Raw genomic sequence first — 999,527 nt, forward strand, 5'->3', positions numbered from 1 at the left:
ACACCTAATAACAAAGCCACCGAATACATAAAGCAAAAACTGACAGAAGTAGAGGGAAATTTTGACAAACTCACTATCATAGTGGGAGAGTTCAACAAGCCTTTAGGTTAAGACGACAAATAATTACTAAATGTGTAGATGATTTGAACCATCAAGTTTATAAGGAACCATGAAACTTGAAGAACACATTCCTCCCATTAGAAAATGAAGCAAGTCTCATGAAATTTAAAGCAAGTCTCAACAAATTTCAAAAACTAGTATCACTCAAACTTTGTTGCCTGACCACAACACAGAAAGTTTAAAAGTCTAAAAAGTGTTTTAAGAAATATAAAAACAAGAACGTAGTTTTTCATGTTTTGAAATTTAAGCAATAAATGTACCTATTTATGCAATAACTTTAAATAATAGATTTTAAAATAAAATACAATGGAAATTATAAAATACTTCAAACTGTGTGATTAAAAAACATTGCATATCAAAACTTGTGAGAAGCCAGTAAGAGAGTCCTTTAAAGGACATTAACAGCTTTAAACACTTGTGCCAAAAGAAGAGAGGCTGAAAATCTGACATGACCGACAAATGCAATCAAATTTAACAGCTGGTAAAATAGAAAAACAAGGCTCTCAAAAGTTAAGAGATTTTACAAAAACACACATTAGTGAACTAGGGCAAAAAGTTGATTCTTTGAATAAAATAAAGCAACCTCTGATGAGGCTGATAAAGAAAGAATATGAAAGGTAGAAAATGATATATATCTACAGATAGCTAAAAAAAAGATTAAAATTAGATACACGAACACTAAGAACCAACATATACCACGTATTTGAAATTTTAAACGAAATTAATAAATTCCTAGAAAAATATGTATACAACTTGGCTGGGCGTGGTGGCTTACGCCTATAATCCTAGCACTTTGGGAGGCTGAGGTAGGTGGATCATCTAAGATCAGGAGTTAGAGACCAGCCTGGTGAACCTGGTGAAACCCCATCTCTTCTAAAAATACAAAAATTAGCCAGGCATGGTGGCGCATGCCTGTAAGTAGAGTAAAATTTCTGGATCACTTTAAGATTAAACAGATAATGCCAGTTTTCTTCCATGGGAGGCTGAGGCAGGAGAATCACTGGAAACCAGGAGACAGAGGCTGCAGTGAGCCGAGACTGTGCCACTGCATTCTAGCCTGGGCGACAGAGAAAGACTACAGGAAAAAAAAAGAAAGAAAGAAAAAAAAAAAAAATCTGCAAAACTCATGTAAGAATAACTACAAAGCCAGAATAGTAATGCTGTTTAAAGACCCTAAATAAGTAGTTCAAAATCTTCCCACTGGAAAAACAAAAAATCAAGCCCATATGATTTTGCAGGGCTACTTTGAAGAATCAAGTACTTCCTGAAAATTAGAAAAGAAGGAAATCTCCCAGACTCATTCTAACAAAATGAGACAAGGACAATCTGAAAAAGAGTAAAGTCACAGGCCATCTTATTAATGATTACAGATAAAAAGTTCTGAACAAAATGTTGACATACCAAATTCAGTAGGACTTACAAAAACACAGCAGTATCAAGCTTGGATTATCCTCTGGATGCACAGGTAGTTTAACACAGGGGTGCCCAGGCCATAGACTGGTACCAGTCTTGGTCTGTTAAGGACCCAGCCGTACAGCAGGAGGTGAGCTGTGGACCAGCGAGCATTATCACCTGAGTTTCCCTCCTGTCAGATCAGCAGCAGCATTATTCTCATAAGAGCATGAACGTTAGTGTGAACTGCAAATGCAAGGGATCTAGGTTGCTGCTCCTTATGAGAATCTAATGCCTGATGATCTGAGGTGGAAAAGTTTCATTCCGAAACATTCCTCCCTGCCCTCCCCACCCACCCCATCTGTGGAAAACTTGTCCTCCACAAAACCTGTCCCCAGTGCCAAAAAGGTTGGGGACTATCGATTTAACATATTAAAATCAATGACTATATTTACCACGTACACAAATTAAATGGGAGGCTGGGCACAGTGGCTCATGCCTGTAATCCTAGCACTTTGGGAGGCCAAGATAGGCAAATTGCTTGAGTTCGGGAGTTCAAGACCAGCCTGGGCAACATGGCAAAAACCTGTCTCTACAAAAAATACTAAAATTAGCCAGGCACAGGGGCACATGCCTATAGTCCCAGCTACTTGAGAGGCTGAGTCCAGGAGGTAGAGGCTGCAGTGAGCTAAGATCACGCCATTGCACTCCAGTCTAGGTAACGGAGCAAGGCTCTGTCTCAAAAAAAAAAAAAATTAAAGGAAAATAAATTGATAAAATTCAACACCCATTCATGATTAAAGAACAAAAAACACTGTTAGCGAACTAAGACTAAAGGAAATTTTCTTAACCTCATAAATGTTACCCACCAGAACCCTACAGCAAACATCTTTCTTATTGTAAAATATTAAAAGAATTCTCTTTTAAATTAGGAGAAAAGACGTGCATCATCTGTGCTAACATTTAAAATAATACCTGCAAAGAAAAGTTTAGAAAAAAAGTGGGGAGCGGTATAAGCAAAAGAAAGAAAGAAAAAGCAAGAGCAAGAGAAAGGAAGGAAGGGAGAGGAGGGGAGGTGATGGGAGGGGAGGGAAAGGAAAGGGAGGAGAGGGCAGGACAGGGGAGGGTAGGGAAGGGGAGGGCAGGGAAGGGAAGGGAAGGGAAGGGAAGGATCAGAACTGTATAGCCTAGCAGAGAGGCAGCAAAGCTCTTGGTGGGCACGGAGCTTGGAAATCAACTGCCTGGGTTTAAGTCCTGCCTTCTGCATTCAGATGATAATTTGTGATTTTGGGCAAGTGATTTAATCTCTTCGTGGTTAATTTCTTTGTGAGTAAAATGGAGATGAAAAATGAACCTGCTTAAAAGGGCTGTTGTGATAAATATTTAGCGTTCTGAACAGTGCCTAGCACAGCATGCTATATGGAATCATTTGTTTAGAAATAATAATAACATAAATTATATTGACAAATTAACAAGTTTTGTTAGGTGGTTGAATATAAGATCAATCTACAAAATCTATTGCATCAACTATATACGAGCAAAAGACCAGAACATATAAATTAGAAAAGAGATACCATTTACAATAGCAATAAGATGTATAAGGAAACTAGGAATATATTTAACATAGGTATATGAATTCTTAGTGGAGGTTTTAAAATTTTTTATTGAAAGACATTAAAGACAATCTAAATAAAAATAATGCTAATATATGATCTATAAAGATATCTGCCCAAAGTAATATATGCATTTTCAATCAAAATCACAATAGGGTTAATGAAAATGTGATGCTAAAAGTTAAATGGTAAAGCAAAGTCTCAAGATAGCCAAAATTCTCCTAAAGAAGGCCAGGCACAGTGGTTTATGCCTGTAATCCCAGCATTTGGGGAGGCCAAAGAAAGAGGATTGCTTGAGCCCAGGAGTTCAAGACCAACGTGGGCAACACAGTGGGACTTAGTAAAAAATTAAAAAATCAGCCAGGCATTGTGGTGTATGCCTGTAGTCCCAGCTACTTGGGAGGCTGAGGTGGGAGGATCACTTGAGCCAGGGAGGTTGAGGCTACAGTGAGCCATGATCATACCACTGCATGCCAACCTGGGCAACAGAGTGAAACCCTGTCTCAAAAAATAAAATTCTCCTGAAGAAGAACAGTAAGGAGCACTAGTTATTAAACAGGAGGTTACTGGCTCAGGAATAAAGAAATTAAACAATGGACCAAATTACAGACCCTAAAAATAAACCTATCCATTTATAGAAACCCTATATAAGACTCACATTGGATTTTCTTATTTTTTTTAAATTACACTTTAAGTTCTAGGGTACATGTGCACAACGTGCAGGTTTGTTACACAAGTATACATGTGCCATGTTGGTGTACTGCACCCATTAACTCATTTACGTTAGGTATATCTCCTAATACTATCCTTCCCTGCTACCCCCACCCCACAACAGGCCCCGGTGTGTGATGTTCCCCACCCTGTGTCCAAGTGTTCTCATTAGAACAGTAGATTTTCAGTAAATAAAGCTGGGAAAACTGGTTATCCATATGGAAAATGAAATTAGATTCCTATGTTATACCATCATAAAAATCAATCCCATGTATATTATTAATTTAAATATGAAAAGCAAAGCATTTGTACTTTAAAAAGAACATCAGAAGAATATCTTTCTGATCTTGGGGTTGAGAGGGACTTCTTACACCAGACACAAATAGTGCTGACCATAAAAGAATAATTAATACATTTGACTACATTAAAATTAATGTCCTGTTAATCATAAGACACTATAAAGATAAAAAATAATTATACTCTGAGAGAAGATATGTTCAGCACTTATAATCACAAATGAATTAAGAGTCAAGATAGAAGACCCTTCCATTGAATCGACAAGAAAAGATAAACACAATAATAGAAATCTTGGCAATAGGCATAAAGAGGCATTTCACAGATTAGGAAACATAAATTATGAATAAATACACATACACATTCATTATTTAATTGCAAGCAGGAAAGTGCAACAGTGTTAATGAAAATGTGACTCTAAGGGTTACATGATAAAGCAAAAGCCTAAGATAGCTAAAATTCTCCAAAAGAAGGCCAGACTCAGTGGCTGATGCCTGTAATCCCAACATTGGGGAGGCTGAGGCAAGAGGACTGTATGAGCCCAGGAGTTCAAGAACAATCTGGGCAACATAGTGGGGCCATGAGATGTGAACTTGTACCTATCAGGTCAAACATTAAGAAGTCTGACAATATCAAGTGTTGGGGCCTGGGTGTGGTGGCTCATGCCTGTAATCCTAGTGCTTTGGGAGACTGAGGCAGGAAGATCACTTGAGGCTAGGAGTTCAAGACCAGCCTGGGAAAGGCCCCTACTCCACAATTTTTTCTTTTTAACTGGGCTGAGTATGGTGTCATGTGCCTGTAGTTCCAGCTACTTGGGAGGCTGAGGTGGCCAGATCACTTGAGCTCAGGAGTTTGAGGTTACAGTGAGCTATGATCCCACCACTGCACTCCAGCCTGGGTGATGTGAGACCCCGACTCAAAAAATATCAAGTGTCAAGTGTTGGTGAACGTATGAAGAATATTAATCAGGGTTCTCCAAAGAAACAGAACCAATAGGATCTAGCTAGCATATGTATATATTATTTTTTATATAAAGATATATATATATATGAAGAGATGTATTATAAAAAATTGGTTCAAGTGATTATGGAGGCTGAGAAGCCCCACAATCTGCCATCTGCAAGCTAGAGACTTAGGAAAGTCAGTGGTATAGCTCCAGCCTGAGTCCAAAGGCCTTAAAATGAGGAAAGCTGACAGTGTAAATTCAAGTCTGGGCCTAAAAGCTTGAGAACCCGGACAGCCAATGGTGTAAGTTCAGTGTGAGAGCTGAAGAAGATTGATGTCACAGCTCAATCAGTCAGGAAGAATCAGTAAATTCTCCCTTCCTCCACCTTTTTGTTCTATTCACATCCTGAGTGAACTGGATGATGCCTATACAATGAATTGGCTGATGGGGAGGGCAATCTGCTTTATTCAGCCTGCCAATTCAAATGCTAGTATCATCCAGAAACACACTCATAGACACACCCAGAAATAATATTTAAACAAATATCTGGGTAACCCATGGCCAGTCAAGTTGATACATATAACTAACCAATAGGACCAGTAGTCCTACTAGGCAGTAGGACTCTTGCAGAGTGCTACGAGGAGCATAAATTGGTACAATTCAACTAGAACACAAACTGGTTCCATATTCTAAGTCTGAACAAGTATGTAACTTGCAATAAGTTTTTCAATCTCAGGAATATATCTTGAAGAAATTCTGGCAAATAGGTGACAAGCGACATACCCTAAAGTGGAATATTCATGGCAGCATTGTTCACAAAAGCAAAAACGTGGAAAAAATAAAAATGATCACTAACATAATAGATAAATTAACTGTGATATAACCAACATTGCAAGATGTTATTTGGCAGTGAAAAGGAATAGAGTACAGCTATATGAGTTACAGATTTTAAATAAATGAATTGCTGAAGATATCATTTTTATAAAGTTAAAAGACAAGCAAAATTAAACCATATATTCTTTACAAATACATACATTTGATAAAGCAGTTTTAATAGTAAAGAAGTAATTCACACAAATTCAGGAGAGTGGTTAGGTTTGGATGTACAAGGAAACAAGATCTGGAAAGAATTCATAGAGAGCCTCTACAGATAGTGATTTCATTAGTCTTCTCATGCCTATGGTTTCTAACTATATATGTTAGAATATTTAGAATATGTATAACATGTATAGGATCTGTTAGAATATATTTTTTCTATTATCAAATAATGCATAATAAAACATTTAGAACAATGATAGAAATGACATATTTCAAAGATAGAAAGATAAAACATGGGCCGGGTGTGGTGGCTCACACCTGTAATCCCAGCACTTTGGGAGGCCGAGGTGGGCGGATCACGAGGTCAAGAGATCAAGAGCATCCTGGCCAACATGGTGAAACTCCGTCCCTACTAAAAATACAAAAATTAGCTGGGCGTGGTGGTGCGTGCCTGTAGTCCTAGCTACTTGGCAGGCTGAGGCAGGAGAATCGCTTGAACCTGGGAGGCGGAGGTTGCAGTGAGCTGAAATTGCGTCTCTGCACTTCAGCATGGGGACAGAGTGAGACTTTGTCTCAAAAAAAAAAAAAGAAAGATAAAACATGGTGATTTATCGCATTGATATGAGATGGAGCTAAAACAAAAAAGAATGAATGCTTTCAACATACCTGCTTATGGAGTGACATTGACAAATATGAAAGATTGAAAGGAAGATGATTAGTAGGGAGAATGAATTTGATTTAGGATGTGTTGTATTAGAGTTGATTCTGGATCTTCTGGAGTATGTAAAATTTATCTAGAAATATAACTAGCTTGAGAGGTCTCTGTTTTGACAGAAAATTAGTGCCGCAGTTCGAGATTAGCCTGGCCAACATGGTGAAACCCCATCTCTACTAAAAATACAAAAATTACCCGGGCATGATGGTGTGCACTCGTAATCCCATCTACTCAGGAGGCTGAGGCACGAGAATTGCTTGAACCCGGGAGGCAGAGGTTGCAGTGAGCTGAGATTGTGCCACTGCACTACAGCCTGGGCAACAGAGTGTGACTCTGTCTCAAAAAAAAAAAGAAAACGAAAAAGAAAAATGAAGATTAGTGCCACCATGACAGTATACATTGATAAAAGAAAGTTCAGATGAATATGAGGACCTATGCCCAAATTTAGGGGCTCATAAACTACAAATGGAATCAATGAAGGAAGAAGGGAAAAAATAATCAGCCTATGCAAACTCCAGGGTGATATAATGTCACAGAACCAAAGAGAGGATGTAGTTGAAGAACCAGAAGACTGCTGTAGGGTCAAACACTTTTGAGAGGGGTAGGAGAATTGAATTTGATATAGATTTTTCATTTGGCAAAATGGAAGAGAAGCAGCAAAACTCAGAAGCATACAACACAAGTTAAAAGAGTCATGATAAATTGATGTAAATGTTCAGATTTTACAGTTGGTTATTTATAAAGTCAAGTGTATTATGTAACAAATCCACCTAATTTATCACCATGGTCCAAACAAGGCATCTAACTAAGGAAGTATGTTTTCCAAGCCATGCATTTTTAAATTAGAATTGCCTTCACGAGCAGCAATGTATTCACCATCATCACATTCCTAGAATATTTCTATTATCCCCAGACATCATCTATGAGTTATATCATAGAGCATCTTTTTATCTCTGTCACCTGACCCAACTCTAAAGCTCATTCTACATAATTCAGATTTACCTCTGCAATTGGGTGTCTATATTCACTATATTACTTGACATCAATTTTTGAATGACTATAATATGTTGTCTTTCTTCCATGAGAGCATATAATGCTATCCTACAAGCTTATAAAAATAATGTCTTTATTTCACGTTTTTAAGGACTGGTATATAGTACAAAGGACACAATAAATATTTTTAGCTGATTTCTATTTCATATCCATGCTATTGCCCCCTCTGATGGAGTTTTGTCAGCTTTCCACCAGCCACACCCCTTAATTCTTTCAGAACTCCAGTGTTGCCTGAGATTTCCAGGTTTAATCAGAACAGTAGCCTATTCATTTGTCCACATGCTTCCTACTTTCCAATCACTTAGTGCAGTTTTGTCACATTTGTGTTAATCCAACTTCTCCTTTATTGAGCATGCTTCTCCAGGAAATATTGCCATCATCACTCCCCACTAACTCTAGAAGGTCACTCCACACACCATCAGAACATGTTGACTGACTAACGCTGCTGAATACCTACAAAAAGAATAATTTTTCAATTCACTAACTTTTTGACTCAGTATAATGAAAGACATTAATTTGAAACATCGACAATTGCAATTGCCTCTAGTAAACTTTAATAACAATGCATTTATCAAAGTGTGATTCAATCACCTTGGGGAGAAAGCAAGCAGGAAATGAAGTTGAAACAAGTAAGTACCCTTCAGAGAAAACAAGCACTTATTGACAGCTGACTAATTGAAGAGAAAGAGGGCATTCTTTTTTCAGGAACACAGGAGACAAAGATAAACAAAAGACTGTCTCAGAGACAGGAAAAACATAGTTCAGGAGGGAAGTGAAAAAGAGATCACTAGTCCTTACCTCTTTCAAAAAGGATGATTAGTAGAAAATATTTTGTCATTGTTTAAGAACAAAAATAAAAGTTTATCCTAGGACATAAAAACAAACACAAAAGATTGTATATTCCAGGATCATCATTTTCCTTCTTTGCATAATTTTTAGCGGTTGTTCCAAGGATTGTAATATATATCCTTAATATTTCAGACTACTTAGAGTTAATATTGAATCAATTCATTTAAAATGTAGAAATTTTGCAAGGTATGAGTTCATTTACTCACCTTTTCATCCTTTTTGCTATAGTTGCCAAATGCATTACATTTATACACATTATAAATCCCATGATGCAATGTTATCATTTTCAGTGCTCTTTATTTTTTGCTCCTGGACCTGATTTTCCATCTGGTTGTATTTCTCTTCAACCTGAAGAACTTCTTTGGTATTTCTTGTAGTACGTGTCCACTGGCTACATATACTTTTAGTTTTCTTTATCTGGAAATGTATTTTACTTCACCATCATTCTTTTAGAATTATTTTCACTGGATATAGAATTTAATGTAGTTTTCGGTTTTGTTTCATTCTTTAAAGGTGCTGTTTCACTGTCTTCTGGTCTCCATTATTTCTCTGATGAGAAGACATCAGCCATTCAAATCACAATTCCCTTTATATGTAATGTGTCATTTTACTCTGACAGCTTTCAAAATATCTTTAGTTTTCTGCAATTGCTGACAATGTGCCAGTTGTGTGCAACGAAATTCTGACATTACCTAGAGTTAGGTCAAATTTCACAAGTTAAGGGTACAGTTTTCCATAAGAGCTCCCTTATTTTGTTACAGGTAGATAGGCATGAGCAGGGCAGGTGAGGGCTCTTCCCTAGCCACTAGGAATGTCAGGTGATGGTTCAGCAATTATCACATTGACTCTCTAAAAGCGATACATTGGTAGCCAGTGCAAGGGAGAGGCCATTTCCTGATGTTCCATAGCTACTCCACTGAAGTATTCACTGAATATAGATGCCAGAGAGAAGGAACTTCCTGGGCATGCACATTAAGGTTTGCTGAGCTTCTTGTTATTTTATTTTTTTTTAAGACAGGGTTTACTCTGTTGCCAGGTGGGACCGCAGTGGCATAATCAGAGCTCACTGTAGCCTCGAACTCCTGGACTCAAGCAATCCTCCTGCCATAGACTTCCAAGTAGCTGGGCGTACAGGCGTGCACCACTACACCTAATTATTTTTAAATTTTTGTAGAAACAGGGTCTTGCTTTGTTGCTCAGGCTTGTCGCAAACCCCCATTGTGTCTTGGAAGTAACTAACTTGTTTTGTCTTTTACTTAGGTGGAAGAGACTTGCCTTGTCTCAGATAAGACTTTGGACTTGGACTTGTGAGTTAATGAGAGAATGAGTTAAGACTTTGGGGGACTGTTGGGAAGGCACGATTGTGTTCCAAAAGTGAGAAGGACATGAGATTTGGGAGGGGCCAGGGACAGAATGAGATTTGGAAGGGGCTGGGGCAGAATAATATGGTCCGGTCCTGTGTCCCCAAGTAAATCTCATGTTGAATTATAGTCCTCAGTGTTGAAGGAGGGGCCTCGTGGGAGATAACTGGATCATGGGGGCAGACTTCTCCCTTACTGTTCCTGTAATAGTGAGTGAATTCTCATGAGAGCTGGTTGTTTAAGGTGTGTAGCACTTCCTCCTTTGCTCGTGCTCTCTCCTGCTCCACCATGTGAAGATTTGTCTGTTTCCCTTCACCTTCCACCATGATTGTAAGTTTCCTGAGACCTCCGCAGCCATGCTTTCTATACAGCCTATGGAACTATAAGTCAATTAAATCGCTTTTATTCCTAACTTACCCGGTTTCAGGTAGTTCTTTACAGCAACGTGAAAATGGACTAATACAGGAAGGAAATTCTGGGGAGCACAGTTGCAGCTGAATTGGAACGGTACAAAATTGCCACAGTCCTGATCTTTACTAAACATACCATGATAAAAAAGAGAGTGAGTAACCCTGACGCCACCATGGACCTATTTAAAAAGATACGAAGTGAGGTTTCAGGAATTTAAGACCTACAGAATGTAACAGGACAAAATAATTCAATAAACTCAATTTTCTGGTTCTGACCACTTAACAACTCCACCTGAAATTCTCAGACATTATGACTAGTACTAGCACGGCAGTTTTCTTTTCTTTTTTTTTTTTTTGGTGGGGCGAGGTGACTACTGTTTTTAATAAAATGCTAGGCTGGATGGCTTTGACTCTGGTAGTTCCTATGTGACTTTGTAAATAAAATGGGCAAGATTGCTCAATTTTATGTCTTAATTCTGCTATAGCCTTTTATATTTAGCCTCATAGTAATGTTCTCTAAGTAACCTTTGTTTGCTTTCTGTTTTAATACTTTAATATCTTGGAAGGGATATGAAATTGATGTAATTATTGGTTTTTCTCCTGTGTGAACTGTAAGTTAATTTCCATACATTGTTTTAATGTCGCTTTCTTTTAACAAAAGAGTTGAGCTTCAAGTCAGTGACAAGTAAATATAGAACATAAAATTTTAAAAAATAACAAAAAGAGTTCATCAGCTAATAAGACACCTTTTTTCTTTGTTAAAAGATAAAACTATATTTCGTCTATGAAAGAATTTTCTGTCAGAAATCTTACATGGCAAGATTGACAACAATAATATTTTTTCTAAGATGAAAAACATTTTCAAATGAGAGATGAACTCCTTAATAAAGACACAATCAGTCTTGTCAGGGAGAGGATTTACACAGTAAATAAAGAGAAGTTCAAATGTGATATTAATGGCACACAAGAGAGCAGTTCTCATAGTCCAAGATCAGTCCTCAGACATTTACGTGAAGAATTATTATTTCCTTTACATTTTGGAAGCAAAAAGTATAGAAGAGGTAGGAATAAATATCAGTTATTATAATAGAAACGTTATAAAGAGAAAAAAATTCATACTAACATCTTCTCCAGCTCGCCTATACTAAATTATTAACTAAAAAGAGAAATGACGAGTTTCAGATCATGCAGAGAAGCAAGAAAGTACAGAAAATAATGTATCACATTCAATTTCAGCCTCTAATTTCCTATTTCCCCTAAAAGGAAGTATCTCAGGATACTGAATTACAAGTTCTAGCTAACACATCAAGATGAAGCAGATGCTTTATACCAAGTAAGGTGCCAGACCCAAACTCAAATTTTTAAAGGAAATAATCACAGAATTCTTAGACTTCTTACGTTTTCCACTCCCAATGAGAATGGAATAGAGGGTGCCTGATCTCTTTCTTCATGCTCATTAGGATGCGCTGGGACCTCCACCAAGTCTACTGATACTGCTTATAACGGCATTCTGATTCATATCCAGGGAAATCAAGAGATGGAGAAATTGGTCCACCAACCACTTTGGTGGTAAAGGAGGAGAGTTTCCTTTGTGATTGGCCCGCACTCCTAAATTTGCCCAAGTAAAATCTACATGAGTGTTTCCCATGACTTGGAGGTGGATTGCGTATGAGGTGAGTTCACCTAGGATTCAGTCCAATAGTGCTACTGAAAGAGATCAAGTGGGCCCTATTCACAAGGATGAAATCTAGGTGTATGCTGGATTGCTGGAGGTAGTAAGAGTGGAGAGATTCTAAAGGCACCACTCAAATAGAGACCTGTTCACTAGGGAACCAGAGGCGAGAGACTTCAATGATGGAACTTAAGTGCCCACAAAAGCACTATGAGAGAGTTAGCCCTAAATATCTGCCAGTTCCAGGAACTCAAATCTGGCCCACCAAAGACAAGTTAAAGTAAGCATTTCCATATTACCTTTCTCTTCTTCCCTCCAATGCTCCAAATCTAGAGTGCCCTGAAGCTATGGTAAACTGGCATCTAAAATCAGCACTAGCTGAAGAAACGACGTAACTTTAAATTGAGAATTTCAATTATTATACAGAAACCAACACTCTAATTTCTGAATCTAGACAGTGTTTTGGGCCTTAAAAGGTCCTTAGGACTGCTCATTATCTAAATGTAAGCAGAAAATCTTGGAACTCAAATTCAATGATAGGTAAAACCTTCCACCACTGAAAAGATTTAAGACATAATGAGAGACCAAAAAAAAGAAAAGTTTTATTAGGATTTATGCTTAGGGGTTCTTCAATGTAAAAGTAATATAAAAATCACCTTCACATAAACCTTCTAGCAACTCCATCCTATCAGGCTCCCTAGAGAAAACAACTTGTTCTTTACTCTCTCTAAATAAGGACTTACCCTCTCCTTTGTTCATCAGAAACCTTATTGACATTTTGTTAGACCTCAGTGGTGATTGGGAGGTGATGCTTAGGTATAGGCATTTGTATAGGAATACATGCTTGGTGGCCTTTTCCTCCCCAACATTTGTTACATACTGAGGTTTTGGTCTATTTTTTTTTCTTACCAAGAATTAGACTTAAAATTTATATAAAATCAAAAGTTACAGGGATTATACTATCTTTTGATATCTTCATTTTTTCTCCTTTGTTAGCATTTAGGGCATACCCCATCACTCCAATTGCCTCACAAGTAGACATTTCCCAGTCAAATAAGATATGGCCTAAGGAAATGGCACATAAGTATAATTTTAGTGAAATAACAGAAACAAAGTTCTAGTGGGTTGAAGACTAAATGGGAAATACAGAAATGGATATAAGAAATGAATACCAAAATTTCTGGAAGCTCCACAGTAACCAAATGAGGAATTCAGTGCTGTTGCAAGAACTAGATTGAATGAAAAAAATAAAGTTAAAGGCCAAATATAATTATTACAGACCTAATTTTTAAAAATTATGACTCTTTTAAGCACTTATGATGCTTAAAAAATATTTTTAAAATCTGTATTTTTATGTTCTATGTAACTCACATAAAATGAGTTCTCATTAAACTTCATTTTTACTTATACAACCATGTCTTCCAATAAGTATATGTTCTATACCTTCTCAGAGTATACTCTCTGTTCTGTGTTGTATGTAGAATATACAATGGGAATAATTGTGCTCAATTACTATTCTGTCCAAAGCTGTAGTTTTCTGTCCAACGCTGTAGTTTACCATGTCTAGAGTGATAGTCTATAATACATGCATAGGACAATGACTAACATATTCTTACAATATCTTCTTTGAAGGGGAATATTTTGATTAATTTATGATGTGGTAGTAATAAATACTTAAAATAACACATGAACACACTAATATAAGCACTGATTTCATTATTTTATTTTATTTATTTATTTAAAGACAGAGTCTCACTCTGTCACCCAGACTGGAGTGCATTGGCATCATCATGGCTTGCTGCAACCTCAACCTCTTGGGCTCAGGTGATCTTCCCATCGCAGCCTCACAGGTAGCTTAGACTACAAGTGTGTGCCACTATGCCCAGCTAATTTGTTGTGATTTTTGTAGGGTTTTGCCATGTTGCCCAGGCTGGTCTCAAACTCCTGGACTCGAGAGATCCACCTGCTTGGCCTCCCAACGTGCTGGGATTACAGCTGTGAGCCATGATGCCTGGCTTTTGTTTCTTATTCATAATATCTAAGAATTCTAATTTGCTGTCAATGGTTATTGCTTTATGAAATCTCAGTAACAAGAAGCAAAGAAAATGAGTTTGGTAAATGAGAATTCTCAATACATTACCAACTTTTCTGCTCAGAAGTCCTCTTGTTTGAACAAACGGGAAGCATTATCATGAAAGTCTCTTCTGATGATAATTCCACTGTCATTCTAACATCTATCAATGATTGAAATAAAGTATAAAAAATGAGAGTAACCGATGACTAATAAGATAGTAGAAGACCCTTAAAATATTTTTATTCCTGTAGTACAGGTGGTTGACAATGGGGGTCTTAAAAAAATGATTCTACTAATTCTCAAGATTTCTAGAAATGCTTCTTAAGAAGTAACCTTTACGTTATATCCTTCAAATTAAAAGCAAAGTGCCTTAAGAACGAAGCAAAATCGTGTTCCATAGGAATAAGTTTCCTCCACTCACCTGTATGAATACAGGTATCAGAAAGATTAAAATTTGCTTCTTTCTGTCATTGACACAACTACTCTGCTTATTCTTGCTTAGTTATTTCAGTACCCATGACAGTGTTCCAGCACATAGCTGAGTATGTGGGACAAATTAAGAACACAGAAATTACTATATTAATGAATGAATAAATGAATGAAAAGTTGAAGTGTAAGTTCCTAGGAAGAAAGGCAATAAGATAAATCCACTTTTTTTTCCCTCACATAGGCCTTGTTTGAAGACAATAATTACATGGCCTGAGGCCCTCTCTTTGACAATACTTCATTGTTACTTAAAGAGGTCTTACCTAGTATGTAAACTTCATTTGTCTGATCCATTTAACCTCATAATTTGGGAGATACAATGGTTCTCAGAATTGTAATATTTTGATGGCATGAAACAGTATTTGATACATCTGAAGGATTATAAGGCTAATGAGTAAGAATAACTATGCTGCACTTCAGGTGGTTTGTATGATATAGGAGTTAGCAATCTAGTTCTTGTCTTTTGTTTGAATAAGTTAACAAATATTCCTACAGTATCTACTGAGTACAAGGCCTGAGCCAGATGGACCCTGTTAAGGACTCCTGAACAAGCAGAACCAAAAGCATGATAGAAAAAAGGTAGAAATCTAAGAGCAATTGAGATGGTGACACAAGATCAATTGAAATATTCTTGGCCGGGTACGGTGGCTCAAGCCTGTAATCCCAGCACTTTGGCAGGCCGAGACTGGCGGATCATGAGGTCAGGAGATCGAGACCATCCTAGCTAACACGGTGAAACCCCATCTCTACTAAAAAATACAAAAAAACTAGCCAGGAGAGGTGGCGGGCGCCTGTAGTCCTAACTACTCCGGAGGCTGAGGCAGGAGAATGGCGTAAACCCGGGAGGCGGAGCTTGCCGTGAGCCGAGATTCGCCCATTGCACTCCAGCCTGGGAGACAGAGCGAGACTCCGTCTCAAAAAAAAAAAAAAAAAAAAAAGAAATATTCTGCAAAGCCGAGAATGAAGTTAGACACTTTTCATTTTAGTCTGCTGACAAAATTAAGCAATATAACGTCACAAAATATTAGATTTGTTAATTATATATTTGTCTATTTTATGCTTAAGTGTATCTACACTAAACGTTAGATTAAATGCAACGTGGTGTTAGTATTAGACCGTAAAGTCATAGCTGAAAAACCAGTGAAAGCAAATAAAGTCTATAGTTTAGTTAATAATATTCTAGCAATATTAACTTTTCTTCGTTTTGAAAAATGGTTATAAAAGACGCTAACATTCGGGCAAACTGGATAAAGGTTACATGGGATCCCTTTTGGCTATTTTGTAACTTTTCTGTAAATTAAAAATTTCTTCAAAATAAAATTATTTAAAACTCTAATTAGAACAACTCTATATTAAACTTTTTTTCGTAACCCTCATTACTTTGTATTAAAATAGTTTTAAAACCAAATTGTGAGTCATGTCAGTGGCTTATTTGGGACTTTATTCAAGACTCTTTAATGCCACTGACTTTAATGGTTTGCCCATATATCAAACTGAGCAACCCTGAGAAGACATCCTTTCCTCGTCATGGCAGAAGTACTAGTATTTTCCCACAATGACTTCTGCCTTAGGTCTGAATAGTGTCCTAAACATTTTGCCTCATGTTCATTTTAGCTGCACATTTTAAAGGCAACAGTTTCTAGTTACACAATGTTTCTTTTACTATCTGGTAATGAGATTTATCATAAATACTTCAGGCTCTGACCACATTTTGTCAGAGATAAATATTATGCTTTCTTCTTTGTTTACAGTACACAATGATCCTCATCATTTTGAGATATTTCTATATTAATCTCTCTTTTTTTTAGTTGCTGTGATCATTTCTCCATGTATATGTTACATGAAAGAAAAGTATTTGAGATTGTGTTCACTAACAAGAAATAGGCATTGGAAAATAAGTACATTGGGCTCAACACTATTCTGACACAATAGGAAGACCTAGTAAGATAGTAATCTTAATGGCAGCAAATGTTATTAACATTAAATTAAAAACATCTACACAGCAACAACCTAATGTTCTGATTAATGAGAGGTATGAACACTGATGGAAATCAGTATCTGTTGCTGGTGTTACTATTCAATGTTAATACACAGAGGGAAAATACAACTATTGCAGGTTAAATGATAACTACAGCTTTTCTGATTGGTGATTGTAAGCAGGAGGTCCAGTAGCAGCAAAGTAATCAAGACAGGGGTTTTCATATCATATCTTTCCAAATAATCACTGTCCTAAGTGAGGGGTGGAAGACACTGTCACATTGAGGTATTGTAGCAGGACGAACTGCAGGCAAAACTTCTCAGACACCAAGATGTAGAAGGAAGGGCTTTATTCAGCTGGGAGCATCAGCAAGCTACTGCCTTAAAATCCGAGCTCCCCAAGTGCACCATTTCTGTCCCTTTTAAGGGCTCACAACACTAAATATTTCATATGAAAGGGTTGTGATTGATTAAGCAATTTAGGGGATACTGAAAGGGGTTTCATGCACTGGTAGAGAGAAACAGAACAGGGCAGGGAGTTTCACAGTGTTCTTCTATACAATGTCAGGAACATCAGTTTCTAAGTCATAAGTTGATTTTTAACTACTGGGTTTAGGCCAGGCAGACCCAGGCCTGGGGCTGGGCTGCCTGTCTTTGGTTTTACTTCATTGTTTGTTTTTTAAAACAGGTACTGAGTATAAAACAATACAAGAGGGTCTCTTTCTTTCCTCAGTATTAGTTTTCACGGTGCTATGAAGAACTGTGCAGACTGGGTAATGTATAAAGGAAAGAGGCTTAATTGACTCACAGTTCCATATGGCTGGGGAGGCCTTAGAAAACTTACAATCATGGGGGAAGGGGAAGCAGAAACAAGCACCTTTTTCCCCATGGCAGCAGAAGAGAGAACAAAGGAGTGACTTCCAAACACTTATAAAACCATCAGCTCTTGTGTGAACTCCCTATCAGGAGAGCAGCATGGAAGAAACCGCCCCCCATGATCCAATCACTTCCCTACCTCCACGGTGGAGGTTACAAATTAAGATGAGATTTGGGTGGGGACACAGAGCCATATCATATCAGGATGTGAAAGGATTCTAGAAATTACTCGTTTTGGTTGTTAAGAATTATACAGCTAGCAGCCTTGTGCAGGGCCGTTTACTTCAGCTGCATACGTTTTTTCGCTGCATGAGGGGCTAGGGAGAGCTACTCTCTTCCGGTCCTGAAAAATAATCAAGACAGTGAGGGGTTTTCACATCGTGTCTTAGTTCTCACAAAGGCACGCTTCAAATGACGGATAAAAACCCGTCTTCCCGACTCCAAGAAGCTTCTTTCTCTTACTGCACAGGAGTCCTTTTACAGAACTCAGATCCTGACATTATTTTCAATAAAATTTTGTGCCGCCGCAAGTTTTAAATTTATTGTCTCCTGGAAGCTTTGGCTGAAGACTACTCAGCTCGTCACTGAACTAATGGCCTTTGGGGGTTCTTTTTCCTCAGTTGAGTTTCTGTGTCTTTTACGCGTTTGGTTTTATGGTCCGTTGGAGGTTTTTTCACGCTGAGGGTGAAGATTCTTAGTTTCTTCAATTAGCATAAAAGCTGCTCCAAGGCCGCTGGGTCTTCAGTTCCATTCTATTCAAAATGTTAATTCCTGAGGCACGCAACCTGCGCCCTACTGTCCTTTGTCCCACCGCTTCTCGAGATTATCTTCGTGTTTTAAGAGAGAGAACGCCTTCCCGCCACACCCGTGGGCTGCACCGCACAGCGCATGCGGCTGTTCGCTCTGGAGAGCATCACAAAACGCACGCGACAGTCCGCCGGCGTGGGCGGAGGAGAAACGCGTCGGCGCCCGGCGGTGACGTCAAAAGGCCGCGCTGTACTTCGGCTTGTGCGGCTTCGGCAAGAAGGTTTCCTGGCCTGTTGCAGCCATGGTCCATTGCGGTTACGTGTTGTTCAGAAAGGTCCGTGCGGGTCCCCTCAACCTGGTCCCCTTAGCGCTGACGGCTGTAGTTCTCCCTTGCTCACCTGTCTCTCCACTACTTTCTTTGTGGCGGCCTCTTGCTTGCTTGGTTTTCCCATAAACTTCTCCGCCCCTCCTGTAGTCGCGCTTTGCCAGTAAGCGGTGATAATGGTGTGTGTACCTGGCGTGGTTAGGACGGTTGTTTGGGGGCAGGGTTTGAAGTTCTTTAGAGACATCGTGTGCACGTGGCATGAGGAACTGGGATACCTGCCTGCTGTGGCCCAAATGTTGTGGTTTTTTCTTCCTTTAAGTAATGTCTACAGTGTGTTTTTATATATTTCTCCTTGAGTGTACTGTTTGTTTTTCTAATGGATTTTTATGAAGACACGAGAGCGTTTAATTGATGTGCCTTCTTGCAGAACATTTAGGTCGATTTTTGTGTAGTGTCGGTCTTAAGAATCGTTTCCATAAAAATTTACAACAGCTTTGAATTAAAAAAAAAAACCAAAACTTACCTACTAGTAATGTTTTGTGAAACGTTGCCTGCGTCATGTTTTGGCCATTACTTTATTTCTAACGACCGGAGTAAAAATGCTCCTTTTAAAATAAGGCTCCTAAGCCCCTGAATCTGATTTATCTAGAGCAGGAAAAAAGTGTTACATATTTAATGGAACTGTAGAAACTCTCCTCGAGTATATCAGAATGGTCAATATTTCAACTTTTTTGAAAAAAAAAAAAATCCCAGATGTTTTTGGTAATTGCTATCCTAAATGACTAGAGATGTGGATTATGAATTTAAGAAATTGCTTCGTAAGTTATTTTAACAGCCTAAGAAGTTAATACATAAGTCCTTTACCTACAAGAAATTCTTGAGTCAGTGAAGGAAGCAGGTAAACACTAAATGCAGCGTAAGATTTATAAAGGTGTAAGATAGAGATTTAATCAAATTGCTGGGAGAGCCAGCAAAGTCAGAGAATTGATTAGAGGAATTTAGAAAGACATTAGTAAATATGACATTTAGGTGGATTTATGATAGGAAAAAGGAATGACATTCTAAGTAGAGGAAAAGCGTGAGCAGAATGGCATGTATTTCATGTAGTACAGAGCAAAGAGGAAGAGGGAAGGGTTGAGCAAAAGAAAAGGATACAGGAAGGAGCTAGGCATGGTAGGTGAGCCTGCTGTTCTAGCTGTTTGGGAGGCTGAGGTGGGAGGATCCCATAAGGCCAGGAGTTCAAGACCAGTCTGGGCAACATAGCAAGACCCTATCTTTAAAATAGTTGGGTTGGTGGTGTGGTACCTGTAGTCCCATCCATTCCGGAGGCTGAAGTGGGGGAATTGCTTGACCCCAGGGGTTTGAGGCTGCAGTGAGCTATGACAGTGCCACAGCACTCCAGCCCAAGCAACAGAACCAGATCCTGTTTCAAAAAAAAAAAAAAAGATAACCCGAAGGGTATTTTAGTAGCTTTGGATATACAGTTGACCCTTCAAGAACATGGGGGTTAGAGGTGCCCCCCCCAGTTGAAAATCTTCATATAACTTTCAACTCCCCCCAAAAACAACTACTAATAATCTTTTGGCTGGAAGCCTTACTGATAACATAAGCAGTTAGTTGACACATATAGGTTATATATATAGTATATACTGTATTCTTACAATAAAGCTAGAGAAAAGAAATTGTTACTAAGAAAGTCATAAGGAAGGGAAAATATATTTACTGTTCATTAAGTGGAAGTGAATTGTAAAGGTCTTCATCCTTATAGTCTTCATGTTCAGTAGACTGAGGAGGAAGAGGGGGAGTTGGTCTTGCTATATTGGGTGGCAGAGGCAGAAGACGTGGAGGTGGAGGAGGTGGAAGGGGAGGCAAGAGAGGCAGACACACTATGTATAACTTTATGGAAGTACATCGCAATTTCTGTCATGCTTTTGCTTTTCTCTTTCCCCCCCAAAAATGTTTCTATAGGGACCAGTACCTCTTCCACCATTTGCTTTAGTTTCAGTGCCTGTTTCACAGACGGATCCACGTCATGAAAGAAGTCAAAAGCAGTCCTGAATAATAGGAGCCCTCCTGCCAGATTGTCTAATGTTAGTTTTTCTGATAGTTTATTCTGTGTTTTCTTCCTTGTTATCTGGTACTGGATCTGAAGCACTCATCAAGCTGTCTTCTTTTAATTCCTCTGGTTTGTTATCTGTTAGCTCTTGAGTTTCTTCAAGATCCATGTCGTGAAGTCCTTTACCCACTCTCCTGCCGTTTTTGGCATATCCACAGTCTCTTTCATGATTTCCTTAATTGACTCTGTTGTAAATCCTGTGACGTTACAACACAACACCTAGACGAAGTTTTCCCCAGCACGAACTTACTGTTTTGGGCTTATGGCTTTCATGGCTTTTTCAATAACAATGACATTTTCAATGATGTAATACTTCCAGACTTTCCTGAAGTTTTCTCTGTCGGTGTTCTTTTCCATAGCTGACAATCCTTTCCGTAGAATATCATGTTTAACGAGCCTTAAAGGTCCTTGCGACCCCCTGATCTAGAGGCTGATTTAGAGACATTGTGTTTGGGGGCAAGGACACCACTTCGGTGCCTTTGGTGTTGAACTCATGGGGTTCTGGGTAGCAGGGAGGGGAGGCACTGAGAACTTTGTAAGTCAGTCTCGTATTGGGAAGGTACTTCCTGACTTCAGGGAGAAAGCATCCATGGAACCAATCCAGAGAAAAGGTTTTTTGTTTTTTGTTTTTTTTGTTTTTTTTTTTGAGACGGAGTCTCACGCTGTTGCCCAGGCTGGAGTGCAGTGGCGCGATCTCGGCTCACTGCAAGCTCCGCTTCCCGGGTTCCCGCCATTCTCCTGCCTCAGCCTCCTGAGTAGCTGGGACTACAGGCGCCCGCCACCGCGCCCGGCTAATTTTTTGTATTTTTTTAGTAGAGACGGGGTTTCACTGTGGTCTCGATCTCCTGACCTTGTGATCCGCCCGCCTCGGCCTCCCAAAGTGCTGGGATTACAGGCTTGAGCCACCGCGCCCGGCCCAGAGAAAAGGTTTTTTGTTCTCTAGGCCTTCTTGTCCAACAAAGACTGGCAGCTGATGTTTATCTTTCCCTTTCGAGATTGAGGGGTTAGCAGCTTCATAGATAAGGACAGTCCTGATTATAAACACAACTGCATTTGCACAATACAATAGGGTTAGCCTGTCCCTTCCTGGGTTAAATCCTGGTGCTCACTGCTCTTCCTTACTAATGTCTTTTGTAGCATGTTTTCCAGAATAGGGTACTTTTGTCAGCATTAACAACCTGATTTGGGAGATGCTCTTTCTCAGTGATTTTCTCAATGGCGTCTGGGAACTCATCTGCTGCCTCTTGGTTGGCAGAACCTGCTTCTCCTGTTATCTTGATATTTCTAAAGCCAAAGCCAAACCGATTTCTTCTTTTTTTTTTTTTAAATTGTACTTCAAGTTCTAGGGTACATGTACACAACGTGCAGGTTTGTTATATAGGTATACATGTGCCATGTTGGTTTGCTGCTCCCATTAACTTGTCATTTACATTGGGTATTTCTCCTAATGCTATCTCTCCCACAGCCCCCCACCCCATGACAGGCCCTAGTGGGTGATGTTCCCCTCCCTGTGTCCAAGCGTTCTCATTGTTCAGTTCCCACCTATGAGTGAGAACATGTGGTGTTTGGTTTCTGTCCTTGTGTTAGTTTGCTCAGAATGATGGTTTCCAGCTGCATCTATGCCCCTGCAAAGGACATGAACTCATCCTTCCTTATGGCCACATAGTATTCCATGGTGTATATGTGCCACATTTTCTTAATCCAGTCTGTTGTTGATGGATTGGTTCCAAGTCTTTGCTATCATGAATAGTGTCACAATAAACATACATGTGCTTGTGTCTTTATAATGGCATGATTTATAATCCTTTGGGTATATACCCAGTAATGAGATTGCTGGGTCAAATGGTGTTTCTAGTTCTAGATCCTTGAGTAATTCCCACACTGTCTTCCACAGTCAAACGTCTTTCGAAAATTATCAAATCATCCTTTGCTGGCAATTATTTAGCTTTAGATCCTTCACATTCCTTTTGCTTTTAAATTGTCATATAGTAACTTTACTTTTTCTTGAACTGTATTAGTCTATGTTTTTAAAATAGCAATCCTGCATCTGCATAAAAGTTGCATATTCAATACAAGATAAAAAGTTAATTTACAAAAAGTGCAAGGTTTTCACACCTCTTGGCACAGCTGCAGCAGTGGGTTATGAAGTTTTTTTCTTTTTTACATTGATTTTTATTCTGGATTCATTTATCTTGAAATAGCAGGCCATCGCAGCTACAGATTTTAATCTGTGGTATGTATCAAGCAATTCGTCTTGTTATTGTAATGTCATGACTTGACTTCTTGGGAGCACTGCCAGCATCACTAGTGGCACTTTGTATGGGTTCCATGGTGTTGTTCGAGGTTTACAGTGTAACACTGAACAGGATGAAAAATGCAAGAGAACTGTGAGAGATCACTTTTTACTGACTTACAAAATTTACTGGCAAGATGAACTGCCCATGGAGAGATGAGTAGTATCACATGGCCTTTTTGGTGGCAATTTGGGACACTTGAGCTCACTGAGATAGCTACAGGAGGTAACTACGAAATTATTACAGTATTCCAGGATGTACTACAGTTAATTTTGTGCAGTTATGATTTAATACTGCATTTTTACATTTGCTGACATTTCTCTTGACTGCAAATGCTGCCATGTAAGGTCTGCAAGTGTGTGTGTAAGTTGTGATAAATTTTAATTTTTTTTTTTTTTTTCAGACGGACTCTCGCTCTGTCGCCCAGGCTGGAGCGCAGTGGCCGGATCTCAGCTCACTGCAAGCTCCACCTCCCAGGTTTACGCCATTCTCCTGCCTCAGCCTCCCGAGTAACTGGGACTACAGGCGCCCACCACCTCGCCCGGCTAGTTTTTTGTATTTTTTAGTAGAGACGGGGTTTCACCGTGTTAACCAGGATGGTCTCGATCTCCTGACCTCTTGATCTGCCCGTCTCGGCCTCCCAAAGTGCTGGGATTACAGGCTTGAGCCACCGCGCCCGGCCAATTTTAACTTTTTATAATAGATGTGTGGCCAGGTGCAGTAGCTCATGCCTATAATTCCAACACTTTGGGAGGCCAAGGCAAGAGGATTGTTTGTGGCCAGGAGTTTGAGACCAGCCTGGGCAACACAGCAAGACCCTATCTCTCGTTTTTTTAAAAATTAAAATAGGTATGTGTATATTTTATGGAAGTAAATGACAAAATAGATTAGTATCTGTGTATATTTTTTGCACTCATGACACAACTTTTCTTAACTTTTTTCAGGATTTCCCATCTATGTGGTTTGCAAGTTTTTTCAAATTGTTGCAAAGCTCAAAATTTTCTAATGTATTTATTGAAAAAAATCTGTGTATAAGTGGACACACACAGTTCAAACCAGTGTTGTTCAAGGGTCAACTGTAGTACTAAGAATTTTTTGCTTTATTTTGTAAGCATTTTTTTAAATGCATGGTTTTTGAGTAAAGGAGAAACGTGATTTGAGATCAGATCAATTTCAGAAAAATACTTCGGGCAACAAATTGGAGAATGCAATAAGGAAAAAATGATTAGACACTGAAAGGAGCTCATGTGGTGCAGGTACTAGGGCAGTGGTACTGGAGAGAAGAGAGTAGGGCTTTGGGACAAGAAACAGGTGTATTCTGAAAGACTTCCATTTGTGTAGTCTCAATAGATAAACCATAGTTCCATTATTTGAGAGAACATTGGAGGAACAGATTTTACCTGGCGAAGAGTTTGGTGGTGTTATGTTAACATTTATTTTTGAGGTGGCTATTATTTATTCAACTGATATGTAAGAACAAGTTACATATTAGGGGATTTCACATATAAATTAGATACACATTCTGCTCACATTGCTTTATCCTATTAAAAGATTTCATCCTGATGGAAATGTCTGACAGATTGGACATAGAAAATATCTCACCTAGGTGATGGTTATTGGTACAAGCAGAAATTACCCAGGGGAGAAAGTGTAGAATGAAAACAGGGCCAAGTCAGAAACCCTCAGGATGGGTGGGACAATAGTTGATAACTGAAAAAACTAAAAGGGACTTAAGAGAAATAATCAAATGGGAAAGGGGGTCAGATCAGAGATGTGGAGGTGAGCTAAGAAGATGTTACAGAATTGGCATATAAAAAGCTATTAACGATTTTTTAAAAAGAAGTTTTGGTGGAAGAAAGAACTAGAAAGCGGTTCCAAGTTGATACGCTTGGTATACAAATGTTTTTTCTCTTTTTTTTTAAGTATGGAAATTTCATCGATAACCTAAGACTCTTCACCAAGGGAGGATCCGGTGGAATGGGTTATCCTCGTTTAGGTGGAGAAGGTGGAAAAGGTGGTGACGTCTGGGTTGTAGCCCGGAACAGAATGACTTTAAAACAACTTAAAGACAAGTATCCTCAGAAACGGTTTGTGGCTGGAGTAGGAGCAAACAGCAAGTAAGTAATTACTGAGTGACTTAAAATTTAGAAAATCAAACCCTTCTGGAAATTTTTTTTTAAGTTATAAAATAAAAACTTAATTGTTCATTTGAAGTAAATTATTTCCTGTATTTATAACTGAGCAAAAGCCTAAAATGTCTCAACTCATAAAAGACTGATACTAAAGAATATTTCAGAGTTTTAAAACTTTTTGTCCGTTTCTTTTCCCAATGTCTATATGTATTCTTTTTGCACTTTCCCTGTTGAAACCGAAAATTATCTGAGTTCCCACTGTTTTTTTCTAAAATTATCTTTGACAACCTTTAAGAAAACTTTCTCAGTCTTAACCATGCTACTCCACCCCACTACCATTAGAAGGCAAGATAGCCACTGTTAACCTTTTCTTGACTTTTCTAAGACTTTCTGTGTGTTTACACAAATGCAATTATGTGCATAAAATTTTAGAATACAAAAATGAGAGTACAATATTTTACAATCTGCTATTTTTCCTTTTTTTCCCATGTCAAAATTATTCAGAATACCTGCGTAATAACTAACAATTTATTTTGTCGTTTGTCTATTTAGGTTATTGTTGATTTTTTTTTTTTCCGATTATACCTATAGTACAGCATCCTGTGTAGATACTATTTTACACGTTTGTTCAATTATTATTTTGATAAATTCCCAGAAGTAGAATTACTAAAACGTTTGTACTAATTTTTTCTTTTATGAGCAGTTTAAGAGTAGCTAGATTTGCCTTCTTTAATGTAAGTACTTTCCTTCGAGGTTAGTTTTTTAGAAGCTTTGCTATTTGGTGGATTTTTTGTTTTTTTATAGATTCATTTTTTCTTTTTTTTTTTTTTGAGACAGAGTCTCATTCTGTTGCCTAGGCTCAGTGTAGTAGGCACTATCACAGCTCACTGCAGCCTCTACCTTTCAGGCTCAAGTGATCCTCCCACCTCTGCCTCCCAAGTAGCTGAGACTATAGGTGTGTGCCACCATGCCCAACTAATTTTTAAATTTTCTTTTTTTTTTTTTTTTAATAGAAATGGGGTTGTGCTTGGTGTTCAGGCTGGTTTTGACCTCCTGGACTCGAGATCCTCCTGCCTCAGCCTCCCAAAGTGCTGAGATTATAGGCGTGAGCCACCATGCCTGGCTTTTTCTACCTTATTTGTATTGTAGCAATAATCTCTTCATTTCATGGTTGCAATATTTTAGTTTCAGGTTAAAATGACCTTTGGTGGTTAGCTTAGTGACTTAAATCATTACTCAGTGCCATTTTAGTGGGATATAATGTCTAAAATGCAAAGAAATAATTAGGGATAATTTTAGTTTTTTTAAACCTTGTGTTTGACCATTTAACATCTGCATTAACCAGAGAATTGATTGCTACTGTTCTTTGTAACCATTGTGTGTGTGTGTGTGTGTACATACACAAGCATACATATATATATGTATACTTTTTTTGGTAGAGTTAGTGCACTGAAAGGCTCCAAAGGAGAAGACTGTGAAATCCCTGTGCCTGTGGGTATTTCAGTAACTGATGAAAACGGTAAAATTATAGGTGAGTGTACTATAACTTCGAAGGTTGTAAAAATGTGCACATTTTCTAAAATTAAACAATGGAATAGCTGCTCTTGAGTTTCAGAAGTTTTTTAACTAACAATTTTAGTTACTATATAAGAGAGCATTTTTAAAACTTACAAAAGTTAAAATGACTACTAGATTTAAGATTGTTTTAAAGATGTTAGAGTTCTTGCTTGGTCTTAAAATATATAACTAGGCTCTTTTCAATTGCTTACTGAAGTGTTTTTCTGGGGTCAAACTTTCAATAGATTTGTAAAATTGGAATTTCCTGGACTGTTTTTCTGAAAGAACAACATTCCCTTAATGATTCTACTTATTATAGATTTGTAATTGAGAATTTCCTGGCATGTATTTTTGAAAGTAAAATATTACATTAGTGATTCCACTTACTAATCTATAGATTTGTAATTTTGAATTTCCTTGCCTGTATTTCTGAAAGAAATAGATTACATTAGTGATTTCACTTATTGATCTTTAATGTAAATATTTCTCTCTCTCTTTTTAAGGAGAACTCAATAAGGAGAATGACAGAATTTTGGTAGCTGAAGGAGGTCTTGGTGGTAAATTACTTACAAATTTCTTACCATTGAAAGGCCAGAGACGAATAATTCACCTTGATCTAAAAGTTATAGCTGATGTAGGCCTAGTAGGGTAAGTATCATTCATTTTTTATTATTATACTTTCAGAGAGATAGTTCTTAAATAGGAAATAAACGTAAATGGTAATTTGGGGCCATAATTATTTCAAATTTATGGAATTTGGTTGTTGTGTATGTACTAGAAAAATATGCTGCTAAATACTGTTTTCAAATTACCAACATAGAGTTTCATAGTTATTGCTTATTTGTAAAATTAAGACCAGAGCAATTGAATAGATCAGTGGGAATGTTAGAGAATGCGTAAAGAAAAATCAATCAAATGCAATAGTATAAGAAGGTTAAATAATGTTACCGGATATTAAAGAATAATAAATCCAAACAAACCATATTATTATTAAAAGTATATAGAAGGAAATAAAAAGGGAAAAATGATTGACATAACTCTTTTGGGTCTTTTTTTTTTTTGATACAGAGTCTCACTCTGTCACCCAGGCTAGAGTGCAGTGGCGTGATATCGGCTCACTGCAAGCGTGGCCTCCTGGGTTCACGCCATTCTCCTGCCTCAGCCTTCGGAGTAGCTGGGACTACAGGCACCCGCCACCATGCCTGGCTATTTTTTTTTTGTATTTTTAGTAGAGACGCGGTTTCACCATGTTGGCCAGGATGGTCTCGATCTCCTGACCTCGTGATCCGCCTGCCTCGGCCTCCCAAAGTGCTGGGATTACAGGCGTGAGCCACCGCGCCCGGCCTCTTTTGGGTCTTTATAATAGAGACATTAAAGTATCATTAGTCAAATGGCTAAAGACCAATACAGACAATCTCAATCCTCAGACTTATGCACTGTTGCTGCCAAATTGAATCCTGCTATGACTGTTTGTATATCCTTCTTGCCTCTGCTTAGTATCTATCTAGTCCCAGTACTATAGACCTCAGAAGAGTGTCCTCTTCCACCAGCCTCCATTCTTTCATGAAATAATGCTGTTTAGCTGTGGAGTTGCAGTGTGGCTACTACACTGGAAGGGGATAGATAGCAGGATACAGAATACACAAAGGGGCTGGGTGCGGTGGCTCACTCCTGTAATCCGACCACTTTGGGATGCCAAGGTGGGCAGATCACGAGGTCAGGAGATCAAGACCATCCTGGCTAACCCAGTGAAATCCCGTCTCTAGCTGGGCGTGGTGGCGGGCGCCTGTAGTCCCAGCTACTCAGGAGGCTGAGGCAGGAGAGTGGCGTGAACCCTGGAGGCAGAACTTGCAGTGAGCCGAGATCGTGCCACTGCACTCCAGCCTGGGCGACAGAGCGAGACTCCGTCTCAGAAAAAACAAAAAAACAAAAAACAAAGGAAGAGAAAAACTTAATTTGCATTTGCTCTCTCTCCCCCATCCCGCCTCCCTCCTGCCCTCCCCCTCCGGCCCTATCACAGTATTACACAGTTACTCAGATGGAAAGTTTAAGAGCAAGATAAGGAAAACTGCCTTGTTACTGTCCTACTTCAAATTCCTAGTTCTATTTTTTGCTTCCCCGTAGCTTCTTTCTAAGTTCTTTTCATCTTCCTCTTCAGGCATCTTACTGCTTCTTTACCAGACTCTTAAGTCTGAATCCCTCGCCTTTTGCCCTGCCTGACCAGCCACTAGAGCTTACCGCCATTGGTTTAGGGTTCACAGAGGCCCCGTTCCTGCTAAAATTATAACAAGAAAGATGTGATCCTGGCTTTCCATTCACATTTATTTTTTTTCAATAAAGCACAGTTATGAGAGTTATTAGATAGAAGTTCTGTAATCCTCTATATTTTCAGGAACGTTATGGGCTTAATAGGGTTTTGTGGGCAAGCCTGGCAGTCCAGCGAATCACAGTTGCATTTGGCATGAAAATGGGTTTCAAGTTCTGAAGAGAAAACTTTACAGTCTAAGAAGAGCCTAGCACGGCTTAGTCATAAAAGTGGAGTGGCATGGAGGACTCAGCTTAGACTATTTAGGTTAGGATCTCAAATCCTCTGGAGGCTGGCCAGCTGGTCTTGGGTAAATTATACAGCCTCTCTAAGCCTTTGTTTTCTCTTCTTTTTTTCCTTTTCTTTTCTCTCGTTCTTCCTTCACTGTAGTTTTTTTTTTTTTCTTTTTTCCACCACGTCATTTGTTTTCTCATCTTTAATAGTGTATCGAGATAGGTCTTTCCTTAAAACGTTGGTGGGTAAGATAATACATTTACAGCAGAAGACATGGTTTGCATTTTTGTATGTTCAATGAATTGTAGCTGCTGTCTTCATCATAATTATATTGCCAACTTACTGGAATACTGCATATAGTGATATACAAAGCTTTTCAGAAGTAGGTTTGAAATTTGTCAGTAATTAAAGCATCAGGATTCTTAAGCATATGAAAAGAGAATGGGGGGAAAAGATTTTTAAATGGAATGTTTAACATGTTTTCTAGTGTTTTTAAATTAGGCAACTATTCTTGAAGAGTTACTACTATGAATACTGGCATAAGTAGATATCCTTTTAGCTGGTTTTGGAAATGGACTGAATGAATTCATAGAAGAAAGTTATTGTACAACTAACAGATTTGTGCTGCTGTTGTCAAATCTGATCTTTGCATAGGCTGCATTTTAGCCTCTAAAATTTTCACTGGGTATTTTTCAAGAAAAATGTCAAGTATCTGTTCTTCAATCATTAGCATCATCTTTCTATTCATACTTTGATCTTCTTGGAAATAGTTGCTTGCATTATGTGTTCAATCATTATGAAAATATGAGGATGCTGGAAACCAGCAAGTCCAGCTAGTAATAATTGTGGATAAAAATGGCTGCAATTTGCTTTTCAAAAGCTCTAAGAACCTGGATAAAACAGGGTATTAAAAAAACATATGATCCAAGAGAAACAAGTCATTAAGAAACCTCACATAATTTTATTTTAAATTCATTACAGAAAGATTTTTTTTTAATGAGGGAAAGTGTTGAAATACTTTCAGCTTATAATTTTATAGAATTCTAAATTAATATTTGCAGAATATTCCACCATTATTCCAAGTGAAAGTTTGGCAGAGTTTTTGAAATACCTTCTTCAAATTTGAATTAAGAACTCTGTGAAGGCAGGAATCATTTTGTCTCATTGCTTAGTATGTTGCCTGATACAAAGTCAGTGCTCAATAAATATTTGTTGGATAAATTTAATGAAAATATATGAATGAGATTTAGGAATGAATGTTTTAATTAACCCCCATTCCTAGTACTGTCTTTCATACATGGTGGGCCTTTCTTGAGGGAAATTTAGCAGTATAATCAAAAGCCTTTAAAATGAGCTTATATTTTATCCAGTATTTCTTCATGTAGACATTTATTCCAAGAAAGAAGTCAAAGATGTGTGCAAAGAGAAGTCCTAGCCAGAAAAATCAGGCAAGAGAAAAAAAGGGCATTCAAATAGGAAAGAAGGAAGTCAAACTATCTGTTTGCCAACCATATGATCTTATACCTTGAAAACCCTAGAGACTCCTTCAAAAGACTCCTAGATTTGATAAATGAATTCAGTAAACTCTCAGGTTACCAAATCAGTATACACAAATCAATAGCACTGCTATACACCACCAACAACCAAGCTGAGAATTAAATCAAGAACTCAATCCCTTTTACAACAGCTACAAAAAATAAAATACCTAAGAATATACCTAACCAAGGTCATGAAAGATCTCTACAAGGAGAACTGCAGGCACTGCTGAAAGAAATCGTAGATGACGCAGACAAATGGAAATACATCCCATGTTCATGGATTGGAAGAATCAGTACTGTGAAAATGACCATACTGCCCAGAGAATCTACAGATTCAATGCAATTTCTGTTAAAATACCAGTATTATTTTTCACAGTATTAGAAAAAACCCTAAAATTCATATGGAATCAAAAAAGCCCGAATAGCCAAAGCAATCCTAAGCAAAATGAACAAATCTAGAGGAATCATATTACCTGACTTCAAATTATATTACAACGTTATAGTAACCAAAACAGCATGGTATTAGTATAGAATTAGGTACATAGACCAATGGAAGAGAATAGAGAACCCAGAAATAAAGCCGAATACTTAAGACCAACTGATCGTTAACAAAGCACACAAAAACATAAACTGGGGAAAGGATACCCTATTCAAAAAATGATGCTGGGAAAATTGGATATCCAAATGTAGAATAATGAAACTGGATTCATCTCTCTCATTATATACAAAAATTAACTCAAGATAAATTAGGTTTTAGTCTAAGACCTGAAACTATAAAAATTCTAGAAACGTAGGAAAAACCCTTCTGGACATTGGCCTAGACAAAGAATTTGTGACTAAGTTCTCAAACCAAATGCAACATAAATAAATAAATGGGACCTAATTAAAGTAAAAATTCTCTGCACAGCAAAAGAAAGAATCAACAGAATAAACAGCCTACAGAATGGGAGAAAATATTTGCAAACTATGCATCTAACAGAGGACTAATATACAGAGTCTACAAGGAACTTAAATCAGCAAGGAAAAAACAATTCCATTAAAAAGTGGACGAATGATATGGGCATTTCTCAAAAGAAGGTAGGCATACAAATGGCCAAGAAGCATATAAGAAAATGTTCAGCATCACTAATACTCAGGGAAATGCATACTAAAACTACAGTGATTTACCAACTTAGCCAGAATGGTCATTATGGAAAAGTCAAAAAACAATAGGTGTTGACATAGATGTGGTGAAAAGAGAACTCTTATACCTTTTTTTTTTTTTTTAATTTTTTTTTTTATTACACTTTAAGTTCTAGGGTATGCACAACATGCAGGTTTGTTGCATAGGTATACATGTGCCATGTTGGTTTGCTGCACCCATCAACTTGTCATTTACATTACGTATTTCTCCTAATGCTATCCCTCCCCCAGACCCCCACACCCTCACAGGCCCCGTTGTGTGGTGTTCCCCACCCTCTGTCTATATGTTCATTGTTCAGCTCCCACTTATGAGTGACAACATGCAATGTTTGATTTTCTATCCTTGTGGTAGTTTACTGAGAATGATGGTTTCCAGCTGCATCCATGTCCCTGCAAAGGACATGAACTCATCCTTTTTTATGGCTGCATAGCATTCCATGGTATATATGTGCCATATTTTCTTAATTCAGTCTATCATTGATGGACATTTGGGTTGGTTCCAAGTCTTTGCTATCGTGAATAGTGCCACAATAAACATACGCGGGCATATGTCTTTTTTTTTTTTTTTTTTTTTTTTTTTTTTTTTTTTTTTTTTTTTGAGACGGAGTCTTGCTCTGTAGCCCGGGCTGGAGTGCAGTGGCCAGATCTCAGCTCACTGCAAGCTCCGCCTCCCGGGTTTACGCCATTCTCCTGCCTCAGCCTCCGGAGTAGCTGGGACTACAGGCGCCCGCCACCTCGCCTGGCTAGTTTTTTGTATTTTTAGTAGAGACGGGGTTTCACCGTGTTAGCCAGGATGGTCTCGATCTCCTGACCTCGTGATCCGCCCGTCTCGGCCTCCCAAAGTGCTGGGATTACAGGCTTGAGCCACCGCGCCCGGCCGGGCATATGTCTTTATAATGGCATGATTTATAATCCTTTGGATGTATACCCAGTAATGGGATTGCTGGGTCAAGTGATGTTTCTAGTTTTAGATCCTTGAGGAATTGCCACACTGTCTTCCACAATGGTTGAACTAATTTATACTCCCACCAACAGTGTAAAAGCGGTCCCATTCTCCACATCCTCTCCAGCATCTGTTGTTTCCTGACTTTTTAATGATTGCCATTCTAACTGGCATGAAATGGTATCTCATTGTGGTTTTGATTTGCATTTTTCTGATGACCAGTGATGATGAGCATTTTTTCGTATGTCTGTTGGCTGCATGAATGTCTTCTTTTCAGAAGTATCTGTTCATATCCTTTGCCCACTTTTTGATGGGGTTGTTTTTTTCTTGTAAATTTGTTTAAGTTCTTTGTAGATTCTGGATATTAGCCCTTTGTCAGATGGGTAGATTGCAAAAATTTTCTCCCATTCTGTAGGTTGCCTCTTCACTCTGATGATAGTTTCTTATGCTGTGCAGAAGCTCTTTAGTTTAATTAGATTTCATTTGTTAATTTTGGCTTTTGTTGCCCTTCTTTTGGTGTTTTAGTCATGAAGTCATTGCCCATGCCTATGTCCTGAATGGTATTGCCTAGGTTTTCTTCCAGGGTTTTTATGGTTTTAGGTCTTACATTTAAGTCTTTAATCCATCTTGAGTTAGTTTTTGTATGACGTGTAAGGAAGGGATCCAGTTTCAGCTTTTTACATATTGCTAGCCAGTTTTCCCAGCACCATTTATTAAATAGGGAACCCTTTCCCCATTGCTTGTTTTTGTCAGGTTTGTCAAAGATCAGATGGTTGTAGATGTGTGGGGGTATTTCTGAGGCCTCTGTTCTGTTCCATTGGTCTATATTATCTGTTTTGGTATCAGTACCATGCTGTTTTGGTTACTGTAGCCTTGTAGTATAGTTTGAAGTCAGGTAGCATCATGCCTCTAACTTTGTTCTTTTTGCTTAGGATTGTCTTAGCAATGCAGGTTCTTTTTTGGTTCCATATGAACTTTAAAGTAGTTTTTTCCAATTCTGTGAAGAAAGCCAGTGGTAGCTTGATGGGGATGGCGTTGAATCTATAAATTACCTTGGGCAGTATGGCCATTTTCACGATATTGATTCTTCCTCTTCATGAGCATGGAATGTTCTTCCATTTGTTTGTGTCCTCTTTTATTTTATTGAGCAGTGGTTTGTAGTTCTCCTTGAAGAGGTCCTTCACATTCCTTGTAAGTTGGATTCCTAGGTATTTTATTATCTTTGTAGTAATTGCAAATGGGCGTTCACTCATGATTTGGCTCTCTGTGTGTCTGTTATTGGTGTATAGGAATGTTTGTGATTTTTGCACATTGATTTTGTATCCTGAGACTTTGCTGAAGTTGCTTATCAGCTTAAGGTGATTTTGGGCTGAGATGATGGGGTTTTCTAAATATACAGTCATGTCATCTGCAAACAGGACAATTTGACTTCCTCTTTTCCTAATTGAATACCCTTTATTTCTTTCTCTTGCCTGACTGCCCTGGCCAGAATTTCCAACACTGTGTTGAATAGGAGTGGTGAGAGAGGGCATCCTTGTCTTATGCTGGTTTTCAAAGAGAATGCTTCCAGTTTTTGCCTGTTCAGTATGAGATTGGCTGTGGGTTAGTCATAAATAACTCTTATTATTTTGAGATACATTCTGTTGATACCTAGTTTCTTGAGAGTTTTTAGCATGAAGGGGTGTTGAATTTTGTCAAAGGCCTTTTCTGCATCTATTCAGATAATCATGTGGTTTTTGTCTTTGCTTCTGTTTATGTGATGGATTAGGTTTATTGATTTGTGTGTGTTGAACCAGCCTTGCATCCCAGGGATGAAGCCAGCTTAATTGTAGTGAATATGCTCTTTGAAGTGCTGCTGGATTCGGTTTTGCCAGTATTTTATTGAGGATTTTCGCATCGATGTTCGTCAGGATTATTGGCCTAAAATTCTTTCTCTTTTTTTTTTTTTCTTTTTGTATCTCTTCCAGGCTTTGGTATCAGGATGATGCTAGCCTCATAGAATGAGTTAGGGAGGATTCCCTCTTTTTCTATTGATTGGAATCATTTCAGAAGGAATGGTACCAGCTCCTCTTTGTACCTCTGATAGATTTGACTGTGAATCCGCCTGGTCCTGGATTTTTTTTGGTTGGTAGGCTATTAGTTATTGCCTCAATTTCAGAGCCTGTTACTGGTCTATTCAGAGATTCAACTTCTTCCTGGTTTAATCTTGGGAGGGTGTATGTGTCCAGGAATTTATCCATTTCTTGTAGATTTTTTAGTTTATTTGCGTAGAATTATTTATAGTATTCTCTGATGGTAGTTTGTATTTTTGTGGAATCAGTAGTGATATCCCCTTTATCATTTTTTATTGCATCTATTTGATTCTTTTCTCATCTCTTCTTTATTAGTCTTGCTAGTGGTCTATCTGTGTTGCTGATTTAAAAAAAAAAAAAAACAGCTCCTTGATTCAATTTTTTTAAGGGTATTTTGTGTCTCTGTCTCTATCAATTCTGCTCTGATCTTAGTTATTTCTTGCGTTCTGCTAGCTTTTGAATTTGTTTGTTCTTGCTTCTCTAGTTCTTTTAATTGTGATGTTAGGGTGTCAATTTTAGATCCTACCTGCTTTCTCTTGTGGGCATTTAGTGCTATAATTTCCCTCTACACACTATTTTAAATGTGTCCCAGAGATTCTGATACATTATATCTGTGTTCTCATTGGTTTCAAAGAACATCCGTGTTTCTGCCTTCATTTCATTATTTACACAGGAGTCATTCAGGAGCAGGTTGTTCGGTTTCCATGTAGTTGTATGGTTTTGAGTGAGTCTCTTAATCCTGAGTTCTAATTTGATTGCACTGGTCTGAGAGACAGTTTCTTGTGTTTTCTGTTGCTTTGCATTTGCTGAGGAGTGTTTTACTTCTCATTATGTGGTCAATTTTAGAATAAGTGCAGTGTGCTGAGAAGAATGTATATTCTTTTTTTTTCTTTTTTTTTTTTTTTGAGACAGAGTCTCGCTCTGTCACCCAGGCTGGAGTGCAGTGGCGTGATCGCGGCTCACTGCAAGCTCCGCATCCCAGGTTCACACCATTCTGCTGCCTCAGCCTCCCGAGCAGCTGGGACTACAGGTGCCCGCCACCATGCCTGGCAAATTTTTTGTATTTTTAGTAGAGACGGGGTTTCACTGTGTTAACCAGGATGGTCTCGATCTCCTGACCTCGTGATCCGCTCACCTCGGCCTCCCAAAGTGCTGGGATTACAGACCTGAGCCACCGCACCCTGCCAAAGAATGTATATTCTGTTGATTTGTGGTAGAGAGTTCTGTAGATGTCTGTTAGGTCCAATTTGTCCAGAGCTGAGTTCAAGTCCTTGATATCCTTGTTACCCTTCTGTCTCATTGATATAATATTGACAGTGGGGTGTTAACGTCTCCCATTATTATTGTGTGGGAGTCTAAGTCTCTTTGTAGCTGTCTAAGGACTTACTTTATGAATCTGGGTGCTGTTGTATTGGGTGCATACATATTTAGGATAGTTAGCTCTTCTTGTTGAATTGATCCTTTTACCATTATGTAATGGCCTTCTTTGTCTCTTTTGATCTTTATTCGTTTAAAGTCTGCTTTATCAGAGACCGGGAATGCAACCCCTGCTTTTTTTGTTTTTGCTTTCCATTTGCTTGGTAGATCTTCCTCCATCCCTTTATTTTGAGCCTATGTGTGTCTTTAAACATGAGATGGGTCTCCTGAATACAGCACACCAATAGGTCTTGACTCTTTATCCAATTTGCCAGTCTGTGTCTTTTAATTTGGGCATTTAGCCCATTTACATTTAAGGTTAATATTGTTATGTGTGAATTTGATCTTGCCATTATGATATTAACTGGTTATTTTGCCCGTTAATTGATGCAATTTCTTTGTAGCGTCAATGGTGTGTACATTTTGGTATGTTTTTGCAGTGTCTGGTACCGGTTGTTCCTTTCCATGTTTACTGCTTCCTTCAGGAACTCTTGCAAGGCAGGCCTGGTGGTGACAAAATCTCTCAGCATTTGCTTGTCTGTAAAGGATTTTATTTCTCCTTCACTTATGAAGCTTAGTGTGGCTGGATAGGAAATTCTGGGTTGAAAATTCTTTTCTTTAAGAATATTGAATATCGGCCCCCACTCTCTTCTGGCTTGTAGGGTTTCTGCTGAGAGATCCACTGTTAGTCTGATGGGCTTCCCTTTGTCGGTAACCCAACCTTTCTCTCTGGCTGCCCTTAACATTTTTTCCTTCATTTCAAACTTGGTGAATCTGACAATTGTGTGTCTTGGGGTTGCTCTTCTCAAGGAGTATCTTTGTGGTGTTCTCTGTATTTCCTGAATGTGAATGTTGGCCTGTCTTGCTAGGTTGGGGAATTTCTCTTCGATAATATCCTGCAGAGTGTTTTCTCACTTGAATCCATTCTCGCACTTTCAGGTACCGAACACCAATCAGACGTAGATTTGGTCTTTTCACATAGTCCCATATTTCTTGGAGGCTTTGTTTGTTTCTTTTACTTTTTTTGGTCTAATCTTGTCTTCTCACTTTATTTCATTAATTTGATCTTCGATCACTGATATCCTTTCTTCTACTTAATCGAATCGGCTATTGAAGCTTGTGCATGCATCACGAAGTTCTCGTGTTGTGGTTTTCAACTCCATCAGGTCATTTAAGTTCTTCTCTACACTGTTTATTCTAGTTTGCCATTCATCTAACCTTTTTTCAAGGTTTTTAGCTTCTTTGCGATGGGTTAGAACATTCTCCCTTAGCTCAGTGAAGTTTGTTATTACCGACCTTCCGAAGCCTACTTCTGTCAATTCATCAAACTCATTCTCCGTCCTGTTCTGTGCCCTTGCTAGCGATCAGCTGCAGTCCTTTGGAGGAGAAGAGGCTTTCTGGTGTTTGGAATTTTCAGCTTTTCTGCTCTGGTTTCCCCCACATCTTTGTGTTTTTATCTACCTTTGGTCTTTGATGTTGGTGACCTACAGATGGGGTTTTGGTGTGGATGTGCTTTTTGTTGATGTTGATGTTGATGCTAATCCTTTCTGTTTGTTAGTTTTCTTTCTAACAGTTGGGCTTCTTAGCTGCAGGTCTGTTGGAGTTTGCTAGAGGTCCACTCCAGACCCCATTTGCCTGGGAATCACCAGTGGAGGCTGCAGAACAACCAATATTGCTGCCTGATTCTTCCTTTGGAGGCTTCATCCTAGAGGGGCACCCACTTGTATGAGGTGTCTGTTGGCCCCTACTGGGAGGTATCTCCCAGTCAGGCTTCACGGGTGTCAGGGACCCACTTAAGGAGGCAGTCTGTCCTTTCTTAGAGCTTGAACGCCATGCTGGGAGAACCACTGCTCTCTTCAGAGCTCTCAGACTAGGACGTTTAGGTCTGCCAAAGCTGTCTGCTGCTTTTTGTTCTGATATGCCCTGCCCAGAGAGGTTGTCTCTAGAGAGGCAGTAGGCCTTGCTGAGCTATGGTGGGCTCCACCCAGTTTTAGCTTCCAGGCCTCTTTGTTTACACTGTGAGCACAAAACCTCCTACTCAAGCCTCAGCAATTGCGGATACCCCTCCACCTGCCAAACTGCAGCTCATGGCAGGTCAGTCTTAGACTGCTGCGCTAGCAGTGAGCAAGGCTCCACTGGCTTGGGACCCGCTGAGCCAGGCACAGGAGGGTATTTCCTGGTCTGCCGGTTGCGAAGACTGGGGAAAAGCGCAGTATTTAGGCAGGAGTGTACGATTCCTCCAGTACAGACTGTCACGACTTCTCTTGGTTAGGAAAGGGAAATCCCCCAACCCCTTGCACATCCCGGGTGAGGCGACGCCCCACCCTGCTTCGGTTCGGCCTCCGTGCACTGCACCCACTGTCCCACCAGTCTCAATGAGATGAACCAGGTACCTCAGTTGGAAATACAGAAATCACCCATCTTCTGCGTCAGTCTCGCTGGGAGCTGCAGACTGGAGCTGTTCCTGTTTGGCCATCTTGTAACTTAACTTTTACGCTCATAAAGTCATATGGAGTGGTATAATGGACATTGGAGACTTGGAGAGAGGGAGGATAGGAGACTCAATGGGAGGGAGGATAGAAGGGCAGTGAGGGATGCAAAATTACCTATTGCGTACAGTATACACTGCTTGGGTGATGGGTACACTAAAATTCACTGGTGAGTGAGAATGTAAATTAGTACAACCTATATGGAAAACAGTATGGAGATTTCTCAAAGAACTGAAAGTAGAAATATCATTTCATCCAGCAATCCCATTACAGGATATCTACCCAAAGGAGAAGAAGTCATTATATCAAAAAGATACCTGCACACGTGTTTATCACAGTATCATTCAGAATTGCAAAGACATGGAGTCAACCTGAGTGCCCATCAACCAGTGAATGAAGAAAATTGATTGTGTGTGTGTGTGTGTATCTAGATATACACACACCATAGAATACTACTCAGCCATAAGAAAGAATGAGGATATCTTCCTAAGGAAGTAACTCAGGAATGGAAAACCAAGTGCCACATATTGTAACTTATAAGTGGGAGCTAAGCTGTGGGTACACAGAGGCATTCTGAGTGATATAATGGACATTGGAGACTTAGAGGCAGGGAGGATAGGAGGACTGTGAGGGATGAAAAACTACCTATTAGGTACAATGTACATTACTTGGGTGATGCGTACACTAAAATCCCAACTTTGCCAGTACACAATCTGTCCATGTAACAACAACAAAAAAATCACTTTTACCCGTAAAGCTATTGAAATAACAACATTAAAAGAAATAGGCCGGGTTCAGTGGCTTATGCCTGTAATCCCAGCACTTTGGGAGGCCGAGGCGGGCAGATCATGAGGTCAGGAGATTGAGACCATCCTGGCTAACATGGTGAAACCCCGTCTCTACTAAAAATACAAAAAAAAATTAGCCAGGCATGGTGGTGGGCGCCTGTAGTCCCAGCTACTCGGGAGGCTGAGGCAGGAGAATGGCGGGAACCCGGGAGGCGGAGCTTGCAGTAAGCTGAGATGACGCCACTGCACTCCAGCCTGGGCAACAGAGCGAGATTCCGTCTCAAAAGAAAAAAGAAAAAAAAAAGATATGAACCATTAAGCCATGAAAAGATGAAAAAAAGTTGCAAAGGTTTAAACATAGTCATTGCATTGTTTAAAGTTGTTTAGAAAAAAAGCAAATAATACACACTTGTTTGCATAAAGAAAAAGGTGTCTATGAGTTCCACCACCCAGAAATGACTATTAACAGTGTCTACCTGTATACGTATTTTTTACAGTGTTATTTAGAGTGAAAAATTGTAGACAACGTAAATGTCTGTCAATAGGAAATTAGTTAAGTAAATTACACTTCACCACTGAAAAGTGTTCACCTTATATTATTCAGTTTAGAGAGTAGGCCAACCAACTATAAAGTAGTTTTCCCCTGCTTCCTTCAAAAAAATATTAAAACTTGAACATGGTGAAGACTCTGTAATAACTGCAAAGTTTTTACAGAAAATACAGGGAAAAAGAGCATGTTAAGTGTCCATGTAGGTGCCAGTAGAAAAATGAAGACTTCGGAAAAGAAACTCTAGGACAAATGACCCAGTTTCTTTAAAAATAAAATTGCAGATGGGAAACAAGATGGAAGGGGGAGCTTGAAAAGAGATTTGAGACACATCAGGTATTTGTAACGTACAGACCTTATTTGGGTTTCTATTCAAATCAAATTTTGAGAAGTGTATTGCCAATGTATTAATATTTGTTGAAGCTGGGTGATAGCTAAATGGAATTCATTACACCTCTCTACTTTTGTATATATATGTTTGAAAATTTCTGTAAAAATTTATTTTTAAAGCAGTTTACAAAACAGTTTAATATTTTGTCAGTGTTTAGCTGGAGATAGTAAGTTGCAGGTGTTTTTCTTTTTTTTCTTTAATTTCTTTCTGTTTTTCTATGACTTCCAACAGGTTTTTATTTTTAAATCATAATTAGAATAATTATTATACACTTTCAGTACTGAAACATCTTCAGTGTCCAGCATGAATTTATCTTTACCTTTTTTGTAAGTGTATGTTCTCAAGTTTTTCAAGATTATTTATAATACATTTATATTCTACTTTTAATCCCAAATATATTCAAGAAGACTACTTGAATTGTTAGGAATTCAGAGATAATAATATTGACATTTGTGTATAATTTTATATTCTTGTTTCAGATTCCCAAATGCTGGAAAATCCTCTTTGCTAAGTTGTGTTTCTCATGCAAAACCTGCAATCGCAGATTACGCATGTAAGTATAATTTGATTGTATATTTTAATGAGTGGAGGTAAACTTTTAAAGACTAATACTTCTCTGAGAATGAATAAAATGACAACTCTGAGGGTATCCTTAGTTGGAAAACTTTTGGCAGATAGAGTGCTGTTGCACAGGCCAAAGTGCAGTTGCATGATCATGGCTCATTGCAGCCCAGGCTAAAGCCATCCCCCTGCCCCAGCCTCCCATGTAGCTGGGACTACAGGTGTGTGCCCCCATGCTTAGCTAATTTTGTATGTGTGTGTGTGGTGGGGGGGGGGCAGGGCAGGGACAGGGGTTTCCTTATGTTGCCCAGGCTGGTGTTGAACTCCTGGGCTGAAGTGATCTCCCACCTTGGCCTTCTAAATTGCTGGGATTATAGGCGTGAGCCATCCTCCCCAGCCATATTTTCCATTGATCTTTGAAACCTCTGTACCCCTCAGCAAAGTTTCTTAAACAGGTTAGACACTTTATTGCATTTATTTTTCTGTTGCATAGTAGTTTATTTGGTTTAGTTAGGATTTTATGAACCACTTACCCTTTATCAGGCACTGTGATAAGTACCAGGAAGACTGCGTTGAGTACTTCCATTCATTTAGCAGATACTTATTTTTAGGAGCCATATTAGGTTCTGGGATTACAAAGACTGATAAACAGAAACAGCTCCTATTTTGACTTTTATTGAGTTTGTAGACTAGTGGAGTAAGGCATATATATCACTGATAAATATAAGGGAATATAAAAGGATACTATGAAAGAGTGTAGATGACTGCTTTAGGCTTCCTTAAGGATGTGTGATTTTGGACTGATACATGAGGAATAATTACGAGTTAATTAGTAAAATAGAGTGGAGGGTGAAGGATCTTTAATCAGAGGAAATAGATTTGTGTGTCTAGAGAACATGAAGTAAGGGAAAGAATCGAGATGAGCCTAGAGGTGTAAGAGAGCATATCACATAGACCGTTTAGGCTGTATTTGATTTTTGTATCTTAAGAGCAATTGGAAGCATTTAAGCAAGGGATAAAATGCTTAAGTTTGCTCCTCACAGAGATCTCCGCCTATAATATAGAAAATGGATTGGCGTGGGACATGAAGGGGTCTGAGAAAACCAGTTAGTAGGCTCTTGTGGTAGCTAAATGAGATATAAAAGAAGCTTTGGTAATGATAAACAAAAGTAATGAGTATGATAAGATCTCTGCCATCATTAAAAGGATAGAGAATGCCATTAACTTGGAAAATAAAATCAAGCCGTTCTAAAATTAGACTGACGAAGTAGAGTGAAGTTTGGGCTAATTGCTATGAATCACAAGGCCAATATTTGTTATAATATGTAGGACTTGAGAAGGGAAAGCTTTTAGTCATAGGAAAGAGGCTAGTGTGGGATTGATGAGGCTTAAGGATAACAATGAGAAGGAACTAGAGGATAACTGAATGAGAAGGAACTAGAAAAATTTCACCCACAGATCCAGTGATAGAAACCTAATATCTGACCCTCCTGAACATCTATCACACACCTTAAAGTGCAATAGAAGAACGTTGAGGTTCAGTAATTACATTAGGCCTATGCAGATTATAAAAATCTGTATTTGTCTTTTTCCAAATACTATTTATTTATTTGTTTGTTTGTTTATTTTAGAGACAGGGTCTAGCTCTGTCACCCAGGCAGGAGTACAGTGGCATGATCATCATACCTCACTGCAACTTTGAACTCCTGGGCTCAAGCAGTCCTCCCACCTCAGCCTCTGGAGTAGCTAGGACTACAGGTGCACTGCCATGTCTGCCTAATTTTAAATTTTTTGTAGAAACAGGGTCTCACTATGCTGCCCAGGCTCATCTTGAACTCCTAGCTTCAAATGATCCTCCTGCCTTGACTTCCCAAAGCATTGAGATTACAGACATGAGCCACAACACTTGGCCCTCCAAGTACATGTTAAATAGCAAAGATAATAATAGTTTCCATTTTAGCAAATTAGAGCAAAATCTGAATTGAAGTATTGTTTATTCCACGCATAATGCCAAGACAGTTTTGAGAGTACCAGCCCTAAAATAAATTCTACTCTTAATTTATTGCTGTGTTTTCTTTTAGTTACAACATTAAAGCCTGAACTTGGAAAGATTATGTACCGTGATTTCAAACAGGTAGGTGTTTTTAAATTAAAACACTATATTAGAAGTCAGAGTACTTGGTTTTGGTACTTACTTGGATTTTATAGTATTTGCCTGTTTCTGTGGTGTTAGGGGAGAAAAGGTAACAAGATTTTGTTTATAAGTCAAACTGGTCAGATTAATTCTGAGCACTATCATAATAAAATATTTAATTTCTTCTTGCAAAGGTTAGGTCCAGTTTATCCCTACAACATTATGTCTTCTTGGTCTTGGTTTCTTCTTATTGCAAGTCTTCCTTTTACTACTATATTGGATTATTTTTCTTCATTTTTTAAAAATACTCTCTAAAGTTCGTGGTAATAATTTTATTCCAACTTTCTTTTTTTGAAAAAAAAGTTTTAATGGAGTTTTGGTCTCAACCAGCTATTAAAATTCATTTTTCCTTCATAAGTAACAACTGTGGATCTTCTGCATAATTAGAATAAAATTAAAAAAAGGAAAGTAACAATATTTAAAATATAATGTACAATCTGGTAGGTATGCTCCTTGGCATTTACCCTTGTACATTGAAAAGTTATGCACACACAGAAGTCTGCACATGGATGCTTATAGCAGCGTTATTTATAATTACCAAACCTTGGCCAAGATATCTTTCAGTAGGTGAATGGGTAAATAAACTGTGGTATATATTTAGACAGTGGATTATTATTCAACTCTATAAAGAACTGGGGTGTCAAGCCTCAAAAAGATCTAGGAGAACCTTAAATGCATACTAACTGAGAGAAGCCAATCTGAAAAGACTGTATGATTCCAACTATATGACATTCTGGATAAGGCAAAGCTGTGGAGACAGTAAAATCAATGACTGCCAGGGTTAGGGAGGAAGGAGAGATGAATACGCAGAGTACGGAGAACTTTTAGGATATACTATAAAGTATGATACGTATAGTAAAGTATGATACTGTATAATATTACAGCAACAGAATGTTGCTGTAATGGTAGACACAGTATACGTTTGTTAAAATCCATAGAATGTATAGCATCAAGAATCAAACAATGTAAAGTATAGACTTTGGGTGCTAACGATGCATCAAGATAGGTTCATATAGTTTTATGACGTAATTTAAAGAAACATTAAAAAATTATATGCTGTTGTAATAGTGATATAACGTTAAAATATAAAACTTCAGTTATAGAATGTTAAATGTAAGTAAAATTGTATTAAATATAGGATAATATGAATAGAGAGAACAATATTTAGAGGAAAAGAGAACATCGTTTATACCTAATTTTTAAGAGAAATCAGTAGAGGAAATTTCAGGACATGAGACTTCTGTTATGCATGCTGCTTTGTCAGCTTCCTTTAAAACCCTGAATTCTTTATCTACACTGGGCAGGGGATGTCGAGTACTGCCTCTCATTCTTGATTGCACTTCAGAATTATCTGGGTGGTCTAAGAACAGCAATGATAAGTGATGCTTAGGCCCCAGAGATTTGAAACTAAATCTCTTGGGGGTAGGGCCTGGGCATTTGTAGCTTCTAAGAGTTCCCTACATGATTATGATGCCCAGTGAGGTTTGAAAAGCACAAGTGTGGCCGGGCGTGGTGGCTCACACCTGTAATCCCAGCACTTTGGGAGGCTGAGGTGGGCAGATCACGAGGTCAGGAGATCGAGAGCATCCTGGCTAACATGGTGAAACCCCATCTCTACTAAAAATACAAAAATACAAAAATATAAAAAAAAAAAAATCAGCCGGGTATGGTGGCAAGTGCCTGTAGTCCCAGCTACTCCAGAGGCTAAGGCAGGAGAATGGCATGAACCCGGGAGATGGAGCTTGCAGTGAACTGAGATTGAACCACTACACTCCAGCCTGGGCGACAGAGCGAGACTCTCTCTCAAAAAAAAAAAAAAAAAGAAAAAAAAAAACCCCGCAAATGTAGAATGATGGTTAATAATTATTATTCCCTCTAAAAGGAGTCTAGGAAACTGTATTCTTCTATTAAGTTGGTGCAAAAGTAACTGTGGTTTTGGCTATTAAAAGTAATGGCCAAAAGTAGAAGAAAGTAGGAGAGCCACAACTACAACTCGGGTTTGTCGAATACTGTTTCACCTGACTGATCTTACCTGAATACTGGAACAAGATGAGATGATGACTAGGTGACAAGGAAGCATGCTCAGGTGAATGAACTTCTAGATGATAGAGCTCTGCTCCTCATGTAATGCCATGAGATTTGCTTAAGTAAAAACAATAATGACCTACAAAAATGTGAAGCATTAACAAACATGGCACTACAAAGAACAGGTGAGGAGAATCACACCTCTATTAATATAGTAAAGTCTGTTAAAAGTAATGCCAAAACCACAGTTACTTTTACACCAACCTAATACTTGGTGAGAATGGTTGATCATCCTGCTAGTATAATATGAACAGAAAAGGAACAATGGTGCCAGATCATTACAAATTGAATTTAAAATGCAGAGCTGTACCTGGTAAATGTCTGCTGAATTAATATCTTTGTAAACTTGTATGAATTCAGAGTGTAAAGGTTGAAATTCTATGAAAAGTTCATATTGGACAATACCATTTAGGACATTATAAATAAATTTTAAACTAGGGATTAGTGTGGTGGCTCACGCCTGTAATCCCAGCACTTTGGGAGGCTAAGGTGAGAGGATCACTTGAGGATAGGAGTTTGAGAGCAGCCTGTGCGAGATAGCGAGACCCTGTTTCTACAAAAATTTTTTTTGTTAACTGGGCATGGCGGTGCACACCTGGCATCTTAGCTGCTTGGGAGACTGAGGTGGGAACATGGCTTGAGCCCAGGAGCTCGAGGCTACAGTGAGTTATGGTCACACCACTGCACTCCAACCTGGGTGACAGCAAGATCCTGTCTCTAAAATAATAATAAATAAATGTTAAACTAATCTGTAAAATTCCTCGATTATTAGATTGATAGTAAATATGGGACTCTAATATCTGATAACAAGATTTTAATTCTTAATACTGTACATTAATTTTGCTTTTATAGTATCTTGACTTTTCAAAGATTTAGTGGTAATCATAAGTTAGGAACTGTTTATATTTGAAATATCTTGAGAATTTTTGGATGTAATTGAACTTGTGGTTTTCATACATTTTCCTTTTTCATTAACCATATAACTTTGTATTAGATATCAGTAGCTGATCTTCCGGGTTTAATAGAAGGAGCACATATGAACAAAGGAATGGGCCACAAATTCCTCAAGCATATAGAAAGAACTAGACAACTACTTTTTGTTGTAAGTCATATGCATACTAATGTGGTGATGTTCAAATAAATTGAAAACCAATGAATTTAGTTTTTCTAAGAATTTTTTTATAAATAAGAAAGTGGTAGCATATGTTACTCCACTAAGTCTTTTATAATACGGGGATGGAAGTGACATTGTTTACTATATCATATGTAAGTTTGGCCATACTTGCCAACATGTATTTCCTTAAGATTTCCAACATACTACTGTATTATATAGTATTATAGTATCTCTTTCATTCTTCATTGATGGTGCTAGAGTTATATATGAGATTGTCTTTATTCATACAAACTGTCTTATCCTAGTTTTTTATTAATGACTAATTTTATCAGCATAATTAAAGTTATCTTAACATCTCTGTTTCCGTTACTTATTTTGAATTACTAAATAACAAGTAGAGTACAGAGAAATTGTTTTTAGCTTGAGAGAGTAAAACATTTTAAAATATAGAAATGTATAGCTATTCTTATGTTAAAGGCTGTCTCTTTCCTTCTCTTTAGGTTGATATTTCTGGATTTCAGCTTTCTTCTCACACTCAATACAGAACTGCTTTTGAAACCATAATACTGCTTACAAAAGTAGGTTTTCTGTTTTACTGTGTTCTGTATTTGGTCAAATATGTAGGAATATAAGACTATATGAAATAACATAATTACAGTCTATACATACTCTGCCTTTAAAGCTTTGATGTCAGTTAAAGAATTACTTAAACTTGTTGTCTCCAGTTCCTCTACATTTGTTTACTCCTCAAACTACTGCAATGGACAAAATACTCCTGGGTTTCCAAATCCCTATTACATACTTTCCCAGACTTTTATCTTGCTTCAGCTTTGGCACGTTGTCTAATTCTTCTTGTTTCTCATTCTTAGTTTTGTGACCTGTAATCTTGTGGTTCTATTTCTACTCTTAACAGTATTTCTCAGTCTACTTTTTAGGCTCTTTTTTTTCCTCATCCTTTAAGTAACATTATTCAAAGTTCTGTCCTAACCTTATTTTGCAATCTTACCCACTCTCATTGCTTTAGTTACGATTAATAATACTGATAACTGCCAGATCTGTAGCTGATACCTAGATCTTTTCATTGTTCTTTTTTTTATTTGAAACAGTCTTGCTTTGTCTGCCAGGCTGGAGTGCAGTGGTATGATCTCAGCTCTTTCTGTCTCCCGGGCTCAAGTGATTCTCCTGCCTCAGCCTCCCAAGTAGCTGGGATTACAAGCGTGTGCCACCACGCCTGGCTAATTTTTGTATTTTTAGTAGAGACGGGGTTTCACCGTGTTGGCCAGGCTGGTCTCGAACTCCTGACCTCAGGTAATCCACTTGCCTCAGCCTCCCAAAGTGCTGGGATTACAGGTGTGGGCCGCCGCACCCAGCTTTTGTTGTTCTTTATACCAGATGCCCATTGGACATCTTCTTTGTTTGGATGTCCCATTAGTCACTTAAACTTAATATGGATAAAAGTAAACTTTTAAAAAACTTTTCAGCCATCCCCATAACTTAGTGAATGTATGAGCTATGTGATACACTGATTCTTCTCACCACCTACACAAGTGCTGTCAGTTTTTAATCCTAAATCTCTCTGAAATCCATCCTCTTGTCTTCATCTACACTGTTACAATCATCAGTCCTTCTTACTGGAATATTGAATCTGGTCATGTCCAGTCTCCCTGTGTCCTGCCTTGCTTCTCTCTAGTCCATTTTTTATATGGCAGCTAGAGTGATCTTTGTAAAAGCACCAAGCTGATGCTGATGTTCCCTGCCTAAAACACTTTGATGGACCCCCATAGCTGTTAGGTTAAAGTCTAACCTGAGCATGATTTATGAAATCTGCAAATTTGGGCCCCTGCCTAGCAGTCCTCCATAACCCTGTCCCCTGGATGCTATATTTCAGCCATGTGATTTCTCTCATGGCTGACAACATGATGTTGCTTACCTCCAGGACTTTATAGATCCTATTTGATTTGCCACTTCTTGTCTATAATGATTAATACTGCTGTGAACATTTGTGTGCAGGTTTTTGTATAGACGTGTTTTCATTTCTCTTGGATATATACTTAGGAATGGAATTGCTGGATCAGATGGTAATTATTTGTTTAACATTTTGAGGAACTGCCAAACTATTCCGAATTGGTAGCACCATTGTGCCATTTTACAGGCCCACCATCAATGTATGAGAGTTCCAATTTTTCCACATAAATGTCAACACTTGTTATTGTCTGTCGTTTTTACTTTAGTCATCCTAGTGGGAGTGCAGTGGTATTTTGTTATAGTTCTTATTTGCATTTCTTTTAAGATTACTGATGCTAAGAATGTTTTTATGTGCTTATTAGCCATTTTTGTGTCTTTGGAGAAAAGTCTGTTCAGATTCTGTGTGCATTACTATTTGTATTATTTGTCTTTTAATTGTTGAGTTGTAAGCATGTTTTATATTTTTGGAGATAAGTCCCTTCTTTTTTTTTTTTTTTTTTTTTTTTTTTTTTTTTTTTTTTTTTGGATGTCGCCTGGGCTGGAGTGCAGTGGCACGATCTTGGCTCGGTGCAACCTCCGCCTCCTGAGTTCAAGTGATTCTGCAGCCTCAGCCTCCTGAGTAGCTGGGATTACAAGCACGTGCCACCATACCTGTCTAATTTTTTATTTTTAGTAGAAACAGGGTTTCACCATGTTGGCCAGGGTGGTCTTGAACTCCGGACCTCAGGTGATCTGCCACCTCGGCTTCCCAAAGTGCTGGGATTGCAGATGTGAGCCACCATGCCTGGCTGGAAATAAGATACATAATTTGAAAATATTTTCTCCCCTTCTGTGACTTGTCTTTTCACTTTTTCAGTGTATTTTTTGTGTCTTCTTTGTGGCAAAAAACATTTATTTATTTAATTTTCCAGTTTTATTAAAGTGTAATTGACATAAATTGTGTGTACTTAAAGTGTACAATTGATATTTGGATATATGTGTACATCGTGAAATGATTAAATCAAGCTAATTAACACGATTCATCATCTTACATTTTTGTGTGTGTGCTGAGAACATTTAAAATGTGTTTTAGCAATTTTCAAATATATAATACATTAACTATAGTCATCATACTGTACAATAGATATCCAGAGCTTATTCATCCTATTTAACTGAATCTTTGTTCCATTTGACCAACACCCCTCCATCCTTCCTCCCCCAAACACCTTGGCAACCACCATTTTCTCTGCTACTATGAATTCAACCTTTTAAGATTCCACGTATAAGTGGGATTATGCAGTTTATTTGTTTTTCTGTGCTTGGCTTATTTCACTTAGCATAGTGTTCTCCAGGTTCATCCATGTTGTTGTAAATGACAAGTTTCTTTTTTTAAGGCTGAAGAGTATTCAGTTGTGTGTGTGTATATCACATTTTCATTATTCATCCATTGATGGACACTGAGGTTGATTCCATGTCTTGGCTATTATGAATAATGCTTCAGTAAAAATGGGAGTGCAGAGATCTGTTTGACATACTGATTTTATTTCCTTTGGATATATATCCAGAAGTGGGATTGCTGGATCATTTGGTAGTTCTATTTTTAATTTTTTGAGAAATCTTTATACTGCTTTTTATAATGGCTGTACTAATTTACATTCCCACCCAACAGTGTTCAAGCGTTCTTCTTTCTCTATATCCTTGATAACACTTGTTTTCTTTTGTCTTTTTGATAATAGCCATCCTTCCAAATGTGAGGAGCTATCTCATTGTGGTTTTCCTTTTCATTCCCTAATGATCCGTGATGTTGAACATTTTTTCATACACATATTCACATATTGGTCATTTTTATGTTGTTGAGAAATGTCAATTCAGGTTCATTATCCATTTTTAAATCAGGTTTCTATTACCCAAAGTGATCTGCGGATTCAGCACAATCTGTATCAAAATTCTAATGACATTTTTCACAGAAATAGAAAACAAATCTTAAAATTTGTATGGAACCACAAAAGACCCTGAATAGCCAAAGCAATCTTGAGCAAAAAGAACAAAGCTGGAAGCTTCACATTACCTAATTTCAAAACCTACTACAAAGCTATAGTAATCAAAACAGCGTGTTACTGGCATAACAATAGACACATAAACCTATGGAACAGAATCCAGAGCTCAGAATTAAATCCATGCATTTACAGTTAATTTTCAACAAAGGAACCTAGAACACACAGTAAGAAAAGGGCAGTTTTCTTCTTCAATAAGTGATATTGAGAAAACTGAATTTCCACATGCAGAAAAGTGAAATTAGACCCTTATTTCACACCATGTGAAAAATCAGTTCAAAGTTGATTAAAGACATAAACTCAAAGCCTGAAACCATAAAACCACTAGAAGAAAACAGAGAAGTTCCATGACATTTGTCTGAGCAATTATTTTTTTTAATGTGACCTCAAAGCATAGGCAACAAGAAGAAAAATAGACAAGTAGGATTGCATCAAACTAAAAAGCTTCTGCACAGCAAAAGGAATAATCAGCAGAGTGAAGAGGCAACCAAGGGAATGGGAGAAAATACCTGTAAATCATATAACTGATAAGTGGTTGCTATCCAAAACATAAGGAAGCAAAACAACTCTCAATAGCAAGAAAACAACCCAAAATTTTTAATTTTGATGAAATTCCATTTGTTTCATTCTTTTCTTTCCTTTTTTTAAATTAAACTAAAGTTTTTTGTAGAGATGGGGTCTTACTAAGTTGTCAAGGCTTGTCTTGAACTCCTGGGCCCAAGTGATGCTCCTACCTCAGACTCCTAAAGTGCTGAGATTACAGGCATGAGCCACCATGCCCAGCCTTATTTATTTATTTATTTTTATTACAAACGGCCTCATTCTGTCATGTAGGCTAGAGTGCAGGCATGATCCTAGCTCACTGCAGCCTCAAACTCCTGGTTGGTAGCCTTAAGCAGGCTTCCGCCTTTTATCTACTCTTTTACTTGTGCTTTTCATGTTATATCTAAGAAACGGTTGTTTAATCCAAGGCGACAGAGATTTATTCCTAAGTACATTTACTTTTTCCAAGAATACTACAGGTATAACATTCAGTGATCATTACTGACTTCTGAATTTTATCTGTGTGAAGTCCAGATACCCATATTTGACTCCAGACACAAAATTACAACTGTCACTAGGATATCATTTAAGCTAAAACACACTAACACTTGATCTAACTAGAATCATTTTTTGAAATTCTTCCTTTTGTTTTCTGTTGTTGGGATTTATTGCATTTCAGTGACGTGAATGGGCTTTAGATCACCTAGGTCATTAATTACCAAATAAGTAGTTTATACAGAAACCAATACTAAAATTATTGGGTTTTCTCTTTTGATTTAAAGGAGTTGGAATTGTACAAAGAGGAACTTCAGACAAAACCTGCACTCTTGGCAGTTAATAAAATGGACTTGCCAGATGCCCAAAGTAAGTTCCATGAATTGATGAACCAGCTCCAGAATCCTAAAGGTAAGCCTATTTATTCATTTAATTCTAATTTAAAGAATAATTACAATGTACAGAGAATGCTGTTATAATCAGTGGAAAAGAAAACTGACAGTTTCTGCTCTTAAAAGTCATGTTTGAAGAAAGAATGTACAAAACATATAAATAACATTGTAACATAATTATCAAATTCTAGAATGTTCGATATGGACAGTAAATTAAAGGAGACAAAAGAAAGATTAATTTGAACTAAAAAGGTAGGCTTCATGAAGAATAAAACTTAACTTGGGCCCATAAAGCGTATGTGGGATTTGAATAAAAGGAGGACAAAGTCAGCATCTACCCTGTGAAGTCTTTCATTTTCATTAACATACTTCACAAGCTCTTCATTCCCCTAGTACTATACATCATAAAATTAAAAACAGAACTAAGAAGTTCTAAAGAAGTATGTTTCTTGGCAAAACTAACTCTATAGATAGTTTCTGAAGAGGATGAGTCTTCTGAAAAGAACTGCATTTTTCCTGTGTATGTGTGACACAGAAAAATAGAAGCTGTGACTCCAAAATGATTTGTCTGGAATTTACTTCTTGTACTATATGTAAAGTAACTTAAAGGGATTCTCCACAGTTTTGAATATTGACATTTTCAGAACACCTTGTATCCTATGGCAATGATGATTTCATTCAGAGTCTAGTAAAGAACCTCATGCACAAATGAGGAAAAATAGGGTGTATGGTATGTGGCTAACATGTTTTTCAGTAATATGTCTCTTTTTATTCTTGGTAACAATTGTGGGAAAATAGATTATAGTGTGCTAAGACTGTCAAACGGCACCAGAAGGTCCTTTCCTCTCAAAAATCTTTCCACTGTGTAATTTACATGTTGGAGCTGTCCTTGAGTTAATAAATTACTCATGGGATATAAATAATCCCTAATAGTAAATAGTCTTCATTCCTAATGACATTTGCTTTATAAGGTCATTAGTTCTGTTTGCTAGTTGATCTTGCAGAGAAGGGAATTTTCAGAGGAAGTACCAAAAGCGGGGGTGACTCAGGAGTCCATAGTTGTTCTGATCTATTGTGAAATAAAATATAGGCCCTTTAGTGATAATCCTGACTTAGCCTCTCTGGACTTTCTTGGGGACCTTTGAATCTCAGAAAGCAAGCTCCATGTTGTCTTTTCCACCAATCTGTTTCAGTTCAGCCTTTCTAGTTCATATCAGTTAATCCATCCAATCAGTATGCCATCTCCCCAGCCAATCAGTATGCCATGGTGACAGGGTAAAGGTAAAAGTAATATAACAGTTGTTAGCCCATGTGGGGTGATAGATTGGACTCATCTGAAATTACCTTCCCTTGAATTCTCTATAATACCTCTTCAGTTTTTGAATGGATCCTAGCATCATTGATGATAAACCTATACTTTCAGGAAGTTAAAGGTCTCCAGTGTCCTGAGGCCAAGTAGAATGTCTCAAATTATAAATGATGTTACTATTTTTACAGAAAATGTCTTTCAGAGAATCAGTGCTGCCTTGCCTTATTTAACCCCCTACACAAAATTTATTACTTCCTTAAGTAAGTCGTTTTTGTGATTCATCTTCTATTCATACTTAGTTTGGTTTAAAATATATTCATCTAACAAGTATATTTTGTGCCAAGAACCTTACCATAATCAATAGTAAAATCCAAAGCTCTGAGAACTTTAATTAGAGAAAAAAGGGGGAAAAAGGCATGAAAAATGCTAAGTTTTTGGTTCCCTGCTTCACAAATCAAACCAAAGTTTTAACTAGCTTTCAAAAACAATGAAAATCTGCTTAGTTTATGTTCTTTCTTTTAGATTTTCTGCATTTATTTGGAAAAAACATGACTCCAGAGAGGACTGTAGAGTTCCAACATATCATCCCCATATCTGCAGTTACTGGAGAAGGTATCGAAGAATTAAAGAACTGTATAAGAAAGTCACTGGATGAACAGGCCAACCAGGAAAATGATGCGCATCATAAGAAACAATTGCTTAATTTGTGGATTTCTGATACAGTGTCTTCTAGTGAGCTACCATCAAAGCATGCTGTTACTACTTCCAACATGGATATAATTTAAATATATTAAAAATGGTATTAATGGAATAGTTACTTAATGCTTAAAAACAAGGAAATCCTTTCATCTGTGATAACCTGGAGGACATGTTAAGTAAAATAAGCAAGGCTTAGAAAGACAAATACTGCATAATCTCACTTACATGTGGAATCTTAAAAAGTTGAACTCATAGAAGGAGAGAACAGAATTTGGTTATCAAGGGCTGGTGGGGCAGTGGAGGATTGAGGAGATGGTCAAAATATGCAAAATTTCGGTTAGACAAGGAAACTGAGTTCAAGAGATCTATTGTACAGCTTGGTGACTGTAACAACAATGCATTTTGAAACTTACTGTGAGTACATGTTAAGTGGTTTTTCCAAAAAGCACATAAGGTAATGCACATTAATTGGCTGTATTGAGCCATTCCACAATGTATAGATATTTCAAACATGTTACACATGATAAATCCATAGTTTTTCTATGTCATTTTTTAAAATTATATTTAAATTTTTTATTTTGAAAGCTTTTTCACAGATCTTTTTTTTAGTATTATTACCTTCTGATATATGTGTCATTGTTCAAGAACCATACCTTTTAAAGTTATCATTTTGTAATTAAGTACATCAACAGTAAAAAGTAACTAGTGGCCAGGCATGGTGGCTCACGCCTGTAAACCCAGCACTTTCGGAGGCCGAGGAGGGCAGATCACTTGAGGTCAGGAGTTCAAGACCAGCTTGGCCAACATGGCTAAACCCTGTCTCTACTAAAAATATGAAAAATTACCCAGGCGTAGTGGCACATGCCTGTTGTAGTCCTAGCTAGTCTAGAGGCTGAGGCGAGAGAATCGATTGAATGCAGGAGGTGCAGGATACAGTGAGCCCGAAATCGTGCCACTACTCCAGCCTGGGTGACAGAGCTAGACTCCATCTCATAAAAAAAAGAGCTAAAAAATTACATTTTACAAGTTTATGGCCAGCCTACCTATAATAACATTCTCTGATATTCCTTTACTTAGGATGTCCCTATTGAGATCATTTTTTAAATTTATGTAGAAGGATTCTGTAGATTATTATTAGAATGAACAATTCAGTTTTTTTTTGTTTTTGAGCCTGTCTTGTACCTGGTTGCACTAAATATATAATAGTTATCTTTTGTGGAGACCTTAAAACCCTAAATTTGAACACGTGTTCAATGATAATAAAGATATAACAGAAACTAACAGATAGGTGTTTGTGATTTGAGCTTTTGGAAAATTTTCTTTTCTTGAGTATAATATTTTTTCCTGAATTGGAGGAGGCCGATCTATATGTTTTGTTTTTCTTTTGTCCTAGTCTGTTTCACTTTCTTTTGTCCTAATCTATTTAATTTCCCACTTTGTTATTTTAGTAAAGAGAGAATAAATAGAAAGTGCAGGCCAGCCATGGTAGTTTGGGCCAGACATAGTGATACATGCCTGTAATCCTAGCACTTTGGGAGGCCAAGGTGGAAGTATTGCTTGAGCCCAGGAGTTCATGCCTGAGCAACATAGCGAGACCCTGGCTTTCTATAAAACAGAATGCAAACTTTAATATTATCGACAATCAATATAAGAGATTGCAATTTCTGAATTTCTACCTGTTTCACAAATACAAATTGGACATTTTCCTTTTAAATGAGTTTTATTATAAAATGTACATATTGATTGTAAAAACAAAAAATTCAAATAGTACAAAAGCATATAAGTAAATGATAAAAGCTCCCTTCTTTGTGCATTAGGCCCCTCAGTTCTTCCCAGGGAAAATGATTGTTAATAGTTTACGTTCTTGCAGAAATTTTTTATGCATAAATTTGTACCCCAAAAATTAATTATATAAATTTTTTCCAACTTAATTTTTTTTTACAAAATAGTAACAAGTTAATGAGCTTTAAAAAAATTGTACTTCAGGCCAGGCATGGTGGGTTCATACCTGTAATCCCAGCACTTTGGGAGGCTGAGGCAGGAAGACCACTTGAGATCAGGAGTTCAAGACCAGCCTGGCCAACATGGCAAAAACCCATCTCTACTAAAATACAAAAATCAGCTGGGCATGGTGGTGCATGCCTGTAATCCCAGCTACTTGGGAGGCTGAGGCAGGAGAATCACTTGAACCCAGGAGGCGGAGGTTGCAGTGAGCTGAGATCGCGCCATTGCACTCCAGCCTGGAGGACAAGAGGGAGACTTCTGAAAACAAACAAGAAAGTACTTCAAAAATTATTCTTCAATGCTGTTTTTAAATTAGAAATTATTTTGGAATTTAATGTTGCATACAGCCTGAGATAGGGCTATTCATCCTCTTGTAAAGTATTAAAGAAAAATAATGCATTGTTCTCAGCTTAAATTTATTTCTGATTTGACAACATGAGTGACATTTTCCCAGTATTATTTCACTTATATTTGTTTTATTTTCTGTTCCTGACTCCTACCTCCCATTCCAGTCCCCAGACTGTCTTTTGTATTTCTTTTTTCTTCATTGCTCACGTATTTATTGTCTCTCCTGTACCAGGCACTGTCCAAGGTGCTGTATGTAACATGTTGACGAGAACAGACAGGACCTACTGCCCTTGTATATCTTGCATTTGATAACAGAAACTGCAGGGGATTGGAATAGCCTCTTTCCTTAACAAGAAAAGAATAAGAGTGAGGAAAAACGTTTGGAATTTATAGTGATCACAGTGACCAAGTTTTGTATTGGATATGTTTTACATTTGTAACTTCAGTGCTATTTTTTTTAAGCTCCATTATTTTCTAAATGTAAACAAGTAGGAATATAAGGATAGTTTCATCAGGTGAATGTGTGGCAAAGGTTAGTAGATGTGTGTTCAGCATTATTTGCCCTGTCAGTGCCCAGGGTGCCACTCCATGACTAACAAACATTTTATTATGTGACTCACTTAAGATGTTCAATTCGTTAGTATTTTCTGGTCACTGAAAGTGTACTCTATGTACCTTTTTTTGACCTTTGATTTTTATTCTGATGGAGAAAATCAGATTCCTTTTTTATATTATAAAAAATAATTTTGAAACATAAGGACTTATTTTGAAGTAAGTCTTTTAACATTATCTCAGATGCATTTTATTTTGTCCTTAAGTAAGACTTTCATTTTTACGTTTCAAAATGCAATTTTCAAAATACGTACTTTTTTGAAACACTTATTATATTACTGAATAACCAGAGTATTAAATTCAATGTATAGCAAATTTTTACAAAGTCTCAGTAGTTCTTGCAGAGCTTTCTATAATATCAGATTTATTTACCATCATGAAATAGAAGTTTATACAGTATTAAGTATATTGTACTATGAAGTTGGACCTGTGCACTGAAAAATTCCAAAATACCTATTATATTGTGCTTTTTGTGATATATATTCGTATTATTTATTATAGCAAGATGAACTTTTTTAAAAATGGTAAACATGTATTAGTTACATAATCAGGAAAAAAGTCATCTTTTATAATGAGAAAAATTACGTCAAGGATATTTCGTTTCAAGTTTTGTCCAATTAGTTTTCTTGTAAAGTTATGTGTTTTCTTTTATCTCAGTGCTTATTTGCTCTGCAAGGATGGAGGTTAGAGATTCTTTTCAGTAGTGAAAGCTACAGACTTTTCTTGCCGAAAAATGTACATAAACACATAAAATATTGTCCAAGCAGTTTCACAGTGTTTGCAAAGTTCAGATTGAAAACCCAGTTTTACAAATCCCATCTAGAAATTTGCAGTGTCATTAAGGTATATTAAAAACAATTTTTCAAAGCAGTAGCATACGTGCACTTTAAAATTGTAGCTTAATAAAAATTAGCAATAATATAACTTGTGTAAACCTACACAAAAGATATCTTATTGCAAAAATATGGCAACATTTTGCTTAAAGACCAAATAGTGAATCGAATTTAATGCATATCTTTAAATCCTTAACAGTATCTCAAATTTGGTTTAAATCTGTCTCTCCGTACAGAATAGAAAGTGAAACAAATCCAGAAATCTTGTTTGAGTACATGCTCTGTGCTAGTAATCATATCTAAAGTGGTAATGTTACCATATGCTGAGTACTGTGCCGAGTAAATCACATATTTTAACTTATTTAAACACTGCCCTGTATTGCCTGCTAGCCATGTAATTTTTTTAAAGTTTGGTGGTGAATACATGAGTTGTTTTTTAAACTCTTTTGGGAGCCTAAAAAATTTGAATTTTATTTTATTTTATTTTATTTATTTATTATTTTTTTTTTATTTTGGAGATGGAGTCTCGCTCTGTTGCCAGGCTGGAGTGCAGTGACATTATCTTGGCTCACTGCAGCCTCCCACTCCCTGGTTCAAGCAATTCTCCTGCCTCAGCCTCCCAAGTAGCTGGGATTACAGGCATGCACCACCATGCCCAGCTCATTTTTGTATTTTTAGTAGAGACGGGGTTTCACCATGTTGGCTAGGATGGGAAAATTTTTTTAAAGACATTTATTTAGAAAAAGTCTATGCCTTACAAAGTTTATAACTCAAGAATTAATGAAATAAACAGTGGACAAAAAGTGTTGGCAGACAACATGTATAATTTTAATTGCAAAGTTAAGCAGTGAAAAATAAACGTTTTTTTTTTTTTTTTTTTTTTTTTTTGAGACGGAGTCTCGCTCTGTCGCCCAGGCTGGAGTGCAGTGGCCGCATCTCAGCTCACTGCAAGCTCCGCCTCCCGGGTCTACGCCATTCTCCTGCCTCAGCCTCCCGAGTAGCTGGGACTACAGGCGCCTGCCACCTCACCCGGCTAGTTTTTTTTTTTGTATTTTTTAGTAGAGACGGGGTTTCACCGTATTAGCCAGGCTGGTCTCGATCTCCTGACCTTGTGATCCGCCCGTCTCGGCCTCCCAAAGTGCTGGGATTACAGGCTTGAGCCACCGCGCCCGGCCGTATTTTTTTCTTAAAGAGATTTCATATCTGTTTTATTTGTTTAGTTTTATTTTTTATTCTTTTTAAAGACAGGTTCTCTCTCTGGAGTGTGGTGGCATGATTGTAGCTCTCTGCAGCCTCAATCTCCTGGGCTCAAGTTATCCTCCTGCTTCATCCTCCCAAGTAGCTGGGACTACAGGTGTGTGCCACCATTCCTGGCTAATTTTTAAAAATTATTTTGTAGAGACAGGGTCTTACAATATTTCCCAGAGTGGTCTTGAACTCCCTGCCTCATGGAATCATCCTGCTTCAGCCTCTGAAAGTGCTAGGATTATAGGCATGAGCCATTTATGCCCAGCCAGTTTTCTTTTTTCTAATTGGAGCTTGGCAAGTAGAGGGAAAGATACTAGGGAAATAGCTTTAGTTTTGAGTAGGTGTCAGTAGCTAACTGAAGAAAAAGCAAAATGAAATAGGTAGTAGAAATGAGAAAGGGAGAGAGGGAAGAAGAAAAAAATATGGATGTTGGAAAGTTGTTGTATGTCTCTCTGGATAGCTCAGAAGTATCAGGTGTGGTTATTGCCTCAGTTGGCTTTTGTAAGCATTAAAAAGCCAGGGGCGATTTCAACTACCATTTCTGACCATCATCAACCACAAATTTTAGGCAATTTGTTAGAATTGTTTAAAAATGTTGTTAATAGTTGTTGGGTACCTGGAAGACTTCAGAGAAAGTAATCACTTTTGTATATATTATTAATTGTATATAATAGAAATTAAATTCTTTGGGATGTACAGATAAGATACCAAGCTATGTGAAGCATAGCTGTTACCCAAGTCATGTCCCTTTGAAATACTTGGAATTTGAAGAACAGGACAAGCAGCTTATGTTATAACTAATTTGTGAGCAATATATGGCAAGATAGTCTTTTCCTATTTTCTAAATTCTGAGTGCGTTGAAAGTTGAAAGCAAAAGACAAAAGCTTCCTTTGTTCATGGCCCATATTCCAGTATATTTTTCTGAAACTGCCAATATCTTCTGATTAGTACTTTCATTTTTTTATTTGGTTACCAAACACTATTGTTGGTATTATTTCTATATAAAAGGTTTTAAGAAAACTGTAGTATGATTTTCTTAAGAAAAAAGACATGATTGTAAGCTAAAATATGCCTTCAGTTTTGTGTGCTACAAATTGAGGGAGATTGAGAATATTTTAAATCAAGGGCATACATTGAGTAAAAGCTTATGACTTTGGATGGATTTGAAACATGATTAAATGACACAGTACATAAAAGTCCTGAGTCAAGTGAATTCTAATGGGAGAAATAAAGACTATATAAAAATTGAACCTCTGTTTTGAAAACAAATCTTTCCAGGAAGTGGTAGTGGGGTCAAGAGAAATTGTTAGAACAATAAAATGAGCACACATGACCTTCCTTTCCTATAAAAATATGAACCAGAAAACTCCCTCATGATTTCCTCATGTTACTTAGAATAGTGTGTATTTCAGAACTTTTCCATTTAATATTTTTGGATCACAGTTGTCTTTAAGTAACTGAAACTGAGGATGGGGGGAAGGGATGCTTAAAACCTTAGATAGTACCAAACCCTATATATATTATGTTTTTTTCTATCTATATACAGCTATGATAAAGTTCATAAATTAGGCATAGTAAGAGATTAATAATGTTAAATTGGACCAATTATAACAATATATTGTAATAAAAGCTATGTTAAATATGGTCTCCCTCTCAAAATACCTTTACTGTACTGATTATGTGAGATGATAAAATGCCTACATGATAAGATCATGTGAGGTGAATGACATAGGCATTGTAACGTACCTGGTATTAGGCTACTGCTGACCTTCTGCCAATACCTCAGGAGAATATTTTGCTTGGGGTGATCCTGGATCATCGAGCCATGATGTCAGGATCAGATGATATCTATCCATGGTGAATGGGAGAGTAGCATATACAGTGTGGATACACTGGACGAAGAGATGATTCACTGCCTGGCAGGATGGAATGAGATTTCCTCATGTTATTTAGAATAGTATTTCTGAACTTTTCCATTTAATATTTTTGGGCCACAGTTGACTGTAAGTAACAAACTGAGGATGGGGGAGAAGGAAGGACTACAGTAAATACAAGTTTATAATACCTCATCAAAAACTCAACAAAAAATTTCTATTTAAAACTGAAAAAAATTAGTGGTGATGGTAGGAGCAGGTGGTAGGCATGGTAAGAGACAAAGATTTAAAGCACCTTAAGGCAGTTATGGGCAAAAGCCTTTATTCTATTAATTGGCCAATTCTTCTGTAAATCCTCTTCACTCTCTTCCTCCTTCTCCCTCTTCACTAAGTAGCTTTATTCAAGAATCTTAGAAGTAGATGTGCTATCCAATTTGATGGTGCACTACAAATTTCTAACAGTTTGTAAAGTGACATCTCACTGTTTAATTTACTCAGAACCTTCTTCCCTTCCTTTATTACTTTGCTAGGGCTGCTGTAACAAAGTATAGCACACTAGGTGGCTTAAACAATGAAATTTATTATCTCACATTTCTTGAGCCTGGAAGTCCAAGCTCAAGGTGTTGGCAGAGCTGGTTGCATCTGAAGGCCATGAGAGAGAATCTGGCTCATGCCTCTAGCCTAGCTTCTGGTGATTTGGGGCCGGTTTTTGGCATTTCTTGTCTTGTAGAAGCATCATTCCAATCTCTGCCTTTATCTATACATGGCGTTCTCTTTGTGTGTGTGGTTGTCACCAAATTTACCCTTTTTATAAGGACATCAGTCAGATTACGGCCCACCCTAATGACATCATTTTAACTTGATTACCTCTATAAAGACATTATCTCCAAATAAGGTTGGATTCTGAGGCAATGTTGATTAGGACTTCAACATACAATTTTTGAGGGATACATAAAACTTAACACTTCCCTATTTGATGTGGTTTGAATGCTCCCTCCAAATCTCATGTTGAAATGTGATTCCCAGTGTTGGAGGTGGGCCCTGGTGGGAGGTGATTGGATCATGGGGGCAAATCCTTCATGAATTAAGGTTTAGCACTATCCCCTTGGTGATGAGTGAGTTCTTGCTCAGTTTACATGAGATCTGGTTGTTTAAAAGAATCCGGGACCTCCCCCTTCTATCTCTTCTTCCCACTCTCACCATGCGACATACTTGCTCCCCATCACCTTCCAGCATGATTGTAAGCTTCCCGAGGTCTCACCAGAAGCAGATGCCAGCACTGTGCTTCATATAAAGCCTGCAGAAGCCCAGCCTCAGATTTTTTATAGTAATTCAAAAACAAACTGTTTTCCCCTTTTCACTTCTCAACTAGCAGTGATAATATACTTTGCAATTACATTTTCCAATTTTGCAATTAATAGGTTTTTTTTTTAATTTGACAGGCTTTTTTAAAAAAAAGTATAAGGGGAGTAATTTTTATTAATCTGTATTTGTTGAATTACAGTCATGGACTTGGAAATGCTCTGGTGAGATATGACTAACAGAAAGGGAACAGTATCTGCAAGTTAGTTTACATTTTGGAGTTTATGAATTGTATAAAGCTTAGAAAAGACAAATATTCAGAGAAGGGTGAATGTACGTAAGATCTGGGTTAAAAAAATAGTGTAAGGCCATTCCAAGTTCAGGAATACCTGACATGAGCATTTAGAGTAAATCTTAGAGACGGAAATCTAAAATAAGGAGATGGGCCTGAGTTTATAGAGTTCTGAGCAATGACAGCAACCTTTTAGGAAGTCCACCACTTAATACTTCTTGATTTGGGGCATATTAATTACTCTGTATCTCAGTTTCTCTGCTGGTAATGTGGGGTTGTTGGAATTAAATAATCTGTGAAAAAGAGCCCACTGCTTAGTATGTAATAGGGTTTTCTGTTTTAAATTTAAAATAATAGGCTGGACGCGATGGCTCACACCTACAACTGCAGCACTTTGGGAGGCCAAGGTGGGCAGATCACTTGAGGTCAGGAGTTTGAGACCAGCCTGGCCAACATGGTAAAATCTTATCTCTACTAAAAATACAAAAATTAGCCAGGCATGGTGGCACACACCTGTAATCCCGGCTACTCAGGAGACTGAGGCAGGAGAATCGCTTGAACCCAGGAGGCGAAGGTTGCTGTGAGCCAAGTTTGCGCCACTAAACTCCAGCCTGGGTGACAGAGCAAGTCTGTCTCAAAAAAACAAAACAAAAATGTTGAATAATAATAAATTACTGGATTTTCTATTATTTTAAATTCACCATTACCTATGGAAATTGTTGCACCTATCTTGATCTAAGGAGGTGAGGCCTTGAATAAAATTGTGGTAATTATTTGTAGTGAATAAAGGGCAAGTGGATATTTCAAAGGAAGAATCAAAAGAAATGTTTCCTCAGTAACTGACCCTAATGAGTTGGAGATATGTGAGCTCTCTGACCAAGAATTAAAAGTAGTAAAGAGATTCAGGGAACTCCAAGATAACACAGAAAAGCAATTCAGAAACTTATTAGATAAATGTAACAAATATTTAAATGTTAAACAAATCTTGGAACTGAGAAATACATTTGCTAAACTGAAAAATTCAGCAGAGTGGATCAAGCAGAATAATCAGAGAACTCGGACCATTTGAAAATACACAGAGGAGAAAAAAGAAAAGAGTGAAAGTCATTGAAGATCACCTTTTGGGAGTAAAGATATCTGAGGGGAAAAAATCACCTAGAAGATATAGAAAATTACCTCCAAAGACCAAATCTAAGAATTATTGGTGTTCCAGAGGGAGTTGAGCAAGAGCAGGGGTAGAAAACTTATTCGAATAAATAATAACAAAACTTGAGAAAGAGATAAATATCCAGGTACTGGAAGGTTAGGGAACACCAAACAGATTCAGTGCAAAAAAGATTACCACAAGGCATGTAATAATCAAACTCTCAAAGGTCAGGGACAAAGAGAATCCTAAAAGCATCAAAATAAGCAAATAACATAAAGGAGTTCCAGTTCATCTGGCAACAGACTTCTCAACAGAAACCATATAGGCCAGGAGGGGTGCAATGACATTTTCAAAGTGCTGAATGAAAAAAAAAACCTGTCATCCAAGTATACTGGAACCAGAAGTAATCCTTCAAATATAAAGGAGAGATATGTCCTTTCCCAGACTACCACCAAATCCATCTTACAAGAAATGCTGAAGGAAGTTCTGCAATCTGCAAGAAAAAAAACACTAACCATGCAGAAAAAAACCCTAATACATTTGAAGATATAAAATCCACTGGTAAAATTAAGTACACAGACAAATCCAGAATATGCTAGTATTGTAATTTTGGTGGGCAGTTTATTTATAACTCTAGTATAAAGCCCAAAAGTCAACTCTATCAAAAACAGTAATAGCTACAGCAACCTGTTAAGAGGTAGGCAATAAAAAATAGGTAAATTGAGATAACTAAAAGTCAAAATATGTGGGACATGGAGTTAAAGTATACAAGTTTTGTGGGGTTTTTTTCCACTTTTTTTGTGATCTAAGTTGTCATCTTAAAATAACATTTTTTTGTAAACCTCATGGTAATCTTACACAACAGTCTGTAATAGATTTATTAAAAATGAAAAGCAACTAATTAAAACATACAATGAGAAAAAATCATTAACCCATAAAGGAAGACAGGAAGAAAGAGAGGACTTACAAAACAACCATAAAACAAGCAAAAAAATGGCAGTACTTATCAAATAACAACTCTGAATGTAAACAGATTCAGTTTTCCAGTGAAAAGGCATAGAATGGCTGAATGGATATGAAACAAAGTATATTCTGCCACTTCACCTATGAGGATGCACATGGTGAAAGTGATGGGGTGGAAAAAGATATTCCATGTAGCTGGAAACCAAAAAAGAACAGGAGTAGCTATACTTAGATCAGATAAAATTGACTACAAATCAAAGACTGAAAAGAGACAAAGAAGGTCACTATATAATGATAAACAGACCAATTCAGAAAGAGGATATAACATTACAAATATCTCTGCATCCAACACCGGAGGTCCCAAACATATAAAGCAAACATTAATAGATCTAAAGGGAGAAATGGACAATAATATGGTAATAGTAGGGTACTGGAACTCCCTGTGCTCAGTAATGAACAGATCATCCAGAGAGAGAATCAACGAAGAAGCATTGGAGTGAAACTGAAAATTAGGCCGAAAAATGTATCTGATGAAGCAATATTGGTTGCTCTGGAGCCTCCAGAACTGAAAAAGAGCTGCAAGTGTGTGCTGCTATGAACATCTTTCCAGAGCCTTTTCTGCACAGCTGGTATTGGCATCATACCAAAAGCAGTGTTTATCAAACTAGAGATTAAAAATCAAAATTCATTTTTGCGATAATGACAAATGCCCTGGACCTAACACACATGCACTCGTGTGAGACAAGGCCCATAGGTATCCTCACCTTCCCTCTCCCACCTCTAGTTAATTTTGAATAATTGTGTATTGTCAGAAAAGTGATCAGTATTAGTTTTTGTTTTGTTGTCCCAAAAAAATTTTTTATTTTTTAATTTTTTGTTTAAAAGCAAGGCATGCTGTGTTGACTGTATAACAGACTAATTTGAATTGTTAAAACTGCTCCCTGGTTCTATTCTGGAGAGTAATCTGGGACATTTTAGTGAGTTTTTCCCCCTCTTTTTTGGGAGGGGGAGTATGGGAGGGGTTTGATTTTTAGTCTTGTTTATTTAAATTAACCAATGGATAGCCCTTAAGGGGAGGAGGACAGATTGATTCCACATTTCCACTTCTTAGATCTCATTTAGAAAACATGTTCTCAATCTAGTGCCCTTAGGAAGAAGTATAGTAAATGCTTCATTTAATAAAGTGCTACTTTTTGAAAGTTTCTCTCTACCCTTGAATAGATCCAGTATTTGATGATACTCATGAAAGTGTGTGGAACCTGTCTTGTCCCTCCTCTTTTCTAGTATGCACTATATATGTGACTGTGACTTTCAAAGACATTTGTTTGCCATTTCCTGATTTGGGGGGAAATTAATTCCTAACTTTTTTCATTAATAAATGAAGAAAAGTATTGCACCTTTGAAATACACTAACTGGATTGAATATGTAATTTTTTTTTTGAGATGGAGTCTCGCTCTGTCACCAGGTTGGAGTGCAGTGGCACCATCTTGGCTCACTGCAACCTCCACCTCCCGGGTTCAAGCAATTCTCCTGCCTCAGCCTCCCCAGTAGCTGGGACTACAGGTGCATGCCACCACACCTGGCTAATTTTTGTATTTTTAGTAGAGATGGGGTTGCACCATGTTGGCCAGGATGGTCTCAATCTCTTGACCTCATGATCCGCCTGCCTCGGCCTCCCAGAATATGTAATTTAAAATAAATTTTTCTGTCAGTCATTGTCTTATATCCTTAGCATAGATTTGCAACTCAGTAATATATTTTATTCCTAGAATGAAGGTGGAGACCTGGTATGTACAGAAAATATGAGAGGTGGTGCTAGAAGACGTCTATGGAATGATCCACATCCTTTCAAGTTATGAGACTGAAGGCCTAATCCATTAAGAAGCTGGGGGTGAGGTGAGGGTGAGGAGAACACTTAACAACATTGGGAATAGTCAGGGAATCCCCTTATTTCTGTTTCGCATATGAGGAACCCTAGAGCAGCCAGATGAGGCTCTCTAGTTTAATAAAATCATGGAAAGAGTCTTAAGAAGGCTCTTCTTAAGTGTTAATAGGGATTTATCAGCTTATTTTTGTTTCAGTTCCCAATTTCTAAAAATGTTTAGGTAATCTTTTCCTTTCCCCAATCCTAATTCTTATAGATTTGTTAGTGTTGAACCAATGATTTCTCATGTCTCAACTCTTTATATATGCATTCTTTCCAGATGTATTACATTTAAAAAGCCCTATGCATACACACATACACACACACCAGACTGAACCATGAAGAAATAGAAAGCCTCAATAAACCAATAATGAGTAAAAAAAAAAAAAGTCTCCCATCAATAAATAAAAAATAAGCCCAGGACCTGATCACTGCTGAATTCTACTCAGCATTTCAAGAACTAACGCCAGTTCTACTCAAACTGTTCAAAAAGATTGAAGAGGAGAGAAAACATCCAAACCCATTTATGAAGCCAGAATTCCCCTGATACCAAAACCAGACAAGGACAGAATGAAACAAGAAAACTATATAGGCCACTATCACTATATAGGCCAATATCACTAATGAACATACATGTAAAAATTCTCAACAAATTTTGAGATACTGGCAAACCAAATTCAACAATATGTTAAAGGCTGGGTTCAGTGATTCATGCCAGTAATCCCAGCACTTTGGGAGGCTGAAGCAGGAAGACCACTTGAGGTCAGGAGTTCAAGACCAGCCTGGCCAACTTGGCGAAAACCCATCTCTACTAAAATACAAAAATCAGCTGGGCATGGTGGTTCATCCCTATAATCCCAGCTACTTGGGAGGCTGAGGCAGGAGAATCGCTTAAACCCGGGAGGTGGAGGTTGCAGTGAGCCAAGATCACGCCATTGCACTCTAGCCTGGGTGACAGAGCAAAACTCTTTCTCAAAACAAAACATTATAAAGATCACTCACCATAATCAAGTGGGATTCATTACAGGGATGCAAGGATGGTTCAATACATGCAAATCAATAAATGTGATACACCACATTTACAGAACCAAGAACAAAAACCATATGATTATTTAAATAGATACTAAACAAGCACTTGATAAAATTCACATCCCCTTTTGATTAAAAAAAAAAAAAAACCTCATCAAATTGGGTATAGAAGGAACATACCTCAAAATAATAAAGGCCATGTATGACAAACCCATAGCTAACATCATACTGAACAGGGAGATACCGAAGGCCTTTCCTCTAAGATCTAGAACATGACAAGGATTCCCACTTTCACCACTTTTATTCTATATAGTACTGGAAGTCCTAGCCAGTACAATTACACAAAGGAAGGAAAGAGCATCTAAATTGGAAAAGAAGAAGTTGAATTAGCCTTGTTTACAGATGATATGATGTTTTACTTAGAAAAATCCACCAAAAAACTATTAGAACTAATAAACAAATTTAGTAAAGATGCAATATACAAAGTTAACATACAAAAATCAGTAGCATGTATATATGCCAAAAGCAAATGATTGAAAAAGAAATGAAGAATGGAATTTTATTTATAATAGCTCCAAAGAATATAAAACACCTAGCAATTAATTTAACTGAAGATGTGAAAGATCCATACAAGGAAAACTATAAAACACTGATGAAAGAAACTGAAGAGGACACACAAAAAAATTGGAAAGATATTCCATGTTCATGGATTGAAAAATTAATATTGTGAACATGAGACTAACCACTGCTATTGACAGATTCAGTGCAATCCCTATCAAAATACTAGTGGCATTTTTCACAGAAATTTAAAAAAATTCTGAAATTTATATGAAACCACAAAAGACCCTGAATAGCCAAAGCAATCCTGAGCAAAAAGACCACAGCTGGAGACATCACACTACCTGACTTCAAAATTTACTATAAAGGCATAGTAACCAAAACAGCATGGTACTGGCTTAAAAAACAGACACAGAGGCCAATGGAACAGAATCAAGAACCCAGATATAAACCCACGCATTTACAGCCAATTCATCTTTGACAAAGGCACCAAGAACATATAATGGGGAAAGGACAGTCTTTTCAATAAATGATGCCGGAAAATTGGATATTCATATGTTGAAGAATGAAACTAGACCTGTATCTCTCACAATATACAAAAATCAAATATAAATGGATTAAAGACTTAAACCTAAAACGTGAAACTATGAAACTACTAGAAGAAAACATTGGAGAAACCCTCCAGGACATTGGTCTTGGACACAAGGATTTTTTGTGTAAGACCTTAAAAGCACAATCAATGAAAGCAAAAATAAATAGGATTATATCAAGCTAAAATGCTCTGCACAGCAAGGGAAACAATCAACAAAGTGAAGAGACAACCCACAGAGTGGGAGAAAATATTTGCGATCTACCCATCTGACAAGGGATTAATAACAAGAACATATAAGGAGCTCAAACAACAGCAAACACACATACACACACACACAAATAACCTGATTAAAATATGGGCAAAAGATCTGAATAATTTCTCAAAAGAAGACATGCAAATGGCCAACAGGTATACGAAAAAATGCTGAACATCACTACTCATTAGAGAAATGCAAATCAAAACTACAATATCTCTTCCCAGTTAAAATGACTTTTATCTAAAAGGCAATAATAGATGCTGGCAAGGATGAGGCAAAAGGGAAACTCTTGTACATTGTTGATGGGGATACAAATTAGTACAGCCACTATGGAGAATAGTATAGAGTTTCCAAAAAAGCTAAAAATAGTACTACCATATGATCCAGCAGTTTCACTACTGGGTGTATATCCAAAAGAAAGGAAATCAATATATTGGAAAAACATCAATACACTTATGTGTATTGTAGCACTATTCACAATGGTCAAAATATGAAATCAACCTAAATGCCCATCAGTGGATGAATGGATAAGGAAAATGTGCTATATTTACACAATGGAACATTATTCAACTATTACAAAAGAATGAAATCCTCATTTGCAGCAACATGGATGGAACTAGAAGCCATTATGTGAAATAAGCCAAGCACAGAAAGACAAATAACACATGTTTTCACTCATGCGGGACATAAAAAAAAAATCTCATGAAAATAGAGAGTAGGCTGGTGGTCACCAGAGACCGGGAAGGGTAGGATGGAAGAGGGGTTTGAAAAGAAGTTGATTGGTGGGTACAAATATATGGTTTGATAGAAGAACTGAAAGCTAATGTTAGATCAGTATGGTGACTATAGTTTACAGTAATGTGTTGTATATCTCAAAATAGCTAGAAGAGAATTCAAATGGTTCTAGCATAAAGACAAATATTTAAGGTGATGAATATCCCAAGTACACTGATTTGATCTTTACAAATTATATGAATATATTATATGATCATATCTACTTCTAAACACTATGTACATCTATCACACATCAGTAAAAAAGGAAAAAAAAAAAAAAAGCCCTGCTGACATCCTGATTTTAGCCCAGTGTCAGACTTTTGACCTCCAGAATTGTAAGATAATAAATTTATTGTGTTTTAAGCCTTTCAGTTTGTGATAATTTGTCACAGCAGCAATAGAAAGCTAACGCAGTGACCAAATGGGAATATCTGTAGAATTTTGGTGGTGAATGGTACACGGCAGTGAATTTAAGATTTGACTTTCTCCTTAAAGAATCTCTAATGAGAAAAACAGGAAAGACAGGATTGTTAATTGCAGATCTAAATTCTTATCTAAAGTATTTTTGAGAATTATATTCCAATTATTTAACTACTGAACTCCAACAGGGTATTTAAGTATTCTGTTCCATCTTTGCTATGCCAGAGGCAGGCATTTTAGACCCCAGCTTGAACAGTAAGTCTAGGAATAGGGTTGTCTTTCCTTCCTTTTTGTGCTGTGATTTTTTAAATTATTGTAATCAATTGTCTGTACCTCCCAGCTCAAGTCCTCTAATCAGGCAGCATTCATCAGTGATTGGGAAATAAGTTATAAAATGATTTTGTACATAGTTATTTGATTCAATTCAGCTTTATAGATGAGAGAACTGAAGTTCAGAGGAAATAAGTGATTATCCTTTGTCACATTGCTATTATCCATCTGCTATTGCCAGAGCTGGCCTGGAGCCCAGAAATCTTTTCACCACCCAGTGCTATCTTTCTTCCTCATTATTGCATTTCCCGGTCTGGCTTTGGGATTGGATTGCTTCTGGCCTTAGATAACCTTATCTATCCTCTAAAGCAGTATCACACATAAGAAGGAGGTAGCAGTGGAGTGATAGTAGCCTCTCTACCCTCCCTTTTAAAAAAGTCTCTGACAAATAGTCTCATTGTTACTAGAGCAACACAAAATGGAAATGCTAATAGCAAACATATAGTCATTATGTGTCAGACACTGTTGTAGCCATCTCTATAGTAATTCATTTAATCCTCATCACAATTTTCTGATGTAGATATACTGTTACAGATGAGACCTTGAGGCACAAAGGGGTTACCTCACTTGCCCAAGGTTATACTTACTTGGGATGGGTGCCATCCTTTTGTATAAACTATGATACTTTTTCTCCTTTTTATTTTGAAAAATTTCTAAGATACAGAGAATTTGAAGGAATAGTACAAGAAACACCCATAAACTTATTCTTCATGAATCAATTATACACTTTGCCACATTTTATATCCATTTGTGTGTGTGTGTGTGTGTGAGATCATTTCGAAGTAGTAGGCATCACAACACTTCAGCCTCTTTTATCTTTTAAAAACTCAGATCATTGCTATTTAGGACTTTGGAATCCTTTAGTTTAATTCAAATATTCATTCACTAATGCAGGACTTCACATTCGAGAGAAGCCAACAGAGAAAGGGACAGGACAGTAGAAATTGTGTGGGAGAGTAAAATTAGTTCAAATATCTAATAGCTAGCTATATATTCCGTACTTTAGCTATATTAGGTCCCTCAATTTTCAAGACAACAGTATGATGTGGGTGATCTTATCTCCATTTTAACAGATAACCTCCAGACATAGAGAGATAACTTGCCCAGGGCCACCCAATCAATACACAGCAAAGCCCCATACAAATCTGGGCTGTTTGGTTCTAGACTTTGAGCTCTTTTCTACTTTGTGCCTAGATAAACCTTTGAGAGGAAAAAAAAAATCCAGATTTAAGAATTTTTGCTAACCTTCTTATGGGCAAGTCACCTTCACTGGGGAATATTTACTTAGGTACCCACCTCAAAACTACTTTTAGTTTTGTTTCGTTTGGCCTTTTTTTTTCTTTAACCGATAACCCAATTCTAGACAGAACATAAGGTGCAAGAGAAATCCGGGGAGGTGGAGGGGGAAAAAGGGAAAGGCAGGAGGTGGTCGCAGGATGTTGCCTGCGGCTGGCGGCCCAGTGGATTCTGGGAATTGTAGTCCCAGCCATCCAGGGCATTACTGTTCAGGGCCACGGGAGAACCTGACTGCGCTCCCAGAAGCCTCCGGTGTGCCTCTCTGGGAACGCACTTCCTGGGACGCTGAGAGGCAGACGCTCCAAGAGGCTCCTCAGTGTGGGCGAGTAAAATGCCCTGCGTGTGAGAAGCAGGTAGGTGTGGTCAAGATGTTCCGATTTCTGGGTCTTTTGCATAAGTAACTGAGGATTTTATGTAAAATAGCTAAATCCAGGGGAATCGAGAGCATTGGAAAACGCTGACCACATCTGTGGATGTGAAAATGAGTAGGTATTTGATAAGGCTTTAAAAAATTATTTTGTACACAGGAGTATGGAAATGTCGAGGTGTGTTGCCGGAACCGCCAAGGGCTGGGAGCTTTGCTGGCGCGGGTTTGTGGGGGAGCCCAAGCTGCTATTTTTGAATAACCAGCTGATGCTGGTTGTGTAATGATGACCTGCTTGCGGTTCAAACCCACTCAGTGTTGCAGGGATGGGCTAGCTCTGAGAGCGTTAACAGTCGCTGTTGCGGTCTCTCTCCATTGGCTGTAAATAGTAGGGCATTTTTTTCTTTCTGCCAGGTCTGCGTCTACTAAGCACAGGGCTCTTCGAAAAGAGGGAGGCGGAGGGGGGCGGAGGGGGGCGGAGGGGGGCGGAGGGGGGCGGAGGGGGATGCGGATTGCCCTGGGAGCTTGTTTTGCTTTTCTGTAAGTTCTATGTTCCCGGCCTTGTGAGGGGCCCATAGCCACGGGAAAGGTCAGACTTGGTGACCTCACTTAAAATGATTGCCCAAGGAGTCTATGTGTGTTATTAATTGTAAAGCGATTTCCTCTGACTTTGGAGTGAGGAATTATGCTTGATATCAACTCAAGAAACACATTTGGGGTGGGGGAGGGGTTGGGACTGGACCCCACGGGACTGGACTGAAATCTCCGAGCAGCCAGTTGTAGAGAGCATTCTACATAATGATCATAATAGGGCTAGTGATGAACGCCTCAATCCAGGAAACTCTCAGGCGCACATAATAATGAGTTTCCATTCTCATCTTACCTGTTTGAGATAAATGGTATTTGAAGAGGAAGTGACTAATGTTTAAAGTAGATATATAGAAGCATCTTCAAATGGCAGGTTGAGCCATTGGTGGAACTATTTTTTTTAAGCATTCTAGTTGCAAATTTCAGGATGCAGAATTCAGATCAATTTTGTCTGGTCTTGTTGTCAGTGTCCTTTTTTAAAATTTAAAAGAAAATTTCTTTTGCTTCCAAGACAACTGCACAATCTTCCCCACCTTATCCTTTCACCGTAGTCATGAAAATGATCTAAAGCATTCATTAAATATCAATCATATATTCCCAAGACAGCAAAGTGTTTTTCATCCCCATTTCTCCTATATTCTCAAGTCACAAAATGAGTTAATTTTTTCCTTCTATTTCTATGTATTTTTCTATATTCTATATATTTCTCATATATAATGCATGAATTAAGGAATAAACAGCCTTTTAATTTTTATTTTTGTATTATTTGAGACAGATCATTGCTGTCATCCAGGCTGGAGTGCAGTGGCATGATCATGACTCACTGTGGCCTCAAACTCCTGGGCTCAAGTGATCCTCCCAGGTCAGCCTCCCAAGAAGCTGGGACAACAGGTGTGCACCATCACACCTGGCTAATTATTATTATTATTATTTATTTTATTTTTTATTTTTTTGAGCCAGAGTCTCCCTCTGTCGCCCATGCTGGAGTGCAGTGGTGCAATCTCGGCTCACTGTAACCTCCGCCTCCCAGGTTCAAGCAGTTCTTGTGCCTTAGCCTCCCAAGTAACTGGGACTATAGGCATGAGCCACCATGCCCAGCTAATTTTTGTATTTTTAGGACAGATGGGGTTTTGCCATGTTGGCCAGGCTGGTCTTGAACTCCGGCTCAAGTGATCATCCTGCCTCAGCTTCCGAAAGTGTTGGAATTACGGGTGTAAGCCGCTGCACCCCTGCTCAACTGCCTTTTTAAAAAATTTACTATCTGCCCTTTTTAGTATAACATTTCATTGGTTTTAGGTGATTACTAATCATTTCTTCTAATTCATGGGAATTCAAGCAGAGCTTTTAGAGAAGTACTGTGTTAATTTGAAGTATTTTTCCTATTTCTTTAGGCTCAGATTATTGCTACTGTGTATTCAGATCTGCATGTTTATCTTCTAAGCTGAATAAAGTTGTTTTGGAACTGTCGGGTACCTCAAAGGGTAAGTACGTCCTTTAATTATATCTTATTTCCCTCCCTCCTGCTACCATGTCTGCCAACAATGACTCTTTTTTTTCCTCTTGTTCAACAAAATAAATGTATAGGACAGACTTCTCTTGTGAGTGCAATGATTGATGACTTACAGTTTCTCAGAAAACCCAAATTATAGGTAGAAGGAACTCTCAATGTTACCATCAAGAATTAAGTTAGGGCTGAGCATGGTGGCTCAGCCCTGTAATCCCAGCACTTTAAGAGGCTGAGGTGGAAGGATCCCTTGAGCCTGGGAGTTTGAGACCATCCTGGGCAACATAACGAGATCCTGTTTGTATGAGAAAATTTTAAAAAATACCTCACACCAGTTAGAATGGCAATCATAAAAAAGTCAGGAAACAACAGATGCTGGAGAGGATGTGGAGAAATAGGAACACTTTTACACTGTTGGTGGGATTGTAAACTAGTTCAACCATTATGGAAAACAGTATGGCGATTCCTCAAGGATCTAGAACTAGAAGTACCATATGACCCAGCCATACCATTACTGGGTATATACCCAAAGGATTATAAATCATGCTGCTATAAAGACACATGCACACGTATGTTCATTGCAGCACTATTCACAATAGCAAAGACTTGGAATCATCCCAAATGTCCATCAGTGACAGACTGGATTAAGAAAATGTGGCACATATACACCATGGAATACTATGCAGCCATAAAAAAGGATGAGTTTGGGTCCTTTGTAGGGACATGGATGCAGATGGAAACCATCATTCTCAGCAAGCTATCACAAGAACAGAAAACCAAACACCGCATGTTCTCACTCATAGGTGGGAACTGAACAATGAGATCACTTGGACTCGGGAACGGGAACATCACACACTGGGGCCTATTATGGGGAGGGGGGAGAGGGGAGGGATTGCATTAGGAGTTATACCTGAGGTAAATGATGAATTGATGGGTGCTAACGAGTTGATGGGTGCAGCACACCAACATGGCACAAGTATACATATGTAACAAACCTGCACGTTATGCACATGTACCCTAGAACTTAAAGTATAATAATAATTAAAAAAAAAAAAATTAGCCAGGTGTGGTTGCACATGCCTATAGCCCCAGCTACTCTGGAAGCTGAGGTGGGAGGATTGCTTGAGCCTGGGTGGTCGAGGCTGCAGTGAGCCCTGATTGCACCACTGCACTCCAGCCTGGGTAAGAAAGCAAGACCCTGTCTCAAAAAAGTAGAAGCCAGCTGCTATTAGACATATGTACTCTTGTAACTCTCTTGTAACTATAACTCAGAATTGTGCCTGGAAAAAATAGTGCAGGGTCTATGAGATCTGTGACTTCCTAAAGCTCTCAGCCACTGTTCCTGCTCCAGCCTTCTTTAAATTCTATTCAAAACCACAGAAAATATATACTTTGAAAATAATTTTATTTGAAATTATGTCTTTGATAACATTTAATTGTGTACCAAATTTTATCTTCTTTTCTGAAAGTCATGGTGGAACAGAGGGTCAAATGACAAATCTGAAGTGGTTATTTGAAATAGAGTCTATATTTGATTTAGTCAGTGTCTCCAAAGAGAATGTTCTGTCCTTATTATATGACTATAACCTATAACCATCTGTGGTCATTTGCTGAGGGTCCAGAAGAAAAGTATGTTTCTAGTTGAAAAAAGTAAATAAGCCTGCTAATAATCATTACTGACTTACATTTCTGACCGTATTCTGGTTTACAAAGGACTTTGCTATTCATGATTTTACTACTTTGTGGTATACTTTACAGATGAAAAATTTGAGGTTCAGAGGACATAAGTGACTTGTCCAGTTTGTAAATGATAGGTTCTGAGTGGTATTCAGGTCTTTGGTCTCCTGGACAACAATACCAAGCAGCTTCCTAGATGGAAACAACAAACACACTTAGGTGTATGTACGATGTAGCTCAAAGCTGTCATCCAGCTAGTACTCATGACTGCTTGTCAGATTTGTTAAAGTGTTCTTAGCCTGGCACATTTTCCACAGTCCCTAATTAGGGATTTTCACATGGCAAAAAGATGTTTTTTTCTCCATTAAAAAATATATATATTGTTTAGCTTTACTAAATATTAATTTGATATATTAACCACTCTTAAGAGAAGTATGTCTAATTCATGACATACCTGTTAAGTTGAAAACAGAAGAATCAACACCGGAACAATGGACTTTTTGTTTTTGAAATGGAGTCTCGGGGTTTCATCATATTGGCCAGGCTGGTCTGGAACTCCTGAGCTTGTGATCTGCCTGCCTCGGCCTCCTAAAGTTCTGGGATTACAGGCACGAGCCACCGTGCCCGGCCAGGAATAATTGACTTTCAAAGCATTGTTGAAGTTAGCCAGCGTTGCTAAACCTAGATATGTATTCCTAGAAGCATAGTCTGCATGTAGGTACCTAAGGATGGCCTCGTCTTTGCTAAGCACAGGTTTCTGGGGGAAGAAAATGAATGTTGTTTTGTAAAATGGGAGAGTCTTTTGGCCAAAAAGGAGAAGGCAGGGGCACAGTCTAGAAGCAGTCTGGATGTATCAGAATGCAGGGTGGTGTGAATTGTCCCAAATGAAGCGAATGGAACTGAGACTAAATTTCTGTGTGTATTCTGACTAGAGTTATACAGAACCTCCATTTGTTTGCTCATTCATTCAGAAAATAATTGAGTGCCTTTTATGTGCCAGTATAGGACACAGTGAACAAAACAAAGGGATCTCTGTCCTGGAATTCACAGTCTGATGGGAAAGAAAACAACACTGAGCAAGGAATTATAAGAACGATCACTGCTACAGAAGAAAAAGTGCAAAAATGCTACCACAGCATATAACCAGGGGTGGGGGGAGGTTTAGGGCAAGCCTCCCTGGATACTAGAAGAATGAGTAAATATTAGCCAAGCAAATAATAGGTTGGAATTAAGAAAGTTCTAGGAGAAAGACCATGAGGGAAGGCCCTTAACGGAATTAGAAAGCGAAAAATTTGGGAAGTTAAAAGAAAGGTGGTGTGGCTGCATAGACTGTAGTGTGTAGGGTGGAAGAGTGGCACATAAGAAGGTTGAGAATTTGGTAGGAATCAGGTGGTGTAAGCTATGGGGAGGATTGGAAACTTTAGAGACTTTATTCTGTGGGAAATGGGAACTTATTGAATGGTAAGAAATGGAATGGCGGATGAGGTTTGCATTTGAAAAAAATTATTGTGGATTAAAACTAAATGACACAGGACAAGAGTAGTCTTTTTACCCTTGCAAGTATGAACAAATCCTAATCTGGAAGTCAGCATTATCTTTGTTTTAAAACATCAAACGTATTCTTTCCCCAAACTATCCTATAAAATTTTACTTTAGGCATGCTGGCTTACTTTTGTAATCCTAGCCCTTTGAAAGGCTGAGGTTGGGGGATTGCTTGAGCCCAAGAAGTCAAGACCAGCCTGGGCAACATAGCAAGACCCCATCTCTACAGAAAACCTAAAAGTTAGCCTGGCATGGTGGCATGCACCTGTAATCCCAGCTACTCAGGAGGCTGAGGCAGGAGGATTACTTGAGCCCAGGATCTCAGCTCACTGAAATCTAGTGAGCTGTGATCATGCCCTGCACTCCAGCTTGGGTGATAGAGTAAGACCCTGTCTTAAAATAAATTACTTTCTCTTTCTCGTTGGATATATAACTTATCAAACCATAAGCATGTGAAATTAAGAACAGGGCATAAAAGCGAAGTAGCCAAAAGAAGCTACAAGGAGCTAGACATTAATTCCAGCATCAGGCCAAAATTTAGCTTAAGAATTAAGCTAAAGGTTAATAGTACTTCCCTTCTGAAAAAGTGCCATGGTATCCTTGTTGACTCTGTATAGATAGCCCTTTGTCCATCCCTGAGATCTGAGCTAAAAATGCTTCATCAAAGGCAATTTCAGAGAACCAATATAATATTTGTATTGATTTGATTCAGATTACAGTTAAAAGCACTTCATACTGAAATATATATTGCCCCACCTCTCTTCATTAATGTCATTTGATAGTCTATAGGCTAAGAATTATAGGAATTTATTTTTCTTAATAATTAATTTTCTTTTTTTTTTTGTAGAGATTGGGTCTTGCTATGTTGCCCAAGCTGGTCTCAAACTCCTGGGCTCAAGCTATCCTCCCACCTTAGCCTCCCCAAGTGCTGGGATTACAGGCATGAGCCACAGCACCTGGCCTGGAATTTATTAATAATAGAGTTATACATCCTGATCTTGTTTCTCACTCCATTTACATTTCAGGAATCAGTGTTACAGGGCAGTTTGATTGGAGAAATCTCAATTACATTGAAATTCCAATTATTTCTATACTACTTCTGTTTTTTGTTGCTGTTTGTTTGTTTTGAGACAGAGTCTCGTGCTCTGTCGCCCAGGCTGGAGTGCAGTGGTGTGATCTAGGCTCACTGCAACCGCTACCTCCCGGGTTCAAGCGATTCTCCTGCCTCAGCCTCTTGAGTAGCTGGGATTATAGGCACGTGCCACCATGCCTGGCTAGTTTTTGTGTTTTTATTAGAGACGGGGTTTTACCATGTTGACCAGGCTGGTCTCAAACTCCTGACCTTAAGTAACCTGCCCGCCTTGGCCTCCCAAAGTGCTGGGATTACAGGCATGAGCCAATTCGCCCAGGCAGTATACTGCTTCTGAAAGCAAGAAGGAATTGTGATTGCATTAGGACTTTGAGTGGGTTATCTGAAGACTTCTGAAGCTTGAGAGAAACAGAGGGAACCTTTTTCTTATGTCTTCACAACTTTAATCAAATCCTTATTCTCCTTCATTTCTCAGTCTTTAACTCCTGGCTGATAAATTTTTATGAATAGGTACCTTATTCACTTTGCTTAACACCTAACAATAATCACTTGATATGTAGTAATTATACAGTTGATTCACCACCAGCACTTTAAGTTTACATAAAACAGCTGTTTCTTTCCACAAGCCTGTCTGTAGACACATTGGGGGCAAGGTTCAGGTCTCAGTGGTCTTGGTATTTTTCCAGGGCCTAAGTTTACATAAAACAACTGTTTTTTTCCACAAGTCTGTCTATAGACACATTGGGAGCAAGGTCCAGGTCTCAGTGGTCTTGGTGTTTTTCCAGGGCCTAACAGAGTGTTTTGTGTATGCTAGACACTCAGCACGATGTAAGTACTTGTTGAATAAATGATTGCTTCTTACTAATAACTACTTCCTTATACAGTTCTTCATTACCAGTGGCCCACCTTTGTGAGTTACTGGGGTCTTTGTACAGAGCCCACTACTCGTTTATTCAAATAATCCTAGAATCACTTGTGTGCCAGGCACACAAGTTGTATGGGGGAGATAGGTGAATAAGCAAAGACCACCAGAGAGCTGTATCCTAGAGTTTGGCATCTCTAGTAGCTTTTTCCAGTGCAAACATTCTCAAATCTGTACTAGTTTCCATTGCTGTACTGAGGTGTTTGGTTGCCACAATTAAGCAAGACAACTTTTTCCCAGTTTGCATGGAAAAAAATACTGTAATTTGTCTCTCCCTTTCATAAAATTTTCTTAAACAATTGCTACTTCTAATAATATTGACAGAAGGTAACATAATAAATAGTAAACTAATACTAATGGAAAAACTTAGAACTAACCATGTTTAACTTGAGAGCTTTAAAAATGGTTACTTGTGGTTAAACTCTGATTTTATATTGTACATTTATATATGCTTTGTATATATTTGAATATATATGTATGTATACATAGGCATTTTTTTGGTTAGTAAAATTATTCTGGCTGGGCGCAGTTGCTCATACCTATAATCCCAGGTTGTCATTTCAGCACTTTTGGAGGCCAAGGCAGGAAGATTGCTTGAGGCCAGGAGTTAGAGACCAGCCTGGCCAACATGGTGAAACCAGTTCTCTAAAAGAAAGAAAAAAAGAACGGGAAGAAGAATTGGCGGGGGTGGAAGGAGGGAGGAGGGCTGGTTCACACCTGTAATCTCAGTACTTTGGGAGGCTGACGCTGGTGGATTGCTTGAGCACAGTTTGAGACCAGCCTAGGCAACATGACAAAACCCTGCCTCTACAAAAAAACAAAAAACAAAAATTAACATAGTGACATGTGCCTATGGTCCCAGCTACTCAGGAGGCTGAGGTCGGAGGATCGCTTGAGCCTGGGGGGTCAAGGCTGCAGTGAGCCATGATTGTGTCACTGCACTCTAGCCTGGGCAACAGGGTAAGACTTGTTTCAAAAAAAAAAAAAAAGAAGAAAAAAAAGAAAAAAATATTCCTGTATTATATGACTAGATTAAATATGCAAATAACATTGTTTTCTAAAGAACATTGTGCCCTTCCACTGGAATTCATGAGAATCACATTCTAAGCCAGCTTCCTAGCATTTTGGTCATAATTGTCTTTCTGATCCTAAAAACTTAGAAACAAAACTTCACCATCCCAGCAGATAATATTTGATTCTGCAAAGGATGATGGAACTGTATACAGAAATAAAAATTATTCTCAACCTTGCCCCTTCATCATGCTCTGACCAAAAAAAGTAAACCTTATTGAAGTAGTCTGCTCTATTTCCTCATAGTAGATATTATAGAAGGCAGAGAAAAAACATTTGAGTCCTGCTTCGAGAGTGAATATCAGACCCTTGAGGAAATTAAAGCTGAATATAATGCAAGCTTTTCATAGTTTGTCATATACAGAAAAAGAACATGGCCTTTTAATTTGTAATGAAAGTCCTGGTGACTGTTTTTCTTATAATAGCATTAATAGAAATAGGTTGTCATTACTTGAAAAACGTTTGCATTCATCTTATATGAACAGTAGTAGTAATAACCAACAAGTGCTGTAGATTTCCCTGAAAAGCACTTGGGTCATCTTGAATCAACAAGGAAGTAATTAAGCAGAATAATTTCAGGTACCAATGTTCTCATCTTTTCATTTGACTGACTCATTGGAGATGAGCTCATTTACTTTTTATAATTTCCTCGTGTGCCTAGTACATAGGAATGAGATCAGTTTGATTTTTCTTATTTAACATTCATTCAATGAATGTTCTTTGAACTGCTCTGATGTGCTTGGCATCACATCAGATGCCAAGTGATGAGCTGGGTCACTGAACGCTAAGAAGTAGTTAACACTTGGCGTAGCATTTATTATGTCCTAGACATGTTTTAAGCACTCAACATTATATTATCTCATTGAACCCATGGAACAACCCTGCGAGGTTGGCACTGTTATTCTTTCCATTTCACAGATGAAGAAAATGAGGCACAGGGAAGTTCTGAATCTGGCCCAAGGTCAGTGAGCTAGTAAGTGAGGAGATGGGGATTAGAATTCAAGCAGCCTTGCTAAGAGTTGACTCTCAACCATTCCCCTGTTCTGTACTGCTTCTTTCCCTACACCTTTGCCTTTTATGAGCCACCTTCACCCCTGCTCCATGAGCATTTGAGGCTGAATTTGTGGTGTTTGTAGCTAACTGATGATTGATGAGTGCGCCCTTGCTATATGAGTGCCTGACATATACAGAGTGCTTGATATATGTGTTTTGAAAGAACGATTATTGACAAACAAGAAGATTGAAGGTGTAATTGTAAGAGATTTTAACATTATCTTGGTTGTTTTTTAATTCTGAAGAAAAATACTGATGACTAAAGATTTTAGTTGCTCCATTACCCAGTCAGTAATAACCAAATGTGTGTGTACCTGTGCTCTGAGGTCACACACACCTGCATGTATATACATTTGTATTGTACGGAGAGGAAACGGGAGAGACTTTCCCTCTTTGCATTGACATTTCATCATTAAATGTTTTGCCAGTTGGCACCACCCTTCCTGCTCTGTTCTGCTATTGTCCCCTCACGATTTATCCTCTTGTGTGTCACCCCCTAGTCTGACTGACAGCACTCCACAAGCTTGCCTGCCATGGGCTGTCGGGATGTCCACGCAGCCACAGTCCTTTCCTTCCTATGTGGAATCGCCTCAGTAGCAGGCCTCTTTGCAGGGACTCTGCTTCCCAACTGGAGAAAATTACGATTGATCACATTCAACAGAAACGAGAAGAACCTGACTGTTTACACAGGCCTGTGGGTGAAATGTGCCCGGTATGACGGGAGCAGTGACTGCCTGATGTACGACACTACTTGGTACTCATCAGTTGACCAGCTGGACCTGCGTGTCCTCCAGTTTGCCCTACCCCTCAGCATGTTGATCGCCATGGGTGCCCTGCTGCTCTGCCTGATTGGAATGTGCAACACTGCCTTCAGGTCCTCGGTGCCCAACATCAAACTGGCCAAGTGTCTGGTCAATAGTGCAGGTTGCCACCTGGTGGCTGGGCTGCTATTTTTCCTGGCAGGTACTGTGAGCCTGTCCCCATCTATCTGGGTCATCTTTTATAACATCCATCTGAACAAGAAGTTTGAGCCAGTCTTTTCATTTGACTATGCAGTGTATGTCACTATTGCTAGTGCTGGGGGCCTGTTTATGACTTCCCTTATACTGTTTATTTGGTATTGTACATGCAAATCTTTGCCTTCTCCTTTCTGGCAACCACTGTACTCCCATCCACCCAGTATGCATACTTACTCACAGCCCTATTCAGCACGCTCTCGCCTCTCTGCCATTGAAATTGACATTCCAGTAGTTTCACACACCACTTAATGGGGAAATAGTTAATTGTTAAAGAAAACTTCTTGTAGCCTCACATTCCCCTTGTGCAAGGAGCTCTTTTGGACCTATATACATTTTCCTTTGTTTTTGACCAATCAATGAAGCCAAATTTGTATGTCCTGGTAGAATGAAGTGCTGCTAGTTTTTATGAGAAGTACATTATATTAAATGTGAATTTTTTTATTTTGCTTCTTATACTGGAAGGAATTTTAGCCTTCATATTGATATCTAATTAATTATTTAAGTGGAAGAGGCCTGCATCACAATTGAGGTAATTTAGAGCAACATGTTAAAGAATCATGGTTAGCAGAAGCTGTTGCATACAATCTTCATGAATATTTCAGTGTGTATTTTTCTTTTTCTATAATACCTTTAACTGCAAAGAAAAGGCAGTTTCAAATATAAGAAATTTATTTCAGGTAAGGGTAATATTTTAATAGTAGTCAATAATCTAGCTTAAGGCTGTAACTCTTCTCTCTCGGGGCTAATTGTATGAATAGGTGTCAGTATATTGAAGATTACTTTCTTTTGTGACTTTCTTCTACCTCATGCCAGTGTTTAAAAGTAAAATGTATTTTAAATGATGTTAGACTAAGACCACCATTCTAAATATCACCTACTTATGAATAACATATAATACTTTTTAACATTAATGATTCCATAAATTGTGTTATTGGGATTAGAATGTGCTTTATGACAGGTTAGTGTTTCCTCTGAGGCAGAAAACCCTTTTTTGGAGATATCATCCATCAAGCAGTACTCATGCCCGTATACAATCTCTTAGTGGCTAAGAGAAGTAAATAAAAGGGCCATAATCATTTGTTTTCTTTCAGACATAATTTAGTAGGGGACAAGAAGTCTGTTCTTCAGTGACTACAATAGAGATTTACTCTGGTGACTGCCTTTTGAGTTATGGGTGATGTAAGGTATGGCTTTACCATAACCTTGATTCATTCACCCTTGATTCATTTCCCACCCCTGTCACTGATTATTTCCTTGAGCATATATCTCTGCCTAACACTTTAGTAGGTGCTATAGAGGATATATGAAAAGTATGAGATCTGGTCCCATCCAGTAAGACATTTTAATAGAGAAGATCAAAATGTTACCTGATGGTTGGGGAATAGTCTGACTTCATTGGCAGTTGGCCTTAACTTCTTAATCATTGATCCAGGAATATTTCAACCAGAGGCACAACTTTCTGGCAGACAGACAAATTGTACACCACCAACAATATCCTGGACCTTGAAATTCTGTTTACTTCAGTCCATTGTATCCTTAAGGCACCTGTGCTAGCCTAGATTTTGTAATAGCATTGATTTATGAGAATGGGCAAAAGTGGTAGAGAAATTGTTCCCTCTCCACTTCTGAAAGTATGATGATGTATTAAGGATGGAGGAGTTATTTTTGATGAAGTAACAGTTAGATGAAAACCATGTTAAAACTGAGATGAACACTTAGAAATTCAGGGATATTGGGTCTTTAGCCTTATGAATTTGAGCTGCTTATTTAATTAGTGTAATTTGCTACATATTAGTACTATATTCATAAGGATTTTTTATTAACCATTACAGATTTTACAAACAGCTAGTTATATGGTAAACAGATTATTATGCCTTTTTGCAATTCTGAATATGATTCTAGTATTTGTGTAGATGTATTTGGTACTTTTTCCCCTAATTCCAACACTAGTTTATATATATATAGCAAATAAATCTAGTTGTATACATTTTTAAATGCTGTCAGTAGAAAGCACACAAGGTTATGATTTTTTAAATTACTAGCTTCTGATTTCTTTCACTTCTGATCCTTTTCATTTTTCTTAGCTGTAGCTGAGTCTTGATCATTTTAAGACAACGATGAGTAGAATTTTGAGATTAATATTAATTTTCCCTTTTTGTTAATTTCAGTCCCCTCTCACTATGCTTTTGTCCAGAATGATCAAGAATTCTACCATCCCTTGGGTCGTTGTGTATAAACAATGTTAAATAAAGGTAGACTCAGTCATTAACATATTAGACAGTTTTTTTAGTCCATGAGATTGTAAATATAAACGTTAACTTTCCTATAAGAATCTTTTGGCTTTGTATTCTATAGCCTCAAATTGGTATTTATTATGGATTCACTAGACAAACAGCTGTTTCCTTATTGTCTTTTTTCTTTAGTGTTTCTGATTTGCTATCAGTAGCTATTTTTAAAGCCATCAAAGGAAAATAATTATTTACAGTTTTTGAAGTCACTTTTGAGCCCTCATCAAGCTCTCATTGTGATGGGAGGGATACCTTTTTGTTGTTAAAAGCCTATTAATGTTAAAGGCCTTTTATGGAAACCAACTTGGAAAACCACCTTAAATGTGGATGTATCAGATTTGGTTTATCCAGCCATGGGAGAGAAAACCTAAGTTTACTTTACTTGTACATACACACTACAATGGATAGTATGTTTGCTGTAAACTACAATGTAAAACCTCAATAAAAGTGCACTGTACTTCTTGATGTTTATTAAAAGATGTATTTTTACAAGTTTCTGCTTCTGTTTTTTTCCTCAGTGTTTTAAGGTGAAATATTTTGAGAAATGTTTCTCAGATGTATGTAAATTGAAAAAGACATTTCCATTTAAAGCCCTAAAATGTATGAACTCGAAGGCCGGGTGCAGTGGCTCACGCCTGTAATCCCAGCACTTTTGGAGGCCAAGGCAGGCGGATCACTTGAGGTCAGACACTTGAGATCATCCTGGCCAACGTGGTAAAACGCTGTCTCTACTAAAAATACAAAAAATTAGCCAGGCATGGTGGTGTGCGCCTGTAATCCCAGCTACTCAAGTGGCTGAGGCACGAAAATTGCTTGAACATGGGAGATGAAGGTTGCAGTGAGTTGAGATCATGCCACTGCATTCCAGCCTGGTGACAGGGAGTTTGTTTCAGAAAAGGAACTAGAAAGGAATTGGAAAACATGGAACTATTATTCCACAAGTGCCAAGACACTGTATCCATTTCTAAGAGTAGTCCGAGTGGTCCTGTGGTCCTAATAGTTCACTGGGCTTTTTTTTTTTTTTTTCTTCTTTTCTTTCTTTTTTTTTTAAGCAGTCCGCAAAGAAACAATTTGTGGGCCAGACTGCCTCATCAGTGGAGTTTTCTCAGCCTATGATCTTAGAGACTGGGAGTTCAGTTCTCAAACAGTTAAGTAGAGGGAACTTTCCATACTCATCAAAGCTCGAGGTTACCAGGAGAAGTGACAGTCATGTCACCTCAACATTTCTGAAACCTGTGATGAACGTATAGTTTTGGATTACACCTGTGTTGGGGCAGTTCTTACATACACTTCTCACTGAAACCTGTGGCTCTATTGGTTAGATGGCCGAGCCATATGTTGCACTGGAAATCAGAAGCTACTTCAAGCTGGGTTACACTAAAGCACAACAGTCCAGAGTGGACTTATTCTGCCAAGAAGTGAGGAAATGCTCAAAGAATTGTGGGAGCTTATCAAATTTCACAGGCTCCAGATTGAAGGTGCTCCCATTGGCCAAATCTGGGACAATCTGAATATCAAAATAAATGATAGTAATGGGTTATAACTAATTGAATAAAATACAAATCCACATGTCCATGCTGATATAAATATGGAAGAAAGAAAAGTTCTTTCTTATAGTAAAATACCAAATAAGAAGTAGAGAAAAAAATGAGAAAAACATCAATGGGGTTAAAACTAATTGACTGAATTTTGTATGAGAGGCAAGATATTTACTTAGTCTCAAAGTACAAAATGGCTTATTAATTCAGAGAGTAAAATAACTTCATAGTGGATAAACTTGGCAACCTTAGCTGAGTGATCAAGTTTGTCGCCAATAATAAGAAAAAGCAACAACATGCACTTCCTTATATGATGCAAGGAGAAGGCCACCATATTTCTGAGGTCTTGCCTGAGTCTAATCTTGAAACATGCAGCTCACTGGTCCCATTTTTGCTTTTCGTTTCCTTCTCTATCCTGATCTCGTATCTCTTCATTTTTAGAAAAATGCATAAAAATGTAGTCCTATCTCCAAAATATTTTATAAAATAAACTATTTTAGGAGAGATTTTTTTAAAGAATTTGTCGGATCATCTGTCCTGAAAAACCAAAAAGTCCCTGCAGAAGAGTTGTACATCAAAGTCACAGAAATACAGGACTGGATGGGAACTTAATTAGCTGTTCCATTTCTGTTGGTTAGCAGTGTCTTCAATCTGAAAGCATATTCACGTTACCCCACACACACTAGAGGACCCTTTCCAGGAGAGGCTCATTCACCTTGTACCTGCTGGGTGGCTCATTACCCCTCCAGCCCAGCCAGCTTCTGTGTCAGTGCCATAGCATGCAAGAAAGCCCTTTAAACCTCACTGCAGGACTGTGGGACTTGGGGAGAAAAAGCACATCTATATCCTGCCTAGTGTTCATATCCAAGTCTGCTATTAAAGGGAGATTTAGGTCGGTTTGTTGTATTTTGTTTCAAAATAGGCCAACTTTTCGGACTGTTCTATAGAAAATTGTATTCAGCAAAATTTGGGGAAGATAGCAAGATGGGGGATGAGAAGAAAAGACAAGAACCTTTTTCTTATATGAAAAACCCAGTGTGACTGGACCTCTTAGCAAAAGTCTAGTAATCATGATTTTGGGGTGGTCTTATTAACCAAAATCCTCTTTAGAAAGATGGAATATGTGCTCATATCTCCAGGATTTTGCTTTATAGAAAAAAAGGCACCGCTTCTCATTAAGAGAAAAGACATTATTGATACTTTACATTATATAATACCTAGTGGCCTTGTTCCCAAGGTTCACTCTCAAATTGTTGAAAGTGAATCTAGTAAATAAATCTAGGTAACTCACTTAAATTTTTAAGTAACTTTTGCCTTTCTCTCCATGCCCCCTTTCTTGACCTCACTTTCAAAAGATAATCTTGTGGTGTGGAAGATCCAGGTGGCAGTTTAGCACCAGGAGGCTGCTGCAGGGAACCCCCAGGCCCTGGTAGCCCTTCTCTGGGGTGAGCCCATCTTCACCTTTGCTGGCCATGTGGATGAGGGCGGAGACTCAACTGGTCCCTTGTGTTCCAGAACTGCTAACCTGCTTCTCCTGCTGCTTCTGCTTTAAGAGCTCAAAGGTATTAGTGGAGTGCTGGAGCCAAGTGGTACTGGCCCCCAAGAACCAGTGTGTACATCTCTTCCCAATCCCCCAACCTGTGACATCATATTGGTTGCTTGGAATTGGTCAGGGTGAAAGTACTTATGCTCTAGAAATTGTTAAATGCTACAAGTTAGGGCTTTGCTTTGCCTTTTCCTGAGAGCTGACTGTTAAACATTTACTGGCACACCACTGCTTAGGCAAGACACGTTTGCTGAGATTCAGGTTAGCTAATGAGGAAATGAGAAATCATAGGAATGCTGAGAGTTGTAAAACTTTATCTGTGATAAAGGGGCTATCTGAATAGCCTCTTAACAGGTCTCTCTGTCTCCAATATTGCTCTCCTACCCTACCACAAATTTATCCTATACACAAGGCTGCAGAACGATCCTAATAATATGCAACTGAGGCCAGGCGCAGTGACTCATGCCTGTAATCCCAGCACTTTGGGAGGCTGAGGCAGGTGGATCATCTAAGGTCAGGATTTCAAGACCAGCCTAGCCAACATGGCAAAACCCTGTCTCTACTAAAAAATACAAAACCAGGTGTGATGGCATGTGCCAGTAGTCCCAGCTACTCAGGAGGCAGAGGGCAGGAGAATCGCCTGAACCCGGGAGGCAGAGGTTGCAGTGAGCTGAGATCGCACCACTGCACTCCAGCCTGAGCGACAGAGCAAGCCCATTTCAAAAAAGAAAAAAAAATGCAACTGATACCTAGTTTCTCCCATACTTAAAATAAAATTTGGCAGCTATATCTTAGAACAGTCTAAGCACAGAGACATGTGTTGTCTAGGAGAAGAATTTTTTCACTGTGCCCAGAGATGATAAGACTGTTGGTGATTATTGACACTAACAATATCTCACAAGACAAACGTGTAAAAAAAAGTGAATTTAATAATAAATAACGGGAAATATCCCTTTTCTGTGACTAAATTGGTCACATTCCTTATTCAAGGAATATCTGTTTCCTATATTATTCCAAGAATATCTGTTTTCTCTTTTATTCATTATTATAGAAAGAGTGGCATGATGAATGTGGTAGCTAGCCTCCAAGATGGACCCAGTGCTCTTACTTCCTGATATTCATACCCTGTGTATTTTCTTCTCCCATTGAGCAGGCTGTGTTACCAGTAGGATTTTGCAGAAATTATGGTGTGTGACTTCTGAGGTTACAGATCATAAAAGACATAGCTTCTGTTTTGTTCTCTCTTGGATCACTTACTCTGGGGTAAACCAGCCACAATGTTGTGAGGACACACACAGCTGTAGGATTAACATAGGAAGAGCTGAGGCCTTCTGCCAACAATCTGTACCAATTTGCCACCCATGTAAGAAAGCCATTTTGGAAGTGAATTTCCCTAACCCCAACCAAACCTTTAGATAACTGCAACCCTGGCCAATGTCTTGAATGCAACCAGAGTGACAGACTGAAAACCAGCATCACTCAGCTAAGCCCTCCCACCTTCTTGACCCACACAAATTGGATGAAACAATTCTTATTGTTGTTTTAAGCTGCTAATTTTGGGGGAGGTTGTTATGCAGCAGTAGATAACTAATGCAAAGAGCATAGAGCAGTTGCAGGGGATCAATCCTGAGGAGTATTTATGCTATAAGTACTGTGAGCTTTCCTTGCTGCATATCAGAAAAGCTCTTTCTCATGATCTCAGATTCCCTTGGAAGGTGCTGACTATTGCTATAATGTGGTGAAACAACTTAATCTGAAGGTAGGGAGAAGGGAAGATCTGAGCTTAGATTGGGAGCAGAGTTCTTCCTAATTTTGGTTAGGTATGAATGGCTGCTATTGTTACCAAAGCAATAAACTGAACACTGGTCATACCTGAGGTTTGGAATAGAAGATAAACACATTTGCAATCAAATCAATCTGATACACATAGTGGTTATGTTGTCATATGGTTAGTAGGAACGAATAAACCAATTCTATAAAAAATACATCATCTGTTAGTTTTTATCCAACTAGCCAGTTGTATCTAGGGCCAACCCTTTAAGAAGATACAACTGGTAGTTTCTCAGCTGGGAGCGGAAATAGCTGATTCCAAGATTTTAGGCAGTTGAATTGAAGTGATGCCTCCCTCCAGTAGCAGCAGAACACTACAGCTTATTCCTCCTGCTATAGCACTGCAGGGTAACCAGAGTTAACAATAATTTTATTGTATATTTTCAAATAGTGAGGAGAGGATTTTGAATCTTCCCAACCCAAAGAAATGATAAATGTTTGAGGTGATAGATATGCTAATTGCCCTGATTTGATCATTACACATTGTACACATGTTCAAAATATCCCACTGTATCCCATAAATATGCACAATTATTATATGTCAATTAAAATAATAATAATAAATAGCAAGATAAAAGCCCATAGCAGTGGTTGTGAGATAAGGGTTGGGAGAAGGAAGCTGAATTGTACTGACATTTCAGTATAGTGAATTTAATCTGATTGTTTTCCCAACATTTGGCTGAATCTGATGGCTTTAGACTTTTCAAAGGAAGCAGCCTAAGGACAGTTGAGTTCCTTGGTTGGGAATAAAAGAAGTTCATGGAAGAAAATGTGACTGAAGTGAAGGAATGGATACCTCTTGCCCTTCTGCTGTTTTCAGGCTGCTTCTCTCCCCTCTCAGCCTGTACAACTTGTCAGGCACTAAGGTTGAGAAAGCCATAAAATGCTAGTGAAATACGGAGAGACTGTTACGTTTTCCCCCACAATGCCAATGGACTTAAGCTAGCTTTGGCAGGGAACAGAGCAGGAATTAAGGAAATCCCAACACCTTGTGGCAAATGAGAATTATCTAGTTCGGCTCCAAACGAAATTCTGTGCCCTTAGGAGTGATATTGTGAAAGAATGATGAACAAAAAATCAGTTTATTCACAGAACAAAAGCATATCAGTGTTAAAGAAATAAAGGAATTAATTTTTTTTTTTTGAGACGGAGTCTCCTTCTGTCCCCCAGGCTGGAGTGCAGTGCACAATCTCGGCTCACTGCAAGCTCCGCCTCCCGGGTTCACGCCATTCTCCTGCCCCAGCCTTCCGAGTAGCTGGGACTACAGGCACCCGCCACCCACGCCCGGCTAATTTTTTTGTTTTGTTTTGTTTTGTTTTGTTTTGTTTTGTTTTTTTAGTAGAGAAGGGGTTTCACCATGTTAGCCAGGATGGTCTTGATCTCTTGACCTCGTGATCCGCCCACCTCGGCCTCCCAAAATGCTGGGATTACAGGCGTGAGCCACTGCGCCCGGCCAGGAATTAAAATTTTAAAGATGTTTCAGAAAGAAAAAAATGGCCAAAAAAAAAAAAAAAAAATTGTCTTATCCTGATTTTTTACTTAAAATCCCTGCCGTTGTCAGTCACCTATCAAGAGACTGGCAGCCTGTCTTTCTATGTTTATGTGTTTGTTTTGTTTCTGCAGATGCCTCTGAAATCTTTGTTAGAGGCAAAGGCACTCAGACTGCCAAGAGAAATTAGCAATGTTTCCACTGTGGCATAGACACAGATCACACCAAGGGCAAATAGAATCATTCCCCTGCATACAGCCCCAACTCCTGCAGGATCTGTGCTTTTGGCTGGTATGGTGACATGAGGGCAGGGTCGGCTTCATGGGCATGTGGCCTGTGCAGTCACAGAGAACCCAGCACTCAGAAGGGCTCTGCTCTTGTTTTAATATTCTGTGGTGGGTTTCTTGAAATTCTTAATTTTTGAACAAGTGATCCTGCATTTTCATTTTTCAGTGGGCTCCACAAATTATGTAGCTCATCCTGTGTCAGTGTGCTCTGGGGAAGGCAACACACCAGCTTTGGAGGTAGGCAGGCTTGGAATTCCATCTAAACTGCCTCTTACTACACAATGGGAAAATTATCCTCTGAACTTCAGATTTTCATCTGCAATTAGGACAATGCCGTCTACCTCTTGGTGTTATTGTGAGGATTAGACACTGTTGTGAAGGAATGCAGGTAAAGTGTCTAGAACAGTACACCTGGCTTCACTGCAATTATTCATAAAAGCCAAGTCTGTATATTGAATCCCAGTTGATGTTAGTGCTGGTCATAAAAATAAGAAAAATATGTTTTCTTTAGAAAAGCAGCTCTCTCTTTTACATCTTACAGGAAGCTGTGGACTTACATTGCCACAGCTATCACTGTTGCCAGGATTCTCATGGCTTCTTATTGCAGTTGCAGCCAAAGTAGAGACCAAGAAAATTAACAATCCTCTTAAATATTAGCTGCTTCTTGTAAGATAGTTGTTTTTCATGATTCCATATCAGAAACAAGTAAGTCAATGAATTTTCCCAATTCTTTTAAGAAGATATTAATGTGACTAAAATACACAATTTAAAATACATGATGCCCTTTCTGACAGCCTGGAGAAAAGGATGTTTCCACTGTTCCCACTGTCAAAGCAGCGGGTCTATTCCAGCCCCCAAATAGCTGCAGTCAGAGAAACTTACTTCCTTGTTTATTACTTCCAAAGGTAGAGTGATATTGGAGCACCAATTTACCAAACCCAAACTCTAAGTACTACCTTGATGGGCTGAAGTAGTCCCTATTGTGGGGAGAGGATAGGGAGCTAAGAAGGCCCTGACATTACACAGGGTTGAGATGATGTACCTCAAAACCAATGCCCATGACACCGTGTCTAAATATAGCCTATTCTTGTTATTCATTGTCATTCATTGTCGTTATTTTCTGTAAAGTAGCTATACATACTGAATAAGCAAGCACTGAACCATTGTTCTTAGAGGAGATTCAGGGTTAAGTCACAATCTTTGGTCACAACATTTTCATCAGTTGGACCAGTACATAATCTTGTTTTATGAGTGTTTCTGTTTAAAGATGCTTTATTTAATGTATATTCTTGAGTCATTATTATTGAACTCATAACCAATGGCACTATAACTCATGCCTGAAGGAAGCTTATGTAATACACACATTTTCCCTGTAAGGCACGTCACAGTCTTCTCCTGCTTAGGAACACTAAGACGGCACTTCCAAACTGTGCTTGGGGGCCATTTTAAACAAAATCACCAACCAAAAGTACAAAAACATGAAAAATGTGGCACTTGTTTTTGGTATGAGAGCTGAAGTGAAGACAGAGTATCACCATCTTAGGCCTCAACTGGGAACATGCACATCAGGCCATTCAAGTTTTCTGTGGCTCTGCACATGTCCAAGAGTGGCCGTGAAAGTACAGTGAGTATTGATTTGGGAGCTACGAATACATTTTAGTGAGTAGGTAAATTTGCAAATGTGGAATGCACACATAGTGAAGATTAATTGTACATGGAAGTGTACATGGTGGAGGAAGTGATTCTACTACCTTAGTAGACTTGAAGAGAAAACACATCTGTTGGTTGAGAGATGCACATACATGTGACATCGGGCAGTATCTCTCACATCATTTTCAAGTAGGATGCAGCAGAGATCACATGAAGTCAGAAGAACTGAGATTTCTGTGGTTTCAGGTCTTTGTCTTACTAGCTGGGCAACTTTGAGTAGGTGTCTGAAAACTTCGTTTCTCGGTTTCCACAACTGTCAGTTGAGAACAATAATCATCTTCTTTCAAAGTGTGATTGTGAGGGTGCAGTGGGTTTTTCTTTAAGTTCTGGCTTACTGTGACCTAATTTAGGGGCTAGGATTGAAGATGGTGAATCAGGTGTCATATTGTGTTTTAGAATATTCCTTTGTATATGGTTTGTCTCCCCAGAAAGAAAAGCAGGTGCCAAGTCCATACTAATATTTGGATTAGGGTAATGAGTACGTTTTCATTCAAAATGCATTATGAATCCAAGGGAATAGAATATAACAATAAGCATTTTCTGGTTAAACTGGCCATGCTAATTAAGATAAAGTAATTGAATCAATAGTTTTAAGGCCTACACCAACTTCTAGGATTTTAAGAGCAAAATAGGAATGAGAATTAACAACTTCTGATATGATAGCCTCAAAGGAAGAGCCCAACAAAAAGTTGGCTCCACTGTGTTGGACAGCAGTTGGGGTAGGTGGAAGAGACACATTAAAAAGAACCAACCCTCATCCCAGCCTGGAACTACTGCACTGTTCTTCCATCATGTTGAAGACACACCCCAACCTTTCAATTCTAGGACAGGAAATATGAAATGTACACATGTGAGTCATGGGCCAGGAAGAACCTTTATATTTCATCAGTTACCCTCCGTGTCCACCCTATGGAGATGTATGCCAGAGCTGTAAGTGTTCTGCTCCCAGGTCAGGGATCGGGGAGAGGACACTGGGCACTTATGCCATTCTATCTTTTTAGATAAAAATTTGTCCAAAACTCAATAGTCAGACTTACTTTCCTCATCTTGAAATTCCTAAGGCTAAAGACTATGTAATTTAGTTCATTAAGATAGACTAGAAAAAAATTTTATGTCAACACAAAAATAATTCTTCATGAAAAAATAAAATAACATATAAACCTGCTTTAAAAATTGTAGAATTCTCCATGGACAGAAAATATTAGGAATTGACTGGTATCTATAAATAACATACATATATACTCAGTGGAATACTATTCAGCCACAAAAAGGATGAAGTGTCTTTTGCAGCAATGTTGATGGAACTGGAGGTCATTATCTTAAGTGAAACAAGTCAGACACAGAAAGTTAAATCCCACATGTTCTCACTTACAAGTGGGAGCTAAATAATGTGTATACATGGATATAGAATGTGGAATAGTAGACAATAGAGACTTAGAAGGGTGGGGGAGTGGAAGGGGGTTGAATGGTGAGAAATTACTTAATGGGTACAATATACATCATTTGGGTGGTGGATACCCTAAAAGCCCTGACTTTACCACTGCAACATCTATCTGTGTAACGAAATTACACTTGTACCTCATAAATTCATACGAATAAAAAAATAAACACTGTTATACATGTTACTCTGTTCATACAATTTCTTTCAAATGGAAGATGTCTAAAAAACAGCTGTGTCTTCAAGTTTGGTATTCCACATCATCATTTGCCAAGATGAGGACTTTTCCACCCTGTTCATTGTCATTATTTTATTTTATCTCGATATAAAACTAAGTTAATGAGCAACTGCTGCTAAATGTTATCACCTAACACTATTGATTCACTTTCCTGTTTAATCTATATCACCTACTTTTTTCTTTAAAAAACTTATTTTATGGCCAAATATTTATTTAGCCCTACGTCTACATGCAATTCTTATATTTAGAACTTCTTAATCAGAAACTAAATGTGGATTTGGTTTGAATGCTTGCTTTAATGACTAGTTTATTATGAGTACAGGAGCAAATAAGTGATATCTGTTTCCTCATATGTTTGTGATGATTTGTTTTACATCAACATAAAGTATGCAACTCTATATGAGAGCATTGGGAAGTATCTGTGATGATATGAATTTTGATAAGCTGAATGTTATCTAGAGCCTTAGGTTTTCTCATGTTTTTACATTTCTCAGTAGTAAGGTCACACTGAGTTTTGTCATATTTAGCTTGAGGGACACCAGAGGGGACACCAGAGCCCAGGCTAAAGCCACCTCTTCCTAGTGCACTGTCACCCACCCTGTCCCTTTTCATGGGCATCTGTCTTATATTTTATTCACCGTGGGCCTCGTTCTTGTTTAAAACCCAACGAATCTTTAAAACGATTCAGCAGTAGTACTTGAGGGGGTCACTCCACCCAGATATATTTTACAGTTTAAAATTCCACTCCTATAGGGATGGTTGAAGCCAAAGTTTTTTTAAAGCTATATAAAAATGTAAAAAAAAATGCCACTTCTAAAGATTGGAAACTTTAACCTCCCCACGATGAATCTGCAGTGGTGGAATTTCAGGTGACAAACATGTTAGAGGTGAGACTTTCTGAAACCTGAGTTCCCCCTGAAAGCCCCCAGATCACACCATATGAACCTACCCAATTTTAGCATTTTTAAGAGCCTCATGCAAGCATATGAAAACTCACTTAAGATTTCTTTATGATATCTAAAAGACATTTTGAAGATCATTTTGTGATGTGGCAAACTGTTCTTGTTTTAGAGTTGTGCTGGGTGGCGTGTATAAGCACCAATTATTTTAAAGTGAAGGACTACACAACAAAAGTTCTTTCCAGTTTCCCAATTTGATTTATACACCTGGCTATAGCTTTATTTCTGTGGAACTATCATGACATCTAGTGGCTAACCTAAGTAAGGCCAAAGAATGTTTTCATATGCTATTTTCCTTAGCTAAATTCACTTAAATATGAGAACTTGCTATTCAAATACTGTAATAAATATCCTTGTACATATATTTTTATATACTTAATTATATGAGATAAAGATGGAGAAGTAGAGTTTCTGAGTGAAAGGATATGTGTACTTCGAATGCTGATACTGCCAATTCACCCTCCCAAGAAGGTTGCACCAGTTGGAACTTCTGTAATATTTCTTCTCATCATCCCAATGATGAGTATTATCAAATATGTTAATTTTTGTTTTAGTTTTTATTTCTTAATGAATGAGAAAGCTTATCTTTTTATGGCTCCCACACTCCCCAACCTCTGCTCTGCCATTTTTCTCCTTCTTTCTTTCTTTGTTTTTTATTTTCTTTGGCCATTTGTATTTATTTATCAGTAAAGTGCCAACATACATATTCATCCCATTTTTTAAAGATTTACTGGTCATAAGCATCTTTTTTGTTTGTAAAAGGGTTTTGCATATTGAAGAAATTTACTGTCATTTGCATTGAAAATATTTTTCTTAGTTTGCTTTGTGATTATTTTTTGCTTTGTAAAGATTTTAATGTTTATGCAGTCAGGTATATCAGGATTTTACTTTTTTGTTGTTGTTGAGACAGAGCCTCACTCAGCTGCTCAGGCTGGAGTGCAGTGGCATGATAATAGCTTACTGCAGCCTCAATCTCCCAGGCTTAATCGATCCTCCAACCTCAGCCTCCCAAGTAGCTGGGACTACAGGTGTGTGCCACCACACCCAGCTATTTTTTTTTTTTTTTAAATTTTTAGTAGTGATAAGATCTCACTATGATATCCAGGCTGGTCTCGAATTCCTGGGCGCAAGTAATCCTCCTGCCTCCAAATTGCTGGAATTACAGGTGTGAGCCACTGTGTCCAGTGGTATTTTCCTTTATAGTTTTAGTTTCATGTCATATTTAAAATGTCCATCTCCTCTGATATGGTTTCGCTGTGTCCTCACCCAAAACTCACCTTGAATTGTAATAATCTCCACGTGGCTAGGACAGAACCAGGTGAGATAATTGAATCATGGGGGTGGTTTCTCCCATACTGTTCTCATGGTCATGAATAAGTCTCATGAGATCTGATGGTTGCTGTCTTGCCTACTGCCATATAAGACGTGACTTTGCTCTTCCTTCACCTTCTGCCATGATTGTGAGGCCTCCCCAGCCATGTGAACTGTGAGTCCAGTAAACCTCTTTACTTTGTAAATTACCCAGTCTCGAGTATGTCTTTATTAGCAGCATCAGAAGGGACTAATACATCCTCTCCCAGACACAAAAATTAAAAATAATGTATGTTTATTTATGTAACATAATCATGTATGTTATTTAGTTTTAGTTTTTACATTTAAGTCTTTCATCTATCTATTAATAGGATTTTAGTGAAATAGGGTAGGCAGGGATTTGACTTTATTCTTACCCTAGCAATGTAAAGGAGATTGGTAAATATAAGTATAGCTATTAAAAACATTGAGTGTAGGTATCTGTACTGACGAGAAAAGATGTCAAAAATATGCAAAGGATAAGAAGACATTAGGAAAATGGCCGATAGGAGACAGAACTAACATGCAGCTACCACTTGAATGGAAAAAGCAGGTGTGGAGACTCATATTGTGAACTTTTGCTCCAAGACCCACTGCAGGAACATACCAGGAAAACAAAGAATTCACAGACCCTTTGAAAGAAGCGACTTTGGCTGGGCACGGTGGCTCACACCTGTAATCCCAGCACTTTGGGAGGCTGAGGTGGACGGATCACAAGGTCAGGAGTTTGAGACCAGCCTGGCCAACATGGTGAAACCCTGTCTCCACTAAAGATACAACAAATTCGCCAGGTGTGGTGGCACATGCCTGTAATCCCAGCTACTAGGGAGGCTGAGGCAGGAGAATCACTTGAACCTGGGAGGCAGAGGTAGCAGTGAGCTGAGATTGCATCATTGCACTCCAGCCTGAGCGACAAGAAAGGGAGGAAGAAAAGGAAGGGAGGGAGGGAGGGAGGGAGGGAGGGAGGAAGGAAGGAAGGAAGGAAGGAAGGAAGGAAGGAAGGAAGGAAGGAAGGAAGGAGCTTGCCGCTGCAAACTCTGCAAGATAACTGAAAATGGTAAGTTCCCAAAATGTGAGAGGGGAAAACTCTGCCTCTGAATATACATCCCCACTGGGGAACCTGAATATCCAGATCATGGGAGGATTTAACCTTACCTAGAGCTGAAAGAGCTTTAGGGAGCTGAGTGAAATATAAAAGTAGAAGCAGCAGCGAGAAGAGCCCTGTAGGTACTTCTGGTCCCCAGCTTTATCTCACGGGGTCCTTGGGGAAGGCAGCTAGCAGAACTGGGGACGGGTCACAGGATGAAGGAAGCTTTTAGCTGAACTTTGTAATAATTTCGAATGAGCACAAATTTTCCTAAGCAGAATCCAGGGGTACAGACGGGAAGTACAGATACAAACACAGGAGGCACAACCAAAGGAATAGGCAGGCAGGGAGGGCAAGGCCTGAGAGCCCTGCTTGCTTTCTCAGCAGGGAGGCTTGTAGCCTTGGGGCAAGATCTCAGCCCTGCTCGCTAACTGCCTGGATATAAATTCAGTGCTGTTGGCCAGGCACAATGGGAGTAAGATTAGCCTTGCTGGCTGTGTGGAGGTTGGGTGAAGTCTGTCACTACCGACTTTTTCTCACTTCCTTGGCTACCTGTATAACACAGCAGAGGCAGCTATAATCTCTCTGAGAACATAACTCCATTGTCCTGAAAACCACCCTTCTATCCCCTACAGTGGCTGCAGCAAGCCTCGCCCAAGAAGATCCTAAGCTCAGACCTGGCTAACTCTGCCCCAACCTGATGGTATTTCTTTACTGACCCTGCTAGCTGAAGACAAAAGACATAAACTGGTGGGAGCTCTATTGCCTTGCTCATGGCCTGAGAAACCGGAGTACTTATCCTAGGCAATGTAGGGGAAGCTTGTATCCACCTCCTACTACTGCAACTGGTGCTGTCTTGAAAGAGCCACCTCCTGGCTGGAGGCCAACCAACTCAAGCCACTACAACTCATAACAGAACAACCCCACTCCAAAGAAGGAGAAAACAACAGCTAATTCCACCACGTGCAACACCCTGGCTAACCGGAAGTCCTGAGTCTGTCCACATGACAACTTCACTGCTAGCATAACAAGCATTTGAGAAAGCCAGCACACTACACATATCTACAACCAAGGACTCTCACAGAGTCTACTTTACTCCCCTGCCACCTCCACTGGAGCAAGTATGCATGGCTAGGAGACCTGAAGACAGATCACATCACAGGACTCTTTGCTGACAACCCTAGCACCAACCTGGAGCCCGGTAGCCCTCCTGGGGGGTTAGACCCAGAAGAGCAATAACAATAACTGCAGTCCAGCTCTTTGGAAGCCCCATTCCTAGGGGACTGGGGAGAGCTTCACATCGAGGGATCACCCTCTAGGACAAAAGAATCTGAACAGAAGCCCTTGAGCTCTAGATCTTTCTACTGAAACTGTCTACCCAAATAAGAAGGAACCAGAAAAGTAATTCTGGTAGTATGACAAAACAAGGTTCTATAACACCCCCAAAAGATCACACTAGCTCTCCAGCAATGGATTCAAGGCAAGAAGAAATCTCCGAATTACAGGATAAGGAATTTAGAAGGTTTATTATTAAGCTACTCAAGGAGGTACCAGAGAAAGGTGAAAACCAACTTAAACAAATTAAAAAAAAATACAGAATATGGATGAGAAAGTCTCCAGAGAAATAGATATCATAAAGAAAAGACAATCACAACTTTTAGATATGAAAGACATACTTAGAGAAATTCAAAATACCCTGGAAAGTTTCAACACTAGGATCAAACAAGTAGAAGAAAGGACTTCAGCACTTAAAGACAAGGCATTTGAGTTAACCCAATCTGACAAAGATAAAGAAAAATAATTTTAAAAATGAACACAGCCTCCAAGAAATTTGGGATTATGTTAAATGACCTAACCTAGGGATAATTGGCATTCCTGAGGAAGAAGAGAAATCTAAAGTTTGGAAAACTTATTTAAGGGAATAATTGAGAATAATAGAGATCTAGACATCCACATGCAAGAAGCACAAAGAACACCTGGGAAATTCATCGCAAAAAGATCATCACTTAGGCACAGAGTCATCAGGTTATCTAAAGTCAAAGGAAAGAATCTTAAGAGCTATAAGGCAAAAATATCAGGTAACCTATAAAGGAAAACCTTTCAGATTAACAGCAGATTTCTCAGCAGAAACCCTACAAGTCAGAAGGAATTGGGATCCTATCTTTAGCCTCCTTAAACAAAATAATTATCAGCCAAGAATTTTGTATTGAGTAAAAGTAAGCTTCATAAATGAAGGAGAGATAAGTCTTTTTCAGACAAATCCTGGGGGAATTCACCACTACCAAGCCAGCAGTAAAGGAAATGCTAAAAGGAGTTCTAAATATTGAAACAAAACCTCAAAATACACCCAAAATAAACTGTTACAAGATCCTTAGGGTGTCACTTCACCAGCCAGAAACCTCTGTGGCTGGTGGTGCTTCTGCTTGAGTTTTGCTCATGCCTTTTTGGCTCAGCAGGCTGCAATCAGCTCACGCTACTGGCTCAGATCCCAAGCCTCCCAAGGGCGAGCCAGGCATGGAGCAGGGAGGAGTGTGTGAGTGAATGAGCACAGGTTCCAGCCACTGCCCACAACCAGGTGCACTGGCTGCTGTAGTGGGGTGAACAGCTTCAGGTGCTGGCACAGACACTGGCTCCATGTGAGGCTGTGGCTGGACCAGATGTACTGCAAGTGGCATCTGCTCTGGGCGCCAGTATCTAGACAAGGGGAACACAGTGGGACCTGAAACCTCGGAGACGCCAAAAACCACAGAGCTCCAAAGAGGGTGTTACAGCATGTCACAACCCTGACTTAAGAAGCCCTGAGGTCTGGGCTCCCAGAAGGGCTGCATTTCTTCTCTCCTTCTTGTTATGCACAGCATAGTGAGCAGGGAGATGTTTTGCGGGGGCATGCTTCAGCCTATTTGTGTTACAGCTCTTTCAGTCCTACCATCTCCCTCTAGCCCATGACTCCTCGACTGGCCCAGGCCTGCTGCTGCTTCCCATTGTGTGGGGCGCCACCTGGCGTTGGCAGAGAGTGGGAGGGCTATAGTGTTACAGCAGCTCTGGCTCAGGGAATGCAGAAGGGTTGCCACTCTTCATTCCCATAATTCAGGAGCATGTCACTGCCTGCAGCTCATTGAGCCAGGCAGGAATGTGTTACCGCTCCTTTCACTTCTACTGTTTGGCAGGTCCTGAGTTCTTGTCTCATATCCAGGAAGAATTAGGTTACATGGACTACTGGAAGGTGAGCAAGGCAGAGAGGAGCTTTATTGAGCAACAAAACAGCTCTCAGGAGACCCAAAGTTGGTAGCTCCTATTCACAGGCAGATTGTCTCAACCAGTGTTTGAGTCTGGTTGAGTCTGGGGTTTTTATCTGCTCAGAATGGAGGAAGTGCATGCTGATTGGTCCATGTGCAGCCATGGGCAGGCCATCTTATTGGCTGAAGGGTATCAATGAAGTTCTCACTCTGGGTCATGAACTCCACCCAGAACTGGCAGCCTAACCCCCAGGCTTCAGACTGTCCCTAACTTAAGGATGGGGTTTCACTAGCGACCTGCCCCTTCTCACCTAGGAAACTGTCTACATCTTGCCACCATTAACATACCACCCACAGCACTCAGGCTGTCTATGCCCAGGGGTGCCTGCAGGCCTGCGCCAAGCTTCCCTCAGCCCCCTGACCTTCCTTCTATGCTCTTTAGCACCCAAAGTTTGGACAGGGCCAAGGTAGCAGGGGGCTGGCATGTCAGCACCACCCTGAGTGCACACATACCTGGCGGGGTTGCAACAGTACCTGGGTTTGTCTGCAACTTTGCTCCACACCAGGATTGGCACCGTCTGTGGGGAGAGGCTAGGGAGTGGGATCAGGCACTTCTGAGCCTGCAGAGGCAGGGGCTTCCCAGGCCCCTGAGAATGCAATGATGCCTAGGTCTGGAGCCGTGGCTGGATGGATACAGCTGCACCCAGGAGCATGGGCTCTAATCTTGCCAACTCAGTAAGGTGCAGGGCTCCTGCTGGGATCACCTGTTCCTGGTTCCCACCAGCTCTGCAGAGTGTGCAGCCCTGGCCATACCTCCCCCACTGCAGCTGGTGTCCTCGCAGTGGCCACTCCAGATAGGCTGCCACCACCATCAGAACTCCCTTAAAGCATAAATCTCACAGGGCCTATAAAACAATAACACAATGATAAAACAAACAAACAAACAAGATGTTCAGGCAACAGCTAGCACGATGAATAGAACATTACCTCACATCTCAATACTAACATTTAAGGTAAATGGCCTAAATGCTCCACTTAAAAGATTCAGAATGGCAGAATGGATAAAAATTCACCAACCAAGCATCTGCTTTCTTCAAGAAACCTGCCTAACAAATAAGGACACACATAAACTTAAGGTTAAAAAGGTGGAAAAAGATATTTCATGCAAATGGAAACCAAAAATGAGCAGGAGAAGCTATTTTTATATCAGACAAAACACACTTTAAAGCAACAACAGTTAAAAAAAGGCAAAGAGGGACATTATATAAAGATAAAAGGATCAGTCCAACAGGAAAATATCACAATCTTAAATATATATGCTCCTAACACTGGAGCTCCCACATTTATAAAACAATTACTACTAGACTTAAGAAATAAGACAGATAGCAACATAATAATGGTGGGGGACTTCAGTACTCCACTGACAACACTAGACAGGTCATCAAGACAGAAAGTCAACAAAGAAACAGTGAACTTAAACTACAAATGGACTTAACAGATATTTACAGAACATTCTACCCAACAACTGCAGAATATACATTCTTTTCATCAGCACAGGGAACATTCTCCAAGATTGTCCATGTGATAGGCAACAAAACAAGTCTCATTAAATTTAAGAAAATCAAAATTATATCAACTACTCTCTGAGAACACAGTGGAATGAAATAGATTAACTCCAAAAGGGACCCTCAAAACTATGTAAATACATGGAAATTAAATAATATGCTCCTGAATAATCTTTGGGTCAACAATGAAATCAAAAGGGAAATTTAAAAATTATTCGAACTGAACGATAATAGTGACACAACCTATCAATACCTCTGGGATACAGCAAAAGTGGTGCTAAGAGGAAAGTTCATAGCATTAAATGCCTACATCAAAAAGTCTGAAAGAGCACAAATATACAATCTAAGCTCACACTTCAAGGAACTAGAGAAATGAGAACAAACCAAACCCAAACCCACAGAAGAAAGGAAATAACAAGATCAGAGCAGAACTAAATGAAATTGAAACAAACAAACAAACAAAAAAAACAAAATACAAAAGATAAATGAAACAAAAAGCTAGCTCTTTGAAAAGATAAACAAAATAAGGCCGCGTACGGTGGCTCATGCCTATAATCCCAGCACTTTGAGAGGCTGAGGTGGGCGGATCACAAGGTCAGGAGATCGAGACCATCCTGGCTAACATGGTGAAACCCTATCTCTACTAAAAATACAAAAAATTAGCCAGGTGTGGTGACAGGCACCTGTAGTCCCAGCTACTCTGGAGGCTGGGGCAGGAGAATGGTGTGAACCTGGGAGGTAGAACTTGCAGCGAGCTGAGATTGCACCACTGCACTCCAGCCTGGGCGACAGAGTGAGACTCCTTCTCAAAACAAAAAAAAAAAAAAAAAAAAAAAAAAAAAAAAAAGGAAAGAAAAGATAAACAAAATAAATCGACCATTAGCAAGATTAGTCAAGAAAAGAATAGAGAAGATCCACATAAGCTCAAGTAGAAATGAAATGGGAGATATTACTACCAATACCACAGAAATACAAAAGATCATTCAAGGCTATGAACACCTTTATATATATAACAAACTAGAAACCCCAGAGGAGATGGATAAATTTCTGGAAATATACAGCCTTTCTAGATTAAATGAGGAAGAAATAGAAAGTCTGAATAGACCAATAACATTTAGCAAGACTGAAGCAGTAACAAAAAATTGCCAACAAAAAAGTTCAGGACCAGATGGATTCACAGCTGAATTATATTAGACATTCAAAGAAGAATTGGCACCAATTTTACTAAAAGTATTTGAAAAGATAGAGAAACAGGGTATCCTCCCTAAATCATTCTATGAAGCCAGTATCACCCTAATACCAAAACCAGGAAAGAACATAACAAAAAAGAAAACTAGATACCAATATTCCTGATGAACATGATGCAAAAATCCTCAATAAAATACTAGCTAACTGAATCCACAGAATGTCAAAAAAATAATACGCCATGATCAAATGGGTTTCATACCAGGGAAGCAGGGTTGGTTTAACATATGCAAGTCAATAAATGTGATACACCACATTAACAGAATTAATATCAGAAATCATATAATCATCTCAATAGATGCAGAAAAAGCATTTGACAAAATCCAGCATCGCTTTATGATTAAAACTCAACAAAATTAGCATAGAAGAGACATACGTTAAGGTAATAAAGGCCATCTATGACAAACCCACAGCTAACCTTATGCTGAATAAGGAAAGGTTGAAAGCATTCCCCCTGAAAACTGGAAGAACACAAGGATGTCCACCTTCACACTTCTATTCAACATATTACTGGAAGTCCTAGTCAGAGCAATCAGAAAAGAGAAAGAAGGGCATCCAAATCGGTAGGGAGGTAGTCATATTGTTGCTGTTTGCCAATGATATGATCATATTACTAGAAAACCCTAAAGACTCATCCAAAAAGCTCCTAAATATGATAAATTAATTCAGGAAAGTTTCAGGATACAAAATCAATGTACACAAATCAGTAGCACTGCTATACACCAACAGCAACCAAGCTGAGGATCAAATCAAGAACTCAATCCCTTTTACAATAGCTGCAAAAAATATATAAAATACTTATGAATCTACCTAACCAAGGAGTTGAAAGACCTCTACAAGGAAAACTACAAAATGCTGCCGACAGAAGTCATTGACAAAACAAATGGAAACCCACCCCATGCTCATGGATAGATAGAATCAATACTGCCAAAAGCATTCTATAAATTCAATGCAATTCCCATCAAAATACCTTCATCATTCTTCACAGAACTAGAAAAAAATACTAAAATTTAGATGCAACCAAAAAAAGAGTCCACATAGCCAAAGCAAGAATAAGCAAAAAGAAAAAATCTGGAGAGATTCCATTACCCAATTTCAAACTATACTACAAGGCTATAATTACCAAACCAGCATGGTGCTGGTATAAAAATAAGCACGTAGACCAATGGAATAGAGTAAATAACTCAGAAATAAAGCTGAATACTTACAGCCAACTGATCTTTGACAAAGCAAACGAAACCATAAAATGGGAAAAGGACACCCTATTCAACAAATGGTGCTGGGATAATTGGCAAGCCACATGTAAAAGAATGAAATGATCCTCATTTCTCATCTTATACAAAAACCAACTCAAGATAAATCAAATACTTAAATCTAAGACCCAAAACTCTAAAAATTCTAGAAGATAACATCGAAAAAACTCTTCTAGATATTGGCTAACACTTCTACACAGCAAAAGAAATAATAAGCTAAGTAAATAGACAGCCCACAGAGTGGAAAAGAATCTTCACAAATTTTGCATTTCACAAAGGACTAATATCCAGAATCTATAAGGAACTCAAACAACTTGGCAAGAAAAAAACAAATAATCCCATCAAAAAGTGGGCTAAGGACATGAATAGATAATTCTCAAAAGAAGATACACAAATGGCCAACAAACATGAAAAAATGCTCAACATCACTAATCATCAGGGAAATGCAAATCAAAACCACAATGCAATACACCCTTACTCCTGCAAGAATGGCCATAATTTAAAAAAATCAAAAAATAATACATGTTGGCATGGATGTGGTGAAAAGGGAAAATTTTTACACTACTGGTGGGAATGTAAACTAATATAACTGCTATGGAAAACAGCGTGAAGATTCCTAAAAGAACTAAAAGTAGAACGATTATTTGATCCAGCAATCTCACTACTGGATATCTACCCAGAGGAAAAGAAGTTATTATAAGAAAAAGACTCTTGTACTCACGTTTATAGCAGCACAACTCACAACTGCAAAAATACAGAACCAGCCTAAATGCCCATGAATCAATGAGTGGATAAAGAAAATGTGGTATGTATACAACATGGAACACTACTCAGCCATAAAAAGGAATGAAATAATGGTATTCACAGCAACCTTGATGGAGTTGGAGATCATTATTCTAAGTAAAGTAATTCAGGAATGGAAAACCAAACATCATATGTTCTCCCTTATAAGTGGGAGCTAAGCTATGAAGACACAAAGGCATAAGAATGATATAATGGACTCTGGGGACTCAAGGGAAAGGGTGAAAGTGGGGTGAGGGATAAAAGAATACACATGGGTACAGTGTACACTGCTTGGGTGATGGGTGCATCAATATCTCAGAAATCGCCACTAACAAACTTATCCATGTAACCAAACACCACCTGTTCCCCAAAAACTATTGAAATGGTTTTAAAAAATAGAAAAAATAAGCTTAGATGAAAAAAATATTCAAAGAGTAGAACAATACTGAGAATATAATTCCATGTACGTAGAAAAACTATTTCTCTGCAAAGGCACAGAAAATATCTGAAAGGACACACACACACACCCACACACACACAAATGCTTGTGCACACACAATTATTAACAGTGGGTACTTTTAGGGAATTCATATAGGATACTGGCAAGATAAGCAGAATTTTACTTTTACCTCTATAGAGATACGGTTCTCTACTATTTGAATGTATTACCGCAAACACACATTTCTTCTTCTGTTATAAAAATTATTTAAAAAATAATATTTAATATCATGGGAAGATATTTAATATCTATAGTAAACTGAAAGATCAAGGTATAAAACAATAAGTAAAATACGATCTTGTTTTAGAAAAAAATATTGTTTTTTGAGATGGAGTTTCACTCTTGTCACCCAGGCTGGAGTGCAGTGGCGTAATCTTGGCCCACTACAACCTCTGACTCCTGGGTTCAAGCGATTCTTCTGCCTCAGACTTCCCAGTAACTGGAATTACAGGTGCCCACAGCCATACCAGACTAATTTTTGGTATTTTTAGTAGAGATGGGGTTTTGCCATGTTGAGCAGGCTGGTCTCGAACTGTTGACCTCAGGGGATTCACCCACCTTTACCTCCCAAAGTGCTGGGATTACAGGCGTGAGCCACCATGCCAGCCTAGAAAATACTTATGCAAAGAAGTAAGATTGGGTGGGTATACACCAAAATGTGAACAATTATCTCAGAGTGTGTATTAGTCTGTTCTCATGCTGCTAATAGAGACATACTCGAGACTGGGTAATTTATAAAGGAGAGAGGTTTAATGGACTCATATTTCTACATGGCTGGGGAGGCCTCACAATCATGGCAGAGATGAAGGAAGAGCAGAGGGACATCTTACATGACAGCAGGCAAGAGAGTTTGTGCAGGGGAACTCCCATTTATAAAACCATCAGATCTTGTGAGACTTATTCACTACTATGAGAACAGTATGGGGGAAACCATCCCCATGATTCAATTATCTGCACCTGGGCCTGCCCTTGACACGTGGGGATTATTACAATTCAAGGTGACATTTGAATGAGGACACAGCCAAACCATATCAAAGTGGATGAATTTGGATGATTTTTATTGTTTTCTTTTGCACTAATCTTGATTTTCTAAACACTTTTTATCCTTTAAGAGTTTGATTCATCAGGCATTTCTTACAAAATGATATACTTAATTAGTACTCTTGAAAAGATAGATCTCTGATTCATGGAACCAGAAGATAATTGGATACAAAACTATCTGATGTGAAAGTTATTTCTTCCACCAAATTTCAGTCATGTAAGATCTCTTAATTTTTGGATTTATTCTCTATACATGGCGGACTTCATCTATATTTTATGTGGAATAAGTAGCAAATACTTCTGAGCTTCTTCAAAATGAAGTGGAAAATAAAATATAAAATGAGTGAAGAAATCAGAAAAAGAAAATATGACAGAAGGAGAGAGAAAATGAAATCACAAGATGAACTCTACCCCTTAAGGGCCAGCACTTTTTTTTGAGGGTGATCTAGTCATGCATCACTTAATGGCAGGGATACGTTCTGAGAAATGCATCCTTAAGCAATTTTGTTACTGTGCGAACATCATGGAGTGTACCTACACAAACCTAGCTGGTGTAGCCTACTACCCACCTAGGCTAGATGGTATAGCCTATTGCTCCTAGACTAGAAACCTGTACAGCATGTTACAATACTAAATGCCACAGGCAATTGTAATACGACAGTAAGTATTTGTGTATCTAAATATATCCAAACATAGAAAAGGTACAGAAAAAATATAAAAAATAAAAAATGGTACACCTCTATAGGACACTTACCATGAATGGAGCTTGCACAACTGGAAGTTGCTCTGGGTGAATCAGTGAGTGGGTGGTAAGTGAGTGTGAGGGCCTCACACATTATCATACACTATCATAGACTTTATAAATGCTGTACACTTAGGCTACACTAAATTTATAAGAATAAATTTTATTTCTTCAATAATAATCTTAGCCTACTGTAACTTTTTTACTTTAAACATTTAAAATTTTTCTTTTTGACTCTTTTGTAATAACACCTACCAAATTGTATAAAATATTTTCTTTCCTTTTCTATAAGCGCTTTTCTTTTCTCTTTTTTTACTTTTTCATTTTATTTTATTATTATTTTTCTTTTTATTATACTTTAAGTTCTAGGGTACATGTGCACAACGTGCAGGTTTGTTACATATGTATACATGTGCTATGTTAGTGTGCTGCACCCATTAACTCTTCATTTACATTAGGTATATCTCCTAATGCTATCCCTCCCCCCTCCCCCCACCCCACAACAGGCCCCTGTGTGTGATGTTCCCCTTCCTGTGTCCAAGTGTTCTCGTTATTCAATTCCCATCTGTGATTGAGTACATGCAGTGTTTGGTTTTCTGTTCTTGCAATAGTTTGCTGAGAATGATGGTTTCCAGCTGCATCCACGTCCCTACAAAGGACATGAACTTATCCTTTTTTATGGCTGCATAGTATTCCATGGTGTGTATGTGCCACATTTTCTTAATCGAGTCTGTCATTGATGGACATTTGGGTTGGTTCCAAGTCTTTGCTATTGTGAATAGTGCTGCCATAAACATACGTGTGCATGTGTCTTTATAGCAGCATGATTTATAATCCTCTGGGTATATACCCAGTAATGGGATGGCTGGGTCAAATGGTATTTCTAGTTCTAGATCCTTGAGGAATTGCCACACTGTCTTCCACAATGGTAGAACTAATTGACACTCCCACCAACAGTGTAAAAGTGTTCCTATTTCTCCACATCCTCCCCAGTACCTCTGGTTTCCTGACTTTTTAATGATTGCCATTCTAACTGGTGTGAGATGGTATCTCATTGTGGTTTTGATTTGCATTTCTCTGATGGCCAGTGATGATGAGCAGTTTTTCATGTGTCTGTTGGCTGCATAAATGTCTTCTTTTGAGAACTGTCTGTTCATATCCTTTGCCCACTTTTTAATGGGGTTGTTTGTTTTTTTCTTGTATATTTGTTTGAGTTCTTTGTAGATTCTGGATATTAGCCCTTTGTCATTTGGGTAGATTGCAAAAATTTTCTCCCATTCTGTAGGTTGCCTGTTCACTCTGATGGTAGTTTCTTTTGCTGTGCAGAAGCTCTTTAGTTTAATTAGATTCCATTTGTCTATTTTGGCCTTTGTTGCCATTGCTTTCGGTGTTTTAGACACGAAGTCCTTGCCCATGCCTATGTCCTGAATGGTATTACCTAGGTTTTCTTCTAGGGTTTTTATGGTATTAGGTCTAACATTTAAGTCTCTAATCCATCTTGAATTAATTTTTGTATAAGGTGTAAGGAAGGGATCCAGTTTCAGCTTTCTACTTATGGCTAGCCAGTTTTCCCATCACCATTTATTAAATAGGGAATCCTTTCCCCATTTCTTGTTTTTCTCAGGTTTGTCAAAGATCAGATGGTTGTAGATGTGTGGTGTTATTTCTGAGGGCTCTGTTCTGTTTCATTGGTCTATATTTCTGTTTTGGTACCAGTACCATGCTGCTTTTATTACTCTACCCTTGTAGTATAGTTTGAAGTCAGGTAGCGTGATGCCTCCAGCTTTGTTCTTTAGGCTTAGGATTGTCTTGGCAATGCAGGCTCTTTTTTGGTTCCATATGAACGTTAAAGTAGTTTTTTCCAATTCTGTGAAGAAACTCATTGGTAGCTTGATGGGGATGGCATTGAATCTATAAATTACCTTGGGCACTATGGCCATTTTCATGATATTGATTCTTCCTATCAATGTTCTTCCATTTGCTTTTGTCCTCTTTTTTTTCATTGAGCAGTGGTTTGTAGTTCTCTTTGAAGAGGTCTTTTACATCCCTTGTAAGTTGGATTCCTAGGTATTTTATTCTCTTTGAAGCAATTATGAATGGGAGTTCACTCATGATTTGGCTCTCTGTTATTGGTGTATAAGAATGCTAGTGACTTTTGCACATTGATTTTTATCCTGAGACTATGCTGAAGTTGCTTATCAGCTTAAGGAGACTTTGGGCTGAGACGATGGGGTTTTCTAAATATGCAATCATGTCATCTGCAAACAGGGACAATTTGACTTCCTGTTTTCCTAATTGAATACCCTTTATTTCTTTCTCTTGCCTGACTGCCCTGGCCAGAACTTCCAACACTATGTTGAATAGGAGTGGTGAGAGAGGGCATCCCTGTCTTGTGCCAGTTTTCAAGGGGAATGCTTTCAGTTTTTGCCCTTCAGTATGATATTGGCTGTGGGTTTGTCATAAATAGCTCTTATTATTTTGAGATATGTTCCATCAATACCGAATTTATTGAGAGTTTTTATCATGAAGGGCTGTTGAATTTTGTCAAAGGCCTTTTCTGCATCTATTGAGATAATCATGTGGTTTTTGTCTTCGGTTCTGTTTATATGCTGGATTATGTTTATTGATTTGTGTATGTTGAACCAGCCTTGCATCCCAGGGATGAAGCCCTCTTGATCATAGTGGATAAGCTTTTTGATGTTTGCCAGTATTTTATTGAGGATTTTTGCATCGATGTTCATCAGGGATATTGGTCTAAAATTCTGTTTTTTTGTGTGTGTCTCTGCCAGTCTTTGGTATCAGGATGATGTTGGCCTCATAAAATGAGTTAGGGAGGATTCCCTCTTTTTCTATTGATTGGAATAATTTCAGAAGCAATGGTACCAGCTCCTCCTTGTACCTCTGGTAGAATTTGGCTGTGAATCTGTCTTGTCCTGGACTTTTTTTGGTTGGTAGGCTATTAATTATTGCCTCAATTTCAGAGCCTGTTATTGGTCTATTCAGGGATTCAACTTCTTCCTGGTTTAGTCTTGGAAGAGTGTATGTGTCCAGGAATATATCCATTTCTTCTGGGTTTTCTAGTTTATTTGCGTAGAGGTGTTTATAGTATTCTCTGATGATAGTTTGTATTTCTGTGGGATCGGTGGTGATATCCCCTTTATCATTTTTTATTGCATCTATTTGATTCTTCTCTCTTTTCTTCTCTTTTATTCGTCTTGCTAGTGGTCTATCAATTTTGTTGATCTTTTCGAAAAACCAGCTCCTGGATTCAATGATTTTTTGAAGGGCTTTTTGTGTCTCTATCTCCTTCAGTTCTGCTCTGATCTTACTTATTTCTTGCCTTCTGCTAGCTTTTGAATGTATTTGCTCTTGCTTCTCCAGTTCTTTTAATTGTGATGTTAGGGTGTCAATTTTAGATCTTTCCTGCTTTCTCTTGTAGGCATTTAGTGCTATAAATTTCCTTCTACACACTGCTTTAAATGTGTCCCAGAGATTCTGGTATGTTGTATCTTTGTTCTCATTGGTTTCAAACAGCATCTTTATTTCTGCCTTCTTTTCGTTATGTACCCAGTAGTCATTCAGAAGCAGGTTGTTCAGTATCCATGTATTTGAGCGGTTTTGATTGAGTTTCTTAATCCCGTGTTCTAGTTTGATTGCACTGTGGTCTGAGAGACAGTTTGTTATAATTTCTGATCTTTTACATTTGCTGAGGAGTGCTTTACTTCCAACTATGTGATCAATTTTGGAATAAGTGCAATGTGGTGCTGAGAAGAATACATATTCTGTTGATTTGGGGTGGAGAGTTCTGTAGATGTCTATTAGGTCTGCTTGGTGCAGAGCTGAGTTCAATTCCTGGATATCCTTGTTAACTTTCTGTCTCGTTGATCTGTCTAATGTTGACAGTGGGGTATTAAAGTCTCCCATTATTATTGTATGGGAATCTAAGTCTCTTTGTAAGTCTCTAAGGACTTGCTTTATGAATCTGGGTGCTCCTATATTGGGTGCATATATATTTAGGATAGTTAGCTCTTGTTGTTGAATTAATCCCTTTCCTATTATGTAGTGGCCTTCTTTGTCTCTTTTGATCTTTGTTGGTTTAAAGTCTGTTTTATCAGAGACTAGGATTGCAACTCCTGCCTTTTTTTGTTTTCCATTTGCTTGGTAGATCTTCCTCCATCCCTTTATTTTGAGCCTATGTGTGTCTGTATGTGAGGTGGGTCTCCTGGATACAGCAAATTGATGGGTCTTGACTCCTTATCCAATTTGCCAGTCTGTGTCTTTTAATTGGAGCATTTAGCCCATTTACATTTAAGGTTAACATTGTTATGTGTGAATTTGATCCTGTCATTATAAAGTTAGCTGGTTATTTTGCTCGTTAGTTGATGCAGTTTCTTCCTAGCATCGATGGTCTTTACATTTTGGCATGTTTTTGCAGTGGCTGGTACCGGTTGTTCCTTTCCATGTTTACTGCTTCCTTCAGGAATTCTTGCAAGGCAGGCCTGGTGGTGACAAAATCTCCCAGCATTTGCTTGTCTGTAAAGGATTTTATTTCTCCTTCACTTAAGAAACTTAGTTTGGCTGGATATGAAATTTTGGGTTGAAAATTCTTTTCTTTAAGAATGTTGAATATGGCCCCCACTCTCTTCTGGCTTGTAGACTTTCTGCCGAGAGATCTGCTGTTAGTCTGATGGACTTCCCTTTGTGGGAAACCCGACCTTTCTCTCTGGCTGCCCTTAACATTTTTTCCTTCATTTCAACTTTGGTGAATCTGACAATTATGTGTCTTGGAGTTGCTCTTCTCGAGGAGTATCTTTGTGGCGTTCTCTGTATTTCCTGAATTTGAATGTTGGTCTGCCTTGCTAGGTTGGGGAACTTCTCCTGGATAATATCCTGCATAGTGTTTTCCAATTTGGTTACATTTCCCCCCTCACTTTCAGGTACACCAATCAGACGTAGATTTGGTTTTTCACATAGTCCCATATTTCTTGGAGGCTTTGTTCATTTCTTTTTACTCTTTTTTCTCTAAACTTCTCTTCTCGCTTCATTTCATTCATTTAATCTTCAATCACTGATACCCTTTCTTCCAGTTGATTGAGTCAGTTACTGAAGCTTGTGCATTTGTCATGTAGTTCTCGTGTCATGGTTTTCATCTCTATCAGGTCATTTAAGGACTTCTCTCCATTGGTTATTCTAGTTAGCTGTTCGTCAAATCTTTTTTCAAGGTTTTTAGTTTCTTTGCGCTGGGTTTGTAATTCCTCCTTTAGCTCAGAGAAGTTTGATTGTCTGAAATCTTCTTCTCTCAACTTGTAAAGTCATTGTCCGTCCTGCTTTGTTCTGTTGCTGGCGAGAAGCTGTGTTCCTTCAGAGGGGGAGAGGTGCTCTGATTTTTAGAATTTCCAGCTTTTCTGTACTGCTTTTTCCCCATCTTTGTGGTTTTATCTACCTTTGGTCTTTGATGATGGTGACGTACAGATGGCGTTTTGGTGTGGATGTCCTTTCTGTTTGTTATTTTTCCTTCTAACAGTCAGGACCCTCAGCTGCAGGTCTGTTGGAGTTTGCTCGAGGTCCACTCCAGACCCTGTTTGCCTGGGTATCAGCAGCAGAGGCTGCAGAAGAGTGAATATTGCTGAACAGCAAATGTTGCTATCTGATCGTTCCTCTGGAAGCTTCGTCTCAGAGGTGTACCCAGCCATATGAGGTGTAAGGTATCAGTCTGCCCCTAGTGGGGGATGTCTCCCAGTTAGGCTACTAGGGGGTCAGGGACCCACTTGAACAGACAGTCTGTCCATTCTCAGATCTCAAACTCTGTGCTGGGAAAACTACTACTCTCTTCAAAGCTGCCAGACAGGGACATTTACATCTGCAGAGGTTCCTGTTGCCTTTTGTTTGGCTATGCCCTGTCCCCAGAGATGGAGTCTACAAAGGCAGGCAGGCCTCCTTGAGCTGCAGTGGACTCCACCCTGTTCGAGCTTCCTGGCTGCTTTGTTTACCTATGTAAGCCTCAGCAATGATGGGCACCCCTCCCCCAGCCTCGCTTCTGCCTTGCAGTTAGATCTCAGAATGCTGTGCTAGCAATGAGGGAGGCTCTGTGGGCGTGGGTCCCTCCAAGCCAGGTGTGGGATATAATCTCCTGGTGTGCCGTTTGCTGAGACCCTTGGTAAAGCGCAGTATTGGAGTGGGAGTGACCCAATTTTCCAGGTGTTGTGTGTCACAGTTTCCCTTGGCTAGGAAAGGGAATTCCCTTCCCACTTGCGCTTCCCAGGTGAGGCGATGCCTCGCCCTGCTTTGGCTCTCTCTCATTGAGCTGCACCCACTGTCCAACACACCCCAGTGAGATGAACTCAGTACCTCAGTTGGAAATGCAGAAATCACCCGTCTTCTGTGTCACTCACGCTGGGAGCTGGAGGCTGGAGCTGTTCCTATTCGGTCATCTTGGTGCAGAGGCCCCCACCCTTTTTTTTTTTTAATAATTTTTTTTAACTTTTTAAAAGTTTTTGTAAAAAATAGGACACAAACACATACATTAGCCTAGGCATACACAGGGTCAAAAGCATCAACATCACTACCTTCAACTTCTACATCTTGTCCCACTGGAAGGTCTTCAGGGGCAATAACAGGCATGGAGTGGTCATGTCCGATGATAACAATGCCTTCTTCTGGAATGCCCCCTCAAGACCCTGCCTAAGGCTGGTTTATAGTTAACTTTTTAATATACATGAATAGAATGACTACACTCTAAAATAGCAATAAAAAGCAGAGTACAGTAAATACATAAATCAGTAACATGGTTGTTTATTATCATTATCAAGTATTACATTGTATTTCGTCTGTTTTCACACTGGTACAAAGAACTACCTGAGGCTGGGCACAGCAGCTCACGCCTGTAATCCCAGCACTTTAGGGGGCTGAGGCAGGCAGATCATGAGGTCAAGAGATAGAGACCATCCTGGTCAACATGGTGAAACCCTGTCTCTACTAAAAACACAAAAATTAGCCAGGCATGGTGCTGTGAACCTGTAGTCCCAGCTCCTCAGGAGGCTGAGGCAAGAGAATCGCTTGAACCCAGGAGGTGGTGGTTGCAGTGAGCCGAGATCATGCCATTGCACTCCAGCCTGGTGAAAAAGTGAGACTCTATCTCAAAACAAAAAACAAAAAACAAAAAAAGAACTACCTGAGACTAGGTAATTTATAAAGAAAAGAGGTTTAATTGACTCACAGCTCTGCAGGAAGCAGGTTTGGAGGCCTCAAGAAACTTACAGTCCAGTGGAAGGAGAAAGGAAAGCAAGCACATCTTAGCATGGGAAAGCAGGAGAGAGAACAAGAGAGCAAAAGGGGAAGTGCTACACCCTTTTAAACCATCAGATTTTGTGAGAACTCACTCACTATCATAAGAACAGCAAAGGGGAAATCTGCCTCTGTGATTCAATCGCATCCCACCAGACCTCTCTCTGACATGTGGGGATTACAATTCCACATCAGATTTGAGTAGGGACACAGAGCCAAACTATATCATACATAGTATACAGAATTGTATGTGTGTTAGTTGTATATGACTGGCAGCCAATAGGTTTAGGTACACCAGCATTACCACAAATACTTAAGTCATGTGTTGTGCTACAATATTACAAAGTCTAGGACATCACCAGGTTATAGGAATTTTTCAGTGTCATTATAATCTTACGGGTCCACTGTTGTACACATGGTCTGTTATTGACTGAAACATTATGTATTGCATTACTGTACTAACTCCTCTAAGCAACCCCCTAACTCTTACCCAACCCCAAAAGAGAGCAGAGCTGGGGAGGGTCAAACTGTCCTGAGACAGAGGCCAGAGAGAAATTACTCCAGTGCATGAGCTATATGCAGACAGTAACAACAATGACAGCAACAGCTCCTGAGGCTTCCTATGGGTCAAATTCTATGCTAAATCATGATTTTATTCAAATAAACAATTTTATTTAATCTTCACAAGAACCCCATTCTTAGTAGGGAACATTTATTCCTCCTAAATTCCACAAGGTGGGGAACATCACACACCAGGGCCTGTTGTGGGATGGGGAGTGAGGGAGGGATAGCATTAGTAGAAATACCTAATGTAAATGACGAGTTAATGGGTGCAGCAAACCAACATGGCCCATGTATACATATGTAACAAGCCAGCACGTTGTGCATATGTACCCTAGTACTTAAAGTATAATAAATAAACAAACAAACAAACAAGAGATGGGGTCTTGCTATGTTGCCTAGGCTGGTCTCCAACTTCTGAACTCAAGTGATCCTCCCACCTCAGTCTCCCGAGTAACTGAGGACTATGGATGCAAGCCACCATGCCCACCTTCATGTGTTATAAAAAGTGTAAGACAATATCCCATTGTGGCTTTAATTTGCATTTCTGTGATGATTAGTGATGCTGAGCATTATTTTCATATAGCTATTGGCCATTTGTATGCCTTCTTTTGAGAGCTGTCTATTTAGATTCTTTGCTCATTTGGTAATAGGGTTGTTTTCTTGCTATTGAGTTCCTTATATATTCTGGATATTTACTTCTCATTAGATGTATGGTTTGCAAATATTTTCTCCCATTTTGTAGTTTGTGTCTTCACTCTGTCAATTGTTTCCTTTGCTGTGCAAAAGTTTTTAGTTTGATAAAATCACATTTGTCTATTTTTGCTTTTGTTGTCTGTGCTTTGGGGTCATATAAAAAAAATCCATCCCCCAGACCAATGTCGTGAAACTTTCCTCCTATATTTTCTTCTAGTAGTTTTACAGTTTCAGGCCTTATGTTTAAGTCTTTAATCTATTTTGAATTGATTTTTACATATGGTGTAATGTAAGAGTCTAATTTCATATTTATGCATGTGGATATCCAATTTTTTCATTATCATCTATTGAAGGAACTGTCCTTTCTCCATTGTGTGTTATTGGTACCTTTGTTGAAAATCAACTAACTGTAAAATGCCTGGGTTTATTTCTGGGCTTTCTATATTGTTCCATTGATCTGTGTGTCTGTTTTATGCCAGTTAAAATTGTTTTGGTTACTATAGCTTTGTAGTATATTTTGAAGTCAGGTAGTGTGATGCCTTAAACTCTGTTCTTTTTGTTTAAGATTACTTTGGTTATTTAGGGTCTTCAAGAGTTCCACGCAAATTTTAGGATTGTTTTTTCTATTTCTGTGAAAAATGTCATTGAAATTTTGATAGGTATGCATTTAATCTGTAGATTGCTTTGAGTAATATGGACAGGTTAACAATATTAATTCTTCCAATGTGTGAACATGGGATATCTTTCCATTTATTTGTGTCTTCTTTATTTTTTTCCATCAATGTTTATAGTTTCAGTGTACAAGTCTTTCACTTCTTGGTTAAATTTATTTTTAACTTTTTAAATTTTTTGTAGCTATTGTGAATGGGATTTTAAAAACTTCTTTTTCAGCTAGTTCATTGTTAGTATATGGAAATGCTACTAATTTTTGTATGTTATTTTTCTTTCCTACAACTTTGTTGAATTTCTGTATTAGTTTTAACAGTTTTTTGGTAGAGTTTTTATTTTTTAAAATATATTATAATATTATGTTTTCTTCAAACAGAGAGACATATTTTCACTACTTCTTTTCTAATTTGAATGCCTTTTACTTCTTGCTCTTGTCTAATTGCTCTGGCTACAAGTTCCAGTACTATGTTGAATAGATGTGGCAAGAATGGGCATCTTTGTCTTGTTCCTGATCTTGGAGAAAGTGCTTTCAACTTTTCATTGTTGAGTTTGATGTTAGCCATGGTTTTGTCATATATGGCCTTTGTTGTGTTGAGGCACATTCCTTCCATACTTAATTTGTTGAGAGTTTTTAATATGAAAGAATTTTGAATTTTGTCAAATGCTTTTTCTCCATCTATTGAAATGATCATATGGTTTTGTCTTTCATTCTGTTAATGTTGTGTATCATATTTATAGATTTGCATATGTTGAGCCATCCTTGCATACCAGGAATAACTCCCACTTGATCATGGCGAATGATTCTTCTAATGTGCTGCTGAATTCGGCCTGCTAGTATTTTGTTGAGGGTTTTTGATTCTATGTTCATCAGGAATATTGGCCTATAATTTTCTTTTTTTTGTAGTGTCCTTGTCTGACTTTGGTTTCAGGATAATTCTGGGCTCATAAAATGAGTTTGGAATTATTCACTCTTCTTCAATTTTTTGGAAGAATTTGAGAAAGATTGCTATTACCTCTTCTTTAAATGTTTGGTAGACTATGAAGTGAAGCCATCAGGTCCTGAGCTTTTCTTTGATGGGAGATTTTTGACTACTGATTCAGTCACCTTACACATTATTGGTTTGTTCAGATTTTCTGTTTCTTCATAATTCAATCAGGGTAGGTTTTATGTTTCTGGAATATATCCATTTATTCTACATCATTCTATTTCTGGCATATAATTGTTTATAGTAGTCTTTTATAATCCTTTGTATTTCTGTGATATCAGTTATAATGTCTCCTCTCTCATTTCTGATATTTATGAGTCCTTTTTCCAAAGTCTAGCTAAAGGTTTGGTGATTTTGGCTATTTTTTCAAAAGTTTTCTTGATCTTTTCTATTGTTTTTCTAGTGTCTATTTTGTTTATTTCTGCTCCAATCTTTATTATTTCTTTCTTTCTACTTAATTTCTTTTTTTTTTCTAGTTCCTTGAGGTATAATATTGGGCTGTTTATTTGAGATCTTCTTTTTTGATGTAGGCATTTATTGCTACAAACTTTCCTCTTAGAACTGTTTTTGCTTCATGACATAAGTTTTGGTATGTTGTGTGTCCTTTTTCATTTGTCTCAAGATATATTTTGGTTTCCCTTTTAATTTCATCTTTAAACCATTAGTTGCTCAGGAGCATGTTGTTTAATCTCTGTTTTTGTGAAAGTTTCAAATTTCTCCTGCAATTCATTTCTAGTTTCATAGTATTTGGGTTGGAAAAGATACTTGATATGACTTCAATCTTCTTACATTTGTTAAGTCTTGTTTTGTGACCTAACATATGATCTATCCTGGATTATGTTCCATACGCACCTCAGAAGAATGTGCATTTTGCTGCTGTTTGAATGGAATGTTCTGTTTATGTCTATTAGGTCCATTTGGTCTAAAGTGTTGTTTAAGTCATGTTTCCTTATTTTTTTCCATCTGGATGATCTGTCCACTGTTAAAAGTGGGTTATTGAAGTCCGCTCCTATTATTGTATTATTGCCTATCTCTCCTTTTATAACTATTAATATTTGCTTTCCATATTTAGGTGCTTGGATGTCTCTTGCTGTCTTCCTTTGTGATTAGGTGATTTTTCTCTATGGTATGCTTTGATTCCTTTTGTTGTTGTTGTTGTTGCTGCTGTTGTTGTTGTTGTTGAGACAGGGTTTCGCTTTGTCACCCAGGTTGGAGTGCAGTGGCATGATCTTGGCTCACTGAAACCTCTGCCTCCCAGGTTCAACCAATTCTCCTGCCTCAGCCTCCCGAGTAGCTGGGATTACAGGTGTGCACCACCATGCCTGGATAACTTTTGTATTTTTAGTAGAGATGGGGTTTTACCATGTTGGCCAGGCTGATCTTGCACTCCTGACCTCAAGTGATCTACCTGCCTCGGCCTCCCAAAGTGCTGAGATTACAGGCATGAGCCACCATGCCCGGCCTGATTCCTTGCTTTTTGTCTTTTATGTATCTTCTATAGGGTTTTACTTTATTGTTACCATGATGCTTACATAAAATATTTTATAGTTTTAACAGTCTATTTTAAGCTGATAATTTAACTTTGATTGCCTACAGAAACTATATTTTTACCCCACATCATCCACATTTTATGTTTTTAATGTCACAATGTACATCTTTTTATATTTGTATCCCTTAAGAAATAATTATAGACATTATTATTTTTTAGTAGTTTTGTCTGTTAACCTTCATCTCCTGTGAAGGTATTTTTGTGCATGGGTAGTTATTCAAATTGATGTTTCTGTGGATGGACAAGCACTAGAAAGTCCTATTCTGCCATGTTGCTGATGTCACTTGCTCAATATTTTTTATTATTATTAGCTCAGTTATATTATTTTCTTCATCTAAAAACATATGAATTCGAAACTTTGTATTTGTTGTTGCTTTTTAAAGAATGGTTGAACTATCCTTGATTTCATTCCACTTGTTCTTGCAAAATCACATAAACATGAATTCCAGTGTATGCATGTGAATGCATGTACACATGCATTTGGTAAAGGGAGGAGAGGAGGGCCTAACATTTATTAAACATTACATGCCAGACACCTTGCCAGTATTGTTTATTTTTATTAGTGGAAAAAGCTACAGAGACTATTTCTGAAAATGTTTTTGAGGCTAGATATGAAAATTTTCAACAGCACTACAAACAATTCTGCTGAAAGAAAGAGCCATCCTCCTGAGGAATTCAAGACTGACTTAAGTCTGGATTTAGATTTAACTTTAAATTCTCTGCTAAAGACATGACCTTCAATTTTTTTTCCAAGAAATGTTTTTGACAGCCTGTAAAACAAATTCGACTCACATGAGACTGTAAATCGAGTTAGGATATAAAAATCACATATGTTACTTTCTGGCTCCCTAGAAGTTTGACAGCAGAGTTTAGGTTGCAACAAGCTTCAAGATACCCGAGAAGACCTTTCATTTCAAGGTCTGAAATGATTAAATGATTAAAATTGCTCTTTAATAATTAAACATACCATCTGTATAAGGCAGAGGGTGACCTTTCACCCACGGTCTCTCAGGCTGTTCTAGAATTTCTGCAGTTGGCACATATGGTATCAGAAATCCATTGCTATTCTTCCTTTGAAATATTAGAAGAGCGGACTTAGAGCAGCTGTTTTTGTGCTGCCAGATTTCATTGAAATGTGGATTTTAAAAGCCCTTGGCTTGTCATTTTGAGTTAGCTTACCTTAATCACAAATCTCACCATAATGTAATTCAAGTGATGCCTGAAACTCAATATAGCAGAACATTTGCTGAACAATGCACTTAGCAATAATAACCAAGCAAAATGTATATTTTTCACTGAAATATCCTTTTCATGTTATTTGTGCCCTCGAAAATGTCTAATAGATTATAAATACTCCTTTTTCCAAAACAACAAAATACCAAGGAAACAATCTTGAGTCATCATGCTCTCTTTCCCCAAGTTGGAAATATATAAGGGAATACGACATTTGGAGATTTGCTAGACTATCTGCTTTAGGATTTCAAGATTGATAGGACTACTAAAAAATTGATGCAACCCTGTCATTAAGCCAACTGTAGTAATTAGACTGCAGTTGATGAGTACACTTGTATGTTTGTCTTAAATGTCATATCAGACAACTCCACAGTTTAGTGATTGACAGTTATAATGGTCAGAACAAAGGAATACCAGTCACCATAAACATAATTTCTCTGTGTTTGGGGGAAGGAGGTATAGACCTAGCTGTAACAGTACTTGCTAATTAACCTGTAGTATACTGGAGACTTTTAATGTGCCTTCCTTCAACAGGCTGTTTGTTTATTAAAGTTCAACTGTTGGACTACATTCAAGGGCTTTCAGTGTTGACTTTAGTACTTCTTTTGGAGATAAACATAATTCCTCACTTTCGTTTAAAGACTCCTAAGAACTTTTAATGCTGAAAGCAAAGATAAGTGAGCTATTCTTATTCTTAAAATATACTTCAAATTTTATTTTTAAAAGGCAAACTGTGGGGATTTTTCTCTTATTATTTAAATTTGTTTCTCATATAAACATATAGTCAGGAATCAGGAAAAATGATCTTGTTTGCTTTATTGTTGTATTTATTGTATTCAGGATTGGAATTTAATGTATTGAATTTTAGATGGAATTCATTGGGCATAAGGCATAACATAAAATAAAGTACAGTTGCCATTTTTTCCTCCAGCAAAATTTTAAGTCATGGAGATAAATAATGAGTATTCATTTATTTATTAAAAAATATGTATTTATTAGTTCCTCTTAAATACATTCTTTTTTGTGTTGGAATACTTACCACCATGGATGAGACATTTAAGAACTCAATCTATACATAAAATAGAAGAGAGGGCAATTCATTTTGTGAAGGCAAGTTATGCTAATTATTCACTAGCTGCCATGATTTTGTCATGTCCCCCAAAGTTCATGTGTTGAAAATTTAATTCCCAATGCAACAATGTTGAGAGGTGGGACCTTTAAGTGGTGATTAGGCCACGAGGGGTCTGCCCTCATGAATGGATTAATGCCATTATCTAGGGAGTGGTTAGTTATCATGGGAGTAGGTTCCTAATAAAAAGGATGAGTTTGGTTCCCCTTCCTCTCTCACATGTGTGCTTTCTTCTCCTTCTGCCTTCTACCATGGGATGATACAGCAAGAAGGCCCTTAACCTTGGACTTTCTAGCCCCCAGAACTGTGAGCCAAATAAATTTCTGTTCATTATAAATTACCCAGCCTCAGGTATTTCTCTACAGCAGTACAAAACAGACCAAGACACTGGCTAACCCTCCAAATTCATTCTCCATCCTTCTCTGCCCTACACTGACCTACAGATTGTATTATCTGAGTTTCTTTATTCCTCTGACTTTGGGAGAATAGATAGTAGGAGAAGAGAAAGATTTAGATATTTATTCCCTCTACTCACTCAGCCAAACTATGTTTCCTTTACCTTATGAGCACAGTTTCTATTGGGCAATTCTTCAGTTCTCTCTGATTTCAGCCCCTCCACTCCCTGCTCTGTCTCTTCAGTTGCAGGGATGGTAATAGCTTCTCTTCGTTGTTAGTCGCTGGGTGCTTCACCATCTTTGGTTATTGTTACTCTTGACACCCCTCTGTATTTAGTCCCTTCATTGAATTATCTTCAATTTAACCTTCCTGCTGGACTGCTTACTGTCACAGACAGGAATATGGAAGGTAAAGGAAAAGAATACAGGGATTTCTTTACCTTCAAATTTTCGGCACGGAGACCGTGATAGATCTGAACAAAGCTACTATCCAGATTAAAAACATGCAATTTCTGTTGCTGCCAACAGATGGCATTAGTAGTCATACTTGGTTATTTGGGGCCATGAAGTGTTCTGTTCTTGACTCTGTTAGCTGCTGTTCTCTATTTTTAAAAAATGTTTTACAAATATTAACTCCATCCACACCTGATAAATGCAAAACAGTAAGAGTATTGGTAAAAACTATTTTAGCAGGCATACATTTGTTTATGATAAAGCCAAGAATAGAGATTATTCAAAACAGATGGAAAATAGAAAGAAAAGAACAAAGTTCGCATATGCACAAGGAATGAACTTTTGAAAACAGGGATAATTTTAAAGGGACAGAAAAATGTTGTGTCTAATTGTTATGGACTGAATTTTTTTCCTCCCAAAATTCATTTATTGATGGCCTAACCCCTAATGTGGCTATATTTGGAGATAGGGCTTTGAGGAGTTAATTAAGGTTAAATGAAGTCACAAGAATGGGGCCCTAACCCAATAGGACTGGTGTCCTTATGGGAAGAGGAAAAGACAACGGAAGTGTATGTGCACAGAAGAAAGACGACGTGAGGACCCAGCAAAATGGTGGCCCTCTGTGAGCCAAGGAGAGAATCCTCAGGAGAAACCAACCCTGCCAGCAATTTGATCTTGGACTTTTAGTCTCCAGAGAAGTAAATTTGTGAAAAATAAATTTCTGTTATTGAAGCCACCCAATCTGTTGGATTTTGTTATGGCACCCCTAGCAGACTAATACACAAACCCGTGGACAATAATCCCCAAGAGACTAAGTGGCAAAAGCAATGAGAAACATAGTGTTTGCATGTGTGGCTAAAGGCTCAGTATTAATATCAAATGCCCATTAGCATTAGGAGAGGGCTAGGAACTTGTTCCAAAACTGAAAATGCCAAATGACCCTGTGGCTTCTCCCATAGGTGACTGGATGGTTATTGATGCTATGAATCCAATTAGGAAAACTGAAGAAAGAACGAATTTGATGGGGGAAAATGAGTCTGACTTTGGGCACACTGAGTTTGAGGTGTCTTAAGGACATTCAAGTAGAGACATCTGAAAGAACTTGGAATATTAGACTAGGACTAAGGTGATAAATGATTTGGGGATAAAAATTCAATTAACACATATGATTGGGTTTTAGTTTTAGTTTTAGTTTTTTTGAGACAGGGTCCCACTCTGTCACACAGTCTGGAGTGCAGTGTTGTGGTCTCGGCTCACTGTAACCTCGGCCTCCCGGGCTCAAGCAATCCTCTCTCCTCAGCCCCCCAAGTAGTTGGGATTACGGGCACCCACCATCATGCCTGGCTACTTTTTATGTATTTTTTGTAGAGATGGGGTTTTGCCATGTTGCCCAGGCTGGTCTTGAACTCCTGGACTCAAGTGACCCGCCTGCCTTGGCCTCCCAAAGTGCTGGGTTTACAGGCATGAGCCACAGTGCCTGACCTAAAACATATGTATTGAGCACTTACTGTGTGCTAGGCACGGTCTAATGCTTAGGTTACATCAGTGAACAAAAGAGGCAAAAACCCATATCTCATGGAGCTGAAGTTCTGGACAGGAGAAAGAAAAAAACAAAAAGCAATAACATAATGAGTACATTATACAGTATTTAGGAGGCAATTCAATGTCTTAGGGCAACACAGCATGCCAAGGGAATTGGAGATGCTGGTGTGAGGAGGTGCAGGTTGCAATATTCTCTAAGGTCATTCAGGTTAGGTCTCATTGAGAAGATGGCATTTGAACAAAGACTTGAAGGTGAAGGAGGTAGCCAAGGGGCCATCTGAAAAAAGTGTGGTCCAGGAGAGGGAATAACCGCTGAAAAGGCCCTAGGGTGACAGCATGCCTGGTGTATCAGAGAGACAGCAAAGATTCCAGCAAGGTTGTAGACTAATGAAAGAAGAGAAGAGTAATAGATGATGACAGAGCTACAAGGTGGAGGAAGTATCAGGTCACGCAGGCTAGGTCTTTTGTAAGGAGTTTGGGTATTACTCTGAGTGATATGGAAGCTTCCAAATAGAGTTGTTACCTGGTCCTTCATTTTAAAATAATTACTGGCTGCAGTATTACCAATAAGCAGTGAGAAGAAGGAAGGTCAAGGGTGGGAGCAAGGAGACCAGTTGGGGCACAATTGCAGTAACAGAAGAGGAGGTAGAAGTTTGCTAATTTGAAGGTAGAGGTGATTTACTAATGAACTATATGTGGAGTTTCAGAGAATTAAAGGAATCAAGGATGACTTCAAGAGTTTTGGATTGAGAAACAAGAAGGATAAGAAAATGGATTGAAGAAAAGATCATAACTTTCGAATGTATTGAAATGTTTGTTGCCATCTATTTGCATATGTTGAATAGGCATTCTGATATGTTTGACTGGATATGAGGAGTGAGGTTCAAGCTAAAAATATAAATTTGGGAGTGAGCAGCACGTGGATGGTATTTACAGCCATGCTATTGATTGAGATTACCAAGATAATGAATGTACTTAGAAAAGAAAATCAAGAATTCAGTCGAGTTCACACCAATAGTAACAGTTCTTGGAGAAAAGGAGCATCCAAAAAACAAGACTGAGTAGGAGCAACCAGAGAGGTAGGAGGGAATTTAAGAGAGCATGGTGAACTGGAAGCCAAGTGAAAAAGATACCAAGGAAGATGGTATGACAAATTGCACCAGATGGTGTTAATAAGTCAAGGAAGATGATGACTGAGATTTGATCTCCATGTGCTACACTGAGGTTAGCACATGGAGGTCTTTAATGTCCTTGACAAGAGCCATTTTGTTTTTTGTGTATCCATTGTATGTTTTTTGGTTTGAGGTTACCATGAGGCTTGCAAATCCTATCTCATAACCCTTTATTTTAACCTGATAACAACTTTACATTATTTGAGTAAATAAACAAGCAAAACGAACACTGATAAAAACTCTACACCTTAACTTCCCCTGCTTTTTAACTTTTTGTTGTTTCTTTTATATCTTATTGTACTGACTATATCTTGAAGTGTTGTAGTTTTTTTTTTTTTTTTTTTTTTTTTATTGTTTCATCATTTAGTCTTCCTACTTGGTTGGGATAAGAGTAGTTTACAAACCACAGTTACAGTGTTATGATATTCTGTGTTTTTCTGTGTTCTTACTTTTACCAGTGAGTTTTGTATCTTCAGGTGATGATTTATTGCTTATTAATGCCTTTCTTTCTGATTGAAGTACTACTCCCTTTAGCATTTCTTGTAGTACAGGTCTGGTATTGATGAAATCCCTCAGCTTTTGTTTGTATTAGAAAGTCTTTATTTCTCCTTCATGTTTGAAGGATACTTTCACCGTATATACTATTCTAGGATAAAAGGTTATTTTCCTTTAGTACTTTAAATATGTCGGCCAGGCGCAATGCCTCACGCCTGTAATCCCAGCACTTTGGGAGGCTGAGGCAGGCGGATCACGAGGTCAGGAGATCGAGACCATCCTGGCTAACACGGTGAAACCCTGTCTCTACTAAAAAAAAAAAAATACAGAAAAAAATTAGCCGGGCATAGTGGCGGGTGCCTGTAGTCCCAGCTACTCGGGAGGCTGAGGCAGGAGAATGGCGTGAACCCAGGAGGAGGAGCTTGCAGTGAGCAGAGTTCACGCCACTGCACTCTGGCCTGGGCAACAGAGCGAGACTCCATCTTAAATAAATAAATAAATAAATAAATAAATAAATAAATAAGTCATGCCAATCTCTCCTGGCCTGTAAGGTTTCCACTGAAAAAGTTTTGACTTAGAAAAGTCTGTTGCCAAGTGTATTAGAGCTCCATTGTAGGTCATTTGTTTCTTTTCCTTTGCTGCTTTTAGGATCCTTTGTTTATCCAAGAGCCATTTTGGTGGAGTGTGGGGTTAAAGTCTGATTGGAGAGGGTTTAAGCGACAGATGGAGCCAGGTGTGGTGGCTCATGCCTGTAATTCCAGAACTCTGGGAAGCCGAGGTGGGTGGATCACTTGAGGTCAGGAGTTTGAGACCAACCTGGTCAACATGGTAAAACCCCATCTCCATTAAAAATACAAAAATTAACTGGGCATGGTGGCACACACCTGTAGTTCCAGCTACTCAGGAAGCTGAGGCAGGAGAATCACTTGAACTTGGAAGGTGGAGGTTGCAGTGAACCAAGATCCACCACTGCAGTCCAGCTGGGTGACAGAGCGTGACTCCGTCTCAAACAAACAAACAAAAAAAGAGAGAGAGAGAAAGAGACAATTGGATGAGCACTGAAGTAAATAATCAAGAATTCTCTTGAAAAATTTTCTGCCAGGGGGAACAATGAAGTGATTGCTAGTTAAGGAAGTGGCATTAGGACAAGGTATATGAGTGTTTTTAAAGACAGGATTAACAACAGCATATTGACATATTGTGGGGAATGATCCTATAGAGACTGAAAAATGAGGGATGCAGAAGAGCAAGAAGAAAGTTGCTGGAGCAGTATTGTTGGGAAGATGAGTAGGGTGAGATCTAGTGCCCTCAGGCAGTGTGTAGGGAACACTCTCTCTGTGTTTTTCCTCTACTCACGGCACTCATCAACAATCATCAACACAGAAGAAGATTTTGTGACCAAATATGTGGGGCTTTATTCTCCACACACCAAGCAGTGGACACCAGCTCAGTGTCCTCTAATTCAGTTCGGACACTATCTACCCAGAGACAATGTCAGATCCTACAGGTTGAGGGCCCAGTCCCCAAGACTACCCTACCCCCCTCCACCACATACCAGTTGCAAGTATGGGCCTTTGGAACTTCTGACCAACCAGTTTCAAGGTTTTTGTTTTTGTTTTGATTTTTGTTGAGACCGAGTCTTCCTCTGTTGCCCAGGCTAGAGAGCAGTGGCATGCTCTTGGCTCTGTAACCTCCACCTCCTGGGTTCAAGCAATTCTCCGGCCTCAGCCTCCTGGGTAGCTGGGACTACAGGCAGGCACCACCATGCCTCGCTAATTTTTGTTTGTTTGTTTTTTTGTATTTTTAGTAGAGATGGGGTTTCACCATGTTGGCCAGGCTGGTCTCACACTCCTGACCTCAAGTGATCCACCTGCCTTAGCCTCCCAAAGTGCTGGGATTATAGGCGTGTGCCACTATGCCTGACCTCAAGTTGGAGTACTCATAACCCCCTCCTTGGGTTCAATTAATTTGCTAGAGTGGCTCACAAAACTCTGGGAAACACTTACTTACATTTACTGGTTTATTATAAAGGATATTATGAGGGATACAGATGAAGAGACACATACATAGGACAAGGTATGGGGGAAGGGGCATGGAGATTCCATGCCCTCCCTGGTGCACCACCCTCCAGGAACCTCCACATGTTCAGTTATCTGGAAGCTCACTGTACCCTTTCCTCTTGAGTTTTTATGGAAGCTTCATGATGTCAGCATTCCTTCTCCCAGGATATAGGGTCAGACCCTCTCATGGGAGGGTCTTAAGACCCACAATCAGAAAGTCAGGGAAGCATTGGAGTCCTGCCTTGAAGCAGGAGAAGGTCGGAGTCCCACCCATGAGGCCTCACACACCCAACATTATCACAAAAGACTGTAACAAGGGCAATGGGAGTTAGGAACCAGGAATTGTAGATGAAAACCAATATATAACATGACACCACAGGCAGGTTTGGCTTTGAAATGGAGTATGAAGGAAAGCAGAAATGTGAGTGCAAACATGGGTAAATATTGAGGTGGAGGCTGGGGAAATTTCCTTCTGGCTGGTTTCATTTTTTCTGAGGAAGCATAAACAGGTCATCAGCTAAGAGTGGTTTGGAAGTGTGACAAGTGGCACTTGTTATGTTGGGGGGTGTGTGAGATTGCTGATTCCAAGTTGGCCAGAGTTGGGGCTACCTTCCTTCTCTGGGCAGGATGGTACTTTTGATGAGGCAATGAAACCTCAGTCACAAGGCACTAAGACACTGAGGCCAGCTCAAGGGTTTCAGGCATCATGGGTTGTGATGTCACTTTCTCAACCCTCTGCCTAAGGTGGGATGTTGCAACTCCCTGAATGGATTCAGGAACCCAGAGCTGGTGAGATACACATTTGGGCCAGGGGAGGAAGCAGTAGGCATACCAAGGTGATGCTCTGATGGAGGGGATGTCCTGATATTTTTTTTTTCTTTTTTTTTCTTTTTTTTTTTTTTTATTATACTTTAAGTTCTAGGGTACATGTGCATAACGTGCAGGTTTGTTACATATGTATACTTGTGCCATGTTGGTGTGCTGCACCCATCAACCTGTCAGCACCCATCAACTCGTCATTTACATCAGGTATAACTCCCAATGCAATCCCTCCCCCCACTCCCCATAATAGGCCCTGTGTATGATGTGCCCCTTCTGGAGTCCAAGTGATCTCATTGTTCAGTTCCCACCTATGAGTGAGAACATGCAGTGTTTGGTTTTCTGTTCTTGCGATAGTTTGCTGAGAATGATGGTTTCCAGCTGCATCTATATCCCTACAAAGGACATGAACTCCTCCTTTTTTATGGCTGCATAGTATTCCATGGTGTATATGTGCCCACATTTTCTTAATCCAGTCTGTCACTGATGGACATTTGGGTTGATTCCAAGTCTTTGCTATTGTGAATAGTGCCGCAATGAACATACGTGTGCATGTGTCTTTATAGCAGCATGATTTATAATCCTTTGGGTATACCCAGTAATGGGATGTCTGGGTCCTATGGTACTTCTAGTTCTAGATCCTTGAGGAATTGTCATACTGTTTTCCATAATGGTTGAACTAGTTTACAATCCCACCAACAGTGTAAAAGTGTTCCTATTTCTCCACATTCTCTCCAGCACCTGTTGTTTCCTTTTTAATGATTGCCATTCTAACTGGTGTGAGACGGTATCTCATGGTGGTTTTGATTTGCATTTCTCTGATGGCCAGTGATGACGGGCATTTTTTTATGTGTCTTTTGGCTGTATGAATGTCTTCTTTTGAGAAAGGTTTGTTCATACCCTTAGCCCACTTTTTGATGGGGTTGTTTTTTTCTTGTAAATTTGTTTGAGTTCTTCGTAGGTTCTGGATATTAGCTCTTTGTCAGATGAGTAGATTGCACAAATTTTCTCCCATTCTGTAGGTTGCCTGTTCACTCTGATGGTAGTTTCTTTTGCTGTGCAGAAGCTCTGTAGTTTAATTAGATCCCATTTGTCAATTTTGGCTTTTGTTGTCATTGCTTTTGGTGTTTTAGACATGAAGTCCTTGCCCATGCCTATGTCCTGAATGGTATTACCTAGGTTTTCTTCTAGGGTTTTTATGGTATTAGGTCTAACATTTAAGTCTCTAATACTTCTTGAATTAATTTTCATATAAGGAGTAAGGAAAAGATCCAGTTTCAGCTTTCTACTTATGGCTAACCAATTTTCCCATCACCATTTATTAAATAGGGAATCCTTTCCCCATTTCTTGTTTTTCTCAGGTTTGTCAAAGACCAGATGATTGTAGATGTGTTATTTCTGAGGGCTCTGTTCAGTTCCATTGGTCTATATCTCTGTTTTGGTACCAGTACCATGCTGCTTTTGTTACTCTACCCTTGTAGTATAGTTTGAAGTCAGGTAGCGTGATGCCTCCAGCTTTGTTCTTTAGGCTTAGGATTGTCTTGGCAATGCAGGCTCTTTTCTGGTTCCATATGAACTTTAAAGTAGTTTTTTCCAATTCTGTGAAGAAACTCATTGGTAGCTTGATGGGGATGGCATTGAATCTATAAATTACCTTGGGCACTATGGCCATTTTCATGATATTGATTCTTCCTATCCATGAGCATGGAATGTTCTTCCATTTGTTTGTGTCCTCTTTTATTTCACTGAGCAGTGGTTTGTAGTTCTCTTTGAAGAGGTCCTTTACATCCCTTGTAAGTTGGATTCCTAGGTATTTTATTCTCTTTGAAGCCATTGTGGAAAGTTCATTCATGATTTGGCTCTCTGTTTGTCTGTTACTGGTATATAAGAATGCTTGTGATTTTTGCACATTAATTTTGTATCCTGAGACTTTGCTGAAGTTGCTTATCAGCTTAAGGAGATTTTGGGCTGAGATGATGGGGTTTTCTAAATATACAATCATGTCATCTGCAAACAGGGATAATTTGACTTCTTCTTTTCCTAACTGAATACCCTTGATTTCTTTCTCTTGCCTGATTGCCCTAGCCAGAACTTCCAACACTATGTTGAATAGGAGTGGTGAGAGAGGGCATCCCTGTCTTGTGCCAGTTTTCAAAGGGAATGCTTCCAGTTTTTGCCCATTCAGTATGATATTGGCTGTGGGTTTGTCATAAATAGCTCTTATTACTTTGAGATACGTTCCATCAATACTGAATTTATTGAGCGTTTTTAGCATGAAGGCTGTTGAATTTTGTCAAAGGCCTTTTCTGCATCTATTGAGTTAATCATGTGGTTTTTGTCTTCGGTTCTGTTTATATGCTGGATTACGTTTCTTGATTTGCATATGTTGAACCAGCCTTGTATCCCAGGGATGAAGCCCTCTTGATTGTGGTGGATAAGCTTTTTGATGTGCTGCTGGATTCAGTTTGCTAGTATTTTATTGAGGATTTTTGCATCGATGTTCATCAGGGATTGGTCTAAAATTATCTTTTTTTGTTGTGTCTCTGCCAAGCCTTGGTATCAGGATGATGATGGCCTCATAAAATGAGTTAGGGAGGATTCCCTCTTTTTCTATTGATTGGAATAATTTCAGAAGCAACGGTACCAGCTCCTCCTTGTAACTCTGGTAGATTTCAGCTGTGAATCCATCTGGTCCTGGACTTTTTTTGGTTGGTAGGCTATTAATTATTGCCTCAATTTCAGAGCCTGCTATTGGTCTATTCAGGGATTCAACTTCTTCCTGGTTTAGTCTTGGGAGAGTGTAAGTGTCCAGGAAATTATCCATTTTTTCTAGATTTTCTAGTTTATTTGCATAGAGATGTTTATAGTATTCTCTGATGGTAGTTTGTATTTCTGTGGGGTTGGTGGTGATATCCTCTTTATCATTTTTTATTGCATCTTTTTGATTCTTCTCTCTTTTCTTCTTTATTAGTCTTGCTAGCAGTCTATCAATTTTGTTGATCTTTTCAAAAAACCTACTCCTGGATTCATTGATTTTTTGGAGGGTTTTTTGTGTCTCTATCTCCTTCAGTTCTGCTCTGATCTTAGTTATTTCTTGCCTTCTGCTAGCTTTTGAATGTATTTGCTCTTGCTTCTCTAGTTCTTTTAACTGTGATGTTAGAGTGTCAATTTTAGAGCTTTCCAGCTTTCTCTTGTGGGCATTTAGTGCTATAAATTTCCCACTACACACTGCTTTAAATGTGTCCCAGAGATTCTGGTAAGTTGTATCTTTGTTCTCATTGGTTTCAAAGAGTATCTTTATTTCTGCCTTCATTTCGTTATGTACCCAGTAGTCATTCAGGACCAGGTTATTCAGTTTCCATGTAGTTGAGCGGTTTTGATTGAGTTTCTTAGTCCTGAGTTCTAGTTTGATTGCACTGTGGTCTGAGAGGCAGTTTGTTATAATTTCTGTTCTTGTACATTTGCTGAGGAGTGCTTTACTTCCAATTATGTGGTCAATTTTGGAACAAGTGCGATGTGGTGCTGAGAAGAATGTATATTTTGTTGATTTGGGGTGGAGAGTTCTGTAGATGTCTACTAGGTCCACTTGGTGCAGAGTTGAGTTCAATTCCTGGATATCCTTGTTAACTTTCTGTCTCGTTGATCTGTCTAATGTTGACAGTGGGGTGTTGAAGTCTCCCATTATTATTGTATGGGAGTCTAAGTCTCTTTGTAAGTCTCTAATGTCTTGCTTTATGAATCTGGGTGCTCCTGTATTGGGTGCATATATATTTAGGATAGTTAGCTCTTCCTATTGAATTGATCCCTTCACCATTATGTAGTGGCCTTCTTTATCTCTTCTGATCTTTGATGGTTTCAAGTCTGTTTTATCAGAGACTAGAATTGCAACCCCTGCTTTTTTTGTTCTCCATTTGCTTGGTAGATCTTCCTCCATCCCTTTATTTTGAGCCTATGTGTGTCTCTGCATGTGAGATGGGTCTCCTGAATACAGCAAAGTGATGGGTCTTGACTCTTTATCCAGTTTGCCAGTCTGTGTCTTTTAATTGGAGCATTTAGTCCATTTACATTTAAGGTTAATATGGTTATGTGTGAACTTGATCCTGTCATTATGATATTAACTGGTTATTTTGCTCGTTAGTTGATGCAGTTTCTTCCTAGCATTGATGGTCTTTACATTTTGGCATGTTTTTGCAATGGCTGGTACCGGTTGTTCCTTTCCATGTTGAGTGCTTCCTTCAGGGTCTCTTGTAAGGCAGGCCCGGTGGTGACAAAATCTCTAAGCATTTGCTTATCTGTAAAGGATTTTATTTCTCCTTCACTTATGAAACTTAGTTTGGCTGCATATGAAATTCTGGGTTGAAAATTCTTTTCTTTAAGAATGTTGAATATTGGCGCCCACTGTCTTCTGGCTTATAGAGTTTCTGCTGAGAGATCTGCTGTTAGTCTGATCAGCTTCCCTTTGTGGGAAACCTGACCTTTCTCTCTGGCTTCCCTTAACATTTTTTCCTTCATTTCAAGTTTGGTGAATCTGACAATTATGTGTCTTGGAGTTGCTCTTCTCGAGGAGTATCTTTGTGGCGTTCTCTGTATTTCCTGAATTTGAATGTTGGCCTGCCTTACCAGGTTGGGGAAGTTCTCCTGGATGATATCCTGAAGAGTGTTTTCCAACTTGGTTCCATTTTCCCCCTCACTTTCAGGCATAGACGTAGATTTGGTCTTTTCACATAATCCCATACTTCTTGAAGGCTTTCTTTTTCCTCTTTTTTCTTTAGACTTCTCTTCTCGCTTCATTTCATTCATTTGATCCTCAATCGCTGATACTCTTTCTTCCAGTTGATCGAGATGGTTACTGAAGCTTGTGCATTTGTCACCTATTTCTCGTGTCATGGTTTTTATCTCTGTCAGTTCGTTTATGGCCTTCTCTGCATTGATTATTCTAGTTATCCATTCTTCCATTCTTTTTTCAAGATTTTTAGTTTCTTTGCGCTGGGTACATAATCCCTCTTTTAGCTCTGAGAAGTTTGATGGACTGAAGCCTTCTTCTCTCAACTCGTCAAAGTCATTCTCCGTCCAGCTTTGATCAGTTGCTGGCGATGAGCTGCGTTCATTTAGAGGGGGAGATGCGCTCTTATTTTTTGAATTTCCAGCTTTTCTGCCCTGCTTTTTCCCCATCTTTGTGATTTTAACTGCCTTTGGTCTTTGATGATGGTGACGTACTGATGGGGTTTTGTGTCCTTCCTGTTTGTTAGTTTTCCTTCTAACAGTCAGGACTCTCAGCTGTAGGTCTGTTGGAGATTGCTTGAGGTCCACTCCAGACCCTGTTTGCCTGGGTATCAGCAGCAGAGACTGCAGAAGATAGAATATTGCTGAACAGCAAGTGTACCTGTCTGATTCTCCCTTTGGAAGCTTTGTCTCAGGGGTATACCCCACCGTGTGAGGTGTGGAGTGTTGGTCTGCCCCTAGTGGGGGATGTCTACCAGTTAGGCTACTCATGGGTCAGGGACCCACTTGAGCAGGCAGTCTGTCCGTTCTCAGATCTCACCCTCCATGTTGGGAGATCCACTGCTCTCTTCAAAGCTGTCAGACAGAGTCATTTGCATCTGCAGAGGTTTCTGCTGCTTTTTTTTGTTTGTTTGTTTAGCTGTGCCCTGTCCCCAGAGGTGGAATCTACAGAGACAGGCAGGCCTCCTTGAGCTGCTGTGGGCTCCACCCAGTTCGAGCTTCCCAGCAGCTTTGTTTACCCACTTAAGCCTCAGCAATGGCAGGCGCCCCTCCCCCAGCCTTGCTGCTGCCTTGCTGTTAGATCGCAGACTGCTGTGCTAGCAATGAGGGAGGCTCCGTGGGCATGGGACCCTCCTGGCCAGGTGTGGGATATAATCTCTAGGTGTGCCGTTTGCTAAGACCCTTGGTAAAGTGCAGTATTGGGGTGGGAGTTACCCGATTTTCCAGGTGTTGTGTGTCTCAGTTCCCCTGGCTATGAAAAGCGATTCCCTTCCCGCTTGCGCTTCCCAAGTGAGGCGATGCCTCGCCCTGCTTCAGTTCTCGCTGGTCGGGCTGCAGCAGCTGACCAGCACTGATTGTCCCACACTCCCTAGTGAGATGAACCTGGTACCTCAGTTGAAAATGCAGAAATCACCCGTCTTCTGTGTTGCTCATGCTAGGAGCGATCTTTTCTACTATTCTACTCTAGAAATTAAGGATCTCTGGTAGCAGACAATAATCACAATTTTCTGTTCTTAATTTAGGACAATGTCAGAAAACTTTCCATATATCTATATCGATATTATTTTATTTTATTTTATTTTATGTTTTGAGAAGGAGTTTCGCTGTTGTTGCCCAAGCAACAAGATTTTGCAATGGCACAATCTCAACTCACCGCAACCTCTACCTCCCAGGTTCAAGTGATTCTCCTGCCTCAGCCTCCAGAGTAGCTGGGATTACAGGCATGCGCTACCATGCCTGGCTAATTTTGCATTTTTAGTAGAGACAGGGTTTCTCCGTGTTGGTCAGACTTGTCTCAAACTCCCAACTTCAGGTGATCCACTCGCCTCAACCTTCCAAAGTGCTGGGATTACAGGCATAAGCCACCGTGCCTGGTTCCCTTATATTTTAGATAGATAGATAGATAGATAGATAGATAGATAGATAGATAATGTTTGTATATTTTGCAAATGTGTGTATGTGTGTGTTTGTATATATAAATACAAAACATACATATGTGGAAATGTACTTGTAGATAGGAGAAGCAAGAGAGCAAACATGATTTATGAACAAAAGGAGCTTTATACATGGGATTTGTAGACTCACATTGTCCCCTTCCTCATTGCGGATATTGAGATCAACTCCAGGAAAGGGCATGAGAACCTTCCTTAAGAACAATAATTGCAAATCTGTTACCATCATCTTTCCTGCCTATCAGGAGTCTTTATATGTTACTGTCAAGGGATGCTCAAGAGACAGAAACCATAACTCAAACTGGCTTAAGCAAAAGGTGAATTTATTGACTTGGATAGTGGTAATGGAACAACCTGACTCCAGGCACAATCTGATCCAGTGTCCAGATGGATCACCAGAACCTGTTTCTTTTTCTGAAGCAACTCCATTTTCATGCTGGCTCTCTCCTTATGAAGTGGAGTTTTCTAATAAGCAGTTGCCAAGACAGGATTAGATATGGTTATGGTTTGGGTCTCCATGTATCAATGCAACTCAGGCCCTGTATCCAGTAATTTTTAAAATGTTAGGTATTCCACTTTTCCTAGTGTACAGACCCCTTAGTAAGTGGTGGTAATTTCCTTTGGGGAAGCACTGGGAGAATTATAATATATATTTCTAGCAATGTTGCAGAGTCCCTTCTAGGAACCTGGCCACCTCTTCATTCAATGGGTCTGGATCTGAAAATTAACTAAAGTTTGGGAAGTGAGTGATGTGGTTTGGCTGTATCCCCACCTAAATCTCATCTTGACTTGTAGCTCCCATAATCCCCACATGTTGTGGGAGGGACCCAGTGGGAGGTAATTAAATCGTGTGGTGGTTATCCCAATGCTGCTGTTCTCATGATATTGAGTAAGTTATCACAAGATCTGATGATTTTATAAAGGGCTTTTCCTTCTTTGCTCAGCATTTCTTCCTGCTGCCATGTGAAGAAGAACATATTTGCTTCCGCTTCTGCCATGACTGGAAGTTTCCTGAGGCTTCCTCAGCCATATGGAACTGTGAGTCAATTAAACCACTTTCCTTTATAAATTACCCATTCTCAGATATGTCCTTATAGCAGGGTGAGAATGGACTAATATAGTAAATTGGTACCGGGTAGTGACGTACTCCTGTAAAGATACCTGAAAATGTGAAAGTGACTTTGGAACTAGGTAACAGGCAGAGGTTGGAACAGTTTGGAGGCTTAGAAGAAGAGAGGAAGATGTTGGAAAGTTTGGAACTTCCTAGAGACTCGTTGAATGCCTTTGACCAAAATGCTGATAGTCATATGGACAATGGAGTCCAGGCTGAGGTGGTCTCAGATGGAGATGAGGAACTTGTTGGGAACTGGCATAAAGGTGACTCTTGCTATGTTTTAGCAAAGAAACTCTTGGCATTTTGCCCCTGCCCTAGAGATCTGTGGAATTTTAACTTGAGAGAAATAATTTAGAGTATCCAGTAGATGAAATTTCTAAGCAGCAAAGCATTCAAGAGGTGTCTTTGGTGCTGTTAAATGCATTCAGTTTTATGTATTCACAAAGATATGGTTTGGAATTGAAACATATGTATAAAAGGGAAGCAGAGCATGAAAGTTCAAAATATTTGCAGCCTGACAATGTGATAGAAAAGAAAAACCCGTGTTCATTCGGAGGAGAAATTCAAGCTGGCTGCAGAAATTTGCATAAGTAATGAGGAGCCAAATGTTGATCACCAAGATGATGGGGGGAAATGTCTCCACAACATATCAGATGTCTTCATGGCAGCCCCTCCCATCACAGGCCCAGAGGCCTAGGAGGAAAAAGTGGCTTTGTTGGCTAGGCCTGGGGTCTTGCTGCTTTGTGCAGTCTAGAGGCATAGTGCCTGCATCCCAGCTGTGGCTAAAAGGGGCCAACATAGAGCTCAGGCTGTTGCTTCAGAGGGTGCAAGCCCCAAGCCTTGGCAGCTCCCACATAGTGTTGGGCCTGTGGGTGCACAGAAATCAAGAATTCAGGGTTGGAACCTCAGCCTAGATGTCAGAGGATGTATGGTAATCCCTGGATGAGCAGGCAGAAGTTTGCACAGGGGTGGACCCCTCATAGTGAACCTCTGCTAGGCCAGTGCAGAAGGGAAATGTGCAGTCAGAGCCCCCACACAGAGTCCCCACTAGGGCACTGCCTAGTGGAGCTGCAAGAAGAGGGTGGCCATCTTCCAGACCCCAGAATGGTAGCTCCACCAACAATTTGCATCATGCACCTGGAATAGCTGCAGACACTCAACACCAACCCATGAAGGCAACCAAGAAGGGGGCTGTACCCTGCAAAGCCACAGGGGTGGAGCTGCCCAAGGCTGTGGGAGCCCACCTCTTGCATCAGCATGATCTGGTTGTGAGACATACAGTCAAAGGAGATCATTTGGTGCTTTAAGATTTGACTGCCCTGCTGGATTTCAGACTTGCATGGGCCTGTAGCCCCTTCATTTTGGCTAATTTCTCCCATTTGGAACTGGTGTATTTACCCAGTATCCATATTCCCATTGTATCTAAGAAGTAACTAACTTTCTTTTGATTTTACAGGCTCATAGACAAAAGTGACTTGGCTTGTCTCAGATGAGACTTTGGACTTGGACTTTTGAGTTAATGCTGAAATGAGTTAAGACTTTGGGTGACAGTTGGGAAGGGATAAATGTGTTTTGAAATGTGAGGACATGAGGTTTGGAAGGGTTCAGGGGCAGAATGATATGCTTTGGCTGTGTCCCACCCAAATCTCATCTTGAATTGTTGTTCTCATAATCCCCACATGTCATGGGAGGGACCTGGTGGGAGGTGATTGAATCATGGGGCTGGTTACCCCCATGCTGCTGTTCTTGTGATAGTGAGTGAGTTCTCATGAGATCTGATGGTTTTATAGGGGCTTTTCCCTCTTAGTTTGGCACTTCTCCTTCCTGCCACCATGTGAAGCAGGATGTGTTTGCTTTCCCTTCTGCCATGATTGTAAGTTTCCTGAGGCCTCCCCATCCATGCTGAACTGTAAATCAATTAAACCTTTCCTTTATAAATTACCGAGTCTTATATATGTCCTTATAGCAGTGTGAGAATGGACTAATACAGTGAGCAAGGGATCATGACTGTTTATCAGGGTCATTGTCATCAGCTTCCTACTCCTCCATCATTGCCCTTTTCTGGTTGTGGATGTTAAACATCTCCCTTGCTGGCTACTCCCCTGTTTTGCCCCTAGAGGTGCCATGGTCTCTTAACCATCTCTATACCTTGCTGTAGGCCAGGCTTCCATTGACCACCCCTCTGATCTTGGTGGTTGTGAGATTCTGGCTTCTTTCATTTACGTGCCATGACCTGATCACTATTACTTTGGAGGCCCCAGTATTCCCATTGGATATTAACAATTGCAGCTCTGTGACTGCCTCTATTGTCAGTCTTGGCCTGCAGAAGAAAGCTACTGAACTTCTCAGTGATGCAAGTGCCCTTCTTACCAGCACATTCCTGATTTCCTTGGTGAATGGTGTTTCCTCTGAACTCTCCCCTGGAACATAGTTATCTTGTAATTTTTCTGACCTCACATAATATAGCCACTCCAGCAAGCCTACTTCTCCTTCTCAGCCTTTTTATTCCTTCCTCTTCCTCCTGCCTAGGCAACTCAGGCATTTCCACTTTGCTCAGTGTTGGATCACTTTCTTAGGCTTCTAAAAGCCATTCTAACAATGAGTTAGCACTGTCCCCTGGGTATTACCAGGCCATTAAATTTCATGTCCTACAAAAGTACTTCCAAGTCAAAGAAACCTTGCTTGTTCAGTTTCATATTCTAGCCCCCTGTTCAAACACCCTCAAAATTCAGTATTGATGGCCCTCATTGGCTAGTTTATACCTTGGAATATAATTTCTTTCCTCCCTTATTAGGCTCAGCATGTCCCCCACTGGATTTAACCCTAGTTATTGGCCTAGCAGCCAAGAGAAGAGGTAGGGGTTCTCCTGAGAGGACACCTATTAAGATACACTTACTGCGTTTTCCAGCAGAAGGGTTGGCCACTCCTGCAAGTTCTTAGATTCCTGGAGGATCTGCAGAGTCAACCTTAGCAGTATCTATCCATTCACCAAGGCCATCAGGAATGTGCTGGTAAAAAGGGCACCAACATCATTAAAAAATTCAGCAGCTCCCCTCTGCAAGCCAAAACTGACAGTAGAGGCAGTCACAGAGCTGAACTCATTAACATCCATGGGGATAGTGGGGTTCTTAAAGTAATAGAGTAATAATGTTTCACCACAGAAGCTGTTTCAGGATTCCGTTTTCCCAACTCAAGCTCTTACCTTTAGCATACAGACCTGCCTGGCTGGTATAATCTAAGTGCCTCTGGAGCTCTGTAACTATCATATCCTCAATCTGCTGCTAGCTTTCTCCATTCTTCCACTACTGGAGATAAGGGCTGCTAAAGATACCTTCTAGCTTTCATACTTAACCTTTAACTGCCAATCAAAGGCATGTGGTTTATGATTGTCCCTCTGCAAGGCATCAGTACTACTCTGTAACCAACCAACTCTGTTGTCCTTGCAGGCACTGTCCCGCTATATCTTTCAAATGCTTCAATTATTACACTAACCAGGGGATTCCCAATTACTAGTTTGTTTTCCTAGGTAGAAAACCTTTCATCACCATGAAGTCTTTAACAATGCAGCTGCCATCTCTTCCTAGGAGTTATCCATACTCCACATACTGCTCAATATGGTATCTTCTTTGTCCATCGGAGAGTAAGTAAACACATCTCAAAATTTTATCTTACCACTGGTTCTGTCAGAACACTCAGTAGCATTTGTATTAGCTCAAGTCCTTCAAGATCTGCTAAGATGGGATTAGAAGTCCAAGAGTTTTACTTGGGAAACAAAAAAAATAAAGGGGAGGCCAGGCACAGTAGCTCATGCCTGTAATCCCAGCACTTTGGGAGGCCGAGGTGGGCTGATCACCTGAGGTCAGGAGTTTGAGACCAGCCTGACCAACATGGAGAAACCCCGTCTCTACTAAAAAAAAAAATACAGAATTAGCCAGGTGTTGGGGCACATGCCTGTAATCCCAGCTATTCAGGAGGCTGGGAGAGGAGAATTGCTTGAACCCAGGAGGTGGAGGTTGCCGTGAGCTGAGATCATGCCATTGCACTCCAGCCTGGGCAGCAAGAGAGAGCAAAACTCCATCTTAAAAAAAAAGAAAGTAAAAAATAAGAGGGAAGGAGCTAGTACAGGTGAGAACCTTCAAACAGCAATGCAGGTCTGACACTGGTGAAGAAGAGAGAGGAAAAGAGGAAGGAGAATTTGGTTGGTAGAGTTTCAAAGTGCAGCACAGTTCTAAGAAAATTTCAACTACCTTGATGGGGAATTTTCCAGCCAAGATCTCCCACTAAAAGTATCCCATATTAGTATCCCTTCTATGTTTAGTCTTGGCTGAAAGTAGCTTGTAGGAAGCATGACCTTGGGATAAATATGGTGGATACATCTGAGGGACAGCAGCTGAGTCCATCAGTCACTTTTACTTTGATATGGGCATTTTTATGGCCATATTTCACATAGTCTTTTTCTTTTTATCATTATTATCATTGTCAGACAGGGTCTTGTTCTGTTGCCTAGGCTGGGGTGTAGTGGTGCAATCTCCGTTCACTGCAACTTCTGTCTCCTGGGCTCAAGTGATCCTTGTACCTCAGCCTCATGAGTAGCTGGGACTCTAGGTGCACACCACCATGCTGGCTAACTTTTTGTATTTTTTTTTTGTAGAGACAGGGTTTCACAATGTTGTTCAGGCTGGTCTTGAACTCCTGGATTCAAGCAATCTACCTGCTTCAGCCTCCCAAAGTGCTAGGATTACAGGCATAAGCCAACATGCCTGGTTCCCACATAGACTTATGAGGGCTTTTAGCAGTTACACAGAATAAGTCCTTCCAAGTTTGAATCCAGAGGAAGACAGGCATCTTTATCCTAGCATTCCTAGCAAAAGCTCTGAGATTGAGTTGGATTAGACCAGCCTAGGTCATGTGCCCACTCCTGAGCCCACTCCTGAGCCCACTCCTGAGCCAGCATGGTGGCCAGGGAAGTTTTATGACCTGCTTTGCTCAGATGTAGTTTTCATGTCCTGCTTCCAAGGTAGGAGTTGGAACTCCACCCACACTGTGAGAACTGAGAGGCAGTGAGGGGCAGGTCTCCAAGAAGCAATATGCACATAGAATATATGTATTTTTCATTTTAATGGCTGCTGCAGTGATGCTTTCTAAAGACACTGTAACAATTTACAGTTCCACCAAAAAGTATAATAGTACTTTTTCCCCCACAACTTCACCAATGATATCTTAGTTTTCTTTATAAATGCTTGCCTACCTGATGTTTACATTATTAGTTTTAATTTATAATTTCCTAGTTCCTAGTACTAGTGTTGCTAAACAATTTTTTTCATGTATTCATTGGCTACTTGGATTTACTTTTCTGTCAATGGATTCTCCACATCTCTTGTCCATTTTCCTATTGTTTATCTTTTGTCCTTTTTTTGGTCAGTTTATAAAAGCACTTTTTTTATGTTATAGCTAATAACCCTCTGTCTGTCAGCTGCATTGCAAATGGGTAAAGAAAAAGTAGCCTGGAACTCTGCACATCTTCTCCTCCTCCATCTTTATTGTCCATACTTGACCCATAGTCCTCAGGATGCAGTCGAGATCAATATGCCAGGAATACTATGGGAAAACTCCATCTTTTTTTTTTCTAATTTTTTAAAATAATTTTTTTAGAGACAAGGTCTTGCTCTGCTGCCTAGACTGGAGTGTGCTGATGCAATCATAGCTCACTGCAGCCTCGAACGTCTTGGCTCAAGCGATCTTCCCACCTCATTTTTTTTTTTTTTTTTTTTTTAGACGGAGTCTGGCTCTGTGGCCCAGGCTGGAGGTGCAGTGGCCAGATCTCAGCTCACTGCAAGCTCCGCCTCCCGAGTTTACGCCATTCTCCTGCCTCAGCCTCCCGAGTAGCTGGGACTACAGGCGCCCACCACCTCGCCCGGCTAGTTTTTTGTATTTTTTAGTAGAGGCGGGGTTTCACCGTGTTAGCCAGGATGATCTCGATCTCCTGACCTTGTGATCCGCCCGTCTCGGCCTCCCAAAGTGCTGGGATTACAGGCTTCAGCCACCGCGCCCAGCCCCCACCTCATCATTTTTGAAAAACAGAATGAGATAATTCCTGGTCAAGGACAAGTTTTCATCACCCACCTCTACCCCTCCCCCGCCACACACACTGGGGCAAGATTGCTCAAATTTCAGTCATTCTGGAACCACTTCCCCAAGTTTTGCCATATCCTTTAAGTTGTGTACTATTTATATTTATGAAAATTGTCCTTTTTTGCATAGATTCATTTTAAAAGCGTATATTGTTGCTATTACATCATTGTAACTACTGGTTATATTTTTCCAATACGCATTAAAATAAATTCATAACTATGAAAATAAAAGACATTTATGTACTACCCAAACATAACCTTCAGGAAACTGCATTAGAGCACGTCAAGAGGATCACCAGGCTAGTCAAGGACAAGACCAAGGCTTTACAGAGCTGTGAGTTTCACGGCCTCACCACTCATTGATCGCACAACCACTCCCATGGAATGCGGTGGGTGGTAGGTTCATTTACATCAGAGAAAAGCCAGCATGGAAGAGTGCAACCGCTGTACACATATTCATGTAGTGGAAATTAGAATCAAGGTCTCCAAAAAACAACAATGTAGTAGGGAAAAGTGTTGATTTGGGGGAAATAGACCTCAGTCAAGTCCAATGGACTGACTGTACATGGTATTCAGGGCCCAGGAAGCTGGACTCAGTGCCGACCAGGATTGCACTATGAACATTCCACATTCTGGCTAGAACATTAGGGATTCTAAGGTTCTGCTGATTATGCTGGCATCCAGGGCTTACAAGTGGCAGCCTAAGGACCCGGGGCTGTGGTAGGTCACAGTCCCTGAGTGGGTCTCAGTGTCCAACACTGTAGCTGGTGCCTGCCAGGTTCCCAGTGGCTGGGGTCACCAGGTCTGAAGAGAGATGTGCTGGCTGCGGGCATGGGGCCAGATCCTCCTGCCAGTTTTTCTCTCCCTCTTTCTTATCCAATTGCTTATCAGCTTCTCAGAGAATGGTTTTTTCCACAGCCCCAGGAACAATCAGAAACCAAGAGATAAGACTGAAGAGGGTGAGTGATCCGGAGTCCTGAGGCGGGTGCCCCATATGCTCCAGCGTAGTTTTTCCTTTTAATTGTGCCATCCTGGTGAACTGGAATTTTCATCTCAAAAGTTGTCATTTGGTGTTGGTGGGAAGACATTTTAAAGGCTCTAGGTGGTTTTGGTGAAACTCGGTTAAATTGGAGTCAGATTAATTTGGTTTATCTGAAATATGAAAGGTGGATTCAAACAGTTTTAAATTTGAGGAAAAGCATAGTTTCTCCCTCATCATTTTTTGCATGACCTATGGCATATAAGCTTTTTGTTGTGATTAAATCGTTGGGTTTTGTTCTAATCAAACCCACTCAATGGTCATAGTTCCTTTTTCTTAAGTTTTTAAAGATAGTTAATAAAATGCTTTATTTGTTCTTTTTCATAAAAAAAAATTACTTCAGTTTGGAGGCATCTCTTGGTTTCCCTTCCCAATTGAAAAAAAATTGAAATGTTAAAAGTCATGCTGAGTTAAATTCATGAACCTGGAAATAAGGTTTTTAGTATCCTAAATTGGAACTGTATAGACAAAATAAGAGACAGAATTTGAATTACTTGGAAAGTGCCCTGTAAAGCCGAGATTGCCATTTTTACAAAGACTATGAGACAGAATAATTACTGCTGTCTGGTTTCCAGAGTAGAAAAGAATGTTAGTATCTGTAAGTAAATCAGTCTTCCTTACTAAAACCAAACCCACAGTTCTCAGCGTTGCACTGAAATAAGAATCTCCTTTGAGGGGGTAGGGTTGGGGGGATGCTGAATTAAAATACCTAGCTTGTTTTCTTTGGTTTCATCTTTCCCACAGATTTCTCTTTTTTAACCTCTTGGTCACCCCTATACATACTCTAAGAGAAATAGTGTTCCAGTGCCATCCTGGCCCCTTCTCCCAACAAACAGCACCTAAAAGCATAGGCCCAAACATAGAAACAAATTATTCATTTTGTTCCCTTGCAAACTTGGACTCATACTGGAAATTTTTCACAAGACTTTATCAAAATACTGATGAAGAACAAAAAAAAAAAATAAAAATAAAAAAAAGCAAACAAATAAAATAAATAAAAAATCACAGATAAAGATAATCTCCAAAGATGGAAGTTTCTGTTGCTAGCTAACTCACTTTTAGGGCTGGCCAGCTGGAGTTCATGTTTCTAAGGAAACAGCTTGCCTGCCAAGGGCCTCCCCTGAATGCTTGCATCTTAGTCTTGGGCCAGTTCCCCTTAGTGCTTGCATTTAATCTTCCCATCTAACAAGGATATGGTTTCTTAGACATCATGACACTTTTCACTTCCAAAACTGAGAAGGGGCTTCTAAGTCTTCACGAGATCCTCATCTATGTCCCAGATTACGCCCTGAGTGACAGGCAACAGACAGGACTTTGTGAAGGATCGCACATCAAGTGAGACCTCCCGCTAAGCAGGTTGTTTTGATCCCCAGGGCTTCTAACTCTGATGTTCATTTACATTTGAGAGCTTAGTAATCAATATTTCAAGAAAGTATAGTAAGCACTTGATGGAACTTTAGGTTAATCTTCTAGAATCTAATGAATGGATGAAAAAATGTACTGAAACCTAGAGAATTTTATTCACTAGAAGTAACCAGACAACAAAGGGTCATAGTGCAAAAAATAAGTGGCAACTAAGGAAAGAACTGGAAGATTCTGGATCAGAACAGAATAGCACAGCATGGCAAGACTCCAAATGTTACCACCCTCTCTTAGAGGTAACTAATGAGTTACTATAATACAAGAACTTTTATTGATTCTCCCAAATCTGGAGAGAAACAAGTTGAGTGGGTATCCTATTCTTTATCTTATTCTGAAGATGAGAAGAGGAAATGGCTACTGAAGAGAAATAAGTGGAATGAGGACCTGAGAGAGAGGGCCTGACTCTCTGATGGAAACTCAGGTTCCTGAGTTACAAGCTGGATTTGAGGGCAGATCTAGAGTCCAAAGAAACCCCTTCATGGAAACGGGAAAAACCTCTGATAAGCTTTAGCAAACCTTGACATTGAAAAATGACAAACCTCAAAAAAGAGAGCACAGTCAGACATTCTAACAAAGCCTGGCACAGCCTCATTTGCGTTCTCCCCCCTGTCTAATGCTGAAAACAGTGGGGTGAATAGAACATAAAATGCCATAAAACTGTAGGTTCTTGAAAAAAATCTCAAGGATCGTGGTAAGGTGGTTAAGATCTCACCTACACTATATCAGAACAAATGGAAGGTCTGAACAGAGCTATGCAATCATTAGTAGAATGAAAACAATAGAGCAACTGTGTAAATCCTGCACAGCAAAATAAAGAAACAAAGGACTATATGATAGCATGCAAACACACACACACACACACACACACACACACACACACCCCCCAAATAATCTACCCTAGAAGAGAACACAACTCAAGAAACATGAAAATTTCCCACAAGTGCTTTGAGCTAGAGAACAATCAAACAAGAAATATTCAGTGAAACAAGCCTGGAAGTCAATAGCAAGATATCAGAATGAAATTAAAAGGCAGATACCTCCAAGGAAATAAACTGAAGGTCAAATAATTTGAATATAAAGCAAGGCTTCTGAGTTTTCTCTCTTCATTTGTTTATTTCTGCTAATGGTGAACACACCAAGAATATCTGTCACATACTCTAAGCTTACTGTAGTGGTCTCTGGTAGCTGCCTCATTCCTCTGTCCTCTAGCCTAGGGGGTGCTGTTATCTGGGAGGAGGTGGGACTTTGCTTTCTTTCCCCTGGCAAACTTCTCAGCCTCTTTCATCACCTGCATACCCAACCTCGATACTAAGTTCCCAGTGTTACGTATACACAAAGTGATTTCTGTTTTCCTGGTTGGATCCTAACTTCATATAGCCATCTTTAAGACAAAAAGCGCTTTCAGATTTTGACCAGCAAGCAGGTATTAGGAGGATTAGAGCATTGACACAAGGTTTAAATGCTGATAGGGAACCAGGAGAGAAACCTGGTATACCACTTCTGGCTGAGGTAAAGGAAGGGTGAGATAATAAAAATGTCATATGGGTTGAAGGGGAATCTGAAAACATTAGGAACTTGTGACTCACTTTCTAGAGTTTACTCTGAATCCACTGGTCTCACAGATAACATGAGGCTAACATGGCTCCCAAACAGTAGGTAATAGTAGCAGGAAGAAGTATCTTAGCAAATGGACTCAAGGACTGCATGTCAGAATCCCTTGGACATAAGAATTTTGTAGGGAAAAGAGTAGAGAGCCCTAAAATTCCCAATATAGTGGGTGGGGTACAGGCAAGGCAGTTCTTGCAAGAGCTGGCAAAATTGAAGAGGGAAAGGTCTTTCCCAGAGAATACTGGACCTCATGTCTAGAAACCACAGCAGGACCACAGCAGGACCACAGATACTAGACATGACACTCCCTAAGAAGTGGACAGGTGAGATTCACACAGTGAGGCTAGTAAGGAAAGAGGAGGGGACTCAGTCCAGTCACACCGTAGTACCCGGGCAACACATAGCCTTTGCTCCCAGAAAAGTATAGCATCCCCAAGGTAAAGGGGGAAGGAGCAAACCCTACATTTAGCTAAACGTTTATTCAAAGGAGGATGAATTAATTGACTGAGATTGCAAGTTTATGGTTTTCTGCCACTAGCAGAAATGGGGGATTTGACATTATGCTGAATTGTGATGTAAAACTGAATTCTGATATTGATAGGCCTAGATCAAATTCTACCTCTTCTATGATGCCTTCCTTTAGTCCACCTAATCTGAATGAATAGTTGCTCCTATACTTAGCTGTGCCTCTCTGACAGTACTTGTTTCACCAGAGAGGCAGAAGAACACAGTTATCACAGGCAGCAGCTCACACTGGCTGGACTCTCCTCCCAGCTCTGTTGCTTACTAGGCCCATGCTTTCTGTGTCACAATTTCCTTATCAGTAAAATAAGAATAAAATAGTATCTTCCGTAAATTGTTGTTGTGAGGATCAAATGAGTTAATCTATGTTATGCACTCAGAACGTTTTCTAGTACATGGTAAGTTTTCAATAAACATTATGCAGTCATGTGTTGCTTAATGACAGAGGTGTATCCTGAGAAATGCATAGTTTAGGCAATTTCATCATTGTGTGAATGTCATAGAGTGTACTTACACAAACCTCGATAGTATAGTCTACTGTACACCTAGGCTAGATTAGCCTATTGCTCTTAGGGTACAAACCTATACAGCATGTTACTATGCTGAATACTGCAGGAAATTGTAACACAATGGTAAGTATTTGTGTATCTAAACTTACCTAAACATAGAAATGGAATAGTAAAAATATACAGTATTATAATCTGAAGGGATCACCGTCCTATATGCAGTCTGTTGACCAAGATAATGTTATGCAACACATGACTAGATACAGAGATAGAGACATATATTATGACAGTGCTGGAAAACAAGATGAGAGCTGGAAAATGTTAAGAATCCCTGAGAAACAGAAAGCAATTGAGATCAGACTAATGGAGAAAGCCACAGCCTAAAACACACATAAGAGAAGACTAATGTAAGAGTGGTTTCTGGGGTTGCTCCAAGTTCAGCAGCAGTGAATACAAAGAGCACGAGGGAGTTGTGCAGCAGCTTCCTGGGAACTGATCTTAAAGCACTATAGCTGGTTGCCTCTCCACCTTCTCAACTGTCTCAAGAAGCAGGCAGCAGAGGCAGCAGAGGCAACTGCTCCAGGTTAACAATGAATGTGAATTATTGGCCTGGAAAGGCAGGAAAAGATATACTACCAACACACTGAACTTGGCAGCATGTCCCAATCCTCGCCAACACCACAGAGGTGGAAATAGCCTATATACATACACCTAACTCCTAACTTGATTGTGCTAACACAATCAAGAATCATGAAACCCCATAAAGGAAAGAACCAATTTATTAAAACACATTTAATAGAGGGGAAAAAACACCTTGGAATTAGAAACTTCTCCTACAGAAAATGGCAAGGACTAACAAGATTCCAAAGGAAATGACTAAGCTAGCAAGTAGATTGGCTTGCCACAACTCCATAGGCGCTAAAAGTAGACAGTGAGACTCAATGGATCAGTGCCAGACGGTTTATTACTCATAGCACAGCCAACAGCAGGAACGTCAGTATGGCAGCACCAAATCTCCTGCCCCCGAGTCCCATAGAGCAATGCAGTGTATCCAGATTGTGCTTACGAATGCAGCCAGTTGCACTGGAGCTAAGGAACCCAGGACTAAGAGCTTATGAACTTTTATGGCAAGCAGTAAAAAATCTAGTCCCTGGGGAGTAATCGTGACTATAGTCACACTGTGGTTGCCTTGACCTATTTAATTGACTATGTTACCAGATACAGAATAAGTGCAGGGTCAGAGGATAATTAGGCCAAGAAGTTTGGCACACTTAGCTAGGAAATCCAGAGATGCTCAGGGTTTAGGATGGATGCCTCTCTCAGCACTATGATTAGTATTCTCATGGAGATATCCATGAACAGGCTATTCTGGAAAAGATTACGAATCTTGGAAATTAAAAATATAATAAACACAAACGTAGTTGAAGAGTGAATTAGCAAGCTCAATAATTGAGCCATGGAATTCTTACAGAATGCAGTACAAAAGAACAAGAGATAACCTGTAGAAAAAAGAGACAAGAGTTCATGCCAACATTAATGTAATAGGAGTTTCAGGAGGAGAGGAATGGAAGAGAGGAACTAAAGAAAAATATCCAAAAAAAATCTTTGGCCGGGGCATGGTGGCTCATGCCTATAATCCCAGCACTTTGGGGGGCCAAGGCGGGCGGATCACGAGGTCAGGAGATGGCCAACATGACGAGACCCTGTCTCTACTAAAAATATAAAAATGAGCCAGGTGTGGTGGCACACACTTGTAGTCCCAGCTACTTGGGAGGCCGAGGCAGAAGAATCGCTTGAACCCAGGAGGTGGAGGTTGCAGTGAGCCGAGATCACGCTACTGTACTCCAGCCTGGTGACAGAATGAGACTCTGTCAAAAAAATAAAATAAAATAAAGAAGAAGAAGAAAAAATATCTTTAAAGTTTTGAAAAAAATGGCGTTGAAACTAGAACATATTAACAGACTAAGCCAGCTGTGCTCTAGAAGGTATACAAAATAAAAACATTTGGACACTTGAAGAGTCAAAGAGTTTATCATTCACAGACATCTGAAAAGAATACTCAAGAATATAATCCAGCAAAATGAAAAATGAATCCAAGGGGAAAATGTGGGATTCAAGAAAGAGTAGTAAGCAAAGAAACTAGTAAAATGAAGAGTTAATTCTAAATAATTTATTGTAAGTCAACAGCAATTTAAATATGTCTAATAATCATTAATAACTTTAATAGTAGTTAAAATTCCATTTGATTTCTGAAATCCATATGATACAGAAATCATATGGAAGTTTAACTGCTATTAAGTAGTTAAATTATTTAATTGGGAAGTGGTATGGTGAGAAAGAGAAGAGTAAAAATATATTAGGATCTTTGTCTAGGTTGAGAATGTAGATCCTGATTAAATGATGATAGAAAGATGCATATAAAATACCTCCCCAAATTTTTAAAATAACAGCTCAGGAATAGAAATAGAATGTGTATTTTGAAGCCACTAGAGAAAATAAAGGAATAAAGAATAAATTGATAGAATAGGATAGACCTTACAAATGCTACTGAAAAAGAAAGCAAGTGTAGCAATATTATATAAAACTGAATTCAAGTAAAAGAAATCATTAAGTCGGCTGGGCGCGGTGGCTCAAGCCTGTAATCCCAGCACTTTGGGAGGCCGAGACGGGTGGATCACAAGGTCAGGAGATCGAGACCATCCTGGCTAACACGGTGAAACCCCGTCTCTACTAAAAAATAGAAAAAACTAGCCGGGTGAGGTGGTGGGTGCCTGTAGTCCCAGCTACTCGGGAGGCTGAGGCAGGAGAATGGTGGGAACCCGGGAGGCGGAGCTTGCAGTGAGCCGAGATCATCGCGCCACTGCACTCCAGCCTGGGCGACAGAGCGAGACTCCGTCTCAAAAAAAAAAAAAAAAAAAAAAAAAAAATCATTAAGTCAAAGAAAAAGTGATATTCCATATTGACATGTAGTACAGCACACCAAGATGACATATGACAAACCTTTATTCACCTAACAGCATAGTTTTAAAATAGATGTAACAGGTAAATAAAATATAAGAAGAAATGTAATATATAAAATCTTATTATTTTACATATACTCCCCATTGTTTTTTTCTCTTAGATGTTCTTGAAAAATTTTCCCTTGCAGATAAACTTTATTTTTGTATTATTAATGTATTGCAATGCCAATAAAAAATTTTGTTTTGATATTTGGCATAATATATTTTGATGCCAGGTATGTCTAGGCATTTGAAATTATGATTCTTCATGGGAGAAGAGGATCACGGATGGAACTTTATGGAACAGCAACATTTCAGACATTGATAGGAGTGGAACCGGTCAAAGAAACTGAAAAAGAAAGGCCAGTGATGTTCTAAGAGAACTAGGAGAAATGATACAGAAATCATGAAAAATGTAATCAAGAGCGAAGAAGTAACCAGATAGAAAACATATATGCAAACATCAGGCCTTTAGGGTGAAAGAATCTGGTACCTGATAATGCCATGGAGATAGCTAGAACCTTGTTCTTTAGGACTAGAACAGAAGAAAGAACCTACTGATTCACGTAACACATAGGTCAGCTGTACCCTCATTAGTTTTCCAATAAGGGCAAAAATGAATATTAAAGAGATGGCTGGTTAGTTATACAAATGCTCAATCTAAACCTCAACCATGGAGGTTGAGCAGGCCATTTACTGACATAGTGTGTTGAGGAGGGAACTTCATCTCTTCGCTCTTCGCCAAAACTCATTTCCCATCTAATCAGGAGAAAAGCATCAGACAAATCCTAGTTGAGGGGCATTCTACAAAATATCTGAAAGGAGTGAGGATAGTAGTCCTCAAAACTGTCAATGTCATGAGAAACAAGGCAAGAGTGAGACATTGTCACAGACCAGAGGAGATATGATGACTAAAGGCAATGTGGTATTCTGGATGGGATCTTGGAAAAGAAAAACGACATTAGTGTAAAGACTGGTGAAATCCTGATAAAACCTGGAGTTTAGTTAAAAGTCAAGTGCCAATGTTAGTTTCTTGGTTTCGATTAATGTACCATGGTAGTGTAAGGTATTAACAATAGGAGGGCCAGCGCAGTGGCTCACGCCTGTAATCCTAGCACTTTGGGAGGCCGAGGCTGGCGGATCACAGGTCAGGAGATCAAGACCATCCTGGCTAACCCGGTGAAACCCTGTCTCTACTAAAAATTAGCCGGGCGTGGTGGTGGGTGCCTGTAGTACTAGCTACTCGGGAGGCTGAGTCAGGAGAATGGCGTGAATCTGGGAGGTAGAGCTTGCAGTGAGTGGAGATCATGCCACTGCACTCCAGCCTGGGCAACAGAGTGACTCCGTCTCAAAAAAAAAAAAAAAAAACAAAATTTGGAAAACTGGATGAAAGGTATACAGAAACTCCCTGTAGAATCTTCACAGTTTTTCTGTAAATCTGAAATTATTCCAAAATAAAAACTTTCGTTTACAAAAAAGCTGTGGGAAACACGTAGAGCTCTGAGAACAGTGGCCAAGTCATGAGTCCTCTGTTTCCCTGCTTCTGCCTCCTGAAAGGAGCCTGAGGCCAGCTGTCCTTCACATAGCTAAGGCAGCAGAATCTTTACCATTCACCTTGCCTTTTCTTTCACTCAACTTTCCCATGGGTATTTCAAGGACACTTTTGGCTAGGAGGAAGTAACATTCAATAGGACTTAATTTGAAAACTGAACTGTAAAATTTTTTCCCCAGCCAAATCAGATCTGCATCCAATCAAACAATTTGAAATTAAATAGAAAGGTCTGACCTTTCCCACAGAGCCTGTGAACTCTGCCCCCAAAATAATAGAGAGAGCAACTTTATTGTTGCTGTATCACAAAACAATTAGTACATTAATTCCAGACCCTTTCTTTAAGGAGATGTTGCAGTAATAAAATGAGGCATTGAAATGCTTTTTTCCAAATTCATAGTTTTTATTCTAGAACTTTCAAATGTAAATCGTACTGTTTGTTTTTCCATAAAACTAGAGGAATGAAAATCCTCATTTGGGAGAAGTTTTTAAAGCTTTGTGGCAAAAAAAGATGGGGAATTAATTTTTTTTTAACTATTTAAAGGGTTAGTTAAGTAGGAATATCTTGGCAATACCATCCTGAATAACACTTGGTATTTTAAAATACAATGGACTTGCCAATTTGTTTTTCCTTACAGTGTTTTGGGGGTTGTTTTTCAGAACTTGGCTCATCAAAGTTGGATGATGCCATTTCATGTGTTTCCAAGAAATAGGAGAAAAGACTTAAGATTAAGAGGATTTATACAGTACCAGTGGGGGTCTAAATACATTAAAATAATGAAGTAAAATGCTGGGGTATGGATGAATATGGCTTAAAACAGGAATGACTAAGTGAAATGCACTTTTACGTAAAACTGAGCAATAAAAAGGATTTGTATTAATTTTGGACTTAATTTTTTTTTTCTTGTAGAATGTGCTGTAAAGAAGAGTTGTCAATTGTGCACAAAAGATAAGAAAGTAAGTTAACTTTCTTATGAGGAAATTGTTCTGGGAACGTTATAAAGTCACAATTTACAGTTGTCATTTAAAAGATATGCTAAACTTTGTTTTACACAATTTTTTAATAACAGGAATAACTCATAACAGTTATTAAGATCTATTTATGTATTTCAAACCATTCTTTGAGGATCTAGAAATAAACAATGGAGATAATTAAGTACAAACATGTACTTCCTTCTGGGAAATTATACTTCAAAAAGAAAAGAATTATTTGCTTGAAAAAATTGTACTGAAATTTTGGAATAATTTTTGCAAGTAAAGGAAAAGATATATCTTTTGAGATGTGGTGACAATTTCCTTCCCACTTCTCTTTCCTAAAGACTAGAAAGAATGACATACCATTCCTTAACCACGAAGTAGCTAGATTCCTCTTCTTTGATGATTAAATGTCTGAAATCATTGCTCTTCACTTCAGATTTGGAAGAAAGCAGAAATGCTATAAGTTATGAGGGAAATGACCACTTTGTGTCACAGACAGGTTTGCAGCAAGCTGGATAAAAACCACTGTAGTCTAACTTGTGTTGGATAACTGACAACATCAAAAACAGAAGCTTGAAGTCACTACTTAGAAAAGGGCACACTCTAGTAGTTGCCGTCTCTCATAGCGATCTGGATACACACCCTCTGCCCTGTCTTATCTTCCCCTAAGAAGATAAACATCTATCACTCATCTACTTTAATGAGGACCTGGGCTTCTGGCTCATGGCATTCTCCACCCAGTTTGTACTACCATTGCCTTACATGCTTTCCACAGCCAGCGATGACCCAGACATACTCTGTCTCAGTGTCCTGCCTTCCTCAACCCTGTGTAGTAAGACATCACTTCTGTGGCATCTCTGAACCCTGCACAATCTACACTGGCTTTTACATTCTCACTCCCTTATACTGTACCTACTCTTTAGCCTCAACAAGACAAGAACATCCTCCAGTCCCTTAACGCTCTTCTTTTCCCTTCAGTTTATTGGCCCTCTCCAATGGACTTCCTTCCCTCCTGTGAATTCTCATGGCTGTTCACCTGAATGCAATATTCTTCCCGTTTTTGTTGTTAAATGTTTTATAATGGAAAATTTCATATATACCAATAAAGAAAAGAAAGCAATATAATAAAGCTTTATACCCCAAAGAACCATCTTGACCAACTTTTTTCAATGTATGCTCTTCCCCGCTAAATGTATTATTTTGAAGCAAATGATGATATGGATACCATATCATTTTGCTTAAAAATATTTAAGCATATATTTCTAATTGATATTTTACTTTAAACGTTACAAGTTCATCCATGATCATACCTAAAAGTTAACAATATAATCTTAATATCATCAGGCACACAGAAAATAATAAATTTGTCTTGTTGAGTCATTTTTGTTTGTTTGTTTGAATCACATTTGTACATTGCAATTGGCTGATATATACCTTAAGTATCTTTTAATCTATATGTTCCTTCTCCCTTTTTATTTTCTTTTTTGCAACTTATTTGTTGGAGAAACTAGATTGTCCTATTTGGTTTCTCATAGTCTGGATTTTGCTGATCACATCCCAAAAGGATTTGGATTAATTTTGGACTGAATTCGAAAAGGATTTGGACTAATTTTGGACTTTTATCATGTTCGTCTTTTCCCTGTTCTTTTGCTCTTATAAACTGATAATTAGATATAAAGGCTTTATCAGATTCTGTTTAAATTTTGGTAGGAATGCTTCATGCTGAGAGGCCCTTCATTAGGAGGTAGATAAGATTTATTGTCTAGCATTTGATGATATTAGCAACCAACAATGATCCTTGCCTAGATCAATTATTTCCCTAGGAGTTGTAAAAACTACTTCTACTTTAATGGCTTTGCTCTCTTTTTTTTAAATTTTAAATTTTATTTTTTTATGAGTACATAGTAGGTGTACTTATTTATGGGGAACATGAGATGTTTTGATACAGTCATACAATGCGTACACCCTCTTAGTTTTAACGGCATATACCCTCATATTTTTAATGGCACTGGACCCACATTCCACAGCTCCAGTTGGTCCTCTGGTTTATATTTTCGTTTGTTATGCATCACTAGCTGATTGCTGCTTGAACATATTTCATCAACATCTGGATGAATAAAGCTACAAAGTCACAATTTCTGGTCTCACCTGAGCCCAAATACCACCTATCACTTGCTTTTGGTTAGGGATATTGCCTAAAATTTCCCACAGCAGCAATTCCCCCATCCCATCAATATCAACAGATGCATTAATCTCCAATTTTATGGGAAAAATTGAGGCCTTAGGTATAAACTTCATTCCCTGACTGATAACATTGCTGTCATTTTTCCCATCATTACCTGTTCTTATCCCTCCTTTTAGAGGAAGAATACCTTCTGCACTTCCCCTATACCTCTCTTTTGGATTTGAACATGTACATTTTTGAATTGTAACTCATATCATTTAAATTGTTTTTATGTTCACCTTCCCCTTGTTCTCAGCTCCTTAAGGACACAATTCATGTTTTATTCATCTTTGTATCTCTAACACCTCACACATTTCCCACACATGGCAAGCATTCAATAACTATTGAATTAACTCTTGAGCCATTCAAAGAAGGGTAAATTAATTCAGTATACTCTACAGTGTAACACGGTAGAGAATTTTTAAAATTTTTCTAAATATCATTCATTATGGAAATACTGGGAATATGTGAATTTGAGTGTAATTTTAAAAATATTTCCTGTACCTCATAGGAATGAACTAAGAGATAATTCCACATGTTCAACACAGAATTAGGAGGATGAACAGATGTCTTAGTTGGTATATTGTGCTACTTTATGTCCACTTCTCCATGGACCTGGAGAATATATATATACCAACTCCTTTTCATTTCCCAAAATATTCCAATTTGTATGATAAATGACATGCTTATTCTTCTTAACTGTAAGGCAATCTTCCTTAGATTCTATCTGAAACATTTCCTGATGATTTCATAGTATAGGACTAGCCTTCCTAGAGTTAGAAAACATTCTTACCAAAAACCCATCCATAAAAATCACTTTTACAACCCCCCGATACACACACAACTCATAAACATAGCATATGAAAAACATATTATATTTTTGTTGATATTTTATATTAGAAATAAAATTTCAAAAATCAGGCTAATTAAAAAAGGTGAAGCATCTTGTAATCTGTCCTTTTATTGCTATTCAGAGTCATTATGCATCCCTGTTGAATGCTTGGAACGAAAGTTCTCAATCATGGTGTCACAATGGTGAGACTTGTCATAAGTACATTTTTTTTTTTTTTTTTGCTTTTTGCTAATGAGCATCATAAGATTGTGGCCAACTGACTTAAATAAAATCAGAGTAGATTCTAAGTTTTCTCCATAATCACATCTTTCTCACTAATTGTGACCTGATATGGATGGTTGGTTGAGACAAAAAGGAGTCAAGTTATAGTAAGCCCAGTGGGATTTTTGAATCTCCCACAGCCTCACAGTTCATAGGAAAGGACCGTTACTCACATGCTTGTAAAATGCATTTATAAATGTTGTACCTTACAACTCACAAAGAGATGCCCACTTTGATATTTATTTTTCTGAAAAATTGTGTGTGTGTGTTTGTGTGTGTGTGTGGTAGGGCATGGAGTCGAGGAGAGTGGACAAGGTGATGGATCCGAATTTGGATATGCCAGTAAACATGTGGACATCACCTGTTGGGAGTCCTTCAGTTGGAAAAAATATATGGACTACCAGTATCATGGATTATTTCCCATGGCAACTATTCCCAGCCCTTTACCACTGTTGGCATGATCCTCCTTTCAGGGTTTGACTTTCCTTGAGAATTTTAAGACCATCTGGCAGGTTCAAGTTTCCTCATTTTTCACCAGAACCAATTCAATATCTTTTCTCTTACATTAACTTTCCCCTTGAGAAATCTGTTCTCATTTCTGAGGTGAATTCCTTAGTCCTCACCTCTATCTATGTGTCATACTCAGAAACGCATGCACATTCACAAACTCAAAGCCTTTCTCATTTCCTTGTTCCCTCTATGACAAATCCAGCCTATTTCTGTGCAGTGGCTTCCTTCTGAGTTCTGATAAAATGGAAAAAACAAACAAAACCAAATCTTCTCTTTGTTTCTTTCTAGAAGCTGAAGTACTTATTCTGTGCTTATTCTACCATTGCTTCCGTATCACACAGTGTGATTTAATCCTTAGCAACCTGATTTAGAGGTTACAAAAGACTCAATAACTAAATGCAACAACCTTTCAAATTAATCACTCATTCTTTTTGGAAACTTGCTCCTTCCTTGGCAATCTTGGCTTTATACAGGCCCTATTTCTTCCCTCACCATTTTGTTTCCTTTACCAATTCCTCTTCTTCATTTTCCTAAAGGAGTTCATTCCTTCATCTCCTAAATGAGCGCATTTCTTCACACTGTGTCCTCACCCTTGTGCCATGTCTTTCACAGTCCTGGTCTCTGCCACAACCTGCGTATAAAGAAATCTCAAATTCACATCCTTAAATCTAACGATCACCAACAGTGATGCTCACAGCTGCTTGATTGCCATTTCTTTCTGGATAGTTTTTTTTTTTTTTAAATCACATCATGGTCAAAATTTCTTTAACTTAGTTTATAATTTTGCCTTCCCCAAAGAAGCTCATGTTCTTTACTTGTTTATTTCTGGTACCATTATCCCATAATTTTAGAAATCATTGGCTTTTTTTTTTCTTTATTTTCCCCCATCTGCTCTCCATTCTTTTCTTTCACCTGGAACAATCCTGGATTTTCTACACACCCCATTCCCCAACCACTGGTATAATATTAAGCCATTTGCTTTATACAATCTTAAATCACTAAATATTATTATGTACCTTCCCACTTTCTGCATGTTTTAATTTTAATGATATTGTTATTAAAATAGCAATTGCGATGTCCATATAGGCTTAATAAACCAGCTCTACCCTAAAATGAGTACTATAATTTTGCCATGAGAACATAATAACCATCACTCTAAAGCCTTTTAGCTGGCTCCTCAGTTGTCACACTCCAAAGAGGCTGATGGCTTCATATTTACACGGGTTATTTTCCTTAGCTATAAGAGAAAAATCATGTAATTTACCTTAAATTATACATTACCAATTTAGGAATGTTGACTATATTATAGTGTTCTTGGGGGCAATGTGAAGTTCTGGTCTTTGATAACTTTCTAGATTAAGTTAAGGTATTAGTCACATATTTTTGTGGTAAGGGACAGCAGCCAAACTCAAACTAATTTAATAAAAAGGGGAATTCATTGGCTCACAATATTGGGAAGACCAGGTGTGGCCTTGCCTTCTTGCACAACTGAACCAAAAGATGTCCTTCTCATTTTCCTCTTTTCTTCCATCTCTCAGCTCTGCCTCCCTCTGGGAATTGACTTTATTTTCTCTTGTGGTAAATGGACATTCTGCATACAGCTGGGCAAGGGGCTGGCTGCCAGCAGATCTAACCCAACGTCTGTAACTCAAAGAGTTGTAACTTAAAGAAGATTCTGATTGGCCCTATTGGGGTTTTATGTCTGGTCCAGCATTTGTTACTAGGCTACTGCCTGGGTCAAAAGACCACTCCAATAGTAGGAATAGGGTAAGGGAAAATGATTGGCAGCCCCCGGATCACACAGGGTTTGGGGAAGAGGTCCTCAGTAGAAGAGGGTGTGATTACCAGAAAAAGAAGAATGGGGACACAAAGTAGCAGAGAGATTTTTAAAATAAAAGACCTCAGTCTGTTATTTTTCCCCCTTGACCTTTCAGGACAGATATATTCTATTTTCTCCATCCCCATATTTTTAAAAATGCTCCTGGCAAAATAATACAACTAAATCTCAACTGCAATTGGACTTACCCAAGGTCACTATCAGCTACTGCCCCCAGTTCTAAGTCTGAAATCTCTGAGACATGTGCATTACTCTTGACTGTGTTTGAATACAGCTCCACCCACTCCTTCAAGTTAGCTATATAATCAGTTAAACCAACTCCCAAAGACTCACTATTCAACAGAAGAGAGAAAGTAGGATGACAACAGTAAACACTCCTATTTAGAAGGAGGATAGTGGCCAATAGTCCTATAATATGTTCCAAGTCTGTAATACATTGTTGAATTTCCCTGGCTGCACAGTGAGTTGTTGGTCACCAGTCTAGCTGCTATCGAAGGAGTCCACTTTCCATTATTCTCTGAGCTCCAACCAGAGAGAGACATAGGGGAGATTGTCTCTTCCGGGGATTGCACTTCTTTAGGAGCTTGCTTGCGGTGGACTTGGTTACTGGAGCCTGGGAATCAGCTTAGCACTTAAGTGTGCATAGCTCTTAGCTGTAGGTTCAGGTTTTTTTCTGGCAATTCATTTCCCTTAAAACCCTACTAGATCTTGGACTTGATTCCTAGAGACTCTGAATACTAATAACCAAGGCCAGAAGTCTCTGTGGGCTGTAATCTTTGAATCTAGACCTTATCTTTGCAGTTCCAGTCTTTTGGCAACCGTCCAGGAGGACAAGACTCATTCAGTGAAAGTGGCTTCAATCTTAGATTTGACTGAATGGCTTGATTTAACCTTTAGTCTTGTCCAGCATGAAACAAAAGCTGGCCTGTGATACACCCTTGGTATTCAGGCAGTGTCTAAGGGGTGGTTCTTTACTTTGGAGTGAATCATTACCTCTGCTGGTCCCAGGATGTACAGCAAGAAGTGATCGGACAGTGTCTGGGTTCAATCTTACAGAATTGGTTACCAGCACGGAACCATGCTACTTAGGTTAGAACCCAGGCTCCCCTATTTACTAGGTATGCCATCTTATGTAAGTCATTTAACTTCTCTGCGCCTTCTTGTTCTCATCTATAAAGTGGACATAATAGTAGCTAGATCACCGGGTTGTCATCAGTATGAAGTGAGTGGATATATACAAAGGACTTAGAATGTAGTACCTGTCACATGGTAGGCCCTATGTAAGTGACAGCCGTTTTTACCGTTTTGTCTTTTTTTTTTTTTCACTTTTCCAGGTTATTCTGGTTTTACCTCCCATAATATTTTTCACCTTTATGCCTTGCTTAAGGGACTTAGAATTCCATTTTCCTATTTCTGCGTGATTATCTGAGCACCAGTGAGCAGTGTGGGGAGAGGGGTGAGGTAAGGCTTGTTGACAGCACCGCCAGGGCCACATGTAACAGAGGAGCAATCCCAAAGGAAAGAGTCGGGGATGCAGGCAAGAGGAATGGAAAGAGTGATAGAGACATTTTAAAAACCATTTACCGCAGTTCTTATTACTACTTTGTGAAATAATATCTTTGGTTTTGTTTCCTAAATGTAGAGTCTGAGAAAGGGGTTCAAGTGCATGTGATTTTTGAGTGACTGCTCTTCAGCAAAAATCCTATAGAGTGAGAGACTCAGGGAAGATAAGGGGAAGAGCGAAGAAAAGATGAGGTCTTGGCTAAAGCTCACTCTTGGCCTGAATCATGGGCAGCCCTTGGGCAAAAAAAGTCACAAGGTAGAGTTGTCCCTGACTTGAGGCAAGGATGCCCACTGTTTGGAACCCTATGTCAGTCAGTCACTGGCCTGGGGAAATAGTAACCTCATGGGTTAGGTGGTCCCCATCGTCATCCAAGAAAAGGAGAAGCTGTGAGCCATTGGGAGCCAAAACTTTGCAGCTGAGGTTTGGATGCATGGGTCTGACAAAAGAGATCTCAAGAAGTTACCAAAGGCATCTACTACAAATAATAATAATAATAATAATAATGACTATTATTTATTGAATACTTATTGAATTAGTACTAAAAACTTCCTGGGATTGTGGTTCTTATACTTGGACACCACTTTTATTTTTCTCTTTCCAAATATAGTGTATTTGGTGTAGTGAAGAAAAAACATGCAAAAAATATTGTTTTCCATATTTCGGGTGTAAATTCAGTTCTATATATTGGTTAAACTGTGCAGGTGAGTTGTCCTTATTTAAATTTTTATATTCTTTATTTCCATTGACTTTCAAATGCTAGTAATTTGCTACATTTGAAGGATTATAAATTATTACATTTGCTTTACATATTAAAATATAGCAAGTCCAAACCACCATGGCACATGTATACCTATGTAATAAACCTGCACGTTCTGCACATGTATCCCAGAACTTTAAGTAAAATAAAAATAAAAATATAGCAAGTCCAGGGATGTTCATTGGTCTTTCCTCCTGATATAGGCTTATTGGTTGTTTGCAGCAAAGTATTCATTCAAATTAAGTGAACATTCATTTTGATTGGAGGATGCTTTGCCATACTAGTAGCTGAATACTTTAAATTTCCATTTCTAAAATCTCCAGTGTATGATATCCATAACCCACTTAAAGGATGTTTATATTCTTATGTCATTTTAGAAATTCCAGGATTTTTAAAATAAGCTAGTCCTGGTCTGAGGATATGTTGTATCTAGAAACATTGCTATAACTTATATTTTTTCAGCTAATGTATTCTACACTGAGAATTGCTTAACTAGTTAATTGATTAACTAGGAGTGAACAAATATTAATCATCAAAGAATCTTTAAGTTATACTGAAATGTTGGACTTTCGGTATGTTATACAATACTTACCAAGGCAGGAAAACGTACCAGCACCATTTAAGAAGTTTTCTTAAAGAATGGAAACAAAAAGCTTTCTAGGTAAATCCTAGCTATGTGAAAAAATCCAGTCTAGAACAACCAGTTGTCTTCTTTTTCCTTCACTGAAGTAAAAAGATATAAATTTTGCCCTCAGATCTCTGTTTCTTTCAGGTACTATTAGGTATATTTAAATCACACATGTTTTTGCCTTATAAAGAAGTTACACTTTGTGTAACTGGTATGAACACAAACTCTAGTCTCCTATTTCATGTTTGCCCTTCTAGTTTCATTTTATAACACACCAAGCTAATAAACTACATTGTTCTTACTGAGGTAAGAAAAAAAAGTTTACAAGGGGTAGAAATCTGATTTCTCAGCAAGCATTGATTGTCTCTTTGGTAATGGACTGCTGAAATTCAAACAATAAACCATTCCCTGCTATCTAGATGTATCTTTAGAGATATAACAGCCTGAGGGATTTGTTGTTTTATCTATTAAGATAGTACCAGAAATGAGTTTAGAGGTAAAATAAAGAAAAATTAAGCCAGTAGCCTAATAGTTCACCAATTTAAAAATAAGTAAATCAAATGTTACCTCCTTTAGCAACCCAGATTATTTTTAAATGTTAGTGATTGTTGTATTAATGGTAGTTTTATTGGAATATGTAATGTATGTTATTGTATCATTACTTTCAATAATCATTTATTAAAGAATCACATTGCATGATATTAGAAAAGATGAAAATAGCAGAAATTGCTGATGTTTTGTTAACTTAAAATGTATTTCTTTTTATACATTTCAGTTGACATGTTTGGAATCATGATGCTTCTACTCATTGCAATACTAATTACAGGATTCATTTGGTACTGCTGCGCCTATCTCTTTTACCTGCAGGAGTATGCTCATTTTATTCTTATTAAGAATGCACTTTGGGGTAATATCATTGAAGAGAATACTAAGCTAGTCATCAGGAAGTGTTTTGCCTTTTTTATGTAATAAAAATAATACATTCACATGGTAAGGAAAAAAAGTCCAAAAAGTACGGAATTGTAAAATAAAATAAAAAAAAAGTTTTACTTTCTCATCCCCCACCCCACCTCTAACACTGTCTTCCCAGAAGCAATCCTTTTAGTATGGTTCTATTTGTAGTTCTTCTGTAGTTACCTCCATATGTTTGATTTGGATGGTTATGTTTTCTTTTCATGATTTATTGATTTTAGATGTTATTTATTGACCCCCAATCATTAAAGCAGAAAAATTTATCTTACACTATACACATTTTTTTTTTTTTTTGCTATTAGTAGTTATTATCATTGTGTTATTTTTGGGTTGTTACTATCTTTTTCATTATTTTTAGCTATTAGATCTTAAGATTACTAATATTTCTCCTGTTGACTTTGAGTAATCAATTTAATTCTTTGTTTCTATATCTCAATCCTTCTCCTGTTAAAGATAAGAAAATTTGGATCCCTATACTTCCTTCCATTTATCCTCTCTTCCCTCTTATCTCCTAAATTCTATAAGCTTTCTCATTAATTTGACCTTGTCAAATGTGTAATATTTACATTCCGTTCTGTGGCTATAATTATATCTTGAAATGCTTACTCTATAATTTGAGTCTAAAATTTGTTAACTACTAAAAAGGATAACACATATTTATACATGATTGTATAAATAGTGTTTAATAAACAACCAAAGTGGAGTAAGAAATATAATTCTATGCCACTAACCTATATTGCTTGAAAAAGAATTATCAAGTGCCAAGATCAAATAGATTCTCTTTTCTTACTCTTTATTTCACAAAATCATGCTACATTTTAGCTTACTTCATGTTACTTAATTGTGACTTTCCTATACAGCTTTTGCACTTTCTAGAGTTTTAAATTATCTTCATTATTTCTCGTTAACAAAAACACATGTATCTTTATTCTCATCACTGTGATCATTCATCTTTGTATTTGCTAAAATACATTCATTTTCTTCTTATAAATATTCTTCTTAAAGTCTTCTGACTTCCTGCTTTAACATGCAAAAATTAGTTTCTTTTTACTGCTGTACTGAATTAGGAGAATTTGGGGGGTCCCATATCTTCTTCTTTTTAGGGTTTATTTTTTCCTTTTGGTGGAGTACCTCCTCAAGTAAATTTTTCAAAGGGAGTTCACAGAAGGTTTGGAGAGTATTTGCATAGTCCATTACATATCAACAAATTAGTTTTTTCTCCTTCATCCCAATATGATATTATTTTCTTTCTTCAGATTATACCCTTTTTATAAGAAGGAACTGTAGACAAGATAGACAGGACCCAAAAATAAGATAAATGCACATTTATAGGTCAATCTGGAAGTAAAATGTGCTTATAAAAAGATAAGGTAAGTCAACATAGTGCTTGCAGAAAAAAAAAAAAAAAAGAAAAGGTAAGCGTTGGCCAATGTTCCATTTGCTCGTTTAGGACCTCAACTTGGTCAAGAACTTTGTATTTTTCTGGCTTAGAGATGGTGTTTTCCTTATTAACATACAAAGACAAGGTAGGATAGAATGGAAGGTATTCCTTATTTTTCCCCTGTGAAACAAGCATACACATATACACATACAAATCAGAAAGAAGAACCAATAGGGCACATTACATATGTGGCAAGGGTCTGTTTTATAATTTTTTAAATATATATTTTCTTCTTAGGATCCTGGCTCCTTGTAAGTGTCATCACTTTTTTATATAGTATTTATGAGTAAAGTGGCAAATTCTGCCCATAAGAGTAGGGGCCTGAGCAAATATCCATCACTGAAGCTTCTTTTATCCACATTTTAAATGAAAAACCCTGAAGCCTCTCTGCAAATATGGTCCAACAACTGTACTCAGTTCAGGTTTAACTCTGCTGTATATCCACCATCTCTTCTTTCTGAATTTCTTCAAGAGATCTTCTAGACCTTGTTAATTCAATGAGTTCTGTATTCTGTAGAGGAATTTATCTTCTTAAGGACTTACTGCACTTCATAAACCAAAGATCCTGGTTAGGTTTTAGAAACATGACTCTTTTTAAATATATCCTAGAATGACCAATGAAATATCAAAATACTTATAGGTACATTTGATCTAATATTATTATTCAGCAGTTATGCTTATAAAAATTAAAGCACTTTAAAAAGTTCCAAATGTTAGAGAATACAAGTGTTTCACTGTCCATGTACTTGATGCCTCCTTCATTGTCATCTATTCTTTTAGCAAATATTTATTGAGTATTTATTATCTACTAAACAATGTCATTGTCATAGGGATATAACAATAAGCAAGAAAGATCAGGCGGGGCGTGCTGGCTCACATCTGTAATCCCAGCACTTTGAGAGACCAAGGTGGGCGGATCACCTGAGGTCAGGAATTTGAGACCAGCCTGGCCAACATGGTGAAACCCCATCTCTACTAAAAATACAAAACTTAGCTGGGCATGATGGCATGCACCTGTGGTCCCAGCTACTCAGGAGGCCGAGGCAGGAGAATCGCTTGAATTCGGGAGGCAGAGGTTGCAGTGAGCTGAGATCATATACCACTGCACTCCAGCCTAAGTGACATAGTGAGACTCCATCTACGAAAAAAAAGAAAAAAAAAAAGAAATATCAAACCCTTGCCTTCATGGAGCTTATAACTAAGGGGACACAGACAAGTAAACAAGCAATTGTTAATTCTATTGCTAGTTTATGGATATTTTAAATGATATTCCATTTATTTTAATTGCTTTTCTTAATTAAATGTTTTAATTCTCCTGGTGGAGGGATAAAAGCAGAATTTAATAAAGCAATGATAGAATATTGCATAAGACCAGGTGCAGTGGCTCACGCCTGCAATCCTAACACTTTGGGAGGCCGAGGTGGGTGGATCACTTGAGGCCAGGGGTTCAAGACCAGCCTGGCCAACATGGTAAAACCCTGTCTCTACTAAAAATACAAAAATTAGCTGGGTGTGGTGGTGAGTGTCTGTAATCCCAGCTACTCACGTGGCTGAGGCACAAGAATTGCTTGAACCCAGGAGGTGGAGGTTGCAGTGAGCTGAGATCGTGCCACTGTACTTCCAGCCTGGGTGATAGAGCAAGACTCTGTCTCAAAAATAATTAAAAAATAAAAAAAGGAGTCTAATGAAAAAAATAGTTCCAACTATAACTTTTACTGTTCTGAAAATAAGCCTAATTCTAAATTCACCATCATTTTGAACAGAAATCGTGTCTATTTTTATGGAAGACGAGAAACAGTTCCTGTTCCCAACTGCAGTGCTACTGGCAAGTGTTTTCATTTTTTGATGGAGCGTCCCAGACTCCTTCAGTAACAGCTTGTTCCCTTGTTCCAAACATCAAAATTAAAGTATGAGTGGGGGCCAGGTACAGTGACTGACACCTGTAATCTCAATGCTTTGAAAGGCCAAGGTGGGAGGATTTGCTTGAGGCTAGAAATTCGAGGTTATGATGAACACCTTGCATTGCATACATATTGCACCATTGCATTCCAGCTTGGGCTCAGAGGAAGACCCTGTCTCTGAAAACAACAACAAAAAAAATCAAAGTATGGTAGGACTCATAACAACAGATTTCATTTTTCCCATTTCCATGATACATTTTGGTAACCTCAATAGCTAGACCGGGATTGGTAAAATCACAATATTGACAGAGAAGGGCTAAAATTTTCCAGCCCAGCTGGGGATATTCATAGCTTCCCCTGCTACCCCAACTCCCACTCCACAAAAGCAACCCAACAAAAGATGACCTTTATCTTCAGGAATTCTTGCAGGCTTTCCCAGATTAATTCACTTCATCTTACCTAGTTCCTTGGCTAGCCTACTATCCACTCTCCTCAACTCGATTCCAAACTTTCCCTCACTTACAAAGCTTTCCCTTATCCAGGACTCAAATCTCAGCTTCCTTTGGCTGATCACCCACAGTTCCTGGGCAGGCACTCCCAATCCTCTACCCAGGTCTGGATCCTGAAAGCCCAACTGGAGTCAAAATCATGATTCCCCTGTTCACTTAATTGGACTACAAAAAAAAATTTTACATCATAATAATATATGACTGAGGAAAGAGTACTGCATAGTCCTTTATAATTACTATTAAAAAATAACTTTGCGGGGTGGGGGGTCTCCAGATTATTTTAGTGCTTTGGGCTGCAGGGGCATAATAATAGGAAATGTAGAAAAACCTGGGACCCATACTTTTAGGTTGCAAAATCTGGATGGGAAGCAGGGTAAACCTTTTAGGGTAAGAATGAAATGGCAAACACATACACACTCCTTTGTCAACTCCTAGACCTTGTTATGTAGAAATTGTTTGGTTGATAACGGGATCATGAAATGTTTCAAAAAGCTATTTTAGGACAGGAGCCAAAGTGTAGGGTAAATGCTGCTTCTTCTGAAGGTTGAAATTAAACCAGGGGGCTGCAGAGAATAATGCTGCATTTCAATTTTTCCCCATCCATTTTAAATTCCACAGCACATTGACCCAGGGAAAACACTGAAAAGAGCACAAGATTAGGTATTTATTTAGTTTAGGTAGACACAGTTATCTTTTCACAGATTGAGAACTGTCAGATTCATTGTAGGGAATAAAGTGTAGTCAAATTCACAAGGCAGGATGATTTTTTACCCATGAGATAGCCCAGTGGGAATGCCTACATTAAAGGCTTGAGTAAGCAAAACAGGGTTCTAAAAAGAAATTGAGAAGAAGATGAAAAAGTGGGAGACTGTGGTGTCATAGACATCAAGAGAAAGAGGTCTGAAGATGGAGGGAGAGAGATTCATGAGTGTCCTCTGGACTTACACATTAGGAGATGATTGGTAATATATTTGCATATGGTAGTTTTCAGAGTATTTATGCAAGACATAGAATAAGCAGGCTTCTGACTGTGGAATAGGAAAATATGGAGCCTATAAAATGTTATGTACACTGCGATACTCCTCACCTGTGAAGACAGTTATTTTTCAGGATTGGTGGTAATAGTGCCCTTCTTGGTCCACACTTCTTTCCTAGAAAATGAATTCAGAAGATGGTTTGCTGGTATTAGGGATTCATTAAGCATTCATTAAGCATCCACAGCTTTTCGGTAACTGGAGACAACTAGTCTTGTGGTCACCATCAAACATCTGATCTTTCCCTTTTTGTCAATTACAAGTGGATAGTACCTTAAGTCACTTGAGCCCTAAATATTAAAATAGCAACAATATTAAAATCTCAGAAATCTTTTTATTATTCATGAATGTTTCATGTTTAACATTTTAAAAATTACGTAAGTTTTTATTTACTTTTCCTAGAAAGAATTTGAAAAGATAAATTTATTTTCTCTTATAGTATATGCTGAATAGATAATTGAAAATAGATCTTCCAGAAAGAGCAGAAGGAAGTTTCTTCAATGGTAAGGTTTCAAATTATATTGCATGAATTTTCTGCATGCCATTTTCTCCCTTCTATTAAACAACTTTCAGGAATATCATTAGAATTATTAAGAAAGAGAATGGGAATCAAATCTGCAAAATGTAGGCAGATTTTCAGTGCCCGAAACATGAAGTAGAAGGCAGCAGAAGGCCAGGCACAGTGGCTGATCTCTGTAATCCCAGCACTCTGGGAGGCGGAGGAGGGAGGATCTCTTGAGGCCAGGAGTTCGAGACTAGCCAGGACAATATAGCGAGATTCCATGTCTACAGAAAAATTTAAAAGTAAGCCAGTGTGGTGCCTCACACCTGTAGTCCTAACTACTTGGTAGACCAAGGTGAGATCATTTAAGCTAACTTCAAGACCAGCCTGGGCAATACAGCAAGACCCCATCACTACAAAAAATAAAAAAAAATTAGCTGGGCATGGTTGCATGTGTCTGTAGTCCCAGCTCCCCAGGAGGCTGAGGTGGGAGGATTGCTTGAGCTCAAGAGTTGGAGGTTGTAGTGAGTTATGATTGCGTCGCTGCATTTCAGCCTGGGTGACAAAGAGACCCCCATCAACCCCTCCCCGCCCAACCCCTGCTATGAAAAGGGAAGGCAGCAGAAAGTGGAGATATAACAGGTCAGACTGCCTTTGTTGAAATCTGGTCTTTCCGTTTACTAAGTATGCCACGTTAGACAACTAACTTAATCTGTTTGTGCCTTAGTTCCTAATTTGTTAATATTACCTAAAAACAGTGACTAAATTACTGTTTTGGTAACTTTGAGGACAAAATGAGATTTTATAGCTCAAATTTCTAGAACTACCCTGACACTCAGTAAGTCCTTAATAAGCGTCAATTGTTACTACTGTAATCACAGAATCTCAACACTGAAGGCACCTAAAGTTCATCCTACCCAACACCGCTTCCAGTGCTGGAATCCTCTTATCAACATCTATGTCATGTCAAATGATGGACAGCTAGGGACTATCCTTTGGATTACAACATAGTTACAAATTTGGCTTTGTGTGTGTATGTATGTGTGTGCACATTTGCCTTTCAGCAAGGTTAAACATACAGGCATACTTTCATTGCCACCTCCTACTTCCATCTGCACAGAAAGGACGTCCCTAGCTAGAGGCACATTCCATAATTCTATGGCTTTTGAAGGAGTCAGTGCAGGTTAATAGGAGAGAGAGGGAAGAGAATGCAAGTCCTTCCAGAAGCCTACAGAGCCTCCTGGAGAATCTCTAGGGAAGAGACAATATGTATCAGTTTTAAAGTTTAGTAGAGTGACCATGTATCTTCCAAACTGGGCCCATTTTAAGAGTGAAAGGGCCACTGTTAAGAATTATGCTAGGAGAGCAGGTGAAAACCAAGGCTGCCCTGGGCAAACAACAGCAAGAAATGATGGTTAACACCCAATGTTGCAAGGGAAATGTGCACATTTATTTGTTGTTGTTGGGATTGGGCATTTATACAAACTTTTTATAAGACAGTCTCTCAGTATCTATTAAAATTTGGGGTTGGGGGGAGTACTCTTTGACCTGGTAATTCCATTATTAGAGGTTTTCCCCACTGACATAAATGATCCTTTTAGTGTGATGCTGAATTCAGTTTGCTGGTATTTTGTGAAGAATTTTGCACTTGTATTCATTAGGGATATTAGCCCACAATTTTCTTTTCTCATAGTGTCTTTGTCTGGCTTGGGTTTCAGGATAGTACTGGCCCCATTAAATGCATTGAGAAGGATTCCCTTTTCAATTTTTCAGAAGAGTTGAGAAGGATTGGTATTAGTTATTTAAATGGTAGAATTCAGCAGTGAAGCCATGAGATTGTGGGGTTTTCTTTTATGGGAGACCATTTATTACTGATTCAATCTTGTTACTCATTATTTGTCTGTTCAGATTTTCTATTTCTTAATAATTCAATCTAGGTGTGTTGTATTTGTCTAGGAATGTATTCATTTCTTCTAGGCTATCCCATTTGTTGGTGTATGATTCTTCATAGTATCTCGTAATCTTTCATATTTCTGTGGTATCAGTTGTAATGTCTTGTCTTTCATTTCTGATTTTATTTAAGTCTCTCTCTTCTTTTGTAGTTTATCTAAAGGGCTGGCCATTTTGTTTATCTTTTCAAAACACCAACCATCAGTTTTGTTAATTTTTTAATTTTAATTTTAATTTTTTAACTATTCTTACTATAATAGTATAATTTTCAGTTTTGTTGATTCTTTCTATTGTTTTTCTAGTGTCTATCTTATTTCTGCCCTTATCTTTATTATTTCCTTCCTTTTATTAACTTTGGGCATAGTTTGTTCTTTTTCTAGTTCTTTGATGTGTAACGTAAGGTTATTAATTTGAGATCTTTCTTTTTTTATGTAAGCATGATTGTTATTAACTTCCCTCTAAGAATTACTTTTGCTGCATCCCATAAATTTTGGTATGTTGTGTTTTTATTTTCATTTGTCTCAATATACTTTTTGCTTTCCATTTGTTGTTGTTGTTGTTGTTGTTGTTGTTTTTGACACCTTGGTTATTCAGAGAATGTTGTTTAATTTCCATGTTTTGTGAATTTTCCAAATTTCTTCTTGTTAATTGATTTCTAGTTTCATACCATCATGGTGAGAAAAGATACTTGATATGATTTAAATCTTCTTACATTTGTAAAAACTTGTTTTGTGGCCTAACATATGGTCTATCTTAGATAGTGTTCCATGTGTGCTGAAGAAGAATGTCAGTCAGGTGCAGTGGCTCATATCTGTAATCCCAATACTTTGTGATGTCAAGGCAGGAGGATTGCTTAAGGCCAGGAGTTTGAAACCAGCCTGGTCAACAGAGCAAGATCTCATCTCTACAAAATAAAAGTTAAAAAGTTAGCTAGCCTACTAGGAAGGGTGAGGCAGGAGGATCCCTTGAGCCCAAGAGGTTGAGGTTGCAGTGAGCCATGATCCTACTGCTGTACTGTAGCCTAAGTGACAGAGCAAGACCCTGTTAAAAAAAAGAAGAGGAAAAAGAAGAAAGAAGAAGAAGAAGAAAAAAGGAGAAGAAGGAGGAGGAGGAGGAGGAGGAGGAGGAGGAGAAGAAGAAGAAGAAGAAGAAGAAGAAGAAGAAGAAGGAGGAGGAGGAGGAGGAGGAGGAGGAGGAGGAGGAGGAGGAGGAGGAAGAAGAAGAAGAAGAAGAAGAATTCTGCTGCCACTGAATAGAACCCTATGGATATGTCTGTTATGTCCATTTGTCCAAAGTGTAGTTCAAGTCTTATGTCTCCTTGTTGATTTTTTTGTCTAGATGTTATGTCCATTGTTGACAGTGGGTTATTGAAGTCCCCTAGTATTACTGCATTATTGCCTATCTCTTCCTTCAGATCTATTAATATTTACTTTATATATTTAGGTGCTCCAATGTTGAGTGCATGTATATTTATAATTGTTATATCCTCTTGATGAATGAACCCCTTTATTACTATATTAGAACCATAAAATAGTAGCAGTAGGTTCTTACCTATCAATAATCATCTTGAATATAAATAGGCTAAATTCTCCAATGAATAAAAAGGGGCTGCATGGATTAAAAAATAAGACCCAACTATATACTGCCTGTAGGAGACTCTCTTCATCATTTTTAAGGACACACATAAACTGAAAGTGAAGAGATGGAAGAAGATACTCCATACAAATGGAAACCAAAATAGAGCAGGGGTAGCTATATTCATATCAAACAAAATAGACTTTAAGTCCAAAACTATAAAAAGAGACAAAGAATGTCATTATATAATGAAAACTACACCAATACAGTTTATTGTGAAAGCCTTTTTTACACCAGTGATATAAGATGATACTTTTTTCATAAATTTCCATTCACATTTGAGTATATTTTTGTGCATCTGTTCACTGCTATTGGTCTATCCAGATAATAGTTTCCTAATACCATAATGTTTTAATTATGGAGGATATATAAGCTATTTTAATATCTGGTAATGGTATTTAACTTCTCTCCACCTCATATTACTCTTTCTGTTTCCTTTTTAAATTTTTAAAAAAAATTTCATTTCTTTGAGACAGGGTCTCGCTCTGTCAGCCAGGCTGGGGTGCAGTGGCATGATCATGGCTCACTGTAGCCTCTACCTCCTGGGCTCAATTGATCCTCTGGCCTAAGCCTCTCAAGCAGCCAAGCCTACAGATGTTCACTACCATGCCTGGCTAATTTTTGTGATTTTTGTAGAGATGGGATTTCACTATTTTGCCCAGGCTGGTCTCGAACCCCTGGGCTCAAGCAATCCACTCACCTCAGCCTTCCAAAGTGCTGGGATTACAGGCATGAGCCACTGCACATGACCCTTTTTAACAATTTTTAAGTTTAAGCAGAATAAAGATGAGTTATTTATTTTAACTTGTGCCAATGCTAGGAATTTCACAAAATTAAACATTTAGCTGTGGAAAAGATAATGAGTCTAGAGCTTGCAGAGGTGCTGCATGCAATGGAAATTCATGGATTTACTATAGTTTTGTTTGCTTTGTTTCATCTTAGTTTCCTTTCTCCTCTTTCTTTCTCTGTTAATTTTTTCTCTTCTTATGTGTCCTTGTTTTCCAACTTTTGTACCAGAACATTTCATTTTGAATCAAGATGCTATTGTATGGGGACAGTGTAACTGCAGAACAGCATTCACTCTACAGTTGGCCATATAATAATCATATAAAGACTTTTAAATGCATAATGTAAAAAGGTACAATTTTAAATGCTTTTTGATCAGTGTTCTTTTTTAAATTTTATTATTTTTATTTTTATTTTTTTGAGACAGAGTCTTGCTCTGTTGCCAGAGCCACTGTGCCTGGCCAGTGTTCTTTTAAAAATAAAACTGTAAAACATTAAAAACAGTTAGTCCTCACTGGGTTCAGTAGCTCAGGCCTATAATCCCAGCACTTTGGAAGGCCAAGGGGGGCAGATCACTTGAGATCAGGAGTTCAAGACTAGCCTGGGCAACATGGTGAAACCCCATCTCTACTAAAAGTCAAAAAATTAGCCAGACTTGGTGGCGTGCGCCTGTAGTCCCAGCTACTCAGAGGCTGAGGTGGGAGGATCACCTGACCTGGGGAGTTCAAGCTAAGATTGTGCCTCTGCACTCTAGCCTGGGCGACAGAGGGAGACTCTGTCTCAAAAACAAACAAGCAAAACAAACAATTCATCCTGATAATCCAAAACTACCTTCTATAAGGGAATACTTTGAAAGGTTAAAATATTACTGCCTGTGTGTTGACCTTTATGGTGTCAATTCCTATGTTGCCTTTATTGTTAACAGATGAAATATAAGACATTGCACATTGACTGTATTTCAAATTGAAAGCTTGAGATAACCTTATTACTATTGTGCATTTATCTAATTTTAGGATGGATGGATAGATAAATGAAGAGATAGATAGACATAGGCATACATATATGTATATAAGACAGTACAAAAAAAAAGTGTGAAAGACTGGAAATACTTTTTCTTCACAAAAAATCATTAGGAAGCCAAAGAGCTCTAATATCATTATAATAAAGACTGTTTAATAGAAAAAAAAAATAAGGCATTGAAACACACTAGCACAAATTATAAATTTAAATAATAGATGGTTAACTCTATTGTGAGAAAAGGAATTGATTTGGGAACGTGAGGAAAGAAGACAGTGAGGAGGAAGGAATAAAGAGCTAGAAAGACTGGGATTGGGGGAGAATGGGATGAGAGAAAGAATTTGAAGAGAACAGCTGTCTTAAGTTGGGAACCCTGAGGACTAGGCTCCAAGGCAGAGACTTGCCTGCAGGAGTTAATTGGGGAATTCCTTCAGGAGTAACACATGTAAGGGACAGAGAGAAGCAGACTTGGGTAGAAGGAACAGTTAAAGTATCATGTAGTCACAAGGGAGGCCTCAGTCAATCTTATGGGGCACTCTGGAACTGGGATCACCTTTTAGAGTTGTCCCAAATTATGGCCCAATATCAACCAACATTAGATGTGGGATGTCCTCCAAAAGGAGATTTAACCTCAAGTGAGGTGGCTGGCTGCACTGGCTAGGGCAATTCCCAAAGAGGGCATTCACCACAACCTCTGTCATTGATTTAGGGGAATATTGAGAGTAATGATTCTGGGAAGATAGGGTGTTGAAATGTTCATTTATTCATTAAGAGCATACTCCTCCTTTACCTCATTAGCATTTTCTTTAGACCCTAAGTAAACACTTAAATTTATTTCAATTATGTATTTTCATTGTTTTTGAATTGACTTTACTTTGGATTGACCCAAAGCAGAGACGGGCCACATATGACCACTTTTAAATTCAGGTTAAGTGAATTTTGGAATGAAATTAACTGTGATAGTAACTGAAAAAGGAAAGATATATAAACATAATATTTACTAGAAAAAGGAGATACAGGCAGGGTTGGTTCCAGAATGCCACAATAAAGCAAATATCACAATAAAACAAGTCACACATTTTTTTTTCCAGTGCATATAAAAATTTTGTTTACACTATACTCTAGTCTATTAAGTGTACAATAGTATTATGTCTAAAAAACAATGTACTTACCTTTATTAAAATACATGGCTAGACATAGTAGTTTACACCTGTAATCCCAGAACTTTTGGAAGTGAGGCAGAAGGGTCACTTGAGGCCAGGAGTTTGAGACCAGCCTGTGCAACATAGCGAGACCTCATTTCTACAGAAACATTTAAAAAATTAGCCAGACATGGTGGTGTGCACCTGTGGTACTTGCTACTTGGGAGGCCAGGGTGAGAGGATCACTTGAGTCCAGGAGTTTGAGGCTGCATGAGCTCTGATCCTCCACAGCACTACAGCCTGGGTATCAGAGTGAGACCTTGTCTCAAGAAACCCCCACAAAACTTTATTGTTAAAAACTGCTAACAATCATCTGAACATTCAGAAAGTCACAACATTTTTTCTAGTGAGGGTCTTCCCTTGGTCTTGATGGTTGCTGCCTGATCAGGGTGGTGGTTGCTGAAGTTTGGGTTTGCTGTGGCAATGAGGTTTGCCACATGATTCATTCTTCCTTTCATGAAAGATTTCTTTGCAGTGTGTGATGCCGTTTGATAGCATTTTACCCACAGTAAAACTTCTTTCAAGATTGTAATCAATTCAAACCATGATATTGGTTTATCAGTTACATTTATGTAATATTCTAAACCCTTTGTAGTCATTTCAACAATGTTCACGGCATCTTCACCAGAAGTAGATTACATTTCAAGAAACTACTTTCTTTGCTCATCCGTAACAAGCTCCTCATCCATTCAAGTTTTATCATGTGATTGCAGCAATTCTATCACATCTTCAGGCTCCACTTTAAATTCTAATATCTTGCTATTTCCACAACATCTGCAGTGACTTCTTCCACTGAAGTCCTTCTCTCCAAGTGATCCTCCCACCTCAAATGATCCTCAAGTGATCCTCCCACCACAGCTTCCCAAGTAGCTGGGATTACAGGCATGTGCCACCACATCAGTCTTCACAGAAGTCTTGAACCTTTTCAAAGTCATCCATTAGAGTTGGAATAAACTTCTTCCAAACTCCTATTAATGTTGACATTTTGACATCCTCCCATGAATCATGAATGTTTTTAATGGCATCTATAATGGTGGATTCTTTCCAGAAGGTTTTCAATTAATTTTACCCAGATCCATCAGAGGAATCACTATTTATGACAACTATAACCTTAAGAAATGTGTTTCTTAAATAAGACTTGAAAGTGAAAATGACTTCTTCATCCATGGGCTGCAGAATGGATGTTGTCTTAGCAGACATGAAAACATTATTAATCTCTGTGTACATCTCCATCAGAACTCTTGAGTGACCAGGCACATTGTCAATGAGCATTAACATTTTGAAAGGAATCTTTTTTCTGAGTAGTAAGTCTCAACAGTGGGCTTAATATATTCAGTAAGCCATTCTATAAACAGATGTGCTGTCATCTAGGCTTTGGCATTCCATTTACAGAGTGCGGGCAAGTAGATTTAGCATAATTCTTAAGTGTCCTTAGATTTTTGGAATAGCAAGTGAGCATTGGCTTCAACGTAAAGTCACCAGTTCCATTAACCCCTAACAAGAAAATCAGCCTGTCCTTTTGAAGTTTTGAAGCCAGGCATTGACTTTTTCCTCTCTGGCCATGAAAGTCCTGGATGGCATCTCTTTCCAACAGAAGGGTGATTTGTCTATATTGGGAATCTATTTTTTAGTGTAGCCACCTTCACCAATGATCTTAGGTAGATCTTCTGGATAACTTGCTATGGCTTCTACATTAGCACTTGCTGCTTCACCTTGCCCTTTTATGTTATGGAGATGGCTTCTTTCCTTCAACTGCATGAACCAGTCTCTGCTAGATTCCAACGTTTCTTCTGCACCTTCCTTGCCTCTCTCAGGCTTCATAGAATTAAAGAGAGTTAGGGCCTTGCTCTGTATTAGACTTTGACTTAATGGAATTTTGTGGCTGGTTTGATCTTCCATCCAAACTATTAAAACTTTTTTCATATCAGCAATAAGGCTGTTTTTCTCTTTCATCATTTTTGGGTTCACTGGAGTAGCAGTTTTAATTTCCTTCAAGGATTTTTTCCTTTGCATGTACAATTTGGCTGTTTGGCACCAGAGACCCAGTTTTCAGCCTCTCTTTGCTTTTGGCATGCCTTCCTCACTAAGTTTAATCATTTCTCACTTTTGATTGAAAGTGAGAGATGTGCAACTCTTCCTTTCACTTGAACACTTAGAGGTCATTGTCAGATTATTAACTGGCCTCATTTCAATGTTGTTGTGTCTCACTGAACAGGGAGGCCTGAGAAGAGAAAGATGGGGGAACAGCCAGTCAGTGCAGCAGTCAGAACACATACAACATGTAGTGATTAAGTCCACTGTCTCCTATGGGTGTGGCACCCCCATGACAATTACAATAGTAACATCAAAGATCACCATCATGGATCATCATAACAGATATAATAAGAATGAACAACTTTGAAATATCGTGAGGATTACCGAAATGTGATACAGAGACACAAAGTGAGCACATACTATTGGAAAAATGGTGCCAACACATTTGCCTGACACCAAGCTGCCATAAACCTTAAATTTGTAAAAAGCACAGTATTTGTGAGGTACGTTAAAATGAAGTGCAATAAAACAAGATAGGCCTGCCTATAATTGAAAAATGGGATGGTTTGGTGAAGTAGAAAAAAAGCACATCTGCTGGGCACAGTGGCTCACACCTGTAATACCAACACTTTGGGAGGCTGAGGCAGGTGGATCACGAGGTCAGGAGTTCAAGAGCAACTGGCTAAGATGGTGAAACCCTATCTCTACTAAAAATACAAAATAGTTAGCTAGGCGTGGTGGCCGGCACCTGTAATCTCTGCTATTTAGGAGGCTGAGGCAGATAATTGCTTGAACCTGGGAACTGGAGGTTGCAGTGAGCCCAGATCGCACCACTGCACTCCAGCCCGGGCAACAGAATGAGACTCCATCTCGGGGGGCGGGGGGCAGGGAGAAGCACGTCTAATGGGACAGAGTGGGATAGAGTAGAAGGTTATATCAGAGAGTATAATTTTCACCTAGAACAGTAAGAGATAACTTTAAATCAAGGATTGGCAAATTTTCTTTATAAAGGTCCAGGTAGTAAGTATTTTAGGCTTTTGGGGCCTTATCATACCTGTTACAACAACTTTGCTGTTGTGGTGTGAAAACAGCTTTAGACCATATATAAATGAATGTATGTGGCTGTGTTTTGATGAAGTTTTATTTACAAAAACATGCAGAGAGCCAGATTTGGTCTGGGAGTCACAGTTTGTGGACCTGTTAGTTTAGATAATCAGAAAGATCACTGAATGACTTGGAAGGGTCTACCTAACTTGTTTCACTGACTTGCAACAGATTTTCAAAAGATATCAAATAAAACAGCCAAAAGAAGATATAAAGGGAAAGCTAGAATAAAGTAGCCCTATGAAACCCACAACCCCATCACTTTTGTCTGATGGCTGATTATGTGTGCAGTCTTCTTTTTCATGATTTATCAATCTTGTCATGCTTGACATTTATATTCTTACTTCAGAAATACTCAGGGTTGGTTGGTTGGTTGGTAGAAGCAACAATTAATCCAACCAACATAAGCCACACCAATAAACCCCAACTGGTTTTGCCAAACACATCACAAGACTTGGCTAATCTCATGCTAGCAGCAACCCAAAAGGAATAGATTTGACTTCTGAAACACATGTGGCAGGGAGAGGGGTCTCTCCAGTTAATTTGTGTGTTTTTGACAAATCTTTTACACTCTATACTTCATTATGCACCTATTCAATAAGAACACATTTGATAGTTTTCTAGTTTTGAAATCTATGTGATAACTTCTAACCACATTTGAAAAGGGTATTCAATGCCTTTTCAGAAAAAGGCAATAATATTTTCTACATCCAACTTGCTGCCCAGCCAAATCCACAAAGAGGGATGTTAGTAGGGAAGCTTTTGTTGGACTGCAGGTGAGATTAAATGATTCTTAACCATCATGATTGTACAACCAATAGGAATTTACTCTGACATTTTGTTTACTTTTACAATCTGGATGCCCAAATAATTAAAAAGGTAGAATTAAAGAGAAGACTTTATGTCTGTTGGCTGTCTTTTGGTAAACATATGCTGTTAAATTACGTATTAGGCAGGCCAGAGCCTAATGAGTAAATTGTGACTGAAAATCATAGACAAAGACTTAACCTACTGTTTCCTTCTAGTAGGGAAGAGTGTCAGTTAAGAGTGAGTATGAGTGGCAGAATGACAATAGCTTTGTTAACCAGACTGTAGATTAGATGATTGTTGCCTGAAATGTCAGTTCCTGGTTGGCTGTAAGAAAATGCCTGTTTCTCATTTCACTCACCAGCTTTTCTCCCTTCATTTAAATGGTAATTACACACTTATAACGCACTGCAAGTATCTGTAGTTTTACTGAGTCCTCTGGGAGCTCTAGAAACCCTAGCACTTTCATAATGAGGGATACTTTTTTGGAGTTATTTTTTTGCTTGGGAAGATTTTGGTTCTATTACATTTTTTTCTATTTTCACTTGCACTTTTTTTTCACTGAAAGCCAATAAATTTTTTTCCAATTAAATAGGGAGCACTGGTAAAATGGAATAATGACATTCAAGTCATGTAATTTTCAATTATATTTGTATCGTAAGTATTTTAATTACCTTGGTAGTTACTGCATACATGCCAGTTTGGTATTGAGTGCTATTTTCTCATAAATAAGTCAGATTAATTTCCATTAATTCTTCCCCCATTTTTTCCCCTTTAAAAACTGTATTTTTAAGCTGGGCATGGAGACTCACACCTGTGATCCCAGCACTTTGGGAGGCCGATGAGGGAGGATTACTTGAGCTCAGAGGTTCAAAACCAGTCTGAGCAACATAATGAGACCCTGTCTCTACTAAAAATTTTTTTTAACTAGCCGGATGTGGTAGCATGCCCTATAGTCCTAGCTACTGGGGAGGCTGAGGCAGAAGGATGGCTTGAGCCAGAGAGATGAAGGCTGCAGTGAGCTATGATTATGCCACTGCACTCTAGCCTCAGTGACAGAGTGAGACCCTGTCTCGAAAAAAAATTATTTTCTTATTTTATTTTAAAATCTGATGGGTAATTCTAATCCTTCATCTTTCCTTTTTCCTTCTGCTTTGTGTGCATTGCATTAAGTTCAAGATTCATTTTGGTATTCTGTTTCAGTAACTACTTATTTCTCTTGGTGTGGTGTTTTATCCTGATTTTCTAGAAGTTTCAGTCAAAACTTAATGGTCTGGTGAAATTAACAATGATCAGTACTAAATATGGATCCCTCGATATATTCCTGACCTATTGTTTGTATAAACAATTTTTATTCTTTCAATATCAAGATCACTTTGATGTAAAACTTCATCAAATTCTTAGGAGGACCAGCACTTTTTTTTTTTTTTTTTTTTTTTGCGAAGTTAGTTATAATAATTAGGCAGTCCATGTATAAAGACAAAAGGTGATCAAAATACAGTATAGGGATAACTTTTTTTCTGTAAGAGTATGTAGTGATGATTTCTGTGAAAAGCTATCTAAATAAAATAAAACCACATAAATGAAACCCTGATAATAGTAAAGGCAATACATTTTTCTCAAGGGACTTCTAAAATGTGACAAGAGCATTTTTGAGGAGTAGGGGTGGAGTGGGCAGGAGGCTTCTGGAGTTAGGCTCAAAGTTGCATCTGGAGTTTACTAGCTGTAAAACCTAAGGTAAATTGTTTAATGTCTCTGAGACTTGATTTCCTCGTCTGGAATATAGGAAAAATAATAACTGTTTTTCAAGGAAGCTTAGGAATAATTTAGGAAAAACTCCTAGAATATAATACATAATCACTAAATGGTGACTCTTGGCTCTTGGGCAAGGGAAGGAGCCAGGTAAGATAGGGCCATGAAGTAGAAGGAGCTCAATCTCAGGGCCAGAAATATCTTGGATTCTCATCTCTGCCCCAACAGTTTTTCACTGTTTAACACTAAGCAAATTATTTAAATTACTTAAGTATTCCTGTATAAAAGGAAACAATGCTACAAAAGTTCTGTGAGATGTAATTTTAAATACTATGTATAAAGCACTTTTTATAGTACCTGACACATAGTAGATGCTCAATAAATGGTTATATTATCACCTATTATGGGCCTATTATGTCACTGTAATTCTAGAGGCACTGTGAGAACATAAAGAGGAACTTTACAGGGTACCATAAGGCACTTGAGATCTTTCAAGGAAGACAAGCCCTTCAGATAAGTATACGTTTAGATACTATAAAGTATCCGACTGGGCGCAATAGCTCACACCTGTAATCCCAGTACTGTAGGAGGCTGAGGCAGGTGGATAGCCTGAGCTCAGGAGTTCAAGATCAGCCTGGACAACATGGTGAAACCCTGTCTCTATCAAAAAATAAAAAAAAATAAAATAAATTAGCCAGGCATGGTGGTGGCACATGCCTGTAGTCCCAGTGACTCGGGAGGCTGAGGTGGGACGACTGCTTCAGCACAAGAAGCAGAGATTGCAGTGAGCTGAGATTGTGCCACTGCCTCCAGTCTGGGCAACTGTGAAAACTTGTCTCAAAAAAAAAAAAAAAAAAAAGAAGAAAAGAAAAAATATTTCTACAGTAAGTTCCATGTTAGGCACCTAAGAGTTGAGTTAAAACCTAAAGAACTCATGTAGTACATGGAGATCAAGTAAGGCTTATTGGAGGTATCATGGTCTCCCAGCTGAGCCTCAGGAATGGACATTTATCAACGGGCAGATTGGAGCTGCTAGGGGAGGAAATTTTCAGGGAGGACATTTTCAGGGGAGGAAGCAGAATAAACGATAGACATGCAGGTGAAAAAGCACAGATTATACCTGAGCAATAGTAAATAAATTCTACTATTTCCTCACAGTATAAGGAACAGGTAAGGTGAGAACATAACAGCTGACACTTATTGGGCATTTATAATATTCTGGGCACCGTTCTAAGGACTTTACATGTGTTAACTCATTGAAACCTTACAACAATCCCTTGAGGTAAATCCTAATATTAGCCATACTTTAAGACAAGGAAACTAAGCCTTTATATTGCCTTTATGTGAGATAGACAATGGTGCCATTGACTTTGAGCCTGTAGAAGCCCTGGGCTGAAACGTAGTGTGGTGAATGGTATGTAGACTATGCTTCCACACTCACTCGTCCCTCAGCCAGACTTGTGCCGGGACCCTCAGCCTAGACAGGTGTGCGCAGTGGCCCTGCTCAACGTCGCACAGGTGAGGTTAGCAATCTGACTTCAGAGGCTGAGCTTTCAATCATGACACTTGGGCCTTATTTGTGGGGAACCTTGAAATCTCCACATAGGGATGTGGACTTTATTTTAAAGGTGACATGGAAATATAGCCTTTATTTTGAAGGAATGTGAAGCCTTTTGTTTGTTTGTTTTTGTTTTTGTTTGTTTTTTTGTTTGTTTGTTTTTTTGTTTGTTTGTTTTTGGAGGGGCGGACAAGAGCATAATCACATTTTTAAGGAAACATACCTTGATGGTGTTATTGAGGGGATGGGGAGGTGGGTTGGGTGAGTGATTTAAAGAAGGAAAGATTCAGGCAGGAAAACCAGTCAGGAGGAAAGCTAGGCATTAAAGTGAGCACAGATGAAAGCCCAAACAAGGGTGGTAACACTGAAAACTGGGAAGAAGTGACAGACTTGAATGACATTCAAGTTAGAATTGGCAAGTCCTAGTGATCATTTAGAAGTAGAGAGTGAAAAAGAGTACCTGGAAGAGACCCCAAAGTCTCCACTGTGGGTGGCTGGAAGATAGGGATGCTATTAATATAAAGGAGGAAAACAGGAGGAAGGGCAAGAAAGTTTTGGCAAGAAGGATGAAGTCTGCATGTTGAATTTGTAGTGATAGCAAGACATGTATGTAGTAACTCCAACCAGAAGTTGGAATTGTGATTCTGGAGCTGGGGATATTTGGGCTGGAGACCTAGTGAGGAAACAGTCTGCAAACATGAAGCCAGGGGTGTGGTTGAGAGTGACTTTGGAGTGGACCCTTCAAGATAGCCTTAATATAAAGTGTGGATAGAAGTTGTGATTTCCCCCAAGAAGCTGGAGGTGGGGACTCACAGGGCAAGTGGGCTAGGACACACAGTGCTGAGGTGCCATATAAGGGTGGTCAGGAGCACCAAATGCAAGTGCAAACAAACGTTGTTCATATGCATAACCTATTAACATTTGTAAAGTATAGTAATGCTTTTAAAATCTTAGGATGTTTCAAGGTACTAAGAAGCACTTTACTAAATAATAGGTCCTATGGTAGCTGAAAATAGATGGTAGCTTTTCAAAGTGCCTTGAATTGCAGGATGCATTTTATATACTACGAGAAGAATCATATACCATAAATGTTTTCTTTTACAAGATGGTGGCTACCTGGAACATCATGTGGAGACGTCATCTGAGCAATGAATGCCCAGGCTCAGTGGGAAGGAGCACTGGGATCTGTAGGAATATCTGTCCTGGGTGGAAGGGTGGGGACCACTGTGCCTAAATTGACTTTCCCTCAATTAAATGCTTTCCAAGGTACTGTTAAAATTAAATTTCTATGATTGTCAGTGCCTCGTTTATCACACATATTTACATATTATCTGAAAAGGAAAAACAAAAGAAAAAAGTGCAAATTAACTCCTTATAATTTTGTGGTAGCACAGCTCTGCAGTAGCCTAGATTTATAAAATGCTAAATGTCAGGCTCTCTAGAGTGAATGAATGAAAAAAAATGATGTACCTTCAATAGGATAAATAAGGGAGAATCATGCATACACCTTTAACTCAGCCCTTTCCTAATACGAGCTTTATTTGTGTGTGTGTGTGCGCGCACGTGCATGCATGCGTGTGTGTCTGTCTGTGTCTGTGTGTGTGTCTTTAGTTGTTTGGGACTTTGGATAAATATTCTAATGGAAGTATGGTAGGAATGTGTGAAGAAAATTGAAGGTAATTGCTTCTTAATGAAAGAGGAAAAAACGTTATTTAAGTTTCTCCAGTTCAAGAACTTTTATTATAGAAAGCCACAGGCAGGCAATGTAAAAAAGCAAATGCTGTGTGGAATTATTCACCAAGGAGATGGTAACCGTATCAATAAAGTTTTGGAGGAAACTTTCCACTGTTCTATGTAAATAACTGTGTAGCAGCTTTTGTTTTATGGGTACTCATTATCATAGAAATTTATTGTTTTTAGTCTTGAAAAATGTGGTGCTTAAAAACTTGGAAAATACCACTGTAATTAAACATCTATTGGAGTTAACTTTGGAATACCATAATTTTGTTTTGCAGACATTGGAGCTGTAATCTTTTGTATTTCTTCTATTCACTCTGTTGTGAGTACTTACACCAGTTATCATCTCTGTGACAATACAAGCCCCTTGAGGGCAAGGACACTATTTTTTTTTTTTTAATCACTGTGCCATTGGCACCACCTGGTATAGTGTCTGGCCTCTCTTTAGTCTCCTCTAACTTTTCTTCTTCTTGTCCACTGACATTTTCAAGAGTCAACTTTCATAACCCCTCTTATGAAAGTGTAAGATATAGTGCCTGCCATCAAAAAGCTTAAAATCTAGTTGCTGAGAGGATAGCCACCAGAAACAGATAAAAAAGAAGTATTACTAATAACTTAGATAACAGATATTCTGTAATTTTCACAGTAATTTTTAAATCTTGATTGCATCTTCATTCCTTTTTCAGTCACGGCTAAATTCCTTAGTGATATAGGAAAGGACATTCACAATTTGGGCTCAAGAGATAGGACAATGGATAATGACCCTGCCATTACTATTTTCTGTGCAGTTAATATCTCTTTTTTCTGTACGGTTGGTCTCACCATTTTCTTTCTGATGAGAGGCTCTTGCACCAATTCTAGGTATTTATTTATAATGTAGTTAAAACTCTCAACTTTTTTTCAAAGCTTATTTCCACTGCCATCTCCAAACAATTTTTGCTGGCTTTCCTTAAGCAAATGTTGTCTCTTTCCTCTTAAATTTCCAGCTCACTTTATTTTTCCCTCTCTCCTCATACTCATCTTAAGAGGGAAATTGTGTTTTACTCAATAGAGTATAGAATCCCAGCTCTATCGCTTACTGTTTGTGATATCTTGGGCATATTATTAACCTCTCTATATCTCGGTTTCTTCATCTGTAAAATAGGGATTAAAAATAATTGGTTGTTAACATGGTTGTGGTGATACAGTGAGATAACATATTGCTACGGATCACTGTGCTCCTTCCACTCAGCCTGGGCATCGTTCAGAATACTTCTCTATATGATACTTTGCACACAATAAACACTCAGTAAACAGCAGCTGCAATAGCAGCAGCACCTTATAGTTCTTAACATACGGTCGTTATACATGTTGACTTGAATGGTAATGATAACATTGAGTAACTGATAAGATTATTTTTCTCTGGATCAGATAAGAATAAAGGGACTCAGAAAAAGATAACTCCAAGTAGAATGGAGTTGATTAAATAAACATTTATTGAGCTTTTGCCTTGTGCCAGGCATTGGGAATATAAGTTGTACAACACAGGCAATGCTCTCTGCCCTTGTGGAGCTTATATTCCCAGGTAGATACAAAAAAAAAAAAAAGTGAAGCGCAAAGCCAATAATTTAAAATTGTAGCACTACTGGGAAGAAAAGAAGGGACTAAAATTAGGGGAAATAAGGGTGGAGAATGTACTTGTGATAAATAGGAAAGTCCTATGTATTGAAGGAGTAGGGTTTCAGCAAAGACAAAAATAGAATAAGGAGTCAGCTAGAAATCGAGTGGGAGAAGATATGAACTGGGTGGAGACTCTAAGCTGAGACAGAGCTTGGGGTGTTAGAGAAACTGGAAGTTCTTTGTGGCTATAGAAATATGCAGGGATAAGATTATGTCAGGATTTATTGGCCATTTTAAAGAGTTGGGGTTGCAATAGACTGACTGAGAGGTGTGATGTTCAGCTGAGCTTAAGATTATAAAAATGTAGAGAAATATTTGGAAGTAGACATTTGAGATGGAAGAGCAAAGACATGGGGTTGTGACTAATAATGGTGTCAAGGAAGACAAGAAATTGTTGAAGTGGAGGAGTTGTACTGGGGAATAAGAGAAACAGTTGTCTTTTGGACGATATTATTCTACAGAACAGCTGCTGCTTTACAGTAACAGACTTTGACAGAACTTTTTTCTTAGCAGATGAAAAGTTGAACTGATGTGGTGACCTTTTGGAATAGATGGTTTCTTTACTGCCAAGTTGAACCCTTTCTGGGAATATTTGTGCTGAGTGAGCTTTCTAACCTTAGTGCAGGGTGAGTCAAAGAGATCCTTCATGAACATTCCCTTTCATGTTGGCAGAAGGAAATAACTCATTTATGTTAGTTTGGGTAATTGAAGAAGCTTTTCATTTCCAGTTAACTCTGGTGTATGTGACTAATTTAAGTTGATAATCATTACCCATGTACAGCTTTTCAAGGGATGAATCAGGAGTTGGAAAACATTGCATTTCTCTAAAAATTGGTGTAATGGCCTTGAACTTAAGCTTTCTAGTCTGAATGTGAAACTTGAGAGTTAGCATTGTATTATATTTCCAATAATGAATGTGTCTTTTTTCTTTCAGGCTTCCTTCAGGATTTTAAGCATCCTTACAGCCTCTTTGAGAATGATTGAACTTCCAAATTTCCTAGTCAAAATTTTAAATTCTATTAAACATTTTTTTGAGTATTTCGTTACTTTTACATTATGACTTGCACAGTAATTTGAAATCATAAGGGTTGAAAAATATCTTCAAATAAGATTTTACAGTTAAAATTTTTTTGACTTTTCAAATATTCTTCCTAGCTCATTTCACAATCTTCAAATGTAGATTCTCTTTGAACATAAAATGGTATAAATATAGAATGTTCAGGCATCTGACATATAAATTTACATATGGTTTGAAGATTGGAGGTACACCCTGTAATAGTGTCTGACATTGTTATTTTCTCATCAGTGTTACCAGACAGTAAATAAATACTTCAATTCTGCCGGGGGAGGTGGCTCACACCTGTAATCCCAGCACTTTGGGAGGCTGAGGTGGGCAGATCAGATGGTCAGGAGTTTGAAACCAGCCTGGCCAACATTGTGAAACCCCGTCTCTACTAAAAATATAAAAATTAGCTGGGCGTGGTGGCACATGCGTGTAATCCCAGCTACTCGGGAAGCTGAGGCAGGAGAATTGCTTAAACCTGGAAGGCGGAGGTTGCAGTGAGCCAAGACTGTACCACTGCACTCCAGCCTGGGTGACAGAGCAAGACTCCATCTCGGAAAAAAAAAAATCAGTTCTAATTTTGTTTACATGTATTATTACACAAAATGGTCCACTATTCAAAAGCCTCCCATTTGAGATGATGATTGATATTATTAGAATGTTTTGATGAAATCTTGATTGAATTGATAATACGTTTTTAAAATATATAGATGTTTTTATTTTCCAAATAAAAGAAATAAAGACTCTTTACAATTTAAGGAGAATATTAGATAATTTTTTAAATAGGCCAGGCATGGTGGCTCACGCCTGTAATCTCAGCAGTTTGGGAGACTGAGGCAGGCAGATCAATTGAGGTCAGGAGTCCAAGACCAGCCTGGCCAACATGGTGAAACTCCATCTCTACTAAAAACTACAAAAATTAGCCAGGTGTGATAGTGGGTACCTGTAGTCCCAGCTACCTGGGAGGCTGAGGCAGGAGAATCGCTTGAACTCGGGAAGTGGAGGTTGCAGTGAGCCAAGATCCCACTGCTGCACTCCAGCCTGGGTGACAGAGCAAGACTCCGTCTCAAAGAAAGAAACAAAAAATAAAAATAAAATAAAATTATGCCAGACTTGTTTCAATATCAATAGTTCTTCATTAAAATTCAGTAATGTTCTGATGTATTCATTAATAATTGTTTCACCAACTTCTTTTTCATAACTTCCACCTGTTAGGGAAAATTTGGAAGAAGAAAATTTAAAAGTATATTTTATATTTTTGCTATTTGCAGTACTTTAATATAAAATAAACATGGCTTCAGGTGATCTTGAGCATACAGGGCACGTGATATTAAAAATTGAAAGAAAAAAAGTGATCCACTTTCATAGTGGTGGTGAATGAAGCTGGATTTTATATATATTAAAAGTATTCCTTAAAGATATCAAGGCTGGAATTGCTTGAGCTAGGAAAAACTAAATTTTTCTAAGTTTGTAACTCCAGCAAGACAGATCTTACATTGGATCAAAGATTGATTTCTCTACTAGACAGAAATTTTGACTTTGGTTAAGGAGCTGAAATAGCAATGTGGAAATAAGTGATCTCTTTTGTTCCACCAGAATCTCAGAACTTCCTCTGTCTTTGCCCCCATTAAGTAAGGCCATCTAGACAACTAAGTTTGTTTCTCCTGTCTCAAGTTTCCCCTTGGTTGTTTCCGGGAGTTTGTCCTCACTTAAGAGTGGATGCTGAACCTCACTGTGAATGGAGGATGTCTTATAGTACTATCAGTTTGCCTTTATGGTTATCTTGGTGATAGTCTTTTTCAGTAGCATTCCTGGGGGTTATGCACGCTGGGTAAATCCAGTCTGTCTCATTCTTCAGTTGGAAATACGGTTCTGGCACTAAGATATGGTGAACAGACAGATGGAGGCCGCAACATTCAAACTTTATTAAACTTGCCACAGGTTAGAGCTTTAATCTCCTAATTCTAGATAAAGGTGGGATGCTAATATGTAGAAAAATTAGGAAGAATAACTGGAGGTTGTACTTATTTTGACTATTCATAAGATTACCAGCCAGGCATGGTGGCTCACACCTGTAATCTCAGCACTTTGGGAGGCCCAGGTGGGAGGATTGCTTGAGGCCAGTAGTTTAAGACCAACCTGGGCAACAAAGTGAGGCCCCTTAAAATATATATACCAAAAAAAAAAAAAAAGGTCGTTGCCAGATTTAAGTATATCTTATTTTTTATTAGAGTGATTAATATCTCAAAAGCATGTTAACTTTTAGAATATTAAAAGTATATCTAGTTTTTCTTAATTCCCTATTTGTAGATATTTTCACATACTTTTAAATATCTCATTAATTCATGGTTTTGGGGAGAGTTTCATTTTTTTTCTCTTTTCACTGTAGGAAATTCTGATTTGGTTTCTTGGCTCAAAACAATTCAGATAGACTGTGTTATCCTCTGTAGAATATCATGTCACCCTCAGTAAATCATGAAAAAAAATCGTCCTTCAATTCCACAACCTGAGTATGGCCTTTAATTTCTAATCATCTGAAAAATGCATAATCATCTTTAAGTAAAATAAACGAAAAACATTAAGCCACAGTAAGAACTTTTTCCATTACAATAGAAGTTTTTAAATTAATTTCTTCATGACTGGCTCTAATGAATTCCTTTTAGAATCTACCACAATTCTATTTACAAAAATTATTTAGTTTTTCCAGTTTTTAAATATTATTTTATATAGCCGTATTTAGTAATTATTGATACATCCTAATTACAAAATGCACAATACTATATCCAAATGATTAAATTTTGGATTTTTTGTGGTGTTAAATGAAATTATTAATAACTTTTTTTGTGTGTTTTGGGTGTCTTTTATCACCTATCAATCAGTGAATCTAAGAAAGTAAAGTGCAAATCAGCTGACTGCCTTTGAAGAAAAATAATTTGAGATGAGAATAAGTTGATAGTGTAGTAATAAGGTCTAGTGATAGCTTTCCCAGGAGATAACTTATGCAAAAATGATGGAGGTCTGCCCATCATTGCATATAGAATGCTGACATTCTTGACTTTAATAGGAAAGCGTTTATCTTTTGCACCTGCTCCAGTATATGAATAGCTGTCATGTACTTTAACAAAAGAGAGGAAAAACTGTCACTATGATTTAAGAAATATGCATTGGCGTAAGAAGAAGTAAAATATTTTGAGCAGCTAGAATTTATTTTTCTTGCTCTATTATGCCTCATTTCTACAATGAATTATTTAAGCTTTGTTTAACCATATTAGTATTTTCCTATTGAGTTCATCAGTATGACTTCATCATTATAGAAAGGTCCTTGAATTATTAAAGAGTGCCTGTGTGCATGTTTTAGGAGTAAAAGGTTAGTACATTTATGATTTCTGAGTTTTCAGTGATATGCAACAAAACGAAGCATCTGGCTAAAATGTAAATGCCATCTTTGGGAGTATTACATCATAAAGACATAAAATTTAAAGTTAATAACATTAAAATTTATTCCTAAAATTTCACTAATTAAAATAAAACAACCAAAATAATAGAATAAAATGCATTTTGAAATTGGTATTAAAAAACAAAAGTTTATTACAGGTTTTTAGATTCTCGATATGTTGACCATGGAGCCGAGCCTTTTATAAATGTGTTAAAAACATTGAAATGCTACTGCATTTTCACATTTTTATTTCTAAATATTACCACTTTTCTGGGTAAAATTATGAAGGAAGCCTGTTAGATCTTTTTCACATTTATGTTTTCCCAGCAGGTGTTTCCCTCCATGGCATTTTACATGCTGATTTTTCTTCTGCTTCCTTTCAGTTTTAATTTTCATTTTAAAAATATGCAGGAGATTTTATGATTATATACACCCAAACCCATGCATGGGGTTTATACATGTATAAAGTATAGCTGTAATTTAATTTGGCTCATCTTTTAACATACTAAAATGAAGTACCAAAAGTAATTTTTCCCCTTGAGAGTGTTCACTATTGGACATTATTCACTTATTTTGGCATTGATAATATTATTTAAAATGTCTTTGGACCTCTTCCTTTGCAATATCCTTAACAATCTACAGAACATTTAAAAGATGTACATCTTCATGGTGGCAGTTCATCATTCTGTAAGGAAGACTGAGAAATGGAAACAAAGAATTTGTTTTTGAAATAGCAGAAAGGCATTGAGAGCCATATGTGATGAACAGGTAATTGATTGTTTTAGAGCACCCAGTTTTGGTGAAAGTCAGAGCTAGGCTATAAAGAACTAGTTGTGTGTATGGGAGAGGAAAAATGAAAATGCTGCAAGGAAAAGGAGGGGACAAACTGACTATGATAACAATTTAAAAGGAAAAATCTGAAATGGCTTCAGCAGTTGTTCAAAAAACATAGGGCTTTCCATGGTGACTATTTTGAAAGCATAGCAAACATTTGGAAGTACTGGCAACCCATGAAGCACTGCCATTTTGTGATTTTCATTTATACTTCTGAGTCCATTATATCCATATTAGGATTTAAAGTGAACAGCATATAAATTAAAGCTGACTCTGATGAATTCTTCCTAAGGCCCTTCTATCTACCTAGCAACAGTCTGGCCAAAAACCTTACTTCCCACCAGGTACCATTCTTTTTGGTTCTTACCAGGGAGACACTTCTTAGCTTTGTTGAGTTACTGGAAACTCTTCAGTTGCATAAATAATGCTGAATCAAGAAAATCCAGAAAAGGTGAACTTTGGACAGAGGGAACAAAGTAAATTTAAAAAAGAGAAAGGAGCCTAATTTCAGAGATAGTCACCATTCTAACCAGAATTTTGGGTGGTGTTTACACCCAAGCTACCATCTGGTGAGGGATCAAAAATGACCTATTTAATAACAGCTGCTAGCATGTCTTACCTCAGGTGATTGAGTGATATATTTGGAATAGAAGATTGAGTTTTAGATTTAGGAGACCTTACTTCAACATAGTGTCCTTAGTTCAACTTTGACATTGTTATTGGTGATCGTGACAAGTTACTTCAAGAAAATGGTGGTTTTCTCATTTTTTAAATGAATCATTTGAGATAGACAGATACTAGCACGTTTATTTTATAGATAAGAAAATTTTAAAACAAGGCAAAATAAACTGCCCAAGATTATATGATTTTCAGAGTGGAAATAGGATTTCCAGACACAGCTTTTGTCTCATAAGAAGCTGCTTCTTTGTGAGATAGCAGCTCAACCTTTTCCTTTGAATATGTATAAAATCATTCAATAATTGGTTGTTGTGCCAAAAAAGACTTCCCTGTCAGTGAAACTGAATAGTTTTGGAGAAAAAATGCTTTCTCAACTACACACCCATCAACCAGAGGAACCCATGCTTGGTTTTAAAGTTAAGGATAGGTCTACTTTTTATTACCCTTTTGTTTGGTTCAAATACTTCCAGTGATTTCCAGCTCAAATGTTTACTTTGTTCATCACCATAAAAAAATCCCAAAACACATAGATTATATTAAGGACAGTCTTCTAGTCATCTAGAAATCAAATACTGAAACCCTAGGGAATCTGGTTCCATTCTTAGGCTTTATGTCCCATGTTGAATCCTAACAACAGTTGAAAGCCTACTGTGTGCAAAACATTATAGGTTGTTGATAATAATTGCAATAGCAACATTGCATGTAAAAATATTACGAAACCTCAGTGGACATCATGCACTATGGATACATATTCTACTAGAAGGAAGGATGTTTTCATATTCTCTTGCATAGACTTGCTGCTCTAGCCTATAGACAGAGATTATTTCATCTTAAAAGATAATTAAAACAGAAAAAAATTAATGGAATGTTTACAAACATCTGCAATTGCCAATATGGTTTTTTGTTTTATTTTACTTTTTTTGGCCACAGGAGAGCAGAGGAAAAAACTTATCGTTCAAAAATGCTTAGTCGAGTGTCGTTGATTCTCTAAAATTTCTTCTCAAAGATGCCTGGCAAAATATCTCCAAAAGAGCTTTTAGCATTCTATAATCATGCATTCTGATTTGTTGCACTAAGGCAAAAAAGAAAATCTAGAATGACTTAGATGGTAGAACAATTTACAATATTTTATAAAATTGAGCCATATTAAGTACAGTGTTACAAGATGGTTACTATATTGTACTATTTAGTAAATACTTTCTGATATCTTATAGTATATACCATTTGGTTTAAAGATAAGTATATTTTGAATATATTAATTATAAACATAGCATTTTGCTAACTATTAAAATGTTGACCCTCAGATCCTTAGTCAAGATATAACTTTTACCATATTTTTCCTTTGAGGATAAAAGAACAAACTTACATTATTATTATTAGCTTATGTAATAAAAAGAATAAAATTTTATGTAACTTTATATTAACAAGGCATTGTCACATTATAATTCAATGAGTTAGGCTTTTTTCTTTCTCCATATCCTTCTTCCTTCACCTCCTTCATTCTTCTTTGGGTAACCATATGCCCCAAGTTGCATAAGAATGTCTCAATTTATGCCTGTTGTCGTAGTGTAATTCAAAATACAACATCCTCAAGTAAACATGTGAAAACATATGTACCATCGTTAGTCATCAGTAAAATGCAAAATAAAACCAAGTTCAGATACTCACTAGAATGGCTAAAATTTATAAAACTGTCCATACCAGTTGTTGACAAAGATGTAGAGAAACTTTAATTTCACCCATTTCTGTAAAGAACCTAAAATCGTGCAACCACTTTGCAAAATCGACAGTTTCTCAAAAACTTAAATACAGCTACCAGTGGTAACTCAGCCATTCTACTCCTAGATATTTACATAAGAAAAATGATTACATATGTCCATACCAAAACTTTTCCATGAATGTTTATAGAAGCTTTATTTATAATAACCCAGAACTGGAAGTCCAAATGTACATCACCAGGAGAATGGATAAACAAATTATAGTATATCTATACAAAGGAATACTACTCAGAAATAAATAGGACCAAACTATTGATACACATGACATGTAAGAATCTCTAATTGTGTGAAAGAAGTCAAATGAAAAAGGACATAGTGTATAATTCTGTTTGTATAAAATTCTAGATAAGGCAAACTATAGTGACAGAAACCAGATCAGTGGTTGCCTGGAGATAGGAAGTAGGGAATGAAAGGAGGGATTACAAATAGGCACAAGGGATGGTGAATATGTTTATCATCTTGACTGTGGCAACAGTTTCACGGGTGTATGTCAGAACTCATCAAACTGTGTGACTTAAATTTGCAGTTTATTGTATGTTGTTTATGTCTCATTCAGGCTGTTAAAATAGCACCACCTTTCGCTTTCAAAAGTATCTCAGTTTAAATGTTGGTAGAAGTCTATTTCTTGATCTAAATGCTGGTTCAATAGATTTTTAAATCTGGGTGTTAATTTCATCGTTTACTCGATTTGCAAACATCCACTTAAAATATGTGCACTTTTCTATACATATATTAACTTCAACTCAACTTTCTCCTCCAAAAAGTCTAAAAGATTCCCTGAGGGGGATATGCAGAAAATGTCCCAACTACACAATAAATTACAGGGAGACCCTATTGTTTTTCATTTTCAACTTCAGAAACAAGAAAACTAAGATGTAGAAATGACTTTCAAAAAGCCACAAAAATAGGAAATATGTCAGTGGAGACTTCAACTAGGGAATTTTTTGCTTAAAAACCAGTGTACTTTCCTGTGTTTCTTAGGTCAGTGAAAGAACTGGCCTATCTTTAATAAAGGTTTGTTATGTTAAAAACCAATCATCCTTCTGTAATCCCAGCACTTTAGGAGGCCAAGGCGGGTGGATCACTTGAGGCCAGGAGTTCAAGACTGGCCTGGCCAACATGGCAAAACCCCATCTCTACTAAAAATACAAAAAATTAGTTGGGGCATGGTGGCACATACCTGTAATCCCAGCTACTTGGGTGGCTGAGTCATGAGAATCACTTCAACCCTGGAGGCAGAGGTTGCAGTGAGCTGAGATCGCACCACTGTACTCCAGCCTGGATGACAGAATGAGACTCTACCTTAAAAAAAAAAAATCCTTATTCCTTATGATCACCTCTGTACATTCATATAATTCCTGACGATTCACATCACATTCCTTCTGCGTTAAAGAATAACATTGATTTCCATAATTACAGCACGTTTTGGGACACAAAGCAACTGATCCTTGTCAGTTATCGCAATGGTGGAGATACGGTCTTTGGGATAAGGAACTATAATAGGAAGTGTTTTATGGAAACAAAAGACTTCCCACTAATGGAGAGAATATAATTCTGACCGTAGAATAAAATGACCAGTAGGAGGAAATGATACATTCATTGGTATTTTGAGATACGGTGAACACAAAGAAAAACCCATGCGTCAATGGAGAGTTTTATGTATTTTGGTGGCAATACTTGGCAGAAAATCTTTTCTCTGTGGAAGATCATTGATTACCATAATAAAAAGAAAGACACAAATGAGCTTTTGATATTAAATAGTAATTTTATTTAGAAATAGACATAAAACAATGAATTGATTTTAAAGTAATAAGGCTCAAATAATTCCCACCCCAAATATTAAGTTGTATTATTAGGGTTCTTTGCATGCAGTGAACCTTCAAAGCAGTGTAGACTAATTCCAGTTCATGGCCAGTTTAGCGTAAGGAGAGGGAGGGAGAGGGTAATAAGGCAGGCAGGGAAGAAAAAGAAAACGATAGCCACAGTAGAGCAAGAGACAGCTGAGTAATGCTCTGCAGGTTTCTGAAATGTTATTCCCAGTGATCTTCAGCTGTTGCTTAAGGCTTTGGGCCCCTTATACAATGTAGAAGGTTCTTTTGGTTGGCTACCCAATATCTATTTCTTTACACACAGGTGCTAAAATGCCCCTGATTTTGTTTAAGTAGCTACCCTTCTCCATGTGGCCATATATTTGAGGGAGACTGGCCTGATTCTCAGTAGATAAATCCTAATTGTTCTATGGCACTCTCACTTTACTTCCAGTCACTGTTCTAGACAGGACACATAACTCAATTCTGACCATCCAGAAATGAGAAATCTGCTGGAAGCTTCTAGAAAACGTTCTCCCACTCTTAAGATACAAGGAAGACACCTTCCTCTTCCTCAGCTGGACATTATTGTGTCTGAATGTGATTTCCAGATTTGCTGTAGTTACTTTCTGATCATGAGATAAGTGAGTCTATGGGAAAAGCTGATATGTTAAGGACAGAACTGAAAACTATGTCCTTGATGATGTCATTGAACCACAAAATTCTCTAATTCTAGAGTTGCTAGTAGACAACCAAGTAACCTTGAAGGACTGTTGTGAGCCTACATTTCCTATGAAATGAGAAGGATAAATTATTTCCTTGATCCGTCTAAGACCCTTCAGCTCTATCATCATTCCATGGTTCTCACAATGTACAAACCATTTCACTGAAGTTACTGAATACTTCTTGTTGGCGAAAATATATAATCCAGAGAACGCAAACATCAGTGAGCTCTTAACATGAATTTGTCAGTGTAATTTCTGGGAATATGAGTTTTAAAAGTTGCCTGAGGCCATGCTGTTAAAAGATTTCTAGGCATTCTAAATATCACAAGCTAATATGTGCTTACTGTTCATATAGTGTGAAAAATAATTGGTAAGAAGCTGGAGTAAGTGCTGAGCTGCAGAGTCTAGGCTGGAACTCTCAATGTTCTTGTTATATTTATTACAATATAAAAGAAGAGATGGGCTACTCCAGGTAAGCTCACCTCACTCATTTTTCTTTGGGCCATTATGCCTTCATATTGAGGTATTTTATAAGTTAGTGATTTTCACACTACTCTGACTTTATGATTTTGAAGTTTCAGATTAAATGAGATGAAATGAATTTATTCTTTGTGCCAGGAGCTAATAGGGACTATTCTCTTTTGCTTTCAGTGGTGTTGCTGCTACTACCTAACTGTTACCTTATATCCAGTGTTTTAAAATCATTTTATCTTGGTCCGGTTTTGTTGGTGGTGTTTCAGAATTGCTGAACTTTTCAATAGTTTACTGACATTTGTTTTCAAAGCCAATAAAGGAGGGGGCTGGTTCTTGCATCAAGTGGGATTTTAAGCTAAATGATCTCCAAGGCCTCATCCCACTGTTGAGAATTCCTCAGAAGTAAACATTTTCCTCAGTGGATTATTTATTTATTTATTTATTGAGATGGCGTTTCCCTCTTGTCACCCAGGCTGGGGTGCAGTGACGCGATCTTGGCTCACTACAACCTCCATCTCCCGAGTTCAAGTGATTCTCCGGCCTCAGCCTCCCAAATACCTGGGATCACAGGTGCCCGCTACCATGCCTGGATAATTTTTGTATTTTTAGTAGAGACAGGGTTTCACCATATTGGCCAGGCTGATCTCGAACTCCTGACCTCAGGTGATCCACCTGTCTCAGCCTCCCAAACTGCTGGGATTACAGGCATGAGTCACCACATCTGAACTTTTTTTTTTTCTATTTAATAAAATAACTATTAATGTTTCAAAATTATTGATAGAAAAGGAAGTGGTTTTTTAGTCTATCTCTAAAGCCAGGCTTATGTGTAGGCAGAATAGGAAGCAATGATTTTCAGGTGTCCTGAGGTTCAGGTTCTTCATTAACCCAGCTTCTGTGTTTGAGGTGCCCATATAAGGTAGTTAATAACCCTCTGAGATAGAATTCTCCTCTATGAAGAAGAGAAAAGATGGACAACAATGCTCTCCAAATATTCTTCCAGGTTCAAATTTCTATTAATAAGATATAAATTGGGAAATTTGTAAAGGCCATTTCACTTTCTTCCATAAAAATATAATGTTTGGTGAGTCCCTATAATATACAAAGTACTATGCTTCTATTTCACACAAAATTTAAAAGTTATAGCCAGAAAGCTAATAGAAGTGTAAACATCATGCAGAAAACATGGACAAACAAAAGCAAGTGGTAGGCTGGATGTGTTGGCTTATACCTGTAATCCCAGAGCTTTGGGAGGCCAAGGCAGGAGGATCTCCTGAGGCCAGGAGTAGGCTGCAGTGAGCCACAAGTGCCACAGCACTCCAGCCTCCAACGGTGACAGAGCAAGACCCTGTCTCTAAAAAAACAACAAAAAAAAAGCAAGTGATATAGTGGATCTATATAATGGAGGTAAATTGAATGCTCTTGACTATTAATAAAAGTCACTTGTTTACAGAGGGCTTATAATTTTATGAATTATGGTAGAGCAAATGTAAACATGATTTGGAAATCTTTAACAAAACTAATAATACTCTCACCTAATGCAGTTTGAAAAGTGTATAAACTCTATTTTGATCATAATGTTTCTAACATGGCAAACATGACAGTCAAGAGTCTGGCTCTTCTCCAAACACAGAGTCTGCTCTTTGGAAGTAATGTTAGGGAAAGCCAGTGCCTATTTTCATTCTTTTGCCTTTGTCTTTTCTATGGATGCCCCGTAGCCACACACACAATTCCACTCCTATTTCTGTCTAGTCTTAAGTTCCTCAGCCTATCTGCAAGCTTTTCAGATTTAACACATCATTCATGGCTTGAATCACCCAGACTCTTCTCTTGAGTCTCTAATTCTGGCAAACCTGGAATCTCTGGTATGTCTTGGGTACGTGGGCACTCCTGAGCTATAATGTTCTTTCTCCTCTTCTTCTCTTCCCCTAGTTGGCATGTCTATGCATACAGTGTCTGCCTCAGTTGCCCCATCTGTAGTCTCATTTTCCTAACTAATAATAATGTCTCTCCTCCTGGGATCAACCAGGTCCTTCCAGGCCATTCCATAAAACAAAACATCAATACCATAGAGCTGAATACCGGACAAAATTGATTGGCACTATGCCTGGCCATCGAGCTTAAAAATCCACTCCTCTTCCTCCCAGCAGCAGTCCCAACTTATGTTTGGGATCTTCCCCCAATTTTAGTCTGGGTAGGCTAGGTGGACCTCCATCCTTGTTATAGTTTGGATCTGTGTCTCCACCAAATCTCCTGTTAAATTGTAATCTCCAGTGCTGGAGGTGGGGCCTGGTAAGAAGTGATGAAGCCATAGGGACAGGTTCCCATGAATAGTTTAGTACCATCCTCTTGGTACTGTTCTTGTGATAGTGGGTGAGTTCTTGTGAGATCTGGTTGTTTAAAAGTGTGTGGTACCTGCCATTTCTCTCTCTCCCTCCTGTTACAGCCATCTGAAGTGCTGGCTTTTTGTTTGCCTTCTGCCATGATTTAAGTTCTCTGAGGTCTCCCCAGAAGCTGAGAAAATGCTGCCATGTTTCCTGCACAGCCTGTGGAACCATGAGCCAATTAAACCTCTTTTCTTTATAAATTACCCAGTCTCAGGTATTTATAGCAGTGTAAGAACAAAGTAATACAATCCTAAACCCTAGGGGATAAAATTTGGGACTCAAAATATTCTTATTCCCATAGTGATTGGTTCAGAAGTGGGAATGTGACCTTAAATTATCCCATCAGAGAAAATGTTAAGACTTCTCCTGGGAGTTCTGGAGTAGTTGCTCCCTCTTCTTTGGTTAAATTTGAACCTGGAAAGTTCAAAGGTAAGCTCAGCTTTAGGTGTGACTTATGTGGAAACTCATATGATGTACAAAATTAACTTTTGGTTAAATTTGTAACCAAGCAGTTTTGACCCTGACACTGCAGGTCACATAGCAAGTGAAGAAATGGAGGCCCTATATTCTAAACATAGAACTATATGCCTACAAATGTGAAAATTATAAATTCAAGCATAATGTTAAAAACAACTGTTCTTTTCTCCTAGTGTATTGCGTGGACACAATACACTTTCGTAATGACCTGGAAGGTCAGGTTCAAGTTCTTAGAATCCTTAGATTTCAGCTCTGGAACATGGCTGGATGGAATGATCACATATTCTTCTCACACATTGTCCCATCTCCTTCTCACTCTTGCCTCAATTCTGCACAACAAGAGGACTCATAATCATTTGTGAAAGCCTAGCCTGGTCATTCAAATTCCGTCTACACTCTCTGCAAACAACTAACACCTGCACCCAAAGGTATACACATTGACAGTTTGGCTCATCCTCAAAAGGATGAACTTGAGGAAGAGACCTACACCTACTCCAAGTCAAGAACTAGCTTGTAGATTTGGGGCAGGGAATCCTTGTGTCCATGATATCCAGAGTATGGTCTAAAAGGATGTGAGAAGGTTCCAGGAGCATATGTCCCATTGGCCCCAGAGGCTGTTTTGTCCCATGGGGAGGGACTGACCTGGAGAAGAGCTCTCTATAATGCAGAGTCTAGGGGAGGGGCCTTTTTGCCTGGATTTAAAGATGTTACATAGCTTCAGGCAACCATCTCAATTGTGAGGGTAGAATCTATGTTAGAATAAATCCAAGATAATAGAGGACGACCAAGGCAAACCAAGAAATGGTGAGAACTGGGTTATGGTTACATCATATGAGTTTCCACATAAGCCACACCTAAAGCTGAGCTTACCCTTGAACTTTCCAGTTATATAAGCTAATTCATTTGGTTTTTGTTCAAGCCCATTTAGGGTAAGGCTTCTGTCATTTGCAGGCTGAAAGAATATGTCTGATAGGTTTCTCATGGTGTTGTGTGAATGACTCATGTCTGGGCTGCTCTGCTTCCTGAAACAGTGGGGTTGCCCTTAATCCCTGCAAGTGAGAGAGTTGTCCTAATTCCCTTCCCTATTCCCTGGTGTGGAGGAGGTTGTACGTCTGGTGCTAAGTCTATTCTTTGTCAGACCCATTTTGCCTAAGTATCAGTCTGCCTCATAGCTGCACCCTCCTAGTTTACAGGGTGAAGAAACTATCAACTGCCAAAAAATAAGCCACTTAGAAAAGTACAGTCATCCATAGGTATCCATGGAGAAACTGATTCCAGGACGCCCCTCAGATACCAAAATCCTCGGATACTCAAGACCTTGATATAAGATGATGTATTTCCACATGACCTACATATATCCGAAATATCCTCCCATATACTTTTTTTTTTCTTTTTTTGAGATGGAGTCTCACTCTGTCACCAGGTTGGAGTGCAGTGGCGTGATCTCGGTTCACTGCAACCTCTGCCTCCCAGGTTCAAGCAATTTTTCTGCCTCAGCCTCTCAAGTAGCTGGGACTACAGGTGTGTACCACCATACCCAGCTAATTTTTGTATTTTTAGTAGAGACGGGATTTCACCATGTTGGCCAGGATGGTCTCGATCTCTTGACCTCATGATCTGCCCGCCTTGGCTTCCCAAAGTGCTGGGATTATAGTGAGCCACCACGCTCAGCCCCTCCCATATACTTTAAACCATTTCTAGATTACCTATAATACCCAATACAATGTAGATGCTATATAAATAGTTGTTATTCTATATTGTTTTATAAATACATATTGTTTTTTATTATTGTATTGTAATTTTTTTTCCTAAATTTTTTTTTTTTTTGAGACAGAGTCTCACACTGTCGCCTAGGCTGGAGTGCAGTGGCCTGATCTCAGCTCACTGCAACCTCGGCCTCCTGGCTTCAAGCGATTCTCCTGCCTCAGCAAGTAGCTGGGATTACAGGCACCTGCTACCATGCCCAGCTAATTTTTTTGTATTTTTAGTATAGACGGGGTTTCACTATGTTGGCCAAGCTGGTCTCAAACTCCTGACCTCGTGATCCTCCCGCCTTGGCCTCCCAAAGTGCTGGGATTACAGGCATGAGAAACTGCGCCCGGCCCCAAATATTTTTTATCTGTGGCTGGTTGAATCCACAGACACCCAAGCATTCACAAAACCAACTGTAATGCTATGCTGAGCCGATTTAAAATATGCAACAATGGGATAAACCACAAAGAAAAGACTTCCACAACTCAGTGAATTCTATCATCTTGGAAGCATCAATTCTTTATCACCAGATTCTTCAGTAAAGGCAGTTCAAACATGGCTTTACTGTGAAGGAAATAGATATTCCTACTTTGAAAACTGGTTCTTATGTTCCTTTGCAGGTTGCCTTCAAAATTTAAGAAGATGTATATGTGTGTATAAACAATTTTGTTTCTTATTCCCCATCTTGAATGACTGCAGTTTTAGTGCCAGTTAATAAAGGTTCAGTTTTGAATTCTGGCCCCCTAGCAGAGACCCTAAAACCTAGAAATTAACTTCCTGAGGTCCATAGAACACTACTTTATAATAAAGGGGGAAACAAAATACATCACCAATTTCAATTGGTATATCACCATTTTCCCCATGAAATCATACCCTTATGAAATGTGTGGCTTTTTAATCAAAAAAGTGTTGAGGATGAAAAGTTATACATGTGGATTTTTCTTTTTTTTTTTTTTGAGATGGAATCTCGCTCTGTCACCCAGGCTGGAGTGCAGTGGCGTGATCTCGGCTCACTGCAAGCTCCACCTCCTGGGTTCACACCATTCTCCTGCCTCAGCCTCCTGAGTAGCTGGGACTACAGGCACCCGCCACAACGCCTGGCTAATTTTTTGTGTTTTTAGTGGACATGGGGTTTCACCGTGTTAGCCAGGATGGTCTCAATCTCCTGACCTCATGATCCGCCTGCCTCAGCCTCCCAAAGTGCTGGGATTACAGGCATGAGCCACCATGCCCAGCCTACATGTGGATTTTTTTTTTTTTTTAATGAAAATTATGGCCAGGCACAGTGGCTCACGCCTGTAATCCCAACACTTTTGGAGACTGAGTGGGGAGGATTGCTTGAGCTCAGGAGTTGGAGATCAACCTGAGCAACATAGCAAGACCTCATCAGTACAAAACATCAAAATAATTAGCTGGGCCTAGTAGTGGCTGATGTCCCAGCTATTCAGTAGGCTGAGGTGGGAGGATCACTTGAGTGCAGGAAGTCGAGGCTGCAGTGAGCCCTGATTACACCACTGCACTCCAGCCTGGGTGACAGACTAAGACACTGTCTCAAAGATAAGTAAATACAATAAAATGAAATGAAAATCATAATATAAATGTTCAGAGTATTAGCCCAAGGAAGACATCTCCAGTTCTCTAATAAATGACTTCCCCAGCTCCTGTAGATGGTGAGTATGTCTGCTCTGTTTATACGACATGCCCTGACACCACTCCTTTTACCTTTGGCCACAGAGGGGAAGAGAGAAAGTGGGGGTGAGGGGACAGGAATAAAGCTGATGAACAAAGGAACAGAAATGAGAGATTAAGAGGACCCAGAAAGACACACACAAAGTAGGGGTGGTGGGCAAGGATGTTGACTGCTTTCCAGTTCCTGGTGCCAACCTCTCTCTTGAGGGCCACTGCCCATTGATTTGGAAAGAGACTCACCATGGCTTTTCAATAAATTACAGAGTTTTTTTTTCTGTTTCCATGAAAATGGAAATTCTTAAGTAAAACACATACTTTCAAAAAGTTTATCTTCTAACTTGCGTACAGTCATGGATTTTTAGCTCACTAAACTTTAAAGAAAACCTTAAGAGTGACTCTTTTTGGTCTGGGCATATCCTGAAATTCTGTGATTACTGCCACTTGAGCAAGAATTTTCTCTTCTGCTACATAAGAAAGTTGTATTTAAAGCAGTCATTTTACTAGCAGTCAATGTAAGTGGTGCAATTTGCAATGTTCTTGGGATTTTAAAGTACAGATTTCCCCTGAAATCCTCAGCAATAATTAGGTTTTGAATCAATTGCTGAAGTCCTTAATGACTCAAATCATCAGCACATTTGAAAATTTTGAACTTTACCTCTTGGTTTCAGTGGTCTCTATTTACTCTATATTTAAATGATTCTAGCAGGCATTGATGTTTGTCCTCAAGTAAAAGAAAAGAAATATTTTCTATCTGCCTGATTTTTTCTAACCTTGATTAATTTTCCAGGTCAGTCTTTTTTTTTTATTAAAAAGAAATAACATCCATAAAAACCTCTCTGCCATTTATATATTTGTATTAGTTTGCTAGGGCTACCATAACAAAGGACCATGTACTGTAGTGATTTAAAACACAGAAATTTATTTTCTCACAATTCTGGAGGCTGAAAGCCTGAAAACAAGGTGTGATCAGGTTTGGTTTCTTGTGAAGCCTCTCTTCTTGGCTCGTAGATGGCCATCTTCTCCCTGTGTCTTCACCTGGTCTCCCCTCTGTGCCTGTCTGTGTCCAAATGTCCTCCTACCAGGACACCGGTCATACTGGATTAGGGCCCACCTTAGTGACCTCGTTTAACCTTAATTAGCTCTTTAAAGACTCTGTCTCCAAATACAGTCACATTTTGAGATACTGGGAGTTGGGACTTCAGCATATGAATTTTGAGGGGCCACAATGCAGCCCATAACAACATTCAAGCAATATTTTGAGTGCCTAATAGGAGCTGTTCTAAAGACTGAGAACAACTATGCAATAAAAAGGTCCTCTCACTCACCTTCATAAAGATTCAAATCTTGAAGAGTATATTTTATTTAGAATGCTGTTTAAGCCTCTGTGACAGAGACCACAGAGTAGAATAGGTGGAAGCTTCATTCCCACATGAGAGTCCCAAGGTAGACAGCCCAGGCCTGCAGGACAGCTGTGCCAGCCCACGACCGGCTTCCTTTCTGGGCCCAGGATAGCTTCTCTGGCTCTCACCATCTCCTCCACATCACAACCAGCAGGAAGGAGGAAAGGAAAATGCCCGTTCCTTTTAAGGGCATGGCCTGGAAGTCCCACCTATTATTTCTGTTCACATCACTTTGGTCAAAAGAGAGTCATACACGTACAGCTGGCTGCCAGGAAGACTGAAAAATGTAGTATTTAGCTAAGTAGTCATGGGCCTAGATAAATCAAAATTTACTATAGATAAAAGGGCAAATGGATATTAGTGGACAATTAGTGGGGACAGAGACCATAACAGGCAATGTTTCTATTTGCTATATAGTAAGTGAGACAGAGTAGACTATTTTCAGAAGCACCATAGCTGGAGTAGAAAAAGCGATGGAAAAAGATGGAGATGTACAGAAAAATGGAAACCAGAGACCAGAGAGAGAGCAAGTAAGAAAGGAGCTGCCTTATTCCCTAAAGCTTTTTAAATCCTGATCCTAATCCCTCATGTTATGGCAGTACTTTTTTATTGCTTTTAAAAAATCTTAAATTGTTTATAAAGTCAGATTTCAATTTCTTTTTAAAGTGACTTTTCTATTTACAATGCCCCCTTGCCTGCAAAGCAAGTACTTGGTTTCAACCAACAGTTCAGAAAACTGGGTCCTACTGCTTATTCTTATGGAAAAATAATTGCCATAATTGCAACTGGGAAAGAAGTCAGCTCCACAGTTGCTTAATAGTATACATTGATATTTTAACTGTGTAACCACAAAAGAAGGAATGTATGAAAAAAGGAAATGATGTGTAAAAGATGCTGAAAGTTATTAATAGGGTTTGCCAAACCTGTTAATCTCTTATATTTTTGTGTAAAATGTACTTTTAGAGAAATAGTGTTCATAGAAGAGGCTGTACACATATTAGAAATTGCTACCACAAGGACTGCACAGTTTTCTAGCAATAAGGTTTTCCTACATAGTGTAATAAATACATGCAAAGCATTCCAGTCAAAAGTATTGATCTACTAGTGGTTATGAAAGCCATAAAGCTGAGATAAACTCATAAAAGTTTAAAAGGGAGCTTTTCTAAAGACTGGAAATTCATTTATTTTATATATTTCCTAGATAAATTTCTAAATGATGGTTCATAAAATATTGTAGTTTTTTAAAAAAAGATATTCCAAAATTAGTTCAGTCTGCAATCAATGAACCAGTGAAAATTCACCTGAAACTGCTACAAATTAGACTTACAAATGTTTGGACCACCCAACATTCATTCCCTCTTCTTAACAGTATCCCAGTTTCCTTTGGGAAAGTACTTCTTCCGCTTGGAAATACTCTTGGTAAAATGGTGAATTCAGGTGCCTTCATTTCTGCTATGGATGAGAACGAGGCCTCTGGAGGCTCCTTCCACCAGAACCTTCCACTCAACAACCAGATGGAGCTAGAGGGCTGGCACCTGGTGTAAGCTAGCTCAATTTAAAGTTCACTCCTGGGAATTTAAATCTTAAATAATGTGAAAAAGAACCTTACATCGGTAGCATTTACTCATTCCAGAACTGGTACTCTGCTTGTTGAGTATATGCCTAAGTCTCCAGAGATTTGCATAAATTCCACCAGTTCCTATATAATTCCATTTTCCTTAGATTCAGCAGATTTGGTTTCCATTGTTTTCAATCCTCAAGCCCTAACTGTTCCACCTTCTATCTACTCATTTATAAACTGACCAAATTACAACTAAAAATAAATAAGTAAAATAAACAACAAAACCGAACAACCTTACAACAGATTAAGAAATTTCGGCAGGAACTGCCAACAAGGAAAAAGATGGACAGGCTGGGCGTGGTGGCTCACGCCTGTAATCCCAGCACTTTGGGAGGCCGAGGTGGGCGGATCATGAGGTCAGGAGATTGAGACCATCCTGGCTAACACGGTGAAACCCTGTCTCTACTAAAAATACAAAAAATTATCCAGGCGTGGTGGTGGGCACCTGTAGTCCCAGCTACTCAGGAGGCTGAGGCAGGAGAATGGCATGAACCCGGGAGGTGGAGCTTGCAGTGAGCCAAGATCGCGCCACTGCACGCCAGCCTGGATGACAGAGCGAGACTCTGTCTCAAAAAAAAAAAAAAAAAAAAGACAAAAGATGGACAAAAAGGTGGAAGTCTGAATAAAGTTGCTACAAAGTTTTCTCGAATTTTTCAAAAATCTTAATAAATATGGTAATCATATGGTAATTGTTCCCAATAGAAAAGATAAAGGAAAATATCAAAAGTATCACAGGTCTGGGTGCAATGGATCATGCCTGTAATCCCAGCATTTTGTGAGGCTGAGGCAGGCAGATTGCTTGAGCTCAGAAGTTTGAGACCAGCCTGGGCAACATAGCGAAACCCCGCCTCTACAAACAATACAAAAATTAGCAGTGTGTGGTAGCACACACCTGTAGTCCCAGCTACTCGGGTGGCTGAGGCAGGAGGATCACTTGGTCCTGGGATGTGGAGGTTGCAGTGAGCTGAGATTGCACCATTGCACTCCAGCCTGGGCAACAGAAGGAGAACCTTTCTTAAAACAAAAACCAAAAAATGTATCATACACACAAAAAAGTTCAGCTTCATTAGTAATAAAATAAATATAAATTAAAACTTGATATAAACTTTTCCACCATAAAATTGAAAGTGGTTTACAATGTAAATACTGTTGAGAGGGTATATTGTAATCTGGCAATATGTGATAAGAACCATCAAAATACTCATATTGATGTATTAGTCAGAAAACAAGGACTACTATAAAGATTATAGAATAAAAGATGAGTTGTATGAATAGACCTTACACAATTGTGGGAAAAGCTGGGGAAGTGAAAGCCTAGATAAGGGCAAGTTTGAGAATCAGAAAAAGAATCATTAACCAATCCTCAGCAACTGGGGTGGGAGGAGAACCAGTGTTTAAGGAAACAATCTGAGATATTGGCATGGACAGTGAGGGGATTTGTAGGGGGTCTTTGGGAATCCATTGCCTCTGGAGATCTGCAGCCAGGCATCTGGTGGCAGGTCTGGGGCCACTGTCCATCAGCAGGGCCAGGAATAGGAAGAAGGGCTAGCCACCAAGAGAAGAGCAAGGACTACCCGGAACTTTTCGTGTACTCACAACAAAGACCTTCAAAGAGAAAAGGAAGCCGCTGCCTAACTTCCACTGTTCAAACCACACATGAGTTCCTCCTTTGGCCAACTCTGCCTCCTAGCCTGTAGGGAAAGAAATTCTGGGAAATTCCAGACCCAACCAAACTGACAATAGTACAATCCAGTACTCATATATTTTTGACCCTGTCGCTCCATTCCACGTCTAGGAATGGATTATAATGAGGCGGGAAATGTCATCAAATATTAAATAAAATACAACTATGGCTGTCATAGTTAAAACAGGCAAGGGTCAGGCACGGTGGCTCATGCCTGTAATCCCAGCACTTTGGGAGGCTGAGGTGGGTGGATCACCTGAGGTCAGGAGTTCGAGACCAGCCTGGCCAACATGGTGAAACCTTGCCTCTACTAAAAATCAGCCAGGCATAGTGGTGCGTGCCTGCAATCCCAGCTACTCAGGAGGTTGAGGCAGGAGAATCGCTTGAACCTGGGAGGCAGAGGATGCAGTAAGCCAAGATCGCACCACTGCACTCCAGCCTGGGCAACCAGAGCAAAACAACAACAACAACAAAACAAAACAAAACAAAACAAAACAAAAAACCACGCTAAAGTGGAAATAAGTTGATAGCTCCACAACAGGGGAAAGGTGAAACAGGCTAGGGTAAGACACAAACAAGACTTTTCCTTTTACCTGAATAAGAAGAGAGAGAAAAAAATGAAGACTTTTTGCATGTTCATTAAAAAAATTACTTTGAATGACTTTTAATGATATGGTTATGTCTTCATAATATAGAATATAAAAAGGGTAAGTATACACAAAATTCTACCTACATTAGAATTACAATTTTGGAAACATAGTCATAGATTTTGTTTTCTTTTTACATTTCCTTACACTTTTTACACTTCTTCCATTCCCAAAGTCATCATTTAAAAACCCGAATCTTTTAAAAATGTGCATCCTTTGGCTAAAATCCCAACGAGGCTTTTCACTGCACCTAGAATAAAGTGCAAATCCTTCCCACTGTCTGCAAGGCCCCTCATGGTCCTGCCTGTGTTGGCTGCTCTAACTGCATCTCAGATAGCTCTTTGCTTGGCTCATTGAGCTCCAGCCCCACTGGACTTTGGTAGGTTCCTAGCATAGGCTAAGGTCTCTCCTATTGTAAGGATTTGGCAGTCATTGTTAGTCAGTTGAGATGCTGTTCCCCAGATCTCTTTTTTCAGATCTGAGTTCAAGCGTTACCTCCTCAAAGAGATCTTTCTCTGAAGACCCCATCTAATGTGTCTCTGTTCCCCACCCCACCCAGCAGTCTTTCTCCCTCTTATTGCCCTGTTCATCTTGTCTTCATTAACTAAAATTATGCTTTTCCTTAGCAATGGCCCTCACTAGGAAGTAGGGTCCACTACTCAGAGGAGGGACCTTATCTGTCTTATTTATTATTGTACCCCTGTGACTCCAACAAAGTCACCAAAGCTCTCTATGCTGCTGAATGAATGGATTAATGGATGAATTAATTTTTTTGAATTTTTTACAATGAAAAAGTTTCCTTTTATAAGGAAAAAATATTTGGAAGGGATATGTTGCTTGAAGGGCAATCTTGTGTCAGGAGGGATTTTCACATGTTATGTAACTTAAGCTTTCTTGGTTGTCTTATCTAGTGATTACCCAGGCCTATTTTTGCTGCTCTGTTCCTCTTGCAAGATCTAGCTAGCAGTCTCCCTTCTACAGAAGGGTAAGGAATTAAATGTTTGTAAAAGCATGGGAATCTGGAAAGCATTCTCCCCTATGGTATGAATCATGTAATTCATAACAGTTAGTAGGCAAAGTGAGTTTTGCCCACAAATCATGATGACACTGTAAAATTTCCAGAGATCATGAATTCAAACCCTATTTTATGACCACACCTGCCTCCCTTTCTAGCTCAGCGCACCAGGCACTCTCAACACCTCTGGTCTGCGACCCCAGTCCCCCCATTGACAATTCTGCTCTCTTCACGTTGCTTGGCTTCTCCTGTTTTCATGTCATTCTATTATGGCCAATGCGTCAGCTGCTCTTCCTCGTTAATCCTAAACTCCTAAAGTTACTTATTTCTCTGTCCTTCAGAACCTCCTCTCTGAGAAAAATCTCAGCTAAGGAGAAATGCAACTGCCTATCTTCTCCACGTCTGTGCCTTGGTTTTGAGCTGTCTTGGGAGCAGCAAAATTATATCTGCTTTTGCTTTAGAAGAACTTATAATGTTCCAATCTTTGGATGCCCTTTAAATAGGCAAGTCTCAGTGAAGTCAGGTTACAGTGCCTGAATAGCTTTACCCTCCTGATCCAACAGCACATACACACAAGGATGGAAGATAGTACTGGATATGTGAGTACTTGTTAAGCCCCTCCCTTCACTGCAGTGGGCAAGTGGTCGTCCAGGCAGTGATTAGCTCACTTGGTGGACAGCCAACAACAAAACAGTACCACCTACCCACTGTACTAGCTAGGTCTCCCTCCAGTCTGGGGAAGCTGTCTCATTCTTTTGGGGGTAGGGAGAAATTTTATGTACAGGAAATAAAAGCATCAAAGTGGAGTTTTCATTAGGTTTTAGTCAGAAGGTAGAATAAACAGGTGGACCTATTTCTGAAAATTTTATTTTGGGAATTTTCATACGATAATCTTTTCCACAATAACCAATGAAAAACTTCTAGTGCTTTCCTGTGGTTGATGGGTTTTATTTCTTTGGCAAACATGAACTCTAGTGAGGGCAGCTAAATAGAAAACCTTATGCAAGGAACTTAGCATCCTGGCCTATTTTGTGCTAACCTAATTTTCTGTGAACTTTGTAGCAAATGAAGCTCTCTGTGTGACAGGTTCCTTTTTTAGATTCCAAAACCAGCAGCTACGTTGTTAAATTTTATGGTTCCATGAATTTTGGAATCAGCCTCAGCAATTTTTCATGCTTTCCATGCCCCCCTAAGGGAAAGTGGGCAGCCATTAGAAAGTAGCCATGGAAAACTTCCTTTTACCCATTAACTAAGTGCTTCTGGAGAAAAAAAATCACCCTGTGGAGCAGATTTCTTTCACTACAAACTTATGGATACTCACTTCACCTGGGCCCACAACACTCCCTGTCAGTCATCCTCTGTTTCCCAACTCACCTCTTTCTCTTCTCAACAATAATTTTTCAAACCTTCCCTATTATTTTCACACCCCTTGCCACTTTTCCACTATCAAAACTCCAGTTGCTTTAATTCTCTATTCACTCTTAGAAAGACTGTCTTTGCATAAAAAATAGAAGCCATCTGAGGCCGGGCGCAGTGGCTCAAGCCTGTAATCCCAGCACTTTGGGAGGCCGAGACGGGCGGATCACAAGGTCAGGAGATCGAGACCATCCTGGCTAACACGGTGAAACCCCGTCTCTACTAAAAAATACAAAAAAACTAGCCAGGCGAGGTGGCGGGCGCCTGTAGTCCCAGCTACTCGGGAGGCTGAGGCAGGAGAATGGCGTAAACCCGGGAGGCGGAGCTTGCAGTGAGCTGAGATCCGGTCACTGCACTCCAGCCTGGGTGACAGAGCGAGACTCCGTCTCAAAAAAAAAAAAAAAAAAAAAAAAAAAAAAAAGAAAGAAAAAAAAAGAAAAGAAAAGAAAATAGAAGCCATCTGAAAGGTATTCCTTCCATTCCTACCACAATTACACACAGCTACTCTAATCCAGACCCAACTCTTCCCCCTTTCTTTCTATTACCATAGAGGTCTCCCTGTTCTGTTTAAAGCTTACCTCTCTGTGGTAGGCACCTGGAAGATGATGGTTCCCAGCGTTCCCCACTTCTTAGTTCTTCATGCCCTTGTGTAATCCCCTCCTCTTGAAGAAGGTTGGACATGGTGACTTGCTCTTAATAAATAGAATACAGAAAAGTGATAGAATGTCACTTCCAAAGTTAGGTTACCAAAAGATTGTGACTCCTGTCTTGGGCATCCTCTAGGTCTCTCTCACTCTCTCATGCACCCTGGAAGAAGCTAGCTCTATTGTGAGTTGTCCTATAGAGAGTTTCGTGTGCCACGGGAGGCATCTGGCTGACAGCCAGCAAGGAACTACCCAACAGTCTGTGAGGCATTGAATGCTGACAACAACCATGTGAGCAAACTCAGAGGCAGGTCCTCCCACTATGTGAGTCTCGACAGATTAGACCGCAACCCAAGCAAGTAGCCTGATGGCAACCTCTTGAGAGCCCTTGAGCCAGATGCACCCAGTGAAACTAAACCCTGGTTTCTAACCCATGAGAACTGTTGAGAATAATAAATGTTTGCTGTTTCATGCAGCTACATTTTTGTGTAATTTCTAGCAATACATAAATAATACAACCTTCATCTATCCTCTGTATCCTTCTCACCTGCTTCTCTCTTTCCCACATCTTCAAATCTTCTCTGTACCCATTCCTTCTAATTAGTAGTTAAACATGGGGGTCAGGGGCAATCTATCTAAAAGAAGGAAATCTTCAATTCTAATTCCTCTTTTAGCTACTGCTACTTTTCTCCCCACCTCTTTAGAGCCAAACTTAAGTTATCCACATTTACTGTCTCCATTTCCCTTCCATTAGAATGACCTATAGGGCTTGTTAAGCCACAGATTTCTGGGCTTCTCCTTCAGAGTTTTTAATACAGAATTTTTCAAGTGAGGTCTGAGAATTTGCATTCCAAACCATGGCCTGAGAATTTGCATTCTAACCTGTTTCCAGATGGTACTGGCTCTGCTGGTCTGTTGATCACACTTTGAGAATTGCTGCTCTGCACTTGTTAGAAATGTAGCCTCTCAGGTCTCATATGAGTTCTACCAAATTAGAATCTACATTTTAACAAAATCATCAGGTTATTTGGATGAACACTAGAGTTCGAGAAGCACTCAGATGGCCTTATGTGTCATTCAATTCCAAATTCATTCCATGAAAACAGCTTTTATGCTATAGCTGTCATTCACCTTTTACCTTTCAAACTGGTTTAAAACAAAAGAGCTAAATCATGTATGTGCCCCTACTCTTTGTCTCATCGACTGATCCTTCTCTGGATTGGAATTTTCTTCTTGAATACACATAAAGTCTAACAACAAATACACGGTGCTTTAGATAAGACAAACTACAATGCTACATCTAAACTAAAAGTGGTTTGTATTCTGCCTGCCAAGTTTTTCAATTTGTTCTTTAGGCTTTTCATAGGGTGCCTTTTTGAGGTTATTGCCCCCTACCTTTTCAATTTTACTCCAAGCTGAAACACAGCCTCTCATTTTCCTAAAGCAGGACCTGGTTATAACTTTACCAAAGACTTGGGGTTCATGGAATGGAAACACATGCAAAAAAAGCAGCCAGTGGATATGAGTGCTTCACGGGTTCATAAGCCACACTTTTCCCAAGGATGTTCGGACCTCTCTATTTCTTGATGTGTTGCTAAGATGCAGCTTACCTGCCTTGCTCTTGACCTCTGCCTTCTACCTCGTGTTATGCCTTCTTCCAAACTCCTGCCTACCCAGAACACAAACCCCTATCTCATCTGAGTACCAGACTGGGAAAAATCTAGTTTTCCCTCCTTGCCCCAGTCTGAAGCCTACCCCAGCCAACAATGTATCATCATTTGCAGTTTAATTCCTTGGAGTCCTTAAAACACTCCAATCTACAAGAGATTTTGGCTTTATCTTTGTATAGTTTAAAAAGTTCACTAGGCTGGGCGCAGTGGCTTATGCCTGTAATCCCAGCACTTTGGGAGACTGAAGCGGACAGCTAATGAAGTCAGGAGTTCGAGACCAGCCTGGCCAACATGGTGAAACCCCGTCTCTACTAAAAATACAAAAAATTAGCTGGGCATGGTGGTGCGTGCCTGTAAACCCAGCTACTCAGGAAGCTGAGGCAGAAGAATCGCTTGAACCCGGGAGGCAGAGGTTGCAGTGAGTCAAGATTGCACCATTGCGCTCCAGCCTGGGTGACAGAGCAAGACTCTGTCTCGAAAAAAAAAAAAAAAAAAAAAAAAGAGTTCACTAAAAGTTTCCAGTTACCACCCTTTCACCCCTCAAAAAAGATTTATCTGACTTCAAAGGCACTTAGTCAAAGAGATAAATGCTTCAAGATTTCAAAAAAGTTAGAATTCTACTGCAGGATCCAGCAATTACACTTCTGGGTATAGCCATATAAATTGAAATCAATTTGCTGAAGAGATAGCTGCACTACTATGTTCACTGCAGTATATTCACAGTAGCCAAGATATAGAATCAACCTGTGTCCATCAATGGATGAATGGATTAAAAATGTAGTGTGTATGTGTACATATATATGTGTGTGTGTATATACACTTTATATATGTATAGATGCTCTCTTTCTCTCTCTCTCTACACACACACACACACACACACACACACACACACACAAATGGGTTACAATTCAGCCATAAAGAAGAAGGAAATTCTGTCATTTGTGACAACATGGATGAATCTGGAGACATTGTGCTAAATGAAATAAGCCAGGCACAGAAAGATAAATACCACATCATCTCACTTATATGTGGAATCTAAAAAAAGCCTGACTCATAGAAATAGAGAGTAGAGTGGTAGCTACCAGAGGCTGGAGTGGGCAGGGTTTGTGGGGGGCTGGGGAGAGAGGGAATGAAGAGTTCTTGATCAAAGGGTACAAAGTTTCAGTTAGAGAGGAGAAATACGTTTTTGAGATCTATTGAACTGAAGAGTGACTACAGTCAATAATAATGTATTATATATTTCAAAATAGGTAAGAGAATACATTTCAAAGGACTCACCACAAAAATAATGATTGAGGTAATGGATATGTTAGTTAGCTAGACTTAATGATTCCACATTGTATACATATATTAAAACATTGCATTGTGCCCCATAAATATATACAATTATGATTTTTCAGTTAAAATAATAATACTAATTATTATTATTATTCAAAAATAATTCTACTACAGATAGAGCACTTTTTCCATATAAATTAGTTTTATTAGCTCATTCAGGCAATAGATCTTGCTGTCAGAAGTTCATACATGTGATGGCTGTATTTAAAAACAATACTAACAGTTACTTGTGTATGTTTTCTGTATGGGTACAAAGAATTATTCAGGCACATCAAGTATAATTTTTAACTCCTGATTTCTTTTTGTCAGCAATCTTTCAAAAATCTTCTGTTTCTTGACATAAGTTTGGTGAATTAAACTGGAACAAATTCATTTAATTAGATGGTGCTGGAACAACTAGATGGTCATATGAGAAAAAAATGAACCTCTGAAATTTACACCTCAAACATGCACAAAAAATAATTTGACATGGATTATAGGCCTAAACATAAAACTGTAAAGCTTCTAGAATAAATCGTAGACAAACATCTTTGCAACCTTGGGGTAGGCAAAGATTTCTTAAGGAAAATACAGCAAGCACTAACACTCCCCTCCCAGCCACACACACACACATTAGTAAAATAGACGTCATCAAAATTTAAAACTTTCAAAAGACACAGTTAAAAGAAGGAAGATGAGCCACAGGCTGCAAGAGTATGTTTGCAAGACACATATCTGACCAAATACTTGCACACGGAATATATAAGTAATATGTACAACTTAATGATGTTTTAATAAACACAATTTTAAAAATAGGCAAAAGATTTGAACAGACACCTCACAAAAAAAGATACATAAATGGCCAATAAGCATTTGAAAAATACTCAATGTTAAATTCTCATAAAAACACAGTTTTAAGCCACAATGAGTGGGTTTTAACCCACAAAACCCACTAGAATGGCTAAAACTAAGGAGAATAAAACTCCAAGTTTTCATGTTACTTCTCATATATTGAACTATAAAATAATTTAGCTACCCTGGAAAATTATTTGGCAGTTTCTTGTAAAGTTAAACATTCACTTACCACCCAATTGTGGAATTCAGAAATTCCACTCCTAAGTATATACCCGAGTCAAATGAAATGATGACTACACAAAGATCTACATGCAAATATTCACAGCAGCTTTATTCCTAATAGCCACCACTGGAACCAGCCCAGGTATCCATCACCAGGATAATGGATAAACAAACTGCAATATAGTCATACAATGGAATGCAGCTGAGCAATAAAAAGGAACTAACTACTGATATACCCAACAAGGATAAATCTCAGAAGCATTGTGCTGCGTGAAAGAAGTTGGATTCAAAACACTACATGTGTGATTTTTACTGCATACATGAACTTCATGTCAGAAGTTCAAGAACAAGTAATCCAGGATTTAAAAAGGTACAACACACCCAAATACAGGAGGATAGTTGATATAACCAACAGAGATGTCAATTGTCACCTTGTTTATGATGGTAGAGAAGGGGATATGATAGTCTGCACAGCACATGCTCATAAACTCCCAAAGTATGGTGTGAATTTGGCCAGACAAATTATACTGCAGCACAGTGAAACGGCCCACTGAAAATGTCTTCAGCACTTCACTCCTTGCCACCCAATTCTATGAATTCATCACCACCCAACTCAGATGTCATTTCCTCCATGAAGTTTTTATTCTCTCTTATAGCTAACACAGTTTTAAATTATTTTCTGAACTACTGAAGCACTTTTATTCTTCCAAACTCTAGTTCTCATGATACAATGGCTGAAAATATATTTGCAGCTTCTTTTCTGAAATATCATATATTTTTTATAGTGTGAGCCACACAGGGTTAGGCACACAGAAGGTATTTGAATGCCTAAATAAATATTTGAATTTCAAAAATGTTTAATCTCATATAATGTGGATCTCCTTCCCCTGAACTCAGAGCATACACATGATAAGATAAATAATTTAAATTTTTTGAAATAAATCTTGCCTTGGCCAAGATAAATAATTTAAATTTTTCCAAATAGATCTTGCCTTGGCCAAAAAGAATAATTGGAAAAGTTGGATAATACCCTAACTTTTTTTAAAAAAACTATACTTTAAGTTCTAGGGTACATGTTCACAATGTGCAGGTTTGTTACATAGGTATACATGTGCCATGTTGGTTTGCTGCACCCATCAACTCATCATTTACATTAGGTATTTCTCCTAATGCTATCCTTCCCCCAGTACCCCACCCCTTGACATGCCCCAGCATGTGATGTTCTCTGCCCTGTGTCCATGTGTTCTCATTATTCAACTCCCACCTATGAGTGAGAACATGTGGTGTTTGGTTTTCTGTCCTTGTGATAGTGTGCTGAGAAAGATGGTTTCCAGCTTCATCCATGTCCCTGAAAAGGATATGAACTCATCCTTTTTTATGGCTGCATAGTGTTCCATGGTGTATATGTGTCACATTTTCTTAATCCAGTCTATCATTGATGGACATTTGGGTTGATTCCAAGTCTTCGCTATTGTGAATAATGCTGCAATAGACATGCGTGTGCATGTGTCTTTATAGTAGCATGATTTATAGTCCTTTGAGTATATACCCAGTAATGGGATCGCTGGGTCAAGGATTTCTAGTTCTAGATCCTTGAGGAATCGCCACACTGTCTTCCACAATAACTGAACTAATTTACACTCCCACCAACAGTGTAAAAGTGTTCCTACTTCTCCACATCCTCTCCAGCATCTGTTGTTTCCTGACTTTTTAATGATTGCCATTCTAACTGGCATGAGATGGTATCTCATTGTGGCTTTAATTTACATTTCTCTGATGACCAGTGATGATGAGTATTTTTTCATATGTCTGTTGCCTGCATAAATGTCATCTTTTGAGAAGTATCTGTTCATATCCTTTGCCCACTTTTTGATGGGGTTGTTTTTTTCTTGTAAATTTGTTTAAGTTCTTTGTAGATTCTGGATATTAGCCTTTCTCAGATGGATAGATTGCAAGAATTTTCTCCCATTCTGTAGGTTGCCTGTTCGCTCTGATGATAATTTCTTTTGCTGTGCAGAAGCTGTTTAGTTTAATTAGATCCCATTTGTCTATTTTGGCTTTTGTTGCCATTGCTTTTAGTGTTATAGTCACGAAATCTTTGCCCATGCCTATGTCCTGAATGGTATTGCCTAGATTTTCTTCTAGAGTTTTTATGGTGTTAGGTCTTACATTTAAGTCTTTAATCCATCTTGAGTTAAATTTTGTGTATGGTGTAAGGAAGGGATGCAGTTTCAACTTTCTATATATGGCCAGCCAGTTTTCCCAGCACCATTTATTAAATAGGGAATCCTTTCCCCACTTCTTGTTTTTGTCAGGTTTGTCAAAAATCAAATGGTTGTAGATGTGTGGTGTTATTTCTCAGGCCTTTGTTCTATTCCATTACTCTATATATCTGTTTTGGTACCAGTACCATGCTGTTTTTGTTACTGTAGGCTTGTAGTATAGTTTGAAGTCAGGTAATGTGATGCCTCCAGCTTTGCTCTTTTTGCTTAGGATTGTCTTGGCTATGTGGGCTCTTTTTTGGTTCTATATGAACTTTAAAGTAGTTTTTTTCCAATTCTGTGAAGAAAGTCAGTAGTAGCATGATGGGGATAGCATTGAATCTATAAATTACCTTGGGCAGTATGGCCATTTTCACAATTTGATTCTTCCTATCCATGAGCATGGAATGTTCTTCCATTGGTTTGTGTCCCCTTTAATTTCATTGAGCAATGGTTTGTAGTTCTCCTTGAAAAGGTCCTTCACATCCCTTGTAAGTTGGATTCCTAGGCATTTTATTTTCTTTGTAGTAATTGTGAATGGGCGTTCACTCATGATTTGGATCTCAGTTTGCCTATTATTGATGTATAGGAATGCTTGTGATTTTTGCACATTGATTTTGTATCCTGAGACTTTGCTGAAGTTGCTTATCAGCTTAAGGAGATTTTGGGCTGAGATGGTGGGGTTTTCTAAATATACAATCATGTCATCTGCAAACAGAGACAATTTGACTTCCTCTTTTCCTAATTGAATACACTTTATTTCTTTCTCTTGCCTGATTGCCCTAGCCAGAACTTCCAAGAGTACATTGAATAGGAGTGGTGAGAGAGGGCATCCTTGTCTTGTGCTGGTTTTCAAAGGGAATGTTTCCAGTTTTTGCCCATTCAGTATGATATTGGCTGTGGGTTTGTCATCAACAGCTCTTATTATTTTGAAATATGTTCCATCAATACCTAGTTTCTTGAGAGTTTTTAGCATGAAGTGCTGTTGAATTTTGTCAAAGGCCTTTTCTGCATCTATTGAGATAATCATGTGGTTTTTGTCGTTGCTTCTGTTTATGTGATGTATTATGTTTATTAATTTGCATATGTTGAACCAGCCTTGCATCCCAGGGATGACGCCAACTTGATTGTGGTGGATAAGCTTTTTGATGTGCTGCTGGATTCAGTTTGCCAATATTGTATTGAAGATTTTCACATTGATTTCATCAGGGATATTGGCCTAAAGTCCTCTTTTTTTGTTGTGTCTCTGCAGGCTTTGGTATCAGGATGACGCTGGCCTCATAAAATGAGTTAGGGAGGATACCCTCTTTTTCTATTAACTGGAATCGTTTCAAAAGGAATAATACCAGCTCTTCTGTGTACCTCTGGTAGAATTCGGCTGTGAATCCGTCTGGTCCTGAACTTTTGTTTGTTTGTTTGTTTGGTAGGCTGTTAATTATTGCCTCAATTTCATAACCTGTTATTGGTCTATTGAGAGATTCAACTTCTTCCTGATTTAGTGTTGTGAGGGTGTGTGTCCAGGAATTTATCCATTTCTTCTAGATTTTCTAGTTTATTTGCATAGAGGTGTTTATAGTATTCTCTGATGGTAGTTTGTATTTCTGTGGGATCAGTGGTGATATCCCCTTTATCATTTTTTATTGTGTGTATTAGATTCTTCTCTCTTTTCTTCTTTATTAGTCTTGCTAGCGGTCTATCTATTTTGTGGATCTTTTCAAAAAACGAGCTCCTGGATTCATGGATTTTTTTTCAAGGGTTTTTTGTATCTCTATCCCCTTCAGGTCTGCTCTGATCTTAGTTGTTTCTTGCCTTCTGCTAGCCTTTGAATTTGTTTGCTCTTGTTTCTCTAGTTCTTTTAATTGTGGTGTTAGGGTGTTGATTTTAGATCTTTTCTGCGTTCTCTTGTGGGCATTTAGTGCTATAAATTTCCATCTACATACTGCTTTAAATGTGTCCCAGAGATTCTGATACATTGTGTCTTTGTTCTCATTGGTTTCAAAGAACATCTTTATTTCTTCCTTCATTTCATTATTTACCCAGTAGTCATTCAAGAACAAGTTGTTCAGTTTTCATATAGTTGTGCGATTTTGAGTGAGTTTATGAATCCTGAGTTCTAATTTGATTGCACTGTGGTCTGAGAGACAGTTTCTTGTGATTTCTGTTCTTTCATATTTGCTCAGGAGTATTTTACTTCCAATTATGTGGTCAATTTTACAATAAGTGCAATGTGGTGCTGAGAATGTATATTCTGTTGATTTGAGGTATAGGGTTCTTTAGATGTCTATTAGGTATGCTTGGTCCAGAGCTGACTTCAAGTCCTGGATATCCTTATTAACCTTCTGTCTCATTGATCTGTCTAATATTGACAGTGGGGTGTTAAGTCTCCCATTTTTATTGTGTGGGATTCTAAGTCTCATTGTAGGTCTCTAAGTACTTGCTTTATGAATCTGGGGGCTCCTGTACTGGGTGCATATATATTTAGGATAGTTAGCTCTTCCTGTTGAATAGACTCTTTTACCATTATGTAATGGTCTTCTTTGTCTCTTTTGATCTTTGTTGGTTTAAAGTCTGTTTTATCAGAGACTAGGATTGGAACCCCTGCATTTTTTTTTTCATTTGCTTAGTAGATCTTCCTCCATCCCTTGATTTTGAGCCTATGTGAGTCTTTGCACATGGGATGGCTCTCCTGAATACAGCACACCTGTAGGTCTTTACTCTTTATCCAATTTGCCAGTCTGTGTCTCTTAATTGGGGCATTTAGCCCATTTACATGTAAGGTTAATATTGTTATGTTTGAATTTAATCCTGTCATTACAATGTTAGCTGGTTATTTTGCCCATTAATTGATGTAGTTTCTTCATAGCATCAATGGTCTTTACAATGGGTATGTTTTCGCAGTACCTGGTACCAGTGGTTCCTTTCCATGTTTAGTTCTTCCTTCAGGAGCTCTTGTAAGGCAGGCCTGGCGGTGATAAAATCTCTCAGCATTTGCTTGTCTCTAAAGGATTTTATTTCTTCTTCACTTATGAAGCTTAGTTTGGCTGGATATGAGATTCTGGGTTGAAAATCCTTTTCTTTAAGAATGTTGAATATTGGCCCCCACTCTCTTCTGGCTTGTAGTGTTTCTGCAATGAGATCTGCTGTTAGCTGATGGGCTTTCCTTTGTGGGTTACCCGACCTTTCTCTCTGGCTGCCCTTAACATTTTTTCTTTCATTTCAACCTTGGTAAATCTGACAATTATGTGTCTTGGGGTTACTCTTCTTGAGGAGAATCTTTGTGGTATTCTCTGTATTTCCTGGATTTTTTTTTTATTATACTTTAAGTTCTAGGGTACATGTGCACAATGTGCAGGTTTGTTACATATGTATACATGTGCCATGATGATGTGCTGCACCCATTAACTCATCATCTACATTAGGTATATCTCCTAATGCTATCCCTCCCCGCTTGTATTTCCTGAATTTGAATGTTGGCCTACCTTGCTAGGTTAGGGAAGTTCTCCTGGATAATATCCTGAAGCATGTTTTCTAACTTGGTTCCATTCTTCCCGTCACTTTCCAGAACACCTATCAAACCTATATTTGGTCTTTTCACATAGTCCCACAATTCTTGGAGACTTTGTTCGTTTCTTTTCACTCTTTTTTCTCTAATCTTGTCTTCTCCCTTTATTTCATTAATTTGATCTTCAATCACTGATATTCTTTCTTCCACTTGATCGAATTGGCTATTGAAACTTGTGTATGCATCATGAATTTCTTGTGCTGTGGTTTTCAGTTCCATCAGATCATTTAAGATCTTCTCTACACTGTTTATTCTAGTTAGCCATTTGTCTAACCTTTTTTCAAGGTTCTTAGCTTCCCTGAAATGGATTAGAACATGCTCCTTTAGTTCGGAGAGGTTTGTTATTACCGACCTTCTGAAGCCTACTTCTGTCAAGTCATCAAACTCATTCTCCATCCAGTTTTGTTCCCTTGCTGGTGAGGAGCTGTGATCCTTTGGAGGAGAAGAGGAGCTATGGTTTTTGGAATTTTCTGCTTTTCTGCTCTGGTTTCTCCCCATCTTTGTGTTTTTATCTACCTTTGGTCTTTGATGTTCGTGACCTACAGATGGGGTTTTGATGTGGATGTCCTTTGTGTTGATGCTGATGCTATTCCTTTCTGTTTGTTAGTTTTCCTTCTAACAGGCCCCTTGGCTGTAGGTCTGTTGGAGTTTGCTGGAGGTCCACTCCAGACCCTGTTTGCCTGGGCATCACCAGCAGAGGTTGCAGAACAGTAAATACTGCTGCCTGATCCTTCCTGTGGAAGCTTCGTCCCAGAGGGGTGCCCGTCTGTTTGAGTGTCTGTTGGCTCTTACTGGGAGGTATCTCCCTGTCAGGCTACATGGGGGTTAGGGACCCGCTTGAGGAGGCAGTCTGTCCATTCTCAGAGCTTGAACACCGTGCTGAGAGAACCACTGCTCTCTTCAGAGCTATCAGACAGGGAAGTTTAAGTCTGCAGAAACTGTTTATTGCCTTTTGTTCTGCTATGCCCTAACCCCAGAGGTGGAATCTAGGGAGGCAGTAGGCCTTGCTTAAACTGTGGTGTGTTCTGCCCATTTTGAGCTTCCTGACAACTTTGTTTACACTGAGCTATTCAAGCTTCAGCAATGGCAGATGCCCCTCCCCATGTCATGCTGCAGCATCACAGGTTGATCTCAGATTACTGCGCTAGCAGTGAGCAAGGCTCCATGGGTGTGGGACCTGCTGAACCAGGCAAGGGAGGGTATTTTCTGGTCTGCCAGTTGGTAAGACCATGGGAAAAGTGCAGTATTTAGTCAGAAGTGTACTGTTTCTTCAGGTACAGTCTGTCTCAGATTCCCTTGGCTGGGAAAGGGAAATCCCCCGACCCCTTGCACTTCCTGGGTGAGTTGATGCTCTGCCCTGCTTCAGCTCATCCTCCATGGGCTGCACCTACTATCCAACCAGTCCCAGTGAGATGAACCAGGTACCTCCGTTGGAAATGCAGAAATCACCCATCTTCTGTGTCAGTCTCACTGAGAGCTGCAGACTGGAGCTGTTCCTATTTGGCCATCTTGGAAACGACCGATAATACCCTAACTTTTAACCTTTTATGGTTAAAAAATATTGTTCTCATAATCAAGTCATTTTATACATGACAACCAATATACCAGAGAAAGTTTGACAAAATAAAACAAAAGATTTTACTATCAAATCTTTACCATTTTACTATCAAAAGATCAAGAGACTGGTTTGATGAAAGGTATCTATTTTCAACAGGTCTCTCTATCTTTGAAGGAAAGTTAAAAAAGACAGTTCTATATTTCAAATTATTTGGAGTAGTGACAAACATTTCATACTTTTATTGAAAAGGTTAATTACATGGTTTAGTGTGATGTAAGAGCTTTTAATACATACTAGGGACAAACATTTAAAAAGTATATTTTAGAGGCCAGGCATGGTGGCTCATGCCTGTAATCCCAGCACTTTGGGAGGCTGAGGCAGGCGGATCATGAGGTCAGGAGATCGAGACCATCCTGGCTAACACGGTGAAACCCCGTCTCTACTAAAAATACAAAAAATTAGCTGGGCGTGGTGGCGGGCACCTGTAGTCGCAGCAACTCAGGAGGCTGAGGCAGGAGAATGGCGTGAACCCAGGAGGCAGAGCTTGCAGTGAGCCAAGATGGCGCCAGTGAGCCTGGGCGACAGAGTGAGACTTCATCTCAAAAAAAAAAAAAAAAAAAAAAAAAAAAAGAAAAAAGTATATTTTAATTTTCAGGTGTGTTTAGTTGTTACATTCTGTACTTTATTACTGAGGCTCTCATCAATTAGTTCTGTACTATAATGACATTAATAGAAATAATGTTCATAACTGATGATTCATTACACTGGAGGTACAAACCCTCTTGCATGAATTAATTGTTTTTCCCTGTTTTGAATATTAGCCAATGTCCATTCTTATTAAATGAATGTATCTCAAGGCCCTACCAAATAAGTACATATAAAAAGTAGGAAAAAATATGATATTAAACAATCTACAATACCTTAAACATAATACACATCAGACATAAGGTAGGTAGTTACAGATTTTACCAAATTAAAAACCACCAGAGGGCAGCTCAATACAATAGTGATGAAATACTTAAAACAGTATGGTAGGTATAGTATTTTGAAGTAATTATACGTTAGGTATTATAGAGGACAGAGAGTGAAAAGAGACACATTTAATAAAATACTTAAAATACTTATATTTGTATTAATACATGTTTTTTAGTTGGCCTTCAAATGTAAATACATATTTTAATTTTGCCTCTTTTTTTTTTTTTTTTTTTTTTTTTTTTTTTTTTGGCAGCAGCAAAATTGGCCAGGAGGCAAGCAACCTGGCTAATATTAAATTTTATTTTATTTTATTTTAAGTTATTGTAGAGAGAGGGTCTTGCTATGTTGACCAGGTTGGCCTTGAACTCCTGGCCTCAAGCGATCCTCCTGCTTCTGCCTCCTGAAGTGCTAGGATTACAGGCACAAGCCACCATGCCCAGCCACAGTATTAAATTTTTTAAAATGTGATCTTGGATCCTTAGAGACTATTATGAATACCTCTATACACACAGACTAGAAAATCTAGAGGAAATGGACACATTCCTGGAAACACATAACCTCCTAAGATTGAATTAGGGAGAAACTGAAACACTGACCAGACCAATATCAAGTTCCAATACTGAATTAGCAATAAAAACCTATGAAACAAAAAAGCCCCACACCAGATGGATTCACAGCTAAATTCGACTGGTCATATGAAGAAGAGCTGGTGCCAATTCTACTGAAACTATTCCCAAAAATTGAGGAGAAGGAACTCCCCCCTGACTCATTCTATGAAGGCAGCATCACCCTAAACCAAAACTTGGAAAAGACACAATAAAGAAAGAAAACTATAGGCCCATATCCCTGATGAACATAGACACAAAATCTTCAACAAAATACTAGCAAACTGAATCCAGTAGCACATCAAAAGTTAATTACTTCACTATGATCAAGTAGGCATTCCTGATATTCAAGGTTGGTTCAACATTCACAAATCAATAAATGTGATTCACCACATAAACAGAACTAAAGACAAAAACCAGGCTGGGTACAGTGGCTCACGCCTGTAATCCCAGCCTTTGGGAGGCCGAGGTGGGCAGATTGCCTGAGCTCAGGAGTTTGAGACCAGCCTGGGCAATATGGCAAAACTCTATCTCTACTGAATTTTTTTAAAAAGCCAGGCATGATGGTTAGTGCCTGTGGTCCCAGCTACTTGGGAGGCTGACGTGGGAGGATCATTTGAACCTGGAAGGCAGAGGTTGTGGTGAGCCAATATTACACCATTGCCCTCCAGCCTGGGTGCAAGATCCTGTCCCCCAAAAAAAAGGAAAAAGAAAAAACCATATGATTATCTCAATAGACATGGAAAAAGCTTTTGATAAATCCTATATCCCCTCATTATAAAAGAAAAAATACCCCAAAAAACTAGGGATCAAAGAAACATACCATCTATGACAAACTCACAGCCAATATTCTATTGGATGGGCAAAAGCTGGAAGCATTCCCCTTGTGAACTGGAACAAGACAAGGCTGCCCTCTCACCACTCCTATTTAACATAGTGCTGAAAGTCCTAGCCAGAGCAATCAGGCAAGAGAAAGAAATAAAAGGTATCCAAATAGGAAAAGAAGAACTCATATTAACTCTCTTCACTGACAATATAATTCTGTACCTAGAAAATCCTAAAGATTCCACCAAAATGCTCCTAGAACTGATAAATGACTTCAGTAAAGTTCCAGGATACAAAATCAACATACAAAAATCAGTAGAATTTCTATACATCAATAATGTTCAAGCTAAGCTCCAAATCAAGAATGCAATCCCATTTACAAGAGCCACACACACAAAATAAAATACCTAGGAATACATCTAACAAGGACGTGAAAGATCTCTTCAAAGAGAACTACAAAACATTGTTGAAGGAAATCATAGATGACACAAACTAATGGAAAAACATTCCATGCTCATGGATTGGAAGAATCAGTATCATGAAAATGGCCATACTGCCCAAAGCAATCTATAGGTTCAATGCTATTCCTATCAAACTACAAATGTCATTTTTCATAGAATTAGAAAAAACTATTCTTAAATTCACGTGAACCAAAAAAGAGCTTGAATATCTAAAGCAATCTTAAGGGAAAGAAACAAAGCCAGTGGCATCACACTACCCAACTTTAAATTATGCTATAAAGCTACAATAACCAAAACATAATGACACTGGTATAAAAACAGACACACAGACCAGTGGAACAAAATAGAAAATCCAGAGATAAAGCCACACACCTACAACCACCTGATCTTTGACAAAGTCAACAAAAATAAACAATGGGGAAAGAATCCCCCTGTTCAATATATGGTGCTGGGATTGCTGGCTAGCCATATGACGAAAAACGAAACTGGACCCTTACCTTTCACTATATTATAAAAAATAACTCAAGATGGATTAAAGATTTAATTGTAAGACCTCAAACTATAGGAATCCTAGGAGAAAGCCTAGGAAATACCATCCTGGACATTGACCTTGGGAAATAATTTATGACCAAGTTCTTAAAAGCAATTGCAACAAAAATTGATAAGTGGGACTTAATTAAACTAAAGAGCTTCTGCACAGAAAAATAGAAAAACAAACCAACAATCATCAGAGTAAAAAGACAACCTACAGAGTGGGAGAAAATATTTGCAAACTATGCATTTGACAAAAGCCTAATATCCATAATCATAATGTGTAAGGAACTTACACAATTCAACAAGCGAAAAACAAATAACCCCATTAAAAAGTGGGCAAAAGATATGAATAGACACTTCTCAAAAGAAGATATACAAGCAGCCAACAAACATATGAAAAAATGCCCAACATTTTTCATCAGCATTAATCATCAGCAAAACGCAAATCAAAATGCAAATCAAAACCACAACAATCAGAATGGCTGTTATTAAAAAGTCAAAAAACAACAAATGCTTGCAAGGCTGTGGAGAAAGGGGAATGCTTATACACTGTTGGTGGGAATGTAAATTATTTCAGCCACTGTGGAAAGCAGTTTGGAGATTTCTCGAAGAACTTAAAACAGAACTACCATTCAACCCATTACTGAGTCTATATCCAAAGGAAAATAAATCATTCTACCAGATAGGCACATGCATTCTTATGTTCATTGCAGCATTATTACAGTAGCAAGACAAGGAATCAATCTAGATGCCCATCAGTGATGGAATGGATAAAGAAAATGTGTTGCATATACACATGGAATATTATACAGCCGTAAAAAGAATGAAATCATGTCCTCTGCAGCAACATGGATGCAGCTGGAAGCCATTATCCTAAGCAAATTAATTCCAGAACAGAAAACCAAATATTGCATGTTCTCACTTATAAGTTGGAGCTAAACACTGGGTACACATGGATGCAAAGATGGTAGCAGTAGACACTGGGGACTACTAGAGGTGGGAGGGAAGGGACAAGGATTCAAAGACTATTGGATACTAAGCTCACTATCTGGGTGGTGGGATCAATCATACCACAAACCTCAGCATCACACAATATAGCCATGTAACAAACCTGCACATGTGTCACCTGAATCTAAAATAAAATTTGATATTATTAAAAAGTAAAAATGTGATCTTGGATTTTCCCTAATTTGTGGTGGTCAGTGCTCCTCTTGTGAGAAGAAATTAGCAGCACTAACTTGTTTCTAATTTAGTGAAATACAAATAAAAATTAGAATGATAATGATAATCCTTTTTAAAGTACTTTTCAAAATGCACAATAACTTGATTTATTTGTTCATTTGTTCTTTGTCCCTTTTTCTAGTTTGAAAGCTCCGTGAGGTCAAGAGCATTTACTTCAGGGAGCTTGCCAAACACCATAACTAGAGTTGACTTTCAATAAGTATTTGTTAACTCCATTAAGTAATTAACTGTAAATTCTTAAGGGAGTAACGCTTCTAGAGATTATTCTGTGTTTTCACGTAGTCAGCAGTAATACCTTCCATGGACCCATCCATCTATCTACTCACCCACCCATCCATCTACCCATCCATCTCTTCAGCCAGCCATCAACCCGTTCATACTTTAGATCACCGCTCCTTCCATCCCTAAAGGCCTAACACCTAAGGACAATCTTTAGAAAGGGATCTTTTCTTATTGGTAATTAAAAAGAAAGTTCTTCATGAAGGAATTCCCAATTCAAAGACTTTCCTTCCAGATCATATAAAGTTGCTTGAATAGGTTTCACAACAATAATGGCCCAATTTTCAAAATATGAACAGTCTTCCTCATCTCCTCTCCTTGGCCACTTCAATGGTGAAAGAGTACATTAGGGTTCATTATGCTCCATTTCCCTCCCTAAAGCCCTGGTTTTTGGTTAGAAACTACTTTTTGACAAAGTAAAAGACGAAGTCCTTCCTCTTCCACAAAATTTACATTATTTGTCTTGTAATATGACCAGAGGTTTTGAAGAAAATTCATTGCCATTCCTGTAACTTCTTAATTGTAAGTATGACCCCTAAGATTTTCTACCTATCATGATCTCATTCATAAGCCCCACGGCTTCAACTATCACTTTTATATTGAAGCCTCTGTGTTAGACTGTTTTCACTTTGTATAGCAGAATACCTGAGACTGGGTAATTTACAAAGAACAGGGATTTATTTCTTAAAGTTCTAGAGATTGTGAAGTTCAAGATCAAGGGGCTGGCATCTGTTGAAGGCCTTCTTGCTGTGTCATCTGGCAGAGGGCAGAAGGGCAAAAGAACACATACATGCCAGAGAAGAAGGGGGCTGAACTCGGTTTTTAAATCAGGATCCCAATCCTGAGATAACAAATTCAAAAAAGAAAAACAAAGAAGGAGAGAGTGAGTGGAGAGGAAGGGAGGTAAAAAACAAAACAAAACAAAAACAAGTTCACTCCAATGACATCGATCCATTTATGAGGGCAGAGCCCTCATTACCTAATGACCTCTTTAAGATCTCATCTCTCAACAACGTTGGATTGGGGATTAGGTTTACAGCACATGAACTTGAGAGGACACATTCAAACCACAGCACCTGCCAAATATGTACCTTGACCCCTGACTGCTTCCCCAAACTTCAGAGTTTTGTACCCACCTGGATGACCCACAGCCACCATCCATACACAGTGGGAGGGCAAGGAAAGGAAAGAAGATGTAAGAGAAAGAAGAAAGAGAGGAGAGAGAAAAGAGAGATTGGCTGTTTTGTAGATTACTCCCCACCTTCCCTTCTGAGAACAGACTTCCAGAGAGTTTTCAGTATCTGTCAACAGCAGGGTCATGGGGCCCTTCCATCCAGAATTCCGGGAGGAGAATGCCATGTAGAGCCTCAAGACAGCATGGGGCAGTCTAGGTATAGTTTTATTGTCTCATTTTTAGGCAGAAACAGAGGCTGGAGAAGATACCCCACTCTCCAGTACCTCAAAGTCTGCATGAGGCAGAGAGAAGATACAAAAGTTCCATATCCTGGGGATTGGGGCTGCCAAGGATTGAGTCAGTGGTTTGCCAGGAGTCACTGAGGTGGTTGGGGGAGAGTCATCTAGACCTGAGGGCTCCATGGCAGAGGAAGATCAATCCCCACTAGGAGGGCTGAGGTGAGGCAAGTCAAGGGCATGGTGGAGTGATGGGGCAGGAAGAGGGATCAGGGATGGGGACAGATAGGACAACCACAGGGCTTTAACCATGTGTGCCAAGACAAGTGACCAAGAGTCACTTTCCAGACCCTCAAAGAGCACATGCAGTGAAGGTGGGCCAACAAGCCCTCCTCACCTGGGGTCAGTAGGAGCCCCAAGCAAGGACCAGGGGCCAAAGCCCCACAACCAATGGTGTTCTAAAAACTACTCCCTCCTCAGACATCCCAAGAAGTGAGGGAAGGGATGAAATTTTGAGAAATGAGGACAGAGTTCAAACTTTGAAATCATAAAATAGTAAGCCAACTCTGACTGAATATTCATGAAAAGGAGCTCAATTTTATGCTGAAAGTAACTAAGCTAGCTGTAATTGGCATAATTATTTTCACTGTCAAAAATGGGATCTCATAGAAATTGAGCTCAGTTTAGCATAATTAAGTAATATTTCTATAGTTTGGATCTATGACTCTCAAATGATTGGCACCTACACAAAATTTTACTTCAAGATTTCTTACCAAGAAATAAATTTTATAAAAGTTTTCTCTTTTCTCTTTTCTATACATAACACCAAATTTTTATAACTTTGAGATAATATTTAATACTGTTCTCTAGTCAATTTTTTTTCACTTAGCCAAAAGTTGTGAAGATTTTCCTAAGTAACCAAATGTTCTTCCTCAATATCATTTTTAATAACAGAATGGTAATTGATCACATGGCTGTTTCATAAGTTAATTAATTTATCCTTTTTTTGTTTTAACTATATTTAGATTGTTTCCTATTTTCTGCTATATGAATAGCAATGAGATAATGAACAACCTATACGTATATATCTTCCAGGGCTCTTAAGATAATTTCTTTTTCTTTGTTTTCTTTTTTGAGACAGAGTCTCGCTCTGTTGCCCAGGCTGGAGTGCAGTGGCACGATCTCCGCTCACTGCAAGCTCCACCTCCCGGGTTCCCGCCATTCTCCTGCCTCAGCCTCCTGAGTAGCTGGGACTACAGGTGCCCACACCACACCCAGCTAATTTTTTGTATTTTTAGTAGAGATGGGGTTTCACCGTGTTAGCCAGGATGGTCTCCATCTCCTGACCTTGTGATCTGCCCACCTCAGCCTCCCAAAGTGCTGGGATTACAGGCATGAGCCACCGTGCCTGGCCAAGATAATTTATTTAGAGTAAGTTCCTTGAAATGGAGTTTCTGGACCAAACAGTATACATATTCTTAAAGTTTTGATACATGTGACCAAATTGGCCTTGACAGATGTTATGCTACTTAAAATTCCAACTGAGTGCCTCTTTTCTTACCTCCTCAGCAACAATGGGTATTAGAAGAGTGTTTAATTCTCTTTAAAAAAAAAATCTTTTTGGGCTGGGCGCATTGGTTCATGCCAATCCCAGCATATTGGGAGGCCGAGAGAGGTGGACCATTTGAGGTCAGGAGTTGGAGAACAGCCTGGCCAACATGATGAAACCCTGTGTCTATTAAAAATACAAAAAAGTTAGCTGGGCGTGGTGGCACATGCGGCTGTAATCCCAGCTACTCGGGAGGCCGAGACAAGAGAATTGCTTGAACTCGAGAGGTGGAGGTTGCAGTGAGCACCACTGCACTCCCCTGCGTGGCACAGCAAGACTCTGTCTCAAAAAGAGGAAAAAGAAAAAAAGAAAAAATCTTTTTGATTAAAAATTATCTTGTTGGCTGGGCACGGTGGCTCACACCTATAATCCCAGCACTTTCGGTGGTAGAGGCAGGAGGATCGCTTGAACCAAAGAAGGCTGCAGTGAGCTATGATCACACCACTGCATTCTAGCCTGGGTGACAGAGTGAGACCCTGTCTCAGAAAAAAAAAAAAATTATCTTGTTTTAGTTTGTAATTATTTGACTATAGGGAAGTGAGACACTTCTTATTGATGGGTAAATCTCTCTCTCCACCAAGAATATCAATGCTTTACTGCCAGTATTTTTCCCCCCTTGGTATTTTAACAGGTATTGAGCTTCTCTGTGAAGAAGGTAAAGTGACATGGAGGTGTGAAAATGTCAGTGATGACAAAAGCATTAGGGATGTGTGTATGTGTGTGTGTATGTGTGTGTGTGCCCAAATGATTTATGTTTGGAAGAAGTGGTTAATGGACAATGTCCTGTTACCATCTTTAACTTTGTGCAAAGTAAAAAAATTCCTTTTTATTCCTCAAAAGATTAAACATAGTTTAGAATAGGCAAATCCATAAAGGCAGAAAGTAGACTGGGGTTGCTAAAGGTTGTGGGAAGGAGGGAATGGGGAGTGACTGCTAATGGGTATAGGGTTTCATTTTTGGCATGATGAAAATGTTCTGGAATTAGACAGTGGTAATGATTGCACAACTTTGTGAATGTACTAGAAAACCACTAAATTATACACTTTAAAAGGGTGAATTTTATGGTATGTGAATTATATCTCAATAAACCCACTATTTAGAAAAGTCAATGTGCTTATTTTTCAAATACACAGATGATATTTCCCTTTGAATAAAAAGGACAAGATGTTTTAAATTATTTTCTCAAGGCAGGAAGAATAGAGGACTCTAGCCTTACTGATCCAATACTAATTCAAGGCTAATGGGCACAGAGTTTGTATTTGGGGTGCTGAAAATTTTCTGGAATGCGATGATGATGATGGTTGTGTAGCCTTGTGACTATACTGAACTCCAGTAAAGTGTACACTTTAAAATGATGAATTTTATGGTATATGAATGGTTAAATCTCAGCTTTTAAAAAGTGAAATAAAAAGTTAGGTACAGATGCTCCTCAGCTTATGATGAGGTTATATCCCAATAAACCCATCAAAAGTTGAAAATATCCTGTCAAAAATGCATATAATACCCCAATAAACCCATTGTAAAGTCATAAAATTATTAAGTCAAGCCATCATTAAGTCAGGGGCTGTCTGTATATTTACATAAAATTTGTATACATGAATGTTCATAACAGCATTATTTATAATAGACTCCAGACAACCCAAATGTCTATCAACTGATGAAAGAATAAGGTGTGAGATACTCATACAATGGAAAATTGCTCGGCAGTAAAAAGGAATGAAATACTGATACATGCTACGACAAGGATGAACCTTGAAAACATGCTAAGAGAAAGAAATATAATGGCCCAAAAGACTACGTTATATTACACCATTTATGTGAAATGTCTAGAATAGTCAAATTTGTAGAGATAGAAAGTAAATTAAACAGCTTTATTGAGCTTTGGGTTGCTCTGGGTGAAGAGAAAAATGGGGAATGACTATTTGGTAGGGGCTCCTTTTAGAGGTGATGAAAATGTTCTCAAGTTCAGCAGTGATGATAATTCACCTTGTAAATATAATAAAAATCATTGAATTGTCCACTTTATTTATTTATTTATTTAGACAGAGTCTTTCTCTGTTGCCCAGGCTGGAGTGCAGTGGCATAATCTCAGCTCACGTAACCTCCACCTCCCAGGTTCAAGTGGTTCTCCTGCTTCAGCCCTCCTTGTGAGTGGCTGGAATTACAGTTATGTGCCACCATGCCTGGCTAATTTTTGTATTTTTATTAAAGACAAGGTTTCCCCATGTTGACCAAGTGGGTCTTGAACTCCTGACCTCAGGTGATCTGCCTGCCTTGGCCTCTCAGAGTGCTGGGATTACAGGTGTGAGCCACTGCACCCAGCCAAATTGTCCTCTTTAAATGGGTGAATTATATGGTATGTGAATTACTTCTCAATAAAGCTGTTTAAAAATGAAAAAAATTACTGACAAATAGTTAAAAAATGTTGAGACACAGGTTGAAGAGAGACAAATGGATGGTGGAAGATGGCCTCTGCTAATATGATGTAAAAAAAAAAATCCTTGATCTTTGAGGAATTGCCACACTGTCTTCCACAATGATCTAGAACCAGAAATACCATTTGATCCTGCAATCCCATTACTGGGTATATATCCAAAGGAATATAAATCTTTCTATTATAAAGACACATGTGTGCCTATGTTCACTGCAGCACTATGCACAATGGCAAAGACATGGAATCAACCCAATGCCCATCAATGATAGACTGTATAAAGAAAATGTGGTACATATACACCACGGAATATTATACAGCCAAAAAGGAATGAGATCATGTCCTTTACAGGGGCATGGATGGAGCTGGAAGCCATTGTCCTCAGCAAACTAACACAGGAATAGAAAACCAAACACTGCATGTTCCCACTTATAAGTGGGAGCTGAACAATGAGAACACATGGACACAGGGAGGGGAACGACACACACTGGGGCCTGTCAGTGGGGTGGCAGGACAGAGAGCATCAGGATCAATAGCTAATGCATGTGGGGCTTAATACCTAGGTGATGGGTTGACAGGTGCAGCAAACCACCATGACACACGTTTACCTGTGTAATAAACCTGTACGTCCTGCACATGTAGCCCAGAACTTAAAACAAAATTAAATTAAATTTACAAAAAGAAAAAAAAAGCCCTCTTTTTTCTTCCCAAGCTTTTCTCAATTATAGCCAGCATTTACCTATTTCTTGAATCTATAATGATTCCTTTAACACTTTTCTAGATCTTGAGTTATTTGTTCAAATTATTTGTCTCCTCTCCAAGACTCATTGTTCTGTACTTGTACACATTGCAAATACTATGCTTACTTGCAGAGTTTATGAAATTGCATGCATTTTTTGCTCAATGTTACAATGTATTATGTTACAATGAAGAGTTTAATGCCATCTTTAAATGCTTACTTTTGCCTTGTACCCTTTTAAAAATATAAAAGTGCTAGATTAAGCATTCATGCCAGTTACCACAATTGTTGATTCTGCCAGAAGAGCATTCACCAGTAGGCACTGGTTCTTGTTACCTAACTCCTTCCCTGTGAAAATTATGTCTCCCTAGTAACTAGGTTGTTTTGGCCATTTTTTTGATTTTAACAGCCCTGGGAGTGGAATCTTGTCAAATGTTTTAAATTATAGCACTTCCGAATTCATTCAACAAACATTTATTGACTACCTACTATTGGCCAGATACTGTTTTGTTGTTTTTTTAAATCAACGTTAAAGAACTCTAGCTGGTTAATTGAGCATGATTTTTCTCTTAAAGATACCAGTAACAGCAATTCAAAGATGTGAATGGGATTAATTCAGGGAGGGCTGTTGCTTCTGACAGATAAGTCAGTCTACCTGTTGTTGAATGACATGCAGAAAAGAACTTTGGTAAGAAGAAAGTGATTTGAGTAAATTTTTTTTGAATTTATAGAATGTTTTTGTTTTTCAGTATTTAAATGACATTTGATATTAAATCCTTACAAGAACGTTGGGAGTCGGGCTGGGCAACCCTTTCCCCATGATTCTTCTGTGTATGAGGACATGGAAGTCAGGGAGGTTAGCTGATGTGCTTGCTCAGAGGTGCACAGGAACCCAGAAAGTCCATCTTATTTCATCTTACCCTCTAGGTAAAACATCTAGGATCAAACAAGACTGATAATACAGTCTCCTAACCTTTCCCAAACTATTTTAATCAAACTTGATTCTAATGTGAAGTTGTCTTTAATAAGGAAAGAATCCCACTTAGCTATTCGCTCAGCGAGGTCTGGGATTCTTTCTAATCTCTATATGTCAGCATATAATTTGAGCAAGGTTAAAAAGAAAACTAAACCTTTCCTCAATATCTGGAGATGGTGGAGTCTGTCTATTTGTCTGTAAGAGATAAAAAGGTAAAGTGTACCCCTCTTTTGGTGAGGAAAGTTCAGAAACAACTGTGTTTTGTTTATGAAAACTTCGGAATACTTATCTTTGGCTAAATATCAAATATAAAAAATCCATAAAAAGTTATCCTATGATAATTTTTGCTGGCCTCACGTTATGGCCCATGCCTATAATCCCAGAACTTTAGGAGGCTGAGGCAGGAGGATCACTTGAGGTCAGGAGTTCGAGATCAGCCTGGCCAACATGGTGAAATCCCATCTTTGCTAAAAATACAAAAATTAGCTGGACATAGTGGCATGCTCCTGTAATCCCAGATATTTGGGAAGGTGAGGCAAGAGAATCGCTTGAACCCAGGAGGCAAAGATTACAGTGAGCTGTGATTGCATTACCATATTCCAGCCTGGGCGACAGAGCAATACTGTCTCAAAAAAAAAAATTGATAATTTTTGTAAAATTATACATAGTAAAAATAAAAGGATCAGATTTTCCATCTGTTGCAAAAATTTTATAGCCTTAAATATTGTGCAAATGCATGGTGGCTCATGCCTGTAATCCCAGCACTTTGGGAGGCCGAGGCAGGTGGATCACCTGAGGTCAGGAGTTTGAGACCAGCCTGGTCAACGTGACAAAACTCTGTCTCTACTAAAAATATAAAAATTAGCCAGGCATGGTGGCAGGCACCTGTAATCCCAGCTACTTGGGAGGCTGAGGCAGGAGAATCACCTGAACCCCGGAGGCAGAGGTTGCAGTGATCTGACATCATGCTACTGCACTCCAGCCTGGGCTACAAGAGTGAGACTCCATCTCAAAAACAAAAACAAAAACAAATTAATTAACAAATGTATATTGCCCAAATGTGTATAAATGCTGTATTTGGAGTCATTTTCATAATAATTTCTCATTTTTATTGAGTACTCATTGTTTTCCGAGAACTATTAGAAATTTTAAGTATTAACTTATTTAATCTCACACACTGTGAGGTGAACTCCATATAACATAACATAACATAACATAACATAACATAACATAACATAACGTAACATAACATAATGTGGTATGACATGGTATGATGTGACATAACATACCCCCATCTTATAGATTAGGAAACTGAGGCACAGAGTGAATTAGTTTCTTTTTTTGTTTTGTTTTGTTTTTTTGAGATGGAGTCTTACTCTGTTGCCCAGGATGGAGTGCAATGGTGCGATCTCAGCTCACTGCAACCTCCACCTCCTGGGTTCAAGTGATTCTCCTGCCTCAGCCTCCCGAGTAGCTGGGATTACAGATGCCCGCCACCATGCCCAGCTAATTTTTGTATTTTTAGTAGAGACAGGGTTTCGCCAGGTTGGCCAGGCTGGTCTTGAACTCCTAACCTCAGATGATGCACCCGCCTCACTCTCCCAAAGTGCTGGGATTACAGGCGTGAGTCACCATGCCTGGCTGAGAATCAGTTTCTTGATCAAAGTGTTTTTTAAGGAATAAGGGCAAGATTTGAACCCATGCATTTAAGCACTATCCTCTTCTATCTTAGGTTAATGCTCTTGTGCTAAGCAAGGTTCCATCTGAGTCCCTTCAGAATTCATAGGTTGAAATCCCAACCTCCAAGGTGATGGTATTAGGAGGTGAGGCCTTTGAGAAGTGATTAGGTCATGAGGGTGGAGCCCTAGCGTATGGCATTAGTGCCCTTATAAAAGAGACCTTAGAAAACTCACTTACCCCTTCCACCATATGAGGTCACAGCAAGAAGACAGCTGTCTGCAAACCAGAAGAGGTCCCTCACCACACAACAGGGTCTCACTCCATTGCCCAAGCTGGGTGCAGTGGTGTGATCTCGGCTTACTGCAGCCTCAACCTCCCTGGGTTCAGGTGATCCTCCCACCTCAGCCTCCCAAGTAGCTGGAACCACAGGCACATACCACCATGCCCAGCTAATTTTTGTATTTTTTGTAGAGATGTGTTTTCACCAGGTTGCTCAGGCTGGTCTCAAACTCCTGGTCTCAAGTGATCCTTCCGCCTCAGCCTCCCAAAGTGCTGGGATTACAGGCATGAGCCATGTGCCTGGCCGGATCTGCTGGTATCTTAATCTTGGACTTCACAGCCTCTAGAACTGTGAGAAACAGATGCCTGTAGTTTTAGCCACCCAGTCTATGGTATTGTTATAGCAGCCCAAATAGACTAAGACATGTTCTTAGTTCAGATACCAGCAGCTCTCCCACATTTATCAAAAGCAAGTAGTGAGTTCACCAACACTAGGGCCTTGGGCAAAGTTTGAAGTCTTTATTTAACATCTTTCCATTTCCCTGTACATATCTGTCATCCCCTTCTTTTGTCTCTGTCCACCATTTTCCCTCCTCTCATGGGCTGTGGCTCTGGTGTCTGGGGCTCCTAAGGCCTATCATGGAACTCCATCCAGGGCAGCCCTTCTGTCTAACTGACCTGTTCCTTCTTTTTTCCAAATCTAAACTGCCTCCACTGTGCCCCAGCTATTCTGAGATAAGCTCAGTCGTATTTTATGTCTAAATAGAAACCTGTTGATTAGGCTAGAGCACAAAATCTGGCCAGGATTTGAGGGTGACTGAGAACAATGACTTCTAAGGTAGCTTGCCTTTTGCCTGATTCCAACCCAGCAAACAATGTAGGGAATAGACAAGACATCAAGAATGCAAAGGAGTGGCCATGACTATCCATTACCTTCCCAGTTCCCTATGTAGTGAAATTCAGTGGAACTTCCTAACTACAGTGAAACAATGCTAGGTTAGAAGAGCTGGAGATGTGGGTTCACTGCCTTTAGTATGCACAGTAGAGAAAGGAGGCACATCATAACCTGTCAGGGAATGCCTGCTTCTCCACAGTTACTTAACACTATGTTCTTATGTTCTTAGTTTTTGGGTCCACAGAGGAATTTACCATAAAGCTAATAACATTTCAGCTTCAGGACTCCTCACTTCCCCAGGCCTTTTTGAGTGGTGGCAGTTGCTTGGAGTTGTAAGTTATTCCAGGTGAGGAGGGGAAGCCAGCAGGCAATTAGAAAACAGAACTGTATAGGCATTTCTGTTAAATTTCCTGGAGTCCTCAGAAGAAAGAGACTTACTGATTTCTTTTCTCATTCTAAATTAACAATCAGTTTCATGCCTAATTTATATTTGTGGTTTAATTTATTTATGTATTTATTTTTTTGAAGTGGCTCGTAACTGCATATGCACCAGGCCCCACTCCTGAGGTCCACCTGCCCCTTATTATCCTAGCTGGATTACAAAGGAATATAATTTGTTGGAAAAAGATTTGGGGGCTAGCAGTCTGTGCTGCATATTCTGTTTGCCCCTCCAGACCTACTTTCCACCCTTCTCTCCCTGGTCTGTAGCCCAGGTGGTTACTCTCTTTGGATGCTTCCCTGGCTCCCTTGCTATCACTTGGAGTCCATCAGTGAGATCATCTGCAGGGGATGGGAGGACTGGAGAAGAGTGTTGATTTCTCTGACAATGGATTGGCAGCAGGGTGGGCCTCATGTGTATGCAAACTGTGGAGTCAGTAGGACCCCATTCTTAAGAAGGGCCCTGTACTTGGTTTAATGCTTTTCTTTCACTGTCTTAAAATTCTTAATTTTATTTTTTTAAAAAAATTTCAACTGTTATTTTAGATTTAGGGGGTACACATACAGGTTCATTATAAGGGTATATTGCGTGATGCTGAGGTATGTCATTTTATCTTTGAATGTGTGTTTTGTAAGTGAAATCAAAGGGAAAGTGGAGCATATATGTGAACAGAGGGGTTACATGCAATATATGTGTCTGCAATTTCCAGTTGCTCTGCTTGAATATAGTATTTACGGCGTCCCCATGATCATAGAATTCCTATGTACCCATACACTACATATAGGAATTCAGGGAGACTCAAAGCAAGTACAAGGTACAACTGACAAAACCCCGAGATGTCATGCTTTCTATTTCAACCACAACTTGCTTAAAATTCAGACAAAAGGCAATGCAATTTGAGAAACACATACAACCAAGGAGCCTCATCATATCATTTCTTACTCATGTTACTTCTGTTACTTCCTAACCACTTACACTAAAAATGATGTCATAGAAGGAAAGGGGAAGACAGGGCAAGCCATAGTTCCTTTTCCTTTCAGTCCTTCCTTCCTCATCCGTAAGCTGAAAGTAGAGTATTGGAATACTGTATGAGTATAAGAAAGTGAAATGAAACACTCAAGTTAGTTTTGTGCAGTATTTCCACTGTTCCAGTAGGAACAAAATATGTATATATGTACAAACTATGAAATATAAGTGTATAATTTTCATGATTCTTTATGAGAGTTAAATGCCCTTATAATGGCATTTAAAATTGGCATTGCACAAGATAAATGGTAAAATTCAGGCTAATAATATAAATTGTAATGTTTTCTCTTTTTAAAAAATTTTTTTCCGCCAGCAGTTTCAATGTTTTCTTTATTTAGAATAGTGTTAGATACAAAATTTTAGAAACATGACAAGTTGAGGAACGAGAAAGAGACTGCAGAAGGAAAGCAAAACTTTATACTTTAGTACCTTTACCACACTTTTTTCTTGCTTTTTTTCAACTTGCACTGGGCTGCTCAAATTATGTAGTGGGCTTTGGTTAATAGTGACACTGTCTTCCACCGAAGTCCACAATTCCTGATGGGTGGCCCTGTCCTGCAACTACAGGTCTCCCTGGGCTCCAGGGATTGCCCCTTTTTCCTTTGTTCTTCAAGCCTACTCCTGGTAGCACTCCATACTGTGCTACCCTGAGGGTAGGTGGGGCATGGGGGGCGTCACCAGAGAAGGGAAGTAGATTTCACCTTCCCCTGTTATTTTCCTTTAACCTCTGTCCACATTTGTGTAAGTCATTCTTTCTTTAGTCTTTCTTTTATACTCTTCTGTTTGTTTGTATATATTTTATTATGGACAATTTCAAACATAAATAGAGAATAGTATAACGGACGTCCACGTACCCAGTATCTAGCTTCAACAATAATTCTTTTACCCCTTTGGAGTGTGCCATTTGCTTCCTGCTGGGATCTTGGCTGATAGAAGGCCTTCTTATGCGTTTTGGCTATTCATCATACCCCCATCTTCAACAGGGAGCAGCAACTTGACAGCTTGTTTCTAAAAAGAAATTAATGAACATTGACCCACAGATTAAAATGGCAGAAGTAGCCTTAAACATATTCCCTGCCTGGTCAGTGAAGCTTGGTTCCCTAACTTCCTCCTGGGCATCTAAGCTCATCTCAAACTATGCTTTGTTTTGTATACAAAGCTACAAAAAGAGGGATGCTTGGTACCCTCTAAAGTAAGTGAATCACATTAATCAACAGCATTTATTCCCACCAATTGATAAATGCTTTATCTTTTCACTTGTAGGAGAAAAGGAAACATGTAGGAAGAATTATTTTTTGTGTGTGAGGAGGTCCTCTTCGTGAGAGGAATGATCACATGGTCATAGATCAGCAACATATTTGTCTTCCTCAATTTCATGAAAATAATTTTGTCATTGATGAGATTTGCTAGTAAAGCAGAAAGGTCATATCTACAAGGATAGATTCACTTTTAGTATGAGACCCTCACCACTTGTCTCATCAAAAATAAGCATTTCGGGTTTAGTCTTTTTCCTAGTAAACATAATAAAAGTAATATACTATTCTATAAATAGGCATTTGGAATTAGTCTCTTTTTCATCATATCCCATCAAGGATACCACAGAATTGTCCAAATCAATAGGAAAATAGAGAAGGAAGGGGTTGGGGAAAGAACTAATATTTTTTTATTTGAGACAGAGTCTTGCTTTGTCACCCAGGCTGGAGTGCAGTGGCCCGATCTTGGCTCACTGCAACCTCCATCTCCTGGGTTGAAGCAAGTCGCCTGCCTCAGCCTCCTGAGTAGCTGGAATTACAGGCATGCACCACCACGCCTGGCTAATTTTTTTGTATTTTTAGTAGAGACAGGGTTTCACCATATTGGCCAGGCTGGTCTCAAACTCCTGACTTTGTGATCCTCCCACCTTGGCCTCCCAAAGTGCTGGGATTACAGGCATGAGCCACCTTGCTTGGCCAGAACTAATATTTATTGAATGCCTTTTTTGTGTTATAAATATTTATTGTCAATTTAATCCTCACAGTAATCCTAGGAGGTAGACGTTATTATTCCTGCATTATAGAGGAAGAAGGTGAAGCTCAAGGAGGTTAAATTGCTCCAAAGTCTACAGCTACATGATAATTACAACAACCACTATTTATGTTTTGCAGAGCTTGACCTTATGCAAAGCACTTTAGATACATTAGGAAATTTTATCCTCCGTAGTAAATCACATTATGTCCATAATACAGATGAGGTGAGTGAAGCATCTTGTCCAGGGGCACGTAGATATTAACTGGCAGTGTCAGAATTCTGAGTCAATTCTGTCTGACTCAAATCCTTGCTATTCTCACTTCCCTCTACTGGTTCCCAAGGGAGATGAGTACAATTTCTGTTACAATTTCTTTTTCCGTCTTGAACTTCTCTTCCCTTTTGCCAATGTTCATTCAATCATTCTGATCTTTCTCTTTGATAAAGGACACAAAAGCAAATGTGAGTAGACAGCTCCTTTGTCATCATATTACATTGTACAGTCAATGTCAACAGTGGGCCTGTTCTTTCTTTGATTGTTTTCTTGTCTAATGTTTAATTTTCTCTGTTCATTGTCTCCAGATATTTTCACACTTGCAGTCCTAAAATATCTTAAAAAGTAGCTTAAAAAGTCCTTAAAAAGGACTAAAGAAGTCCTTAAAATATCTCAAAAAGTAATATGCTCTTCACTATATTTTAAAATTGATGTATAAAATTTTTATCATGGGTAAAAGAGTTGTATATACATACACATAATAATTTCTGATATAACTAAAGACATTTAAAAAATAAATGGTCACATTATTAGTTGATATCTGTACAGTTGATATCTGTACAGTTGATATCTGAGATCTAAATAGTATAGCAATTTGGTGCCTTATCCTGCTCTCCAATTTATTTTTTATTGTATATATTTATGGTATATAGCATGATGTTTGCACATACATATATCCAGTGAAATGATTACTACAGTCAAACAAATTAACATATCCATCACCTTCCATAGTTACCTTTCGCGTGTGTCTGTTTGTTTGTATGTGTGTTGTGTGCCTGATAGGAGCACCTAAATTCAACTCTTAACAAATTCTCAGTGTATAATATTAAGTATAGCCCTCAGGCTATCCATTATATACTTTTAAAATATACATCATAAAGTTCTTTACCTGCAGGACATTTCTTTTGTTTATTTACTCGTTGGAATTATATTTCCATTCCACTTCCTATTATTTTTTCTACTTTAAAGAATTTCATAAGTACATACTTCTCTACAACAAAAATATGTAAAAAAATGGAAATAATTTAAAATTTCCTGTGACTATTCAATTCTGTTAGAAAATTCTACATGATTTCTTAAAACAACATAAATATATTACAAATATTGATTGGTAATTACTAAACATAAAATGTAAGACTGCATTGGAATTGCAGTTCTTACTGAGATGGGTAGTATTTTCCCCCCATATACCCATGGTAAATATACCAGGAATAGCATCAGTGCTATGATTTGGTTGCTATAGGTGCTGAGAAGCTTTTCAACTAAATAAGTAAATGGGAATGAGAGTTTCATTATGGCAATGGGGCTCAGTTCTTTGAATTCTTCTTCAGTTACATACCAAAAATTACATGGTAATCTGTCATCAAGATGGTTTTTAGTGATCTCTCCTCTGTGGACTTGATTAGATGTCTTTCACTTTGGTGAAAAGCAGATAATTAGAATCCATCTAACTTGCAACAGGATTAATTATCCCATTACTGCAATCATTTTTTCCCCTTTCTTGAGTGTTCTAGAGGTTTTTGCACCTGAGAAAATGCATTCGTAGGCTTGGGATGAGTGTGAGGTATGCCTTTCTATATTAACAAGTGATAAAAGCAAGATGATTGGGCAGGGGAGATAGGAAAGGAGAACAGCCCGATGACTTGACCACAGGACAAGCTTATCAGAAAACATATTCCTTTGAAACAATCCATGCCCACTTACCCCTTAGGAAGACTCTACATACCTTCCCTCCGCTGCCTGAAGACTGCTGATCTGTAGGCTTCACTCACTTGGTGCTATAGCACCTTGGCACTGTAGATAAATGTTGAGGCTGATCTCCTACATTGTCCTGTGGAATGACATTTTTTCTACTCCCATTTTTAGCACATATTTTCTTAAACTTTCAACTCTTTCAAAAGCTTCTTTAGTTAGCCTTGTGTGGTGATGTGTGCCTATAGTCCCAGCTACGATGGAAGCTGAGGCAGGAATGATCACTTGAGTCCAGGAGGTCGAGGCTACAGTAAGCCATGATAATGTTACTGCACTCCAGCCTGGGTAACAGAGTGAGACCCTGTCTCAAGAAATCAAGTAAAATAAAATAAAATAAAATAAAATAAAAATAAAGTTTCTTTGGGGCACTGTAAATAAAACAGCAACATTTGTGCACAGATGTTTTATAATCCTGGCCAATTCATTTTAAAAAAGAAATAAAAAGAGAAAGAAATAAGGAGAGAAAGGATGAAGAAGAAAGAAAAAGAAAGACCATAAGGAGTAAAGAAAGAAAGAAAGAAAGATCACAAATACTCTTGAAGATAGAGAGGAGATTTTAAGTTACAAAAGGCTGATTCTGTATGGAGGGGCTGCACATGGTATATCAGGCATGTGGGGATTCAGTTTTCTCTTTCCACGCGTATACAGACATTGACTGGTTACCTCTGTTTCTTGCTTCCCTCAGCAAGAGTACCCCCCAGCTCATTCCCAATTATCTGACTTTTGTGACTGAGCCCATGTCAGCTCCATGAACAAGACCTGATTGTTAACCTAGGCCAATCAGTATATCCCATACTCCTGGCTATAGGAATTGATTGGTTCAATTAAGCAAATAGTCCAGTCGCAGAGATTATGCTTATGCTTCTGTGGAGAAAGCAAGCATACAAGCATTAAATATATCCGTTATTGGCAGAGACGTTTTCTTTGCCGCTGGACATGAATGTGGAGATACAGCACCAGAAGCCTCTGGTAGCCATCTTGCAACCATAAAGGCAAAAGTGTCTTAAATTTTTTTTTGTTTTAAATTTGTGTGGGTACATAGTAGGTGTATATATTTATAGGATACTTGAGATGTTTTGATATAGGCATACAATGTGAAACAAGCATATCGTGGAGAATGGGGTATGCATCCTTTCAAGCATTTATCCTTTTAGTTACAAATAGTCCAATTACATTATCTAAGTGATCCAACGCTATTGGTTTCTACTACGATTTTTTTTTTTTCCATCTTGAGCTTCTCAGCATTCCTGGCAGGACCAAGAAAGAAAGAAACTGCATGCCAGTCATGGTCATTTGACCAAATCAACCTCTATCTGATCCAGATAAGTCCCCAAATACTCTGTTATGTGAACCAATGAAATTTCCTTATTGTTTTTCAGTTTTAATGGGATTTCAGTGACTTGCAGAAAGAATGATAAATTATGTAAAAAGTAATAATATAGTCACTCACTGTAATCAGAATATCTCTGCATTTAGTTTTACTCTTTTTTTTTTTCTGCACATATTGGGATTCACAGACACATGTTTTGAAGAAAGCATACCATTGCTTAAAAACAATGAAAAGTCACAGATCTAAAAAGAAAACAGAAAAGAAAAGCTATAGACCTAGATCTTGATTCATGTCAGGAAAGATACTGGTGTTTATGGGGGTCAATATACAGCACCCTTCTTTTCTCTACCTCATCTCCAAAGCCACTGAGATCTAGATCAAAATGTGAGTATTCTTCTGATGGAGCTGCTGTAGTCATGGTGAGCTTCCTAATACTTCAGACCTAGCTGGACTTTCTCACCCAGCCACAGGCAGCACTGAGCCAGCACAGGCCTGTTCTTGGGAAACTAATGATAAGGGTGCATAAACAAATGAAGACTCCATAGACAGGCTGACTTTTAAGAGAAGAGAGAAAGGAGGGGCATGGCTACAGTACCAGTGTCTTATCTCAGCCAGTATGTCAATCCTCTTACCCAGAATGAGATAAGAATAGGCAGGCGCTGAGAGTCAAGAAAGCAAATGTACAAAAATATGTAAAGAGAATTGTGGCAAATACTAGAAAGGAAACAAACAAGGCCTTGTGAGAAAATAACTGGGCAGGGCTGTTTTAAAAGAGGTAGCCCGGCAAGGCTCTATGAGAGGACATTTAAACTGAAGCCCGAAGGATGAAAAGGAAACTGTCATTCAAATGGGGGAGGATATTAGAGACAGGAGAGCATTCCAGGTTGAAAGATCTGGCAGATACAAAGTCCCCAGGGTGAGGATGAGTATAGGTTGGTGGTGCACAAGGTGAAGGCTTTAGGCAAGGCTGAACCATGCCTTAAGTGGGGATCAGGTGTTTGGATTTTGTTCCAAGTGCAATGGAGAGTTGTTGAACCATCAAACAGGAGAGTGACATAAACTGATACATGGTTTCAAAAGATACCTTTGGCTGTTCTGAAAATGAGCTGGGCAGGTTTCAGAGCAGAGAGGGAGGTCAGTTGGGAGAATATTGTAGTAGCCCAGATAAGAGATAGTGGTCTAAAGCAGTGGCAGTGGACATACACAGAGGGTAATGGGTCTGAGACATAATTTGGAGCTAGGCTAGACACAGTTTGCTGATGGATTAAATACAGTTGACTAATGAGTGCCTAAATTTTTTTCCTAGAGCAAAAACATATACTATTTCCTCCCTCCCTTCCTTTCTTCCTTTATTCTTTCTGCAAATAAAATATACAGGAGGCCATTGGTTTGGACTAAACTCCTGTACTAAACCCAGCAGACCAAACCAAATGGAGTTCCTCATGCTGAAGTTCCAAGCCACCAAGCTGAAATTAAGCTGTTTATCTGAACTTCAGAGAAATCAGGGGAAAGAGAGATAATAGCCAAATTCCCAAACAGGCCAGTTTTAGCCAGCATGATAAAGAAGTCACTCCTGCTTTAACCTTTACAAAGAAAGTAACTTTGAAATGACCAATCCACTTTTTGTTCTCAGTTTCTGTTTCTTCAGCCTATAAAGTCAATCTCTTCTGCTCAGCTCCTCGGAATACTGATTCTATTTTGTAGGGATTGCCTGATTCTGGAATCACAAATAAAAGCCAATTAGATCTTTAAACTAAACTTGTGATTTTGTTTTTGACCCTTCCTTCTTTCCTCTTTTTCTTCTTTCTTTCTCTTCCTCTTTTATTCTTCTTTGCCTTATTCTTTTTTTTTTATATAAGAAGAGTACATCAATATTTCATGTACAGACACGTTAAGTTTGAGATATATAGTTGAGATTCAACTATAAGGATAAGAGATTCTGGAGTTTAAAGGAGATGTTTAGTTTGGATATATATATTTGGGAATTATCAGCAATTACATGGCATTTAAAGCCACAGGAATAATTGAGAGCATCTAGGGAGAGGGTAAACAAACAGAAGAGGTTCAAGTAATCAGAAGATCCCCAACATTTTGAAGTCTACTAGAAGCAAAGGAGCTAGAAAGGAAATTGAAAATGCATAGCCAGTTGGGTAGATGGAAAACTAGAATATAGCCTCATGGAAGTCAAGGGAAGAGCACTTTAAAGCAGGGGGTGGCCAATTGCATCATATGCACAACAAGAACACTGTAAAATGAAGACAGAAAGATCTCTTGCATTTTGTCCCATGGAAGTCTTAGGTTGCCCTTAACAAGAACAATTTCAGTAGGGGAAAGAAAGATATTCATAAAGAGTTGAGGAATGAATGGGACGGGGAAAGGACGGTCTCATCAACAAATACTTTTAGGATATTTTGATATCCATTGCAGAAGAAAAAAATTAGACCCTTATCTCACACCATATGCAAAAATCAACTCAAAATGGATTGAAGATTAAACATAAGACCTGAAAATGTAAGACTGCTAGAAGAAAACGTAGGGAGTTAGCTCCATGACATTGGTTTGGGCAATTACTTTTTGGATATGACCCCCAAAGTACAAGCAACAAAAGTGAAAATGAACAAATGGGATTACATCAAACTAAAAACCTTTTGCACAGCAAAGGAATCAACAGCATGAAAAGACAACCTATGTAATGGGAGAAAATATTTTCAAACCATACATCAGCTAAGGGGTTAATATTCAAAATACATAAGGAACTCAAAAACTTATTAGAAAGAAAAAAAACCCTCTATTTAAAAAATGGGCAAAGGACCTGAATAGGCATTTCTCAAAAGAGGACATACAAATGGTCAACAGGTATATAGGGGAAAAAAAGCTCAACATCACTAATCATTAGAGAAATGCAAATGAAAACCACAGTAACATATGACCTCACAACTATTAGAATAGCTATTATAAAAACAACAAACGATAACAAGTGTTGGCGAGGATGTGGAGAAAAGAGAACCCTAGCACACTGTTTGTGGGAATGTAAATTAGCACAGCCATTATGGAAAACAGCATGGACGTTCCTCTTAAAAATAAAACTGTCGGCCGGGCGCGGTGGCTCAAGCCTGTAATCCTAGCACTTTGGGAGGCCGAGAAGGGCGGATCACGAGGTCAGGAGATAGAGACCATCCCGGCTAACACGGTGAAACCCCGTCTCTACTAAAAAAAAAATACAAAAAACTAGCCAGGCGAGGTGGCGGGCGCCTGTAGTCCCAGCTACTCGGGAGGCTGAGGCAGGAGAATAGCGTAAACCCGGGAGGCGGAGCTTGCAGTGAGCTGAGATCCCGCCACTGTGCTCCAGCCTGGGCGACAGAGCGAGACTCCGTCTCAAAATAAATAAATAAATAAATAAATAAATAAATAAATAAATAAATAAAACTGCCATATGACCCAGCAATTCCTTCTGGGTACATATACAAAGGAAATGAAATCAGTATGTAGAAGAGATATCTGCATTCTCATGATCACTGCAGCACTATTCACAATAGCCAAGATATGGAATCAACCTGTGTTCATCAATGAATGAATGGATAAAATAAATGTGGTATATATACACAATGAAAAACTATTCGGCCTTAATAAAGAAGGAAATCCTCTCATTTATGACAACATGGATGAACCTGGAGAACATTATGTTAAGTACAGTAAGACAGGCACAGAGAGGAACGCCGTATGACCTCACTCATGTATAGAATCTGAAAATTTCAACTTATGGAAGCAGAGAGTAGAATGGTGGTTACCGAGGGTTGGGGAGGGAGAGAGGTTGGGGAGCTGTTGATCAAAGGACACAAAACCTGAGTTATATACGAAGAATAAGTTAAAGAGATCTATTGTATAGTATGGTGACTACAGTTAATAACAATGTACTGCATACTCGAACGTTGCTAAGAGTAGATTGTAAGTACTCTCACCACAAAAAAAGTGAGATAATGCATGTTAATTTACTTTATTTAGCCATTCCACAAAATATACATATTTCAAAACATCATGCTGTACACTAAAATTTTTAAAAAATCGTTAAAGCACCCAAAAGTCTATAAAATAAAAATAAATAAACAATAATTTAAATGAAGAATAACAATGAATGGGAGGTGAAGAAATGGAAACAGAACTCTAGAAAACTTTTTTTGATAGATTTTACTGTGAAGGGGGAGTAGAAAAGCTGTAAATAGAAGGAAATGCTGGGCCAAAGGAGGTGTTTGTGTGTTTGTTTGTTTGTTTAAAGATGGGAGATTCTACGGCTGTCTGTTCGCTGATGGATCTAGTAAGGTGGGATGTAGTGACATGCAGGAGAGAAAAGGGTAAAGCAAAGCAGTGAGGTCTTGGAGGAGAAGGGAGGAAATAGTCCAAAGCACGAAGATTGAGACTGAAAATTGAGAGTGAAGGCTGTCCTTCACCTAACTGGAGAGAAAAAGAAGGTAGAAGCAGAAATGAGGCTGGGCATGGTGGCTCATGCCTGTAATCCCAGCACTTTGGGAGGCTCAGACAGGAGGATAACTTGAGGCTAGGAGTTCAAGACCAGCCTGGGCAACATTAACAAGACCGCATCTCTACAAACAAATTAAAAATTAGCCGGGCATAGCTGAGTAGCTGGAGCTACAGGCATGCACCATCTGTGTGCCACCTGGTCTACAGATGGCGCACACCTATAGTCCCAGCTATTTAAGAGACTGAGGCAGGAGGATCACTGCAGTTTGAGACCGCGGTGAGCCATGATCGCATCACTGCACTCCAGCCTGGGCCACAGAGCGAGCCCCGTCTCAAAAAAATAAAAAGAAGGCCAGGCACGGTGACTCATGCCTGTAATCCCAGCACTTTGAGAGGCCAAGGCGGGCAGATCACCTGAGGTCAGGAGTTTGAGAACAGCCTGGCCAACATGGTGAAACCCCATCTCTACTAAAATACAAAAATTAGCTGAGTGTGGTGGTGTGTGCTTGTAATCCCAGCTACTCAGGAGGCTGAGGCAGGAGAACTGCTTGAACTGGGAGGCAGGGGTTGCAGTGAGATGAGATCACGCCACTGCACTCCAGCCTGGGCGACAGAGTAAGACTTCGTCTCCAAAAAATAAAATAAAATAAAATAAAATAAAATAAAATAAAATAAAATAAAATAAAATGAACCAGACATGAGCAGGCAAAGAAGATGAGTGAGGTTCCATCTGATTTTCTATTTTCTTACTGCTACCCAAGGCCTAGGATAGAGTAATATAGCTATATCACCCTCAATAATTACAGTGTCTTATAATTATATTTTAAATGCTGCCATGTGTAAATCAAAATATGACTTAATTGGTAATGTTATAAAACTTTCCATAGGTATAAATTTACAAAGAATAACAACTTTCTTGGTTAGAGCATGTGTGTGATTTTTTCAATATAAGTACAGTCTAATTGACCACATTTAGAATTAAGTATGAGAACCAAGAGTATTCTATGATTATGATTATAGATATAATTACTGACAGTTGAGATTTGCTTGCTTGAGTAGACCAGATAATTAAGCTATCATGTTAAATAGGCCTAGGATCAAACCTATACAGAGCTGAGGGCTTTGCAAAGAGAAAAATTTCCATGGCTGGAGAACTGCATTCTTAACCTGGGCCAGGTATTTCAAAAATATGCTGTTTTGGTCATGAGGGAACACAGGGAGGGAGGAGAGTGGGTGGGGACAGAAATGTTACAGATGACTTTGTGCAAACTCATCACCACTGTGGGAAAAATAACACAAAACCACGACCCAGTCAGTAACATTATCTTAGGCCTATAGAGAACTGGCACACTTTTTGGCTGACTGTCATCCTCAATAATTTATCTTGTAGTTACACCATGTGTTTCCTTAAGAAAACTCAAAGAGCCCTATACAAGTTATTTCATTGTCTCTGTAAGATTCTGAAGCTAAAAGCAGAAGGGAAGTTGTCTAGACCAATGCTAGTCAATAGAAATATTACTCAAGCCACACATGTAATTTAACATGTTCTAGAAGTTACTTTTTTTGTTTTTTTTGAGACAGTTTCCCTCTGCTGTCCAGGCTGAAGTGCACTGATGTAATCATGGCTCACTGTAGCCTTGACCTCTTGGGCTCAAGCAATCCTTCCCACCTCTGCCTCCCAAAGTGGTGGGACTACAGGCGTGTGCCATCATGCCCGGCTAATTTTTGTATTTTTTGTATAGACAGAGTCTCACCATGTTGCTCTGGCTGGTCCCAAACTCTGGACTTAAGTGATCCTCCTGCTTGGCCTCCCAAAGTGTTGGAGTTACGGACATGAGCCACCATACGCTGCCTTAAAAGCTACATTTTTTAAGACATAAAAAGCAACAGATGAAATTAAGATGAATACTATATTTAATTTAACTCACCACATCTAAACTATTATCATTTCACCGTAATGAATATAAACAATTGTTCATGAAATCTGTTACATTCTTTTGTTTGTACTAAGTCTTTGGGTTTATTTTTTTTTCAGCTTTTATTTTTAGATTTAGGGGGTACAGTACTAAGTACTTGGAAATCTAGTGTGCATTTTACACTTCCAGCAAACCTCAATTCAGACAGGCCACATTTCACATGCTCAGTAGCCACATGACAGCACAATTCTAGAGAATAAAAGAAAGGGTGACGGTCACAAAACCTGAAGTCTGGGCTCTATTGCAAGCTAACATACTGTGAGTCACAGTTTGTCACTGGCCTGCTTAAAATCCTCCATGGATTTCCTGTCACACCTATCACAATAGCTAACATCTTACCTGTAAGGCTGCACATGGAACAGCCCCTGCCTTCCTTACTGATTTCGTAGCCTGCTAATTTCCCCCTCATTCTGTCCCCATCCTAGGCCTTCTGCTTTGCTGAGTCCAGTTCATTCCTGTGTCAGGTTGGTGGCGCTTCCTCCTTCTTCAGCCTCAAATACATCTTCTCGTGGCTCAAACTGTGACTTAATTCATTCTTTTTGCTGAAAAGTCATCTTATAAAGCCTTGCCTATGATCAGAAATAGCTCCTTCGCTAGCCACTCTCCAGCTACTTACCCTGCTTTCTTAATGTTTAATTAATTAACTTTTGAGATGAATGCTTGCTCTGTCTCATAGGCTGGAGTGCAGTGGCGTGATTACAGCTCACTGCAACCTCTGCCTCCCAGGTTCAAGCAATTCTCCTGACTCAGCTTCCTGAGTAGCTGGGACTACAGGCACATATCACCATGCCTGGCTAATTTTTGTATTTTTAGTAGAGATGAGGTTTCATCTTGTTGGCAAGGCTGATCTCGAACTCCTGACCTCAAGTGATCTGCCCTCCTTGGCCTCCCAAAGTGCTTGGATTATAGGCATGAGCCACTATATACATATATATATAAACATATATATATACATATATATATAAACATATATATACACACACATATATATATATATATATATATATATATATATATATATATATATATATTTAATTTGAGACAGGATCTTACTCTGTCGCCCAGGCCAGAGTGCAGTGGTAGGATCACAGCTCATTACAGCCTCAACCTACCGTGCGCAAGAGATCCTTCTGTCCCTGACCCCAGTAAATGGGACTACAGGCATGTGCCACCATGACTGGCTAATTTTTAATTTTTTGTAGAGACAAGGTCTTGCTATATTGCCCAGGTGGGTCTTGAACTCTTGGGCTCCAGCCATCTTCCTGCCTTGGCTGCCAAAGTGCTATGATTACAGGCATGAGCCACGGCTCCTAGCCTGAATTTTTTTTTGTTTGTTTACTATCATCTCCTCCACTGGAAAGTAAGTTTTATGAGGTCAGGGGCTTTGGTTTGGTTTATACACTGTTAGATTACCAGCACCTGGCACACAGTAGGCTTGCTGAATGGATGAGTCATTTTGGGCAGGTCATTTGGAGGGTGCAGTACAACATTTAGGAGCTTGCACTCTGAAGTGAGACTCCTTGAGTTTGTACTGTAGCCTGTCTGCTGACTAGCTCTGTTCCTTTCAGTAACTGCTTAACCTCTTGCAACCTCAGGTTCTTCATCTGAAAAATTGGGATGTTAATAATATCTACTTCATAGAGATGATGTTATTTTGAGGATTAAATAAGATAAACTAGGTCAGGTACTTAATACAGTATCTAGCTCATAATAAACTTGAGAAAAATTGCTATTATCTATTAAACAGAGATGAAAATGAATGCTTCTGCTTAGACATACTTCACCTACTCCAGTGCTCCATAGCCTTGGCTCTGGTCAAGGTTCCTAACAGATGTTCCTCGATGTGATCCATCCCTATCTCAGTTACCCTTTTGGCACCACTGGGTAGATTGAACGTTCTCCTCCCTGATTCCCACAGTACACAGACTTTCCTACTACTTTTCTGCCTGCCTCTGCTCATCCCCCTTTGCAGGCTCCTCATCCTCTTCCCTTTTTATATTTGTTCAGGCTCTGCCTTTGACACTGATTATTCTTTTCTTTTTCTTCAATTTTTCAATTCCATTAGTATACACATAACACAAAATTTACTATGTTTAAGTATATACAATTCAGCGGTATTAAATATTCATAATGTTGGGCAATCATCACCACCATCCATCTTTTTTTTTTTTTTTTTTTGAGACGGAGTCCTGCTCTGTCGCCCAGGCTGGAGTGCAGTGGCCGGATCTCAGCTCACTGCAAGCTCCACCTCCCGGTTTTACGCCATTCTCCTGCCTCAGCCTCCCGAGTAGCTGGGACTACAGGCGCCCGCCACCTTGCCCGGCGGGTTTTTGTGTGTGTGTGTATTTTTTTGTATTTTTTAGTAGAGACGGGGTTTCACCGTGTTAGCCAGGATGGTCTCTATCTCCTGACCTCGCGATCCACCCGTCTCGGCCTCCCAAAGTGCTGGAATTACAGGCTTGAGCCACCGCGCCCGGCCACCACCATCCATCTTAATGACTCTTCTTCTTTTATAAAACTGAAACTCTGTGCCCATTAAACAATAACTCCCCATTTCCTCCTTGCTTCAACCCCTGGCAAGTACCATCCTACTGTCTGTGTCTATGATTTTGACTACTCTTAAATACCTCATGTAAGTGGAATCATACAATATTTGTCTTTTTGTAATTGGCTTATTTTTCAATTAGCATAATGTAAAGGTTCATCCATGTTGTAACATGTGTCAGAATTTCCTTCCTTTTTAAGGTTGAGTAATATCCCATTGTGTGTCTACATCACACTTTGCTTAACCATTTATCTGTCAATAGGTACTTGAACTACTTCCACATTTTAGCCATTGTGAATAATGCTGTTATAAACGTGGGTGTGCAAATATGTCTTTGAGACCCTATTTTCAATTCTTTTGGGCATATACCTAGCCACTGATTACTCTTTATACCTTCTACCTGAACAATCTCATCCACCCCCAGGCCTTCAATTGCTATTTCTTTTCTTTCTGCTTTTTTTTTTTTTTTTTTTGGAGGGGGATGGATCTTGCTCTGTTGCCCAGGCTGGAGTGCAGTGGCATGATCTCAGCTCACTGCAATCTCTGCCTCCTGGGTTCAAGCTATTCTCCTGCCTCAGCCTGCTGAGTAGCTGGGATTACAGGTATGTGCCACCATGCCTGCCTAATTTTTGTATTTTTAGTAGAGACAGGGTTTCACCATGTTGGCCAGGCTGGTCTCAAACTCCTGACCTCAGGTGATCTGCCCGCCTTGGCGTCCCTAAGTGCTGGAATTACAGGCATGAGCCACTGCGCCTGGCCTTCAATTGCCACTTCTATGCTGATAATTCTAAATCTACATCTCTAGTCCAGCTTTCCTGTGCTCCAGGCCCATGCCTGTGATGCCCTGACAGCCATTCTGCTTGTATATCCAATATTGAAATTATTCTATTTCCTCCAAACCTTCTCCCCTTCAGTATTTCTTGTCTAAATGAATGGCATCTCCATGCACCCATTGTCCAAACCAGAAAATGTAGTACTAATCTGTAGTCCTCCCTCTCCAATCCCACAATCCAATCAACCTCAAAGTACTCACACATCTACTTCTACATACTCCTATAGTCATACCTGAATTCAGGTCAATATCACTTCCTGTGTACCTTCCAGGGTACTGGTAACTAATAGCTTCCTAGAGACACCTCTGTATCCATTCTTTCCTCCCTCAAATTCTTTTCCATAAAGTAACTAGAATAATTTTAATAAAATGAAAATCTGATATCATTATCGGATGCTCAGAGCCTCATTGCTTAGAGCTTCAAGGTGATGGGTAGCTCTCCCTTGCCTTTAGGACAAAGTCAATGTTTTTAGTCATTTAATAGTTAGTTATACATATTTTAAGTTTTATACCCACACCTATTACAAACAAACAAAACAGTGGCCCGACAACATACCCTCTCCCATATCACTGTCCACGATTTCTTATGGTTCAGTTCCCTAGGGGCAACCACTTCCAGCTATTCTACCCAATTCCTTTGAAATTATCTCTATATCTCTAAATAACGTATTTAAAGGGCTATTAAAGTTTTCTCTCAGTAACTTCTAACTTTAGAAGTGAAGATTTAATTTCACCAAACCCTATAGGTACCCATACACATGTACACCTTCCATTCCTTTTCTTCCCAACATGATCATGATTTAATAATATTGCATTCAGTATTTGCACTGATAGGACTTTCTACATATTTATTTCTGTATATTTTATTTATATCTGAGCCATATACTATGCTATGGAGCACTCTTCTTTTCTTGTACTGCTTTTCGTTTTTTTTCTGGAGTTAATAACCCTCTTTTTCCTCCCCTGTAACTTCATTTTTGTGATGAAGATGCTGATTCCATTTTTGTTGTTTGACTGTTGATAGCTTTCTTCTTTTATCTTTTCTTTCCTTGTTTTTTTGAGACAAGGTCTCACTCTGTTGCCTAGGCTGGAGTGCAGTGGTGTGAAGACAGCTCACTGCAGCCTCAACCTCCTGGGCTCAAGCAATTCTCCTTGACCACAGGTGCCTGTCATGACACCAGGCTTGCTTTGTTTACTTATTTGTTTGTTTGTTTGTTTGTTTATTTATTTATGAGAAGAGGTCTTGGCCATGTTGCCCAGGCTGGTCTTGAACTCTTGGGCTCAAGTGATTCTCCTGCCTTGGCTTCCCAAAATATTGGGATTATACATATGAGCTACTATGCCTGGCCTGTTGACAGTTTTCAATTACTACCCCTTTTTCCTGTCTCCTCTACATCTCTGGGAATCAAGATTAAAAAAAACCTGTGTAGGCCCTTGCCTTTGAAATCCAATGAGAATGTAAAATGACACTCTGGCCCATTATAGGAGAATTTTCTTCCGTGCTAAGTCTACCCTTAAACCACAATAAAATCCCCAAACCACTTCCAGCCCTTTGCGCATCTTCTTTCCCTGTTAGGAATCCCCAATTACTGTACTAAATCTAGTTTATTCATATTCACTGGTAAGTGCATTGTGTCGTCCGTCTGGACACCTAAATAAATTTCTGGGTGGGCAATCATGCCCATCTCTGTGCAGACTGATCAAAACAGCTTTCAGCTTTCCATGTTCTTATTAACATGTCTCCAAACTGTCCCCATCTCCAGTTTTGTAAATCTTCCCTCAACATGCTTTAAAAATTTTTTTAATTAAAATTCAGTCTTAAAGTTTTCTTTTTTGTCAACCTATCTTCACATTGATCAATGTGATTTAAAAACCAGTTGTTCTTTCAGTGTAATTTTCTTGATGAACTTTCTCCTAGAGTCTTCTGCCCTGCTCCAGTCCACCAGATTGGTTGACGTGCATCCATCTGCACTGTGGTCTTAGGTTCTCCCTCCATCATCATCCTGCCCTTCTTCATGTATTGGAACCCTGTTACATGGATTCCATTTCCCCTTTTCTTGTTCTGGTTGAACAAATCTTCTGATGGCTTACTGAGAAGTGAAACTGGGAGGTGGCATTTTTGACCTTTCATATCTGAAAGCATTTATTCTCTGCTCTCCCACCCAATTAGTAATTTGGCTGAAAATAGAATTCTAGAGTAGAAATCACTCTCTTCTACTATTTTCTAGTATCCAGCGTTTCTGTTGAGAAGTCCAAAACCATTCTGATACTGGATTCTTTTTAGAATCCTGATTTTGGTTTCTGAAAGTTTTTCAAATAGTCTCTTGGTTCACAGGATTATGCAATTTCACAATGAAGTGTCTCAGTGTAGATTTATTTTCATTTGCTGTCTTGAGAACTTGATAGACCCTTTCAATTTGGCAAGTCGTTTTCCTTTATTAAAATAAATTTTCTTGAATTATTTCTTTGATAATTTCCTCTCTTCTATTTTCTTTGTTCTTGCTTTCTGTAAACTCCCATTATTCAGATATTGAACTTCCTGAACTAGTCTATACTTTCTCATCTTTTTTTCTCCAATTTCCTTCTCTTTATCTTTTTGTTTTACCTGATGGGGAATTTCATCACCTTTAAATTTTAAAACTTTACCTGAAATTTTCTTTTATCTTATTTTTTATTTTTATTTTTTTTGAATGACTGAGTCTCACTATGTTACTGAGGCTAGAGTGCAGTGGTGTGATCACAGCTCACTGAAGCCTCAACCTCCAGGGCTCAAGCTATTCTACCGCCTCAGTCTCCTGAGTAGCTGGGACTACTGGTGCACACCACCACACTTAGTTAATTTTAAAACAATTATTATTTGTGGAGACAAGGTCTTGCTATGTTACCCAAGCTGGTCTCGAACTGCCGGACTCAGTTATTTTCCTGCTTTGGCCTCCCAAAGTGCTTGGATTCCAGGTGTTTGCCACTGTGCCCAGCCTATAAAATTTCCTTTTAAACTATGATATTTTTAATATCCAGCAATTTATTTTTGGCCTTTGACTGTTACTTTTTAACAAAATTTGTAGTACCCAATTCTTGTTTAATGGCTGTAATATGTTACAATATTTCACTATCTTTTTTTGAAGATATTACTTTTTTTTCTTCTTCATAGTCTTTATTTCTTCCTAGCTGTTTTTCTATTAGTTTGTTTTGGCCTCTACTTTTCTTATTATATTCTATCAACTATTTGGAGATCCTTGGCTGCCTGCCCATATCTGGGAGAAAAGCACTTAAAAGTTTTTGGAAAGCCTGATTTATATGGTTCAGCCTGTCAACTGTGGTTTTCACTGCAGGATAATCTGTTGGCCAGAACTACGTGAAGGAAGTGAGGAAAGATGGCTAGGGTCCTTGACATTCAGTTATAAATTTTCAGTAGGTTGCTTCTCAGCCTTGCCAATGGCTGGCTTAGGAATCAACTTTCTTGGGACTGACAACTATAATTTTTCCAGTTTCCAAAATTGTGTTGCTGCTTTTTCCTCTTCCATTACCTGTGTGCTTATGGACTTATGCTTTTAAAAATTTCATTCGTCACAGTTTTGGTGAGTTTTCAGGAGGAACAGAAACTACCTTGAATGTTGTCTGCCATTTCTAATAGGAATTAAAGCATACATACCTTTTACTGTGTAAGTATTAAAGTGTCTCCCTTTTGGCCCTTGCCAAATTTGCCAACCTCATCTGATGTCGTTGTATACTCCAACTGCCTTTCAGATTCTTGAACCCGCTGTGTTCTGCCTTTGCCATCTGGCCTCCACAAATGTTGATCCCTCTGTAAAGAACTTCTGCTTGTTGGGTGACTACCTCTTTGGATCCTTCAGATCTCAGTTTAGGTGTGATTGCTCAGAGAGGATGTGTCTCACCCTCAAATTATGGTGAAATGTCCCTGCTGTGGCATTCAGTCTTTTCTCTATTTTAAAATGGGTCACGTTTTATTGTAAATGGTGGTTTTAACATCATTTTTGTTCACTAGTCTGTAAGCTTTGTGCAGGCAGGGATTATGACCATGCTCCATCTCATCCACTGCAGTATAACCAAATCTTAGCACAGTACCTGAGACATAGTAGGTGCTCAATATGTGTTTGATCAATAAACAAATGAAGACAAGTAAGATTACTTTTTTACAATAAGGAAATACAGTACTGAAAATGGATCCTCCCAGTGCTTTCTGGTTAACTACATCATCTGTCCCTCTTTTCTTGGTTTGTAATTAAAAGGTGGCTGGCTCATGCCTGTAATCCCAGCACTTTGGGAGGCCGAGGCGGGCGGATCACGAGGTCAGGAAATCGAGACCACCCTGGCTAACACGGTGAAACCCCATCTCTACTAAAAATACAAAAAATTAGCTGGGCGTGGTGGCGGGCGCCTGTAGTCCCAGCTACTCAGGAGGCTGAGGCAGGAGAATGGCGTGAACCTGGAAGGCAGAGCTTGCAGTGAGCCAAGATTGCGCCACTGCACTCCGGCCTGGGTGACAGAGCGAGACTCCTTCTCAAAAAAAATAAAATGAATAAAATAAAATAAAATAAAAACCAAATATACTTGATTAGGAGCCCCAAAATTGGGGAAATGAGATAACAACTCCTTAAATTTGTAGGTAGTAGGGCCAGGATAATTGTCCATCCCTAATTTACAGTCAAGGAAGCAGAGGATTGGTAATACTACACAGATTATGAGAGAAGATTCTAGAACTAAGAATTAATATCTTCTGCTTCTAGCCCTGCTTTTTCACCGTTCGAAACACACCTAGGATGTTTATCTCTCCAACTTGTCCTTCATGTTCTGTAGGTGCCTCCATGTTATCCTCTCTATCTGACTTTCATCAAATAACTACCATCATGTTGCTATTCCAGGAAGTGAATCATTGGTTCTCACTTGATGGGGGCAGTGCAATAATCATCTTAGAGTCTTTTTCAATCTACACATGGCTCTTCCTTCTCCTGCCTTTCTGGTCCCTGCCTAGAATGTCCTAGAGCAGTCCTTTAAATGTGTACCCTAATAACTTTGGTATGACTGTCTTCATAGGTAAGGAATGTTGGTTTAAATATTAATTATGACTAAGTTGTATTTTATTAATGCTACCGACATTAGTACTTTTCTTTTCTCAGATGTGGAGGTGGTGGTATAATGTGAATCAAATACCAGCTTCAGAACTTTTTAAATTTATCTTTTAATTTTTAGTTTTTACTCACAACATGGCTGCTTACTTATAGACAGCTTTAGAACTTGATTGACCTGCTGACCTGCCACTCACCAGCTGAGTTGGTTTGTTCCATTTTACCTTTTTATTTTGAAAATTTAAAAACCTAGAGAAAGTTAAAAAAAATGCAATGGAAACTGTATATTCCTCACCTACATTCACCAATTTTTATCATTTTTGTCACTACCCTCTCCCGTGTGTGTGTACATATGCATATATACATATGGAGATAGATCTATATGTATGCATATGTTGCTATTAAATCATTTGAACATAATTTTTGTTGTTGAGCCATTTAAAAATAATTTGTATATATCATGACATTTTATCCATAAATACCTGTCACACCTAAGAAAATTAACTTGAATCCAACATCAAATACACTGTCAATATTTTAATTTCTAATCTTCTCAAATGTATTTTACAGCTGTGTGTTATGAAATACTGTGCGGTTTCACATTATTTTTTAATCCAGGAGTCAGATAAAGTTTGTGCATTACTTGTGGTTGCTATGTCTCTTTAATATAGAACAATACCCTTGCCTTGTTTTGCTTTGTTTTTCATGAACAAACATGAATATTGATACCCTTTCAAAAGCCCTGATCAATAATCTTCTAGAAGTTCCCACATTCTGGACCTGTGTGATTGTTGAACATTTTTGGCAAGAGTACAACATAGGTGGTGTGGGTACCTCTTGTTGCCTTACATTAGGAAGCACATGGCATTCAGGATGTCCCCTATTGGTGAGTCTATGTTTGATCACTTGGGCAAGGGTGTAACAGCCAACCAATCCATTGTGAATGTAATCTGTAGAGGGTTACATTGTAGAGGATTATTACTGCTATGGTTTGGATGTTTATGTTCCCCCTAAATTCATACATTGAAATCTAACCTCCAATGTGATAATATCAAGAGGTGGGGACTTTTGCAGGTGATTAGATCATGAGAGTGGGGCCCTCATGAATGGGATTAGTGCCTTGATGAAAGAGGCCCCAGGAAGCTTGTTTGGCCCCTTCTACCATGTGAGAACAAAGCAAGAAGGCACCATCTATGAGAAATGGGTCGTTACCAGACACTGGATCTGCTTACACCTTGATTTGGACTTCCCAGCCTCCAGAACTGTGAGAAATAAACATTTGTTGTTTATAAAACATACAGTTTATGGTATTTTTGCTAAAGCAGCTCAGATAGACTAAGAAAATTACCATGTGGGTATTCTTTTTTTTTTTTTTTTTTTTTGAGACAGGGTCTTCCTCTGTTGCCCAGGCTTGAGTACAGTGGCACAATCGTGGCTCACTGCAACCTCTGTCTCTGGGGTTCAAGCAATTCTCCTGCCTCAGTCTCCCAAGTAGCTGAGAATACAAGCATACACCACCATATCCAGCTCATTTTTGTATTTTTGGTAGAGACAGGGTTTCACCATGTTGGCCAGGCTGGTCTCGAACTCCTGACCTCAAATGATCCCACCCACCTCAGCCTCCCAAGGTGCTGGGATTACAGGCATGAGCCACCATGCCTGGCTGATATTCTTTACTCAACAAAAATATATCCAGTGATTTATTTGCCTCAATCAATTATTACATCGGGGTTGCAAAATCGTGACTTTCTAATTCTGCTGTAACTTTGACACTTACTCAGCTGAGTAGTGTTTCTCATTTTTTATTTTTCAGAGAAAGGGTCTCACTCTATTGCCCAGACTGGAGTGTAGTGGTGTGATCACAGCTCATGTAGCCTCAACGTGCTGGACTAAAGCCATCCTCCCACCTCAGGCTCAGGAACAGCTGGGACTACAGGTGCATGCCACCACACCTGGCTAATTTTTAAATTTTTTTGTACAGATGGGGTCTCCCTATGTTGCCCAGGGCTGGTCTCGAATTCCTGGGCTCAAGCAATCCTCCTGCCTAGGCCTCCCAAAGTGCTGAGATTACAGGTGTGAGCCACTGTGCCTGGTCAGCTGTGTAGTTTTAGGAAATTAATTTTATTTCAGGCCGGGCGTGGAGGCTCATGCCTGTAATCCCAGCACTTTGGGAGGCTGAAGTGGGTGGACTGCTTGAGGTCAGGAGTCTTAGACCAGCCTGACCAACATGGTGAAATCCGTCTCTACTAAAAAATACCAAAAATTAGGCGGGTGGTGGCGGGCGCCTGTAATCCCAGCTACTGGGGAGGCTGAGGCAGGAGAATCGCTTGAATCCAGGGTGGAGGTTGCAGTGAGCTGAGATCCCGCCACTGCACTCCAGCCTGGGTGACAAAGTGAGAATCTGTCTCAAAAAAAAAAAAAATTAATTTGATTTCAATGAATGTTAGTTTTTTCACCTGTAAAACAGGATAATAAAAGACAACTCATAGGGTGATGGTGAAAGTGGAAGCAATGTCTTCAACTGCCTAGTATGTAGCAATGACTCCACAAATGATAGTTTAAAAATGTTTATTTAGATCACTTACAAACACCAATTAGAGAGGAACCCTTTTTCCAAAGTCAGTTGTACATCTTTCAATACCACACTTTTTAATTTCTTTCCTATAACGTAGGAAAAAGCAAAATACAGTGTTGTAATTTAAAAGTTTGGATGTATTTATTAACCTGAGTATGGCCACTTTCTTAAACTCTCTTTGCTTCAGAATAGTTCCTTTTTATACAATAAGGACAATCGTGATTATACCCAAAGTATATCAAAAGAAAAAGAAGTGACTACCATCATGCGATAAAAATGCTTTATAAAAGGAAACTTTTTGGCAAACAAGTGTGTGTCAATCTAGAACTGGAACCTGTGTAATGATCTTGGGCATACTTTTGGCATTTCTAGGCCCATTTTCTTGTGTAACCTCGTGATAATAATAATGCCTCTTGGGGTAGTATAAGATAAAATGAGATCATTAATTCATAGCCTATTATAAAACCATAAGTTATGATAGTAACATTTTATAATTACAAATATTGAATTATTTTAGCTAGAGAATGTCATATGTGCAATGATGCTATCAATATGACTTCTATAGATACTTTTTCTTTTTGGTTTGTAAGTGCTTGATTAGAATAGACATGTGAATGCAGATGAACTGTCAAAAGGCCTGGGAGGAAAGACTAGGATGTTTTTGATAGAAAAGGTGCATTTCTGAACTTAATTGCCCTTAACAGGACTTGTCTGGACCACACAAAAGCCATAAAGTTTTAGTTCACTAAGTTATTAATTTCTGTCCACTTTCACATCCATGTCCAGGGTTCAATTACAGGGCTGGTCTCGGAAGTTTCGTTTTGATGGATACAACATGATACATTGAAATTGATGCCATTCATGGGGACCTATAGTTAATGGCACATCTGTAACACAAATACAAGTAATACCAAAAATCATTATTAAGTGAACTGTATCTTAGAAATGGTGGTAGATGTCTTCTCATATAAACGTCTATAGTACAAGTTATGTAACAATAAAAAACATGAATGATATGCAATATAATATTTAAGCATGGTTTAATGGGAGAGGGGAACTTACCAGTTTTTATTGCATGCTTTGACCCTGGTAGTTTTCCTTCTTCAAACCTATTCTGAGCTAATTTATGTTTAACATCATTTAGATGTTTTTACAACTTCTTTGTCCTTATAGTCATTGGCAAGTAGATCAATTTACTTATGTCCCTCGGTCTCTTGAGATGTAGGATGAAAAAATGCACAATTACCTATAAAATAAACAAATGTAGGTCTCATTCTTGAACAAGCCTAGAGGTTTTGTGTCAGCAGACAGTGATTTCTGTAAACCTGAAAAGGATCTGAATTAGGAAGGAGTAGGCAATGGATGGGTGATGGAACAAGGAGGAGAGATGAAGGAAGTCTTCATTGACCTGAGTTGTGAATACGCTGGTTTCTGGAACCTTCCATTTTACTCCCATTTCTGATTTCAATTTGCTCTTTGTCAAAGAAAAAAAAAAAGGAATCCTTAAGTTTGGATACTAGTCAATAGTTGGAACATAAGAGTTGGTGACAAGAGTTTTAGAGTCAATGTGCCAATTTCACTGATAAGTCACTGAGAACTTTGTACAAGTCATTTAACCTTGTGTTACTTCAGTTCCTGATGTGTTCAAAAAGGATACTTTTGATCTTAAAACTAGTTAAATAGGTTGACTATTTAGAGTTCTAAGAGGATATTTATTTATGTAAATGTCTACCACTTTAATAATTACACTCTGGCAGTATGTCTTAATCTTTATCTATGCTTTGGCTAAATTTTAAAACTTTACATTATAAACATATCTTTTTTAAACTTCATTTTCCAACTCTATTCTTCACGTCCTTGGTATCCTTGTTTCATGGATTTCTTTTCTCTCAGAATATTTTAAAAACTGTTTCAGATCAATAAGTCTGCTTTTGCTGGTATTTTGGATTCTAATCAAATCTTTTATATTTTATCTTACTTGAATTAGGATTCTTTCCCTTATAATCTACTGACAGCATATTAGCCTGATATTTTTCTTGTATGGAAAATATCTACATTTTATTTTACAGTAAAAGCATAATGTATATGTAATGTGACTAGAAATGATGTATCTTAAATTTCACATAACTTTTGTCAATGAATCCTTGTCTATCTTATTTGTGTATGACTTACTCTTCATGTATATATATATATATCTATAGTATATAAGATGGAAGAGGGAAAATTTCATCATTATATTTTATTTATCTATTAGAGATAGCGTCTTGCTGTGTTGCCCAGGCTTGTCTTAAACTCCTGGGCTCAAGAGATCCTCCCACTTTAGCCACCTGAGTAGCTGGGACTGTAGGTATGGGCCATTGCTTGTGGCTCACCATTAAATTTAGAATTAGAATTTTGCAGCTATGAATGGACCTAGAGGTTATCTAGTTCAAGCCCCTCATTTTAAATATAAGAAAATGGGTAAATCACTTACTTGTCTAAGGCTACAAAGCACTTAGTGATAGACAGTAGGGACTAGAACTCATCAGTCCTGGGTCCCCAGCCACTGTTGTTACTACTGAACTCCTAATACACTTGTATCCTTTAATTGGTGAATTTGGTTAAGGTCAACACATGTTGGGTTCAGCCTCTAGATAAGCTTATCTCTTTGTACTTGAACACTGCACCTTTAATTCAGGCCATCCAAAACTATAACCTTGTAAATCAGAAGCTGAGATGGAGAACTGGCACAGATCCATTCTCCTACTGAAAAAACATATGCTCCACAGATGCTGGATAGTCATCTTTGTTTCCAAGGACAACACATCACTTCTCAGTGATAACAATCCATTCTATATTTATTTGACAAACATTAATTTACATTCTGTATGCAACAGGCACTATGTGTTTCATATCTTAGGGTCCCTGAACTTACACTGTTAAGATGAAGGCAAATGTGAAACAAATAATAGAAAGAGTTGAATCTATAAGTATACATATCTTAAAAGTATGAAATTAAAAATGTCCTTCTTTGCATTGCAGTTTCTTGCAAAATTTGCCCTTTTAAAACATAATCACGAAAGGGAGCAAGATGAGCATATAATGAAAAGTTGGTTACTCATAATTGCCAAGCTTTATTTGGCCCATGCTTAACAGGTGTTTCTCCTGCCAGGTATACTGTTGTAACTACAGGAAGTTGTTCTGGAGTTGGGAGAGCTGAAGTTTCGAAGTGGGGTAGGGAAAAGGAATATATTCATTATGTTTATATTAGTATTTTTATTACTATAAAAGTAAAGCATTCTTGGATAAAACATTCAAACTATACTTAAAGGTATAAATTGCAAAGGGAAAAGTTATCTCTATTCTGGATATACAATCAACAGTTTTCTGTTCTTTTTTCCAGGAATATTCTATGCATATAGAAACACATAGATGTGTATATGTTTTTTCCACAAATGGTTTAAAATACTAAACATGCTTTTCCCCACACTTAGCCTTTACATATTCACACATCAGTACACACTGATCTTATTTAAGAAAATTGGTGCATACTTTTGTATGCTTTTACCATAATTTAAGAAGAAGCTGACTACTTTTTTAAAGTCAGAAATACTGGAAAGGGGACGGGCATGGTGCTGCACGCCTGTAATCCCAGAACTTTGGGAGGTCAAGGCGGGCGGGTTGCTTGATCTCAGGAGTTGGAGACCAGTTTGGGTAACATGATGAAACCCCTTTTCTACAAAAAACACAAAAATTAGCCAGGCATGGTGGTCCGCACCCGTAGTCCCAGCTATTTGGGAGGCTGAGGTCGGAGGATGGCTTGAGCCCAGGAGCGGGTTGCAGTGAGCCAAAATCGCGCCACCGCACTCCAGCCTGGGCGACAGACCCTGTCTCGAAAAAATTAAAAAAAAAAATACTGGGAAGGTAAAAAAATATATATTTAACATATTATATATTTGAAACAGCCATTGTCACAGTGGATAACAGTCACAGGTGTATAATAGTGAAAGTTCGTTAAATTAATCTTTCTTCGTATTTGTTGACTCGTACAACCTATTAGTGTTTTGATTGGTTGAATTTGTCTTTTCATTCATAACTGCTGAAAACTTTCTACCTAACTAACCTGAGGAAGTGGTAAAAGTCAAACTTTTTTCCGGTATGAGGCCACCCTTGGTGCTGTCTGTAATTATCTAGATATGGCAGCCAGGATCCAACAGCTTTGCGTTTCAACTCATATGGACTTTCCTGGCGAATTCCTTGCCCCCCTCTGCTCCCCACTTAGCTTGACTTCCTGTCTTTTATCATCCGCAATCTATCAAGATCCTACAATGTGCTCAGTGTAGGGCAGAACAAATCACTGTTTTACCTCACAATTTAAGGAAGGCAGAGGGCTAGTTTTTAAGATAAAAAATCTTTTAACAAAATATAAACTCCCCAATTTCCTTCAAACCAAACAGCATTGTCACACCCTCACAAGCTCTTATTACACAGCCAGATGATTCAAGATTACTAACGTTTCTATTCATAAGGAGTTTGCTGGCCCCAAATCAACACAATCAAGCCCTCCCCCACCTTCCTTCTCTCTCCCCTGAGAGACTGACGTTTGGAACTCACGCCACACCAGGTTTTTTCAGAATGAAGACGATGTGTGCTGCTGCTGGAACTCTTTGTCCTGGGATTTTATAAACACCTCCCCCACTCCTTTTTAAAGTTCTGTTTTTGAGGTGGGGAAAAAGAAGTCGGAATCTGTTTAGCCTCTAAATCTCCCAATTCAGAAATATATTCTAAGAATTTAATAGAAAAAGACCAAGGGCTGTATCTGCTATTTACTGCAGAACCGGGTATTCCTATCAGAAATCTCCTACATGTGTCACCAAGATCAGAGACAAGGAGGGAAACAGCATGATCCCTGCCTTCTGGAGGGTTACAGTTGAAGCTTCCGCTGCTTCTGCACTTGACCTCAAAACAAACAAAAAACCCACCGCAAACAACAACAAAAAAATCTGGGCCCACCTTTCCCCTTGGATCTTCCACTTGACAGCTTTCTCGGCCAAAAATAAGGCACCCTACATCTGAATGCATCCCTAAGGCCTTACCGCACCCAGTCCAGGAGGCAGTCCTTGCAGCTGCCCTCCACCCAACTCCGCTCTTTTTCACACGCGCTCGTGGAAGGAGAAAACCACTTAAACAACTGGACTCGGCCCGTTTCCTTTCGGTAGCCTCCCCATAGCCCAAGACGCTGTGCCCAGACGCTGCCCGCTCCCACCCCGGCCCCTTCGTGATCCTCCGGCGCGCGGGCGGGGCGGGGGAGGAGCGCGGGGGCGGCCGGGAGGGGGCGCGGCCGGGACGGGGCGCCGCCGGGGTGCGAGGCAGACGCAGAGGGCCGCGGAGGACGCGGGAGGCTAGCAGGGAGCGGAGGTCGTGCTAGGTTCCCGCGCCCGGGGGCCTTCGTCGAGGGAGAGGCGTGGCGGCGGCAGCAGGAGGACTGCAGGAGCGGTGGGGCTGGCGGTTCCGCGCCGCGGCTCCTTCTGCCCAGCGCCCGCAACTCTGGGCTCAGAACTTCTCCTGCCGGCCCACTCGCCCTCGCCCCGCGCACTGGGCGCCAGGCGACTCCCGCACCTTGTCCCCGGCCCGCCCCCGCCTCCTCCTTCGGCCACACCACTCCCCCTGCCGGCCGCGCTTCTCTCCGTTACAAAGGAGGGAAAATGAGCCGGGCGGCGGCGGCGCGGCGCGGGGCCACCACGGCGGCGGCGAGCGCGGCCGCCCCCGGCACCACGTAAACCGCCCCCGCCCGCCCAGCCGCGGCCCAGGCCGGAGCGGAGCCTGCTGCCCGCCGCCTGCTTGCTGCTCGCCTCCCTAGCCCTGCGCGTCGCCTCCCGGCCGGCCGAGGAGGTGGAAGAGGAGGAGGCGCCGCTTTCCCCGCGGCGCGCGCCCTCGCCGTTGTCTGAGCTGTGGTCTGGACCAGTTTAGGGAAGTTGCCGGGGCCCGGCGTCGCCCAGATGTGCGACCTCATTGAGCCGCAGCCAGCCGAGAAGATCGGCAAGATGAAGAAGTTGCGGAGAACTTTGTCGGAGAGTTTCAGCCGCATTGGTGAGTAGCGCGCTGCCCCCGGCACCCCCAGCGCCCGGTCCCCTCGGCCCGCGCCCTGGCACCAGCCATGCAGCTGCCAGCGGGGCTGGCGTGGGGTGCGTTGCGAGCGGGGGTCGAGGGCACAGTGCTAGGGACCCCGGGGAGGGCGAGGACGCAAAGGAAAGAGACCCCTCTCCCTCAGGATCTGGGGGTTCATTTGTAGTCTCTCTCAAGCCTACAATATGGGTTCCCCCCTCCTCCGCCACTAGTGCTCGCCCTTTCGCGCGCGTGGGGGACGGACGAGGGAACCCCTCGGCTCCCACCGCGCCAGGGGTTGCGCGGCTGCTTGGGCCACTTGTTATTTTTTGCGCACAGACTTTGATATTGGGCGTTTAGTCAGTAATTTAGCTTTGGAAATTGGTGAAACGTTAGACTGTGCCCTGGTATTGTTTAACATATTCAACCTGAAGGGAAGTGGGACAGTTACCTTGGGACCTATTGTTCGGTACTTCGGGTCCTGGAAAGCGAGATTTGGGTGTTCAGTCTCGAGGTCTCAGAATCTTCCCGCGACTGGAGAGAAATGCGCGCTGTGGAGTTGTCTGGACATTTAGGAATGTCTCCGGAACTTGTTCCATTTACTAGAGCTCATGGGCTATTGTCTTTAAACCAACCAACCAACTGACCAACAGTGTTTAGGACAGTGAGGAATAAATGCATGTCACAGGTTGTAATAGGGTGACAGCAGTGTCACGTGGAATGGGTTTGTTAGATTTTGAGTATGGGGCATAGAAAACCCCTTTTAACCTGAAGAGGTAGCTGCCCCCCCCCCCCCCCCCCCCCCCCCACTGTCACAACTTTCACTGATACACGTAACTACCCGGAGCAAGAGAATGCTATAGCCACAAAAAATAATCCCTGCGAGTCCCTAGGAAGCTGCCTAGTCTTTGTTTCACTTGTTTAAAATGTCGTCCATGTTAACAAAGGTGTTAATGGAAATTAAGCATAAAGGTACTTAGTTCCTTAAAATAAAACCCTGGGATGCACATGAGTGTTACAGATATTCTTCCACCCATTCATTGTGAGATATACAAACTTTCTTCAAGTGAGAGAGTGCAATGGATCGAAATGTAGCCAAGTGTTTTTTGTTTTTTGTTTTTTTTTGGTCTTTCAACTTAAAATTTTGTGTTGGTATGCAAAATATTTCCCAAGATGACTGTAAAGTTATGGTATGAAACCAATCTTTAGTTTTATTTATTGCATGTATTGGATATTAATTTCACTCTTCAGAGTTGGAGATACATATGGAGAGTCCCTGCATTCATATGAAGTTTGAAGCCAAGAAGAGTGTGAGAGAGGGAAATGTTGAGTCGTGTGCATTATTAACGAGGATGTTTCAGCCCTGACCCAAACCTTCACAGACGCGGGTTCTGGAGTCCATTAAGCCCTGTTTTAAAACACATTAACTATATGTTTACTAATGCTAATGATTCTGTTGGAGCCCCTCCAGTTTTGTGTTAAATAATTCATTGCAATTGAGTCTCAGTAAGAAACCAAGGACATTAATATAAAAGTTCCTTATGTTTAAATAATTTCAAGGTTTTGATCGACAATCAGTAAAATTTGGATTAAGTACAATACTGGCAAATGGGGGTATTATAGTTAATTGGATTTTCTAGCTTACTGAGATTTAGTGATGTGAAACTCCTTTTGAATCCAACTCTTGTTAAAATGTCTTCTAAGATCTGGTGGATTTTATATCCTCCCTTTAGGACACAGAATACAGTGCAGTGAGCACAGCTGATTATTTCTTGTATTGATGGAAGGTATGATTCTGAATTGCAGATCTCATTGTGGAATACTGTAAAAGTAGATACTGAAGTGATTATAGTTGTATATCAAGCCAAGGACATTCATTAAAAGTAGCATTACAGAAACAAAATCTGTATTTTCTTATTTTCTTGGTGTTTTATATTGTATTTGCAAAATTAAAACCAGTGGACTCATTCTGATTATCTAAGGATTTTTAAGGTGCTAGAGGTGGTTGAGTTGAGGGCTTACTGTGGGATTATATAGTGCATGAGTTAAGAATGTGGGCTGTGTGTCACACAGACTGGGTGTTTCCGGTGTTGCCATGCCTAGCCGAGGTCCCTCAACTTCTCTCAGCTTCAGTTTTTCATGTATAACTCAGTTTTGTTGTTGGCTTTAGTGAAATAATGCATACCATGTCCTGTGTGGCACATTAAATAAAGACTCAGTAAACGTTCAGGATATATTATGATTGTTTTTGTTATTATTAGGGATTCCATCATACTGACTTAACTGATCTTATAGATAGAAAGCAAGAGAAGAGGGAAGTGGCCATTGACTTTGTAGTGTAGCCAGCCTTAAAACAGCATGTGGTTTTGAGTTAGGCAGGCCTGGATTTGAACTTGGTTTTCCCTGCTTGCTCTGTGCCTTTGGCAGCCAGTGGAATTTCTCTAAAATCCAGAGTCCTCATCTGTAAATATTCTTAGAAGTTGAATATATGTGAAGACTAAAACGGATAAAATACATGAAAAATCTAGTGCAGTATCTATCACAAGGTGAAGGTCATACCGTAGGCTGTCGTTATTCCTTCCAATTTCTGTTTATACCCCATCATCCTCCTTTCTTCACTGGTACTTCAAGAGGAGATCAAAGAGCGAATGGTTTATTCTTGTTGAATAATCCACACTGCAACATACTCATTCTCCTTAACCAATCTAAGATGGCTTTTGAAATAGACATACTGACTTCATTTTGCTGCTTTAGTATGATCCAAAAGTGTAGCTTGTTGTATGGTGAAATGTACAATATTATTGTTTAGCTGAAAGAAATTATTAATCAGTCATTTATTGAAAATGAGGAAATGTTTGAAAGTATCTGATATCCGATCAGTGTTTATCATTAATAATAATAATTCTGAATACATAAAGCAATGCTAATGTTTAATTTGTTTACACATCAGAGATCATGCTGAGTTTGTCACTGTCCACCCCAAATACAGCTGATCTGAGATTACTATATTATAAAACACATTGGCTTTCAAGCCATAGCACTCTAATTTACGATATCTGCCAGGGAATGACTATGATATAGTTATGGTTCTTTTATAAGATGGGTGTAATTGAATTTTAAAGGCACCCATCAATTTCGGTAGTATTTATGGTTTTCTACTAAATAGTGTCAATATGGTCACCTATTTAGGAATTACTACAGTTGTCTCACACTTTTTTTTTTTTTTTAATTTAGGGTAACAAAGACAAATGGGAACTTAATTATTGAATAGTTTAAGTATATTAAAGTTCATTTCCTCTTTTCTTTCTTGTTTCTTTTTTATTTTTGAATGTTAGCCTAGAAGAAGAAAGGCTTTATGTAATACCCGGTTTATGATTAAGGTCAAACTGACATTTTTTCGTACTTATTTGAATACATTTCTTCATACTTATTTGGACTATCTCCTAGAGAAAGGAAGTTTATACTCTGCGATATTTGAGATGAACCCCGTGTATACTATTTCTTTAAAGGATATGGTTTGTGAGGGAACTAAATAAAAAGAAGAGGCTGTGATTACACTGAACTTTGGGGTTTGTTACCTTGTGCTGTAAGTGTGTAATTCTAGAGTCCAGTTGTCATTTGATGAATTCATTATGTCAGAAAAGAGAAATGTAAGGTTAAATGTTCAGACACAAAATTTAACTATAGTACCATATTTTCCCCAATGCAACTTCAAAATATTTTAATTTGAAAACTACAAAATAGAATTTATATCTATGATCTTTTAAGAGAGAACCAATGTATCATTTTCATACACCAAAACTTAAGTGTGTCTCAAAAGATACTCTCCTTTTGCCATTGAGGTAGGGCTCATTAATTCAACAAATAATTACTGAGTAACTCCTTTCCACTGTAGACATTGTTCTGACAGTCAGATTGGCTGACCAATGTGGCTGATCGCTGTCCTCAAGGATTTTAAGGGAAAACAGGCCAATGAATAGGCATTTACAATACAAAGTAACAAATTCTGCCATGAAGATTAGCAAAATTTGCTGTTGGAGAACACAGGAGGAGCGCCACTTTCATCTAAGTGAAATCATGAGAAGCTTTCTAGAGGAAGCAATGTGTGAGCAGAAGACTGAATAGAATATCTGCTGATCTGAAATATTTTGATATGCCCCTTGGCTATTCCAGAATTGTGTAATATGCCTGTTACTCCATGAAATCCTTCAAGATAATTGTGGATTTACATTTACATGAATGACTACGGCCATCAGGGAATGTAATCAATAATGAGATGTTGTATTCTTGTTTGGGTCAGAATTTACTTATCAGTGACCTGATGAATATCTGGCAAACACATCTTAAGTTGGTGTTTATTGTCACTGTTAACTGCTGTTCAGGACAAGGACTCAGTATTTAGAAGAAACCGTGTAAGGTGTGAATGTAGCAGCGAATGACTTCAGTGAAGTAATGGTGTTCTCTGGTAACCTTGAGCTTGAGAGTATTGTGCAGATGAGAGAATCTGGCTTCCTATTCTTTATGTCATAGCAAATACACTTGCAGTTTCTTCTGTTTTCTCCTCTTGGTACCTCCAGACCCCGCCTCTTTGTCCAGAATGTTGGAGAATTGTCAGGACTAGGAGATAAGAAGGAAATAGTCCAGTCTCACTGTTCAAGACAGTTTAGTTTTCTGCTGTCTTCATTTCTCAACTTGAGGGTCTTCATTCCATATTTACATTTCCCTAAGGGATAGTATCTTGTTTTTTGGCAGCAGAGGAACAGGGTCTCACTCTGTCGCCCAGACTGGAGTGCAGTGGCGCAATCTTGGCTCACTGCAACCTCTGCCTCCCAGGCTCATGTGATTCTCCCACCTCAGCCTCCCGAATAGCTGGAACCACAGGGCACCACCTCAATGCCTGGCTCATTTTATGTATGTATGTATGTATGTGTGTATGTATGTATTTGGTATTGTCTTTGTAGAGACGGGGTTTCCCCCTGTTGCCCAGGCTGATCTCAAACTCCTGAGCTCAGGCGATCCATCCGCCTCAGCCTTCCAAAGTGCTGGGATTACAGGCGTGAGCCACTGCACCTGGTGGGGTAGTATCAACTGAAGTTAAAAAGAACCACTGGATGCTTTGCTTAAGAAAACACATGGCTAAATTTCCAGAACTTTTATAAGGTCCAAAATAAAGACAGTATATTTAAAAGTTTGTGCCGTGAATTACAAGTTTACTGCTGTAGCTTTGCATCTTGCATGGCAACCACATAGTGCGTGTGTTCCATTAATCTTTGTTAAATGAGCTAGGTATGAGGCTGTATGGTAATTTGCTTATGTTGGACTTTGTATGTGAAATCAATGGGCTATTAATTTCTTATTCCAAAGAATTTTGTTTTTCAGATGGAGCAACTTGTCTATATTTAGAATTACATTACTAATGTTTTGTAAAGGACTCATTAGTCAAGTATGTTAATTAAAGGACACGCCTTGGGTTGAGGGAGTAGACAGTATAGTAATATTGTTGACTGGTATTTATACAGAGCCTTGTAGCTTAGAAGTTAAATTCTAGTGAAAACGCAGTCATTAGAAGTTAGCTGGGATCTTAACATGGTTCTTTCAAAACAGATTATTTTAGATTTAATGTAGGTTATTTTAGATTTAATGTAGGTTAAGTTAAATACATAATTAAAACATGTGCAGGTAATTGAATGCAAGATAAGCCATTCACAACAAAGGACTGTCTTTTTATTTTCCATTCACTTTCAGAAGAAATGGTTATCCAATAAAGAAAGATTAGTTTATTAGGCAAAAGGGAAAAATAAGAAACTTTTAGAAACGTTTTATTTCCCTCAGCCTACCTGCATCCATCCCTTAATTCACCACAGTCACATTCTTGAAAACACAAATATATGAAACAGAGAAAATAACCTTTTCATGAGTGTTAGAGTATGTATCCTAAGCTTTTCTATGATAGCTTCAGTTTAGGCACATTACTTTTCTCAGAGCTTAATTGCCAGAATAATTTGCTTTTCATTGCTTTTGTCAGAACAAAGCTTTCCAAGTAATAGCTACCCAAGTGCTTCTATCCAGACTAAATCAGGTTTAAAGCAGCAAACACCTATGCACAGTTCTGTAAATTTGAAACATTTCTCCAGCTAGTAAGATAAATTAGCTATTTAATGCATTCTTCTTAATATGAAACATTCTAAGTAATTGTAAAATGTAAGGAACTAGATGTTTGCCAACTGTAGGTGAAATTCTTCTCTTTCTATGTTGGGTGAAAAAATTCCAGTTCTAAAGCTATGGACAGTCATACTTATATGATAGTGGTCCCACAAGATTATAATACTGTATTTTTACTGTACATTTTTCTATGTTTAGATACACAAATACTTGCCATTGTGTTACAGTTGCCTACAGTTTTCAGTACAGTAACATGCTGTATAGGTTTGTAGCCTAGGAGTAATAGGCTATACCATATAGCCTAGGTATGTAGTAGGTGATACCATCTAGGTTTGTATAAGTACACTCTGTGACATTTGCACAATGAAATTGCCTAACGGTGCATTTCTCAGAATGTATCCCAGTTGTTAAGTGACACATGACCATATTTAAAATAAATCTGAAGTATTTGCTGGTTCCTATAAAATATTCTGAATGTATTTTCATTTGAAATACTTTGTTATGAAATTTATCATGTTGAAATGTTTAAATTATGTCTCTCACTCTGCAATGCTTATTTTAACAGGCTTAGTCTTTCATCAACATACCTACTCTTTACTCAGTATGAAAGTGTCATTCAGGGCTCTATGCAAAGTAGGTGTCATCCTAACAATTGGTGATATCTTCTCAAAACCCAGGAGTTTAAGGGGAAATTTCTTCAAGATTACTTTGTGATTCTTTTATACTTTCATTAAAACATGTTCCAACTAAAGAAGACATAGGGAGCAGTTATGTGTGCTTCTTTCTTAGATCTGGGAGGATAGTTCTATTTGTGTATTTATGAAAAATATTTCAAAAAGATTCATGCTGTGCAGTTCTCTCTCTTTGATTTGCAGTTTTCGTATTTGTATCATAACATTGTTATTCAGGTTCGGGTACAATTTACTTTCTGAAATGAAAACACCATACTGCCTTGTTTTTTTTTTTCTGTTTTCTATAACTTAGTCTCTTTGGAATTTTTCATAATAACTGTTTCCTTTTCCTTCTTATTTTATAGCTTTGAAGAAAGATGACACCACCTTTGATGAGGTAGGTTACATTTCTTCATCTAATGTTAGTACCAGGTAGTCAGTAGGTGCCAACTTTGTACTTAGAAACAGAAAAAAATGCCTTTAAAACACACACACAAGATGACATCTGTTTATTTCATTGCATTATGATATTTTCAAATTTTAAAATAATCGTTCAAATGAGTTTTGGTAGCAAGTAACAAATATGTCTTTTTCAATTAATAAACTAATTAGAAGACACATGCAGGCCTTTGTGTTGTTGCCTTCTTGCTGGTGGTAGTGCTTTAGACATGCAGCGTGATGTATGTGCTTAAGGCAAGTCTGGAACTGTTGGTAAGTTGGGCACCATGGCTCATTGCAGACCTCAGCTGAATCAGGGTGTGATGTGTTGTTGATGCCATATATTGTCTGTCAGTCTCCCAAAGGAGAAGGTGACTTTTCATGTTCTGGTTTTCCTATTCTTTGTATATCAGATCTGTCTTGATCTATTTGCCACAAAGCAGTATAAAATACTGTTCAAGTAAGGCAGAGAGTTCATGTGTAATTAATAGCATCCTGAATGTGATTTTAAAATTGCAATCATTCCTGAATTTTTGTAGTAAAAGTGGGAATCACTAGAGAAATAATGAATGTTTACAAAATGTTTTCACAGTGCTAAAGAGTGAAGTGTTTTGTTGTAACCATCGTGAGCCACACTCATTGATCTGTGTTGTAAACTGGGCCACATGTATATATAGATTGTGTTTTTTTGTTTGTTTGTTTGTTTTTTTGAGATGGAGTCTTGCTCTGTTGACCAGGCTGGAGTGTAGTGGCATGATTCCGGCTCTCTGCAAGCTCCGCCTCCTGGGTTCACGCCGTTTTCCTGCCTCAGCCTCCCGAGTAACTGAGACTACAGGTGCCCACCACCACACCCGGCTAATTTTTTGTATTTTTAGTAGAGGCGGTGTTTCACCATGATAACCAGGATAGTCTCGATCTCCTGACCTTGTGATCCACCCGCCTTGGCCTCTCAAAGTGCTGGGATTACAGGTGTGAGCCACTGCACCCGGCCTACATTGTGTTTTTATATAGGAACATGGGTGTTATCTATACAGTGTGCTTACTCTAAGGCCTGATGAAAGCATAAATTAGTTTGGTTTGGTGGTTTGTTTTAATAGTTACATATTCCATGAAATATGCTACCTGGCTTCCTTCTGCTGCAGTACTTCAGTGAGGAAAGGGCATTTGTGCTCATGGAAAGTCCCCTTGGCCATGTGGCTGGCTGTGGTGCATGGCAGGTCTGCTCAGGGAGAACCTGCTCCAGGCTGGGATTTCTGGATGGGGCCAGCGTCATTTGGCTGATACGGTCTGCTGCTTCATCTGCTGCACCTGTTCTCTTTTTCCTGGGCTGAGCTTTACAAACCTGTGTGTCCCTGGACTCTGAAGCAACTTTCCCTGCCAATGTTCCTGTGACATCCTCTACAAAACTTAATTCTTGTAGACTTGAAGCAATAGAGGAGTCTTTTCTTCTCCCTTCCTAGTGTGCAATAGTGGAGTTTTCCTCTAAACCTGTATTTCTGGAATTTCTGTAGTGTTGTTATTGAGATGTTTTTCAGGAGAGTGTTTTCTTTCTTTTCGGGAGAAATCAATATGAGAATATTTGGCACCATTTTTCTCTTTGTAAAGAAAGTTTCCCCTCTAATTATGGCGATAATTTAAGCTTACATAAAAAAGAGAGAAATAAGGAAAAGGAGAAAGAAAAAAATCTCATAAATCCTGTTACCCCGATACAACAACTGTTGAATGTTCTTGCTGCTTTCCCCGTGTTTTGAAAAAGCAGCCCATTATTATATCCTGCTTTTTTCTTTGGTACAATAACATTATATTTTCCCATGTTTTTACAAACTCTTCCTAATAATCATTAGGAATTTTGAAAACCTTTTTTCTTGCTTAAACACTATTGTTAGTGATTAGCTTTAAAAAACACCTGAGGCTGGTAACTGCTCCCTCTCTCTGTTATTCTGAAACCTCTGCATAGTCAAAGGTTTGGAGTTTGTAACTTGGGTCAAAATCATCCTTAGGTTTTGCAAAGTGGTTTCCTTCCTCTGCCGAAAGAGATTGGTAACTATCACAAATCAGTAAATCACAGAATGCTCGACTTGGAAGATCCATTGGAAATAATAATTTTCCCACTCCATCATTTCACAGATAAAGAAATTGAGATCCAGAAGGGGCAGGTAATTTCCAGCTAATGAAGGAAAGACTCAAGGCCAGAAAAGCTTGGGAGATAGTAGTAATGAAGCCATGCTGGGGTATAATTCCTAATTCAACTATCCCCTGTTTGGGCGTTTGACTTATTCATTTCATATCCTTTGTAAAATAGAGATAATAATAGTATCTTCCCTTTAAGGTAGTTGAGAGAATGAAATAAGCTAACGCACATAAAGGTTTCAGAATAATGGCTCACAAAAAGGGAATATCTCATAATTGGTGTTATCTTCATTGCCTTCATGATGATCATCATCAATGCTCTCACTCTGACATCCACCTTCTGTAGTTGGAAGGGCTACAGAGTAGATGGAAGGATTAAAAATGAAGAATTACAGCTATGAGGAAAGTTAATTTCAGATATTCCTCTTAACATTTCACATAAAGCTTCATGTGATGACTTGCATATTAAAACTGAGAAAGTATTATCTAAAGCCCACTGTTGTTTAGATTCCACATGGGGATGATTGCATTCAAGTTTTTAATCCCTGGGTGTGTTGCACATAGTTAACATTCAGTAAGTATCTATTGAATGCGAGTAAATATCTATTGTAGAGGAGTAGAGAGAGTGATGAATTAGGTGTCAGGTAGTGTGGATTCTCATCTGCCACTTTCTAGTTATTTGGGCAGGTCGTTTAACTTACCCTGGCCTCGACATTCTCATTTGTAAAATCAGTTGAACTGTGATCTTCAGGTTGCCTCTTAGCTCTAAATGTAGGATTCTAAATAATGTAACAACCAACATAAGATTACAACTTCTTTTTCATGTTTTCATGTCAGACAGGTAATGTGCTGACCTTGTAATAAGGTTTGAGGGAGGCACGTCTTACACATGAGGTGAAACCCTAGTCATCACGCTTATGAACTATACAAAAGGATCAAAATGACAACTTTATCACATCAGAAAAAAGCACTGAAACTCTGGTTGTGTACATAGGAACTGAGTTTTCTGAGATCATATTCAGATTATAATGGTAGAAATTTTCTTGAACGCTTATTTTTCTCTTTCTCTTTCTCTCTCCTGGAGCTGAGGGACTCTACAGTACATTGGAATCAATTCAGATTTGAGTCTTAAAACTTTGAGGGTTGGGTCAGCTTCTTAGGTATGCAATAAGGTGTGGCAACTCTCCTTATTCAGTATTTATGAGCTGGAAGGCTCCTTATCTTAAGGAGTGGCCTCTTCCAGAGAGTGCCTGAGCAGGAGTTTGGTAGCAACTCCCTGATTCATGTAGAGGATGCTTCTAGAGTGTGTGTCAAATGTTTGACCTTGAACACAGGAGAAAAAGAAATACAGACTTACTTAATCATACACTGAAATGCCCAAACCAGACTGGAATTATATTCAGGAACTATGCTTGTTGTAAACTGGGCTGTGTTTGTGTGCGCATGCGTGTGCTTGTGCGTGTGTTTATATTGAACAGTTTGGAATTATTGAAGCCTTCAGGTATTTACAATAAGCAAACAATAGGGAATTTTGCTGAAGCCGGTCATAGTTGGAGACGGGACATTCTATGAATGATCATTTTGTTTTTCATTTCATTATTTGGTCCCTGACTACAATATTAGTCATTTAATGTTCTGTGGGCTAAATCTGCACGTTTTACTTGGATGGACTAATCATTTCTAAAGACATCCCAAGTAAAATTTTATTAGTTTCAGTCCTTTTCCCCTCCCAACTTCTCGATGTTTGGAAGGGTTTGGCATAGTACTTGGCCATAATGAAGGGGCTAAATAATTATTGGAGAAACACATGGTTAAGCTAGATTGAAGATGAAAGAAGATTGGTATTTTGTGTCATAGTTTTTAGTGGACGTGATGTTTCCGGTGACATTGTGATGAGAGTCTTGGGTAAAGCATCAACTTCATATCTGTGAAATGACTGCAGAACTTTCCAAATGTCTTTTTACCTTTTGTCTCCAATAAATGCCCAGACCATGTCCCTAAGTGGCCCCATTTTTCCTGAAGTGATGAACAATAACTACACTATGACTTCTGGTGAATTTTTGAATTTTATTTTTGATTTAATGATTTATTTTAGAATATTAATGATACCTAATATATGAAAGGTCAGAAAATACAGATAATCTCCACCAGTGTAAAATTACCACACATAAAACCTTTTGAACTTTGGAGACAAAAGCTCTAATTAAGTGTATATGTATGTGTATGGAAATAGTTGGAAATGGTGATAGCTACAGCAATTCATGAATTGTTCTCATGGGTAGATTAAAAGGTTAACTCATGCGGTTCTGCTTTATCCCTCTGTTTTTTAGCTTTGATGATTTCCAGAACAAAGTATTGACTCTGCCTGGCTCTTTGGTGAGAAATACAAAATTTTTAGCAATTGGAATAAACCTTTGAAATGCAGAGAGTTTCATATATTTATGGCATATAATCCAGATAATTAAGCACTTAGTTTGTTTTATAAAAATGGGTGATCATGTATGAGTTTTCTCATTCTTCTCTGCTTTGGTCAGTTATTTTATGTTTGTGAGGTAGAAGGCTGCCAGCACTTATTTTGTCATTTTCCAGCTATTTTAGTTTTTCAAATCCTAGGAAAATGTGTACAAAGCATATAAAATTTAAAAAAGTTCTACATCTGGTCTGTGAGTGCCCCAAGCACATTTTTATAGGGTTTCTTGCTTACTTTACATTTAATATAACGATTCTGTTAGTTAGAGACTGTGTATATTGATCTTAGCTTCTAGTCCATGTCCCTCTTTGTTATTTTATATAAAGGTATAATACCAGAGCTAATAAAGGTGGTAGTTCTTATTATTACTATTATTATTTTTTGAGACATGGTGTCCCTTGGTCATCCAGGTTGGAGTACAGTGGTGCCATCATGGCTCACTGCAGCCTCCACCTCCAAGGCCCAGCCTATCCTCCCACCTCAGCCTTCTAAGTAGCTGGGACCACAGGCATATGCCACCACCTGGCTAATTTTTTAGTTTTTGTAGAGATGGAGTCTCACCATGTTGTTCATGCTGGTCTCGAAGGCCTGGTCTCAGGTAATCCTCCCATGTCAGCCTCCTAGTGTTGGGATTACAGTTGTGAGCCACCACATCCAGCCATGCATTGATTTTTATGAGAACCAGAATCGAGGGATGATATGGTTTGGATCGTGTCCCTGCCAAATCTCATGTTGGAGGTGGGGCCTGGTGGGAGGTGATTGGATCATGGGGGTGGATCCTTCATGAATGGTTTAGAACCATCCCCTTGGTGCTGTTCTGGTGATAGTGAGGGAATTCTTGTGAGACCTGCTTGTTTAAAAGTGTGTAGCACCTCCCCCTTTGCTCTCTTGCTCTTGGCTTCTGCCATGTAAGAAGCTGGCTCTGCCTTTGCCTACTGCCATGATTGGAAGCTTCCTGAGGCCTCCTTGGAAGCAGAAGTCACTAGGATTCCTGTACATCCTGCATGTCTGAGCCAATTCAACCTCATTTCTTTATAAATTACCTGGTCTTGGGTATTTCTTCATAGCAATGTGAAAATGGACTAGTATAAGTGGTTAGATACAAATATGATTTGTGGATATTTCTGGTCATTCTTTTCCATTTATTGAGCATGGTGGAAGCTGGTTCACTCTTTTCTCTACCCTGTTACCGTCAGGGGATGTCTCAGTGTCCATAAGGATGATGTATACTCTGTAATACAACATTCTAGCATTCCTGCCTTTCTCATATCATACCTGCTTTACCCTTATTTGGTTTCTGCAGGAGCTGCGTCTTACTGGGACTGTCCTAGGTTTAAAATATTAAATCCCACTAACAATCTTTCCTGTTTAGCTCTTTTACTGCTGATGTATTCCCTGTATCTCTTCTTTGCTGGCTTCCAGTTTCTAGATGATCCCTTCTCTGCCTATCCCATCCCATTCTCATAGTCCACAACCCATCCTCCCCCTTTAGTTCCTTTCCTGTTCACTCAGGGCACATCACTGTCTTGCCAGTATCCTTAATGGCCTTACCCCTTTGTACTTCATTTGTAATATATGCTGCCAGCCCTTGATTTTGACCTGGCATCTTTTCCTGTCTTACCTAGTGGCTGCCAAGAGCTGCTTGAGGAAATCACTCTGTAAATAAATTTATCATTTCCATCCTTAGCTGGAACGTCAGGCAACTGTGGACCATCTTGCATTTGTGTCCTTATGCCACTGACTTGTTTCCTGCTGAACTCTTTTCACTCACCCTAAGCCTTCTTGCAACCCTCCTCCACCCTTTCTTCTTTTAGTAGAAGGCTTTCTCTCTGTTAGTTTCCTAGGGCTACCCTAGCAAAGTACCACAAACTGGGTGACTTAAATAACAGAATTTTTATTGTCTCACAGTTCTGGGGACCAGAAGTCTGACATTAAATGGTAGCAGAGTTGGTTCTTTCAGAGGACTGTTAGAGAAGGATCCATTCGAGGCCTCTCCCCTTAGCTCTAGATGACCACCGTCTCTCTGTGTCTTTTTACATTGTTTTCCCTTAATGCATCTCTGTCTATCTAAATTTCCCTTTTTACAAGGATATAAGTCATATTAGATTAGGGGCTCACCCTACTTCAGTATGACCTCCTCTTAATTTAATTACATCTGTACGAACCCCTTTTCAAAATAAGATCACTTTAGAAGGTACTGGGGATTAAGACTTTGACATGAATTTTTGGTGGACACAATTCAACTTGTAACACCCTCCAACTTCTAAGAGCCCTTAATACCATTAGGTGTTCACTCTGTTAACACCCTGCCCATTCATGTACCCTTATTTGCTCCAGTCTTACTTCCTTTTTTCTCCGTCGATCTCAGGGTTTTGTCCTTTGTTTTGTTCCAGGCTAGTTCTTCCTCCTGTCCTCTCAATTCCTTTCCCTCCTTTCTACTCCAGAAGCTTACATAATTGATTATTGTCTTTCTTTACTATGTTTTCTTCCCTCTCCTTTTAATAGATACTTTCACCGTAGGCTCTGAACATGCTTAAGTCTTCCCCATCTCATCCATAACTTCAGCCTTCTGTCCTCTGTGATCAGTTGTCATGCTCTGGTTGAGTGGTTGGTGTACACTTGACGTCAGTGTAGCTGACTCAGCTTTCTATTCTAACCTCCACATCCAGATGTCCAGCTGCCCGCTAGAGGTTTCTGCCTCTGTGTCTCACAGTCACCTCGATCTTAGCACATATTATTAATTCTTGTATTTCCCCAAACATGCACCTTCTCGTTCCTCTCTCTGCTGTTGACTCTACCAGCCACATGATTTTCCAAGCTAAAAACTTGATGCTATCCTAACCTTTTCTCCAACCCCACATCCAGGTGTTGGCTTGGTTTTTGTTCCTTGCTGTCATATCCATTCCCACTGCTGATGTGCACATTCAGCCTCATCATCTGTTCCTGGACAGGGAGTAGTTGTATAACTGACTTCCCTGCCTACGACTTGCCTCCCACTCCAACAGAATGATGGGTCTGAAATACAAATTTGCTCTTCCCCTGCTTACTACTTTAAAAGGTGCAGGTTTAACTCCGAACTCCTGGCTTATCTTTCAAGGCCTTTCACGATCTATCTCTTTCCTACCTTTTGACTCTTATCAAACAGTTATCTTTATTTATTTATTTATTTCTTTATTTCTTTATTGAGATGGAGTCTCACTCTGTCACCCAGGCTGGAGTGCAATGGCGCGACCTTGGCTTACTGCAACCTCCACCTCCAGGGTTCAAGTGATTCTCCTGCCTCAGCCTCCCAAGTGGCTGGGATTACAGACGCCCGCCACAACGCCCAGCTAACTTTTGTATTTTTAGTAGAGACGGGGTTTCACCAGGTTGGCCAGGTTGGTCCCGAACTCCAGACCTCAGATGATCCACCCATCTCGGCCTCCCAAAGTGCTGGAATTACAGACATGAGCCACCGCACCCAGCTTCAAACAGTTATCTTTTATTTTTGTGACTTCATTATCATTGCAGCTGCTGCCATCTCAACTCAGAACCTTTTCACTTTTACCTACTTTAGTTCAATAAACTCTTCATTGGTATCACTGCTCCATCTTATTCCTCCACTCAGCCTTCCTGAAATATCTTTCTTGTCATAGTACTCACCTATTCAAAGATTCATATATCAAGTGATGTTTATTTTATGTCATGCTGGATGTGGTCTCAGCCTGACTCTTGATCTAGTTCAGCCTCACAGGCATTTATGGGTTGACCGTCTCTCAGCATCTTACAGGGCTGGGCCTGGGTAGAGATTCAATCTCACTCTCTCTTGTCATAAGATTTTATAGACCAGGTGCGGTGGCTCATGCCTGTAATCCCAGCACTATGGGAGGCTGAGACAGGTGGATCACTTGAGGTCAGGAGTTCGAGACCAGCCTGGCCAACACGCTGAAACCCTGTCTCTACCAAAAATATAAAAATTAGCCAGGTGTGGTGGTGGGCACCTGTAATCCCGGCTACTCAGGAGGCTGAGGCAGGAGAATCGCTTGAACCCTGGAGGCGGAAGTTGCAGTGAGCTGAGATTGCACCACTGCAGTCCAGTCTGGGGGATAGAGTGAGACTCCATCTCCAAAAAAAAGAAAAAAAAGATTTTATATTACTTTCTGTCCTGTTTTATTTTCACTATGGTCATGTCTGCCAGTCCTAGATGCTATGAAACTATTCTATGCAAGAGGTCTAAAAGTTAGACTGTTCTTTAATTATGCCAGTAATCCAGGAAGTCATTATATTTCAAATTCAACCTTTTAGATAGCTGAAAAAGAACATCACTACCTCCTTAATTCTCTCATTGGAAATTTAGTTTTAATTTTCTGATGCTTAAAACTTTCTGTGCTTCAGTTTTTTCCTTTTTATAAGTGTTTGATCATATTTACCATCTCCCTAATGATGGTAGACATAATTATCGTAATTAGGTCTAGTCCCAGACAGTGGCTCAAATGTCTGGTTAGTACTGTAAAGATTCAGAGAGGAAGTACATGTCTGTCACAAAGTGTAAGATGTATGACATTTGGGAGAATTAGTCACATTCAATTTGTAATTCTCAAAAGGCAGAATGTTACAGAAATGGAAAACATGAGTAGTGTCCTCTTTCCGTCGTGAGCACCCTGCATCCTGGTGGCAGGCTGTATAGCCTGTAGGAAGTCTCTGCTGTAAGGAGTGGTTAGTGTTCCCTGTTGGGCAGTGCTCTGATTTGCATGTTTGAATTCATTTGTTGAAAGCTGACCTTTGGGCCAGGCCTGGTGGCAATCCCAGCACCTTGGGAGAGATCACTTGAGGTCAGGAGTTTGAGACCAGCCTGGTCAACATAGTGAAACCCTGTGTCTACTAAAAATACAAAAATTAGCCGGGCGTGGTGGCGGGTGCCCGTAGTCCCAGCTACTTGGGAGGCTGAGGCAGGAGAATTGCTTGAACCTGGGAGGCAGAGGTTGCAGTGAGCTGAGATTGTGCCACTGGACACCAGCCTGGGTGACAGAGCAGGACTCTGTCTCAAAAAAAAAAAAAAAAGAAGATGACGATGACCCTGACCTTTGACGTAGGAAGTCTTTCTGTACAGCCTAACTACTGTATTTTCTTCAACAAATGCAAAATGGGCTCAGCTGCAGTACACTATGCCTATTTTCCTTCTGACTGGAATTTGAGCCATTAATTTAGAAATCTTTATATTGCTGGGTTGTGATTGAGATGGCTTCTCCTATTCAGAACCATAGCAATCATTGAAATCAGTGAGGCCAAGGTGGGTCAGAGTTTTCTCAGGACTGGATCATAGATTCCAGTCCTGAGTGTTTGAGACAAATTTTTTATAGTCCCAAACACTTTTTTTTTTTTTTTTTTTTTTGAGGTGGAGTTTCGCTCTTGTTGCCCAAGCTGGAGTGCAGTGGTGTGATCTTGGGTCACTGCAACCTCTGCTTCCTGGGTTCAAGTGATTCTCCTGCCTCAGCCTCCCAAGTAGCTGGGATTGCAGGCATGCGCCACCCGCCTTGCTAATTTTGTATTTTTCGTAGAGACAGTGTTTCACCATGTTGGTCAGGCTGGTCTCAAACTCCTGACCTCAAGTGATCCACCCGCCTTGGCTTCCCAAAGTGCTGGAATTACAGGCATAAGCCACCGTCCCCAGCCTAGTTCCAAACACTCTTAACTCTTATTATTCTTGCTGTCATGAAATTTATAAAAGGCATAATTACAAGATATTGGAACCAGCAGTTTGCTTTCAGTTTTGCAAGCTCAATTTCTTCAGGACTCATCAGTGTCTTAAAGGAGCTCTTTCATCATTTTAAGGGAGTGATTGAAGTAATATTTACTTTTCCCTTTTGAATCTATTGTATTTTCAGTATGTAAAGTTCTGGTTATTTTTCCAATTTACTATTTATTTTTTAAGTTTTCCTTCTTTCTTAGTAACTTTTAGTTTTCTTAAATTTCTTTTTAAAATCCATTTTTTTAAAAAATAATAAAAGAGATGGCATCTCGTTATATTGCCCAGGCTGGTCTTGAGCTCCTGGGCTCAAGCGGTCCACCAGTTTCAGCCTCTCAAAATGCTAGAATTACAAACATGAGCCACCCTACCTGGCTGTCTTTTAGTTTTATTTTATTAACTCTTTTGAAATGAACTGTCCTTTCTTTTAGGCGTATGAGCCTGGGAATTTTCTTAAAATTAATTAATTAATTTTGCCTTGGTAACTTTATTGTGACCTGAGTGTTGCATGAGCATCCTAAACTTAGGCTGGGGATATGGAAAATTATTTTACAGTGGTTTTAGGAAAAAGCCAGGTATTAGCAAAATATTATAGGATTATGAAATCATCTGCAAGTATGGCATGTCTTATAGTGTAACATTATATGATTAATTTTTTAATACGGAAATTAATGGTTTTCTTGCTTTTCAATAGCTACTCTAAATTCTATGATACTGATGAATCTTATGTGTATAAGGAATGTGTTGAAAAAAAAAATTTAAGGTTTTTATGACCCATATAGTCATAATACAGTAGAAAAAAAGTTTTCAATCTGTGCTTTTATACCTAGATGAAAATGCATCAGGCAAGTACTTATTTGACCTTTCACTGATTAAAACTACCTTTCTCCAGTCTTGCAAGTTATACTTTGAAAGACATTTGGAATTGCATAGAGAACCCAGGGAGTCCTGGATTCTACAATTCTGTGTGCTCTTTTGTGTTTTCTCAGTCTCTGGCTACCCTCATGTAAGATGTCTATAATGAAGTGTGGTATTTAGAATAAAACTATGATGTTTTTCAGAGTTTGGGAATTATTCTAGTCTAGCAGATCTTGAACATGTTATAATTCTGTGTTCTGATCAGCTGAAATATTGAAGTACGTAAATACTTTTCTTTAAAAAATGAGTATATTGAAGTCAGTCTTTCAATTATGTTTTGATGTATTTTTTTTTAGTGGGAAAGAAGGGGACTGTGTTGCAGTTAGGAATTTGACTTATTTCAGATTTGCCCATGGGATTGTGCCAAATATGAAATTATAACCTATGACATATCTCTTGGATAACTTAGTTGTCTTGGATTATTAGTTTTTCTATTTTAACGGTTTTTCAAAAAAGGAGATTGCACCCATTCTATAAAGCAGTGATGGGCTGTGGTAGAGGTGGAGGGTGAGAGTTTTCTAAGTGCTCCTTAAAGATTTTGGTGCAGGCCTCTTCACTTCCCCTATCAAAATATTCACACACCTTGAAAATTTTGCTGCTGTAGTTAGCAAGGGTTATTCTTGGGGGTGTGTCATATCCCTCAAATGAGTTCAGAGTTTGAGAGCCTTTCTTTTAAAATACCTGTTGCTGAATTATTAGGAGTTGAAGATGGATATTGCTACAATAATATGCAATCTTATTTTTTTTGGAACAGCTCTTGGTTTTAGATAATGCTTTCTGATTTTTGATTCAGAAAATATAGTCATCTTAGTCCTATAATTGTGTATTTATTAATATCAAATTCATAATCCAGAAATTTTAGCCTAAAGAAAAACTAAAGCAGTGATACAGAAATCTCCAACAAAGAAACCGGTAAGTAAGCATTATTCTACAACAGAGAAAAATGAGTGAGAATAACTTATGGTTACTTTTGATTTGAATGAAAACATTTTTTTATTAATTAAAACATACAGGTAAAGAAGAGATATGTTAGTTACAGTTTTTCAGGACATGAATTACAAATTCTTTTGTGTCATAGGTGCTCGTTTATTTTAAATCTTCAGCTATATAGCTCTCTTTGTATTGTCTTCAAGTGAATATGATGGAGAATGTCCTGCAGTGCTTGTTTCTCTTCTCTTAAAAGGCAGACAATTTAATCTTACAAATGAGCATCCTTGGGTCATTACATATTGGGGTTCAGGTGTGGAAAAGGCTTGGTAACATATGGCTTGTCCCCAGATGCCCTAATTGAGTTCAAAACTTTCCCCAAGAGGTTTGCATTACTTTATCTAAATGATGTGTTACATGTGCAACACAAAAGGTGTTTTAGTCATGAAAGGAAAAAAAAAATGTGTACTTGCAAGATACAATGCAAATTGTGCAGTGTGCATTGCACTAATTTCTATATAGTTATTAGAAGATAAAAAAGATTAAAAACCCGTAAAAGTGACATTAATTGGATGACCACAGTTTTGGATGACTCACTTTGATGATCTTCAGCATTCCCTTTAGTTCCCTTATATCATCATCATACATATATGTATGTATGATGATGAGATATATATATACACGTGTGTGTGTGTGCGCGTGTATATCTATACACACATTTTCCTCCGTTTTGATTATTTTTTTTCAGGCAAGATGGTTAGGCATATTAAACTCAACGGTGGACTTTTTTCAGCTTCAAAACCTTACCTCTTCTCACAATTATGTGTTTCATTGAGTAATATTTGCTATTAAGAAAAGTAATTATGTTCATGGCAGAACATGTATAAAATAAGAATTGCTATTTTACAGTGAAACAGCCATTGTATGTAGTGTATGCTCTCAGTTTTGTAAGATTGTAAGTATCCTCTGCGTGGGGAAAACATTTGAAAAAAAGGAAATGCAACAAATGGATAATGGGGAAATTGGGGTTTATTGAAATTGTGACTTGCTCAGAGTCCCTCAGCTAGAAGGTGGTTTAATCTAGTATTCTAACGTAGTCTCTCTGCATCCAAAGTGTATGTGTGTAACTGGGCTGCCTCCCAGGAGAAGGGAGAAAAGGGCGAAATAACATCTAGGTACTACTACTACTGGCGCAGCATATAGTTGGGAAAACAAAGTTCTCACAAAGAAACAACTGATTTTGGTAGTAATTCTAGCAGATGAATGGTTTTTCCTAAAAAAGGCCTAACAGTAAGTGAACCTTAAAGATTCCTGCTGTAGATCTATGTCATTTTTGAACCGAGTTACACGCATTTTACAGAGAGGAAACTGAGACCCGGGGAGATTAAATCATTGTTACTAAATAATGTTGCATGGTTGATTTGTTGTTGTGAAATCAAGGGGGTTTCTCTGCTGAATTACTCTTTACGTTTTAGATTTCAGTTTCAAGGTTACATTAAAACTAAGCTTGTATTGCCATTTTTATGTGGATTTAGGTGGGGAGTGGGTGGTGGATTGTTTGGTGAGATGTAAACTTGATCCTTCTGGTAGTAATTTGTGTAGTAAAAATTTCCTGCTAAACGTGAGGGGTCTGTAGTCCATGAAGATTATGGAAGGTTAACTGTTGGTTGAGGTACCATGGACCACCTTGTGATAGGCAGACTGGTTTGAGCTGGAAGGCATGATGAGAAAACTGCTGTGTTTTTACTAGCATGTTCCAAAAAAAGTGTCAGAACGTCTTTCAATGGGTGTAAATTGCCTTCATTGAAAGAGGCAAATGGTTAATATTGAACAGAAAATGTCAGATAATAAATTCATTCATTTTCTTTGAGTCCTGAATATATACACTTGGATTATTAGCTTGTACATGTGAAGCCACTCTAGCTTCATTTTTAATTCATATTATGACAGCTAAAATATTTGTGAAGATTAAAAGTATAGAGGAAACAGGTTTTTAATATTTACATCTTAGAAAGATGAAGACTTTAGGTGGGTATAGGGAGAAACACTCAATACTTTGGATTCGTTTTAATTGGTAGGGTGAGTGCTAAGAAAAGGGATAGACCAATTTTTTTCTTTCTTTCTCTCCTTTTCCTTTACATAAACATAAAATGCTTCCAATTCACTGGATTTTCTTCTGTGCTTCCAGTATCATTGCATTTTCTTCTTTCCCTTTTCTTTGTTCTTTCTGAAAATACCTTGCTTTTGGTGGTTTAGTTGCCAGCCACTGGGTTCCACCTTGCCCTGAACCCTCTCATGACCCAGGCTCTGGGTCCAGTGAATGACCTTTTGGTTGCCTTTGCCATCTTTGTACCAGACATAATACTTTTCTGATGCGCGACTGGTGCAGGCAAGGGAAGAAGAGTGGGGAAGTCTCAGGCAGGAGTTAAGAGGTGTTATATAATGATTGGCCGTGTTCTGCTATTAGAGCACAGAATTATGGCTCCTAAAAAAAGACTTGGCCTTTCTGATGCTCCCCACTGCATTTAATGGACTAGTTCTGCCAGTATTTACATTGCTTGATTTACTTTATCTTCCCTTTTTACCATCAGTTGAGTTGGAAAGATTTGAGGACACATACAGAAAGAGTGATTTAAGATCCTTTCTGATCCCATTTGGACTCAGAAGTAGGAGAATTTGTGTCTTATTGTGTCTTTTTCTTTTGCTTTTTGATGAGAAGGAGCAGGGAAGTAAAAATCTCAAGAGAGCAGAATCAGTTTTCTGGTCACCAACCTCATTAAGTTAATATTTACTTTTAAAATGAATGTATTTGCCAGCCCTTCCCACTGTTTGTTTGGGAAGCGTTTAACATACATTTGAGAGCCTCTAACTAGTTTCTACCTCCATTGGGTATTTCACCTCTCAGACTGGTGGTAGTGAGTGTGACGTGTGGATCCCAGTTGGAACATCTATTTCTGTCACTTCAATATTACATTTATGTTGAGGGTAAAGGAAGGGAAAGAAATAAAGCTAAGGCAATTTCTCCCTGTTTTTCTGTGTCTACTGCACACTGTTGATTGAATGATATTTAACATCTCTAGTGCTTTTAAACCCATTTCAAATAACACAGTTGACACATATGCAGGGGTTTCAGGAAACTGGACATTTAAATAAAAGATGCAGCCTGAAAACTCAAAGATTACATTTGAAAATCTCTTTCCAGTATTCCATAAAATGATTTTAACAGTTTTTTTGTCTCTTGATACCTGTAACTTTCTAGATGAAAGCTGTTATTTTTCTTTAGGCCTCAGATGAGTATTTCTTCACTATTAAAAATTTTAATGAACATAAAATACTGATTACTTTAACTTCTCTAAATATTTAATAACCACGGTCTTCAGGTACATTGTGTAGTAATTTCTGTTGGTTTTTTAAAGCTTGCCGTGTGAGAGATTTGACCATTATGTTTAGTTATTTGAAGGCTGTTCTGGGGAATGTAAAAATTGATACTGAAGGAAAAAAAGAACTGGGTGCGGTGGCTCACACCTGTAATCCCAGCATTTTGGGAGGACGAGGTGGGTGCATTGCTTGAGGCCGGGAGTTTGAGATCAGCCTGGCCAACATGGTGGAACCCTGTCTCTACTAAAAATACAAACATTAGCCAGTGTGGGGGCCCAAGCCCGTAGTCCCAGCTACTTGGGAGGCTGAAGCAGGAGAATTGCTTGAACCCGGGAGACAGAGGTTGCAGTGAGCAGAGATTGTGACACTGCACTCCAGCCTGGGTGACAGAGCAAGACTTTTGAAACAACAACAACAAAAACAGAGAGGAGTATGACTATTCATGATCTAGTTGACATCCCCTTGCTGTTATAAGTATGTATATTAAATGTTTCTGTAATGTATATCCTACAGGATGATGTATCAGTGTGTAGTATTTTTGTCTAGTTGGCAGCCTGAGAAATATCTGTGAACTTTGAGTGGGACATCTGCCACTTCAAGGATCAGCAAGGCACAGACAAGCCACAGGAATTATTAACTCAACAAATTATTACCTTATCAAATTAATTATCTAATTTACTCCGTTGACTAGGCTGGGTATTTTTCTTTGAGTTTTCTTTTCTTTTTGGTGGATCGATTGATTGGCACTGGCATGTCAGGGGCAGTGACAATGCTGTTTCTAGCTGAAACTCTGTGCTCTCCAGACTGCAGTGAGTGACGCTTCTCCGCCTGAACAACCTCAGAATCTGGGTGCGGGTGGAAAGTGCAAGAGCGCTGGAATCTCCTCCACCCATCTTCCAGCTTGTCACCACGTCCACATTAGTAATCTGTGTGAGGCTGCCTAGTAGTCTCCTTTTTCTTATCTGTACAACAGAGGTAACCATCTCTGCCTGGCAAAATCATAAAAACTAATAAGATAATGCTTGTAATTCCTGTAAAGGGTCTTGGCACAGAGCAGGCACCACTGTTTCATAGAGCTGGGCTGTGCCCCGCAAAGCATTGGCACATGCAGCGTGGTACTGCACGTGACATTTGGGCCATCCTCCACACAAGTCCTCACATCTGTGGGCACAAGCTGTGGGGCACATGAAGCCTCCTGGCTTTATGATGGGAACACCAGCAATCTAATTTTAGGAACCTCCACATTTTAAAGAGGGGGAAACTGAGTCTGTAAAGTCCAAATTTAGGCTTCCTCCTGTTGTTGCCCCACTTCTGTCCATCACAGTGGCCTTGCCATGACCACATGTTAGTGGATCTGGCAGAAGGGAATGCCCACTGGTGGGATTTGTATGCCAGGTGGTTTTTGTTGGATGGGATTTTGCATCCCACAAGACAGTCAGGGGCTCTGCATATGTGAGCACTACTAACTCATGTTTTAGAATGAAACAGTGTTCACATATGTCACATCTACAGTGTGCATCTGGTCACAGGATTTCCAGAAGGTCTATGATGATTACCCCAGATATAGAGGGAGGGAGAATTTTCCTGTACCTCCTCATTTTTGGGTTGGTGCCTCCCCAGAGGTTCTCCTGATTCTACTTGGTTCCCTTTCTTGTTTGCCAGCTTTTGTAATGGCACGTGTTTATTGTCTGGCAGGGGAAGCCCCTTTGTCTCTACTCCATGTGTCGTGTGTTCATGTGTTCATGTGTTGAGTAACTGGTACATTTTCTCCATTGTAGACACTTATCAAAGTCTTGGGACATGTTGTCTGAGCAGATGTTCACATCCTCAAAATACTCTATTCCCCCTACAAGACTGTGTAAGGTTCCTGAGGGCAGAAACAGCATTTCTACCTCTCTCTAAATCTCATTCATTCAGAACAGTCCTTTGCACCTAGTAGATGCTGAATAAAAGTTGCTTGAGAGAATAAACAGATAATACTTTTGGAGTCTTTTAGGTGAATTTGTTGTCATAATTCAGTCCTCCCTTCCCCTTCCCCTTCCCCTCCCTTTCCCTTTCCCCTCCCCTTCCCCTTCCCATTCCCCTCCCCTTCCTTTCCCCCCTCCCCTCCCCTCCCCTCCCCTTCCCTTCGCCATAGGAATTCACCAACTGTTTATTCATGGGGATGGGATTTATCTTAAATGTTTTTTTCTGTAGGGACCTTATTTAATTTTCCCGGTAATGTTGGCACTATTATTTCTGTTTTTACAGATGGGGAAACGGAAGTTTAGAGAAGTTAAGCAACTAGCACAGGGTCACAGGGCTAGTGAAACTCCAGAAGTGGTGATGACCCAGACAGGGCCCTCATACCAGCTTAAGTAGCAGCTGGAGAGACCTGCTGGATTGTTGGCCTTTTAAAGGGAACATTGAAAGTTTCTTGCATTTGGTGATGATTGGGTTACATTTACTAGAATTGTATAACTTTTAAGTTGCAAATTAATGCTAAAAGTGTATTAGGGTGGCCCTAGGCTGTGGGACTAATTGAGAAATGAAGTACAATGGAAGTGCTGCAAGCAAATGGGTTTTCCTGCTTAGAGTAGGTACTTACTATTAATCCTGCAGCATTTGCTTTAAGGAGTTGGAGTCTTTCTTATCTAATTAAAAAGTACAGGTCAGATGTTGAGTGTTGTCAATAATTTAGCGCCTGCATGTTTTTGTCCCTGTTGTTTGTTTGGAAACTACAATTTGGAATCTTCTGTGCACATTTTAAAAAATAAATGACTGTGTGGTAATATTTTTGCTTAGTAAATGTATGCATTATCATCTTGAGCGTAGGAGTTTTCTGTACTTTTCTTGAAACCTTTGTTAATAGAAAAACTGTCAATCTAGTGCAGTGATCTTTCCCTGAAGTCCTCAGCATTCAATTGGGTATAAAAGTTGTGATCCCAGAGCACATGTTTTGAGGTTAATCCTATTCATATTTTTGGTTTTCTTCTTCATTCCCAAGATATATAAAAATGACGAACATTTGAGATTGCACATTAGTGCATTGGATTTTTATCTGGGGTGGTCCCTTCTCTAAGTGGGTAGTGGGAGTGTGGGAAGGTGAAGCAATACCTACTAACCTTATTCGTGATTTGGGAGCTTGATTATCCTTTTTCCAAACATCCTAAGCAAAGACTGCCCTGACTGTGTTTTTACTGAAAGCTCTTCCTGTCATTCTGGGTAGTTTATGCTTTTTATTTACTTTGTGTAAGGAAATTCCTTCTTTACTGTCCCATCTTATCTTAGATCAAAGTTTCTACCCAGGGACCCTACTTAAAAAGTATTGTCTGAGACTGCATGTGTTTTCTTTCTTTTTTTTAGCACTCTGAGATTTTGCTCCATCTGCACTCTCTGGTTTTCCTTCCTTCTATTTATGGCAATTGTGTAATGAATATTCATAGTTTCCATTATTAATGTAATAGCATGCCATTTGTCAGCTCTCTGGCTTTCTCGTATTTTTTATATATATATATATATATATTTTAAAAATTATTTTTATTTATTTTAAAATTTTTGTTGTCTTTGTCTTCTGTAATCTTTTTTCTTTCTAGAGTTTGTGATCATGTGTTTTTCCTCTAACCCAGACATATGTGTAGGTCTAAAACTGCACAGTGCAGGATGTCAAATGGCTTAAAAGGATTTCTGCTGTGACTGAAAGAGTGGATCTGTGCCCTTCTGAGGGTGTAGGCTGACCACATGAATACCAATAATTAGACATCTTTTATTTTAAGAGATGGGCAGCTGTTTCCTTAGTTGAATTTGGAGATCTTTAGTTATTTTGCTTTCTTTAAAGGGCTTTTCTCTGTATATATGAATCTCTTTGGCAGGGTTGATGGCAGACTGGGAGACTGGCATGGCAATAGTGGGAAAGACAGAAGGGAAAAAAAGCACAACTGAAAAGGAAAACCTAAAGTGTTCTGAATATTAGATTTTAAGGTATTAGGTTTTTTTTTTAAGTTTTCTTTTTCAATTTATTAAAAACTAGAATATGTAAGTATTATGAATATCAGTTTATTTTTCAGTCATTTTAAGGTAAAATTTTCACCATCTCACACTTGATCAGAAAGTCTAGCAATTAACTTTCCCCTTGAGCATCCTGAGCCATCCCTCAGAGATTTGATTAGGATGGCAGTTACAGTGGTGATAATGCCTTCCTGGAGTTTTCAAGCCTTTTATTTAAATCAGTGCTTATTATCTCTCACTGTTGTTTTAAGACACAGCTCCTGAACCTGAAAGTCCAGTGAAGATTTCATCTGGAAGGTTGGGTTACTGGGTGTGTGGGATTAGAGGCACAGGCTGCTGTCTTCCTCTTTGTCATCATCAGAAGCCCTGAAACCCCTTCTCATGCTTGCTAAGATTAGGCAGGAGTGTCACTGCATATTTATAATATATTTTATAGGGCTTCATAGTTTACAAAACAGTTTCATATGGTATTTCAGTGAATTTTTGCAACAAAACAGCCCTGTGAAGGAGTGGACATATAGTTTCATCTGTTTTGTAGAGGTGGAAATTGTACTCAGGGAAGGTAAGTGCTGTTCCCCAGGCCACAGTCTTCTGTTCTCACAGTGGATCTTTGTCTGGGACTCAGGTTTCATGCCCTCTCACCCTCCCCTTATTCTGCTTCTCCTGAAAAGGTCAGGATTTAAGGACATTGCATTCAGCATCAGACTAGGGGAGGTATGTGACCTAGAAACACTAGTGATATGGATTTCAAAAAGGTAGTTATTTATTCTACTTCATAAGATTAATGACAAATAATGAGTCACTTTCTAATTTGTCTATTCAGACAAACGCATTTTGTTCTCTATGTTCTTTCTGTGTTCTAGATTTATGGACCCGAATGCTTAATTTTACATAGCAGTAAAAAACATAAATCCTATTTTGTATTCTTTAGGTGCCTCAAGAGCCAACAGCTCAAACTGTGGAGGCAGTATTGGCAGTTTGGCTAAGAGGAAAGAGAGAGAAGTGGCTAGCAACCATCCCCCTGAGAATAGGAGAAAATGAGATATTTCTGACAGCATTACAAACTGGAGCAGAGGTTTGGTGATAACAGGAAGCTGCTTATGAGAAGGATTTAGCATTAGATATGGATTTGAAACTCTGCCCCACCACTTAGTAGCTTTGTTACCATGAACAGACAGTTGCTTAATCTCCCTGAGCTTCAGCGTCCTCATCTGTGAGTGAAGGCTGTGAGGCAGTCTCATATATTATAAGGCGATAAGTCAGGATGCTGGAACGAGCTGCCCGGTGTCATAAACCTGTAGTCAGTCATAGCCAGGCTCCAGCACGCCTTGGCTGTGTGATACTTAACATCTCCATGCCTCAGCTTCCTCATCTCAAACAGGAGGATTCTAATAATACTTATTAGGATTGATAGGATCACCACAGTTTCCAAACATGTAAAACATTTAAAACAGTGAATGGCTCATAGTAAATTCTCTACTAAAAGTTAATTGTGTCTGGGCACAGTGGCTCATAATCTCAGTGCTTTGGGAGATCGAGGAAGGAGGATTGCTTGAGACAAGCCTGGGCAATACAACAAGACCCCAGTTCTAAAAAATAAAAAAAACCTGGCCAGGCGTGGTGACACACGCCCATTGTCCTAGCTCCTCAGGAGGCTGAGGCAGGAGGATGGTTTGAGTCCAGGAGTGCAAGGCTAAAGTGAGCTGCACTGGCTTCACTGCCCTCCAGCCGGGGCAACATAGGGAGACTCTGTCTCTAAAAGAAGTTATTTTTAAGTGGAATAAGTTAGGGTGGTACTTGCCACATACATTAAGCTTTCAATAGACTAGTTTCTTCCTCCCCTATTTAGATGTTTTGAGGTTAAGCCTAATGAAAGCAATTCAAAAACCACTAAAATACAATTATTTTAATATTTGCATCACATTTAATTAATGTAACTATTGATCTCTTACACCTTGGACATTCATTTTTTAAATGTAGTATTTTAAAATGTAATATTTTTGCACTATTAATCACTTAAAATATTGCGTTATATCATGTCTAGGAAATTCATTATAGGCCTTTCTAAGAGAGAAGGCTTTGTGATAAAAGCCAGCTGCCTAGACATTTCCACCCTCCTCACCCATCCCCCAGCAGGCTACAGAAGCAGCAGGCTGGCAGAGGTCCAGATTTCCTAAGTGATGGGATTGTTCCCGGGGCCAGGAATGAGAGGAATCTGCCTAGATTGGAGATGGCTTTAGCTACTTTGCTTTGCTTCATACTCGTAGTCTTATTCCCAAACTAAATCTGACCCAGCACCATTTTCCATTATTGGAGATGTTTTAACACTGTGTGTGGAGGTCTTGCTATTTAAACAATGATTTCTGAATCCACTTTTTAATCCCATGGGAGCTTTTCTGTTTTTTCTTTGTACTATGGAAGAACTATGAGTTAATTTTAATTTGTAGTTACACCTCTGCAAACCAATACAGTCTTTCTGTGACTTCCACTGGTAGCGCCGTTCTTGATCTGAGGCAACTATTGGGATTGTGGTTTTACTTTCCCATTTACTTAGAAGCGGGAAGGTTTAGTTGTTTAAATGCCTTAGACCAGGAAATTATTGGCTTTTGTCAGTGGAATTTGTTTATCTTTTCCACCCCTACATTCCTAGGCTGTGAGAGAACTGGTCATCACTGTGATTGCTCTTCAGTTTTTATCAGTTCCTCCCCCAGTGCTATTTTTATTAAATACTTGATGTTTCTCTCTTCTTTGGGTATAAATTTAGAGACCCTTAGGCAGACATTTCTGAAAGGGCTCTCTTACTCAGCTGCTGTTAAAATGAAAAGATCAATACTGCCAAGCACCTCTTTTTGTTTGGCTACCTCCAAAATTCATGTTTTCTGCAGTTACTCTCTAGGATTATCTGTAGATTATCTGTAATTTCTATAATTTATAGATTGTAATCTAAACTGAAGATTGGTGCATGTATAATTCTAATGAGCTTCTTGACCAGCACTGTTCAGTAGATACATAATGCAAACTTCATGTCATTAAAATTTTTCTTGTAGTTACGTTAAAAAAGTTAAAGAAGCCGGATGTTGTGGCTCAGCCCTGTAATCCTAGGTCTTTCAGAGGCTAAGGTGGGAGGATGGCTTGAGGCCAGGAGTTGGAGACCAGCCTGGGCAATATAGTGAGACCTCGTCTCTACAAAAAAAAAAAAAAAAGTAAAAGAACCAGATGACTTTACTTTTATTAAAAACAAATTTATCAAAAATATACTTTACTTTTATAAAAAATATAATTTGGACATAAAAATTATTATTGAGATATTTTACTCTTTTTGTATTGCTTTAAAAATCTGCTTGTGTACTTTATTATATATCTCAATTTAGACTAGCCACATTTCAGGGGCTCATTAGCCACATGTGGCTAGTGGCTACTTTATTGGTCAGCACAGATTTTTTTTTTTGACAGGGTTTCCTTTTTTGCCCAGGTTGGTGTGCAGTGGTACAATCACGGCTCACTGTAGCCTCACCCTCCCAAGCTCAAGTGATTTTCCCACCTCAGCCTCCCAAGTAGCTGTGATTACAGGTGCATGCCACCACACCTGGCTAAGTTTTAAACATTTTTTGTAGAGACAGAGGTCTCACTGTGTCTCCCAGGCTGGACTCAAACTCCTGAGCTCAAGCAATCCTCCTGTTTTGGCCTCCCAAAGTGCTGGGATTACAGGTATGAGCCACTGTGCCTGGCTAGCACAGATCTTTACTGTAACTTTTCTTCTTACTATAAAAGGCATTGTGTTGTACTGGCAATTATTTTCCCATCAAAGTGGCCTAGAAAGGAGACATGAATCTGGCCTCATGTCTTTGCTCATAATTAACACATTTCTAGAGAGATTTCCCTTGTTAGAAGAACAAATTGTGGGACTAATGATCTCAAAACGTGAATTCAACTGTAGCACCTAAACAGCAGGCTGCATTATTGACCAATACTGATAAAAATTGCTTTGTCTTATGGCAGGAGTAGCAGTCAGGACAAGACTCAGCATTTAGCAAAATCCATGGAGGCATTCTCCCACATAGGAGCCGTGCAACTCAGTTGTATGCTCCTAAAATCTACTGCAAAGCTGTCAGTGCTTTTTGTTTGTGATTAGCACTTCATTTTTTTTTTCTTCTCAATTATTATTATTTTTTGAGACAGGGTCTTGCTCCACTGGTCCAGAGTACAGTGGTGCAATCATGGCTCACTACAGCCTTGACTCCCAGGCTTCAGTGATCCTCCCACCTTGGCCTCCCGAGTAGTTGGGACCACAGGTGTGTGCCACTATGCCTGGCAATTTTTAATATTTTTGTAGACATGGGGTTCTGCTGTGTTGCCCAGGTTGGTCTTGAACTCCTGGACTCAAGTGATCTACCTGCCTTATCCTCCCAAAGTGTTGGGATTACAAGTGTGAGCCACCGTGCCTGATCAGAAAGATGACTTTTTAGGATTCTAGCTTGTTTGCTTTCCTTCCCACCTGAAGATACTTTTGTTATAGCAGCTTGTCTGCTTTCTGTCTCATTTTTCCCCCCTAATTTTCCCAGAAGTCCTCAATCACTTTCAAGTGTTAAAGGCCATTACTGATTCTTAAATGTATATGGCTATGACTGAATTTTAGCCATTGAGGGTTCATATGATCTATTCTGCCACAGTCCTTCTCAAACTTTAATGTGGATGTGAATCACCTGGGCCAGGCATGGTGGCTCGTGCCTGTAATTCCAGTGACTGGGGAGGTTGAAGTAGGAGGATCAGTAGAGGCCAGGAGTTTGAGACCAGCCTAGGCAACGTAGTGAGATACCCTGTCTCTAAAAAAATATGTATTACAAAAAACAACTTAGACAGGCATGGGATTGCATGCCTGTGGTCCCAATTACTCAGGAGACTCAAGACGGGAGAATCATTTGAATCCAGATGTTTCAGGCTGTAGTGAGTTATGACCACCACCACTGCACTCCAGCCTTGCTGACAGAGTGAGACCCTGACTCTTAAGGAGAAAGAGAGAGAGAGAGGGAGAGAGAGAGAGATTGATTTGATGCAGTAGGTCTGAGATGAGGCCTGAAAGTTTGCATTTTTCACAGACTCTCAGGTCATGTTGATGCCTCTGGTCCAGAGACCACATATAGATCTAGTATATGATAGCAAAATGCTGCTGTCTTATCCCAGCCTGCAGCAAAGACATTTAAAAAAATGTAGTGAGGTTTTCCACCAAGCTAAAAGTACTTTTTTGTTTTATATATTTTTTAAAATTCAGAGATGATTTCATTACTGCCTTCTTGCTACTGCGGTGATTACAAATGCTAGTTATTATTAATATTTTTAAATGACCTTTCATGACAGAATTATACAGCGCTAACCCTACTTACGTCTCCAAGTTAATAAAAGAATTTTAGTAGTTCACAAACTCCTCAAGTCTGATGCCACCCCACTATCTAAATCAGCAGTTTATAGCTTTCCTTCATGACATTTATAGTATTTTGTATTGATATAATTACTTGGACAGTTGTTTAATGTCACTTTCCCCACTGTGCTCTAAGCTCTCGCTCTGTATTTTTAATCACTTTGTCCCTCGTGTCTCAATAGCACTGGGTCTGGTGTCTGTCCGTCCCTATTCAATACTTTTAGGGTGGCTTTATTCAGTGGGTCTCAGTAGGAGTGGTACTGCCCCCTAATGGAGTGTTTTGGAAATTGATGGGAACTAACTGGTTGTCCCAAAGAATGAAGTGTGCTACTGGTGTTTGGTGGGCGGGGATTAAAGGGTGCTAGACATTCTGTAGTGTACACAACAGCTAACTAAGTGAATGCTTATTTGATGCATTTTGCAAAATCTTTGAATGTCCCTGTTGGAGATTCAGTTAATGAAAAACCTATTTGTAATTGACTGAACCAAAAACCTAACTCAGCTGGGTGCAGTGGCTCACACCAGTAATCTCAGGACTTTGGGAGGCCAAGGTGGGTGGATCACTTGAGGCCAGGAGTTGGAGACCTGCTTGGCTAACATGTTGAAACCCCATTTCTATTAAAAATACAAAAATTAGCCAGGCGTGGTGGCGTGCGCCTGTAATCACATCTACTTGGGAGGATGAGGCACAGGAATCACTTAAGCCTGGGAGGCAGAGGTTGCAGTGAGCCAAGATAGCGCTATTGCACTCCAGCCTGGGCAACAGAACGAGACTGTCTCAAAAAAACCCCCCCAAAAAACACCCAAAAACAAAAAACCACACACAGAAACAGAAAAAACAAAACAAAATTCCACTCCATTTAACATTTAAAGACAATTATATGTATGTATGTCCAGTTTTAATATACAGTCATACATCACTAGTGATGGGGGCACATTCTGAGAAATGTGTCATGAGGCAGCTTTGTTGTTGTACAGACATCATAGAGTATATTTATACACACCTAGATGGTATAGCCTGTTGCACACCTAAGCTATATGGTATAGCCGATTGTTCCAGGGCTGCCTATATAGTATGTTACTGTAGGTAGTTGTAACACAATGGTAAATACTTGTGTATCTAAACATAGGAAAGGTACAGCAAAAATATGATTCTGTACTCTTATGGGACCAGAATTATATATGAAGTTTTTGTTGCCTGAAATGTCGTTATGCAACACATGACTGTATTCTGAAATTTTCAGAAATGCAGCTGCTGAGTACTTCAAAAGTTGTACTTTGACTTATTAGCAACATTACAAAGTAACGTCTGCCATTCTGGGAAATCCCATCCGTAGTAGCAGTGATGTTTGTGGTATTTGAATTATTATATATATACCCGCACTAATACACGTTTATAGGAAATATGATGGTTATGTATATATATGTGTGTGTGTGCATACAAATTTAGCCCTTATGCTAATTTATACAATAAAAATTGTTGAGAATATTCAGGTGAACGTTTCTTTTTTAAAATCCAAATTTACCCATTAAAAGTGGTTGCAAGCATCTTACTACATCATTAAATCATTTGGTGGTGTTATCTCTGAGTATTTACATCTTGGGGTGTGTGTGTCTGTGTGTGTGTCTGTGTATCTAAATCACACATATGAAAGACAATAAAAGTTAATCTCTTTTATTTTCTTTTTATATTACATTTTGGACTTTATATTGTTTTTCTTTCTCTGTGTACATACTATCTCTGTAGATTACAAACATTTGCTATCAAAAGGTGGTGCTACTCTGATAGGATTAAGAACACCCCTTTCTCATGGAAACAGCATGGAATCAAGGATTTCTGCCTTCTGGTCTTGGTTTATTTCTCTAAACTGCTCACATAACTTTTCTGAATTTGTTGGTTGATCTGCATTATCACTGATAAGGTAAGTCATGATGTGATAAGTCACAGCAGATGTTTCATGAATGACTAGACATGTGGCAAATCTTACCTGTGGCTCCTCAGAAAGGCAAACTGTCCACCTGACACCCACTGTTCTGCTTCACTTGCATTTTCATTTAGGGAGAGCAGACCACCTTGGAGGAAGTGATTTGGCTAATGATAAGGTATGAAGTAGAGTGGGGAATTGTGGTAGTGGAGGGTAGTATTAATAAGTGAATAAAAGCAGAGTATGTTTTACCTTTCTGGGAAGCAGTTAAGATCCTTAGACTAGGGGCCACACTTGTAAGGATTTTTTTAACAGTTCCATGTTTATCTGTTTCTGAGTGATTAACAATCAAACCCATGAAGACTTATAGGCTGGGGACACTTTTGTGTCTTGTTCAGCAGTTGGCTTGGAGTGGACCACAGAGCTCAAAGGCAAAAGAGTAGTGCACAGTGACACAGTTGGTGCTAAGAAGGGCTCTCGGGGACTGGGTTACCAGGTTTCACAGCAGAAAGTCCCTTCAAGCACATGATTTTAGTCTGCCTAGATCTGGCTAGAATGTTGCTCATTAATTGTAACTAGAAAGATACAGGAAACTCAAGGGTAAATGGCACTGGAAAAAGGTCACTGAAGGTGAATCCATTTAAGATAAAGATCAAGGGGCTAGTGCATGGCTGCCATGTTGCAACAGGACAGTAATGATGACACGGAAGATGTTTCACCCTTCAATGCAGAAGAGAAGACAACTGAATAGACCAAAAATGCTTCTCAGAATAGGGGATTAAAAACAATAGACCAAAAAAAAAAAAAAAATCAGACACTCCCCCCAAAAAAAAAATCGGACACCCAATAGCATAATTTTTCTGTTTGCTCTTTTGAGTCTATGCAGTTATAATCCATCTTCTCTGTGAATTGCTCAGCAGCAGTTTTACTGCCTAGATGGTGACAGTTCTCTTGTTGCCATGTGATTTGGGGGAGTGAAGACTGTCACAGGTAGGCTAATGGTGAGCCTGCATTGGTGGAATCATACTGATGAAGATGACAAGAACCACTGAGTGTCCAGGAAGAGCCATTGGGAGTCCAGGAAGGCATCCCCTCAAGATAACAAAACTGTCTCAGAGGCTGAATCAAGAATCTTTTGGTATTTATTGCCTGTTCAGTGCTGTGGGTGGTAATTGCCTTTAGTGCCCTCTTCTTTTTTGGAGTAAAGTGATTGGCAGTGGTTATCATGGGTGTGGTACTGCAAGATGCCAACCTATATGGTTACATCAGGTGTACAGTGGGCAGTAGAAGGAATTTAACTAGCATGGCTATCTTGTACCCTGGAAAGCAGTTTTTAAGACAAAGCAGTAAAGATAATCTGACTTCCAGACTAGAGAAAATGCTCTTGTATCTTTTATTATATTGGGGAATGAAGACATTTTTGACTCTGAACCTTTTAGTGCCCAGTCCATGTTATAATGAGGAGTATTGGCTCTATTTTTCCACTTAAAAGCTTTACTTGTTTTAAAAAAGGAAAGTTAGTTTTTATATTTTTTATTTTCTTTCCAGTAGTTGGGGCTAGAAAGTATGTTGTCACTAGAAACGTTGTGAAAATTTATCTTACAGGCTGGGCACTGTGACTCACACCTGTAATCCCAGCACTTTGGGAAGCTGAGGTCGGCAGATCATCTGAGGTCAGGAGTTCGAGACCAGCCTGGCCAACATGACAAAACCCCATCTCTACTAAAAATACAAAAATTAGCTGGGTGTGGTGGCGCATGCCTGTGTAGTCTTAGCTACTCGGGAGACTGAGTCAGGAGAATTGCTTGAATCTGGGAGGCGGAGATTGTATTGAGCCGAGATTGTGCTGTTGTACTCCAGCCTGGGCTACAAAGCAAGACTCTGTCTCAAAAAAAAAAAAAAAATTGTTTTACAGTGTACATAGGTATGCACATAGTCATATAATATCAATATGTTCCAAATTAATGAAAATGTGTTCATTTATGTAAGTATGGAGACTTTTGCATTTGGATTCATAGAACATAAGAAGATGTAAGTCTATATCAAAACTCTGTATGTTTATATATTATTTATGTAGACTATTTTCAGAAGTAAATTTTGCTTCCATGGTAAAAGTGAACATTTTGGCTTATGCATAAGTTAGAAATAATTGTTAATTTTTAATATGTACCTCACGGTAAAATTTCTTAGATATATGCAAACAATTAAAACCAAATTTGGGTCAGTGGTGTTAACTAGTTTCCAAAATTTTGTTTATTTTTATTTGTAACAATTCATTTACATAAGGCCCAGTTAATACAAATGGAATCAGCATAGTTTATGTTTAAGGAATACACAGAGATTGCTACTGTTTCATTTATTTTACAGCAAGGATAGGCAAATTTTACTTTGGAACTTCTTACAGGCTGTTCAGTGGTCCTTGAGCTAACAAAATCTATCTGTTATCACTAAAAGAGCATTATTCTTATGTCATAATGACAGTAATCATTTAAATACTTGGCATAATGAATGCGTAAAAGACATTTTATTTTATAAATCTCTTTTTTTCTTGCTATAAAGGGTATATTGTAAATCATGCATTTGTATTAATGGTATTTCTTAAAGCAGTAGATGAAATTGTAAACTAAAGCAATCTATAAACTATTGTAGGCATCCGTAGATTCTGTTGTAGGTACTGTAAACTTTGTTGGAGACTTTAGTCAGCAGATTATGTTGTGAATATATTTGTACTTTGTTAAAATATTTTAAAAGATATTTTGTTTAATTGAATAAGTATCTTTTTTGGACTAGTAGCTATGAAGGTATAAAACTTTGTATAAAACTGCTGTTTATAGAGCAAAAGAAAGCGAAGGTCAAAAATTTATGGTTAATATGCATAGAAAGTTTGATTAGGATTGAGTCTTTAGAAAACAAATGGATAATCATCAAAAGAAAGTTTGTCCCAGTGTTTATTTGCAAGTATGTGCTAATTATTAGGAAAAAACAAATGAATTTAGTAAGTTTTTTTGGGGAATAAGTTTTCTGACAGTTTATATGGTAAAACAACACACTATCCTTTGCATAAGCATAATCATAAAGAGGGTCCATTTTAATTTTTCCAATTTTTTTTTACATTTGATATACATTTTATTCTCTTTTAAAGCATCTATAAAATTGTAGTTTTCTTCTTCTTTGGTTATTAATTATGAAGAGGATCCTGAAAGCCTCATTTTTTGTGGTCTTGTTATTTAAGCAGGTTTCCAGAATTACTTTCATCAGTCTCATGGAATACTGTCTATTTTGCAAGATTTGTAGTTGATTTGTTTGCATTTTAATGCCATTGGTGGTAAGGGCAGGCAGGGAGGACTGTTTAAGTGCTAAGCTGATTTTATAAGTGATTGGTTTCCTAGAGAGTATTTTTGAATTATGACAACTAAGTTTGGGGATAAATACTTAAATAACGAGTCCCCTTATAAATTCTTTGTGTATTTGTTGGTGCCAGGTTGGCAATCAGAATCTTTTCAAGGGCTAAATTGTGTTTATTCTCCACAGTTTCTATCACAGGGTCTTATTCAAGATTAGTTTTTATTAAATGCTTGTTGGATGGAATTGATGACTATTATGAATTTATATTCTTCCATGATTTCATATTTGCAAAGTTTCTCAGAGTCACTCAAGATTGCTATTGTAAAATTTAGTGTAACATCATTTTTTAATGTTATTCTTTATAAGGTAACATTTTAATCTAAAATTTAGATCATTGCCGTTAATTATTTGTTCCAAAGAGAACACTTTGTTCTTTGAAATAGATACTAATTAAAAAAAAACACACTGGCTAGCATCTGTGCAGAGATCTTTCCCTTTAATGTTATGAGCAATTATAAATCAAGACCTAAGAGAGGCCTTGTAAATTATGAATATTCTGAAAACAATGAAGCATCTTCTTCTGCTTCTAACAAAGATAACACTGGAGTTAATGGAAGTGCCATATGCCTAGGGGAAGATGTCATCAAGACAAACATTTAGTTTGTCAAAGTGACATTTAGATGACTGTAAGCAATATTAATCCAGTCATGAGCTCTTGTCAAGCTTAAGTCTGATTTTAAAAGTAATTATTTTAGGCTTATTTATATATCACTGTCTAGTGTAGCAAGTGATTGGAAGCCATCAAACTTTTAGGGTAAAAAGTAGAAAAGAACATAAAATTAATCAGCATTTGGGTGTATTTTTTATCAAGTGCTTAATACAACCCTACTTGGTTATTTGAGTTTGCCTTGACTGCTTTGACCCACCCTATTTCATTATGATTTATTAGAGAATGTAAGCTCCTTTCTCTACATAGGGTACCACTTCTATCCTGTATAGAAAGAGGTGTTAGCAAATGAGACATTATGTAATATAACAAGAATTATGCATAATGAAGGGAGCACAACCATCTCCAAGATCCTCTATAGCAGGAGTCCCAACCCCTGGGCCACCGACTGGTACCATGGCCTGTTAGAAACTGGGCCGCATAGCCGAAGGTGAGCAGTCGGGGAACAAGCATTACTGCCTGAGTTCTGCCTCCTGTCAGACCAGTGGGGGCATTAGATTTTCATAGGATCACAAATACTACTGTGAACTGAGCACGCAGGGGATCTCGGTTACACGCTGTTTATGAGAATCTAATGCCTGGTGATCAGTCACTGTCACACATCCCCAGATGGGACTGTCTAGTTGCAGGAAACAAGCTCAGGGCTCCCACTGATTCTGTATTAACGGTGAGCTGTATAATTATTTTATTACATATTACGATGTAATAATAATAGAAAAAAAGTACACAATAAATGTATTGCAGTTGAATCATCCCAAAACCAATTCCGCCCTTCCAGCCCCCCGTTTGTGGAAAAATTGTCTTCCATGAAACTGGTCCTTGGTGTCAAAAAGGTTGGGGACTGCTGCTCCATAGCAACTGTCTTCCGCCTGGGGAACCTGTACACTTAAGGAAACTTTCCAAGAGGTATGTACACCTCAAAAGTTAGAAGAGAGTTGATTTCCAGATCCTTACCTTGTGATGTATTCTTTCTGAAAATTGATATCCCTTGAAAACACACCCATGGTTTGGGTATCTCCTACCTTTTCTTCTGCTATGTCCTTTACTTTATTTATTTATTTATTTATTTATTTATTTATTTATTTGTGGCAGTCAAAAGCAGTGGGAGTGGAGAAGGAACAAAGAAATCTGTAATTGGTTGTAATCAATTAGTTGTAAACACCACTGCACTCAGACCAGCCTGCCATATCCGTTTCTGTTTTAGAAAAAACCACTCTCCTCCATCTGTAATCTTACCATGGTATATTGACCCAAGCAAGGTTTTCAAAGTCCTGATCATCAAAGGACTAGTTTATAGTTTTGATGTCAGGCAAATCTTCAGACTCTTAACTGTCTCTCACCCTGTTAAACAATTCATTACCAATGAAATTTTTTCCTTGTATTTAATAACTATCATAATAAACATGCTTTTTGTTTAATATTAATAATTATAATTAATCTAGAAGAAAAATATTTAAGCCCAGAGTTTTGTGGTCACAGGAAATCAAAGCCATTTAAAAATTTTGAAGTATGTATGAAATTTTATGTTGCAGAGAAGTATGATAGAGTATTTGTAAGTCAGTAAAAGACTTTAAGCATTAATGTATTTATTTCATTAGGTTGAAATTCGGATGGAGAGGAGGAATGAAATATGATTTCAAGGAGGAAAGCATACAATGTAAATTTTTAAAGTCTTGTTAATGTATGTTTTATATGGATTATGGTGGAAATAAAATATGATCTTTAGGTTTCTCTGGATACATTTAAAAGTATAATATTAAGAAAGTGAAAAGACAAGCCTCTGTGGTTTGATCTCTTTGAGATCATCAGAGTGTTCTAAAATTGATTTTGTGAATGTTTGGCACAACTCTAAAAATACTAAAAACCATTGAAAGCCTCTGTGACTTGTCTTTTCACTTTCTTAATATTATTCTTTTAAATGTATCCAGAGAAATAAAAATTTTACAAATCACATACCTGATAAGGGACTAGTATCCAGAGTATATAAAGAACTCTTACAACTCAATAATAAAAGACAACCCAATTAAAATTCTTGGCAAAGGATCTGAACAGATGTTTCTTCAAAGAGGATATACAAATGGCCAATAAACATATGAAAAGGTGCTGAACTTTATTAGCCATCAGGGAAATTCAAATCAAAATCATGATGAGCTACCACTTCACAGGGAAATTAAAATCAAAACCATGGCGAGCTACCTAGGATGGCCTGAATAAAACAACAACAACAACAACAACAACAACAATAACAGGTAATTGCAAATGTTGGTGAGGATGTGAATAATTGGAACTCTCATACCCTGGGACTGCAAAATGATTCACCTGCTTTGGAAAACAGTCTGTAGTTCCTCAAATAGTTAAACATAGAATTATGACATGATCCAGTAATTCCACTCCTAGGTATATACCAGAGAGAAATGAAAATGTGTGTCAATGCAGAAACTTTTGCACGAAAGGACAGAGCAGCATTATTCATAATAGCCAAAATGTGGGAACAATCCCAGTGTCCATCATCTGATGAATGGATAAAGTGCAGCATATCTGTACAATGAAATGTTATTCATTAATAAAAAGAAATGAAGTACTGATAGATGCTGCAACGTGAGTGAACTTTGATAACATTGTGCTAAATGAAAGAAGCTAGTCACAAAGGAGCACATATTGTATGATTCTGTTTATATGAAATGTCCAAAATAGGTAAATCTATAGAGACAGAAAGTAGATTAATGGCTGCTTAGGGCCGAGGTGGAAGTGGTGGTGGGGAGTAGATAATGGGACAGGGTGGGGGATTGACAGCTATGGCTCTCTTTGAGATCATTAAAGTATTCTAAAATGGATTTTGTTGATGCTTGGTACAACTCTGTAAATATACTGAAAACCATTTGTATTAGTTCATTTTCACACTGCTGATGAAGATATACCCTAGACTGGGCAATTTACAAAAGAAAAAGGTTTAATGGACTTAGAGTTCCACATGGCTGGGGGGGCCTCACAATCATGGTAGAAGGTGAAAGGCACATCTCACATGGTGGCAGACGAGAGAGAGCTTGTGCAGAAAACTCCCATTTTAAAAACCATCACATCTTGTGAGACTTACTGTCACAAGAACAGCAAGGGAAAGACCTGCCTCCCTGATTCAGTCATGTCCCACTGACTCCCTCCCACAACACATGGGAATTATGGGAGCTACAAGATGAGATTTGAGTGGAGATACAGCGCCAAACCATATTACCATTGAATTGTACACTTTAAATGAGTGAATTGTATAGTATGTAAATTATACCTCAAGCTGTTTAAAGAAATAATGTAATAGTTTCATTTTTAAAAGTCTGTGTTTACATATTTCTGTGTATGCCAGAAATGACACACTTTGCATTCTCAAATACATGTGTGATGAACTGTTGCACATATCACCTTAAACATTTTAAAAAATGCAGTCTTAAATTACCAGTTTTAATGGTTGCATAGTATTTCAGTAAGTTGATGTGGGATACTTTGCTCATTTTCCTCCTATATAAGTAATTTCTCAGATTTTGATGTTTTAAATACAAATTTCTATACCTGCTAATTTTCTTCTTTTGCTGCTTTCTTTGGATAAAATTCTGACTGACACTCAGGAAAAATGAATAGATTGCTGAGTTTTTTTTAAATTAAATTTTTGTTTATTGATTTTTTATAGAGACAGGGTTTCGTCTTGTTGGCCAGGCTGATCTCAAACTCCTGGCCTCAAGTGATCTGCCCGCCTTGGCCTCCGAAAGTGCTGGGATTACAGGCATGAGCCACTGTGCCTAGCATGAATTGGGATTGCTGAGATTTCTTACACAGGTATGCCATGTTACTTTTCTGAAGGGTTGAAACAATTTTTATCATTTACATTTTTTTTTTTTTTACTTTTTTGTTAAGTATATAATTTGTTCCATAGTAAACGTTTAAAAGTATATTTCTTTGAGTAAGTACATTATTATAAACCTCCATTTGTTTCCTATTACTGCCTTGAGAGTGATGAAAGTTATTTATTAAATGACCTCGTACTGAATACCCACTCTGTGTCAGAACTTGTGCTAGATACTAGAGACCGGAAATGCAAAGTGAGAAAGGCTTAGTTTTGCAGTCAGAAAAGTTCCACATCTCATGGGGAAAATAATTACAGTAGGTAACATGAAGTCTTCAAGTATAAAAAGGTGTTTGAGGAGGTACCTGGAGGATGTGGCCAGCATAGGAGGGCAGGTGATATGTATGTACAGCTCAAAATATGAGCAGGTCTTTGCCTGGAGGCAAGATGAGAACAAAGAGAGGGCATTCCTAGTGCAGTTACATACACAGCCTCCAAACACCATGATGTGGGCAAGCAGTTCCCACAGGTTCCCTTTGACTGAAGAGTTATCGGCTCTTTTGTGTTTCTAATTTATTCATTAGTACATTTGGTTGTTTTCGATAATATGCTCTGTTCTTTGCATTCCATACACATATTAATAGTAATGTTAAATGTCACTTTTAGGACAAATATTTCCTTTTAGTCTGTCCTTTGACTTTTTAATTTATTTTTCATCATATTTTTACATTCTGGTCACATGGGATTATGATGATTTGTTTTGATATACACCATGTGGAAATTTCTTAATTTATAGCATTATGGATTTAGCTGGTCCAGTAGTAGCAAAACCTTGTTTCTTCAGGTGGTTTTCCTGCTAAGTATGAGAAGAGTTGTAAAATATATGTGGGGCCCTTATTTCTCATGCCCAAGCTCTTTCTGTGTCGAACCCCTTTATGATAGTACAGCGTGGTGTTTACTTGATGGCTGGGTTAGGAAGCCAGATGACAACTTCTCTTTATTTACCATCTTCTCGGGGTAGAATGGCTTCATTCACTTGATCTGAAGAGCCAAGCCAGCAACCCTACTCTGGGCCCCCACAGGTGCTGTGGCAGCAGTAAATTGACAAACCTGTTCACATCTCAACTGCCTCAAATTTTTATTGTTTTAGCAATATAGTAGATAGTAAGGAGTGAAAGGATATAAATCAGATGGAAAGGGAATTGGTATGGACTGAATTGTGTCTCCCTTCAAAATTCATATATTAAAGCCCCAGCCTCCAATGTGACTGTATTTGTGGATAAGGCCTTTATGGAAGCAGTTAAAATTAGATGAGATCATAAGAGTAGGGCCCTGATCTAATTGGGTTAATGTCCTTATGTTGAAGAGATAACAGAGAACTCTCTCTCCCCCTCCACCATGTGAGTATACAGCAAGAAGGCAGACATCTGCAAGCTAGGAAAAGGGTCCTGACCAGGAACCAAACCCTGCTGGACCTTGATCTTGGACTTTCCAGTCCCCAAAACTAAGAAAATCAGTTTCGGTTGTTGAAGTCAACCAGTCCATGATATTTTATTACTGCAGCCTGAGCAGATGAAAACAGACATAATGATAATAATCAAAACAATTATTTATTACCTAACATATATCCATTTTGGATTCCCTTAAAGCCAGGTATGAGTTAAGCATATCTTTATCTCCATTTTCTTGATGGGTAATCTAATCATTAAGTAACTTCCCTCAGGTCTCAGTGCTGGGAAGGTGAGTCTGTGGATCGTAACAGCTCTATGTAATTCATTTATATATTTTAGAGGAAAAGAGACTCAACGGCAACCACAAGTGGAGTGTAAACTCCTGCACAAATACGTTCCCAAACGTTCCCAAACGTATTTGTGCAGGAGTTTGTACTTAGTGGATATGCATTTAATATTCAAGACTCTGTGAAATACTACAGTGAAGAAACCTGTTTAACTTTACTTTCGTGTTTCTCAGAATCCTTCCTAGGGACATCTCTGGTGATACCATGGGTAGCAATGTTTCATGGACATCAGTTTGGGAAGTGCAGCCCAGAGTGGTCATTAGATTCCTGCACTGGCCACGATAGGCCTATTCAATTTAAAACATACTTAAATGTTGATAAGCATGCACGCTTATTACAATTTATTGAACTAAAAATGTAATGAGAATATATGTTACTTCAAGAAATTAAGTTGAATATGGCTTTTCTTTTTGCATGAAGATTAGACAAAACCTTAAGGTAGATGATTATGAATTTTAGACATCTTACCACTAAGAAAATAGGTGCCTCTATAAAAGTAAGCTTTATTATTATTATTATTTTAGTGAGCACCAAATCCGGCAGGCATTTCTGTAGGGCAGAAAGGATAAGAGTTCCAGTCTCATGGAATTTACATTGTACAGAGATGTGGAGATTAAGGGTTACATGTGTTCTTCTCAACATGTTTATATTTGTATATATATTCTTACAAATTATTATAGTTGGAAGGTTTTCTGCACATTCTGGCCTTGGCCAATTGGTATTTTCTTCATAAATACATCTTCAGTTTTTTTCAGGTATTAATATTTTGATTATAGAAACGGACTTTGGGCCTATGCTTGGCTTACAATGTTTCAGTCCACAAATGAATCTTATTTGTAATTGTTAAAGGAATGATTTCTATTTAAGTAAGCCTAAAATGATTTAAAACCTCTAAAGAGACTGGTTAGTTTTATCCTTTGTTTTTTTTTCTGTAACTCAAAAGCAGTTTTAAAAATCTACACATATGCCAGGTTTGATTGAAAACATTTGAGCATCTGAGTGAAGGTGTTGGTGAAGTTGTTTGACATTCTTTTCTTTAATCTAATGATAACATCACTTAAATAATTTATAAGAAAAACCCCGGGTATTTTCCTCCTTTTTTTTTTTTTTAGAGATGGGATCTCACTCTGTCACCAGTGTTTTAAAAGTAGGTCCTACTACATAGTTGATAACACTTAAAATGAATGTTTTTAGACAGCTATAATTTATTTATAGTTAGATGAACCAAACAGCTTTTAACTTCTGTTGCTAAAGCAAGCCCACTTCAAGATACAAAAGATCTTCCATCTTTAGCATATTAGCCAAAAGAGAAAAAGAGAAGAACGTTGAAAGTGTGTTGCCCTACTTCATTTTCCCTTCTGTGTCACACACAGTGAGAATAATTAACAGCCACTTAATAGATTTCTTTTAAGCAGATCACTGATCTGGGAAGTGCTCACTGAGTCTCAGAAAGGGTTTGGTCAGTGGAGAAGAAAATCACAACTGACATTTATGGGTGGAGTCCGTGGGTAGGAGCAGCCAGCTTTTTGACAGCAGTTGTGAGCTCTGGGTAACTCCCACCAGTTAGTGAAATTAATACCAACTTCTTTTTATTTCTTTAACCTTGCCACTGTTTGCCTAAACAGTCAAAGAAAGGCACTAGTTCCATCATATTTCCTGATTCACAAAGCTTAAGGGCAGGCAGGAGGATGTTCATCTTATGGAAGCCTCGGGTTGTTGAGTTAGTGGTTTGCATTAAGAAGGCAAGAGAAAGCTCTTGTTCCTTAATTAGTGAGAGGCATACTGACGGTGTGAAGCAGTTTTTTTTTTTTTTTCCTGCTGGAGGTCATTTTTAATGGTTGAGCATGCTATGTGAGTATTCTAAGCCCAAAACCAGACCCTGGTTCCTTTGATGGACTGCTTACAAATTAGTTGAATAGTAGCTATAACTTATGCCTTTATTTTTTTCTCTTGTTCTTTTCCCCCATTTAGCTTTCCCCCTTACTTAAAAAATTAAAATATAATATATACATATCATACAAAAGAGCATACAATAAGAACTTTTCCTCCTGCTGCCAAGTCCCTGGTTACCCTTTTTAGAGGTAACTACGAACATCATTTTAAAAACTGCTTCCAGACATTTTCTTTGCTTATAGGTCTCTTCTCCACCTTGGGCTCCACACTAGTGGAGCGTATTTTGTTTTTCTTCTTTAACAGTATATGTTGAAGAGTGTTTTATATCAGCACGTATATAGATCCCACTCATTCTGTTTATAGGTTGCGTGCTGTTCATCATATGAATGTACTATATTTACCTGTTTCTAAAAGTTGGTGAACATTTAGGTTGTTTATTGAGTTTTGTTCTTACAAACAGAGATGAATGGATAGTTTTGTTAACAACTAAATATTGAGTCACATATGGTAATATACATTTAAAATTATAATACTGTATATATTGCCAAAATTGCCTGATGAACGGACTCGTACCCTCATCTGAAATGTCTGTTTTTCCACCTTTACCCTTGTTAAGCATTTTCTGAAGCTTGCAATCTGGAACATAAAAATTTGTTTTACTAGTTATTTTCAATTTGCATTACTTTAATTATTAGTGAAGCTGAGCACATTTTCTTTTTATGTTTATAACCCATTTAAATTCTTTTTTTCTTGTGAACTATAGGCTGCTTTCAACACTTAGTTATACCTGATGAGAATTACTGTACAGGTTCGGGAGGACATCCAGAGACTTGTATTGTAGAACTTTCTTAGTGTATTAGGAGCCTTGAAGACGATCTAGTCCCACCTTCTAGTTGGTATAAAAAATATTTTCATAACCTCTGTAACTGGTTCGTTGATTATCTGCTTAAATGCTTTCGATATTAGAACAATCTTAGGGGGCCTGACTTTGCTTGGCTATGCTTGATTTACAATGTTTCAGTCTATAAATGAATCTAATTTCTAATTATTAAAAGAATGATTTCACTTTAAGAACGTTAAAATGATTTAAAATTTCTAAAGAGACTGGTTAGTTTTATCTTTTTTTTTTTTTCCTGTAACTCAAAAGCAGTTTTGAGTGAAGGTGTTGGTAAAGTTGTTTGGCGAGTTAAAACTTCATGGGCAACTAATTCCTCTTTTGGCTTTAGTTGACAGAAATTTCAAGATATGTTAAAAGAGTACTTGAATAGATAGAGAAGACGGGAGCAGCTGAACTCTTTAAATCACTACATTAAGCTGGGCGCAGTAGCTCATGCCTGTAATCCCAATTACTTGGGAGGCTGAGGCTGGATGATCACATGAGCCCAGGAGTTCGAGGCTGCAGTGAGCTATGATTGCACCACTGCACTCCAGCCAGGACAACAGAGTGAGATCCTGTATCTTAAAAACTAGATAATAAATAAATACATGACATTTATGAAGCTAGAAGATTGTTTCAGGCCCAATCAAGGGATCAGGAGCAATGCATGTGTAGTGAATCTTGTTCTTTTGACTAAGAATGAGAGAATTTATAATTAAGGAGGGTGCTTTGAGGGTATGTTAGTTATCTATTGCTGCATAATAACTCCTAAACTTTGTGCTTTAGTGCCTAAACAACAGTAAACATCTGTTCTCTCACAGAGTTTCTGTGGGTTAGCAATTTGGGAGCAACCTAGCTGGGTGGGTTAGGCTCTGGGTGTTTTGGAGGTTGCGGTCAAGATGGTGGTTGGAGCTGCATTCATTTGAAGACTTGACTGGGCCACAAGAGTCTGCTTGCACAGTGCCTCACTCACATGACTGTTGGGAGAAGGTTAAGGAATGAGGTTCCTTGCCTCATGGACCTCTCTGTAGGGCTACCTGAGTGTCTTCACATTCTGGTGGCTGGCATTTTCTAGAGTGAGTAATCCAAGCAAAAGCAAAATGGAAACCCTCATGTCTTTTATGACCTCAGAAATCACACATTGTCATTTCTGCAACATCATATTGCAGGTGCATATCCACACAGGTCAGTCCTATTGGTATGAGAGGGGACTACACAGGAGAGTGAATACTAGGAGGCAAGGATCAGTGGACCCTTTCTTAGAGAATGACAACCTTCTGGCCCCTAGAGATTCAGATCTCACCCACCTGTGAAACAAAACATACTCACTTCTCTCAGGGCCCCTAAACCTCATCCCAGACTGAGGCCAACTCTGTGGAGGAGAATTTGAGGATCTTTAAACAGATTTGGGGAAGCTCGGAATCTATTAAGAATTTTTCTTTGTTGGAAGAAATGGTTGGATTTGGGCAGTGTTATAAAAGCATTTCTTTATGCTCTATCCTATGAAACTTCTGGCCCAAATAAATAGGAGATAGATAGATTTATAATCCTGACAGACGAATGGTATTCTAGTGAAATATTCCAACTTATTTTTATTCAGAAAAGCTTCATAGCATTCGCTAGTTCTCAAATATGAGGGTTAGGTTCTTGGAACACCCATAGTGGAGAGTTCTCAGTTGAGGGACTTGAAACCTAATAGGGAAAATATGGATAGCAAACTGTGCTGGCTATTTAGTTGTGGTTTCAACTTCAATCTCTCCATTTTATACTTTGTTTTGTGAGGCTGGGGTTGGAACTCTATAAATTACGTTTCCCAGATTTGCTGGATTTACAGTTTGTTCCTGGCAGTAGGAGACACTGGTGGAGAACTGAAATGCAGGAGGGAGAAAAGACTTTGCTGTTTTCAGCTCCTGTCACTATTTCTCCTAGGGCCAGCAACAGCTCTAGCCTATAGTTTCTTTCTTTCTTTCTTTTTAAATTATACTTTAAGTTCTAGGGTACATGTGCGCAACGTGCGGGTTTGTTATATAAGTATACATGTGCTATGTTGGTTTGATGCACCCATTAACTCGTCATTTACATTAGGTGTTTCTCCTAATGCTATCCCTCCCCCTGCACCCCACCCCCTGACAGGCCCCGGTGAGTGATATCCCCCGCCCTGTGTCCAGGTGTTCTCATTGTTCAGTTACCACCTATGAGTGAGAACATGCAGTGTGGTTTTTCTGTCCTTGTGATAGTTTGCTGAGAATGATGGTTTCCAGCTTCATCCATGTCCCTGCAAAGGACATGAACTCATCCTTTTTTATGGCTGTGTACTATTCCATGGCATATATGTGCCACATTTTCTTAATCCAGTCTATCATTGATGGGACATTTGGATTGGTTCCAAGTCTTTGCTATTGTGAATAGTGCCACAATAAACATGTGTGCATGTGTCTTTATAGTAGCATGATTTATAATCCTTTGGGTATATACCCAGTAATGAGATCGCTGGATCAAATGGTATTTCTAGTTCTAGATCCTTGAGGAATTGCCACACTGTCTTCCACAATGGTTGAACTAATTTACACTCCCACCAACAGTGTAAAAATGTACCTATTTCTCCACAGCCTCTACAGCACCTGTTGTTTCCTGACGTTTTAATGATCACCATTCTAACTGGCATGAGATAGTATCTCATTGTGATCTTGATTTGCATTTCTCTAATGACCGGTGATGATGAGCATTTTTTCATGTGTCTGTTGACTGCATGAATGTCTTCTTTTGAGAAGTGCCTGTTCATATCCTTCACCCACTTTTTAATGGGGTTGTTTGTTTTTTTCTTGTAAATTTGTTTAAGTTCTTTGTAGATTCTGAATATTAGCCCTTTGTCAAATGGGTAGACTGCAAAATTTTTCTCCCATTGTGTATGTTGCCTTTTCACTCTGATGGTAGTTTCTTTTGTTGTGCAGAAGCTCTTCAGTTTAATTAGATCCCATTTGTCTATTTTGGCTTTTGTTGCTGTTGCTTTTGGTGTTTTAGTCATGAAGTCTTTGCCTATGCCTATGTCCTGAATGGTAGTGCCTAGGTATTCTTCTAGGGCTTTTATGGTTTTCAGTTTAACATTTAAGTCTTTATTCCATCTTGAATTAATTTTTGTATAAGGTGAAAGGAAGGGATTAGTTTCAGCTTTCTACATATGGCTAGCCAGTTTTTCCAAGACCATTTATTAAATTGGGAATCCTTTCCCCACTGCTTATTTTTGTCAGGTGTGTCAAAGATCAAATGGTTGTAGATGTGTGGTGTTATTTCTGAGTGCTCTGTTCTGTTCCATGGGTCTATATATCTGTTTTGGTACTAGTACCATGCTGTTTTTGTTACTGTAGCCTTGTATAGTTTGGAGTTAGGTAGCGTGATGCCTCTAGTTTTGTTCTTTTTGCTTAGGATTGTCTTGGCAATGCGGACTCTTTTTTGGTTCCATGAGAACTTTAAAGTAGTTTTCTCCAATTCTGTGAAGAAAGTCATTGGTAGCTTGATGGGAATGGCATTGAATCTATAAGTTACCTTGGGCAGTATGGCCATTTTCATGATACTGATTCTTCCTATGCATGAGCATGAAATGTTCTTCCATTGGTTTGTTTCCTCTTTTATTTCGTTGAACCGTGGTTTGTAGTTCTCCTTGAAGAGGTCCTTCACATTCTTTGTAAGTTGTATTCCTAGGTATTTTATTGTCTTTGTAGCAATTGTGAATGGAAGTTTACTCATGATTTGTCTAGCCTATAGTTTCTTTAGGAACTCACTGTGCCAACTTTACCATGGCCCCTAACCAGGGTCTAAGTGGCAATTACACTGTGTGCCCCACCGTCCAACCCCAGCTCCACTTAAAGTTCTAGTACCGATCCCTCCTTTGAGCACCCAGATTCTGGTAACTCCACATCTCCCTTTGTGTTTCTTCAGCTCTAAGGTTGGTTGCTGCTTCTAGCAGTTACTAATATTGGGGTTGCCTCTGTCACCTCTTTTTATTTTTTAAAGTCTCTTAACACCTATATAATCAGCTTCCTGTATTAAATTCTTTGAATTTAAAATACATAATATGTGAGGTTTCTGCTTTCCCATTGACTGGAACAGTTATTAAGGTTTCTAGATGTGTCACCCCTCATAATTACAGTGACATGTTTGTAGTTAATTTTTCTTTCTTGACAGGTAACAGTCATACCAAGAGGCCATGGTCTTCTCCATCTGGTCCTTTGTTCAAATGTTTAGTGATTTTTTTTTTCGTTTTTTAATGCTCATAACCATTGACTTCATTTCATGGATCTGGCCTCTTAGAGCAGGCCTCCAGGATCCTAATTCCTTAGTCCGCAGTGGTCCTAGAGATCCAGGTTATCTGGGATGTTGAGTAGTTCTGTTCAATCTATTAACAAAAGTACTTATTCCTATGTATTTTCCAATACAAAGGAGCATACACTGTATAATTTTGGCTCTACCAGTTCCTGCCTGCCTGAGTGCCTGCTGTTTGAGCCTCCTTTACACACTTCCCAGTGGCCTCCATCTACACAGACTCTGCTTACCAGCGGGCACCTGCGGGACCAGCACTTACTTCCTCTCATCTTTCTTTATTTTTCCCAAGACTTTTACTACTGCTCTGTCATCTGCTTTGTTTCCCTTTTCTGTTTCCAAACCCAAATTCCCTCTTTTTCTTATTATCCCCAATTGGAGTGACTGATAGTTTGTGTATATTAAAATTTGAAGCACTTGCTGAGAAGGTATATCTGCTGAATTACTTGAATTTTACATAAGAAGAACCTCCTGCATGAGGAAGCATAATTATATCAACTTATGAATCAAGTGAACATTTTATAGACCAGAGAAAAATAGCTAGTGATTTCATTAATGGTACTTCAGTTCTTCAGGTTAATAAATTCGTTAAGCCTTTCTACTTTTATTAGAGGAGTTACATGTTTCTTTAGTAAACATTTATTGTGTTGCCATGTTTACACAGCTTTATATCAGGTAGGTGCATTGAGGGATAGCAAAGGAGTAAAATTATCCAGCTCTTGCCTGCCTTGAAAGACTTTGCTCTGTACTTGGGATATAGAAAACTTACATTAAATAGTGAAAGGATCAAAATAAGTGTAAGACAATGTTCTAGAAACTGTATTTAAGTGTGTGCTGTGGGGCAGATGATAATGGTACTTCCTGTACACAGGCACTAAGCACTTTATTTATGTTGTCTTCTTTAATCCTCACAACTCTGAAATAGTTACTCTAGTTAGTTGTAATTTGTTAGTGATAAACCTGAGGCTTACAGGTTAAATCATTTGCCCAAAGACACACATCTACAAAGTGACAGAAGTTAGGATTCAAACCTTAGGTTGGCCTGAGTCTAATGATCATAACAGATAGAAGTGAAGGTTGCTTAGAGCTGTGTCTTTGCTTGTTTGCTTGTGTGTTTTCAAGTATGCTAGGTATCTTACATTTGCTCCCCTGGATTTCTTTTCCATCCTGCTTTGTACCCTGGGTGACTGACCTGTGTGGTTACGCCAATGAACACTCTTGCCTTTGGGTTCTAGCCAGGTTTGACCAATGTGAAGAACTCAGGAGATCTGAGGGCAGACTGAGAATGATGTTGGGTGTTTTTAATTTTGGCTCTACCAGCTCCTGCCCCAGTTCCTGCCCCTCAGTACTCCTTGATTAGGTGTACTTATACACTGTACACCTCCCGTTCCTCCAGCCCCACTTAGACTTCTAGAACCAACCCCTCCTTTGAGCACCCAGATTCTGGTAACTCCACAACCCCCCTCTGTTTCTTAAGCTCTGAGGATAGTAGTTGCTTCTAACAGTTACTAATATTGGAATTACCTCTGTGACCCCTTTTAATTTCTTTCAGTCTATTAACAGCTGTATAATCAGATTTATTATTCCCCTAGCTCTTCTCCATTAGATTTCCACCTGCTGGCTCCATTTCTCTGTGTCTCCTTCTATCCTTCCCCACGTTTCCTCCTTTCTCTGGATCCTAGGAAACACTCCTCCACCTTTGCAGCACCGAAAGGGGTAACCATTCCTTGTCATGAACACTAACCCTCACCATGACTTTAAAAGTTGTCCCTTGATCAAATTCCATTTGAATGCATCATGCCCAATTTGAGTGTTGTATGTATTTCCTGCTGAGGCTGATTGGTATGCAGAAATTCTTATAAGGCATGCCTTCCTTTCTTCTTCGCTTTCCCACTCCTGTCCTTTCTCAGTATGTTCAACGTTGAAGATAAGAATTAGCTGAAGCGTGGTCTCTGCCCTGAGGAATTTATAATAAAGGTTAAAATTTGATTAATAATAATGGAAATAAAAACTAGTAATGTACTTGAGAAGCAGAGTGACAGAGAGAATCTAGCAAATGAAGTTAGTTGATTACTTAGTGGAAAATGCTGACAGCAGTTCACAAATCAGTTGCTAATTCTTTCTACTATGTATATTAACTCTGTCCCTTGGCCAGAATTTTGTAAAGTTCTTTTCTTTATTTAGCTTAATAAAACAACATCAAGGAGAGTGTAAAGTCTTTTTAAATGTAAAGTGACTGAAACGTTGCTTTTTAGAACTCATCATTTCATGAAAAAATAAGTTCACCGTAAGAACTCTCCATCAGATAAAATTCCTGATGGATGTCCCAGGATTTAGGATGCATTTGAAGTTTGGGAAGGCCTATCAGTTTTGTAAAAAAATTAATAGGCTTTTTTTGGGTGGGAGGGGGAGCAATTTTCAGTTTACAGGAAAATGGAGCGGAAAGTACAGAGAGTTCCCATGTTACTTCTCACCCTCTATTCCAGTTTCCCTTGTTATTAATATTTTGCATGAATATGGTACATTTATTATAATTCATGAACCAAGATTGACTCACTATTATTAACTAAAGTCCATGGTTTACATTAGGGTTCACTCTGTGTTGTACCATTCTCTGGGTTTTGACAAATGAATGACATATGTTTACCATTACTGTATCATACAGCATAGTTTCACTACCCTAAAAAATTCCCTGTGCTTCACCTGTTATTCATTTCTCCTTCCCTGTCCCGAGCTCTTGCCAACCACTGATCCTTTTACTGTCTCCGTAGTTTTGCCTTTTCCAGATGTTATATGGTTGAAGTCAAATAGTCTGTAGCCTTTTCAAACTGGCTTCTTTAACTTAGCAATATACACTTAAGGTTCCTCTATGTCTTTCCATGGCTTGACAGCTCATTTCATTTTATCACTGAATAGTATTCCATTGTATGGATGTACCGTAGTTTGTTTCTCCTTTTACCTATTGATGTAACATAGTTTGTTTTTCCATTTACCTATCTTGATTGTTTCCAAGTTTTGGCAATTATGAATAAAGCTTCTGTAAGTATTTTGTGCAGGATTTTATTTGGATGTAAATTTTGTACTGGTGCCCCAGGATTTAAGATGCATATGAAGTTCAAGATGGTCTATCGGTTAAAAAAAAAAAGCCTGGAAAAATGTGGTTTCTGAAAAGGGGTTTCTTTAAACTAGTCACAGTTAAGGGCAGATACTGACTTCCTTGCCAGACATACTTAAGCTAGATTAATCACTTAATCACGTACTTAAGTATGATCTGAGAATTAGAGTTGAAATACAAACTGAATATCTAACAGAAATCAAGTGTAAAATTGTTATCTGTTTTATAATTGCACATGAACAATGTAGTCAAACACTTTTATTTCAAATGGAGGGCCTAAACACATTACAAATGCATATCCAGGGTGTGAACACTTCTTTGGGATGTTAATATAGCTCTTACTTCCTTTTGAGTAAGCAGAGAGCCATTCTTTCAAGACTTCCTGTGGCCACCAATATTCTGCCAAGGGGTCTGACATCTTGGGAATTTGCCACCCTTTCATCAGAGACTTTGACTCATGCTGAAACATCCTTCATTTCTAGTGGTCTGTTTCAATCTTCTGGTTCAGTGTTGAGCCAGAACATACAAATTCCCATCTGAAAACCTAACTTCAGGAAAATCACTTGAACTTTTTTGTGTCTCACCGAGTATGAGGCCTGTCTCTGCAGCCTGGGGATGTTATAAAGGTGGATTAGCCCATGTTTTTAAAGCACTTATGGCTCCCATGGGGAAAGCCTTTTGCAACTTCCAGGCATAATTACCGGTGTATTCCAGCTGGAATAAGGCAAACAGAGTGCACTCACTTTAAAGCCAAATGCTCATCCTTTTCTTACAGAGACTCCATTTGACTTCCTCAAATGGGATATATTAATATCTTGAATGTGAAAGCATTTGAGTTACAATTGGGAATGTTTCACTTATTATTCAACATTTCATCGTAAATTTGGACTCATTATTATTTTGATACCTGAAACTAAATACATCATGCATGGTAGCCCAGAATCTTCCTTAACCTAAATTAGAGTGGACTGGTGCTTCTCCTTTTTTCTTTCTTTCTTTTTTTTTTTTTTTTTGAAACAGAATATTGCTCTGTCGCCCAGGCTGGAGTGCAGTAGAGCAATCTTGGCTCACTGCAACCTCTGCCTCCCAGGTTCAAGCGATTCTTCTGCCTCAGCCTCCTGAGTAGCTGGGACTACAGGTGCGTGCCACCATGCCTGGCTAATTTATGTATTTTTAGTAGAAACGGGGTTTCACTATATTGGCCAGGCTGGTCGTGATCTTCTGACCTCGTGATCTGCCTGCCTCGGCCTCCCCAAGTTCTGGGATTACAGGCGTGAGTCACCGTGTCCCACCTTCTCCTTTTTTCTGAAGACTGTAGAGCTTCTTGATCTGCTTGTGCCCACTTAATGGAAGCATTCCAGTCTGCATTATTCTCCATGTAGTTATAGCATCTTGTGTGACAATAAAAATGAGAAACAACTTTATAATTTTTTTGCAATTATTTATAAAAATCATAAAAATGAAGTTTTTTTATAATTGAAAAACAGACACAACTAACAATGGTGGAAAAAACTGGTTTGTTTCATAGAAAATGACTTAGGCTAAAATATGACACATCTTTTGAGATTTATGCCTCCCTTTGCGGACACCAACAAGATCGTGTGAACTGGAAATAGTTGCAGAGAAATATTTAAAAATATTTTCTAAAAAATATAATTTATAGATAAAAAATTGATGTCACAAACATTTGGTTGATTAGAAATTCCTGTTTCTCATTTATGTAACTCCTTCTTCCTTTCATTTTTCAATAATAAGAGACTATCATAGTTTTACATTTTGGAGGTGCAGATGTGATAAGGACTTTGAATACAGTTTGATTTATTTTTGTTTCCTTGCTTGAAACATATTTTGCAAATGTTTTCAGTGGACATTCATCAACTTAGTTCATTCTCCATTTTTTTTTGCCTTGACAGAGCTCTCAATAGCTGATGCTAAATTTATTAAAGTAGATGTAAAAATTTAAAGCTGGATGTAAAATTTAGCATGTGATAATTTTAATATTTTTCGTTTTCTGGCACAGTGTTGGCAGAGATGTTCTAGATCTATATAAATTTATCTTTTGATGTTTTTCTAGATCCGTGCTGTTGAATGTGGTAGGCACTAGACACTTAGGACTTTTAAGCACGTGAAATGTGGCTCATGGGTCTGAGGAACTGAATTTTTACATTTAATGAATTCAAATAACCACATATGGCTACTGGCTACTCTATTGGACAGCACAGCTCAAGCGAGTCATTTGGTTGCCAAAGGCTTAAACTTTATCTTAATGACCTGGCTGACTTAATAACGACAGCAAAAATAAAAATTTCATGGGCATCTGTTTGCTTCATGCTAGGGATATCACAGAATGTTTAATTTTTACTGTATGCAACAACCCTGTAAGCTCCTATTTTACCACGAGGCGACCAAGGCCCAGTGAGCATAAGTAACTTGATCAAGGTCATAGAGCTAGTCCACATTTTTGCTGCTTCTGTTTTGCCATAAGATCTAATTTTGGTTCAAACTGTAGGATCGATTATTATGTTGAATGCCTCTGAATTTAGGTTTGTCTGATGTTTTCTTCTGATTAAGTTGAGGACTCCCAATATTTTCATCACCCTAAAATGAAATCCTGTACCTGCTAGCAGTCGCTGCTCCTCCCACAACCCTGGCAACCACTTACCTACTGTCTGTCTCTAAAGATTTTTCTGTTCCGGAGATTTCACCTAAATGGAATCGCACACTATCTTAGTCTCTTTGGGCTAGTGTAACAAAATATCTTAGACTGGGTGACTTATAAACAACAGAAATTTATTTCTCACAGTCCTGGAGGCTGAAAGTTCAAGATCAGGATGCCAGCATGATTCTGGTGAGGACCCTCTTCTAGGTTGCACACTTACGAAGTCTACTGTATCCTCAGATGGTAGAAGGGATACTCTGATCTCTTCAGCCATTTTTTGAGAGCACTCATCTCATTCATAAGGGCTCCACCCTCATGATCTAATCACCTCCCTAAGGCCCACCTCATAATACCATCATATTGGGGATTAGATTACAACATATGGATTTTGGAGGGAGGAGCATAAATGTTCAGATCTTAGCATCCACTGTATGGTCTTTTGTGACTGTGTTCTTTCATTTAACATGTTTTCAAGATACATCCTTGTTGTAGCATGTATCAGTGCTTTCTTTTTATGGTTTACTAATATTCCATCATATGGATAGGCCACATTTTGCTTATTCATTTGGTTGCTGGAGATAGGGGTTGTTATCACTTTTTCATTACAGTGAATAGTGCTGCTATAAACACCCATGCATAGTTTTTTTTATGGAGAAATAAGGTTTCATTTTGTTTGGGTATATACCTAAGAGTGGAATTGATGTGTCATATGGTAGCTATAATACGTTTTTGCATTTCTGAATCAGGGGTAGTTTCTTTTTGATAAATGAGATTGGTTCTTCATTCTTTCTGGTAGTAGTGAATTCTTTCTGTCTAGTAGTGAATTAGAGTTACAATGGAGTATAGATTTGGATGATAATAATTAAAGAACAATGTGTGTCTGATACTCTCCCTAAATTCTGGGTTAAACATTTAAAAAATGACTAATACTTGTTTTTGGATTTTGGGACATAGTGTTAAAAACATTGGGGAATAAAAGAATGCCTGACAGTCTTTCTTCTTATGTCTTTCTTCATTATTTGTTCTAAAAACCTATACATTGGTTGGTCTTTATATATAAAGTGGCATTCCCAGTATAATCTAGACAATGGGAATCCACAGACTGTTGGTAGAATATTGGTTTAAATAACAGTCTGCACTTTGAGAGTTAAGGGTATCTGGGGGAGAATTCATGAACCCAAAGCAAGACAATAATCCTTGTGAGTTTATAGCATTTTTACAGGCCTCATATTATGTTCAGACCCCAAAGGGTTAGATTATATGCTTCCTGCTGATTTGTCTGCAAGAAACAGCAGAATTTTAAGGCAGTACAGCTTCATTTTGTTCAATAAATAGACATTTCTTGCTGAAATGACAGAAATCTGAAACTACTTTTAAAAAATATACATAGTTTAATAATTCCATGAATGTTGCCAGAAATGATCTTATTAAAATAGGGATATGATGAATTTGGCCCGCAAGAATATTATCCTGAAACAGTACCTTTGGTTAAAAAAGAAAAAAAAATTCTGGTATAAAAATCTTCACTCTTTTGATAGTCTCCTGATTTCCCCTGTTTTGTCAAGCTTATACAAATAATGATATAAGGTAGAAATGAAGGAAAGTGTCCAAGAATGGTACAAAGGGCTGTGGGAAAGTTCCAAGTAATTCAGAAAGAGCTCAGCAGTCTGAGGTTTTTGGAGGGGGTAGAATCCTGGAGCCAGGAAATGTTTCTCTCTCTCTCTCTCTCTCTCTCTCTCTCTCTCTCTCTTTCTCTGTGTGTGCACGTGCGCATGGGTGCAGATTTTTTGGACTGGCTCTGACAGTGAAAGCGCGACCTTATTAATTTGGACTCCACTAATTAGAAAATTATTGTGAAGTGGATAAGGATTGAGCTTAAAGTTAAATAGCATTTCCTGAGAAATTAATTGCATAGATACAAAGTAAATGTTTGACCTATTTTGGAGAAGATAATGGTTTACAGTGCTTCTGTAATGAAGGATCCATGCATAATCATTTTAGTAACAGTTATTGAATGTGTGGAATGTTGAGAAAGAATAGCGTGATGGCTAAGAGCATAGATTGGAGCATCACACCCCCTGGGGTCAAATTTTACTATTTACTAATTCTACTATTTACTAACTCAAATATTGGCTAACTCAAATATCTGTTTACTAACTCAAGTATCTGTTTACTAACTCAGATATTGGTTCTACCATTTACTAACCTGGGCAAGTTACTTAATTTCTCTCAGCCCCAGTTTCTTCCTCTGTAAGATGGGAATAATAATATTGCCTACCTCCTAGCTTTGCTATAAAGATTAAATGTATTAATATAAAAATGCTTAGATCTATACTTGGTACCTGATAAATGCAACATTAAGTGGTAACTATCATTAATGTGTTCCTGGCACCCTGCTAAGTGCAGTGGGAAGATAAAAGAGAATTTCTGGTGTCAAAAATGTGATAGACTAACAGATAAAATAATGTATATTGATATATACATATAATGTCAGTATCATACAGTACAAATAGGTACATATTTTCTGTGTAGTTTGCTGTTTATAAACTGTATTCAATTCAGTGATCTTTCAGAAATCTAGTTTGGATCTCTTCAAATGGTGGAAAAGTAAGCATTTCCTGTAACATGCTCTGTAGCTCTGACTTTTCCATAAGTTCTGAATGACTTTCTCCTGGTTGGATTGGTTTAGTGAAGTGTGACTGTTTGGCCCTCCCGTGGAAATCATATACTGACTACATGTCTCAGGTGAATGGATCCATCAGGAGGGAATGGTCTTGTTTCTTGAATACCTTTTCATGGCCCAACTGCAAAGCAGGGGCTCCTGAGTCAGAGGAGGTAGAAACTGACAAAACCATGGAGTGCAGCCACTGTGTGAGTTGCCTTCAACCATGACTGCTTGGCTTTTAGAGATGGAACAGACATTCGTCATATGGTTATTTCCCAGTGATTCTGAAACCTTTTCTGGCAAAATGTTAAGGCACAAGTGAATTGAGTTCTATGTCTGCCGCAAGAGTCCCTTGGAAATGCTTGAGAGTCTGAAATTTGCCTAATGCTTTTTCTCAAACTGAAATTAAAAGCCAAAACAAACCATCTTTTGCAAAATATCTATTGCTGCTCTTTTTACTAGCTTCATTTCTATTTTAGAAGTGTGTTGAGCAGGGCCACTGAAGTATACAACTCCAAGGGACGCTGTTCATACAGCTTACATAAATTGCACCCTCTGGAATTTTGAGTACATGATCTACACAGCCACACGTGGAGGTCCTTGTGCCAAATTGTTTGTTAGTTATATTCATAGAACCTGTTGTTACAAGTTCTTTGGAATATGTGCTAGTCTTAATGATGAAATTGGGCAGTGACTGGGTAGGGTCTTTAAGTCTACATATTTAGATAACCCGATATTTAACCACATGCCTTCTGTGTCTGGTGGCATTAACCCAAATTCTCACTGTTATCACCAAGATTATTATGACATGCCTTGTCACTGTAGGTCATCTGGTGACTAGTTTAAAGCATTTCTAATCCTTGTGTGCTGGGACCTCACTAAGCATTCTTCACTTTTAAGCCTGGCTTGTGTTATTACAGCCACTGTTGCTAGGACTGATTCTTCTGTTGTCACTTGAAGGTCTAGGAAGTTATAAATGTATTGATGCTTGTGTGCAAGAGGTTGCTCTATCTCATACAGCAAGGCTGGCCTAACTCATGCAGTACCCTACCCATATAGCAAGGGTCTAGAGCAACTGTAACAGCTGCTTAAAGTGGCAGTCAAAGAACTCCCTGCATTACAAAAGGATTAAATATGCTGCATGCTAGAGCTGTGTCTGGCAGGAGTTTCAGAGTCCTTCCAATAAATAAAAACAATTATATTTCAACAAAGGAGTAAGAAAAATTGGCACGTCTCTCCATGAGGTCACTTCACGTTGGAAAAAGCATTTGGCGGGGTGCGGTGGCTCAAGCCTGTAATCCCAGTATTTTGGGAGGCCGAGATGGGTGGATCACGAGGTCAGGAGATCGAGACCATCCTGGCTAACACGGTGAAACCCGGTCTCTACTAAAAAATACAAAAAACCAGCCGGGCGAGGTGGCGGGCGCCTGTAGTCCTAGCTACTCGGGAGTCTGAGGCAGGAGAATAGCATGAACCCGGGAGGCGGAGCTTGCAGTGAGCCGAGATCCGGCCACTGCACTCCAGCCTGGGCATGAGAGCGAGACTCTGCCTCAAAAGAAAAGAAAAGAAAAAAAAAGCATTTGTGTGCTTTGTTTTAAACAATGTTGTCGATACTTTGAGGAACACTTTCACATGTTTGCAACTTAGGAAAACTGGTATACAGCAAGTCCGTCAGTTTAAACCACAGACATTTGGAGCTGAAAGAAATTCTGGTATCATTTGTCATGAGCTCCTTATTTTACAGGTGACAGAGTCTGAGGCCCTGAGAAGCTAAGTAACTTGTGGGAAGTCACAGAGCCTGTGGTTGATAAGAAGTGAACCAGCACCCAGGTTATGCTGTGCCAGTGAAATACAAGTCCTGCTTTGCTCTCTTGGTTTTCTCTCCTGAAGAAAGTGCCCTTGGCAAAATCAGAGAACTACTGGGGATGTCTAAATAATCCATTGCCTTTGGGGTGATTTTCATTTGAATACTTCATTGGCATGGTAGTGGAATAATGCTTATAAAGTAATGCTTATAAAATAATGCTTATATTCCTCTAGTAAGAGGAATAACCTTGGGCAGTTAGTTAACCTCTCTGTGCTTCACTTTTGTCCTTTGTAAAATCACATTTACTTCCTCATAGAAATGCAAGGATGCTATGAGCTCACACTTGTAAAGTACTTGTAACAGTGTTTGGCACAGGGTAGGTGCTATGCACCATGAGCTGTTAGGATTATGAACTGGAAGTTGCCTTTTAATTTTTTATAGCCCGTTTATGCGAGAGGAAATATTTTTAGAAAGGTTTAAACAGTCATCATCTTGCTTGTATTGCTTTTTCTCAAGAGGAACCGAAGTATGAAAAGAGCAGAGACTTTGGTATCAGATAAACATGGGTTTGAATCTGGGCTCTTCCACTTTCTAGCTATGCAACCTTCCACTTTCTAGCTATGCAACCTGATCACCTCACGCCCCTGTTCAGTTTACTCATCTGTAAAGTGGAGACGTGAGCATGTACGTTACTGTGAGGGCTAGGGGAAATGGATGTGGAACCTAGCCGTAGCACACAAGTGCTTTTTTTGTTGTTGTTCCCTTTGCATTGAGTGGAATGTCTACACATACTTTGGGGTGATTGGAACTAGGATGGAAACACACACACACACACACACACACACACACACACACACACACACACACACACACATTCTGTTACCTCCATGTGGGCCACCCCCTTCTTTCTTACCAACTTTGGGAAATCTCTCTCCCTATAAACAATTGCACATCACTTCACTTCCTGTATATTGCTTTGAACTATTTAAAATTGTTTATTACATGTTCACGCTCTCTCTCAGAAATAGAGTGCTTGGGAAAACGTTAAGATATATTTATCTTGGATCACCCTGTCTTTCATACGGAGGGTGTCGTAGGTACTTAGTAAGGAACTGCTGATGTTAATGGATGAGTCTTATCACAGTAAGCAGGGAGAGTGGGGCTCCTGCCAGTGTGTTCACAAACTTCATTCTCCAGTTCTTCCCCTCCATCAGTTTTTAATCTCAGTACCTTTTTGTTAGTAGTTTATGCCTTTGAGCTCTAAGGAGAAATCATTGTTTTCTTGTCTCCATTTTTCTAGTGTGAGAAACTAGAAATATTCCCACGCACTGAATTGTTATTAGCAAAATTTCTGCTGAAATAATTTGGTCATACTCTTCTGTTTAGTGTCTCTCTCAAAATTCATTGCAACCTTCAGCCACCTTTGCTTTTAGTAAAACAAAAACAAATTTTTCTTCCTTTTAATGGTTCAAGAGCTCCTTGATAATGCTTGCATTTTAATAGTACCTTTACTTTGCAAAATAGAAATTGCTTTGCAAAAAATACCGAGTTTCCAGTGAAAATTATTTACGCTATAAATCTGGAAGTAATTATTTTCTAATACATTTTCTGTAACTAAATTTTACACTTCTCACATATTTTACATTTTCCTTAAAAACTTTACAAATTGATTTTTTTTTTTCTGAATGTTGCTTAAAAATCATGTTTTTGCTAATAGTATTTAAAAAGCACTCATTTGGCCAGGTGAGGTGGCTCACACCTGTAATCCCAGCACTTTGGGAGGCTGAGGCGGGTGAATCACTGGTCAGGAGTTTGAGACCAGCTTGGCCAACACAGTGAAACTCTGTCTCTACTAAAAATAATAAAAGAAATTTAGCTGGGCATAGTGGCAGGTGCCTGTAATCCTACCTACTTGGAAGATTGAGGCAGAATTGCTTGAACCCGGGAGGCGGAGGTTGCAGTGAGCCGAGATTGCGTCACTGCACTCCAGCCCAGGGCCAGAGTGAGACTCTGTCTCATAAATAAATAAATAATATAAAAAGTAAAAAGCACTCATTCATTCTTTAATTACTTTGCCCTCTATGGCAGGTACTGTGCTGGGGTCTGTGAATATAGTGGTGAATGATACACAGTTGGTTTTTGCCCTTGAGGAGTTTAGTAGAAAGCAGGAAAAAAAAAGTGCAATAGATAGCAAATAAACCAATTAAAAAGCAAATCCCCAGTAAGGCTGTGAGGGTACAATTTTTAACCTCAGTTGCAGTCCGGGTTATTAATTGAAAGTGCAATAGGAGAAATGACGATAGAGTAGCTTTTAAGTAATAAGGGGAAGTTCTTTCAGATGGTAGCAGATCCTTGAAGCCTTCTGTCCTCTCTAGAAATTCAGGTATCAGGGAAAAAGAAGATTTTGGAAAGGAATTTTCTAGTGTGTGTAATACAGGAGAATTACACATTTAGAAATTTCTGCATTTGCAGCCCATAGTAGCAATAGTTAGAGGAGTGTTAGTATTGCATAAGTGAATTATACCTTGGCTGAAGTTTGAGTAATTACAAATGTAGACTGGGAAGTTGCTTCATTTAGAAAATCAGTTCTGATATAGACACAGGACTTATCCCAATAAAATCATCATGCTTCAGGATGGATGTACATCTATTTTGGGATACCAAAAGGAACTGTAGGTGTGACCATAGCACTCTGTTTAGTCCTTCAGTGGCCTTTTCCACTGCTCTTACATCCAACTCAGTAGCCCAGCAGAGTTCCCTGCCTGGTCCCTGCCTTCTCCTGTAGCCTCATCTTCTGCCAGCCCTCGTCCTGTGATGTACTTTCATTGCCCATGATAGGTGGTTACTCTTGGTTTCCAAGTGCCTAATGGGACCTTATGTCTGCATGCCTGTACTTGCTATTCCTGTTGCCTTGAATACAACGTTGCTTGGTTAACTTCTTGTTTTGTTTCCAGGCCCAGCTCAGATATCTTTTCTTAAGCAAAAACTTTATCTCTAAGACAGTATTTCATAAACGCTGGATCAGAGTTAAGAAATAGATAAAAATTTTATTTATATCAGACTGTGGAAGTGATTCTGATTGTCTGCCAGGGGTGTGACCCTGCGACTTTCCATGAAGTACTTCACAAGTAGGTATGCTGTAGAAATAGGTGGATTCACACCAGTTTCCCAAATGAGACGTACTATAGCCCTTTTTGGATGACTTGTTGCACATGTGGGCATATTAACAGCTTTGAGAGTTAGTGTAGCAAATACTTTAACTTTGATGCAGTGCTTCTCAAATTTATTTGACCGTGGAACACTTTGGTTTGAAGGTATCTGTTAATATTTTGAGAAATGTCTATTGTTTCACAGAACATAGTTTGGGAAAATGTTGCCTAAAAACGTGGTTTTGGTTAAGAAGAGGAGGTATCTTAGGAAGGAATGTCCTGGAAGTAATGGAAACACCAGACAGGTTTTGTTCCTCTTTGAATGGATTCCATACATTGTTTTGGTATTTCACTGTTCACTTCATTTTCAGTGGAGAGTCATTAAAGCCATTGCTGGCCTGATTGTCACATAGTCCAAACACAAGAAATGCACATTTTTTTTTTTTATCGCAATCTCTTTCAATAATTTTTTATTTGAAAATTTTCAAACACATGCAAATGTAGAGAGAAGAGGACAGTGAATCTACATATGCCTATTACCCAGATTCAACACTTAGCAAGTTTTTGCCATATTCTTTCTTTATCATCTAACTTTTTCTTGTTGAACCATTTTGTTTTATTTATTTATTTATTTACTTATTGATTGGTATATGATAGTTGCACATAATAGTTGTACATATTTTGGGGGTACATGTGATGCCAAACTGTTTTAAAGCGTATCCAAGAAATCATGTCATTTCACTCTTCTAGTCATCATTGTGTATCTTTATAAAAAGGGACATTGCCTGGTATTACCTCAATAGTATTTTTGCAGCTACCAAATTATAGCAATTCCTTGGCTAATACCCAGCCCATATTCAAGTTAAAAAATTGATATAGAAATAATATACTGTGAAATTTATTCTTTTAATGTACAGTTGGGCTTTTAGTGTATAGTTGTGCAGCCATCACCACTAATTCCAGAACATTTTTATTATTCTAAAAGGTACCTGTACTCATTAGCAGTCACTCCCCATTTTTTTCTCCCTCCACTAATATAGTTTCTGCATTTGGATTTTGCCTCGTCTGGACACTATATAGTTTTTCTTTACTGGCCTCTTTCATTTAGCTTAATGTTTTCAAAGTTCATCCATGTTGTAGCATGTATCAGTACTTTTTTTGTCTTTTTTGAGATGGAGTCTCACTGTCACCCAGGCTGGAGCGCAGTGGTGCCATCTCAGCTCACTGCAAGCTCCGCCTCCCAGGTTCACACTGTTCTCCTGCCTCCTGAGTAGCTGGGACTACAGGCGCCCGCCACCACGCCTGGTTAATTTTTTGTATTTTTAATAGAGATGGGGTTTCACCGTGTTATGCAGGATGGTCTTGATCTCCTGACCTTGTGATCCGCCTGCCTCAGCCTCCAAAAGTGCTAGGATTACAGGCGTGAGCCACTGCGCACGGCCAGAACTTTCTTTTTATAGCTTTATATTCTATAATTTCTTTTTATAGCTTTATATTCCATGGTACAGATAGGTCACATTTTGTTTATCCATCCATTGGTTGATGGACATCTGGATTTTTTCCACTTTTTGGCTATTATTAATAATATTCTTAGGAAATTCACATACAAATTTTCATGTTGATGTAATAATTTTTCTTAGTGGATTTGCTGGGTCATATAGTAACTATAAATATAACTTTTTGAGAAACTGCACGATCATTTTCCAAAGGATTGCAACATGTTACGTTTCTACCAGCAACTTACAAGGCTTCCAGTTTCTCCTTATCCTTACCAATACCTGTTCTGTTTGATTTTGGCCATCTTAGTGGATGTGAAGTGACATGTCTTTGTGATTTTTATTTGCATTTCCCTACTGACTAGTGATGTTAAGCACTGTTTCATTGGGGTATTAGCTATTTGCATGTCTTCTTTGGAGAAATGTCTATTCAAATCCTTGCTTAGTTTTTAAGTAGGTTATTTGTCTTTTTACTATTGGAGTTGTGAAAGTTCCTTATAAATTCTGGTTGTTAGTCCCATATCAGATAAATGAGGTGCAAATATTTCTCTTTGGGTTGTCTTTTCATTTTCTTAATGTTATACTTTGAAGCACAAAATTGTTAAATTTTGATTATGTCCAATTTGTCTATTTTTTCTTTTGTTTGTATTTTTGGTGTCTCATCTAAATTGTTGTCTAATCTGAGATCAGATAGATTTATCTCTTTATTTTCTTCTGAGAGTTTTATAGTTTTAGGTCTTACCTTTAGGTCTTTATGTTGAGTTAATTTTTTTCTATGGTGTAAGGAAGGACACATTCTTTTTTTTTTTTTTTTTCAACTGGGGCCTTGCTCTGTTGTCCAGGCTGGAGTGCAATGGTGTGATCATGGCTCACTGCAGCCTTGGTCTTCTGGGCCTAAGCAATCTTCATGCCTCAGCCTCCTGAGTAACTGGGACCACAGGTGCGTGCCACCATGCCTGGCTAATTTTTTTTTTTTTTTTTTTACAGTTGTTATTAGAGACAGGGTCTCACTGTGTTGCCCACACTGGACTCAAATGATCCCCCCTCCTTGGCCTCCAAGGCCTCCCATACCTAGGATCACAGGCATGAGCCACTGCCTGGCCTCACACACTTAAAAGTAGAATTTTAGCTTCAGTTTTCAGGGTGATCTAGAAAGATTGCTGTTTTCTCTTTGCCTGCATCCACTTGTGTACCTCATCTGCCATCCCAACTCCTCCTCCTCCATTCTTAACTAATCATGACATAATTTATTAGAATCTGTTTGCGTAGTAGGTAGTAGTGCAGTCAGAGTCTATGAAAGCACAAAGTCTCTATTATAAACATAATTACATTCAATTAAGTAAACAACCAAGTTGTAATGGACATCTGCTGTTTCTGCCTTCTGTGCCCCCTCTATTTTTCTGGAAATGGGACTTGGTTTGCTCTTTGTGAAACTCCCTACCCACAGTTTAGTCTACAGACCGACCTTGCTCAAGGAGTGGGCAAATTGCAGTGATTTGGCCAATGAGGATTGTGTCTCTAGAGCTACAGTGATTGTTTCGGAGATGGACACAGACCCAAAAAGGGTCATGAGAGAGATACCTGTAATTAGTGAGAAAGAAAACTGCTGTGGCCTGGAATGTTGCTGCCTTACCACCAGAAAGTGGTGTCTATTTATAAAACCAACATGAAGAAACGTGAGCCAAGAGATGGAGAGAGACAGATTCTTAACTATCAATTAAACAGCTGGATCTAGCTGTGCCTGAAGCTTAGACTATTTCTGGACCTTTTAGATACATAAGCCTGTACATTCCTTTTTAGGTTTGCAGCTGAAATGGTTGTGACTGTTATACAGATCTAGTGCTTGGAACTGAGGACACAAGATGTAAGAAGATACTTTCTGCTTCCATGGACTTGACAACCTAAAAGTGAGAGAGACAGACATGAATAAATGAATAAATGGCAAATGCAAGAATTGATACAGATTGACAACACAGGGGAAGGAGTGGGTAACTATTGAGGAGGGTTTAAGGAACTGGAAAAGGTCCTCAAAAAAGATAAATTCTGATTTGGGGTTGAAAGATAAATTTGCATTTACTTGGTTTTTCCATAAACAACAAAACTGATTTTTCCACAGTAGCCTGTGGGAGTTATTTTCACTATTTTATAGTAGTTGGATGTGTTGTTACACTTTACCACTGGTATGACCATACCGTGGCACTTTTCTACTAGTTATGCAGAGGCTGTAGGAAGTAAGTGTAGCAGGTTATATAATTTGGGAAGTGGCATTAAGTTTTTTAGAACCTTATTTTATTCAGTGTATTTTCGAATGAGTGTCCAGTATGGTATTGTGCTTTAAGTTGACTTAACTCTATATAGACTTGGGATCATTTAGTTCAATTAATTTATTTCATGGAGAAAGTATTTTAGCCCAGATAGGCTAAAGAATGTGCCCCAAGTCACGTAGGACTGGAACTATAATCTTGGTTTGTTTATCCTTGGTGCAGTCTTTATACAATTTCGTATCTTCTCCTATTTGAGGCTTGTGTTAGACTATTCTTGTATTGCTATAAAGGAATACCTGAGACTGAGTCATTTATAAAGAAAAGAGGTTTAATTGGCTCACGATTTTGCAGGCTGTATGAGCATGATGCCAGCATCTCCTTGTCTTCTGGGGAGGCCTCAGGGAAGTTTTACTAATGGCAGAAGGCAAAGTGGAAGCTGGAGCAGACACGTCACATGGCAGGAGCGGGAACAAGAGAGAGTGATGGGACGTGTTGCATCCTTAAACAGCCAGATCCTGTGAGAACTCACTGTCATGAGGACAGCACCAAAACATAAGGAATCCACCCCATGACCCAAAGACCTCCTCCCACAGGCCCAGCCTCCAACATTGAGTCTTACATTTCAACATGAGATTCGAGTGGGACAGATATCCAAATCGTGTCATTCTACCCTAGCCCTCCCCAAATCTCATATCCTTCTCACATCTCAAAATACAATCATCCCTTCTTAGTAGTCTCCCAAAGTCTTAACTCATTCCAGCATTAACTTTCTTAAGAACAAAAACTGGTGGGCTTTACAGTAAAATTGCTGAGGAAAAAAAATAATAGGAGAGGTTTTTATGTGGATGAGCTCTCTGTTTAGCAGGTTGCCAGCTGGATGTTTTCATCATTGTGAGTTTGGTACCCAGGCTCTCCTGGAATGGCTAGATGCCTCCTGTTTCCCACCCAGATGGTGCTCTCTCTGTCTGTTCAGTCAGGTAAGAAGTTGTGATCCTCATGCGGATTGTCGGCACACCTATTTCCAGCATTCACAATTTCCACCATACTGAATTTGAGATCAAGTAATCCTTAGAAGCCATAGATTCTTCCTAACTCTCAGGAGATGACTTTTTTTTTTTTGGATGTTCATTACTGAGCCAGCATCTCCCCTCTGCAACCTCGATAAGAAGTTTATATAGGTTCACTGTAGCTTGAATAAGGTTATCAGAAGCAATTGAGAAAATGTTAAGAAGTAAACAAATGAAAGAAAAAAAGAAAACAAAAGAAATAAAGAAGAAAGAATTTTTTTTTCCCTAAGGCAAAGCCAATGTTTGGCTCTTTGCAGTGGCACTCAAAATCTTTATATAGGACAGCACAGAAGGGAAATCTGTGTGGCTGTCGAGATGGCTTGTCTTGATGTTTCATTTTGATAGCAAGCTCATATATTTTTATCTTGTATGTTACTTGGGGTGGCTCAATAGGGGGCAATTGGTGGCATTGTGGGAGAAAGGGTAATGCCCTCCACTTTAGCTTGTATATCACCACTAGGCATTTCTTTTTCTCTCTCCTGATGCTCAATGGAATTGTTTCTAATGAATTTTATGACTGTTGTGGTTATGAAACTTGCATAAAAAATAAGCAGTTCCTTCAGCACATTTACTAGATGATATGTAAAAACAGAAACTATATCAATATGGTATAAGCCCACTAAAATTTGCTGTTTAAAACTGAGGATGCCTTAAAAAAGACAACAGTGTTTAAGCCCAGTTACAAATTATTCTGCTCCATTTGGAGTCCAGGAACCATTTGTCAGAACTTCAGGAATTGAGTTTCTGGCCGGTTATCTTCACGGTAGTGAATGTAGTTTATTTGGGAAATGAGTGAAGCAGGAAGAGTAACTTTTGGAGTTACCTGGAGCTAATATGGAAAAGTGACTGGACAGGGGTGAAATCTGAGTAAAGCTAAGAGAGGAGAATATAGAATATGAAGATACTGTATTCTTTTTCTTCGGTAATACCTTTATTGTTATATAATTCATATACCATCTAATTCACCCATTTCAGGTATACAATTCAGCAGTTTTTAGGATATTCACAGTGTTGTACAACCATTACCACAGTTGTAGAATATTTTCATCATTTCAGAAAGAATCCTTATACCCTTTAGCTGTCACCCACTTACATGCCCTCCTTGCCTCCCAGCTGTGAGCAACTACTAACAGCTTTTCTGTTTGGACCTTTTTAAAAAACACATGGAGTCGTACAATTATATATGTGATTTTCATCTCTGGCTTCTTTTACTTAGCATAATATTTACAAAGTTCATTCATGGCCTATGCATCAGCGCTGCTGCTTCTTTTTTTTTTTTTTTTAAATTTGGTCTCACTTTCTTGCCCAGGCTGGAGTGCCATGGTGTGATCATAGCTCACTGTAGCCTCAAACTCCTGGGCTCAAGCGATCCTCCTTCCTCAGCCTCCTGAGTAGCTTGGACTACAGGTGTGTACCACAATATCTGGCTAATTTTTTATTTTTATTTTTGTAGAGATGGGGGTCTTACTATGTTCACCAGGTTGGCCTTGAACTCCTGGGTCATCCACCTGCCTCAGCCTCCCAAAGTGCTGGGATTACAGGCCTGAGTCACCTCACCTGGGTCATATTTTAAAAATACATTTATCTAGTTGATGGGCATTTGGGTTGTTTTTACCTTTTGGCTATTATGACTAATGTAACTATAATCATTTGTATATATGTTTTACTATTACAGAGGAATAGGTCAGTGGGGAAATTATTCTAAGATTCTGGATGCATTTTAGGTTGCCATAATTTAAATGCTGGTTGATTATTTTTTCTTTTAATATAGAACAGTATATTTACTAGCAGGGAGTGGAGAAAAAATGATTTCACTTCAGTTTGTGGAGCTGGAACTTTTCAACTGGTTCCATTCTAAGGAATTATTAAATTAGTTTCCTCTACACTGTCCAAGACAGTTGTTCTCACATTGTTAATAGTTTTCCATGCCTGAGGGATAGGACTTCTCCCTTCAGGCTGTAGGGCTCTATGGCAGTGTTTCTTAAGGGTCAGGGAGGAGCAGTAGTAGAGGAAACAAAGTATATGGATATACTTTGATGTGTTAGGTGCCGTTATAAGGGTACCAAGGATTGGGGAAGGAAGAGAGAGTGATGCTTTCATCCTAGAAGGGTCAGGAAAGGCATCACTTCACAGATGTGGCTACATTCAAAACTGAATGGGAACCTGCATTCCCTCCCTCCCTCCCTCCCTCTGTTGCCCAGGCTGGAGTGCAGTGGCACAATCACAGCCCTCCCAGTGGCACAGTCATGTCTCACTGCAGCCTCAACCCCCTGGGCTCAAGCAGTCCTCCCACCTCAGCTTAAAATTGGTTAAGTCTATTAAGCAGTTTAAAATTGGTTGAATCTATTGCCCAGAGACAAAATAGATGGTGCTTGTTAACAATATTTTTTCTAGGAGTCTTTTGACTTCAGTATGATAAATATTCCAATACACATCATTACCCTAAGAAAAGTTTGTAAGTGAATAATCACAAACCTATGGTTTTATAAATCACAAAAGTATAATTTCATGCCTTATTTGTTGTGCAACACATCCTTACTTTGCTTTCATAGTTACTGCTGATTGTACCATTAAGGTAATGGAGTACTGCGACTGATGCATTTTTAAGTATTCTCACATCCACTGACTTGTATCAAGGTTAAAACTTATTTTTCATAGATATCAAGGACCTAATAAGCTGAGTTAACAACTTGTTTATCACTCCATATATACACACCACTTACAGCTTTTGTAGAGTGTTCAGTTGTGCTGATTGCATTGGGATGAATGTATTATTATGGAAACACTATTTGACATTTGGGAGCTTAACTAAGTTGTCTTGGACTCTGGTTCTATAGTGAGATAGTCTATTGTTCATAAAGAAAGAGACGTCAAATTGCACAGACATTCTGAATGAGTCTTAATGAGTGGGCTGCTTTTAAGGATAAAACACTATTTTTAAGAATATGGTTGTCTATAGCAAGAAAAAAATGTAGCCTTTGAAGTAAAGCCCTGTATTAATTACTGGGATAGGAGTCAGCTAGAGTAGGATCATTAAGGAGAATCTGTATTGTTGAACCTCTAGCTGATGGAGGTGGCTGGGGACCACTTGATGGGATTGTCAGAGTTTAGATGGGAAGTTTCAGCTTCAATAAATCTTATCAGTCTCGAGAGAGGATAGCCATAGCTAAAGACAATCAGTTAGGGAAGGTGGGAACACAAATTCCTCTAGAAGAGTATTAAAATATATACAGATGTAGATGTGTTCATTGTGAGAAGAGAAATGAGCTGTAGACTAACCTCAGTGCTTAATTTGCTTCCATGATTATATTGGAAATGGAAATGTAAAAACAAAACAAACTTAGACTTTTAGATTTAGATGTTTTAGGGGAAGATTCCCTTCTCAGAGGGCTAAAAAAAATCATAAAATGCAAAATTATGGTTGGTGTAAGCATCTTTTTCCAAAACAGTTTGGTCTAGGCAGTTTAAAAAATGGCAAGTGGAAACCACAGTGACACACTTGCCTCCCCCTGCAAACTGGCCACTCCAGACCTCCTGGGACAGGCCAGGACACCACCCCAATGCACCCAGTCTGGCTTAGCCACCAAACAGGCACTTTTCTCACCTCTCCTTCCCTGCCTGGATGGGAACATCACACCCCAAACCGAAGGTGGAGCTCAGCTCTGTCCATCTGGAATATTTTGACATACGGTATAGAATAAGATCTAAATAGTTTTTATTTCCCCAAATCATCAATTTCAGTAGCCCATCTATTGATAATAGTTTTTTTCTTATTATGTGGTATTTGGCCATAGTTAAGACAGAGGGCTGGTTTGCATGGCTTATCAGCAACCTGGATCTCATTAGTGCTGAGATGGCTTAGGATTGGGAATGGTTTTGAGGATAAGAGAGCCTGGAATTTTGCCCACTCAACCTTTCTTTTCCATACATTTAACCTTTCCTATACAGTAGGGATTTTTTTTTCCTTCTTCTAGGCATTATTTTTCATTTATCTGCATATCTATTCTTGTGCCACAACTGTTGTTTTATTTGTTGTAGCCATATTATAACACTCTCTTATACCTGGTATAGTCTGGCCTTTATTCTGCTTTCAAAGTATTTTCATTTGTTTGAATGTTTTGCTTTTAAGATCTGAATATAGGATTTTTTTTCCCTAAATGAATGCTGTCATAGATCATGTAGAGCTTTTTTTTTTTTTGAAATACAAATTTGGTAATTGCTAGCAAAGTATCATCAACAGTTAACTTTGGCTATTTTAAAGTTGATAGCACGGAATGTGCTCTATAACTTTTAAATAACCAGCTAACTCTAACTCTGTAAGGCTTTATAAAACTTTAAAATACCACCTTCTTAAATCTCCTTTAGAAATAGAAACAATTTAATGCATCTATGTAGTAATAATTTGTTCTCTTTTCTGTATATATGCAAACAGATGTACAAATGGGCTGTTTTCTAAGTCAGTTAAGTATTGGCCTCCTTTCCATGATCTTACAGTAATATGATTCAAGGGTTGCAAAAACATGCAAAACTGAGAGAAAACCTTTAATGGCAACTAAAATCTTGCTTCTGCTTATTGATTTCTTTACATTTTGCTTACTTTTACAAGTTATTTCAGATTGCTTATAAAAGTCTATTTTAATAAGACCTAAAACAGTCAAGGCAGGAAAGAAGAAAACTATTATAGAAGAGGAGGGGATGGAGGTACGTTAAGAATGTTTGAGTAGGCAGAGGGCCTTCAAGGTGGAGTTAGCAAACTACAGTTCATGAAGAAGGCAGTCGGGAGACCATCCTAAGAATAGTAATTGTGTAGATTCATTCATTTGTTCAGTAAATATTTATTGAGTACATACTATATGCCCGTAATTCTCGTAAGCCTTGAAAATGCAGTAATGAGCAAATCAGACACAAATCCCTGCTTTCATAGTCATAGGGGTTGCATTTTAGCGGAGATAGTAAGCAAAATGTTTAGTCTAAATAGTATGTTAGATGGTAGTAGTTGCTAAGGAGAACACATTAAAGCAGGAAAAGGAGACAGGAGGTATTGAGGGAGGCTTTACATTCTTGTTGGAGTTGTCAGGAGGGGCCTCCCTGAGAAACCCACTTTGGAAAATGACCAGAAGGCTGTGAGGGAGCTGTAAGGGTGTCAAGGGAACTGTGTACCTGGCAGAAGGAATAGCAAGTGCAAAGAACCTGGTGCACTTATAGGAGGAAGTTGCAGGGGAGGGGTTGGGTGGAGTGAGGGAGGAGAGGGTTGTAGGAGGTGGGTTATGGTTGGCATCTGCAACTCCAGGATCAGTCTTAGATGTTTGTTTTTTTTTTTATTTTTTTGAGCCAGGGTCTCACTCTGTCATCCAGGCTGGAGTGCAGTGGCGTGATCTCGGCTCACTGCGGCCTCAATCTTTTGAGCTCAAGTGATCCTCCCACCTCAGCCTGGGGAGTAGCTGGGATTATAGGTGGATACCACCATACTTGGTTAGTTTTGCTCATTTTTTGTTAAAGATAGGGTCTCACTATGTTGCCCAGGCTCATCTCGGACTCCTGGACTCAAGGGATCTTCCTGCCTCAGCCTCCCAAAATGCTGAAATTACAGGCATGAAGCACTGCACCTGGCTCAGTCCCAGATGTTTCAAGGCTCTTCAGAGAAGAAAGAGCAGGGTCACAGCTAAAACCAAAGAAACTAGCCTTGCCATACTTTCTACATGTTTATTCAGTTGTATATCAAGTTTTTTTTGTTTTGTTTTGTTTTTAATGTATTTGGAGTTTCTGATGGCTTGAAGAATGAAGGGAAGTCATGATGTATGCAAGTTTGCCATGTCTGTTATATTTAACTTTGACATAGACCATTTTGAAATCTTAGCAGATATTTTAGGATATTCTTCAAAATTTGATACATCACTGTTTATTTTGGAAGCAAATAAGAAAAGACTTCCCTAGATCGACTTGGCATTACAAATGCTTAGAAAAATACCCACTCACAGAGTATTGTACTATATAGGCTGGTAAGTTCTGTGGTTCGTAGTCTTGTTTAAGCAATCAGAGTGATAAATCCTGAAATACAATTTTCTGACATTCACCTACCTACCAATTCCCTCCTAAATTTATTGGTTCCTATAAAACTTACTGTGAAACTTGAGCTACTTGTAATAGTTTCATACTAGTTTTTACTTTTTCCAAACAAAGGTGTCTTAAAGTTACGCTGCCAAAGTCTTGTAGTAATTTTCTCACTTTCTTATTGTGTTGCAGGCTGTTAATCTGCTTATTTGAAGAAAATAGAGAGATGTCTGTAAAATGTTGGTTTCAGTTATGTTCTTAAAATCTAACCTGAGAGTGATTTTACTGAGGCCTCTTTTGTGTATTCACTAAAAGAAGAAAACTCCAAATCACTTTGCCTTTTGGAGGTGATGGAGAAGAATACATAATATGTTTTCCTGGAAGCTGTTTTTTTTTCCTTGTGAATAGGAGGAAAGCCTACCAGCTGTGCCTGATGCATTTATAATTAAGCCTCTCTTCTCCGAAGTTGATGTTTTGGTGCCTAAAATGACTTGATTTTTTCCATTTTAGTGACATTTATGAATCTTATCCCTTTGTTTACTGGAAGGGGGAAATGGGAGTAAGTGTTACAATTGTAAGGTTCTCTGTGATTGATGCCTTAGTGCCCTGCTCTAGGGCACGTCGTTTCTTTAGGCTGTCAGGGGAATGGGTTAGGACGATGCCCAGTGGTGCCAGCTGTGTGACTGGCAGGAGCTGGGCCACTGAGTTACCTCTTTGGCAGAGTCAACATTTGGGCCAGAGAGACTGTGACTCAGCAATGAGTGTAAACATTTGTTTAGTTTGAATGATTAGGAGCAGAGCTGGTCTTTGGTTATTAGCTGATTGTAAGAATCAAGTGGAGCAAAGCCACAGCCTTTGTTGAGGAACAGTAGTGTTAGAAGCATACAACATAGGGGCTTTAAGGGAAGCCCTGCTTACGCTCAAAATTTCAAATGAAGCCACAGCGTTGGAGGATGGGCGGTTGGTGGGTTCTCCAAGACTAAGCAGAGGGAACATCAAACGGGGAGAGAGTGGAAGTGCTTTATCTGGCCCCCTTGGCTGATGCTTGGGGTGAAGGCAAAGTGTTTGGTCACTGAGACCCTTCCCAGTCACATCAGCTGGCACATGAGGGAATAAACCTGACCCAAAGCTTTAGTGGAGAAGAAACAGAGGAAAAAATTACAACTTGTATTATGATTTGTTTGTGTTCATCTCTCCCGCTAGACTGTGGATGCCCTGAAGGTGATGTCTGTGCTTATTCATTTTATGTCATCAGTGTTTATTGAAATGAACTGAAAGGTGAGATGAATTCCTCTTTCAAATGTGCCATTTTTTTTCAAGACAGGGATGCGCTCTCTCACCACTCCTGTTCAGTGTACTCTTGGAAGTTCTGGCCAGGGCAATCAGGCAGGAGAAAGAAATAACGGGTATTCAGTTAGGAAAAGAGGAAGTCAAATTGTCCCTATTTGCAGATGACATGATTGTATATTTAGAAAACCCCATCGTCTCAGCCCAGAATCTCCTTAAACTGATAAGCAACTTCAGCAAAGTCTCAGGATACAAAATCAATATGCAAAAAATCACAAGCATTCTTATACACCAATAACAGACAGCCGAATCATGAGTGGACTCCCATTCACAATTGCTTCAAAGAGAATAAAATACCTAGGAATCCAACTTATAAGGGATGTGAAGGACCTCTTCAAGGAGAACTACAAACCACTGCTTAATGAAATAAAAGAGGACACAAACAAATGGAAGAACATTCCATGCTTATGGATAGGAAGAATCAATATTGTGAAAATGACCATACTGCCCAAGGTAATTTATAGATTCAATGCCATCCCCATTAAGCTACCAATGAGTTTCTTCACAGAATTGGAAAAAACAACTTGAAAGTTCATATGGAACCAAAAAAGAGCCCTCATTGCCAAGACAATCCTAAGTCACGCTACCTGACTTCAAACTGTACTACAAGCCTACAGTAACCAAAACAGCATGGTACTGGTACCAAAACAGAGATATAGACCAATGGAACAGAACAGAGTCCTCAGAAATAATGCCACACATCTACAGCCATCTGATCTTTGACAAACCTGAGAAAAACAAGAAACGGGGAAAGGATTCCCTATTTAATAAATGGTGCTGGGAAAATTGGCTAGCCGTATGTAGAAAGCTGAAACTGGATCCCTTCCTTACACCTTATACAAAAATTAATTCAAGATGGATTAGAGACTTAAAAGTTAGACCTAAAACCATAAAAACTCTAGAAGAAAACCTAGGCAATACCATTCAGAACATAGGCATGGGCAAGGACTTCATGTCCAGAACACCAAAAGCAATGGCAACAAAAGCCAAAATAGACAAATGGGACCTAATTAAACTAAAGAGCTTCTGCACAGCAAAAGAAACTACCATCAGAGTGAACAGGCAACCTACAGGATGGGAGAAAATTTTTGCAACCTACTCATCTGATAAAGGGCTAATATCCACAATCTACAAAGAACTTAAAGAAATTTACAAGAAAAAAAACAACCTCATCAAAAAGTGGGCAAAGGATGTGAACAGACACTTCTCAAAAGAAGACATTTATGCAGTCAACAGACACATGAAAAAATGCTCATCATCACTGGTCATCAGAGAAATGCAAATCAAAACCTCAGTGAGATACCATCTCACACCAGTTAGAATGGCAATCATTAAAAAATCAGGAAACAACAGGTGCTAGAGAGGATGTGGAGAAATAGGAACACTTTTACACTGTTGGTGGGAGTGTAAATTAGTTCAACCATTGTGGAAGACAGTGTGGCGATTCCTCAAGGATCTAGAACTAGAAATACCATTTGACCCAGCCATCCCATTACTGGGTATTATAAGGATTATATTAAAAGGATTATAGGTATTAAAAGGATTATAAATCATGCTTCTATAAAGACCCATGCACACGTATGTTTATTGTGGCACTATTCACAATAGCAACGACTTGAAACCAACCCAAATGTCCATCAATGATAGACTGGATTAAGAAAATGTGGCACATATACACCATGGAATACTATGCAGTCATAAAAAAGGATGAGTTCATGTCCTTTATAGGGACATGGATGCAGCTGGAAACCATCATTCTCGGCAAACTATCGCAAGAACAGAAAACCAAACACCTCATGTTCTCACTCATAGGTGGGAATTGAACAATGAGAACTCTTTGACACAGGAAGGGGGACATCACACACCAGGGCCTGTCTTGGGGTGGGGGGAGTGGGGAGGGACAGCATTAGGAGATACACCTAATGTAAATGATGAGTTAATGGTTGCAGCACACCAATGTGGCACATGTATACATATGTAAGAAACCTGCACATTGTGCACATGTGCTCTAGAACTTAAAGTATAATAAAAATAAATAAATGTGCCATTTTTAGCCTCTTCAGGTTAAGGGTAACTTGTTATTCCGGTATGTTGTGAGAAGCCTCGGTGTATAACCTTTTCATTTTTTCAAAAATACAGGGTTTAATGAAGAAGGATTGCAGAAGAGCAGAATGTAGGCTAATCCCCATATAAACTCAGAAATCATAATTGGTTCATTGTTCATTCGTTCATTCATTCATCAGCACTAGCTATTATTTGCTTGGTACTGGGGATGCAAATCATGACATAAAGAGTTCTTTAAGAAGGTGCTCACATAGTTCTGTATTTGAGATAAGAACAAGAAAATAATTATCCACCTAAATTCAGTAACCTACAAAGGAATCATATCAGGAAGAGTTGCAAAGAGAGTTGGAAACAGTTTTGTTTTTGTTTTTGTTTGTTTGTTTTTTTTCGTTTTGAGACAGGGTCTCACTCTGTTGCCTAGGCCGGAGTGCAGTAGCACAAACAAGGCTCACTTCAGCCTCAGTCTCCCAGGCTCAAGCAATCCTCCCACCTCAGCCCCCCAAGTAGTTGGGACTACAGGCACATGCCACCTTGCCCGACTAATTTTTAATCATTTTTCATAGAGAAGAGGTCTTGGTATGTTGCCCAGGCTGGTGACAAATTCCTGGGCTCAAGTAATCCTCCTGTGTCTGCCTCTCAAATGCTAGGATCACAGATATTAGCTACTCTACCCAGCAGAAACAGTTCTTAAATCTAGCTCAGTGATAATATTGTGTGATTGGCTTAAATTGTATTAACTGATTGCAACTTGAATTAACACAGTAATCTGAGTTGCGTGTTCAAATATTTTAAAGCTAGTTACTTAAGTTTTTAAAAATAATTTACCCAAAGTATTTCTATGTGTGTTTGATAGTAATATTAATGACTCATTAGTGTAGGTAATATACTGTCTCTTTAATAGCCTGTAATGAAAATTATCCCTCACCAAATAAATATATATTTTGTCAAGTTGTCTATCGTATATTCCTTCCAAGACCCTCTAGATGCACCAGTCCCCAAAGCAGCTTATTTTAAAAGAGAGTTACAAGTAATAGTACAGAGAAATGGAGAGTCTACTGGTACAATTTTTTTAACCTCTTAAAATATTCTGCACATTGTGAATATGCTGGAAGTGCTCTTAGTGACTCCAGTAGTTTTATTGAATCAAGAGTAGTTTACTTTCTTAGCAAATCGATCAATTTTTGCTGGCATAGTACAGCTATGCTGTATGATTTGTTGTATGTCATTGACTCTGTCATTTTTAAGAATGAATTTAAAAAAATGATCTTTTGCTATATAGATTTATAGTCAGCATAGGCTGTTAAAGAAACTGTCTCAGAGCATGGAGGATGGATGTCTCCAGCTGGAAAATGTGTTGTGGCTCTCGGAGACTGTTGTCTTCATTATTTTTTTCTGGTGCTTTAGAGGTAATTAAAAAGTATTATGTGTAATCAAGTATAAAGTAGTTGTAGTAGTATTCCCTTTTTGTTTATATAGAAATAGAATTTTTGTTTATATATATATATTTAGTTTATATATATTTTTTGTTTGTATGTATATCCCTGTAAAACCTTTATGGTAGTTTGAGGACTAAGTAAGACAATGTCTGCAGTAAGATAGGAGTGTTTTGAAGGATCTGAATTTCTTTATATTGTGAAATATTAGCTCAGCTAATGATATTAGAAGGACATCAGTTTCTATCTGCCTTGGACTTACTGACAACCTCTTTGAGATGGATTTACATTTTGTTGTATCATTAGACATAACTTCTAGTATCTGATTTAAAGTTACTCAGTTTAATTTAATGTTATATTGAGTCTTCAAATATTATTTGCTATAATTAAATTTTTGCATTCATAGCACAATTTGAATAGAAGAGCACCAGTTTTTCATTGATTGGAGATATAAAATATAGCATGAATAATAAATTTAAAATTATGATGTAAAAGAAGCCAGCTGAGACCCTCAGGTCAGACAGAATGAGTTTCTATTTGTCTTGCTCTAAAAAAACTGTGTTGGAAAAATCTATTGGGCGAATTAGTCAGTTTCCCTCTGCAGACTCTTCATAACTTAAGGCAGTGCATTAAGTTGCATGTCTCATTGTCATCACATATCAGATATGCATAATATGTAGCGATTCAGATCAGCTGCAGGAGTGTTTGGGTGCTTTTGTTCCTTTGAGTCTTTTAGAGTGGGAAAGAAGTGGTGGTGCATAAAAGTTAGCTCCAGCTATTATTATTTTATTGACATGTTTCTTCCTAATGGAAACGCCATTGTGATCACAAATTAGAAAACAAAAGAACTCACTTTAAATGGTTTGAAACTTTGTAGGGCAAACCAGATTTTGGCCATACCTAGATGTACTTTAGGACATGGGTATGTTTAAGTTTTCCAAAAACTCTGTTGGAAAACTAAAGTATTTTTTTAATGGATTCTGTGAAGAGACAGATAGTACATTGTGGAGTATATATGTATTTGAAAATATGGATACTTTGATTTATTTTACAAGAGTGCATCAAGGCCAGAGTTTTAATTCTTCTCTTGTCTTATGTTCTTTTATTATTCCCTTTTGGTTTGCATATTTCTGTTTTTTATGAAATACTTTAATTTAGACTTAACTACTTGGGACACATGTTTCAAACTATTATATATCGCCTGGCACCAGATGTTTTTGCTTTTCCCCTATTGTTCGTCTGTTGGAAAACAGGGAGGCTCTTAACTGAGGTTGCCTATAAACTTGATTAAATGTCACTTTCATCCATGTGTACTTTTGGCAAACTGAGAGCTATTCAGGAAGTACTTAGTTCACTTGTTTGAAGCAAATATTTTCATTACAGACTTGGTAGAGGTGACTCCATTTAGGTGTCTTCCAGACACCGTAACTGACCTCCACTTAACAGACTCATGGGATGAACGGGTTCTTTTCATTCTGTCTGAGAACATACTGACTGGTGGTGCTCAGCTGTTCTCTGGGATGCCTATGCACTGCTGCTTGCACTGTCAAGCTGAATATTTATGCCCATTGTACTTGTGTTTGTAATAATATAACAATTAACTGGTGAAATATAAGTGCATAAAAAAGAATGTGGTTGTTTCTATGAAAAAATAAGGTAATTGCATTAAACATATGATACAGGTATGTTACTAAACTTTTTTTCTTTTATTGACTCAAATGTAGGAGAGACAATTCTAAAGACTGCACAGATTTAGAAGACTTCAGCCCTAGTGTCTTTAAATCCTCCCCTTATGAAATCTGATACTGGAATTTGTGATAATGCTTTGGTTATGGTTAATGTGGAAAAAAAATAGCTCAATTCCTGGACCATCTTCAAAGAAAAATTCTTCACTGCACTTCAAAAGATATTTTAGTGAATGTCCATTTGTAAGAATTAACTAAAAATTTTAAGGCGTATTTTATAATTTATTTTTATGATTCACCATTTTAAGTAACATTTTTGCTTTGTCCGTTTGCTAGTGGTATCCACTGCATTAATAGTGGTAGAGTATTACTTCACATTCTTTATTAATTACCTGTATCTATGCACTGAGGTTGTATTTGAGCCTCATTACTTTGTTATTTTCAATAACCTAGTTAGAGGTCCTGAATATTAAAGTTTACCTTTTCACTGTCTAGTAAGAATGTATTCAGAAAACAGTAATAACCTAGAAAAGTCTTTAAGGGAAAATGTATAAATGTCTACAAAAAGACTTGACCTGTTTGTGTAGAAGTAAGCTAAGGACATTTTAAAACTTTTTCTTTGGAAATAATTTAAACTTGAAAACCTGTAAGAAGAACACAGAGAATACTAAAATATCCTTTACCACTAGGTTTGTTATTTTTTATCAATCAGTCAATCATCTATCGGTCTAATGTGTGTGTATGTAGATAGGTAGACATATAATCTCTTTTTTGAACTGTTTGAAAGTAAGTTGCATATAAGATAGTATATATTTCTTAGGGATAAAGATACCACTTACATTATGCAGTGCAGTTATCACCTTCAGTGTGTTTATACCTATTATATACTTATTATCTTTTATATGGTTTGTTTTCCAATTCTGTCAGTTAACCCAATACCACTTTTTGTGGCTTCTTTTCACCTCAGTGCAGAACCAAGTCTAGAATCGTACATTACATTTACTTGTCATATCTTTTCGGTCTCCTTTAATTTGGCATAGTTCTTCAGCCTTCTTCTATATCTATGAATTGACATTTTAAAATATGGGTCTTTTTAAAAAATGGAACGTCCCTCATGTTATGTTTATGTAATGTTTCCTCTTGTTTGGTTTTAGGTTATGTGTTCCCAGCAGGAATGTTACATAACTGACATTGTGCCCTCAGGGTTTCACATCTGGAGGCACATGGTATCCATCTGCTTCTCAGTTTTGATGCTAATTTTGATCATCTAGTCAAGGTGTTAGTCGATTTCTTTATGCTATTTTTTTCCCCTTGCTACTGTGGGCAGTCTGTGAGGAGATATTTTAATTCCATACAGATACCTTGCTTCTCATTAAAATATTTCCCCTAGATTTAGCATTCATTGATTTGTCTTTACTGTGGTGGTTACAAAATGATGACATTTCCCTCCAACTTGACCCTTGGCCTTCTCACGTACAAGATCCCTTTATTTTCTTTCTTTCTTTATTCATTTATTTCTGGTGTGAACTTACAGATTTCCTTTTTCCTGTAATGGTTTATAATTAACTACTGTTTTTAAAGATAATTTTGGTACTCAGATTATTTGAATGGGCAGATAGGAGCCTCTTCAAGTTGCTTCCAATGTCTTTGTGGTATGCCCAACTATTTTAGCACTTTCCTACTTTGTGACAGAATTAGATTTTACAGGCTTTTATTTTATGTCTTTGTGCTCCAGCATTTCCCCATGGACCCTGATTCCTCTCCATGGGGAATGCTATTAGAAACCAAATTCTGGACTGGGCGCAGTGGCTCACACCTGTAATCCCAGCACTTTGGGAGGCCGAGGCGGGCGGATCACCTAAGGTCAGGAGTTTGAGACCAGCCTGACCAACATGGTGAAACCCCATCTCTACTAAAAATACAGAAAATAACTGGGCGTGGTGGCACATGCCTGTAATCCTGGCTACTCGGGAGACGGAGGCAGGAGAATTGCTTGAATCTGGGAGGCAGAGGTTGCAGTGAGTCGAGATTGTGATATTGCACTCCAGCCTGGGCGACAGAGTGAGACTCTGTCTCCAAAAAAAACACAAAAGACCAAATTCTGGTTAGATGTGTTCCTTGGTACTGGGAATCTGCTTTTAGGGCCTTTCAGCAGATAGAGCTAGAAAATGTATGCGTGTGTGTGTGTGTATATATATGCATTCATATATACATTCACATGCGTGTATATGTCTATATGCACATGCATGTACACATATTTTAGAATTGTGTCCACTTATAACCTTAATTTGAATCCATCCCTATAGAGGTTTTTTATTTTTCCCATGGTAAGAACCCTAACTCGCAACAACTTCAATATATTTACTTATTTGCTAAAATCTATAGTATATCTAAAGTAGTTTCAGAATTGTTGTGCTGTAGCACTACAAAATCAAACTTAATAAAAAGAGTTTAGGGTTATTTATAGTTCTCTTCCCATTTTGACCAAGAATATCCTCCAATCAAGAATACTGTGTTCATAAACTTTGCATAAGTTGTTCTTTTATTGTGTATATTTAATGTGTACAACATGATGTTTTTATATACCTATAGATAGTGAGAAATGATTACTACAATCAAACCAGGTAACATACCCATCACTTCACAGTTATCCTCCTTCTTCATGGCAGTGGGCTATATTACACATTTGAAATACAATTTGGATTTGTTTGTTTACTTTCAGTTTTATTCCTTCTTCCCCATCCTTCTTGGTTTAACTTTATTTTTCGAATGTCAATAACATTAACATGCTTCAAAAAGTCAAAACTATTCAAAAATATATACTCAGAGAAGTGTCAGTTCATCTAGTGTCCTGTTCAGCCTGTTCCTACTTCTCTACCCTCCATATAGGAAACCAACTTCAACAGTTTCCTGTTGCAGCCCATACCAAAGGGGAAGGGAATTAAGATCTGCCTTTTGAAGTGAGGCATATCAAAGAATTTGGGTACATAGTTTAAAACCATCACACCATGTTTAAGGTTCTTTCAAACTTATCTATCTGTCCGTCCCATCTATCCATCAATCTATCCATCCGTCCATCCATCCATCTCTCCACCCACCCATGTATCTAGTGCACATATATATGGGTTTCCTTGTTTTTCAGAGCTGATTGTATTGCTAGGGACAGTAATCTTTGCTTTTCATATATATATATATATTCATATTTTCATATGTATAGCAAATAATATTTTTCCAATTTTCTGTCTTTTAAATATATATGTTTTTATGCATATATATATATTTTTTCATTTTTAGGGAATCCTCTATCCTATTATGGTTTCTGGTTTTGGGGTATGTTTATAAAAGTTTTCACCATACTAATATGAGAAAAATATTCACCTATAGTTTCATCTTTTATATTTACATGTTTTAATTACCTGAAATTTATTTTAGTATAAAGATTGAGTAGGGAATTCATCCTTCCTTTTCTTTCACATTGCTTTCCAGCTGTCTCAGTAGCATTTATTGAATAATCCATCTTTTCCCCACTTCTTCAAAGTGTTGACGTTATCATAAATTATTCTTAATATATGCTTGGGCCTGTATCTCAATGATGGTATTATATTATTTGTCTTTTCCTGTGTCAGTACCACCCTCTTTTGTTTACTGAAGCATGATAATGTATTTATCATGCAGTTAGTTTTCCAGTAAACATTAGAATTATTTGTTTCAAAATTTAAAACATTTTCTATTGAGATTTTGATTAGCACAGCATTGAATTTATTTAATTTATTATATTTCTTTAGAGATAGAGTCTTGCTCTGTCACCCAGGCTGGAATGTTAGTGGCACTGTCATAGCTCACTGTAGCCTCAAATTCCTGGACTCAGGTGATCCTCCTGTCTCAGCCTCCCAACTAGCTAGGACTACAAGTGCATGCCACCTTGCCCAGCCAATTATTATTATTATTTTTTTTAGAGATGAGGTCTTGCTTTGTTGCCCAGTCTGCCCTTGAACTCCTGGCTTCAAGTGTGTGAGCCACAATGCCCAGCCAGCATTGAATTTAGAAATTAGGAAGAAGTGATATGTTTAAAATATTCAAGTCTTACTGTTCAAATACAAGTTATCTCTCTAGTTTCCTTCTGTTTCTTATTTACATTTTCTAGTTTTTCTCATATAGGTACTGTGTATTTCTTATTAATATTTATTACCTGATGTTTCATGTTTTTGTTGATATTTTGATTGTACTTTTTATTTAACTCAATTTTCTCTTTTAATATTGGTACATAAGAAAGCTGTCTTATTCTACATATTGATTTTAACAAACAGCATGCATAGTGTGTTTTTGGACAAATTATTTCCTTTAATATTTTCATCTTTAAGATGATATTGTAGCTACTTCATAAGAATTGTTTAATGAGACGATCTTTTAAAGGGATTAGAACATAGTTCTCAACAAATATTAATTCTTATTATGATGAATTTTAGTTTTCTATAAGTTAGTCTACTGAATTTTCTTTTGTTTTCAGTAGTTTTTTGAGTTAATTTCTTTGGTCTCCAAATATCCAATCATTTATCTCTAAATAAATATGTTACCTTCTTTTCCAATTAGGTAAGATTTTACAATGCCTCTCAAAAGGCAGTTTAATTCAGCGAGAAGTCTTGGATCATTACCATTTCAGCTGCTTTTGACTTACTGATCAAAATGTCAGCCATGTTCTAATGAGAATGAATTTGGGGAATTAACTTATGAAAAATGAATTATACAATATAGTTTTATTTATTTCATTGAGAAGCTCCTGGAAGACATGGTCTGTATTATTCCTGATGACCTTGTTGAAAATTGAAGGACACTATTAGTAAAAGAAAAGGACTCTGTCTTATTCCTTACTGTGTCACATTCCCTATCATAAGTACTGGCAAATATTGTCAACTAAATGAATTAACCAGAAAACATAATGTAGAGTACATAAGATGAAATAGGGGTATTTCTGTGATTTTCTAAAAGTAAGATTGGCGGAAAGTGGTTAAGTCCAAATTCCTACCAGTGGCCATTAATCCTGAGATAAAGATTTGTTGGGAGAATCAATGGAATTTTTTTTGTCTTTGATTAAAAGTTTTCATATGTTAAACATTCCAATGTGCTTAAAGTGAATTTTAAGTGAATAATGTGGTTCAATTATATTGTATGACCAAGAGAAGATGAAAACCTCTAACCAAATAGCAGATTGTTTGTGAACTGAAGACCAGAGAGGAATAAAAGACTTAAAAACTTATTCATATGACTGCCTCTAATGTGTGAATACACGATCTAGTTGTGATTGAATTTTTTTTTTAAGCAGCAGCTGTGACTTATGCAACTTAGAAATGTTAACTTTCAACTAGATCAAATCACATCAGAACAGAGGGGTAATTTATTCAAAAAAGGTTTCCCTGTTTTCTAACCCATGATTTGAGTGGGCTGTAAAATGTAAACATTAGAAGTAGGGAGATTTGAGGGATGTGTGGAGTAGCCAAATATGTTCTTTTTTCTTAAACCTAAAAAACCATCCTTAACATGAATCTGTTACATTAACCGACCAGAGTTAAGGGTTTAGGGCTGTTCTAAAAATTAGGCTAAGAAGCAGCTCTGAACTTCTGGACTTTTGGGTTGAGGAAGGCTAATTAAAGCAAGAACTGTGAGAAAAAGCTTTATTTAGAAGGCTATGAAGGGTGAGTAGGGTTTTGGTTTGATAGAAGATGGAAAAGGAAGGCTTTTTGAACAAGGGAAAAAGATTGAAACAGTAGTACTGAAAGGAGAAATAATTAAAGGATATGAGGGTAATAATGGATCTAGATACATATTAATGACTAAATGTCTAATGAGATGGGAAAATGGGGAAGTGATATGCTAGATTTTCAGAGGGTCTTGAAAACAAGGCAGAAAGTTTTCATCTGTGATACTTTGGGTAAGAGTCTCTCTCTTACCCCCCAAGAAGGATTTCATTTATTTAAAACATAGTATTTTACCTTTAAAACCTGTTTACATAGTTTGAAAGACATTTGAAAGAGAAAGACATATTAATCTTGGGAAACAACTTGTAGTATAAAAGCAATTTCTGAGGTACCCTGATAAATAAAATTGTGGAACGGTGGCCTCTTTCTTTTGATGATGATCTAAAGCAAATAGGAACGGTTGCTGCAGCTAAAAGTGTTGATAACTGCAGAAGGACGGAGAAGACAGCCAGTAAATACTCGATTTAAACCGCCAGATTTGACAAGTGAGAAATGTGACTTAGAATTATGATTTCTTTTTTCCTTGGTGTCACCTAAATCAATACGAATAATATTAGAATGACAAAGTATAAGTAAAAGGCTCAGGCTCTAAGGGAGGTATTAGGAGGGAAGTTCAGGAGATCCAGGTTGGACTGTGGTTACCACACCAGTCAGAACACACATTCCTATGACCTGTTCCTGCATCTAATAAATAAAATTATTGTTTCAGAGATTTCCGGTGGACACTCAGTATCTGGTTTTGGTGCCTGAGATCAGTCATAGACCAGTGAATACAGATTTCTAATGGCAGTCAGTATTGACACCTGAGAAAATAAATAAGAAATGGAAATATAAATGGAAAAGCCCATCATCTTATGATCATATCAAAGCAACTTAACTTGATGATTTAATCTTTTTCTCTTAGGTCATAATTAGCCTTTGCTATATGTCACAATTTTAAATTATATTATTCAAAATATCTTGAATAATTTCTGCTTTATAAAATATTGTTTTTTGTTATTTATAGAACAAATGGAAATGACTTAAGTATGCACATTAAAGCACCTAGGCAGTAATTAATGGGCAATGACAGTAAGAGGTGTTAACAAAAAACTGCTGCTAATAGATTATTACAAAAATAAACTAGAAAAGATATTCCATGATATATTGAAAGTTTATTATAGTAATGTAATAAAAGCTGTCATACTTAGTGACCTAGTGGGAGAATGTCCCAAAACAGGGTATTTCTGATATAGCAGGCATTATAATCTCCATTGGTGTAGTCAGTGCTGACTTCAGAGACAGTTTGGAACAGCATTCATATGTAGAAACAATATTTACAATGTGATTATATTACTCTGACCACCCACAAGCCATAATGAATTTTCAGAGTCCCTGCCTTCCCTTTTCTCTCTCCTTTCCTCTCTCCCACCTAGCAAAATAATTGTGCTCTATGAGACATCTGTGAGACCTTGTGTTCAGCGTTGGGTTGCGGTGGTTAGTAAACCAGAGAGAACAGTCCCTGGCCCTCCCACAGTGTTTGCCTTTGTGGAGCTTGAGCTGTACCCTCCACCACTCCTCCACTGTCAGTACCCTCAGTTTTCAGACAAATCAGCAGGCAGTTAGAATACAGTATCCGTACTGCAGTTGTAGTTATCTTGAATTCTGGTGCTCAAGAATAAGCAGATACGGCTGAATGCGGTTGAAGAGGTGAAAAGAGACTTGTGAAGCTTTTTAAAGGGATTTGTGTTTACTTTCAGGAGCCATAGAAGATAATTGTGCTGGTTTTAATGATTAATTTAGCCTATTTTTGATTTTCTTTTTATTTGGTACAGGTTAGATACTAATAATACCTTTATTTTTATCTGTTATCACCAGGGTCCTTTGTTGTTTTATGTGTGGACTGAAGGGCTGTTCAGGGAGGCTGGGTGTGGGTAGGGAACATCTTTAGATTGAGCAAGAATGGCAGAAAATGGAGGAGAAGAATAAAAGAGGAAGGGCATGAATGAATGAAAATGAAGATGTTTAATTGAACTGTGTAGTCTGTGAGCCCTTGGCCTCCTTTGAGGAGAAAAAGACTGAAGGCATTTTTAACATTAGATCTTCTCATACTACCCCAGGGAAAACCATTAGCCCAGACTAGTTTAGCTGCTGACTAGAAATGTGTTCCTTGGGGAAAGGTAAGAAATACATGACGGTTGTGAACAGACTGCTTTTTATATTTAATGTTTATAAAATGAGTTTCCATAATCCTATATTTTTCCATAATTCCAGGGAATTTTGACCTCAAAATAGCATTCGAAAAATTTATGGAACTTAAATACTTTGAAGACATGAAACACATCTAGGTACTTAATAATTGTTTGCTGAATAGGCGAGGAATTTGAAAGTTTCTAATAAATTGCAAATTATTTGGAAATCATTCTTTGATGATATAACAGGAAGGGAAATTATTGGGCTTTGAGAAAAATTTTATAGAATTTCAGGCTTTGTGATTAATGTAAGACACTTATGGAGTCTAACTACTATATTGATACTCAAACTTATATTTTAGTTTTTGTTTACCTTTTTAAAAAGTAAATATTTTCTTCTGGATACTTATGAAACTGCATTAGAAAAATCTGATCATCTGTCCCAGGCATAATTTTTGATAAAGTAGTATACCGTCGAAAATTGAGGGTCCAAGTCTTTAGACTGCAAACCCTATAAAGCAGATCTCAATCTATTTTTAATGCTCTGAAAGGCATATTAGGTGAGTTTGCTTGATGTTTGCTGTCTTAGAAGAGGCAGATTGTGTGACACTTAAGTGTGTGGGTTCTGGAGCCAGGCTGCCTATATTTGAATTCCAGCTTTACTAGGATTCTGTTTGGTGGCCTATCTTTTTAGTGCCCCAGGTTTCACATCTGTAAAGTGGGATTAAAAATAGTACCTGCCTCCCTCAAAGGATTCTGGTACAGATTAAATATGGCAATACCTGTTAAATACTTAGAACTACCCATTTATGGTCAATATTTTACTATTAACTTCTTTCACTATGTCTGTGTAATTTTTGTTTATAAAGTATTATTAAATAAAATACCACAACTTAATTTATTTTGTCTTAGCAGTAAGTTTCTTTGGAAGCACGAACGATTGCATTTATAACAGTATTCAGTATAATAGTGTGGTTTCTCTCATATTGAGCCAGATGGCGTTCTCTAACTACAGAATGAGGAATCCTTTAGTTGTGTGTCATTTTATGAGCCACATTTATAATTACTTTAAAATAAAATTATTCTGGAATTTAAAAATTGATATATGGCAAATGTAGAGAATTTTCCACAGAGTTGTAATAAAATCATTTTTGTATCATGATATATAAGAACAAAAGAAAAAGAATTAAAAAAATTATATTTCTAAGCATTCATTTTGACAGAGATTACTTTAGAAAGTAAGCAAATTAAAGTAAAACAGAACAAACAGGGATAAGTTTAATTAGAAATGTGACCACCATTCCCTTGGTGCTCAGTTCAGACTTAAGTCCTCCATGTATTTTGTATTGTGATTTTTTTTTTCTTTTTTTTTTTTTTTTTTTTTTTTTTTTTGAGACGGAGTCTTGCTCTGCAGCCCAGGCTGGAGTGCAGTGGCCGGATCTCAGCTCACTGCAAGCTCCGCCTCCCGGGTTTACGCTATTCTCCTGCCTCAGCCTCCCGAGTAGCTGGGACTACAGGTGCCCGCCACCTCGCCCGGCTAGTTTTTTGTATTTTTTTAGTAGAGACAGGGTTTCATCATGTTAGCCAGGATGGTCTCGATCTCCTGACCTCGTGATCCGCCCGTCTCGGCCTCCCAAAGTGCTGGGATTACAGGCTTGAGCCACCATGCCCGGCCTGTATTGTGATTTTCTATTTTATTCTTACTCATAGTAATAATTACCTGAAAATATTTTATAAAAATGTTAAAATATACTCCCTGTTTGATCACACAATTTGGTGGTTTATGGAGAGAAATAATTTTATTCACAAATGTTTATTGAACATCTAGTGTGTGTTTATCTCAGTTATGGACCATGAGGGTACAACCGTGGACAAAATAGTCCTGCCCTCCTGGAACTTAGCCGTGAAAGGAGGCAGATAATAAAGACATAGGTAAAATTTGTTTGTATGAGGGTGGTAAGTACTGTGGAAAAAAATAAAGGAAGGGTAAAGGAAAGTTTGTCATTTTAAATAGGATGGTCAGGGAAGACTTCACAGAAAAAGTGACTTGTGTGCGTAGACTTGGAGGCCATGAAGAAGTGTACCATGTGGCTGCACAGGAGAATGGTGTTTCAGGCAGAGAGAATGGCAAGGAGGCTGTTGTGGATGGAGAAGAGTAAGGGGAGAGTAGCAGGAATTTTTCAGAAACATGAGCTACATTGCACAGGGCCTTGTAGGCTGCTGTAAAATTGGCCTTTATTCTGAATGAGGTGAGAAACCACTGGAAGTTTTCAGGCAGAGTGAAGCGACGTGGCTTCCATTTCAAAAAGATGACTATCTCAGCTATGCTGAGAAAAAGACAGTCGGCAGTAGTGTAGCAGGAAACCAGTGAGAGGCACCTACAATAATCTGTAAGATGATTGTAGATCACCACTATCCAACTACGGTGGCTGCACTGGAGACGTTGAGAAATGGTTGGATTTTTAATTCATTTTGAAGGTAGAGCCAGAAGTATTTGCTAACAGATTGGATATCAAATTAGAGTTATCAAGGCATTGGGTCTGAATAATTTGGAGGATGTAATTCCCGTAAGTGAGGTTTGGGAGTGCCATGCAGGAGTTGATTTCGTGATTGTTGTGGGGCGGGAGATAAGCAGTTTTATTTCAGATGAGTGAGTTTGAGAGGAAGGGTGCATTTTCTACATACATAAGTTGTCCTATTACAAGTGTGTGCTATACTTAAAGGTATAAAAAATAAAGAGAAATGAAATATGGTGTGCTCCAATCTGCAAAATATATATATTTTGCATCTGGAATTGTTTTAAAGATACATTTGATTGCAAATATTTGACAACCAGTATTTCTGGCTTTTCTTCTTATGTCATTGGTCCATCGAATGCTTCTTTTTCTGTAAGAAAAGAGCTTATTTTTTTTGTGTTATGTTGGTGTGGTTTTCAGACAGGTATACCCAGACATTCCATTACATTTCTATATTCCAATGACTTATTTTTCAAGTATTACCAACTTTGGATGGCTGTGTGTATATATTTCAAAATGATGCCACAATTGTCCAAATATTTTTGAAATTCTATTTCTGTGTTAATTAAAGATTAAGCTTGTAAGTCACTCAGGAAAATCAGTCTTGTAGAAGCTTTTAATTTTTATATATTGACTTCTATACAGCCCTTGCTTTGACATACTGTACACCGATATCCCTTAAGAGCCCAGAACCATTTACATGCCACGTTTGGTTTTTCAGCTGTCAGCAGACTAATGATGTGGACTAAGAAGAATGCATGAGGGCTCTGCCTGGTGGAGACTATGCTGGCGGGCCATGATGGGGTCTTACTGTTCTCTGCTTCCTGCCCCAGGACTAGGGCAGGAATACATTATATATATAATTTATTTATTTCCAAAGGATAGTTTTAAAGTAAATGACACATATTGTTATATTTGCTAAAATGGGCTATTCTAGTTGGGTGCGGTGGCTCATGCCTGTAATCACAGCACTTTGGGAGGCTGGGGCAGGTGACTTCCACTTTTCATTATATTTTGCATAGAAGTTACTGCATTGTTCTGGTGAGAACGAAAAACAGCTTTAAATTCAGGCCATTTCTTCTATCAAGTAAAAAAAGAAAATTCTCCCCAGAGTAAAGCATTTTGCCAGTAGGGTTCTGTAGCTTGTGGGATGTACTAGGAAAAGGTGCATAAAAATGTGAAGCAGATGAATGAAAGAATTGGTCTTTTATCCTGTGTGTGAAAAGCCTGGTTTCTTTTTCATACTGTTATAGGAAGTACTTCAGAGTTTGTACATATTTGCTGTTTTCCATTTTGAAATGGTTGCTCTGTGTATTCTTCCCAAAGGTTTTTAAAATGAGAATACTTCTGTGGAATGTAAATATTAAGATTGATGTCTAAAGGTCATTTTTAAAATTTAAAACATCTGCTCTCCTTCATACTTAAATATTTATTGAACAGAAGTTGTATAAGCTGATGATGAGTCCTGACCTGGAATAGACCCTAGTTTGTGATACCAACACAGATTTGAATGAAGCTTGCCAAGGTTAGCACCTACTAGGTAAGTTCTCCCAGCTGGGGACAGACATCATCAGAGGTTTCCTCATTTTTCCATAACTTGTGTCTTTATAATGAATAGCTTATGCAGACATCTTTGTTTTTGGCTTTCCCTGTAATACCACGCATGCACGGCTGTGTTGTTGGGAACTTCCAGGAAAAGCTTGTTCAGGTAAATAGACTGGGAGAGCAGAAATTGAACTAATTTGTACAACGAAGTAACTGTGCCGTGTTGCTTCTTTGTCCCTAGATCCAATTCATTGGCCTCAGTGGATTCTGTGCTCCTAAGTCCTAGTGACAGAACATCTACTTAGTCATTGATATTGGGTCTTCTGCCTTTGTTGGAAATGGTTGCTTTGTGTATTTATATTCTTTGTTCATTCATCATAATGATCCTCTTTCTAGATCCTCTCTGATTTGGTATTAATTGTAAACTTGCTGAGCAGAGAAGTTGTTTAAGATGGCTCTAATATGACACCTTGGTCCTTGATTTATTTTTCTTCCTTTTAAAATAGACTTATAGTATAAAGAGGCTAGTGTAAGAAATATCATTGAGGAGGAACAAGTATGTTGTTGGAATTAAGTCATTTGGGTGAGGAGATAAAAGTAGATGTAGGTAGGTCATGTAATTAAAGGGATAGTCCGTGACATGTGGATGTTCAAGAGGTGGGAAGGAAGACTGGACGACTATGATTAGAGTCTGCTTCAGGGTAGAGGGCTTACCTTTTATTATCTTTGTGCCACAGGGCTTGGCACTATGCCTGATGTGTAGGTGTTCATTATATGATTTTGTGAAGCAAAGATGGAATAACTATCAAATAGGATGTTAAGAGTAAGCTCTAAGGTTAAGAGGGAAAAGTAATGATTACGTTATGAATACTAAGGATACAGAGGAAGCGAAGAGGAATAGAAGGCAAATAAGGATTTAAAAAAAACTGGTAAAACATACCCATTTAACTTTAATTGAATGTCATTTGATTACAAATTAAACGTAGTAAACTGACAATATGTATTTGATATTAAACTTCTTTATGCTAGTAAATATTAGGTATTGAAATCAAACCTATTTTTTAACCATAAAAATATAGGACTTTTAATATGCCCCTTGTCTAGACCAACTGAACTTTATTTTACTTTAATTTGAAATTTGCATTGGATAAACTCTGTTATGGTATCTTAATAATCAGATACCAGATTTTTACTGATTAAAATAACTATAATTGAATTTTCTTTTTGAATATTTTACTATTCATTGTAGTATTAACATTTAATAGTGTAAGTTAACTGATACATTGCATGCATAGGGATTTGTGTGCATTAATTAAGGACTGTCATGTAAGTGTTCTTAAACTGAAGAGCTAATTGATTAAAAATTGAAAATATTCAAATGAGAACGTGCTGAGAAAATATTTCATGGGAAAATGGATCAGGTGAAGATTTGTGAGCAGAAACTATGAATGCCTTTTAGGTATGAATGATAAGGGGTTAAATAAGCATTTAAGACTTGTATGCTTATATGTCCTATCTGTGTGTGGATCTGGAACGGCTAAGCTGCTACGACAACTAAGAACAGACATGATTATGTGAGTTATATAATCTTATGTGATCAGAATAATTCTTCCCAAATGAAATTTTGATTGCTGTTTCTCTGCTTATGACACCCTGTTGCCTACAAGATGACACTCAACACAGGCAGGCACACAAGAACCTTCATGATTGCCCTTTGTCTTGCTTTCCGCCTTATCTACACTTCATTTTTCACCTGTGCTCCTTCCTTCTCCTCCACTTTCCCCAGATTTCTTGTAGGGAATTTTCTGTATTCCCTTAAGTATGTTGCAATATTTTCTACCTCATTTATTTGCTCAGGCTGCTCTTTCTGCCTAGAAATCCCCTGACATTACGAGGTCCTTAAAATATAACATGAAAAATATTTAATGGTTTCTTTGGCATCATACCATGTGTATTAAAAGTAATAAACAATTGAAATGTATATTCTCTACCTTGGTAACAATGGGTAAGAGTATAGAAATGATTCATTCATATGTTCATTCAACAAATGTTTACTGAGCGTCGTCTATTTACCAGACACAGTTCTTGACTCTGGAGATTTGAGATTGAGCAAGATAGACAAATCTCTGCCACCAGAGAACTTTTACACAAGTGGGGATGGCAGGTAGAAAATAAACAGATATGACCCGGCTGAATTTTTGAGGAATATAAACAAAAGCAAGGAAAGGGGAAGAAACGGATGGGAAGTAGGTATTGATAAATGTTCAGGGAGGGCATTTCTGAGAAGATGACATGTGAGTGTAGATGTGAAAGAAGGGAGGAAGCAAACTATGGGAATATCTGGAGGAAGAATATTTCAGGAGAAGGGTGCAACAGCCTTGAATATAGAGAGCTTAGTGTTCTTAAGGAAAAGGAAGGAGTTCAGGGTGGCTGGAGTGGAATGAGCAAAGGGTCTAAGGGAGAACGTCAGAGAGGTCGTACCTTGCTGGTCATGGTTGAGATGTAGCAATTTACTCCGAGTCAGAAGCTGTTTGAGGTTTTGAGCAGGATGGTGATAATTTAAAAAACCCTGCCTGTTGTGTAGAATGTAGACTGCATCGGGAGGAAGAATGTGAGAATAGCAGCAGAAAGACCAGTTAGGAGGCTGTTGTCATCATCTAGGTGAGATGTGATGGTCGCCTATACTAGGATAGGAGCAGTGGAGCAGCTGAGTAGTGGGATTTGAATATGTTCTGAAAGGAGAGCCAAGGGAACTAGCTGCTGGAGTGGATATAGGGTAACAGAGTACAATCAAGGTTTCTCAAGTTTTCGACTAGAGAAATTTGAGTGACTTAAAGGTAGGATCATATTGAGATGGGGGAATGTTGGGAAGAGGAGCAGCGTTTTTGAGAGGTTATGGAATGAGGAATTTGATTGGGTTTTGTCCTTTTTTTTTTTTTAAAAAAAAAAACAGAGACGGGCTCTGTTGCCCAGACTGGATTGCAGTGGCACAACCTCGGCTCACTGCAACCTCCGCCTCTCAGGTTCAAGCGATTCTTGTGCCTTAGCCTCCCTAGTAGCTGGGATTACAGGCACGCACCACCATGCCTGGCTAATTTTTGTATTTTGGCCAGGCTGGTCTCAAACTCCTGGCCTCAAGTGATCCCCCACCTCAGCTGTTTTGTACAGCTTAAGTTTAAGATTCCTTTTATATATCCTAAAGGAGTTGTCACGTAAGTATTTGGATATGTGAGTCTGAGGATGAGGGAAAGGTAGGACCTGGAGATACAAAATTGGGAACCCTCAGTTTACTGATGGTACTTAAGCAAGAGGATAGGATAAGAGTCACCTAAAGAGGGAGTATAGGCAGAGATGGCAAGAGGCCCAAGGTCCCCATCCTGGGACACATGCCTTTATAGGTTGGGAAGGGAAGAGTGTCCAGCAAAGGATTCTGAGGAGGCAGAGCCGGTGAAGTAGGAGGAAAACTACGGGGTTATGGTATTTGGAGTCAAAGTGAAGAAAGTGTTTCAGGAAGGAGGAGGTGATCAATTGTGTCACATGCTGCTGAGAGGTTCAGATGAGGTCTGGGAATTGCCCACTGCTATTGCCATTGAGGAGGCTTGCTGACCTTTAGTGGAGTGGAGAGGACAGAAGTATGATTAAAATGAGTTTAAGAATGAATGGACTGAGGAAGTGGAACCAGTTGGGATCCTCTTTTTGAGGAATTTTGGTATGAAGAGGAACAGAGAAATGGAGTTGCAGCTGAGAAGAGTTCCGAATCAAGGGAGATTTAAAGTTGGAGACAACTTTGGGAATAATGACAGTTTTATTCCCCTTTTCTTCTTTGTTAAAAAGGAGACATGCCTTACCTGCGGAAATTCTTAGCTTTAATCTTTACAGTCGCTATAAACATGAGAAAATTGTCATTTAAAGAGATAGCACTTTTTGCATTGTGGTGTTTAAAAAATCTTTATTTTTCTATTTTTTTTTTTTGTAGAGAAGGGGTCTTGCTGTGTTGGCCAGCCTAGTCTTGAACTCCTGGCCTCAAGCAGTTCTCCTGCCTTGGCCTCCCAAAGTGCTGGAATTACAGATGTGAGCTACTGCACTTTGCCTAAAAAATCTTTTTATAAAGCATCAGATTTCAGTGCAGTTACAGTGTGCTTTCTTCCTTTAGCTTTTTGGATGTTACATAGTACCTTTGAATTATATGGAGCTGACCTGCCCCGTGTAAGATTTTCTATAAACCTAGAAGTAATTTCAGAATAAAAATTTTACACAATTATGTGCAATTGGTGAAAGTTCTGTTACTCTAATTCTTTTAGAATATCTAAATAGTATTAAAAGAATCAAACAACTTTTCCAAGTAATTACTTGCACTTAAAAAGAAGTGTTGTGGCTGGGCATGGTGGCTCATGCCTGTAATCCCAGCACTTGGGAGGCCGAGGCAGGCAGATCAGGAGGTCAGGAGATCGAGACCGTCCTGGCTAACATGGTGAAACCCCCGTCTCTACTAAAAGTACAAAAAATTAGCTGGGTGCAGTGGCTGGTGCCTGTAGCTACTCAGGAGGTAGAGGCAGGAGAATGGCGTGAACCCAGGAGGTGGAGCTCGCAGTTAGCCGAGATCACACCACTGCACTCCGGCCTGGGCGATAGAGCAAGACTCCGTCTCAAAAAAAAAAAAAAAAGACGTGTTGCGTGGGTATGCCAATTAAAAAAAAAAGTACTTAAATACTTAAAGAAAATTAGCTGATTCATGGTACTTGATGTTTTACTCGATGTTTGTTCTGATAGGATTAATTCTAGTTAAAATTATATTGTTCTGATGCTACATTTTATATAGTATGGTGATGGGTTTTTCTGAGTGGTATTTAACATGTGGATAGATTCTTTATACATAGATAATATGCATCATGGGTGATTCACCAAATTTTAATAAGAAAACCAATTATCTGTGCATGTTTTGAAAGCTGATGCCTCAGAATTTTATTCCTTCTTTGATCAGATAGAACATTTTGTTTAGTAAAATTTCGGAAGACAAATTCCTGCTTCCTGATTGGCATCAGTTATCTTACAACACCCCCATTTTTTTTGGAAATATATGCCTGCCAACTGTGTATTTGAAGAGGTATTTGCTTGGTTTGGCAAAATTGACTCTTGATGAGTGTTCCCCTCTTCTAGCATTTGCTACTCACTAAATTTTCCTTGTGTGTGCTGATGGTGATAAAATCTCTTGTCATCTTTCTAATCCATTTGGTAAACCTTATCTTTGATATTTCATTATGTAGCCATGGGTTCTCAGTTCTGTCTTGACTCTTACCCTGCAGCTTTGTAGTTACAAGGGGAAATATGACAGTGAGAAAGGAAGAAAATCCACAGAGAGAGAAGAGAGGCTGTGCGCTAAAGTTTCTCATTAAAACTTTTAAATAGCTCCTTCCACCTTTAGTCAAAGGAAATATCAAGAAGTCCTGTGGGGTAACTCCTATGGCTGTTTAAGAAGTGTTTGAATTTTATGGAATAGTGCAAAAGCAAATTGCAATGCCAATAGAAACAGAAATACTGGAGAAGACTCAATAGGAACTGATAAAATTAGGGGGTGACTGAGAAAATGAGCCTGACAGCCCATGGCTGATACAGAAGAAAGTGCCAGACTGATCTGAACCAAGAGAACCAAGACAAGTATAAGCCCTCCTGCAGAAGTACAGGACACAGGATGGGAGTCTGTGGTTCCTAACAGCTTAGTGCCTGATCACACTTAAACACACATTATGCTTATCACTGGATTGCAATAGCCCTTTCTTTACTGAGCACTATTCTAAGTAGTTTGTACATCATTTAGCCCCACAGCAACCCTATTAGGTATAGGAACTATTCTAAGTATTCTCATAAGATTGGTAGCTTGCCCAAGGCCTGGATCAGGAACACAAATGTGTCTGATCCTTGAACTTAACATTCGTCTTCATCTAGCTGTTCTGTATCTGCCTTTATGTTGAAGTTAGTGCCCCAGTGCACCTTTTTATATGGCTTCATCTATGATGTTTTCTTTTTCCTCCTTATCAAACCTGTTTTAACACTTAAGAGTTCTGAGTTAAATAACCTTGGTGGGTGTGGCAGGAAATCTCTGAAACAAAGTGGATCCATGCTACATTGTGATTGCTTGCAATCAGGTGGTCCTGCCAGGGCTGCAATTACTAGGTGCCCTTAGAAGGAACTAGTTATGATGGGGCCAGGCAGAAAGTACCTCTATGTTTTATGTGAGCTGAATTTTCCCTAAATGATTAAGAGAAACAGTGGTTATTGAGGGAATCAGGTGCTTCAGGGGAGGATTGATAAAACTAAGTTAATCTATTAGGTTTTTGTATTGTGATGAGTAAAACTTTACTTTCCCTAAATTACAATAAATATTGGGGAGATGATGAGAGAGGTGTAAAGATGGTCTCCAAGTTCCTGGTGACTAGCTGTTGTAACAGTCCCCAAAGCTATATTTTTCTTAACATAGGTGGGAAAAAAGTTTGGTTGTCTGTGTCCAGGGCAACTAGGAAAAAACACGTCTTTTTTTTTTTTTTTTTTTTTTTTTTTTTTTTTTTTTTTTTTTGAGACGGTGTCTGGCTCTGTTGCCAGGCTGTAGTGCAGTGGTGCAATCTCGGCTCACTGCCACCTCTGACTCCCTGGTTCAAGCGATTCTCCTGCCTTAGCCTCCCGAGTAGCTGGGATTTTAGGCATGCACCACCACACCCAGCTGATTTTTGTATTTTTAGTAGAGACGGGGTTTCATCATGTTGGCCAGGATGATCTCAATCTTTTGACCTCATGGTCCGCCTACCTCAGCCTCCCAAAGTGCTGGGATTACAGGCATGAGCCACTGTGCCTGGCCTGATAAAACACATCTTTGAACCGTATGTTCAAAGTGTACTTGGAGTACTTGGCAGTGTACTTGGAGACCCTGGAGTCCATCCAGATAATCTTCTACCAGAGAGAAGAAAAGAACCCTTATTCATAAAGGTTCAAATTACAGAAATCGTTCAAATCTTCTAGGCTATGCTCCTATGATATTACAAAAGTTCTTTGTTAAATTATCAAATTACATCCATATATAGATAATAACTCTGGTGCTAAGAGTGATCATTGACAGTCTGTGGATATACATGTACCTCCAACCCCCAGCATTTTACTTATTGAATTCTCTGTGACTCTGGTATTCAGAATTTGATTACCTAAAGTGAAAATCTGCCAATTTTGCTTGATCTGTCATTCTGAGGCCTCCTCAACTTGAACTCCCATAGTATGACAATTATTTTCATATTATTTTTATTTGTATAAGTATCTGTGAGAACAGCAGTTGTGTCTCATTCATCTTTATACCTCCTATAGTGATTAATACAAAGCTCAATAAATGGTTGGTAAATGAATAGAACATGGAAAAAATCCCTTAGCAGTAAAATACAGAAAATGTAGTTTACTTTACAATGTCTTATTAGCACTTTCTTTACATATTCCACAAATCCCTAGTGTATTTCTGTGGCTTTTTCCAAAATCCCCTCGATATTACTTCTTTAATTTTTAATAACCCTTTTTCCTTCATGGCCAGAAGCCTTTAAAGGTCAGGATCGGTACAACAAACCACTCTCAGTTTCATATTTTTTTATGACATTTCTTAGCTACTTGTGTGTGGTAGTATGTACTAACAATTTATAGATCGTATCAATAAGGATAGTCAGTTTATTTCCCTTTAGGTACTGTGCCTAAAATTTGAGCATGTGCTACCACAGCAACTTGGATATCTGGTTAAACTAATTGGTCAAAGCATTCAGGCTTCCTGCAGGCTCAGATAACTGATCAGTAGCTAATATTCTATGGCTTTCCCCTAAAAATTATAAGAATAAAAAATTTTAATGATATTCAATTTAGTACAAATTTTTATATAGTTAGGTGTGTAAAGTAGCTTTGTAAAAACCTTGGCTGCTATTAAACCCATCCTTTCCTACCATTATATAAATATCTACCTTATATTTCCCTTTCCTAGAGTTTAAAACAAGACATCTATTAAGTTATTTTCTTTACTTCTGGTGTTAGTGGTTCACAGTAGCTCCGTATCCTTTCTGTACATGTATCCCCATGTGTACTAGCACTCTTGATTATAAGGAGCTGAAAATCAACTTGAAGTGGCTAAAGAAAGAAAGAGATTTATTGGGAGAAGTATTGCAGAATAGAAACAAGAGCTGAGCAACTATGCTTTAGAAAGTCAGGCAACCAGCAGAGCTAGAACCTCAGCGGGTGCTACCTCCATGTTATCAGTGCTGTCTGTCTCTATGCTACCCTCATCTCTAATTTTACTACTTGATGGCTTTAGGATCTGAGTTGAGCTTCTTCACAGGTCGAGAGACACTGCCACTGGCTGCTTCTAAGCGGATGCTTTCTCTGCTTTGCTACCGTCAAGCAAAGGTAGCACAACTGAGGGGAGGGGCACAACTGAGCTCTGGCTGAAAAAGTCCCAGGGAAGGATTACTGTAAGTTGGATTCCTTGTCTGTTCCTGGATAAGGTGCAACCCTCCCTAGACTGCAGTGGATGGCATGGGGTGGAAAAACCATTCCCCAGGAAGGAGAAAAAATGTGCTGGCCATTCCAAACAATTCGATTCTACTTTTTTTTAAGAAACAGGAACCTATACTGTTTTAATAACCACTCAGGGAAAGCATTCCACAAGGAATGGCAAAAAGGATTCAACTAATATTTGGGTGCTGCTGTTGTCATGATGTTACTGAATACAAAAGGGTTGCAGAGTAGGTTAAAGCATTTCAGAGTTGTTAATATCCCTGTGACTTATGCATGTTTGTAAGGAACCTGATTTCACTGTCACCCCAGTGATACTGAACTGTTAAATGATCATATGATGAATCTTCCTTAGCCAAAAAGCCTTTTTGGGTTTTCTTTCTGTTGTTGGAGAGTGATGCACACATGGTTTTGGAATCTGAATTGTATCAGTATTAGCTTGAAAAGGCAAATACTAAAACAATGCCACAGGAAAGTGAGTTAAATTATATAGGGATACACATTTTAATTTCAATTTTTAGTATCTTCAGTTGGTTATCCTTTGCTTGTCCTAAGTATTTGTTGTTGAATGTCCAGCACTGTTAACCGTTCTTTCCCAAGGGCCTGCTTCCTATTTTATTAGGTGTATGTAGAATGAGACAAAAGAAGTATATTACTTAACAAATACTTTTTATTTGAGTATTTTCAAGTACATACTACATAAGTGACAAAGGTTTTCTAGATTTAAAACTGTCAAATGTAATTAAAAATTATTTCTGTATGTTTATTTGACAGGCTCGTTTAAGAGGGTTTTCTTCCTTTTGAGGTTTTCCTGATTTTTCAAACTAAGTGAAATTTTGGAAAGCTGGGACAAAGTCTCTAAAAGCAATAAAGCTCACTTATACCCCTGAACTAGAATTTATTTTTTTTCCTTTTCAGAGTTGATACAAAAACTTAGGTCTAAGTTTTTACAAATGAGACTTAGCTTCTTAAGCAGTTTTTTGATAGTCATGGGATTGTAGCCTCTGTCCTCATGGCATTTTGACATCAGGAAGAGAGAAAATCCTCACATCTTTTCTCAGTGCCATTTGCCTTTCTTCTTGATGCTACCCCAAGGATTTTGTGTCTGCCGTTGAGGTCTTATAATTTAATTCACATTTCTCAGATCATATTAGTGCTATACATTTGGAACTCTGTGATACTGTTATTTCGTGGATGTGGTCATAATAAAATCACTTTTACATCCAGATCTTCTCCATACTCACACTTAAGGCATGACACCACATGAGAACTCCAGTTGTGTTTCTGCTTAGGGTGTAAAAATGAAAAACTGTGCCATGCCCCATGTGAATGCCCATGCATTTTAGATATCACCTGAATAAATAATAAATAATAAATACATAAATGTGCATGTGTATGTATGTATGTAGAAACCATATGTATGGTTGGTATATAGAAAACCAATATCTGTTTAATGCAGATATAATTGGGTTTGTAATTGAACTAATGGGGAAGCAAAAACTGAGGTGCAGACAAATTATCATCCAGGGTAATTGAGGGCATACAACCAGGAAACACAACATGTAGGGAGGAGGAAATTTATTTCATGGAAAGGAGTAGACTGAGCCAGGAGCAGTGGTGCACACCTGTAATCCCAGCTCTTTGGGAGGCCAAGGAGGGTGGATCACTCGAGCCCACGAGTTTGAGACCAACCCGGGAAATATGGCAAAACCCTGTCTCTACAAAAAATACAAAAATTAGTTGGGCATGGTGGCATGCACCTGTGGTTCCAACTACTCGGGAGGCTGAGGTGCTGAGTGGGAGGATCACTTGAAGCTGGGAGGTCCAGGCTGCAGTAACTCATAATCGTGCTGCTGTACTTCAGCTTGGGCAACAGAGTGAGACCCTGTCTCAAAAAGAAAGCAGTGCCCTGAAATCAGATTTTTTTGAAAGCCAGGCAAAAATAAGATTTTTTTTTTTAAATGATAGTCTGCATCTACCAGTTTCTGTTATAGAGTCATAATTGTCAACTTTCCATGCTGCTTCTTGACAACCTTAACAATCTGAAGTTCCCTTGCTATAGCTCTAGCTTTGGATTTTTAATTTCCAACTTAGATGAAGTTCATAACAAAACATTTTTCACCTTCTGCAGTTCATAGGGATCAGCACAGGATTTATCTTTAGCCAAGACATATGATAGCATCCATTGTATGCAAAATTGTATCAGCAATGTAGGGAATGCAGAGATGAAGAAAATATGGCATGTTTGTGTGTTTGTTAGGATTGTTTTGTTTTATTAGTGTTCCTGATGTATAGGTTTTGAATGATCTTCCTCAATATCATTTTCCACATAAGTTCTTTGGTTTTTAGGGTGTAATTTAACAGAATGTAAAGTTTTGCTGGGAACAGATTTATTGGGTTGTGATAGAATCACCTATGTTTACTGATTAAATTAGTTCCTTTTTTCCCCTACAGAATCAAGAAAACACTCAAAGTTGTATAATATTAGGAGGAAAATCTCAACATTGCCATGCAATGTCATGCATGACATATGGATAGGTTTGGTGTTGTGGTTAAGAAATGGCTGTTAAATGTTCAGTTCAGATTCCTCCAGAATTTCACGGTGTTTTGGGAAAGTATTTTAGATAAGTGACATTTCTTCAAATATATGAAATTGTAAGTAATGAATGACAGAAGAGAATTAAGTCATAAAGTTTTTAGGGTTCACAAAAAGGTTGGGGTTTAGGCTTACTAAAAAAAATGAACATTTAAAAATCAATAACATGAAATTTTACTATAAAAATTTACAACATAAAATAGATTCTATTTTAAAAAAGAAAGAAGTTGCTAGGGTTATATGGAATTGTAATCATTTGAAAACCAGCTTATTTTTGGAAAATTTCTATTTCCTTTATTACTTTTGAAAATAAATTTACAGTTTTTTCCTTTCTTTTAGACTTAAATTTTAATGAAACTAATTCATAAAGTAGCTGATTATTATAGTTAGATTCGTATATATAAAGTACTCTTTTCTTCCCTCATATTTAAAATTTTCTTAGTGTTTCTTTTTCTTTGTTCAGTTAAAAAAAAGTGTTTTCCCTTCACAGGCTTTTGGTAGGAAAGAAAAAGAAAAAAAAGATAAAGACAGAATAAAAGTAATTCTCTGTCCCTTTCTTCAATTCTTTTTTCCAGGCTTTAAAAAATTTTTTGTTTGGCCCCACCTGTCCGTCAGACCCTGTTTATGTGAAGATCAGTCCTCTGGCAGCCTCTTGTGTCTGAGATAGCTCCAGGAAGGTTGACATGAAACAAGGGTTTCTGAGTACTGCAGAGCCTGTGGAGTAAGACCTACATGTTTTCCACTCAGGAGAAAGCTCCTGGTTCTGCTTTGAACCCACCTGTTGACTCAAGCCATTCACACACTGTTCCAATAAGCCTGATTATCTAGTTGCCCAATACGGGGATGGCTGAGGAAGCCTGTAGCAAGACTGAGGAGTGTGTGGTGATATTAGAAGGAGAAGCACATGTAGGGTCATAATAAGGCAATTTTGATGGTAAAAAGAGAATGAATCATAAAAATGAAGCAGAAGAACACTTAGGTGTCAGGTTATTGAGATTAGGAGCCAGTTGGCCCTGTATACCCACTGTTAAACCCTGAGGGCTGCCACTGATGTTTATAATTGGCACCATTATCAGTTGAAGATTAGATTGTGTTTATTATAATCTATTTTAAAAGTCAGGGAAGTGCATACTACTTTTTAGAATTTAAAAAAGTCTCATATAAAGGCAGGCATTTCAAGGGATCAATTTTTGTTTACTCACAAAAATGACCTAGTAGATGTTAGTCTTGTTTTTCTCTCTGTCCACTGAGATTGTTTTTACAAGCCTTTTTGTCTCTTCTCTTTGAAGCTATAATTTTTATTTTAAGCTCTACTGTTGTTCTTTTATGGTATAGTTTCAGACACATCTCAATGGCCTCTAATAAAGATATTCTTAACACCATAGATTGTGAATCCTGTATGACATAATGATTAATTTCCTGCAGCTTTGCCCTCTCGCTGCTCTCTTCTGCTTTATAGTCAGACTTGTTGTCTACACGCTTGTTGACACTATTATTGTCCCCTACCCATTCCTCAAGCTCCCCATCCATTTCCACTCTATGTCTGTCCACAGAATTTGTTTGAACTTCCGTCATCAGCAACTCCACTTACTATTTATTTATTCAGCAAGTACTGCGTACTGTCCTAGGGGCTGGGGAAACACAGGAGAACAAATGAGAAGTCCATGCTCTTGAGCAGTTTACATTCTAGTGGGGGAGGAAGACAAACAAAGTAAATTAATGAACAAAAACAGTGTAATGTGATAGGGGAGGGAGGAGCAACAGCAGAGAAAAGCCAGAGAAGGACTCTGAAAAGGCAATACCTGAGGTCCAACTGAATAATGGGAGGGAGTCAGCCAAGGGGTTATCTGGGAAGAACATTCTAGGCAGAGAGAACAGCAAACATAAACATTCCTGAGGAACCAGCTTTGAGGAAAATAAAAATTGTCCATTGTGACCGAATCATAGTTGGATGGGTGCTGTGGTCAGAGCCACGTGGTAGTGGGTGTGTAGGGTGAACAGAAGTCCTTCCTCTCCAGGTCTCAGTCAGTGACTGATCAGCCCAGGGATACAAAAGCCTGGCCCTCTTGTTTCAGGGGAGACTAGTGCTGGGTGTAGTTTTTGTCTGAGGCCACATTCTTCCTTGGCTTTTCCCCTCCCTGTCCTGCCTCCTCATTTCTTTTCACTGAGAGCATGCCCTCAATAAATTGTAAGATCCGAGCCCAGCTCTGTTTCCAGGAAACCCTGACCTAGGCGTATAAGCAAACTTTTGATCTGTCATCTGAGCTCCAGACCCTTAGACAGCTGCCTATGCAACATGTCCACTTGGATGTTCAGAAATACCTAAAACTCAGTATGTAAAAAATTGAATTTATGATAGTTTCCTCTTTTGCTCAAGTTTGTATTCTTCCTGTGTTCACTCGTTTCTTTATGAACCAGCCTTTCACTAGTTATATGAGAGAATTCAGTATAGATTTTCCCTTTCCATTAGACTTCATGTCCAGTCTCTCAGCAGGTAACTTATGGTAAATGCCTCTTACCTCTGTTGTCTTTCCACCCACATTTTCATGGCTTTAGTTCAGGGCCTTGTCTGAAACACTAGCTTAGCTTTCCAAGTGGCCTCTCTGCTTCCCTTCCTTCATCTCTCCAATCCATTTCTACACCATTACCCTGTCGTAAAATGAAAAACCTCATCCAGCTACTGTTCTGCCTCTAGTCTTGTAGGGCCTTTCTATTGGATTAAATGGCAACTTCCTATAGGATAAAATTCCCAACTTTTTAGCATGGCTTACAGGGCCGTTTCTGCCCAGGCATTGAGCCACCTTTCCTCTGAGCCTTCACAATGGTGACCACTGTGGGTACGGCTTGGTTATTTCCTCATACAGCTTCCAGTTTCAGGCTTCATGCTGTTTTCCAAATGTCCTTCTTCTCCTGGATAGTACTGGAAGCTTCAGCTTTAGGTACCTCCTCTGTGAAATCTTTTTTGAGCCACCTAAGGAATATTGTTTATCCTTAATAAAGCACTCTCAAAATACTCATTTCAGTGTATTATAATCACTTGCTTTATTTCTAATCACTCAAGGCATTCATTGAAGGCAGAGAATATGACTCTTCACATTGCTGGGCACATTAACGTGTTTGCTGAATGAATAGATGAAAGAATAAAGGAGAAATGTTATTGTGTTTATTGGTTTTTATACAAGATGTCTTAGTGAACACAAACATTTTACGAATGATAGGGGAAAAGGGGATAGCCTAAGAAGAACTTTTAGCCCTAAAATATGGAGTTGGGAAATTCATTAATTTTTTAATGTTAATTTAATATTTGCTAGATGCCTAGCATTGTATTATGTGGTATTTAAATAAATTTTGAAAAATGCAATTGGTGTGATTTATCAAGGGCCTTAAAATGGAGAAAATGCCAACAATACAAGAGAGTTTTATGAGATGACATATGATTAAATCTTGAATGACTCAATAAGAAGTGCTGTTGGTTCTGAAAAAGGTGTCTTTTTGGGCTGGAGGGATAATCACAAAAATACCTCAGGTTCTTGAAAGACCTGTTGAAGTCTGTTCTGCAGCAATGATGCTCATATAATTCAATAGTTTTCAGGTATTAAGGAGATAGCTTTCTCTTTTGGCTTTGTTGAAGATGAAAGTATGTAATATTTGTGTTTGAACAATAACTTTTTAAAAAGATTTTAAAGCTTTTGTGTTGCAGGAAAACAAAGTTGAATATCTTCATAGTGTCATTCAAAATAATGAAGGTGAAGATGGTTTGCAAGTGGGAGAAAGAAGAGATGATTCATTTAAACCAATTAGGATGTGAAGGGAAAACACTTTGCCTGAGGTTTCTCCTCATCATGGTATACCCCAGTTTGGGGAGCTTTGGGAGTATCAACCGCTTATCATTGACACGGTAGTTACCTCCTCGTGTACTTTAATTTTTTAAATAAGTGAATATTTACAAGGTTAGATTTCATGCCTTTTTTTATTTCTTACCTAAGGTATTTCTCAGTTGTGTTGTTGTATCTTAATCTAATTTATATCCTTTCGTGATTCTGTGTACGGAGAACAGGAACTCCTTTAAAAAAGAATAGATCAACCACTTTCCTGTAGGGGTCGCTGTGAGAGTAGCAGTCTGGCATCCTTCCTTTGCCGCCTAGCACCTTGTGGCATGACTTGGCACAATTTGCCTAAGGATTGTGAGATCTGGCTTGTTTTGGTATTTTATTTTTCAGAGTGGTATGAGCTCTAAGTCCACCAAAAATTCTGCAAGCTCATAACTATGCATTCTTTTACTTTGGTTCTGTGTATGTTGCACCTGTGTTGTTGTTTTTTTTTTTAACCATGTATTTGATGTATGGTTATTTTAGAGTTCTTATTATGCTCCATTTGCATATGACAAATATATACACATAGACACCATTTTAGCAGCTTTTGCAACATGCATGATGGTGGCTGAAACTTGGCCTTCTATAGGATCCCAGATTATTATTTAATGGGGTTGTCACTCAGGACACTTACTGGCTTTCTCCAGTGCTCTTAAAAAAATTGAATTGAGCATGATGAGGTGCATCCCCTTGATTAAATGTTTTTCCTCCTATGCAATCACCATTAGCTGTTTGGCTCCCATTCTGCATTCTTTTGAAGCAGCCCTGCATTGCAAATCAATATCTTTCTGAAAAGGCAGTGTGTTGTGAATTGCCTGGACAGCACATGCACGGATACTTTGGCTGCAATGCTGCTGCAGAGCCCGGTTACTCTGCCTTCCTGGGAACTCCACAGGCAAGTCCATCGTGTTTGGAAAAAAAAAAAATTAGATTTTTTGGAGAAAATAATTGAGCTGTTAAAGCTATTGATAGTGAATGTTAGCATGTCCTTTGACATGTTTCTTCTGAACTGTTTTTGGTCTTATTCCACTGAGATTAGCTTCTCTTAGGAGATTTCTGGGCTTTTTTTTTTTTTTTTTTTTCTTGCTTATGCATCCCCCTCTCTTGGTTGTAGTACGGCCGTACCATTTCAGCTTGCTAGTGCAGAAAGATGTGAATTCAGTTGCTGTTATGAGCCTGGCCTGGTGCAAACACATTGCTAGAGACATGTTAAAGAGTTCCAGGTGAATCAAGCCTGAGGGAGACAACAGCAGAACGGTAAGACAGAGCATGCTTAAAATTATAGCAGGGGTTTTAATTTGGAGCATCTCGGCAAGTCTGAATCCTGACTCAGTCATTTACAACTTAAAAAGGATTCATTTTATGCATGTCATTTTACTCACTTCCTTCTATTTAACTGCCAGAAACATCACAGATTGATAAAGGGGGTATTTAAATTAGGGATCTGACTGGAGGTTACTCATGGGAGAGTCTTTTGAGGCTCCCGAGGCTACTGTTCCTAGTTTGTAAACACCAGTAGCAGAGATAAGATGGGGAAAAGGTTTTACGACTGCTTCTTTGCCATATCTGAGTCTTATTCCTTCTGAAACTAGTCTTTATTTATTATAGCTGAAAGAGATCTTACAGATTGTTTTTGCCTGGCTATGCTTGGCTGAATGCCCTCTGAGTCAAGCAAGTGAAGGACGAGAGACTACTTTTTCCATTTGAGTAAACTGATGTCCATGAATTTAGCTGGATTGGATCTGAGTAGAATAAATATCTCTAATATATTAGGGACCTGGGGCTTCCTCCCTGCTCATCCTACCTCCTTCCCTTTTGGATCACAGAAATGCACCTGCTTTAAGTGTGTGCTGCTGAGCAGAGGTCAGTGTGCTGGTATTTTGCATCATTGCACCTGTAGTGGTTATGCTTTCATGTACAGAAGTGATGATTCTTCATGCAGTTCTGCTTGAAGTGCTGGCTCTGATAGTAGACTATTAGCATTTTGGATGCTAATGGAGAACCCCTGCATTCATGAAGGACCATGGTAGCAGACAGCCTACTCCAATGATGCTTACCTGCTTGTAAAGCAGATAAAATTGAGAGATAGGAATGTAAACCTTGACGTCTTCAGAGACTGAATTTTTGTTTCCTTTGTTAATTGTCACACAGTTGACATATTTGATGTGGTGGGGGTTTGAACTTGAAGGACGTGTTTTAATAGTGTTCGGAGTGAGACTAATAACATTACTTAGCCCTAGTGACTTTATGTGGATTCACCTGTTATTATATACATGCTGAATGTTAAGGATGTCAGCATTTGATTTTTTGCTTTAAAAATATTCCACTTATGTCTAGTTTAATTAACTTAGTCCTTTATGTAAAATGTAAATGTGTAGTTGGTGAATATTAAGAAAATCATCAGGAGCTTGCATGTTGGCTATAAGCCAGTTCTGTATAATTTGTGACATAAGTAAATGTAAGAAAGATCACCTGATTAGTTGATAGGCTAATTGACAGAAATACTGGTAACTGTTGTGGTTCACTGTGAGTGAATTTCTTTAATGGTGCGGTGCTTCTATATTCACTCAACTATTTACTGTTGAGGTTGGACATTGATTTTTGGGAGTGAATATTTGGATTTTCTTCCAAAGATAGATCAAATTTACCTCTCTTTTTTAAAAACTTTTTTTTCTGTTTAGAAGACGTTGCGCCCTGTGTTTACTGTTTCTTTTTCTGAGAATAATGTGTTTTAGCTATTTATATTTTTACTTTTACTTTGTGTGAGTTGTGAGGATTTTTTTTCATCCTGTGACAGAAGGAATTGTAAATTTACAAAAAGTAATTTTTAAAAAGTAGAGCAATAATATGACTGCTTTTACAATCATGTGATATTTCTCTCATTCTGCAAATATTGATTAGCCACCTACTATGTGTAAAACATTGTAAGACCTGCTGTATAAAGGAAGTATGGATGAAACAGTACCTTTTCCTGAAGGAGCTTAGAAATAGTTATATTGGTATTTTCCCCTGGAATATGCCCTATTATGCTTTCTCATGGATAGTCAGTTTGGTGCTTTTTAATCCTCTCCTTTTAAAAAAGCATTTGTTTGTTAAACAAACATTTATGGAATCTATTGTGTAATAGTGGTGAGTAAAACAGATGTGGTCATGGTTCTTATGGAACTTACAGTCTACTACTTTTTTCTTTTTTTCAATTGAGCCGAGGTTCTCACTGTGTTGGCCAGGTTTGTCTTGAGCTCCTGGACTCAAGTGACTCTCCTGCTTTGGCCTTCCAAAGTACTGGGATTACAGGCATTAGCCACTACTGCCAGCTACAGTCTACTTTTAAAAATATTTCAAAGAGAAAATATGTGGCAAGTTTTTTTTTTTTCTTTCATTTTGGTGATTATGAAGGAGATACTGTATGCTTTGATATTTTTTATTGTGGTAAAATATATATAACACAAATCTTGCCATTATTACCATTTTTAAGTTTATATTTCAGTGGCATTAAATATATTCACATTGTTTGCAACCATCACCACTATCCATTTCCAGAACTTTTTCATCAACCCAAACAGAAACCTTACCCTGCTCTCATTAAATAGTAACTACACATTCCCCTTCCCCCTGCCCCTGGTAATCTTATTCTGTTTTCTGTGTCTATGAGTTTGGTATTCTAAGTACCTCATAGTATATTAAATGGAGTTGTATGTATTTTTCCTTTTGTCTCTGCCCTGTTTTACTTAGCATGTTTTCAAGGTTCATCCATGTTGTAGCATGTATCAGAATTTCATTCCTTCTTAATGCATTCCTTGATTTTTATATAGGATAGACAGCAGTTTTTCCTCATCTGATGACATGAATCAAGTTCCTGTATGGACATCATAATAGATACTTTAAATATACTAAAATAGCCTATGGGAAAGGGCAAGGAATAAGGAATAGAAATGCACTGAGAGAAAGAGTTATGGATATATTATATATTATTTTCATATATTTATCTATGGGTGTATTATAATTGAGATGCTAAGATTTTCACATCAATTCTTTGCTGATAGCAGCAATCAGCTGAAATAATTGGAAGCTGGGCCATAGCTTTTGTCATTATTAACGTTTGAATTTCACCCACTGTACTTCCATCTTCTTACTCTATTTTACTTCATAAACAAAGACTGATCATGTTGAGGTCATCTTACAGAGTCAGAGACTCTTAGAGCTGGCAGGTACTTTAGAAATTGTTATTTAATTGGTTCATTATCATTCACTAGCCAGTGTGAGAGGAAAACTCAGTCTCCTGCTGCCCACTGTGGGCCTTCTTTCACTCCCCACCCCATTTTCAGTGGAAACAACCAGAAAACCCCAAGTATCCTCTGAGTTTGACAGAAATCGTAGAGGGTGTAAACTTGATGCTGTATTAAGAAGTTTTCCACTGGATGAGGTAAGCCTAGCTTCATGAATACAGCTTTCTGTTTCTCAGATTTCTTCCTGATACTGCTTCCATAAATCCAGACGGTTTTTCTGAGGGGACCTTTTTTAGAAAGCCAAGTTAAGGCCTCAGTGCTGTTCATTTGTTTTCTATCGACCATTTTGACAGTTCTTAGACTGGGTCAGTCAGCAGTTTATATCCATGCTTTTAACTCACTATCCAGGGGACCCAACCATTTATAGAGGAGGAAGATTCAACATAGCAATATCTAATACCTGAGCCTTCCAGCTAAGCCTGCTCCTTCTTAATGAGTCTTGCTTTCTGTCCCCCTATTTTTCTGTTATGGCCTGACTTTTGTTATGAGACTAATTCAGAATCAGATTAATCAAATATATGTTAAATTTGAGTGGTAGGTTTGTGGGGAGAGAGGGAAGATGGGTCAGAAAACCTTAAACCAGTGAGCAGTTATTTTACACAGCTTTGGAAGTACTTTCTTTTTCTTTCTTTTTCTTTTTTTTCCATCAGGAGAGATAAGAGAGAATGAAGAGAAATTGAGAGAATTGTAGTTAAAGTTGTTTTTTGTTTATTTCTGTCAGGATGTAAGTCCCAGGGGACGTGTATGAAAGCCAACACAGTGGTCAAGAGCTTGAGCTTTGTATTCGGAGTCCTGTAATCAATCCCATCTCCTGTGTTTATTTTCTGTGGCCTTGGACATGTTACTTAATTCATGTGTGCCTCAATTTAACCATCTGCGAAATTGAGATAATATTATTACCTTTCTTATGAGGTTGTTGTGGAGATTAATTGGGAAGCTATTTTAAAGCATTTTTAATAGTAACTTACATAATAAGAGTTCAACAAAAGTTAGCCATCATCATCATTGTCATCTCATCTAGAAATCCTTAATTTCCATCTCTTTTCTATCAGCTGCATTATATCTTGCCCAAGATCCTTCTGTAGTTTGATTATAGAGCATATATAATTATTTCTTAGTGTTACTGAGTTTGAGTGGATAAAAGGAGTATGTAATAGAAAGCTCCAATATCCTATTTATCATCTGGCAGACTTTGGAAGGGTGAATGTTCTTTAGACTTACTTTTCTGCCCAGTTGATAACACGTTTGCCCCAGCAGCTTATTCCTCAGGTAAATGAAATCTTGGTAAAAATACAAAGTTGACAGTGAAATGCTTCTGGAAGCACTGGAGTTTGTTTCCAGGTGACAGACAAACAGCAGGATGTGTGTATCCCACTGGTTTTCTCTATTCACCTTGCATCTCTTAGGCAAGATTTGGTATTGATTTTTCTCAGCTATAGGAAAGGTTTGCAGAACCAGTCTTCATGAAATCAGTTAGGAGTATTACTAATGGGTTACTGTCAAATTTATTATCACTGAGATTTTAGCTCTTTACAATAGATGAATCAATTGTTAAAGCAACATTGAAAGATACTTCCATTTTCTCCTCAAAGGTTCATTGTTCCCAGTGTTTCTCTTCATAAGCTCTGTGTGGTTAGTGACCCATATATGATTCTCTGAAAATGTTAAGAGCTTCGAAAGTCAATTCTATATTGAGTGATGCCCTGTATTTTCCTGAACTCTTTGATGGAGTTTGCAATCTAGATTTATTTTATAAGAAGAAAAACATTAAACTTTTCAACTTTATAACATCACTCTTGACATCAACCACTAAATTATTATCCAAACACTAATAATACATTTATATTTTATTAAAAAGGTGGTTATTGTAGTTTTGGAGATGTATGTTGTATTTATATAGCCATCTGTTTCAGAGTAAGAAGATAGTACACAATTTTATTTGTCCTTTAGAGAAGGAATTTAAAAATATTTATACTCTTTATTTTAAAATGCTGTTCATATGGTTACCAGGGGGAAAGAATTCAGATCCTAAAGGATCAGTCATATCTCCAGTAGTGTTTTCTCTTCAGTTTTCATTTTTTAATGTTACTGCACCTTCTGGATGCTGTATCTTACATGAGGGACAGAATAGTGAGCTACAGATATTTGAAAGGTAGAGACATGAAGGAAGAACTGGCCTGGTTTAGTATAAAGAAGCCAGGGGTGGTTTAGTGAAACTCAAAAGTGAAACCAAACAGAATTCAGAAGGCACTTGAGACTGTCTTTTGCACGGCCTTTGAGACAAGTGAGCTTCTGCAGTCCCTGTGATGTTTAAAAATACCTCTCAAACACTAAGCATATGTGTATAGGTAGAAAGCGTCCTGGACCATATTATTGATTTCAAGTCTATGAATCTGAGATCAGCCTCTTCTGTTTATTAGTAGTTAGTGCTTCTGACATGGTAGACAATTTTAGTTTTTAAATTGGGGTGGTTAACAGTCAGCCCCCTTTGCCAGCTTAGTTCACACTGCTGCATGTTATGGGGTCCTTTGGAAATGCACTCTGGTTTTCCATTCTCAGGTAGAACCCAAGGCAAAACCTAAAAAAGAAAAGCTATGTTTAAACCTGTAAATCCTGTGGGAGAGGGAGGAAAAGTTTTTATTTGAAGGAACAGACCTTTTTTTTTTTTTTTTTTTTTTTCCTAGAATAAGAGCTTTAAGGGAATAGTGTCTTGATGAAGAAACTAATTAGCCATGCAGTGTGAGCCACTTTGTGTAGCTTGATTTTTCTATTTTGTAGAGAATAGGTATTCCATTTCCCCAATGCAGCTATAGGAATTTTGTAGATTGGAAAACGCTGTGCTTTGTGGAATCTCAAAACAAAGTCACCCGCTTGCTGTGCTTGGAGCTTCTCATCTCCTGTGTCCCATTTCTGAGCCCTTTGGCTATAAATGTTTTGGTGAGGGGTGGGGTGAATATAGATATCAATTTTAATATTTCACCTCTTAACACATGTCATTTGGTCATATACTATGAATTCTGCACTCCTGACTCTGACTTTTTTCCATGATGGCATTTTAACCAGCATATAATTGTGGATGTCAACTGGAAGTCAGAAAATGTACATACTTTCTTCTTTCTCTTGTTGACCTTTTTGGAATATTTAATGTTTTTAGTGGAAACAGTGTCTGAAAGACATCTCATCTGGCTTTCCACATAATCAGAATAGGATTTAATCTGGAGCGGGAAATGTTCAGTTATGCCGTTTGGGCCAAAGGTTCCCTCACACGCCGACCCCAAAGGAGGACCTGTTTTAGGATACATGGTACTCTTCACAAATGTAAGTTCCTTTTCAAATTTCTTTTCTGGATCCTGAGGTGACTTCCCTCTAAGTTTTACCTCCAAATCTACCAAATAAACCCTAGTAAGTAGTAAGCAAAGCTAGATTCTGAATTCAATTCTGCTCAGGATAATTTTATAGTAATTGTTTTTATAGATATGATGGCCAGCAGCAAAACAATGTTCCTATATTAGAGACACATACATCTATAAATTTCTATGCAGGAAGTAATGTCATATATGCTGCTATAACCCATGTATATTCTTTCTTCTCTACCTGTCACTCATTCCAATCCCATGGCTATTTAAATTCATAAACATATTGGATGTATATTATTGCAAATTTTATTTCAGAGCTCAAAATATATTGAGTTATCTGATAACTACCATGAACTTTTGCGATGTTTGAGTAAATTTTTATCACTCATTATACACAGAGACTGAAATAAATTTTCCCTCTAAATTTGCCCTCTCTCACAATCACACTCTCTTATTTGACCATAACAACAGAATATATCATTACATGGTTTACAGCACCATGTCTCAAACTTCAAGGTGCACAGAAATCAACCAGGGATCTTGTTAAAATTCAGATTCTGACTCGGTAGAACTGCAATCGGTCTGGGATCCCAGGTGATGCCAGTGCTGCCAGTCTGCAAGCAGCAAGGGGTTAACTTTTCCAGATGAAATTCTGGTCTGCAAAGCTGACTACATTCTGAAAAACTTATACAGACAACTAACAATAGGGCTGGTGATTCTACCCTTGCTATGAGTGTTCATTAAAACTTTAGGTTAAATTTATCATTATGATTTGGACAAAATGAAGAACCTAGAGGTCAGAAAATATAGGCATCTACCTATGTGAGCCTTAAAAAAAACTGTATCTCATCTGAAATGTGTAATTATCACAGAAGAGAAAGCGACTAAATAAAATTATTTTAGCAACATATACCAAAGGTTAAGCTTCTGGAAGGACTACCTAACATTCCATAATAGAATTAGCAAAACGGTTATCAAGCCTATTAATGGCAAGGATTGAAGTCCAGTAAGGGATGTAACAAAACTATAGTCACTGAAGCAGCATAAATGAATGTAGTGTCCTCAAGAGTTCTCCATTCAGTTGTGTCCACTAGCTGATGAATTCAGGATTTAAGTGAAATTAGGTCAGATGCCAAAGAAATCATGTAGTAGAAAAATAAGCATTTTAAAACTAAATTGCAATATTAGACATTGAATTCTGATGAATGGAAACATCTGGTAAAGTGTTTTCATGACTGGAAAACATCTCAACACAGAAGGTACCTTGTTTTTAGTGTAGTTTCTCAGGACTAATTTTTTTTTTAATGACCTATTTTTAGTTAAAGGGGAAAGCTTATAATTAGCAAAACAGTTCATCATTGAGTAAATTTTAACAGAACTATTGCATGCCCAGTCTTTTGTGCTTGGGGAACACTAAAGAAACAGAAGATATGGTTTGTGTGCTCAAGGTGTTTACAGTCTGGTCATGGAAATACAAACACGTGAGAAACAGTGCTCAGCAAAGACAGAGCTCCCCCCACCCACCAAAATAAACCGAACACATGAAAACAAATTCTACAGTAACTTATATAAGAATATATGATAACGTATGTTTCAGTAACAAATTATAAAGTACAATCTAAAAATGATGTAGTTGGTAGTGAGGGCATTTTTGGTTGTGACAGTGACAGTGATATAAGGGCAGGACTAGCATTTAGTAAGAACCATGGTTGCCAGATGTTCTACAATGTGTACTGCTGTGCAAATGCTGCACCCAAATAATTTTCAGCCACAATGCCCAGGATGCCACCACTGAGAAACAGTTTCAGGATGTCAGAGTTAAGTAAAATCTGAAAAGACTGGAGACATCAAGAGAAGTGTATTCATAGTATGTACCTGTCTTTGTCCTTTCTACATCTTAAAATTCTAACAAAGTGGAACACAAAGGAAGCACAAAGAAATGAATTTATGTGTGAGACTTTACTATTTAGTCTATCTAAAATTATTTACCAGCTGCAAACTGCTGCCTAGAGTTCATAGTAGAACATTAGAGCTAAAACTGATCTGTATCATTTTACAGATGAGAAGACTGAGATCTGGGGAGTTTAAGTGGCTTGTTTTGAGGCACTTAGTTCTGACTTCCATGGGCAGTATGCTTGCATGTATGTTAGGTAATGTTCTGAAGGTGATTTTAGGCAAGATCTTGGTTCTCATAAAACAAAGCTGTAAGTAAAACACATTCTTGCATATATCATTCTATATGCCTATATATCTTTGCTCTATGTAGCCACTGTTACTGCCATCTCTGTGTATATGCACATACTGTTAGGAGAAAATAGAGAAGACAGCAAGCAAAGAGAGGAAAGCATACTTTTAGACTTGACAGATTTAAGTTATAGATGAAGGCAGTTATCATTGGTTATGATTCTAGTGGCAATGATTCTAATTCTTCCTACCCCTCTCTTCTACCCAAAACTCTTGCACATCTATCCTTACTAGCTGAAATTACTTTTATAAGGGAGGAAACTTCTTGTTCTGTAATGCTTAAAGTTCAGATAATACTGGGAGACATAGTGCTATGATTTAAGTGCTCAAAAACTTATAAATGACTGATGATTTTTTAATATTGGGAGCAGATTTTAAGTAGGATAAAGCCATCAGGCCCTCCTGGGGTATTGGACAAAGGGAAAAAAACAAATGAAAGAGGTTGTCAAGATTTTTGCTTGTTTCATAGTTTTGCACTGGACCTGTGATGGACATTCCTTTCATGAATATCAAAAGAGCATGACCTAGCTACAGCCTAATGCATGATACATATTTGCTGTGGGTTGACCTGGAGTCTTTTAAACCGATTCTTTTCCAGTGTCTGCCTTCAACTAAGAGTGTGGAGTAGAGCAGTGGAGAAGATCACACTCTGAACCCAGTAAAATGCTTATCACCAGAAAAAGGGTGATTCAAAGGGACAATTTTCAGCCCGAATGAATTCACTTGAAATGAATGCCAAGCTTAACTGAATTAAGTTCTGCGCTTTCAAATCCACTGCTGTGAGTTCAGTAGACAGTTGTCTGGATCTTACATAGCTCTAAGCTAAAATCGTAGGTCAAACTGTGACTTTTGGAGCCTCATACACGGTTTGAATTTCTACTCAGTTTTGAGTTTGCCAGCAAATGAACAAGTTCCTGTTAATAATGAGTAGACCAAATTAATCACTTCAGATGAATATCCATATGTATGGGTGCATCTCAAAGCAAGTTTGAAATTCTAGCTTCTATTTAATTTACTGGAAAAAAAGAAGTTTATTTTGGTATTTGTGATGATTTCTTCCTTTTATCTGTTTTCGAATACCAGGAGACATCCCTGCTTATGTGATTTTTTGTTACTTCAGTTTCTAAATGGAACAAGTAGTATGAAAAAGTACAGTCATGGAGAAAACTATTCTTAGTTCTTATTGATATTTGAATGTCTTGTTTTCACACGATACTGATAGCATAGCTGTCTACTGGAATTTGCCTTGGGCAGAGGTGCCAAAGATGTTTTCTTCTGGCCCCATGATTTGTGAAAACCACTTTTAACCTGTGGAAGTTCCTTATTTTCCACGAGTTAATGAACAAATCTTTACTGTACTCTTCAAGAGGAGATTTTAAGGGAAGGGTACTTTAGGGGGCTATAAAATGAATATAAGACATAGTCCTTGCCCTGTGGAAGAGATAATTAGGTTGTTGACATTAAAGTATCACAAAAAGAATAATTACAGTCTAAGGTATGCAAAAATATTGGAGCAGACTAAATTCACTGAAGTGAATTATTAATAAAGGATTGGTCTGAGTGGGTGGGATTTAATCAACAAGTGCATTTAGGCAAAGGCAATTTTGGAGACAAGTCATGGCTTGGTAGGAGGAAGGTTTTCGGGCTGAGGACACTAAAAGCATGGGTGAAGGACAGTGAAGCTGATGGACAGTGCGTAGAATGTCCGAGGGTCTCCTGTGTCCAGAATGTTCACAGCTCATGGCCTTTGTATTTGGCCAAGTACCCACATCTTTAAGAATATGTGTAGCTAAGAAATGTAATTTTGAAAACCAATTTGTCTCCATTTAAGCATTGATTACTGACCTAATTAAATTCCCTTAATGTCATATACTAATTTAGTGTAACTGATTATTTTGCCATATTCTAGATACTTTTAAACAAAGAAGACATACCTAAATGTAATTATTACAAATTATTAATATATTACTATACTTAACAGTGTAGTTTTAAGTAATCTTATTATTATTTCTCTGTTCTTTTTTATAGCTTTCTGGGGTTATAGATCCACTTATTTAGATTTCTTCCAGGGGGTTCAGTAATAATATTTTTTGTGTCTTTTTGGGATTGTGTAATCTTTACAGGGCCACAAGTAAAAGAATCCCTTCTCAGAACAGCCATGGTTACAGGATCTGAGTTGTTGACTGTTGGGGTCCTGGATGCTTTTTTCAAGTCAGAGATTCACATCTGAGTCACGGGTTGGCAGTCAAGCTGAGTTTTCTTTTTAAGGGTTAAATTTCATATGTGTTATTAAAATTTAACTTACTTAAAAAAATGCTTTCCATACTGGTTCACATAGGTTTTCTTTTTAATCTTGTTTCTCTCCACCAGATGTGTACTTTGTAATACGTTGCTTAGGAAACATCATCTGCCCTTTAGCCTGTTGCATTACATCCACCCACCTGGTCTGCTGTCATTGGAACATGCTGTGTTGCTTTTCTTTCTACACTCATGCTACTTGGACCCTCCCCACAGGCCCTGATCATTCATTCCTGCCCTTGATACAGTTCCTTGCTACTTTTTTTTCTAGCACTTCTTGGCTTACTCAGAGTTCTGTATCTTAAAATCAACCGTATCGTGTTATATTCATTCTTTTATATTATAGCTGCCATTTGGCCTTTATAGTAACTTTTTTCTTTTGAAATCATAATGAACTCATGGTCTTTCAACAGCTCAGCTTGTTCTATTTAACCATACTTTTATTTTTCCTTTTGATGCTCAAATAATCAGTTTGGTCAGTGGGAACCCCTTTCGGCAGATTCCTTTGTCCTTCTAGCATGATCCCTGACATTTTTGAAAGGGTGCTAGTTTTCTGGTAACAGCTGGATGTTTCCTGGCTCTTTCACACTTCCTGCACCGTGAACTGGAATCTATTACTTTCCAAAGAGTTCTTCCTTTCCTTACTGGAGAATTGGAATGTAGGCCAAAATCTGGGCACTAGGGGTGCACATGAAAGTTAGTAGTGGATAAAAGGGCTACTGTTTGGTGGTTGGAGGAATCTATGTTTTTGAGGTTTGGGTTCTCAGTGATTTTTTCCGATTTGACATTCCATACTTCTGTCTCTGAGTTTTTTAATATATGAGGTTTTATCTTTTACTAAGACCTTTTACTGCACTGACCATAAGCATTTTGCTATGGGCAGAAAGATTCTATTTGGGGTAGGAAGCATTTATTCAGATTGCTGACAAGTTAATATAAGCATTCAACTGAAGACATACGCGGGGGAGTAGCACCAGTGTATACTCTGTCTTTAGGAACCCTCTTTCATTGCTAAGACCCAGACTACTCGCTTTTCTCTTCATGCACCCTGGATACTTAAATAATTTTATTCTAAGAACTCTCCTCCCCTCCCTTCTTCTCCCCTCTTACCCCTCTTCCCCCTTCTTCCCTCTTATCCCTCTTCTCCCTCTTATTCCTCTTCCCCCTTCTCCCCTCTTACCCCTCTTCCCCCTTCTCCCCTCTTCCCCCTCTTCCCCCTTTCCCCTTTCCTCTTTTTCTTTCTCTTTCCCTCCCCACCACTCCTTTCCCTTTTCCCTTTTTGAGACAGGGTCTCACTATGTTGCCCAGGCTGGAGTACATGGAGTATAGTGGCACGGACTCTGCAGCTCACTGCAGCTTTGCCCTTCCTGGCTCAAGAGATCTGTCCAACTCAGCCTCCTGAGTAGGTGGGACTGCAGGTGTGCACTACCACACCTGGCTAATTTTTGTATTTGTTTTGTAGAGACAGGGTTTTTGCATGTTGCCCAGGTTGGTCTCGAACTCCTGAGCTCAAATGATCCACCTGCCGCAGCTTCCCAAAGGCTGGGACTACAGGTGTGCATCACCATGCCCAGCCAAGCTGATTGTTTTCTACTTTCATTTTGTCATTTGCTAGTAGTTAGCAAAAATAGTAAACGTGGAATGTTTAAGAATATTTATGGGAAATATTTTAAGTTGAGAACTTTGTTAATTTTTTTTTCTCAAAAAGTAGGAAAAGGCTGCCACTCTTCTGTCTTAATGATAGAATAGAGACGTTGGTTTTCTACAGGTGCATAGTTTTCACTGATTTTTATAATTATCAACTGTGCCATAGTCAGATCCATTAAATGAGAGGCTACCTGACTCAAAATATGTATTGTAAGGCCATTAAGGCATGAAGATGGAGAGAAAGCTGTACTTGCGGTAGATTTCATAACAGTTTCTCTTGCTTAAATTGTATAGGCTCAGAGAGCCATCAAAATTTCTAATTGGAGTTCCTCTCTTTCCTGAAGCCAACAAATGACTTTTTTGCTTTATTGTATTTTCTAGAACTTAAAATACAATATTAAATCAAAGTGATGAAAGTGGATGTTCTTGAATTGTTCCTGTTTTTACGTGAAAAGCATTTAGTTTCTCACCATTAAGTATGATGTTACATGTAATGTTTTGGTAGATGCTCTCTATCAGGTTGAGGAAGTTTTACTCTGTTTTTAGTTGGTTGAGAGTTTTTATCATGAATGGATGCTGAATTTATCAAATGCCTTTTCTGAGTCTATTGAGATGATCATATGAGTTTTAAAATACTGTGCATTAGTTATCTGTTGCTTCATAACAAATTATCCCATAACTTAACATCTTAAAACAACAAACATTTTTTAAAAAATCTTAGTTCCTATGGGTCTCCTGCAGATGCTCCTTAGCTGGCTCAGGGTCTCTTAGGAGATTCCAGTCAAGCAGGAAGCTGGAACTGTGGTTGGCCCTGAAACTTGACTCACAAGGTTGTTTGCAGGCCCTAGTGTTTCTGCACATGTGTCTCTCCACAGGGCTGCCTCATGGCATGGCAGTCGACTTTCCCCAGGTCTAGTGATCTAAGAGGGGAAACTCAAGGCAGAGAGACAGCACCAACATAGAAGAAACATTTTTCTTATAATGTTTTCTGAGAAGTGGTATCCTATGATTTTTGCTATATTATATTTATGGGATACAAGTCAACAAATGCAGCCCACACTCAAGAGCTGGGGATTACATAAAAGTGTGAATACTTAGAAGTGGGTGTTACTGGGAGCCATGTTAGAGACTACCTACCACTGTATGTTAAACTGGTGAATTACACATTTGTGAATGTTAAGCCAACCTTGCATTCGTGGGATTAGTGTGACATTGTCATGGTTTACTATCTTTTTTATATATTATTGCATTCAATTTGTTGAAGATGTACCAGTAATTTTTCGCATCTGTGTTCGTGAGAGAGATTGATCTATAATTTCCTTACAATGTTTTTGTGCGATTTTTGATCTTGGAATGACACTGGCCTTATAAAATGAATTGGGAAATACATCCTCCTCATCTGTATTTTGAAAGGGTTTCCGTACAATTGATGTTATTTCTTCCATTAATGTTTGGTTTAACTTCACCAGTGGTGCCATCTGGCCCTGGCGTTATCTTTGTGGTAATGTTTTTGACCACAGATTCAATTCCTGTCATAGACACAGGCCTATTCAGGTTATCTATTTTTTTTACTGAGTGATCTTTGATTAGTTTTTGTCTTTCAAAGAATTGGTTTCATCTAACTTGCAGAATTTATTGGCATAATGTTGTTTATAATATTTGTAGAAAATCTGTAGTGATGTCACCGCTCTCATTCCTGATAGTAATATTGGCAATGTATATTTTCTACTTTTTCTTCCCCCTGATCTGTATGGCTAAATGTTCAGCATTTAAAAAAAAAAAAAAAATCTCTGAAAACCAGCTTTTGGTTTTATTGATTTTTCTTTATTGTTTTCTGTTCTCTATTTTATTTATATCCACTTTCTTATTTATTATTTCAGTCTTATTTTGTTTTTTATTTGCTTTTTTTCTTTCCTTCTTTTTTTTTTTTTTTGTGTGTGTGTTTTTAGGTGGACGCTGAGGTCATTGCTTTGAGACCTTTCTTCTTTTCTCTAGTCATTTAGTATTACAAATTTTCCTACAGCTAAAGTACTACTTTAGGTGAATCTCACCATTTTCATGTTTTGTGTTACCATTTTTATTTAGTCCGAGATGCTTTCTAATTGCCTTTCTGTATTAATTTAGTCATGAACTATTTTCTGTCATTCTTATCTTTTACTTTCTCTCTCTGTTTTAGGTAATTTGATTTCAATGTGCCCTTACATCTTTTTTTTTCTTTCAAATTTTCTGTGTTTGCAGTTCATTGACTTCTCAGGACCATGTATTTATGATTTAATTGCCTTAGTGTCGTGGGTGGTTTCTTTTCTACTGCCTTCACATCCTTAAGAAGAGCACAAAAATCCTTAAAAATATCGCACACTCCAACATACTTGTAATAATTTTTTACTTTTTAATCATGACTAGAGGACTCTGCCTTGAGTCTTTTAAAAATATCTTCAGCTGTTTTCTCGTATGCTAAAAAGCATGATAATATTCTTCTCATTTGACTTAGTTAGAATTCAGCCTGTGCTTAGTAGTTGAGACATACTTTTAGGGTTGATGTTTAAAAATTAAAAACTTTTGTTTCAAAAACTTGAAATGGTTTATTTTAGTTACATACTTTTCTACTTTTCACACGAGTGTACAAAAAATTGCTAATCTTACCCATTCAATTCCACATGTCTGGAGATATCTGATGTTAATAGTTTGGTGTGTTTTCCTATATACTTTTCATTATGCTCATGCACTCACAGATATCTATATCTATGCATCTGTGTCTGTATTTATATCTGTATCTGTCTACTTCTATCCATATACATAGCTGCATTTATCCCCCACATACAATCATTCTTTACATATTAGCTCTGTGTATCTGTGGGTTCTGTATTCACATACTCAACCAACCACGGATCCAAAGTATGTGTTCAAAAACTTTATATTTTTACCTTAACAATGTGGGCTTTTCATAAATATCTTCTGTTTTTCTGCTTTTGATAGCACATAGGGATGTGGGAACTTTTTATAAGAAGAAAAACATTCTATAAACAATTTTATTTAGAATTATATTTTCTTTAGAGAGAACAATTAAATTAGCTGGCTTTACAGACAAGCCAGAGGCCATCAAATTATCTAATAAGGACAACAAAGTCTCCAGAGTATAGGGAGAATGGCAGGCTTAGAACATAAAGTAAAAAGCAAGGAGCAAAAGTCACAGAGACTAAAATAAAATGAGAGGGTAGGGCAGGCTAGGCAGGAAGAGAATGGGTAAAGAAGGAAGAAGAAGGGAAGGAAGTGGAGGTCTAGTGGAGTAATGTAAACCAAATTTTGAAATGAATGCTTTTCAGTGTTTTTCTTTTACCATGTTATTTCTTTTAATCCATTAGCTTTGAAATAAAGAAACTCCCCGCCGTTGTCCTCAGTTCTTTAATATCTCTAACCATTAGCTCCATTCATTCCAATTGGGAGATGAAATCAAGATGGGGACAGATTTTAAGTATACATATTCATGCCTAAAACTTTTAAACAACATAATGCGCTCTCCTTCTCTAGCCTAGGTTAGCTGCTTATACGATGACCCATCAGTTAGTGTGCATCTGATTTGCCTATTTTTTGTTTTTTAAATTAAGACCAGTTACCCAACCTCTTAATGATTCAGAAATAAACCACTTCCAGTCAGATGGTAAAACATGTGACAGAGTTCAAGAATCATCTTAGGGTACTACTAGCAGCCTGGGCCTTAAGTTTCTCATTTTAGAGGTAGATTTTTTAGTGTAAGCTCTAAGTGAGTATAAACAGAATGATTGTGAGGAATTTTTTGTACTGTAATTTATGCTGATGCAGCTTTTAGAATGTGGGCTTTTTGGGTATTTCCTGAAACTGAAATTGGCATGCTTTCTAGAGTAATATATTGCCATGTTTAGTGATATTAAAGTTGCAGTGAAGAGTTCTGAATTTAATTTCTTCTTTTCTCAGATATGTGTCACAAAGATGTCTACACGGAACTGCCAGGGAATGGACTCAGTGATCAAACCCCTGGACACAATTCCTGAGGATAAAAAAGTCAGAGTTCAGAGGACACAGAGCACTTTTGACCCATTTGAGAAACCAGCTAATCAAGTAAAGAGGGTGCATTCTGAGAACAATGCTTGCATTAACTTTAAGACCTCCTCCACTGGCAAAGAGTCACCTAAAGTTAGGCGGCACTCCAGCCCCAGCTCGGTAAGTGCAATCTTTCTGTTTATCACTGGGTAAACAGAAGGAATAGCCCTCTTACAATAATAGCATGCTGTGCTGGAAGACAGCATGAAACTTTATCAGTGCCTTATTATGCATTCTCTCCCAGGGTGGTTGAATGTTTTGGAAGAGAGAGAGCAAACTATATATGGACTCCTTATTTATAAGCACTGAGCAAGCAAATGAATGAAATGATTCAACTTATTTTTGGAAAAATCATTTTTCCCCCTTAATTGTTTCTAGTTAGAGGAATTTATAATTAAATGTCTTTTGTATTTCAAACCCTTGGAGAGGTTATTGAACTTTACTGTGTAGGCAGTAAGGATAGTTTTGAAATTAGCAAATTCACAAAGAATTTCATTGCAGAATAAATGTCAAAATTTGTTCACTTGTGTTAATCCAATCTTTTTGTGGGGGTAGTCCACCAGTCTTGCTCATGTGACTTCCCTAAAATGACAAATTGAAGTTCTTTTCCGGGACAAAGCCCTGTACTGAATGGAAAATGCTGGAGTAGAAATCTGTGTAGGGTAGATTCAATAGGACCAAAGGAAAGAGAATGTCCAGAAAGAAGTGTTAGAGGGGAACAGACTTTAGATATAACTAGTGATTTACAAGTTAGAAAGGAACACACCAAGAGAGAATGTTCTCTGTTATGTTTCTATTCTCAAATACATTTTTTCCTATTTTTTTGGCTTAAATTAATATACATTATTTACAGTTGTATGATAATATAAATTTTGGTCATAGAGAAACCACAAGTGTGCTATGAGTAAATTTCCTTCCTTACACAACTTTTTGATTTTCTTAGTTGTCATTGTCTGCTTTTCCTTTGTTCAAATTAGCATAATTTTAAACACAATTTGAGGCCTGCAACTATTTGCCAAAACTGTAAAATGCCTCCAAAACAAATCAGATAATCTATCAGTTTTTCTCCCCCACTGAGATTGTCCTGGCAGTTCTTTATAGTCGTAATTTAATATAGATTGGTTAATCTCTAATCCTATAGTCATAAGGCTTCCTCTTCTGAGAATTTTTTCCTCCTTTTTTAATGTTAGATACCCATTCTCTGGGTTACATGTCTTACTTGTTCTTGGTTTATTTCATTGTTTTAAAGTATATCCTCCAGTAGCTTCTTGAGAAAGGGTGATGGGGGATTTGCCATATGACTATGTTTTTATCTGTCATTGATTACTTCGTTAATAATCTGGTCAAGTATATGATTCTAGTTTAGAAAATAATTTTTTCTTAGACTTTTGAATACCTTATTTTATTGTTTTCTAGGTGCCTAGATTGCACTGACATCCCTAGACTATTCTGATTTCCCAATTCATTCTTTATCTGCTTTTTTCTTTGTGGAACTTTCTAGGACTTTCTTTTTATCCCTGGTGTCATCCTTTTTCTTGGTGTTCAATGGGTGTTTTCAGTTTTCAAGTTAATTTCTTTCAGTTTCAACAAGTTTTCTTATATGTTTAATTTTTTTAATCTTCCCTCTTTTTTAAAAGAACGTTTTATTAGATGGATGTTGGCATTATTGGATTGATCTTCTAGTTACCTTACCTTTTCCCTGTTATTTTAAATCTTTTTTTCCTACCTTCTTGGTTTTTTTAACTTTAATTTTTAACCCTTTAATTACATTTTTAATTATACTAACATTTATTTCCACAAACTCTTTCTTATTCTTTGAATGCTCTTTTAAAAATTATCCTGTTTTATTTCAACGAATAACATATCACTTCATATGTTTCTGAGGATACAAAATGTAGCTTGGGAAATTTTCTTTCCTTTTATATATTCTCTGAATTGTTTCTGGATTTCCTTTGAGTTTCTTGTTTCTGTTTATTTGTTTTGGTCTCTGCCTTACCTGTTGAGATTTTTGGTGGGTCTATGTCATGCCTCTTGGAGAGAAACTGTTGGCTCTCAGTTTATGTTATGAGTAATGTACTCAGAAGCTGATTGGAAGCTTTGTGCCTGGGTGGCTGGTCAGTTGGTGGCCTTCAGCATAGGAACTATTGGTGAAAACCTAGTCGTCTTATTTAAGTACTCTCAAATGTTACTATCTCTTGATCTTGTTTTCGTTACTGGGTGTTTCTCCCAAAATGGACTTTCCTAATTTATTTTTTTTAGGACATATAAACCTAGCTGTCACTATTCTGAGATGATCAAGAAGGGACTGAGGACCTTTCAGTTCTCTATGCAGACTTTCTCATGATTTTTTTTTTCATTCAGTATGATTCTTCAATCTGATATCCACTCTGCCTGGTATCCAAGCCCCAGCTGAATTCTCTGATTCAACCTCTTCAGGGAATACAACTCTGGCGGGACTAGGAAGGGATAGAGGGCTGGCCGAGGGAGACTAGGGGCAAAGACCTCCAGCTTAAATTCACTCCAACTAATCATATCATTTGTAGCCCCAATTTGAACTTCAGCTCCAGTTTGTGAGTATTTTGGGGACTCTGAAGTATGAATTGACTTATTTCTTACTGGCTTAAGCCTTGGATCATGTAGGTATCAAGGTTTTTTGTTTGTTTGTTTGTTTGTTTTCACTCATCCTAGGCAATGTGACCTCTCAACTATTTGTGTCCTGTCTTTACATTTTTATTTCTGTCTTGTCTCTAGTGTTTTCTATACTAATTTTGATTGCCCTTATGGGTTTTAATTTTCCTATTGTTTTAGTATGGATTTGTAAGGGGGAGAGATAAATACATGTGTTCAAGTCATCAAGCTTTCTGGAAATTTTCACTGTTTCTCTATTGTATTTTTAAATTTCTTTAGATCCTCTTGGGCTTACCCTTTCCTGGTTCACCCTGGGATAACTTTTTAAAATATATATTAGGGCATTTATATTACTTTGTGTGGTAACTGCATTGCTTTCTTTTTATTTTAGGAATTTTTGCTTCAATTCAATGTGCCCTGGAAAAGTGTCTTTTACCTTATCAAACTGGAAATGGCTTCGTTTTCTCTTTTAGCAGGATACTATAATATCCTATGTTTTTCCTGAGTCCTTTCTATTTGCTACCCTTTTAAAACATTTTTTTTCTTTTTTTTAAATTATACTTTGAGTTCTGGGGTGCATGTGCAGAATGTGTAGGTTTGTTACATAGGTATACATGTGCCATGGTGGACTGCTGCACCCATCAACCTGTCATCTACATTAGGTATTTCTCCTAATGCCATCCCTCCTCTAGTCCCCTACATCCGGACAGGCCCTGGTGTGTGATGTTCCCCTCCCCGTGTCCATGTGTTCTCATTGTTCAACTCCCACTTATGAGTGAGAACATGTCGTGTTTGGTTTTCTGTTCTTCTGTTAGTTTGCTGAGAATGATGGTTTCCAGCTTCATCCATGTCCTTGCAAAGGACATGAACTCGTCCTTTTTTGTGGCTGCATGGTATTCCATGGTGTATATGTGCCACATTTTCTTAATTCAGTCTATCATTGATGGGCATTTGGGTTGGTTCCAAATCTTTGCTATTGTGAACAGTGCCACAGTAAACATATGTGTGCATGTGTCTTTATAGCAGAATGATTTACAATCCTTTGGGTGTATACCCAGTAATGGGATTGCTGGGTCAAATGGTGTTTCTAGTTCTAGATCCTTGAGGAATCGCCACACTGTCTTCCACAATGGTTGAACTAATTTACACCCCCACCAACAGTGTAAAAGTGTACCTATTTCTCCACAGCCTTTCCAGCATCTGTTGTTTCTTGATGTTTTAATGATCGCCATTCTAACTGGCATGAGATGGTATCTCATTGTGGTTTTGATTTGCATTTATCTAATGACCAGTGATGATGAGCTTTTTTTCATATGTTTGTTGGCTACATAATGTCGTCTTTTGAGAATTGTCTGTTCATATCCTTTGCCTATTTTTGATGTTTGTTTTTTTTCTCTTGTAAATTTGTTTAAGTTCTTCATAGATTCTGGATATTAGCCCTTTGTCAGATGGATAGATTATAAAAATTTTCTCCCATTCTGGAGGTTGCCTGTTCGCTCTGATGATAATTTCTTTTGCTGTGCAGAAGCTCTTTAGTTTAATTAGATCCCATTTGTCAATTTTGGCTTTTGTTGCCGTTGCTTTTGGTGTTTTAGTCATGAAGTGTTTGCCCATGCTTATATCCTGAATGGTATTGCCTAGGTTTTCCTCTAGGGTTTTTATGGTTTTAGGTCTTATGTTTAAGTCTATAAGCCATCTTGAGTTAACTTTGTATAAGGTGTAAGGAAAGGATCCAGTTTCAGCTTTCTGCATATGGCTAGCCAGTTTTCCCAACACCACTTATTAAATAGGGAAACCTTTTCCCTTTTCTTGTTTTTGTCAGGTTTGTCAGAGATCAGATGGTTGTAGATGTGTGGTGTTATTTCTCAGGTCTCTGTTCTGTTCATTGGTCTATATATCTGTTTTGGTATCAGTACCATGCTGTTTTGGTTACTGTAGCCTTGTAGTATAGTCTGAAGTCAGGTAGTGTGATGCCTCCAGCTCTGTTCTTTCTGCTTAGGATTGTCTTGGCTATGCAGGCTCCATATGAACTTTAAAGTAGTTTTTTCCAGTTCTGTGAAGAAAGTCAGTGGTAGCTTGATGGGGATAGCATTGAATCTATAAATTACTTTAGGCAGTATGGCCATTTTCACAATATTGATTCTTCGTATCCATGACCATGGAATGTTTTTCCATTTGTTTGTCCTCTTACTTCGTTCAGCAGTGGTTTGTAGTTCTCCTTGAAGAGGTCCTTCATATCCCTTGTAAGTTGTATTCCTAGGTATTTTATTCTCTTAGTAGCAATTGTGAATGGGAATTCACTCATGATTTGGCTCTCTGTTTGTCTGTTACTGGTGTATAGGAATGCTTGTGATTTTTGCACATTGATTTTGTATCCTGAGACTTTGCTGAAGTTGCATATCAGCGTAAGGAGATTTTGGGTGGAGATGATGGTGTTTTCTAAATATACAATCATATCATCTGCAAACAGAGACAATTTGACTTCCTCTTTTCCTAATTGAATATCCCTTATTTCTTTGTCTTGCCTGATTGCCCTGAACTTCCAATTACTATTTTGAATAGGAGTGGTGAGAGAGGGCATCCTTGTCTTATGCTGGTTTTCAAAGGGAATGCTTCCAGTTTTTGCTTATTCAGTATGATATTGGTTGTGGGTTTGTCATAAATAGCTCTTATTATTTTCAGATACGTCCCATCAATACCTAGTTTCTTGAGACTTTTTAGCATGAAAGGCTGTTGAATTTTGTCGAAGGTCTTTTCTGCATCTTTTGAGATAATCATGTGGTTTTTGTCCTTGGTTCTGTTTATGTGATGGATTACATTTATTGATTTCCAGAAGTTGAACTAGCCTTGCATTCCAGGGATGAAGCCGACTTGATTGTGGTGGATAAGCTTTTTGATGTGCTGCTGGATTTGGTTTGCCAGTATTTTATTGAGGATTTTTGAATCAATGTTCATCAGGGATATTGGCCTGAAATTTTCTTTTTTTGTTGTGTCTCTGCCAGGTTTTGGTATCAGGATGATGCTGGCCTCATAAAATGAATTAGGGAGGACTCTCCCTTTTTCTATTGTTTGGAATTGTTTCAGAAGGAATGGTACCAGCTCCCCTTTGTACCTCTGGTAGAATTTGGCTGTGAATCCTTCTGGTCCTGGACTTTTTTTGGTTGGTAGGCTATTAATTATTGCTTCAATTTCAGAACTTATTGATCTATTCAGGGATTCGACTTCTTCCTAGTTTAGTTTTAGGAGAGTGTATGTGTCCAGGAATTTGTCCATTTCTTCTAGATTCTTTAGTTTATTTGTGTAGAGGTATTTATAGTATTCTCTAATGGTAGTTTGTATTTCTGTGGGATTGGTGGTGACATCCCCTTAATAATTTCTTATTGCATCTATTTGATTCTTCTCTCTTTTCTTCTTTATTAATCTGACTAGTGGCCTATCTATTTTGTTGATCTTTCAAAAAACCAGCTCCTGGATTCATTGATGTTTTGAAGAGTTTTTCCTGTCTCTATCTCCTTCAGTTCTGCTCTCATCTTAGTTATTTCTTGTCTTCTGCTAGATTTTGAATTTGTTTGCTCTTGCTTCTCTAGTGCTTTTAATCGTGATGTTAGGGTGTCAATTTTAGATCTTTCCTGCTTTCTCTTGTGGGCATTTAGTGCTATAAATTTCCCTCTACACACTGCTTTAAATGTGTCCCAGAGATTCTGGTATGTTGTGTCTTTGTTTTCATTGGTTTCAAAGAACATCTTTATTTCTGCCTTAATTTCCTTATTTACCCAGTAGTCTTTGAGGAGCAGGTTGTTCCATTTCCATGTACTTATGTGGTTTTGAGTGAGTGTCTTAATCCTGCGTTCTAATTTGATTTCACTGTGGTCTGAGAGACTGTTATGATTTCCATTCTTTTGTGTTTGCTGAGGAGTGTTTTACTTCCAGTTATGTGTAAGTGTGATGTGGTGCTGAGAAGAATGTATACTCTGTTGATTTGAGGTGGAGAGAGTTCTGTAGATGTCTATTAGTTCTGGTTGGTCCAGAGCTGAGTTCAAGTCCTTGATATTTTTGTTAATTTTCTGTCTAATTGATCTGTCTAATATTGACAGTGGGGTGTTAAAGTTTCCAACTATTATTGTTTGGGAGTCTAAGTCTTTGTAGGTCTCTAAGAACTTGCTTTATGAGTCAATGTGCTCCTGTATTGGGTGCATATATGTTTAGGATAGTTAACTCTTCTTGTTGCATTGATCCCTTTACCATTAGTGGTGTCCTTCTTTGTCTCTTTTTATCTTTGCTGGTTTAAAGTCTGTTTTATTGATTGCAACCCTTGCTTTTCTTGCTTTCTGTTTGGTTGGTAAATATTCTTCCATCCCTTTATTTTGAGTGTATGTGTGTCTTTGCATGTGAGATGGATCTCCTTAATACAGCACACCGATGGGTCTTGACTCTTTATCCAGTTTGCCAGTCTGTGTCTTTTAATTGGGACATTTGGCCTGTTTATATTTAAGGTTAATATTGTTAGGTGTGAATTCCGTCCTGTCATTATGATGCTAGCTGGTTATTTTGCCCGTTAGTTGATGCAGTTTCTTCATAGTGTTGATGGTCTTTACAATTTGGTATGTTTTTGCAGTGGCTGGTCCTGCTTGTTCCTTTCCATGTTTAGTGCTTCCTTCAGGAGCTCTTGTAAGGCAGGCCTGGTGGCGACAGTGTCTCTCAGCATTTGCTTGTCTGTAAAGAATTTTATTTCTCCTTCCCTTATGAAGCTTAGTTTGGCTGGATATGAAATTCTGTGTAAAATACTTTCCTTTAAGAATGTTGAATATTGGTGTCCCCTCTCTTCTGGCTTGTAGGGTTTCTGCTGAGAGATCTGCTGTTAGTCTGATGGGCTTCCCTTTGTGGGTAACTCAACCCTTCTCTCTGGCTGCCCTTACATTTTTTCGTTCATTTCAACCTTGGTGAATCTAATGATTATGTGTCTTGGGGTTGCTCTTCTTGAGGAGTATCTTTGTGGTGTTCTCTGTATTTCCTGAATTTGAATGTTGTCCTGCCTTGCTAGGTTGGGGAAGATCTCCTGGATGATATCCTGAAGAGTGTTTTCCAACTTGGTTCCATTCTCCCCGTCACTTTCAGGTACAACAATCAAATGTAGATTTTTGTCTTTTCTCATAGTCCCGTATTTCTTGGAGGCTTTGTTTGTTTCTTTTCACTCTTTTTTCTCCAGTCTTATCTTCTTGCTTTTTTTCATTGAGTTGATCTTTAATGTCTGATATCCTTTCTTCCCTTGATTGATTGAACTATTGATAATTGTGTATGCTTCACGAAGTTCTCGTGCGGTGTTTTTCAGCTCCATCAGGTCATTTATATTCTTCTCTAAACTGGTTATTCTAGTTAGCAATTCGTCTAACCTTTTTTCGAGGTTTTTAGCTTCATTGCATTGGGTTAGAACATGCTCCTTTAGCTCAGAGAAGTTTGTTATTACCCACTTTCTGAAGCCTACTTCTGTCAGTTCGTCAGACTCATTCTCCATCTGGTTTTGTTCCCTTGCTGGCGAGGAGTTGTGATCCTTTGGAGGAGAAGAGGTGTTCTGGTTTTTGTAATTTTAAGCTTTTTTTGTGCTGGTTTCTCCCCATCTTCGTGGATTTATCTACTGTTGGTCTTTATGTTGGTGACCTTTGGGTGGGGTATCTGAGTGGACATCCTTTTTGTTGATGTTGATGCTATTCCTTTCTCTTTGTTAGTTTTCCTTCTAGCAGTCAGATGCCTCTGCTTCAGGTCTGATGGAGTTTGCTGGAGGTCCAATCTAGACCCTGTTTGCTGGGTATCACCAGCTGAGGCTGCACAACAGCAAAGATTGCTGCCTGTTCCTTCCTCTGGAAGCTTCATCTCAGAAGGGCACCCACCAGATGCCAGCCACAGTTATCCTGTATGAGTGTCTGTTGGCCCCCACTGAAAGGTGTCTCCTAGTTAGGATTACATGGGGTTCAGGGACCCACTTGAGGAGGCAGTCTGTCCCTTATCAGAGCTTGAACACCATGCTGGGAGATCCACTGCTCTCTTTAGAGCTGTCAGGCAGGGATGTTTAAGTCTGCTGAAGCTGTGCCCACTGCCACACCGTTCCTTGGTTGCTCTGTCCCAGGGAGATGGGGGTTTTATCTCTAAGTCCCTGACTTGGGGCAGCTGTCTTTCTTTCAGAGATGCCCTGCCCAGAGAGGAGGAATCTAGAGGAGTCTGGCCACAGTGGCCTTCAGCCTGGGCTTACTGAACTGCAGTGGGCTCTGCCCATTTCAACCTTCCCGGCAGCTTTGTTGACACTGTGAGGGTAAAACCACCTACTCAAGCCTCAGCAAAGGTGATGCCCCTCCCCCCACCTAGCTTAAGCTTCCCAGGTCGACTTTAGACTGCTAAGCTGGCAACGAGAATTTCAAGCCAGTGGATCTTAGCTTGCTGGGCACCATGGAGGTGAGACCTGCTCAGCCAGACCACTTGGATCCCTGGCTTCAGCCCCCTTTCCAAGGGAGTGAATGGTTCTGTCTCCCTGGGATTCCAGGTGCCACTGGGGTATGAAAAATAAACTGCTGCAGCTAGCTCGGTGTCTGCCCAAATGGCTGCCCAGTTTTGTTTTGTGCTTGAAACCCAGGGCCCTGGTGGCCTAGGCACTGGAGGGAATCTCCTGGTCTTTCGGTTGTGAACACCATGGTAGAATAACAGTATCTGGGCCAGAGTGCACCGTCCTCCTGGTACAATCTCTCATGGCTTCCCTTGGCTGGGGGAGGGAAATCCCTCGACCCATTGCGCTTCCTGGGTGAGGGATTTCCTACCCGGGTTTGGCTAGCCCTCTGTGGGCTGCACCACCTGTCCAACCAGTCCCAGTGAGATGAACCGGGTACCTAAGTTGGAAATGCCGAAATCACTTGCCTTCTGTGTCATTCTCTCTGGGAGCTGCAGATGGGAGCTGTTCCTATTTGGCCATCTTGCCAGCAAATCCTGTCTGCTGCCTATTTGTTCTCTGCCCTGTTGTGATAAGAAGGGGCACTTTATTATGTTTTTTTGTTTGTTTGTTTGTTTTGGTGGAAAGGTTAATTTCCACTGGATTCTGAATTGGGCAGAAAATGGAGACAGTAACACTTTCTGCATAACGCCATTTTCCATCCCCTGCAGCAGTGTAAAGGATTGATCGGTTAATACCCATGGGAAGCATGGGAAAGCAAGGGAGCCTTATAGACACGGGTGTTACTTTTTTACAGTGCTTAGAGGATGTAACAATGGCTGATAAGCATCAAAGGAAGACCCTCTTTCCTTAAGGGTCACCATGATTTATGTCATACTTTTATCATTTTTTAAAAAAAATATTCGTTATCTTTTATAAGCTCCAAGAGTAGAGCTGAAAAGGAAGGAGAACATGATAAAAGTATGGCATTGCAGCTACTGTTTTAATGAGGAAAGCATTGCTTTTTGGAAATACTGTGTTAGAAACTATTTTAAAATACCGTGCCTTCCCAACTGTATACATCTATATGCTCTTCACATACAGGCCATTATATATTAGAAGCCTTGACGGAAATCAAGGAACCAAGAATGCCTTGACCTCAGTGGCCATCATGCTAATGTAACTGGCTGATTGTTCTTTTTTCTTCAGATAGTGGCACTTTAAAATTCACGCAAAATGTAAAGAATGTGATTTTATTTATAGTGGTATATTTTAAGAGGGTGTTTGACAGGGTTTTTAAATTTGTTTCAGACATATATTCAGTGCCCACTTTTCCTAGGACTAGTCCCTGTGTAGTGTTTAATACTGTCATTGATATGACAAACCTTCCCTCCCCTATTCCTGCCACCTCCCCTAACCCAGCTGTGCTCCTCAGTAGCTGCAATTCTTGGGAGTACTACGGGAGATTTCCTGTCTTGCTGGACCAATTTAGAAGGGATTTCATTGAGTTGTGCTGTCATAAGCTGATCTTAAAGAGGGTATATTTTCAGAAACTCATATTTAGGTTAAGGTCCTCTCTATATTCCACAAATTGCTCCAAATTTACCTCTTTTCATCACCATAAAAATCTATATCCCATGATAGGCAGGCCTAATCTGGGAGATGTGGGAGGAGGGTGCAAACCTGCAAATGAGAGTTTCATTTCAGTTTTTAGATACTTGTTCTTGGGGTGTGGTGGATGTCTCATCTTGGCATTACTTCCTCTTCTGGGGAGTGGAAAATTCCCAGATTAGAACCAAGCCCCATTGACAGGTTGTTACCATGTGTGATGTTTGGATCCATACCTCTGTGCAGCACCTAGATCTATTTTATAACCAAGTTACCTATCAATGATGCATTACCTTAGTGTGGCTGTAATAGGGCTGTCAATGCTGGGTGATAAAGCTTGTTCTGGAGATCAAAGGCAAAATAAAAATTAGCCCAATCAGGTTTGACTTTAAATCCTTATTTAATGGGGCCACGTGGTTCTGATTGAATCCTTCCTCTTTCACCCTCATATCCACTCTCACAGTTACAGTGTAATGTACTGGAGAAGTGATTCTCTATTATGGTTTTCCTCAATTCAAGGGGTACTCAGCAATCTTAAGCAAGGAGTTATGTGTGAGGGTTAAAATCAATTTTCAGTGAAGTCAGTATGAAGCTATGGACATTCTTACTGGATATCATGGTATCATTACAGTGAACACTGAAGTATACTCATGAAGTTTATAAAAATGCAGTTCAGACACCCATGCTTGCTTTTGCGAGTGGGGTTTCAATAGAAGACAGACCGAAGCATGTTTAATATTTCCTCCGTGTGGGTGAGAGTTAGGACTCTGTGGGAATATTCCACCAGTATAATAGTAACAAAGAAAATCATTTTCAATTCTGATCATCTTGGTTTGAATTCCAGTTCTGCCAGTAACTATAAGATTTTAGATGAGTTACTTTATTTTTTCAGTCTGTAAATTATTCATGTTCAAATGGGGATAGAACCAACCTTATGGTGGTATTATAGAGATTAAGTTTATGTAATGCATGTAAAATGATTAGCTTAAGGCCTGGTACGTAATCACTTGATATTAGCTAGTTGTTGTTGTTATTATTATTATACAGACAATGAACTAGAGCTGTCAAGGGTTAAGAACACCTTTATGGCAGAGTGGCAAACATTGTTCAGCTGGAACATTGTGTACACGTTTCATTATCCATGTCAGTGTTCCCCTCCGCTGGCCCAGATAATTGACGGTTCTCTATACTTTTATTCGTTTTTTTTTAAAAAAGTATTGACATCATCTCATTAAATTTCACATCTCTATGCAGTTAGTGTCTGTTAGAAATTGCTGATTAGCCTTGTATTTCCACGTGTCTAAAGTGGTATCTCAAGGCTATACTCTAAGTAGGGAAGTCATAAGCAGAGAAGAGTTGTCCCATAAAGCTGTTTCTCATCCGTCCACACATCTGACATCAAAAAGCCAAAGATAATGTTTAAGGTTGACTACACCTTGGTTTGATCCAGCATCTTTATTTAAATGTGATGATTTAATAAAGTTGCAAGGAAAAAAAGACAAAGGCCTCAACTTTAATTATAAAAATCTCTCCTTCTGAATTATTCTTTTTTTATTCATTTGATAGGAAGAATTTTATCATTGACCTCTTTAAAGATTTGGCATTTGGATTCCTTATTTATATATATAGTAATTATAGACCAGACCATTTCTGCATACTTAATATAGGAGACTCACTTTATAAGACTCTAACTGTCAAAGTGGAGACTGTCTCTTGGATGCATCCTATTCCATAGGCCTATTCTTTTGTAGACTAGGAAAAGTTTTAGATAGGAATTACATGCCTTTGATTCTTCCTATGGAGTCAGCATGATTGATTTGTAAGTTACAGAGTATTTCCACAATGTCTATCTATCAGTTTCACAGGGCAAATAATGTTGGTTGTTTTACCACAAAATATGGGAAAATATTAATTTTCTGCCATTGTAGTGTTAACAGAATATAGAATACAACCACAGCAGTTAATGCATCCAAATCCAGTTAATTAGATAGACTACTTTGTACCACTAGCATCTTCCTTTACTAAATCTTTCTTGTGAATGAATGATTTTCATTAAAAAAATTTTGTTTTCTAATTTCTTCAGTACAGTTTTTTCAAGTAGTAAGTTTAATATGGTCTGTCTTAAAAACAATTACATTAACTCTTTTATACAAAGCTATCTATGTAGGGTGAATATATCATTTCTTGAAAATTATTTGTGCCTTTCCAGAAAGAGAAAATTTTGGCTTCCTATTCTCTTGCCAAGTGGTGACTGTGTCTTATACTTACTTTAAGTAGTCATTAGCAGTTTATCTCCTAATAAGAATAAAAAGGTAATTTTCCGCTGCTACATTTTTAACTTAGATTGGATTCATTCTTAAAGGAGCACAAAAGCAAACACACAGACCTCTCATTCTGATTTTAAATAATTTAGAGTGGAACTGTGAACACAATATTTTCCCCATTGAAGATCATTTTATACTGAAGTTTAATATAGGTTTTTAAATTTCTATTTAAAACTTAGGCTCAGGAGGGTGATGGTAAAGTGTGACATTCACAAGCTGTTTCCTGGTGATGAAAAATGCATGAGAACATAACCCACACAGGACTAGTCAGGCGACTTTGAATGTAATTTTCCATTAAATTTTACTTGATTTAACTCAACACATGGTTTGTATCTTACAAATTTCTTGAAGAAAATAATAGGTGGTCCTAAGGGAATATAATGCTTAAAGAGCTCATCATTGTAATCATAGTTTAAATTACATGGAACCGAGTTAAATTCCTAAAAAATATCTTATACCCTCCCCCCCTTCTTCTCCTCCCTCCATTCCTTTCTATATTATTTTTTGAAATATCTTTGTCCTTCATATATCTATATACACACACATATATATATTTATATTTTATGCTATCTGCATAAATATATATATGGTGGGGGGCAGAGAGAGAGAGAGAGAGTGTGTGTGTGTGTTATGGACTGCATGCTGTTCCCTTAAAATTCCTATGTTGATGTCCCAGCCCCCAGTACCTGAAAATGTAACTGTATTTGAAGGTAAGGTTTTAAAAGAGGTGACTAAATTAAATTTTGGTCATTGGGTGTGACCCTAATATAATATGACTGGTGTCGTTGCAAGAAGTGTAGAGACACCAGGGATCCCGTTAGCCAGAGGGAAGGCCATGTGAGGACACATGAGAAGGTGGCCATCTGCAAGCCAAGGAGAGAGGACTCAGGAGAAACAAACCCTGCCAAAACCTTGATCTTGGACTTCTAGCTTCCAAAACTGTGAAAAAATAAATTTTTGTTGTTGAAGCCACCAAGTATGTGGTGTTTTGTTATGACACCTCTAGCAATCCATACATATGTATAAAATAAACCCTTGTTATTTGATTAGGATTTTTTCTTTAAACACTGTTAATTTGTGTTGCTAGTTTTGTTTTGTCGTACTGAGTGCTAGCAAAATTTGTGCTGCTAGTTTTGTTTTCGCATACTGAATGCTAAAAGGGAGCAGATTACTTAGATGGCTTTACTTTAAGGAAAAATATTTAATTGAAATTCAGTGTATGGTCTTGGGCAAATCGGTGTTTCTGGGAAGTTTTCATTTTTATATATTTGTATTAGAGTAAATGATGCCTACAGTGTTATGTAGCTCTAGGAGCTCTGATTTTGTGAAGGCAGGAATTCTATTTTTGATCTATATTTCATTATAAAATTAGTAATCATGGAGCTTGAGGAGGAATTGACCCCATATTGAATGCTTGGTCAGGAAATGGGTTACTGTTGTGTCCAGCAGTGCAGATTGAGTACTTGACCCTGGAAGCTTTCTTGCAGCACTTACTAATTTTCCAGCAGTTCTCTCAGCATTTGCCACAGTCATTCTTCCATTGAAGGTGCCACTGTCTAGAGATAGGCTGGATTAATAGTTGGGACTCTCAAAGATGAATTTGTTTCTTCTCTTTTTATTGGCATTAATGATGAGTAACAGTAGTTGCCTGATAATACCTCCTCAGTCTACACAGCTTTAGGTAACCTGGTGCTATATACACCTGGATAAATCTGACTTTAGATTTTGCAAAAATCTGTTTAGTTCCACACATAAATTAAGTTCTTTTTCATTACACAGAATGAGGAAACAACCTCATGGAAGTTTATGTGTAGTGGGTTGACTTCAACCATTGAGCCTTTACTCTATTTACAGGTGAATTGGATAGTAGAAAATTTTAATATGTGCTGTTTTCTACAATCTCTGTGGCTTTAATTTTAAGCCCCTAACGTTTGGACATATTTAGAGATATATTTGTTATTGTAAGGATTAACATAATAGGTTCCTATTTTATGGAAGAGATTAGCATCTAAAGCACAAATACTCGTTAATAACCGCCAAATAGTGGAAGTTGGATGGTTTCCTGTCTTGTTCTTGCATTTAAAAGTAATGGATCAAATATTTCACCATTTAATGTGAGGTTTGTTACAGGTTTCTATAAAAATAATATTGAATTTGGAACCTTTCCTTTGTTACTAGATTACATAATTTTATGATTTTATTTCAGATACACAGTATACTGAATTTTAAAAATTATTTTTCAGCATTTTTCTTTTATGTAGGGAAATATATTAGTAAATTTTTTGAGGTTGAATCATTTTTGAATTAATGAGATAAATCTCATTTGGCCATGGTATATTATTCTTGTAGCACATTTGCAGAAATTAATTTTTAAAAATTTTCTTAGAATTTTTGCTCCTATGTTTGTGATACTTGGCCTTTTGTTTAATTAGTTAGTTAATTTTGGTAATAGGGTTTTGCTGGTTAGAAGCATTTTATATTTTTATGCTATCTGCTTCATACAACTTAGTGTATCTGTTTCTTAAATTTTAGTAGAAGTTGCCCTTAGAAGATTATATTTTTAAGATTAACTCTTTAAATTTATTCTGTTTATTGTGTCTTAGTTTTTGTATTTTGCTGAGGTCAATTTGGGTAATTAATTTTTTCTAGAAAGTATGTACTAAATTTTGAATATTTTGGAATAAAGCTGTTCATAGTATTCCAGGTTAATTAACGACAACAAAAACATTCGTTCTTAAACTGAGTTATGTTCTCTTTGTATTTACAGTGTTTATTTAGTTCTCTTTTTAATGAGACTTTCCAGATAATTATCTGTTTTAATGGTCATTACAAATAGCATTTGGTTTTATTAATCATGTTTACAATACTTTTGTCTTATATTTTACAAATATCTTTCATTGTCTTTATTAATCTCATCCTACTGTGTTCTTTGTTGCTTCTTTTCTAGCTGCCATTAAAAGTCTAAATCATACTGCTTTATTGTTTTCTATTATATGCATATATTTAAATTTTCTTTTATGTGTTGATTTGGCTACATGCCATAGGTCTTAAATGGTCATGCTCTCATTGTCATATATTTATGAATTTTAAGTTTTTTTTTTTTAAACCCATGTTGTTAAACTATTCAGCTTTAATTTTTTTATTTCAACAAGATAACATTTGTTGTATATATTTAAGATACATAGATTGAGCATCCTCTATCTGAAATGCTTGGTACAGAGGTATTTGGGCTTTAAGATTTTTTTGGATTCTGGAATATACATGAGATATCTTAGGAAGGGGACCCCAAGTCTAAACATGAAATTCACTCATGTTTCATATGTAGCTTATATGCATAGTCTGAATGTAATTTTATACAATATTTTAAATAATTTTGTGCACCTGTCACATGAGGTCAGGTGTGGAATTTTCCACTTGTGGCATCATGCTGGTGTTCAAAAAGTTTCAGATTTTTGGAACATTTTGGTTTTAAGGTTTTTGGATTAGGGATTCTAATCTATATAGTGTGGTGTTATGGGATACATATAGATAGTAAAATGATTACTGTAGTGAAGCAAATTAACATATCTATCATCTCATATAGTTACCCATTTTTTTTGTTGTGGCAAGAACAGCTAAAATCTACTCATTTAGCAGGAATCCCAAATACAGTATGGTTTTGTTAATTATAGTCTTAATTTCTAATTTAATTGCATTGTGTTCAGAAAAAGCAACTTGAAATGTTTTTGCAGTTTTCAATATTGAGATCATCTTTGTGACTGAATCTATGATCATTTTTTGGTGAATTTTAAATGTGTGCTTGAAAGAATATAAATATATGAATATGTATATTAATTAAGCCATTGTTTCTAATATTTGAGCCCCATAGATCCCTTAATTATTAGTTACTTGCTTGCTCTGTCAATGTGTATGCTTGTCTTTCATTATCACCAACAGTTTCTCACTTTATTGCTACCAACAATTGTTTGATACATTTCAAAACTATGTTATTTGGCCTTTACTAGTTTACTAGTTTATTAGACTTCTTGGTGGATTTTTAACATTCATTTTTTATGGGAGATACTAATTTAATCTATTTATTGTTTTGTAAATTCTGTCTTGTCTGCTATCAATACTACTATTGGTATTATTTTAAAAAATGCTTATTGAGCTATATTTTTCCCTTACTCCTTTATTTTCAGATTTACTCTCGTTAAATCTCTTCTTAATAGCATATTGCTATATTTTCTTTGTTTTTTTAATCGGAGAGCTTTTCCTTTAATAGGGGAAGTTGATTCATTTATGTTTATTGTAATCATTGATATGTTTGGACTTTATTCTTATTTTATAAAATTTATTCTTATTTTATAAAATTCTTGTTTTATAAAACTTTGCATGCTTTCTTACTGAATATGCCTCCTCCTCTAACCTCTCACTCCTTACCCTCTTTCTCTTTCATTGCATTTTTTTTCCCATTCCTCCCTCCCCAATTTGTTTGGGATTTGTACACCTTATTTATATCAATTTACTGATTCCCTTTTAAAGGTTAAGAAACATTCTAAAAGGTATGCATTTGGAGTTTCAATCTGTATCTGCAATATATTCTGATTTATTCAAGAAAGCTCAGTGTGGTTTTATTTCTTCTTTCCTACTCTTCCTTGCCTTGTCCCCCCATCACTCCAGCTACATCTTACATTGAGATAATTTTATATCTAGATTTTTTTCTGTGGGTAGTAAAATTGTTGTGTTTCCATATTTCACTTGAGGGACTGTCTTGAGTATAGTATTAATTATGCAAAATTATTTTTCCTTTTAATTTTGAAAATATTGCTTAACTGTCTTTTTGCAGCTATTACAATCTGTGACAATATGTTTGCTGAATAAATTTTCTATTTAGATGCAACCTCTCCCTGAAGTTTTCTGGGAGAATTCTGTTCAGCCATTGAGCTTATTACTTTTTTAGCCTCTAGGGTTCAAGCAATTCTCCTGCCTCAGCCTCCTCAGTAGCTGGGACTACAGATGTGCACCACCACGCCCAGCTAATTTTTGTATTTTTAGTAGAGATGGGGTTTCACCATGTTGGGCAGGATGGTCTCGATCTCCTGACCTCGTGATCCGCCTTCCTCTGCCTCCCAAAATGCTGGGATTACAGGTGTGAGTCACCGCGCCTGGCCTATTTAAAGTTATCCTTACCTTTGCAACGTCAACCTGCCTTCCAAGGTTTTAGCTTATCTGCCCACTGAATTTTATCCTTCTCTTTTAGGATGTTGATTTTCCTAAAATGATTTGTGATTTTTGGTTGTATATTCATATTTGTACTTGAGAATCACTGTCAGCTTATTTTATTTTCTGTAAATTGTCTCTGCTGATTGTGTGAAAGGGATTACAGCTTGGGGGATGGGGAGACATTGCTTTTTCTCTTGTAGGGTATTGGCTACTTGAGTTCTTGCTCTGCTCAGATACCACACTCTAAGCCGTCTCCTGCGCAGATGCCTCTGCAGCTTGCTTGGGAGGACACTGCAGTCTCAACTGTTTATGTGTTGGTTGGTCTCATGTTCACTTAGAGTTCCTGCTTCTTTTCTTTAATAGTCTTCTACATGGTCAGGCTTTCCCCTGAAGTTTTGATTCTGATTACCTTCTTTCAGAATTCTTCAGAATTTCTGATTAGATATTGGCACTCTGTTTTCTGTTTCTAATTCTGATTTATTATTTTTGAAAAATAACTTTTCCGTCATGATGGGGTATTTTGGGTGGGAAGGAAGTAAGAAATGTATATTCAACTGGCCGCATAAAATCCTAATAAATAGTAGGAGTCAGAATCGTTGCCCACATGTGTGTTTTTTGGTAAGTGGTACAGGAGTATACTCAAAAGTAGTGTTCAAGCCCAACTTCAAGAATACAAGTTCTAAACTTCTGAAGTTGGTTATTTATGAAGTACTACAAATATTAGCCACCTTTTATGAATTATGTATATGTATGTATATATTTATATTGGAATAAATCTCTTTAATAAGATATTTTTCATTCCTTGTGTAATTATCATTTTCTAATATGCTTTGGTATTACCCTTTTATTTAATAGCAACAGTATAATAATAGATCATTTCTTATTGAAATAAAAGGTGAATGCTTCTCCACCACGGAGGACAACACTCCCCTTTTCTTGCTCCATAGTTATTTAAAGTTGAGGTGGGAGTTGAGCACAATAAGAGTGATGAGGTCACTCCCTCTTAGCATGTTTTTTGGTCCTGTTGGGATGTGACCTGTCTTAAGGAAGAGTTATTTGGTGGCAGCTATGCCTTAAGGATTGATTTATGTGTATGTAAGAGAGTTCCATTTGTATTAGTGATAGCTGAGTGATAACATCTTCTGATTATCTGTTTGAATTATCACTAAAAGGTATCAGAGGAGTACCTTTATATGGCTGAATATTATACCATCATGATTTACAACGGGATACACTAAATATTTTTGGCTTTGTCAGCCATGTGATCCATATTGGAACTACAGCTCTGTTGTAGTTTGAAAACCATGAAAAAACATACAAGTGAATGACCACGACTGTGTTTCAGTAAAACTTTATGAACACTAAAATTTAATTTTCATATTATTTTCACATATCATGAAATTTTATTCTTATTTTGCTTTGTTTCCTTCAACCATTAAAAAAGTAAAAACTATTCTAAACTTATGGGATATACAAAAACAGGTAGTGGGCTGGATTTGACCCATGGGCCACAGTTTACCAGCTCATAATTTAGAAGATTTAGAAGATTGTATAATAACATGTAAAGTATTCACAATTTATTGAATAAAAAAGGGAGGGTCAGGTTAAAAAACAGTAGATGTAGTGCAGTTTCATTTATGTAAGAAAGCAGTCATCAGCTTACAGATAGCACTGGAAGAGCAGATATCAAAATATTAACAGTGGTTCCCTGGTTAGATTATGGGAATAATTTCATTCTTCATTGTGTTTATTTGCATTTTTTGAGTTTTGTACCCTGTTTATTATGTTGTTTTGAAAAATAAATATATATGCCAGAAAAAACAGTTATTTAAAAAGTGACAGAGAATCTGTACATTCTCAGCAAAATCATGGTATTTGTTGTTAATTAATTTGATATAATCTGTTTTGCTTACCCTGTGCTTCATTTTTAGCCAACAAGTCCCAAATTTGGAAAAGCTGACTCATATGAAAAGCTGGAAAAACTAGGGGAAGGATCTTATGCTACAGTATACAAAGGGAAAAGCAAGTAAGTTCATTATTTTTGGAATATTTCACATGTGCAGTGTATCACGCCTCTTATTACTAAATAGCATTTTATTTAATTCTTATTTAATATACAATAGATTTTCCTCCCTTAGGGTATCTTTTTTCTTTTGGCAAGTGTGTAAAACTCATTGAAATTGGTGTGCCCTGCTAGTAAACAGTTTTTCAGACTGTTCAATTTATTTTTCTGTTTAACACTCCTCCCCACAACATTGTTTTCTCTTTCTTTCGAAGGAGTTGGAACCGTCTAATGAGAATTCATTTCCAGGTGAATTATGTGATTAATTTTTCATACAGATTTAGTGTTGGGAATAGGAGTATTGATTTGACAGTGCCAAATGTATTGGCCATTCTTGGGATCTTTTTAAATTAAGCTTTTACTTCATCTTCCAGAAGTCTCCTACTTTAAAAAAAAGGCAAACTTTTTCTTTTTCTTTCTGTCTGCTTTGGCATCATGCTGCATATATTTTCATATAGAGAAACAACTCTCGCCTCCTTTTCTTCTTTCTCTCCATTGTTCTCTGGCGGTCAGGGCACAGATTTGGATTCTTAAAAAGCTTGTCCTCATGTGTTTCTGATTGACCTCCTTCCTCTCCCTTATTGATTAAGGACAGAGTTAGTGACATGTAGTTGTAGATAAATTAATGCTATCTCTGCAACAACCACAGAAGTCACAAGCTTTGTTTTAACTTTATAACTCTACCAAATGATGTTGCAAAATAATTTTCTATACTGGCCCTGTTACCTCTTTTTAAAATCTTTATAGAAGATAGGACTTTTTTTTTTTCTGAGACAGCGTTTCGCCCTGTTGCCCAGGCTACAGTGGCCTGATAACGGCTCATTGCATTCTCAACCTCCTGGGCTCAAACAGTCCTCTTGCCTTAGCCTCCTGAGTAACTGGGACTACAAGCATATGCCATCATGTCTGGCTATTTTTTAAAAAATTCTTTTGTAGAAACAGAATTTTCTTGTGTTGCCCAGGCTGGTTTTAAATTCCTGGGCTTAAGTGATCCTCCGACCTCGGACATCCGAAGTGTTGGGATTACAGGCATGAACCACTGCACCCAACCAGATTAGGACATTGTAACTTAAGTAATTAGAAGATGTAGAAGAGAACAATTCTCTGAAGGATCATTCTAAAGACATAGTTGAAAATTTTGATTATGTGCTAATTTAGGTAATCTTAGGATTTTCAGGAGTGTGGTCTTATACCTGTTTGTTCATGTTTCTTAAGTTTAGAAGATGAAATAGTCCTTATCAAGAAAGATATGTAAGGCAAAAATACTGTGAAGTCAAAAGTAGTAGTATTAATTTTGAGAGTTATAAAAAAAAGTTTGCAAAAATTGTGCAGGGAGCCATCTTCATTCCACACCCAGGCAGATTGGAGCACCCGCTTGCCTGGTTCTGCATCCTGAACTGCTCCACCCCCTCTGTCCAGAGATCCTGGTATAGCGGAGCCCTCTTCACTCCATGCCCAGGCAGATCTCCAGGCATTCAAAGCACCTGCTCACTTCACCTGGATTGGCAGCCTGAGTTGCCCCACCCTTCCTTTGCAGACATCCAGGTGCAGGAGGGGCCCTTTCTGCTTCACATCCAGGCAGATCTCCAGGCAGTTAGAGCACCTGCTCACCTGATTCAGCATCCTGAGTCACTCACTGTTTCCTGTGCAGAGACCATGGTGCAGCTGGGCCTTCTGTGCTCCACACCCAGGCAGATCTCCGGGCATTTGGAGCACCAGTTCACCTGGAATGGCAGTCTAAGCTGCCTCACCCTTTCTACACAAAACTCTGGTGTAGCAGGGTCCTCTTTCCTCCATGCCCTGGCAAATCTCCAGGGTTCTGGAGTACTTACGCTCCTGGGTTAGGAATTTAGGCTGCCTCCACTTCCTCTGCATAGGCTTGGGGCTGCGGATGTTTCCCAGCTTCATGCTTAGGCACACCTCTGGGTGCTTGTTGGTTTTCCACTGGATTCTCCAGTGCTGGTGCTTGTTGCCTGTCATCAGGGGATGACCATCTTGCCTCCTGCCCCCCAGGACTGAGAAGGGAAATCAGAACACTGTGGACTCCACAGATCAGCCCATTGCCTAAGGCAACAGAGAGCATCTCCCCATAAATAAGGATCAAGTATATATCCAGCCACGTTGGCTGCAGTAGGTTCTTACCCATAAGTGCCATCCACTGGCTGTGGGTCAAACCGAACAGCCCTATGTAAAAGCTGCTGATAGAAATGCATAGGGCTATAGAAGCAAAGCCAAAAGATCCTACCTAGCATCCTCTGCAGTCACAACACAGAGGGACTGGGGAGAAGGGAAAGGGAAAGGAAAAAAAAAAAACCAAAAAAACCATCAATAATATTACAGAGAAAGAAAGAAAAGGAAAAAATCCAATCTGTACAAAAATAATTACAAAAATTATAGTGCCAGTATCTCCAGATGAGAAGGAACCAGCACAATTCTGTTATTGTGAAAAATCTGAATGTCATGACACCACTGAAGGATCACAGTAACTCTCCAGCAATAATTCATGACCAAAGTGGAAACTCAGAAATGACAGATAAATAATTCAAAGCATGAATTACAAGGAAACTCAGTGAGATCCAAGACATGATTCAAAATCTACACAAAGAAACTTCTAAATCAATCCAGGAAATGAAGAAAGAGTTCTAACATCTTAAAAGGAAATCAGTCAGCATTTGTAGAATTGAAAATCTCACTTAAGGAATTTCAGTACAATTGAGGCCAGACACAGTGACACGCCTGCAATCCCAGCACTTTGGGAGGCCAAGGCGAGCAGATCATCTGAGGTCAGGAGTTTGAAACCAGCCTGGACAACATGATGAAACCCCGTCTCTACTAAAAATATAAAAATTAGCTGGGTGGGGTGGTGCATGCCTATAATCTCAGCTACTGCAGAGGCTGAGGCATGAGAATAGCTTGAACTTGGGAGGCGGAGGTTGCAGTGAGCCGAGATCACGCCACTGCACTCCAGCCTGGGCAACAGAGCAAGACTGTTTCAAAAAAAAAAAAAAGAGAGAAAAGAAAACAGTTGAAAGCTTCAATAGTTTAGACCAAGTGGAAGAAATAATTTCAGAGCTTGAAGACCAATCTTTTTAACTAACCCAGACAAAAATAACCATGTTTTTTAATGAACAAAGTCTTTGAGAAATATGGGATAATGTAAAGTGATCAAACCTACAAATTATTGGCATTCCTGAGTGAGACAGAGAAAAGGTAAACAACCTGGAAAACATATTTGAGGGAATAATCCCAGAAAAATCCCCTAATCTTGCTAGAGAGGTAGATATCCAGATTCAAAAAGTCTGGAGAACATCTGTGAGATACTATGTAAAATGAATATCACCAAGACATACTCATCAGGATATCTTAAGGTCAATGCTGAAGCAAAAATGTTACAGAGAAAAAGGCAAGATCACATATAAAAGGAACACCATTAAGCTGACAGTGGATTTCTCAGCAGAAACCTTACAAGCCAGGAGAGTTTGGGGGCCTGTTTTCAGCATTCTTAAAGAAAAGAAATCTCAGCCAAGAATTTCATATCCCACCAAGCTAAGCCTCATAAGCAAAGGAGAAATAAAATGTTTTCCAGACAAGCAAGCACTAAGGGAATTTCTTACCACTAGATCAGCCTTACAAGAGATCCTTAAGGGTGTTCTAAACATGCAAATATAAGAACAATACCCACTACCACAAAAACACACGTAAGCACATGACCCACAGATTCTGTAAAGCCACCACAAAATAGAAACTGTAATGCAACCAAGTAACAACTTCATGATAGGCTCAAAACACTATATATCAATATTAACTTTGAATATAGACTGACTAAACCTCACACTTTTAAAGGTCACAGAATTGTAAGTTGGATTAAGAAAAACAAACAAGACTTATCTCTCTGCTGCTTTCAAGAGACCCATCTCACGTGGATTACACCAGTAGGCTCAGAGTAAAGGACTGGAGAAAGATCTATCACTCAAATGGAAAACAAACAAGAGCAGGAGTCACTATTTTTATATCAGATAAAAGACTTTAAGCCAACAACAATAAAATAGAAAGAAGGGCGTTACATAATGATAAAGTGTTCAATTCAACAAGAAGACTTAACTGTCCTAAATTTTTATGCATGCAACAATGGAACAACCAAATTCCTGAAACAATTACTTGTAGACCTACAAAAGGACTTAGCCACACAATAATAGTGGGGGCTTCAACAACCCACTGACAGCATTAGACAGATCATCAAGACAGAAAACTAACAAGGAAATTCTGGACTTAAATTCTACCTCTGACCAACTGGACCTAATAGGCATCTACAGAATATGCCACCCCCATTAACCACAGAATATACGTTCTTCTTATTTGCATTTAGGACAGATGACCACATACTCAGTCATAAAGCAAATCTGAATAAATATATAAAAAAAGTGATACCATTGATACTCTTAGACCAGAGTGGAATAAAAATAGGAATCAATACCAAGAAGGTTTCCCCAAACTTCGCAATTACATGGAAATTAAACAACTTGCTCCTGAATGACTTTTGATACAACTAAAGCAGAAGTCAAAAAATTCTTAGACATAAATGAAAACAGAGACAAATCATACCAAAATCTCTGGGATACAGGAAAAGCAGTGTTAAGAGGAAAGTTTACAGCACTAAATGCCTACTTAAAATAGTTAGAAAGATCTTAACTTAACTAACATCACACCTAGAGGAACTAGAAAAACAAGAACAACCTAACCCCAAAACCAGAAGAAGAAAAGACATAACTAAAATCAGTGCAGAACTGACTGGAATTGAGACCTAAAAATATATTAAAAATCGTTGAAACCAAAAGGTGGTTCTTTGAAAGGGTAAAGATCAATAGAACACTAACTAAAGGAAGAGAGAAGATCCAAATTAGCACAATGAGAAATGGCAAAGGTGACATTACAACTGATCCCATGGAAATACAAAAGATTGTCAGAGACTATTAGGAACAACTCTGCGTATACAAAGTAGAAAATCTAGAGGAAATTGATAAATTTCTGGAACACATAACCTCCCAAGATTGAATCAGTAAGAAATGGAAACTCTGAACAGACCAATATCAAGTTCCACAATTGAATTAGTAGTAAAAACCTACCAACCAAAAAAAAGCCCAGGACTAGATTGATTCATAGCCAAGTTCTACCAGAAGTACAGAAAAGAGACCGTATCAATTCTACTGAAACTATTGCAAAAAACTGAGAAAGATGAACGCTGCCCTATCATCGAGGATGATGAAGCCAGCATCATCCTGATATGAACAACTAGACACAGAAATCCTCAACAAAATACCAGCAAACCAAATCCAGCAGCGCATCAAAAAGATAATTCACCACAATCAAGTAGGCTTCATTCCAGAGATGCAAGGTTGGTTCAGAATTCACAAATCAATACATGTGTTTCATCACACAACAGAATTAAGAACAAAAACCATTTGATCATCTCAGTCGATTTGCAAAAAGCCTTTGATAAAATCCAATATCCCTTCATGATAAAGACCCTCAATAAGCTAGGCGCTGAAGGAACATAGCTCAAAATAATAAGAGCCACCTATGACAAACCCACAGCTAGCATCATACTGAACTGATGACAGCTGGAAGCATTCCCCGAGAGAACTGGAAAAAGACAGGGATACCCACTCTCGCCACTCCTATTAAAACATAGTACCAGAAGTCCTAGCCAGAGCAATCAGGCAAGAGAAAGAAATAAAAGGCATCCAAATAAGAAAACAAGTCAAATTATCCATCTTTGCTGACAATATGATTCTATACTTGGGAAACCCTAAAGATTCTGCCAAAAAGCTCCTGGAATTGAAGAATGACTTCAGTACAGTTTCAAGCCTCCTGGTCACATGTAGTACTTAATTTCCTCCAAGTGGAGATGAAAGCCATTGCCTACTGACCTGCTTTAAGAGATGACAGGCTGTCTGGCTTTGCTTGCATTAAGGTGGCTAAGTCAGGCTGAAGAATAACAGCTACATGTCATATTGCAGGACTTGAGAGCTAAGTTTGGAGTGTCCCTATAGTGCTACATAATTTAAATAGCCAACTAATTGTTGGGATCCCTGTTCCAATACTCCTCACCATTCTCCCATAAATGTGTGCATCCCAACTGCTGTCTATAAACATAATCTTTAGCATCCTCCCCAAGAACAGCTCTCATTATCTTGCAGTGAAGCTGTCTGGCATTTGTAGAGATACTTGTGATTTTCAGTTTGTGAGCATTTTACACATATGTGTTGGTTTACAGGTGTCATGTTTGGATTTTACCATAAGCCTCATATTAGTTTGCTAGGGCTTGCAATAACAATGTCCTACAATCTGGGTGGCTTAAACTACACGTATTTTCTCAGTTCTAGAGGCTAGAAGTCTGAAATCAAGGTGTCTGCAGGGTGGGTTCCTTCTGAGGGTTGTTAGGGAGAATCTGTTCCATGCCTCTCTCCTAGCTTCTGGTGGTGTGCTAGCAATCTTGGGCTTTCCTGGCTTCCAGGTGCATCACCCCTGTTGTTGCCTTCTTCTCCACATGGCATTCTTCTAGTGTGTATATGTGTGTGTGGGTGTGTGTGTGTGTCCGTCTGTCTCTGTCTCCAAGTTTTTCCCTTCTGTCAGGACATGAGTTATATTTAAGGTCCACCCTAATGACCTCATTTTGATTGCCTCCATAAAGGCCTCAGTTCAAAAAAAATTGTGTTCTGAGGTGCTGAGGTGCTTGGGGTCAGAACCTCAACATACCTTTCTGAACAGTTCAATCCATAACACTTACTAGTGTCAAACCTCACTAACTTGGCATTTCTTTCATGACAGTGTTGTTCTTTTTCTGCCTGTAATATGTGTCATTCATCCTTTACCTATTGGTTCTTTTTAAAGCAATATAAGCAAAGGATATCTGTTACCCCCATCAAGAGATTTTGTAATTTTTTTTTTTTTTTTTTTTTTTTTTTAGACAGGGCCTCACTCTGTCACCTAGGCTGGAGTCGGGTAGTGCGTGCAATCTTGGCTCACTGCAACCTCTGCCTCCCAGGCTCAGGCGATTCTCCCACCTCAGCCCCTGCAAGTAGCTGGGACTACAGACAGATGCCACCACACCCAGCTAATTTTTGTATTTTTTTTATTGAGATGGGGTTTTGCCATGTTGCCAAGACTGGTCTTGAACTCCTGAGCTAAGGTGATCCACCCACCTCGGCTTCCCAAAATGTTGGGATTACAGACATGAGCAATCATGCCCAGCTGGTGTGTGTTAATTCTTGATTGTGGAGTAGTTGCTATTAGGCATAGTTTAGAAACTTGAAGAGGAATAGAAAGGGTTTTTAATTATTCTTGATTCTTTTGGATGTCTTATCCATGTAGGAACACAGACACTGGGGAGAAGTTAACTGAGATTCCTATATAGGTAGTCTGCTTTGTAATGAGCTTGGCTTCTAACAAATGGCTGGTTGACCCTGTTCATATCATACAAAACTCACAAATATGCCTTTTTTTTTTTTTTTTTTTGAGACCGAGTTTCGCTCTTGTTGCCCAGGCTGGAGTGCAGTGGTGTGACGTTGGCTCACCGCAACCTCTGCCTCCTGCGTTCAAGCGATTCTCCTGCCTCTGCCTCCTGAGTAGCTGAGATTACAGGCATGTGCCACCATGTCTGGCTAATTTTTTTGTATTCTTAATAGAGACAGGATTTCTCCATGTTGGTCAAGCTGGTCTCAAACTCCTGACCTCAGGTGATCCGCCCGCCTGGGCCTCTCAAAGTGCTGGGATTACAGGCGTGAGCCACCGTACCTGGCCACAAATATGCTTTTAAGAAAAAACTTTCAACTTACCACATTCTCATATTTGAGTAGAAAGTTTTTGGTTTTTGATCAGTGTTCTCCAGATTTCTTCTGTCTCTCTATCTCTTTGTCTTTCACTGTTTTTTTGTCTCTCCCTCTCCTTCTTTCTCTCTCTCTGTTTTTATGTTTAGATGGGGGGTGGCAATTATCATTCTGACTGCTAATCTCTCTTCTGGTTTGGTTTTCTGATTATGTTCTCTCTTCTAAATTCCTGTAGCATTTAATATAGGATTAAAAATTATGCATTATGTAATACTTTGAAAAATTAAAATATATGGCATTTTAAAATGTCTTTAATTCAGCACCTTGAAATCATCTTTTTACCTCTCAGTTTACCAAGGACTTCTATATATTCAGGGACATGTTAATATTTTTTGAACTTATTCAACTAATGATGAATATTCATTATATTGTTTATAATTATGCCTTTTTTTTGCTGTCGGTGAAAAAGAGGTGACTCAGATGAGGATTCTGCCCTCGGGAAACTTAATCTTGAAGGGCGATGGTACAAATACATAAGTAATTCTATATAAATGAGGATGTATTAATACTAGATTCAATATAAGCTAGAATGTAGTGAGAAAGGCCCAAGTAACGCAGTGGCTCATGCCTGCAATCCCAGCACTTTGCAAGGGCAAGGCGAGTGGATCATCTGAGGCCAGGAGTTTGAGACCAGGCGGTCCACCATGGTGAAACCCCGTCTGTACTAAAAATACAAAAGTCGGCTTGGTGTGGTGGCATGCACTTACAATCCCAGCTACTCAGAAGGCTGAGGCATGAGAATCACTTGAACCTGGGAGGCAGAGGTTGCAGTGAGTTGAGAACGCGCCATTGCACTCCAGCCTGGGTGACAGAGTGAGACTCTGTCTAAGAAAAAAAAAATGCCCAGGTAAAATGGTGTGGGGTTTCAAAAGGAGTGAAGAGAGATGATGTCGACTCAAGTATTTTAAATGTGTTCTCTCCAGTGGTCACTGATTGAGTTTAGAAGCCACATCTTTGTGTGCTTTCAAATCAAGCCTCCCTCATCACTATGTGTCTTTGTGGAATCCTTGGCACTGTTGCCTTTTGAAGCTTGCTCTTTCTCCCCAAGCAAATATATTGAGATTTTCACTCATTGGTTATCAGACTCTCCACTAAATTTGTTGAACTCTGAGGGTCATAAAGTAAAAGTAAACAGATTCACTTTGATTATTGTGGTAGTTTTGGTTAGACAAAAGTGTTTTGTTTGAGTATTGAAGTGGAATTGGCTTTAAGCAATATAATCTGGGAGGATTGGTGGTTTGCTTATGCATGGGCACCCATGAATACCTGGTTGTTGCCAATAAGAGCTACTACCTCTCACAACCTCAAGACCTAAAGTTGAGACATAGTGGGGCCCATGTTCTCCTCAATGTACTTTGATCTGCTGGTAGATCACACCTGAGTCCCCCAGGTTCTGCACCCTACCTCAAGTAGTGAGTAGGTATGAGTCTTTCCTCTCCCTGGGACAGGGTCCCCTCTTTTCTTTGCTACTGAATCTAGGGGGTATGCGAGTCTGTAGCTGCTTTTGATTTTCTCAGACTTCACATACCATTGAGAGGAAAAACAGCTTGCTCTTTGTTCTGCTTCTAGAACTGGAGTATTCAGACTAAGTTGTCCCACAGATGATCCTGATCTCTGGTCACTTTCTCTATTTATGTTTAGTTCCTGTTGAGGTGAAGATGCCAAAGCCTTACTTTTGCAGGAGCCTGCTAAAGAAAAGCCTTCCCACATTGGTTTGTGCCAGCCATAAATTGTTATCTCAGAGGTCAGTGAGAACAATGAAGGAATTTGCTCACTTTATGTAACATAAGATTTATGTGATTGAAAGTGCCAATCTTCTTTTAGCATTTCATCCTGCCAATTTGTACTGAATAATTGAACTTGAATTAAATGACCTCATAAATTGAGAGACTACACCAAACCAAGACTGAAATATACTAAATACAGTTCAAAGAGCTCTTCAAATCCCCAGGAGAAATAGGGAGAAGAAATGCTATTAATTAAAACAAGCAGAAGTGCAAGAAGAAAGGCAGCAGCAGTTAACCACCTTTTCAGAATATGTGAGATTAAAGATGCAGTTCTTACTGCTTGCACTGAAGATCAACTTCATTGAAACACTATCAGGAGGAGTTTGAAGAATTCTAGAAGTCAGTAATCCCCAGATGGAAAACGCTAGACTCCTGGTTCATTGAAGCTGCCATCTTAAGTATTGACACCTAGACTGTCATGTGGACTTCAGAGTCCTGAGAGGTTAGCTGCCCACAAATGGGAGCTTCCTGCAAAGAGACACTGGTCTGATTACATTTTACAAGCTCTGCTGTAGGATGCTGCCGAGGCCCACTCTGTTTCTCATTAGGTCTGCTCTGACTTCTTTTAGACTTTGGGCTCATGGGCCAAAGCTTATTATTACAACTCACTTCAAAGATCAAGCCTGTAATCACACTGTTGAATCAAGGGTATGAAAATAACATCACAGTATAATACAATCAGTGTTAGTTTTATACTTTAATGAACAAAATACAGCGTTACAATGTATAACAGGAGAAACTGAGGGAAGAAAAGCTAACAGAGTAAATGCAGTTTGCTATGTGGGATTTTCCGATCTGTGTTCCTTTAGATCTGTGTATAGGTGGAAGTTTGAAAAGTAGGGTTCCTATCCTTACCTAGTCCAAGGAGGATAATAGCCCACCCACCAACATCTGCTAATTTTATTTTATTTTTAAACCCTAAAGCCTACTCAAATTGCAGATTCATCCTTGACTTCCTTTAGAAGAAGAATGCAGACGTTAGAGTCTGGTTCATTGGTACAGCTGGTTTCATTTAGCTTGCAGCAGATAAACAAACAGTGCTTAATCTTTTTGATGAAAGTGACAGTGGGGATATTGTTTAAGCAAGAAGATGATTTTAATTATTAGACTAAATTGTACTGGAATAACTTTCCTATTAGACAGTGTTTAAACGTATTGGCTGCTCTTAGCCATGTGTATTATCAGGGTTCTTTGATCATTTGGACAGGAGACCCTCAATACAATCAGTGATATTTGCTGTTAGCATTGTAGTCATGTGTCAGCTATGCCCATCTGGTGGAAATGGAGGCATTCTTTGGAATTTTTTTCTTTAAAGAATTAGTGTAGAAATGTTCAATTACTGAAATAATTGAAAGTCATAATGTGAGGACTCCTGAAACCTCTCTCCCAAAGTGGTTTTTGAGGTGGACTTGGGGAAGGATATGACTGACTGCAGGTTAAAGCATACCCGTGTTCCTGAGGTGCTTTATTGTTACTGTCGTCCTTTTGTTTAAACCAGGACGGTAGGGAAGCAGCATTTCTAGTCTAAACCAGTGGTTCTCAACTAAAGATAATTTTGTTTGCCAGGATATATTTGATGGTGTCTGGAGACATTTTTGGCTTTCACAACTTGAGGAGTGGTGGTGTCACTGGCAAGTAGTGGGTAGAGGCCAGAGATGCGGGGAAATATCCTACGAATGAACAGGACAGTCTTCTGCAACAAAGAATTATTCGGCCCAAAATGACATTAGTGCTGAGATTGAGAAACCCTGGTCTTAACAAGAAATGCTTGGAGGCAGTGTCTATTTAAAATAGTGCATTCCTTTTGAGGTTGTAGTAACTCTGCTGTGTTCTGTGGGCTGAGTGGGCCAGGCAATAGGTGTGTAGTGGTGAACAAAACTGACATAGTGGTGAACAGAACTGACAGTGCCCCAATTTTTATTAAGCATGTTATCCGGTTGGGGAGACAGAAATTAATTAAGTCAGCAGACACATCTGTAATTGTAAATTATGTAAAGGAAAAGAGAGCTGAGGAAGAACTAAGACAGAGAGTAGTGGGTTATGTGTATTTGCATAAGAGAGGGGTATAGGTAGTAAATATATGTTAGATGGATAGAAATGGAAGCCTTGTTGAGGAGAGGACATTTATGCATAGATCTGAAGGAGGAGATGTCACCAAGCAGGTAAAGAGCAGGCACAAGAGTGTTTCATGCCAGGCCCTGAGGTGAGAAAGAGCTTGGTGTGTTTTACACCAAATGAAGGAGCTAATTTTATCTTATTTTAGAGGTGTGGTAGGACCCATAGTTTTCTCATTTTACTGGGATCTGCTGGTGGGTCACACCTGAGTCCCCCCAGGGTTTGGCACCTTCCCTCAAGTTTAGTAGGTATGAATTTTTGCTCTCTCTGGGATAGGGTCCTCTCCTTTCCTTCCTACTGAATCAAGGGGGTATGTGAAAAGTGAGAGAGCACAAAAACAATGAACAGATAAGTTACAAACATGACAGATATTAATATAGGTATATAAAAATCACTTAAAATGTAATTGGTCTAAATACACCAATTAAAAGACAGAGATTGTCAGGATGGATAAAAAAATAAGACCCAACTATATTTTATCTATGAACTATCCTTTAAATATAAAGATGCAGATTAAAAGCAAAAAGATAGGGAAATATATACCATGTTAATGCAAATTAAAAGATAGCTGGAAGGCCGGGTGTGGTGGCTTATCCCTATAATCCCAGCACTTTGGGAGGCTGAGGCGGGCAGATTACTTCAGATCAGGAGTTCGAGACCAGCCTGGGCAACATGGGGAAACCCTGTCTCTAACAAAAAATACAAAAATTAGCCAGCCATGGTGGCGCATGTACCTGTAGTCCCAGATACTCAAGAGGCTGAGGCATGAGAATCGCTTGAACCTGGAGGCAGAGGTTGCAGTGAGCCGAGATCCTGCCCCACCACACTCCAGCCTGGGCAACAGAGTGAGGCACTGTCTTAAAAAATTAACATAGCTGCAGTAGCTGTGTTAATATCAGACAAAGCAAGTACTTCTGATGATTCAGAAGAACATCAAGGTTAAAGAGAGGCATTACATAATGATAAAGAGCTCAGTTCTCCAAGAAGACAACCGACTTTATTGTGTACACACCAAACAACAGAGTGTCAAAATACGTGAGGCAAAAATTGATAGAACCGAAAGGTGAAATGGACAAATCCACTGTGGTGGTTGTGACTTCAACACCACTTTGTCAGTAATTGATAGATCAAGCAGGCAGAAATATCACTAAGGATTAGATGATCTCATCAGTACTGCCAAAATAAACAGAGTGGAAGCTGCCAATATTTCAAGGCCTGGGCCCAAAACTGGCACAGCGCTGCTTTCACCTACTCTTGATCAAGTGTTCAAAGAGACCAGATTCAAGAGTAGGAGACGTAGACCACACCTCTTAATGAGGAGCATCAATGAATCTGGGGGCCATGTTTTAAAATCCCATATAGAGTTTGGTTTTTATTCTAGTCTGAATTAAATCTGTGCTCTCATCTTTGTACAGAGTTCTCTCAGCTATCCTTTCTGAACATGTATTCACTGACTCCTTTATGGGTTAATTTCATTAGATTTTAGATCTCTCCTTGAGAAGAACAAAGACATAGGGTGGGGAACATCACACACTGGGGACTGTTGTGGGGTGGGGGGATGGGGGAGGGATAGCATTAGGAGAAATACCTGATGTAAACCACGAGTTAATGGGTGCAGCAAACCAACAGGGCACATGTATAAATACGTAACAAACCTGCACGTTGTGCACATGTACCCTAGAACTTTGTATGTGTATATATATATACACACATATATGTGTGTGTGTGTATATATATGTGTGTATATATATATAAAAGATTCTGTTTAGTGTAAATGGCTTTGTATAGAGGGGGACCTTCTGTCCTAGTGTACCTGGCACAGTTCTGGTTTATGCTTGTCATTTTTGTGTGATTAATAGTGCTCTTTTTACTCTGAATACTGTCCCATTTGGATGATAAATTATATGATCATATTATATAATGTTTTATTTTTCTGGAAACTTGGTAAAATATTTTGCCCAAAACCAAAATTTGATTAAAGTATGTTATTGTGAGATCCAACTGAGTATTTAGAGGCATTAATGTCAGCGAATCTGTGGGAGCATTTTTGAATAGTTTATGAGTGCTATTGAATCTGTAATGCAGATTTGTGAATTGATTTTAAAAGTTTCATGGGAGGTTAATGAACTTTATGTACAGTTCTTAGATGGCAAGGTATGGCAATTAGACATGATTTTTATGAAATAAGAACTAATCAATCTAAAATTCAAATGACCTACTCAGATCCCTTACTACTCATAATATAAATGTTAGGCTTAGAGTAATTCAAGATAGCTGAAATGCTGGAAATGTGAAAGAATTAACAAGCTGGGGTTTGGGTGAAATTAGGTGCTGTTAGAGCTCAAAGCTAACAGGTTGCAGTGTCAGTGAGTTTTAGTTAAACGCTCCGAGTCTATTTAGCACTGGCTTGTACAAAAGAAGTATACTATACCACTAGTAGGAATTATAACAATGGAGAGATGGCAGATACCTTAAAAATCTAGGACTGCAATTTGCATAGAGTAATCAGTGCAAGATTGTATGGTAGACACTGTTGATGTTGGGGAGGTTATCAGACAGAAAGGAAATTATTTTAAAGATTTCAGGTGTAAGACTTTTTTTTTTATGCTTAATGGTTGATTCTTGAGCAAATATGTTTTCCCTTCCTTCTAGAGTTCTGAGGAAACAGACATAACATTTCCCTGTATAAACAAATTCTTTGAAATTTCAAAAGATAATTCTGTCTCTAGTTCAGAATGGTCTCTTTGGGATTGTTGTGTTTTTAACTCTCTGTTTTCAGGGATTTAAATCAATGATCCTAGAGATTTGCAAGCATTGTCTGAGCTGAGGGAAAATTGTAAACATCAGGCACTTTGGTTAATAGTTGAAAGACCTGTTGTAACCCAACAGAGAATAAGGTAGAAGCCATTCCTAATTGGCCTGATGGATGAGACAGGAGAGTGAATTCTGACGGCTTAGCAGTCAGCATAGGTATTGACAAGACAAGCCCCTGAGGATGCAAAAGAGGAACCAAGGGCTTTTGTTGTGTGTCTGGTCAAACCTCTTAGGAGAAAGAAGAGGGAAATTGAGATATTGAGAAACCAAATAAGTAGTGTTACAAATGAGGCCTATTGGGAATCCTGAAGGAAGGCAAATTCCTAATGAGAAAGCAATGGTCTAGGTTAAACAGTGACTTTTTATTTAAAAAAAAAAAGTTAATTTTTTTTACTGCTTGTTCTTGGGAAGATTTCTCTGCTAAGTGCTGGAGAGTTAAGGGCACCTGGAACTGTGCCCAAAGTAGAGCATAAAGGATTATTAAATTAAAAGAATGTGTATCATCTCAGTGAAATAGAAGGGATGAAATAACAGACCACCAATATTTAGAGCTGGGCAAAGAGAGAAACAAAGAACAGAGGAGAGATTGTCTAGAGAGGTGGCGAGAAAACCAGCAAAGTACCAAGGAAGAAAGAGAGTTTCAAAGAGCATGGACGATAATGGCAAATATTCAGAAAAGTCAAATCAATGAATCCTTAGGAAGATTTTTTTTTTTTTTTAAAGAATGTTAAGGGACTGATGGGGATGGATACTAATTGTTTTGTGTTGAAGAGAGAATCGGGGATGAAAAAGGTAGGGTGAAATACATATAAGCTACTCTTTTTAGCAGTGAGGCAGGGAAAGAAAAGAGAATGAGAAGAAAGGGGAGAAGTGTTTTGTGTTGTTTCAGTTTTAAACTAAATGGGAAATAATCAAGTATGTATATAGACAATGACAAAGGAGTGAGTAGAAAGAGAAAAAGCTATTAAGGAAACACTTGAAGTATATTCTTGACGAAGAAATCTGAGCAGCTCTATTTTCTCTGTCACTTGAACTTTATTTCATTTGCTCCATGTAATTGGTCTTCCTCGTTCTTTTACTGATAATGTGTAGATATGAAATAGCTTTTTATTGTCAGCTTCATCTCATTTAGAATCTAGACCTGTAAGAAAATTATCCTTCTTAAATATCTCTTATTTTTATTCATGTTCTTTTGAAATTCAAATATATCATGGAACTCTCTGTGTAGCACATTTGTTTTTCTTCTTTGCTCCATTTTCTTCATTGATGCTAGTTGTGATTTTTTTTATGACATCTCTTTTTTTTTGTGAATTTTCTTCCTTGATACCACCTCTCTCTTTGTAATTTAGAGTTATGAAATAAAGCTACTATTTATTGAACACTCCATTTTTTTCAACTGTAAAAATAGGGTTAATAGAATTGATTTCATGCAGCTGTGAAGAATATATATAAGCAAATACATTTAATATTTAGAACATTGTCTCACATAAATGTTCAATGAATATCAGCTACTTCTTTTTCATTTCTTATAACAGTCCTAGAAGAGATTTGAGATAATACAATTTCCCTTATTTTACAGGTGAAGAAACTGAGACCCAGAAAGTTTGAGTAATTTGCCTGTAATCACACAGCTAAGTGCCAGGGCCAGAATTCAGATCCAGTTAGTCCAACTTCAGAGCTGAGTTCTTAACTTTTATCATTTTTTGTAAAATTTCAAAATCTGCTTTCTTGAAATCTATTGTTATCCTACCCTTCTGTCATGCCATGACTATGCCAATTGTAAGGTCCAGGGTCAGGTTTGAGCCCCAGCCAAGGTCCGAGGGGAGTGGGTAGATGGGCAGATAGCTGAAAGAACACTCGGCGGGGGCATAGGCAGGTGAATGTGGTTTTATTCAGCATCTCTCCCATCGACAGCTTTTTCACACTGTCCGCCTTTATCTTGGCTGGCTGCTCCAGCTCCACAGCTCCTCTCAGCAGCCAGCTCTGGTGCTCTGGCTGCTCCCACACACCGCCGCACAGCCAGCTCTCTCTTGTCTTCAGCGTCAGCAGCTTGACTCCTTCCCTCTGGGCATGAATGTGAGCCATGTCGAGCCATGCAGTACCCTGGCTCCCCTCTATTCGTCTGCAAGATGGACAACTCTGGTACCTCTTTTTCTCTAGGTGCAAGAGCCAAGCCATGCTCTGCCATGCTGACCCGTGCTGAACTGAGCCCCCAATGCACAGCATCAGCTGGGCAATTATACCTTTAACAGATAGTAATGGCTTAGAGCCAAGTATGAACTTACACAAACAGGTTATTTAACAAGTGGAGTATGTGCCTATGTCCTAAACTCGCTGAGTCATGAAGGTCTGGATGTCTGCCTCAGCCTTTTTCTTGACCAAAGCACGTCCATGTACCTTATACCTTCCTTTTTAATAATTAACTCTAGGGTGTGTAGCCAGTTTCTTAGATAATTCTCTTATTTTCCCTCTGTATCAATGCTGTTTTTTCTCTCTAGTCATTTATTATTAGTATTCTCCACTGTTCTAGGCAATTCCACAGTGACATCATAGCTATTTCCCCCCTTTTTTCACCCAAGTGATTTGTGAGTTTTGATATAGCAGGTGCCTGCATGAAATAGAGCGCTCACTGCTCACCTTCCCTGTCAGATAGGTTTATTTTGGACAAGATTTTCTATTCCTTTGCTGCCTTCTCATGTGGACTTCAGCCCAAGATTTGATGGGATCCATTTCTCTTACTACCTTTTTATTCATTGCCATATAAGCATATGACAAATATAACTTCTGACTCGCCAGCACCTTTCAACACTTTTATCCTTCTCACAAATAACATAGGAACTAATATTATAGTAAGAACTATACCTGAAAAAATAAAAATTTTTCTAATAGGTTTTGGAGTAAATCAGAATCTCAGCCCTCTTGAGCCTCTACCCGAAGTATACCCCAGTTCTTGCTGTGAATGTAGTTGAGTTTTCAAAATTGAGTTAAGAGGAGACATTGATTCTCTGTACCTGTTGTGTCCTTTGAAACTCTTGCCAATTTTTCATTATCTTTGTTCTTATTTTTTAAGTCACTTCCTTGTACATGTGTATTTATGTCGGTGTATTTATATTGTTTACATGTATTTATTCATATAAACTGTCAGATACAACTTTCTTAAATTGTTAATCACTTTTGTGATGATTGATGTGACCTAGACTAACTTACCATTGACCCTCTGTTAAAAAAGGGCTCGTTTAATTAATAAGACCTGGAGAGAACCACTGTATTTAAGGTTATTTCATCCAATAGACGTGGTTTTGTAGAGGATGTTTATAGTTGTAGATTTAATTATTGTAGCTGGCACAGCCAGATCTCTATTTAGAGATAATGTCAGGAGACACTTAATGATCAGCCTGTGTAGTTATGTTTCCCTTTCTACTTTTGAAAAACTTTTCCTGGATTTATATGCATTTGTGCGCATGTGTGTGAATGTGGGTGTGTGTATATTACAAAGAAAGTTCAGAGAGGTAGCAGAGATTATTTTTGAAAGTTGGAGAAAGCAGAGTTGGCAGGATGAATGATGGGCCTGTGTTTACATATCTCATTGTTAATAGCTGCACTGAAAAGTTGGGCGTCTCAGTTTCTCATCTGCCACTTTCTTACTGTACTTCAGAGTTGGAGCCATTCCATTACCTGGAATTAGTGAATTGTCCTCTTTTTTTGAATATCTGGTATAATTTATATTTTCTTTTCTTTTTTTTTTTTTTTGAGAGACAGATTCTCACTCTGTCGTCCAGGCTGGAGCGCAATGGTGCATTCTCAGCTCACCACAAGCTCTGCCTCCTGGGTTCACACCATTCTCCTGCCTCAGCCTCCTGAATAACTGGGACTACAGGCGCCTGCCGCCACGCCCGGCTAATTTTTTGTGTTTTTAGTAGAGACGGGGTTTCACCGTGTTACCGTGTTAGCCAGGATGATCTCGATCTCCTCACCTTATGATCCACCCACCTTGGCCTCCCAAAGTGCTGGGATTACAGGCGTTGAGCCACCGCACCTGGCCAATTTGTATTTTCTTTTTAGTCACTCAAAATTGGTGATTTTTATAGCATACCGATTGGATGCATTATTTGACACTTAAGCAGTTGTGTTCCCTCACTTTCTTAGATTCAAAATCCGTGACTTCAGCTGACTAATCAGTGGTCTGGATTTTTAAAATCATGGTAAAACGAAGACAATAAATGATATGTTTCCTTTAAAAATTTGTGTATTTGAAAACAAAGATAAAAGGAAAGGTAATCCTATGTATTATAAGCAGACTAAGTTGCTTATCTACCATGGACACAGGACATTACTTTTATAGTGTCAATTTTTGATAGTAATTTTTATATAGCTACATTCCAGGCTTTTTTGAACAAAAGAGTTGAAATTAATCTTAAGAGACAAATGGTAGACAGTTACTAATCAGTGATTAAAACCTTTGTTTGCAGGTATTTTACATACAAAAATTTAGATATTTATATTCAATTTACCTAATTTACAGATATGCTACTCTTAAAAAAACTTCTTTTTATAAGCTAATGTATTACACAAGCCAAAGTCCTGTTTATTTTCTGGGCTAGCATTTGTATCTAAGGTGCTGTTATGGAAGGATGACTACTGATTTCCCATCTGTTTCAGTTGGAGAAGAGTCATGCCAGTTGTATTCATTGCTCATTTTGGGTGAAAACTGAGCACATATCTACCTGCTTTTGAATATATGTTGCCCCTGAAACTAGGTACTGTATTCTTCTAACACTCATTTTCAACTTAAGTGAAAAACATATCAGAATGCTTTCTATTAGTGACTGTGAGGACTGACACACACACAAAGGAGAAACATTTAGGAAAGCTGACTTCTGTGATTACTTCCTCTCCTCCCCCTCCCCCTCCCCCTTCCCTCCCCTCCCCTCTCCTCTTTCTTTCTTTCTTTTTTTTTTTTTTGTTTGACTGAGCCCTCACTCTGTCACCTAGGCTGGAATACAGTGGCACGATCTTGGCTCACTGCAACCTCCGCCTCCTGGGTTTAAGCGATTCTCCTGTCTCAGCCTTCCAAGTAGCTGGAATTACAGGCATGTGCCGCCACACCTAGCTAATTTTTGTACTTTTAGTAGAAAAGGTTTTGCTGTGTTGGCCAGGCTGGTCTTGGTCTCCTGATCTCAGGTGATTCATCTGCCTCGGCCTCCCGAAGTGCTGGGATTACAGGCATGAGCCACTGCCCCTGGCCGACTTAGGTGATCGCTTACTTATTTTATAAATGGTCCTATGAACAGAGAAAGCTGATGTAGTTGTTTGCTGTTTTATTCCTTATTTGTGATAGTTGGACTTCATTCACTCCTGAAGTGTTTATTGAAGCCAACTTGTGTGAAAGGCATCTATCCAAGGAAAAGCCATATAAACATGAATTCTCCTCAAAGTGGCCAAATTCTTTTTTCTCACGTAAAAGGAAATTAGATTTTTTTCCTAGATGCTAGATTTGGTAGCTGAGGTTTAACATTACTGAATCGCTTCTTGTTTAAGACCTTGCCAGTTTGCCTTACTTTGTAGCACTAAACCCAGCAAAGCAGATTGCTCTGTAGAAAAGGGATGCTAATGTCCTGTTTGGTGGTGATGAACACACATGTAATTGCTTGTAAAGCCCTGAAAGTAGCTTAGATGTTTTTAAGAAATTATGTATTCAGGTTTTCAAATAAATACAATGAAGATTTGCTACCAGATTTTATAGTATGTATGTATAACTACAGTAGTGAAGTCTTGGTCTTGGAAATTTATTAACTTTTTCGTATATTTATCTTATAAGTACATTAACGTTATAGTCTGTTTTGAGGTTTATATAGTGGACTTACAAACTCAGTTAATTGACTTTTATTGGGTAGGATTAAAATATATTTTTAACTTCTTAAGGTGAACGTTGTTGATTATGTTAGCTTTTACTTCACTGGTTCTTATTTATCTTCATTCAAAGCTCTACTTTAAAAAAATGTAGTAATACAAAGTTGATTAACGTCCAGCAAGATCAACTATCATGTTACTTAACTGGATTAATCTTGCAGTAGACCCAGCATCCACATCCCTCTGGAGTCTGCTGTCTTTCTCCATATCCCTACCGCTTCCTTTGTTTCTGCTCTCCAGGCTTTAAATATGCTTTGCTGTCCCATTTCTGCATCTTTGTTCATGATAGACCCCTTCAGGCTTAAGTGGCTTGTGTCTCCTTTTTACATGCCTACTACCAATCCCATCTGCAAGGTTTAACTCAAGCTCCATCTATACCAGGAAACTTTTCTGACTTCTGACAAGACTATCTCTCTGACCGAACTTTGTCAGGTTCCTCCAGGCCCTCTTCTCAGCTAGGTGTCACCCTTGGCCCCGCATCCTTGACAGGGCTTCACAGACCAGTTTTAGCGAGAGTCTTGCTTAGTCAGTCTAGAGAGAATCCCCTCACCCTGATGTCTGTCTGATCACCCTGCCTGCCCTCAGTAAGAATCATGTTATGTCAGCTTAGCAAGAATTCCTTCTAGCCTGATGTCTCCTGTTAGTAATTTTCCATACACCAATTCCCCAGCCTGCTTCTGGCTATAAGTCCTCACTTGTTCTTTGTATCCTGAGTTGACCCTAATCTTTATTTCCCCATGCAATTGTCTTGACACCTATCACAATAGTCTCTTTTACTATTGAAACAAGGATCAGAATAATTTTTTCTTTAACACTTCTTGCATGATTCAGTTACTGCCTTGCTTGGTATCTCTTTTAGTTCCTCATATATATCAACTTACTCTTCAGTACCTGTTGAAATGTTGCAGCTTCTTCACTCCCAGAGTTTGGCGAGCAGGAGGGAGTATTACAGCTCTTACTCTCACAGTTTGGTGAGTTCTGAGTTCTTGTCTCATGACCAAGAGGAATGAGGTACACAGACACTGGAGAATGAGTAAGTCAGAGTTGAATTTTATTGAGTAACAGAAGGAAAGCTCTCAGCAGCGAGAGGGGACCCAAATGTGGGTTGCTGGCTGCAAGCCTGAGTCCTGGGTTTTTATGGGCTTAGAATGGTCAAATGTGTGTCAGTTGGTTTATGGATAGACTTGGGAAAAGCAACATTCAGAAAGAGGTATGATAGTGTAAAGAACCAATCGGGGGCTGAAGTGAAGGCTTGGCCTGGGACCAGTCAGGGGCTGAAATGAAGGCTTGGCCTGGGACCGATCAGGGGCTGAGTGTACTGAATGAGAATGGAAGTTCTCACTCTGGTCAGTGGACTCTATCTGGAACTGATAGTTTGGTGTTCAGACTTCAAAATGTCCTTTGCTTGAAGGTCGAGTTTTACTGGGAACCCGTTCCTGTCTGCCTAGGAATTTGTCTGCCTCCTGTCGCTATCAACAGTACTGTAAATAGATGCTCAATTAATAAGTTACCTGTGTGATGATTGGAACGTGTTTTGGAACATTCCAATCAGGCTAAGGTTGATGAGACAAGACGAACAAATGGATTTTTGGGATAGAGATTTGTTGTCAGGACATAGGAAGGTCTTCAACTGAACATTTGGGTATAGCCTCTGTACCTGGGTTCATAGAGTAACATCTGCTAGCAGAATTCTCCTGGAGATGATTTGATTGGTTGTCTTGATGATTTGATTGGTTGTCTTCTGTCACTATAAATAGAGCACTCCCACTGGACTGAATTCCAGCCAGGCCATCTCGGAGGTATTGTGCCCCATAGGTTCTGCCTCCATGTGCCTGCGAGGCCTCTACACCACTTTCTCACTCAGTCTTCTGTTGCCTAGCTAGCAAGATTGCTTTCACCAATAAATCAAAATGCAAGAGTCATGAAACATTATGAAAGAAAAGTGTTGGAGTCATTTTCCTTTTGAGGAAAGTGTGACCTTATTGGAACTTGAGGCTTCCTGGGTGATGTGGTTTGGCTGTGTGTTCCCACCCAAATTTAATGTTGAATTGTAATTCCCAGTGTTTGGGGAGGGACCTTGTGGGAGGTGATTGGATCATGTGGGCGGATTTCCCTGTTGCTGTTCTCATGATAGTGAGTGAGTTCTCAGGAGATCTGGTTATTTTGAAAGTGTGTAGCACTTCCCCCTTCGCTCTCTCTTCTTCTTGCTCCACCAAGTGAGGAAAGTGCTTGCTTCCCTTTCGCCCTTCTACCATGATTGTAAGTTTCTTGAGGCCTTCCCAACCATGTTTCCTGAACAGCTTGTGGAACTGTGAGTCAATTAAACCTCTTTTCTTATAAACGACCCAGTTTCAGATGTCTTTATAGCAGTGCAAGAACAGACTAATACACTGGGTTTCTACTTAAGCCCATCCACTAAAAGGATATATTATTAAACCACAGCAAAATAGATGACCAACTATAAAAGTTCTGTAGAATGTTGTTTTTGGGGAAAAAAAAATCTACATCTGAAAAAATCCTGGAAAATATACATACACGTTGAAGAATTTAACTCTGAATAGTGAGATTACTGTTGGTGAAAAATTTTTCTGTACTGACCAAGTATTCTTCCATAAATATGTATCAATCAGTGTTATAATTGAGATAGGACTTATTAATGTCTTTCTAAAATATATTGGTTTATTTTGACGTTTGTAAAGAATGATTAGTTGAAAACCACCAAGAATAATGACACTACTTTCAGATTAAATAATTTCATCATGAGTGTCTTAAAAAAAAAAAACAAAAACAAAACACTGTTATAAGCAGAGTGCCTTTAATGAATGAAGGAGTAATATAAGAGTGTGGGCTACACATGTTTCTTCTGTGGTTCATGCTTTAATTATTGCAACCCCACAGATAACTTAGAAAGTCTGACCACCTAGATCCCAATTGTGAACCTGCCTCTTCTAGTTGTATGACTTACAACAAATTATTTAGCTATCCTGTGTCTCAGTTTCTTTATAAAGTGAAGATAATGATAGTATCCATCACACAGAGGTATTAGAGTGATTAAATGAGACAATGTAAATGAAGTCCTTGGCCCAGGGTCTGCCACGTAGTGGATACTTGAACATCAGTGCTAGTTTTGCTTTTACTTTATTTTTAGAGACAGGGTTTCACTCTGTCACCTATTCTAGAGTGCGGTGGCAAAATTATAGCTCACTACAGCCTTGAACTCTTGGGCTCAAGCAATCCTCCTGCCTCAGCTTCCCAACTAGCTGAAATTAAGGGTGTGAGCCACCTCGCCTGGCTCTATTTTTGAATTAAAGACTATTATCTTGATATTAAATTTGTTGACTGTGTATAAAACCAGTTCATTCCAAATCAGGCTAATTTATACTTCGGCTTGCTTGCTAGGTTTTAGAAGTAACACTGGCATAGGTCTTTTATTTTCTTTTTGTTTTTCCCCCTCTCCTCTCCTCTCCTCTCCTCTCTTTTCTTTTTTTGAGATGGAGTCTCACTCTGTTGCCCAGGTTGGAGTGAAGTGGTATGATGCCAGCTCAATGGAACTTCTGCCTCCTGTGTTCAAATGATTCTCCTGCTGCAGACTTCAGAACAGCTGAAATTACAGACACTTGCCACCAAGCCTGGCTAATTTTTGTATTTTTAGTAGAGATGGGGTTTCACCATCTTAGCCAGGCTGGTCACGAGCTTCTGACTGCAAGTGATCTGCCTGCCTTGGCCTCCCAAAGTGCTGAGTTTACAGGTGTGAGCCACCACGCCTGGCCAGCGTAGGTCTTTCTTATACCAGTTATATATAACTCTTAGAATTTTTTCTTTTTAAAATCTGTTTAGCTCTTCAGTTATATATGAAGTAATATAAAACCTGATCTTCAACATGTGTAGGTAGTTCTTTTTCAACTTTATATTTAATTGAATAACTTTTTAATTTGATAATGGTCTTGCCTGTAAGACAGTCCATTTTAAGTAACACCCTTATTTTTAGAATAAGAGTCCTTTAGATTCAGGTAATCAGTGATGCCACGTAGCATTGTTCTCTAATCCTTTTTTTGTCATAAAAACGTTAAAGTACATAAATTTGGCTTTTCTTGATATTATTTTTAATTTCCTTTTGAATATATTCAACAGTAACATTTCCTATAAGTATGAAAGTAATACATTTTTATTGGGGAAAATAAAAATCACTCATAATCCTCTTGTCTTAATATCTCTCTATTACTTTCACCAGGCTACTGTGAAATTTTCTTTATTTGTTCTCCAAGGGCCTTTGCAGGCAACCAGAAAAAGAAAATACTAGCTTAAAATTGTGTTTATAACTTAAACTGGAGGGGTGTGTGTGTGTGTTTTGGTCTCTATTAGAATGGGTGGGGAAGAGTCTGAACTCTGAATACCCCTGCCTTAATGACTCTTGAGGGCTGTTTTAATTGTTTTCTCCTGCTGTTCTAAGCTTCACTTAATTTCATATGACTATTTTTGGATGCGACATGCAAAATCTCTGGTTAATACTATTTGGCAGTGAATACTTGGGGACTCCTCAGAGCCTCATAGTGGTGAATCAGTGATGTGATTTTTTTTTTGTGCATCTCATTTCACTTCTTTGGAGATGCTTTTTTTCATGAGAGTGGAAACTTGACTTTTCTTGCATGATCCTGGACGTGTATGCCTCTGTTAGAGAAAGGGGGGGCATTTATGACTCTGTTTAAGAAACAGGAACAGAACGCTTTAAACACATCTTTGGACCAGGAGGCTTGAAATGCTGTAAAGTTGAGCATCAGATTTATCTGCTTTTCTTTAATTCTAGCTCATGTAATGATTCACTCTCATCGTGATGGTGTATTTGGCTTTTAAAACAAAATTATGAATGAATGGATTTGACTTTGATTTTTAGATACAGTATGAGATGTAGTATGTAAGAATTAGCAAGAGTGTAATAAGTAATCAAAGATTGAGGACAAGTGATAATATCAAGAAGTATATCCATTTCTTTTCTGCTTTTCTAAGACAGTTTCTGTGGGAAAATAAAAAGCTACTACAGATAAAAATCTACTTGAAATGGCAACTTGACCTCAGAAGGAGAAAATTTGATTTCTCTAGAAATGTAAAATACAGCCTTTTCAAAGACCTCAGTAATGTGTTTCTCCAGACAAGTATTCTTGAAAGTAGGATCAGAGAAAAACGAAAATACCTCTTCCTCCTCCCCCTCCCCCCTCCTCCTCTTCTCCTTTTCCTCCTCTCCTTCTCCTCTTCCTCCTCCACCCTCCTCCTACCTGGTTTCTCCTTCCCCCTTTCTTCCTTCTTCTTCATTTTTGTTATTTGGTGTTGGTTTGCCTTCGCAGAATTCCTTTCTTCATAGTTTTCAGTGTATGTGGGTATTATATGGTACATGTGGGTATTATGTTTATGTATAAACTTACAGAACTAATTAACATAGTAGGTTTCAAATCTCAGTATGTGAGAAAAATCAATCTGAAAAAGTCCTCATAAGGAACTACATTCACTTATTTTTTATGAAACTATCCCATCTCATCAAACACGGCCCTTCTCTAGTAATTTCAAGAGTATATGCAAACAACTACATTTTACCTCTGTGGATGACTTGGGGATTTTTCCTGTGCTTTGCCTCCTTTTGATGTGTTTGCGGTTCTTCCATTCCTGGTCCTTGATAACTTTGCCTTACTTTTCTTTAGAATTTTTCCTTCTTTCATCATTCATTTTGGTACTTTCCTGTCTTCTCTGTTAGCCGGTAATCTCCTCAAGGGCTCTATGCATGTTACTTCTTGCTCCACCTGGAACAGTTCCTTGCATCTAGGAAATATTTCTCTTCAAGGTCCTGAGAAGTATACAACCCACAGCCCTAAAACTCCAGAAGGTTAATGTATTAAAATGGATGATTAAAGTCTCTCAAAATTGAATAATCAAACATCAAAGCAGATAAGCACAAGTCATCTCAATGAGAAGAGTGGAAGAATTAGAAACCGAGTGTGAACTCTGCTTTGAAGTTCACACACACAGGGGTTGTGGGGGTAGAAAGGTCACAGAAGAAGTGCAAGCACTCACCTCCTGACATCATTGTTTCCAAGGAGAGTTCGTTTCAAGCATGAAAGCACAGAACAAATATAGATGTGAATTAAATTGACAAATGTCTTAGGACATTTGACAGTACTTTGGTTCTCTATGGAGTTCTGATTGAAGACTTGAGATTGACTGTTTCACAGAATTTTAAAGAAATTTGGAGTTGAAATTGTTTCATCATTGTCAGTGACCTTTGAGGAACTATGAAAAATTGGAGAGACGTTAGCAGTCTTGAGATGTCCAGACCTTTACAGAAGATAAATCTATTAACCAGAACCAAAGGAAATGGTGTCACATTCCCCTTTCATGCTCTTCTTCTTCCCCCTTCTCTAATGAAAATATTGTTCCGGTGGTTTCTGAACAATTAGAAAGCAAAATAGTGACAAGAAGTTAGTAAAAAAAAAAAAAGTCATACTTAAATAACCTTAATTCCTTGTTTGGATCAGATTTTTAAGCTAGTAGACTTGCAGAACACTGAAGCTATTATATATCTGCTTATTTTTAAAATGTTGCTAAATGTTCCCAGTTATGTTCTGGTAGATAGGAGGATTATAGGCAGTTGAATGATGTGCTGTTGCTGATGGTGGATCTAAAACAGGCTGTTCAGCTATACCTCAGAGTGTAGTACGTTTTCCAGTAAGGTGCCATTTCAGTATTTCTTTTACGTGGTAAGGACTTGACACATTTGTTCACCACTGAGCTTTCAACTATGAGGATACTCAAAATAGTTGAAAAACTTTTGAATGTTTATAATAAAAAGGAGACTTCAGTTTTGGAGAGACCAGGCAAAGGAAGAGAAGCAGTGAGAAGCTGGTGTTGGAACCTGAAGGTTTAACACAATGATTTTCAGTCCTGGTTGCATATTAGAATCACTGCAGGTGTTTTTATAAATACAGATGCTAGGACTCCACCCCACACCAGTTAAATCATGGGCGGGGCTAGGCATTGTTGTTTCAAATTTCCTCAGGTGATTCTGATATGCAGCCAAGGTTGAGGACCTGTACCTTGTCATCTGCACAGCTGCAAAAGCTCAGCCCATTCCTCTACAGGCTTTGCCTAATGCACACAGGGGCGGCTGTGCTGAGCAGCAGCCAAAACAGTAGCCGCTATTCCACTGCTTCCAAGAGACTGCCACGATGGAATCCTCTCTGCCTCACATCACTATGTCATATCCCAGGCGCTACCCAAAGTATAAAACTCCCTGATCATCCACTATCCCTCAGACTGCATCCTCATATTCTTCTTCCTTTTTGTTTTAAACCATCTGAAAGTATCATGTTTCTTAATATATGCCCCATACTGTCCCTTTCCTCCATCCTTTAGGCTCTTTCCATGTGTTCTAGATACAGAACATCATTCTCTGATCAGGAAATTCCTACATATTCTCTACCTCTTTTCAGAGTGTTTACTTCTGCTTTAACAGAAAACTGGCTGTCTCTTGCCAGTCCCCCAAGTAACTCATAAATTTATATGTCTGGCCTAGATTTTTCTATTGAGATTCAGATTCATAAATACCAATGCTTCCTTTATGTCTCCAGTTGGATGTTCCCAGACTAAGATCTTCTTCTCAGACAGAACTCTTGATACTTTTTGTCTAAATCTTTCCTCCTTTAATTTCAATCATTTCAATAAATGATACCTCCATCCACTTAGATGCTAAAATCAGGAAGTTATGGAGTCATCCTTTATAATTTCCCTAATCCAATTCAGTTTCTCCTGACAGCCTGTTTCTTCTGTCTTCAAAATATCATTTTCCTTTTTTTTCCATTGCTCTTACCAGTACCCTGGTAATATTAGCCACCAAGTTTCACCCAGAGCCCCACAACAGCTTTCTGACTGCCCTTCCGTTTCCCACTGTGTGCTCCTTCAGGAATTCTCCACACCATAGTGAGTGAGCTACAGGTACAGAAGTTAATCATGCTGTTACCCTTCTTAAGATCTTTCAGTGTTTTTTGTATCAGTCCTTTATGCAGCCCAGAAGGCCCTTTGTGATCTGGCTACTGTCCTTCTCTCTAGCTCTTCCACCCACAACTCACTAGCTCTATCCTTCCTCCCCAGTTTTTTCTTTCCCTCCCTCCTTCCCTTCTTCATTTTTGTTTAACACATCACATTCTCTCCCTCTGAGCTTTTGTGCAGGTTGTTCCATCTGCCTGGAATGTTCTTGGCTTATTCTTTTATCTTCCTTTTTTCAGCTTAATCCTTTCCTGTGGAATGTAAAAACAGACCCTTCCCTTCCCTTCCCTTCCCTTCCCTTCCCTTCCCTTCCCTTCCCTTTCCCTTTCCCTTTCCCTTTCCCTTTCCCTTTCCCTTCCCTTTCCCTTCCCTTTCCCTCCCTCCCTCCCTCCCTCCCTCCCTTCCTTCCTTCCTTCCTCCCTTCCTTCCTTCCTTCCTTCCTTCCTTCCTTCCTTCCTTCCTTCCTTCCTTCCTTCCTTCCTTCCTTCCTTCCTTCCTTCCTTCCTTCCTTCCTTCCTCCCCTCTCTTTTGCCTCTTATTTTCTCTCTCTCTTCTTTTCTCTCTTTTTTTTTTTTTTTTTTTTTTTTTGAGACGGAGTCTCACTCTGTTGCCCAGGCTGGAGTGCAGTGGCCGGATCTCAGCTCACTGCAAGCTCCGCCTCCCGGGTTCACGCCATTCTCCGGCCTCAGCCTCCCGAGTAGCTGGGACTACAGGCGCCCGCCACCTCGCCCGGCTAGTTTTTTGTATTTCTTAATAGAGACGGGGTTTCACCGTGTTAGCCAGGATGGTTTCGATCTCCTGACCTCGTGATCTGCCCGTCTCGGCCTCCCAAAGTGCTGGGATTACAGGCTTGAGCCACCGCGCCTGGCCTCTTTTCTCTTTTTTAAGAGATGGGAAGCCGGGTGCAGTAGCTCACGCCTGTATGGACTAAAAGATTGACATATAACTGCATTTCACTGCAATGTATAGACTCAATTTTTCTGGATTCAAACAAAGTGTATTTTAATACTGTATAGTTGATGTTAGGGAACCATTTAATTTTTTACATGTTATCATATAGTACTATCATGTGTTTTAAAACACAATGCTTATCTTTCAAAAAATAAAACTAATATAAAATAATATAAGGTCTGGGGCTTCTTTCAGAATAATTTCAGCGAATGAATATAGCACTGAGGTGGGCAGATCACGAGTTCAGTTGTTCGAGACCAGCCTGGCCAACATGGCGAAACCCCATCTCTACAAAGGATACAGAAAATTAGCTGGGCATGGTGGTGCATACCTGTAATCTCAGCTACTCAGGAGGCTAAGGCAGGATAATTGCTTGAACCCAGGAGGCAGAGGTTGCAGTGAGCCGAGATTGCACCATTGCACTCCAGCCTGGGCAAAAGGGTGAGACTCCATCTCAAAAAATAAAAAATAATAAATAAAAAAAATAAAAAGACATGGGCATGCTCTGTTGCCTAGGCTGAAGTGCATGGTACATTCATAGCTCACTATAACCTCGAACTCATGGGCTCTAGTGGTTCCCCCACCTCAGCATCCTAAGTAGCTGGGACTACAGGCATGTGCCACCATGCTCAGCTATTTTTAAAATTTTTGTAGAGAGAAAGGGTCTTGCTGTGTTGCCCAGGCATGTCTTAAACTCCTGGTCAGAAGTGATCTTCCTTCCCCAGCCTCCCTATTTCTTTTATATAGTGTGCTGTGATTTTCTCTTATCACGTTTATACCAATTCATATTGTACTCTTTAAAAAAGAACTTATTATAGAAAATAACTAGTAGAGAGCATAGTCATAATAAAGTTCCATTAAGCCATCACCCATCTTCAAACATTGGCAACTCATGACTGACCATATTTCATCTATATTCATTCGCTGAAATTATTCTGAAAGAAGCCCCAGACCTTATATTATTTTATATTAGTTTTATTTTTTGAAAGATAAGCATTGTGTTTTAAAACACATGATAGTACTATATGATAACATGTAAAAAATTAAATGGTTCCCTAACATCAACTATACAGTATTAAAATACACTTTGTTTGAATCCAGAAAAATTGAGTCTATACATTGCAGTGAATTGCAGTTATATGTCAATCTTTTAGTCCATAGGTTACCCCTACCCTGCCTTTTTTCCCCCTTGAAATTGATTTGTTGAAGAAACAGATTCGTTTCTCCTATAGAACTTTATGAAGTCTGGGTTTTCCGTGTTGTTTCCTAATGGTGTTATTTATAACTTGTTCCCTTTTGCCCTTTAAATAAGTAGGTAGATTTAGACTTGGTCAGAATCTAACTGTCGATAATCTACTAAGTGATTATGGTTAGCAAAATGGTGATATTCAAATTCTGTCTTTCCTTCCTCATTTGTTACATGCAGTATATCTGTAGAGAAACTTCCTAAAATCAACTACAATATTTAATTATACTGAGGTATAGTATATATGAAAGAGTATGAAAGGGAAGGAAAATGCTTGATATATTCTGTATTAAAAGGTTTTAAGTAATGAAATGATTCTATAATGACCTCCAAAATGACCAATTAAGTTTTTTTGTTTCATTTTAAAACTTATAAATTTAGACATACTTTGTATCTTTAAATTGCAGGTATTATTTTACTAATGCACAAATTGTTTCATTTTACAAATGAGAGCCTCCGGAATCTCTTTGACATGCCTCAGTCATTTTTGTACTTAGGTGTTCTGTGTCTGTTTTCTTGGCTAGACTATTGGCTCTAGTCAATAGTATAGGGGACTAGACTGTATTGGGGGGATTTGCCTGTATTGTTTATCCTTTATCCCACACACAGACTCATAGTCTCTCAGTTAACATTTATTGAATAAGGGGTGGGATATTAAAATTTCATTAAGTGAAAGGCTGTCTTATAGAAGAGGACCTAGTTTATTTAGTCTTTGTGGATTCAGATCTTGAATCAGAGTAAAACTCACAGGAAGCATTTTTGTCTCAACTTAGGGAAGAACTAAATAATTTGAATTTTTGTAGAGGAGTTGGGGTTCCATCAAAATCTTTTAGGGACTGCTTTGTTCCAGGCAGTGAGAGTACAAGGATAGACCATCAAGCCAGTGAGCATCTTTTTGTCCCTTTGGGAGCCTGGATGATTACTGAGGTTACTTTTAATTGCAAAGTGATAATGTTGACAGATTTCATTTTTAGAAAGGTGCAAATTTGGGTGGCTCAAAATTGCTGAAATGAACGTAATTTAATTTTTTCCTATGAACATTATATGCTACTCTAATATTATGTTTCTAAGTATTACGAGTTTGTGTATAAAGCATTGATAATGATGAATCATGCTTAGTAGCAATCAATTCTTTTTATAGGTAATAATTGTTGATTGAATATGCCCTTTCCTCATTGCATTAAATCTTTTTGCATTGTTAGTCACATCCTAATAAATAGCCATTCTACTATTGTTTTATTAATCTTTGAATTTTATTCAAAAAGAAATTAATGTGTCCATTTTTGCTTTGCTTGGTTGTATTTTTGAGGTTTTACTGAAGAACTATTTGCCCAACCAATGTCCTGAAGCATTTCCCAATGTTTTCTTTTAGTAGTAAGCTTCCACAAGCAAACAATCAACAAAGTGAAGATACAGCCTATAGAATGGGAGAAAATATTTGCAAACTGTTCAACAGACAAGGGATTAATAACCAGAATACATAAGGAACTCAAATAGCAAACAACAACAACAACAACAACAACAAAAAACCCCCAAAAAATCCCCCCACACTCCTAAAGATTGATTAAAAAATGGGCAAAACATTTGAATAGACATTTCTCAAAAGTAGAGATATGCATGTCCAACAGGTGTATGAAAAAGTGCTCAGCATCATTAAAAATATGAGAAATACAAATCAAAACCACAGTGAGATATCACCTCACTCCAGTTAAAATGGCTTTTATCCGAAAGACAGTCTATAACAAATAGTGATGAGAGTATGGAGAAAGGGGAATGCTTGTATGCTGTTGGTGGGAATGTAAATTAGTCTAGCCACTATAGACAACAGTTTGGAGGATCCTCAAAAAACTAGAACTGCTATATGATCCAGCAATCCCACTCCCAGGTGTATCTATCCAAGAAAGGAAATCAGTATGTTGAAGAGATACCTGCACTTCCATGTTTATTGCAGCACTATTCACAATAGTCAAGGTATTGAATCAGCCTAAGTGTCCATCAGTGGATGAACGGATGAGGAAAATGTGATAGAATATTATTCAGCCATAAAAAAGAATTAGATATGGTCATTTGCTACAACATGGGTGGAACTGGAGAACATTAAGTTGGCAAATAAGCCAAGCGCTAAAGACAAATAGCACATGTTCTCACTCATATATGGGAACTAAAAAATTTTTCTCATGGAGGTAGAGTAGAATGATGGTTACTAGAGGTTGGCAAGGGTAGTGGAGAGATGGAAGATAAAGAGGGGTTGATTAATAGGCACAAAAATATAGTTACATAGAAGGAATAAGACCGTTTGGTAGCACAATAGGATGACTATAGTTAACAATAATTTATTGCATATTTCAGAATAGCTAGAGGAGTGGATTTGGAAAGTTCCCAACAAAAAGAAATGATAAATAATTGAGGTGGTGGATGACTAAGTTACCATAATTTGCTCATTACACATTGTATGCTTATATCAGAATATCACACGTACCCTGTAAATATGTACAACTATAATGTATCCATAAGTTTTTTAAAAAAGAAATTAAGACAAACTAGTTTTAGTCTTCTTCCACTTCTCTCTGTATTACTTTGATATAGATTATGACAAGGTGTAATTACTGACAGTTTACCTTGAAATTCTAATTTATTTTTCTAGAATAAAATATAGTAGTTACCACTTTTGGGATGTTCCTAAAGAGTAAATGTTAAAACAGTATTGAGATGACTTCTTATTCACACCTGAATAGGAATTGAATTTAGATGACAATAACAATGTCATGAATATTTAAGCTTAATTTTTGAAATATGTATGTAATAAATACAGTATAGTGAGCATTTTAACTAGCATATAAAGAGGGAATTAAATGAAACACTATTAGTATAACTTTAAAAATATTTTTAATAATTTTGCCAAAAATCTGTAAATTCTTCTGAAAATATTGTCCTTGCCCTACTCCAGCTTTCTACTGTCCCTGCCTCCGTAGTATCTACATTTCCTTCTATTGCCTCTTGACCAATACGGCAAGGAAACAAGAGCATTGTATCTATCTGTACTTGGTCTTATTTTCCTTTGCAGTTTCTCTTGATACAAAATCATAATGGAAGAGAGAAGCAGAATATATTAAATTTCCCAGAGTATATTAAATTTATTTTGGGTATACTGCTTTAATTTCCTTCATATCCTCTAGACATAATTTCTTCTAGGTGTTAGCACATGGACACTATTTTCAAAGATGACCCAGATAATATTTGTAATTTTATTTTCTTGTGCCAAGTTATTCTATTAATTTGAAGTAACTAATGGAATAGAAGACCTTTAGGCTTTCCTTTGAGAATTTTTTTTCCTTAAGAAAGTTCTCTTTGAGCTTCATAACCAGTTTCTTTTGAAACTGGAAAATGTACTTTGAGCTAAGTGGGAGTTTTCCTTTATTGTTTTTGCAAAACATTAAATGAACAAATGAATGGGTGAGAAAATAAATAGGCTGTTTTCTTTACTGAAAACTTCTATGCAGAGGCCTTTGTTTTTTTTTTTTTTTTTGAGACGGAGTCTCGCTCTGTCGCCCAGGCTGGAGTGCAGTGGCCGGATCTCAGCTCACTGCAAGCTCCGCCTCCCGGGTTCACGCCATTCTCCCGCCTCAGTCTCCCGCGTAGCTGGGACTACAGGCACCCGCCACCTCGCCCGGCTAATTTTTTGTATTTTTTAGTAGAGACAGGGTTTCACTGGGTTAGCCAGGATGGTCTCGATCTCCTGACCTCATGATCCGCCCGTCTCGGCCTCCCAAAGTGCAGGGGCCTTTGAAAACAGTATGCTGAGAATAGATAGGGCTCAAGGACAGTATCTCCAACTGAACTTTTAATGAACTCCCGTAGGCGCCAAGAAGGTGGGTAGATAAGAAAGAATATAGAAACAAGGTACTGAGTAGAAGGTTACATGTGGGAAAAGAAAGTTTGTTTTGCATTGCATTCTTTCTGCTGACGTGAGGTTTATGGAGTATAAATAAAGTGAGGCGAAGGCTCTGAGTGCGGCCGCCATGTTCTCTGTGTGTCTTTGTCTTTGTGTGTGTTCTTTCATTCTCCACCACCCCCGGTGTGGCCCCCAACATTCTAGACCTTGCTTTACTCCCACAAGAAAATTTTATATTTACACGTTTAGGGCACACAGACGTATGGACAAAGTTTCTGAAATTGATGGATTTGGATTTGTGCTTTGTGCTTAGAAACAGTTTGAAAGTTAGATCCCCTTTCAGCCTGGCTCTACCTGGCTACCCAGTGTCCCCATGTCCTGTGCATGGAGATACTCTCCCCACTCCTGCCCAATTCTGTTTTTCTTGGTACAGCACTTTGGAACTCATGCTGCGTGATGGGCAGAATAAAGCAGTGAGTCACGGCTCCTTTGGGCCAAGCTGGGAATGACAGTTACTGGAAAAATAAGAGAATAAGCATAAAGAATCTCTGAAATAAAATGGCTCTCTATACAGCTTAAAGCAACTACAGGCAAATTTGGCAGTAACTGCAGTAGAACATTTTGTGGTAATATTAGCACAATTTAGAGCCCTTTTTTCATCATGTTATTTACCTGAATTAACATCTCCACTGGTAATCAAGCCCTGATTGCCTTCTGTTCATTAGCCTTTGATTTAATTAATAAGACTTGTTGAAGAGGGATCTTCAATGTTTTTCTGTAAACAGCTCTAATTTATTGATTCAATTTGAATTTTGTGATTATTTCAAGTTATTTAAATCGATGTTTGAATTATATGTTTTAAGTTTTCATAAAATAGATTAAATCCTCACAATAATTAGAAGACAAAATGTTTGTTTTGTTTTTCGTACAGTAATATATCTTTTTTGATATCTTTAAAAATTTCCATTTTGTAAATGAGTTAGTAACTTACACTTTCAAATATTTCAGGTCATACCAAACTTTAAAATAAGACTGGGCGCGGTGACTCACAACCTGTAATCCCAGCACTTTAGGAGAGTGAGGCAGTAGGATCACTTGAGCCCAGGAGTTCAAAACTAGCCTGGGCAACATAATGAGACCCTTTCTCTAATTTTTTTTTTATTTTATTTTAATTAGCCTGGTGTGGTGGCATGGCTTTGTAGTCTCAGCTACTCTGGAGGCTGTGGTAGGAGAATCTCTTGAGCCGAGGAGATGGAGGCTGGAGGCTGCAGTGAGCCATAATCATGCCATTGCACTTCGGCCTGGGCAACAGAGTGAGACCCTGTCTCAAAAAAAAAAAAAAAAAAAAAAAGATTTAAAATACACGTGCACAAAAGGTAGACTATTAAAAAATTTCTTAATGTTATTTTTTTCCACAGGTACTTTTTCTAAAAGTGGACCCAGTGACTTAACATTTTTACTAGGCTTTAAAACAGAGATTCAGTAGTTGCTGAGTGTTGAGACATGTAGATAAAAACTAATTAAGAAAGGAGAAAGTCACAATGACTCTTAGGTTAAAGAGCAATTTGATAATCAATATGATTCTTAATGAGAAATCAGTGAAGCAATAGTAGAAAAGATTAGTGGTCTGGGCTCAGATTATTAAAGGTTAGTGAGTGTTTTGAAACATGTCTGCTGGGTGCAAAAACAATTAACAAAGCATTCTACAAATTCTAAAACTTAAAGGAAATAAAAACTTTTCCATATGTAGATGCAGTAAATATAGAGACCACATGTTTTATTTGTAGAAAGAAAATAAACATTTAAAACTAACATGAAAGATGTTGAAAACTTTATAAAATTTTGGTATTTTTGAAATTTTTTGGAAATAATACTTTTAGTAATTTATTCTGGACTTATTTTGCAGGTATGTTGAGGAAAATGTCGGTATACTATTATAACAGCATCAATATTCATCCAGTGAAATATTTTGAGAATCTACTCTGTGCCCTGAAGGTCCTAGATACTGGGCACATATCAGTTGATAAAACAGAAAAGGTCCCCTTCATTTCTGGAACTTATGATGTAGTATATATTTTAAGGAAATTTTAGTTTCAAATGATGTAATACATAAAATCTTAGTGTCGTGAACTGCTGATATGATCATAACTTATTAAAAACAAACACTTGGAGGTTCAATTCATGGAGAATTCAGAATATGAATTCCATGAACCTAGGTCTTGTTTTTTTATGCAGTTATCATAGAAAATCTTTTCAAAGACCCTTTTCACCATGAAAATAATACAAATTAGTCAATGAAGTTACTTAGGGGGAATCCATCTTTAGTTGCACTTAAAAAATGCGTGTTGATTCAATTAAAGGCTGGTGTCCTTTCATTGTGTTACAAGGCAATCATAGTTTCATGCCTGAGAATGTGCTTTAAGTATACAACCTACAGAAGCATGTGGTCCCTATATTCCAGAACTCAGTTCACAATACGTGATCCATACAAGTTAATGCTCTCAAGAGAAATGGAAAGCTTTGCGGGAAAAAGGTTGTGTGTGTTTTATGAGTGAGGGGAAAATATCTGTAAATGAGGGGAAAATTCCAAGCAGTTCCTGGAATCAGTTACTGCCTCCTCAGGGAGCCAGTGATGAGCTCAACTGGGCTGAGAAAAATTCATGCAGAGGTCAGCACTAACTGCATCCCAGCGTCAAGCCCCGCCAAAGTGCTTAGTCCTAAAAGACGAAGTGAAGAGTACCAGGTACAGTCTCCAGCTGAACCCCATGTGCATAGTAATTTTTTTTTGCCTGTACCTAGAGCACAAACAGGATTAGAAAAATCAAGAAAAATATATCCAGGAGAAGAGGTTGCAGAACAGGAAAGCAGCAGGCCTGTCCTCTCTGCTAAAGCAGGAGGAAAAAGAAACAACTCCTAACCTTGAGGAGATGGTATGATGTGGAGCCTTATAATCAGGTCTCCCTATCCCATTACTGTAACCAGTAATAATGTATGTCTGTAATCCACTCAATGAGAAATGCCACTAGGATGGTTCGACTATGATGAATTCCTTGTTCTTTTGGGTTTTATGTCTATGGCAGTTTTTTTTTTTTTTTTTTTTTGAGCAAAAACAGACCAAATAGATGTAGGTTTAAAAAAGAGACATTCAAATTCTTCCAAACTCAGACACTGGATTCTCTGGCCCACATAAGTTCTCCTTTGCTAGTTCTTTAACCTCTAGAGATCTTTGGTAGCCATTTAACTTGCAACAAGAAACCATTTTTGACCTATTAGATTGGCAAAATCAGACACTGAGAACATATAGCATAGGTGAAGGAGGAGAAGCAGATGAGCTCTATTTGCTATAGGAAAGGATACCAAATATTTATATTGGTATCCTCTATGTAGGATGATTCTCCAATATTCATCAAAATTGGAAATTAGAAATGCATGTACCTTTGACCTTGCAATTGTACTTTTAGGAATTTATCTTACAGACATATTTTTACATAGATGTAATTACACATACAAGAATATTTATTGCATCATTGTAGTAGCAAAATTTGGGAACAAGCTACATAGCTATCAATAGAGGACTGGGATTAAATGTAGTATGATATACTCATACATAAGAACACCCTGTGGTTTTCAAAAGCAAAAGGCAGCTTTCTCTGAATTTATGTCACCCAAATATGTTGTTAAGTGACATAAACAATATAGAGTGTACTCTGCATACTACTGTTTGTGTATGTGTGTATATGTATATATATATGTGTGATACATATATATGGAAGTCTATATATCTTGTACCTTTTACATTTTTAATACAGTTGTCTCTCCATATTCGAGGTTTCTGCATCTGGATTCAACCAACTTTGGACTGAAAATGTTTGGGAGAAAAGACAGATAATATAACAATTAAAATTATAAGTGTAAAAAATACAGTATAACAACTATTTACATAGTGTTTATAATGTATTAGGTATTATAAGTAATCTGGAGATGATTTAAAGTGTATGGGTGGTGTACACAGGTTTTATGCAAACACTACAGCATTTTATGTAATAGACTTGCACATCCTCAGATTTGGTATCAGAGGGGATCCTGGAACCAATCCACTGAGGATTATATATGTGCTTTTGTTTTTTCCTATTTTAATTAACAAACAAACCAAATAAAGTATGGTTCTAGGCCCAGTGTAGGTAGAAAATAGAACACTGAAGGAGGGTACTAATATAGATAGTCATATCTTTGATTGATGACAGAATTGACTGAATAAAAAGTTATCTCCATAGCACAATCTTACTTTTAATTGGCGCCAACACATATTTAGAATGTGTCTGGAAGGACCATCTGCTTTGGATAGGTCTTGTGTAATCTTGTAATGGTAAAATATTCATAACTTTTTTGATGACATACTGTAATATAAAACACAACTAGACCAAATATAATTTTAGGACGTTGTAGTAAAAAAGAAAAAAAAAAGGAAAAAATGGGAATGGGTGTTGTTGAGAGAGAGAGAAGAATGTCAAGTTTCTGTCCTTGGGAATTGAATGACCTCAACTAAAGACTGAAAATGAAGACATTTCAGCAGAAGGAACAAAGAGGGAGCTATTGGAGAAACAAAGAAACAGAGTTATTTTTGATTGCATGATTTTTAATTAATCTGAGAATAATTATCAAGTGTGATGATTTGGTTAAATACCAGTTTCATTCTGGAAGGAACACAGTGAATCATAGAAAACTTCAGTTAAATCTTGGCCTGTGCAAGTATGAATATTTAAAATGTGAATATTTATGATGATGATATAGAATTACCAGCCTTATTGAAACTAACCTTGCTTTGGCGGTATAGTTGAGTCACTGACATTTTTAGCATAAAAGCGAATTTATTTAGTTTTATAAATTATAAGGAAGACAATTATAATGAGCACATATATTCATGGATTCACTTATCTTTCATTTCTCACAGGGTAAATGGGAAGTTGGTAGCTCTGAAGGTGATCAGGCTGCAGGAAGAAGAAGGGACACCTTTCACGGCTATCAGGGAAGGTAGGCGCTTTTCCTTGTTGATTTTGCTTTTGTGTTTCTGTGGTCACCATAGCTATTTTAATATTATACACCTCTAAATATGCTGAGTTTTAAAATTACATGATTGTATCTTTCATTAAAATGTGTAAACTGAAGTTTAAAAATCAGCATCTCTTGCAGTCATATCAAATCATGTTAAATGAAACAAGATTATCTGCTGTATGCTCAGATGTGGAATAAAATGCTGTGCATTGATGGTGAAGCTATCTAGGTAATTGAGGAAATTTGTATGTCTGCTATTATTTTTAGAGTTCCTTAGATATTAGTTTAACATTATTCTGTATTGATGATTTTTAAGGAAAGTCCTTAAAAATGGGGATTTGTCATGCCGTCTTACTAGTCATTTGAATTTCTTTTCTTTCTTTGTTTCTATCCTTTACTGTACTTTTATTGGTTTTCCTGATTGGAAAGAAGATAATACAGACATTCTTTATATATTAGGGTCATTTATGTTGTGATATTTTCCTCTAGTCTGTTATTTTCTAAAATTTCTTTTATAATGTAGTTATTTGCTACATATAAGATTTTAATTTTTATGAAATTAAATAGCTCTATCTTTGCTTTGTTACCTGCATAGAAAGGCTTTTATATTCCAATAAAATAAAGTATCTTTTTTTTTTTTTATTAGTGGGAACTTTTCAGTTCAGTTTAATGACTTTTAGGATAAGTAGGTTTACCTCTACTACATTTTTAAAAGTGCAGATTATCTTGACATAGGACTTCAGTTTATTTTTGCATTGAAGGGATCACAGCTATTATTCTCTTCATCCATAACAAGATAAATTGGTGGTTTGCTGCAATAATTTATCAATGTATTGATGAACTAACTGTAGTCTGTCACTGGTTTGGTTTGTTTCCCACAATTATTGATATGATTTATGTGTATCATTTCTGAAAATATTGTTTCTATTTCTACTCTCTCACCTCTTATTCTTCTTTTAATTCAGTTTTAATTTTGTTTCCATCATTGATCTTTAGCAGAAACTGTTCTTATAAAGTTCATCAGTCACTTGCTTCTTGTCAAGTCAAATGTATACCTCTGTCTTATTTTACTCAACCTTTCAGCAGATTGCATGGTTGAAACAGTCTCTTCTGTGACATTAGATTTTCGAAGTAGGCAGATTTTTCTCTTAGGCTGACCCTTTCTCTAAGTTAGGGGGAGTTTCAGGACAGGAAAGGGCCTCTTTTTTTTTTTTTTTCTAATAAGCACCCTGTCCTGAGTGATATTATTTATTTTGTGAATTTAAAGAGCAGCCCTAAGTTGATATCCTACACATGCATCTCTTTAGCTAAGACCTTGTCTTCATCTCCATTTCATATATCCACCTGCCTATTTGGCATCTTCTCTTGAATACAGCAGTATATAAAAAGGATAATACATCACTACCAACTGAGATTCATTTCAGGAATACAAGGCTAGTTTAACCTTTAAAAATCAATCATTGTATAACAGTCATCTCAGACTTAACACATCTGAATGGAACTCATGATCCTCCTACTATAACTGAAACCATGTTCTCCCTGTATTAGTAATAGCAGCATCCAGTGTTCCCTCTACCCAAATCTAGCCATGAACAAGCCCTGTTGATTACCTCTCTAAGTGATACTTGAAATCTGTCCACGTTCTCTTTCTCCGCTGCTACCCCCAGTCCAAGATATCATCAGTTCTTCCTTGGACTTCTGTAAGAGCTTCTTAATTATACACCTTACTTCTCTTGCCTTATTACTATCCCTTCTCTACTCTGTTATCCGTATAATCTTTTTGAAAACTAAAATCATATTATGTCAATCCCCTTATTTAAAATTGTTTCAAGTCCTGTATGACGTATTTTCTTCAAACACGCTACAGTTTCCTGTCTAAGGAATTTTACACATGTTCTTCCCCATGGCTGGAATGCTGCTCCCTGGCTCTTTTTAGATTTAGGGGTCAATTTAAACATCCCATTTCAGAGAGGGTTTCTTTGTCCATTTATCTAAATTAGTGGCTGACCATCATTTTATGCTTCTTTACTCTCCACATCACACCCTATTTTTATTTCCATTATAATTCTTATTGGAATCTGAAATTTTCTTTCCACTCTATAAAGTATATAATCTTAGTGAGGGCGGAGACCTTGTCTGATTGTTCACTGCAGTACCCTCAACATCTAGCATGGTAATCCCTCTACAATAGTAAGTGACTTAAGGAAAATCATTAAGTTAGAATCTATAAACATGACAGATTATTAGATAACAGTTTGTTCCCACAAGGAACCTGCCTTGCAGGTGGGAGGTAGAACATATAAATCATAAGTTGAAGAATAATATATGGTAGTATATTAATGCCAAATTATTTATAAAGGATTGTGAAATCTAAAAGATTGTGAAATTATTTCTAAAAGATTGTGATTTTTAAGGAAATTCTTCTTTTAGTGATGGGAGGTAAAGTGTTAGCTGGGACTTGAATTAGGCATAAGATAGAAAAGCAGTAAAGAGTAGATTGAGGAGAAGTGTTCCAGACAGGTATAGAAAAGGAGCTGAGACCAGAAAGCTCAATGCCTTTGCCAAGTGCAGCAAACAGGAGGAATAGTTAAGATCAGGAGTTCTCAACTGATAGGGTGGGAGGGATGGGTAATTTTTTTTTTTTTTTTTTTTTTTTTTTTTTTTTTTTTTTTTTTTTTTGAGACAGAGTCTCGCTCTGTCGCCCAGGCTGGAGTGCTGTGGCCGGATCTCAGCTCACTGCAAGCTCCGCCTCCCGGGTTCCCGCCATTCTCCTGCCTCAGCCTCCCCAGTAGCTGGAACTACAGGCGCCCGCCACCTCGCCCGGCTAGTTTTTTGTATTTTTTAGTAGAGACGGGGTTTCACCGTGTTAGCCAGGATGGTCTCGATCTCCTGACCTCCTGATCCGCCCGTCTCGGCCTCCCAAAGTGCTGGGATTACAGGCTTGAGCCACCGCGCCCGGCCAGGATGGGTAATTATTGCTCCATAGAAGTGGCTGTTGTCGTCACAATAATTGAACAATGCAACCCGTGTTTAGTGGATGAGAGCTTGGCATTTACGTGAGAAACTCTAATGCAGAGGGAGGCAAACTATGGCTTGGGGCCTCCTGTCTGTTTTGGTAAATAAAGTTTATTTGAACGCAGCACTCCCACTCATTTATGTATTGTCTATGGCTGCTTTCTTAGACAGAGTTGAGTACTTTTGACAAACTGTATGGTCCCCCAAACTTAAAAGTATATGCTATTTGGCCGTTTCAATAAAAGTTTGTCGATCTCTGCTCTAATATAATAAACAATTGTCTCATGTCCCACAGACTTTTTTTAAATGTCCTACTGGGCATTCATGCCGGTGAAAAATCTGTTTATATTTCTAAGCCGAAACCCAACTATTTTGCATATAGACAAAATATGCTCTACACAGATTTAATATATACTAAACTATCCAGGAATACAACTACAGTGTAAAACATGGGAAAATTGTATTTTGTTTTATTTAAAAGTTTACAACTTATTCATACTTTGGAAAAACTCCTTAGTGGTAGTACTGCTTGTGTTATTTAATTCAATAATGCAGTACCCCACAGTTTGCATTTGTAGTGGTTGTGCTTATGTTGATTCTGTACATAGATGTGGGCACCACTCTTCAATGTTTTCCAGTATAGTTGTGTCTACTTACATATTTAAATACTTTGTTTTATTATAAATTAATTTTTATTTTTTGTATTAGTTACATATAGATATAAATTAATATATTTGAAGTTATATTTATATATAAATATTTGAAATTATGTGTGTGTATCTTGTTATATATGAATTCCATTTCATAATAGTAAAGACAAGAAAGATAGTAAAATATTTGTTATATAAAGAGGGTATTGGGTTTGATGGGATTGAAAATGATTGACTGAGGTAGAACAATGGGTTTCTGTTAAGCTGTGGAGGAAGATAAGGTTAAAAGCGCTACTGAATTAATTACACAATAGGCCCTGAATATGAGAGACGAGAGGGACAGGGATTCTGGGCCAACAAGGAAGCAGAAGAAAAATGAAACTGGCCAGCAGGCAGGATTCCTGGTATGCAGGGTGTGCACTAGAATTAATCAACCTAACCTTACTGTTGGTGCTTGGACCAAAGTCTTGGTCCAAGGTGACAAGAAAGTTCTTAATGGTATTGAAGGATCCAGTGTGACAAGCAGGCCCATCAGTGGGAGGTTCAAGGGAAGAAGCCAGTAGGATCACATTGAAGTTGTTGATGATCTACTTATTCACATTGGCTGGGTGTGAGGCAAGCTCCTGAGGCACATTAAAGGTTAGGTTCTGGAAACACAGAGAAGCAGGGCATGCAATGAATCCTTAGCACACTGAGACCTGGCTTTGACTGGCAACATAACTTCATTTTAAGCCTTGAGATGAGCTTAGGAACTGGCCCTCAGTTGCAGTTGTGTTGTAGAATGCAGGGCTGTGTAGGTGGGATCTTGTGCTGTGGGTTAGAGACCCTCTGAAGACTTTTGAGCTGGGCATATTAGGAAGAAAAATCTGATATTTGGATATGATATCGATTAGAAAAAGAAGAAACTGGAAGCTGATAAGTCAGTCATTCAACGTAGTGCAGATTTGAAATTATGGGTTTGTTAGACGTTAACAACAAAAAATAATATTCTATAGAAAGAGATGTCAGAGCTAGATGAAGTATTGATTATAGAATGAGAGGGAAATGTCAATGGTTTTAAGTTTGAATGAGTGAAAAAATGGTGCCAGAGATAGAAATAGTTTGTGATTGCATGGAGAATTGCTTTTAAGACTTTACAGTTTTGAAAGGCTGTTATCCAATGTAATCTTCACATTCTAGTCCTTTGAAAGAATTTTGAATTTTTATTTTGTAGAATTTATATTGTTTATGGAATCTGTATTATAAATATGGAATTAAGGCTCAGAGGGGTTAGATGACTTGTCTAAGGAGCAGGGTCTTGTACCAGCCAAGACCTTGTTAGATTTCAAAACAGGGTCATTACTGACATTTTGGAGTTATCGATTTGGGTTTTAGAGATTTTGGGCTCATGAGGCAACTGTATGAAAATGTCTTGTTGGGAATGCGGGAGTGTAGCTCACAAGAGTTTAGCATAAGTAATATATATGTACCATGGTCGTTAAGAAGTTGAACCAAGTATAACATTTTTGTGGAAGAGAATATTGAGTGAAAATGGAGTCAGTTACAAGGCAAGGTAGAAACTCTCATGGGAAGCTGGAGGTGATTTCTTTTATGTTGTACAGTGATGAAAAACAAAGTCAGAATCAAAACCTACTGATTTGTGTATGTTGATTTTGTATTCTGCAACTTTACTGAATCAATATACACAAATCAGTAGGTTTTGATCCTGACTTTGTTTTTCATCACTGTACAGTAAAAGACAAGCCACCTCAATTAGTTTGCTGGGGCTGCTGAAACAAAGTACCACAGCCTGGGTAGCTTAAACAACAGAAACTTATTGTCTTACAGTCCTGGAAGCTGGAAATCAGAGAGCAAGGTGTCATGGCCCTCCCAGTGAGGGCTATGAGGAAGGCTCTGTGCCAGCCACTCTCCTTAACTTGTAGATGGCAGTCTTCTCCCTGTGTCTTCACATCATTTTTCCTATATATCTGTCTGCATCCAAATTTTCTCTTCTTGTAAGAACAATAATCACATTGGTTTAGGGTCCACTCAGATGACATCATTTCACCTTAATTACCTTTTTGAAGATAAACACAGTCCTATTCTAAGGCACTAAGGGTCAGGACTTCAATATGAATTTTTTGGGGGGACACAGTTCAGCCCATAACAGCACTTAATGGCTTTGGGCCTTAGTAACCCTGTGTATTAATCCATGCTTGCACTGCTGTAAAGAAGTACCTGAGACTGACTAATATCTAAAGAAAAGAGGTTTAATTGGCTCATGGTTCTACAGGCTGTACCAGAAGCACAGCATCTTCTGGAGAGGCCTCAGGAAACTTTCAATCATCCTATAAGGTGAAGGGGAAGCAGACACATCTTACATGCCGAAGCAGGAAGAATATAGAGAGGGAGGAGGGTCTATATACTCTTAAACAACCAGATTTCATGGCAACTCACTGGCTCACTAATGATATGACAACATGAAGGGGCATGGTGTTAAACATGAGAAACCACCCCCAGATCCAATCACCTCCCACCAGGCCCCAGCTCCAATATTGGGGATTACAATTCAACATGAGATTTAGGTGAGGGCACAGAGTCAAACCATGTCACCCTACTTGCAAAAAATAGCAGTTGGATCATGCCATCTCTTAAGAACTACCTTGGCATTTGTGGTTTTGATTTCCCAAGGAATCTTTAAACTCAGAATTTGGAATGTTCTGGAGATCAGGGAATGATAGAAGAATAGTTGAGGCCTTGATCACAAAATGACATTTTATTTTCCATTGAATAAAATATTTTAATGTCTTTTTAATAAAGTCTGACTTCAGGGTGATTTTTTTTTTTTTTTTTTGTAGAGGTAAATGACTCTAAGGCAGAGAAATTAAACTCTGGGTTAGTTTTTGTTACTTGTTTTTTTCTTGTCTTCTCATTCTGCCTTTCATAGTCTTATTTTTCTGCTGTTTATATCTGGAAGCAAAAGCCATCATCATTGCTTAGCTTTCCCCATTTATCCTTCTGGAAGTCCAGACACAATAACTCCTCTGTGTATCTGGTGGTAGAATTTGAAATATTTAGGGTAATGTGGGAGACATTTGGGATATGTTCAGTTTTACATTGGCGAGGAAGCAGCATGGTGTGTTCAACCACACCATGGTGTTCTGAGATAGAACACCTGAATTTGAATTTACCCCTCTTCTGCTGTTTTGATCAATTTCTCATTTACAAAATATCAACAGCAGGAAGATTTCAGAATAAGAAAGCACCATGCACAGTAAAGTAGTTTGTAAGTGGCTACTTGCCACTCACAGGCTTACCTAGAAACTTGGATTTTAAGGCGTAATTTTCACCTCAAGTGGAAATACTTGAAGCAACTCTAATCTAACTTGGATTTATGTCCAAAGATGTACTTTGAATTTTATTTGTCATTGAGTAGAGTGTGTAATGGATTAATTCAAGTTCAGGCACTTTGAAACTCATTTTGTCCTCCATGGCAGCTTGGAGAAATCAAGTCGTAGGGCTCAGGGTCAGCTTTTCTGTTTTACTTTAGAATCATTATATGGCATCATCCTGGTTTATGTGGAACAGATAAAGAGCTGGGAGATACAGGAGAGGTTTGAAAGGGAGTGAGTAAAATGTCTTAGGATATTCCATCTTTCAAACAACTTTTAAGTGTGTATGTTCTTACTCTCTGATACTGTATTCTAGACTTCCACATTTTTTGTTGTCTTAAGATTTTCTTAGACAAGGCATGAGGTAAGCAAGCCAGCTGTCTCCTTTCGTAGATTCTTGAATATGTGATGGTTTTCTTAGGTGAAAATTATGCTTAAAGAGAAATCTAGATACTCTAATAGGGAACAACTTTAAATTAAAATGGTATCAGTATCAATAGACAGTATTCGGTATGTACTTGCACAGCCAGAGCCTAGTCTCACTTAACACTCACAAAACCCTCTAAGGTAGGTACTATCATTATTGCTATTTTGAGGTTAGGAAAGTTAGGAATGGAGAGGTTCAGTCACTCACCTAAGGTTAACGCTAGCATGTGGTAGAGCTAAAAGCTGAAGTTGGCTAGGTGTGGGGGATCACGCCTGTAATCCCAGCACTTTGGGAGGCAGAGGTGGGCGGATCACCTGAGTTCAGCAGTTTGAGACCACCCTGCTCAACGTGGCAAAACCCCGTGTCAACTAAAAATACAAAAAATTAGCAGGGCGTGGTGGCAGGCAACTGTAATCCCAGCTACTTGGGAGGCTGAGGCAGAAGAATTGCTTGAACCCAGGAGGCAGAGGTTGCAGTGAGCCAAGATGGCGCCACTGCACTCCAGGCTGGGCAACAAGAGTGGAACTCCGTCTCAAAAAAAAAAAAAAAAAAAAAAGCTGAACCTGAGCAATCATCCTGCAGAGCCTACACTTAAACATTATTCTCTGATAGATTTTATGTAGAAATTTTGAGTTCGTACTGCGTTTTCATTTCATACAGAGGGTTGTCTTATTGCCATTAAATCAAGGTTAGCAAAAAAGATAGGGATTTTGCGGGGGAACACGGACAAAATTTATTTTTAAAAGTGATAACACATTTTTCAATAAAGAAAGGAAGGCAGCATCCATATAGGACAAGGAAGGGTCAAAAAGAGGAAAGGAACAAATACTTTCAACACAGTGTAACTCAAGGAAAGTAGAAACATGTAGAGGAAAAGGGGACCTCTCATGGTAAACTCTGTAGTATTGAACTTTTTGTTTGAGTACATTCTTTTAATACATGTCTGAGTCTTTCCATGTGCTTTATCTACCTTCTCACTCTTCCTTTCTCCACCCTTCTTTATGTATTTTTTCATTATTCATTCTATTAGAATTCTATGGAAACATTTTAGATTTTTAATAAAAAATGTGGTACTAGGAAGGCAGAGGTGGATATAAACTGAAAAACAGATAAAGGAAAAAAGGCAACTTCTTTTATTTCAAATGTTTGGAATTAGTTAACCTGCTGGTAAAATAAATAATTTTATAGCTTAATTGTAAAATTTGTACTGTATAATTAAAATATTCTAACAGTACAGTAAATGTTATATGAATTATTGATATTTTATAAATTTGTTAAAGTTTTAAAATGGAAAATAATTTCCATTATTTTAATTGAGTCATTAAAAATTTTGGTGTTTGACTGATAATTTGATTCTCTACCTTACATTTTTCTCTTTTATGTTAATAGCCTCTTTATTTATTTTTGTTGTTTTTCGTTAACCATACCATTTTTCCTTGTAACTGTATGGTACAATTGCTTGTGAAGTTTGTATATGAAATCGAGTTATAATTCAATTGATAATTAACTAGTCTAGGTTTCATTTCTTGCTTTTCATGTTTGGGGTATTGTGTTACTTTTCTAGGGCTTCTGTGATAAATTACCACAAATCTGCTGGCTTATTCTCTTGCAGTTCTGGAGAGTAGAAGTTCAAAATCAGGATACTGGCAGGACCATGCTTCTTTTAGAGGTTGTAGGGCAGAAATCCTTACTAGCTTTTTCCTAGCCCCTGGTGGCTTCCTACAATCTTTGGTGTTCTTTGGCTTATAGTTACTCCAATCTCTGCCTCCATCTTCACATGGTCTTCTCTGCCTGTCTCTATGTGTCTTCTTCTCTTCTTATAGGGACATCAGTCGTTGGATTTAGAGCCCACACTAATCCAGTATGGCTTCATCTTAACTTAGCTAATTATGTCTGCAAAGGCCCCATTTGCAAATAAGGCCACCTTCTGAGGTTCTGGGCTGACATAAATTTCTGGGAGACACTATTCAACCTGCTGCCAGTGTTTATTTTTCTCAGTTTCACAGGGAGATTTGTAGGTAAGAATGGACTGGGACCCGCATTGCACCTTTGAAAGCTTAGGAGAAAAATGTACTACATGGTGGTTTTGATAACAGTCTTCTTTGTTTTTTTTACTGAAGTTTGCATGTAATAGACAATGAATGAATATAGATAACTTTCTCCAACGTGATTTGTTTTTGTTTCTCTCTATATAGGCTCTTTTGTTATTGTTATTCATTTATTTGTGTTTTCAAGCAAAATATCATTCTTCATGGATGATTGGATGACTTATGAATGTGGCTTGTGTAAAGATAGATTACATCTGTCAAGTTAGTGAGTATGATTGAGACATTGGTAGTTAGTCTGGGATTGGAAGCATGGAGAACTGACATAATGGAGACCTCCAAAGCTACTGAGTTGCTGTGAAATTATAAAGGTCTACTTCCACATTTCTATACGTTGGCCATTGGGATTTCAGACACATTTACACAAAGACAAAATGTTCCAGGCTGTTCTGTTGGAGTCTTTTTTATCCAGATATGCTTTTTATCCAAGTATATGGACGTGTTTTTTATCTAGATATATCTTTTTTATCCTTGAGTAGATTCCAGGGCTGTCCTCTAAGAGCCTTTTTTGTCCAAATATATAGCTTTGATGATCAAATACAACCTAAATGATAAGTAAATAATCATCTTTGGTTGTAACTGAAATTATCTTGTCAATATTTGCATGCCTAGATACTTCTGACCCCTATCACCTTCCCAGTGGAGAGAGGACATCTGCCAAAAGAGAACTGAGGTCCTCTGTTCCCTCCCTCTTCCCCTCTTCCCTGACCTGGAGTCTCTTGCACTCAGGCCCCTGGAAGTTAGTTAAGAGTGTGGGCACAGATGGGAAGAGAGACTCCTGGGACGTAACCGCCTTCTTTAATAGACTGGAGGGCTGTAGTAGGGAGAGGAAGAACAGACAAACATTTGTTTTCATTTGTGTTTTGTCAATATTGGTGTTTGGAATTGTTCATCCTCTTGTAATGATTTCTAAATTAACAAGTTGATTATAAATGGAATTTTTAGTGAAACATTATGTTAATGCAACATCTGACCCTGTGTAGTAGGTGACAGGTTAAATTAGGTTTCTTCATGGGGCTTAATAACTTTTTTTAAAAACTCAGATATTCTTTGCTCATTCTAGACATTTCTGAATTCAGCTGTTTTATTGGCAAGTGTTTTTTAAGACACTGTTTGTAGCATCATTGTTGGAAGTACATGAATCCTATATAAGCTAATTAGGAATCTAAATCAGACTTTAGAGATTACCTTGTCCAGGGGTTCCTCAGTTGCATCCTGGTGGTCTTCAAGCTGTGTGTTTGGTCTTACAGTAAATTTTAATAAACAGTATTAGTGACCAGAAAGAGGTCCAGGACCTGGTTTCTGAAGCCTGACTGCCTGGATTCCAGTTTGGACTTCATTCCCATCTAAGTGTATGATTTTGAGCAAGTCTTAAACTTGCTGTGTTTCATTTTCCATTTCTTAAAGAGAATGAAAATACTACTAAACTTATAGTCTTGTTGGGATATTATATCCATTAAATATGAACATGAGGCCATAAAATAGAAACAATCAAGGAATAATGAAAAATTCTTCAATATAAAAATACCTTAACAGGTATTAAACTTTCAGAAGAACACTTGGATTGTGAACTCAGAGAAATCTCCCAAAAGGAGATCAAGAAGAGTTATCATCTCTTATGTCTTTGAGAATAAATAATACAGTTATTTGAATTTTCTTCTATATTGTCTCTTTCATTTATTTCTGCTTGTCTGTTTGGTCTCTTTCTTATTGGAAGCATCCTTCAGCTACCTGGATATCTTGTTAATTGTCAGCTCATATTTTAAAGTCAGACTTTAATATGCTGTTTGGGAGCTCTGGGTGCTTGGATAGGGAATGTTGGTTGGCAGGTTTCACTGTAGTGTGATGGGGTGAGTGAACCAGTTTTTTTTTTTTTTTTCTTGCAGTATCTAAGATGTCAGCATTTGGGGGTCTTTTCTTGGAAGGAAGCTTCAGTTTCTACAGAAAAGGATTATTTTATCTCCTGCCTGGAGGATTTCAGTTTGCTGCCTACATTGTGGGGATTGAGTAAGAGATAGGGGTTACAGAGTAGTCTCAACCTTCAACATGCAGATTTTTATTGAATTTACCTATTTTCAGTTCAGATTATGCAGTAAGTGTGAGAGACACTAAAAGACACCCAAGTATCTAAGGCAAAAAATAATGGGCCTCTAAAAAGGCTTTGGCAGTAGGAATAGATAGGAGATATATATGTTTGGAAGGGACTTAAGAGGGACACTTGGTAAGACTTTTTATTTGACTAGACATGGAGCTTGATGGAGGTGGGGTTAGTCAGTGTGACTTCCAGGATTTTGGATTGGGTAATTAGGTAGATAGTGGAACCAGTAATGAGTAACTGTGGTTGGGGACAGGGGAGGGAGGTGGAGTACAAGAAAGACAATGAGTTCAATTAGTGAGTTTGAAGTCTGGCATTCATGTGGCAATTGTGTGACATGGTGGTGCAGTTTAGGTAGCAGGTGTTTGTTGTATCTAAATTGAGAACTTTACAAGTCATATTCGAGTATATGATCTAGTTTAATTTTCTATTCCTTGAGGAAGGTTGATATTATCATCTTCATTTTACTAATCAAGAGGCTGAGGTCTAACGAGATTGTTTTTGTGCAAAGTCACACAAATAATTAAGTGGTGGATATGGAGTTCACCTTGAATCTTCTAACCAGTGCCTGGAGCAGTGCCTGGCACATGATAGGCACTCAGGGTATGTTGAATGACTGAGTGAATGAATGAATAAACTCTCATGTTCTTTCTTTGTATTCTGTTATATGGCCTTACTATTGGGACAGAAACCCATATGATGAAAATTGTACAGAGATTCCTCTCAGGCTGCCCCAAAGCAAAAAGGCGAAATTGAGAAAGCTCCATAAGCAAGGAGCTAGCAATTTTTCAGTCTTGGTGGAGACTGTGCCTCTAGCTGTGTGATCATAAACAATTACTTAACATATTTTGTCTTTAGGTTTTTCATTTTTGAAATGAAGTGGAGACCATATTATTTTCGAGCTTTATAATTAAAATAATATTACCAACATGAATCTTTTACCTGGAAAAAAGATCTATAATTGTATCACTATTATTCTTCATGCATACATGCAGTAATATGATGCACATTTATTGGGTTAAAATATTTTTAAGCCCTCTAATAATCACCCTTTATGTCTGTCACTGAAAAAATTAACATGAATTGCTTGAAGCATTTTTATAATTGACAGGCAAAAATTTTGTAAATGGAAGATAAAAATCCATGAGTCTAGATGATAATTCTAAGTATGCTTATGTAAATTGCCACAATTGTTATTCTAAGTCTGAGTAATCTGATGGGTGTCTGCCAACTGATATCAACAAAAACTTGTCAAGTGTTAAATCATGCGATTAAAAACTATGAAAATCATATGTTTTCTTTTTTCTGTTAATAATTTTAAAGGATAAAGTTTGTTTTTTAAAATCAAGTAACTGAATTCTTGGCTACTTTAAATTTGTAAAAAATTTATATGACATTTTGTCCTATTTTGTCAACTAGAAATATAAATTGAGATATGATACTTTTATATTTAAGACATTTTAGGAGGATTACATAACCAGTTCTAATCTGAATTCATGTATAACTTCTAAAAATCCCATGGACTTTTTCAGTTCCTACTTTGCCAATCTTTAAAAAATACTATCTCATTTGATTTTCACCAAATCTTGTGTTATATGTAGGTTTTAATATATCCAAGTTACAGATGAGGAAATTGAGGTCTAGATACAAATAAAATGTCCTGTGTTACAAAACCTGCCAGTAAATGGCTGTTACGATTTACACTGGGATTTTTTAAGTGAGGTGTTTGTTCAAAGATAATACATTCCTCCATTCAAAATTTCTGGGCTAATGTTAAAAAATGATGAGAATTAATAATGTACTTGTAAACGTCTTGTCATGCTAGTAATTAACATAGCTACTATAAGTTGCTTTAAAAAAATGTAACCCATGACCAAGGGGGTGTATCTAAAGTTCAGTTTGACATCTCAAAATCGTTTAATGTAATACCATGTTAATAGAATAAAGTTTAAAAATCACACTATTATTCCAATAGATGTAAAAAAATGTTTGTTATAAAATCTAACACCTATTTATGTTAAAGGCTTAACAAACTTTGAATAGAAAAGAATTTTCCCAACATACGCACACACAGTCATATTTGTGTATACTATCAATGAACATGTGGAAAACCAAATTTAGAATACAATGCCACTTAAAATCACTTTAAATACTTACAATAAAAAAGAAATACCTAGGGGTAATCTAACAAATCATATTTAGAATTTTTGTACTGAAAATTACAAAATCTTGATGGAAAGAAATAAAGGAAGATTAAAATAAATGAAAAGGGGTACCACGTTTATGGATTGAAGATGCCGTATTGTTAAGATGAAACCTCACCCCACATTTCTCTGTTGATTTAATGTCACACCTGTCAAAATCCTAGCCAGCTTTTTGTAGAAATTGGCCATCTGAGCTACAATTATATTTCATATATTACATTATATGAAAATGTAATGAACTAGAATTGCCAGAACAGGTTTGAAAATGAACAAAGTAGGAAGACTTACACTACGCAATTTCAGAAACTTTGTATAAAGCTACAGAGATCAAGACCGTATGTTATTGTTGTAAAAATAAACATATTGATTCATGGCATAGAATGGAAAGTTCAAAAATGAACCCTGACATTTGTGGGCAGTTGATTTTTAGTAAGTTGCAAGGCAATTCAATGGAGAAATGATAACTTTTTCAATAAGTGATGCTGTGGCAATTGGGTATTTAAATGCAAAAAGATATACACCCTTATGTAATAACATACACAAATGTCAACTCAAAATTGATCCAAGACCTCAGTGTAGGAGATAGAAGTTTAAACTTCTGGAAGGAAATCTGGTAGAACATTTTGTGTCCTTGGATTACACAAATATTTCATAGATATGATAGCAAAAACACAATATATAAATGAAAATCGATAAATTGGAATTGTCCTCTTAAAAAGACACCATTAAAGAAATGAAAAGGCAAGTCACAAATCGGTAGAAAATATTTCCAAACAATATATTGGATAAAGGATTTATATTGAAAATATATAAAGAAGTCCAAAACTCCACGATGAAAGGACCCCCACAATTTTTTTAAATGGGGAATTTATTTGAATAGATATTTGAGCAAAGAAATATATGAATGGCTAAGACCATGCAATGGTTTTCACAGTTGTTAATCATAAACGACATGAAAATTAGAAACCACAGTGAGCTATTACTGCACACCCAATATAACGGTTATAATTGAGGAGAACAACAATACCAAGTGTTGCATATGGAATAACTGGAACCCTTAAATATTGCTGTTGGGAATATCTGCTTATGGTACACCCACTTTGGAAAACAGTTTGGCAGTTTTTAAAAAGTTAAATATTAAATTACCATATGACCCAGTGACTTCACTCCTGGGTATTGTCTACCCAAGAGAAATGAAAACATACTTCCACATGAAGACATTTACCTAAATGTTTCCAGTATTATTAATGCAGAATAGCCAAAATCCAGAAACAAGTTAAGTGTCCATCAACTGTTGAGATGATAAATAAAATATGGTATATTTGTACAGCAGTAAAAAGGAACTAACTACTGATAACATGTTTGAACCTCATAAACACTATGCTAAGTTAAATACGCTTGGTTGTATATACATACGTTTGTATACGAATACGCTTGCTTGTAGTCCCAGCTACTCGGGAGGCTGAGACAGAAGAATTGCTTGAACCCAGGAGGCAGAGGTTGCAGTGAGCTGAGTCGCGCCACTACACTCCAGCCTGGGCAACAAAGCGAGACTCTGTCTCAAAAAAAGAAAAAGAAAAAAAAGAAAAGAAAAGAAAAGAAAAAAGACTGATCTTAATGTAGTATAAATAATAGTTAGGGTCCGAAGAATGTAAAACAAACAAACAAATCTGAGTTATGGCACCGGTTGCAAAACTCTGTATATTAAAAAGCACTGAATTTTATACTTACAGTTGATATATTTTATGGTTTGTAAATTATACCTCAACTACATTTTCTCCTGATTTTATTAAAATATATATTCATAGGTTTAGCTGAAAAAGAAGAAAATTGAAGTATTAACATTAGTGATTTAATATCTTTATTTCTCTTTCTTCCAAATTCTCTAAATATGTGTTGTTTTTATTAACAGAAATAAAACTTTTGTTGACTATAACCTTCTGTAACTGATACCTCCTATTCTCAAATATCTTCAAATTTATTAGTAAAGAAATATGTGTAATTGGTTGAATTATAGGACTATAATTACCGAAGTCTGTTGAAGGGAAAGAGTGAGATAGAAACCATGGGTAAATTAAAAGAGCTTTGAAACTGATGGAAGTGGTGGCCCTTGAGTACTGTTACGATCAGTTGGAAGGAAAGTTTCAGGGGTCTCCTGTTGATGCTATGGAGCCTGTCCTGTCATTACAAAAAACATGAGCCACACTTTACATCAGAGCTTTTTTTTTTTTAAAAAAAATTATCATTGCTGTCGATTTTTGACAAACAATTTTAATCACAAAACACTTGCTTAGCGAGAGAAAATAACCCAATATGAGCAAAAAACCAAAATAAAAACCACATTGTGGCCAGGCGTGGTGGCTCAATCCTGTAATCCCAGCACTTTGGGAGGCTGAGGCAGGCAGATCACTGAGGTTAGGAGTTCGAGACCAGCCTGGCCAACATGGTGAAACCCCATCTCTACTAAAAATACAAAAATTAGCCAGACATGGTGGCACACAATCCCAGCTACTGGGGAGACAGGAGAATTGCTTGAACCTGTGAGGCGGAGGTTGCAGTGAGCCAAGATCGTGCCACTGCACTCCAGCCTGGGTGACAGAGCAAGATTCTGTCTCATAAGAAACAAACAAGCAAAACATATTGAGTAACTTATGCAGCCAAGAAGCTGATTGTAAATGGCAACTGACAAGTTGAACTTTTATGATTCCATAGTGGAGAAGCAGCCAGAGAAGCTACATCTCAGAAGAAGGACTCTCTTGCCTTTTTAAAGTTTTAGTCTTCCCATGCCTTCCTCAGCTCTGCTTTGACCATCCTTTAAGGTCATGTTAGTGCTGCCTCTTCCCTGAAATCTTTCTGGCTTTCACAGAAACAGTCTTTTTCCTTCTGTATACTTTTTGTTTGTTTTTGTTGTTGTTGTTTTGCTTGTGTACACTTACCTTTTAGCACTTACTACATTGTACTTTATGATACAGTCAATTGTGTTCAATTATAAACTATTGCCAACTTCTTAGGGCTTTATGTTCTTAGGGTTGTGGTATGAATCAAGCACTGACTAGTCATATCCCAGCTGTTTCCCTATTGCCATCTAAATGGAACTAACCCAGAGTGCAGTTTGTGTTTCAATAGAATTTAAGCAATAATGAAAAGGGCCATACCAACAAACATATGAAAAAAAAACTCATCATCACTGGTCAATAGATAAATGCAAATCAAAACCGCAATGAGATATCATCTCTCGCCAGTTAGAATAACGATCATTAAAAAGTCAGGAAACAATAGATGCTGATGAGGCTGTGGAGAAATAGGAAAACTTTTACGCTGTTGGTGGGAATGTAAATGAGTTCAACCATTGTGGAAGACAGTATGGCAATTCCTAAAGGACCTAGAACCAGATATACCATTTGACCCAGCAATCCCATTACTGGATATATACCCAAAGGATTATAAATCATTCTACTATAAAGACACATACACACAGATGTTTAGTGTGGCACTATTCACAATAGCAAAGACTTAGAACCAACCCAAATGCCCATCAGTGATAGACTGGATAAAGAAAATGTGGCACATATATACCATGCAATACTATGCAGCCATAAAAAAGAATGAGTTCATGTCCTTTGCAGGGACAAGGATGAAGCTGGAAGCCACCATTCTCAGCAAACTAACACGGGAACAGAAAACCAAACACTGCATGTTCTCGCTGATAACTGGGAGTTGAACAATGAGAACACATGGACACAGGGAGAGGAACTTCACACACTGGGGCCTTTCGGGGGATGCAGGGCAAGGGGAGGGAGAGAATCAGGACAAACACCTAATGTATGTGGGGCTTAAAACCTAGATAACAGGTTGATAGGTGTGGCAAACCACCATGGCACATGTATACCTATGGAACAAACTTGCATGTTCTGCACATGTATCCCAGAACTTAAAAAAAAGAAAAAAGGGCCATAGTGGTTTCTGAATGAAAAGAGTTAGAGATCACTGGTGTGGTCATGGAAGAAATGGGATTTGGACTGAGGCTTCGAACACAGGTAGAATTCCTATAAGCATAAATAAACAGAGGAAGACATAACTGTTAGGGCAGCTGGCTGGAGTAGGACTAGTACTTCCACTCCGCACCACCCAACACCACCACCAGTTTGGCTGGCATAGAGAGAATTAAATCTCTTGCTAGTAGGGTGTGTGGGTTGCTCCTGAAAGTTTTCTAATGAAAACTCTAGCTGCTAAGGTGTTCACTGTTATTCTAACAAAAAGATAATCTGGGTATTGTTCTGTGCAGTGCCAGTTTCTAGGACTTATTTTCTTTTTTTTTTTTTTTTTTGGTGAATTTGTTTTTATTGGAGAACAGGGCACAGGGTGGAAGATGTCAACTTGGGCTATGGTATGTCCCACCTCCCAGAGAATGTCCGTTTGCATTCTGATCTTCCTGGGATGCTTTATGGAACTTTTTCTTCTTCTTGGAGCTGCTCTTGCCAGCTGCCTCTTCAGGCCCACTGCTGATTGGCTCCTCTTTGGAGAATTTCCTCTTTTTCTTGGAGCCACTTCTGTGGCCTGCCTTTTCGGGGTCATTAACTGTTTCCTCCTTGGGTGAAGACTTCTTCCTCTTGGGAAGACTGGTGCTGCCAGCGGTCTCTTCAAGATCACTACTCATCAACTCCTCCTTGGAAAAAGATTTCTTTTTCTTGGGTTTGGAGAAAGAGATAGATGGGTCTTCCATTCCATTCTCCTGAGGAACCTCCTGGGGCTTTTGCTTTTTCTTCTTTTTGGGTTTTTCACTCGTCTCCTCACACTCCTCTGGAGTACTACTGCTGTTTTCTGAAGATGCGAGGGCAAGTGCAGCCAGCCGTTTCTTTTCCTTCTTTAAGCGTTTCTTCTCCTGTTTCTCCAGCTTCGTAGTAATCTCAGCAGCCACTTCCTCTGCCTGAACCATTGCTTCCTTCATGACATCCAGATTCTTTCGTGGTATCTCTCCAGTCTCATAGAAGGACAGTTGCTCTTCAACTTGTTCTCGAAGCTTCTCCCCAAATACACTCGTGGGCACCTCAGAGAAGCAATCGATTCGTGAGGCAGTACTGCATTTGTTTGCCAGGTATCAGGAGATGCGGCCTTTGTTCTTGGCAGCTGCTCGGCCAATGAAGGTGGAGTGGAAAATGAGTCCATATTTTGGTGTGTTACCCCTTGTCTTCAGGGCTCTGGAGACTTGGTCCCTTTGCTGGGCCCTGGGAATCACTCAGACACCAGGACTGGCCATCAAGACTTATTTTCTTTATACTTGTTGTTTGTTACTATTCCTTTTGTTCTTTGGGCATGAGTTTAATTATTGACACTGGATCATTAATGTTGCCAGGGCATTTGAGATGATTGGTCAGGAGACCCAGGGATCTGTAAGAAAACGTCATCCTGGGAAAGAGGAGATAGAACAAGATATTGAAGACTGTCCAGTTCAGGGATATTAGTAAATTCTGAGAAAGATTTGAGTATCTTCAGCGAGGGTGAGTTTGAGGTTGATAGGACTGCATACAGAAACAGGGAAGTCAGAAGTGGCTACAGTTTTAGGTCCAAAGTGACTGAATTCATGTGATATGTACGGAAACTGAGGTGATAACCATTTATCCCAGTAAATCACTGAATCTGAGGATATAAAAGCTGAAAAGAGCATTAGTGATGATGTAATCTGTTCCCACCATTTTACAAGAGAACAACTGAGTCCTAGAGAGAGTAGGTAGTTTGAACTACCAAGATCAGGAGTGAAAGTCGTGTGAGTCATCACTGTAGAGAAGATGTTCAGAGATCTGGCAGTGAATCACTTCTTTAAAATACAGCTCTCACCGCAGATTATATCTGATCTTGGTGTGAAGCGCCAAAAAAAAACCACGTCATTCAGATCTCTATGTATTTTATATTTTCTCCTGACATTTTGGAATATGGTGGAACTCTTCAAAAGACCATCAGATAATTCCTATTTTAATTTTATAAAAGGAAAATTAATAGCATATGTGGGAAAAATGTGCCATATAGTATATTATGGGAAAAGTGTAGAAGTAGAGAGTTAAGGGAAATTTTAGTATGGGTCATTTATATATTTTGGACACGTGCCATTTCAGTCAAGTCCCTGAGTATACCCGTAAGAATCGAATTGATACTCGTACTTTTAAAAACCCTAGCAACTTGAACAGGACCCAAGAAAAACAATTAAAGAAAATAATAAGCCAGAACTTGGCAGTGGTTCTGTTATCTGTGAGCTTGACACTCTTTCCTTTTTGTCCTAAAGTTTCAGACTGGAATGGGCAGGAATCAGCAGCAGGGGTCAGTTTTAATGATGCTAACTTGGTTTCACAAAAGTATTCAGGATTATAAAATTTTCTTAATAGAGACTGAGATTAGTTTTTCTGTAGGGTTTTTTGTTTGTTTGTTTTAAGAATTGATCCAGTTTCTATGATGAACAGTAGATTGGTGGAGCTGACTTATTTAGAATGACCTGTGTAATATTTTTTTAAAGTTCTAAATGCATAGTAGTCACTTAGTAAGTGGTTGTCTCTGTTGTTACTTTCTAAATGCCTTTAATTAAATTGTAAGATTGTAAGCCATTAGGAAGCAGTTCAACATTTCTACTCTCTCAGGGACTTCCAAGGTTTATTTGGATCTGGAGTAGCTCTTCTCCTCTGCCTGTTTTATGTTAACACATTTGGGTTATTCCAGATGGTTCATGGTGGGTAAGAGAACCAATCTCCCACCATCTACCCTTTCTAACCAGCAGACTGTAAACCCACAGAATTGATTATCAGACAGAATCATACCTAAGTCCATCTGACTTGTGAAGCACAGCTCTTAACACTAGGAAGTGCCACTTCCCAGAGGCAGGATTATAGAGGTTAAGACTTAACTCTAAAGTGATTTGCTAGTTGATTGGCCAGAGCTGCAGACCAGTACCCCAACTCCTGCTGCAGATTTCCTTTCTTAGTCAAATGCACACAGTCCTCTCTAGCATAACTGTGAATGTGTTAGAAAACAATCAAAACTTGTCTGGCAGTGATTCACACATAACCAATTAAATCCTGGAAAAATGGATTAACCAGATATTAAACATTTTGCTGTTTCATAGGCAATTAATATAGTGGAACTTATTTACATCACACGTGATGGAAAAATTAGTGCAAAAGAAAATATTTTTAAGTTGTTACCTTATCGGGAGAGCTAAATCAAACTGAAAATGAGAAAACATGAAAGTTCAACTGTCAACCACACACATTTGTTTACGTATGGATGCTTAAATGTTTTCAGAATTGGGGAATCACTGGCAGTTTAGCTACAACTTGAATAACTGTACTTCTAGATACTTCTTATATTCCCAGAAGATTTCTGCCTCACTAATAGCTTATGGAAAATACTTGGCCAATAAGCCCATGCTATTATAATTTCAGATTTACTGAAACTATTAAAAATGAAGTCAAAAATATTCTGAATAAGCAATGAGTGATAGTAAATTTGGTTTATTAGGAATAATTTCCTCTCAACTTTGAAATTTATGTATGTTATGGAAAATTACTGGCATTGAATTTGCAGTGTTTAATAGGAAGTCCTGCCTTCTTTAAGTAAAACATTCATTAATCTGAAATGTTTTCCATAAAACAAAGTCTTAAAACCCACAAAGAGCAAATGACCAATATTTTCTCTGTGTGTGTGTGTGTGTATACATATATGTATATAAAATTTGTTACTGAAACTTTTTATTTGCTGCCATAATATTATACATATTTGCTGTATTTGGAGTAAAAATATGACTTGAGAAATATATGGGCATTTTTTTTTTAGTGATTTGATAAACCCGTGTATTGCTTTTGGGCTTCATAAAGCATCTAGACAAATTCTTTAAGTACAGTGTTATATTGTTGTGGTCTGTGCGTGGAGTTGTTACTGGAAACTTTATGTGTCATTGGAGAGCAATACATAGCCTTTTCTATTTCAGAGATGAAGTATAATACAAAAGCAGATTTGAGATGACAGTCAAGAACTGAAATTTTCAAACCTCTAGACTTTTTGAATGAAGAATGTGTATTTTTCTTTGTTTACAGTGAAGTAACTGACATAATTTGTTATGCATATGTGATCCAGAAGGTATCTAGCAAGTGTTCTTTAATGCTAATATTTCCAGGTTACAGTTCCTTTCTGTTTACATGCACATAAATATGCACATTGACACATTTCTGCAAATGAAATGCCTATTTTAGGTAACTCATGTTTACTAACTGCAATTTGTGTTTTACATTTCCCTTTGGAGATTTTTTTTTAAATTTCATGGAAAGAAACATGTAGAAAATTGTGTTCTTTTTAATTACTGTAGGCCCGATTGAGTTCATGGAATGACCCTAAGCAATTTGTATTCTTTAGAGAAAAGAGAGAAGACATTTCTTGAAGATTTTAAATGGTCATGTAAAAATGCATATATTAATGTAGAAAACCAGTTTTTTGATAGCTTTTAGTTTTGTGAGAAATGTTAACCTTCCTCCAGTAGGAAGAGGAGGATTTGCAGTACTTAACATTTCCTTTTCTCTGAATGGGCAACAGAGTTATCATCTTTTAGACAATTTTGGTAAAATAATTTAATCAGGACTCAATAAGTTAAGAAAGTAACAGTAATTCAAGCCTAGGAATTAATCGTCTGTAGAATTGTTCAAATAAATACTAGAATGTTTTAAAGGTTATCAGTGACCTTTCCAAATTTTTGGTGATCCTTAACATCATTTTGTCATTTGACACCATTTGCTACTACCACTGAACAATTGTCTCTTTCTGTAGTTTCATTATGCCACACGTTCCTGAGGTTTTTGCATCCCCACCACCACTTTTTTGTATTTGAAGTTCCAAGGGTTGCCAGATTAGATTTTGTATGCCCATTTAAATTTGAATTTCATATAAGAAGTTAATAATTTTTTTAGTGTAAGTATGACCCTGGCAGCATTTAACTGGGCATCCTGTATTTTTATTTGCCAAATATGGCATCTTGAAGTCCTTTCTCTTCTCTAAGAAGGTTTTCCCCTCTTTCTGCTTCCTTGGGCATCCCACCAATCCATAATCTTTACCTCCTCATGAGAGTGCATTGATGTGGGTTGGCTCTGTGTCCCCACCCAAATCTCATCTCAAATTGTAATCCCCACGTATCAGAGGAGGGGTCTGGTGGGAGATGATTGGATTATGGAGTGGATTTCTCCCTTGCTCTTCTTGTGATAATGAGTGACTTCTTATGAGAGCTTTTGGTTTAAAAGTGTGACATTTCCCTGCCTTGCTCTGTCTCTTCTGCCACCATGTAAGATATGCCTTGCTTCTCCTTCACCTTCTGCTGTGACTATAAGTTTCCTGAGGCCTCCCCAGCTGTGTGGAACTGTGAGTCAATTAAACTTCTTCTCTTTATAAATTACCCAGTCTAATATAGTTCTTTATAGCAGTGTGAAAACAGACTAGTACATGCATCTAACCTTATGGAACAAGTTGTCACCTCTTTGTGCTGATTTCCAGCCCACATCTCTAACCTTGACTGATTTAGCCCCAAATTTCAGAAAACCTCCTACAACTCTAGTTGCATGTGGTGCTGCTGTCTCCAACTAAACCATGACCAAACCGAACTCTGTTTTGAATGCTCCAGACCAAGTATCCCATTGCCTTCAGGGTTAACATTGTTTTCATTAACTGAAAGATATCAGTTTCTCAGGTTGTCTGTGCCAGGGTCATGTTAGACCCTCCTCACAAGACATCTCTCAACATGTTTGTAGAGTTTTCATCAAAATGGCTACCACTTCAATGTGTGCCTTTTCAGCTTCATTGCTGTTATCCTATTCAGTTATAAAGTAGTGATGGTTCTTGGAATAAGTTTGTTTCTGGGCCCTTCTGATTATATGTCCGTTCTTTCACATTCCTCTACATTCTACTGCTAGATTAGTCTTCTTTCAACACAGTCTCTTAGATCATGTTCCCTGGAAACCTATGCTGCATGCAGGTTTATTGGAGAATGATTCAGGAGACACAGCTGTAAGGAAGTGAGGAAGGCAGGGTTGGGCAGAGAGAGTTGATCCACATGAAGTTGTACCTAAGACCTCAGGTGATCCTACAGAGTGTTCCACAGCTGGGATTAACTTTTAGATTTGACAAAAATTGAGGCCAAGCGCCAGGCCATTATACCACACCATGCTCTCCTGAGTGACCTCTGAGGTCCATTTCAGAGGCCCTCTAATTTCTTTGCTCGTGTGGCTGTCCTTTGCTCTGTAACTGCCCTATGAGTCTCCTCCTCTCTGCCTCCTCAAGGGCCTGGCTATGAGCAACTCACCCCATGAGAGGAGGCAGAAATTGGGGGAGGCTTCCGCAGCTAAGATCTCTTTCCACCAAATGATACAACTGTGAAGTAGCTGAAGAATGGGTCTGTTGGCACCAAAGAGGGTTGTGAGCTGAGCTCCACGATGTTTACCACAATCACTGTCGACATTTCACTTTCCTGCTTAGAGACCTTTGGTGGATTCTCTACACTCCTTTATCAAGGTAAATGTTACTATTAGATTTCAAGGGTCCCTTCATTATCTGACCCCACCTTGCCTTGTCACTGAACCCAATTTCTCCCTATATTCAGTGTCTCCTTCTAGTCTATTAAGGGTTACTCCAACCTGGAAGGTCTGCTCTTTAGCTTCCTTGAGACACCTGTCCACTCATTGTCCATGCTGTACCTTCGTTCAGACCTCAAGCCTTTGCTTCTGCTATCCTTTCTTCTGGAATGTCCCCTCTTCTCTAAGTCTTCTGTTCATCTTTAATCCCCTGTGGGTGAATCAATCCTGCTTATTATTAATACTGTGCAATTCTATTGTTCATTGTATACTAGCGCTTACTTTTTCATTAGCTCCATGTATGCTGTTCTTGTCTTCAGTAGTTATTTTGGAAGGTGAGACTTTTTTTTTTTGGTATTTTTGGCAGCATCTAGCAGAATTTTAGGCTCATAGTAGTGAATCAATGACTATTTTACTCCTTGATTATATTTGTATGTGGCACGTCCAAAATATTAATACTGAGAGTGGTGAGATAAGATGGAGAGAGTTTTCTAGTAAGATTGTATTTGAGCTCAATTGGTGAACTTCCCTGAAAGAATTGCAGAGTTTCATGTGTGTATCGGTTTGTGTGGCTCCTACATGGACAATCTGAAATAAGAGCATGAATTAACAGCTGCTGTTTCCCTCTCCTCTTATCTCAGTTTAGTCTCCCACATCGTGCTGGGACCTTTGCAGACTTGGAGTCTCTACTATGTGATTCCAGCCCACCTTTGGGAGTTCACTTCCTGTCCTGTTGCCCAGTGCTGTGCTCCTCTCCACTCCTTGCCTCCCTTTGCTGCCCAGTAACTCTCTTCCCTTACCTGCAGAGCAGCCTTTGCCCTGGACATTAGTGCTGTGCTCTGACTCTTCTTGGCCAATTCTCCCCTTCAAAACTTAGGTGGATTAATGAATGAACTACATTTACATACAGCAAAACATAATGTTGGCTGAAAAAAGGCAGACACAAAAGAGCACATAATGATTGTTGCTAAAATGGACAAAACTAATATCTGGTGTTATAATCAGGATAGTAGTAACTCGTGGAAGGGGCAGTCTTTAGAAGGGACTATGAAAAGGCTTCTAGGATGCTAGGAATCTTTTATTTCTTGACCAGGTGCAGATTCCATGGATGTGTAATGCTTGCACTGTGTACTTATGATTTGTGCTTCCTTGTATGTGTGTTATACTCTGACAAAAAGTTTTAAAATCATTTCTCGGCTTGGTAAACTGATCACTTTATAAACTCTCCAGTGAACAGGGGCTAGTGTGTACTAATTGGGAGATAATAGAAATAGAGGAATCATAAAGTTGGCCCTCTGTGTCCACCCTTTTTATGGTGATTCTGGGGAGGACTTGGAGGCTGTCAAGCTCATCCAGATGCTTCTGGATATTAGCATACAGTAATTACATTCATGTTCAAAGTCTTACATTTTTCTTCTAATAGAGCCAAGCTACCAGATTATTTTTCTTTATGTCATGTTAATTCCTTCTCCCCAAAGGAGATATCTACTCTTTATCTTCAGAAATAAAGAATAGTTGATTTTGCATTTTGTTAAGTATTCTAAATAGAATGACAATTTCTGTTTTGAGAAGTAATTTCCCATTGAATCTTCAAACTGACTGGGAAAGAAAGATTCAGGTAGAGGTAACAATTCTGATTGTTATTTCTCACTACATCCCTCAATTTGAGGGACAAAGGCTTCCAGCACAGAAAGAAGAAGCCCTGTTGGTTTTTTTTCACTTTGACATGGGTGGTGTAAATTAATGTGATCAAATTGGAAATGTGCAGGAACAGAAGTGCATGCAGCAAGTTGTAGTAGGAGGGAGTAGGTATTTTGGATCAACTAAACCTAGTCTCCAGGCTGGGCGCTGACACTTAGTCAGTGTGTGAACTTAGGTATACTGTCTAACCTTTCCTCAAACAGAGTGGTAACATGCCCTCTCCCTGTGCCAGGTTCTTGTGCAGACTAGACACCCTGAGTATGAAGCTGCAGATTTGGACTGTGATGGTTACTGCCATTGTGACATGGGACTAGAACAGAGAGGACACACATTTTTACATTGTTGTTTTGAATGCACAGTATTTCGATATTCTATATAGATGGCACATAGTAGGCACTTTTCATATGTCTGGGAAGTAAAAATAAATACAAGGAAACAATACCTGCTCTCCAAAAAATAACTCAAAATTTTGGGAAAGAAAACAATTTTAGGGCCATATATTGGCAAGTAGTACAAAATCTTTCATAAATACAAAGGGACTCTGAAGCGAATGAAGATGCTTGTGATGTGAACTTTGTCAGGAAGGGCTAACAGATGTAGGTGTGACTGAAGCTTAATTTTGGAAAATCAGTCATAATGACAATAGACAATGTTGATTCTACATGGTCTACATTCGAGCTGGGCACTTGACTTCCTGCTTTACATGTGTTATATCCTCTAATCCACACAACTACTCTGGGAAGAGTAGCTGCCAGCATGATCTCCATTATAGGTGAGAAAACCAAAGCTTCAGGAGAAGAATGTCACTTACCAAGAGCCACACAGTTAGTGGAATGGGGCAGGTGTCTGTATCCAAAAGACCTTGTAGCCATCTGCATCATCCTAAGAGTGAACATGGTGTTTGTAGGGTATGGTACCAAAGTGGTTTTGGAAACAGTTGCTCTCAGGAAGCTGTGACTCAGTTGGAGAATTAATAATTCTACCTCTGTAGTCTTAAATCTCAGCAGAAGAGTAGCTCACAAATGGTTATATCAAGGAGGGGGAATAATGTGGATGTGGAGTGAGAACTGGTTTTAAGTTGCTGCTACTCATTATGTGTTGTGCAGCCCTGGATAAGTTACTCAACAAAACTGAGCATCTGTTTCCTTAAAATATCCTTAAACAGGGGAGAGAGATAATATACTTTACTATTTTTGCTCTATGGGGCTATTGTAATGATCTGGTGGATTTATGAAATTGTCAAGTGCTGCAAGGCAAGTTATTTTTGTTAATAGTTTAAGTAATAGATGTGGTGATGCTAATACTAATATGATGATATAGCATTATTTTAATAACTTAAAATAATAATAAAAATAGACAATACTCGCTTGGAGTCAGATGGCCACAGGGATTTGAATTGCCTTTTGCTGGCAATATTTCAAATACTTGCTGATGAAGTTGTTGTGGTAGATTCGTAGTTTGTGTCCTTGGCTCAGACAAGCAATTAAATTCTCCTCAGGAAATTATGAAAGGTTGCCTTTGGTTGTACAGCCTATGCTGTTGAAATTTTGGCTTCAGTTCAGGATTCATGGACAAATTAACATCTGAATCACTTGAGACCTTTTCATGAAGAATAGGATTATGCATATAACTAAAGCTTATGTGCATAGCTAAAGTGACTTGAGTTTCACAATGAAGCCGGGAGATGGAGACTGTACTCTCGTACTCTGAGTCACCTGCTGCAGGGCAGCCATCTATGGGGCTGTGATGGTGTTTATATGTAAGTGAGCATCTGACTTGGTTGGAACTTGCTGATTTAATGGAGGATGCCTCCAGTCTAGCAAGTGAGGTTTGTAAAGGGCCCCGTAGGACCCTCCAGGAAAACTTATGTATAAAGGAGAATTATACTCATTTGCAAATCATTTAAGTAAAATGCCCATGAAAATCAGTAATACCATAGTTTGTTTCTAAAAAGTAAACCTGAATACTTTTAGAGGGACTTCAGTGCTAGAAAACATTTATTTCCTACTTAGAGTGGTCATTACCTTTGTCTGCCTTGCTGTGGTATAAGTAATGTAATTGTATATACAAACTGTTATCATAATGGGGATTATTATTAATTTCTTTGTATAACCTTAAAAATATGGCTTATTATACAAATTATACCAAATATAGTTCTTACTAACATGATTTCAGGGTAGTGTGAAGCTGAATTTTAGGGATTTGGGAAATAAATGTGAATTATTTTTATTAAGCTGTTTTGCTAAGATGACTAATTCTGGTTGACAATTTCTGTATCATAGATCTACTTATTATTTAAAACTTTTATTACTCATGTTTTTGAAAAGATTCTTTGAGGATAGATTAAGTGAAAATGACCACACAGAGTAGTGTGGTAGTTGTGTCTTTTTTAGTCAAAAATTTCTAGCAGTTTTAGTTTTAAAGATTTGATTAGTCATCTGGATAGAAATTTCAATAAATTGCGTTTGCAATTATAGCTATCTTAGAAGAATTTCTTCCAGAGAAATTGAGTAAGAATGCCAATTAATTCCAGCTGTTGGAGTGAATTGTATGTAGAATATCTATGAGTTCAACCATCAGTAAACTAGGAGAAAACTCTTAAATGTTATAATTTCACAATCAAAAACCTTTGTAACCATTAGTCCACTCATTAGACTGAATTACTGAATGAAGCATTAGTTTCTTCAGTATTTATTTATTTATTTATTTATTTATTTATTTATTTATATTTATTTTTTTGAGATGGAGTCTCACTCCTGTTACCCAGGCTGGAGTGCAGTGGAGTGATCTTGGCTCATTGCAACCTCCGCCTCCCAGGTTCAAGAAATTCTCCTGCCTCAGCCTTGCGAGTAGATGGGACTACTGGTGCCCACCCCCACTCCTGAGTAATTTTTGTATTTTTATTAGAGACAGGGTTTCACCACATTGGCCAGGCTGGTCTTGATCTCCTGACCTCGTGATTCGCCTGCCTTGGGTTTCCAAAGTGCTGGGATTACAGGCATGAGCCACTGCGCTCGGCCTCTTCAGTTTATTTTTCAAGAGCTCAGTATCCCTGGCACTGTTGGCCATCTCTGTGGAGATACTAGTTCTAGTAGGAAGGCAAGGTTGGGGGAGTTTTTTGTTTTTATAAAAAGGCTTAATTTTTAATTAAAAAAAATTTTAAATTATGTTTTTTCATTACACTTGCATAGTCAGTTATGTGTGTGTGTTTTAATTGACTTTATTTTTTAGAATTGTTTTAGGTTTACAGAGAAATTGAGTAGAAAGTCCAGGGATACCATATACTTCTTTTCCCTGGCACACAGTTCCCTTTATTATTAACATCTTGTATTATTGTGGTACATTCATTACAACTGATGAACAAAATTTATGGATTAATATTATCTAAAGTGCAGAGCTTACATTAGGGTTCACTCTGTTGTATAGTTCTTTGGGTTTTGACAAATGCATAATGTGTGTATCTACCATTACAGTATCATGCAGAATACTTCCATTGCTGCCCAAACCCCCCACCCCAGCTGCCTGTCCCTGTCTTCCACCTATTTACACCCTTCTTATACCCATCCCAATCCCCGTCAACCACTGATGTTTCTGTCTCAATAGTTTTGTCTTTTCTAGAATGTCATACAGTGGAACCATAGACCGTATAGCCTTTTCCTATTGGCTTCTTCCACTCAGCAATTTGCATTTAAATTTCCTGTATGTGTTTTTATGAATTGATATCTTTTTTCTTTTTGTCATGGAATAATATTCTATTGTGTGGATGTACCACAGTTTATTTATTTATTTACCTGTGGAAGGACATCTTGGTTGCTCCCAAGTTTTGCTAATTATGAATAAAGCAGCTATACACATTCATGTGCAGGTTTTTGTGGGAATGTACATTTTCAACTCATTTGAATACTTAATTTCTATTTACCTATCGTTGAGAACAAGTAGACACTGAATATATAGATGAGGGTCAAGAAAAACACACCATTCCTGTGAGAGTAAGAGGTAGTGGAAGATAGAACATGGAGGGTTTAAAGTATGGGTCCTGCAGAAATGCCAACCTGTCTCCTGCCAGGACCATGGGGAGAAACTGGGAGGACATTTTTCTTCTTGGTTACATTTCAGAATAATCTAGAGGAGTACCAATTAAACAGCCTTAATCAGTTCCAATTTTTGAGCTAGTTAGTTCAATTCTCAGAAACACTTTTAAAATACATTTATAAATTTAATATATTTGGTTTTTTAAAAACCTTCAAATGCCTTGATCTAACAACCAGAACTTCTCCATGTAATAGCTTAAATCGCTCTTCTTGTAAACCCAATAAAACAAAGTTTATAAATGTAGTTTCTCTTAAGTATTCTAGTATTAGTGGGAACCTAGTAAAATTCTTTTATGTCTTTCAATTTAAAAATCACAACTGAAAATAAAAGAAATTGAAATTACGTACATAGTCTATTACTATATCAAACTGTCTAAACGTAATACTTTATCAACTAAGTATGAAACCTGTCTAGATGATTACACATTGATTCCTAAACTTAACCTCAGAGGTTTAAATACTGTGCGTTTGCTTTAAAATCATCATGTCTGTATTTAAAACTAAATATTTCCAGAGTCCTTGTCACCCAGAGTGATTTATTGTTCTCATTTCTGGAAGTGGTATTGTTTTATACAGTGGGTTAGGTAACTTACCAGCCAGTGATTTGAGACCTGGTGGAGATCTGCCATGTGGACCCAGCAGTAATCTCTCTCCCAGCCATTGACAGATGCCCGACACCATTTTGTATAGCCAATATCACTATCAGAGGATTCTAAGTCTCTACCTTTAAGCAAATTATTTTATCTCATTTGAATCTGCTTTCTTCTGAATCTGGAGGCACCTAACTTCTTTCAGCTAATCTCTTTAACTTCTCATTGAATTCTCTATTTGTTTAATATTTTTTTCCCTATTGGTTAGGTTACAACTCTTAAAACTTTTGAAATCTAATATTACTGAATTCTCCAGATCTCTCATACCTCTGTCTCTGTAGCTATACTGCTAAGATCTTGCTAATGACAGCTATGTCTAACTGAGTTTCCTATGGAAACACTCATCTGCTTGTTGAATTACTTACTGACAGAACAGTAACCATGAATTATACGTATTAAGGAAAAGTAAAAAAATTATACTCTTTTACAATTCAGATGTTTGAGGTCTCTGTTGACATATTCTATATGAATGTATCCTGTATGTGGCAGAATGAGTTTCAAATACAACTAAAGGCTTTTAACAAAAGTTTCATTATGAAGTACTGTATTAGTCCGGTTTCATACTGCTATAAAGAACTACTGGAGATTGGGCAATTTATAAACAAAGGAGGTTTGATTGACTCACAGATCTGCATGACTAGGGGAGGCCTCAGGAAACTTATAATTATGACAGAAGGGGAAGCAAGGCACATCTTACATGGCAGCAGGAGAGAGAAACAGAGAGTGAAGCGGGAAGTGCTACACTCTTAAACCATCAGCTCTTGTGAGAATTCACTCACTATCATGAGCACAGCATAAGGGAAACTACCCCCATGATCCAGTAACCTCCAGTGACCAGGTCCCTCCAGTGACAATGTAGGTATTACAATCTGAGATGGGATTTGGGTGGGGAGACAGCCAAACCATGTCATTCTGCCCCTGGCCCCTCTCAAATCTCTTGTCTTTCTTGCATTTCAGAACCCATCATGCCTTCCCAACAGTCCCCCAAAGTCTTAACTCATTCCAGTACTAACTCAAAAGTCAAAGTCCAAAGTCCCATCTGACACAAGCAAATCCCTTCTGACTATGAGCCTGTAAAATTGAAAACAACTTAGTTACTTCCAAGATACAATGGGGGTACAGGTGTTGGGTAAATGTTCCCATTCCAACAGGGAGAAATTGGCCAAAACCTAGGGGCTACAGGCCCCATGAAAATCTGAAACTCAGCAGGGCAGTTATTAAATCCTTTTTTTTTTTTTGAGATGGAGTCTCACTCTGTCTCCTAAACTGGAGTGCAGTGGTATGATTTTGGCTCACTGCAACCTCCGCCTTCCAGGTTCAAGCAATTCTCCTGACTCAGCCTCCCAAGTAGCTGGGACTACAGGTGCATGCCACCACAACCAGCTAATTTTTGTATTTTTAGTAGAAATGGGTTTTGCCATGTTGATCAGGCTGGTCTCGAACTCCTGACCTCAGATGATACACCCACCTCGGCCTCCCAAAATGCTGGGATTACAGGCATGAGACACTGTGCCCAGCTAATCATTAAATCTTAAAGCTCCAAAAACAATCACTTTTGACTCCATATCTCACATCCAGGGAACTCTCATGCAAAGGGTGGGCTCCTAAGGCCTTGGGCATTTCTGCCTGTGTGGGTTTGCCAGGTAGAGCCCCCATGGCTGCTTTCATGGGCTGGTGTTGAATGTCTGTGGCTTTTCCAGGCATATTGTGTAAGCTGTTGGTGGATCTACCATTCTGGGGTCTGGAGGACAGTGGCCTTCTTACAGCTCCACTAGGCAGTGCCCTAGTGGTGACTCTGTGTGGGGGCTCCAACCCCACATTTTCCCTCTGCATTGCCCTGGTAGAGTTTCTCCATAAGGACTCCTCCCCTGCAGCAGACTTCTGCCTGGACATTCAGGCATTTCCATACATCGTCTGAAATCTAGGTGGAGGTTTCCAATCCTCAACTCTTGTTGTCTGCATATCCATAAGCCCAACACCACATGGAAGCCTCCGAGGCTTGGGGCTTACACCCTCTGAAGCAAAGGCCCAAGTTGTAACTTGGTACCTTTTAGCCGTGGCTGGAGCTGGAATGGCCAGGATGCAAGGCGCACCATGTCCCAAGGCTGCACGGAGCAGCGGGGCCCTGGGCCTGGCCCATGAAGCCATTTTCCCCTCCTAGGCTTCTGGGCTTGTGATGGGAGGGGCTGCTGCAAAGATCTCTGAAATGCCCTGGACACATTTTCCACATTGTTGTGGCTATTACCATTCGGCTTCTTTTTTCTTATGCTGATCTCTGCAGCTGGCTTGAGTTTCTCCCCAGAAAATGGGTTTTTCTTTTCTACCACATGGTCCGGCTGGAAATTTTCCAAACTTATTTTCTGCCTCCCTCTTAAACGTAAGTTCCAATGTCAGGCCATCTCTTTGTGAATGCATATGACTCTACACTGTTAAGAGCACTCAGGCCATTGCTTTAATGCTTTGCTGCTTAGAAATTTCTTCTGCCAGACACCCTAATTCATCTCTCTCAAATTCAAATTTCCACAGATCTCTAGGGCAGGAGCAAAATAAAACTAATCTTCTTGCTAAAGCATAGCAAGAGTGAGCTTTACTCTAGTTCCCAATAAGTTCCTCATCTCCATCTGAGACGATTTGAACCTGGACTTCATTGTCCATATCACTGACAGCATTTTGGTCAAAACCATTCAATAAGTCTTTAGGAAATTCCTAAATTTCACACAACTCTCTGTCTTCTGAGCCCTCCAAACTGTTTCAGCCTCTGCCCATTACCCAGTTCCAAAGTCACTTCCACATTTTCAAGTATCTTTATAGCAGTACCCCACTCTCAGTACCACTTCTCTATATTAGTTCATTTTCACACTGCTATAAATAACTACCTGAGACTTGGGTATTTGTAAACAAAAGAAGTTTAATTGACTCACAGTTCAGCATGGGTGGGGAGGCCTCAGAAAACATATAATCATTGCAGAAGGTGAAGGGGAAACAAGGCTCATCTTACGTGGTGGGAGGAGAGAGAGAGAATGATAGGGGAGGTGCCTCAGTTTTAACCTGCCAGATCTTGTGAGAACTCAACATTATGAGAGCAGGATGGGGGAACCTCCCCATGATCCAGCCATCTCCCACCAGGACCCTCGCCTTGACACATGGAGATTACAATTTGAGGTGAGATTTGGGTGGGGACACAGAGCCGAACTGTATTAAGTACAATTTTTAGATTAGATTTTTGGGACTGACTTGGCTCTTCAGCCCCTGTATCTAGTCCATCAGTACATTTAATGGCTCCACCTGCAGAATTGATCTGGAATCTGACAGCTTCTTGCCACTTCCTTGGCTGCCATTCTCTCTCACTTGGGCTCTCTTGTTACATTGACACTTGACTTTTTTTTTTTTTTCCCACCCTTTTCCCCATAATATGTCTTCCACATAGCAGTTAGCAGATTGTCATTCTACCACTATCAACACTCCAGTAGCATTAGTCATAATAGACTAATAGGCAGATTCTTTACCTGTATGTTGTAGATCCTGGCTTGTCCTCAAACTCATGTCCCATCAGTATTCTTAGCCACACTGGTCTCCTTGTTTTTCTTTGACCTCATGGCACATGAGGTTCCCCCTCAGAACCTTTGGACTTACTGTGCCTCATCTAGTAACTCTCTGCCCTCTAGTATTATTAGCATGTCCCTCTCCCTTGTCCAATCAGGTCTCTGCTCAAGAGATTACCTCCTCAAGGATGTCTTCAGAGACTACATCTGACCATTTTTTCTGATTTAAACTCCCTCTCCGCTCCTCCACACATCCTACCCTAGTTCCAGTCATTCTATGGCCTCTTCACTGACTATTTTTATTTATAATACTTAAAAATAGCTGGCATTGTTATGTATGTGTATTTGTTTGTTGTTATAAATTTAGTGGTATAACCCCAGCACCTAGAAAAATTATTGGCACCAGTAAGTGTTCAGAAACACTTGCAGGAGTAATCTTCTGTAGGAGTAGAAGGCGTAATCTCCCCACCATTCCTGCTGCTTGTAGCCCTCCCCAGTGATGGAGGGGCCCAAGGGAAAGTTACACATAAGAGAGCCTGATGAGAACACTGTTATTGGACCCACAGCTGATTGACTTAGGCTTCCTAAAGTAGCTTGTCATTTTCAGCATGGAATTTACATTAGACATTGCCAGTTACTTTTTTTGTAAAGCCACTGTACTTACAGTTTACAGTAAAATACCTACTTGTTAAAAGAAGATATGTTTAAAAGGAAAATACCTGAAAATCCCTTACATAAATTTGAAATTTTAAAAGAGCCAATCAGCATGGAAAAAATGAACATATTGTTAAATATTGAAGTATCATTGATAAGTCTTATGGTTGAAAGTGCTATACAGTGCAGGAAACACATTTCCTCTACATTATCTTAAGCATGGGTGTGGGCTGGAGGTCAGGTTTAATACAAACACTTTAGCTTAAGAACATAGGTCATGAAAGGAGCTTATGTAAAAGGCTTTGAAGTTCTTATAGAGGAAGTCACTCAGGGTAGTGGGTTACAATGCCTTGAGTAGGTCAGTGGAGATGAGAAAGTCACATGGCTAGGGCCTTGGTGAATGTTTCTGGGACCATCAGTGGTATCTGCACGATCTCTTCTCATTCTAGTAGCCATTTCCCACATCCAGCCATCACCTTGTCACCCACCATGTCAGCTCTTAGCCCTCGACTCTGTTTGCCATTGTCTTTTCTTCAGAGAATTAGCAGAGTAGTGAGATTGGGTTATTCAGAATCACCAGGTCTGGGCATAGCTTCAGCATTTCCACTTATGGTTTCATGAGCTCATTTTGTTTTAAGTCTCATTCATGTTCTTATAAAGATGGGGATGCTTCCAACTATTAGTTGATTGATATTGAACACCACTTCATTTCTAAAATTTGTGAAACCATTAGTCACACAATGGCTATAATATGAACACCATGTAAGGGCTCTATGATGGTAATTCTACAATGTATTTGCATGTCAGAATCCCTTGGGGAGCATTGGGAGCATTTATAAATGCACACACCAGATATACTGAATCAGAATCTTTGAGGCTGAGGTACAACAACCGCATTTTTAAAGTTTCCTAGGGACTTTGATATGTTTTCCTGTTTGCAGCCACTCATCTGGGGGCACAAGAAAAGTTTTAAGGTGTATTTTCTGTCTTCAAGACTCTTGTGTCTAGTTTGAAAATGAAAATGAAAACAAATGGCCCAGTTAGACAATGCATTGGAGGTGGTTTTCTGTTTGTGTGTTTGATTGGTGTGAATGAAGAGTAGTCTAGATAAGGCAGCATGTGGTTGGTGTCCTTGATTTATTGTTGGATAAAGCACCAGATAGTCTGACTAGTATTACAAGGTTTATTTTAGTGTATCAATCATTAGTATGGCTTCAAAAAATGTATAATGTTAAATAGCCTTTTATGTAGCTGATATCTCCCCTTCTACTTTCAAAGCTGGCAAGATTTTTAAGAAAGGACTTAAAAATAGACCCACCCATTTTGGTCAAATTTGTTTTTAGGGTGAAAATGAACAAACCCCTCATACCTTTTATAAGTTGACTTTCATTTCCTTTCAAATTCCTGTAAGAATGTAAACTTTGGATATTGCATAATAGCTCTAATAATTCTAACAACAATTTAAAACCATTTAGACCAATTTACTCAATTGCCTTGTTAAAAGTCTGTTCTGGCAGTGACTAAAAGACCCCTTGGTGGTGATTAAATAAATTATTAGCTCTTGATGTTTGTCATCATATGGTCTTAGGCTCAAAAGATCAGTGGCTTTCTGAAACTTTATTGTAAGGATATTCAGAAGTAAATGATCTGAAAATAAGATGGAAGCAATTAGAGGAAATTATGTCTCTACTTTGTGTGTCTCATTTAGCATACGTAAAATTACTATATTTTCCCACAAATTACTTTGAAAGATATATTAATCAACAGTGGTAGTAGGTATTATTAGAGAACAAAGCCATGATTATCAAATAAATTTCTTTTATTAAAACAATGGGAATATGTCAGACGTATAGATTGACTTCCTTGAAGAAGAGTGAAAAGCGAGTAAGGCTGGAAGCTGACATGTGGAGACTGAGAGGGGAGTGATCAGATAAAGTAGGGCCTTGTGTATGAAAAGATGGGATTTTATTATGACTGTAATGAGAAGCCACTGGAGTAATTGGGAAGAAATTAGAGATTTTGTTTGTTTGCAGCATAAGTTTTAAAAGAGTACTCTGCATTTGGGCTTTTAGTAGACTGGGAAGAAAGGTGTCAGTAGTTTAAATTAGGTTTATAACCTGGAGATGGGGAAAAGTAAATGGAGACTGGACATTTTTTGATGGTACTGCTAATGGGACTTTCTGCTGGATTGATCGGGGGGTAAGAGGAAATAGGAATCAAGGCCAACTTCTGGGTTTTATTTATTTGGCATTTACTGGAATATATTATTTTGTGGGAATAACAGGTTTGGGGCAGATCTGGGGAAAATCAAGGATTCTTTAAAATGGCTATCCGCCATGCAGTTCATGATGCCTAGTTGGCAGCTGATGTATGAGGCTGGTGCTCAAGGATACACTCAGACTAGAGGGAAAAACTGGAGATTTATCAGTGAACAGATGGTCTTTAAAACCACAGAAATAGATGAGATTATCCATTCAGTGAATGTAGACAGAAAAAAGGGCTTAAGACACAGCCCAGTGTTTACATGTTAGGAGGATGAGGCAGCAGGAATGAGGGTGACTGACAAGGAACAAAGGAAGACAAAGTAAACAAGAGGATAAAGGCATTGAAGAAGGAGAAAATAATCTGTCAGAGGTTTCTGCGAGACAGAAATTGACTAGAAAGAATGAAAGACATGGATGCCAGATTAGAGTAGATTATGGATAAAGTGGGAGATGGTGGAGGAATTTGTAAAGATTGGCATCTTTAGAAAGAGTAACTGAGAATCGTGATTGTTAAGGGTTGGTAAAGGTGGCAGGTGGGGAGTGGAGAACTTGAAGTCAAGGGAGAACTTTATAAGATGGTGCTCTAGGGTATGTTTAAAGGTAATGTTCTAGCAGAAAGAGAGGAAAACTAGCCAGAGAGAACAGATAATTGCTGGAAGGAAGGGGAAGGAGAGATGGTTGAGTTTGCCCTTTATAGGAGCAATGGATGCCAGGCTGTGCATACAAATGCACTTAATATATATAAGTCTCTGTGCAAGACAATGATAATGAAAATCAAAGTGTGTTGTTGATAACGAAGTGCTAGGTAAATATGACATGATCCAATCACTCTGTAATTACTTCTATTACTTCTTGCCTTCCTCACCTCCTTCTGCTGCTCCTCTCTCACTTCCTACCAAGTCACATATAGTAGTACAGTGTATAGTACTACTACAGTACAGTTTGTGGATATATATTAAGTCCTGCATCACTTAATGACAGAGTATATTCTGATAAATGTACCATTAGGTGATTCCATCTTTGTGCAAACATCACAGAGTGCTTATATACAAATCTAGATGGTGCAGCCTTGTACATACCTAGGGTATATGGTATAGCCCATTGCTCCTAGGTTACAAACCTCTACAGCATGTTTCCCTATTGAATATTGTAGGCAATTGTAATACAATGGTAAGTATTTGTATATCTAAATGTAGACAAGGTACAGTGAAAATACAGTATAAGATAAAAATGGTACACCTGTATAGAGCACTTACCATGAATGGAGCTTGCAGGACTAGAAGTTTCATGGGTGAGTCAATGAGTGAGTAGTGAGGGAATATGAAGGCCTACTACACTACTGTAGACTTTATAAGTACTGTATACTTAGGCTACACTAAATTTATTTTAAAAACTTTTTCTTCAATAATAACCTTAGCTTACCATTAATTTTTTAACTTTATAAACTTTGTAATTAGAAACACTTTTAGACTCTTTCATAATAACTCTTAAGTATAAGATGCAGACACATTGCCTAGATGTACAAAAAATATCTTTTTTCTTCATATCCTTATTCTATAAGCTATTTTTAAAATTTCAATTTTTTTTTCTTTTTTACTTTTTAAATGTTTTTCTTAAAAACCAATACACAAACACACACATTAGTCTTGGATACGTAGGGTCGGGATTATCAATATCTCTGTCTTCCACCTTGATGTCTTGTCCCACTGGAAAGACTTCAGGAGGAATAATACACTTGGAGCTGTCATGTCCTATTATAACAAGGCCTTCTTCTAGGATACCTCCCAAAGAACCTGCCTAAGGCTGTTTTACAGTGAACTTTTTTTTTAATAAGTAAAAGGGTTAAAGGCGTACACTAAAATAATGATAAAAATGGTATACATAAACCGGGAACATAGTCATTTATTATCATTATCAAGTGTATTATTCTGTACCTAATTGTCTATGCAACCCTTTTATACAGCTGCCAGTACGGTAGGTTTGTTTGCACCAGCATCACACAAACACAGGAGTAATGCATTGCCCTTCAGTGTTATCATGGCCACGACATTAGTAGGTGCTAGACATTTTTAAACTCCATAATAATCTTATGTGACCATCGTCATATGTACAGTACACCATTGACCAAAATGTCATTATGCAGCATGTAACTGTATATTGTTTCTGTACCTGCTGAACAGCAGGTAGAATGTTCACCTCGTTTGCATCACAGATTCTTTTGAAATACGAGTTAAGCAGCCAGTCTCCTCCTCAGGAAAATACAAAATCATAAAAGCATGTAAATCAAGGGTTTCTTGGACACCTGGCACTTGCTCCAGAGTACGAGTTAGTTTTAGAGTTTAATGGGATAGCTGGCCATTTTCCCTCAGGCCTTTGGACCGTATGGCAATGATTATTCCTGGGCATTGTGATCACGTGCAAAGGTTGTATGAGAGAAAGAATCTTTGCTATGGAGAGTTTGTTAGGCTTGCTACACTTCTGCAAAATATTTTAAATAATATTTTTTTCTTTTTCTTTTTCTTTTCTTTTCTTTTTTTTTTTTTTTTTTTTTGAGATGGAATCTCACTCTGTTACCCAGGCTGGAGTGCAGTGGTGCAATCTTGGCTCACTGCAACCTCCACCTCCCGGTTCAAGCAGTTCTCCTGCCTCAGCCTCCCACGTAGCTGGGACTGCAGGGGCCCACCACCACACCCAGCTAATTAAATGATATTTCCAAGTGAAATAAAATTCTAGACAGCAGAATGATAAGCTTTGTGTATTATAACATGATTTCAGAGTCATTCCATATTACACAGAGAAAGATAGGCCAAACTGTCATTGCCCTCTGCTTTTATAATCAAAGGCTGGAGATATTATCTCTGTGGAGAGAAAGACATGTTGGGCCTAGAGAAGCCTGGCCAGAGTATCAGAGATGGACTTAGAAGGCTGGCAGAGCCTGTTCTTCTTTGTTTTTTTACTACTGGATTCTGCCTTCTTGACTCTGACTTGACCTGGTCAGGGGAAGGTGGGCAGGCAGATTCAGAGGGGTGTATGGGCACCATCTCTGGTGTGAGGGTGTGCCTGGTTTTTGTAGGATGAACCTTAAAGATTCTTACAACATTAGTGTTAGAAGACATATTGAACATCTAGAGTAGTGATTTTCAAGGTTGGGGTGGGTTGCAGATCAGGATCGTGGTGAGGAGGGGAAAAGATGTATTGTTTGGTAAAACATGTGTAGGATGCCTGTTGTTTCCATAATACAAATTACAAAACACATACTGACCAAAGTTCCCTCTGCTGCAATGGGTGTGATGGTGGTCGAGTGTTGCGGGAAGTCAGGGACCCTGAACGGAGGGACCGACTGAAGCTGTGGCAGAAGAACATAAATTGTGAAGATTTCATGTACATTTATTAGTTCACAAAATTAATACTTTTGTAATTTCTTACGCCTGTCTTTACTGCAGTCTCTGAACATAAACTGGGAAGATTTCATGGACATTTATTAGTTTCCAAAATTAATACTTTTATGATTTCCTATGTGTGTCTTTAATCTCTTAATCCTGTTATCTTCATAAGCTGAGGATGTATGTCACCTCAGGACCCTGTGATGATTGCGTTAACTGTACAAATTGTTTGTAAAACATGTGTTTGAACAATATGAAATCAGTGCACCCTGAAAAAGAGCAGAATAACAGCAATTTTCAGGGAACAAGGAAAGATAACCATAAGGTCTGACTGCCTGCAGGGTTGGGCAGAATAGAGCCATATTTTTCTTCTTGCGGGGAGCCTATAAATGGATGTGTGAGTAGGAGAAGTATCACTGAATTCTTTTTCCCAGCAAGGAATATTAATGATTAATACCCTGGGAAAGGAATGCATTGCCAGGGGTAGGTCCATAGACAGCCGCTCTGGGAGTGTCCGATGTGGTTGAGATAAGGGATGAAATATGCCCGGGTCTCCTGCAGTGCCCTCAGGCTTACTAGGATTGGGAAATTTCAGCCTGGTAGATTCTAGTCAGACCAGTTGTCTGCTCTCGAACCCTGTTTCCTGTTAAGATATTTATCAAGATAATGTGTGCCCAGCGGGACGTGGACCCTCATCAGTAATTGTGATTTTGCCCTTGCCTTGTGATCTTGCTCTACCCTTTGCCTTGTGATCTTTTATTGCCCTTTGAAGCATGTGATGTCTGTGACCCACTCCCTATTTGTACACCCCCTCCCCTTTTGAAATCCCTAATAAAAACTTGCTGGTTTTGCAGCTCGGGGTCGCCATCACGGTCCTACCAATATGTGATGGCACCGCCGGAGGCCCAGCTATAAAATTTCTCTCTTTGTTCTCTTTCTCTTTATTTCTCAGACCGGCCAACACTTAGAGAAAATAGAAAAGAACCTACATTGAAATACTGGGGGCTGGTTCCCCTAGTAGTCGAGCAAGAAAGTTTTGTAGAAAATTTGGGTGAAAGAAATGCAGAGATCTGGTTCCAAACATTCATTTAAGAGGTGAAGGAATGAATCAAGTCTCAGAGGTTGATCGACTTGCCTAGGGATTCATAGCTAATAGTGTAGAACTGAGACTATGGCTTGGTCTCCAGGGTTCTAGCTGTGTGCCTTTTTGTACTCTGCTTATGCCCCTTGCCTCTATTCAAGTAAGTCATTAGCTGTAATGAACGGTTTTGCTGTTCCAGTGTGGTGGAATCCACAGCAAGATAGCTTTCTAGTGACGAAGGTTGTATGCAGGGAAGCCCATTTGCTCACTTCCCCCCACCCCATCTGTTCTTTTCCTTAGAATACAGTGCTTTAATGATCTCTACTTGCTACAATGTGTCTCTCAAGATTTAAAAACAAATGGCAAATTTGTGCCTCAGGAGTCTTGTGAAAACAACATATTACATGTAAGAAACAAATAATTGTATTTTCTGGTTATTTTTCATACTTCTTCCAAATGAAGTCATAGGATGCTGTGCCTAGTTTCCCTTTCTAGTATAGATGATTGGTTTTAATGAAATATCATTTATTACAGATAGTAGGGTTTTATGGATTTTTTTCATTCAGAATCAAAGTGGAATGTGTTCCAAGTGCTTGTTTGCTTAGTGAAGTTTTTTTTTTTCCTTTTTGAAATTGTTTCTTGCATTATGTTGTTGCCTCATGCCTCCATCCTGTACTGACACACAGGTTTGCTTGCTGGGATGTTTCCTTTAATGCAGCCAACGTATACTGCATGCCTACTGTGTAGTCATCTAGAAGGATGTAAAACGAATGAAGGATGTGAGTTAAGCTGACTATCATTTAAACTTTGGAATGATGGGATGCGAGACCGGAAATAACTTGCTTCAGATGACAGGCTACATCTATTTTCCTTCTAAGAGGACTGCCCTATTACCTTGTCACTGTTACCAGAAGCTTTCAGACTTTCAAGCCAAGATGTTCTCTACTCCTGTCTTTTCTAGCCTGACAACTGCCCGTCTTCCTTTCAATGCCCTGTTTAATTTTAAAGAAGTGAAAAAGATAGTGGTGGGTGCATGTTGGAGAGATTGGCAGAGTGATTTTCCAGAACCAAGGGCTGAGTGGAGCTGAAGTCTGACTTATTATTTGATCCATAAAGTTTGGAAAGTTCACAATCCTTAAAAAGAACTATATAAGAAGGCTTTTAGTTTTCTTTCAAGCCATAGTGATTTGCCAAAAATATATCCAAAAGAATAACCAGAACAGGATATTCTTCTGTAATTAACTATAAAACCCCTTTATATATTAAGTTAGGTAAGCAGGGAGAACAAAAGTTAAAATAATTCTTTATCTTTTAACTGTTACCTTTCCCATCCCTTCCTTTGCTAGGGTAGGACTGGTGGTTGGAGAATTGGATACATAAGGGAAGTTTGTGGCCTGAGTCCAAGATAGGACAAGATAGTAGTTCTGGAAGAGATGTAGGAATTCTGAGTAATAATCCAAGATACCTTCCTCTTTATCCTTTTTCCTGTTTTATTCATTTCCACTTTGATGCATTCCCGTTCCACAATCAGTATGTGTTACCTTTACAATAGAAGGTGATACAGACTGCTTACCATAGTTTCTCTTATACCAAAGGGCTACAACTGTTCTCCATTGAGAAGTTTAGCCAATATTGCATTAGTATAAATTCTGAGGGATTTTCTTTTACTTTTTCATTAACATTGTGTCTGTTTAAAGTGCAAGTGAATGAAGGAAAAATACAAGAGAGTACACACTCATATGCACGTACAGGTACATATATGGTGGCATGTGAATAGAAAAAGAAATTGGAGGAAATGTATCAAACTGGTTTTCTACAGCTGGAATTTTGATGGATTTTTGTGTTTTTTGTTTCATACCTTTAGAAATTGTTAAACTTTTTTTGAGGTCAATAAATTTTACTTTAATAATCAGGGTAAAAAAAATTCCTATTTGAAAAATAAAAGTTGCAGGAAACTTTTGGAACATTGCAACTATTCTATGTCTTATTGTAATGGTGGAAATATTTCATTTGTCCAAATCCATACAATATACAACACAAACAGTGAACATGAACCATGGACCTCAGTGAATAAAAAAGTGATCAATATTAGCTCATCAGCTGTAAAAAATGTAGCCTCCTATGTTAATACTAGGGGAAACCTGGGAAATGGGAGAGGAGGGGACTATATGGGAACCCTCTGAACTTTCTGCTTACTTTTTTTTGTGGACATAAAACTGTTCTAAAAATAAAGCCTATTATTTAAAAATAAAAGTAATATACAATATTGTTAAATTTGGGGTGGTAACTAAGCATGTTGCTTAATTGCCTCCTTTTATGTTAGTTGCCCGTGACAGAGCAGTTACTTACAAAGCAGCACTTACCTACAGCAGCACTTCCTTATGAAGTTGCTGATAATAATGATATTTTCATCATATATATATATACACACACACACACACACACATACACATACACACAGGTGTCAGCTTTCCTGGTGGAACAAAAGGAGCTGGGAAGATTCAAGTAACTGTGGTTGCTTGAGGGTCTTTCTTATATTCTTAGTAGTTCCAGACACTTGCTTATGGAAAGGATTAAACTCGTTTTCATGGAGCGCCCACTCTGTGTTGGGCACTGTGGTAGGTATTTTGCATGTCCTCATGCAGCCTTTAATACAGGTACCATCCTTACATTGTAGATGAGGAAGCAGCTGAGCAAGCTCACAAGCTAGCAGAGACAAAGCCTGAATTCAAATCCTATGTAATTTTAAAAAATATAATCATAACACCTTGGAGTGCCCTTAGCAACAGGCATATAACAAAGCAACAGAGCAATAACAGCCCCTGCAAGTTTAGTCAGAAAGGTTTTGAAAAATGAGAAAAGTACTTTAATAGCTAATTGCATCTTTGAATTTATTATACTCAAAATGATGACACAGGTTAGTTTGTTATGTACTAGGCAAATTTAGTACCTTATTTTATACATTTTCTTACAAGATGCCATTTTGATCCTATGAAGCAATCATTAGGCATCTAACTTTACTTTCTTTATTCCTGTCAGAGTACAGGAACAAGTACAGAGTCCCCTGTGAGACTCATGTGAAGACTTTGAAGAGTTTGAAAGAAGCCAGCTTAAAGTGGGAAATGTTCACTTGTTAGTGATTGGTGTGAAAGAAGGCAGTGAGAATGTGCACCAGAAAGTGATCTGGTACTGCAGCCTAGGAAAATAAAGGCAGAAAGGAAGGGTGTTAGGAACAAGTGGCACAGATTGGAGAAAGCAGAAGCTGCTAGAAAAGACTTTTGAAACAAAAAGACGTCTTTCTCTCAGAAGAACCAGAGTGTGTCAGACACAATCTGGAAGTAAAACCCACACATCTATGTGCGTCTGGGCATGCATACACATACACACGAATGGCAGTTTGTTGTAAAAGTTTGTTGCAAAATGTCAAATGATGGCTTCATAGGATAAAAATAGCATCTTATAAGAAAATATATAAAATAAGGTATTAAATTTGCCTAGTGCATAACAAACTAAGCTGTGTCATAGTTTTTGCACCATTGCAGAAGTTGGTACCTGGACTCCTAATTTGTAAAATTTATTAATCCTTCTGTTAGTGTCTCAGTTGAATGAGGGCCTGAATTTACAAGTGAAGAGGTAAAACGTTTCCTAAGTTGTTGTGTGGATCTTTCATAGGAGTGCCAAAGAACCTTATTGCTAACATTGCTTTGATTGGGGAGGTTTGCACAGTGACAGTATTTTTCCTGCTTGATTTTATTGAGACCAAAGCATCATTATTGTGCTTATAAAAAATGTTCTGCTGTTAACTGTTTACCTTGCTTGATTTAGGTAGATGAGATAAATTTTGATAGTTCCTTAAATTTACATTTTCTTCACTAAGAATGGGAGCTAATGTTTGGCTTGAGGTCATATGAAGTTGATACAACCAAAATTTTGCACCCAATACTGCTAGTTCGCTTCAAGCTTTAATATTTTGGTTCACTAGTTCATTAGTCTCAGTCCCTTTTTCCTTAAAAAAATTCACAATTACACTTTAATGTAACTCATATATACTTGTCACACAAGAAATGCATATTTAAAAGTAGTGATTTATCTTAATTTTAAAAAAATTTTGCAGCTTTATTAGAGAATTAATGACTTGATTATTTTATTCATTAAAATTAATTGATGATGATATTCTTAAGCACTGCGAATTAGCTGTGTCCATCTCAGTAGGTTAACCTTGTATATATTAGATATATTAGTAAAGCTCTAAATTTTAAGGATTAATGCTTGTTAGAAAAAACAATACATCTAATCATATTTCTCAATAAAAACATCCTGGAAAGTGATTGATCTAGTCTCTTTAGTCCTGGGACTGTGGCAGGGAATTCTTTGGCTTGAGACCCATGGTAAAGCTGCCTGGGGCAGAGACCTGGTTCTCTAGAAATGAAGACCCATTATCTGTGCATAGCAGAGCCAGGAGCAGTGTCTTGGGAATTTTCTGAACTGGAAGTGAAAGTTCACCTGATGATTAGAGGGAGGAAAATGCTTGTAAAGGCATGGTGTAGGGAAGTTCAGTAGCCTGGAAGAAATTCAGATGCTTTTTATGCTATTCCTGCCTCAGATAATGGAGTTTTTTACTATGATCTATATAATGTAGTGTAATTTTTACTGATATATATCTCATTGTCAAGCTTCCATTTATATAGCATCTTTAAATTTTTACGAGGGAAAAGGTAAACATTTTCACCCTATTTTCATAGAGCTGCCAAGTTATGACTTTGGTTTTATAATTTAAAATAAAATAGATTTTAAAAAATAAATTATCATTATTCCTTGGAGTGCCCTTGGTAACAGGCATATAACAGAGCAACAGAGCAATAACATGCCCTGCAAGTTTAGCCAGAAAGATTTTGAAAAATTAGAAAAGCACTTTAATAGCTAATTGCATAGGCACATAATACTGGAGCCTGGAGGGAGGTGACCTGTGGAAGTACAGTTAGGATTGGGAATTAGGAGAGGTGAATTCTAATCTGCTTTTGATAAACCCTGACTTTTGTCAAGGAATTTAACTTCCCATCATCTCAGGTGGCTTTGATTGGGGGTGGGGTAAGGAGGAATCCACTTTTTAGTTTACAAAGTGAAGGGTTTGGCCTAATGATATATAAGCTTCCTTTCAACTAATACTGTGTTCATCTAGAACAGATGGTAGAAAGAGCACTGGCCTTAGAGTCATGAGGTGGGACTTCTAAATTCCTGTGCTGGGCTGTTGGTCTCTTCTACTCTAAAATGAAATATGAAGCTAGATTATTATCTCAGAATTTCTAGATAGAAAATTATCTGTTTTCTGGCTGTGTTCCTGTTGTATTTGCATAGATTTGCAAAAAGCTGTTAGGAATGATCAGGTTTAATTTCTAAGCTCCAGATCTGTTCATGTGATCTTAGCCCTCTCTGCAGTCAACAAATGAGGGATAAGAAAATCCCAGTTTTTAAATCGTATTAGAAAGTTCTTTCTTAAACTTCTGGTATTAGAAAGTTTTTGACTGCAAATCATAGATAGCCTTTATTCAGATGGTGTAAACAAATATACAAACAAGAATGTATTGTCTCACGCAGTAAGTCCAGAGGAAAGATGGTGTAGATAACCTTCCCCATCTCTGTGGAGCTCTTTCCTTAGCTCTGGCTTCATTCTGAAGAAGTGACCCTTAGGTTAGTCACAAGATGGCAGTTTGTGGCAAAATATCTAGCGGGAGAGAGCGAGAAACTTTTTCTCCTTAGCACTTACCACACTCTAACACAATACTTATTTTTCACGTTCCCTTTTTGTGATTGTCTCTCTCCACCAGATAAACGTCAGGTAGGCAGGATTTTTACTTATTTTTTTTCTCTTTTGTTTCACTGTTGTGTCTCCAGTACCTAGCACAGTGCCTTGCACAGAATAGTCACTCAGTAAACATTTATTGAATGAATGAATGAGTTCTCTTAACTCATTACATAAGCAAGTATTACATTGCATATATTCCTGAGTCTTAAAACTTTGCTTTCTATGTTTTTGAAGGCATTTAATGATAGATACTACATTATGTAAATCTGGTTAAACATTTTTGGACATCATTGTTTTTATTGTTTTAAATGTTTAATTACATCATTGTTTTTATTCCACTTGTTTTAAATGTTTAATTTTACTTTTCATCTTCTAAAACTATTATATAGGAATATTATTTTCTGGGGGAAATTTACATTAGAAAATTGACTAACTCCCTTATTTGAACTTATTTGAATTACTCGTTTTTTTTTTATTTTTTTCTTTAAGATGAAGTGGTAGTTTAAAACTAGAAGAAAAGAAAATGTCCAAGTTTACATGTACAGCATATAGGCAGATAGAAATTGTTTTTGCTAGCTCACTTTTCTGGTGTCACTTATGTTTGAATATATTCCCAGCAGACCTTCTCATAAGACTTGTTGTAGTACATTGCATTTATTCATATCACAGGTAATAGGCACTACTCAATGATAACCTTTTAATAGGCATGTACATTTTTATTTCAGGTAATCTAATGTCTGTACGAGGTTTTCTGAAAAAATAAAAGGAGAATTCTTTTGTCCCCTTGGTGACACTATTATGTCACTAAGTTAGGATGGCAGTTAGTTTCTAGCCATTAATAGCTGTTCTATTAAGCTCTGCTAGAATAGTGCATTCAGTTAGTTTTATGTGAAAGGACACCATCTTTTCCAACGGTAATCTATTGTGTGTATTCCTGCTGGATGAACCTTACAACCTTACAGAGGCCCACCTTTTATTGAACTCTCCTGTCTTTTTTTGTATAAAATAATAATAAAACTCCCTAAAAACCTGAGGAATGAGGACCCAAACCTTTGTCTCCAACTTTGTCCCCATTACTTTACTTCAAACATTTTGGTTTTCAACCAAAACAAACTACTTATTTTCCCATCCGTGACTCTTGTTCTTCCCCCAAGCTCAAGTTCCTTGAGCTCAGAATGCTGCATCTTGTTAGAGCATATCCATAGGTTCTTCCAGAGCAGCTCATGTGGCACCTGTACTATAAGGTTCCCCACTTGGTTCCATTGGGAGTTCTCTCTCCTATTTCTCCATTGGTCTAATATTTTTTAATTGTTTGGTTCTTACACTCTCATGCTCTTACAAAGACCTGCTGTAGTAAAGTTATTTATGGCTCTTCTCACCCACTTAAGAGGAGTAGTTTTGCCTTAAGATCCTTCTTTGAGCTGCCACAGTCTGTGCTGTTGCTGAACATGTTCTTGACTAGTTTCAGGAATGTTTGGATGGAGACAGACTCATTTTGTTAGAAGTAGCTGATCTGCATTTCCATCACACTAAGCAGTACCCCAGATTCTAAAATGGGAAAAACATATCTATTTATTTATTGAGGTACTAGGAACAAAAGGAAAAATATAAAAAACCGTTTCACGCAATGCCCCATGCCAGAGTAGGTTAAGACCAGGATCAGGGAAATGGGTACATGTTGCCAGCCATAGGTGTCATCAGTCACCACCTGGTTGTGGGCCCATCACTTCCCTCGGTTTTAGGAGGTAATTCACTTGGAAAGAATGAAAATCACCTGAATAACCAAAGTGGCACCCGGCATTCTAATGTTGGGGCTTGGCCTCTGTATAGGCTCCTGCCCTACCGTCACCCCGCTCTCCTTCCTCCCTTCACCCTCATCAGGAACAGTTTGCTTTCTGGTTTGTCCAGTCCATTTCCCCAAAGCTCTCCTGTGTGGAGTAGGGTCAAGCAGGGTCTGATTGCTCATTATTCTCTTTCCTTTTAAGATCCCAGCAGAAGAGTTTTTGGGTGGCAAGAATACTTACTTATTTTGTTTCAACTGCTTTATCTTACTTAGGGAAGGAGAGTTCATAATTGTATGTATCAAAACGTTTCTCTAGGCAGGTTATGCCAAGCAATCTGGAGGTGTTCTTGGATGCTTGTCTACTCCAGAGCTAACCTACACATAGTATGAATTTTGCTTATATTCCAGAAGGAGCCAAATCTTAAAAGTTTTTGGCATTTGCTGTATCTTTCCATGTCTTCTGAGATTAGATAATCACAAACAGAAATAGGTGGTCAATATATGTTAGCTGAATATATCAATAAGTATGTTGTTAAATAAACACCTGCTTAAGAGAGTAGAAAGCAAAGGAATTAAAAAATATTTTAATTAATTTTTATTAGCTACATTTATAATATAAAAGAATAGATTATCCAGGTAAAAAATTAAACTAAATAATTAATATGAAATAAACAGTAAACCACCAATCTACCCATACTTTATCCCCTGAGCTCTGTGTTCTTCCACACAGGTAATTTCTCTTCATAGCTTGAGTATGTCCACCACCTCTACTTTTTTGTTAAATACGTAGTTCTCAACTTGATGTTTTTTCCCCATAGATATGTTACAATATTGGTAGTTACAGAACTATTGTATATTTTTAAATGTCTACACGATTTTTATGTTATATAAATGTACCATATTTTATTTAACCAGAATAAATTTTATTTAACACAATGAATGACAGTTTAGGTTATTTATAGTCTTTTACTCTTTATGAAGAACATTGAAATGACCATTCTTATTAATGTGTCTTTGCTTATTTCTGCCCCTGTTTCTTAAAAGATAAATTCTCAGGAGAAATGCAGGTTCAAGGGCTATGAAAAATGTAATTTTTGTTAGATGTTTATCAGTCTTCCTTCCCACCACAATAAGTCCGACTCAAACAGTGTACAAGTATATTTATTTGTTCACATCCTTGTCAGTGTTATCATTGGATTAATGTTATTCTGAGTTTCATGCATTAATTAGGATTTCTCTCTGTCTTCCTCCCATTCTGTTTGTTTTGTGTGTCTGTTGTGGGTGGGGTCTGTCAGGCCATAAGCATGTTCTGTTTTTTTTTGAGACAGAGTCTTGATCTGTCGCCCAGGCTGGTGTGCAGTGACATGATCTCAGTGCGCTGCAACCTCTGCCTCCTGGGTTCAAGCGATCCTCCCACCTCAGCCTCCCAAATAGCTGGGACTGCAGGCTCGCATCATCATGTCCCGCTAAGTTTTTTTGGATTTTTAGAAGAGATGGAGTTTCACCATGTTGGCCAGGCTGGTCTTGAACTCCTTACCTCAAGTTATTTTCCCGCCTTGGTCTCCCAAAGTGCTGGGATTACAGGTGTGAGCCACTGCACCCGGCCTGAGCCACAGTGCCCAGCCAGTTTTCTCAGACTTCAAATTCTGCAGTGTTTCAAGTAGAAGCCTGGCAGTATGGCCTGGGAACCAGACCTGACTCTTGGCCCAGCTTGGCTGTCAGCTCTCTGTTGCTGCCTTGATTAAGTGCATTTTATTTCTTTATTCCTCATTTTCCTAGGGGGTAAATATCAGAAGTTTAATGCCTATTTGACTTTTTTTCTAAGCCTCTGAGATTGAATTGGAGTAGCAGAGGGCTAGTGAGGGGACGACACATCCCAGACTGGATGATTTTCAACACTTTGAGCCACATTATTCTTATCCGAAAAAGTGCATCAAATGGGCTAAATGTCTTTCAGTGTCTGATTAAATCTGTCAGTCAGTAACTCTATATTCAAAGTGATATGAAAGAAACAAATGTCCCATGCTAATAACACTAAGAGGTTCCTATTCCATCTAGTGGGTTTCATTGGGGCTTTTAAATAAATAATTGAAAATTGATATAATTTTATTTTTGCCTATTCTTTGGCTGAAATTACAACCATTCACAAATACCTTCTCATGTGTTCTTCTTTTGCCTTTTCTTACTCTGTTTATTGATTTGTGGGACATGTAAAACCCACTTTAAATTGGCTCCTTCCAGTTTCCTCATTGATAGAATTTGTATGTTTGTCCTTGACAAATCTCATGTTGAAATGTGATTCCCAGTGTTGGAGGGGGGCCTGTTGGGAGGTGTTTGGGTCATGGGGGCGGATCCCTCATGAATAGGTTGGTGCTCCCATGGGGCAGTGAGTTCACTTCAGATCTGCTTGTTTAAAAAGGAGCCTGACATCTCCCCAAATCCCCCTGCTTCCCGAGCCCTTGCTTCCTCTCTCATCATGTGATATGCTGATTGCCCTTCACCTCCTGCCATGACGAAAATCTTCCTGAGGCCTCACAAGAAGCGGAGCAGATGTGAGTGCCATGCTTATATAGCCTGCAGAATTGTGAGCCACATAAACCTCTTTTCTTTATGAATTACCCAGCCTCAGTATTTCTTTACAGCAGCACAAGATGGACTAATATACTTATAATTGTTATCTTATCTTGGACAAAGTGATGTTACATTTTTACACATGATGTTCAAACATTAATTTAGGGATCACAAACTTAGAGGTCCAGCAATAATGGAGTATAAGAGCTCTGCCCTCTTGGGGTTTGGAGAGGATGGGGAGCCATAGCAGTGATGCTTGATGAAGGGGCCAGTTGTGTAGCTCCCGCCACATAACTTTTACCCACATTGTGAAGCACAGGATGGCAGAGATTCTGATTTTTATAGAAAAGCCAGAGTGTTTATTTATGTGAAACTTTCTGATCTTTAAATACTTGACAGACATTAAAAAATACTGCACAGGCTACATAAACCAAGTCTGTGGGTTGGATCTGGTTCTACTGTAAATCTATGCATGGTTAGAACATCGTCTTCCTTTTCTTATTGATACTGTCTTATTGTTAACAAACTTATCTCATGCTGAATAAAATGTTGGTATACAATTTCAGTTTCTGACATGAGCTTTTAGAAATAAATTATACTTTCAAAGCAAATCTTTTACCATCTTTCCATAATCTGAAAGGTATGTGGAAATAAAATAATGCCTTTTTAGTTATAGCATTAATATATAACATTTCACCCACTTATGAAGGGAAAACTCCTAATGACATCCTATAGGATATTTCTTTGCTTCTTTTTAAAATTCTGTGACATCTGCAGTCTCCCTGTGTTTGTCAGTTAATATGAAAATGAGAATGGATTTATTTTTGATCAATATATTCAGGGTGAACTAAACACGTTTTAGTAAGATAACCAATCTACAGCAGAGTGCAATGCTAGATACTGTGCTCCTTGCAGTGATTTATGGAAGATCCTGTAATGATTTTATTTTTCTTGTTCATGCATACATTATTCAATCAGCACTTAATAGGCATTTTCTCTAAACTCAGCACTGAATTGAGTGCTATGGGCACAGCAGGAGTAGGTGTAAATAATGAGTGAGTGGGGGATATAGACAGGTGGAAATAGGTCATCAGGTTATTATAATACTGTGACAGGACAACACTGCTGAGGGAGGGTTAGAAAAGGCACCTCACTTAACCTTGGGGGTCAGGGAACACTTCCAAAGAAAATGATAACTAAGTTAAAATCTGAAGAGATGGTGGGAATTGGTGAGGACCAGAAGCTATGGAAGAGGGAACAGAAAGGGCAATGTCTCCTCATTCTGAAAGATCATCGGGGATTGAAGATCTGAGAAAAGCACCATATGGCTGGAGTTCCAAGTGTGATAGGGAGTGGGGGAGCTGCTTGGAGACCTCTCCATCAAGAGCCTGTTGTGCGGGCTCTTGTAAGTCCTGTTAAGCGGCTGTTGAGAGGTTTTAAGAAGAGAATTGACTAGATCAGATAAAGGCAATTTTCAAAAGCCGCTTTGAGCAGCAGTTACCTCTTTAGTCTAGGTGGTGATGCTGCAAGTGAATGGTTTTCACCACAATCAGAATATGTCTGATGTCCTTTTAGTCTTCGTAGCTTCAGTTTTTTCTGCCTTCAACACCTGGAAAGATATGAAGACAAAGGTAAACCATGACCACAGCAAAACACTAGGAATGGATGCAAGAAAAGTAAGACAAAAGGAAAAGCAGAAAATACTTATTTTATTATGAAAATGGAATTGTACTGTATCAGGAATCAGGAGGCCAGAATTTGAGACCTATGGCCAAAGTCTTTTATATTTTAGTGTCCTCAGTTGTCAAATGAAGGGTTGGATGGGTGTTCTTGAAGGTGACCCTGAGTTTTACAATTCTATGAGGGTTATTTCAGTTGTGCATTATGAATCAATCACCCTGTATATCAGTCAAATTACAAATGTATTCAGTGCACTAAGATTTTATATGTATGTGTGTGTATGGATGTGTGTGTGGGTAATGTACATGAAACAAGATGAAATCTTATTAGAAAAGGAAGCATGGGTCAGTAGAAGGTTGAATGCATTTGAGAAGATGATGGTAATGCTAATAATAGGGGGATGTTTCCCATAGCACTCAGGAGCTGCCTGTCTCTTATGGAAAGGCAGGTTGCATGAGCAGGAGCTATTGTCAATACCAGTCACAAGTGTACATTGCAGAGACTGTCCCCTCAACTCTTTGTAACCCAAACTGTGCAGGAATCAGATAGTTTCTTACCTAGAGGAATGTATGATAAGATCACCTCTTTCTACAGTTCCTTGGTTTGACAGTGCATACAAAGATGTAAAATTTCTGGGAAATTTGAGACCATAATAAAGAAACCTGTTTTTCTTCCCTTTTGTCATTTTCTTGAGTGCCTGTTTTTTTTTTTTTTTAATTATCGTGACAATTTGAAGTTACCTTGCTAATTTATTTATTTATTATTATTATTATTTTTAGAGACAGAGTTTCCCTCTTCTGCCTAGGGCGAAGTGCAGTGGTGTGATAATAATCATAGTGTAACCTCAAATTATTGGGCTCAACTCTCGCTCTGTCACCCAGGCTGGAATGTCGTGGCATAATCACAGCTCACTGCAGCCTCAAACTCAAAATCCTGGGCTCAAGTGATTCTCTTGCTTCCACCTCCTGAGTAGCTGGGACTACAGGCATGTGCCATCATGCCCAGCTCATTTTTATTTGTTATAGATGTGGAGTCTTGCTATGTCACCCAGGCTGGCCCTGAACTCCTAAGCCCAAGTCATCTTCCTGCCTCTACCTTTCAAAATGCTGGGGTTGCAGGTGTGAGCCACTGTGTCTGGCAAATCTTTTAACATTATTAGTTTTTTGTATTGTAGTAGTTTCCCTAGTATCAAGGAGATTTAGGATGTCTTTATTTTCAGAAAAAGTTGGAAGGAGAATATTATCAAGCTTATTAAATAACATTTTGCTGTATGTAACTTTGCATAAACAATTTTATTATCACAGACTTTTAAATGCTAAACACTTGTGATAAGTCACTCTACCCTTTATAGGTGTGTTTGTATTCCTGTCTTGCTTTTATGTATTTCCAGATGTAGAATAGCCTCTCTTAAATGCTGCATTAGCTGGAATAATGTGAAGCAGGAAGTTAAATAGTTAAAATGAAAGAAATGAGCCCACTCAGAGGCTGGGATTTCCCATTCTTTATGATTGGAAGGCCTTAATGCCTTTTCTTAGATTAAATATCTCATAAACATCCTGAACATTTGAGTGATGCTAGCATTCGCCAAGCACGGTTATTAGCAGCTGAACATTACTGAATACTGACAAGGAGGACAGGTACAAGTGGTAGAGAAGCAAACTGGGACTCAGTGTATTAGTGACCTTCATGTAAGTGGCAGAGCTCGCTCAAGCTGAGATGAACTTAGGTGCTCACAAGGCCAGTACTGAGCAGAGTCAGCCTGAAGGATTTTAAGGCTTGTCCACGTGTAGGAGGGTGACTGCCTGTAGGTGGACTGACGCTTTGGGTAACACAGGCTCTGGTACTGTGGGCCTTCCAATGAACTATGCTGTACTTTGTAGTTTTTTTAGCTTTGACTTTGTTTCAGTCAAATGAAGTAGTGGTATGTTTGAAATTTTAATTCAGCTCCAACCAAAATCTGTAGTTATCTTTTATGGTCTTTTCTGTCTCTTCCTTCTGTGCTCATAATCAGTTTTCATTATGATCAGACCTACTGATTGTATATATTTATCAAAGCACTGATTCTAAAGCAATTTACAGCAAATCTTACTCTTTCGCAGATTTTAGAATTGTTGTGGGATTGGAAAGGCCACATAATTATGACCTTATCAACAGTTCATTAATAATGAAAAACTTTGTTGGCTGACATTTTTTGGGCTTTTCATCTCAACAGGAAAAAACTGCACACATCAGAATACCATCAAATTCTTGGAATAAAGAATTTCCTTTGCCTTCTAGCTCAAGACTATAACTTTCAGTAGAATCTACCTCAGTAGCTTTGTGTGTGTGAGAGAGGGAGTGCAAGAAAGAAAAGACAAAGATAGACACTAGGCAAATGAACTGAGCGACTGACTTCGCTTCTGTTGATATGCTTGTAGAGCAGCAAGTAGGTTGAAGTGCAACTAAATACATAAACACACATACACACACACACACACACACACACACACACACACGCAATAAACATGCTACCCCTCTCCCTCTGTGAGAGCCATAGCACAGTGATTTTTAAACTTTAGGATGCATAAATATTAAATGGACAATTTGGTCGAAATACAGAATATAAGCTTCATGAGAATAAGAGTTTTTTGTCTGTGTTTCCTCTGTTTTATCTCCAGTGCCTTGTGATTGGCATGTAGTAGATGTTAAATAAATATGTGTTGGGTGATTTGTGGGTTCCATCCTTATAAACGTATATTTGGTAGCTTTGGAATAGGATTCCATGAATCTGCATTGATATCAGGCACACCAGTTGACTTGGATGTAGTTGGTTGGTGGGCCACACTTTGAGAAGCACTGCATGCTGGGCTTGGGGCTGTGGCTGTTGTGAATGGTCTACTTCTCCACAAAGGTAGCTGGGTTCTAATTTGCTTAAGAATATGCTGCAGAACTACTTTGTTTTGTGGAGGAGTCTGACAATACTTTTCTTCTTGACTACAGTCTTACAAAGTTGAGTGTCTTCTGTGCCTTTGGGTGCTGGGACTTGTAGCCATGCCAAAGGAGACATTTTCTGACTTTAAACTTATCTGTAAAGGATACAGATGTGTAAATCTTATGTGTAAAAGCATACAACAATAGCTATTCACATACATTCATTTAAAGAGATGTTGATTTAAATCTATTCAGACAGCAAGATCAGGCACAGTGGCTCATGCCTATAATCCCAGCACTTTAGGAGGCCAAGGTGGAAGAATCACTTGAGCCCAGGCATTCGAGACCAGCCTAAACAACATAGCAAAGCCTCATCTCTACATATAATTAAAAACAAGCAAAAACATTAGCCAGGGGTGGTGGCAGGTGCCTGTGGTCCCAGCTGCTCGGGAGGATCACTTGAGCCTGGGCGGTTGAGGCTGCAGTGAGCTGTGATTACACTTTGCACTCCAGCCTGGGCAATAGAGCGAGACCCTGCCTCTAAATAAATAAGTAAATAAATAAATAAATAAATAAACAACACATACGTAAATACAAACCTAGTCAAACAGTAATAGCTAACATGATATGAATGGTTATTCTTAACCAGAAAACATAAGGGGCTTGGTGCAAAACCACTCATCTTTTTTTTTTTTAATCACATACTTTGTAGTGTTCTTGTTAACTGTACATGTAACCCGTGTGTGATAAAGTATAAAATGGTTAAAATGAAGCAAACTGCCTAATGGCTTTTAAACCTAGTTTTTATGGCCAGACCAAGATTAAAAAATAAAAAACCTGTTATCAGGTCTTGCAGAAACCCTCAGTCCCTAAATTGTCTCTTCCTCCCGAAGACAGTACCTGGATTATAATCAACACCATTCCCACCCTTGTTGCTAAGTAAGTTTCCTTTCTCCAGAAGTTACTAGCAAGATGTTTGCATTTGAGAAGAACCACATGTCTAGCATTTATGTAGTACCTGCATTTGTTTGGATCCTTCCCATCACAAATAGCACCAAGATTAACTGGAGCATGGAACAGCAGAAGAGGGTCATTTACAGGTTGTACTAGCAGTAAATGGAGACAGATTGAGAATGTTTTGCACTGAGTACATTTTAATGCAGGAAAGTAACTATTTAGAAAAGAAACATTTAACATGTTGGATTAATATGTGATACGAGAACAAATTACAGGCTGATACAGGGTCTGCAGTGTACCAGGATAGAAAAAGAGATCCTTAATATACATATTTCCACCAGTACCCAAGTGAGGAGGGATTAGAAGTGAAGAATATTATTGCAGTTATAATGATTCATTATTGTATTGTAGTTCCATATTGTGTAATTAAACACCTGTATGCTTTTTATTTGATAGTGTTGTTTCAGTTCTTTAGCAAATTCACTTCTAATAAAAAACTTTTCCAGGTATCTCCTTTTTAGTATAAAAGCAATATATCTTTATCACAAACAATTCAAATGATACAGAAAGATACATGTAGGATATTAAATTGTTTCTATATCTCTCTTCTCAGCTGTGACTATAATTTGATGAATAGATTCTTCCTTTTTAAAAATGCAGTTGATTGGTGGTGATTTGGTAGCAGATTGACTGGTTTGAATATTAATGGTAGTAAAAATAACAATGCATTTGTGAAAAAATTTAAATGCTTTGAACCAGGTATATTCTACTAGGTTGGATCATATACAATTGCTGTGTTAGTAGGTAAAAAATGTCAAATATTGGCAGTTTCGTGTGGTCAAGCTATAGTATTAGAGGACTGTGTTCTTTATAGTGATTTAGTAACCAGTTGATGTGGGCATGTGAGGCTGCAATGTGAAAATAGCCCGTATCTCACTGCACTTTGCCAGTAGTCAGGTGATGGATAAATAGGTATTGATGCTAAGGGAGAAATGGTTGAGGCTGTAATTTCCAGTATCACATTTCAGTTCTATGATGTTGGGGAAATTAGAGAGAAGCAGAGCAGGAGAAATATGTAGTGGGATTGAACTTTTGCCCATCTCCAAACTGGAAAACTATAAGAAGCAAGTGAAAACAGTATGCCTTTTCATAGATATAAAACAACTTACATGGTATTTTAAAAGTATTCCTAACCTGTTGTATTACCTTTCCAATTTTGGATGACATCTGGTGAACAAAAAACATGTGTCTAAATCCTGAATGTGATTTTAGCTAAATTAAGATTGCATGACACTACATTTATTTTAACCTTATGTTTAGACTTGGCTATGACCTCTTTCCTCCATAACCCACAGTTGACTCTTTGTACACATGTGTGTATAAAGAATAAAAAGCAAATATGGGGTCAAACATTTAATTCTATTTTTTAGCCTGATTCCTTTATTTTTTCATTTATTAGTTTATGGTTCTGTGTGTGGAGTGTTTATTGTATTAGATATCACTAAGGAGGATGTCCAGATTGATCACAACCACAGTGTTTATCATTGCTCTCCCAGTGTTTAGACCAAGCAAGCAGCATGCATTATAGAACCATGAACGCGCTAACCTGGAGCTGCGCATCAGTGCTCAGCATACGCACATGTTCTTTCTCTGCTAGACTGTGTCCTCATTACAGGCAGTTAAACAAGCAATCCTGTCTCTTTTGTGCATGCAGTTTTTTAGTCCACCCTTTATATTTCCCCTCAGAATTTTAGCTATGAAAATATTCAGACTCCACTGGCAAGTAAGGGAGATGGAACGTAGTAGTTAAAAGTAGTTTTACTATTTGTAGTAAAAGTGAATTTCAACAGCCTTAGATCTGTCAAGCTGTGGGCTTGAAGAAAAAGTTGATGTTTGTTGTGGTTGTGGCTTGAGATATAGTTGGCTCCTTAGGTTTCATGGGTAGTCATTCTGGAAAAGTCAGGCAGCAATCCCTCTATTCCTCTCTGCTGAGAAAGAACACAAAAGATGAAAGGAGCCTGTAAATGTCTTTTTTTTCCCCAGAGGCTAAAGGCGAAGTGATAGAGGATGGGCTGTGTGTCTTTGTAATCTCTTTTTTCCTACTAGGACATCAAATAATGACCTAGAAAATTTTCTCAAATATTAAAGGTTTTTTTTTCCCTTTATTAACATTTGTTTTTTGTTTTTGTTTTTGTTTTTGTTTTTTAAAAAACAAACAAACAAAAAACACCACTACAGTGGGTATCTGATAAAATGAACTTATTCTGATTTTCTGTATTATTTCAAAATTTATTTTAATCATGATGGGACTAGAGTTTAGATGAAATTCATTTCTTCCAAGTTGGAGTGAAAAATGAAGATGTTTATTCTCAAAGTGGGATGCCAAGCTTTGAATATGGCTGCTGAATATGAATCTGAATCCTTCTGCCAACCCAAGGGAAGGCTCTCCCTGCATCCCTCTATTCTACTGGGACTTTGTCAGAGCACAGCTACCTCTATGAGCAAATGTTTTTCTGTTTTTGTATGGTTTTGACACCACAGTCCCCAAACTATTGTTATAATTTTCACCCTTTACTGTAATTACAAGTCTTTTGCATCATGTGCAATTTTACCTTTTCAAATCTCACTGGTGAAATAAATTTAAAACATTGCAGTATGTTTACCTACAATTTATGACGAAACCAAGAGTGCTTGAATTACTAATGCTAATGTTACAGGATTTTTGTAGGTAAACAATGACAGAATAACATGTCCTGTGTTTATGATATTATTAGGATTACAAGGAGTATGATTTTGACAGTGTTTGTCTTGATGAGGGAGACACATTGGCTCTAGAACTTGTAGGTGTTAATCTCTGGACTGACTTGGCAGCTAGGAGACTCCCTTGCCTTGCTAACAGCAGGAACTGTAGTATCTGGCACCTCGCTGGGACCAGTGGCTGCTGCCTTTGGCAGCCTCAAAGTTAGTCATGTCTGTCACCTACTGTGATGTTGGTACATATCGTAGGCTGTTTTCTATCCATTAATGCCATTTTTCTGCCATCAGCTTTGAAATTAGTGACTCTGTCCTTTTCCCAGTATGAATTCATTATGTTAATCTCAAAGCAAGAGGGTTTGTTTCAAATTCAGATATTGATATTTATTTAACTGACAGTGTGTTTCGAAAGTTTATATAAATATATTCTGAAATCTAAAATCTGTCATAATTATTGAGATTTATTAGGATGTAATGTGGAGGCTTTGAGGTTTCATGTAAGTGGTCAAAAATATAATATGAAAAATGACATGATACTTTTCTATAATATTTAGCCACTTTCAGGAAAAAACATTTTCTTCCCAAGATGAATGTTGGCAGGAATTTGATTTTACTGAAATTGTGGGACAAACACAGTAGGAAATAATGGGTGTGAAGATACTACTTTGAGAAACAAGAAACAATTTAGGTGTAAGTGGTAAGAGAAGAAGGACAATAATTGGGGAAAAACGTTGAAAAAAGTCCTGTGTCAAAGTGTCCTCTGGGTATGAGATTCTCACTGAAGTGAAAGCTTTAATACCTTTATGGAGTTGTTGCCAATAAGGATGGCTCATCTCTGAATTTGACAACCTGAGGTATTAACTAGAAAAATGGAATTGGATGAGATTGCAAATAATGTTCAATAATATGTTTCCAAAACTCGCCTCACAAAGCCATTGCCCTTCTTACAACATGATATTCAGAGGCCCTTAATTCATTTGATCTGAAAAGTTCCTGTGCAGGCTAGGTGTTATGTACCATACTTTGCCATCATTTAAAAATACCCTGCTGTGGTTTGAAATAATGATCTCGGAGGATGTGTGCACCTCAGAAGACTGGTGCTGAAGCAAGTATTCCTTTTAAAATGAGCCTATGCGATCCCCAGATTAATATCTGAAAGCTAGCTACCAAATAAAGTTTTAATTGCCCAAAGCTACTGGCTAGTTGAATAATTAAAAGAAGGAAGAAAGTAAATTATTAGAATTAACAATACTAAACTCTATGGTAAATCTGCACTCCTTCCTCAGTGCAAGCCTCCTTTCCATAGTGATTGTTTCTTCAAAGTTAATGTGCTGTGATTTTACTGTGTTATTGTAATTACTTTTTCACTTGAGTGCTGGTTTATAAAACTCAGATAAAATAAGCCTGTAGATATTTTTACAATAAGGTTTTTAATGTGCAAAACTAAGTTTCCCTTGACAGATATGTGTAGGGCAGAAGAGAAGACCTCTCTACCATAGTTAGCATCTACTTCTCTTGCCTGGGAATATATGTTGATGCTCCAGATTCAGTTCCAGAGGGAACACACTTCTTATTGCCTTCCACACTGATTGGTTATCAGACTGAATGGCCTTCTTTTGACCAATATGTGTTTATATAAGTTTATATTGGGATTAAGGATTTAGTATATTGTTGTGAAACAGGTTTGCTTGGGGAAGACGATGGGAATTCATAGCAATAACAATAATTCTGGTAACACGAGCTCACATTCGTGGAGGTAATACTCGAACTTAATGTACTACTAAGTCCTAAGTACTTTATTTCTGCCTTCTCTGATGACTGTCTAGTGTAGACTCATTTGCATGGTATTTGTATATCTAAAATGTTATTTTATTTGAGTGAAATATTAAATAATTGAAATTTATTTTAATATGTTAAAACATGGGTAAATTTCTTAATTTTATTTTTTTAACAGACTTTACATTTTAGAGAAGTTTTAGGTTCATAGCAAAGTTGATTGGAAAGTACAGAGAGTTTCCACATATTTTCCATCCTCCACATATACACAGCCTCCCCAGCTATCAGAATCCCCAGCCAGAGTGATACATTTGTTGCAGTTAATGAACTTATAATATTAACACATCATTACCCAGATTTCATTGTTTACATGAAAGTTCACTCTTGGTGTTGTAAATCTCTCTTTAAAGATATGGCCTTGCTGTATTATTATTTGCCAAGGGATCAAGGACCTGCTGAGGGCCACCAGTGTCAGCAACTAGATTCTGAATAAATATTTGATTAATAAATGAATTACTACAAGTTATTGATAGAATATAGGCAGAATATTTTTTGTTTTTTTTCTCTTCAGATTTTATAGATTCTTAAACAAAAACCAAAATGAAGACATAGTGTTTTTAATTAACGGTAAAGAGGCAACTTCTGTGTTTTGAGTACTCTACTTGAATTGTCATTGCTGTAGAGAGAAATTATTTTGATTATTTTTGTTTTTACTCAGGTATGAAGAATTTATTCTTAAATTAATACTCATGCTTATGAGTGTATAAATGCTCATATATTAATTTAATAAAGGTTTCAGTTACTTAATCGGATGGGCTACTTGCAGTGTACAATTTTTTTTGACATCTTTTCCCCTGCCTTTCACAGTTCTTTTATTCTTACATGGAGTTAGAAAGATGTAAGACTAAATTCACCACCTAAGTTTAATAAATAATGTTTTGTAAATATATTTATGTCATTTGACCCTGTAATTCTATTTTTCACAATTTATTATAAGGAGATAATCCAAAAGGAGAAAAACAAAGTGCCCAGTGATATCTTTTGTGGTATTATTTATAAACATAAATCTTAATCTAAGATTTCTTTGAGATGAGCAGTGTTGCAAAGAATCTGATTATGGGGATGTGGTATGTCTATTTCCTTTTTTTTTTTTTTTTTTTTTTTTTTTTGAGACAGAGTCTCGCTATGTTGCCAGGGTGGAGTGTGGTGGTGCGATCTCAGCTCACTGCAACCTCCACCTCCCAGGTTCAATTGATTCTCCTGCCTCAGCCTTCCTAGTAGCTGGGATTACAGGCACGCGCCACCATGCTCGGCTAATTTTTGTATTTTTAGTAGAGATGGAGTTTCACCATGTTGGCCAGGATAGTCTCAATCTCTTGACCTTGTGATCTGCCTGCCTAGGCCTCCCAAAGTACTGGGATTACAGGCATGAGCCACTGTGCTCCTTTCAAAGGAAAGGAGACTTGCATTGAGGAAGGAGTGCAGTTTAAGAGGTAAAGCCAGCTATTCCTTGCCAATGTCTTGAAATTGCTAGCATTATCTGCTGGTCTTCTCTGGGTTTTTAGAGGAGTAGATACCCGGAGGCCCTATGTGGAAACTGAGTTTTATCAGCCTGAGGTTTGGGCCTAGTGCTAGTCTCAGAGTCAAAGGAAGATTGGTCAAACTTGAGGAAGAGCTGCTAGGTGGCAGCAGGCTCTTCTTATTCAGAATAGCCACCCCAACCCCTGAGGACCCCAGATGCATGACATTCAGTAAATTTGTTGAGTTCTTACTATGCTTTAGACCGTGATCCAGGAGCAGAAATATATCAATGGGAGGGGAAAAAAAGTTTCCTGTTCCTATGAGAGAAGGGGTTTGGAGGACAGTTAATGATGGTTTTCTGATCTTGAATCTTCCCACTCATACTCCTCCAAAAGTCATAAATCGAATAAGGAGAACAAATAAAAACAGACCACTCATACCTTCAAGAGCATTAGGAGACAGCAACAAGCCTGTGATAGCAAAGAATGACACAGGGGAAGCTGACAGGTTTAAGAAGCTGTGAAAAACAGTACAGGGGTGTGGAGTGTGGAGGACTTAATCAAATCACAAGCAAAATTATTCCAGAAAGAGCTGGAATGCTGGGTAGTTCATTCACAGCACTGGATGCAGGAAAGGAGGCTGAAAGTGCCTGGAATTGGCAGCTGTTGGAAAGCATTACTTCTAGGGGAGAGTCATATATATAGAGAAAGGGTGGTTCCCCTTAAGACAGGATAGTGAAAGTAAACAAGGAAGGAAAAGGGAGAAATTAAGGATCCTGTGGAAATGAAAAAGAAACAAGACAACCCAAACCTTTTTTCTTTCGCTTCCCAGTGCCAGCTGTAAAAACTACATAGAAGAAGACAAAGGTGACAGAAAATAAGACTCTCAGATTAGGAACCAGTCCATTAAATAAATAGGAATAGAATAAAGTATCCCACCTGTACCCAAAACTACTCTCAAAAATTGAAAATAGCAATTAGTGCATTTAAGTTGCAAAAACTCTTGCAAAAAGTCAACCATAAAATTAAAACTGTGCATAACACTGAAATATGAATTGGATATTTGAATTCATGCTTTTTGGTATATGAAACAAACAACCAAGCCTACCTTTAGTTGGAAGTACAAAAGCTAAGTAGAGAAATGGACAAAAAATAAAATGAAATAAAATTAGAGTTAATTGAACTTCTGGCAAGTATAGAAGAAAAGGAAAAATCAAATCAGAAGTGAAGACTAAATTGCAAGGTACCTAAAGGAAAAACAGATTCAAATGGCAGGTGGTAACCCAACATATTAATATTTACATTAAATGTAAATGGTCTAAACATCAAAATGAAAAGTCAGAGATTGGCAAAATGTATTTAAAAATATGACCAAACCGTATACTATCTACAAGAAACTTCAACTGTGTGATATCAGTAGGACTGAAAAGAAAAGGATGGGAAAAGATACACCAGGTAAATGCTAAATCAAGAGAATGGTGGATGGCTATACAAAGAGAACTTCAGAGCAAAGAAATTTACTAGGAGTAAAGAGGACATTACGTATTGATAAAATGATCAATTCGCAAAGAAGACATAGCAATCCTAAACATGTATTCAGTAAACAACGGAGCTTCATAATACAAAAAGTAAAAACAGGCAGAACTCAAATGACTAATTGACAGATCCACCATTACAGTTGAGGATGCCAGTATGCCTCTCTCAGTAGTTCATAGAACCACTATTCAGAAAATTAGTAAGGGTATATTAATAGAAGAACTCAATGATACTATTAAATAATAGGATCAAATAGACATTTATAGAACTCCCCACCCAACATCAGCAGAATACAGGTTCCATACCTATGGAATGTATACCACGATAAACCATATTCTGGATAATAAACTATACAAATTTAAAGAATTGAAACCATACCAAGTATTTTCCCTGACCATAATGAAACCTAAGAGAGATTAGTAACAGATGACAGGTAAAATAACTGAAGGAAGTTTTATCTAAATGAAAACCTTGTTTTTCTGGCCAGGCACTGTGTTCTACACCTGTAATCCCAGCTTGTTAGGAGGCTGAAGAACGAGGATCACTTGAACCCAGGGGTTTGAGACCAGCCTGGGCAACATAGTGAGACCCCATCTCAAAGAAAGTCTTGTTTTTCTACCCTTCATTTTGAATTGTTATTTACTTGGAACATGTGAAAATAGATATCTCTCATCTGATAGTGTGCCAAAATTATAATGATACATATTAGTTGATTGTTATGCATGATAAATTGTTTCTCTGTCCATTTTATTTTACAGCTTCTCTGTTGAAAGGACTAAAACATGCTAACATAGTGCTACTTCATGACATCATCCATACCAAGGAGACGCTGACACTTGTGTTTGAATATGTGGTAAGTAAAATAAGACTTTTAAATTTAGACATTTAAAATATGAATGAAATTCGTGTGGTGTTATAGAGTTTTGTTTTTAGACTGCTGTACTGAAGTTAATATTTTATCTGAATACATGAGAATTGTAATTTTGTATAAAATAATGGCCCTATAAGAGATTATTGAATGATATGTATCTTAAAAGAAAAACTCAGAAAAATGTTAACTAGAATTTTTATCAGATATGTTATCTGTTTATAACCTATTTGTTACTAGGATACATTGTAGTTTTTAGGTTTATTACGTAGGATTCAACAGCCTGATGGTGATCATTATCAAAGAAAGCTCATAGGCAATAAGAATGGTTTTTTGTTTTTGGACTTATAACTTGGTTTCTCAAAAGCATGCTTATTAAGATCTGTATGTGTACCTGTGTGTGTGTGTGTGTGTGTTTGTGTGTGTGTGTTTAAGAAAGCCTGATACTTACAATTTAGACTTCAAAGTTTTCCCCCTCAGTTGGTATTTCAGCTATTAATTAAAACTTCCAGTTACATCCACACAATGTAATGATCTTATTGTGTGAGACTATTACTGCTAGAAGACTTGGACTTGAACTCATAATTAATCCTTCTCCATTTCTCTTAAAAAACATATGGTATTTGTGTAGCACTACTTCAGCATTTAACTGTGGAATCGTGAAATGTAACCATGATAATTAACATCCCAATTTTCACAGATGGATCTAAGAACATGTAATTTATAGGACACAAATGACATCGGTGCAGACATTTATTTAGAAGAAGAGCTGTTGGTATTGTCAGTGTATTAGGACCCCATTTTGTAATTACCACACCACTTTTTTAAAAATTTGAAGTACTTTCCATTTTTCCTTAAAAAAAAAAGAATGAATATTTGCAACATTTTTATTTTGCTAATGTCTGCCTGTGTCTGTTTGCCATTTGAAAATTGTTGTCTTATGAAGAAGCCATTTATCTTGTCTATTTACATATAAATGATAGATACATTTGAATAATATGGTAATGTGACTGCAAGGACAGCTAGAACTGAGCAGTTGCATATATTATGTGGTACCAAGAATGGATGCAGATTCACACATCAATGCAAACATAATTTCTTTTGTTTAATCCATGATTTTGGAGGTAATAATGTATTCCAGCTGATTTAGACTTGGAACTTTTGATTCGTACTTTTGAGAATGTCTAGTTTACATATTTCAGTTAAATCTAGATTTTCCTTACAATGCTTGACTTTTGCAATGTTCTGTAGAAAAGAGATTTCAAAAATGTACTTATTCTGTCCCTCAAATTAGATAATTAAATTAAAAGGAAGGAAAGTAGCTTGTGTACCAAAATCAGTAACATTGGTAAAGAAACTAATAAAAATAATGTGAAAATATGTCCTCTAAATCTTAAAAAATAATGAAATATATTTATGGGGCTAAAATGTACATATTGGATCAAGTGTCATTTGATGATTTTGTATTTGTGTTGTTGCCAAATAAAAGGAAGTAAATTCACTGTCCTGCATTATTTACTGATTAAGACTGACTTTTAAACATAATCACTTTTCTTTGTGTGAGTAAAATTTTCCCTAGTCCCAGTTGTTATGGAGACATCCCATGTCCTTTTAAAATCAACCACTTAATAATATGGGCACATGCAGTATCTACAGTAACATTTTGTTCCCAACTTCTCCATGGAGTTCAGACATCATATAGATTACTCCTGTCTCTTTTAGAGAATGAGGCCAGCATGGGTCATTTTTGGCTTATGATTGCCCTGCCTCTGCTTCTGCTGTCCTCTCTACCTGTCTTGCCTTACTTTTACACTGCTTCTTTGCCTTTCTCCTTTCTGCCTTTCTTTTTCTATCTTTTCCTATTCTCATCATTTTGTTTTTTGCTGCTATATGTGAAGTTTGTTTTGTTTTTGTGCATTTTTAGTAAAAGATGTTTAGTTGAATTCCTGAAATCAGCCTTTGGTGAAAAGAACAGCTTCAGCTTGTAGAAATTTCTTAGGATAGTCTTCTCATTTAGGGTGGGAAGGTGTAGATTTCTCAGCAGAATTAGTCTATTTGGCAATTGCCCAGTTGAAAAATAACTTCCCTGAATATTACCTAAAGTTTTTATTTCCTTAACACAAGTTTCCTATTGATTGTTCTTTGTAAATATTTGGATATCTCAAGAAAAATTAAGGTTCTTATATACCTTAATGGATTGTTTTAATCAGATTGCTTTCCTCACAGTATCTAGCAGAAAGAAACTGTACTCTTCTTTCATGTTTTGAAGCAGTGGGAAGGCAATAATAATTTTTAAACATTAAGTGCCTCGGAAATTAGAGCAGATATTAGTGAGCGGTGTAAGGTAGGAAACAGGAGAGCACCGTGGGCTTAGGATGAATGAGTGAGGGCCATAGAAAGAGAGGTGAAATAATGCTTAAGATAAATATGGTCACAATAATAAAACCCAACAGCTGAAATTTACAGAGTTTTATGCTGAGCACTGTGCGGAGGGCTTTACATTCATTGTCACTTTTGGTGTTCTCAACAGCCTCATGGAACTGTAAATATCACCATTTTGCAAAGGAGAAACCTAAAGGTTAGGGAGATGAAGCAGTTATTTCCAAGTTATTGTAGTTTGTAAGATAGACCCAGGCCCATCCTAACTAGACTGTTTTAGCTCCTGTTTATTTTTATAAATTTTAGTTAGCCTAAGTCTTTGGTCAGAAGAGGAAAAGGAAACTTTCCTCTTTCTTTCCATAACCTTCCTTTATTCTACACTTAATATCCTGAGTGCAGATAAGTCCTAAAAACAGTGAAACTGCTTTATAGTTTGAATAAGTTTTGTAGACTGGCCAAAATCCTATCCATTTAAACTTTTACTTCAATTACAAAATGTGTTTTTAGTTTCCATAAAGCAAACTTGTAAGTCATAGTATTGCCGCATATATGCTGCTAGGGTCTTCTGAAATGTGCGCACACACACACAACTTTGTTAGCAAGTTCTAAAATCAGTATCAAACAATTTAATTTAAAATTTCTAAAACTTAATGATAACGTTGCTGTATTTCAGAATTATTAATATCAAAGCAATTTTCTAAACAATGTTGATTTTATAGTTCCGTGTAATTCATTGTACCCTTTTTTGAGGGACGTACCAGTGTAAGTTAAACAGTAGGAAAAACTAATACCCCATGCCCTTTAAAACCCTGGATATGAAGGGAAAGTAAAATAATTTAAGATTTATTAGGTACTATTGTATTTTTCCTTTTGATTTCACAATTAAGTTTTCAAGGGCTGTTTGAGATACCTATGTCATTCAAGTTTTACCAAATGAAGGGTTCTTATTTATGATAATGTGTACATACTACAAATGTATTTTTTTTGCCTTTAAAGGAGAACTGTAAGCCTAGTTGCTTTATATTATTGCTATGAATGGCATTTTAGGTTTTATAAAAGCCTTCTGAGGGCTAGAATAATGAAATAAGTGATAAAAATTTAGTGATATGAAAGAATACTCAAGGAAATGACTTTGAAGGTCATTATTAAAGTGGTTTAGTGGCTAATAGGATATTGTTGGTATAGGCTTTCTTTTGAGTAATAGGAAAAGCTTTACAGACCTAAAGTGTTCTGTAATTTAGATTCTTATACAGTTACAAAGTCTGTAGATACTACGATCTGGAAGCCGCAAGGTTGGGAACCCCTTAGGAAATGGGCTCCTTAAGTTGCTCATGTTGCCACTGGGTAACATGTAGGCCCCTCTGATGCATGGTTTTGAGTACAGTTATTTCCAAGGTCTTGTAAGTTTGTAAGATATACCTAGGCAGTTGGGTCTAATATGTCAAATATGAAGGAACACCTTAAACCAAGGAGTGGCTCAGTTAGCTTGAAAAGGAATCTCGTTCACAGTGGTCTAAAATATTATTATAGCTGTCTTTTTTCCATATACAGGTTTAAGACTTGGAAGAGAAAGATAGAAAATGTAGTTCAGAATCATTGACTCCAGAATATATTTAGTTGTGAAAGTTCTAACAAATTTTTCTTCTACTTAAACAGAAAGTTAAGCAATTTAGTTTTTATTTTCTTTGCCAAAGACAAATAAGTGCCACATTATCCTATTTAACACCATGCTGAGAAATTTAAAACAGATCCCATGAGTGAAAATGAGAATGATAATAGTAAACATGATTATGTAAATATATTGCCATTAAGCTAATAACTATTCTATTTTAAATTACATAAGAGCAAAGCATGTGTAGCAGCATTTTTCATTACATATTTAATAATTACGTACAAGTAGAAATCAAAATAGAATTATTATTACCAGGGAATAAGGAGGAGGGGAAAATAGGGAGTTGTTCAATGGGTGTAAAGTTTCAGGTTTTTCTTTTTTTTTTTTTTGGATACAAGATGGATGATAAAAATTCCAGTCATAATTTCCGGAGAGCTACCACACACCATAGTGCGTATGGTTTAACAATATGATATTGTGCACTTACAATTTTGGTAGGAGAGTAAATTTTTATGTTAAGTATTCTTACCATCAGAAATATAAAAGCAAGGTTGGACACAGTGGCTCAAGCCTGTGATCCCAGCACTTTGGAAGGTGGAGGTGGGAGGATTGATTGCTTGAGGCCAGGAATTTGAGACCAGCCTGGGGCAACATAATGAGACCTTGTCTCTACATAAAATTTAAAAAAAAATAATAATTAGCCCGGCTGGTGGCATGTGCCTACAGTCCTAGCTGCTCTGGAGGCTGAGGTGGAAGGATGCTTGAATCCAAGAGTGCAAGACTGTAATGAGCTATAATTGTACCACTAGACTTGACTCTGGATGACAGAGCAAGACCTTGTCCCTAAAAAACAAACTATATATATATATGCATGCACCCATAATACCATCACCACAATCAAGGCAGTTAAGGTAATAAACATGTCTGTTACTCCACAAGTTTCCTTGTGTCATTTTGCCTTTATATATATATATATACACACACACACACACACAAATGAAGTAATGGATATATTTATTAACTTGACTGCCTTTATTGTGGTGATGGTATTATAGGTACATGCATGTGTCCAAACTCCTCAGATTGTATACATTAAGTATGTACAGTCATTTGCATATCAGTCATACCTCAATAAAACTGTGAAACAAAAAAAGCAACAAACTCAAAGCTAATCATGATATTGTTAGGGATAATCATTTTTTTCCTATTGTGCTATAAACTAGTGAAATAGCCTAATGTGTAACATTATATAAAACAAAAATCTTGTATTTCACATGGAAACAAAGCTGTATCGATAGAAATCATAAAGCCCATAAAACGTTTTTATAGTGTTGTACGTTCTACAAGCACTCTCATAGATGTTACTTTATTAGATGCTACCCTCATCCCTTTGAGTTATAGGTAGCATGTTATGTTTATGCAGTATTTTATTGAAGAAAAATAATGCTTAGAGAATTTAAAGCAGATTCACTGAAATTATTTAGCCAAGTTAAAATGGTAAAGATATGACTTTAGCTCAAGTCTTCTGTGCCTAAAGATGCCAGTTACTCCATTTTACCCTGCAACTTACCTGTGCTAACTGCCTTCCTAGAGTTTTATATGATGGTCTAAGGGATGTATGATGTTAGAAGATGGGACAGGAAGCTGAAAATTACATTCTGTCTTTTCAACTTGCTACACAGTTTGCTTAATTATTTGGTTTCTCTGCCTTATACATTTTGATGTTTAAATCTGTGAAGAATGCTGTGATTTGCATGATTTTATGCCACATCTGTTCTTGAAAAACTGTAGCTCTCTATCAATATTTTGCTTTCCAGATTAAACAGTCCTTGCGCAATTGAACATTTTTCTGCTTTCCTCTGAGATAGATGTATGTGCATATGTATGCACACATGCAACTTTAGTTGAGGGTGATCAGGGAGGGCTTGCTGAGAAGTGTTTAGGTAAAAATCTGAAGGAGATGAAAGAGGGAGATGCGTATATTTTTAGAGGAAGAACATTCTGGGCAGAAAGCTTGTCTGAGGAACAGCAGGACTGTGGCTTGAAGGGAGCTAGCAAGGATGACAATAGGAAGAGACAAGGTTTGAGATGCAGTGGCATTCAGCTTGTGTTGGCCTTGAAAGGTTTGGCTGTATTGAGTTTGGCTTTGACTCAGAATGAGGTGGGAAGCCTCTAAAGGGTTTGAGCAGAGAAATTATTTGATCTGACTTATTTTTATTGGATCTCTCTGGCTGCTTTCTTAAGAATGGACCAAGGATGGGCATGTTCTGAATCAGAGAGACCAGTCAGGAGGCTGTTGCAATAAGATCTAAGCATGGGATGATATCTACAGAAGAGGTGGAGAGAAATGGTTGGTTTCTGGATATACATAGTGTGGCTGACACACCTGTTGGGAAGACTTTAAAAGTGGGCAGGAACAACATGAGACTGGATAGCCAGACCAGAGCCAAAATCATGCCATGGCACTGTCCTCTAAGCACCCTGCTGCTACCATGAGTGTTGGCGCCAGACATTGTCTCTTGCTTTGCTGGCCTTGCTATCTTTGCAATGTTGTCAGAATGGCAACATTCCACATTATCATTGCTTCTTTGGACTGTTAGCTCATAATGATAAGCCAGGATTGATTGTGTTTGTTGCCTGAGATGAAGTTTCAAGCCCATGTTTTGACTGCACAGGATTATAAGAAAGTGAGTATCTAGCATTTTCGCTATTCTAATGGCAGGTGGGTCCTGTTTCCTGTCAAGATTCATAAAATACCATTGACTGCAGAAAGAAAATGTGATACGTATACTATGGAATATGTATCATATGCTGCATGGAATACTATGCAGTCATAACAAAGAAAGAGATCATGTCCTTTGCAGGAACATGGATGGAGCTGGAGGCCTTTATCCTTAGCAAACTAACACAGGAATAGAAAACCAAATACTCCATGTTCTGACCTATAAGTGAGAGCTAAATGATGAGAACACATGGACACATAGAGGGGAACAACACACACTGGGGTGTGCCGGAGGGTGGAGGCTGGGAGAAGTGAAAGGATGAGGAAAAATAACTAACGGATACTAGGCTTAACACCTAGGTGATGAAATAATTTGTATAGTAAACCCCCATTACACAAGCTTACCTGTATAAACAAGCTTGCTTATGTACCCCAAGCTTAAAATAAAAGTATTAAAAAATTCATAAAATCAGAATTTTTCCTAACTTAGGGAATACATTCGGATACAGGGCATGCTTCCCTTTTTCCCTGCTCTTCAACCATGCCCTAAGGAGAAAAAGACACCTCATAAATGTCCGTTAGATTTATTATCTAGTCCCAGATAAGGTAAATCTAGAATGTGAAAAGAATTGGCAGGTGGCATAGTCATGGAACCATTATTTATAATCTTTGGGAAATCATCACGAATGCAGATGGGTGAAACTCATGCTGGTTTTTAAAGGATGATAAGAAACAAATCTGAATCTATAGAAATATAAGCTTAATATAGAACACTGGTGAAATTTAAAATAAATTTTTAGACATTAGGGTCTAATAATCTTCCTTCTCTTTGTTATTTGCTGATTTCAGCAAACTACTGACAGGGACTTTTATGAGATATTTAAAAGAAGAATAGAAATGAAATCTGGTTAGAAGATTAGTATTTTTTTTTTTTCAGTTTTATCTCTGGTTGAACCACTTTATCCAAAGCCTATTGATCAATGAATTGACATCATCATGGAGAAAAGTCTGTCGGGGTGTGCTGGAGGGCATTGTCCTTGTCCTTGTTCTGTTTGATATTTTTATTAATGACTCGGATAGTGGTGGTGATATGCTGGACCTATTTGTGTGTGTGTCATAGCTGGGAAGTATAATTAACACTTAGGGTGATGGAATCAAGGGTCAAAAAAGAATCTAATAAAATGATGAGCCTAACCTACAAGCTGAATTATCATGGGGATAAGTAAAACAGTATATCTGGTTTTAAAAAAAGAAAGCATCCCAACCTAATACAGAAAAATGGGGTGGAGGAAAGGTCACTTAAAAAACAATTCATGTAAAAAAAGCCTAGTGATTTCTTTGGTGTATGGGAGTATGCACAGAGGAGCCCTAATAAGATGCCAAAATTGTTCAGGAGAATTAAAGACATACCAAGAGAGGAGAGAAAAAGGTAGTGTATATATTCTAGATGGGGTAAGGAAGTCAAGTGTGAGAATTTTGAGAAGGCTGGCTTTGGCTTAATTCTTAGAAGACTGCTCACTTACGTGTTTTCTGTAAATTATGTTCAGTTCTTTGAAATGTAATAAGCACCTTATTGCTAAAAGCATTCAAATAGAGGATGACTAGATTCACATCAGGAATACTGTAGAAAGGATTCCTAAACTGTATTACGTGCATGACATTGAGATATGTAATTTAGATTATGTGCTTCCAACTGATACCATGACGTAGATGTAAGGTCCCTCCATTTTGCAGATGAGGAAATTTAGGCTAAGATGTCAGATACTTCATGCATGTCCTCTCCAGTGGCTACATCATATCATCTCCTGAGTTGAGTGTGAGTCCAGGTAACTACAAGTTTCCATAGCAAATGATTGCCCAAGGTTTTACAATTGGTATATAAGTGTGTCCCATTTGACATAATTTTGGGGAACAGAAACACAGCTCATTATGGTCATTCACTGAATAATTTATGTATTCATTCATTTTTTTTCCCTCCAACATATACGGACTGTCTTCTCTGTGCCAGGGAGTATCATTAAGTTCTAGAGATGTAAATATATAGCCCTTGTTTTTAAAGAGATTGAAGTCATATGGAGAACTATGATCTTAGACGAGGTAAACCTCCATAAGCCATTTGAGGTATAAATTGCTGTCACAGATCTATATGTGTCATGGTACTAGAACATATTTGTGTTTTAGTATAAGCAATAGGAAAACTAGATTCGTCTCATAGGCTTTTCTTTATGGAAGGATCTTTGTTTCATATATGGAGAACTAGTTATGCTGTATAATACTGTGATTCTATATTCTGAAGGGAAGGTTGTCATTCAGAACCAAGTACAGAATGTGAACAGATGTAAACACTGTGGATGACTGAGTGTGCAGGCAGTGTAAGATGGAGGAATTTTGAACCATAAGGAGAAATTAAAGAAAAGGAAACAAACTAGCTTTCAATCAGTGCTTTCTTATGAACTTCTCATTTTCTGTAATTGGTAGGACAAAGTCAATTAACTTCTTTTCTGTCCTTTTCCCTAATGGCTTTTTCTCATCTAATAATAAGAAATGATGGTTACTTTTAGTCACTTTTAACTGTCCACAATCATGTTGGGTGTTGAGATTTCAATTTTTTTTTCTTGTTTACATCATGTCTGTCATCTCTATATTTTAGTTTTATTTTATGTGATTGCTGTCCTTATTAGATACTTATAATCATGACTTGGTATTTAATTCATATGGTCGAAGATAGAAGTGTTTCTGATTTCCAACTGTTGCTATAGTAAATGCCTGCCTGTCCACAAAAACACACAGTTCTGAGTACATTCCACTATAGATCAAACTATTTTAATGAGAATACAGTATGCATCTGATTTTTGTAAAATTTTAATTCTTGTTCCTCAGTTTATCTTAGAATATCACCACTTAAACTATGATATTTAATGGTGGAGAAATGACAGATAAGATAAAACAGTAATAAAAAGATAATTTCTTTGGAAAGAAAAGTATATATTTCTCATGTTAATGTTTTTTTTTAAAAAAATTTCTCACCGGAATTATGGCCATATGTCTTAAGAAAACAATACTCCTGGAAAACTGCATGATTCAGGGGGTGGGTGGAAGCAGGAGACCAATACATTAAATGCAATAAGACTGACAATAATTATCAGCTTGGAGAGATTAGAGAAAGCTCCAGCTAAGGTACAAAAGTTGCGGCCCGATGTAAGTACCCAAGACCAGGATGAAGATGGTCAATAATTCCAGTTACCTTCACATTAAGTTTGAATAGGTCATTAAGTAACTGAAGAAAAAGTCACTAGCAAATTCAGTTTTAAGTGTGAAGGTATGCATTATTATATATCATACAAAATTGGGGGCTATAACTTCACCAATTTTTAAAGTAAGTTAGTAAATGCCTGTCATGATAATGACCACTTCTTGCATTCTGTTTAGTTATTTTTAATTTTACTTTTTCTTGCATTTTATGAATACTTAGTTAATATCACATAATGGTTCGGTTTAATGTGTATTCTATACTTTGGTAAAGGAATATTAGACCACTCTATAAATTATTCATTTTTGTTGATGTGATTTTTGCTTTTATGCAAGTTATATGTGCATTTAGATTAAGTCAGTCAGTTTCAGGTTTCTTATGAAAAACAGCAGTTTTCACCTTTAACTTTCCACTTTTTCAGCTGATTCTTTCAGATTTCTCTTTAAATATCTAATAAAACTCATTTATTTTCACTTATTGATTGTTCATCTTTGGCATAACCTACAGATTCCTACAATGCAAAGTGAGAATTTAGTTTTTTTCTCATTCTTCCACTTCAGAACAAACGTACTCATCTTTTCCTGCTGCCCTGCTAGTCTCCCATCCTCCCAGTATAGTCATAATTTTAATTAGCTCAGAATTCAGAATTTGATATTTATATTAGCATGTTAATATAAATCTTTGTAGCCAAGATACATAGTGTACTGTGACTACTTTTTCCTCTGTTTCCCTGGAATTAATATTAATTTTCTGTTTTTCATTTCTGTTATTAATTCAGAGCCTCCCAGAGCCTCTGCCTGGTGCATCTTTCCTGATTTCCTGGCATGCCCTTCCCCTCTTCCCTGAGCTGGAGCTCTTGTTTCTTCATCTTATGTGGTTTTGTCTTGAGGAAGACAATTTCTAATAGCTTCCTGGGAAAGAGTGTGTGCAAGATTTTTGTTGTGGTTGAGGCATTGTATTTTTGAAAATATCTTTATTCAGTACTCATGCTTGATTGACATTTTGGCTAGATGTAGAATTCTTGCTTGGAAATAATTCCATTCGAATTTCAGTAAGATCGCTCCATTTTTCAGTTCTGTTGTTTCTGTTAAGCTATTTCTCTTTATTTCTAGTGTCCTGACATTTTATGATAAAGTGGAAAAGAAACCAAGGTACAGCTTTTTTATGTTCATTGGGTGCACTTTTTCAATCTGTCCTTTCCTCCTTTTTTTTCGCGCGTGTGTGTCCGTGTGTGTAATGCGGTAGTTTTATTATGATACAATTCATGTAACAAAGTTTGCTTTTTAAAAGTATGCAATTCAGCGGTTTTGAGCCTATTCACAACGTTGTGGAACCATCACTACAACCTAATTTTACAATTCATTACCCTAAAAAGAATCCCATATCCATTAGCATTCACTTTGAATTCACCACTAACCCCCCACTCCTGAACCACCGATCTACCGTATGTCTCAACAGATTTGACTGACATCTCATATAAATGGAATCATAATAATATGTGACCCTTTGTCATTGTCTTCTTTCACTTAACATAATGTTTTTGAAGTTCATCCATATTGTAGCTTTTCTCAGTACTTCATACTTTCTTGAGACTGAGTAATATTCCATAGCTTGGATACACCACATTTTATTTATTTATTCATCAATTCATCAAGAAACATGGGGGGTTTCTTTTCGTCTTTTGGCTGTTGTGAGTAGTGCTGCTGTGAACATTTGTGTACATGTATTTGTTTATCTTCTTTCAATTCTTTTGTGCATATACTGAGGAGTGGTATTGCTGGTCATCTTATAACTCTATCTTTCACCTTTTGAGGGACTGCCAAACTATTTTCCAAAGTGGATGCACCATTTTACAATCCAACCAGCAGTGTATAGGAGTGCCAATTTTATTCACACTTGGCAACACTTGTTGTTTTCTGCCTTTTTAAAATTATATTGGATGTTTAGTTGTATCTGATAGTGATTTTGACTTGTGTTTTCCTGACTTACAATGTTGAACATCTTTAATGTATTTACTTGTATTCAAGAACTCAAATTATTTTGTTACTTTTTCCTTCCTTTATTTTCTCTTTTCTTTATTTTCAGATATTTTATTATTTGAATGTTGAACCTCCTGGATTGTTCTTCTAATTTTCTTGCCTTTTCTCTCCCATTTTCTAATTCGTTTTTCTTTAGCTCAGTATTAAAGATCAAATTTCCTCAACTTTGTGTTTCACATATTCTATTGAAATTTTTAAATTTAAATTTTATTATTATTTCTAAGGTAACTTTGCTCTGAATATTTCATTTGTAATATATTATTTCTTGTTTCAAGGTTGCAATATCTTTTGTTACTAATATTTTCTCACTGAAAATATTAATAATAGCCTTTGTGAAGTTTTCTAATAGTTAAACTATGTTTCCACCACATTGTTATTTTTTTCTTTTAGTTTGTTTTGGGCTCTCTCTTTAATATTTGAGGCTTTGGTCAGATAGCTGGTACAGAAGCAATATGATTGGGAATTGCAGGTGTGTGGGTATCTGGGTCATCATGAATTTCACTGTAGGTACTGACTAAGTCATTTTGTTGAGAAACCCTCAATGCCAGTATCCATCTTTCCTGTGGTGCTATAAGATTCCCAGTGAAAATTCTTCCAAACTTTGCCTGGCTGCCAATCTTGTGGAAACTGAGTGGGGTTCAGGGCCTCACCTAATCCCCCGCTTTAGGATGGTGTCACTGTCCCTAACTGGTTGGATTTTCTAGTTTGGACACCCTCTGTTTTTCTTTCTCTGGGTTTAAGAGGGGCAGTTATCTGTATAAGCAGAGAGGGGAAACAAATCTAAATTAAATAGCTACTAACAAGATTTTCAACCAATATTCCATGTTTTCGACTTCCATATGTAGACTTTCTACTCATGCCCACTTCCTGGTGCCACCAATTTCTGAGCCTTTTGGTTGTTCTCCACATAAGCAGTGCTGCTTCTAGGCTTTCCTCACTGCCAGTTTAGTATTCCATTTGGTTGGTTGGGTGTATTTTGTATGCAAAACTTGCTACCATCTGTTTTGGAGCTTCAAAATTTGGTGAGTAGGAATTCAGGAGAGTACAAGGTGGATCAATATGTTCTATTTGTCATCTTTACTTTGGAATATCATCCATTCTTAATAAGTTTAAATATGAATAAATGTTAAAGCATGCCATTGTGTAAACCAATGTATAATTAGATAACTTTTTCACATCAATTGTTGTGAAGTATATAAGTTTTTCTCTTTATCAATTGTCAGAGTTTATCAAATATGACAAGGCCAGTGGGAGTGAAGGTATTTTAATTAACTGTTATTAGATTATTGTCCATTCAAGAACATTTTAGGCACAAGAGCAGTGTCTGAAGTTTGAGTGGGATTTTATTAGAATGTGCTATCTTAATAGAAAATAATTATGATTGTCAATTGGTTGGTTAATTGTTGGTTTGTTTTTTGTTATAATTTGTTATGATTTTCAGATGTTGACACATGTATAGATACACATTCATACATTTGACAGTATTTTAAAGTCAATGAGAACATTTTTACAGTCTGTGTATAAAGGAATATACAGGAGTGAAAGGTTCTGATTTTAAAATTTAATTATTCAGAATATATAGACTTAATTTTTCAGTTTCATTATGTTTTGATTGCTGTGTATTATTAAAGATGAGATGGAGTCTTGCTTGGTCGCCCAGGCTGGAGTGCAGTGGCACAGTCTTGGCTCACTGCAACTTCCGCCTCCTGGGTTCAAGCGGTTCTCCTGCCTCAGCCTCCAGAGTAGCTGGGATTACAGGGGCCTGCCACCATGCCTGGCTAATTTTTGTATTTTTAGGAGAGACGGGGTTTCACCATGTTGGTCAGGCTGGTTTCAAACTGCTAACCTCGTGATCCATCCACCTCAGCCTCCCAAAGTGCTGGGATTACAGGCATGAGCGACCACGCCCGGTCTAAAGATATCATTTTTAGTAAATGAACTTCAGTGTTCTGAGTTAACATTCAACTTCTAGTGAGTAATTTACTCCTTTCTCACTGGTATATTCAAGCCTGGTTATAAATCCCCAACAGATGCTTATATCTCATTTCTATTTCATAAATTGGAAACTGAGAAACTAATTTGTGGTGGCAGCTATTTGCTAAGTAAGAATTTTCCATCTTTGGGCTTTTTCCTTTCTTCTCAAATATGTGATCTTGGTTTTAAAGCTTTGGATCTCAATTATTAGTTTTTCTTTCAGCCCTTGTTACAGACATTTGGAAGAATGGATTGATTGATTTTTCTCCCCCTTCTATTTTATTACCCTTTTTACTTGGATAAGGAAGTTAGAACCAGTCAGGAAAGACAAATGTTGAGTATTCTAGCTAGAATCTTAAGAAATATGTGAGGAAAGCTGTCTAAATCCAACAAGAAGATAAAAAGTCAACAATGCTATGGCCAAGCAATATGGGGAGAATATGATTAGTAATATAATATTTATTCGAGAGAAAGAAAGGACCAGGGATCTTTAAAAGAAATCAGATTTAGGCTGACTAAAAATACATTGAACTGAGTGGTATATTGTAAAGGGTTCAAAGGGCAACATGATCATTCTTGTTTGTCATCATGACACCTGTGTAAGATGAATGAGCAGCCAGTCTCTGTGAGGGCAGGGACTAATTTCTCATGTTACCAACTGCAGTGGGCACCCTATAAATCTTTGCCAACTTGATATGGTTATTTTCATAGAATGGATGCGTGGGACACATTGTGTGGGTGTGTGTGGATGTGTGCCTGTATGCGTGTGTGTGTGTGTGTGTGTGTGTGTGTGAGAGAGAGAGAGAGAGAGAGAGAGAGAGAGACTTGAGAGTTATTTTTCAAGGTTTTCATTAAAACTCTCTTATGGAGTATATCAGACACAGATATAGTGGTTGGTTTCTCCTTCAAAGGAGGACTTACTACAGGAAGTAATATCAGCTGAATGCCTCCATTTGTCAGCTCCTCCAGCATCTGTTTCAGCTGCAGAAACCCATTCCGAATGAGGTCACGCCTTTCCTCAGGCTTCTTATATCTGGTGACTGTAAAACATGAAGGTATAAAGGTCTAGCCATTTCTGCACAACACAGGGCAACCCTGGTGCTAGGTTGGCCACAGATTTATTTGTCAGCATAATAGTTTGACTTCTTTTGTCCAGTCTTGCTCTCTTTTCCTACATTTCAGCTAGTAAATATAATGTATTTCTTTTACCTAACAAACGTACTGTACATCAGCCTTCATCTGGAAGATCCATCTTGTGTCCAAGACTTAAAGAGATTAATTTATAAATGTAGTTAACCCTTCAGTTTAACATGAATTTGTTATCTTTTAGAGAAGCCACTGACACAATATGGGTTTTGATTTAAGTATCCAAGTATATGAGACATTATACCAGAAAATCAGACTTTCAGAGTCCAGAGGGAAAAAGTTAATGTAGTATAGCAAGAATTTCTAGAAAAGTTAACTTTAGATGGAAGTAATTTTAAAAAAAGAGAGAAGTAATTGAGTGAGTTGGTAAAATTGTAACTTTTTTTTTAAGGCTACTAAATCCTTGACAAAGGGTTCTGTTAAAATTCAATAAAAATTTATATATATTTGTGTATGTATTTAAAGTTCTTACTGTATCGACAGTGAAGAAAAAAATGAGTAGGATTTGCCTAATGTAGAAGACCATATTGCTATTTCCAAATATTTGTATGTCAGTCTTTGTAAAAAGAATATGTCTGTCTTCCCTATTGAAGTTAGGCATGGCCAGGTGACTTGCTTTGGCCAATGAATTGAACAAAAGTTACTTGTTATTGCAGCATGACTTGGCTTATCTTGACTAAAGTATCCCAAATTACTTACTATCCAACCACCCCAGAGAGAGCCGATGCTACCATGTATTATTCTTGAAGACTTCTTACATGATTTATACTCACATGTATGTTATATGTATATGTGTATGTTTATATGTATACCGACCATATACAACACTGTTTTTTTTTAACCTTTTATACCCATTCTAGTTAGTGTTGTCATCATTCCATATCATTAAATGCAGTTATGTATTGCTTATTCACATTTAAAAATTTACACACTCTTTGTATCATTAACAAAAAAAATCCATGCTCATCTTTGATGTCATTTAAAATTCTGGATAGTGGGGAGAGGCCAAGATGGCCTACTAGAAGCTGCAGTGATTATGGTTTTTCTCTCATGAGAAAAACCATAATAAGTGTGTGAATCCTTCCCTGGCAGCCACAGTATCCAGATTCCCTCATCAAAATTGACAAGAAGGTTTGTCAAAGATCAGATGGTTGTAGATGTGTGGTGTTATTTCTGAGGCCTCTATTCTGTTCCTAATGTAAATGAAGAGTTGATGGGTGCAGCAAACCAACATGACACATGTATACCTATGTAACAGACCTGCACGTTGTGCACATGTACCCTAGAACTTAAAGTATAATAATAAAAAATAAATAAGTCACTGCTATTGTAAAAAAAAAAAAAATTGACTAGAAGGTGGGCGTTACCCATCGAGAGAAGGAAGAGCAGTGTGGTATGGTGGCCCACCTGAAAGCAACACGGGGAAGAGGAGCCCCCACTCCCCAGCGAAGGGAGACTGTGAGTGGCGCACTACCCAGCTGGGGAAACTGTGCTTTTTCCACAGAACTGTGCAACCCACCAATTGGAAGATCCCGCTTGTGAACCCATGCCACCAGGGCCTAGCATCCCAACTCTAGAACAAGCAGATTCTTACAGCCTCTCAGCTGGAATCTGCTTAAGCCTATCACACTCCCATGGGGAGGGGCAACCAGCATTGGCTGCAGCTGCCTGCTGTCTAAGCCATTTGAGCTCCTTGAGGGAGGGGCAGCAGCCAGCACTGGGACTCACAACTGCCAAACATGCTAAGCACCCTGGCCAGGGAAGGGCGGCTCTCCTTTCTATAGCTCCAGGCTGCAGTTTTCCCTGCTGGAGGCAGGGAGGCTGAACAGCTTGGTCCCAAGGCTTGTCCTGACAGCCAAACCTACCACCTGTGGCAGTCTGCGGCCATAGTGCTTCTTCAGGCCTAAGCTAACCCATCCTTCCTCAGTGGACGGGGCTTCCCTACAGGATCTCCAGCAACTCCAACCAGAGGCTCAGGAACAGAATTCGGATCTCCCTGGGCCTGAAACCCTAGGGGGAGGAATGCCCGCCATCTCTGCGGACCAGCAGATTTAGCCTTTCCTCCTGGTAGTTCTGAGGAATACAGGCAGCTGAGATTAGTGGGTTTTCCTACAGCAAAACATACCCCTCCACCAAAGGACAAAGTGCTTCCTTAAATAGGTCCTGTTCCCCATGCCACCCAACTGGGTGAGACCATCCAACAGGGATAGTCAGACACCCTCTACAGGAGTGGTCCTACTGGCATCAGTTTCGTTCCCCTCTAAGACAGAGGTCACAGAAGAAGGAGCAGGCAACCAACTTTGCTGCTCTGCAGCCTCCTTGAGTGACATCTCCAGGGACGGGAGCGAATCAGATGAATAGGACCTGAAGTGAACCCCTAGCAAACTGTGGCAGCCCTACAGAAGAGAGATATGACTACTGAAAGAAGAACAAGCAGAAAGCGACAGCAGCATCAACAACAGCAACAAAAAGACCTCCACAAAAACCCCATTCAAGTTTCAGCAGCCTTGAAGACGAAAACTAGACAAACTCGTGAAGATGAGAAAGAATCAATGAAAAAATGCTAAAAACCCAAAAGGCCAGAGAGCCTCTTCTCCGCCAAATGTTTGCAAAGTCTCTCCATCAAGGACACAGAACTGGGCAGAGGAACAAATGGACGAACTGACAGAAGTAGGCTTCAGAAGATGGGTAATAAAAAACTACGGTAAACTAAAGGAGCATGTTCTAACCTAATGCAAAGAATGCTAAGAACCTTGATAAAAGGTTAGAAGAATTGCTAACTAAAATAATCTGGTTAGAGAGGAACATAAACGATCTGATGGAGCCGAAAAGCACAGCACGAGAACTTCGTGAAGCATACGGAGTATCAATAGCTGAATAGACAAAGCAGAACGAAGAAAGGATATCGAATTTGAAGACCACCTTACTGAAATAAGACATGCAGACAAGAATAGAGAAAAAAGAATGAAAATGAATGAAAAAAGCCTCTAAGAAATATGGGACTTCATAAAAATACCAAACCCATGATTGATTGGCGTATCAGAAGGAGATGGGGAGAATGGAAACAAATGGGAAAACACATTTCAGGATATTATCCAGAAGAACCTCCCCAACCTAGCAAGACAGGCCAGCATACAAATTCAGGAAATACAGAAAACACCATTAAGGTAAAATACCATTAAGATACTCCATGAGAAGATCAACCCTAAGACACATAATCAGATTCTCTAAGGTAGAAATGAAGGAAAAACTGTTAAGGGCAGCCAGGGAGAAAGGCCAGGTCACTATAAAGGGAAGCCCATAAGACTAACACTAGAACTCTCAGCAGAAACTCTACCAACCAGAAGAGATTGGGGGCCAATATTCAATATTCTTAAAGAAAATAATTTCCAACCCACAATTTCATATCCAGCCAGACTAAACTTCATAAGCAAAGAAGAAATAAAATCGTTTCCAGACAAGCAAATGCTGAGAGATTTTGTTACCACCAGGTGTGCCCTGCAGGAGCTCCTGAAAGAAGCACTAAATATGGAAAGGAAAAACCAGTACCAGCCACTGCAAGAACACACCAAAATATAAAGACCAATGACACTATGAAGAAACTGCATCAACTAGTGTGCAAAATAACCAAATAGCAGCATGATGACAGGATCAAATTCACACATAACATTACTAATCTTAAATGTAAATGGGCTGAACACCTCAATTAAAAGACACAGACTGGCAAATTGGATAAGGAATCAAGACCCATCAGTGTGCTGTATTCAGGAGACCCATCTCATGTGCAAAGACACACATAGACTCAAAATAAAGGTATGGAGGAAATTTACCAAGCAAATGGAAACCAAAAAACAAACAAACAAACAAACAAAAAACAACAACAAACAAAAACAAAAAGCAGGGGTTGCAGTCCTAGTCTCTGGCAAAATAGACTTTAAACCAACAAAGATCAAAGAAGACAAAGAAAAGCATTACATAATGGTAAAGGGAACAATTCAAAAAGAACAGCTAACTGTTCTAAATATATATGTGCCTAATACAGGAGCACCCAGATTCATAAAACAAGTTTTTAGATACCTAAAAGGAGACTTACACTCCCACAAAATAGTAGTGGGAAACTTTAACACCCATTGTCAATATTAGATCAGCGAGACAGAAAATTAACAAGGATATTCAGGACTTGAACTTAGCTCTGGATCAAGCAGACCTAGTAGATATCTACAGAACTCTCTACCCCAAATCAACAGAACATACATTCTTCTCAGTGCCACGTGGCACTTATTCTAAAATCAACCAAATAATTGGAAGTAAATCACTCCCCAGCAAATGCAAAAGGACTGAAATCATAACAGTCTCTCAGACCACAGTGCAATCAAATTAGAACTCAGGATTAAGAAACTCACTGAAAACCACACAATTTCCTGGAAATTGAACAACCTGCTTCCTGAATGACTCCTGGGTAAATAATAAAATTAAGGCAGAAATCAAGAAGTTCTTTGAAACCAGTGAGAACAAAGAAACAACGTACCAGAATCTCTGGAACACAGCTAAACCAGTCTTGAGAGGAAAATTTATAGCACTAAATGCTCACATCAGAAAGCTAGAAAAATTTCAAATTGACACCCTAACATCACAATTAAAAGAGCTAGAGAGGCAATAGCAAACGAATCCAAAAGCTAGCAGAAGACAAGAAATAACTAAGATCAGAGAAGAAATGAAGGAGATAGAGACACACACAAAAAACCTCCAAAAAATCAATGAATCCCGGAACTGGTGTTTTGAAGAAATTAACAAAATAGACCACTAGCTAGACTAATAAAGAAGAAGAGAGAGAAGAATCAAATAGTCATAATAAAAAATGATAGAGGGGATATCACCACTGACCCCACAGAAATACAGACTACCATGAGAGAATACTATAAACACCTCTATGCAAATAAACTTAGAAAATGTAGAAGAAATGGAAAGTGTAGAAGAAATGGATAAATCCCTGGATGCATATACCCTACCAAGACTAAACCAGGAAGACATCGAATCCTTGCGTAGACCAGTAACAAGTTCTGAAATTGAGGCAGTAAACAAGCAAAGCCCAGGACCAGATGGATTCACACCTGAATTCTACCAGAAATACAAAGAGGAGCTAGTACCATTCCTTTTGAAATTATTCCAAACAATTGAAAAAGAGGGATTCCTTAACTCATTTTATGAAGCCAGCATCATCCTAATGACAAAACTGGGAAGATAAACCACAAACACAGAAAACTTCAGGCTAATATCCCTGATGAACATCAATGCAAAAATCCTCAACAAAACTGGCAAACCAAATCCAGTAGCACATCAAAAATCTTATCCTCCACACTCAAATCGGCTTCATCCCTGGGATGCAAGTCTGACTTAACATATGCAAATCAATAAACACAATCCATCACATAATCAGAACCAGTGACAAAAACCACATGATTATCTCAATAGATGCAGAAAAGGCCTTTGATACAATTCAATGTTCTTTCAAGTTGAAACTCTCAATAGACTAGATATTGATAGAACATATCTCAAAATAGTAAGAGCTATTTATGACATACCCACAGCCAATATCGTATTGAATGGGCAAAAGCTGGAAGCATTCCCTTTGAAAATTGGTACAAGGCAAAGATGTCCTCTCTCACCACTCCTATTCAACATAGTATTGGAAATTCTGGCCAGGGCAGTCAGGCAAGAGAAAGAAATAAAGGGTATTCAAATAGGAAGAGAGGAAGTCAAGTTGTCTCTGTTTGCAGATGACATGATTTTGTATTTAGAAAACACCATCACCTCAGCCCAAAAACTTCTTGAACTGAAAGGCAACTTCAGCATAGTCTCAGGATACAAAATCAGTGTTCAAAGATCACAAGCACTCCTTTACACCAACAATAGGCAAGCAAAGAGCCAAATCATGAATGAACACTCATTCACAATTACTAGAAAGAGAATAAAATACCTAGGAATGCAGCTAACAAGGGATTTGAAGAACCTCTTCAAGGAGAACTACAAACCACTGCTCAAGGAAATAAGAAAGGACACAAACAAATGGGAAAACATTCCACGCTCATGGATAGGAAGAATCAGTATCATGAAAATACTGCCCAAAGTAATTTATAGATTCAGTGCTATGCCCATTAAGCTACCATTGACATTCTTCACAGTATTAGAATAAAACTATTTTAAATTTCATATGGAATCAAAGAACACTCTGTTTAGCCAGGACAATCTTAAGCAAAAAGAACAAAGCTGGAGGCATCACACTACCTGACTTCAGACTATACTACAGGGTTACAGTAACCAAAACAGCATGGTAGTGGTACCAAAACAGACATATAGATCAATGGAGCAGAACATAGATCTCAGAAATAAAACACCACACATCTACAACTATCTGATCTTTGACAAACCTGACAAAAACAAGCAATGGGGAAAGGATCTCCTATTTAGTAAATGGTGCTGGGACAACTGGCTAGCCATATGCAGAAAACGGAAACTGGAACCCTTCCTTACACCTTATACAATATTTAGCTCAAGATAGATTAAAGACTTAAATGTAAAACCCCAAATCCTGAAAACCCTAGAGGAAAACCTAGGCTATACTATCCAGTACATAGGCATGGGCAAAGACATCATGACAAAAAAGCCAAAAGCAATTGCAACAAAAGCCAAAATTGACAAATGGGAGCTAATTAAACTTAAGATCTTCTGCACAGCAAAAGAAACTATCATCAGAATGAACAGGCAACCTACAGAATAGGAGAAAATTTTTACAAGCTACCCATCTGACAAAGGTCTAATATCCAGAATTTACAAGGAATTTAAACATATTTACAAGAAAAACACAAATAACCCAAAAAAGTGGGCAAAGGCTATGAACAGACGCTTCTCAAAAGAAGACATTTACATGGCCAACAAACATAGGAAAAAAATCTCAAATCACTGATCATCAGAGAAATGCAAATCAAAATCACGAGATACCATCTCACGCCAGTCAGAATGGCACTTATTAAAAAGTCAGGAAACAATAGATGGTGGCGAGGCTGTGGAGAAATAGAAATGCTTTTACTTGTTGGTGGGATTGTCAGCCTTTATGGAAGACAGTGATTTAGCGATTTCTCAGGGATCTAGAACCAGAAGTACTGTTTGACCCAGCAATCCCATTACTGGGTATATACCCAAAGGATTATAAATCATTCTACTATAAAGACACATGCACACATATGTTTATTGCAGCACTATTTACAATAGCAAAGACAGGGAGGCAACCCAAATGCCCATCAATGATAGACTGGATAAAGAAAATGTAGCACATATACACCATGGAAGGCTATGCAGCCATAAAAAGGAATGAGATAACGCCCTTTGCAGGGACATGGATGAAACTGGAAGCCATCATCCTCAGCAAACACAGGAACAGAAAACCAAATACTGCATGTTCTCACTCATGAGTGGGAGTTGAACATTGAGAACACATGCACACAGAGAGGGGAACAAAACACACCAGGGCCTTTTGGCGGTGGAGGGTGGAGGGAGGGAACTTAGAGTATGGGTCAGTAGGTGTAGCAAACCACAATGGCATACGTATACCTATGGAACAAACCTGCACGTTCTGTACATATATCCCATTTTTCTTTAGAAGAAATAAAAAATAATTTTTGGATAAATTTAAAATTATTAAATTCCATCAATGATTATTTTAACAGATTTTATTAAGCTGTTGAATCTAGCTTTTTAATATTTAAAAACCATGTGTTTTCTCTATGAGGGCACTGAGTCGGTTTGCTTAACACCAGCCTTTTTGTCACAATATCGAGGGTTGAGCACAAGTATGTTGTCTTTTTTTGCCAAATAGGATTTCTACTGTGTTTTCCTTGATAAAAATCATTTCAAGAAACTTCATATGTTGATTATGATAATTACATGCCAAGCCTACTAATTTGTTTTGAAGTAAATATTGAAAGATATTTTACCCAAAATTCTTAAGTATAATTTTCTCAAGTGATTTTTGGTAATTGATTCAAATTGGAGCACCAATAACTTCTTTTAACATTTTGCTAAGACTGACTTTCAAATGGTATTTTCAGCCCTTGCATTGGGAAATCATTACCTGAATTCATCCCAAACAGACTAGAGGAGATTTTGTTCTTTCCCTTGAAATCTTTTTTAAGTAACCTTCTAATGGCAAATGGCACCAAGTCAAGAGAATGAAGGGATATTTTTAGCTCTGATTCACTGACTACCCAACAAGATTTTGGCATAAAAGTGTAAAACATATGAGGAGCAATGATGTTGGTCTTTGCTGCTTGAAGTTTCAGGATTTTTATTCAAAACATCAGTGATGTTTGCCAAATATATCAACGTCCTGAGAAAGTCATTATTTTTGAAAGTTTGCAAGTGTCCAATGATTGAAAAAAAATTCTTTTTTTCCAGAGTATCTTTAATTTCATACCCATGCACAGCAAGAGATTAAGTACATTTTCTTTATCCACGGATTGAGCAAAGCTAGTAGTAGAAAAGAAGATAAAGAGTGATGAGTTGATCATTGGCTATTTTTTTCATTTGACAGACAAGTCAAGAATTTGACTTTTGCTCATAGGTACTGACAAATAGTTTGGAATTTCTACTCCATTTTAACTTTTGGCAGTACTCCAGATAGAAGAATTCGTGAGTTTTTTTCCCCTAGCTGTATCTGAGGGATTTTTGTTTTTTGTTTACTGTTAAGAGAGCTACTTGGAACAAATTTTTCCAATTTTGTGGATTCTTAACAGTGTATTTTACTACTGTTCATTTTCTCATGTTTCAGAGCATCATACTCTGTAGATAACTTGAATTTTTAAAAATAATGTTCGTGTGATCCTTTTCTCATTGCGTTTGAGAAACCTAATTACTTTGCCCTTTCATATACATGATATTGAAATAATTTTAGAATACAGTTTTACTTAAATCACAGAGATCTTACCTAAAGATGCTGTGCTTCAGGCCAGCCATAAGAATAGTAATATAACTTGCCTCTTTCATCATATGTACCAAACAGATAGCTCATATACTTTATTGTTTACCATTACTTTCTCTGAAAGCATTGTTATTCTACATTGTATATAATATACATCTAGCCAGGAAGATTTAGATATACTCTATTTGTAACATAAATTTGTTTTTCAAACTATTTCTCCCATTTGAGAGATTTTTAGTTTGCCTTGACAGTCTTGGAGTCTATCTCACAACTGTTGCCCCATAAGTAATCAGATATTCATGACCATGTTTAAGAGTTTTTCTGTATTTTGCATTGTAAAATCTTAATAACATTGCTTCTAATACATTCTTCTGAATTTTCTCTTGGAGTAAGTCTCCCTAAAATTGTTACCACTGGGTCAAATTATATGAACAAAGTTATAAATACTTCATTTTTAATTAAGAAGAGGAAGATTATATATTGTCATTTATTTGATTGTCATTATTCCTTTCCTCATAGTCATAAGTAAACTCCTAAATTGTGAATACTTTTTTATTCATCTTTATACATTTTATAATACTTCATTTATTATAAGAGTTTGAAAATATTGGTTTTTCATTGTCATGCCAAAAAATGGGGTGACCAAATTAGCAAATTGTTTGTTATTTTATTTTTGATTATGTGTTCCAGAATTACTGTTTTGAGAATTAAAAGTAGGCCAGGCGTGATGGCTCACACTTGTAATCCTAGCACTTTAGGAGGCTGAGGCGGGCAGATCGTGAGGTGAAGAGATTAAGACTCTCCTGGCCAGCATGGTGAAACCCCATCTCTACTAAAAATACAAAAATTAGCTGGGTGTGGTGGCTCGTGCCTGTATTCCCAGCTACTTGAGAGGCTGAGGCAGAAGAATCACTTGAACCCGGAAGGCAGAGTTTGCTCAGTGAGCTGAGATAGCACCACTGCCCTCCAGCCTGGTGACAGAGCAAGACTCCATCTTAAAAAAAAAAAAGAAAAAAAAATTAAAAGTAGCAGGTACCTGAAGCTCATTACAATATGGTTCAGTTTCCTGAGTCATGCACTTAGTACCTTTTAGAACCAATATTATTTTTAAAAAGACTCCATTATTCACCCGTGAAGTCAGCAGAAGTTATTTCAGGATGGCTGTGTTTGATTCCTCTGTCTTCCTTCCCTTTATCTGTTCTCTCTTCCATTAGTTCTTTGTTTCTAACTCTGTTCATTCATGTTGCTTTCACCCTGTGATTTTGAGATCTTCCATATTCCTATCAGAGTGGCTCCAGAAAGTGTTGAGAGTTAAGATATTCCTGAGTACTATTTCAGTTCCTTTTTTCTTTCTTTCTTCTCTGACTTGGACTCCAGAATATTTTGTGTGGCCCACTTTGTCAGCCTGTTTTTTTCTTCCTTTTTAAACAATTCTTGAGCATATTCAGCGATCACAGCATTTCATTCTCATTCCTCTAAAAAATCAGCCTGGCTTCAAAATAGCGTGAATGTCCTTTTCAAGGGACTGTTTGACTCCATTAAAATTTCTTTTATGATTTAGGCTTGTGAATAGTTTGCCAGAGGGCATATAAATCATATTGCTTAACCCTTTCCTCCACTATTGGAAGAGAGCACATTTTACACATTCTTCTAATGCTGGAATAGCATATGGTTCTGTAGAATAGATTACTTCTAGCAAATTTTTCTTAATTTTTTGAAACATCCCAAAACTATACACTGAGTTTATTTAGTTTACAAAAAGAAAATCATTTATACCTCATAAGTTTTATGAGGTAAATTATATGGATATAGAAATATATTTGGATTTAAGAATTAGCTCCTACAAGATTGAAACCACTTCAGATACTTGAACTATTAAAGCATGAATACCTGCATTCCTTTTATCAAAGAAGTATGGCTTGCAACAGTCTTACTGCCTGGACAGAGCTATATAATCTGTCTATCCATGATGTCATTGCCAGAAGCCAAATAGTAAGTTTTTTTTTTTTTTTTTAAATGGAAGGAATTTTTTAGGTTGCTGGTTTACATGATGGGAATGCATTTGGAAATGCTTCCTGTTCCAGTCACCAGCCCCAGGCTGCCCATATGTTTTGGATTCAGAAATGACAGCTGAAATCATTTAGGCAGAATTATGGGACGTCTAAGACACGTACAGGTTTATTATGACCGAAAAGAAGAAAGAGAATACATGATATGACTAAAAAGAAATGGCTAATTTAATTAGGCTTAAACTATTGCACTATGATTGCTATGAAAGGACTTTTATTTATAAAATAATATGCACGATAACTACTTTTACCTTCTTTAGGGAATATGTGTGTGGTATACTGGTAGAATTTTAAACATTTCCTAAATGGCTTAAAACCAGGTAAAAATAAAACAAAACATAAATAGGCATTGTAATATGTCAAATCAGTCTATACAGGAACAGTGGAATACTTGAGAATAACATATCTGATTGTTTGATGATGAAATAGTTTGAAGACCATGTTGTCTCTATCATCATACCATGTCTTATGATGTAACTTGAGGCATAATAATCTAGTTGTAATTATAATCTTGTCTTCAGAGTAGAGAGACAGCGCTTTCATACTGGTTCATGTGAATGGCTTGTTTTTGTTGTTAAAGATGATATGGAATTTTAATATAGCATTAAACCTGAATAACATTTGATAAAATGCTTGCAATGTTTTGTTTTTTAATCACTGTTTTAAAAATGGACCCCTCTAGGCCAGGCATGATGGCTCAAGCCTGTCATCCTAGTGCTTTGGGAGGCCAAGGTGGAAGGATCGCCTGAGGCCAGGAGTTCAAGACCAGCCTGGACAACATAGTGAGAGCCTGTCTCTGTAAAAAATAAGAAAATTAGTCAGATGTAGTGGCACATGCCTGTAGTCCTAGCTACTTGGGAAGCTAAAGAGGGAAGATCCCTTGAGTCTAGGACCGTGAAGTTATGGTGAGCTATGATCACACCACTGCACTCCAGTGTGGGTGACAGAGAGAGACCCTGTCTCAATAGATAGGTAAGTAGGTAGGTAGGTAGATAGAGCCCCTTTGATATATAATGTATAGTGGGTACAAACTTCCTCTGTTAAACACCCTGAATGCCTGTGATTTCATTTTAAAGGATAAGTTGGTTAAAGTTTCCTTTTCCTTTTATCTCATTAATGAATGATTCTCATGTGGTGGAACTCACATTATAATTTTATTAATTATAATTTGGAAGTGAAGTAGATAAGTACTCTAAAGCATAACAGGGAAAATGCAATTTCAAAGTCAGTCTAATCTTGTGGATTGCATGTAAGACCAGTTTGAACCTAACTGCTCAGTAATATGATGTTTTAATTCTTACAGCAATGTAGGCTGAATAAAATAGAGATTATACCTAGAGGAAAATGGCATTGATTGCTATAGAAGAAAGGAGGGTTCAACTTCTGTAATTTTCTTCAGTTGCCTCTAGCAGTAACAATTTCCCAATAAATTACATGACTGTAATAAGGTACAAGTGAAATAGTTTAAAAACTATTAATGAAAGGATAGTGAGTTATTTCAAAGTTCAGAACCACCTTTAAGTGTGGTTGTAGTGAAATGTGTGTGGTTTGTGCACTGTATCTCAGACATGGGACACTGGTAATGAAGATGACATTAGCCAGTGGGAAAATAAGTATCAAGGCATCCACCCTTGCTTCCTTGGCCACACTAATAATTACTGTCATTGCCATAAATTTTTAGACCACATGGGGTACCACAGAAGAGTAGAAATTATTGCCCTTTTTTTTCAGAAAATTGTGAATTTCTGATATTTCCTCTTACCATTGAAAGAGTGGCTTAAAGGTTTTCATAATGGGTTCATTCACCTGGAAGAGGTTGGAGTGTCTATCATCAGATGGTATGTGGACCCCAGGGAGCTTCTTAAACAAGCAGAGATCAATCAGGGAATTTTTATGCTTCCATTTTGCACTGTATTGACTAGTTTGTAACATATCCCATTTTTAAAGCAATGTGTTCACTTAAAGTTTTCATCAATTTCAAAAGAAAATATAATTGAAATTTGGTGTTTACACATAAACTATGCCTACCTATTTAAGATTAAATTCAGAACTATTTTTTGTAGTCTTTCCATATCCTTATGCCAGTGAAACTATTTTCATTTGCGTGTATGTTATCAAATCTATACAAAGCTTGAGTATATTGACTGTCCTCTCACTGTCAAACAGAAAATTAAATGAAACAGAAGTTTAAGGATATAGAGTCTGTGTTTAATGTAACTTTCAAGAGAGGATTTCTGTTGGTCATCTCCATGGAATGGCTTCCTTATTTTTAGCCTAGATACAAAAACTAGGGCTATGCTATTTTCAATGTCACATTTTGGCAGTGCTCCTGAAGAACATCGAAATTAGCTTACAAATATTGTGTACACCAGGCTTGACATTATAGGAGAATGGAAACAAATGCATGTGTTCAGGAAGGGGCTTTATTTGGATTTTTGCTTGAAGGGAAAAGTCTAGTTTGAAAGCCAATGCTAATGCAAAAGCAGAATTTCTCTGAGGAACTTGGTATCTCATGAATAGGAGGTCTGATGATTTGAAGAGTCAACAATTGGAAAACCTCACTTTATGAATAATAAGTTAGGTAAAAAGAAACATAAGCACTTACTGAAAGAGGAAGTCTATTAACAATTCTCCTATACTTGTTTCTGCCCTGGAAATGGTAAAATTTCATGTCCAAGAGGTCATCTGAGTTTCAAATAGCTTTCTTACCAGTGGCTTTACATGGAGGGATATTGCTTCTTTCCGTTGACCCAAGATCAGATTCAAAACAGGGTAAGGGATGGAGAGAGGAAAATATGCAAAGGTGAGTGTTGTTTTCTAGCTTGTTTTTTACCTTTTCTTTGATCTGGCCTCTCTGTCCTCCTCTTTTAAGAAGGGCAGTTCTCCCCTCACACCTGTTTTAAAATGGTCATTATATACATAATTAATCTTTCTAGTTTACTTCGGTGTCTTTCCTTTTGAGCCTCATGGCTGTTGTTGCAGCACATGACTAAGATGAGTCAGTATAGTTCTCGGATCTGCGTATGACTGCAATTAACTGAGACTCAACTGTGAAAATGCCTACAAGTAAAATGTCTTTTCAATTTTCTGTCGTCTTTCCATGTTCTGTCTTTTTACAAGGGGATATTTTTCTCTTGCTTTTTAAATTGATCCAGCCACAGAGAAATCAAATCAATATGAGAAACCTACACTCTAAACCTCATAAACGCTTTTACAGAAAACATTTCACCTCCAGAGGGTTATGATTTCAGATACCCTCCTTGGGTTCTTTCCCCTGGAGTTAGTCCTCCACCTATGTAAATAGCCAGATAAATGCTACCTGATGGGTATTCCACAGCAGGGAAAGAGGATGCTGACTTTTTTTTTTTTTTTTTATGGTCTTGCTCTGTCACCCAGGCTGGAGTGCAGTGGCACGATCTCAGCTCACTGTAGCCTCCGCCTTTTGGGTTCAAGCAGTTCTCCTGCCTCAGCCGGCCAATTAGCTGGGACTACAGACATGCATCACCACACCTGGCTAATTTTTTGTATTTTTAGTAGACATGGGTTTTCACTGTGTTAGCCGGGATGGTCTCTATCTCCTGAGCTTGTGATCTGCCCACCTCAGCCTCCCAGAGGGTACTAATTTTGAAAGGAATATATGCTCGTGTGGGGCTTGAGCCTTCAGAGCCTCTTTCTGCACTCATTCTGTCTTCTGCTTGGTTTCTAAGTCTAGCCACACTTGGTAGCTTCCTTTTAAACCACCCACTTCATGGAAGCCATTCAGTGTACCTTGTCAGGCAGAAGTATATCTGGTAGCATTATCCTAAGGCATAGTAATGGTGATGCGGTAAAGGGGAAAGTGTGGGAAGAAGTGAGGCATAATATAGTGAGGGAAAGACGAGATGTTAGCCCATAGCCATGGTAGAGATTGGAGAGAAGCGATCTTTTTGATATGTGTAGTCACCAGTGGTCTACTCTATAGGTGGTCCTCTTGGTATTAGAATAAGAAATAGCCAGAGATCAAGCCAGATGCATCTGAGCTTATTAGTATGTCATCATAGGAGAGTGATCTGTTGGTCATATGCCATAGTGGTGGGTGTTCTGTTCAGAACTTTTGTACCCAGAAGTGCCTTTTGACATCATTCTTAAGTGTAGTTCTGTGTTTCTGGATAAGCGCAAATCATAAGGGTCACATAATCCAATGAGTAAAACTAAGGAAAGAATGCATAAAGGAAAAAAAGATATGTACAATATAATGAAATTTGTAATTCAGGCACATGTAATGCAGTCCCTGGCACAGTACTATGTATTTAAAAAGAGAGAGGGGAAACAAACTGTTTTTAGTTTAGGTGAAATAGACGTTTGTGAAACATCAATTTTAAGGTGCAAAATGTGACGTTGTACTACCTCTTGTTCCCTCTTCCATATGAGATTCTCCATATTCTTGCCTCTAATCACTCAGAGCACTCTGAGGTTAGTGATATGATGCTGAATGTAGTTTCAGTGATTGTGTATAGAGAGTGGTGGCATGGGAATGGGAATGTTTGGGCATGCACATAGGAAGAACACATATGTAAAGATCAAATGCAACTCCTAGAAGTTCCGGGGGAACTTTTGACTGTATGTATCATTCCTGTTTTTATTGCAATCCCTTCCAACAATTCTTCCCTACTTCCCTACCTCTAAACACACTACAGAAAATCACCGTCATCATCATCATCATGAATCATCATCAACTATAGTATCCACAATGTGCTGGGCAATGTTCTGAAACTGTTATGGATATTTGCCAGTTAATTTTCACAGTGACCATATGAGGTTAATATGAAAATTGAACTAGGATTATCCTCATTACAGAGGTTATGTAACCTGCTCAACGTTATGTAATACTGATTTATAGAGATTATGTAACTTGCTGAAGGTTATGCAGCTAAGGATATATGTGATATGTGCACATACACATACCACATTTCCATGCCCTACATCTAAAAAAAAAAACTTAAATTTTAAAGGTTTGGAAAAGTCTTTAAGTTTTCCCAGATCTCATTTCTGGAGATGATCTTTTTCCTGCAATTCTTGATGCTAATGTCATTGGACTTGGAGGATCAGGATTTTTTTTTCTCCAGTCCTAGTGTATTTCCATAGTTTTGTTGTTTCATTTTTTAACAAGAAGCTTGAATACTTTATTCTTAGAAAGGTTTAAGATAATTCACAAACATATAATATACACAGCATGTTAGCTCTGTGAGTGTAGAGTTCGTCTTATTTATGCAAAGTTGGCATTCTATAAATACATGCCATATATATAACACCATAAATGTTCTTTTGTACCTACCACTATTTCACTTCTTTAATTTGTTAATTTTAGAGGATCATATTAACATATGTTTTTATATTGAACTATTTCTCATTTCTAAGATTAGCCTTGTTTGGTCTTGATGTGTTAGTTTTTTAATGCCATATTGAATTTTAGCACCTACTGTTATTATTTTTAGAATATATACATCTGTGACTGTGATCATAGAGAGATTGTTTTAGTTCCCTCCATCCCTTTCTTGTCCTTGCCTGGTTTGACATTGTGTTTTAAAGGAGTAGGAAGCATTCTTATCTTTTTCTGTACTCTGGAATAACTCGTATATGTTATTTGAAGATTCAGAACATTTTTAATTAAAACTGTCTGAATTCAGTACCTTTTTAGTTATAGCCTTTCCTATCTCTTACAAATTTTGTAACTTATGTTTTATTTAGAAAAACTTTTTTTTTCTAGATATCAAATGTACTGGTTTAAAGATGTGCATTGCTGTATTTTAAAATCTTCACAATTTTAGTTGTCACGTTTCGTTTCCTTTTCTTTTCTTTTCTTTTCTTTTGAGACAGAGTCTCACTGTCTCCTAGGCTGCAGTGCAGTGGCTTGATCACGGCTCACTGCAACCTCCCTGTCTTGGGTTCAAGCAATTCTCCTGCCTCAGCCTCCCTAGTAGCTGGGATTGTATGCACTCGCCATTGCACTTGGCTAATGTTGTTTTGGATTTTTAGTAGAGATGGGGTTTTGCCATGTTGCTCAGGCTGGTCTTGAACTTCTGACCTCAAGTGATCTGCCTGCCTCAGCCTCCCAAAGTGCTGGAATTACAGACATAAGCCACCACGCCCACCCTCATTTTTCTCATTCTTAATGTTGATTATGTCTTGGCAAACCCCTCACTTAAGAAAAAAAATCAGACTTGCCAAAGGTTGGTTTTATTAGGCTTTTCAAAGAAGTGCATTTTTGTTTAATTGTTCAAACTTATTGTTTTCTAGTTTTTCTATTTAATGTCTGCTATTAACTGCATTGATCCCTTCTCTCTCTCCTTTTTTTCTTGTCTCTTTTGTTTTCTCTAGCTTTACTTTATTGGTTGTTTTATTTATTTTTAGTCATTTTTATGTTAAAATGAATACATTTAAAGATCTAAATTTTCTTGTTGATGCTCTGACCAAATTTAATTGCTTTGGAATGTAGTGTATTTATTTTTCATTTTTTACTGATTTAAGTATTTTTAGGCTTTTTAACTTTTTGTAAATTTTTAGGAAAATAGATTTTTCTATTCATTCCTCCCTTTCTCATTCTCTGTCTTCAGCTGATTTTCTTTCTTCCTTATTTTCCTCCTGCTGCCTTTGAACTTAAAACACCATTTATTGGAGGAAACCTTATTTATATACTACTAAAAAAATTCACTGAATTAAGCTATGATTAAATGCTTTCTTATTCAGAATTTTTATTTTATGCTTATTGAAAGAGCTGTAGAAGTTTTAATTCTGGTACTTAAAAAAAAAATCTTACCTGAAAATTTCAATTAATGGTTTCCAGATAACAATTAGGGCTCATCCTTCACTATTTCTTCTTCAGATGGTCCTTAAGTTGTTGGTTGGTGACTCATGCTGTTGAGTAAACTCTGCAAATTGAAAGCAAATAAAAAGTTTGCTCAGACACAGGCAATAAGAACTATATTGCATTCATTGCCTGGGTAATCATAAATGAATGCTATTGTTCCAATATTGAAGATGAAAAGAATTATATGTTTTAGAGTTGATGAAATATAATATACTCTGATGTTAACTTTATTCAGTTTTGAGGAAAGGATGTAGTATGATTTCAGCTTTCTGGACATTTTTGAGATTTTCTCTTTTTCTCTAGGCCATTTGTGTTTAAAAAGCATGTGTAGCCTGAGTTTATTGGGCATGCTATTTAATTGTGTTATATCCTTTATAGCTTTACTTTTTTGGCCAATTCCATTTGTTAATTTTTGAAAGGAGTAAGCAAAACTCTTCAAGATTTTGTCAAATTTTCCGTTTCTTCTTTCATGTTTGTCAGTTTTTGCTTTTAATAATGTATCCTGTTGTTAGGTATGCAAATATTGAATACATGTTTCTTGAATTCTGTTAAACGTGATTTTACATTGATATATCTGATTCCTTTTTATTGATATTTACAATTATAAGTAACAAAATATCAAAAGTATAAATAAACTTTTATTTTCAGAGTTTCTGGATTTTTGGTATTTATTGTTCTTAGTTTGTATTTGGGAAGCAGTATGAATTTGATTTTCTTTGTTTTAAAAGCTGAGATTTTACATTTTTAATAAGCATTTCAACTCATCATGTATATGTGATTATTATCTATTATAAGTAGAAAGTACTTATCATATACTGGCTTCAAAAACAAATGTTCTCACATTCTTTATTTGTCCTTCTCTGAGGATGGTGTTATCCTTATTTAAGGATGGGGAAGTTAACAATATGAAGTTACAAAATGGCAGTTTGGGGTCCAGAGTCATTCCTCATTTCACTAAATGCATGAAATAAAACTTTTATATAGTTACTCAGGGAAAACTCCATTGAACCTATTTTAATCATGTTTTAGGTTTGTTTTTAGTGTGCTATCCTATATGTAACAGTATTCCCATCTGTACTTAGTTTCTTTTTCTCTTTGTCTGACATTTTGCCTGGACCAGAGTGAGAATAATTTCCAAATTAATCATAGTTTCTACCCTCATGGAGTTTGACTTTGATTTAGAAGCTAAATCAAAGCTTGGGTGTTGCCCAAGATAAAGGCAATTTCATCTCAGAACATATCTAAGAGCATTTTCTCTGACCCATTTTCTTTGCCTTTGCCCTTCAATTGGCTAACTTCTTTCATTCTCTACTCATGTCTTACTTAGAAGTAACTTCTTCCAGAGACCTTTCTGAAATCTCTAGACCTCATTAGGTTTCCCCTGCTGTGCCCTTGAATATCATCCAGTACTATTCTTAAAATAATACACAGCTGACTTTACTGTAATCAGTGGCATGTCTGTTTTTTCTCCATTTGCATCTGTTTCATTTACTCCTATGTTCTTAGTGACTAGTGTTGTGCCTGGAACATACGGGCTCAAAAAGTACATGATGAATGATGAAGGCTAATTTCTGCTTTGTATCCTCAGCAATTATCACCTGGCATGCAATAAAAGCTTGATAACAGAATCTGAACTGTTGTTATAAATGACTACAGCAAGGCTCTTGAATGTATTGTAAAACTTATACTTCCTCAGTAATTCAAGCCTGATAGTGGGGCACAAATGCTCATATTCATTGGCTTTTACAGAAGGATTAAATGTTTCAGTCTTATAAATCTTATAGTACACTCCAATAAAAGAAGAAAAATGTGAATAGTAACTACATGCTTTTAAAAAATTTTATCTAGTTTATAATATAAGCAGAAAAAGCATTAAGAAGAATATATATATTTGTGGACAAATCAAGCTTTGCATATTTAAAAGAATAACAGCATGAGATGTTGAATATTCTTTTAAACTTATATCTGGATATATTTATCTTAATTTTTAGTTTTGAAGATGTTTCTGTTAAGTTATGAAGCATATTTGCTGAAATATATTCAGGAGTTGTAAAAACCTGAAAATTATTTTTTCTGAATATTGACATAAAGATAAATCCAGTGATTAATTTTACTAGCAGAATGTATTTGTTGTATTTTCATCTCATGTAAAATAAATATTTTTTATTTGCATTTGGAAAATATGGGATAATTGATGTTATAATTGCATTGGTTAATTATGTGTGGTTTTCTAAGTTAAGGCATAAGGATATATTCAATGAAGAGGAAATGAGACACTTAATAAATTATGGACATGTATTCTTTTTAATACATAGAAATGTTTAACATAAAACAGAGCCGAGAGGGAAAAATAATCATTCAATTGTGGTTAAAATTAGGGGGTGGGGAGGCATGCCACTACATAACACTGAAAAATCCACCCACTTGTCTTTTATTTGCTCTGTTCAGAAGGTAATGGTGACATTGAAGTAGGAAGATACTGATTTATCATGTTATAGCCAGAGGGTTATTAATACATTTTTCCTTTTCTCTTCTAGCACACTGATTTATGTCAGTACATGGACAAGCACCCTGGGGGGCTGCATCCAGATAATGTGAAGGTAGGAAAAGATCTTTTTGAGACAAGGGTTAACATTCTTGATGTGTATTTTTTGAACTGAAGTCTAGCATCTCTACCATAACATATTTAAATTTTTAAAACTTTTTGTGTAAAGAGAAGTGATATTGAGGTGAACCATAGTCATTGCTTCAGTTGAGTTATTGGAAGCCATGTTTTAACATTAAATATTTTTACTGGGGTATTAATATTTAGATCTTCTCTTATATTTTCTTACTGGAGAAACATTCGCTAATAATGAGTGAAAACCATTGGAATCCTTCTTTTTAACACTTCATAGTAGAGGGGAGTCTCAGTTCTAGCTTGGAACCCATACTGATGTACCAGTTGTTTTCAACATAAGGCATCATTATGATCCAAAACAATGTTATGGTGGGTTCACAGTGCATGTCTTTTTATTTGTATGTACAGGCATATTCTACTTACTGCTACTGTTTTTCCTTTCTTTTACTAGAAATTTTAGTACCGAGTATCAAAAGAACTACAATTTCCTAAGACTTGACCTCACAATCATCTTGGGAAATTATTCCAAAATTTCAAGTTTCAAACAGGAACTCTTTCTTCATATATGCAATAGAATTAGAAGAGATCAAAGTTATATCTGATACTGCTTAATTATGTTCTTATATTGTGTAATTCAAATGACATTTCATAATCCTGAGAACCCATTGAGTATTACAGATATATTTGAAGTAAAATTATTCATCTCCATTTCTTCCCATTTGTTACGAGAAACCTTAGTAATAAACTGAGAGGTCTTCACTTTATTCCATAGTCGAATCACCTGGGAAACTTTATATGTGTATGTATAAATGTGACAAATTAATAATGAGGGTTTTATGGTGGTCAGTTACACTGTATAATTTTAAAATGTAGGAACTTATAGGAACTCTGTCAAAACATTGTTTGTTAAATAAATAATGGAATCGATATAGAAATTATAGTCTGTTGATTTTTTCATATGTTTTCTTTTTGTTGTGTTTTATTAGATTGCCTTTCCTTGAAGTTTTTTGACTGTTCATTTTTCTTAAAAATCTGTAACCATTAACGTATAGTTTATTAGTAGTTAGATTAGGTTAGAAATTTTAATGGATGAAAATACCTGTTTTATTAATCTTGTCCATGTTCAGTTCCAACTCTAAATATTAGTATTATAACATGAACATAATTTTTTAACATTAAAGTCTCAAATTCTCTCATTTATACTTTCGCATGTTCTCTTCTTAGGGTTTATTGACTTTGAAATCAGTAGTACAATACATCTTCATTCTTGTTTCCCACTCTATCCCTGAGAATGTGTCGATCACCCAGCTAGTGAGACCATTGGCCCTGGAGAGCTCAGAAGTTCACCAGCCCCAGTGGAAATGAGCAAATCCTCTGAGCTAACTTTGATTTCCTGACTTTCACATTCAGTGATTCAATTGAGATTAAAGAACTGATTGAATCTTTCCCACAGTCATGACATCACTGGGCTTTTATTATTCCTGTCTAGTTTCTCACCAATCATCTGTGTGTCATTAGTTATCAGCAACTGTTGGTGGAAAATTTTGTTCATGAAAAAAAGAAAACCTCTTTCCACAAAGCATCGCTGTGTTCTCTGTCCACAGGCTAGTGACTGATGAATTTTGTCCCATTTTTACTGTACATTCTGTTGCTTCCATTACATTTTATTTTCCCTTATCTCCTAATGGTCATGGAGAGATGGGTACTGTTTCTCAGTAACTGGGCTGTACCTCTAGAAACTGTCTCACCAGCTCTTATTCAAGCTTTGTGTGCTTTTCTTTCATCACGCGGTCATTCGTCATACTTCAAATACTTTACTGTTTGCTCCTCATTCCAAGTCCAGGTTGCACTGTGGTGATAAACAAGGTTTAACACTACAGGACTCGGTGCCTCCTAGGACATGGTGAGAGACTTAATGATGAGGGAAATGTGTAGTCAGTGTAGAAATAATGTCACAGGAATTACATGTGATACAGCCAGCCTGGGTATTTATATCAGCAGGAACTTTTCCTACTTGGAAGTTGTTTAACATGGTCACAGATAGATGCCTTACTACATTTTTGTTTTTAAAAGAATGTGATGTGATTTACCTCTTCTTATTTTTTAAAATACCTTAAAAGCAGCAAAATGTATTAATCTATGGGGATTCCTTCCCCCATAACTAGTGAAATCTTTGATTTGTTGATGATCTTCTGAAATGTCCTTGACAGTCTCAGTTCTTGGCATATTTGTGGATACAAGAAACCTCAGTAATAAACTAACAGGTCTTCACTTTATTCCGCAGTAGAGTCTCCTGGCAAGCTTTATATGTATATATGTACACACACACACACACACACATATACATACATACATACATATATTCTTACCTCCCAGAATCAGGATGTCTGCATAGTATAATACTGGGAATTTTAGCCAGAATAATCAGCCAAGAAAAAAAAAATGAAAAAAAAATCCAAATTGGAAAAGAAGAAGTCCTCTGATCATCTCTCCTTGCAGACAAAGTAATCTTATATAGAGAAAAATCTAAAGACTCCACCAAAAAAAGTTACAAAACTGATAAACTAACTCAGTAAAGTTGCAGGATAAAAAGTCGACATATAAAAATTAGTAGTGTTTCTTCCCCAATAATGAACTATATGAAAAAGAGATAAAACAATTTAATTGATAATAGTTACCAAAAATTATATAGGAATCAGTTTAACCAAGGAAGGTGAAAGACCTGTATGAGAAAACTGCAAAACAGTGATCAAAGAAATTGAAGAAACTACAAATGGAAAGACATCTATGACCATGGATCAGAAAAAATAATATTATTAAAATACCATACTACCAAAAGAAATGTACAGATTCAATACAATTCCTATCAAAATACCAATGACATTCTTCATGGCAGTAGATAAACAATCCTAAAATTTATATGGAACCACAAAAGAACCCAAATAGCCAAAACAATACTGCACAAAAAGAACAAAGCTGGAGACTTCATACTATGTGGCTTCAAAATACACTACAAAGCTGTAGTAACCAAAACAAAATGTTATAGGTATAAAAAAGAGACACATGGACAAAGGGAACAGAAAAATGCTCAGAATAGCGAATCCCCAAATTAATCCGCAAACCTATAGTCAACTGATATTTGACAGAGGTGTCAAGGACATACTTTCGGGAAATAACATTCTCTTCAATAACTGGTGCTGGAAAACCTGGAAATCCATGTGCAGAAGAATGAACCAAGACCTCTATTTTTCACCATATACAAAAATCAACTTCAGATGGATTAAAGGCTTAAACATAAGACCCAAAACTGTTAAACTCAGGCAAGAAAACATGGGAGAAACACTTCAGGACTTTGGTCTAGGAAAAGATTCTATGGCTAAGACCTCGAAAGCACAGGCAACAAAAATAAAAATAATAGATAAATGGGACTATATTAAACTCATAGGCTTCTGCAAAGCAAAGGAAACGAGCAAAGATACAACCTGTTGAATGGGAGAAAATATTTGTAAACTCTTCATCTGACAAGGGACTAATATTTAGATTATACAAGGAATTCAGACAGCTCAACAGCAAAAGAAACAAACTCGTTAAAATGTAGGCAAAGGACCTGAAAAAACCTGTCTCAGAAGAAGACATACAAATGGTGCATAGGTAGTAAGACATGCTCAACATCACTAATTATCAGAGAAGTAAAAATCAAAACCATAATGAAATTCCATCTTACCCCAATTAGAATGGCTATCATAAAAAAGACAAAATATAACAAATGTTAGTGAAGATGTGGAGAAAAGGGAAGTCATACACTGTTTGTGGGAATATAAATTAGTGCAGTTATTATGGAGAACCTATGGAGGTTTCTTAAAAAACTATAAATTGAACTACCATATGATCCTGCAGTTCTATTAATGGGTATTTATCCAAAAGAAAGGAAATTTCTGCACCACCATGTTCATTGAAGCACTGTTCACAGTAGCAAATATATAGAATCAATCTAAGTGTCCATCAACAAATTGATAAAGAAAATGCAGTACATGCATACAATGGAAGGTTTTTCAGCCATAAAAATGAATGAAATCCTGTCATTTGCAGCAGTATGGATGGAACTGAAGGTTATTATGCTAAGTGAAATAAGCCCCTCACAGAAAGACAAATAGTATGTATTTATATTCATATATGAGAGCTAAAAAAAGTTGATCTTGTGGAGGTAGAAAGTAGAATGATAGTTACCACAGGCTGGGAAGGATTTGGGGGTGGGGGATGAAGAGAGATTGATTAACGAGTACAGACATACTGTTCGATAGAAGAATATGTTCTAGTGTTGACAGCACAGTAGTCTAACAGTAGTTAACAACAATACATTGCATATTTCAAAATAACTAAAAGATTTGAAATGTTCCCAAGACGAAGAAATTATAAATATTTGAGGTCAGGGATATCCTAAATACCCATCATTATACATTGTATGATTGTATAAAAATACCCTGTGCTCCCCAAAATAGGTACAAATATTATGTATCAATAAAAATTTACTTTAAAAAGTAGCTTTGGGTAGGAAATGTGGGCATTTGCTCAGACTGAAGGATGAGAGGCCAAGGTATCTCCCATGATCTACAGCATCTCCTGACTCCCCTGTATCCCTGCATCGCTTTACTCCCCAGCCTTGGGGACATGTATACTTGCCAGCAATCCTAGCCTCTTGTTCTTCCACAGCCCTGCAGCCTGCTGGCTTCCATTGCTCCTCACTCTGCCAGCAGGGGAGCGGGTGGTGAGCCAGAATAAGGTGGGGGCTGTGTAGGTCACAGAGAGGCAGGAGAGAGCTTGAGAGACAGGGCTTGGCATGGAGAGCCTCAGACAGCAAGAGTTGTGCCTCAAGGGAGAAGATATTAAGAGTATTCCGGGAAGGATCTGATCTTTCCAAGACAACAAACCTGAAGAATCCAAGAAACTCTCCAGTGAAGACCCCAGTTGACAAATGAGTAACTTGGAGGAAGCCAAGTTGCTTTCACTGATTGGATAGGGATAGGTAGAGAAGGAAACTTTAAAAAATTATCATTAATAGTCTCAGAGAGAGAAAAGATAATTCATCCATAAAACAAGAATGTCATATTATTTTTGAGAAGCAGAATTTAGTCAACACAGAGGAACTCTTGGAAATTAAAAATATAACAAATTAAAAACAACAATAAAATCATGGAAGATAAAATTGAAGAAATTTGCCAGAAAATAAACCAAAAAATACAAAGATGAAAAATGGGAAAGAAAGTATCAAAAAATCAGAGGTCTAATATAGGGGATCCCACATCTGAATAACTGAGGAATAAAGAAAGGAGGGAATCATTAAAGTAATATCTGTGAAACCATAATTTTTTCAAATGTATAGGCTTGAGTTTTTAGATTAATGCCTAGAACATTTAAAAAAAAACTGAAAAGAATGTTCATTATTGCAAAATTTCAGAACACTGGGTTCAAAGAAAAATCCGTAAAAAAGGAAACAGGTTTACTCCACGGGATCAAGAATTACAACGGCATCAGATATTCAGCAGTAACACTGAAAGGGGGATGGCAGTGAGACAATAGCTTGAAAATTTGGACACAGAAGTGTTTTAAGCCTAGAATTCTGTGCAAACTGTCAATGAAGTATGAAGGTAAAATTACCATTTTCAGATACACAAGGAGTTGAAAATTTTGTCTGTTACATTCTTTCTCAGGAAGATACTTGAGGATATACTCTACTGTTACTTAAAAGATGGGAAAAGAATTTGGTGTTGAATTAGTAGTGACCACAAAGAAAACTAAACAAAGGGAAACAAACTGACAAACAAAAGAACTAGATTATTACTAACACCAAGAAAAACAAATTTTTATGCAGGAGAAGGAAAGATATTCATAATAAACGTTATAGCTCAGCTGTAAATAACATTTACATGGTAATAATAATTTAAACATTGAATGTTGATATAATTTAAAACAAAACAAAACAAAAAATACCTCTTTAAGTGATAATGCTGTAGCCAAGCGCATTCCAGGACCAGCGTCCTGAATCAATGGTTCATTCCAGCCCCCGACATTTCATAGAAAATAAACATCAGGATGACTGAGATGATGGAGTGTGTTAAAGGGCCTTTTAACTCTTTGTCCAATGTTCTTTTCCCTGAGCTACATGATTAATACATTAAATTACTGTAATTAGCTTGATTATTTGTGACTTTAGAAACACTAAGTCACATAGGTTCATCATCATTTTCATATTGAAGATAATGGTGATACTTTCTCCAAGGGTATGGAAAGTTAAAAAATAGATGTAGCTTGTTAAAGCCTTGTGTTTTGGCATCTGAATTGCAGTGCATGGAAGCAGACAACCCTTATTACGATGTTTGTTTCTATAAGAGGCCACTCATCTAATTATGCATTGGGATTTCCTCACTGTTTGCTTGGAGACAAGGGTCTTCTCCAGAGTTGCTTTAGGATCTGAACTGCGGGTGAAATTATTCTCAAAAAATTCTGACTATGACATAGTGACAGATGTCTCATGGGTATTTCTGTTTGGTATATAAACATATTTTTTCATGTGGTGATATTTATTGTCACTTAAATCTATGAATATAAAAATGAAGAACATAAATATAATATTTACTAAGTTAACAGCTGTTTATAATGCTGTGCTAGATATTAATTTTTTTTAAAAGTTGATCTTCCCATCATCTTAGATTGTTAGGGAAAAAAAAACAAAAAGCCTCAGCTGAACTAAAATAAGACATTGTAATAGTTCTTTATAAATTTATGGAGATAGGAAAACCAGGAGAGATAAGCTATTATCTTTAAAAGAGCATGTCCTTTCAGTAACACAGAAGCTCTATGTTTGCTAAACACTTCACAGATTATTAAATGTTCAGAATGTGATAAATACTTGATTTTTATTATGGTGAACAACAGGAAAACAAAGTGATCAAATCATGTTGCTTCTAAAGTTAGCAATTTCGACTTTTAGTTTCATCATTCTTCAGCATGACAGTATATATAACATTTTAAACATTTATCTAGGATTCTAAAAATATACATATTTTTCTTTGTTTATATTTTATATGTAATTGTATATTGTAAAAATGTGGATATTCTGCATTTAAGAATTGTGGAGATTGTTCCTTAGTGAGACTTGGGTAGAATTTCAGGCATTACAATGGTAATGTATCCTGGAAGAATGAAGGGGAGAAAAAAGAACAACTGGAACTACACATAGCTCCTGATTTCATAGTAAAGCAAGATAAGATAATTTTGTACTAATTCCCAGCAAAACATTTGTGAAAGTTTTATTTTTCTTGATGTCTATTTCTTGTAAGCACTGGAATAAACTCATTTTTAAAAGCCAGTGTTAACTAAATTTCTAGACTCACTTTGCTACTTTAATTGCCTATAAAAGTTGTCTGTTATCAATATGGCATTATGAAATAAATATTCACTAATAATCAGTGGTTTATTTCTAAGCATAGTATCAATTTTTGACAAATGGGTAATTTTAGCAATTAATTAGTGGACGATTTAAAACCTGGATCAAAAGCCTGAGGACATTAGCCTTGTTATAAATACTTATGATGATTAAAGGCATTGCTACCAGTTTGTAGATGGTGATAACTGGTATGTGGGAAACTGGTTAGAGTATTTTTGGAAAGGTAGTTAAATTCCCCACCCCCTTTAAAGACCATTCACTATGAGTTATATTGGATTTGAGCTATCATAGTTGAATATAGAACTTGTATTAATTCTTGATTTTATAATTCTCAGTGGTTTACAGATTGACCATTGCATTTTCACAAATGACTATAATGGTCTAAATTTCATCCTTTATTCAGTTTTTCATTTGTTCTTTAAAAATTGATAAGCATGAGAGACTGAAAATTAAGATTCATGAAAAAAAGATTAATTGATGCTTTCTCCAGCTGATACCCAGAAATGTAGATGTTTGAATCTTATTACCATGATGAGATTGAATCTTCCTGTGTTTTTATGTAATGTACTTCCATTTCTGTTATCATAATGACTTTTCTAGAAGATTCCCTGCAAAAACACATTTGCCCCTTTTTTTATGAACAATTGAAAATGACCAAAGTAATTTTGAACTTCCTGACTTATTCTCTGAAGTATCTGAAATCCTATTGGCATAAAGCTGATTCTTATTTTTCATTTCAATAGATATATTAATGAAAAGGATAGGAGATTTATTATGGTTGAAAACTTGCTATTTTTCTTTAATAGACCAGAGAATAAGCAGGTGTATAAAAGACAGAATAATGCTATGCCAAATTAAGATTGTCTTATACAGATGGCACTGAGAATTGATTTCTAAATGAGACTTTCTAATGTTCAGATAGAAAACCAAGTGACACCTGATTTTCTCAGTATTCTTCATTAGATCTTCTCATTTAGCGCCTAATAATTTCCTACTACACATGACTGTGAATATTATAGAGCCTTTCCTCATTCTGTATTTTAAGAAATATGATTATTTCATGAGGCCATTAAAGAATGTTTTAAAAATTTGACACTAAGTCTCCGTGTCCAGGCCTTTTTTTTTTTTTTTTTTTTTGGATGTTTTCATCTTATTTTTATAATAATCTTCCATATCTAGAAAGTGGAGGACTAACGATAAAAGAAAATGAAATTCCACATGTCAGCTCATATTGTTTTGGACATTCAGAGGGGATCTGAGTAGTGAATTTTCTGGTTAAGATGTGGGGCGTACATTTAGTTGTTTAGAACATGTCTTTTGCATCCTCGGGATCATCTGCTGATTTGCTTGTAACAATTTGGATACAGCAAAGGAATTAAGGCCAGCTAATTAAATAGTACACTGTTTCCTAGAGATCCTTTAAAAACCAGATTGAAAAGAAATCACCCCAAAAAACGATGAAATGCAGACAGTGATTGGAAGTGTTACATGATTCTTTAATTGTTAGTTACCCAACTTGGGAGTTCCCATTAAGAACAGGGAAAACACCCTCCTGGGCTTTACACCCATCGCCTTGCCTCTCTCCAGTTTAAGATGGATCTACACACAACCTGTTTGTTTTCATGTTTTCCAGGACAGACATGAGACCCTGAAGGGAAATAAGCTCAAGTAGTAGAGTATACACATATTGTCTTGGATAGGCACAGCATTCATGTGTCCAGCCAGTACAGTTCATAGGTATTTTCTCATTCCTGTATAAATTTCTGTTACTTCAGACCCCTCTGAGAGGATGGAGAAAGAGGTTTGTTGATCATACGTATCTAAATTCACAAGTTGTTAAATGTCACGTCCCATTTGAAATTAGTTTTTCTTTGATATAGCTTGTTTTTGTGATTTACTCCAAGGCCTTTAAACTTAAGATCTATCACCTTTGTCAATTTTTCAATCCACATCTCTCTCTTTTTAGTTATACTAGCCTTCTCAGTTGATATTAAGTTAATTTATTTTGATTTAGTATCTAAGATGTTACTTTAGTCAGAAAAACCATTTAAACTCTGAATATTGATTTGTTTTCATTGTGTATAAAAAAGAATGGCCCTGTAGTTGGGAGAGAGTAGCATACGTTCCCAAATGAAGTTGAGTAGGAAGAACCACTGACTCTCCATTTCCCAATTTGGATTTTGTGCTATTTCTGTATAGTTCAGAAAAGCGCTTATTAGTCAGGTCAGTCCTATAATTCTGACAGACAGAAACTTGACAGTGACAGAATAAGATTATGTTATTTGAATTTCTTAGAACACTTCTTTCAGCTTTTCTCTTGGAAAATTACATTAGATAGCTATTAAATCCAACAGCTTGTCTTTAACAGTTTCTACTCAGCTAGGGAATATTTCTAATACTAATTTTAGGCAGATGCCCACCTTTATTAAAGGGAAGACCCAGCCCCCACCCCCCCTCCATCCACATGCTTCACAGTATATACAAAGTCCAATAACTTGGAAACCTGCTTACTGTACTAGATCTTCTTTTACAGAACTTGACAAAACCAAGATCAGTCACACTAGCCTCACTTCACTCATTATAAGTCTCCCAGCTCTAGATCCCATGGCTTTAAACTGCCTGCTCATTGTGGGCACCTCCATACCGGAAACACCACCTTGCTTGGTATCCGCCATTGCCTTGAAGTAGAGAGTGTGCAATGGAAGGCCAACTTACTTGGTAAGCTAAGCAGTTATTTCCTGGGAAGGTTGCCCATGAACCTGAAATTCTCATTTTTTGAGTTATTTCTCTCCAGAAAGTTCTCATCTTTAGGAAAAGCATATTAATGTTCAAAGATCTTAAAGAATGTAAATTAAATTGTTACATTATCTGGAAATGACAAAACATGTTACTTATGTCAGAGCCTTAGAGAGTGTAACTAAAAAAGCAGAAAGAAGAATGGAAGAACTCAAACAGGGCAGAGAAGTAGCAAGACAGACTCCTTTTGCTACTCAGATTTTCCAAGAAATGGATCTGTAAAATATATATTGCAAAAAAATACACATGAAAGGCCTGATGCCTTAGCATGAATGCTTGTGTCTTATACCAGTCCAGTAGCACACTTAACGCTGTCAAGTATGTCCAAAGTGACACATAAATTATACTTAATGTTGAATAGCTAGGGTTTTATTTCTGTCTTTTTTTAATATCTCTGTATAATCCTCTGAGTATTCTCTAAAAATTCGGGAAGGGGAACATCACACACCGGGGCCTATCACAGGGAGGGGGGAGGTGGGAGGGATTGCATTGGGAGTTATACCTGATGTAAATGACGAGTTGATGGGTGCTGATGAGTTGATGGGTGCAGCACGCCAACATGGCACAGGTATACATATGTAACAAACCTGCACGTTATCCACATGTACCCTAGAACTTAACGTATAATAAAAATAAATAAATAAATAAATTCAATACTTTGAATTGCAATGATGCTTTGTAAAATTATTTGGGTGTACATTGCATTACAAATTAGGATTTAATATTTGCATTAGCTGTTTTGAAACTTAACTAAATGGAATGAATCATGATGAATCATTTTGTGGCTTTTAAAACTGAAGACCTAGTATTGCAGTTAAACCATTATCTGATGCATATTACAAAATATTTTGACATTGACTGCATATTATTGGGATTTTAACTAATTATTTTTAACTTCTAGAAAGTTGGATATATGGATAGTTTAAGGTTTGTGCATTAAAAACCTATGGGTTTTTAAATGATACAGTGTTAAATATGGAACATAGTATTTGAAGTATTTATTATTCATATATAACTTTCATTTATCTACCAATATCATATTTTGTAGCTTTAGATTCACATAGTATATAGCTGTTTTAATTAAATAGTATGCACACCTTTTTGGATAGCAGCCTTCTTAATTATAGTGTCAGAGTAAGACAAAAATGGGTTCAAGTATCAGCACTGTCTCTTACTTACTATGTGTTCCTTTGACCAATTCACTTAATTCCTCTTTTTTTTTTTAAACATTTAAGTTCAGGGGTACATGTGCAGGATGTGCGGGTTTGTTACCTACGTAAAGGCATGTCATGGGGGTTGGTTGTACAGATTATTTTATCACCCAGGTATTAAGCCTTGTATCCATTGGTTATTTTTCCTGATCCTCTCCCTTCCCCCACCCTCCACCCTCTGATAGGCCGCAATGTGTGTTGTTCCCCTCTATGTGCCCATGTGTTCTCATCATTTACCTCCCAAGTATAAGTGAGAATATGTGGTATTTAGTTTTTTCTTGCTATGTTACTTTGCTAAGGCAATTCACTTAATTTATCTGTGACTTTATTTCTTTTTCTGTGAAATAGGGATAGTAATATCTACCTGGTAGAGGTGTTGTAAGGGTTAAATTATCGAATGTATATAATACACTTAGCAAAATATCTATCATAATAAGCACTCAATAAATGGTAGTGATTCAACTCCAGTTGTTTATCTTATAAAATCCCTTCCATTTCTGTTATTCATAAAATAATGGAATGATGTAATTTAACAATGTGAAATGGTTAACAAAGATATCTAAGGCTCAAATCAACCATGTTTAAGATGAGAAACCTGAGTTACAGAGATGACAAAAGAGTAGCATAATTATCTTAGTAAGACGTTACTGCTGTGTTGTAAATGGTAGGGCCCATTGCTAATGACTCCCATTAGTAGATTTCTTAGTCTCCTGTAAGCCCTGAGAGACCCTGCACATTCCTTAAAAGAAGTTGACACATGCCCTGAAAAATCTACAAGATATTCACTGTGCTTCATCTCAGATTAAAGTGAATTGCATATATTAAATAATCTATGTATTTCTAACCATTCACGGAGCCTAGACACTGAGAAAAAGAGCATCTGACCTCACCTATTTAGACTTTGGTGAGAGGGATTGGTTATAATGCTTCTTTCTTACTGCAAGTGTCAGTAGTTCTGAGCAATAAACATAACATTGAATCCAATAGTGTGTGCTTTATATAAACTTACTTTAAAAATTGTGATAAAATACCATTTATTTATTTATTTATTTATTTATTTATTTATTTATTTTACCTACTTAAATTGTGAAGAGTTTCAGAAGGAAATAGAGGAAGTATTAAGAGATACTCCCAAGAAGTAAATGCAGTGGCGCTGAGAATATGCTGTTTCCTGCTGGGGATGTCAAGACAACTGGCTAAAGATAGATCTGCTGCTAGTGAAAGTGTCCCTGTTCATCATTTCATTACTATTTAAGACATTTTCTCATTGGATTTTTATTACAGAAAATGAACATATTCAAACTGGAATATAAATCTTCAGTGATCCTACTGATGGATTTGGGATGAGTCTCCTATATAAAGGAATAGAATATCCTGAGATGGCAAAATATTCTTAGGAAGATCTTATGGCTACTATAATAGAAAGATAAAGAGTTTCAGATACGTTAATTTATCTAGTTCAGCACATGAAGCTGTCTTCTCTCATGTTATCTATTTCTAAGATTTTGAACAGCAAAAACAAATTCAAGAATCATGTGCTCATTATATTGTATGCTAATTGAGGCTTTTACAAACTTCAGTTCACTTAATAATAAAAGCACTTTGACTGTATTGGGTGTATAACTATTCATCCATGCATTTATTCAGCATCAACCTTATTTAAGTTAATGAGGTGTGGTGGAAAGTTCACAAGAGCTGTGTGATGGTTAGATGACTATGTTTCTTATGTCTTTAGAGCTTTAGTTTTCTCATTTGTTTAAACAAAGGGAAAAATACAGGATGGTAGATGGAAAGGATTAAGTAATTTGTTGGGGGGTTTTTGTTTTGTTTTGTTTTTTGTTTGTTTGTTTTTGAGGCAGAGTCTCACTCGGTCGCTCAGACTGGAATGCAGTGGTGTAATCTCAGTTCACTGCAGTCTCCGCCTCTTGGGCTCAAGCAGTCTTCCCACCTCAGCCTCCCAAGTAGCTAGGACTACAGGCACACACCACCATGCCTGGCTAATTTTTTGTATTTTTTTTTAGCAGAGACATAGTTTTGCCATGTTGTCTAGGCTGGTCTCAAACTCTTGGACTCAAGTGATCCATCTACCTCTGCCTCCCAAAGTGTTGGGATTACAGTTGTGAGCCACCACCCCGGGCCTGATTAAGTTATTTGTATAACATTACTTAAAATAACCTTTAAATAAGAATAAACTTTCAGTAAGTATTAGTCACCCTTCTTTTCTTTTTAGTGCCTGAGATTCCATTGGTGTTTACCAGGTTTTATTAGCAAAGCTGATTTGTATGCTTTAGAAAAAGAGTGTGTGTGGCCCGCTCCTTGGTGGACCTTCTTGTTCTCACAGGGTCTCCTGGTTTTTCACAGGAGATCAAGTATAGCTTGCTGTGTGTTTTATACAACAACCAAGTGAAGTGATTTTCTCAAAAATTTAAATTAGAAGGGGACTTGCCTATTTGTCTAGAAGAAGAGCTCTCTAAGGCTTGAGTTTTAAAGACGTTCCAAGAGTAGTCCATGGGGCATTCCATTGAACTTAGTAGGTCAGCTGCTTCCTTAGAGCCTTCTCACCCCTATCTGCCAGTGTATATTTTGTTAAGGATGTTAAAATGTTTTTTGTAAATGTAGGGATCAAGGGAAAACTACCCCTTCACCCTCTAAAGGTTCACAGAAAAATTAACTCGCAAAATGCACATTGATTTGAGAAAAGGCACAAACTTATTTTAATGTGCATAGCACAAGGTCATCATAGAAGAATAATTACCCAGTAACCCAATGTGAATAGATGTTTATATATTCTTATTAGGAGAAAGGGAGATGGGGAGGTATGGATGCTTTTAGGGGTGTGGTAAGTGATTTTTAAGGAAATTCAATGGGATTGAAAGCTATACAAGAATACACGTCTGTTGGGCCTGCAGAGCAGACAGTGGTTTGTGACAAAAGTCTGTCCAGGTGTGTTAACAGACTTCAGTCTTTCTTCCTAGGATAAGAATTCAGTTAATGGAAACTCAGGAAAGGGATCAGAGGTAATTGTTTTCTTCTTTGGCAGGTCCAGATTTTAGGCAGTTAAGGGGACTTCAGAGAACAACTTCATCCTGTGCTTTGAGAGAGACAGAGAATTGAGAGACAGGGGCAGAGATGGGAAGTGGGGCAGAAGGTCAAGGAGACCTTCAGACTTCTTCAGTTCAGCGTGTCAAAGTGCTATTCTGAGGGTATCAGTTTCTTTGAGCTCCACCGTAAAAGTTTTCTAATGGTTTTCAGAAAGTTGATGGTCCCCTTGCCACAGTTAATTTTATGAGGTCGAGTTGGTAGGTTTACAGCTTCATATATTGTCTTTCTCGGAATTTATATTACACCTGCTTGCTTGGTCTTCTCAGTGTTTTCCCTCAGAATGTTAAGGGGTTTGTCATAACATTTTAACTTCTGCGTCTACTGAATGCTCAACTCAGTTTCCTTTTGAAATTTTACACGTAATGAATTCTGTTTTCAGAGTGGCAAGTTTCTTGTGATTCGTTCCCTTCTCCCAGGCTATTCTTCTTGTAACAACTGAATCAATTCTACTGCTTTTTAAAAATTATTATTATTGTAGTTAGATCCACTGTCTTCTGTGCTTTCAATATGCTCAGTTTGCGTTGCTGTTAAAATACAGATCTCTAAGTCACAGTGATCTGTTTGTGTGTCTGTCATACCAAGTTAGCTGTGAGTTCCTCGAGTCCAGGGACCACATCTTATATCTTATTCCTCTTGGCATCCCTCTTGCATAACAGCACCTAGCACATATGGTTGGCACTTAATAAACCCTAAGTGAATTTATGCTGTGGAGATCTGTTCTGACATTTGTTTGGGGCTGTATTTGTCATGTTTGGGGCTTCATTTGTCATGTATACACTTGGAATTTGAGTGTATAGTGGCATTTTTTCTCTGGTACTGCTTTTTAAATCTCCTTTAATATGGCATTCTATTTGAATAGCTTCTAGATTAGCATGAGGATTATATATTTTCACTAATTACTAAAGGTATTAAGAAAAAAAAAAAAAAAAAAAAAAAAAAAAAAAAAAAAAAACAAAAAAAAAAAAACAAAAATAAAAAAAACAAAAAAAAAAAAAAAAAAAAAAAAAAAAAAAAAAAAAAAAAAAAAAAAAAATCAAAAAAAAAAAAAAAAAACAAAAAAACAACAAAAAAAAAAAAAAAAAAAAAAAAAAAAAAAAAAAAAAAAATAAAAAAAAAAAAAACAGAAGAGTTCTTTGGAACTGCTTGGTTTACCTACGTCTGCCCCTAGCTTCTACAGAATTCCATTCCAAGGTGCTTGTTATTTGTTTTTATCTGCTGCCATCCAGATGTCTCTAAATTCAGGTCAGTACTCACATTACTGGTTTCAATACCTATTACCCGAGTTATAAAGATAGTTAAAGCAGACAGCCTGTGGGTGCTAGGATAAGTATCATACTGTGATAGACATATGCAGACAGGGCAGAGACTGCCCTGGGAGCATGGAGAAGGGGCACCTCGCACAGACCTGTAGGGGTACAAGGGCTTGCAGGGGTGGTCAGGGAAACTCTAGGGAGGAGCAGTTCCTGAGGAGAGACCTAAGGAATGCATGGAAAATAGTAGGCAAAGGGAAGAGAAGGCCTTTCCGGCCGAGGAGAGGCGAGGATAATAGCTCACGCCTGTAATCCCAGCACTTTGGGAGGCCGAGGAGGGCAGATCACGAGGTCAGGAGATCAAGACCATCCTGGCTAAAGTGGTGATACCCCGTCTCTACTAAAAATACAAAAAATTAGCTGGGTGTGGTGGCGGGTGCCTGTAGTCCTGGCTGAGCCAGGAGAATGGCGTGAACCTGGGAGGTGGAGGTTGCAGTGAGCCGAGATCGCACCACTGCACTCCAGCCTGGGTGACAGAGTGAGACTCCATCTCAAAAAAAAAAAAAAAAAAAATACAAGGTTGGAGAACAGCATGCTGAGTGTTGAGGTGGGCAAGGTTTCTTGGAGCTGGGGAATATAGGTAACAATGCCTGAGCCCGCACTCCCCAAAAAATAATGCCTGAGCCCCTCAGTTGGAATCAGTGTTCAGCTCAGTGGCCTTGGAGGCCATGTTGTTAGATGCCCAGATTTTATTCTGTTCATTGGAAGAAGCAGTTCTCTAGCAATCCTTTGCCTGCTGATGTTGATTTCTGGCCAAGATGATGAGTGAGATGGTGAGATGGTTAAGAGCATAGAATTTGGAATCAGACTCTGGGTTTGAGTCCTAGCTCTGCCACTTAATTGCTGTGTGATCTTGAGAAACTACTCTCAGTTTCCTCATTACTAATATGGAGGTTAATAGTAGTACCTACTTCATTAAAATTAAATGAAGTAATAGTCTATAAACTGTATAGAATAGCAGTTGGCACGTAGTGTTATGTATTCATTAAATTAAAATACATTGCCATGGTTAAACAGTTGCATTCTGATAAGACTCTGCTAGGTCCCAAAGATCAGGTAGCATTTTGCAGAATGGCTGTTTCCATTCAAAATCAACTTATTTTTAAAATTAAGTTTGTTATGTGGTTTGCCTTCGTGTTTTTGTTTCGAGTTTTTAAAAGACTTTGATAACACAAAGTGGCTTTATTTTTCCCTCTTTCCTTCTAAACTAAAGGAGTATGAATTTTCTTAGAAGTTGTAAGCTTTAAGCTTCAGGACGCAGGGAGTATCGGAAGTGAAGAATGAGGCTGGCAGCTGCTAGTGATGGTGTGAACTCAAGTCTTTCTGTTTGTTGTACAGGAAGGGTTGAGAGGACAAATCCAGAGAGATATTTGCATCCTGGGATTCTTGAGCTAGTCTTTTAATCTTGACCAACACAGAACAGACTTCTATTTTCTGCTGCTTAGACTCTGGAAATAATCATCTCAATTTACTGCCCCATACATATTGTCACATACAAAGATTTTGAGATAAGTTAGCTTTACTGTTATTTCAAGGTATCCCCTGTAATGAAATTCACTTGGCTTTCAAAGCCCCTGCTTAGTCAGAACATTGCAGAAATGCCATCTTCCAGGGCCCTCAGGAAGTTGCCAATCTTTTCTATTCAAATATTTCAGAATCTTTCTATCATTCATCTTTTACAATTCATTTAAAATTGCCCTGAAACTGCCTTTGGTTACTAACTAGTTATATAGACTAGAATATTGGTGGTACTTAAACGTAAGAACATTTGTTTTTGTTTTAGGAGATGGATTAAAAAATGTCTATTAGGATTATTTTGGCAAGTAAATTGTTTAAAAATATTCTCTTTTTTCAGAAGAAGAATATTGGGAAGCCTAGTGAATCACACTTTTTTGCTATCGAAATAGAAACATTTGGTATGACCCAATATGAAACTTCACAGACAAGGCTATTAATCACTTCTGAAATTATTTCTTGCAAAAGTATCACTCTCGAGTTCTTGACTTTCCTGTTTTCTGTGTTTCCTTTCCCTTTAGGATGGGTTTGCTCTGAAATTAGTGAAAGTAGTACATGCCTGTCTTTAAGCAGCAGCCTAATCTCTATGACCATATGTGCAAAAGCAGTATAATTATAATGCAGTATTAATTAGACAATATGACTGTTTTTGTTTTAATTATTTCAAATCATCTTATCTTTCCCTTCCTTAAAGCATGTTAATGGGTGAATTTATGGGTACCATGTTCATGTTATTTCTATGGGATTAAATATGTGCATATTGATACAAACTTGGTAAACAGTTCTTTTTTAAATTTCTATAATATTTTGAATAAATTTCCTTTCCTTTCAAACATCATTTTAGTCCTGAAGACTAAATCAGTTATAAAAAAATCGATTATTTACATTTTGCTTAAAGAACAGTAGTTGGAGTATAGATCTCTCTGGCTGAGGAAGTATCACTCTGGGGTTGGTATAATAGGTTGTTAGAAATTCCTAGATTTACTTCTAAATGAATTAGGAATTCACATTCTAAAATCTCACATTCTGTTGAAATAATTTGGTAGAAAATTTGGTGATGGTTATCCATTTTCACTAAATATTAATACAAGTACTTAGGAGACTATATGTAGAAACTGGCGTTTATCTGTGTTTTGATTTTAACCTTTGTCTCCTTATTTTTTCAGTTGTTTTTATTTCAGTTGCTGCGAGGGCTGTCTTACATCCACCAGCGTTATATTTTGCACAGAGACCTGAAACCACAGAACCTTCTGATCAGTGACACGGGGGAGTTAAAGCTGGCAGATTTCGGTAGGAAAGCAGTTAATTACCAGTCTATTTTGTCACACTGTGAGAATGCCAGGCAGATGGTGGCACTGCATTTGTTTAGGTGCACTTCTTCTGTCATCATAGATCATGGTAATTTTTTTTCTCTGGAATGAAGAATTTTTTTTCTTTTTTTATGATAGCATAAAATATAATGCTTTGTGGAGTTTTATAAAATTCAGACTGCTTGTTAGAGTCTTTAATAATAAATGTAAATCAGATCTTGTTAATACATATTTCCAAAGGAAAAGTCAGTAAAATTTTTAACATAAAATATGTGCTCCTTGAGTGAAAATTTATTTTTTGAAACTTTTATTATGAAAATGTCAAATATACTCAAAAGTAGAAAAAAATAATATAATGAACTTCAGTTACTCACCACCCAGCTTCAACAATTACTAATATTTTACCAAACTTGGAGAAACCTAAATTTAAACATCTGGACCTTTTCAGAGGATTGCAGGATATATACAATAATGTACGTTGCCCTGAGGCTTTAGTAACTAGAAATCTAGATGTAGTGTTAACCTTCCCAGAATTGACTGTTGTTTCAAGTATTTTCAATATTAATGCAAAAATAGACACTTATTACTATTTAAAAGTTGAGGTTCGGGAGTGAGCATTATAAGTCATTCCTTCCTTAGAAGTGTTGAGATTGTCTTCCTCCAGCGTAGAAGCTTTCCTCCAAACACCGCGTTTGAGCATCCAAAGGGAAGCAAAACCATTGCATGCTCCTTGCTAGCTCCCCTTCCCTTGATCAAGTCTGACGTTTCTGCGATGCCCAGGCTCTCTGTCACACTAGAGATTGTGTTGAGTTGATTCTGAGCACCGCGGGATACCTGATGGAAGCATAACATGTTGACATTGCATTGCCTCAATTATTTTTGAATACATATTCTGATTAGAAATTTGTTCCATTAAGAATGGAATGAAAATATTACCCTTGGGACATAAAGATGCCTGAGGTTGAGATGGGCTTTTGCTGGAATATGATTATCTTTTCCCTCTCCACTCCCCCATTAAATAAAAGAAAAGGCAGGAAATATTTGTTTCTTATTTCAAGGTTAGCAGACTGTTGAATACCTTTGGAATGAATCTACTTTGTTGGGTTTTATGAATTCTTTTATTCGAAAAATGAAATAAAACAAAAGTTAGTATGACTAGTGGAGTAGTGATATATTATAAAACTTTGTCATTTTCTACTTTGATAAAAATGAAATTCTGTGCACATTAGTATATATCATTTATTAGTGTGTATCATTTATTGCCAGATTTTAGCATTAGAATTACACTAGGCGGCTGGGTATAAAATCTTTTTATAATAGGGTAGACAATAATGGGAGAGTAGTGGGGATGGAGTAGAGAAGGTTTGCAGTTTCTCAAATTCCATATTATTGGCTTACTGTGAATATATTTTGTAGTTGGTCAATGTCAGGAAATGAAAAAGTATTTATAATGATTTTCTTATGGTATGTTAATATACTGTAAGGTATATGTTGAAATACATTATTGTATTGAGCATTTAATTGTATGAACATGCATTTGTTGTATATTTATAAGATACATTTTTATACATTTTGTCTGTATAACCAAGGATACAATAGGATTGTATGTTTGCGCTTACTAGGGACTCTTTTTAAATTTTATGCTGATGTTTTCATTGTAGTAGGTAAGTTTATCTTAAAAGATTCTTATGGATCTTTATTTTAAAACTGACATTTTAAAATATCAGATTCAAAAACAAATTGAAATATATTTTTTAAAAATGTAGATGATTTTTTTTAGAAAATTAGAAAAACTACAAAGTATAAACAACTCAGAGATGACAAATGTTAACATTTTTATTGTTTATTTTCCCAGTAGCTTTCCCCTGTTCCTTTCTCTCTTTTCTTGCTTTACTTGCATAACACATAGCCTCAAAAATAGAAATACACTATTTTGTAAGCATTTTTCAAATAGTATGTCATCAATATTTTCTTATGTTATTAAGATTGACAGAATCATTTGTAACAGTTTAGATTTTTTCCATTAATGGCCAAACATAGTCTCTATTCAGTCCCTTATTAATGAGCATTTTAGCTCTTTCTAATTTTTTACTATTATCCTCAGTCCTGTATTGAACATCCTTGTAGAGATAACTATTGATTCAGCAATTGCAATGTTGAGTGTTTTAAAGCATTTGATTCTTATGACCAGACGGCTGTGCAGAAGGATCGTGCCCATGCACCTCTCCTCAGAGGCATGGACTGAATCGCCCAGCTTGGAACATGCACTTGGCTTGCATCCTGTGCACAGAGTGTAGTAAGCAAGATTCATGCACCAACTGACAAGTTCCCCCAATTAATTGTGCGATTTTTTTGTCTTTTAATTTAAGACGTGCAATTAACTGTGATTTACTGTGTTTGGGCATGTTTGTGTGTCTGAGATGAAGGAAACGCACTGGAAACTGTAGAGAAGTTAGGCAGTCAGAATAGGATGGTTCCAGGCAGCAAACCAATTAAAAACACAGGGTCTTAATTCAGTGTTTGATATGTGAGGAGCTTTAAAAATGGTTTCTTTGTCTTACCTTTTTTCCTTATGTGAACAAAACCATAAAATTTTGACTAAAAGAGACAAATACAATGCATGATTGTAGTTCTCATATTGTACATGATACTACTTTTATTAGAAAAATATATGAGGTGAAAAGACTAAAATTTATTGAGTTTATTCTATGTGCTAGACACTTAGAAATTCTTGCTTCATTGTCTCTTCAAGCTAGGAATGTATACTAACCTATATTTGTGAGAGAGAGGAGATTCAGAGAGGGTTAGAATCTTGCCCAGGCTTGGACATACAGGTTGCTGGTTGCAAACCTGGAATTCAGATGCTTGATTCATATCCTTCAATCTCAGGTGGCCAGGGCCTTTGTATTTATACATATAGATATTTTCTCTTACAGGGCTGCCTAAGCTAGGAAATTATTGATCATTTTTGTATGCTGTTTTCTATATATAACAAAGATGACACCCATGCTATGTAAATAGATTACACTAGTACAAAAATATGCATCACATAAAGAACACTTTGTCATTTGACTAATTCAGTAGTAATGAGTGAGTTCAACCTTAATAGACTTTACCTGCTGGATGAGGTAAACCAGATGATAGTAAATTTGGAGACCCTTCAGCTTTAAACAGTATACAGCTCTGAATTCCAGGTGGTCAAAATGCTGTAACTATTCTTTTTTCTTGTAAGCAAAGTCATATTTAAACCCTTACCCTGAGCCTTATTTTCTATATGCATTTTGAATAAGCAAATTGCACATGATTTAGAAACACTATGGCTTTCCTAATGCAGAGGTTTGCTCTGCCTGGGTATAATAAAATGATAAATTATATGGAGGCATTCAGACTCATTTCCTAAAAGATGGTTCATCTTTACATAATTTACCAGAAAAATATTTCAAATCCCTTGTATAGCCTGTGTCTTTACCACCTTGTTGCTCCTTGTGTACTGTGGTGCAGCCAAACCCCAAACTTGTTTCCACTAGAGGCTTTCAGTGTGCCTTTCCTTTTGCTTAGGATGCTCATGCTTCTGCTTCTCATGCGGCTGCCTTTTTCTCACCATAGAGGTTATAGTTCATGTCACCTCTTCAAAGGGGCCCCCTTTCCGAAAATAAAATCTTTCCCATTCTTATTGTCTAGTCTAATTTCTTCAATAACACTTATCAAGCTCTGAAATTATTTTGTGCATTTGTTTATCTATTTAGATTTTGCTTACACTGCTTAACTGGAAGTTCCATGAAGGCAGGAACTTGACCTGTTTTGCTCACTGTTGTTTGCACTATCTCTAGAATCATGCTTAGTACATGGATGTTCAGTAAATATTGATTGAATGAATAAAAAATATACATGACTAAGTTGAGTATTAGTCTAAAGACCAAGACCCACCTGAATTTACTAAGTTCTGTCTGATAAGTTTTGGCAAACTAATAGTTTATAAAATAATTTTCTTTTCCTCAGTGCTGTCCTGGCCATGCATAATGAAGAGTGTAGATGGAATTACATGGCCTTAGATAGTGTTAAAGCCTCAGGATTGCTCTGAGGCTCTTACACATAGACCCTACACACTCACTTGGTATTTACTATGTAATCTTAGTCTGCCAAAATAAACACCACTAAGTGAATGTAAACATATATAAGATGCATGGGATTTGAAGTTTCTGCTCTGTAACCTCTAACTGATTGTCTAAATGTACTGTTCTTGAGAGCAAAGTATGTTAACATTGAGTTCAGAGAACTTAACCCTGTCCCTAACTATCTTGTGACTTTCAAGCCATCATTTATCCCCCTCTGAGCCTTATACTCCTTGACTGAAAAACAAGAGCTTGGACATATACTTTCTAAGGTCCTTTTATGGCTGGCTTTTTATGTTGTACATTTATGAAATTATCAACTTGTTTTCTAATGACCAGATATTTGCTGGTGGGTAAAAAAAACAATCGGTCCATTAAACCTGGGATCAATGCTTTAACATCCCTCCCTAGATTCTAATTTTTGATTCCATCTTTTGGAAATTTAAATGAGAACCTTGCTTCTATAATAAGCATTGAGAGCACATTAAAAGAAAATTATTGAAGCAAGACAAGTAAATGCATAAATAAATTCACCAAGAAATTAAGGTCATTTGCAGTATAATAGTATGAAAACTTAAAAGATATTTTTCCATATAAATGAGATTGAAGCAAAATGGATGAGTCCATAGAATTTCTGCAAGATGATATTGGTGTTATTCATATTTCTCAGTCATTCTTTCACTATTTTCAAGGATTATGGTCTAACTATACCAAAAGACAATGAGATTAAAGTTGCCCCGAGAATAAGAGACAGCAAGAATTCTATAATATAAGCATTTAAGGACTTAGCTTATTTTATTGACTGTCCTGGTGGAGAAACAAAGTTAAAAAACTCAGTGGTTATAATAGAATAAAATCACATTAGTTTCTTTCCCATCAGAGGTCTAAAATTTTACCTTCCTAATCTTGATAGTTTCCTCTTCCAGGCTGGTCCTTCTCTAAATTTGAGAGAGGAAGTCATTGTAAATCATGTTTTAGATTAATTTGAGAAACACACCAGAAATGTGACTCTGTAGAGGACATGGTAAGTTCATGGCTTGTCATGTGCTTCTCTGAATTCACATAGGTATAGTAGTAAACAGAAATAAATCACCTTCTTTCAGATGCAGAGTAGTCTGTCAGTTTGATAAATACAGTCTCTGGATAAAAGCCTGTTAGTCCCAAAGGTACAGACCTTTACCTATGTTTTAAATCATTTACGCACGAAATTCACCACTGAAGTTATAGTCATAAATTTAAGGTTAGATATAACTTAGCTCATTTGTTATGGCCTGCAGGATTCAATTTTACTGTATCTTTCTTTTAGAATATATTTTAACAGCAAAAAACCCTTTATTACCCAATGAAGCATCAATCTACTTCTAAAAGATCCTTTCAACATCTTAACACCTAAACAGTTTTAAGGCAAAGTTTAGGCAGTTGCTTTCATGTAGATCTGAAAGCAAAGAATGTATTTAGAATAATTGATACAATATGAGCCAAAGAAAGAGCTTTTTTTCTACATAATTTCTCTAGGGAATGTCATTAAAACTCTAAATGCAAGTATACATATTTTAAAATCTATTGAACAGACTGTTAAGATTACATGTTAGATATAATTTTTATTTGACATGTGAACTAGATAAAGTTATCTCCCCTTGACACATTACTTTAAAGATGTAGTAACTCTTTTGAAAAGGAATGTTGATACTTGAAATTGTCTTTTCCCTGATCTTGAAACATCAGTTACCTTAATCATTTACATCTTGTTTAATATCCTGCTCATCTCTTCACAAGTTTTTATTTTCTATTCAAGAGGAATGATAATGACATCTAATTATATTGGATCTTTTTGTTTTGTGTTATCACAACATAACATTGTCCCAAGCATATTAAAATGATGAATATTTGAGACCATTTTTCCTTTTAGATAAACTTTACTTTTTAGAAGAGTCTTAGGTTCACAGCAACATTAAGCAGAAAATACGGAGAGTTCCTATATACCCACTTCCCGTATGCACAGCCTTCCCCACTATCAACATCTGGCACCAGGGTGGTACATGTGTTACAGTCGATAAACCTGTGTTAACCCAGCAGTATCATCCAAACTCCAGACTTTACATTAGGGTGACATTTGTCAATTACTATGGTATCATTGGGAATAATTTCACTGCCCTGAACATTTTTTTTTTTTTTTTTTGAGACAGAGTCTCGCTCTGTCGCCAAGGCTGGAGTTCAGTGGCTTAATCTCAGCTCCCTGCAAGCTCTGCCTCCCAGATTCACGCCATTCTCCTGCCTCAGCCACCCGAGTAGCTGGGACTACAGGCGCCCGCCACCACGCCCTGCTATTTTTTGTATTTTTAGTGGAGACGGGGTTTCACCATGTTAGCCAGAATGGTCTCGATCTCCTGACCTCGTGATCCGCCCGTCTCGGCCTCCCAAAGTGCTGGGATTACAGGCATGAGCCACCGCTCCTGGCCCAACATCTTTTTAAAAACTCATATAGATTAGTTTTTTTAAACTGTAAATGGGAACAAGAAGGATGTATATGAACTGCGACTGATATGCATATACTATTCTATCTATGAGACATCTCTCTGTTCAGTCACCATAAGCCAGATTGAAGCAGTGTAGATAGGGTTTGATTGCTAAGAATGGCAGCTTCAAACCCATGGAAATGAGGACATTTGAAAGAGAGTTCAGTTTCAGCCAAATCATGCATGTGAGGTAACGAGGCATCTTTAAATGTAGAACAAATTGCTACGCATAGGACTGATCATCTTATTCTCCACTGTTGATGGAAACTTAAGCAGAGGGATTTCAGTATGCAAAAACATTATGTATTTTTTTTTCCAGTACAATTTGAGTGCAGAATTGTTGGCAGTAAATCAATAAGTCTTACTGGATGTAAGTTAAAATATAGCCACGTATCCTTAGAAAATATTTGCATACGTAGAAAGACTGGAACCTTAAGTAGCAGGCATGATGACTACAGGGTAAGAATTAATAGATGTTGTTAACAGTAGCAGCACTGAAATGAATCACAGTTTTAAGTAATGCATGTGCTATTGAAGGCAACAGTGATTACGCTTGAACATTGTTAACATATAGATAAGTGTCTTAGTCTGTTTCTTATTACTTGTAACAGAATAACTAAATCTGGGTGATTTATAAATACAAAAAATTATTTCTTATAGAGGCTAAGTCCAAGGTTGAGGGGCTCCTTTTGTGAGGGCCTTCTTGTTAGTGGAGACTCTCTGCAGAGTCCTGAGGCAGTGCAGGGCATCACATGGCAAGGGGGTTGAGCATGCTCGTGTAAAGCCACTAATGCCACTTCTATGATAACCCATTAATACCCATGAATGGATGAATCCATTCATGAGGAGAGAACCCTCAAGACCCAAGCATCTCTTAAAGGCGCCCCACCTTTCAGTACTGCCATATTTGGGATTAAGTTTCAACTTGAGTTTTGGCGGGGACAGTGAGTACGTATAAAAGTTAGCTTAGAGTTTGGCAATTCCCTCATATTCCTGCTTTACAGATCCTGACCCATCTCTTTTTCTTCTACCTTCTAAAAAGCTCGTGTTAAAATTCAGCCCAAACCAGACTCCACTACCACATGTCAATATGCCTGATTTATACTAAAATCTTGGATGACAGTAAATGAATTATTGCAATCTAAAGCACATGTTTTCTAAAATCTTTACTGGAAGCAAGAAAAACTGACCAGCTACTATGGGAAATGTAAGATATGCTGTAAATTCTGGTTAGACATTGTTTTTTTAATTTGTGATTTTAAATCTTTGTTTCTCACTTTAATACCACCAGTTCAATATTAGTGTTCTTTCTTCCTTAACCTAGTTTCTTTTTAAAAAACCCTGCCATATGTTGGTTTATGTAGCTTTGAAATAGTACATATTTATGCATATTAATATTTTAAAATGTCCTTTTCATCTTGAATAATTTCTTCTGTGGTAATAGATAAACTTAGGATATTAGGACTTTTTACATTTTAATGAAAGAAGAAAGCACTGGAAAATTAAAATAAAAACCAATTAAGAACTAATGATCTGTGCTGTGTATTAACTTTAAATACATGTCTGAAAAACATTTTCTTTAAAATTTTTACCACGTACTAGAAAGGAATCTTGGTGCAAATAATCAAGTTTATAGACCTAAAATAATACAACTTTTTGCAAAAGTTCAAACTTTAAAAATGGAACATCTCTCTATGAAATATCTGTCAAGTTATTTGGCACTCTAGTTTTTAATCAGAAAGGATACTGATATAAAAATGCAGATGAAGTGTTCATTCCTGTTACGGAGTAGAGTTGTCAGCTGTGGAAATCCGCCCTGTGAAACAATAACCAGCTCACATTGGATATAGAAACTGTGTTTTGATCTCATATTGGATGTAGAAACTGTGCTTTGATCCAGCCGTAGAGTTGGGAGCAGTAGATGAAATGGGTCAATGAGTTGGCTAAATTAAGTGCCCACATCATGTGAATGGAACAACTGAGGCATAAGCAGAGGATGGAAAAACATTGCAAGATTTCAAGATAAAATGTTTAGTATGGTTTCTGAAAAGTTACCATAAGGTCTCAACATGCTTATAATCAATTGAGAGCATATTGTTATAAAAATCACTGATACCAGAATTACAAGAACAGTATAAAATAAACTGGATATAGTGGTACATGCCTGTGGTTCCAGCTACTTGGGGGGCTGAAGCAGTAGGATTGCTTGAGGCTGGGAGTCCAAGTCTAGCCTGAGCAATATAGCAAGACCTTGTCTGTAAAAAATAATGAAAATAAATAATGACATGCGAGCATTTTGCTCAAAGAATTGAAAGCAGGAGATGGTGTTATTTTTGAAATCATCCAGTTGTTGATAGAATCATATCATTGGGAACATTTTGTTACAGTTTGTTTTTCAGAATAAAGGCAGAAAATCTATGTGGGGAAATTAAATCACTCATAATTATATAAAAGAAAAGGAAATCCTTTTATATTGATATTTTCAGACTTTTTAAACTGAGATTTTCTCTAGATTTTGAAGGAACCTCAGATATTATATAATCCAGACCCCTCATCTGAAAAATATGTATACTTTGGGCCAGAGATGGAAAGTAAGTTAACATTGTGCCTGTTACTTAGTAAGTGTTAAATTATTATTCCTAATATTATTGTTACCGGTGTCTTTAGAGCCCCAGTGTAATACCCTGTAGAATATTAATAACTTAGTTGGCACACGCATGGCTAGTTCCCCAAACATGTGAGAAGGTAGGAGTGCTAACTGGATGTTCAGTTCAAAGTAAGCCATGCTGGTCTGATGACCTGTGTCACCTGAGCACTGGGATCCTGTCAGGAAGATGGGACCCAGAATACTAGATGTCACTCTGTTCCAAACCTCACAAGTCTTGAGGAAACTTTAAGAAATGATATAGGGGCGGAGCAAGATGGCCGAATAGGAGCAGCTCCAGTCTCCAACTCCCAGCGCGAGCGACACAGAAGACCGGTGATTTCTGCATTTTCAACTGAGGTACTGGGTTCATCTCACTGGGGAGTGCCGGACGATCGGAGCTGGTCAGCTGCTGCAGCCCGACCAGCGAGAGCTGAAGCAGGGCGAGGCATTGCCTCACCTGGGAAGCGCAAGGGGGAAGGGAGTCCCTTTTCCTAGCCAGGGGAACTGAGACACACAACACCTGGAAAATCGGGTAACTCCCACCCCAATACTGCGCTTTAGGAAACAGGCACACCAGGAGATCATATCCCACACCTGGCCGGGAGGGCCCCACACCCACGGAGCCTCCCTCGTTGCTAGCGCAGCAGTCTGTGATCTACCGGCAAGGCAGCAGCGAGGCTGGGGGAGGGGCGCCCGCCATTGCTGAGGCTTAAGTAGGTAAACAAAGCTGCTGGGAAGCTCGAACTGGGTGGAGCTCACAGCAGCTCAAGGAAACCTGCCTGTCTCTGTAGACTCCACCTCTGGGGACAGGGCACAGTAAACTAAGACACACAGACACCTCTGCACAGACGCAAACGACTCTGTCTGACAGCTTTGAAGAGAGCAGTGGATCTCCCAACACGGAGGTTGAGATCTGAGAAGGGACAGACTCCCTGCTCAAGTGGGTCCCTGACCCCTGAGTAGCCTAACTGGGAGACATCCCCCACTAGGGGCAGTCTGACACCCCACACCTCACAGGGAGGAGTACACCCCTGAGAGGAAGCTTCCAAAGCAAGAATCAGACAGGTACACTCGCTGTTCAGAAATATTCTATCTTCTGCAGCCTCTGCTGCTGATACCCAGGCAAACAGGGTCTGGAGTGGACCTCAAGCAATCTCCAACAGACCTACAGCTGAGGGTCCTGACTGTTAGAAGGAAAACTATCAAACAGGAAGGACACCTACACCAAAACCCCATCAGTACATCACCATCATCAAAGACCAGAGGCAGATAAAACCACAAAGATGGGGAAAAAGCAGGGCAGAAAAGCTGGAAATTCAAAAAATAAGAGCGCATCTCCCCCGGCAAAGGAGCGCAGCTCATCGCCAGCAACGGATCAAAGCTGGACGGAGAATGACTTTGACGAGATGAGAGAAGAAGGCTTCAGTCCATCAAATTTCTCAGAGCTAAAGGAGGAATTACGTACCCAGCGCAAAGAAACTAAAAATCTTGAAAAAAAAGTGGAAGAATTGATGGCTAGAGTAATTAATGCAGAGAAGGTCCTAAACGAAATGAAAGAGATGAAAACCATGACACGAGAAATACGTGACAAATGCACAAGCTTCAGTAACCGACTCGATCAACTGGAAGAAAGAGTATCAGCGATTGAGGATCAAATGAATGAAATGAAGCGAGAAGAGAAACCAAAAGAAAAAAGAAGAAAAAGAAATGAACAAAGCCTGCAAGAAGTATGGGATTATGTAAAAAGACCAAATCTACGTCTGATTGGGGTGCCTGAAAGTGAGGGGGAAAATGGAACCAAGTTGGAAAACACTCTTCAGGATATCATCCAGGAGAACTTCCCCAACCTAGTAGGGCAGGCCAACATTCAAATCCAGGAAATACAGAGAACGCCACAAAGATACTCCTCGAGAAGAGCAACTCCAAGACACATAATTGCCAGATTCACCAAAGTTGAAATGAAGGAAAAAATCTTAAGGGCAGCCAGAGAGAAAGGTCGGGTTACCCACAAAGGGAAGCCCATCAGACTAACAGCAGATCTCTCAGCAGAAACTCTACAAGCCAGAAGAGAGTGGGGGCCAATATTCAACATTCTTAAAGAAAAGAATTTTAAACCCAGAATTTCATATCCAGCCAAACTAAGTTTCATAAGTGAAGGAGAAATAAAATCCTTTACAGATAAGCAAATGCTTAGAGATTTTGTCACCACTAGGCCTGCCTTACAAGAGACCCTGAAGGAAGCACTCAACATGGAAAGGAACAACCGGTACCAGCCATTGCAAAAACATGCCAAAATGTAAAGACCATTGAGGCTAGGAAGAAACTGCATCAACTAACGAGCAAAATAACCAGTTAATATCATAATGGCAGGATCAAGTTCACACATAACAATATTAACCTTAAATGTAAATGGACTAAATGCTCCAATTAAAAGACACAGACTGGCAAACTGGATCAAGAGTCAAGACCCATCAGTCTGCTGTATTCAGGAGACCCATCTCACACGCAGAGACATACATAGGCTCAAAATAAAGGGATGGAGGAAGATTTACCAAGCAAATGGAGAACAAAAAAAAGCAGGGGTTGCAATACTAGTCTCTGATAAAACAGACTTTAAACCATCAAAGATCAAAAGAGACAAAGAAGGCCATTACATAATGGTAAAGGGATCAATTCAACAGGAAGAGCTAACTATCCTAAATATATATGCACCCAATACAGGAGCACCCAGATTCATAAAGCAAGTCCTTAGAGACTTACAAAGAGACTTAGACTCCCATACAATAATAATGGGAGACTTTAACACTCCACTGTCAACATTAGACAGATCAACGAGACAGAAAGTTAACAAGGATATCCAGGAATTGAACTCATCTCTGCAGCAAGCAGACCTAATAGACATCTATAGAACTCTCCACCCCAAATCAACAGAATATACATTCTTCTCAGCACCACATCATACTTACTCCAAAATTGACCACGTAATTGGAAGTAAAGCACTCCTCAGCAAATGTACAAGAACAGAAATTATAACAAACTGTCTCTCAGACCACAGTGCAATCAAACTAGAACTCAGGACTAAGAAACTCACTCAAAACCGCTCAACTACATGGAAACTGAACAACCTGCTCCTGAATGACTACTGGGTACATAACGAAATGAAGGCAGAAATAAAGATGTTCTTTGAAACCAATGAGAACAAAGATACAACATACCAGAATCTCTGGGACACATTTAAAGCAGTGTGTAGAGGGAAATTTATAGCACTAAATGCCCACAAGAGAAAGCAGGAAAGATGTAAAATTGACACTCTAACATCGCAATTAAAAGAACTAGAGAAGCAAGAGCAAACACATTCAAAAGCTAGCAGAAGGCAAGAAATAACTAAGATCAGAGCAGAACTGAAGGAGATAGAGACACAAAAAACCCTCCAAAAAATCAATGAATCCAGGAGTTGGTTTTTTGAAAAGATCAACAAAATTGACAGACCACTAGCCAGACTAATAAAGAAGAAAAGAGAGAAGAATCAAATCGACGCAATTAAAAATGATCAAGGGGATATCACCACCGACCCCACAGAAATACAAACTACCATCAGAGAATACTATAAACACCTCTACGCAAATAAACTGGAAAATCTAGAAGAAATGGATAATTTCCTGGACACTTACACTCTTCCAAGACTAAACCAGGAAGAAGTTGAATCCCTGAATAGACCAATAGCAGGCTCTGAAATTGAGGCAACAATTAATAGCCTACCAACCAAAAAAAGTCCAGGACCAGATGGATTCACAGCTGAATTCTACCAGAGGTACAAAGAGGAGTTGGTACCATTCCTTCTGAAACTATTCCAATCAATAGAAAAAGAGGGAATCCTCCCTAACTCATTTTATGAGGCCAACATCATCCTGATACCAAAGCCTGGCAGAGACACAACAAAAAAAGAGAATTTTAGACCAATATCCCTGATGAACATCGATGCAAAAATCCTCAATAAAATACTGGCAAACCGGATTCAGCAACACATCAAAAAGCTTATCCACCATGATCAAGTGGGCTTCATCCCTGGGATGCAAGGCTGGTTCAACATTCGCAAATCAATAAACATAATCCAGCATATAAACAGAACCAAAGACAAGAACCACATGATTATCTCAATTGATGCAGAAAAGGCTTTTGACAAAATTCAACAGCCCTTCATGCTAAAAACGCTCAATAAATTCGGTATTGATGGAACGTACCTCAAAATAATAAGAGGTATTTATGACAAACCCACAGCCAATATCATACTGAATGGGCAAAAACTGGAAAAATTCCCTTTGAAAACTGGCACAAGACAGGGATGCCCTCTCTCACCGCTCCTATTCAACATAGTGTTGGAAGTTCTGGCTAGGGCAATCAGGCAAGAGAAAGAAATCAAGGGTATTCAGTTAGGAAAAGAAGAAGTCAAATTGTCCCTGTTTGCAGATGACATGATTGTATATTTAGAAAACCCCATTGTCTCAGCCCAAAATCTCCTTAAGCTGATAAGCAACTTCAGCAAAGTCTCAGGATACAAAATTAATGTGCAAAAATCACAAGCATTCTTATACACCAGTAACAGACAAACAGAGAGCCAAATCAGGAATGAACTTCCATTCACAATTGCTTCAAAGAGAATAAAATACCTAGGAATCCAACTTACAAGGGATGTAAAGGACCTCTTCAAGGAGAACTACAAACCACTGCTCAGTGAAATCAAAGAGGACACAAACAAATGGAAGAACATACCATGCTCATGGATAGGAAGAATCAATATTGTGAAAATGGCCATACTGCCCAAGGTAATTTATAGATTCAATGCCATCCCCATCAAGCTACCAATGAGTTTCTTCACAGAATTGGAAAAAACTGCTTTAAAGTTCATATGGAACCAAAAAAGAGCCCGCATCTCCAAGACAATCCTAAGTCAAAAGAACAAAGCTGGAGGCATCACGCTACCTGACTTCAAACTATACTACAAGGCTACAGTAACCAAAACAGCATGGTACTGGTACCAAAACAGAGATATAGACCAATGGAACAGAACAGAGTCCTCAGAAATAATACCACACATCTACAGCCATTTGATCTTTGACAAACCTGAGAGAAACAAGAAATGGGGAAAGGATTCCCTATTTAATAAATGGTGCTGGGAAAATTGGCTAGCCATAAGTAGAAAGCTGAAACTGGATCCTTTCCTTACTCCTTATACGAAAATTAATTCAAGATGGATTAGAGACTTAAATGTTAGACCTAATACCATAAAAATCCTAGAGGAACCTAGGTAGTACCATTCAGGACATAGGCATGGGCAAAGATTTCATGTCTAAAACACCAAAAGCAACGGCAGCAAAAGCCAAAATTGACAAATGGGATCTCATTAAATTAAAGAGCTTCTGCACAGCAAAAGACACTACCATCAGAGTGAACAGGCAACCTACAGAATGGGAGAAAATTTTTGCAATCTACTCATCTGACAAAGGGCTAATATCCAGAACCTACAAAGAACTCAAACAAATTTACAAGAAAAAAACAAACAACCCCATCAAAAAGTGGGCAAAGGACATGAACAGACATTTCTCAAAAGAAGACATTCATACAGCCAACAGACACATGAAAAAATGCTCATCATCACTGGCCATCAGAGAAATGCAAATCAAAACCACAATGAGATACCATCTCACACCAGTTAGAATGGCAATCATTAAAAAGTCAGGAAACAACAGGTGCTGGAGAGGATGTGGAGAAATAGGAACACTTTTACACTGTTGGTGGGATTGTAAACTAGTTCAACCATTATGGAAAACAGTATGGCGATTCCTCAAGGATCTAGAACTAGATGTACCATATGACGCAGCCATCCCATTACTGGGTATATACCCAAAGGATTATAAATTATGCTGCTATAAAGACACATGCACACGTATGTTTATTGCAGCACTATTCACAATAGCAAAGACTTGGAATCAACCCAAATGTCCATCAGTGACAGATTGGATTAAGAAAATGTGGCACATATACACCATGGAATACTATGCAGCCATAAAAAAGGATGAGTTTGAGTCCTTTGTAGGGACTTGGATGCAGCTGGAATCCATCATTCTTAGCAAACTATCACAAGAACAGAAAACCAAACACCGCATGTTCTCACTCATAGGTGGGAACTGAACAATGAGATCACTCTCGGACTCAGGAAGGGGAACATCACACACCGGGGCCTATCATGGGGAGGGGGGAGGGGGGGGAGGGATTGCATTGGGAGTTATACCTGATGTAAATGACGAGTTGATGGGTGCAGCACAGCAACATGGCACAAGTATACATATGTAACAAACCTGCACGTTATGCACATGTACCCTACAACTTAAAGTATAATAATAATAAATAAATTTAAAAAAAAAAAAAAAAAAAAAAAAAAAATTTACAAAAAAAAAAAAAAAAAAAAAAAAAAAAAAAAAAAAAAATAAAGAAATGATATAAAGAATGTTTCTCGCAGTAGACTAGTAGGAAGCCTTGTTGGAATATACATTTGAATAGAGCTTTGGTAATTTAAGGAATCACCCTCTTTAATTATATTCCTGGGCAAATTAAAGCATTGAGAAGCCTTGTGGACAGATGAAGACTGAATTGGCTTTAACAGTGTTCCTGTTAGGGCTCAGCCGTGCCGGGCAATAGCTCAAAAAAATGTCATGATGTTTCCAATGGGAGTAAATTTTCTTTTCAGATTTCACCTTTTCCATGGTACTGTGCTGTTTCTTACTCATAACACTTTCAAATTAACTTTTTGGGTTATTTCCCCACACCAATAACCAATTCACCAACACCTCAGACAGACACCAACTGGGTGTCTAAAGATTCTATTTATTTCTGACACTAACTACCCAGTAGCACAGACCCCATAGGTTAAGGGCTCAGTCCTGCAAGATTGCCTCCACTTTGAATGCCAGTTGCAAGTCCTGGACTGTCTGTATTTCTGACTGACCTGCTACAAATTGGGTGTCCCCACGCCCCCTTCCTTGGGTTCCATAGTTTGCTAGAATGGCTCACAGCACTCAGTAACACATTTGCTTATATTTACTGGTTGATTATAAAGGATATGACTGGGGAACAGCCAGATGGAAGAGATGCATAGGGCAAGGTAGGAAGGAAGAGCTTCCAGACTTTCTCCAGGGGCACCACCTTCCCAGCACTTCAGTGTGTCCACAGCCTGGAAGCTCTCTGAACCCCATCATTTAGGGGTTTTGTAGAGGTTCCATTACCTAGATGATTGGCCAGTGGTAACTAACTCATCTTTAGCCCCTTGCCCCTCCCTGGAGGCCCACTGGTGGAGCTGCAAATTACTACCCTGTAATCATGCTTTGGTTCTTCTGGCAACCAATCCCCATCATGAACCTATCTAGGGGCCCCTAGCCATCAGTCATTTTTCTTAGCATTCAGAAAATATACTCTTATCACTAAGATTCTAAGGGTCTTAGGAGCTCTGTGTCAGGAACTGAGGACTAAGACCAAATACTATAAAAAAAGATGCTCTTATCACCCCTGTTACTCAGAAAATTACAAGGAGTTTAGGAACTCTGTGCCAGGATGAAGACCTGGGTTGAAGACCAAATATATATTTCTTACTAAATCACAGTGTCACACAAAATTTGGAAATAGACAGCACACAGCTCTATCGCAAGTGGAAGTGTAACAGAAGTACTAAAGTACATATATAAATATAAACATAAATAAAAAGTAAAATATCCCCAAATGGGTAGGGTGCCAATTCTGGAGCCACATGCCTGAGTTTGAATCCTGCCTCTGCTGCTTGCAAGTTGTGTGCCTTTGGGTGAGTTACTGAAATTCTCTGTAACTTAATTTACTCATTTTAAAATGGAGATGATAGTAGTAATACTGTATACCTCATAAAATTATTAAAATAATTTTAAATTTAATACAAATAATTTCAGAAAAATGCCTGGCTGATATACAGTTACATACATTTCATGTTAATTATGATCAAAGTACTATTTATTTTTAATATGATTTTTTTCTGAAATATATAACATACCTTCTTGCCTTCTTACGTGGTAAGGAATAGAATTCAATAGATTTTTCATTCAACAAGTTTTTAATGAGTGCATACTATTAAAATAGTATGTACTAGTGACCGAGTGTACAATGGTACATCAAGGAGACATGGTTCCTGCATTCCTACTCTATTATTTCCTTACAGTCTTGGGGTCACCATTCTGAGTATCTATTATTGTATTATACAAGGATGACCCTGGGGAAGCCTTTTTTAAATGGACTAATTTTTAAATCATTGTCTTGCATCTTTCATGGTGATGGTTATTTGACTATTTTAAAGTATAATTACTGGGCAAGGGACGATTTTAAAAATAGTTCTTTACATATCAATGTTAACAACTTTCTGTGGTTTGTAGTTCAGATTTTAAAGTATCTCTTTATCACAGTGCTATTCAGTTTAGCTTTCCTGGCCAAAGAAGTGACAATAATTTAATAAAAGGGAATCATTCTTGCAACAAACAGTTTTTATGATAGATTTGTATTATTCACGCCATACTTTGAGAATACAATTATACTTCGTGTTAATTCCTTTAAGAGACAAAACAGTTTGTTTGCTAAGCAGGAATCCATTGGTGTACTTTTGTTTCTCATAAACAGCTGAGTGTTTTTGCCAAATATTTTCATTCAGAGAGACCTATGAGATAAGAAATTTTGTGGATCATGAGAAAATTCAGTCCTAAAGAAATGCATAATTACACCTTAGTGTATACTTTAAAGAAGAGTAAGCTCTCATCTGGAATGAACACTACTACGGCTGTCCAATTTCAATGTTTGTTGTCTCTTAAGGGTAGTTCTTGCTGCAAGTATTACTTTTTAGATTAGCAGGTAACACAACAATCTACATGTAAAATGGCATATTGATTTCTTGAAGTTTTTAGAGATTTGATGCTCTGTAACAACAGTAAAATTAGTTTGTAAGAAAACAATATACAGATCATTATATTAATAGCTTGTGTTCTAGGATATTTTCGTAGTTTTTTTTTTTTTCTTTCTTAGATTGTTACCAAAGTTCATTTGGCCAGTCTTTAAATCTGAAGAGTAAACATATATAAGTGGAAATATGCATAAATGAGGAGTATTCTTGTAGCCGTCAATGAAAAAATGCATAGATTGCCAAAATGAATGATTTGAAATAATGGTAGATTGTGGATTCCTTAGCAGATTGATAAATCAAGCGCATTGTCACATGTATCCTTCATTACAATAAAAATATCAGTTCCCTACATTTTGCCAGCCTTGGCTATAGACAGCAAATGGATTCACTTCTTAAATTTTGAAAGTTGCCTGTGGATTTGACCTTCTATGTGAATGACATGTCTGTGGTCTGCTTTGGATATGGGTGATATGGGCATCTGTACTGTGCAGTGTTACAACACAGGATAAGCTTTGCTTGCTTTTTTTTTTTTTTTTTTTTTTTTTTTTTTTTTGGTCAAGCTCAAGATGTAGACTTCAGTGTCTGAGGACATTCTTGTTTTTGAACACTGAATTCAACATTTGTAAGCATTCTGGTTTTTGAATCATAGAAATGTTTGATCTACAGCACTTGACATTAGATTGCTTTTAGGAAGCGAAATTGACTCAAACTTCAGTCATTTATAATAATAGTAATAGCCTATTACAGTTTATGAAGTGCTTTCATGGCTCTTACTTTGTTTCATCCTTATAATCCTGTGGAGTAGAGAGTGCAGGTCTCATTACCCACTCTTTAATGTGAGAGCATTGATTTGTGCTTGTAATATTAGCTTTACCTGGGCATTAGAATCACCAATATTTTAACATGGGTATTTCTGTTGAGTCTTCAGCCTTGAAGATAATTCATTTGAAATAATCTTATAAGATCATATCATATGACTTCTTGTACATCTTTTAAATAACAGCATGAAGAGTTTTAAAGTAGTTCTGATTTTTATTATGATCAGTGATTTTTTAAATAGGAATATCATAGATAAGTAAGTTTTGCTATCTACCACTTTATCAAAGAATAGCTATAAATGAGCTCCTTGATCTCCCTCAATAATAAAATTTAGACTAGTAATTGGAATTAGCGCTATTAAAATTCAGACATAGTATCACTTTACTTTGAAATGTACGTAAGTTGAGAAATTGTAATGCAAATTTGAAATTGCCTTTAAATCGCCGAGTGCCAGATTAAACATAGCACTTTTACCCACCAGTTCTAGAGGGCTGTCTGTAAATTGAAAGCACAAATGTTGAAGGTAGTAAAACATTCTAGAATGTGCCAGTTTGCCTTTTCATTGCCAAAGAAGTAAAGTTTCTGGAAAGCAGGAAGATATTAAAAAACAAAAACAGAACTCACCTTTTCAAGTGATGGATGTGATGTCAAACAGGGTGCTCATTGGACGTTACTCCATTTCCCTTCCTCTCCAAGCTGCCCTGTCCCTCTGCCTCCAGCCTGCTGACAGTTCCTGTCATTGCTGGTGAGAGGTGATATATATGGCTGATGTTATGGGAGAAGGAAGGGATAAGAGAGGAAAACTACTCTTTTGTCTTCTTCATAGCTGAAAATTATGTTCTTGAGAAACACAATTGCATAATTTGTTCATAAAAATATAATGCTTGGTTGGTTTAGAGAAATAAAAGGTCAGGAAGGACTAGAGAAATATTTGAAGTGAAACTTTCATCTTTGGATATTTTTAGGAAGAGTCAGATAATTTCCCTCAATTCGTGGGATGGCTGTTGTCCACTTTTGCACATGTTCCGCCTCCTGTCTGAGGCATTCACAGCTGGCTTTGGATTTCTGTGTCTCCTACAGCTTCTGTGAATCTGAAAAGTCATTTCTAAAACTGTGGTCTGCAGCTGGGAGCAGTGGCTCATGCCTGTAACTTTGGGAGGCTGAGACGGGCAGAATGCTTGAGTCCAGGAGTTGGAGATCATCCTGGCCAACATAGTGAGACTATGTCTCTATTTCGTAAAAACAAAGAAAAGAAAAATAAAATTATGGTCCATGGAATATACATTAATGAAAAATAATTGTTAAAATTAGGAAAAATGTCCTTGGTCAAATCTGTTTGGGGTGAGCTGCATATGTGCATCTCTCCCATCTCCCCCTAACCAGTAGAATCTCAATGTTCATTTGCTAATGATTAAAAGCTCTTGGTCTTTTGCTGTTAAAATTAAATCCGTCATTACATCTCCCAGATTTACTAGATTAAGAACAAATTTTGGACTCCGTGGAACGTAAGTTGGGGAAATGTTGGTATATTAGCTGTCTGTTGTGTAAAAAATTACCGCAAAATAAGCTGCTTAAAACAGCACTGGTTTATTATCTCCGTTTCTGTGTGGTAAGAGTCTGGGTATGGCTTAGCTGGGTGCCTCTGCTTCCAGGTCTCTCTTCAGTCCGCACAGCCAGCCAGGCCTTCTCTTGTTTCATCTGAATGCTCCACTGGGAAGGGATCTACTTCTGAGCTCACGTGGCTGTTGGCAACATTCTGTTTTTTGAGTCTCTTGGACTGAGAGCCTCTCACAGACACTCAAGGGAAGAAGATTCCACAACAAAGTAAATATGAATAGGCAAGGGAGTCATGGGAACCACCTTAGAGTTTGCCAACCATTGTTGGTATCAAACTTAATGTCCAATTATGTCATGGTGATTAAACTATGTGATATGGTTTTCCATAAAGAATAACAGTTGGCTGGGCATAATGGCTCATGTCTGTAATCCCAGCACTTTGAGAGACTAAGGCAGGCAGATCACTTGAGCTCAGGAGTTCAAGACCAGCCTGAGACACATGGTGAAACCCCAACTCTACAAAAAATACAAAAAAATTAGCCAGGATTGCCCGAGCCTAGGAGGTCGAGACTGTGGTGAACCATGATCTTGCCACTGCATGCCAGCCCAGGTGACAGAGTGAAAACCTGTCTCAAAAAAAAAAAAAAAAAATCGTGAACTTAGCATGTAGTGCATGTCAACAGCTACCTTAGGGTATAAAGATTTATAAACAGTATTGATAATGATGATGATTAATGATAGTACATGGCGATGATAAGGAAGCCTTATTGGTTGTTGTTCATGGGAGACACTGGAGTAAGCACTTTGCCTGTAGTATCTTTTCAAATCTTCACATAAGTCTCCTTTTCTATATAACAGGTCGAGAAGTTATGTAAACAGAGCGCTGTAGATTGTTTTCAAACAGCTCACTAGAAAATAGACAATTTATATCACTGATTATATTGTATGACAAGTAACTTCTTTATATAGAATGGGAGACCAGAAAAGGACACTGCACTTTTTGCTTGGGAGATTTAGAGAGGAAGACCTAAAGAATTCTTTTCAAAGTCCGAATAGGATTTCATGAAGTTTTAAGACAAGGACAGAGACAGCGCTCAGTATAAGTAAAGGTAGGTAGTCAGGTTTATGTAATGGTAATATTTCATAATCCTCTACTAGTAACATTCCAGAAGACAGAGCTTTTGCTGTGTAGCCATGAGCAGAGATGTTGATGTTCATGTGAACAGCAAAGCTGGAGAGTAGATTGTCAATAAGGTGGTAGCAACAGTAACAGATGGCAATTATTTGGTTATATTTTTTATTATTTATTTATTCCCGGCGTCTTTCCAAAATGGCTCTGAAGCAGCTGCTGATCTGACGCTCCACTTGCTTTATTCTTATTTAGCCTGCAGGCTGTGCTAGGCAGACTTGTTTCCATCCAGCACTCGCTGTCACTCCAGTTGCAGTCTCCAAGCTCCACCCTTAATCATGTGCCCCTGGAAAGGCAGTCAGTGCCCAGGAGGCCTTGGGGCGTGAGGGCGGTGGCACAAGAGGGTTTCAGCATGTGTTTCTCTGGCCTCCTATCAGCTGGAATCTACTGCCAGTCAGGCGGGACTTAGGCCAGGACCAGTCTTTGCCCAGATATGCCCCTGGGACTATGGCAGAGCCCTGAGCCAGGTGCCAGCAATGTACGGTATCCCACACACAGGGCCAGTTGATAGATCAAAGGAGGTCAAGCTGAGTGAATAAGTCTGGTCCCATTTACTGGTTCTCTGGGATAGGAGAGTGATATCCAAGGCTCACAGCAAAGACTGGGGCTGAAAAACTAGGAACTTTATGTCTTTTCTGGAAGTCCTTCCCTTGAGCAGAGATGGCAGCAAAAAGGCAGGGTCCTTTTGCAGTGAAATTTAGTTTAAAAAGCATGATATCAAGGAATTGGAAGTCCAGTATTTCTCCTAACTTTGTCACTAGTTTGCTTTTGTATTTTGGACAAGTCACTTACATGGACAGTTTTGTTTTCTGTAAATTAAAAAAATAAGAATGGATTCAGTGATCTATATTATCTTTAAGTTTTAGGTTTTAATATTTTTAAATGTTCCTTCAAAACTATTATTTTAGGTAAGTTATTCCATTCCCTACCAGGTACAGATGTAAATATATAGATACATACACAAAATTTGTAGTTATTTCTTTGAAAATACTTTTGCTAACTTCAAAGTAAACTGCTTGGCTCATGAAAAATTAAAGAAATTCAACAAATATAGAGTTATTTGGATTGCCAGCCTTATATGGAATGGAGATTTTATTGTCTTTCTTCGTGTATTGTCTTGTCCATTTTGTGATACTATCACAGGATAGTAAAGACTAGGTAATTTATAAAGGATAGAAATTTATTTCCTCAATCCCCTGGAAGCTGACATGTCCAAGAGCAAGAGGCCAGCATCTGGTGAAGGCCTTCTTGCTCTGTCATCCAAGGGCAGCAGGTAGAAGGACAAGAGTGGGCAAGAAAGAGAGACAAAAGGGGCCCAAACTCAGTTTTTTTTATAAGCAATCCACTCCCAAGATGATGAACCCACTCCTGCCATAATGCCATTAATCCATTCATGAGGGCGGAGCTCTCATAACCTGATCAGTTTTTAAATGTCTCTCTTCTTAATGCCACTAAAATGGCAAGTAAATTTCAACATGAATTTGAGAGGTGATAAACATTCAGACCATAGCAGTCATCATTCCAGTGACTGAAACTAGGTAATTAGGGAAAGGAATGGCAAATTTTAATGCTTCCAGAAAGTGTCATTTTTAAAAGTAAATTCAAGGCAAATTTTTAAATATGTCTTTACATTATACAAAAGGAGAATGCACAGTTATTTTCAAGATGTATTCATTGTTAAAACATTGGGAAGAAGATATTACCTAAGAGAACTCTTGAAACATTTGCTTATTATCTTATGATTATGGTAGCTATAAATTCCTTAATTGCATCTATACCTATCTTTGCATGGTGGGCAATTATACCAACAATATCATGCATTCTGGTTTTTTTTTTCCCCCACTAATATATCTATCAGTAGATTTTTCATGTATTTGCTTTTACAATTATAAGGAATATATGTGCCTTGTTTTAAAATAGACGTCACAGATAGTCATAAAGAAGAACATAGGCTGGCTGTGGTGCCTCTCACCTGTAATCCCTGTGCTTTGGGAGGCTGAGGTGGGAGGATCGCTTGACTTCAGGAGTTTAGGATCAGCCTGGACAACATAGCGAGACCCTGTTTCTACAAAAAATTAAAAATTAGCCACATGTGGCGACATGCAGCTGAGTCCCAGCTACTCAGCAGGCTGAAGCAGGAGGATCAATAGAGGGAGGATGAGGCTGCAGTGAGTCATGATTGTGCCACTGCACTCCAGCATGGGCAACAAAGTGAGACCCTGTCAAAAAAAAAAAAAAAAAAAAAAAAAGAAAAGAAAAGAAAGGAAAAAAAAACATTCCTATCTTCTTTCTCTAATTTAGCCATGTTAACGTATTTCTTACCCTTTTCTGTGTGTTTACATAACAATATTTTTTTCTTTTTTTTTAAAAATGTTGCTTTGTTTTTTTTAACAATACATAAATGCATTTTAAGGCCATGTGATTTTATTAATTTGTTGAGTCTTTTCAACAGGCAATGACCAGTTTATTTGTTGTCCCAAATGAAGTTCATAGAAAAGTGGATATTTATGTGAGATACCAGAAATGCAGTAGAAAACAGACAAATATTTTCCCATGAAATGGTCACAAATTTTATATTGAAATCTAGTAACATCATATTCCAACATGAATCAGTCATTTGCCTCCTTTTATCACAAAATATTCATAAAATCTTATCTACTAAGATTTTTAATGAAGAGAAAACTTTTGTGTAGAAAACTGAGTGGTCTCCTATAGCTTTTTGTCTCTTTTTTCTTTCGAACTCACTGTGGTCATGAGATTGTTAGTAGATAAATGGGTTTGTTCAGCCTTGTTACATATCATTGTTTTAATTTTTGATATATATCTAAAGCTGAATAATTCCTTAAACCTTTTGATTCTGAAACCTCAGCTTGGGTGCCCTCAGGAAGAGAATACTCTCCATCACAAAATAATTAACTGCTCCCTGATCTACCACTTACTTCCTGGTACACGAATGAATACACACGCTGTGTCTGGCATCTAAATTAAAATATTTTAGGCCAGGAATGGTGGCTCACGCCTGTGTTCCTAAAACTTTGGGAGGTCAACAAGGGAGGATAACTTGAGGCCAAGAGTTTGAGACTAGCCTGGACAATGTTGTGATACGCTATCTCTACAATTTTTTTTTTTTTAATTAGCTGGTCATGGTGGTGCACATCTGTAGTCCTAGCTGTTTGGGAGGCTGAGGCAGGAGAATCACTTAAGTCCAGGATTTCAAGGCTTCAGTGAGGTATGATCGTACCACAGCACTCCAGCCTGGATGACAGAGTAAGACCTTGCCTCTTAAAAAATAAATAAATAAGCAAACACATAACTAAATAATTCAAAGTATAGGACACTGTAAATAATATTTAGGAATACATTTTCAAAATTCTACATTGTTGTGTATTATATAATTTATATGGTAAACTGGAGAAACACTCCTATCAGAAGTCACATAGCTGAAATCGTTAGCTGATTTTCCTTTTCGTCTTTTTTTGTTTTGGTATTTTTATTATCCAACTATAAAAATGAGGTGAACTTATCTTCAAATGTTTTCATTTTTATTACATTATATTTTACATAAAATCAAATTTCCAGTTACAGTTTGATGAATTTGGTAAATGTATGTAGTGTGAAAACCACCTCCACAATCAAGATGTAGAACACTTTCATCATCTCAGAAAGTACCCTGGTTTCCTATAGCAATCAAGTAAACATTTTATTTCTTACTATTAATTGTTGTTTTTTCACACCTTAGTCAATCTAGAATATTAGGATTTCAAATAATAAAATGCTGCATAGAAAACAAAATTTCTATCTTAGGAGATATTCTAGACTAGAGGTTGGTAAACTTTTTCTGTAAAGGGCTAGATAATAAATATTTTTGCCCATGAAGTCTCTGTTGCAACTATACAAATCTATTGTTTCAATGAAAAATCAGCCACCGACACCATTTCAACAAATGGATGTGGCCAGATTTGGTTCATGGAGCACAATTTGCCAACCCCTGTTCTAGACCTTTGCGGTTCAGTTATTCTTACTAATAACCAATGAGCTGTAATAAAGCATTCGGTTCATTGAGATTTTCAAAGGAAAAATAGATAATGAAATAATTTGTAATATTATAATTTAGTATACTTGTCTTTAAAGTTATTATTTCTGGAAGTATCTGATGTATAATATTCTAAAACCTACAAAGTGTAGCTAGAGTAAGTTCATGTTACACGATTTTTATAGTAGTTGCAAAGAGATAATGAAAGAATAGTTTGGAATTTTTATGTGTATTGCAATTTGTAATAAAGCGCAAATTGTAGATCCTAAGTCATACCACTATCTGATAAAATGTTTACAAATTGTTGACTTCTGTCACCCTGTATTTTCTTTTCATGTAATATTGCTAAATACAGATTTCTTTTTCCTGTACTAAATGGCAATCCTTTCTTAAATGAATAATCCATCTTTGTTTTGTGAGTCTTTTAAAACCATCTGAACAACTCTACTAAATCCTGTAGGTTTGAGAGTTTGTGGAATAAGATTGTCAGTCCTTGGGCTAATTTAGCACACGGACAGACTAGGCTTTTACATATTGGAAGGCTACCTTCTGAACATGTATCCTTTCTCATAGGCATTTCTTCCCTACTTAAAAGCCCAACTTGCTAATGTTATATTGTTTTTATTAAACTTTAGGGGGGTTAAAATCTAGTAATCTAGTAAAAACTCAACCTAAATTTATTACTTCACACATTGCCAACAAATGACCTCATCATAGGAACTACATGAAGTCAACAATTTTTTTAAAAAATGAGTCATTTGTGATTTTATGGTAATAATAGTATAAAAATGAATGCTAATGTAAGAAAACTATTTTTAGAATAAGTGTTATGTTAAATGGCTTACCTTTTGACTTAAAAGTTAGCAATGTGTAAAGTTGCCAATAATTGAAACAAAACAAGGTTTACAGAAAATAATTGATACTATAAAGGATATCTTTTTAAAATTCCATTTGTGTTTGCTTTGATTTTGAACACGAATTCCCTTGAAATTTGTTTTGAGACATGTATACTGTATTTGTTTACAACATTTGATGCATTGTCATCTTTAAATTTATATAATAGATTGAGAGTAATTTTGTGCCCATAATTTATTGTTTCATACTTTGGGATTTTAACATATAATCATAATTTTCAAGATTAATCAGTCCACATGTACTAAATTTTATTTCTATATTTATATTTCAAATATAGTTTCCCCTTTTGGCTCCTTTAACAAAATATTCAATGAAGGAAATAGGAATATCAGTACAAGAGTGGATAGCAAAATAGCACTTTATGATTCCATAACTCAAATTTTTTTGAAGAAGGTTTCTAAATTTCAACTGTCTTCAGCCATATTGTAAGATTTCAAATAAAGCTTTATTGGAGAAGATAAAGGTATTGAAGGACAAGTTATTTGGGCTGACAAGATGGGAATATTTCAAGTATACGTAACAGATTCTGAAAAACGAGGACATGTGCTTCAGATGTTAGGTTTCTGTCTGTAATTCTTGAAGGCTAAGACATTTGTCTAATATAGCACAAGATAAGTTTGAGTTTCATTGCTGCCAGCTCTTCAAAAACCATGGCAATCTTCTGTGAACACTCTTGATCCTCTAAAATGCAGCATGTGTAATGTTTACTGACAAGTGAGGATACATAGATTGTCGGGTTGCGGACAATAAGTTCAAACTTATCAAAATCTATCCAACTGTATTCTTGCATTCATTTGTACTGGTTATTAGTACAGTCTTCTTGGATGTAGAAATGCAACATTCATTGCATTCATTTTATGAATTATATAATTTTGTTTTAAAAGTCCTAGATGCTTGGCTGGTTTTGAAACATTCATCATCTTGTAGAAATCTATTACAGGATTTATTCTGCAAGTTTCCCTTCAAGGAAGATTTTATTTTTTAACTTCTAAATTGTTTGATGATTCAGATTGTTCATGCAAGCCTATCCCAGGTTTTAGTAGCTAAACGAGCTATTATGTAGACAAGCCTGAGCTTTGGAAGGCAACTTGGTTGTACTAGTGAGAACATTTAAATAGTAGTTTATTTCTGCTTGTTCCACCCAGTCTTTAACTCACTCCTGCCAGCCACCAGTTTTCCTGCCATGCCATGAAAGCTTGTCATTTACAACCAGTGACTATTTTAGGAACCACACCGTAATGAAATAAGGCTGGAGTCTTGGGGGATGTAGGGAGCTGAGACTGCCCAGGGCTGTTTGAGGACTTATTAGACCCTTTTTCTTTCTTTCTTTAAAAACATTTTTTTTTTTTCTGTAGGTAACATGTGCATCCAGTAATAGACATTGCAAAGAGTATAAAATGGGAGTATAGTGAAAGTTAAATTTTCTTCTCTCCTGTTTCCTTGTTCCTTTCCCCACAGGCAGTTGCCTTTACCAGTTTCTTATGCATCTTTCCAGAGAGCCAATATACAAGTAGAAGCACGCATTTTTTATGCAAATAATACCTAATATGCCCTCTGTTATTTATTTTGTCTTTTCCATTAACAATATGTTATGGTTGGTTCCATATTAGTACCTAGCGATTTATTAGCCTTATTGGTGCATTTTGTATCTGTACTGTAATTCCAGTTCTTTCCTGAAGTTTGAAGTTATTTTTAGTCATTTGCTACCAACAATGTCACAATGAATCTCCATGTCCATAAGTCTTTGTATGTATAAATATACAATAAGGTTGGGTGCGGTGGCTCATGCCTCTAATCCCAGCACTTTGGGAGGCTGAGGGAGGTGGATCACTTGAGTCCAGGAATTCTAGACTAGCCTGGACAACATGGCACACCTCCGTCTCTACAAAAAATATTAAAATCAGCCAGATATGGTAGCATGTGCCTGTAGTCCCAGCTACTTAGGGGGCTGAAGTGGGAGGGTCGCTTGAGTCCGGGAGGTAGAGGCTGCAGTGAGCTGTGATTGTGCCGCTGCACTCCAGTCTGGGTGATAGAGCCAGATCTTGTCTCAAAAAAAAAAGTGTATATCTTTATCGATATATATATGATAAACACCCAGAATAAAGTTGCCATTGGTCACTCTCTGAAACTTCTGAAAAATAACCAATGGCTTCCAAGTTCAGTTCAACCAGTTAACTCAACACATTACTCATGTATTGATCCTGGGGACTTTCACTACTCAGACATGGCCTCTGCCTTAAATAGGTTAGGGCCACTTTCATGTGATGGCGATGCTTCAAGCCTAAATGCTGGGTGACAAATCAGAGGTGCCGTTGAATCTTGAGAAAGTCCACAACAGGAGAAATAACTTGTAACTTCAGTAATCAAGGAAAAAATGGAGGATGGGTTGAGATTAGAATTAGATACGGGAAGTGGCAGAGAAGGGCATGTGGGGAGGGTGCCTGGAAGCATGGATGCACCAAAGTGCATGAAGGACATACTACATTCTGTCACATGGACCTCCTCACCATACCCATGACAGGTCAGGCCCACCCTGTCTCAAAACGTGAGCATCGGCTGTACCCACTGCCTGAATCACTTTCCACAGATTTCTTTATGGCTTGCTCTCTTCCCAGGACATTGGGACTCCTCAGCATGGGCCTGGTCATTTGCTTAGTTTGTTTGTCTGTTTGTTTTCAGAGACAGGGTCCTGCAGGAGAGCAAGACAGGGTAAAGAGCAGTGGTGCAATCATAGCTCACTGCAGCCTTAAATTCCTGGGTTCAAGTGATCCTCCTGCCTCTTGAGTAGCTGGAACTACAGGTGCACGCCACCAAACCCGGCTATTTTTTTTTTTTTTAATTTTTTGTAGACATGACGTTTTGCTATGTTGCCCAGGCTGGACTCAAACTCTTGGGGGCCAGCGATCTTCCTGCCTTAGTCTCCCAGGTAGCTGAGAATACAGGTGCATACCATGGCACCCAGCATGGACCCTGCAAGTTTGCACCAGTGCAGCAAGTGTTGTTCTGTTGTGTCTGAAGCAGGTGCCTCATGTTCTTGTACCTTGCTATTCCTTTTCATGCCACCATAAAAGTACCTCTAATGTTGACACTTAGAGCACACCTGGCTCCTCCCTGGTGTCTTCCACTGCAATGGCTATTCTGACTCTTTTGCCATCTGCCCAAGGGCAAAGCTGACCCGTTTCTTAGCTACAATGCAGCTGATATCTGGCTGTTATTTCCAACATGATTTTATGAAGGCTGGACATTTGGGGATAGGCAGGACAGAACAGAGGCATCACACATTTCTCTTCAAAGTGCTCTGCTCAGAGCTCAGAGGATCAGTCTCAGTGTGGGGGAAAGGGATCCTTTATCTTTATTTCCTGTGCATCTGTCTCTGACTAGGGCTGGATTCTCTGTTTCCCTAGTGATTATACCCCAGGGTTGCTACCTGGAATTCAGGCCCTACAACCCCAGGGCTCAGGAAGGAATGTTCTCTCCCTGTGAGAATCTAAGGTGCCTGGGAAGTCTCATCTTATGTCTTGGAGTCAACCTTCCATCCCCCAGCCACAGGACTGGGGACTCTGCCCTCCAGCCCCAGTAGACAATCACAGCATATAACGTTTATACAAGGTAGAGCTCTGGGTGACAAATCAGAGGCACACTTGAATCTTGAGAAATTTCACATTAAGAAGAAATGACTTGAGAAATTTCACAATAAGGAGAAATGACTTGTGGCTTCAGGGATTAAGGATCTGATCACGACCAACAGTCCAATATCAGTAATCCTTGTGAGATTTAGACTTAAATGTTACTGCAAGTTGGGCTTTATTGGTCCATTCCTTTGGAGGGTGAAGAATAGCTTTCAGCACACACCCTTTCTTCAGTTCTCTGAGTTCCTAAAAACCGCTGAGCAAGAGCAGGGGGAAGCTTCATTGTGCAGTCTCTATGTTCCCTGAATCAATAAACATCTTCCTCAAAGAAGCCACAGAGCCTCAGAAACATGGCTCTGCTAAAACATGTACCTGGCTTACATTAAACCCTTTCTCCTTTTTGAAACATCAAGATGGAGGTTAATTTCATTGCTTGCCCCAGAACAGTGGGTAGGGACTTGCTTTATATTTATATAACAGAATTTGCCATTAAGTTGATTTTCCAAGAATAAAGAAACAGCCTCAAAGGTAAATTCAGGTCTCTTCCTTCAGTAAAGCTGAACAGCTGGAAGCTTTGAAAAGAGTATTTTTATACTTCTGCCCGTCAAACTTTTTTTTAAAAAAATTGTTGAGTCTGGACATACCTATTTCTGTGGCTCAAGTTAACTCGTTGAGAGGCAGCTGAAGTGTCATGCTGAATCAGAGAAGCCTGATCTTTCTATGGTTGGGCTCTAAGCTGGTTTAACACATCTAAGTATAATAATTCATAGCCTGGAATCCTAGTAAGCGAAGGAAGAATCAATCCCCTTTCCAAGTGTGTTTTACACAGACTTTGCGTTGTCTAAATTGTACATTTTACGTAAGACCCAGTGTTACATAGAGATGCAGAAGGGGTGGGGAGTGGTGGTAAAAAATTGAGACAATCATAAGAAATGATCCTTGCTCTTAGGGCGTACATTTTATATAGTAAGAGAGGTAAACCGAGATAAAAATATAAATAATAACATATTTATGTGCTGTCTGCCAAGTGAGCTGAATAGAGATTGAGATGCAATATAAAAGTTCAGAGGAGAGATTAATTCTTGAGGTTTTATTTATCTAAAATGTAAATATTATATTAGATAAAATTTGAGAAAAATTGATTAGTCAGGAAAGTGGTTCCCTTACTTGTATTTAAGGGCTGGTAGCTTGTTAATCAATAGCCTTATGGTATAAATAAGAATATTAATAGCTTTGTTTTTTCATTTACAATATTCGTGTGCATCATAAACAGTTTAAAGTATTTTATGTATGTTTTGGGGTTTACCATGATTCAGCTTTACTCATATTAAGTTCTTTAGCATTTTGAAATCCAAGGATAGGTTTTCTATTGAAGTCTCAAGGTGAAAACAGAGGTGTTCTGAATGAGTTGGGGTGGGTCCTGCTATAGTTTGAGTGTTTCCCCCAGAATATGTTTCAGAACTTTGGTCCCTAGTGTGGCAGTGTTGGGAGGTGGGTCCCTTAAGGGGTGATGAGGTTGTTAAGAGAATTTATGCTGCTCTTGCAAGACTGGATTAATCCTCAAAGGAGTGAGTTCTTGCTCTCAGGGAACTGGATTAGTTACCAAGAGAGTGGATTGTTATAAACTGAGGTTGCCCGTCATGTTTTGCCCTTTTTGTACATGCCCACTTCATCCTTCCTCTTCTCCACAACACGATGACACAATACCAAACTCTATCCAGATGTCAAGCAGATGCAGCTGCCTGATCTTGGACTTCCAAGCCTCCAAAACCATCAGCCAAAATAAACTTTTTTGTTTTATAAATGACTCACTTTCAAGTATTCTTTGATAGCAACAAAAAATAGACTAAGACAGGTCCATCCCTATAGGCTGGGATGACACACAGGTGCCATCTGCCAAAGGAAACTCTGCTTCAGGTGTTCATACTAGGTGGTGGCTCTTGCTAGAAATGTCAGTTTATCAGTAGACATACTGCAGGCCGGATGTCACGCCAGGAACTGGAGATAGATACAAAGGCAGGTGATATGTGGCCATGTCCAGGTGCAGTGGCCCATGCCTGTAATCCCAGCATTTTGGGAAGCTGAGGCGGGAGGACTACTTGAGCTCAGGAATTTGAGACCAACCTGTGCAACATGGCAAGATCCTGTTTCTACAAAAAATTTAAAAATTAGCCAGGCATGGTGGTGCACGCCTGTAGCCCTAGCTACTTGGAGGCTGAGCTGAGAGGACCTCTTGAGCCCAGGAGTATGAGGCTGCAGTGAGCTGTCATTGTACCACTGCACTCTAGCCTGGGTAACAGAGTAAGATCCTTTCTCAAAAAGGGAAAAAAATGTGGCCCTATTTTGAGGAAATTGGTCTGCCCCACCTGTGTGGGGCAGGTGGCAGCTGTCATGTAAATGAAAGACTTTGCTATGTTTATTTGTTAAGTGCAGTGCTGAGGTAAATCAGAGAACAGAGGAACCGTTCATTACCTGGACCGGGAAGGGGAGGGCAAGTCAGGGAAGCTTCTGGAGGCCTTGGCCCTGAGTATAGTTTTGAAGGATATGTAGGAGTCATCTGCTGAATAAGTATTAATAATTACAGGATATGAGACCATGTTGTTCCAATGAACTGAAATAAGAAAAAAAAAAAAAAACAAAAACTACCAGTAATTTGATTGGCTGCTAACAGTTGACTAGAACATAGAAAGGGATGGGAAGAAATAAGATAGTCACATGTTCTTTTATTCCTTGGAATTTGGACTTCAGGATAAAGCCCAGAGGATCTAACAGAAAACCAAACACCGCATGTTCTCACTCATAGGTTGGTACTGAACAATGAGATCACTTGGACTCGGGAAGGGGAACATCACACACCGGGGCCTATCATGGGGAGTGGGGGAGGGGAGGGATTGCATTGGGAGTTATACCTGATGTAAATGACGAGTTGATGGGTGCTGACGAGTTGATGGGTGTAGCACACCACCATGGCACAAGTATACATATGTAACAAACCTGCACGTTATGCGCATGTAGCCTAGAACTTAAAGTATAATAATAATAAAAAATAAAAATAAAAATAAAAAGATTTTTAGCAGAGAACTGGTTTAGATAATCAGATGGTGTTTTAGTTCCTGGTAATAGCCAGTATGAATTAAGTGCTGCTGTAGGCCAGATGTATGATTAAGCATTTTTCATGCATTATCTCATTTAATTCACATAAATACCTTTTGAGTTAGGTGTGGCTATCGTATCAGGGTTCTAGAAGGAAACAAATGACAATACAAATGGGGCAATTGAGGGGTGTTCGATGAAGGGACTGTTTATGAAACTCTGGGCAGGGTTAAGTATGTGAAACCCCTTCAGGCTAGCAATAGTGTGGAAAATTTCACTACTCCTCCTGGGAGAATTCAGAGAAATTGGTTTTGGAACTGCCTGAGCAAGAGCTATAGCCTTCTAAGGAAGAACTCAGCCAATACCATTTCCTTGTCCAGTTGGGAAGAAGCCAGGAGAACAAATATACTGAGCTCACTTTTCTCCTTCCTCATGATCATTTGGTCAGTTTGCTCCCCATTGGCCAAACCCAACTTGAGGCCAGGGGATGAGGACGTTGTAATTACGAGCTCATTAAGGACAGCCTGTGGGGAGCAAAGAACTGGGTGAAGGAGAGTCAAGAATGCATCAGAAGAGGCAAATTCAGAGTATCTATCTAGAAGAGTTTTACTACATGCATTTCACAGACAAAGCCACTGAAGCTGAGCCCCAAATCACACATCTTGTAAGTGGCGGTCATAGCTGACCCCAAAGAGGAAGCTCTTACATACTACATGAAACTGTCTCTTCATCAGAATATGGAAGAGGAATAGGAAGGGCAAACTTTGCAGCTAGGGGACCAGTTAATAGGTTCAAGACCCAGACGTGTTTAAGTCTGAGGGCTTGATGTGGCAGTAGCAGTGGGGACAAAGAAGGGAATGAATTAGAAGCAGTGGAGGCAGAATGGACAGAACTTTGGGCCTCAATTTATTTTCTGTTTAAAAATAAATAAGAATATTATAGAAGATACAGACTGTCTTAGATCCCTGCCTGCTCGAAAGCTCTGTGATGACTCTTCTCTGTAGTGATTGTGGTATGTATTTATTTCATGGAATTAATGCATTTTTGAAAATATTCCCCAAATACTTCTTTTGGAGATTCAAAGTTGTGATGCTTATTTACTACATTAGCAATGGCCAACTCCAATTTCAGGACAACCAAGATTGTCACCAGGTGTCACAAAGTGTCTTTAAAATTATCAAAATACAGATGTGCATGTCTTTTAATAGGCTTCTCCTCAAATAGAATGATGAGAGAAAAGAAAATACCAAAAGCATAGTGAAAATGATTCAGAAAACCTGGGCAGCAACCATAAAATTTAAAAGTATTACAATAATTCAATATGACCCAAAGCTTTTTTTTCTTGAATTTGCTCAATAATCGCCTCATTAATTTGCACTGATTCATAAGGGCTTTTATTATTGAAGAAACATAAAATCCTCTTAGTTCATGTTTGAAAGTTATTGCCTATTTTTATCTCATGAAATGTTTTAAAAATTCACTTTAGTCAGGGCATTTCAGAAGAGCCTTTTCTTTCAGTGTTATTTATTACGTGCCCTTAAGATTGGCTTTGACCACACCCCAGTTTGAGGCTTCTGAAAAAAGGAAAAAAAAAGAGTCCTTAGGATCCTGTAAGATAAATAGGCCATTCCCTTTTCACGGTCCCCCTGTCCCAGCAGTTTCCATTTCCCGCTGTTACCCTGCAAGTCATCACAGCCTTCTAGCTAACTGCTCCATTTATGTGGCTACTGCCTTCCACCCTTCCCATTTTAAAACAAACCAACAAACAAAGCAGATAAGAGTTATTCTCATTTCAGCAACCAGACCCTAGCTTAAAGTTTCCTGAGCTTTTCTCTGCAGTATTTCCTTATCAGTTTTCTCTTTTCTTCACAGGCTTTTTGTCTGATTATGTAGAAGCTCCCTAGACAGCATCAATCATTCTCTCTAATTTACTCAATGTTTTTGGAACCTTTTTCCAGAACAACCACCCTGTGTTTTCAGTTTACTTCCCATTCCTATCTTTGCTGTCATCCATCCCACAACCTTATCCCTTTCAGTCTCCCTCACCAGGCTAACCAGTCACCATTCTGGACTTTGGACCTGCTGGTCTAGGCTACCATCCAATGCTAGCCCAACCAACACTTGCCAGGCAACCTGTTCCCAAGTTCCCAGTCTTCTTGGGGAGGTGGTAGCACTACCTGCATTTTCCTGGCCACTTATTACAGTATGTCCTGGGGTAAATTAGTTTCTCTAGGCATTAGTTTTCTTTCTGTTATATGGGGATATGAATAATCTTACAACATTCTAAGTTGTGTAACCATTAAATGATATAATACATTTAAAACCATTAGAGTACCTAACTAATTATAACTGCTCAATAAATTATGTGTTTTGCCTCTGTATAATGAACACTGTACATCCACTGATTTTCATGATTTTCTATTATCTATAATAAGACCAGGTAAGGATATTGCCTCCTCCTACTACTTAAAAAAGAAAGAAAGAAAAAGAAAGAGAGAGAGAGAGAGAGAAAGAAAGAAAAGAAAGAAAGAAAGAAAGAAAGAAAGAAAGAAAGAAAGAAAGAAAGAAAGAAAGAAAGAAAGAAAGAAAGAGAAAGAAAAGAAAGAAAGAAAGAAAGAAAGGAAGGAAGGACAGACGGAAGGAAGGAAGGAAGGAAGGAAGGAAGGAGGAAAGGAAGGAAGGAAGGGAGAGAAACCTAGCTGGTTTAGGAAGGAAATGGGAAGAGTTTTCTCAGAAGCCTCTCATAAAAACACTCATACTAATTTTTTCTTTCAAAAAGTAAAGAAATTAATACACTAACAAGAGCATATGTTGTCATTTTAAATATGTATGTATAATAATTTTTAACTTTATAGATTGACTTCTTTCCCATCAAGTGCAAAGTATTTCTCTGATGTAAATCACAGTTAGTCTTACCTTACTTGACCTAATTATGGTTGTAATTATGTCAACAAATATTTTCTCTTTAACACATATAGGTACATACGTGTATAAAGTTTTGAGTATATATTAATACAAACAAATGCCTTAAAAGTTCTGAATATTATACCTTGACTTAAAACAGATTCTTATAATGAATCAATGGGTTTTACCTTTAAGTTTTGAAAATTGGTAATAAATCAGCGTGGTTATGGAAATTCATCAAAATTGCCGATTTAGTCAGGCTTTGAAATTCATGTTTTATATTGTGTTGTCATCTAGCATTGGAATAATAACTACAAGTTTCATTAACCGAGAAGCAGAAACTAGCAAATGAAATGTAAACCAGTGAACTGTGAAAATGATATATTCACATATACTCTATTGAAAATGATTTTTCATTCACTTCTAATGCAGATGTGATGTGATGGGATCATTGAGGTGGAATTATTTAAAGGGCTGTTTAAGAATTTGAGCACAAGTGATCTTCATACATTGAGTGAAGATTTTAGTGAAAAATATTTTCTTAGGATCACTGAGCATTAGTACTTGAATGAATTAGTACTTGAAGTTAGCCTAGTCTGCCCCAGGAGTCAGCAAACTTTCTTACAGGGCCAGGTACTAAATATCATAGCCTATGGGTCAGATGGTTTAATGCAACAGCAGCTGTGGGCAATACATGAGTGAATGGATGTAGCTGTTTTCCACCAAAATTTAATTACAAAGACAAATGGCCAGCTCTCAGGCCATAGTTTACTGACCCCATATCTCAGGCCCCTCATCATACACATAGTGAAACCAAAGCTAGAAAGCTTAAGTCACTTAATCAAGGAGAAATAACAAACTAGATAGTGCCAGAACCCCACTACTAGGCATTTAGTTTTACCATATCACAAGTCTTCCAATATGCATGCTAATGCTCTAAGAACAAAAGCATGTTTCTCATATAGTATTTAGCCAAAGAATTCTAACTAGTTTGTTTACCACATCTATTAATTTCACTTAAAGTTGTTATTTCCCAGAGAACCATATTGTTTTTATTTTCTATGCAAAAAGAGAAAAAATAGAAAAAAAATAAATCGGTACTGTATATGAAAGTTAATTATTTGAATATTTTATGTCTTCTGTGGAATGCTTATATTAAAATGTTATTATTTCTGTTATTTAAAAATTATATATATATGAGTGTGTGCGTGTGTATAGTTTTTTTGTTTGTTTGTTTTGTTTTGTTTTTTAGATGGAGTGTCGTTATTGTTGCCCAGGCTGAAGTTCAGTGGTGCGATCTCGGCTCACTGCAATTGCCCCTCCGGGATTTAAGTGATTCTCTGTCTCGGCTTCCCGAGTAGCTGGGACTACAGGCACCCGCCACAATGCTTGGCTAATTTTTTGTATTTTTAGTAGAGACGGGGTTTCACCATGTTGGCCAGGCTGGTCTTGACTTCCTAACCGCAGGTGATCCACCTGCCTCGGCCTCCCAAAATGCTGGAATTACAGGCATGAGCCACTGCACCCGGCCAAATGAAATATATTTTTTTTAAAAAAATCTGTACCCTTTAGGATATATACAAGTTAGGCATAATTTATTGAACTTAAAAAATTCGGGGATAGTTAAATAAAATCAAATATTACTTTAACAAGTTTCAGTGTTTTCTGGACTTAATTCCTTTTTATTTATGTTCAGAGAATACCCTTATTCAGCAGGAAGACTACTGAATAAATCTAAACATTTTTAAGGGATTTTGGTTTCTTGTAAAAAGTAGCACTGTTGAAAGTCTAGACAGAAACCAAAACAAATATATTACATTCAAAGGAAAGAAAAGGATATTTTAATTGTAATCTTGAAACTACTTTTCCACTTTAAACAACACCATAGGATGGCAAATGTATTTAAAAAACAAACAAACAAAAAACAGGCCTGTCCTTAAGATGCCCAATTTTCTGGAAAGGATACACTTCCTAGTAAGTCAAATAAGAGGGACGGAGTTGGCGGGTACCCACATCTCATAGTGATTATATGAGTAGATTGGGCATTTAAGTCTTTTGTTGTTATTGTTACTGTTATTCGCATTGAGGAATGTTCCAATTAAACAATAAAATTAATTTTTGTTTTTATTTATGTTTTTTGAGACGGAGTTTTGTTCTTTTGCCCAGGCGTGATCTCAACTTACTGCAATCTCCACCTCCTGGGTTCAAGCGATTCTCGTACCTCAGCCTCCCGAGTACCTGGGATTATAGGCACGTGCCACCATACCCAGCTAATTTTTTATTTTCAATAGAGACGGGGTGTCACCATGTTGGCCAGGCTGGTCTTGATCTCCTGCCTTCAGGTGACCCACCTGCCTTGGCTTCCCAAAGTGCAGGGATTACAGGTGTTAGCCACTGCGCCTGGCCAACAATAAAAATAATTTTAATAAATATACATCATTTATTGTCTATATTTTGAAGATAATATTGTGCCATGGTCAGACTTGCTAGTGTAATAATCCAGCAAGAGATGATATGAGGACCTAAGGAGGAGGAAGAAAAGAGGGAAAATTATAAAGTAAAATCCACTGGGTTTTGTGATTTTGTAAGTAGAGAGAGACTACACCAAAACAAGACTTACAGCTTTGGTGAATGGATGGATGGTCATGTATAGCAGTCAGTTGGAGATGCTAAAGGATGTAGTACTGGTTGGAAAATTGGAGACAGGAAAAAAGTTTAATTGAGATACCTGTGGACTATCATGGAAGATCTAAGTGGACATTTTTGATACAGAAACTTGAAGCTTTAGGGGAAGGTTGATGCTAGCAATATGTGTTTAGGATCATCAGTATATATAGATGGTAACTTAAGCCATGGGAGTAAATAAAGTCATTCAGGGAAACCTTGTCAAGTACAGAGAGAAAAGATTAAAGGCTAGAACACCGTAAGAAAATATTTGTTGGTTGTTTATTGATACTCTATAATAGCAGCAATAGAGTATCTTCAAATAGTGTTACCACATCATAAGATATTTAATATAGTAAAAATCCTGTAGGAGGGAGAATACTCCATTTAAAAATTATATCAAAAAAGAAATTCTTGGCCAGTCTTTGGCTGTGGAATGTGAATGAAGTCCAAAAGCCTTCACCCCATGGACTGATTCGTGGAATAGAGAAGGCCTCAAGTCTTTCCCTTCCCAGTGTAACTGTCTTGTGGTAAAATATTATCCAAGCATTTTATGTCTGTCTGGAGTCAAGTGATAAAGAAAGGAACCTTTCTCCTAGAAATTTTGATTTTGTGATTAACTAGGAGCAAGACTTTTTTTTTCTGATTGTTTACTTTGGGGAGTAAGGTGTGTTGAGAGAGAGGTGTGGGAGTTACTCCATAATATAATATGAAACCACTGACCAACACAAAGCGTTCGTCCATTTTCTGGAAAGACTCTGAAGTAATGAAAGGTACTATTTCTATACTGCATTTTAGTTGACTGAAAATTCAGCTAGATTTGCTGTTATTAATTTCACTTAGTTAGAAAGGAGTAAGTCAGTGTTGCCAGTTCCTTCTCAATTCCTTAGTCAAAGCAAAGGAATGGGAGTTATCATTTCTGAACCTTATCCTAGGTTGAGCAATTTTCTCCACAGAGTTAAAGAGATTGCTCAAATCCCCAGCCAATTTTACCACCTAAAAGAAGAGGATGCACTGGAATTTGAAGGAATAATTAAATGTACATGGAATATAAGTTCTAGTTTACATCTGTGTACAGCTAAAAGAAAAGAACCTTGGCTATTTTTGGAACTTAAAATAATTACTAGTAAAATGCATTTGCTCCTGGACTCTTTTGGTGTATTCTCTGTATTACTTCTGGCTGGAATTATATTGAGTGCCTGTAGGACATCTAGCACCTATGCCTAGTAGGGAAATACATAGAACCAGGTCTGAAGTCCAAGGACAAGTATAAGCTGGAGATAAAATCTTGGGCGAAATCGTCTATGGATGACAGTTAAAAAACTTGACATAAGGCCCAGTGACCTATAAAGTGTCTATGTTTGAGAAAGCACTGGTTTGAGCATATGTATATATAGCTATAGACAAAACCAGCATTTAAGGGGCAAAAAGGGGAAGGTCCCAGAAGGAGACCAAGTCATTCCGGTTAACTATCCTCTATCTGAGAAATAAAGTGAGAAAATGTAGAAGAAAGAGAGTGGTCAGCAGAGTCTAATGCAGCAGAGAGAGCTATTATGATGAGGCCTGAGGAGTTTTCATTGTTTGGTGCTGAATGGCTGGTCTGCTTAGGGAAAATGTCGGGAGCACTATCCCGTGATTTATTCTGTGTCCATGCCAGAGGGTAGAACCAGGCTCAGGGTAGCAGCAGATATTATCTATAAGATAACCATCATAGAGATGTGAGGAGGAATTTTGTTACTGGATAAGAGGTTAGCTGTAAAGCTTCTTAACTCCTCCAGAAATCCAAGATTCTGCTATGCTAGTATCAGGGCAGCTCAACTTTGAATCATTGGCAGTAGGGCTTGAATAGCAGGATTATCCCCTTTACTCTGGGGTCTTTCATTAGTTAGAAATGTCAGCACCTTGAAGTTGGATACACTGAATTTTATGCAAGCCATTTTAGGTGCCCATCGGAAATTGTACCCCTTCTTGAGCACACACTCAGCCAAAGCAGCAACGTGCATATAACCTGCACTTGTCTGGTTAGCACTTTGCTTTTTGACTTTTAAATCAAACTAAACATTAATATAAGAAGTTTTGATAGTAATCCATGAACTGCATCTTTTTTAAAAGGTAGTGTAGCTCTCTTCCTGTAGTGTAACCATAGCAACTGACAAGGAACAGAGAAAGAAAGCTTTCACACATGCTGTGCTAATTAATCCTGTCCTACAGTTTTCTTTCAACTGAAGAATGTAGTTTAATAAATTTTGCATGAGTAAGCATGTTTTGATGCATGAACTATGTAAACACATATCAATATCTTTACCAAAAATATTTGTTAAAAATGTATATATTTATACTTCAAAGTATCTTTCTTTCCTCTTTTGTTCATTCTTTTCTTTCTCTTACTTTGCTTCTTTTTGTCTTTCTTTTATTTTTGTTTTTTGAGTCATTGTTTTAATGATTTTCTCCCTTCCTGAAAAGTTTTGGGATTTTCTTATCTTATTAACCAAACAGACATTTTTAGGGTAAAAACTTTTTGTCGATCAATATAGAGGACACTTTCTACAATAAATTGTTTTAATTGACTAACTATATTCAAATGAGATAAGAGAATTTTTCTCAAGCAATGTAGAATAATGTAGCTTAAAAATGTAATAACATTCTTCACTCTATCTGACACATTTACATGCAAACCATTTTAAGAGACTCAGTCTTAAGCTTTGGAAAGTTAGATATTGAAAGCTATTTTTACTGTTGTTTGGGGATGTTATGTGGCTCATCTGAATAAAATTCGAGTAGTCTTTGGCCTAAACGTGGGAAAAAAGTGTAGATAAAGCACTTTTTTTCTATTTGTACTTTCCAAAAATATTTAACCAATCTAGCAAACTCATATTCAAAGTGAGCATAGTTTATCTGAAATTACACGTGATTATTTTGATTTATACTACTTCTAGGTTATTTTGTGGTCTTATTTTCCCCTTTACAACTGAGGACATCGCAATTTTTTTATAACTAGCCTGGTCTGAGCTGTCAATGAAAATCTTCAAATTTTTTCATTCTCTCATCCTTCTGGCTTAGCTTTCTGACAACAGGGCCTCAGGAAAACCAAGAGAATCAAGCCCGAATGTTTTTAGCATCCCATTTGACTTGACAACAGCATATGGAACAAGTCAGAACCTATTTCAGGACTTGTGCCTGGCTCTTTAGTCTCCATATGGAACCATAGTCATTGGAGGAACCAACCCTTTTAATGGGGTTGCCAAGTTCTGGCCACACTTTATCATCTTGATTGTCCCATCTATTGTTCAATTTTGTGTGAATTAAGGTGGCATAAAACCTTGCAGAGGAAAGAAGGAAGATATTGTTATAGAAATCTGTTATCAAAAATAGTTACTCCATTCATGTGCAGAAAAGTTGGGGACCATGAATGTGTAGGTATGTCTCTGTGTGTGTAATCTGTATATTTTAATATGGAATACTTATAAATATTAACCAATTTATAGTATACCATTGCATTATTATTAAAACTGACTTGTAGAAAAAAATGGGGGCACTGTAACCGTAGCTGAATTAATTAGAAATTCTTTGTCTTACCAGCTGTCTTATTAATTTTAAAATTTACATATAATACTGAAAATGGAATGCTACATTTAATAAATAAGAAAAAGTCATTTCCTTACTACTACATAAAAAATTTTAAATAGAACATTAAAATGAATATGTTATGGTGGGTTCACTGTAAAAATATTTTAAGTGCTACAAACATCGTAACAGTAAATAGCACTTTATTCTTGGACTCGGGAAGGGGAACATCACACACCGGGGCCTATCACGGGGAGGGGGGAGGGGGGGGATTGCATTGGGAGTTATACCTGATGTAAATGACGAGTTGATGGGTGCTGACGTGTTGATGGGTGCAGCACACCAACATGGCACAAGTATACATATGTAACAAACCTGCACGTTATGCACATGTACCCTAGAACTTAAAGTATAATAAAAAATAAAATAAAATACAAACCAACAGAAAAAAAAAATATTCTTGTCACTAATGAATACAGCTAGATGAAAAACTGTCACACAGGTTTTTTTCTTTTAAAAAATGACTTCTGTAGATTTTGTGATTTTTAAAATAATTGCACATTCATTCCACAAATCTTGAGAAAACACTCAGAAAAAGTTACTAAAAAATATGGATAATCCCATATTCCAGAGGTAACCACTGAAGACATTTAAATGTATTTTCTGCCAAACTTTTTTCTTTTTTTTCTTTTTTAGAGGGAAAAAAAACCCCAGACCTGCCAGTCTTTATTCTGTGCATGAGTATTTATAGTTATGAGGTCAAATTGCATATACCTTTTCACTTAACACCTTCCCAGTTTAAAAAAATTCTTAGAGGACATTTTAATTTATCATATATAATCTCATCAATGTATGTACCAGATTTGACTATTCCTTTATAGTTATTTATTTAGATGTTTTTTCAGAAGAGCTTCTGCAATAAGCATTTCCTACTGAGTATTTGACAGAACACTGACACCACAAAAAATTGTAGGACAATTCTTTGAGGAAAGTGTTATACTCTCATCTTGCAGATTCACGATACGCATTAGAACAATTAAGAAAACTGAGAAGTTTCACAATTTAAGTATTCTTTAACTTTCTAAATCTCCTTTTTTCTCAGAGTTATTTGACCAAGGAACCCTTTCTCACAATACTTATAAATCTAAAAAATTCAAGAGACTTCTAAGCTCCTGTGTTATTAATAGTTTATGAATTATTTGTGTACTCTGCTGATATTTTATTAGATTCATGACATCAGTGCATTATTAGGAAATATAAATGTTTTAATGGTTATTAGCATGTGTTAAAAACAGAAACCACAATATGCTTTCCCCAGCTTTTTATTAACTTTGACATTGCACTCCTGATTCTGTATTAAAAGATCAGGTTTGACCTTTAAAACTGTGAACATTCAAATTTTAATTCCCTTGTTTTGCTAATGCCTCTTAAACTTCTTTATGTTTCATGTAACCCACAGGTCTTGCAAGAGCAAAATCCGTCCCTAGCCACACATACTCCAACGAAGTGGTTACCTTGTGGTACAGACCTCCAGATGTCCTTCTAGGCTCAACAGAATATTCCACCTGCCTTGACATGTGGTGAGAAATGGAAGCTTTACTCTAGCTAATCTATCTGTAGTGCTTGGTCTGGGTCAAGCCTAGACAAACATCCTAACAGTTTGAATGAAGATTAATGGTGTAGGAGTGTTTGCCTGCATGTGGCCATGCTGCTGGATGTTTAAAAACATGATTGGGAATGTTCTCTAATTAGAGTCTCCTTTGCAGATGGTGTGTGGTAATGGTTCTTGATGGACAGGGGCAGAGACATTTTTCTAACTGTCAGTATCATGATTTTTCTCTTAAGAGTCTTAATTTGTGACCATATCTTATAATAAGGGAAGTATATATCTCCAGACAGCAACAGGATTGAAGTAGCAGGGAGTATGTTTAAATTTGCAACAAAGCTCTAATGAGTGGTCTGAAAATTTTGGTGTAACTGTTAGGCACCAATTTGACTCACAGTATGTACCTGAAAACTTCTGATACTAGTTATCCAAAATGAAATAAAATGACTACTTAAAAAAATATTATATGTTTAATTTTAGGTCTCACTTTCACACATGCTTTAGCAAAGCTTTAAAAATCTATTTTATGAGGTCCAGTGACTGTCAAGATTTAATTCATAATTAGTATTAATGGTAAACTATGCTGAGTTCCCTATTAAGTGTGAGCCAAATCAAACAATCAAATAAGGGAATAATCTAATTTTTGGCATGAAGGACAGACTGTTGAACATGTCTTTTATTAATAGAAAAATTTCTTTTCTAGACTCACAGTTGTGTCCAAAGTAAAACAATTTACATAGCACATGGCTGTTTTATAATAGGAGTCATCTTCCCTGAATGATTATGCCCCCATATGTAGAATTCCGTATGTTCATGTAAGTTTATGACTTCAGTAAAACTGCAGTATGTGTTGTTTATCTTATTGTTATATACTTACTTCAGTCCTCTATCCCCGGTAATCTTCCCTTTTCATAAATTGGCCTGTGATGAGGCCTGCCTCTTTCCTGATGTTTTTGATCCAAAAATGTTATGGTGAGAAAACAAGTTTCTCATTATCTAGGGCACAGTGCAGATTTTTTTATGTTCCAGCAGCCCTCCCTAGGAATGAGACTTGGGGATTTCTAAAGCCACAGAGGATACCTGCAACATTTTGTGTACATGAGAACACATTTATTTTTATTGAAGTGTAGCTCAAAAGCTTTCAATAAAGCTACAAGAAAATCAGACAATCATACAGCTTAAGATCTGTTGTCATAAATTTTGTAATGCGTTATACTAAATCTAATAGCATTTTAGTGATATTCTAAACCACTGAGAATAAAGATGATCATCTGTCATTAAGGGGCTGAGCTAATCTTTATTTTATCACACTTCCTGGCTTTTTTCGGGGGACAGTTGTTTACACAGTTATATTTTTTTTCCCAACACAGGGATTTGGGTAAAACAGATATTTAGATAATTAGTGTAATGGCAGAAAAAGTTGAAAATAAAGGCCAATGAATGAATGAGGATATTGCTTACTTTCTTATCCCTTTCCTACTTCCTGACTTATAGTTGGCTATGCAAATAGTGATTACTTAAGATTCTTGTGTTATGGGGCTTCTCTATTTTTGGGGTATAGAAATTCTAGGTTGTCTTTCAGTGAGGTCAGTTAGGGACTCTTGCTAGTAAAACATCGGTTGGAAACATCTGTGGCTTGGAGCCAGTTTTGTGTTAGTTGCTTGGCAGTTCAGTTAAGACTCTACCCTCAAGAACATTTTTTTACATACTAGTGGCTAATGTTTCCCAAACCTTTAAAATCACCAAGAACCAAATGGACTGTGACATAATATGTGTGTTTCTGAGGTGTAGCTCAGTATTTGATTTCCAGCGTGTGTCACTTTTTCTTCCACGTGTGTGTGTTCATTCTCTCAAGGAAGACAGTTTGGACACTTTCTACCAGTTTGCTTTGAACAGAGACATAATGGAAGCACAAGAAGAAGACTTATTTAAGTGGAAAGGAGGAAAACTGATAGAAAATAGTAGACCCCAAATGCCCTTTTGTCTATATGCCAAGATTATTCATCGCCAGAACCAAATAGCAAATGTGTTATGTCTGAATAGCTTCCCATGCTTACTGGCTCTTCGCTTACAAGCCTTAAAATCTGTGTTATATCTATGGTACACCTGCCTGTCTGAATCTGATTTCATTTCAAGCCATTTTCTAAAAGCTGTCTTGTTATTATCCTATAAGTCAAATAAAATGTATTTTTCCAGTTAGAGAGAAGTTCACAGGCACTGATTGCTGCATAATCGATGACATCGATGGTGGGTTTTCAGAGAACTAGAAATGGGACTATAATTGAGTCATGGCTCAGCTGTAGCAAAGAGAAGTGCAAATATTAACCCATGGAGAATAGCAGGGAGGCAGGTGGCAGTAGTTTCAGGCCTTTTTACAGTTCATTTATCAGCATGGGGCAGTAAGGTCATAACTAAAAACTAACGATCCCTATACAGTGTTACATTTTCCAGTTTTCTCTTTAAATAGCCACAGGAAATAAAAATATTAATGAAGACACATATGCATTATCATTTGCCAGCAAGTGATGGAAATCAGAGGTGGCCGTGTTACGATTTCCTCCTCCAGGTCTCCAACACTTGCAATAAACAAACAACCCTGTGTGATTTGGGAACTCATCAAGATAGCTAGTTTTTGATGCTTTTATCAATATGGATAGTTTCTGATACTTCTATCTCCCTCTGTAAAGGAAATTTTAAGCAGAGGAATCAAATTGAACATTTCCTCTGTATAACTTCTCTTAATTTTTGGATTTATAACTCTTTGAAAGTCAAGGCATAGGAAATCATTGCTAAGCTTTTCTAAACCAAAAATGCTTACTAAGTTCTGAAAGCTACATTAAGAGAAGTGCAGATGTAACAAGCAGCTTCTCTGTGTAGTTCTTCCCTTGCTAGGAAGCTCTGCTCAGTTGAGGTCATTGTTCCAAATAAGCTGTATATTCCTCTATAGAAGTTCATAAATATGTTTAGAGCTGCATTTATTTTTTGAAAGCAGAAAAGCAGAAGGTCACTTGGGATTATTTTAAGGGCTTAATTTTTAAAATAGGGTGACTAAGTCATTTTCTGCTAATAAATGATTATCTCATCAAGACGACAGTGCTTTGGGGGTGGGTAAAATATATAGTAGCACTACCCTGAGGTATCAACTACAGTACTCCCCAACACCCCAACAGTATATGAAGAATGATAGCATGACAGTCTCTTCCTTTCATCATCTTTTAAGAAGCTAATTAACATATTAACTATGCTTGTCAAAATGCGGGGCAAGTCATTTATAAATAAGCCTGTCAAATGTAATGAGATTGCATATTAAATCATCCATTTCTCTATTACATCTCTGATTTAAGATTAAAATTAATTTATTTAACGTTGTAGCAGCTGGGTGGTTAGAAAAAATTTCCATACCACTCTTGATATATAGAAAAATGTCCACATCAAAATTGATTTTGCATATATTAGAAAAGAAATTGCCTGTTTATTAAGTATTAAAAGGCCATTTAGCTTTGCTTTTTTTATTAAATAAGTCTAATCACCATACATACTGGCAGTATACAAAATTCTGCCATCATCTTTAATGATCTTTCTTGAACCAAGGAAGTGTATATAATAAAATAATGTTTCTTAGGATTTAGGTTTATTTACTAATGTTTTAAGGTAAAGAATCACAAATTAGCTCTAGCATAGCCCCTACTCTGAAAATCAATTTGTTCTATATGAGGTCCTGTGGTTTGATTTGAGACTTGAGTAATAATAATAGTAACAACAATAGGTACTTCTATTGAACACAAACTGTATTCTGAGCCCTGTTATGCATTTTAATTACTTACCTATGTTACCATGATACAGTCTGAGAAAACCAAACCCAGAGAGACTAAATAATATGGGTAAGGTCATGCAGTTAGTAAATAGAGTACACATTCAAACTCAAGGATAACCTACTCAAAGCCCTTTCTTTTTACAAGATACTACATAATCTCTTAAGATGATTTGTTTACAAATTGATCTTTATTTTACCACTAGAGCAACTCCAAAACACAAATACAGCAAAACATAGATTTTATAATTTAGGTTATATTCTGAGTCATGTCCTTTGTATAGCTCAAATATAGTGGGTGTCTTTCACTGTCTCTCAACAGCTTGTGGACTCTTTTTCTCTCCTGCCATCAACTTTTTAAGACATTTTACTATATAGTTTTATGCAAGGAAGAGTTTTTTGTTTTTTGGTTTTTTTAAATAAACCACAACAGGAATCATTGGATTGAATACATTTTCACAAGACTAGTACTTATGCTGGCATGTATTAATATTTTCCCAATTCCTAGCCATTACTCATTTATTACTTTCGCTAAAATGAATGAGTTCATTTTAAACCAAAGGATAGTAAGAATGAGAATTTGAGTTCATGAGTTATACTGAATCATCTGTCTGTCAGCACTGTTTGTACTATTTCTAATTAATCAGGTCATAAGACCAAGGAACATATGAATTAGTTACTGTCAAATGTAACACCTCTTTAAGAGTTCTTGAGAACTGCTCAAATAATGCATGATTCAAGTGACTTATTGGTGTAGCCACCGAAATGCAATACAACATAACAAAAGAACTGGGGACAGTCAGAAGGACATCCAGGAGATTGAAGCTGATCTCATGGTGGTAGCCATGGTTTCTAAGCCTACTCCCACTACGGAAGTCCCTTAAAATTAGGATGACCCTATAGTTTATTATTATACCAGGACACCATTGAGAGTTAATAATTCTGCCGGGATAATAGATGTAAAACAGAGATAACTGTGACATGTGGTCACCTTTCTCATAATGCACTAGAGCAATAATTTGCTAAATACTACTAAACAGAAGAGACTTAACACATTCAAGTATTTAATTCACACTAAAGACTGCTGACTACAAACTCAAATTCCTTGCAACAAACTTAATGTTACATTGCCTAATACAAATTATCTCTGTAAGTACAGTTCTCTCATATTAGGTTATTGTGGCATTTTAGAGTGGCTACCAAAGTGCCAAATTTAGTGATAGCTCTGGGATGCTGAAGGGAAGCACCTCTATTTTTCTGTCAAAAATCCAGTGTGGGGCTGGGCACGATGGCTTACAACTGTAATACCAGCACTTGGGGAGGCCGAGGCAGGTGGATCACCGGAGAGCAGGAGTTCAAGACCAGCCCCACCAACATGGTAAAACTGCGTCTCTACTAAAAATACAAAATTAGCTCGGCATGGTGGCATGTGCCTGTAATCCCAGCTACTTGGGGGACTGAGACAGAAGAATCTCTTGAACCTGGGAGGCAGAGGTTACAGTGAGCCAAGATCGTACCATTGCACTCCAGCCTGAGTGACAGAGTGAGACTCCGTCTCCAAAAAAAAAAAAAAAAAAAAAAAAGTCTAGTGTGGTTATAGTTTTTATATTCCATTGTTGTTTATTGGTGTGTATGTCTGTGAGAGAAAGAGTATATGTGTGTGCGTATGTTTGGTCATTTATTGTCAATAAATTAGATGAATGATAATATGTAAAATGAGGCATTGATCTACCAAATCTCTTTAAGAATAAATAAAAATTTCCCCATTTTAAATCAACATTTGCACAATAATTGGCAATCCACAAACTGGTTTTTGGGTGATTTTTAAATACCCAATCACAGAGACTCAGTTTCATGACATTATTATAACCCTTGGTATACTCAGCTGCCTCACTGGTTTGTGAGAATAACAAGAGATGGTTACATGTAAAATTTTTTAAGAAATATAAAACTCCACAAATGTTTTGAATAGTGTTCTTATCAACTCTTAGAATGTCAATCAGCCAAGCTAAAAATACTGCATTTCTATTGGGGTGTAGCATCCAAGGGTGCTATGGGATATATAAAAGCTGCTCTATTTGGTTTTAGGGAAATTAATACACTGTCTATGTCTTGAGAATCAAAAATAATTTTTGGCCCAGGATATTCTCATCTTAAGAGAGAGAGAGACTGTGTGTGTGTGTGTGTGTGTGTGTGTGTGTGTGTGTGTGTCTGTGTGTGTGTGTGTTTTAATTTAGAAATATGTAGTCAGGAGTGTTGGCTTACACCTGTAATCCCAGCACTTTGGGGGCCAACGTGGGAGGATGGCATGAGGCTAGGCATTTGAGACCAGCCTGGGCAACATGCTGAGATCCCATCTCAGCAAAATATAAAAATTCTGTTAGCATGGTAGAGGGTGCCTATAGTCCCATAGGAGGCTGACGTGGGAAGACGGCTTGAGCCTTGGATTTCAAGGCTGCAGTGAGCTATGATCACACCACTGCACTCCAGCCTGGCCCCAAGAGTGAGACCTACAAAAATGGGAATATTGAGGAAGGTGATGGAAGACAAAGGTTTTTTTTTTTGGTTTATTTTTATTTTTATTTTTATTTTGAGACGGAGTCTTGCTCGGTCACCCAGACTGGAGTGCAATGGCGCGATCTCAGCTCACTGCAACCTTCGCCTCCCAGGTTCGAGAGATTCTCCTGCCTCAACCTCCTAAGTAGCTGGGATTACAGGCGCCCACTACCATGCCCAGCTAATTTTTGTATTTTTAGTAGAGATAGGGTTTCACCATGTTGGTCAGGCTGGTCTCGAACTCCTGACCTTGAGATCCACCTGCCTGGGCCTCCCAAAATGCTGGAATTACAGGCATGAGCCACCGCGCCCGGCCGACAATGGTTTTTAAAGGAAAATGAGAAGAACTACATAATTTTTTATGATAATTATCCTTGACTACAAAGATCAGTAACAAGGGTGGCAGCATCTGACATTGGGCAGGCAGATGTCTTCATAGAAGTATTTTTGTGTGTGTGTAAGGTTGCAGTGGCCTTTGTGCCAGGCTGTGTTTTTTGCAGCCTTTTGTGATAGTTTTCATTCATGAAAACCCTTCCTTCGTGTCCTTCCCCAGCTCTGTTTTTCAGGGGTTTTAACACAAGTGACTCCATTTTGATTGTGACAACTTTCACAAAATGTAACTAGCAGTGTTTTGCTGTGTAAAGGAGAGGCATTGTTATAGTAGAAAGCACATTGAAAACCTAGCTTTAGCTTCCCTCTGCCACTTCTTAGCTGTGTGATTTTAGTTGAACAGATTCCTTAGCTACTCCTAGCTTCAGTTTCCGAACCAGAAAACTGTAACAATAAAACCTGTTGCAAGTATAACCCATAACTAATACATACCACAACAATAACAATAGAAAAACAGTGATCTTCTGCCTCATCCATACCCACCCTTTAATCCTATTTTCCAGAAGCAACTACTTTTAACTCTGTTTGCTTTTAATTATTTTTTATTTATTTTTACTTTAACTCTTTTAGACATAGTACTTTACTTCTGTCTGTCTTAAATTGCTTATATTGCTATTCATTGATTTACTATTTTCGACACTGTCTACTAAGTAGGTATTATGGTAGATGAGGATTTAACTTGCTTCTGTCAACCTTCATTATACTAATTTATAATCTATATCTCATCTTAGAACATTTATAAATATTATTCATGCTTAAAGTCAAGTAGTATTTATGATTATATATTTTCTTGTATAACCTTTTGCTTTTCCTGGACTTAATAACTGTCTGTGATTCTTATTAGTTGTCTTTGCTCTTATGGCTAATTGTGAAGAATTTGTCAATTACCTATGAAAACGTATTTTTCAAATTCTCAAACACAACAGCAGATCTGTCAGTTCCATTTACTTTTTTTACATCTCCTTTCCTCAACCATTTTCTTGAAACTTTCCTCTCTCGGCTTTCTGATTTCTTGCCTTAGCACAATGTAGCACTTCTTATCTCAGACTTCATTTGCTCCCCACTCATCCCCATCCCCACTTTGTCTCTGCATGGTGTTGTAGGTCCTAAGCCGGTTATTCTCTGTTCTCTTCCCAGTCTGTTCCCCACCGTCTTCTGTCCTGCCTTGTGTCTTGCTTGGCTGACCCCTAGGGAATTGCATCCTCTGAGCTGCCATCACTTACTGGTTTCCAGCTGGGTTCAGGCAAAAACAAGTGGGAGGAGAGAGTGACTGTATATGTTTCCCTAATTCTTCCCCATGTTAGACCATGTTTCTGGAAATGACTAACTACAACTTCTTCGGGGAAGCTTCTGTCCCATGGCTCTAGCTCTCAGTACACACTAATCACACTTAGTTCTTAGTTGGAGAGGGAGTCATGGATTCCTGCTGTTGCTAGACTCGGAGTATTTCAGTATGTCTTATTGGTTCTCTGATAGCTCTATTTGTAGTCACTTCTGGGTTGGATCCATTTTCCTTCTGGAGTGTCACTGACTGCAGATTCCCTTTATCTGGATTCCATGTCTTCCTCCTTTAGGCGCATTAGAAGAATGCATACATTAGAGATACAGTTTTCAAATTCTTAGTATTTTGAAAATGCCTTTATTCTGCTTTCACAAATGATTGATATTTGGCTAAGTGTACATCATTAATGATCATGTATAACTTGAATACTAATTTTTTCCTCAGAATTTTCAGTACATTATTTTATTTCCCTAGAGCTTCTGGTATTGCTGCTGAGAAGTGTGATTCCATTCTCGATCATTTGTGTGCCCCCTCATACTTCCTCTCTGGAGGGAATTAGGTTCTTCTCTCTATCCCTGGTATTCCAGAATTTCATGATGATATTGCTTTGGTAGTGTCTTTTTCTATTGGTGCTGGGTAAGTTTCCTTCAAGATAAAGACTAATGTGTTCTAGTTCTTAGAAAACTTCTTGAATTTCTTTTAAAAAAATGATTTCTTCCATCCTCTCTGTCTTCACTTTCTAGAAAATTTGTATTACTTTGATATTGGAGCTCCTTTCTTAATCCTCTATTTTCTAAAGTCTTTTATATAACTTTTTATCTTACAAACCTTCTATTTTTAAAAAAACATTCAGCTTCCATATATAAAATTGTTCTTGCTTCCTTTCCTTCTGATCTCTATTTCTTAAACATGGGGATGGGGACATTTTTTTTTTTTTGCTTTTCATTTACTTTTGTAAATTAAGCACTATATATCTATACACTTAGAAGGGCCCAATTAACTAGTCAGTTCAATGTATATTGTTCAGGCAAAGAGCTAAACTTCTGTTTGGGAGGTCCTCAGATGTCAGTATCTTAAGGCTTATTCTTTGTTCCTCTTCACATGCTGATTACAAGCAGCTGACATCCTCAAAGCAGAGTGGAAAGGGGAGCTGATGGTCACATACATCAGTAAACGCATTTTTCACTTGATTTCCCTTTTTTTTCAGCTCAGTGCCTCGCCCTGCTCTCTACTGCAACTTTTGTCTTCAATTTGAGGCCTCCTGGGTTTAATGTCATGTACCCTGCTGGTGTGTGTTTAGGGTGAGATAAGAGATAGTCAGAGAAGACCTATGAGGCAAAAGTTTGCTCTTCATACAAATTTTCATTTCTCCCCTCTGTCTCCAGCTGTCAGACTCAGCTTCACACTTTTTTCATACTGAACTTTTTCCAAGTTGTTGTAGGTAAATAATCTGACTATAACTTGAAGCTGTAACTGCCTGTGGTCTGCCTAGATTGTCATGTCTTCATCTACATCTTCTCAAAACAGGTTACCTCTCATGGACTTGTGCCTTCTCCTAGAGTTCTTTTATCCTTGTTTGAAATTTATTTCCTAACTGACACTTTGGTCACTTTGGAGAAGACAAATGCAGCCATGTTAGTGGGTGCTGCTTGAGGGCAAGAACCAGGTCTTTCTCACCTTGAATGTCTTCATATTATGTAAGGTTGTCCAGAAGGGGTGAAAAGAGGGAAGGAGGGAGGTGGGAGGGAAGGGAGAGAGGTAGGGGGAGAGGGAGGGAATGAGGGAAGGAGGGAGGGAGGAAGGAAGGAAGAAAGGAAGGAAGGAAGGAAGGAAGGAAGGAAGGAAGGAAGGAAGGAAAGGAAAAGGAAAGGAAAGGAAAGGAAAGGAAAGGAAAGGAAAGGAAAGGAAAGGAAAGGAAGGCAGGCTGCTCATATTATATAAGGAGGGAATTAGGTTCGTATTGTATAAGGATCTTTGTGGGAAGGGAGCTGCCCTAATTCCAGAGGTGTCCAGACAGGGAGATCTGTGCACGTTTTACCACATGCCCTGCTTTTGTTGATTATTTAATATTGGTGACTTTAACTGTGCACATTGACTACTAAGGGTCTTTGCCATGTAGACATTTGTGATTTTCCTAGGGCACACATTTAACTTGCCTATGCTGATGAGTGGGAGCCGATTAAATAGCATAATGCAGGCAGGAAATTCATGACTGCTGGCATCTTAGTGTGGTGGTGGTTTATAATCCCTACCATTTAACTCTTAGTGAAATAACAAATTTATGAAAACCAACCTGAAAAGAAAGCCATTCACTGGTTGATGAGAAAGTGATGCAAGTTAATAAAATATGAGGTCATAATTCTTAAAGAGATAATAATTTTATATGAGTGCATTACAGAAAGTAGTTCTTTGGATCTGTGGGCTGTATGAATCCAAAAAAAAGCTTGCTGTTAAAAACCAGCAAAAGTAGTGAAGCATTTTCAACAAGTGTTTAGGCAATAGAAAATTTCTAATTCAGTGAAGGTGAAAAAGTGGATTAACTTGTATGCACAGGAAAGACATGATTGAATGGAAATGTGATTGGAGAGAAACTAGGGGCCTCTATAAATGTCATTGTGTGACAATAGTTACTAAAGATGCCTACTAGAATGTTACTAGGATGTCTACTTCGTATTGCTTATTGAAGGATGGAAATGGAGAATTCTGTGCTTGTTATTACAATTGTGAGTTAATTCCTCAGTACTGCATTACCTGGAGTGTATTTTAATTAAGAATCCCATTTTCGTTTGCTGGTATTTTGTTGTATGAATTACTATAACTTAAATGTTCTGGTGGGTTTCTTAATTTTAGATGCTGTATTATGTAATTGATAAACTTAGATATTTGTGGGTCTTTTAAAAAATTTATTCTTCAAATGTTGTATCCTTAGATTCCTGTTGGTAGATGTCATTAAAAAAAATAAATAAAATAAATAAAGCAATAGTTGAAAAAGAACTAAACTTGAATTCAACTAAAACAACCTATCAGTGTCCAAGAAACAGCCTGCTAAATTTCATTAAAAATAAAACAAAACGTATTCATAGTATGTGACAGTCGCTTAGTAATTACTAATGACTGAATCCGAGTAGCTTCCTATTTTCCTACACCCATGTGGGTAGCTCATCTTTTACTGTGGCATTTTCTAGTTCTCTGTATTTCTGTGTGAGACAATAGATTCCAAGAGTGGGATGTTTATATAATTGAATTTTCAGTTGAGCTTGGCAAAGCTTTTCTCATTTTTTTCTGATTGATGATTTAAATGGTTCTTCCTTTATTGTTAGCTTTTGCCATATTGGTTTTTGAATACTTAATATATTCATAGCCTAATGGAAACTCCAACAGATGAAAAACTTTATTATAGAAATAAATAAATTTCCATCTATTTGTGACCATTTTATAACACCTGAAATTAGAGGTGCTTGTTTTTGTTTGTTTGTTTTTTCTCACACACTGCGTGTGGTTGGTGGTAACACAGAAAAAAACAAAACAAAACAAAATACAGCTCTAGAATCTCAGGGTAGCTCCCTTCCCACAAAAATCTCCCTTTTACCTTGTTAGTCACTTCATTCATTTATTCATTCAGCAAAACATTACAGAATGTCGAGAGGCTCAAGGTGAGAAAGACCTGGTTCCTGCCTCGAGCCTCGCCCACTAGCACTACTGCATTGTACAACCCCAAAGGCATCATTCAAGTTGTAATCTATGTGCAGTGGCCAGACTGCAAAGCTACATTCCAGGGCAAATATTTGGGAATAGTCCAAGAAGCCCACAGACATCACCAAAAAAATGGGCCCTGATACTCTGTACTGGAAAGGTTTTTGCCTTTAGGTCTTGCATCTATTATCTAACATATTAGGTGGTTGTCAAGTATTTTACTGTAAAATATCAATCATCCAGTCATATATCTTAGTAGTGCCCATTTCAGCATTCTTATCCATAGTCCATCAAAGTCTAGCTATGCCATTTGATGACTGGAACTAAATATATCAACTTAACATAGTGTAAATTGAAGTTCAGAATTCTCCTTATAGTAAGATAATTTACATGGTTTTAGCAGTGATTTCTCTTCACAATATGCCACATGAAGTTTCTTGAAATAGATTGCTTGATGTGTCTTTTGCTTTGATTTTTAAGATAATTACCCATGAATAAATTTTTCCTAATTTCCTACATTATTGCATAAGGATTAATACATTTGCAGAGACAAGCCTTAAAATATGACTTCCTTATTTTGCATCAGCTGTCATATAAACAGAAATTAAAGATGTGCAAGGCTTATTAATTTTCTTTTTTTCTCGTTCTGCCTGATCTATGCTTATTCCTTAGAGAAGGGCCGTCATTGGTAGAGTTTTAAATGAATTATCAAATGGAACTTCTTTCATTGTTCCATAATACAAGAAATAATATTTCTCTCCTATTTCTTGTAATATTTTTCATTTTTTTCTTATAGTAGTCCTCAGTGAGGGCATTTCCTATTTATATTTTTATATTAATTGTGACTGGTTGCTGGATGTAAACAGTCCAAATATTCCCTATTATCTATGTAACCTAGAGTTACTACTTTAAGACTCCATCTCTAGAGTCTTCATTATCCGTGGGAGTCTGGGTTGAATTTTTAAGCTTTTTTTTTTTTTTTTTTTTTTTTTTTTGAGACCAAGTCTCACCCTGTCACCCAGGCTGGAGTGTCGTGGTGCAATCTCGGCTCACTGCAACCTCTGCCTCCCAGGTTCAAGCAATTCTCCTGCCTCAGCCTCCTGAGTAGCTGGGATTACAGATATGCGTCACCATGCCCAGCTAATTTTTGTATTTTTAGTAGAGACAAGACTTCACCATGTTGGCCAGGCTGTTCTTGAACTCCTGACCTCAGGTGATCCACCCGCCTCAGCTTCTCAAAGTGCTGGGATTAAAGGTGTGAGCCACCGCGCCCAGCCAAATTTTTAAGCATTTTTTAAACACAGCCAACATCTTATTTTCAGTGCATTAGGAATGATGGTAGACTTCAGTTTTCTAGGGTAGTTTTACTGTGTTCTCTGCCAAACCCTCTGATTTTGAAGATTTGGTTTTGATTTTAACTTTATCTTTGCTGGCATTTGTGTCACCTGGGAAGGAATCAAAGTTGCCATCTCTGTTTCGTCTTTTTTAACCTGACCAGGCTGACCAAATAAAGACAGGTTGTTCTGACTGCGGAGGCAGCATAGCATAATGAAGAGATTGCTAACCCTGGATTCAGGACATGCAGTTTCTGATTCTGCGACCAACACTAAGACACTTAAACATATAATACAGCTTCCTTACATGTAAAAATCAAAACATTGTCTGAAGCCTTCTCAAAGGTACCTCTATCTCTAAATGTTAGCATTTGAGTAAATTGTACAGTGGAGGGAAAGGTTTCCATGGAGACTGCTGGAGTTCCTTTGGAGTCTCTTAGAAATGAAGTTAGAGTTTAGATATTTTGGTGAAATTACTGAGTTGATTTTTTTTAGTGTTTAATTTCATATGATAATATTAGCTCTAAATCAAATGCCTTTTTCTGTTGCAGTATCTTGTGTGTACTCCTCAGACTAGTTTATGCAATTCATTCATTTATTCCCTCATTTTAAAGATACTTACTGAACACCTATTTTGTACAAAGCAGTTTGTGAGATCTTGGAGCTGAAAAGATGAGAAAGATCTATTCATGCCTTCAAGGTCACAGGGAAAGACAGTGTGATGAGCCATAGCACAGGTATATGGTTAAGACAGTGGCAGCTCAGAGGTGAAGGTGATAAATTTGTCCTTGGTGAATGATTAAGGGGGTCAGGAGAGGCTTCACCCAGTGATAATTACTCTGCCTAACTTCTCAAAGCCATATTTCCAAGCTGACAAAGCTAGGTTTGAAGGACATGTAGATCATGCCATGGACAAAGATGAACAGGTGAAATATCTGGTGTTTTGTGGATAGAGATGGAGGATAGGATTTCAGAAGCATTCGAAAAGGACAGTAAGGAGGAAGAGAGAAAGCGGTTGGAGATCAGATTGTAGAAGTATTTAGGAATACTTAGGATGTGGACAACTTGATGACTGTATACACATAGTGAAGAAAAAAAAAAAAAGGCAAAAGATTTTAGATGATTCCTGGATCTGGTAAATAAACCAGACAGCAAAAATACAACTTTGCCATTTCATTAGAAAAAAATAATAATAAATGTACATAGTACTTAAAGTGTATAAGCAAAAATTATCATTGGAACATAAGGAACATTTATGCTGGTTGGTACTTTAAGATGGTTGGGCTTCTCAGTCTTCCCTGTTAGTTTTATTGCTGATGTAGATCCTAGTAAGAGGATTCTAATCACTTGCCTGGTGCCTCCCTCCAAGTCAGCAGCAGGCCATCCTGGGCCTTGAGTCTACCGAACTATATTAGCTTCCTGTACTTTATTTTTTACTTTTGTTTTTATTCTGATATGCTTAATTTGTAAATAGAACTTCTTAGAGATATAATTTTGTTTCATAGTTGAAAAATAAATGTTATAGTTTCTCGTTATATTAAAAGTTTATTGTTTTGAATCAAATGTTTTCTAAGATGGGCTTTTACCCACAATCTAGGGTTATATTTTCATTCCTTGAGAGTAAAATACTCCATAGAAGTATTTGACTAAGATATATTGTGCCTATCTGTGCCTAATGAAGCACTAACCACAGTAAATGATGAGTGGCAGTTTAATCAATTCGGTTCCTTCAGTAGTCACCAAGGGCATGCAGAATGTAATTTTTTAATCTTTCACTTTTCAAATACTGCAAATGCCAAAATGAAAAGATTAAGTCTGTTATATGTAATAAATTTTCTTTCAGAATATAAAAAAAAGTCACTTTTTAATTTTTATCTTTTTGAAGCTGACCTCCTAGGGAAGAAAGTTCTTTGGTCTATTTTACAAATATATACATTCCTTCAGAGAAGAGTAAGATAAATAAATGGCTACTCTGGTGCATCAAATAGTTCTAGCTTTAATTCCTTAATGGTTTATTTCAGTGAACCATGGCTAAATAAAATTACCTATTAGGTTAATTAATGTGGAAGCATTCTGAGCTTGTATTGCATCCCTGTGTGTTAAATTTAGATTATGTTTTGCATTTAATCTAACTCATTTCAGTGATCTCCTCTTTCTATGTTATTCCTTTGGCTGGAGCTTGAATATATGTTCAGAGAATTGATCTGAGTTATAAAACTCCATTCAAAACAGAATTACCCAAATTCCTTTACATTCTTGCCCCTTGGTATCTGATTTTGAGAACAGCAGCATCAACATGGCTTGGAAGCTTGTTAGAAATGCAGGATCTCAGGCCTCAACTCATACCCAGTAATTAGAATCTGAATTCTAAGAAGATCCCCATGTGGTTAGCATACACATTAAAGGATGAGAAGCACTGCTTCAAGTACTATTTTTGGAAGGATACATAGGATTCGAGGAAATTTCTGATGCCAGCATAATGTCAAAAGGCAGAAAGGCAAGAGAACTAACCTGTAGTGAGTTATGGTTCTGTTCATCTGCTTGCCTCCTGTCAGAATCAGAAACAGCTTGACACTCCCTTTTTTCATATCCTTCTTTCCAAAGGTTTTGACAATTTAGATGGCTCTGAATGGCTCTAAATAATTTTCTAAACTTGAGAAGAGGCCTCTTACCACTTTCAGTTAGGAAATTGTGTATAAGAAGGGGCAGGTCTCCCCCCACCATAATAGTCTAAGTTTGATGAGTCATTGTTCCTGCTGCACATATGGCAGTGCACGGGCAGTGCTGTGTCATGATCCCTCTAGAACTGAAACTGTCACTCTGCTTGAAGCTTTCAGTCCTAAGGAATCCCAAGCCTTTCCTAACACATGGATGAAATAAAAAACTAAAATCTAGGCAATGTTTTCTGACATTTTCATTGCACCGTATTTTAAAATATTAGAGTCTTTCTACATTATCTGCTGAGATTGAGCCAAACATTTGCCTTGAGAATTAGGGAAGAAGGAGAACAATGTTTTATTTTTTTGATATCTTAATCTAACCAAAATTAGATTAATGTCAACTAGAGAAATAATAACCTTTAGGTCTTATTCTGCTTCCTCATGTGATATAATTATTTATTGAGTTAATTACCATCTAGTTAACAATATCTTTTTGAGAAAATTGACTGAGTATAGTCCACTGAAAATATCATGGATCAAATGCAGATTTTTTATTATGCATGCTGATGGATGTAATTAATCCATATTTTAGTTGAAAGATATAAAGTTATCCTACACCATAAAATCCCAACAGGACTATGATGAACAGATACATACATGACAAGGCATATTAGCTGGTGCCTTTTTGACCTAACCCTATTTCATTCAGGTCTGGTTATGTTGCCGTATCTCCAAAACCCCTATCAGTCATTTGGATTATATTTTTAAAAGTAAAAGACCAAATCTTTGTTCTAAGAAAGGTGATGATGGCTACTACATTTACAAGTAAATAAATAAATTGCAGTTGTAGAAAGTATCATGGAGAGCACAGAGTTAGGGGACCTAACATAGTCTAAGAGATCCAGGAGGCCTTCCCACAGAAGTAACCCTGAACTTGTCTTTCCCTGTTCTAATGGAGGAAAGTTCTTACTCCTTCCCTATGAATTCCATTTTTTTCTATGTATTACACACTCCACCCCACCATTTCCCCAAATATAGTATTTTAAATAAATCTTTTCACCTTGAATTCCTTTGCCATAGAGTATATGTATATATACATTTTCAAATACTTTCATATGAAATTTTTAATTTAATTTTTTAATTGACAATAATTTACATATTTATGGGGTACATAGTGATGTTTTGATACGTATAATATATAGTGATAAGATCAGGGTAATTAGCCCATCCCTCATATAAACTCATATAAAACATTTATCATTTCTTTGTGTTGGAAACATTCAATATCTTCTAGCCATTTGAAACTATATAATATAGTATTATTGTTATAGTCTTAATAATATATATAGTATATGTTACATATAATATAGTCTTATTTTCTTACCTATAGTCATCCTGCAATGGTATAAGACACTGGAATTTATTGCTTCCTTCTGGCCGTAATTTTGTATCTTTTAATAAATCTCTCCCTATACTTTCCTTCCCTACCCTTACCAGCCTCTAGTATCTTCTGTTCTACTTTTTACTTCTACGACATTGACTTTTTTTAGCTTCCATATATGAGTGAGAACATGCGGTGTTTAACTTTCTGTTCCTGGCTTATTTCACTTAACATAATGTCCTCCATTTCTATCTATGTTGTCACAAATGACAAGATTTCATTCTTTTTTATGGCTGAATAGTATTCATTGTGCTTGTAGACCACATTTTCTTCATACATTTATCTGTTGTTGAACACCTAGCTTCATTTCCTATCTTGGCTATTGTGAATAGTTCTGCAGTAAACATGGGGGTGCAAATGTCTCTTCAATATACTGATTTTCTTTCCTTTGGATAAATTCCCAGTAGTGGGATGGCTAGCTCATATGGTAGTTCTATTTGTAGTTTTTTGAGAAACCTCCATACAGTTCTCCATAGAACATTCCCACCAACAGTATATAAGAGTTCCCTTTTCTCCACATCCTCATCAGCATTTGTTATTTTTTTATCTTTTTCATAATGGCCATCATAATTGGAGTGAAATGTCTTATCGTGATTTTGATGAGAATTTCCCTGATGATTAGTGATGTTGAGCACTTTTTCATGTTTCTTGGCCATTTGTGTGTCTTCTTTTGGAAAATGTCTGTTCAGATCATTTGTCCCCCCTTTTTTTTTCTTTTAAAGAGACAGGGTCCTTCTCTGTCACTCAGGGTGGAGTGCAGTAGTACAATCATAGCTCACTGCAGCCTCAGTCTCCTGGGTTCCAGCAATCCTCCCACCTCAGCCTCTTGAGCCGCTGAGACTACAGGTGCAGTCCCACCATGCCTGGCAATTTTTTTTTTTAAATTTTTTGTGGAGACAGTCTTGCTATGTTACCCAGATTGGTCTGGAACTCCCTAGTCTCAAGCGATTCTCCCACCTCAGCTTCCAAACTGCTGGGATTACAGGCATCGACCATGGCCCCCGGCCTCATCGACCCATTTTTAAATAAGATTGTTTTTTCAATGTTGAGATATTTGAGTTCCTTATATATTCTAGATATTAATCCCCTGTCATATAAATAGTTTGCAAATATTTACTCTCATTTTGTGGGTTGTTCTTTCACTCTGTTGATTGTTTCACTCTGTTTTCCTGCATGTAGCTACATTCCTACCCCACTGTATAAAAACTCAGTTTAAGTCAGTTGGGGAGAAGGATTTGAGACTTATCTCCTGTCCGTACAGAAGCTTTAAGTGTAGAAGCTTTTGGTTTGATATAATCCCATTTGTTTATTTTTGCTTTGGTGGTCTGTGCTTTTGATGTTTTATTCATAAAATCTTTTCCCAGATCAATGTCCTGAAGTGTTTCCCCTATGTTTTCTTCTAGTAGTTTTATAGTTTTGGGCCTTATGTTTAAGTCTTTAATCATTTTGAGGTGATTTTGTATACTGTGAGGCGTGGAAGTCTAGTTTTGTTCTTCTGGATAAGAATACCCAATTTTCCCAGCAGCACTGATTGAAGAGCTTGTCATTGTCCTGTGAGTGTTCTTGGCACTGTTATCAAAACACCAGGGGTTCAGCCTAGGTCCCATTTGCCTGCTGCACAGAAAGCCACTGACTGAGACAATGAGTTTTGCCAGGGAAGAAGCCTTTGTTTGGGTGCTGCAGCTAAAGAGACAAGAGAAAAGTCTCAAATCCATCTCCCCAGCTGACTAAAATTGGGGGTTTATATAGTGGAGAAGGAATGTAGCTACATGCGGGGAAACAGGAATTAGGCAGAAATAAGGAAGAGAAGTTTCAGTTCTGTAATACTGTTGGAGTTCTGAGTATGGGTTTCCTGAGAAACGAACTCAGATAAGACAAATATGTTTCAAGCTTTAAGACCAGGAGATCAATTTCTATGTTTATTCTTTTAAAAAGCCCATAAACATCAGACTTATGGGAAATCATTACATACCACTTGTGATGTTAACCTTTGTCACATGGCTGAGATAGTGTTTGCCAGTTTTCTCCATTGTAAATTTGCCGTCCACACCCACTCTCCACTCCTACTTCCTTACTATACTCTTTGGAAACAAGTCACTAAGCTCAGCTCACACAGAATAGCCAGGGGAACGAGGGTTGCATTGCTTTTGATTCATTCAGCAAATATTTTTGAGCCCTTATTATGTGCCTGACACTCTGCTATGTCCTGGGAATAAGGTGATGTCCACAACCTTGTCCCTGATCTTGTAGATGTTCCATCTAGAGGAGACACACGCCCAAAAGCCAAATGCGATTGAACATTTTTAAGTGTTTTGAAGGGGACAAACTAGGAAAAGCAGGGTGAGACACTGGGGCTGGGGCTGTAAGGAGGAACTGCCTTACAGGTGGTCACTGGGAAAGACATTTCTAAGTGGAGCTATTTGCACTAACCCCTGAACAGCAAAAAGCAATTAACCAGGTACAGAGAAGGCAAAGGGAACAACAATCCGTGCAGAGATCCTGGGATGGGAAGGAGTGTGGCAAGTTTTATGAGAGGACAGTGGAACAGCATGGCTGGAGCAGAGAAAATCTAATGTGGATACAGACGTGATGTAAATTCGGAGATAGAAGTCAGTCGCACAGCATGTGGAGGCTTCACTGTTGATTTTAAGGAAGAAAGCAGCCTCTACTGTTGATTTTAAGGAAGAAAAAAGTTCAAGGGATAATTTTAAAAACTGGATTCCTCTCCTTTTGTCAATATAGGGGCACGCATATAGGGTATGAGTAGAAAGAAAACAGGTGGAAAGAAAATCCTCTGAAATCAGGATAGAACCAGCATAATTTTGGAAACCCCTTATGTTTATAAAATTAAAGTTAACAGGTAAAATTTTCTAATGTTTATAAAATAAAAGGTAGTACTTCCAAGCATGATATAATGCTTCCCTATCTTCTAAATATAAAATAGAAACTTTTTTAAAGTTAGTAAAATAAACTGTCCTTCTTCTCCCTCTCATGATACATATCAGCTCACCAAATTCTCTATTTTGGGAAAAAGTTAGATGGCACCTTATTTAAAAACATCACTACACATATTTTCTCCCAATTTATTTCTCAGTTCAAAACACTTTAGAGATTAAAATATCTATCTTCAAGTTTAAAATATCTACTAATTTTTGACAAAATGCAGGAAATTTCTAAGGCATATTTTATTACAGGAAAACTGCTAAAGAGAGTAGTGAAAAAACAGATCATAATTAAGAGATTATTTCTACTAATTACTTACAAATAATCATGACATATTATACTTTCTTTATTTGTTTTTCCATAACTGATTAGGATGACTTCTTCTATTACTGTGTTTTTTTGCAAGTGGAGCATAACATAGGTCAAGATTTCACAAACTTTGTAAAGGGCCTGATGGTAAAAATTTAGGTTTTGCAGGACGTGTGGTTTCTGTAGCAACTACTTACCTTTGTCATTTCGATGAGAAAGCAGCCATACATGGTACCTAAATGAATGAGTGTGGTTGTTTTTCATTAAAGCTTATTTATAGATACTGAAATTAGAATTTCAGGTAATGTTCATATGTCACCAAATATTCTTCTTTTGATATTTTTCAAGCATTTAAAAATGTAGAAGCCATTCTTAGAATGGAATATGGACTTCTGCTCTCTTTTTAGATTTTTCTTCTCTTGTCCACATAGAGCCATAACAACAGCAGTTAGCTCTCTAAAGTTTCTTCAGTTTATTAGACCCTTTTTTCTCAACCTGGAATATTTCCATTCCCAGTGCCATCACTCCGTAATCCAACCAGCTTGCACTTGTCTAGCCCTTTCAGGCATTAAGCATCCTTGCTAACCCTACACTCTGAGCTAAGCATGTCCTCTCATGCTGAAGGAACTGTGTAAACTGAAATACGTTTGAATTACTGTGTTTATACCATACAGATCTGCTAAACAGAATCTTTATGGAGGTTTTCCCAAAATTAACAACAGTCCTAAAAGTTTACTGACCTCACCAACAATGAGAAGTGAAGCTGAGAAAAAAAAATTCTGAACTATTAGACATACCCCCAAACCAATGTTCACCATCATGCTAGAGGAAAGTCTAAGTTATCTCTACATTCTCGTTACAAAAAATGTTACTATAGAATTGTCATAAGAAGAATTAATTAAGATTATATAGCCAAAATTATAGAAAGAAATGTATTAGAGATTTATCAGATAAAGATAAATGTCAGATAGTTAATTTTACATTGTTTTCCTAAATGTCAGATTCTTTATTGCATTTGTTACCTTTTAAAATTTTGTGATTGCTTTTGACTGATTTGCTCATTCTAAATGCACTTTTATGGCCAATTTTTAGTTATAATTTTATAATCTTTTTAATAACAAAAACTCCCAGATTATGTAAGTTTCAATACTAACAGATTGTCTGTCTCTGGTTGTACTGACAACAAATTGTCAATTCTGCTTAAAATTTTGTTTTGAATTGTGATGAAAAAAATCATTCATATACCTGAGACAGAAATTAAATTGGGAAATGTTTAGTTCAAAAAAATTGAAGAATCTGTGAGCCTCGGTGGGTGTTTATATATTACCTTACTGGGGAACTAATCCTAAAATAAGAGTTTGAGCATACTGCATCCTGTGACACCTTTGATTGTAAGCTTTTGTGACCAGTTCTTATTCTTGAAAAATTTAGACTAAGTAGGTGATAATTACATAATTATTCAAATTCTCAAAAGAAGGAACAAAGGAGACATTTCCTGATATAAGATTATGTATCATAAATTATAGTGCTTAAGTGGATGAATTTTTTTTTCTCAGTAAACCATTCAGTGCAGTCAATTTAATCCATTGAGAAAGGGAGCATGGGGCTAATGGAGGGTAGAAAGAGGTGTGGGGAAAGCAGACACAGTTCTTTCATATTAAATTGAAGAACTCTTATTGCTATATGGCAATAAGGCAGTCCAGTAATAAGGAATTCTGTTATATTCATATGTTGATATGTTTTATACATGTACTTTTTATTTTCTTTTACATTTTATCTCTTTTTGTGAGTCCTTTAAGTGTAATTCCCTCAGCTTCTTTAGTACATCCTCAAGCATCTTTGAAAAAGATGATGTCATAGGAAACATCCACTAGAAACGAAAATCCAAGTCTTAGCCAGCTAAACAGATAAGAGCCTATAAAAATGCTACATCATTCCATTCCAGCTGAATAGAATTGCAGCATAGATTTGTCTTTTAATCGTTCTAAGTAACATATTATGGAGATGATATAGACTGAACACAAGTAGTGCTAAAATAAATTCTATAAGTAGTTCTGGCAATGTAATAGTTACTTTCCTAGCCAGCCTAGCTGTGTACATAATGGGGGTGGCTATGGCTTCTGCTAAGGCTCTTCACACTCTGAGCTGCAGCTTATGGTGGGAAAAAATGAAGACCGAAATGTAAAGAGCAGAGAGGATACGCTGAGTGTAAAATAGGAAGGTGCAGGTAGCTATTTAAGATCCAAGGTATTTTATTGTGTAAACTTAAATAAGAAGAAAATAGTCTTAGAAAAGAATTCCTGACAGAAAAATTTGGAAAGCCACCATACTGAAAATTTAAGTAGACTTAACCAGACATCTGAAGCCCTAATATTTATAAGCACATCATTGTGATTTAATATCCTAATAAAATAATTCTCTTGATACCTATGTTGTCTTTCAAATCTAAAATGAAAACATGTTGTGTAAAAACCCATCTACCTAGAACACTGGTTTGGAATTATTTACTACTTAAATAAAATTACATCCTATGATATAAAATGGCATTTGTTTGTTTTGAGTCATTTTAACACTGTATATTATTGGTGTTTACTTTGAATAAGAATCATGTGGTACAATAGGGAAGCAATTTCTGCAAATACATCACTTCTTTAATTCAAAACACTGTTTATATACAACTGTGATAACAACTGGAGTAGCTTTAGAGAAGTAGGTCACTTGGTCTTAACCCCTAGGTTTCTGAAATAAAGACTCAAGGGTTTGCTTGCCCTAAATTGAGTATGGGGGTGCAGCAGTGGAAGAAGTGTCCCAATATGTTCATGGTTTTATTAGAATACTTGCAGGAAACATAAACCCATTCAAATACAGCCAATGTAAAAATCTGGAGAATTTCCAGGAGGTAGAGAGTTCCAAAAAACAAAACAAAACAAAACAAAACTGGATCATCTGAACATCTAAGCCTGCAGAAGTCAAGAACCTAGTCAGTTCAGGGGACTTCATCTGCAGGAATGTGTAGCCATTCATGCTACTTCCCTGACACTAATGTGACTTAGCCATCTACATATGCTAGTTTCTTACCATACTGCCCTATTCTCCAGAGGAGCAGAAGTATCTAAGTGGCTCCCTGTCCATACTATGGATTGGTTATTCCTGTTGGGCTAGGTGCAAGATGCAGCAGTCTGGGAGGCAAGGCCTTTTGATTTACTGGACTAACTTGCTAGGTGGGAACTGTGAGATTGGCAGGTCAAGCTGCGAAAGAATGTCAAGCATAGTAGATGGCGGCTGATATATTGAGTAAGGGCTTAATCCATAAGCTCATAAGGGGAGCAATTCTGTCTGCTGAAAGATCCATGAAAGGCATCACAGAGGAGATGCATTTAAATAGGATTATAGTGGTTGAGTTGGAATTCGCTATCAAGAGCAAATAGGCAAAGAAGGAGGGTACTCTAGGTAGTGAAGCAATTTGAGTAAAATAGTATAGGTTTATGCTTGGCACTCAGGTACATCAGTCTGGCTCAGCGATTCTCACTGTAGCTGCCCTGAATCATCTGAGCAGCCCATGTGGATGCCTGGGCTCCAACCTAGATAAATTGAAACAGGATCTCTGGGGTTTGTGGTCAGAGATATGCAGTTTCTTAACCTTCTCCAGGTGATTCTAATGCAAAGAGGATTGAGAACCACTGAATGTCTAGAGGCTATAATACTTTATGAGTTTGTGAAATATAGTTGGAAAAGGACGTTTGAACATGACTGTGAGGACTCATATATCAAGCTAAGGACTTAACTGTATTCTGTAAGTAATAGCACTAGAATGCACTATTTGATTGGTTTCCACCCTTTTCTGAGCCCAGTATAGTTGCATCTATTTAGAGTTATTTCAGGGCAGTAGATGGGGGCAGGAGGAGTGGGTAGGTTATGGGATCTAGGTGTACGTCACCTAGATAGCTCATGGTGCTCATTAAAAATACTGTTTATCAAATAACTCCATTAAAAATGGGCAAAAGACATGAACAGGCATTCTCAAAAGAAGACATACAAGCAGCCAACAAACATACTAAAAAATGCTCCACATCACTAATCATCAGAGAAATGCAAATCAAAACCACAGTGAGATACTATCTCACACCAGTTAGACTGGTTATTATTAAAAAGTCAAAAAACAACAGATGCTGGCAAGGCTACAGAGAAAACGGAATGCTCATACACTGTTGGTGAAAATGTATAATAAATTAATTCAGCCACCATGGAAAGCAATTTGGAGATTTCTCAAAGAACTTAAAACAGAACTATCATACAACCCAGCAATCTCATAACTAGGTATATATCTGAAAGAAAACAAATCATTCTAAAAAAAAAGATACATGCACTCACGTATTCACCACAGCACTATTCACAATAGCAATGACATGGACTCAACCTAGGTGCCCACCAACAATGGACTGGAGAAAGAAAATGTGATACATACATACCATGGAATACCATGCAGCCATGAAAAAGAATGAAATAGTGTTGTTTGCAGCAACATGGATGCAGCTGGAGGCCATTATGCTAAGTGAATTAACACAGGAACAGGAAGCCAAATACTGCATGTTGTCATTCATAAGTGGGAGCTAAGCATCAGGTACTCATAGCATAAAAATGACAACAATAGAAACTAGAGACTACTAGAAGGAGGAGGAAGGGAGGGAGACAAGGGTTGACAAACTATTGGGTACTATGTATGCTCAGTACCTGGGTGATGGGATCGTTCATACCTCAGACCTCAGAGTCACACAGTATACCCATGTAACAAACCTGCACGTGTACCCCTGAATCTAAAAAGTTAGAAGGAAAAAGAAAACTGTTTACCCGCTGCTTCTCTTCTGTAGGAGTGGATATTCTAATTCCAGATTTAGTTTTCCTAAGCAGAATGTATTGAAGTTTTGTAATTATTCTTTCTTCTCTCTTTAGGGGAGTAGGTTGCATCTTTGTTGAAATGATCCAAGGAGTTGCTGCTTTTCCAGGAATGAAAGACATTCAGGATCAACTTGAACGAATATTTCTGGTAAGTCCTTTACAGAGTATTTCTGAGAAAAAATGGTTTCTAATTAGTCACTTAATGACAAATTTTACAGCAGTCTGTGGAAAATAATTTAAAACAAATTTATTGTCACATTTGGTTCTAACATATTTTAGACCTTTGAAAAAGCAGGAAATCAGTTAAGAATTACGTTTTTATACTACTGTACATGAATAACATGTCAAAGTGATAAGAAGGAACAGGGCGGGAGAGGCAATATAGAGAAAGTAATGGGTTAAAAATGACAGAAGAATTCCAAATAATTAATATAGATACTCCCTCCCCTTCATGTAGGTGGAGCTTAACTCCCCCGTCCCCCTTGACTGTGAGCTTTGATAACTTCCTTCCATAAAGCAGAGCCTGGACAGTGGGAAGACGGTGACTTTACAATAGAGACACCAGTTAAACAGTACTTCAGTCAGGTTTTCCAAGGCTATCATCATCAAAGATAAGTCATGTTAGTGGGGTGTACCCTTGATATGATGTGTTGATAATGGCAGCTCACCTCTGTGGTCTTCCTCCCCAAACCATAGCCCCAGTTAAATCGTAAAAAATACATCACACGAGCCAAAACTGACAGACATTCTACAAAATACATGACTAGTAGTTTTCAAAACTGTCAAAGTCATCAAAAACAAGGAAAGTTTGAGAAACTGTCATAAATCACAGGAGGCTAGGGGAGACATGACAACTCAATGTAATGTGGTCTCCTGGATGAAATACTTGAAAGGAAGAACATTATTAAGTATGTTGTTCAGTTAATATCAGTGTACCAATGTGAGTTTCTTAGCTGTGACAAATGTACCATATTATGTAAGATTTTCACTAGAAAGGGAAACTGGGCGAGGGGTATACATGAGCTCTCTGTATTATGTTTTATAACTTTTCTGTAAATCTAAAACTATTCTAAAATTAAAAGCTTATTTAAACTTTCGAAAGTGTGCAAAAAGTAAGTGTTCTGGAGTCAGACTATCTGGACTTATCACCCTTCTCTGTCACTTTTTAGCCATGGGACTTTCAGCAAGGGGCTTATTAGTTCTCTGAGCTTTAGTTTTCTCATGGTTGAAATGAGGGATAATAATAGCACCTTCTTCATAGGTGGCTTTGAAGAATAATTGACTAATATATAAGTTCTTTTAGGACTCTGCTTGGCACATAGTAAATACTTTACATATATATAAATCATTGTTATTTTTATTACATCATTTTATGCCAAATACTTTTATTCAGTAGAGTTTCCACATTAGCTAATATTCATATAAACCTGTAATTTAAAACATGAAATCAGAGTTAGACAAATTAAGTGCAACATTAAAATATAGCTATCATATTAAGAATAAAATCTGCAATAGAGCGTAGTGATACAAACTGAGGCTCCATCACTATTGTGTTCACCTTAATGTCAGCAATAAAATGGTAAGAAAAGAAGACTAGAAACTAGGAAATTAAAGCACATCTGATTCCTCTATGCAGCAGCCTATATCCCTGTGAGTCGCTGTGCGCTAACAACAAATGGACAATCAACAAAGTACCTAACATAGAAACCGTCCTCAAAGTGTTGTCCTCTTGGTTTTGTTCTTTCAGAAGCCATCTGTATCCACTTCCTTTCAATTTTATTTTATTCGATATCTATAAATTCCCAAAAATGTTAACATGATTATAAAAATAGTGTATCTTTATAATGGAAAATTCCTACAGTGTTAAAATGAATAAAAGCTGAAAAATCACCCTTTGTCCTACCATGCAGAGAAAACCACATCTAGTACTTGGACATATACCTTCTATAGAGTTTTTCTATACATATTTGAAAAGATTGAATCATATCTTGTATATGCTTTTGGAACCAGCTATTTTCACTAAACAATTTGTAATTAGCACCTTTCAATGAAAAATAAATTCAGAAACCTATCATTCTTAATGACTGGGGAGTGTTTCGTTGTATGGATGAGACATTATTTACTTAACCAGCCCAATATTGATAGCTTGTTTTCAGTTTTTCACTATAATAAAATGCTGCACAATCATCCTGTTAGTTAAGAATAATTATTAGAATAAGAAGTCCTTATTTCAATAAAATTTAATTTATATAGATGTATTGACCATTTCTTCATATCCATCCCTTCATTTAAACTCATGAAGCCCTTTTTTCTCCCTGCTCCCAAGAACGTCTCTTATTCACTTTACTGAGATTGTACTGAGTCTATAAAAATAATATAAAATAGTACTTTCCTATCCAAGATTAAATTACTCAATTTTATGGCCATTAGCATAAATGTGCAGCTTTTATAAACATGTTTGTTTTTTTGTTCTACTCAATACTTTACTTTTATTCAATTATTTTAAATAACTTTTTCACAATAATTTTCTTAAAAATATAAACTTTTCCATATATTTTGTATTGACAAAAATGGCCTAGAAGGAACTTCAATGGGCTGTAGTGTATATACATTTTTATGCAAAAACATATCTCCAAATATTTAGCATTTTTATTTACATAAAGCTCATGTATAATAATAATAGTATCACTAAATTATATGCTGATAATTTTCTAAACTTTAGACTCCACTTTTCACTCTCTGATAGCTGTTGAACAATAATTATGTAACTTGTCAAATTACTGATGTCTGGTAGAATTATTACTATCCTGTATTTGAAAGCAGAAAACTTTAAAAAGGGAATTGTACTGAAAGACATAGCTCCACTTATATATTACTTTAGCTTGAATTATAAAGGAAAAGAAATTGTTATATAAGTGAGATATACAGCAACAGAACAAAAAAGTGAGTTTCATAAAAGCATAATTTATTGACATAGCTTAGTCAAAGCTTTCATTTGAAATCTTTGTTTAACAGAAGTAATTTCCATTGGGTAATGTCTTATTGGATTACTTCCTGTATGAAATTTTGCTATTATTTATTAATATTATGGCATTAGTTTCCTAATTTTATGGGTATTCGGAGACCTTTGAGCTATGACTAGGCTTTTAATAAGTCAGAGATATAAATCATTTTAAATTTCCCATGGGATTATTGATACACTAAACTACCATTGCTCTTGTTGGAGCACAGAGACCCACAAATGCAGATAAGCATCATGATTTATGGCAATAGTGCTTTCATTTACTGTAGTTATTTTACACATCTAATGCCTCTTACAATAAAATGTCCTTTGATAATTAGGAAATGAAGATCATCCTCTATATAAAATTACTGCTGTAGAATTAAATGATGCTATGTTTTGCCCTGAAGAATTAGACGAAGCCAGATAAAGAGAAATCTAAAGAATTCTTTCGACATTAAATGTTAGCATTTTAAATATTTTATTTTCTCTACTGAATTGTTTAAATTTGCAAGTAATAGCTATATTATCACACAAGTAGACTCTCTCAAGACTGGTGTGATCCTTGGAGGAGGAAATTTTATAAACCCAGTATGGTTAAATCACTGAGAAAAAATAAATGCTTTTCCTCTGTGACCTTTTATGTCTAATCTTGGAAGGAATGACTATTAAATAGTGATTAAATCCACTTTAACAGGCCTCTAATATAAACTGCCAGAGACTCTTTTCTAAAGTGGCAGTTGGATATCTAGCCTCTGGTAAAGCATTGCCAAGGAGATAATCAACTTTGAAAAGTCATGAAACATGGGATTATTTGGTTTGTTTTGTGTTTTAATACGTGGATTAAGTTCATTCATTTGCCTGTGAACTGTACATAGAAAGGTGGTTAATAACTTTGAAGCACAAAATTAGTAGCGTGTTACCCAAGACAGCTAATATAATTAGTTCCCACACACTGAGTCTTTATAAAATATGTGAAAGGAAATAAAGACCGGTTAGTAAAAGTCTTTACATTTTTCTTTCTAAGGTTCTTTTTTCCCTATTCTCTTTTTTTCTTCCTTTGGTTGAAGGGAGCAGTTCACAATTTTAACAAGTTCAATGAATTCATTTCTGGAACATAATAACCATGTTCATATATATAAGGTGAGCTGGGGTATGCTACAATCTGAAATTTCACCATTAAATCATTTTCCTTGACATTGTGATATGCAAGAAAGGAAGGAAGATGATGGAATTTTGATAAATTATATTCAAGACATTTTGAATTGGCAGGTAAATAGGCACCTAATTCTCCAAGCAGTAACTCTGCTCTTAGGTGGAAAGAGTATTTATTTTCACTTCTTTAGCATTACCCGGTTTTTAATATGGCATGGTGTATTCTATTCACCTCCATTAGTTGCAGAATACGCAGCAAATGCATTCATCCAGGTGAATATATATTCGGAGTGACAAAATCACAACTAATAAAAATTTTGTATTCTAAACATATTATTCTGAATTGAAAAAGAAGGGTACTTGGTGCAACCCTGGGAATATGTGTCTCTCTCACTTCAAAACAGCTGAACAAATGACAGGGAATGCTTGCACAGCTGTCTGAAACCTTTGGCAGATGCTTCTGGGTCTCTGTGGCTCATGGCCCGTTGTGTAACAGTCACGACAAAGGAGCTGGCATGATTCCGTTTTTCAGATCTGTTCTTTTTCTCTCTGTCTTTGAATGTTGATAACCCTGATAAATCACACCTTTCCTCGTCTCCTGGGTCTCCTGGCTTACAATGAAATTTCATACACTGGTTTTTAAACTATTGTACATTATTTGATTGATGCGATTGTTAAAATATTCCTCTTCATCAATATATGCCATTCAGAATTTGAGTGAGTGCATGTGTGTGTGTAACGATCCACTTGCAACTTTGAAAGCTACTATAGTACTCAGTCTGGCTTTTGAGTCGGATTATTCCTTAAGCCACTGCACTTTGCATTAAACTGACTGTGGAGATACAGTTTACAGATTCAGTTCCTGTCCTTGTTTTCCTCCACATGGCTCTGATTCCAGGATCTTTAGAACTGGAACCATAATCCTACAGCTTCATGATTGGTTAGGAAAGACTTATAGAATGTAAGGGAAAGCTGATACCACCTCCTTGATGGTTATTACCATTCAGGTGGATGTATTGTAACAGCCACATGGTTAGGATGGAATATTGCTATCACAGATTTGTATCATCATTACCATTACTGGATTTGTTTTAGGTCGTTTCTGCCATACTACTTCAGCAGTTACTCTGCAACATTAGGTACAATGAAGACATAGAAGAATTATGTGTCATGATGTCAGCCTGGAGTAATGACCATGAAAATCAGGGCAGGTGGGCAAGGCATACTTTAGGAATGGAGTCATGAATAATTGCTGAGCAATTGATCAGCAGATGTGAGACCCAGCAATAACAGTGGATTCTCTATTAGTTAAAATACTGAACTCTAAGGGTTAAATGTTGTGCTCCAATCCAAGGTTTTTGTTTTCTGCCCCCGCTCACCCACTACCCCAGCAAGCCACCTTTTCAAATTGGACAGTAGTTTCTGCATTGTAAAGGAGGAAGTTAAACTAAGTGATTTCAATATTGTCTTGTAGCTCGAACCATTTTTTATTTTTTAAAAATGCTTGATGTTACTGTATTATGTGTAAGTTATGGGTGTTTAAAGAAAAATTGCTAAGAAAATTTTTGTTAAGCATTAAAGAAAGTATAATATTTGAAGTGAAAATAAAGGGGAAAAGGAGACATCAGGCAGTGGTATAGGAGTAGGTGGAAGGTGAGTTGAATGTTCAAGACTGCACTTTGATAGTTTAGCATTTTTAAACCTCATTTTATCCATAATGTAATAAAACAGCATAACAGGAGAGTAATGTAAGAGCATATTAACAAAAATAATACAATACAGTGTGGTAGTACGTGCCTATGATCCCAGCTACTTGGGAAGTTGAGGTGGGAAGATCACTTAGCCCAGGAGTTCAAGGCTGCAGCGAGCTATGATTGTGCCATTGCACTCCAGCCTGGGCGACAGAGTGAGACCCCGTCTCTAAAAAAGAAAAATGTGATAAAATGATAAATTCAACTATATAAATACTGGCAGCAGTAGAGAATTAAACAACTCTTGTTGGGGTGAAGAATACTGAAAATATTAAGCTACAATTTTAAAATTAGTTTTAGAAAAACAAACAAGGACAATAGATTATAATACTCTACCTCCCACCCTGGAACAAGTACCTCTTAATTTGTACTTGTTTCCTTCAAGCCTCATCTATAGGCATAGTCATTTACATGGTGAAAAATGTTTTCAGAGAATCAACTGTATATAAGTAAAAGAAAAGTATGAGAAAAAAATCACTGAGATATAACCAACATTAAACATTTTTGTATTCCCTTTTCTAGATTTTCACAATTGAGTTCATAATAAATTTATGGTTTTGGGTTTAGCTTCTCTTTAACATGAAATAGAGAGCCATTTCCAAGTCATTAATATATACTTGAAAATGTTATTTTAATTATACTATAATACCTTACAAATGTGCCCAAATAATAGAGAAACTCAAACATTTCTCTATTACTAGATAATTTGCTTGCAGTTTTTATGCTACAGTAAGCATTGCATATTTTTGCCCCATTTAATTATTCATTCATTCAGAAAGATTATTAGGCATCTTATGTGACAGTCACTGTGACTATGGTGGTAAACCAACAAACATAGCCCCTACTTGCTTCAAAAATACGGTCAGCTGAGCTACATTTGAATAGCTTTCAGGAAATCAGGTCAGAAAGATGTTGGCAAAACTATTGTTACACATCTTGGATATAAATGATGTGAAAGAGGAAAGGGTCAAAGATAACTTAAAAGTTTCAAATCTGGGGAACTAAGTGATTAGTGAGGTCATTGAAAATAGTGGGAACATTGAAAAGGACTACCACTGCAGGGAGAGGAAGAAGAGAGCTCAGGATACTGGACTTTATGTGATAGCGGGTGACCTCAGATGGACATGTCCAGTGTATAACTCATACACAACAAAATCAGGAAGATAGATGGGAATCAAGGAGCCATTCACCCAAAAGAGACAAGGTTGGCTCCCACATCATATTAGTTCTTGAATCATGAGAAGATAGAAGGAAATGCTGTGGACCACTGCCTACCCTGTAGGGGATGTTCATGTTTTGGGGGATTGGAGGGTTAGACCAGGGGAGAATCAGTACAGTGACACAAATCAAGGGAGGATGACCAGAAGAGAAATAAAGGATAAGAACAGAAAAAGAAAATCACTCCCTGGAGCAAGATAATCCATCAGCTCAGGTCTGTTCAGTGGGTAGGGGTGGTGGCTTATAAAGCCAGAGCCCTTCCTTGCTTATTCCCAACGTGTTCTGCACACTGCTCATATAGTTTGTGGCACATTGTATGTGCCCAGTAAATGCTTTTAGCCCAGAGGAAAAGAAAGATTTCCTGCCCCAAAAGAGTCAATACAGAAAGCACATGTGGGTTTATTAAGAAAGGTTAGACTTTCCATGGTTTTTCAGAGGAGACCTGTGATTCTCTTTGATGTTTCAGTGATGCTGGAGTGAAGGTGGGTATAGCCTCAGAGGGAGGCATAGTTCTAGGTTTTCCACTCTTGGCTCTGCTTCTATTAAGATATTGCAGTGAAATAGATCCCACTACTGAAAGGAAGGTTGAAAAACCCTGGACTAATAACATCTTAAGGTCCTCCCTGGTCAATACTCTATGAGGAAAAAAAAAGTCTATGTAGAAGAAAAGTGTTCAGAAGAGATCCAGTGAAAATGAAGATATTGGAAAAATAAACACTGAGTGGTTCATGTATGGAGACATTAGATGGATGTTCTAATAAAGAAAGTTCCATGCTTCTAAGCAAATAGAAATGTTGGTAGCAAACTCCAGTAAGGTCATTTATGTTACATGAAAGCTAAGACAGTGGAATATCCATCTATAGAATAGCTAATCACATTACTTCTAACTAAGAAAATTCTATTAAAAGACAAGCTGTTTGTGACCCAGATATTGAATTAACTCATGTAGTAAAAGAACTTCTTTTTACTTCAGTGCTTTTGCATTAGAGTACCACAAACTTTCTATAAAATGGGAAATGAGAACACTTTAATTAAATCATTCATTTTCTAAGTTACTCATTTATTCAACAGATATTTATTATGTGCTTACTCTGGCCTAAATAATCTTTTCATGCTGTGAGGAGACAGCAGTACACAAAATAACACTCCTGCTCTCATAGAACTGATATTCCTGTAAGGAAAGATAGACATTGAGAAAATAAATATCTAATGTGTTTCTTAAGTGTTATTCTGTGAGATGCCACTTTATACATCATGTTCTGGGGAGTTTTCTCTCAGAGGTGATACTTGTTCACTGAAGGTTGTAAGGGCGCCAAACTCACAAATAACAGGGATAAGAGCATTTGAGGCAAAGGGAGTAGCAACTTGGGTGGGTTTAATGATAATAGTATTAAATGATAGTTCTCATGCCTGAATTTGTTAAATTAAGGATCATTCTCCCATTTATTGAGGTGATTTCTGATGCTCTTGTTGCTTTGACATCCTTTATATGAAACATTTTCTTATTTGGGAAGTGCTTGCTTTGTGTGGAACATTAAATTTCTGTATATGTTACAATTCAGGCATTAGATTGAGTGACCACAGAGTTTGAAGTCCAACTGAATACGTATTCCAAGTAGTAATTATGCTGGGGCTAGGGATTTGGACTTTCTGAGTCAGTTCACCATGAGAGTTAGTATAGACAGAAGAAAATGGAAATGTTTCTGTTTTGGAGAGTAGATGATAGTTCAGAGGGGAGAATGGAGGAAGAATGTCCAGAGGATGAAGAGACCCGGAGAGTGCTTTTTTTGAAAGTCAAAAGTAGAAGAATTTCAAGAAGGAACTATATACCAGCTGCATCAAACACTCAGAAAGCTAAGATAGGCCACTGGTTGGTAACTTTTGAGTGCTGAATATGTGAAGCTAGGTTACAATGGATTTAAAGGGTGAGTGGGTAGTGAAGAATTGGAAAACACTGAACCTGTAGGCAACTTTGAGAATTGGGTTAATGAAGAGAATTGATGTCACCTTGAGGATATTTTTCAATCAATATTCTGTATATTTTATAATCTAAGTATTTTTAAAATAATGAAAACTAGTATATTTGTAAAGTAAAGGACACCAAAGATCCAAGAACGCATGATAGATCAAGGTATTGGAGCAGTTAAGAGAGGATATGTGGAGGAGACAGTGCCTTGAAATGTGGATGAAACATTTTTCCGAAAGAAAGGAAAGAAGGAGGGGAAGGATGGAGGGGGAGATTTGAATAAATGTTTTAGAGGATAAAGAAGAAATCTGAAGATTTTATGATCTGCATGATCCCTACATGAAAGGGAGTGGGGTATGGCTGGCACAGTGATGTGCACATGGAAGGCAGATGATAAGGGAATGGATAATATTCATAATGCTGGTGAAATAATAAATGATTTGCAACTGATGTGATAGGAGGAAACAGTTACTGACTAGATTTTTAATCTATTTTTTATCTGAGAAATTATTATGGAAATAGAAATGTTGTCTTTCCAATTTCTATGATTTGTGATAGTTTACTTTCCTATTAACATAAGAATGCTTTTATATGTTTCTACTACCTATAAATATTTCCCCGTTGTAGTAATTTTTACCAAAGACTTTTCTGGAGGCTATGGCTTACCTCTGTGGTCTGTCTTAAATGTGTTGAAAAAATTTTAACTTAATGTATTGCTGCTTAATATTACTATCTTTTTAATATACATGACTTTATTGCCAACATATATGACTACTTCCTGGTTGTTCTGGTTATTTTTTCTTATGTAACCACCTCAAAATTCCCTAGTTTAAATCAACAATAATCATTTTTAAATTTTCTTTTATGGTTTCAGGGTCAGGAATTCAGTAAGGGCTTGGCTTGGCAGTTCTGGACTTGGGTTGCAGACACATGGTAGCTGGATCTCGACTAATCAGGGCTGGAGTAGTTGGGACTAGCCAAATATTCCTGTTTCTTTCTTCAGAGTCTTAGGGCTCTCCAAGGGTTCTTGCCATGTGGGCTGGTTTGGACTTCCTTATGTCATGGTGGTTGAGTTCCAAGAGTGGGTGGCCCAAGAGGACCAGATGGAAACTGTGTGGTTTCTCTTAATTTAGCTTCGGAAGTCACGCAGTAACTTTCTTCTGGTCATAGCAGTCACAAACCCTCACCCAAAGTCAAGGGAAGGAGACACAGATCCCATTTGTACATAAGAATGTCAAGAATGTCAGGGCTGTGTTTTCAAGCTGCCACACTGACCATGTAAATTTCATTAGAGCATATCACCAAGTCAAGCTGATAAACAGCTTTGTAGGGAGAAACTCCAGGAAACAATTTTATCAAGTTCCTGATTTTTTTGTTTTTCCTGTACTCCTTATAGCCATTATATTACTGCTTCCCATGCTAAATATAAAGTGTGAATTGTCAAGAGTGTTACTTGGTGGGTCATGAGGTCCCTCATTTGCTCACCCTTTTTTCTTCCCTTTTTGACTAACAAGTTCACAAATGTGTCAGACTGAAAAAGATGGTGAAATACTTGGATAGTGTGACACATCTGAGGCAAGTGAGGAGGTGGTGACACTTCTTAGCAGATTCCCTGAATGTTATTCATAAAGCGTGTTTTCATAATTGACATTCTGCCTTTGAGTAAAATTTTCATTTGCAGACTGCTTCCCCACGTAAGTCTTATTCCTCAGAACATTACATATGTTATCTCTTGAGGTGGGCAGCATCTAAGATGGCTCCTAGTGTGCCCACCGCCTGGTGTTTATGCCCTTGTGTAATGCTCTCCCCTTGAGTGTGGGCTGGACCTCATCACTTGCTTCTAATGGATAGAATATGGCAAAAGTGATGGGATATCACTTCTGAGACTAGGTGACAAAATGATTGTTACTTCTTGCTTACTTTCTCTTCCTCTCTTACCAGCTCACTGTGAGAGAAATCAGCTGCCATGTTATGAGTCGCTCTGAGGAGGGGCCCTCATATCAAGGAACTGATGTTTCTAGCCAATAGCCAGTGTAAACCTGAGGCTCGATAAGCCTTGTGAGTGAACTTAGAAGGGGATGCCTCCCCAGATGAGACCACAGCCATGGTTAATACCTTAATTGGCTCCTTGTGAAAGACTGAGCCAAAGGCACCTAGCCAAGATTCATTGGAATTCCTGACCAAAGAAAACTGTAAGATAATAAGTGTTTGTTACTTAAACACACTGGGTTTTGTAGTAACTTGTTCCACACCAGTAGATACCTAATATATCTCTTTTATAGAGATATACTAATAGATAACTATTATATACCATGACCAAGAAAGAGTAGATACTATTATTACTTTTATTTTATAGCAGAGAAAATTATCTTTAGAGATCATATGAACTTCCCTAAGAAGACATGTTTAGTGTGTGCCAGAACTGAGACTAAATGCCAAATCTGCTTATTCTTTCATCAAAATACGGTTTTGTCTTTTTGTTTGGTTGTTTGTGCTCTGATTCTTAATCAGAGCTATGTCTTAGAATGACTTAGAATTATTTGTTGAATGCACATTCCTAGATCCCACTCAGGACCTTCTGAATCAGAGTCTCAGGGGATGGGACATCTTTCTGTATTCAAACAGATAAGCAGTCCCTGGTTGATGAGTTCTCTTAAGAATGCTGCTCTAAAAGATACGTGGAAGTCTTTGAAATGTTAAGCATGTTTTAAATTTCCTGGCCTTATGTGACAACTTTAAAACCTAGATAGTGTGGACATTCTATCTGGAATGTAGTCATTCTTCAGTTAGACTGAGTCCTTTGTTTCGCACAGAGATACTTTTAATAGGACCTTAAGGGACCCTCCCTTATAATGAGTATATTCATGGCTTTGTGCTACTAGTATCAGGTGACTATTATTAATTGCATACACAAGCAAATGAAGATTTGTAATCATCATGTCCTAGCACTGTGATTTCTTATCTTGACTGGCCACTTGATTGACATTCTGTTTTCCACTCTCATTTTGCAACTTACCTTTTCTTATGCTTCAGAAGTCTTTACCTTCAAGGATAAATCTGTCCAGGATGTTAATCTTTTAGTGAGGCATGAGTTCATTTAAAACCTGACCTTGTATTATCTCCTGCCCAACCTCCTGCAAGAAAAAAGCCTCCTCAAAATATTCTATCCCAAATTGATTTCTTATGTCTCACTATTACATAACTTGATAAAAAGCTATGGCTGTTTGATTAAAATTTATTGTAAAATCTATCCAAGTCATTGAAGCATTTCCCTTAGAGAACAGTTTTATTCTAAGTCAAGTTAACAGATTATCTGACCTTGGAGCTGAATTTGTCCTCTATCTCATTTGTCTCTTTTGACAATGACAGTCATACACTTCCAGGTAATGTGTATGTATATAGGCTATGGCTTTCATATTCTTACTAAAATCTCTTTGTGGGTTTAGTTGTACTGGAAGTGTTGAAAACTGTATTTTAAATGTACCATTCAATGAAATTTTTCTTAGTATAATACCTAATATAAATTCAGGCTTCTATTAATTTTGAATAACTCTAGACATGAAAATTGTCAGGGAATCTGAGTCTCTGTGTGGGAATATATTCTTCTCCAGGACAAAAGCAAATGTCAGTATTGTCATATTTTACCTTTCATGTTGGTCAATCCCTGGTAAAGATGCAAGCATTGGTTTAGAGATGCATATGGTACTATTAAACTTCTCTGCTTAAGTATCCGCTAGTTTTTCCTCTTCCTCTATCTCCAATGTCTACATATAACCCATCATTCAAAATATATGAAATATTCCCCCTCACCAGTGAATTCTTCTCTGATTTTTCAATTGGAAATTCTTTCTTTCTCCTGGACCTCTTGGTCTCTTTGCCCAGACCTTCTGGTGTCTCTCTTCAGTGTCTGCCTTGCACTGCAGCTGTTTTGCTCTTATTCTCCTAATAGAGTTTAGGATTTGAGAGTAGAGGTAGGAAGATAAGGAGTACTTTGTGTGGAGCAAACACTATGTGCCCTGACACAGCTTAGATATTGACTTGTGATGACAGAATTATTACAGAGGCCAAGGAAATTTCTTGAACTTCTCTGTGTTTCTTTTTAAATACATCTTTTGGAGAATTCTGTGGGAATGAAGTTAGAACCAAAGTTTAAAAATTAAACATGGTTTTCCTTCTTTCATTTGTTTGTTTAAAAATAGATGCAAATTCATGCTTTTTGTTAGTTTCTCTTGTTGCAGTTCCTTGTTCTAATAATACCTAAATCACTAATGCAGATAACATTTAACATTCAGATGCAGAGTTCATTTTCTTGAAGCTCAAGAGAGCAAATTACTATCAATTTGCCTAAGTAAAATTTGGTATTAAAAATGTTTCATGTTTGCCAAGTAGAAAGTAAACAACTGAGAGGTGTTAATAAAACCTTTTTGGAAGAATAATATTAGGTTCTTTTCTTGGCTCTCATATTATTCATAATAAAATGAATATTGCTTATCTGTCATATAGAATAGTGATATATGCACATTTAATTTGATTATTGACTCTTGGGATGTGATTCAAGTCATTCAGCAGTTGTGTGTTTGATAAGCCTGGCAGTGGGCTTCAATGAATTTCTATTTTGAAGAAGTTTGACAAAATTTTTGATGAATGTTCTTTTTACTACTTAATACAGGGAATGCCACTCTGAGGATATTATGAAGGTAAAATAATAAAGGAACTAAAATTGATTTTCAATTCCTTATTACTTTTCTACCTTATAGCAAAAATCTTTTTTAGGCATAAATAATCAGATAGTGCATAGAGTGGCTCATCTCATTATTTTGATCTTCCTAATATACCATGATGTCAAATTAGATGTGAAATGGAAAAGGATTAACTTGAGTGATATTTTAACCACCTTTCTAGCAAAATGTATTTTAGATGAATATAATGGGTTTTTCGTTTATCTTTCCAAACGTTAAGCTAATTTTTACAAGCAATAAAATAGCGATTATATGAGAAATCTCAGTACCTTCCACTTAATTTTGTTGTCAACCTAAAACTGCTTTAAAAAATAAAATCTATGAATAGAAAAAGAATGTTGTGGATAAATAGAAGCAGAATACTGTCCACAAAATCCATTCTTTTCTTTTGAGTTAATAGTAAGATTGTCCTTTCAGGAATTTCATCTTCTGTCAGTGAGACACAGTGCAGAAGAGAATAGACACTTGGGCAATAAAAATATTTATTTCCTGACAGTTTTATGGATGCTGTGGCAGGTGGGATAGAGAAGTATCTTAGTCCATTTTCTATTGCTGTAATAGAATACCACAGACTGGGTAACTTGAAAAGAAAACAAATTTACTTCTTAGAGTTCTGGAGGCTGGGAAGTGCAAGGCTGAGGGGCTGCATCTGGTGAGGGCCTTCTTATGTCCTAACATGGTGGAAAACATCAGATGGCTAGAGGGCAAGAGCATGTCAGCTCAGGTTCTCCTTTTCTCTTCTTATAAAGCGACCAGTTCCATCATGAGGGGCCCACCCTGCTGAGCATATCTAGTTCTAATTACCTCCCAAAGGCCCCATCTCCAAATGTCATCAACACGTGAATTTGTGGATTAGGTTTCCAAAACTTAGATTTGGGGAAACACATTAAAACCATAGTAGGAAGTGCCAAAATAAGTAAATACCAGGCTATGAAGCAGAGGAATTAACAGTATAATAGGGGATCAAGCTGAAGCATTAAAAACTTGTCATCAGGGCTGGGTGACGTGGCTCACGCCTGTAATCCCAACACTTTGGGAGGTTGAGGTGGGCAGATCACGAGGTCAGGAGTTTGAGACCAGCCTGGCCAACATGATGAAACCCCATCTCTACTAAAAAAAAAAAAAAAAAAAAAAAATTAGCCAGGCATGGTGGCATGTGCCTGTAGTCCCAGTTACTCGGGAGGCTGAGGCAGGAGAATCACTTGAACCTGGGAGGCAGAAGTTGCAGTGAGCCGAGATCATGCCACTGCTCTCCAGCCTGGGTGATAGAGCGAGACTCTGTCGCAAAACAAAACAAAAACCTGTCATCAGTACTCTGGGGTAGGAAAAACTGTTGGGGGACATTGCTGCTGCTGATCTTCCCCTTCCTATGTATTTAAGTTGGTATGAATTGGTTAAAATGGCAGCATTCACTTACTTGAGCAGAGCTGTATCAACATTACTTCAAAAAAGGTAAGAAATGCAATACCGTATTATCCTTCACACAAAACTCAGTAACTTTTTTTTTTTTTTTTTTGAGATGGAGTCTTGCTCTGTCGCCCAGGCTGGAGTGTAGTGGCATGATCTCGGCTCACTGCAAGCTCCACCTCCCGGGTTCACACCATTCTCCTGCCTCAGCCTCCTGAGTAGCTGGGACTATAGGCGCCCGCCACCACGCCTGGCTAATTTTTATTTTTATATTTGTATTTTTAGTAGAGACGGGGTTTCACCGTGTTAGCCAGGATGGTCTCAATCTTCTGACCTCATGATCCGCCCGCCTTAGCCTCCCAAAGTGCTGGGATTACAGGCGTGAGCCACCGCGCCCTGCCAAAACTCAGCAACTTTTAATAGAAAATAATCAACCTTCTACTCTTGAGTTGTAAGAGTGGTCTGTTTGTTCAAACATAGATATTTTGTGATTTACAAACAAATATTATTATTTAGTGGTGTAACTGTTTCTGTAATTCCAATTTGAAAAAAGTAATGACTGAGCCATATGATGAAATAGTTTCATCTTCTCTAGAGATGTATATAATTATTTGACTCCTAGTTTGTAAAGTGGCGATTTTATTTATGAAAATACCACAATAAGCAAGCTGATTTTTTTTTTTTAAATAAACCAACTGCTTGGTATTTCTTTGCTTAGAAAGTTAGTGAGCTGAAAAATACACAGCAGAATGCTCACTTCCTCTTGCTTTTTGACTTACCATCCCCTGTAGGCCTACAGCCCAAGAATGGAGTTTGACAAATGCCAGGAATCTAGCCTGTAATTTGTGTTTAGTGTTCAAAACCCTGTACTTAAGTAAAAAGAACTACAAACCAGTCTTCTGTAGGCTACTTCCAATTCACTGCTCAATATTTTACCGTCTCTTTTTATATGATGCTGTGGTTATGGCTTACTTTTTGCCAAAAAACAGCTGTGGCTTACTTTTTGCTGATGTACACACTTATTCCAGATTGTTTCCACCGATAGCCGGGCCTGACAAGCCACACCATATGTTTGTAACATTGGGATAGGATTCAAGAAAGTAATAGAAGGATATAGCCAGGTACATCTAAAGATACTGAGATTCGCGTTAGTAAAAGTAGTTTATTGAGGTATTGCTACAATGACAGATAGTACTATTTATTCCCTCCACATAACCCAGGCTGCTCTTTGAGAACTTTTCTTGCTTCAGGGCTACCTGTGACAATATGTAGGACAAGTTTTAGAAAACTGAAAAAGACAGACCAAGATGAGAATTTGTTTTAAGAGGTTCCTTCCCAAAGTCTTAAGAAAGGAGATTGTCTAAGTAAGGTCTTCACATTTAATGACATTCTCAAAAGAGCAGTTAGTGAAGCGAATCATCTAGAATGTTTATGCTTTGGGAAATTCAGGAGGTCAACTTAGTAACTGAGAGGATTACACATTTAAAAATCAGTGCATTTCTAAATGCCTTTATTCATATTTGTATGGTCTTCGCAGGAATAAAATTTATGGGAGCAAGCTATTCATGTCAGATTAGTTTTCGGAAATACATAACTAAATTCAGAAATAGCAACTACAAATCAGCAGGCAAAAATATTAGTTTTTTTGTTATTGTTACTGATTTTTTTGTCTTAAACTCTGAAAACTCTTAAAATTAATCTTTACCTTTATGCTCTGAAGCAGCTCTTGGTTAGAGATGCTTTCTTTTCTTTTGTTCTAGTTCATCTGTTTATTATACAATGTTATCCCAATGAAATAGGCTTTTAAATATGGAGAGAAACAGTATACTGTCTAGGATGACAGATTAATTCCCTTCTTGTTCCCTTAAGGGAGACTGGTAAGAATTTGAAGAGTTATTGGTGTTGATAGCTTACCCCTAAGGTCTGTGTGTTCTACCAAAAATAATGAAAAAAGGAAATTTAGTCCTGCTACTGACTCTCGAAATACATAGCTTTGATAATAGCAGCCTGTCGCTTCAGATGGTAAGATTGAAAAATCACTCAGAAGAGAAAGAAGAAAGCAAATGAAGAGATTTTATCCATGGTGTGTTGCAGCTTAACCTGCTGGATAAATAATATAGTGATAATGGAAATACAATATGAAGCTTCCTTCAATAGTGGCTCTGTTTTTTATTTTTTATTTCATGGGAAAGGCAATACTTTTTTCGAATATGAATATAAAGAAACTTTCTTTTTATCCTCTTACTTTCTCCTTTACTTCTATTTAGTATTTCATTAATTCCACTGAAACCCAAAAGGGAAAATTAGGATATGTTGTAGTAATTTGTATATGCATCTCCTAGCAATGTCCCAGGAACAAAGTTGGTTGAGCTGAGCACCGTGTGCTACCTCCATTAAAATAACCGACACATAAACCTTTCATATAACCTCGGAACTTAAACCCAGTTGTTGTCTTTAAAGCTCTTTGTCTTTGCATTACACTATGGTTAAGCCCAGTATAAGTGATACAGCTTAACCATTTGTAATGAACTAATGGAATTTATGACTCAAGAGGTGATAGATAGTAAATATGGAAGTATATCAAGTTTTTTTAAAGGTAAATTCTGGAATGAAAGATAACCTCTGGACTGGTTGTTGGACGACCCAACCTGTAGTCCTATTTGTAACTGGGTTTGTTGAAGGAGGATTCGATTTATTTACCTATAGAATGAAATTAAAGAATTGATAGCCTGCAAATAAAAAAATATTAGTGTAATTGTTTTTTACAATGAAATTTCACCAATAATGCCAAATTTTCCCCCAACCCCCTAAGAGTGTCTCCAAGAAAATATAGGACTCCAAGGAACGTACTATGAGAAGCACTAGACCAAATGATGTTTACAGTATCTCCAAAATTGTTTTTTTTTCTCCACAGTAGTTATGTTTGATTTATGTTATCTCTTATATATTAAAAAATTAATGTCATAAATATTTCTTTATGCCTTTATGTTCTGAACGTATTACCTTCATTAAAATATTTATTTGTCTTCTCATTTTTCTTAGCTATTTAATTATTTTGATCACTTGTACAGTGTATTTTGATCCCACAGCAGTTTTTTCCATAACTCCTAGTATGAACTGCCTTTTAGTAAAACTAAGTATTCATAAACCAACTCAACAAATATGTATTGAATATCTACTTTTTGTCAGTTACTGTGTTAGAACCTAGGATGTAAAATCAAACAAGACATTGTCTTTACCTTCAAGGATCTCACAGTCTGGCAGGGGAGAAAGACAAGAGGCAGACAGTCGTGACATCATGTGTTAAGTGCTGAGCCCCAGCCTCTTATATCTAGCCTCCTTGTTAATTTATCACTTCGATGTCTAAAAAGAATGTCAGATGTGGCCGGGTGTGGTGGTTCACGCCTGTAATCCCAACCCTTTGGGAGGCCAAGGCGGGTGGATCATGAGGTCAGGAGATGGAGACCATCCTGGCTAAAACGGTGAAACCTTGACTCTACTAAAAATCCAAAAAATTAGCTGGGCGAGGTGGCGGGCGCCTGTAGTCCTAGCTACTCGGGAGGCTGAGGCAGGAAAATGGCATGAACCCGGGAGGCGGAGCTTGCAGTGAGCCGAGATGGCGCCACTGCACTCCAGCCTGGGCGACACAGTGAGACTCCGTCTCAGCAGCAACAACAACAACAACAACAACAACAAAAATCATTCAAATTTGTTCTTCTCCAAGTTTTCCTATTTCAGTAAATGGCAGTATCCTTCACCCAGTGGCTCAAGCCCACAATTTAAGTCACTCTTAATTCTTATCCTGTCCTCATCCTATGGCTCAGATGTATCAGCTAGTTCTATTAATTCTAGTTCTAAAATAGATATTGATCCACAGTTTTCCACCATACTAGTCCTAGTCACCATTATGTCTCACCTATGCTGCAGTCTCCATCTCACCTCCATCTGGCCCCCACCCCTTGATAACACTCCTATCATCTTAAATGGCAGCTATGGTGTGTTAGCTAGCATATTGGTTTGCCTACTGCAAAAGAGGCAAAAATGACATGTCTTAGAAAAAAAATCATTTGTTCCTTTCTCATGTGTAATGCAAGCTGGTGGGTGGCTGGGCTGTGCTGCGTGAAGTCCTCCAGGGTCCTGGGTTTCTTTTAACTGTGGTCTCTCTCCTTGGGTATTGCCATCATCTACCTGGTAGAAGCTGGGTAAGCACCACAGCATCATATTCCAGAAGTCCAGGAGCTTCTTCCTAAAAGTGTAACCTAGAAGTTGCACGCTTCCACCCATATAATTTTGTCCAGAACCCTGTTATATGGCCAGAACAAGATAATAAGGAGATTGGGAAATGTAATCTCTAGCTGGGTCACTGGGTGTTCATATAAAATTCAAGAAAATTGATTGTTTAATGGAGAAAATAGAAGATGGTTATGGCGGCAGGCAGTAAGTAAACTCCATCACCCAGGGTGGTTACTTTAAAATGTCAGATATGCTGGTCCCCCTGTATCACCCTTTGATAACTTGCAGTATACCTTGACTAAAAAGCCAGATGCCCCTAAACACACCATATAAAAATATGTGGAATAGAGCTAAAGCAGTGCTTAAAGGGAAATGTATAGCATTAAAATCTTATACTAGAAAACAAGAAAGATTTAAAATGAATGATCTCTGCATTCATACTACAAAGTAGAAGTATAGAAGCAAGTTAAATTGAAAGCAAGCAGAAAGTACAAAATGATAAATATGAAAGAAGAGATATATGAAATTGAAACATAAAACCAGTAGATAACTGCGATGAAACCAATAGCTGTTTTTTTGAAATGATTAGTAAGTGTGATAAACATCTAGCCTGGCTTATTAAGAAAAAAAGAGGAGACACATTTTGACAGCTTTGGAAAAGAAAGAAGAGATGTCACTTTCAGTTCTGAAGACATTAAAAGGCTAATAAAGCAACATTATGAATAAATATGTGCTAATAAAGTTGATAACTTAGATGAAATGGACAAGTTCCTTCAAATATACAAACCTATTAAAGCTTATTTGAGGAGATACAAGTAACCAATCTAGTGGGGAGTGGTACTGGTGAGGGACATTTCCAACTATTTTCTTTTAAGCTGAAAGGAATGTGAGCAAGGTCAATAGAAGGACAAAGTCAGTATTAAAATTTTGGATTTTGAAGGAGACTCCTATTTCCTTAAAGAATATCAATTGATGTCTTCTTCTGGTAGTAAGTTGTTGGTAAGTTGGATGACTTGGAACCTAAAGGACACAGGGAAAGGTTTGAAGTGAACTGGTGAGCAGTGTGCAGATCTGACCATGGGAAATGAATATTGAAGTTAATGAACAGCACTGAGGCCCAACTTGAGGTTTAAAGTTGTTATATTCATCAATGGATGGTTATCATAGAAGGCTCCTGTACCAATCAGGGTTCAGCCTGGTCAAAACCACACTATAATTTGAATAAGGATGACTTAATATACTTGTGAACTATTTACAAGGGATTCTTTACTAAGAGGATACGAAAGAATTCTGAAGAATACCCTGAGGCTGAAGGAGAGAACCCAAGAAAGAAACCAACTTGGAAAGGCTCTCCCTCACCAAGTTCAGGTTCAGATCTCATTGGAGAAGGAGTGATGTGGCCCACTGGGTGGTGGAGTGGTTCATTGTGTTACCCGGCGCCAGACCTGGCCCACAGCAGCAGGACAGAGGCTGGTGGCATGGGATTCCAGGTCAGGATTAGCTTGCTGGTAGCTTCCCTCTGGAGTGCCGGTAGGCCCAGGTCGGTGGGCAGGGCATTGTGAACAGGAAATCCCCTCCTGGGTTCTAGCAGGCTGAGGCTGGTGGGCCAGAAGGGAACTGTTAACAAGGGCTGGAAACCTGGAAGGTGAACACCACTCCGTGGTGGGTGCACTGCTGGGATCGCAAGCCACTGGATCAAGATCCTTCCTTGTTCGGGGTCCCTCCAGTACCATCTACTGACAAAACTTAGCATCTTGTCAGCTGGCAGGGGAGAAATATTCCAGTATCTCAAGGAGGTAATGAAAGGTACCCTTGGAGTCGAGCAGCATTACACCTAAGCAGAAACTTCTTAAGGTCTACCCTGATCACTAATTAAAAACTTCAAAGGCTTTATTTTTTTAAATCACACATGAATATATATCATTTTATGATTAACCAAAGGAGAAGTAAATCAATCTTATACATTTTGGGTCAAAGGTTACGGCTCCAAGTCCAAGCAAGATGACGGCTGAATTCCAGTTCAGTTGACTTGTGGTCTGGGCACCCTGGAACATAAGCAATTTAAACTGAATTTTCTACACTTGGATAAAATGGCACATTTTGGCAGAATTTTAAGGTTTACAGTTTCACATTCCAAGGTGTGGCCATTGTACCATTCTGACACAGAATTGGCATTTCTAATTGATGTTATGTAAAACAGAGGCTTGTGAGGCAGAGCTGGAGGAGACCGTTCCTTGTGAGGCAAATAGTGGTATTTTTAGAACCAGACCGGATTTTTCTTTTGGGGTCCACATGGCACTTAACAGATGGTGATGTGGGCGGCTGTGGTTTAAGATCTGACTCGGTTCATAAAGACACCCAGTCTTGTCGTGGTCCCACCCTATAGGCGGTGATGGCTCCAGGCTCATCCAAACAACTCTGCAACAAGATGGTGTCAGCCATCCCCGTGGGTGGACACCGCTGGACCCTGCAGATAGGCAGCGCCTGGACTGCAGGGCATCTGGGAACTCAGCGTGCTTCAGCCTGCTGGCGATGTTCAGAATTAGCATAAGCATGCTTATTTTAATTTGGAAAAGAACTTGAAGTTTTTCCCCTCATGGCTCTCTTTAGTTCTTAAATAATATAACTTTTTCATTGAAACTATCCTTCCCCCAAGGCTACTACCCTTCTTTGAATTGTTCTTTAATATTCCATTCTGTCTGCTATGTAGGCTGCATTTATTAAGAAACCAATTCTGGCAAGTTAAGTAGAAAGAAGAGAGAAAGCCATTTAACATGTGCTCATTTTCTTTTTTCAGAAAACATTACACATAACTCCTGGATAGAAATTCCTTACTACCAACACACATGCTACTAAATTCATTCTTAATTTGATCACATTTTATTTTTTAAAATAATTTGTTCCTTATATCAATATCCTATTCCACTTATTTTAAATTTATTTGATCTTGTCTTTGTGATTTGTAAATTAGAAAGTACTCAGAATTCCACTAGATTTTGGAAATATGTAAATTTAAAAATTAAAATTGTCTCCAACCTCACTGTAATTCCCTGTCTGGTAAGGTTTATTAAAAATTTCATTTATGTCTTTTCTTTTATGCCCATGCAATCATTCACCTAAACAGTATGTGTTTGTGAGTGATGTGCGTTTCACCCAAAAATGATACAAACATGGTTTTCAACTTGACTTTGTCACCTAAATCAGTTATGGATAGCTTTCTCAGCCATTTCATATAAATCTTCATTTTGCTTGAACAGTTGCACAATGATCCATTCTATGGCTGTTACAGATTTATCCCACCTATTCCCGAAAATTTAGGTTGTGCCGGTTTTGTTTTTGTTTTTGTTTTTACCATCATGGAGCAGCAAGCCTGCTGCATCCTTGTTCATACTCAGAGCTTTATGCACTCATATGTTATCTTGGTAGAAACGAGTCCTAGAGGTGGACTGCTGAGTGCACCTTGAGCATTTTTATAAATTTTAAACAATATTGCTCCAAAAGTGTTGAATCAGTCTATGCTCCCATCAGCAGTGATACATGCACCCTCCTATCCCACGTTAGTGCTGGTGTTACTGACTCCCCACTAGAAGCTATCCTCTGCCTGGACTGGTTGGCACTTGAGTTAACATTTTTGTTCAACCATGATTTGCTCTCCTAAGACACAATAAACTCAACAAAACCTGGTTTTCAATCTTAGATAATTTGCCACAGTAGCATTATTTCCTAGAGAACAGTATCAGACCAGATTTTCCTGGGACTTACCAAAGCATACACTGTGCATAGTCATGTGTGGGCCACACCACTAAATTAACCAGGGTCACTTTTCCACATCCCATGGAAAGGGATATTAAGTTATGTTAGTTATTTTCTAAACCCTATACATTTCCAGACAGAACACTGCTAGACACATTTATAAAGTGTATAACAATCAGATAACTGTTACCAGTAATTGGCAGCCAAACAAATCCACCCCGGCTACAACCACCCACCACAGGAGCAAAATAAATGTTATTTTTCCTTTTTCCCAGATGAATAGAACCCTCAGATTCATTTGAGTTGTACAGAATGAAAAAGCCTTCCAGCTAGCAGCTGTCAGTAAACTGTTCTTTTTTGTCTGTATAGACAATGTAACATCAATAAAGATAGTTTGTGAAAACAGGAGGGTGGGGAAAAAAAACCCAAAAATCCTGACAAGTACTTTATTTTTATTTTTATTTTTACACATGTCCTTCTATTTTGTATCCATCTGTCAGTATCTTTATGCGCCTGAAATCTTTTTATGAATACATTTTTACATTATGTTTTCATTTTAAACACAGTATTTCGTTAGATACTCCATGTAAGAATTGCAGCCTTTGTGGTCAGCGTGTGTATGGTTCAGTGAGGGATGGTGGTGACCTCCCCAGAAAAGACTTTTGCCTCTTTAAATATTCCAGTATTGGGTTGGGATTGCTCATTCTGGGTACATCAGAGTCTTACAGGGCACCTAGAAATCGGAGCCAGTGCCGGTAGAAGGCCAAAAAAAAAAAAAAAAAAAAAAAAACAGTGGATGGTGGAGGCAGCATTCATTGCAGTAATTCCACTCAGAAATTTGTTGTCTGACACTTCACAAAGCTCTGCTAACTCAAGGTGAAGCCAGCTAGCAACCTGAAAATGTGAATTTAGTGTGGCTGGCGGGATAACCAGAATAATCAAGGGTGAGAGAAAGACAGGCAGGTGAGGAAAACGAACAAACAGCTACCTGAAAAAGCAGTGCAGCCTTTGACTTAGTTTAGAATAAAGACCAAATGTAAACTTTCTTAAATTCAGACTGCATTTGAGGTCGTTGTTTGAGGTTTCATGTGTTTTTGTTGTTCGTTGTTAATTTTGCTCCTTCCTTCCCTCCCTCCTCTCTTGTATTTGTATTATGTCCCCCAAATGCCTATATATTTGGCAGTATTTTTTTTTCTAAAAGCCTTTAATATCAGAATCCTAAAAAGACTGGAGCATATCAAAGTGAGTGGGGGAGAATTTGCAGTTTGAATAAGCATATTCAGTTTACTTTTTTTTTTTCTGTCAGGATACTTGATTACTTCTGAAATTTTAAATAACAGTCATGAAAGGCTTAAGGTTTTGTATTTAAAAGAGGGTATTGAGTTAACTACAGTGTGGAAACGCTACTGTACAACAAGAGTACAAAGTTGTATTCCATGCTAAATTTTTACCTCTTTAAATCTATGTCATTCTTTTTAAAAATTTTAATTACCTTATCAGGGTATAATTGACATACTGTAAATTGCACGTTTAAGGTGTACAGTTTGATAAGTTTTGACATGTGCATAATCCCATGAAATCATCACCACATTCAAGATAGTGATCTATCCATCATCCCCCACCCAATTTCTTTGAACCTCTTTGTAGTCCCCCATTTCCTTCCCTCTTTCTGCTTCCATCCCCAAGCGACTACTGATCTGCCTGCTGTTACTTTAGATTAGTTTGCATTTTCTTAAATTTTGTATAATTGGAAACATAAGGTATATACTTTTTTTTGCCCTGGCTTTTTTTCAGTGAGCATAACTATTTTGAGATCCATCCATGCTGCTGCTAATGTCAGTTGTTTATTCTTTTTTCTATTGCTGAGTGGTATGCCATTGTATAGATATTTCACACATTTTTTAAACTCTTCACCTGTTGATGGACATTTTAGTTTCCAGTTTTGTTATAGCTTTCTATTACAAGTAAAAAATGCTATGAACATTTGCGTAAAATTCTTTATGGGACATGTTTTCTCTTCCCTTGGATACCCATAAGAGTGGAAAGGCTGAATCAATATAGGGGGTTTATGCTTAACTCTTAAAAACTGCCAGTCTGTTCTCCAAAGTTGCTATACCATTTACATTGCCACCAGCAGTGTATGAGTTCCAGTTATTGTACATCTTTAATTTTAGACATTTTAATAGATATGAACTAATATTCCATAGTGGTTTTAATTTGCATTTCTCTAATGATTAATGATGAGCATCTTTTCATGTGCTTATTTTCTTCTATGTGTCTTCTTTGGTGAAGTGTTTGTTCAGATATTTTGTTCCTTTTTTATTGGGTTACTAATTTCTGATCATTGAGTTTTGAGACTGCTTTATTCTGGATAGAGAACTTTATCAGTTACTTGTAAATATTTTCTCTGAGTCTCTGGTTTGCCTTCTCATTGTCTTCACAGTTTCTTTTGAAGAGCAAAAGACATAATTTTGATGAAATCCCAAGAAATCTTGATCTACCCCATGGTCACAAAGATTTTCTTCGGTTTTCTTCCAGAGGTTTTATAGTTTTAGGTTTTATATTTAGGTATAGGATCGATTTTTAGTTAATTTTTGTTTATGATGCCAGGGATAGATTAAAATTCCTTCTTTAATTTTGTTTTTGACATATGGTTTTTTAATTGTTCCATTGCCACTTGTGGAAAAGACTATCCTTTCTCCACCGAATTGCCTTTGCAACTTTATTGAAAGTCAATTGGCCATGTGTGTATAAGTATTCATAGACTGATTCATCTTGATACCAGTGCCACACTGTCTTGATTACTGTGGCTCTATAATAAGTTTTGCAAGTTAGGTTGTATAAGTCCTTCAACTTACACAAAGACTTTTCTGAAGTTGCTTGGCTATTTTAGATTCTTTGTATTCCCAGATGAATTTTAGAATCTGCTGATCAGTTACTACAAACAAACAAACAAACAAACAAAAAAAGCCTGCTTGGTATTTAAATGGGATTATATTGAATTTATAAATCAATTTGGAGATAACTGGCATTTTAGTAATCTTGAGTCTTCCAATCAATGAACATAGTATATCTCTCAATGTATTTATTCTATATCTCAGCAATGTTTCATGGTTTTCAATGTATAGGTCTTGCCCATCTTTTCATATTCATAACTATTCATATTTTTATGCTATTGTATAAATGGTATTTTTGTTTAGCATTCTAATTTTTCATTACTAGTATATAAAAATGCAATTGGTTTTTGTATATTCATCTTATATCCTGCAACTTTGTTAAAATCAACTCATTCTAGTTGTTTTTGTGTAGATTACATAGATTTTCTATGTAAGTTATCTCTCTGTGCATGAAGGTAGTTTTTCTTTTTGTAGTCCTTATGTTTCTTTTTCCTTCCTTCCTTCCTTCCTTCCTTCCTTCCTTCCTTCCTTCCTTCCTTCCTTCCTTCCTTCTTCCCTCCCTCCCTCCCTCCCTCTCTGTCTCTCTCTTTCTTTCTTTCTTTTTGCCTTATTATACTGGCTGGAACCTCCAGTATAATATTAAATGAGGTGGTGAGAATGGACATTCTTGTGTTGTTCTTAAACTTAGGTGAAAAGCATTCCATCTTTAACTACTAAGGATGATGTTAGCTTTAGGTTTTTTGTCGATTCCCTTTATCAGGCTGAGAAGGTACCTTTTTGATACTGCTTTGCAGACAGTTTTTATCGGGAATGGATATTAGATTTTGTGAATCTTTTTTTCTCGCCTACTGAGATTGTGATATCATGTTGCATCATCTTGAACAACAACAACAAAAAGCTGCTGTTTTCCTTATCTGTATCCTGGAATAGGTATTGTCCCTACCTGAGACATGATACTAGGTGAGTTACTTAATAAATAGGGAAGAGGATCGGGAATCAGTCCTCAGCACCTTGAGGGTTAGGTGTCCATTCTGTGCTGGCTAAATAATTGAATGAATGAAGAAACTGCTTTAAAGATATTCTCTTTATCACTGGTTTTAAGTAATTTGATTATAATGCATTTCAGTGTGCTTATTATATTTTTGTGCTTGGGGTTCAGTAAGTTTCTGGATGTTACTTTATAATTTTCAATTTTGGAAAATTTTAGGCTATTGTTTCCTAATATATTTTGTTTCTGCCTCCTATTCTTGCTCCTCTCCTTTAAGGTCTACAATTACATGTCTTTTGGGCAAGTTCATTCACTGATTATCACATGACTCACTGATTCTGTTTTCTTTTTTCTGTCTCTTTTCCCTGCTTGTTTCAGTTTGAAGCATTTCTGTTGCTACATCTGCAAGTTCACTAATCTGTTCTTCTTCAATATCTAATGTATCATTAATCTCATTCAGTGTATTTTTCATCTCATATATTGTAGGTTTTATCTCTAAAAGTTTTTTAAAAATCTCTTTGATACCACTACTTAACATGTATAGTCTTTCCTGTAACTTTCTTAACATATGGAATACCTATGTAATTTTCTTTTCTACAAAGTCTGTCATCTTTGTCATTTCTGGGTCACTGTGATTGATTCAGTTGATTTTTCGTCTCATTATGGGTTGTATTTTCTTTCTACTTCGTATGCCTGGTAATTTTTATTCAATGCCATATATCGTGAATTTTTTCTTGCCAGACTCTAGATATTTTTATATTCCTTAAAATATTCTTCAGCTTGTTCTGTGACATGCTCAAGTTACTTGAAACTGTTTCAGCCTTTTGGTCTTGCTTTTAGACTTTGATGGGCAAGATTATCAAAGCTGCTACATTTAGCCTAGGATAAATTTTTCTGCACTACTGAAACAAGATCCTTTTTAGCACTGTAAACAATGCCTGTGAATTTTGAGATTTCCTACTCTGGATGTGGGAATAGGCATCATTGTCATCCCTGTGTGAGCTCTGTGCACTATTCCCTCAATATTTTGTGTAGTCCTTTCCCTAACTTTGGCTAGTTTCCTCAACTTTATGCACTGGTGGTACTTAACTGAATCATCAAGGGGACTTCTGCCCATCTTCATAGTTTTCTCTAGGTACAGATTTCTCCTCTCTGATCCTCTTCTTTGCATATTATAGTAGCCTTAACCTTCCTGGACTTCCAGCTATGTGTCTCCAACTCGGAGTTTTTCAGACTTCCTCTGGGTTTCTCCTCTCTGCAAATTTTTTTCAGGCAGTAAATTGGAGCAATCACAGATTCAACTTGTTTGTTTCATGTCTCTGGAATCACTGTTCTTTATTACCTAATATTTAAGTTATTGAGGGCCATTATTTTATATGTTTTCTATGGTGTTGAGTTGCTTCAGGCAGGAAGGTAAGCTCAATGTCTCTTACTTGATCTTGACTGGAAGGGGAAGTTGTGACCGATTCTTTATGCCCCCTACATTTAGCATGCTGCTAGATATATAGTAAATACGCCTTCAAGGGTAAAGATAGTCACTTACATAGATTTGTATACAAATAAAGGGGTAGCGTGTAAGTGAAAGAAAAACATGTGATTTTTTGAGAGGGCATAACATTGAATAGGAAATGTCAGACAACACAGCATTTCTGAGCAGGCTTCCTAGGATTGCAACATGTTCTGGCCAGTCACTTAGTGCACCAGTGGGGCAGAATTTTACCTTCTTCCAGCACTGCTGAATAACAACAATAACGTGGGCATGAAACTACTTAATTTACTACCTAACCTGATTGATCAAAGCCAGTGGGAAAGGTAACAGGTTATCACTACTCTAGAAGTTCCCAAAAACAGGCCTAGGTTTACATAGTAAACTGAACCCCAAATCTCTTTTTCCTTTGTTCTCTTCCTTTCTTCTTGGCAGCTTCCTGCCGAGGGCCTCCCTCAGGGAGGTCTTACCAAGGCTTCTGATTTGTTCTTTAATAGGAGATAGACCAGCTAGTATTAAACTCATCTATTTTCACTTTCTACTTTGGATTCTGCTTTCTGGCAGCAGTTTGTTCTTTGCTTCTGTCTACTTGCTTCTACCAATTATTAAAACTTTGTATTTGACTTCATTACCTATGACTAACAATTTTATAAGCCCTGAAACTGAGTCAAGATTTTAAAGAAAGACATTCTAGAAATCATCAAAGGAAACTACCAGGTCATTTTCCACAGGGAGCTTTTTCTCCTTTCCTGTTAAAATGTCACTTTGGCACTGAGAAAATTTGAGCAATCTGGTTGAAAACCTACGTTCCTGTCCTGGCAGTTACCAGTGTTTTTAAGGAAAAATCTTTCTGTGGATCACACGGTCTCATTGCCTCTTTTTTTTTTTTTCTTTTTTTTCCTCTCTCTTGCTGCTTCTCCTTGATTTACCTTGAGTTAAGAAAGAGTGGTTCTGAGTTAGGAGAATCATAGTGTCTGACAATAATAATCGCAAGCTTTATATAACAGAATTAATTGAGGTAACATGTAATTAGGACTAAATCTAAAGAGGTTTTTTAGCTTTGCACAGGAGGGAATGCTAGAGAGCATTTTCAACCCTGCATGAGTCTGTGTGACTAGCGAAATAACAATTCAAAATTGGGAAATTGAACTGGAAAGTAGGTGACCTAATTTTTTTTCTTTTATAGTTACATATGTGGTGAGAGTACCTTACATAAACTCTTCTGGTATTTAAGCCGAGGACGTTTTTATTAGTTGTCAAGATATTAGAACCTTAAAACATCACACTAGATGACATCTCTTGTCTTTCTACTGGTCCCATTACCAGAATTCACATTCAGTTTATCATAATCCAGTGCTAATTTTTGGAGTCACACATTAGAAAAACCAAAATTTTAATACATACATTCCTGGAAATGAGGAGTTGGGGGTTGGGGAACAAAGGAACAGAATTTAACTGTAAAATTAAACTCCTTTGTTTATATTAAGCTGTTCACTAGTTGGCCCCCCTTGCTTTCTCAAATTAGCTTATATTTCAGGAATTTTTCTCTTTTGCAACTCAACACTTTATTATAGACAAGGGAAATCTGAAATTACAAAGGTAATCCAGAACAGAATTAGATATTACTTTGTGAACTCTTCGTTCCTTTCTTGGAGTCAAACATGAGATCATGTTTAGAATGATTTAGCCCATGTTCTTTTTCCAAGAGTTTTAATAAATGAGTTTAGAGTTACCAACTATAAAACATACAGTGATGATGATTTTTCCCTTATTTTTATTAGAAGACTATATTGTGACCAAGCTAAGTGGAATGTAGAGGTGGCAATAGTATTAAACAAGCATAGGGATTTTGAAAGCACTAAAAAAGCGAATATATCAAACAACCATACCATGGGTTCATTGTCATTAAAGTAGGTTAGCTGCCAGTAAAGGTTAGCTATGTGTGTTGTTACTAATAGAAGTTTCTTTGATTTCAGATATAACTATTAAATTCCATTATGGTGCACGCCCCAGCATGGATTAGGAGCCTGAGTGCCCACCTGCCTAGCTGTATGGAATGACCATTCTAAAGATGCCTGGTTGATGGGGCAGGGGCAACTGTGAAAGCTCCTTTCAGTTTTTCAAAGTCTGTGATTAATTCCTTGTTAATATGAAAATTCATATTGCTTGCTTGTAGCTAAGTCTTTGAAATCTCTATCCATTGTCACTAATTTTCCTTATTAGCATACTTAGTATGTTTCCCTTATAGGAGTCTATCTTTATCTAATAGATAATATTCTGTGTAGTGTGTCATTTGACTTTGCCTTAATCTATTTGTGTTCTTGCTAATCTTTTTTCTGCTTTATATGAAGTCCAGATACTGTAATCTCTTCTTATCTGTCTCAGCCTTACTTGCCCATTGTTCCTTTTTAACAAATCGGATCAATTTTCTTACTAATCAAGGTTATTCTTACTTTTCTTTGCTCTTTCCTCAAGACACTGCCTGTTTTCACTCCCTTACCCAAGTTCTGTACATTCTTCACTGCTATGGGGTCTTTAGCCCCAGGACGCTCTTCCTTTTCCTAATTACTCTTCACTGGCAATTCAGATCAAACAGGTTGTACTTACCCTATATGCCATCTGCTCCCAGAATTGCTCACAATAATTGAAGATGTATCCTGTAACATTCATCTTCCCAATGAATAGGTTTGTTGTGTCTCACACCCTAGCAGGGCATGTCTTGGTTTTTTATACCTTATTACATGGAATATGGGTATGAATCAGTTCTGTGTTTATATACCCCCAAAAAAGCATGTGAACATTTCACAAAAATATTTGTTAGATTTTTAACAAGCATCCTAAAATGATAGTTGATGATTTACATATTAGCAGATTACTATGTTTTAATTACATTTTGGGAAGTTGATTGGGATTTGGGGGTTGACATGTACCATATCAAAATATTTCTCATTTAAAGTAATGGGAAATACGTTCTCAGCATTTTCATGGAGAACATTGACTTTTCACATATGGATAACTGACCTAAAGTGAACAATGCCTATATGAACCATCATTAAATAGATCCGGCCGGGCACGGTGGCTCACGCCTATAATCCCAGCACTTTGGGAGGCTGAGGCAGGCGGATTACGAGGTCAGGAGATCGAGACCATCCTGGCTAACACGGTGAAACCCTGTCTCTACTAAAAATACAAAAAATTAGCCAGGCGCAGTGGTGGGCGTCTGTAGTCCCAGCTACTCGGGAAGCTGAGGCAGGAGAATGGCGTGAACCCGGGAGGCGGAGCTTGCAGTGAGCCGAGATCGCACCACTGCACTCCAGCCTGGGCGACAGAGCGAGACTGCATCTCATAAATAAATAAATAGATAGATAGATAGATAGATAGATAGATAGATAGATAGATAAATCCCTGCTGCTATCACCCTGGAGAATGTTGTGTGGAGCTACAGAGAACTGCCCACAAGAAAAGCAGCCCTACAGCCAGTACCTACCTTCAGAACAATGGCTGCAGGTTAGCGCTTCTTCCCTTGTGAATTTTTATTTGAAAATATTTGAAACCCAATGTGTTTTCTCTGCTGACAAAACATAATACTCTAACATGTTAGTTTCTGCCAATCACCCTTTACACACGCCTCTCATTTTACCATGATTTTTTATGGTCCTTCAGGAATCACAGACTGAATTTTGTGTTCCTCAGTTTAGACTGTCCCAAACATGCTCTCCTATATTGATGAAAAGCCATCAAGCCATTATCCTAGGTGATACAGTGAACTAGATGGATACTTACATTTAGACTATACTCTGTTTTATGGTACCTTATGGCTCCAGCTAGACTATCAACCTCTTTTGAAAGTGAGTTATGCATTTTAACCACCCCTCCTCAGCCCACCCAACCTAGTCTTCAATTATTTCAGATGTTCAGGGAGTACTTCTTGAGAGCTTTGCAGTTCAGGTCTTAAGCAGAATTGTAGGGTGCGTTTGAAATTTGAATAACATCTTTATCTCTGGCTTTGCTGTAGCAAATCCACTGCTACTATGTATGCTAGGTAGTTTTTATATTCATCATCTATAGCAAGTTTTAAGATTTCAGAACCTAGATTCTATTAGAGGAATTGGAGTTATATTTTTTCATTAGTCAAACTTTCAAACAAAACATTGTCTATAGTAACTTCTCATGCACCAATGGAGGCACAGAAGATGACCTAGAAGGTACCTTTGTGAAAGCCTCCCAAAAACTTCAGTGTGCCTATTTTTCCTATTAAGAAAAAGAAGAAAGGGAAATAAAAAACAAAATCATCATATTAAGGAAGAAGGCAGGCAAAATTCCTGTGGGGCTCTTTTTTGTCTGTTCTTGAGCCCCCAGTGGTGCTTCCTTTCTTCACTTTATCTGCTGGAATCTATTTGTAATAAGCAAAAGTAGTTTAAATACACGGGTCTATTTTCTATGAAGTTGATACTTCTTAGTGAGATGTATTTCACTTTTTAAGAGTTGGTGACTTACGACTTTATTCCCCACTGTTTTCTCGAATAGAGGAAGCTCTTTAAGATATGAAAAAGAAAAAAGCTAAGTACAAACTAGGTCTAAGTGCACATTAGAGGAAGGAAGAGAAAGTGGCTAAACAGATGGACATGATACAATATCCAGGGCATGCAGGGAGGATTTCTAGCTGGTGGTTTCTTACAGTGCTCAGGACTGGGCCTATGCTAACGGACTCACTTTTTATTAAATACTCTCAAATACTGTTAATTATTATTTTGTTTTTCATATGTGATATTTTCGTAATAATTTTTAAAGTTGGAGTTTAAAATGCTTTTAGGGAGATGAACTCTTTTAAAACAAGATATCTCCAGGTCAGCTTTCATATAAACTTTAGGCTCAGCAGTAGGTACTTGGTACTGCTGCCTGAATGATGGACTTTTGGTCTGTGTATTGCTGTTATTGATTACTTCAGATGGCTGATAGGTGTTTGTGTTTGACATAGACAGAATAAATGGCACTGCTGTATGATGGATGAGTGTCACAGCATCTGGAAGGGCTTTGCATTCACATAATTCTTTTAGAAAGGGCTAACACCAATGTATTCTGATATTGCTTTTGTTCTCTGAGTAGGTGAATCTGCATAGAGATAACAAGGCCTTTTGAATTACAGGGCCACTAGGGTACAAATGCTATCCAGCCTTCCAGATTATTTTCATAACCAAAAATGGTGCTGCAAACCAGCTTCGTCCAATTTCGGGGGTTTGATGAAACCAAATTAGATCTACTTTGCATCAGACAGAGGTTGTGCTGGCAAACAGTAGACATATAAATGTGACCATGTTTCCTAAAAGAGGCATGGGGACAGTGGTATTTCTGAGTGAATTTATAATTGATGACATAAATGGTGAATACATACATACTGGATAAATTTGAAATTTTCAGTACAAAGGAAGCAAAAGAAACAGGAAGGAAAGGAAGCCGTCTTTGTTCCATAGACTGAGGAGCAGTGTGATCTTGTAGAAAGAACCTAGGCCTTTGGGTGTGAAATCCACATTCTTCTTCTTCCTCTTCCATTTACTAGCTATTTGTCCTCGTGCAATGAACTTCGCTTCCTGACCCTTGTCTGTATCATGAACATAAGAGAACTGTCTTGGTCTCTTTGAGTTGCCATAACAAAATACCACAAGCTGAACAAATTATAAACAATGGAAACTTGCTTCTCATAGTTCTGGAGGCTGGGAAGGCCCTGGCATATTTGGTATCTGATGAGGACCCTCTTTCTCACATAAATGAATAAATAAATAAATAATGTCTTCTTGCAGAGTCTACACATAGTAGAAGGGGAAACTCTATCTCCCCAGCTCCTTACAAGGACATTTATATGGTTTGGCTCTGTGTCCCCACCCAAATCTCATGTTGAATTGTAATCCTCAGTGTGAGAGGAGGGGCCTGGCAGGAGGTGATTGGATCATGGGTGGGTTTCCCCCTTGATGTTTGCGTGATAGTGAGTGAGTTCTCCCAAAATCTGGTTGTTTAAAAGCATGCAGCACCTACTCTTCTCTCTCTCTCTTCCTCCTGCTCTGGTCACGTAAAACGTGCCTGCTTCCCCTTCATGTTCCACCATCATTGTAAATTTTCTGAGGCCTCCCCAGCTGTGCTTCCTGTACAGCCTGTGGAACAGTGAGCCAATTAAACCTCTTTTCTTTATAAATTACCCAGTTTCAGGTATTTCTTTATAGCAGTGCAAGAATGGACTAATACAAGTATTAATCCCATTCTTGAGGACTCCACCTTCACGGCTTAATCACCTCTCAAAGGCCACATCTCCTAATACCATCACATTGGGGATTAGGTTTCAACTTATGAATTCTGGGGGGATATAAACATTCAGACCACAGGAAGTACCTAACTTGTTAGGATCATTGTGATGATTGAAGATAATACATAGAAAGAGAGTTTTTAGCAGAGAAAGCCTGGCATATAGTAAACCCCAATAAATAAGAATTTGCTGTTCTTGTTGGCAGAGATGCAGCAGCCACTGTGCTGAGCTGGCTTTCTCTTCATCATCCCCATCATCCCTGGTAGACTGGCTTGCTCCTATGAATGGACAGCTCCATTCAAATAATGGCTTCCTGGATCTACTTCTTTCATGTCTGTAACATTAAGCTTTAGCACTCCTACTGCATCCTTATCCAGGGAAAATTACACCACATAGATCTAGCTTTGATCTATTTTCAATTTTGACTGAATTATGGACAATAGTACATGATTTTAAAGTATAGCCAGAGACTCCAGGCTACAAAAATCCAAAATCTTTTTAGTCTTTTTTAGATTTTGAAAGTAGATGATTAACCATTGTCAGCTCTATATTGACTTGGGCTTTCTTGGCTATTGAAGTTCTGGCTCCAATTCACTCTCCCTTTAAACCTGTATAATATTTTTTTTTTCAATGCCTTAATTTCAGAAGTATATATTTATGCATTGGTTTTGTTGTTTTATCAGAATTATGATATTTGGTATGTTCTATCCTACAAGCTGCTTTTAGCATAGTGGTTGCAAAGCATCCTATCACCAACAAAGGGACTACTAAAGCATTAATTATACCTTTCTTTACTGCTTAGGACTTTCTTCCCCCAGAATGCCAGTGCTGTGAAATACCATGCTAATAAGGCCTCTGGTAGAACAGAAATCCAAAGAACTCTTCCTATTCCGTGACCATGCTGCATAACAAACCACTTAAGAATTCAGCAGGTTAGAGCAATTGTTTATTTTTGCTCAAATGCTCATGGGTTTATCAAGGTTGGCTGACTCAAGCTCAGCTCATCAACTACAGGTTAAGTCCGGAGTTGCTCCACATGTTTTTCATCCCCCTTGGACCAGCAGGCTAATCAGAGCATGCTCTTCTCTGGTCATGGTAGAAAGGTAAGAAGGGCCAATAACCTGTGCTGCCTCCTAAGTCATATGCTAATAACTGCCCCCTTTTACTTCCAGCCCCGTTCCATTGGCCAATCAAGTCAAACCTCCATGGAGGGATTGCAAAATCCTATGGCAGAGGGTTTAGTTATGGAAAGGGTTAAAGAATCAAGATCAGTAATAAACTGACCACATCTAGCTTTACTATTAACCATCAAGGGACTTTGAGCAGTCTCCAAGCCTCAGATTCTCAATGATTACATTCATTCGTGCATACAACCAATATTTTTACCACCTATTCAATGCCAAGCGTTGTCCTAGGTGATGAGAATACAGCAGTGAACAAAATAAAAACCATTGCTCACATGGATCACATATTCCAGTCAGAGAGATAGACAGTAAATAATGTGTGTGTACATGCATGCATGAGTGTGTAATATGTCAGAGAGTGAAAATGCAATAAGGAAAAATTAAGATAAGCAAAATAATTCACCTTTCCCTGCCCTAGAGATTGCCAGTGTTAAGAGTTTGGTGCTTGAGGTTGAGGGGATGAAAAGTGGAGCCTGACCACTGGGATTTGAATCCCTGTTCTTCCTTTTAATAGTTTTGCAATCTTGGACATGCCTATTCTTTTTCCATGGTTGCATAACAAATTACCACAAACTTAGTGGCTTAAAGCAACACACCTTTATTTTGTCACAGTTTCTATGGGTCAGGTGCCAGGCATAACTTAGCTAGGTCCTGGAATCAGGATCTTACAAGGCTACAGTGTGGGTGTTGGCTGAACTGCTTTCCTTTCTAGAACTTGGGATCCTCTTTCAATCTCATGCACTTGCTAGTAGAATTCAATCTCTTATGGCCATAGAACTGATGTCCCTAATTTCTCACTGTCAGTTACAGGCTGTTCTCAGCTCCTGGAAGTGCCACAGTTTCTTGCCACATGATTCCCTAGAAGGCTGTCTCACAGCATGGCAACTTGCTCCTTCAAAGCCAGTAGGAGGTTCTCTCTCTACACTCTACTAAGTCTCCTATGATTGTGCCTTGTATAACATAATGCAGTCATTGAAGTGACTCTGCCATCACCATTGCCATATACTGTCAACTAGAAGCAATGCCACAGTTTCTGCCTGCATTCAGTGGGAGGGGTTTGTACAAGGGCAAGACTAATGGATGCTCATCTTAGAGTTCTGTCTTCACAACTTGGAACTTAACCTCTGTGTCCCAGTTTTCTCCTCAGTAAAATAGGAATAATAATAACATCTGCCTGATAGGGTGGCTTTGAGGATTAAAGAATTATTAGTTAGAAGTAAAGCACTTAGGGCAATGCCTGGTACTTAGAAATTTCTATATATGATAGCTGTTTTTATTATCTATAAAATGTGAGGATTTTTTTTTTTTTTTTTTTGAGACGGAGTCTCGCTCTACCGCCCAGGCTGGAGTGCAGTGGCCGGATCTCAGCTCACTGCAAGCTCCGCCTCCCGGGTTTACGCCATTCTCCTGCCTCAGCCTCCCGAGCAGTTGGGACTACAGGCGCCTGCCACCGCGCCCGGCTAGTTTTTTGTATTTTTTTAGTAGAGACGGGGTTTCACCGTGTTAGCCAGGATGGTCTCGATCTCCTGACCTCGTGATCCGCCCGTCTCGGCCTCCCAAAGTGCTGGGACTACAGGCTTGAGCCACCGTGCCCGGCCAAAATGTGAGGATTTTGTGAGATGATTTTTAAGATCCCTTCCAGCTCAAACATTATGGTTTTGTTGCCACACACTGTGATACAAAAATGAACAAGTACAAGAAATCTACTGACTAGAGAGATAGAAAAAGCATAATATAGAGATATGTTGAAATTAACCTAAATAGATTTTGCATTACAAGGAAGCAAGATTCATTCCTCTTTCATTTTGCCATCAGTGGACCCTCCATAAGTTCTTCCTGATTTGAAATTTTGTGGAACACCTTGTCAAGGGATCCCTTTGGGGGCCTGAATTCCTCCAAGTAAATACTGCTTTGTAAGAAACTTTCATTGGTCACCATACTCTCTCCTAAATTTATTGAAGCCTGTGACTCTTAAATATACTGTTGAATGATGCCATTGGATTGTAATATAACAGTTTGAATATAGGTGCCAGTGCTATGTTTAATATATGAAAGTGTGAGCAAATTTTAACCAAATATTTTGAAACATGAATAACTGGGACAGTTCAGCCCCTAAATGCCCTCTTAGACCCACAGAAGCCCACGAAGAGGAGGCCTGACAGTCATCTCTGCAAGACAACTGAGGCAACAGGATGGGTCCAGTCTTGCTGTTACGGCTATGTGTGCTGAGAGCTGCTGACGAGAGCTGTTCCTCCTCCACCAGGCAGGAAACTGCCAGAGGCTGAGGGACTGTGTGTAGAATCGCTTCCATTCCCTGTCTCTTTGGGTGATATGTTCTGTTTGGAGTAGTGAGGAGCCAAGAGGCAGCTTCGGTAGTTATATAATTCATATTGTGTGTCTTTATGTTCCTTTTGTAAAGGCTTATCATTTAGAGTAAGGTTTCTCAACTACAGACAATAGTTTCTCACTATTGACCTTTTGAGCTGGTCCTGTGCGTTGTAGGATATTTAACAGCAACTCTGGTTTCTATCAACTAAATGCCAGTGGCACTACTCTCCTCCAAAAATGCCTACAGAAATTGTCAAATATCCTCAGTATATTTTATGTATTTATTTACTTGTATATTTCTCATGCATTTTTTAAATAAGTGAAATGTGCATGATTTTAATAAATCCAAACAGTACCAAAGAGTAATAGTAAAAAATATTTATCCTATGCCATTACCCCAGCAAAATGTTCTCCCTTTTAAAGGCAAACATGTTACCATTATTATGACTACAGGAGATCTCCAGAGATTGCTCTGAATTTCATGTAAATGCAGATATGGGCATATACTTATAATACATGCAGTTGTGTATTACATTTTTATTAGCAACTTTTTTTTCATTTGTGTTCAAGGTGACAAGAAAATGACCAGAATGAATCTGCTTTAGTTTGTTTCCATTGTATTGTTTAAAAACTTATTAGCTCTTTCTGAGCTGATATACTACATATAAGAAGAATTATTTCCTGCCCACTAGGAAGCTATGTCCTTTTAACTTATTTCCTCAGCCTCTGGAGCTTCTCACTATGGTCTGTGTAAAGACTGATGCTGTATGGCTAGAAGAAAAAACTCTTTAGGCACCAATATTTTACGCCTTTGAAGTACACCTTTTTTTTTTTTTTCATCTAATGAAACAACTGAATCCTTCAAAAGTACTAACAACTATTTTTCTAGGGGAAGCATGTGAACCTTGGTGTTTCTTGATTTCCTCATGCTACTGAGGATGTCCACTGTGATGATGTATTTTTCATTTTACAGCACTACCTTATTCCACAGTGGAATATGATGTTCATGTCAAGACTTGTCCGTTAATCAGTACACTGATTTACTGTTTTTCATAATAAATGCATTACTGTTCCTGCTACTCTGTAAATCTGTTTTCTGTATTCTAGTACCATAAACCCTAAGTTTGGTTTTTGTTGGTGATGGGGTGGTAGTGTTCTTGATTTTCATGTCTTTCATGATATATAATCACTCAGGGAAGATTCTTCAGAATGATAATTTCTACTCTAGACAAGGTGAAATAAGTACTTCTCAATACTCCTAATGGGGTTATAAACTGATATAATGATTCTACAGAATAGATTACAAAGAATTTTAAAATATTCATACCATTTGGCTCAGACTCTAGACTTCTCAGAGTTACTAAATAGTCACAAAAACGTAAAGATTTCTGAAAAGTTCAATTATAGGGAATAGATAGACAAATTATTTTAATTATTACCACTACTATTGTTGTCATTAGATGACAAAGTACTATGCTAAGTACTTTTATGCATTATTTCATGAACTCTCACAATGTTGGGAAATAGGTGTTATTATCCTATGTTCCATAAAAGGAAAGTGGGTTTTTTGTTTGTTTGTTTTTGTTTGTTTGTTTTTGAGACAGAGTCTCACTCTTTCACCCAGGCTGAAGTGCAGAGTGCAATGGCTCGATCTTAGCTCACTGCAACCTCTGCGTCCTGGATTCAAGTTATTCTTCTGCCTCAGCCTCCCAAGTAGCTGGAATTATAGGCACACGCCAACATGCCTGGCAAATTTTTGTATTTTTAGTGGAGACGGGGTTTCACCATGTTGGCCAGGCTGGTCTCAAACTCCTGACCTCAAGTGATCTGCCCGCCTCAGCCTCCCCAAGTGCGAAGATTACAGACGTGAGCCACCATACCCAGCCAGAAAGTGTATCTTAAAGAAGCTAAGCAACCCATCCAAAATGATGATGATGATGATGATGATGATGATGATTATGGTGGTGATAATGATGTCAGCTAACGTTTACTGAGTGCCACTATATGTCATAATGGTATTTTTAGTACTTTTCATGTATTACCTTATTTAATCTTCTTACCAAGAATCCAGTGAGGTAGGTACTCATTGTTATCCCTGTTTTATCGAAGAGGAAACTGATGTCCAGGAAAGGTAACTAACTAGCGTAAAAGAGTTTAAATTATTGGGTTCAAAATATTTAAGTTGGATGCTGGGCACGGTGGCTCATGCCTGTAATCCCAGCACTTTGGAAGGCCAAGGGGGCATATCACTTGAGGCCAGGAGTTCGAGACCAGCCTGGCCAACATGGAGAAACCCTGTCTCTACCAAAATACAAAAATTAGCTGGGTGTGGTGGCGCACGCCTGTAGTCCCAGATACTCAGGAGGCTGAGGCAGAAGAATCACTTGACCCTGGGAGGCAGAGGTTGCAGTGAGCCGAGATTGTGCCATTGCCTTCCAGCCTGGGTGATAAAGTGAGATTTTGTCTCATAAATTAAAAAAAATAAATTTAATTAATTAATTAAATAAATAAGTTGGGATTTGAATGCAGATAGATTGATTTCGGCAGCCACACTCTTATCATAGTGCCTTTCCATGATCATGTGGCTGGTAAGTAAGTGGCAGACCTGGACCCAAACCTAGGTCTGGTAGACCTTCTCAATCACTGAGCAGTATAGCTAATTAGTTCAGCTAAGTCTGTTTGACAGGTTGTCTTTAGTATGTGGTGTGATTATTTACCCTCTTCAGAGCTATTCCCATGAACACACCTTGTACCCAACTAATAGTTTTCTGCTGGTTTTCTGCTAGCGATTCCCTTACTCCAAATGCAATCCACCCAGGTCTCAAATGCAAATAATGTTGAACAATTTTGAAGTAATTTAGGAATCAAGGATATAAGTCTTTAGATATTTTGTTTGCTCAACTGTTTTGAAACACAGGCATCAAATGAAATGAATGAGGCCTTCTTGGTAAGAGGTGGGAGGGTCTGTGTAATTTTGAAGTGTTTGTTTCTAATCTAGTAACAGAACTTTTCATGGCATGCATTAATAAAATAATCAAATTCTGTTTTATATTGTGAATGCACCATAACAAAACTGGATTGCTTTGCACTATACTGCAGTTGCATCTGGCACTTTGTTCTTCTGACCTCCTAATTCTAAAATCAGTCATAGATGAGCCTGTTAAGATAGAGAAGAGTTTCTGCCAAGGGATTGTCCAAAGATTGTCCAAAGAAATGTACATTTTAAAAGGCACCTTGGGGGAAACCTAGCTATTCTGTTCAAGCAGGAGGTAGTTTAAGGCCTTCTCCGTGAGTAATTTAGTAAAGGACAGTGCGTTTTATGACTTAAACCTCATCAGATTACATTAATGTAAGCATGGTTCATGGAATGAGAAAGTAATGAAAATGATGTTGATTGTTCTTGTACTCAAGTGTGGTACTTTAAGGTACTATGGGTTGGCCTTGATCATGTGGTTGCTGCCTTCTTCTGACAAAGCTAGCAGGAGAGAGAAAGACGCAGTGTCTCTGTTTGGGCATTACAGTGTAGCCTGGAAATGCTACATTATTGAGGATGATCTTTTGAAAGTAAGAATCTGAGCCAACTGCCTGTGTACTGCCTTTGCCTGTCTCCAGAGCAGTATAGGAAAAAAAGAGTAGCGTGAAGGTTTTCTTCCTTTTTCAGTTTAATTTTGTATATTCTAAAAGAATGAGTCCCCAGGTCTCAGGCAGGAGTTGCATTGTTGCCAGTCCTAATGTTTTATCTTTCAAAAATGCCCACTCACTGTCTATGTCTTTTCTTCAACCTGTTGCACTGTAAGCCTATTTTATTGATAAGAAAGAGCCAGACAAATGTGGCTGAAAATTAAAAATCTAGGTGACATCTTTTAGAGGACTAAGTTACCCGGGTTTTTTTTTGTTTTTTTTTTTTTTAGTGAACATAATCATTAGAAAACTTTGCACCTTAGTTGGACTGGCCCTTTGCTCCTTTTTCTTGACAGACAGCCTTCTAAGGCTGTCCTCTCTCCCTGTAACCTGTCAGCAGAAGAACAGACGCACAGTGGAGAGACAGTGAGGAGAGCTGCCTTCTTGAGAGATCAGAGGAAGAGCAACTGCTGACAGTTTTAGCTCTGTAAGGAGGCCATGCCGCGTCTGCTGTCTAGATTCCTAACTTTTGGGAAACTTTATCTTTTACTGAAAACGATAAACCATCTTGGCAATGTTTTGTGATGTGTTGATAATCTGGAGTGAAAACAACTGTTAAAGTAATCACAAGACAGGATAGTCGTACAGAAGTAAGACGGAAAATAGGAAGAGATACCCACTGTTAGCCCAACCTCGGATGTGTTGGAGTATCTTTGATCTCCATTCGGTTCTTCATATGAGGGTAAAATTCTCCATCAAAGGTCAACATATGTGTTTAAATTAAGTTTCTAATATAATCTTATGGGAAGATCACTAGGGTCCAGAGACCATCCCCTTTCTCCTCCCTCACTAGTCACCATTAGCTTCATGACCTTTGGCAAATTATGCAATCTGTTTCACACACCATTTCTATATGTCTGCATAAATCAGTGCTTCCCACTTGGGGTTTATTGTTCATTATATCACATTTCATAGTCATATATGATGAAGCCCCCTCCTCCTAACTCCTCTGACCATTATAAATTCCCTGCCCAAACTATCATGACCATTATAAATTCTCTGTCTAAACTATTGTGATGCTGGATAAATTAAAACTGCGTATGTTTCTTGCTGGAGCTCCTCTAGAACGTGTTCCCTGCTTTGTTTCCTTGGTACACTTAGGCAAGCAAAAGATCTCTTAGCCTGCCTACTCCTATTCTTTCCTACGTAACTGTGAAGATAACAGTATCAGTGTTCAAAAACAGCTGATTAAAGGGTGGGGAAGAATTAGATGTATGTCTGCTTCAGCATTAGTCTCTTAGTTAATTCGTGTATAACCCACAATACATAACTGTCATAATTTCTAGATACTGGAAAATAATAGGCCAAATATATTACTGATGTAGAAATACGTTAAAGTATAATATGTAGTTAACCGGGTAGCTCACAACGATCTAAGCTGGTGCTGAGGAAGCTAAATTAACACCAGTTTATAATTTGAACCAAAAACTAACAGCAATTGAGAGTTACAACCAATTCGTTGTAATACTGATGATGACCCCATATCTCAGTGTCATCCAAAGAACTGCAGACATCCACTGTTGTTGTGTGCCAGTGTTGTTAGGAGTGCCCCAAAGCTTCAGGACTTGCATGGCAGCCATACTTCCTGGGAAGATGCCTCATTTTCAACTCTATGTAATTTACTAATTTTAGATTATGCATACCACATTTTAGTATTGGGATTCTAAATACTGATTCTTGACCCACAGGCTTTTAGGAATAAGTAGCCCATTTGTAGGTGAAAGTCTGTACTATTGTATATCAGTTGCCAAAAGAGCATTGCATTGGGAATGGGAGCTGATTCTTTTGTTGTTGTTGTTGCTGTTGTTGTTTTTCAATAGCTTTAAGGGTACAAGTGGTTTTTGGTTACATGGGTAAATTGTATAGTGGTGAAGTCTGGGCTTTTAGTGTACCTGTCACCTGAATAGTGTGCAGTGTATCCAATAGGTAATTTTCTTTAATCCCTCACCCCCCTCTCATCCTCCCTGCTTCTGAGTCTCCAGTGTCCGTTATACCGTTCTTATGCTTTTGCATACCTATAGCTTAGCTCCCACTTATGAATTAGAACATGTGGTATTTGGTTTTCTGTTCCTGAGTTACTGCTCTTAGGATAATGGCCTCCAGTTCCATCCAAGTTGCTGCAAGACATTATTTTATTCTTTTTATGGCTGAGTATCCCACGACACACACACACACACACACACCACATTTTCTTTTTCTGCTCATCTGTTGATGGGCACTTAGGTTGAGTCTGTATTTTTCCATATATTGCATATTGCATAGTCCTACAATAAACATGGGAGTGCAGGTATCTTTTTTATATGATTTATTTTCCTTTGGGTAGCTACCTACTAGTAGAATTACTGGATCGAATGGTAGATGTACTTTTAGTTCTTTAAGAAATCTCTATACTGTATTCCGTAGAGATTTTACAAATTTGCATTCCCACTAACAGAACAGTGTATAAGTGTTCTCTTTTCACCGCATTCACGCCAACACCTATTTTTTGACTTTTTTAAAGTGGCCATTTTCACTGGGATAAAGTGGTATATATCACTGGGTTTTAATTTGCATTTCCCTGATGATTAGTTATGTTGAGCATTTTTTCATATGTTTGTTGGCCATTTGCATATCTTCTTTTGAGAAATGTCTGTTCATGTTGTTTGTCAACTTTTAATGGGATTATTTGTGTTTGTTTTTTTTTCCTGCCTGTCTTGTTGAAGTTTCTTATAGATTCTGGATATTAGTCCTTTGTTGGATGTATAGTTTATGACTATTTTCTCCCATTCTGTAGGTGTCTTTTTAATTCTATTGATTATTAATGTTATTGTTGCTTTGTAGAAGATTTTTAGTTTAATTAAGTCTCATTTATTTATTTTTATTTTTGTTACATTTGCTTTTAGGGTCTTAGCCGTAAATTCTTTGCCTAGACCAATGTCCAGGAGAGTTTTTCCTAAGCTTTCTTAGAGAATTTTTATGGTTTCCAGTCTTACATTTACATCAAGTCTTTAATCCATCTTGAATTGACTTTTGTATATGGTGATAGATAGGGGTCCAGTTTTGTTCCTCTGAATATGGCTCTAAATTTTCCACTCTTATACTTTTGGTCACTATGACCTTGCTGTATAATTTAAAGCCAGATAATGTGGTACCTCCACCTTTGGTCCTTTTCTCTTAGGATTGGTTTGACTATTTCCAGTCTTCTTTGGTTTCATATGAATTGTAGGATTTTTTTTTAACTTTATGAAAAATGATATTGGTCATTTGATAGGAATTGTACTGAGTCTATGGATTGCTTTGGGCAGTGTGGCCGTTTTCACAATATTGATGCTGTCAGTTCATGAGCATGGAATGATTTTCATTTGTTTGTGTCATTTCTGTTTTTGTTTGTTTGTTTTGTTTTTTTTTTCAGTGTTTTGTAGTTCTCCTTGTAGAAAATTTTCATCTCCTTGGTTAAGTATATTCCTGAGTAGCTTCTTTTCCTCTCCTCTCCTCTCCTCTCCTCTCCTCTCCTCTCCTCTCCTCTCCTCTCCTCTCCTCTCCTCTCCCCTCCCCTCCCCCCTCCCCCCCTTTCCCCTTCTGTTCCTTGCAGCTATTATAAATGGGAGTGAGTTCTTGATTTGATTTTCAGCTTGGTCATTATTGGTGTGTAGCAGTGCTACTGATTTGTGTATACTGATTTTTGTAACCTGAAACTTTGATTTTGTAACTGAATTCATTTATCAAATCTAGGAATCTTTTCAAAGAGTCTTTAGAGTTTTCAAGGTATAAGACCATATCATTGACAAAAAAAACATAGTTTGACTTCCTCTTTTCTAATTTGAATGCCCTTTGTTTCTTTCTCTTGCCTGATTGCTCTGGCTAGGATTTCCAGGGGAGTCTATTCTTGACCAGGAGTAGGCTTGTGACCCCAGAGATTGTGATGAGGATCACCCTTTATCAGGGACTATATTTTTCCATACTTGTATCCTAGCTTTTCCTTGGCAAAAATAAGCTCTCAATAACTTTTGAAAATAAATGGATACATATGTAATAGTATACACATATTAAAATTTTGATTGTATATATCTAAATGCTATTATACAGTTGCAAAAACTATAGAAAAATATTGTGAGTGTAGTACATTTTTATAGAACTGTTTTGACCGAAATTTTTAAGTAGATTTCCTAACATTAAACTTACCAGAGGTTTAGTTGTAACTCACACATTCCTGCATACCTCATTCAAAGCCCTAAAAATAGCAGCATCTTTTTTTAGAACAGGTAAATGTATGGATTTTCTTTCAGTATACAGGCTCTGACCTAATATTCCCAATATAGGTCCAGTCCTTAGAGAGCAATAGTTACTGTGGGCATGGCACCAAGAGGCTCCATCCTGCTCTCCCTCCCAACCACTGCAGACACAAAAGCACAGAGGAGGTGGCACCTCCTTTCAGTATTCTCCACCTCTTCCAAGAGCCCCATATTCTGCCTCTCAAATGCCATCCTGAGTGCATGTAGGTGCCTCTGTGAAAGAGGAAGTAAGACTGAAAAAGAGAAAGAAAATGCAAGCCTGTCACCTGGTAGAGGCACCCTGCAGCTACCTCCGACCCCATCTTGCTGTTGATCCCCACTGACCAGTGCTAAAAATGCAGAGAAAGCTATTCATTTTTTGACCACCCCTCACTCCTTCCACTAGAGTTCTTGTCACTTCTCCTAAGTCACAGTTCCCTTTCAGTTCTTAGCCTTAGAGTCTCCACTCCAGTATCTCTCTGGGCTTAGAAGCCTCAGGCCAGCCTGTTCCTTCCCTTGGCTGGAGTTGCTGCCTCTGGCTAAGGCTAAGTGAGACTTGGGGAAAAGAAAACAGGAGCCTTGTCCTGCTCCCTGGTCTGCCTCTATAGGAGTGCTGTGATTTCCCTGGTGGATGCGTTTTCATCAGAAATGCTGTTGTACCAGAATGGTTTGTCTCTGTCATGCTTTTTGGTTTATTATTAATTAAGCAGCCTTCTGTGCATCAGCCAATGAACTAACCACCATGTAGAGAATTAGTTCTTTGGGGAAATATATTGTGAGTCTCAGACAGCTCTCAATATGTTGGAATACAACTCCATTTAAGTGCCAATATTTTGTTTTTGCACTGCGGAATTTTATAGTGGTAAAGGGACAATAAGATGATTGCTGCTAGGTTTTAATTGCCATTTTTGCATGATGTGATTTTCCTTCCTGTATCATGAACAGAAACCCATGAACAATGCAAATGCTCGTCAATAGGCAAGTAGATGAATAATATTCCCTTTAGATAATAGTCACACAGGAGTTTGGATGAATCTTAGCAATGTAATGTTAAGTGAAAAAAAAAATCCCAAAATATTAGCTACAGCATTATATCCTGTATGTAAAATTTAAAATAATTAAAATTATTTTATAATTGTTATAAGGACAACAAAGTTACATAACAAAGAAGTGTAGAGAATAGTGAACATGATTCAGGATGGAGCTTACTTCACTTGGGGGAGGTCAGGAGATTGCATGGGGCCTGAGCCAGACAATTAGATGTGGATTGTTGTTAAATGACGTAGTGAGTTCATGGGTACTTATTAAGTTCATTAAAATTCCCTGCATCAGGTCCAAAGCAAGAAAAAAAATAACAAATACATTATTTTCTCCTTAGTTTAAGGATAAACACTATTACATTTTCCAGGATGAAATAAGAATAAATCACAAACTTGGTTTTCATAGGAAATATCCATATGGGAATGTCATTCCTTGACTTTGAAACCAAACTAAGTACGTCCAGTAGTTCAGCAGAAGTATAGCAGCACCTGCTGGGAGAAAAGGAGTCATTTAGCTAGTGAGGTCACCCAGCTGAGCACTCCCTGTCAGTGTGTCAGTCTTTGCTGGTCTTGCATACATAAGCCTCTCTTTGTGAGTCAACCGAGATGAATTAATAGTCCTATTAGTAGTGTTTTACCAGACAGCAGGGGGAAGGACACCTCACAAAGTGTCATACATCCAGGTTGCATCCTGGTTCTGTTCTTTCTTCCAGGGCACCTAGGCAGGGTCCCCTCTTAGCTTTCATTATTATGTCCTATTTCATTGGGTTGATGCACACTCACAAAATAATAGGTGTAAAATTGCAAATGGTAAACCAGCTTGTGAGAAGTAATCATTCTGGCAAGTAGACATGTTTCCCCTGATTTTTCTATTTACTTCATACACCTTATATGTATAAAGTATCCCTGTTGAGTATCATTTACAAATAGTATCTTGTAAGTGGTAATTTTACTCTGTAGTAGGTTAAATAATGGATACCCAAAGATATTGAGTCCTTATACCTGGAGCCTATAATCCGATCTTATTTAGAAAAATGGGTCTTTGCAGGTGGGATTAAGTTGAGGATCATGAAATGGGGTAATTATCATTGAGTATCCAGGTGATCCATAAGTTCAGTCATTGATGTTCTTATAAAAGAGAGGCAGAAGGAGATTTGACACAGAAGAGAAAGCAGTGTGAAGAGGGAGGCAGAAATTGGAGTGATGCATCCACAAGCCAAGTAATGCCAGCACCCAGTAGAAGCTGGAAGAGGCAAGAAACCCTTCTCCCCTAAACCCTCCAGAGGGGACAAGGCCCTACTAACATCTTAGTTTCAGCCCACTGAAAACAGTTTTGGACCTCAGGCTCCAGAACTGTGAGAGAGTACATTTCTCGTTTTAAGCCACCAAGTTTGTGTTGTTACAGCAGTCACAGGAAATCAATACATTTATATTAACATATTTTTGAAGATAATATAATTTTCTAAAACACAATTGAGGATGTCAAGCTTTCAAAGTGTTCTGAATCAATTCAATAACTGTCGTATTTAATTTAATTTCGATGTAACTGAAATGAATATTTAAATTAAATATTTAAAGCACTACATTTTTCAGGGTAAAAGTTGACAATCAGCACACAAAGATCAGTAAATAAATTACTTTCATTACAGAAAAACAAGATGGTGAGCAATTTGGGCATGCGTGTGTATCATTTTGACATAGGTATGAGGATTTTCAATGGCCTTAAGTTTGCAGCTGAAGTAAAAGCATCAGTGGATGAATTGAACATTTTTATTATTATGTCCTGACAGCTTCCAGAAATGATTCAAAACCTCTTGGAGCTACCTAGCCTATAAGGCTGTTAAAGGTAGAAGAGCAGGTGCCGAGGGGTGAGCTCTGACTTGCAGAGTGCCGAGCCAGTTCTCCATGCAGTCATTATCATCAGTGGTAGCTCCTGACACCACAGAACTTGAAATTGCCCTCAACCCTTCCTTTACAAATGCTAATTTAAAGAATAATCTTACATAGGCACTCCAGATGAAGATGGACCTGTGGCCATAACTTCCTCTCCACTACTCATGCTTTATAAGTCTAAAAGTCTTAATTAGAATGCATCTTTTAAAGCAGAACTTCTCAAACTTCAGTACGCTTGTAAACCACCTGGGGCTCTTCATGAGCTGTAGATTCTGATTCAGCAGGGAGTGGGACCTGAGCTTCTGCAAGTGGTGGTGATGCTGCTAGTTCAAGGACCACACTTTGAGCAGCAGGGCTGTAGCATCTAGTGCTCCTGCCTGCAGGTTCCTGCCTGTTTTTCCCTATTTTGAGGCACAGTTTCAAGCAGTCAGGCTGGTTCTGCTCCATTCGCTTGGCAACATCACTTCCCTCCAGCCTCTGCTGCTTCCACCCTCCGGCCGCTGCATGTACATGTACATTTCCATTGCTGTGGCCCCCACAGTGCAGTCGGGCACTGAGTCTGAAGCTGTGTCAGAATAACATCACTCAATCTGAAAAGAGAGAAAAGTTGTTGAGATGAGAGTGAAATTCATAAGGGAATCAGGGTTTAGGGAGACAGGGAATAAAAACAGTAGGAGAACAGGAAGAAGAAAAAGAATGAACATTTAGTTGGGGAAAAACATTTGAAATGTTCTACTTTCACTGCAGAATTTTCCAGGCACTAAGAGCATTTTCTGGAATAATTTTAAATTTATTTATTTGTTATCCTCGAATTTCTTTAGCAGCCACCTGCTTGTTTTGTTCATTCATCCACAAATATTTTGTGGCCTTCTGGATACAGGGTGAAAACTTAAAAAAAAAATCTCTAAACCATATAACTAAGTGCTGCAGCCTCTGGGAGGTTGCCTAGTTAAATTGGGACAGTCTGGTCCCAACCGGGCTGATGTTAGAATCACTGGGGAGGTTTAGAAAATTCTGCCTATCTTGCTGCACCTTGGACCAGTTAAATAAGAATTTAGGGGCTAGGTCCCAGTCATTTTCTTTTTTTTAATCAGTATTTTAAAATATTCCTTAGATAATTCCTGTGTCCAGCCAAGCACCACTGAGACAGTAACCTTCTAGCAGATGAATTGAACTCATTTTTAAAAACCCTCTAAGAGCAGTATTTTTGTGTGTGTTGCTTCCTATATAAACCTTTGCAATGTTGAAAACTCTACGTAATATTTTGGAAACACCCTCTCCTTCAATCCATCACCTGCAGCCAAGCAGCTGATTAAATATTGAAGCTGCTTTCTGAAGCCCTGGCAGCTTTTCATTTTCTCAGTCCAGTGGCTCCCCCTGCTGTCTTTCCCAGGTAGAGCTCACTGCTCTACAGAACCTCACTACAGATTCTGCTGCTCCACAAAACACAACCCAGAATCATAGGATTTTAAGGAAAATTTTCTAATCCCACATCCAGCTTGTATGTCACTGCCAAAAATGAGCATTCAGAATACTCTAATCTCTTACATAGTGGTAGTTGAGGTAAGGCATAGGGAATGATGGAAGAAAGGAAGTATATATATGTAAATAGATAAATTCACAACTGTAACACACACATATTGATAGCTTATCCTGCTACTAGAAAAATATTCTGTTAGCCATGTGATTGTGCTGTTTCCCTGCAAAATAATTAGCATCAACACTATAGAAAATGGGGAAGGAAAGCTTTCATGACTAACTTCTCTGCCCTCCTTCGTCTAATTATACCCTTCCTTATCAACCCACTTCTCCTGTCTATCCTCTAAGCTGTAATTGCAGCCACATGAAAACAAAAGTAAATATATGGGCATCTGTGTGACCTCATCTTGTCACCCAAACTCTGTTGTATATTACCTCAGGATTAAACTAGTGCACTGGGTCTGTGGAGGCAGAATTTGATCCTTATTATGTCTGAATGCAAAATGAATGCAAAATGCAACCCTTAATTCTGCTTAAACCTCATAAAAGTGCTGATTACATTTTACACAGCTTTTATCTTTAGAATGCCCTTCTTTGCTGTACATGAATGTTTTTACCCCATTGATCCTTGTTGTCACATGGCTCCGCATAAGTCAGTCTCCCATTCACAATGTAGCACTGAATCTATTCAACGTGATATCATATCCCAAACCATTTTTTTCTCAACAGCATTTCCAGTCAGCCCAATGGGACATGGGGCACACCGCTCCCCGCAACCCCAACCTGTCTGAATACACTCCACAGAAGACTATTTATTTGTGTCCCTTGTCACATTTAGCATCTGGTACTGGCACAGCAATCCAGATGTATTCTGAATAGTATATGATTAAATGATTACATCTGTATTAATTGCTTATTGCTACATAACAACATTAACAGAAATGTAGTGACTAAGGCACATTTATCATCTCTCAGTTTCTGTGGGTTGGGATTCCTGGCATGACTTAGCTAGGCCCTCTGCTTCATGGTCTTAAAAGACTGTAATCAAGGTATCAGCTGGGGCAGCAGTCTGATGTGAGGGTCGGCTGGAGCTCATGTGGTTCTTGGCAACACTCAGTTTCTTGCAGGCTGTGGAACTAAAGACTCAGGTTCTTGCTGGCTGTTGGCTGAAGCCACCCCCAGTTCCTTGCCTTCAGGCCTTCCCAACGTGGCTGCTCACTTCCTCAAAGCCAGCAAGGGAGCAAGTCCTCTAGCACAATGGCTATTATCATTGTACACAATATACAGTTGACCTGTGAACAACACAGCTTTAGAATTCACAAGTCCACTTAGAACGTGGATTTTTTTCGATAAAAGTTACACCAAATGTGCCTGTCTCTGCTGCCTCCCCTTCCGTCTCCTCCATGTCTTCCACATCTGCCACCCTTGAGATAGCAGGACCAAGCCCTCTTCCTCCTCCTCAGCCTACTCAACGTGAAGATAAGGATGAAGATCTTTGTGGTGATTCACTTCCACTTAATAAATAGTAACTATATTTTTCTTCCTCTTGATTTTCCTAATATTCTTTTTTCTAGCTTACTTTATTGTAAGGATATAGTATATAATAAATATAACATATATAGTTGGTAAGACCTCTGTTCAACAGTAGGCTATTAGTAGTTAAGTTTTGGGAGCCGAGAGTTATATGGGAATTTTTGACTGTGCATGGGGTTGGTGCCCCAACCCCTGCATTGTTCAAGGGCCAATTGTAATCTCAGAAGTGACATCTCATCACTTTTGTCATATTCTGTTGGTTAGAAGTTGCTGCTCCCACCCACACTCAAGGAGAAGGTTGTGAACACCAGGAGGTGGGAATCACAGGGGCAAGCTTAGAGTCAACCCGCCTAATCTCTTTTGACTTCCAGTAGGTGGTCTTACAGAAGTTTTTATTCAGCTAAAAACCACGAGTCATTTTTTATGCAGCTTGCTGCATGCCAGGTGTTCCCATCTTGAACCATCAATTAATAGAATCTAAGTACTGGACTTTATGTTTATAGCTATCACATTTTCCTGGTGTTAGGTTTGGCCAGTTGTCCATGCCTGATTAAATATTTTTGAATCCTGGTTCAGCCATCAGAATGCTACACACCCCTTCTATTTCATGTCATCTGAAAAATATAAGACATCTCTTCTGTCTTCCTTCAAGTCACTGATAAAAATGCTGAAGAGGATGATATCTAACATTATACAGAATATACATGTACACCTACATACATATGTCCTATAGACATATATAAATGTGCGTGTGTGTGTGTGTGCGCGCGCGTGCAGGCGTGTGTGTGTATTGAATGTGAGGGAGAGACAGAATGAAAAAAACCTTGTTCTAATACTCAAAACCTCCTTCTAGGGTCTGGTCAGGTGGATATAAATTGTTTAATGACATCTGAGCCACATTGCTCAGCTGTACTATCTCCTGGAAGCAGATAGTACAGCTCTTCGAAGCATGGTCTCTCTAGTCACACCAACCTGATTTAGAATTCCAGCTCCCCCACTTTCTAGCTGTGCAACCTTGAACAACCAGTTTGTCAGTAAACTGGTTGTAAACCTGATGTTGCACACATGATATCAATAAACAATAGCTTATTTTATTGATGCCTGGCTAAAATCAACATATGCTAGAGGAGCAAGGGTTACTGCCCAGCTGCTCTTCTTTGAATTCAGGACATCGACAAGTTTTGTTTGACCCATCTCATTTAGTTTTTGTTTTAAATTTGAATTAAGTAATTTTTCTTAGAAATTTGAATTAGGTCATAGGAATAAGGTACTTTCACAGGAAATCCAGGTATCATCCAGTTCCCTTAGTGAAATGAAAGCTACAGCAATACTGGGGGCCTGCACTGTGCGGGGCAGCCTCCAGTGGAAGCTGAGTAGTCGCTGCTCTCTATGGACAGGGCCTTGTCACATTCAGTCCCCCTTCTTTCTCCCCAGCCCTGTCCCTCAGTCACCTGCTTGACTGGCTTCTAGAAGAATTTTAATTTGCATCACTGTTCTTCTCCAGGAAGGTAGAGTAAGGTAGGAGGAAAAGCATAAATATTGAAGCTGAAGACAACTGTCTTCTACTTTTTAAAAAGGTTAGTTTAACATGACTTTTATTAAATGAAGTCATGATAATTTGTCATTTACAAGGATCCTTCAGGTCTATATAGTTAAACAAATATTTAATGAGTGCCTACTTCATGTACTTTGATAAACAAAAGGAAGATAAAGTAAACAAAAATTTTTAAAAAGACATGATCTCTTTACTTATTACAGTTAGAGTCCAATGAAAGAAATAGACATTTATCAAATATTCACAGAAATAAATGTAAAGTTTCAACTGTGACAATTTTTACCAAGAAGCCTACAGTGCTATAATGGTATATTATGGGGATTTTGCCCCAATATGCAGGGGTTTGTCCTGAGAAAAGGATGTTTCAACTCAGAGATGAAAAATGAATTAGGAACCAGGTGGAATGGGCACAGATGTCCAGGCTTTGGAAATACATGTGTAAAGGCCCTGTGTGGGGATGAGGGAGCAGCATGGCAAATTTAAGGCACCAAAAGATCAGTGTGAGCAGAGCATGAGAGGAAAAGGAAGGGGTGGTGGTTCTAGGTAAGGGGAGAGAGGGGCAGGCCCAAGGCAGGTAGCAGCTTGAGGGTCATGTGTGCAATATCAGGTTTACCCAGGAACACTGGGAAGCCACTGAACCATTGAGAGATCTTATTCAGGGAGTGGAATTTGATCACATTTGACTTTGAAGATTACTCAGGAATATGCATGCATTAATTGGAAGAGTACAAGAATGGAGGCAAGTAGACTGGTTGGGAGGGCACTGGCTAGTGCCTTAGGACATGTTGGTAGCCTGCCATAGCATGGCATGGCAAGAGAGGGAGAAAATACATAGGAGGTAAAAATAAGAAGTTGATAATGGAAATACATTAATGTGGTGAGATGGTGGAGGCATGTATAAAAATAACAAACCTGAAGAAGTTACTCAAGAATGTTTGAGGAAATCCCATCCAGTCTTTGGATCTCTGGTCTGTCTCCCTGACCAGTTCTGAGGCAGTCGTGAGACACCCCCAGCCATCTGCCTTTCACTGTTAATCCTGATGGTGAATCCAGCAGGTCCTGCAGACTAGGCCAGAAGAGCGGAAGCCAGCGAGTGCCCTTTTGAGTGTCTACTTGGTGGTCTCCAATATTCCATCTTCATCTCTTCCTACTCTAGGACCATGAGTCTCCCAAATTGTCTGTCTTACTCTTCCTCTTAAATTTTGACTATAACATTATAGCATACTTTTAATGACTTAATATTTTTCTTCAGTCAACTCATTTCAAATAATTTTATGTATTTGTTTATAACACTATAGAAAGTAGAAAACCTTTATGTATCGCCATTAATAGGAGGTAAATGTGAAAATAAACTCAGTGAAAACCAGTTATTATTATTATGAAATTGACCTTCTTGCCTGGCCACAATTCTGAACCTTTGGCTGCTTTCTCTATGGAGGATGTTAGCAAGTGTTTGAAAGGTTTTAAAAATAAGCACCAAGCTGAGATTTTTCTCCTTGATGTTCTCAAATAAATTGAAAGAAATTCAAAGCATGTGAGTAAATATAATTTAATGCTCTATTCATATCCTAAAATAATCTTCAGTGTGGGAGTACATATCCCACACCTTGGGAAAAGCTATTTTGGGCCAGTAGTTCCACCACTGGACTTAGAATCACCTGTGGAACTTTTACAAAGAGCTGACTTAATTCATCTGGGCTGGGACCTAGTCAGAGATACTTATAAAACAATAATTTTCAGTGGAAGAAGTATTGGGGATTATTCTTGGTTTTCGTATTGATTAAGATGCTATTGCCTTTTCATGGGTGGTGGCCACAATGCTAGACTCGGCACTGTTGGTCAGTCTTGCTCAGTGAAAAACTAAATGACCCACCAGACACTTCTATTATGAAAAACTTTGTTATAATTATCCAAACCTTGAATTGCTTAGTATCTCTGTTTTATCTAGAAATACAATTACATGTAAGTAACACAGTAAACACAATATATAAATACAGTTGTACCTATAAGCAGAAGACATTTTTCTCAGTTTTAATACATAATAAATATTAATATACACTGAAATATCAGGTACGCAGCTAATCAGCAGTTTCAGAAAATCTTGACACACAGCAATGCTATTCAAGATTCAAGTCTCTAATGCAACACAGTTGAATGTGTCATCATTGATAGCTATGGCCTTCAAGGTAGTTTAGCGTATAGCTACAGGCACCCAATTATTTCATTTTGCCCATTGGTGCCATCCTATTTGAGTTTTTTCCATTGGGCACATATTTTTTCATGAAATACTTTCATGTCTTCTTTATGCAATGGTTACAGTATTATACTGATTTTTTTAGTTGTGCATAGGTACCTTTTATGATCTATGAGTCCCATTTCTGGATAGTAGAAAGAATGTTTAAAAATGTGTTTAAAAAGGGGACATTTGACATGTGAGGGTTGAGCACCATGGCTTTAGAAGCTCCCAAATGGTTCTCATATGCCCCGTAGATGAACCCTTGTGTTGGCCTTTCTGTGTGGCCTCTTCACTAACCTCTCAGCTTCTTGTCCCCCTTCTCCACCACCAACTCCAGGAGTTTTATGAGGTGCAGAGCTGGTCTTGTCATTCCTGCTCTTTGTCTATGTCCCTAAAATCTAAAAAGCCCTTGCTTATTATTTAATCTTATCAACTTGGCTGCAGCCTCCTCCCGTAGACCTCCACTTCCTTCCCTTCCTCCTGACTACACCTTGGAGGGGCTGAAAATACAAATCCGGATCTTGCAAGTGGAACTTCAGATACAGAAAAATACTTAGAACACTTCAGCGTGTATATGGTAGTGGAAAGCACATGCTAAAATATGATCTCTAAAATGTGAGCTATAAAAGCAATCCACATAGAGTTCCCAGAGGAATTGGTATGGTTTGGCTGTATCCACACAGAAATCTCATCTTGAATTGTAACTCCCACAATTCCCACGTGTCATGGGAGGAACCCAGTGTAGGTGATTGAATTATAGGAGTGGGTCCTTCCTGAGCTGTTCTCATAATAGTGAATTAGTCTTACGACATCTGATGGTTTAAAAAATGGGAATTTCCCTGCACAAGCTCTCTCTTTGCCGGCCACCATCCATAGAAGACGTGACTTGCTCCTCCTTGCTGTCCTCCATGATTGTGAGGCCTCCCCAGCCACGTGGAACTGTAAGTCCATTAAACCTCTTTTTCTTCCCAGTCTTGGGTATGTATTTATCAGCAGCCTGAAACCTGACTAATACAGGGGTGTTCCCAGAAGACAACACCAGATCACTTGGAGTTGGCACACACACATGCATACCTCTGTACCTTTATACACACTCTCTTCTTTCTGGAGTGTCCTTCTCCTACTCATTTGCTTGACAAGCCCCTGGTCACTTTTGAACTCTCAGTTTTAAGGCTTCATTTTCTTCAAGCCATCCCTTCGCCTCTTTTCCTAGGCCCCTGCTGCACTCATCACACCCCTCATTGAGCAGCCTTGTCATGCTGACTTTCTGTTTCACATGCTTGTCTCTTTGTCTCTCTTTCCAGACTGAGCAACTCTAAGGCAGACACTTTTTTAAAAAATCTTTTATCTTCTACACATAGGAAAGGGGTGGTCATGTTGTCATCACTAGTACATTTCTGTTTATTACATGGATGGGAAAGCATAATTAATGGTTGAACACCAGTGAAAAGCGTGGGCCCCTTCCACCTCTGATTTCCAGCCACCCATTCCCCTTTCCAGAGACCACTGCTGTTACTAGTTTGTTTGTTTGGTTTTTAGGGATACCCTTGACCTACTCTAGAAGTTGTCTACATACAGAAAATGAATATTTGATTCAAGTATGCAATTGGCATTTTTTAAGATTTCCATGCCGAAATTTGCTCTTTGGTCATTTCCATCTGTCCTTGGCCACTCTTATAATCTCCTCTTACTTGCATCTTTCCCCTTCCCCTTAATGTACTCCATCCTTTCAACCTCTACTTCTTCTATCACTATATCCTCCTCTTAAAAAATTTCCTTCTTGGCCGGGTGCGGTGGCTCACACCTGTAGTCCTAGGACTTTGGGAGGCTGAGGCAGTTGGATCACTTGAGCCCAGGAGTATAAGCCTGGGCAACACAGTGGTACCCCATCTCTACAAAAAATAAAAAATTTAGTAGGATAGGGTGGAGTGTGCCTGTCATCCCGGCTACTTGAGAGGCTGAGATGGGAGGATCACTTGAGCCTGGGAGATTGAGGCTGCAGTGAGCCATGGTCACACCAGTGCTCACCAACCTGGACGACAGAATGAAATCCTATCTCGAAAAATAAAACAATTCCTTCTCACCATCACCCATGAGGCCACTGGATCCTGAAACCTTTCTCCTCGCCTTCCACCTGCCCTGTCTGCAGCACATTCATTGTGCTGTCGGAGGCAGTGCAAGCTCCAGGTGGTTCCTCTGCGTTTCCACCTGATCATCGTATTTCCGGGTGGAGAGTGCACAGTCAGGATCAGAATTAGGAAGTTCTGCTTTCTCTCTCTGGCTCTTCTGGGAACTTCATACCATCTGTTCCAGAGCAGGGTGTATAATATTGCAGCTGAGTTCTGCTGAGCCACTTCACAGGTTTCTTTTAGGGCTTCTCACTAAGGAGCCAGAGAAAAATCTTCCAGATCCGAAAGTAGTACAGCTGTGAAGCAATCATTATTTTAGAGATGTTATATGTGTGGACTTTCGGAGTTGCAGCTTAAAAATCATCAGTTCTGGATAGTAGAAAGAATGTTTAAAATGTGTTTAAAAAGCGGGCATTTGGCATGTGGTTTAAGATGGGATGACAGTCACACTCCGCCCTATCCTAAGGGACTGGTTGTTCTCCAGTCCCTCAGAATCCACAGCTGAGTCCGTTTAAAATCCTCATCGCCACTGTAGTCGTGCCCCTAAGATGTAAAGCCTTGAAGTGGGAATCTGGTGCTTTCCATATCGCTTCATTAGGACACACTTCTGTGAGCCAGTTTTATTTGTGTCCCAGAGGCCAGAATTCCTCTGTGCTGTAGTCTCCGTTAGAGACCTCTCGGTCCCCTTGACCCAGGAAGAACCGTTAGCAGGTCTTCTTCTACTTAAATCACAGGTGTTCAGGAAAATCCCATGGACTCCTGTTTAGCAGCCCCGAGGCCTGTGCAAAAGCAAAGACTAGAAAGTGAGATAATTTGTGGAATTAGTGATAGTTTAGAAAGATAAGTAAATATTTCTAACAAACACTAGTTTGTCAGAGTTACTCTGAGCTCTAGAAGTTTAGAATTTGCTTTTCTCCTGTTATTTGGAGTAGGTATTTTCACAGAGAGGCCCTCTTTTTCTCAGTATCTTCTCTGCTCAACAGAGGCTGACATAACGGGCAGAACCTTGGCCACACCTGCCAGGGCAGAGGCACACCTGGAGGAGTGAGTGTGGGGCCATCATTACCTCTTAGTTCCTCAGGGTCAGGGGTGTAGACCTCCACTGATAAGATGAGCTTGTCCTTTTTTTTTTTTTTTTTTTAAAACAGATGTTAAATAGTCTAATAAGAAATCACAGAAAAGACTTCTAGCAACTGTATATTTCTGAACAGTGGGACGTGAGACCATTTTGTAGCTTGCATTTTGGCATTTGCTATTTGTTACCATATGTGTGCTGAGGAGTGCCAAATGTTTTTCTCCCTCTGAAATTCCTCTCCCAAGATCCAGACGTGTATTTCCAGCTGCCCAATCTTGACCTGCAGGCGTTTCTAACATTTAATAGATCCAGAACGAAACCCTTTGCTCTCAGCCCCCAAACTTGCTTCATCTCTGGCATTCTTGATTTCAGCTAATAACTTCTTCCCTGTATGAGTGGATTTTAAACAGCAGAATATATATTTTACATCATGATTCACTATGTATACACACAAAGATGTAACTTGAACAGAAGTTTCATAAAACAATATGTATCTTTACATTTATGTTGCCCTCTGATATCTTCTCTTGAATTCCATCTTTTGAAAAGTGCCAATGTCAACTCCCTTGATGAATTTACAATCCCCCAACCAGTCATATGACCTGCAATTTGCAAAAACCTTAAACAGAGATAAAGTGCAGTCTCCTTGAATTCAGCATCTGGCTTCTGCTTCCCATCCTGTAGCGCAACCTGCAGCCTAGCCACAGTGTTATCCAGACACACCATTCATTCAGTCAGTCAGTCAACATTTACTGGGTGCGTATCTGGTGCCAGGCACATGGTACACTAAGTATCCAGAGATCAACATTGTCGTCTCCACTCTGAGGACCACAATGCGGAGACAGGTGAGTAATCTAGCAATTACCAGGTAATGGCGAGGTTCTAAATAGAAGTTTGCATAAAGCACTCAGACATCACAAACAGGCAGCATATAACTTGGACCAGAGAGTCCAGAAGGTCTTTCAGGAAAAAGTGACCCTTGAACTGAAGCTACAAATAGAGGTAGGAGTTCAGCTGGCAGGATTAGGGCAGGGCGTTAGGGAAGAGTAATCCACTATGAGAAGACACAGGGGCTGAGCATTCTGTTAATTTGGAGAGCTGAAAGTGTTCTGACATAAGCCTCTCCTTATAACCATACACTCTACTGTCACTCCCACCCTTTCTTTACTTGGCAAACCGTGACTCAGTGTTCCCTCTCCCACTAAACCACCCTCTCCCAGTAGCCTTTCTCCCTGCCCCCAGGAAGACTCAAGCCTCCCTTCTTTAGGCTCTGACCTCACTCTCCCATACCATCAGCTCTGTTATGTTGAAGGCCATTCTGATCACCACCCCGGTTCATCTGCATCACTAGACCAGGGGCACCTCAAGGCAGAGTCCACGTTCTTACATCTTCTGTGAGGAGTACAATAAGTGTTAGCCGAATAAAGAGCTGAACCAATAAAGGAAACAGGAGATGGACAAACCACAGACACAAGTTTAGGGTAAATCTGCTTAAATGGATATGTAGAAGACTTTTCGGTGTATCATAGATGGAAAGGGGCTTCAAGTGTCATGAACCTGCTTATTTACACAGCTGGGGACCACATTTTAAGTGTTGGTGGCACCTCAGGTGCAATTTTCATTTTCTTTGTGTTTCATTTGCAAAAGATTATTTTTGACTTTTAGAAAATACTCTTTTTCTTCTAACTTAAATATGTCTTGTTAATGGAACTTGTTAGTGAATTAATAGGAATGAAAATCTGGCATCAGAGACCACACATACTCTCCCTTAGCGCACAGGTAGCCAGTCGTTGCTAATCATACATTAAACCCAAACTGTTTTTTCCAAAATGGATTTTACAGGAAGCAAAATTAATTTTTAATTATTCTTTTCCTTTGCCCACCTTCTGCCCACTTTGCATTTTCTGTGTAAATGGTTCAGGGTTGTAAGCAGGACAGTTTGAGGTCTGGAATCTCAATAGTTAAACCTGTAATTGAAAAAGAAAAGTCTAATGTATTTGTTTCTTTCCTGGAAATTTTTATAATATGACCATAATATTTCATAATCACTTTGAAACAGAACACTGGATATGGATGACGATAATGCCTATAAAAAAGTTTTGCAAACGCAAGCATTGTCAAAACAGAGGCAGCCAGGAAAACAATTGTACTTTATTAGGAGCAAGAGAACAGGGCTCAGATTCTGGCTGGACTTTTCATTGTTTATAAAACTTCCATAGGGTCTAATTTTGCATGTGACAGATTGGCTGTGTTCAAGTTGTGATTTTGAGCTGACATTTTCTCCCTTTTGTTGCTAAAGTTTAGTACTGTTGGACTCCTTTGTCCTTGATGCAAATTTTAGTGAGAACAAAGTGGAGCATTTCCAGATTAGCTGTATGTGCTGCCTGCAAACTTGATTGTCTCCTCTTGAAATAATGGTTGGGATTATTGAAAAGAAAGGGAGAAATGCCTTTTGCAGAGACACTGTTATCATAAGCGTTTATGTCAGAGACAATGCTTTTGTCTCTTTTCTCGTGTTACAACTCTTCCAGCTCTCTTGCCTGCCTCCTTCCCCCTCATCATCCAGCCCATCAATAACGTGACCTAGTTTGTGTAGATCTGTCTATTGATGTTAGTATTAATTAGTGCATGAAAAAGTAACCAAGTATGAGTCTTAAAAGAATTTTTATTTTCTCATTTGCTGATGCTGGATTCATGTTTCAGCCAGGAACATAAATACATGTATTTAATCCTGATTCACTAGAGTAGGAAGCAGGGAGTTTGGCACTTACTGTGTACGTGCCACTCTTTGACATCACTGCCATGTCACCCACTAGTAAATAAATGCATGAACAATTTGAGCCCTGTATTACCATTTGGCCTAGTAGTACCTACAAATCCTCAGATAAAGTGAATATGCTTCATTTCTTCTGTTGACAAAGAGTCAAACTGTAAAATATTTGAAAAGATTTGTTCTGAGCCAAATATGAGTGACCAATGGCCCATGACACAGCCCTCAGGAGATCTTGAGAACATGTGCCCAAGGTTGTCAGGCTACAGCTGGGTTTTATACATTTTAGTGAGACATACGACATCAATCAGTACATGTAAGATGTATATTGGTTCAGTCCAGAAAGGCAGGACAACTGGACATGGGAGCTTCCAGGTCACAGGTGAATTCAAGGATTTTCTGATTGACAATTGGTTCAGAGAGTTATTACCTAAAGACTGGAATCAATAGAAAGGAATGTCTGGGTTACCAAAAGGGGTTACCAAAAGGGTGGAGACCAAGGCTTTATCATGCAGATGAAGCCTCCAGGTAGCAGGCTTCAGAGACAATAGAGTGTAAATGTTTCTTATAGGACTTACAGAGTCTGTCCTATCAGTCTTAAGGCCTGTGTTGATGTTTCTGCCGGTCAGCTGTGCCTGAATTCCAAAAAGGAGACAGGTATAATGAGGCTCCTGTGTTATGCTCCCCTTCATCATGGCCTGAACTAGTTTTTCAGGTTAACTTTAGAATACCTTTGGCTGAGAGGAGGGGTCCATTCAGATGGTTGAGGGGCTTATAATTTTATTTTTGGTTTACACCTCTCATAATATCTAGTGGTCCTTTTCTTCCTCTGCTGGTTTCTAGCTTTATCTCTTGCCCTTTCTAACCTGTTGGTCTATCCATGTTTATCCAATATAGTTTGAATGACACCATCTGGCATCATTCTTGGCAACATTATGATGCCCTGACTCCCTTGAACATAGAGTCCCTGTGGAAAAAGTGGGCAGTCTAAATTTTCCCACGTGGCTGGAGCCTCCCTGATCTGACTAGACCCAGTTTTCTGTGGGTTCTTTGAGTAATATCTAATACTGACATAGTGCTGACTGTGTGCTAGGTAGCATTCTCCTACCACATTGAGGTAGGTGCTGTCAACACCCTCCAGTTTACAGATGAGGAAATTCAAGCTCAGTGGGGTTATTTCTCAGCCCAAGCTTACATGGCTGGTAAATAGGGGAGCAAAGATTTGAACTCAAGGTGTCTTCAGAGCCTGGCCTCTTTTTTTTTTTTTTTTTTTTTTTTTTTTTTGAGACGGAGTCTGGCTCTGTCGCCCGGGCTAGAGTGCAGTGGCCGGATCTCAGCTCACTGCAAGCTCCGCCCCCCCCGGGTTCACGCCATTCTCCTGCCTCAGCCTCCCGAGTAGCTAGGACTACAGGCGCCCGCCGCCTCGCCCGGCTAGTTTTTTTTTTTTGTATTTTTTAGTAGAGACGGGGTTTCACCGTGTTCGCCAGGATGGTCTCGATCTCCTGACCTCGTGATCCGCCCGTCTCGGCCTCCCAAAGTGCTGGGATTACAGGCTTGAGCCACCGCGCCCGGCCGAGCCTGGCCTCTTAACCCTGAATCTCCCCTTTCTAGGTGCTTAACCCTGAAACTCTGTTCTCAGTCAGTGATTTGCCATGATCATTGAGTATAAGAGCCATAGATCATGGAACAGAATATTCAAATGGAATGTGCCCAGTTACATGTGAGCTGGAATTGCCCATGAATTCCTTTCCCCAGATCAAACATTGTAGTGATAGAAAAGTAGATGGAGAAAGAAGGTAGACATACAGATAGAAAAAGGAAAACATGTGGGAAGAACAGTATTTTGGCAAAAGGAAACTGTAAATCACGTAATTACAAATTGTAACTGTAATGAGAGAATTTGAGCATTCTAAGCTGTCAACCCTACCTTTTTGAAACATTATAATGCTCAGACAGAGGATGTGGGGTAGAAATGGCAGAATTGTTGGAACTGTTAAATGATGAGACTGGAGTGAAAGACAAAAGCTTATGAAGGAATCATGAGGGACACATACAAACTTCATTCAGCAGCATGAAGATGACAGCTTATTGTTTGATTCATTAGCCTACTTATTAAGTTTGGACTTGATAAAATATAGCAGATTTAACTTGTCTTACCACATTCAGCTGTATTTGTTATAACACAGAGATTCATCTTGGGTGGCTCTTTAGCCGGGTTTGTTTTTACTGAAATAAAATCCCTGGCACACAATAATGGAAAAAAAAATACCAGAGTTTCATAATATGTAGTGTACTATTTTTCTACACTTGAGAATTTTGAGTGCTTTGGAAATAATAAGGCTGTTCCCCAATTTCCTGCTCTCCACTAGGTTCTTGGAACGCCAAATGAGGACACATGGCCTGGAGTTCATTCTTTACCACATTTTAAGCCAGGTATGTTTCGTTAATTACAGATGACTAGGTGCTTCCTATATGCAAAAGGTGAGTATATAAATGTTCCCGCTCAAGCAATATACCACCTTGAAAAATTTTGGTTACTTTTTCCATTGTGTACTTTATCTATTAATGGAATTTCCTTTTGTTTTCACAAATTATTTGTCTGCTTTTCACCATATATACTTTATTTTATTTGACTGGTTGATTTTGCAGTAACCGTTAATTTCATCATCAGTTAGACTGGCATCCATGTCTACAAAAACAAAATTTAAATTGGGGTGCTGTAACTCATCTGTGTCACTTCTTGCAATAAGTGACCAGGAAAAGTATTGGATTGTAAAAAGGAAAAATCATATTTTTATTTCTTTACAAAACTAATAAATATATGGTCTATAATTTGAGTTTAAACATGTAAGATGTTCTGAATGTTCTATTGTACAGCATTCAATATGTTTTCATGTAAAATATTTAAACCTAAACACTGAAAAATCTGAAAGAAATGTGAACTTTTAAAATAAGTTGTCCTTTGTTTTCACCAGTAGGTGGCAGGCGTGAAACTTTGTTTTAATAATTACACTTAACAGACGAATCTCAAACATGGTCTAATTTTTATAAGAGAGGGGAAAGGTTTGGAATTGAAAATATAATAAAATCAGTGGAATGAATTATTGTAAAAATTATTCTCTTGGTGGTTGTGTTTTTTTTTTTTTCTTTTCTCAGTTATAAAACATGGCTTACAAAATGCAGACCCACCATAAAATTACTGAAAGGGATTTTATAGAAGCTCTAATAGTCTATTATCCTATGAGGGAAAAGAGCTATGAATAATATCTATTAGAGGAGCCAAATATATTATTTTGCTTCTCTTCCCCTCTTTTGGGGAACCATCAGGAATAAATTATCAGTTCCAAAGAATGACTGAGTTGGGAAACTATTTTTACTCTTAATATTTTTCTTCTGAAAGTGTACAGTGTGTTCAGAATTATTTTATCTTCTTCAACTTCCCTGAAGACTCTCTGTACTTTTGCTGGAAATTCTAAATGAATTCTATGTTCTGAAAGACTATAGGAAACTAACAATTTTAAATGGACTGACTCTTTTTTTAAGCAACCAAGAGGCATCCTCTAATGGATCCACGTGTTCTTAATGGAGTGAAGAGCACAGTTCTTTATAGACGATCCAATTGTGGGCACTTCAAGAAGGTTAATTTCCCTGTGTTAGGACCTAAAATTTTAAATTGTAGGCAGATAAAACAAGAAAATTTGAAAAGATTTAAAATGAATAAAGTTACAGACAGAAAGGAGCAATTAAGATGAAATCATTTGGCCTGCCTAGTTTCTGGATTAGAAAACATGGAGTAATTTATGTGCTTTTGTGGGAATAGAATTTATCTTCATCAACAACATACAAAAGCATGTATTAGTTGTATTTTGGAAAGTACTAGGATGTGGTACCCATTAAGATAACAGATTGTGAACTTCAAGACACCAGGGACTGTTCATTGTACATATGTGGTGTTCAATAAATGTTTGTTGCACTTGATTGTATTGAATGTTAGAACAGACATTATATATGTGACTCCTCTGGTGGGCATATACAAACTAGAATATTTATGTTTCAGTTATTAACATTAGGTGTAAGCCCCACAACAGACACATAACACATAGAAAGTAATAGGAAAACAGAAAAATAACATATGAAGATAGTGGAAAGCATGGGTGGTGATGAGCAAGAAGGTTATTCCAGGCAAAGCTCAGGGCTATGAACCATAGCACATAAGTATGATAAGCGTTTCCTGAGTTTGCTTGAAAGGAGTCAAGAGGAGACAAAACAACAGACTGAGTCAAAGGAAGCAAATCTCCGAGTCCTTCCCCAAGCAACACTTACCAGACCATCCAGGGGAGCCCCAGTCCCTGACCTCGTAGATCTCATAGTCCTGGAGAAGAAAATATACAATCCCAAATGAGGAAAATATCAGTGCTAGGGTCCGCCTGTCCCAACTCCACTCTCCAGCTCCTTGATCTACCCCAAAGAGTGCCCTAGAGAGTCTGGAAAAGATAATCTGAGACATAAGGACAAACTTTGTTTAATTTTCTAATACATAATAAATTTAAGCAATTTAAAATGTCAAGCAATAGGAAAAAGGAGCATAGTGCAGAGCCGCCTCCCCTCTGCCAACTTCCCTAGAACCACTGACCCCACTGCAGGCCCCCAGCGTATTCTTATGTTTCTTTCCTTTATGTAAATGTAAGAAATTAATATTATTTTTTACTTTTCTCATATTAAACACAATTCCTCATCTTGTTTTTCTCATTAATGCATCTCATCGATCTTCTCATATCACTGCAAGGAGGAGACCAATGTAGTGTCCCTCTTGTCTCACAGAGCTGCATTGTTTTCTGGTGTATGGATTTAACCCATTCCCTAATTAGGGACAACTGGGTTGTTTCCATTGCTTTGCTATTACAAATATTAATGCACTGAGTAGCCTTGAGCCTATACATACACATACACATTGCACATATGCAAACATATCTGAAGGATAAATTAGGAGAAATAAGGTTAAAGAGCCAACAAGTATAGACAATTACGATTTTGACCACTTTCATCAAACTGTTGTCCAAAGGAGTAGTATCTGTTGTCTCTGTTGCCAGAATACAGGAGAATACTTCTTCCCACAGCTGCTTCTCCTCTCTATGCTATGTGACCAAACTTTTGGATTTTGCCAGTTAGATGACAAAAGGAATTTCAGTAAAATTTTAATTTGCATATGCCTTATGATGAGGTTGAGCATTTTTGATATGTTTCAGGATCATTTCTATTTCCTTTTCTCTGAATTCTTTTTATCTTTTGGCCAATTTACAGTTGAGTTGTGTGGTTTTTAAAATCTATTTCTAGAAGTTCTTTGTATTTTATTTTATTATTTTATTTTTAGTGATGTTGCCCAGGTGGGAGTGCAGTGGTACGATTACAGCTCACTGCAGCCTCGACCTTCAAGTGATCCTCCCTGCTCAGCCTTTCAGGTAGCTGGGACTAACTATAGGTGCATGCCACTATGCCTGGCTAATTTTTTTTTTAATCTTTTGTAAAGATGAGGGTCTTGCTATGTTACCAGGGGTGGTCTCGAACTCCAGGCTCAAGCAATCCTCCCACCTCTGCCTCCCAAAGTGCTGGGATTACAGCATGAGCCACCATGCCTGGCTGAGTTCTTTATATTTAAGAGAAATCATCCCTTTGTCCATGAAAAAACTTTTGCTTCTTTAAAATTTGAAAAATGATCCTTTCTAATTTTTAAGCAATTTTGAAATAATCATTGTCTTATGTCTCTCATGTCTTCCTTGACTTGCCTAACTGAGTAAGTTTTGCCTTGAGAAAAAAGCCCATGGTGTTTTTAGAATAGTGGAGTTATGATTTAAAAAAAAAAAAATGGAGAGAGAGGAAGTCTTGTTATTTTGGCCAGGCCAGTCTTGAACTCTTGGTCTCAAGCAATTCTCCCACCTCAACCTCCTAAAGTGCTGGGATTACAGGTGTGAGCCACTGTGCCTGACCACAATTTTTTTAAAGACCAAATTTCTGTTATAGGTATATGTACAAATTCATATATGTGTATCTGTGTAAGAAAAACCAATTTGGGTTTTTAAGTGGATTACTTTATGGCTATGATCTAGGCCATGAATAAATCTTTTGGTTTTAACATATGCTAACCTAATTTCCTAGTAGTTGTTTTCTTAAATAACTTACATTTTTAGTTAATGTCTACGAAATAAGTTAAATACACCTACTATTTCAGCAATATTTCCTGAGCACCACTTGTATGTCTAGGGACTGGAGATGTTGCATTGAACAAAATGCAAATTATCCTTATCGGGAGAGACATATAGTAAGTGAAATATATCATATATTGGGTGGTGATAAGTACTGTGGAGGAAAATAGAGCAAGAAACTGGTTCAGGAAGTTCTAGGAAGGGCGGTGATTTACAGTTTAAATAGGTTGATCAAGGAAGGCCTCCCTGAAAAGAAGACACTTGACTGAAGAATATGAGAGGCAGAGCCAAGATGATATTTGAGGGAAGAACTCTTCAGGCAGAGACAAAAGCAAGCACCAATGCCCTGAATGGAGAGGAGTGGAGGGCTGATAATGAAATCACAGATCACATAGGGCCTTGAGGGATACTCTGAGTCCTTTGCCATTGATCTGAGTGAGGTAGAAAGCTCTAGAAGATTTTGAACAAGGCAGCACAGGAGCTGGTTTATGTTTTAGTAAGACCACCCCATCTATTATACTGAGAATTGGGGGCCAGAGAAGAAGCAGGGGGGACCCCTTAGGTGGTTATAATGGGAATCCAGGGGAGATGCAATGAAATGTACTGTGAATAAAATGACCTTCCCTTTTCAACTCCTATGATTATCCCAGAACTCAATATGGTTTTCCCTTGGAAAAAAATATATAACAAAAATGGAGAAATATTTTTAAAATAATTCCTGAAATAGTGAAAGAACAATTAGTTAAAAACTGAACTTTATTCTTTACTATATAACCTGTATATCTTCTTCTGTGCTTACACAAAACTTCTTAAACTCAGCATATTCCCATAGCAACCAGGCAACTATAACAGGTCCCAATGGTATTATATATTATAAAGTATGTGCGTGTTATATGCAATAAGGAGTCTGTGTAAGTCTCATTTGTGTTGCTATAAAGGAATACATGAGACTGGGTAATTTACAAAGAAAAGAGGTTCGGTTGGCTCCAGGATCTGCAGGCTGTGCAAGAAGCATGACACCTGCTTCTGGTGGGGGCCTCAAGAAACTTCCAATCATAGGAGAAGGTGAAGGGGAAGCATGCATGTCACATGGTAAGAGAGGGAGCAAAAGAGAAGAGAGGACTTCCCTAAAGTTAGTGTCAGAGGTGTAACTAGATCCCAGGTCTCCGTGGGTCTTAGTCGAGTGTGCTTTTGCTTTTGTTTTTGTTTTGCAGCCTCCATTATGAAATAGAATTCTACTGAATGTGCATCACAATTTCTCATTGTCCTTCTAAAGAACAGTTTACTGACAATTAGACTATTTTAAAAAGCAGAAAAGTAGAGAAGATCTGATCTCTGTTTGGGAAAATATGTACACCAATACACATAAATATTACAATATTACACCAATACAAGACTCTTTTTAGCAACCAGATCTCTCATCTGAATTAATGGAACAAGAACTCACTCATTATCCTGTAGAAGACACTGAGTTATTCATGAGGGATCCGCCCCCATGACCCAAACACTTCCCTCCAACATTGGGGATCGCATTTCAACATGAGATTTGGAGGGGACAGACATCCAAACTATATCAGAGTCTGACCTTGGAAGCTGCTGTTTTTCTGTCATTTACTTCTATTTAAATTTCTCTTAAAAGAAATGGAAAATAGGCCTATTTCATTTTTGAACCCGATTACCTTCCTGTTTCTTTTCCCTTACCCTCAGGGTTCCGTGGTTAATGGTCTTTTAAAAGTAGGTCTTCTTGTCTACCCCTCCCTCTCTCATTCCAGAGTGTCTCCTTTTGTCACTGTGTTCAGGATGCTTGCTGTGGGAAAGTCTCGAGGTGAGAGGTTGTGCTGTGGTGTTCTCAGTACTTCAGTAATTCCATAACTTGGGGTAAGATTCATCACAGGCAAACCCCATGGTCTAACACAAAGTAAGAGTCCACTGTAAAAATAAGTCATACTCCTTTTCATGGGTTCATAGTTATTCGCTAACAGGAGGCTTTTGCATAAGGCTCTCTGCTATAAATTCCTTCTAGGATAATGAGAGGTTCCCCTGTGTGAGTCCCAGGATCACTTTCTCCTACCAGCTTTACCCCCTTTTTGTATCCCATCGACAGGTGGTGTGGTTCAGATGTCTCCGCTAAAGTGGCAGTGCCATTTTTGTTGTTGTTGTTGTAAGACAGACATCATTTTTAAAAGATGCATCTTGCATACATGTTTGAGGAGTTGTTTAAGCTTCATAGAATTGTGGTAACCCCAGATCAGGGCAGAATATGTGTAGACATTTGAGGTTCTCCAGACCGGTAGAATCAGAGTAATGGATGAAGAGTTCTGGCAAGGCTTTGTAATTTCCAGCTGTCAAGGAGTACCCCGGGGCTGCATGAGCTGAGAGTGCCAGTGGTGTTTGATTGTGCCTTAAGCAAAGTGAATGTTTGAGCCAGAGGAAGCCCCAGGGAGCATCTAGTCTGCCTTTTTTCTTGTGAGGTTAGGAACCTCAGGTCCAGAGATGCTAAAGAACTTCCCTAAAGTTAGTGTCAGAGGTGGAAGCAGATTCCAGGTCTCCCTGGGTCTCACTCCCTGAGTGTATTTGTGTTTTTGTTTTTGTTTTCCAGCTTTCATTATGAAATAGCATTCTACTGAATGTGTATTACAATTTCGCATTGCCCTTCTAAAGAGCAGTTTACTGACAATTAGACTATTTTAAAAAACAGAGAAGTAGAGAGGATCTGATCTCTGTATTTGGTAAAATATATACACAAAACCACCAATAACACTTGTATGAAATGGGTTAGCCCTGAAATAACATGTAGATTCCATGTATAAATGCTTCCAACAAAAGGGACATTCAAAAACTATTTAATGGCTGATTATTCAGGAGCTCAAAAAGGAAGGCACTGTGAAGTTCAGTGAGGAAAAAAATGCTGCTAGACCGGAAGCGATTAAAAGTAATGAAATTTAGAATAAAATAATTATATTTTCCAAAATCAAGCAAGAGAATAGAGCATTTCTAAAGTGGTTATATTATTTCTAAGGGAAAGTTATCCAATAGAAAAGGCTGTTTGATTCAGGAAACTTTGAAGAAAATGGACAGTCTCCCAACGAATGAAATAATGTAAAGAACATTGGAGGCAATTGGGGAATGGTGATACTTTAAACACACTGTGCCGAAAACTAATTCTACAGACACATTGACCTTAAAGGAAATATTTACGTATGAACTTAGCTGTATCAAGGCTTTGTAATGAAGCAAAACAAACAAACAAACCAAAAAACAAACAAAAAAACTTCTCTTTAAGTCCTTCCTCTTCTCTGGCCTGACTGGGACCCCAAAACCAAACAGATCCACACGTTTTTGTTCCAGAGGGAGGAAGTAAATCATTTCAGAAATAGAATACTATGGTGATAACACCTTACATTTTATGCTATATTTTATTATTTGCAAAGCATTTTAATATATTATCTCATTTGATAGTTAGAATAACTGCATTATAATAATGCTTTTTTCCTAATATTGTTATCCCATTTACAGATGAAGAAACTAGGAAATCGAGGCTCAGAGAGATAGTGTGACTTGCCTAGAGATCTCATCCCTCCAGGCTATAGCAGAGCCAAAACTCAAACCCAGGTCTTTCAACTCTAAGCCATTCTCAGTGATGCCTCCTCCTCTCTTTAAGAGAGCTTCGCTGCCCGTAGACCTAGACCTGTGAAGGAGAAATGTCAGGCTCTTCCCAACTCTGTCTTGTGGCATCTTGGAAAAGACCTCTGTCTTCCTGGACATTCCAGATCCACCCTCCACTTGCTGGGTATGGGCATATTCTTCCACCCTTTAAACCTATGCCTCCAATAAATCTTCAGCTCCAAAATGTCCTCTGCAGACGTTTAGTCTCAGATGTGTAGTCCTTAATACATAATGTCGGAACTGCCCACTTTCCTCATTTTCAGAAGTGAGGATGTTTGAACCCTTAGCCTTTACTGACATTCTTGGCTTTTCCTGAGTCTTTTAGAAGGTGATAGAAAAGCTGTGGATGCAGCATAAATTGTTGTTGGGGTGGGATATTCCATGCAGGAAGACTAGAGGGGGGCGCTTCTTTGTGCCGTGATGTTGCTCTGCACAGACCACACACACCTGCAGTGAGGGGAGGCCTGTGAAGTGCTGAGATACCTTCCTTACTCTTCTAGAAGAATCATGTCCACTCCATCCAGCCTGCAGACTTCCTACTAAACTGTTTTTACATTCCCTTCAATATTTGTTATTTATACTCTACCTATTTTTAAGAAGATTTGAGCTAGCTGACATAATTGATATAAAAGTACTTTCAAACTGTTAGGGGCATGTAACTGCAAAATATTATTTTTTACCAATTATACCATGTCCTCTGCCTGCTATCTCCTTTCCCACTTACTCTTTACACTTTACCTCAGGAATTTAAAAATTTTTTTATGATTGATAGCAACTATAATGATTATGGGTTAGGTCTAGGCGTATGGGCTGTAACTATGTGATGGTTATTAAAATGGACTTTAAAAATTATTATGTAAATATCTGGCTTTTATCTCAGATTTTATTGCTAAAAGCCTTGTTGGTCTGCTTGACACAAGCCTTAGGGTATTTAGAGCTCTCTCCACTAACCATCAACTATCACCTTTGTGAACTTTGCTTTCCCTCCTCCCACAAATAAATGCTACTTTAATCACATAGTGAAAAAGCCAATTAATTACTAAATTTATGAACTATGTGAATGTTATAAAGCTGAGGAAGTAAAATATGTAAACATGACAGGAAGGGCAGACTTCACTTTCTGATTGAGTCAGCCATACTGGGAGGTCGCTGGTGGTTGCTGGAGAGCAGATGCTAAAGTTGAGAGTCCGTGTTTCCATCAGCAATAACTGCTTTACGTCTGCTCATGAGCTTGGATTCTTACTGAGTGCTTACTAGGTGCCAGGCAGTATTGTGGGTGCTAAAGATGCAGTCGTGAACAAAGCAGATGAATCCTTTTTCTTGCAGAGCTTACATGCTAGAGAAGGGACTAATAATAGACAAATTACAACTTACTATGCCTGTGAGCACAGGGAGAGTGGCAAGAGACAATTCAGGGGGACAGGTCCTTGGAAAGTCAAGGTGAAGAGTCAGGATTTTACTTGAAATGTGAGTGGAATCATCGGAGGGTTTTCAAGAGAGGAAGAAATCAATGCTTTATGTTTTCAGAAAGACCTACAGGCTACAAAAAGTCACGGACTCATTTCAGAGCTGGAAAGAGGTTTCATTTGAAGTGTGAAATCCTCTTGATTGGTCATTTCTGCCTGCAACCCTGGGTCAAGAAGGGTCTATAAAGGCAAGTACTAACTCACAGGGAAATTATTCTCCTACCAGTTAGCAGTGATGCCACAGACAGGAAGGATATTTTTCCTCACAGGTCCATAGCTGACCAGGGATTTGATATAAAATAAGTCAGAGATATGACCAATGATATGAAATAAAAATAAAAAAGAAACAACCAAAAACCTTGATAATCACTTAAAAATGCAGAATAGCAATTCATTTCCTCTACAATAGGTAGATTAAGGAGGGAAACCCCTGTAGGAATGTTATAAACCCATTTCAGTGCAAAGGAGGGACGATCTGTACTTTGTCTGGATGTACTTGAAGAATTTCACATTTATTTTCACTAGAGGGCATCAGTAATGATGGAGACTAGCAGAATGTCTAGAAAATGCCAGAAAAAAAAGTAATAAGATTAAATTTTCAAGGGAAAAGGAAGTTCTACTGATAGCCGACTTATTTTTTTAAATCCTAAATAAACTGGTTTTATTAGTTCTACTCCCTGGAATTTTGTAAAATTCATTTTGGGAGTTATTCACACCTCACATCGCTAAAGTTGATATGGAGGGCCAATCACCATATAAAGACTTCTTTACCTCTTCAGTAATTCCAACCCACCTAAGAGTATTGAAAGTCTTGTATACTGTCCAATTTGTATGATTTGGTTAAAGTCATATTGAAGAAAAGAATTAAACATTTAGCCTAAGAATTTATAGCAGAATTCGATGAAGACATGGATGATTTACTTGATACTGAAAGAACTGTCATCTCTTTTAAAATAAAACATTTGATTGAGTGGTTATATACCAGTGGCATTTCCATAAACTGGCCATACACTTTTAATTGCTTTCCTAAGTTTGTAACCTAATGTTTTATGTTTATCCTTCCCACACATGAATGCCAGCAAGTATATAACTAGGAAGCTATGCATTGTGTAAAGTCCTCCATAACTCCTGACCCTGAGCTTTTAGGTACCTTTCCAAAAACTTTTTAAAAATCAAGATCTTAGGAAAGGAGATGAGGGGACAGGAAGTTTGGATGTAAAACAAGAAAATGTTACCCCTTGTCTTCAAGTTGGGTGTTGACCACAGTACCTTGTGTAGGACACTGTAGCTTTAGGGAAGAAATGGGACTTCACCAAGCCAGAAACTTGCACAGGTGTCCAATTTGAGCAGTGATTCCACACCACTATGAGAGATTCATGACTAAGTGGTTGAACCAAGGTTAGGATGAAGATTTTCTCTCTTAGGTGCCTGGAAATATTGGATGCACAGAGAACAGCATGGTGTTCGGTAATCTGAGTATTCATATAAATTTTTCAGCATTTGAAAATTCTTAGAAACACACAATAATGGCAAAATTTTAAGTGTCACATAGTTGATGATGCTAGTTTGCATTGTATAGCTCTTTCCTGCGTATCAAGTGCTTTCATGGATGCTATCTCAGGAGGTCCTCCCACTAAGGAAGGTAGACATGGCAGATGGACAAAGCTGAAGCTCACTGAGGAAAATACTGTTTCATGACACAAAAACAAACCACCACAAAGGTGGTGTTGGCTGGGCCCTGCGTTTCTGGGCTTCTAGCTGAAGGTTTCGGGTATGTTCTACATCCCTTTAATCCTCTTCGGAGTGGCAACTATGGAAGAATGTCCTTCTTACAGTGAAAGGCAGGACACGAAAGAGCAGACCTAAGGCCACAGTCACATTTCAAATCTGTTTGTGTCATTACCACTGTTCACACAAACTGTCGGTGGGGCAGAGAAGTATCATCCATTCATGAAAGTTGGAAGAGAGGAGGGAGTAATTATTTGCTGAATAATCATCTCATCTCCCATAGTAGGTTCTGACTCCTAGGCTTGTCAGCTACTCCTAGCTAAAACAAGTGAGTTCATTTTTTGCTGTTTAAAAAATCCTTTTAGGCCATTATCACATGGCTCCTTCAAGACAAATGCATGACTATGGAATAATAACTCTTATTCTAATATATAGATGAAAGAAAAAAACCTTCACTTCTGATACTTAAGATGCAAGCATCTTACCCCCAAAATGTTGAAGTCAGACCAACAGGATGATAAACTGACTACTAATTATTCGCTCTGGCGTAAGATCTGATAAGATTTCCTTCACGTACACTGTCCTTCATGCAGCACTGCCAGAGAGCACCTTTGTAGCTAACAGACAATAATACTCCCAATGGAGATTGTTTAAAAAGGACATAAGTATGTATGTAAACAGGTGCTTGTGCCTTTAGAGCCAGCTTTGTAAATCCATTTAATAATCTCTCAACTGTAAAAAAGGAGGACAATTGACATCCTCTCAGAATGCCAATCCTGACTCTCCACTAGTGCATTAGAATCACAGGATTCTATATCAGGAGTTAGAAGAGCATCAACGTATTTATGGATTTTATTAATTTAACTGTTGCCTCAAAATGAGTAATGTAGGGTAGATGAAGCATTTGCCCTCCCAGGAGTAATACTGCTTTCGATATACCATATGTCTCCTTCCGAAGTATATAACTGTACAAGATGGTCAGTTTTTTGAGTATATTATTATTAATAGTTGCAGTAGCAATATTAATAGCTAACAGATATTGAGTGTTTTATTTATGTGTCAGAACTTACCAGCGTTTGAGATGCATTTTCTTATTGAACATTTGTAGTAACTATGAAGTAGGTACTGCTATTATCCCAATTTGAGATATGGGGAAACTGAGGCACAGAATGATTAATCTGTTCAAGGTTTCTAGAATTTGAAAGACATATGTTTCTCATTCCCTATAAACACAAGACAGATTTATTCTCCTAGACTTAAAAAGGTGGCACTTTGACAGCAGGTGGAAAGGGAGTTGGGAGTGAGGCATGTTGCGAATCTTGTTTGTGTGAATGTTCTTATGCCTGTTTTTCGTTACTGGTCAAGGAGTTTTGATCTGTTTGTTCTGCTACTAGCTTTGTGCATTATCGGGGTAGCACTTCAAGTCTCTACCATTTAAGACCCAGAGGGGTGTCATGGTATAACGGCTAGAAGCATAGACTCCAGATCCACACTGTCTAGGTTCACATCTCTGCTCTGTCACTTATGAGCTGTGTAACGTGGACAAATTGGTCAATGTCTCTGTACCATTTCACCATGTAAAAAATGAAGATAATCATAGCCCCTACCCGTAGCATTATTGTGTGGATTACAGTGAGTTCATATTTGCAAACCACAGAGGATACAAGAAACATCTGTTAAATATCAAATAGGAATCGTGGGTATCCTAGCTCTTTGGTAATAGTAGACTGGGATTAGAGTCCTGGTTCAGTCTCTGTCACTATAGCCTGCATTATGGCCTCAGGCAACTCAACCTTTCTAGCCTCAGTTTACCCATTTATAAATTAAGGGTTAGGCCACCGGGTTGTTTGGGTCCCATCTAGCACTGTCTGGAGCTGCTCTGTCTTCCCCTTTAGAGAGTTTGGATGGGGGATTTGGAAGGGGAAGGGGATGCACAGAGAGTGAGACACAACATCTTTCTCCTACTGTCTTTTCTGGGAGCTGTAAATTTGTTCTTGTTTATGAATAGTATGCTTTAGATTTTAATAACTGCCTAACTGATTAAACTTAGTTCTCTAGAGAAAAATGTCTTGTGGAAAGAGAATTAGTCTATGACTTTTAGATAGAAGAAGGTGTAGATGGTTTGGAAACCTCATCTGGGAATATGCATTCACTAACCCCACAATGTTATTTGTATATTAGAAACACAAATGTTATCACAAGCAATAATGTTTAATGAATACGGTAGAACATTTGTTTCCAGAAGTTACTCAAAGATTACTCATTTAGAAAAGCACACTGTTAGTAATTGAAGGATGATTTGCTATAGCCAGGGCAAGTCAGGATGATTTTGCCTCACGTGTAAAGGACTGAAGAGGCTGCTCAGCATTTTAAGGTAGCTCTACTGGGTGGCAGTGACAGGGCAGTGCAATTCTGTTCCGCATTGATGTGTTACATCAAAACCTCTCACTGATAATGCTGGGGCTGTGTCAAATCTGAGCCATTAAATATCGTAGGAATATCAAGTGTTTTAAAGGCGTGGATTGCAGTTTAGAGTAACATACATATTATTCTAAAATGACTGTTGGAATCACCATGCCCATTTGGAGTTAAGATATCTAAAATCCTAAGATTTTGGGAAAAGTCTGGCCCTCTTTATTTGAGGTAAACTCTTTTCTACTGTATACAAATACTGCTTTACTTCTGTTCCAAGAACTATAGATTCAGTGTTTAAAATATCTTGATCAGAATGTTGACTGCAATGTTCACTGATGGCTTGGTTTTCCTAACAGATATAAGAAAGTAAAACATGCATAAAAATTCTTGTGAATAGTTGTGAGTGTAGCTTTCTTCTATTGAAGACCTCTCAGTATTGGTTCGCATGATTTGTTGGAGGCTACTTGTGACCTTGTATGTTTGCTGCCCCACTGTATTCATAGTCTCTAGCAAATTGCAGACACACAGTATTTGTAGAACGAATGAATAAATACTGTGCCTTCTATCCAAAAGGATTTGAGTGTGTTATTTGTAACATAAAGAAATAATTAGGGTAATTGTTTGAAATATAACCAGAGTGATTTATGACAGTGTTAATTGTTCATCCTTATAAGAGACTGGAGCCTTTTGCCTTCACGAAAGCAACCCCCAGAAAGGCACTGGGCTCAGCATCTCCACCAGATGATGACATGCCCTTCAGTGTGGCCACAGCTTTTTGCTTAAATCATTACTACTTTTTTACCAGCTCAGTAGGAGTAAATGCATATGTTACAATGACAAATAATCCTAAATTGAAATTGTGAGTAACTGAATGTATGATTTAGAAGAGTTAATTATGAAGAACAGCTAGAATTTCATATGGCATTTAAACATACTCATTTTTATATTGATTTATAAACTAATGCTTGTTCCATGGTATTGTCTATATTATATGATGTCAAAGCCATTTGCAAAAGATCTACTGAAGTTTGAGCCTTGTATAATCCTTCTGTGGACCCCCCTCCTTGTCTGCTCACTCCCCCTCCTCCCAAAAAAAGAAAGAAAAGTGTGAGCTACAAATCTAGTTTCAGCCTTTCAAGTCCTTTGAACATACTTGAAGTTTTTTATTGGTGGTTTGAACTTTTTATTCATATGTCTTTCTGTCATTGAAGTTAAAAACACAGCAGTATAAGATACAAAAACATTGGTGAGAAGAGAGTAAGGAAAATTAAAATTAATCTCCTGAAGTATACACTGCATGTTTGTATGCAAATGAGTCAAATCCAATTTGGGTTTTATCTTCCTGTGGGTTAAAGTTTGCTTTGTAGTGCCTCAAGACATTTCAGGTGTAGCTTTTTTAAGCCAAGAGACTTTACAATATGCAGCATTGTTCTCCAGTTGTTTTCCTGTGGAATGTCAACGAATTGCAGTGCTTACCTGCATGGCGGTTTGAGAGAAAACCTTTCCAATCTTCTCTTCCCTGCCCTGTCACTTAGCAAGTGATTTCTTCTCAGCAAGCTCTCCTCCCTGGTCTCCTGCTGTGTTGGGATCATCCTCTGCAATGTCCCTGCACTAAGAGGAGAAGGTGAAAATCAGCCTGCAGGTTCAAATTAATTGCACTTCTCAGTTATGCTATGAGTTAGCCAGTGCTTTAAATAATGACATTCTAAACTTCTAGTTTAAACATAATTGGAAAGAGAAAGTTGACATTAAAGTAATAAGTGAGAGTAAACTTAAGTGAAGGAGAACAGTGTAAAACATTCATATGCAAATACTCAAATACTCTGATAAAATTATTCATAAGCAGTTGACTATTTTATTAAATATGCTTGTTATCAACTTGGAGCACCAATTTCAGCACCTTTTTGTTTTCAAAACTTACATGGCTAATTAGATTGTTTTAATCTATTGGAACATTACTTTTATTTATGATGGAAGTAGTTTGTAAAATAAAATTTTTTATTCTAATTATAAATGTCATGTTCATTGCAGAAAACATTAGAAATGGCTCCATTTGAAATTGTGTACTTTGGCAGTTATGATCTGAAAGCTGTGGGATATAAACGATGAGGCTCTGTGTGTTCCTGGAGCTAGCTTCTCGTGTTTGAGTTTGTCCTGTCTTCATTTGGAAAAGAAACAGATGCAGTTAGTGGCTCCAGCTGTAGTCTCTGGTGGGAACTCTGTATCCATACTGTAGCGTTTTTCATTCTGTATCTGTAATTCTATATTTTTTCGATGCCACCGAACTGCAACCACGACTTAGTTATTTTTGTGTGCCTATTGCCCAGTGCAGCACCTGGCACACAGGCAAATGCTCAGGCAATATTTGCTAAAAAAGTTAAGGTTTTATGTGAATATTGATGGAAGGTAAACCTGAGAATGAGGCTTTATTCTTTTTTATTTTTTTTATTCTCATATGGCATGTTTCACTATCAATTTAGTCTCTTTTGTGCACAGCTAAAATTGACATTGTGTTTCTGGAAAAAAAAATTATATTAGCATATCCTGTTAAGCTCTAAAAGAGGCAATTCTTAGAACTAATATTTATGTGCAATTATTAATTGCTAAGAATAATAATTTACTTATAAATGCAAGATTGTATTAATTTTATCTGTAATAGAATTCCTATTCATCCTGAAATCATAGCAAATTATTAAATTTGCTTTGTGGATAGTACAAAGTTAAGGAAATCAAATTTGTTTTATGAGGACATTTGACTTAATTAATATTTAAAATGCCTCTTGCTTTCTTAATACCAGACTTTAGATAATTAAAAAAAAAGAACTTTATATAAAGAACTATTCTTCCCGTTTCTCCTTTGTCAGTTAATCCTCAGACCTAGACTATGCCCTTAAATTCCTGTTCTGCACCAACTGGCTGAATTACGTTGCATCTTATATAATGCAGCCTAGTAGAGAATAAACTCAGAAATTAGACATTCCTTTGAAACAAATAAATACACATTTGTTGGTAAGCCCTTTTGCCTGTGTCTTTAGAACAATGGATGTTTGTAATCGGGGCTGATCATCAGCTAGTGTACACCTTTATTGCATCATGGCTAGTTTCTGTTCTGATTGGTCAATGCCTGTGCTTAACAGATTATTAAATATTTTGTCAGTTACCCCTGCTTGACTGATAACTCCAGAACTCCAGGGGAACTCCTCTTTATATACCTTCTGAATTACCACAGAAAGATTAACTTATCCAAATAGTAATTGAGTTGTGTGTGAAATTCCACATCTTTGTAACCTGGAAATTGGAGATCAGTCAGTGCTCTATGAATCATCCCTGACTCCTCCCTTTCTGTCCCACTTCATTTCTAACTCACCAGTAGATCTCACTTGTTCATCCTCCAGAGCATTTTCAGACTCTGATCCCCTTCTCACTGCATTCACTCAGTTCCCATACCCAAGTCATATTGTCTCTCTTCTGGACAGTAATAAGCTTTTGTTGGGCCCCCTGCTTCCAACCTTGCCTCTTGTAGTGAACTCTCCAAATAGAAGCCAGAGTGATACTTTTATATTAAAAAAAAAAAAAAAAAAAAGCCCATACCAGATCATATCTTAAAGGCCACAAACCCTTCTTCCTGTCTCTGTCTCAGCCTCTACCTCTCTCTCCTGGGTTCTATGTCAGCTGCAGCTATCCTGGCCACCAGCACATTCCAGCCTAGCATACTCCTTATGGGAATGCAAGCTCCCTGCTAATAGGAAGGTTTTTTGCTTTGTTTCTCTCTTGTGTCTTCAGCCCCGAGAATTATATACCTGACACACAGTAGTTGCTCAATACATAGTAGTTGAAATGAATGAATAAATCATTGCATAATGTTTAAAGCTAGGAAGCTGAGTGTGTGTTTTTCTTTTTGTTGTTCTTATCCAATGGTATTCTTGTACATGAAACATACCATAACAAAAGCAATATAAGTCATTTTTATTTTCTCCTTTAAAAACTTATAATTAAAAGCAGACAAGAAGTCAGGCACAGTGGCTTGTGCTTGTAATCTCAGCTACTCAGGAGGCTGAGGCAGGAGGATCACTTGAGGCCAGGGGTTTGTGACCAACCTGAGCAACACAGTGAGATGCCATCTCTAAAAATAAATAAATACATAGTTAGTAAGGCATGGTGGTGAGTGTCTATAGTCTCAGGTACTTGGGAGGCTGAGGTGGGAGGATCCCTTGAGCCCAAGAATTGAAGGCTACAGCGAGCTATGATTGTGTCACTGCACTCCATCCAGAGTGAGATGCCATCTCTAAAAAAATTTAAATTTAAATTTAAAAAAAGCAGACAACACTGAAAAAGGATACCAACCATTTTTAAGCAGAATTAAGCCTAATAAGTATTAAATCATTAAAAAGAAATAAGATCAGTACTTTAAACAACTATTTAATGTTACCGAAGGATGTATACATGAATGCTGTCTAAATGGAAAGACACAAACGTTTTACATCATCCTTTTCAGATTAATATATATTTTAATAGAATGCAATCAGATTTCCAATGGAAACAATTTTTAAAATTTTTTGTTTGTTGTTTGTTAACACAGGGTCTTGCTTTGTCACTCAGGCTGGAGTACAGTGGCACGATCATGGCTTAGTGCAGCCTCAACCTTCCAAACTCAAGGGATCCTCCCACATTAGCCTCCTGAGTAGCTGGAACTACAGGCACACACCACCACGCCCAGCTGATTTTTCAATTTTTTTGTAGAGTTGGGTCTCCCTGTGTTGGCCAAGCTGGTTGCAAACTCCAGGGCCCAAGCAATCCTCCCGCCTCGGCCTCCCAAAATGCTGGGATTATAGCCATGAGCCACCATACCCAGCCTGTGTATTGTGTTGACTGACTGTTTTATTTTAAACTGGTCTGCCCTCATAAGAAGAACCTAAAGTGTTCTCACACTGGTCTACATCAAATCTCCTTGTTTTGCTTTGCTAGAACACTCACCACTTTCTAAAATTAACTCATTCATTTTGTTGTTGTTGTTGCTGCTGCTGCTGCTGCTGGTGATGGTGATGATGGTATTTATGTTTTTATTGTCTGTCTCATGTTTCTAGAATATGAGCTCCATGAGGAAAGAGACTTGTTCTGTTTTGTTCATGCCTATTCTCATCATGAAAAGAATGCTTAGCACATATTAGGTACCGTTAACTATGTGTGGAATTAATAAAAAAGGAAATGTTCAGGCTGGGCTTAGTGACTCATGCCTACAATTCCAGCCTTTTGGGAGTCCGAGGCAGGAGGATTGCTTGAGCCCAGGAGTTTGAGACCAGCATGGGCAACATAGCAAAACCTCATCTCTACAAAAAAAATTTTAAGTTAACCAGGCATGGTGGCATGCTCCTATAGTCCCAGCTACTTGGGAGGCTGAGGTGAGAGGATCAGTTGAGCTTGGGCGGTCAAGGCTGCAGTGAGCATGATTATGCCATTGCACTCCCGAGCAAGACCTTGTCTTTAAAAATAAAAAAGGAAATGTTAACAAAAAGAAAGAAAGAAAGAAATGTTCAAAACTTGCCCCAATAATTTTTACCAAAAAACAAAAAAGAATACTAGTAAGAAAAGACATTTCCTGGATAACAAGAGGCACTCTAATGAAAATACTATGATAATGACATAAATAGATGAGTATTAAAGAGTCCAGGCTCTTATATATTTTGGAATGTAATATAGGACAAAGGTGTCACTTCAAATTATCAGAGAAAGAGTGATCTATAATGATTGATTTTTACCGAATCCTGGCATAATTGTCTGTCCTCCTTGAACAAAGAAAATGTCATACCATATTTACAAAATAAATTCCAGATAGTAAAGCCAAGAAGTAACAATTTGTTTAAAAAAAAAAAAGTAGGAGAAAAATAAAGTTATTGTTTGTATAAAATCAAGATCAGGGTCTTCTTCTTTAAACAAGACAAGAAAGCCAAAGAAAAAGAGTAATTTGGGGCAGAGCCAAGATGGCTGACTATGAAGCAGTGGCGATCCAAGGCTCCCATCAAAAAGAACTAAAACAGCTTGCGAATCCTGCACTGGCAACTGAGGTATCCAGGTTCTGTCATGCGGACAGACTAGGCAGCTGGCATGATCCACAGAGAGGAAGGAAGAGCGGTGTAGTGTGGCGGCCCACCTGAGAGCCACACAGGGCAGGGGACCCCTCACCCCCTAGTCAGGGGAGGCAGTGAGTGGGTGTGCTACCCATCCTGGGAGACTGTGCTTTTTCCACGGAACTGTGTAACCTGCGAATTGGAAGATCCCACTCATGAGCCCACATCATCAGGGCCTAGGGTCCCAACCATGGAGCTGCTCAGATTTTCAACAGCCACTAAGCTAGAATCTGCTTAAGTATTCCAAGCTCCTGGTGGGAGGGCTGGCCATCACCACAGCTCCGGCTACCTGCTGTCTAAACCCTCAGAGCTCCTTCAGGGAGGGGCAGCAGCCAATACTGGGACTGCTAGCTGCCTAACACACTAAGCTCCCAGGGCAAGATAAGGGCAGCAGCCATCTCTATAGCTCTAGGCTATGCTCTTCCCCTGCTGAAGCCGGGGAAGCTGGGTGGCTTGGTCCCAAGAGGGATTACCCACAGCCCAACACACCAGCTGTGGCAGACTGTGGCCAGAGTACCTCTTCAGACCTGACCCTGACTCATCTTTTCTCACGAGAATGGGGCGTCCCTGCAGAAACTCCAGCAACTCCAGCCAGGGGCTCAGGGGCAGAACTCTGATCTCTCTGGGCCTTACACCTAGGGGGAGGGGTGGCCATAGTCTCTGCAGACCAGCAGACTTCGTCTTTCCTCCTGCTAGTTCTGAGGAATCCAGGCAGCCCAGATGAGTGGGTTTCCCTCCAGCTCGGCACACCCCTCCACCAAGGGACAACCAAAGTACTTCATTAAATGGGTCCTGCTCCCCGTGCCACCCAACTGGGTGAGACCCTCTAACAGGGGTTGTCAGACACCCTACATAGAAGTGTTTCTATTGGCATCAGGTAGCTGCCCCTTGAGGTCAGAGATCCCAGAGAAAGGAGCAGGCACCCATCTTTGCTGTTCTCCAGCCTTCTCAAGTTCACTCCAGGCACGAGAGTGAAACAGATAAATAGGGCCTGAAGTAAATACCCAGCAAATGGCAGCAGCCATACAGAAGAGAGACCTGACCATTGAAAGAAAAAAATAAACAAACAGAAAGCAACAGCAGCATCAACAAAAATGTTCGCAGAAAAACTTCCTCCAAGGGTCAGCAGCCTCAAAGATTGACACTCGACAAACTCATGAAGATAAGAAAGAATCAACAAAAATACGCTGAAAACCCTAAAGGCCAGAGTGCCTCTACTCCTTCAGATGATTGCAACGCCTCTCCAGCAAGGGCGCAGAACTGGACAGAAGATGAGATGGATGAAGTAGGTTTCAGAAGGAGGGTAATAACAAACTCTGCTGTGCTAAAGGAGCATGCACTAACTCAATGCAAAGAAGCTAAGAACCTTGATAAAAACCTTACAGGAGCTGCTAACTAGAATAACCAGTTTAGACAGGAACATAAATGACCTGATGGAGATGAAAAACACAGCATGAGACCTTCATGAAGCATACACAAGTATCAATAGCCAAATTGATCAAGCAGTAAAAAGACAGAACCTACAATCGATTGGACTACCTGAAAGAGACAGGGAGAATGGAACCAAGTTGGAGAACACACTTCAGGATATTATCTAGGAGAACTTCCCCAACCTAGCAAGACAGGCCGACATTCAAATTCAGGAAATACAGAGAATACCATAAAGATACCAACCCCAAGACACACAATCAACAGATTCTCCAAGGTCAAAATGAAGGAAAAAATGTTAAGGGCGGCCAGAGAGAAAGGACAGGTCACCTACAAAGGGAAGCCCATCAGACTAACAGCTGATCTCTCAGCAGAAACCCTGCAAGCCAGAAGACAGTGGGGGCCAATAAGCAATGTTCTTAAAGAAAAGAATTTTCAAACAGAATTTCATATCCAGCCAAACTAAGCTTCATAAATGAAGGAGAAATAAAATCATTTTCAGACAAGCAAATGCTGAGGGATTTTGTCACCACGAGGCCTGCCTTGCAAGAGCTGCTGAAGGAAGCACTAAATATGGAAAGGAAAAGCTGGTACTAGCCACTGCGAAAAACACACCAAAATATAAAGACCAATGACATTGTGAAGAAACTGCATCAACTAGTGTGCAAAATAACCAGATAGCATCATGATGACAGGATCAAATTCACATGTAACAATATTAACCTTAAATGTAAATGGGCTGCATGCCCCAATTAAAAGACACACTGGTAAACTGGATAAAGAATCAAAACCCATCAGTGTGCTGTATTCAGAAGACCCATCTCATGTGCAAAGACACATATAGGGCCAAAATAAAGGGAGCAAAAGTTACCAAGCAAATGGAAAGAAAAAAAAAAAAAAAAACTGTGGTTGCAGTCCTAGTCCCTTGACAAAACAGATTTTAAACCAACAAAGATTTTAAAAAAGACAAGGGCATTACATAATGGTAAATGCTACAATTGAAAAAGAACAACTAACTATCCAAAATATTTATGTACCCAATACAGGAGCACCTAGATTCATAAAACAAGTTCTTAGATACCTACAAAGACTCCCACAAAATGATAGTGGGAGATTTTAACACCCCACTGTCAATATTAGATTAATGAGACAGAAAATTAATAAGGATATTCAGAACCTGAACTCAGCTCTGGATCAAGTGGACCTTATAGACAGCCACAGAACTCTCCACCCCAAATCCACAGATTATACATTATTTTCAGTCCCACATGGCACTTATTATTCAGAAAACAACCAAATAATTAGAAATAAATCACTCCTCAGCAAGTGCAAAAGAACTGAAATCATAACAAAACATTCTCTCAGACCATAGTACAATCAAATTAGAGCTCAGGATTAAGAAACTCACTCAAAACCACACAACTACATGGAAATTGAACAGCCTGCCCCTGAATGACTCCTGGCTAAATAATGAAATTAAGGCAGAAATCAAGAAGTTCTTTGAAACTGATGAGAACAAAGAGACAATGTACCAGAATCTCTGGGATGCAGCTGAAGAAGTTTAAGAGGGAAACTTATCACACTAAATGCTTACATGAGAAAGCTAGAAAGAGCTCAAATCGACACCCAAATATCACAATTAAAAGAACTAGAGAAGCAAGAGCAAACAAATCCAAAAGCTAGCAGAAGACAAGAAATAACTAAGATCAGAGGAGAACTGAAGGAGATAGAGACACCAAAAAACCCTTCAAAACATGAATGAATCCAGGAGCTGGTTTTTTTTTTTTTTTTTTTTTTTTTTTTGAAAAAATTAACAAAATAGAGCAGTGGCTAGATTAATAAAGAAGAAGAGAGAGAAGAATCAAATAGATGCAATAACAAATGATAAATGGGATATCACCACTGACCCCAGAGAAATACAAACTACCATCAGAGAATACTGTAAACACCTCTACACAAATAAACTAGAAAATCTTGAAGAAATGGATAAACTCATAACACATACACTTTCCCAAGATTAAACCAGGAAGAAGTTGAATCTGTGAATAGACCAATAACAAGTTCTGAAATTGGGGCAGTAATTCATAGGCTACAAACCAAAAAAAGCCCAGGACCAGATGGATTCACAGCTGAATTCTACCAGAGATACAGAGAGGAATTGGTACTATTCCTTCTGAAACTATCCCAAACAATCGAAAAGGAGGAACTCCTCCCTAACACATTTTATGAGGCCAGCATCATCCTGATGCCAAAACTAGGTGGAAACACACACAAAAAAGAAAACTTCAGGCCAATATCCTTGATGAACATTGATACAAAAATCCTCAATAAAATACTGGCAAACCAAATCCAGCAGCACATCAAAAAGCTTCATCCCCAGCATGCAAGGCTGCTTCAACATATGAAAATCAATAAACGTAATCCATCACATAAACAGAACCAATGACAAAAACGACATGATTATCTCAATAGATGCAGAAAAGGCCTTTGATAAAATTCAACATCCCTTCATTTTAAAAACTCTCAATAAACTAGGTATTGATGGAACTATCTCCAAATAGTAAGAGCTATTTATGACAAACCCATAGCCAATATCATACTCAATGGGCAAAAGCTGGAAGCATTCCCTTTGAAAACTGTCACAAGACCAGGATGCCCTCTCTCAACACTCCTATTCAACATAGTATTGGAAGTTCTGGCTAGGGCAATCAGGCAAGAGAAAGAAGAAATAAAGGGTATTCAGATAGGAAAAGAGGAAGTCAAATTGCCTCTGTTTGCAGATGACATGATTCTATATTTAGAAAACCCTATTGTATCAGCCCAAAAACTTTTTAAGTTGATGAGGAACTTCAGCAAAGTCTCAGCATACAAAATCAATGTGCAGAAATCACAAGCATTCCTATGTACCAACAATAGACAAACAGAGCGCCAAATGATGAATGAACTCTTATTCACAATTGCCATAAAGAGAATAAAATACCTAGGAATACAGTTAGCAAGGGATGTGAAGGGCCTCTTCAAGGAGAACTACAAACCACTGCTCAAGAAAATAAGAGAGGACACAAACAAATGGAAAAACATTCCATGCTCATGGATAAGAAGAATCATTATCGTGAAAATGGCCATACCTCCCAAAGTAATTTATAGATTGAAAGCTATCCGCATCAAGCTATCATTGACATTCTTCACAGAATTAGGGGAAAAAAAAAAAAAACTACTTTAAATTTTAGATAAAACCAAAAAAGAACCCGTATAGCCACGACAATCCTGAGCAAAAAGAACAAAGCTGGAGGCATCATGCTACCTGACTTCAAACTATACTACAAAGCTATAGTAACCAAAAGAAAAAAAAAAAAAAAGGCATGATACTGGCACCAAACAGACATATAGACCAATGGAATGGAACAGAGACCTCAGAAACAATGTCACACATCTATAACCATCTGATCTTCGACAAACCTGACAAAAACAAACTATGGGGAAAGGATTCCCTGTTTAATACATGGTACTGGGAAAACTGGCTAGCCATATGCAGAAAACTGAAACTGGACCCATTCCTTACACCTTATACAAAAATTAACTCAAAATGAATTAAAGAACTAAATATAAAGCCCCAAATCATAAAAACCCTAGAAAAAAATCCCAAGTAATACCATTCAGGACTTAGGCATGGGCAAAGATTTCATGACAAAAATGCCAAAAGCAATTGCAACAAAAGCTAAAATTGACAAATGGGATCTAATTAAACTAAAGAGCTTCTGCACAGCAAAAGAATGAACAGAGTGAACAGAATAAACAGGCAACAGAATGGGAGAACATTTTTGCAGTCTACCCATCTGACAAAAGTCTAATACCCAGAATCTACAAGGAACTTAAACAGATTTACAAGGAAAAGACAAACAACCCCATCAAAAAGTGTGCAAAGGATGTGAACAGAAATTTCTCAAAAGAAGACATTTATGCAGCCAATAGACATGTGAAAAAAAGTTCGACATCACTGATCATTAGAGAATTGCAAATCAAAACCATAGTGAGACCATCTCATGCCAGTCAGAATGGCAATTATTAAAAAGTCAGGAAACAACAGATGCTAGTGAGGCTGAGGAGAAATAGGAATGCTTTTACACTGTTAGTGGGAATGTGAATTAGTTCAATCATTGTGGAAGATAGAGTGGTGATTCCTCAAGGATCTAGAACCAGAAATACTATTTGACCCAGCAGTCCCATTACTGCGTATATACCCAAAGGAATATAAATAATTCTACTATAAAGACACATGCACATATATGTTTATTGCAGCACTATTTACAGTAGCAAAGACATGGAACCAATCCAAATGCCCATCAATGATAGACCAGATAAAGAAAATGTGGTACATATTAACTGTGGAATACTATGTAGCCATAAAAAGGAATGAGATCATGTCCTTTGCAGGGACGTGGATGAAGCTGGAAGCCATCATCCTCAGCAAACTAACACATAAACAGAAAATCAAGCATGATCTGACTCATAAGTGGGAATTTAACAATGTGAACACATGGACGCAGCAAGGGAAATATCACACACAGGGGCCTGTTGGAGAGTCGGGGGGTGAGGGGAGGGAGAGCATCAGGACAAATAGCTAATGCATGCAAGGCTTAAAACCTAGATGACGGGCAGATAGGTGCAGCAAACCACCACAGCACAAGTATACCTACATTAACAAACTTGCATGTCCTGCACATGTATCCTGGAACATAAAGTAAAATAAAAAAGAATAAGAATATTTTACTAAATAAAAATTTAAATTTCTATGTGGAAAAAAGTGCATACATACTTCACTTTTATACACACACATGCACACACACACGGGTCAACTTGATCATATACAAAAATACTTGTATAAACTGATTGATAAAAAACCAAGAATCCAATATTAAAATTGGTACCAGCTATGAAAAGTGAAATTTGAAACAGTAGAAGAAATGTAAATGGCCAGAAAGCATATGAAAAGAAGCCCAAGAATGTTTTATCAAGTGTAGCTTTGGCAACATGTAAACAACTGAAAACAACCAATGCTAGAAGACATATGGAGAAAGTGACATTCTTTTTCATCACTGGTGGGAAAATGAAAAGTACTCTGTCGGCATTTATTAAATTGTAAAATATGCATACCATTTGCCAAGCAATTCTATATTGGGGAATCCATCCAACAGAAATGAAAGCATCTCTATGTAGAGAGACATGTGCAAGGATATTTGCTTAAGTATTGTTTGTAAGGGAAAAGAAATTGGAAACTACTTAAAGGTTCATCAATGGGAGAACAGTCAGATAAATTATGGTACTTCTATTCTATGAAACGTTATACAATTTTAAAACAATCGTTACAGGGTGGGCGCGGTGGCTCACTCGTATAATCCCAGCACTTTGGGAGGCCAAGGCAGGTGGATCACCTGAGGTCAGGAATTCGAGACCAGCCTGACCAACATGATGACACCCTTTCTCTACTGAAAATACAAACATTAGGTGGGTGTGGTGGCGCATGCCTGTAATTCTAGCTACTCGGGAGGCTGAGGCAGGAGAATCGTGTGAACCCAGGAGGTGGAGGTTGCAGTGAGCCAAGACTGGGCCATTGCACTACAGCCTGGGCAACAGAGCAAGACTCTGTCTCAAAAAAAAAAAATTGTTACATATATTTCTTGATTTGAAGGACTATCCAGTATATATTGTTAAGTGCCAAAAAAGTTTCAAGGGTAATGTTTATTGTAAAATCCATTCAAAAAATCAGTGGTATATAAGTTTGCACATAAGGTTGGGTGTATTCCATAAACAAAAAATATTGAAAAGGGACATATCAAATCATTAACAATTGCCATAGCATCAGAAGTGAAAGAATGAGATTCTGAAGAGATTATAATATCTATTCTCTATCACTTTATTGTTTAACTTGGTAAAACAAACATGTTCCTTTTTAAACTAAAACAAATCTAAAGATTGTTCACAGATAAATGTAAATATACAGTATAGGACTCTGGCACTTTGACTTTGAGCATGTATAAATACCATACAGTATAGGAAAGGAGACCCAACATTATCGTATTTGGTCAGAGAAATCATCATAGGAAAAAAACAGCAAGCCTCACTTGACAAAATGTATTGATATGCTTTTATAAATCTACTTACAGGTTGGAGGTTTGGAATTTGCATTTCTTTTTTCAACTCAATTAAAACTTAGTTATTCTAAGAAATAGTTACTATGAAACCAAATTATGAAATCAACCATCTTAGACAAAAGAAAACAATGCTTCACCGTTTCCTATGTTGTAACCTTCCTGTTTTACTCTTTACAACTGCCCAGTATAAAAGTGAAGACCTTACTGTGCTGGCCTAACTGACTGAATAGCCCACTGTCTTCTTTTAAAGTTGAAGTTTTTTCAACATGCTTGTAATATATACATTTGATACAAAGATTGTTTATCATTTTTCTCTTTTATTTCAGAACGCTTTACCCTGTACAGCTCTAAAAACCTTAGACAAGCGTGGAATAAGTAAGTCTTTATACAGATTGTGCTCATTCTCTTTCTTTCTCTTTTAATATTTACAACCCTTCTTATATGTTTTTCATGACATTGTTCATTCATCCTGTTGTGTATTTATTCATTCATTTAACCATTAAACTGCTGTTAAACCTTAACTGTGTGCTAGCTACCGTGTTCAGCCTGAGCCAACACTGTATGAATTTGAGTTCCTAGAGAGATGTGGCATTGCTTCAGAACTGTAAATCCTAAAATTCCTTGTGGTCAGTCTCCTTGCAGCTAAATTCCAAGAAATATTTTTGTATTAGCAAAAAAGCATTTAGAAAATACAATATAGTGACTGACCTTCTAATATAAATGATGTTGGTGACAACTTTTGAGCTAAAGTTGATCTTTCAGATTTTTTCACTTTGCTTATTTTTCGCTTAAGCCTTATTGGGAAGCTAAATGCATTTATGTCTTGAAGTATGTGTTCTCCATTTATTTCATGTCTGTTCTCTCATCTGACCTTAGTTAGTTTTATTTATGGTTTTTGAAATTTCATAAAATCTGAAGATCTGGATTTTGTAGTTATTCAGGAGACTTTTATTGCAAGCCAAGGTGTTAGAAAATCATTGGAAGTTGGAAACAGTAATTTAGTCATTCCCTTTTACTTGTGGGTGTCACATTTCAAGGATTATGCTGGAGAAAAGACAACTGGAACTGGGTTGATTAAATAAACTGCAATTTGTCATACAATTTTGTCTACTTGGAATTTAGTGTTATACTCACATTTTTCACTGTTATCACATGTTTAATTTTGGATACTCCCAGTTACGAAAAAAATAAGAAAAACTTTTTCATATTAAAATGCTGCTAATCCATGCTGTCAGTGGATACAGTGGACAGCTAATGGCAAGGAACTCATAAAATGAATACATTAAATTCTACGGTAGTTTAGGGATTTGGCCATTTATTTTTATTAAATTTGTAACTCGAACACATAGGTATAACCATTTTTGTCTAACATGGGGCTTTGCATGTGCCATTTGAAGAGCCAGTTCTTGCTCTCAAGGCTCCCCTGGGAAGCATTCCCTCTCCTGGGAGCTTTCTGTGCATACTCCTCTTCTCTACCTCCCCATTTCCTGATCACTGGTCTAACATATTTTAATTAAGTGCTTTTATACACCAAGTAATATATACAGTATACAGTTCCTACCTTAATTAAGTGATCAAACACCTTCCTGTCTCATAGGAATATGGCATCATTCCTTCCAACCAGATAACCACTTTATGAAACAATTCTTGATAAAGCCATTGAATCTGTAAACCTATATTTAAAGTAACAGGAAAATTTGAAACTATCAGATGTAGCATAGCAGCATTTCTGGAGAACAGGTAATTAGAATTAGAGAATTTATCATTAGAATTATAATTCAAAGGCATTTAATAAACTGAGTCTCACCATTAGATTATTTTTTAAATATTTTAAGGAAAATGATAAAAGCCGAGCTTGAGGTAAGATTTTAAAATTATGAACGTGGCTTGTTTAGAAACTTGCTATTTTTAAGTCCTTGTAAGTCTTGCCTTAAGGGTTTATTTCAGAGACACTAAGTAACAAAATCATTACTAAAAATATTAAAATGCTACTTTCTGGTATTCTAATATTAAGTGCTGAATCTTTAGAGCCAAGCCGTAGCCTCTAGCCAATTCAAACCAATGCAATTTAAAGAGAACTAAGATGCAGAGATGTTAATTATATTATTGATTTTTCCTCCAAATGGTCCTTGCAACATCATCAACATTTCAGCATCTTTCAGTTAAGGAGTGAGATCAGAATTTGAAAGAACTACATTAAAAGACTATTACATGAGTGATGGTTTTCTCCATTGCCAACTAATTTGCTTGTCTATAGCACAATTACTAAACTGAAGTAACTGTTAAATTCTCTTGTACGGTGGTAATAGGTTTAAAATAAATTGAACTAATTTGCAAGAACTAATTTGAGTTCAGTTTAGATAGGTTAATATAAGATAGGTGGGTTAATATAAAGAAGTAGGTCACTGTTCAAAATTAAGTAACAATGCTTTTAAAAATATATATTAACCTAGGTATTGAAGCTAGTGGATATGTTAACCTGCCTAAGAGAGTAGAAATTTCTTGAGAAATGAATCCTTAAGTTTATTTGAATAGCTATAACAAAAGATCCAGTTTATTTTGGGGCCAACTCTAGGTAACACATAGGCAATTCCCTGCTGAATTCATTTATATCAGCAACCATGGACATAATTTCATCCTTTGAAAGATTCTTTTACTGTTCTGTGAAAACAAAGCAGTGAAGGGGGAAAATATCATAAGATCCAACAGATATCCAAATTCAAAAGAATAATAGAAAGAAGAAATCTTAATTGTGTGATTGAGAATAATAAATGTATATTAATAAAGAAAAAAAGTCCTTTTATTCCCTCGTACTGGAAGTGCATAATCCATGTGGGCTCTTCCTCCGTAAAGGGGATTGTGGATTAAAGGGAGACAAATCTTAGTTTTGTAAAAACATGTACTGTTTTCTGATTACCTTCAAGACATTCCATTTTATTTCGTTGCAGTTATATTCTCCCCATTTCTCTTCCAAATCTCTCTATTTATAGTTGTCTGACATTGGCATGTATGTGCAATCAACCAAGAATTTTAGCCACTTAAAAGATCTTTTATTATTTTGGCTGGAGAAGAAGCCTTAGTATATCCTCTCCAGCAAAGTTAAGGGGAAGATTCCAGGAACACATTTGCTTGTTTTGGAACTTTTAAACAGCTGAACGATTTCAGAGGTTTGAAAGTATCAAAAAGAGAACTAAGGAAAAACCACTAAGTCACAGAAGACAGATCTGGAAAAGGCCACTTGTGGCTGGTAACAAGAAGCACGTCTACAGACTTGAGTAGGCACAGGTTAACCTTTTCCTGCTTGTTCCCACATATGCTATGGTTCTGCTTATAATCCTCTGTTAGTTAAGTAAAACTGGATTTCTCCTAAGAATTTGTAAGAATTGATATTTTAAATTGTGTAGTAAATACAGAGACATTTAAACAAAGGTACCTTTCTGGGAACACAAAAACAGAGAAGAAAAATCTTACCTGCTACAATTGAATGTTCCAGTGGAGTCACAAACCCAAATTTAAAAGATTTAGAAATGTTTCCTAACTTTGTGTTCTTGAACTTTCCTTGAGTATTTTATCTGATTTGATGTCTAACTTCCAAGACATATTTCAAAGGTGACTTGGAGTTACATATGCATAAAACATAATGTATTTAAAATAATATTCAGAGGAATAATGTAACTTTTACTCTGTATTTATGTTGGTGGTGCTTTATTGTATTTTTCTTGTCATTATAGATGATATGTCCCATTAACATTTAAGTCAGAGACTTCACACGAAACTGAAAGACCCTGTTTTCCATTCTCCCTAATGTTCTAAGTTGATCTAAAATTTTCTAACATAATAATATATTGCAAAGTAAGCTAGAGTTTTAAATGTCTTTCCCTGTTTAGAAATGTGAGAGGAAGGTAAGAACACTGTTATTGCACTAGGAGGAGCAGTTGAGTTGAGTTAGATCTGAAATCATCTTTCCCCACTTTCACATTTTTTTCATTGTTGATCATTTTTGTTATAACTCTATTTACTTCAAAGTAAAATTTTAATTTATTTAGTGCCTGGAGACTTCTTCTCATAATATTTTCAAAGAAATTATTCTATACATCACTAATTCACTGTTTTGGGGATGGGTTTATTGGGCTGAGAAGCTCTAAAGCAGACACTAAAGCAGACATTTTGGAATTCCAGTCTTTTAACTCAAAGGATGAGCTGCAGCTGTCCACTGCCCAGCTCTATGGATTCGAGTTCAGTATTAGAACACTGCATGAGGTGTAGTTCTTCACCACATGCCATACCCTTGAAAATGTACTGTTTTCAATACGCAGACAGTCCAATCCAAGCAGGTCTCTTGTCCTGACTCTTCACAGCCATACATATAGTATTGTTTCCAGGCCCCAAAGGCTCACCTGCTTGCTTGGAAGTTGCAGTTCGTAGCAATTTCTGGAGACATTTGTTTTCATGAGAATGAATCATTAGTTCAGTTACTGAAAGCATTACATAGATATGATGTTTATTAAGACCCCCTAAACCCTTTGCCATCTAACAGAGAGCAGCTCTTCTAGGAAATTGCAGATAGGATTCTTGAAAGGAAAAAGAGGACCTAAAATAGGAAATGCTTCCCAGGCCCTGGTGGGAGTCCTAGAGAGCCTTGGAAAAGACAATAAAGATCTGTCCAAAGATTCAGGTCACAAGCAGGTGCCAGGAGGACAAAGAGAAAACTATCTGAGTGGAAGATGGTAAATTTACCAAAGGCCTAGCTCTGATCACTAGCAGTGGCAACAGTATAAATATGAAAGCATATGAAACAGACATAGTCAAAGGCCTGACATGCAACTCATCTCCACAGTTATAGTTGTGGTGGAACTAACAGTTAGACAGCCTTTTGCAATGTATATTGTCACATCCCCACATAGCTTATGGCAGTCTTTTGAGGTAGTCAGGGCAGATATTATCATCTTCATTTTATAGCCTAAAATTAAAAACAGGCTCATGAGGTCAAATGATCAGCACAATTGCAAATAACAACTAGGAATGTATGTACTCCAGTGAATCTTATGAAGGGAATATTATCAATTTGAAAACCCCATATTCATGGGAGCTTATCAATATCAATTTTATTTTGTTCTCACTGCAGCCATGAGTGGGGATGTCTCTTCTGGGACCTGATGCCATTCCCAATCTAGATTTCATGCAGCCAAGAGAGCTGAGACAGAACAGAAACATGACTTCTCTGTCCTGGGGAAAACAGTGTTTGCAGCTGGCTGACTGCCCTCACCACCAACTTGGGCCTCTCCTGCCTACTGCTGGGTAGTGCACCATGGGAAAAAGGCTGGCTTTGTGACAGTCTTAAGTGCCAGAGATGACAGGCCTGTCTGCTACCCACTTACACCCTACCAGTGAGGTTTGTCACCTCTTCCATACAGCTCCCACTGCCCCCAGGAGGTTAGCCCCTATCATTTTGTGTCAGTGCCAGATTTCTTATCCATGTCTCTTTTTGTTTGTAGCGAAGAATTCAGTGTCATTAGTAACCCCTGGTGATGGCCAAGGGCAGGCCCCATGCTGTTTGTTATCTGTTGGACACGCGTTTTTTGTTCCCCTTCTGATAGACAGAAAATACCCATCTTCTCTCTTACTAATTGGCAGTATGTGCCAGGCTTGGGAGTTGGCAACAGCCATTGCTTTTCATCTTATCAGATTATGTGTTGGACTCCTCATCCAAAAAGTACGCGCTTATGGTGCGGCTAATACCTTCCTCCTGCCATCCAGCTCATTAAGGAATAAAACCCAACCCTACTTCTGAAGTGGCACAGAGCTTCTAGAGGCAGCTGGGCTGCTCATTTCCCTGAAAGGAGGAGATGGAATTAGGCTTTCTTGAACTCTTCTCCAAACAGATTCTAGAAGCATAAACTGTAGGAGTTCCTCTGCTTCTCCCAAATATACAGTGGGTGTTTGTATTCTGTGACTGCCATAACAAATTACCACACATGTATTGGTGTAGAATACTACAAACATTACCTTACAGTTCTGTCAGGCAGAAGTCTGGATGAGCTGAGCTGGTTTCTTTTCTCTGGGTCTCACAAGGCCAAAATCAAGATGTTGACCAACTTGGGCTCTTACCTGGAGGCTCTCGGGGAGAATCTTATCTGGAGGCTCTCGGGGAGAATTTACTCCCATGCTCACGCAGGTTGTTGGCAGAATTCAGTTCCTTGTGGGGTAGGGCTGAGGTCTCACTTCCTTGCTCACTGTCTCCACCCATTCAATGCCTCCTGCATGCCTCATCACATAGCCACCTTCTCCATCAAACAAGCTTCTGATCTCTCTGACTTCCTCTCTGCCCCATCTCCTCTGCCTCCAGCAGGAGAAAGTTCTCTGCTTCCAAAGGTTCGTGTAATTAGATTGGGCCCACCTGGTTAATCCAGGTTACTCTCTCTGCACAGTCCCTTTTGCCATGAAAAGTTACCTGTTCACCAGCTTCAGGGGTTAACAGGTGGACCTCTTTGGGGGCCATTTTGCTTATCACAAGTGGGTACTGGAGTTTCCCATTCAATCCCGAGTCATGGAGTGAAGCAGAGCACAGAGGAGGAGCAAACCCAGTCCCACCCAGGTCAGACACAGTCTGTTTTGCCTGGTCTCTGACCCATCAGTCAGGCATAGGCTTCTGACTTCAAGTTGCCTGGTTCACAACCGGTGTCTTCAAAATTATATGTAAGGAAGAAATCGGTTGTTATCCCTAGCACAGAGAAAAAAGAGATTATGCTCAAGAAGGCTGCCGGCCTCTGAGGTAACCAAAAGTTTGGCCTGACATTTCTATGTCTGTGCTGACAAATGCAGTAGCTGTTAGGCCTCTGTGGTTCCAGGACACTTAAAATGTGACTACTGTGAATTAGGAACTGAATTTTTTATTATATTTAAATGTAATTAATAAGAGTTAAGGACCACATGTGGCTGGTGGCTGCCATATTGGGTGACACAATTCTACATCAACTTGTGCAATATTCATTTATTTTAAATGCTTGTCAGTGTAATACAAATGTGGATGTCCGCTGCTTTGGAAACGCTACACTAAAGAGTCATTGCATTTTGCACTCAAGTGTCCAGAGATCTTGCTTTTTATTTTTGCTTCTCACCCCTCTTTTATTTGTAAACACCCTGAGAATAATAGCTCTGGAGTACCCAATAAGCATAATAAATCTGCAGGGGGAATAGTGGAAATATCAAAGAACATCAAGCAGACTTTCCTTTCCCTGCCTCCTCCCCTCCAGAAGCCACGCTGTTCCCTCCTGAGGGGCGCAGCCTGTTGCAAGCGTCTCTATTCCTTTCTCCTTCTTGTGTTCTCTCTCTCTCTTTTCTGTTGGTAACTGTTAGGGGTTAGACACACAGCTCTCTACCCTTTTTGAACTCCCTTAAGAATTCACCTCTCTGCTGTTGTTCCCGATCTCCTTGATCTCCCCTAACTCTACTCAGAAAACACCGTAAAGACTCAGCTTCCTGTTCATCACATATGAGATGCTGTTGAGAGGGGTTCCATTTTCTAAATAAGCCTTCCAAATCAAGGGCTGAGCCAGGTCTTCCTCACTGGGCCCCTGTGGGTATATATATACCTTAATTCTTAAGCTTTAGGACATTGAAAACTGCCACATTTGGGAAAGTGAAGCATGAATAAAATGCAATCATTTTTACTTCTCCTTATATAAAAGAAACACATGATATGTGATACTTTTCCTCAAACTTACTGATATCATTTTCATTTGATTAAGAAAATATTTACAAATTTAGTGAATGTTCAGCCTCAAAATGAAGATGAATATAAGAAGTCACTGGAGAAAGACACTATTTGTTTTTTAGCGTTTTTGTTTTTGTTTTGTTTTTTTGCAGCTTTGTTGCCCAGGCTGCAGTGGCAGGATCATGGCTCACTACAGCCTTGACCTCCAGGGCTCAAGCAATCCTCCCATCTCAGCCTCCCAAGTAGCTGGGACTAAAAGTACCTACCACCATCCCTAGCTAAAAAAGAGATGATTTTAACAACAATGTCATCCCTAGTATCCACTGTTACCCAGTCCACCCTCTGGTTGTTTGATTTTCATGAAATAATATATCCCTCTCATCATTTGGGGAGACTCTATAAAACCGGGGCTCAATTTCTATTCATGGTGAGGATAGAGCTCCTACAGTATTCTTGTTAATACCTGCATCTAACATGTTGTGTACTTAGTGGTCTTACTGACCTAAGAATATATACCATCAGTAAATAGTATTGACATGAGCAAAGGAAAAAACAGAAGAGAGGGAGGAAGGTTGCACAAGCTAGTTATTGACACAAATGACAAGAAAATGCCTGGAGCCAGCATCATCTTTGGTAGCATCGGAACCAGGTTCATCCCTAGTTCCACTACTGAAATGTGTGATATTCAGGAAGCTCTCTAACTTCTCTGAGCCTCAGCTTTTCAATTTGTATAACCTCTTGGCAGGATTATTGTTTAATCTTTAAGTAAGGTAAGAGTATAAATTACTGGGTACCTTACTAAACACAGTCCTTTGGCAAATATTAGTTTACCTCCCTTCTCTTTTTCAGTGCTCCCTGTCGTACCTCCCAGTGAGAGTGTTTCATTTAGCTCCAAATAAGCAATTACCCTTCAACATGGATACCACTCCTACATAGAGTCCCCAGACATCTTCTGGAATATTATTTCTGCCTTCTTAGGGGCACATGCTGAACTGCTTGGTCACCAAAACTTTTGTTTTAAAATACTTGTTGTGTAAAAACAAGATTTCCCCTTCCTCAACAGTTTCTTCCTAAGAGTGGTGTGTTAACCAATAGCATTGTACATAACCAATAGCATTGTACATAATTAATGCAATCCTTAGTCTCGAAACACATTTTATTAGACAGTTTTCCTAATTAGATTGAAAGAAACCCATAGACAGATCACTGTTACCAGGTTCAAATGTCTGTTAGACCTTTTCTTGTGATATAACCTGTACACAGACTGATGGATAACCCTAAGCCAGGAGTGTAGGGTCTGGGCATCCACTTGGCCCAGTGATTTCACTGGTGAGACTAAAAGTAATTATCCTTGCTGTTTACAGCATTTAGAGGGGGAGAGTAGATGAATTATCTCTCAAAACACAATGAATAAAGTCTGGGAGCATGGCCATGCCATATCTGTTATGGTGAGGAAAATGGGAAGGGGATTCCAAAGGTAACTGGCCTTTTTCTTTTAGACACTGAGCCACGTCCATATCCGAAGGCACAGATCCCATGTTAAATAGTTATTTCCATCATGGCAGTGACATTAACTTTAACAATATGTTTCATTATGTCTTTAACAACAACAAAAATGCACTTTGAAAAGCCTTAAACACACACATATACAACTCCCAACACAATTATTTTTCTGTCTTCTCTGAGAGAATATTTTAAAATCATTTCAACATCTTTGGGATTTCAGAAAAATCTAGTGTTGGTTTACAGTGGAAGTCTCATAGAGTTTATATATATATGTGTGTATGGTTATTATTACACAGACTATAAATGAGATAAATGAATAGAAATATTAACACAAAGGGATCAATATTCTGGCCCTCATTACGTTGTTGTACAGCATATCTTTGTGTATCTCTATGTGAATTCTCTGCTAGTCCTCAGCTGTATTTAATCCCTCAAGACTTGATATACAAACATAATGCCAAATAGAGAACTTCCCTTAAATTATTCAGATCTCCCCATAAGTGATTTCCCACTCTTCCTGCAATAGAAAACATTTGATCATAAATTCAATTAAATCAGCCATCATCTTTGTGATGTTTGTCCAGCTAAATCCTTTAGTGACTAAACCAATAAACATACCAGCTGTGAGTGCGCGCGTGTGTGTGTACGAGTGTGTGTTTATGGCACAATTATTGCCAAAGAATCGATTTGAAGTAAAGATGAAGGGTAGTTCTCATTTCTTAGGCCAGATTTTAACTACTTCACTAAAGCCAGGGCTTAAAAGATTAAACTCTTAGGGATAAAATCGTGTGTACTTCTCTAAATGCATTGGCTTTTATTTCCTAATTTAGAGCTGAGTTTTAATATATAAAGTTTTAGATAAAAACTGATGTACTTTGGAGATGTTAGGAAAAAGCATCAAACCACGTCAACCATCCTTACTTCTCTTTCTTCCCCAGCATCTCCTCCCTAGTTAAAACAAAGGAAAAGTGACTGTCGACCTACTTTTAAGTTTCTCAGGGAAAATGGCATGATAGGACTATAGTACTATTTATAATTTCTTATGTCTGTCGGCTGAAGAGATAAAGTTTATTGGAGGCTTATAAATGTTGATTGCTTCTCATCTTGATTCTAAAGCCTTTTAGACACACAAGTATAACCAACCTCCTCCCTTCTTTTTTGTCTTACCTTTACTATGATCCTGTTTGGATGTAACTGAACCCTGTTTATGCATCTTCACATATATGTATATCCATGTGGCCTGTAGAGGGCAGCATGCTCTGAGGGAAAAAAACAAAAAACAAAAAACAAAAAACAACAGTTACAGGGCAACTGTTTATCTCCGTAAAATATGAGATAAGCAGCTATATATATTTTTTTTCTGATAGCAAAAGAAGTAAAATGTCTCTGTTAGAGAAGCCAGAGCTGCCCCATGCTTTGTCTGACCCTGTCTGCCACTTTAGGTGTCTGTTTGGATGATGAACATTTTTTATGAATTGGATCAGCCTACCTTGTAGGCTACTTAGGGATTACACCAGGTTCCATGCCTTTGCCTCCACATGGGACAAAGCACATCGTTATATTTATAAAGATGAATACAAACGGAATTTTTTTCATTTGGCTCTCATTTCTTGTTACCCTTGACCGAAGTATAGAATTTGAGTCAAACTGTACCTATAGTTCTAATTTTATTTGGTAGTCAAGTGAGACTTTACCTTCCTATCTTAGAATTCTGCTATCTCACATCATTTGCTTTTAGGTTGTGACTGCCAAAGAATTCTAGCGCCTTTTATTTTTCCCAAGAAAATGAAAAACATTTCCACAGGGACATTTTCTGTTCAGAATAGACTTTGGACTTAAAGCTGGGCTCCTTCCTTTGCCTGCCTCGCACATCTTTGGAGTGAGTCCCTGATCAGGACCCCTTCTCTATTGCCACATTCATTGATTTTCTCAATCCAGTCTCTACCGTTCATCTGAAGAACCAAATCCTCCCACTGTGTGAACTACACTATTCCTTTATGAGAATTTAGAAATTTCTAGAAGCTGCGTTAAATATTTTAAGGATATAGAGTAGTACTGTCCAATAGATCTTTATGCATTGACAAGAATGTTCACTATCTTCACTTTCCAGTATGGTAACCACTAGCCACGTGTGGCTATTGAGTAACTTAATGTGGCTAGTGCAGTTGAGGAACTGAATTTTTAATTTCATTTAATTTATATTAGTTTAAATTCAAATAACCTCATGTGGCTACCGACTACCAAATTTCATAGTGCAAAGTAGAGCATAACTTCTGATCAGCTTAAAGCAAGTGTTTCACCAGAATATGTTGTGAGGTGAATTAGGTTTTTCAGCTAAAAACCTCCTGCCCAGATTTTTATTTTTGCACTTATTTCTTTATTATGTAGCTATAGACTTATATCCAAATCCTATGACTCTGCCTCAGGATTTGCTTTCTCTCAGAACATCTGAGAGATTTTTCATTTTCAGATTCTTCTATTTTGTTGAGTATTGAATGTATCTCTCTTGGGTATCCAGAATGGAGTTTCAAAGCATGGCATTTTGGCAGCACTGATTCTGTAGGCGCTGGCCATTTCACAGTCTAAGCTCTGTCACTCTTCACCTGTTTATATCTAGTGTTCCTAAATATAGAAATACAACTTAGTAAATGTGCTAAAATGTGTCAGGCTACATAGAAGCTGGACACACAGCACATTAAGTAGGTTTTGTTTGTGTGTGGGTGTGTATGAGCAGCTATTTACATTGACTACAAATAAATATTAGGTTTGTATCATCCTTTTTGAAATGACCTCAACATTCTTTTGAAAATGTTCTTGTGGCCAGGTGTGGTGGCTCAAGCCTGTAATCCCAACAGTTTGAGAGGCCAAGGTGGGCAGATCACTTGAGTCCAGGAGTTTGAGACGAGACTGGGTGATATGACAAGACCCCAAATGTACAAAAAAAATTATATATATATATATAATTTAGCCAGGCATGGTGGCATATGCCTGTAGTCCCAGCTACTTGGGAGGCTGAGGCAGGAGAATCATTTGAGCCCGGGATGCAGAGGTTGCAGTCAGCCAAGATCACATCATTGCACTCTAGCCTGGGCAACAGAGCAAAACCCTGTCAAAAAAAGAAAAAGAGAAAGAGAAAAAAAAAGACAAGGAAAGAAGGGAGGAAAGGAGAGGAGATGGGAGGGGAGGGGAGGGGAGGGGTTCTTTTAAGCTCCCAAGTAATCAGATGAGTTTTTTTTTTCTCTCTCTTTCATTTATTTAAACACTTCCGTATCTTTACGTATGATCTGCAAATGCCTGTCTTCAGTTTCCTACATTATGCTGATATTGTTAGTTTTAAGACATCAGTAGACTGTTTTTTTTTGTTTTTTTTTTTTTTTTTTTGCCGCCAGCTTCTGATTCATGTTAGAGATATACCTGAAAATGCCCTTACCTACATGTACCTGGAAGTTATAAGTAGTTGGACCCCAGATGATACTAAATGTGCAGCTTTTTAATCCTATTCATTTGTCTTTCTTTTATTTCAGTTGTAAAGGTGAAAATGCTGATCAAAAAGATAAAAAGCCTAGCAATCATGCCAATTTGAGTTTTCTTAAAGCCACAGATATGAAATGGCACCTTTCCATTATAAATCATTTTATATAAAGAGCCAGATGTAGAGTTAAAGTCAGGAATAAAGGACTGTGAAACTCAGAGGTTGTGCTCAGTTGCAGTAAAAGGTAGCCTCAGCCTATTTTATGCTCACCATCAAATCCCACTTTGGAGCATCCGTGCCCCCAGATCTACAACCTCCTCCACATGAGAGACGAATGCAGGGTCTTCTGGGAGTCACACTATAAGAATAATTTGACCAGCCTCTTGGAAAAGCCTAGGCATCCTCTCACCACAGGGCATGACAGTAAAATAGAGGCCATGAAACTTTTAGCAGTGTTTTTTAGTAATGAACTTTAAGACTGGGCTCCCATGCACAAAGCAAGTTCCCTGCCTTTGTAAGACTGGTGGCCTTTCTGTTGATGAATTATTGCAGAAAATCGTTTCACTAAAGTTTCTACAATGTAGCAACTATTTCTGTGTTGGGAACAGCCAATTGCAAACTCCAGAAGCACTTTAGGCTGTTTGATAATAGCGTTTCAGTCAAATGCAGATTCAGATAAGCATAGAGAGAAAAAATGAAAAGTCAAAGGCAAGGACTTGGAACTAGAAGGAGAACACGAGGTACCACTACTTAACTCTTCCTCATAACATAGAGTTGAAATACATCCTGCAGATTTGTTGTTAAAAGTCACTCCTTAAATTATACATTCATATTCTAATGTAGGAGGAAGCAATCTTTTTGAAATAAGATCTGTTGAAAGAAATACATGAATTTTTGTTCTAATTATTTGAAAATCCCTCCTCCAATATATTCTCATATTTGTTGCGTACATCACAGAGTAAATTATTTCCCAGGACTTGAACTGCAAAACAAAAATGACAAACAAAAATGTTATGCATACGAACTTTAGCATCTGCCATGTAAGACTTTGCAGTATTTTCTCCCTAAACACACATCACAGTTATTCAGAATTCTAGCAGATGTCAGTTTGATACTCTGTAGCTCTGAGGGCTGGTTCAGATGTTTGTGTGTCACTCTATTTGGAAGTATTTGAACCTAAGGATTGAGAAGGGGAAAAGAAGAATAAGGATGACCAAGTAGAAAGAATGCTTTTGCACTGTTGTGTTGATTAATTTGGACTTGAGGCCAGCACCCTGGTGCCCACTAGGCAGGAGGAAATCAAGACACTTAAAACTAAGATAGGCCAGGGAAACAAGAACCAATCATGGTGGACCATAAAATTAGGAAGTCATTAGACATTTAGAAAAGGACAAACAGAGTGGGCCTGAAGGGGAGATTGGCAAAGAGAGGAGTATACTTTAATGTGTAACACAGCAAAACACAGTTACAAAATCTTCTTAAAATCTGGAGACAAATTCTGAAGCATATCTATCAAGAGAATGTTTCTATATCAAAGTATTTAAAAGAATATTGAAAATATTTGTACTTAAGGTACCTCACCATTATCTTATTTTAGTAAGCATTTAAAAACAGAACTACCATTTGACTCAGCAATTCCATTACTGTTTATATACTGTTTTGGAAATACTGTGATAGTTGCACAATATTTATATGTTTATATATCAAAAAAGAAAATAAATCATATTACCAAAATGGCATATGCACTCACATGTTCATCATAGCACTATTCACAATAGCAAATACGTGGAATCAACCTAGGTGCCCATCAGTGTTGAACTGGATAAGGAAAATGTGGCACATATACACCATGGAATACTATGCAACCATAAAAAAGAATGAAATCACATTCTTTGCAGCAACATGGATGCAGCTGGAGGCCATTAACCTAAGTATATTAACATAGGAACAGAAAAACCAAATATTGAATGTTCTCACTTGTAATTGGGAGCTAAACATTGAGTATGTATGGACACAATGATGGCAGCAATAGACACTGGAGACTATTGGGAGGAGGGGGAGGGATAAAGGGGTTGAACAGCACCTATTGGGTACTATGCTAACTACCTGGGTAATGGGATCATTCGTACTCCAAACCTCAGCAACATGCAATTTACGCATGTAACAAACCTGCACGTGAACCCCCTGAACCTAAAATAAATTTACAAGAAAGTAAAAATTAATAAAAATCATGAGACCTTTTTTGTATGAGTTCACTCATGATCTCAATCCTCTTTACTTCATTTTTTTTCCATTAATTGTAAATCCTCCAATGAGGTTTCTCCTACCAAAATATTTTCAGGTATGTACTCTAATTTGGGAAAGAATATTGCAGTCCCAAGGGACTCTTTTAACTCCATTTAGTAAGGTCAGTTTAATTTTTTACAAGTGTAGCAGTAGGGGAGAAATGGCAATAGTGCCTGCCGTATGAAGTATAACCGGCTACACTGTTCACGGCACACATCTGTGCCTCACAGCATGCCAGCATGCTTTGTCTGCATCATCTCATTTAATTCCGAAAACAACTCTCGAATGGTTTTCCTGATAGGATCATCTAAGTTTATTTTACAAATTTTATTTTCCTGTCTTCAGTTATTTTGTAATCTCAAGAGCAGATCTATAAATACCTGTCTCATTTGCCATTTTTATACAAAACAGGGCTGAGACTAGAGTGAGGCATGTAAGGTGCTCATTTTGGGTTCAGAATTCAGGTGGTGTCAAGAGAAATCTCAGCGATCAAGATAAATAACACTTTAATGCAATATTTCAAAAACTCAAAAGATAGCTTCAGTGTCTTCTATGCTCTCCATCAAACTACCCTTCATTTGCACCCAACCCCACATCCACAACCCACTTCTTCATAAACACCAATACTGGTGAGGTTGTAGAAAAATGAGCCCCTTCATTTACTGCTGATGTCCCTCTAAACTGGCAAATAATGCGAAAAACAATATGGAAACGTGTTTGTGGTCATAAAGGTATCATGGAACATTCAAGAAATTTAGTATCATCTAGATACTCTGAATGTTTGGGAATGCTAAGTTTCTGCTCTCATAGAACTTACCTTCTAGAGTAGCGAGGACGGTAAACAAAATATAAACAGTATAATCTCAAAGAGTGCTAAGTCCATAAAGACAATAAAACAGAGCAATGTGATGAAACGGAAGAGCACTGGCAGGCTCTAAGCATATGAAAGCTGGGATTTTTACTTTTTGCCCAGTTCCATGTCCTTAGCACCTACAACAGAGCCTGTCCCATACAAGGCACTCAGCTCGTATTTGTTGAATAATGAAAGTGCTTGGTGGTGAGAGTATGGTGAACGTGGGGAGAGAGAGAAGAGGAAACTGGCGAATGAAAGCAGAGGCTAGCTAAGGAATGGCCCTGCAGGCCAGAGTTCGGGATTTTGCTTTACTTCTGATTGGAAACCAGAGGAATTATGTTTTGAACCTACCAATTTCACTTGTTAGTATTTCTCCCAAGGAAATATAGATCAACCAAGTAAAAACCAAGTTGCCCCAAAATTCTCATTACTGTATTGTAGTTTAAAAATTTTAAAAAGACTTGGTATCAACTTAACCAAGATTAAGGGAATGGGGAAAGGTTTAACAAATCATGATTCAGGGCCGGGCGCGGTGGCTCAAGCCTGTAATCCCAGCACTTTGGGAGGCTGAGACGGGCGGATCACGAGGTCAGGAGATCAAGAGACGATCCCGGCTAACACGGTGAAACCCCGTCTCTACTAAAAAATACAAAAAAATAGCCGGGCGAGGTGGCGGGCGCCTGTAGTCCCAGCTACTCGGGAGGCTGAGGCAGGAGAATGGCGTAAACCCGGGAGGCGGAGCTTGCAGTGAGCTGAGATCCGGCCACTGCACTCCAGCCTGGGTGACAGAGCAAGACTCCGTCTCAAAAAAATAAAAAAATAAAAAAAAAAAAAAAAAAAAAAAAAAAAACAAATCATGATTCAGGAACTCAGTGGAATATTACACAACAATGTTAGGATATTATGTATGGAGATTTTAAAAACATAGGTAACGTTCCCTATTTTTTCTGAAAAAAGATGAATAAAAATATATATGTACTAACATATTACTGTAAAAAGTCTGTGGACTAGCTGTTACTGAAATGTAATATATAAGATGAAAATAGTTGTGATGCAGTAGTAGAATTTTGGGTGATTATTTTTCTTCTTTCCCAAAATTATCTTTAATATTGTCACATTATTTTAATAACGAAAATGTTGCTTAATTTGTGTAGAGTTTCTATTCAGGGTGATGACAGGGTTTTGGAAATACTGTGATGGTTGCACAATATTATGAATGTAATTAATGCCACTGAATTGTACACTTAAAATGATTAAAATGGCAAGTTTTCAGTTACTTATCTATATTACCACAATTTACCAAAAAGAAAAACAAAACAAAACAAAAAAAGCAGGTCTCTTCTGTAATCATCAGTGTGGCCAGCAGCCCCAAAGGTGGCTCCCAGCGATCCCACCTTCTAGTCTTCATCCCCTTCTCACATCATCCCAGGGTTGGTCTTGGTGACCAGTAGGATGTGGCAGAAGTTATTGCACATTACTTCCAAGGTTAGGTTATAAAAGATTGCATCTCCTGTCTTGGGCTCTGGCTCCTTCTATCTCTGATCACTGGCTCTGGCAAAGCCAGCCAACATGCCTAGAGAGAGGCTCACGTGATGAGGAACTAAGACCTTTTGCCAACAGCCACATGAATGAATCACCTTGGAAGTGGATCCATCAGACCCAAACTTCAGATGAGTACAATACATCCCTGGCTATCAATTTGACTGCAACTTTGTCCCTGAGTCAGAACTATCCAGTTAAGCTTCTCCCAGATTCCTGATCCTTTGGAAACTATGAGATAATAAATATTTGTTGTTTAAAGAAAAAAGAAAAGAAAATATGAAAATTTTTATCTTGCTTTCACTGCAGCTATCCTCATGGGTATGCAATAGACACCAGCTGATTTTCCCCTAACTTTGAAGTCTTGTTTTCTGCTCTTGTAATGGAAGGCCTGTTCCAGCAGACTTTATTAATTAATGTTAAAAGGAGTGTTGTGTAGTAAAGTAAATTTATTTATTTCCATTATGACACCTCACAGTATCATGGTCACAAAGTTGAGTGCATCACTAGACCTTGGCCTGACATAAGAGGCCTATAACCATGTTTTTGCATGTGAAGGAGATTTGTAAAACTAGCTACATTACTAAGAGAATATTAAGTGGCAAAGTGAGAATTAAACAGCCCAAGTAAAAGAAAAGTGTACACCCTCAACAGGATACAGCATTTATGGATGTCTAAAAATTTTTCTCTTCACAAGAGGGAAAACGAAAGCTAATACAACCTCAAAATGGACTCAAGTAAAATTCAGGTATTGAAAGGAAATTTTATTATATAAAAACATATTCAGGCCAGGCACATGACTCACACCTGTAATCCCGGCACTTTGGGAGCTCGAGGCAGGTGGATCACCTGAAGTCAGGAGTTTGAGACCAGCCTGGCCAACATGGTGAAAGCTTGTATCTACTAAAAATACAAAAATTAGCTGGGCATGGTGGCAGGTGCTTGTAATCCCAGCTACTTGGAAGGCTGAGGCAGGACAATTGCTTGAACCCAGGAGGCAGAGTTTGTAGTGAACCGAAATCACACCATTGCACTGCAGCCTGGGTGACAAGAGCGAAACTCTGTCTCCAGGAAAGAAAAAAAAAAAAAAAACAGAAAAAAAAATTTCAGTGATTAAAAAATACAAAGAACTAAATGTATAAATTTTCTTGGACCTCTATACATGGCGTTTATATATCTAATTGATTTTTTTAAATTATATCTGGATTACATGCTATTAAGACTTTTTTATACATTCCAGGATTTTCTAAGTGCTCTAGAATCATCATATCTTACTTTCATAATGAGAAAAAAACAAGCTATAATATAGCCTGTAGATGGAATGATACAGGGAAGAGAGTACCCATATTTGAGGCATGTAATGAGCTCTGCCTCACTTTCTGTATGACTGAGGCTACGTTGCTCCTCCTATCTGAACCTCAGCTCCTTCCTCTGCAAGATGGGATGATGATGATCACCTCATAGGCTGGGTGTGTAGGATAATGGAGATCACATGTGAAAAAAATCGCTAGCACATAGTAAACCATATGTTTCCTTCCCCTTTGTATATCTTCCCCCAGTATTTAGAACAAGGGTTCCATCTCCTGGCTGGCCATGTCTTCTGTGTAATGGGAAGAGATGAGATCATTCACCAGGTCGTTGGTTCAGTGTGCAGTCGGAAAGACACTGTGGGTTAGAGAAGACAGATAGGAAACTCCTTGTAGGAGTGGAAAGCATTGAAAGGGATTCTGACATTTATTTCTTAGAGAACAGGGCCCATGTAAAGGATGCTCAACTGTTCAGCAGTCAGTCCAATTCTTGCTTTAGACATAAGCCGTTTCTCTTTCTTTCATAATGAAAGCATATATTTTCAAATTTCAGATGCAATATCATAAGATAAAAAGCTGAAATTAGAGTGCCCAGCAAATAGATTCTTCATTTGCTTTGAACTAAACTTTAATAACCCATGACCTCTGACCTAACTGAATATTCTTTCATTTTGATATAACTGGGAGCACTAGTTTTGGTGATTTTCTGCAGTCCTAACCATTTAATATGTTTAATCTACAAGATAATTTTTTAAGGGATGAGGAAACATTATCTCTTCTATATCAACATAGAGTGCTAAACTATATATTGCCTTTAAGAAAAGTTCTTTTTTACACTTTTCTTATTATCTTGGATCATGTCCAATGTGCAAGGAAATAAACATGTGAAGAAAGAGTTCTGTGGAATGTTAACTGCTCTGCTAATTTTCTTCTTTTTATCATGGCCCAAGATTCACCAAAGTTGAGATCAATTCACCATGCCTTCTTTAAAAAGCGTAACAGCAAGGCATTCTTCCTGTAGGAGTCAGACTGTAAAAGGTGATTTCCTTTTACTCCATTTGGTTTAAGCCTATAACAAGCATTAAGTGAAAAATCTGATATATTTGTTAGGGCATTTATTGCATTACTATGTTATACTTTCAGTTCTCAGTGAAAGGTTTACTGAGAACATAAACTTTGAAGAGGTTTGTTCAGGATTAAAGATATATTTATATATTTTCTTCTCTCTTTGTGAAATAATATTATATAAAATTATGCCTTTCAGGGGCTATTTTTAGCACTATTTATAGTCAAAGGACATACCATTCCAAAACCTCCTTCTGATGATGAGATTTGTAACTTCTCTAGGGTTTCAGAAGAATGAAAGGCTAGGAAGCCACCATTTCTGTTAACTCCATTTACCATAATGCAGATGCACCAATAAGTTAAACTTTTTACCAGAGCCTTTGATGGTGAAAATGTTTTTCACACTGCTTGGATAATTTGGACTAAATATTTATAACCAATCTCTCTGAAACATAAGCCGTTCCTAAATTTTTACATAGATTGAATTTTTGGATAAATGAAGATTTGTATTTAAACTCCCATTCAATCTTTTATCATAAAAAATGAGAGTCATCTGTTTCAGTTGAAAGAGTGCTTTAATCAACCACTTTGAATTCAGGAAAATTCGGCAATCTTTATACTCCAAATAGTATAAATATTAAAAGCATCACAGGAGTATAACATTCACTAACAGTTTACTTTGCTTCACTCTTGATTTCCTAAAAACATTTTAAAACCTGTGAAGTCAGTGAAATAATAAGATGCCTATAATCGATTTAAGCAAGTTATGGAAAGAAAAGGTCAATCTTCACAGCAGTCCTGTGAAGTAGGAGAGGGCTATTAACTTTATCCTGGTCTTGTATCCAGAAATTGGAAAGGTCGTGAGTTACCTAATGTCTTTCAGGTACATTACAATGGGATTTCTTACAGGGCAGGTTTGTGTGGTTATGAAGGTCTAGTGCTTATGATAGATAGGTTATAACTGTAAATAAAATAACTGGGAAGCTGGAAATCAATTCTGTTGAATACACATCTTTGGGTTTGAGGATATTCTACGCTGACTTGTGAGGTTAGACTTTTAAGTATTCTGCAAACTTTATTCTTCTGATTATAAAGGTCAATTATTGTAAATGTATTTTTCTTCTATCAAGTCTTCTAGTCAGAGGATTGAAAAGTAATTATTGGTGCCTCTTTTGCTGTTTACTACTTTTTTGAAGTAAAATACTTAACAAAAATTACAAAATCATATAATCACTGGTTCACTAAATCTAGGGATCTTTTCTAAAATATAACTGAGATACAAGTATAATGACTGACAGGTTTGTACTATCCCATATATGAAAAATAATGTTTGGGGATCTCTGAAAAATCATAGGAAATTTTTTTAATTAGGCTATTTATTCATGTAAAATTATAGTTTAAGTGCATATGGGTTATAATGTTCTGTATAAATTATTAAAAATAAAACTTCACAACTGAAAACAGTCACTGCCAGTAGGCACTGGAGAAGATTTCAAAAGGAATTAAAGTGGAATCTCTGCAAAAGCAATGTAGCGAAGTAGTTACCCTGTTCTCTCCTGTAGACAGTAGGATGGAAACATGATCTACTTTTGTAGGAGTTAAATGAAAGTAAGTTTAAATAAATGAGGGCTCTTGTTGAAAAGAATATAACAAGTTCATATATATTAGTCTATGAATATTTTATGATAATGTCTATCAATGGATTTTTGAAAGGTAAATATGAAAATAGTATCATATTAGTACATAGGAAAGGCTGCTATAATTATGTCATAAGTTAACAGATTTTTAAAAGCAGATCACCCTTTCTTTGGTTTTGGAATGAACTTAAACATTTGAAGACATCTCTTTTTTCCAGGAAGGGTAGAAAATAGTGATAAATAAAAATCAAGGCTGGGGAATTACTACCAAGCTAAGCTCTGAAATCCAAAGCAAGAATTTAATATTTTCCTTTTTCTGGCCCACTTTTGGCAGTTTAGAATAGCCTTAAGAATATCAGTGCTAGCGTTTTCAAAAACTTGATTTATTTCAGATCCTGCTGAGGGCTCTTCAACACTTTCTGTACTTTTCCATCAGGTATAGTTGACTGCAAGGGCAACTGTGTATTGAGTAAGGGTTAGATCTGATGGGGAGACCTAGCAGTGTGGATTCGTATGATTATTCATCTTGTTCACGTTAAGGCTGGACTCTCCCCATTGTCCTTATTTAGCATAGGACAGTGGAGGTGTTAACAAGAATATAGAAAGAATAGTCTCTAGAGCAATAAAGTTCAAAATTAAAGGAAACGGGATAAATGTGGAAAAATGTAATGTGTTCTTAAGGAAAACTTTAGGAATAATCTAATAACCCCTTTACCAACTGAGTAATGTACAGCTAGCAATAACTCTTTGGCATAGCATGCAATGGACACTAAGATATAAGTACCAGAAGTCTGAATACTCTCCATTTTGTAAGCATGACCCTTTGATCATCTGGATCAAATAAAATAATACATGGGAAAGCATTTTGTGAACTGTAGAGCTGCCTGCAAATAGCATTATTCTAATATAGCATTGGCCGTCTAGTGAGCTGACCATTATGGGAATGAGTGTCTGCCAGGGAGATTGTGGCATTAAACAATTTCATTAGAATAAATGAATAAGAATTGAGTATTTTTATGTACTAAAACTACAACCTATTTACAGAAACTAATATAAAAATGTTATCAGTTTGTTTTGAGGGGAGGAATCTCATTAATTTTTTTTTTTACATTGAGTACAGTGAGAAAGGAAGTCCCAGTGTTAAACAACTCTGTGTCTCTATTATTAACGTAATTATGAGTCTTGCCTCTCATTTCATCACACAGCCCAGCACCTGGGGTTGAGAAGTGCACTGCACAGGGCTGAATCTTTTCTTCTGTTAGTCTTTATTTTCCCCAAGAGTTCATTCCAATGTCAGAGATTCAATCATGTTCTGCTTGACCAATTCCTGTCCCCTCCTTGCAAAATGAATACATTTAAGCCTATTTGCTAAAACTAAGTCATTTTTTGAAAAACAAAAGCAGTGTTATGACCATAGTACTCCCTCAAAGACAAAAAGCTTTGATAAGAGGGGGTTACATGAGCATTTGAGCATTTTGCTTTTGATGTGTAGACAAGAAGACTGCTGCACCTGACAGTTCTGTTCAGTAGTTAAGGAAAACAGACAGACTTGTTTTTATTGGTGGGTGGACTTCTTCACAAATCATCCAGCTCATTTTCAAGCGATCAGATGTCGATTAATTCGGTGGCCAGCACCGGCATTGGCATCCTTGCCACAGAGATGTGTGCTGTCAAATGAAGGGATCCAGGCTCTGTGAAGAGTGTGACAGTGCATAAAGTATGAGTATAGACCCTCTGCATCACTCACTCCAGGTTGGTTGCTCTACTTCCAACTCTGTAAAACAAAGGACACTATTATGCTTCAGACATAGGCCCATAATGAGTGTAATAGTATCCCATCACCATATAAAATGCAAGTGAGGAACATTCTAGAACTTTTTGTTCCCATTTAAGCTTTTTATATGGAATTTTCTATCTCTATTGCATGGTCTAATATGTAAATTACACATACCACATTTTTACTCTTTATATCCAGTTTTCATGAGCTAAAACATTAATAAATTCCAGTGGAGAGTTTTATAGAGATTTAGAAGCCACCCTTGGGAACAAAATGTAGCTTGCCTTAGTTGTTATACAGCAGGTGTATCATCTGTTTTAGAGGGAGTCTTTTAGAACTACAGTGTAAAAATAAAACCCTAAATCAAAACAAACATCCATGCAGTCCTAGTTTATAAGTTAACTTTAAAAAGGCAAGGGATCAACTTCCTCCCCACTTCAAAAACCAAACCAAAACCAGAGAAAAAAAAAAAGAAAAAAAAGAAAATGACATCCTCCGGGGGATGTATAGTTTGAAGAGGTTTTTTAAGGACCAGGACTTGAACATAAGATGTTTTTGCTCAAAAATGACTGTCGACTTTTTAAATTTTTGTTTCTCAGGTATTGTGAAACCGCTATAGATATAACCATTGATATACTCAGTACTCAAACAAACATTCAGTCATTTAGCAGATATTGTGTCTCCACATTGTATTAGAAATGCTGCCTTCCGGCTGGGTGCAGTGGTTCACACCTACAATCCCAGCATTTTGGGAGGCCGAGGCGGGCGGATCACCTGAGGTCAGAGTTCAAGACCAGTCTGGCCAACATGGTGAAACCCCGTCTCTACTAAAAATACAAAAATTAGCCAGGCACGGTGGTGTGCACCTGTAATCCCAGCTACCCAGGAGGCTGAGGCAGGAGAACTGCTGGAACCCAGGAGGCAGAGGCTGTAGTGAGCCGAGGTCATGCCATTGCACTCCAGCCCAGGCAACAGAGCAAGACTCTTTTTTAAAAGAAGGGAGGGAGGGAGGGACGGAGGGAGGAAGGAAGGGAAATTAATGCTGTCTTCCAGGAAGTAGCTCTCTTCAACTTGCCACAACCAATGGACCTCCTCTTTTTCTTTTTCTTTTTTTTTTCTTTTTTTTTTTTTAATTAATTTATTATTATTGTACTTTAAGTTGTAGGGTACATGTGCATAACGTGCAGGTTTGTTACATATGTATACTTGTGCCATGTTGCTGTGCTGCACCCATCAACTCATCATTTACATCAGGTATAACTCCCAATGCAATCCCTCCCCCCTCCCCCCTCCCCATGATAGGCCCCTGTGTGTGATGTTCCCCTTCCTGAGTCCAAGTGATCTCATTGTTCAGTTCCCACCTATGAGTGAGAACATGCGGTGTTTGGTTTTCTGTTCTTGTGATAGTTTGCTAAGAATGATGGTTTCCAGCTGCATCCATGTCCCTACAAAGGACGCAAACTCATCCTTTTTGATGGCTGCATAGTATTCCATGGTGTATATGTGCCACATTTTCTTAATCCAATCTGTCACTGATGGACATTTGGGTTGATTCCAAGTCTTTGCTATTGTGAATAGTGCTGCAATAAACATACGTGTGCATGTGTCTTTATAGCAGCATAATTTATAATCCTTTGGGTATATACCCAGTAATGGGATGGCTGGGTCATATGGTACATCTAGTTCTAGATCCTTGAGGAATCGCCATACTGTTTTCCATAATGGTTGAACTAGTTTACAATCCCACCAACAGTGTAAAAGTGTTCCTATTTCTCCACATCCTCTCCAGCACCTGTTGTTTCCTGACTTTTTAATGATCGCCATTCTAACTGGTGTGAGATGGTATCTCATTGTGCTTTTGATTTGCATTTCTCTGATGGCCAGTGATGATGAGCATTTTTTCATGTGTCTGTTGGCTGTATGAATGTCTTCTTTTGAGAAATGTCTGTTCATATCCTTTGCCCACTTTTTGATGGGGTTGTTTGTTTTTTTCTTGTAAATTTGTTTGAGTTCTTTGTAGGTTCTGGATATTAGCCCTTTGTCAGATGAATAGATTGCAAAAATTTTCTCCCATTCTGTAGGTTGCCTGTTCACTCTGATGGTAGTTTCTTTTGCTGTGCAGAAGCTCTTTAATTTAATGAGATCCCATTTGTCAATTTTGGCTTTTGCTGCCGTTGCTTTTGGTGTTTTAGACATGAAGTCTTTGCCCATGCCTATGTCCTGAATGGTACTACCTAGGTTTTCCTCTAGGATTTTTATGGTATTAGGTCTAACATTTAAGTCTCTAATCCATCTTGAATTAATTTTCGTATAAGGAGTAAGGAAAGGATCCAGTTTCAGCTTTCTACTTAGGGCTAGCCAATTTTCCCAGCACCATTTATTAAATAGGGAATCCTTTCCCCATTTCTTGTTTCTCTCAGGTTTGTCAAAGATCAGATGGCTGTAGATGTGTGGTATTATTTCTGAGGACTCTGTTCTGTTCCATTGGTCTATATCTCTGTTTTGGTACTAGTACCATGCTGTTTTGGTTACTACAGCCTTGTAGTATGGTTTGAAGTCAGGTAGTGTGATGCCTCCAGCTTTGTTCTTTTGACTTAGGATTGTCTTGGAGATGCGGGCTCTTTTTTGGTTCCATACGAACTTTAAAGCAGTTTTTTCCAATTCTGTGAAGAAACTCATTGGTAGCTTGATGGGGATGGCATTGAATCTATAAATTACCTTGGGCAGTATGGCCATTTTCACGATATTGATTCTTCCTATCCATGAACATGGTATGTTCTTCCATTTGTTTGTGTCCTCTTTTATTTCACTGAGCAGTGGTTTGTAGTTCTCCTTGAAGAGGTCCTTTACATCCCTTGTAAGTTGGATTCCTAGGTATTTTATTCTCTTTGAAGCAATTGTGAATGGAAGTTCATTCCTGATTTGGCTCTCTGTTTGTCTGTTACTGGTGTATAAGAATGCTTGTGATTTTTGCACATTAATTTTGTATCCTGAGACTTCGCTGAAGTTGCTTATCAGCTTAAGGAGATTTTGGGCTGAGACAATGGGGTTTTCTAAATATACAATCATGTCATCTGCAAACAGGGACAGTTTGACTTCTTTTCCTAACTGAATACCCTTGATTTCTTTCTCTTGCCTAATTGCCCTAGCCAGAACTTCCAACACTTGAATAGGAGTGGTGAGAGAGGGCATCCCTGTCTTGTGCCAGTTTTCAAAGGGAATTTTTCCAGTTTTTGCCCATTCAGTATGATATTGACTGTGGGTTTGTCATAAATAGCTCTTATTATTTTGAGGTACGTTCCATCCATACCGAATTTATTGAGCATTTTTAGCATGAAGGGCTATTGAATTTTGTCAAAAGCCTTTTCTGCATCTATTGAGATAATCATGTGGTTCTTGTCTTTGGTTCTGTTTATATGCTGGATTATGTTTATTGATTTGCGAATGTTGAACCAGCCTTGCATCCCAGGGATGAAGCCACTTGATCATGGTGGATAAGCTTTTTGATGTGTTGCTGAATCCGGTTTGCCAGTATTTTATTGAGGATTTTTGCATCGATGTTCATCAGGGATATTGGTCTAAAATTCTCTTTTTTTGTTGTGTCTCTGCCAGGCTTTGGTATCAGGATGATGTTGGCCTCATAAAATGAGTTAGGGAGGATTCCCTCTTTTTCTATTGATTGGAATAGTTTCAGAAGGAATGGTACCAACTCCTCCTTGTACCTCTGGTAGAATTCAGCTGTGAATCCATCTGGTCCTGGACTTTTTTTGGTTGGTAGGCTATTAATTATTGCCTCAATTTCAGAGCCTGCTATTGGTCTATTCGGGGATTCAACTTCTTCCTGGTTTAGTCTTGGGAGAGTGTAAGTGTCCAGGAAATTATCCATTTCTTCTAGATTTTCCAGTTTATTTGCGTAGAGGTGTTTATAGTATTCTCTGATGGTAGTTTGTATTTCTGTGGGGTCGGTGGTGATATCCCCTTTATCATTTTTTATTGCGTTGATTTGATTCTTCTCTCTTTTCTTCTTTATTAGTCTTGCTAGTGGTCTGTCAATTTTGTTGATCTTTTCAAAAAACCAACTCCTGGATTCATTGATTTTTTGGAGGGTTTTTTGTGTCTCTATCTCCTTCAGTTCTGCTCTGATCTTAGTTATTTCTTGCCTTCTGCTAGCTTTCGAATGTGTTTGCTCTTGCTTCTCTAGTTCTTTTAATTGTGATGTTAGAGTGTCAATTTTAGATCTTTCCTGCTTTCTCTTGTGGGCATTTAGTGCTATAAATTTCCCTCTACACACTGCTTTAAATGTGTCCCAGAGATTCTGGTATGTTGTATCTTTGTTCTCATTGGTTTCAAAGAACATCTTTATTTCTGCCTTCATTTCGTTATGTACCCAGTAGTCATTCAGGAGCAGGTTGTTCAGTTTCCATGTAGTTGAGCGGTTTTGATTGAGTTTCTTAGTCCTGAGTTCTAGTTTGATTGCACTGTGGTCTGAGAGACAGTTTGTTATAATTTCTGTTCTTGTACATTTGCTGAGGAGTGCTTTACTTCCAATTACGTGGTCGATTTTGGAGTAAGTACGATGTGGTGCTGAGAAGAATGTATATTCTGTTGATTTTGGGTGGAGAGTTCTATAGATGTCTTTTAGGTCTGCTTGCTGCAGAGATGAGTTCAATTCCTGGATATCCTTGTTAACTTTCTGTCTCGTTGATCTGTCTAATGTTGACAGTGGAGGGTTGAAGTCTCCCATTATTATTGTATGGGAGTCTAAGTCTCTTTGTAAGTCTCTAAGGACTTGCTTTATGAATCTGGGTGCTCCTGTATTGGGTGCATATATATTTAGGATAGTTAGCTCTTCCTGTTGAATTGATCCCTTTACCATTATGTAATGGCCTTCTTTGTCTCTTTTGATCTTTGATGGTTTAAAGTCTGTTTTATCAGAGACTAGTATTGCAACCCCCGCTTTTTTTTGTTCTCCATTTGCTTGGTAAATCTTCCTCCATCCCTTTATTTTGAGCCTATGTATGTCTCTGCGTGTGAGATGGGTCTCCTGAATATAGCAGACTGATGGGTCTTGACTCTTTATCCAGTTTGCCAGTCTGTGTCTTTTAATTGGAGCATTTAGTCCATTTACATTTAAGGTTAAGATTGTTATGTGTGAACTTGATCCTGCCATTATGATATTAACTGGTTATTTTGCTCATTAGTTGATGCAGTTTCTTCCTAGCCTCGATGGTCTTTACATTTTGGCATGTTTTTGCAATGGCTGGTACTGGTTGTTCCTTTCCATGTTGAGTGCTTCCTTCAGGGTCTCTTGTAAGGCAGGCCTAGTGGTGACAAAATCTCTAAGCATTTGCTTATCTGTAAAGGATTTTATTTCTCCTTCACTTATGAAACTTAGTTTGGCTGGATATGAAATTCTGGGTTGAAAATTCTTTTCTTTAAGAATATTGAATATTGGCCCCCACTCTCTTCTGGCTTGTAGAATTTCTGCTGAGAGATCTGCTGTTAGTCTGATGGGCTTCCCTTTGTGGGTAACCCGACCTTTCTCTCTGGCTGCCCTTAAGATTTTTTCCTTCATTTCAACTTTGGTGAATCTGGCAATTATGTGTCTTGGAGTTGCTCTTCTCGAGGAGTATCTTTGTGGCGTTCTCTGTATTTCCTGGATTTGAATGTTGGCCTGCCCTACTAGGTTGGGGAAGTTCTCCTGGATGATATCCTGAAGAGTGTTTTCCAACTTGGTTCCATTTTCCCCCTCACTTTCAGGCACCCCAATCAGACGTAGATTTGGTCTTTTTACATAATCCCATACTTCTTGCAGGCTTTGTTCATTTCTTTTTCTTCTTTTTTCTTTTGGTTTCTCTTCTCGCTTCATTTCATTCATTTGATCCTCAATCGCAGATACTCTTTCTTCCAGTTGATCGAGTCGGTTACTGAAGCTTGTGCATTTGTCACGTATTTCTCGTGTCATGCTTTTCATCTCTTTCATTTCGTTTAGGACCTTCTCTGCATTAATTACTCTAGCCATCAATTCTTCCACTTTTTTTTCAAGATTTTTAGTTTCTTTGCACTGGGTACGTAATTCCTCCTTTAGCTCTGAGAAATTTGATGGACTGAAGCCTTCTTCTCTCATCTCGTCAAAGTCATTCTCCGTCCAGCTTTGATCCGTTGCTGGCGATGAGCTGCGCTCCTTTGCCGGGGGAGATGCGCTCTTATTTTTTGAATTTCCAGCTTTTCTGCCCTGCTTTTTCCCCATCTTTGTGGTTTTATCTGCCTCTGGTCTTTGATGATGGTGATGTACTGATGGGGTTTTGGTGTAGGTGTCCTTCCTGTTTGATAGTTTTCCTTCTAACAGTCAGGACCCTCAGCTGTAGGTCTGTTGGAGATTGCTTGAGGTCCACTCCAGACCCTGTTTGCCTGGGTATCAGCAGCAGAGGCAGCAGAAGATAGAATATTTCTGAACAGCGAGTGTACCTGTCTGATTCTTGCTTTGGAAGCTTCCTCTCAGGGGTGTACTCCACCCTGTGAGGTGTGGGGTGTCAGACTGCCCCTAGTGGGGGATGTCTCCCAGTTAGGCTACTCAGGGGTCAGGGACCCACTTGAGCAGGGAGTCTGTCCCTTCTCAGATCTCAACCTCCGTGTTGGGAGATCCACTGGTCTCTTCAAAGCTGTCAGACAGAGTCGTTTGCGTCTGCAGAGGTTTCGGCTGTGTTTGTTATTGCCCTGTCCCCAGAGGTGGAGTCTACAGAGACAGGCAGGTTTCCCTGAGCTGCTGTGAGCTCCACCCAGTTCGAGCTTCCCAGCAGCTTTGTTTACCTACTTAAACCTCAGCAATGGCGGGCGCCCCTCCCCCAGCCTCGCTGCTGCCTTGCCGGTAGATCACAGACTGCTGTGCTAGCAATGAGGGAGGCTCCGTTGGTGTGGGACCCTCCCGGCCAGCTGTGGGATATGATCTCCTGGTGTGCCTGTTTGCTTAAAGTGCAGTATTGCGGTGGGAGTTACCCGATTTTCCAGGTGTTGTGTGTCTCAGTTCCCCTGGCTAGGAAAAGGGATTCCCTTCCCCCTTGCGCTTCCCAGGTGAGGCAATGCCTCGCCCTGCTTCAGCTCTCACTGGTCGGGCTGCAGCAGCTGACCAGCACCGATCGTCCGGCACTCCCCAGTGAGATGAACCCAGTACCTCAGTTGAAAATGCAGAAATCACCGGTCTTCTGTGTCGCTCGCTTGCGCTGGGAGTTGGAGACTGGAGCTGTTCCTATTCGGCCATCTTGCTCTGCCCTCTTTTTCTTTTTTGCACTACCATTTTTGTCCTCCACTTTCCATTCTGTCTTTTCAACTTTGATGGTACTCTCTAGTCTGGCAGAGGACTCCAGGTTTACTTTTCTCTTTGTCTGTTTTCAGGAAGGCTTAGAAACTTAGGTTAGATTTTAAAGAAGCATTAGTTGCAAGGTTGACTGGAGAGAAGTGAAAAGCACTGTTTGTTCCTTTCATTGGTGGCAGAGCAGGAAATTCTGGTAGGTCAGCCCTGTCAGGCCACTGTGCTAACTCTCCCTGCCTCTAGTTCATAATCCGGTTCTTCTGAGATTGGAGGATATTGTTCTAGCGTTAGAGCTAGGACAACTCTTAAAGACAATCTATTCCATCTTCCTCATTTCTGAGGTACAATAACTAACCTGTACAGGGAATAAGGAGAATATCCTGCTCTATATTCATGGTCTAAGACCGGTTTTCACTATTATTGTTACCTTCTTTCATACATTTTTTTTAAAAAACTGCAAGGAGACAGAGAGAGAGGGGGGGAGAGAGAGAGAGAATTGCATGGATAAGGACTTAAAAAATCCAGAAAATTCTTTATAATTAGAAGAGCAGCACACGGTTATTTTCAACTGTATTAAAAACACTCGTTTCATAGTTATTCACAATATAAGATTCTCATACCACACATACTCTGATTTCAGTAGGGATTGTTTATGTCTTGTCATCCAGGTTTATAATTTGAAAATTCCTTAGTTTTTTTTTTTTTAAAGAGTTTCCATGAACAACAAACATGCTTTTACAGCATAAATGTGAAATGAACATAACAGTCTCTTGTCTGTTATGTTCCAGGTTTTTCTGACCCCTTGTGAACATACAGGCTCACTGAGTACACCCCCACCAACCTGGTGGGCCCAGGTCCAGCAGCCTGAGGCAGATTTCCACTCAGTGGCCTGGGATAGAACACTGAAATCGATAGGAGGGCCTCACCATTGGCAGCAACATCTCTGGGTAGGCTGGAGCATCTCTTGAGACATCATTGGGAATCCCCTCAAGACAAGGAAGTTCTAATTTCAGCCGCTCACAGGAGGGCAGCTTTCCATCCTTAATGCCTGAATGTTCTTTGTGAAAAATCTGCAGTATTCCATCTCTCTAAATGGCTCCATCTTCTGAATTTTTATTATAATCCCCCTGACCTGGCCATCTCACATGGCCCAGTGTTCATCCTTCTTGATCACAATGTAGAACCATCCAAAAAGATTGTCCAGTTCTCTTTTGCTAAACCGTCTCACCTTCCCTCCAGCCTATGTCAAACACTGATCAGTTTTCTGTTTATATAATTTTGGCTTTTCCAGCATGTTGTATAAATGGAATTATATACCTATAAGAGGCCTCTTGCCTTTTCATTCTGGATGATGCATTTGAGATTCATCTAGATGTTGTGTGGTGAAAAATTGTCAGCCTCAATCAACTTCAGATAATTAGTTTTAGAGACTAAATAGAGGTCACCTAAGAGAATTAGTTTTAAAAGAGAGGGATGGGGCAATGAAAGAATACCAGGGAGAAAGACCTAAAAATTGTAAGTGTAGGTGATTATTTTGTGATTATTCCAGGGAGAAAGACTTAAAAATTGTAAGTATAGATGATTTTATAGTAATGAATTAAATTACGGGGATTATAAATATACACTTACAGGGAAAAAAATATCTCTTCTACTGCTCCTAGTACTAAAAGCCACCTAAAATGCTGGATAAAATACACCAAGCACGTGATTTCAGATGCACAGCTGAACCAAGAAGAAAATAGGTAAAATCTCTGGAAAGGCCAAGAATGAAGAAAGACAGGAAACCAGAAGGGTAATCAAATGCTGAAGTTGCAGCTGCCCTGAAGTTGTTGTCTAAAATAGAAACATGAAGCCACTTGGGGATCAGGAAACAAGGCCTTTGGCCTGAAAAAGGTAGGGAATCAGAGCTGAGATTCTCCACATAGAGTGGGAACCCTCAAAGCACATTAATGGGCTTCAGTAATGTAATTCAGCCTCAGTAATGGATTCAGGAATAACTGCTTCCAACAAAGAAAGACCACAAGGACAATTGTTGGTGCCAGCCTTCACTCTGGATGGGGATGTAAAAGTCTGATATGAGAATTTCTACATATTTAGGTTTAAATTTACACAACTTGCATGCTCTTGGAAACCAACAGCAAGAACTTGGATTACCCATGTATTGGGAGAGTCTCAGGCCTTTTGACGGAAGCAAAAGAAAATCCTTATGGAGAAATACATTCTCAATCCAGGCCCCTCAGGTTTCCCATGGATTAACATTAGATAACCATGGGCTTACACTCCAAAATTATAAAGCATGTGAGGAAAAAGGTTTTGCAAGTGAGGATCAGTAGCAAAAGCAACAAAATTGAACTCTCCTCTCACCCAACATTTTAGGTATTAGGAGTTATCAGACCTACAACTATGTTTAAAACGTAAAGAAATAAGATCATATAAAAAACTTAAGAGACTTACAAAACTGAATAGGCAAATTTGTCAAAGAATTGAAAAGACCTTATAAAATCAAAATGAACAGGGGAAATAGCATATTAGATGCAATCGATTAGATAATTCATTGAACTGAACGATGGCTCTGAAGTAATTGCCCAGAATGGAAAACAGAGGGACAAACAGATGGAAAACCTGAAAGAGGAAAGACATGAACAATGTAATGAGATTGCATTGCATCCAAATTACAAAATGAGAGAAGAGACAGAGTTGGAGAAAGATAATATTTGAGGGGTAATGGCTGGAATTTTTTCTTGAATTGATGAAGAACATGAAACCTCAAATTCAGGAAACACAGTGAGTACCAAGCAGGTTAAATAAAAAGACCTAACATTGCAATTGCAGAACTCTGAAGAAGAAGAGAAGAGCACTAAGAGGCAGAAACAACAGACACCTATGGAGTAATGTATTCAGAGGGTTAAGAGAAAATGCCTTGAACCTGCATATAGAATTATTAAATATATACCCAGCCAACCCATTATCCTATATGTAAACAAAACGGAATTTACCACCAAATGATGCTCATTGAAATAACCGCTATCATTTGTATTTCTGGTACAAAAAATAATCTGAGAGGCAATGTCTGAAATGTGAAAAGAAAGGTGATTAAATAAATTAGTAAACATGGGTAAATAAAATAACAATAACAGTAATAATAATAATAATGTCTAATATGTGTCCTTAAAAAGCACAGAAAATAGAAATAAAATATTAGACAATAATAACATGATAGATGGGACTGTGTCATCAGAATTAAAGTATTGCAATATTCTTACACATGAGTGTAAAAATAAAATTGAACTCTAAATTTTAAGTTAAATAGAGTTAATTATTTAAAAGTTGAGGAGCCATCCGCTTGGAGAACTGAGAGTGAAGATATAAAGTATGGAAATTTTATTTTTATATCCTTGATGTTTACCATCAAGGATACTAAGACCCTAAGCCAACCTACCCCAAGAGAGGTCACTGCTAGCTGCAGGTTGGGCAGTTCTGTAGTGTTCTTGGTCATGCATTTGCAAAGTTTCTGAAGGGCAATGGAGATTACCAGGCATACAGCATGACTTCTGTGCAAACAGAGGAATTACAGAATATCATTACTATTCTACCAAGCAGCTCCATGAGAGGGGTTAACTAGGACACACGAGAATCAAATTAAAATCAGGAAAGCATTTTACAAGAGTTCTGACCTAGATGGGTAAACCTAGGGGAACTTCCTTTCTGTTGCCTCATTACTGGATTGAAGAATTGATCTTGCTTTTCTGGAGGTTCGTTTCACGTCCTGTTACTCCCATCTTCATACTCCAAAGCACTGAAGATTTCAAGTGTAGTATAAAGTGTGGTACATTGAAATAGACTTCAGTTATTTTTACATAATTTTTTACATCATTTCTCTATGCTTTATTCAAAAAGAAGTTTAAATTTTTAAATAACCCTATTGAGTATTTTTTTTAACTAACGTGACTCAAATGAATTGGTCAGGCCATGTGAAGTCACATACAGGATATTTCAGTCAGTATGACCTTAAATGAATGTTAAAGGAACTTTAAAGTATGTTCTTACCCAATAGTGATAATATGTGAAGCAACTTACAACACTGCTCTTGTGAGAAAGAAGGCATCCAGGTTCTGAATGATGGTACATTGCCATTTATCCAAGCCTGTTGATAACTGGTTATGTTTTGTAAAATAAAGTTTCTTGGAGAGGCTAGTTGTTGCATTAAATATTACTGTCATCATGCTGCTGGTTTTGGGAGAGCTCTAGTGTTCATTGTCCCAGCATTAAAGTGAAATGAAATATGAAGATGCAGTGAAGTTCATAAGACAAAAGTGAAATGGAAATGTTAGAAGCAAGCAGTTTTTCACTTTTGGAGCAGTATTGTCCTACACTGCAGCTGCACTTCCTAGACACCAGCAGTCAGAGAAACAACTCTTGCAATCAATAAAACCGGGCTACCTGATGCAATTGCCTTGGAAATGGAACTTTTGCAACAGGACCCAGTTTATCAAACATATTAGCCAACTTGTAGGCTTAGTGAATGATAAGTCTAATGAAGTATTGATGAGCATTTTTACCAGGCCTCAAGCTTGACAGAATTGAAACTTCTGTGTTTGGATTATGATCAGCTTGTTTGAACACTCAGCAAAAGATGCTTGTTTGTCCAGACACAGTGGCTCACACCTGTAATCCCAGCACTTTAGGAAGCCGAGGCGAGTGGTCACTTGAGGTCAGGAGTTCAAGACCAGCCTGGTCAACATGGTGAAACCCTGCCTTTACTAAAAATACAAAAATTAACCAGGCGTGGTGGCGCATGCCTGTACTCTCAGCCACTCTCAAGCTGAGGCATGAGAATCGCTTGAACCCAGGAAGTGGAGGTTGCAGTGAGCCAAGGTCATACCACTGCACTCCAGCCTGGGCAACAGAGTGAGACTCTTGTCTCAAAAAAGACAAAGAAGAGAGAAGCTTGTTATTCAACACTTAAAGCATGTTTACCATTCGTATGAGTTGATCTTTCCTGAAATCATGCAGTATTATGTCTTCTTGAAGTCTATTCACATTCTTGAATCTTATCAGTATATAAGGAATATAGAGTTATTGGGTGCCAAAATACCCAGCACAATACTTGTATGTTTTTAATGTGCTACCGAATTAAAAACCTAAGAACTGTGTGCAGTCTAGGCCTTCTGTGATTTATTCCTTCAGTCATTTCAAACATTAATATTGGTGCCTATCTGGCTATTTGCCTGCCACTATATGTTTATAACTGCCACATTTAAAACAGTGTACATCAGATTTGTGTACCCATTGATTTTGTTGGCTTTCATCCAAGTCTAATGATGATTTCTTAATGTCTTTTTATAAATCTCATTTTGTGCTATTATGAAAATCTGCATTTTGAAAATCACAAACCTCTGGTTGAAAAGTTCATACAAAGTCAACATTGCACAGAAGCACATATCTTTAATGTCTGTCTCCAGACCAAAAAAGTATTAAAGTTAATTTAATGTCTGCATTTGAGGTGCAACTTAGAGGATCTGAAGGAAGAGTGGGAGAGCTGTTAAGTATTTTTAGCAAAATGTGTTTGTCTTGTTTAGGACATATGCTCTTTAGTAAATATTTTTAAGGTAGACATGCCTTATGATTGTAGCTGAAATAATTGTTAATAATACAATTTTTGAAAATCTTGTAATTTTTTTGCATATCTATTGGAAGTTGTTTACCAGCTGTTATTGTTTCAAATGTGATTTTTGTTCATCTCTTCCGAACCTCTCTTGCAAAAAGAGAAGTTAACTTCTGGTAGTGAATTGAGCAGAAATGTAATGTTTCTTAAGCCTGTTGAGCTGTATAACTTAATATTTGCATACTTAATAATTTGTTTTATTATACAATCAATGAAATGGTCATGTCTGTTGATGTCAGTTCAACCGTATACTTATACTGTCTGGATTGTGTGTTTCCAGTTTCGTGGGAGAAATAATTTGTCAGTGTTCACCAGCTTCCAAAAACTTGTGAAAGCTTAAACACCTAAATTGATAATGAATGCAAAAAAGAAGAAGAAAAATTAAGAGGATTTACTAATTACATGGAAATAGAATGCATAACTTCTTGAAGTTGTACTTCTAAAATAGTTCTATCTAAAATAAACTCTATCCAAAAGAAAACAGGCAAAGAGAAAAAAGCTAAAGGAGGACAAAATAGGATGCAAAATTAATCTGGTAGCAGTAATTCCAAATATATCAATAATTGCAAAATGTAAATGGACTAAACTTACTCCTTGAGAGACGGGGATTATTTAATTGGATAAAAATTAAACTTAGCTAAGTAATATTTATGAAAGAGACACCCTAATATTACATGTATGAAACATTAAAAATAAGCAGGTAACAAAAGGTATGGCAGGCAAATACTAAACAAAAGAAGCTGAGGTCATTATATTGTATTAATGTAAGAATAAAATGAACTTTAGCCTAGAAAGCTTTATGAAAGATAAAAACTGTCATGACATAAGGATTAAAGACTGAATTTACCAAGAAGAGATAATAGTGCTAGACTGCTATGCATTTAATTACCCAGCCTTATAATATAAAACAAAAATTGATGGAATTGCAAGGAAAGATTGAAAACGATCTACCATCACATGGGAGATTGAGAACCACCACTACCATTCTAACAATCTGATAAGGTATGCTTATGACTTCAGGTAAAACTTCCAATTAAGATATCATACATGGATTGCCAAAAGTATCATGTCTTAACAACTTAGGTAGACCGAAAAAAGAGGTTCTAGCGGTGACAAAGGCTTTGATGTCGAAAATGCATGTGGAAACTTAGAATAAAATTTCTAAACTAAAATTTTATATAACAAATATTTATATATTAACTAAATATCACAAATGAAAATTTGATTATTGGCATATTAAAGTGTAGTCAATTTAGGGGGAAATGGGATTGTCTTATATTGATGAATTCCTTATATGAGGCATATACATTACATTTAAATATAATCAACAGTTTACTGCAGACACAAAGATACAACTGTAAGTGTTTATAATTCTTCAAGATAATGAAACCATGCTTCAGATGTGATTTGTGGCTTTTTGGAACTGGAGGGACTGCAGACATAATATGGTTCATCACTATTTTTCAATAGATGGGAAAACCAAGATCAAAAATAGTATGTATTGCTTTGTATTTCATGTGTTTTACATTCTTGACTTCTGAGTTAAGTACCTGTACACCAAGTATTGCAATCACCTTTCTCTTCTTGTATTTACATGCAGTGTAACAACATACAGTTTGGGCAATTAATAATATTCCTTTTTTCTTTTAATGAAAGTTGTTTGTCTGAGTTTAGGAAAATGATAACAGTATTAAGCCTGAGACTCAGAGCTAGTCCTAATCCGGTTGTTCTATTTTATCAAAACTATATAAAATTGATATGAAGGTACTGTTCACCATAATTAACTATGAACTGTACATTCAGTGTAAGTATAACTTTTAACCATGAAGCCTATCTCAAACTTTGCATATGATTTTTAAAAATATGAATGAAAAGTTGTACTAGTGATAAAGTCTTTGGAAGAGGAAGGAATAATATGGATGGCCCTGTGCCCTCTTAAAGGGGGAAAAATACCTGTTAAGAATTTTGAGAATGCTTTCTTTCCCTATGGACAAATTTCTCTCTTCCAGGGAGAGACAGTTACAACCAATCCATTGATACATTTTTTTCATGAACAGCCTTTGCAGCAGTCACACATTGAACCCATTTGTGAGGCCTTCACATTAGATTTAGAGAGAAAGTCTCTTAGTTTGGATCTTTGTGGTAGTATTTTTCTTTGCTTTTCCCCTTTTTCTTTCTCTACCCAAATCCATTACCTCGTATTCTCTTCCTACCCCCATCCCCAACAATTTGAAATAAATACTAAAGAACTGGTTGAGAAGGGGAAGAAGGAGATTGTTGGTCATTGAGGAAACATGTTTTGTTGGCTAATTGTGTCTTGAGTAGCTTCAAGGATTTTTAAAGAAATACCTACTGGAAGGTGCAACCACTTCTGGCTCCCTCACCCACTTTTGGCTGCCTCTGAGAGTCACTGTACATACTGCACCGGGTGTCAGAAACTGGAGAATCCATTGGGAATGCCTTTAAAATAACCTGTGAGAGAAAGAAGAGCATGGCATATGCAAACCGCTTTAGAGTCAAGGAGTTCTGGGTGGATTTGAATCTCCTCTCAACCTGCTACCCGAGTGATCCACTGCCATCTCTGACTCCTACTTGTCTTCCACCACTACAAAATAGCAACTGTTAACCTTCTCAGACTATAATAACTATCAGTGTTAAAAGTACCTGGGAAAGTGCCTGACACATGTTCAACTATCCAGAAATGGTAGCCATTATCAGGAATACTTTTATCATTATTATATTAATTATCCAGACTTGATTGCTCTGAGTAGAGAAATAGAGGTTCCATGAAAAGCAAGGCTGAGCTGGACTGAGAAATGCTGCTACCCATTTGAAAGCTTATACCACATGAAAGACTATTGTTATGCTTTTTTCTGTAATCTTGAGACACATATTTTCTATCTACTGTTGTTTTAAAGGTCATCTTGAATTGATTCAGCCCTATATCATCTAAGCACATCCCCTTTGCTAACCTGTATTTTAATATTATGATAGTTGATATTTGACAGGGCACTGTTTCAATAATGTTATTTATATTCAATGCAAGAAAATGTAAGTTCTTAGAGGAAAAGAAACTTTAGTAGCTGGAGAGTTTAATAGCAGTTTTATTTTAATTCTCTTAGGTATTTATTATTAATTTTCTATAAATATATCCAGATGTGGGTGTAGTACATAGATTCTATGAACAAATTCTAGCAATTATTTGATACGTTGTCTTCTGAAATTTTCTACCTCTGGACCTAGTTTTATCTTTTCTGAAAGTATCAACCCTTTGCCTATAGTAGAAATATTTTAAATCAATTATACTGTGATACCTAGATTAAAAGTAAGTTTGAAGTAACAAATACTCTAAGAACTAGTGTGCATTTTGCTTCGTTTATTTTCAGCAGGTAATTTGTTTTTCTAGCCAAGAATAAATTGAAATCCAGAAAAATTAGGTAAGCTTTATGTCTTATTTAGTGGGTTTTCTTGTTTGGTCTGACGTCTCTTTTTTGCTCATGTTTTTAGGCTCAGCTATGTGAACCATGCAGAAGACCTGGCCTCCAAGCTCCTACAATGTTCCCCAAAGAACAGACTATCGGCACAGGCTGCCTTGAGCCACGAGTATTTTAGTGACCTGCCCCCACGGCTATGGGAACTCACCGATAGTGAGTATGACAACTCCACAACATCCAGTCCAAGCAGAGACATCATTTTATTTTAGCATCTGTATGTAACGTGTATACAGCGATTCACATATTTGTGTGTGCACAAACATAAGATAATGTACGTTTGTATGTGCATTACATGGGTGTGTGTGTTTGTGTGTGTGTGTGTATGGAGAGAGAGAGAGAGAGAGAACAGGGGAAGGGGGGCCATGTGTATATATATTTAGTGGAATCCTGCCATTCATTTGCTAGCTTACCAGACACAGGAAGAAAATGGATTCCTTTTTTGCTATCTCTGCTCTGCAGTCTGCAGCTGTGCATCTTTGTATTTGATTATGTGTGTGTCCAAAAGAATGATCTGAGCAGTCATAAAGGAAAAGGAAAATATGATTTACATATTTAGTGCTTTATGCATACAGTACTTTTTAACTGGCTGCAGTACAGAGAGGAGAAGATGATTCATTTCTGTTTGATTCTCAGAGACCATCTTGGTTGTAACAATAACCTTAAAAAGGGCTGCTATGCAGCGAGCTGAGGAACAGAGTTGGCAATTGGCTAATGCACTGAATTGTCATGTACAGACTGAAGACGTGTAATTCATTTTAACTGCAAATGCTCTTGGTATTTGTATAGACAGCTCTTCTCTGAATCTTTTAAAAGAAAACACATTCCTGGGTGGGTTTTGTTTTGTTTTTATAAAAGTCTTCATATTTATACAGCCTTTAAAAATTACATTTTAAATATTTGGGGGAGGATTTATGGCTGGGAGGATCTCAGATTTCTTCCAAAGTGTGAAACAGAATTCTTGTGAAATTTTGTACAAACTGTTACCGTCAGAATATTTTTGTTCAATGGTGATATGTTCTTTCCAAAGAACAATTAGAGATATTTCTTCTATACTCTTTTCTGATTGCCTTAAAAATTAACATACTGCATATATTCATTAATATTTATCATGTGTTTATTAATCCTTGGTATACATCACTTACAGTAGACGTACGATTATTTCTTCGTTCTCTTGGATTTTAGACTTCTTTCACCCATCGTAATGTTGGATTCTCCTTGGTGGCAATAACCCATTATTTTGGAACTAAGTTCTAAGTACAACTCCTCTTGGGTATTTCTATCCTAAATCTTTTTTTGATATCCCACATTTATTTCTCATTACTTGTTTTTAACCCTAAAGTGACTATAGATATATTAATCTACTACTCCCCTTGATGCTTAGCAAATTCTCATTAACATTTTACATATTTCCAGCCCATATTTACTCAATACTCTGCCCTACTTCCTTTCTAAAGACTACTCACTGACTATTACAACAGCTACCCTCAAATTTTTTTAAATTAAAAATTAAATCCCTATGGGAAACTAATTTTTCTATACGGAAAACAAAAATGATGTAAATAGGCTCACTAGTTTATGGCTCATCACACTCAAACATATGATTTGTTTTCCTGTTTAGTGTAACTTGTAACTTGATATCACTCTTCCTTGGTGACATCTCAATCCCATCTGACTTGATGATTGAGTTTAAGCCAGGATTTTGATGGTCTATGAATTCTGAATTCTGTAGTAGTACTTTTCTGTTAATATGGACTTATTACCCACTTGCCACTTAGTTTATCAGCCAGTGGTTAAATCCAGTTTCTATCAGTGAGTAAATGCCTACACATTATCACTCGGCAGCAGACTGCCAAGGGAGACAGCCTTGTCCCCGTCATTAACAAGCACAATGTATGCAGAACACCAGAGGGGAATTAAAACCACAAAAAATACCTCAGGGTGGTATTTTTAATATGAGAATTTAATTTGTAATTTCACAGATTAAGAATTTTGGCTGCATTAATCCCTTTATCAGCTCACAGCAGGCTATTTGCAGAAGCATAACCATAAGGCGATATTCATTGGCAGAAACACGTCTTTGCATAACGTTAAACATCAGGAGCGGTGAAACCTTTTGAAGGGGGGAGAATAAAGATGAAAAATCATTATATTTTTAAAGCAAGATTCTACTAAATGCCTCCAGTAACAATTTTGAGTTATAGAAATGTATTTCTGTGTCTAGAAGATAATCATTATGAAGCATAAATCCAGTTGCAAGAAAGGACAATCCCAGTATTAAATACTATAGTCATTTCCATTTAGAACAACGTGGCTGTACTTGTAAACATGTTTACAAAACAAAGAATTCCCAGACTTTGGAGACTTTGGGAATTAGTTTCTTTAAGTGAAATGACTGGTTTGGGTGACTTATTGTCTAGGTTAGTATTCTGCAGACTATATTTAGAAGTTTTTATATGTTTTTATAATTGAATTTCACATTAGCATAGAGTCTTGTAAAAGTTCACCATCTGGCAAAGGCAGCAGTGGCGGTGGCAGCAGTAGCAGCAGCACCTGTAATACCCTTACGTGCTGCTTTTTCAAGGAGATTTAGAAGGAGGTCCACCTGGAAAGAAGGGTTACAGAACCAATAAATGGATTGTCTTAGCAACCAAGCTGTAGTTTAGGAACCTTGCTGTCTCAGTTTGGTCACACTGCAATAACAAAATACTGTAGACTGGGTGGCTTAAACAGCAGACGTTTATTTCTGTTGGGAATGGGAGGTCCAAGATAAAGGTGCCAGCAGATTCGATTCCTGGTAAGGTCTTTCTTCTCAGCTTGTGAAGGGCACCTTGCTGTGTCTTCACAGGGTGGAGAGACCAATCTCTTCCTCTTCTCACAAAGCCATTAATCTCATCATGAGGGCTCCGCCCTTATGACTTCATCTAACCCTAATTACCCTCCTAAAGCCCCATCTCCAAATGCCATCGCATTAGGGGTTAGGGCTTCAACAGATGAATTTGGGGACGGACACAATTCAATCTCATTCCTAAAGCTGGCTCATAGCACCTTCTAAAGAATTTCCACAAGAGGAAAACACTTAGGCAAGCAGGAAGCAAAATCAAGTTAAAAGGAGAAGATGGGAACAAAAATAAGTTACAAGTAGATTTAAGCCTTCTTGGCCTAGTGTAATATATCAGACCCCGAGAGAAGGGCATCAAGTGTTGTTGGAGCCTGAGTAACACAGAGCCCTGCAGTCATTTCATGGATTCGTATAAAAATGAAATTATGGGCTTATGTCAGACACATGCTTTGGAATAATACATAATAATGTAATATCTTTCTTTATTATACTATTCCTTAAAATCTCATCAGGTTACGTAGTACCAAAATTTAGAGGTAATCTATTAGTGTGCCACTGAAGCAGGAATTATAAAAGCAGAAAGCAAGAATAATGGTACAGTTATCTGGGGATCTGGCTGTTAAAGCTGGATAATTCTGGTGGCACCCTGTTATTCTCCCTCTGTCCTGAAACCCCAACAGCTTTGTCCCACTTCTTCTCAAATATTTGATTGCAGGGAAGTAAATGGAGGACTGATTTAGAAGAAATTCATTACTTTTCCCAAATACACCACAGGGCATTCTCCTGGGTATACTATCAAGTTACATAAATAATTGAAGCTGTACTACCCTTGTCAAAGTAAATGAACAAAATACACTTCATAGCACAGAGTCCTTGATTTTATTACACTCATTTGCTAATTCACAAAACTCAAATTCAGTGAAAGAAGGCCAACAAATCGGTACAGTGTGAAGAGCACTGAACTGGGAATCAGACTACCTGGATTGCAGCTTCAGCTCCACTGTTAACTAGCCAGGGAACTTTGGACAAGTGCCTTAGTCTCTCTGGGCTTCCCATTTCTCACTTAAGGAGCGAGTAAGATGGACACAGTAGTCTCCAGGGACCTTTCTAGCTCTAGAGTTTGTCGATTTTCCCACATATTCCTGTATATGTTCTATATATCGTCCTAGAACAGCATAATGCTCTTAATGTAGCTCTGTGCCATCTTTTTAGAAATGAAACAGGTGCACCCATTTCAGATGTAAGATTTGCTGCCTTCAGTTCCTAGACTTTTGTTCTGTTTTGAATCCTTTCCAAACAGGCTTTTGTATCCACAATGCCTGGCTTTTGAAGCCTCTATCCATTGGTCTTTTCCCAGCCTATCGAAGATTCAGTGCAATTGACAACCATCTCCTCCTACTAATACTTCTTTTGCTTGGTTTCCAGGACAGTATTCTCTCATTGCTTTCCTCTAGTTTAGAAAGCTAAAGTCTCCTCTTCACGCTCCTTTGCTGATTTCTCTTCATCTGCCAGACCTTTCACATTAGAGTGTCCTGGGGCTGAATCCTCAGATCTGTCTATCTGCATGGACTCCCTGGAGCCTAGATGATCTCATCCCATCTCATGATTTAAATATCATCTGTACACTGACAGTTTTCAAATTTCCATCTCCAGTCCTGTCTTCCCTGACTTGACTTGCATATCCAACTGACACTCAACATTTCCATTTGACCATTTAGTAGGCCTCTCACACTTAATCTTATCAAAACTGAACTCATCTTTCCCCTCAAACTTGCGCCTTCTCTAGTCTTACCCTTGTCAGTAAATAGCAGCATCATTCTTCCAGTTGATGGAAGCTATCCCTAACTCATCTTTTTTTGGTTCCACTCCACATTCAGTTCTTCCACAGACCCTGTTGTTGCTACCTTCACAGTATATCCAGGATCATGCCACTCCTCACTTCACTGCTATCACCCTGCCCTCAGTCACTCACCATCTTTCAACCACATTTTTACAGTTACCTCCTACCTGGTTTGCCTGCTTCTCTTCTTGCCTCCTTAAAGTCAGCTCTCGCTGTTTCCTCTTCTTATATGCGTGCTTGCTCTAGACATATGCATGGCTTGCCCTCTTACCTCATTTGATTCTCTCCACCAGTGTCCCTTCTCAGGAGAGACTTCACTGACCTCCTTCCACCCTAAAACTTCCAGTTTCTCTTCCCTGCTTTATTTTTCTTCATAACATTTACCACTCTTTAATGTATTATATCTGCTTGGTTGCTTATTGCCTGTCTCCCCCAACTGGACTCTATAACAACAGGGATTTCCTTTCATTCTGATTTATTTAGTACAGGATTCTGAAATTCCCAGAACAGTGTGAGGTTCAATAAATATTTTTCCAGTGAATGAAAGAATGGAACAAAGGAAGGGCAAAATATGTTGTTTCCCAATCTAAGTTCATTGTTCTAGATCAGAGAAATGTGGGAGATAGTCTGAGCTGTGGTTCTGAGGGAAAGGCAGACCATCCTATCATATGTTTGCTTATGTGTATAAATGTGTGTGTGCCTGCGACCACCTGGCATTTCAAAGATCAAAACATACCATGATGTTCAGTGTACTGGGCATCCAAACTTGCATCTCAGTCTCCATTAAAAAAAAAACAACATGATTATAAATGTTTATACGTATATAAATGAAAATTTCGTATTCTGTCCACAGTGTCTTCTATTTTTACTGTCCCAAATGTGAGATTGCAACCAGAAGCTGGAGAAAGCATGCGGGCCTTTGGGAAAAACAATAGTTATGGCAAAAGTCTATCAAACAGCAAGCACTGACAAGCAGCACATTCTCAAGAGCACACAGGTAAGATGACCTGCTTTACCAGGAAAGTAGTATTTAATGGATATTGAACAGATTCTTTAAGTGAAATATTTCAGACTCGTTTTTTCACCAACTATCCTATGAGTCTCTTGTGTGCATTATGGCGTTCATCAGACCTTCTATTGAGATAGAATGCTCTCAGTTATTTCCACATTTTCAGGCACCTACTAGACTCTAACTAAAATTATACTTTATCTTATGCTTTTATTTATATTGTCATAGGCAAACCATTTTAGTTATAAGCAAGTCATTTTAACTACTCACATTGCTCACAGAGATTAGAAAAAGGTTCACTTTGGGCTGTTTCTAAGCCACAGACCTACTTTCTTTTGTCCACTCAATTTTTCTAATTAGTTGTTCTCATTTTAAAATGGGGAGATTATACACAAAAGTCTAGATTTCTGGTTTTCCTTGAAAAATAAGCAACTCCAGCAGTATCACCTTCACATTCCTACCAGAAGTGTTTGCGTGAAACTAAATCATTGGCGCCTCCTTTGGAGGGGATGTAGACTCCCCAGTTTAGTTTAGCTCCCATCTGGGCCACTTCACCTATTTCTGATTCCTGTCTGGCTCCTGGTACGGACCTTATCGTGATGAAGCTTTTCTCTTTTACTATCAAATTCTTTGTCCTCTACTATTCTGCAGATAGGAAGCATAATCTAAACATGGCAACCTCTAGCCATGTCAGCCTGGCCCAGTCATCACATCACATGTGCTACATAATGACCAGCCTGGGATGGCAACTTCTGAAAAGGCCCTATTTCTTGATTGCCAGATGGAAGTGCCTAGTATTTTTGGAAAATTTTTAGTATATATGTAATTTACTTACATATTTATATATATATAATTTACTTATATATATTTTACATATATATAATTTACATATATATAATTTACTTATATATATAATTTACTTATATATATATATGCACACACACACATAAACTTAATGTAGCACAAGTCTCTGAAACAAATAGAGAACAAATGTTACTGTGGGGAAGGCTTTTTATGTGCTGATTTGTAGAGAAAAGTGTGTGTTTGTTCTGATATTCAGTAATTAAGTGTTCAGGCCAGGCATGGTGGCACATGCCTGTAATCCCAGCACTTTGGGAGGCCAAGGAAGGCAGACTGCTTGAGCTCAGGAGTTCAAGAGCAGCCTGGGCAACATGGTGAAAGCCCATCTTTACAAAACTACAAAAATTACCTGGGCATGGTAGTGGCATTTGCCTATAGTCCCAGCTACTTGGGAGGCTGAGGTGGGAGGATGGTTTGAGCCTGGGAGGCTGAGGTTGCACCACTGCACTCCAGCCTGAGTGACCGAGCCAGACCCTGTCTCAAAAAATAAATAAATAAAATAAAAAGTATTCAAGTAACTCAAAGGATATATGCAGCATTGCAGTAGTTCCTCTTCCTTCCTCCCTCTCTTAGTTTGAAATATGTTAACAGGCTAAATTGATAGCATGGTAAAGAGAAAATTTTAAACTATATACATTGTCTTGTGGGTAATCTGCCAGTATCTTGAGCTACTCCTGGACTTAGCTTTTGAATACCCTCAACATAGGGGTCAGTTTTGGCCTATCAGGGGCATGGTGGCAATTTGTGAATGATTTGGAGATAAAAGGTTTCCAGATAAAATATGATGTATAAATGACAGTCAGAAGATGTTACTGTTAACTTGTCACTCCATAGGTAAGAGTCTTCATTCTTCGTGTTATTTCTCCCTGTAGAATAAAAAGCACAACTCCTGGTTGCATTTGTACTCCCACTCTGAATTTCAATTGGTCAGACAAAGAGTGGGGCTAAGTTTTTGACAAGCTACCTCCTGGTATTGAGAATGGTTTTGATTCATGAGGGTTACATCATATGCTTTTTAAAAGTATTTAACCTGCATTATCATAATGAGGGCCCTGGCTTTATAAATCCCTTAACCAATTCAGTGGAACAAAACAAAAAAGTGTACTTTATTTGTGCTGCTGCCTCATACACACATGCACACAAGCAAGCCTGAATTTCAATTGCAAGACTGTGTTCCTTCTTCTTGGCTCTTTTGAGATCCCCTGACCTGAGTCCAGGCAGTCAAAGCTGCTAGAACGTGTTTCAGCTCCGCTCCTCCTTGGGAAATCAAATCAAGCTCACAGGACAGACGTGTTGCTTGGAAAGTCTCAAAGGTTGCTAATTGAAAAGAGATTTTTTAAAAGGTGCTCAGAACTACAATCATCAGTATATAAAAGCCTTTACAAAAATGTAAAAATATATTTTCTTCACATATATTTTTTAAACTAGATATCAGTTATATCTACACAGTAGAAGCTTTCCTCTAGAATTATTTGATAGCAACACAAATATTTTTTCTGTGAGTTTTGCCTTTTTCACATCAACTTGTAAAGCTTTTTTTTTTTTTTTTTTTTTTTTTTTTTTTTGAGATGCAGTTTTGCTCTTTTGCCCAGGCTAGAGTGAAGTGGCGCAATCTCAGCTCACTGCAACCTCTGCCTCCACCTGGGTTCAAGCAATTCTCCTGCATCAGGCTCCCTAGTAGCTGGGATTACACCACGCCCGGCTAGTTTTTGTATTTTTAGTAGACACGGGGTTTCGTCATGTTGGCCAGGCTGGTCTCGAACTCCTGACCTCGGTTGATCCACCCACCTCGGCCTCCCAAAGTGCTAGGATTACAGGCATGAGTCACCATGCCTGGCCAATAAAGCTTTAATATTATCGTTGGTGTAGTTTTCTTTCAATCCAAATGCCTCAGCTTGATTCAACATAATGCTGAAGAAACAACTCAATTTCTTTTTTCTCAGAAAAGCTATAGGGAAGATGGATTCTAAGAGTTTTCTGTCAGTCAGCAGAAAAAGAAATTATTTTAATGTCTCACCTTTGCAGAGTTTTTAAATAAATGGGGCCATCTTAGAGATCAAATAATGTAGCCTATTTATTGGCTATTATATCTTGTGGAATGGCCTTACTCTGACCAATACTGAATATCATCTAGACATTATAGAGCAAAATGTCTACGTAGATAAGATATCCTTAGAGAAAAATCTGTAATTTCTTAGACTTTAATTTTGCTGTTGCTGTTGAATTCATTGACTGTTTAGAGAAGGCTTTGACATCTTGGGACATTTGAATTTCCTCAAATGTCCCAATTCTTTGTAATGCCTAGAGAGACTGGGAAGGAGAGGGAGGCCAAAGGGGTTGGGGGCTCAAGGAGACTAAGACTGTGGGCCGGCATTTTAACCACCTCTCTTTGGGGAGTTACAAAGAGGTAAATGTGGAAAATGCATTGTATTACTTCTGTCTTTGAAATAATAGAGGACTGAGTAGACAAGAATATTTCAAGTCCTAATTTTTCTTCCAAACCTCAATGCCAAATTATTTCTATCCTTGCATACCAAGGTCACTTCAATTATTCAGTTAATAATGCCAGATTTGCATAAATTGGTCTTAGTGGAAAATCTAATGAGATGCATTTGGCTTTGCAGCAGAAAGCAATTTTGGTTTCAGAGTCTTATAACCAAATTAAATAAGAAGAAAACCATAAGCACCTAAGTTAAAAATGGGGTAAGTGCCACTGGATTATCAAAATACTGTGCTTCTTACATTTTGTTATCCTCTAAAGATATTAGTAAAGATTTCATAGGTTCTTCTTACTCATTTTTATCAGCACTGATGGGTAAGACCCTTCTAAAGTCTGAGAGAGCCTTAAATATACATAGAAATTTTCCCCAAGGAAAAGACTGGAAGCTGTATTGAATACCACATCCATTAGTATCACTTACATTTGCTTACAGTGATACCACCAAACACATCCCTCGGTGAGCTTAATTTTCCTCTTAATCTAAACTGGCATAGAAAGTGCATGGTCACTCTACTTCTCCTTTAGCTAAATATAAGGGATAAGAGAGGTCTCTACTCTTTTAGATATGTTTTGTAATTTTTCTGAAATAGTATGTGCTTATTATGGAATATCTATTTTCAATGAATCAGTTGGTTCACAGACCCCATTCCTAATAAATTTACAAATATTTGTCTAGTGCATGAAAGAATTTTATTTGGTTCAATTGCAAGAAGTTAACTGCATGCATATTTTGGTGACCCTCTCCTTACCTTTTAGCCTCTTATTTCTGCAAATCCACATTATATAGGAATTACGTGATAATGAAAAAAAATGTGTCGGACTTTCTACTTGGTCATTAAGCGGTAATCTCCTGTAAGTAGGCTGTTAGGTAAACAGAGTAGAATGCTCAAGGAAATTTAATTAAATGAGATGAAGATTTTTTTTAGAAACCTGATTTTAGACAGAACACAATGCACTGGTGCTTAAGACTGTGGCAGCGCTGTCTGAACGTTAGTAGAACGGTGTTTCTTACTCGGTAGGCCACCTAGAGCTGTCTGCCATCTCAACCGCCATCTCAACTCTGGAAACTGCTCCTAAAGAACAGCCACCTATTGCTCTCCTCCATGCTGTGACATTATGGCGGCTCACTTTTTCTGTCTCTGCATCAACTAACACAGCTTTCATGTTCCCTTCACTTCAGGGCTTCTGCTGACTTGTTTCTGCTTATTCATGGATCCCGCTTATTATCATTTCTCTTTGTCCCTCTACTTCTGGGGCAGTCTATTGCTGACCTCTTTTTGCCTCAGATTCAAACCCTCTCAGAGAGTGGCTCTGATTGATGTAGCCATCATCATGAAGTATAGAGTGAAGCTGTTGTGTCAGTCACCCCCGTAGAAACTGCTGGCTGACTGTAGGCTGCCTTGAGGTCAGGCTCTGAGCCCTGATCCAGTCAGCTGGGCCCAGAACTAGGTGGCCAACCTGTTTCTAAGGAAGTGTTTCAAAGAGACTGCTGAGCTTAGCCATTCAGAAACTTGGAGAAGCTTTTGGAAAGCAAGCAGTATAGCTGGAAAGTGCCTTGCCTGGCCTGTATACTACTGAGTGAAAAATCAGGCAAGTACAGAGAGAAACTCCAGTTCTGATGGTATGATATCTTCATTGTGTGATACTTTTGGCTATTGACAAAAGGTCCTTTTAAGGTATGTTGCATTTTCTCAACTATAGACACAAAAGGAGATAATATCCATCAGCACTTTTCAATATATAAGAAACACAAGTGTTAGATCTAGGTTTCTTTCAGTACCAGAAAGATTTCTGGGGTTTTTCCTGCAAAAACTGCCATTTTCTGCATGATCCTACAATTTTTTTTTCCTATTAAATGGCTACAGTTTTATTATTTCTGTTACTTCATATAATTGACAACAATTGTTGAAATGATGCTTGGAGGGGAAACAAACCTTACTTAGTGTTCTTCGCAGGTTTCATCTGAAAGATTCCCTAGTTGTTACCATTACCCCCACATGACTGCCAATTAAAAAATACATCTTACTTGGGAAATTGACAGCACTTTGAACCTCAAATGCATGAAGCATATTATGAATACCCATATGAGAAGAGGCTGGAATGCTATTAGTTCCCCCACCTCACCTTACCTCCACCCCACCTTACCTTAGCTCCCTCTCTACCCTGGGGAGTCTGTTCTGTCCTTTAAACGCTAATGCAAGTTTGTTTCTTCTCTCCTCCTCCTCGTCCCTTCCCTGCCTCTCCATCCCTTCTTTTCTTTGGGTCAACTCTGATCTGTACTCTCCAGCACTACCACCCTAACCCCATGCAAGGGTAGGCAGAGGACTCGTAGGCTCTCACCACCTACTGGGATTGTCACAAAGCAGAATGAAAATAAAGTTGTATCATGCTTCCTTCAGAATGCATTTTTGTTTTGTTTTATTTTGTTACTTGGTTTTTTTTAAAGAGACAGGGTCTCGCTGTGTTGCTCAGGCTGAACTTCCTGTGTTCAAATGATCCTCCCACCTCAGCTTCCTGAGTAGCTAGGACTACAGGTGTGCACCACCACACATGGATCATTTTTTAATTTTTTGTAAAGATAGAGTCTCACCATGTTGTCTAGGCTGGTCTCAAACTCCTGTCCTTAAGCGATCATCCTGCTTTGGCCTCACAAAGTGTTGGGATTACAGGCATGAGCAACTATGCCCAGCCTTCAAGCATTTAGTATTTTTTTTTATATTGACATGATTTCATGTCTACAGAAAAGTTGCAGGAATAGCACAAGGATTCCTGATACCCTTCACCCACTCTCCCCAAAGCGTTAACATTTTACTACATTAGCTACATTTGCTTTATCATATTAATTCTCTCCGCCATCACACACAAATTTGTGCACACATACATTGTTTCACTAAACCATGTATGTTACCCAAATGAAGCTCCATTATCTTTAAATATTTAACTGTTTTTCTTAAAAACAAAGAATTTAGAGTGATTTTTTTTAACTAAAAATACTAATTTTTTGCCCTTTTTTTCCTTTTTTTTTTCTTCTCTGATTGAAGGTTTTAAAAAGCAAAGTGGCTAAAAGAGAGGAAACTGGTTGATGCTTCACAAATTGGTTCATCAACCCATGGATCCTTAAAAATTGACTATATTTTTGTGATTCAGCATTTCCAGGTCAAATGAACTTTCAAAATGGTGAGGGGCGGGGGGAATAGCCCTTGCATCTTCTGACTTCTTAAAACCCAAATTAATTTCTTAGGGACTATTTAGCCAGCAGCAAAATATGAGTGAAGCTTTCTTATAAATAGTGGGCCCAAGCTGTGATGTGACTAGTAACCACAATATTTATTACAAGGAAGTTAGCAGTCACATATAGAAAATAGAAACAGTTCAGGTGCTCTATTTTTCCTTTTCATTTAATGTTGATTCTTATGAATTTGGGATACAGAAGGAATTGTCTATGCCCTAAGTGTACTGTATTGTATTATTAATACCAGTATAGCAGCTGAGTCCCACTAGACATTCTTTGTGGTCTGCTGATACTCTAAGAAGTGTCTAAGCATAAAAGGAGGCTGTTTGAGTTGAAGTGGGCTGATGGTCTGGGATGACATTTGAATGCACAGAGGACAATGTCTAAATGACAATGTCGAGAAGGGAAGGCAAAAAGAAGCTGGAAACTCTTCCCGCTGTCCCACGGATGCTCGTCACTCCTCCTGCGATATTCTTCACATGGGAGCTTTGTCTGGGTAGAAATGGGGACTGGGATCAGGGAGGGCTAGACACTGGGGCCTGGGGACAAGAGCCAGGGTTTCATGTCCTTAGACACATTAAAATTCTAGACAGATAGCAAATGTAATGAAAATTCAACCCGAATATGTTTTGATAGACAAAGTTAAACACTTTAGCTAAAGTATTACAAGTATAATTTACGAACAGTTTGCAATACTCTGAATTGCTTCCATGAATAAAGCTTTTAAGAGTATCAAATTGGTTGTGCAAATGAATGCTTTACTGAGCATCTTTTGGAATTTAGGATAGCTGCTTTCTCTACTAACCTACGCATGCACACACACACAAACACACACCCTTCATACAGCCAAAAAGAATAATTTTGCATCAGTCCTTGAGTTGTGAAGATAACATCAAAAGTTACTTTTCCATATAGGGAAATAATGTACACAATCTAGAACAAAAACAATACAAAAGTTAGAGTCCTTGGTGGAAATTTATCTCATTATAAAAATAACCTCCCCCCCCAAAAAAAAAAATTTTTAAAACCCTGTATGCCAAGCGTGGAATCAAATACTGAACTGTTAACTTCAATATTTGGGTGAATTTTTTCCCTTTAAATTATCACCATTCTCTTAATGTAGTTTGCATTGCGTATAGTGCCCTTGGATTTTTAATTGCTCTGGTTTATCATTTTCAATGCAATTAGTAAAATGCCCTCAATTACATATAATAATTACTGTAAATGGGGCTATTGGCCTAATTACTATAAATGGGGAAAGATGTGTGATTATAATGTGCAATTAAATCATGTACAGTATTTATTTTACATTATCACATACAATGGTATAATGATAACACATAATTATATTGTATCTTTCCTTGGTCAACAAATCTCCTCCATATTAAGATACGTAGAGTTGTGATCCATCGCCAAATTAACCATCTCCCAGATCATTCTTCCTAAAGTAATAGGTTTATTCTGTGGGCCAAGGCACCACTAAGTTTAAATATAATTAAATAAACTGATTCTGCACAGGCAGGAAAAATCTGAAAGGAAAAAAATTATTTTACCTGTATTAGTTAAGAATGCCCAGATTATCCTCTTTTTGTCGGTGTCAAGACTTTAATCCTCCCTGGCTCCATACCAACCTCCACCATACCTGTTTGTTTTTATGTGAATATGTAAAAATTAACACCCCTAAATGGTGGTAACATTTAAAATATGCCTGAGAAAAAAGAGGTTCTTTCTTCACTGTGGCAAATATTATAATCATCCCTAGTTTACAAATGCACACTTAACGAGCTTATAGCACATGATTAATTCTGCAAAGGATGCTGTTTGACAGAGTGGGATTATGAGAATTGCATATTGATAGTGGCAGGAGAAATAAATCTATTTTCTCTACGTAAGGTAGGATATTCTTGTGTTCTTTAGAAACTGGCACATCTCAGAGGTGTTGCTCTCAAAATGATCTCAGGATGGAAAGAAATCAGTAATTACAGAGCCAGGCATTCAGTTGTGTCCTAATTTTCCCACCAGTTTTTCAGTGTTTCAGCTGCCTCAGAGACTTAAAGTATTCTCATTAGGTAGCTGCAGAGGCAGCCGCTTGCCTACTCCCTCATTCTCTCACTCGCTTTTCCTTTTTTTTTTCCTTCCATTCCTGCCTTGGGAGTGACTGTGAAGATCATTTGCTGGAATGATTGGCAGGTTAGAGGATTCGATCAGATGAGTTCCTCTTAGTGCAGGTCAAAAAGGCTAGTTAGCAGGAGCTGTCGAAAAATGCCAGCAGCATTCGAAATGGGAAATGTCATGACTTCGAGGCAGGGGGTGCCACCTGGAACAGAAAGCTCTCAGCTCATTAGCAAGTTACAGGATGCGGGCTTAACTGGAGGGAGCAGGGAAGGAAAGATAATACCCAATAGGGAAAATGATTGTGAAGTGGAATTGATTTCATGTATAATTTGTTTATCACTAGAGGGGACAAATGCTGTCCTTCTGACATGAGCAGAGGAGTATGGACTATGAATGAAGCAACTTAGCATAATCTCCAGGTTGAGCTTTGGATTTAAAGAAAGCAAACTTCTTTATTCTTAACTGTGGAAATGATCAGGTCATGTTACATTAATTAAAGCTGACATACTCTCAAATGTTTTATCTGGGCAATTGTGGCAATTCGACAGAAACGGATAGAGATGGGCAACTTTAAAAAATAAGAGGGATTTTCCCCCCCCCTCCTAGTGTGGAAGACTAGCTCAGTTGCATACTGAATTATAACAGGGTTGGTGTTTATACTCACTGGTTAGCTGGGTTGCACAAATCAAACCAGGGTTCTGGATTCACGTGCAGTCTCATTGATAGAGACCACATGCCCTTTGGGAGATCTGAATCTAATCCATGTGAAAAAAATATATGTACATTTTAGAATGTGACTGTATCATATTTTGGTACAATGTTAAAATTTTAATTTCTTTTTTTTTTAAAAGGAGAAGTTCTCCAATTTCATTGCTTCTTAGATGTCAATTCATCTAGAATGTAATATTCTACTATAAAGTTAACAATTTACAGTAACCTTATTTACAAACAAAACTAAACTAAAAAGGTGCTGTTATAGAGGAAATTGATCTGCAGTTTATAAAAAGAGAACATAGTGGCAAAACAGAAAATAGTATTGCCTCACATGTATTCATACTAAACTCCAAATTAAAAGCTTCCAGTGTGTTTACAATGTATCAAATTTGTGTAAAGCCTTTTTTAAAACATCAATTCCATCTGAAAACATATTTTCTTTTGATAAGAAACTTTTATGGTATCATTTATCTTTTGGCATGGAGATCTTCATCTTGTTAAGTCACAAATGCCACAGCTGCAAATCTTTCTGGCTGAACACTAAAGGATGTTTACTTAGCATCCAGATTCTGGTTAAAATGTGTATTTTCAAAATGTCTTTGCCTTGGGTTTCTCTTAAATATTGAGACATTTTATGAGGCAGTTGTTAATAAGCCAAGGCTTGTTTTATCAAGCAGCCTCAGACTGCTGTGTAATGTGAATAGGAATCTTAAAACCTCCTAGTCCAAAACACTGGTGCAAAATTCATTCCATTCTATATTCAGCATAAAAAGCTTAGCATTAAGCTACTGTATATAGCTGTCAAGATATACTGCATTAGTTCTGTCAAATATAAAAATTTAAACATCAGTGTGAATCCACTCATCCCCTCATTTGGGAATTGTATTGTGTGCTCCAGAAGCTGGCCTTGAAAACAAAATTTTTATAGAATACTATTTGAAATGGTTCACCTAACGTTAAGATTTTTTTTTCTTTCACAGAAACTCGATTTGTTAATAACTGACAGATTTATTAGATTAATAAATACACAAGTCACTTTGAGGGAAAACATTGTCAAAAAATGTTGTAATACAATAATTCGGTATAGTTGTCTATAAGTAGGTTTCCCAGTCTGTACCTTTAAGTAAGAAGCCCTTACCACTCAAGACAGTCAAGCTGAAGGTGCCTGGCCCCACAGACTGCAGGGGTGAATTGGTGGTGTTTGTGCATGCCTGGTCTCATTGCCTACCCTTTTCTCCAGCCCCTCCTCTCAATTCCACGTTCCAAAGTCAGCTCTGCACTCCCTGACTTCTTAGAATCTCCACTGTTTTGCACTTTTCTCAATCCATCACCTCTCCATTAACTACTTGCTGGTACATATTGACATTCATATATTTATCATACTCTTTGGTGAACCTTTCCACAGCTCTGTGGATTGAGTAACCATGTGTTAAAAGTCTCACTTTCAGTTTTGTGGGTTCTCCTAAGAAAAGGTCCCTGGGTACTAAAGAAAAGAAATGGTAGTTTTATCATCATCCTTTATGTCAGCAGATCTCAAAGTGTGGTCCATATACTCTATGGATCCCCAGGGGCTTCATGGAGTCAAAACTGTTTTCATAATAACACTAAGATGTTCTTTGCCATTTTCACTTTGTTGACATTTGCACTAGTGGTGCGAAAGCAAGGGAGGGTAAAACTGCTGGCTCCTTATCATGAATCAAAACTGTGTTCCTGGGCACTGTATCTTCACAACCGCATAATTCAATTTTTGGGGGGAAAAAAGCTTCACTTAATAATATTCTTGATGAAGAGGTTAAAAGTATTGATTTTATTAAACCTCGACTTTTAGGTAAATGTCTTATTAATATACTATGTGACTAAATGGGAAGTTTGCATAAGTCATTTCCACTGGATACCTAGTTACCATGGTTGTCTCAAGGAAAAGCTCCTGTACAGTTGTTTGAGTTGCAAGCTGAACTAACTGCTTTTTTCCAGGCACATGGTTTTTACTTGAAAGGAAAAACTATAGTTATTCAAACTTGGGTATTTGGCAGACATTTTCTCAAAAAAGGAACCAAAAGTGAGTTCGTCACCAAAGCAAAACAAGCAATAGTAATTTGTTGATAAAATTAGAGCTTTCAATAGAAAATTTGAATTTCAGAACACTATGGATAGCTTTTATTTGCCACTGTGAACTGGACAGTGATAATGAGATTGGTGGTAATATAAACAAATGTGATTTTTTTGATATTGTATAATGAAATGTGTCAACATTTGAAATATCTGCATAACTCACTAAATGTTTTCCAAATGATCAATGCATGTTAGCAAAATAATGCATGGGTAAAATATTCACTGAAATTTTAAAATAAACCAATAAATATTAAGGTAATAGAATATGAAGAGTTCATTGATATAGTTTCAGATTCCCTGGTACAATTAACCCTTAAGAAACTACTACCTGTTGAGGTTTGTTGTACTGTAAAAGAAGAATATATCTGAAAGGGCTATTAAAATACTTCTTTCTTTTCCAACTACTTATCTGTTGTAGTTCCATATTTTTGTCATTTGCTTCAACCAAAACAATGTATCATAATAGATTGAATGTAGAAACATATTTGTGAACCCAACTCTCTTCTATTCAGCCACTTATTTAAAAGATTTGCACAACTGTAGAGCACTGCCACTCCTCTCACTAATTCTCTTTGAAAAATAGTTATTTTTATTTAAATTATGTTTTCATGTTAAAATGTAATGAGTTCTTACATAAATATTTTTAATTAACAGTTTTAATTTTGAATATGGTAAATATCAGCAGCTACAATCCATAGAAGCAAAAGTTCTTAGGGGGGTTCCTTAGAACTTTTAAGATTATTAAGGGGTCCTAAGTTAAAAAATATGAGAAACACTGCTCTATTTCACAAGTGTCATGCATTAACTCTAACATACAAGTTATGTTGGTAACATTTTCCTTCTTGAAGAAATTACTATTCAGCACAAACCTTTTTTTTTTTTGCTGTATGAAGTGATTCCGGATCTCTCAATTTAATATCTCAATTTTTCTAGTGTACAATAGATAAAAATCCCTATTCTTGTGTTCACACAGGTATCATCTGAAAATTACAATACAGCATCATTTACTATCCTCTTGATGACTAGTAGACCAAATCTTGAAAGACTTTTACTGTATGTTAATCCTAGGGGCTGTGACTTTCCTTTTTTATATGCATCAAGTTTGACCTTGCATGGAGAGCCTCTGGCCATATGATACTAAATCATCAGACTCAGAAAGGCTTTCGGATAGCGCCTATTAGACACAGCATAAATTCAACTTTATGTCAGTAAACGGGAGTTGGGTCTTTTCCTACCCAGCTCTCATGAAGTAACTCATGGAAATCTGGGTGCATTTGGGGTTTCAGAATCCAAAATATCCACTCAACCTGAGTAGCAGTCAGTCAGATTAGGGCTGTGTTTTTGTTTTTTGTTTTTTCATTTTTGTTTTTTGAACTCTATTTTGAAGTACTTTTAGATTTTTTAGGAGAGTTGTAAAACCAGTACAGAGGGTTATGTCCTTAACCCAACTTCTCCTAATACTAACTTTATTTTTTTATGACCTGGATGCTTTTGAAGAGTACTGTTCAGGTATTTTGCAGAATGTCCCTCATGATGCTTTCTCATGATTAGATGGGGGTTATGGGTTTTGGAGAAGAATACCACTAAGATGAGATGCCCTTTCACCACTTCATGTCAAGAAGTACATGATACCCCCTTATCACTGGAGATGTTGACCTTGATCACTACATGAACACAGATGAGGTTTTAAAGCCTATGTGATATCCAGGATGCAAAGTCAGAGAAGCTGGAGGTCCGGGACAGGTTTTCCATCAAATGGAAGGAACTCTAAATGGTTACTGAACTGACAACAAGGCTGCCTAATGTCAGAATCTGAAGAGAGAGAAATTACTCTGAAGGCTCCAACTGTCTAAATGAAAATGGGTGGAAATGGAGAAAGAGTCACCAACAAAGAGGGGAATGTCTGAGTTAAGAACCCTGAGCTGTTCCAGCCTTTGACTCAAGATCGGTGGTAGAATTTAGCAGGGCATCTGACAGAGTGTGGAATATATTTTGTAAACATGAATAAAATGTGGCTACTTTACAGATGTTGGGAACACAGCAAGTGTTAGCTCTTCAGTATTGAAGTCACCTGTTCATTTGTCTTTCTTCCCCACTGGAATCTAAATATCAGAATACGGGAACTCATTTACTGTTTTATCCTCATTTCACCATTATATTTCCCATCTCCTCGCATGACACGTAATTTATGCCCATTAAATATTTTTAAAATATTGATTGACTTAGTGAATATCCAACCAACTCACCATATACCAACTTCCTGTTCTTTCAGGAAGTTTTTTTTTTTTTTTTTTTTTTAAGCAACCACTTTATTGGTGCTCTACTAGACAATAGTAAGAAGACAGTTCTAGCTTCAAGACACTCACAATTTAGGGACACAAATGCAGTCTTTTAAATTTCAAAATGATGAAGGGTACAGCAGAACTTTGCATGAAGCTGTGTGGGAGGGCAAATACGGGAAACATTAATTTTGCTCGAGGAGGTAGCAGAAGTTTTTCCAAAGGAAGAGATTTTGAACAAAAGAAGGTGTCGGATTTTGCATGGGCATACAGGAGGAGAGGGATGTTTTCCAAAAGAGGAAACAAACACCAAGAGCAAAGCTGTGTCACAAAGTGCAGCATCTTTAGAGACTGATCTGATAGAGCTAAGGGGCAGGGCAATACGGAGTGAGAAGACATGGACAGCGAAAGTCATTTGAAGCCCGATTCTCAGGGTCTTGAATGACATGCTAAAGAGTTTGGATTTTCATATGCCCATGGAAAATATGTATGACTTCCTGGTCAGAGATAGAAGAACCAAAACATCTTTAAGCAAGGAGATCCTTTAGAAATCATTTAACAATGCTAAACGAAGATGTATTTTTTTCCTCTTTGAACTTACTATGTTAGATCATGTCTTTAAGTAAAGAAAATAAACAAGATTCCATCCACATTTACGCCTAATTTGATGTTAGCAGTTTTAGCAACACTTACTCTTCTCCTTCTGTTCATCCTCCAGTCATGACATTTTCAATTTCAGGATGATAAAGGGTACAGCAGAACTTTGCATGAAGCTATATGGGAGAGCAAATGAGGGAAAAATTAATTTTGCTGGAGTAGGTTGCAAAAGTGACTGCAACTCTATTGTGACTCTGTTATAGACTTAATTTCTTGATTATACATTTATCAGCATGTTACGACATGTTTCTTAAAAGTAATATGTAAATTATTTTAGGTTAAAGAATATGCCTTTTCTATTCACATATCTTTTGTAAAATGAATAACAATCCCCTTAATTTAAATTTTGTGAATATATAAAATTTCATGTATTAAGATACATTGGCATCATTTGGGGGAAATGCAAAAAATGGAAAAGTGAGTTTCTAGGGACAAAAATTTAAGACCATTTTCAAAGTTAAAAGAAATGTTTAAGAATTCAGTATCTGGGGGGGGGGGGGGGGGGGGAGCAAGATGGCCGAATAGGAGCAGCTCCAGTCTCCAACTCCCAGCGCGAGCCACACAGAAGACCGGTGATTTCTGCATTTTCAACTGAGGTACTGGGTTCATCTCACTGGGGAGTGCCAGATGATCGGTGCTGGTCAGCTGCTGCAGCCCGACCAGCGAGAGCTGAAGCAGGGCGAGGCATTGCCTCACCTGGGAAGCGCAAGGGGGAAGGGAGTCCCTTTTCCTAGCCAGGGGAACTGAGACACACAACACCTGGAAAATCGGGTAACTCCCACCCCAATACTGCGCTTTAAGCAAACAGGCACACCAGGAGATCTTATCCCACACCTGGCCGGGAGGGTCCCACACCCACGGAGCCTCCCTCATTGCTAGCACAGCAGTCTGTGATCTACCGGCAAGGCAGCAGCGAGGCTGGGGGAGGGGCGCCCGCCATTGCTGAGGCTTAAGTAGGTAAACAAAGCTGCTGGGAAGCTCGAACTGGGTGCAGCTCACAGCAGCTCAAGGAAACCTGCCTGTCTCTGTAGACTCCACCTCTGGGGACAGGGCACAGTAAACTAAACAAACGCAGCAGACACCTCTGCAGACGCAAACGACTCTGTCTGACAGCTTTGAAGAGACCAGTGGATCTCCCAACACGGAGGTTGAGATCTGAGAAGGGGCAGACTCCCTGCTCAAGTGGGTCCCTGACCCCTGAGTAACCTAACTGGGAGACATCCCCCACTAGGGGCAGTCTGACACCCCACACCTCACAGGGTGGAGTACACCCCTGAGAGGAAGCTTCCAAAGCAAGAATCAGACAGGTACACTCGCTGTTCAGAAATATTCTATCTTCTGCAGCCTCTGCTGCTGATACCCAGGCAAACAGGGTCTGGAGTGGACCTCAAGCAATCTCCAACAGACCTACAGCTGAGGGTCCTGACTGTTAGAAGGAAAACTATCAAACAGGAAGGACACCTACACCAAAACCCCATCAGTACATCACCATCATCAAAGACCAGAGGCAGATAAAACCACAAAGATGGGGAAAAAGCAGGGCAGAAAAGCTGGAAATTCAAAAAATAAGAGCGCATCTCCCCCGGCAAAGGAGCGCAGCTCATCGCCAGCAACGGATCAAAGCTGGACGGAGAATGACTTTGACGAGATGAGAGAAGAAGGCTTCAGTCCATCAAATTTCTCAGAGCTAAAGGAGGAATTACGTACCCAGCGCAAAGAAACTAAAAATCTTGAAAAAAAAGTGGAAGAATTGATGGCTAGAGTAATTAATGCAGAGAAGGTCATAAACGAAATGAAAGAGATGAAAAGCATGACACGAGAAATACGTGACAAATGCACAAGCTTCAGTAACCGACTCGATCAACTGGAAGAAAGAGTATCTGCGATTGAGGATCAAATGAATGAAATGAAGCGAGAAGAGAAACCAAAAGAAAAAAGAAGAAAAAGAAATGAACAAAGCCTGCAAGAAGTATGGGATTATGTAAAAAGACCAAATCTACGTCTGATTGGGGTGCCTGAAAGTGAGGGGGAAAATGGAACCAAGTTGGAAAACACTCTTCAGGATATCATCCAGGAGAACTTCCCCAACCTAGTAGGGCAGGCCAACATTCAAATCCAGGAAATACAGAGAACGCCACAAAGATACTCCTCGAGAAGAGCAACTCCAAGACACATAATTGCCAGATTCACCAAAGTTGAAATGAAGGAAAAAATCTTAAGGGCAGCCAGAGAGAAAGGTCGGGTTGCCCACAAAGGGAAGCCCATCAGACTAACAGCAGATCTCTCGGCAGAAACTCTCCAAGCCAGAAGAGAGTGGGGGCCAATATTCAACATTCTTAAAGAAAAGAATTTTCAACCCAGAATTTCATATCCAGCCAAACTAAGTTTCATAAGTGAAGGAGAAATAAAATCCTTTACAGATAAGCAAATGCTTAGAGATTTTGTCACCACTAGGCCTGCCTTACAAGAGACCCTGAAGGAAGCACTCAACATGGAAAGGAACAACCAGTACCAGCCATTGCAAAAACATGCCAAAATGTAAAGACCATTGAGGCTAGGAAGAAACTGCATCAACTAATGAGCAAAATAACCAGTTAATATCATAATGGCAGGATCAAGTTCACACATAACAATCTTAACCTTAAATGTAAATGGACTAAATGCTCCAATTAAAAGACACAGACTGGCAAACTGGATAAAGAGTCAAGACCCATCAGTCTGCTATATTCAGGAGACCCATCTCACACGCAGAGACATACATAGGCTCAAAATAAAGGGATGGAGGAAGATTTACCAAGCAAATGGAGAACAAAAAAAAGCGGGGTTGCAATGCTAGTCTCTGATAAAACAGACTTTAAACCATCAAAGATCAAAAGAGACAAAGAAGGCCATTACATAATGGTAAAGGGATCAATTCAACAGGAAGAGCTAACTATCCTAAATACATATGCACCCAATACAGGAGCACCCAGATTCATAAAGCAAGTCCTTAGAGACACAAAGAGACTTAGACTCCCATACAATAATAATGGGAGACTTCAACCCTCCACTGTCAACATTAGACAGATCAACGAGACAGAAAGTTAACAAGGATATCCAGGAATTGAACTCATCTCTGCAGCAAGCAGACCTAGTAGACATCTATAGAACTCTCCACCCCAAATCAACAGAATATACATTCTTCTCAGCACCACATCATACTTACTCCAAAATTGACCACGTAATTGGAAGTAAAGCACTCCTCAGCAAATGTACAAGAACAGAAATTGTAACAAACTGTCTCTCAGACCACAGTGCAATCAAACTAGAACTCAGGACTAAGAAACTCAATCAAAACCGCTCAACTACATGGAAACTGAACAACCTGCTCCTGAATGACTACTGGGTACATAACGAAATGAAGGCAGAAATAAAGATGTTCTTTGAAACCAATGAGAACAAAGATACAACATACAAGAATCTGTGGGACACATTTAAAGCAGTGTGTAGAGGGAAATTTATAGCACTAAATGCCCACAAGAGAAAGCAGGAAAGATCTAAAATTGACACTCTAACATCACAATTAAAAGAACTAGAGAAGCAAGAGCAAACACATTCGAAAGCTAGCAGAAGGCAAGAAATAACTAAGATCAGAGCAGAACTGAAGGAGATAGAGACACAAAAAACCCTCCAAAAAATCAATGAATCCAGGAGTTGGTTTTTTGAAAAGATCAACAAAATTGACAGACCACTAGCCAGACTAATAAAGAAGAAAAGAGAGAAGAATCAAATCGACGCAATTAAAAATGATAAAGGGGATATCACCACCGACCCCACAGAAATACAAACTACCATCAGAGAATACTATAAACACCTCTATGCAAATAAACTGGAAAATCTAGAAGAAATGGATAATTTCCTGGACACTTACACTCTTCCAAGACTAAACCAGGAAGAAGTTGAATCCCTGAATAGACCAATAGCAGGCTCTGAAATTGAGGCAACAATTAATAGCCTACCAACCAAAAAAAGTCCAGGACCAGATGGATTCACAGCTGAATTCTACCAGAGGTACAAGGGGGAGTTGGTACCATTCCTTCTGAAACTATTCCAATCAATAGAAAAAGAGGGAATCCTCCCTAACTCATTTTATGAGGCCAACATCATCCTGATACCAAAGCCTGGCAGAGACACAACAAAAAAAGAGAATTTTAGACCAATATCCCTGATGAACATCGATGCAAAAATCCTCAATAAAATACTGGCAAACCGGATTCAGCAACACATCAAAAAGCTTATCCACCATGATCAAGTGGGCTTCATCCCTGGGATGCAAGTCTGGTTCAACATTCGCAAATCAATAAACATAATCCAGCATATAAACAGAACCAAAGACAAGAACCACATGATTATCTCAATTGATGCAGAAAAGGCTTTTGACAAAATTCAACAGCCCTTCATGCTAAAAACGCTCAATAAATTCGGTATTGATGGAACGTACCTCAAAATAATAAGAGCTATTTATGACAAACCCACAGCCAATATCATACTGAATGGGCAAAAACTGGAAAAATTCCCTTTGAAAACTGGCACAAGACAGGGATGCCCTCTCTCACCACTCCTATTCAACATAGTGTTGGAAGTTCTGGCTAGGGCAATCAGGCAAGAGAAAGAAATCAAGGGTATTCAGTTAGGAAAAGAAGAAGTCAAATTGTCCCTGTTTGCAGATGACATGATTGTATATTTAGAAAACCCCATTGTCTCAGCCCAAAATCTCCTTAAGCTGATAAGCAACTTCAGCAAAGTCTCAGGATACAAAATTAATGTGCAAAAATCACAAGCATTCTTACACACCAGTAACAGACAAACAGAGAGCCAAATCAGGAATGAACTTCCATTCACAATTGCTTCAAAGAGAATAAAATAACTAGCAATCCAACTTACAAGGGATGTAAAGGACCTCTTCAAGGAGAACTACAAACCACTGCTCAGTGAAATAAAAGAGGACACAAACAAATGGAAGAACATACCATGCTCATGGATAGGAAGAATCAATATCGTGAAAATGGCCATACTGCCCATGGTAATTTATAGATTCAATGCCATCCCCATCAAGCTACCAATGACTTTCTTCACAGAATTGGAAAAAACTGCTTTAAAGTTCATATGGAACCAAAAAAGAGCCCGCATCTCCAAGACAATCCTAAGTCAAAAGAACAAAGCTGGAGGCATCACGCTACCTGACTTCAAACTATACTACAAGGCTACAGTAACCAAAACAGCATGGTACTGGTACCAAAACAGAGAGATAGACCAATGGAACAGAACAGAGCCCTCAGAAATAATACCCCACATCTACAGCCATTTGATCTTTGACAAACCTGAGAGAAACAAGAAATGGGGAAAGGATTCCCTATTTAATAAATGGTGCTGGGAAAATTGGCTAGCCATAAGTAGAAAGCTGAAACTGGATCCTTTCCTTACTCCTTATACGAAAATTAATTCAAGATGGATTAGAGACTTAAATGTTAGACCTAATACCATAAAAATCCTAGAGGAAATCCTAGGTAGTACCATTCAGGACATAGGCATGGGCAAAGACTTCATGTCTAAAACACCAAAAGCAACGGCAGCAAAAGCCAAAATTGACAAATGGGATCTAATTAAACTAAAGAGCTTCTGCACAGCAAAAGAAACTACCATCAGAGTGAACAGGCAACCTACAGAATGGGAGAAAATTTTTGCAATCTACTCATCTGACAAAGGGCTAATATCCAGAACCTACAAAGAACTCAAACAAATTTACAAGAAAAAAACAACCCCATCAAAAAGTGGGCAAAGGATATGAACAGACATTTCTCAAAAGAAGACATTCATACAGCCAACAGACACATAAAAAAATGCTCATCATCAGTGGCCATCAGAGAAATGCAAATCAAAAGCACAATGAGATACCATCTCACACCAGTTAGAATGGCGATCATTAAAAAGTCAGGAAACAACAGGTGCTGGAGAGGATGTGGAGAAATAGGAACACTTTTACACTGTTGGTGGGATTGTAAACTAGTTCAACCATTATGGAAAACAGTGTGGCGATTCCTCAAGGATCTAGAACTAGATGTACCATATGACCCAGCCATCCCATTACTGGGTATATACCCAAAGGATTATAAATTATGCTGCTATAAAGACACATGCACACGTATGTTTATTGCAGCACTATTCACAATAGCAAAGACTTGGAATCAACCCAAATGTCCATCAGTGACAGATTGGATTAAGAAAATGTGGCACATATACACCATGGAATACTATGCAGCCATAAAAAAGGATGAGTTTGAGTCCTTTGTAGGGACTTGGATGCAGCTGGAATCCATCATTCTTAGCAAACTATCACAAGAACAGAAAACCAAACACTGCATGTTCTCACTCATAGGTGGGAACTGAACAATGAGATCACTCAGACTCAGGAAGGGGAACATGACACACCGGGGCCTATCATGGGGAGGGGGGAGAGGGGAGGGATTGCATTGGGAGTTATACCTGATGTAAATGACGAGTTGATGGGTGCAGCACAGCAACATGGCACAAGTATACATATGTAACAAACCTGCACGTTATGCACATGTACCCTACAACTTAAAGTATAATAATAATAAATAAATTAAAAAAAAAAAAAAAAAACCTCAGGCAAAAAAAAAAAAAGAATTCAGTATCTTCATGGTCTTGTATACTCAGCAGTCAGTTGGTGCACAAAAGTGTTTTTTTGAATAAATTCATACTCCCGTCTATGTACTTTTAAGTCCCTGTAAAGGGGTTAACTATAGTTTCAGGCCCAGTTTTACCTAAACTCAAATGCACTGTGAAGTATTTGACAGTATTAAAGTCTGTCTAACCAAATTCCTTAAACCACCTTAATGGTTAGTAACTAAAATTTTCAGTGATAATTATGATAACAATGGAAAAAATGTTGAAACAACTAATGTAAAACAGGTTAAACAAATTATTAAGAACAGAGTAGACCATTTAAATATTTTAAAAATAAATAAGTAAATTAAAGTTTACCAAAGCAGATGAAATATGATACAGTCTTGAAAATTAGGTATTAAGCCAAGTAACATGGAGAAATACATGGGATAAAATCAAAGTAGAATATTTTGCTTGTACATATAAAATTTATACATAAGAAATATCAGTGAAAGGAAGTAAGTACATTGAACTGCTGTGTCCTTACTTTAACAGAGAAAATGGTTTTACCGATTTTATTATATAATTAAGAAAGTTAGTTAATTTATATTTGTATAGTCATAGTAGGCTCTCGCTATATTCCAACCTCAGAGTCCCCTTGGATGGATCCAAGTTCTTTGATGCTATCTCATTACCAGATTTTCCTCTGTAGATCTATGATGAAGAGTCAGATACTACGCAAGCTAAGCTCATTTTACAACCACAGGGCATTCCATGAGTTAACATTTAAAGTACCTTCTATTACCCTTAAGAAATGCTGATAAATTAATACTAGAAATAGCAGTATCCAGATGATTAAGAGATAGCATGGAAATATAATTTAGCCAAAAGCAAAAAGAGTAGCTAAAGGAATCCTATTGGCATAAGAATTTGGGACTCCAGCTTCTCCACCTGCTGCTAATCTCAATGGGCTTTACAAGAGGTGAGGGTTTTTTGTGGGGGGAGGGCTTTGAGTCTTTTTAATGAAACAATATGTACTTTCCTACGCCAAGACTAATTCTACAACATTGCTTTGTGAGTTGAGACGATGAGATGTTGCGAACAGCCATGACTATTTTCCAGTTTGATCCACTTGACTATAGCTCAACAGCTTGTAGCTAATGGAAAGTCTTTGAGGTAAATAATTTTTTTATCACTTCACCTCATCCCCTAAATATCTCCTGATCATGGCATTGTTGATCTACCTGCAAGAACATACTACAGTCCTCAGAGGTCCACTGCCCACTTGCCCAGACCTGAACTATTTGCAAAAGGTCAGAAATTAAGATCCTTATTTATTTCTTATCTGTAGCTTAGGGGTAGAGAGGCTGGGAAGGCAAAATCATTATCTTTTGTTTGTACTCTTTGTAGTGCAGAAAGCAAATAAATTTTGAGAAGAAAATTTCTATTAAGAAAATTAATTTAAGCCAGGCACTGTGGTTCATACCTGTAATCCCAGCAATTTGGGAGGCCGAGACAGGTGGATCATTTGAGATCAGGAGTTTGAGACCAGCGTAGCCAACATGGTGAAAACCTGTCTTTACTAAACATACAAAAATTAGCTGGGCAGTAATGGCACGTGCCTGTAATCCCAGCGACTTGGGAGGCTGAGGCAGGAGAATCACTTGAGCCTGAGAAGGAAGAGGTTACAGTGAGCCGAGATCGTGCCACTGCACTATAGTCTGGGCAACAGAGTGAGACCCTGTCTCAAAAAATTAATAATAATGTATAGAATTTTTTATTGTGCATATATACAAACATATCTTGAGACCCTAAACCAGCTTATTAAATTGGCCATTTTATGTAATATTCAAATATGTATGTATTTACATATTTGTATACATGTATATTTCTGTCAACAAAAGTAATGTTTCATTTTAAATTTTCTTTCACTTTCTTGTAACTTGCCATGCAGTGCTTCATCATTCAGTAAGCTCTGCCTTTTGAATTGTTTATTTTCCTGTACTTTCCAATTTCCACCTTCATTTCATCTCTTTACTTGATATGTTACCAGGGAGGAACAAAAAGAGAACATTGGGGGACAGAGGATTGGGAGTGAAAAGGAGGCGGAGGGAGGAAGACTGCTGAGGGAAAAAAAAAGATTTAAATGAGAACTAGAATGAATGCCTCACTTGTTGGCTTTTAGCACAATTACCATACCTTAGGAAATATGCAGGGAATAGTTAATTACAACTAAATGAGCCCCTTTTAGAGGCAGTGACAGGCCCAGGGATCTGACTGTCAGAGCTGTGAAAGATATTGAATTGGAAGGCTGGTCTCAGTGTCAGGAATAGATGGTCTGCAGGGGTGAGCCAGACAGAGAAAAGATAGCCGGCTAAGAGTGGCCTCAGACAAGGGAGCCATGTATAGCATTTGCATACTTTTCCTGCAAAGAGGGTTTAATCCAAAGAGGGAGATTTCAGTATTGTCAGTCAGGCTTTGTTCGGGGTGAAGAGCAGAAGGAAATCAGCTGAAGGGGCCTTTCTCAAAGCCTTGGTCTCAGCCTTGAGGTTGTCCTAGCTAAGTTACGTTCTTGAGGGTTGTTTGCACACTATTGTCTGTTTGAAGATCTTCTAAACCCAAAGGGCTCAAAGCATCCCCCTTTGCCAGCACAAAAGAAGGGAATTTGTGTGGTAAAAATGACTTGTGTTGCAAACTGAACCCAAGCACCCTTTGTTCTTACACAAAATACTCTGATGTTCCAAGGATGTCTTTTAGAGCTGGACTCAGTGAGTCATACCATCAAAGTGCTTGCAGGCTAGAAAACCAGGTAAAACCAACCTACACTTGTGTCTTTCTTTGCCAGCTCAAAAGAGACTTTGTGTACTTCCTAAAGAAGATGGCTCAAAAAATGAGGCAGATAAAAAATAATTTTTTACTGGCATGGGCCATTTTTGCCCCATTTCCTTAATGCATTTTCTGATACATAAGTGTTTATGTTTAAAATGGAGGCAAATTATTTTGACACTTCAAGTTGTCTTAGCACCCGACTAGCCTTATCTTTTATCTGGCAGCGTGAGTTTCTGACTTCGATCTGTGTCCAGTTTTCAAAACCATGCCTTCTTTTCTAAAATATGATGTTCTATGTAGTATACGATGGTCTACTCTTCACTGTAAGTTATTCTAATAATCTACATATTTCCAAAGAGGAATGTTTAATCATCCAGATATTTATGGGTCAGAAGCCAGGGCTTGTTTCAACTTCACTAGTTGATTTGAGCGTTACTGCCTGTAATCTCTACAGTTCAAGAAAGTATGTACTGTAAAAACATAGACTCTGAATTTAAGAAACAGCAATGTACTTGTTTATAAGGATAATATGGGTATATATAAGTGCCTTTTAAATTTATAATCTTCCACATGGAGCTTAATGCTTTAAAAATGTGATATCTTAACACATTACATATATAATTATAAACATACAGACTAAACATTCCTTGTAATGGATCAAGTAGGATATACAATTAAACTTGACATTGGAGTTTTGAAAAATATGTACGTTTTTACATAGAGCAACTAATTCAGCTTGAGGTTTTCTAAATTGAAGATATTCCTTTATCACTGTTTTAATTGTTTTTTATTCTTTTGCTGGATTTTTGAAACTTTCTTAAAAGATGCTATACAAATGCAAAATTAAAATAGAGGTAATGAAAAATTTGTTTGAGAGTCTAAAAGACAAGGAAATGCCTATCTGGGTTTCAAAATAAAGGCACAACTTGCAGCCTATAAAAAGAAAGATAAAGCATACTTTGAAATTTGCATGAGCCATCTTCTAAGAGAAAAGTTATGCCCTCTTCATTGATAATTAGGAAATCTTTTATCAGGATAATAATATTTTGGGATTTCCACTGATATTATAATGCTAGTGGGTGTGGATCACAGGTGAGGTTGGAAGCTAAGACGTTGACAATGCCCAAAGTAGAGCTTTCTAAAGTTATAACTGTGGATAAAACTGTGCTTGCTGCTTTCCTAAATATGTTATTTTTTGTTATGGTTGAAATGCTTGTCTCTGATCTAAGTAAACTCTGCTTTGCTGGAAGTGGTGCATTTCTTTCTCCAGTTTTGCATTTTTCCCTGTGAGAAGCGTGTCTGAATTGGGGGGACCTGAATATACCTCTTTGTTGCTGAGCTTGTCAAGCACAGTGCTGCGTTCTCTTTCCCACCAGGAAGGTCAGGCCGCTGGGGGCCAATCTGTTTTCTGAAATGAACCCTACTGTCTGTCCCTGGTGTCTGACAGATTGCAACAGTTATCTGAGTTACTGTGCTTTCAATGCTATTTAAATGCCTTGCTTTCTGGGGGAAAAAAGTAATATGTAGGCTACATTGAAAAAATAAAAAATTTTTAAAGGACTGTACTTTGGAATTTAATATTTATCTAAAAGGCAGATTTAATTAACTTTGTAAGAACATATATACAGATTCAGAAAGTTAACTACATGCACTGTGCACACACACACACCCTCACACCAAGATAAGCCCTCACTTATGAGCTCTACTCCTAAACACTTGGTGGGGAGGGGAGTTAATTAGAGTAATAAAATTATGAAGTATGGAACTGTTTCAGTTGTGGAGTTTTAGAGTAAGAAGCTTTTGTTCACTTAGATTTCAGTTTCATGTATTTTGATGAGAGGTATGTATAAAGCCTGAAGAAATTTGTACTGTGCTGAGCCTCACTTCAATACTCTCCAGATAATTGAGCTAATTAAATCTTTACCAACATTAACACAACTCTGGCATTCCTTGGACAGTGGATAATTATTGCATGAACATGGCAAGCTTAAACTAAACAGATGAAAATAGAGTTCTGTGGAATGGGTATTGAGTTTATTCTTTATTCATCTTTTGATAAGGTTTAATTAAAACTGCCTCTTTCCATTGTGGTGAGAATGAATGTGCTTGTTTTCTTAGTGAAAAGCAAATTATTCACTTCAGCCATGGTTCAATAATCAAAGCCTTTGCAAAGTTTTGGGTTATAGTGTAGCTGTGGGGATATAATTGCTGCAATTCTGTATGAAGGCTTTATCTTTTTTATTACTTTCTCTTATTTATTTTTGTAGAAAGAAATTTATAAAAGCCCATTTTTGTGATTTCGTGTGGAAGTGCATATGTTTGAAGCCTTGTTATAGGCTTGCTGTGGCTAGATTTTTTAAAAGGTGTATTTCTTAGAGCCTCTTGCTAAAATAAAAAGGTGAAAAGGGACACACACTTAAATAGATGGCATTTGAGATGGATTTTTTAAGTTAGTGAAGAAAGTTTAATAAAACCTTTAAATCCTGTGGTTGCCACTGTATTGACATAGTGCATTGACAATCTTAAGGGTAAAAAAGCAATAGACCTTGAGAATTCTTTCTGCAAATATATATTTGCATTCTCTTTCACTTTCTTTGAATCTACCAGAAATATTTTCCTCGTTGTTCTTTTAAGTAGGGTGGAATTTTTTATGTTGGTGATAATTTTGTAGCATGAATAGATTTTATATATACTAATGACAGCTGATTGTTAAATGTATTGTCATGACTATCCTGTGATTTCTATTTCTTTCTTTCCTTCTTTTTTTCTTCATTTTTATAAAATGGGAGATTATACGGATATACAGGATATTTTATAGAACCAAGGACAAAAATAAAACTGGGCCTTGGGCAGAAATTGGAAACAGGGACTCCAGCAGAGATAAGATCTCTTTCTTTTTCCATCTTTTTGTTGCCTTGATTGCGGCTTTCCCTGCTTCTCTGGTCCATGTGATGGAAGCCAGGTTGACTTGCCTTACGATTTGCAATAACAAGCAGACATTACTCTAGGTCAGTGTTCTCAACTCCTTGCGAAGAGAATCTGTCTTTCTTGGACAAGTGAATCAGCCCTACGTCCAAATTCGAGTGCCTCCACTTACCACTTCTTACTGCATGTTTTCTTCATCAGTGTTCCTTCGAGAGGGAGGAAATGCAGACAGGAGCAAGTGTTTCTTAATCTATACAATTATTTTAAGGATTAAGTTACTGAATGCAGTGTTTTTTAACTCCCTTAGTGGATAGTGATATCAATGTAGTAGACTGGAAAAAGTACTTCTCAAGTGGAATAGACTAAATGGGAAAGGAAAATGAGATGATCACATGTAGTAAAAATAATAAGTATCATTTCATGAAATTTTTATTTCAGCTGTATGTGTGCATGTGCATTTGTGTCTATACTGAGTCACTTAATAAAATGCTTTTTTTCCAGTGAGTTGTGGCCAAAACAAATTTCAAAGCAGTCAGTACTCCTCAGATCCCCTTGAAGGTATCTCTTGGGAGGCAGTGGAAAGGGAGAAGAACACTGGGCAGGGCTTCAACCCCATCACTCTCCCCATCAAAGTAGCTCTACTTTAATCTGTTTTACACTTTATGTTTCCACCTAAGATATTTTTCAACAAAGGATGCAGTGGCCAAAAGTTTGAATGAATGATTTTCCATGTTCCTTGGGAATTTTAGAGCTAAGTACAGTAGCCTCCAGGACCACAGCAAGCATTATTTTGGTTTTCTTTACTAGGGAGAGATCAGGAAACAATTCAGAACCTCTCCTTTCCTCTCCTCTCCTCTCCTCTCCTCTCCGTTCCTTTCTTTTCCTTTCCTTTCCTTTCCTTCCTTTCTTGCTCTTCCTTTCTTCCTTTCTTTTTTGTTTTGTTTTCCTTCTTTCTCTCCCTCTCTCTATCTTTCTCTGTCACCTTTCATTTTTTCCCTTCATTTCTTTCTTTCAAAATGAAGTAGTTTCCCTGCTTAAGCCCATTGAAAAAATCTCTGAGACTTAGCACACAACTGGGACAACACTGAATCAGATTGAACTTTTAACAGCCTTACAAATTTAAAAAGAGAAAAGCAGTGAATCCCTCTCCCTCCTCTTTTTCGTGTTTTGCTCTTTAGGAAGGGATGAAAGGCGAAAGTGAGCAACGGTGACACAAGTGAGAAGGATTTGGGCTGGGCAGCCTCGTCACATGCTCAGATAAGATCCTTTTAGAACCGAGGATCATGGAGAGAGGCAATCTCTTTAATATAAATAAATAGCAAGAGAACAAACACTAAATAAGAAAACAAACTGACTTCCCTAAAAGTGCATTTTATGTGACTTCCTTTGGAAAGCTGAAATAAATGTAACAAGTGCTTTTTCTTCCCTTGACATTGTATGAGGGGATCTGTGTGACATACACTGTCCTGAAGCCAGAACCTTATGTTGAACTCTTTTGTTTAATCCTGAGTTCTGTTGTGTCTGTTTGAGAAAAGATGTGAAGTGGTCATGGGCTTCCTTTACTTTGACCTTATGTTGGTGAGTCCTTTGTTAATCATTCATTGCACTAACATCAGTTTTGTTGGTGGTAGACTTGACTCAGTACCGGCAGCTCTCTCTAACTCGGGAAGCAATATAGAGTAGGGATTAATATATTTGGCTAATACCAGCAGCCTGGGCTTTCAGACTGTGCTATGCTATTTACCAGCTCTGTGACCTGGGCTGAGCCTTAACCTTTCTCAGCCTCAGTTTTTCCATCTGCAAATCAGGAATGGGAATAGTTCCTCTCTTGTCAGCTTGTTGTGAAGATCTAAATACAAGGATAAAGTGTTTAACACAATACTTGCTTGCTCCATAACAAGTACTCAGTGACTGTTATGAATTCCAAATTTCATAAAGTCTGTGATAAAAGACAGACTTAATTGAGATCTTTTATGATAACCAGTTTTTGGTGTTTTTTTTTCCATTTCTTTTTTTTTTTTTTTTTTTTTGAGACGGAGTCTCGCTCTGTCGCCCAAGCTGGAGTGCTGTGGCCGGATCTCAGCTCACTGCAAGCTCCACCTCCCGGGTTCACGCCATTCTCCTGCCTCAGCCTCCCAAGTAGCTGGGACTACAGGCGCCCCCCACCTCGCCCGGCTAGTTTTTTTGTATATTTTAGTAGAGATGGGGTTTCACCGTGTTAGCCAGAATGGTCTCGATCTCCTGACCTCGTGATCCACCTGTCTCGGCCTCCCAAAGTGCTGGGATTACAGGCTTGAGCCACCGGGCCCGGCCTTTTTTCCATTTCTTTTACCTAAAATGAAAAAAAAAAAAAAAAAAAAAGAATCTAGACCAGCTTACAATGTAGCATATTACTTGTTTAAAATTGTACATAATGATGACAGAAGAAAGAGCAAACCAGGGCTTGGTTTGGCATGAGAACATGAAGAAAAGGGATTTGCAGAAATTGGGAAAAGAGATGCAAGAGATTTTTGTACATCAGCAAAAAGCACAAAAGTTGCACTGAGTGTGTCACATGCAGAGGATGGCCAGAATTTCCACTTGAGTGAAGCAAAGGAAGCAGGAAAGTAGAAACAGTCTTTGAGGACGGGTAAGTTTCATGACCCTCAATAGGGGGCCATTCCAAAAAATCGTCAGTGTGACGTAGTCATGTAGTTAGAGTGGGGGGAGATGGTCAGAGAAGAATTAAAATTGTCTCCACTTTCTCAGACAAACTAATTGGCCAGATAGCACCTTCACTGACGACCTCAAAGAACTCAGAAGGGGCAAGCATTAGGTGAGGATAATTAGGCCAAGTCTGGTGGTGTAAAGTAGTGGTGTCCTTTCGTTTAGGTTGATATAGCAACAGAAAGAGAAAGAGAGATAGAAATTAAAAGCAGAACTGAAGATTTGGGAGCCTCTGGCATAATAGGACTTGATGGGATAAACAAAGATTCAAAAGCTGGGTCATTGTTACTGAGCTGTGAATAGAGGTCAGCACAGACAACAGAGAAAGTAAGGTCAGAAAAAAAAGAGAGAGAAATAAGTTACAGGTGCATCCCCGCTACCAGCTTCTCCATGATACCGAGCCAGGGCATTTCAACCTGCAGTTATAGTGTCTTTCTCTTATTTTTCCAAAACACTTGTGGAGGTTGTAACCTGGAAGCCTTTAACAGATGCTGCCCGTATGCCTAGCATTTCCCTAAAACAGTGGTTTTTTTGTTGTTGTTGTTTTTGTTTTTTTTGTTTTTTTTTTTTTTGAGACGGAGTCTCGCTCTGTCACCCAGGCTAGAGTGCGGTGGCACGATCTCGGCTCACTGCAAGCTCCGCCTCCCGAGTTCACGCCACTCCCCTGCATCAGCCTCCTGAGTGGCTGGGACTACAGGCGCCCACCACCACGCCCAGCTAAATTTTTGTATTTTTAGTAGTGATGGGATTTCACCATGTTAGCCAGGATAGTCTCGATCTCCCGACCTCGTGATCCGCCCGCCTCGGCCTCCCAAAGTGCTGGGATTACAGGCCTGAACCACCACACCCGGCCAACAGTGTATTTAAATATTTAAGATAATAGTCAATTTTTAAAACTGTGTAGATTTTACATGAAAATACATTTTGTTTCTGCATCTCATTTGTTGTTGTTGTTGTTGTTGTTGTTAGAAAAAGGAAGATTAGACCACTTTGAGCATTCTCTAACAGCAGTGATCAGTAGGGCTGAGTAGTGGCTGCGTTCTTTAGCAAAGGCTGTGGCCTGAAGTTTGCCACAGTCCCTGCCACTCCTTCTTATCCTCCTGTCACTCAGACTGAGAAGCAGTTGCTATTTACCTTCACCTTCTGTGTTGTTTAACTTTCAGTGGAGGAAAAGAAAAGTGAAATATTTCTTGTAGCCATGTCTCTGTTGTCAATGTCAAATGTAAAAATAGCCCAAAGGAGCCTTTTTTTGGAAGAAGAATTGACAAGAGCCTATTTCTTTGTATAAATAATCTAGCCCGCTTCACTCAAGTTTCCTTCTTGGCCCTTATTGAGCTGCTGTCTGAGAATTCATAATAATCGTATGGCATTTAATCAGGTTTATTATTATATGTGTTTACCTTCCATTTCCAGGGGAATCATAAAGCTTTGTCAGGTAAAGTTGGTTTATTCCATAGCATATAACATAATGTTGTAAACAAAGTGAAATATCTGCATATAGTTTCAGGGGAACCAGGAACAAAAGGAAAAAACTGTAACAAGTTTCTAAAGAAGAAAGATTTCCTTGAAAATAAGTGACCCAACTGATTGAGAACGAGAAGTCAAATTAGCAAACATTTACTAAATGCCAGCAGATCTCAGATGGATTTTGTAAGAGATCCAAAGATGTAGCAGACATGGTCCCTATTGTCCAGCAGTTTACAGTGCAGTAGATGACATAACATACAGATGATTCACTCAAGGTAAAATGTGAAAATTACTGTTATACAAATATAAATAAAAGGCAATGAAAATAGAGCAGGGACAGACCTCATAAAGTTCAGGGAATGCTTCATGGAAAAGATAGCATCTGAGCTAAAACTTGAAGACTAGGTGGGATATTTATAGTCAGGATGGGCTTCCAGGAAGGGGCACCTTCAACACAACAGCTGAAAAGTCCAGGACATGTTTGAAGCTGGACAAGAAATGTAATCGCCTCAGAAACAGAGTAGGTGAGTGGGTACATGTGTCCTGCTTAAAGGTAGGAAAGAGAATGTAATAAAGACCATTCACTATAGCGTCAGAACAAGGACAAGCTACTTTTTTCTTTAACCTTTTCTCTTTGCCTCTTATTTCTAGAGATGGCTGTCATGCCATAAAGCACAGTTGTAAGGTTAATAATAGTAATAATGGATGGGTACAGTGGTTCATGTCTGTAATCAATCCCAGCACTTTGGGAGGCCAAAGAGGGAGGATCACTTGAGCCCAGGAGTTCAAGTCCAGCTTAGGCAACATAGCAAGACCCTGACTCTACAAAAAAATAAAACGTCAGCTGGGCGTGGTAGTGCACACCTGTAGTCCCAGCTACTTGGGGAGTTGAGGTGGGAGGATCACTTGATCCCAGGAATGCAGTGAACCAAGATCATGCCACTGCGCTCCAGCCTGGGTGACAGAGTGAGGCCCTATCTCTAAAATAATAATAATAGTAATAGTGAGAACATCTCACTTAATGAATGCTTACTGTGTGCAAGACATCATGTTGAGCATTTTACATGAGTAATTTCATTTTTTCCTCATAACAATCCACTAAGGTCGGTGATCTTATCCCCATTTTGCAGAGGAGACTGAGACCTGAGCTGTTCCTTGGTGTCCTCAATGTCCTCCAGCTATAAAGTGGTAGAGCTCCATTTGTAAGCTGGAAAGATAACATGTTGTTGCACTTATCAGTTGGTCTTTTTATTCTGACTTCTGACAAGCCTGCATTATTTTAGATGTTTCAATCATAATCTAAGCCTATGCAGTTATTTAGTTGCTAATGTCTAGAGAAGCTTTGGCTACCTCTAAGGATAAAATTAGAGGTTCAAGAACCACAGTGCCCCCAAAACCCTGACCAGATCAAGTTAATTAACTTGAATACCCTAAAGGCTCCATTTAAATACAATTTCACTGTTAGTGAGAAGCTCCAGAACCTTGATTAAAACTGAATGCAGTAAGAAATAAAAAGTGTAAATCTGTCTTTAGAATCATATTGTTCTGTTGGTTTTTCAAATACTTGTCACAGTTATTAGTAACATGATAATGTTCTCTATAAATTTCATGAAGATGCAATTGGTCTGAAAACATTTGCAATTTCTACATAAGCATTTGTTTTTAAAAAAACATATGCTTGAGATTCTATTATTATGGGCCATATTTGGATGGTATTGGCATTTCATAAATATTTCTTTCAGGATGAAAAATGCAGTAGATGCAATAGAATTCAACTGCAGCTTTAGACTCTGACGATTTTTAATAGATTCAGACAGCTTTCCCTTATTTATGTTGACACAAGGGAGAAGTGACACAGATAACAGAAATCATTGAGTTTGAGGATGCAGTGTTTGGGCTACGACTGTATCATCATAGTAATTTTTGATAGTCTCATAGTAAAAGTAGTTTGGTGCCTTAAAATACCAACAATTTTGGAGCAGGATTTCTGAAGTGTCCTAATGCCTGAAGCAAGTCTCCAAAGAGGGGTAATCCACTGGTAGATATTTGCAGGCTTGGAAAAATTGTTAAAAACAATGTGAAGAATCAAAGGTAAAACATGCACAAGAGAGATGATTAAAAAGAAAAACATAAGCAATTTCTAACATTTTGTTGCTACTATGAGACTTTTGAGTTATATCCTTAGAATTAGAGGTATTCAGGACCTAAGGGCAGAGAAAAGAGAAATAAGGGAGACTATTCCTTCCTAAAGATTTGAACACTGAGATGGATCGCACTACTTTCCTTTCATTTTCACCTTTTTATTCTTACTCAACTAATTGCTGAAGCTTATGTGAGTTAAGCCATGAGTGTTTCAGGTATCAACTACTCTTAAAAACAAAAAGAACTGGTAGTCAGGGTTCCTAAGAAAAACACTAACTGGATAAGACAGAGGGAGGAATGACCTATTCTCTTCAGTGTTTTAAATTTTCCTATTGATGTTGGTAACCAATGTATGTGAAGACCTGTTCCGATTGAGCAATCTCACTGCGATCCATATAGTGCCTTATTTCTTTAGACATACCTTTTTTTTAGAGGGCTGAAATTTAAATTAATAAACCAGCCAGGGCTGCATGCCGGCATGACTTGAAAGTTAACTGGAATTTATTGATCTGCAGCCTACAAGCTGTTCTATGCTGCACTGCACATAAGAAAGCCAGTCTTTAAAGTCGCCAAAAAATTTTAATTACCTCAAAAAAGACATTTTGCATTTCTAGACAGTAACTGCTGTTTAACTGGAACCTTCTCCCCTCCACCCCTTCTCCCTCAAATTGGGTCATTAGTGACGAGTGTTGACAGCAGTGATAGCTAATGTGACATTCACAATCCATGCTCAATTGTCTGTATTAATGGAGGAAATGGAAGAAATGGCTTGCCAGGCTGGCCACTCTTCAGCCCCTGTCCCTAAGGAAGTTCAGTGAGCAGGCATAACGGTCTTGATGATAATTTCAAAATACAGGGATGCAACTAGAAGCTGCTCATCTTCTTTATTAACTTGTTACGTATCTAGCCTCTCTGAATTTCCCAAACTCCTTAAGTCTATTTCAATTTGTCACTAGATGCTTTCCCTTGAAGAACCACCTGTTGGGTAACTCTAAGTCTTTCCTATCCTGTGTCCTAAACGAGCCCTTTAAACTTCACCCAGGAACCCTGAGAGGGGTGTATAAATAGGTCACTGGTAGGATGTCTTCCTTTGCAGTATTATTTTTTTCATTTCCTTCATATTAGTACAAGTCAACAAATGTTTACTCAGTTCTTGCTATTTACCAGGCACTATGGGAGATATACCTACTGCCTGTGAGGGGCTGCAGACCAACAGCAACAGTTATTGAAATTTTATATAAAAACATGAGATGCCATATGTGAAAACCTGTGATCAAGGAAACTGTGCCCTGGAGTGGAGACCTAATGACTTTAGAGTACTTTGGATGGACCAGTAGTCCTGGCTTACTGTTAATAACAACATTTATTTAACACCTTGACTTTTGCCGTAAAACAATTTTGCCCTGTTGAGAAAGGAATCATTGCAATATATAAGCAAAATGTCCATATCAAGATACTGAGTACAAAGCCCTTGAAGAAGGAAAGTAGTAATAGATATGAGATGTTATTTAGGTGGGAAGAAACATTGAACATGATTTTATTTCAGTATTTCAAAACATTTCTTCCCTCTTCTGAAACCATTTTCCGAACGTCATTCACTTTGAGAGCTTCAAAAAAAAAAAAAAAAAAAGGCACCACTTTCAGCACGTTACAGCCTAATTCTTCATGCTCTTTCCTTTTTGACTTTCCTTCTTTTCCCTTCCTGCCACTTTACTTGAGTACCCCATCCTCCATGCAGGCACACACGGAATTCCAAGTGTGGAAGCAAATTGCTGATGGACTGCAAATGACATTCTAATAGTTTTTAGCAGTTCAAGCTCTCTCTCCGTTAACATGTAGCTAATGCATAAAATGTTAATACTCCTTAAAAAGAACATATGTTACAATCTTAGTGCCTTGTCAGACACACTGTAATCTGTTAACAATTTTAGGCTGACAAAAGCTTGTTCTTGGCCCCATATCTGTCTCTACAGTTCTCTCCACTCTATATCCTGTGCAAGTTCAAAGCATGATGATGACATTAGATAGCACACATGTTGGTTTCATTAACTAGCTCTAAACTGTTTTATGTGAATGCACTAATTTCACTGTACAGAATTAACTAGGCCATATGGGTGTGTTCTGGTTGCCCTGATACATTCATTTTCTTCCACTGCACATTCCCCCTCTCTTTACTGACCCTGTGCATCCAAATCTGTAGTGGTGGGGGGAAATTGATTGACTCAGAAAGTAGGGGATTGCAATGTAGTGATTTCACGCTCAGTTGTTGGCTAACAAGGCACCATAGTTTTTATTTAGTGAGGCCTGGTGGCAGGAGATGAAGAATTGTATAGGGCCCAGCTGCCACGGTTACAGAGCAAGCAGCTTAAAGGGCTTCAGGGTTCCAAGTGTGAAGGGAATTGTCTCTTCTCAGCAGGTAAGGGATAGATCTAGGCAGAGTCTGTTGTGTTCAAGATGCTGACTGGCCTGGTCAATTCATAAATCCAAAAAATTACAACATCTTCTGGTCAGGAGGAAGTGGAAGGGACATTCAGTGGTGCCCTTAACCCTTTTAATGCCACGGTATAATACCTCCTGCTTGCTGACTGTTTACAAGGGCACATTTCGTGTTTAAAACATGTCTTTAAAATGTAATGTTCATTTCCAAGTCTCCTTTTAAATTAAAATAGATTAACCAATTAATTATCTATTTAGTGAAAGCTAGTTAGTCAATCCATTTACATTTGCTGCTCTCATATATTTACATATGTTTCAGACAATTGTGATTTTTGTTTTTTCCAGATTGATCTAAGAGGACTAGAAAGTCCTAAGGTTTATGTTCTTCTTATGTATGTGTGTGTTTCTACGCGTGTTCACACATGCCCAAACATATATGGGATCATACTAAATTTACACAACTTTTTAAACACTTAAACTTTATTTAATATATAATCATTTTTAATAAGAATTTGGCCTTTACTCCATCTGTGAAAAATGGTTGCTAAATCAACAACAGTTCTGAAGAGAAACATAAAGGATAGGATTTGTCCTATTAGGAAAACTGTTTTCAAGCATGTTAGAATTGCTGTTAATATTGTGAGTCCAAGTGAGCCCGAGAAGGACCTTTAGTTGATGAAGTTAGTCTTCTTCTAGTTTCTATATATAATTAAGGATAATACAATTTTATCTCTTTAAAGAATATTAGAATTTAAATTTTGATTCAGATCAGGCCTTTTAGCCTGAAAGATAGATCTGAATAGAAATGAATAATTAGGTATTACTATAATAAATATAAGATTCCTATTTCTTATTTACCTCGTTAATGCATAAAGTATTTTTATTGTGTTTATGTGAAGAACTCTCTGCTGAAGGACACAGATGTCATTATTAATATTTTCTATTTAATGCCTGCAGTGTCCTGAGGATTATATATCCCATGAAGCAGACATAATTTATTCTTAAAACTGGAGTTCCCTTGGTGGGAATACTCCCTGTGTTTTTGCTTTAGTGTTCAGCCTCTTGCTCTTACCCCCCTCATTCCCACACCCCAGTCTTTAGGCTGTCTCATAATTTGGGACTGAGAACTCAAAGTCCCAGTTTCAAAGTGAGTCTGATTTGCTAACAGGTACGAGTCCAGTGGGAGCATCCTCATCACAGAATCCACTCATTTCAGATCATATCCCTGATACAGAATAGACCTATTGAAAGTGGCTTGTTGCTGTTCAAATCCAGACAACTATGAATTTAATCATGCTCTCGTTCGTGCAAAACATAATTTCACCTGTTAAAAACCTGAGCAAATGTAGTTAGCCTATAAAGTCGGGGGCCGGACCTGAGTTTCTCTAACTCCGGAGTTACGGAGTTTCATTTAAAACCATACCTTTTTTATTTCCTGACTTTTGTTTCTCTGGTTGATTTCTTAACAATGCTATTTTAAATAATATTTGCCATGCTTTTACAACAATCTAAATAGAAGCTGGTTTGGAATGACATCCCTCTTGGCGGTCCACGTTTAGTTCTAAAAGGTCACTTGTGTTCATTATGTCACCGATGCAGAAAAGAAAACATGCTTCCCTTTTCTCCGCATCTTCTGCCTTTGATCCATACTCATACCTAGATGGCTGACAGAATTTACTGGTAGCTAAATACCTACATTTCATGGTTACTAAGATGGAGAAAGGAGTCTCAGTTTTGCCCACCTATGATGTAATGTTATAGCCCATCAAGCCCAAAACAGAAAAGTGAGGTAGTCTAGAGCAATGGAAATTAAGGCCAACATGAGATGGAACAGTCCTCACAGTATGCAGACTCAGTTGGAGTTCTACCCATGCATTATGTAAAACCGAACTTGTGTGTTTGGGATTATGGTGTTCTTAAATACTACCAATGGGCTTGGTTGGCTTTATAAACCAGTCATACTTTCCTCATGTGGTTACAACTTCTCCAAAGCCTCACAGAAAAATTATAGCTCCCCACATAGACCGCTTATTCATAGTGTTGTGTCTTGTGAATCGTGGTATGATCTTTTGGTCTCCATAGATACATAGCAACTTAAGAGTAATTTAGAATATAGTGGGGAAACATACCAACTAGAATTACTACTTGGGGATCACAATCAAAGTTCTGTTTTCTCTCCTTCACTTATTTCATTACTAAACCATATATTGTAATATCAGAGATTACTATAATGGGTAAGAATTTCATTATATTACATTTTCAGGTTTACTTCTATGCATCTCTTAGCTATCTGGCAAAGCTAAGTAGATATAGAACATATTCTTTAGCTTTAATATTTATCTAATTCGTTTCATTCATTGAATTATTTCTGGTGCTCATGTTGTGTTGCATTCATAAGTCATGTGAAAGTTGCTTCCAGAATTTTCTTCAAACAACTTGTACTTATTTTACATAAAGATTCACCTATTTCTTGTCACCTGTAATTGGTTCAGTAAATCTTTATTGACTACTATGTGCTATGTGCTGGGACTATAAAGCTTAGAAATAATTAGATATTATCACAGTGCTTAAGGAACTGACAGATGAGCAAGAGAGACATACTTGTCAAGTTGATATAGGTGGGAAGTGCTGTAGCCCAAGTGTGAAAAAATGTGATGTAGGAGACAGAGAAGAGCAACTAATGTTAGCATGTAAGCATTAAAACTCAAGTGCATGAATGTGGGAAGCACCATTAACCCCATCTTCCTGATTTTCCTGGGGTAAGAATGATCTTCTATAATGACTATATGCCCACAGGTTGAGTACCATTTTCCATGTATGTCAAGAACAGGAAGAAGCCCCAAATAATTTATATTATAAATAACTCAAAGCTATGCTGTGAAGAATTCAAGGGAGGGATTGATACATCTGTGTCAGTGAGGGGTTAGGGATGGAGTGGAGCTGTGGCCAGCTGTAGGGCTGGTGGGAATGGATCAGGGCAACATAGTTAGGCGACTGGTGTGGCAGGGGTCACAGATTCTCTTGGAAAGATGCAGACATTCATTGAAAAACTAACAAGAAGCCCTAGACTCAGGAACTTGAATTCCAGGCAGAGAAACTTTCAACTTGATGCAGCAGACAGTAAGTATTTGTAATAACAGATGCTGGTGAGGTTATGGAGAAAAAGGAATGCCTATACAATGTTGGTGGGAGTGTAAATTAGTTCAACCATTGTAAATGACAGTGTGGTGATTCCTCAAGGAGCTAAAAGCAGAACTGTCATTTGACCCAGCAATCCCATTATGCTCAAAGGAATATAAATCATTCTCTTATAAAGACATATGCACGCATATGTTCACTGCAGCATTGTTCACATTAGCAAAAACATGGAATCAACCTAAATACCCACCAGATAGACTAAATAAAGAAAATATGGCACATGTACACCATGGAATACCATGCAACCATAAAGAAGAATGAGATCATGTCCTTTGCAGGGACATGGATGGAGGTGGAGGCCATTTTCTCTGGCAAACTAATGCAGGAACAGAAAATCAAATACTGGATGTTCTCACAAGTGGGAAGTAAATGATGAGAACACATGGACACATAGAGGGAAACAACACATACTGGGGCCTATCAGAGGATGGAAGATGGGATGAGGGGGAGGATCAGGAAAAATAACTAATGGATACTAGGCTTACTACCTGGGTAATGAAATAATCTGTACAAAAAAAACCCATGACACGAGCTTACCTATGTAACAAACCTGCACATGTACCCCTGAACTTAAAAGTTTTAAAGAAAGAAAATTAATTTGACAAGAAAACAAAAAGGTATTTATAGTTGTGTCTCTGAGCAGGGAAATTACGCTATGGAAGTAGTGGGATTTGAATAACATTTACTATGGGAGGAAGTTCTGACTGCAGTGTGTAAATATGTTCATTGTAAAATTTTGCAAAAGCATGAAAATAAATCTCTTAAAGTCACCAAACCTCAGAAACAATTTTGATTAACGTTTTTCCATCTTAACATTTTAATATATTTCTAGGTGTTAGGAGTTTTATTATTTGTCTTTGCTTTTTTTTTTTTAAACAGAATTGGGGTTATACTTAACTTTTATAATCTCCTTTTTTTTCCACTTAGTAAATCTTGAATATTTCCCCATGTCATCAAATCCTCTTCTGCTTGGTATATTTTCCTTAATATGAAGGTGCCACAGTTATGTTTAGCCAACCATTGAACATTAAAGTTGTTTCCAAGTTCTAACTATATGATTCATGTTGCCGTGAAGGTCTCTCTCTGTATATAAATTTTTCCATACATTGCAAATTATATCCTTAAGATACAGTTTCAGAAATTTTAAGTCAAAATAAATTTCAAGTCAACAGATACGGATAATTAAGGTTGCTGGTACATATTGCCACCTTTAAAACACTATTTTAGAAAAATTAAGTGGATATAGTATGTAGCACATCTTGGAAGAGAAATTCTGTGAGAAGCAATTCAATCTCAGATGGCTGGGTTCAAATTCTGGCTCCTCTTACTGTGTCACCTCGGTCAAATAACTTAATCTTTGTGCCTTGGTTTCTTCCTGTGTAATGAGATAATTCATTTGAAGCAATTAGAGCACTGCTTGGCACATTCTAGCTGACATTATTGAGTTGTTGTTAGTATTATTATGGCAGTAACTTATCTTTGAAATGATGAGAGCCTAGGTCAAATTAATGAGAAGAAAGATACAGACAGAAATCTTTGACAAATCAGTCATACTTGGTGACTAATTGGCTATATTGGCCAAAGAAAAGAGAGAAGTGAAAAAATGAGCCCAACTTTTTAAGCCTAGGGAAGTGGATATTTCAGTGATGGAAGTGGCCTCTGGCTTAGGGCATCCTGAAGTGGACACAGTGGGAGATGGACACAGGCTAGTAACTATAGATTTCAGGGTAAAGAACGAGGAAGGGCATGTTGATTTGGGAATGATCAGAAGTGAACTATTGACATGAAAGTGGGTGGACTCCCAGGAATAGTGAGGATTGAGAGAACAGGGCTTAGGATCCTAGACTGCTGGAGGAAAGTAGAGAGAAGGAACAGCAGGAAGGAAGATCAGCTAGCCAAGGATACTGAGAAGATGCCGTTGCAGTGGTGAACAGAGAATCATAGTTGTGGGAACCATACAAGGGTAAATGTCACAAAGGAGAGGGTAGTCAGCAGTGCCAAATAGCAAAACGTTCAACGGTGATGGGGAAGTAAAAACAGTTACTAATTCTAGTTAATAAATTACAGGTAAGAGGGTTTGCATTTTCTTTGTGTATCTCATGATGGTTCTTTTGTTCATTTTTTTCCTAGCTTCTCAAAACTTTCTTTGTGAATTTTAGTCACTGTGTTTTATTGGTTGTTTTCAAACATAACTTAGAATTCTTTTTATTCCGTTAGCCACATTTTAAGAAAACTTGTGAAGCAATTAGTTCTCCAACTCACGGTGTAACAGATATTTGTTTCTTATTCACTATCATCTTTGACACAGTTGCCTAAGCATTTGGTTCATGTAACCATTATAAACACATGAACAAAAATGCTAGAAAATAAACAAGATTGCAATGTTTTATGCAATAATAACTTGCAAAGTCTCCCCTTTGAAACTGAAGCCATTTTTGTGTCATTGAAGTGTAGTAGAATAACCCATAAGCAAGATTTCTGTTGAGTTTATATACTGAAACAGATGAAATCATTTCAAACAAAATGTTAAAAGCATTTACTTCCCAGCTCAGACTAAGCTTGATCCAAAAAACATTTATCATTTGTCAAAAATTTAAAAACAAAATAAAACTAAATTTTGACCCCTAATTCACTTCCTGGGTAAACCTGGAAAGACATTTTGAGATATAAAAACTCTATCACTAAATCATTTTTAATTTCATTCCACTTTGTACCAGTTGATTTCCCATAATCAGTTCACTGATTGTATATTTTAAGACCTAGCTTGTTGGCATTCGTTTATCACCTTCTAACTTTCTAAGTAACTTTTGCTGGAATAGGCCGCCAGACCTGTCATTAACTAGTTGCCCACTACTGGTGTTACCCATCACCTTTAAAGTACAATTTGTTGTTTGTTTTTTAATTTAATTTGAAATATAATTTCCCTATAGTCCTGGTCAACCTGACTTTGAATTAAATCATTCTAACATTGATTTTTCCCCAAAATATGTGGTTGGATAATTTAAATCTCTTCATTAAATTTGGCTTAAACTGTTCTTTCTCCTGTTTTCTATTACTTCTTGGGTGCCCAGCACAGCAATGAGCCCCAATGGATTCTTTAGAACGGCTATTTGACAACGATTTAAGGAGGCAGTGAGGAGATCCTTTTTGTTTTTTTTGTTTTGTTTTGTTTTGTGTTTTTTGTTTTTTTTGGTTTTTTTTTTACTTCTAGTTCTCTTTTGCCTACAGCTGCTCTCAATATGGCTCGCCATGACTGAAAGGAAATGAATAAAGATGAGTTATCGGAACTGAAAATCAGCCAGAGCAGAAGCAATTCGTACTCCCCAACCCATCCCCAAATCCAGTGGGGAAAAGGAAGTCGTTGCCATTGTTTATTTATTCATATATTTTTAATGGTGGGAGGATTATTTTTTAAATCTTGTACCTTAAAGTGGTGGTCATTTGGAGCATTTATGAAAAGCCATATGGTTTCAAATGAGATTCCCATCACATTCTCTGCATTTGAAACCATTTTATGCTGAGCCTCTTGGCAGGGTCCACACTTGGAGCATGAGCAGCCCATAAAACACTGTAGACAAAACTGAAGAACATGCAAATAGCATTTAAGGAAATGTTGGGGGTTTGGAATGCCATTTTTGGATGGGCCTTCATTTGGATGATACAACTATATTTTATTTTAAGCAGCTATCATTTCCATATTTTGTGCATTACATGTCTCTAGGAATTAAATTCCATCCTTGTGACTTAGGTATCTTAAGTGCTCAAAGAGATTTCAAACAGGGAAACATGTGGAAAAAGAGTTTGGAACTTGGGTCGGAATTAGGATGCAAAATAAAGTTCATCAGAGAGGTTGCTGAATCACACGTTTCGTATTTTCTCTTTCTCTGTGAAAAGAAAGAATGTGTGTGTGAAAAGCAATTTCTTGCTAAAATTATCTCATGTCTCCTTAGATTTCAGAATATGAGCACCTAAACTCTGGCCACAATCAGCTTATCCATGAAGAGCAAGAGGCTCACTGTGGCTTGATCCTCAAAGGCCCCATAGTGTTTCTAGTCATTCTTCAGATTCATGGAGACCTGGGTTCAAATCCCAGCAACATCACTTCTTGCTAACTGTGTGTCCATGGACAAGTGACTGAATCTCTCCAGGGCTCATTTTCTTCATTTACAAGTATGGATGATACTGCTAGTCTTACAAAGCTGATGCTGTGAATTAGAGAGAACAGATGCGAAATGCCTCCTATTACCTGAGAGGCACTGGGTCATTGTAGCATGGCCATTAGGAGTTTCAGTTCCAGAGTTAACTGTGCTGGTTTGAAAGCTTCTCTGACATTTATTAACTTTGTGGCCTTGGGAAAGAAGCCTCCATTCCTCATCTAGAGAGTGATGGCAGTCATACTCACATCCCACAGATGTATGATGAGAAGTGACTGTAATGATACATGTAAAGCTCTTAGACTAGCTCCTGCATGGCACATGGAAAGTTCTCCAAACTCTCATTTGCTGACCTTGCAGGATGGTTGGGCAAATGGGCATTAGTATCTGTAATTCCTAGCATATCATGAATAAGCAGTATGTGAGAGCTGCTGTTCCTGTCATCCAGTGCAGAGTCCTACTTTACAGTGAGTACTCTTGGTCAGATACCCTGGTCTATCACGGCCACAGGAGCTTCTGGTCTGGCACATGCCATCTGTGATGCCACTGTATTTCTTAAAGCCATGATGAGCTTCGTAACTCCCAAGAAACTTTTTTCTCAATATCCTTTTGCCAAACATAGATTTATAATATATAGATATATGTATTATATTACATATATTATAGATATAATATATCTATATATTATATATCTATTATATATTTGGCATATATATATATAAAAAAGCTCCCACTCTGTAGCCTAGGCTGGAGTGCAGTGGTGCAATCTTGACTCACTGCAGTCTCGACTTCCCGGGCTCAAGCATTCTGCCCACCTCAGCCTCCCTAGTAGCTAGAACTACAGGCACATGCTATCATGCCCAGCTAATTTTTCTTTTTATTTCTTATAGGCACAGGGTTTTGCCATGTTTCTCAAGCTAGTCTCAAACTCCTCAGCTCAAGTGACCTGCCTGCCTTGACCTCCCAAAGTGCTGAGATTACAGGCCAAACATAGAAATTTTTGACATCCATTAGGTTGTCGCACTTCCAGACTCATTACACTGGAGATGCAGAATTTGTCACAATTTACATATTAATGGAATATGAAATATTCTCTAGCTTCTGAGAAGTTTTTCTGTGAAGTAATGTGTGCTTTCCAAGATAAGTTACATTATAATGAAAATTGCCATAAAAAAGGAAGACTGTGAGAGGTTGTTCTAAGACAGGAATGTGAGTAAGTGGTCCCTCTACCCTGTCAGAGGTAAGGAATTGATGGGCAAAGGGTTGACATCTTTGTCCAGCTTAGATACAGTCAGGTCCCAGGTGGTATTTAATGCCCTGGCTGTCTAGAGGCAACCCCCCAAAAAGTTAGGTTCTTGAATGTTAAGGCTTGAAAAGAAAATGGGAATTATATTGTATTTCAATAATGTGCTTTTCCCAGAAGGAAAAAATTTTAATATCTGTGAACACTTTATTTAATAGCCAACAAATGTTATATGTTGCTGGTAGAAAAAAATGTCTATTTCAATGTTGTGCTTCATGGTAATAGAACAAATAGAACTACATGGTTGATATTGTAGTAACCAGGCTCCAAAAGTGCCATTCTAATGAAAAACAGCACTGTTTGGGCAAATATTTTCTGGCATCTTTATATTTCTTTTAACTGGAAACAGAGAACATGCTGGCTTGGTATCATGACTATGGGATACTGTGTTTTCTAACAAAAAAACAAATTGTGGAAATGATTTTGCCAAGAAAAATGAAGGTGGTTAGAAGCTATGGAACCAAGTACGTCTGGATACTCACATCTAACAACTTCATGGCCATAGATTGGCCTACTAACTAAGAGACTCAGCATGGTCATGCTGTTGCCTGCTGTTATTTTCTAAGATAACACTTAATCATTCTCTTTCTGCCTACTGCCTCCGTGGTGAAAGTAAGCATTCTGTAGATACGAATAACTTAGCATTGTGAGAATTATAAACACTTGGACATTTGGAAATGATATCTGAAATCTAAAATAGATCTAATTATCAGTTACCCACAGCCAGTTATTCAAAGTCCATATTATCTAAAGTGTTGTCCCAAGCTTGCTGTCTGGACCGGTGGAAGCAGAGGATGTGCCCAGCAGCAAGGCAAAGTGGAGCTGGCCAGTGGGCTCCAGACCACGGTAATGTCAATGAGCTGGGGAAGGAAGCAACATTGGACAGAAGGCAGCAGTCTGAGTTGTGCATGACAACCAAGAGTCTGCCAGAAGTTAGGCAATGGGACCAAAACTGAGGTTACCAGCCCAGGACAGGAGGTTCCCAGTGCAAGCTGATGATGGGTTCTGGTGTATGGCCATGGGGGTGTTTACAGGACACCTGCACCCTCAGTCATGGTTGGTGAGGGAGCTGTAGTGGCACGGCAGTATAGCTGCTGAGCTCTGGTGAGCTCTGGTTTTCCTCTTGTTTCCAGCTTCTTAACAATATACTACCTTTTCAATGCATGAGTGTGATGGGAAGACATTTTTACTGGTTAACAGCTAGGATTTGAATTTGTCTCAAGAAGCATACTACTTTTGTCTGAAGAAATGTTGATTAGAGATTATACTTAGGAATGGAATCCACTAAGGTTGGGAAAATGAGATGATGCAAATATTTCCTTTAGAAAATCTGAATTACTTTGCTCAGGAGGGAGAAAATGAAGATGAAAGAAAATGAAAGATAATAGGGAGAAAAGAATCATCTGGGTGTCAAAAGGCCACGTGCTCTCGGCTTTACCTTTCCCATCATCAGCAAATTGCAATGGAAGCGTCTAATGTGAGCTACAATTTATTGTGCATGGCCCATTCCAGCCCAGGCCCCTGAGAGCATAAGTACCACCTCCACCCTGGAATATATAGAAACCTTGGGGACTGTGGACTTCCATGGGCTGTGGAATTGGCAGGGTCCCTACCAGTTTTACCCAGACTTAACGAGCAAGAAAGTCTGCCAATCACCATCTGGATAATATATGTATAAAGATTATGTTATGATAGGGAGGGGATATAAATTCATATACATAGCCTGCAGTCTATAAATACTTGTACTGAAATGTTCTTTTCAACAGATGATTGAAACCTGTAGTCAAAATTTGATGTGTAGTTATCTATTGATTTTACTTGTCCAGGTTTACAGGTAATCAAATATTTACTGTATACTATATGTATTTTTAAATATTTTCTTTCTGTGTTTCAAAGTCCTTTTACTATATTCCACGCTTGCTATTTCCTTTTTATTTAGTTTATTATAATATATTTAACAAGCCTGCTTATGTACATGGATGTTATGGATTTTTCAGAATAATAAAATTGCTCTTACAACTCCATCCATTTAAAAATCCACATTTCTTTATTCTATAATTACATTATAAGCATTATATATTTATACAATTGTTTGTTTATCATGAGGCTGGAGGCAGCTCACAAATTTATATACAATACAAAAGATAAAATAAATTATTGACTATCTCCAGAGTCACTGATCTCTGGGAGCTAGGAGTTTAGTTGGGGAGAGAAATGTGGAGACCCACATACACCTTCGAAAGGCATAACAGCAGAGAAGCAACGTGAAGAAGTATGGGCAACTGATGTCAAAATTCTGAACAGAGGGACACTGCCTCTGACTTGGAAGACTCATGGTGGAAGTACCTTTGATCTGGGTCTGGATGAGTCGATAGGATTAGGGATATTGTGTAGAGGTAGGGAGTAGATAGAGAGGATTCAGGCAGGAGCCGTCCTGGGCACAGAATCAGTGGTGGGACAGCCAGGACATGCCATGATGGCAACATGGGCCAGAGAATGGGTTTCTCAGAGTGAGATGTAAAGCCAAAAAACTGAATTTACTTCTTTTGGAAAGCAAGACATTTTCTGTATCATTCACAGTATAGCCTGAGAAAAATCTGAGTGGTGAGGTTACTAAAATGCAAGGTTTATTGTTTAGAGCAGTGTGTTTTTCTACACTACCAGAGCAGAGTGAGAAGTAATGTTATATTTCGATTACAAGTAACAGCACAAGTTGTTTTCATGATAGGCTAATTTTAAAAATGGCTGCGAAGTGAAGGTACAAAAATCATGCTTTTACAGTGAAGTCATCAATCTCTTCATTATTTTAGTTACATTCCCTTTTTAACAAATCCTTTCCTTTACTGTTCCAAAACATTTGAGGCAGACAACTTCTAATAATAAATGAATTCAGATATACCTAAAATGGCTTAAAATCTAAGAAATGATTGCAAAATAAATAGTTAAACTGAATATTAAAACAACAAAGCTATAAGATACTGCTAAATCCTTCTTGACATTTGGCACATAGCTAGAACATAATAAATAAATTAGTCTTAGATTTCCCCTCAATTTGTGAATCAATAATTTCCAATAATAGTTCATAAAATGGCATGTCAACATGAAATTTAAGTACATTTTTAATACAACACAGAAGAAATAAAACCTCCACAGAAGTCGAGAAAGTAGATTAGCTATTCTGCCCTCTCCAAGCTTGACACTTAGGCAAGAGTAACTTTTCTCTTGATATCTTAAATGTTTGTTATTTTTTAAAAAAACTAAGGAAGAGAGGCACATAAAAGTGTACAGTCACTGCCTTCCCTCACAGGCCAGTGGCATTAGCATGGACAGACTTTTGGAAAACCCTCAGTGGGGGACTTTATAACACATGGAAACATTAGATTACATAAATTCTGACAATTTTCCATTTTATGTAGTAAATATTTATTTTTCAGGTATTCTTAGTAATCATTTAAGCCTTGTATGAAAAGGAAGTGATTTTTGTGTATTTCTCTGCTATGTTTAAATTTCTTTCACTGTCACAGAAGGCTTCATGGCACAAGTAGAAGGAGCGTTTTTGGGAATGGGGAAGGTGGGAGGTAGGAGACCCACTGGGAAGCTCACACCTGGAGAGCGGTCAGTTCCGTGAAAGTGCCAGTGGAGGAACAAATGGGAGGAAGTGGCATTGAACTGGGCAGGAAACCGGGAAGGTTAGGGGAGGGAGAGGAGGCAGGCCCCAGGGCCAGCTGTTGGCCTATAGAACATCTGTAGTGACAAAGAGCAAAGACCCCAAGGTCAGACTACCAGAGTCAAGTCCCAGGCTTAGTACTTACTGACTCTGTAACTTAGGGAAGTCACTTACCCTCTCTACACTTCTGGTTCCTCATTTACCATATGAGGAAAATAATAGTAATAATAATCATATCTACCTCATAATGTTGTTGTGAGGATTACATTAAATAGATTGAATTAATACATGTAAAGTACATAGAATGGAGACAGGCACAAGGCACACAGTAAGCGATCCATAAACTTTAGCCATAATTATTAGAGTTATAGGTGTTGTTAGGGAAGGGCCGGTAGTTGGAGAGGGCAGCCTCAGCTTGGATGTGTGGTGTTGCCAGTGCCATCCCAGCTCCTTTCTCTGGGAAATGTTGGGGCCCTTAAGTGCACAGTAATACCAGTTGTGCAGGCAGCACACTTACAGAGTTGTTCCTCAGTTACCATCCCTATCTTCAAAATACCAAATGTATCTGTATGTTCCTAAAACTAGCACTTGTGTGATTTGTTCACACCACTCCCAATAGTGATGATGGGAGTTTCTTCATGACCCACAAGGTATTAGTCAGATTGTATTAAATGTGTTGTACAAGCTTGTAGTAGGTGAAAGCAGCAAAGAAGATCTTCTTGCTGGATCATAATTATATTATCCCCTCCAACCCCAGAAATTCTGTTCATGTCTATTCTGTGTCTTGCTGGTCCAGGCAGTTGGGAATAAATGGATGCAAGGAAGTGACTAGGTCCTTTAGAAGCCAGTGCAAGATTTGACAAAGCTGCTGACAGTGTTGCAATGTAAGCATTCCTAACAATAGGTCAGAGATTTTAAATTGAGGAGTTTGGGCTCAAGGGAAAAATGTCACTGCAGTTATTCTGAATTCCTTTTTGAATATTTTTAATTGACAAATTATAATTGTATAGATGTATGGGGTATAAGGTGATGATTTGATACATGCATACAATGTGGAATGATTAAATCAAGCTAATTGACATATCCATCACCTCACTTACTTACCATTGTTTGTGTTGGAAATTTGAAATTTACTCTTATTTTGAAATACACAATGCATTATTATTGACTGTAGTCACCCTACTTGTGCAGTAGATCTCAAAACTTATTTCTCTTGTCCAATTGAAACTTTGTACCCTTTGACCAATAACTTCCTTTCCTCCCTCATCCTACCCCACTCCCAGCCTCTGGTAATATTCAGAGTTATTAAGGAATAAGATGATCCATATGAGAAAAATTCTGGAAAAATTGAGTTTGTAACATTAGGTACACAAACGAATTGTTATTATAACCATTTAAGATAAGAAGATAGGTAGGCAATTGATTAAGGCTTTAGGGTCCAAGGCATGGGCTCAAGTTTTGCATATAACACCTATTAGTTGTGTGGTCATATTGGGTTCATATTGCCCAAGACATAGTGTCCTCATTTTGAAATTAGGAGTTGGATTTAAAATATCCACCTCGTAAGGAAGCTGTAAAGACAGATGCTTGACAGGGCCCGTTACCTTACAATATTACTTACATAGCAGAACGTTGGCAACACACTAAATGTCCAATAATAAGTGAATGGTTGAATAAATTATGGTATAGCTATATGATGTTCATTAGTTAACAAACCATTCTACCACTGATGAACAAGTGATTACAATCAGCTGAGATCCAAAACTATGAGGAAGTCTTAATTTTGTCTAATGGAAATAGTAATTATATTAATATTTATATAGTGCCTATATGCCAGGCCCTATTAAATTCCTGTACATGTTACTCATTAAATCCTTACAACAACCCGAAGAGAGAGCTAGTATTGTCAGCCCCATTTACCATGTGAGGCTACCATGGCAAAGTAAAGGTTAAGAAACATGTCCAGCTAGTAAGCGATCAGGCCAGAGTCAGGGTAAAGGAATTGGGGGATTCGTGTGCAGTTAGGAAGTAAGGAAGATGAAAGATGGCTCCTCCAGGTCTCATCAAGCTTTGTGATTTCCCAGACAAATGCAGGAAGACTTGGCTGTGTTACAGATGAATAAAACACACCGTTATTACATTGTTGGCATAATAGCAGCTGGCCCGAAATACAAATGGAAACTGTCATATGCAGAGTGGAAAGCCCTTCCAGTGTCCAGATTGGCAGCAGGTGATTCTGCACACCCAATATCCAGTTGCAGACTGTTTTCTGCCTGCCTGCTCTACACTGCCTTTCTTTATCAAACACAAACTGTGACGTACTGAAGGAATCCAAGATAAATTTGTAAAACATCATGTCGGGCCCTTTCTAGTCCCAGTATCCCCTGGTGATCGAAGGTTGGGGTCTAAAAAATAGAACAGAAGAGAGAAGAGGAAACAGACACTAACTTGCCACAGATACACGTAGAGTGAAGGAGATATTTTTGTTTAAAAGACAGACAGCTGAGAAACAGTTATTTGATCCCTGCTGCTTGAGGGACAGTAGGGAAAGAAAGGTATTTTTGTGATCGCTCTTCAGCGTTCCCTATGCGGCTTGGTTCATACAGTCACGACAAAAACCCACGCTCTAATAATACATTGCAACCAACCACAGATATGTTGCAAGCATTATGCACAGTAGTAACTAACATTCAGTTTCCTTTTGATTACTTCCAGGCCTGTGACATTTACATTGTTGCACATTTCTTCCAACCTCAGAGCATTCAGAGTCAACAGCATACATCTAGTAATCATGTGCTGACATAGAAACTGTAAGGAGTTTGTGCCATTTATCTGTCTTTCATCACACTAAGGGTAACAGAGCAAATGAGCACCATAGTAGGAGTCCAATACATGAGTTTTGGACTAAACCTTGTCACCAACTAGCTGTGGCCTTGAACATGCCACTTCATCTCCCTGGGGCCTCTGGTTCCCTTTTGTGAATTGAGGAGAGGTCTCCAGGACTCCTTTCAACTCCAGTGTTCTATACTAAGTCATCAGTGAGTTCTGGCTAATAATAGTTTCAAAGGTAACAGTGCTCATCACATTCCACTGAGTAAAATCAGAGAGCAGAAAGATCAAGAAAGTGGACATCCCAGATCCTTTTAACATTTACCCATCAACGGGGCTTGGCTCAAATAGTTCTGAAAGTAATCCATGCATAACATTTCTGAAAGGGGAAGTAAGAATGTCATCTTGCATTTTAACATTTTAAATGTCAAATCCTCTGCATTGTTAGTATTTATAAAGTTATCTCTATGGCATTATCGCTATCAAAGTAGTCAATCACGGATTTATTGAGAAATATAAACATGAATGTTTTTTATCTCACCTGAGTATTTTCTGTACTAAATTTTATTCTATTGCAGCATACTTGACAATTAGTGATTTGTGACTTGGTTAGCACATGCATACCTTTTAAGCAAACTAATGTAATGTGAGAGAACAGTTTTCAGTGTTTCCCTCTATTGGTATTTGTGGGTGCCCTTCACTGTTAACTACTACACCGAGCTACACAAACCAACTATCACAAGTGGACTGTTTGCCAAACGCCTGCTTCCCTAATAAGGAGGCAACGTGTTACTGACACCCTTATGTGTAGAAGGTCTTATGTAGAGAGACTTATGAAATGCATATCTGGATTCCTATATTTTTTTCACTAAAGTCTAACAAATTCATGTAGTCAACTCTTAGGAAAGGAAGTGTGTTTGGTAGCTTGAGCCTGGCTGTCCATACAGGCTCAGTGTGTCTTCTGTGAAAGACCAAATATCATCCCAGCGGACCTGACCTAGTTGAACATAAATACACCATTGAGGAGCTACTGGCTTCAGAATTAATAAAATGTATAAATAAATCGGATGGCCTTCTGAAGAGGCTAAACTTGAAGTGCCTATTAATTAATTTTTAAAAAAGCGAAACAGCAGCTTATAGCAGCTCTACTGATGCAGTAATCTGTGAAATGAAATTGTTCCATAGAAAGCATTCAGATTATTTATATTATTCATATTTTAAAATATTTTTAAATGTGTTTAACCTAGAAGAGCTCACAATGCAGAGCCTTATGTTTTTCATAAGATACTGATCGAGCCTAGAGGCATCTGAGTAATTTGGTGTTTTCGCTTTTTATTCATAAGGTCTCTGAGTTTGTGTGAATGTGTTTGTAAATACATCTCAATTTCAGTTTTTGTTATTCAGAGAATATACATCAGTTCTTCTGACTAGTCCCAACAACACAACCCAATGTGTGTCTGAATTGATCACTATTTTAAAATCTAGAGAGCTGGGCAGTCTCTGTGCTCTTGGGCCTGCAGGTGAAAGCTCATTAAAGAATCAATCACCAGTGAGGGCAACCACCCAGGCTCTCACTTCATTTGATAATATTATCCAGAAAAGAGGAATATTTTTCAGTTCTTTCTCACCTAGGCAGAATTTTGAGAAGTAACCATAAAAGATGAGACTGAGAGTTATAATTGGGTCTTCGGTATGGACAAATTGTACTCTGTCTTTTGAGTTTTTATTTTAAATCCCCCTCAAGGGTCACTGGATACAAAGACAATCTCTGAGTTTATTGAAGGGAAAGCCACAAAGCTGTTATACGCAGCTCTATCTATGCCTATTTGTATTTCACAGTCTTTTGTCACCCAACAACAAACAGACAAAATGGAATTCAATCTCTGAATTTCTTTACTGTCTTTTAAAGATTTTCTTCAAGGACTTGTTTCCAACCAATGTTGAAAAATAGTTCTAATTTTTTTAAAAAAAGAAGAAACAAAGGGCTCTCCACATTTGCCTTATCATATGATGTCTTTTCTGCACTCACAGTAGCAAATGTTAGAAGTACATTTCAAGTTGCAATTCACCTCGATAAATATCAACATGAGGCCTTAAGGTAGCTTTTCAGCTTCCTCTCCTGGAAAGTGCTTTGGACATAGCAGCCATTGCTGGATTCACACTGAAACAGCTAACTGCCCAGCTGATTGTTCTTATATAATATAGATAGGGCCATGGCTCCAATGTGAGCCAGTCTTAGTGCCACATTGCATGTTGGAGTTATTTTCTGGGTGACTAATTAGCTCTCAACCTGGTATCTTCATTTTGAATCCCAAATGATCCAAGTGGATATCATGATGTTGCCCCCAAATAACAGAATGGCTTCAGGCCCTCTGATGCAAAGAGAGGCCGTACAGCCGACTGCCTACCTGTGAATCCTAGGTTTGCCATTTGGTTGCTGTGCAAATAACCTGTTAGGAAATAATATTTTCATCTTAAAAAATGGGGAAAGAATAGTGTCTACCACATAGGGTAAAAACTGAAATCGTTGTGTAGAAGGCAGTTGACTGTTCACATTTTACAAGATTAGAAAATGTATTTAACCCAAAGTGAGATTATAATGCAGAGCCTTATGTTTTGGAAGAGGGTGCTATAACCTAAAAACTGATCATTGGGGCTGGGCACGGTGGCTCATGCCTGTAATCCCAGCACTGTGGGAGGCCAAGGCAGGCAGATCACAAGATCAAGAGATCGAGACCATCCTGGCCAACATGGTGAAGCCCCGTCTCTACTAAAAATACAAACATTAGCTGGGCGTGGTGGCGCATGTCTCTAATTCCAGCTACTCGGGACGCTGAGGCAGGAGAATCGCTTGAACCCGAGAGGCGGAGGTTGCAGTGAGCCGAGATCATGCCACTGCACTCCAGCCTGGCGACAGAGCAAGACTCTGTCTCAAAAAAAAAATAAAAACAAAAAACAACAACAACAAAAGAACTGGTAATTGGGCCCCTTTACATATGGTTATATGAATTAAATAAATTAACTTTTGTAATGTAGTTAGAACAGTGCCTGACACGTAGGAAATATTTTTTAGTATTACTTATCATTAACATAAATTCAGGTATATTTTTATTACAGTCAAGAAACCTCTTACAGAAGTTATAATTGAGAAATTAAAATATAACACAAAATTTTAAAGTTGTTTAAAGTTTCACCTTACTTGCCAGGCATGATACTATTCACCTTTTATCCATTATCTTGTTAAAGATTACATGATGCCTTGGGGAACATGAATTTTTCTCTCTTAAAAAGAAATTAAACAATAGGTAATAAAGGAGCAGATATTTTCTGTTTTACATGTAGACCAAATATCCACTAACACAAGTTACATTTTATTTCTCAATTAAGTATCACACTTGATACCATCATGCTTCATACCTTTCAACATTTTAAAAGTCTTTTCTCATTTAGGAATTCATTTTTTATTTACCGATTTTGAGATGTAGATAAGACAAGGGAGATTATTATTTTCAGTTCACAAATGAGGACATTAAAGTTTTGTGAAACTGAAGGGAAGTGACCATCCTGAGTAATAAAACAAGTTCATGGTCCAGGATCACAGCCATGATCTGGCCCCCTCCCCCTCCACTGTGCTGGGTCGTGGACTCATCTGCTTCATACACATCTGCTGAACAGTTATTTCCAAGCACTCAATAGAAACCATCAGCCTCGCATGTTTTCCAAAGCTATTGATTGTGCCCCTACTCTTCGTTCATCTTGTGGATAATAAATCCATCCATTTAAAGACAAGAAGAATTCAGTGTTCAGCTATGGTCTGCTACACACATGTCCACTTTCCTTACATTTTCTTTGAACAGAACACAGTAAAATCTATTGTACAGCTCACCGGCGTGATACCGCTTTGATAGACACTGAGTGACCTAATATACACACTCCAGTGTACTCTAATCTGTGGTCTCCCAGCTCCCACTCGGCAGGAATTCTGAGATGTTGATGGAACCCCATGATTTAACAGAGCAGCCGGGCTGCCCTTTCACCCCTCACACTGGTTCTGACAGCTGCCTGCCATGTGTAGAGAAAACCTCACAGACTGAAACCCTGTCACAGAGTAAAGGTCCCTGAATAAACATACAAGCATGATCATGCTACTACTCTAAAATTAAACTGTTTTTTTTAACTGAATTTGCAGTAGGGACATTTTACAGCTGAAGATCTAAAGCACCCCAAAGCGGGCCAAGTACCCTCTCCCTTTAAAAATAAAACAAAATAATACACACAGTAAGCCTGGTCTTGTTCACACTTATTTGAGTTACCAGTTTTTCCTCAAGTGGATTAAGCCAATTTACCAATGCCCGGGTTTTTCTACTCTGAAACAGTAACAAGCCTGCCAGAAATGATGTGCAGCATTTTCCTGGCTTAGTTAGGAAACTCGATTTGTGTTTAAGCTGTCAATTTAATCCATACTGCCTTTTTACTTTTATCAGGGTATTCTTCAGGTAGAAAAGAATGGAAGGAGGCTTTAGGCATGACTACCGTCCTAAATATAAAGTTGGTTTAAAAAAAAAAAAAAAATCCCTACTCGGCCCAAATAGCATTGTGCTTTATAATTCATTCTTTTCACATACAGTACCCTGCGTTATCATGGCTAATGTTTTCCTGCTGAGCTGCCATCATCTTTTGTCAAGCTGTCAGGGTATTAAATTGATGTACCTTCCACATTTGGATAGAGGTCATTATCCTGTTGCCTGGTTGCATTGCCTCTGCTGAGCAGGTTAACTGCTTGAGGTCTTTTATCTAGATAAATGTTTCGCCAGCACTTTTGCTCTGTGATGACACGAGCTGTTCCTTCGAGGTCAAATAGTGATGCTATGATAAGTTGTTCCCTGTGTGTTCACAGATATGGAAAGGACTGGAGTCCAAACTTCATTAATAGTCCTAAAAATAATAATAAATGCTCATTTTAGCATATTTCTCCACAAGATACTGGATTTGGAGGCTCTTTTAAAATTCCCTACATGCTAATTTTATATACTGGGAAAAAGAGTGCCTTTTAACTGTTGTGTTGTTTCAGTATCATGAATGACTCCACCAAGTGTGTCAGAATCTACTGCTTAGTTCTGACGGTGGCAGAAATAAATGAATGTCGGTGCGTGTAATACATAAGAAATAATGTATATTGTTATTTGCATGGGTTACTAATAGTAAAATAATATTTAGAGTAAAGACCATGATATTTGACACCTTGGTACTCTTGTCCACATAGAAAGATTATTTTTAAAGTGGAGAGATAGAAATAAATCATTTCCCTTCAGTTAAAATTGATTTGTTAATTAAAAATAATTTTGATTAGCTTCTATTCAGTTATTTACAATGAAGAATACCAAATAAAAAGGAAAATAATTTTAAATGATTTTGTCATAACCAATTAACTTTTATGAAAAACTTGTTTGTAAATTCTGTTTTCAATCCTTTTTTTGTTTGTTTGTTTGAGACACAGTCTCACTCTGTCACCCAGACTGGAGTTCAGTGGCATGATCTCAGCTCACTGCAATCTCTACCTCCCAGGTTCAAGTGATTCTCCCGCCTCAGCCTCCCCAGTAGCTGGGACTACAGGTATGTGCCACCACGCCCAGCTAATTTTTGTATTTTTAGTAGAGACAGGGTTTCGCCATGTTGGCCAGGCTGGTCTCAAACTCCTGACCTCAGGTGATTTGTTGATCAACCCACCTCAGCCTCCCATCAGTCCAATTTTTAAAACTGACTTTTCTGGCCAGGCACGGTGGCTCACGCCTGTAATCCCAGCACTATGGGAGGCAGAGGCGGGCGGATCATGAGGTCAGGAGATCGAGACCATCTTGGCTAACACAGTGAAACCCCGTCTCTACTAAAAATACAAAAAAATTAGCCAGGCGTGGTGGCAGGCGCCTGTGGTCCCAGCTACGTGGGAGGCTGAGACAGGAGAATGGCATGAACCTGGGAGGCGGAGCTTGCAGTGAGCCGAGATTGCGCCACTGCACTCCAGCCTGGGCGAGAGAGCGGGACTTCATCTCAAAAAAAAAAAAAAACTGACTTTTCCAGTTGAAGCAGACTTCATCTCCATATTTGCTATGACCAGTGTTGTTATATGAACTAAAAGATGCTTTTATTAGTAAGTAGAATTTTTTTTTAATATTGGAGATAATACCACTTGAAACTATGGTCTCTTAAAATGTAAGCACATAAAAACACATGGAAATAACTTTCTTGACACTACATAATTTGAGGCCAAGCTGCTTAAATTTAATCTTTGAATAACTCATTTTCTAATGGATGGTGTATTTAGTGTTGTCTTTTGTTTTTTGTTTTTTGTTTTTCGAGATGGGGTCTCACTCTGTCACCCAGGCTGGAGTGCAGTGGCGTGATCTCAGCTCACTGCAACCTCTACCTCCTGGATTCAAGCAATTCTTCTGCCTCAGCCTCCCAAGTAGCTGCAACCACAGGGATGCGCCACCACACCCAGCTAATTTTTGTATTTTTAGCAGAGATGGGGTTTCACCATGTTGGTTAGGCTGGTCTTGAACTCCTGACCTCAAATAACCCACCCACCTCAGCCTCCCAAAGTACTGGGATTACAGTCATGAGCCACTGCACCCGGCCCATATTTAGTGTTGTCTTTTAAAAATGCATACTGTTATTTTCTACAGTTGACTAGATTTTTAAATTGTTTTATGATTGAGGGTCAGTTGTGTGCAGTCCACAAATTTTATCATAAAACAAAATTTAAATCCTGGCTAGAGGTAGGTAGCATCTTATTATTGTGCTTGGGTTTATGAGGTTAAATGCAGTGATAAATTTATTCACTTATCCAGTAAGATCTGTTAAGAGGTATAGAGACAAACATGAATGAGACAGAGTACCACCTTCACTGGAAGATTCTGTATTCTCTTTCATATCCATTACTTATTATCGGTGTAGTTGCCCAAGCTGGATAGCTCAGTATCCTCCATGACTTGCCCCATGTTTTAACCAGACATTAAGTGAGCCACCAGGACCTGTTAATTTGCCTTCTAAATAATTATCTTAAATTCACTTTTCTCTCCTCCACTCCCGATTGTCTTCCCACCTTAGCTGAGGCCCTCTTTATCCTTCATCTGCTTCCTAAATGGACTTCCTTCCTCTGGTATTCCTACTTCTTACCACTGCCCATTTTCCTCACTGCTAGAAGAGATTTACTTCCAAAACTCCAAATCTAAGCAGCCACTTCCTGATGAGAAATGTTCCAGTGGGTCACATAGGCTAGATGGTGAAGTAAAGAATTCAGAGGCCTGCATGATCTGTCCCTGATTGCTCTTTCTACCTAATCCCTAAAATCCACTCAGTGTTCCCCCCACAGAGTTGCTTGGGGTACAGAACATGCCTCACTCTCCCGTTCCGCCAGACCGAGCTCCGTACGTGTGGAAATGCCCTCCTTCCTTATTATCTTAGACTTACTTCTCTAACAAGCCTTTTTTTTCACTTCTCCAGGAAGAGGTAGTTGTTCTTCCTCTTTGACCTTGTACCTTACTCTTTCACTCACATCAGATTTTATTAATTATAGGACTCCCTCATGAAATTATGAATTCCTGTTCGGTATGTTTCACATCCTATTCCTGTAGTTTTTGAATGAGGATAAATATACCCCTCATGCCCAAACTTTCTTAATTTTCCTATGTTGTTCTAAAATTCACCTGCCTGAGAACACCTGCTGCTCCTTCTTTTCTAATGACCTTTCTTCTCCTTTACCAAAGAAAATGTCATCTGTCCCCATTTTACTGGGTAGAATTGTCTTGAGCTGTACAAACTTCCATATAACAAACAAAAGATTACATTCACTTACTGGTGTCAGAAAAGCCTCCTCTAATCAAAGCCTCCTGTAATCAAACCGGGCTCATTCTAGCAAATAGTACATATGCTGTTCTTCCAGAGATGCATCAGCTAAGTTGGGGAGAAGGGAAGGCATCCTCATTAACCTCATTAAGAGATGCATTCCCAATTAAAGTCCAATTTTGGGGTGCGATGGCACACTCCTGTCATCCCAGCTTCTAGGGAGGTTGGAGCAATGGGATCACTTGAGCGCAGGAGTTCAAGACCAGCCTGGGCGAAAAAGTAAGACTGCGTCTCTTTAAAAAAAAAAAAGTGGCTGGGCACAGTGACTCACGCCTGTAATGCTAGCCCTTTGGGAGGCCGAGGCGGGCTGATCACGAGGGCAGGAGATTGAGACCATCCTGGCTAACATGGTGAAACCCCATCTCTACTAAAAATACAAAAAATTAGCTGGGCATGGTGGCGGGTGCCTGTAGTCCCAGCTACTCAGGAGGCTGAGGCAGGTGAATGACGTGAACCTGGCAGGCAGAGGTTGCAGTGAGCCGAGATCGCGTCACTGCACTCCAGCCTAGGCGACAGAGCGAGACTCCATCTCAAAAAAAAAAAAAAAAGAAAAGTTTACTTTTATTTTTAATAATTATTTTCAAATTTGTCCTATTTTGTTAATTTGATCATTTATGTACCAATATAATTTTAATGATGATTCAATCCAGAAGAAAATCTTAAATGTTTTTAATCTTATTATCTTAGGAATTTATTAAAAATTAAATTCAAACTTATGTACATATTTACACTATGGAGTATTACAGAGTAATAGATCAAGACATTCCAGAAAAAGAACATATTATATTAGAATAAAATTCTATAAGGGAGGTGCACTGGACGTACTAAAGGAGAAAAACATATGATGTAAAATTTCCAACTGTTAGAGAACAATGTTTTCATGTACTTTTTAAATGAAGGCTGTTACTATACATCTTTTGACCCATTTTTAAAGAATGAAATAAAATCTTTATTTTAAAATGCAAATACTTTTCATAAACCAAACATTACATTCTTTGTCACTAAATTCATGATTTTAAAAAATCCTATTTCAACTTCAAAATGTACAAAGAGGTTACATAGCACAACAGAAACTATTTATGGAGCAGCCAAGCAAAAAAGAGTGAAGACTAATAAAAGGATCAGATTCCAGTTCTAGAAATCCTGACCAAATGTGTGGAGTGTTTACATCCTGTATTTTTATTTGGTTTTTGTCTTGTTTGTTTATACTTTGGGGTTTTTTTTTTCGTATTATAGAGAAATACTTAAGTAAAATTACTTTCCTCTCAATTATACCAAACAGTAAATATTATCCAAAGGCGAATCAGTAGCCACCCAGGACACAGGACTTCTGCAGATCTCTATAGCCCAGCTAAGCCAACGGGCCTCCCTAATTTCTGTGGATAGATTAGTGGTGGGAGAATTTACTGGATTTCGTATGAAAGCACATGTCTCCTCTTCACACCTTTATTCCGGTCTTTGCTGCTGATCTAGCATGAAAGAAGCTGGGTCAAGAGGTCAGTGTTTTTGTTTTGGTTTGGAATTATATAGTTGAAAAATCCAATGACTGCCATTGCTGTCATTAAATGAGCAACTTTCTGTTTTTGAATTTTTTTGTTGCACTTAAATACCAGGAGATCATAGACATTGGGTTAAGTATGTCATAGGATCCTTTGCAATGGATTCAGTCTTCAGAATTCCCCTGGTCAGCCGAGGTATGGAAGCAGAGCCACATGATTAACGCAATCAGAGATCCCCACCTTGGGTATCATGATCATTAATGCTTATCATGAAAGATGCTTTGCTAGGGATACAAAATGCATCACAAATTCATATCCCTCTGCCTTCAAGGAGTTTACCTTTCCTAGTTTTGAAGAAGAGTTTAAATAATAATACAATTTGTGCTGGGTCTATTAAATAGTCATTAAAGTAATATTTAATGATCATGCCGAAATATGCTCTATGCCTATCATTAACTGAAAAAAGCTGGTTGCAAAACAGCTATGTATAGTACAACCCCATTTCTGTAACTAAAGTGTGCATATATACACATAGAAAGAAGACTGAAAAATATCAGCAGAATGTTAACATTAGTTCTCTCCTGATTGAGTAGGATTATGGATGAGTAGAATTGGTTTTTTTGCTCATTTATGACTTCTACATTAAAGATCAAGAAAAAGCTGTTGTTATTTTTAATTAAAATAAAACAACCTATGTGTGTCAGATGAGTAATGGAATAGATGAGGGTCTCTCCACGAGGTCAGGGAGGAGAACCCATGCCAGGGGTGTTTTGGTCAGAAATGCCTTAAAAGCCGAAGTGGAACTTGCCTGGGATTTAGAGAAGGAGAAAGGAAAAGATGAACATTCAAGGACGCCAAATGGGCAGACATAGTGTTTTTACATTTTTTTTTATTATGGAAGAGTTTAAACATATGCAAAAGTAGACAGAATGAACTGCCATGTACCCAGCTTCAACAATTGCCAACTTTCAGTTGTTTTTTTTCCTCTGATCTACACCCACTCTGCCCTTCCTACCCAAGTTACTTCACAACAAATCCAAGACAACATTATTTCCTCTTAAATATTTCAGAATGTAGTTCTATAAATACTATCCTTTTAAAACCTAATCACAAAATCACAACACCATGGTCACACTCCCCTGGCCAAAAAAAAAAAAATTTCAGCGCTTCCTTAATACCGTTAAGTATTCAGTTAATGTTTACATTTCTCTGATTGTCCTATCAACAATGTTTTTAAATTGATTTGAGTCTGAATTTCTTCCCTCCCTCCATCTCCCTCTATCCTCTCCCTTTCCCTCTATTCACCTTTCTCTCTTCATAAAATTTTGTGGAAGAAGCCAAATGACTTGTCCTTTAGAGTTTCCCACAGTCAGTTTTGCTGATTGCATTCCTGTGGTGTCCTTTAACATGTTCCTCTCTCTCCCATATTTTCTACAAGTTGGTACATAGATCAAGAATTTTGATCAGATTTAGGTTTAATTTTTTTAAAGGCAAAAGTATTTTGTGATGGTGATATATATTTCCATAGCTGTTAGTGATCATTGCCTAGATCCACTAATTCATTGAGGGTTACAAAATGATGATATTCTGTCTAATTCTATCAGTTCTTTATAGTTTATTAGCTGGAACAATTCTAAACAGAAAATCTTCCCCTTATTATGTTATTTTGTTGCCCTGAGGACCTTTTATATAGAAAAGACCAGATGAAGGCTTGGTTCTTTCTCTTTTCAAAATAATGAGTAGTTTCCTAATATCCTCCAAAGGTGATAGATGTGTTTTGATTTATTGCAGTTATTTTTTTGACCAATGGGAGACTCTTCAAGTTTCCTTCTGACCCCTTTTGACCAGACCCTAAGAATTTCTAATAGCTTCCTTTCTTTCTGGTATGGCAATATGTTCCAGACTCATCTAATGTTTTTCCTGCTTCAGACATGGAATCAGCCTTTTCTATCATTGTCAACAAATTGTCAGGTCACAATTTGAGTACTAAGGATATATATTGCTACTAGGTTGATCATTGTTCCTATACCTTTTTAATAGATTATGATATGTATGTTTCTTTTTAAGATGAAACACATTACAAATTTATATTGATTGATTATGGAGTTTTCACTTAACCTTGCTGATCTTAAAATGGTATCTCTTTCTACACTCTGGAAATTATGGCTAACAGATTACTCATCTGCTTTATCCCACACTGCACGCACACTAGCCTCAGAATGGAAATATGATTAATGAAAATTGGTTCAGATTTTTTTCTTCCTTTTTTCTCTTTTTGCAGTTCTTTGTTTTTACTAGGGTATTCCAATGAGAAATATACTATATAATCTAATTATTGTATAGTACCATAGTCAAATTCCTATGTTTTAAAATCACTTGCTGTAATTACTCTCATATACCACCAACTACATAGATAGGTTTATTTTTTTTTATTTTTAGGATTGCCTTTTACATTTTTTTGTTTAATAATATTGTAAAATATATAGTTCCAAAGTCAGATTGATAAAATAAGATTTATTCACAGTCTACCGTCTCTCCTTCTCCTTATGTAATTTTTTTTATTTTATAGTTTAATGAACAATAAAACATAAAATTTAATATGTATATGGAAACAAGTGACAGGCATAGAAGATAGACTTTATACTATAAGCAAGTATGTATCTATATTTATGAATTCCCCTCTCTTAGATAAATGGTGATGTGCTTCTCTTTATACCACTATATGTACTACCACCTGCCATGCTTCCTTTAATGAGAGCTGGAGAGAACAAAAGGAAAAAATGTGAATGGAAAGCACTTTTTCTTAAAGGAAAAGCCTATGCAAATATAAGAGATTCCTATTAGAAAACCTAATTTTCCAACGTGAGATTATTCAGAGACTCAGTTTTTATTAACATTTTAACCAGATCCTATTCCTTGTAAATTTTGAGGAATAAATTTTTCACCAGAGAGGGAAAGCCTGTGCTCATTACACTAGCTGAAGCAAAGCTTTCCAAGGCATATCCATTTATGTGCAACAAGTAAACACCAGCTCTGAGAGTCACGTTGCAAACTTCTAATGTTTAGTTGACTTCTAAGGGATTTAATCAACCTTCAGGATATATGATTCAAAGCTCCCAAAAAAAGTAATTAAGAAAAATCCTTTCTATGGCAAGGAAAAAAGCAGATTGTTTCCATTAATTTTATGAGTAATTTTGTTTTTGTTGGCTGAAAACTAAACCCAGGCTGGGGTGGTTCACAGTGGGAGGGAGGACTTATTAAAACAGCACAGAGTTTGTGTGTGTCACAGACATGCCTTACTACACAGTCATATAAGCACATGTGTGCACATAGATCTGCCACTGCAGCTCAGTGTATTCAAAGCTGGTCTCTTCTCCCCTTTCAAGTCAGTTTCTCCTCTCACCTTTTCTACCCTTACTTATTCATGGTCCCATTCTGCACCCAGTCACTCTAGCTCTCCTTTCTTCTGCATTTCCTATCAGCTTCCAAGACTGGCAGGTCTTTGCTTTTAAGTGTCTTGATTTCCCACCCTTTTCTTTATTCTCTCATCTCATGCCAATATATTTCTGTAAGAGTTTCTCCAGGCTTAACTAGTCAAACAACAAACACTTATTGAGTGCTTGCTATGACTACAGGCTCTCCCTCATTCCCTTCCCTTCTACATTGAATGGTGACACATAACATGTCATTCCCTTCTCTGAGATCTGAACTGACACCTTAGTTCTTTCCACCTCAAGTCTAAGCTCCTCTGTTTTAATTTCAATACCTCTTACAATCTGATTCCATCCTACTAGAATCTACCCCAAAAGGCTCAGTTTCTCTATTCACACTGGATTCTGTCTCCATGTTTCATTTATTCATTGTCTCTATACAAATTTATTGAACACCTGGCCTATGCCAAGCACAGTGCTGAGTGCCTAAAAATAAGAAATGGTTCTTGGCCCAGTGTGTTGGCTCACACCTGTAATATCAGCACTTTGGGAGGCCAAGGCAGGAGGATCACTTGAGGCCAGGAGTTCAGGAATAGCCTGAGCAACATAGTGAGACCTGTCTCTACTAAAAAATTTTTAAGGCAGGTGCTTAAAATTACATTTTTTAATAGACGTAATCCCAGCTACTCGGAAGGCTGAGGCAGGATAATCGCTTGAACTCAGGTGGCAGAGGTTGCAGTGAGCCAAGATTGCGCCACTGCACTCCAGCCTGGGCGACAGAGTGAGGCTCCATCTAAAAAAAAAAAAAAAAATTTAAATTAGCTGATTGTGCCACTGCACTCCAGCGTGGATGACAACGTGAGATCCTGTCAAGAAAGAAAGGAAGAGAGAGAGAGAGAGAGAAAGAGAGAGAAAGAGGAGGGCTCCTTAAGAAGCTTCCACAGTCTTAAGGTAGAAATACAAGAAATATATAAGAAAACGACATAATATGATATGATCAAGGTTTTATTTGTAAAGGTTTTACAATGTGCTGGGTAAATTCAGAGAAAGAGTGCTTGTTGATTCCACCTGAGGAGGACTGAGGAGGCAGTCTGCCTGTTTCCTTTGAAGTCCAGTAAAATTGTCGAAAGGGGACCAAGGCCAAAATGAAGCTGAGGGTCAGAAACTGGTATATCTTGTTAGTCAAAGACAGGAAGAAAGAGAGTCTGAGTGGGAGAATGTGAGGACAAGAGGGAGCTTCTAGAGAGTCGCTGAGAACAATATTAGAATGGGGATGGCTTCTCTTTATTAAATGGTAGGTGTTTGGTGTAAAGTTGCTGAATTGGTGGGATGAAGGCAGTAGTGGGAACTCACACATTGGAGCTGAGGACTACTGTAGCATAAGCACGGAATCGATGCTGAAAATGGTTATGATGGAGCAGGAAAGTTGGGGTCAGATTGAGAAGGGCTTTGATTGCCAGCCCTGTATGTAGTTAGGGGCAGGGGCGTCAGAAGGAAGATTGGCCAGGCAGCAGGGTTGGGGCCAGTCATGGGTGAGGTGAACTCCTGATTGATTATCCTAGCCACAAATCCTAGAGAGGAAGGGCATCAACCTAGGGGAATGGGACACCTTTTTCAATTTGCATAAAGGCATGCATACGTTGCAAGTGGTAGCCCCAGCTGTCACCTGTATTTTAGGAAAACGATTCTAGCAACAAATGTTTGTTCATGTATTCAATTATTGTTTATTGAGTATCCCCTATGTCCCAGACATAATTCTAGGCCCTGGGGACTCAGTGGTGAATAAGACACACACATTTCAGCCCTGAGTTCAGAGAGAATAAACAATGATATAGAAATAAAAGAACTGTTTAGAAACCTGCTGCCCTTCCCTTGGCCTTTCTCTATCCAATTCTACTAATCCTACAGAACCCAGCTCAGTTCTAACCATCATCCCCTGCTTGGTTGATAGCCCCTATGAATCTCCTTTTCCAAAACTTCTATTTTTAAAACTTTGTTTAAAACTATACTTTATTCCTGATTACAGAAGTAACACATGTTCAATATATAAATGCAAAAACAACAGAATTACACAATATAAAGAGGACATACCTCATCATCTCACTTACCATATAGAACTACTTTCCATTGGTACATATTCCTATAATAATTTACTTCTATATAGCCACCAGTATATTATTGTCATCACCATCATTATTATGTTCATGAGCATCATTATAAAATGGGCAAATTACTCCTAAAACTATGGGAGACTTTTTCCTAGAGAGAGCATAGAATTATTTTATTTTTACAACTTCATTGAGATATTACCACATCCTAAAATCCACCCTTTAAATATACTTCAAATAGTGTGCAGTTCAGAGGTTTTTAGTGTATTCACAGAGTTGTGCAAATATCACCACAATCTAATTCCACAACATTTTCATCTACTTTAAAAAGAAACTGCATATCCATTGGCTGTCACTCTCTATTCCCACTTTCCCCAAACCCCCACAGCCTCAGGCGACTACTCATCTACATTCTGTTTATGTGGATTTGCCAATTCTGGACATTTCATATAAATGGAATCATACATATGTGGCCTTTTGTGACTGGCTTCTTTTAGTTAGCATAATGGTTTCAAGGTTCATCCATGTTGTGGCATGTGTCAGCACTGTCTGCCTGCCTGTCTTCCTTCTCCCCTCCCCACCCCTCCCCTTCCCTTTGCTTTCCTTCCCTAATAATATTCCATTTTATGGATATACCACATTTTATTTATCTGTTCTTCAGTTGATAGACCTCTGGTCATTTTCAGTTTGAGGCTATTATGAATAATGCTGCTATGAACATTAAAGTGACTGCATAGTTTTACATCCCAACCAGCAACATACAAGGATCCCAACTTCTCCCCATTATCATTAATCTTAGGTAGGCCAATTGGCTTCTGATGGTTCACTTATTGTTTATGTACAAATTACAAAAGCTTTGTCTTCCAAGTTTATGGTAAAGTCTGAAAAGCTACTTTTGAGTGAACCCTTCTCTTTGGGGAAAAGTATTTATTCAGGTTAATGTTCTTCACCAGAGGGACACAGTACACTCTAGTCTTTCTCTTTCAGCAATCACATGGATCCACGATGTAGGGTTTTTTGTTTGTTTGTTTGTTTTTTTGTTTCATTTTTTTTCTTTAAATTCTGAGACAAGGAAAAAGCCTGAACTTAACATCAAGTACTGGGCTAATGCTGACCCTATAAAATCTGTGACAATTAAAATATTCTCTGCATGTTAGTCAGTTATACCTTTTAAGAGGAGAATATGCACATGAAATGTTATATTTGGTAACAGAGCTACAATAAATCTGCAGGAAGAAATATCACCAAAATCAGGTTAAAGGGGACCTATTAGCTCAATTAAAGCACAAGAACAGGATTAAATAAAGCAGTGGTTGAGCATAAATTATTAAAAACAGTACATAATTATGTGCATATCATCACATTGCTTTTAAAATATTGCTTTAATTCATTTAAACATAATAATTACTCTTTGTGCTTGTAATAAAGTATTGTTTTATTTTAAAATATGGTTAAATACTGATGAATACTCATCTCGTAGTTCTTTGTCATGTGCCACAATCCAAACATGGTTCTCTTTTCATATTGCAGTCAAGACCCATGGGAATCAGTAGATAGCTGCTACAGTGTCAGCTTTAAACCAAAACTTTAGTGAGGGCATATATCATGGGGACTATATGGGAATTTCTTAAGACAGATGGTCAGCAACTTCTTCCAAACGTTTCTGAACACAGAGTATTCTTTTCACCATTAATCCCATAATTATCTTCCCTTTTATTATGAAGTATCACTTTTATTTGTTAAGAATTGTAGTAATTTTCAGATCAGGAAGAGTAAAGGAACCAATATTTATGAAGTGATGAAGTGATCCCTGAGTGCTAAGATTTACTGAAGCGGCATCTTTGTCTGGGGTAAATACCCAGGGTCCGTAGTATAATGCCAAGGAGATTAAGGACACAGACACACACGAGGAGTGAGTTTAGGAGTGGAGGTTTAATAGGCAAAAGAAAAAAAAAAGGAGAACAGCTCTCTCTCTTGCGAGAGACAGAGGGGCTCCTGAAAGGGAAAAACCAGCCATACTGCACCGTATTTTATAGGCAGCCTTGAGGAGGCAGTGTCTGATTTATGTAAGGTCCACAGATTGGTTTAACCAGGTGTGGCATTTACATAGTGCATGGGGAAGGCTGGTCACCCCTGTAATCTTACTATGCAAATGGAGTCTTTGCCTGGCCAGTGCCATACTGTTTTCTCCTTACAGTACACATGATTTAGCAAAAAGAAAGGAAGATGGAGCCGCCATTTTGAACATGCCTAGTCCCAGGTAGCCTTTTCGTATTGTCACAGCTGCCAGCATTCACCCATGCAAGCTTCCAGCTTGCTTGTCTATGGCTGCAGCTTGATTTTACAGGCTGTTCTTTATTAGAGAAGAAACTGATTTGGGGTCTGCTTTTCATTAAAAGGAAGACCTTACCAAGAACTCCTGTACCATCACTATCTGCCTAAGTAATTTCTTCTTCTGCATGATTACTGTGTGATTCAATTTTTTTTTAAAAGAACTTTGATTTCTTGTGATTTCCAGTAATTAAATGAAGATTTTTAGGGATATCATTTAAACATTCCTCATACATGTTAACTCATACCCTTTATAACTGATAATGAACATTCTAATGAAATGCAAGTGTTTATAACCTCTCAGTGGAATTGAGGACAGAATAGAATCTAGTGCAAACTAAGCAATTGAAAGCAATATCCAGACAAAACAGAGCCCTCAATATCAGTGGAATTCCAGAGTTGGACTGAGTTTTCAACTTTTTCCACTGGATTCTGAGTCTACCAGTTAAGAGCTAGAAACTCAGGACCAAAGTGTAGTATACGTGTAGATGGATAGATGGACGGACAGATGGATGGATGGATGGATGGATGGATGGATGGATGGATGGATGGATGGATACATACATACATAACTGTTTTTAAAATGTCACTACTGTGTTACATTTAGAGTAAGAATTTCAGAATCTCTAAAGTTTTAAATAATTGCCAAGCCCAAATCTTCTGTCTTGGTGATCGTTATAGAATATGATTATAGAGAAACTAGTCATTGGATTAAGAAAATAATTCCATTGCCTTATTACCAATGTTATACCTTAAAATAAGATGTGACTGTAGAGCAACAATGTATCACTACATTGTGTAATTGTTGATCAGTTTAGAAAAAAGAAACTCAAACCTAGTTTCTTTTCTGTAAATAAGAGGATAAAATAAAATCTTTTTAGATTTGAAGTGTTCCTGTTTAGTAACAACCAAGTGCCCAAAACTGTGTTATTTTCTTTCTTCAGACATGTGTCTTATGTGTTTGTAATTAACAAGATTAAGCAACGTTTGACATTCATGATTATTTTCAACTTAGCATATTATCTTTTTCCTCTTTGTCATTTCACTTCATCATTAATGCTTTGAATAAATATCTTTACAAAAAAATCAACAAAATAATTTAATTTGGATGTACAGTGTGGATATTATCTTTTTCCTCTTCCTCATTTCACTTCATCATTAATGCTTTGAATAAATATCACTACAAAAAATCAACAAAATAATTTAATTTGGATGTACAGTGTGAAGCATGAAGCTTATTTTACTTCTTCTTTCCTTTATGAATAATTTTATCTTAAACATAAGAAATTTATCAAACCATTGAATAATGCTCATCAACTAAGCCAAGTGCCCAATAAGTCTAGTTTTTCATTGCAAGTACCAAATATTACTATCCCACAAATCCACAATTATGGGGTCACCAGTTCTTCATCACATTTAGTGTGTGTGTTCATTATACAAATAATAAATGCATGCATATTGTAAAGTATGCAGATAATATGTAAGAATATCTAGTAAAAGTTAAAATTCTCACCCTGCAGAAAATCTTGATCTCTTTACTATTGATAGTTTATGTGTATCTTTTCAGCTCACTTTTGATATGCATGACAATTTGCACTTAAAATTTCAAAGAATGTTATTACCTGAATTTTACTCAGATTCTAATTATATGAAATTCAGTTCACCTGATCTGAAAGTGATATTCATATGAGAATCCCAATTTTTTTTTCAACCAGATATTTGGAAACTTTCCTATTGCTAGAAGAAATAAACACAAAAATAGAATGCTGTAAAGAGTGTCAGATGTATCCAATACAACTATTGATTTTTCAACATGAAAGCATGAAAATTCTTGTATGGCTTGTGGTATTTTTCTCACTACCTTATCAAAAATGTTCTACTGTTTTTCAAAAACAAACCTGTCCTTCCACCTACATAGCATAAGAGTTAACTGCCATCACAATACCATAGAGAGAGTATGGATTTTGGAGTAATAAAACCTGAGTGTGAGTTTCAACTTCACCCTTTAATAGCTGTGAGTCGTTAAGTAAATTATGTGTATTCTCCACCCCTCATTTTCCTCCTCACTGAATAAGGAATAACAAAACTAACCATCTCCCTAGGATTGTTTTCAAGAACAGATAAGTTGCAGTTTTTGTTCAAGGACTTATGATCCAAAATAGACATGACAGACATTGTATCATTCAGGATTGACTAGGTTTTGTGCTTGCTTACTATAACAAACCTTTATTTCTACACCATATGTCCAAATGTAGACATGGAGGGGGTTCTGCTCATTGTTCACTCAGAGACACAGGCTGAGGCTCATCTTCACAAGATGCTTGCTCAGTCACCTTGGGAAGGGAAAGAAATCTACCAAGATAAACACTGGCCTTTAAAGCAGCCACAAGGATGCACACATTTCATTGATCAGGGCAGGTCAAATGGCTATGCCTGACTTCCAGGGAAGCTGGGTAAGACATTCCATTGTGGTAGAGAGCTGAAAATTAGTAAATAAAACTGATGACCACCACGGAAGTGTTAGCAAACGTTAGAGATAATATAAAGTAGGAAAGGATGAAAAGTCATTCTTTGTTATTTTGTTTCTTGTTTTTGTCTGTTTTGTTTTTGTTTTTAAGTCCGAGTCTCACTCTATCACCCAGGCTGGGGTGCAGTGGCATGATCTCAGTGTCTCGGGTTCAAGCGATTCTCATGCCTCAGCTTCCTGAGTAACTGAGACTACAGGCACGCACCACCATGCCTGGCTAGTTTTTGTATTTTTAGTAGAGACAGGGTTTCACAGTGCTGGACAGGCTGATCTCAAACTCCTGACCTACAGTGATCCACCCACCTCAGCCTCCCAAAGTGCTAGGATTACAGGCGTGAGCCACCCTGCCCAGCCGATTCTTTTTTTAATCCCAGAGAGATGAAAAAAGATTTCCAAGGGAAGATAACAAGTCTGGGGACACAAATGGGAGACTTGGGTGGTATCAGGCATGGAAAGGAACATAGCTTGAAAACTTCAGTAAGAAGACAAAGTCAGGGAGGGATGGCATCAAAGTGAAATAAGCTGGGACTCATACGTGTCTGACCAGAGATCAGCCCCACACTTTTAGATTTGAAGAGGGTTGCAAACTTCAGCCTAAGTTTACTCATCCTCAGTTGCCCCTATACATCATCAGATGGGGATCCCACAGAATGACCTCAAGGCCACACGACTCCACTTTCCTGTTCCATTCCTGATATGGCTTTTGGTGTCTGGTCTCACTGTAGCATTGTGGTGTTACTTTTGGCCTTTCTATAGCTCCTGGTGCTTCTTTATCATGAAAGATCACTTACCAAACCAGAGTTAGCAACACCGCAGCTTCATACACCGCTGAAACAATCACAGCAAAGTTTTCTGTCCCCTCAGAACCTCTAAAGAGCACTCTATTTTCTTGGTGCTTGAAAATAAAGGGAGTGAGCCTCCTTTACTATTTACAAGGAAGACATGTCAAATGAAAAAAGTTTAAATTGCATTACACCAAGTCCAGTTTTTTTCTTAAACTTCCTTAGCTTAGTTGTAGAAAGGTTACAAGTCTGCAAGATGCTTAGGGCTCCATATATATATGAATATATATATACACATAACTTATTTTCAGAGTATTTCTTCAAACATACCACAAACTGTGTTCAGATAGGGGGTGGGATGTGTTTATGTTTGCATGTATGTGAGTACACTGAGGGAAGGTAGAATAAGGAAAGGGGAAATGAGAAGCTTCAAGAAGGGAAAATGAGGAATTGCCTTCTTGCATTTGATCAGGTGGAGAACTGTGGTCAGAAAATGTATGTATGCTTTGATTTTAAACTCTTAGTGCCTCCTTTATCTGATGCTCAAGGGAAGCAATGGTACAAAATTAAGTGATATAAAATTAAAGTTGTGTGGATCAGAGAACTGGAGCAATTCTGTGCAAATTACCTCGAACACCCAAGCCAGCAAGCAGATCAGCGGGAGGAGCAAAAACAGGCATGGTTGCTATGGCAACCTTATTCTGATTGAGGAATTGTGATTCATACCTGACCCCACATTTTCCTTTTCCCTTTTTAATTGGGTCCTGAAGATTTATAGTGCTACCAAACCCTCTCACAGAGAGATACCACATAACCAAAGATAGCTATCTCCTAGCAAGGAAGGCACAAGTAACTTGGGATGAACAAGGTTCAGGGTAGATAAGGCTTAGCCAGGGAAATAAAAGTGAGCAAGAATCATCAGAAGGCCAAGCTGCAGGCCATGTCCTGCTATACCACAGCCCTGAAATGACAAAACCAAAGTAAGACCATAGAAGACAGGTCAGTTCATGAAGAGCAGATAGAAAACCATGTGTTGTTCTTCTAATGATCGGAAAAACATTCATGGATAAAGGAACAAACCTCTGTCCAGAAAGTAGGAGTGAGAAGTACTTCTCCAACTTGCATTTCTGAGTTTCAGCTTTCTCAACTCTAGGACAGACTAAAAATATATACCTTGAAAGGTTGCTGTGAGGCCCAGAGACACAATAAATTATCTTCAACTACTCAGGTTAGTTTTCTGCAATCCCTTCTGAGAGGGAATTTATGGGGGGCCACACTAAGAATAATTGCAAGTTCTTGGCTGATGTTTTTACCTAAAAAGGGAAAATCAAAGTTCAGGGTCATTGGCAAAGCCATGAGAAGCTCTCACAATAATTTTTATTTTCACTTACTAAATAAAGTGATTATCAATGGTATTTAGTATCAGCAGTAAGAATGGGTACTGTAGAATTAATTTCCATTTATATTTAATCCTGTATTAATATTAGTACGTCACTGGTGACATTAATAGAGAAGAAAAAGAATGGAGAGTGAGGGATTGTATTTAGGAAAAAGAATTTTCTACTCAGTTCTCCAAACTCTCGGGATCATCTAAATAGGGACCCACACTGCCAACGTGTGCTTCTCCTGTTGGCTGTCACATCCATCAAATAACCTGATCTGGGTTTCTCCTCTCTTGAAGGAAATATGATGCATAGAATGAGTGAGATACTTTGTTTATTTTGGTTTTGTTTGCTTGATTATATTTTTCTCATATGGGGGAGTGTAGGAAATCATGTTAGACCATGCCACTTATTCAAAAGGAATTTCCTTCAAGCATTTAACTTTCCTAGAAGGTATTTCCTCTGCAATACGTTCTAAAATTATGGCTAGATGGTGGCAGTGCTGCTTGATGCTTCAACATTCTGACATCATAATCCTGAGGTTCTTGACCTCGGATCTGTGGGTCTTATTAATGGAAATCAGAAGGCCTATGCACCATCTGAAATTGTATGAAAAAAATCTGCATGTAGTTAAATATATGCGGTTTTCTGCAGTAAATTATCTTGGCATTCATCTGGTTCTTAAGTTTGGCAGAGACTCAGAAGGTTAAGAATTATCACAATCTGAGTTCTTTGTGTCTGTTCTCTTCTTGGCACTAGTGTTTATCGGTGGATTGTCCACTGAGGGTTTGGTGAGAGTAGGAAAGAGGGGCAACATTAAAGAAATGTTTATTGTCTTGGAAAAATATGTGATTATAACATTTAGAATCCATATAACTGTGTATGGCATAGCAGATTAAAGGAAGTGAATGGAAGTTGGTTTCAAATTACGTATTTATCAAATCAATTTGGAGGCATTTCTTAAGTACATAAAAGTAAATCTACATATGTTTGAAGTTCAGCTACAAAGAATTTATGGTCAAGAGAGATTACAGTTATATATATAACTATATATACTATATACAGTATGTACAGTAGTATATATAGTATATAGTATTATATATGTATGTATATAGTACTGATCAATGTAGCCCTCCAGTGACCATGATTGTATAGTACGTTTTGTCAGATTCGTTACCCACAGTTTTATTTGGAGGTTCTTCAAACATAAAGCTCTTCTTGCCATTAATTATTTTCTAAGCCTCTAAATATTTCTGTACTTGATTACACACACCATTAATCTGAGCAATTCTCCCCTACTATGGTTCAGTTTGTCTTATTTGAATCACCAATCTCTAGTATAGAGACAGTCCTGTCCATACCACATCCCAGAGAGCTAAAGAAGGAGTGACTTTGTTCTCCTGTGCATTTTACCAGACATACATCAGTCCCTACAAATCAACCTGGTAGAATTTCTTTTAATAAGGAAGTACTGAGAGAGACAAGATTTAACTATATCATGTAAATCCAAGCATGAGTATTTTATATCGTGTTTGGACCCAAGTACTCAATAATTGATTATGAAAATTATATAAATTCCAGCACTAAAACTCAAGAGGTTAGTAATTAAAAAACAAAAGAGCTTTTTCATTTTAGCATTTCAGGCTCAGGCTCATCATACCTGACATCTCACACAGAGCAAGTGAATCTAACAATTACAAAAAGAATAAAACTAAAACAGCTTATTGGAGCTGATTCGGCTGATTTTTTTTTCAATTTGTATACTTTGCACAATATATGTTCTATTAAATTATTCGAAAATGGGCTGTGGGGGTTTTTCCCCCCAGGATAACATGAAACAACTAAATCACCAGATTTTTTTTTTAATTCCAAATGACACCAGTGTTGCAAAGTCAGAACTTTTTAAAAAGACCTAACAGAGGGCCATGAGACACGATAGGTGCTTAGGGTGCAATTTTAATACCAACAGACTGGAAAACAAACAGCATAACCCAGACAACACGTGACATTGTTCTTTAGCATCCATGTGAAGAGGAAATAAGATCTTTCTGGGATGTGCTCCCCAGTCACAGGTGTGGAAGAGAAATACGTTGCATTCTTGATTTACTGCACTGTGTGGGAGATTCTGGTTTGGGGCAAGGGAGCATTTCATTGCTTCTTACAGTGAAACTTCAGCTCAGTTAACTCGGCTGGTGCTTTTGTTTCAGTCTGCCACAAGTGAACAGTAAAAAAACATGAAGCATCCCTTAATCCTATGAGCCTGGGGTGTGCTGGCTCCTCTCACTGCGTTCTCCAGCTCTGTTGCCAATGGAAGTGAGAGATTGACCCCAGGCCTGCAACCACTGTTCTTTGCTCTGCCACTAAACCACTGAGCTGTTGACACTTTAATTGTTTTATACCAGGAGGAAACCAGTTGTGTTGATGTGAATGTCTTATTCATCAGACATTACAGGCTTCACATTTTTAATGAGCTGACACTCCTAGTCCAATACATGCAACCACAGTGAATCAAGACAAGAGTACAGTAATGAAGTTTTCTAAATTATTGTAGTTGCTCTTTAAAAGATTTGATGGTATTTTGGAACTCCTAACGCTACAATTAGAAAGTCTGTCTGAATTGTGTATTAATCGAACATGTGCGAGTTATAAAGGACAGCAGTGTAGTAAAGATAGGAGTTAATAATGTGTATTTTTTCCTTTGCTTTTTTCATGCATAGACAAAAATAGAGACACGAGTGAACAAAATATTTATAAAGTACCTTTAGGCATCTTTCTGATGTATGAAAATGTCCAAATTATCTTCATGGGCTATGTTTTGAAAACTGCAATACTTGGGAAGAAGCTTAGTGTCTATGTCATCATTTGTCCAGAACATTGAACATTTCTCATGGGTGGAATAAAACATTTCAATACTAAATGTTACAAACTTGGTACATTGTGGGCAGTTGCAGCAGTCATTTGAAGAACCAGCTGCATTATCTGATTTGATGGCATCCTAAAGAAGACAATTCTTTCCCCACAGACTTTACAGTGGCAGCTCAAGACTTCACGTATATGAAAACTGTATGACTGCCCTTGGGTTGGAACCTGGGACTCTCCACCCAAAGCCTCCAACACCTCCTCTCTGAATATAGAAGAAAGCCCAGACCCCTAAGCAGGGTATTTCAGGCCCTTTACTCTACCACCCTCGCCTACCTTTCAGCTTTTCCTGTGTCTCTATCTGCATCTGTATCCTCACAGGCAAACATATGCCTGTCCTATTGGCCAGCCTATGCTTCCCAGAGTCCTTGCCTGTGCAAGAATGCCCTTCTTCCTCCCTTTCTAGGCATTAAATTGTTACATACCTTTCAGTTACTCCCCACTGCAGTGGCACCTCTAGGATAGCACTTATATTTTCCATGTTGACTTATAGTTAGCTGTTGTCCCAGGCACCTCCCCTTCCCAATCTTGAGCTCCTTAAAGACAACAGTGGCATGTTGGCAAATATTTAATGGTTGACTCTCCAGAAAGACAGTAGAATAGTCCTGATTGATCACGCTTGTCTATGTCCTGTCGTGTAGATACTCCCATGATGGGTGATTTCAAGAGTGACTGTGTTTAACAACTGTCAAAATTCCTGAAAAGTTTCACATTCCAGATTCCAGAACACCACTGGAATCCATTTTTAATAGTCCATGTAGTACTCTCCTCTTTCATCCTAAACACTTTTCTTTGCTTAAAATAGATGTTAAGTAAATGTTTCCTGAATTGATTTAGGCAAGTCGATTGATGCTGTTGCTCCTTCACCACCGATCTTACAGCGGGAGTTATTTCTGGCAGTGATTCAGGCAACATTTGTACTTCTTCTCATTTCAGAGAGGTGGCCTTAGCCATCTCCGCCATGCCACACTGCACAGGCATGTGTGAATTTAAATAGATGGATTTATTCTGAATTGTGGTGAGGAACAAGTTGATGGTCTTAAGTTCAACAGCCTCATTAGAGAAGAATGTGATTGACTGTGATTTCAACAAAAACCAGAGAAGAAAGCCTAAATCACAGAGTCAAAGTTGTGTCTCTTCCAAGGAGATAGGTAGAAAAACCCTGTACAGTCTGGAGAGTTGAGAGGAGAGAAGGCTGCTGGCTCAGTTCCCATTTTATTTTCACCTTTTACTATTCTCAGTGTCTCACATTTGTGAAACTTTTGTGACTCACATTTTCAGATTGCAGTGTCAGCATACTTTTCATTTTAGTTCATGTAATATAGTGCCAAACCTTGTTACCTCTGTTTTTATAATAAACTTGGAAGTTACGACTGTGCATTTTAATCCTGTTGTTCCTGTGATGACCAGCTTGTTCCATTTTGCACCCCGCCCCCTCCCATTTTAGAACCAAAAGTCCTAAATCCTCGGCCAGGTGTGGTGGCTCACTCCTGTAATCCGAGCACTTTGGGAGGCCAAGGTGGGTGGATCACTTGAGGCCAGCCTGGCCAACATGGTGAAACCCTGTCTCTACTGGAAACACAAAAATTAGCTGGGCATGGTGGCATGTGCCTGTAGTCCCAGCTACTCTGGAGGCTAGGACAGGAGAATCATGTGAACCCAGGAGGCAGAGATTGCAGTGAGCCGAGATCATGCCACTGAACTCTGGCCTGGGCAACAGAGTGAGACTCTGTCTCAAAAAAAAGTCCCAAATCCTGGAAACTTCCTCAGTTCAGACAGAGACAGCTGGTCACCCTAGTTCCTATAAAGGTTGTGAGTTGTATCATGACTGCTTTGATATTTAAATCTGCAGTATACCTCCTATTGCAGATGTTTCAGAAGACACTGAATCAGTGACTAAAAGGATTAGAACTTCTTAAAAATTTGAGTTCACAAAATCTGTTATCTTCCAAACAGAAGCTTTCTTCAAAGGTCCTATCTTTCAGGCACTTTTATTAAATGAAAGAATACATGGGAACGTACTTTGGATAGGAGAAAATGCCACATGAGCACAAAATGCTGGTATATATTTCTCATAATGGTACACATTCCGTTAATTATGTCTTTCACAACTCATCTTGGATTCTATAGAAATATAGCAACATGCTATGGTGGGATAACTAGTATCAAAATACTTTAACCAATTATAATTTTGTGTGGAGTGTGTATTGGAGGGCTTTACATGTAGTATGCAGAGTCTTGGCGTCCATGGATGAATATTCAGTGATTTGTCCTTGGTCGAGCAGTTGTTCATTGGCACTGTTGTGAAGCAGATTCGTGTTGTGAAGCAGCTACATGGGAGCTAGTTGGCAGGCGGCTTAGCGAGCTGTCCAGCACCCACCATTCCTAGCTTGGAGTTGTTGGACCCTCCTCACTGTCCGCAGACATTTCCTGGTGGAAACGATGTGCTATAGTGGTGTCCACAATGTGTCACTTCATGTCACTGTCAGGATGTGTCCTCACAAAAATTGACATTTCTGCTGTAATGTGGCATCTGTGTTCATACCTGTGTTCAGCGGAATACTACATTAAAAGTTGCAGGGCTTTTGTGGTGGGGGAAGAAATAAAGTAAAGGGTAGTCCACTTCAAATATATTGAAATTGATAAGCGCTGCACTCAGAAAAGCAGTGAAAATAAAAATGCTAGTAGAGTTTACAGGTGAAATAAACTTGGTGTAGGTTGCGGCTGCCCAATTTTGGATGCAAGGGCAAAATGCTCAAGGATCCAGGAAGATTGTACAATAAACAGTCAATTCTAAGACAGAGCATGTTGCCAACCAAACCAAAAGGAAGCATGTGGGGTAAATAGGCAGCATGTGCTGTGCAGTAGTGCAGGTCTCTTGGGCTTGCATGCACTGTATTTATGTATCTTTCTCATGGCTGCTGTTACTTGGTGACTCAAAATAACATTGGAAAGAAGTCTCCCATGAACCAATATGACTTCTGGTTCATGCTGACATCATTCTGTATTAACCAAAATTATATGTGATCTAATTTATGCTACAGAAATGCATATTTTGTTTTGCAAATTTCTGCTAAATAAGATGGTTCACAAAACAGGTTCAAAGTTGTAGGCGACTGTATGTTTGGAATTCGAAACCCTAAGCATGAAAAACTGCTTCAATACATTAGATAATAATACCAGACAAGTTTTAATTTGGAAAAAAAATATCCACCCAAAGTGGAGTCATATCTTCTCTAAAATCTTTTAATTAAAATCAGACATGAACCCTTGTGTTTCTCTAACTATTAAATACTTGGTTTTTAGTCGTTTTATGAGATTTGTGTATATGCATTTTAAGTTGAGAAAAAAATGCACACGCTGCTGAATGACTTTGTATTTGGTTTGTTTAAATATAGTTTAGTAGGACTGTAATATATAAGGAGGGTTAAGGGTCAGAATCCTATTTAATTAACTTATAACCACTTGGGAGTCAGTCACTTGTAAAGGTATGCTGAGCAAATAAGGTTTCAAATAACGTGAAATCTTTGAAAAGAATATGCCACCTTTGGTGAAGGCTTTTCTATTAACCTTGTCATTAAAACTGTTTCAATGAACTACTTCAAACCTCCCAGTTTTTATTTATATGATATGTTTAATCTTTTTTTAAAATGATATATGTATACAATATTATATGATTGTTTACAAAAAAAGAAAAGATTAAATGTGTCTTAGTGTATCTAAGAAGACCTAAATCAGTACTTTTCCCTATGCTTGTTTTCCCATTGACTGAGAGAGGAATAAATCCCAGAATTGCCATTATTTTGTCCATGTGTGTCTAAAATATGACCAGTGTTTTCCATTTGCATAAATCTGATTTAATAAACAGTCACACCATTAAAATAGAACATTCTTTTCAATGAAGGCTAATTACACATCATATAATGCCTGGTCTTTAATGAGGATTTCAATAAATGTTCGTTGATAATGATGATTATTAAAATGATATGTTAAGTCTGTCTCCTCATGTGAGAAATGCTTTGTTTTGAAATGTTAGACTTACAGCTTTGCCTAAAAAATTTTTAATTAAAATCACCACTTTGGCATGAAGCTTAAAATGTGCAAAGTTGCTGCAATTAGTGCATTGTGCATCCATATGGATGTTACCAAACAGCTTTCAACTTAAAGGATTTGGGCTATTTTGAATGATGGGCCTTCTGTTAAGCTTAAAACAAAGCCCGTCTATCTCTGCATTCATTTTAATTAATATTCTCTTGCTGGTCTCAAAGATGTGTTCTCTTCTAGGGAGAAGAAGCTGATTATCGTAAATCAGAAATAAGTTACAGAAGTAGGTTTGACTAATTTTCTACTTCCTTCTGTTTCATATCATTTCCTCTGACCCCTACCCCCTTCTCAAGAAGCCTCAATGCAGTGTCAGAGAAACTGGAAAACACTAATTTCAGATATTCTAAAAGAAAACCTGTATTTCTAGCCAAATTATAACACATTAAATTCACTCAAAGAATAAGGAAATTAAGCTGTCCCAGATTTTCTGAATTCAGTATAAAGTTTAAAATGTACCACTTTGAGTCCTGCATCCATATAAAATCTACAGTATAAAATTTGACTATGTTATATACAAATACGTGTATATATATGTATTTGATATTTTCACTTTAGAGAGATTTGTGCTTGCCTAGGTGCTTACAGTTGAACAACCTTATGTGTGGACTTAATTCTCTATAATAGGAAACGCTACTTGAAGATGAATTAGATCCAAAGATTTGTTTGTTTTTCTTGGTATTTTAAGCAAAACCAAACTCAAAGTGGCACCGTCTTGTAAGTGTGTTTTTTTCTTTTTCCGGGACATTGTTCATGTGAAACCTTATTGACATAGTACTTGGGGAAGGGAAGCTTTCTGGACTTTGTTCTCGACAAAATCAGAATAAATTCTTTAAACAGTTACGTGCTTTAGTTAAGGCCCTGGTTTTCCGACTGTTCAAATATCTCCCCTACAACCAATCTCCATATACCTTTCAGAAGGATATTTACTCCAGTGGTCACTGGGATCCTCTCACTGCCTGGGTGCCCAAGTAAGACCCATTTTGAGTGCTTGTTTAAAAGGCATACAGCTAAAATGATTTTTTAAATTTTCATTAAACTCTTAAGAATAGGCTAAATGTGAAAAATTACAAAGCAGAATTGTAATTTACCAGAACATGTGGGTAGAATAATTCATCCAACATATGACTGGAAAGGCACAAAATCAGTAAGTCCACTATAGAACACCACCATGGTCCTGTTTTTCTCTTTCATTCTATCATTGTGGAAACCCATTACACATCCACCAAATTTGACACAAAGATATCCTAATTTTTTCATTATTACCTGGATTATTTATTTTTATTTCCTTTTTGAGAGCATGTAATTAATTGCATGCCTATCTTTAAATGCCTCCTTATATATCAATATTTTGAATTCTACATTTGAGAGGAGGTTGGAATGAGTTTTGTTCTAAAGCTAATACATAAAGCTAAATTTGGTCAAATCATAATTGTTTTTTTCTTGAAGAGAACCTAAACATGTTACAGTTTTATACTGTCTTTACTGTTTTGAGGTAGCTTTCTTTCTGTCAAATGTTAGTATTTTTTTTTCTTCTCTATTAGGCATATTTACAAAGAAGTCTCTTAAATAGAAATGAGCGGATTACCTCACAGCTTCACATACATCCTGGAGAATATCCTGTTCACAATTTAGGCGATGAAAGGAAAACCTACAGTTGTTTTAATTTGGAACCAAAATAATCACTTCTCTCCAGTGAGGCTTAGAGGGGGAAAAAATGTGCCAGAGTTGTCTTGTAGAAAAAAGAGTACTTTGAGGAAGGGCAATGCAGCAGAAAAAATAAAAATAATAAAACACAGTCAAACAAACGCAGAACCTTAGAGTGCATAAATAGGCCAGTGAAACGCAGACCACCTGATCACATTGAAGCACCCTGAGCGGGGGTCCTCAGCAATGTTGTCCCTCCGGCGTGTAAACTGCATGCATGTGTGTAGGGGTGTGTGTGTGTATGTACACACAGAGATTTAACAGGGAGCACAGAGGGAATTAGAAAGAGCCTGGCTCGTTTTTAATTTGGGTCTGTTTGCTTGCATTTAGCACTTAAGGGCTTCTACATTCAGTTCGCTCAAAAGAGTGATGAAGCACTCCTTGCTTATGCCTCAAATCAGAAATGCATGAAGTGCAGCTGCAGAGATAATACATTTTCCCCAAAGGCTTTGGCTGAGCAAATTAGGTGTCAATGGGGTGCCTGCGCAGGCAGTACTCTCTCTAATTAGTCTCTTGAGCCTAGTTGGTGGCGGGTATGAGATGATCTAATCAATTGGTGTGTGTCTGATGGCTCGTGTAAAAATCCTACCAGGCAGACTCTCTCCCACAGGTCACCCACCTGCACAGCGGGACTGCTCATTTTCATTTTTCATCTCCTCCATCACATGATGCTGACAGTTGGTTTTAAGAAAATTGAATCCAAAAAATATCTAGTTCATAGGGCACATGGGTCAGAACAAAGTTGCATTATGGGTACCAGCGATCCAATTAATTAATATTTATAGCCAAGAAGCTCTATGTAGATATTTCTGAATAAGGATTTTATCAATCAAATCCAATTTCTTGTTTAAAACATTCATTTCTAGAGAGAAAGAACATTGTAAAAGCTGAAAGCAAGATAAAAATGGCATCCATTAATCTTATGATTTATATACCTATGAGTGGCTATGCACATAGTTGAGCTTATAATTCATATTCACTGTTAATTTGTATTGCGCGTGCAACATATTTTAATAATAAAGGTAAGAGAAAGGTTTACATTGATATATTTTGCTTCCCTGTTATTCCCTCTCTCCTTCCACCTAAATCCCCACTCATCAAGTGCATGATTGCATTTAAATTTTCTTAAAAATTTTCCAGCAAAAACTGACCTACCTTATATGTACTCATTGAAAATTGAAGCTGATGCTGCCCAAGGAGGGAGAAGGGACATTCCATGCTGCTGGCTGACAGCACCAGGCAGGGTAGCTGGTACAATTTGGGCCATTCGGAGTCATCTCACAGAGATGTGAAAGAGTCTGCCTCTCATTGGCACCTCTCTTCTAAATGTCTAAGCCCAAACCTAAGTAATGGGCTTATCATAATCACTGTGTTCCCTGTTTATTATCCGGTTACTATTATTACATATTATCCTTTATTATGCAATTCTGTTTATGCCCTAGGTTAGGTACGTGTGATTCTCTTAGAGATTACACTCGAAGAATCAGGACAAGGCAAGAACAAGCATCATCGATGTCTAAAAAACATCTTAAGCCAACAGGATAGTAAATATGCCATTGACTGTGGTGACAACATAGTTTATTATTACATGAAATTAGATGTACTAGAAATCAAATCATTCCTTTCAAATATAATGTCATGGAGTTAAAAAAAAAAAAAGTAAGTTTTGCCTACAGGAAGGTGTTAATCCTACCAACCATCCTCAGGCTGGTGGTGTATCTGTGGATGGCCTGCTCTGTGTGCAGTACTGTGCTATTTCACAGGCATCACATTTGCCTTCAGTGAATGTGCCATAAGGAACTCTACATATGAGAACATATTTTACCCCCAAGTTTTCTGATTCTACAATTTCCCCTTTATTCATTCAGCAACTGTATATTGAGTGCCTGAGCCAGGCCTGGGCTGTGCTCTGGGGACACAGCAGTCAACAAAATCAAGCTTAAGAACATACTGATACCACCTGTCCCCTGACTTGCTCTTTCATAGGAAGTGTCTTCACACTTCAGGAGGGACTAAATGAAGTCTCTGGTTCAGGCGGTCATTGTGGGTACCAGGTCTCCATTCTGTTGATTAAAGTGGTGAAAGAGGGGAGAGCCAGGAAAGACCACATCATTTGGATATAGTTGTAGGAACGCCATGCCTGGGCAAGCAGATACCAGGACAGACCTAAAGCTCCCATTTAGCTGGGGTGGGCAGGCTTCCAGGAAGAGCTGGAATCTCAACTGCTGTTTAAAGTACATGGAAGAAGAAGGACAATTTTGTCATCTGCTTAATAAAAATATCAAGGCTGATAGTGGGGTTGAGGATTGGCTGAGGATGCCTGTGGATAAATGTGCTTGAAATACTGTGAGGATGAGTGCTCTCTCTTCTTCATATCATGGCTCTCAAGAAAGATGCCAGTGCCTAGATCAGAATGCATAGTTACATGGAGCAGCATGTAGAGCACGTTATTTCATTTCCCTGAAAGAACAAGGGTAGGCTGGGGACAAAGGAGGTTGTTCCCATGTAATTATTTTTGCTAGGGTGGTGAGTTCTTTAAGAAGAGGCTTGATAGAGGCATATCTGCACAATCAAGCAAGGATGAGGAGTGGTCAAGTGAGCCTCATGGAGAACCACCCACAGGCAGCAAGGATTTGAGATAATAACTGTTGGGATATAGAGGTAGCAAAGGTCCTATGTGTGGTATCCATCTACCCCCAGACCTCTCCTAGAAACTTAAGAAAGGGCTTTTGTTTACATTTGGCTCAGTCACTGAGAACAGAACTCTCAAGAATAGATGGTTACCCCTACCTCATACCATTTACAAAACTTCACTCAAAATGGACCAAAGATCTAAATGCCAGGGCTAAAACTATAAGACTCTTAGAAGAAAACATAGGGGTAAATCTTCGAAACCTTGGATTTCACAATGGATTTTTAGATATAACACCAGAAGTATAAGCAACAAAGGAAAAAAAAGAATAAATTGGACTTTGCCAAAATTAAAAACTTTTGTACATCAAAGGACACAGTTAACAGAGTGAAAAGGCAACCTATGGACTCAGAGAAAAATCATACTATAAGGGATTAATATCCATAATTTATAAAGAACTCCTACAACTCAACAACAAAAATACAACCCAATTTAAAAATGAGCAAAGGACTTGAATAGATATTTCTCCAAAAAAGATACTGATATGGCCAACAACCACATGAAAGGGTCCCCAACAGCCTGGCCATGGTGGCTCATGCCTGTAATCCCAGCACTTTGGGAGGCCAAGGCAGGTAGATGGCTTGAGCCCAGGAGTTCAGGACCAGCCTGGACAACATGGTGAACCCCTGTCTCCACAAATACAAAAAATTAGCCAGGCATGGTGATGTGTGCCTGTAGTCCCAGCTACTTGGGAGGCTGTGATAGGAGGATCAGCTGAGCCCAGGAAAGTCAAGGCTGCAGTGAGCTAGTATTACATCACTGCACTCTAGCTTGGGTGACAGAGCAAGACTCTGTCAAAAAAAAAAAAAAAAAAAAAGGTGCCCAACATCATCGATCATTAGGGAAATGCAAGTGCAAATCAGTTGATACCCACTAGGATGGCTATAATTTTTTTAAAACAAACAAATGTTTTGGCGAAATTGGAACCCTTGTACATTCCTGATGGGAATGTGAAATGGTACAGTCATGATGGAAAACAGTTTGGTAGTTCCTCAAAAAGTTAAACATAAAATTTCCATATGACTTGCCAATTCCACTCCTAGATATATACCCAAAAGAATGGAAAACAGTGTTTAAACAAATACTTGTACATGACTATTCAGAGCACCACTATTCACTGTTAGCCAAAAGTTGAAACAACACAAATGTACATCAACCAATGAATGGATAAACCAACTGTAGTATATTCATACAACAGAATATTATTCAACCCTAAAAAAAAATGAAGTACTGATTCATGCTACAACATGGATGAACTTCAAAAACATTATGCTAAGTGAAAAAAGCTAGACAAAGTGGGTAACATGTTGCGTGATTCCATTTGTGTAAAATGTTGAGAATGGGTAAATCCATAGAGACAGAAACATGAGTATTAATAGTTGTCAGGGACTGGGACAAGGAGAGAATGGGGAGTGACTGCTTAAAGGATATAGGATCTCCTTTGGGGGTGATGAAAATGTTTTGGAACTAAATAGAGATGATAATTGCACAACATTGTGAATGTACTAAATGCCACTAAATTATATTCTTTTAAATGGTTAATTTTGTTTTATGTAAATTTTGCTTCAATTTTAAAAAATAATGGAAAGTTAATATGCCAGAAACTCATCATAGTAAGTGGGGGAAATGGGCAGATGGTGGGGATGATGCTATTTCTTTTTCTTTCTTTCTTTCTTTCTTTTTTTTTTTTTTTTTTTTTTTTGAGAGGGAGTCTTGCTCTATTGCCCAGGCTGGGGTACGTGGCACAATATCAGCTCACTGCAACCTCCACCTTCTGGGTTCAAGCGATTGTCCTGCCTCAGCCTCCCGAGTAGCTGGGACTACAGGTGCACACCACCACTCCTGGCTAATTTTTATATTTTTAGTAGAGATGGGGTTTCACCATGTTGGCCAGGATGGTCTCGATCTCCTGACGTCGTGATCCGCCCATCTCGGTCTCCCAAAGTGCTGGGATTACAGGCGTGAGCCACCGTGCCCGGCCACTATTCCAATGGTTCCTGAGCGTAAGAGTGGAATTTCTGCTCTCTGGACAAGGTAATGCTAGGTTGCTGCTATGCAGGGGTGATGTCCTTGATGCCACAGCCTGTGTGGGCAGCAGCAGGACAGGTGCACTGTGAAGTCTCAAAAAAAAGGACAAAACCTTTGGGATCAGGCACCATCCAGGGTTCCCCCTGCATCTGGGAAGATGACTCTATGGCCCCGTAGCTGGGGACACGAAGGCCTCACCAGGCCTTAGTGACCAGCAGCTTCTAAACTTAGCTAAGGAACTGGTTCTGGGACTCAGTGCAGCTAATGAACTGATCCCTCAGCTATGCGCCTTGAACCTGGGAGTGTTCCCACCTATCCTGGCAAGGCATTCTTTTCCCATCCTGGAGACTCAATGAAAATGCTTACGGGCCAAAAAGAAGTATGGAAAGAGGCAGAGTGAAGCTTCCCTCTTTTTGCTTGAACCATTCACCCACAAGTTGTTATTGTTTTGAGCAGGCATTATTGGAAACATGCAGTCCTATACAGGATGTTGGGAAGAGGCTGCCAATTCAGGTCACACTGGCCAATTTTCTTTCTGCTGAAACTGAAATAATGATAATAGGCAACCAAGGAATTATATACAGCTGAATTATTTTAAAAGCATGTATGTGATCCATTTTTCTATTTCATGTTCATAAAAATGAACATAGTGATATGTCCTTTTAATGGTCTGTATGATGCTACAGGCACTTAATTAAGACCAGTATTATTACTAATGATTTAGGGAAGGAAATTTGCTGAATTTCTTTTTCTCTAAATAATCTAAGGGGAAGATAGACCAATTCAATTGGTGGAGTTAAATGATTTTAAGAGAGGAAAGTGTAGTCAGAACATTTGTTCATCATATTAGAAGGATTTTTTTGGTTAAGGAAACTATTCTGCTTAATATTTATGTGTTTGGAGTGGCTGTAGGGAACATCAGTGGGCTCACTTTGGACTGACCAATTTTGGTGTCTCATGTAATTTAGGAAAAATGAATGGTGTCGATTTTTTATATAACAATTTTCTATTTTCCTCCTTCCAGGATTAAGTTGTCATCATTCTGGGAAGAAAAAAAAAACATTAATGAGGAGGCCAATAATATGAAGGGAATCATGGATCAGTTTTCTTTCGCTCCCTGTGGTGGATTTCACTTACGAGAAAATTGAAGCTGGCAAGACCCTGTTTTCTCTGCAATTTATTTAAAACCTTGCACGCATTTGGATACCTTGTGATTTCCAAGAACTATGTGAAGATTAAGCTTTGCTTACTGATACATGGCATGTATTCTTTTCAGTCTTTTGTGTTTGATTTTGTTTGATTTCCCTCTGCAGCACAGTGTCTCTGTAAAGGTTTTTATGCTTTCACCAGCCATGTCTTAAATACATTAAGACAACACATTTGGTATTCACACTTCTTCAGTAATGTCTGTACTTGAAAGCCACAGAGTGGCATAAAACAACGTGTATTTTCTTTGAGAGCAGTGCACATTTTGCAACCACTAGGAGGGAAATTTTCTGCTAAAGCAAACCCCTGTTCTCTGACTTGACAACTTGGCCCCTGACTATGAGGCCCCACCTGTTGCTTACCTTTTGAGGTAATTTTGCAAATGTGGTTTTTTTACTTGGAAATAACTGCACATTTATATATAGGATATTGGACTCTGCTTAGCATTTGCAAGCCACATAGCATGACTGTTTTTTGAATAGGTTGGAACTGAAAAAACAATTATCAAATGTTAAGAACAAAGACAGGGATAAATTGCTTACATTTCAACCTCTGGAGATTGAGGTAACTTTTTGTGTCTGGGTCTTGTCAACATCTTATTTTTTCCATCCATTCTGTTACACTTTGTATTTTCTAACTGTAGAAAAGAGTGAGGAACAGAATGTTTTAAATCTGGTGCAAAAGAACTATATCTGTTGGATGAGTCTTGAAAGCAATCTTGGCCGTTAAGGCTTACAAAGTAAATTACAAAGTGATCCAGTTCAAAGTTTGCTCAGTTACAACAAAGCACCTTTAAAAAGAAAGTACATTTTAAAAAAACATTCCAAGCCAATTGGAAGACATCACTGGGTTCCTTACTTTAAGACATCTCCTGGAATAACTGTTCAAATGCAGGTTTTAGAAACAATGCAGGAATCTTGCTTTAAAGATGGAAAAGTGAATGGCTCAGCTTCCCTTACTCAAGGAGTTGAGGGACCTTGGAGGATGAAGACACCAGTATGTGACACTGGGGAAAAGTGGACCAGGCATGTCTTTTGCTTTGATCTGGAGGGAGGGCTGCCTGACGCAGGCCGGCTCCCGGTGGGGCAGGCCTCGCTGCAGAATGCCCAGCAGTACTGCGGCCAAGGGGGCAGTTAGGAGACTTCATCTAAAGCATGAAACTTGGATTCTCTGTACACAAATTCCTATGGAAATACCTTCGTGTACACTGTCTTACATTTTCCTATTAGTCAGAAAGAAGGAGAGAATGAGTGAGTTCTTGAAATGTGTCCCACTGTTTTAGGATCAAGACTAGGAATTAGGAGCCAGGTTGACAAGGACTTTTTCTGAGAGTTGGGTGAGGGTAAAGCTTTTGTATAATCAAGCTCAATACACCAAGGAAACTGGACCCAGAATTCCTAAACTTTAAAATGGTACTGTCTCCGGAGTGGAGTATGGGTGGTTATGTGATAGTCATAGTTCATCCTACCCAGATGTAGCATTCCTTGTAAACTTTTAAGTGCTAAGCAAGGAATTATTTACTGATTGGTTTTAAAGACAGCAGAAAATACCCAAGTGAAGAATGTCTACTGTTTGCTACCTAGAAATCTTTTCCGTTCCTCTTTCATACATTCCAACCCACTGGAAGTCTTTAGAGGTATTTAGATTTAAAATATACTTAAATTAGAATTTCTTAAAGAAAATATAGGGAGAAAACTTTACATGCTGTTAAAAATGACCTTTCCTGTGATTTGTTTTGAATCATTCATTTGGAGAAGACATGACTTTTGTATTTCACTAAGTTTAAAGCAAGAGCAACTGATGATTAAATGTTGCTTTTTAATAAGGTTTTTAACTTGAAAATATTTAATGTTGAAAGACTTCAATTAGGGCTATCAGAGTTATATGTCCCTGTCACAGGTAACTTCTTCGGAGAAGTGAAATATAACACTACTCAGTGGAGGGAGAAATCTGTTTTGTTACAGAGACGTACCTCTCAGAAGGTCAGGAGGTTTTGAGTACTCTATCCTTGCCATCCATACAGGAAATCCGAAGTTTGGTGTGTGTGTGTGTGTGTCTCCCCTGTCTCTCTCTTTCTTTCTCCCTCCTCTCCTCTGTCTCTTTCTCCCCCAAATCCCTCTCGCTCCCTCCCTCCCTCTCTCCTTCCCCTATTTGCAATCATATTCTCCCTCTGCTTCTTTTCTCTTCTGCCCTCTTTGTGGACAGTCATGAAAATCAATTCAGACTGTGTTCATTAGCAGATTTATTATTCTATTGAGAAAGTGCTGGAATGTTTTGTGAGATTATTTTTGTATGAAGGAATAGCTTGAACTCAAACAGATGGTAAGAGTAGTACAAACACCTTTAGCACATCACTGCACGCACAGTATTCTGAAAGGAGATTTGACACTTAATTCCCATTTTCTTAAAAGAACAGTTTTGTTGACTTAAAAATATAAGATACATAGGATGTGAAAAAAAAAATGTTTGCAGTGCTCAGCAAAAAATAGGGTACATAAAGCAGGGTGGCTGTCCACCCACTGATGCTGGGGTGAGAAGCGATTTCTACCTCCCGAGAGTGATTAGAAAGTTTCCAGGAGCACCTCCAGGCTTGCAAAGAAAGTGAGGCCTCTTGGTATCCTTTCGTTAGTGTGTATATGACAGCCAGTATAATCAATACCCTAGGTTATGTGTCTATATAAGATACTCATCTGTGAATATTATTGGTTTTGTAATCTTTGTTATATAAGAGGATGTTTAGGCTGTATATACCGGGGTAGATTACTGCCTGCCCCCTATACATAGGAATATGCTGCATAATTGCGCATAACTTCCATCTCCCTTACTGGCTTGTAGGCAGAGGAAACTGTATATGTTACTGCCTTGTAATTTTCTCATACACCAAAAACACAAAAAAAAAATCAATAAAATAAGCAATCTTCTATTCTCATTCCTTTTCCCACAGCAGCATATTTTAGAGGCACATACAAAACCTACATTCTCTAGTTGGGAGTGGATTTTTTAAATTTTCCTTTTATCTTTTATTATTTTTTTGTATGATGCACTGAGATGTGTACTTTCTAACACGGGATTGGTACCCAAGAAACGTGGTAGCATTATTCAGAAAACTATTATACTTTCAAATGACACATAGTAAGGAGAATGGAATAATACATGTTGCATATTTGTTACCAGTTGTAATTTGTCTGTATTATGAAAGATGTAATGGTTTGTCAGCTGTCACTGTTGTTTTCTTGTAACATGGTATGGAATAAAGTATAGCAGAATCTCAGTACACGTTCTAGGTACATCTTCTTGGTGAATGCCTAGTAAGAGCATATACCATATCAAAGAAACATTGACTTAAAAACCTCTTGAACACAACCACTCTTACACAGTGAAATAAGAGAACAAATACACAATATGTGGGAAGGAATAAGTTAGATGGAGTGGTCCAGGAGTCTGTTAAACCCTCCTCTTTCCTTGATTTGCTGTGCCAAATTTATGTAAAGGAGTAGAGGCCATGTGAAACAGATCCACGGGCTGCAGGATCTTCACAGTTCCCCCGGCCTCTTCCTGATGTTCACACATGTCACATGTTCTGCGCATCTCAGATGCATCTGGAGCCTTTCTGGTTTTGTTTAATGGCAGCCCTATTTATCTTTTATTGCCTCCTCCTCTATTTTTTGCACATATTCAAAGATGGGGTGAGTAGGTTACCCTCCACTGAATACAAATCAAAGTTTCAGTGTACTGGGGTTCTGCCAGAAGCCTGACTGTTCTTTCTGAACTGAGCTTTCTTCCCTGAGCACCACGTAGGGGGCATCTGCACCTGAAACTGCAGGGCATTCTTGGGATCCCACGTTTGGATTGACAGTGCCAACCTGGGAGGCCAGTCCCTTTTCCATCATCACCTTTTCCTTCCTGTCAGATATGTCATAACCCCAAACAGGCCCTCGTGATTTGATAAATTGCTAATAATTTCATGCCAGGTATTTAGTGACTTAAAAGTGTTCACAGGCCGGGCGCAGTGGCTCACACCTATAATCCCAGCACTTTGGGAGGCTGAGATGGGTGGATCATCTGAGGCCAGGAGTACAAGACCAGCCTGGCCAACAAGGCAAAACCCCATCTCTACTAAAAATACAAAAATTAGCCAGGCATGGTGGTGGGCGCCTGTAATGCAGCTACTCAGGAGGCAGAGGCAAGAGACCCGCTGGAACCCGGGAGGCGGAGGCTTCAGTGAGCCGAGATAGCACCACTGCACTCCAGCCTGAGCAACAGAGAGACTCTGTCTAAAAAAGAAAAAATGTGTTCACAAGTTTCCGTTCCATGTTAAGAGGACCTGCAGGACTCCCAGCTTTCTTCTGGGCAGACCTTTACACACCAGGACCAGCTACCTGATGTTTTCCTTCCCTTGCTCTTCTGTAACCTCTGTGATTTCAGTTTGTAAACCCTTCGCACAAAACCAAACATAGGTGTCCTCAGCCGATGCATATTTCTCTCCAGAAAGCTCATGAGAGTGACCGCATCTTCATCCCCCAAGTGCTTTTTCTGTTTCTCCTGAAGCAGTAAATTGTCTATGCACAGGCAAATGCATTTCCAGACAGTTGCTGCCGCCACTACTGGATTCTGGAACGGGAGAGTGCATGGAGGTAGACTTCATAGTAGCCAAAGTAGAGATAATAGGCACATTTCTTAGTTAAACGGGAGCCATAAGTTACCCTTGAAACTGATTAGAATTAATAGAAGTGTGAAAATAGTAACTTGTTCCAGGGAGTTGTTTCAAGGGAGCAAAATGTATGGCACTGCTTCACCTCCTAAGAGCTACAGTAGCCCGTAGGCCCATTGTTGAGGTCACTCCCAGCAGCCTTGCGGCAAGCTCACATTTTAGAGATGTAATCACATCAGCTCTTAATAGAAGAAAGAAGGGGATGGAGGAGGCCAAAGAAACAACTTTGAGAAATATTTTTAACTTTTTTAATGTAGCAGTAGAAATGTCAAGCGTCAACTCAGTTCCATAATTGCCCAGTGTTCCTGTCTTTCAGTGGGGCCTATTCCAACTCTGCCAGGTTGGAGGATGTGATGTGTGCTCACTGAGGCAAGCAGTTCGAGTCAGGAGGGCGGCACTCCTATAGTCGCTGTTGGCCTCCAGAGTAAAGAGAAACCAGAGGGGAAGGTGTTGGAGCAACCTTGTGCCACTGGGTTAACACGTACAGTTGCTGAATAATGGCGGGCATTGTAAATCTCTGCAATGAGAACCCCACAGTGGCCCAGCAGCCTGCTGCTACCAGTGGGTGGTGGCGTTATGGGCATTAGCTTTGAGAAGCTTATGTAGCAGAGGGGGCTAGGATAAAGGACACAAATCAGGGAAAAACTGACAAGATTAAAAAAAAATCCAAGGCCTCGTATTTACTGTTCATCCCCCATGCTCTCGGTGTGCTATATTGTCTGCGTTGAGTCATGCTGAGAGAGAGCCAGGCACAATAATAGCTCAGAGCAGCCTTGCAGCCCCGGAGCCATCCTCTGCCAATGGTGCTGACTGTGCTAGTGGAGAATGGGATTCTGATAGAGCTGTCTTTTTTCTCCTTCCCTGCGAGACCACCAATAATTATGGAGGGCATGCTGCACAGATGGCGTAAGGGTTCCCCGTTGGGGTGTATCCTGAGAAGTGACCCAGCAGGGGTCCCTGCAAAGGTATGTGCTACATAGCCCAAGGTGTGCCTGCCTGCGAGATGCAGACAATGCCAGGCAAGTCCAGGGATACATGTTTGAAACAATGGTTCAAAGGTTTAGAGAGGTTAAAATGGAACTTAGCTTATAAATCATACTACAGTGAGAAACAATTAGTCTTTTGCCCCCTCTCCATCTTCAACCAGATCTCATCACTGGGTACCTTTCTTCCTCAAAAAAGGCTGTAATCCACTAAGATTCACTGGGAAAAGCAGGCCAGTCCTGCAACCACCTTGCTTAACATTTGGGAAATTCAGACCTTCATGTATTCATTCCCTTAGCCCAGTGGTTCTTAGCCCTGACTCTTGTTTGAATCACCAGGAAGTTTAAAAATAACACCCCCACCCCAGACCATTCAAGAAATATTAGGGGTGGGGGTCTGCTTGGAGAAATCAACAGGTGATTCTATTGTGCAGCCAGCGTGAGAACCGCTAGACTCTTCCTTTCCTCCTGCCTGTCTGCTACTCTAGGGTGAGGGTCCGGAAACTGTTTCTATAAGGGCCAGATAGTGAATACTCTAGACTTTCCAGGCCTCACAGTCTCTTTCCCAGCTACTCACTTTGCTGCTGTAGTGTAAAAACAGCCATGCACAATACATATGTGTATTGTATTCCAGTACAGCAATTTGTGGACACTGAAATTTAGGTTTCATATAATTTTTACATGCCACAAAATTTTGCTTTTGATTTTTAAGAATGATTTTAAAATTAAAAAACTATTCTAAGCTCACATACCTCATTAAAAAAATGCAGTGGGCAGTAATTTGCCTGGGGGCTATAGTTTGCTTACCTTGGTTTAGAATACAGCCCTAGTAATGCGGTAGACAAGAACCACTCCTAACATTTGCAGGACCCAGGGTAAAAGCAAAAATGAAGGCCCATATACCATATATCTAAATATTTAAAGATATACACCCAACTAACAAAAAACTAAACCTATTCTATTCTCTTACTTTGAAATATGTCTTTATAATGAACTTGAAGGCCAGATTCACGGTTAGATTCTTGGACTCCTCAAAGTTCCTCACCAAAATGAGACAGTACAGAGGGAACCAGTTCAGCTTGAGACTGACCCACTTCTTTTCACTTCCCATCCCCAGCTCCATCCACGATGTAAGGGGCCGCAGGTGCATGTGTGTGGACATCCCAGCCCACACATCCCCATTATCCATAACTTCAGCAAGCAGCTCCTCCTTGGCCAGCCCTTGGGGATGAGGTACATGCCCTCAGGAGGGTGGTCTCAGGGAAGACTCCATTTGCAGAGAGTATTCCAGGGTCATGGACATCTGGAGTATGTGGAGAAGTGGGGGAGATAAGTTCCTGTTGGGCATGGCACTATGGCTTCCTCATTCTGTGGAGAAGGGCTATGTCTACAGAAGGCTGTTTGATCATAGAAACCAAAATGGGGGCCCCTCTTGCCTGGGTCTAAGTGCACTACTGGTGAGTGGTAGGAGTCTAAGAAATAGCTCCAGTGAGTTTTCAGGTCCCTTGTGTGTTTCTTTGGCTTGGTCTACTCTGAACTCATTAAAACAAGCCTCATCATAATGCGAGGCACAACCAAGGCAAGGGAACACAGATTTTTTCAGAACATCTCTTAAAATTAAAGGATCTGGCCTCCTGCCAGTCATGTACTGGGAGTAGGTGCTACCAGTTCACAAAACCAGTTCTAAAATACTTAGGAATTTTGTAAGGCAGTCCTTAAATCATTGACAGTTTGAAATCAGATGGAAATATTTACACCACAGAAATTGGCAAACTCTGTAAATCATGTTTGGATTTTGTTGTTGTTGTTTTTGATAAGAAGTTTCCAGCACACCACTACCTCTCAACCCCTCTCTTTCCAGCCTCATCTCCTGTGCCTCCATGTGCACATCCTCTGCCCTCACCATGTCGAACTTCCCACAGATCCCTGGATGTTCCAGGCATTCTCATGCTGCTGTTCTTTTGCACACACTGTTCTCTCTGATTGGAATAACCTTTCCTGTGTTTTGATTAAATTCCTCTTGATCCTTTTAAGACCTTTTTCAAAAATCATCTCTGCTGTAAAACATTCCAGAAGTCCCCTGAAACAGTCTCTCCCTCTTCCATGTCCCCACATCACTTTCAAAATAGTACCATACAGGTCTTATTTTCCGTCTCTGTATCCTCAAGCCTGAAAATGGTGTCCAAGGTGTAGTAGATGTTTAGCCATTTCAAAACAAATTAATCAATTATTAAAAGATAACGCAGATTAAATAAGAGTGAAATGGGATTTTTTTTTCCCTCTTTCTAAGAAAGAACTCTTTCTTAGGGTTTAGTTGAAAGACTTCAAACAATGTGAGTATACTGTATGTATACCACTTGTAATGATATGGGATTACATGCAAGGCAGGGCCTGGCTCTATGGGAGAAACCAAAGAGGAAAGATGTCTGCTTGTCCTCGCGGGAGCTCATGATGCACAGAGGCAGTGATTCCTACACCTGGCTGACTATCAGAATGGCCTGGGGAGCTTTCTAAACATTCCTGCTGAATTGCAGCGGCTGAGGCTGCAGCCCAAGTATATATACACTTCAGATTTTCCTCAAGTGATCTTCTGTAGGGACCCCATATGGAAATTTAAATACATAACCTCCTAAGTGGTCTGTTTGCCTCCATCTCTGTCCTCCCTCTGTCCTCTCCACCTGAAGACTCTATTCAAATTGCAAATCATTTGTGCTGCATTCCTGCTTCAAACTTTCAGTGGCTCCTTCTATCCCCTATAGTGAGTTTCAAGCTCTGTGTAATAGCATTAAGCCCTCCACCTCACCCTCACCATCTCCCCTTCCTTTCTCTCCATTTTCATGTCCTCTCCCTGCCTCTCTGTCTTCTGGCCTCAGGGAATGGTGGGTAGTTTCCACTCCTTTGCTTAGTTTATACTTACCTTCTGGCTGGGATTCCTTCTCCTCCCTCCTCAGGTGGTCACATCCCACGGCTGCTTTAAGACTCATCTTTTGCATCACCTCCTCCACGAAGCCTTTACTGACAAGGCCCCTTCCCCTGAGTAGTTGACCCTTTTCTCCATTTTTCCCTCCCTCATTCATAGAATTCAACAGAGCCTACCTAAGTTTTTTTCTCCTGGACTAGACCAGCTAAACCACATTGCACAGCCCCCCTTACAGGTGGATGTGGCCAGGTGGCTGAGTTCTGACTCATGGAATATGAACAGAACTGAGTGCAGCACTCCAGGCCTGGCCTATGAAGCATGCGTCACATGATTCCCATAATCTTCCCCTTTCGCAGCAACTCCATGCAGGTGAACATGGAAGTCACACGCTTAAGAAGATGGAGCCACAGTATACAAGAATTACTGTTTGGAATTGAGCCACATTATAATCTTGAAGGGAATTCACATTAGCAAGATGTAAACTTCCATTGTAGATTAACTGTTAAAAAAAAAAAACTTTAAAAGTTATTCTACACTAATGTATTCAACAAATGATCATTGAGTACCTACCACATATCTGGGGTGTTCGGGGTGCTGGAGATATGATGGTGAACAACTCACAGAGGAAAAGAGAATTTTTTAAAAGTACAATGCGTAATTTCAAGTCATAAGAGCTGTAAAAAATGGAGTATTTCTACCATTGCACTTTTTTTTTTTTTTTTTTTTTTTTTTTTGAGACAGGGTCTCACTCTCACCCAGCCTGGAGTGCAGTAGCAGGATAATGGCTCACTGTACCCTCCACCTCCTGGGCTCAAGCGATTCTCCCACTTCAACCTCCCAAGTAGCTGGAACTAGAGGCATTCACCACTATGCCTAGCTAATTTTTGTACTTTTTGTAGAGACTGGGTTTTGCCATGTGGCCCAGGCTGCTGTCAAATTTGTGGGCTCAAGCCATCCACCCACCTCAGCCTCCCAAAGTGCTGGGATTACAGAGGTTAGCCATCGCGCCTAGCCACACTTTTAAAATTTGATAACTACCTTTTATGTGCCTGCACACTATAATCTGAGATTTTGAGGGAAAGTAGTGGATATTTTCATCTTTCTATCAATAGTTCAATAAATGTTGATTAAATGAGTGAAGTTACAAGGTGTAATGTGGCAGGGACAGTGAAACATAGTGCAAAGGAAGAAGAAAAAAAAGGAGGATGTTCCTTCTAGCTGAAAGTAACTAGGAAGACCTCATGGAGGAAATGGCATCTAAGTTGAGCTTTGGAAACTGATTACCATTTTAACCCATACCTTACTGAAGTAGGGGAGAACATCACACTAGGATAAAGGAAGAACACAAAAAAAGAGATAAATATGAGAAATGCTGGGTGTTTGGGGACATCAAGGCACTCTGCTTAGGCTGGTTCATAAGGTGTGTAAGAGAGACCAGTGAGGAATAAAACTGGGCCATGGAGACCCTAGAATCTAGACTCTAAAATGTTGGAATTTCACCCCGGATTGTCAAACAAAGAAATGACATAATCTAGCCTTTGCTTTGGGACAAATCACTTTGGCCTAGGTGGCTTGCCATTTTTCATTTCACCAAACATCTGTTAAGTGACTTCAACGTGTTAGACACTGAGCTACACACTACAGGTCATGAACTGGTGAGACACTGCCCTTCCCTTACAGTCTAGTTGGGGAAGACAACTATGTAGACATGATTTCAATGCAATAAATATGTAAATACAATTTACAGAAGTACTACAGAAAAAGGTAGGATATTTTGCTTTGGTTCTGGGGCAGAGGTGGGAGTGGTGAGAATGTCTCGGAAGAACACATGTGAGTTTTCCAGAGAACATGGGCAGGCTTTCCAGACAGAGGAGCAAATGCAAGCACACAGGGGATGAGACACCATATATGCCCATCGTATTATTTTGACCATGGTTCCAAGAGTGCACAGTAAAAACATCAATGTTCCAAATTTTCTCTATCAAATCTATTAATAAATAGTATAATTCAAGTTATCACTCGACTTTGAAATAACAAACACCTCGGAGGGAACTCTGCACACTCCTTCAGAGCTTGATCTCCTCCCCCTCATTTCCCCAGAGCAGGGCTTTTCTGATCCCCTTCAGCACCTGGAGCTCCCTAAGGAAGTAGAACACCTAGTCTTGCTCATGTCATTTCTGCAGCTTGCACGGCACAGTTCAAGGGTTCACCAGATATTTGAGGTACAAAGAGATCCACTTTATGCACACAGAAAGCACATAAAGAGGAACCTATTGACAAGTGAGTTTTCCAGTTTTCCATGTGTCCACAGAGCAAAACAAAATATGAAATTCCCAAGTCTTTCCCATTTTCTGTGAAGTAGTGGAAGGTGTATTGAATGAATGCACCTCTGATATGAATGCCACAATGACAACAAGTGTTCTGCTATGTTTTAAAAAGGCCCCAAAGGAAAGCCACACCTTGGGAGAGGTAGGCTGAATTACCCTTTAGTGTCTATGTTTATTATCTGCTAAGTGTACTAGATAATTCACAGTAGGTTGAAGAAAGCTTTGTTTTTTTCCTGATGTTGGTCATTAATTTTAGGTAAGGTTGCACGCTTTCAATTGTTGCCAAAATTGAGAGCCCAACACAAATGTCATTTAAGATTCCTCATACGCTCATCCTATGTTATGTAAAGTTTTATTCATAACTTTATTATGGCAATCATATTTTTGGTCATCTCATTCTGTGAGCCAGTAAACAGACCCTGAGAGTACAGATAAGTCCTGACTAAAATGTTGTCGCCTTTCCACAGAGGTCATCAGCTGCTGTCTAAGGTCCTGACTGTCATTAGCTGACAGGTTGGGAGGGAGGGTTCACTGGGAAGCCTGGAGCTTGCACTACCATCTAAGCCTACACTTAGGTCTGAAAGATGAAGCAACATTTCCAAGATCACAATATTATAAGTGATAACATTGAGGCCTTAGTCCAATCATTTTTGCGGTCAGGCTGAACCCTAGAAGGGCAATGCAAATGCTGCCACTCCAGTTGCAAAGTAAATCCTTGAGCTAATATTTTTCCGTTTTTCATGACCTCAGCATGATATTTAAACTCTGTGACAGACTATGAATGGGCACCCTTGTGCCGGTGGCTCTAACTCAGGAAATTATCTGTCCTTAATAAGATCACTTCGAGCCTCCAGATCTTATTAGAACTGTAATTTTTTTCAGCAAGGACTCCACATTTAACAACAGCAACAAAAAGTAGACAGCAAGCGGAAATTTCTGGAAGTCGTAACAATGACTTAGGCTGGAGCATAATGTGTGTGAGAGGGACCAGTGAAGAATAAAACTGGGCCATGGAGATCCTAGGATCTAGACTCTAAAATGTGTGAATTTCACCCTGAATCATCTAGCAAAGAAATGACATAATCTAGCCTCTGCTTTGGGACCAATCACTTTTAGTTCTCCATCACACTAAAAGCAAGTCTCGGCATGGCGCAGTGACTCACACATGTAATCCCAGAACTTTAAGAGGCCAAGGTGGGAGGATTGCTTTAAGTCAGGAGTTCAAGACCAGCCTGGCCAACATAGCAAAACCTGTCTCTACTAAAAATACAAAAGTTACCCTGGTGTGGTGGTGCACACCTGTAATCCCAGCTACTCAGGAGGCTGAGGCAGAAGAATTGCTTGAACCTGAGAGGCGGAGGTTGCAGTGAGCTAAGATTGCACCACTGCACTCCAGCCTGGGCAACAGAGTGAAACTCTGTCTCAAAAAAAAAAAAAAAAAAGCAAATCTCTGCCCATCCTCCTTGCTGGTGAGGACAGGAGATGGCTCTAGCTGAGCAGTCTTGCTGAATCCCAGGGAGGAGCAGCAGAGAGCACTAGACGTGTAACTTTACCACAGCCTCAGGAGGTGGGGTGGGGCAGCACTGCCTTTAATGCAAGGCAGTTAGTGGCCCTGCCCCGGCCCTGTGCTTAGAGGGCCTTGATCTAGCCCCCTTCTGCCTGTCCCTCCACAGGGTATGAGGAGTCTGAAGAGCAAGGGTGTGAGCCCTCTATAAACTGTGGATAGGGCCTGTATGGGCCTCTTCCCTGTTCTTCTGAAGGTGGACCATGACTGCCATTATGAGCACCTCTACGCCTGAGGAGTGGATGAGGTGCAGCTGTTTGCATAGGCTGAAAACAGAGCTTGGATGTGTGAACTGGGGTATCCTGCAGGTCCCCCACAGTTCAGGGAGGATCTGGGGATGGGATGAGAAGGGGCCTCCACATGTGGTCTTGGGAGCTACAAATGTGCTAGAGTGGACACTGGGGGTTATTGAGAGGAAATCCCAGGGTGAACTAGACTAGAGTACCCAAAAGAGTTAGCAGAGCTGAAAAAGTTATTAGGGACTAGCCTTGAGGTTTGGTGTCAACAATTTCATGTGATGACAAGGGAGCCAAACAGAATAGAAAACTAGGGAAGAGGAGAGAAAAAGTGAGAAACAGAGGAGTCCAGATGAAGTCTGCAGATGTCAACCAACACTTACAACTGGTGGATTTGCACAGCAACGTGTGATACCATCTTACTAAAGAACTCTGAGAATCACCATTCACACAGAACAAAATGTGAGTGGTGCTTCCTTGTTCCAAATATTGTAGAATAATATTTGCTATTATGATTGCTATTGCTATATAACAAATTGCTGTATTTATTGCAATATAATAAATTGTCCCAACATTTAGTGTCTTGCAAAGACAACCATTTATGATCTTTCACACTTCCTATGGCTCAAGAGTTCAGGAGCAGTTCAGCTGGTTGTAGGTTACAATTGCTCAATGTAGCTGCAATCAGATGGTGGCTGGGATGGGGTCTTTAAGCTTTGTTATTTGCATATATGGTACCACAGTTGGGAAGACTCAAAGAATTGAGAGCTGAAACACCTGGAGGGGAGCACCTCTAACTTAATATGGTCTTTCCACAAGGTTTCTTAAGCGTGATGTTTGCAAGTTAGCTGGACACCTTACATGCACCAAGAGACAGCCAGGTGGAAGCTGTACTGCAGGGGTCCCCAATCCCCAGAGCTGTGAACCTGTAACAGTCTGTGGCCTATTAGGAACCAGGCTGCACAGCAGGAGGTGAGCAGTTGGCAAGTGAGTCTTCCCACCTGAGCATCACCACCTATCAGATCAGCAGCAGCATTAGATTCTCGTAGGAGCACAAACCCCATTGTGAACTGCACATGTGAGAGATCTAGGTTGCACAATTCTTATGAGAATCTAGTGCCTGATGATCTGAGGTGGGACAGTTTCATCCTGAAACCACCCTGGCCCTTGTCCATGGAAATATTGTCTTCCATGAAACCGGTCCCTTGTACCAAAAAGCTGGGGGACCGCTGCTGTATTAACCTGGCATTCCATGTGGTAGAAATGCATCACTAAGGCCAGTCTATATTTAACGAAAGAGAATTAGACTCCACATTTTGATAGAAGGTGTCTCAAAGAACTGTGGACATGTTCTAAAATCATAACAGTCTGCCCTCTGATGCAAGTTATTTATGTTGATTCCATATGCAAAATACACTCACCGATCCCCCTCCTAAGAGCCATAGATATCTCAGCTGTTACAGCCCCAGTCTCAGGCTCAAGGGCCAGTAGCTCATCATCTAAATCAGGTTCAGGTGCTGCAGCTGACAGTCTTCAACTTCAGATCCTCATTCACAGCTTCTTGAGGACTGCTCCTGATCTCAAGGTCTGTGAACTAAAGTGACAAGTTGTTTGCCTTCCACAAACCCAGCATATTTTGGTGGACTAGACATAGGACAGTCACTATAGACATTTCAAAAACAGAACACATATGGTAATCAGTAGTCCACAGCAGCTCTGAAATCCAGCCAGGAACAGGTTGCCAGTTCCTTGATTACAGCTCAGTAATCTCTCTAGGAATGATTATCCCTGGCTCTTGACTCCATTCTCTGGGCTATTGGTTTCTCCCTCTGAATTATCGTTCCTGTCCTATTAAATGTTCCCCATCTTTATGGTTGAATGGCTTTCTCAGTCTGCTTCTTTCCTGTAGAATTTCAGAGGTCCAAAAGCTTCTTTTCGTTTTGTACTACCTCTGTCTCTTTTAGTATAAATTGGCAATATTTTCATTAGTAGACATCTCTTTAAAACTCTGTGTGTTACTTATAAATCTAACTGGGATTTACTTGCAACCTCAATGAGATAAACTTTTTTCTACTTAATGCTTTTATCTGGCTATTGTGGTACTTTGCCCTTAAGATTCTTGGAAGCATTTTTGTTTAGTAGAGATGGCTGAGAGGGATGCCCTTATAATCTTTAAGGGATTCTTTGACTGTTTGAAAAAAGCCCATGAAGTACTTCCTTAAATCTGAGTCTTAACAACGGATTCTAGAGTTACACTGTTGCCTTCATCTTTAAACTGTAGTCCCAGCTACTCGGGAGGCTGAGGCAGGAGAATGGCGTGAACCCGGGAGGTGGAGGTTGCAGTGAGCCGAGATCGCGCCACTGCACTCCAGCCCGGGCGACAGAGCGAGACTCCGTCTCAAAAAAAAAAAAAAAAAAAAAAAAAAATTACATATTATAACGTTAGCCTCAGTTGCCATCTGGAGAGGATAAGACTAAGAAATAGTTGTATTTTTTGGAAACCCACAGTCTTGGCTCTTTCATATTTAACAATTTTTTCCTCACTTCAGCTCTCTGCTCTCATATTTCACTATGGGCAGCTAGAAGAACCAGGCAGCACCTTCAACATTCTGCCTAGAAATGTCCTTACTAGATTGTGAGTGCCTTAGGTATATTTTCTGTTTTCTGTGCTACCACAGTATCTAGAGGATATTGCCAGGCATTCTGCCACCTCATAACCAGGGCCTCCTTTCCTCGAGCTGCTGATACATTTTGCTCACTTTTCTTTCATCTTTTACTGACAGCCTCTTCAAAACTCTTTCCACTTCCACCCTCCACTCAGGCCCCAAACCACTGTCACGTGTTTTAAGTTTTGTTATAAAAATGCCTCACATCTATCTATTGTTGTGAAACATATCACCCTCAAAATTGGTGACTAACCTAAAAATAAACAACTTAAAAAAATGTTTCATGGTTCCTGCAAATACAGTATTCTGGATCAGCCTGTCTAGGAGGGTCTGGCATAAGAACTCTTGACATCAGATGATTCTGGGATTGGGATCCACTCAAAGGCTGCTTCACTCCCATATCTGGCACTTGCATGGGGAAGACTTGAATAGCTGGGGCTGGAACTACTGGATCTCTTTAGGCATCTTTCTGTTTGTCTATATGGTCTTTCTCTCTCTCTTTATCTCTCTCTCTTTCTCTCTCTCTCTCTCTCTCTCTCTCTGGTGGCTCTAGCACATGGTTTCCATGTGCCAAAGGAGTATACTTCAAGGGAGAGAGCACCAGGCAGAAGCTTATCTTTTGTGAACTAACCTTGAAAACCATACAGAATCACTTCTGCTACCTTTGCAAAATGAGAAGCAAATCGCTAAGGCCAGCCCAATATTTAAAGGGAGGGCAACTAGACTCCACCTCTTGATGGGAAGTGTTTCCAAGAATTTTCAGACATGTGCTAAAATCATCACACCTCTGGTGTTGAACAACACAGAGGCCTCATCCTAATACACGTGTGCCTGCTAATCAGGAAGAGTTTTGTAGAAAATTCCAGACTGGGATATTCTTGGAATTCTGGGAGTTAGGTCTCCTGATTTTAAAATTACCTGCAACTGAATGTTATCCCTTGTAATCACTTGGGAAACCTTTGTCTACCCTATTGCTTTTGAATCCTGAGGTGATAACTGCCCAGAGTCCCATTTGCCTCACAGGAAACCACGTGTTACATAGAGGAGTGATGCTGTCTGTCTCTCATTAGCTTCCTGCTTCCCAAAGCCAGGCAGCCACTGTCCCAAAGGAAAAATAATCTGCATCAAGTAGCCAACAAGCACTCTCTACATCTCTAGTCTCACTAAGACTTGCTAATGCTTGGATTTGACTTAGCCTAGGTAAGTAGCTTTTTAATACTAATTTTTAAAAACCCTGCTGTGCCAAAGAATTAAATAAGCAGTCATCTAGCTTTAAATGTTTCACAAGGAACTAAAATAATACCTTTTGGGACAGGCAATCAAGTTTTCCACCCTACCTCAACAAAGGCCAAAAGAACTCTCTTGTCTACAAGGTTTTGATTGTTTTGTGGCCATAGCTAGGATAGTATACAATTTTCTAAATGTAAAGAAATGCTTGGGGAACAGGGATTTTTATTCACAGGCTAACAAATGAAAATGTGTATGTGGGTATGGGAGCTGGTGCAGGGAAGTGAGATATTCAACCCTTGGAGATGACAGGAGTCCCCTTTTCTGTATTTAGACTACGTCTTTCTGCAGTTCATGAAAATACATAGCTTGTCCTTTTCCCCTTTAAACTATTCTCTCTCTGACCTTCCTTTCCCCCAGCTTTATTTATTTATTTTTAAAAATAACTGAGTCACATGTGATTCATTTCTAAAGCTTAAGACTTATGCTCAAACACAAATTTCATTTTTCACCTCCTTAGGGAGAGTGAGTTACTCCAGAATAAGAAAGTAGAGATTTTGTATATGTTTTTGATTCTGTGAATTTATATTAAAATAAGTTGTGCAGAAAATGTGACAGACCTTTGGGTAATCTGAAGGAACTGTATTATGGACCAGAAGGGAAATGATTGAAATACACAAAGCTTTGGAGGAACCAAGGAGGAGAGATTTACATTCAAAGTTTTTTGCCTAATGCTCTTGTTGTTTTGAATGCTGAGAATGCATCTATTGTTCCAGGGGACTCCTGCAAAGCCACCTTGTTCACTTTCTCTTCCCCATTGTTAATGAGTGTTGTTTGGAGCCTATGTGGTTTTAATAGAGACTCAGCTAAGGTAAGCTTCAGAGATCATTTGTTTGGTATAGAGTAAGATGAGTGGGGAAAAGTCAGCAGAAGGGAGGGGTTGGAAGGACAGTAGGCTCTGATGACAAAATATCACATGGAATCAGTTCAACTTCCAGCTTTTAGCCTCTTAGTTTTAATCACTTCTTTCCTTCCTGTGTATCAACAATATTGCTGCCAAAACCCTACAGCTAAGAGTGACATAAACATTCAAATCTCCCAGAGACAGATGGCAACATAAATCTCCATTGTTGCTTTCTTAGAGGATTCCCAGCCTATTGCCATGTGTGGTGAATGGGACATTAGAGGTAACTATTTCCCACAAGAGTGTTTTTTAGATTCACCTTCAACAAGTAAAGATGCTTCATTGTTTCGGAGGAATTTTGCTGGCTAAAATCCTAGGGATTACAACAGCAAGAGAAAGCTAATGCTTGAATGAAAGTCATCAATTAGCAACTCCACAACTTCCTTTCTGTTTGGCCTCCCAGAATAACAGATGAGGTTGTTACAGCCACCGGCCATCCTCTACCCAAAAGTCTGTCATGATTATACAGACTGGTCAGGCTAACAGGTTGCTTTAATCATAGTGAGGGGAAAATGAATGGCCAAGCCCTGTTTTGTTTTGTTTGAAGCAGAGTCTCACTCTGTCACCCAGACTGGAGTGCATTGGCACAGTCGTAGCTCACTGAAGCCTCAAACTCTGGGGTCGAAGCAATCCTCCCACCTCAACCTCCCAAGTAGCTGGGACTACAGGTGCATGCCACCACATATGGCTATTTTTTTATTTTATTTTTGTAGAGATGGAGGTCTCCCTATATTGCCCAAGCTGATCTCAAACTCCTGGGCTGTACTAATCCACCTGCCTGAAATCCCAAAGTGCTAGGATTTCAGGTGTGAGCCAACACACTTGACCTAAGCGCTGTTTTTGATCAGAAAATCTCAAACATATTTGAATCCGCAATCATGCACTTAACCAGACTATGGCCTTTTGCTGAATTGCCTTATTTTAAAGTCCCATTTTTCTGTTCTATGACAACCTTTAGCCAAGGTGGATTGCTCTTCACTAAATACATTGCAGCCTTAACACGTTTTTGGATATACCTAGATATTAGTCCCCTCTATCTGCAAATATGTCTTTGTTTGATTTTAGAAATCCAAATTTGCACATCTTCAGGTATTAATTATGGCTTTCATGGCAATCTGCATGACAGGAGGGGTCACTGAGTGTATCATTACTTTGAAGGGGATACCTGGTCCCTGGGATGTTCACATCTGTCTTCAGTGCCAGGGCAGAGCAAAATGAGCCCACATCAGTCTTAGGAGAGAGAACAGAGGAAATGTGAAACAGCCAATTTAAGAACCGTACTGAGAACACTAAGAGACAGAATAGAGACCTGACATTTCATGAGACACATGGTACTAAGAAATAAAGATCTAGCTTTAGAAGACGAGATGGAATCCATAATCTCTGGTTAAAATCTCTTCCTCCATGAACATAAATGTTAAAACAAGCAACTTTTCACTGCCAAGGAACTCCAGTGGAATTTAAATACATCCAAAGAAGGATGTATTTAAGGAAGGACCCTAGCACAAAGATGTACCTAGCATGCAGAATCTTTTGTTTAGAAAGATAATTGAAGCTTTCTGGAGATTAAACCAATTAAAACAAAGCACCTGTGTCTCACAGAATACCTCGAGTACTGTAATGGGTAATTCTCAGGGTTTACTCAGCTCTGAACTTGATTGAACATGAGTGTCAGTATTTCCACTGCCTCTATGAAACCCAGGCCCTCAACATTTCCACCTGAACAGCTTCAAGTTTTTCTTCCTGCCTTCCACTCATCACCCTCCTAATCTTGCTCCATGATGAAGCTGAGGGAATCCTCAGAAGCCCTCACCTGCTGTACACGCTCCACTGGTTTCTCCTGCATTGGGAATCAGTCCATACCAGGCACCAGGGCCCTTCCTGACAGCACACACCTCCTCTATCTTGCTCTGCAGCCTAAAATTCAGTGCTCCCACCAGACTGAACACTAGCCTGTTCTTTCTCTCACCTAGGGGCCTTTGTTGGGTACCCTCAACACTTCACTACACCACAATTCATACTCCATCTTATAACTGTCCCCTCTGCACAATTTGAAGCTCTGCTTGCCCTACAGCAACGTAGGGTCTGGAAATGACAAGGACGTATCTCCCAGCTACATCCTGAGTTGTGGGGGTTTTTGTTGTGTTGTGTTTTGTTTTACTAGCTATTACTTGTTTTTAAACTATATTTCCACAAGATTTGTGACACACATACAGAAATGGTTTTTGAATATTACTGTTTATATAAAGGATAATCATGTAAACAAACAAGAGACCGAGAGGTGATTTTTCCCATTTCACCCTTCATTCTTTCTTTGTTCATTCCACAAGCCTTCTGTGTGCAAGGCACTGTGTACATAAAGAATGTTTGGGAGAGAAACAACCACCTGCGGCCACACTGTTTTATGGCCCTCTGCTTCAGGATTTTGTTTCTCCTACCTTCTAACTTATGTTCTTGTGCACATTTATTCATTTACTTAAGAAACATTTGTCAGGAACCAACTCTGAACTAGGACCTATGATGGGCATTGAGAACTCAATGATAAACAGAAGTTGTTTCAGCCTCTGTTTCCATGAAATTTGAAGTCCAATGGGGAGGACAGGCAGTATCAAACTGTCCCATAACTATACAATCAAACTGCAATTACTGCAACAAAGGAAAAAAGAGGGTACAATGAGAAGATATAGCAGGGGAGCCTGACGTGGGGACTTAGGAAATGTTTCCTTCAAGAAGTAACTTTTTCACTGAGATCTGAGGTTGGAGGAAGAGAAGGAGCAGGTGAATTGGAAGAAGCCAGTGTTGGGAGTGGAATGGGCTGGGGATCTGTGGTGAAGTTGGAGAGATGGGCAGGGACCAGGGAAATTCCGGTCATATTAAGACTTTTCAAGAATGTGAAGAAAGGATGTGATCTGCTCAGATTGAGATTTCTCAGTTTACTATCCACTAGATTGTAGATTCTTCATGTCCTGAGGCTGCATTAAACTCCAGCAGAGGGTTTTGAATGCAGTTGGTGCTAAATTGATGCTGATTGAGCATGGGGAAAGGATGTCAGTGCTGTGACCATGCAGTGGGATGTTAATGGTGACCTATCTACTTCAGTGGATACTTGTACCTCCAAACCAGGAGATGCTGCCAGAATCCACAGTGATTTCCCCTAGGCCACGCAGATCAGAGGTGAAGGGACCAGGACACTTTCTTTTCTTTTTTCTTTTTTCTCTTTGAGACAGGGTCTCGCTCTCACCCAGGCAGCATGCAGTGGTGCAATCTCAGTTCACAGCAACCTCCACTTCCTGGGACTTAAGCAATCCTCCAGCCTCAGCCTCCCGAGTAGCTGGGACCACAGGTGTGAGCCACCACACCCAGCTAAATTTTTTTTTTTTTTTTTTTTTTTTTTTTTTTTTTTTTTTTTACTTTGTGTAGAGACAACGTTTCACCATGTAGCCCAGGCTGGTCTCAAACTCCTGAGCTCAAAGCAATCCACCTGCCTCAGCCTCCCAAAGTGCTGGGATTACAGGCATGAGCCATGGCTCCTGGCCCACTCTGTTTTTCACTTAAGAAATGTTTCAGTTTAGATAATTGTTCTAGAACAGAAAGAGGTCTGAGCTATCCCCTGTCTGGATGCTTACTATGAGGGTCACTATTTGGCTACTATCTCGACTGCAAAACATGTGCATTATTCCATGACTGCGGGGCAAGTGGGTTGGGAAGTGGATTCTCTTTCTCTGGTCCTTCCAGCTCTTCTGTTTCACTCAGAGTCTGTGATAAGCAACACATGGTTCCATATTCCCCGACTTTGCTCTTTCATATTCTGAAGGCTTTCGACACCCGTTAATTCATCACCACCCACAGGCTGGCCAGTGGGAATGTGGGTGTCCTAGTGGGATTCTGACTTCTGTGGGATTGACTTCTTTTATACCTTGGAATTGATGCTCAGCAAATATGGCAAATGCTCCCATTCTCTGCTAGAGAAAATGTCACCTTTGAGGTCATTAACAATACATTTGCCATCACCATCTTTAGATAGTAAGGAAAAGGCTTTTTGGAACAGAGAGAACAGATAGAGATAAATTTCAGAAGCCCTTTTCATGCAATAATGATTTTCTCAAAATGGAACCAGATTTCAAGGATCTTTGTCCCCTCCGGAGAGGCTTTTCTTCCCTGTGTGTGCACAGTATGTGAATATGATTATATAAATGCAGTGGGAAGACAAGCTCCTGATCACTCTTTAAATCACTTGATGTTATGATCTCATTTTTAAAGCCACTAGAAACCATGGTTGATGGCTAAATTACCGACATATTTTTAAACGGCTTCTGTATTTAGCTGTTTGGCTGTTTTCATCCCTTCCTCTCCCTCATGCCATTCTGTGATGCTGCCTCAGCCTCAGAGATTCAGCCTCAGAGATTCAGCGTGGCCGTCCGCTGAACACATGAATACTAAAGAATTGGTTTCCTTAGTAACAATAACCATGAGGCAGCTCACAGAACTTCCTGCCTTCTGTCTGTCCGAATTTGTTTTCTGTTGGTCACATGGAAAAGACACCCAAACCCAGCCTGCCTATATAGGATGCACATAAATGTTGTGACCCATGAGCGGAAAGGAAGCTTGTCTCTGCTGATTTCCGATTTCTTTTCTCCACATGTTGCCCTATTCTGCGTGGATAAGGCTAAGCCAGGGCACCTGTGAAGGGCCATGGGCCATGTCGGAGCTCGTTGTCTTTCTTCTAATAAAAACCTGGAACCACAAAACCATAATGCAGGACATACAAACGAGATGACCCTTTGTCTGTGGGTCACCAGCGTGGAACTTTACAAAATAGAATACATCCCATTCACGATATTTTAAGTGCTAAAAAGAAAATATTAATCGAGTAGAGAAAGCTTTGCTGGTTTTCCAGGTTTGTTTTTCAAGCGTCCTTCTGTTGTGAGAAATTGCTAGAACCAGTACTGTGAAGCATATCATCCCACTTCACAAACTGAGGCTTAAGGAGGCAAAATGACTCCCGCATGGTGACAATGCTAGGCAGCTGCAGAGCCAGCAGTCAGACCCAGAGCTGTCTGAAGACAAAGTCCAGGGTCGCAAGCACAGGCAGAGGGAAAGTGGGTTGTCCAAAGTGCTCTGGTGTGATGGGCACACTGGCAGTTCGTTTTTGCCAGGGCATGAGATGTAGGGTGAAGTGCTGAAAGAGGCAGGCAGGCTAGCTCAGGGAGGCCTTGCCGATGAGCGTGGCTGTCAAGGGAACCTACAGAAGGGTTTTAAGCAATGTTGGCAAATGATCTGATTTGCATTTTGGGAAGACCGTTCTTGGGAATTTTGAGGAGGATGGATTCGAGGGGCTAGAACTGGGGGCAAGGAGATCTGTTAGCCCCTTATAGTCAGTAGGCCTGGTAAAGAGTAATATTGGCCTGAATCTGGGCAATAGGGATGGAAAGGAAGGGACTTCCCAAAACTTTCCCCACATGGATCCTTCTGCAGACACCTTCTCCATCATAACACCTGCAGTTGAGACTTCAGGGTCATGGGGCTGTCTCTGAGACTCACATGCTCACAAGCGAGGGCTACTCTTGATTTTGTATTTTCAAACCTTTCTGATTTTACCCTACCCTTCCAGACCCCACACTGCATCTCGTTTTCTTTTCAACTCCCAGAGTCTAGTACAGCGGGAGGCACTCAGCAAAACCATGTTGAATGAAAGGACGAATGAATTGGAACAGCCTCCAATTTCCCTCTGTTAATAAAACCTGTGGTCCTGACCATGGTAGTCCTGTTGCTGCCCTCATTCATAAGTGGTCCGGGAAGCTGGATGGATGCTCCCATCAAGCATGAGATATGAGCAACCTGGTTGTCACAATGCAAGCACTCACTGATAGATATATTGCATCATTTCCTCTCTTGGATTTGAAACTAAGTGACAGATATCAAACTTCATTTAGATCCTGTGGCTAGAAAAAAATAGAACTCCAACAAACCGTCATGGCACACATTTACCTATGTAATGAGCCTGCCCATCTGCACAGGTACCCCAGAATAAAAATAAAAATTTAAAAAAAATCAGGTTATCTGTGTAGTTTCATATTTCTTAGATAAAGAGGCAAGGATGGGCCCTCTCTCCACATTGTCCTACCAAAGGAAAATAAGGCCAAAGTGTAATGCGATAGTAACTGTTTGAATTGGACACCCACACAAACAGATAGCAGAGATGTTCCAATCAGTTGAGGACCTTCTGTGTAGCATTTTGAGGGCAGGCCAGTTCATAGCTAATAATTTTAATGGCCTCTTCCATCTGGTGGTATTAATTTGTCCTTGTCCTAAAATAAGTAAACATTTTAAAAACAAGACATAAAACCAGAACAAACAACTGTGAGGTAAGCTCAATGACATCACTCGCAATGGAATGAAGCACACAAACTATTCTGTGGCCCAGCACTTTAGCAAATAACCCAAGCCTTCCTAGTTTTTGTACTTGTTAACAAAAAATAGGTAAACCCCTCATCCACCTTTTCAGACAGCTTTACTGTTCATCTGTGTTAAGTGTACAACTCAGTGAATTTTTTTTTTTTTTTTTTTTTTTTTGAGACAGAGTCTTGGTCTGTCACCCTGGCTGGAGTGCAGTGGTGCAATCTCTATTCACTACAACCTCTGCCTCCCGGGTTCAAGTAATTCTCCTGCCTCAGCTCCCCAAGTAGCTGGGACTACAGGTGTGCACCACCACACCTAGCTAATTTTTTGTATTTTTAGGAGAGATGGGGTTTCACCATGTTGGCCAGGCTGGTCTCAAACTCCTGACCTCAAATGGGCTGCCCACCTCAGCCTCCCAAAGTGCTGAGCCCCAGGCGTGAGCCACCATGCCCAGACGAATTCAGTGATTTTTAGTAAATGTACAGGGTTGTGCCACCATCACCAGGATCCAGTTTTAAAACATTTCCATCACCCCAAGAAGATTCCTTATGATCATTTCTCCTGCACATCTTAGAGTTATGTAAAATTTTTCATCTGAATTTAAATAAGATTAATTTTTGTCAATAGGAAGTGGAAAAATATTAAACTTCTAATACGATGTGATAGATTGAAATTGGAGTAACTATTTAATGGCATGATTTGATGAAATAGACTTTCTCCTATTAAATAATATACCTCAAAACTGATAGAAATCATGTAAAATTTTATTTAAGATTTAGGACTGTGTCACTTGAAATCTGGTTCATAATAAGATAAGAAAATAAATAAATGAATATAAATTGAATACTCTCCAGTGCCAGGGGCTGTAGAAGCCCCTGCATTCATCTTCTCATTGAATCTTCACAACAAACTATAAAGTAGATACTATTAATAGCCACATTTTGCAGATGAGGAAATTGGGATTTAGAGAGATTAAATAACTTGCTGAAAGTTACAGAGTCAGTAAGTAGTGGAGGCATATTCAAACTCAGGCAATCTGACCCCAGAGCAGGAGCTCTTGGCAAATTTTGTATTTTCAAATACAAAATTTGAAATCTGATTTGCTGCCTGACCATCAAAGGCAGCACTGCAAGTGAGTTGGGGGAAAGAGTTGCTGAGGGATGAGAATTCAGGCTGATAACCTTGCTGTAACCCCTCCTTTCCCATTGGTTCCCTTTCCTGAACCTAGATCTACCACACAGCCTCTAGATCTACCACAGAGCCCTAGGTTTGGAATGTCTAAAGACAGCTATGCCCTCCCAAGGACTCCAGCTTGTGAGAACCGGCCACCATCCTTTAACCCAATGCTCCTTGGCATTTGCTGCACGATGGGTAGCCAGAAGCCCAACTCAGTACCCAGCATCCAGAAGAGTAGGACTGAAATGGGCAAAAGATTCAGGGACTAAACGCGTGTGGAACCCTATTCACCTTTTCTGTGACGAGATGTCTTCCTGTTAAAGAAACAAAAACCTGCAAATAAATGCAAAGGTGGGGAATGACTGTAGCTTTCATATTCTCTGATGAGGAGGCTTATGGCTTCTAAATCACTGACCAAAGGCAACAGATCACCATGAGGTCTCAGCAAAATACTGGAAAACACAACCAGCTCCTCAAAACGCACACAATTACCATATTTTAGCATCCGGACCCGCACTGAATTATTTCACAGTTATGATTAGGTTGTTAATGCAGTGCAGAATTGGACCATATAATAAGTTGGTATAGACTTTATCTAATCTGATGGAAATGCAACATTTAGAGGGCCTGGCTTTTTTTTCCCCCAGAAACAATTAAAAAGGTCTTTTTCAACTTAAGAACTTTAATATCACAGATTACATTCTTCTTTTTTTAATTGTGTTGGGATTTGGGGTGTGTGTATGTGTGAGAGAGAGAAAGAGAGAGAGAGACGGAGAAAGAGAGAGAGAGATTCCACCTAAATTATGGGCTCAAGTCATATACTTTTGTCTCTGATTTGTTTCCAGCAATCATTTACGATTTTTTTTTCTTGTTTGCTTTCTTCCCCCCTTTACTTTTTTGCCTTTGGTGAACTGAAACTGATTTTTTTTTTCTCCAGGACAATTCTCTGTTCCAGTCATAGTAAATACCAATTTCATTTCCATCTTATTATTTTTCTAATTAAACATTTGTCATGCAGAAGAAGATCTGAGGTGCCTGTACTTTCCATTATGTAAAATATTCAGTTATGATAATCACTCTGCAATGGTATTTTGAAGGTGTTATGGAAAGAAATCAAGGAAAATAAAATAAAATAAAATAAACTGTATTTTACCTTGGACTTTTGCCTGTCTATTTTTTCCCTAATTTGCCACAGTTGCAAATATTGACTGTCTCCTATCATGAGGGATATCAACATGCTTAGTATCCTTTAATGAGGAGAATTCTGTAAAATCTGTATCTAAAAATTTTTAAAGGTTTAAAATCTGATCCTGTTTCATACAACATTAGACTCCTTTCCCATTTTGTCTCTTCTATCCACACTTAGCAAAATGTATACTTCTATACCTGATGAAATGCACTTGAGCTCAAATTGTTTCAGAACAAAGTAGGAACATGCCAGACATACAACCTGATATTTCTCGGAAATTTTTTTTCTTCTTATGACAAAGCCCAAGGGGGTAGGCTCTGTGAAAGGAGAGTTTATTTTCTAAACCTTTTTTTTGTTTGGTTTTGTTTGGTTGGTTTTGTTTGTTTGTTTTTTGAGATGGCGTTTTGCTCTGTCGCCCAGGCTGGAGTGCAGTGGCGCGATCTCGGCTCACTGCAAGCTCTGCCTCCCGCGTTCATGCCATTCTCCTGCCTCAGCCTCCGGAGTAGTTGGGACTACAGGTGCCCGCCACCACGCCCGGCTAATTTTTTGTATTTTTAGTAGAGACAGGGTTTCACCGTGTTAGCCAGATGGTCTCCATCTTCTGACCTCGTGATCCATCCGCCTCGGCCTTCCAAAGTGCTGGGATTACAGGCGTGAGTCACCGCACCCGGCTATTTTCTAAATTCTTTAAACACAAAGCTTTTCCATGTTATGGGGCAAGATATTTTTTCCAGACAAACATAACAATCACATCTTACATCTATGTTTACATCTATACATTTATATCTATATATATGTTCCATATATGTGTGTATGCATATTGTATCTATATGTATACTTTTATTTTATCTATTACTCTATAAAATCTTAGACTTAATTTTTTTTTTTTTTTTTTTTTTTTTTGAGACAGAGTCTCGCTCTGTCACCCAGGCTGGAGTGCAGTGGCACCATCTCGGCTCACTGTAAGCTCCGCCTCCTGGGTTCAAGCAATTCTCCTGCCTCAGCCTCCTGAGTAGCTGGGACTACAGGTACCTGCCACCACGCCCAAGTAATTTTTGTATTTTTAGTAGAGACTGGGTTTTGTCATGTTGGCCAGGCTGATCTCAAACTCCTGACCTCAGGTGATCCGCCCGCCTCAGACTCCCAAAGTGCTGGGATTACAGGCGTGAGCCACCATGCCCGGCCTATACTTTAATTTTTAATTATTTTCAGAGTTTGCACAGAATTATCTGTCAAATCCAGTTTTGTTTTGTTTTTTTAATTTTTTTTTGTTTTTTGTTTTTTGGTTTTTGGGTTTATTTTGAGAGGGAGTCTCGCTCTCTTGCCCAGACTGGAGTGCAGTGGAGCAATCTCGGCTCACTGCAAGCTCCGGCTGCAAGCTCCGCCTCACTGCAAGCTCCGCCTCACTGCAAGCTCCGCCTCACTGCAAGCTCCGCCTCACTGCAAGCTCCGCCTCACTGCAAGCTCCGCCTCACTGCAAGCTCTGCCTCCTGGGTTCACGCCATACTCCTGCCTCAGCCCCCGGAGTAGCTGGGACTACAGGCCCCAGCCACCACGCCCGAAATTCAGTTTTATAAAGGTGGGACCATTTCCTCGCAAATTCTCAAAATGTATCCTGAGACCTTGCTGTTGTGGGAAGAAACGCTTGTGTATTTTCTGCAGTTGCCACCTCCTGAAACACTGTGTGTACAGTGTGTGTAGGTATGTGTGTGTGCTACGCTGCAATAGAGAGCACTGTTATTTGGATCTCACTGTGAGTAACTGTGTGTTTGGTAGTAGGAAAATGGAAGATGCTGCTGTAGTGACCCCTCCTAGATCCCATTTACTGAGCTAGTGACTCTGCTGCAGCTGCTTTGGGTGTTGGCTCCTGAAGGCCCACAAATGCCTCTACTTCTGAGGAAATTGCCCTGGGCTAATAGGGGAGCCACCTCACTCAGGAAGTTAGTGGGAGAAGGCCACAGCCAGTGACTGGTGGATAAGAGCATAGAAGACCAGCACCTTGGCCTCAAGAGGAATCAATTCTGTGGTATGGTCAATGTTTCAGGGCCCTCCCCCATGATCCAAGCCAAGAATGGAATTTCCATGAGACCACGTCCTTCCCCTTCCCTCTCTGGCTTCACTCTCTCTCCTTGCCAGGATTTTCCTGTGGAGCACTTTCTCAATAAATCACATACACCCAATCCCTGTCTCAGGCTCTGCTCCAAGCAACTTCTTTCAGTTTTGGATATCCAATATCCTAATCAGTAAAACACGGATAATAATTTTTGCTTAGTCTGTTTTTCAAAGTTTTGGTACAATTGGCAAATAATGTGCAAGAATTTTGTTAACAGCCAAAGGTGTAAAAATACTTCATAGGCAACATGATAAATATTATTTATGTTAATATTTAGCTTCGATGAAAATATAGCTGAGTTCCCCCAGTTTGGGTTTTCACACTTCAGGTTAATGTCCACTGTGCTCATTTTATTCCCCAGGAACAGCTGCTTTGTAAGAGTTGCTGCCCTGTCTGCTTTACTTTCTGCACCTGGGCTCTGCAGGGTGAGTGAGTGGAGATGTGAGTCCAGTGAAGGGCCATGTCAGACTAGAGAGCACACAGCTCTAGCCACAGGCTAAACAAACAGGAACCCAGACCTAGTCTTGCCTGATATTTAGAGGATTTTAAGTGAAGCTAGGCACCAGCTTTTTAAACAAAATCTCCAGATTCTTGAATATTAACTTTTTTTTGAGAACTCCACCCAGGCTGGAGTTCAGTGGCACAGTCATAGCTCACTACAGCCTCAAACTCCTAAGTTCAATCGATCCTCCCACCTCAGCCTCCTGAGTAGGTAGAACTACAGCTGTGTGCAACCACACCCGGCTCATTTTTATTTATTTTATCTTTTTGTGGAGACAGGGTCTTGCTATGTTGCCCAGACTGTCTTAAACTCCTGGGTTCAAGCAATCCTCCTGGCCTGGCCTCACAAAGTGCTGGGATCACAGGCATGAGCCACTGTGCCTAGCTTCTAACAATAGATTTTTAAACAATTTTAACACCCTACTATTCAAGCAACACGTGACTGGAGGCCTAGCTGAGCTAGCAGTGTGTTACTTCTGTCCGGATTTTGGCCCTGGAAAGAACAGACCAGATGATCCCCACTGAGGCCTCAATATTCAGCACAACACTCAGCATAAGGCAGATGAAAGACTCTGGATAAACAGGACCACCATTAGAAATGTGGGTTTCCAAGGAGTTAAATAAAGGACTGCTGGTTTCAGTAAATAGCTCTCTACTTTGTAAAAATCACTTAGCATATGATTCTTTTCCCTAAACAGTATTACAACATATGCAGATTTTTATTCAGTTGCCAGCTTGCTATTGCGCAACTTTTCAAGGACACTGAGTCTGTTTCCTCGTGTGTTAAACGGAAACAATTATGTCTGACCTGAAAATAAGTGAAAGCATGTAAAAGTGCTTTACAAACAGTGGTGATCAATCCAGATGGAAGAAATCATTGTTCTCTAAATTCTGCCCTGGGAGCTAAATCCCATACTCAGAAATTTTAAAACAAGGAACAGAGGCTTTCATCTTTCCTCTAACATGGTGTTTCCTTAACTTTAGTTGAGATTTTTTGCTTTAAAAACAGCATTATTTTCTATTACTATTAATTACTTTTTCTTTAAGTCAAATATGTTCTTTTCCTCACTATCAACCATCTTTTTCAACTACCAATTTTGTCTTTTGTTGTTGTTTCTGTTTTTTTGTTTGTTTGTTTGTTTGTTGGAGGCAGAGTCTTACTTGCCCAGGCTGGAGTGCAGTGGTGCAATCTCGGCTCACTGCAACCTCTGCTTCCTGGGTTCAAGCGATCCTGCCTCAGTCAGTCACCCAAGTAGCTGGGATTACAGGTGGGTGCCACTATTTCCGGCTAATTTTTTAATTTTTAGTAGAGACAGGATTTCATCATGTTGGCCAGGCTGGTCTCAAACTCCTGACCTCAGGTGATACTAACACTTTTTTTTTTGAGGCCTCCTCAGCCTCCCAAAGTGCTGGGATTACAAGTGTGAGCCACTGCACCCAGCCTCAACTACGATTAATTTTTTTTTGTCTTTAGTGGAGACACAGCCTTGCTCTGTTGCCCAGGCTGGAGCGCAGTGGCACGATTTCAGCTCACTGCAACCCGCCTCCCAGGTTCAAGCAATTGTCCTGCCTCAGCCTCCCAAGTAGCTGGGATTAAGGCATGCGCCACGACACCCAGCTATTTTTTTGTATTTTTAGTAGAGATGGGATTTCACCATGTTGGCCAGGCTGGTCTTGAACTCTAGATCTCAGGTGTTCTGCCTGCCTTGGCCTCCCAAAGTGCTGGGATTACAGGCGTGAGTCACTGCTCCTGGCCCTCAACTATCAATTTTATCTTTGTCCTAAGCAATAATATCTATAAATCCACAGATTTCATGTCCTATATTTAACTTTTATACACTTACACACACACACTTATTTATACACACATATATGTATGTATTTACACACATATACACACATATATGTGTTCTTTTCCTCCATACACATATATGTGTGTGTATATGTGTGTGATACATATATGTGTGTATATGTATGTCTGTGTGTGTATAGAATACGCATCTATGTGCCACCTAAAATCACCTTGCTTATCACCAATTTTTTGATTCTCCCCTTTTGGTATATTCTGCCCCACTAGAAACTATAGTAAAACTTCATAGAAAAATTTTCTGCCTCTCTCAGTTTATTAGTTTACTTATTGAACATTTGTCAGCTACTGTCTATCCCATGTAAACCTAGAACAGGCAGGACAGAATAAAGTCATTGAGTTCCCCAACATTTTAAACTCCTCTAAAGAGCTTTGAAAGTCAATGTCGCTAATGAACTTGAAGTAGGAAACGCTCCAAATCTTCCTGATCCAGATTCCTACGGACTTGGTAATGCTAGTGAGTCACAAAGGGTAAGCCTTGGAGAGCTATATTTGCAAAGTGCCTAAGATCTCTCAGACTCTACCCTAGGGGACTCTAGGTAGTGTCACAAGTGAGTTTTATCACAGCAGAGTCTGGTGGCGCCTTCTCAACTGCTTTTATACAGGAAACTGTCTGCCAGTATGCTCCTGACTATCCAAGCCCCCCAACATTGTAATTTCTAAGATTGGCTTTAGTCATTTTATAAGATAATGGCATTCAAACCAGTCTCCAGTAGGATATGAGGCAATGTTAATAATTACAATCTGCATTTAGGTGGCGCCTCTCCTGGCAAGCACTAGAGTTTTAAAAACGTTATCTCATTTTCATCTTCATGACACCCTTGTGAAGCAAGCTTTTTTATTGCATTTCTACAGAGAGAGCAGCTGAGGCGTGAAGAGGTTAAATGGATTACCTAATCTGAAATCAGAGATCTTAAACCTGGTTTGTTGTTGTCTAAAGAAAGTATTTGTAATGTGTTTGTGTGGGGGTTTAATGCTAAATGCTGAAAATGTCTCTGAAAATACTTACATTTAGGTCTGTAAACTCATAGACTCTTTAAATCTTGTATTCAATGTGGCATCAATGGCATGCACCTTCTCTAATTAGCAAACGAACATTGAGGTTTAATTCCAGAATCTGACATACTATATACCATCTGCCAGATAACATATCTTTATGTAGCACTTGCATGCAGCAGGCACTGTTCAAAGTGCTCTCTAAATATTAACATATTTAATCCTCATAATGACTCTACAAAGGAGGTACCATTATACTACTCCTTGTACAGGTAAGGAAAATTAAGCACAGAGAAGTTAGTAACTTGCCTAAAATCCGACAGCTGGCAAGTGGTAGAGCAGGGATTTGAATCCACACAGTCTGATTCTTTTGATGAGAGCATTCTGCAGTCATTAGGCTTATAATAGTTATTTGTTGCAAATGTTCTGTTTCTCATTTACTCAAGCCAAAGTTTTTTTTCTTTTTCCTATGTCAGTGGTTAGCCTCCTAACCCTATTTCAGGCAGAATCCTCCTATATAGGCCAATGATCCTGCCCCCTCTGATTGTATTTATAATCTAGGTGATGGCTAGCTGGTATTCTAGCAGAGTGAGTGGAAAAGGTGTCGGAAAAGGGTATCAGAGGCTCAGCGACTCAACCCATCTCATTCAGAATCAACAAGGCACCTCTCAAAAGTATAGAAGAACAGAAATCCTTTCTTCATTTGTGCTTTGGAAAAAGAAAAAGAGTAAAATTCTCCCACCAATTTGCTCCAGAATTGGGATGAGTTGTTATAGTAAGCAAAGATGTTTTTCACAGGTGATTTATGCAATAGACATTATGTTTGCTTTCAAAGTGCTATACACATTTATTATCTCATTTGATCCTTACACAACACCCCAGTGAGGTAATCAGGGAAGCTATTTTTATAATAGCCATTTTACAGATGAGAAAACTGAGGCTCGGCGTCATTGAATAAACTTGTCCAAAGTCACCCAGCTAATGAGCTGCAGGAGCAGAGTATGGCCAGTGTCACATGTATTAATTGTATTAATAAGCTCTGTAAATTATCTCACCTCATATTAAGCTTAATAGTTCTGGTGATATCACTGCTAAAATCAGACATTTAAACAAATAAATCAGAGCGATTCGTCCTCAGGGTTGCAGACATTCAGGACACTTGAGAACATTTAATGATTTCCAGCTTCAGCTCCCTTACTCGGTGAGAGAACATAAAACAGACTTTTCAGGGTCATGGAAAGGAGAAGGGCTTCCAGATGGCCACTTCTACCAAACCTGGGACATGTACTTGCTTGTTTGCCCAGACACTGCCCACTGCCTGAATGAAGGGGAGCTCTAGTCCTGAGAAAAGCCATCTCCCTTGTTCCAGAAATGTGTCCCCCCTCCATTGCAGACACTGCACTGAAGAATTCATTCCACTAAAGAAGGAATGAAAAGACAATTTGCTGGGATGAGTAATGTATGGGCTAGGAGTTGAACCCAGAAGGTCAAATCTGCTTTTACTTTCTCTATTACATGTTTTCTATAGAAAATTTATTTTTCTCTCCCAGTCACTGGAACAATTGCAGTGAATTACCTTTTGTGATTTAAGATATTTTGATACTTAGTCTGCCTATTTTTACACATGTGATTCAATATTTCACTAATGGGTAATGGGTCAGTATTCCAAGCATTGACTTCGTCCTTCCTCTGCATAAGATCTTTACCTCCAGTTGACAGGGACTCAATTGTCTGATATGCATCTGTTTGGTTTTTCCTCCCTGCTTCCTCAGGATCTCCTGGATTGTCTGCCCCAGACCCTCTTTCATAGGAGAGGTGGCCTCCTCCCTTCTCCTCAGCATTCTCTCTGCTGTCTAGAATTTCTCATTTGGTGATTTACCCACTCACACTATTATTACTTTGGTGTCTGATAGACTGTTTCCTATCAAGTATCCTGTAAAACCACTGACCAATTTCATTTATAAATTAAAATGCAGGCTGGGTATGGTGGCTCACACCTGTAATCCCAGCACTCTGGGAGGCCAAAGTGAGAGGATCACTTAAGGCTAGGAGTTCGAGACCAGCATCATGGTGAAACTCCATCTCTACAAAAAATGCAAAAATTAGCCAGGCATGGTGGCACATGCCTGTAGTCCCAGACACTTGGGAGACTGAGGCACAAGAATCACATGAACCCAGGAGGTGAGACTGTAGTGAGCCGAGATCACACCATTGCACTCCAGCCTGGGTGACAGAGTGAGACTCTGTCTCAATAGATAGATAGATAGATAGATAGATAGATAGATAGATAGATAGATAGATAGATAGATAGACAGACAGATAGACAGACAGACAGACAGACAGATAGATGGATAGATCCTAAATAAAAATTTGAGCAATGAGGAACCAGAAAAATATCAAGATTAATATACCATGTCCAAGTATACGAGGATTACTCTAAGAATGTAAGTATACTCCGACATCAGAAAACCTATTAATGTAACTCACCATATTCATGGATTGAAGGAAACAAAACTCATATGACTATTCCATAGATGTTGAAATTTGATAAAATGTAATATCCTTTCTTGATAACAGCTCTCAAAGATGGGAATAGATGGACACTGTTTCTTTAAAATGATAAAATAAATGTCTTATCTCAAATGTCAGCTTTATTTTTTTTCTCAGGTTTATTCTTAATGGGAAAACAGTAGAAGTGCTCTCATTCGAGGAAGAATAGGACAGTTGGCCAGGTGTAGTGGCTCATGCCTGTAATCTAATTCCAACACTCTGGGAGTCCATGGCAGGAGGATGGCTTGAGCCCAGGAGTTCGAGACCAGCCTGGGCAACATGGCGAGGCCCCACACCTACCAAAATAAATAAATAAATAAAATAACCAGAAATGGTAGCACATGCCTGTAGTCCCAGCTACTCAAGAGGCTGAGGTGGGAGAACTACTTGAGCCTGGGAGGTCAGGCTGCAGTGAGCCATGAGAGTTCCACCGCATTCCAGCCTGAGTGACAGCACAAAGACCCTGTCTCAAAAAAAAAAAAAAAAAAAAAAAAGAAAAGAATAGGACAGTTCCAGTATTATTTAATATTATTCTGAAAGTATGAGCCACTATAATTAGACAAGAGAAAGAAATAAAATACAAAACTGCAAAGGAAAAGAGGTAAAATTATAATTATCGGAAAATGTTAGCTAATCAACCATAGAACATAACAAACAATAGAAGAATTTGATCTAGATGTGTTATTCAATGTGTAGAGATACGGACATTCTCACCTTTTGCTGGTAAGAGCATAATTTGATACCACTTACATGGAGGTTAATTTGGTATCACCTATCAAATGTAAAATGTACATACCTTTTGGCTTAACAATTTCATTTCTAGGAATATATGCATGTACATGCACATATGCGAAATGATACAGTTACAAGGATATTTATTGCAGCTTTATTTTTAGTAAATGATCAGAAGCAAATGCCAATGAATAGGAGACTGGTTAAATTATATTATATCATGTAGTAGAATATTATATAGTCATTATAAAAGAGGGGGCTTTCAGGGTGTTGAGTATTGGTGTTATCTGCTTCCACAATACATTGGTAAATGATGAGAGGGAGGTATAAAACCACATGTAAAGTAACTTTCCATCTGGATGTAAAAAGGAAGGAATGAAAAAAAGACAATACATATGTTTGTGCTTATAAGTTTGTTCTTATACCTAAGAAGCTACCAAAAGTGGTTGCATCTGGGAGTGAAACTGGGTGACTGAAAAGTAAGAAAGATTAATTATTTTGCTATTGATTTTTGGTATAAATTGTTAGTAAAACAGTTTTTTAAGTATTAGTAAAATAAAAAATACTAAGAACCAAAATAAACAAGTAAGACCAAGAAATCCACTTTCTCCTAAAGAAATGGAAAAGAAATCCACATGGAACCAACTTCAGTATCTATTGCTGTATAACCAACCAACCCAAAACTGAATAGCTTAAAACAACAAAAATTTATTATGTCTTACAACACTGTGAGTTGACTTGGCTCAGCCGGGCAGTTCTGCTCCACAGGGTGTAGCTGAGATCACTCAGGAACTGCACTCAGTGGGGAGCTTGGCTGGTGCTGGTGCTCACAAGATGGTGCCTCAACCTCCAGAACCTTTCCATGCCTTCTCATGGTTCAGTAGTCTACTGGAGCTGCTTGACAGCATGGCAGCTGGCAGAGCACAAACATGGCAGCTGCCTGACGTTTGAAATCTTAGGCCTGGAGCCAGCACGGTATCACTCTTTCCTCATTCTACTAGTACTCAAAGACCAACCCAGATGCAATGGGTGGGGAAATAAACCTCGTATCTTTTGGAGAGGAATGGCAAGGAATTTGCAGCCATCTTTAATCCACCACAGACCTTCACATTTGCTCAGCTCAAATCACTACAAGTTATCACAATATTATTTGGAATTATTTCATGAAGTTAATAAATCTGGGTCAAAATCTCATCTTATGCAGCTTTTAATAGTTAACTGTTTCTCCAAAAGAACAAAACAGCTCAATTTCTGGCCTTAGGTTAACAGAAAAATACTAAATAGAATCTTAAAATTCAAGACCTGCTTTAAAAACTGTTTAAAATTCAGTTAGAATTTATATAGGTCTGTTTTATAGATACAAAGATCAGGTGGCATATCTATGAAATCTAGAGAAAGTGGGTGAAGTGAATTTTAATCAACTTTTTTTTTTTTTTTCAAAAAGAAAAGCCAACATGTTTCTGCAAAAACGGATGAGTATTTCTGGAAGGCAAAAACAACCATTAGTCAGAAGTGTCAACTAGCATTATTACTAACACTAGAGAAGAGCCTGCTCTGGATGCCCCGCCCAGAAACTCCTTGCTGACCACCAGGAGTCCCACTGACTTCCCAAGAAAGCTGATAAAAAGGATGTAGGGCTTGAGATAAATCCTCCAATCCACCAGAGTGAAAATGCCCTGTCGGCTGTAATCCAGCCTTCTCACCAGTCCTCAAATATGTCTTATATCTTCTTGCCTCTGAGTTTTCGCAGATACCATTTCTATATATCATTATGTCCCACTTTCTCCTTCCCATGATTTTTTCATTTCGACTTAGCTAACTCCTTCATCCTTCAGGTGATAGGATTATATTTCTCATCCACAGTGAAACTTTCTTTGATCCCATCCCCTTCCCAAAATTAAGTCAGATGCTCTTGGGACAATTCCTACCTCTGTTGTATAGATAATTTTACAGAAACTGCCTGACCTCTTTTCTGGGGCCTTCACCTGTTGCCCAGGGGTGGCCTTCAACAGCTATGTCTGTCCTCTAACACCAACATCCCTAGCTCAGTCCAGTTAGTCCAAAGGCAGACACTAAAAGCAGGGTGAGCCAATGACATTCCCTTTTTAACTGAAATAATTACAGTTGCTGATAACTAAATCACACTAATGAAACATAATAGAAGGAAGATTCATAAACTGTTGCCAAAGAGGTAGAGCTATTTTGGTTCCTGCGCTTGTTTATCTCTTCCTTGGATCCTGTTAGACTTCTCCATGTCTCTCCCATGGATTCATTTCTTTCATGAAGTTATCCAGAGTTGTCTATAACTCCCGACCAAAAGATTTAATACAATTTATACCAACTGGCATGAACTTACACATGCATGCATGATTGAATGAATGGTTTAAGCATTTGCTGTGTCCTTTCTTGGAGCTAGAATGAAAGTTCTGTGAGGACAGGGAAGGTGTCTGCCTCATTTGGTGTTGCATCTTGAGTACCAAGCAGAGTGCCTGGCACACGGTCAGCACTTAACAAATACTTGTTGAATGAACGAATCAATGGAAAGAAAAGACTGATGCAACTCTTTGGGAAGTGCCTGGGAAAGAATGACTTCACTTTGGCTGGATGGGAGGTTTAAGGGACCATCGTGGATTTGGAGTTCATGTTGGTGAGAAATGCTTTGAATTGAAACTTTTGATTGAATTGCTCGGGTAGTCTCTTAGCTCAACTTTTGGAAAATATCCTATATTATTTTGTGGGAGAAGGAGTAAAGTACAAAGACCTTGTCTACATTTGAATGCCAAGACTGGCTGAAGGAGCTTTCTCACCATGGACAGGAAAATCTCTCAAAATTGGGTCCGTACAGAAGGGGAAGATGCTCTGGGAAGCACAGGACACTGCAGGACTGTGTGGCCCATTATAGACCCATTTCTGAGAGGGCAGATGTGCAGCAGGAACAACCCTGATGTAGCCTCTGGTCGTTGCTGTGTAAGGGCAGAGCAGCCATGACAGCCATTTTCAGCTGGGAGAGCTCCTAGTGGGTGGATGGGAGTGAGGGGATAGGGGAAATCCCATTTCCTGTCTTCACCAGTCCCCACGTATGAGGCAAACTGGAAACAGGGCTGGCAGAGATGACATTTCAGTATCCAAATTGATTCTAAAGTCATAGAGCTCCGGGGTGGGCCCCTTCTCTCCAAGCCATTAACACTTCATGGCTGGCATCCCAATGGTTACACTCTCAGCTGCATGCTGAGGTATTTTAGTAAAAAGCAGGGCTCCTGCAGGACACAGGTTTTTAATTCATCAGAGAAGTGCGTCTCTTTGTAATTTTATGTTTTTTGTAGCACATGAGCCCACCAGATAACTTGGTCTGATGTGTGAAATTTGACTTCAGGAAATGAGAACTTTGTCTTTTTTATGTTTTAGCTATCTACTTTCTAATTGTCCTGAAAGGTGAAACAACTTTACATTAGAATATGTCTTGATAAGAGCCAAATTGTGGATGAAAAACCATTTCTAAACTATGGAATGATATCCAACTAAGAGTCAAGGACAGGCTAGGGCAGGCACAGTGGCTCACACCTATAATACCAGCACTTTGGGAGGCCGAGACAGGATGATCTCTTGGGGCCAGGATTTCAAGACCAGCCTGGGCAACATAGCAAGATCCTGTCTTTACAAAATTTTATAAAAATTAGCCGAATGTGGTGGTGTGTGCTTGTAGTCCTAGCTACTCTCTGGCCAAAGCCAGAGGATTGCTTGAGTCCAGCAGTTGGAGGCTGCAGTGGGCTATGATTACACCACTGCACTCCAGGCTGGGTGACAGAACGAGACCATGAGACCCTGTCTCTCTTAAAGAAAAAAAAAAAAAAAAAGAGCCAAGGATGAATGTCTGATTTCCCAACGGTCATGATCCAGTAACTCTCAGGCCTAGTGACTCAACTCATTCTTCGTGGGGAGGGCTCCAGCTCTGCCAGTTCAAGCTTGCCCAATCCTGCCGGGAAAATACTCTGCCAACATACAGGTGTCTATGCAGAGGTGAGACATTTTTGTCAATTGCCATGGGTTCAAGACCACCAAGTCAATTTTAGTAACGATTTTATTCAAAATATGTCTTAATATTTGGTGAGTGCCTATAGCTTTAAAATGTTTGTTTAACAGTTCTTAAAAGGCCTTACTCTAGTTAGCTGAAGGGGAATTCTATAGGCCAGTGGCTAAGGTCCTACATGCTGTAGTCAGACAGCCTTGGTTCAAATCTCCATTCTCATGTTCATTAGGATGTGACCAGTTCCTTAACCTCTGTACACCTCATTTTCCTCTTCAGTGAGATGGAGATAATAATAGGACATCCCTCATAAAATTGATTAACAAGCACATAGTAGGTGTTTAATGAATATTATTACTCCAGCAATCTTTAACCTTGATAATAGAAAATTATTGCATAAAGCTTTCTTTGTGCGGCAATTTTAAAAGCTGCTACAAATTCTCTGACACTGTTCCCCTTGAGGCAGTGCCTGTGCCCTCCACTCACATCTGGTCAGGATTGTGACTGCTTTGATCATTAGAATCTATTGGAAGTGGCACTACGTAATGTCCAAGGATCAGTCATAAAAGAACACGAAGCTTGTGCCTTGTTTGTTGAAACACCGAGCCACTAGGAAGAGCCCTCAACTACCCTAAGGCTTCCACGCTGGAAAGGCCACTAGTAAGCACTGTGGCTTACAGTTCCATCAGAGTCTAGCCATCCAGAAGTGGATCTTCCAGCCCCAGCTATTTCAGCCCTCAACTGCTCTAGTTACCCCCACTCCGTATCAGCTGTCGGAGTCCTCCCAGCTGAGTTCTCAGACTGTGGAGTACAGACAAGTCATTCCCACTGACCCTGGACACATACCTGGCCCCATGAATCATAAGCATAATAGAATGGTTATAATTTTATGCTACTAAATTTGGGTTGGTTTGATGCACAACAATAGGAATATGGAACATTTCAGAAATAATGGATATAGTGGTAAGAATGGGATAAAATGGAAAATTTAACCATATCAAAATCACCAGATCCAATCTTGATCTATGTGCACATTTTTCAAACACATATATAGTGTCTAATCATTGCAAAGTTCACTTTCGAAGCTAAAAGTTCCGTGTTAATCTGCAGGACCTGCAGCAAACAGAATGCCATATGAACTCCACAGTCTGAAAAGGCCTAAGGGGAAGCACACTAACCCATGTAGACAGAGATTCCCCTTGCTTCTGTTCTTGAGAGAACTGAGGCGAAATGAAAGCTGAAAATAAAAGCCCTTGGTTTAAATGGATCCCGATTGCATTTCATGCTATCAGATCAATAATGCAGATTCCTAAAATCAATGTGCTGGGGCAGTTTTAACAAATGCACTTGCCTGTTCATTAATATTCTGACTTTTAAATATAAACACACATACCTCTTTGTTGTGATCAGAATTACAGTATATTAAAGACAGCAAGATAAACACTACCCATTAGGTTATCAGTTTAATTTTATAAATGAGGAAACTGAGGTTCAGCAGAGCAAGAAAAACTTGCCATGATAAAAGACACAACGATGCCTTTTACCCAGCACCAAAGAATACGCCAATATCCAGGCCTTTCTTTGGATGCAGAAATAAATTTGAAAATGCTGAGTACATCCCCTAAAGTTCTACCCCTGGTTCAACTCAAATCACAGGAGAGCTACATATTGAATTTATGGTTTTACCTCCCTACATAAACACCTTCCCTCATCTAAGAAGGATTCACCATGCAGCCTAGTTTTTGTCATGGTTAGGTGTAAGAAATGGCCTTCTGTCATTGCCTGTATGGGGTTTGATATCTTTCACACTAAAAGATCCAAATGGCTGTCTTAGAGATAGGTCCATAGAAGAATTTTGTATGTCCTAATGACCTTGATTTAATTAGATTACAGAACTTCTGGAATGGATCTTGTTTCCCTTGGCATGCGGCTGTGTTCATACCTGTGGTAACCGCATGTGAATCCTCTTTCATCCATTGACAGGCTGTGTGAGCAAGTCACCTTCCTAAGACTCCATTTCTGTATCGTGAATGAGGGTGACTATCCTGCAACCTGCACCAGAGTTGTTGTGAAGATTAAATCAGGGCCGGGAGCGGTGGCTCAAGCCTGTAATCCCAGCACTTTGGGAGGCCGAGACGGGTGGATCACGAGGTCAGGAGATCGAGACCATCCTGGCTAACACAGTGAAACCCCGTCTCTACTAAAAAAAATACAAAAAACTAGCTGGGCAAGGTGGCGGGCGCCTGTAGTCCCAGCTACTTGGGAGGCTGAGGCAGGAGAATGGCATAAACCCGGGAGGTGGAGCTTGCAGTGAGCTGAGATCCGGCCACTGCACTCCAGCTTGGGCGACAGAGCGAGACTCCGTCTCAACAACAAAAAAAAGATTAAATCAGGTACTATGATATGATGGCAACTTCCACGCAGGAAAATGCTTTCTCTTTTGCTTTTTTCTTTTTTTTTAAAACAGCAAAAGGATCTTTTCAGCTAGATTTCTAATAAAGTAGAAACAGCTGAGTGCTTTTTTTTATCCTGGCCAAAAAAATTATTGTCATATCTGAAGCAAAAATACCTGGGTACATGTCCCATTTGTTCTTTTTTGAGGCAGGGTCTCGCTTTGTCACCCAAGCTGGAGTGCAGTGGTGTAATCACAGCTCACTGTAGCCTCAAATTTTTGAGTTCAAGCAAAGCTCCAGCCTCAGCCTACCAAGTATCTGGAACTATAGGCATGTGCCACCACATCCAACTAATTTTTAATTTCTTTTTGTAGAGACAGGATCTATGTTGCCCAGGCTAGTCTTGAACTCCTGACTTCAAGTGATTCTCCCGCCTTGCCCTCCCGAAGTGCTGGGATACAGGAATGAATAATAGCACCCAGCTCATTTGTTCGTAATCATAATTCCAAAGATTTTTATTATTATTATTACACTTTAAGGTCTGGGATTCACATGCAGAACGTGCAGGTTTGTTACATAAATATACATCTGCCATGGTGGTTTGCTGCACCCATCAACCTGTCATCTACATTAGGTATTTCTCCTAATGCTATCCCTCCTAGCCTAATGCTAGGCCCCCACCCCCTGACAGGTGCTGGCGTGTGATGTTCCCCTCCCTGTGTCCATGTGTTCTCATTGTTCAACTCCCACTTAAGAGTGAGAACATGCGGTGTTTGGTTTTCTGTTCCTGTGTTAGTTTGCTGAGAATGATGGTTACCAGCTTCATTCATGACCCTGAAAAGGACATGAACTCATCCTTTTTTATGGCTGCATAGTATTCCGTGGTATATATGTGCCACAATTTCTTTATCCAGTCTATCATTGATGGGCATTTGGGTTGGTTCCAAGTCTTTGCTATTGTAACAGTGCTGCAATAAACATACGTGTGCATGTGTCTTTAGAATATAATTATTTATAATTCTTTGGCTATGTACCCAGTAATGAGATTGCTGGGTCAAATGGTATTTCTGGTTCTAGATCTCTGAGGAATTGCTGCACTGTTTTCCACAATGGTTGAACTAATTTACCCTCCTACCAACAGTGTAAAAGCGTTCCTATTTCTCCACATCCTCACCAGCATCTGTTGCTTCCTGACGTTTTAATGATCACCATTCCAACTGGTGTGAGATGGTATCACATTGTGGTTTTGATTTGCATTTCTCTAATGACCAGTGATGATGAGCTTTTTTTTCATATGTTTGTTGGCTGCATAAATGTCTTCTTTTGAGAACTGTCTGTTCATATCCTTCATCCAATTTTTGGTGGTGTTGTTTGTTTTTCTCTTGTAAATTTGTTTAAGTTCTTTGTAGATTCTGGATATTAGCCCTTTGTCAGATGGGATAGATTGCAAAATTTTCTCCCGTTCCATAGATTTCCTGTTCATTCTGATGATAGTTTCTTTTGCTGTGCAGAAGCTCTTTAGTTTAATTAGATCCCATTTGTCAATTTTGGCTTTTGTTGCCATTGATTCTGGTGTTTTAGTCATGAAGTTTTTGCCCATGTATGTCCTGAATGTTATTGCCTAGATTTTCTTCTAGGGTTTTTATAGTTATAGGGTTCTTATAGTTTTAACTATTTAATCCATCTTGAATTAATTTTTGTAAAAGGTGTAAGGAAGGGGTCCAGATTTAGTTTTCTGAATATGGCTAGCTAGTTTTCCCAACACCATTTATTAAATAGGGAATCCTTTCCCCATTGCCTGTTTTTGTCAGGTTTGTCAAAGATCAAATGGTTGTAGACGTGTGGCATTATTTCTGAGGCCACTGTTCTGTTCCATTGGTCTATATATCTATTTTGGTACCAGTACCAAGCTGTTTTGGTTACTGTAGCCTTGTTAGTGTAGTTTGAAGTCAGATAGCATGATGTATCCACCTTTGTTCTTTTTGCTTAGAATTGTCTTGGCTATATAGGCTCTGTTTTGGTTCTATATGAAATTTAAAGTAGTTTTTTTCTGATTTTGTGAAGAAAGTCAATGGTAGCTTGATGGAGATAGCACTGAATCTATAAATTACCTTGGGCACTATGGCCATTTTCACGATATTGATTCTTCTATCCATGAGCATAGAATGTTTTTCCATTTGTTTGTGTCCTCTCTTATTTCCTTGAGCAGTGGTTTGTAGTTCTCCTTGAAGAGGTCCTTTACATCTCTTGTAAGTTGTATTCCTGGGTATGTTATTCTCTTTGTAGCAATTATGAATGGGAGTTCACTCATGATTTGGCTCTGTGTTTGTCTATTATTGGTATACAGGAATGTTTGTGATTTTTGCACATTGATTTTGTATCTTGAGACTTTGCTGAAGTTGCTTATTAGCTTAAGGAGATTTCGGGCTGAGACGATGGGGTTTTCTAAATATTCAATCATGTTATTTGCAAACAGAGACCATTTGACTTCCTCTCTTGCTATTTGAATACTCTTTATTTTTTTCTCTTGCCTGAATGTCCTGGCCAGAACTTCCAATACTATGTTGAATAGGAATGGTGAGAGAGGGCATCCTTGTCTTGTGCTGGTTTTCAAAGGGAATGCTTCCAGCATTTGCCCATTCAGTATGATATTGACTGTGGGTTTGTCATAAATAACTCTTATTATTTTGAGATATGTTCTATCGATACCTGGTTTATTGAGGTTTTCAGCATGAAGGGGTGTTGAATTCAACAAAGGCCTTTTTTGCATCTAATGAGATAATCATGCGGTTTTTGTCATTGGTTCTGTTTGCGTGATGGACTATGTTTATTGATTTGCGTTTGTTGAACCAGCCTTGCATCCCAGGGATGAAGCCGACTTGATCATGGTGGGTAACCTTTTTGATGTGCTGCTGGGTTCACTTTGGCAATATTTTATTGAGAATTTTCGCCTTGATATTTATCAGGCATATTGGCCTGAAATTTTTTGTTGTTGTTGTGTCTCTCCCAGGTTTTGGTATCAGGTTGATGCTGGCCTCATAAAATGAGTTAGGGAGGATTCCCTCTTTTTCTATTGTTTGGAATAGTTTCAGAAGGACTGGTACCAGCTCCTCTTTGTACCTCTGGTAGAATTCAGCTATGAATCTGTCTGGTCCTGGGTTTCTTTTTTTTTTTTTGGTTGGTAGGTTATTAATTACTGCCTCAATTTCAAAACTTCTTACTGGCCTATTCAGGGGTTCAACTACTTCCTGGTTTAGTCTTGGGAGGGTGTATGTGTCCAGGAATTTATCCATTTCTTTTAGATTTTCTAGATTATTTGTGTAGAGGTGTTTATAGTATTCTCTAATGGTAGTTTGTATTTCTCTGGGGTCAGTGGTGGTATCTCCTTTAACAGTTCTTATTGTGTCTATTTGATTCTTCTTTCTTTCTTCTTTACTAGTCTGGCTAGTGGTCTATGTATTTTGTTAATCTTTTCAAAAAACCAGCTCCTGGATTCATTGATTTTTTGAAGGGTTTTCCGTGTCTCTATCTCCTTCGGCACTGCTCTGATTTTAGTTATTTCTTGTCTTCTGCTATCTTTTGAATTTGTTTGCTCTTGCTTCTCTAGTTCTTTTAATTGTGATGTTAGGGTGTCAGTTTTAGATCTTTCCTGCTTTCTCCTGTGGGCAGTTAGTGCTATAAATTTCCTTCTAAACGCTGCTTTAGGTCTGTCCCAGAGATTCTGGTGCATTGTATCTTTGTTCTCGTTGTTTTCAAAGAACTTATTTATTTCTGCCTTAATTTTGTTATTTATCCATAGTCATTTAGGAGCAGGTTGTTCAGTTTTTATGTAGTTGTGTGGTTTTGAGTGAATTTCTTCATCCTGAGTTCTAATTTGATTGTGGTCTGAGAGATTGTTTGTTATGATTTCCATTATTTTGCATTTGCTGAGGAGTGTGTTACTTCCAGTTATGTGGTCAATTTTAGAATAAGTGTGATGTGGTGCTGAGAAGAAGGTATATTCTGTTGATTTAGGGTGGAAAGTTCTGTAAATGTCTATTAGGTACACTTAGTTCAGAGCTGAGTTCATGTCCTGAATATCCTTGCTAATTTTCTGTCTCATTAATCTAATATTGACAGTGGGGTGTTAAAGTCTCCCACTATTATTATGTGGGAGTCTAAGTCTCTTTGTAGGTCTCTAAGAATTTTATGAATCTCGAAGCTCTGGTATTGGGTACATATATATTTAGGATAGCACTTCTTGTTGCATTGATCCCTTTACCATTATGTAATGCTCTTTTTTGTCTTTTTTGATCTTTGTTGGTTTAAAGTCTGTGTTATCAGAGACTAGGATTGCAACCCCTTCTACTTTTTTGCTTTCCATTTGCTTTGTAAATATTCTTCCATCCCTTTATTTTGAGCCTATATGTGTCTTTGCTTGTGAGATGGCTCTCCTGAAAACAGCACACTCATGGGTCTTGACTCTATCCCATTTGCCAGTCTGTGTCTTTTAATTGGAGCATTTAGCCCATTTACATTTAAGGTTAATATTGTTATGTGTGAATTTGATCCTGTCATTATGTTAGCTGGTTATTTGGCCCATTAGTTGACGCAGTTTCTTCATAATGTTGATGGTCTTTACAATTTGGTATGTTTTTACAGTGGCTGGTACTAGTGTTCCTGTCCATGTTTAATGCTTCCTTCAGGAGCTCTTATAAGGCAGGCCTGTTGTGAAAAAGTCTCTCAGCATTTGCTGAGAGCATATGTCTGTAAATAATTTTATTTCTCCTTCACTTATGAAGCTTAGTTTGGCTGGATATGACATTCTGGGTTGAAAGCTTTCTGCTGAGAGATCCGCTGTTAGTCTGATGGGCTTCCCTTTGTGGGTAACCCGACCTTTCTCTCTGGCTGCCCTTAGCATTTTTTCCTTCTTTTCAACCTTGGCGAATCTGATGATTATGTGTCTTGGGGTTGCTCTTTTTGAGGAATATCTTTGTGGTGTTCTCTCTATTTCCTGAATTTGAATGTTAGCCTGCCTTGCTAGGTTGGTGAAGTTCTTCTGGATTATATCTTGAAGAGTGTTTTCCAACTTGGTTCCATTCTCCCTATCACTTTCAGGTACACCAATCAGACGTAGATTTGGTCTTTTCACATAGTTCTATATTTCTTGGAGGCTTTGTCCATTTCTTTTCACTCTGTTTCCTCTAATCTTGTCTTCTAACTTTATTTCATTGAGTTGATCTTCACTCTCTGTTATCCTTTCTTCTTCTTGATCAATTTGGCTATTGATACTTGTGTATGCTTCACGAAGTTCTTGTGCTGTGTTTTTCAGCTCCATCACGTCATTTATGTTCTTCTCTAAACTGGTTATTCTAGTTAGCAATTCATGTAACCTTTTTTCAAGGTTCTTAGCTTCCTTGCATTGGGTTAGAACATACTCCTTTAGCTCGGAGGAGTTTGTTGGGCTCCACCAAGTTTGAACTTCCAGGCAGCTTTGTTTACACTGTGAGGGGAAAACTGCTACTGAAGCCTCAGTAATGGCTGACACCCCTCCCCCGGCCAAGCTCGAGCATCCCAGGTCAACTTCAGACTGCTGTTCTCGCAGTGAGAATTTCAAGCTAGTGGATCTTAGCTTGCTGGGCTCCATGGGGGTGAAATCCACTGAGCTAGACTATTTGGCTTCCTGGCTTCCGCCCCCTTTCCAGGGGAGTGAACGGTTCTGTCTTGCTGGCATTCCAGGTGCCACTGGGGTGTGAAAAAAAAAAAAAAAAAACTCCACAGCTAGCTCAGTGTCTCAATGTCTGCCCAAACAGCCACCCAGTTTTGTGCTTGAATCCCAGGCCCCTGGTGTAGGCACACAAGGGAATCTCCTGGTGTGTGGGTTGTGAAGATTGTAGGAAAAGCACAGTGTCTGGGCCAGAATGCATGGTTCCTCATGGCATAGTCCTTCACGGCTTCCCTTGGCTAGGGGAGGGAGTCCCCTAACCCCTTGTGCTTCCCGGGTGAGGCAATGCCCCACCCTGCTTTGGCTCGCCCTCTGTAGTCTGCACCCCCTGTCTAACCAGTCCCAAAGAGATAAGCCAGGTACCTCAGCTGGAAATGTAGAAATCACCCACCTTCTGCGCTGATCTCACTGGGAGCTGCAGAGCAGAGCTGTTCCTATTTGGTCATCTTGCCAGCCCCCGACCCCAAAGATGTTATTCTAAGAAATATTTGTACCCAAACTTTAGAAACATTAAATTGACTTCCCTGTCAATTTATGCAGCCAGGAGATTTCAGGTTAAAGCAAGAAACAAAAAAGAAGAAAACAATTTGATCAGACTATAATTATAACAGATGCATAACATTTTTTCCCCCATACACAAATCATCTAGAAGGGAGAATAGAAATGTTCACTTACAGAAGCACAAGTTTTACTTATTCTCCTAAAATTTATTTCTGCATCAAAATGATTGCAAACTCAGCACCCCACATCTTAGCCAATCAGGCCTCTTTAAGCAGATGAGGCATAAGGTTTTAATTTACAAGGAATCATCTATATTTCTTTCCCAGGGACTCGAAGAAGGACTACATTCTAAATCTAATACAAATGCCTGCATGTTTTGCAAAAGTTTTCCCAGATAGTATACACCATTTACAATTGCACAATGACATGACAACAGAACTAATTAAAGCAGAGTCATGAAATACTATTTATATGCACTTTTTTTGTGAAACTGATGTTTAAGTAATGTATTTAGCAAAATTTCCTATTATAGTTTAATTTTTTAATTACAAGAAAATTTGGGTTATTATCCTACCTTGATGAAAATTCAGTGATAGTGATTTGTTTCCTCTTTCATACTTCTTATCTTTTTTAAAAAATAAAAAATGTTTTGTGAGATTTGTGTACAAGTAATCCATGATTCATATTTAGAACTACAGAGCCACCCCTTTATATTAAATCTTTAAGTCTTGCCATGTTTAAAATGTAAATTATAACAAATTACGGCTGATTCTCAAATAATAAGTTAGTTCAGGATCTTAATATCAATTAGCTGTAAGTACCCTATAAGATAAAAGTCAAGGTAATCACACTGAAAATCTCTTTTGATAAGTGGTTTTAGGGAAATATATATATATGAGTCTGCAAATTGAGCTTCTGTATGTGAATGAATTCAAGAACTATTTTACCAATGTCGAGAGCAGATTTGTATGAGAAAGAAAGGAAAAACAAAGAAAGAAAAGACATTCATTTTTAGAATTGTTGCAGAAGAATACAGATGTTATGGAAGATAAGAAATAGCTTATGTAGTAATTTCTGGGTTGGAAATTCAAGAAGAAATGAAATAGAGAACTACGCTGAAAGCTTTAGTAGAGTTATACTTAATGTGTCTCTAAAAAGACGATATAATGGACTCCTAGGTGGTGCCACCCAGAAAGAAGGGAATAGTATGGTCTGAGTTTTCTCTATTACTATCAGCTCCTTAACCAATCAACTTCCCTTCACTAGGAATTCAAGAAGAGTCAGGAACTCAAAGCATAGCAGGCCAAGTTCTTACTTTCTACACCTGACATTCAAAAGTATACTATACAGGGGTGAGAGTCCAACCTTATAAAATAAAAATCCAAAATATATTAGGTCTAATTCAGCATTTTTCAAGTTGAATCTCACAGAGCATTAATGCCAAGCAAAATATTGATGCAGTATAATATATATGTGTGTCTATGTATGTGTATGTATGTACATGTGTGTATTCCAAGTGTGTGTTTGTATATGTATATTCCAAATGTGGGAAATACTAAATAAGACAAAAGTTTAAAAGGGTTCTTCAGCTCAGCACTTCTCAGAGATTATATTAGGCTAATGTGAATCTCCAATAAGGACACAGAGTATGGCCTTTTTTCCAAAATTATTTGAACAAATTTATCTCACAGTACACCTTTGGAGAGGGTGGTCTAATGCATCAGTGAATCCCAGCATTTAAGCCCCTAGCATATATATCCTGGTATAGAAAACTATGTTAAATACTGAGCAATCATCTGATGTGCTCCCAGAAACCACATTTTCTTCTGTGATTTTTTCACTGGACACGATCACATAGTGTTACTAACTGGAAGTCCATGGACCTTGGTCAGACATAAGCCCCATTCTGGCACTTACTGGCTATGGGATCTTGTACAAATTACTTAAGTGCTTTGAGCCTTCGATCCTTCATCTATTAAAAGGAGATAACATAGGGAGGCTGAGTGGGAGGATAGCTTGAGCCCAGGAGTTTGAGACCAGCCTGGGCAACACAGCAAGACCCTGTCTCAACAAAAATTTAAAAAATTAGATGGACATGATGGTGCATACCTGTAGTCCCAACAAGGAGTGAAGCTAAAGTGGGAGGATTGCTCAAGCCCAGGAGTTTGAGGCTGCAGCGAACTATGATCCTATGATCATGCCAGCTTGGGAGACAGAATGGGACCCTGCTTCTAAAAAAAAAGAAAAAGGCTAAAAAAAAAAAAAAAAAAAAAAAAAAAGGAGGGATAAGATAATTAGCACCTTCCTCAAAGTTTAAGCAACACAATGTATGGAAACATCGTGCAAAATAACACCAAGTATACACAGTAGGTTTTCAAAAATATAGTCTTAACCAATGTTAATCTCTATTCTTCAACAAAGACAATTCAAGTCTGCCACCCACAAGCCAGCAAAAATGCAACTCACCTAAAAGCTTAAGATCCTTCAGGTTGCACATGGAGCATTCACCTAACTGCCTGTGTGTCTGTGTACACTCAACTATATGTAATTGGAACTGGATCTCTATCCCTGCTAATTATCCACATTCAACCTGACATAAGCAGTCTGGAGAAACTTCAGAAGATTTGGGAAAGGCCTGATAAAACAAGATCTTTGATATAAGAAAACTTGACTGAGTATGATGCTTGACAAAGCAGTATCAAGGAGGAATTGGGTTGTTTATAGTTTTGACCTAACTGAAATATTTTTATTACCAAGTTCATAATAGTTCATACTTAGTAATTTTTATCTGTGGATCTCAAATTTTTCCACATCTTGAGAAAATAGTACATTTTATACTCTGTTGAAATACATTGCTCATATTTCTCTTCTAATATTTTGTTACCCATTGCCTTCATGACCTCCTCCAAAAGACCTCCTTTCATGACTCTGGTTATTACTGACTAAAACTCTTAATTGTTTCTGATTTTAGTACCTTCTTCTGTATTACATAGTTTTGATAAATTAAATATTTTATTTGTATAATAAATGAAAATGAAGTTTGTTGTTTTTTTTAAACTTTGGAAGACAACTCTCAGAAAATGATTTTTTAAAAATTTTATAAGGTTTTTTATTTACACATTCTATTGAGGGAGAACTTCCACAGAAAACTAACTTTTAAAAAAAGATTAAAAGTACTAGAGCTACTTAAAGGAACACAGAAGGATTAAAATAAGCTTCTAATGATATTCAAGCCAAATAGGGCCACTTAACTTGAGGCACATCCCTTAATATTTCTGGGTCCAATATTCTTAATTGTAGATTGCAGAAAATTAACTCATTTCTAGATGACATCTTTGGTTGCTTCCAGTTTCATAATCTGGTAAGAATGACATTTTCTCTCTCTCTCTCTGTCTCTTTTTTTTTTTTAATACTTTAAGTTCTAGGGTACATCTCTCTCTCTTTTTAACTCTGGCTGTACTTCTGAGCCTCCTCGTAGTAAACTTCACTGTCAGGTGGAATATAAAACAAGTTCAAGAATTTCAGTAGAACAACTTTTGAAGCAAGACAGTGTCTTCTACTCTGAGAAACAGAACTGAGTGCTCTGCCATATTCTCTGTGCCCTAACCCCTTAGGGGAGAAGGAGAAGGATTTGGAGTGATGGTAGGGATGGATACTTAACACATATGATGCTTCTTGGTAATTAACACATCAGAATAAATTCACTTTTCACTCAGCCTAGTCAGCTCGAATGACGTGAGAGAATAGAATACAAGACAGGTTAAGTCTTTCCAAGACAGGAGTGATAGGAGACAGATGGCTTGATAAAGTTCCTAAACACAGGATACCATCGGCAGAGGAATGAGCATCAGAGTAGAAAGGCTAGAGAAAAAGTGTCCCTGGGAGCCTGGGGACCAGGATCCTAGAGTGTAAAATGAACACTTACTGAACGGTTCAAAGGACCTCAGAAAGCTGTGCTTCCCAACCTCCTTTTCAATATCAAAATGTGTCATAAATTACAGTCAACACACATACACATGCTCACATAATTGTGCATTTAGTACCTGTTGCTTTAAAAAAATGCTAGCAATCAGAAATACATTAAAGCAAATATGCATTTTATGAATGTACTGCTTATATAAACATTTGAAAAACAATAACATGTATCTGAGACAAATAGATGTCATTTTGCTTTGGTAGGTAAAGATGTGTAGACACCAACATGCTGAGTAGTGAAATTATCAGAGACTTGTTAGTATGTAGTACAAGTAACACCCATCTAACTAGTAACCTTTATGTGTAGATGAATGTTAAAGCTTCCTAATGACAGCCTGCCTCAAGAGCCCTCTTTCAGCCACCCTGAAATCATTCCCTGCTTATGTGGGGAAAGTGATCTTCCAATAGTTTTCTATTTTCTGTATAATTTGGCCCAAACCTTTCAGTCTGGACTAAAACCTTTCCTCCTGTCTCCCCTCAAAGTGCCTCAGCTACACTCATCTCTCTGGCCGCTTTCGGCAATTCAAGTGAATTTGAGATTTAATCTTTTGCACCTTGCACCTACCTCTCCGTCAGAACCCCATTTCATCTGAGCTGGTTGCTTTCCTTGTGCCCTTTTGGCTTTGGGATGGACACTGTGACAAGTGATTTGCATTTCTGTGCCCCATTGTATTATGCCCTCCTCTAGGGCTGGCACAAGTCTCCTTCATTTTATACTCTACGACTTAAGAGTGTATATTAAGAGTGTATTATAGCACAATGGGTGGTTGGTATCTATTAAACAAATGAATGTGTAAAGGAATGACAGTAATTGGCGAAAAGTACGCTGAGACAGAGTCTGATCACAGGCACAAAAAAAAAAAAAAAATCGAAGAATTAATAGTCCAATGGCACTTTTCTGATAAAACTGAATCACATAGTCAAACCACCATTTAAAATAATCTTACAAGGAAAACAACATTAATGTGCGTCTGCTGAGACGGATTATATTGTTTTGGAATTAGGAAGAGAATGTGCAGTTCGCTGTTTGCTTTCAGACTGTTTGTTTTGTTTGTTAAACTGGCGTCTCCAGCTCTGTAGCCCAGCCTGTGGAACCTAAATGGCCCAGGTCCCAGGAGTTCCCATCAGAGCCGTGGGCGTCCCCAGGGTTTAGAAAGGCTCCCCAAGGGCCTAGGCTGCCGGCGAGTGCAGCTCCCGCCGGCGCCACCTCTGCGGTCTGGAGCGGCGAGGACGATCCCAGAGAGGCGCCCCCACCGCCTCGGTCGTCGGGTTCTTAAGTTTTCCTCTCCAAAAATTTAATGGATAGTTTTCTTTTGCTTCTGTTTCTGACTTGATTAAAGAGGCGGAAAAAAAGGAGTTTGACTACAAGAATGATATTAGCAGAAGGCGCATCTGGCTTTACTTTCCAAATTCCATCAAAGTTTGTGTTTTGTTTCATTTGACAGCAATCCCGTGAACGTCTCCTCTGGGGAAATGGCGCGACCAAAGCCCGCCAAGCCCAGTCAGTGAACTAGAGGATTTATTAATGTAATATTTTAAACAAAACCTCGACAGACACAAACTCAAAGGAAACCGTGCGCTCCTTAAGTCAAAGGCATCTGTTCTGGAAGCAGCACCCGGTTTGCTGTTGGTAACCAGCGTTAAGAGCAGGATTTTTAAACATGATAATGGATACAAGAAAAGAAAAGCTAAGTCCCGCGGTCCTCTGACTCCTATTCATTATCTCCAGTAGCATATGGGACCATTCTCCTACTTGTCCTCGCCCTTTTCTTCTGAAAAAGCAAAAGCAACCAAGCCTGTCCCGCTTCATAGCAATCCTACTCTTTGTGCCTGAGTAGTGCCACCACCACTTCCTCCTCCTCCCGCCTCCTCCTACCCCGCCCGCCAGCCGCTGGCATTCGCTCAGGCTAGGAGGCGGCCGGCTCCCTTTGCGCCGGGAAGCCGGAGCCGCGATTGGGCGACGGTCCCTGAGCCTCCAGTCCTGCGTCGGTTTCAAGGCTCCTCCCTCCTGGTGAAAGACAGACTGCGGGGCGCCTGGAAACCGGTCCGAGGGCGCGCGAGGGAGAGGAGAGGGAGCGAGTTGAGGGATTGACACAAATGGTCAGGCGGCGGCGGCGGAGAAGGAGGCGGAGGCGCAGGGGGGAGCCGAGCCCGCTGGGCTGCGGAGAGTTGCGCTCTCTACGGGGCCGCGGCCACTAGCGCGGCGCCGCCAGCCGGGAGCCAGCAAGCCGAGGGCCAGGAAGGCGGGACACGACCCCGGCGCACCCGAGCCACCCGGGTTCTCCCCGCCGCCCGCGCTTCATGAATCGCAAGTTTCCGCGGCGGCGGCGGCTGCGGTACGCAGAGCAGGAGCCGGGGGAGCGGGCCGGACGCGGCTTGGGCTCGACGGAGGGCACCGGCGCAGAGGTCTCCCTGGCCGCAGGGGGTGCCACAGCCGGCCGTGCCCCTGCCAGCCCCAGCGCAGCGGCGCCAAGAGAGGAGCCGAGAAAGTATGGCTGAGGAGGAGGTGCCTAAGAAGTCCCGGGCCGCCGGCGGCGGCGTGAGCTGGGAACTTTGTGCCGGGGCGCTCTCGGCCCGGCTGGCGGAGGAGGGGAGCGGGGACGCCGGTGGCCGCCGCCGCCCCCCAGTTGACCCCCGGCGATTGGCGCGCCAGCTGCTGCTGCTGCTTTGGCTGCTGGAGGCTCCGCTGTTGCTGGGGGTCCGGGCGCAGGCGGCGGGCCAGGGGCCAGGCCAGGGGCCCGGGCCGGGGCAGCAACCGCCGCCGCCGCCGCCGCCTCAGCAGCAACAGAGCGGGCAGCAGTACAACGGTGAGCGGGGCATCTCCATCCCGGACCACGGCTATTGCCAGCCCATCTCCATCCCGCTGTGCACGGACATCGCGTACAACCAGACCATCATGCCCAACCTGCTGGGCCACACGAACCAGGAGGACGCGGGCCTCGAGGTGCACCAGTTCTACCCGCTAGTGAAAGTGCAGTGTTCCGCTGAGCTCAAGTTCTTCCTGTGCTCCATGTACGCGCCCGTGTGCACCGTGCTAGAGCAAGCGCTGCCGCCCTGCCGCTCCCTGTGCGAGCGCGCGCGCCAGGGCTGCGAGGCGCTCATGAACAAGTTCGGCTTCCAGTGGCCAGACACGCTCAAGTGCGAGAAGTTCCCGGTGCACGGCGCCGGCGAGCTGTGCGTGGGCCAGAACACGTCCGACAAGGGCACCCCGACGCCCTCGCTGCTTCCAGAGTTTTGGACAAGCAACCCTCAGCACGGCGGCGGAGGGCACCGTGGCGGCTTCCCGGGGGGCGCCAGCGCGTCGGAGCGAGGCAAGTTCTCCTGCCCGCGCGCCCTCAAGGTGCCCTCCTACCTCAACTACCACTTCCTGGGGGAGAAGGACTGCGGCGCACCCTGTGAGCCGACCAAGGTGTACGGGCTAATGTACTTCGGACCCGAGGAGCTGCGCTTCTCGCGCACCTGGATTGGCATCTGGTCAGTGCTGTGCTGCGCCTCCACGCTCTTCACGGTGCTTACGTACCTGGTGGACATGCGGCGCTTCAGCTACCCGGAGCGGCCCATCATCTTCTTGTCCGGCTGTTACACGGCCGTGGCCGTGGCCTACCCCCCCCCCCCCCCCCCCCCCCCCCCCCCCCCCCCCCCCCCCCCCCCCCCCCCCCCCCCCCCCCCCCCCCCCCCCCCCCCCCCCCCCCCCCCCCCCCCCCCCCCCCATCGCCGGCTTCCTCCTGGAGGACCGAGTGGTGTGTAACGACAAGTTCACCGAGGACGGGGCACGTACTGTGGCGCAGGGCACCAAGAAGGAGGGCTGCACCATCCTCTTCATGATGCTGTACTTCTTCAGCATGGCCAGCTCCATCTGGTGGGTGATCCTGTCGCTCACCTGGTTCCTGGCGGCTGGCATGAAGTGGGGCCACGAGGCCATCGAAGCCAACTCACAATATTTTCACCTGGCCGCCTGGGCTGTGCCGGCCATCAAGACCATCACCATCCTGGCGCTGGGCCAGGTGGACGGTGATGTGCTGAGCGGAGTGTGCTTCGTGGGGCTCAACAACGTGGACGCGCTGCGTGGCTTCGTGCTGGCACCCCTCTTCGTGTACCTGTTTATCGGCACGTCCTTTCTGCTGGCCGGCTTTGTGTCGCTCTTCCGCATTCGCACCATCATGAAGCACGATGGCACCAAGACCGAGAAGCTGGAGAAGCTCATGGTGCGCATTGGCGTCTTCAGCGTGCTGTACACTGTGCCAGCCACCATCGTCATCGCCTGCTACTTCTACGAGCAGGCCTTCCGGGACCAGTGGGAACGCAGCTGGGTGGCCCAGAGCTGCAAGAGCTACGCTATCCCCTGCCCTCACCTCCAGGCGGGCGGAGGCGCCCCGCCGCACCCGCCCATGAGCCCGGATTTCACGGTCTTCATGATCAAGTATCTTATGACGCTGATCGTGGGCATCACGTCGGGCTTCTGGATCTGGTCCGGCAAGACTCTCAACTCCTGGAGGAAGTTCTATACGAGGCTCACCAACAGCAAACAAGGGGAGACTACCGTCTGAGACCTGGGGCTCAGCCCATGCCCAGGCCTCGGCCGGGGCGCAGCCATTGCCCAAAGCCAGCCCCGTGGAGTTCGTGCCAATCCTGACATCTCGAGGCTTCCTCACTAGGTAACTCTCTTTCGCAGGCTCCTTTGAAGAACTCAGCTCCTGCAAAAGCTTCCGTCCCTGAGGCAAAAGGACACGAGGGCCCGACTGCCAGAGGGAGGATGGACAGACCTCTTGCCCTCACACTCTGGTACCAGGACTGTTCGCTTTTATGATTGTAAATAGCCTGTGTACGATTTTTGTAAGTATATTTGTATTTAAATGACGACCGATCACGCGTTTTTCTTTTTCAAAAGTTTTTAATTATTTAGGGCGGTTTAACCATTTGAGGCTTTTCCTTCTTGCCCTTTTCGGAGTATTGCAAAGGAGCTAAGACTGGAGTGCAACCGCCCAGCGCTCCTGGTCGTCCTCGCGCGCCTCTCCCTGAAGCTAGTGCTCGGGGCCGGCTGGGCGCCAGCTCCGGAGCGAGTTCAGCACTGCGGGGTGCGACTAGGGCTGCGCTGCCAGGGTCAATTCCCGCCGCCTCCTTCTACCCCCTCCCCCTCCGTCTGACCCCTTCCTCCCTTTCCTGGCTTGAGGTAGGGGTCTTATGGTACAGTACTCCACAAAGCTTCCAAATCTGGAGGTGGGCCCCCGTACATTCCAATTCCTCCCTTGGTCAGCGGTGGATTGCGAAGGCCCATCGTTTCGACTTCCTGAAGCTGGATTTTTAACTGTCCAGAACTTTCCCCCAACTTCATGGGAGCCCACGAGTGTGGGCATTGGCAGTCTCAGCCTCCCTCCAAGGTCACCCTCAACGCCCAGACACTCCCTTCTCCCACCTTAGTTGGTTACAGGGTGAGTGAGAGAACCAATGCCAAACTTTTTGAAGTCTAATTTTTGAGGGGTGAGCTCATTTCATTCTCTAGTGTCTAAAACCTGGTATGGGTTTGGCCAGCGTCATGGAAAGATGTGGTTACTGAGATTTGGGAAGAAGCATGAAGCTTTGTGTGGGTTGGAAGAGACTGAAGATATGGGTTATAAAATGTTAATTCTAATTGCATACGGATGCCTGGCAACCTGCCTTTAGGAATGAGACAGCCTGCCCTTAGATTTTACCGGTCTGTAAAATGGAAATGTTGAGATCACCTGGAAAGCTTTGTTAAGGAGTTGATCTTTGCTTTCCTTAACAAGACAGTAAAATGTAAACAGAAATTGAAAACTTGAAGGATATTTCAGTGTAATGGACTTCCTCAAATTGAAGTGCTATTTTCTTATTTTTAATCAAATAACTAGACATATATCAGAAACATTAAAATGTAAAAGTTGAACACTTTCAACATTTTATTACGATTATTATTCAGCAACACATTCTGAGGGAGGAACAATCCACACCACCAATAATAACCTGGTAAGATTTCAGGAGCTAAAGAAGGTAGAATAATTGATGGGGAGATAGGGCCTGAAGTAAACAAGATATGGGCATGCATGCTAAAGGGAAAATGTGTGCAGGTCTACTGCATTAAATCCTGTGTGCTCCTCTTTTGGATTTACAGAAATGTGTCAAATGTAAATCTTACAAAGCCATTTAAAAATATTCACTTTAGTTCTCTGTGAAGAAGAGGATAAAAGCAGTCCTCCTGATTGTATTGTTTTAAACTTTAAGAATTTATCTAAATGCCGGTACTTAGGACCTAAATTTATCTATGTCTGTCATACACTAAAATGATATTGGTCTTTGAATTTGGTATACATTTATTCTGTTCACTATCACAAAATCATCTATATTTATAGAGGAATAGAAGTTTATATATATAAAATACCGTATTTTTAATTTCGCAAATAAAAAATTCAAAGTTTTGTACAAAATTATATGGTTTTTGTGCCTGAAAATAATAGAGCTTGAGCTGTCTGAACTATTTTACATTTTATGGTGTCTCATAGCCAATCCCACAGTGTAAAAATTCAGGAATTCAATGAAAAAAGTCTACCCTTAAGCCCTCAGATCAGTCTTTCCAAAGAATTACTCTGTTTGCATTGTTGTGATTGACATTTGTGAAGTCCCAAGAAAAGACCTGTTTTCATGACAGTAGAAAATAGAAGTTTGCAAATTATTTCTTTACTCAGGATTAAAAGAGAACTCTAATTTTAATGTTAAAGCTTTCTTTTCTTTCAGAAGGTAAATTTACATGACTTTTTATATTATGGAGGCTTATTTTAAAATCGTCACCTTTCTCATATTTTTTAGAGGTATTATCTTATCTCTTCCATAATCTTGGATATTACAAAACCATAAATAGGCAATCAATAAATGGTTAACTGGCTATGTGTTCATAAACATTTTAAACAGCAATTGGGTTTGTAAGGCTGTTTTGTTGTTTGCTTCTGAAGACCCCTTTTTTCAATTGTTCAAGGAACCTTCTCCAGATAAATTATCTAGTTGGTCTACTCTTAGTCAGAATTTATGCATGAGTGTATATATGTGTATATACAGATAAGGATACACATAAGTATATATGCATTAATTTTTATAAAATAGAGATGTAAAGTTTACTTAAATTTCATAATATGGAAATATGGTTATGAGAAATGGAAAATGCTAGGTGGAAAACCTCAAATACCTTTACAGGTTAAAAAAACCTTTACTAAATTTTCCCATGAAAACATTTTGTGATAAAATGACAAGGAACTAAAATGAAGATCATTGATACAATAGAGTTACTTTCCATGTTATAATGCAATTGTCTTATAAGTCATTATTCATTTTAAGGAAAATGAAAAAAATTAAATCTTACTAAAAATGTAGCATTTTATTTTACGTAGCAAGATGCAATTTTGTGTTCCCTTTTTCTGTGTTACATTAACATAATATAGTAGACAGAAGGTTTTATTGTATAGACACACACACACACAAATAGTATTCTTAGGCCAAATTCACACATATCTATCTCCTCACCAAGTAGTTCAATTAGATAATTTCTGGAAAAATATGTTTTTGGCATTAATTGCTATCCAAAAATATATTTTAAAGCAGTCTTATTGTAGGTGTCCTTAACATGATGTAACTATGAATTTGATGCAGAAAGGTTTTACATGCTGTGGTTATATAGCTTTAGAAGACATTTTTAAGCCACCACCAGCCTTTGTTTTTAGAAAACAATTTATTTTAAATGATGTAGTATATAGAAAACCAGTGTATTCTTTTGTTTATTTTAATACTGGTGGCAAAATAGGACGTGTCTGGAAAACCATAAGGCTACTTGGGATACTGTTACATTAGCATGTTGTTTCCATGACAAACCCTATTTTCAGATGGTTCAATTTGCCTATTTTTTTTTTAAACCAGCTATAAATTGGGGTCAATTTCCCCCCTCACAATGTACTTAATTTAGCTTTTGGAGTAAATATATAAGTAGTATGAAAGACTTCTGAAGCTCTTTCTAAAAAGTAGTTTTTCACTTAAACTTTGTGGGGACAGAGAGTCATATTTTTAATTTCAGAGCCGGCCAGTGTCAAACATATGCAAAAGAGCCGGGCCAGATTTTTCAGCTTGTCCTATGGTAGTCACTTGTCAGCCTGAGTTTACTGGCCTGGTCCTTTTGTCTCCACTGTAAGTACTGGAGCCTTCTGATGTAGTTGTATCACTCTTAATGTCCAGCATTTAACTAGGAAAGGAGACTACAATGAAGAGTTGGTGGCCAATTAAGAAAAATAATAGACTATATCATAAGTCATTTCAGGACTTGAGTGGGGGCAGATCACCTTCCCTGTTAGCATGTTTCAACCTTGGTATACATTTTTTTTAAGATGCATATTTACTGTGTGTGCATTTGCGTTCAGTTTCAGCTACTTTTATTGCTTTCTAATCCATCTGTTGACTACTGGCCACAATTTATATAATGCACATGCAATTAATTGAAACCAGTATCATGGCATTGAATATCTCTGATACATTTCTTATTATAATAGTCTGTGTAACTGGGGTCTGAGAGATTAGAAGCAAAATGTAGTTGTACGTATGTCTAGAGGTGGACACTGGTGATATTGTCAATCAATACTTTGCAGAATACACTAATGTCAAAGGCTTGCAGGATTAATGTATAGGAACCAAAATAAGACATGGAATATATATTAGAATTCTCTCGTTACATGACTAAAAAGGAATTGCAATACTATCTTAAATTGAAGGCTTTTATTTCAATGTCCTTACATTTGAAATGGGATCTTACAAGGGAAGTACCAAAAAAGTAAAGTTTATTTTGATGACTCCCAAGATATATATCTTTGTTTTGAATCTTGGCAGATGCCAATAGCCCTTAAAATTTGAAAAATGGTACTTGAACATCAATCATGTCTCAGAGTTCCCTTAAACTTTTTGGGCTTAAATATTTTTATTCACTTTGGTCATACCTTTGACGATGGATATGTTAAACTTTAACAAGTATAGTGACAAAACAGCTTGCTTAGAACCTGGAAATTAAAACACAATTTCTAGAGTAATTTTTCTAACTTGTATCATGTTTTTTGGCGACAAATGTCTCTACTCTATTACAGAATCAAGTTGCTATTCAGTTATAATACTTCCTCTGGGGATCTTTGTTTATAGGTTGGTTTGAGACCCTAATAACACATCAAACAAAAGGGTTTCTCAAAGAAATTTTTCTAATGTAATACAATGTATAAGTTCAAATACAGTTTATAAGTACATGTACTTATACATGTACGCATTGAACATATAATAAGTATTCTGTGGGTCATCGTCAGTTTTATGAGTCAAGCAGATCCTTAAATTGCTTGAAAGAATAAGATACAATTTTCCAAAAGAGATTACTTTAAATAAATTCTTTCATTGGTATTCTAAAGAGGTATATTTTTGAATGACAAAATTTAAGTAAGACTGCATTTTCCTGAGGTATCATTAATACACTAGTTGAATGGCATATTTGTATAATCATTCTAAAAGCAAAGTATTAAAATAGCACTGATTTGTACATCTTGCATACACATTTTTTTAAAAGATGAAATTGACTTACCTGAAAACAATAGTTTTGTTTTAACATTTATATGTGTATTTTATAAAAAAGATCTCAATAAATTTCATTCATAGGATAGACTTTCAAAACATGTTCATAGCAATACAGTGATTAACATGAAAAGGAACCACTATTGCTGCTTTGATATAGTTCTCTGTGGCCTGGATTTTCTTTCTTTCCTTTTTAAAAACCAAGTATCCTCTAATTTGTGGATATCTCCATGTTTCAGATCTCAATACCTGTTTGAATTAAATTTGCAGGGGAATAACTGCAGGATCCCCCCATAGACAAAGTGTGGCCTTTATTTCCTTTCAAGTTGGCAGCATGTCCTTGCTTAAATGAAGCACTCTGAGACAGACTGTTCCCTTGCCCTTGGAAATGCTTGTCTTTACAATTGCAGTAGCAAATACCTGGAAGTCATACAGGCTAGTTAGATACATATTCTAAATGTCATGTGCTGCTTGATCATTATAAGGATTTTTTTTTTTTTCCTTAAAAAGTAGGTTTGGGGACTATTTTTGACCTTATCTTTCCAACTCTTGGAAATATTTTAGAAAGTTAACTTCACCAAATAGTCTGTCAAAAACTCTGGGCCCCTCAGATAGAATGACGAACTGTCTAGGTTTGCCCAGGGCTGGGAGATTTCTTGGCATGTGGGAATTTTAAGTAGTAAAACTGGGGAAGTCCTGGGCAAACTGGGATAATTGGAAACCCTATTCCATGGATTAAATTGTACTCTCACAAAATAGAGTAAAAGCTTACATGTTGGTCACTGCTCCAGCATTGAAAGTACTCCACGGTGGTAATAGCCTTTTTAATTACCAGATTAAAAGTCAATGAACACAACCCTTTGTAACTGGTCTTTATAGTGAGTACAGAAGCTGAGTAGAACATGAAGATAAAATGGAACAAACTACCTTGATTATGTTGGACATTCCACCTTTAGCCTTTGCCTCCCGAAGAAATGATACAGGCATAGATACAGGCTTCTAACTAGCCACTGAACCCTGTTCATGAAATCAGGTTAAACAGGTGCTTTTAGAAAAGGCTCTCAAAAAGTATTCCCTTGGAATAAATAATCGTTTTGTAAAAAATTGATGTTAAAGTTTACCAGATTGTAAGGAACTATCAGGCTTCTGCGCGCGCGCGCGCATATTTGTATAATAAAGCAGTACATTAGGATGAGATTATAACTCAAGCAGAGATTTCCCCAAATGGCGTGTGTGTGTGTGTGTGTGTGTGTGTGTGTGTGTGTATTCGTATAATAAAGCAGTACATTAGGATGAGATTATAAACTCAAGCAGAGATTTCCCCAAATGGCGTGTGTGTGTGTGTGTGTGTGTGTGTGTATTTGTATAATAAAGCAGTACATTAGGATGAGATTATAAACTCAAGCTGAGATTTCCCCAAATGGCGTGTGTGTGTGTGTGTGTGTATGTGTGTATTTGTATAATAAAGCAGTACATTAGGATGAGATTATAAACTCAAGCAGAGATTTCCCCAAATGGTGTGTGTGTGTGTGTGTGTGTGTGTATTTGTATAATAAAGCAGTACATTAGGATGAGATTATAAACCCAAGCAGAGATTTTCCCAAATGGCGTGTGTGTGTGTGTGTGTGTGTGTATTTGTATAATAAAGCAGTACATTAGGATGAGATTATAAACTCAAGCAGAGATTTCCCCAAATGGCTGTACATCAACAGTTTATTTAATTATTATACTTTTTGTCAAGGTAAGTAGGGTTAACACCCATATCTTTCCTCAAATTAAAAGTTGTATCTACAAAAAGGAAAAAGTAAGCTAAGTCTTAAAAATTATACTGTGATTATTGAAAATTGTAGAATACACAGTGTGGACCATGCAATCCTTCACAATGGATTTCACGATGGGTTTCCCTGGAAATGTGAATGTAGACCTTCACATTTCTATATGAAACTCCTCCATCACAATTGGTCCACTTCTTTTTTGAGCTTAATGTCCTCCTTCTTGTAAACGCACATGCAGTTTCACTGCCTTTATTGTTGAAACCACAATATTATTCTTGCTATCTCTTAATTAAACTCAATGTAAATGAATTTAAAAAGACACATAGATAATGTAATTGTTGCAAGAAGTACCTACACATTAGACTCTAGAGCTAATTCTTAATATGGGACAATTTTGTTCCCTAGGAGACATTTGGCAATATTGGGACACATATTTGACTGTCATAACTGAGCACTGAAGGGTGCTGTTTTAGTCTTTGCATAGCTTTGCATAGCTATAAAGAAATACCTTAGACCAGGTAATTTATAAAGAAAAGAGATTTATTTCGCTCACGTTTCTGCAGGCTGCATAAGAAGCATGGCGCCAACATCTGCTTCTAGTCCAGACCTCAGGAAGATTTTACTCATGGTGGAAGACAAAGGGGGTGCAGGCCTAGCACCTGGCCAGAGAGGGAGCAAGAGAGAGGGAGGTGCCAAACTCTTTTAAACAGCCAGACCTCCTGGTAACTAACAGAGTGAGCACTGGCTCATTACCACAGAAGGGCACCAAGGCATTCATGAAGGATCCACCCCCATGACCCTAACACCACCCACTAGGCTCCACCTCTAACACTGGGGATCACATTTCAACATGAGATTTGGGGAGACAATCACCCAAACTATATCAGGTGCTATGGGCATTTAATGCGTAGAGGCCAAGGGTGCTGCTAAACATTCTAGAATGCACAGGACAGCCCATGACAATGAATTATCTTATCCAAAGTGCCAAAGTTGAGAGGCCCTGCTTTGGAGGAGTGATTAAAATTGCAAATATACTTTTTAAAATAGTGAAATATATTGAATTTATAAAATATAATTGAGAAAAATATGAATTTACTGTGTATACTACATGGGCTTTATTTTTATCTTTATGTTTTGAGACAGGGTCTCTCTCTGACCCTCGGGCTGGAGTGCAGTGGTTCGATCACAACTCACTGCAACCTGCCTCCCAGGCTCAAGGGATCCTCCCACTTTAGCCTTCTAAGTAGCTGTGTCTACAAGCATGCGCCACCACACTCGGCTAGTTTTTTAAACTTTTTGTAGAAATGAGGTCTCACTGTATTGCCTAGGCTGGTCTTGAACTCGTGGTCTCAAGTGATCCTCCTGCCTTGGCCTCATAATGCTGATATTATAGGATTGAGCCACCACGCCTGGTGGGCTTTATTTTTGACTTGCAAATTTTCTTTTAGATTGATGAATAGCCTGATAATATTGCATAGTGTCTAAAGTCTTTTGGGCTGTTGTGACAAAATACTGTAGACTTGGTGGCTTAAACAACTGACACTTAATTTTCACAGTCCTTTCACAGATGGAGAATTCCAAGATCAAGATGCCAACAGATTCAGTTCCTCATGAGGGCCTTCTTCCTGGCTTGCAGACAGCTGTCTTGTGGCTTTGTGTTCCCATGGCCTTTCCTCAGTGCATGCAGGTGGAGAGAGAAGGAGACCATTGTCTTCCTTTCCTTATAAGAACACTAATCCCATCATGAGAGTCCCACCCTCATGATGCCATCTCAGCCTAATTACCTTCCAAAGGCTCCATCTCCAAGCACTATCATATTGAGGGTTAGGGTTTTAACATGCATTTGAGGGGACATAAATATTCAACTCATAGCAGGCAATGAAATAAAACTTTTATTATTCAAATCTAGACAGGGACATACAGTATCATAATTTCAGTGGAAAAAATCTGTAAATAACATTAAGCAAGTTTAATTTTTAAAAAAATATCTGAAAGGCATTTATTAGTATTATGCTGTTATACTTCATATTTCACACTTCCGTTTTCTTTTACACATTTCCTGCATCATCACAGGTATTGTGGTATGAGGAAAAACTCTGGCCTAGGAGACAAAAAACCTGGGTTCTAGTCTTGATTTATTTGCTTAAGGGACCTTTAGTGCGTCTGACCCACAGGACCTAATGAATCAAATAGAGACAATAATGAAGTAATAGATATAAAAGCCCCATTGTAAATGGTGAAGCTCTGTAAAAATGTGAGAATTATCATTCACGTTAAGCTAATTAAAGAGGAAGTTGAGGGTCTGAAGGCTTCTGCTTGGCATTGACTGCCTCCCCTTTAGAAAACCATGTTCCAGTCACTGAAGGGCCCCAGAATGACTGGAGGCCTTTCTGTTGTCTTCCTAGTCACCTCTTCTCTGATTTCATCACCACACTTGGGTTCTCCTGTGTACACCTAGGATATTTTCTGTTTAAATTTTTTCCAGACCTGGTAAATTTCATATGAATTAGTCTGCAGTACAGCTGCTATGACATTTGAGAGGGGGCTAAGTCCTAGTTAGGAGAAAGAAGGCCCTCTTCTGAAAGGGCTGGAATGGAGCAAGAATTGTTATAGGAGTGTTCTGAGGTCAGAGGAGAACGGAGCTTAAGAGTACGTTCCAGGGCCAAATGTGACAAATTCACAGACAGACCTTCTGGGTTGAGAGTCCTCACAGAGTGGGACAGTGCCCAGGAGCTGTGTTGCTTCATTTGTTCATTGACGAGTTGGGGCAGATGTGAGCATCTTGCCGGGAGACGGGAGGCTCATGTCCTACAGGTAGACAAGTTGGGGTCATTTTGCATTGGAGGGGGGAAAAAGGGAAGGGATATAATGAAAACCAAAATCAACTACTCTTTCCTGGGGCTAGCCCAGGTAGGTGTGAGTAGAGGAACTGAATGAAAACATCTCTCAAATAGGGACATAACCCTGGATTTTAAATATGACCTTTCCTCCTCCTCCTCTAAAAAGGAAATAAATTTCAAGATAATAGAGAATTGGACAGAGAAGTCGAATGTCATCTTGGAAAGAATCTTGGACTTGCAAGAACTGGCTTGAATCCCAACCAGCTCTTAGCCTCAAAGCCATTTACCTAAAATAGTAATAATAATCATTTTTCACTAATTCACATCTGTTGGGGGAATCAAAGAAATGGAGTATGTAATTAGCACTAGAGTCAACTACACATCTTAGTCTTCTTCACCCTGCATATTTCTTTTCTCTTTTCTTCTTCTACCTATTCGTCTCCCCTCTTCCTCCTTTCTGTCTCTTCTTTCCTCCACCTCCCTCTTTCCTCACTCCTCCTGCTTCTAGCACTCACCCTTACTGCTGATGGAAATTGAAAAGGCATCAAGCAAGCTAATGCCATATTTTTCCTGCATCTCTTTTCAGGCTAAGCACGTTTTACAAGACTTATTTACACAAAAGATTAAGATAATGGGCAACCTTAAGGTTAAATGACACAGATGTACTTTATTAATCAATTGGTGATGTTGCTTTTAAAGCATAAGTGCATTTCTATGCATTAATGTGTGCTTTGGGATATGCTATAGTCACGCGCTACATCGTGATGTTTCAGTCAACGACAGCCCACATATATGATGGTGGGCCCATAAGATTTTAATATAGTATTTTTGCTGTTCCTTTTCTACTTTAAGATATACAAATACTTACCATTGTGTTATGGTATTCAGTACAGTACATGCTGTGCAGGCTTGTAGCCTAGGAGCAATAGGCTAGACCATATAGCCTAGGCGTGTAGGAGGGCTATGCCATCTAGGTTGAAGTAAGTACACTCGATGGTGTTCTCACCATCGAGTTGAAATTGCTAATGATGCATGTCACAGCACATATGTTGAAATTGCTAATGATGCATTTTACAGCACATATCCCCATCATTAAGTGATGCATGACTGTATAGTAGTTCCCTCCTTATCTGTGGTTTTGCTTTCTGAGGTTTCAGTTACCCCAAGTCAACCACAGTCTTAAAATAGGTAAGTACTATACAATACACTAAGATATTTTGTGAGAGAGATACCACATTCATGTAACTTGATAGTATATTGTCATAATTGTTCTATTTTATTATTAGTCATTGTTGAGCTCTTTGTGTGCCTAATTCATAAATTAAACTTTATCATAGATACATATAGAAAAGAACATAATATATACGGAGTTCAGTACTATACCATTTCAAGTATCCACTGGGAGCCTTGGAATGTATCCCCCGTGGATAAAGGGGAACTACTAATTAAATTTCAATTTAATTTCTTTACAGCCCCTAACAAATTGACCTAATTGGTAGGTTTTATACTTGGGTAACATGGAAACAGCCCTTTGAGGCCACTCTAAATCATGACCTGGAAGAGATTCATAATTTCCCTTTAGAAATATACTCCTCTACTGAATTGATAACAAATTGAACAATTATAAGGATCCTTTGTTTGTCCTTGTTGACTATATTACCAAAGGGAACTTACTTCACAGCAATTATGAAAATGTTCCTTTGATAAAACTGATATGGACTGAAGATATTTTGATGCATGAAGTTGAGCAGGATTGAGGGCTTATATCAAAGAGATTGATTAGTAATTATATTAATTCCTCATATAAGAGTAGCTAGCCATTTTAGTGCCTTGGTCACCTCTGTGATCTAGTATATTGGTTTTCAATTGCTGCTGCAACAAATTACTAAAAACTTGAAAAATACAAATTTATCATCTTACAGTTCTGTAGGTGAGAAGCCTGGCACCTGTCTCATTGGGCTAGAATCAAGGTGTTGCATTGTTATGTTTCTTTCTAGGGGCTCTAAGGGAGAATCTATTCCGTACTTTTTCTAGCTTTATTTCCTCTATTCTGGAGGCTTATTCCATAGCTCATGGCACACTTTTCCTATCTTCAAAGGCAGCACCATTGGGTAGAGTTCTTCCTGTCTGATTCTCTCCATTTGGAAATAGTTGCCTGCTTTTAAGAACTCATGATTAGATCAATACAGGATAATTCCCCATCTCAAGGTTCCTAGTCTTAATGACATCTGCAAAGTACCTCTTGCCATGTAAGGTAACGTATGCACAGGTTCCAAGGATGAGGGCATACCCATTGCTGGGGCCATTATTCTACCTGCCACATCTATGTTTAGCTGTTGCAGCTAGACGATTTTTCTTTTAGAAGTATTCCTTCCACATTCTCATTCTTTACAATTTCTTTTTTTTTTAAGTGGATTCCTGAATTTCTTCAGTTCCCCATTTCATTCTCTCGAAGTATGTTTCTGTCAGTGGTCAATTCCCCATTGATTTCCCCTCTCCTTTTACCCCATTTTCTGTTAAGAGGTCTTCAGATCAGTCCTCATGCTCTAACTCTACCTGATTTCTTTGTATTTCAGATGTCATCTTTCTTCCTCGTCTTTGCACGTATTCTCTGGCTTGCTACCCTTTTTGTTACTCTATGTCTTTTCAATACACATTTCTCTAGATTCACATTTTGTGTCTGTCCCAGAAACAGATCAGAAAAAGATGGAGATTGACTAATGTCAACCCTTTTCTCCCAAGTGAACACATATAACCCCACTGTTTTTTTTTTTCTTAAACTACAGATGATATAATTGTATGGCTTTCATCAGAAACACTTCTGTCAAGTGATTACATTTTTGCTCTTTAGTGAGGGGATGGATGGGAGCGAGAGTCGATATAGTTCATCTCGTCTCCGATTAATCTAGTATGTATCTCTAGCTGTGATTATAGATTTTAATTATTTATGAAGTTACCATCGTATTTATAGAGACAATCTTTTTCTCATGATCTTTAATTTAAACATTTTATCAAAAAAGAAAAGAAATCTCGATTGCCTGGGTTGTATTTTATACAAATTCAGATAATGAATACACCTGCCCTAGTTTAAAATGTTATGTTGACATTTTTGGAGAAGAAATTTTCCTAGCTTTACAAATGCATCCTTAAAAATGTTCTCTAAAATATAATTTTTAATCTATACTAAAAACCAACTGCAAGATTTTTTCTTCTATCTATACTGTTATGAATAGAAGTGAATATTTTCTCCACATATAAAAATCTCTATTTATATATATATAAATCTATCTGAAAATATATGCCTTTTAAAGCAATTATTTAAGAAGAAGATTCCAAATGTTCATAGTTCTCCCCAAATATACATTATTTTTAAGAATGTGAATTTGGGGAAATTATATAGAAATATATCAAAATTTCTATAAATAAATAGTAAGTAGCATATGCAGTTATCTTCTAATACCACCATCCTTTATATTCTTCTAAAATTTTACATCATTCATCATCTTTATAGCTTTTTTTCCCAAGGAGGGATAATTCAGGAAGAGACCAGAGGTCACTTGAATGTACTAATGGCTCTATAAATAAAGAACATGTATTTTAATAACATACAGCTTCATTAGAGACAAACTGAATTAATGTAGAAGTTGTAGGGTGTGTTTGAAGACCTCAGATAAGACCGAGTATGATGGGGATCCTTATTCAATGCTAACTAAAATAAAATCAGATGATCCTCAAAATATACAGTATTTATCAGAGGTGACAATGGGTTCTAGGAATTCCTAAAATTGAATGTGCGTAAGAATCACTCAGAGAGCATGTTAACAATGAGGATTTCTGGCCTCATCTTCAGAGGTGCTGATTTTGTTGGCCAGGGAAAAGGTTCAGGAACCTCTGTTCCGGTGGCTCTAATGCTGGATGTTCTTGAGTTCTCTTTGAAACGCTGGATTAAAACACAACTTCAAGATAAACCCCTAGTGATTCATCTTACCAGCAAACTCCCTCATATAAACACGTTGTGGAACTTCACCAGTGAAGTGAAGCTTGAGAACCAGCTTTACAGAACCCTCAGTAGGGAGCAGACCTGTTCTGTCCACATAGTCTTTGTCCCTAAAGGGCTAAATCAGGAACAGTCAAGTGGCCAAGGCCACCGAGTGGTTTACTCAGGTCTAAAATTCTTTTAAAAGTATTAGTTGTTTCTTTTTTTAAGGGGGGAAATTGAATTCCACAACTAGAGATTAACTTAAAGTTATCCCTTTTATAAGAAGACTTTCAGAGTAGGATCAGTTAACTGACCACTAAACAGTGAAAGAGAAGGATACAGATTCTCTCTTGCTTAGATAGGGCTTCTGACAACAGCCACAGAGAGGGAGATAGTGCAGCAGGTGGCAGCTTGATGGGCAGGCAGAGGAGGGACTTAAAAGGCTCCTGGTATTACCCAGGGTGGGCCTCTTTGCTTTCAGTGGGGCTGCCATTTGCAGAAGAAGCTGTGCATGGAGACTTCTCAGGCAGCTCAGCTTCCCAACCTTTCTGAGTATTTTGTTTGTTCAGGTTTTTAATACATCTGACTTCTTAAAAGGTCCTTCCTTCTCAGGGAATTCACTAATCAAGGTATTACTCTGTTTATTTCCATAAACAAATCCTTATGAAAGAACAATTCATTCATTAACCAAGAAATGTGATCATTTCCACTGTTGTACCAGAGAGCTTCAAAGCACCATTGTTGTTCACATCAATTAATCCAGGTAACTGGGAAATGTGAGTAAGACAGGACTAAAATATATCCCAACTGATTTTACAAGATTAAAAAAAAATCTAAGATATCTAAACTCATGTTGTCTTAAGCATGTTAAGAATGTAAAGAATGTTAATTCTTCACAGGAAAGAATCACAGCACAGAGGAAAAGACTGCCAAATCTTTTTAGAATAAAATAATTTTATTCTAGAACTTACTGTAGCTTGGAAAGTTTCAAGCAGCCCCTTCCTTTGTACTGTGTAATATACTGGAAAGATATACCTCCTCCAGGTATGTAGGATGCCAGGTTAGAGTCTAGCTAGGAACTCTAGCTAGGGAGTATGGAAAACAATTTTTGATTTTTTTGAATTAAAATGTTTATGTGAATAAACATTTTGCATAGTATTCATATAAATATTTTAATGTGTAAATTAGTCTATGAAAGATGATGTTGAATTTCAAAGATAAATATTTATTTGATGTAATTAATTACTTGTACATAGTCTTAATACCTAATTCAGAGGGCAGTTCATGACTAATAAAAAAAGAGTTGGCTATTAGATGGTCATTTAGTAGCAATTCCTTCCAAATAGCAAATTATGCTAATTTCAAGGCTAAGGCACATGCATTTTTAAATGAGATTTTTAAAGAAAGTTAAAACAGCACTTGAATTAAGTAGAGGTGGTTGAAATGATAATCAAGTAAAACCTTTTCCAAGAAAATAAAATTGACCCATCCCCCACGCATTCCACCTACCTCAACTAATTTTTTTTGAATATTGTTTTTTACTGAGATACAATTCATACACCATAAAATTTTAAAATAAGATTTAGTAGTTTTTAGTATCCCAAAAAGTTGTACAATACTCACAACTACCTAACTCCAGAATATTTTATCACACTAAAAAGAAACCCTGACCCATTAGGACACACTCCTTATTTCTCCCTCCCCCAGCCTCTGGCAACTACTGATCTAGTTTTTGTCAGTGTGGATGTAACTATTCTGGACATATCACATAAAGAGAGTCATACATGTGGTTTTTGTGCCTGATTTCTTTCATTTATCAGAATGTTTTCCAGATTCACACAGGTTTTAGCATGTGTCAGTACTTCATTCCTTGTTATGGCTAAATGATACTCCATTGTATAAATACAGCACATTGCTTACCTACTTATTCCTACTTATTCATTAATAGATACTTGGGTCGTTGCCATTTTGAGCTATTATTAATAGTGCTGCCACGAACATTGTGTACAAGTTTTTGTGTGAATATATTATTTTAATTCTCTTGCATATACACTTAGGAGTGGTACTGGGTCATATGGTAACTTTATGTTTAATTTTTTGAGGAACTGCTAAACTGTTTTAACAAAGTGGCTTCAATTATTTTGTATTCCCATCAACAATGTGTGAGGGTTCCAATTTCTCCACATCCTTGCCAACGCTTGTTATTGTCTGTCTTTTTGATTATAGCTGTTTTAACAAGCATGAAGTGGTATCTCACTGTGGTTTTGCTTTGCAGTTTGCTTCTCGTCAATATTCTGAAATTGATTCCATGGTAGAAAAGGAGGGAAGTTCATGTTGGTTTTTGTACCTCTGAATAAACTGAAAAAGGGATGATTCTAGAATTAGTTAGACTCATCACTTACCTATATATTTATATACCACTCCACTAAAAAAGCATTCGTATGGTTCATCATAATGCATAGCATAACATAAATGTAAAAATACATTAGAGTATTAGCTGAGTAGAAAATATAGATAAGATAACTTGTAATATGCAATGGGCATATTATAAGGTTTTGTATACTAGCCAGAGGTGGGCTAAAATTTTGTCTCTCAACTTCCTAGGAGCCAAAGTGAAATGATAAATTGAAAACTCCATAGTGCTCCTAAGATTAAAAACAAGTTAGAATCCATTGCTGACTATTGTGGTGTCATTATCTATTCTCTGCGTGATCCCACCAATATCAAGGTGATCCTGGATCTTGATACATTCCTTTCCATTGCTGACTATTCTGGTTGATAGAAGGGATAAAATCAGCCTGTCACATTCATCTATTAGTACCATGTCTGCTCCTTGGAACCTTTCTCAACAGATATGTTCTCCTACTTTCTATCAGCAGCAGTGCAGTTATCTGAAGGTGTAAAGCACCTGTGAAACCTTGACTGTTCCTTCTCCAAGCTGAACACTCTTCATATGAGAAGCATCGGATGGCTCCCCATTTTCTAAATATTTAGATCCAAACTTGCTGGCCCCTGTTGGATTCTTTAGCCCCATTTCCCCTCAGCCCCTGATGAAATCCAGGCACACTGGACTCACTGTTCATTTTACCTGGCAGGTCCTTGTCTCCTCCATTCCCTGTTCCATTACCACTGAGGAAATTTGAACACCATGCTTCAAGGGCCAAATTCAGATGTTATCTTTTCCTGGTAGGTTCTTAATACCCCCAGGCAGAATTAATTTTCTTTTCTCTGTGTTCCCATAGCACTTTTAAAGCAGCAATTATATGAATACATCACAGTGATTTGTTCATGTGTCCATCTTCCCCAGCACACCATGATCAATTTCACAGGAGGAAACTGTCTTTTTTATATCCTCAGTGCCCAGCACAAAGCAAATATTCAACAAAGTGTAGTTGCATCAAAATGACTTAATAAATCATTCCTGACTTCTCACTCTCCTGTAAACACGTGGGTTTGTCACTGTCTCTCTTTAAAAGTGACCCCCAGAAGGAAAAATCATCTTTCAGATGTTAGCCAATCAATGTGCTAAACACCCACCTGCTCTGGAAATTATATATTTCTATTAATGTCATCTCAGGCTGCATGGGTTTTGTTCATAGACACATTCACTATAGCATCCCAGAAAACTTTGCTGAATATTGTGATGTTTTTCCCCCTGGGCAAACCACGAACAGACCAGATTTTCCTTTGCTTCTACTTTCTCATCTAAATTTAAGTCCTTATATGTATCCTTGTTACATTTAATCTTGTTTCCCACTAAAAAAGGTAACTTCATCCTTTTGAATGAAAACAGTACATTTCAGTTTTAATTCCATCATCTGTTATATCCACTCTGTCTTCCAGTTTGATGTCACTTGTGTATGGAAAGATAATGTGAATATGTGCATTTGCCTTCTTAATGTAATTATTAAGTGTTTAGTAAACAAAGAAAAAATATCCAGTGCTTCTATTTATTGGAAAATTTTTGTTGTTCTTCTAGAATCCGAGATTCTAAAATATCATATTCGTCCGCCTGACCACCATCAAACCTTCCAAAGATGCATGGAGATATTCTTTAGATAGCTTTGGGGAAAACATGTCATCATTAAGTATATGTATCTCTGTCTGATATGTTTCTAACCCCCACAGAGCCTCTTATGTGCCCCTGCTATGCACTCATGTAGCATCCTGTACCTTCGTTATCATAAAACTTGTCACAGTTTATGTAACAGCTTATATAATTGTCTCTCCTCCTTTCTAGTCTACTAATCTCTGTTTTACTCAATATCCCAAAAGCTTAGTACATTGCCTGGTTAAAATTTTATTTGAGTCAAATCTACTTTAGATCAATAATGTAATATGTATAAATACTATACTATTTTGTGTGATTCAACACTGAATCGGTAAGTAAAAAGAGGGTTCCTGATATTTAAAAGTAGCCAGAGACATTATTTTAGGGACAGCTGAGGCAGTCAGCAGATTAAATTATCTATCTGATAGTACCGATTCAAGTTTACCATAAACTAATTGCCTTAGTGCACTTTGTATTGCTATAACAGAATACCTGAGGCTGATTAATTCATAAAGAAAAGGGGTTTATTTAGTTCACAGTCTGCAGCCTCGGAAGTTCAAGAAGCATGGCACCTGCATCTGCTCAGCTTCTGGTGAGGGCTTTTCATGCTGTAGGACAACATGGCAGAAAGTTAAAGAGGAAATGAACACATACAAAGAGGCAAAACCTTAGGGGCATCTTGACTTTATAACAACCCACTTTCTCAGGAAGTAATCCATTCCTGTGAGAAGTAATTCAGTCTCAAAAAAAGTGAGAACTCACCCCAAGAACAGCACCAAGCCATTCATGAGGGATCTGCCCCCATGACCCAAACCCCTCCCATCAGCCCCACCTCCTGACATCACTACACTGGACACCAAATTTCAACATGAGTTTTGGTGGGAACCAACCACATCCAAACCATAGCACTAATCAAATAATGACTTACATTTGGCAAAGTTTAAAATCTCCCAAAATATAGACTGTAATACTTTATCAATAAACTGTATTAATTTAATCATTCCAAGGTTTATTAGTATTTGTTGCCCTGAAACTTCTATAGAAATCTAGGCTGCAATGCTGAATTAGCTGGGGGATATTAGGCACTATTCAAGAGGTTTCATCCCTGAAGCACTGAAAAGATCTTTTTAGAAGCCACTTATACCATGAAGAAGGTCCCACAGCAGGAAGTCTAAGGAGAGTGTTATGGTGAGATTTCAGTATAATTTGGTTTTTAAAAATTCCACTCTGCAATACATCCCCATGATATAAATATTCCTAATTAGCACAGAATTTCAGTTCCTTCATACAAAATGCTGCAGTGCAATTTAGGGCTGCTTAAAATTATCTTAACTTGTCCCATTTGGCAAACTAAGCCAGGGTCTTAGGAAATGTGGAGCTGTAGTATGCAGGAATGTGGGCAGCTTTGAGAACTCCCTCCTTCCAGATCTGAGAGAGCCTTTTTTTTTTTGACCTTACACTGAATTCTTATGTTTGAATGTATCATCGGGATGCAACGGTTAGCTACTGGCTAAATGGCAAGAGAAACTTCTGAGACACCAAGACAGAAAAATGTAAGCAGTGAAAATTATCAAAACTAAAGGTTTTTCTGATATGGTTTGCTGTTTAATGTACATTCAGTTAAGCAGCTTCGATGAAAAGTAGGTTTTCTGTTAGCAAGTGCTGAAGAGACAAAAATACCATTCCTGTCTGCTTTCTTTCCTGTTGGTTAGCTATTGGATGCCATGAAAAACAAAATGTCTCTATTTCCTGAGCCCACCCAATATTTTAAATATCTTGACATCTATATTTATGTTCTGTCGAAAAGGTAATAATATGAAGGATTTATTATAAGTCCTGAGCTTTCTTCTTTGAATCACAGCAGCAATTATTAAGGATTCACATGCACATGGCATTGAGTCTGTGCTATGACATAGTGTTGTTCGCCAGAAATTGACAGTTGAAAAGTGACACCATTAGGCAAGAAAGATTTTTCCTCCTTCTCCCACCACCATAAAAAATAAAGTACAAGAAGTAAGAAAATGAACAAACATTAGGCTAATAAAACACCACAGAGACTGGAATACTGTGAAGAAAATGTGGAAGAGGGAGGGGAAAAGATAAAGAGGAAGGGGACCGTTAATAGAAATAGATTTTTTAAATGATTGCATGTGGCAAATGAGATCACACTATGAGTCAAACATGCCTTTGTATATAGAATACTGCCAGAATTCTCTTTTAATGAGGACCAAGGCATCTCCTGGGGAATAACTTACCTTAGGCCAGAGTCAAATCCCTCCAGCTTGGTGGAAGATCAGTGCTCGACTTTCAGGACTGGGATGTACACCAATAGTACCCGTGGATCTACCCTTAAAGCCAACTAAGAAGGCAGCCTGAGAATGAACACTAAAAGGGCTGTTTTCATAAAAAATCTGTAAGAGATTTTCCTTTTTTCCTTTACTTTTTATTTTAATGAAAATCTTGGGCATGCTGTGCCACTACATTGACAAAGTGCACCATGAAAAGTGCCTACTTCATTGGAGAATTCATTATGACTTTGTGGAGCAGAAAGAGTTGGTTCATTGGCAGCAATTTGAGTGGATTTGGTTCGCTGGAGCTATCATGTTACTGCATCATCAGTGCAGGTGGGGCTGACTGACTTTGACAGTAAAAGGAGGTGGCCCAGTGCCAACAGGGGCAGCAGAGGGGCTGCAGGAGTGCCTTCATAGATGCTGCACAGATGCTGCACACTGTCAAAGTAAATCTCAGGGAAGGGAAGATGGGGCGTCATACAATAATTGTGAAGATTATGCTCTTAAGCACATGTGAAACACCTTTCAGAGCTCCTGAATTTAGTAGGCAAGGGTGAATTTTGAAAATAGACTGAACGAGTTAACCATAGTTAAACCTGGGGTGTAGGTTATGAATAGAGTAACATGTAATTTATTGTACAAACAGAGATGCCTTTGAAAATGAAGGGTTTGCTACTAATAATTACACCAAGACAACATATATAAACTATGACTGCCCTGGACAAACTGGAATGCATTGTCACGGTATGAGGGACTGTCACCTTCGATTGTTAGTTTTGCCATGCTTGCAGTTTTATTCTAACCATGTACCGTTTTAAAATCAGAAAAATATAAGATATTGTAATTTACAGGAAGAAATAAGAATTGAGTATGAGGGCAAAGATAGCAGCATAATGTTTACATTGTTAGGGTGACCCTAGTCCCCCACCATCAGCCCCCTCCTGACCCCACATCACAGTTTAGAAAATTACATCTGCAAATTATTCAACATCCGCTGGTGACCCCAGAGCAGCCTACCTTCCTTAGCAAGGCCATGCTGTCCCAGCAGTTCTGATGTGCCATCACTTTAGTTATTTGATTTTCTGCTTTTTCTCTCTGAGATAGTAGCCTTCCAAGGTTCAAAGGGACGTCTGAATGTTAAAGGCCTGGAGGTAAAGTTTACAAAGACAGTGCTTCCTCATCACAGCTGGCCACATCAGTTCTGTCAAAATGCTAATGGTAGGCTGTTTCTTTATAAGTAGAGTACCCATGAGATCAAGATCTTAATTTACTTTGTTCCTAATTCACAAAGGGAAGTTGCCTTCTTTTCAAAAACCAAGTTGAGGTTCTGTCTTTAGTAAATTCTTACATGTAGCTGGAAATTTCCATTGCAAAGTGTACTTGTTTTGTTTTAAGCTCTTTCCAAGTGACTTTATAACGTTTTTAACGTTTCGGCATCAGCACTCTTCCTCTGTCCACAGAGCTGGTAAAGACAGAATTATGAACTCTTCTGGCATTGTCCCAGACCACTTCTTGGAGTCTTTATGAGAGAAGAAGTTTGGCAACTCAGCTCCCAGTGCCCACAGGGGTGCAAATGAAGCTGGAGCTGAAGCCATCTATGAGAGCAGATGGGCTGCCAGTCCAATGACTATAACTCTGATAGCTCCACACAAGTTGAGAAGCAGCTTTTCAGCTGTGACAGGCAAGGCCCAGCAGGGGAAGTAGCTGACTGTCTGGTCTGATTTAAGATCACTGCCAAAAAATTTTCTTCATTAACCTTCACAGTTATCTAAGCTTTATGAAGGCAGGGGTTTTTGTGTTTTGCTTATAGGAGTATGCTCAGGGCCTAGAACAGTGCCTGGGTTATAGTAGGAGCTCAAAAATATTTGTTGAATAAAAGAATATTTCTTCATCTTCAAAATATCAAGATGGGATATTAATGATACCTGTATCCAGAATTGATATTCAGCTGATTTCCATTCTGATATACCATTTCAGTGTCACAGGATTGTTGTGATGATTGCATGAATTAAAACATGGAAAGCACTTACAATAAAACCTGACACATATCAAGTGGTTAATAAATGTCAGCTGCCATCAATTTCAAGGCACAGAGGTTGACACCCTGGAAGTTTGGGGAACAATGTAGGATTCCAGCAGGGGGCTCTCCTGAGTTCAAGAAGCAATAACTGGTTCCTGCTGAGTCCTACTTGACTATGGGGAAGGACAGTTGCCAATGATGCTGTAGTCCTTGCTTCATGGGCCCAGGCTTACACCTGGCCAGAGGTCATACATTAACCTGTCATCAATAAATGACATTTATGCCATCTGCACATGGATACTGTTCTCTTAGTGAGGAGATGGCAAAGTTCTGAAAGAATGGCTCACAGGGCAGATAAGGGTTGATTATCAGAGCATGGGACAGTGCCCAAGAAGTGATAGCCCAATCCTGCCAGGGTGGGGTGCTTTGGAGGAGAGCGGCTGGGTGGCTAAGAGTGAGTGGTGTGGGGAGCAGGGTGTAAGCAGAATAGGTAGGGGGGCCCTGCCACTAAAATATCTCTTGTGTACCCGGGAATAAAATGTGTTAGAATGATGAGCAGCTCAACAGTATTCTCAGAAGGCTTTTCAACTTAATTGCCCTGTTCCTTTTCCTAAGTAGAAACTTGATCAATTTAGGATACAGTACATGGTACTCTTTGGTTAGGTTTACATGTACGTAAGAATCGGGTCAATTGTAGAAGGTTAAACTGGATTGGAATGTATAGTATTTGTACATTTGGTAACAATAATTCTTATACTTCCCATTTGTATAATGCATGATATATATTATATACAGATTATATTATATATAGGTTTCTATATATAATCTACTTTGTTACTATATATAATCTATATACATCACATATAAAATCTGTTTTGTTACAAACTCTGTGAGGTTTATAGGGCCGTGTAGTATTAACTCTATTTAACATGTGAAGAAAATAAGGCACGAATAATTAAGAGGCAAGGATAATGGTAGAAGCCCCTGGGGATGGGAAATGGCATTTTTGTTAGTGTTCTACTGATCGTCAGAGCATGGTTTTCTGACTTCAGATTCAAAAAAGATTTTTCTTTTTAAGCATACTTGGCTACCCCTCACCCACAGATTAATTGAAAAAGCTTCTGGGCTCCACCAGTTTGCTCCCTATTAAATATACTAATTGAAGAGCAAACTAATTCTATCTCTAAACCAGTCATTCTAGCGGGTATACAAGATGACCCACTGAAGTGTTGGAAGAAAATGCTAGGACTTACTTTATATTTTTTGGATGTGTTAAAATGAACATAATTCATTACTGCAGTATACCTTAATACATATATATACACATATAGCAATACATGTGTAGAATTTATAAGTAAGTGTATTTACAAATATTGAGATGCGTACTTTTTTTTTTTTTTTTTGGCACAGAGCTGCAGTGTCAAGAAAGACTGGCAATCATTGTGCTAAACTGGTAACTACTCTACCTAAAATGTCTGCATTGTTTTTAGCTAAGCACACTTCTCCTTTTGTTTTACCTTATGTTTTGTGCAACAGAGTGTGGCAATGGTCTGCTGTACCCAGAATAACAGAAGCTTTGAGTGAGAAAGGCCTGGAGGGATCAATTCACCTAACCCCTTCATTTGACAGGGGAAGAAACTGAGGCTTACAGGGGTTAAGGGATTTGCCCAAGCTGACAAGTTAAGGTTGGGCTCAACAATATGGGAAATGGATGGAAAATCCAGTTAATGCTTAGCTAGCCATGGTAATGTGTCATGGAGTTGGCTTGCAGAAATTAAATCCGTTAATAATCCCCAAACCTTATTTTAGCCAGAACTTTTAAATGCCTCACCTATCAACCCTTTTAAAAAAGATGATAATGTAATGGTTTTGTTTCTCTGGGCACCCACGAATACTGCATTAAGCAAAAATGTCACACATATAGTGCACACTGGGTATCTGGTTATAAATACAAATGTAGAGACTACTTTTATACACACACACACACACACACACACACACACACACACCCCAATTAGAAAAAACAATTGCGTTGAAACAAATATACACCCATCCTGGCCTGTTGTAAAGAATGGAACAAAATTATAATGTTCTCTAATAGGCAAATTATTACTCACTCAAAATCCACTGAATCGTGAAATACTACCAGTTTTCTTCTAAAGGGAATTTCATCTCAGAATTTAAGACCAGACTAATGCTGCACTATTTATCACATGTTAAATTCTAGTAAGTATTTGATTCTATTTCTGGACTCGCCGTTCTCTTCCATTAATTGAGTCATACTTAATTACCAGTGCCTAGGGGTTTTATTCACTGAAATATTATGGCCAATAAGATTAGTATCCCTTCATCACTCTTAAATCTTATAAAATTTAAACCCCACCACTAGGAAAAATCATTTTGCCTATTCAAAAGCAAAACAAAACAAAAATGCCCAAAACTACCATCACGAACAAAAAGCATATTGGTATTATAGGGAAACTCATGAAATTTATAGATTGATTTAGGGAGAATTGAGTTTTTAATACTGAGTCAGTTTTTCTCTCAAATAGAATATTTAAATCTTTTTAAATTAGTATATACTTTCCATTTATTCAATTATTTATGTTTCCTTGGCAAATGAGATTTTTGCCTCGGCCTCCCGGGTAGCTGGGACTACAAGTGCGTACCACCATGCCCGGCTAATTTTTTGTGTGTTTTTAGTAGAGACGGGGTTTCACTGTGTTAGCCAGGATGATCTCGATCTCCTGACCTCTTGATCTGCCCACCTCGACCTCCCAAAGTGCTGTGATTACAGGCATGAGCCACCGCACTGGTCCGAAAGCTGTTGACATGTTTTACAAATCATTCAATCTGTCAATTTACTGAGTCTTTCTATTGTTTATAACCAGTTTTTAGTTGATTGTCTTCAGGTTTCCACAGGTACACCCATCTCACTTGTGAATAATGACTATTTTGCCTCTTCCTTTCCAATTTTTATGCTTTTTACTTTGTTCTCTTATGTCCCTGCATTAACTACTACTAGAACAATTATTTAATCACTTCAATTATTGATGATGTAGAACTTCTTCCATTCTCATAATGTTGCAGTAAACATTTATTTGCACAGAAATGTTCACTGAAACATTATGAGAATGGAAAAAAAGCAGTTTGGTCATTTTGTTAAGATAGATTTCTACAAGTGTAATTTGTTGGGTCAGAAAGAATAATTTAAAAAAGCTTTTAGGACCGGGCGTGGTGGCTCACGCCTGTAATCCCAGCACCCTGGGAGGCCGAGGTGGGTGGATCACCTGAGGTCAAGAGTTCAAGACCAGCCTCGCTAATATGGCGAAACCCTGTCTCTATTAAAAATACAAAAATTAGCCAGGTGCGGTGGCACGTGCCCCTAGTCCCAGCTACTCGGGAGGCTGACGAAGGAGAATCACTTGAATCTGGGAGGCAGAAGTTGCAGTGAGCCGAGATTGTGCCACTACAGTCCAGCCTGGGCAGCAGAGTGAGACTGTGTCTCAAAAATAAAATAATAAAATAAATAAAGCTTTTAGAACATGTTATATTACTTTTTCATAAGGTTCTCCTAGTGACCATCATCACCTTACTTCCACTATCCACAATCTGAAGGTTCCCAGCACAGTTGCCCTCTTTCTTCTCCTTCATCCAGGCGCTTTCTCTTTGCTGTCCACTAAGGGAGGGGTTCCCAAGCCCTGGGCCACAGACCAGTAATGGTCCGTGGCCTGTTAGGAACCGGGCTGGACAGCAGGAGGTGAACAGCGGGCAAGCAAGCAAAGTTTCATCTGTATTTACAGCTGCTCCCCGTTGCTCACCTTACCACCTGAGCTCCACCTCCTGTGAGATCAGTAGTGGCATTAGATTCTCAGAGAAGCATGAACCCTATTTGAACTGCACCTGTGAGGGATCTAGGTTCCATGCTCCTTAGGAGAATCTAATGCCTGATGATCTGTCACTGTCTCCCATCACTCCCAGGTGGGACCACCTGGTTGCTGGAAAACAAGTTCAGGGCTCCCACTGAGTCTACATTATGGTGAGTTGTATATTTCATTATGTGTTACAATATAATAATAATATAAATGAAGTGCACAATAAATATAATGCACTTGAATCATCCCAAAACCATCCTCCCTACCCCCAATCTGTGGAAAAATTATCTTCCATGAAACCAGTCCCTGTTGCCAAAAAGCTTAGGGACTGCTACACGAAGGGGATACCTGGAAATTCCAAGTAAAGCCTCCCTAAATCAAACCAAAATCAAATACAGAAAGAAACTTCCTTCTCAAGTAACACAACAATCAATTTGGAGATGAAATTCAGTGATTTGGACAGTATTTGCTGTTTGCTCACTCTACTTGTGAATCATTCCAGGCTCCCTTTTGCCCTCATTCTTCACATTGTAAAAGCTACTAAGTCCTGTAGATTATACCACCTTAACTTCTCTCCTATTCCTCCTGTAGTTTCTATCCCCACTGTCACTGCCCTGGTTCAGGAACTCATCCTCTCACACCTAGACCACTATAATATTAACTGATTTGATCACTTCTGCTCAATCCTTTGTTTACTTCTATTCAAGACACTTTAATGGCAGGAAAACTTAGGATGACCACCTTCTATCCATCTAGCTTATTTTTCTCTCCCTACTTACCTACTACCCTCTAGCCTTACCCCACTATTTGCAGTTCCCTGATAACTTGCAATTTCAAAGTCTCTGTGCTTTCAAGTGTGCCATCCAGCTGCAGGAATCTCCTCCTTAGCACCCCAAACCTCCAACAAAATTCTTTTCTACCCTGTAAGAGCCAATTCAAGGGCCACCTCCCTGGTGAAACATTTCCCACTCCACCCTTCAACCCCACTCCAAACCTATCGTCGGAGGGCTACCCATTGATGGAGTATGATGATATTTCTTGAGGTTGTTTTTGTGCCCAGTTGCCAGGGCGCTTACATAAGTGGAACAAAGATTGATGAAAATTGGCAGGGACTGGCTCTTCCTTTTTGGTGAATTGTATTTGTTTAACATGACTTTGGGGTTATTCCATACATATCGATTTCCAACATCAGTATAAACACAGAATTGGCATTGCAGAAGGGGCCTCTAACAAGAGCTGGAGGAGGGATGCTTAAAAGGTAAGAGTTGACTCTGCTGTTTCCCAGCTCTCACATGCCTCAGGGCACTTGCCTTGCTGACTGTTAATGATCACCTTACACCCTGAAGCACTATGACGAGAGACCCCCAGTGACTGTTGCAACTTCAGACAAAGCTTCTGGTCCACCTTCCCCCCACCCCCCGCTTTTTTTTTGGTGGGAGAGAGATTCAGAATTTTCGTATGCTAGTTTGATAGAAGGTAAAAGACACCTGGAAAAGAGAGGGTAGTCAGCATATCATCTAATCCAGCTCTTTGCTTCCAGAGAGACCTGAGGAATTAACCAGTACCTCCTGTTTCTAAAGGTCTATGGGAATAAAAACTCTTTGTTCATCCAAGCCAGCACTTTTCAGCCCTCATCGGCAAGGAGTTCCTAGGTCTTACTTCCTATCCCTACATGGTGCTCACCTCCTCATCTCCTCTGTCTCTGTTTCCTATGAACAAGAAGAACACTGGTCAGTTGCCTCTAGGGTGACTGGTTTAATATCTCTGGTTTGCTGGGAGTGATAGTGAGCAAGAGTTTTCCCTGAGTAAAGCGTGTTGAATGCTAACTAATACCAGAAGAGCCTCCCTCTGATTCATGTTCTGCAAAAGTGGGTGAGGTAAGGGAAGTGGAGAGAGTCTTGAATGTAAATGCAGTACACCCAGTTCCTTGAGGAAATGGGAGAGGTGTTTCCATCACACACCTGGGCAATGAATTTTGCTTCCTACAGCACAGCTGCCCTCTGCAAACCATTCCAAATCAAACCAATTTATTCCAAATTCCACTGCAAGTATCTGTTAATATCTAGTGAGATGTTCAAAGTAAGTTAACCATCTACTAGTTATGGGGGTGCTCTGTTTTTAAATTCATCAAGAAACACAGACAAAACTGCTAACATATGTTTCTGTTGCTAGACCTTAGTCTTATCACAGTTTGAAACTGTAGGAAATCAATTACGTGCTTAGAATTACTCCTCTTCTTGGCACAAAAGCATTTCTTCATTCTTTCGGGGTAGTGAACACTTTGCAACATCTACCACTAACAGCCTGTTAGGATTCTCTGCTAAATTAATGTAGTACAAATAAACCAAACAGAAGGCTGGTGGAATGCTAAACATCTCCTCTTTCCTCTGTTGTGGCCTCCTTGCAGCTTGGGACCATTCTGCCTTGCTGCTGCAACATCTGGACAGCATTCGAGGTTGTTTCTCAAGGACACAAGCGTGCACCTCCGGTGAATTTCAACTTTCAACATCTCTCTGGCTCTAATCTATATTTAATGTTTCATGACTGGTAGTCAAAGAAGCTTCAGCTAAATATCAGGTTGGAATGAAAATGATCCTTGGGAGAACATTCGCTTCCAGCATGTGCCAGCAAAGTGTCTATGACAGAGGCTTTCCCCAGAGATTTGTTGCCCATTCTCTTGCAGTAATAATAATTACGCCTTATGATTGCTATGCCCACATAATCAAAGATCGCTTCATCAAATGTGATCCCCAGGGGAAGCTGCCTCTACTCCTAACCGGATGTCAGTCACAGAGAGCAGCACCCTTAGGAACCCCCAATCTTTTGCTTGCCCTTTTCAGTACTGTGTTGTTAGCAATGTGTTTCTTCATATTCTTCTCAATGCAAATGATGTGTAAATCATGCCCTCCAGAAGGCACATGTGGTGAGGGGGAGAGGTTGGGGAGGGAGGTGGGGGCTGGTGTATTCTTCTCCTCCAACCTCCTCCTCAACCTACTACAGGGATTTCTCACATGGAGCATAATTACATCTGTGCCATATGGGCTCATTTATATTCTATTACAGGTTAAGCTAATACGACTCAGAAATATGCTAAAAATACCTCAAAGTATTCTAGAGCTGTCAAAACACTTGTCATTTCTTGCTCACCCGTTTGATTGCTGGTGTTTTTATTTTTGTTGGGAGATTTGAAGAGCTAAGAAAGCGTGCTGGTGTGCTGGTGTCCAGTCTATAAATACAGTTTAATTTCCTGTACTATTATAATCCTTGGGTTTGCAAAAAAAAAAAAAATCTTTCTTTATAATCCTGGAAGGGCCCCAAGACATGGGCACTGAAGCCCCTATACTTGTAGATTTTAATTTCCCAAGAGGTAGAAAATACAGATTTCAGATGTGTGGTTTTGTCAGCTTTAGAATATTTCTTGTCTTTGTTTGATGTAATTATTCATTGTGATAGAGAAACACCTGCAGCGGGCTGACATACCATAGAAACGTGCTGCTTGAGTTACTTATAAGAGTTTGTTTGGATGTCAGACAAATCTTGTCAAGATTTTACATGTGGCATGATAATGAGAAGTACAATCTGTAATGAGTAATGAGTTTGACAATGATTTACAAGGGCATGTTGGGTTATTTTTATGCAGTGGTTAAAGTCCATCAGCATACTAATTTCTACCATCAGTTTGGAAAATTGGTAGGTCATGCTTGTATAGGCTCTTAACCTAATGGCCTATTTATGTAATTAATTTTTTTATTATTATTACCTTAACGTACTATGGAATTTTAAAAATTAGTCTTGGGAACAGAATAGCAAGCACAGATATTTAACTTTTCCATGCTTGACAAGCAACATTTCCAAGGTTTATAAGGTGCTAATCATATCAGCCATCAGTGAAACACACCATTTAACTGAAAACTAGACTCACACAAAGCCATACTTTTCTTATTTGCTAATAACTGTTCTATGTGATCTGGTTGATAGAGTGGTTAAGACTACCTGGGCTCCAATCTCAATTCTGCCACTTGCTAGCTTATTATCTCAGCAAATGCCATAATTTTTCTAGTGCTCAGTTCCCCCAACTGTAAAATGAGTCTAATAACCATAGCTATCCCCAAGGGATTGTGGAAAGTATAAAACAAGATAATATAGTAAATTAGTAGGCACAATGTCTAACATGTAGTAATCACTTCGTAAGCATTAGTTATCATCACTGGTATTGATTTTGGTTTTAACATAAACAGCTTTTTATATAATTATATGACTTTTAATTAAAAAATACATTTTACCAAAATCATGTTAGTTGCACAAACTTCCATTTATGTTAGATTGTGCAGGCCAGAGGTTCTTGACATTTTTGAATCACATAACCAAGTTCTTACTTCATTTAGAATTAGTAGGTATTTCATGACTGGCTTAGGAAGAAATGGAAAAATTCAGTGTTAATGTACCAAAGACGAGTTTTTCTATTTAAAGTATTATTTTGAAATATTTGTACCTTAGGCTTATTCAAAATATAATGTATTCAAACTCCTGCAATTGAAATGTTACATTTAAATAAGAAGGAATTCTAGTTTATAGTGAGCAAATGATTGAGCCAGTAACTATAGCCAAGTTTTGAAAACTTGTTTCTTTAAATCCTTAGTAAAGAGCGATTTGAATACTGTGAAGGTAGATGTGTGTGTAACACTCTACTGTAGATACATGTACACACGATAATCTAATTTTGAAGTCTTCGTTTAAGTGTTTCTATTCAGCCTCATGACCTTGGGGAGAGTCATGTGCCTTCCTAGTTACAAGATTGGGCTGTAGATCAGGGGTCCTCAAACCTCAGAGCCACACAACAGGAGGGGAGTGGGGGTGAGGAGCAAGTGAGAGAAGTTTCATCTGTTTTTACAGCCACTCCCCATTGCTCACATTACTGTTTGAGCTTCACCTCTTATCAGGTCAGCAGTGGCATTAGATTAGATTCTCATGGGAATGTGAATCCTGTTGTAAATTGTGCATATGAGGGATCTAGGCTGCATGCCCCTTATGAGAATCTAATGCCTGATGATCTGTCACTGTCTCCCATCACTCCTATCTGGAGTTGCAGGAAAACAAGCTCTAGTTGCAGGAAAACAAGCTCAGGGTTCCCACTCATTCTACATTACAGAGAGTTGTATAATTATTTCATTATATATTACAATGTAATAATAGTAGGCATAAAGTGCACAATAAATGGAATGTGCTTGAATCATCCCAAAACCATCTTCCCACTCCACCCCTGCAACTCCTCCCCTGCTCTCCAGTCCGTGGAAAAATTGTTTTCCATGAAACCAGTCCCCGGTGCCAACAGTGTTGAGGACCACTGCTCTAGATGACCTCTCAGGCCTTTCCCTCATCTTCAGGCTAGTTATACTATCATAAAAGTGGAATAAACTTCCTTATTATAAGAAGGGCTATAAGTTGCCTAGTCACTGCAAACTTTGTATGTTTGAATTGAAGGTCTAATGTAAATCTGATGTAAATATAGGCGTCTTATTTTTCACCCATCTTGGCGTTGTGGTTAGGGATGGGGCGACGGCAAAGTGAGATACAGGCAGCTTTTTACAAATGAGCATCCCCACCCCGTGTTCTGGCCAGGCTGTAGGCAGTAGGTTTTCAGACAAGGGTGAAAGTATTTGAAGTCAGTAGCCAGGGAAGTAGCCATGTGATTTCAGACTCTCATGACTTAGGAAATTTCATGCTTAAAAGTGATATTTTTTCAGCTTTTAAGACAATGTTTTTTTTTCCTCTCAAAATTACTCCAGACTTTTCTGCAGAGATTAGACACATGAACTTTCAATGGTTAAAGTTCAACCACATTTTTTTTTCAGTTTTCTCGTGTCAATTGTATTGTAAATTGGTTTAAATTAAAAATAAAAAAATTTCCAAAATGATAAATGGGATTTTTCCTCAGACCGAGTCAGCATGAGATTAATGCTTTCACAATTTTGTACAATTTCAAATCAAATGTCATATGATTCAATCCTAAATCTTTTCTTATATTATCTTCCCTATCTCTTTATTGTCAACATGAGACTACAGAGGGTGTTAGAGATAAGGACAGGTAGAAATCTACTTGACTGAGAGTCAAGATGGGGGTCTTTTTCTCTGTAGAGTTTCTCTTAATAGGTCAGGGATAAAAACCTTTAGGAAAAGCTGACAGTAAAAGTGAAACATAAGACGACCACTAGGTTCACAAACACAAACATGTATTTTGTTCTTGGAGTGGAGAGAAGGGTATGTGTGTGTGTATTTACTTTTACTTTGAACCAGACTTAATTACACATTTAAAATTAACTGACATTCTCTTTAAATATGCTTACTTCGGTGTACCTTACCAAAGGACAAAGATCCCATGGTTGAAGCCTATTCGCTCAGCTTATCCCTGAATGGGAGAAGCATCTACTAAAGCAATCTGAGTTATAACCTTTCTAGTTTTCCATGCCGGATTTGGATGCTTAAGCTTTAGAAACATAGCTGCTATTTTCCCATATTTTCTGTAAAGGATATGGTCCTCTCTAGAAGGAAAGCTTACTTCAGATTTGAACATCTCCATTTGGAGAACTTTTGGACAGAAACACAACTTTCTAGAGTTTCAATTGACTGAAAAGAAAACTGTTATATGGAAAAAATACCGTCTGAAGATGAAAGAAAATTCATAATTTGGCCATAAAACTGTGTCACATCTCACATTACCTAAGTGAACTAACACACAGAAGACAGTGGGAAATCTGGGAGCTGTGACTAAATTATTTATTTTTTAAAATGGTCTTACAAAATTTAATGCACCAGAGATAATATGTTTACTCTCTTTTGTTGTTTTTTTGTTAATGATTTTTCCCTATTTTTTGAAGGAAACTTAGAAAATAATAAAGATACATAGAAAACAATAATTCACCCAGAGATAAACACCACTGACATTTTATTTCCTCAAGTCTTTTCTCTATGCATAAAGATATATTTAAGAAAAGGGAATTGTACTACATATAAAATTAAATATCTTGGATTCCCTACTCCCTTGGCATTTTTAAAATCATTTCTTCATGCCTTTAAATATTTTTTCCAAAATTCTATTTTTAATGGCTGTATAATATTTCATTGTACAGTTATACTACAACTTTGTTTTCCTTAATTTACCTTTTGGAGTTTTAACTTCTTGGTGATCTCAATATGCGTGAATCATCTTTCTAGTGTCTTGTGATCTCGGATCCTTGACCTCTTTTTCCCTCATTGTGTGTCATCCCATCTGCAGTCTCCACTTCCATGGGCAGGCCTTGCTAGACCATGCTATTTCATTCTCTCAGTGTCATGTATTACACGCTGACCAACATCATCTGATTTTCCAGATGACCCTCTCTCATACTCTGACCTAACTGTGACCTCCAATTCTTCTACCACCCTTTCACTGTCCATCACCACTTCATGTCCTCGCTCCCCTCCATACCCAGCTGAATTCCATCTTCAATAATCACTCTCAATTGCACACACCTTCAAGGAAAAAAATTTCCTTGCTGCTTTTCTACTTTTTTTTATGCTTGTTTGACAAAACCACAATGCTTTTTGAATTAAACTCTCTGCATTCTCTGTATCTGCACCTGGGTAACTTACTGGAGCTGGAGAAGAAAAGAACCCAACCATACTAATTGATTTCACTTTAAATTCATAAGCGCAAACTCAAGTGAACCCTTCCTGATCCCATTAATCACCCTACACCTCTTTAGTCCATTTGTTCCCGCATTCGCTGACTATTTGATACTCTCTCTTTTCTCCTCAAATCTCTGACATTTCCTTCTCCCATCTATAGTGTCTTAGCTGATGATATTGCATTCTACTTCACTGCGAAAACTGAAGCAATTAGAAGAGAACTTCCCCTGACCCTTACAATCACATGTCCACACTCATTCCATCTGCCCCTCATCTGCTACATTCCCACCTGCTATCATAGATAAGGTCTCCATTCTACTAACTAAAGCCAGTCCCTCCAGCCATGACTAGTTCCCATCAGGGACACTGCCTTAGCAATTATCTTTTCTGACTCCTATATTTTCAAAATGTTTCTTCTCTACTGGATCATTCCCACTAGCTTACAGATATGCTGTTATTCTCCCATCTTTCCCTACAAGCTATCACCCCATTTCTTTGGATTGCTTGCCTCAAAACTTGTTGAGAGGGATGTCTCTAGTTGCCATTTCTGATTCCTCTCCTTTTATTATCTTCTGAATCCTCCTCAGTCAGGCTTTTGCTTCCCTCGACTCCTTCACTGAAACTGCTCTTGTCAAGATCACTAGTGACTTCCATGTTGCTAACTGCAGTGGCCAATTCTCACTTCTCATTTTACTTGACCCTTCTTCATTTGGCTCTGGGACAACACACTGTCTTGAATTTCCTCCTATCTTCCTAGCTGCTTCTTCTTCGTCTCCTTTGCTGACTTCTTTTCTACCTGCCCTCTGAATGTTGATCTCCAGTGCTCAGTTCTTGGTTCACTTTTCTTCTCTATCTCTACTTCCTTTTTTGGTGATTTTATCTAATCTCATGGCTTTAAATACCACTTAAATGCCTAAGACTCCTAAATTTACCTCTTCATCCCACACCTCTATCCTGACTCCAGGCTCACATATAGTTATCTACTAACGTTTTCATTTGGTTGTCTCAATTGAATATGTCAAAAACAGAACTCCTGATATGGCCCCCTCACTTGTACTTCTGGCGGCCACTCCCATCTCAATTGATGGAAACACCATCTTCCCAGGGCTCAGGTCACAACCTTGAGATCATTCTTGACTCATATTTTTCTCATGCCCCATATCCAATTCATCAGAAAATCTCTTGCTCCACCTTCATCCTACATCCACAACACGACTATTTCTCAGTGCTGCCTCTGCTGCTGCCTTGGTGTACACCACCATCATCAGCTTCCTAACCTTTCTGTTTCTATCTTTGTTCTACCCACCATCTAGTCTCAGCACAGAAGCCAGAGTGACCCTTTTAAACCTAAATATGGACCCAGTGGGGTGGCTTGCGCCTGTAATGTCAACACTTTCGGAGGCTGAGGCAGGAGGATTGCTTGAAGCCAGGAGTTTGAGCTCAGCCTGGGTAATATAGGGAGACCCTGCCTCTACAAAAATATTTAAAAATTATCCAGACATGGTACTGTGCACCTGTAGTCCCAGCAACTTAGGTGGCTGAGGTAGGGGGATCACTTGTGCCCAGGAATTCTAGACTGCACTGCAGTGAGCTAGAATTATACCACTACACTCCTGGGCAACGGAGTGAGACCCTGTCTCAAACAAACAAACAAAAAACCAAAAATACCCTACTTCTCTGCTCAGAATTTTGTAATGGCTCCCAGTTTACTCAGAGTAAAAGCCAAAGTCCTTACAATGGTCTAATAGGCTCTAAGTGTTCTGATCTCCATTACCTGTCTGATCTTTTTCTCTTTGCCCAATTTGCCCTGCTCTAGCCACATTGACCTCCTTGTTGCTCCTCAAACATGCCAGACAAATTCCCCTCTCAGGGCCTTTGCATTGGCTATTACTTTAGCCCGAAAAGCTCTTCAGTCTTTATGCTAATACCACCTTCTCAATAAGCCTGCTCTGCCACTCTATGCTATATTGTGCCCCAACACCTCCTGCTGTCCTATTACCGTACCTTCCCTCTTCTTTTCCTCCGCATGTTATATGGAAACCCTTCTTGTATTGTATAGGAAGCTTCTAACAAGCTACATAATTTATTTATTTATTATGTTTGTGTCTATTATCAGCATTCCTATCTCAAATTTAAGCTTTCACAGTGTCAGGGTCTTCATTTTTTTGTTCACTGAGATATTCTAACTGCTGAGAACAATGTCTGACACATAGTAAGTATTCAATAAATATTTGTTCAAAAACCTTCAGTAAATAATAAGCCTATTTTTATAGAAAAGGCAAACATTTAAAGGCACGTTAACCTTCTTACTTCAGTCTATATTTGTTTTGAAAAACCTGCCTTCTGAAGTGAAATATAATTCCTAACTTTGGTTTGAATCACCTCACATGAAGCTTCATGTTTCTATTCTTTAGAGAAAATAACTTTTAAAAATGTTTTGAGGATGAATAAAATGAGATAGAATAACAAAGCACACCAAATAGTTAAATGAAAAATTAGGACAACCATCTGAATATTTCAGCTACAAGAATTCCAGTAGTGAACTCCTGTTGAGCAGTGGAATATATAACTCCCAGCAAAAATACTTTAATTTGTGGATTGGAGGATAAAGAGTGGTGAGTTGGAATGGGTATATGGGGGGTGGGGATTAGGAGTGAAAAGAAAATGGAAAGTAAAATGGTAGGAAGATGGCTATGCTAAAAAAGGCATCAAATACCTAACTGTCATAAATGACCTTGTCTATACGTTACAGGTTGGAAATGCCTACATTTTTTGAACAGAGAAATTACGGTACACATTTACTGTACAGCATAGAAAGGATGACATTTATCTTTTCCTTGGGTCTGAAATATATTTCTATCACTTGGCTGGTTTGTTTTCAACTCACACTGAAAACCAAACTGTAAGAAATTTGCTTAAACTTCTCCCCCACCCCATGTTATAGAACCTTAGCTCATGCTATTACTCCAAATACACTAATCTGTTGGAAAAAATCAGGGTGATTTTAAAGAGATCATTTTCAAGTATGAAAGCATTTGAATCCAGTCGGGAAGACAGGAGGGGCAACAACTAAACCAATACCTGCATTAGTCAAGGAGCACTCAGAAACAGGGCTCGACCTGCCAGGGAGAGGATTTTGCTAAGGAAAGCCTGTTCTCAGAAGACGGAAGCAAAACGGCCTCAAAGGAAACCAGTCATGTGTGTGTACACTGTCTGCAGCCATTTTCAGTCACTTTCTCCTGATCGGTTTTAATCAGAGTTTCCTATTTGTGTGTTTTCCCAGTTTACTTCTAGTGTTGAGAAAAATTATTATTTAATGGCCAGGATAGGGTAGGATGGGGCAGGAGTAGGGGATGGGGGAACTCTCGCAAAGTAATCACTCTCCTTCCTTAATATTGCCATGTTTTACTTATTTGGGAGAAATAAAAAGAAAGTAAAAGAAGTCATTACAAGACCCCAACAAGGATATTCAAGTCTCAGAAGGGCAGCAGGTAGCCAGGGGGGCAGAGTGCTGGTTTCTCAGGAGAACAGAGAGAACTGGCCAGTAGCAGAAGAGAGACAGGAATGCTAGGATGGGTGGATGTTGGAGACGCTGAAATTTACAACAGAATAGTGATACAATGCTTTATTGAGAAGGGAACACTTGAGCCAAGACCTAAAGAGAGTGGGACCATAAGTGATAGGTAGCAAAGACCCTGGAATGGGGAATTACGTGGTGGGTTTGAATAATTTCAGGGATGCTATGTGACTGGAGTTGAGTGACCCTGCTTTATTATCTCCCTGTAACATTCAGCACCATCTGATGTGTGATATATTTTCCTATTCATTTGTTCTTTGTCTATATCCCCAGCGCTTAGACTGGTGTCTAGCACATAGTAGCTGCTGTAATGGGTGCAGTGCTTTGCAACCAAGATTCTCCTTCAAAATGAAGACTCCTGTGAGTGCTACCAAAAGACAGTTCTCACCTATCAGCCCTCATTGGAGATTGCCTATGGCCAAAATTACACAAGACCTGATCAAGCAAAGGTATTGTGAAGACTGACTGAGCAGAGATATAAAAGTCTGGACACCATGCCACAACTTGGGACAACTCTGAAGGGCCACAAGTTCCAAAACTTCCCATGGAGTTGCCTGGACCCTTTATTGAGACCACATCAGAGCTCAACTTTTCCCTTTGCCCAATTTTGCTTCCTTTCACTCCTTTTCACAGGTATTGATTTCAAGAGCCCTCCCTATTTAATGTGCTCTGTTTCATAGCCTGCCGCCAAGAGAACCCTCACATCTCTTCTTTTTCTGGTCCACTGAGAATAACTGCAAACCCCAAATCCTTCCCTCAGTTTCAAACACATTTCAATCAATATCTTTATGGGGTCTGAGAGGTTGAATTATTGTATGTGACTCTATCATTTCTTATGTCTACATTCTTTGCCTTGTAGTTTTGCATTTTCTGCTACTAAAGATGGAATGTCCTTCCCAGCCTCTTAACTTTGGGCTGGACCATGTGTTTTGCTTGGCTAATAGAATGTTAGCAGATGTGATGCAAAAAGCAGTTTGAAAAGTGCTTGTGTGGTTGGGCTTGTCGTTTGGTGTGCCTTTGCCATCACCGTGAGAAGAATGTGCCCTGAATAGCTCAATGGGACCGAAAGGATGAAAGACATGTGGGGAAGACCCAGACCTGCAGACCTGCAATGTGAAGTGAGACCTGCCCAGCTGACTCAAACATCTAGAGAAATAAAATATTTTTTTCAGTCACTGAATTTTGAAATTGTTTTTAATACACCATTGTGGCAAAGGCTAATTGCTGCAAGATGTAATTCTTACCACAGTAAAGTCAAATGTTTACATCGTTATGCAAAGTAGTTTAACCACTTTTCCCAATTGTCTCCATTCCAGAGTAGCACTTTAGCTTTAACTTTGCATAATGAAAATGCATGAAATGCATGTTAGAATTCTTTCTCATAATAAAAAGAGAAGTCTTCTTATAAAGGTGAATTTTTCCTCTATCTATGGAGATAGAAAACCTGTAACTACTTTTAAAGGGCAACTTTCTCATTTCTGAAAAAATATATGAAAGCCTAGCTGTGCATTGTGCTTCAGATGAAAATCCAGATTTACCAAAAAGACAAATTAGTGAGTGATTGGTTTTCTTTCTGATCTTTCTGATGCAGTATTTCTCCTTAAATATGCCCTTTATTTATACAAATTTTTTTGGAATAATGATTCTCTTAGTATGTCTGTCTACTGCCACTGGATTCTATGTCCCCAAAGAAAGGCCAGGAACAGCATCTTGTTCATCTTATGTTTCCAGTAGCAATTCCAGGGCCTGGCTCATTGTAATTGGTCAACAGTTGCTTGTTGAGTTTCTTTGTAATTAAATGCAGATCCCATAGTAATTCACATGAGTAGGAAATCAATGAGGCCTGGGATGACCTTAGAGGAGGTTCAGAGAATACGTGGTGTTGGTAGTGACCCAGAAAGACTGGATAGAATTTGAGTTGACAGAGAAGAGAGGGAAAGTAATTCAAGTAGGGAGTAAAATGAACAAAATGCAATGACTGGAAAGCACAAAGCTCATTTCAAATGTGATTTACTTTACAAATATTTTTACGTATACAGTCATCCCTCAGTATCCATGGAGGATCAGTTACAGGACCCCAGGTAGATACCCAAATCTGTGGATGCTCAAGCCTCTGAAATAAAGTGGGTATTATTTACATACAATCTATGCACATCCTCCTGCACACCTTTAATCATTTCTATGTTATTTATAATACCTAATACCTTGTAAATGCAATGTAAAGAGTTGTTATGCTGTATTTCTTAGAAATAAGGACAAGAAAAAATCTATACATATTCAAGTAAGACACAACCATTTATTTTCCTCCTCAAGTATATTCAATCCATGGTCAATTGAATCCACGGATGCAGAACCCATGGGTAAGGAGGGCTGACTGTAATATCAAAGAAACGTCTGTTGTGAAAAATGAAGATAATCTATGCTGAACCAATCAATACAAATAATATTTTTCAAGACATTGATGAAAGTACAAGCACAATGGAGCTTTGGAAAAACAAAATATACAAACAAAAAAAGCCAAATATTTTATTTTCATTGGTATGTTGAAAACTGGTAAGCAGACATATTCCAACTCCAATTCCATTTCTACCTTAATCCCATTGCTCCCAATTTCCCTAAACATTTATCTGAAATTTCCTTTGATCTGCATTGCATTCTGTATGCCATTATTCCCCATTTCTCAGACTTTTCTTGAAGCACATTTGAATGAAATGAGCTCAACATATTTCCATTTACCATTTGTCTTCAGGCCCTAATGCATTGATTTGCATGTAGCAAGTACTCAAAATAGTTGCTGTTATTATTATTTTTATTTATAGTTGTATTATTAGCAATAACTACATTAGTAATAGCTAATCAGATTGACTCATTATCTCAATTGCTCTGTAAAGTTGGTACCAAATTTAAGTGTACTTTTCAGTTGAGGAAGCTGAGGCTTAGAGAGTTTAAATGATTAAGAGATTAAGTACCAAGTCACACTAGTGGCAGCATCATAACTCAAATTCAGATCTGCTTAACAACAATGCCAGGCTCTTTTTAACTAAACTGGCACACATGTTTAAAAATATATTCTGATAAAGGGGTGATTAAAAAGATAAGAAATAGAAAGATCATATAGAAATGACTGTATTTCAGCTATACTTCCTATTCCAGTCTATGGTCAAATAAATCATTGCAATGCAAAGTGATATATTACACATTATATAAATGTGTGTGTGTGAATGTGTATATGAAGGGTAATTTGCCTTTCTCACTTCCTGATGATAGAATTTAAAGAATAATTGTTTCTGTGACGCACAAACTGTGCACATATTTTTTTTTCATTTTGCACACCCTGGAATGCTCATTTACCTCTCTTCAGCTTGGGAGTTTCAATGTACTCACAGCCAGCAAGAGTGAGCTTACTGCTGCTGCCTTAAAGTCAGTGCTTAAACAATCTCATAAAAAATTGAAATTTCCACCTTTATTCAAACTTGTCAGGAAATCTCCCTGTAGCCCTTTGTATCTGAAAATGCATTATAACTTGTTTAAAGCACTGTGGGAAAGAGTTTTACATTTTTTCAGTTGCACATAAAATCACCTTATGAGCTGCCAAATGAAACTGGTAAAACTCAGTGAATGGGGGTGCCCGCTTCAAAATTTCCTTTGTGACATGGAGCTACCATATTCCTTGCTTAAAAAGCTAGCCTGGTTGTTTTACCTCTTCATTTAACTCCTACATAGAAATTAGGAGTTCTTCAAGACATGCTTATTAATTAAAGTGAGATATAACCACTGCTTACTAGTAGAACTGACACAATGAATATCTCCCAAATATTGTTCTCACATGGGAAGGTTGAGAGTTTATAAGTAACGGTATTGGAGCAAAGTTTTTATACAGTATTAAAATTAACTTGGTATTAATACAAACTAGAATGTTTTAAACTAAGATGTTAATTCTAATCTTCAGGGCAAAAACTAAGAAAATTTAACTCTAAAAAAATGATGTAAAATAAACAACAAGGGGATTAAAATGATACACTAGAAAATATCTATTCAGCACAAGGAAAAGCATTAATGGAGGCATCAAGGAATAAAAAATACATGACATACAGAAAACAAATAAAATATGGCAGTGTAAATCCTACTTTATCAGTAATAGTATTAAATATAAATGGATTAAACACTCCAATTAAAAGCCAGAGATTAGCAGGATAGATATTTAAAAACGATTCAACTACTTACTATCTACAAAAAACACACTTTATATTCAAGGATACAAATAGGTTGAAATTAAAAGGATGGGGAAAATGTCATGCAAGCAATAACTAAAAGAGAGCTGGATTTGTCATACTAATATCAGAAAAAAATAGACTTTAAGCCAAAAATTGTTACTATAGACAGATCATTTGATAATGATAAAAGGATCAGTCTATCAAGAAGACATAGAAATTATACACATATATGCACTTGACAATAGAACCCCAACATGTGAAACAAAAACTGACAGAATTAAAGAGAAAAATAGGCAATTCAACAGTATTCAATATCCTACTTTCAATAAAAGATAGAATAGGCAGAAGATAGACATGGAAATAGAATACTTGACCAATACTATAAGCCAACTAGACCTAACAGAAATTTGTTGAATAGTCAACAGCAAAAAAATATACATTCTTCTCAAATATACATGGAACTGTCTCCAGGACAGACAAATATGTTTCCCATAAAACAAGTCCTGAGACTTTTAAGAAGGCTGAAATCATGTAGAGCATATTCTCTGACCACAAGGAAATTAAATTTAAAATAACAGAAAGAAATTTGGAAATTCACAAATATGGGGAAATTTAAAAAAAAACTACTAAATAACCAATGCATCAAACAAGAAATCACAAAGGAAGTTAGAAAGTCATTCTCAGCAAATTAACACAGGAACAGGAAACCAAACACCGCATGTTCTCACTCATAAGTGGGAGTTGAACAATGAGAACATGTGGACACAGGGAGGGGAACATCACATACCGGGGCCTGTCAGTGGGTGGAGGGCTAGCGGAGGGATAGCATTAGGAGAAATACCTAATGTAGGTGATGGATTGATGGTTGCAGCAAACAACCATGGCACGTGTATACCTATGTAACAAACCTACATGTTCTGCACATGTAACCCAGAACTTAAACTACAACAACAACAACAAAAAAAAAAAAAAAAAAAGGAGAAGAAATTCAAAAAAAAAGAAAGTACTTTGGGAAAATGCACATTTTATTAAAAAAAAAAAAAAACTATGGGATACAACGAAGTCACTACTTAAAAGAAACTTTATAGCTCTAAAACCTATATTTAAAGAGAAAAAAGGTATCAAATCAATAACTTACCTTCCACCTTAAGAAACTAGAAAAAGAAGAGTAAACTAAATCCAAAACAAAAAGGAAGAATTAAAAATAGATAATCCTCCAAAGATTAAGAAAATTAGTAATTTTTCTATAAACACAGTGAAAATTTTCATTTGAAAAGCTTATTGTAATTTATAAGTTCGGAGACCAACTTGGATTTTATTTTATGATTAAAAAAGTAATACTAGTTCACTGTGTGAAGATGTGAAATTGCCAAAAAGCATTTTAAATATCACAAGCTAGAGTTATCCGTCATTAACATTTTGGTACATTCCCTTCCAATCTTTATTCTAGGTCCATGTACATAAAACCTATACCAGAGAGCAGGAAATATATACATATTTCTATACATTTTGTCACTCAATATTTGATTATAAGTTTTTCTGTGTTATTAACATTTCTTTGAAATATTATCAATGACTGTATAATAATGCTGCCTGCAAATAAAGCTTAATTTATTGAACCATTTCCCTGTTTTTGGACATTTAGAGTGTTTCTGTGTTTTTTCTTAGAATAAAAGTTCTAGATGTGGGATTACTAGGTCAATGATTAAACTGCCTTAAAAAACTTTCTCTTGTTGTGATTTGCTTTTCAGAAAGGTTGTACCAATTTGCATTAACACCAGCAGTGTATTAGATTGCCTGTAGAGATCCCAGTTGAGTCATACAATATGGCAAGTACTAATATATTACCGAATCAAAAATTAAAATATTTTAATGTCAAGACCATTCCAGAAAATGTAGGATGTGATTTTAAAAATCAATAAAGAAATTACTGTTTTCCTTTTCATACATCACCAAAATATTACTAGAGTGAGTTTAAATTTTTTTGCTGCATCTATTCATAAAATCTGGAATTGAAATTGAATTTAGAATCTCTGTGTCTAACTTCTCATTTTATAGACTATTTAAAGCCCAGAAAGATGAAGTGAGTAGCCCAAGTCACACAGCTGTGCCCATGACTTACAATCTGGTGCACTTTGTTTTTTAAACAACTTAATATTAAAAAATACAAGTAACATGTGAATACACCTCTGTAAAAATTAAAATATTACAGATATATCAATATAAATATATACAGGTACCGATGATATATAATGTGTATAATACACCAAAAATATATAAATATATTTAATACACAGACATAATACATAATATGCAGAAAATGTTATATGTAATACATATTAAATACAAATATACAGATGACCTATTATATATTTATAATATACATAAAAATATAAAATATATTATGTGTTAATAACTGTATTCGGCCGGGCGCGGTGGCTCAAGCCTGTACAAAAAACTAAGGTGGCTCAGAGTAGTCCCTCCTCGGGAATGGTAGAGATCTTTCAGACATTTTCTAAATTCTTAATCTATAAATTTAAAAAAATTTGTATTATAGTTTATCTTCAACTTGTTTTTTTCTTTTCTTTTTTTCACTTAACAATATGTCATGCACTGAGGCCTTTCAGAGGCTGGAGGGTGGAAGGAAGGAGAGAATCAGGAAAAACAACTAAGGGGTACTAGTCTTAATACCTGGGTGATAGAATAATCTGTACAACAAACCCCCATGACACAAGTTTACCTACGTACTTGTATCCCTGCACTTGTATCCCTGAACTTAAAAGTTAAAATAAAACTTAAAAATTTTTTAAAAAATGTGTTGTAGAGGTCTTTGCATATGTGCTCATAGAGATCTACCTGTATTTTTAACTGCTACCTAGTAACATAATATGGTCATATCATAACTTATTTAACCGCTCTTTTTCAAAGAATATTTGATTTGTTTTAATCTCTTGTTGTCACAAATGATGCTGCAATGAACATCTTTGAATGTACATTTTTATGTACATGTGCAAGTGTTTCTGTGGGATAGATATTCAGGTGTCAAATTGCTGGGTCAGTGATAATGCATATACTGCCATACTGTCCTACAAACAGGCCATCCTCTCACCGTTAGTGTGGTAGGCAGAATAAAGCCTCCTCCCAGACGTAACCATGTCCTAATCCTGAGAGCCTATGAATATATTACCTTACATGGCCACAGAGAATTTGCAGATGTGATTAAAGTTAAGGAACTTGAGATGGGGGAATTATCCTGGAGTATCTAGTTGGGCCCAATCTAATCACATGAATCATTAAAAGCAAAGAATCTGTCCCAGCTGTGGTCAGAAAGGGAGAGGTGACTACAGAAGAATGATCAGAGGGATGCAACATCGCTGGCTTTAACAATGCATGATGGAGGCCAGGAATGCCAGTGTCCTCTGTAAGGCAAAAAAAAAAAAAAAAAAAAAAAAAAAAAAGGGAAAGGCAAGGAAATGGAAAAGGCAAGGAAATAGATTCCCCCTAGAGCCTCCAGAAAGGGATACCCCAGCCCAGTCTGAAACCTTGATCTGAGCCCAGTGAGACTCTGTGGGCTTTTTTTCATAAGCTTTTGACCTTTTGAATTTCTTTTGTCTTCCAACCGGATCCTAACGACAATTCCATAAGGTGAGTATTGTTGTCCCATTACAAAAACGAGAAAACAGGCTCAGAGAGTGAGCAGCTTGCCCAAGAGATCATTAAATAATAGAACCTGAATTTGAACCTCAGAAACCAGTGCTCTTAAAGCACTATAGCATCTGAAAAGTAATTTTAGCCATCCTACAATAAAAACTCTCCAGTAAACTGAATTAGTAAAGCATTCTGAATTATACCATTTTTAGATGCTTTTCAGAATATTTATAGTAACTAAGAACTAGGCTACAAAGTGTCCAATGGAAGAGCTGTTTTTTTTTTAAAAAAAAAAAAACTTGATTGAATAGATAACAGTGCTTTACAATGAGTCATCGGTTTATCAGCTGATTACCTGTTGATGAATGCTTCTGAAATAGTGCATGGTACTTGAAAAATAGCTTTCCCCATTTCTCTGCAATCTTATTTACCCTATAATTTGCAAAATAAATCTTTTATTTAGAGATAACACAGAAACTTTATTATAGCTCCTATCTGATTTATCTCTAATTCTAGATTTGTGGAATCCAAATTAATGAGTTTAACTGTTAGGTCTTGCATTTCTGGTTTCTCTTTGACATGCCTGTAGGAGGAAAAGAAGGCAATCAGCTTCCAATGTGGTAGAGAGTGTACTAACTGCTTTCTGGAGAGGAAAATATATTCTGGGGACATTTATAGCCTGTTCAGCAGCTGTCAGAAGGTCCTAGGGCTACAGCAGAGCCATGAGGCTGGCCCCGCCCTGGAGTCCTCCTGCCCCTGGAGTTGGGGAGTGATCCAGAACGAGCCCACACAGAGCCATGGCAGCATTCAGCCAAGGCTTGTATTCCTCCACTTATCTCACAGAATCAGGGTTTCTGCTTGCAGAAAAAGCCCAGTCAGCCTCTTCAATAAAATTCCTTTTCCAGTATCTTTCCAGAAGAAATTAACCACTTTATTGTCCAGAAATAACACAGGCTGCATTTTGATCAAATAACGTAAAAGATGTGTGTGTATATGTATGTGTGTGTGTGTGTGCGTGTGTGTGTGTGTGTCTGTGTATGAGAAGGAGAGATTTGGTAGGAGTTTGGTTTTTTGAAAAATCCCATTTCCCACAGTCCCCATATTTGCTTATTTATTTATTTATTTATTCATTTATTTTTGAGACAGAGTCTGGCTCTGTTGTCTAGGCTGAGTGCAGTGGCCTGATCTTGGCTCACTGCAAACTCCACCTCCCAGGTTCAAGCAATTTTCGTTCTTCAGCCTCCAGAGTAGCTGGGATTACAGATGTGTGCCACCACACCAGCTAATTTTTGTATTTTTAGTAGAGATGGGGTTTCACCATGTTGGCCAGGCTCGTTTCAAACTCCTGACCTCAGGCAATCCACCTGCCTTGGCCTCCCAAAGTGCTGGGATTACAGGCATGAGCCACTGCACCTGGCCCATATTTGCCTATTTAAATTACCGTATTAATAGTAGTGGACTTATGTTGTTTCCCAGAATCCTTTCTGCCTTTGGGGAACCACCACTCCCTACTCTGTGCCCCCACTGCTTCTCAGGATTGAAGCAGGAGCTTTGCTGGCCGATGAGAATCAGCCCTGGCCCTGGCCCCAGTTACTGCCTCAGGGAAGGGTTTGGGGACCAAACTGGCAGGGTTCTCCCTGAGGTTCCTGCTAGAGCTAGTAGGAAATTCTATGTCTTTCTTTCGCAGATCATTTTGTTAGAAAGATCTGAAGTCAGCTTATGAATGGCTGAAGTTTTTTAGTTACATGAGGGAGGTGGCTGTCTGGAATGAAAAGAATGAGGACAAAACACAGAGAGAAACAGAGTTGGTGCAGAGACAACTCTGAAGACATCACCTGAACCCCCAGATCCAGCTGCCTCTACGGCCAGCTCCATCCATGGTTTCCCAGTGACATGAGCCAAACCATCCCTTTTGGTCTAAGCTAGATTCTGTTCAATTCTGTTGCTTTCAGTTAAGGACTCTGAGTAAGACATTTTTCCATGTATATTCAAACACCTATACTTTCTTTCCCCTTTTACAAAATAGGGTCATCCTATACATATTGCTTTACAACTTGCTTTTCAACTTAATGTGTCACTGGCACTTTTCCAGGTAATACATTTAGAGCAACCTTGTGTTTGTTTTGTTGTTTGTTTTAAACAGTAGAACATGCCATATGAACACATCCTTCTTCTATTTCTACTCATCAATGAGTGGACATTTTGTTGACTTCCTAGTTTTTTTATATTACAACTCAGTCTGCAATATACATCTTTAAAAAATGTCTTTAGGCATCTGAGCAAGTACTTTTCTAAGATAAATTCATGGCAATGGCATTTCTGAGTCAACAATTTTATACAATTTTTCATAGAAATTGCCAAATTGCCCTTCAGGAAAGTTATGTCAATACTAGGCATATATTTTTAAAAACTCCCTTTCCTATATGCTAACCAAGGTATGAGATATTATTATTCCTTTATCATTATTATTATTACTCTTTTTAATCTTTGGTAATCTGAGAGGTAAATATATCTCTCATTGTTTTAAGGTGTGATTCTTTAAATTTTAGTGAGACTCTTTTCTTCTGTTTAATGGTTATATATATTTCTTTATCGGGGACATGCTTGTACATATCCTTTGCCCATTTTCTCCTGGGGTGTTCATATTTTTCCGGTGATTCATAATAGTTTGCTATGTACCAGTACACTGCCTGTCATATAGAGTGTCATTTTTTTCCCAACTTGCTTCATTTTAAAAAATTCTTATTTATGATGTCTTTTACCAGGCTGAAATTTTAATTTTCACATAGCCAGGTATATAAATACTTTCTTCTTTTGTTCATTTAAAAAACTCAATAAGATTATGGATCTACTTCTAACATTTACTCTCAAGTGTTTTAATAGCCTCCAGTAAAGAATTTAAGTTTGTTGGCTAGAAGATTGTGCGCTAATACTTTTAGGCTACTAGATGTAACTGGTAAAAATTTTGTGAGGAAATCATTGTATGTCTCTTTTTAAATTTTTCTGTTTCCATCTATGACATAATTTTGACTCTGAACAAGTGTTGGTAGTCCATTTTTCTATTAAGTAATGATTGGCAGTTGAGGTGGGGGATGGTCAAGGTTTCTAGCTCATCTCTGCACCATCTTGGTGAATGATCTTGGGTGAACCAAGTAAGCTTTCTAGGTTTCATCTTCTCCGTTTTGAAAGGAGTGGATTGGATGAGATAAGCTCAGAACTGTTCTAGCACCAAACTTGCAAGAGTCTATGAATTCTTTGCTCATATTTTTTAAAATGTAAATCTTATACTAAGTGATACACCATTTTCTAATACACAGTAAATAGTACTTCATAGTTTCTTTTTAGAGTGCGTTTTTGTGGGGAAGGAGTGGAGGAAGAGGATTACACTTATTAAGTGCCTACTAGGTTGCAGGTACTACACATATATTGGTTTATTTAGTCTCCACAAGAAACTTTTGAGATCGAAAATGTAACTCTATTTTATAGATGTGGAAACTGCAGTTCACTGAGGTTGACATTTCTGGGTTCATACAACAAGGATGGGGTAAGCTGGGATATCGTCTGATCTTCATTTTTTTATATAGGTATTATAGATATTATCTTTAGCTATTTTTGTTGATAAACTAAACTTATTGATTTCTTTAATTTTTTGGAATAGGTAAATTATTTCAACAAATATATTTGGGTATGTGTGAAATTATATATATAGACAGTATATATATAATTGTATATTATAAACACTATATATATAATTATATATACTATAATATACCATTATATATTAAATTGTATATTATATATGCAATTTAATATATAATTGTATATATACACACACTATTTTTTTATGCCAGCATTGTCTGTTAAAATGAATTTCTTCCATTCTTACCTTGTCAATCCCCAAATCCAAGTATCTCCCACTGTCTGCTTTTGTTTTCTGATCATTACTAAAATAATTCCCCAAACAGCTTCACTGATTGCCCCACGAATTCACACTAGGTCCTTGGTGCTGCTCAGGAATGCCTTTTATTATTCACCATTGACTTCGTATTGAATTTCCCAAAGCAGAATTTCCCAGACCTTAGTTTCTCTATATTTGAACCTAGCACTTGCTTCCTTAATCTCAATAGGTGGCACTAGCAAAGCTGACTTGGAATCCTCTGATGGATATTTCTTCCATTTCTCTCTTGCTCAAAATGTTACTTTTTCCTTCACATTGTTTTCCACCTGAGTTTCTGAGGAAATATGTATTCCCCTCTGAGCAGTGCTAACCCTAATTAATCTTACTACATACAAAAAAAAACAAAACAAACAAACAAAAAAAAAAACAACTAAGACAGACACTTTCAACTGCCCACGAAATACCAATGCTGTCCTGTCCTTTTCCCTCAAATTAACACAACCCCAATTTTTAGCTGAGTTCATCAATGTCTAGTTAAATGTTCTATACCTATGTAACAAAACTGCACATTCTGCACATATACCCCAGAACTTAAATATATATATATATATACACACACACAAAATTTCTCTACAAAAACACAAAAGCTTCTCTACAAGCTAGGTAGGGCTACATGATTGAGTTCTGACCAATGAAACATAAGAAGTACAATTTGGCAATTTCTGGAATATTTCTTTTAAAAAGAGGCTGTGTACCCGCTGTCGTCGACCCATCCTGCTGCCTGAAATGCTGGGATTACACACATGTAACCATGTGGCTAATCACAGTTCTTAGAATGTGTTTTGGTTATTTATTGCCATGTCATTCAAAGCAATGATTTTATTATTTCTTATGATTTTGTGGGTTGACTGGACTCAGTTGGGTAGTTCTTCTTCTCTGTGTGATGTCATTTGGGGCTGTATTCTTCTGGGGCTAGACAGGAACATCTAAGGTGGGCCAATCACATAGCTGACACTTGGGGCTGACTTGCAGTTGGGGCTGTCAACCAGAGTGCCTCAGTTTTTCTCCACATGGTGGAGGCTCCTCACATGGTGAGAGAGTTCCAAAGGGCAAGAAGTAATGCTGTTAATTCTTTTAAGGCCTGACCTTGGAAGCCTTATAATATCATTTTCACTATATTCTAGTGGTCAAAACAGTCACCCATAATAAGAAGTTGGGGGAGCTTATGCATATAGTACAGAGAGGAATTGTCAGGGCCAACTTTGGGGACAAGCTACCACAGATCATGATGGTAAGAGTCACACCCAGGGAATGACAGGGCGTAGAACTCAAAGGATTCTATAGTTGCCATTTAGTGCCCTGAACTTTTCTGATGAGAGAGAAAAATACATTTCTATTTTAGCAACTGCTGTTTTTGGTTATCTCTCACATAAAGGTGAACCCAATCCTAATGAATACATCAACTAAACAGCAACTTACCCAACTACGCTCCTTGACTTTGCAACCCTATCCAGTCTCTACCGACTTTACTTTTTCTCTCTCTCCATTTATCCCTTTATTTCAGGGTTATTTTTCATGAGAATTCCTCAAGCAAAAGTAATGACTGACAGGAGAGAGAGGGAGGGAGAACAGGGAAAACAGGCAAGGTGGGCTGTCTGGAGAGATGGCACTGGGTCACTGGAAAAGACTTATCTTTGTGTTAGTAAGGTATAAGTGATTCAATTTAGGGACAATCAAGTCATTTCTCTGTCAGTCAACAAGATAAAAAAATAAAAATGCTTAATATCTGTTTAAATGAGAAGATTGTGACATAGGTCAGTTATATAAATATGGTCATTAGAACTCTCTCACACCCCTAGTGGGAATGGAAAATGACACAACTGCTTTGGAAAACAATTTGGCAATTTCTTAAGAAGTTAAAAATACACTCACCTATGACCCAAGAGAAAAGAAAGTGCATGTTTATACAAAGATTTGTACATAAATGTTCCCAGCAGCTTTATTCATAATAATCAAAAACTGGAACATCCCAAATGGCCATCAACAGGTAAATGGATAAACAAACTCTGGCACATCCATATGATGAAATAAGAAGGAATAAATAGGAATATCTGGAATACTAGGAATAAGTAGAATTATCTGTAATAAAGAATAAAGGACTGATAACACACAACATGTGTGATTCTCAAAATAATTATACCTAGTGAAAGAAGCCAGGCAAAAGAGAGTATAGTATATTGCATGATTCTATTTACATAAAATTCTATATTAACAGAATTCATAGTGATAGAAAGCCAAGCAGTGGTTGTCTGGGAAAGGAGGGATTCATGGGGAGGAAAGGATTATGAAGAGTCATGAAGAAACTTTGGAAGGTGATGGATGTGTTCATTATTCTGATTGCAGTGATGGCTTCATGGATGTTTACATAAGGCAAAACTTATTAAATTATACATTTAAATATATGTGGCTTATTTAGGGTCCATTAAACCCACAATAAGTTGTAAAATTAAAAATGGATATATTCAGACAGAATTTCTTTAGATTTAACTGAACAGATAAATGTACTAATCATGAAGACAACTAAGAGTCAACTTCTTTTAAAACCAGACTTTATCAAGATTCCAGGAGTTTCTATTTTTAGTTTTTAATGGACATCTCAGTTACTTATGTCTTAAAAAAGCACTTCTTACTTAACTGTAGCATGTACATACATTTTCCTATGTCATATGTCTCTTGCATTAAAATTTTTGATTAACCTCATAATGACTTCACTGACATTGCCTAAAGTTGTGAGAAATTAATCTCTCAGGCATACAGAGGAATTTTGGGTGTGTGGAATTCTTTTTAATCCAAAAAATGAAAAGCACTTAAGATTCTTTGCCCAAGATGTGCTCTTAGAATAATTTTACTTTGATATCAGTTGCAAAAAAAGCATTTTTATTTAAAAAAAAAATAATGCTTCTCAGCTTTGACTGACAGATATTTTAAACATGACCTCTCCCATTCTGTTTTGAACTGATGATTTGTAAGTAAATATCTCATACTCTTTAAGTTCAAACGATAGCCGCCTCTGAGGCAGTCATGCATGAGGACACGTGTGTTGTGTATTCTGCTGGCACTACCCTTTCTCCGCACATTTTCAAAATTTCTCTTCGGTAGAATCATCGCAGGGCCAGAAGGAAAATGGGTCTCTTCATTATAGTTACAAATCCCCCAAAATGTTATTATCAGGTTTGATGGTCTACTTTATGTACCAGACCTCATTTCACATCATTTCAGACTATTTCTAAAAATCCCCAAAATTAATCCCTCCCTTCAAATAAAAATTTGTAACAACATTTTGAAAAAAAAATTCTACCCTTGTTTAACTAGTAGATTATTTGACCAATACCCTGCTACAGAGATGTCTTTTTAAATTTTCACCAGTAAAGAAATAAAACATTTTCTTACATTCAAAATTGTCACTAATACATTGGTTCTTTGTGGAGGAATCACAACACATACACACATACACTATACTACACTACAATACAGTGTCAATAAAAATAGAAATCAACCACATATTTCACTAAGATCATGATCCTAAAAATGATTATCTCTAGAGAACAGTATTTAAGAGGATACTGTCATTTTCAGACATGTTTTAAAAATCAAACTCATTTTGTAGCAGAATTACAGAATAATGTTTTAATTAAATTTGTTTCTTAAAAAATTATCAGATTTTTATTTCTTTTGGGGGATACTTTGACCAGTTTGTTGTTCAGTTGTACAAGCTAAACTTTATTTGTTGCTATTAATAATATTAGACATATTAAGAATATTAGAGAGATTGCATTAATTGCTTTTTCATCTCAAAAAGACATGGGAAATTTTGCTAAACAGACATCTTTAAAGGCATGCAATAATGACATCCCCATAAACATCCCACGGAAAACACTCAAAGTACCAATAATGTAATCAACAGGCATATCTTGACCCTTCTTAAAGAGCTGAGTAAGTTAAAACTGATGTTAAAGAACACATAATATATTGAAGTTGCTACATAGAAGGGTTCAATATGTCCAGGGCCCTGTTTAAATAATTAATCTGTGTGCTTACGCAGGCTGTGAGGCTTAGCAGCAGAAACCAGGCCAAGGGATGTCTCAGCTGAGGCTTTCCAGCAGAAAGTTCTTTAAAACAATGCTCAGGCCTTTAACACAGCAGACTGAAAACTCTCTGCTTACAGAGCAGATGGTTATGTAAAAACAATGCTCAGTTTGTGGTGAAGACCTAAAACCAAGATTAAATCAAGACTACAATGGCCACAAGTTTTACAAAAACCATAAAATGTGGATCACCTAGCTTGCAAGACATTTTACTTAAGGTCTCTATGTCCTCTTCTTTTGAAGGATGAATGACTGTAACTGCAGATCTTTACAAGGACAATGAGAGCTCCTAATGGAGGTACTAAGGTAGCTGGCCCAGAGGCAGTAAAGTTGGCAACCTCATTGGCTCCCCTTGAGAGCCGTCTGGCCCACAAAAACCATTCTTTTAGATATGCAGGGTCACTTAGATCTGCTTTCGTGGTTCCTATCCTGGTAAGATACCTTGTTTTTGTTTATTTCAAAATGTACTTCACTCCACTAAAAATGCTAGAGCTCAGAGATAATACCACACCAACATAAAAGTCATTTATTCCATTCCTTTGGATATAACATTTGTTACTAAAGAAATGTCCATGAATAACACTGATCACAGAAAAAGAGAAACTGTTATATTAGAAGTAATGTGATTCAGTCTTCAAATCTCAGACTTGCCCCATACAGATTTCGGGAGCTACTATAGCCTCCATCCCCCATTCCCCTGCTTTCATCTACATCCAGTGGGAAGTAAGCACAGTGTGGGCTGCAGCTGGACTCCTCTCTGTGGGGTGTTCCACATTGCACCTACTCAGGATGATCCTTGGCTGCCTTTGCTGCCTCATCTCATCTTAGCAGTGGCAACTTGCCCTGGACCTTGTAATAATAGATGTCAGTAAATACATATTCCATGGCTGAATGAATATGCCATTGACCATAATGCTCATTTTAAAAGAAGGAGGTTCCCATCAAGCATGTAGCTTCCCAGAGTGATTACTTAAAAGGTAGTCTGAACTTGTATGTGTGTGTGTATAATTCAGTGGGCCCAGTGAAATCTGATTTTAGTATGATTAGGCCATAAAATCCCAACCCAGGAGACCATAAAGGGAGAGTTATCATAGAATGCCACCTTTGTCAGGATACTAACCTTTCAGAGTTGTTAATGTCCAGTTGTGAGTATAAGGAAACAAAAGCTGTCAGTCATTTTCCCTGAATGTCAGTGCTCTGAAAAATGGCTAGGAACATTTGTCTTTTCCATCTTCCCTCCCTAACTTCCTCTGGTAATACCTGGTACCACCACATAGAAGAGTGAAAACAAAAAAACCTTGATGAGATGTTCTTCTGCCCAGAAACACTTCCAAGCAGAATTTACAAGAGATCAAAGACTAAAAACTTTCATTTCTTTCTGGTTCTTTTTTTAGTGGCTTGTCTCCTATTTTCTTATTGTCAGCACAAGTCCTCTGAATGCTTCATGGAGCCTCACTGTGTGTCTCCCAGCCTGAAGGGACATGTCCTTGAATGATGACATAGCTCTGTGTCCACACTATTGGACCTCTGGCCTCTTCCTGTCAGGGAAGTGGCAGGGAAAACTGCAGGTCATGTACCGGCATAGAAAATGGAGGTGCCTTTTGCTGGCATTGCTCTCTTGTAGTTTGTAATTGCAAAATGAAACTTGCTGTGTTACTAATCCAGAAAGGCAGCTGGAATTTTCATGTCTGCTATAAAATGCCCTGTTAATGTCATATTGGATTATAATAGTGGGATAAATCCTTCAATGAGTTATCTCAGCCACACTGCAGATGGTAGAGTAAAGCAAAGTGGGCTAGGAGGTAACAACTCGGAGAGAAGCGAGAGCACTGAATTAATGAACCACGTTCAGTTGAAGAATTGCATTTGGTTTGCTGTTGGCTTCACTGTGTAGTCTCTACCAAAGGACCATGTGACACATGAACCAGGCTTATTGCACCCATTCGAATTGACTTTGTTAGTATTTTCCATGTCAAATGTACCTATAAGGAAATAACCTTCATTGTTTGCTATCACTGAGAGGATCTGTCGCCATAATTGTTATCTCTCCGGTGTCATTCTCGGGGACGGGTTGGGGGAGAAGGCAGTATTTTCATTTTACTTCATCTCTCCCAAAGAACCTAAGAGAGGGACTCAAACATACTGTCTGTTCACGTAACATGACCTGTGGTTTGTTACTATTTATTCAAAAGAGCTAACCTGAGTCATCACTCTCAGGAAGGATGGTGAGATAGAAACACTATTGAGCTTTTGGATGGAAATCCTGGGTGCAAATTCAGGCTCTGAATTCACCAACTTTCTAAACTCTCGTGGCTTCACTTCCACATTTGTAACCTGCAGGTTATGTTACCCCCCTCAGAGAGTAACAATCAAGTGAGATAATGGATATGAAAATACTTTAGTGTAGGAAAAGAGGTGTAAAAACAAGGCTTTATTATTACCCTCTAGACCAATGATTCCCAATTTACCTGATAATTAGAGATGTCTGGTAAACTTATTAAAAATATAGAATTCTGAGCCCTTATGTAGACCTATTGAATTAGCATCTCTGGAGATGAGTCTTGGAAATCTGTACTTTTACAGCTTTGTGAGCAGTTCTGAAGATCACTCAGGCTTGGGAATCACAGCACTAGGGTTTGAATTTCTTGAAGATGGCTACTATGTATCTGGGCATTTTGAAACCTCTGTACCTAGAACATGGTACTTATATAACCAAATACAAATATTTACTAGGGCCTACTGGGTGCCAGGCACCATGCTAGGCACCAGGAAGACATACAGCTCTATACTCTTAATTCTTTTAGTGTGGTAGTTGCAAGGAAAATGCAATAGTTTCGATGCAATGTGGTGAGTACTGTCAGAGAGGTGGAGCATTGAATAGTTTTAAGCAGTCCTTTGTGATATGATCTGTTGTTGAACCTATCAAACCCGCCTTTATGTTTGATGCCTGAGAATATTCCATTTTCAATGCTTTGTTATGGGCAATATTTCCTGCAGAAAATGGTAAGAAGCTTTAATGAAAAAATTTTGTGCATTTTCACATTGGTCAGGTTTCTTGTTTCTTCCTACTCAGTTTCCTTGGACGCATGCAGTATGTTCATTTTTCCACAAACAATGTATTGGAGACAAATGCTAGTGGAGATACAAAGTCTAAACACCACAGGTGCAGAACATAAGATGCCAAAGCACATGCCAGGAATGGGAAGAGTGAGAAAATAGATCCTCTGGGAAGTGTCATGCCACAGTGAAATGGGCTATTAAAACATAAAGAAATTGCAAGAAGGAAAGCTAAAATTCCAATATCTGTCTTGGGATGTGAAGTACAAAAATGTTCTTGCTTCAACCCAAACATGGCCGGCTGACCCCAGTGTCTGGCTGACCCTAGCATAGCTGGCTGACCCAACTTTTGCCCATCCCTTGAACTAAACTTGAACCTTATGTAAGCTCTGAAATCATTCAGAAGATCATTTGAAAATATTTTCCCCTCTTTGTCTCCTGGTTTGCTCTGGGACTGCTCTGGGGAGACCTGTGTGAAGCTGAGGGGTGAGAGCTCAATTTTTTAATATTTGTAAGTGCTTTTATAGCTATTTCCCTGTAAGTGTTGGCAAAGAAGGATCAGTGAGCATTAAGAGACTCCTTGATTTGTTCTTGGTGGTATGAGCAAATGCATCTTCCCACTGAGGCCATGTGGTAGGAGAGGATGCCCAGGATGCAGACTTAGAAGTCATTGTTGAAGTGTCTTGGTGTAAGAAGCCATTCTAAACATGTGCTGAATGAGTGAAGGAGTGAACAAATGAAGGTGTTAAAAGCAAAACTTAAGACAAATTAAATTTAACAGAATTCGATTGAGCAAAGAATGCTTTGCAAATTAGGCAGCCCCCTGAACCAGAATAGGTTCAGATAGAATCCACACTGCTATGTGGTTGGAGAGGATTTCTGTACAGAAAAAGGAAAGTGAGGTACAGAAGCAGCCAGATTTTGGTTACATCTTGGCATTTGTCTTATGTGAGCACAGTTTGAATTGCTGACTGCCTTTGAATGGCCAAAACTCAGTGATTGGTGCAAAAGTAAATTACAGTCTGTTTACACATCCAGTTAGGTTCACTATGTATCGAGAAACCTTCAGGTTGGACTTCAAATACATAAGGAGGTGCTTCAGGCCAAATTAAATTTAACAAAAGAATGCTAGCTAGGTCCGATTAAGGCACTTTACTAAACATGAGACTAAATGCAGTAATAACAGAGACCAAGAATCAGGGGGTTACCACTTTGGGGGTGTAAATGTATCCCAGATGCTGGGCAGGAAGCAAAGACTTAAGATGTAACCTGTTCACAATCTGAGAACCATTGAATGAAGAAGCCAAAACCCCATAGGCAGTGTACAGAAGGAAAGATCTGGTATTGGATTCTGCATTAAGGAGGAATCAGGACCAGAACTGAGCCTTTAAGGGTGAAAAGAGTTTGGATACGCAGAAGAGAGGGGTAGAATGCATCTTAACTAACAGGCTGAGTAAACGAACAGATGGGATTTAAGTCATGATGATAATATTTGTGAAACAGCTGACGGAGATGATTGATGGAAGCACTGGGGAATGGTAGGAGAGCAGGCTTGGGAGTGGGCAAAGGAGTAAGAACTTGCTGTAGGAGGCTACAAGGAATCACTATACACTCTTGAGTTGAAGAACAATGTTCTGGGTGAATGATTGGTCTGGCAGAGTGGATCTCTCTCCATCCATCTCCTGGCCAACTCTTGCTCTTTTTATAGCAGCTGAGGTTGGATGGAAGTACAGTTAACATTTCTGGAGCTTCCTAGGTGAACAGATCTGCAGATGTGTGGGGCAAGACCCCTCATTCACTCCCTTGTCTGAAAATTAACCAGCATGCTGGAGACTAGATCACATACTTTCAAAAACAAACCAAGGCCCTCTTCCCTCTAATATGATTTGCCAGATGACAGATGATCCCAATCCCTGTAATTAGTTAGATACTTTAATTGACTTTCAGTGGCAGTAATAAGTAACTGGAGTCCTGGCTTGTAGAATTTCCTTTCTAATTGTCACTGTTAAACTACTCATTATAGGGATAAATAGCATACCACTTTATTTAAACCATTTCCTTCATACATGTAAATTCCAGCGGAAGTTCCCAGTGTTTGCACGCCCTTGGGAGAGCTGTTTGGGGTCTAGCAGCAAGGTGATGCATTTTTGAGGGAGCTACTTAAGCTGGTTGGCTGTTTCGTTTGAATAAGCAAGCCACAAGTTTCCAACACTGACGCACTTCCTACTGCTTTGTATTTAAAAGGCTGTAGAAAGGATAATTGACCACAGCTTGTCAGCAAGAGAGATTTACTGTCATTAGTGCAAACGCAGATGAATTACTTTAATATCATGGAATATAAAAAATGGCCAGATAGTTTCCTTTCTCAGTAAGAGTACTTAAACAGCTTTTCACACTTCACTTCTGCATTTGGGTGTAAAAGAGGGAGGAAGTCATAAAGACTCATGAGTGGGAGTGGAAGGAGGAGTGGGATTAATTTAGCAGAGGTAGGAGAGGCAGATCTCAAATTCTCAAATCAAATCCAAGTGAACAGACCAGGGTTGCTTGTTTTAGGGTGGTATAAAAGCTAAACAAACATTCAATTTTTAAAGTTCCCACTTTTGATTTCTATTTTCCAGTATAGTATTCATTTAGAACATTCTTTTACAACTTTGGTTCTTTGTCTCTTGACTCAATTGTAGAAGGAATTAGAAATATTGCAAGGCATATTTTAAATCCTTTATTAAACCATAGACACCAGCTTGGGAGATCTGAATTGTTTTACTCGGGGCCATGCAAAAATTGCCCCTTGATGTGTTCCATTTTGTTTTGTTTTGCTTCGGAACCATCCATTTTTCTGAAAATTGTGTATAAGACAGCCAGGGCCCAAGCACAGAGAATGCCTAGAACCTGGAGCAATTTATTTTCATTTTGCTTCCCCATGGTTCTTTTTGCAAAAATATTTGCCTCCTAACTCTTAGAACCCAGTGTAAGCTGCCACTGGCAATTATTTCATTTTGATTTTCGGAAGCAGGGCTCCATCCTGTCTGATCATTGAATCTAGACTTGCTTTGCAATCTGTCCTTTGCTTCCACTAAGATACAAACATGTGGGCCTGGTTCCTGTTGTTATTGTAACTGAAATGGAACTAATCTCACTCGTTTCTGCGTGGCTCAGCACTGCAGGTTAATATCTGTGGATGTTGTTGCCAATTACTATTGCTCTGTTAATTTGTGGTATGCGCTATTTGTTCTTTTGAGAGGTATTTTCTCCTTTTTATTTCTCAAACTCATTGTGACATACCTGAGAAGTGAAAGTAATAGAAATTTCCTTCTGAAAGAAGGGAGAATGTCTGTAGAATCCAACTGCATATGTAGTTACTGTGTATTTGAGTGTTTCTCGTTTGTTACTGAGTGTCACAGCAATAATATAGAAGGAAATGAGCATCTCATAACATAATCTCATTAATAGCTATGCTGTTTAAAACATGTAAACAACACCATAAACAACCTAACGGCACCACAAGCAATGGTCTCTCCTTGTATCGGCCATCTTGTCTCACGGTTGAAGGTGTGTGGGCTGGACTTTCTGGGATCCGTGAGTGGTGGCAATTCCAGAGACTTGGGGGTTTCTAACATTTCAGGTTAGTTGTTGCTTTACCTACATCCCATTAGTCTAGTGATGCCTTGTCTCCAAATTGCTTCGAAAGAGTCATATTTTGAGTTTACCAATTCCATTTTCAAAATTCAAATGGAATAGAACTCCCAACTCCCTGGCTATTTGTCCAGACTTTGTATGTTTGTGTGTCACAGAGAAAGACATCATATTTATATGTAAAGAAAAAAGACACATAGAGGATAGAGTTAGAAAGAGATTTGGGGAAGTAAATTCAAAATTGTTGAAACACAGTTATAAAGTGCTTTTGCTTCCCCATCCCTACAAGATAGGCAGTAATGGAACTACCCTTAGCATTGCAAAATGTGTGTGAAATGATGACAACCTTCACAGGATAAAAAAGAAAATGGCAAGAAATAGCAGTGTACCTGACTAGGTTATATTAGCATATGATGATTCGTTGTTGTAGCCAGAAGTTCTTTCATGTTCTCCAACACAGATTGGATCCAGGCCTGACCAGGATGACAACATTTCATCTTGAATAGATAGTCATGTGTCCTTTTAAATAAAATCTACATGTCCTAGCTCTGCTTGTTATGAAGCTTAACTGGTCCGTCATATGCCTGGTGGATTGTCTGAGTCTAAGGCACATTGGAAATAATGCAGCATCTCAGATGGGAGATGCTTGCAGAAATTTTGGGAAGAACAGACAGAATGCTGATCACCCCTGCAGCCAAGGGTGTGCAAAGCAAACTTACTCCATTTCCAGGACCAGAATGCAGAGGAAATAAGGCAACTTTTAAATTTAAAAATGTCAGCTTGCCACTTTCTCCAGGGGTGGTTTGGCCATATGACAGCTTATAAGGAATTTGAAATCTGAAGAAAGGAAGAAAGAGAGAGACGAGGAAAGAGAGAAAGAAAGAAAGAAAGAAGGAAGGAAAGGAGGGATCAAATAAGAGAGAAAGAATAAAGCATTATATTTAGTTTCTGTGCCTGCTTCATTTTTTTGCAATGAAATGCTAAATGAGCTGCATTGAATATTTCACTTGGTTGAAGAGTAAATGCAATTTTGGATATAGTGGGCATGTGGTACATGGGCACACTCTCCTGGATTTCATATGCCTTAAGGAACACACCACTTTTCACTTGCACCCCTACTCTCCTGACGACTCAGCTCCTCTTACTGACATTAGAGAGATCATCAATCCCCAGTGACCTGTACATGTGTATTGGGGAGGGTTGACTTTTAATATATTCCTACTTGGCATTAATATGTGTGTGCCCACTATTGTTGTGTGTTTCCCCCCAAATTTAAATAAGTTTTTACAGTGCAAAAAGGTATAAAGAGGTAAGTGAAAATAACTTTTAATCTTACCACCCAGTGATAGCCCATTTAATCTTTCTACATATTTTTGCTATGCATGTATGCACATAAACATGCATAGGCATAAACATAATATATTCTTTCAAAAATCCTCCTTTTTTATTTGGAAACATCCAAATACCCATGCCCATAACTGTGTTCTACATTATTCTGTCAAATGGTTTCTTAGTATTTATTATAGGGTGGTGGTTTTCTTCATTATTAAAAAGTACTCTGCAACTTACATACTTGGGAATACACATGTGTACATTTTTATGACATCTTTAGGATAAATTTCTAAAAGTAGACTTGTTGATTTGAAGATAATGCGTATCTGAAATTTTGATGTGTGGTGTTCCTTTGTTGTCTTTTAGAAAGAGATATCAATGAGATTCATCATGAATGCATCCATGGGATGGGGTTTTTAAATATATAAGGTAATGATGTTTATATATTTATTTCCTGCCTTTCCATGGTACAGAAAAATAATTACTATGTAAGATTCTTCTTGAAGGAAAAGTCATGCAATATTCAGATGATTATTTTGTAAGTTAATTGTCTTTATGGTTCCTGGATTTTCATTATTATTTGCTGTTAAAAAGTAGAATTGTTGATTATTATTTTTCTTTTTATGAGATGGAGTCTTTCTCTGTCACCCAGGCTGGAATGCAGTGGTGCAATCTCGGCTCACTACAACCTCCACCTCCTAGGTACAAGTGATTCTCCTGCCTCAGTCTCCCAAGTAGCTGGGATTACAGGCGTGCACCACCACTCCCATCTAATTTTTGTAGTTTTAGTAGAGACAGGGTTTTGCCATGTTGGCCAGGCTGGTCTAGAACTCCTGGCCTCAGGTGATCTGCCCACCTCAGCCTCCCAAAGTGCTGGGATTACAGGTGTAAGCCACCATGCCTGGCCATTTCTTTAAGTTTATCTGTGATTTTCAGTTATAATGCTGTGGTTCTGACCTATTTTGTGTGGGCACAGTGACTTTTGGGTAGTTTACAGGCAAGTCTACATACTGGATTTGCTTTGGAGTTTATATTACAAAACAGCTACATGATTCCTATGGACCATGTAATGTGAATACAAGTCAAAGATGTGAGGTGGTTCATCCCCATTCAGCCTGGACATGAGACCCCACCCCTTGCCCAGCAGCAGACAGTGAATATATCCAGTCCTATGTACATGTGAAAGTGTGTGCCAGGAAGACACATGCATATATAGATTTAAAAGTTCTTAGTCCATTGCTAATAGAACATATACACAGTCTTGTGAATAAATAGGACAGGCAAACTGAGAGTGTCATATATGAGTGTGGGGAGAGGTGAAGCAGGAGTTACTGTGGCTGGAAAATATGAGAAACTTTGGGGAAAAACTGGGGATAATAGCTGCTTTTCTGAGACACCAATGTGTCTAGACATACCAGCAAAATAATCAAATTAAGGCAAAACATGTAGTCCCTGTGGCAAAACTGTATCTTCAACACAAAATAAACACTTGTGTAAATTCAGCTTTTACTGATTTCAGTTTGTGTGTATATGTGAATGACTGTGAGTTTGCATAGATCTCATTGTTAGAAGTAGGAAGACATACATCACACTGCCTGATATGTTTTCTAGTGAAGTCCAGTCCTTTAAACATGAAATCATAGCCAACCCCTCTGGGTGAAAACATAAGGCATGAGAACTAGTCCAGCACCACTACCATTATTATCTGTTATCTGGGCCCTTCATTAATATTTATGGAGCCCATATACTAAGCATAGACCCCACCATCACTCAGTGAGCCAACACTGTACTTTGAAAATAGTTTTATCTTGGCTTTTAATGTAAAAGCAACAGTTTTTAAATGTTTGCCAGAAAAAGAAAGTTTCCCCCAAAAAATGTTTCTCAAGATAGGCTACGTGGCTTTACACAGATCATTTTTCTTGAATTGAGAGCCCATATCCTGTTCTAAAATAACCCTCTAGACTATTTTGGCTCCTCTCCCTATCTAAATGGTCATTTTTTGAATTGCATCCCAGAGGGGTAATTTTCTCCATCTCTCATTCTGCCTTATTTTCTTACCCAGAAGGGAGAAAGGGGTAAACAAAAAAAAATCCTACAGTTTGCTAAGCATCTCATATATGTCGGGCCCTGTGCTAAGAATGTCAAATCATTCAGTGCCACAGTTTTACAAGGTAAGTCATGTCACCCAGCTGCAGAGAAGCTAAACATCTGAGGTTGTACGTCTACTAATACTTGGTGGAGAAGGACTCAAACTTAGGTTATCATAACAGCAAAGCTACATGCTTTTTCTCTGAGCAGCCTGAGCAAGCAGCAGAGTTCTCAGGATTCTTCATTTGTCTTAGGTATCCATTCTGTGTTCTGCATCACGGGGGGTGCAAAAGAAATAAGATGTTTTTGTCTTTGCCTGAGGAGAGGTCCTAGAGCCTCTAGTCCATATTACATCGATTGGCTACCCCCAAAGACAGCATTAGGCAATATTCATTCATAGCCAGATCAGTTGAGATGACTCAAAAGGGAGAAGTCTGTAAATATCAGCTGCCTTCTTACACAACAATAACAAGCAGATTTGGGACACTAGTTGTTCTTCACAGTAGCCACAGTTTTGTGAATAGTGCCCTCAAAATGTGAAATAGTCTGAATATATTTTTAATTCTCAACATATTTCAAGAGAAATCTTATACTCCCAGTAACTAAAAGATTGGGGGTATTTTCCTAGTTGAAAATGTTCTCTTTGCAAGTTACTTGACCTAATTTGAGTCTTAAGCCAATCATAGTAATGTTGATGATAACGATGGTGATGATGGCTAAAATTTTTGGACCACTACTCCTTGCTAAACTTTGTGCTAAGCACTTTTCTTGTATTATCACATTTAGTCTTCATAGCAATCCCATGAGGTGTGTACCCATATTATAGATGAGGAAACTAAGACCTGGAAAATTAAATGATTCACTCAAGATTTCATAGTGAGAAAGCTGAGCCTTGACTCTAACAAGTAGGCCTATAGACTCCATATATACTCTTCTTTAAGCAGAAGCAGCAAATTGTGCTCTCTACAAACAATTGATGTTCATGTTTGCCTAGTAATGGGCCCACCTCTGCATGTAGGTATGTAATGTGAGGGTCCCTGCTAAGTTGTGTCTGTCTGTGCACATTGGGCCCACCTCACCTCCCTCCACTAGCCTGCCTCCTATTTTATCTATAAATCTCATCATCTGTGTTCTTCCTCAGCTGGTCTGGCTGCGAATGTTCACTGCCTAATCCTATATTGGGCATAGGCAGTAAAAAAGTCAGGGGATTAATTCCAGAGAGCTGCTACAGAATTGAAAAGTATAACCTGAAAGGGAACAAAAAAGTCCTGGGGCATGACCAGGATGGAGGAGGAATTTTCTTTAGCATTCTCCCATCTATGTCTTAGCCTCGTTGACTCATGATATCTTTGGAAACCATTTAGCAATTGAACCTCAAGTGACTGGACACAGAGCAGGTGAGTTGCCTAAGTTAGGAAACCATCCCTGAATGCTCATCATAGGTTAGGAGGAGAAAGTACAAGAGAGTTTGTTAGATTGCAGAAGGCAGGACTTTGTTGATGAACACCTACTTGTAAGTGCATGAGATGGGTGCTTTCATATGTGCAGAGAGATTTGTAGTGTTTATATAAAGGATAGACATGCCAGTCCCTGACTCATATGAAACATAAAGAAAATAATAAATTCTACCACAAATCAACCAATATTAATTCATTTTAATGCAAATAAACCAATACCAAAATAGAGCCAAGGAGTTGGAGGGGATGAAGCAAAGAAGACAAAGTGCAATCAAATGCATGTCCTAATTCCTTCTTATTACATCATTTTGACTAACTCTAACACTGTTGCATTCACATGAACACTCATTGAACACCTACTATGAGTTTGGCACCATGACAAGAAAACAAACAAGTTACGGATTTAGAAGATGTAGACTTATGGTGGAGACAGAGAAATGGAATAATAACTCAAAGTAGCTCATCTTCCTAGAGGTAGGATTAAAAGATGGAGGTCCTTAGAGAGGTGGTGACTTTAGTCTGGATCTTGCTGGCTGGGGGAATTTCACATTATGAAAGGGGCAAAAACAAGCAGCCAACAACTTTTTTGAAAAAAGCAGGAATTCCAGTAAGAGGTGAATATAAGCATGGGTTTAGAGGTAGGGCTGGGAACGGTAAGAGGGATAAAGTTCTGGAGGAGCCTAGAGGCTGTGCTTGGAATTTTGGATTATCCTAAAAGTTGCTGAAGTCCCATGGAGATATTTCAGCCAGGAAGTGACATGGTCTGTTTTTTTTTTTTTCAGAGCTCATCTGCTGTCCATGTGATGGACTGACTGGATATGGAAGATATTTGGGTGACCTCTTCCCAGGTGTATCATCTCACTTAACCTGTAAACCCATAGAGCTCTATTCTCACTCATAAAAGGCCACTAGATCTGGACTGTTCCTAGTCAGCTCTGGTCCTTTCAGCGTTAGTCTGAATTCTCTTTTCCCAAAGTCAGCTTGCCGTCTGTGGTTCTTTCCTGAGAAAGCTTCTGGATTAAAACATTTATCTAGAATAGGTATTTGGAACTCATCTCCAGGTCTTCTAAACTGGTGGGGACAGAAAGATACAAGAGGTGGTGGGGAAAGGGAAATAGGCCCCCTTGGTGGCTTCTTTGCCTCTGATAAAACCTTTCCAAGAAGAAAACATTTAAGAACCAGACACGTTTTTAAAAATACAGAGCCCATAAAAGTCATGGAATTTTGGAGCTAAAAGAGGCCTCAGAGAGCTGGTGTCTGCTTTTCAGGATCAGGATACTAGAAAGAGTACAGGAATTGAAATAGAGATCCTGGTGTATCTAGGACTGCTTATGCGATTTTAGGCAAATGACTTAACTTCTCTAAACTGCCACTTCACCTGTTAATTAAGGTTAATAATACCCACCTCTCAAGGTGTTACGAGGAATAAATTAAATGCTTAATATGAAGTAGGCAAAACCACGTACAACACGGTTGTGATTTCAGATAAAGAAAGGGACACACAAGGAGTTTAAATGGGCATATGGAAAAGTGGTCATTTAACTGCTGTGAGTAGATTTCTTCACAATCCTCACCTGTGAAACTCCACCATGGCTTTTCCTGTAAGTCTGTAAGCATTACTAAGTTGATGTGATGCTTTTAATGAAAATGACAAAATCTTTCTACATGCACTGTGTTCTCATGTTCCCTGAATTTTTTATATTTCTTGTTTTAAAGCAGCTGATGCCATCGAACCCTGATCATCTGTCAATCTTAGTTTTAGTGGTGAAGGCTCATGGTGGATTTTGCCTAGCAGTTCATAATTTTGTCTCAAGGGTGCCTCAGTGTCTCAGCGTCTCCAGAAAGCCCTTCGTGGTTGTTTCTGGAATGAGTCCCAGTGCTCACCTCACACAGGTGTGTAAGCGCTCCAGCCTCCCTGACTTATCCACCAGCCTCCACCACTCGATCACCAGTTAAAGATGACTGCCTACTTGTTGATTCATCTTCTGCCAGCAATTGGGCAACAAAATATGATAACTCCCTTGACTGTTTTATCCCTTCACACATCAGCCTGGTCTCCTTTTCTTGCTTCTATGCAGGCCTATTCTTCCTCTTCCTCAAGCCGTTGCCTGTTCGACATGAGATGTGTCCTTCAGTAAGTCAGTAGCAGATTGTCTCAAGGCAGGAGACAACTAAGGCTCCAACAGAAAGGACAAATTGCAAGAATGGGACAGAGATCATATTCTCAAAAGGACTTTTTAATAAAAACTCACTGAAAGCAATTAATTTTTCCTGATGTTTTAATTTTCTGCCTGGACAAAGCTGATGTTTTAACTTTGTTTACAAAGCTTCTACTGCTGGCTGTGGCTGCTGGAATTGGTCACCGATGGCTGGATCTTTCACACTGGAGCCCTGGTTTTGATTATCCAAGAGATGAGAGAATCACTTCCCAAACCTTTCGTTGTCCACTACAGAGCTTCCCTTCCACCCCACCATGCTGCCTTTCCTGTCAGGACGACAACAGCAAAGACAGCAATAATAAAAGCTAATGCTTACATTAGTGCTTGTTATGAACCCAAGGCTTCCCTAAGCATTACGTCTATATTAACTCGTTAATACCTACTCACAACCTCCTTTATAACACCAAGGAAGCTGGGAATAGTAACTGCTGGTTAGAGCTGTGACAGAGGCCATTGTCAGACTGTAGAGAGTTTTGGTGCCAAACAATGGTTCTCAATAGGGGGCGATTTGGCAAATGTTTGGAAACATTTTTGATTGTCTCAACTGGGGGGATGCTACTAGCATCCAGTGCATAGAGGCAAAAGATGCCACACAACATGTGGTAACCCTCCACAACAGTTATCCAGCCCAAAATGTCATCAGTGCAGAGGCTGAGAAACCCTAGTGCCACATGATTTAAGTGCTCTTACCCAAATTGCCTAAATTCAAATCCTACTTCTGCAGCTTACTAGCTGTGGATCCTGGGCGAGTTGCTTAAGCTCTTTATGTGTCTGTTTTCCCATCTTTAAAATGGGAATGAAAATAGTAATATTACATCATGGGGCTGATGCATGATTAAATGTATTAATGTAAGTAAAATGTTTAGCTCAGTGTCTGGCATGTGGTAAGGGCTCCATATTTTAGCTTTTATTTTTTATTATGTAGAGCCTTTCTGGCCTTAGAGAGACAAATTTACGCTTCTTTTTAGTCTCGATAGAAGCATTGAGAGAACATTTTCAGTCCATGCCATCCCAGGGAACAGTTTTTGTCCATCTAAATCCTGAAGAGAATACTCTATCTTGGCCCACTAGGAAGTTTAGGAAAAGTTATCCTTGATGTGTTTTAATGCAATGTCTCTTTGTCATCTTTTTTCTGCACCCTGTTTTACAATAAAAAGCCAGTGTTTCTGTCTCTCACTTGCATTTTATTGCTTTGCTGTTTTCATGCCTACCTTCACAGGCCTAGGCTGCCCACCTGTTCCCCATGCATCATCACACCGTGGGGTGTGCTTAGTGAGAAGGGAGCCTGCCATGGTTTCATCCAAGTCCACATCTCTCTTTAGGAGTGGTGTGTTCTCAGCATGTAGGAAGAAAACCATGCCTGACTGTCATTCAGAATTATGGGCTGAAATTACTGGGATCATCTAAAAACTGAGACCAGGAGAGTGTCACTAACCTGCTTAAGTTACCCGACAAGTAAGTGAGTGAGTGAGTTAGGAATATATCTGGCCTCTAGTCTCCCCCTTCCACGTTCTTTGCAGTCCTTACTAGGGAAATGTCAGTGAACTGTTTACGCCTACATCTCAGGTGTTCAGTGTCTCATGCAATTATTTACTATGTTTCATGGTGGGAAACCCTCTTTGAACCTGAGCTGGGTTCAAGTACATGATTATGATTCAGACTGGCTGGACATTTCTGAGAAAGCCTGCAAAAAAATTACCAGAAGAGGAAGCTGGAAAACTGTGACCTTATAAAGCTATGGTAAGTCATATAAGCTTGATAAGTGTGATCTTCTAAAGCCATGGTAAGTTATGGTGGTCAGGAGTAGACATGAGCACACAATGGTGTCTGTCACTCAGTGTCCATGAAGATGAGTCCTCTCTGAGCCCAGTGAGTTTATAGGAATCCTGTGGTAAACAGGGGCACAATGAGTAAATTTAAAAGATTTGTTTCAGGAAAACATAGTGCCCATGAAACACAGCTATGTGTCTACCTAACAGAGTGTGAGACAAGTCAGAACACTCAGAAATTTGGCATGTAGAAGGTTCTGGTGCCTCAGCTGATGGGAAAACATATGTTCCAGGAGGTCACAGCAGTATCCATCAGATGCATGGGAGAAGAAAATGGTAAAGCAAGTGGGGCTCTGGCTAGAGCTGACATGAAACCCTCATTGAGGACCCAATAGAAATTCTTTGGAAGTGTTTCTGCAGGCAAGAGCCTGTGAATTCTCATGTGTAATGTTACCACAATGAGAAAATGGATAGCATTTGAAATTTCACATAGATTTTGGCACCTCAAAATGCTAATAAATGTGGCAATGTTTTACACTTTTCTTTTAGTACTTCAAATTGGAATTTTCTTCTGGCATGCATTGTAGATTATTACTTTCAAAAACCTGCAACACATTGCTAGAAACAAAATACTTACAGAACAGCCTGAAATTCTGGAGGAATGGTCTCATCATGTCATTTTTAAAATTACCTCAGTATCAGACAAGGCATTCACAGCAATCAAAACACATTAATTTCAAATCACATTCTGTATTTTAGACTACAACTACTATATCCATATTGAGGTACTTTAAATACAAATGAGGTCCGCAGAAATGTCAGGCAAAGTACAACTGCCAAAATGATAAGATAATTGGCAAATGCTTGAATGGCAGCCCAGGGCTGGGCCTCAAAATGTTGGAAAAGAGCTTCCCCAAAGAACTTCAAACTGTGCAAGCGAAGATATATTTTGGAATTCCATCCACTTGAAATTTGTGTATACAATATGTTGACTACCTATGTTTACTTGGCTCCAGACTAGGTAATGAAACTGATGGGGCTGCTAGGAAGCTGACACGAGGAGACTGGTGAAGAGAATTAGTGTCTCAGTTATCTATTACTGCCAAACAAACCTTCCCAAAACATAGGAGCTTAAAACAACCATTTTATTATTCCTTATAATTCTGTGGGTTGGCTGGGCTCAGTTGGATGATTCTTATGATGCTCTCACTCACAGTCTCTTATGTAGTAAAATATGGTGGATTGAAGTGGATTATCCAAGATGTCTGTCTCCACTCACTTGTCTCAAGTGTTGACACAGTTGACTGGAAGGCTGAAACATCCATCTTTTTCTCTCTCCATATGGTCTGACTATGGGTCTAGCTTGGTCTATGAAAATAGGCTTCTTAAAACTGAATCTCATGAGCACAAAAACAGAAGCTTCCAGGTCTTCTGAAGGCATAGACTTAGAACTGGCACAGTGTCACTACCATCCTGTCTTATTGATTAAAATGAGGGACAGGACCAGCCACAAGTCCACAAATACTGGGAGGTGTGGCCCAGTGGGGCCATCTTTGGAGACTGGCTGTCATAGACAGCCAAGGTAAAAGCAGTAAAATGAAGATAGGGAAAGGGAGCTCTGAGCTTGGGCAGATGAAGAGAGCTAATTCAAAAATAGATTAAGCATGTTAACTAGTATGTAAGGATACTCCCAAAGTACAGAAAGTTGTACTCCCTGCATGAATATTTATTTATTTAAATCCTGAAAGACATATTGGATGACAAAAAATTGAATGAGAATAACCTTGGGTTTCTCATCCTGAAAATGTACTTCTGGTAAGGATGACATTACGTTATTATATGAAAACAGAAACATGACTTTATCCATTTGCAAGATAAGACATAGAAGCCAGATGAGAGGGATATGTTTTAAAGTAAAGAAAAGCTTGAAGGGAGAGAGGCTAAGAAACTTCTTAGTGAATGCCCTTCATTTTCTTGGGCAGCTAGAAGAATAATTATTTACTGATGGTTCAGAAGGGCAGAGTTGCATTTAGTATATTCTGTGGACAATGGGAAATGCTTCCAAATAAAGGGGCATAAAAGGCTAAGAATCACTAGCCCCAGGTGAAGTGGGACTCATAAACATGCAGGGAGGCCCATAGCCACACTGTTTGCTCTATGGGTTTCTTTTACAGCACATTGGCAGGCTGAGACACAATCAGAAATCAGTAGTTAGATACCCAAAAAGAACGCATTGGGAGTACTGGTGGTGTATTCCTCCTTCTTTCCTTTGGGAAGACTAATGCAGACAGCTTAAGGATCTTCGAGGACCCTCCATCCATTAGCTGTCTTTCAAGAAGCATTCAGCTTCTTTCCTTGGGTGACTTATTCCAAAACACTCTGTATGCAAAACAAGGCTTACAGGATTCTTTCTAGTTGACTTCAAGATAGAAAGCTTTTTCAGGATTCCAATTTTTTCCTTATTCATTAACAAATTTGTTATAAGCAAGTGTAGGGCAGTGTCTTACACTCAGGATTAGTAACATAATTTTGGGAGCTCAATGCAAAATTGTAACATAGGACCTTCGTTCAAATACAAAGAATTTCAAAATGGTAATACAAGAGCAGTAAACCAATCCTGAGGTCCTTCTAAGTGAGGGCCTTGTGCACTTGCACAGGTTGTAGACTCATGAAGTTGGCTGTGTTTATGCCCTCATCTCAAGCATAAGCAATTTACTGGCTATAGAACTTTCTTCTTCCTTCCCTTCTCTTACCCTCAAGTGCAGCTTTGGGGGCTACCAGAATGTTTGTAGCTACAGACATGGCTAAGGCCAGTCCAAGGGACCACTGTCCTCAGGTTTCATCCTTGACAAAATACGCAGTTTGTTTACAGATATTTTCCATTTTCTTCGTTAGGTGCCGGCTGCCCTCCCTTAGGCCTCACTGCTAAGGAAGCTAGAGCCTCTTATAATTCACTAAGGTCTGGGGGTCCCCCCACAATACTCTCCTGGCCATCTCAGAAGACAGAGCATTATACCACAGTAGTTATTCTCGAGCCTTGAAACGTAATGGAATTTGTCCTGCTGGATTTCAGGCTTGTTTGGGATCAATGACTTCTTTTTCCATTCCAATTTCTACCTTTTGGAACGGAAGTATCTCTCCTATGCCTATTGCATGTATGTATGTATTTTAGAAGCAGTTAACTTGTTTTCTAGGCTTCACAGGTCCACAGACAGAATTTTGCTCCAGTATGGACTGTGCCCAGAATCTTGCCTATACTTGATTTAGATGATTTAGGAGCTAAGATTTGGGACTTTTTGAGTTGATATATTTAGATGAGACTTTGGACTTAGGGTTGATTCTTTTAAGGATTTGGGAAGAGGGTAGATGTATTTCACACGTGGGACAGATGTGAATTTGGAGGAGGCCATAGAGTGTTCCGTACTGGATTGAATTGTGTCCCCTCAAAAGACATGTTCAAACCTTAACCCCTAGAACTTGTGAATGAGACTGTGTTTGGAAATAGGGCCTTTGAAGATGTCATCAAATTAATATAGGGTCATACTGGCTTAACCCAATGACCTGTATCCTTATGAGAAAAATCTAGACACAGAGACACACAGGAAAAATTCCATGGGATGATGGAGGCAAAGACTGGAGTAGTACAGCTGCAAGCTAAGAACACTAAGGATTTCTGGCACCCACCAGAATCTAAGGGAGGAGCATGGAACAGATTCTGCCTCAAAGTTTCCAGAAGGAGCAAACCTACCAACACCTTGCTTTCGGAATTCTAGACCTCAGAACAATGAGAAAATGAAGTTGGAAGGTTTTAGGAAGATACAGACACAGTTTCACTTATGATCATTTGAAAATGATCACTATAGCTAAGCATGGAGAATGGATTTTAGGGGAGCAAGAATATCAGTAGAAAGACAAGTCGGGAGGCTTCTACACTGGTCCAGGCATGAGATAATGGTGGCTCAGATTAGGGTGCTAGTAACAGAACTACGGACAAGTAGTTGGGCCCATATACATTGCGAAGATTGAGCCAATAGGACTAGCTGGTGGCTTGAAGCAGGAGGGGGAAGGAAAGAGAGGAATCCAGGATGACTCCAAGGCTCTTGATGGATCCCCAGGTGGATGTTGGTTATCACATGCTCAGTGGGAAGGCTCAACATGAGCAGGTCTGGGGAAGCTCAAGAGTTCTCATGATTGAGCTCCTCAAGAAATTTCCCATGGAAATATCTAGCAGTACAGTCCTTTCAAATCTAATTCCTCAGCTAGTGTAGAGGGCAGTTAGGTGTCCAAAACCCTCAGCCGACTCCCAGTGGGAGGAATCATGTGAAACAGTCTACCTGAAAATGAAATCTGTAGAGGACAGAGAAGAATCTGATGACATTCTTTGAACTTTTGGATTCAGCCCATGCCTAACATCCAGCCCACCTCTTTAAGTTTTCATTAAGTCAACAACTTCTCTCCTTTCATATTGCTTAATTTAAGTTGGGTTTCTGTCATTTGCCTCCAAAAGAGGCCTGCATACAATTGAAATACAATTCAGTAAATGGTAAAAGAGAACTGATGACATAGCAAGGTGCTTTATACATTGATGGAGAAAGTTTTTTTAAAAAAACAAAGTTTATAATCTATTTCTACCTCTTTCCAAAGTGGGGAAATGATTTGCGGTCTGTATAAGAGGGAATATGATATTAAAATATTATTTCTTATGCAAAAAAAATTTTACATCCCAGTTACTTCTTTATAAAAAGTGAGACCAAGGTGAGTTGCTCCCTGTTCTGACTCCTCACCCTGTGACACTGCATAGCTGCCTCCCCTCATGGGGTACCGTAGAAACAGTGGATGTCCTGGAGTAACTGCCTGTCTTTAAAGCCCACTCTCTCATCAGCTGCAATTCTCCCAGGCTTTCGACTAGTACATTTGGCTCATGCCTCAGACCCCAGATCCTGCCGGGCAAGTCCTTGAGGCTCACAACCCTTCTCCGCACAGGAAGAGCGGTGTGGCACTTGTTTCTGAGGCGCTGCAGGAAAGGAAGAGCTGGGCCAGGTTGGGAGTACTGTTAGCTTAGCCTTATTAATAAAATAGGGTTAATGATTTATTCATGGCTGGGACAATGCGGCTCCGCTCTGGAGGACAGCACAGAACGGTTTCATTAGAGATGAGCAGCTGCTGTGGAAGAGATGTGAGCCTTCCGAGAAACGGTCTCGGGCTGCTTCTATGTATGAGGCAGTGAGCAGATTTATCTGACCAAGTCAGAGCTCCGAGGCAATTATTTGTATACTGTGGATGTTGTAGGATAAATGCTGGCAATGGAGGTCCCTGGAAAGATGCCCTTTGCTTTCCCATTTCTCATCTAATGAGTGTTTATTCACCTTCTTGCTTTATCCTCTCTTCCTCAGTACCTGGAAGATGCCTGAGTTTGTAATTCAAGA

General features: G+C 38.3%; 6 protein-coding genes, 1 non-coding gene and 1 pseudogene across 15 annotated transcripts; 6 read left to right on the forward strand and 2 right to left on the reverse strand.

Annotated features, from left to right (window-relative positions):
* The first annotated feature begins 18,576 nt into the window (after positions 1 to 18,576).
* On the forward strand, positions 18,577 to 54,169 carry GTPBP10 (GTP binding protein 10). The gene is made up of 10 exons (XM_050785335.1): positions 18,577 to 18,668; positions 24,993 to 25,186; positions 26,641 to 26,732; positions 27,262 to 27,406; positions 41,143 to 41,216; positions 43,306 to 43,358; positions 46,498 to 46,605; positions 47,118 to 47,195; positions 51,941 to 52,064; positions 53,877 to 54,169. Exons 1-10 carry the CDS (start codon positions 18,636 to 18,638, stop codon positions 54,137 to 54,139), a joined length of 1,164 nt encoding a protein of 387 aa, XP_050641292.1. The 5' UTR covers positions 18,577 to 18,635; the 3' UTR covers positions 54,140 to 54,169.
* A 17,929-nt stretch (positions 54,170 to 72,098) lies between these two features.
* Positions 72,099 to 85,466, forward strand: CLDN12 (claudin 12). Of its 2 annotated transcripts, XM_050782879.1 has the most exons (4): positions 72,099 to 72,209; positions 74,200 to 74,289; positions 81,533 to 81,575; positions 82,168 to 85,466. In XM_050782879.1, exon 4 carries the CDS (start codon positions 82,201 to 82,203, stop codon positions 82,933 to 82,935), a length of 735 nt encoding a protein of 244 aa, XP_050638836.1. In that variant the 5' UTR covers positions 72,099 to 72,209; positions 74,200 to 74,289; positions 81,533 to 81,575; positions 82,168 to 82,200; the 3' UTR covers positions 82,936 to 85,466. The 2 variants fall into 2 exon arrangements, with proteins under 2 accessions (XP_050638836.1, XP_050638835.1); XM_050782878.1 differs by lacking the exon at positions 81,533 to 81,575 and having other exon boundaries at positions 72,141 to 72,209.
* On the forward strand, positions 74,201 to 872,530 carry CDK14 (cyclin dependent kinase 14). Of its 8 annotated transcripts, none has more exons than XM_050782870.1 (18): positions 74,201 to 74,289; positions 137,472 to 137,565; positions 169,326 to 169,389; positions 276,138 to 276,169; positions 280,671 to 280,716; positions 395,436 to 395,681; positions 415,670 to 415,764; positions 455,381 to 455,460; positions 521,355 to 521,449; positions 557,014 to 557,076; positions 575,641 to 575,764; positions 619,851 to 619,971; positions 645,367 to 645,460; positions 709,724 to 709,787; positions 736,861 to 736,909; positions 776,172 to 776,311; positions 781,691 to 781,834; positions 869,075 to 872,530. In XM_050782870.1, the coding sequence occupies exons 4-17, from the start codon at positions 276,150 to 276,152 to the stop codon at positions 781,804 to 781,806; spliced, it is 1,353 nt and encodes a 450-aa protein (XP_050638827.1). In that variant the 5' UTR covers positions 74,201 to 74,289; positions 137,472 to 137,565; positions 169,326 to 169,389; positions 276,138 to 276,149; the 3' UTR covers positions 781,807 to 781,834; positions 869,075 to 872,530. The 8 variants fall into 8 exon arrangements, with proteins under 8 accessions (XP_050638827.1, XP_050638826.1, XP_050638830.1 ...); XM_050782869.1 differs by lacking the exon at positions 74,201 to 74,289 and adding an exon at positions 154,328 to 154,374 and having other exon boundaries at positions 137,523 to 137,565; XM_050782873.1 differs by lacking the exons at positions 74,201 to 74,289; positions 280,671 to 280,716 and adding an exon at positions 154,328 to 154,374 and having other exon boundaries at positions 137,523 to 137,565.
* On the forward strand, positions 144,449 to 169,206 carry PTTG1IP2 (PTTG1IP family member 2). Its single transcript, XM_050782882.1, has 5 exons — positions 144,449 to 144,731; positions 154,328 to 154,374; positions 162,252 to 162,345; positions 163,805 to 163,898; positions 167,206 to 169,206. Exons 1-5 carry the CDS (start codon positions 144,587 to 144,589, stop codon positions 167,312 to 167,314), a joined length of 489 nt encoding a protein of 162 aa, XP_050638839.1. The 5' UTR covers positions 144,449 to 144,586; the 3' UTR covers positions 167,315 to 169,206.
* On the reverse strand, positions 279,172 to 279,276 carry LOC126951871 (small nucleolar RNA U13). Its single transcript, XR_007724714.1, has one exon. It is a non-coding gene; the product is annotated as a small nucleolar RNA U13 (small nucleolar RNA).
* LOC126949916 (Golgi apparatus membrane protein TVP23 homolog B-like) lies at positions 299,605 to 309,138 on the forward strand (annotated as a pseudogene).
* Positions 473,677 to 474,601, reverse strand: LOC126949915 (nucleolar protein 56-like). Its single transcript, XM_050782880.1, has one exon. It carries the CDS (start codon positions 474,294 to 474,296, stop codon positions 473,721 to 473,723), a length of 576 nt encoding a protein of 191 aa, XP_050638837.1. The 5' UTR covers positions 474,297 to 474,601; the 3' UTR covers positions 473,677 to 473,720.
* Positions 872,531 to 922,970: 50,440 nt separating the features above from the next.
* On the forward strand, positions 922,971 to 927,414 carry FZD1 (frizzled class receptor 1). Its single transcript, XM_050782884.1, has 2 exons — positions 922,971 to 924,577; positions 924,684 to 927,414. Exons 1-2 carry the CDS (start codon positions 923,466 to 923,468, stop codon positions 925,519 to 925,521), a joined length of 1,950 nt encoding a protein of 649 aa, XP_050638841.1. The 5' UTR covers positions 922,971 to 923,465; the 3' UTR covers positions 925,522 to 927,414.
* The last annotated feature ends 72,113 nt before the right edge of the window (positions 927,415 to 999,527 follow it).

The sequence above is a fragment of the Macaca thibetana genome, chromosome 3 (assembly GCF_024542745.1).
Source record: "Macaca thibetana thibetana isolate TM-01 chromosome 3, ASM2454274v1, whole genome shotgun sequence".
Lineage (NCBI taxonomy): Eukaryota > Metazoa > Chordata > Mammalia > Primates > Cercopithecidae > Macaca > Macaca thibetana.

Bases quoted from the DNA above. Each gene is read 5' to 3' on its own strand.
- GTPBP10 (XM_050785335.1), top strand. From the start codon at position 18,636: ATGGTCCATTGCGGTTACGTGTTGTTCAGAAAG. The intron at 43,359-46,497 runs GTAGGTGTTTTT...ACTTTGTATTAG, and splicing joins TGTACCGTGATTTCAAACAG to ATATCAGTAGCTGATCTTCC. The intron at 52,065-53,876 runs GTAAGCCTATTT...TCTTTCTTTTAG, and splicing joins CCAGCTCCAGAATCCTAAAG to ATTTTCTGCATTTATTTGGA.
- CLDN12 (XM_050782879.1), top strand. From the start codon at position 82,201: ATGGGCTGTCGGGATGTCCACGCAGCCACAGTCCTTTCCTTCCTATGT.
- PTTG1IP2 (XM_050782882.1), top strand. From the start codon at position 144,587: ATGTGCTGGCTGCGGGCATGGGGCCAGATCCTCCTGCCAGTTTTTCTC. The intron at 144,732-154,327 runs GTGAGTGATCCG...TTTTTCTTGTAG, and splicing joins AAGAGATAAGACTGAAGAGG to AATGTGCTGTAAAGAAGAGT. The intron at 162,346-163,804 runs GTGAGTTGTCCT...TATACATTTCAG, and splicing joins ATATTGGTTAAACTGTGCAG to TTGACATGTTTGGAATCATG.
- CDK14 (XM_050782867.1), top strand. From the start codon at position 378,366: ATGCAATCACCATTAGCTGTTTGGCTCCCATTCTGCATTCTTTTGAAG. The intron at 378,549-395,435 runs GCAAGTCCATCG...TTCTTTTCTCAG, and splicing joins CCTTCCTGGGAACTCCACAG to ATATGTGTCACAAAGATGTC. The intron at 776,312-781,690 runs GTGAGTATGACA...TTCTGTCCACAG, and splicing joins GCTATGGGAACTCACCGATA to TGTCTTCTATTTTTACTGTC.
- LOC126949915 (XM_050782880.1), bottom strand. From the start codon at position 474,296: ATGAAGGAAGCAATGGTTCAGGCAGAGGAAGTGGCTGCTGAGATTACT.
- FZD1 (XM_050782884.1), top strand. From the start codon at position 923,466: ATGGCTGAGGAGGAGGTGCCTAAGAAGTCCCGGGCCGCCGGCGGCGGC. The intron at 924,578-924,683 runs CCCCCCCCCCCC...CCCCCCCCCCCC, and splicing joins ACGGCCGTGGCCGTGGCCTA to CATCGCCGGCTTCCTCCTGG.